The 880685-nt window shown below is 38.4% G+C and overlaps 4 protein-coding genes, 1 long non-coding RNA gene and 1 pseudogene across 14 annotated transcripts; 4 read left to right on the forward strand and 2 right to left on the reverse strand.

The window, feature by feature from the left end:
• Window positions 1–13743: 13743 nt before the first annotated feature.
• Window positions 13744–36903, reverse strand: PUS7L (pseudouridine synthase 7 like). 5 transcript variants are annotated; one of them, XR_011464218.1, is made up of 10 exons: window positions 35062–36565; window positions 32378–33303; window positions 29567–29726; window positions 27767–27959; window positions 25000–25098; window positions 24051–24132; window positions 21971–22251; window positions 19297–19471; window positions 17544–17597; window positions 16291–16369 (listed from the first exon to the last, which is right to left on the reverse strand). XR_011464218.1 is itself a non-coding variant. In XM_070370652.1 (9 exons), exons 2-9 carry the CDS (start codon window positions 33288–33290, stop codon window positions 16043–16045), a joined length of 2109 nt encoding a protein of 702 aa, XP_070226753.1. In that variant the 5' UTR covers window positions 33291–33303; window positions 36766–36903; the 3' UTR covers window positions 13744–16042. The 5 variants fall into 5 exon arrangements, 4 of the variants coding, with proteins under 4 accessions (XP_070226753.1, XP_005911201.2, XP_070226750.1 ...); XM_070370652.1 differs by lacking the exons at window positions 19297–19471; window positions 35062–36565 and adding an exon at window positions 36766–36903 and having other exon boundaries at window positions 13744–16369; XM_005911139.3 differs by lacking the exon at window positions 19297–19471 and having other exon boundaries at window positions 13744–16369; window positions 36531–36646.
• Window positions 36705–65606, forward strand: IRAK4 (interleukin 1 receptor associated kinase 4). 3 transcript variants are annotated; one of them, XM_005897190.3, is made up of 12 exons: window positions 36705–36833; window positions 42516–42685; window positions 45317–45462; window positions 46239–46424; window positions 46813–46973; window positions 48060–48124; window positions 52455–52569; window positions 53016–53125; window positions 58433–58616; window positions 59739–59801; window positions 64188–64346; window positions 64462–65606. In XM_005897190.3, the coding sequence occupies exons 2-12, from the start codon at window positions 42525–42527 to the stop codon at window positions 64495–64497; spliced, it is 1386 nt and encodes a 461-aa protein (XP_005897252.1). In that variant the 5' UTR covers window positions 36705–36833; window positions 42516–42524; the 3' UTR covers window positions 64498–65606. The 3 variants fall into 3 exon arrangements, with proteins under 3 accessions (XP_005897252.1, XP_070226754.1, XP_070226755.1); XM_070370653.1 differs by having other exon boundaries at window positions 36788–36939; XM_070370654.1 differs by lacking the exons at window positions 36705–36833; window positions 42516–42685; window positions 45317–45462 and having other exon boundaries at window positions 46294–46424; window positions 46845–46973.
• An 18579-nt stretch (window positions 65607–84185) lies between these two features.
• TWF1 (twinfilin actin binding protein 1) lies at window positions 84186–95707 on the reverse strand. 2 transcript variants are annotated; one of them, XM_070370655.1, is made up of 9 exons: window positions 95566–95707; window positions 93662–93739; window positions 91514–91692; window positions 89919–90014; window positions 88345–88449; window positions 86567–86692; window positions 86168–86318; window positions 85876–85997; window positions 84186–84566 (listed from the first exon to the last, which is right to left on the reverse strand). In XM_070370655.1, the coding sequence occupies exons 1-9, from the start codon at window positions 95690–95692 to the stop codon at window positions 84396–84398; spliced, it is 1155 nt and encodes a 384-aa protein (XP_070226756.1). In that variant the 5' UTR covers window positions 95693–95707; the 3' UTR covers window positions 84186–84395. The 2 variants fall into 2 exon arrangements, with proteins under 2 accessions (XP_070226756.1, XP_070226757.1); XM_070370656.1 differs by lacking the exon at window positions 95566–95707 and adding an exon at window positions 93911–95186.
• A 57-nt stretch (window positions 95708–95764) lies between these two features.
• Window positions 95765–110654, forward strand: LOC138987924 (uncharacterized). Its single transcript, XR_011464219.1, has 3 exons — window positions 95765–97286; window positions 97371–97414; window positions 106885–110654. It is a non-coding gene; the product is annotated as an uncharacterized lncRNA (long non-coding RNA).
• Window positions 110655–121727: 11073 nt separating this feature from the next.
• TMEM117 (transmembrane protein 117) lies at window positions 121728–731455 on the forward strand. Of its 3 annotated transcripts, XM_070370659.1 has the most exons (9): window positions 121728–122282; window positions 126067–126227; window positions 145894–146198; window positions 238449–238581; window positions 431876–431975; window positions 509760–509857; window positions 613004–613163; window positions 715889–716018; window positions 729098–731126. In XM_070370659.1, the coding sequence occupies exons 3-9, from the start codon at window positions 145922–145924 to the stop codon at window positions 729742–729744; spliced, it is 1545 nt and encodes a 514-aa protein (XP_070226760.1). In that variant the 5' UTR covers window positions 121728–122282; window positions 126067–126227; window positions 145894–145921; the 3' UTR covers window positions 729745–731126. The 3 variants fall into 3 exon arrangements, with proteins under 3 accessions (XP_070226760.1, XP_070226759.1, XP_070226761.1); XM_070370658.1 differs by lacking the exons at window positions 121728–122282; window positions 126067–126227 and adding an exon at window positions 135977–136282 and having other exon boundaries at window positions 729098–731125; XM_070370660.1 differs by lacking the exons at window positions 121728–122282; window positions 126067–126227; window positions 145894–146198 and having other exon boundaries at window positions 238486–238609; window positions 729098–731455.
• Window positions 731456–850400: 118945 nt separating this feature from the next.
• LOC102278263 (E3 ubiquitin-protein ligase RBX1 pseudogene) lies at window positions 850401–852899 on the forward strand (annotated as a pseudogene).
• Window positions 852900–880685: the final 27786 nt, after the last annotated feature.

Genomic DNA, 880685 nt, shown 5'->3' on the forward strand with positions numbered 1-880685 from the left:
TATTGTCTGAATACACCACCATTTCTTTATCCATTTTCCTTGTATACATGTTTGGGTTGTTTCCGATTGCTGACTATTACAAACAAAGTCACTGTGAACATTTTTGTACAACATTTTGTAAAATTTTGTGGATGTATATTTTCATTAATGTTTAATAAATATTTAGGAATTGGTCTGCTGACTCATATGATAGGATATGTTTAAATATATGAAAAATTGCCATATAGGACTCCAAATTATTTGTACCATTTTTTACACAGTTGGCTGTGTTTTGATTATTATTTCATTAAATGTACATACCAATGTGAGATGATCTGACATCTTAACGAAATTGAGTCTTCCACTTAATGAATATCATACCTATCTTCATTTTCTTAGCTTTTTTTTTCTCTCAGAAATATTCTCTTGTTAATGATATATAGGACATGGAAGCCATTGTTAAACATATTCCTAAATAGTTCATGTGTTCACGCTATTGTAAATAGTGTTGTTTCTAAAATACCACTGCTCAATTATTTCATCACTATTAAATGGAAAAAATCTTGACTTTCGTACATTGAGTTTGTGGTTTGTGAACTGGCTAAAATCATTTATTAGTTCCAGCTATTTTTTTGTTATTCTTGTAGATTTCTTTGTATTTTCTTGTATAAAATCATATTTCCTTCCAAAGATAAAAATTTAATTTTTCCTTTCCAAACTTTATGCACTTCTTTTCCTTGCTTTATCCATTGGCTAGGATGTCTAGTATAACAAAAGTGATGAGTGCAGATATATACTACCTTTTTTTTCTGGTCTTAACAGAAACTATAATATTTCACCACTGTTTATTCTTAATTATGGATCATATTTTCTGGCTTCACTGACTGTTTTATTTTTTAAAATTTCATCCCCAGTGTTAAATATAAAGTTCATCAGTATTTTAGATTATTTCTCAAACAGTACAAGTTCCTTCCTAATTTGGCTGTTGGAAAGAAAGGCTGTTTATTCTGAATCTTCCTGGGGCTTGAGTTGTTCTGAGGATAGCCCACAGTTTAATTAGAGTGGGTTTACCTACCCTCAAATATGGAAATAACTAATAATAGTTAGTTAATAACTAACTATTAAGAACTCATCTCACCCCAGTACTCAGTCCATCGCACTTCCTGGCATACAGCACTCTTTTATAATTCCCTAGAAAAGCTTGAGAAACCTATATGCAGGTCAGGAAGCAACAGTTAGAACTGGACATGAAACAACAGACTGGTTCCAAATAGGAAAAGGAGTACATCAAGGCTGTATATTGTCACCCTGCTTATTTAACTTACATGCAGAGTACATCATGAGAAATGCTGGGCTGGATGAAGCACAAGCTGGAATCAAGATCCCCAAGAGAAATATCAATAACCTCAGATATGCGGAGGATACCACCCTTATGGCAGAAAGTGAAGAGGAACTAAAAAGCCTCTTGATGAAAGTGAAAGAAGAGAGTGAAAAACTTAGCTTAAAGCTCAACATTCAGAAAATGAAGATCATGGCATCTGGTCCTATCACTTCATGGTAAATAGATGGGGAAAGAGTGGAAACAGTGTCAGACTTTATTTTGGGGGGCTCCAAAATCACTGCAGATGGTGACTGCAGCCATGAAATTAAAAGACGCTTACTCCTTGGAAGGAAAGTTATGACCAACCTAGATAGCATATTCAAAAGTGGAGACATTACTTTGCCAACAAAGTTCCGTCTACTTAAGGCTATGGTTTTTCCAGTGGTCATGTATGGATGTGAGTTGGACTGTGAAGAAAGCTGAGAGCTGAAGAATTGATGTTTTTGAACTGTGGTGTTGGAGAAGACTCTTGAGAGTCCCTTGGACTGCAAGGGGATCCAACCAGTCCATCCTAAAGGAGATCAGTCCTGGATGTTGTTTGGAAGGATTGATGCTGAAGCTGAAACTCCAATACTTTGTCCACCTAATACGAAGAGTTGACTCATTGGAAAAGACCCTGATGCTGGGAGGGATTGGGGGCAGGAGGAGAAGGGGACGACAGAGGATGAGATGGCTGGATGGCATCACAGACTCAATGGACATGAGTTTGGGTAAGCTCTGGGAGTTGGTAATGGACAGGGAGGCCTGGCGTGCTGCGATTCATGTGGTCGCAAAGAGTTGGACATGACTGAGCAACTGAACTGAACTGAGAAAAGCATAATTTTTATTTTGTCCCAGATTTTCTTGTCATCACAAACACAAAGGTTTTGGACATCTTAACCACTAATATTTTGTCATTTCTGTGTGTATGTAAGTCTTCAAATATTTAGGAGAGTTCGATTTCATTCTCCTTACCTTTTTTGTCCCTTATATTCTTCTACTTGTCTACTGTTTTTAGTACTTGCTTCAATTTCATCTTCATTTCTTTGATGGTTTTGTTTTTGTCTTCTGCACCTTTTTTGAAATCTGCTCTCAGGTTTCTTCTCATCCTCCACTGATCGTGTCTTATATTTCCTATGTTCTTTTCTTTCTTCTTCCATTTCTTTTAATTTTTTGGCCACACCACATGGCATCCGGAATCTTAAGTTTCCCACCTAGGGATGGAACCAGCACCCCCTGCATTGTAAGCATGAAGTCTTAACCACTGACAGGGAAGTTCCTTACATCTCTTTTTTGTCTTCTTTCATAGAAATGATTGCTTTACCAAAAAATAAAAGTATGTGTCACGATTTTTATCTTCCTTATGGTCACTCTTTTGCAGGCTGTTAGTGAATTTTGCTTCTCTTTTCCACACGTTTATTCCCCCCCACCCCCGCCCTGCCACATATTCATCTTTGTATTGAGACTCTGACAGTTTTCTTTGTTACTCAGTATTGAATGACTTGAATTTTCCTGGGCCAGTTATTTGCAGGAGGTTCTTGGTTAGGAGGGTAAGGCCAGGATAATCTTCCATGATTTATGACTCGAAGATTCTCTCTTCTGCTTCTTACAAGTACTGATACAACATCTTTATTTGAGATGATTTTTTTAGCCTCAAACCAGGTTTGGCAGTATTTTTGCCACCAGCCTACCTACTGAATTTTTATCTTTAGGGTACACCCCTCATATTTAGAAAAAGCATTTCTTGCTGTTTTTGAGATCTGCTGTTACTGAACTCTCTGTCACTTTTTCCCCCCACTCCCTACCGTGCAACTTTTTTCAGTAAAAACTGCTCTTGGCAATATTTACATGCACTTTAAATTTGCTTATCATATTGTTTGCTGATTTTAAAAAATGCTATTTTCCTTATTGCATATTGCTATGATTTCCATTCAGGAGAAGGGTGAAAAAGCCCAGGTACACAACCACATTCATATCACAAGTCACCTGAAGGTGTTTTGGCAGAGACCTAATGACTTATAAGACTTAATGTCTCTTGGATGACATTAAACCCAATTATAAAAACAGTAACTGAGGATTTAACTGTTCAGTTCTCTAATTTGTCTTATTAAACACATGTGAAATATTTCCTAAGAGCTCCAACTAGGAGAAATTCTATTCCACTGCAATTACTAGAGCAATTAGGCTGATTGTCAAATTGCTTTACTTGATTTGTCACCTAGAAAGTGACTGCATGATAAAAATAAACATTCTAACACTTCAGAAACAGGCAGAGAAAATTCTGAAATAGTCCCCAGCTTTCTTTAGAGCACTAAAACATGGAGAATACTTAGTGGAGTTAGATGTGTGACAAAGGGGTTATAAGTCCTAGGATATATTTCACTGTGAAATTAGAGCAGGCATTGAAGTTGAAGGCATTCTCCTACTGAGTTTTCTTCTGGGAATACCAAGAAACCATCAGTACAAAGGTCACAGAAGTATCTTATGAAGCCAACGACATGACTTTTTGTGGCTATGGAACTGATCAAGGCAGTTGTCAAATGTAGACTCAGAGCATGGGGGCATGAACCAAAGAGAAAGAAAAGTAAAGGAGAAACACAAGGAAATAACTATGAGTAGTCATATTTATATACATATATTTTCTAATATTTTTTTGTTTTTAACATAGCCTTTAAAATGCAGAATGATCATACACTCTCTCTGGCTCTATATAATATAATGTTCCCAGTCTCTTCTTTCATAGGTAGAAAATATTTGTATCACACTAAAGGAGGCTAGAAAGAATTCAAGAGTATGAATTAAGGAAAAAATTATTCTGTTTATATAAATATAAGAAAAATAAAATACACCTACTGTGGAAGACAGTAAGTACTGAAAATATATAAAGGTAAAAAATATTTTCAAAATTTTAATAAAGAATTTGAGCTTGTTTCTCTAATCATGTCTTAATCATGGGTTTTGTGTGTGAAATAGCAACATCCACACACTTTCTGGTTAAACTTATGATTAAGAGAATAATAAGTGACAGTGTACAGAAAATAGTAAATACTACATATATATATATATACACACACACACACATACATACATTTTGTGGGAAAATTTTAAATATTTTTAAACCTTTTACAATCATTCAAAGTTTCAGTTCAGTTCAGTTGCTCAGTCGTGTCCAACTCTTTGTGACCCCATGGACTGCAGCACACCAAGCTTCCCAGTCTATCACCAACTCCCAGAGCTTGCTCAAACTCATGTCCATTGAGTTGGTGATGCCATCCAACCATCTCATCCTCTGTCATCCCCTTCTTCTCCAGCCTTCAATCTTTCCCAGCATCAGGGTCTTTTCCAATGAGTCAGTTCTTCACATCAGGTGGCCAAAGTATTGGAGTTTCAGCTTTAGCATCAGTCCTTCCAATGAATATTCAGGACTCATTTCCTTTAGGATTGACTGGTTTGATATCCTTGCTGTCAAAGGGACTCTCAAGAATCTTCTCCAACACCGCAGTTCAAAAGAATCAGTTCTTCGGTGCTCAGCTTTCTTTATGGTCCAACTCTCACATCCATACATGACCACTGGATAATCCATAGCTTTGACTAGACAGACCTTTGCTGTCTAGGTTGGTCATAGCTTTTCTTCCAAGGAGCAAGTGTCTTTTAATTTCATGGCTGCAATCACCATCTGCAGTGATTTTGGAGCCCAAGAAAATAAAGTCTCTCACTGTTTCCACTGTTTCCCCATCTATTTCCCATGAAGTGATGGGACCAGATGCCATGATCTTAGTTTTCTGTACATTGAGTTTTAAGCCAACTTTTTCACTCTCCTCTTTCACTTTCATCAAGAGGCTCTTTAGTTCCTCTTCACTTTCTGCCATAAGGGTGGTGTCATCTGCATATCTAAGGTTATTGATATTTGTCCCAGCAATCTTGATTCCAGCTTGTGCTTCCTCCAGCCCAGCATTTTGCATGATGTACTCTAAGTTAAATAAGCAAGGTGACAATATACAGCTTTGATGTACTCCTTTCCCAATTTGGAACCAATCCATTGTTCCATCATATATTCAAAGTTTAAAATGCTTGAAATCATGTTTGAAGGAATTAACTCTTCCTATTTTTTTTAAAAAAATTCAATGTTAAAATTTTTCATGACAATGGAAATGATTCTTGTATCTAATCAAATGTCTCTTATCAACTAATCATACAGCTCTAATTTGAGGAGCACAAATTGTTAGAGCAATCCTCTAGCACCTAGTTTGGATGTTATGACTGTTTTTATTCTTTTAGTGATCATTATAGACATTATACCACATCTTTCCAATTTAACAAAAATTAATCAGTATATTTATCCATTTTATATAACAATTTTATATTGTTAATACATTTTAGTTCCCTCCCAGGTGCTATATTTTAGTTTATCATCTTTTTTAACCTCAAAGATATTATAGACATCAGCATTTTATCAAGTCAACTCTTGGTTATATTTAACTACATATTTACCACATTTTTTGTTCATCACTTGCTCCTCTACCTTAGGCTTTTGATTTGGGATCCTCTATCGTGTCTTGAGGATTATTTTTGTTTTAATTTCTTCTGGTGGTAAGCTTTTTGAGTTATTTCAATATATTTCATCACTACTCTGGAATTAGCTATCATACCCTGAGAATAATCTTTACCTGGATGTTAAAAAAAAATTTTTTTTATTACTGATATACTACATATTAACTATCATGTGTCTCAAAGTGGCTTTATTTTTATTTATACTATTTGGGATTTATTGGACTTCTTAAATCTGTATTTTACTGTCTCATTAGCTCCAGACAATTCTCAGCCACTATCTGTTGAAGTGTTGTCTTTATCTTATTATTTTTTTTCAGATTCAATTCCTTCAGATTCCAATTAAATGCATTTTGAATTTTCTCACTGTAACCTTCATGTCTCATCTCTGCACTTTTTTGTTCTTGTTGTTAACCTCATTGTTTCATTCTGGATTTCTTTAGGCCTATATTTTAGTTTACTATTTTGCTATTTCACATCCTAAAGATGATGCTGTGAAAGTTGCACTCAATATGCCAGCAAATTTGGAAAACTCAGCAGTGGCCACAGGACTGGAAAAGGTCAGTTTTCATTCCAATCCCAAAGAAAGGCAATGCCAAAGAATGTTCAAACTACCATATATTACACTTATCTCACATGCTAGCAAAGTAATGCTCAAAGTTCTCCAAGCCAGCCTTCAACAACACATGATCTGGGAACTTCCAGATATCCAAGCTAGATTTAGAACATGCAGAGGAACCAGAGATCAAATTGCCAACATCTGTTGAATCATAGAAAAAGAAAGGGAATTCCAGAAGAAAAAAAAACTTCTTCTTCATTGACTACGCTAAAGCCTTTGACTGTGTGGATCATAACAAACTGGAAAACTCTTAGAGATGTGAATACCAGACCTACCTTACCTGCCTCCTGAGAAATCTGTATGCGGATCAAGAAGCAACAGTTTGAACCAGACACAAAACAACAGACTGGTTCCAAATTGGGAAAGGAGTACATCAAGGCTGTATATTGTCATCCTGTTTATTTAACTTATGTGCAGAGTACATCTTGCAAAATGCCGGGCTGGATGAAGCACAAGCTGGAATCAAGATTGCCAGGAAAAATATCAATAACCTCAGATATGCAGATGATACCACCCTTATGGCAGAAAGTGAAGAGGAACTAAAGAGCCTCTTGACGAAAGTGAAAGAGGAGAGTGAAAAAGTTGGCTTAAAACTCAACATACAGAAAACTAAGATCATGGCATCTGGTCCCATCACTTCATGGCAAATAGATGGGGAAACAATGGAAACAGTGAGAAACTTTGTTTTCTTGGGCTCCAAAATCACTGCAGATGGTGACTGCAGCCATAAAATAAAAGACGCTTGTTTCTTGGAAGAAAAGTTATGACCAACCTAGACAGCATATTAAAAAGCAGAGACATTACTTTGCCAGTAAAGGTCTGTCTAGTCAAAGCTATGGTTTTTCCAGTAGTCATGTATGGATGTGAGAGTTGGGCTATAAAGAAAGCTAAGTGCTGAAGAATTAATGCTTTTAAACTGTGGTGTTGGAGAAGACTCTTGAGAGTCCCTTGGACTGCAAGGAGATCAAACCAGTCAACCCTAAAGGAAATCAGCTCTGAGCATTCATAGGAAGGACTGATGCTAAAGCTGAAACTCCAATACTTTGGCCACCTGACGTGAAGAACTGACTCATTTGAAAAGACTCTGATGCTGGGAAAGATTGAAGGTGGGAGAAGGGGATAACAGGATGAGATGGTTGGATGGCATCACCAACTTAATGGACATGAGTTTGAGTTTGAGCAGGCTCCAGGAGCTGGTGATGGAGAGGGAATCCTGGCATGCTGCAGTCTATGGGGTCGCAAAGAGTAGGACATGACTGAGTGACTGAACAAACTGAATTGATTTTGTTTTCAATTTTGTGTACTGTTATTAAACTCATGATGAAAACTGATTTTGATTATTACATTTTTCACTTCTGGAAAGTATATTAGTTCTTTTTCAAATACGCTAGATAGTATTTTAATTTTCTTGTTTCCTGCATCTTTTCAAGCTTGTTTCTTACTTCTTTAAAAGTAGTCAACATGAAGTCCATGTCTGGAATTTTGAAGGTCTATTTATACCATCATTTGTTTCTGCTGACACTCATGCATGATGTATTGCTTCTTCTTCTTCTTCTTCTTCTTTTTTTTTTTTTTTTTTCTGTGCTGCTTAGTGTCTGAACATAAATGGGAAACCAAGGATAAGTTTCCTCAAGAGAACATTTGTGCTAGCTTCTATGACATGGAATCACTACCACTTAAGTTCAAACCAAGTTCATGGCTTAAGAGTCTCTGGATTCTGTAAGAAAAAGTATCTGGGCTTCAGCTTTGGCTCTATGTTTTACCCTTCTCAAGTTTCTTAATTGCACTCTATCTCTGTGCCCTCATCTATAAAATAAAAATAACAGTGCTTAACCCACAGATAAGTACTTACTGGTAAGATGTAAAATGTTAAATACATAGTACTCAATGATTAAAATCCCATTATCATTATGTTCCCCCAACTTGCCTTAATGTCATAAAGTATTAGAAATATGCGTGCAAATTCAGAAATGGGAAGAAATTAATCACTAGTTAACAAGCAAACTGCACTGAGAGACTTTGCATTAGGAACAAGCAGAGCAAAGTATTTATCACCACAGGCTTGAAAACAAGGAGAGCTAGGGTAAATATTCTTTGAAAACTAGGGTAAGTTACTTAACCTCTTCAAGCCCTAGAATCTTAACTTGTAAAATGAGGTTGGTTACATTCCCTGAGAGCTGGTTCTGAGTTGTAATTGAAATTCTGCAATGCATTTAATATTTAAATCAAAAGTAGTCATTTTATAGGTAGTGATGACAAAGATGAAGAGATTAAAATTATTTTCGCAATTCACATAGAAGTGGAAAGGCATTATAAGGAGTATCAATTCTAATACTCTAAATTTTCTGTGAGGATAAAAGACTATTTTAGAATTTTCCTGAGATACATATACTTACCAAGTAAATTTACCTAGGTGTAAATTAATAAGCCTGCTACGTATGAGGCATGGATGGGTACCTGAGGTATAAAAATGAATGCCCTTGAATACTTAGTATAGATGACCAGATATTCACTCAAATAAGTATAACATGACGTAGGACTGTTGTAAGGACACAGATTTTACAGATGAGACATTTATTAAGCCTAAACAGAGAGGAATGGGGAGGTTGAGAGGCAAAACATGAGAAAACTTGCTATATTTGGAAAGGAACAAACAGAACTGAACAAAAGGTATGTTTCACAGAACAGGAGGCAGATGACACTTGAAAGATAATCTGAAGCCATACTGTGCAGGTCTACATGTGCTGTGTTTAGGAATTTGGATTTTCATTCCATTAATACTGGGAAGCCACAGAAGTGTTATATGGTCTCAACACAATGACAGGATCAGATTTCTACTTTTCAGGCGGGGGAGGAGGGTAACTGACATTACTATACAAAGATAGACCAGTTAGAGTGAAGAATGGGGGCAGTCAGTTAGAAAATTATAACAACAATCAAAACGAGAGACAATATGTACATTAAAAACACAAATCATCAAATGCTTCATATGAAATCAGTTTTCTCTTTCAATGCCTTGGAAGAATGCTCTCAGAATTCAGAATAACTGCTTCTCAGTTTGTCCACTGGTTTCTAAATATAAAACGTGCATTGTTATTATTTACATATCATAAAATCTATTAATTTCTCTTAAGATATTTCATGGAAAAACTAGTTTCCTTTTGAAAATTATATGCAAGAAAACCCAGCACATTTTATCATAGCCTAAGGAAATTATAAAGGTTATGTTAATAGAAAGAGTCTTAACCTTCCCTTTTCAGAAACAAACACTAGTCCTTTATGATCAGGGGTGGGGGTGGAAACAATAATCAGCTAAGATTAAAACCCTATTGTAGTGAAAAATTCGGAATTCTGACTTAACGAGTCTAAGAAAATGCCAGTAAGGCTTACCAGAAAAGGGTGACTTGGAATCAAAGCAGAAAGAGTCGAGTCCCTAACCCTCTCCACTCCTCACTCATCTTGTTGCTCAAACACCCTCAAATGAGGAGTGACCAGCTCTTTGTTCTCTTCCCCCTAAAAACAACCAAATAGCTCTTGTTTTGACTCCATGATTAAATTTCCTCTTTGTAACAGAAAATACTAGTAATTGAGTTGAGTATGTAGTAAGGAAACTGAAAAAGGAAAGTCAATTTAATGTTTCTTATATTTTGCCCTATTTTCCAATGTCTAAATATAAATAATTTCATGGGTATAGTGACTTCTCTCCATAAGTAAAATTTTCCTTTAGTAAGACAGGGTCTGTGTACACAGGCAGAGTAAATTAGCTCCTGCCTCTCAGTCACTGAGAAAATGAATTGGTTAAGAAGATTAGAGTCATTTTCTTTACTTAAAGGTATTCCTGATAGCCCACACTGAAATTACACAAGATTAACTCCATTAACACCATTTTCCATTCTTTAAACTTTCTAGAAAGAAGCTTTCTAGAAAGCAGCATCTAGACTGAATAGTTGAAAGCATATTTTAAGAGATCTCACAATGCTTAGAAATGCTAATATAAGTATCATTTAAGGATTCAGAATGAGGTGCTGAGAGGTCAAGAAGCCTATTACTGGTCCTACAGAGAGCCGGAAGTGAAATGCAGACACCACTTGTTTTTCTCTTCGCCATCTAGTAGTCTGTATACTCTTTTTGCAGATGGCATTTCAAATCAAATGATATTGTCAAGGATATCCCTCAAAGGCGGGGATATTACTTATTTGTCTTTCCCCATTGCATCTTACAGAGTGCTGTGAATTTCGGGGCATGTTTTGTGGCCTATCAAAAATAGGTAAAGGGAGAAGGGCTTAGGAAAATAAATTAAAACAGTATCATAAGACATCAAGCTATCCTTAAGAATCTTTCTGAATCTGAAAGCAAAATCTATAGCACAGGTACTACATTTTAAACTATTTATATTGGGAATTCCCTGGCAGTCCAGTAGTTAGGATTTCACGATCTCACTGCTGAGGGCCTGGGCTTGATCCCTGACCCACAACTAAGATCCCACAAGCCATGTGGCATGGTCAAATAAATAATTAAGTAGATAAATTAATAAACTATTTACATTAACCACCATTAGTATAGTGAAGATATACAATGCCTAAATTTTTGTCTCTCTAGTGATATGTTGGCGTGAGCAACCAGACCATTTTGAAAAAATGCAATCATAATGCCTCAACTTCCTCACCTTACACTTTCTCAACTTCCTCACCTTACACGTGCTAAAATTTCAGTATTCTTTCTTCAGTTTCAGAAGTAAATAAAGAAAAAATATGACAAGTCCTATTTTCCTTCCTCTCCATATCTCCCTCCATCCTCTTCTCCTATCCCAACATTAATGCAAGAAAGTTTTCCATTGTTATATGCAGCTTCATTTCTTCTTTGACTCTTAAGGGTGGTTCTCAGGTGGAAAATATTGAAGAACACTGACCCAGATATTAAAGATCTAAATTTGAATGAACTGCTGAATTCCCAGATTTAGAAATATGTAGTTCTACTTGTAAAAAATACATAAATAAATCTAAAAGTGTGTTGAATTATAATCATTTTATGCTAAGACAGAGTCAGATCAGATCTCAAGGGAAATTCATTAGCCATTCAATTATAAAACCTTCCACAGAGAGCCCAGTAATGTAAGATTAACTAAAATAACACTAGTTACATTTACTAAGAATTTGCTATGTGCTAGACACTAGCAGTTTCATAAGATTTTCTAAAAGAAAATCCCTATCAGTACAATCTTAAGATATGACATGTGATCATTAGTACTTGTGCTTATAATATATTGAATTTGTGTATTTTTCATTATTCTGTTTGATGCTATGCTGTCCTGGACTGGAAAATGATTACTAAAATTACTTCACACCTGACATCACAAGAGGGAAACTCAGTGGGTTACTAAAGGTACACATAACACAGCGACAGGCCGGCTCTGAGTCCAGGTACTCTCACTGTTTCCCAGACTTCAATCATTCATGTATTGCTGTTTTCATTACTGCTATATCTATCCTAGTAGGTGCTTATTACCTTTACATTGATTTCCTCTTTTTAAAATTAAACTTACTTTTCAAAGAAACATCAAAAAAGTGGAAAACCAATATTATTGGCCAAAAAAAAATGTACCTAGAAAAATAAAGTCAATAAAACACAGTAGTATTATGAGATTCTCGTTAGATATTATTGCCTGGTGGACTCCTGAGCTTAGGGCCTCCACCAGCTCTGTTAAAAAGGTAAACCCAGCAGGTGATATGTAAATGTGAAATAGTCTGCTTTCTCCTTGTCTTAAACAGAATGGTTGATGAAAAGGTTGGAAGAGTGCTGGGAAAACAAAACAATTCTCACTGTACTTTTTCAATGAAACTTAATATTGTACCAGGTATCATCTAAAGAAACCTTCAATAGCCTATAATGGCGTTGCATATCATTGAGATACAAGTCCCAAAATATTCTAGAAAACACCCCAAAATGATTTAGAAATTCCCTAAATGATCTCCTATCACTTTTACTTTGTTCTCAGAATCTCAAAAGTAATTTTCTTTCTCTCAAGACATGCCCCAATATGCCTATTAGTCGATATCAAGAAATACTAAGTTGCTAGAAATAGAAAATATTATTAACCAAAAACTTGTTTTCAGAAGGCAAATTTAAGTGGATGAAAGCAGTGCTGATCTAGAAGCATAATAAAGTTCAATCAAATGCCATCTTGCTTGAACTTGAACAGGTCAATAAACCACTCAGATATTTTCTCATTTGCAAAAACAGGGAAAACACTACCCACCTACAGGGTGGAAACATGGATTACAACAAGAGGAGTGGAAGTGCCTGTCACAACACTCAGCAAATGTTACTTGGATCAAGGTTGCATATGACTTGTTTATTATAACTTACAAAAAATCCAAGTGCTTTTATCTTAATAAAAGACCTAAATTTGTTTTACCTTAGTACACCTGAGTCACTATTGCTCAGTTTCAAATACTACATTGAAAATTAAAGCTAATCCAAAGATGCTTCTGAAAGCCTAAAATGCTCCAGAAAAACTGCAAAACCCTAGGTGACTACTCATCGTTTGGTCCCAAGTCTATTCAAGTCCTTACTGGGGAAAATATAACATGGCAAAACATTAGTATATTAAATAATTTTCCACATGAACAGTATCTGAATACATTTTATGGTCACTGGAAATAAGTTTAGGGATCCTTTCTTTACACAGGGCCAAAGTGCTAAATAAAGATAGCTAAAATTATAGTGCCACCTAGAGGCAAAGAAAATACTGTCAATGATGGCACACTTTTAATACTCTCATATTTTCTAATTGGTACCCCAGAGAACGCAATGGCACCCCACTCCAGTACTCTTGCCTGGAAAATCCCATGGATGGAGGAGCCTGGTGGGCTACAGTCCATGGGGTCGCAAAGAGTAGGACACAACTGAGCGACTTCACTTTTACTTTTCACTTTCATGCACTGGAGAAGGAAATGGCAACCCACTCCAGTGTTCTTGCCTGAAGAATCCCAGGGACGGAAAGAAAACTGGGATTTAATTATCTAGTAATTCACTTTCAGATTATATTTACAAGATATAATTTATCATGTGAAAGTTAAAACATTATTTCTAATTTTTTGTACTACTTAATACAGCATCGTTTCATTTTCAATGACCATTAGGTAATAAAGGTAATTTTGAAAATCCACAGTACAACAATCTGCAATTTTTGTGTCCTGAATTTATTATTAAAATATATAAAGACAAAACAGGAATCTTCTAGTATTAAAAAAATTCCAAACATTCTATGATCTTAACAGAATGGCCTTTTCATTTCTTTCCGTTCCCTTCCAAACTTGGATTTGTGGGTATTTATTTAACAGTAACTAAGTGCTAGGCACTTTTCTAAGCTGCTTTACATATATTAACTCAAAAAATCATCACAATAATCCTAAGACGTATGTTTATTACCATCCCTGTTTTTACAGAAGTTGAAACTGAAACACACAAACTAATAAGGCCACATTGCTGTAAACGGCAGAGCCACGCTTCAAACTACAGGAGTTTGTCTCCAGTCCCCATGCTTTTAATCACTATTCTGAAGTGTGCCCCTCCTGTGTAAAAGCTGCATTTAGTATATACACTCCATTTGTGTTTTACACATACTTTTGAGGGGCAATATTTTCTCACATACATAAAACCTTCATTTTTAATACCTATATGTTTTGCCATCAAATCGTTCCATCTCATTTTACTTTAGGTTAGCTAATGCTGGACTTTCAAACGGAATTCTTTCTAATACGTAAAAATGTTACACTAAGCAAATCTCACATTGCATATAGTTTTTTCCTTCTTTTGAATTTTATTTCCTTATGTTAATATATCCAAAATGGTTTGACTCACTTAAATATATAAAAGTACCACATTACTAACATATAATACTCTCTACAGTATTTTAAATTTAAATCATTATGTAACGCTACCAGCAATAAAAGAATGCTCAGATTTTTCCAATCAGTATATTCCATTTCCTCCCAAATTTAACTGATATAAAATGGTTAAAGAGATTTGTCACATGGAATAGTTAAACTAACAAATATTTAGAACTGAAAAAGACACAAGTACCCCAATGTTCATTGCAGCACTATTTACAATAAATGGAATCAACCTAGATGTCCATTGGCAGATGAATGGATAAGGAAGTTGTGGTACATACACACATGGAGTATTCCTCAGCTATAAAAAAGAATGCATTTGAGTCAGTTCTAATGAGGTGGATGAAACTGGAGTCTATTATACACAGTGGGGTAAGTCAGAAACAGAAACACAAATACAGTATATTAACGTATATATAGGGAATTTAGAAAGATGGTAACGATGACCCTATATGCAAGACAGGGAAAGAGATACAGATGTAAAGAACAGACTTTTGGACTCTGTGGAAGGCGAGGGTAGGATGATTTGAGAGAACAGCATTGAAACATGTATATTACTGTATGTAAAACAGAGGACCAGTGCCAGTTCATTGCATGAAGCAGGGCACCCAAAGCCAGTGCTGTGAGACAACCCAGAGGGATGAAGTGAGGAGGGAGGGGGGAGGGGGTTCAGGACTGGGGGACACATGTACACCTATGGCTGACGCATGTCAGTGTATGGCAAAAACTATCACAATATTGTCAAGTAATTATCCTCCAATTAAAATAAATAAACAAATTAACACATTTAAATTTCAGAATGGGTAAAATGTTTTCTTCCTCTAGCAACATTAAAAAGGTGGAGATAATTCTATTATTTGTTGCTTATGAGGTTGGTGCCATCTTGATTCCTCAAATGAGCCTCAAAAACAATCAATAATACCCAGTCACTAGTAAGTGTCAGAGCTGGAGTCTGAGTGCAGATCTGTCTCTAAAAGTTTATGTTCTAGATGATAGAACAAAAATAACAAAAAAGAGGTCAGTACATGTCAAAATAAAGAAACTGTATAAAAATTTATTTCAATGTTCATCAAAGATCATTTATTTCATAAAGGGGTAATTTTTTACCCCTGGGATATCATATTAATAAATAGAGGGATAATATTTTCCTGAAGTACTGTTCTGATCAATAATTTCAAAAATAGAAAAGAATGGCACTAATTAACAAAATGCTTCTTTTATCTTTCTCTTCAACCATATGTTTTCATTACAACCTAGGTTCATCAACATTTTAAGCAAGCAGCCTGAGGATATAAACATTACTCCAAAAGTTTTTCTTTAATGTCACCTTCTTTAATGTTATCTTGCAGTATGCTCCTAATAGTCCAGAAAGATTTTTACTTTTACAGCACAGAATAAAGATCATCGAGACATTAGATAATAGAAAAAACAAAGGCTTTGGAGTCTTAAGTTCAGATTTTGCCACTTGCTGTACGTCCTCTTCAATGTAAGTATCAAATTCCTACTTCATTGGGATGGTGTATAATTAAAGGAGATGATTATAAAGCTCGTAGCACATGGTAGACACTCAAAAAATTTTAGCTCCCTTTTCACTTTCCTTTAAAAAGTGGCACATACATGATTATATCAAGGGTATCAGTTTTAAAAGTCATGCTTCATTATTTCCCTCAGACACACTGTAGCGTAACACGAAGCATCAAGATCAAAAGAGATCAAAAGAGATAAAGTTGCTTCATCAATGTGGGAACCTTCCTTCTTGACATCAATACCATGGTCTTCCATCAGTTGGTATGAGAGATTACAGGGATGTTTCAAAATCTTTCTATAGCATCCTGGAACATTCAGTTTCAGGGTAGGTATTTTAAATTTACATGTCTGTAGTCCATCTCTGCTGAGTACTTCCTGGTACCACTGCCCCACTTTGTTTTTAGGGTACTGAATATTGTATCCAAGCACTGGAAGAACCACCTATGCAAGGGAAAGGGAGAAAAAAGGTACATGAAACAGCCTTCAGAAAAATATGTGATCATTTCTTTTTTTTTTAGGCCACCCTGCATAGCACATGGGATCTTACTTCCTTAACAAAGGCTTGAACCCACATCCCCTGCAGTGGAAGTATGGAATCTTAACCATTGGGCTGCCAGTGAAGTCCATATGCAATCATATTTTAAATTTACTTTTATGACTGGGACTTGAATATGTAAAAACACACTCAGAATACAAACATTGCAATCACTCTAAAACATGCTGCTGTATACTACACTATTTTGATTCTTTTTAACGCTACCAGGCAAAAAGAAGAGATAACTGAAATCAAGAAGGACTCTTAGTTAACAAGGTAACCAACTCAAGTCAGATATTATTTGACAAATTGCTGTTAAGGCAGAAGAAATGGAACAAGAAGTTGAGGTACATCTAATTACCCAACAGACTTAATCTTTATGCAGTCATACAATGCTAAAAGCATATTCTTTCTGGAACAAAAAGAATAATCCCTACTGCTCAATCACAGAAAATTTGACAATTTTCCATTTTCCTTGCTTACTTATTAATAAAAACATGAAGCACTCAAGAAGCTGCAAAATTAATTTCTATTTTCTCAGCTGCTCATGAGTAAACTACATTTTGTGGAGGTTTCCTACTTTGCTGATGACTTCTAGATATTTTTCCTTTAACTGGAACCAAAATGTAGGCAGGAAAAGGCACCAGGTAAAAAACTCAAATACATACAACACGAAAATTTCAAATTCATTATGCTCATTGGAAGAAGCCAGACACACAAAAAATCACATATCCTATATGAATCCATTTCTACGGCATTCTTTCAAAAGCAAAACTGTAGCACAGGAAATAGCTGAGCTGGGGCTGGGGCAGGGGTGAGAGGTGACTACAAAGGGGCACAGGAAGTTTGAGGGAGACGGGAAACTGTTCTTTATCTTGATTCTTGTGGTAGTCATATGATTGTCTACATTTATCAAAACTCATAGAACTATAAGAAGTGAATTTTATTGTATATAAAGTATATCTGAATAAAAAGTGGTAGAAAAAAAGGAGGCGGGGAGGAGAAATGGTTAGTACACTGTCTTTTCAGCACAATGTCTACATTTAAATCTAAATGATACTAATTTTTAAGCAAGTTTACCTGATGTATTGCATATGTGTTAGCTGATTCCTCTTCTTCGGTTACCAGATGAACCTATTTTTTAAAAACATGATGAAAATACAGATGATTCTCAAATGTTCCAAATTCCCTCAACTTTTCCTAACTCTGTTACGTATAATACAACTTCTTAACTGAATATACTCAAACTCAAATAAGATCTTTTCACAGCTTGTTTCTATAGGAGCAGACTACCTAAAAATTAGAATGATTCTTCTTGCTTTAACCCGATAACTGCAGGGGAAACAGAGAATGGGGCAGCATATCGCTCTGAAGCAACACCTTCACCTCAGTTACCAATCATCTTTTTCTAAATAGCAAAGTATTTTTTTTTATTACACTGAATCAAAAATCTGTTTCCATGAAATCCCTCTCCAACCTCTGTCCCCAACAGGTATCATAGTATTCTATGAGAAATAGTGCTTCTCAAAATGTGTTCCATAGACTAGCAATAATTGTCACACGTATGTGGGGAAAAAAAAAGAAGTGAGTGATAAGTTTGAGAAATGTTGCTCTAGGACACAGAATAAATCATTCTGATTTCCCTGAGATATGAAAGCTCAAAAGTATAAAGGTAGCTACCATCACTCCATGAGGATTTACACAGTCTCATTTTCCTAAAGCATTCACCATATAATGCCTAGATCTTCTCTAAACTTGCTTGCTTTCCCAATTCTCCCTACTCAGATAAATAATATCCCTCCTTTTTGGTTTTTCATTTTGGGTTTATTTGTTTGTTTACATGTTAATAACCCATTTTAACTGCTGCATTCAGAAATGGACATAATACTCTAGATGTGATCTGACCAAAATACATGGGGCTATGATCTCTCTTGCATCAACAATTCCAGCTCTTTGCCTTTCACAAAATCATAAGCATTCCTAAAATACTACAATGTAAGCAATTGGTGAAAATACTGAACAAACATTTTCAAGTACAGAACACTGTAGCTCTCTTTAGAGAGCTCCCTCCAAGCTGATATCAACTGATGAACTAACCATTCTTTGTCGTATGGCAGCTCCAGAAAGATGAATTCACGTGATTTTCTCATTGTCTAATTCACATTTCTCCATCTTACTCACAAAAAAATTATGAAAATCTGCCAAGTCACCTGAAATTAAGCTACATCTGTAGGCCTAGTACTCTTGCCTGGCCAATCCCATGGATGGAGGAGCCTGCTAGGCTGCAGTCCATGGGGTCGCTAAGAGTCAGACACGACTGAGCAACTTCACTTTCACTTTTCACTTTCATGCATTGGAGAAGGAAATGGCAACTCACTCCAGTGCTCTTGCCTGGAGAATCCCATGGATGGGAGAGCCTGGTGGGCTGCCGTCTATGGGGTTGCATAGAGTTGGACACGACTGAAGCGACTTAGCAGCAGCAGCAGCAGTAGGCCTAGTAATTCTATTGAAAAGGGACTCAGATTAGTTTCCTATAGTTTCCTACAATTTTTAATGTAGATGCGCAACATGAAATATTCTACAAATATTAATTTTTTTTTCCTTTTCCAGATTTTCCATATTTTATGTCCTGAGCCTCCAATTCTTGCCTTTTCTTTTCTCAGTGCTAACTAATAAAGTATAAATAATCAATTTTAAAAATACAGATATTTTTCGCTGCTAATAAAAGGAAACTCTGCAAAAGGTGAAAGAGAAAATGTTTTCTTTTCTCCTATATCTCCTGAAAGAAAAGCAGACAAAATCCTGATCACAAAAATATCCTTGCAAATGTTACCTGGAACAAAGTCTTATGAAAGTGAAGTCGTTCAGTCATGTTCGACTCTTTGCGACCCCGTGGACTGTAGCCCACCATGTTCCTCCATCCATGGGATTCTCCAGGCAAGAATACTGAAGTCTTATGAGACACATGCATTTCAGAGATTATTGCTATATCTTGTCAAAGTGAACTTCTGAAAATTTGAATTAGAAATGGCTGACTTACTAAATAATGCGTTGCCAAGAAATATTTAAAAAGGATATGTTTTCTGAAAGGTATTAAAAAAACTGAATGTTTTTCATTATTTATCAAAATGGAATTAACTGACATAGCCCTTCTTCCATTTAAATGAGGTAAAATAAAACCTAAGATGCTGCTAGATTTCTTTTTACACAGTTTCAGAATCTGTGTCTCAGTTAAATGACCATTTTTAATGAAGCTCCTAGTGATCACTTTTTTTTTTCCCTTAATGGTTCTTATATTTTATTGTTTGACTGTGCCAGGTCTTAATTGTGGCACGTCAAGATCTTCGATCTTGTTGCAGCTAGCAGGATCTTTATTGTGGTATATGAACATTAGTTGAAGCATGAGAACTCTTGGTTGTGGTATGTGGAATCTAATTCCCTGACCAGGGATGGAACCCAGGGCCCCTGCCTTGGGAGCACAGAGTCTTAGACACCGGATGACCAGGGAAGTCCCTCATTTTCTTATCTAAATATTCACAAGTCATTCATTTAATAGAATAGTAAAGCAGACTTCTTTGTTGTGGCTCACTCATCACTCAGCCTTGACTCCTTTTCTGATAGTGTATCTGCAATTTCCTGGGAGCTTCCCTCCCAGTTCTTGAATGTGGTTTGGGTGGGATGGTTCCAGGAAGAAGTCCTTGGAACACAGGCTTTGCCAATCATAGACTGCTGTCCACAGTAACTGGTCTGGGGACAGGGAACACAAACCAAGCCATTCTGAGACTCAATTCCATGGCTTTGACTGAAACTGTTAGGAAATAAAAGACTTCTTTTCTGGAGAAGAAACTAAGAATGGATCTAACAGAGAGGAAAGCAGAGCTGAAAGATGAAGAAAATGAAATGGATGATTTAGGACATTGTTTAAGCCCCTTCATAACAGCTGTACCTGAATCAATCATGGACTTTCAGTTATGAGGGCCAAGAAATTCTTGTCTGCTTTCCTTAAGTTAGTCTGAGGTGGGCTTCTATCACTTGAAACAAACAAACAAACAAAATCCTAACTTATACACCTAAAACTCTGCCGTTAATTTAGATAAATCATCCTTTATGCTAAGTTCAGAGTCTATTTTTTCTCCATTTTTGAAAAATAGGACCATGCCCTATCTCTGTATGCTGACACTTTTCTACACCCCATGATTTCTCTAGTAGAGACCAAGCTGGGCTAGGAATCAGACAACTAGGTCCTCTGAATTCTGCTACCTACATCACTTAACCTGTCTCCTCTCCAGTCTAGGTCTCAATTTTCATTTCTATGAAATGGAAATTAGAAAGAAGTCTCTAACATATTTTTTCCCTAAAGTTCAATGATTTTATGATGTTATATACAAAAGCACTACTCAAATCCCTTCATTAATTTTTAAAATATATTTCTGAGATTGAATTAAGATCATGATGAATAGTCTCTTTTTGCATTACAATGCTATGAAATGAATTTCTTTATGTGATTTATGGAATTCAATTTTATTATGTAGGTCAAATTCACAGAGATTAAAATACCATAAAAAATACTAGTTGGAAATACCAATATCCAAAATATCCAAAATACCATGGAGGAAATGGAAGGATCAATTTTATAAGACAAATTATATTTCATTAATATAAATGTCTCTAAGATATTGTTAAGAGAGAAAAAAACAAATTATAAAACCACACTTATATGAAAGAAATGACATTTCATATCCTATATAGCATTATTATAGAAATTTTATTATTTTTCCTTTTCATAGTTTGAGTTTCAAGTCTCAAAGTTCTGTACTTACTTTCCTCATTGTTAACTAACAATAAAAATCCACTTTCTGTGGATATTTATGGGAAAGCATAGAAAATGGTCTAGAAGGAAATATGCCAAAAGAGATTGATTTTCTGATAGTGGCAGAGGAAATCACAATAGAGTTGTGGCAGGAATGACATCTCCATCTGCACTGTTCTGGATTTTTAAGGAGCCTGTTTCATGCATTGGGTGTGTGCTCAGCTGCTCAGTCTTATCTGACTCTTTGCAACCCCACAGACTGTAGCCCACCAGGCTCCTCTGTCCATGGGATTCTCCAGGCAAGAATACCGGAATGGGTTGCCATGTCTTCCTCCAGGGGATCTTCCCGACCTGGGGGTGGAATCTGTGTCTACTGCATCTCCTGCATTGGCAGGCGGATGCTTTTACCAGTGAGCCACTTGGGAAGCCCGATTCATGAATTGCTTGTGTAATTTTCTGAAGAACGTGTTCTTTTCAGGAAGGCTTAGTATCTTTGTAACTCTCACTCCACACTACTGACCATTTTTATACTTCTATTTAATGGCATGTTAAGTGTCAGCTGACAGCAGAGTAGAAGCAGATGAGCAAATAAAAGTTTAAAAAAAAAGCATGTTTAGTTTTAAATTTTTTCTAAAATAAGAGTTTCTGAAAATAAGTGCTCCTGATACATAACAACTCTAGATGACATGATACTTACTTTACTACTTGGTAATTGCTCATTGTCTACATCTTCATCCAAACAGACCAAGTCACCCTCCACAACTCTTGAGCCATAAGTTGCAAGTCTGTAAGACACTGCCTCATTCCAGATTTTGCTGCTGTATGCATGAACGTAGAATATGCGCAGAGAATGGGGGAAGGAGAACCACGCCTGGATGCAGCCCTCCTCCGTCACGCCAAAGCGATGCAAGGACTCTAACAGGGCTCTCTCCCGAACTTTGAATTCGGGCATCAGGGAAAGTGTGCCTTTAGCATCCTCTGAAACAAAGAGAAAGAGATCAGTCTGTTCCTTTTATTCAAAGGCCAGTTATTAAGAGCTTTACTAGGCTCTCTAAATGTACTGAGCTATCCTGGGAACCTGCATATGAAGATAAGGCTCAGCACCAACTATAAACCAGAGCTACATTTGAAGAGGTTTTTTGTTTGTTAAAAATCATTAATCATATGGTTCATTCACTTTCCCTGCTTTAAAAAGAGCACATTAGTAACTCCAACGTCAGGATGGAGATTAACTAATTTGCAATTATTTAGAACACTTTTTTTTAAAGCATTATGTAAGTTCCTGAGCTGAGATTTTAAAGAGCTATAATGGACATTTGACAAAATTTTTTCAGTAAGAAAGGGTTGACATCTGGATCCTTCAGGTATACTATTCAGTCATTCTACTATTCAGCATGCTTTTTAAAATTAGATTACTGGACTCCATGGCAAAGCTGCTTATTCAGGTAGGGCCTTGGAGTAAGCATTTTAACAAATGCACCAGGTTTCTTGTACACACTAAAGTTTAACAACCACTGCCATAAGGAAATTATTTTCTCAATAGATGTAATTTTGAACTTTGTTTAGTATTACTTAGATCACTCATAACAATGTGAAATGCTCATATGGTTTATAGATTTGGGTGTGGTATAAAAATATTTTTCACCTACTAATCATTATATATGTAATATGTACATAATTAAAAATAATGGAGATATTAGAAACTGATGTCCTTTATTTCTATGCAAGTGAAATTTAATATGCACATATATGTTGATCATATATTTAATGAATCTAAAATCTTATGGTTGTTGTTATTACTTAAATACATATAACATTTATTCAGTATTCAGAATAAGCCAGGCACTATTTTAAGAGCATTAAATCTATTATTTTATTTAAATATTAACAGTCTTTTAGGTATCATTAGCTTCAATTTCGAAGAAGGCAATGGCACCCCACTCCAGTACTCTTGCCTAGAAAATCCCATGGAAGGAGGAGCCTGGTGGGCTGCAGTCCATGGGGTCGCTGAGAGTCAGACACGACTGAGTGACTTCACTTTCACTTTTCACTTTCATGCATTGGAGGAGGAAACGGCAACCCACTCCAGTATTCTTGCCTAGAGAATCCCAGGGACGGCGGAGCCTGGTGGGCTGCTGTCTATGGGGTCGCACAGAGTCGGACATGACTGAAGCGACTTAGCAGCAGTAACAGCAGCAGCTTCAATTTGCAGATGAAGAAACTAAAACAATGAGGCTAAATCACTTGCATGAGACTATATGCTGGGAAGTACTAAAGTTGTATTAAACCCATGTAGACTGACTCTAGAACCACACTCAACGAATTTTTTTTAGTGCTTCTCATTAAGTATTCTACATATACTTAGCTAAAGTTTTCAAAATTAGCAATCAGGGCTAAATGGAGACTAGATCAAAAACAATGCACAAAGTACCAGATATAACAAATGTACTTTTATTTAGTTTATTTTTCAGTCTCCTGATCGCAGTGAATTATACTTATATCAATGTCAGTTTAGAACTGGGAACTCTTATCTTTTTTGAGGATTTAGGCCAGGAAAAACTCATAAAGCATCTTTCCCCTCACCCAACCCCAAAGCAAGAGTTATACAAAAGTCCCATAAAAATGGAGTACCTAGGGCACATAATAAAAATGTTTAAATATATAATATATTACAGTCTATTTCTTATCACATTTACATAGAAATGAATGCTATCCTGATGATATAACTCTTGTATATCTACCTAACTATATATGAGGTAAAGAAACTTTTAAAGTACCAGTCTGAAGAAAATATTTCTTTGCTCTATTTACAGGATCATCCAAATCTTCTGGTGTAAAAAACAATTTTACAGCCTTCACCTTTAAAGACCAAACAAGCAAATACATATCAGATGAAAATGACAAATTACTTTAAAAAAAAAAAAAGGTACATCTTGAAAGAATAGGCATTTAACATGATATTTGACATGGCAATTCTATCTTTAAGCATTCATAAGCTAAACAATTTAGAATTAACCTCCAGTGCAAAGCAACCTAATACACAGATTTAAAATCTTATGGACTGGAAAAGTGGTTGACACAACTTCCATAGATCTTCTTCTGTCATTTTTTGCCTCTATCATAGAAGTAAGAACACAGTATTAAGTGATGGCATAAAACTCAGGCTGACCTAACACACACAACAAAAAAGGGGGAGAGAACAAGCATAGGCAAGTGGCAAGCCACTAATTTCATCTGTGTTCTCAAGTTTCAGAACTCTTTGTCTTTGGTCTTAAAAATAAATTTTTAAAAAATAAATGTAAATAAAAGTTTTAAAAATCCCCAACTTTAATATTTTCTTTTAAAACACAAACAGATTAAAAGATGCTCCTTTTAAAAAAAGACATATCTACTAGTTCCTGTATTTTATCACTGTCTCCAGTACTACAACTTATTTCTAAGTATGCATCTTAGAGTAGGAAAGAATCTTAAAACAGGGCATTCAATCTAGCCTCCAACTCATTCTTCTTTTATACTATTCATTCATTCATACAAATATTACTCAGCATCTGTTTTGCTATAAAGTGATATCATGAACATAGTGGCTGTTCAATAAACATGATGTACAGTACATATATATGGGGGTATACATCCATTTATATGCTGGGTTAAGAAAGCAATGAGATGGCTCATGTAATAAGTACATCTGACAAAACAGGTAAGTTCATATCTTTTCAGAATCCATACCGTTTCACTCTTCAGCAAAGCCAATCCAATTTGGTCTGTGTGAACTTTCCTTCCCATCCCAAATCTCTGTGGTCCATAGTAATTCACAAACCCTTTATTCTATAAACACACAAAAAATGAGTTAATTAAAAATATATTACTATACTTTCATGTCTGTGTCCTCCCAAAAATCACATGTTGAAACTCTAACCTCCAGTGTGATGGTATCTGGAGATAGGGACTTGAAGAGATAATTAGATCATGAGCATAGCGGCTTCATAAATAGGATAAGAACTCTTATAAGAAAAGGTGGTGGAGCTAGCCGACTCTCTTTCCACCACATGTGAATACAATAAGAAGACCAGGCAGGTATCCTGATCTCAGGCTTCTAGCCTCCAGAACTATAAGTAATTTTCTCTTGTTTAAAAATCACCTTGCCTATGGTTCTTTGTTACAGTCTCAAACTAAGATAAATAAATACAATTATTGTGTCAAAATATGTAACCAAGTCTTTCTCTTTGTCCTTACTGTAATAAAAGAGTCCTGTAATTGGCAATACACACACGGATACCAAGTGGGCTGAGAAACTCTATATGGTTAAAGAATACAAAGGAAAAGAATAAATGATTGAAAATCAGAAAATAAGTGAAAAATCTTTCAAAATATGTGAGGTTTTCATTCCCATTACTGAGGAGTTTTCTGGCATGTGGGATTCTTGGTGCTAAAATCAGGAAAGCTCTGGGAAAACTTGGATGAACTGGTTACCTAGTACTGCATCTGCTCTGATACCTGAAGCTCCTCCTGATTTCGAGGATTCGGCTGTCTGCAGATGCTTGAAATACGAAGCAGGTTTATTTTCAAACCCAGCAAGTCCTGTCTTTTTTGTATATAATGGTTGGTTTTTCGATTATCTCAGTTTCTGAAAGTCTGGGCCAAGACAATGGCACAGCATCACTTCGGTAGGAACGGAAAATTGATATTTACTACTGCAACCATTGAGGACACTGGCTGGTGGTTAAACATGTCCTCACAAAGCAAACCACAGGCCCATATGGTTTCCTGAAAGACAAAAGAGCTCTCTACACTCACTCTATGGGGGGAATATTTTAATGTATTCATTCAATGATGATTATCGAGCACCAACTCCAGGACTGTTCAATAAAAGATGCAAATAAAAGATAATCTGTAATCAGCATGCTACACAAGAAATTGCATCCTGACCTCATGCCACTAAGATCAACTGCAGATAGAATAAGTACCCCCGTATTATGTCTCACAGTTAAATACTTTTAAATATTTCAAATTTGGAAAAATAACATTAGACAATATGCTAAAAACACCAGAAGAGTTTTAAGTACCCCTGCCAAGTTATTCAGGGTTGATTAAAATGTTATAGCAATCTGAGTTACAACCCTTTAAAACAAAACTCCAAAGATTTCTTATTTTCAGGACTTCTCAGCTCACTTCCCCTCATCATGAAAACTAAAGGAAAGTTGGCTAAATCTAAGATTATTCCCAGGGAGATTTTAAAATGTATATGAATAGGTACCAAATGAAAGATGGGCAATAAATAACATCAGAGTTCAGAAAGCCCCACTCCCTTTTCTAAGAGATATCTTTCTAATAGTTTAACAGGGGGAAAAGAAAAAAAATAAAGAATCTTAGGCAGGTCTAGAGAAAAGGAAAAAATAACCATATGAGGATTTTAATATCTTTAGTGAAGATATTTTCCTGACTGTTAGGTATAATAGTGATTAAAATCTGGTTTCTGTTTGTTTTCCTGTTGGAGAGGCGTAAAATTGTATGAAAAGGTCTTTGTGGTCAGAAACTTGCAGCAGTGTTTCTCAATGTTAGCTGTGGAGTAGAATCACTTAGGGAGATTTTTTTTAAATGCTAATGCCTAAGCTATATCCCCAAATGTTCTTATTCAATCGGTCTCGGAGAAAAAACAGATTATTGAAATTTTTTAAAAACACCGTAGGTTGAGAATTTCTGGTCCAGATCAGGGGTTGGCAAGCTATTTAACTGGCCCACAAGTCAAATCTGTAACCACTGTTTTTGTATACAAAGTTCTACTGGAATACGGCCATGCTCATTCATTTATGTATGGTTCATGGATGCTTCCACACAATAGCCACTAGAGTAGCTGCAACAGAGACCATATGTCTACAAAACATGAACATTTCTTTTCTGGCCCTTCACAGAGAAAAGTCTGCTGACCCACAGTTTATATGATCAGAATGAAGGCTATGGCTATATGTGCACATTTAGATGCCCAGCAAATATCATTTTAAAACTTACAGTAAGTAATTTTTTTTACTGTAAGAATAGTAAAATGTATATGATTTACCATTTGCATACATTGAAACAAAATTCAAAATTAGATTGAAAAGAAAAACCATTTTGAAAGTAATATAAAAACTATTTACCAAAGATTTCTGAAAAGAAATGCTGAACAAAGTCTCCCCTCAAATTAATCTCTTTGCCTGTAATACTACTCTAAATGGCAGACACTAAAAAAAAAAAAATCTGTCCTTTTAAACAGATAGGTTTTACCCTTCCAACTGGGAGAGTCTATACAATTTTTTTAATTACACTAACGTTGTGTTTTTTCCAATACAAAGATATATACTAAGAAGAAAAATAAAAACTAAGTAAAATGGACCCAGTTATCATTTTTTTAAATAATTATACACGCACATAAAAAGAAAATGTACAAAATACTTCCCTTCATATCTTAATGTAAATAAAGATTTTCCCAAAATACTCTACAGTGCAGTTTTCTTACCTTAACATTTTCTATTGCCTCCAAAATTCTCTCTCTCAGGTTTGCAGAATCATTTATTTGATTTTTTAAATTTCTGATGACAATATCAAAGTGATTTCCTTTGAGCTGACCAAGTCTAAGGGAATCCTCTACAGACCGAATGTTAAACACATTCATTCTTTTCTTTTCAACTTCTTTTTCAATATTTTTCAACCTATGAATGATAAATCATTTATCATTTGGATTCAGTTAACTCTTACATTTAAAAAATAGTTTGTGTTTAAACTAATGTTAAAAATTATTAACATGTTTAAAATGCTAAAAATGTCAAAAAATTAATTTAAAGTAAAGTTTAAATGACAGATGGCAGACAACCACTTATACTGGAATACTGAAAAACTGGGGGAATTATTTCAAAAACACATCTTTAATTTATTTCAACAAATGTGCACTAAAAACCCTTTATCGTAGGATTATATTAACAGAGTTATTCTAAGAACTGGAACACATATTCCTAATGCTATCACTCTATGTAGCCTTCTGACTTCTCCATAGTTCAAGTGATAGAACCCCTTAACTGTTCTTCGCTCTTCTGTCCTTAGACTTTGCTCCTTTCCTCCTCAGTTTTCCTCCAGTGTTACCAAAAAACCACTAGCGCCAGAGGACTTTCCTAAAATTCTGCTCTGAACACTTCTTTACTCAAGTTTTCAGTTCTTCACCAATATTAGATCCCAATTGTCTTATCCTAACTTCTAAGATCCTATAAGAACTGATGTGAATTTTTCTTTACATCTATATTTTCTGTAGTCCCTAAAGGAACCATCTGCTTTATTAGGCAGACTCTTTTGCTTACAGGCCCTCCAAAATACCTTCAGATTTTCTGCATCTGCTAAAATCTTATTATTGGTTAAAGGGTAATTAAAATTCCATACCCATAAGCCAAATCAAACTACTCTGTCCTAGAAACTAATAAACTATTTTGTCTTTGGTGGTTAAAAAGCAGTTTTTAACATCTAAATACCTTTCAACATCTAAAGTCATTCCTTCTTAGTACAGTGCACTTTTTGACCACATAGACAAAATCATAAACATTTTTCTGTCCCTCATATAAGAACTTAAAAATATTTACCAGAAAATAGTACTTAAATATCTGATGACCAAAGATTAATATATTTTTAATATGTCAAGTTAGGCAGAATTTTAGTCCAATGATTCAACTTTTCTGAACTTTACCTTAAGGAAAGCATCCACAAGGCACAGATTTAAGTGTAATAAAATTAATCATAGTAGTATTTACAGTGAAAAACTGGAACAAATTTCTATATCCCAAAACAGGGGAAAGTTAAACAAATTAGTCCATATAATAAACATGACTTTGAAATATTTCATGACATAAATTTTCATTAAAAATACTATTTTAATTTTATAAGTAAAATACAAATTACATATACAGTACAATTTTCACATATATAAAAAAGGCCTCTGTAGCATCTGCATATATCATAGTCTCTGAAAAATATCTGAAACAGATCAAAATGTTTTTGTGGTTATTTCTGTGTAAGAGAAATTTCAGTGACATTTAATATTTTTTATATTTTTCTAAACTTCTACAATAAACATGTATTACTTTTACAATAATAAAAGTCTATTTAGAAGATAATTATACTATTAATGCAGAATATGCTGCTCAATAAGCCTATAATCAATTACTATTGATAGTGAGGTTAATATGCTCCCAGTATTAGTCTCAGTTTTTAATCTAGTATTTATTTATTTGATGCAATAAGAAAATAAAGCTCTATCCTTTAAACATCTTATTACCTCTCTGGTGTCACTTTTCTAACCACCATCGCTTGATAAGTGATGGCTTTCTTGTCTTTAAGTCCTGCATAACTAAAATCCGAAGCAATCACACCAAGTTTGACAGCTAAAAAACCAACCGCTTCAAACATTTCTAGATTTTCTTTTCGTAGGGTAAAAGCTGAAACAAACAAAAAATTCTCAATTACAAAAAAAGGCAGCTAAATACATCACTTACATTCTTAGCAAACTTACAGATCATTATAGTGAATCAAATCATTAATTTAGATGAGTATTTTTTAACCAAAATATAGTCAGTAAAATACAAACCTCACAGATTTCAGCTCTCATTTTTAAAATGCCAGTTGGTTCACTAAAGGCTTACAGAAAAAAAAAAAAAAATCCACATTCCCTGATTAGGTATTCACACTGGCCCTAATCCACCCCTCCAGTCTGCACTTGGGCTATCTTATATATCCTATAATTGTAACCCAGAGAACTTGTCACAATCCTTGGATGAACTAAAGCCTTTCACTGCTGTGGACTTGCGTGACTTGAGGGCCTTTGTCTAAAACACATGCTCCCTCCATTTATTATTTGCCACACTTCTTTTCATGCTTCAAGATCCAAGGGCCACAGTAGTTTTCCCTCAAATTCCTTCCAGGTTCTCAAGGCTGAATGCTCCCAAAGTAGGGATCGTGTTTGTTTCATTGACCATTATACCCTCAGACTAACACATAGTAAGTATTCAAATATTTGTTGAATAGATGAAAAAACGAACATTACAAGGAGTTGATTACTTAAACCTACATGTCTTCACAAGCTGTCATTATCTACATCATGACACTGAACACCATGCCATAATTTATCTCTTTAAGTTTGTATGCCCTGTAGACTGGGAGTTCCAGGCCAGGAAATCAGTAAATAAAACAGAGCTTGTTGCCTCATGGTAGATCCTTCAAATGTCTATTAGATGAGAAGGTGATAATGAGATTGCAAAAGTGGAAGGAGGAACAAGCCCAGTAACAATTACCACCAAGCACTAACCCCAACCCCTGCCAACTTGTTGGCCTATATAACCTACCAACATTAACAGTAAGAAAATATCTCAGTCCTCAGTTCACCATAAACATATGACACTTCAAAGTACTGCCCTCTTCCCTCAGATCATGGAAAGGATATTCAAAGTATTCTGCAGAATAATTTCTGTTTTGTTCAACTCCTGTAACAATCATCAGGAGCTACAAGAGTCTCTTTGAGGAGCTCTAAGAAAAATGAACATTTAACATAAGCCTGACTCAGGAAGCAGAAGGATGTGAAATCCATCTATCTCTGAATAAATGAAATAGCTAAACAAAAGCTTATAATAGCTATTCTTTAGAAATCATGTTTAAAAGAAAAGAAAGATCTGTATGTTCTTTATATCTCTGTATAAAGAATCTCTAAAAACATGGAAACAGCAAGTTTCAAAAATATGTAGGGTGTATATTATTTATGAAAAGTTTTAAAAATCTGCAATAATGATTTGATATTTGAACATATTGTAAAATGACCACCACAATAAGTCAACATTTATCACCACACATAATTACAATTTTTTTCTTGTGATGACAACTTTTAAGATCTATTTTCTTAGCAACTTTCATATATACAATACGATATCATTGACTATAGTCACCATACTATACAGGCTTCCTGATGGCTCAGTGGTAAAGAATCCACAGGTCTGATCCCTGGGTTGGGAAGATCCCCTGGGGAAGGAAATGGTGACCCACTCCGGTATTCCTGCCTGGGAAATCCCATGGACAGAGGAGTCTGGCGGGCCACAGCCCATGGGGTCCCAAAGAGTCAGACACGACTTAGCAGGCCACAGCCAGAGGGATAGCAAAGAGTTGGAAACAACTTAGTGACAAAACAACAATCATGCTGTCTGTACACAATATTCCAGGACTTGCTTACAACTGGGAGTATGTACCTTTTGACCACCTTCATCGATAAACATAAATTCATATTTTTAAAAATTAATTTTAAATTGCCAATAAGTTAAACATAATTACAACATAAGCAAAACCTGTTTGAGATCCATAATAATTTACAAGAACTATCCTAGTCCTGGAGCCAAAACTTTGAGTATCATTAGTAATAATGTGAAAAAAATAATAGTATTTTAAATATACCAAATCTATGGAACTAGACAGACATCACTAAAATATCTTAAAAGTATAGGAACAGCCTGGCTAGGAACTGCAAACTGTGAAAAACAGACCAAGAAAGTGTATTACACAGAGTAAAAATCAGAAACTGATAACAGGGCTCAGAAATCTCTCTCAACAAGCCCTTTTGATGATTATATGAATGCAAAATTTTGAGAAACTCTTCTTTAAAAGATGGACAGTGTCAAACAAAGGAACTCCCTGTAAGTCTGCAGGATTCTTTCCATAGGCTATAAAGTCCGGCTGTTCCAGATTACAAGGTATTCTCTTCACTTCCCCAAGTACAGCAAACATATTTTACTTCTCTCCAAATACTTAAGATAACTTTCAAAATGTGAAATCAAGATTCACCCCCATGAGATGTATTAACCAAAGTAATTCTTTAACTTTATACATTTGTAACTACATTAACTATAAACGTGTTAACCACACTTTCATCAATAAGGTTAATATTTTACAACTAGTATATTTTGAAAGGCTTATCTTCCACTTAAAAAAGGACCCATATATTGTTTTCAATATCCCTCTGGACATGTCTATTTAATTCATTTGAAATTACACAGATTTCACACAATTTTATCTAAGTTTACCTAAGAAAATGGTAATGATGTATTATTACCTGTGTATATATCTTTTCTTCCCTGGCTTTCAAGAAGAGACCTCTTCCGGTGCTTGTGTGCCTTGATCCGAAATCTTACAGTTATCACTACATTTGGATTATCAGCACTGTCATTCAGTTCAGGAAAGGATTTGGTTTCCACAAGATTTCCAAACTTCTTGTTGACAAAATGGTGGACAGCTTTTCTGTGCTGTTTGTTCGTATCAGGTTTAAAGGTAAATTTGGAATTTTCTTTCTTTGCATCCAAATATTTAAAAAAGTCAAATGCTTCCTCTTCGGATACCAAGTGACAAAGTTCTTTATACTCAAGATTTGGTCTTACAACAATTTCACTGTTTTTTCCTACAGTTATTAAAAAAGGAAATTTCTGCCTAATAGCACTATGCAAGGTAGCCCTCTGGTTCTTGTCAAGGATTCTGCCTAATGAGAATTCAGGAGATGGTCCAATTAGCTCAGTTTTAGAGTCCCACTTCTCTTTTATATTACAAGCAAACTGATTCAGTAATTCATTAGTTTTTTCATCTAACAAGGAGCCTAATACATCAACATTTTCTTCTTCACCTTTGTAAGTTCTATCTTTGATAGTATCTTCCTTTTCTGAACAAGGCACAAAATTGTGGTCATCACTGGAGCTCCCAGCCAAAGTACTGACTTCTTGATTGCTTGTCTCTTCAAAAGATAAAATCTGAAGATCTAGTTTTGCTTTTTTAGCCAAAGTATTTGGCTCAGGTAGTACTTTACTAACCTCGTAAACAAGTTTGTCACTCTCTTTATTAACTAACTCTCCCTGTTCGTCAATCTCAATGACAATGAAGTCACTTGGTGAGCTTTTTATGGTGCCACAAAAACCAACATGATCAGTTATGAAACACAAAGAACTAAATCTGATTCTGAAATCTGTATCCTCTTCCATTCTTGAACAATGCCTACAAAAGAAAAAGAGGTGATCAATTACCAGGAAGAAAAAAAATCTGGATAACAAAAAAAGAAATAGGTTTGCAGAATTTATTTATTTCTGCTTCTCTCTCTCTCTTCTGAGTCCCCTTAAATGACATTACTAATTTATTTCTATATATCATGTGTATTTTGACTCTCTTATACGGAGATGGCATGTCTGCTAATTTGCACCTTGACTCTTCACCTACTCCAGGCTTTCATCTATTAAAATTCCAGGATTAAAAGGATTAGTTTCAAGTTCACTTTTAAAATATCATTGGTAGACCAACAAAAAGAGACTAGAACATACATTTTTTTTTTACAACAATTTGTCTGAACTCCACCCCTGAAACCTAAATTTCCAGTTAATTTCAGAGACTCTGTGACTAGATACTAATATATGGAGGGATAGGGGTGGGGGAAAGGCTGAAGAGAAGACAGGAATACACAGTCCACACTGACATATAATGAAGTACTAAAAACAATTTGCAGGATTTCCATGGTGATCCAGTGGATAAGACTCCAAGCCTTCAATGCAGGGGGTGCAGGCTTGATCCCTGGTCAGGGAACTAAGATCTGCTAAGCATGATTCCGAGGTGCATGGCCAAAAAAACAATTAAATAAAACCAACATGCAATGTGATTAGGGTTCAAGGAAGGCTTATGGTAACCTTGGACCTTAAACCTTCATGAAAACTTGGATACAAACTTTTTCAGTTGACCCGTAAGAAAAGTACAACCATCTCTCTCTGGCATCAGAGAGAAGACACGTTTACAGAGCTTCTTGAAGCAACCTTCACTCTTCGCGTAACCCATGGCTATCACACAGAGTTTCAGGAGAGATAAAATGCCCAAGGAACTGGTACTGCTCCGTTCTTTGCGTTCATCATGCTCTCCAGGTTCATCCCATTTCTACAGTGTATTCTATTCATCTGAACCAATTTAGAAAACCACTTCCACTCCATCCTTTCTGTAATGTGGAACTCACAGAAATTTCCTAATATTCTACTTTCCTAGGAAATAAATAGGATATATTTATTTTTCCTCATTCCTTAATTTCCTGCACAGACTCCTCAGTTTCTTGCCTGAACTGAAACCTGGATATTTCCCCTCGGGCTGCTTCTTCTGTAGTCCTCCTATGTGACAGCTATTTTTCCTTTCATACCCACCTGGGGACCTGCAGGTTGTAAATATTTTCCGTGTTTGCCACTGCTCCTTCCAAACCACTTCTTTCTCCTCTACCTCCTCAAATCCCATTTCCTTTGAAGTACATGCCATCCGGCTGTACTATTTGCTGCCAGCCTCTCTCTGGTCCCAGGACAATTCTTCTTCACTCACTAATGACTTTAATACCTAGCTTAAAATATACTACCCAGCATGACCTCCAAGACCATCTGTATGGATGATCCATTTAACATCACAGTCCCTCAGTTCCTTAATCTCAACCTCAAACCTTCCACTTTGTCTCGGTCTTAGCTTTGATTTTCTCATCACCAAAAGTTGCATCACCTTTAAGCATCTGGCTCTTTGATTATCCCTACTGCCCATTCATCACCTCTATTTTAATACGTCCATTCCAGAAATTCTTATACACTGTGAAGGCCTCTAATCTCTGCTTCTATTACTAGTCCACCACAGTCAATTTTCCACATAGTAGCCAGAACGATGATTTAAAAAGGAAAATTAAATCATATCACAACCCTTTTTAAACCCTCTAATCACATTTATAATAAAATCCAAATTACATACCCTGGCTTCCAAAGACTTCTAAGATGCTGAACTCTGTTTTCCAAATTTAACCTGTACCCTTTCCCCATTATCCACTATACTCCAGCTACACTGGCCTTCTTCAGTTCCTTTATACCAACTGTTCCTGTTGATTAAATCAATTCCTCTTCAATAATATCCTTAGAGATCTTCCTTGACCAATAATCGGAAGAAACCAGCAAGTCACTATTTTTCATAAAATCTTATTTAATTTTCTGCATATCATTTCTATTTAATCGTTTTACTTCACTATTTACTATACACCTACCCCAACTAGAATGTTTGCTCTATGAAAGCAAGAACCCTGTCTGCTTTATTCACTGATTATCTCACAATTAGAACAGAATCAAGCACATAGTAGGGGCACAATCCATAATGATTATTGAATAAATAAAATGACTAGTACAAAATAAGAGCAGTAAGAGTGAAGAGGAAGAAAGAGGGGGTCAACTTTTGCCTAGAATAATCAGTAAAGCATAATGTAAGAAGTGGCCACATTTTCAAAACAGTTCAGGAGACAGAAATGAGGCAAAGGCATAAGCAAACTATGCAACGTGTTAAGAAAAAACTGAACAGCCCAGATACAGAGCAGTAGGAGAAAGTGTTTTCTAGCACAGTTCTGGAAAATATGGCCGGATTAGCGCCGAACTAGGTAAAACAGTTAATGCGCTGGCAGGAGCTTAGAATCCATTGAGTGGTAAATTGATGGCCACTGGAGGTGTCTGAGCAGGAAAATAACACAATCCTAAAAGATGTTTTAGTAAGATGACTGATAGTACTAGGCAGGATGAATCTGTTGAACAGTTGGACTAATAGTACTGAGCAGGATGAATCTGTTGAACAGTTGGAGGAGATCGAAAGCAACAAGATGTGATCAAGAGCTCAGCTGTAGGAAGAAGATATGAAAACATTCTAAGCTAGTGGCATAGGAGAACAATTTGAGAATACAACGATAAGGGAATTACAACCAAGCATCTTAGTAAGAGTGGAACCGTGCTGAAGGGCAGCCAAGGAACCCACACAAAGTTGAGTTCCCATGCAACAGATGTGTCGATAAGCCCGCCCGGCGGACATGGAGGGGGCAGTTTGGCTGACCCAAGGCTTGGGAATTTGGATTGTGGCTAAGGGCAGAGTCTAGGAGAATGTTTAAAAAGGACAGTAGCTCCTCCTGTTCCTTCCACTGCCAATGCTCCACCTAATTCACTCCTACTTCTGCCACCAACCAGCAGGACTGACTCCTGCAGCACAGACTTCAGGCGCTTTCAAAAGCACCCCGACACAGCCATTGGCTCCACGGGCGTCTTCTCCACCCCCATCCCCGCCTAACTCAAGGCGCGATACTAGCTCACACCGCGCTCCTCTTGCGGACCGAGGGTCAGGATCTCAATGCCAATACTGTCATCGCCCCCTGCACAAGCCCACGTGGCGCCAAGAAGCACAGCCCGGTCTACCTCAAGTCCAGCTAAAGGGTTTCCTCCGCACCACGCCGTGCGCATGCCCGGAAGCCATAAACTAGCTAGTCTCCGACAGAAGAGTATTTAAAGGGACAGGCTCCTACTTAAAGAAGCGCCTTTCCGGGATTTTTCACGCAGTGGAGCGGCGATGGGGAAGCACTAAGAGGAAGGGGGCGGAGCGGGGCGGGGGCGGGACCTGACGGATTGGGCACGCCCCGGCCCTTCGTAGTACCTGGGTCCTTAGGTCTCTGGCTCAGCCCCACGGCGCCCTGTGCGCCCCTGCGCCCTGCGCCCGGGCAGGTAAGGGGTTCCGGACTTGCGCGCCACCTTTTCCGCGAAGTGTCCGAGGTCTGCGCCCTGGCCTCCGGGTTGTGGAGGAAGGAAAATCGACTTCTCTTCAGCCCAAGTGAGAAAAGTTAGAGGGGAAGTAGGTTGCTTGGGCAGCGCCTGCTCCAGGATAAAGACTTGGGTGGGTCCCTAGGGATTAGAAAATTGGTGGGACCGGTGGAGTTACCGTGGGGCGAAGAGAGGTGTCACTCGATGGTCGGACCTCGCCTCGAGTTTCTCAATTCCCGGGCTGTGTGTTCTGAGAACCCTGTTTACGAAATGAAATCTCTTTTCCTCGGAACCAGGAAGTAGGACCAGCGCCCAACAAAGATGCTGGCCGCGTGGAAAGCATTCTGAACCCCCACAAGATTCTAATTAGCTGGTTTCTCAGGCTTCCAGGAAACAGAAAGTGGAGCGGCATTGTCAGTACGTTATCAGATGAGGAAAGGGTACCCACAGCCTGGAAACGAGAAGGAACAAAGGGATGAAAAGCAACCTCAGAAAGCCTTTTAGCCATTTAGGATGGGATGCTGGGGAAGATTGAAGGCAAAAGAAGGGGTGGCAGAGGAAGAGATGATTGGATAGCATCACCGACTCACTGGACATGAATTTGAGCAAATTCCTAGAGATAGTGGAGGATAGAGGAGTCTGGTGGGCTATTTGGGGTCGCAGAGTGGGACAGGACTTAGCAACTGAACAAGTGCCTCAAAAACGTCTCTGCCTAAAGAGCTGAGAGCAGAGAATATTCAGATTTGCCTTTTCCCTTTCTGGGGGTAATCCTTGAAGAGACCTGTCAGAAAGTTAAGATTTCTTTTTTCTTTTGTTTGCATGCTAAACGTTCATTTGACGTTTGCTTAACCCTGTCCAAACAGAAATCCTGAACTTCCAGGCTAAACATGCTCCTTTCACAGTCTTCTCCATCTTATTGTAAAGGTCAGGAAGCTTGTTCAAGCCAGAAACCTTGGTGCCAACTTCTCACCCTTCATAGTAGCATACAGGATTCTATGTGATTTCTGAGGTTTCTACCTCAGAAAATATCCATCATCCTAGGAATTCTACCTTCTTTGCTACCACTCTGATGTAAGCCACAAGCACCTCCCACCTGGATTATTGATGTACTCACTTAATTGATCTCTTCCTGCTTCTCTGCCCTCATTTTAATATACTTTATTCAACAATAATTTAAACAGCGATTAAACAACAATAATTTCCCGCAGCAGTCCCCGATGTCCTTTTAAGTATAGAGCGCGTCTGTCCTCTTCTCAAAAATCTCCCCTGTCTTCTCATCTCCCTCAGAAGATGAAAATGAAGTAGGACCTTAGGGGACTGGCCCCATTACCCCTCTCTTCTACTCTGCTCTCCTGATCCCTCTTCTCCAGTCTGTCTCCTTGTGGTTCCTCAGTGAGCCCGTTCCAGACCTTTACAGTCTCTATTCCTTTTGCCCAGAAACTTTTACCACAGATATCCCAGTGGCTAGCTTTCTCATTCCCTTAAACCTTTAATCCCATGGCACCTTATTGAGGCCTACTCTGAGTACTCTATTGAAAATTAAAACCCCTTCTCAGTTTTTTTTTTTTCCTTTTCATTTGGCATCATATAAAGACTTCCCAGTGGCGCTAGTGGTAAAGGACCCACCTGTTAATGCAGGAGACATAAGAGACTCAGGTTCTGTCCCTGAGTTGGGAAGATCCCCTGGAGAAAGAATGGCAATCCACTCCAGTATCCTTGCCTGGAATATCCCATGGACAGAGGAGCCTGTTGGGCTACAGTCCATGGGGTCACAAAAGAGTCAGACATGACTGTAACAACTTAACACAGCACAATGTACTGTAGAGTAGATGCTTATTACCCATCTTCATCTGTTAGAATATAAGCACTCTTGCCTGGAAAATCCCATGGACAGAGGAGCATGGTAGGCTCCTACAGTCCATGGGGTCACAAAGAGTTGGACACGACTGAGCGACTTCACTCACTCCATGAATTCAGTTAGATTTTTTTTCTTATTTTCCTAATGCTTTATCTCCAGGGACCTGGATCAATATCCAGTACAAAATAGAGATTCAGTAAATATTCATAAATGAATAATATTTTGGTTTTTAAAAAATATGTCCAAAATGTTTCAAATTACTTACCATTAAGTTAAATTGATTTTTGAGGATGGTATTAATATATTGTGTTTGATTTATGGCATATTAGCAAACATCCCAGTTTGAGAAGGGCAGCCCTGTATAACCTATTAGGTCTAGAAGGAATCACAGGCTTTTGTTCATAATGATGGTATTGGGTTGTCCAAAAACGGACAACCACTTTTGATCTAGGTAAATGGTTATCTACAATACTTTACTGCAGAAAGCATGGGAGTGAATAATGTATTTTGGGAAGATTATAAGCATATTAAGGATACTATGCTTAGTAACATGACTGTCACCATGAAAAGCTTAGCTGTGTTCTCAGACCTCTTATTTCCACTTCCTCTCCTTTGGTCGCCTTTCACTGCTGTTTTGAAATTGAGCTTAAATAAAACTCTGCACATTTCTTTTTTATAAATGTGACAAAAGAATAACTTCTGCCTTGCAATAATCATCACTACATTTTCTTTGATCACTTATTATTGATAGAATTAGGCATCTTTTGATTTTTAATCTGTACAGAAACTCTTAGATACGACCATCTCCGGTTTTCAGATGAAGAAACCGAAGTCCAGAGAAATTGAGTTGTTGACGCTAGTCACAGTTGGCTTGTGGAAGAACCCAAAGTCTTCTTGGAAAATGTATTTTTACTATGCACTCATTGCTCCACCAAAACTGTTCTTAAGTCACCCAGAGGCCTTTTGGTTTTCAAATTGAGCACACCATCAGTATTTATGTGATCTCTCAGGGAGTTTTATACCAAATCTATACCCCATTCTAGAAATCTCTGCTATGCTACTCTCCTGGTTTTCTTAGCTTCCATGACTTATCAGTACTCTTTTTAAAGTTTCTTTTTTTTCCTCTTCATTCCTCACAGTCTTTATATTCCTAAAAGGCAGGCCCATATTTCTTGTTGCTTCAGCCAACTATTCATATATGAATATGTGAGAATGCTCATATGTGAGGATTCTTTACCAAAACTTCTATCCTAATCTCCAGACTGTATATTTAGCTACTTAGTGCCAGCTTCCCCAGATGGTGCTAGAGGTAGATATTTCACATTTAACTTTGACCAGAGCTGAACATGTGGCAACCCACTCCAGTATTCTTGCCAGAAAAATCCTGTGGACAGAGGAGCCTGGCAGAGTATAGTCTGTAGGGTTGCAAACTTCTGAGCAAGCACGCATGCAGAACTGGACATATTATTTCCTCTATCATCTACATAATTACCCAAGCCAAAAAAGTTAGGAATCAGCTTGTTTTCCTCAGTTTCCCATCTTTCTAATGTTGTGGTTTCCCTCCCAAATCTTTGAAGCTGTTTCTTCTCCATTCCCTGACTGAATGCTTTCTTAAGACTTTCCTTTATAGATTATTATAAAGTTTTCAAACTGATTTCTTTCCTTAATATGCACCCCTTCAAGTTTTATCCAGAGGAATCCAGTTAACCAAATAAGATCACTTACCACCTTTCCTTAAATCATGCAGTGGCTCCCCTGTACCTTTTAGTATGAAACTTGAATTTCCCATTGTAGTATATGAAGGGCATGATGACTTGGCCCGCCTACCTCTCCAACTTCATATTTTACTGCTTAATGACGTATCCTAGGGTCCAGCCATACCGAACTCCTGGCCTTAGCCTAACCCACGCTTTCCCATGCTAATCCTGCTGCCTGGAATTCCCTTTGGGGTTTATTCTCATTCCTCCCAACTACCCACCCACTCAAATCTGTCTTCAGACTTAAGACTCTTTAGACTTCCTTCCTTGATGCTTCTCCTCTGGGCCCCATTGACACTGCTAACACTTCTTGTAACATTTATACTGAGTGTAAGTAGTTATATCCCCCATTAGACTGAGAAGCTTGAAAACAAAGATTTTCTCTTCTCTGTAGCTCCCATCACTTAGTGCAAAGCCTGACATATATCTTTATTAAGTGTATGAATGAATGAAAAGAAATGACTGGTCTTTCTAGAAAAGAGAATGACATGAACAATGAATTGAATTAGAGAAACAGGGATATATGACATGGATTTGGAGTCAGACATGGGTTCAAGAACTAACTTTCACTTACTACTTTCATGAAATAGAGATGCCAGCCCTGGGTTCAAGAACTTTCACTTACTACTTTCATGAAATAGAGATGCCAGCCCTGCCTTAGTCACTGTGAAGATCAAGTGAAATATATAAGTCACCTAGCATGGGCAAGAAATTCATTCCTTTGTAATACTGAATACCAATTTCTGGGGTATGCTAGTAATTAGTTATATATTAATAAATAAAATGAACATTACCTCTGAATTCATGGAGCTTATAGTCTAATGGCAGAGACCATTATAAGCAGCTAAACAAATAAATATATGATTACAAACACATTGTGCAGTGATGAAAGATAATTAGGTTGAGAGTAGGTGGACCTACCTAGATGTGATCAAAGAAGGCCACAGAGAAGAGACTGCCAATATGGAGCCTAAGACACAGGAGGACTTCTTTCTTCTTACCCTTTGTAGCATCTGAATTTCATACCACATGAATCTAGTCTTTACTCCCAAGTTAATTATATTGCCCTTTTAAAATAAAAGTATATAAGGGAGCAGGAGAGTAATTGATAGGAGAATATTTAAATCTACTTGTTTTGATGAATTAGAAGGAAAGGCCACTGGCCTGCTGAGAATGAGTGAGGTAGAAATCAGATAAATTATGGGGAAAGCTAAAGTTGTGAAATAGTCACTCAGGGAGATGAGCAAAGGCAAGTGAAAGGATAAACAGCAGTGTTGAAGGCCCAGTGAAAAGGGGTCCCCTAAATTTATATTCACACCAGTCTGCTCAGTTACTCGGTTCTCCACAGCTATATTCAGCAGTGCTGGTATACAAGAAAAATTGTGAGGTTTGTCTCTAGCTACAGCTCTCCAGGATGGAGTAGCAGAAGAACAGGGGACTGAGCAAATAAAAGTTCTGCCTCAAGAGTAGTTAGGTGGCAAACCATAGGGTTCACCTTAGTAGGGAATGAACTATCATCAGGCAAGTCTGATGGACTCAAAAATTGCGGCAGAGTCATGGAAGAACATGTTACATAAAAAGGTAGTGAATAGACCATCTTTGAATGCAATACAAATTATTTCAGGACTTCTTTTTTTTTTTTACTTCTACCAAAGAATGTTGCATAAATATTTACTAGTAAAGAAATACAGATTGAGAAAAATATTTTAAATTGAAAAATATTTTTCATAATACATTTGATTCCTGAATATGTTTACATGAATTTTTATGAAAAAGTACACTTTTTGCACCTTTTTGTAAATTTCACTTAGAAAATATTAATGTCAGAAAAAAATAATCCTGTAATTTTTAATTAATATTTAGAGGTGGAGAAAGACTAAAATATCAATGTCTTGACCTTCGAGTTTTCCTTTATTACAGTGTAATAAGTTGCCAGCATTTCCTATGTTAGAGCAAAGTGTGATGTATAAGCTTATAGATGTCATCACTAAAGCTACTGTAAAATTTTAATGAGAATTTTCCATATTTTAGGAATAAAATATGAACAAACCCATAACAGCATCAACATACGTGCGCTGCCTCAGTCTTGGACTAATTAGAAAGCTGTCCGATTTTATTGATCCTCAAGAAGGATGGAAGAAGTTAGCAGTCGCTATTAAAAAACCATCTGGTGATGATAGATACAATCAGTTTCACATAAGGTAACATAAAAATCTTTCTCTTTTTAATTCTTACATCACAATTTAGAATGATTAATAGGTACAAATACTGTCTAATGCTGCAGTTCAGAAAATAAACCTCTCTCTAAGGGAAGTATAGTAATAAATCCCCCTCTTTTTTTTTTTTTTTTGTTGCAACTTTTGCTTCATTCTCCAATATATCAGCCAGGTCAATACTGTGATCTTGCAAATAAGTTTTTACAGTTAAATTCATGTATGAGTCTCTAATACACTTAAATGGTATATTTGGGGAATTCTTCAAATTAATGTTTTAAAGTTGCTTGTACATGTATACATCTGTAAATCGACTTCTTAGTTCTTACCCTGGATTTTTCAACACTATCTTCAGAAAAATTCCATTCTATTTGTCTCTACTTAATTCAGTGTGAGATATAAGTACAAATTTTGTTTTTGTCAGTTATTTCAGCCCAAACTCATGTCAAAATATGTCTCTGGAAGCAAAGGGAAATAAATTTATTTGTGACTTTCAGCATTACCCTGAAAAAAAATCTGAAACCTTAGTTTTCGTATTAGTCCTTCCAGGAAATGTTTTCTCATGTGAAGGATGAGCATCTTAAATTATTTGGAGGAAGCTTAAATTTAAACCTCAGAAACCATTTTTGTAGACCGTTTGTTGATATTAACTTAAAGACCTTGGGAGAAGGGACTTCTGTGGTGGTCCAGTGGTTAAGAATCTGCCTTCCAAAGCAGGGGACGTGGGTTTGATCCCTGGTTGGGGAACTAAGATCACACATACCAGGCATGGGTAGTTAAGCACGTGTGCGGCAACTACTAAGCTCATGTGCTCTAGAGCCCGTTTACTGCAACTGGAGAAGCCTGAGCACTGTGATGCAGCACAGCCAAAAAACAAAAAAAAACGCTGAAAGCATAGTTGAGGGAATGAGGAGAAAAGACTCTTCTTTACAGAATAATGGCAGCAAATATTGAAAGAATAAGAGAACTAGAAAATTACCAATTTACAACTACCAGTGAGTAATTGATTATGGAGGGCTCATCAGCGAGTGCTGAAACCCCAAGGCAAAAGGGTGTTGATGAACAAGATACCCACACGATTTCAAAGTATATTCCACAGATGATTTATGAATTGCAAAGGGGAAAGGTGCTTTTGCAGAGAAAAAATCTGCAGTACACCTCCTTAACCAAGTAATCCAGCTGGTGTCATCAGTATTGGTACAGACTGCCGTTATGTGCCCCCGATGTGATGCGGTGTAAAGGACACATTGTCATCTAAGTAATGTTCTTACCAACAGGTTTTCATCTGAATTTAATCATGAGAGATTAGTTGGACAAATCTAGACTGTGAGAGTTCTACTACACATCTGGTCTAAGTTCTGTAAAGTGAGCACACAGACACAGGGATGAAGAGGGAGAGGGCGAAAGCATAAACACAGTTAAACATTACTTGGTCATTCGGTGAATCTAGGTGGTTGCTCATGGTATTTTCCTTTCAACTTTTCTGTAGGTTTGAAATTTTTTGAAATAAACAAATTTTCAGGAAAAAACAGGGAGAGCTAAGTTTTCTAGGTTTTTAAATATTACTTTCAAAACTATTGATAGTTTTTTTCTTTTTTATGTTTTTTTAATTTTTACAATGTTGTGTTGGTTTCTGCCATACAATGCAAATCAGTCATAATTATACATATATCCCCTCCCTCTTGAGCCTCCCTTCCTTTCCCCCATCCCTCCTCTCTAGGTCATCACAGAGTGCCAGACTGGGCTCCCTATGTTATACAGCAACTTCTCACCAACTATATATAAAGAAATTTTTCATGAAAACCTGATCTGTTTTTCCCTCAGTTGAAATGGAATATAGTTAAGATCCAAGGAATAATTCTCCAAGTGTATGTATTTTCTATTTCTTTAAGCAGCCTGCTTTATTAAACATCATATGACTAACAGCGTTAATAAGTCATGTAGGGAACTAGTGTAGCTTAGTATGTTGAGAGTACAGCTGTGTGTTCAGTGAGATATCAGTTTGAACCTCAGTTTGTATACAAGTTTATTGGCTGTGTGACTGTGGACTGCTTACCTCTCATGCTTTCTCTTCAGTACATTAGCATGATATTCACAGTGTCTTTGAGAATTATATGAGTTCATGTTTTGCATCCTGTAGCCCACTGTAAATACTCAGTGTCTGTCAACTTATCACCTTCAGCATCTTTTCTTCCTTCTGCCTGTCTTTCCTGTTCTCTGTAATTCTTGCTGACTCTCTTTCTGCACTTTTCTTTTTTAATCATAGGAAGTGCTGTGGACAAGAGGGGGATTGAGGGGAATAATACCTGCTGCTGCTGCTAAGTCGCTTCAGTCGTGTCCGACTCTGTGAGACCCCATAGACGGCAGCCCACCAGGCTCCCCTGTCCCTGGGATTCTCCAGGCAAGAACACTGGAGTGGGTTGCCATTTCCTTCTCCAATGCATGAAAGTGAAAAGTGAAAGTGAAGTCACTTAGTCGTGCCCGACTCTTCGCGACCCCATGGACTACAGCCTACCAGGCTCCTCCATCCGTGGAATTTTCCAGGGAAGAGTACTGGAAAATACTTATGTGTTAACTCGGCTTACATACTAATCTTATTTCTCTGTTACTTGCTTTAAGGAGATTTGAAGCATTACTGCAAATTGGAAAAAGCCCCACGTGTGAGTTACTGTTTGACTGGGGCACCACAAATTGCACAGTTGGTGATCTTGTGGATATTTTGGTCCAAAATGAGTTTTTTGCCCCTGCAAGTCTTTTGCTACCAGGTAAACTGAGCGTGTCTACTGTATCAGTGACTAGGATGGAAAGACAAGTGACAGAAATAGGAATGTTTCTTCTCTTACTTTTTTCTCAGAGTAGATGAACCTTACCTTTAAGATTCTTCATTCTTTCAACTCTCCCCAACTCTTTAACAAGCACCCCAGATGCTGCAAACTTGCTGCTGAGAAAATCCTGAAGCTGGTAAGACTTCAGGATTCAGTCTAAACATGCAGTTAAAGTCAGGTAGTTTTATGCCAATAGGAAGTTTAGAATGATGAGAAAAAGCTCTTGCTTTTTTTCATCCTCAACTTCCACCCTGATGGGACTCTGATTTCTTACATTGTGTTCCCGTGGGTTCGTGTCTGGTTGCCTTCCTTCCCCATCAACTACTTTTTCCCTTTGATGCTATTTACACCAGTAATTCTTACCCTTCAGAAGGCATAAGAATCACCTGGAGTTCTTGATAAGCATGTAACTTCCCAGGCTTTACTCCAGATCTCTATCAGAATTCTTGAATTAAGTTCAAGGTCAGTGTTTTAAAACAGGTACTTCAGTGCTTCTGCTGCCAGTGACTTACAGGCCACTTTCTGGAAACACTGCCTTGCCCATCCTTATCCAAATTTACAAATTCTTACTAGGTAAATTCTCATGAGTGCTATGAAAATAGGGGGCTAATGGGCAGAAACTGGAATAATGTTAAGTAAATTGAGTTCCTAATTTAACTTTTTCATGAACACTTCTTCTTATGTAACAACAACTTGTGTCTTATTTCACTTGTTAGATGCTGTACCCAAAAATGTTAATACACTGCCTTCTAAAGTCACTGTAGTAGCAGTTCAGCAGAAACCGAAGCCCCTCTGTGGCAAAGACAGGACATCTGTGATATCTGATGAGAATCTTGAACAAAACTATGTGCTACCTGACTCCTCAAGTCCAGAAAATACAAGTTTAGAATTTAGTGATACACGTAAGTAATATTTGACATGCTTTCTGCTAGTGAGTTTGTCATGAGACCATCACTGCTTTAAAATAAAGCTCTCCTTTTGTTTATTTACTCTGGCAGTAGCTCTTCTGTGGTCTTGTTTTCCTCCTGATTTATTAGGCGGTGTCTTCATTGTTTTAGTGTTATAGGTGAGTAGATGTAATAGGACATATGAACAACCACAGAAGCTGTGAAAAAAAAAAGAAGTAAATATTTACGCAGTTTGAAAGGATCATTTTATAAAGAAAGTAAGTGATTAGAGTTTAAATATTTGCATAGGTATGAAATATCCAAATTGAGAAAATACTGGAATTATGAAAACCAATTTCTTTTTTACTGAAGCACTCTTTTTATTATTCTATTGACATTACAGGTTTTCACAGTTTTTCATTTTTTGAATTGAAGGATGTCACAAATAACTTTGATGAACGGCCCATTTCTGTTGGTGGTAACAAAATGGGAGAAGGAGGGTTTGGAGTTGTGTATAAAGGCTACGTGAACAACAGGACTGTAGCAGTGAAGAAGCTTGCAGCAGTAAGTTATATTTTCTGGAAGAGAAAAAATTACAGGAAGAGTTGTTTCCTAGTGTGCTGTATGTGAATGAGTGAAAGTTGCTCAGTCGTGTCCAACTCCTTGCGACCCCATGGACTGTATAGTTCATGGAATTCTCCAGATCAGAATACTGGAGTGGGAAGCCTTTTCCTTCTCCAGGAGATCTTCCCAACCCAGGAATCAAACCAGGGTTTCCTGCATTGCAGGCGGATTCTTTACGAACTGAGCTATGAGGGAATAATAAATATTAAATTAATCTTTAGGAAACATTATTTCATTGTGTATTTTCTCTCAGTAAACATCATTCTAAATTGGCAGTTCTTAACATTTAAAACTTTGTTGAAAGCTACAGACACTATCTCTACAAGAATGTAGTTATATTCACAAACATACAATTATACACATAATTTGGGGAGATTCATAAAATAGAGAAGCTGAATTCTACACAGTGCTCCATGTAGAATCAATATTAAAACATTAAGATTCTAAGAAAATTTTATAAAAATATCTTCCTTATTTTCTTTTCTCATTTAAAAATAAAGTTTAGAAAATATTGCAATAAAAATTTTAAAAATTCTCATCTGCACCCTTTGTTCACATTTCTATTAGAATATCTTATATTTTAAATCTATTGTTTATCCTAAAATATCAATACAATGCATTTTTTATAATAAAGATCCCTTTGTCATATATGTTGCAAATACTTTTGCACATCTTGTTTTTCTTTTTGCCTTAAAAATTGCTTATGTTTTCTAACACACTGAATTTTTTTTCAGAATGTTTATACAGTAAAATCTCTTATTATTTCATTTTGTTCCCACAATGAATCACTGAAGTATATGTAGTTACATGAGTTATATGGTTTTCTTCCTTCTAGTTAACCAGCCATGAGACCTTGAGCAAATCACTAATATTTTTAGTTCTCAGTTGTTTATAAAATGGGGAGAATGATGACTTACATATTTTTAAAAAAGCAGGATCTGACAGATGATCTCTTGTATCCCTTCTAGCTTTAGGAGCCTCTGGGTATTGTATGGTATTATATTGTATATTATTTTATATTTTTAGATGGTTGACATTAGTACTGAAGAACTGAAACAACAATTTGATCAAGAAATAAAAGTAATGGCAAAGTAAGTTAATTTGGCAGTATGGTACCATGGAAGAGAGCAGAACAAGAAAGGACCTGTTTCTTACCCAGAGTGTGCCATGAACTGGTGATATTTTCAAATGTAGGCTAAAATAGTTTAACGAACTTGACAGAACTTTAACTGTACAATTCTGTGGCTACATATATTCACTCATATGTGTGTAGATTAAACAGCAGTTGTTATTCTAAATCATGGCATTATTATATGGAATTTCAACTATCTAAATAGTTGATAATGGAACTATGATTCCATTATCATGTTTTCTGTTCCCAAAATTTATGAGAGGTAAATTATAGTATATATATGCATGTGTGTATAAATGCATATTTATATATTAATATATACATGGCAAATAGTCCATTTGATATGTTAACACCATAAACCAGGGAAGTGTTATATGCAAGAATGTTTAGAAGCCATTGACTCAGTATGTTTGAAAATTGTCAGAAAGAGAAGGAAAAACAAATTGGGAAATTTATTCTAATAATTATAGTGATTGATACTTGAGTATATGTTGTTCAGTCGCCAAATCGTGTCTGACTCTTTGCGACCCCATGAACTGCAGCACACCAGGCTTCCCTGTCCTTCACTATCTCCCTGAATTTGCTCAAACTCATGTGCTTTACATTAGTGATGCCATCCAACAATCTCAACCTCTTTCCCTCTTCTCCTCTTGCCCCTAATCTTTCCTAGATCAGGGTCTTTTCCAGTGAGTCAGCTCTTCACATTAGGTGGCCAAATATTGGAGCTTCAGCTTCAGCATCAGTCCTTCCAATGAATATTCAGGGTTCATTTCCTTTAGGATGGACTGGCTTGATCTCTTTGCTTGATCTCCCTCAAGGGACTTTCAAGAGTCTTCTCCAGCACCACAGTTTGAAAGCATCAATTCTTCAGCACTCAGCCTTCTTTATAGTTCAACTCTCACATCCATACATAATTACTGGAAAAACCACATCTTTGACTATACAGAGCTTTGTCATCAAAGTGATGTCTCTGCTTTTTAATATACTGTCTAGGTTTGTCATAGCTTTCCTTCCAAGAAGCGAGCATCTTTTAATTTCTTGGCTTCAGTCACCGTCCACAGTGATTTTGGAGCCCAAGAAATGAAGTTTGTCACTGTTTCCATTGTTTCCCCATCTATTTGCCATGAAGTGATGGGACCAGATGCCATAATCTTAGTTTTTTTAATGTTGAATTTTAAGCCAGCTTTTTTACTCTCCTCTTTTTCACCTTCTATACAATAGACCAAAAACTGTAATGCATTAACCATTGTTATAACCACAATTGTTGTAACAACCGCCATACACACACTTTTTTTTTCCCACTGAAATACAGAAACATTAAATAACTTTATCCAAGGTCACTTAAACATAAATATGTGGGTTTCAAATCCAGATCTGTCTAACTCCAGAACTTGCAATTTTGAAATAAATCCTTAATAGTATTTACCAATTTATTCTCATTAGACCCATTGCTATAAATCGCCAATTCTAGTTGCTTAACTTCAAGAAAGAAAGAATAGATTGGAATTAATTTTTTCAGTAAAAATAATGTACACTGAAGAAAATAAAAAGATTGTCCAAGATTTGTTCTTTCTACCCCTACCTCCACTCTCCAGTCCTAAAAGTAACTTGTTCAAAATAGATAATCTGGAAAATACAGGAAAATATTCATCCCTTGAATATATCACTCAGAGATAACCATTGCTAGTATTTTGTACTTGCTTCATGATGAGTGTGTGGCATTTTTCCATGTTGAAACATTTAAAATTAATTGCATAACATTCCAGCATATATACACAAATGTTTTATTTAACCATTACCCTTCCATATTTGTTTCTAATTTTCAGTATTACAAATTAAAATGTCTTAAAATCTCTTTGTACATAAATATTTAAGTGCAAATCTGCCTTTTTCATCAGGAGACAGTCCTGGAAGAATTACTGGTTCTGAATGCACGAACTTTTTAAAGACTTTCTGAGTATTTGTCTAAATGACTTTGTAATTGTTATAATAATTTGGTGGCTCAGATGGTAAAGAATTTGCCTGCAGTGCAGGAGACCCAGGTTCAGTCCCAGGGTCCAGAAGATCTCCTGGAGAAGGGCATGGCAATCCACTCCAGTATTCTTGCCTGGAGAATCCCCATGGACAGAGCAACCTGGTGGACTACAGTCCATAGGGCCACAAAGAGTCAAACACGACTGAGTGACTTTCACTTCACATACTTCTACCAGCAGTTTATTGCAATTTCACAACTGCTACCACACTACCATTAAGTATTATTGCTATTTTTAAAATAAGTGTCAGTCTCTGGCCCTTACTAGCAGAATGACCTCAGCCAAATTTCTTGTCTGTTTTCTCATCTGTAAAATGGGATAATTATTTTAATAATGAAATGTTTCACTAAGTTATTTTAAGGGTTAAGTAAAACAAAGCATGTAAATCAAGTACCCCATGCCTTTTTAGTATAAACTCAGAAAATGTTACCTACTCATTTTTAAAGTGTACCAATTTGGTGGAAAATGGAATACTTGCTGTTTTAATTTGCACTTCATAGAATATATTCTGGGCTCTCATGTTTGTTGCTGTTTAGTCACTAAGTCCTGTCTGACTCTTTTGTGACCCCCATAAACTGTAGCCTGCCAGGCTCCTCTGTCCATGGGATTCTCCAGGCAAAAATTACTGGAGTGGGCTGACGTTTGCTTCTTCAGGGGATCTTCCCAGCCTAGGGATCGAACCTGCATCTCCTGCTTGGCAGGCTGATTCTTTACCACTGAGCCACCAGGGAAGCCAGAGGGCTCTCATATATATTTGCTCATTTAATTCTCACAGCATTTATGTTACATAATAGGCATTATTACCCACATTTACCAGGGAAAGTTGCTGAGGCTCAGTGAGTCTGTTAACTTGTAAAAGGTCACATTTCCAGGAGGTGGCAGAGCTGTACTTTAAACTTAGGACTTTGAGCCCAGATATCTTTGTACTTACTGTACCATAGATGCCTGCAGTTTTGTTATACTTAAGCTTTATTTAGTCTTATTACTCTTAAGTAGATAAAGAAACTCAGTTCAGTTCAGTCACTCAGTCGTGTTCAACTCTTTGTGACCCCATGAATTGCAGCACGCCAGGCCTCCCTGTCCATCACCAACTCCCGGAGTTCACTCAAACTCATGTCTATCGAGTTGGTGATGCCATCTAGCCATCTCATCCTCTGTCATCCCCTTTTCCTCTTGCCCCCAATCCCTTCTAGCATCAGAGTCTTTTCCAATGAGTCAACTCTTCGCATGAGGTGGCCAAAGTACTGGAGTTTCAGCTTTAGCATCATTCCTTCCAAAGAACACCCAGGGCTGATCTCCTTTAGAATGGACTGGTTGGATCTCCTTGCAGTCCAAGGGACTCTCAAGAGTCTTCTCAAATTAGGTTATAAATAACCAGATACTATTAAAGATCAAAAATGTATAAATTAGATGTAATTGAAAATCAGATATCTGTAAGTCAGTGCTTTGAATGTGTTTGAAAATTCTTGAAAGGGTTATTGTACACATTTCAACACACTTCTTGAAATCTTGTTTGCACTATCATTAAAAATTATGTGAAACAAAGGTAAACACCTACCTAGTTCTTAACCAAACTATTATATGTGAATTATTGATCTTTAATTTTAAAATCAAAATTATGTTGATTAATATTGACTGAAAGGGAACTGTTTACAGAAAATTATAAACAGTTATAATAAACATATATAAAGATTTAGAAACATACATATCACATTGCAATAATGTATCAGATCAGATCAGTCGCTCAGTCATGTCCGACTCTTTGCAACCCCATGAATTGCAGCACGCCAGGCCTCCCTGTCCATCACCAACTCCCGGAGTTCACTCAGACTCACATCCATTGAGTCAGTGATGCCATCCAGCCATCTCATCCTCTGTCGTCCTCTTCTCCTCCTGCCCCCAATCCCTCCCAGCATCAGAGTCTTTTCCAATGAGTCAACTCTTTGCATGAGGTGGCCAAAGTACTGGAGTTTCAGCTTTAGCATCATTCCTTCCACAGAAATCCCAGGGCTGATCTCCTTCAGAATGGACTGGTTGGATCTCCTTGCAGTCCAAGGGACTCTCAAGAGTTTTCTCCAACACCACAGTTCAAAAGCATCAATTCTTCGGCGCTCATCCTTCTTCACAGTCCAACTCTATTGCATATAGTTATTTCTTTCTCTTTTTTCTTTTAAAGCTCTAAATTGAATAACATAACCTTCAGGTAAATATGTGTATATATCGTAGTAATTTTGAATGGAAAATTATTTGCCACAGGTGTCAACATGAAAACTTAGTAGAATTACTTGGTTTCTCAAGTGATGGAGATGACCTCTGCTTAGTATATGTTTACATGCCCAATGGTTCATTGCTGGACAGACTGTCTTGCTTGGTAAGATGTTTTTTTATTAGGTTGTTTGGCTTCCTGTTTCTGTGTTGGATTCTAATATTTTCTCTGTGACAGAATCTTTTAAACCTATTTAAATCTTTTAAAATCTATTAATATCTTTCCTAGTTTGTGAAAACTATACAGTTGTTATTTAAACAATTGGAATTCCCTTTCTATCAGGTGATAATCTAAAATGTAAAATTATCAGTCAAGGCTGGACTTTGAAGATGCTCTCATATATTTTTATTGTTTGATAAGAAATGCTAACTTCCATTTGATCTTATTTAGCTATTATTGTTTAACAACTTAAAAAATGGTAGTTCTAAATTCTTAGCAATGTAATAATATGGTCAGTAGCTGCTTAGAAGAAGTGTTCTGTTATATATTTTCTATAGATCTTTTTAATTCTCCTCTTTTATTTTTAATTGGTTTGTTTCTTACTTCGTAAGGATGGTACTCCCCCACTCTCTTGGAACATGAGATGCAAGATTGCCCAGGGTGCAGCTAATGGCCTCAGTTATTTACATGAAAACCATCATATTCATAGAGATATTAAAAGGTAAATGCTGCCTTTAAAAAGCTTTTGGAGAACTGTCTTTAAAGAATAATTTTCTCTCACTGTTCCTATTCACTAGTGACATGAACTTCTTAACTTGAAACATGCCATGAAAGCTCATCTCACTAAGGACGTCTATAATCTCCCTTATTTCAAACCCAGTGACCTATTTCTAGTACTCATCCTAAGTAACCTGTGTTTTTCTTTTGTTTGTTTTTCACAGTATGTTATTCTGTTCTTCTTGTCAGAATTATTTTCTTATTTTCTGGATCATCACTCTTTTTTGAATCACTTCCATTCTTCATGAGTACATTTCAGTTATCTTCCTTGTTATGTATTTATTTAGTTAACAAATATTAATTGAGCATCCACTGTACGACAGGTACTGTAGATGGTATAGTTAGCAACAGTAGCATTTGTAGCATCTGTCAGCAACCAGATAATCACAAAATAATAGTAGAACTTTAGTGTATAGTCTATACAATTAGTATTAAAAAAGGTTCCCTGAGAAAATTATACTTAAGCAGAGATCCAAAGAATGAACAAAACATGAGTGAGCACAATTTGAGGACATCTATAGAATATGGAGAAGGCAGTGGCACCCCACTCCAGTACTCTTGCCTGGAAAATCCCATGGATGGAAGAGCCTGGTAGGCTGCAGTCCATGGGGTCACTAAGAGTCGGACACGACTGAGTGACTTCACTCTCACTTTTCACTTTCATGCATTGGAGAAGGAAATGGCAACCCACTCCAGTGTTCTTGCCTGGAGAATCCCAGGGACGGGGGAGCCTCGTGGGCTCCTGACTTTGGGGTCACACAAAGTTGGACACGACTGAAGTGACTTAGCAGCAGCATAGAATATGAAAAAGAGTATTCTGGGAATAAGGAAGCACATTTGTGAGACCAGTGTTCAGATGAACATGATGGATTACAGGAGGTGAAATAAATGACTGAAGTGCAGAAATTGAAGGAGTGATTGATAGATAAGATAAAATTATAAGGTAGGCAGAGAGCTAAGCCCTGTGTAGGACGTAATAGACCAAGATAAGAGCTTTAATTTTATCATAAGTATAATCAAATGCCATTGAATAATTATAAGGAGGAATGTGGCATCATAGTTAAGTTTTGAGAAGATCACTTTGATGAGTATAGAGACTCATTTGTAAGAAAGGGTAGCTTGGAGCCTGTCATAGAAGATTTGGTGGTAACAGTTTATATGAAGAAATGTGAACAGATTCTTGCTTACTCTTGGCTGCAGCATGGTGGGTGGCATTCAGGGAGAGGAACATGTCAGGAAGGACAGCAGGATTTATGGCTTCCAGAACAGCATTCTGGAATGATTGTGGCATGATTCATTTACAGAGAAAGCACTGAAAGAGGACAAGATTGGGAGTGGAAAATGTGAGTTCTTTTTTGTACATGTTGTGTTAGAGGTTCCTTTAAGATACAGAAGTGAGTAGAGATGTTAATCAGTGTGACATACATGTTGGAAGATATCAATTTCTGTGTTACTTATGTTACTTAGGTTGAAGAGCTAGCATATAGTTACCTTAACTTTAAGAAAGATAGATTAGGAAAAGGTTACAAGATTTAGCTCTGAGGAACTTTAAGACTTAATGGCCAAGTAGAACAAAATGAGTCTAAAAAGGAATCCAAGAAAGTATGCAAGGAAGCTGAAAACCAGGAGAGTGTGGTATCCCTGAGAACAAGGAAAGAGAGTTAGTTGCCTGAGAAGGATTAGTCCAAATTTCCAGTTGCTTTTTGGAAGTCAGAATGAAGACTGAAAAATGACACATTTTAAAACACTTTTAATGAGGCATTTGATTAGTGCCATGATGGTCATTAGTGACTTTTGGGAAATCTATTTCCATGTAGTAATTGGGTCAGAATTCAGGTGGTAGTTTCATTAAAAGATGGGCTCGATAAAGGATAGAAATGGTATGGACCTAATAGAAGCAGAAGATATTAAGAAGAGGTGGCAAGAATACACAGAAGAAATGTACAAAAAAGAGCTTCACAACCCAGATAATCATGATGGTATGATCACTGACGTAGAGCCAGACATCCTGGAACGTGAAGTCAAGTGGGCCTTAGAAAGCATCACTACGAACAAAGCTAGTAGAGGTGATGGAATTCCAGTTGAGCTATTTCAAATCCTGAAAGATGATGCTGCGAAAGTACTGCACTCAATATGCCAGCAAATTTGGAAAACTCAGCAGTGGCCACAGGACTGGAAAATGTCAGTTTTCATTCCAGTCCCAAAGAAAGGCAATGCCAAAGAATGCTCAAACTACTGCACAATTCCACTCATCTCACATGCTAGTAAAGTAATGCTCAAAATTCTCCAAGCCAGGCTTCAGCAATACGTGAACCGTGAAATTTCAGATGTTCAAGCTGGTTTTAGAAAAGGCAGAGGAACCAGAGATCAAATTGCCAGTATCTGTTGGATCATTGAAAAAGCAAGAGAGTTCCAGAAAAACATCTATTTCTGCTTTATTGAATATGCCAAAGCCTTTGACTGTGTGGATCACAATAAACTGTGGAAAATTCTGAAAGAGATGGGAATACCAGACCACCTGACCTGCCTCTTGAGAAACCTATATGCAGGTCAGGAAGCAACAGTTATGGGGCAACAGTTAGAACTGGACATGGAACAAAAGACTGGTTCCAAATAGGAAAAGGAGTATGTCAAGGCTGTATATTGTCACCCTGCTCATTTAACTTGTATGCAGAGTACATCATGAGAAACGCTGGGCTGGATGAAGCACAAGCTGGAATGAAGATTGCTGGGAGAAATATCAATAACCTCAGCTATGCAGATGACACCACCCTTATGGCAGAACCTGAAGAGGAACTAAAAAGCCTCTTGATGAAAGTGAAAGAGGAGAGTGAAAAAGTTGAATTAAAGCTCAATGTTCAGAAAGCTAAGATCATGGCATCTGGTTTCATCACTTCATGGGAAATAGATGGGGAAACAGTGGAAACAGTGTCAGACTTTTTTTGGGGTACTCCAAAATCACTGCAGATGGTGACTGCAGCCATGAAATTAAAAGATGCTTGCTCCTTGGAAGGAAAGTTATGACCAACCTAGACAGCATATTGAAAAGCAGAGACATTACTTTGCCAACAAAGGTCCCTCTAGTCAAGGCTATGGTTTTTCCAGTGGTCATGTATGGATGTGAGAGTTGGACTGTGAAGAAAGCTGAGTACCGAAGAATTGATGCTTTTGAACTGTGGTGCTGGAGAAGACTCGAGAGTCCCTTGGACTGCAAGGAGGTCCAACCAGTCCATCCTAAAGGAGATCAGTCCTGGGTGTTCATCAGAAGGACTGATGCTACATTGAAACTCTAACACTTTGGCCACCTCATGCAAAGAGTCGACTCATTGGAAAAGACCCTGATGCTGGGAGGGATTGGGGGCAGGAGGAGAAGGGGATGGCAGAGGATGAGATGGCTGGATGGTATCACCGACTTGATGGATGTTGAGTTTGAGTGAACTCCGGGAGTTGGTAATGGACAGGGAGGCCTGACGTGCTGCGATTAATGGGGTCGCAAAGATTGGACGTGACTGAGTGACTGAACTGAACTGAACTAAGGAGAGAGTGAAATATGAGTATAGACAAGTCTGATGAGACACTTTTATTTAGCCCATGAAGGGGGATAGCTGGAAATCAATGTGTTATTCAGCAAAAAATTTTTTTTTTTAAATGGCAGAGACCAAAGCATGCTTTTATGCCTGTGGGAAGAGGGATGTGATAGAACAGAAGAGAGAAGTGAGATAGTTTATAGAACAAGGTTCCTGAGAATGTAGAAAGGAGTCCCATAGAGGGATTGGCCTTAGAAAAGAGAAGATACACCATCTCCCATCCCTTATTCGGTGTATTCTAACTGATGTGTATTCTAACTGATGTGTATTCTAATTGATTGATACCTCATTGTCTTTTCTGTTAATCCTGCATATTCTTACTGAGGGATATGTTGACTTCAACTGCTACCTCCGTATGGGTGACTCAAATCTATATCATTAGCCTGCAGTCCTATATTTTCAGTGTGTGCAGGCCAAATCACCCTACCACAGTGTTCCATAGCAGTTCCTAAGTCAACATGTTAGAAGTCAAATTCATTTCTCTTCCAACCCAAATTCTTCTCTCTGTGTTTCTTTCCTAATCAAGTGAAGTCGGTATTCATCCTATCTTCTAAGCTAAAGACTTCCTCATTCCCCATACCATACAAATTACAAGGTTCTGTTGAGTGTACCTCAGAATTTGCACCTCCTTTTCTCCCCAGCCTTTATTTACACTTTCACTATCTCTTATTTGCTTTTTTACAAACTCTCCTGGTCATCCTTTAATTGGTGTGTGCCAGTTCTTAGCTATGCTCTAATATACTGTCAGGTTGTGGTTCTGAAACTCAAGTTTGATAACATCATTCCCCACTATGAAACATTTAGCTGGCATTCTGTTGATTCCAGGATAAAGTTCAAGTTCTCCTCACATTCCATTGACACCAGTTCTTCAAATTGAGCATGTTTTTTGTTTTCATCACTGTGTCCATTCTGTTCCATTTGCCTCAAATGCCTTTCTTTCCCTCAGTAACCTCAACTTCTAATAACCCTTCAAGACTACACACACTTTTCACCTTCTCCTTGAAGTTTTCTTCAGTTCTTCTGCACACACAGTTGTTCTCTCAGCATTTTGTACCTAATATCACCATTAGGAATTTTAAAAAATTATTTCTATACCTTTGTCACAGACAAGATTCTGAGATTGTCCCCATGCCCAGCACTGAGCTTAAATACTGTAACACGTTGCGGGTCTTCAATAAAGTTTTGTTGAATGAAAGTCTGATTGTATGAGCAAATGCATAAAATAAATGAATTAAGATCTTTTAGCCATATTCTTTCCTCTTCAAAATATTTCAGAGAGAGTACTCCCTAAGAAATGATACAGTTGAGATACTCTGGTTGGAAGTTTGTTTTTAAATGAATTGAGAAATTTTAGGGGAGGAATTAAGAAGGGTGCTTTAGCATACTTTGAGGAAAGTTGCCCTATAATAAATTATTTGTGAAATAATAAAAATATCACTAATGTGAAGAGTTTTACTTCACTTTTTTTTTCAAATTTTCCTTACAGAAACAAAAAAGAAGACAGTTTTATTATTCTTTAGCTATAATCCTTAATCTAGATTTATTTACATAAATTCACCCTTTTATGATGTGTATTATAAAATAGAATACTCTGTAAATACATACAGTGTTATACCTTCCTAAGGAACTATTTGATTTGTTGAAAAAGAAAAACTGTTTTTTAGTGCAAATATCTTATTAGATGAAGACTTTACAGCCAAAATATCTGACTTTGGGCTTGCACGGGCTTCTGAGAAGTTTGCCCAGACAGTCATGACTAGCAGAATTGTGGGAACAACAGCTTATATGGCACCTGAAGCTTTGCGAGGAGAAATTACACCCAAATCTGACATCTACAGCTTTGGTGTGGTAAGTTTCATATGTATGTATTTATGTATACATGTAATAGGCTTCCCTGGTGGTGCTAGTGGTAAAGAACCTGCCTGTCAGTGCAGGAGGTATGAGATATGGGTTTGATCCCTGGGTCAGGAAGATTCCCTGGAGGAGGGCATGGCAACCCACTCCAGTGTTCTTGCCTGGAGAAGCCCATAGACAGAGGAGCCTGGTGGGCTACAGTCCATGGGGTTGCAAAGAGTTGGACACAACTGAAGCAACTTAGCATGCATGCACACATACTTGTAATATATTATATTTTACTATATATATAATTAGTAACAATAATCATTCTGGCTGTACTTGTGAAATTGAAATAGAATATTTTGAATACACCTATGTTGCTTAGCTCTCATATGTAAAGATGTAAATTGCTCACTTTAACCTCTAGTTAAATGAGAAAGTAATAAAAACTTCTCTGAATTTGTAAGGCTTTTAAATTGATTTCTGAAATTACTGTAAGAAATAATATTTTTGCCACATGAATTAGCATGAAACTTAGTATATAAATTGTGTCCTACAGTATGCATGTTAGTGTCATATGTTAAAGAGGAAATGTTTTGAAGGAAATATGTTGTGGCATTTTCTGATCTACCAGTTTGATAATAACCTTTTATGATGGTGTAAGGAGTGGGGTGGGAGTGGTTGGAGAATTGGAAAATCCTTTGTCTTTTACACTCATATGTGTTTCTTTTATGGATGTCTACTGTCATAACACTGTGAAGTTAAGGCACAAGTTTGTAGGATATGCCTGAGGTTTAGAAAATAGTATTCTCCTAAAAGCCAGAGAAAATCATTCTTGTGAAATATCTTCTGCAAGACAGGAAAAAGAGTATGTCCAGAACACATATTTTGGGGGGCTGATTATTTAGTAAGTTGCCAGTATTAAAGAACTGCGTAGGAGATGGATGAGTTCTGAGGTGTCAGGGAAGAAAGGGTGGTAAGAAATGACCACAGCTTGTGTTCTTTCCACTTTCATGCCTAAAAGGCATGCAGTGTGTGGAGATGGTTCATTCGATTTCATAATCAAGAGCCATGTTCCTTCCAGTTTCTATATGTTGTCTTGAGTCATATTTATGGGTTTTACTTTCTTCTTAGGTTTTGCTAGAAATAATAACTGGACTTCCAGCTGTGGATGAACACCGTGAACCTCAGTTATTGGTAATTGAAAGATTTCATTTTTCTAGTTCTTTTCTCTTTCATTTATAATCTAAATTTATGTGGGTAAATTTGGCATCTGGAAATGTCATTTTCTATTGGCAATCTTTCTGTTGGCAATTACATAGTGGCATATGGAAAAAGCATCAATTATTTTTAATCTGAGCTCTGCCATGAAATATTTGTGAAGCTTGGAGAAGACACGGATATAGTCTATGGTCTAGTTTCTTTGTAGCTAAAATCACAATGGAGCGTATGATTTCTGAGATCTCCTCTAGTGTATTTTTATTTTGTTACTTTCATGGTGATTACTAATACCATTTTCAGAGGAAAAATAACATTCTTCATTAGAAACTTCTGTCAGACTAGAATTGCTAATAAAATTCTTTCTCCATTTGTATTGTGGAATATTATTTAATAAAGTTATTATAGAAAATTTTACCTGTGTATTATATAGGGATTCATTGACAATTATATAAATAGACTAACTGAATGCTAAAACTACAGGAAAGTTATGCCATGCCTTGTTTTCCTGTATTCTAAATTTTAAGAACTTACAGGGTCTTATAAAGTTAAAAACTTACATAAATACCACCACATATGTTTTTCATAAAATTATTCAAATACCTCATCTAAGTTCAGTTGCTCAGTCATTTCCAAATGCTTGCAGCCCCATGGACTGCAGCACTCCAGGCTTCCCTGTCAATCACCGACTCCCAGAGCCTACTCAAACTCATGTCCATCACGTCGGTGATGCCATCCAACCATCTCATCCTCTGTCATCCGCTTCTCCTCCTGCCTTCAACCTTTCCCAGCATCAGGTTCTTTTCCAATGAGTCAGTTTTTCACATCAGGTGGCCAAAATATTGGAGGTGAAGCTTCAGCATCAGTCCTTCCAATGTGTATTCAGGACTGATCTCCTTCAGGATGGACTGGTTGGATCTCCTTGCAGTCCAAGGGACTCTCAAGAGTCTTCTCCAGCACCACAGTTCAAAAGCATCAATTCTTCAGCACTAAGCTTTCTTTCTAATCCAACTCTCACATCCATACATGACTACTGGGCAAACCATAGCTTTGACTAGATGGACCTTTGTTGGCAAAGTAATGTCTCTGCTTTTTAATATGCTGTCTAGGTTGGCCATAACTTTTCTTCCAAGGAGCAAGCATGAAACTTTTAATTTCATGGCTGCAGTCACCATCTGCAGTGATTTGGTGCCCAAGAAAATAAAGTCTCTCACTGTTTCCATTGTTTCCCCATTTATTTGCTATGAAGTGATGGGACCGGATGCCATGATCTTAATTTTCTGAATGTTGAGCTTTCAGCCAACTTTTTCACTCTCCTTTTTCACTTACATCAAGAGGCTCTTTAGTTCTTTGTCACTTTCTGCCAAAAGCTTTAGTGTAGTCAATAAAGCAATAGTAGATATCTTTCTGGAACTCTCTCGCTTTTTCAGTGATCCAGCGGATGTTGGCATTTTGATTTCTAGTTCCTCTGCCTTTTCTAAAACCAGCTTGAACATCTGGAATTTCACAGTTCACGTTCTATTGAAGCCTGGCTTGGAGAATTTTGAGCATTACTTTACTAGCGTGTGAGATGAGTGCAATTGTGTGGTAGTTTGAGCATTCGTTGGCATTGCCTTTCTTTGGGATTGGAATGAAAACTGACCTTTTCCAGTCCTGTGGCCACTGCTGAGTTTTTCAGATTTTCTGGCATATTGAGTGCAGCACTTTCATAGCATCATCTTTTAGGGTTTGAAATAGCTCAACTGCAATTCCATCACCTCCAGTAGCTTTGTTCATAGTGATACTTCCTAAGGCCCACTTGACTTCACATTCCAGAATGTCTGGCTCTAGGTGAGTGATCACACCATCATGGTTATGTGGGTCATGAAGTTCTTTTTTGTATAGTTCTGTGTATTCTTGCCACCTTTTCTTAATATCTTCTCCTTCTGTTAGGTCCATACCATTCCTGTCCTTAATTGTGCCCATCTTTGCATGAAATGTTCCCTTGGTATCTCTGATTTTCTTGAAAAGATCTCTAGTCTTCCCCATTCAATTGTTTTCCTCTATTTCTTTGCATTGATCACTGAGGAAGGCTTTCTTATCTCTCCTTGCTATTCTTTGGAACTCTGCATTGAAATGGGTATATCTTTCCTTTTCTCCTTTGCCTTTAGCTTCTCTTCTTTTCTCAGCTATTTGTAAGACCTACACTGACTCTATTCTAATTTCTGTGTTCTAATGAGACAAACCACCCTGACAAATTCAGACATGTGTATACCAGATTATTTCCCTAGAACAAAGATTAGAAGGTCAAAAGGTATAATATATTTTCTCAAAGGCTCATGCCATATTTTTAAGAAAAACCCTATATTATAATATTGCTACAGATGTCCATTATATAAGTATATATTATAAAGCTTGCCATGGGTTCTTGGAAATGTATAATGAATATTGAAAAGTGAAAGTGAACATCATTCAGTCATGTCCAACTCTGCAACCCCATGAAGTATACGGTCCATGGAATTCTCCGGGCCAGAATAATGGAGTGGGCAGCCTTTTCTTTCTCCAGGGGATCGTCCAAATCCAGGGATCGAACTCAGGTCTTCCACAGTGCAAGCAGATTCTTTACCAGCTGAGCCAAAGGGAAGCCTAAGAATACAGGAATGGGTAGCCTGTCCCTTCTCCAGTGAATCTTCCCAACCCAGGAATCGAACTGTGGTCTCCTGCGTTGCAGGCAGATTCTTTACCAACTGAATACTACATGGTATCTAATATTTTACAGTAAAGTATATACATAAAGCCTCCAATTATTATGAAAAGTTAATATTTTCATAATATTTTATACAGTGTGAATGCATGCTCAGTCATATCTAACTCTTTGCAACGCCATGGACTGTAACCCACCAGGCTTCTCTGTAGCACATAGTGAAATTTTGTCTTTATCAATGAAATAAATCTTCTGTTCCATTGGTTATTGGAGGTCAGGAAAGAACCCTGGGCTGGAGTTACAGTTTTTGAGCCATTCATGTACAGGCATACTAAAGCTTTGGATGTTGGTTGTATTTTACAGAGAAAGTGTATAGATTAAAAATATAGGAGGGAAAAAGATTACCACCACAAAAACAGGACTTTCAATGACAGATTTACTCTCTCATAGTTCTGGAAACCAAAAGTTGAAATCAAAGTTTTGTCCAGGCACCATTCCCTCTGGATACTCCAGGGGAGAGTCTTCCCTTGCCTCTTCCAGCTTCCAGTGGCTGTTGACATTCCTTGACTTGTAGCCACATCCCTCTACTGTCTGCCCCTGTGATCACATTGTCTTCCCCTCTGTGTGTGTGTGTGTGTATGTGTATGTGTTTCTTTCTTATACAGATGTTTATCATTGGATTTAAGGCCTACCTGGGTAATCCAGGATGCTGCTGCTGCTGCTAAGTCGCTTCAGTCGTGTCCGACTCTGTGCGACCCCATAGACGGCAGCCCACCAGGCTCCCCCGTCCCTGGGATTCTCCAGGCAAGAACACTGGAGTGGGTTGCCATGTCCTTCTCCAATGCATGAAAGTGAAAAGTGAAAGTGAAGCCGCTTAGTCGTGTCCAACTCTTAGCGACCCCGTGGACTGCGGCCTACCAGGCTCCTCCTTCCATGGGATTTTCCAGGCAAGAGTACTGGAGTGGGGTGCCATTGCCTTCTCCGATGATCATCTCGTCTCGAATTGCTTAACATAATTACATCTGCAAAGACCTTTTTCTCCAAATACAGTTATAGTCACAGGTTCTGGGGATCAGGATTTGGACGTTTCTTTTGGGGGACCACTGCTCAACCACTACAGCATTCTCGTTCTCCACCTCTCTCCGTATTCGTTACCTTTTCATCGTGGCCTTGCCCCCTTTTTCCTCCTCCCTCTTTCTCTTGATTCAACAGTGTGAGTACCCATAGAGCAGTGTGCTTGTGCAGAGAGGAAGATCTGCATTCAGAGTTGGAATTGCATCATTGGGAGCACAGCAGAGGAGTAGACCTCACTGTGCTGGAAGCCTAGTAAGGGCTGCTAATGAGCATGTGAGAGGAATACACATAAACACAAAAATCCGAAGGCAAATGGCTAAACATTTCTAGGAAGGAGATATGTGTGTATGTATTAATATAAGTAAGTAAATAAATAGAGTTTGTCCTAGATGTCCTTAATTCTTAATAAGGTTACAACAGCAGATAGTAAATATGAGTAAATGTTATTATAATGTAGATTAAGTAATTTAAATGTATTATTTTATAACATAGTAATATTAATTTAGTTATACATATAATTTGTATTTATTTATAAATACATTTATGAATTTACCTGATTTGTTTCTCTTTTATTTGAAACTTTTAAAGTTTTAACTTTTGCCTTAAAGCTAGATATTAAAGAAGAAATTGAAGATGAAGAAAAGACAATTGAAGATTATGTTGATAAGAAGATGAATGACATTGATTCCACTTCCATTGAAACTATGTACTCTGTTGCCAGTCAGTGTCTGCATGAAAAGAAAAATAAGAGACCAGACATTAAGAAGGTATTCATTTTTACATGTATTTAAAATGTGAAGGAGGTGGGGTCTGTCATTTTTTCCCACGTGTACATTTCCAATCAATTATTTAATGTGTTTGTTTTCTCTTTCTTTATAAAAGGTTCAACAGCTGCTAGAAGAAATGACAGGTTCTTAAAACTTTACTGGAATAGACTCTTGGATTTTTATATACAGCTATCTAAATCATTTTTTAAACTAAAGGGTTTTTTTGTAAGTATTCTTTATCTTTTATAAGGCAGCATGGTGAAATGCAGTGGTTATTAAAGCTTATGTAGAACTCACAATATAGAGGACAAACTATAGTCGAACCACTGTTGCAGCGCTTAACCCAGCTTTCTTAGAGTCACTCTAAGTTCTTACAGTAATCCCTGAGATATCTCCTCGGAACCTCAGCAAACACAGGTTGAAAACTCAGAATTAGCTAAACAGAGGACAGGACTATAGGGTGGAAAGACCCTGTGCTGAAGCCTAACTCTACTTCTAATTTTCTGTAAAGATTTGGGAAATGTCTTAGCTGCTTTGAGCTTTGTTTTTTTCACATATAGTATTGGATTAATATCTACTGTGCCTCTCTAACAGGTAGGCATGATGCAGAGTATGTACAAGCACTTTGTAACTTGTAAAGGGATATAAAATTTAATGTTTATATAAATAATTATAAAATCCTATTACAGTTTTCATTTGTTTATAGGGTCATGTTCACAGTGTGCCATTAGCAATCATTCTCCATAAGCCAGTTATGCCCTGATGGTATTCCCATGATCATGTGGCCATTATTAGATTATGTTATGTGGCAAATTTGAAGGTGTTTTGAGATGCAGTTAAGGTCCTTCATCTGCTGACTTTGAGTATCAATAAGAAGATGCTGTTTTAGGGGCCTAACCTAATAAGGTAAGCTCTTACAAGAAGTCTGAGCGATCCTCCTGTGGACCTTGAAGTAAGCTACCATGTTATAGGAAGGCCACATTGGCTATAAAATACTGGTAGCCTCTAGGAGATGAGAGCTACCTTCCAGCTATCAGTCAGCAAGAAAAATCTGGAACCTTGGTTGTGTAAGACCAAGAAACTCAATTTTCCAAAAACCTGAATTAGCTTAGAAGAGTACTTCAAATTTCAGATAATACCATAACCCCTGCTGACACCTAAATTTCAGCCTTGTGAGACCCTCAGTAGCAAACATGGATTTCTGTGCCTGGACTTGTGACATACAAAATTGTGAGATAATAAATGAGTTGCTATAAACTACTAAGTCTGTGATATTTTTTTATGCAGCAATAGAAAATGAATATAGATTCCCATGATTCTCCTATGGGGACATTGCACCATGTTCATAGGTTATATCCACAATACCAGGTTATCTGCAATTATTCATTCAATAATCTTGATATCATTAGTTCTTTCATTAACCCTCTCAAGAATGGGCAGAGTGAGCTATAGTAGAAGATGATTGTCCTCTATATTATTTAGACTTTCCTAAATGCTTTCTTGGGAAACAAAGATAGTATACTTTTCAAATCACCTTTATAAACTAAGCATTTAAGCAAAAAGAAATGTTTGCTAGTGGAAAAGGAAAATAAGTAAAATCACTTAATAACAGTCTCACTAGGAACCCACATAATTTGAGGTCCAGTATGGCTTATAACTGAAAATTATGCTGTTTGAAAATATAATGAGAATTTGATTATTTCTTGAAATAAAAAGGTAAACGAGGAGCCAGGTTTCAAATCCACTCTCATATTTAAGTCTATGCTCTTAACCCCTCAGTGTTCTCTCTTTCTCCTCAGTCTTCCTCCACCTCTCAACTAACTTAACTCACGGTTATTGGGATCCCAAAGGAGATCCAACCAGTCCATTCTGAAGGAGATCAGCCCTGGGATTTCTTTGGAAGGAATGATGCTAAAGCTGAAACTCCAGTACTTTGGCCACCTCATGCGAAGAGTTGACTCATTGGAAAGACTGTGATGCCGGGAGGGATTGGGGGCAGGAGGAGAAGGGGACGACAGAGGATGAGATGGCTGGATGGCATCACTGACTCAATGGATGTGAGTCTGAGTGAACTCCGAGAGTTGGTGACGGACAGGGAGGCCTGGCGTGCTGCGATTCATGGGTCACAAAGAGTCGGACACGACTGAGCAACTGAATGGTGCAGTCAGTTTCCTACTGACTAGACAGAGGCTTTCTCACATTGATTTTTTCCATGATTACTTTTTTACACAATTGAGTCTATTCTTAACTGAGTTAGTTGGTCATCTTTTGTTGGTAACTTTAATTTTTATTCATGTCATCATACCAAGCTGGCTTGGTATCATTTTAGATAATATCTTCCCTAACATCAAGCTTCTATGCAAGTCTCATTTGGCCTTTGTCTAACCGCTTCATGCACTCTTCAGTGGATTTTCATCTGTATTTTTGACAGTTTATGGATAAACAAAGATGTCAAAGAGACAGTATGTGTCTAAGTTTATTTATCCTGCCTTTGGCAAAGGAGTCTTTGCAAAATGAAAGTGGTTAGAAATCAAAAATAGGATTAAAAAAAAAAAGAGGATACCCACAGTATAGATGTAGCAAGCTCTCGTGTTGCATGCAGTTGAGATTTCTTGCACGGTTGGGATGTTAATGACTGTGAGATGGGTTGTTTGAGAGGTGGGGGAGGGGTGAAAAGGAAAGACAGAAAATGATGCTCCACCCTTCACTTTCACCCTAAAGAAATTGTCCATTAAACCTGGGATCTGGGTTGTTCACTAACCACCTCTCCAAAGCATGCATTTGCTCAGGAAATGGGCTTTCAGAGAGAAGAGAAGGATGTGCGTTGTTAGCTAAGACCCTGTCTCTCCGCAGGGGAAGAGCCAAAAGGTAGCAGAAGTGATGTTCTTAGTTCCGTAAGATTGCACAGAGTACCTAATCTGCTCCATCACACTCAATCTCTATTAAGTTGGCTTCCTCCACTGTGTTCTCTGAGAGCTCTCACGTGACAGGTTACCTTCCCTTTACCCTATTTATCAGTCAGAAATAATTTCATAAGCATCTACTCTGTGCTCAGCATTTCCTTTATATATAGGCCAGTTGCCTGATGTGGCTTGGCTGATGTTTCAGGAAGTTTTCTTTGTTGTTGAAACTGTGCTTAATGCTCTCCCTGGATTATCTGCTTCCATATCCAGAACAGTCTTATAAGAAAGAGTCTATTAACTGTGATTTACAAATGAAAAAGCAGGCAGAGAGAGGAGAAATGACTTGTTAAAAAACACACAGCTAATCAAGGGGCAGAGCGGGGATGCTCACCCCATTTCCTCAAATTCTAAAGCTTATACATTTTATGGCAAAGAGTCGGACATGACTGAGCGACTGATCGGATCTGATTCCATGGACATGGGGTTTAAAAAAATTGTGTCTTCTTTGATTTCTTTCAGCAAATCTTAGAGTTTTAATTATACAGATATTTCAGTTCCTTGGTTAAATTTAACTCTAAATGTTTTATTTATGATGCTATTGTGAATGGGATAGTTTTACTTTTTTTTCAGGTGGTTCATCATTATTGTAAAGGAATGCAGCTGATTTCTGTATGTTACTTTTGTATCCTACAACTTCACTAAAACTGTTGATTAGTTCCAAGAGTTTTATTGTTGCTGACCCTTTGTAGTTTTCTATATATAAAATCATATTGTCAGCAAAAAAAAAAAAAAAAAAAAAAGCAGAAAAGTGAATAGGAACTCCTCCACCACTATTCTTCTCATGAGCAAAGTGGATTCTGTTGAGGAAAGGTAAATAAGAAAATTGCTTGGTCAAATAAAAATGAATGTCATTGCTTGGTTAAATAAAAACAAATGTTATTACTAATCAGGTGAGCAGGATCTCCAACGCTGCTGGGGAAAAGTCAGGAAATCATTTATTTTCAGAAAAACACTAACTATACAGATATAAATTCTTCTGAGTAAAAATGCCAAGAACACTGGTGTCGTCTTCAGCTTCAATAGGCCTTCTCTAGTTTGGCTGGCATTGAAATATTAGAATTTGATCTTCATTCCTCCAGGAAAAAAAAAAAGCATATGTATAAAATAGCATGTATATAGTTGTTATGGACTGTGTCCAAACTATATTAAAAAATTTTAAATGAGTAACCCATTTCACTGATTTTGAAAATTTCACGATATAATTTGGTAGATATTTCCATTCAGTTACGTGGAATTGATACCAGACTTACCAAAATTAGATATGGCTTCTCTCTCAGGTTAAGACTGTGTCTTAACTATTTTGAAAGCAGCAGTATAGTATATCCAAGATTCCAAAGCAAGATTCTGCGCTGTTTCATGCCCGATGGTTATGTGCTGCATGGTGGACCCCTGAGTTTGTGTGACTCTTAGCTCTGGGAATGAATGACAGAGAGGTCGCCCTCAACTCGCAGCTGAACAGGACTTGACTAAAGTTCTGAGAAGAACAATGTAATGTACAAGCTCTTTTCACTGTTTCCTCAAGGCAGATTTAATGGCCTGTAGTGACATCTAGTCGAAGTATTTTCTTAACTGCCTTTGGAATATGCTTCCCCCTAATCTTTTATAGAAACAGAAAAAATCAGATCTTTGAAAAAACTGTTTGGTGGAGACTTTGATGTGAACTTTTCGTGTTGCCTCCAACAACTGATTGTGCAAACCAGTAAGTAAGGAGAGCAGGGTTGAGAACCAATGGCCTGCCCCATTACCAGAAAGAACAATTGCTTTTTTCCCTGTATTTTTGACCCATTGAATTTTGCCAACTAGCCACCTAAATTTTTAATTCTAAATTTCTCTAGATTCTAAGAGGAACAGGCAGATAATAGAAAAAAATAGTCAATGTTTTTCTTTACTTTTCCTGACATATAATTAAGACAGATTTAAGACATTCTAAAGCATTTATTGGGCTTCCCTGGTGGCTCAGTTGGTAAAGATCTACCTGCAATGTGGGAGACCTGGGTTCAAACCCTGGGTTGGGAAGATCCCCTGGAGGAGGGCATGGCAACCCACATCAGGCAGTGTTCTTGCCTGGAGAATTCCTATGGACAGAGGAACCTGGCAGACTGTAGTCCATTGGGTCCCAAAGAGTCAGACACAACTGAGTGACTAAGCAAACACAAAGCATTTATTGCTCTGTTCAGCTTTTGGTTCTATAGCTATATAAAATGACTATAGGTCCCAGCTATCTATAATTCCTTTTTTCATTTTCAAAATAATCATCAGTTCAGTTCAGTCTCTCAGTCGTGTCTGACTCTTTGCAACCCCACGGACTGTAGCATGCCAGGCCTCCCTTTCCATCACCAACTCCTGGAGCTTATTCAAACTCATGTCCATTGAGTCCGTGATGCCATCCAACCATCCCATCCTCTGTCATCCCCTTCTCCTCCTGCCCTCAATCTTTCCCAGCATCACGGTCTTCTCCAGTGAGTCAGTTCTTCGCATCAGGTGGCCAAAGTATTGGAGTTTCAGTTTTAGCATCATTCCTTCCAAAGAAATACCAGGGCTAATCTCCTTCAGAAGGGACTGGTTGGATCTCCTTGCAGTCCAAGGGACTCTCAAGAGTCTTCTCCAACACCACAGTTAAAAGCATCAATTCTTCGGCACTCAGCTTTCTTTATAGTCCAATTCTCACATCCATACGTGACTACTGGAAAAATCATAGCCTTGACTAGACGGACCTTTGTTGCCAAATAATGTCTCTGCTTTTTAATATGCTGTCTAGGTTGGTCATAGCTTTTCTTCCAAGGAGCTAGCATCTTTTAATTTCATGGCTGCAGTCACCATCTGTAATGATTTTGAAGCCCAAGAAAATAAAGTCTTTAAATTTGTTTCCCCATCTATTTGCCAAGAAGTGATGGGTCTGATGGCATGATCTTAGTTTTCTGAATGTTGAGTTTTACGCCAACTTAAATAAGCAACAAAGTAAGCATTTATTCTATTTTTTTCCAACTTTATGACAGTATAGTTGAAAAAATTGTGTATACTTAAGGTGTTCAACATGATGCTGTGATATACAGCCCTCAGTATCCCCAAGGCATTGGTTCCATGGCCCCGTGGATACCAAAATCCATAGATTCCCAAGTCCTTTCTATAAAATGATACAGTATTTGCATATAACCTATGTACATCCTCCTGTATATTTTAAATCATCCTTAGATTACTTATTTAATACAATGTAAACATGATATAAATAGTTGTAAATACAATGTAAATAGGTAGGTAGTTGCCAATGTGGCAAATTCATTTTGCTTTTTTGACCCTTCTGGAATTTTTTTTTCCCAAATATTTTCAATTCATAGATGCAGAACCCATGGGTAGAGGGGCCCAATTGTTCATTGTGAAATGATAACCACAGTCAAGCTAATTAACACATCCAGCACCTCACATGGTAACCTTTTTAGTTATTTTGGTGTGGTGAGAATACTTCACATCTAATATTTTAGCAAATTTCAAGTATATAATACAGTATTACTAACTTTAGTCATGATGCTGTACTTTAGAGCCTGCAGACTTATGTATTTTATAACCAAAACTTTAACCCTTTGACCAACCTCTCCCCATACTCCTTCTAAAGTTTGTACTATCCCACTATAAGAATGGACACAGGTAAGACTGACTTTTTAATCACTCACATTCTAGTCTCCATAATAGACAGTATGGAGGCAACCATAATGAATCTCCAAAATTAATGCTTAGATGAAATTAGGAAAAAATATGAAATATTCTCACCTAAAACAAAAATCATTAAGTTCAACGATTATTGATTGTTTTCTGAGGCACAGGCACTTAAAAAAGCAATGTATATATCCAAAGTCCTTGTTCTCAAGAGAAACTCTGTGTTTGGATAATGATAACATACAAGTAAATAAATAAAACAGCATCAGGTAATGAGAACTCTTAAGAAAACATTAACACTCTGTGTTGTCCTAGATTTCCTTCACAAGGAACATTTAACAACACCCAAGCTCAAAAAAAAAGAAAGAAAGAAAGAAAGGAGGCTACCAGTGTAAGTCTTAGAAGTTACTAGAATGTACTGTAACTTTAAAAAAGAAAATAAAAAACCTAAACTGAATCAGTTTTTTGTGTGTGTTAGGCTGTGTTATCAGAGACCTCTGGGTCTCAGTGAGCCAAGAAGATTTTGTTATAAAGTTTCTACTACTAATATTATCCTGGGAAAAGGAATACTGTGTTTCAGATTATGTCAGATGTTTTCCTCTTCTGGCTATTTAGGCATCAAGGTAATTTGGAGAAGATAGTAGTTAAGGTCATCTAATCTGTTTGCCTGGCAGTATGCGTGTGTGCTCAGTTGTTAAGTTATGTCCGAGTCTTTGCAATCCCATGGTCTGTAGCCTGCCAGGCTCCTCTGTCTATGGGATTTTCTCGGCAAGAAATACTGAAGTGGATTGTCATTTCCTCTCCAGGGGACCTTCTTGACCCAGGGATCAAACCCATGTCTCCTGTATCTCCTGCACTGGCAGGTGGATTCTTTACCATTGAGCCACCTGGGAATCCTTTGCTTTGCACTAATGCCATGTTTATCTGGCAGTCTTTTTTTTTAATTTTGATTTTTTGGTCTGGGTTCACCTTTTGGAAGATAATGTACAGTGACAAAGACTGTGGTAATCTACATATCAGTTTTTACTGTAGAATTTTTTTTTTAGTTTCGTTTATTTATTTTGGTTGCACTGGGTCTTTGTTGCTGTGAGCCGCCTCCTCTAGTTGCAGTGAGCGGGGGCTACTCTTTGTTTTGGTGCGCTGGCTTCTCAATGCGGTGGCCGCTCTCATTGCAGAGCACAGGCTCTGAGCACGCGGGCTTCAGTAGTTGCAGCATGTGGGTTCAGTAGTTGTGGAACACAGGCTCAATTGCTCTGCAGCACGTGGAATCTTTCCGGAACTGGGATCAAACCCGTGTCCCCTGCATTGACAAATGGATTCCTATCTACTGTGCCACCAGCAATGTCCAGAATGTATTTTTATGATTAGGAAAATCACATTCTGGTTTATAATGAAGTATTTTGAAAATTAGGTGGTATGAATTAAATCTTCAGAGACTGATCATCTCAGGCTGTTCCATAATACTGATATCTAAACTCTAGATTGTGACAGGCCCCTTCTTCTGCTATAGCCATTCTAACAGCCAGATAGTGTCTTTACCTCTTTTAAGAATTAGAAAGGAGCTAACAGTATGGTGGTAATCATTTTGCAATATGTAAGTGTATCAAATCACCATGTTATACACCTTAAACTTATACAACGTTATGTGTCAACTTTATCTCAGTAAACTTGGAAAATAAAAGAATTAAAAAATTAAATGGAGACTACCTCCTTAGCCCATCCTCAGCCCATCCTCTCCTTTATAAAATGTGTAAATAATGATAGAACTTTTATTGTCAAGAAATCATATCCCATTATATATTTTAGACAAAGACTAGCATCCTTTATAACCATAACAGAGTTTGACTATTATAAGTTAATGAATATTGACCTTAGAAATATGGATATGCTGACCAATATCTGTTTAAAAATAATATCACTTCCATTGTTGGCATTCATTGGTCAAATATTCTTAAATCAATTCATAAGTTAGTGAAGGGAACATACTATTACTTACTCTCTGACATATTAGGAAGCCCTGCCATACCAAGATTATTCTTTTGCCAAGAAAGAATAATAGCATCAGCCCTTGAATATTCGGGCCTAGAAAATGGCAAAGGAGCTTTAAAAATTCTTCTCTCCATAAAAAAAATAAAGGCCAGCAAAAATTGTCAGAATTGACTTTTTCAGAACTGGAAATTAATCAAAGGCTTGCAGCAACCCCATGAGCATTTATTCAAGGAAAACAGCTGAATCTCAGTAAAGACAACAAACTTTGTGGCATTTTAATTTACCCTACTCCCATCCCCTGCTTCCTAGCTCAGTAGTAACTTAAAAAAATAGCCCGCATTTTTGGTACCAGATGGAACAGAACAGAACAGAACTGCAGTTCTTCACAGCCTGATTCTGAAAGAACTACAATTGTTTAACCTGTCTTGCGGTTCCCTGAAAGACTCTGTTCAAAGGTTTACCTCTATTTGATGTGACTAAAGCTAACGTATCACTAAAAGCTTTTATGTGGAGTCATTGTCAAAACCATTTACTGGGAAATTTATATATCAATTTAGTATATTTTATTTATTTTGTTGGAATGTAATTGCTTTACAACATTGTATTAGTTTCTGCTATACAAAATCGTGAGTCAGCTGTATCGTATGCCCTGTCTGTTAAGCCTCTCTTCCGCTTTCCCATTCTGCCCCTCTAGATCATCACAGAGCATCAAACTGAGCTCCCTGTACTATACAGCAGATACAGGGGAGGAAGCAGAAGTGGGTGGGGGATGAATGAGGGAGCAGCATTGAGATATATATACACACACACACACACACACACACACACACACACACACTGGTTTAGTTGCTAAATCGTGCCTGACTATTGTGACCCCATGGACTGTAGCCTGCCAGGCTTCTCTGTCTAAATCAGGTAGCTGGCAAATGTTTTAATCACAGTTGCCTGAAATGATGAATAACCACTGGTGCAAACAATAGGCTAAAATGCTTGAAAGGAAAAACTGAGGGAGAAGACCTCCATTATGGCTTTGAAAGGTCTTAAACACACCCTTGGGGACGCAGAAAGCCATGCACATGTGTAAAGGCCGTGTGCATGCTCAAAAAATCTGTGATGGCCTAAGCTCTAACCTCTGGCTGACCTTCAGGCTGTAGACAAGCGGGAAGTGAAAACTAAAGCAGAGTCTAAACTGCCTGACTGAGTGTGGATGATGTGTCTCAAGGTGCACACGGAGCCTGTGGCAAAAACTGGGGGATTTATTGGTGTCAGACATCAAGCAATCTTTATCCATTCATCAGCTGATGACTAAGCTGGGTTGAGATTTCTATGGCCACATATCATGAAGAATGCAAACTCTGCAAAATTAGCTCATAAAATCACTAAATAAACAACAACTCAAACAATTAGCAACAACAACAAACCTTGGGGAGGAGACAACCTGATGTCCAGAGTTTCCACATTATATTATATTAAATTCCCAGCTTTCAGTAAAAATATACTAGACATGCAAATAAACAGCAAAGTATGATTCATATCTGGGGAAAAAAGGTCACTTGAAACTGTACCTAAGGAAGCCCAGATATTGTGCTTACTAGACAAAGACTTTAAATCAGTATTTTAAATATGTTCAAGAGCTAAAGGAAACTATGTATAATGAATTAAAGGAGAATGTGAGAACAGTGTCCTACCAAATACACAACATCAATGAAGAGATATAAATCATGAAAAGAAGGCAAAGAGAAATCCCAAAGTTGAAAAGTATGATAACTGGAATGACAAATCCATGAGAGGGTTTAACTAGATTTGAGCAGGAAAAAAACAAAGAGTCATCAATCTTGAAGAGAAATCAGTTGAGGAACAGAAAGAAAAAGAATGAAGAAAAATGAGCAGATCCTCAAAAATCTGTTGGGCAGCTTCAAGGTGACCAAAGTATGTATAGTGAGAGTTCCGGAAGGAGAGGTGTGATAGTGCTAGAAAGAATATTGGAAGAAAGAAAAGTTAAAAACTCACTAAACTTGATGAAAAACGTTAGGCCACTCAACCGAGAAAGTAAGAACTGCAAGAAGAATCAACTCAAAGAGATCTTACTCCTACATACATCATCATAAAGACAATCTTGAGAGCAGCAATAAGCAAGAGATTTAGCAGATACAAGGAATCCTCAAAAAGCTCATTATCTAATTCTTCAGCAGAAAATACAGACATTCAAGGACTGAAAGAAAGAGTGTCAACCAGTAATTCTAACAAAACAATTCTAAAATATTGAAGAAAATAAGACATTGATAGATAAACAAATGTTGAGAGAATTTATCAGAAGAAACTCTGCCGTTTGAGAAAAGAAGAAATCCTTCAAGCTGAAATGAGAGAATACTAGAGACTAACTATAATCCACAGCATGTAAATAGAAATAAAAACACCAGTAAAAGTATTATACACGTAAATGTAAGAGGCATCACAAGTATTGTGTGTGTGACTAAACCAAATGATTATAAATGTCATAAAGCAATAATTATAAATCTGTGTTGGCAGACACAGTGCATAAAGATGTAATTTATATGACAATAATAGTTCAAAGAAGGGGGCTGGTACAGATCTACACAGGAACAAAGTTTCTGTATATTATTGAAATAAGGTTTATATTACTTGAAACTAGATTTTTGTGTAAATTAAGATGTTAATTGTAATCCCCAGGATACCACTAAGAGAATAACTTAAAAAATATGCTAAAGAAATGACAAGGAAATTAAAATATTATCCAGGATATACATAAATATGTGTGTATATGTATTTACATAGTCCTTCAGTTCCACCACTAATGCTTTTGTGTTAAATATATATTTAGATTAGATCAGATCAGATCAGTCGCTCAGTCATGTCCAACTCTTTGCGACCCCATGAATGGCAGCACGCCAGGCCTCCCTGTCCATCACCAACTCCCGGAGTTCACTCAGACTCACATCCATCGAGTTAATGATGCCATCCAGCCATCTCATCCTCTGTCGTCCCCTTCTCCTCCTGCCCCCAATCCCTCCCAGCATCACAGTCTTTTCCAATAACTCAACTCTTCTCATGAGGTGGCCAAGTACTGGAGTTTCAGCTTTAGCATCATTCCTTCCAAAGAAATCTCAGGGCTGATCTCCTTCAGAATGGACTGGTTGGATCTCCTTGCAGTCCAGGGGAGTCTCAAGAGTCTTCTCCAACACCACAGTTCAAAAGCATCAATTCTTCGGCACTCAGCCTTCTTCACAGTCCAACTCTCACATCCATACATGACCACAGGAAAAACCATAGCCTTGACTAGATGGACCTTTGTTGGCAAAGTAATGTCTGCTTTTGAATATGCTATTTAGGTTGGTCATAACTTTCCTTCCAAGGAGTAAGCGTCTTTTAATTTCATGGCTGCAGTCACCATCTGTAGTGATTTTGGAGCCCAGAAAAATAAAGTCTAACACTGTTTCCACTGTTTCCCCATCTATTTCCCATGAAGTAATGGGACTGGATGCCATGATCTTCATTTTCTGAATGTTGAGTTTTAAGCCAACTTTTTCATTCTCCACTTTCACTTTAGAGGCTTTTTAGTTCCTCTTCACTTTCTGCCATAAGGGTGGTGTCATCTGCATATCTGAGGTTATTGATATTTCTCCTTGCAATCTTGATTCCAACTTGTGTTTCTTCCAGTCCAGCATTTCTCATGATGTACTCTGCATATAAGTTAAATAAACAGGGTGACAATATACAGCCTTGATGAACTCCTTTTCCTATTTGGAACCAGTCTGTTGTTCCATGTCCAGTTCTAACTGTTGCTTCCTGACCTGCATACAGATTTCTTAAGGCAGATCAGGTGGTCTGGTATTCCCATCTCTTTCAGAATTTTCCACAGTGTGTTGTGATCCACACAGTCAAAGGCTTTGGCATAGTCAATAAAGCAGAAATAGATGTTTTTCTGGAACTCTCTTGCTTTTTCACTGATCCAACAGATACTGGCAATTTGATCTCTGGTTCCTCTGCCTTTTCTAAAACCAGCTTGAACATCAGGAAGTTCACAGTTCACGTATTGCTGAAGCCTGGCTTGGAGAATTTTGAGCATTACTTTAGTAGCATGTGAGATGAGTGCAATTGTGCGGTAGTTTGAGTATTCTTTGGCGTTGCCTTTCTTTGGGATTGGAATGAAAACTGACCTTTTCTAGTCCTGTGGCCACTGCTGAGTTTTCCAAATTTGGTGGCATACTGAGTGTAGCACTTTCACAGCATCATCTTTCAGCATTTGGAATAGCTCAACTGGAATTCTATCACCTCCACTAGCTTTGTTCATAGTGATGCTTTCTAAGGCCCCCTTGACTTCACATTCCAGGATGTCTGGCTCTAGGTCAGTGATCACACCATCGTAATTATCTGGGTCATGAAGATCTTTTTTGTACAGTTCTTCTGTGTATTCTTGCCATTAAATATATACTTATATATAGGATAATATATATTAGATAGTAATGTTAATTATATTGATATATAATCTTAACAATAAATATATAATATATTATCCCTAATATTATAATACATAATAAGTATATGCTTTCCAGGTGGCTCAGTGGTAAACAATCTGCCTATTAGTGCAGGAGACTTGGGTTTGATCTCTTGTTGGGAAGATCCCCTGGAAAAGGAAATGGCAACCCACTCCAGTATCCTTGCCTAAAAATCTCATGGACAGAGAAGCATGGTGGGTTACAGTCCATGGGGTCACAAAGAGTCAGACATGACTGAGCGACTTCACTTTCACTTGAACAACTAAACAACAACAACAATCCTCATAACAATCCTGTGAATTTGATAATATTATCCACATTTTATAAATGAGGGAATTGAAGAAAAGTAACTTGCCCAATATTACACAGCTAGTAAATTGCAGAGCTGGAATTTTAACTCAGACATCTGACATCGGTCTGTGCACTTTACTATGCTGTCTGTCATCATATTGATCATAATCATCTTCCCTGTCATTTGTTGAGAGCTAACTGTTGTGCTGACATGTGTTGGATCATCGAAAAAGCCAGACAGTTCCAGAAAAACATCCATTTCTGCTTATTAACTATGCCAAATTGTTTGACTGTGGATCACAACAAACTGTGGAAAATTCTTAAAGAGATAGGAATACCAGACCACCCAACCTGCCTCTTGAGAAATCTGTATTCAGGTCAGGAAGCAACGGTTGAAACTGGATATGGAACAACAGACTGTTTCCAAATAGGGAAAGGAGTATGTCAAGGCTGTATATTGTCACTCTGCTTATTTAACTTATATGCAGAGTACATCATGCTAAATGCTGGGCTGGATGAAGCACAAGCTGGAATCAAGATTGCCAGGAGAAAAATCAATAACCTCAGATATGCAGATGACACCACCCTTATGGCAGAAAGTGAAAAACAACTAAAGAGCCTCTTGATGACAGTGAAAGAGGAGAGTGAAAAAGTTGGCTTAAAGCTCAACATTCAGAAAACTAAGATCATGGCATCTGGTCCCATCACTTCATGGTAAATAGATGGGGAGACAGTGACAGACTTTATTTTTGGGGGGCTCCAAAATCACTGAAGATGGTGATTGCAGCTATGAAATTAAAAGACACTTACTCCTTGGAAGGAAAGTTATGACCAACCTAGACAGCATATTAAAAAGCAGAGACATTACTTTGGCAACAAACATCCGTCTAGTCAAAGCTGTGGTTTTTCCAGTGGTCATGTATAGATGTGAGAGTTGGACTATACAGAAAGCTGAGCGCCGAAGATGCTTTTGAACTGTGGTGTTGGAGAAGACTCTTGAGAGCCCCTTGGACTACAAATGAGATCCAACGTGTCCATCCTAAAGGAAATCAATCCTGAATATTCATTGGAAGGACTGATGCTGAAGCTGAAACTCCAATTCTTTGGCCACCTGATGTGAAGAACTGACTCATTGGAAAAGACCGTAATGATGGGAAAGATTGAGGCCAGAAGGAGAAGGGATGACAGAGGATGAGATGGTTGGATGGCATCACGGACTCAATGGACATGAGTTTGAATAACCTCCAGGAGTTGGTGATGGACAGGGAGGCCTGGCATGCTGCAGTCCGTGGGGTTGCAAAGAGTCAGACACGACTGAGAGACTGAACTGAACTGAACTGAACTGTTAGGCCAAGCATTATGTCTACAGCAGGATCACATTTAATAGCTCTATAATGTAGGTCCTATTTTTGTTTTCTTATTGAGAAAATTGATGCCAAGTTTAAGTAATTTCTCACTCATTTTCATTGTGCTAGACAGCAATTCTCCACTGTTCCCTAGACCCACGCCCTTTGCAATATACTTCTATAATTCGTCCCATGAAGAGGTAAATTTCATGTCTCTGGTCCTCAGATTCAGAATGGTCTTGTAACTTGCTGTGGCCAATAGACTGTAGACAAAGTGATATATCAGTTCCAATCCTGGGTCTCCAGAGCCCCTGTGCACTACTTTTCTCTTCTCTGTCTCTTGAATCATTGTCCACTGCCATGAGAACAAGCCAGGGCTAACAGGCTGCTGCTGAGACCGTACTGAGCAAGGACATCTCAGCTGATATTATTCTAGACCAACCAACCTGCCAGCAGACCACGGATGTGAGAGAGGTCAGCCAACCAGGAGACTTGTGGAAAGTAATTGCTATTTTAAACCACTTCATCTAGGGGCAGTTGTAGCTACATGTAGTATGGTAGCAATACATAACTGATGCAGTCATGAGGCCAGGATGTGACAGCATCTCTCTCTCTCACACAAATACACACACACACACAAAGACATGACCTGTGTGCTCTGATCCATGCAGCTTGATAATAGGAGACTAAGAAATTAATTTAACCCCACCTCCATTCATGAAGCCATGAATGTGGAGGGGGCACAAGGAGACCCCCTGCCCTAGCACCAGCATTGGTCGAGTGGGACGGAAGAGAAGGGGAGGGGCCTCAGAGAACTTTCCAGCCTCTTCAAACTAAGAGACATCTCTGTCGCCCCATCTCTGTTCCTTTCTTAAGAGACCCACCCCTCAGCCTGTCCCTCTTTCCTTCCCCTCTCCCTCACCCAGACCTGGCGGATCCTTCAGACCTCTTCCTCTTTCACTTCCTTTGCTGGTGTGGGTGCTATTTGTATGTGGAGAGTAGATCTTTGAAGTTCCTGTTCTTTTCCGTCTCAAGTCTCTAGAAGTGGAAAGGTGGAAGAGATACCAGTTAAGAGATTTTTAAAATATAAATAAAAGGTTTATAAGACACTACAAAATCACTGCAGATGGTGATTACAGCCACGAAATTAAAAGACGCTTACTCCTTGGAAGGAAAGCTATGACCAACCTAAATAGCATATTCAAAAGTAGAGACATTACTTTGCCAACAAAGGTCCGTCTAGTCAAGTCTATGGTTTTTCCAGTGGTCATGTATGGATGTGAGACTTGGACTGTGAAGAAAGCTGAGCGCCGAAGAATTGATGCTTTTGAACTGTGGTGTTGGAGAAGACTCTTGAGAGTCCCTTGGACTGCAAGGAGATCAACCAGTCCATTCTGAAGGAGACCAGTCCTGGGTGTTCTTTGGAAGGAATGATGCTAAAGCTGAAACTCCGGTACTTTGGCCAGCTCATGTGATGAGTTGACTCATTGGAAAAGACTGTGATGCTGGGAGGGATTGGGGGCAGGAGGAGAAGAGGATGACAGAGGATGAGATGGCTGGATGGCATCACCGACTCGACGGACGTGAGTTTGAGTGATCTCCAGGAGTTGGTGATGGACAGGGAGGCCTGGCATGCTGCAATTCATGGGGTCACAGAATCGGACACAACTGAGTGACTGAACTGAACAGTCTGACTGAATTCTAGCAAACACAGATGTAATGGATCAGCACTAGCTGTTGAGTAGAAATTGGTCTTCACAGAACAGTCCACTCAGGAATGGGTCAATACTGGAGTTTCCTGGGGTAGAAACTATGGTCTTCTGAAGGCAAGAGGCTGGGTAAGTGCTAGTGACATTTGCCCTGCCCAGAAATACAGCAGTGGAGGCCAGTGCCACCATGCTGAACTTATAACTGCTTCAATGTGCTTCTTTCCCCACTGTCCAAGGAAAGGTAAAATCTCATTTTATTTATTCAACAAATGAAGTATCCACTATGTCCTAGACACTGTTCCAGGTGCTGAGGATGTATCAGTGTAAAAGCCATCAAACTTGTGTGGAGACAAGCAATATAGATACATATTTCTTAAGTACTTTGAGGAAAAATAAAGCACGCTTAAGGTGTGAGGACAGGAAGTACAATCAGACTTGGGAGGCCAGAGAAGACCTTTCTAGGCAGGTGACACTTGAGCAGAGGCTGCATTGAGGGCGTAAGGCACGTAGATACTGGGAGAGAGGGGGCGAGCAACAGCACAGTTTTCCTGAGGCAGCAGCCACATGCTTGGTCCTTCAGCGGTCCTGCCAGCAGCTGAGCTGATTGGACTGATCAAGGGATGTGGAGACAGCCATGGGCCAATCATCACTGTTAATCATAACCACTATAGACCAATAGGTAGGAATAGTTTGTGGACTGAATGGAGGGAAACATTCAATTTATATCATTTAAGGCAAACTGTATCCCGGTCATGGCTACCCATGAATCATTTGTGGAACTGTGATTCCTGCGCCCACCTACTCTTTATCAAAATCTCTGGAGATGAAGCCCTAGAATCAGTGTTTTTTTAAAAACAGAAACAAAAACCCCTCCAATCTTTCTAACGTATGATCATATATGCAAAGAAAACACGTGAAAGAATGTATATACCAAACTCCAGTATAAGAACCTCAGGCAGAAATGAGCAGAAATGCCTTAAAGAATTTAACTTTTAAAATAGTTCTCAAAATTAGCCCTTTTAATGAAATTCTGTCGTGATAAAACTGCTACCAAAGACATCCAGTTTGTAATACAGCCCTAATAAAAAGGATCGATTTGATCCTTTATTGCAAACTAGAATGCACTCAGTATTTGTTGGATGAATGTCTCTTAACAGCTTACTGTCAAGTCTGTTGGTCACCCTACTCTTCTGGGTGGCTGCTATCACAGTAGAAAGTAACTGATAATGGCATTTCCATTATTGCTGCAAAAGTGGGAAATTCTCATCTATTAAGCACTCCATTGATACAACCTGCTTAGGTTTCAAACTAGTTAAAATCCTTTTTGATTTAGATAGGTTAATTAACAGATGAATGGATTTCTAACCCATCAACAGGTATCGCATTATTTGAGTGAAAGTTGCTCAGTCATGTCCAAGTCTTTTCAACTCCGTGGACTATACAGTCCATGGAATTCTCCAGGCCAGAATACTGGAGTGGGTAGCCATTCCCTTTTCCAGGGGCTCTTCCCAACCCAGGGATCGAAGCCAGGTCTCCCACACTGCAGGTGTATTCTTTACCACCTGAGCTACCAGGGAAGCCAATTGCATTATGTAGACTTGTCCAAACATTAAAAAAGAAAGGTTATACTAAAAAATCAACTTAGGATGCAATTTAAAGAGAAAAATTTTATTGCAATATAAAACGCACTTATAAAATGTCCACAGAAGGCATGTAATTCTTCACTGCTATATAAATTTACTGGGAATACTTTATTCACTTTCTATTGTTATGACATCACCCAAAACATAAACAATGAGTTATACTCTATAACAAATGCATCACTGATTTTCAACAATCATTGGTTTAATAATTAAAGATTATATAATCACATCTATATTCTGGAATGTTCACTTGCATGTAGTGTAATAGAGTTTAAGAGTATAATTGCACATGGATGGTATAGAAAAACATTCACTACTAAATTATTTTATACCATATGACAGGTTAACATTCTTCCCGACTGAAAAGAAGAGCGTCAGCAGCTTGGTCTCTAGTCAACAGTTCCAGGATTCTCGATGCAGTAGTGTGTATGTGTTTGTGTCTGTGCACCCACCGAAAAACTTAACTCTTTCATAAAAAAGTGCAACATTACCGTACTTACTTTGCATGTTTAAATATGCAAATATGATTATTTGTAAACAAACAAAACCCCACACAAATACTCTTAATTCTAGGAAGAAAACAAAATCTGTCAACTCATAATTATTCTAACATGCTTTAGTTGAACACACATTGGATTTCTGAAAGGTGCATATATTACCTTAGATAATAAAGTGTAAAAATGACTTTCTTATTTCATACTATGAAATGTGCATGTCTGGTATTTCCTTTATGCAAGTTTAGATCAAGAAATTCTAAATCCTGGATCCCCACAATTCACTTAGAAAAGTCCTCAAAATTATGGCTCTTGCAGCAGGTTTATCAGATTACACATGATGAAGTGTTCTAGCTCCCTCTATTTCAAGTATTGAAGAAAATGAGGCTCAAAATCTCTGGAGGTTGTAACTAAAAATGTAAAGCTTTAGGAAACAGTTAAATGTGTTTTGAAATATGATATAAACTGAAACATATTCTTAATCTGTGTTAGGCTGATGAGTACCAGGACTTTAAATCTGGACATTCATTCAAAAGTGATAAAGAACACAATTTGCCTATTAGTGTATGGTTTTAGACAAATCAATCGTGATGTTTAAAATGTTTTCAATATTGTTGACATCGGTTTTGTTTTCTTTCGAATATTAACTTGATATTCAATTAAACATAAATATTTTGCCTCACACTACATATAATGAAATGAATTACTTTTGAAATGGAAAAAATTTTATAGCACTAGAATGAGAATTTAATAAAGGTATTTAAACATGTCTTTCAACATCATCAGAAGTCCTATAGTATAGAAAATATCTAGTACCCTTAAGGCTTCAGAGTGAGCTGATCTTCTGCAACTTTAAAGCCATTTAAAAAACCAGAAAGTCAAATAGAAAAGACTGCTGCAATAAAGCACCGTCTAAACATTGCAGATATGATCCCACGGTCTGAGTGAGCACTGCTCTTCAGAGCAAGCAACTTTCCACTTTTTCCTAGGCACATGAAGTTTTCAGCTTAGAAAATAACCTAACCTGGTCCTTAACGTATTCATTAAGTGGAATGAATATTTTAAGGTCTTTCTCTTAAAAAAAAAAAAAAAAAAAAAAAAAAAGATGTATCATCAAACAGTAATAAGACTTGTATCTTACTTTTGGACATTAGCCTTTTCTGAATTGGCCCAACTGTATAAAAATTTTAAGAATTATATGAAAACTGTGGAATAATCACTCTATGAAAACTGTGATGAAATTAAACATCATTATATTGAACTCTTTTCTAGATTTAACTCAGAAATCATAAGTCTTCTTTAACATTAATTTTATAAACATACAGAAGTGAAAAGTGCTAATTTTCAAAAAGTACAATTTTCCCCTCTACTCTGTATCAACATGGAATGATTTCAGTTCTCCTGTACTAAAAGCTGGACTCTTAAAAAACTAGTATTATAATAACTTTATTCAGTAGTAGCTTCAGTTTCAGCTGGACCCCTAATTATTCTTCGAATTCCTCTTTTTCCTGAAGGGCCTTTTGGTTTTGCAAAACTTTGTTTATGTGCATGCTGCTTGGGATGTACTTCTTCATAAAGGAAGTCTGCAGTCAACTCATCCCCATTGTCTATCTCGATCTGTAAGAGGCGAAATTAGCAAAGTGTGATGCAGTATGAAAAAACACAACATTCAAAACCTAATACAAACAACGTTTGCAGGTGTGAATGATCACAGATAAATACATAATACCCATTCCAGCAAGAAAGAACCTAGGACCATATGAAAATAGTTCACTTGACTCTTTTTTGGGGGGAGGAGGTGGGAGCTAAACAGAGTTGCTTGAATATATAATCCACTATATTTATTTTATGTCTGGTTCTTTCTTCTCCATTTTAACTAATGTTTAAAAATAGTATAGTAGGAATCATCACTATATTCTTAAGTTGTTCTGCTTTAGTACACTATATATTTTCCAGAAACATTACTAATGGAGCCTTCATCACTTGGGTCACTTGAAATCACTCTGTTTCACAGGTTGGCAAACCGTGGCCTGCAGGACAAATCTTGTTCAAGTTAAGAGTGTGTTCTACATTTCTAAAGGGTTGTAAAAAACAAAATAATAAAACAAGAATATGTGAAAAAGACCATATGTGGTCTGGCAAAGCCTAAAATACTTACTATCTGGTCTTCTGGTAGAAAGAGTGAGCCAGCCCCTGCTATAGGTGATTCTTAAGAACTTTAAAAGCTCTTAGAATGCTCAGTATCTAAAACACTGGTAATTTCTAAGGACCTGTGTTTTAAGAGTTGAAGAGGTCAAGAATAAACCATATGTTTCCCCATGACTCACCTGCATTTAAGAAAACTTGAACTTAGTTCCCCAAATTTATGTTATGCCCATACTCTTCTTTCCCAACAACTGGAAAGATTCTCAACATCCCATGACTCAGTTATAAATGAAGACTGTGGTTTCTTACTAATAAAGTCTTGAGAAAATAAGAAACATGCAGCTTTAGTAGCACTGTCCAACAGAACTTTCTGCAATGTGGACTTATCCTCGAAATTCTGCACCAAATACAGTGCCATTGGCCACGTTAGCTAAAATGAGCACCTGAAATGTAGCTAGTGTTTTTAAGGAACTGAAATTTAAATTTCATTTAATTTTTATTTATATTTAAATAGCCACATGTACCTTGTGGCTAAACATTAGATCTACAGGGAGGCTGGGATCATAATAGATCATCCCCAAGCACTTAAGAGGATTTCCTAAGGATTCATGATGAGAACAAGGAAAAAAAAAAAAACCTTTTTGTTTACAAATTACAGTACATCATGAATCACATGAAAACAATAAAAATGTAATAAAAATTGAAGAATTTTAAATAGGTATTAAATATATCAATAAGATAAATTAGGTAAAATAAATTAGATAAATAATTAGGTAACTACCTTTCTAATGATGTCCATTTGTAGTTGTCTTTCTACAATCTCTAGCAGAGGGCTCTTGCAGCTAGAATACAGCATTCGTTCTCTTATACTGCATGTGTATCCAGGCATTGAATAAATAAAAACTGTAAATTAAAATAATAATAAATCCAATTAGCAGCATATCAATTAAAGCAAATACTAAATCTTGTAAAACTACAATTAAGCCCTCTGGCCAAGAAATAAGAAAGAATATAGTGATGAAATGCCAATCAGCAAACAAAAAGCAACATGTTAAAAAAAAAGTACCATATACCTATAGACTCCAAATAGTCTCCTTCATGAGAATGTTTATACAGAAAGAAATGATAACGTGCTGCATCTTTGGGAATCCTCTTTGGCAAATCTTTTAGTTCTGTATTTATTGTGTTGGCCAAAATTATGATTTCATTTTTTATATCTATTTCCTGTCAATAGAAACAAAATACTTATTAAAATAGATACACAGAAATTTAAAATTTATAATTAAAAAAACAAGGAGATAAGGAGAAAGTTACATAATTTCACTTTTTCCAGTGAATATATTTGCTTTTTTAAGTTTAAAAACAATGAATAAAAAAAAAGACTTAAAATCCATTAAAAACAAACCTTATATTAATACAAGCCAAAGGTACTGAAGAGAGAAGCCACTTCATAATAATCATATGTCTCTTACCAATTGTACATAGTTCAGCTGTCTGTTATTCAATTTTTCCAAAGCTTGAAAAGCTTCTTGAGAAATAGGAAATGCTACTCCTTGTAGTGTTTGATGCTTAGCGTCCACACTCACATCAGTTTGTACCTAGTATGACAGATTCAATTTACTGATGAATTTTAGCATTAAGCAGTGTCAGATGGCAAAGAAAACCTAAACTCTACAGAGTGAGTGCCATTCCACCCTTTTAATATAATTAATTCTGCCCATTTTAATATAATTAAAAGTAACACTTAAAACACCATGAACTTAGAAGGCAAATTGTTCACATTCATCTCAGGTTCTGCTAGCACTTTGTCAACATGCAGAGTGTATGCCACATTTTGATGAAAATGCCAAAAGTGAACATCTGAGTGAGTGTGCAATGTTAGCAGGACTTTGTTTATATGTTTGGTTTGGCACAACTGCCATGAGCTACACACAAGCTCTTTGAAGTATCTTCAGATTATACTTTTAATTATAATATTTTACTTGATAAAACTTATGAACACTGTGATATAAATACAATATATATAGAACTTTGTTCCTCTAGACATAAAGTGCAACACAAACACCATGCAGAGTTGAAAGGAGTACAAACAATATACAAAGACACAACATAGCTCAACAAATTGTACTACTGCAGAAGTTCCAGACTTGAGAGCTTTCATTCCTAAGAACATGGGTGTGCATGTATTGGAAGAAGAGTACTTCAAGAAAGCTTTCAATGCACATATTTAAGACTTTTACACTCAATAAATGATATTTTAGTATAGGGTCTCATTTGCAGTACTGCAACAAAGTCAAAATTGAAAGTTTACTTAAAAAAAAATGAATGGAGATTCTACAGCATAAATGGCATTGGATAATGAAAACATTATAGAACATATGCAAATGCATACCCCAATAAGATCCTCTGGGTTCTGATTGCAAGGAATAAAACAAACTATCAAACTTGTTAAAAAAAGTCATGTAAAAGTCCATACTCTGATAACCTGAGCTAAAATAATAATGATAGATCCTTGCTATCAGGTCAATATAAATAATACTCATTTTCCAGACTGATTCTTATTAGTCTGTTACTCAGAGAAGTAAACAGTAGTTTCTGCTACTTGTTCTTTTCTGTAAAATTCCAGTAGAAATACAGTAGCTATTCTAAGTTAAAATTGCTGCAGTAAATACATTAGAAATGATAAACTATAATATGGATGAAATTTATTGACCCATGTGCTAAACAAGTACTCATATAACCATCTCCTACGTGTATATATATATATATATGCACACACCCATCCAGGCAGTGCCCATAGACAACTTACAGAGCCTCTAGAAATCCTAAACACACTATAGCATACATGTTTTACTCTCTTTAGTCATTAGTATTCTCTGAAATAACAAAACAAACCTTCCTCAGGCAACCTTATTAGACATCATATACCTCACACTATGTAAGTAACATAAGCTTTTCCCACTTATTTAGAATTCAAAGTATGAAATTAAGAACAGCTGTACTTCTAACAGGATTACTCATCTAACCCATACATTATAAAGACAGGAGAAAGCTATTTATGAAACTGACATGAAGTTTAATATTTACTTCCAACTTTTTCCTAAAAACACACTGAACATGGTCTTGTCTCTAAATGGAACAGAATGTTAGCTATTCAACTTATTCTCCAGTTACCTCTTCATCTATTAATTAAAAATAACAATACTTTTAAGCACTTCAACTCTTGCAAGATTTCAAAATGGTAACATACCTCATTAATTTTAATCTGTCTTAATTCTTCTTCAGCTGCAGTCAGTGGGGCAGGAGAAGACTGTGACAGCAAATATTTTTTATACCCATGTAATGATACATCTTCCTGTAAGCACAGAAATTGACTGTTACTAGTTGTGAGGCTACTTTGCTGCTGCTAAGTCACTACAGTCGTGTCGGCCTCTGGGCAACCCCATAGACGCAGCCTAACCAGGCTCTCCCGTCCCTGGGATTCTCCAGGCAAGAACACTGGAGTGGGTTGCCATTTCCTTCTCCAATGCATGGAAGTGAAAAGTGAAAGTGAAGTCGCTGAGTTGTGTCCGACTCTTAGTGACCCCATGGACTGCAGCCCACCAGGCTCCTCCATCCATGGGATTTTCCAGGCAAGAGTACTAGAGTGGGGTGCCATTGCCTTCTCCGGTGAGGCTACTTTAGGAAAAACAAAATTATTAACAAAAAATATTTTAATTGAAAATAAATGGTAACAAGAATCTTACTACTTTTCTATTTTAAAAAATATTCTATTCTACAGTTTTCAAAAAGTTTTAAGGAGAGTAGCTATGCTTCATTTCCTAAAGCTTTATAATTACTACTCTTTTGAATGAGTGTGGTGGTGGTAATGCCAGACACATGATGAACCTGATCATGCTTCAAGTCTACAGGACAATTACTACTAACCTTCTGGGAAGCCTTCCCCATAATTATTTAATAATCAACATCCTCAGATTATGAATTCTGTACTATAATTATTTATAGAAAATAATTATAGTTCTTATTTTATATAATTATTTATAGAAAATAATTATAGTTCTTATTTAAAAGAAAAATTACTCCAAATAAATTTACTTCTCATCAACATTTTGTGGTTTTAAGACTGAAACTAGAATTGAGAAACCAGACCACTTCACAACTAGTGTGAATAAGCAAAGCATTCCCAGCTAGTCTTGTGCTCTACCCATCAGAATGTAATACTCACTGAATCACAATAAAAGCTCTGAATAACAAAACAAAAAATCTGTTCAAAAAATACAGTGTGATTTTCTGAATGTGGGGGTATATGTACAAATACATGTATTTACCATACAAATTCTATAATGAAGTAAATTCTTAATCATAACATACATATTAATCAACAATTACCCCAATCATCAATTTACCTCTCAATATTCCAGTTTAAATAATATATTTATTGCTTCCATATTATGAGTATTAATGTTCAAAATACCTAAAAACTACTGTTTCTTTTAAGTAGTTTAACTACTGTTTCTTTTAATAGGCTCATTTTTCTGAGCCTATTAACTCGTCCTTAAAATGAAAAGATTGAACTAAATGAGGGGTTGAACTAAATGATCTCGAAGAGAGATTCTAGCATTTGAAAACTGAGATGTCAACATATTTTAAAAGGGTGAGTATTGTATGTTTCAGTTAATATGGATATCATATGAAACGTTTTCTCTTATTCTTATGTTTACAGATTTACCAATCAGAATTCACATTAATTACCCCATTACCTAGAAGTTCTTTAAGCATTTTAACTGCAACACATAGACTCCATATAAAATATAAGTTTTGTACCTTTACTGTTCCAAACATTTCGTCTTTAATGTGGCCACCTCCAAACTCCTTTTTCAGAGTTGCTCTTGTTGCTGCATACAACATTTTCTGACGAACCTAGCAATTGTGAAAGTTTACTTGTAAGTTTACAGGTGAAAACTATCATTACAAAAATAGCATTTAATGAATGTTTTAAAACCGTCAAGCACATTAAAAATAAACTGTGACAAAGTCCATCAAGTGTAACATGCTAAAATGTGTGGATACAGACAGGCATCATAACACTGGCATCTAAAACATCAACAGCTACTAAGGTAGATCTCAACTTATAAGCCATTTCTCAAAAAGTAGAAAAAGCTAAATTTTAAAAAATTCTTCATTTTTTCAAAGTATAAAATGAATTCAATAATTAAAAGAAGCTACTTAAAACATTACTTTAAAGTCATTGAGATAAAGTAATCTTGATAGTGACATTCTACTCAAAGCAAGTCTCGGTGAGATATTACTAATTAAAAATCAAATATTCATGGCATAACTATGGCATAAAACATTCTATGAGGGACAAAGATGAAAAGAATTACACAATATACTATTATTAAGGAGTCTGATATTTATAGCATCTACAGGGAACTACTAAAGATAACTGCCAAAATAGAAATCATTTCATAATTCTGCACTGTCAAATTCAGTATTTCTTTCAAACAAGATATATAGAGTTAAAGGAGGGGATGACTTTTGAGAATGATATCTACAAAACTTTAAAATTATTATTTTTCTATAAGAAGAAAGAATTAAGTCTTTAAAATATTGGACTGTATCCATATATTAATTTTTTTGTTCTAACACTTAAGGGCTTCCCTCATAGCTCAGTTGGTAAAGAATCTGCCTGCAATGCAGGAGACCCAGGTTCAATCCCTGGGTCGGGAAGATCCCCTGGAGAAGGAAATGGCAAACCACTCCAGTAGTCTTGCCTAGAGAATCCCATAGACAGAGGAGCCTGGCCGGCTACAGTCAACGGGTCGCAAGAGTCCAAGAGTCGGACGTGACTTAGTGACTAAACCACCATCACTCAACTTTCCTAAAAGAAATACTTATCTGTATGTATGCTCATCACCTGAATAGTAGCTATTAAGAATATTTCATATAATGCTCAGTTAGTTCTGTAAAAATTATTTGTTATTATGCTCAGAGCAAAATAGCAACCTTTATTTTTCAGAGAGGTCCAGAAAGTCATTTATAATAGCCACAAATTTTTAAATTTAAAACCAATAATAATTCTTCTGATTTCAATCAAGGTCAAGATTTCTGAATCTCAGTAAATTATCCTTGGTTCTACATTACCAATCCAAGGACTTTTTTCCATCATCATTCCCTTTTATGAGAAAGACTATTGCTTCCTAACTTTTTCTTGGCCTAGGAATATTTCAGAAAAAAATTTTCTAGCTTTTAATGTGAAAGTGAAAGTGAAGTCACTCAGTCGTCTCCAACTCTTTAGACTTCTAGGACTATAGCCAACCAGGCTCCTCCGTCCATGGGATTTTCCAGGCAAGAATAATGGAGTGGGTTGCCATTTCCCTCTCCATTTAATGTTAAACATGTTACCAAAAATTACTTACATGAGAATGATCAGGAGACCACGCAATGAATATCCATTCATATCCCTGGGCATTCTGAGAATCTAACCTGAATAATACATAGCACGGTTGTTTGTCCTCCAACAGGGGTAAAACAAAGGAATCATAATCCTGATCCCAGGAATCTGAAGGCTTCCTACACGACCCAATCACAAGTTTCTCTGTGAAGAACAATTTTTAAGACACATAAATGGTTTGAAATACCAAATGGTAGAATAATGAAGAATAGAAGAATAAATTAATATGTAATTATTAATTGGTCTATTCACATCAATATATGAAAAGGACCTTGGCTGTAACAATACAATATATAGGAGTATATAATATTAGTATATACAAAAATATAATATAAAGTAGTATTAAAAAGTAAAAATTATGACCAGCATAGGTAAAATAATGTTATGAAAAAAACAAGAAAGGTACAGACAAAAATGATTATAAATAGCTGAGTTGGATGGTTGAAGAAAGGGTAGTTATAGTCTATTTTCCAAATGTTTGTTATAAAGTATCAACAAAATGTATTTAACTAAGCTTACTACCACTCAAAGGTGTGATTTCTGAAATTAACATTGAATTGCACAGTTAAGAAATACTAAATAAAAACAGGTTTAGTTCCTACTTGGCCACAGTACTACAAATTTAAAAATCTGTCCACAAGCATAAATTGGTACAGTCACCTTGAGACATTATTTGAGAATCAAGACTGTATTCTGCATAGAGAATCTCTTGCACATATATACAAAGGTATTCACTGCAGCACTATAAAATAACAGTGGAAACTGAAAATAGCCCACATGTTCATCAGTAAGAGAAGGGACATAAAATATGTGGCAGTCATATGATAAAATTCTATTCATATTTAAAAAGAATTAATGAGCCTCTATCAAAACTAATTATAAAAATAATATTTACAGAAAAGGAATGATGCAGAAAAAGACATCAGTTCATATCAACTTAAAAACTCAAAAACAGCACTATATGTTATTTAGGGATTGCACATACAAAAAAAGTTCCTAATATAGTTTCCTCAGGAGAAGGTCGGAAAGTACAGTTGTTTAAACATCAAATTACAAAGGGTTTGAAGCAAATTGATAAAATGTTAGCAGTTATTAATTTAAGAAGGATGGAAGTATTTGTCATTTATTCTTCATAATTTCCTTATTTAAAATTTTTTCTCAAAACAAAAAACCAGAGAAGTGACAGACAAAATATTGTCATTTTTCTGTTGTAGAGATGTGAGTTATATCAACTTTTCCATTTTACTTACTTGACTAAGTCAATTAGAAAGTGATAACACTTAAAATTTTAGTTCAATAGTTCTAAAACAGACTACTTTACAGTATATGTTTATTCTCATTGAGTGTGTTAACATATGCAGAACTGCATATTTTTCAAACTATTTTAACATATAAGAGAAACTGGAAACCAAATTAGATTTACTTCCAGTTTATGAAAGAACAAGGTATTTTTCCAAAGCAAAATATTTCAAGGTAATTAAGAAATTAGGCCAATGGGATGTTTTAACATATTCATTTGAGATTAAGTAATTATAATTTAATTACTCATACTCAAACCAGGCAAATTAAAAGACTCTCCCACCCAATTAATTTCCCTTTCAGCTTTATTTTGAAAGGATCAATTTACACTTTGTTATATTCTCAGAACTTTTTCCCATAACAAGAAAAGGGAATCATTTCTGCAGCAAACATTACAATCAAGTTGAGAAAACAGGCAGTTTAAAACCCTTTCTTTCTACTTCAAACTAACTTTATTGAAAAATAATTCACAAATAACTGTTTATTTTTCAGATAATTGCCTGTTACTGATTTTCATTCCAGAGATGCAAGCACTGACATTAGATACAGATTGCAATACAGAAATTGAGACACAAAAAAGTGAGAGGAATATGTCACACCAAAACCAACATCTTTTTGTTTCCCTGATAGTCAACTAGAGAATTCAGAAGGTAAGCAGGGGCCTTCAGGAAATGCCCAAAATATAGAGGATCCAGGTTAACTGAAGGCAAGCTCTGAACCTGCTTCACATTTATGAATAGTCCAAATCACTGAGAATGACTTAGCTTCAAAACATAACACCCAATAATTCAAGAACAAAAAAGGTTTAACTAACCATTTTCAATAGATATCTTCAGAAGTCTGTATTTTCCATTTCTTGCTCTGGCAAAGATATCTTTAACGTCTTCACTTGCTGTGCAAAAAGATACCGAAAAGTAATATTTATGCATTAATACTTTCTAATGCTACAATAATAATGCTAATTGAATAAGGAAAACATGAAATATAATACAAAGAAAAAATCTTGAGTATGCAATATTTTCTTATTAACAGTAATTTAAATTATAAAACTTAAAAGGTATACCAGACACTGAACACGGCTTTTGTTGTTGCTGTTGTTGTTCAGTCGCTAAGTCATGCATGTCCAACTCTTCTGCGATCCCCTAATCCGTAGCCCGCCAGGCACCATACCAGAGTGGGTTGCCATTCCCTTCTCCAGGGGATCTTCCCCATCCAGGGATCAAACCTACATCTCTTGCACTGGCAGGTCGGTTCTTTACCACTGAGCCACCAGCGAAGCCCCATATTCAGCTAAGAAACATAAGTATGTTTTAAAAGTGTATTAATTCTAACCTGTTCTAGCTATGTTAGAATTGGGAATGAATATATTAAAGTTTCTCAAACCCAATAATGAACAAATTACAAATCTGAGAAATACCTTTACTGATTGTTTGAAAATGCTGAAAATCTGCTTTCATTCTCTTCTGGTCCAATTTCAAGTTTATGATAAATAAAAACACCCTCTTCATCAATTCATTTTCTACATTTTCATGTTTAAAGATGACAATAAACATCAAATGCCCTATCCTGATTGAAGTCAATAAAATTCCTTCAAGTTTATACTTGTGATCACACTTTTCTGACTCGTATTTCTCAAAAAGCTGGAGTAATCTCACTGAGCAAATGTATACTTAATAACCTCTCCCTTGTGCTATTAAAACTTCAGTTTCGTTCTGATTTTGTTCTTGGGGTGTATACTGACAGCAAGAACCACTTTTAATAGTGCTTGCTATTAGACTCAAGCATCAAAGTCAGTAATTAGATATCCATGCATCAAAACTAACGCAAATAAAAGAGTGCTTTTAGATTCGAGACTATTTTGCTTTTCTTTGTGTGTGCAGGAGGAGGTATGGGTGGTGTCAAAGACTTACGAACAAAACACAATTAGATGTTCATCTGGGGAAAAGATTCGTTGTCTATTAACAGGAAGATCTTGTGTTTACACTAGAACTCGTTAAGTGATCGCGAGTAACCCCGGGACATATTATTTGATTCTGATGAGGTGAGAGCTTTCAAACTGCCCATTCGCAAGCCAGGAAATAACACAGGTCAATTAAAATTGCACATTCAACTGCCTGAATGGGATAATTATACGATGCCACACAGATCAGACTTTTCAGTTCCCTGAGGAGTACCTAAGAACGACCAAGACACCTCCTACTTAGGATATATACAACGGTGCTGATGTTCCCATTTTTGGAAGAAAGCGCGGAAGAGTTTGGGAAGCATTCTTAGTAGAAATGAAAAAGATTCCCGCATCTTTCTTTTTTATAATTCAAATCATGTAACAACTCTTCTGGATCGTGAAAAAGAAAATTCGCCTGTCTCTCGACAATAAAGGGACCCCAGTCACCTTCACGGCTCCAGGTCTTCCCAACCCGTAAAGTTGGGTTAAGGTCGGCTGCGGCTGCAGGCACGCCCCCTTCACCCCGGCTGCCGCCAGACCCACTTCCTTCGCTCCGGCGAATTTCGGGTCCGTCCGCAACGTGGCGGCGGCCGGGCCCGGGCAGGGACGGAGGCAGGCCGAGAGCGCCCGGGACAAGGGAGCGCAGAGAGACTCAGAGGCCCGGCTCGCCCCCGACACAGATTCCCAGTGCTTCGGGCCCGACTACGGCCCCGCCCGGCCTGCCTGGGGCCTTCGGGGAGCCCCGTCCCCAAGGGCAGCGCCGGCGCCGTTACCTTGGATGCCGGTCTGGTGGGACATGGCGGCGGCCGCGGGCTCCCGGCTCCAGCGCTGAGTGCAGCGAGCGGCCCCGGCCGGCGGCTCCAGGAAGTGGCCGCTCCTCCGCCGGCCCCGGCGCGTCATCGGCCTGCGACCCACCGCCGCCCCGCCCCGCTAGGCCCCCGGCGTCCTTGCGCGCCCCCGGCGCTCCCGCCGCCTCCGGTCACCCGGACCGTCTCCCAGCTGCGGGACTGCAGGTCCACACCTTCGGCCCTCAACTCCAGCTGCTCCAGCTTTCTGCCGAGGGTCACTGTCCCCGGTGTTTGCCGCCGCTTCTCCGGCTCCACAACCGTGAAGCACCACAGGGCTGGCAAGATAGCTTTCCTTTCTGGGGTCTGCCCTGCCAGCGCCTTTCACTGGTTCAGCAAAAGGATGCTCAAAAACGGAAACGAACGTTTTACTGAAAAGTTTTCAGCTTTAAAAAGATGTGCAAGATATCCTTCTTGGTTTACTCTTCTGCTGTGTGTACAATTTAATGTAAAGGGTCCCGCACCTCCCGATTTTTAAAAAAGAATTAATAGGCAGTTTCCCATCAAAATTTGAAAGGCTTTTAAATTAATTTCAGACTTACCTTTTTTTCTTTAGTTGGGCCCATTTAGAGATAAGGTTTTCCTTTCTCTTCATTCCAAAAAGAAACAGCCACTGAAAGTAAAAAGATTAGCTGACGTGAGTACTCCTCTGTGGTCAGTTCCATCATTCAAGATTCATTTGTGAGGATAAAGTTGTAGCATATTATTAAAAACTATTTTCCATTCTGTGCTTTTATGAATATGTGTTTCCATGTCTAAGTATAATTTATTTTTTAAATTTCTGGCTGCACGGGGTCTTTGTTGCTGCCCATGGGCTTTCTCTAGCTGTGGGGCGGAGCCTGCGCGTAGCTTAGTTGGGGTGCACAGACTTATTGTGGTGGCTTCTTTTGCTGCGAAGCACAGGCTTTAAGGCGCATGGGCTTCAGAAGTTGCAGCATGCATGCTCTAGGTTGCTCAGGCTCCAGTAGTTGTGGCTCGTGGGCTCTAGAGTGTGAGCTCAGTAGTTGTGGTGTGCAAGCTTGTGGTGTGCAAGCTATGGGCACACAGCATGTGGAACCTTCTTGGACAGGGATCGAACCCCTTTCACCAGCATTGGCAGGCAGATTCTTCTCCACTGTACCACCAGGGAAATCCCTCTAAGGATAATCTTGGTGGTTATTTTTGTACTACTTTTCTAGGACTCCTGGATTATAATTTTCTAGGTAGAAAGCTAGGTGTTTTGTTTTTAGGGCCTTGAACTGACAAGTATAAAAATGTACAATCTGATTATCAACAAATACTTTGTACAGACCAATAATACAAGGTCAAGTTAACAAAATCACTTTTGAAATGTGACATTTTTAATTAGCCGGTAGGTAATTGCTTTTCTTAATGGGGTTCACAGCAAAATAGATTGCTGTTTTCTGTTCCTTGTTTTTTAGGCTCTTATTTCTCATAGACATATTTGTCTCATAGACAAAACATCTTCATATTTTATAACCAAAATTTAATCTGAGCTTTATAACTTGTTTGGATTTAAAAAACGTAAGGAGGAGTTCCATTCTAACCAAATTCTTCCTGACACGACAGTTCACCCTGATTTACCAGTTTTCATAGCATTGTTGAGCACAGAGAGTGCCTCTGCAATTTGTTGACTGACTCATGTTCTGGTGAGTAGGGAAAATTGCTTAAGGAGGTTGACATTACTCAAATGTACAGATGAGAAAAATTAATTTTCCCATATTGATCCTTAGAAAAGATCCCTGTATGTTCAACCCTGAAGAGGAAGAAAGTCCAGGTAGGTTGGATAAGACCACCACAGCATCTGCCAGATAATGCTTTTTTTTCTGCCAGTATAGTAGTTTGAGTTAAAACTGCAAGGGACTTTTCTGCATTGTTTATGAAACAACAAAATTCCTGTAGCAAAACAGGAAATCTGAGGAGGGAAGATGTTTGTTAAGATGTGAACAGCATGGCCAAAATTTTTTTTTTTTTTTTTTAAACTGTCCATCAGCATTTCTACATGTAGTCAGATAATTTCCTTAGCAAATGGATTCTTGATGCCTTCATCGGATGTTTTATGAAAATGTTTCTGGTCAATATTGACAGTACACTTAAATTTCATAATTTATTATGTCTGCTGTTCATTTCAGGTTAGGTTATTGTATTAACTTTAGAGAAATGGTTTATTGAGTACGTAGACTGCTAGTGGTTCTTGTATTTTACCTATTTAAGAGACTAGATTATGATAGAAATCTTGTTTGTTTGGTTAATCTCTCTTGCTTGCATCTTTAATGTGATACCAATTACATGACTTCACACCTTATCTTTTTTAAAAAATTGTGATAAAATACACATACTATTTCCCATCTTAATGATTTTTAAATGTTCAATTCAGTCATGTTAAATACAATCGCCTGTTATGCAACCAATCACCAAAATTCTTTGCCTGTTGCAAAATTAAAACTTTATATCAACATTAAATAACTTTCCATTCCAACTCAACCTCTAGGCCCTGGCTAACATCATTCTGTGTCTGTCCCTATGAGTTTGACTATTCTTAGTACCTCATATAATTGGAATCACACAGTAGCTATCTTTTTGTGATTGGCGTATTTCACTTACCAAACTGTCCTCAAGTTTCATCCATGTATAGCATGTAGAATTCCTTCCTTTTAAAGGCTAGATAATATTTTAGTGTGTGTATTATACCATGTTTTGTTTATCCATTCATCCATCATGTCTTTCTTCTTGTTAGCAAAATCAACTGTATTATTCTCAGATATTTTAATCAGTTTCTTATAGCTACTAAAAGGAGTACTTCAAGGCTGTATATTGTCACCCTGCTTATTTAACTTATATGCAGAGTACATCATGAGAAACGCTGGACTGGAAGAAACACAAGCTGGAATCAAGATTGACGGGAGAAATATCAATAACCTCAGATATGCAAATGACAGCACCCTTATGGCAGAAAGTGAAGAGGAACTAAAAAGCCTCTTGATGAAAGTGAAAGTGGAGAGTGAAAAAGTTGGCTTAAAGCTCAACATTCAGAAAACGAAGATCATGGCATCTGGTCCCATCACTTCATGGAAAATAGATGGGGAAACAGTGGAAACAGTGTCAGACTTTATTTTTTTGGGCTCCAAAATCACTACAGATGGTGACTGCAGCCATGAAATTACAAGACACTTACTCCTTGGAAGGAAAGTTATGACCAACCTAGATAGCATATTCAAAAGCAGAGACATTACTTTGCCAACAGAGGTTCGTCTAGTCAAGGCTATGGTTTTTCCTGTGGTCATGTATGGATGTGAGAGTTGGACTGTGAAGAAGGCTGAGCACCGAAGAATTGATGCTTTTGAACTGTGGTGTTGGAGAAGACTCTTGAGAGTCCCTTGGACTGCAAGGAGATCCAACCAGTCCATTCTGAAGGAGATCAGCCCTGAGATTTCTTTGGAAGGAATGATGCTAAAGCTGAAACTCCAGTACTTTGGCCACCTCATGCGAAGAGTTGACTCATTGGAAAAGACTCTGATGCTGGGAGGGATTGGGGGCAGGAGGAGAAGGGGACGACAGAGGATGAGATGGCTGGATGGCATCACTGACTCGATGGATGTGAGTCTGGGTGAACTCCGGGAGTTGGTGATGGACAGGGAGGCCTGGCGTGCTGCAATTCATGGGGTCGCAAAGAGTCAGACACGACTGAGCGACTGAACTGAACAAATTAGCACAAAGTAGACTGCCTTACACAACAGAAATTTTTTCTGTCACAGTTTTAAAGGCCAGAAGTCCAAAATCATAGCTGCCATCCCTCTTGAGACTCTAGGGGAGAATCTTTCCTTACTTTCTCCAGCTTCTGGTGGCTGGTAGCATTTCTTGATTTGTGGCCCCATCACTCTAATCTCTGGAGAAGGCAGTGGTACCCCACTCCAGTACTCTTGCCTGGAAAATCCTGTGGATGAAGGAGCCTGGTGGGCTGCAGTCCATGGAGTTGCAAAGAGTCGGACACGACTGAGCGACTTCACTTTCACTTTTCACTTTCATGCATTGGAGAAGGAAATGGCAACCCACTCCAGTGTTCTTGCCTGGAGAATCCCAGAGATGGGGAAGCCTCGTGGACTACCGTCTCTGGGGCCGCACAGAGTCGGACACGACTGAATCGATTTAGCAGCAGCAGCAGCACTCTAATCTCTGCCTCTGTGGTCACATTGCTTTCCTCCTCGTCTGGGGTATCAAATCTTCCTCTGCCTTACTTTCATAAGGACACCTGCCATTGGATTTAAGACCCACTCAGATAATCCATGGAGAAGGCAATGGCACCCGACTCCAGTACTCTTGCCTGGAAAATCCCATGGATGGAGGAGCGTGGTGGGCTACAGTCCATGGGGTCGCGAAGAGTCGGACACGACTGAGCGACTTCACTTTCACTTTTCACTTTCATGCATTGCAGAAGGAAATGGCAACCCACTCCAGTGTTCTTGCCTGGAGAATCCCAGGGACGGGAGAGCCTGGTGGGCTGCCGTCTGTGGGGTCGCACAGAGTCGGACAGGACTGAAGCTACTTAGCAGCAGCAGCAACAGTAGCAGCAGATAATCGAGGATAATTTCATTTCAATAAACTTAATTGCATCTGCAAAGATCCCTTTTCTAAATAAAGTAACGTTCACAGGTTCCAAAATTAGGATGTAGCCATATATTTTGGAGTGTCCACTATAAATGCTTGAGGCTTCTGATACTCTTGATGATTGCTTCTTCTTGATATACTCCTTTTTCTTTTTGACACTGCACTTAACTGATCTTCTTAACTTGGCTGGACCACAGTATCCATAGTATTATTGTCATACTTCAGCCTGGATGTTACTGTAAGGATATTGTGGGGATGAGATTAACATTTAAGAAGGTAGACTTTGATACAACTGATAGTCTTCCATAATGTGGATGAGCCTCATGCAATAAGTTGAAGACATTATTAGAACAAATACTAAACTCTAGAACAAGAAGAAATTCTGCAATCTAACTGCCTTTGGATTTATATGGAAACTTCCCCCTGAATCTCCAGTCTGTGGGATTACCTCATCAGAAATTTTGATACTCGTCAAGTCGCCACCATTGCCTAAGCCATTGGCTTAAGATAAATATCTCCTTTCATGTATACATACATCCTGTTGATTCTGTTTCTCTGGAGAACCCTAATACCCTTTAACTCCTCTGTCGTCTTTACCTCATTTGTCAATATTTATGAAAAATGAATTAATTATATCTTCATCAAGATAGCCCTACTCTAGACTTCAGTATTTCTCAGTGTGATATCATCACTTAAAAGCAGGTCCTTCTAACCTGCCACACAGCTGTCTCCAGACCTAGGAGACTTTGCTTATAATAACCACGTCGCAGGTATCCCATACAAAATTAACATAGTTGTTATTTAGTCACTAAGTCATGTCCAACTCTTGTGACCCCATGGACTGGAGCCTCCCGGGCTCCTCTGTCCATGGAATTTCTCAGGCAAGCATACTGGAGTGGGTAGCCATTTCCTGCTCCAGGGGATCTTCTTGACCCAGGGACTGAACCCAGGTCTCCTGCATTGTAGGCAGATTCTGTACCAACTGAACCATCAGGGAATCCCTCACTTATATATCTTTCAACTTGTCAATTATTTTCCAATTCTTACAGACTCAGCTGGTTTTGCTTCTGAAAGCAGAACCCATTTTTAGGTTCCCTTTTTGTTTGTTTGGATTCCTTTGTTTTGTGTCTTGTTGCTCTACTCTTCTTACCTTGCTTTATTTTCTATATCGGCCCTACATGAACAAATCCACATTCAGTTGTCAAGTTCATTTCCTGAAGTGCTTTTCTAACTGGTCAGTCTCCCACATGCTGATTTTCTTTGGCTCCCACTGCCTACAGAACATGGTCCAAACTCCTCATCTTGGCACCCAAGGCTCTCTGCAGTATCTTTCCAAACAGTGGCCTATGGCCCACATTACATGTTGTCTTCTGCTGTTTTACTAATCTGGAAGACAACCCCTCACTCTCTAGCTATATGCCCAGTTTCCACTGTCTCTACCTTTTAATAGTTAACCCACCCTTTGGAGTCCTATCAACTTCCAAGAAGCCGTTTTTCAATCTCTAATATATAAGAAGTCTTATGTCTTCAAATACCTTTAGCATTTCATGTGTCTGTTCTAGCACCTCTCTTACTCTTTCCTGTAGTCAAAGATGCATGTGAACTGACCCATCTTCCTATTAGACCATGTAGTCCAAGGACTTTATCTTGTTGCTTTTTGCATCTCACATGTATCTGTTACTCATTCATTCAATTGTCCTTTCATTCATTACATTGTTTCTGAAATTGGGGATATAATCATGATCACTGTGTTTGTAAACATTTCTGGAATTTAAAAAATCTTGATTTTCATTTTACATGTGGAAATGAATGTTGCTAAGTCACTGATCCTCAGTGGAACTGCAAAATATGAGTGCTGAGCAGTTTCTCAGGGATGTTCTTTTAAGTTATCAAACCTTATGGTTCTTTGGTAATTAAAATGATTGTATATCTACTCAGTAAAACAACTGTTTGGAGACAGTTCCATTTAGTGTATGCAATTTAATGAAATTTCTTTTGAAAAATCTGTATTGTAAGATTCTTCTTTTAAAAAACCTGTGTTTTTATGGTAATTATGTTTTCAGCAATGACTACTCAGACAGTTATAAAAATTGCATATTCTAATGCTACCTATTTCTTTAGAAACTAACTGATATAAAACAGTGGCACCTTATTGTTGGCCCTGTCAAATTATGTATTCTTATTCTTATTATTTATATATATGAATCTTCTGCTCTAACCATGAATATTTTCCCACTTTTTCTCATCCATTAAGTCTCCAGTTGCTTAACATTTATCAGAACTGTCATGATACTAGTCTCTTAGATTTGTATAACGGTTTAAAGTTTTAAGGGCCTTCCCTGGTGGCTCAGACAGTAAAGAATATTCATGCAATGCAGGAGACCCAGGTTCGATCCCAGGGTCGAGAAGGGATCCCTTCGCCCCTGGAAAAGGGAATGGCAACCCACTCCAGGGTTTCTGCCTTAAGAATTCCATGAACAGAGGAGCCTGGTGGGCTACAGTCCATGGGCTTGCAAAGAGTCGGACACGACTGAGTGACTAATGGTTTGACACTTAAAGTTTTGAAAGAAAACATATAACCTTGTTTGAGCACTGAAATAATCCTGTCTGACAGGCTGAATGATGTATTCTCAGGTTTTATTTTTTAACTTTCAGAAATTTGAAAATTGAAGCATAGAGAGGAAGTCATCAGCTTTCAAGACTAGGGCAAATGTTTCTAAGAGACGGAAACCATTTAAGACAATGTATGCAAATAACAAGATTTATTATAAGGATACAGGGCCTGGCTTCATTTCTGCTTCTCTCTTTTTCACTCTCTTTCCTAATGGGATCTCTCTATGTACTCAATGATAGAGTATGACCACCTTGCCCTTCCCAATTTACAGTCACAGTTCTAGCCACATGCAGAGATTAAATAGTTGTTTCTAAGTTTCAGATTCCTAGGGGAGCATATGATTAAGCCTGCTTGGCTTAGGTATCAAATCGTCCTGGGCCAAGTTGGCTAGTTTAGCCAATACACACTGTTTTATGAATGAAATGCAATTACTATAAGAGGGGAGATGTATCTTGGATTTGACAATCTTAGAATTTCTGCTTTTTAAAATTTGGTGGAGCTGGTGCTTAGAACCTCAGAAGTCACAAACTCATAGCATCCCAAGGACAGTTAAATAACATAAATGAATAAAACTGACAGATGGAGGCTGCAGGACCCAGATGGAGCACAGGCTCCATCTAAAGGGAGCTGCAAATACTCAGTTTCAACTGACTGATGCTCCATGGGAGTCTGGGCCCAGATAACCAATCTTCTGATTTTCAAGGAAACTCAGAAATTGGGATTTTATATAAAGTTCCTGTTTAAATTTTTTTAAATCCCAAATGAGTGAGAAAACAAAAGCAAACCAAAATCCATGACTGCGGGTCATAGCTGACCTATCTGCCAGTAGTTTAGGACTTCCGACCTAGATCTGTCTGGTCAGTTGTCACATAATGACATACAAGCTCTCACATCCTCCATGAAGTTTTTATACAATGAAAGAGAAAACAATATGTACATCATTAATGTGTGTAGTCCATGCGTTTGTATATGCTGGGTATACAAATAAAGCATAAAGCATCATTCATCTACCTTGTCTCTGAATAAGAAACTTCACGAAAGCAAATCTTCTTCACTTTGTGAGATAATTTATTATAAAGAGCTGCACTATTTGCTTTAGGCTTTCCTAAAAAAAAGATGATGCTGGGAAAGTGCTGCACTCAATATGCCAGCAAATTTGGAAAACACAGAAATGGCCACAGGACTGGAAAAGGTCAGTTTTCATTACAATCCCAAAGAAAGGCAATGCCAAAGAATGCTCAAACTACCGCACAGTTGCACTCATCTCTATGCTAGCAAAGTAATGCTCAAAATTCTCCAAGCCAAGCTTCAACAGTGTATAAACTGTGAACTTCCAGATGTTTAAGCTGGTTTTAGAAAAGGCAGAGGAACCAGAGATCAAATTGCCATCTGTTGGATTATCGAAAAAGCAAGAGAGTTCCAGAAAGACATCTATTTCTGCTTTATTGACTATGCCAAAGCCTTTGACTGTGTGGATCACAATAAACTGTGGAAAATTCTGAAAGAGATGGGAATACCAGACCACGTAACCTGCCTCTTGAGAAACCTGTATGCAGGTCAGGAAGCAACAGTTAGAACTGGACATGGAACAACAGACTGCTTCCAAATCAGGAAAGGAGTACATCAAGGCTGTATATTGTCACCCTGCTTATTTAACTTACATGCAGAGTACATCATGAGAAATGCTGTGCTGGAAGAAGCACAAGCTGGAATTGTGCTTGCCGGGAGAAACATCAATAACCTCAGAAATGCAGATGACACCACCCTTATGGCAGAAAGCAAAGAAGAACTAAAGAGCCTCTTGATGAAAGTAAAAGAGGAGAGTGAAAAAATTGGCTTAAAACTCAACATTCAGAAAATTGAGATCATGGCATCTGGTCCCATCACTTCATGGCAAATAGATGGGGAAACAATGGAAACAGTGGCTGACTTTATTTTGGGGGGCTCCAAAATCACTGCAGATGGTGACTGCAGCCATGATATTAAAAGACGCTTACTCCTTGGAAGAAAAGTTATGACCAACCTAGACAGCATATTAAAAATCAGAGACATTACTTTGCCAACCAAGGTCCCTCTAGTCAAGGCTATGGTTTTTCTAGTAGTCATGTGTGGATATCAGAGTTGGTCTATAAGGAAAGCTGAGCACCGAAGAATTGATGCTTCTGAACTGTGGTGTTGGAGAAGACCCTTGAGAGTCCCTCGGACTGCAAGGAGATCCAACCAGCTCATCCTAAAGGAAGTCAGTCCTGAATGTTCATTGGAAGGACTGACATTGAAGCTGAAACTCCAATATTTTGGCCACCTGATGTGAAGAACTGACTCATTGGAAAAGACCCTGATTCTGGGAAAGATCGAAGGTGGGAAGAGAAGGGGACAACAGAGAATGAGATGGTTGAGGGCCTCACCGACTCAACAGACATAAGTTTGAGTAAACTCCAGGTGTTGGTGATGTACAGGGAAGCCTGCCGTTCTGCAGTCCATGGGGTTGCAAAGAGTTGGACATGACTGAGCAACTGAACTGAACTGAACTTCCTAAAGAACAAACCTTGTTTTAGGAGAAGAGCCATACAGAATCTATATGTTCTTGAACAAAATTTTTAACTTGATCCTCATTTTTCTCTTATGCCAATATCAATGTCTCATGATTGTCATGGACATATGATTTTATAAAGCTTTTGACATATATTAGGTGCTCAACATATGTTAGGTTTCATATCTGCTAGTTGGAATTAAGTTCAACACAGTACTATAGTTTTAGAGCATATAGTATGAAACATCGGAGAAGGCAATGGCACCCCACTCCAGTACTCTTGCTTGGAAAATCCCATGGATGGAGGAGCCTGGTAGGCTGCAGTCCATGGGGTCGATAAGAGTCGGAGACGACTGAGTGACTTCACTTTCACTTTTCAGTTTCATGCACTGGAGAAGAAAATGGCAACCCACTCCAGTGTTCTTGCCTGGAGAATCCCAGGGACGGGGGAGCCTGGTGGGCTGCCGTCTATGGGGTCACACAGAGTCGGACACGACTGAAGTGACTTAGCATAGTATGAAACATGCAGTATGTTTCAAAATAATGTGATTAAAAACAGGGCAAGTAAAGTTATACTGAATTTTCAAACATCAAAAGTACTGATCCAGTATTGATTTCTTATGAGTGCTGCTCAGTCACTTCAGTCATGTCTGACCCTTTGTAACCCTATGGACTGTAGTCTGCCAGGCTTCTCCCATGGCATTCTCCAGGCAAGAATACTGGAGTGGGTTGCCATGCCCTCCTCCTGGGGATCTTCCCAGCACAAGGATTGAACCTGCGTCTCCTGTGTCTCCACATTGCAGGTGGTTTCTTTACCCACTGATCCATCTTGTTTTCTTACATAGGTCCATAAAACCACAGTATCACCAACTGCTTTGTCTTATTTACATTTCCTTAGAGTTATACAGCATCAAATAAGAAAAAGAAAAACTTTGGTCATAAAAAAATAAGGCTTAAGCATTAAACAATTTTTTATGCATGTAATTATAACCCCCAACAATCTGTAATAAACACCTGGCAAGATTGCTAAAACTTTGAACACAATAGAGTATATTACAGAAGGTTCTTCCATTTCAGTGGGGCTCTGTGTTTGAATGAATCACCAAGGAAACAGAATAGTTTGGGTTAAAGATCAGTTCAAGCAAATAATATCTCTTTGTCAGTCTCCCTGAGTGAAATCTAGGCTGAAGTAATCTTAAGCACTTTCTAATGAAAGAAACAGTGAACACTCAGGTTCAAAAGAGCTGTTTATAATAAGGATCCATATTGGAATCAAAGTGCAGGGAAGCACAAAGCACCCAGCTTTTTAATGCATTATTTATAGTGGGATTTTCACCCCAGTTTGAAGAAGTGCCTTAGCAATGGGATCTTGAACCTCATTCTCATTATCTCTAATGTCTTCGTGTGGGTAGGATGGTTTAAATGGCTAATGGGAGTATTTGCAGACTCCTTTGAAAATAAAGTGCTCTTTCTTTCCCTGTTTCTCTGTCTTTCCTAGTGATTCTGTTGCTGCTGCTGCTGCTAAGTTGCTTCAGGCGTGTCCAACTCTGTGCGACCCCAGAGACGGCAGCCCACCAGGTTCCCGGTCCGTGGGATTCTCCAGGCAAGAACAATGGAGTGGGTTGCCATTTCCTTCTCCAATGCATGAAAGTGAAAAGTGAAAGTGAAGTCGTTCAGTTGTGTCCGACTCTTAGCAACCCCATGGACTGCAGCCCACCACGCTCCTCCATCCATGGGATTTTCCAGGCAAGAGTGCTGGAGTGGGGTGCCATTGCCTTGTCTGCTGGTGATTCTAATTAACCCCTAAAAGCTGGTCTAACATTTTAATGGCACACATGAGAAAGCCTAATACTAATTCCTAGATGGGGGACAACCATCTATGTCCTTTTAAGTAATTTTGTAGTCACAACAGAGGCAGCTTCAACATTTCCATATTAGAGGAATTTAGGGCTGGAATCTGCAGTCTGGCTGGAAAGCAGTGCAAGGGATTGTGAAGTTGAACTTACTAGCAGTCGGTTTTGTGCTTGTGTGTGTGTTTCTGTGTGTGAAATAAATTTGAGAAAACTGTTCATATCAAATAATTGGGGGACGGGTGGAGCTGGAGCTGAGCAAGATTATGGGAAAATTAAGGCCTCTTCACCCACATTCTTAACTACCCTTTGGAGGTGTGTGAAAACCATAGTTTCCTGGTTGGAATCCAAAATGGATTAACTTTTTACTAAGTACAGTTCCATAACAAAGACTTTATACTAAAGCTTCAGTGCATCTATTCTGTTTTTTAGTGGTAGACTAAGTCCATGTAGTGGCTTTATTTAGGGATGTTAGGGCGTCTATGGGGTCGCACAGAGCTGGACAGGACTGAAGCGACTTAGCAGCAGCAGCAGGGCGTTAACTAACATTTTATATGTTAATGATGAGAACAGTCATACAATGAATTCCAGGAAAGGGATTGTTCAAAAGTCATTAAAATAATTATATTGGATCATATGTATTTTTAATGCATTAATAATATATTTTGGTGAGACTGATGGGTATTAGACAATATTCTTCCTTAACAAGAAAGTTTAGATTTTATTGACATGGCTAGGTACCCAGATAAAATTTGCATTTCCATCTTCCTTGCAGCTTGATGTGACTTTGTGATTAAATTCTGGCCAATGAGATAGAAAAGCTATTGGGTGAGTCCTGACAGGCTTCTTAAACCAAAGCCAAATAGCTGGTGAGAACCCTTTTTAATTTCCCACTTCCTCCTGTTTCCTACTAGAATGAGGATATGATAACTGAAGCTTTAGCTGCTGTATTGGACTTGAGGTAACCTTGATGAAAAAAGCCACAGATTTGGAGAGTTGAAAAGAAGGAGAGGAGCCTGGGTTCCTGTTGACTGTAGCTTTCTAGTATCAGACCTAGAATGCCTACCTTCAGACTTCCTTTACATATAAGTATAACATCTTCCTTCCTATTTAAGCCACTGTTATTGCCAGTCTTCATTATTAGCAGCCAAATGTATTTCATAAGTGAGACACTTCGTTTCACCAAAACTCTTTCGTTTAGTTCACTGAGACCTGGCATAGCAGGTTTGTAAAGTGAGAGGTGGTGTTATCTAAATTCCTTTGGTTCCTGAATTTAGGGTAACAATTAGTGAGAATTTGGAAAGCAAGGGATACAGATAATTTTAAGGTGATATTATCGCTAGTTGGTATTCTACATGCTGTGTAACCACAAGATGTGTCTGTGTGTTAATCATTCAGTCTTGTCCAACTCTTTGTGACCCCATGAACTGTAGCTCGCCAGGCTCCTCTGTCCATTGGATTCTGCAGGCAAGAATACTAGAGTGGGTAGCCATTCCCTTCTCCAGGCAGGGGATCTTCCTGACCCAGGGATTGAACCTGAGTCTCCTGCATTGCAGGCAGAATTGAGTGGAATGGGACCAAGGACTCCTCAGAGATGTGAGGATTCATCCTTTTTCCTTCTCTTTGCTCACTGCCGTGCAGCACATTTTAATACAAGTTATGTGCACCTTGGATTAAATACAGTAAAAGGAAAGTGAAGGGTAGATTGGTATACCAGAGAAAGAAATGGCAAATTCTTACTTTTGTGCTTACTATTCAGTCATTAGGTCGGCCAAGGTTTCACTGGTTAATAGATCCTTCCATGTACTTCTCATTCCTACCTGCCAGTCCGTCACTAGCCCTTTCACTTTTTTTTGCTTTTTTGGCTACACTGTGCAGCTTGTGGGATCTTAGTTCCCTGATCAGGGATTGCACCCTTGGCAGTGAGAGCGGGGAGTACTAAGCTTTGGACCGCCAGGAGATTCCCTGATCAATCTTATTTAAATTGGTTTACTTTGATCCTAGGGCTAGGCTGGTCTGTCATTAAGAAGAAGCTGACTTTGCCACTTGGTTCCCAGGTCCGGCTTCATTCAGCCTCGCTATAGAACTGTTCTACTTGGAGTCACATGAGTCACTGGCTCAGTGTCCATCCCTCTTGCCCTCACAATAATGCTTTTACCAGGCTTCCCGATGATGCTGGCTTTCATTCAGGTTTTCTGAACTGGTTTTCCTTCTCACCTTTCATGGCATGAGCTCTTTTTTTTCCCCTGCCTTAGAAATAACATCCCAGCTTATTTCTTTGTACTGTAGCCCTTTGCCATGGCAGCTCACATGAGCCCTCATCAGTCCATGTCTCCTGTCAGGGTTCGTTAGGCTCCCTCTCATAGAAGCTCATTTCACAGCCCTTATTCACTAGCTGCTGTTTCTTCCTGAACCATTCTTTCACAGGATGACAGCACAGGTCCAGTTAAGTCACGGTTCACTTTCCCTGGCTCTAGACACAGTAACCTCCAACCCACTTTACCTTTAATCCTGTTCATTTTTAAAAATTGTTTTTCCTCCCTCCTTCTAGCCTTTCATCCCATCTGCCTTCCTTCCCTTACTTCCTCCCACAGCCATTGTCAGTGCCCTGATGTTTTCATGTCACTATCCTAGCTTGTTAACAGTGAAGAGAAATAGAGATTTCCCCAGTGGATCCTCTGGCGCTAGAATAAGCGTTGCACACTGTAAGTCCCGTAATTCCTCAGCCTCAAGACTGAAGGGCTAGACTCAGTGAAAGAGCCGAGTTTCATGAGTAGGAGGAGCTTACGTGTCAGAGGTGAGGTCTTGGAGTAACATCTACCACAGATAGCAGGCAGGATATGATGGCAGTCTTTGCTACCAGGGAGGGATGAAGTTATGGGGGGACTGATGTCAAGTTGACTCTTCAGTTACCAGGAAAACCAGTAGAGGAGCAGGCCCCTCACCCCTGCCTTTGATAAGCTATCATGGTGGAGACGTTCTGATCTAAAGATTAGAAATATCTCTAGCTGGGGCCAAGAGCAAGTATGTCAGCATGTACTAATTAGGCTTTATGGTTAAAGAGGAAAGGTCATCCCTGTGAGTAGGGTGTAGGTGAGGTAAGGTCTGGTCAAGCAGGAGTGTACAAAGAGCAAGAAAACAGCCACCTTGGGTAACCTGATTATATGGTGTTCAAGAGGATATAGATCTTTCTGTTCTACAATTCAAGTCCAGAAGAGAAATACATTGAGATAATGGTAATGGGCATGAGAAAAATACAGCTCAAAGTGAGGTAAATTGCATTTTAAGAATTTAAAGTCTGAATGCGCATATGGGAGGCTGTATTTCCCAGAGGGGAAAGCTCTGGTTTGAAGCTCACATCCATGACTGCCTCACTGTGTGATGGCAGTGAGACATTGAAGTTGTTCAAGACATTGAGAAAGTGAGACGTTGAAGCAGGTAAGAAAGGGTGATTGCCCTGTAGTAGTCTTTGAGCTACAACAGAGCCCCGAGTTGTTTTGGTACTTTCTTATTTTTGCTTTTTTTTTTTTTTTTTTTTCTTTCTGTTCTCCTCACTGCCATCCTGTAACATTGCAGTAATTTTGTGATTCTTCCCTGGTTTCTCTGGAGGGTGTCTCATGCGAGCCTACTGGTGCTGGGCCCTCTGCTCTGGGGGGCTATTCCTTCCTCCTACCCAGTGAACTTGTCCAGGCTGTCACTTGTTCACAATACGTGCCAGGTAACCGGAAGCCAGCCCGGTAAACTAATTCACAGCAAGGTGCTCATTCACAGATTCATTAAACATTTACAGAGCAGCCCAGCTCCTGTGCTCAGTGTGAATGACTGACCAGGGCTGTTCAGCTGCATTATCAATGTATCCTGTGGCAGCCTTGGGCTTTGGATCAATCAGTCCTGGGTTTGAATCACATCCTGTCACTTGCTAGATATCATCCTGAAAAAATTTACTTAGCCCTTCTGGAAGTCTCACTTTCCTCATCTGTATAATGAATACAAGACAATGATAACTGCTTGCAGGAGTTTTGGGGTTTTAAGGACAACTATGTACAGTGGCTAGCTCAGAGTAGATTTTAAAGGCATAGTGACTTTTATGATATTATTGGTTATCCTTTCCAGATATCATTTATGGGGACCTTTAACACTTTAACTTTGGATGTAAATCACCAGTGCCTTAGCAATAATGAGTCATATGACAGCTTGTGAGATACATTTAGGGAGTCAGAAGTCTTTCCCTGCCTCCCACCCACACCAGTTGTCTGAGTTCTGATGCTAGAATACCCAAGTATCAGCTGTCTGAGGAACTGAAGCGGAGTGGATTGCTGAAGACAGGAGAGGTGTTATAAGGATTCACAGAGGTATGTTTTCTAATGAGGCAGCCTGGCTCTAAAATGTCAGGAAACAACAACAGCAGATCATGAAGTGAAGAAAAATAGGTCACTTGTTTGGAGTCAAGGTGTCAGGTAGCATGCAAGGTGAAGAGCCCAAAGCCATAAACAGTAACAGGCTGTGAAAATTGCTACCACAGCCGTAAACCAAATGGCTGCCTTCCCACATACACCCGATGGATAGAACTGCTGGTCACGCAGTGTCTTTTTGCCACACTTGCACACGTGCAAAACAACACCATCAGCCATCCACAGCATCATTTTGAACAGAGGACAATGCTAAATCAAGAGACCAGACAGCTGGTTATATAAAGGGCAGGAGGGCAGTGGGAGAAAGTGGTAGTAAAGCTCTCCATTTATTCGGTTTGCCACCTTAAAGTGTATTGTACTTTTTAACTGTTTATGGCCTCAAGCTATAGTGTGTCAAATTTCAGAATGCCTAAATGAAACATCTGCTTGTTTGCATATTCTTCATACATTGAGTAAGCCTCCTACTCTTGTAGGATGCTTCTGTGTTATAAAAGAAATTTCTAAATACTTATTCTGTATGCAGGTTGTAAAGGATTTTAAACTCAAAGCCGGGGTCTACCACTTCAGATGGCTTTTGAGCAGTCATCTGGGATTGTCAGCTTTGGGGGAAGGGAGGAGGTAAACAAAATGCTGTTTGGATGGTGAGGGATAACAGTGGGCTGTGCGTTCTGCCCCATTACATGCACTGTCATCCCACAGTTCTCTCTTCTTCTACAGTATTCACCTCCTGCGCATTACCCGTGACAGCCTAGAACTCTGGGGAGATGACTGAGATAAAAGAGTAGCTGAGGTAACAGTGATTTTGGTGAACCCTGGGTTTAAAAGCTAGTTGCAAAGAGAGAAAAGACTTAGCTATCAAATGGCCAGTGTCTTACAAATTCTCCAGATTTCTTAAGCTTCTAAAACTAGCTGCATTATGATTATTACTTTTTAAAAGTGACTTACCTATCATGAACTAAAGAGTTAAAGAAACATATTAATATTGTTGAGCTTGTGCCTCAGCCGTGTCCGACTCTTTGAGACCCTTTGGACTGTAGTCCACCAGGCTCCTCTGTCCATGGATTTTTCAGGCAAGAGTATTTGGAATATGTTGCCATTTCTTCCTCTAGGGTAATGTTGTTGAAATTACCGAAAATAAATTTTCTGAAACCCAAACTGTGATATGGTGTAAGGATTATTTTCTCTGATGTCTGATATATATTAATATTAATTTTATTGCAAAAGGGTATAACTGAACTTTCACAAAACCTAAATTCATGAAGAGTTTAAAATAAATTGAAGTTATCTAGAAGCTAGGAGCTGTGAAATGATACAGAAACAGCCTAGTTTCCCTAACCCTTTCAGTTGTCAAGGAGCACACTGGATTTTGGAGCACTTGAGCAGATAAAGGGCCTTTCAAAATTCAATAAGTAAGTGAATATAAATATTGGTTCAAATATGCTCTTTAAAAATAAGACTAATTGATTCAATTGAATACAAATTTATATAATTTTAAGTTGCTGGAAAAAGCAATTTGTGTAGACAGTGTAACTGTTAACCTACTCTCAGAAAGTAATTTTAATGGATCTCTATCAAAGGCACTGGCTTTACCTGAAAGGATAACAAGCTGATAAGGGAAATATATTCCTGTTAGAGTTATGCTTAAAAAGTAATTATTGAATAAAAAGTCCTCTTGGAAGAAGAATCGAGGTTGTTTTATGATAGAGAAGAATATGTACATTTGTTTATTTCCTTTTGAAGTTCTGACTTCACAAGAGCAAAATTTGAGTTTATGGCCTTAAAGGACTGGAATGGGCTTAGGATTTTCATGAATTTAGACAGCAACTAAGGAAGGCTTCCACTCCTCCTGAAAGCAGTGGAAACTATTTAAATAATTTAGAGTCAATGGACAAGGACTACACCATTCTTTTGAGCTTTTTTTAAAAGTTTTATTTTTCAGACTATAAATTATGTTAGTATATGAACACAATTGTCTTGGGGTATTTTGGATGGAACACTCATTAAATTGTTTGATTCTGCTTAGCACCAATGCAGAATTTATAAAAACACAGTTTTTCCTAAACTCAGGCTGAACACTGAATTATTTCCTTATTTCCCATTAGCATAAAATTTACTTGTATCAGCTATATTAATGCAAACATAAGAGTTTTATTCTTTAGAGAGATTAGTTTTGTGATCTAAATTTAGAGCTGCTTCTCAGTTTATCTCATGAGTGATGATGTTATTTAAAAAAACATATAAGCAAAGAAACTTTATGGCCACTTTGGCTTATCTTCTTAAAGATGTGTACTTAGAGAACAGGTATATGCTTGCATTTAATTAGCAGCTCAAAATACAGGAGAAGAAGGTCTTGCTTTTCAAAGATGCCTCTCTAATGAATTTGTAGACTCTGAAGTCCACCTTAAGAGTGCACTTAGGACTTAGATTTTTTTCCCTACTTGCATTTTAAAACTTGCAGATAAGGTTATACAAATAGATTCTCACTTCTACCCATTTATGCATGCTTAGTTCTAGATATTTGAGTGAATCAAAATTCCTATGGGGAATAGAAAGTACATAAAAGTATGTGCTGACATTTTTCAACATTACATTTACTTAAAAATAAAATGAACTTTAAACAAATGTTTTCTAATTTATAAGGAGTCTGTGCTCCCTCCTCTCCACCTTAGCCTTCTCTTTTTAATTGTTTATCAATTCTCTTAATCTTAACATTTTAATACCACCTTTGTGGGCTCAGTTCAGATTTTGATTTATTTTTTAATGGAGTGAGAAATAGAGATCAGAGGTATGTGTATGTCCATGATATTTTAAAGAACTACATATCTTCATAACATCTCTCCATTCTTGATATTTTTTCATCATTTTCCTTTTCCTGCTTTGTCATTTGTTCTTTCAACTTTAATTACCTCTCAGTATGGGGTTTCCTTAATTCTCCATAATGAACCACATACATTGAGAACACGAGGTTAACATTAAGCCAAAGACTGAATTGTAGAGGGAGAGGCAGCACTAGGTCACGGCTACTGATTAAGTCACTAAACAAGTTGGGGGAGGAGTCTTTGTTGAACTAGTTTGTTGACCTAATCGTTCACTTTCTATGAAGTGGTGTAGACACAGTCTATGCCATGCTTTTACTTTTTTTTTTTTTTTTTTCTTAACTTTAGTGAAGGAAAAAAAGAATACGGGCCTCTACCTGTCTCTGAGTATCTACTGCATGCAGGTTTTTCTGATTTTCAATTCTAAAGCTTGATTGGTGGCAGACTTCACTGTAAGACGAACTTTCCTATCTTGTTTCTTGGAATAGTGTTGCATTTCCCCTAATGATATTTCAGAAGGCATGTTTAATCCAACAGCATTGATTTTCTCTATTATCCTAGTTGTGACTAGGTGGTTAAATTGAAATATGCATCGTTACAGCACATAACTCTTTAGGCTGATGGGGACTTCTAGAAAGAGTTGTATTGTCATTCTAATCATCTTGTTATCCTTTTCTATATGGAAGCGATCTAAGCTTATATTTCCTAGATAAAGGCAGTTGCATAAGTATGGTAAGATAAAATTAGAAAAAGAAGAAAAAGCCTATGTTTATCCATTGCATATTTTTCAGATATTCCAGCTCTCTAGTTCTTACGAGCATGTAATTAAAGGAATCCATGTAGAATCAGTGCATTGCTGTAGAAAAATAAGGAACAAGCATTCTTTATTTTGCAGATATGCAATTTCATGCATCTTGCCCATGTTATTGTCCTCATAATAAAAAATCACTGGGAGGAAGAACACTGCTCTCCCATAAATATAAGACAAATTAACCTCAAAAACACAGAGTGACAAATAAATGATTTAAATCTTTACCAAACCTGTCTATCTATGAGATGTTTTGAAAAACAAAATAAATAAAATTTGCATTTATTACCACTTGGTATAAATTATTTATAACTATAGAATCTTACAGATTAAATAAGCTCAATTGTCTGTGTGTCCAATACCCCTATTGTTCACATGAAGAAACCTTGTGTATGTATATTAGTAAAAGTATACATAAGTACATGAAATTCTAAACCTGGGTGCCCTGAGGCCCTGAGGCCCTAAGGCACAGAGATTTATAAATTTATCTATGGTGATACAGATTGGCAGTATCTGCATTGGCAGAGCTGACTAAACCCACCTTTCTTGGCTCCCTTCCTTTCTTTTTAAAAAATTTTTAAATATAAATTTATTTATTTTAATTGGAGGTTAATTACTTTACAATATTGTATTGGTTTTGCCATACATCAACATGAATCCACCACAGGTATACACGTGTTCCCCATCCCGAACCCTACTCCCTCCTCCCTCCCCATACCATCCCTCTGGGTCGTCCCAGTGCACCAGCCCCAAGCATCCTGTATCATGCATCAAACCTGGAGTGGTGATTCCTTTCATATATGATATTATACATGTTTCAATGCCATTTTCCTAAAGGGATGTATCTTAAAAAAAATTTTTTTTTGGTTTATTTTATTTAGTTGGCTGCACTGGGTCTTAGTTGCTACATGTGGGATATTTTATTGTGGTATGTGGGATCTAGTTCTCTGATCCGGGATTGAACCCGGACCCCCTGCATCACCAGAAAAGTCCCCTGACTCCCCTTTTAATTCTCCTTTGTCATACTTCAAATGTGATTATTTGCAAGACTACTGAATTATTAAATCACGGTGTTTCACTAGTGGGGAAGGACAGGAATTTGGACCTCCTCAAGGAAGATAAATTTTTCTAGTAATTTATTTTGTGTATTTCTTAAATGTCAGCCATGAGGGTATAGAAGAAGACCATGGTGGGTGAACTAGCTGTGGGTGCCCCCGTGTGGGTGCGGGCTTAGCATGATTCTGTTTGTCTCTTTCATGGGAACAACTACAAAGAAGTAAAAGATGTTGAGCCTCATAAAGTTCCATAAACTTTAAGAGAGCTGGGCATTTGTGGATATGGAACTGATACTCAAGAATTCAAGACTTCTCTCTGAGCACACAAGATTCAGCCCACGTGCTTATGTGTATCTTGGTTGTTGTTTAGTCACTAAGTTATGTTCAACTCTTTTGAGACCCCATAGACTGTAACCCGCTAGCCTCCTCTATCCATGGGATTTCACAGCCAAGAATACTGGAGTGGGTTGCCATTGCTTCCTCCAGAGGATCTTCTCAAGCCAGGAACTGAACCTGTGTCTCCTGCTTTGGTAGGCGGATTCTTTACCACTGAGCCACCAGGGAAGCCCCATGTGTATCTTTACTAAGGGACAAATGTGAGCTGACTTCTATGAGAGGCCAGCTGTGGAAAGGTAGCCACATAGCTATCTGGGTTGTGTGAACCCAGATAATCACCCACACCCACATTAAAACAAGATTTTTCTTTTCTTGCTATTAAGTCTTACAGAGAAATTCATATGAAGTAACAAAAACTTTGGTTTTGTAGATTCAGGTAAATTCATGATTATTGCTTGTTCAGTAGTGATAATATTGTAACATAAGTCAGTTACATGATAAAATGGACTTTAATAATTTTAAAAATAGCTATAATTAATATTTATAAAATTCTTAAAGGTTTAAAAGCACTGTAACATTTTTATTATATTTAACAAATATTTTATGAAAAAGTTATATGGTATGATATTTTGAAAATAGAATCTTTTTTATAAGTTCCCTGGATTTACCTCTCTCAAATGCAGTAAATCTATTTAGGGACAAGGCATTCATACACAAAGCAATCTGTGGGTTCATAGAAAAGAAAACAAATTAATATAAAATAATGTACAAGTAACATATTATTAAAATATTCTCTATTTGTAATGATAAAATTCTTTGCATAATAATCTTGTAATATCACCTGTTACTACTTCTGTGAGTCCTATGTCTCTAGGCAAAGCTAGTGGTTCATAGACTACTTATTCCTCAGGTTCTATGTTGTAATAGAATGATAATAATACTGGTCTTTTTCTTTAAAAGATGAGCTTCTTATATAATACATCTTATGTAAGATAATGCTATCTTAGTTGTTTCTACAGTACACAGTAAATGCTTGCTAGAAGAATGAATTAAAATATTGTTTGAAGTGGTGATCCATTGAAATTTGACAGTCATTTTATGTACAGAGAATTCTATTCAGTAGTGGTAATTATAACAATATTAGGCCTATTATACAATTGAACCCATAAAATGTATTAGAGTGAAAGTCATGGACTCAAAGGCATTGATGAACTTTTCCACTAAAATTTTGGTGAGATATTCATATAGGAATTATATTGTAAACATGTGAGGCTTTTCATGAGACCTGTTATCCCTGGAAATGAAACTTAAAAAGAAGATAATAGATGTACCAGAATATGCCAGATATTTTTCTGTTTTGTTTAATTCACTGTGTTCCATAACTTACATATTATTAGCTAAATATTTTAGACAAGATTATCTGTTTTAGATAAAGTATATAGCAAAAATAAGATTTGAACTCAGGCCTGTATATCTATTAATAGCTCCAAAAACTCTACTAATTTTTTCTTCATAATACCTATTTACTCAAACTAGGAGGTGAGATGGTCAAAAACACTGTTTTGAGTAAGGCAGAAAAACCATCTCAAACAAAATTGTATGAATAAGTTTTATTTTTAAAAATAAATATTTAAAACAAAATTTATTTTTTGTGAACTGGCCGAGAGGAGCAACCCAAGTCCGAGGCCAGGGGCGACAGCAGGGAGGACCAACCCCACATCCAAGGAGCCGTGGCTGCGCGGGCACAGGAGGGCCTAGAGGAGCTATCCCACATTGAAGGTCAGGAAGGGTGGCGGTGAGGAGATACCCCTCGTCCAAGGTAAGGAGCAATGGCTGCGCTTTGCTGGAGCAGCCCTGAAGACATACCCAACGCCTAAGGTAAGAGAAACCCAAGTAAGACGCCAAGGTAGGTGTTGCAAGAGGGCATCACAGGGCAAACACACTGAAACCATACTCACAGAAAACTAGTCAATCTAATCACACTAGGACTACAGCCTTGTCTAACTCATTGAAACTAAGCCATGCCCGTGGGGCAACCCAAGATGGGCAGGTCATGGTGGAGAGGTCTGACAGAAGGTAGTCTACTGGAGAAGGGAATGGCAAATCACTTCAGTATTCTTACCTTGAGAACCCCATGAACAGTATGAAAAGGCAAAATGATAGGATACTGAAAGAGGAACTCCCCAGGTCAGTATGTGTCCAATATGCTATTGAAGATCAGTGGAGAAATAACTCCAGAAAGAATGAAGGGATGGAGCCAAAGCAAAAGCAATACCCAGCTGTGGATGTGACTGGTGATAAAAGCAAGGTCCGATGCTGTAAAGAGCAATATTGCATAGGAACCTGGAATGTCAGGTCCATGAATCAAGGCAAATTGGAAGTGGTCAAACGAGATGGCAAGAATGAATGTCGACATTCTAGGAATCAGTGAACTGAAATGGACTGGAATGGGTGAATTTAACTCAGATGACCACTATATCTACTACTGCGGGCAGGAATCCCTCAGAAGAAATGGAGTGGCCATCATGGTCAACAAAAGAGTCTGAAATGCAGTACTTGGATGCAATCTCAAAAATGACAGAATGATCTCTGTTTGTTTCCAAGGCAAACCATTCATTATCACAGTAATCCAAGTCTATGCCCCAACCAGTAACGCTGAAGAAGCTGAAGTTGAACGGTTCTATGAAGACCTACAAGACCTTTTAGAACTAAGACCCCAAAAAGATGTCCTTTTCATTATAGGAGACTGGAATGCAAAAGTAGGAAGTCAAGAAACACCTGGAGTTTTTGGCCTTGGAATACGGAATGAAACAGGGCAATGACTAATGGAGTTTTGCCAAGAAAATGCACTGGTCATAACAAACACCCTCTTCCAACAACACAAGAGAAGACTCTATAAATGGACATCACCAGATGGTCAACACCAAAATCAGATTGATTATATTCTTTGCAGCCAAAGATGGAGACGCTCTATACAGTCAGCAAAAACAAGACCGGGAGCTGACTGTGGCTCAGACCATGAACTCCTTATTGCCAAATTAAGACTTAAATTGAAGGAAGTAGGGAAAACCACTAGACCATTCAGGTATGACCTAAATCAAATCCCTTATGATTATACAGTGGAATTGAGAAATAGATTTAAGGGCCTAGATCTGATAGATAGAGTGCCTGATGAACTATGGAATGAGGTTCATGACATTGTACAGGAGACAGGAATCAAGACCATTCCCATAGAAAAGAAATGCAAAAAAGCAAAACGGCTGTCTGGGGAGGCCTTACAAATAGCTGTGAAAAGAAGAGAAGTAAAAAGCAAAGGAGAAAAGGAAAGATATAAGCATCTGAATGCAGAGTTCCAAAGAATAGCAAGAAGAGATAAGAAAGCCTTCTTCAGTGATTAATGCAAAGAAATAGAGGAAAACAACAGAATGGGAAAGACTAGAGATCTCTTCAAGAAAATCAGAGATACCAAAGGAACATTTCATGCAAAGATGAGCTCGATAAAGGACAGAAATGGTATGGACCTAACAGAAGCAGAAGATATTAAGAAGAGGTGGCAAGAATACACAGAAGAACTGTACAAAAAAGATCTTCATGACCCAGATAATCAGGATGGTGTGATCACTGACCTAGAGCCAGACATCCTGGAATGTGAAGTCAAGTGGGCCTTAGAAAGCATCACTACAAACAAAGCTAGTGGAGGTGATGGAATTCCAGTTGAGCTATTCCAAATCCTGAAAGATGATTCTGTGAAAGTGCTGCACTCAATATGCCAGCAAATTTGGAAAACTCAGCAGTGGCCACAGGACTGGAAAAGGTCAGTTTTCATTCCAGTCCCAAAGAAAGGCAATGCCAAAGAATGCTCAAAGTACCGCACGATTGCACTCATCTCACATGCTAGTAAAGTAATGCTCAAAATTCTCCAAGCCAGGCTTCAGCAATATGTGAACCGTGAACTTCCTGATGTTCAAGCTGGTTTCAGAAAAGGCAGAGGAACCAGAGATCAAATTGCCAACAGAGAGTTCCAGAAAAACATCTATTTCTGCTTTATTGAATATGCCAAAGCCTTTGACTGTGTGGATCACAATAAATTGTAGAAAATTCTGAAAGAGATGGGAATACCAGACCACCTGATCTGCCTCTTGAGAAATTTGTATGCAGGTCAGGAAGCAATAGTTAGAACTGGACATGGAACAACAGACTGCTTCCAAATAGGAAAAGGAGTACATCAAGGCTGTATATTGTCACCCTGCTTATTTAACTTCTATGCAGAGTACATCATGAGAAACGCTGGACTGGAAGAAACACAAGCTGGAATCAAGATTGCCGGGAGAAATATCAATAACCTCAGATATGCAGATGACACCACCCTTATGGCAGAAAGTGAAGAGGAACTCAAAAGCCTCTTGATGTAAGTGAAAGTGGAGAGTGAAAATGTTGGCTTAAAACTCAACATTCAGAAAATGAAGATCATGGCATCTGGTCCCACCGCTTCTTGGGAAATAGATGGGGAAACAGTGTCAGACTTTATTTTTCTGGGCTCCAAAATCACTGCAGATGGTGACTGCAGCCATGAAATTAAAAGACGCTTACTCCTTGGAAGGAAAGTTATGACCAACCTAGATAGCATATTCAAAAGCAGAGACATTACTTTGCCAACAAAGGTCCGTCTAGTCAAGGCTATGGTTTTTCCTGTGGTCATGTATGGATGTGAGAGTTGGACTGTGAAGAAGGCTGAGTGCCGAAGAATTGATGCTTTTGAACTGTGGTGTTGGAGAAGACTCTTAAGAGTCCCTCGGACTGCAAGGAGATCCAACCAGTCCATTCTGAAGGAGATCAGCCCTGGGATTTCTTTGGAAGGAATGATGCTAAAGCTGAAACTCCAGTACTTTGGCCACCTCATGTGAAGTGTTGACTCATTGGAAAAGACTCTGATGCTGGGAGGGATTAGGGGCAGGAGGAGAAGGGGACAACAGAGGATGAGATGGCTGGATGGCATCATTGACTCGATGGACGTGAGTCTCAGTGAACTCCGGGAGTTGGTGATGGACAGGGAGGCCTGGCGTGCTGCGATTCATGTGGTCGCAAAGAGTTGGACACGACTGAGCAACTGATCTGATCTGACAAATTAGTTAAAACACTTTGCACATCAGCTTACATGCTAATTTTCAAGTTTTTCCCTGTTATTGCAGATAGAAAATACTTTGTGCCAGCTTAACAGTTTTAAGTGACAAATTACTTATATTAATATATATATCCTCACAGCACTAAAACACTAAAAATTTTATGCTGATGTCCAGTATTGCTACTTTCAAAAGTAATGACTAATCCGTTTGCTGGTATTTGTGGATATAAGGGAAACAAGAGATTTAAGGAAGTTCGTTATCACCGAGCAGGCCACGCTTCTCAAATTTCTCTTACTGAATCTAGGCTTCCAGGGACCTAAGGAAGCTTTCTGGATAAAGAAACCAGCGCTGCTCCATCCCAAAGAAGAGTGATTTACTGAGGTGAGGGTTCATTCTGGGAACTCAGGTGTTGCTGATTCGTGGCAGCAAGGAGCCTCGCCTTGCCTGTAGAAAGCAGTGGTATCAGTGTCGGTGTCAGACTTCACCTTGGCCTGAGGTGAGTGCTGCTCCCAGAACAGCTGCCCCAGTTCTCTCCATGTGACCTGAGATGTTGGTGACTCCAGCTCCAGGAAGTGGCCTGTGAATCAGAGGGTAAAACCAGAAGGTGAGGTAGGGCCTGTTTTATGTGGTTTTCCTATCTCTGTGCCATGCTCAGGGGGACTGGGGTCAGTGACAAGAGGTACTTAGGATTCGAGGGGACTGGTATGCAGAGGGTGGGGAAAACTGAGACGATAAAGCCCCTCGATTGAGTATATTATAGGACTCAAATGCCTTCAGAGGTCAGGGGTCCAGGCAGGTAACTCAAATGACTAGAGAAGGCCATTTTGGAGCAGCTGTTTTGCCATTTAAGAATATAGGCACAGCAAGGCCAGTTCTTTAAGTTTTCTGAGAAGCTAGGCTTTCATTTTTTTAAATGTGAAATCTATTTGTTTTTAAATATTTGCAACTAAGTTAGAATTTTCTGTTTTGTTTTGTTTTGTTTTACCTTGTTATGTGGCATGCAGGACCTTAGTTTCCTAACCAGGGATGCATCTGTGCCCTATGCTGTTGGAAGCACAGGGTCCTAGTTGCTGGACCCCAAGTTAGAATTTTAGAGTATTGTGAGGTCAAAGAAAATAATTTAACAGGCCTAATTGTTCACCAGTTTGCAAGCTTTGATATAGGGCAACTATTTGGGACTTTGGAGGGAAAGGACCTGCCACATTCCCTCTGATAGATGGATTTCATTGGTCTGGGATGAGTCCCAAGCATCAGATTACCCTAATGTGAAGTTGAGGTTGAGCCCTACTCACTTAATAGGTGGCATGGGGAGGTGGGAGGGGGGTTCGGGATTGGGAGCACGTGTACACCTGTGGCGGATACATGATGTATGGCAAAACCAATACAATATTGTAAAGTAATTAGCCTCTAATTAAAATAAATAAATTTAAATTAAAAAAAAAATAGGTGGCATGAAGTGATGGAATTCCAGGTGCTGCAAGGCTGTATCAACAAGGCTTCCCTGGCTGCCTTTTCTCCTGCATTCTCTTACGCGACTTCACCAACAGAGCCATAACTTCAATAATTCCCTCTACCTATGTTTCTCCAACTTAAATTGTACATAAGAATCACTCAGGAGCTTATTAAAATTACTAAACACACTGCAGGAGATTCTGATTCAGTTGGTGGGTTCTGGAATTTGCTCTTAACACCCACATTAGTTTACTGTAACACAGATGGTCTGGAGACCACACTTTAGAAACACTGACTCATAATGGATACTGTTGGCTGGCACATCTGTTATTTCAGTCTGGGTTTCTTGCCTAAGTTATAGGTCTGCATACACAACTGCCTGCTGGAAATCTCCATCGTCTTTACCTGGATATCTCAAGCTTATTGTCTGAATCCAAATGTATTATTTTTCTAAAGCTTGCATGCAGATTTATTTTTTTATTTCACTAAAGTGCATCATCATCAACATAGTTGCCCAAGCTAGAAATCTGCATTTGTACCTTTGGTGGGTAGGGACTAGCATTCAGGATGCAAGGGTTTATATTTGGTGGGCAACAGCATGCCCACCAATCAGCTGCTTTCCTATCCAGCTCTTTGTCATGTCTGCTCAACTATCCTCCTGTGGCTTTCTAAGTGTAACCTAGTTCTTCTGGGACAAGCCAATAATAATAACTTTATTTATTGAGGTTTACTCTGTGCCAAGCACTATTCTAAGTGTTTCATATGTATTAACCCAATCTTTTCTTGAAGCCACTGAATTCTGTGTCTAGTTTTTGGCAGCTCCATAACTCCATGAGGCTAAATCTGCTCCCCATCTAACCGGTTGCCAACTGGGACCTCTGCTTCAAAATAGATATTGTCATCTTCCTCCCACAATCATACCACCCACCTAACTACAGATCCCAGGATCTAGGATCCCTGCTAGGGATCCCCCTAGGATCTAGGATTCCAGGGATATTGATGACTGCCTGAATTGAAATAATTTTTAACTATGGTGTAGTAAATCAGGTTGCTACCTCCTCTAAAACAGTGCAGTGCTAGAGTCGGGAGGGCATTCAGAGATTGTCTAGTGTAATTTCCTTATATTACCGACTTGGAAACTGAGGCTTAGGAGTATATAGTGGCTTTCTAAGGGTAAGAAGGATGTAGGAGAGCTGGAGATCAAACCCCAGGTTTCTGTTTCTGTGTCAAATGCTAGAAGGCAAGTTCCCATCATTCTAGGGGAGTTACATGATACAGAAGAGTTTTGCTGTGTATTTTCTGTTTCTGCCTACATGTAGAAAAGTGCCTGGAACAGTGCAGTGATTGCAAATATGTACACCACAGATGTATCGATCTGTGCTAGGTTGGCCACACAGAAAACCCCTTTGACATGAAGAACTGTTGCTATGTTGCAGGAACATTATGTTTAATGTAGTATGTGGATTACTTAGCACCTCTAGCAAAAATGCAATGAAGGAAATAGACAGAAGGTTGTGGCAGCAAGGACCTACCTTAAGTATTCTGCACAAATATCCCTCAAGAGAAATCTGCCCTGGCCACCCTTTCCAAAATTTCCATATCTTTCTCTATGCTCTGATTCTTCCCGTTTTTTTTTTTTTTTCCATTGAAGTGTAGTGGACTTACAATATTGTATCAGTTTCTGATGTACAGCACTGTGATTCAGTATGTGTACGGATTATACTCCATTAAAAGTTATTACCAAGATAATGGCTATAATTCCCTGTGCTATGCAGTATCTTCTTGTTGCTTATCTATTTTATATATAGTAGTTTGTATCTCTTAATCCCATGCCCCTAATTTGGCCCTCCCACTTCTACCTACTTTTCTTAATCGCATTTCTCACTGCCTGAAGTTTTACCATTATGCCTTTTGTGTTAACCACCTATACACTCACTGAAACAAGCTATATGAGAGCATAAGCTTTGTTTTTTTTTTAACCACCACATCAAGAGAAGTATCTGACACAGTAGAATTTCCTGAAAATGATGGTTTTACATTTTGGAATGGAAACTTAAATAACATTCAGCACTTTGGCATTTAGAGGCATAATATACCTCTCCAAATAGAAGCAAAAAAGACCCAGGGGTGTACAATGCTGAAGTCATAATGTGAGAGATTGGATAACATTATTCAGAGGGATATTTACAAAAAACATTTTATCATTGAGTAAATGACTTCTCCCATGTATTTTTATCCTATATTGGAGGAATAACCCAGTACTGCAAGTAAAACCATGATATTTGGACAGGGGATACTTGCTTATTTGTGAATATAATTATAATAGGTTGAATTCCTCCAAAATTCAGATTTACTTGGTAACTCAGAAGTGATTATATTTGAAACTAAGGTATTTATAGTTGTAATTAGTGAAATCATGCTGGATTTGGGGCAGGTCCTAAATCCAATGACTGTATCTGATTTATTTATATGTTAAAAAGCTTTTCGTCTTATATTGGAGTATAGCTCATTAACAATGTTGTAATAGTTTCAGGTGAATAGCAAAGGGTCTCAGCTTATATATATATATATATATATATATATATATATATATATACACACACATGTATGCATTCTCCCCAAACCCTCCTCCCATCCGGGCTGCCACATAACATTGAGTAGAGTTTCATGTGCTATTCAGTAGGACCCCATTGGTTATCCATTTCATGGAAAACATATATACATGTTGATCCCCTATCTCTCCCCCCGGCAACCATAAATTCATTCTCCAACCCTGTGAGTCTGTATCTGTTTTGTAAATAAGTTCATTTTGTATCATTTCTTTTTAGATTTCACTTATAAAGATCCAATGACTGTATCTTTATAAGAGAAAAGAGAGGAAGATTTGGACACAAAGACACAGGAGAGAAGAGGCCATGAAGATGGAGGCAGAGATCGGAGTAATAGAGCTGACCAGCTGAGGGACACCAGGAACCACTAGAAGTTTCAGGTAAGAAAACATTCTCTCCTAGAGTCTTTGGAGAGAGAAGACCCTGAAGTCAAGATGGCACCTTGACTTCAGAGTTCTGGGCCCTAGAACTATGAGAAAGTAAGTATCTGTTGTTTTAAACCACCGTTTGTAGTAATTTGTCACAGCAGCCTAAGAAACAAATACAATGAAGACAGGAGGTAATTTGCTTACTTGTAGATAAAAGGATGTGGATTGTACCATATAAATTAGTCTACAATATTTTGAAGTTAAGTATCATAATACCTAATTGACTAAGTGAAGATAATGCTTTCTGTGAGACTTATCCTTTTTAAAAAGTTAATTACTTTTATTGAAATATAGTTGACTTACAATATTATATTAGTTTAATGTGCACAGCATAGTGATTCAGTATTTTTGCAGATTATACTCCATTTAGGTTATTACAAGATAATGATTATAATTCCCTGTGCTATGAAATATGTCCTTGTTGCTTATGTTTTATGTGTAGTAGTTTGTATGTTAACCTCATACTCCTAATTTGTCCTTTCTCCTCCCCTCTTCTCTTTGGTAACCACAAGTTTGTCTTCCATGTCTGTGAGTCTGTTTCCATTTTGCATATACATTTATTTGTACTTTTTAACCCACATATATTATATCATACAGTTTTTGTCTTTCCCTGTCCAACCTATTTCCCTGAGTATAGAATTAAAGTCTAACCTCATAAGGCTTCAGCATTCTCTTCTACAGTGTACAGGCCCATGTAAGGGATGTGCATGCCCAGTTGCTCAGTGGTGTCCACCTCTTTGCAACCATATGGATATAGCCCACCAGACTCCTCTGTCTGTGGGATTTTTCCAGGCAAGAATATTGGAATGGGTTGCCATTTCCTACTCCAGGGGATCTTCCTGACCCAGTGATGGAACCTACATCTCCATCCACATTGCTGAAAATGGCATAATTTCATTCTTTCTATGGCTAAAATCCCATTGTGTATGCATATCATATATTCTTATCCATGTGAATTTTAGGATTGTTTATTATAGTCTATGAAAGATGCCATGGATATTTTGATAGGGATTGCATTAAATTTGTGGATTGCTTTGGGAAATATGGCCATTTTAGCAATATTAATTCTTCCAATCCAGTAGCATAGGTTATCTTCCATTTTGTATATCATTGTCAATATCCTTCATCAGTGTTTTATCATTTTCAGAGTATAGATCTTTCACCTCCTTGGTTTATTCCTAGAAATTTTATTCTTTTTGATGTGATTTTTAAAATAAAAAAATTTTTTCTCATTCTGATATTACATTATTGGTATACAGGAATTTGGGCTTCCCAGGTGACGCTAGTGGTAAAGAACCCAGATGCCAATGCAGGAGACATAAGAGACATGAGTTCAATCCCTGGGTTGAGAAGATTCCCCTGGAGAGGGAAATGGCAACCCACTCCACTATTTCTGCCTGAGAAATCCTATGGACAGAGGAACATGGTGGGCTACAGTCCAAATGGTCGCAATGAGTCAGACATGACTGAAGTGACTGAGCACATACACACATACAGAAATTCAACAGATTACTATATATTAATCTTGTATCCTGCAACCTTACTGAATTCATTTACTCTAATAGTTTCTGGGTGGAGATTTTAGGGTTCTCTATATGGAATATTATGTCATCCTTAAATAGTGACACTTTTACCTGTCATTGTTTGCACAGACCTATCTTTTTAATGATATCCTAAAACTCAGAGGAGTGGGCCAGGCAGGCCTCTGGGCTGAGCAGCTATGATGGAAGAGAGGACCTAGGCACTGAAAAAAAGGCTTGCAAAGCCCCTCCTTATTTTTCCAAAAGTTGAGACAGTTGAGGGTGGTGGGGATGTCTCCCCTTAACCCTTAAAGGAGGCAGGGAGAACAGCCCTTCTAGTCTATGGGCAGAGTTAAGCTACTGTTTTTCATTTCTTGGCTACATTCTGTATTTACTTCAAATACAGAAGTAAATCATTTTCATTTCTTAATTTTAAAAATTCCTGCTGCTAATTATTTCTCTTATCTTTTGTTTTAGTCTCCCGTATCCTATCTTCCTGCCCTGAGGCTCTTAGCGCTAAAATAACTGGAACTGAAAAGTCCTTTTTCAACAAACTGGCTTTCCCTACTTCTTCAAAGACATTATTCACTATCCCATACAACCTTTTCCTGTGAATGGGCCATACCATTCCTGATTCTTCCAGCTTCTTCTCCATATCCCTTCTTCCCACTGTCTCTCCTCCTGGTTTTTCTCTCTTTCTCCCCTGGTTCAGTGTGTACTGACTGAAAACCTTATGAGTAATGAGCACTGTTTCTGTGTATTCCCCTTTGCCTGGCATTTCTTCTTTCTCCCTTTTCTGCTTATCTAAATTCTCTTTATCCTTCATTGTTTGCTTCAAACATCTTCTTCCATCTGGTGTGATACAGCAATTCATAAGGATGGCTTTTTTCTCTATTTCAAATTTGTATAGACCTTATGGTCAAGTTGAATGCATTTGGCCTTCATCACATGTCACCTTTCATTAGTATTTATGGTGATTTTAATCCATCTCTTCTTTGCTTATTTACATGATGAGTTTCCTGCGGAGACAGACATGCTGTGTTTATCTTTGAAACCTCAGCACCTTAGAGTGCTTTAATGGACTAGTTGCTTTGGATAGATTTATAGATTGGGTGGTGTATTTGGTACTTTACATGAAATCAAGAGGGTTTTTTTTCCTCATTTTTTTCCTTTCTTTTGTGTTTTTTAAATTATGATAACACATTTACAGGAGACTTGGAAAATACAGAACATAGTCACATATATTCCACTATATGTTACCATTATTTTAAGTAGATAAATTAAGATTTTTAGTTGGAATTTCAATATCAAACTCTCAAAATTAATAGAATGAATATTTGGAAAATTAGAAGGATATAGTAGATCTGGAAAGCACTGTGAACCAATTCGACATAGTTAAGATTTATACAATTTTCACACAAGAGTAGGATACAAATTCTGTTCAAGTTCCCACAGACTGTAAACCAGGAGACATTGGAACATCTCTAGGGACATAAAACAAGGTACAAAAATTTCATGCTCTAAAGGTATTGAAATCAAACAGAAACTGTTCTCTTATCACTGTGGAATTATGTTAGAAATCAATATCAAAAGATATCTGAAAATAACCCACATATTTTCAAGTACAATGTGACACTTACCAAGAGAGATCTTTGAGTTAACTATTGAAAGCCTCAATAAAGTTAGAAGGCTGAAAAAACACAGAGGGTGATTGCAGGGAAGAAAGCATTTAAATGAGAAATTAGTATCAAAATGAGAAATTAATATCAAGGATACTTAAAAAAAAACATGTATTTGGAAATTAAATATCCACTCTAAAATGATAGGTGTATCTAGAAGCTATAACAAGGAAAATTAGAAAATATTTTGACAGAATAAAAAAGAAAAGAGAATTTATCAGAATTTGTTGCATGCAGCTGAAGCTGCTAATCAAGAGTTTCGAAGTCCCTCAAATCTAGCCTCTCCCCCTTGGGCTGTCTATGAAACCTGTCTAAGTGGATCTACTGGAAACAGTCTGAAGAAGAAAAAAAAAAAAAAGCCATTTGTTTTAGGAGAAATGAAGCAGGAAGAAAGTGAAAGTCAGCTCAAAACTTCCCAAAGGCAAATTTGCCATTTAAAACCAGCAGTCACATTCCTGTGGATGAAGTCATCCCCAACCTCAGTCAAGTACTGCTTCCTGGAAGTGAAGGGCTAGTCAGTTCTTAGGGCCTCTGTATATGTAAGAGTGGGTGTGAGGCAGAGGGGAGAGATCAAGAAGAGGCAGTAAAAAGAACTAAAGTGGGTGGGCAGTGAAACAATTGACCCTCTCTGTCATCGTAGAAGAAATGGCCCTTTGAAGGAACTGCTGCATTTATGCAGATTCTTCAGGATGGGCATAAGACAGGGCAAATGCTGGCCACTAAGCAGGTGACAGCTCTACTCTTCCTATGACTGCTAGTCTACGCTTTGTTTGCATGACTCTTGTTTTAAAACCTGTACAGAAAAATCCCTCTGCCAAGCCCTTAATAGGCTAAAGTGGGGGCTAGGTGAATCAGTCATTTGGTAAAAGAAACTCCATGGAAATATAAGCAGGGCAGGGAGGAGATAAATAATTATGATAATAAGAAGATCATTTATGGAGAACTTAATATGAACCAGGCCAAATGTTAAAAGTGTAAGACACATTAGTTAATCCCTCTAACAGCCTATAAGGCAAGTACTACTAATGTATAGAGACGTTCAGTAATTGGCTTAATATCACATTGCCACTATCTGGGCAGAACCAGGATCCCACAGCAAAGGCTCTAATGGTCCAAGCAGTAGACATGTGATGATCATCTTTCCCCAAGCAAAATTCAGGACATGCGGACTAACTAAAATATATCAGAGTATGCTGCATGCTGGGATAGACATTCACAGTTAGGATTGCTGAGAAGAATCCTGGCAATAGAGTCACTGGCCTTTAAATACCAGAAGAAAATTATGGATCAGCTTCAAACTTCTATTCTTGCCTCTTTGGCAACAAGGAAATTGTGCTGTTTATGTTTGGAGTGTGCAATTAATATCATTCTGACTGACCTATTGGAAGTTAAAAATAGTTTTGCTTGGAGTTCATCAAATCATTGATGAAAGGGTTTCCTGGTACACTTGGTATGGATTACAGAGGCTTCCTCCTATAGTTTCCTTTTGGTTTCAAAGGTCCATTTAGAGAGGATCATTTGGTGTGATAAAAAGTTTTCACCAAATTTCGAAATGTATATTGAGCTTGTCTTTTTTTTTTTTCAAATGGAGTATAGCTCTATTATTAGTCTAATGGGATGAGGTAAACAGTAAAACATAATCTCATGTGGTTACTTCTAATTTCTGCACTCGGTTGGATTTTACAAAGACATTATATGTAAACAAGACACATTTTAAGCCTATCGGCAGGGTTGACTCTGCTTGAGGAGGTGGAGTAGGCAGATGATTGGAGAGTTTTCATTTAAGAGTTTCCTACTTCCACTGTTTCTATCATTGCCCAGACATTGTCTGAAACTGGAGTCAGTTTGCTGCCTATAAAAAAAGAAATGGAGTCGTTTGGTTAAAATATGGATGGGCTAATGGGAGATACATAGCCCTGCCATCTTGGCTTCTTTCTGGGGCTTGTGTCTATACCATTTTCAAACACTGCTGGCCAACACTAGAGAAATGATTAATTTCTGTGAGTAAGCAATCATCATTTGTGTACTGGACCAATAGACTTTGACCTGAAAGAAGGTTTTCATAGCACAATAAAGTTTGATGGGAAGGAAGAATGGCCTTTATTGAGCACCCATTATGTAACTGGTATTGTATAGGTGTCTTATACATATTAAGGCATTTAAAACTCCCAGTAGGTCTGTGTGGTAGGTAGCAACTGGGATGGAAAGAGACTAGAGAATAAGGATAACAGTAACCTAATGATGAAGAAAAGAAGCAATAGGGATTCTTACTGTAATTTTATAGTAGCAATTTGCTCAGGGTGTGGCTAGGGTTGTAGTGGAACCAGATTCAACACCAATAGTCCCTATTCCAGATCTCTAACTGTAAAAACCCATATCCCTTTTGAGATACACAGGAGGAAGTATGAGATGAGAGACTGAAATGTGGGCTGATGAGATCTGTTAACTGGTTTCTGATCCTTACTCCACCACTTGGACTAGTCATGAGATCCTGTATGAACTGCTCAGTCTTTTTGAGTATCTTTCCTCAAAGGTAAACTTGGAAGTGAAACTAACAGCAGCTATCTATCTCACAGGCCTGTTGCAGAGATTTTAACATTTTAATACATGAAATGGGTGTGGTACACAATAAACCGTCAATAAATCAGGCTTTTATTGTTGCATGTTATTGTGAGAAAGATCAAATGTAGAGGCTATTGCCCTGTCTGGTTGTTAGGGCTGAACTGGAGATCCTGGGTGGGTAAGACCCTTGTAGGCAGATCCTTTACAATTTGAGCCACCAGGTAAGACCCTGGCTTACCAAAGCAAAGGACACAAGCCTCTTGATCAGTGGTAAAAAGGGAACATTGTTATTGAAGAAAATCCTGCTCATTTCAATATTTTGCCTTGAAGTGGTTCTGGAGAACTGTATTCTTTAAAACTTGAGACCTCTCAGTTAAGAACAACTAGTAAATATTGGTTAAGCTTATTCTTAAAATTATTATTAAAGGAAGCCAGACCATATGTTAAGAAGATAGGGATCTAAAGGTAGGGTAACAGCACCATGTAAAGAGGCCAGACATTTCAGTTCTGATTAACTGAAGTTCATTCTAGTAGACACCTGTGTAATTTAACCAGTCATAGAGTGGAGCAAGTTCTCTCTTTCAAGTAATCTGAAGAGAAGTTGCTCAATGATTTTCACCTCATTCTCCTTTGAAATACAACGAGTTGTACACACTATCTTTCAGGGATAGGAAAGGTGCCTTTTGTTTTCATTTGGCTTGTTTTTTGGGGTGGGGTAGTTAATAAGCCACAGGCCTCAGTATTATGCTGCACAGTTCTTGAAGTTTTAAGATTTTCCAGTTTTAATTGATTGAAGACTTCTTGCTCTAAATGAAGATGTAAGGAAAACATAACACATGGTGAAGATAAGGAGAAAAGGGAACTCTATTACACCGTGGGTGGGAATGTAAATCAGTGCAGCTACTATAGTAAACAGTTCCTCAAAAAAAAAAAAACCTAAAAAGAAAATTAGCATATGATCCATTAATCCCACTCCTGGGTATGTATCTGAAGAAAGCAAAAACATGGATTCAAAAGTTACATATACCCCAGTGTTCATGTGCATGCTTAGTCGCTCAGTCATGTCAGACTCTTTACAATCCCATGGACTGCAGCCTGCCAGGCTCCTCTGTCCTTGGGGATTCTCCAGGCAAGAATCCTGGAGCGAGTTGCCATGCCCTCCTCCAGGGGATCTTCCCAACCCAGGGATCGAACCGAGGTCTCCCACACTGCAGGCAGATCCTTTACAATCTGAGCCACCAGGGAAACCCAATGTTCATAGCAGCATTATTTACAATAGCCTAGATATATATGGAAGCAACCTAAGTGTCCATCAACAGATAAAGAAGATGTGGTATATATTTACAACAGTAAACTACTCAGCTATTAAAAAAAAAAAAACACATTTCTGCCATTTGCAATAGCGTGGGTGGACCTAGAAGGGTATTATGCTTAGTGAAATAAGTCAAACAAAAACAAATATTGTATGCTGTCACCCCTACATGGAGTGGAATCTAAAAAATAAAGCAAACGGATGAATGTAACAATGCCTCAAAGATATAGAGAAAAAACTAGTGATTACCAGTGGGGAGAGGGGTGGAGGGAAGGGCAACATTGGGTAGGAAATTAAGAGGTATAAACTAGTATGTTCATACCTTATAAAATAAATAAGCTAAAATATATATTGTATAGCACAGGGAAATATAGCCCTTAGTTTATAACAACTTTAAATAGAGTATAATCTATAAAAATATTGAATCACTATGCTGCACATCTGAAACTAATATAATATTATAAATCAACTGTAGTTAAAATATAGGACTTTCCTGCTGGTACAGTGGCATATATATATATATGTATATATAGCATATGGTGTGTGTGCTCAGTTGTTCAGTCATGTCTGACTCTTTGCAGCCCCATGTACTGTAACCAACCAACCTCCTCTGTCCATGGAATTTCCCAGGTTGAAAATATTGGAGTGGGTTGTCATTTCCTACTTCAGGGGATCTTCCTTCCCCAGGGATTGAACCCGTATTTCTTGTGTCTCCTGCATTGGCAGGAGGATTCTTTACCTCTTTGCCACCTGGGAAGCACCAGATACAGCATATGGAGCTCATGTTAATTAGTTACATGGTTTAACAAGTTTTTTTTTTTTTTTTTTTAAATATAAAAGGATGGTAGACTCGAATGGTTAAACTGTGGAATTAATCTGCTATTTATTGAGCCATTACCATAACTCGGTATGTTCAGTATTGAGGATGCAATGGTAAGATTTAGTCTCTGCCCTCAAAAGCATTTATAGCTTAATGGGGGAGGAAAAGACATAAAAAAGTACAGCACATGTAAAAATGTCACAGTAAAATGTACAAAGTGCAAGCATAGGAAACAGCTATTCCTGGGGAAACTTGTGAAAGCTTCACTATGCTGAGAGTTCAATAAGATGATCACAAACTGACTACAATGGGGATTTATGTGTTCATTCTTAGAAGCAGAACACATGTCAAACAGTGAGAAGTATGGTAGTGGACGCCCAGTGAACCCTGTATACGCTAGCTACACTGCAGGACTTGGGAATGGCTCTCTCTATCCCATTTCAAAATCTGCTGACATCTCAGCTCTCCCTCTTGCTGCCCAATCAATTCCTGAATCATGCTGATAGTCCAGGAGAGAGGCTACTCTCCTCCCAAGTTTGCTACTGGAAGTAGCTATGCTGCTGCTGCTGCTAAGTTGCTTCAGTTGTGTCTGACCCTGTGCGACCGGATAGACGGCAGCCCACCAGGTTCTGTTGTCCCTGGGATTCTCCAGGGAAGAACACTGGAGTGGGTTGCCATTTCCTTCTCCAATGCATGAAAGTGAAAAGTGAAAGTGAAGTCGCTCAGTCGTGTGGGACCCTTAGCGACCCCATGGACTGTAGCCTACCAGGCTCCTCCTTCCATGGGATTTTCCAGGCAAGAGTACTGGAGTGGGTCGCCGTTGCCTTCTCTGGGAAGTAGCTATAAATTGTCCCATTTTCCATTTGACTAGACAAACTAGTGATCACTTCCATTAGCATAGAATATCAGTATCCCTGACAGCATCTTTTAATACATTATAAGCAACCTGTAAACTGAGGTAGCAATTGTTATTGGGTAGGGAGAGAAACAAAGGCCACACGTACATACAGTAGGAAAGAAGAAAGGAACCGGTCAAATGTGGTAAGGGGGTCTTCCTCCTGCATGCTGCAAGTGAATCATTTAAGCACCACAGAATGTTAGTTTTCTGAGCTTCAGGCTGCAAAAACGTTAAAAATTGTGCTTGTGTGTGCTTCTGTATACATGTGTGTGTAAATGTGCCTATGCATTTATATGTGTATATATATGAATATATATGTATGCATGTGTACATTTATCTGTTCATTTCTATGTTTGTATGAATGTATGCGTGCTTATAAACATGTGTATGCATGTGTGAATATATTAGCCTTTGTGTGTGTGTGTGTGTGTGTGTGTGTGTGTGTGTGTGTGTAAGAGAGAGAGAGCAAGAGAGAGAAACCAGACAAGCTGGAAAGTAAGTTTGAGACTTTGTCACATCCTTGTGGTCTCTGTCTCTCCCCATCCCCACTCCTCCACACCAATAGACAAAAGCAGAAAGGATGCCCTGTGACCTGACTGCTTTAGAAAGTTTGCAGCTCTTAAGAGGACGTTCCACCTGGGAACCTCATTGGTTCTCCACAGGATGGTGGGTTTTATAAGAAATCTCCGACTCCCCCGGGAAGGGACTGCTGCTGACAGGTTAGGCTGGAGCGCGGCTGCCCCCGGCCGCCACCCGCACTGCTCTGGGTACCAAAGTCGGCCCCCGCTCGCCGCCGCGCTCTCTGCAGAGGAGGGCCGGGCCGGGCAGCTCGGCCCAGGCGCTCGGCCCGCGGCGCGGGCGCCAGGGGAGGGAACGGGAGGGGGAGGGCGGGGGCAGGGGCGGCGGGAGGCCATGCCTCCAGCTGCGGAGGCTGCCGCACAGCTGGAGCCGGCGCGGTCATCGGCGCGGCGCCGTCGCCCTCGCGCTCCGGCTCTGGCTGCCCGGCCCGCGGCCGGCGGACTTTGCGGAGGGCGCCTGGCGTAGGCGGCGGCGGGTGTGGGCCGAGCCAGTATTTATAGCTCGGTGACAGCAGCCGCGGCAGCGACGCCGCTGGCCCGTCTCGCCGCGCTTCCCAGAGAGGCCGCGAGCGCGGCAGAGGGCTTCGCTCCACCGGGTCTCCCGAGTGCGGACGCCCAGAGTCCGCGCGGCCCCCTCGGTGAGTACGCGGCCCGGGCGCCCGGCGCGCCTACCCCGCCTGTCGGTCCCGCCGCTGCGAAGCCCTCCCGGCCCGGCCGCCCGCAGCCGCGCCGCCTCCTCGTCCCTGCGCGCGACTGCGGCCCCGGCCGCGGCCCCCGGCCGGCTGCCCCGCGCCTCCTCTCCTTCCTTCCCGGGGCTGGCGCGCCGAGGGGTCGGTGAAGTAGCCGGGAGGGGAGCGCGCACCTGCCTCCTGAGAATGGGCGGAGGAGGCTCGGGGGAGGGCTGGGGAGGGGGTACTCTGAAACTCCCGGGCTCCGGGGGGTGAGGGACGTCACCAGGATGGACGGCGAACTTTCCTCGCTTCAGTGATTCCTGGGATGCGAACAGAGTGAAAGCTCCAGTATTGTGCGTTAATTAAATTAACAGGTTGTAGTTCAGGACTGTTCTCCTTAAAAACAAAACCCCCCAGACCGCACAAAACTTGAGCACCTTTGAGTGTTTACCACCTTCATCATGATTAATAAAGCTATTTATCTATTCCTACTTCTGAAAATGCCGGAGGCCCACAAGTGTGTTTGACCCATGTGGGTCCACATTGGCTCCCTTATTCGTTCTACCCGCTGTGGAACAATAACCGAGTGTGTGTGTATGAGAGAGATGCTAGTAAACATCACATGCTTGTTTTAGTATTTATGTGTAGATAGAAGTCTCATGATCAACAAAGTGTTTTTTGAGTTAAAGTACATTGAATAAATGTGTTTTCCCTCTAGTTATAAATGATACATTGTTTGAAATCCAGAGAAGAACTTCTAGGAAGATTTCAGAATTTTGTTTCGTCTTCAGAATAAAGTTCTTCCAGTTTATTGAGTATAAAGCGTAGTGGAGTCCCTGTAAGAGCTATTTCTGTTGTAAAACACTGAATTTTTATCATGTTTATACTCTCTAACTCTATTCTTCCTTCCCCAATCTTCGTACTTTAAAGGTTATTATGAATTTTGACATTTTGACTCAGATACTTATTCTCACTCCACTCCACCTTCATCTGAGCCTTATATTCAGAAACCAGTACTTGTTTATTGTATTTAATTTGCTTCTTCATATTGTCGGTCAGTTAAAAAGCAATTTCAGATATGAGTAAATTTTATTTTATTCATTAACTCTTACTTTTTTTGGCGTTGTGTCTGGAATATGATCATGACAATTCTTTATCAACACGTCACTGAAGAGAAAGTCTAAATATTTTAAAAGAATTAATTGTTGATGATTTTTCAACTTAGGACATGAAGAGGCCGTTTTGATGGGAAAGTTGGCTAATGTCATGTTTAGAGGGAACCTCAGACCTGCTCTGCTTTCAGGTTTTCTATTTTAAAAACTTGCATTGGTTCAGTGCTTTGTTATCCCAAAGACTGGAGGGTAATAACAAGGAAAAAAAGTAATTTAAATATTGGAACAATGTGAAGAGAAAGTCTAGGAAGTGATTTATGGATGTGATCCTCTAAATTAGCTAGGGTACCACAAGTACAGACCCGATATCTGTGCAAAGCCACTTATAGTGGTTTCATTGATTGACTTAAAAGGTTGCTTTTTATTTAAAAGGCTGTGTGGTCTCTTGTATTGGACTAAAAAATGAGAAGTTCCAACTTTACTTCTGTTATTATTGCTCTTTGTATTATTAAAACCTGTATTAAACACTTGCATTATGTAAAATACTATGTCATTTCCTCATGCTTGCCTTTTCATCCAACAATTTAAATAGTAAACTAAGACCTATTTTTACCTCAGGACTGGTCCAGGCAAATATATATATATTTGGTTTTCTCACCTTCTGCCATTTTTCTTTTTACAGACTTGGATATCCCATTATCAAGAGTCTGCTCTGTCTGGTATAGAATCTTCAGTGCTTTTTTTTCCCCCTCACACAAGTCTGGTCTGTTACTCAACTGTCATCCACACATTTACTTTTTCACTTATTCATCCATCAGCAAAGATTTTTTGAGTGCCCTATAGGTATAAGTCACCACCTAGTTCTTACCCTTGCTTCCTTCCCATTGGAACTTTTTAGGTTATCCTTTTCAATGTAGGAAATACATAATAATTAAGAGTATTGACTTTGGGGTCATAAAGAGGTGGTTCTGCTTGCTTCCCCCAGTTGGTAGCTGTATGACCTTGGGCAGATAACCTTTTAAAAACTCTGTTTCTTCACTGGTAAATCCAAAGGTTAGGTCTAAGGGCTGATTGAGATAATGCATGAAAAGTACTTGCCAAGAGCCCCAAATATAAAAAGCACTCTAAAATGTTAGTTATTATGTTGCCTATATCTGTTCCAGAGGTATTCATCTCAGGAAATGCATTCCCATCTCAGGAAATGGCAAATCCATTCTGGGGTTTGTCAGGTCATGTCCACATCCGGTCCATCAGTGCATCTTGTCATCTCTTCTTTTTTAAATGTATCCAGAATCTGGTACATTTCCAAGTATCAGGTCAGATTGCGTCACTCTTCTGTCCCCCATTTGCACAGAGCGAAGCCCATGTGGTAGGATGGCCTCGAGGCCTGATCATGATACTGTCTCCCAGATCTCTAGTCCCTTTGTACTCCCCTGCACGCACATGCTGTCCGTCACACTAGCCTCCTGGCTTTTCCTTAAATGCACTAATCATGTGCAGCTCAGGCCTTTCCCTTTGTCTGGATCATTCTTTCCTCAGATGTCTGCTTGCTTTACTTCCTTCTTTCACGTCTGCAACTGTCACCTTATAGTGAGACCGTCTTAACGTCCCTGACACCCATGTTAACTTTTCATTTTCTCCATCAACTTATAACTTTCTAAAATACTGTCTGTTTCATTTTTCTCTGTTTAATGTCTTTTCCTCTCAATCTAGATCCTAAGGTTCAAGGCAACAGGGGTGTTGTTTGTTAGTAACCTTCACATGTAGGCCAGTGCTTGGCACAAATATGCAACAGTGAATATGTGAATAGTGAATAGTGAACAAGTGAATGATGAAGTTATGGAATTAGTATGGAATTAGCAAATCTGGACTTCACCACTTTCTATATATTATTTTGGACAAGTAGCTTGAGCTTTCTGAGCCTCATTTTCAATATTTGTAAAATAGGATGATATTCATCCTTGTGTTGTTATAGTAAAATCCCGAGACACTGAGAATAGCATATAAAAACCACTTAGTAAATGTAATATAGAGTTGATGTTATTTCCATGCTCATGTTTAATGGGAATGACCAGGAGTCACTTGCATTTTAATAGTGGTCCTCAGATAAGGCAATGTCTGAAACTGACCAGGCACTTACAAATGAAATATCCTTTAGTCTCCACTACTACCCTGTGAGGAAAGTATTTTCATTAGGATTCTCCTGGTGAAGAAGTGGAATCTCAGAGTGGTTAAGGATTTGCTAGTGGGTAGCACGGAGAAGGCAATGGCACCCCACTCCAGTACTCTTGCCTGGAAAATCCCATGGACGGAGGAGCCTGGTAAGCTGCAGTCCATGGGGTTGCTAAGAGTCGGACACGACTGAGCGACTTCACTTTCACTTTTCCCTTTCATGCATTGGAGAAGGAAATGTCAACCCACTCCAGTGTTCTTGCCTGGAGAATCCCAGGGACGGGGGAGCCTGGTGGGCTGCCGTCTATGGGGTCGCACAGAGTCGGACACGACTGAAGCAACTTAGCAGCAGCAGCAGCAGTGAGTAGCAGGTCAGGTTGCCTGGAGAATCCCAGGGACGGGGGAGCCTGGTGGGCTGCCGTCTGTGGGGTCGCACAGAGTCGGACACCACTGAAGTGACTTAGCAGCAGCAGCAGCAGGTCAGGTAGAAATGGACCATATTTCTCCCATCACCATTTATTTTGCCTTCCTGATGCTTTTGATTGTTTGTGTAAAGTCTTTCTAATGATGTGACTTCACCTGATAAAAACATTAAGAGGTAAAATGTGATATAAACATAGGCTGTTGTTGTTTATCTTTTAAGGAAATAGTATTAAATAATTTAAAGCTCTGTCTGCCCTTTTGATAGGCAATTTTTGAAGTGATTATTTCCCAGGGAGTAAATGAAACGATTATATCAATAAACAGTGTTCTGTCAACTGCAAAGAGCTTTACATACATTAATATAATACTATAGCTAGGTAACTGAAGTAAATAACCTTTAACTTTGTCTTGTACTAAAACAGCCAAGAAGTATCCCACACACAGCTGTCTGAAGCACAAAGTGCATACCACAAAAAACAAAGTACAAGAAATCTTTTTAACAATTATTTTTCAAGAAATTAGATTCAAGGTGCTGAAATAAAGTTCACACTTTTGGCAGGGTACAGGCACAGTCATCTTTAATAAGCCCTTTGACAAGAGTTAAGAAGAGTTCCAGGTGAATTTTGAGACATAAATACCAAGGAGCTTCAAAACATTTGGAGAAATTCTTTTTTTTAATCCTAGCACAGTGCTGCTCAGTGCAAATGATGTTCATATTACCTGGTTAGGTATCACTAGATGCTAAGACCTGCATTAGCAGAGCTGGACCTTGGGGGCACTTCGCTAGTAATAATGTCTTTTGTATAGCATAATTTTTTAGTTCATCAAGGACTTTGCCATATGAACTTGTTTTTTTTTTTTTTAATGAAAGTGATACACTCCATCTTGCTCATACTTGTCATTATGCATAAAGCATAACCTGAGCCAGGGTTCCTGCTGAGGGAAACATGAAATTTGTACTCTTGAAGTCCTTGAGATTTTCACTTATTTGGAAAAACCCCAGTAAGTAAGGAAGGCAGGGTGCTTTGGTCCAATCAAGTAAATGATTAAAACAATTAGCAGGGCTTTGATGTTCCCCTGGTCCAGTACTTGCTTATCTTTAATGTAAACTGTTGGAGTTGCCTCCCAGCTAGCGTTGCCATTTTCATCATGCCTCTTAGCAGTTTGTCTTTTTCCAAGTAGGCAGAGAAATCTTTCAAAACCCTGCTGCAAGCAACTGTACTGCTCTTCTGCTTTGAAAACTTTGATTCTATAGTCTCCAATCAGTAAAATAAAGAACATTACTTTTGTGTAATCTTCCTTAAAATAGCCCCAGATTATCCTTAACTATCCGAGGGTACCCCCAAGTGCTCTGTGTTCCAGCCACACAGAACTACTGATACGTCTCTATGTCTGTCCCAGACGTCCTTTCCTGAGCTCCTCCTCCCAACTCGCATGTAATTACCTACTTTCCATTTTTCCATTCTTAGCTGTGAGTACCAGGTGAAATGGGGCTTCCCTGGTGGCTCAGATGGTAAAGAATCTGCCTGCAGTGCAGGTGACCCAGGTTCAATTCCTGGGTTGAGAAGATCCCCTGGAGAAGGAAATGGCTACCCACTCCAGGATTCCTGCCTGGAGAATTCCATAGACAGAGGAGCCTAGAGGGTTACAGTTCATGGGATCCAAAGAGTCGTACACAGCTGAGCAACTAACACTTTTGCTTTACTTCACCAGGTAAAATACTGGCTTGTAGTAAAACGCATTACATTTCTGATATCTACGCTAAATACCAGTCCCTCTAGTGTATAAACCATGACTGAAGGCCTGTGGATTATCAGGCAAAGTATAAAGTTTCAGCCTGTCACTGCTGTTGGTGAAAGCAGCGGCTTCCAAGATACTGATGGTGGCATCTAGCTCATGATTTTATTATTATGAGAGGAAATTGAATAGTGTGAATTAGTCCAGTTCTTAGAGGTGCAGTGTTCTGTATAAGTAGAGTTGGAAAATCAGAATGAATGTCAGTGATGCATTGCAAAAGGACAATCAGATCAACTCAACTACTTATACTGATGCTCAAAGGAGAAGGAAAAAAATTAGAGCAGTCCTGGTCAGTCACATGATCCCAGTTCTTTCCAATCATGGTATCAAGTCAGTTTGAATAGTAATAGTAGATTCATTTATCTTAGAAGTAGTATGAATCTTTTATGTCAATTGGCTTTATTATTAGGAACTTTCTAAACAACATGAAAAAAGGCAAGATTTTGGAATCTATGGCTTTGTGTGGTGAAGATGTAGTATAGAATGTTGAAGGCACTTGGCTTGAATTTGAATCCTGGCTCTGGCGTAGGCTTGTTCTGTTCTTTGATTCAATCTACTAAACTCAGTTTAAACATTGCTTCCGATAGAGTATCTCTTCATTAGGTTGCTATGAAATTTGAATGAGATGTTTATAAAGCCCTTTAGCATAGTGTCTGCAAAGTGGTAGGTCTTTAATAAATGTTAGCCTTAGTAATAATGAGAACAGTGCAGAACCTGGTGCTGAAATGGGATGGTAGCTGTAGGGATGGGGTTGAGGGTGTATCAGTGCTTGTTACTGGCCCATCATCCTTGAAGTCTTTGGATTCAGCTGCTCTTCCCTTTCCTTAGTGGAAGGAATGGCAGGTTGCTCTGCCTTCTTCTCATCTCATTTATACAAGGGGGCTTCTCGTTTGTAGTTCCACTCAGTTTATCCAGTTTTTTGGTTGCCTACTATGAGGCCAGCACTGTGCTATGCCCTGAAAGTAAACAGCCCTTTCCCTGGGGACTTTGTGATCTAGAGAGGGAGACAAATACATAAACAGATAATTTTACTATGATCTGCTAAGTGCTAAGATAAAAGCACTTTTACTTAAGATAAAAGCTCAATATGGAAGCAGAATTGAATTTTAAAAAGTTAAAATGTTTTTAGACTGCGTATACCCTGTAGCATAGTCAGTTTGAACAGCCTCAATCCTGGGTTAACAGTACAGTCACCGAACGTTTGTACTGATCATCAGAATGCTTTATGGGAAGTACAGAGGGGAAAGCAGTTTTGGTGGTCTGGACAACAGGCTGGTATCACTAGGCAAACTTTTGTCAGCCTCCTCACGTAGGGAGTCAGGAAGCAGAGATGAGCGCTGTTGTTCAGGTTATGTAAGTTTTGAAATTTGGGGCCCACTAGGAGACATTGATTCCACTTTGGAGTATGAGACAAGAATATGTAAACATGTTTACCATAAAAGAATAAGACCAGATTATCCTATTCACTCGGCTAGTGTCTAAGTCACTGAATCTGTTAGAGGAAATGAAGACTAAGCTGTAAACATGATTGGAAATATTTTTTGAAACATTTCCAGATTTGTTGGGGTGTATTAGAGAGATCAAGGGCCAGGAATGGCTTTTGATTCAAGTCCTGGCTCTTCTGCTCATGGATCTGTTAATTAAATAGGCAGCACCTGCTCTGTTCCGTTGTTTTCTGTTATTATTATTATAATATGAATCTATTAGTGGCCACACTGGATCTTTGTTGCTGTGCACAGCCTTTCTCCAGTTGCGGTAAGCGGGCTGCTCTTCATTGCAGCGCAGGCTTCTAGTTGCGGTGGCTTCTCTTGTTGCAGAGCGCAGGCTCTAGGCACACAGGCTTCAGTAGTTGTGGCTCATGGGCTTAACTGTGGAATCTTCCCAAACGAGGATCTAACCCACGTCCCCTGCGTTGGCTGGTGGACTCCCAACCACTGGAGCACCAGGGAAGTCCCTTCTTTGTTTTCTTATCATTCATAAGGGAGTGGTAGTAGCATGCATAGCATGGCTGTGGGAGTTGGGACCTGTACTAAGGCAGGGTTGTTGTTCAGTACTACAGTTCTCTCTTGAAACAATATAAATATTGGAGAGGAACAGCTACCTCCAAATTTTTTTGAATGTTATAACTCAGTTTGGACATGTGGAAATTACAGAGCCCACAAAGCAAGATTCTGAAGTTAAAAATAACAACAATAAAATAAATATATGCCTACTTTCCACAAAACACTTATTTAAAAATGAGTCAGAGTTATATGTATTTAGTTGTCTACATGCGGCTGCCTTGCTTGTGTGTGGGTGGTGAAGGGAGTTGATGGGGGAACCACACCAGAATTCCTCACTGGTAGAAGTTTCAGAGAAACTAACTTCTTAGCTGACAGCCCTGTACAGTTCTGATGGGCATATAGCAACTGTTTCTGCTTCAGGACTCATTGGCCTTGAGGTGTTTCTGTGTATTCTCTTCTAAAAGTGGTCTTTGGACACTTCCAAAGATTTTGCATGAAATTGAGTTGACAGCTGGCCCCTTCTGGCATTCTTGCGTATTGAATACTGTGAAAATGCATGATGTTTGTCTTTGTTCTTAACTACTTTTATCTACATTCTTTGGTGTGAGAACAATGTAGGTCTATAACTGGGTGATGAATCTCATGTGAAAAAAAAAAATGCCATCCCTTAGTGATCTGAACTCCAGCCCCTAAGAACAGATATTTCAGAGTATTTATGAAGAAGGAAATTGGTTAAAAGTTTTATGAATAGAAGGCACAATGACTGTCTGTGTTGCTAAATTTTACTGCCAGTCTTTTTGTGTGTTTCCATAACTTTTCTAAATAATTAAGCCAAGTCTTCATTAGCTTAGTTTGTGGTCTTAATTGATATTCATCTGCCCAGAATGTTGGACTGGAACTTGGGAGGCAGCCTTGGAGCCTATTCTCAGATTTTCCGTTAACTTCAAGTTAATTCAGGCTTGTGACTTGATCTTTGTATCTTTAGCTACGTGTAAAATGAGAATTTTATTATTATCCTAAATTTAATCAGCTTTATTGCTGAATAAGAAAAGAGTTACAGCTTAGTGTGAGCACCATATGGGCTCACCAAGACTGAACCCCAGAATTAGATAAATTAGTCACCCATACCCAGCCCTGGAGGACCTAGAAAGGCTTTTGTTCCTATGGGCAGACTGGCCCCCAAAGAGGAAAAACAGAGGAGCTGAGCAAGATTTAGGGGTGGGGCCTGAGTATCAGCATTTTAAGAAAGCTTCTGTACTTGAAGTACACATCTGTGTTAGGGCCTTGCTCTTTAGGCATGTTACATATTTTGCAGTGCCTCTAGGCCCTTGCATGCACCTAGGTTAAGCATATGTGCATTCTTCGCTGGGAAAAAAATTCTATAGATCCTCCAAACTCCAATTTGAGTTTGTCTTCCTCTGCGAAATCTTTGCCTTCCTTCTCAGTTCACACAAGCAGAGTTCCCCAAGTTCTCCTGCCTGCAACTACTCTGCCATAGACTTAGCTATTTCATGAAACTTATTCTGTGCTGAAATTATTTGACAAAGAAGACTGAACATTTTTATAAAAGTCTGTACATGTGCACACATTTTTCAATGTTAAAAAAAAAAAGAAGATCTGAAAGTATAGGCACAAAATTATTAAGGGATCTTAACTCCAAGGAGAAGGATTTGGGTAGAAGAGGATATTTATTTTTCGTTAGTTGGTGATCAGTTTACCTCTGTGTTTCTTTAATTTTTAAATGATCTGTTTTATGATTAAAACATAAAAATGATTATCTAAAATAGGAAGAGTCATCATTCCAATTTCAGACCACAGTCTGCCCTCTCATATCCCTTTCTCTCTCCCTACTCTTTTACTTCCCTAAGTCCTCATTTGATCAGAAGTATGATGAGGTAACAGGGAAGGGACAGTACTTACTGTTCTCAGTCTCAGACTTGTCTTGGTACCATAACTAGGAATTGATCTTTTCCAAATCCCTCTTTGTTGAGTTGTTGTGAATCTGAACGGGTAACAGAAAGAGAGGGACTACTTGTTTTTTGCTCTAACGCCGTGTATCTTTTCTCTGCAGGTGAACCGTGGAAGTGGAGTTTTGAAGGATGGGTAAAGACTTCCGTTATTATTTCCAGCACCCCTGGTCTCGCATGATCGTGGCTTACTTGGTGATCTTCTTTAACTTCTTAATATTTGCGGAGGACCCAGTTTCTCACAGCCAAACAGAAGCCAATGTTATTGTTGTTGGAAACTGTTTTTCGTTTGTAACAAATAAATATCCTCGAGGAGTTGGCTGGAGGCTTCTGAAGGTGCTTCTATGGCTACTTGCCATTCTCATAGGACTAATAGCTGGCAAATTTCTATTCCATCGGCGTTTGTTTGGTAAGTACCCATGAAATGTAATGTAGGTAATTATTAAATTCTATTCTCCAAGATAGAGCGTTGTTATTTCTAAATGCCGGTTTAGAATGCATTTCATTTGCCTTCCAGCGTTAATTTGCTGTGTGCTCTGGTAGCTCTGGTTCTTCAGATATTCCCTGTACTTGTCTATGGTGTACTTGTCTATTGCCTGAGGAATATTAGCATGAGATAAAATTAGTTCTAAACTTAATTTTTTAAAAAAAGTTGTTACATCTAAAATGAATGTGTGAAATCTTACTTCAGGAAGATGTGTAAATAGCTCTTTTCCCAGAAGTAGTACCTAAGTGTAATGTCATAAAGGGTTTGTAAATCATAAACAGAATGATTCCGTATCATTAAAGTAGGCTAACCATTGCCCATATATTTACACCTATTGTTCATTCAGGGAATTAGAATGGGAACTCTAACTTGTTACTTTCATTTCTTTCCTTTTTGTTTTTGTAATTTTGAACATTGGTTCTAGATGTTTATTTTGAGCATCCTGGTCAACCAGAGACCACTATTATAGTAAGGAATCTCTTGGTAGTAAGCAACAGAATAAGAGACTAAATTAGTTTATGTTTAAAAATAACTTACTATATGGATTTTGGGATATTTCACAGAGACCAGGGATAGAATTTGTTTTGATAATTGGGATAAATGGAAACGAGGCTTGAATTCTATCTGGATGATGAGACAAAGGATGTTCTTTGTCTCAACTTCTCTATCATATCTGCTTTCTTTTCTTTTCACCCTTAAGGTCAGTTTATATCCACTTAGAATGTCTTGACTCTTGTCCCCGAGTTTAAACTCTTAGGTTTAAACAAAGTTGACTCAGTTTGGATGTGGTTCCTACCTCTGGTCCAAACTATTTTGGCCAGGAGGTGGGTACTATTTATTCAACAAATTCATTGGTTACTTATTATGCCAGGCACTATTCTAGACTCTGAATCGAAAACGCAGGGTATCTACCCTCATAAACACATTCTACAGAAGGGAGAAATGTTCTAATCAAATAAATGTATAAAATGCAAAGAGGTGGTAAGTGCTGTGGGGGGAAATAAAGTTTTAAATGCTCCTGGGTCAATTAGGAAGACAATTTAGCAATGAAACTTTGAATTTAGCAATTATAAGATCATAGGTAACAGTGTGGTTATTTTCAGTCTAGAAGTTTGGTTAGAAACAGATGGCAGTGGTTTAGGAAATAAACAAAAATATATGTACCTATATACACATAATGTTACATGTATATTCTTCTCAATCTCTACTCCTCAAACTGTAGCCATCTGTTTCTATTACATAAACATAGAAAATGTATATCTTTTATATTTATTATAAAATATGTGGTTTCAAGAAATTTGATGAGGAAATGGGAAGTAGCTAAAACTGGAAAAGGGGCCAAGGGGAGATTTTGTTTTTATTTCAGGTGATGGTGGTTTTGAGAGGTGAGATTAATTGACCTGCTTGTCGTTGTGGGGGAAGAAGTTAGATTGAAGCACAGGTAAAGATATAGAAGGAAGACAGTATCTCTGAAGGTTTCTTTGGTTTGTGACTTAGGACCCAGGCACAAATAGTGGTCTTAGGACAGTAAGAGAGACTTAGTTCCTCAGAGATAATCATGAGTGAGATCAAGGTTGATACTCTAGTAGGTATATTTGAGGCAGAGGAGTGGGGAGGGGAGTGTCCTCCCACCTCGAGATTTCTGTTTCACTATGAGGAAGGAAGAGCTTACGATAAAGATAGAGGGATTGATGAACAAGGGCTTAAGAAAGTGGTCAGCATTTTTTTTTTTTTAAGAAATCTTATTTATTTATTTGGCTGCATTAGGTCTTAGTGCGTGGGCTTCTCTCTAGTTGTCCCTCATGGGCTGGCTTTGTTACCCAGAGGCATGTGGGATCTTGGTTGCCTTACCAGGGATCAAACCCATGTCCCATGCATGGGAAGGTGGATTCTTATCCCAGAAAGTGGTCAACGTTTGAAAGAGTTACAGTAGGGAATGTGGATGTGAACTGACTAGGACAGGGTTTACTGATGATTGCCAAGGGCTGTGGTGGTTAGTCACTATAAATTTCAATGACAGCAATCTGAATAGTGGCGCAGCTTTCTCTGTGAGAGTTCTGTTACCTGGCACAGAATTTGAGTGATTCATCTGGTTGGGGAATGCTCAGGCTTGCTGTATTAGAAACAAAGGATGGAAAACAAATGGAAAGTTCTAGGGAAAGAGTTGTTGATATGATTAGCAGAGGGTTCTGGCTGGACGTGGAAAGGAGGTGGGGAAGACAATGGTTTGGGAGGAGTGGACAGGGGCCTGAAGATGTGGACAAAACCTAACTGATGAACAACTCCTGTTCAGAGAAGGGGAAGGACTGATGGATGTGGTTAGATGGCATGTTGTAGCAGAAATACAGCCATTCGTTAGTGGTGATTCTCAACTAGGGTATGTTCTGAAGATAGTGGATCCTAAAGTTAAATGGAGAGATGGGTCATTGATACGAAGGATAACTAGGAATTGGATATGAGCTGGGCCATCCACTGAACATTGAACAGGTGTGGTGCTATGATACTAATCACATGGATATAAGAGGTCAAGAGGAAGGGTAAGCAGGAGATGATCAGTTTTTAAAGATGGGTGAAGGGTGCTAGACAAGCAGAACAATAGATGTCAGTTATAAGCAATGGCTGGATGTATCTGTAACCCATTCCATAAATTTGCTCAATATAGAAAACTAATGCAAATTCAGACTAGAACATCCAGTTTTTCCAGAATATCCAATAACCAGATTATCTGCCTATGTATAAAAGACTGAATGAAAATCATAAGGTGAAAAAAAAAAGAAAATTTAGGTGAAGGTAATGGTTTTAATAATACAGGCAGATAATTTGGCTTTGTAATTATTACATTTTGTTAAGTTACTCTTTTGTGGTCTTATCTCTTATACTAAAATTACATTTAGTCATGGCTTTTTAATTTGCTTACTGATATCATTCACCCCTGAAAAAAAATCACTCTAGATTTCATGTAGTTTATTGACTACAAGTTATTTTAAAATAATGCAAAAGTATGTCCTCTTTTTTTTTTTCTTACAATAGATAAGATTTTATAGAATAGTCAGCTTTATCACTTTTATTTGGTAAGTTACTTTTTTCTTTTCTCCCCTTATTAAAAGTCTATGAAATTATGTGGGGTATTAGAAAAGGGATAATAATCTTCAGCAACTGTTGGTGATTACTAGATAAGATAACTGGACTCCTGATTTAATTTTTTATTGAACTCCAAACTAGTCTCCTCCTTTCTTTCTCCATGGCTGTTGTTTCTTCTTTCACTCACAAATTCTTATTGGTCATTTTCTCCTAATAGTTCTCTCCTCCTCCAACTCATTCTGGATTTTGCTACTAGAATATATATATACATATATATATATATTTTTAACATGGGTAAATGGCTCCTATCAGCTACAGGAAAAAATCAAAACTTCAAAGCACATTATTGTCTGCTCCTGCCTGACTTTTAACCTGGTCTCTTTCCACATGCTATGGAATTGTTTGCTAGTTCTCAAACCTGCTGTCTTCTCAATTCTCTGTCCCTTTGCATGCGTGCTCCCTGTGCTCATCATGCTTGTCCCCTTCTTGTTAATTTGGCCAATTTCTCTTTTTCCTTCATATCCAAGTTCAAGTATTATGTTCTCTGTGATACTTTCTCTGACTCCCTCCTATCAGATGAAGTTGTTTTCTCTCAGCTCCCACTGTGTCCATTTGCACCAAAGCACATACAGGAGGAAACTCTGGAACTGATAGCCATGCAGCCTTGTGGAAAAGAATCCACATTTTAATGCAGGCACCTGCATTGGTTTGGAATGTGATGAATGTTTTCATCGTTGTTCCCTTTTGTACATAATTCATTTTTTTAAAAGGCCATATTTAAACCTTTAGCAGTTTGTAGATGCAAGCTTGTGGTAGGTGGTGGTAATGGTGATGATGATTTATGTATCTTAAGAGCTATGGGATTGTTCACTACAAGCACAGACACTTTTGTTATAGAAATTGGGATGGTTTACAAAATAATCAAAATTATTGCTTGACCAAGTAAACAGATTCCTTTTTTGTAATTCTTTAATGAAATAAAAATATTAAATAGAATGTCACTCCCCCTTTCATTTCACTAATTTGTTGACTTTTCCCTCATTTATTTTATTATGAAAAGTCTTCTCTTAGTATATTTTAGAAGGTCAACACAATATTGGCATTTTAAAGTGTGTGTGAGGAAGAGTGAATGATTGTATGAGCACACAATTGAATACAGTTCATTGGATATAAATCTTATTTTTATGAGACATGAAAACTATAAGCAATTTAGTTCATAACATGAAACCCTGTCATGATTTATAGTTTGTAGTGGGATTTGTCCTAAATTAAAATACCGACTCTTGCAAATTGGAAACTGCTTTTTATCAGAGACAGAAATGATTACATGCATTTAAAACTATCCCCCTCTCACCTGTGCTGTATGACTGGAATAAAATGAGGGAGTTGGTTTTCCTACATATTAGCACTAAACTTGTAAGATTTCAGACTGGTCACAAATCCCAAATTTCCCAAATGTAGAATATAATTTAAGAGCACATGTGAAATCAGAATTAATACATTTCAGTTAAATTTCTTTAGTTTTAACACTGAATCTTGTTGAGGTATTATATTAGGATTTACAAAAATTGGATTTCATTGGACTATCAGTTTGTACTTTTCCAGTGCCTCTGTTTTCCATTTTTTTGGATGATTCCATTGTTTAAAAAATTAAGCATGAATTTAAATAATGCCTTTTATAGAATTGTTTATTTGAGATATCCATCAATAGAGAAACCTGAAATTATTATGCCAGTAAGGCTTATTATGCTGCAAACTCTGGGAGATGTGAAGGACAGGGAAGCATGGTGTGCTGCAGTCCATGGAGTTGCAAAGAGTTGGACACGACTGAGCAAGTGAACAGCAACAACAAAACATATGAAAAGGGGAACTTGATTTTTTGAGCTTATCCAAGAAATCATTTTTATTCCAAAAAAGGAATTGAAATGATTTACAAAGCATTTGTGTTTAGCACATATGTTTCTAGAGTAGAAAATGATTCCATAGAATCAAATATGTTTTGATTTCATGAGTTTTGCTCCCTTGTAGGTTTTGTGCTTCCTTAGAGGCTGGACAAAAGGGAGTGTGTGATACATCACATAGCTTTGGATATCCAAAATGACAGAAACGATGCAGATTGAATTTCATAGGGGAATCTTTCTGTGCAGTAAATTCTGGAATTTCTTGCCCTAAATTCTAGTAAGGAGATTTTTTTTTTTTTTTAATATAGAAAACACTGAATGGTGAGGTGGCAAGTGCAGAAGTAGATTTCATATTCTTGTGTTTTAAAATGAACTTTCTTAAAGGTTTAGAGTATAACTTTTAAGAAGTGATCAGTCTAAGTAATACCTTCTGATTGAATAGCTTTATCTAGGGATGGATATTAAAACATCAAGATTGTGATAGACTTATTTCTCAAACAGACTGCTCCTGCTATTTGTATTCCTTTGTTTCTTTTTGTTTTCTAACATCTGCAGAGTGCCTATTCGTTGCAATTTTCTTTTTAATTTGGATGAAGGGCAGGCAATGTGGGTGAAGGGCAGGTCGACTAAGAATGAACTGACTAGTATAGTGTATAAAAATGATTCTGGGCCTGTTAATATTGTCTAGTTCCTTTTTTCAAACACACATATACATAATTTGTATAAATTATTTATTAATTTTTTATTTCCTAGCCATACCATAAGCCTCACAAGGTCAAGAATAATGCTTTGTTGCTTATCATTTAATCCTCAGTGCCTAAAACAATGCCTGGAACATAGTATTATTTGATAAATCTGAATGAATAAATACATTAATTTTTTTTTGTCTTTTACATGTTATCTTTGCCAGTGTTGCCTTTTTATTGTAAGCTATAGAAGAGTATTCATTTGTTCATTTATAAGATATCAGACATGGCCCCTGCTCTCAGGGAATTTAAAGTCTGGTTAAAGATAAGATACGTATGCATGAAAAATTAATTACTTTGATAATACAGGAAATGCATATCAAGTATCAAATGAATAGAACAGATAGTGAGAGCTGTGAGAATTCAAAAAGGGAGGTCACAGTGGACCAACAAGGGGAAAGAAAATTGCTGCCAATGTGGGATTTAAGGGAGTCTGAAGCATGAGTGAGTTTAAAATTATCAAATATGAAGCAAAGGATTCATTACAGATTTCAGGTCATGAGGTAGATGGTGTAGGCAAAAGAAATGAGAACAATTTAGCTCTTTTTTAGAGTGGAGCAAAACTGAGGAGGTCATACTCATTTTGACTGGGGTGAATGGTTTGTGTTAGGAAAGAACAGGAGATACAGTGGAAAGATAGGCTGAGTCTAAATTCTTTGTCTTATATGGTGGTCTCAGACTTTGGACTTTATCACTGCAATATTTGAATCAAGGAAAGTATCCAAACAGATGGGAGATGATTACAGGATTAATCTTGAAGCAGAATCTACTGGAAATTGGAGGGAGAGAGATTAGGGGAGTAGAAAGGAGTAGGAGAAGAATTGATGCTTCTGAACTGTGGTGTTGGAGAAGACTCTTGAGAGTCCCTTGGACTGCAAGGAGATCCAGCTGGTCCATCCTAAGTGAGATCAGTCCTGGGTGTTCATTGGAAGGACTGATGCTGAAGCTGAAACTCTAATACTTTGGCCACCTGATGCGAAAAACTGACTCATTGGAAAAGACTCTGATGCTGGGAAAGATTGAAGGCCAGGACGAGAAGGGGGTGACAGAGGATGAGATGGTTGGATGGCATCACCAACTCGATGGACATGAGTTTGAGTAAACTCTGGGAATTGGTGATGGACAGGGAGGCCTGGCATGCTGCAGTCCATGGGGTCACAAAGAGTCGGACACAACTGAGCGACTGAACTGAACTGAAAGGAGTAGGAAAGTATTTTGGGAGCCTCATGCTTGAGACTTCTCACTCAGGCCGGTCTGGCATAGGGGTGAGATAGTGGGCAACAGAGTGGGAGGTACTGGAACCTTTTGCAGATTCCACAGCTAATGAGATGTGAGGAGGTGAGAGTAAGGGTGAAGTAATGGGGATCTAGGAAAGCTGGTATTGTTGACTAAGGGAATGATAATCTTATTAAAAAAAGAAAGTCATTAGGAGAATCCAGTTAGAGATAATGAGTTCAGTAAATGATAGGTTCAGGTAATAAGAACAAAGGCAAAACCCAACTTACTTTGACCTGTACTCAGTAAGCACAGATTGCATTCACATATCTTAATCCAGGCCCACCACTGCTTACCCAAACCTGGAGACCAGATGTGTTTAAGATTTCAGTGTTTGTACTTATGGTAATAGACTTCCCTGGCAGCTCAAAGGGTAAAAGTGTCTGCCTACAACTCAGGAGACCTGGGTTTGAACCCTGGGTTGGGAAGATCCCCTGGAGAAGGAAATGGCAACCCACTCCAGTACTCTTGCCTTGAAATCCCATGGACGGAGGAGCCTGGTAGGCTACAGTCCATGGGGTCACAAAGAGTCGGACATAGATGAGTGACTTCATTGCCCTACAGGACTGAAGATATACTCCATCATCAAATACATCAATATATCTGTAGCTGAATGTATATGTAGTCACTTGAAGTGGTATAAAGGCTATAAACCCGCTCAGATGGGCTCAGGTTAGGTTTTGCTGCTAAGTGAATTCAATCAAAAGGTTGAAGGCAAAAGGAAAAGGGGGCAGCAGCGGATGAGGTGGTTAATTAGCATCACCAACTCAATGGACATGAATTTGAGCAAACTCTGGGAGATAGTAGAGGACAGAGGAGCCTGGAGTGCCACAATCCATGAGGTGGCTGAGAGTCGGATATAACTTAGCAACTGAACAACAACAAGAATTCAGATTTGGTCAGGTCTTGCTAGTAAATCGGTTGCAAAGTTAGAGTCTTTTGGTTTTAATTACAGAAATTGGATAATGGATCTGTACTTGACTATAAGCAAAGTTTCATATAAATCTTTGGTTTCCTCACGGTATCTATCTGCATAGAAATCATGATTCTTTTTTCAAAGGCTGTGATGAAAAAAGTAATGATTTGACTGATAAGAAACAAAAGAAAAATACATGTTGAAGGTTTCTTTTTCCTGTGTTTATATTAGGCAAAATATTAAGAGTTTGCTGTCTTCTGTGTACCTAGGTCTGTTTTAGTTTTAAACAGGAAGTGCTAAATACAGCATTCTCAAAACATCTAGAAATTTGAGGAGACAAATTCTAGGAATTTTTTTCCTTTCATTTTATTTAAACAAAAGCCTGTCACCTATAAAATACCAAGTAACTCAACAATGTTTTGTCACTTAATGGATTTAATAAAGGTAAAGGCTTGTTTATTTTCTGTTGTTTTGGCTTTAAGTCTAGTTTGAAATTTTTTTCTTTGTATTTGAGTTATACATATGATTTTATCATTTCAAAATAGAAAATATTCAGACATTTCAGAAAGTGTGGATAAGATAGTCCTCGGGATACAGGAATGTCAAACATGAACAGATTTAATCAGATATCTTATAAGGAAAAATTATTAATTTAATGCAATGATGTTAATATGATCCAATCTCTTTTGTGCTAATTTGAGATCTCAATAGCTGAATAGTATAAATGACCCTGAAAGTTGATAATAACTATTCCGATAGTTTATAGTACATTAAAAATATGTGTATTTATTATTACCCAAAGTGATTGTCCAATTGACTTATTTTTAGTATTGCATTCTCAAGATGCTACGTACTTCATTTTGGAGGAGAACAAATGCCATATATGTAGACAAAATGCTATTTACATAGAATATCCATAGTTTTAAGCTTTGTCTTCTCAAGATACAAGATCATGTTTGATACTCATGATAGATACTATTTAAATGTTTATCACCATCTTCGTTCTCAACTGTGTATACACAGTACCAGAGTCTTCATTTTTCTAGACACTTGAATTGTCAGCACATGATTCCTTTTTGTAGAGTAAAATAATTTCAGAGTGACCACAGAGTTCATATTGAAGAAAATGTTACACCATTGCATGGAGTGGCATTTAATATGGGAGGAAAAAAGCAAAGGGTTTTGATATGTGAAGTTAGGAAATGTAAGCTAGGAAAATGATTGACATTTAGCATTAAAATAATCCCCAAGGAACACCCCTCTTCATAGGGGAATTTGATGTCTGAGAGTTATTAAACTTGGCAGCCCTTTCCAAAAAATTTCTCCTGTTACTTTAATGTTCATTGTCTTTGAGAAGGCAAGGAAGGTGAGGCTGGAAACTGCAAGTCTGTGGCCATTTCTCCCCACACCTGCTTCTTAGGTGCCTTCGGTTAGTTTGCAGCGCAGCCAGCTGTGCATCCATTAGCACTAAAGGGCATCAGCCGCAGCTTCCAATGTGTTAGGATCCTCTGGCTGCTCTGCTTCCCATAGGACAGAGGACACAAACACTATAAAAGATACCTCAAGGACTTCCTAGAACTAATTCAGATTAGGGCATGGTAATTAAGCAATTATTAACCAAGTACCTTTCTAGGTACTTTTTACTGTACTCGGTAGAGATGAGTCATTCAGGGGCCAAGGCACCCTTTCCTTTCCAGAGTCAATAGTGGCCTCCACTTTCTCTTCTCATTTCCTACTTATGGGAGGTAATGGTAGAAATTTCTTAAGAAAGCATCTATCAAATGGAATTGATTGCAGCAGAGAGACCCCCTCCCCCCACACACACATGGTGCTAAGAGAAACTGCTTCCACCGATGAGCGAAATGTAACTAACCAGTTAAACAATACTTAGTAAAATTTGAAGTGAAGAGTGCTTGATCACTTTTCATTTAGAATCACACTGCTGAGGTTTTGTTTTTCAAATAGTAGAATAGTCCTGGGTGGGAGGGGACTGTGATTTGAAAGAGTACTGACAAATAAAAGTTTCCCCTCGTTTGTTTCTTTTCTCTTTTATTAATACCCATACCTTAGAATCATTTCTTGAAGGTTTTTTACTGGGTCGAAGTGTTATGCTACTTGGGAGGGTGATGAACTAACAGAGATGTTAACAGTGGACATCCTTGGGAGATCTAGGTTCCGAAGATAAGTGCTGGTGGATGGGAGAATGCTGGAGAGTGTCCTGATGTGGTAGCTGTGTTGCTGTGCAGAGTTCTAGGTAGAAGGGGAGAAGAAAAGAAGAACTGGAGGAACACAGGGAATCAGGCTGGAACATGAGGTGCATAGCCTTGCCAAAGACAAACTCTAGTTGCTTTCAGTGGTAGACTTGAAGCTGCACACTTGATTTTGAATATCAGTGGTGGTTGAAGTAGTCCTGTTGTTTTCGGTTTTTATTTTTATCATGGCTGTGACCCAGACTTATTGCTGATGGATAAACAGAAATGTTCAGGGTTGATTAGCTTGGCTCCAAGGTCACAACAGTAGCCAGTTGTAAAATTGGAACATAAACTGAAGTCTCCTGGTGCCCGGACATGCGCCTATTCAGGTTCCCAGATGGTGAACTGACAGCCTGCAAGCCTCGCCTGCCTCAGGACTGGTTTTTGCAGAGCCACTCCCCATGGCTTCGCTCCACTTTGCCCGTGTGCAGGGATCTTTCCTGGCATCCCCTCCTGCCTGACCAGCCCTCTGTTTTGGACGAAGAATGTCATTTAGCTGACCCCGCAGAATGTCGTGCAGTTTTCCGGGAAGAGCCTGTGGTTGGTGCTGACCTGGAAGATCTGAGCACGATGGTCTCTGCTCATGTAGCCATCAGTCATCTCACAGCCTTGCTGGACTTTACTTCCTCCCCAGATTCCAGGGGAATGTGATTACACGTCAGGATTTCCCTTGTCCGTGCTTGCATGATTCTTTGTGTGTTCTTGAGAATATGCCCATCGAAATGGATAGGCCCGCTAAGAGTAAGTGCGTGAGCAGACATGTAAACTTGGGAGAGTGAGTCAGAACTTCCCTTCCACCAGCCCCAGAGTGTTTGTATTGTAAGTTGATTGTTTGTGAATTTTAAACTTCATGTTCTCCTGCTACTGCCACATTCCTACAAACACCTGACCTAGGTGACCAGGGGCACCAGGGTGAGGAGGCTGGCCTCTGCCACAAGTCCCTCTTTTTGAACTCCCTAAACTGTGACCTAGTGACATTCAATGAACACATGATCAGTTGCTAAATTGTGTCTGACTCTTTGCGACCCCAGGACTGTAGCCCACCAGGCTCCTCTGTCCATGGGATTCTCCAGGCAAGAATACTGGAATGGGGTGCCATTTCCTCTTCTAGGGGATCTTCCAGACCCAGGGATCTAATCTGTATCTCCCTTATTGGCAGGTGGATTCTTTACCACTGAGCCACCTGGGAAGCCCTAGTGACGTTCAAACACACCAATAAAATCCATCACATGTTTTGTGTACCTGACCCCAACCCCCGTAAAGGTACTTGCCCATGGGTCCTTCTCCGCTCCCTGCCTGGCTGGTTGAGCCTGCTCCCTTCCATGCCCCTCTCCCTGTGTGGCCCCCTTGTGGCGTGCAGCGACTGTCCGTCTGGAACATGTGAGTATGATGTTTTCCTGTGTCTCTCCTTGTGTTTCCTATTGTGACTGCACCTGGCTAACCATCTCATGAGAGAATATAAAATGGGATTTCTTGCAGCTTCTTGACCTATCCACTCTTTCTTCCTGTATGAACTGTACCATTTTTCAGCATCATCAGTAATAAACACCGAGTACCTATCATTTGCAAAGGACAGTGCTAGATGCCATGCTGCTGCTGCTGCTAAGTCGCTTCAGTCGTGTCTGACTCTGTGCGACCCCATAGACAGCAGCCCATCAGGCTCCCCCGTCCCTGGGATTCTCCAGGCAAGAACACTGGAGTGGATTGCCATTTCCTTCTCCAAGATGCCATGAAACATTGTCTTTTAGGAGGTTGCAATGAGCTAAGAGATTAGACACATATATAAAAATACAGCTGTACTATAACGTCAGTGCTGGCATGTGATAATTGCCATGTAAGCAAGATGGGCAGTCTATTTTGAGGGGTCTATGCTTTTGAACTGTGGTGTTGGAGAAGACTCTTGAGAGTCCCTTGGACTGCAAAGAGATCCAACCAGTCCATTCTGAAGGAGATCAGCCCTGGGATTTCTTTGGAAGGAATGATGCTAAAGCTGAAACTCCAGTACTTTGGCCACCTCATGTGAAGACTTGACTCATTGGAAAAGACTCTGATGCTGGGAGGGATTGGGGACAGGAGGAGCACGGGATGACAGAGGATGAGATGGCTGGATGGCATCACTGACTCAATGGACGTGAGTCTGGGTGAACTCCGAGTGTTGGTGATGGACAGGGAGGCCTGGCATGCTGCGATTCATGGGGTCGCAAAGAGTCGGACACGACTGAGCGACTGATCTGATCTGATCTGATCTGATTTTAAACAGAACAGTCTATTCTAAACATAAATGGTTAAATAAATCTTTGTAATAGAATTCGGAATTCACAGGAACCATAGCATCTCAGAGTGAATGGACTTAGTAAGAGCATCCTTTTTATATTTTCAGCCAGCATTTGAGCATCTCTAATAGTGGCAAACTCACCATTTCTCAGAAAGTGTGTATCTGACCACGTTTGTACAACAGTTCTTGAGTTTTCCCTTGTACTTCCGGTAGAATTCTACTGGATGGAGGAGGGCATTCCAAGCTGGGCAAGCACAAAGTTGTGGTGAGGAAAAGGACAAATGGTTTTGAGATAGAATGAGAATCTGCAGCAGCAGATGTGAGTTGACTGGAGGCAGGAAAGGGAAGTTGCAAGGCAAATTGTGGAGAATATTGAATGTAAAGTTCAGAAACTTAAAATTTATTTTGGAACCATAGCAAGTCATGGAGCATGTCCAGTTCAGTTCAGTTCAGTTCAGTCGCTCAGTCGTGTCCAACTCTTTGTGACCCCATGAGTCGCAGCACGCCAGGCCTCCCTGAGCATGTCCAGCCTGTTTTAATTTTAAATTACAAAAGTAGTGTAATATTGTAGTGAGGAAAAACCCCAGCTCCCAAAATATGTGAAATCAAAGAAGAAAATCAAACATTTTGATGACAAGATGACAAGATCAAGATACTGTTGTAGGAAGATGAACACAGGATCAGCTGGCCTTGAGGCAGGAGGTGTGCTGCAAGGGCTCGGGTACACCTGAACTCAGATAAGCAAGGCTTGGTTTAAAAGTGGCAATGAAGATGGAGTATCAGGAAAGGAAGGAGGAGAGGGTGTGAAGGGAGTCCTAGCACGCTCATTCTTCTTTTCCTTTTAAAAATAAAATCTTCATTTTAAGTACTTCTGTTTCCTGAGTCCATGCCCCGTCATTTATTGAACATAAAACATATTGATCCATTTCTAAGATTAAAACTTAAATTATCATTAGATCATCCTACCTTCTTTTCTCAGTTTACTGAAAGAAATGAATGTATTTTTCTGGTTATTTGTAACACTAGAAGACCTTTAGGAAAAAGCAGATTTATGCTTATATACATACATATATATATATATATATATATATAAATAAAACTGTGAAGATACAGCATTGAATTTCTGTTTTGAGGCTTAGTGTTTGCCTGCTGTTGTCTATTTTTTTAAATCATGCTCTTTGATTTGTCTCAATTCACTTGAAAAGTGTGACAGCCTTAATTATTTAGGGCTTGATTTTGTTCGTTCAGTAAATGCTTACCGAGCATTGTCTTGGCTCTGGGGATCCAGCATTGAGCAATACAAAGTCCTTGCCCTGATTGAGTTTAGATTCTAGGGGGAAGAATGTACAATAAGCAAGTTATTACATATTATGTCAGAGGGCAATAAATTTTGTGGCAACAAATAAAGCAGGAGAACTTTAGGGAGGGGCTTGGGAAGTTGCTGAAATTCCCTCTCTGTAAAGGTGGCATTTGGGCAAAGGCCTGAAACAGGTGAATGAGAAACCCAAGTAGCTTTCTGGGGAGGAAACTAAAAAAGAAGAGAGCAGAGCAAGCCCCAAGGCAGTAGGTTATTTTGAGTGTTTGATGAGCGGCAAAGAGGCTGAGCAGTGTGAGCAGAAAATAGGAGTGGGGTTGACATGTACTGACAAGATTACAGTCATTTCATTGTAAACAGCCCTTTTCCCTTAAGGAAACGGGAAATGATAATAAGCAAACACATCAGTGTAGCTTTAAGAATTTTGTTCCTAATATAGATATACTGTATTTAAAATTGTTATTTTAATGAAACTCTTGAGCCCTGCTGCTTGTTAAATACTGCACAATTAGTGACTTTTGTTCTGTCAATTTCTTTACTCTTCTGAACTCTCCATTATGCTTCTTTATGGGGGTGCCCACCCCCCTTCCAGTGGGATATAGAAAGGAAGAACGCTGCTTTTTTAAAAGGATGGGTGAGTTTTTAAGTAATTTTAAAGGCACTCTACTCTGCCTGGCGTGCTGCAGTCCATAGGGTTGCAAAGAGTCGGACACGTCTTAGCCACTCAACACCACCAACTCCGTGCCTGTTCGTATCCCTCTGCCAGCAGTGTTAACTCTGTAGTAGTGTTTTTAGCAGTATGGGGGAGAAGATGTTACTGAAGGCATCAGTTGTGAGGCAGTCCCAACTGTCTGTCCTAACTCTCATATTTCCCCCATAGAGTAAGAAAAAGCATCTTTTTTTCTCTAGGGATGAATAGATGTTCTGTCCATATGAGGGGGTCGGGTGTTGTAGAGATGGAGGTTCACAGCCCTTCCCAGGTTTTTTCTGCTTTATAACCCCAGCCATAAGTCTGTTGGTTTAGTCACATGAAAAATGACCCTACTCATTTATTCCTAGGTTGTTTTCCTGCTTCTATTGAGAACCTAAACAGATCACTGAATTTTGTAAACATAAGCGTTTGTTTAAACCAAGACAGAGAATTTATTTAACCGCCAAATTCTAGATGGTAGATCAAATTGAAAATGAAAGAAGACTATTTTTACTCTTTCTCAGGAAACTACCAGCAGTGGGTGGAGGAAGATTTTCAGACAGAATACTTTGAGCAAATCTAGATTTTCTAGCCTTAGATAACCAAGAGAGATTGATAAAAGAGATGTTATATATCCCTTCAAAAGATATTTCTAGTGTGCCTGTTATGTGGGAGACCCAATTCTAGGCACTGGGGATACAATGGTGAATAATAATAGGAACAAGAAAACAAGATTCTTTTTCTCATATGTCATATACTCTGGTGGGGTAGAAACAATTGTGGTCATTCATGCAGTTCATCAGATGCTTCTGTCTCACCCTTCTCCGTTGGGATTGTACTTTGCGGTCTTGTGATTAACTCTGTGATAACTCTTGTGATTAACACTGACTAGTTAGTTGTAAGCAGGCATGATGTGTAGCACTTCTGATCTAGAGCATTTGATTGCACATGCAAGACCCTCCGGCTTTGTTTCCTCATTTCCTGAGCAAGCAGCAGCCTTCCAGGCAGTTGCTGCTCAGAGTCCCAGAGTGAAGGCAGTGTGGAATAGAGCTCTTAGCTTTCCCATAGTGGACATGTAGTATGAGAAAGGAATAAACCTTTGTGTTTAAGCCATTGAAATTTTGAAGTTGTTTGTTGTCATTGCATAACCTGACTGATATAGTAATTTAAAAATAAACCCAATTTTACAAAGAGATAATTTCAAATAATGCTAATTCTATAAAGAAAACAAGACAGAGAGCTGATGGAAAATGCTTGGGCTGTATGTGGAGCCTGCTTTAAATAGAGTGGTCAGATTAGCTCCCCTTGACTAGGTTAGATTGGAACTAAGACCTGAATGTTGAGAGGGAGCTAGCCAAGGGAAATCTGGAAGCAGTGCACTTCAAATTAAAGGGACAGCAAATAAAAAAATCAAAAATTGAAAAAAAATCTCTTTTGGTATGCTTGAGAAACAGCAAGGATGTTCATGGAGGCTGAAGAGGGAGAAGGAAGAAGTAGGTAAGAGCTAATGTTGTAGGACTTGGCAGGTCATGGTAAATAAATTTTATTTCATTTTTTTAAAATTTTATTTTATTTTAAAAATTTACATAATTGTATTAGTTTTGCCAAATATCAAAATGAATCCGCCACAGGTATACATGTGTTCCCCATCCTGAACCCTCCTCCCTCCTCCCTCCCCATACCATCTCTCTGGGTCGTCCCAGTGCACTAGCCCCAAGCATCCAGTATCGTGCATCGAACCTGGACTGGCAACTCGTTTCTTACATGATATTTTACATGTTTCAATGTCATTCTCCCAAATCTTCCCACCCTCTCCCTCTCCCACAGAGTTCATAAGACTGTTCTATACATCAGTGTCTCTTTTGCTGTCTTGTACACAGGGTTATTGTTACCATCTTTCTAAATTCCATATATATGCGTTAGTATACTGTATTGATGTTTTTCCTTCTGGCTTACTTCACTCTGTATAATAGGCTCCAGTTTCATCCACCTCATTAGAACTGATTCAAATGTATTCTTTTGAATGGCTGAGTAATACTCCATTGTGTATATGTACCATAGCTTTCTTATCCATTCATCTGCTGATGGACATCTAGGTTGCTTCCATGTCCTGGCTATTATAAACAGTGCTGCAATGAACATTGGGGTACACGTGTCTCTTTCCCTTCTGGTTTCCTCAGTGTGTATGCCTAGCAGTGGGATTGCTGGATCATAAGGCAGTTCTATTTCCAGGTTTTTAAGGAATCTCCACACTGTTCTCCATAGTGGCTGTACTAGTTTGCATTCCCACCAACAGTGTAAGAGGCTTCCCTTTTCTCCACACCCTCTCCAGCATTTATTATTTGTAAACTTTTGGATCGCAGCCATTCTGACTGGCATGAAATGGTACCTCATAGTGGTTATATCACAGCAGGATCCTCTATGACCCACCTCCCAGAATATTGGAAATAAAAGCAAAAATAAACAAATGGGACCTAATTAACCTTAAAAGCTTCTGCACATCAAAGAAAACTATTAGCAAGGTGAAAAGACAGCCTTCAGAATGGGAGAAAATAATAGCAAATGAAGCAACTGACAAACAACTAATCTCAAAAATATACAAGCAACTCCTACAGCTCAACTCCAGAAAAATAAATGACCCAATCAAAAAATGGACCAAAGAACTAAATAGACATTTCTCCAAAGAAGACATACAGATGGCTAACAAACACATGAAAAGATGCTCAACATCACTCATTATCAGAGAAATGCAAATCAAAACCACTATGAGGTACCATTTCACACCAGTCCGAATGGCTGCGATCCAAAAGTCTACAAATTTTATTTCATTTTAAGACTAAGCCAGCATAGGGATTTGAGCAGATAAATTACATTACCTGATTTAGGTTTTTATAGTGACTATTTGGGTCAGGGCAGTAGTATGGAGATAGAAGTGGATGGGGTTAGGATGCATTTTGGAGGTTGACTCTATAGGATTTGATGATAGATTGAATGTGGGTGATACTCATAAGATTTAAAAAGGGATCGTGTGTGTGTGTGTGTGTGTGTGTGTACATTTTCGAGTAACTGGGTAGATTGTGTCACTACTTAATAAGGTAGGGAGATTGGGAGAATAAAAGATTTGGATATGAAAAATCATGTCTCTGTTTTGGACACACTGAGTTTGAAATGCCTATCTATAATCATATGTATTCAATACACGTTGGGTGTGTTTGAGATTCCAGTTCTAGTAATATGCAGTAGCTTATATCAGACTAACTTTCCTGCAGATAGAAATTCTAACTTTTTATGCTTCCTCCTCCCCCAATACTACTATTTTAAGTCACTGGAGAATTACCAAAAGAAGGCAGAAACAGAGAGGATTTAATCTTGATAAAAGGGAGCCATACTGGTGAGATCCATGTATATATAGCTTTAATGCTGAAGGTGTTTCTCAGTCTGTTAAGTGGGGGAAGAGCTATAACTCCAGTAGAAAGACACAATTCTTTGGATTTGAGAATTCAAAATATGCCATTCAGGGCTGATAGAGCAGTTGCAATGTAATGAGGAAAATCCTGGAAAAGTCATATCCACAGAGTGGCATGCCCTGTATTTTATGTGTAAACTATGCTTGAATGTACTCTGAGCTGTACATTCTTGGAGGACTCTTCAAAAATCCCAATAAAAGCACTGTAGCTGGTGGGTTAAAGAGCTGGATGGAGATATTACTGGCTGTCCACCACTGGATAAAAAGTTTGGAATTTGAGTCCTGCTGAGTTAGAAGAGTTGACTCATTGGAAAAGACTCTGATGCTGGGAGGGATTGGGGGCAGGAGAAAAAGGGGACGACAGAGGATGAGATGGCTGGATGGCATCACTGACTCAATGGACGTGAGTCTGAGTGAGCTCTGGGAGTTGGTGATGGACAGGGAGGCCTGGCGTGCTGCGATTCACGTGGTCGCAAAGAGTCTGACACGACTGAGTGACTGAACTGAACTGAACTGAAGTTAGAAGAATCGGTAAACACCTTGGGCTTTCCACTGAAACTTCAGAAGGGCTGCCCCTTAAAAGGCTGTATCCTAGGGCTACACGATTTGCCTCAGACCAGAGGAGGAAACCAACATAGATCCATCCTATCCAAGTATAAAATCAAACCTACACAAGTTCAAGATAATTAATCAATAATTTAAGTGAATGGTTGAACAAGAAATCAACACTCTAGAGGAAGATAGCAGAATGCAGAGTCTCTACAATGTATCATGTATAATGTCCAGTATAAAATAAAAATTGATTTTATTTACAAAAATAAAACCAAAACCCCAGCACAGTTTTACCCATAGTCCAAAGAAAAAGTAGTTAATAGAAACAGATACCTAGATTACCTAGAACTAAGTTAGCAGACAAGGACTTTAAAGCAGTGTTTGTGCATTGTTTGTTGGCAGAGCCTGGTGGGCTGCCATCTATGGGGTCACACAGAGTCGGACACGACTGAAGTGACTTAGCAGCAGCAGTAGCAGCAGCAGGATAATACAAAGAAGACCACTAACAAGTTCATAATCAAACTGCTAAAATCAAAGATAAAATGTTAATCTTGAAAGCAGCTGGAGAATAAAGTCATATTTTATATAGGGGAATAATGGTATGAATGATAGCTAACTTCTTGTTGCCAACAAGACCAGAAAATATCTTTACTGAAATAAAAATTTCAATCCAGCTGACATACATTTCCAAAATGAAGGTAAATAAAAACACTTATCTCTAGCAGACCTTCCCTATAAGAAATGCTTAAGAAGCTTCTTTAACTTGGAAAGCAGTGAAAGCAGACAGACACTAAAGTCTATAGGAGACTGAAGAGCACTAGAAATCATAAATATGGGGATAGATTAGAAGACTATTTTTCTACTTTTAATTTCTTTAAAACTGGATATATAAAGGAAATATAATATTATGAAACTTTATAAAATATATGACACAAAAAGTGAAATTGCTCAGTCGTGTCCGACTCTTTGTGACCTCATAGACTGTAGCCTACCAGGCCCCTCTGTCCATGGGATTTTTCAGGCAATAGTACTAGAGTGGATGGCCATTTCCTTCTCCAGGGGATCTTCCCAACCCGGGCTCGAACCTGGGTCTCCCGCATTCTAGACAGACTCTTTACCGTCTGAGCCACCAGGGAAGTCCTCATAATGCAAAGGATGGAGGTAAATGAAACTATACTGTAGTGAGATTCTCATATTTTACATGAGTTGACACAGTGTTAATCTTAGACTATGGTAAGTAAGTTAAGAAGTTGTGTTGCAATCTTTAGAACAATCACTGAAAAATAATACAAAGAGGATAGGTGAGAAATCTAAATAGGAAGTAAATTAAAATTAAAAATTTTTGATTATGCTAGAAGAAGACAGGAAAGAAGTTGCAAAGTATACAGGTGGGGTAAGGATAAATCAAATAGCAGAGTGGTAGACCTAAACCCAATGATATCTATAATTAGATTCTATGCAAAAAGGCTAAACACTCCAATTAAGAGGCAGAGATTGTCATCACTGAATTTAAAAAGCTTTTTCCAAGCATGTGCTCACTGTTTGTAAGAGAGGTACTTTAAGTATGAAGGCATAGAGCAATTGAGGTTGACAGGATGGAAAATGAATACATCATCTAGACAGTATATGAAAACTGGTGTGAATGTCTTACTATCAGACAGAGGAACCAGGGCATACATTTCAAAATGATGAACGGATCAATTCATCTAGAAGATACAGCAAATATATATGCACCCAAGTATAGAGATTCAAAACACCAGAAACAAAAACTAACAGAATTAAAGGGAGGAAAACAAAACTGTAAATAAAGTTGTATAGATTTATTGTTCTTTTCATAATTTATAGAATTAAATTAGAATATTTAATAAAAATATAAGCTATTTTAAAACTAATATCAAGCATCAAACAAAAACCATCAGAATATACATTCTTTTCAAGTGGAATGGAATAGTCACCAAGGTTTATTCTTCTCTAAGGAAAAGGGAGAATGAAGGATTTTTTATTTATTTAATTCATTTACTATTTGAAATGTAAAACAGTTCAAATTATTTTCAAAAGATACTAGTACAGAGTATGTTTTCTGATCACAGTGAAATTAGAAATAAACAAAAACACAAAGCACACAGTGCACACACAGGAAATCAGAAAAGATTTGGAAATTTAAAAGCATTCTTAAATGCGTATGATCAAAGAAGAATTTAGGAGGGAAATTAGCAAATGTTTCTAACTGAATGATGGTGAAATATAACATCAAAGTTTATGGGATATAACAAAAGTAATGGTTAGAGGTAAATTTATATTTTAAATGCTTATATTAGGGGGAAAAAAAGATTTTTAATCATTGCATTAAGTTCCCACCTTCAGAGGTTAGGAAAAGAAAAACAAAAAATAACTAGAAAGGAGAAAATAGTGAAGATAAGAGCAGAAAAGAAAGAGAAAAAGGACAAACGATGCACAAATTTAACAAAGCCAAAAGTTGATTATCTTGACAAAATAAGAGTTGAAGCTATACTAAGATTGATCAAGAAGCAAAGATAGAAAACAGTTTACCAATATCAAAAATTAAAGAGGGAATGTCACTACAATTTCTAAACATGTTAAAATACAGGGAATACCAATTTATTTATGCCAATAAACTTCCCCCAAACCCCACAAAAGAAACGGATAAATTTAATAGACTTAGTTTAACAAAACTGAAATAAGAATAAATAATCTGAATAACTTTTATATTGATATAATAAATTGAATTCATTATTAAAAGTCTGTCCACAAAGAAATTTCCTGGGTTAAATGTTCCCATTTCTTGTGGCCTTGAGGACTTGGTGTTATTCTGTACGCAAAAGAGAGATTCAAGGATTTATTCATTCATTTATTTAATACTTGTATAGTAGTTATGTGCCTGGCATTGTTCCAAGAGCTTTGCAAACCAAAATAAAATGTCAGATGTTTATTGTGGTAAGGACATGGAGAGATGAAGGAGAATTTCAGGAATGATTACCTTCTACAAATATGCTGTATACCTTAACAGAACCTGGCTGTTTTCTTCCCACAAGTGACAGAAACTTGTGGGCAAACTGAATCATGCTTTCAAATGTGTACTCTGATACTGTGATCAGTCAGTGTCTTATTCTCATTTTATTTCTGCTTGCAGAGTAAAACACAATAGGTTAAAATCTGAAATATGAGGCCCAGTTGTCTTGCTTTCTGTTCCTTGTTCTTGCCTCATCATTTTCTGCCTTTCGAAGTCATGCTGTCTGTTCCCTTACATCTCTACATGTCAAACCTTACCTGTTCATCACAGTTTATTTCAAACGTTGCCTCCTTCCTGATTTGTCTTTGTATAAACCCTTTGCATATTGCACATTGTAGGGATTTAATAAGCATTTCTTGAAGCACATGAATAGATGAGTGAGTGAAGGCAGGTGTCTATTATGTTAGATGATTCAAAGAAGCAACCTTCTCATTACAGCTTCATCCTCATTGGTATCGTGCGTTTAAGACTAAAAATTAACTCTGAATAAAATGTCTAGTTTGGCTGCACAACAGTGACTAAGATTTAATACAGCTGTTTAAGCTTTTACAGAGCAATTTTGCAACACTTGAGAGCAGGTTGACTTGATATTGATTTGATTTGGTAATTGATATATGTCAACAAGAAGTTAATGTTTCATGAAACATTAATTAGAGGTATTTTTCTAAGCATTTATGAGGGATATTTTTTCCCTGGGTTCAGAGTACAGTACTAGGTCTTATTGGATCTTCAACAATTCATTCAGGTGTTGTTCTGATAGAAAAAAGCACCTTATCAGCTTTCTAGGTCCTATCTTAATTCCTTAATTCCTTAGTCAACATATTTGTTTATTATTAAATATGTAATTGGGATTAAATCATAAGTGGTAATTTCTTAAAGACTTGATGTAAATGAGTGTAACAGTCTTTGCTATTTCATGGGATGAGTTGTGACTAAGGCTTTTCAAAGTTCCCTGTCTTCAGAACTACCTGCTACATATACAAACCACAGGCTCATCATTTTCCATTTTGGGCTTATATCCTATAGTAATCAAGGATTGGCTTGAAAACAGTATTGGCACAGACCATTTTTATGAGCACAGATACTATTCTAAAAATAAATGAAAAAATTGTAGAAAACCTGTGACTAAGGCATTGTACCTATTTGGCCAGTGGAGAACACAGTGACACAGCAGGTATTAAGAAGTAAGAAAATTCTTTTAGGCATCTAATTTGCTAATTTTTAGTTGAAAATTCCAAATACTTCTCATTATCTACCAGGTATGTGTGTTTTAATGTTACCAGAGAACTAGCTTACTCAAGAATGAAAGATTATAAATCATTATATGACCTACTTGAAGGGGTTGAGCATGATTTGTTGACAATCCCCCAGTTGCAAAGGTACTTTTGAATCTTTCCATCTTTAAATTATGACATTTAAGATAATAATGAGTTTCCCTACTCTACCATCAAGTATTACAGTGTGACTTGCTCCATGATGCAAAGAAATAATGTTGAAGTAAAATTTAGCCATCTTTGAATTCTTAATATCCTTGCAAGCATTCTGCAGTTTGTGTAATATCCATAGATTATAGCCTGCTTTTCTTCTTCTGATTCTTTTTGGCAAAGAGAAAGAAGGAAAGAAATGATGACACAAATGAGGTATTTTACTGCATTGGAAAATATATTGAAATAGAAGATCATAAAGTCAGAGTCTAAAATGTAGGGGCAGTAGCTGAAGAGGATGGAGGAAGACCAGTAGAGAATTCTTCAAAGATGCCATGGGAAACAAAAATTTAAGAAGTGGGTGCTCAGTAGAGATGAATGTTTGAAGACAGACAGAAAGATGTCGCAAATAAAGAGTCATTAAATGTGCTGATAGTTTAAAATAGAGACAGTCTTTGTTATCAAAACTGCTTCTATTTTATTCTTTTTATGGAATGATAATGCTTTATAGATTTAAATTCTTAGAGTGTTATCATTCAGTTTAAAAATAAAAGAAAATCTTACATTTCTTTTTAAAGAAGCTTCTTAGTACAGTATAAGCTGGCACATTTAGCAAGTGCTGTGCAGCATAGGAATTATTTAGAAAGTTAATTATAAGGATCTACTTTAATCAAAACCTTTTTGTATATGAGAGTATATCTACATATATCTGAAATCTGTTTAACTCTAATGTGTAATATAAAGGAATCAAGCTCATCCAACACATTCAGATGTTCACAGTTTTGATGAAGCTCTAAATTATCAGTTATTTTTCATATCAAATTTAATAAAAAGTTTGAATCTGCTATTGTTTTTGCTTGTCATGGTTATTAACTAAAATCAGACTTAAACTAAAGCAGGAAAACATTTTAGTTAGTTTTATGTCATTGAAAAGCTGCTCATTTTCATTTTAATCTTTTAAAGTTTTTTTTTCTTTCTTTACTTTTCTACTCATTTTTACCGTATTCTTTTTGGTTATCTTTTATTTCTTACCTTTTCTTGTCACTTCCTGTTTCATTGTGAAATTTTGTCTCTTGCCTTTTACCAAGATCAGTCCTTGAATTTTTGCTATTTTGTTTTTGTTTCTTGCATTTTTTTTTATTCTACTTTAAAGTTATCTGCAAGTAATTTCATATACTTGCATTCTCCTTTATTTCCCTTTATTCTTTCAATAATTTTTCCTTATTTATCATTACAGCCAGTGAATGAGTGAGTGAGTGAAGTTGCTCAGTCATGTCCGACTCTTTGCGACCCTGTGGACTATAGCCCACGAGGCTCCTCTGTCCATGGGATTCTCCAGGCAGGAATACTGGAGTGGGTTGCCATTTCCTTCTCCAGGGGATCTTCCCGACCCAGGGATCGAACCCAGGTCTCCTGCATTGCAGGCAGACGCTTTAACCTCTGAGCCACCAGGGAAGCCCAAAATTGTTTTTGTAGTAGCTTACTTTTACTCTGAACTGAAAATTCCATACATATCTTTACACACTGTCCTTTCATCTGTTTTGACTTCTTTTCATTTCTTTATTTTACTCTTGTTTTCCTATCCTAGTTTCTCCCACTTCGGTAATTGTTGGCGTTTTTTCCTTTGGAGTAATGGACTAAACTTTTCTTGGTTCATAATTCTGTAGGAGGAAGTGAAAATACTAAAGATTAGAGAGACTTAATGAGGACTAAAGAGAACCTTCTGCTTTTCTGTCACAATAAATAGGAAGGAATTATGGACTTTGTCTCTTCAGGGGTGAGAGGCCAGAAAGACTTATCAGCAGTATTAAATCCTGGAAGATAGCCTCATCTTGTCTGTTTTTCCAATCTCTATTCCCTCTTCTTGTTCTTAATCTAAGCAAGTTTTTGGATTGTTGATCCTGCATCCTTTGTATTCTTCTTAATTTGACTTGTTCTTCAGTTTAAGTCCTTTGTTCATACTTGGCACACAAATAACCCACTATACGTATCAGTTGAGTTAATCTGAGCTACTGTCTAATGTACTGGCTTTGTCACCATCTAAATACACACTCAAACCTCCAATTTCTGGAAGGGTAATGGTGATACCAAATTGGATCTTGTGGGATGGAGTGATGCCAGGATGGCCTAAACTCTGGGGAACCAGGAGGGATTTATGTTTTCTCAGTAGTAAATAACATTTGATATTTGATAAGGTTTCTTTCCTAGTTTCTCAAGTAATAAAAGATCCTCAAGGGAACTGGACTGATTAATACCAACTGTAATAATTCTCCTCTGTGAAAAACAAGTTAACCCTCAGTGATTTATTAGATACAGGTTGCACCAAGGTATTATATAAATGATGTATTTTTTAAAAAAGAAATACAAATAGTTTATTTGTATCATTTGTTAAACCCCAGGACAAGGGGTTGAAAGGAATGAGGGGGAAGAATATGTGTATATGTATATGTGGAGTGTTTGTGGTATGGTGTACCTGAATGGTCTAGTGGTTTTCCTTACTTTCTTCAATTTAAATCTGAATTTGGCAATAAGGAGTTCATGGTCTGAGCCACAGTCAGCTCCTGGTCTTGTTTTTGCTGACTATATAGAGCTTCTCCATCTTTGGCTGCAAAAAATATAATCAATCTGATTTCGGTGTTGACCATCTGGTGATGTCCATGTATAGAGTCTTCTTTTGTGTTGTTGGAAGAGGGTGTTTGTTATGACCAGTGCATTTTCTTGGCAAAACTCTATTAGTCTTTGCCCTGCTTCATTCTGTATTCCAAGGCCAAATTTGCCTGTTCCTCCAGGTGTTTCTTGACTTCCTACTTTTGCATTCCAGTCTCCTATAATGAAAAGGACATCTTTTTGGGGTCTTAGTTCTAAAAGGTCTTGTAGGTCTTCATAGAACCGTTCAACTTCAGCTTCTTCAGCATCAGTGGTTGGGGCATAGACTTGGATTACTTTGATATTGAATGGTTTGCCTTGGAAACGAACAGAGATCATTCTGTTGTTTTTGAGATTGCATCCAAGTACTGCATTTCAGACTCTTTTGTTGACCGTGATGGCCACTCCATTTCTTCTGAGGGATTCCTGCCCACAGTAGTAGATAAAATGGTCATCTGAGTTAAGTTCACCCATTCCAGTCCATTTCAGTTCACTGATTCCTAGAATGTCGACATTCACTTTTGCCATCTCTTGTTTGACCACTTGCAATTTGCCTTGATTCATGGACCTGACATTCCAGGTTCCTATGCAATATTGCTCTTTACAGCATTGGACCTTACTTCTATCACCAGTCACATCCACAGCTGGGTATTGTTTTTGCTTTTGCTCCATCCCTTCATTCTTTCTGGAGTTATTTTTCCACTGATCTCCAGTAGCATATTGGGCACCTACTGACCTGGGGAGTTCCTCTTTCAGTATCCTATCATTTTGCCTTTTCATACTGTTCATGGGGTTCTCAAGGCAAGAATACTGAAGTGGTTTGCCATTCCCTTATCCAGTGGACCACATTCTGTCAGATCTCTCCACCATGACCCGCCTGTCTTGGGTTGCCCCACGGGCATGGCTTAGTTTCATTTAGTTAGACAAGGCTGTGGTCCTAGTATGATTAGACTGACTAGTTTTCTGTGAGTATGGTTTCAGTGTGTTTGCCCTCTGATGCCCTCTTGCATCACCTACTGTCTTACTTGGGTTTCTCTTCCTTTGGGCGTGGGGTATCTCTTCACGGCTGCTCCAGCAAAGCGCAGCCATTGCTCCTTACCTTGGACGAGGGCTATTTCCTCACCGCCGCCCTTCCTGACCTAAATCAAATCCCTTATGATTATACAGTGGAAGTGAGAAATAGATTTAAGGGCCTAGATCTGATAGATAGAGTGCCTGATGAACTATGGAATGAGGTTCGTGACATTGTACAGGAGACGGGGATCAAGACCATCCCCATGGAAAAGAAATGCAAAAAAGCAAAATGGCTGTCTGGGGAGGCCTTACAAATAGCTGTGAAAAGAAGAGAAGTGAAAAGCAAAGGAGAAAAGGAAAGATACAAACATCTGAATGCAGAGTTCCAAAGAATAGCAAGGAGAGATAAGAAAGCCTTCTTCAGCGATCAGTGCAAAGAAATAGAGGAAAACAACAGAATGGGAAAGACTAGAGATCTCTTCAAGAAAATCAGAGATACCAAAGGAACATTTCATACAAAGATGGGCTCGATAAAGGACAGAAATGGTATGGACCTCACAGAAGCAGAAGATATTAAGAAGAGATGGCAAGAATACACAGAAGAACTGTACAAAAAAGATCTTCACGACCCAGATAATCACGATGGTGTGATCACTGACCTAGAGCCAGACATCCTCGAATGTGAAGTCAAGTGGGCCTTAGAAAGCATCACTACAAACAAAGCTAGTGGAGGTGATGGAATTCCAGTTGAGCTATTCCAAATCCTGAAAGATGATGCTGTGAAAGTGCTGCACTCAATATGCCAGCAAATTTGGAAAACTCAGCAGTGGCCACAGGACTGGAAAAGGTCAGTTTTCATTCCAATGCCAAAGAATGCTCAAACTACCACACAATTGCACTCATCTCACACGCGAGTAAAGTAATGCTCAAAATTCTCCAAGCCAGGCTTCAGCAATAGTGAACCGTGAACTTCCTGATGTTCAAGCTGGTTTTCGAAAAGGCAGAGGAACCAGAGATCAAATTGCCAACATCTGCTGGATCGTGGAAAAATCAAGAGAGTTCCATAAAAACATCTATTTCTGTTTTATTGACTATGCCAAAGCCTTTGACTGTGTGGATCACAATAAACTGTGGGAAATTCTGAAAGAGATGGGAATACCAGACCACCTGACCTGCCTCTTGAGAAATCTGTATGGAGGTCAGGAAGCAACAGTTAGAACTGGACATGGAACAACAGACTGGTTCCAAATAGGAAAAGGAGTCTGTCAAGGCTGTGTATTGTCACCCTGCTTATTTAACTTAAATGCAGAGTACATCATGAGAAACGCTGGACTGGAAGAGGCACAGGCTGGATTCAAGATTGCTGGGAGAAATATCAATAACCTCAGATATGCAGATGACACCACCCTTATGGCAGAAAGTGAAGAGGAACTCAAAAGCCTCTTGATGAAAGTGAAAGTGGAGAATGAAAAAGTTGGCTTAAAGCTCAACATTCGGAAAACGAAGATCATGGCATCCGGTCCCATCACTTCATGGGAAATAGATGGGGAAACAGTGGAAACAGTGTCAGACTTTATTTTGGGGGGCTACAAAATCACTGCAGATGGTGACTGCAGCCATGAAATTAAAAGACGCTTACTCCTTGGAAGGAAAGTTATGACCAACCTAGATAGCATATTCAAAAGCAGAGACATTACTTTGCCAACAAAGGTCCATCTAGTCAAGGCTATGGTTTTTCTTGTGGTCATGTATGGATGTGAAAGTTGGACTGTGAAGAAGGCTGAGCACTATAGAATTGATGCTTTTGAACTGTGGTGTTGGAGAAGACTCTTGAGAGTCCCTTGGACTGCAAGGAGATCCAACCAGTCCATTCTGAAGGAGATCAGTCCTGGGTGTTCTTTGGAAGGAATGATGCCAAAGCTGAAACTCCAGTACTTTGGCCACCTCATGCGAAGAGTTGACTCATTGGAAAAGACTCTGATGCTGGGAGGGATTGGGGGCAGGAGGAGAAGGGGACGACAGAGGATGAGATGGCTGGATGGCATCACTGACTCAATGGACATGAGTCTGAGTGAGCTCCGGAAGTTGGTGATGGACAGGGAGGCCTGGCGTGCTGCGATTCATGGGGTCACAAAGAGTCGGACACGACTAAGCGACTGATCTGATCTGATCTGATCTGTGGTATGGTGTACAAGGTGTATATAAACAGAGTCAGAGTCTAGTAGGATAAGAGGATAAGCCAAAAGGGCTAAGCTGAGGTTTCTAGGAGATCTAGTAGCTGCATGTCTCCTAGTAAACATAGTCCTGGGTGCTCAGACCCGTGGGCCAGATGTAATTGAGTTTTAACTGGAAATCCACATCTTTTCTTCTGAGATATGTTACTGCTTTATGCTTCAGTAGCTCAGGCAATTCAATTTGGATTCTGTGTTTCTCATTTTCATTCTAAAAGTCATGCTGAGTTGTGTCTAATAGCATTTCTTTCATAAATTCATTTCTCAGTCTCTTTATTTCATTTGCTCTTTCCTTTGACTGTGATTTTGGCTGGATTGATCATCTAGCTGCTTAAAATTCAAAGAATCTATTTTGGGACAGGGCCTAGAACAAGAACATGTTGGGCTGCTTTATTTATTGTTGAAAGGAAGAGTGACAAATTATCATACCATTATTGAGTTTGGATAACAATGGGCAAGGGAAAAAATGTGAGGCTGTTTTGCCTTGTCTTTATGTCTCGCTCTTTTTTCTTTCCCTTAATATTAATTTTTCAGAATGATGTGCATCCACAGACCCAATCCACTGCATAGCTAGAACCTCTGCCTTTAGTCTCATTTGGTAAACTTACTCATGTGGAATAATTTGAACAGCTTAAACTTTTAGTCTGTTCAAATTCAAATGCCTTGTTCAGGTAGTTTTGATTGACTTGTTCCCTTTGGGTAAACTCATTACTTCAGATTTCCTCTCCCTCTCCAAAATGTCATCTTGAATTATGATAGAAGAGTGTGCCTTTCATGATCTGCATGGTGTCCAGTGGCTCATCCTGTCTCTGTGGCCTTGTCCCTTTCATTCTGGTTCTTGTCTGTCTTGTGCTTATGGTAAAGATTAGCAGCTGATAAAACTCATTATTTGGTTTCTCTTAGATTATTCAGGTGTGGCTGATTGGGCTGTCTCGGTCTTTGACTGGTTCATATGTTGGCTCCTACCAAAAGTGTTCCACCTCTTCCTCACCATGGCTGGCCTCAGGCAGGTTTGGGCTGTCCATTCAGTTTCCTTTGGTGGTATTCTGTCATCTCTAGGTCATTCAGGAACTTAGGCTGATCTTCAACATATGGGTCTCAAGGGCAGTCCTTTCATTTATATCCAGCTGTCAGACAGGACAAGAGGATGGAAAAGGCATGCTGTATTGTGTATATTCGCTCTGTCGTGTCCGACTCTGTGACCCCATGGACTGTAGCCCACCATGCTCCTCTGTCTATGGGGATTCTCCAGGCAAGAATACTGGAGTGGGTTGCCATGCCCTCCTCCAGGGGATCTTCCCAACCCATGGATCAAACCCATGTCTCCTGCATTGCAGACAGATTCTTTACCAGTTGAGCTACCAAGTAAGCCCCTGGAAAAGGCACACTTATTTGCAACTACCTCTGCCTGGAAGTGGCACAGATTATTTCTGGTTATATTCTATTGGTGAGAATATTGGAATCTTAATATCTGTCCTATTTGTCCTATAAACTTTATTTTCAACTTGAAGTATGTTTATTAGAAAGCAGCTGTACTCTCTGACCTATTAATTGGGAGAATCTATTCCCTGATGTCTCAGATGGTAAAGAATCTGCCTGCAATGTAGGTGACCTGGGGTCAGTCCCTGGGTCAGGAAGATCCCCTGGAGAAAGGAGTGGCTACCGGCTCCAGTATTCTTGCCTGGAAAATCCCATGGACAGAGGAACCTGACAGGCTGTAGTCCATGGGATCACAAAGAGTTGGACATGACTGAATGACTAACACTTTCACTTTCACACTTTATACTTTAGAAATAAAACTGGTTTTATGTAAACGTATGTTTGAACATTTATGGGACTTGTAGCAGAAAATAGCTGAAATCAATGAGAATGACAACAAATAAGAAAAAGTTGAATAAAATGTGTGTTGTGGTCCTTTAATGGACTGGAACCTGGTGGTCTGTAGTCGATGATAAGAAAGTGAAAGAGAGAAAGAAGCTAGTATTCCCTGGTTTATGCAGAGAACCAATAAAACCCTATAGCAGGGCTTGCACCACTCACGAAGGCTCAGGGCATCCTCTTGAGGAGGTCTTGAAAGCCCGGGCAGGAGAGTGAGCTTGGTGGGTTTCCACGCTCCAGAGGATTAGCCAGAGGGAAAGAGAGAGAGAGAGAGAGAGAAAGACATGGGCACCCAAGCCTCTGGTGGAGGAAGGGTGCTTTAATGATCTTTCTTTGAGTATATATAGGCTATTATACAAGGAATTTCTTTTGACAGTGATAAAGATCAGAAAACCAAATGTACAGCAACCATTATCAAGGAAACAAGGAATTAGCAATGGTCATAAGGTCAGAAGACAATCCATATCTCAAGAAAGAGGGTCATGACTAAGCAGTTTTGTCCTAAGGAGAATGTTTACTGAAGGAAATCTACGCATGTGTTTTATCTCATGACCTCGGTCCTGGGAGCAGCGTGCCGCTCCACTTGTTCCGTTAACCAGGAACTGATAAGGAACAGAGGATTTATGAAAGACAGAAAACAGCACACAGGAATCTTCCTGTTAAACGTTCCCTGACAAATGTGGATTAATAGTATTATGTGGTCATTAAAATTATATTTCTTGACCCACAGTGATGTCCAGAATTATGTACGTGTAATTTTGTGTTTATAAAACCAAAAAGCACACACACATATATATATACATATAATCACTTTGTGCTGTGCTTAGTCACTTAATTGTGTCTGACTCTTTACGACCCCATGGACTATAGCCTTCCTGGCTCCTCTGTCCATGGGGATTCTCCAGGGAAGAATACTGGAGTGGGTTGCCGTGCCCTCCTCCAGCAATCACACTTTATATGTATATATATTTAAAATTTGTTTGAACATAGACTTGTGAAAAGATATACTCAGCTTTTAAAATGTTATCTTTTTGTTACATGTTACAATAAAGAAATTTTACTTTTGTAATAAAAAGTTAAAAATTAGGAAAAACATCACAGCTCTGAGAAACCACTGTAACTTTTATCCAAACTTCTTTCTAGACTAGAGAGCTTCCTGCAGTCCCCAGAGGAATTTCAGAGCTTTGAAGAGTATGCTGTGAAGTCGGGATGACTTTTGTAGTTAATTTAATTGTTATATTATTTTACACAGGAAACAGCTAAACTATTGGGATTTATCCAGTTATTGATGTTTTCAGAGGCAATCATCCTCAGAAAGACTGCTGAAAAAACCTGCTTGCATCCTGGCCTGGTTCATGTCAAGCAACCAGTTTTTCAGAAGTGGAAATAGTGGATGAAATAGCAAAAGTGTATCAATTTAGGAAGTTTTTAGAGCTAATCTATAATTTTCGGTAGATAAGAGGAAGGAACAAATTTTGTAGCAGCTAAAAATATGAGAATCAAATAGGATAGAAACAATAAGATGTAGCTAAATTTGTGCTTCTGGTAACTCACTAGGTTTATGAGATTTTGATTGAAATTTTATTTTTACATAGGAAAACAGTAAACAGTTAAAGGGAAAATTTTTTGTATGTTTTAGAAATTTTAAAGCTGGTACTTTAAAAATGGTACTGTAGAAAAATCATTTTAAAATGAGACATTTTAGTAATTTAAAGAACAAAGGTAAATACCTACTTTATTTAAAAAATAAAATTGATTATTGCTCATGGATAAGAGTTTGATAATTGAAAGCCCCTGAAGATACAGCACAGTGACTTAAATATAATATATGATCAGTTTAGAAATGTGTACCAAGTGATACTCTGAAAGTATCTATTGAAATGGGTCCCTGGAAAGCTGTGCTTATTCTTGATTAGCCAAAACAAAATATATTTGAGCTGAATTATAAATGATGATCATAAATGCTAGTCATACATACTGACTAATGAATAAGTTTGTTAAACATTATTAGATTAGGGATCCAAACACTACCATTATTTTATTTTAATATGGTTGTGTTTCAGCTGCACATATAAATAGACTTATCCAAGGTATATGTTGAAATTATTCCTCTCCTGTAAGAGTTTCAGAACTTAAACTCTAATTGAACCCTAGTCTCCCACATTGCAGGAGTATTCTTTACATTCTGAGCCCCCAGGGAAACTCAAGAATACTGGAGTGGGTAGCCTATCCCTTTTCCAGCGGATCTTCCCAACCCAGAAATCGAACCCAGGTCTCCTGAATTGCAGGCAGATTCTTTACCAGCTGAGCTACCAGGGAAGCCCCTGCATGAGTTGTAACATAGGTTAAATGAATAAGGCAGATTTTTATCTTATATTTTCTAAAACTTTATAATCAATAAACTTTAAAACATTTTTATTCAATAATTTTAAGGCATCTATAAAACTTTATGAACAAAAAATTTAAAGTACTCAATGAAATTGGTGAAATGGAAATGAAAATCTTCCATGGTGGTTATTGGTGACACCATATATATCAGTATATAATTCTGTCTATAATCCCATTGCCAGCTCCCCTCCTTGGTGAGGTCAGTGAGGGTAACACATCTCTCTGAAGCAAACTTTTACAAGCTGTGCCAGTACAGGACTCCAAGCAGTAAATAAGTTAGTTTTGCTATTCATTGAGGCAAGTGTATCAGTAGTTAACATGCAGAGAGGGGCAGTTCTTACCTATTCCTCATTACAGGTCTGATGTGGGCTGTGGCTTTTCCATAGAGAGGCTGGATTCTGAATCATCATCTTTCACCCATTTGCTGTATTTTAAGGAGAACCCTGAACTCCTCTCTGCAGATTTCATCAATGTATATTTTATCAGTATGCATAGGTTAAAACATTCACTTATTTAAGTATATTTAACTCAGCTAACTGTTAATTTGTTCCTACTGCATTTGGGGTAATCTATCCCCGAGCCTTTCTGTGTTATCTTGAATAATTGAGAGCCTGCTGGTCCACAGAGCCACATTGCTATAGAAGCTGCTGCTGAGCCTCCATGGCTCAATTGAGAGTGATTCTGGCTGGCTGGAAAAAATGTACACGAAGGTTGTAATAGACCTTGAGAAAGGAAATCTGTTTTACCAGGACAGAAGAAGAATTCTTATATAAGGAAAATAAATGAAAAAACTTCCTTCAAGTCACTGGAGTGCCTCCCTCTAGTGTCTGTAACATTTTTCAAGTAGCATTTTATTTTTTACATTCCTCATTTCATCAGCTTTCAGTAGGAGACTTTCTGAGTCTTAAGTTTTCTCATTTATAAGCTGAAGTAATAACTGCCTTCAGTTCTACAGTTTTTTGAAGATTAAGTAGTTGGATGTAAAAGCTCCTATAAATTTGCATAGCACTCCAAGGCATTATTTTCTTCCTCAGTTTTTTTTTTCTTTTTATTACTTTGATAACTTCCTGAACTATATATTGATACTACTACTTGAATATAACATGTAACTAACCATGTTACATGGTTAGAGGATTATTAAAAATTTAATTTCTCACTAACTTGAATTTTTATCTTTTATTTTTTCTGTGCATAAAGAAAATCAGCATGGAGTCACTCATTTCCAATTTCAAAATTTTCTTGTAAAATTAGCTTGGGGAGCATGAGGAACTGCAGATGAGTGCCCACTCGTTCTGGATGTTCAGATCCTAAGGAAAGAGTTGTATTGCCCACTTTCAGCTGGTTGTGTCTTGGAACTGGGCTCAGAGGGTCCCTGAAGACTTGCCTGCAGGCCCAGAGGCAGTGCTTTCCTTCAGGCGCTTTTCCATTGAGCCAGAATGTGTGACCTCTTGCTACTGCAGGTTCACAAAGAGATTGTATTTCACTGTGCTCATAAACCCATCTTGTAAAAGAAACAAGGTTGTCTTTTAAACTTGTGCTCCTGTTGACAAGAAAAATAAAACCCAGCCTACTTTCAGGCAGGACTTTAGGTCCTAAAAAGGATTCTTAACAAAAATGAACGGTTTCAGCTTCTCTTATGTCCTAATGAGAAGTCAATCCTTTTCATTTTTGTTGAGAATACTTTTGTATCAACTTCCCATTCTTCATGTAGAAGTGCAGCCTATTATGAAAAAAAAAAGAATCAGGATTGATAAATAGGCCATTTATGCTTTTTTTCTGTCTGGAACTAGAAAGTTCCAACTATCAGGGCTGGTTAAATAGAGAGTTCTACAACCTATAATGAAAAGATGCTTGTTAAATTTACTTTATAATCCTTGATCTTTGTTTTTATTATTATTATAGGCATGACATGTAATACCCATATTATGTATGTGTGAATTTTCAACTATTTGCTCTGTTGTTTCTTCTTATATATTTTATACCTGGCTATGTCAGTAACATAGATATTATTAAATAAGGGTAGGATCTATTTTGGGCTTCCCAGATGGCCTTAGTGGTGAAGAACCTGTCTGCCAATGCAGGAGACATAAGAGATACGGGTTCGATCCGTGGGTCAGAAAGATCCCCTGGAGGAGGGCATGGCAAGCCACTCCAATCAATATTCTTGCCTGGAGAATCTCACAGACAGAGGAGCCTGGCGGGCCACAGTCCATCGGGCTGCACAGTGTCACACACGACTTAAGCAACTTAGTGTGCACAAGTTAGTCTTCAGTTCAAAGCTTATGGAGATGAGGGAATTTAGATCAATTATTTTTATATCATTTATAAGAAGAAAGCATTTGTTAATTTCTTTGTGTCAGTAGTGAGGGTAAGAAATAATCTATTTGCATTTTTGTTTATATATGTTATTTGACTCTAAAAAATAGGCTGAATGTTTAACTTTTTAATTGTAAATTGTTTGGTTAGATTCTCTCTCTCTCTTTTTTAGAGCAGAGAAAGGTTTATTGCAGGGCCATGCGAGGAGAATTGGTGGCTTATGGCTCATGTCAAAAAAGCTGAACTCTCTGATGATTTTCAGGGAATAATTCTTTTGGACAAGATTTGGGATGAGGGCTGCAGGGTATGTGACTTTTTTCTGATTGGTTGGTGGTGAGGTAATAGGGCAGTGTTATGGGAATCTTGTGCTCAGTCTGTAGTTACAATCCTTCACCTGGGTGGGGGCCTTAGCTGCGTGTGACAGTTGAACATGTGAAGTGAGGCTGGTATAAGCTGAGATGTGTTGGATGTTGTAAAGTGCACACCAAAATGAGCACAGAAAAGATATAACATATTTTACTAATAATTTTTATGTTGATTGCATGTTAGAATGATATTTCAGATAAATTGATTAAGTAAGATATAATATTACAATCAATTTCACTCAATTTTCTTGATTGATTACTAAAACATTTACAATTGCATATAATATTCTTGAAATGGTGACATTACAGAGATGGATAACAGGTTAGTGGTTGCCAGGGGGTGTGTATTCTCTTGAAAGTAAAAGTTATTTAAAACTTCTCAGGGGACTTAAAGTTGTCCTATACAGAAAATTAAATTTTTGGTTCAGTAAATGTTTGAGAAAATCTTTTGTTTGCATCATCATATTTTGATACAGGGGATATTCAATCCTTGCTTTGAGAAATTCACTAAAATGCCACATAGGAAGCCTCTCATTATATGGAATTATATGTTAAGCCATTTGGTGGGGAAAATGACCCACCATGTATGAGAGGCTCAAAGAGAGACAGGATATAAAAAAAATAAAATAAAATGACATGTGAGACTCTCATACTTCTGTTGCACAGTACTGCTATAAGTAGTTTTGGGATAGTTGTATTATGCTTAGCTCCTCTTCACTGAGTTCCCTCATTTTACCCCTGAATTTTAGAGCAATTTAGGGAGATGTGCAATTTCCAAAGGCAATAATTTTCATTGTTTAACATCAAAAATTGCATTATTTCAAGGGCTTGCTAATTTCTTAGAGGTTTCATTTGTAGAAAGTTGACTTTAAATTCGCTTTGGGTCAGACAGCATGAGCGTTCTGTAGTTCAGCTATGTACAGAAAGGAGGCTCTTCTTAGGGACAGGGCACCGTCTTGTGGAATGTACTGAGTATAGCAGCTTATTTCAGCCATCAATTGTAGATTTTAAGATCCTGAAATAGTCAAGTAATTTATTGCAGACATTTGGAGAAAGAAACTAAGACCAACAATAAAGATGTCCACTTCTCTGTAGCATCTTCGTTCATAACTAGGGCTTATTTCAGTTCTGGGACTGATTTTTCTTAGTTATGTGATACTGAAGTTGAGACAGGATAATAGCATTCTGATTTGGTGTGCTTTTAAAAATATAAAGCTCTCATTCAAGTTCTTGAGCTATTTTTTCCTTTCTCAAATTTCCAATTGAGATAATTTGTATTTTATTATAAAAAGAGTTCTATATTTTTGCCCTTTTTATTTGCAAAGCAAGAGTGTTTAAATTATTTGATCCAAACAAGTAAGCACTGTTGGATAACGGAGGGAGAAAAGATTCAAACAATTTATATTAAATTCTCTGAAACTGATTTTAGTTATTTGTAGATGTAAATTTTAAAAAGGGAAGCTATTGAAAGAGTCTGGTTCATATATTTATTGCTTTTTAATGTTTCTTCTTGACGTATCATGTGTACATATGAAGATTAATTATTCAGTTTATATCTCTTCATCATCCCATTTCATATGCAAAGCCTGTCAAAAATAACTGCTAGATCACTGGGATATTAATACTGAGAACAGAATAGATTTCTCAACCAAGTCTAGCAGAACAATTAGATGAGGCAACATCCAGCCATTCAGCTAACCAAAATTCTCCAAAGCATTTATTGCCTTTTTAAGCTGATGTAAGAGAAACTACATATAAAGAATGGCTAGGAGGGAACGGGTCAGTTTGATTTTCCTTTCATTTGGAGACCCTAGTAGCCTATTTCTAAAATTTGTTTGTTTTATACATATTACATTTTTTGGAATCCAACAATTATATGAAAAACCATTCCGATTATGAAAATATAACACAGATACCAGGACAATTCAAAACCGAGGAACTAGCCAACCAAATATGTCATAAGAAGGAAGCATAAGGTTGGCCTTACCACATTAGAGAATGGAGACAGAAGTTACCCATATTGACAACAAAGAGCTGAGATAATTGTTCCATTCTTATGAAAATATTATTGCCATTTATTGCTTTATTAATTAAAAAGCCTTCATGAATTTCAATGTGGGAACAGACTTTAAAATCACTATTTAATATTGCATACTATTTATTTACTAGATGGATCAGTTCTCAACGGAATAAGAATTTCGTTTAAACTCACTTTCCCCAAAAAATCAACTTTTGAATTTACAATATTAGTTTTAATGATGACCATTATTCAGTTCTGTCTAGCGTTTCCAGAAATCTATGCTTGTTTCGTAGCCTCTAGTAAAGGTTTCTGTTGATGAGAGACCTTGACCCATGTCATTTCAGGAGAACAACAACAACAACAAATATATATATATATATATTTTTTTTTTTTAAATAAAGTATCCATTTCAGTGGAGTCTTCCAAGCAACTTTTTCCACCATCTCGCATGTTCTTGCTCCTTTCCTACTGTTTTTGTTTTTCTATCCCATCCCCTTTGTGAAAGCGAGGCAGTGAGCCAACAGACACCTCATGGATTAGTAGCAATCTCAGTCACTTGAGCACAGGGTGGCTAGCTGGCCTCTTTTGGTGTGAACAATTCAGCTCTGTGTGTATTGGTCCTAGTTAGGGCGGGCTCTGTAAGGACAGTCTTTGAGATCAAGGTGCCCCATGCCCAGATAGGCTTGTTGTCAACACGTGAGTGCTTCAAAGAGAACAGGATGCAGCTCCTCCTCACTGTTTTGCTCTTGATAGAGATGGAAGAGACTCACCTATTTTCAGTGAGGCGTTGAATGATTGCCCCTGCTGTCATTCTCCAGCATGACAGGAAGTCAGGACTGCTGCTTGAAACAAAGCTAGAATCCAGTTCTCAGGAGGAGATTTCCTAGGAGAAAATGTTATTTGGTATCTTGTAAATAGCAAGGGAGAGTAATGATTAGTTCAGGCTAAGAATAAAGAATGTACTTTTCTGCCTGCTATTTTCTGCAATGTACACAAAACTGATTAAAACAGATTGTTGCAGGTTGCTGTTTCATGATGCATGAAAGCATCATGAAAATTTGAACAGTTGGAAGGCAACCTTTGGTGACAAATATAGGGGCATTTACAAGAAACTAAACTAAATCTGCTCTTTAAAAAGGTGTAACTGGAGTCTGTTTAGTGTTCGGTCTACCTTGTGACCAGGATTTTGAGCCAGTGTAGACAGGGAGCTCAGAACAGGGGTCCCCACAGTTCTGATCCCAGCAGATCTAATAATGAGCTGCCTCTCACTGCCAGACCTGGAGGACCAGAAGGAATAGCAGAAATTATAGTCATTTGGGATCAGAGTGAGGGCTGCTGTAGCCTCACTACACTACAATGGCCAGATGAAGTTCAGTCTACTCAAGGATGACAGGGACGAGAAGACAGATTCCATGGACTAATCATGGAAGCAGAGGGAATGTGGGATTGAAGAGTAGATTGAAGAGCAAATTGGGGATTAAGGATTGCTTCTTTCTGCTCTGCAGACTGTGGTCTCTAAGATGACTCTGTGTGTCTTTGTATTGCTGGTATGCCAGAGGTCTGTATGGGGCAAATCTGTAGAAGAGTAAAGCAAAAGAGATCTTATACATTAATATAAATATCTATATGCAGGAAAATTAAGTTAAATATTGGTTCTACCTCTTAACAGATGGATAATCTTGAACAATTTACTTACTTTCTCTAAGCATCATCAGTTTCATATTGCTGAAGGGCATACCTACCTCATAGTATCTTTTTTTTGAAGATAAAATATAGTATATAAAAACAATCCAAACTGTACCTGCCATATTGTAAATGCTCAGTAAGTGCTAAGTGACTATTTTTTTATCAGATTCTATATAGTATGAATACTACTTTCTTATATCTTAATGATCAGCTGTATTATCAGTGAATTATACACATGATTCATAGTTGCATGCTCTTAATTATTAGGAGTTTGCATCATCGGTGTAAATGCATGGCTGTTATGGGAAAGCAACTTTAAACTCCTGCCCTGTTGGTAATGAGTGGAGAGAAGGGAAGAGGTATTTGTCCAGCTCTTACTATGCACTTTTGTGTATATCCCCTTAGTTTACCTGTGGAACACTTTGATGAGATAGGTGCTATTATCTTTTTGTTTATAGTGAAGAAACTGGGAATTAAAGCATTTAAGTTGTCTAAGCTCACATGGATTAATGGTGGAACTGAAATAGTGGTTTTGAAAGTCAGGTGTATGCTTTTGCACTTTAATCATATTTAATTTTTTTAAATAAAAGAAATTTAGGAGGTGGATATACTTTAATAACCACTTTGATAAAATTGTTTAAAAAAAGTAATACAAAGATTCTATTTACATTTCATTCTTAGAACGACAGGTAAATCTTTCACCTTCCAGGCAATCATTGGATGAGAGTGGGGAAGGGAGCAATTCCCTGGGTGAGGTAGCTCTTCATTAAAGGACCATTCTTCGAGAGGGTTGAGAGTTGGGGCTGGTAGCTGACAGCATTCCCAGCAGCTTGGAAAACAGATCCTTCAGTTTTGAAGGGGGATCTGGTTGGTTTTCCTAGCATCCATGACACTTCCGGTGACAAGTAACTTAGAAAAAGGAGAGTTCAGTTCAGTTGCTCAGTCGTGTCCAACTCTTTGAGACCCCATGAATCGCAGCACGCCAGGCCTCCCGGTCCATCACCAACTCCTGGAGTTCACCCAAACTCATGTGCATTGAGTTGGTGATGCCATCCAGATGCTCTGTCGTCCCCTTCTCCTCCTGCCTTCAATCCCTCCCAGCATCAGGGTCTTTTCCAATGAGTCAACTCTTCACATGAGGTGGTTGAAGTATTGAAGTTTGAGGCTCACCATCAGTCCTTCCAATGAACACCCAGGACTGGCCTTTTTAGAATGGACTGTTTGGATCTCCTTGCAGTCCACGGTACTCACAAGAGTCTTCTCCAGTGCCACAGTTCAAAAGCACCAATTCTTCGGTGCTCAGCTTTCTTCACAGTCCAACTCTCACATCCATACATGACTATTGGAAAAACCATGGTCTTGACTAGACGGACCTTTGTTGGCAAAGTAATCTCTGCTTTTGAATATGCTATCTAGGTTGGTCATAACTTTCCTTCCAAGGAGAAAGTGTCTTGTAATTTCATGGCTGCAGTCACCATCTGCAGTGATTTTGGAGCCCCAAAAAATAGTCTGACACTGTTTCCACTGTTTCCTCATCTATTTCCCATGAAGTGATGGGACCGGATGCCATGATCTTTGTTTTCTGAATGTTGAGCTTTAAGCCAACTTTTTCACTCTCCTCTTTCACTTTCATCAAGAGACTTTTTAGTTCCTCTTCACTTTCTTCCATAAGGGTGGTGTCATCTGCATATCTGAGGTTATTGATATTTCTCCCGGCAATCTTGATTCCAGCTTGTGCTTCTTCCAGCCCAGCATTTCTCATGATGTACTAGAAAAGTAACATTTAATACAGGTTTCTCTGGTAGCTCAGTGGTAAAGAATGCCCCTGCTAATGCAGAAGACACAAGAAATTTGGTTTTGACCCCTGAGTCAGGAAGATCCCCTAGACTAGGAAATGACAACCCACTCCAGTATTCTTGCTTGGGAAATCCCATGGACAGAGGGGCCTGGTGGCTACAGTCCATGGAGTCAGAAAGAGTCAGACACAACTGAGATGACTGAGCACGCACACATGGAATTATTTCCTATGTTCTGTTTTCCTACCAGTTATAAACTGTTTGCAGCTTAATTTTCTTTGTTTCTCTTTCAAATGGTAACAGTTCCCTTTGCAACTTCTACACTAGGTTGACTGTTTCCACACTTTAGTTTTGCTTTGAAGACCACTGTTGAAAATTTGTTAATAAAATTATTTTCCTCTCCAGGTTAAATGAAGGTCATTTGTATGTCCAGCCATTCTGGATGCGTTTAAGATAAAACCAGTGTCTTTTTTCCTCAGGTTTTAGGCCTAGGGATAAGGACTTTAAGGATTATTTTATTATGAATATTATTAAATAAGGCCGTGATTCAGTTCAGCCCAATTAGATATTATGTTACATATATTCTAAGAGTATTTTAGATTCATGTTTCTCTTTTTATCTGAAGAGGAAATCTGGGTAGAAAGAAAGTACTTTTAGTTACTCTCTTATTGATTTCTTAATGACTTTCCCCGAGAGTTGATCATGGACCTTACCTCTTCTTTTCCTGGGCCATCCTCCTCTAAACCTAGCAGCCTCTTACTATACTGAGAGGTGTGAGATAATTATATTTGATGTCTCTGCATCCTCCCATATTTCAAGCTTTGTGTGTTTCTCGTATGACCTCTCATCTTTCTTGAGTAGAAGAGTGCATACCACGTGTTAGGTTCTCTTCTAGGTGCTCAGAATATACCAAAGAACAAACCCTGTGAAGTCCCTGCCCTCACTGAGCTCACAGAATAACTTACATTTATACTAAATAAGTCCTTATTTCCATTCTTAATTCCATCTCTTAAATGTTTTCTTTGGAAATACCTATTGCATCTTCGAGCTTTCTACATGTATACTGATATTCACTTTAATATACATACGTATATATGTATGTATGTGTATATATATATATATGTGTGTATTTATATTACAGTCAGGCTACCCTAAAACCACAATTCTTTCTTAATTTTTCCCTCCATTGTCCGAGTAGTTTGCATCTAGTATCCCATCTTCCTTAGTTCTCCATTCCCAGTAATCTTGTAATCTAATGTCTTATCTTAAAAGTTTGCAATTTTTTTTTCTAGGAAACTATACTCCCATATTAATCTCTTTTCGCTTCCACTGCTGCCACCTTGCGTTTTTCTTGGACCATTTAAGCAGATTCTTTCCTAACTGGCCTCTTTGCTCATAGTTACTTCAGTCCTCAAGTCCAGTTTATAAGCTGCTGGCAGAATATTCTTCATTGGGAAGTTCCCCGACACCAGCTCCAGTTTTGATGATTCACCAGGACTCAGAGACCACAGTATGTACTACTCAATGGCTGTGATTATGTCAAAAGGATACAAAGCAAAATCCAGGAGGGGAAGAGCTATGTGAGGCACAAACCTGGGAAACCAGGCACAAGCTTCCAGAGTTCTTCCCCAGTGAAGGCATGCAAACACACATAATTCTTCCAGAGAGGAGTTGTAACAACTATGTGAAGTGTTGCCAGTCAGTGAAGCACATTAGAGACTCAGTGCCCTGAGTTTTAATTGAGGGATGGTCATATAGGCACCGTCTGCCTCTGGCGCATATCCAAATTCCAGACTCCCAGAAGGAAAGCATGCTTTTAGCATAGTCATATTATTTATGCAAACAGTTTATGATGAGACAGCCTTATTAGTTATAGTTGATGGGAACTCTTCCAACATCCAAATTCCCATGTGTCAGCCAAGGGCCAGCTTTGTCAGCTGGCCTTTCTAAAGATTGCTGTTCAGGACTGCTATGTTAACTCTTTTCTGCACACTCCTCCTAAAGAGTAGTTCCGACGTCAGTCATTCACTAAAAGCTTAGTAAATATCTGAAATGCATTATTACGGTGTTAGGTATTGGAGATGCAGTGATGAGCAAAATAGATAAAATTCCTATTTTGGGTAACACAATGTCAGGTGGTAATCAAGGTTATGAAATAAAATAAAGCAGCTTAATTAGATAAAGACCAATGAGATAGAGTGGGTGGTTTAGATGGAGTCACAAGGGAAGGCCTGTCTGAAGAAGTGAAATTTTAGTAGAGACGCAAAAGAACATCTAAGCATAGAGAATAGCCAGTGAAATGCCTAGAATGAAACCACCACGTTTAATGTACCTGGAGTGGAATGTGAAGGTGAGAGAATAGAAGGAGATAAGTTTGAAGATATAGAAACTGGATTATATGGGCTCTTTTCAGAGACCATGGTTAACAAGCTTGAATTTTATTCTAACTGTGATGGAAATTTCTTAAAGCTTTTGGAACAGTGAATAACATAATCTAACTTATATTTTTAAATGATCGTATTAGTTGCTGTCAAAAACTAGGGCGAGAGTGGAAGGACACTCAGTTGTAGAAGTCTTAAGATGTCTTGGAGGCTTGGACTAGAGAGGGAGCCGTGGAGTGATGAGACGATATTAGGACAGTTTACTTCTTAAGAACTGCAGTCACCCAGTGGCTACAATATGCAGTTCTGATATCTTACTTTGGCCTTCAACACATTTTTGATCTTGAACCAGTTTCATTCCCACTAAAAATTTCTCAAAATTTCCTCTTATATATTCCATATTTATTTCAGCATAAGTCTCTGGCCATTAATTAAATATGATACATTTCCCCTCACTGTCATGATTGATTTTATACTCAAGTCTTATGGAAAATTACAGTCCCCTTTAACTGTTCTTTTGCATCCAAATGTTACTTATTCTTCAAAACTCCTTTTCTATGAATGCTTCCCTATTTTCCACTTTGGGATTGATTTCTCTATTTTTTTTTCTACTACTTTATTGCTACCTAAAAATCTAACCTAAACTTGGTGACTTAAAATACCAGTTTTGCGTTGCTCATGATTTGTGGGCCAGAAATGCAGAAAGGGCTCTGCTACATCATTCACCTGGTGTGCCATCAGCTAGAGTCCCTGGGACTTGAGGATCCATTTTCAAGATGGCTAGTTGACTCCCTCAGTTCTTCTTGGCTCTTTTCTGTCTCCACATCCTTCATCCTTCAGCAAGGGCATCCATTTTTAGGTCTGATTCTTATAACCGTGTCTGAGGTGTATGGAGAGAATTTGCCATCCTCATATTACAGATGAGGACCAGTCTAGAGAACTTCTGGCAGATATAGGCCTGTAATTTATCCTGTTTATTTCCAGGGCAATGATATACCATATTGAGGTTTAATGCCTAGGCCCTCCATAGTATGGTCATAAATCTGCCCTTCCACTTATACCTCTCATTACACTTTTAAGTGGAAAGCTTCCCTGGTGGTTCAGATGGTAAAGAATCTGCCCACCATGCAGGAGACCCCAGTTCAATCCCTGGGTTGGGAAGATCCCCTGGAGAAGAGAATGGCAACCCACTCCAGTATTCTTGCCTGGAGAATCCCATGGACAGAGGAGCCTGGTGAGCTACAGTCCATGGGGTCGCAAAGAATTGGACACAACTGAGTGACTGTGCTTTCACTTTTCACATGTTAAGTACTGGGTATTCTTGTCTTATCAACAGACCCAAAAACTTTCTCATAATTTTGCTGATATTTCCCTCTAGTTTCTTTTTGTTTATACTTATTAATATTAAAATACTAATATAGATTGAGATGCTACTTTGTGAGATACGAGGCACTAGAGATATAAAGGTGAGCAGGAAATGTTCCTCACCCTCGAGGGATTCTCATACTAGCATTTAGAGATGGTGTCTCCTAGGTGGGGCCTCATCCCTCTTTCACTTCCTTTTCCCATCTCTTGTTAAAATCCTACTCATTTTTCAGATGTCAGAAAAAATGTCACCTTCTCTATGAAGTCATTTTTGTTTCTCTGGTCATCTTGTCATTTTTATATTGTAGGTTTTGTATTGTTCACAGTTTGTAATTGGATGGTTGTCTACAACTTCTTTGGGTCTCCTACTCTATTGATCTTCAGCAAGAAGAAAAATTTGGGTTCAGTTTATGATATATGCACCCCCACCTTTTGGAACACTGATGACTTTATAACATCTGCTTCCAGTTTGCCAGAAACAAACATATCTGTTTTGGTCCCTGCCTTCTACACAGGAGAATTCTGCCTCAGTCATGGCCTCTGCTGAAGGCCCTGGTGACTGCGATTGTCTCCAGGGCCTGTGATCATTTCTCCCCTTGCTGCAGTTGTTTGGACTTGGAAAAGTGCACAGGACCCAAGGCTGATGAACTCATTAGCTGAACTCCAGCTTATCAGCCTTTCAGATTTTCTAATGAGTTTGCACTTAGACTGGAAAGTTTCAGTTTGTGGTAGATGTTTGCCCTATAATTTAATATGTTTTTGAGTCAAACAACCATATTGGTCTGTGCCCAAAGAGAGAGACAACAATTAGAGACTCTGAGAGTGTGGCTTTGGTTGTAGTTGTTCCACAGTTCAACTTCCTCTAAGTCTGAACTTCACTTTAGTTTCTTTCTTTATGAGATTGCCTCTCAGATGATCACTGAGATCTTGATCTCATGGTCTTGATCACATACATTCACTTGAATATGTTTTGCAACCCAAAATGCTTTGACCAAAATGTTGCCAGATTCAATCTTTTTTCAATCCACATTTTTCTGTCTCTCACTACATTTTAAAACTGATGGACCACATTCTTAAAAATGTATGTTTTCCTTGGCTTTTAAAACAGTGATTATTTTGATTCCCCCTTCTCCTGACATCTCCTTCTGTGCTTGCCTTTCTTTTTGTCCTATGAAATACAGGCATTCCCAGTGGTTTTTCTTTTGGGTTTCGTTTTCTTTCCTCATACTTTTCTCTTGTTATTTTCTGTTCCCATGGTATCAGCTGTCATCTCTATGAAGGTGACTATTAAATATACTTCATACACACATGCACACAGCCTTCATAGTCTTTTTTTTATTATTTTATTTTTAAACTTCACAACATTGCATTAGTTTTACCAAACATTGAAATGAATCCACCACAGTCACACCTGTGTTCCCCATCCTGAACCCTCCTCCCTACCCCCTCCCCATACCCTCCCTCTGGGTCGTCCCAGTGCACCAGCCCCAAGCATCCAGCATCATGCATCGAACCTGGACTGGCGACTTGTCCCACACATGATACTATACATGTTCCAATGCCATTCTCCCAAATCTCCCCACCCTCTCCCTCTCCCACAGAGTCCATAAGACTGATCTATACATCAGTGTCTCTTTTGCTGTCTCGTACACAGGGTTATTGTTACCATCTTTCTAAATTCCATATATATGCATTAGTATACTGTATTGGTGTTTTTCTTTCTGGCTTACTTCACTGTGTATAATAGGTTCCAGTTTCATCCATCTCATTAGAACTGATTCGAATGTATTCTTTTTAATGGCTGAGTAATACTCCATTGTGTATATGTACCACAGCTTTCTTATCCATTCATCTGCTGATGGGCATCTAGATTGCTTCCATGTCCTGGCTATTATAAACAGTGCTGCGATGAACATTGGGGTACATGTGTCTCTTTCCCTTCTGGTTTCCTCAGTGTGTATGCCCAGCAGTGGGATTGCTGGATCATAAGGCAGTTCTATTTCCAGTTTTTTAAGGAATCTCCACACTGTTCTCCATAGTGGCTGTACTAGTTTGCATTCCCACCAACAGTGTAAGAGAGTTCCCTTTTCTCCACACCCTCTGCAGCATTTATTGCTTGTAGACTTTTGGATTGCAGCCATTCTGACTGGCATGAAATGGTACCTCATAGTGGTTTTGATTTGCATTTCTCTGATAATGAGTGATGTTGAGCATCTTTTCATGTGTTTGTTAGCCATCTGTATGTCTTCTTTGGAGAAATGTCTATTTAGTTCTTTGGCCCATTTTTTGATTGGGTCATTTATTTTTCTGGAGTTGAGCTGTAGGAGTTGCTTGTATATTTTTGAGATTAGTTGTTTGTCTGTTGCTTCATTTGCTATTATTTTCTCCCATTCTGAAGGCTGCCTTTTCACCTTGCTAATAGTTTCCTTTGATGTGCAGAAGCTTTTAAGGTTAATTAGGTCCCATTTGTTTATTTTTGCTTTTATTTCCAATATTCTGGGAGGTGGGTCATAGAGGATCCTGCTGTGATGTATGTCAGAGAGTGTTTTGCCTATGTTCTCCTCTAGGAGTTTTATAGTTTCTGGTCTTATGTTGAGATCCTTAATCCATTTTGAGTTTATTTTTGTGTATGGTGTTAGAAAGTGTTCTAGTTTCATTCTTTTACAAGTGGTTGACCAGTTTTCCCAGCACCACTTGTTAAAGAGATTGTCTTTAATCCATTGTATGTTCTTGCCTCCTTAGTCTTGACTTCTAAATTCCACTGTTTGCTTATTGGCATATGAAACGTAACTAGTCAAAACAGAATTCTTAATCCTTCCCTCCAGATGAGTTCATACAGCTACTGGATAATTTTAAAATTAATCCTATGAATTTGAGTCCTCATGACTTTCTTATTTTCTTTTAATAGTGTTATGTTTCTCTTAGTAACATAACAAGAATTTTATTTATACCCTTCTAGGTTTTCAGTGTTAATCTAGACTTTCAGAATACATTATGATTAAGGATGATTGGTAAAAGACCCTACTTGAGTCATAATTAATAGGAGTAGACCCTACTTGAAGTTCACATTTCTAGACCTGGCCTTTATCTGTCTACTGAGTGGGAGGCTATTTTCATCTCACCTATAATCCATTTTAGATTCTAGGATGTAGGAAAATAGTGACTGCAGAGTCACAGCGGTGAGTTGATCTTGTTGACCTAATACTGTGTCCCCTCAGCGGTTCTGTATGGGTGAGAGCACCTTGTGATGTCGGTATTGGATAACTTACTTCACAGTGTCCAGCACAGTAGTTATTTGTGCTCTACCAGACTGCTTCTCTTATACAACACTGCTCTTGAAATTCAACTCCTGAACTGATTTGTTAACCTTTGCAGTAGAACCAGAGAGTCTGAGACCTACAAAAGGTAGAATTGACTTTAAGATGAAAGCGGCTTTACAGGTAGTTGGAAAAGCAACCTATCTGACTAATTCAGGAACTTCCAGATTCTTAGTCCCACCAAAGAAGACAGCAGTCATCTTCCGCTTGGCATGGAGCAGCTGTCAGTGAATGAGTATCTATCAAATATATGTGATAACCAAGCATTATATCTGTTATCAAAAAGACCTTGAGAATGGAGCCTCTGCCCCCATACATGAACCTTTCAGACTAATGAGAATTCAATACAAGGCCAAATTCAATCACATGAGAGAGTTGATGATTGTGCTGTTTTTTGAAACTCATATTGCTTGAAGTCTGGTACCGAGTATATTTAATTAAGAAACTGAAAATATTTTTTTTAGCTCCAGTTGAAGCCATCCTAATAGTAATGAACTTTGTAAGGCATGAAGAGAAAGTTGGATTGTGTAGAGTACGGTTTCTTGAATGTCTTTACTGATGGGTCCTCTGTCTAGACCACAGTGGCAATTTCATGATTTGTGAAAGATTCTAAACTGTCTCCTGGACTATCAAGAGACAAACTTATTTTCAGTGTATGTTAGAGAATTTTCTTGGGTAACACGTTGGTAGTCTATATTTGCATTTTGAAGTAGCAGTACTAAACAGCCTTATTCCCTGATCATTCTGAATAAACAGAAATTTACCACATAATGAAATTTACATATTGGACTCATGTGGAAAACTGTGTTTTGCAATGAATAAAGGCTAATTCAATGAATAGAAGACTTTTGAAATTCATTTTAGGTATATTTTTTGGAGAAGGTATATTTTTACCACATTTTAATTCTTTCTGAAGTGAGAATGTACAAAATCACTAATTTTCAGCAGCTGTAAAAATAACTATCATTATTGAGCACTTGCCCAGTGCATAGCACGGTTCAAGGTACTTTATACTTGTTCTATCTCGAATTAGTAGCCTCATTAGCTAAGTAGTGTATGAGAAAGAAAATGAGCTTTGGGGGCCATCAGAGCTGGATTACCACTGTATAGATTTGTAACCTTATACAGCTATTTTTGTTGTCTCTGGGGAGGTTTGTCATACCATTCATGTGTACTTGTTTTATCCTCATATGTATGTTAATATAAAGCTGGTCAAATCAATAGCACTCAGTGTTTATATTAATCCCTTGGGTGAGAAATGAATGTGAGTTTTTATTTTGAAATTTGGAGCCCACCTACACTTTTCTCAATCTGTTCTAAAGTTGTCTGATTCTCCTAATAGCAGTAAAAATCTAAAAAATCTACTGGTGGGATTAGACAGCTGGAGCTTGCTACATTGTATTACATTTGAATAAGGTATTTAGATACAGTGTTTTTGGTGTATTTTCTTGCCTGCTTTTGTCTTAAGATCCCTAAGATCTTAGTAAGCCTTAGAGTTCTGAGGATAGGAGTTGGCACCACACAGAGGCAGATTAAGGTTACAGCACTGAGTGTGACTCTTTTTGGGAAACCATCCCTGTTAACCAATGAAAAAGAGAAATCAATTAGATTCTTTATTATACTTGAAGATACGCTCATGCTTTAAAAATATTTTATATTCTTTATATTTTTCTAGGTTTAGAGCAATACTTACTTGGTATAGAGCTTTTGATATCTATAGAACCAAATGTGCATGCAAGAGAGAGAGAGGAAAGAAAATTAAATTCTTCTACCATTCCACCCTTTTGCTGGGAAAGATTGGAGACAAAAGGAGACAAGGGCGGCAGAGGATGAGATGGTTAGATATCACCAACTCAATGGACACGAATTTGAGCAAATTCCAGGACGTGACGGACAGGGAAGCCTGGCATGCTGCAGTCCATGGGGTCACAAAGATTTGAACACACAACTTACCTACTGAACAACCATTCCACCAGTCATGACTAACCAGAATACGATTTTGATTCTGATTTTTTTCCATTTTATTAAGTTTTATAAGATAATTTAAAAAGACTATAAGATTTCTTATCATATAGCTATCCTGTAATTTATTGAGCCAAATTTCATTGATTACTTAGGTCATTTTTTTCTGTTGATATAAATGAAGCATTTCTGTGTATAAATCTTTGCCTGAATGTCTGACATTTTAAGAGGAGACTCTTTGGGAATTATTTGAGTCAAAATAATAGAATGTTTTAAAAAAATCTGAAAACAAATCATACAATAGCTTTTTGAAAAGAATGGAATAGGTTGCATTTCCACCAGTAGCATAGAAGAGTTTTTTTTTTTTTTTTTCCCCAGATGCCTTCCTTTTTAACAGTATGTTGGTGAATTTACAGTTGGTTTTGTGTATCTTGAGAAGAGTCAGGCATGACAGTGCTCACTCCATTGGACCAGAAGTTTAGAGGATCTGAAAGTTGGAACTAGACGTGCCCTTGAGTGGAAGAGGTTGAGGTTGGGATGGGATATAGGACCAGGACATAACTACAGACATTGGGAGGAAGTCCATTCAGGAAGGTGCTCTGTTGTATACAGAGCACAGACGTAATGGTTTTATCAGGACAGAGAAACCAGGCACAGAGGGATGTGAGCAAGAGACCCAGTTACCACATCTAAAGGATCAATTGGGACTAGGTTTCAGGAACAAGCCAGAAGTCTAATTGTTAAAACTTTGCCAAAGGATCAGTTATCAGAGTTGGACTAAAAGTAAGCTTGACTTGATATCTGGTGCCCTACATTGAGCCAGAGTTTCTGTCTCATAAGGATGCTGTTGGTCCAAAGCCTAAGGTAAGACTGAACATCCAGGAGAGATTAAGTGGCTCCCACTCTGCAGAAAGGACCTATGGGTTTGGAGCATATTGGAAGCAGGCAGACCACAGTAATATCACCAAAGGTGACTATCAGTGTTTTAGAAGAAGTTAGAGAGATATATGGTGATGTAGAGGAGCCAGACCTAGATATAGTGCTATTTAACACTTCTGTTAAATTGATAAATTAGAGAACAAGCCATTCACTATTCAAATGACATTAAATAAAAATAGTAGCTTGTAATTTGGGAAATTAGATTTCAATATTATCTTGAAAAACTGGATAAATGATTAAAACCCAACAGTAGCTTGGCAAGGACAAATGTCCAACAGTACCTTTAAGTAGAAAAACAAGTGCTACCAATAAATTATTTCTACTCAATTACAGACTAAAGGATTGAAGACCTTTATTTTCTAGTTGACCTTTTCTGGAAAACTCATGAACTATTAATGGAATTTTAAAATTGAGACATTAGTAATTTTAGTCTTACCAGTTTTAATATCTCCTGAAATGTACTGGATTTTTTAGTGTCTGGTTACATTTAGAACAAGAATAAAATATGTATCAGACCTCTCTTTGGTACCAATTGGCAGGTACTTTTTAGAATAAGTATTGTATTTTTTTTTTGGCTCCAAGTCAAAAGAAAATGGATATCATGAAATTATAAAAAGGAAAATATGGTTTCTCTAGTACTGGGTGGGAAAAGGTCACTAAACACTACTGATTACTGCTTCTGCTGCAGTTTTAATAAAAACTTGTAAGAAATTGAGTGTTGAGGACCTGAGGTCAATTGAGTACAAAAGGGAGTTATTGAATATAGAGCAGAGAAAAATAAAAATTAGCTGAGGAGACATTGGAATGAGTCATCCCACTTTTTATAAATGGAAATATCAGTGCAGCAGAAAATTTTATTAGACTTATTTTCATGTGTTGCATTAATAGTGTGCTTTCAGTTTCATTAAAAATTTTTATAATACTTGGAAGATATAACCCACTGATGTGGATTTTTAGATAAAGATGAAAAGGTTAGTGGTAAGGGAATGAGGGAACACTTAATAGCCTGAGATATGGGCCTTTCAAGAGCCGTAACATTACAGAAAATGTAAAAATGTCTGATATAACTGTGCTTTAAAAACAAGTTTCTGCCAGGCGGTGGAGGTGATTTTTTTTGGAGGTGATTCAAGCCAAGCAACCCTCTTTCTGGCAGCTCAGCTCAGTCTGGGCCACTTATATGCCTAGCCATGGCTATCTGGTTGTCTGACCTCTTGAAACAAGAATCCTATCCTTTTTAATCTTCCTACCACCAAGAGTGGTTGAGTGTTAACTTCTGCCTCAATGTCTCCTTTACGTACTCAACTTCTCTTCCACAAAAGCTCAATTCTTTAATCACTATCATATTTAATGATATAAACTATTTAATGCACTATAATATGCATTTACAGAGCATTATGTTTTATCTAAGTGAATGCATGATCATCTTGCCAGGTAGTATAATTTAAGAAAAGAAGCAATTCAGGTTTTCTGAAATCAGTTTACCTGAGCGATTTAGCATCCTCACAAATTAAAAAGAATGATTTGAAATTGTTTTTTCAAAATCATAGAATAAACCAGATTCTTAAAATTGTTCACTAAAAGAAATTTTATTTCCTTAAAAACAACTTTTTAATTTAAAATCCTTTGTGATATTAGTGTTTTAAATGATATCTTCATCTTTTAAATGGGAATTTCCCAGTATTACCTTGAATTGCTGGCAACTATTTATAATGTGGGCAATTGGTTTTTAAAAGATTGGGAAAATGTCCCTTTCATTTGTGAGTGAAACAAGCATTGAACTTAGTGGGAAAAGTCATGGTTAAATAGAGAAGGCATTATTCTATTTCCAAATCTAGATGGCAAAGCAGAATGTGTTTGAATCAGAGAGATTTGTTGATGATGACTTGATTTTAGATTTGCCACTGAATTTCCATGGCCTGAAGAAAAATCTTTACTCACCAGGGAAATATTTTTCAGTTCCACCTGCATATATTAACCTACAGTTAACTTTAGGCCTAAAGATTGCATGAGGACATTAGATTACCTATAGCATGTATTAAAATAGATTTTGATACTACTAGTCCTAGAGTCCTCACCATGCCCTTTCATAGGAGAGGTCCTGGCCAACTCTTTTGTACCACTTTACCATCCCAGGTGAGTGTCTTAGCTTCCATCTCTCTGATCCTTTACCCATCTGAAGATGAAAAAGCAATCATACAGCTAATACTCACTGTATCCAAGGAAACCAACTTCTTGTCATTATACCAAGCGGGTTAGTCCCTTTATTGTTCTAGTTTCTTCATTCCAAAAATAGCGTTTGCTTCAGTATTTACACATCAAAATCTGTTTTTTAAGCCTCTCTCTCTGTGCGTGTATGTCCAATATCAAGATTTCTAGCTCTCTAAAATTTTAGTGAAAGCTTTGAAATGGTGGCTTCAGTTGATGGGCATCAGATGAGTTTCTTAGTACTCACATGAGGATATTTGTCCTTTTTCTCATCCCCAGTATGTACCCAGTTGAGTTTTTAAGGCATGTGACGGGAAGGTGGGAGGCAGTCCCGATGGGGAGTGGGGAGCAGGATCATCTCCCTCCTCTTCCTCACAGACTCCATGGGTCTAGATTTTTCTCCCATTACAGAACTCTCATTACATCAACTGTTAAATCAATTCACATATACTTTTAAAACCACTTGTAATTTTTTATTCAAGTGTGTGTGTGAGAATAATATCAGAAAAATGCCATGTCTCGACCTTTTCTATATAGTGTAAGTGTGTTAGAAATAACGTGAAGTGTAAGCTGTGGTACATATACACAATGGAGTATTACTCAGCCATTAAAAAGAATACATTTGAATCAGTTCTAATGAGGTGGATGAAACTGGAGCTGATTATACAGAGTGAAGTAAGCCAGAAAGAAAACACCAATACAGTATACTAACGCATATATATGGAATTTAGAAAGGTGGTAATGATAACCCTGTATGTGAGACAGCAAAAGAGACACAGATGTATAGAACAGTCTTTTGGACTTTGTGGGAGAGGGAGAGGGTGGGATAATTTGGGAGAATGGCATTGAAACATGTATAATATATATGAAACGAATTGCTAGTCCAGGTTCGATGCATGATGCATGATACAGGATGCTTGGGGCTGGTGCACTGGGATGACCCAGAGAGATGGTACGGGTAGGGAGGAAGATGGGGGGTTCAGGATGGGGAGCACGTGTACACCCGTAGCAGATTCATGTTGATATATGGCAAAACCAATACAATATTGTAAAGTAATTAACCTCCAATTAAAATAAATAAATTTATATTAAAAAATTAAAAAAAAGAAATAACCTGAAGTGTCCAAATTAGAGAAGAATGAAGACTAATTCATCCATTTAATTTACGAAAGTTACTTAGGCTTGGAGCAAGAACTTTCATTTTCCATGAACATTTCCATGAACTCCTGGGTCTAGCTCTAACATCTTATTCTTTATAGAGAAAGGCATGAACTCTGCCTCCAGCCTATTCTCATTGACAACATTGTTTTTGTTCTCTGCATGTTTTCTTATGGTCCTCTACTCCCAAATCCCTAAAATTTTTCTATTGCTTTTGTTGAGATCAGATGAGTGCATATAGTTAAAATATATTTTCTTAGCATTATCATGCTCATAATATCATTTATTTCTTTATTTCCGTGTTGTGGTTACAATGATTCTGTTCATTTTTACCAAATATTTTTACTAGTATGTTAAGCATTACATTGTATTTTGAAACTACCTTTTCTACCTAAACATTATTTTCTTTATAACATATTTTCTTTTTATTTCTATTTTACTTTTTCTATTTTATTTCTATTAATACTTATGCATGCAGTTGTTGTTATTCTGCTGTTAAATCATGTCCTACTATTTGTGCCCCTGTGAACTGCAGCACGCCAGGCTTCCCTGTCCTTCAGTATCTCCTGGATTGCTCAAACTCATGTCCATTGAGTCAGTGATGCTATCCAACCATCTCATCCTCTGTCATCCCCGTCTCCTCCTGCCTTCAGTTTTTCCCAGCATCAGGGTCTTTTCCAGTGAGTTGGCTCTTCGCGTCAGGTGGTCAAATATTGGAGCTTTATTTTCAGTGTCAGTCCTTCCAATGAATATTCAGGGTTGATTTCCTTTAGGACTGACTGAGTCCAAGGGACTCTCAAGAGTCTTCTCCAGCATCACAGTTTGAAAGCATCAGTTCTTTGGTGCTCAGCCTACTTTATGGTCCAACTCTTACATCCATACATGACTCCTGGAAAAACCATAGCTTTGACTATACAGACCTTTGTTGGCAAAGTGATGTCTCTGCTGATCAATTCACATTCAGATCAGATCAGTCACTCAGTCGTGTCCGACTCTTTGTGACCCCATAAATCGCAGCATGCCAGGCCTCCCTGTCTATCACCAACTCCTGGAGTTCACTCAGACTCATGTCCATCGAGTCAGTGATGCCATCCAGCCATCTCATCCTCTGTCGTCCCCTTCTCCTCTTGCCCCCAATCCCTCCAAGCATCAGAGTCTTTTCCAACGAGTCAACTCTTCGCATGAGGTGGCCAAAGTACTGGAGTTTCAGCTTTAGCATCATTCCTTCCAAAGAAATCCCAGGCCTGATCTCCTTTAGAATGGACTGGTTGGATCTCCTTGCAGTCCAAGGGACTCTCAAGAGTCTTCTCCAACACCACAGTTCAAAAGCATCAATTCTTCCGCGCTCAGCCTTCTTCACAGACCAACTCTCACATCCATATATGACCACAGGAAAAACCATAGCCTTGACTAGACGAACCTTTGTTGGCAAAGTAATGTCTCTGCTTTTGAATATGCTATCTAGGTTGGTCATAACTTTCCTTCCAAGGAGTAAGCGTCTTTCAATTTCATGGCTGCAGTCACCATCTGCAGTGATTTTGGAGCCCAGAAAAATAAAGTCTGACACTGTTTCCACTGTTTCCCCATCTATTTCCCATGAAGTGATGGGACCGGATGCCATGATCTTCATTTTCTGAATGTTGAGCTTTAAGCCAACTTTTTCACTCTCCACTTTCACCTTCATCAAGAGGCTTTTGAGTTCCTCTTCACTTTCTGCCATAAGGGTGGTGTCATCAGTTCATGTTAGATGAATTATTAAATAAACACATGTATACCTGTGGTAGATTCATTTCGATATATGGCAAAACCAATACAATATTGTAAAGTTAAAAATAAAATAAAATTAAAAAAAAAAAAAAAGTAGAATGGAAGCTCCATGAAGGCTAGGATTTCTGTCTGTATTTTTTGTCTGTATTTTCAGCATTGACAAGAATGCTCAGCACATGGTAGACACTCAATAAATATTTGTTCAATGAATGAAAAAATACGATTTCCCCCCCTCGGTTAATATTATCCTTAAGGTGCTAATGTTTTGGGGGCTTCCACGGTGGCTCAACAGTAAATAATCCCAATGCAGGAAATGCAAGAGATGCAGATTCGATTCCTGGGTCTGGAGAAGGAAATGGCAACCCACTTCAGTATCCTTGCCTGGAAAATTTCATGGACAGTGGAGCCTGGCAGTTTACAGTCCATGGGGTTGCAAAGAGTTGGTGAGACTGAGCACATGCGCTGATGTTTTAATGGTGCTTTTCCATGTGATTTTCAGTTAACATGTAGCCTTTCATCTCCTGTTTGTTCTACAAGGAAATTAGGCTCATTTCTTTATATTTTCATTTCAACCAGAAATAAACTGCACAGTTTAAGTGTTTACCGATCATAGTTTTTCACTATGATTTTGAATAACTTATCCTTCCCTACTCTGAGGAAAACTTGGCATCATTGAAATTATTCACTAAAGATGTCCTAGGCTTTGAAACATCCCAAAAGAAAAGTTCAAAAAATGTTTCGAGCAACTGGAAATGTTTTGAGAGATGGAATTCTTTATATAAGCTCCAAGTTTGTCATTCTTAACCTCGCTGGGGCCACCGATCCCTTTGAAAATTTGATACCTATCAAACATCTGACCCTGCCAAATGGACATACCAACATTTAACACACACATAATGTGTTTGCCTTAATAAGCCTCTGAAAGCTTATTCGGGCTTCCCTTGTGGCTCAGATGGTGAAGAATCCACCTGCAGTGCAGGTGACTTGGGTTCAAAAGCTTATTCATGAACTGTCTACGGGTTCTTGGACTCTGGTTAGATAACCTGACTTCAAAGGCAGAACTATAATACGAGACTTCAAATTTTTGAGCTCAGTGTCTGATTCTGATTCATCTTCCATCACAGAAAAGTGCTTTATGCTTAACAAATATTAAGTGAAATAATGTCTAGTGATAAAAAAGTCATAGTTTTATGATAATATTTTAAACTTTTTACTATCAACATGTTTACAAAGGTTAATAAAATTTGTCTTGGATATTTGTCCTGTCATGTTGTAATATAAAGGACATATATGATGTCCAAGGGGAAGGGAGCTAACAGAAGGACTTTTCTTTATGGAAAGCTGGGACTATCTAAATGGCATTTGCATGGGAATTGGACGCAGGGGAGCAGAAGCAGTTAGAGGTATATTTGACCACGTGCAACTGTTACTCTAAGACCCAGTTGTTCTCTTAAGTTTATGAATCTTTCCCATTTTTGCCATTGTGTGACAAGTTGCCATTATTGCTTGACTATATTATCTCTAAGAAATCAATATAAATTGGATTTGTGCAAGGCACAGAGTCACGCAATATACTTTGATATGAGAATAAAGGAAACTCTTGACTTATGTTTTTCATTAAGCACTTTGTTCACTTCCATCATGGCAAAAAGAAAAATAATTATTTTTATTTGTTTATAGAAATACAATTGAGAGCAGCAGTATTGCAAGTAAGAATATTAAATATATCTTGTCAAATAAGATAAAAGGTATCATGAGATCTTCTATTTATACTGATGCATTTCAATAGACTTAATTCTCCCATGTTTTGGGGATGTTAGGTATAAGTACCTAGATGTGAAAGGTAGAAATGCTCTATCCTTTTCACTGTTTCTCCGGTGCATCCTGGGGTAGACAGAGGAACACAGGAGAAGTTTTGGGCTACATTTAATTAAGTGCAAACCCAGATCCTGCAACCTGATGTATAATTGATGTGTGGAAGAGTTGGAGCCAGAAGGGAGGGTAAGGAAAGGATAGGTTTGGAGGGCTTGATGCTAACAACATGTACCTACAGAGAAAAAAATGGAGTTAGTAAACTTGTTCTGACTCTGATTTGGTTTTGCTCCTCTTCTTCTCTGTAAGTCTTTTAATTCCCCTTCTCCTACCTGCAGGTCTCTTAAGAATCTCAATGAAAATGAACACACTCCTCATTCTTCCTTGAGATTGTGATCACTTCTTATTCTTCCTTGCTGCAAGTATGATATGGTGATTGCATGAACTACCTCATTCATTTCTCAAATCATCCTGGAGTTCCTACTGTGTGTCAAGCACTGTGCTAGGTATTCAGTGGGGAACAGAAGAGACACAGTTCCTGCCACTGGAGCTCTAGGCCTCTGGTTAAATGCATGGTAGAGAGAACATGGGGAACAATGTGTTACTCTTACAGTCTCAAACTGATCAATCTCCATGTGGAAGGGTGCCAGGATTGATGAAACTGGGCAGTCGTAGTGGCTCATCTTTATTCTTCTTGCACTCATTCGTGAAATCAACTCAATTTTAAATTGATTGGCTCTGTCTAAAAAAAATTTGGGTATATGGGAATGTTGGGATAGAAAGGAGGGGAAGCTGAAAGCTTCTGATAGTGGGGATTTGATCTTATTTGACTTGTTTATAATGTAATAGTTATGGATCACTTGATAATACTCAGTGATGTAAATTCGCTTCCCCCCTGAAAATATAAATTAAAACCAATTATACATCTGCATATCAGAAAGTATACAGCATCTCCTTGGGGATTTCCTTCTCCTCCTGATTTGCTTAAGAGCCCCAGCAGCTTATACTATAAAAGGATGGTCTGATTGACTTTCATCTCCGAAGCAAAGCACTGATACTCGAACAGTGTTATACCATTTCTTTTTCTGCTTCCATACCCTGTCAGTATTGAATGACAGTCCCTCTCAGGCCCACAGGTAGCCCTGTTCTGCACTGCCCTCAAGGTGCAGGTCCTCCCCATTGTCCTAAGAATGAGGTTTGGCCCAGCCCTCAGTGACATTTACTGAAGGAAATCCACACTTAGCTTTCCCCTTCAGTTAATACTCCTGTGACCAGCCATCGCCCCCTGGGGTCCAAGCACTGTGACAGGTGGCTGGAAATGGAGGACAGACCAAAATCACTCCTCTTCTATAGACCCTGGACATCTTATTTTGAGTCTGGTTTATCAGCCCACAGCTCTCTTTGCCTCACCGTAATTTTGTTTCTAGAGCTTTATTGCCCTTTTTTGTCCCCTGACCAATTAATCTCTCTAACTTCAAATTCCATTCATTTTTTTATACTAGTTGACGCACACCCCAATCAGTGATAACTTTGCATAGCCAAACACTCTTGCTTGACCACAAAAGGGTTTATTGCACCTTTGTCCTAGGATACTGGCTGTCTACTAGCCCTAGAATTGCCTAATTGGAGGATAGCTCAGGGGGGCATAAAGAATTGTTTGCTTTCATTGTTAAAGAAAAAAAGAAGTAGGAAGGGGAAAGAGGGAAGCAGGGAGGGAGAGGGAGAGGAAGGAAGAAAAGGAGGGGAGGAAGGGACAGGAAGGGAAGGGGGAAGGAGAGAAAAATCCAGTAATGTTTATTGAGTAGATATTATCTTCACATAGAGGGGGAAATGAGGGTAAGGAAAAATTTTTTAAATGGGAGGATATGACCACAATTCACTGTTGCTACTACAGACATTGCTACCTCCTGCCTCCAGCACTAACAATTCAGTTTGACCCAGAGAAAGAACTGCCAGTGCCCATTATGGTGAATAGTGTCAGGGAAAGGGGGAGGCTAAATTCATAGCTACTCCTAACTCATTCTTCTCTCTCCGGCTATATTTTGGGGCAGTCTGACTATACTGATCTCTTTGGCCATCAGAAGAGGGAAAGCTTGGAGGGAGAAAGGTTCAAGGGGAAATGGAGACGTGAGGGGCGATTCCTTGTCCCAGCTGTTTGCTCTTCACTGCCAAATGTTTTCAGTGACTTAACCCAAACTATGTTAAATGTTTTATTTTGTTTAAAAAATTGCTTAAATTATTAAGCTAAAGTAAGACTATCGTATAGAATTTAGAAACTGTAGCAAGATTCAGGGAGAAGACAATGGCAACCCACTCCAGTACTCTTGCCAGGAGAATCCCAGGGTCGGCGGAGCCTGGTGGGCTGCCGTCTATGGGATCGCACAGAGTCGGACACGACTGAAGTGACTTAGCAGCAGCAGCAAGATTCAGAGAAGAAAATTTCTCTTGTAATCTTTCATCTAGAGACCACCTCTGTTAATATTTTTACATGTGTTCTATGAATAACACGTGCACTTAGACTGTATATTCAATATTTATCATAGTCCTACCCCTTCCAGGCCATTAAACATCATTTTTGCACTCATCTTAATGGCTGTATGATTTTGCCACTTTATTGCACCCTGATATTTGGTTGAACATTTAGGATGTTCATGAGATGCCACCTTTTAAAACTAGTTACATCACTCCAATATGAACATCTTAGTCCCTACATTTTTCTACATTGTTAGAAAGGCGAACCCAGTGAAGTGTTTTGCATCACTGCCGCTGGAATATGTAACTGCTGGGTCCTGGTGGGGCTCTCCCTACAGTTCTTGGGACTGAGAAGTCAAAGATTATCTGTAGCAATTTTCTTACTCCCTCACAGGACTCATATTTTCCCTAGGGCTGAAGGGGCTAAACCATAAGCCAGGTAGATATACTGGGCAAAGCTTCTCCTTCCTTCTGACTTCTTGTTGTCCTAAAATAGATATAGGCTTCTTCTGGCTGATACAATTTCAGTGTTACGCCCAATGCTTCTTGTCTGGAGATTCCCATGGACAGTGGAGCCTGTTGGGCTACATTCCATGGGTAGCCAAGAGCCGGACATGGCTGAAGCGACATAGTATGCATACATCCAGTGCTTACACTTCCCTCTGTAGTTCCTCCTAGTGGCTCATCCTTCTTTGCTGCTATAATTAGGTCCAAGTTAGGGGTGGAGCTTTCCAGAGCATGTTCATATTATCTGAAACCACTTTTAAGACCTTTCTATGCCTAGTTGTAAATGTGGTGAGTTGCGTGCAGAGATCAAATGTGATTCACTGATGTAGAGATAAAATAATAACTCACCTTGAGCGCATGCCATGTATCAGGTACTAACAATCCTGCTGCTGCTGCTGCGTCACTTCAGTCGTGTTCGAGTCTGTGTGACCCCATAGACGGCAGCCCACCAGGCTCCCCCGTCCCTGGGATTCTCCAGGCAAGAATACTGGAGTGGGTTGCCATTTCCTTCTCCAATGCATGAAAGTGAAAAGTGAAAGTAAAGTCACTCAGTTGTGTCTGACTCTTAGCGACCCCATGGACTGCAGCCTACCAGGCTCCTCCGTCCCTGGGATTCTCCAGGCAAGAATACTGGACTGGGGTGCCGTTGCCTTCTTCTAAGATACAGTTAATATTATTACCCTCATTTGGCATATGAAGACCCAGAGGTGGGGTGGGGTTACATAGCTGGCTGTCGGTCATCCCAGTGGGCAGTAAGTAAACCAGAATTCAAGACTTTATGGTCTGTTTCTTGAGCCCTCACCCTTACTCATCAGTTTAGTTCAGTTGCTTAGTCGTGTCTGACTCTTAACAGACTGCAGTCTGCCAGTCCTCCTGTCCATCACCAACTCCCAGAGTTTACTCAAACTTATGTCCATTGAGTCAGTGATGCCATCCAACCATCTCATCCTCTGTCGTCCCCTTCTCCTCTCGCCTTCAATCTTTCCCAGCATCAGGGTCCTTTCAGATGAGTCAGTTCTTCCCATCAGGTGGCCAAAGTATTGGAGTTTCAGCTTCAACATCAGTCCTTCCAATACACACCCAGGACTGATTTCCTTTAGGATGGACCAGTTGGATCTCCTTGTAGTCCAGGGGACTCTCAAGAGCCTTCTCCAACACCACAGTTCAAAAGCATCAATTCTTCAGCACTCAACTTTCTTTACAGTCCACCTCTCACATCCATACATGACTACTGGAAAAACCATAGCCTTGACTAGATGGACCTTTGTTGGCAAATTAATACCTCTGATTTTTAATATGCTATCTAGGTTGGTCATAGCTTTTCTTCCAAGGAGCAAGTGTCTCTTAATTTCATGGCTGCAGTCACCATCTACAGTGATGTTGGAGCCCCCCAAAATAAAGTCTGTCACTGTTTCCACTGTTTCCCCATCTATTTGCCATGAAGTGATGGGACCAGATGCCATGATCTTCGTTTTCTGAATGTTGAGCTTTAAGACAACTTTTTCACTCTCCTCTTTCACTTTCATCAAGAGGCTCTTTAGTTCTTCTTCGCTTTTTGCCTTAAGGGTAATGTCAACTGCACATCTGAGGTTATTGATATTTCTTACTCATCATGATATACTCATCATGTATATCATAAATGTATGTGTATAATTTTTAGTTTACTTTTTAAAAATTTCACGGGCTAAAATAAAACCAGGACATTTCATAATTCTTACCTGATTTTTTAAGCCAATTATTTTACTTGCTTCTAATATTAGGTTTCTTTTAAGACTTTTATCAGGCAAAAAAGCAAAAAGTTTCATGAGGACTTATAAACTCATAGAATGTTTTAGCTTGAGTGAGGAGTCTCAGCAATGCCCTTGTCCTGTTGTCTGGTTGTATAGACAGGTTGTGATTTTAGACCTTGGTTGGTTGAGGTTGATTTAGATTTCTGCTCTGATCTCTATTCCAGCCTCTTGGTCTGTGGCACTGAGTCATCCTCACTGGTTTGTTAGATACCTTACTCTTCTCTAGTGAGGAGGGGAATCCTTCAGTTTCAATTTCTGCTCCACCAGAATACTCTTATCAAGGACACAGCCTGTGATAGAACATAACTGCCAGACACACTCACATTGTTTGACAAAATTATGGCCTCCATGGTGCTGTAGGAATCCTGGCAGATCATAGACCTTACCAGAGACATCATTCTGCCTTTGCCCAAGCATTTCTTTTTAATTTTGATAATAAGTGACTGTGCCCTTTTTGTTTATGCAGGCTCCATCTGGTGTAGTCTGATGAAGGTTGATGGTTATTTTTATGTAGTCAGCAATCATATTTTTTGTTTTATTTTTAGAACATTTTTAGAATGTCTCTTGCAGGCATTTTGAAAAAAAAAATCTCTTTTTTAACTTGTTGCCAAATTCCTACTAAGGTTAACAGCAAAGTTTTTCAGTGCCAGCCTCACTTAAGAATTAATCACTGCTTAAACAAAAGGTTATTTCACCATGCTAATCCTTCTGTTTGGCTTTGTATAATCGAGTAGTTAATTAGAAGCTGTTTCTGATTCTGTATTTCAAGATAAATGCTTTCTGGACTCTAGACCTGTTCTTTGATTTTTTTCCTTCCCTCTCCCTTTCTCTGTCTCTCTCCCTCTCCTTCCTTCCTTCCCCCCCCCAACCCCTGCCCCTTCTTTCTTCTTTTTTTAAACTAATTTTGATACTTGCTTGGTGCAGTTCTTCATGTGGGTCTGTTTGCTCTTGATTCTGTGTCAGCCTCCTATATGCATTTTTTTTTTTTTTTTCTTTTGGCTGATCCACATGGCTTGAAGAATCTTAGTTCCCAGACCAGGAGTTGAAACCACACCCTCAGCAGTGAAAGCACAGAATCCTAACCACTGGACGGCCAGGAATTCCCTCTGTGCCTGCCTCCTTGACACTGGGGATTATCCTGTGTTCTACTGAGTTTGCAACTGTCTGCCTTAGTCAGCACTCAAAGCCACTGTATCATTCTCACCCTGCTTCTGGAAATGCTTTCTTCAGTCTCAAATGACTATCTTCACACCAAGTCCTCTTTATCTTCATTCTTTTTAATTTCTATAAAATTTGATACTGTTCACCATACTCTCCTTGATATTTCCTTATTTGATTTCCATAGTGAATGTTATCTACTGTATTACTGTGCTTTTTCTTCTTTTTTGCCTCCATTTTTGTTTCTTATCTTCCAGTTTCCTATAAGTACTGAGGGAACTAGATGACATAGCTGCTTCTGTGATTCAAAAACTCAAGCTTCTATGATTCAGACACTGGAGATCATGCTGTGTCCCTAGCCCTCCTTTCCATTCTTTTCTTCTTTCCTCAACGGATGTTCTCTCTTTCTTGACTTTATGTACTCTGTAGAATAAACTGATTGGCTCTGGCTTGATGAAGTTCAAGGTTATATCTTTAGGGCCAACGTCACTCATGTTATTTCTATCTCTTTTAGGACCTCTCCATTCTGAGATTTTTACTAGAACTCCAGATTTGTCTCTGACAGCTGTCCATTTCTGCATCTTTCCGTCTTCTGCTACTGCCATTACCATTTCCCAGGTTCCCGAGTTTGAAATGCTGAAGCCACTCTCTGACCTCTTTCTCTTTTATACTCAATAGGCTATCAGTTGCCAAATTGTATAGATTTTATCCCTTAAATGTCCTGTACCCCCTTCCTACCCCCTCCTTTTTTCTTTCTTTTTGCCATCATACCAATTCAAACTTGTACTCTTTCAATAGGCATTTTAAAATCTATTCTTTACAATGTGGATAACTTTGTATGAATATATCTTCTGAAGCATAACTCAGAGAATGCCTCTTGTCTTTTTGAAAACCCAGTTATTCACTGTGTTTAAAATGAAACTTAGATAAAATAATACTTTAAAATGAAACTTAGATAAAATAATACTTAGATATTTGAAGTCTCCCACAGCCTGACTCCAGTTACCTTTTTGCTTTCCCTCCTGTAGCCTGCTTCCTTTATCTTATACTGCATTTAAACTATTGTTTCTGTTAGTCATTGATCTGTACTTGTGCTTCAGCAATACGTGAACTGTGAACTTCCAGGTGTTCAAGCTGGTGTTAGAAAAGGCAGAGGAACCAGAGACCAAATTGCCAACATCCGCTGGATCATCAAAAAAGCAAGAGAGTTCCAGAAAAACATCTATTTCTGCTTTATTGACTATACCAAAGCCTTTGACTGTGTGGATCACAATAAACTGTGGGAAATTCTGAAAGAGATGGGAATACCAGACCACCTGACCTGCCTCTTGAGAAATTTGTATGCAGGTCAGGAAGCAACAGTTAGAAGTGGACATGGAACAACAGACTGGTTCCAAATAGGAAAAGGAGTACGTCAAGGCTGTATATTGTCACCCTGCTTATTTAACTTATATGCAGAGTACATCATAAGAAATGCTGGGCTGGGAGAAGCACAACCTGGAATCAAGATTGCTGGGAGAAATATCAATAACCTCAGATATGCGGATGACACCACCCTTATAGCAGAAAGTGAAGAGGAACTGAAAAGCCTCTTGATGAAGGTGAAAGAGGAGAGTGAAAAAGCTGGCTTAAAACTCAACATTCAGAAAACGAAGATCATGGCATCTGGTCCCATCACTTCATGGGAAATAGATGGGGAAACAGTGGAAACAGTGTCAGACTTTATTTTGGGGGGCTCCAAAATCACTGCAGATGGTGACTGCAGCCATGAAATTACAAGACACTTACTCCTTGAAAGGAAAGTTATGACCAACCTAGATAGCATATTCAAAAACAGAGACATTACTTTGCCAACAAAGGTCCATCTAGTCAAGGCTATGGTTTTTCCAATGGTCATGTATGGATGTGAGAGTTGGACTGTGAAGAAAGCTGAGCGCCGAAGAATTGATGCTTTTGAACTGTGGTGTTGGAGAAGACTCTTGAGAGTCCCTTGGACTGCAAGGAGATCCAACCAGTCCATTTTGAAGGAGATCAGGCCTGGGATTTCTTTGGAAGGAATGATGCTAAAGCTGAAACTCCAGTCCTTTGGCCACCTCATGCGAAGAGCTGACTCATTGGAAATGAGTCTGATGCTGGGAGGGATTGGGGGCAGGAGGAGAAGGGGACGACAGAGGATGAGATGGCTAGATGGCATCATTGACCCGATGGACATGAGTCTGAGTCAACTCCGGGAGTTGGTGATGGACAAAGAGGCCTGGCTTGCTGCGATTGATGGGGTCACAAAGAGTCGGACACGACTGAGCAACTGAACTGAATTGAACTGAACTGATCTGTACTTGCTTTACATATCTTTTACTCATGGTGTCATTCATAACTGGAGTTTTTGACTCTAGTTATAATAAACCTGCCCACTTTTCCATCTTCTATTATACTTAGTTGGTTCTTTTGAAATAATGTCTCTATCCTTATTTGAGCCCTATAGCATTTTATATTTTTTTGTGTGTGTGTGCTTTTCTTACTTAGCTCTGCATTATTTCCATTTGTTGAGCTGTCAGTCTGTCTCTACTCAACTACCTATCAATAGCCTAGAAACTCCAAAAATGTAGCACATTGTTTTCTTTCTGATCATTTCCGCACAGCACATGCATGTACTTCAGCAGAGAAGGTAGTTAATAAATACGTGGTGGATGCATAGATGAATGAATTATATTTTGCTCATTTTCCAGTGCTTGGTTTTCTTTATATACAGTTTATGTTAAAAAATTATTGTTTTAAAAGAGAAAGAGGTTTGTAATCTGATAGAGCTAGCTTTAGATTCAAGATATCTGATTTCCACTTGCATGATCTTAGACAATTTATGTAATTTCTCTGAGCCTTTACTTTCTCATCTGTTATTGGGGAAGAATCGTATGTGGTGCTTACTATGACATTTGAATGAGATATTGTGTGAAAGACCTTGGCAAAGAGAAGAATCAGTACAAGTTTTGCTTTCCCCACTGTCTTCCATTCTTTCTTCTTTTTTCTCTATTATCATAAATTAAATAACAATGCAATTGTTATTTTCTTTTTGTTACTGTGTGTCTTATCTCCCCAACTAAATGTTAGGTACCTTGAGGGAAGGAACAGTTTTTATATTCATACAGCAGTTAAGATCGGGTTCTACATAGAGAGTTGTTCAATAAATATTCATTGGATAAATGAGGTTTACCTCTTTACTCAGTTGACATTCTTTCCATTCAATGACTTTTTTATATTAGTTGCTTCTCCATCTTTTCCTCTGTTTGGCCTCTTTCTTCTTGTTATTCACACATCTCCCAAATTGCACACTCATGCTTTTAAGGTAAGCTTTCTTCCCGAACTCTACTGTTGTTTTATTGTTCAGTTGCTAAGTTGTACCCAACTCTTTGTGACCCCATGTACTGCAGCTTGCCAGGCCTCCTGTCCCTCACCATTACCCGGAGTTCGCCCAAGTTAATGTCCATTGAATCAGTGATGTTATCCAACCATCTCATCCTCTGCTGTCCTCTTCTCCTTTTGCCTTCAGTCTTTCCCAGCATCAGGGTCTTTTCCGGTGAGTTGGCTGTTTGCATCAGGTGGCCGAAGTATTGGAGCTTCAGCTTCAGCATCATTCCTTCCAATGAGTATTCAGAGTTGATGTCCCTTAGGATTGACTGGTTTGATCTCCTTGCTGTCCAAGGGACTCTCTAGAGTCTCTACTGTACCTAGTCCTAAATCTTTATTTTTCCAGATTGCCTACACTAGAACACCTCTTGTGAGCAGAACCAGAGAAAAACACAGTGAGTCTTTTTGTTGGATTTAACACTGAATCAAATATATCTCACAAACTTTGGTTTCTATCAACATTTACCTAGTTATTCCTTTCTTTGGTGTTAGAAAGCAGTATGCTTGCAATGGATTCTGTTAGTAGGAAGGACTGTATAGAGAATGGAGCAGTAACTTCATTGTCTGTAGAGGTTCATTATGAACCTAATTCTTTTGAATTTTTTGTTTGAACTTAAGGACTTTCTTGATGATTTCCTGATGGTGATGGAAAATAGAGAATGCTATAGAAATTAACATGAGGGCAAACCTAGCCTTATTGGTGCCTCAGGCATAATTATATTTAGTCATTTAAATGTCTGTGGGATTTTTTTAAGTAAAGGCATTACAGTAAAGTGATGAATTTGGTGAATTTATGTTAGCATGACATCATCTTAATATTAGGTTTCAGTTGGTCTAGAAATCAGCTTTGCTTTGAAGTTTTCTTGGTTAAACCATGTTGATTTATTAATGTAAACTTTGCTTAAATTCTCTGAATCTCGTTATTGTAACTCAAACAACTGAGGTAGTTTACATTAGTATAAAAGTTGGAATTCATGAAAATGCTGCTTGGTGTCTGTATGGTTTTATTTTGTCATTTTGTGGGGTCTTTAGTTATTCTAATCACTGATGTTTTTAAATTCTTTAGAAGATCCAGGAAGAAACACCCCTCATCTCTGCCCAAGTTCCAAACAAATTAAGAAGTAAGACATAAATATTATAGTGATCAAGATAATATCTCTATTCTGGGGTACTGTGAGCTGGAGAGTATGCGTAGCTTGTATCTGCAGGCGAGGGGACTTCCCAACACTCAGCTCTAGAGTTATAGGCTTCCCAGTCCCAGGCAGTACTGCACTGATATGCCTCCCCTGGAGGAGCAGAGCAGAATTTGCTGTGCTCTCCAGGAGAAACCAGGTCTCTAGAGAAAAGGCACTAAACAGTATATGCCAATTTTCTTCTTCCAAAATGAGCAGTCAGCTATGTCACTTCTGCCCTGTAAGTGGAGAGAGGTTAGAAGTGGTATAGCCAGTGGAGCATTCTCTACTTGGAAGGAAACAACCTGGGGTAGGAATAGACATTCTTGTGATAAGTTGGTGGTTAGGAAAAATGATATGGACAATGAAAACACATTTATCTTGGTATATTTAATAAAAGGATAGCCAAGAGTTCAGGTATTACTTTGCATTTAACAACTACCTAAAAAATTTTTTTTTCATGTATTTGGTGTGCAAATTAGGATGACATCTGGTCATACATTTGCAATTACACAAATGATTCCCAATATGCTCCTGTAATAGGTATCACTGTTTTATCTAAGTCTTAATGATAAATCACTGTAACATCTAGCCTGTTACAATATCAGTATTCATCATCACCAATGCATCATAAGTTATTACTTCCCCTAGACACTAAAGAATAACTATTTTCAAGTTTGTACAAGAGACTAACTCAAAAGAGATATTTGGAAAGATTTTCCTACCAGGATCTCTGAAACTGTTGGTTTGCATACTTGATTAAAAACAAAATTTCCTGTCATAATTTCAAGTTGATATGCCACAAAAATAGTTTCATTTTGTATAGTCATGGAACTGCTTTGAGGACAAACAGTTCTTTGAATTGAAAGTATCGAGAAATATACCAATATTCTAACCACAGATTTTCATGCCTTCACATACAGAAAAATAAATGTCAGTGATATTCTACAGTGATTAAGTCATAGAAACAGTTGTGATGTTCAGGATAGGAAATAAATTTACATATACAAATTTGCATATACATTAATATTTAATATATAAATATTAAATATTAAATTATCTCCATCAAACCTTATAATAAAGCTACATAAGTAACTCTTTAATAAAATACCTATAACACAGCCTTGAAGTCCATAACACTACGTATGTGTCCACATATTATATAAGAACTAAATAAAAAGTGGATTCTATGGAAGTAGGACTTCAAACAAGAATGGAACAGTGGATTCTAATGGGCTGTATACGTTTAGCTCTTTTCTGTAAAATGCATTTTGTTGGCAATCCGGAGTATGATGTGGTTCCTTATTTGTTTTGCTTGTTTATTCTTTTTATATCAGAGATAAATTGTAAACGTTACTAGATTAAAACTTGAAAGCAATATTGCTTGCATGCTCAAAGATGAAAAAGTACCCCTAACAGCTAAATTATAATGTATTATTATTCATTCAGTTTGCATGGACACTGAATGAATAGGTCCTTTAAAATAACTAATCCTCTAAAATAATAATAATAAATAATAATAATGAATAGATCCTTTAAAATATAGACACACATAGATCCTTTAAAATAACTCCTATCTTTTTTATTTTATTGGTAATATATGAATCAAAACTCTGGCTAAAACGTTATAAAATACGGTAAGAAAATGACACATCATGTGAATTATAGTAGCGATCAAAAGAAAATATCATTAGTGACATTTTCTACCCAAAGGTTGCCCTTTAAAATTACTCAATTATCAAGACTTTCATGCTGTGAAGATTCTTTCCACAAAGTTTCTTTTGCTCTGTCATCATAATGTCAAACACTTTATTAAGGTAAAGTAAGCATTATTTTCTATTTTGTGATATTAGATCTTTCATCATAAATCATATATCTTATTAGGTTTTGTTATTTCCATGCTTCTGATTCTCAAGTGGCTCCTATTAGCTGTCAGGATAATTACAGAGCTTAGAGTTTTTTTGCTAGGTAACTATCCAAAAATTCAGGGACTTAAATCAATAATAAATATTTTTGATGTCACGTTTTCTCTGGGTTAGGAATTTGGGAGGAGTTTGGCTGGTTACACCTTGGGATGTCTCATGAGGTTGTGTGACTATTTCAGCCAGGGCTACAGGTATGTGAAGGCTTGTCTTGAAAGTTCTCTTCCAAGATGACTCTCTCAAGTGGATGGCGAGTTGGTGCAAGCTATTGGCTGGAGCCCTCAGTTCCTTACCACTTGATTGTCCCCAAGACATGACAGCTGATTCCCCTAGAGTGAGCAATTCAAGAGAGAGACCAAGGTGGAAACTGCAGTGTCTTTCACACCTGGTCTTGGAAGTCACTTATTGTCACTTCAACAATTTATCACCTGTCATACAAGCCAGTCACAGTTCAGTGTGAGAAGATTCTACACAAAGGATAACTAGCAAGAGGTGAGACTCGGTAGGAGCCACCTTGGAGTTTGGCTGTCAATTTACAAATGTTTATTTTAGTTAAAGGTATTAAATTGGGTTAGAGGGTCATATTTATACACTCTGGGAAATAGTGAAGGACAGGGAAGCTTGGCGTGCTGCAGTCCATGGGGTCGCAAAGAGTCGCAAAGCTGAGCAACTGAACAGCAACAGAGGGTCGTATTTATGTGCATAAAGCAATTTCACTGACTCTTTGAAACCTCTAATTTCTAAGCTTCTTTTTTTTAACTTTGTATTTTGTATTTATAAAGTACAATTATTTTGTATTAACAATCCTGATTAACAATGCTGTGGTAGTTTCAGGTGAACAGTGAAGGGACTCAGCCATGCATATACATGTATCCACTCCAGCCTTCTTCTAAATCTCAAACATTTATTTCTTGCAGTCCCCAGGGTCATATGATATAGGCTTATGAATCTGTATTCTGTTTTAGTGCCTTCTGTTGATGTCCACTGCCTGGTGCTTCCATTGCTGTGGCTTCATGTTTTAACCTACTCAGTTTGAGATCCATGCCTATCCTCAGGTTTCCTGCTGCTGCTGCGTTGCTTCAGTCTGACTCTGAGTCCGACACTTCAGTCGTGTCCAACTCTGTGCGACCCCGTAGACGGCAGCCCACCAGGCTTCCCATCCCTGGGATTCTCCAGGGAACACTGGAGTGGGTTGCCATTTCCTTCTCCAGTGCATGAAAGTGAAAAGTGAAAGTGAAGTCACTCAGTCGTGTCCGACTCTTAGCGACCCCATGGACTGCAGCCTATCAGGCTCCTCTGTCCATGGGGTTTTCCGGGCAAGAGTACTGGAGTGGGGTGCCATTGCCTTCTCCGTCTGGTTTCCTAGTGCTCCCAAAATTATAATCTCTCAAACTGCTAAAATAAAGATGAACTCCATGAAATCCTTCCTCTTTTAGATTTGTACCAATTTCCACCCAAGAATGGAAAAAATGTTTCTGTTTGCATCTCTGAATTGCATATTATTTTATTCCTAAGTACCCGAAGAGCATGATGCTTCCATGTCTCACAGGGCTCATACTTGGATCATGGGCTGAGCTTCATGGTAATATATGCTTTAGAAGCAGTGTTGTCTTGCCTATTTCTTTTTATACTCAGCTAGAATATTTCAAGAAGATAAAATTATTTAAGTTGTTAGAATTTTTTCCTTTAAATTCATCAGACCTCTCTGAATCCCAGCTTTAGGCTCAAACTAGTCACCTGCCACAATCTGCACAACATGGTATGTGTTAAACAAATGTATCCCCAGTACTTTTAGGAGCTGCATAAATAATATTTGTGGAAAAAAATACTGAAATTGGACTATTGTTAACCTATGTGCTATGCTGTGCTAAGTTGCTTCAGTCATGTCCGACTCTTTGCAACTCTACAGACTTTAGCCTGTCAGTCTCTTCTGTCCATGGGGATTCTCCAGACAGAAATACTGCAGTGGGTTGCTGTGCCCTCCTCCAGGGGATCTTCCTGACCCAGGGATCCAACTCTCAGCTCTTATATCTCCTGCCTTAGCAGATGGGTTCTCCACCACTAGCATCACCTGGGAAGCCCTTGTTGATCTTTGTGCTCATTAAATATACGTTGAGAAAAATGAGATTTGGTTTTGTATGTCTTGGAATTATTCATTGCAAACACCTGTCAAGGTATCTTTGATACGATAATGAAATGTTTCAGTTTAAAATGGGCACCATGAAACTCTTACCTAAACTCAGGAAAAAGCACCCTGGCATATCCCTCCCAAACATGGATAATTGATTTTTCCTACATTTTATGTAAAGTGCTCTGTAACTATAGATTCAGCCCTCTTTTACCCTCTTCCAACTGGATGTTTGTACCAAGCTTGTAGCCTATAGGATTTCAGGAACTGCAGTGCTTAAGTTCTGAGAAATTTTTTTCGTAAGCTATGGAATATGTCTGAGAAAAAATAACAACATCTGAATTTCCAGTTTAAATTAGCATTAGCCATCTTAGTCAATATTTACTCTTTTAAATAGATATTTTCATGAACTATAAAGTCCTAGAGGAAAGAGTTTTTGAAAGATTGAAGTTAATTGTTACTTGAATGTTTAAAAGAGAGCCTTATCAAACTGTCCAGATATGACATTCTCTTTACAGAAAGATATTTGAACTACTGAAGAATTTTTTTCATGGTTTTAGAATAATTCAAGTTTTATGCTTCCTTAATCAGTTTTGGCACATTAAATATTTTTCAAAAAGTTTGTTCATTTTGTATCCCATTTTTTTGGTGTTTGTGACTATGTACCTTTTTCATTTATAGTACTTTTTTCAGCCATCTCCCTTTTTTTATTCATTAATCTGGTAAGAGAGTTGTGTGTTTTATAAAATGTCAACATTTTTAGCTTTGTAGATTCTTTGTATTTTATTTTTACCTTCAATTTAATTATTATTTGTTCTTGTCTTTAATATCACCTTCCAGGTATATTCTCTTTTCTTTAAGTTGAATATTTAGTTTATAGATGTTCAGGCCTCAGTTTAGTTCAGTTCAGTCACTCAGTCGTGTCCGACTCTTTGCGACCCCGTGAATCGCAGCACGCCAGGCCTCCCTGTCCATCACCAACTCCTGCAGTTTACCCAAACTCAAGTCCATTCAGTCGGTGATGCCATCCAACCATCTCATCTTCTGTTGTCCCCTTCTCCTCCTGCCTTCAATCTTTCCCAGAATTAGGGTCTTTTCAAATGGGTCACTTCTTCACATGAGGTGGCCGAAGTATTGGAGCTTAAGCTTCAATATCAGTCCTTCCAATGAACACTCAGGACTGATCTCATTTACAATGGACCTCTTTGCAGTCCAAGGGACTCTCAAGAGTCTTCTCCAACACCACAGTTCAAAAGCATCAATTTTTTGGTGCTCAGCTTTCTTTATAGTCCAACTCTCACATCCATACATGACAACTGGAAAAACCATAGCCTTGACTAGATGGACCTTTGTTGGCAAGTAATGTCTCTGCTTTTTAATATGCTTTCTAGGTGAGTTCAGGCCTTCTTTTGTAATGTAAGCAATTGGTGACTAAATTTCCGATTTTGTAATGCTTTTTTTTGGCATTCTACATATTTGATATGGAATTTTTTGGAAAGGAGTCCTAGTGTAATTTAAATATTTGAAAACTGCCTTTTGATGCAATTGTTTATCTGTTTTTTTCTGGGAAAATGTTTTAAACCAGGGCTGCTCAGTTGTTTTCTCTTGTGGAGATTTTTTTTTTTTTAATCTCCTAAGTTGTGTAAAAGTTGTACCGCATTTTAGTTTACTGGATAAGCTTAAAACACAGTATTGTAGAAAGCTTATTCAAAGCTATCCTATGTCTTCAAATATTATAGAAAATGGAAAATGTACAAGTAAATTCTGTTGAAAAAAATTGTTCAATTCTAAATATTTCCCCACTTTGGTTAGAATTTTTGTTTTATGAGTGAATTATTTTGAAATACGTTTTAAAATTTTCTGGACTGTGAGATATAAAAATCATTAACTTTGTTTATTGATTGCTGATTAATTATATTGTGTTTGGAACTGTGGTCTGTGTGATATCTAATCTTTGAATTTTGCTAAGATTTCTTTTGTAACATGATCAATTTGTAAAGTTTTCAATGCATGTTAGAAGAGTATGCATTCTCTAATTGCTATATGCAGAGTTCAGTATGTCTATTAAGTCAAGTTTTAATTTTATTATTCAGATATTCTGTTTGTTTGTTAAAGTTTGTTGTCTACATGACCTATCAATAAATAACAGAGGGATGTTCAAATCTCACACTGTGCAGTAGGTTTCTTAATTTCTCCATCTAGTTCTATCAGATTTTGTTTTATATAGTTTGAATTTATCTTACATGATGTACTGTGCCGGCCTGAAGATTATTGTATTTACCTGGAGAATTTAATGTTTGTCACTATGTAATTACCCTCTTTAGTCCTAATATTATTTTTTCACTTAAAATCTATTCGTCTAGAATTCATACCCATTCTAGCTTTCTTTTGGTTAGTTTTGTCTGATACACAATTTTATACCTATTGTTTTCAACCTTTCTATATTCTCATGTCTCTCTTGCAAGCATTCATCTTTGATTTCGTTTTTCTGTCAGTTTTCTATCTTCTAACAATTATTATACTATATATGGTCAATATATTACTTTTATATTGTGATCTGATTCTCCCACTTTTTTGTGTTTTTCCTATTATGTAACTTTTCCTTCTTTTTGTCCTTTTTTTGGGAAGGGAGGATAAACAAATTTTGTCCATTTCTCTGTTTCTTTCACTTTTCTACCCCTCCTCTACTCCTCCTTTGGTTTATAAATTATACTCTCAATACCTACTCTTTTAGTGTCTACCCTTGAAATATCACTATTTCAAGTAAAATTTAAAAACCTAGCAACTCTACAGCTAATCGATGTTTTAAGCACTTCCCAAATGATAAAAATTATTAGAATGTTTTAACTAAAGTCAACATTTTCTTATATGGGATTGTTGTTGAGTATTCTGGTTCTTTTTTTTTAATTCCACATTAATATTTTTATTATATTATACAAACATTGTGTAGATTTGATATGTGTTGGTCAGTTTCTTTTCTCACCATTCTTTCTTGTCTCAGATATTTCTTTCTGTGGAAATGATGTCATTCCCAGAGTCTGGTTCATTTTCCTTGAAGTACAACCTTTAGAAATTTTTTGAAGGTCTGTAGAAGATAAACACTCTCAAGTTTTATTTTTCCTTTACTTTTTAAATCCTTATGACAGTTGTCTTTTAATTACAATTTTAGTGCATTTGCCCTTGTGTAATTATCAATATATGCATGTTTAAATCTATCATTTTCCTACACACTAGCTTTTTGTCTAGTATTTTTCTGTTTTTTCTCTTCCTCTTTGCTTTCCTTTAAATAAATAAAACAATTTTTGTATTTTATTTCTTCTCATTCTATTTCTTTGTTTATTATACATATTTTATTCTTTTAGTGATCACCCTACAGTGTAAATACATAATTGACTTATCAGAGTCTACCTTTGATTAATATTGTCAACACTTTACAAGACCTTTATAGCTTTTAACTCCATTTATCCCCTCTGCCTTTAGACATATTTTTGTCATAAGTTCCACATATGTGTTAAACCTAAATGATAGTGTAATTGTTTTATTTATTTAATTAATTAATTTATTTTGGCTGCACTGCATGGCATGTGGGATCTTAGTTCCCCGGCTTGGAATCGAACCTGTGCCCCCGGCAATGGAAGCATGGATTCTAAACCAATGAACCTTCAAGGAAGTCCCTTGTTGTTTTATTTTAAAACAATATTATCAAGGTATAATTAGCATACAATAAAGTACATATGTGTAAGTGTACAGGTTGGTAAGTTTTGACATATGTATACATCTGTGAAACTGTCACCGCAGTCAAGATAAATGTTTCTTCATGAGCTTTTGTAATTACTTTTTCTGATCCCTTCAAACCTCAAGCAACTACTCTTCTGCCTAGTTTGCATTTTCTAGAAATTTATATAAATGGGATTATACAATGTGTACATATGTGCCTGCTGTTTAAAATTTTTAATTTTAGTCATTAATTTTAGTTTTTGACTTTTAAATTGATTTCAAAAATAGATGCCAGTTCTTTGATAAAATTCATAATCTTTTAATCTGTTTTCTTGAGCATAGTAATTATAGTTATTTTGATATCTGTGTGCATCATTAACCACTTTATATTATCTGTCTTTTCCTATTGGGTTTTAAGTAATCTTCCTCATCTTATTTTCCTGTGTACCTATTTTCTTTAAAAATTGAAAGTCAAAGGTAATATGTGAATTACCTTCATGAATAGGTTCATGAAGATATAATCCTCCTAGGGAAGATTTAATTTTCTTCTTGAATGCAGACAGAAAATGAGTTTTAGACTTTGGACTGGTCTGTTTCTGGTTTGTCGTCTTGTGTTACAGCCCTTTATTTACCACATCTGATATCCTGGACTGCACTCAGAGTTCCTGGTGTATTCTGATTTGGTGTATCCTGAATTCCAGCTTTTGTTTCATCAGCATTATGAGACTACTAGAACCTATATTTAGGGATTTTCTTGTATCAGTTATTTTTCACTTGGTCTTACCTCTGTCGACTTAAAAAAACACACAACATGTAAGTTGAGAGCTAAGTTTTATTTGTGGCAAAATGAGGACTGCAGTCCGGAAGTCAGCACCTCAGACAGTGCTGAGAAACTGTCCCAGTGAGGTGTGGGGGGAGGACAGTAGATGTGTGACTTTGGTGAAGAGGAACACATGCAATCGAGCATTTGTTTCTCCTGAAGTTGCCTACTAGTCTTATGAAACTTTTTCTGGTCATGAGGAACAGTTGTCACCATGAAGGATTTTAGTGCTTTTGTAGATGAGGAGATACAAGTATTGGGCTCATAAAATCAACTCCTGAAAATATCTAACTATCTGAAGGCCTGTCTTGCCAGTTTTTCTCTGAGCACAGAATGCCTCATCTCTGTTCTCAACTCTAAACTCCTTTCAAGGGGTGTTGAAAATCCGAAGCTGCAGCACACATGATTTAATCCTTGTAGAGGGAGATGGCAAGTGCGCATGGCAAGTACCCATTTGTAGTTGATACCTCTCATCTACATAGTTTGCTGCTGCTGCTGCTGAGTCGCTTCAGTTGTGTCCAACTCTGTGCAACCCCATAGATGGCAGCCCACCATAGTTTAGGTGTCAGCAAATACACTACCGGAAATTGTGCTAGAATTGGGGGCTTACTTTCTGAGTTTTCCTTTTTCTGGTAGTTGATCCCTTGTGTTCTAGTAGTTGGTAGCCAGAATTTCAATTTCTGTCTCACCCTGTGATTGCCTCAGATTATAAGCCACAGTATTCCATATGGTCCCTGAAAATCAGAAAATCTCTCAAGAGGAAAAGACAGCAATAAGAGAGGAGCACAGAGAAATAACTTCAGAGATTTGCAGATCTCTCTTAAGTCTTCAATTGAGTCACAATGAGCACATACCTGTGAGGAAACCACTCAGGGTAGGGAAGGAACCACTCTAAAGGATCAGGGGCAAAATCCTTGGCTCTCATACAGGGCCAAGAATAGTTTGTGTCCCCACAAGTCAGAGAGGCAGTCTTGGAGTTTATGGTGCATCAGGTAGAGTGGAGGGGTGATAGTGGACAAAGTTAGCCCTAGAATAAAGGCTTCTTTGATTCTACCTAAAAAACCTGAAAAACTAGGCTCAATAGGATCAAATGATTTCCAGGTAACTTAAATACATCTCAGAACAAAACCCAAAAGTGCTTAATAAAAATACAAACATATCTAGCACTTAATAAGATGAAAATTCGTAATGTCTGGATTTCAGTAAAAAAAATTCTCAGGCATGCAAAGATGCAAGAATATATGACCTATGATGAGAAGAAAAATTAATTAAAGAACAAAGCCAGAATTGGCACTGTTGACATAATTAGTCAACAAGATATTAAAAATTATTACTGTAATTCATATGTTTAAGAATGTAGGGGAATGCTGGCATGTGTTGAGACAGCCAATTTTAAATACTGTATGTTTGGTAATTGAAAATCTGAAGTCCTTGTGTGGTCTAAATATTCTATTTGCTGTTTCTCTCAACTCATGCATGGTAACATTTCCTTTTGTATTTGGTGAATATTAACTCTGAACTCATATTTTAATAATATGATCTATGGGAATTCTGAGGATTTAAATTAGGTTTCTTTTCCTCTAGAATACATTTGGGTTTGCCAAGTCTGGAGTCCAGGAGACACTATTGTTTTAGGACAACTGTAGACTCTTTGGAGGATCCTGATTTACTGTAGAGATACAAGTTCATTTCCTAATATGTAGTATCTCCAGGCTTAACTTCATTTTCTTAGCTCTCTTATGGGCCATGGCCCTAAAGGAACACCAGATTTTAAATGTGCTCACTAGTAGCTTTATATTTTAGCTTACTATACTTCTTCCTTCCTGGTCCCTTTGCAATACATGAAAATGTACATTTGTTATGTTTTCACAATTATATTTATATTACATTATGTTTATATTATATAACATAACCAGACACATAGTAGGTGCTCAACAAAGGTGTAAAACAAATATTTTTATTGTGAAAAAATATTACCAACAAAATGAAGAATTTTCCATATGAACTACTAACATGAACGTCAAAATCTGTTTTTGTCTTTGAGTATGCCTTGTAATTTTTTTTCTTAATAGCTGGACATGATGTACCAGGTATATGTAGGCCTTTGGTAGTATGGCAGTAAGATGTGGAGGAAAGGAGGCATTTTATAGTTCTGTAATTAGGTCTCAGTTTTCAGTGAGCCTACGCCTCTGGATTGAACCTCCATGTACTTCTTAGTTATCCCACAGTTCCCTAAGGCGGGAGAGGATAGCTTGAGAGGCCTGGAGTTGGGCATTTCTTTTCCTCCAGATCACTTAGATTCTGATTGAAACTTAGCACGTTAGGTGTGGTGAAGCATCTTCTCCTGAGGGCAGTCCTTATTAAGAAGTTCTGGAGCGTTTTAAAAATGAGCCTGTCTCCCACCCCTGCCATGGCTAGGTGTCTGGAGTTTTTAACTTTCAGTCTTGCACACACTGAGTATTCTTGCCTGGAAAATCCCATGGACAGAGGAGCCTGGTGGGCTATGGTACATAGTGTCACAAAGAATCAGACACAACTGAAGCGACTTAGCACAGCACAGCAGAGCACTTGTACACACTGAGCCTGCAGTTTAGGCTTTCCTATGCCAGCACTGCCTGGTTTCTAAGGTAGTTTTTTGTGTTTTTTTTGTGTGTGTTTTTTTTTTTAATAAGTTTTTGCTGTAATCAGCTGTGACTCTTTGTACTCACCTGTATGCCTCTATAATGGTTTGACCTCGCCTGTGTTACACGTCTTAGAAAAGTTATTGAGTTTTCAGTCTGTTCAGCTTTTTGCTTGTTAAGTGGCTACTTTCAAGCTTCTTATATCTGGAATTGCTAACCTGTTAATAAATTTTTAACACTGTTATTTAATTAATCTGTAAGTGGAATGGGTAGAAAAATAATAAGTTTGTAAATACAAGGAGCCAGTCTCAACGAGTTAGAGGACTTGTGAATGAAAGAGGAAAGCTGTGAATGAAAACCAATTTCAGAATAGAAGGCAGAAGTCATGTATCAGTTCAGTCACTCAGTCATATCTGACTCTTTGAGACCCCAAGGACTGCAGCACGCCATGCTTCCTTGTCCATCACCAACTCCCGGAGCATACTCAAACTCATGTCCATTGAGTTGGTGATGCCATCCAACCATCTCATCCTCTGTTGTCCCTTCTTCTCCTGCCTTTAATCTTTCCCAGCATTAGGGTCTTTTCCAATGAGTCAGTTCTTTGCATCAGGTGGCCAAAGTATTGGAGGTAAAGCTTTAGCATCTATCCTTCCAATGAATATTCAGGACTGATTTCCTTTAGGGTGGACTGGTTGGATCTCCTTGCAGTCTAAGGGACTCTCAAGAGTCTTCTCCAACACCAGAGTTCAAAAGCATCAATTCTTTGGTGCTCAGCTTTCTTTATAGTCCAATTCTCACATCCATACATGACTACTGGAAAAACCATAGGTTTGACTAGATGGATCTTTGCTGGCAAAGTTATGCCTCTGTTTTTTAATATGTTGTCTAGGTTGGTCATAACTTTCCTTCTAAGAAGCAAGCATCTTTTAATGTCATGGCTGCAGTCACCATCTGCAGTGATTTTGGAGCCCCCCCAAAATAAAGTCTATCACTGTTTCCATTATTTCCCATCTATTTGCCATGAAGTGATGGGACCAGATGCCATGATCTTAGTTTTCTGAATGTTGAGCTTTAAGCCAACTTTTTCACTCTCCTCTTTCACTTTCATCAAGAGGCTTTTCAGTTCTTCTTCACTTTCTGCCATAAGGGTGGTGTCATCTGCATATCTGAGGTTATTGATATTTCTCTGGCAACCTTGATTCCAGCTTGTGCTTCGTCCAGCTCAGCCTTTCTTATGATGTACTGTGCATAGAAGTTAAATAAGCAGGGTGACAATATGCAGCCTTGACATACTCCTTTCCTGATCTGGAACCAGTCTGTTGTTCCATGTCCAGTTCTAACTGTTGCTTCTTGACCTGCATGCATGTTTCTCAAGAGGCAGGTCATATGGTCTGGTATTCCCATCTCTCTAAAATTTTCCAGTTTGTTGTGATGAAGTCATGTATACATGGATACAAATAATAGGAAACCTGGGGGACATGGCAGAATTTTGGCTCCTGGCTTTATTTTGCCTTCCCAACCTTCCCAATATGTATGGTTGTGGGAGGGCCAGTCCCTCCTGTCCCATCACCACCTATGATCAAGGAGCCAATGTCTGAGCCTCGTATTGATCAGGATTGCTTGAAAAAATGGATCAGCCTTCAAGGGATTAGTCTTGACAGTTTAATTTTTCTTTTTCAGTTGGATCAATAGAATGCCCAACACTAAATTAAAACCTAGTTTAAAAGTATGAATGTTATTTTTTTCCAAAGCTGGTGTCCATATAATAATGATGATGCAAAAAATTTAATAATAGTGATGATATTGTCATTCCAAAAGGAAATCAGCCCTGAGTATTCATTGGAGGGACTGAAGTGAAAGCTGAAGCTCCAATGCTTTGGCCACCTTATGCGAAGAGCTGACTCATTGGAAAAGGCTCTGATATTGGGAAAGATGGAAGGAAAGAGGAGAAGGAGTAAGCAGAGGAAGAGATGGTTAGGTAGCATCACTGATTCAGTGCACATGAATTTGAGCAAACTCTGGGAGATGGTGGAGCATGTGGTATGATTCTCCTTTCTTTTTAGAACCTTTTGAAATGTACATTATAGTGCATATTATAATATACATGTTATACTTATAATGCATATTATGATTTTTAGTTTCACACACAATTATGTTTCAACTCACCATATTTGATTTTCTGTCAAACTCAATGAATCACAAATATTTTCTGTGTAAACACCTACTTCTAATAAGGAATGATAGCCATCTGTTCAATGTTTTTAAATTCTCTTAGTACACTGAAGTAAGGAGATTTGATCTGAATATTAATGAAATGGTGTCCTTAGGATAGAAAAGTTTCATCATTTTATACTTATTATATACAATTGTGTTTGTCTAACTAGAATAGCCTTCATCCCTAATGATATTCTGGTGTGTTTTGTTATATAATTTTCTTTGTTGGGGTCCTATTCATGGACTAATTCTCTAATTGTTATTTTTAATCTGTTAGCATTTTAAAATTAGTAAATCTTAAAATATCATTTTCTTATAAACTATACATTTATACAAACCAGTCATGAATTCTTCATATACTTATTTTAGTCTTATTGGAAGTGAAGTTCAATTAATTTTAAGTGCTCTGATCCAATTTCATTTTACCCTTTATCCTCTTCTAGACCTAAGAAATAGAACATATTAATTGTCAAGTATGCTAATATTTAAAATGTTAAATATTAATGTTAAAGAATCTTATCAGTGTGTTACCTTGGGTTCATTTTATATATTAGAGAGGCATGCAATGATAGATAAAATATAATAAGTAATACTTTTTCTCTTAACGAGTAAGAGTGATTCCTTTTTTTAACCTAAAGACTTTTGAGTTAGCAGAGTTTGAACTTATCTCTCATTAACAAAACAGTCCTCGAGATAAAAGCCATGTAACCCACCCCTTTACCCCGCGCTTGACTTGGGCCCATATCGCCTTGTCTTCACTGGAGGAGCATTATTACCTCCTGTGAGAATCAATCCTGTAAGCTCTTCTGGCTATTACTCCAGAATAGTATATGAAATGTTTGACAGTGAAGGAGATTTCCTAGAGGAGATCATGTCTGACCTTAATTTTAGGGCCCACGGGAAACATAGGTGTTAGTCAAGTGATGGAGGAAGAAGAGTACCCCAAGCAGGGCGTTCAGCATGAACGTAGGGAACTGATGTCTGTTTAGTGTTGATGGAACTAGAGGGAAAGCTGGTGAGAGAGGAGAGATGAGCCTGGGTCAAGTCAAGCAGTGCCTTCTATACCAGGGTAAGGAACTGGAATTTTATTCTTTAGGTGAGGAGTGATCACTGAAAGATTTAAAGTGAAGGGGTAGTATGACCATAGTTATATTTTAGTTAGCTCTATTGTGGATGGATTGAGATGGGAAAAGAGGCTGGAGTAAGGAAGATCAGTCAGATTTTTGCCACAGTCCCACTGCAACAAATTATGGGAGAAGAGCATGCATTGAAGCTTATAAAATAATAAGACTGTTGATTGAAATGGAAGGTGTGCAGGAATCAAAAATCGAGAATGAATCTAACCTTGTCATTTTGAAAATGATAAGATGATGAAGTCAGAAGTAGGGGTGGATTTAGGGATGGGAAAGATCAGACTGGAGTCATAGGTAAATTGTGTTGTTGGGACAAGAGGTGGAAATTTTGAATTCTTTTATTTTTAAATTAACTTATTTATTTTGTGTCCGTGCTGGGTCTTTCTTGCTGTGCTCAGACTCTCTCTAGTTGAAGCAGGCGGGGGCTACTCTTCCTTGTGGTGCACAAGCTTTCCAGTCTCAGTGGCTTCTCTTATTGCAGAGCACAGGCTCGAGATGAGTGAGCTTCAGTGGTGGTGGTGAATGGGCTCCATAGTTGGGCATGGGGGCTCAGGAGTGTGGTGCACGGGTTCAGTTGCCCCATGGCATGTGAAATCTTTCCAGACTGGGAATTGAAACCATGTCCCCTGCATTGGCAGGCAGATTCTTAGCCACTGGCCCACCACGGCATCCTGGATTCTTTCTTGTATACTGAGTTTGAATTGACAGTAGAACATCCAGGAATACAGCGGGTAGATTGTTTTTCCAGTCTGAAGCTCAGGAGGAAAAGTCTATGCTGGAGATACTGGATAGTAAACCCACAGAGTGGATGAGACTCTATAGGGATATGACAAAGGGAAAGACTGAGGACAGACCATGGGGAACATTGTTGTTTATGTGACAGGTGGAAGAGATGCCCCACAAATTGATGAGAATAAACAAGAAAGTAGAAAGAGTGCAAGGAATATTTGGTGTTTGGGAAACCAAAGAAGTAGAGTATCAGCAAGGACAGAATGGATAACTGCTGTGTCAGACGCAGCCTGTAAATTAAAGGCCAGTGTATTTCTTCTATATTTGGCAATAGTGGGGACCATTAACATTTGCCAGAACAATTTCAATAGTGCTTGCATTGTATGTCCCCCTCATGAGGGGGACTGATGAAGATTACTCTCTAGAAGTCTGGATGAGAAGGGAAATTGAATGGATGGTAGTTTAAGGATATGAGGTCAAGAAAACACTGTTTTTAGGATGGACTTAAGAAGCTTAAGAGGCAGAGGGAAGAGAACCCAGAGAGAGAGATTGGACACAAGAAGGAGAGAAAAGATGGTTGCTGAAGCAAGGCACCAAAACAGGGGAGCCTATGGTTTTAAAAGTACATGTGATGTTTTTGCAGGAAGAGCACAGAAAAATACAAAAGAATATAGTAGGAATAGCAGAGAAAGTGGATAAGTGGATGGATGTACATGAGTGGGAAGAAAGTTGAAGGAAGTCATATTTAGTGGTAGTGATATTTTCTTGAGGTTGAGACTAAGGCACATTCATTCTGAAAGAGGCTTAGTAGGAGCTTTGAGGTGTAATTTAAAATGGATGTATTAATGTGCAGTGCTGTGGTAACAGCAGAAGTTGGAGATCTTGATTCTGTAGTAGTGCATCAACCCATTTGTGTAGCTTTTCCCGCATAAGTTTACTGAAATTGGAGAAAGCAAATTGTAGCTCTGAGTCAGAGCTGGGGTTTTATTGGGCAAATATAAAATAAATCTAGGGGGCACACAAAACAAGAGCACCGTGTTTCCCATCTCATCTGCAGATGAGGGCCCATTTCCTGCTTCAACTCAAGAGGAATCCCAACTTCCCCTCACACCACAAGAGGAAGCCTGTCTCACCTGTTGAATCTCGAGTGGAACCCCACCGATCCTGCTTCAAGGAAAAAGGACACCGAGTGCCCCCTCAGCTCGAGATAAGTCCTGATTCCCCTTCACCGGCTCCAATGGAAGCCAAAGTATCCCCACACAACAGGATGGGAGGCCTGTCTCCCGTGCTGATCCTCTAGAAAAAGCCCAAATTTCCCTCCTGAACTCGACCGGAGCCCTGCCCTTTGGACAACTCGCGAGGAATGCAGAGTTCCATGCCTCGACACCAGACGAGGCCTGACTCCCTCGTTGAACCTTGATAAAAAGCCCGAGATCCCTGTCACCGCCGGAGAGGTACACTGAGTTTCCCGACTGAACTCGAGACATGGCCCTATTCGCCTGCAGCATCTCGAGAGGAATCCCGACGTGCCCCTCGCAACGCGAGAAGAGACCCCACTTCTCGGAGGCAACACGAGCGGGTCCCTGAGGTCCCCGTCACAACTTGAGAGAAACCCTAAGCTTCCCACCACAAGTCGAGAAAAACCGCGAGATCAACTTATTATCATTTAAGCTGATACTAGTTTTCTGTTTTATTTATTTAAATTTTACAATGATGTCTATTTAACATATGTTTTGTAACACCATTTTTGGAGTATATCAGAAGCCCAAGTATTCTGAGTGATAAAAAGCAAGGGTTTGGAACCATTGTTTTTGTTACTGGCAACATAAAATATTCGTGCTGTTATGTAGAATGCCTGCTGTGCTGACTTTGACTGAATTTTGACTGCAGCAAATTAAATACATTCCTTTAAATAACTGCAAATTATATTTATGTATATGTGTATACATTAAGTAGTTGCACATAGACATTATGTATGTAATCGACACATTGTATATAGGAGATTTTGGAGCAGAAGACTTAATGAATAGTAGTGTTAGCTTCAGGTTGGCATCTTCTTGTGGAAAGTGCCTCCTTTCATATTTCCTGGTCAGGGTAGTATGCGTAATGCCACATTTTCTCCTCTAAATTAAGTGTCTTGCTCAGACTTCCTACTTAGGTGAACAGAGAGTACAGAATTGGTAATTTTCAGAGCATCTTTTTTATCTCTAAAATTCAAAGCAGTCCCAAGGCTTATTGGGTGCTGGAAATAAATCCTTGAGTCTGCATTAACCTGAGCTTCCCCTCTACTATTGCTGCTTGGGTGATGGTCTTTGGCACAATGATGCCATCTAAAAGAGTATAGGTTTACAACCTCAGGAACTTCCTGGTGAAATCTGAAACTGGCCCTGTACAAGGAGGGAAGGAACAAACCAAAGCATGAAGCAGACTTCTTCAGACTGGTAGGCTTAGCAAGCAAAGGAACTTATGTGTGAGGCTTGTCTTGAGTGGTTGCAAGACAGAAGATCTCTGCATCTACACACCAGAATCAGAGGTCTTCAATGGGTTCAGTCACATAGTCCATCCTGATGGTCTCAAAAACACATTTCTCTCTTAAGACTGTGTTCTTGGAAATGGTTCCCGTTAGGGGAACAGTGTGGGCTTCCTCCATGGCTCAACAGTAAAGAGTCTGCTTGCAGTGCAGGAGCCGAAGGAGATGCAGGTTCGATCCCTGGGTTGAGAAGACCCTTTGGAGGAGGAAATGGCAACACACTCTGATATTCCTGCCTGGAGAATCCGAAGGACAGAGGAGCCTGACAGGTTACAGTCTGTGAGGTCGCAAAGAGTTGGACACAACTGAAGCGACTTAGCATACAAGCACGGGGAACCAGTGGGCAGCATATATCCCAAGTCCAGGAATGGGGATGAGGAACCTCTCATTGCCCCGGTTCTGTTCCTGGGTCAGCCAGATGTCATGCCCTCTTGATGACCTCCACCAACAGACTGCTGGAATCCTACCCAGGTTGCTGTGTTCCTGATGAAAGTGGGTGACTGCTCTACTGGTTGCTCTTCCCCTGAGGCCAGCTCAGTATCTTTACTTGAATTCCAAGGCCATGACCCTTGATACTTTGGCCTTCACCAGCATCCATGGACTCAAACCTAAGTGAGGCTTGCCACCTTGGAGACCAGAATCTTTGTATCCTCTCTGAATCTAGAAGCCCTCCACTCAACCTTGCTTCAACAACTTCCCAGGAGTACCCCCATCTCTTAACCGGAAGCACACATGCTTCTAGTCCTTCTCCTCTGAGGTTGTTTAGTTTATTTCTTTGTTCAAGGTCTCCTGCTGAAAACTACTTCTAAAGAAAAGGGACCCAGAACTTAGCATCAAAGTCTGGCTGTGAGGTAAAGAGCAAATGTTCCTTTTTATTCTTTTGCTGATGAGAACACAGCAGCAAAAAAAGCCAAGAAACAAAGTAGTTTCTCCCTAAATTCTCTTACACCTATCTACTTCCATCTTCCACAATTCGTGTGAGCCATCATCTATTTTAAAATTAGCTTTTAGGTCATTATCCTTGTTAGAATCTTATGAATCTTAGTGGTTCTAAACCTACTGTATCTCCAGGAAAGATTCTGAGATTCTAGACTATTTCAGTACTGTGCACCAACATTTGTAACAATCACTGTGCCCTCCAACCCTCTCTTCTAATGCATGGGCTTGTGTACCACTTTAATGCTGCTGATAGTTTTAAGATTTGTTTTCCAATTACCTTGACCATATCAAAGGTGATGGCCCATACAGTCCAAGACACATTTTATTAGTAACATAAATATACACTAAGATTTACAAATATACATAGGATTAAAATAAAAGTCATTTATCACTTTGTCAGTGATATATCCCTCGTAGTGATGTCTTTTATTTCAGTTGACTGTTTTCACTCAGGTATCTCCCTGAATCTCCTCTAAAGAAGAGTGTTAAAAAATTCTCAATTCTTTTACCTGTAAGAAAGGTGGCATATAACTTATTATCCAAACCAATACAGAAAGGAAGGGGACACTCTTAATAATTATGCCAGGACAACAGTCACAAGCCACTGCTGTCCCAGGGAAAACAAATGTGTGAGTGGTCACACCACAGGGTGGAGATAGTTCACTTCCATGTGACATCCTTAGGTAACTCTGAGGTTCCTGGTTTGATCAAATTGATGGGGAGTCAGCTGATGACAGTCTGTGTATACATATTTCTAGCATTAGGATGGTCACTCAATGAGTTAACCTTGAAGTAGCTTATGGGAAATTTTTTTATTTAGTATGATTTGACTCAACATTTGGGTCACTCTGGATCTGGCCTTCATATATTGAAGTTCTTTTATTGTGTGTTTCGAGTGAATTGCAAGTCGTGTTAACCTGCCATTTCATTATAATGGCTCTAATGACTGAAATTAGTGCCAGGCAATGAGTTCGGCAATGACAGCATAAATGATCCTGGCACATCTCTCATTTTACTAACTCTTTATTATTTCAGTCGTCATGTACAGTTAACCCACTGTATTTTATTTGCAAAGCACTCTTGAGTCACCGGCATTATTATTTGACTTTTAAAGTATATCCATTAGTGAAATTTTTGACATATGCATATGTTAAGAAAGAAATTCACATTTTAATTTCAAAGAACTCTAATTTCTGGTCTTAGCAGTTCTTCAACATATCAACCGCTGAATTAAATAAATAGATCAAGGCTGAAGGACTTGCAGCAAAGGGAACACTGAGTCCATCAGTCTAAAATAAGATTTTCATTAACTACTCAAATGACGGTTGACTTTGAACATCTTCCTGCCTTGCTCACAGCTGTACCTCTAGCACCTTGATCCACAGCTGGCATGTAAAAAACACACATTCAATATCTGTTCAAAGAATGAATGATATTCTTTGCAGTTTGCTTTAAGATATTTATGGCGTGGATTTTTCACTCTCAAGCATTCTCTGTTTAATATCTATTTATAATATTCCCGACAAGGTGTTGTGTGGAGACTTGCAATTCCCTCAATTTCTATAATTATTGATTCAATTATCACAAGTTGTATAATGCTGTAATTTGCAGCATCAGTATCCTTTGCTTCAGTAGAACATTTTCCACATTCTTCTCTCAGTTGTAATTCACTTTCCCTCTGACTTTCAGATTTGTCCTTTGCTTTTCTTGTACAGGCCAAGAAACCAGATGAGGTAACCAAATCTCCCATATTTGCTCCATTTAAAGTTTTAGCTGGGGTAATGTTTCTGTTCAGAGAAGGCAATGGCACCCCATTCCAGCACTCTTGCCTGGAATGGTTTCCAAATGAAATCTAAAGTGCTATTTTAATAACAGAAAGGGATGAGGGAAAATTAGTTAAATCTTAAAAGATGGTTTCTTCCTATGCTCAGAAGCTTATGTGAGAGCTACTGTCTGTCCCTAGAGAGATATTTTCCAGATGGAAATATACATATTTTCTCCATAGCTTTGACATATCATCAAAAAGAAATGTTTTCTCTCATGAGAAATTTTATTGTAAGATTTCAGACCTACCCTATTTTAATTGTAGTTCCTATATGTGCATCATCTTCTTTCTCATTATTTGGATAAACTTCCTCTTAGGAGAAACCAGGATGGCCTGTGTTTATTTTTTCTTAATCTTGTTGTTTTTTTAATCTTCCTTACCTTTCAGGATATGAGTGCTCTCAGTTCTCTTTATCATAAATCAAAATATTTATCTGGCCTATTTATGATACCAGTAGTTTTTACTTTAGTATTCATCTTAATACATTTTCCTCCTTGAAGTATTTGCATTTTAACATTTTTTTCTTTTTTTATTGAAGTGTGGTTGATGTAGAGTATTATAGGTATAAAATGTAGTGTTTCACAATGTTTAAAGGTTATACTCCACTTATGGATGTTATAAAATGTTGGGTACATTCCCTGTGTTGTACAGTATATCCTGTAGCTTATTTTATACATAATAGTTTGTACCTCTTAATCCCTCCCCTTTCCTTCTCCTCACTGGTGACTACTAGTTTGTTTTATCTGTGGGTCTGCTTTTTTCATTGTTATTATGTTTACTAGGTTGTTTTATTTTTTAGACTCTACATATAACTGATATCATACAGTATTTATCTTTTGGTCTAACTTTTATTTAGTGTAATACCCTCCAAGTTCATCCATGTTTTTGCAAATGGCAAAATTTCATTCTTCATTATGGCCTTATTCCTTTGTGTGTGTGTGTGTGTGTGTGTGTGTGTGTGTGTGTGTATTCATATGTTGATGGACACTTAGGTTTTTTTCCATATCTTAACAATTGCAAATAATGTTACTATGAACATTGGGATTCATGTATTATGTTTTTGAATTAGTGTTTTTTGGCTCATTTGGTTGTATACCCAGGAGTGGAATTGCTGAGTCAAATGGTAGTTCCATTTTTAGTTTTTTGAGAAACCTCCATACTGTTTTCCACAGTGGCTGTACCAGTTTACATTCCCACCAGTAGTGTAAAGGGGTTCACTTTTCTCCACATCCCTGCCAGCATTTGTCATTTGTCGTCTTTTTAATAATAGCCATTGTGATAGATGTGAGATGATATCTCATTTTAGTTTTGACTTGCATTTCCCTGATGATAAGTGATACTGAGCAGTTTTTCATGTGTCTGTTGGCTATCAGCATGTCTTCTTTGGAAAAATATCTATTCAGGTGTTCTGCCTGTTTTTAAATCAGGTTATTTATTTACTAATTTTTGATGTCCACTTGTTTGAGCTGTTTATGTATTTTGGATATTAACTCACTGTCAGTCATATCATTTGCAAATGTTTTCTCCCAAGTTGTCATTTTGTTTTGTTGGTGGTTACCTTTGGCTCAGTCAGTTAAGATTCTACCTGTAATATAGGAGATCTGGATTCGATCCCTGGGTCTGGAAGATCCCCTGAAGAAGGAAACAGCAACCCACTCTAGGATTCTTGCCTGGGAAATCCCAGGGACATAGGAGCCTAACAGGCTGTGGGGTCACAAGAGTCGGACAGGACATAGTGACTGCACCACCATCACCTTTTATCTGTGCAAAAGCTTTTAACTTTAATTAGGTCCCATTTTTTATTTTTGCTTTTATTTCCTTCACTTTAAGAGACACATCCAAAATTGCTACAATTTTAGTCAAACAGTATTCTGCCTGTGCTTTCCTTTAGGAGTTTTATGGTTTCCAGCTCCACATATTGATCTTTAATCCATTTTGAAGTTACTTCTGTGTACAGTGTTAGGGAGTGTTCTGATTTCATTCTTTTATGTGTAGCTATCCAGTTTTCCAGACACCACTTATTGAAGAGACTGTCTTTTCTCCATTGTGTGGTTTTGCCTCCTTTGCCATAGATTAATAGACCATTCTCTCCATTTTTAGTAATTATCTTTGTAAGTGAATATTAGGCATGGTTAGAAATCATGTTTTGCTGGGAACCACACTGACTCCATAACACGTGTACATGCTACCAGACCCCACACACCACACACACTTGTGCACCAGCCTGTAGGTGGAATGGATATTTTAGGTACGAGTAAGGCTATTAAGGAGAAGGCAATGGCACCCCACTCCAGTACTCTTGCCTGGAAAATCCCATGGATGGAGGAGCCTGGTAGGCTGTTGTCTTGGGGTCGCACAGGGTCGTACACGACTGAAGCGACTTAGCAGCAGCAGCAGCAGCAAGGCTAATAAGCCTTCTGACTCTTATGATAGAGACTTCATTTTTACCATTCGCATATTCATGTACTTTATCATAAGTGAAGTTTGCCTATCATCTGACCAGTACTGGGAATGGGCCTGTGGGAACAAAAGGGAATTAAGAATTTATGTAACATCTTTACCATTCGCCTTACTTAAGTAGTTTCAGTAAATGAACCAAAAACATATTTCTGAAGTAAAAAATATAAGGTAAGTGTTCTAATTAATCTTATTTTCATGCCAGCATAATGAGTGCTCTCTGTACACTAGATTTTCATGCTAGTATTTGCTCTAGGATGATGAGGTGGAGATTGTCATGGACTTCATCATTTATTTACAAAAGAGCAATAAGGATCTTAGGTAGTAGTTTCTCCTGTAAGACAAGTGCTAGGGGCAAAGACTTCAGAATATTAGTGAGATAAAAGAAATTAATTAAAATAAAACAATGCTGTATGTATTTTGAGTTGCAATGTATACTGATATCCAGTAATAATTATATTGCAGGTCAGTTGCTCCGGTTAAAAATGTTTCGTGAGGATCATGGATCATGGATGACAATGTTCTTCAGCACAATTCTCTTTCTCTTCATCTTTTCTCACATATACAACACGATTCTTCTAATGGATGGGACAATGGGGTAGGTTATCTTTCCCCTTTCTCCTGTGGTGAGTGTTATATTTGAAACTCGTAAGAATTCAATAATTTTGTAGTTTGTGGTAGCCTGAATCTTCATTACAAATATTCTATCTTAAAAGATATTTATGAATTTTTCTTACTTAAGACATTTAGAGCCTTTTCTCCAAGAAGCTTATAGCATTTTATAATACTTATATTGTGTCCCTTATTCTTTAGGTCTTCTCTTAGGGTAGTTTGAGAGCAGGCAGTCATCTTACTATAGTGACAGACTATGAGAATCAGGAAATCTTGACTTGTTTATAGTCACACAATCAGTAGAACTGTGCTGAAATGAAGGTCTCCACGTTTACCATTTCAGTGCTCTACAATGCATGGCTAAAAAAAAGTTTTTTATAGTGGTGGCATTTTTTTTTTTTAACTCTCTGGCAGTTCCAACAGAGAGACCTTTGTTATAAATGGGCCATTTTAAAAGTGGGCCACTCTGTATTAAGTCCAGGGTTGTAATCTATACTTATCAAATCACTAATCAAATCACCAAGGCATGAAGATGTGCTAACAGGTAGATTGTAGATTTTTTTTTACACTTCTCCAATTATTGGTTTGCTCTTTTTAAGTTTTAAGGGCACAATACAGGAGAATGGCTTAATTTACAGCGTTAAGAATTAGATTAGTGACAATAAGAAACCACCTTAGATATTTGTTGTGCACTGAAACAGTTCCTAAGGAAAGTTTTGATCTATTCTCCCTGATAGATTGGAAAGCCAGCTAATACCCTTTTCTTCTAAATGTAGTAGAAGCACTTCTGTCGACCAATTCTATAGTGCAATTGTTTTGATGTTATGTATAGATTTTAGCCACCACTCTTCAATGCTGAGAGGGATAGCTCAATTAAAACTTTATTAGTTTTTCCCCGCACCATTAAAGGAGATGAATAGTCAAGGAAAAGCAGGTATTTCACAAGATTTATACTTTAGTCCATACTCACAAGTGGTAAATTCAAGAATGTGATTGTTTAATAGATCAAACACTCAGGCTTTAGGAAGCTATTAAAACCCATCATCTGTTAGTTATTTCTTGGGCTTCAAATGATGCCATTCCTACTGGGTCTATTTTTAAATAGCGGAATTGCAGATTCTAACCCATGGCTAGTCAGAATAAGCCTCAGCCTTAGAGCAGTACCTGTGTAATGAAACGGGTAATGGTGTTCTTGGAATTACCTAACACAGCTGAAAGTCTCTGAATGGATACATGTATATGTATGGCTGAGTCCCTTCACTGTTCTCCTGAAACTGTCACAATACTGTTAGTTAATTGGCTAACCCCAATACAAAATAAGTTAAAAAAAAAAAAAAAGTCTGAAGAGAATTGTGCCTTCTCATCCCTGGGGCCAGAAGTGGAGGGGATCCATGTAAAACTTACTCTTTCTAAGCTGTTGCTGGAAATAAAATATTAAATACCATTTGTATGTAAAATATATCCTTTTCTTAGAAGTTGACTTTTCACTTGATTCTACTCTTTTTTTTTTTTTTAAATGGAACTAAATGAGGTCTGTGATAATCAAAAGTGCTTATTCTGAAGAAAGAAGCAGATTTAAAAGTAGTAAATGCAGCAATGCAGATTCCCTGGCACATTGTAAAGCATTCCATAGCTAATAATAAAGCTAATTTTAGTGAGAGCTAGCAAGAATTGACCATTCAGTAACAGACCTGAATTGTTTCAGACCTCACAAGGCCCCTCTGAAATAGGTATTTTTTATTATCTCCATTTTACAGATCAAGAAACTGAGGACCAGAGAGGTTTCATCACTCAAGCAATAATAGACAAGGTGTTGAGCCATTAACTAGTGAATTCTAGTAATACAGCCTGCCCTAAGGTTAGCACACATTTGAGGGATGGTTCATCCTGTTGTTCCAACACCATATGGAACCTTTTTTCTTCGTATTTTTATCATTCAAACGGAATTTGAAAATTGAAAGAAGTAGTAGGTATGTGCAGGAAGAGAATAGTTTAGAATTTTTTATATGTATCTATCTAAGTAAAATGGAAGGTGATTGTCTTTTATTCTCAGACTAAATATAGTATTTCATATTCTTCTGTAATTCTTGAACTCTTCTTCACCAATAGGCTGCATCTTTGTTGAAAAGGATCTTTTCTTGAGAGGACGTTTTTAATGGTACCACTGAAAAAGAAGTCCAACCAAAGGAAAAATGGTTTATTTCTGCAGGTTAAAAAATTAAATCTCCATTTATAAAAGATACATTATTAATTATTTTGACACATGTCATTTGAACTAGTGAGTGCTTTAATGTAGGACTGCAAACCTTGAGGAAAATCAGTTCTCAAAGCGGGTGGATACCACTGTGCCTTTGAGGTAGATGCTCCATGTTATCTGAGGCATTGCTTCTCCTGTTTAAGGCAGGGAATGATGGAGCCAGAGGGTACAGGAAAGATAGCAGGCTCAGAGATATCATGATTGACAGATTTTCTATCAGAGGATTGCTGGTGGTAGAGAGGAATTCAGGATTATTTACCCTGTATCTGATTTGCATTGAGGATTCCTATGTGTACTGGTCTTTAGATCTTTCTAGGAATATTGGTTTAGAACCATTCCAAAGAGGACTTTCAAGGGTTTTCTATGAAGGCTAAACTTTTGTTGATGTAGTTTAGAACTCCTTTCTAGAACAGAAGCTGTTAGGCCTACAAAGAGTGAATTTAGGATTTAAGACAGGAAAAAAAGATGTTTCCCTAGAATGATTTGCTTTTTTCCTCCTCCCCCCACCCCAATTTTAGAATTGATTGTAAATTTAGGCTCAACCAGAGTCCCTTGATCCCTTGTTACCAAGAACAAAATCCCTAGATTTAACTGATCAGAACTTCAATAGTTTTAGCCACAGCTTACTTGATAAGAGTCAAGTTGCCTGCTTCTAGAGTTCTGATTGCAATGAATTCCCTGAGGTATATATATATATCTATATACTCACTCATGGCTTCAGCTGCCTGTGGGGAGCTAAGCTGAGAGGTGATGAGATGAAGGGGGTAAAAGGAGAGTTAGAGATGGGCTAAAGGGACCCAGGTTCAGACAATCCCTATTCCTCTAATCTTTGAGTATTCTGCTTCCACTGCTCCGTACCTCCTGCTGCCAAAGTGCTGCTGTGGTAACCTCTTTATTCTTCAAGTCACCAAGATGAAACTAAGTTCATCTTCCATTAATGTGTGAGACTGTAGGTGAGGGTTCTGCTGCAGAGAAGGCTCTCAGCCTGGGCAGAGTTTTACATCTAGACATTCTATAAACAATTTCCTTTTTACAAGGTTGCCGACTAGCTAACCTGAAACTTCTCCTCCTAAAAGACATTTAGAGATGCTTAAAAATACAGTACTGCCTTAGACTTTTCCCCCTCTCATTTCATATTATTTATTTTTATTTTTTATATGTGATTAACACTGACTGATTGAAATATGATTGGTGGATAATATTATATCTGTTTCAGATGTACTGCCTAAATGATTTGGCATTTGCATACATTATGAAATGATCACCATGATAAGTCTAGTAACATCTGTCCCCATATAGAGTTATTACAGTATTATTGACCATATTCCTTATGCTTTATATTACATATTTGTGGCATATTTATTTTATACTGGAAGTTTGTACCTCTTAATCTCCTTCATCTATTTCAATCCCATCACCTCCCTCCCCTCTGACAAACACCTATTGTTTTCTCTGTAACTGTCTTCACTTTATTTTCTTGTGTCTTTGTTTTGTTTTTTAAGATTGCACATGAAAGTGAGATCATTCAGTGTTTTACTTTCTGTGACTCATTTCCCTTAGTGCAATACCCTCTAGATCCATCCATTTTGTTGCAGTGGCAAAGTTCCATTTATTTTATTAAGATTAATATTCCATTGTATATGTAATACCACATCTTCTTTATCCATTCATATGTGGATGGATATTTAGGTTCTTTCCATATATTGGCTATTATAAATAATGCTGGGCAATGACTATAGGAGTGCATGCTGCTGCTGCTGCTAAGTCACTTCAGTTGTGTCTGACTCTGTTCGACCCCATAGACAGCAACCCACCAGTCTCCCCCGTCCCTGGGATTCTCCAGGTAAGTACACTGGAGTGGGTTGCCATTTCCTTCTCCAATGCATGAAAGTGAAAAGTGAAAGTGAAGTCGCTCAGTCGTGCCCGACTCTTCATGATCCCATGGACTGCAGCCTACCAGGCTCCTCCATCCATGGGATTTTCCAGGCAAGAGTACTGGAATGGGGTGCCATTGCCTTCTTCGATAGGGGTGCATATGTCTTTTCAAATTAGTGTTTTTATTTTTGGGGTATAGATACCCAGAAGTAATAATGCTAGATCATATGGTTGCTGCTGCTAAGTCACTTCAGTTGTGTCCGACTCTGTGCAACCCCAGAGATGGCAGTCCACCAGGCTCCACCGTCCCTGGGATTCTCCAGGCAAGAACACTGGAGTGGGTTCTAGTTTAATTATTTTTTGAGGAACCTCCATACTGTTTTTCATTGTGGCACCAATTTACATTCCCACCAACAGTGCACAAGGGTTCCCTTTTCTTCACTTCCTCATCAACACTTGATATTTATTGTCTTTTTGATGATAGCCATTCTGACAGGTGTGAGATGGTATCTTTTTGTGGTTTTTATTTGTGTTTCTCTGATGATTAGTGATGTTGAGCATCTTTTCACATGCCTATTGGTCATCTGTGTGTCTTTAGAGACCAAATGTGTATTCCGGTCCTTTGCCCATTGTTAATTTTTTTTTTTTTTTAATGTTGAGTTATAGGAGTTCTTTGTATATTTTGAATATTGACCCTTTATCAAATATATTGTTTGCACATATCTTCTATTCAGTAGGTGGCCTTTTCATTTTGTTGATAGTTTCCTTCCCTGTACAAAAGTTTCATAGTTTGATGTAGTCCCATTTGTTTATTTTCACTTTTATTTCCCTTGCCTAAGGAGATAGATAAAAAAAAAAAAATTGCTAAGATTTATATAAACGAACATACTGCCTATGTTTTCTTCTGGGAGTTTTATGGTCTCAGGTCTTACGCTTAAGTCTTTAATCCATTTTGAGTTTTTGTGTATGGTTTGGGAAAGTAGTCCCCTTTTATTTTTTTGCTTGTAGCTGTCCAGTTTTCCCCACACCCTGATAAACTCTTTATAAGTGCATAGTTGAGCTTACCCAAAGATAAAGAAAAACCCTGAGGCCAATAATAAAGAAGGATCTGAACACCAAGACAGTGAGTCTATGAAGTGACACTGAGGCAGTGACTTAAGGACTTGAGTTTTAACTTTCATGTCAGGATTAGAAACAAGGGACTTGGGTCGTATAAGTGAGAAACTGAAATGGAATCCTCCACATTAGATGGTCCTGCAAGCTGCCTCTGAGAAAAAGGATGGGCTGGAAACACATAACCACTGGCATAGGGAGCATCTAGGAAGTTTGATTTAGAGCAGGCCTTGGGTGTGTCATGCGAGTGTATGTTCCTCGGTTCTTTGTCTCGTCACAACAAAGATTTGGAGCGACGGACATTAAAGCCCTCGGTGCGTCACAGCTCTTGGGTCTTGGACAAACCGTGCTACAGCTCTTAGGCAAATCAGTGTTACAGCTCTATTTTATTTAGAAGATAGCAGGAGAATCCAAGACTTGAAGAGAAGAGAGTGGAGGAGTGCGTGGGGAGGGAGGGAGAGAGAGTGAGAGAGAGAGTGAGAGAGAGAAAGAGAGAGAGAGAGAGCGCATGCACGCGGGAGAGAGAGTCCGAGAGAAAGCGCTTTGGCTCCTTCTTTTATATGTTTTTTCCTCCACCTGGGCCTGCCCTATGCAAATTGGGCTTAGCCAGGAGTGTTGTTTGTTCTGCCTGAAGTTTTCACTCTGGTCCTCGGACCTTCCTTTGACCTTCCTTGTCTTTTAGCCACCACCATTTTGGACTCCTTTTCCCTATTCTACCTACCTAACAGGTGGAACACAGAAAATCTTCCAAGAACTCATAGCCATAGGTGTGATTTGTGGTTTTCTCATACATTTTCTTTTGGATTCAGAACACCCGCCAAATCTCCCTGGCTGCTCTTTTCTCCCAGTTTAAAGTTTCTGCTTCTCTCTGGAGCACCTCCCCACCCCCCCAAAAACTTCCAGAATGCTTCTGTTTGCTTATACAGAGCGATTTAATTCCCTCTCTCCTCAAATTGTGTCCACTTTGATTTACTGGGGCTTTTCGTTTCATAACCAAAATCATACTGCTACATGTTCCAATCAAGAGAACCAATACTCTAAGATGAATGCTGTTGTTCTCAGAAATGAAGGGGCTGCGGCCATGGCATTGTGCCGTGTTTTAAAAATAGCAATTATCCTTTCTCCTTTCATTCAACTGTGTATTTAATTAACTATCTCTTGGGAGAGAAACACGAAGATGCTCAAAGAAAAAGGGGCAGAGCAATCAACCAAGTTAAAATTAAGGTTATGTAGTAATCACATTCCACGGTGTGCTGCCTTCTTTACGTACGAGACTAAAGCCTCAAGGCAGTGAGACACTGATAGGAAAGAAACAGGAAACCATTTTCTCCTGGAGTTATGGGACTTGATTAAAAATGATTCCAAATGAATCTCTCTCCAATTTTTTAAATTGCTTGTGTTCATTAGGTGTGTCAAAGCCAATCTATTAGAAATTCTCTGTGGGCAGAAATGGAGGGCTGTGCTCCCGGTCCAGATTGAGGGCCTCACTAGTAGAAACTGAGTCATGTAGGGCTGGAAAGGGTTTTCGGTGTTTGGACACTTCAAATCCCTTTTAATGTTGTCTTTCTGAAGAGCTTCTTACTCATGGAATTTTTTTAGAATGGAAACTATTAAGCCCTAATTTACGGAATGATTACCTGGTTTTTTCAGACCCCTCAAAGGCTAACACATGTGTTGCTGTTCAGTCGCTCAGTCCGACTCTTTGTGACCCCATGGACTACAGCATGCCAGGCTTCCCTGTCCTTCAGTATCTCCCAGAGTTTGCTCAGACTCATGTCCATTGAGTTGGTGATGCCATCCAACCATCTGATCCTCTGTTGACCCTTTCTCCTCTTGCCTATATGACTATATGAACTCTTGACTATATGAACCTTTGTCTATAAAGCGATGTCTCTGCTTTTTAATACACTATTTAGGTTTGTCATTGCTTTTCTTCCACATGTGTAATGTGTAAGAAATGAACTGGTGGGAAAGCAAAGCATTTGCACCGAGATTGAGGCTTATATATTTTTGGGCTCCAAAAATCACTGCAGATGATGACTATAGCCATGAAATTAAAAGACACTTGCTCCTTGGAAGAAAAGCTATGACCAACCTAGACAGCATATTAAAAAACAGAGGCATTACTTTGCCAGCAAAGGTCTGTCTAGTCAAAGCTATGGTTTTTCCAGTAGTCATATATGGATGTGAGAGTTGGTCTATAAAGAAAGCTGAGCACCGAAGAATTGATGCTTTTGAACTGTGTTGTTGAAGACTGTTGAGAGTTCCCGACTGCAAGGAGATCCAACCAGTCCATCCTAAAGGAAATGAGTCCTGAATATTCATTGGAAGGACTGATGCTGAAGCTGAAACTCCAATACTTTGGCCACCTGATGCGAAGAACTGACTCATTTGAAAAGACCCTGATGCTGGGAAAGATTGAAGGCGGAAGAAGGGGAGGACAGAGGATGAGATGTGGATGGCATCACTGACTCTATGGACATGAGTTTTGAGTAAACTCCAGCAATTGGTGATGGAGCGGGAGGCCTGGTATGCTGCAGGCCATGGGGTTGCATGACATGCAACCCCATGCCTGAGTGACTGAACTGAGCTGAGATAGTGCACTAAGTCGTGTCTGACTCTTGCGACCCTATGGACCGTAGCCTGCCAGGCTCCTCTGTCTATGGCATTCTCTAGGCGAGAATACTGGAGTGGGTTGCCATTTCTTTAAGGCTTATATATAAAAAGATTCCAAAAAGGACCACTTGATGGCAGCAAAGGGCATGTTTTCGTCACTCACTGCCTGTTTTCAATGTATCACAAGCAGGTTTACTCCTTTGAAAAGAAGTCTCCTCCTCCTTCTGAATTTTTGAAACTTGGTGTTGAAATATTTGCCCTCTCAGTGGTTAATGGCCATTTTAAGAAATCCACATAGTGAACTCTCTTATAAGTACCTATTTTGTGATGTGTTTGGCCCCTTTTATGTTCTAAAGCAGGTTTAAATATAGTGCATATAAACATCTCAGTGAACACATACACTTCTGTGTTTATGGACTTATTCTAGTGTTACAAGGGTAAATATTGTGTTTAGCACTGAAGAAATGAGACACTTGACTTACTGATAAAAAATTCCTCCATGAACTAATAAGTGTCCAAAGAGTACATAGTATTTAGGACAGGATATGAAGAAGCTGATCTTTTCTAGTGTTAATCACGAAGAAATGTTTTATTTTTCCTGATACAGAACCTTTTCCTGGGGAGTTTTACATTTATTAATTAATATGTTAATATGTGTTAAGTATTACACTGACAGAATTTGAGAAATAAGACAAAGTAATTCAGGCAATTTAGAAAATGGAGGTAAGAATTAGGTGGTGGGTGTGATGACAGTGGAAGAGACTTTGTCTCTCTCTTCTGTTTTCTTTCTTTACATTTTAGTAAGAACTTATCTGGAGTACTCACTGAATGAGCACGGTGAGTACTGTCCGTGAGGGGGATGTGGTAAGAGTAATTGGTTGAGGGGAGGTGACAGGAGAGAATATTTAAAATGGACACTATTTTAAAATCCAAGATGAATGGCTTGTATGTATAGAGAGGGCAGCAGAAGCAAGCAAGGACGAATCAGAGAAACGAGTGAGAGACTAGCCTAGACTTGTCTGTAGGTTGCATGAAATCATTCAAGATCTAATAATGCTTTGGATAGTCCACGTGTGCAGCTGCCCGAGGCTTTTGCCTGTCACCCTCTTATCCTTTTTTTTTTTTTTTTAAGAATGATCATACTCTGGTACATTAGGGTGTGCATACATTGCATCAGAAAAGACTCAGCTTCTGTTGCCAGGGATGTAGGTTGCAGCCCAATATAAAAAATCAGGGTGAAATTTTTTACTCCAGGCAGTACTTTTTTCTTTACTAAATTCACTATTTTTAAAACCTTCACTAAAGCGTTTAGTTTCCTTAGTCAGACTTCTTTCTAGTCACCAGTAGTCTAGAAGTAGGAGCCCTGCTACATGTTTTTATTGTTAAGAACTGTGGTTTTCGTTTGCTCTTCAAATACAAAGTTGGGAGACCTACTGGTAGCTGCATGCTGTGGAAGGAGTATTTTTGTGAGTTTGTTTATCTGTTTTGAAAGGTGATTAATTTATTTTGATCAAATGACAAGAAAAAATTTAAATAGTCTTTAATAATGTTAAACAATACAGTTTTCCTATAACCTAAACTGACAAAATTATTAAGTGCAAAGCTATCCATTTAAACTGTAGTAAATGAAAAAAGGGCTCTGAGACTCCTTTCAGTGGTATGTAATAAAACATTGAATTTAGGGATGGGTAAAGGATGGAGGCCTGGTGTAAGGTTGAGGAGCTGGGGTGGGGAGAAGGCCTAGCTGTACGAGGCTTTTAAGGAAGTCTGGAAGTGCTTGAATCAATAGCTGAAAAGCCTGATTGGCTACTAATATAAGGCTGAATGCAAATTCTGCTGGAGTGGTGCTTTAGGTAATTTGTTGGCTTCACTCTTAATTAGGCTAAACATTGACTTGCTTGTACATTTAATTCACAATAATAGCACAATTAATTACTAAGGCTGGGAGGGAGGTGCAGAGCTGGTTGCCTGGAATGGACTGGTGAGAAGGAAAGATGCAAATGAAGACTGAGTCTGGTCAAGAGGGCTGACCTAGGGAGGGAGGCTGGTGAGAGAGACAGAAAAGGGGAAAGGGAGGGAGATTGAGAGAGAGCAGACTTATTTAGCCAGAGGCAGTAGAGCAGCAAGACTCAGGTGGCTGCTTTTAATACTACTGGCTGCACATTACTTAGTTTTGATAGTATTCATATAAAGGTAAAAGAGTGCAGTGTGTCTCAGTTGTCACAGGTTTACCTCTAGTGTTGGTTAAATTGATAAAATTTTAAAACAATAATGAAAACCATACTCAAGTTTGCATCCTTATTCAGTTCAGTTCAGTCACTCAGTCGTGTCCAACTCTTTGAGACTCCATGGACTGCGGCACGCCAGGCTTCCCTGTCCATCACCAACTCCCAGAGCTTACTCAAACTCATGTCCATCGAGTTGGTGATGCCATCTAGCCATCTCATCCTCTGTCATCCCATTCTCCTCCCACTATCAATCTTTCCCCAGCATCAGGGACTTTTCCATTGAGTTAGTTCTTCACATCAGGTGGCCAGAGTATTGGAGGTGAAGCTTCAGCATCAGTCCTTCCAATGAATATTCAGGACTGATTTCCTTTAGGATTGACTGGTTTGATCTCCTTATTATTCTGTTGCATCCTTATTACTCTATGGGAATGCGTTATCATCTGTCTAGAATTGACATTGATTTGACACACTTACCAGGTGTTCTGTGATCATTGTTTGTAGTTGCTTATTTCAACTCTCTTGTTAGTTTATCAGCTTGTTATTCTTGTTGGTTTTGTTGTTCAGTCATGTCTGACTCTTCATGACCCCATGGACTGCAGCATGCCAGGCCTCCTTGTCCCTCACCATCTCCTGGATTTTGCCCCAGCTCATGTCCATTGCATCAGTAATGCCATTCAGCCATCTCATCCTCGCTTGTTACTGAGGAAGAATTCTGACCCAGGAATCGGATATCTGGATTGTACCCCATTGTAGCTACTTACTGGCAAAAATAACTCAAAAAAGTTAGTTTCCTTTTTTTCTTTTCAGAAATAGGTTGTTGTGAGAGGGTTCTTATTATATTACTGTTATCACCTTCCTCATTATTATTATTAACCTGGGGGAAATGCATGCTTCTATATTGGAGTAACAAGCTAAATTAAACATTCAGTTCAGTTCAGTTGCTCAGTTGTGTCCGACTCTTTGCGACCCCATCAATCGCAGCACGCCAGGACTCCCTGTCCATCACCAACTCCCGGAGTTCACCCAGACTCAGGTTCATCGAGTCAGTGATGCCATCCAGTCATCTCATCCTCTGTCGTCCCCTTCTCCTCCTGCCCCCAATCCCTCCCAGCATCAGAGTCTTTTCCAATGAGTCAACTCTTCGCATGAGGTGGCCAAAGTACTGGAGTTTCAGCTTTAGCATTATTCCTTCCCAAGAAATCCCAGGGCTGATCTCCTTCAGAATGGACTGGTTGGATCTCCTTGCAGTCCAAGGGACTCTCAAGAGTCTTCTCCAACACCACAGTTCAAAAGCATCAATTCTTTGGTGCTCAGCCTTCTTCACAGTCCAACTCTCACATCCATACATGACCACAGGAAAAACCATAGACTTGACTAGACGAACCTTTGTTGGCAAAGTAATGTTTCTGCTTTTCAATATGCTATCTAGGTTGGACATAAAATTAAACATAAGATTGCCAAAAATCTTGGTTGCCTTTAGTTTTGCTTGGTATCGAAGGCAATGCAGTGTAGTAGAAAGAGTACGGACTTTTGTCCTGACACCCTTTAACTGTGTCACCTTAGGTAAACTTTACTTCCTGAGCCTGAGTTCCTCTAACATAAAATGGGGATATGTGTACCTACCTTTGTGTTGCTGTGACAATCAGAGATAACAAAACAATTGATGTAGTTCCTGCTATATAATGAGCTCCTGATAAATGCAAGTTGCTGTTACAGTAATTGAAAAACATAACACTTTATCAAATCCTTAGCTCTCATTAAATATCAGTTGTTATAATAACGGCAAGTACTTTGGTTAATATAATGAAGTGATATACTTTATGGCAATGATCTTATTGCATTATCATCAATTATAATAATTACTATCAATTTCATAAAAAATACCCAAATCAATGCTTGTCACCTGTAGGTTTTCTTTTTTTTCTTTTATTTTTTAACTTTACAATATTGTATTGGTTTTGCCATATATCAAAATGAATCCGCCACAGGTATACACGTTCCCCACCCTGAATCCCCCTCCCTTCTCCCTCCCCATATCATCCCTCTGGGTCGTCCCAGTGCACCAGCCCCAAGCATCTAGTATTGTGCATCGAATGTAATTTTCTATGTCATAAAACATCATACATAATCATAAACTTACTTGATTTAGAAGTGAAATCAGTGCATGTAATACATAGCACCTGGCTCAAATGCTACTGGAACACATCTTTATGAATGCAACAAGCTATTCTTTTCTTTGTTTTTCATCAGTGATGCTCAAAGACCTGTCCTGATTTAAGCAACATATTAAATGAATGTTCTTACCTAATAAAAAAATACTGTATTGCATCATTTATAATAAAAGATCAATAAAATAAAAAAATTTGAAGAAAGAGGTGTTAGATTTTAACTTATATTTTGTAGACTAATATTTTAATTATCTCTCCTTAAAAATACATATTTTAAAAGATTAGGAGGATGGTTCTCAAGTATATTGAGAAGTGTAAAATATTCAACATCATGTGCAGTTAATAGAAAAAAATATATATCACATATAAAATGATTATTTTTTTAGCAAAAAATAAATAGATTTGTTTGCTTCATTTCTTCATAAACTATTTTTAATGTGTATTATGTTATTGTAATATATTTGAAAACATACATTATATATAATAGATATTATTCAATATACTTATATACATATATGTGTATATATAAATGTTAATTATTAGATAATCAAATCTATTTATTAGTTAAGTCATTTACTTTTATTAGAGAATTTGATATGAAAACTTTTAAAGTTAAGTACCTAAAATAATTCACTGAAGATAAAGTTATGAGTACCCAGGGAAGAGAAATTGTAGCAGTATGTATATAATGAACCTTACAACTACCCAGGGAGAAGAAATTGCAGCAGTATGTATAAAATGAACCTTACAAAGTCATCTTAATTGAATATGTGGATGTACATAAAACCGAGGAATAATTAAGATTTTGTAGGTGTTAAGTGAGCAACAGATGTGATATTTATGTGGGGATTATGTCAAGTTAATGCACATCAAGGTTTAGAAGAAAGGAGAAAGCTAAGTCAGCATCTTAAACAATTTAAGTGTCTGGAGAAGATGGTGTTGATTATCATTTCACCACACTATCCACAGGTGAGTCAGTTTAGGGTAAATTTATGAAAATTCAGTAACCTAAACTAGTAAAGAAGATAAATTTGTGCACCCATTTGGTGAATTGCTTCCAGGGAATTTGCTTATTATTAGACCTTCAAGCTGTGGGACAGTTCTTAATTAAAATTCACAATAGCCATTTCTCTTTATGTTTCTTAGGAACAGGGTCTCAGACAAAACCAGACTATTGACATTGTTAATTTTCCTGAAGTTGGCCTCACTGATTTAAAAATACACTTTTTGAGTACTTCCATAGGGTAACAAAGAGTTAGACACGACTAAGTGACTATCACTCACTCACTCACTTTGAGTACCAATCACCAGTTATAGAGATTGATCTCCTTGGGGTCAAAGAAGTTTCTAGAGCTGGTTCAGGAAGCAGGTTACAGACAAATTTAATCATGGCCAGACAATGGGTGATGATGGGTTACAAAGATAAGGTAAGAATCTTGGACTAGGAGATCCAAGTCAAGGTCAGCAACAAGAGATTACCTGTCATGGTTGTAGACTAAGTGTATAGATTACTTAAGAATCAGCAACAAGTTTTTGAAAAAATCTGCAACAAGATAGAGCTGACATCAGGAGTTTTGGAGAATCTAATGATCACTGTGGACCCTCTTTCCCAGAGTCTCAAATTTTATGTACAATATGAGGAAGTTTATGGACTTCATTTTGAAAGCCACTGAAGTATGTGTCTCAGAATTAGGAGACTAAATAGGAAACTCTAAGGAAAAGATCTTAAAGCTAAGATGTATCGGTCAGTATAGATTAGTGTCTGTATTAGTAACAAATGAATTCTACTTAGTAAAAATATATCATACTTATCCTTCCTATATGAAGTGCCTTTAATAGACTTCTCCACCTTCTAACACAGTGTCTTTCTTCCTGTGAAGGGAATAGATATAAAATGATTAAAAAGTCATTATCTTGTAATTTGACATAAAAGGCATAGATGAATTTCTCATCAAACTCTAATACTCATTTGTATATGGTGATAATTTTAAATGGTCAATCAGACAGTTAATGATTGATTGGAAGAGAAATCTATTTGATAGCAGGAAGGAATGGTACCAAGGTTCGTTAGACTGATGGTAGCATGGCCTTGGTTCAATTCTTTTTACAGCTAGTATACATACCAATTTGGTGAATACATCCATTCTGAATGATACTTCTCTTGCTATGTCTGTCCTAAACACTTTGAATATCATCCCTATTTAATAGAAATAAATGAGGGAAGTTAGTAAATTCAGGAGAAGAGACACAGGTCAGTGAGATCTTAGGAAGATATTGATAAAATTTATAATAAATCAGAGGTATCATGGAATTTTTTTACATTCTAGGTGTACAAAATTGAGATGAGTCAAGAACACAGCTGGAATTCGATCAGTTAGTATAGAGGAGCCAACTGAGGCTGAACTTAAGCACTCCTGGTTTCCCTGGCAACAGGGTCCCTTTCCCAAGCAAGTAATATTTTAGTGTGAGTGAAGTAATAACTGGAAGTAGAAAAATATGTGTTCACGTCAACGCCTACTTATGGGAAGGTTAGGGGAGGAGTTTGCTAAAGGCAAAGGATGAGGTCATGAGAGCGGAAGAATTTAAATTAAAAAAGAAAAAAAGAATTAAATTAAGCTTGAGCTTGAAAGCTTCTGGGCATAGCACTGCACATAGCAGTGCTTCTTCCCTGGCTTTGGTTGAAGCCAGGGTAGATAGTAAATCACATGGTTGCGTATGTAATATATTATCTCTTCCATCATAGCCCAGAGAAAGTACTGGGCTGAGAAATGGTGACCTGTGTAAACTGGCTTGGATTAGAGCCATCTGCTGTATGGATTTCTCTGCCTGCTTTTATATGTACTTACCCAGGAAGTTCTCATGTGCCCAGAAGGATCAAGAGGCAGTCAAAACAGATTTGCCCGTGTATTTCTGTGAATTTAGTTTACTTTGTTTTTAATGTTTCCGTAAAGTGCTATTTTTCTTGCCAAATGTATCTGTCTTTTCAAATTCTGCTCAGTGGTCTGAACCTTTTCACTTTTGTTAAATATTGCTTGAATATGTAGTTCTGCTTGGAGAACTGAGAGCCTGGGAAGAGTCCACAATGGGAACCTCACTCTTTCACTTCTATTTTTCCTTCTCTGTTCTAGAGGAAAGTCTTGGCCTTGATGTGTGCACTGAGAATCCCTGGTTGGAACTAATTTTCAGTCAAGTTCTTAGGCTTCCCTTGTGGCTCAACTGGTAAAGAATCCATTGCAATGTGGGAGACCTGGGTTTGATCCCTGGGTTGGGAAGATCCCCTGGAGAAGGGAAATGCTGTCTACTTCAGTATTCTGGCCTGGAGAATTCCATGGACTGTACAGCCCATGGGGTCACAAAGAGTCGGACACTACTGAGTAACTTTCACTCTCTATTATAATAAGGACCATGAAATTATTTTAAGATTAAAGATCTCATTGCTCTTTTCCAGGAATAAGTGGATATCAGGTTAAAATGTAGTAAGAATGAGATCATAAGCAAAAAATGAAATGATAGGGATCCATATTCACAGTGAAGCCTCAGAAAGGGCCTTGGTGATTGGCCAAAAAAAGGCCAAGGTTAAGGGTTGACAGACAAATTTGATTCCATTTTCTGCACCCATGGCTAAGTTTTAAGGAAGTTAAAATCAGTTCCATTTTGCTTCAGGCAGTATTATGAAGCCCCATTTTTTTTCTTTTTTGTTTTAAGGATTTTTTGATGTGGACCATTTTTAAAGTTTTTATTAAATTTGTTACAGTATTGCTTCTGTTTTATGTCTAGTTTTTTTGGCCACAAGGCATGTGGGATCTTAGCTCCCCAATCAGTTATTGAACCTGCACCCCCTGCATTGGAAGGTGGAGTTTTAACTGCTCACTGGACTGCCAGGGAACTCCCAAAGCCCCATTTTCTCCTCCGAGATCCCAGTAATACTAGATAAGTGTCCATGTCATATAAGAATATGATTGTAACTGTGTGTGCAATCAGCAGTGTCTGACATGGTCCCAGTGACCCTTCTCCTGGTATTCAAGTCCTTGTGTTCTTCTCTCCTTAATTGTAGGTTGAATCTAGTGGCTTACTTCTAATGAATTGAGCATGTATAAATGATGGGTTGTTAATTCCAAGATTAGACTTGGTCTTCCCTCTTCTCCCCTTCCTGCCCCTCCCCACCTCCTCTTTTCCATCTAGTCGTTATTCTGGGGAACAAACTGCCCCACTGAGAGTTGTCTTATGGAGAAGCCCATCTGGCAAGGAGCTCTGCCAACAGCAGGCAGCAAGGACCTGAGGCCTGCCCATAACTGTGAGTGGGCTTGCAAACAGATCCTCCCCATACAAGCCTGGAGAAGATTATAGGCTCAGCCAATATGGTGATTCTAGCGTGTGAGAGACCCTCAGCCAGAAGACCCAGGTAAACTGTGCTCAGATCCCTGATCCCCAGAAACTGTGAGATAATAAATATTTGCTATTTTTAAATTGCCACATTTTGGAGTAATTTGCTTTCCTCAGTAGATAATACACTATTTAAAACAGAGGGTTATATGTGATGAAAACATTCAGAAAGAACGCTATATACACCCATGAATGCATGCTCAGTCGTTCAGTCATGTCCAACTCTTTGCGATCCCATGGAGTGTTGCCCACCAGGTTCCTCTGTGCATGGAATTTACCAGTCAAGAGTACTGGAGTGGGTTGCTATTTCCTTCTCCAGGGGATCTTCCCAGCCCAGGAGTCAAACCCGCATCTCTTGCACCTCCTGTATTGGTAGGTGGATTTTTTACCATACACACACATCCAGAAGGGCCACACAATCCCTGTGAATGTATGGGAGTGTGAGTTTTTTTCTTTGCTTTCCTCCACTTTACCTTTATCTGCACTAATTTTATTTTCAGCTATGTTTTTCTGACTGTCTTCTTCCACGTTGAAGGTAGGGAGACTTTAGAGCAGTCCCAAAGAGATGAGCAAATAATTAATGGATAATATCAGGCACAGTATGAACAGTATGGAAAGGCAAAAAGATAGGACACCAAAAAATGAACTCCCCAGGTCAGTAGGTGCCCAATATGCTACTGGAGATCAATGGAGAAATAACTCCAGAAAGAATGAAGAGACAGAACCAAAGCAAAAACAACACCCAGTTGTGGCTGTGACTGGTGATGGAAGTAAATCCCGATGCTGTAAAGAACAATATTGCATAGGAACCTGGAATGTTAGGTACATGAATCAAGGTAAATTGGAAGTGGTCAAACAGGAGATAGCGAGAGTGAACATCCACATTTTAGGAATCAGTGAACTAAAATGGACTGGACTGGGTGAATTTAACTCAGATGACCATTATATCTACTACTGTGGGCAAGAATCCCTTAGAAGAAACGGAATAGCCATCATAGTCAACAAAAGAGTTCGAAATGCAGTACTTGGATGCAATCTCAAAAATGACAGAATGACCTCTGTTCATTTCCAAGGCCAACCATTCAATATTACAGTAATTCAAGTCTGTAGCCTGACCAGTAAGGCTGAAGAAGTTGAAGTTTAACAGTTCTATGAAGACCTATAAGGACCTTCTAAAACCAACACCCAAAAAAGATGTCCTTTTCATTATAGGAGACTGGAATGCAAAAGTAGGAAGTCAAGAGATACCTGGAGTAACAGGCAAGTTTGGCCAAAGTAGGTCAAAGGCTAACAGAGTTTTGCCAAGAGAATGCACTGGTCGTAGCAAACACCCTCTTCCAAAAACACAAGAGAAGACTCTATACATGGACATCACCAGATGGTCAACACCAAAATCAGATTAATTATATTCTTTGCAGCCAAAGATGGAGAAGCTCTATACAGTCAGAAACAATAAGACTAGGAGCTGACTTTGGCCCAGATCATGAACTCCTTATTGCCAAATTCAGACTTAAATTGAAGAAAGTAGGGAAAACCACTAGACCATTCAGGTATGACCTAAATCAAATATACAGTGGAAGTGAGAAATAGATTTAAGGGATTAGTTCTGATAGACAGAGTGCCTGAAGAACTATGGACGGAGGTTTGTGACAATGTACAGAAGGCAGTGATCAAGACCATCCCCAAGAAAAAGAAATGCAAAAACGCAAAATGGTTGTCTGAGGAGGCCTCACAAATAGCCGAGAAAAGAAGAGAAGCTAAAGGCAAAGGAGAAAAGGAAAGATCTACCCATTTGAATGCAGAGTTCCAAAGAATAGCGAGGAGAGATAAGAAAGCCTTCCTCAGTGATCAAAGCAAAGAAATAGAGGAAAAAAATAGAATGGGAAAGACTAGAGATCTCTTCAAGAAAATTAGAGATACCAAGGGAACATTTCATGCAAAGACGGGCTCGATAAAGGACAAAAATGATATGGACCTAACAGAAGCAGAAGATATTAAGAAGATGTGGCAAGAATACCCAGAAGAACTGTACAAAAAAGAGCTTCACGACCCAGATAATCACGATGATGTGATCACTCACCTAGAGCCAGACATCCTGAATGCAAAGTCAAGTGGGCCCTAGGAAGTATCACTGCAAGCAAAGCTAGGGGAGGTGATGGAATTTCAGGTCAGCTATTTCAAATCCTAAAAGATGATGCTGTATAAGTACTGCACTCAGTATGCCAGAAAATCTGGAAAACTCAGCAGTGGTCACAGGACTGGAAGAGGTCAGTTTTCATTCCAATCCCAAAGAAAGGCAGTGCCAAAGGATGCTCAAACTACTGCACAATTGCACTCATCTCACACACTAGCAAAGTAATGCTCAAAGTTCTCCAAACCAGGCTTCAGCAGTATGTGAATTGTGAATTTCCAGATGTTCAGGCTGGTTTTATAAAAGGCAGGGGAACAAGAGATCAAATTGCCAACATCTCTTGGATATAAAAAAAGTGAGAGAGTTCCAGAAAAACATCTACTTCTGCTTTATTGACTATGCCAAACCCTTTGACTCTGTGGATCACAACAAACTGGAAAATTCTTTAAGAGATGGGAATACCAGACCACCTAACCTGCCTCCTGAGAAATCTGTATACAGGTCAAGAAGCAACAGTTAGAACTGTACATGGAACAACAGATTGGTTCCAAATAGGAAAAGGAGTCCATCAAGGGTGTATATTGTCACCCTGCTTATTTAATTTATATGCAGAGTACATCAGGCAAAATGCCAGGCTGGATGAAGCACAAGATGGAAACAAGATCGCTGAGAGAAATACCAATAATCTCAGATATGCAGATGACACCACCCTTATGGCAGAAAGCGAAGAAGAACTAAAGAGCCTCTTGATGAAAGTAAAAGAGGAGAGTGAAGAAGTTGGCTTAAAACTCAACATTCAGAAAACTAAGATCATGGCATCTGGTCCCATCACTTCATGGCAAATAAATGGGGAAACAATTAAAACAGTGAGAGACTTTATTTTGGGGGGCTGCAAAATCACTGCAGATGGTGACTGCAGCCATGAAATTAAAAGACGCTTGCTCCTTGGAAGAAAAGCTGTGACCAACCTAGAAAATATATTAAAAAGCAGAGACATTACCTTGCCAACAAATGTATGTCTAGTCAAGGCTATGGTTTTTCCAGTAGTCATGCATGGACATGAGATTTGAACCAGAAAAAATGCTGAGCACTGAAGAATTGATGCTTTTGAACTGTGGTGTTGGAGAAGACTTTGAGAGTCTCTTGGACTGCAAGGAGATCCAACCAGTCCATCCTAAAGAAAGTCAGTTCTGAATATTCATTGGAAGGACTGATGCTGAAGCTTCACCTCCAATACTTTGGCCACCTGATGCGAAGAACTGACTCATTGGAAAAGACCCTGATGCTAGGAAAGTTCGAAGTCAGGAAGAGAAGGGGATGACAGAGGGTGAGATGGTTGGATGGCATCACCGACTTGATGGAGATAAGTTTGAGTAAGCTCCGGGAGTTGGTGGTGGGCAGAGAGGCTTAGCAAGCGGCAGTCCATGGGTTTGCAAAGAGCCGGACACAACTGAGCAACTGAACTGAACTGATCAGGCACAGACTGTATAGTGTATCATATGGTGGATTTTAGAGGCACTATTCGTCTTCTTATGGAAGTCAGAGATAATTTTTCTATGAATTGTCTTAAAGAAGACCCTCAGTGACCTTCCTAGTAATTTTCTTATAGTAACTAGAATAATGAATTTTAGTGAGCTGATTCTTTCCCAGTATCTCAGTATGGTCTTTATTTCTGGTCTTAAGGACTAACCTCATTGTAGCTGTGGCACCCAAGTGGAAGTCATTAGTTTCCAAGGAGAGTGTATTGCCTATTGGGCTTTTTCAACAATATCAAGCATCATGGCAAAAGTTTTTGCCAGTTTTTTTTTTCTGCAGATGGATGGTTTCTCTTAGATATAAAGTTCTACTTGTGATCAAGGAAAAAGCAATTGTCAGGTAATAAAGTTTTCCAGTTATGTAATTCCATGATTTATTGTTAGACAACATATTTTTTAAGTGTTTGTTACTAAAAAGTTGTATATTTGACTTGAAAACCTGGTGAAGGAAGATTAATTCAAGCCAACTTCTCATCCCGTTCTGACTATAGGGGTAGTTAAAACTCTGCAGGTCTTTTCTATTTCTTTCTTTAGAGCAGTGCAAATTCTTTGAGTCATCAGATTACAGGTGCCATATACCACTTTAATTTAGGACTAATTGTGTAATGCTCTTTAAGTTAGGCATGAGAAAGTACCTATATTTAAAACTATTTCCAGACTTGGCAGTTTTTACTGCAGCCTGCTCTTGAGCAAATAATTCTTAGCTAAAATCACCTAACACTTCCTCGTGAGCTTTGTGTGACACACTGATATATATGTATATCCTTTTAGCAGGAAATGAGTTTGAATTTTACTTCAGGAAGTAAGAATTATATTATAAGCAGAAATATAAAAAGATATGATAAAATACTTTCAGCTAGTCAATGTCATAGCATTCCTAGTCAGAGAAAGCACAACAGAGCCATGGGAATACCCTTTTACTTTGCAGAATGAAGCAGAAAATTCACATAATGGTTTCAGGTAAAGATGGGAGCAGATACTCTTTGTGATAGATGTCTGTTAGTGGGCTGCAATTTATTATCATGCCTTTAAAAATTAATTTAAAGTTATAGCCTGCCCTCATATAAAACCCCCACAAGGCTTCTGGCACTCACTTTGTAATTCTTCCAACCTGTCATCTAGCAACTTGCTGATTATTCTCTATTATTCATGTAAAAGGCTTTAGCACCCATCTCATCAGCTTGCTCTCTGTTGTAAATCTTGCCATTGTTCCGCGTGTGTCTAAAATCGAGACACTGATGTATAGAACATTCTTATGGACTCTGTGGGAGAGGGAGAGGGTGGGAAGATTTGGGAGAATGGCAATGAAACATGTAAAATATCATGTAGGAAACGAGTTGCCAGTCCAGGTTCGATGCACGATGCTAGATGCTTGGGGCTGGTGCACTGGGACGGCCCAGAGGGATGGTATGGGGACGGAGGAGGGAGGAGGGTTCGGGATGGGGAACACATGTATACCTGTGGTGGATTCATTTTGATATTTGGCAAAACTAATACAATTATGTAAAGTTTAAAAATAAAATAAAATTAGAAAAAAAAAATAAATAAAATCCACACTGTCACCTATCACCTCCTGTCAAACCATCTAATGGATACTTCTTAGTCTTTATTTTCTTTGACCTCTCCCTCCAGCACTTGGCACTTAGTATTATTTCTGCTTTTTTGAGGTGCTCTATATTCTTGGTTTCTATGTCCATATACTCCCCTCTTCTTTTTATTCTCTCCTCTCAAATACTGCCTTTTAGTTTTCTTTCGGCTCTCATCAGCCTTCTTGTATGAGACCCATCCTCTTGGCTTGATTGACAATTCTTACGTCAGTAGTTCTAAAATATTTATCCCTTATTTTTCTTCTGGGATGCATATCATTTTAACTGCCATAAATATCCATTCAAGCATCTCAACAATACTTACCCTTGATAAATCCCAAATTGAATTCAACTTAAATCCCGCACCGCAGCCCTGCTTCGTTCCATACAGTGAACGGCACTAGTATCTAACCAGTTGCCAAGTCCAGGCACTTAGGTACTGTTCATTCTTTCTTTTGTTTGCTTATTGCCCACATGCAATAAGTCACAAAGGTTCTTTGATTATACCTGCTAAATACCTCTCAAATGGATCTACTTAGGTCTGTCCTCACTCCTCCGCCCCTATGGTTTTTTCCTTGGATTCTGCAACAGCTACCCCTTCTAATATTCTCCACACTATGGTGATTCCTCTTAAAACGCAGATATTCCTGCTTACAGTTCTTCAGTTTTCATTGTCTTCATAATAAAGTCCAACTTCTTCCATGGCTTAAAAGGCTCAAAATAATATGGCCCCAGCTTACCTTGTCATTATGCTCTTTTGTTACTTTTGCCCAAAGACTAAGTTCTATCCAAAGTGAACTTTTAGTTCTGTAAATAGAACATTATCTTTCTCACCTCTGGCTAACTCTATCTATTCAGGTCTCTGCTTAGATGTCATCCTCTTAGAAAATCTTCCTAACACTTAAAGGTCAGGTAAAATGTTCCTTATATTTGCATAACTCTGCACGTCATCCACATCATAAAATATTTAGCACACTGTGTTTTAATTAGCTTTTTACTTGTATATATTTCCCATCAAATTATGAGTTTTATGAGGGTGGTAGTTTAAAAAAATTTTTTTTAGGTGAAAATGCACTTTATTGACATTTGTGTACATTATGAACTGATCATCATGATAAGTCTAGTAATCATCTGTCCCCATACAATGTTATTACAGTATTATTGATCATATTGCTTATGCTATAAATTGCATCTTCATGACTTTTAAAATTTTATAACCAGGTATTTGTACCTCTTAATCCCCTATACCTATTTGCATCCCCGCTTCTCCTCTGGGAGCCAACTGTTTGATTCTGTTTTAATTTTTTGTTTGTTTGGTTTGCTTTTTAGATTCCACATGTAAGTGAGGTCATATGACATTTGTCTTTCTCTGTTTAACTTACTTCACTTACCATAGTACCCTCTAGATCCATTCATGCTATGACAAATGGAAATATTTTATCTTTTTATGGGTGAGTATGATTTCATTGTGTATATAGATATCACATCTTCTTTATTCTTTTATGTATGAACACTTAGGTTGCTTCCCAGAAGTGAAATTGCTGGATCATATGGAAGTTCTGTTTTTCAATTTTTGAGGAACCTCCATACTGTTTTCCGTAGCAGTTGTAATTTACATTCCCACCATACGTTTTCACCAAGACTTGTTATTTGTTACCTTTTGGGTAATAGCCGTTCTGACAGATGTGAGGTGGTAACTCATTATGATTTTGATATGAATTTCCCAAATGATTGTTGATTACTAAGTGAGCATCTTTTCATGTGACTATTGGCCATCTGTTTGTCTTCTTTGGGAAAAAAGTGTATTCAGGTTCTATGCCCAATTTTTAATTAGTTTTTTTTTCTTTTCTTTTTTTTTTTTTACTGTTGAGTTGTATGAGTTCTTTGAGTGTTTTGGACTTGATTCTTTATTGACCATATCATTTGGAAATACCATCTCCCATTCAATACATTGTCTTTTGGTCTTGCTGATAGTTTCCCTCACTGTGCAAAAGATTTTTAGTTCAATGTAATCCCATTTGTTTATTTTTGCTTTTGCTTCCCTTGCCTGAGGAGACAGATAACCAAAAATATTACTTAGATTGATGTCAAAGAGTTTACTGCTTAGCTTTTCTTCTGGGAGTTTTATGGTTTGAGGTCTTACATTAAAGTGTTTAATCTATTTTGTGTTTATTTTTGTATATGGTATGAGAAAGTAGCCTGATTTGATTTTTTGCACAAAGCTATTCACTTCTACCAGCATGTATATTTAAGAGGCTATCTTTTTCCCATTGTACATTCCTGTCTCCTTTGTTGTAAATTAATTGACTGTGTAGTTTTGCTTTATTTCTGGGTTCTCTATTCTGTCCTATTGATCTTTTTGTACCAGTACCAGAGAGTACAGGTGGTATCAGGGAGCCTGGTACCTCTGATTTTTCTTTCTTTAGTTTGCTTTGGCAATTCAGGGTCTTTTGTGGCTCTATTTCCATACAAATTTTAGAATATTTTGTTCTAGTTCTGTGAAAAATGCCTCTGGTATTTTGATAGCGATTGCATTGAATCTGTAACTTGCCTTGGGTAGTATTATCATTTTATCAATGTTAATTCTTCCAACCCATGGATACAGTATATCTTATCATTTGTATGTATTGTGTTCAATTTTTTCCATCTGTGTCTTATAATTTTCAGAGTACAGGTCTTTAACCTACGTTTTGTTATAGTTGTTCCTAGGTATTTTCCTTTTTGATACAGTTGTAAATGGGTTTGTTTTCTTATTTTTCTCTTTCTGATAGTTTGTTATTAGTGTATAGAAATGCAGCTTATTTTCATATATTAATTTTGCATTCTGCAAATTTACTGAATTAGTTGATTAGTTCTAATAGTTTTTTGGTGATGTCTTTAGGATTTTCTATGTATAGTATCATGTCATCTATGAACAGTGACAATTTTACTTCTTCCTTTTCAATTTGGATTTCTTTTATTTCTTCTTCTTGTCTGATTGTTGTAGCTAGGACTTTCTATACTGTGTTGCATAAAAGTGGCAAGAGTGGGCACCTTTGTCTTGTTCCTGATGTTAGAGTAGATGCTTCTAGATGGCTTTGTCATATACAGCCTTAATTACATCATATGGCTTTGTCATATACAGCCTTTATTACATCATGTTCCCTCTATATCCACTTTATTGAGTGTTTTTACCATAAATTGATGTTGACAAGCTCTTTTTCTGCATCCATTGAGATGATTGTATGATATTTATTCTTTATTTGTAAATTTGATGTATTGTATTGGTTGATTTGTGGATATTGAACCATCACTGCATCCCTGGGAAAAGTCCAACTTGATTATGGTATATGATACATTTAATGTATTGTTGGATTTGATTTGCTAATATTTTGTTGGAGATTTTTGCATCTGTGTTCATGAATGGTACTGGCCTGTAAGAGTATGTGTATGTGTGTATCTTTGTTTTGTTTTTAGTATTGGGCTGATGCTTTGAAAGTGACTTCTTTCCTCTTTGATTTTTCTGAATTGTTTGGGAAAGATATTAACTCTTCTTTAAATATTTTGTAGAATTCTTCTCTGTAAAAGAAGTCCTGAACTGTTTGGAAGTTTTTTATTACTGATTCAATTTCTTTACTGGTAAATGGTCTCTTCATATTCTGTTTTGGTTTTTTTTTCTGATTCAGTCTTGGAAGAGTGTCCATTTCTAGAAGCTACTCATTTTTTCTAGATTGTCTATTTTATTGGCATTTATAGCTGTTTGTAGTAATTTCATATGATCCTCTGTATTTTGGGGTTGGTTTTCATATCTCCTATGTCATTTCTGATTTTATTTCTTTGGACTCTTTCTCTTTTTCTGTTGGTAAGTTTGGCTAAAGGTTTATCAGTTTTGTCTCTTCAAAGAACATAGCTCTTAGTTTCATTGAATATTCTATTTTAAAAAAATTCTTAATTTTATTTCCTCTTTGATCTTTATTATTTCTTTCCTTCTACTAGCTTTGGGTTTTGTTTGTTCTTCTTTTTCTAGTTACTTTAGATGTAAGTTTAGTTTGTTTATTCAAGATTTTTCTTGTTTCAGAGGTAGGCTTATAATGCTAAAACTGTCCTTCTTAGAACTTCCTTTACTGTGTCCCATAGATTTTAGAATATTGTGTTTTCATTTTCATTTGTTTCCAGCTATTTCTTCATTTTCTTTCAATTTCTTAAGTGATCCATTGGTTGGTTGTTAGCATGTTGTTTAAATTACATGTATTTGAAGTTTTTTTCTAGTTTTTTTCATGCAGTTGATTTCTAGTTTTATACCATAGTGGTTAGAAAAGCTATTTGATAAGATTTTAATCTTTTTAACTTTATCAAGGCTTTTTAAAAAATTAACATGCTATATATCGTGGGGAATATTCTATGTATGTTTGAAAAGGATGTGTGATCTGAATGGAATGTTCTGTATATACCTATTAATTCAGTCCAGTCTAATGTATCATTAAAGCCAGTGTTCTGCCTATTTTATTTGCTGTGATATTGACAGCACCTAGTGAGATGTCTACCTGGCACAAAATAAGTACTCAATGAGCATTTGTTGATTGAATGGATTATTGAATTTTCTTTCTAAAAGATTTATTATTAAATAGGCTATAAAGGTGACAGAATCACAGATAGCTTCCCAGGTGGCACAGTGATAAAGAATCTGCCTGCACTGCAGGAGATATGCATTTGATCCCTGGGTCAGGAAGATCCCTGGAGTAGGAAACGGAACCCCCTCCAGTAGGAACACACTCCAGTATTCTTGCCTGGAGAATTCCACGGACAGAGGAGCCCAGCAGGCCACAGTCCATAGGGTCACAAAGAGATGACTGAATCATGCACAAAGGCTGACATTTTAAATGATACTACAGTGAATGGAAAACATAATTCTCAGTTGCCTAAATTGCTACCAGAGAATGAATGTCCAACATACAGGAAATCTTATGAAAAGTCAGGGGCATAATACTGTGGCATTAATTTACCCATCAAAAAGTAATACGCTGATCACATGTTAATGAAATAATGTGTTTTGAATGATTTTTTGTAGGAGTGATGTGTCTACAGAACTACTGTGTTTACTACTGGCATTTTACTTATTTAGTTCTTTAGCTTTAGTAAACCTTTCAAAACTTTTCAACTCACTTATCATATTTTGTCAGCTTTCCTCCATGACTGGGAGTTGTAGATAGGATGAAAATATGAAGCTGCTTTTCAGCCAAAAGTTTTTATTCCAGGTTAAGTGATGGATGCATACTTTTTCTTTTTACAACATTTTTTTTTTTTTAATTTCACATCAGTGTACCTTGATATCTGTCTGAAGGTACCAGATGCAAACTTGGCTATGTGAAACCAATTTTTAATTTTGATTCATGTGTGATTTTAGCTTGCTTGATCATGGATGGTGTTAATGTGTGCAGGGCAAAATTGGAAACCTTGTGTGGGTCAGATAACTACAGTTAGTACTCCTCACTGCAGCAGTTCAGAAGAAGGTTTGTTTGTGGCCATTTTGATCACCATGAGCACAAATAGGGCATGTGCTCTGATATATTTTCTGTGGTGATTCTAGATTTCTGACCATTTCCTTGGGCTTTCTTGTATTTTTTTTTTCTTCATGGAGAAATATAATTTTTGTTATAGATAAACATGTTTGGAAAGTGTTACATTTTCCTTCATATATTTCTTGCTCTTTTTAGAAAGTGAAAGCGTGCATAGAGGAACCAAGAAGATAAGACTTTGGAGCTGGAATAATGGACAGTGGTTGCAGGTTTAGGGGATGTGGAGACAAAGTAACTGTAACTGGGCAAATGTAAGTTTCTCAATAAGATGGTGGAGCTTTGAGTCTTGGCTCTGTTTATTAGTTGTCAGAGCTTATGCAAATTGTTTAAGTCTTTAAGCCTCAGTGTACATATCTGTAGACTACCTCTTAGACTTGTTTTGAGAAGGATAAGAGATGATGATGATGGATTTGAAAGTGTTTATGCAATGCAAAGTGAGGTAACCCTTTAAGTGATGATATTTTGTTGTTGGCAGTTTGTTTTTCACTACGTTTTGTTGTTGTTATTCAGTCACTAAGTCATGTCCGATTCTTTGTGACCCCATGGACTGCAGCACGCCACCCTTTCCTGTCCTTTACTATCTCCTGGGGTTTGCTCAGGTTTGTGTCCATTGAGTTGATGATGCCATCCAACCATCTCATCCTCTGTTGCTCCCTTCTCCTCTTGCTCTCAATCTTTCCCAGCATTAGGATCTTTTCTAGAAAGTCAGCTCTTTGCATCAAGTGGCCAAAGTATTGGAGCTTCAACTTCAGCATCAGTCCTGCCAATGAATATTCAGGGTTTATTTCCTTTGAGATCAACTCTTTGATCTCCTTTTAGTCCATGGGACTCTCAAGAGTCTTCTCCAGCACCACATTTTGAAATCATTTTTTCCATATTATAAAATAGTTAATACTTTGGAGTGTATCAAAAGTAAAACTCTGAAACAAGACCAGCAGCCCTTTGCAATGGCATGTACTTTGGGACTTCCATATGCTTACTGCTGCAGAGCTTTTCATTCAAGCCTACTCAGGCAACCTTGGGTCCTTGGTTTGGGATTAGTTTCTGAGATGGCATTATTCTTATTGAGATACTTCTTTGGATGCCTAGCATTTAAAGAATACTGCAGGTGAACTTGTTAAACTATTCCTAAATCAAGATTATGTTCCATTTTTATATGCCATAATTTAATGAATTCTTATTTTAAAATAGTGATATTTGCTTGATATTGAGGTACCTGCAAAGCCAAAAAAAGATAGTTTTGCATAATTTTGTCAGTTTAGGTATATTAAACAAGAATTCTTATGGCTTGTAGAAGAATTCTATGTAGCCTAGTCTTTTCCACAGAACCATTCTAGTTGTCAGCCAAGAGAAATAGGGTTTAATTAAACAGAATAAAGCAACTTTTTCTATACCCTTCAGTCATTTGAGTTGAAGCCACAATTGGAAGAATTTCCTGCCTTTGTTATACTCTGGAAAGATCTGTCTGTGTCATCCTGTCTGACATCACCTGACACAGAACTGTGGCATTTAACCGTCTTTTGTCATTAATCTCAGTGTCTAGAGAAGCCCTGATTGAACATTTCTGGTTGAGTCCCAGTATTAAAGACTTTACGTAAACTTCAGAATTTTTGATATATGGCAAAACCAATACAATATTGTAAAGTTAAAAAATAAAATAAAAACTGAAAAAAATTGATTTTATTCAGAAACCTTTTTATTCTATAGGATAATATTGATGTTATTGTTTGTTTAAAATGAAAGAATATGAAGCTGGAATTATTCTTTGGAAAGTAAACTTTGTGATGGACTTACTGTATTTCTGAGTTCTTGATTCTTTAACATATTTTTAAAAGAGTGCTTAGTGCTTAAATACACATTAGACTGACTGATACCTGATAGTAGAAGAATGCTTCTTTCTGTTTTCTTGAAAGAACTGAATTTCTGTTCCTAATTCTCTTTGTCTTCTTCATTGAGTAACTAAGATAAGCACATTTTTGATCTCTCCCTCTGTCGTACCTTACCTTGTTCCAGATGAACATTTTTGTTGTCTTTTATCCCGGTTATCATGTATTTAATACAGCCTCCTCAACTTTGTTACAACATAGAAATAGATATTTCTTTTACTAGAAAACCATAAAGTAAACAATTACGTATTTTTGTATTTTTATATTCTTCCTCCCCAGCTTTATTTAGATATAACTGACAGAAGTTGTGTTATATTTAATGTGTATATTTAATGTGTACAATGTAATGATTTGATATACATAAATATTGTGACTGCTGCTGCTGCTAAGTCGCTTCAGTCGTGTCCGACCCTGTGTGACCCCATAGACAGCAGCCCACCAGGCTCCCCGTCCCTGGGATTCTCCAGGCAAGAACACTGGAGTGGGTTGCCATTTCCTTCTCCAATGCATGAAAGTGAAAAGGGAAAGTGAAGTCGCTCAGTCGTGTCCAACTCTTCGCGAACCCCATGGACTGCAGCCCATCAGGCTCCTCCGTCTATGGGATTTACCAGGCAAGAGTACTGGAGTGGGGTGCCATTGCCTTCTCCGATTTATATGTTCTTCACTCATTCATCATTCTATGGACACAATTTGGTTGTTTCCGTATCTTGGTTACTGTGAATAACACTGATATGAACATGGATATTTCTTTAAGATAATGATTTTCTTTCCTCTAGGCACATACTCAGACATGGAATTACTGGATCATTAATGGTAGTTCTATTTTTAATTTTTTGAGAAACCTCCATACTGTTTTCTATAATGGCTACACCAATTTACATTCCTAACAACAGTTTAGGAGGGCTTCTTTTCTTCCATGTCCTCAAAAACACTTGTTATCTTTTGTCTTTTTGATGACAGCCATTCTAAGAGGTGTGAAGTGATGTCTCATTGTGATTTTGATTTGCACTTCCCTGATGATTAGTGATGTTGAATGTTCGAAAATACATATTTGTTGAAGATTTGTATGTCTTCTTTTGAGATTTTTATCATGAGTAATATTGATATGTCTGTTAATATTATGTCATGCTAATGAATAATGAATTTAATGCATAATAAATTTATCTTCTTAACCTTTAGATCTCTAGACCTTATTCATCATGCATAACTTTAATTTTGTATCCTTTGACCAATATCTCTCATTTCTCATCCTATAATAAAAATAGACCCCCATAATAAATTTAGGCTTTAGTCTAAGGCCCAGAAAGGTTAGAGAAGTCACGAAAATTTATGGTAACCCAAAAAATAAAAATGCCATTCATATTTGCCCTCAAATACTTAATAGCAGAGGAATTTGTTACTGCCTCATGAATGTCCTGCTTTGAACTACTGCTTGTCTACCTTGTAACTCATCTTGATCTTGTGACCTAGTTCTTCAGTTCAGTTGCTCAGTTGTGTCTGACTCTTTGCAATCCCATGGACTGCAGCACACCAGGCCTCCCTGTCCATCACCAACTCCCGGAGTCCACTCAAACTCACGTCCACTGAGTCAGTGATGCCATCCAACCATCTCATCCTCTGTTGTCCCCTTCTCCCGCCTTCAATCTTTCCCAGCATCAGTGTCTTTCAGATGAGTTGGTTCTTCGCATCAGGTGGCCAAAGTATTGGAGTTTCAGCTTCAAAATCAGTCCTCCCAATGAATATTCAGGAATGATTTCCTTTAGGATGGACTGGTTTGATCTCCTTGCAGTCCAATGGTTTCTCAAGAGTCTTCTCCAACCCCACAGTTCAAAAGCATCAATTCTTTGGTGCTCAGCTTTTTTTCTGGTCCAAATCTCATGCCCATACATGACAACTGGAAAAACCATAGCCTTGACTAGATGGACCTTTGTTGGCAAAGTAATGGTTGCTTTTTAATATGCTGTCTAGGTTGGTCATAGCTTTTCTTCTAAGGAGAAGGCATGTTTTAATTTCATGGCTGCAGTCACCATCTGCAGTGATTTTGGAGCCCCCCAAAATAAAGTCTACCACTATTTTCACTGTTTCTCCATCTGTTTGCCATGAAGTGATGGGACCAGATGTCATGATCTTAGTTTTCTGAATGTTGAGCTTTAAGCCAACTTCTTCACTCTCCTCTTTTACTTTCATCAAGAGGCTCTTTAGTTCTTCTTTACTTTCTGCCATAAGTGTGGTATCATCTGCATATCTGAGGTTATTGATATTTCTCCCAGCAATCTTGCTTCCAGCTTGTGCTTCATCCAGCCCAGTGTTTCTCTTATACTCTGCATATAAGTTAAATAAGCAGGGTGACAATATACAGCCTTGACATACTCCTTTTCCTATTTGGAACCAGTCTGTTGTTCCATGTTCGGTTCTAACTGTTGCTTCCTGACCTACATACAGATTTTTCAAGAGGCAGGTCAGGTGGTCTGGTATTCCCATCTCTTTCAGAATTTTCCGCAGTTCATTGTGATCCACACAGTCAAAGGCTTTGGCATAGTCAGTGAAACAGAAGTAGATATTTTTCTGGAACTCTCTTGGTTTTTCAGTGATCCAGGAGATCTTGGCAATTTGATTTCTGATTCCTCTGCCTAGACCTTAGCCTGGTTTTTATCCTTAAGTTGTCACTATAAAATCTCTAAGTAGATTATGTCTTTTTTCCCATTGTTTCTCTTACCAATCTCAAAATCCTATTTTTATTTTCTATGACATCAAATGATAGGATCAGGAAGACTGGTTGTATTTTCTAAGAAAAAAAATATTAGTTGTATGTGTCCTTGACTAGGCATATTTGTAGTAGCTTTGAGGTCAAGCTCTGCTTCAAATCCTGCCTCTGATGCTTTTCTAACTCTCTTGTCTTTGGCTATAATAATTATAGATAATGCTTATTAAGACTTTACTATTTTCCAAGTGCTGTGTTACATGATTTGTATGTATCATTTTATTTAATGCTCATGAAAATCTTAGGAGGAGAGTTGGCTAACAAAGGTTAAGTAGCTAATATTGTGTTGGACACAGTCAGAATTCAAACACAGGTTTTCTGACTCCAGAGAACCTGAAGTTTTAGCCACATTGAGTTTTCCCAGCTATAAAATAAAAATAATAATGCCTGCCTTATAGGATTCATTTGGTGATTATTAGTATAATGTATGAATACATTTATTTTTTAAAGATTTAAATAGAAAACATTATAGCAGGCTATCATGGTACACTGCATTCTCAACTAAACAAAGATGATTTTTGCCAGAAACCCAGTGCCTTTATGATAACAATTCATTATCTTATACTGAAAAAAATATGTAGAGTGTTTTGGTTTTAGGATTACAGGGAGAAGCACATGTTAAAAATATCAATAGCCAGATGATGCTTAGCAATTCTAATGGTATGCTACGGGGCTCTGGGTCTTCCCCTGGCCTATCAGCCTATCAGTAGTGTGGATGATGGTAAAGAGGCTGAGGAACTGAACCAAATTAATTAAGAATCCTTGGGCTTCCCATGTGCTGCAAGTGGTAAAGAATCTGTCTGCCAATGCAGAAGACACAGATTCGCTGGGTTGGGACAATTCCCTGGAGAAAGAAATGGCAACCCACTCCAGTACTTTTTGCCTGGAAAATTCCATGGACAGAGGAGCCTGGCAGACTACCATCCCTGGGGTTGCAGACTCAGACACCACTGAGTGTGCACATACCATGTATGCATAGACTTGAGTAATGGGCTGAAAGTAACAAGAGGAAAATTAGAGGCAACTTTAGATCCTACACTTGGATTCTACGGGAAAAATACAGGCTGTACTTTTTTTTTAATTTTAAATTTATTTATTTATTTATTTTTTATTTTTTTAAATTTTATTTTATTTTTAAACTTTACATAATTGTATTAGTTTTGCCAAATATCAAAATGAATCTGCCATAGGTATACATGTGTTCCCCATCCTGAACCCTCCTCCCTCCTCCCTCCCCATACCATAAATTGAAGGATAATTGCTTCACAGAATTATGTTGGTTTCTGCAAAACATCAACATGTATCAGCTATAGGTATACATAGATCCCCTCCCTTTTGAACCTCCCTCCCACCTCCTCCCCATCCTACCCCTCTAGGTTGTTCCAGAGCCCTGGTTTGAGTTCCCTGAGTCAAACAGCAGACTCCCATTGGCTATGTATTTTGCATATGGTAGTGTAAGTTTCCATGTTACTCTCTCTGTACATCCCACCCACTCCTTCCTCCCCTCATCCACTGTGTCCATAAGTCTGTTCTCTATATCTGTGTCTCCAGTGATGCCTGAAAATAATTTCATCAGTACCAGGCTGTACTTTTAATGGAAGCTTGTTTAGTAAAGCTCTTAAGGTTTTAGCTGACTGGAGGCTGAATGGGAATCACTAGTGTGAAATGACTATTAAGATAGCTCATGCTGTAATACGTAGAGTTGTTTTCCAAAATAAGGAAAAGAATCATACTCAAGCAGTAGCAGACCACGTCTCATACATTTTGATCAGGTCTCATTTCATATACTAAAAAGTTAATCAGCCATCTGCTTGTACTTGGAGACCAGACCAAACTAATAAAGAATGTTCTGACTATTTGATTTGAGGAACTGTTAAATCTGAATTTTAGTCCTGGGAATGTTATCTCTGTCTTCAAATACTTGAAGAGCTGTCATGTACAATTGGGAGTAGTCTTAATCTTTGAAGTGCCAGAGGGACAGAAAAGAGAAAAGATGAATGAATCACAGTTATAGAGAATCAGTTTGGGTTTAATATAAGAAAGAGCTTTTAAACTATTAAAGCCATTTGAAACTAAAGGGACTATTTTAGTTGGTAGAACAATGAGTTAGCTCCCTGTCAGGGTTCAAACAGCTATTAGCAAACCACTTGTCAAGGAGAATACTGAAAAGATTTTTGCTTTGGGTGACTGGTTAAAGCTGATGACCTCTAAGGTCTTTTCTAAGTCCAGAATCCTTTATTGTTATGAAAAAAAGGAGACATTAATGTTTGCAGCAGAGCAAAATATTGCCTCATAAAATGACATCTAAATAAGGAGGAATATGAGTTCTACTATGGAAATTACCTTTTCAGGAGATATAGCTTTTAATTTTTAAAATTTGTACAGTTTTAAAATTTATTTTATATGTAGTTTTACTTGTACTAGTTCAGTTCAGTTCAGTTGCTCAGTCGTGTCTTGACTCTTTGTGACCCCGTGGACTGCAGCACACCAGGCCTCCCTGTTCATCACCAATTCCCAGAGTTTACTCAAACTCATGTCCATTGAGTCTGTGATGCCATCCAACCACCTCATCCTCTGTCTTCCCCTTTTCCTCCCACCTTCAATCTTTCCCAGCATCACAGTCTTTTCAAATGAGTCAGCTCTTCGCATCAGGTGGCCAAAGTATTGGAGTTTCAGCTTCAACATCAGTCCTCCCAATGAATATTCAGGAATGGTTGGATCCAACCAATGGACTGGTTGGATCCCCTTGCAGTCCAGGGCACTCTCAAGAGCCTTCTCCAACACCACAGTTCAGAAGCATCAATTCTTCGGTGCTCAGCTTTCTTTATATAAACAGTACTTTTAAAAATCTACAAGTAGGAATGTGAATTTATTATTTTAGGACAAAACTACAAATGTTTTTTGTAGGAAAATTGGGTCAGCTTAAATAGTTTTCCTGAAGAATACAATATTGAATTCAAATTGTCTGAAGGATCTGGGGTGAGTGTGCAACTGAACAAAGGGGAGTAGGTACACAACTGTTTACTTACATCGGTTCTAATGCCTCCATCTCCACAAAAGGGAGAGGCCTGCTAGACAGACTCAGAAGCCTGTGAACAGTTCACGAACCCGTGAGCAGTATGAAAAGGCAGACTCAGTGGACCCATTGACTTGACAGGTGCCCTCTTTACTAGGTATAAAAAAAGACAGGTCTTACCAAGAAACCCACACTCTCTTGTTTTCTGGCCATTTCCCTTCTAATTAAACACATTAAAAGATGGTACCTTGGATCAAGTTATAGTTAAATCCAATAGGCCTGTAGTTAGTTATTTTAAGATACTTTTATTTTTGCCTGAACCCTATATGTGTGCTTTATCGCCTAGATTTCTCATGAAGTACATTATTATGACCCATTCTTTAAATTTTTATTTTTAATTAATTAAAAATTACAGTATAGTTGATTTACAATGTTGTATTCGTTTCTGGTATATAATAATGTGATTCAGTTATATGTGTGTGTGTGTATATGTATATATATATATGTGTATATATATATATATATACTTTTTTAGATTCTTTTCCATTATAGCTTATTGTAAATATTGTGTATGGTTCCCTGTGCTATACAGTAGGACCTTGTTTATCTATTTTATATATGGTAGTTTGTATCTGTTAATCTCAAACTTCTAATTTATCCCTCCCCTCACCCATTTCCCCTTTGGTAACTCTAAATTTGTTTTCTATGTCTTTGCATCTATTTCTGTTTTGTAAATAAGTTCATTTGTATAATTTTTTTTAGATTCCACGTATAAGTGTGACCCATATTTTAAAATTGCCTATTTTGATCAGGTTTCTATAAAGTATTCAAGAAGCCCAGTGTGAAGTTTCTTCGTAAATTAATGGTGTATTTACAGACTTTGAGACTGAGCTCATAGTTGCTGGGAGGCAGAAGGATGGGAGGAAAGGAGAGTTAGGGAGTTTGGGATGGGCATGTGCACACTGTGTTTAAAATCAATAGCCAAAAATAAGGACTAGTGCACAGCACGTGGAACTCTGCTCAGTGTTGTGTGGCAGCTGGGATGGGAAGGTGGTTTGGGAAAGAATGGATACATGTATACATATGACTGAATCCCTTTGCTGTTCACCCAAAACTATCACAGCATTGTTAATTGTCTATACCCCAATACAAAATACAAGGTTAAAAAAATTAATAGTGAACTTATTATGATTTAATTTGTATATTAGTAAATTTTTTCCCTATATATACCTGACAAGTTTTGAAATGCCTTTGTAATATTTTTCACTTTGCTCATACTAGGGAAAGGTCTCTATTTTCTTTTAAAAATTACTTTGCCGTGTTTCTTCAGGAAAAATCACACCACAAATTCCTCAGTTGCAGTCTCTCCTGGAAGTAATCTGGGAATAAAACAGTCTTTCTTTTACTTCTCTTGTGATATCACTAGTCAGAAAATAGAGCATATTTACATATTATTAATATATATTTTATTTAGGATCAGCCGTCAAAGACTTGAGCTACATGAATTCTTGGAAAAAAATAACATGCTTTGACCTCATTTCCCCTGGTTAAGGATTTCTTAATGTGTATCTTTTCAAGCAAGTTCTTATTTTTAAAATCTTACTATAAAAATGAGAACTATGCAGTTGAAAAAGCTGCACAGTAAACCACCCCAAAATTGAGTGGCTTAAAGCCAACTTATTTAATAGTTGCTTAAATGAAATAGCCATTTTATTTATTTGTGTATCTATGGGTCAGCAATTCAGGGTGGATATTCCTTTGCCCATCTCATTCAGCTGTAGTCTGACATGCTTTAGGATGACCTTACTCATATATTTGTTCATTTCTGCTGTCAGCTGGACCACAAGTCTGCAGCTGGCTTGTACAGGCTTGTTCGCATGGTGGCAGCATTTCAAAAGTTGCCAGAGAGAGTTCCCAGTAGCAGGAAAAAAGTCTAATGAAAAAGCAATTTTTAAGCCTCTGTTTGTGTCATATTTGCTTAAAATCATTGGTCAAAAGAAGGCATTTGTTGGTAAGGAAGTGGATGATGCAGGGTCATGGATGCAAGGAGATGTGATTAATTAAGTTGTTTATTTGTGTGTACGTTTATTTTAATTTTTGAGGCATTTAGTTTTTTATTTTTGTCAATGTAATATGAGCATAGACTCTAAAGAAAGTAAAAGTGTGGTGTGGACAGGAGGAAATAAAATATTAATACATTGAGAGTTCATGGTCCTAAGAACTTCACATACTTTATCTCATTTAATTTTGTGACTTGGAGTAGAAGACTGAAATTAAGAAAGACAAGATTAAAAACCTTGTGTAAGGTCGCAGCTAATAAGTCTGTGGTCTCAATAAGCATTTTTTTAACTTAATTTTATTTTATTTATTTATTTTTAAATTTTATTTTATTTAACTTTACAATGTTGTGCCACAGGATTTTTTAAAAAAAGAATAGAAAATATTAGTTATGATACATATTAAGGATAGGCACTCTTTTATAAACTGTATTTATTCTTATGTGTTGGTTCACAATGCATAATAAAATTCTTGTAATGGATAGGTTTCCAAACGCTTTCAAGCCACTCTATTAGCCCATATGGCCTCCCTTGAGTGTATGAAACCAGAATGCTCATAACCAGGGGGATTTAAAAATATACTACTATTTCCCATTCCTGCTTTATCTGAAAGGTGTACCTTGACTACTATATTACATTGACATAGTGTTTTAATCAGGTGATGAGCACCTGACCTTTTCCACTGCAGTTAATCTCTTTTTATCAGCATCTACTAACATTTCTTTGAGACTTAAACAAAATCATGACCTTAGGAAAGATTTGATATTCCAGAGTGGAAGAGATTAGAACATAAATTTTCCTTATTGATAAACCCTTTTAGAAACCAATAAAGAGCAAAAGAGGCATTGAAATAGTTTGGATGCAATACTGTGGTTTGAACTGAAACATTTGTTACTCAGATTGGGTGTCTGAAAGAGGTGCGGGGAGAGCTTCCTATCGCAATCTCTTACTATTTCTTTGTTAATCTCATTTTTCTTCAATTGTACAAAATGAAATGTTCATTTTAAAGTCAGCACACATACCAAAATGCCTTCTTTTATTTGCAAAATGGAACCTTTCCATTAAACATGGGAAAAGAAAAGACTTTTAAGGAAATATCAACAGAATAAGAGCATTTCTATTAGAAGTTTCTTGAACTGAAATAAGTTTCTGCTCAATGAGTTTATTTGAAGCTTCTCCCTTTGAGATTATTTTTTTCATACTTACCCAATATGAGTAAAAATTGCAAATTAATAAACTGGAAATCATTTGATAGAAAACAATAGAAAATGTTCATAAATTCCTACAAATCTCTGCATGCAAAGAATTCAAACAGTAACTTGAAATTCTCAAGAGTGCTTTAGAGATTGATTAGAGATTTTTTAGAGCCATCATCTTCTGTGCTCTCCAAGTAAAGTGTGGTTTGGAAAGTTATTTTAAAGTCATTTTATTGCAAGGAAAACAGCAGGATTCTTCCAGAGCCCAAATGCTAGTAAAATTGCAATGAAATATTGAAAATTACAAGGTCAAATCTTTATATTCATGTGAAAGCAATAGTCAGACAAAAAAGGTGATACTTTTCTAAAATGTGGCATGTTGGAAAGAGCTGAGCTATGTGTGTGCTAAGTTGCTTCAGTTGTGTCTGACTCTTTGTGACCCTATGGACCATAGCCGTCGACACGCCTCTGTCCATTGGGTTCTCTGGGCAATAATACTGGAGTGGGTTGCCATGCCCTGTTCCAAGGGATCTTGCTGACCCTGGGATTGAACCCATGTCTCTTATGTCTCTTGCATTGGCAGCTTGTAATTAGTGCCAGGTACGTCAATTAAAAAAAAATGCTTTTAGCAAACAAATGATAGAAACTGAAAATGAAGGTGATTAAAACAAGGTAATTTCCCAAACAAAGCAAGATTAACTGAGTATAGAACCCCAGCAGGACTCCTGTTTTTGCTCCTTGGGCCACACTTTGGACTGCTGATAAAATAGGCTCATCCATGCTGGACCCTGGAGAAGGAAATGGCAACCCACTCCAGTATTCTTGCCTGGAGAATTCCATAGACAGGGGAGCTGGTGGGTTGCAGTGCCTGGGGTTGCAAGAGTCAGACATGACTGAAGCGGCTACACAAACAACAGTTTATGCTGTAAGAGGGCTCTGCAGGTGGCTCAGTGGTAAAGAATCTGCCTGCCACTGCATGAAACACAGGAGTCGTGGATTCCTGTTAAGTGATGAAGATCCCCTGGAGGAGGAAATGGCAACCTGCTCCAATATTCTTGCCTGGAAAATCCCATGGACAGAGGAGCCTGGTAGGCTACAGCCCATAACATAGGGTTGTGAAAGAGTCAGACACAACTGAGCGACTTGAGCACATGCCAGGAGAACAAACCATTAGAAGAGATCCAGTGTGGCCACTCCAAATTGAAGCTTCTATAATTTGTTCGTTTGGGCTTCCCTGGTGGCTCAGCTGGTAAAGAATCCACCTGCAGTGAGGGAGACCTGGGTTCAATCCCTGGGTTGGAAAGACCCCTGGAGAAGGGAATGGCTACCCACTCCAGTATTCTGGCCTGGAGAATTCCATGGACTGTATAGTCCATAGTGTCGCAAAGAGTTGGAAATGACCAAGTGACTTTCATTTTCATAATTTGTTAGTTTAATAATATTTTGTTATACAATGTTATAAACCCATTACACTTGAATTGCAACTCACTCTCCCACTTGTCTTCAATTGTCATTTTGGGATAACAGATTTCATCAGAAAAGAGTAAGAGCCTTTGAATGAATACTTATATATTTAGGTTCTTTTTCTACTTTGTAAAATTGTGCTTTTGTTATAAGTACCTTTACTGTTTGCAAAGTTATTCCAAACAGTAAACAACTGAATACAAAACCCCCCTTGACTGTCCATCATTTAAACATAAATGATTCAGTTTTCTATTAATCCATTTAATATTTTTTTATCTGATATATAGTGGATGTACAATAGTATGCTAGTTTCAGATTTACAACAGTGATTTGACATTTGAATATACTATGATATAATCCCCACAATAAGTGTGGTCACCACCTACACATCTGTTATTAAAGTGTTAACTATATTCCTTATGTCCTGTATTACATCCCTGTGGCTTATTTATTTCATAACTGTACCTCTTATTCCCCTTTACCTATTTCGCCCAATCCCCAAACTCCCTCTGCTCTGATGACTACCAGTTAGTTCACCCTATCTATGAGTTTGTTTTGTTTTTACATTTGTTTTATTTTTTAGCTTGCCCATAAAAGTGAAACACGGTAATTTGTGCTTCTTTGTGTGACTTATTTCACTTAGCATAATACCCTATATGCATCCATATAACCATAAACGCAAATGGTAAGATTTCTTTTTAATGCCTAAATAATACTCCATTGTGTGTATGTATATACATATATGTACACATCACATTTCCTTTATCCATTCTTCTATTAATGAACATTAAAGGTTGTTTCTATATCTTGGCTGTTGTTAATAATGCTACAGGCAACAGTGATGAATTTATCTTTTCAAATTACTGTCTTTGTTTTCTTTGTGTTAATACCCAGACATGGAATTGCTGGATCCTATGGCACCTCTATTTTTAATTTTTTGAGGAAACTCTACGATTTTTCACTGTGGTTATACCAATTTACATTCCCAATAACAGTGCACAAGGTTTCCCTTTTCTCCACATCCTTGCCAGCTATTGTTATTTGTTGTCTTTTTGATGATAGCCATTCTGATAGGTGTGAGGTGATATATCATTATTATTTTTATTTGCATATCCCTGATAATTAGTGAAATTAAGCATTTTTTCACATGTCTGGTGACCATCTATATGTTTTTTTTATTGAAGAAATGTCTATTCAGGTCCTCTGCCCATTTTTAAGTCAGATTACCTCTTTGATATGGGGTTTTGTGTGTTCTTTGTATTAATATATTTTAGATATTAACCTCTCAGCATACACATCTTGCAGATATCTTCTCATGCAAAAGGTTTTTAACTTGATATAGTCCTATTTATTTTTGCATTTGTTTCCCTTGCCTGAGGAGACAGATCACCCAAAACTATTACTGAGATTGATATCAAAGAACTTACTCCAGTATGCCTATGGTTTCTTCTAGGAGTTATATGGCTTTAGGTCTTACCTTTAAGTCTTTAGTCCATTTTAAAAATTTATTTACTTGTTATTACTTTTATTTTAAGCTGTGTGGGGTCTTTGTTGCTGGGCATGGGCTTTCTCTAGGTGCAGTGAGCAGCCCTGCTACTGTTTGTTGCAGCGTGTGGGCTTCTCATTGCAGTGACTTCTTTTGCTGTGGAGCACAGCCTCTAGCCGCGTAGGCTACAGTAGTTGCAGCAGCTGGCTCAGTAGTGGTAGAGTGCAGGCTGTAGTGCGTGGGCTCCATAGGTGTGCTGCCGGAGCTTAGTTACTCTGTGGCGTGTGAAGTCCTTCTGGACCAGAGATCGAACCTGTGTCCCATCAATTGGCTAACAGATTCTTATCCACTGTGCCACCAGGGAAGTCTGTTGCATGTACCTTTACAGTTTTCCCAGCACCATTTACTGAAGAGGCTGTCTTTCTCCCCACTGTATATTCTCACCTTCTTTGCTGTAGTTTAGTGACCCTATGAATGTGGATTTACTTGTGGGTTCTTTATTCTGTTGCACTGATCTTTGTGACTGCTTTTGTGCCAGTACCATGTTGTTTTCACTACTAAAGCTTTGCACTATAGTTTGAAATCAGAGTGTGATCCTTCCAGCTTTGTTCTTCTTTTTCAAGACTGCCTTTTCTATTCAGGCTTTTTTGTTGTTGTATACACATTTTTGAATTATTCATTCTAGTTCTGTGCCAGTTGCCATTGGTATTTCGATAGGACTACAGTGAATCTTCCTTGGTTAGCTGGCCATTTTAACAGTGTTAATTCTTCAAAACCATGAGCATGGACTATTTCCATTTATTTGTGTTGTCTTCATTTCCTGTCATCATTATCTGATAATTTTCAGAGTACAGGTCTTTCACTTTGTGGATTACTTGTATTCCTAGATATTTTATTCTTTTGATGCAATTGTAAATTGTTTTGTTAATTTCTCTTTCTGATAGATTGTTACTAGTAGGTGGAAATGCAATGGATTTCTGCACATTTTTATCCTGCAACTTTCCTTAATTCATTAATGAATCTAGTAGTCTTTTGGAGGCATCTTTAGGATTTTCTATGTATAGTATCATGCCATCTACAAGTAGTGACTGTTTTACTCCTTCCTTTCCGATTTTGATACCTTTTCTTGTCTGATTGTTGTGGATAGGGCTTTCAATACTATGTTGAATAAAAGTGGCAAGAGAGGGCATCCTTGTCTTATTTCTTATGTTAGAGGAAACACTTTCAGCTTTTCACTGTTGAGTGTTATTTTAGCCTTAAGTTTGTGTAAATAACATTTATTATGTTGAGCTATGCTCCCTATTTACCCATTTGTAGACAGTTTTTAGTATCAGTTCAGTTCAGTTCAGTTCAGTCGCTCAGTCGTATCTGACTCTTTGCGACCCCATGAATTGCAGCATGCCAGGCCTCCCTGTCCATCACTGACTCCCGGAGTTCACTCAGACTCACGTCCATTGAGTCAGTGATGCCATCCAGCCATCTCATCCTCTGTCGTCCCCTTCTCCTCCTGCCCCCAATCCCTCCCAGCATCAGAGTCTTTTCCAAGGAGTCAACTCTTTGCATGAGGTGGCCAAAGTACTGGAGTTTCAGCTTTAGCATCATTCCTTCCAAAGAAATCCCAGGGTTGATCTCCTTCAGAATGGACTGGTTGGATCTCCTTGCAGTCCAAGGGACTCTCAAGAGTCTTCTCCAACACCACAGTTCAATAGCATCAATTCTTCGGTGCTCAGCTTTCTTCACAGTCCAACTCTCACATCCATACATGACCACAGGAAAAACCATAGCCTTGACTAGATGGACCTTTGTTGGCAAAGTAATGTTTCTGCTTTTGAATATGCTATCTAGGTTGGTCATATAAATATATGTTTAATTTTTTTCAAAAGGTATTTCTGCATCTGCTGAAAGGAAAGATGCTTTTTATTCTTCATTTTGTTAGTATGGCATATCACATTGATTGATTGGCAGATATTGAACCATCCTTGCATCTGGGATAAATCCCACTTGATCATGAGAAGTGATCCCACTTGATCATAAATCCCACATGAGCCTTTTAATGTATTGTTGAATTTGCCTTGCTAATATTAATGTTTTGTTGAAGATTTTTGCATCTCTGTTATTCAGTAATATTGGCCTGTAATTTTCTTTCTTTCTTTTTACTTTTTCTTCTTTTTTAGGTGATGTCTTTGGTTTTGTTATCAGACTGACACTGAACTTTTAGGATGAGTTTGAATGCATTTCTTCCTCATGAGTTTTTTCTAATCTGAGAAGGATGATTTTTAACTCTTATTTAAATGTTTCGTAGATGGCATCTGTGAATCTGTGTGGTTCTGGGTTTCTTGAGAGTTTTTGAACACTGATTCAACTTATTAGTAATTAGTCTGTTCACATTTTCTATTTCTTCCTGATTCAGTCTTAGAAGATTGTATGCTTTTCAGAATTTATCCATTTCTTCCAGTTTATCCATTTTGTTGGCATATAATTGTTCATAGTAATCTCTTATGATCCTTTGTATTTGTGTGGTGTCAGTTGTAACTTATCTTTCATTTCTGATTTTATTTTGGGGACCTTTTTTAATGAGTCTGGCTAAAAGTTTGTCAGTTTTGTTTATATTCAAAGAACCAGCTCTTAGTTTCATTGATCATTTCTACTGTTTTTAGTCTTCATGTATTTCTGTTCTGATCATTACTTTTTTCTTCTTTCTACTAACTTTGAGTTTTGTTTGTTCTTCTTTTTCTAGCTCTGTTTGATGTAAGCTTAGATTGTTTATTTGAGATTTTTCTTGTGTCCTGAGGTAGGTTTTTATGTCTTTAAACATTCCTTTTAGAACAGCCTTTGCTGTATCCCATAGATTTTGGAATTGTGTTTTTATTTTCATTTGCCCCCTGGTATTTTTTTAGCTTTCTCTTTTATTTCTTCAGTGATCCATAGTTTGTTTGCTATTATATTGTTTATATTCCACATTTCTATATTTTTTTGCCATTTTTTCTTGTAGTCGATTTCAAGTTTCATAGCATAGTGGTTGGAAAGCTGCTTGATATAATTTCAGTCTTAAGTTCTTAAATCTTAAGGCAGGAGGAGAAAGGAGCAACAGAGGGGTGAGATGGTTGGCATCACTGAATCAATGGACATGAGTTTGAGCAAACTCAGAAAGATAGTGAAGGACAGGGAAGCCTAACATGCTGCAGTTCATGGGGGTCGTAATTAGTCAGACAATGACTTAGTGACTGAACAACAACAACAAATAATATTCATCCTGGGGAATGTTTCATGTGCCCTTGAAAAGAATGTTTATTCTGCTTTTGGTTGTAATATTCTGTATGTATCTAATAAGTTGACCTATGTGTTATTTAAGCTTAATTTTTTATTTTTGATTTTCTGTCTGAATGATCTGTCCATTGATTTAGGTAGGTATTGAAGTCCCCTGCTACTATTGTGTTATTATCAAGTTTTCCATTTATGTCAGTAAATATTTGCATTACACGGTTAGGTGCTCGTTTTTCTTTCTCTTCTCCTAGGATCCCTATCGGAGAAGGCAATGGTACCCCACTCCAGTACTCTTGCCTGGAAAATCCCATGGATGGAGGAGCCTGGTAGGCTGCAATCCATGGGGTCGCTAAGAGTCAGATACGACTGAGCAACTTCACTTTCACTTTTCACTTTCATGCACTAGAGAAGGAAATGGCAACCCACTTCAGTGTTCTTGCCTGGAGAATCCCAGGGACGGTGGAGCCTGTTGGGCTGCCGTCTATGGGGTCGCACAGAGTCGGACACGACTGAAATGACTTAGCAGCAGCAGCAGCAGGATCCCTATAATGTGAGTATTAGCATATCTGATATTGTCCCAGAGATCTCTTATACTGTCCTCATTTCTTTTCATTATTTTTTTCTTTTTTCTGTTAAGCAATAGTGACTTCCACTATTCTGTCTTCCAGCTCACTGATCTGCTCTTCTGCCTCATTTAGCCTACTATTGATTCCATCTAGTATATTTTTCATTTCCGTTATCATATTCTTCACTTCTGTTTGGCTGTCTTTTATATTTTCTAATTCTTTGTTAAAAACTTCTAATTTCTCACCCTGTGTATTTGTTCTCTTCCTGAGGCTTTGACCATCTTCATGATCATTAGTCTGAACTGTTTCTTGGGTAGATTGCCTATCTGTATGTCATTTAGTTATTCTTATGGGGCTTTATCTTACTCTTTCCTCTGAAGCATATTCCTCTGTTGCCTCATTTTCTGTGAATTGCTGTTTGTATTTTTACATATGTGGTAGATGAGTTACATTTCTTGACCTTTGAAAAGTGGCCCTCACTAGGTGATATCCTTTACATCCTAGCAATGCAGCCCCTTCTCGTAACCCAAGGACAACCTGGTTGCAAGGAACCATCTGGCCTTTGTTTGTGGATATGGTCTGTAGGCTATAGGACTCTGGTTTTCTTGCTTCTGGGGTCTACCCTCTGGTGGGTGAGGCTGGGTCTTGGCCCTTTGGTGGGTAGCATTCTGTCTAGAAGTAGCTGTGGACTCAGAAAGTCTTTAGGCTGTCTGCTGATGAGTAGGGCTGTGTCCCCACCCAGTTTGTTGTTTAGCCTGAGGCATCCAAGCAAAGGATGTTATAGGCTATTGAATGTGGCCAGGTCTTAGTGCCAAGATGTCAGCCTCTAGGAAAGCTCATGCAGATGAATACTCCCTGATATGTTCACCACCAGCATCTCTATCCCCAGAGTGAATCATAGCTGCCTCCACAGCCCCTTGCTCTGCGTCCCCAAGAGACCCTCTAAGACTAGCAGGTAGGTCTGGCCCAAGTGAAGTCGCTCAGTCGTGTCCAGCTCTTTGCGACCGCATGGACTGTAGCCCACCAGGCTCCTCCATCCATGGAATTTTCTAGGCAAGAGTACTGGAGTGGGTTGCCATTTCCTTCTCCAGGGGATCTTCCCGACCCAGGGATCGAACCCTTGTCTCCCGCGCTGCGGGCAGATGCTTTACCGTCTGAGCCACCAGGGAAGCCCAAGCTCCTATTAAATTACTGCTTTTTTGCTGGGGGTGGTCCTGATGCATGTGAAATTTCTCTAACCCTATTAAAGAGAAGTCTCTATTCCCCGCCCCCCACCCCCACCCCATTGTGTGGAACTCCTGCAATCAAGACCCATTGGCCTTCAAAGCCAAATGCTCTGGGGGAATCCTCTTCTTGGTACTGGACTCCTGGGCTGGGGAACCTAATATGGTGTTCAGAGCTCTCACTCCTGTGTGACAACCTCTGTAATATAATCATTCTCCAGTTTGTGGGTCTCCTACCCAGGGTGTGTGGGATTTAATTGTATCTCATATCCACTTTCTTTCTTTTTTTTTTTTTTAATTTTATTTTATTTTTAAACTTTACATAATTGTATTAGTTTTGCCAAATATCAAAATGAATCCGCCACAGGTATACATGTGTTCCCCATCTTGTAGTTCCTTCTTTATGTTTTTAGTTGTAGAAGATATTTTTTGGTAAGCTTCAGTCTTTTACATTAATAATTCTGCAGTTAGTTGCTTGTGAGAGGAGGTGGCCTCTAGGGTCCTTCTACTCTGCCATCTTGGCTGCTTCTGTTTAATGGTAATTGTTAATGTTAAAATATTAGATGTTAAAAGCAACATTAGCTCACTGTAGAAATTTTTTAAAACACAAAAAGTATAAGGAAGAAACAAAAATCACCTGCAATTAATGTACTTAGAAGTAATTGAAATAAACTTTTTGTTATAAATACATTTTTTTATAAAAATTTTGCCTTCTTTTCTTGAATGAAGATGTAGTTAGATATGGAATTAGAAATGACTGTTATTTTCCTTTGGCACTTTGAAGATATTCTGTTGTCCTATTATATCTATTGTTACTAATATCTGTGTAATTTTTATTCTTTTTTAGATAATAATTGTTCTGTGTCCTTCATGGTTTTTATAATCTGTTTGTGTTTGAAGTTTTCTGCATTTCACTATAATATATCTAAATGTGGATTTATTTTCATTTATCTTGTTTAGAATTTTTTGCAATTCCCAAATAATGGAATTAACATATTTGTGATTTTTGGAAAATTCTCAACTATTATCCCAGTATATATTGTCTCTCTCTCATTTCTGTAATATGCTTTCTTGACTTTCAATAAGACATATATTATACCATTTTATCATATTTTCTTTACCTCTTAATTATTTCATTTTAAAAATAAGAAAATCTTATTTTTCTATCTTTGTGACTTTCTATGATGTACTGTAAATTGTCCACAGATGCTTTCTAGGTTACTAATTACCTCTCAAAACTTTGAACCAAACTTCTACTCTTTAACCTATCAATTTTAAATTTCAGATTGTGTTTTTCACTTCCATAAGTTTTATTTTATTTTAAAATCAGCCTTTTTCTGGGACTTACCTGGTGGTCCAGTGGTTAAGACTCTGCTTCCACTACAGGGAGTGAAGGTTCTCTCCCTTTAGTTCCCCGGTTGGGGAACTAAGATCCCACATGCCATGCAGCATGGCCAAAAAATAAAATAAAATAATATTAGTCTTTTTTCTCCTTACATAGTGTTATGGGCTTCACTATCTGCTCCACTCCCCCCCACCCCTGAAAGATTTTTATCATTAATTTTGTTAGATGCTTTTCCTCATCTGTTGAGACAATCGTGATTTTTATTTTTTACATTCCTTGATGGTAGTTTTTCTTTCAGCAGTTTGAATATATCATCCCACTACTGACATGCAATGTTTCTGCTGAAAAATGCACCTACAGTATTATGGTGGTTGCCTTGTATGTGACAAAGTCACTTTCCTGTTGCTGCTTTCAAAATTGTCTCTTTGTGTTTTTTTTTTTTTAATTTATTTAATCTTTGTGTTTTAACTTTTGACAAGTTGATTATAATATCTTAGTGTTGATTTCTTTTTTATTCCTAAAGTTGGCATATGTTCAGCCATTATTACTTTGAGTATGTTTCCCTTTCTCTCTTCACATTCTGGGACTCTAAAAATCTAATATAACAGTTCACTTGTTGGTGTCCCATAGATCCCTTAAGCTTTCTTCACTCTTTTTCATTTTTTTTTATCCTTGACTTAATTATTTTCAGTGATACATCTTTGAGTTTATGAATTCTTTCTTCTGTTTAGTCTGCTGTTGGACCTTCTGGTGAATTTTTTATTTCAATTAGTGCATCCTTCCAGCTCTATGATTTCTGTTCGGTTATTTTAAAACATATTTTTCATCTCTTTGTTAAAATTCTCCCTTTGTCTGTGCTTTGTTCTCTTGACCTCTCTATGACAATCATTTTGAATTATCTGTAAGATAAACCATACAAGTTTTTTTATGGTCAGATTCTGAAGTTGTGTCTTATTCCTTTGCTTGTGATATCTTTGTCTGATTCCTCATTATTATTATTATTTTTTGACCCTGTGTGTTGGTTGTCTATGCAGTGGACAAACCAGACACCTATCTCAGTCTTCACAGAGCAGGCTTGTACAGAAAAAGACCCCATCAAGCACCCTTGCCAGGGATTCTGGAGGACTCTATGAACTGTTTCCTTCATGAGGTTGAAGTAGGCAGCTTTTGTTTTAGCCCCCTTGTCCTGTGGTAAACTAGGGAATGTGGGGGGAGGAGCTATAGAACCTACCAGTGCAAACTGCTGTCTCTATTCTCCCCCAAACTGTGCTAGACTGTGCTTGACCTGTCAGAGCTTCAAAACTGGTAAGACAGATGCTAATTATTTAGGTATCCCTTAAAAAGTTAGGGCCCTGGATGTGGATCAACTTTCTCTCCCAGGGGGGAATCTAAGAGTTAGGATTTTTCATCTGCTCATGATATGCTGAACAAAGAGGAGGATCTGTGGTATCTATCAATCCAAGGTGTCACCTTCATTCTCCCCTGGGCTGCTGGAATGTCAGAGCTCATTGGAGCTCCAAGATTGGCAAGACAGATGATAGTTCTTTGGGTGGTCCCAAAGAAGTTGCATCACTGGACACAGGGATCAACACTTTCCCTCCCCAGTTCAGTTCAGTTCAGTTGCTCAGTCGTGTCTGACTCTTTGCGACCCCATGAATCACAGCACGCCAGGCCTCCCTGTCCATCACCAACTCCCAGAGTTCACTTAGACTCATGTCCATCGAGTCAGTGATGCCATCCAGCCATCTCATCCTCTGTCGTCCCCTTCTCCTCCTGCCCCCAATCCCTCCCAGCATCAGAGTCTTTTCCAATGAGTCAACTCTTCGCATGAGGTGGCCAAAGTACTGGAGTTTCAGCTTTAGCATCAGTCCTTCCAAAGAAATCTCAGGGCTGATCTCCTTCAGAATGGACTGGTTGGATCTCCTTGCAGTCCAAGGGACTCTCAAGAGCCTTCTCCAACACCACAGTTCAAAAGCATCAATTCTTCGGCCCTCAGCTTTCTTCACAGTCCAACTCTCACATCCATACATGACCACTGGAAAAACCATAGCCTTGGCTAGACGGACCTTTGTTGGCAAAGTACTGTCTCTGCTTTTCAATATGCTATCTAGGTTGGTCATAACTTTCCTTCCAAGGAGTAAGCGTCTTTTAATTTCATGGCTGCAATCACCATCTGCAGTGATTTTAGAGCCCCCAAAAATAAAGTCTGACACTGTTTCCACTGTTTCCCCATCTATTTCCCATGAAGTGATGGGACAGATGCCATGATCTTCGTTTTCTGAATGTTGAGTTCCCTCCCCAGGGGGAAACAAAGATAGAATTTTTTTTTTATCCACTCATTTGTGCTCAGCAGGGACAAGATCTATGGTGTTGACCAGCCCAAAACACCATCTCCGTTTTCCCCTGGTGGCTAGTTTGTGCTGAACACATCAAAGTCTGACAGTCAAGATAGAAATCATTTTTCTGGAAAGGCCCTGCTGGACAAATGAAAAAAATCCCTTTTCCTTCTTGAGTGAAGCTGGGGGTTAGGAGTCTCTTCCTGAACATATGGCACTGTACCAGGGACAGAACTCTGACAAGAGATTATCCAGAATCTCCCAGCTGGCTTCATTAAGTCTGGGTTTGCATTCTCTGATGTATAGGGGCCTTTCAAATAGTTTCTGAATTTCTCACAAAAGTAATTTTTCTGAAAATTGTTGCTGAATTAGTGTTTGGTGGTGGTTGAGGGTAGGATGAACCAGCTTACAGTTTTTAATTAGTTTCTTGGGAGTCTTGTGTGCTCAGGTCAGTTTAAAGAATAATAATCCAATGGACAAAAGTTGAATCTCATTTTAATTTGTTTTACTTTAGGTACTAATGAGTTAGAACTTTTAATACACTTAGTGACAAGTGGCGCTAGTGGTAAAGAACCTGATTCAATCCCTGGGTGGGGAAGATCCTCTGGAGAAGGAAATGACAACCCACTCCAGTATTCTTGCCTGGGAATTCCATGGACAGAGGACTCTGGCCGGCTACAGTCCATTGGGTTGCAGATCTCAGACACGACTGAAGTGACTTAGCGTACATAACATTGGCTACATGCATTTCTTCTTTTGTAAAGTTAGGGTGAGTATACATATTATTTTTTGAAAGCAAAATGAGTTCATTTATCAGCCTACATTCTCTGATGACTCAGTGTTAGCCATTTCTGAGTACTGTCATATGCACAAGTTACGTCTTTCTTGGCTTCCTCCAGAAAGTTGAAAATTAAAGTTCATTTCTATATTTGGCAGGAAAACACATGAGTGTTTGAAAATGAGGTGGAATCTTGTTTTCAACTGTATTTAATACCTGCAGTTAATCATAAAAAACCACCAATTTCAATCTCTCAGGATACTGTACCATATTCTAATTTTGTAACAACTAAAATAATATACTCCTTTTCCATTAAAACTTCTTTAGCATCTTAGTCTTAGGAAAGGTATTAGTGCTTTGGAAAACATGAACTCTTGAAATGTAATAGAAAAAGTTTCAGTTAAATATCTTCTTATAAATGGATAAAATAAGATACTCTGTGGTGTACCCACAGAGTAGGGCACATAAGACTCACTTGTTGATTAAAAAATATAGAAGATGCCTGACAGCATTTGCAAAAGTGAGATATAGGTTTATATGCTTGTGTTGTTTAACCCTTGGTTTAGAATTACTTTTCACAAGATAAAAGAGTGTGAGTTACAAGATTTAGCATATATAAATTCCATATATGTCATATATTTTTCAAGTTTTAATGACTGAAACTTGTCAGTGTCATAATTTATAATTATACTACACTAATATATTAGTGTTTAATTTGTTGTTTTTAGGAAAGCTATTGCTAAACTGCTGTAGATTTGACTGAAAACCTTAAGATATGAGGAAGTATGATACATTATAATGCCTTTAGAAATTCTATAAAGCACTACACTAAATATTTAACAATAGCTACCAGTGGAATTACATGGGACATAGGTTGGGAGGTCAATTAGAAGTTGCTCAGAATCATAACTGGCATTTTTCGAAACTGTTGTATGTATTTTAGTGTTTGTTAAGTGTGATACATAAATGAAAAAGCATTCCTTTTTTTCCTTATAGGCAACTTTTTTTTCATTGAATTTCTAAGTTGGGCATGGGAAATAGATATCACCTCAAAAGCAATGTCACTTGATAGGTAGTAACTATGTGAGGGTGATGTTTTCAAGAGGATTCAAATACCCTGTCTAAGCAAAGATGCTCAGTGGAAAGTATCGTTTTCCAACAGTGTGGGTGTTTACTGACCCTTTTGCAAGTGCTAATAAGATAGCAAATGTTACATCCAATTTTTCATTATTTGGTCCTTATAAAATATTTTGAAAATAGAATTACAGATGGCACAATTTATTCATGCCAACTTTATTTTCATATTTCTGGGGTGGGTTTTCAGAATTTGTTATTCTTGGGGATATGATTGTTTTATTCATTGCTTTCCAGTCACTGCCCTGATTCAGACCTTACTGGAATTGGAATTGGGCCGGTGGCAGTTTTGCAGTTATGCTTTCCTAATAACTCATTTGTACTTGAAATTTAGTTTTGGGTTCAAAAGTGTAAGGTCTAGAATCTCTCTACTGCTGTATTTTATTTAACTGTAATTTTATTCATTATTTTACAGTTTATTCTACCCATGGCTGGTTTGTCTATCCTTTTTCAAAACCTGGTTGATAATATGTGAATGTAGCTTAACATTTGGGTATTGGAGATTTCAGCTCTCACTTATAAGATTCCAGTCAGATTGATGACCTCCTTTAATTTGAATATATGTATTTTCTGGACAATTGTTCTCTCTGTTAGGGGATTCTGCACTTAGCTGCTTAAGTCTTCTAAAATGTCAAACTCTTTTTAGCAAATGCCAGCTCCATAGAATGTGTTCCTCTATTTCTCTAGTAGTATTAATAATAATAACAATTATTATAATATTTTGATTTCTACCTCAGATTTTATTCTTAAAAGTCAACATGGAATGATTTACCTACATTTATGAGCTTAGATATTAAAATCTCTTTTATCTTCACCATTAGTAGCATTTCCTGACTCCCAAAGAAAGAGATTTTTATTTCTGTATTATATCTGAATACCTTAAAGGCAATATGTTTGAATGAGATAATGACTATATTATATACTTGCTCTCAGATAGCATTTTAGGCTGTATCTCCAAAATGAGAAACATGCCCTCTGGTAAGATTTAACCTAGTATATAAATCAAGGCCAATATTTCCTAATGTAGAAGCTGATCTGCCTAAGGAGATGTTAATTGTAAGAAAAATAATTAAAAACAAAAACACAAAACAGCCTCTTAAAGGCAATTCTTGGAATGAAGGGTGTTAGAGCAATGGATCATCACCCCCTCAGTCTACAGCTCTAGCTTTCCTGGCAGCTGTTAACCCTTTGCCCACTTTAAACCCACATGACATAGGTAGACAAATGTAGGTATTGAGGGTCAAGCAAATGTGAGGTCTTTTCCTGTGCAGTTTCAGAAATTAGATTGTAAACCATTTTATCATCCAAAAATGACTTCAAGGTAACTCCTTATTTCCTTTTAAAATACTATCATGAGCTATTTCACTATCTTCTGGAGTTTTAGAAGATGAAATTTAGATGAGTGCTTTTAATTTAAAAGGTGAGAACATTTAGAAAATGATCTTGTATTTAAATGTTTTTATACCTCACACTGTAAAAGTTTTGTATAATGCTGTATATTATTTCATTTGTATGCATCTTTAATTCATTTAAATTAGTTAGAATTTAATCTGCTGGATCTCTGATTCAAAAATCTCAAAGTATCTTGCCTGTCTGTATGAGATTATTTTTTCAGTATATCCTGGTGAGGTAGTGGTTAAGCATTAGTCTTTATTTTACAAATGAAGTACAAATGAAGCTGAGAGAGGCTTAAGGGACTTGCTTAAAATCCCAGAGCAAGTTAATAGCAGAAAAGCAATAAAGGCATAGTTTCCTGACTTGAGAAATTTCCAATCTTTCCTCAAAATATATTCCTAATTCCACTCTAAAATGCTGCATTGTCTATGAAAATTAGCATATTATTACATGCCCAGTGCTTTAGGAAATTAAAATGTACCTAAGAGGAATTTAATACTGATAAAATATCTCTTTCTCTCTATTACACTTTGAGAGGATTTCCAAAGAAATATGTGTGATGTAAGTATCCTTATGTATACTGGTACAGTAAGATATTTTCTTTCATCCACTCGTATAAGAAGCACTGACAAAAAAAATCAGAAATAGTAAACAGAGGAGAAAATGGTGACTATAAGTGTGTTTGAGATTAGTGGTAATTTTTCTTACTAATGGAGAGTCTTACAAGCTCAGGTATTTTTCTGTTAACTAGCAGGTGTTTGTCCTTCAAATTCACTGAATCATACAGTCATTGAAATGTTAGTGCTATTGGGGGCTTTAGAATTTTCTGGAAGCTTACATAGAAAGCAGGATTTTGTTCTAAAACATGCTTGACAAGTCATCACACAGTCTCTGCTTGAGCACTTTGGGAGATGAAAACTTATCTCTTTTCAAAAAACATTGTTCCACTAGTGAATAATTATAATACCCAATGCACAAATATTTATTGGGCACCATATATATATGTATATATTAAACTGTATCGGAGAAGGCAATGGCACCCCACTCCAGTACTCTTGCCTGGAAAATCCCATGGACATAGGAGCCTGGTGGGCTGCAGTCCATGGGGTTGCTAAGAGTCGGACATGACTGAGCGACTTCACTTTCACTTTTCACTTCCATGCATTGGAGGAGGAAATGGCAACCCACTCCAGGGTTCTTGCCTGGAGAATCCCAAGGATGGTGGAGCCTGATGGGCTGCCGTCTGTGGGGTCGCACAGAGTCAGACACGACTGAAGCGACTTAGTAGTAGTAACCTGTATACAAATTTATTTTATATGTTATATAATGAAAGAAATAGAAGATAATGTCTGATTTTGAGGACCTTGGCCAGGTTAATTTCTGAACCTCATTTTCCTTATCTGAACCTCAAATTCCTCATCTGAACCTCAAATTCCTCATGATGAGGAATTGTTCTGAAGACAAAATGAGTCAAACCTAAAACATATAGGAGAGCGCCTGCTACATATAGTAGGTGCTCAATAAATCTCAATTCTTATTGTTCTCTGAAGAGAAACCAGAGTATCTAGATAGCATATTAGAAAGCAGAGACATCGTTTTGCCAACAAAAGTCCTTGTCAAAGATATGGTTTCTCCAGTAGTCATGCATGGATGTGAGTATTGGACCACTTGTTGATGTATGGCAGAAACCATCACAATATTGTAAAGTAATTACCACCAATTAAAATAAGTTAATATTTTAAAAAGTAAGGCTGAGTACTGAAGAATTAATGCTTTCGAACTGTGGTACTAGAGAAGACTCTTGAAAGTCACTTGGATAGCTATGAGATCAAATAGTCAATCCTAAAGGAAATCAGATGGTGATTGCAGCCATGAAATTAAAAGATACTTACTCCTTGGAAGGAAAGTTATGACCAACCTAGACAGCATATTAAAAAGCAGAGACATTACTTTGTCAACAAAGGTCCATCTAGTCAAGGCTATGGCTTTTCCAGTAGTCATGTATGGATGTGAGTTTGGACTATAAAGAAAGCTGAGCACCGAATTGATGCTTTTGAACTGTGGTGTTGGAGAAGGCTCTTGAGAGTCCCTTGGACTGCAAGGAGATCCAACCAGTCCATTCTAAAGGAGACCAGTCCTGGGTGTTCATTGGAAGGACTGATGCTGAAGCTGAAACTCCAATACTTTGGCCACCTGATGCGAAGAGCTGACTCATTTGAAAAGACCCTGATGCTGGGAAAGACTGGGGGCAGGAGGAGAAGGGGACGACAGAGGATGAGATGGTTGGGTGGCATCACTGACTCAATGGATATGAGTCTGAGCATCCTCTGGTAAACAGTGAAGGACCTGGAAGCCTGGCGTGCTACAGTCCATGGAGTCACAAAGAGTTGGACATGACTTATGGACTGGATGACAATTGTTTTCTATGTATAAGATGACAGAGAGAGAGAGAGAGTTAATTATTTGTTCTCCACCCCATTGCCTTACGTCAGCCCTTCATCACTTCTCACTGGAACTACTGAAGTAGCCTCCACACTGATCTGTTTCTAGCCTCTACCTTTGCAGTCCATTTTCCCACATAGAAACAAAAGAGAAATTAAAATGCAAACTGAGCATGTTAATCACCATCTTAATAGCCACTGCTCTGCATATACTTCAGTATTAACTGGTTTATATGACTGACAGTGTCCTTGATCCAGCCCCTAACTGCTTCTTCAGACTTATCTATACTACATCTGTCCTCTAACATAGTCCACATTCTGAAATGTAGATGATATGTCAGCTCTCCATGCTTTCTCAGGTCTGCAGTTCTCCAGGTCTCCAGGTCTGGCCTGGGCCTCCATTCCACCCCTTGTCTGAGCTGCAGTATCCTTCCCATCACCTGAGCCTGTTTACTTCCTTCCCTAAGGCGTTGTTCCTACTCTCCTGTCAAGGTTCAATTTATTCACCTCTACCAGTAAGTAATTTGATCTGTAAAGTGCTTTCAAAGACTTTTATTCCTACATTCCTTCCTACTTACCACATAGAGCTACAGTAACCTTTTTGTCACTTCCCACCTCTAAATTCAAGAGCCTGGAGATGAGGGATCATGTTTTATTTACTTGTCTTTCCCTAGGGTCCTTTTCTTGGCACATGGTAGATACTAGGTAAATGTATGTTGAATGACAGTATACAACAGAGTGAAACTGTTGCTTCATACTAAGAGTATGATAAAAGTTACAGAAAGGGAAGACTGTGCCCTGACTTGTAGGCAGAGAAAGGAGCACAGAGCTGAAAGTACTTGAGCTAGAAGATTTTTCTTTCTGGAGTGAAAGGTATTCAAATAAAACTCCAGGGCATCAGTTAGTCAAACTGTAGTCCTTGTGCCAGAGTGTATTCCCTACTCAGCTACTTCCTACCTACTTCCTGTAAGACATTATATATCTATACAGTGGATATTTTAATGATATCTATTACTATCAATATTATATACCTCGGCTCAATTAAATATGTTTTAACTCTTTTGAGAGCTAGATTAAGGAGATGTAAGTTGTCTTCCTAAGCCTGATGACCTTATTTTTGAGGACCAGAGATTGGAAAGCAAGCAAACAGGCCTACACATAAGCAACAACTAGTAAAGTCCAGGATTTTGGAGATCAGCAATAGCTACATGGTTCTGCCATCTCATATTTTTGTTTCTTTTTTAGCTAATAGTACATTCCAATGCTCCTTTTCCTGTTCAATGAATTGAAAGGCTTCTATCTCCCTTTGTCAGCATGAATATATGTGTTCAAAGGAAATCACATTTTGTATTTACTTATCTGACATATGATTGTTAGGCAGTGGCCTTTGTTAGGACTGGGAGAGAAGAGAAGGAAGGGGGTTGGGATGGGGCTTGAAGGAGGAAAATGGAGTTTTGATTCGTGCCTGGTGTGTCCCAGTCCATCATATGTATATTGCAGGTTTTAGCTCATTTAGTCCATATAGCAGTCCTGTTGTGTATTAGGAGCAGCATCTTTGTTATAGGTGAGATAATTGAGGCTTCAGAAATTAAGGAATTTGCTGAAGGTCACATGGCTTGCGAAAGTGGCCTTTAACCTCATCTTTGACTCTGAAACCTCTAGGGCTTTTGTTTAACCCCCATGAGATAACCATTTTTGAAAACTGGTGTCTTCCGAAGGTTTTTTTTAGATGCCTAGTGGTTTTACAGAAACTGACAGTGCCATTACCAGATAAACTGAAACTATTTTCCCACACCCTTTGGAGAGCTGCAGTAGCCTTCAGAGAGGAAAGCAGCCCCGTAGTTAGTTGTCTTCTCATTAGCTAGTCTAGCTGGTACTCTGGACTATAGAATACTGAATGATCATAAGTCCCAGGCTGTTAACTCAGAACTCACCAAAGCAATAATGGTAACAATACACAGCCAGATTATGAAATTAGCAACCTATGGGATTGTAATGGGTCATCTCTGAAAACTTCATCTTGTAGGTCTCTCTTTAAATAAGTACATGTTCTCCAGATAATTTCACAAATCCTATAGAAGGCACAAGAGAGTTTATAAAACTTCTGTCTCAGGCTCTAGGGTTGTTACTAGGGTGGTAAACTAACTGGGTATGAACTTGTCTTAGATACAGCAGAATTAATCTGAACCATGTATGGAATAGATGATATTAAAACAGCAAGAATAATAACAGAAATCTTTTATTGTTTGCCCTCTGATTGTGTAAGTAATAATAAGTCCTGTTTAAGAAAAAATATAGTACAGTAAAACATTTTTATGAAAATGAAAATTATTTATGATTCTGTTATCTATGAAAAATACTTAATATTTTAGTGCATTTTCTTACAGTGATTTTAGTATATATTGTTTTCTAAAATTAAATTCTAAAATTTAGAAAATTATTTATGATTCTGTTATCTATGAAAAATACTTAATATTTTAGTGCATTTTCTTACAGTGATTTTAGTATATATTGTTTTCTAAAATTTAGATTGTACTCTATATTCAATTTTATAACCATTTTTACTTAAATTTAATGTATCCCTTTTCACTGAAATGTACATTAAAATTTTAAAAACATTATTTTATAAGTATTATTTTTATATTTAAGGGGTTTAAAAATATAAATCTAGGGGTTTCCTGGTGGTCCAGTGAATAAGAAGACTCTGTGCTCTCAATGCAGGGGACCCAAGTTTGATCCTTATTCTGGGAATTAGATCCTACATGCCACAACTTTAAAAAAAAATTTCCACATGGTGCAACAAAGTTTGAAGATCCTGCGTGTGGCCACTAAGACCTGGTTCAGGCATATATATATATATATATATATGTATATAAATTTAGTGGATATCTGTGAGATTTTCTTCCTAGCATCGTCTTGGCTCCTATTCCCAGTCCCCCACTGCTCTAGGAGAAACCACATTCTTATTTAACCATATCCCATTGGCTTATTTGGTTCGATTGGAGGTGTGCACTGGCTAAACTCAGCTAACTGGAGTGCTTCCCCAGGAAATTTTTAAACTTGGAATTGCTCTGAAGCCCTGGCAGCTTTCACTGGCTTTGTTGGTTGGGTCCTGTGTGCATTGGGTGTGCACAGTCGCTTAGTTGTGTCTGACTCGTCCTGACCCCATGAACTATAGCCCACCAGGTTCCTCTGTCCGTGGGATTCTCCAGGCAATAATACTGGAGTGGGCTGCCATTTCCTGCTCCAGGGGATCTTCCTGACTCATGCATCAAACCCTGCATTGGCAGGAAGATTCTTTACCACTGTACCATTGTTGGTCTTTGTAAGAAAAAATTAAATTGACAATGCAGAGAGCAAATACAAGAGTCAGAAAAAAGGACCCCACCAGCATCTCTAGTTTCACTTGTTCTTGAAACCCATCTTTATTTCTGGCTTCCCATGACTCATATGCTCTAACTTTCTATTGATACCCTGAGCTCATTTAAGCTGGGTTTCTGTTGCTTTCTACAAAATATTTTGACTAGCGCATTAACCTTGGAGGTTATAGATGAGAAAACTGAGGCTGAGAGAGCTTAGGTAAGCTGGAAAATGGTAGAATCGTGATAGCACTCAGATATATTTGACTCCAAGGTCTGCACACTCGACAATTAACATTCGTTTTCCTGGAGCAGAGATTTTTCTGGAACTTCTATTTCCATGTGTTTCTCTCCAACAAAAATAGCAGCAAGAACAGGAGAAATGATACATAGGCATCTGTTAATTTTAGTTTTAATTTTTTATTTTTTCTTTCCTGGTACAGGAGCAGAGAACTGAATATGAAACAGTGAAGAAAAAGTGCCTTTGTGTTTCTGTGTTTCCCACCTACTGTTAATGTGGGCTTCCCAGGTGGCTTTAGTGGTGAAGAACCTGTTTGACAATGCAGGAGATGTAAGAGACATGGGTTCTATCCCTGGGTTGGAAAGATGCCCTGGAGGAGGGCATGGGCAGCCCACTCCAATATTCTTGCCTGGAGAATCCCATGGACAGAGGAGCCTGGTGGACCATGGTCCATAGGGTCACAAAGAGTCAGACATGACTGAGTGATTTAGCATGGCACCGCACAGCACTGTCAATGAATGCCCTGCCAGTAATGACCAGACTACTTCTCACACAGCTGGGACTAGTTATCAACTGCTTTATTAAAGATACTTGGCTTCTTGTTTCTTCCTTTGCTCTCCCCATTTCCGCATAACTCTGAAGTTTTAGAAATAAGATCATCTACATGGAACCTGTGATATTTCATCATCATCATCATCATTACATCATCACTGATGTTAATATTTGCTGAGTGATTGTCATGGGCCTGGAGTAATTTAGGCACTTGATGTTATTTTCTCATTTAATTTTTATTAATGAGACTTTTTAGGTACTCCTACCATTACTCTTCTAATTGATGCCATTGCTATTGTTGTCTCCATTTTACATATGAGGAATCTCTTAAAAGATACCTTTTTGAAGGTCACATACATAATTGATGGAGCCCAGATCTGAATTCGACCCTGTCTTCTCTAGAAGTCCATGCTTATACCCACTCTACTACTACTGCTCACAACATATTCAGTGGTAGGCATGGTTCCCTCAACCTGCACTGGGAAAGAGAGGATGATAAGGAGACTATATTCTTTTTAGTAAGGGCTTCCCTGGTGGCTCACTGGTAAATAATCCACCTGCAATACAGAAAATATGAGTTTGATCCTTAGGTTGAGAAGATCTCCTGGAGAAGGCAATGGCTGCCCACTCTAGTATTCTTGCTTGGAAAATCCCATGGACAGAGGAGCCTGGCAGGCTACAGTTCATGGGGTTGCAAAGAGTTGGGCATGACTTATCGACTAAACACCATTCTTTTTAGTAGTGGGGCTCACTGCTCAGCCAAAGGGGTCAGTGTTTAAAAGGGTTGTGGAATCCAGTAGTCAAGATAAGATCAAAGATAAAAATCCATCTCAACTGGTACAATATTCAGATCACTTTGCAAGGAGCGTAGTGATTCTGCTCTAAATATAGGATGTAAATTACTGCTTGAGAATTACGAAGACAAGGTTATCCAGACATTGGAAGAGAGAAAGGGAAGGACTGGAAAGGTTGTCAGAGCTCCAGCCAAGAGTATAGCTGTCACTGCAAATCTCTGGGCTTCCCAGTTGGTGCAGTGGTAAAGAATCCACCTGCCAGTGCAGGAGACTCAGGAGATGCTTGTTTGATCTGTGGGTCAGGAAGATACTCTGGGGTAGGAAATAGCAAACCATTCCAGTATTCTTGCATGGGAAATCCCATGGACAGAGAAGTCTGGTGGGCTACAATCCATGGGGTCGCAAAGAGTCAGATACGACTGAGTAACTGACCACGCATGCACACAGATCCCTAGATTCAGTCAAAGAACTGAAATGCATTAAAAAACAAAGTGTGGTTGTAGAAACTGATCCGAAGCAGGGTTGAATGGGAAAGTTGGAGAAGTGTGTCTGTGGGAGCTGTGGTGTCACTGCAGATATGTTAGCATGTAGGTATGCTGTATTAGCCAGGTTTCTTCAAAGAAGAAGAACCAATAGGAAATACAAGATGACAACACACTTATGGCAGAAAGTGAAGAGGAACTAAAAAGCCTCTTGATGAAGGTGAAAGAGGAGAGTGAAAAAGTTGGCTTAAAACTCAACATTCAGAAAACGAAGATCATGGCATCTGGTCCCATCACTTCATGGAAAATAGATGGGGAAACAGTGGGAACAGTGTCAGACTTTATTTTTTTGGGCTCTAAAATCACTGCAGATGGTGACTGCAGCCATGAAATTAAAAGACGCTTACTCCTTGGAAGGAAAGTTATGACCAACCTAGATAGCATATTCAAAAGCAGAGACATTACTTTGCCAACAAAGGTCCGTCTAGTCAAGTCTATGGTTTTTCCAGTGGTCATGTATGGATGTGAGAGTTGGACTGTGAAGAAAGCTGAGCACCGAAGAATCTATGCTTTTGAACTGTGGTGTTGGAGAAGACTCTTGAGAGTCCCTTGGACTGCAAGGAGATCCAACCAGTCCATTCTGAAGGAGATCAACCCTGGGATTTCTTTGGAAGGAATGATGCTAAAGCTGAAACTCCAGTACTTTGGCCACCTCATGGGAAGAGCTGACTCATTGGAAAAGACTCTGATGCTGGGAGGGATTGGGGGCAGGAGGAGAAGGGGACGACAGAGGATCAGATGGCTGGATGGCATCACCAATTCGATGGACGTGAGTCTGAGTGAACTCCGGGAATTGGTGATGGACAGGGAGGCCTGGCGTGCTGCAATTCATGGGGTCACAAAGAGTCAGACACGATTGAGCAACTGAACTGAACTGAACTGAATACATACTTATGAGAAAATATAAAAACTATGTATAATATATGTGATAAAATATATATATATATGTAAAAATGAGATTCATTCTAAGGAATTGGCTCATGTGATTATGAGGCTAGGAGGTTTCATGATCTACTGTCTATAAGCTGGAAAGCATTCTGTGTAAATTTCAGTCCTGGTCCAAAGGCCTGAGAACCAGGAGGGCTGATGGTGCACGTCTCAGTCCAAGAGTAGCAGCCTGATGCCCTGGCTGAAGCAGTCAGGCTGAGAGAACAGATTCTCCCTTCCTCTGCTGTTTTTGTTCTATTCAGACCTTCAACAGATTGGATGCTGTCCATCCACTTAGGGGAGGGCCATCTGCTTTACTGAGGCCACCAGTTCTAATGCTGGTCTCATCAGGACACAACCTTAACAAACATATTCAGAAATAAGGTTTAATCTGAGCACCCTGTGATATAGTCAAGTTGATACATAAAATTATGCCAAACAACAGCCACTGGAAAGACTAATTTTAGAGTATATCAGCCAATGGGCAAGACCAGCGATTTGGAGATGAGCCAACACTTGCTTGCAGCTTGCTGACTGACCTTTAGCAAATTATTTCACCTCTCTAAGCTCGAATTCCCTTATCTGCAAAGTGAGGATAAAAGTATCTATCATATACAGTAGTTAGGATGCCAGATCAGCTTATAATTTACATGTAATAGAATGCTATTTTCAAACATTAAAATAAAAATTCTTTAGTTTAAAGAAGTGAGAGTAGGAGGAGAAATATATTAGTTAGGGTTCACCATAGAAACAGAAACAGTGGGGGATGGAGTGAATGCACACACATACACACACATACTACACATGCATACCACAAACATATGCACACACACACCACACACACACATACCACACACGCATATACACCACACACACACCATAAACATACCACACACACACCACACACATACCACACACACACACCACACACACACACATACACATACCACACACGCATATACACCACACACACATACCACAAACATACCACACACATACCACAAACATACACACACTGCAGACATGCACACACACATTACATGTACATATACCACACACATACCACAAACATACTACACACACACCACAAATACATATAGACACTGCAAACATACACACACACTACATGCATATACACCATACACACACAAAAAACATACCACACACACATATATGCCACACACATGCACACACACACCACAGACACACCCCTGCACACTACACGCCACACCACACATACTCAACCAAGGATTTTCTCATATGATTGTGAGTTTCAAATCTGTAGAGTAGGCCGGCAGGCTGGAAAGTCTTAGGCAAGAGCTGATGCTGCTGTCAGGAAGTAGAATTTATTCTTCTTCAGCAAAACCTCTATTTTTCATTTAAGGCCTTAAGGAAGAATGCATTAGATGATGCCCCCATACAATATTGAGACTAAGACAACTGATTTTAGATCCTATGTCTGCTGCTGCTAAGTCGCTTCAGTCATGTCTGACTCTTTGTGACCCCACAGACGGCAGCCCACGAGGCTCCCCCGTCCCTGGGATTCTCCAGGCAAGAACACTGGAGTGGGTTTCCATTTCCTTCTCCAGTGCATGAAAGTGAAAAGTGAAAGTGAAGTCGCTCAGTCATGTCCGACTCTTCGAGACCCCATGGACTGCAGCCTACCAGGCTCCTCCGTCCATGGGCTTTTCCAGGCAAGAGTGCTGGAGTGGGGTGCCATCGCCTTCTCTGAGATGCTATGTCTACATCTACAAAATACCTTCATAGCAACACCTAGAATAGTGTATGAAAAACTGGGTTATTCAAATTGACTCATAGAACTAACCATCATTAGAAATAAGACAGTAAGACACCTGTGGATGATGGCCACTGAGAATAGCCAGGAGGCTTTGAAGGGGAGTAGACAGGAAGACATGTCTCCTCAGACACACTCGAGGGCCTTGAAGAAGGGGAGCCCTATGTATTAATCATTGTAGGAGGTGGGAATCCACGCTCATTAGCCTCTTCATTCCTAGAACATAGTGGTCACAGAACAGAAATCTTTGCAGGTAGATGGGTCAAGGCAAGTGAATGGGCAGGCGACCTTATAGAATTCCAGTGGGAACTCTGATGCAGAGAATTTGTTATAACAAATTCCTTTCTGCCCTTGCCTCTGACAGTGATATGGACATGTCCCCTCCACAGGTCAGGTGAGATGGGGAGGCTGAGAAGATAAGAAAGATGAGCAGAAGGCCTTAGACCTGGGCCATTGAGGTGCATTTATCAGGACTAATATGAAGTTTGTGCTTCCAGGCAGAATATGAGTTAGAGGTGGGAATTTCTATCACAACAAAAATAAAGTGATATTTTTGCACACATGGGACTATAGACTAAAACATTGTAAGCATAATACTTGGCATAGTGGCTCTCATATAATGAGCACTCTATCAAGCAACACTAACCGTAGGAGTAATAGTATAGCAGTGAGCAGTGGTAATAGAGAAGTGGGCTGTTGGAGATGGTGATGGTACTAGTAACGTTGGTACATGAATCACCAGTCTCAGGGTGGGCTCAGGGACTAGATGGACCAGAGGCAGGTGGTGGTGTTGAAAAATAACAGTGACATTACAGCTTATCTTGGTCTTAAACATGTCACAATTTTATGTGGAATTTTTCATAAAACTCTTCTACCCTTAACCTCCACCTGCTGCTGCTAAATCACTTCAGTCGTGTCTGACTCTGTGTGACCCCATAGATGGCAGCCCACCAGGCTCCCCGTCCCTGGGATTCTCCAGGCAAGAACACTGGAGTGGGTTGCCATTTCCTTCTCCAATGCATGAAAGTGAAAAGTGAAAGGGAAGTTGCTTAGTCATGTCTGACTCTTGGCGACCCCATGGACTGCAGCCTACCAGGCTCCTCCGTCCATGGGACTTTCCAGGCAAGAGTACTGGAGTAAGGTGTCATTGCCTTCTCTGAACCTCCACCTGCAGCCTCATGCAATGTCCTAGTGAACCTCTGATAGTGATGGAAGTGTGTCCTTTCTTTCAGGTGTGTAGATGTCAGCTGGAAGTCTGAGAGCTACACAGATTTCCCCTTATTTATTTACCTATTTAAGGTTGAGGCAACTGACCCTAAGGGCTCAGGGTAAATTAACTGCTGGGACTGAACTCAGGCCCTCTGCTACCCAGTAGTATTTCTACCATACCCCCTCACTTCTCCTCAGGAGAAACACACAGCCACTTATGTCATGTAAAGAGCACATCTATAATGCATTGTAGGAAATCAAAATAATGAAAAAATATGTAGAAATACATGGTTGGAAGAATATGAGGTTCAGTTTCTAAAGCTCAGCTCTGTGAAACTTAGGTATAACATATAAACTTTTCATAATGATGTCTACATTTGGTGAACAGTATCCTTCAGGAAATCTTGAATATTTAGAAAGGGAAACTTCATAGGAAATTCTGTTTTTAGGAAAGGTAGGTAATATGGTGGTGACAATAAGCTGCATTCCAGGGAATCAGATTAATGACTAGCAAAGTAGTCATGGTGAAACAGACCCTAACATTACTGTTTTGGTTTCACAGAAGATGACATTTTGATGTCCTGGGGAAATATATGTTGGGTTTAGTGATCCTTGTTTCTCAGACTTTTAGGAAATTGGTAGAAGTGACTTTCAGCAAAAATCTCCAGGTTTTCTCGAAACAAGAGACTGAGAAAAAATAGTCGGGAGCGCTGTTCTCCAGGAATTGAGACCAATCCCCTGTGTAGATTCACTTTGCACAGCACACAGCAAAGAGCTGGATAAGACAAAGGGTAATGATGAATCAGACACCGAGTGGACACAGAAACCATCTATTAGTGCTTGGGTCTCTTCTCTGACATCCCTACAAAGCCTTCTTCATGTCTTTGCTTGAATATCAGCTAACCACTGAGGCCTGTTTTGGCCTTATTTAACTTCTATCCTGATTCAACTCCTGTGCTCCCGAACCCAAATATCCTGCTTGATTTTTTTCTTTAGCATGCTTTATCATCTAACTTACTGAGAATTCCTTCATTTAATGCATGTTATGGGTTAGGTTGTATCTTCTTCATAAAAGATATGGTGGAGTCCTAATCCCCAGAAGGATTAAGACCTCAGAAGGTAACCACTTGGAGAGAGGGTCTTTATAGAGGTAACTGAGTTAAATGAGATCAGTGGGCAGGCAAAATTCAGTACAACTGGTACCCGTGTCACAAAAAGGGAAAAAAGAGACACAGAGATAGACACATGTGGAAGGAAGATGATTGAGAGACACAGGGAAGAGAGCTGTCTACAAACCAAGGAGAGAGGCCAGGAACTGACTCCTGCCTCACGGTTCTCAGAAGGAACCGACCCTGCTGACAGCTAGGTTTCAGACCTCTAAAACTGTGGACAATCCACTTCTGTTCTATAACCCATCCAGTTTGTGGTACTTTGTGACGGCAGCCCTAGGAAACTAATATGTTTACTGTTTAAGGTGTGTTTTGTTCCACTGGAATTATAAACTCTAGGAAAGCAGAGATTTTTCACTCTTTTCTTCACTGATAGATCCCAAGCATCTATAGAGAACAGTTCTTGGAACACTGTAGATGCTCAATCAGTATTTAAAAATATGAATGAATGGGTAAGTAGGCTTAAGCACGAGTAGTCTTAAGGAGCTTGCTACCTGTATCATCAGGTGGATATTACCGTCTTGTTTACAAAGATGAGGAAACTGATGCCTAAGATCAGGCTGCTCAGAATCATCACAAAACTTAATACAGGTTTTCTGAATTCCGCTTCCAATTAAGGTCAGTATTTGATCTACCATCACAGTGGATCTCAGCTGTAGTTTGCATCAGAATCACCTGCAAGGTGTGTGAAGACCCAGATATTCAGATTTAGACAGTGTTGGGGGTGGGCCCTGAGAATTTCTAATGAGTTCCCAGATGATGTTGGTGCTGCTGGTTCTGGAGGAGCACTCTGGAAACCAAAGTACTATGTAATAGCCAACTTCCTAACCTTTTGACTTGGTAAGTATAAGTAGCTCAATGCATAATCAAAAGCTATGATGCACTACCCATCACCATGGGTTGTGTATCTTTTGAAACTTGATTAATCACCTTGATGTTGCAGGGAAAATAAACACTTGTATTTCCATTCTTGGTTATTACTGTTTTTTCTTTAATGTTGTGCTTTCATGTTGGCTGTCTTCTTTTTCCCCTCATTTTCTTTGTTCTCTTTACTGTGATCTTTCTTTAGAAACCCTATTTGTTGTATCCTGTGAAATACAGTGATAAGTATGTGAAAATAATATAATTTAATTAAGCTTAAGGTAAATTATCTTGCATTTAGCCTGAGGACAGCACAAAGCCTGCCATAATTTCTACTGTTAACTTCACTTTGGAGGTTTTATTTGTTGAGGGTTATCTGAAAAACCATGGAGACTCAGTTCAGAAAAAAGCAAATTGGGTGACTGCAGTAATAATGTTTAAATCAGAGATCTGAGATTTTAGACACAGGTGATGAAGTTATCATGGAAAACATTTTTCTCCTTTGGCTGTTATTACTCTGTAACTAGCTTTAACATTTGTAGGGGAATAGTGCATCATTCGGAAGAAAGGAAACTGGACTTCAAAAAAACAAAAAGAAAATAGAAAATTCAAATCAGAAAAAAAAAGCTGTCTTAAATTGCTTGTTGTGTCCATACTGATGTTCTTAATTAAATAGAACGAAACCAAGGGAGACCTAGATTAATTCCTCAAATAACATATTTTTGTGTCATGATCAAGTGAACAGTGATTAAATTTTGACTGTATAATAAACTCAAATGATATTTACTAGTATTTCTCAGATATGAGATTCTTAGATTGTATGGTTCTGAGACTTCTAAATACGTATAGCCATTTCAAATATGGGAAAGGATTTGCTCAGAGAACTTTTTCATTTTTTTTGGTGTGTGTTGAAATGGCAATTAAAACCACTAGAGGGCACTGTGGATAAACACTTGTACCAAAGACATCTATTCAGGAGATTCAACTTGTCTGAATTTAGTTGTACAGGAAGTCTTCAATTACCCACATGTACTGTTCCAAGATTCTGTTTTTAAATTACTACTTTGGAACTCAGAATGCATTTTTCTCATAGAATCAATAAAAAGAGTAGTGATATGTTCCTAAGTTAACCCCTAATAGTCCATTGAATACACATTGTAACTGAGATTGCTGTATAAAAGAAAAAATAACAAAACAACAGAAAAGCCCCGGTAAAATTATACAACTCATTTATATGTAAGGGGGTTAAGAAAAACTGAATGTAGAGGTTTTTGCGGGGCGAGGGGTCAATTTAATTACAGTAGCCCACTGGCTTAGAAATATTACAAAGCTGCAATCTCTGCTCCTTCAGAAATGATAGAACAGAAACCGTCAGCAATGAGCTGCTAATCTGCGGGTGCCCCCACTAGCTAGACTGCTGGCACTGGCCCCCTCCCCCCTTCTGTTGTGGCCGAGGGTGGGGTTGACTGTGTTCTGCTTCACTGGGAGCCAGGTTAGCTGCTTTGCTTTCTGATGACCACTACATATGGGCCCTCTGCTTCCCCACCTGGTATTCTTCAGGAGCATTTCTTCCTTTTTTTCCTTTATGTTAAGAGGCAGCCATCTGTCCAGCCAGCTGTATGCGTGCAGCTATTTCCTCCTGGCCTCGAGCTTGCAAGGGTGATTTCTTTTAGCAACTGTCCTGGATCTAGTCTCAGGAGTTCATTCAGCTCACTCCCCAGGAGGGCACGGACCACCCCCTTGTCCGCCGCAATCACCCCTCTGTCCCCCCTGCACTGGGAATGGTTCCCACTGCCACTTCCGTCCTCCTAACTTAATGACTATTTCTGGAATATCCAGTTTTCTTTTCTCTAGGGCTTTCATTCCATTAGTCTACATTTCAATTCGTGAATATTCTAACCTAGATGGGAAACAGCACCATTCATCCCTCTCCTCAGAGTTGAAAATCAGTTTTCTTTATTCTCTTCAGAGCTCATGGGGATGAGGATGGAGGAAAAGGGTGAGCACAATGTCTTAAGATGGGTGGGTGAAAGGCTCTTCCTCTCTGGATGGTAAACACCGTAATTGCCCTCAAAAGTTAGGTTGTATCAGTATCACCTGGGAGTGCTCATCAAAAATGCAGGTTCCCAGAGGTGTAGAGTGAGAGCCAGGAAGCATCCTCAGTGATTCTGTGTGATTCTGAGGAGGGTGGTATTCAGGCCACACACTGATAAATTATGCAGTAGGCCCTCCATCCGCAAGCCTCTTTCAGGCGAATGTGTTGTGATTTTAGAGTGCAATCTTTTGTTTATGGGTTTTTGTTTTAAGGCAGCACATGTGTCACTATCACCAAGGAGACAGGAAAGGTATTTAGTTGGTTTGTTTGGTGAGGTTATGAAAAAATAATGTTTAGTGAAGATGGGCATCGATCTGATCTGCCCATTTAGGGGTATGTGTGTAGCGTTTCCACTACACTTTCTACAAAAGGGGAAAGCATTATTCATGAAACCTCCATGTATGTTCTTTTTAGATGATAAATAATTGAAAGTAAAGATTGGCATCAGTATGCCATCTCAGGCTTTTCTTTTCCTTCTTTTTTTTTAAGGGTAATGAGGAGACAGATGGTGTTTTTTTCTATAGAAAAAAAAAAAAAAAAGAAAGAAAACACCACTCCCAAATCTCACAGTTGTGGAAGCAAGTCTTCCACAGTTTTCAAAAGCAAATCTTAGATCCTGCAGGCCCCACCTTAGCCCCCAAGGACAGTGAATTTCATGAACGGTAGATTTACATATTCTGAATATCTGTTACTGGGCTGACTAAATAGAGGGGGTTTTGGTTGAAACCAGGTCTTTCTAAGTACACAGAAAATAAATATCTAAGAAGTGAGAACCAGCTGTGTCCAGGTGAATAGTAGTGGCTACATTTCAAATATGCTGGCGTTTAAATGAGTAATAGAAATTACACTACCCCCCTATACACACATCAAAATACTGTTTCATTTTAGTGCTTATAGCCTTTCACAACATCAAAAGTAACATTATTATTTAAATGGAAGGAAGAAATCCATTTTAGAAAGATAAAACAAGTTTTCCAATATGTGTTTTGACTAGACAGATGATGGCAAAAAAAATTCCAACTCTGCTGCATCATTTTAAAATATATCATTAAAATGACAGCACTTTGATTTTTTCAGGGTTTTTTTAACATTTGACAAGTCTAAGCGCTTCTGTCTACATAAGTCACATACTAATTAGCAATTAACCACTGTTATTTAATTAGACTATCTAGTTGGTGGATCACGCATTAATCACTCCCAATTTGTTGTGTGCTGGCTGTTTGTGGTGATGAGACCGTTCTGCTGGGCTTCGTTTCATACTGTGAGATGCAGCTGTGCCCAGACACAACCTCTTTCTGCCTTTGTCTTGAATTTACAGAAGCAACATCAAAATGTGTGGAATTGTGCTAACCCTAGCTAGTCAAGTAGGCTTCCAGAAATGGTTACAAAAGACAAAAAGGAGTATTTGCTGATTGAATGAAGGAAGAACCCTTTCACTGAAGAGATTCATTATGTTTTCTTCGTTCCTAAGCTTTGGATTTTCTCTCAGATCATTTGAAAATGACATGTACGCTTTAAGGAAAGGTCAAAATTGAATCTTACACCTACTGAATTTGCTGAACTATAACTGTACGATAAAAACTCAAATTTTCAACACTTTTCTAAAGCTTTTGGTGAATAGGGTATATTGGATGAAATGCATTTGAAATAATTTTAATTAGAAATGACCTGAGTAATTTAGAGACACTTATTTTAAGAAAAATGTTATGATTAGACTAACTCTTTGTATGTTTTTTTCTATTGGTTGTTATATAAATGGGGACTTCTGCTATTATGAATTCTTTCAACAGCATATAATATGTCTTGAAAAATAGCTCCTAGGGCCTTATCAATTATTTTATCCAGAAAATACTCTTGATAATTAACTCTCCCCTCTTGTAGCTGCACTTAACCGGGAGTAGACTTCATCTAAGTCAGTGGTTCCCAGCTCTGGGCAAAGGTCAAGGAAGCAGATGATTTAAGTATCCTAATTACCTGTGGAGTTTTTTATTGTTTATTTGTGTTTCTGTATGAAAGACTGTTGTTTCTTGTGGGGCTTTATCATGAAAGGCAGCCATTTTTTCCCCCAGATCGTGGGACAAGCTCGTCTGGTGTGACGAGACTCATTGTTCCCCCAGAATGTGAAACATGCCAAAACCTAAGGCAATGATCATTTCAGGCAAATCTGACAGCAGTCTGACTTCCCTGAGTGACTGCATACTGGCAGTTCTCTGCTGGAAGATCCATTATATTTCCCAAGCATGCTCACCTACAGCAGCCCTGAGAAAGGCCGCATAGAAACCAAAGCTTTGAGAAGGTATTGACTCAGTCATATTTGCACAGTTAAAAAGCCCTGGAATCAGCACTAGGACCCAGTTCTTTTCCTACTGGTCTGGAAGTCTCTTCACTGTACATTTCTCTACCTTCTCCTCATCTTACTTTTCTTCCTCTTTTATCTTCTGGATAAAGGCATTTAAACAAAGAAATTCAAATTTAGTGTGGCCATTATTTTAAGTTTTATGTAATGATTTAGTTCATAAACATAATTTTGTGTTAACTTTTATTTCTTTAAAATGACAGGTTCATCAATCAGCTTAAATATGTATAGATTATCAACTGGTCAAATGTTACCTTTCATGCTGCATGCATTCCTAATTATTGAAAAATGGAATTATATCTCTGGAAGTATTTTAATAAAGGTTCTATAATCATGAATAATGAATCCCCCTAGCTGCTTTCACTTTTCTCTTTCCATGTATAACCCCCAACTTCAGAAAAAAAAGCTTCTTTGAAACAGAATGAAGCCTCTCTTCTGTAAACAGAATGATTGCTGTCACATTGTGATAGAAGCTGATTGGTGATAGTACTCAGCAAATAGAAATCCTTCCTCCTCTACCACTCTGTAGCACAGGAAATATTTCAGTTGCTCATAGAATTTCCTTATAAATTTGCAGTTATTAACTATACTAATTAAAAATAAATTTAGAATTAAGAACAAGCTGGGATTAAAGAATTCCAGATCTTTTGGACAAATCCAATGATGATATATTTGGTAAGAGAAACAGCTTAACTCTTTCTAAAAAAGATTGAATGCAACTTTTAAAGGTTGCTTTCCATTTACAGTTATTGCAAAACATTGATTATAGTCTCCACGTTTTAGGTATAGTACATCCTTGAGCCTATGTTACATCCAGTAGTTTGTATCTATCACTCTCCTACCCCATATGGCCCTTCGCCCCCATTGGTAACCACTAATTTATTCTCTGTGGGTCCACAGCTTAACTCTTTCAGCAAACATGGTAAGTTTCTGTGTTAGCAGTATTCATGATCAATGAATCAGTTTCTTCATGTCTTTAATTTATATGGAGCCCAATCTGGCAAGAATCGGTGTTCTCAGAAGAACACATGGTGTTATGCTTCATACTACTTTTGGTATATTCCTCCTCTGGTCAAAGACCAGCTGTGAGATTTATAAAGTGGTAGCATGGCATAGTAGAACTCAGTAACTCGTTTTGAATTCGAGATTCCTGACTTCTAGTCTATCATTGGTTACCATCTAGTGTTATGATTTGGGAACATCATTAACACCCATCTGTAAATGGAAGGAAATAGCTTAACATTATCATTTATGCCTTTTAATCCTTAAGTTTTATGTGAATATTTAAGTAAATACGCTTCAAACTCTGGGCAAACTCCCAGGCTATGAAAGCTGATTGAAATCTGGGACTAGGGAGTTTCCATTTAAACCCTAAAGATTTTAAAAACATTCTTGAGTTTTCAATAGTCAGGGTATTTTATGGATATTTTTAAGGAGTTGGCAGTTTGCTAAAATCAGCTAGCAGCTAGAACTCAGCCTACAATCTCTGCTCTGTTTAGGAGAATGCTCAAAACAGACCAGAGGCTACGATACACAGAAATAACAAAATCCAAAATTCTTCTTCAGTTTACTCCTCAGTTTGTTAAACCAAAAATGTATGCCATGATTTCTAGTGGTACTGAGGTTGGTGATAGAAATTGCAAAGCTTGAAAAACCTAGACGTTTCTTTTTTTCTACTCAGAGTCTGAAATCAGAGCAAAACTTATCAGCTTGTTTGTTAAAAATATAAACAGAAGGAGAACTCATGTATTTAATTATTATTCTTTTCCACTGCACAAAGTAACTGACATTTAGTCTTTCAAGTGGAGATTTGTATATTATTATGTAAATGACCCAAAGATGGCATCTGTGTACATATTGGCCTAACAAGACCTGTATGTTCACACCATAGCAGGCTGAGATAGTTAGCTGGCATCAAACTCAAATTCGCATGCGTTTGGTTGCTTCACTCCGTGTCCTGTGTGTTCCTCCTTGGGTTTATCCTGCCTAGCTAGGACTCTGCACTTCCTGGACTTGGGTGACTGTTTACTTTCCCACATTAAGGCAGTTTTCAGCTATTATCTCTTCAAATATTTTCTTAGGTACTTTCTTTCTTTGTCCTTCTGGGACTCCTATAATGCAAATGTTGGTGCATTTAATATCCTAGAGGTCTCTTAGACTGTCTTCATTTCTTTGTATTCTTTTTTCTTTATTCTGTTCTGGGGCAGTGGTTTTCACCATTCTGCCTTCCGGCTCACTTATTTATTCTTCTGCCTCAGTTTTTCTGCTATTGATTCCTTCTAGTGTATTTTTCATTTCAATTATTGTATTGTTAATCTCTGTTTTTTCTTTAGTTCTTCTAGGTCTTTGTTAAATAGTTTTTGCATCTTCTTAATCCTTGTCTCCACTTTTTTTCTGATATCTTGGATCATCTTTAGTATTATTATTTTGAATTCTTTTTCTGGTGGTTTGGCTATCTCTAATTCACTTAGTTGTTCTGGGGTTTCATCTTGGTCCTTCCTATGAGATATATTCCTCTGTGGTTTCATTTTGCCTAACTTTCTGTGATTGTGGTTTCAGTTTCAAAGGCTACAGTGTTATAGTTCTTCTTGCTTCTGCTGTCTACCCTCTGGTGGATGAGGCTGTCTAAGAGGCTTGTGCAGGATTCCTGATGGGAGGGACTCCAACTGTTGGGTGTAGCTGCGTCTTATCTCTCTGGTGGACAGGACCATCCTCAGGAAGACTTTAAGCAGCCCTCTGCTGGTGGATGGGGCTCTGGTCCTTCCCTGTTAGTTGTTTGACCTGATTCATCCCAGCACTGGAGCTACAGGCTGTGAGGTGGGGCTAATGGCAGCCTCTAGGAGGGTTCATGCCAGTGAATATGCCCCAGAATTGCTGCTGCCACCATCTTTGTCCCTGCAATGAACCACAGTCACCCTCTGCTTCCACATGACACCCTCAATACTAGAAGATAGGCCTGGCCAAGTCTCTTATGAGGTCACTGCTTTTACGCCCCTGGATTTTGGTGTGTGCCCTCCAGGAGTGGAATCTCTGTTTCTCCCAGTTCCATGGATTTCCTAAGATAAAAGCTCCCTAGCTTTCAAAGCCAGATTCTTTTTATTGCTCTCATGCCAATACAGAAGTGACCAAAAAAAGGGCATAAAATAAAGTTGTTAAACTCTAAACTGAACTGAAGTCACTTAAGTTGTGTCCAACTCTTTGCGACTGCATGGACTGTAGCCTACCAGGCTCCTGTGTGCATGGGATTTCCCAGACAAGTACTGGAGTGGGTTGCCACTTCCTTCTCCAGGGGATTTTCCCAACCCAGGTATCGAACTCAGGTCTCCTGCATTGCAGGCAGACGCTTTACTGTCCAAGCCACCAGGGAAGCAAAGTCTTAACCACTGGACCACGAAGGAAGTCCCACTAAACTCTAAAACACTATGAAATTAAGAAGATAGACTCTGTATTCAGAGCTTGGCCATACAGCTTAGGCAACCTAGGGGAACTTCCCTGAACCTCATTTTCTTTATTGCCAAATGAAGGTAACAGTACTACTTCCTTCATAGAGTTTCTCTGAGGATCAAAAGAATTCTCCTTCAAATATTTCTAGAACAGAGACATAAATGTGTATTATGTATATGTTTCACTGGTAAAATGAAGTGAAATACAAGTATCATATAAGTTATCTACAAGTGTCATGAACAATGTGAGCATATGATAGAAGCAAAATGTTTCAGAGTAAATGTCTCAGAGTAGATGATACTCAGTTCTAAAAAGCCATTAGGACTTCGGGAATAATTTTGCATTTATGTGAAAGACAACTCTGAAAGTGAATAGTGTGAAATATTAAAAAATATAATATTCAAAAATAAAAATCCCTCTAATGATCAAAATAATTCTCATATGTCCATTTTTTATGGTTCATGTACATGTAGTCTTCACATATATTATACTCATACCACAAAAATATTACCTGAGTACAGAGATGAATTTATAAAAACCAAGGAGGCTTCTTGTTTTAATTTAATTTCTAGACAATGAATTGCATCAATGAGTTCTAGTATCTAGTAAAAACTACAAAAGAAGAAACACATTAATTATAAGACCACAGTTCACTGGCTCAAACATGATGCTGATTTTCATGCTTTAATTCACGTTGGTTTGACAAACTCGATCCTCTTAAAAGAAAAAACAGACTGTGCTTGAACACCAACAGTAAGGTGACTTAGTGTTTCAAAAGCTGTCCTCATGAGGACAGGAAGCCCTTTCCAGAAGATTAGCATGGTGAAGTGGGATCAGAATACACAATGAACTATTGACATTTACTCTTTGTGAACCAATGCATAATACTGCTAAGTGCAGTTATCAGGAGATGTGTGCAGTTGGTCTAGTGCATGGCATTAAGGGGGTTACAACAAAGAGCAACTAAAATAAAGAAGTCACTTTGCACGTCTACTTAGACTATATGCTGAGCAAGAGAAATGCCAGTGATGGAAAATGAAATCAAATAAAATAGGGTGACCTGGAAAATGTATACAATAAAAATATTATTTCTGGATAGGCAGATGTGAAAGAGAGCACTCCTTAACCTTACAGTGTTGATTTCTGTGATGAATGATTTAGAGAGCATGGATTGACCATATGCACTGATAAAAACAAATTATTAATAAAAAGTAAGGAGATTATTTAATGTCTATTATATGACACACATAGTTACACTATAAGTCTTTTGGGGAAGAAAGCAGGATACAGCTGAACAAATGCAAGGAAGGAAAGCAGGGAGAGAAGGATAGAAGGAGAGAGGGAGGAAGAAGGCAAAGAGGGGAAAACAAATAACAAATGAAAAGAAGTCAAGGTATTATGGTGATTGAGAGGCAAATTTACCCAAACATTTCTTCCTAGACTTTTATTAACATATGGAAAATTAACCATTAGTCAATGTAGGTGTAAAATATATACATACACATATATGTATATTTTTGAGAGAGATATATATATATATATATGTGTATGTGTGTGTATTATATACATACATACGTATATAATATATACATATATTATATACATATGTATGTATTATATACATACATATATATACACACATGTGTATGTGTGTGTATTATATACATACATATGTGTGTGTACTATATACATACATATGTGTGTATTATATACATATATATATATATATATATATATATACACACCTGGTGCCTCAGTTGGTAAAGAACCTGCCTGCAATGCAGGAAACATGAGTTTGATCCCTGGGTCAGAAAGATCCCCTGGAGAAGAAAATGACACCCCACTCCAGTATTCTTGTCTGGGAATTTCCATGAATAGAGGAGCCTGGTGGGTACAGTTCACAGAGTTGCAGACATGACTTAGCGACTAAACCACCTCTCTCTCTCTATATATATATATAGAGAGAGAGACAGATTAAATTTCTGTTATAGCTAAAAGATGAATAGGTTGCTCCACCACTTATATGATAGGACTCCTATATAGTAATGAAAAGAGTGAATGACCTCAGATAAATAAGTTGATTTTGCTAGGTTCTACTTTCCTCTTATATAGAATGGGGATTGTAACTCTTAAATGGTTGTAAGGAGTAGATGAAAAAATGCCTGTAAATTTTGGCATACATTAAAGATTTAATTTTTACGTCAACATTAGCACACAATAAGGGAGAAGGCAGGTTGAGCAGATACAATTTAGGAGCATTTGATCATCATAAGCAAGGAATATACAACTGTGTAGATTCATGCAATGCTGGTTTTCATTTAGGAAGGAACTAGAAAAGTTGAGATTTGTTTAACTTTTCATAAATATTCATCCTAGTTAGGCTTCTCCTTCTGAGAAGAAGGAAGCCTAACAAAAAAATAGGCAGAGTTGAGACTTTAACACATGTGTAAATTTAGGAAAACAAACTATGTGGGCAAATGGAAGATACGGAGAAATGAGTAAATGTTAAAATTGAATTCACTTATTTAAGGGTAGGAAACAAGGATGAAGAGAGAAATTCCTCTTTTTTTCATTTCTCTATTAATGTGTTGAAAGGACTTTTCATGAGTTAGGAACATTTAGTAATGAAATACTGGGACAATTTGTGAATTCAGATGTTGTTTTTTAGGGAAAAAAGTGATGCTGGCAGCCTCAGTGATGCTGGAACATCTCATTTTTTATTCTACAAAATTTGTATTAAAGAATCTTCTTTCTTTGAGAAAGGAACATTTCTAGAAGATTTCTGAAGTTTAAATATGGTAACAGATGGTGTTTCAAATCTTCTGTCAATTATGTATGTGATATGATTCCAAATTTAGATTCATTACACAGCTGCAATTCTGACTGAAATATAAAATCCAGGAACAGTCAGAGGGATATCCATGCCTACATGGACCACTTATATATATATTTGGAGGAAATTTCAGATTGCTCAGGTCACCTGTCCTTCTCTTTCAAGGATGACTCCCCAAGTGGTTACTCTTTAGTTGTCAACACAAATCAGTGTGAGACCAAAAACCTTGTCCACTCTTTGCATGATAAAGCATATTGACTAGTGTGCAGCTGTAGGTGATCCTGTTAGTCTATGACTTATCACTTCTTGGCTTGTGATTTTCCTGACTCTTTCACTTGATTGAGAAGCACTGGCTTTTTCCTTACTCTGGCTGTTTTCTAGATGTCTATGATGGTATTCCTTTGTTTGAAGCATGCCCATATGTCCAAAATAATACCATGGCTATTCTGATTTTATACTTCTGCTTCTTTGGTTCCCTACTGCCATATTTTTCTTTCTGTCTTTCCTTATAAATTTAGATTGTAATCAAAAACCTGAGACCACTTCATGACCTTAGCACATGCTGTCCCATATGCCTTTGGTGCTTTTTCTGAGGTTTCCATGTGTGTCTATATATATGTCCCATTCTCAGAAAGACATTCCCTGTCCTTTATATCATTAGTTCCCACTGACGGTTCCCACTGGTTCCCACTTCCTACTTGCTCCTGTTATTTTTTATTTAAGTACTGTGTTTTTTTTTGTAGCACTTATCACAGTTTATAATTGTTGTTGTTTAGTCGCTCTTTGTGACCCCATGGACTGTAGCATGCCAGGCTCCTCTGTCCTCTACTATCTCCCAGAGTTTGCTCAAATTCATGCCCATTCAGTCAGTGATGCTGTCCAACCAACTCATCCTCTGCTGCCCCCTTCTCCTTTTGCCCTCAATCTTTCCCAGCATCAGGGTCTTTACAGTGAGTCAGCCCTTCGTATCAGGTGGCCAAAGTATTGGAGCTTCAGCTTTAGCACCAGTCCTTCCAATGAATATTAAGGTTGATTGCCTTTAGGATTGACTGGTTGGATCTCCTTGCAGCCCAAGGGACACTCAAGAGTCTTCTCCAATACCACAGTTCAAAAGCATCAATTCTTTGTCTCTCAGCCTTCTTTATGGTCCAGCTCTCACATCCATACATGACTACTGGGAAAAGCATAGCTTTGACATAATTTATAATCATTTATTATATATGTTACTTAAAAAAACTTTCTTTCTCCTCTGCAGTATTAAGCTGGGCACCATGTCTACCTGGAACATTTTTATATTCTCAGATCCTTGATTAAGATATCCAGTTATTTTCTTTTCCATTTATTTGACATGTTTTAAAACTTATAATGGAGAAGGCAATGGCAACCCACTCTAGTACTCTTGCCTGGAAAATCCCATGGATGGAGGAGCCTGGTGGGCTGCAGTCCATGGGGTCGCTAAGAGTCAGACACGACTGAGCGATTTCACTTTCACTTTTCACTTTCATGCATTGGAGGAGGAAATGGCAACCCACTCCAGTGTTCTTGCCTGGAGAATCCCAGGGACGGTGGGGCCTGGTGGGCTGCCGTCTATGGGGTCGCACAGAGTCGGACACAACTGAAGTGACTTAGCAGCAAAACTTATAAAGAAATGATAAAATAGTAGAACTCCCAGATATCTAGATTCACTATTAATATGTTTGCTGTATTTGCCCTATCATTTTATCTTCATATATACCTATTGTTATTATATAGACCTCCAAATACTTTGACTTACTTTCTAAAAATGTCTCCTTTAAACACTTTTTTGTTATTTATAAACATAAGACAATTGTAAACATTGGGGCACTTGGCACTGATATGATATTAATGGTTAGTTCATAGTTTACATCTAAATTTTGACATCAGTTCCATTAACATCTATCCTGGCAATTGTTTTATGAGTCCAGGATGCAAGTCTTGATCACACATTGCATTTAGGTACCATATCTGATTATTCTCCTTTCATATCAGGTCCTTAGCTTTTTAAAACCTTGGCATTTCAAGAAAGGATAGTTTAGTAGTGTTGTCGAGTATCTGTAAATTTGGTTTATCTGATGGTTCTTTGTGATTGGATTCAGTTTTGTCAGGAATGTTATCTGAGAGGTGTTTCTGGCTCACTGCATCATATGGTGAGGCACATGATGTCAAGCTCTATGTTGTACTCAAATTTCTTTTTTTTGAAAACAGTTAAGTTTTAGCCTCTTAGCAAATTTCAATTATACCAACAATGTTATCAACTATAATCAACAAAATGATATATTAGATCCTCAGATCTTATTCATCTTATAGTTGAACATTTGCACCTTTTTACCAACCTGTTTCCCTCACTCTCTGGCCCTTGGCAACCACTTTTGTACTTTTTGTTAGTATTTGTTTGACTTTTCGTTATTTTTAAATATAATAAATATTACCATGCAGTAATTTTTATCACTCTGGCTTGTCATATGCATGTATGCGTGCTAAGTCCCTTTAGTCATGTCTGACTCTTCACAGCCCTATGGACTGTAGTCCTCCAGGCTCCTCTGTCCATTGTATTCTCCAGGCAAGAATACTAGAGTGAGTTGCCATGCCCTTCTCCAAGGGATCTTCCCGACCCAGGGATTGAACCTGTGTCTCCTGTTACTCCTTCATTGTGGGCAGATTCTTTACCTCTGAGCCATCAGGGAAGCACCTTGGCTTATTATACTTCCATCAAATTTCTTAACAGTGAGTGAATAGTAGAGAGTTACATTCGAGAACTCCAGACATACTGTCTGTCAGTATGCCTTACAAGTGGTACTCATGAAAGTGTTCAAAACTAGAGATGACTGATGTGTGAGTCCAGGCCTCTGGGCTCTCTGTCAGGTCTAGACTTAGATGTTACACACTATTAGCTTTTCTTTTTGTATCTGAAGTGTACACTTGTTATTTACTGTCAGTAAGCTGTATGATGACGTATGCTGCTGTGAAGTCACTCAGTCGTGTCCAACTCTTTGTGACTCCCAAGGACTGTAGCCCGCCAGACTCCTCCTTCCATGGGATTCTCCAGGCAAAAATACTGGAGTGGGTTGCTGTTTCCTTCTCCAGTGATGAGGTATAGGTTATTGTTATTTTTAAAAATACATATTTCCATGCGTGTGGCCTAAGTCTAGAACATAGGCATGAGGTAAATTAATCAATGAACCAGTGAATCAGTGTTCAGGATTAGATTTATGCCATGATATTGTGCCAGTTCTGAAAACCGATCCTCTGATCCTCATAACATGTCCTTGGTAGAACCATACCATGTCGTACCATTAGGGCATTTCCTGATTTTCCTCACACGTTTTTCAGTAACAGGTGAAATAGCTGAGTTCTTAAAGCTATGGAGTGGTTTGCCCAAGGTCATACACTGTGATTGGGATTTGAACATTTCTTTAAAAATAACTTCCATATTTGGGGGTAATTCTCTTAATCTCTTCAACAGAAAGGATTTTCTAAGTGTAGAAGCATATTTTGACATCAGTTTCTAGGTTTCTTCTTTCTCCTTCAAGGATGACTGAATAGAATCTAATAAAAATGCTTTTAATGCAACTCGCCTTGATTGGAGATGGGTAATGAACTAGATGGGGTTCTGCCAAACAGATGTACTCAGCTTGCCCTCAGCTGAAGGATGCTGGTGATTGTCTCAGGATGGAATCAAAGACCATTAATAGAACTTGATGTTTTCTTCAGTTCAGTGGAGAAAGAGATGTACTGATTTTGCTTTTTATTCTCATGTACCTTGTCAACAGCAAAAATCATTTGTGTCATTATTGTATTATTCATTCTTTCTCTGGTGCTGTTAATCTTAGAGCACTGTGTGCATTTTAAAATCCCTCAACCAAAGAAAGATGAGAAAAATAAGGAGATGGAAAATTCATTCTTTCTTAGGAAAGGGGTTATACAGCTATTTCCTGCTTTTCTGGTTTGCTTTACACCACTTCACTTTAATGAAAGACCGACATCAATACTTGTTTTCACTAACCGAAAGGAATCTTGCTTTTGTAAGGAAGGTGACAGTGAAAATAGGGTTTAGGGTTTGTTCTGTTGCACTGAGTCATTATGGAGACAGCACACTCTGCATCATCATGAGGGCCACTGCCAAACTCCTTTCCTGGGAACTGCGGGCAGCATCTCAGCACCAAGCTGCCATAGCTTTGAAATGTGTTTCTGGGCATTAGTGCTTTTTTTTTTTTTTTAATTATTTTGTCCATCCATTAGCAAAATATGTCCTAAGGTAACTGCTCCTTCACTTTGCATTTTTTCAGCATTAGAAAGGTTTCAGAGAAACCTGTACTTTCACTTATTATGATAGATTTTATATCAGAAAAACCCTCCTGTTACAAATGTCTAGAAATGCTGGATAAGATACAGCCAACAACATTACTAATATAATTAGCTGAGGCCATAAGAAAGTAAAGGAAATTCACAGGGACCAAACATTGAGAGGGATGAAAATAGGGACTCTGTCCTTGCTTTTAGGGGTCTCATGGGTTGCCGCTGCTGCTGCTAAGTCGCTTCAGTCGTGTCCGACTCTGTGCTACCCCAGAGACGGCAGCCCACCAGGCTCCCCCGTCCCTGGGATTCTCCAGGCAAGAACACTGGAGTGGGTTGCCATTTCCTTCTCCAATGCATGAAAGTGAAAAGTGAAAGTGAAGTCGCTTAGTCGTGTCCGACTTTAGCAACCCCATGGACTGCAGCCTACCAGGCTCCTCTGTCCATGGGATTTTCTAGGCAAAAGTACTGGAGTGGGGTGCCATTGCCTTCTCTGGTCTCATGGGTAAATCAATAAAATTTGGCTTTGCATGTTATAGTATTGGTATTAGATTTGAATATTGATAGATATTAATAATAAAATAATGATTTAATCAACATAATAATAGTTGTTAAATTAGTCCAAATAAATTAAAATATATGTGTGACTTTTAGTGCAATTAAGTTTATGGTGACTGCTCCTAAAGTCATGCAGATGCAGAATTTTAAGTTTTTGGTAGCTATGGTAGATTGTAGTCTCGTACTAAAGAACATTGCCAAGAAAGAGGGCTCGCATCACATTTTAGTGATTGAAAACCTACCAGAGCTGGTGACTCCACAAATCACACTCAAGTAAAATTAAAATTAAAAATTAAAAATGAATGATTATTTTACATTTTGAAAAACCGAAAAAATCAAGAGAATTCCAGAAAAAAAATCTACTTCTGCTTCATAATCATTTGAATTTCTTCATATATTATCACATATAAATCCTTTTTGATGAATATATTATTTATTTTTGCATTTCTGGAACTTAATATGGATAATGTATGTTTTAAGCTTTGCTTTATTTCACTTAACTATTTGTCTGAGATGTATCTATATTGTTGTTCATGACTAAGTTCTATTCATTTTCACTGCTGTATTACATTGAGAAAAATACCACATATAATTTTTCCTTTCTATTCTTACTGGAAATTTGCCATTTCGAACATTGTTGATAAGAACATTCTTATACATGTCTGTTTGTGTACATATATACAGCTAGAAAATATTGTTGCTGTTGTTCAATTGCAAAGTCATGTCCGACTCTATGCGACTCCCATCAACTGTAGCACACCAGGCTTCTCTGTCCTACTCTTATCTCCCGGAGTTTGCCCAAATTCATGTCCATTGAGTTGGTGATGCTATCTAATCATCTTATCCTCTGCCACCCTCTTCCCGTTTTGCTTTCAAACTTTCCCAGCATCAGGGACTTTTCCAAAGAGCCAGCTCTTCACATCAGGTGGCAAAATTATTGGAGCTGCAGCATCAGTCCCTCCAGTGAATATTTAGGGTTGATTTCCTTTAGGATTGATTGGTTTCACCTCCTTGCAGTCCAGGAGGCTCTCAACAGTCTTCTCTAGCACCATAATTCAAAAATGTAAATTCTTCTGTGCTCAGTCTTCTTTATGGACCAACTCTCAGCATCCGTAATTGGCTACTGGAAAAACCATAGCTTTGACTCTATGGACCTTTGTCAGCAAAGTGATGTATCTGCCTTTTAACATGCTGTTTAGGTTTATCATAACTTTTCTTCCAAGGAGCAAACATCTTTTAATTTCATAGCTGCAGTTACCATCTGCAGTGATTTTGGAGCCCAAGAAAATAAAACCTGTCACTGTTTGCACTATTTCCCCTTCTATTTGCCATAAAGTAATGGGAATGGATGCCGTGATCTTAGTTTTTTGAGTGTTGAATTTCAAACCAGCTTTTTCACTCTCCTTTCATCACAAGGCTCTTAAGTAGGAATCAGATTGTAGGTTGTAGGTTCTGTGCATCTCCACTTGGTCAGATATCACCAAATTATTCTCTAAATTGCCTGTTCCAATTTACACATCTATCAGCTGTGGATCAACTTTTATTTATTCACCTTCTCATCAAACTTTTAAACTTTTTCCCATCTAGTAGATATAATATAGTATCTCCTTGGGGTTTTAATTTTCATTCCCTTGACTATAGATGGAGTGTCTTTTTATGCTTAGTGATGTTTCATATTCTTCTATGGAAAATGTATTTGTTGCCCCATCTCCACATTTTTGCCATTGAATTCTTTATCTTGTTAAATTTTTTATGAGTTCTTCAAGTGCTTTGAAGGTTAATCCTTTTTTCTAGGTTTATGTGTCATTAATAATTTCTTTCAATTTATAGTCTTTTAGATCTTTTATTACGAGACATTTCAAACATAACAAAATTAGAGAAGAGTGCCCTGAGCATGGGAGCCATTGCTTTGCTACAATAGTATCAGTTTTCTCTGGTTTATGGTTACTCTTACTTCAACTATATCTCTCCCCACAATCCACTCTTCCACCCTCAAGCAAATCCCAGTTGTCATATAATTTTTATAGGGCCTTTTTAAGAAAACTTTTTATTTTGTATTTTAGTATAGCTGATTAAAATGTTGTGATAGTTTCAAGTGAACAGTGAAGGGACTCAGACAAATGTATACATTCTTCCCCAAACTCCCCTCCCATCCAGACTGCCACATAACATTGAGCAGATTTCTATGTGCTATACGGTAAGTCCTTGTTCAGTTCAGTTCAGTCACTCAGTCCTGTCCATCTCTTTGCGACCCCATGGACTGCAGCACGCCAGGCCTCCCAGTCCTTCACCAACTCCTGAAGTTTACTCAAACTCATGCCCATTGAGTCGGTGATGCCATCCAACCATCTCATCTCCTGTCATCCCCTTCTCCTCCCACCTTCAATCTTTCCCAGCATCAGGGTCTTTTCAAGTGAGTCGGTTCTTTGCATCAGGTGGCCAAAATATTGGAGTTTCAGCTTTAACATCAGTCCTTCCAATGAACATTTAGGACTGATTTCCTTTAGGATGGAGTGGTTGGATGTCCTTGCAGTCCAAGGGACTCTCAAGAGTATTATCCAAACCATAGTTCAAAAGCATCAATTCTTTGGTGCTCAGCTTTCTTCACAGTCCAACTCTCACATCCATACATGACTACTGGAAAAACCATAGCCTTGACTAGATGGACATTTGTTGGTAAAGTAATGTCTCTGCTTTTTAATATGCTGTCTAGGTTGGTCATAACTTTTCTTCCAAGGAGTAAGAATCTTTTCATTTCATGGCTGCAATCACCATCTGCAGTGTTTTTGGAGCCCAAAATATAAAGTCTGACACTATTTCCACTGTTTCCCCATCTATTTCCCATGAAATGATGGGACCAGATGCCATGATCTTAGTTTTCTGAATGTTGAGCTTTAGGCCAACTTTTTCACTCTCCTCTTTCACTTTCATCAAGAGGCTCTTTAGTTCCTCTTCACTTTCTGCCATAAAGGTGGTGTCACCTGCATATCTGAGGTTATTGATATTTGTCCCGGCAGTCTTGATTCCAGCCTGTGGTTCATCCAGCCTGGCATTTTGCATGATGTACTCTGCATATAAGTTAAATAAGCAGGGTGTGACAATATACAGCCTTGACACACTCCTTTTCCTGTTTGGAACCAGTCTGCTGTTCCATGTCCAGTTCTAACTGTTGTTTCCTGACCTGCATACAGATTTCTCAGGAGGCAGGTCAGGTGGTCTGGTATCCCCATCACTTTCATAATTTTCCACAGTTTGTTATGATCCAGAGAGTCAAAGGCTTTGGCATAGTCAATAAAGCAGAAGTAGATGTTTTCCTGGAACTCTTGGTTTTTCAGTGATCCAATGGATGTTGGCAATTTGATCTCTGGTTGCTCTGCCTTTTCTAAAACCAGCTTGATTATCTGGAAGTTCATGGTTTACGTCCTGTTGAAGCCTGGTTTGGAGAATTTTGAGCATTACTTTACTAGCATGTGAGATGAGTGCAATTGTGTCATATCCACTGTTGGCTCTCCATTTTAAGCACAGTGTGTATACGCCCATCCCAAACTCCCTAACTATCCCTTCCTTCCATCCTTCACCCAGGCAACCAGAAGCACCTTCGTAAAGTCAGTGAGTCTGTTTCTGTGTTGTAAATTCATTTGTATCATTTCTTTTTAGATTCTGTTGTAGTTTGTTTTTCACTTTTTGGGTTGTTCTGTTGATAAATAAAAGTTTTTAATTTAATGTAGTTGAGTTTATTAGCTATCTTTCTCCACAGATTAATGTGTTTCTAGTTCTTGTTTAAGAAACCCTTTATAGCTGAGATCATGAAGACATTCTCCTATCTTCTAAATATTTTAAAGCTTTTTTTTTTTTCACATTTAAGTTCTTAATCAACTTGAATTAGATGTTTATGTGTGGTATGAGATATAAGCCCGGTGTTCTTTGTTCACTCATTTTGTTTTTAAAGAATGCCTGTTTGTCTAGCACTAGTAACACTAGTCCCCCATGCCCTTCCCATCCAGTCTTTCATGCTATCTCTAGTATGTATCAGTCCTCCAAATCTGGGAAGATTTATTTCCAGATTCTTTATTCTAACATGGTCCTGTTATTTTAATTACTATAACTTTATAATAAATTAGCATTAGTAAACAAAAGCTCTCAACCTTTCTCTCCTTCAAAATCTTGACTACTCTTGGAGCTTTGCTCTGTCTTGTAAATTTTAGAATTAGATTCTTAAGTTCTACCAAAAGCTTTTGATGTATTTATTTGGCATCACAATCCATGTATAGAAAGATTGGTGGTGAAATTATATATTTCAAATTTGGAGGTTGAAAACCTGAATGTGTTATATTTTTCCATTTATTTAGTTTTTTTCCTCTCTCTATTCTTTTCTTTAGTTTTTTCCTTCACAATGAGGTTTGGCCTACTTAAAATTGTAATCCTCTTTTACTCACGTAGTGTTTAGCCCCATATAACAAATTGTTAGAAGTGAGAGCAGACTTTTATCTGTTTGGTTATTTCCTAAAGATACACAGTAGGTACTCAGTAAATTAATTTTTATAATATCCACCATAGATATCATTTATATCTTTTGATAGATTCATTCCTTGGGTCAGTGATATCCTGGTAAATGTTTCACAGTAGGTTTTCTGAGCTTAGGGGAGAAGAGGAATGGTTTTTAGAGTTTGCTGATTTTCATGGTATAAATTGTCCTACCATGGCCAATTTCAGGCTATTGGGTTGGGTACAAAGTTCCTTCAGTTTTTAAATAAAAATAAAAGACACATTTTTCACTTTCACCCAGAACTTTATTGAACAATGTATTCACCATTTTCTCCCCTAACTTCTGCCATTTTCCAGACAATTTCATAATTGTGTGTCCTCAAAACTTTTTCACTCTCTGAGCAAAGAATGTGCCTGGGAGCTTTTTACAGTCTTCCAGGGAATTGAATATTTTTCCATTAAGAAACTTTTATAAAGACTGAAATAAATGGAAATCCAAAGGTAAAATGTCTGGTGAACATGGTGAATGAATCAGAGTTTCCCAGCCTAGTTATAACAGTTTTTGCCTGGTCATATAAGAAACATGTGGTCTTGTGTTATCCTGATAGAAGATGATGTATTTTCTGTTGACTAATTCTGAATACTTTTCATCAAGTGCTGTTTTCATTTGTTCTAATTGGGAGCAGTACTTGTTGGAATTAATCGTTTGTTTTTCTGGAAGGAGCTTGTAGTAGAGGACTCCTTTCCAATCCTGTTGGGCTTCCCAGGAGGTGCAATGATAAAGAATCTGCCTGCAATGTGGGAGACCAGGGTTCACCCTCTTGGTAGAGAAGATCCTCTGGAGAAGAGAATGGTTACCCTCTCCAGTATTCTTGGCTAGAGAATTCCACGGACAGAGAAGCCTGGCGAGGCTACAGTCCATGGGGATGTGACTGAGTGACTGACACTACTACTCTTCCAATCCTACCATATACACTACATCACTTTCTTTGGATGAAGACCAGACTTTGCTGTGGTTGAAGTGAAGTGTTAGTCGGTCAGTCATGTCTGACTCTTGGCCACTCCATGGACTGTAGCCTGCCACGAGCTCCTCTCTCATGGGTAGCCATTCCCTTCTCCAGGGGATCTTCACAACTCTGGGTTTCCTAAATTGCAGGCAGATTCTTTACCATTTGAGCCATGCATGGTTGGTGGTGGTTTATTTCACTTCTCTTCTCCCCACCATCTCTTCCATTACACATTATTGTGTAATATCCACTTGACATCATCCAGCACAGTTTGTTTTTAAAACAAAATGTTTTTGTTATGTTTAAGTAGAGAATTGCATGCAGAAATATGGTCAAGAAGGTTTTTTAGCTTAACTTACATAGAACTCAAACATCAAAGCAATGAACATAACCAAGCTGGTACAAATGAGTTTTGAAACTTGATTTGGATATTTTGAATATGTCAGCTATCTCCTGCATGGTATAATGTTGATTGTTCTGAATTAATGTCTCAGTTTGTTAGCTATCAACTTCAACTGGTCTGCCTGACTGTGGAGCAGCATCTAGTTAGAAATCTCCAGGACAAAACTTTGCAAACTACTTCTGACATGTTTAATCAGTCATAGCACCTTCTCCATACACTGAACAAATGTGTTTTTGCATTTCAGTTGCATTTCAACCTTTCTTGAAATAATAAAGCATAATATGCCAAAATGTTGCTTCTTTCCTTCCATCTTCAATGTTAAAATGGCCACACAAAGATTCACCAACTTTGAGAATTTCTTTAATGCATACTGATATGACAGCTGTCATAATACAATCTAACAAAATTATTTCAAATGAAGTTAAAGGCAACTAAGCTCTACTAGAGCCAAGTTATGGAAAAATCTGAATGAACTTTTTGTCCGGCCCAATATTAATGTGAATGTAGAATTAGAAAGAGATATGAAGTAGCACACTATTGTATAGTATTCCACCAAACAGAAATAGTAAATGCAAATAACCTCAAGGTCACAAATAATGGCAAAATGTAATAATGCAGCTAGGTATTTAATTGTATGTTTATATATTTTAATTTTTAACAATGGCTTTAACAGTTGACTTGCACAATTCTTGAAAATTTAGCAATGAATTTTTGCAAGCTGTACATACTGACTGCAGAGTACCACTGTCTAGATTCTTTATGTTTTGTGTGACTGTTCTAGATGGCTTTTCTCACTTTGTAAAATTAAGTTTTTTAGTACTTTTTGTTGGTGTATGGGAATGCAATTAAGTTTTATGTAATGTCCTTATATTTGGCAAACTGATTATAATCTGTTCTTAACTGGAATAATTTATATGTACATTCTTCTAGGCTTCTTTGTAGACAGTCTTATCATCTGTAAATAATGACAGCTTTATTTCTTCATTAACAGTCCTTATACATTTTATACCTTATTGCTCTATTATTGCATTGATGTGAACCTCCAGTACATTTTAGTGGTAATGAAAGTCTCTTCCTTCTGATTTTCAATGAGTGCTATAAGATTTTCTTTCTTTTTGATATCTTCTTAGACAAAAAGCTTTGTATTATTCATAGTTAGATGAGAATTTGTTTCCTTTTTTCATTAGTCATATTAAATTTTATATGATTATTCTGTATCTATTGAGATGATCATTATATCAATACTATGTAACAAAAAATGTTTAACTTGCTAGTAGTATTTTTTCACATACCTAGTAACATAGTATCACAATACAGAGAACAATGATTGACAGAAGTAAAAGGAGACATGGAAAAATAAGTACACAGGAAAAATAAATGTATGTGAACATAATTACATACTTGATCTACTGGAAGAAAATAGAGCACTCCATTGAATAATATAAAAATACAGAATATTCTCAAGTCACATGGAATATTTACAAAATTGGCCATTTAATAGGTCAGCTATAAAGCAAGTCTCAGAAAACTTTACAGAATCTGTATCACACAGGTAATTTTCTTTGACCACACTAAGCTTCTTAACTACTTTTAAGTACATGTCTTCTTATTTGTATTCAATTTCACTCATTCTCCTTTCAGCTACATGTAACTTGACTTTTAGTTTATTCATTTTTTTTTTGCATTTATCATTGTAGTTTTTAAGTCCTAAAGTTCTATTAGATTTTTCAGGAAATCTGCCAAAGTTTATATACTTATTTTTAATGATCTCTTAAAATCTTGGCAAAAGAATTCTTCAAATATCATTAAACATAGTTATTTTATATTAGATTACATGCTGAATATAATTTCAACATTTTTTGTATGATTTTATTGTTGTTTTCTTCTATTTCTATATTCTGCTTGCTTATTTCCTCATGTTAGTATAATATAGACTCTTGAACTTAGGAGTCGATAGAATTTTTTGTTTTGCATTTAAAGTGCTTTACTGCAGAGAGAAGGTGAGTTTGCTTCACACATAACTATAGCCTCTAGTAACCTTGTATTACTTGGTATTAATATCTTGGCTTGCGATTTTTTGACCACATAATATTGTGAATTCAGTCTCCAAATCCCTTACCTCTGTCTGTATTCAAGACAATTTTTTTTTCTTTTATTTCCCTCTGTAGGGTGTATTTTATTTTCTAATTTATTATTTTGTAGAAAGTGCTGTTGTTGTTCAGTTGCTCAGTCATGTCTGACTGTTTGTGACCCCATGGACTGCAGCATGCCAGGCTTCCCTGTCCTTCACCATCTCCCAGAGTTTGCTCAAATTCATGTCCATTGAGTCGGTGATGGCATCCAACCATCTCATTCTCTATCATCCCCTTCTCCTCCTGCCTTCAATCTTTCCTAGCTTTAGGGTCTTTTCCAATAAGTCAGATCTTTGTATCAGTTAAATATTGGAGCTTCTTCTTCAGCATCAGTCCTTCCAATGATTATTCAGGATTGATTGCCTTTAGGATTGACTGGTTTCAACTCCTTGCTATCTAAGGGACTCTGAAGAGTCTTCAATCTTTCCCAGCATCAGGATCTTTTCCGATGAGTAGGCTCTTCACATCAGGTGACCAAAATATTGGAGTGTCAGCTTCAGCATCAGTCCTTCCAGTGAATTTTCAGGGTCGACTTCTTTTATGATTGACTGATTTGATCTCCTTGCTGTCCAAAGGACTCTCAAGAGAGTATTACTTTTTCAAGATTTTTGCTTTTTTCAGGAGTCTGTGATTTTACTGGCTAATTTTCATACTCCATAGGCTTTGTCTACAGTTCCTTACATGATTATACACTGTAAAACCCAAAGTGCTAGGTTTTCAGGGAAAAATTCTAAATTGATCAAAGTGCACCATTACTGGGTATAGTTGGCTGATATTTTGTTTAGAGTATTTGCATTTTTGTCCGTAGGTGAAACTGACTTCTGATTTTCCTTTTGTATCAATTTCTTATCAGAATTTAATATCAGCATTATGCTGACCTAAAATAAGTTGAGAAAAGTTCCCTTTTTACCTATTCTCTGAAAGAGTTTGTATGAAGATTTTTTTTCCCTCTTAATGTTAGTGGTATTCCTCTTTCTCTTTTGTATTCTGCTTTCTCTTTTGTATACATTAAAGGCTATACCTATTCCTATACACTTGTACAACAGCTGTAGAAGAATCTGACAAATTTGGTGTATATTGTCACTTGCAAATCTTTTTTTTTTTTTCCTGCTGTTACAGATTAAAACTGTTTTCATAGCATAAAATACAGGGCAAAAATAGAGATCACAGTTAAATGAACAATAAGTGTTTCAAAGTATTTTCTACTCCTGGCAAGGTAGTGTGCTCATTGGTTAAGAAAATTTTTAACATGGTAAAGTAATACCAGTTGGCCAAAACCATGCAAAGTGTATTTGTCCACACTAGCTGTTAATGGCTGTGAGCATATTAACATTCAAAGCATAGGAAATATAAATACACACCATTTGGGGTGTTTTTTTTTCTGGAAAAAATAACACTTCCAAAATAAATAGTATTATAACAAATCAGAATTTCATAGGAGTGATGTTTAATGATGTAATGATGTTTGCCTTTATATTCTTTATAGCTCTTGGCACAGTACTGATATTTGAATGGACAGTATTAGAAAATGTGTATTAAACAGTGGATAATTCCATCCTAATTTTAATGGTAGTTGGAGAATCCCTGTGTTAGGCCCTATCCATGTCTTTATTTCTTTGCTTGTGAGAAGTTATGTGTGAGTACCAATAGACAAATATATGTATTCATGCATAAAATAATGGCCTTAAAAATTTCTTTACAAAATTATTCATCTAAAATTTCACATTGCTTTTAAAAATGATGTTTACCCACAACACACATTCAGGTATAACTTGAAGAATTAAATAATAAATAAATGATTACAGTTTTGCAAAGTAGTATTGTGGGATTCAGATTAGAAAGAGTATAAATACTTGACATTTTTATATTTTTAAGGATTAAAACTAATACAGTTATGTAAAGTTTAAAAATAAAATTAAAAAATTATATATTATAAGACACAATTAAAACTATGGGAAACATAAAGAAAACTGAAACAAAATTTATTTTAAATATAGTTATATCATTTAAGAAATGTAAGAGTGTAATCATTTGTACCCTCATATCAAATAAAAGGCAAAAAAATTAACTTTTGATTTTTGTCACCTTGTAAATAAAAAACATTCCAGAGCAAATGATGATCAATGCTCAGTGAATAAAAAAGCTTTATTTGGCAAGTTTTACAAAAATGTTAACTGGAGTCAACATTTGATCAGCCAGAGGGATAGAGGGACAGTTAGGTCAAGGCAATCATTAATTCACAGTTCTACTGCAGAATGAAGGGAGGTAAGGTGTGGAGTTGGAGTGAAGAGTTGTGGAGGTGGGGGTGGGGCACTGAAAAGCTAGGAACCTAGCAGGGGACAAAGCTGCTGGGTAGTTGGGGAAAACAGACCACAGCCTTTGTTTGCTGGATGGGGCTTTCCAAAGGGCAGCTAAAGCAATGAGAGCTTAAAGCAGGTCAGTCTACCTTGCTGACTTTAGGTACTGAAAAGTTGATGCATAGATAAACCTCTTTCCTGACTGTCTCTACCAGCTCTTTGTCCCCATCTCTCTGGATTTGTTTCTGCCTCCCCTTTAAAAATCTTTTAAAAATCTAATATTGATGGCACAAGCCTATTTTGAGGCATCGTGCTTGCTAGGTACAATATCTCAAGGAACTTTGAGTCTGGTAAGAGAACCCTTCAGAGATCTGCTGCTTAATAATATAGTTCTAAAGAGTAATTTCTTAAACCATTTTTATCTGTCACCTTTTGTTTCACAAAGGATGTCTTATATTCCTTTGAGTTAAGAATTTACATCAGTAAAGAGGGAAGATTTAATCTTACTGACAGCCCTGAGGACATTCAAGGGCAATATCACCCATGTTCTGGGAAGTTTAGGAGTGAGAGTGATGGCATGTATTAAAGATATTCAGATTGCTACTTCTTCTAAATGAAAATTTATTATTTCATTATTCCTGAGCTTTTATTTATTACAATCCTTGGGATTTGAGATAATTGAAGATAACAATAATAATCCCTTTATGTGTTACATTCTGTGGAGTCGAAGGATTCCCCAGTGTGTCACAGACTGTATATAAAGTTCAGGGTGGGGAGATCCGAAATGGTGAAAGAAATGCACGTACACACACACACACACACACATACACACGGATGCCCTTGATGTCCTGAGGGGAGCTTGCAGTTTTAAAATATGATAAACCCTGTGGAATGTCAGAGGTATTGTAAACCATCCCCCCAGCTAACAGTAGCTATAGCAATTTGCTGCTGCTGCTGCTGCTGCTAAGTCGCTTCAGTCGTGTCCGACTCTGTGCTACCCCAGAGACGGCAGCCCACCAGACTCCCCCGTCCCTGGGATTCTCCAGGCAAGAACACTGGAGTGGGTTGCCATTTCCTTCTCCAAAGCATGAAAGTGAAAAACGAAAGTGAAGTCGCTCAGTCGTGTCTGACTCTTAGCGACCCCATGGACTTCAGCCCACCAGGCTCCTCTGTCCATGGGATTTTTCAGGCAAGACTAGAGGGAGGATAATAACAATGATGATGACAATAACAGATAATATCCACATTTGTTCTAATGAACAACAGTAGCAAAAGCTATGCTATATATACACACACACACACATATATATATGCAAGGAATGTCAAACCTCTTTTCATTTCTCAGGAATAAATGAATAATAAAGTAAACTGGAAGCCTGGAGGTATAATAATTAAAAATTATTGTAAAATTGGACCCTGGGAGAACTAATGTTGTAAGAGGAAATTTGAGCATTATGTGTTCTTTTGCTGCATATTTCCCTTCCTGTCAAGTGGAAAATCAGGAAGCCACTTAGGAACATCTATGATATTTAGATTTTCTGTAATCAAGTTACTTGACAATAGAAATCATATTGTCTTGATAAAGAAGCTAAAATCCGTAAAATGTAAAATGGTAACTAATGACTGGGTGAATGGGAGCCCTGGTGAGTTGGGGGATAAGGTGGGGGCATTAGGCCCTGAATGGCCATGTCCCACATGCTCACCACTTATTATTCAAGTTAATAGAGAAGCAACTAACCTGAATATGTAGTAGCAACTTTAAAAGAAATCATATGGACTTAATCATCATTATCTGCTTCATCAATATGTTTTTAAAAATTGACATTCAATTGGCATGCTAATGTGATACATTAATGAATGGCACCATCACTGCTGTCAAAATGATCTGGATTCAGATACCAGCTCTACCCCTAAGTAGATATGGAATACTGGTAAGTTATTCCATTTTCCCAAGTTTCAGTTTCCTTATCAAATATAAAGATGAAAATAATAGTGCCCATAGTTCATAGAGTTATCGTGTAGATAAAATGTGTGTGGCACATAATAAAACAGAGCATATTAACAATGCTGGTAAAGTTATAGAAAGACATTTATATCATTGAATGATTCATTTCCTTCAATATGTTTGAGGCATTTTGGGGCAAGGTTCTATGGGATTTGTTCACCCTTTCCAATCCTTTGTAATGAAACTGAGCCCATATCCCATGACTTTTCTGGCATCTTTTAAAAAATAAATTCATTTGGCTACTTCTAGTCCTCCTTGAAGCAGGCTCATTGGGTCAGGGGCAATAATCAGACCTCCCAATGTGATTAGTGAAAGCCTCTTTCCTTTTGACTCGGGTTGCTTCAGGCTGACTGTGGGAAATAGGCAGTGGTTGGCCCCTTTATTTCATCACCTAGCACTCTGATTTCTTTTCCCAATTTTCTCAGCCACCTCTGGCTCCTCCAGCAAAGGAAGGGCAGAGAGATAGGAAAGTCATACTTGACTCTCTCTGTTGGCACTCTCTGGGCGGTCGTGGGTGCTCTGTGGTTCCTTGAAGACCCTGGTGCAGCATTGCTGGGAATTTCTCCCTTATAATTCCCTTGATGTGGATTTCTCTTTCTATCAATTCTGGTTCTAACCTCATTTCCCAGACACTTCTGGTCTCTCCATTCTGTCTCCAGGGACCTTCTTGGCTAGAATCTAAGATAACTCTTGTCGGCCCTCTGAAGCATGTCCTTTATCTGACCCAGGACAAAGAGTTACAAACCCTTTAGCTTAGCTCATTCTGCAGCTGCGGTCTGTTCTCAGTGCAAGGAAAACTCTCAGTGAGGCTGTTGGGTCAGGTAGCCAGCATCTCTTCCTTGTTAGATTTCTCAGGTGTAGACCGTGTATATCGTCTTAGTTCTGGAAGACAGGTATGAATCTCTCTGATTCTGTTTTCCCAGGACTTAACATTCAAGAACATCACTCCCTGATCCCAAGGAATACAAAGAGCTCTTGTAATTTACAGCGTCTCATCTTGGTCTCTCCTGTCTTAGACGTGGGTGTCCAGTTCTGGATTGTTGAAGAGGTTTTTGATCACCTCCTTTGTAAGGTTTCTTTAGTGGTCTCTAACACTAACTGCTGCTAAGTCACTTCAGTCATGTCTGACTCTGTGCGACCTCATAGACAGCAGCCCAACAGGCTCCCCCGTCCCTGGGATTCTCCAGGCAAGAACACTGGAGTGGGTTGCCATTTCCTTCTCCAATGCATGAAAGTGAAGTCACTCAGTCATGTCCGACTCTTAGTGAACCCATGGACTGCAGCCTACCAGGCTCCTCTGTCCATGGGATTTTCCAGGCAAGAATACTGGAGTGGGGTGCCATTGCCTTCTCCGAATACTAACTGGGCGTCCTACAATTTAATTCAATTCAATTACTAACTATCCTAGTTAGCACAGGCCCTACAACTTAAGGGTCTGAGTTCCACATGACTGTTTTCATTTAAAATGCTAACTGCAAGTCCTCCATTCCAATGCTGTCTGCACTTCTGTCCAATTTGGTTACAAATTCAGGAATTTCAACACTCCCCCTTCAGGTTTGAAAATCCATTAGAATGACCCAGAACTCAGGAAGGTGCTATACTTACAGAGACTATTTTATTATAAAGGATACAAATGAGCAGTCAGATAAATTGATACTTAGAGTAGCAAGTTCTAGAAGCTCCTGAGCACAGAGCTTCTAGGCCCTCTCCAGGCACATACCTACAGAACACATCAGTATGTTCACCAAGATCTCCAATCCTCAGTGTTGAGAGCTGTAATCTAGGTTTTATTTCATTGATATGATTAATTCATTGGCAATGTTATTGAACTAAATTTCTAGTCCCCTTCGCTTCCCTGGAGGTTGTGGGGTATAGTTGAAAGTTCTAACCCTCTAATCCTGTGGTTGGTTTCTCTGGCCACCAGCCTTTCCATCCAGAAGCTACCTGGCCATACCCTCCTCTCCCCCACCCCCATGGGTCACTTTGCTAGCATAAACTTCATATAGTCCAGAGTGGCTTGTATGAGAAACAAGAGACTTAGGAAACCCAAAGACTTTTGAAGCTTTGAGTCTGGAGCCTGGGACAAAGATCATTTTTTTTTTTTTAATTACACCATCACCTTGAAATTTGGGAGTGATGGGTGCCTATTGTTTAAAGCCCCAACCAAAAGTGAGACAGGAAGAATCCCATTTTATGTTCTGTTAACAGTGAAAGTGCAACAGAACTACGCTGATGTAAATGTTAGTTCATATAGAAGTGTGACCTTTACATTTGGGTGAGACCACTTTAAATGTTTTTGGCATTTTGTAATCATGAGTGAAAGAAATGATTCAGATCAAAGCACTTGCTGAAAAATGACATCTTTGATAACTAGTGACATGTTTTTAACGTTTGCTGTAAACACTGCGAAGGTTCTGCCTTTGGTGAACCAATTTGAATAGTGATTCCCTGGGTACCAAAGCATATATTGAGAAGAATATTCTATCATTTTGAAAGATTTGTATTAGAAAGAATCTGTGTGCCTGTAAATCTTAATCAAAGATTAGAAAGGAATAATTTATCTAGTAATTTGTAAATTTTCAAACATATCTGAGGGAACTAAACTGCTTTGACTCTGAAGAAAGCCTTGGGGTGATATTGAGACTTCTCAAAAGGCTGCCCTTTTCCATAATCTGAAAATTGATTTTCTTGCAAATCTCCCTGAATATATGAACAATCAGTTTTGAAATTCAACTGAACTGCATCAAAGCGTTGGTTATAATAATTATGAAAGCTGCATGGAGAGGTTATCTTAAAAACCATATGTCATCTTTCAAAAAAGATGTCATAATATAATTTAGAAACTGGAATTCTTTGCAAGAAATGTTTAAAGATCAGAAGTATGGGTTGTCACTTGGAGCACAAAGTTCTGTTAGCTTTTAGGCTTATGAATTAGGCTGTGTGATGAATGATATTTTAGATAACAGAAAGATTGTTGAGGTAGACCTGTCCTATTCTGTATGCCCGCAAATACCACCATAGTCTGTAGACCGGCCACACTGTAAGCTAACCTGTGTGAACCCTACCTAGATATTTAGCAGAGAGCCACATGTAAAACTGATGGTGATTGTTAATCAAATCCATTTCATCTGCCTTCACTAACCAATGTTGTTTTAATTGTTGCTACAAAAGACTTGCATGTCCTCAAAATGGCACGTCACCTACATAATAAGGTGTTTACCTGAGTTGTTTTCAATCAACTTGGAGTCAGCTGTGTCTAGTTTGAACTGAGCTGGTAAAGACTGAATAGGATCTTTTACCCTCCAGATGGGCATGGGTGCGTGACTGCTCAGTGACCTTTTGAAGTCAGGGGGCCGAAAACTCCACTCTCAGATCTTGCTAGTAAGCACCTCCCTTTTTGAACATTTAGAGACCTGTCACTTAGCCACATCCACACAGAATGACAATTATTACACCCGTTTTCAGTCACTTTTCCCCACACTTCCCACATTCCCCACATTTTAGACCTATTTCTTTATTCTTTATCCCATAAATATCCTGAGCCCCTTGCTTTCAGGGAGGCAGATCTGAGGCTTGTTCTCCTATCTCCTGGCTTGACAATGGTATGGTTTAAATTCATATAGTTAACATAGAAAACAACTTAGATGAAGGCAAGTATAAATCTATGATACAGACTAATTTACAAAGTTAACAGGAAGCTTATTTTGTTAAGTAAAGACAAAGATTAAAATTAGACACATGATTAAAAAATAAAACCTTTTAAATCTCTACTGATTATTTACATCTATGACATCTTTTTTTCATGAAAATAAATGCACACTTTGGGAAAGAATAAACATTTAGATGTTGAGAACAGTTTTTCTACAAATAACAGAAATTCACTGTAGAAAAATTTAAAATATGGATAGTCAAAAATCAGTCTTAGAAAAAAAGTTTAGTGAAAAGAGCGTGGACACTGGAGCAGAACCCTTGAGTTCAAATCGTGGCATGTCCACTTTCTAACTGTGTGATGCCAGGGGGATTTGCTAACCTCTCTGTGTTTGGTGTTCCTCATTTGTAAAGTAGTAACAATAATAACAACGTTCTTATAGGGTAGATATGAATATTAAATTAGTTAATATCTGTAGAGTGTTAGAACAGTGTCTGAAATAAATTGTGTGTGTGTGGGCTATGTTGCTTCGGTCATGTCCAACTCTTTGTCACCCTATGGACTGTAGTCTGCCAGGTTCTTCTGTTCATGGGATTCTCTAGGCAAGAATACTGGAGTGGGTTGCAAACCCCTACTCCAGGGGATCTTTCTGACTCAGGGATCGAAACCATGTCTCTATGTCTCCTGCATTGACAGACGGATTCTTTACTACTAGAACAACATGGATATTGAGTGCTTATATAAATGTATTTTAAATAAGTTATATATTAATACACATGCTCTTTGAGCAAAAATTTTGTCCTACTGTATATCTTGATCCTGTTTTCTTCATGTATGTTACCATTTTCACATTTTAAATATTTTATGCAATTCAATTATTAAACAATTTATCACACATTTAATCCAAAAAGTATGTAACCTATTATTATACTTTTAGCTTTGTTGACTGAAAGAAAACACACAGTATAAAAGCTGTGAGTCAAGTCTATTCAGTGTCTTAGTGAGGCCTGTAGCCCAGCAGACAGCCTCTCAGAGAGCACTGAGAAATTGTTCAGAAGAAGGGGTAGGGTCAGTCTGCACGGGAGTTTGGTGAAGGGGGTATGTGCAACCATGCACACATGCCAGGAGAAGATTGCTGCTAGGCATGAGTAATAGAGACCTTAGTTAATGATTTTAGTGCTTCTCTAAGTATGGGAAGGTGCAAGAATCAGGTTCCTAAAAATTTTCTCCTGAAAACTATCTGAAGATCTGTTCTGCCAGTTTTGCCAGAGCACAGAATGCCTTGTTCCTGATCACTACCCTGAAACTGCTTTCAGTGTGTGTTGAAGGTCAGCAACTACAGTAGCTAATGACTTACTTTGTTTAGAATCACATGCCAAGTGACATTCCTTTGTTGGCAGCTTGTTTCCAGCTTTTTATTTTTTAAAACAAAATCATAATCCAAATTAGTAGCAGTCATGATTTACAGGTGGCATGGTTGGTAAAGAATCTGTTTGTCAATTCAGGAGGTCCCAGAGATGTGGGTTCCATCCCTGGGTTGGTAAGATCCTTTGGGAGAGGAAATGGTAACCCACTGCAGTATTCTTGCCTGGAAATTTTATGGACAGAGGAGCCTGGCTGGCTATAGTCCATGGGGTTGCAAATAAATGGACACAACTGAGCACGCATGCACTGATTTCAGGATAAGTTGTAAGAAGTGGAATTATAGATGCATACATGAAAACACATATGTGAGCATTTTTAAATACATTAAAAAATTGTTTTTTAAATGTCCCACTAATTTTATTCTCAGAATCAGGGAATGAGGTTATTGCTTCCTCCTTTTAAACTTCAGTTCTCAAACTACCTGTTTATACCATGTTGGGAAAGATGTTTCCAACACAAACTTTATCATTTGTCAAACTAACATTTTAGCTTAAATTTTGATTTCTTTTCCTTCTAGAGATTAAATTTTAAAAGTTTTGATTACACTTACTTGAACAGAGAATTGGAAAATTTTTGGAATTTTAAGCAGTTGTGGGTGTTAGAATACAGCTTTTAAAAAGTGTATGTGTCGCAACTTTAGCAGATAGCAGAGACTTGAGCTTGATTGTCTCTTTTGTATTTTAACGTAAATTTATACTTAAAAGACATCTATAGAAAAGTGTATGACACAGGAGAAAAAAATGAGCAAATAGGTTGTCCATTCAACCTGATAACAACAACTAACATTTGCACCAGGCACTAAGTGATGTGTGTGTGTGAATAAGTGTAACTATAAATATACACAGCACATGTATTTTACATAATCTCAAGTCTTCATGATAACTTTCTGGGACAAGCTGTATTATTATCCCAGTTCTGAAGACCAAGAAACTGAGCTACAGAGAGGTTTTGTAACTTGCTCACGTTTCCATAGCTATAAGTGATGGGGTCTCACAATTTAAACCAGGGAGTCTGGTTCAGACTCTATGCTCAACACATAATACCTTTCCAAATCCCTTAAACCAGGAATCAAAGACAAGAAGGAAGCCACAAATTTGAAGTTTGGGGAAAATTGCCTTCAGAAAGTGAAGCTATAAATGGAGCCTATGTTGTGATTTCAAGGATTGAGAAATAGCAGCCTTGTTTGGGTCATCTAAGGCTTAATGAATCAAGTATGAAATAAGGCTTGGACTTCCCTTGTGGCTAAGCTGGTAAAGAATCTTCCTGCAATGTGGCAGACTTGGGTTCAGTCCCTGGGTTGGGAAGATCCCCTGGAGAAGGGAAAGGCTACCCACTCCAGTATTCTGACCTGGAGAATTCCATGGACTGTATAGTCCTTGGGGTCACAAAGAGTCAGACACAACTGAGCAACTTCACTTTCACTTCACTTTCATGGAGTGAAGCTTGGGTTCCTGTTAAGGTTGGCATGAGCTGTTACACAGAGCAGACACGAGCAGGTGCCATGTGTAGGGTGGAGGAATGGATGCCACAGCTTGATCAAAGCAAGTCTCATGACTATGAGTTATCTCAGACTCTCCAAGGGAAAGCCAGAGAGAGCCCGTGCCTAGGAATATAGAAGGAAATTGCTTTAAATAATGATTCTTACATTTATACAGCTTAAAAACTCATATATTACTTTGAAGTGTTAAATCAAATGTGGATGCTGTATTATGTGACCCCCTGACTCCATTAGAAATGTAAGGTACGTGTCTAAATTACCAAGTTGATAAGGGTGTTTTCTGAATGAATCACTTATTCAACAAAAAGTATATTGGTCACCTACTATGTGCCAGTTACAGTCCTGCTGCTGTTCTGGAGATTCATGCCTAAATAAGACAAATATAAACCTTGCTCTTAAGGAAATTCTAGTGGGAGGCAAATAATATGCAAATACACAAGATAATGACAGACCGACAGGGAATAAGTCGTTTCAGGAGTTAACAAGGGGCTATCATCGAAGAAATGCTATGTGAACTCCCCGGACACAAATTGCTTGTGTGTACAACACTCATATCTTGAAAGAGAGTAAAAGATGTTCTCCTCTAAATCAGCATATAGTGTCAGATAATGTCTCAGAGGTTTGAGAGAAAATTTGCCATAAAAAGTCAGTGCTAGGACTTCCCTGGTGGTCCAATGGTTAAGACTTCACCTTCCAGCGCAAGGGTGAGGGTTCAGCCCCAGGTTCGAGAGACGAGATCCCACATGCCTCATGACCAAGAAACCAAAATATGAAATAGAAACAGTATTGTAACAAATTCAATAAAGACTTTAAAAATGATCCACGTACGTGCCACAACTTCCTTATCCATTCATCTGTCAATGGACATCTAGGTTGCTTGATGTCCTTGCTATTGTAAATAGTGCTGCAGTGAACATTGGGGTGTGTGCGTCTCTTTCAATTATGGCTTTCTCAGGGAATATACCAAGTAGTGGGATTGTGGGTCATATGGTAGTTCTATTCCTAGCTTTTTAAGGAATCTCCATATAGTTGTCCATAGTGGCTGGATCAATTTACATTTCTACCAACAGTGCAAGAGGGTTCCTTTTCTCCACACCCTTTCTAGCATTTACTGTGTATAGATTTTTTTGATGATGGTCATTCTGATCCATGTAAGATGATACCTCAGTGTAGTTTTGAGTTGCATGTCTTGGAGAAGGGCACGACAGAGGATGAGATGGCTGGATGGCATCACCGACTCGATGGACGTGAGTTTGAGTGAACTCCGGGAGTTGGTGATGGACAGGGAGACCTGGCATGCTGCAATTCATGGGGCGCAAAGAGTCGGACACAACTGAGCCACTGAACTGAACTGAATAATGAATGATGTTGAGCATCTTTTCATGTGTGTATTAGCCATCTGGATGATGTATGGCAGAAACCAACACAATGTGTAAAGCGATTATCCTCCATTCAAAATAAATTAAAAAAAAATGATCCACATAAAAAATCTTTTTAAAAAAGTCTATTAAAAAAGTCAATACTATAATTATGTGTTTTGGGTAAAAAGATAAAATATACAGGGCCAGCTAATAGATTAGAAAACTGAATATTTGTCAAAAAAATGACAATTGCAATTTAAATTATTGAGGGCAACCTGAAGAACACTCTTCAGAGTGTTTAGAGATCTAGACTCTGGGCCAAACTCTGCCATTGATGAGCTGTGTAACTGCAGGGGAATCCATAGACTTTTCTATATTTCTTGGTTTGTTTATCTAGAAATAAAATTATAAAATATATATCAAGATAAAACTGAATAACAAAGCTTGCATGAAGCTGATTTGTTTTACATTAAATGGTGTCAGTGTTTTAAGCAGTAGTGACTGAATCTGATCTATCTAATGCTTTTATAGGCTTCAATTCATAATGTCAGGATTTCACCAGTTTTTCCAATTTTGTTTAACCAAGGTTGTTCTATATAAAAATAAATCATTGCTGAAACATTTATTTTATTCCAGTTGTGTTGATAATAAGCTATTTGAGAACAGCTGTATTTCATTGTTTATTTTAATTTGGAGAAAACCAACAATATAAAGATGTAGGAAATAGAGGTACTGTTTTCTAGAACAGCCATCATACTTGTTGTTGACATCATTTACTGGACAATTTTAACTTGCTCAAAATAATATATTCACTAAGAATCTCAGCAGCCTCTAGTCAAAAATGAAAACTCACTTATACAACAAGAGATAGTCAAATCAGTATGACAAAATCTGAAACCTGTATTTTTCTCACTGAACATGATCTTCTATAATCACAACAGAAAGCTATTTCACCAGGTGTTACCCAGGAAGGCACTGGTAGGTAATCTTACCTGAATCAGTTTTTCTATGCTGTGAATACTAATGTAATCACTTTCTTGGGTTTTTGTATTTTTCTCCACTATCCATTTAAAGATGAACCAAGAACAGGTTCTTATTTTCAGGATACTTCTTCCTTTATATTGTTTCAAGCAGTTGGCAAATTCATATACTGAAGGAGTAAAAGTTGTCATGGTGATTTAAAAAAAAAAAAAAAATCCACATAGCTACATTCATTCTAAAAAGTGTTCCTTGTTTGGCAGGGGATTGGTTCCTGTGATGTGCATACAGTTATTGCAGTAAACTGCAGTTGAGGATGTGAAGCTGTGTCGATTCAAATGCATTCAGCTTTTAGATCTTTCCTTCAGCTTTTCTTGGTTCACTGTATTGTCAATGTATTTTATACGTTCTCCTTTGTCAGTTTTGCAGATCAGAGAAATCATTGTATGAACTAAAGAAGGAAATAATGTATTTCAGTTTATTCAGAGCATCTACAGTTTAGAAAGAAATTAGAATAACAGGTACATTTATAAGGAAATGGCTTATTGATACCCACCTTCCTATCACTTTATCAAAATCTCTTAAAGATAAAACATAGAAATAGCTGTGGAAGAGTTATATATCATATTTTTTTCCAGAGTCCCCATTATTCTGAGGAGAGAAGCTCATCGTTTGCGACAATTCTGCCAATCTTTGTGCTAGCAAATGTATTTCAGTAGTTCAGAAACATGTGATAACCTTGCTCTTTCCATTTGGGGAGGTCCTTACTTAAAAAAAAAGAGCTTAAATGAGTCATGGCAGCATTTTGTAAGTCATTTACAAAAGTTTGCACCATTTTGTCTCTTGTCACATTGAAGAAATAAGGCATATTTTTCGTGTTGTCAGCAAATCACTCTGTGACAGGCAAGTATCTACATGGTGTGTATAGCAACCTTCTCTAATGGATTGCATGCCCCACATAAGAACTTGCAGTGTGCTCATTAAAATTATAGCAACAGAAAAAGCAGAATAAATTGCCACCAAGCATTTGACTATGACATTTATGTGTATTTCTTCTTGACATGCCTATGGGCATGTCACTGTAAATTGTCCATGAGGATCGTAGTGACAGCTTTATGGACTGAAGTTACAGACCCATCCTCGCACTCGGCTAAATGGTGACAGCCTAAATAAGAAGAACATAGTGAGAATAGCTTATACATTGCTATATAATTCTGTTATGACACATTTTAGCAAGGACTATCCCAAGTAACTTGGGGATTTGAAACATGAGAAAGTAAGTATCATCAAATGATTTCCAATTATGACAAATATGAAGGCTCCTAGCCCTGGAACAATTACACATAGAACAATGGTATCTACTTTTTAGGATTATTGAGAGGATTAGTGAAAACTCCTAGCCCAGTGACTATAAGAGAGACTTCATAAATATTTCATTTTTTCTTGTTTTCTAGCATTGTCTCTCTTTTCCTTTACCAAACTATGTAAAGAAACTCAGATGAGGTGCAAAAGGGTGGTATCAACAAAATCCAGTGCAGTCATTCAGGGGGAAAGTTGGAGGAACTGAAGAAGAATCAAGGGAGAGGTAGTCTAGTATTTGAAGGGGCTTGGTATGTAAGTTAAAGTTGGGGAAAATGCAGAGATTATTCTGACAAGAGGCCCCACAAGAGCAAAAGCTGCGCAGCAGGGCCTCACTTGATGTTTCTGACAGTCAGTGGAGGAACAGCTGAGATTGAAGGCTAAAGGTAGAGGGCTTCAGCCTGATATACCCAGAAAATGTGGACTTCATCTTCTAGCCATTGGGGAAATAGTTAAGTAATATTACTTGCTAGAACAGTGGTGACATTTATAGAGAAAAATTTGTCTGAAGAGGAGCTGTTTTCAAAGGTAAGAAGATAACTCAGTTTTAGACATAGGAGATTTTAAGAGAAGAAGCAGGCACAGTAGAAAGTGTAGGGCTGTATATATCAAAGCCATTTAGTTGCTGAGTTTTTAGAGACATACACAGCAATAGAGAGAGAGACACATACATAAAGAAACACAGAGAGATGTACAGAAAGGGAGGGAGGGGTGGTCAGAGGGAGAGAGAGAGACAGCAGCTAACAGACAGAAGAAGAGGAGGAGGAGGACAGGACAAAGGGGAAAGTACAAGGTCTTAGCTAACTTTGGCATATGTTCACATTTAGCAGACGGGAGGAGGCAACACCAATGAAAAAGAGTAAAAGAATGGTCATTGAGGGAAAAGGAGAAAGAAAAACAGAAGATTGTCTACTGTGCTGGGAGGCATGACTTTATACTAGGTTCAGTCACTGTATGGGTGACTTTAACTCACTTTATTTTTTATAACAACCCAATGAAACACTATCACCAAATTCCAGAACAGAAAGAGAGGCTTTTCTAATAAGGAGGTTATTAAATAAGGCCATCCATGCACTTTTTAAGTGGCAAAGTTGGATTTGCACCAGGGATTATTTGACTATGAGCTCTGCTTTTATGATCACATCCCCAAGGCAAGAGTTCAAAGAGGAAGGTTTTTAGTGGTTCTGAGAAGATACACAAAAAAAGAAAATTAGACAAACCCATTGGCTTTGGTTGTTAAGAGATCTTTGATGAAGGTCAAGAAAATAGTTTCAATTGAGAGCTGAAAAGATTCATTGCATGGGAAACGACGAGGAATTCATGGTTAAAAATCAGAGGCTGAGGCCCTCTATTCTCTGGGGAAACTGGGCAGTGCAGGAGAGAAATATGATAGTAGGTCTTTGGTGTCTGGAGTCAGAGGGAGCTTTTGGGTAGTGACATGAGATCATGTTATCATCTTAGTAGCTCATATAAGACCATCTTTGTAAGATAGGAAGAACTTCTCCGAGAAGATGTTTGAGAGAAAGCTGCTGGAGCTTGTCTGGGCTATGTTTTATATTGAATAAAAATTACTCTGCAAGATAAATTAGGGAGAAAGAGGAAAGGCTTAGTCTCAGCTCTTGCTGGTTGGTGGATTTCCTGGCAAGGTATAGTGGCCGGGGTCAAGAAAAGAGACAGAAAAAAGCGTGTTTAATGAGATTTTGTGTGTGTGTGTGTGTGTGTGAAAAATCTATGCTTCGTATGACATGACACCTCCTGTTATCCTTACACATGCCAGTAAAACCGCAAAATTCAAAATATACTTGGTACTATTAGTTGGTTTTGTTTTCTTCTAAGATTTACATCACTGTTTGTGAAGTATTGAAGTAGTCATTTCATAAGGAGGAGGGCCCATATTTCATGAGCATTTAATTTGTTATGGTTGTTTCATATTGCTTTAAGATTAGAATAGTCGAACTAATAAACTTCTGGGGTAGAAGAAGGAAGTGGTAGAGAGAAGAGATTGAAGGTGCAACGTGAGATTAGATGGACTCAAACAATAGATGTGAGGAAGCACAGTTGAATGTTGGACTTTGGAGGAAGGCAAAAGTTTTGGCCCATATGAGTAAACAAGTGAATAAAATGATTGCCAAGGAACAGAGAAAGATAGTTTCCAATGCTATTGTATTCGTTTTATAAATTTTTCTAGCAGTGTTGCCATTTGAAGTAGAAATGGATAAAGTCCAGGGGTATATTTAGATAAGGACTGTATGTTTCCTTCAAATGTATCAGCAAGGTATATGACAGTTTTATTTAAAAAGAAATTTCCACTAACTAAATATAAGTGTCTTAGGACACCTAAGAATTTAAGTATCTATGTAGGTGTTCATATCATTTATGAAATATCTCCATTTTTTGCTTCTGAGACTCTGCCTTTGGTGGAATAATCCAAATGTCATCCACCCTCCGTATTGACTACTTCACAATTTTGCTCTTATGGGCTGTATCACATATGTTTCTTGTCATTTTCTCTACCCACTGCCGCTGAGAAGGTGAACTTTCATGTTTAAAGTTCCACCGAGGGATGGACCTGGGAGCCATGGTTTTAACCAGATTGAGTCTTCTCTGGACTTCAGCTGATTGGAATATGGGAGTCCCCGGACAATGAGACAGCTAAGCTGTACTTACTTAGTGACTTGTGAGCCATGGCCTACCAAGAAAAGATGAGCTGGGCCGATATGTTTCTCTCTCTAGAGAGTATTTGATAAATGCTGTGACAAAAAGCTTCAACAGTTTACTGAAATGGAAAGAATGTCCTGAAGTTTACTTGTGGCCATAAGGATGGGATAATCGTGATTTTAGGTCCAGTTTCTAAAAGGGCTTTAAGATGTGATCCTAAAATATAATTTTAATCCTTTGTTTTTAAAAAACATTAACTCTCCAACTAATGGATCAAAGAGTGCAGTGCATCTTGCTCTCGGAGTTCTGATGTCTTCTCCCTTGAACAGTTGTAACATTTAGCTGAAACTGAAACAGTAGGGTCCCACCTCCAGCAGAAGTGACTGTTCTTAGAACTAGCAAAGAGACTCAGACTGCAAATACTGTCTCCAAGAATCTTTGATCATTTTATTCACTAAAATATGAGGCCTGTATATTAGTATTTCTTCAGTGTAGATGTGTTTCTATTTTGAAGCAAGAAGAGAGTTTTAAGAGTATGAAAGAATGCTGAAGATCCATTAAATCCCTCACTGGCAGTTTGTAGTCTCTGCATAACCTTGAATATTTTATGAGCAAGGCCAGTTTGCTTTCAAAATGCAGTCTTACTGCTCAAAGTAATCTCCCATAGACTAGCCTGTTTAAAAAACTAGTTTCTATGCGGTTTTATTTCTTCACTCTGTGTATTGTTCTTATTCATTTCATTTTTGGGAAATATAATAAGGCAAATTAAAATTCTGTGCAATTTTCTGATGTTATAAAGGATGCATGACTCTAAGGGAAGAAAGTGGCTAAAGGTGGTTGCTAGGAGCAACCAAAGAAGAGGCTGTAAATTAATAGGCTTGTTCCTTTCAAATATGGCATTAATCAGAAGGAAGGAGGGAAATTTAAAATAATTTCTTAAAGGAAAAACTGTGTGGTAGGGAGATTAGTAATATATTTGTATGCCAAGATGAATTTATGGGCCTCTTGGGGGTCTCTTCGAAGCGATTGTTGAGCGACAGTTCTGAAGGGAGACCTATGACTTACTTACTGGATCAAAAAAGAAAACCACAGAGCATGAGGTGATCCTCTAAAAAGAGAGATGATGATAAACTTCTGGAATGAAGCCAGAATTAAATAGGTTGGGTGAAGGTTTTTCCTTAAAGCCACGGAGACAATGTCAATCAGTTGGCATTATTTCTGTTTTGCTTTGGAAAAGGTTTAAAGAGTTTCTGCTTAAATGTGATGCTGAGTTTAAGTTAATTTAAACATTAGCTATTTGCATAACATGTATGTTTTTCAGTGGAGAAGTATTTGGAAGCTCATGCTAATTTCTTATTTCAGTAAAGTTTAGGACTTGTGATTTAAGTCAAAAACAAATTCATGATTCTGCTACTAACTCGTGCTAAAGTTACTTAATTGCAAGAGTATTTTGTCAAATGGCTCTTTGAAGAAGGTGTGTGCAAGTTCTGCAAGTCTACTGGTGAAGATTTCTATGAAAGTGTTGCAATTCATATGTATAATGACTCAGGTGATGAATCCATTTTTAAAAGTGTTTTCTCTCCCTGCTGCTGCTGCTGCTGCTGCTACTGAGTCGCTTTAGTCGTGTCCCACTCTGTGCGACCCCATAGACAGCAGCCTACTAGGCTCCCCCGTCCCTGGGATTCTCCAGGCAAGAACACTGGAGTGGGTTGCCATTTCCTTCTCCAATGCATGAAAGTGAAAAGTGAAAAGTGAAAGTGAAGTCGCTCAGTTGTATCCGACTCTTCGCGACCCCATGGACTGCAGCCCACCAGGCTCCTCCATCCATGGGATTTTCCAGGCAAGAGTACTGGAGTCAGGTGCCATTGCCTTCTCCGTTTCTCTCCTGAATGGTATGATTTCCAATGTGATATAACAAACTACTTGTTCTCTCTTCAGTTTTAAGCAGTAGTAGGCTTATGCTTAATTGAGTGCACAACTACAAAATCCCTGTTATCTTAGTTTTAGTAATATAATCGGATAAAGATTAAAATTAAAAATAATAGTAAACTATAAACTCCATGGGTCTTCCCTGGTAACTCAGCTGGTAAAGAATCCGCCTGCAATGCAGGAGACCCCAGTTCGATTCCTGGGTCTGGAAGATCCCCTGGATAAGTGATAGGCCAGCCACTCCAGTATTCTTGGGCTTCCCTAGTGGCTCAGACAGTAAATAATTCGCCTGAAATGTGGGAGACCTGGGTTCAGTCCTTGGGTTGGGAAGATCCCCTGGGGGAGGGCATGGCAACCCACTCCGGTATTCTTGCCTGGAGAGTCTCTGTGGATAGAGGAGCCTGGCGGGCTGCAGTCCATGGGATTGCAAAGAGTCGGACATCTCTGAGTGACTAAGCGTAGCACATAAACTCCTTGAAACATAGGCTTTGGTTATTTTCACCATTATCCTCAGTGCCTAGAATAGTTTCTGGATATTCTTTGAGTCCAGTGCATATTTATTTACTTTTTAAAATATAATTGACCTACAACAGTTATGTTATTTCCTGATGTATAACATCATGACTCCATATTTCTATACATTATAAAGTGATCAACATGATAAGTGTAGTTACCATCTGTCACCATACAAAGTTATTACAATATTACTATGTTCCTCATGTTGTACATTTCACCCCTGTAATTCATTTGTTTCATAGCTAGAATTTTGTACCTCTTAATCTCTCTCACTTATTTCACTCAAGTCCCAATCCTCCTCTATTCTGGCAACCACCTGTTTGTTCTCTGTATCTAGAAGTCTGTTTCCTTTCTGTTGGTTCACTTGTTTTGTATTTTAGAATCCACATATAAGTGAAATCTTAAGGTACTTGTCTTTTTCTTATGTTTTCTTATTATTTCACTTAACATAATACCCTCTAGGTCCACTCAGGTTGTCCGAAATGGCAATACTGCATTCTTTTAGTGGTGGAAAAGTATATCCACTATGTCTTCTTTGACCATCCATCTACAGCTGGACATTTAGATTGCTTCCATATCTTGACTCGGAGAAGGCAATGGCACCCCACTCCAGTACTCTTGCCTGGAAAATCTCATGGACGGAGGAGCCTGGTAGGCCATATCTTAACTATTGTAAATAATGTTGCACTGAATATAGAGGTGTATGCTGCTGCTACTAAGTTGCTGCAGTTGTGTCTGACTCTGTGAGACCCCATAGACGGCAGACCACCAGGCTCCGCCGTCCCTGGGATTTTCCAGGCAAGAACACTGGAGTGGGTTGCCATTTCCTTCTCCAATGCATGAAAGTGAAAAGTGAAAGTGAAGTCGCTCAGTCGTGTCTGACTCTTAGCGACCCCATGGATGGCAGCCTGCCATGCTCCTCCATCCATGGGATTTTCCAGGCAAGAGTACTGGAGTGGGGTGCCATTGCCTTCTCCGTAGAGGTGTATAAATCTTTTCAAATCAGTGTTTGTGTCTTCAAAAAATGTCCAGAAGTGGAACTAATTTTAGTGGAACTCTGTACCGTTTTTCATTGTGGCTGTACAGTTTACAATCCCAGATGCAGTGCAAGTGTTCACTTTCTCCATACCCTTACCAACACTTATTATTTGTTGTCTTTTGATAGTAGCTATTCTTATGGGTGTGAAGTGGTATCTCATTGTGATTTTGATTATGTTCACCTGATGATTAGTGATTTGAGTATGTTTTCATGTATCTGCAGGCGATCTGTGTGTCTTTGAAAAGATGTCCATTCAGGTCCTCTTTTAATCTGGTATTTTTTTTTTTCAAGTTGCGTTTTATGAGTTCTCTGTATATTTTAAATATTAACCCCTTATCACACAAATTGTTTGCAAATATCTTCTTTTGTTTAGCAGGCTGCCTTTTCATTTTGTTGGTGGTTTCTTTCATTGTCTACAAGCTTTTTAAGGTAGTCCCGTTTGTTTATTTTCAGTTTTGTTTCTCTTGCCTGAGCAGACAGATCCACAAAAATATTGCTAAGACTAGTATCAAAGTGTACTGCCTATGTTTTCTTATAGGAGTTATATGATCTCAGGATTTACATGTCGGTCTTTAATCCATTTTGTGTTTATTTTTGTATATGCTGTGAGAAAGTGGCCCAGTTCTGTTCTTTCGCATGTTAAACTGCCCAGTTTTCCAACACCATTTATTGAAGAGATTGTCTTATTATCATTGTATATTCTTGGCTCTTGGTCAGTTGACCGTATAACTGTAGGTTTACTTCTGAAATTTCTATTCTGTTTCATTGGTCCACCTGGCTGTTTTTGTGCCTGTACTATACTTTTTTTGATTATTTTTAACTTTGTCGTATACTTTGAAGTTGGGGATCAGGATACCTCCCACTTTGTTGTTCTTCCTAAATGTTTTCATTATTTGGGGTCTTTTGTGGTGCTGTACCCATTTTAGAATCATTTGTTGAATTTGGTTTCTTAATATTTTCTTGAGGATTTTTGCATCTATGTTCATCAGTGTTGTTGATCTTTGATTTTTCTTTTTATTGGTATATTTGCCTGATGTTGGTGTCAGGATGAAGCTGGCCACATAAAGTGAATATGGAAGCATCCCTTCCTCTTCAGTAGTTTTGGAATAGTTTGAAAAGTATGGGTGTTAACTCTTCCTTAAATGTTTAGTAAAATTCACCTGTGAAGTTGTCTCATTCTGGACCTTTTTTTGGCAAGATTTTGATTATCGATTCACTTTCATTACTGGTAATTTGTTTGTGGTTTCTCTCCTATTTCTTCATGATTCAGCCTTAGAAATTGTAAATTTCTAGGACTTCATCAGTTTCTCTCGGGTTGTCCATTTTATTGACATATAATTTTTCATAGTAGTCTCTGGTGATCCTTTGTATTTCTGTGGTGTCAGTTGTAACTTCTCTTTCTCTAATTTTGTTTACTTCCGGCTAAAGGTTTATCAAATTTATCTTTTCAAAGAAGCAGATCTTTGTTTTGTTGATAGTTCCTTTTTAAAGTGTCTCTTTCATCATTCCCATTCTGATCTTTATTACTTATTTCCTTCTCCTAACTTTCAATCAGTTTTGTAATGTTTGGCATCTTAGGTTACGTCTTTTTGTCTCCTGTGTCCCTTAACTACTTATTGTGGATATAGATGATTTTGCTACATTTGTCTTTTAACATTCTTTCTAGCTTTGTATGTGGTTGATCTACTACCTTCCTGTATGTTTGTCTTTGCCAGTGAGATGTTTCCTTTCACAGTTTTCATATTTCTAGTGGTTTTCTTTTCTGATTAGAGAATCTACTTGTAAAGCTAATTTAGTAGTGCTAAACTTGTTTAACTTCTCCTTCTCTGTAAAACTCTGTATCTCTCCTCCAGTTCTGAATGACAGCCTTACCTGGTATAGTGTTCTTGATTGTAGATTTTTTTCCCTTTCATCATTTAAACTGTATCATGCCACTTCTAGCCTGCAGAATTTCTGTTGAAAAGTCAACTGGTGGTCTTATGGGAATTCCTTTGTGGATAACTAACTACTTTTCTCTTAGTTCTTTCAAGTTTCTCTCTTTTATCTTTAATATTTTCCATTTTAATCACAATGAGTCTTGGTGTGAGTCTCTGTTTCCTGCATCTGGATATCTGTCTCCTTTCTCAAGTTAGAGAAGTTTTTAGAGAACGTCAAAAATTCTCTTTTCTCTCTTTTTCTTCTTCTGGGATCCCTATAATGCAAATATTTTTAGGCTTGATGTTGTGCTGAAAATCCCTTAAGATTTCCTCATTTTAAAGAACTTTGTTTTGTTGTTCAACTTGGGTGGCTTCCACTACTCTATTTTCCAAATTGCTTATTTGTTTCTCCATATTATCTACCTTCTATTGATTCCTTCTAGTTTTTTTTTTTTTTTTTGCTATTGTATTCTTCAGCTCTGTTTGGTTCTTCTTTACATTTTTTGTCTGTTGAACTTCTCACCATATTCATCCATTTTCTCCCAAGTTTGTTGAGTATTTTGTTATCATTACTTTGAAGTCTTTAACAGCTTATTTTCATTTAACTTTGTTCTGTTGGGATTTTAGCTTGTTTCTTTGTTTGGAATATATTCTTCTTTCACCTCATTTTGTCAAAATTCTGTTTTTAATTCTATATATTATGTAGATTGGTTACATTTTCTGCTCTTATAGAAGTTGCCTCATGTAGCAGACGGCCTCTGAGGCTCAGGAGCACATTCACTCTGGTCCCCAGAGCTCTAGGGGGCCCCTATGTGGATTGTGTGGGCTTTCTGTCCTGGTGGGGCTGACTACTCTGGGCACACTGGTTAGTGAGACTGGGCTCCTGCCTGGTTGGCTGTCAGGCCCTATCTGATGTGGTAGTTCCTGTCCCTCTGGTGGGCAAGGCTCGGTCCCAGTACATCTGGCTGCAAAAACTTGGAAGGCTCAGGGCTGAAGTCAGCCAGATGCTGAGCAAATCTGAGTCCTAGTTTGATGGTGACATGGGCCAGGATGTCCTGGGACTGGTGCTGTCCCAGTGGTGGGTGGACCAGGTCCTACAGCAACTACCAGCAGTTCCCAGGAGGCTCAGAGATGCTGCCAGCTTGCTGATGAGCAGAGCTGAGTCCCAGCAAGACTGGCTGCTCAGCCCTGGGGAGTCCCAAGACTGATGCCAGCTGGCTGGTGGGTGGGTAAGCCCCTGCACTGATAGAACTAGAGGGAAGACTCCTAAATGTCACTTCCAGCAGCAGTGTTCTTATGGTAGAGGAGTTCCCCCAAATGGCTGTTGCCAGGTCTGTGTCCCCATGGGGAGTCCCAGTTTCCTCCTACATCTCCAGGAGGCCCTCTCAGATCAGCAGATGGGTCTAACCTAAGTTCCTTATGAATTACTGCATATGCACTGGGTCTCAGAGTGTGTGAGATTTCCTATTCAGTCTTTAATGACAGAGCCTCTGTTTCCTATAGGCCCCTGGCTCTCCTGTACAAAAGTTCCTACTGGCTTTCAAAACCAGGTGTCTTTCCCATTTAACATCACCAGGCTGGTGAGCCCAGTATAGGCTCCTGGCACCTTGAGGAGAACCTCAGCAATTGTGCTTATCCTCCTGTTCATGTGTTGCCTGTTATACTGGGTCTTGATTATATTGGGGTGCAGGTCTTGATTATACCAGATCTTTGTCCCTCCTACCATCTTATTGTGCTTTTTTTTTGAATCTTTAGTTGTAGAAAACCTTTTCTAATATTCAAGTCATTTTCATCAATAGTTGTTCTATAAATATTGTTAATTTTGGTGTGCTTATGAGAAGAGGTTAACTTAGGGTCTTATTACTGTACTATCTTGGCCACCCGGTAATTATTTCTTGAAAAAAATGAATAGATAATTCATAGAGAAATGTATATATAAGATTATTTTTTATTTAGATTAAAGATAAAACTCCAGAAAATTAAAAATCTTATTTTGTAAAAAACTATGTAAATCATTCAGGGTAGGGGACTTCATAATAACTTTTGAACTGAAATTTTCCTTAAAACCAATAAAGAGTTTATGTGGCAAGCAGCAGAAATGAAATAAAGAAGAAATCCCACTCTTGCATAGATAAACAATTATAGCTGAAATTCAGTAAAGTTGTTACTGAGTCCAAGTTCATAGTGCTCACCTTCTGATAGGCCAGTAAAGTGAGAAACACGTTGTTAGGGCAAAGAATAGTGACTTTATGTGGAAATCCAGCACACTGGGAAGGTGGCAGACTAGTGTCCCAAAGAACCATCTTACCTAGTTAGAATTCAGGCTTCTTTTATACTAAAAGGGGAGGCAGGTAGTTGGTTCTTGCAGCCTTCTTGGTGTCAGAATCCTTTGCTCTTGCATCTGTCCAGGCTCATAAGGTCATGATGTTCCTGTAAACCTCTGAGATGACAAATACTATTCTCTGTTCTGCAACTCTTTGTTGTTCAGTTGCTCAGTCTTGTCCGGCTCTTTGTGACTCCATGGGCTGCAGCACACCAGGCTTCCCTGTCCTTCACCATCTCCCGGAGCTTGCTCAAACTCATGTCCATTGAATCAGTGATGCCATCCAACCATCACGTCCTCTCCTCCCCTTTTCCTCCTGCCTTCAATCTTTCCCAGCATCAGGGTTTTTTCTAACAAGTCAGCTCTTTGCATCAGGTGGCCAAAGTATTGAAGCTTCTGCTTCAGCATCAGCCTTCCAATGATTATTCAGGATTGATTTCCTTTAGGATTGACTGGTTTGATTTCCTTACAGTTCAAGGGACTCTCAAGAGTCTTATCCAACACCACAGTTCAAAAGTATAAATTCTTGGGTGTTCAGCCTTCTTTATGGTCCATCTCTCACATCCATACATGCCTACTGCAACTCTTTATATAAATGGGGAAGTGTTACTCCTTTAAAGGTCAGAGCCTTGAGAATGGACTATCCTTTATACTTTCAGACTATAAGCAATATTCTTAACTTGTAGCAATAGCAATAGTATGCAAAGGTTAAAATAAAAGAAATGGACCCAATACAGAGTCAGATATATTCATCCCTATTACAAGGTGGGGAAGCAATTTACATTGTTACCCTTGTTTTATGGGCCCTCTCTCCATGTTAATGAGGCTATAAAGAAAACATCACATGCAAATGAAGTAAACAGTAAATAAATTTTGAGATCCAATTAATATCTTTGAGAATGATGGGGGCAGAGTCTGGCAAGAGTTTGGGGGGTAAGTAAATGAGATTATGGGAATGGGCCTTAACTTTAGAAGCAAGAGATGCTGCTCTAAGCATTCTCTGGAATTGTTGATCTTCCTACTCACTTGGTGAATCAGCATAAACAAGCTAACTATTTTGAGTTACTTGTGTCACCCATTCTGATTTGAAGCCATTGCCTAATTGAAGGCAACCCCAAACCTTTAAGAATATGGACTGTAAATATTTCATGCAAACGGTTTTGTAAATTGATGTGAGTATCTAAAATGTAAATTGGCATGACAGTCAGTTGTCACAGTTGTTTTTATTGATTCTTAACAAGGAGTTTGAGCCCACCCAAAGGATTTAAAATAAGTAAAATGGGGAACCACCATTTAAATCTCTACTCCTTGTAACTTTTAATAATGCTTATTTATGTAATGGTGTACTATGTATGTGGCTTGTTTTCTAAAGACCTCAATTTTTTTTTTGGATGTTATGGCATAAATAATAATTTTTTTAAATGTTGTTAATCTTTTTACAGTTCAGAAAAGAATAAACCCTCAAGTATTAAATCAACTTTTTGAGTGAAACCTATAGATTTTTTGAAATATATGAATCTGTATTAATTTTAAACATTACATGGTTAAGTAAAACAAGGGTAGGCAGTGGAATTTTTTGCAATTTGGGTAGCGGAAAGGCCTCACTGAAAGGTAAAAACATTTTATCAGAGACCTGGCAGAAGAAAGGGAATGAGCCTTGCAGGTATTGATGGGAGGAACATTCAGGCTGAGAAAAGATAAAAAAAAAAAAAAAAGTCTTGAGGTAATAAAAATGTACCTGCTGTGTTGAGTCAATACCAAGGAGTAGAACAACTCAGGGGAAGATGGCCAGCAATGAGGTCCATGAGTTCAAAGGGCAGGGTGTGTAGGGCTTTTTTGGGCCTTGGGTGACATCCCTTTGGGCCTTTGGTGACAAATTATGGCTTCCCTGACAGCTCAGTTGGTAAAGAATCCACCTGCAATGCAGGAGACCGCGGTTCGATGTCTGGATTGGGAAGATCCACTGGAGAAGAGATAGGCTACCCACTCCAGTATTCCTGGGCTTCCCTCATGGCTCAGTTGGTAAAGAACCTACCTGCAATACAGGAGACCTGGGTTTGATCCCTGGGTTGGGAAGATCCCCTGGAGAAGGGAAAGGCTACTCACTCCCGTATTCTGGCCTGGAGAATTCCACGGACAGTATGGTCCTTGGGGATCACAAAGACTCCAATACGACTGAGCGACTTTTGCTTTCACTATGGACAAGAATCGAGTAGGAGGTGGTAACCCATTCCAGTATTCTTGTCTAGAAAATTCCGTGGACAGAGGAGCCTGGCAGGCTACAGTCCATGGGGTCCAAAGAGTCAGACGTGACTGAGCGACTGATCACACACACATGGACAACAAAACACATCACTGACTCTCATTCATTATTCCTGGCACCACCGAACTTTAGAATTGTTATGAGAAGCCTGGCTTCTCTTCCCTGGCTGATGCATTTCTCTGTGCATCCAGCCTTTTCCAGTGAGAGACTACTGAAGGGCACCTGCTGTCTCTGAAGGGTTGTGGACTGTAATCACTCTGTAGCTTTTTTTCCCTTGGTTACACAAGATCTGAGCTCCTTGGGGCAATGCAGAAAGTTAAGGAGTATGGAAAAACATTATTCTATAGAGAGAAGAGGCAGAGTCAGTCTCCTGGTCTGTGACACAGTAGAAGAGTTGCTGAAAATTCATGGATAGAATGTTTTTTTGTAAGAAACGTTTAACATGCACCAGAAGAACGTTTTGCAAAGGCAGTATCTTTTTATTAATTTTGTGAGTTACATGATTATTTTATAAAAATAACAATTGCCCTTTGTCTTCTGACTAAATCTGTGGTTTTCTGTTGCTATGTGCTCGATGCTGGGTTTCCAAGTGGCTCTGAGAAGCAGAGCAGCTGCTCTCTGTGTCAGAAAAACATTTTTCCTCCTGTCTCAGAGTGGACGTAGTTGGCAGGGGCTCGTGTAGCTCTTCAGCCTTAGATCCATCTTCTGTCCAGGTATGCATTCACCCTTCCCTTTCACAAGACTGATGCTTTATCTGAGAGACCTTGGGACTGAAATAATTAATGACCCAAGGCTCCAACTTGGCTAAGAAAGAACAGCAAGGCCCTCATATTAGATATAAGGAATAAAAATATAAAAAACTGTAAGGAATGGAATTTTTAACTTATTTATGATATTGAGAAAACAAACTGCATTTAATTCTTTCAACAATGTGTGAGATGTTACTATGTTTTACTACTATTTGTGTTTTACAAATAAAGAAACTAAACCATACAGATGATTAAATTGCTTAAAGTTACAACCAATAAACAACCAAAAACTGAATTTTGGATGCAAGCATGTTTTACTCATTTAAATACTAACAGTTTTCTGTGTCGTAAACACTGGCAAAAACAAACAAACAAAATGACTCTAGAGAAAAATTAGAAAAGGTGGTAAAATTGAAGGAAGTCTCAGGGACTGAATCCAGAAATAGGTAATCCTATAATTATCCTATAAATGAGATTTGTCATGGTCTGGTTTAAGGTCAGTGTGGTTGGGTCTCAAATATCTATGTGCTTAAAAATCATTTAGGGAGTTTCTTTTAAGATGCAGATTTCTGGACTCTAACCCAGAGGCTCTGGTTAAGTTGGGGTGAGGCAGAGTCTGGAAATCCCCACTTGGTAAATATCCAGATAATGTTGATGCAGATTCTCTGCAAAAACATTCTGAGAAATATTGCTCAAAGTGGAAATTCACTAGTCAGAACAGTACCAAGAAATCAGGAGGCTTCCAGTTTCACATCCAGGAATTGAGAGAAAACAGACCGATGCACTGCTCACAGATGAAGATAAACAGGTTTTCTCCAATAGAGGCTTTTCCCATGTATTCCACTCTGACTTTGAGAATAAGAGACGGTATAGAAGAAGTAAAGTAACTCCCCTTTTAGGTAAGATTACAGAAATTTGAAACAAATGCAGAAGAGGAAAATGTAAAACATATTTATTATTTCCCTCCATGTTTTCATTCTGTACTTTTTTATTTCACTCACACAGCCAGACACACTAGAAAAGATTCTCAGAGGAAGCTAAAAATACTGCCCTTGTCACTAACAGACTTCACATCCCCATTGCTTCTTTTTTTTCTGAATCCTTAGTAGAGAAGGGCATCTTTTGTCTCTTGCCTTTTTCTGACAAAAATTAGGTTCCTGGGTTCTGAGTTACTTTTGTGATAGATTCTTGTCTCTCTGACTAAATTCACTAGATCTGCATTGAGGCCAATAGTTCAGGTCCCCGGGATGTCACTCAGGCCTGACACTGGGCCCAGGTTGAGCAAGGGCTTTGTTTTAAATAGGGAGCTCAGCCTGGCAACACAAAGAATAAAACAGAACATAAGTCCCAAGGCTGTAGTCTTGAACATAAGTTTGTTCTGTCATTCAACAAATGTTTATTGAGTGTGTATTGTTTATCGGATATGTGCTGGGTGTTAAGCTGAGAAATGATTTACGGTTAAAAGAACTGATTTAGAAAACCTCATTGTCTTTGGTTTCCTGTTGAAAACCTTTAAAATTTGTTTATCTATTCTGTGTTGTAAGCTTATTTAAACATATGATTAAATAAATTACTTTTGAGCATTTATGATGCCTGTTACCTGGAGAATTCTATTTTCTGTGCCTGGAGAACTCTGTGTATTTTGGGGTCATGTAAAGAAGAACAGTACTAAGACCATAGACTTAAAGAGTCAAACCAACTCTGGGTCATACTTGCTTTTGATTCCTGTTAGCAGGGTGAACCCAGCTGAGTTATTTCTTTTCTCTGAGCCTCGCTTTTGAAAAATAATCTGTAAAACTTTAGAGGCTTTCCGAAGAGTAAATAAAGAATATAAAGGATTTGACACATATTTAGTAGTTAATAAATTTCAGTTACTATTATTATGGTGGCTTCCCTTGTGGCTCAGATGGTAAAGAATCTGCCTACAATGCAGGAGACCCGGGTTCTATCCCTGATTAAGAAGATCCCTTGGAGAAGGGAATGGCTACCCACTCCAGTCTTCTTGCCTGGAGAATCCCATGGACAGAGGAGCCTGGTGGGCTACAGTCCATGGGGTCACAAAGAGTCGGACACGACTGAGTGACTAACACTATTATTTTTGTGATTTTCCTAAAACCCACGAGGAGCCTACAGTATAGAAAGGGACACGGATATGTCTTTAAAGGTGAAAAGCAAGGCACTGCAATGGGCACCAGGTGGGTCAGGGCAGCACCATGTGCTGTGGAGATGGTAGCGAGGAGAGGTGTTGGAAGCAGCCTCCTAGAGCCAGTCCCCACCGTGTGGTATAGACACAGCATGATGCCACCCTCTGACTCTATATTCAAATCGATCTTTAGTGTACAGTTCTTTATTTTGAGCTACACAAATCGAGAAATATTTAAAAAGTAAGTAATAGAAGAAAAAGAACAATTATTTTTGTAAGGGAAAATTAAAGGATATGTGATTATTTAAATCTAGGAACATGGTTCTTAATAAAGTTTCTGGTACATGAACTATTTTGGAAAGGCAAGAAAAATACAAGACAAAAAGAAATCTAATGATAGAGCTTTTGTTTTTCATTTGTATTGCCTTCTTATGCCTCATGAAGGGATTACAGGAAGCAGGTGCCAATTACGCATGTGTTGATGAATGACTGTTATTTCCCTCTTTTCTGATTGATTTTTGCCAAAGCCATTAAACAAGAACAATTTTTGTTAAAAACAGCTTATCTGGAATGAGAGGACTGGTAACTTTTGAAGTTATACCAGTTGCTTTATAGCCAGGATGATCAAAACATCTGTGATTCAGAAGGGGATACTTTTGAGAATAAAAAGGGATTCTTTATTAATAACTAAGCTGAGATGCGTGTCAACTGGGCTTGTCCCGGGTAAATTGAATATGTAGGCAGCATAATGATAGTTTTTATTTATTAAATACCCATCATTAGTTGTTTCCTAATTAATATCAGAAATAAATTCATAGAGCCTATAAAACTAAGCTAACAAAAACTCAGTCATGCAAACGCTATGAGAAAAGTTAAATGTTTAACATAAAGCAAAGAAATAAAGATGAATAGTTATTGAATGATCATTTATTAAGCATCATCTCACTCAATCATAGATATAACGCTCAGAGAGATATGTAAATTCTTCAAGGTTTCATTGCTAGTAAGTAATAGATACAGTGGAAACAGTGTCAGACTTTATTTTTAGGGGCTCCAGAATAACTGCAGATGGTGATTGCAGCCATGAAATTAAAAGACGCTTACTCCTTGGAAGGAAAGTTATGACCAACCTAGATAGCATATTCAAAAGCAGAGACGTTACTTTGCCAAGAAAGGTCCGTCTAGTCAAGGCTACGGTTTTTCCAGTAGTCACGTATGGATGTGAGAGTTGGACTGTGAAGAAAGCTGAGTGCCGAAGAATTGATGCTTTTGAACTGTGGTGTTGGAGAAGACTCTTGCGAGTCCCTTGAACTGCAAGGAGGTCCAACCAGTCCATTCTAAAGGAGATCAGTCCTGGGTGTTCTTTGGAAGGACTGATGGTGAAGCTGAAACTCCAATACTTTGGCCACCTCATGTGAAGAGTTGACTCATTGGAAAAGACTCTGATGCTGGGAGGGATTGGGGGCAGGAGGAAAAGGGGGCGACAGAGGATGAGATGGCTGGATGGCATCACCGACCCAATGGACATGAGTTTGAGTGAACTCCGAGAATTGGTGATGGACAGGGAGGCCTGGTGTGCTGCAGTTCATGGGGTGGCAAGGAGTCCAACACAACTGAGCAACTGAACTGAACTGAACTGAATAGATATAAATGGGGCTTTAATTTCAGATCTGTCTGACTTGGGATTTTATCAAAAACTACATCAACAGTTTTTGTCTTAAAGCAGAAAAGTGTTTAATAGCTGCATTTAAGTAAAAATTATGATTCTTTAAATAATTCACAGTGTCTCAGAAACAGCAATATAATTTCAGAGAAGGAGGTAAATTGAATCTTTCTATGAAGGTTAGTCTCACTTCCTGGAATCCTTCAGAACATGGGAGCATCCCTAATTTTGAGTTATTTAAAACAAAATATAGAAAGGGATGCAAGCTATTTTCAATGTACACGAATGCATTATTTTCCTAGTCCATTTCTTCTATACTCCAAATGTCCATGCAATTTTCCCAGAAACGGAGTATTTTAATTTACCCTTTCCTTGTGCTTTTTCCTTGATGCTAAGTGCTGATTTCTTATACTGGCTCACTGGTAAACTTGTCTCTATGTAATAAACTAGAACAAGGTTACTTTGTGATTCCCATCTTGAACCTGAGTTGTGCTCTCACGTCTGAAGGATAATGGTGATATTGCAAAAGGAATAGAGATCCTGGTGACCTTGAATCTGGGCACATAATGCTGGCTATAGTCAGAGCTCTGTTTTCAAATCTCTGTGTTTAGGCATACAGTAGCTGTGTGGGTTTGTGTAAATTACTTCACTTCTCTGTACAGAGCTGGCTTCAAGGATGTGTAGTCTCCAGTTACCCAGGGCCTGGTACTCAGGAGGACTCCTTTGTTCTTGTTCAGCTGTTACATCATGTCCTACTCTTTGTGACTCCATGGACTGCAGCATGCCAAGCTCCTCTGTTCTCCACTCTCTCCTGGTTACTCAAATACATGTCCTTTGAGTTGGTGTTGCTATCTAACCATCCCATTCTCTGCCACCCTCTCTCCTTTTACCCTCGGTCTTTCCCAACATCAGGTTTTTTTGTTTTGTTTTGTTTTACAATGAATCAGCTCTTCTCATCAAATGGCCAAAGTATTGGAGCTTCAGCTTCAGCATCAGTTCTTCCAATGAGTATTCAGGGTTGACTTCCTTTAGAATTGACCAGTTTTATCTCCTTGCAGTCCAAGGGACTCTCAAGAGTCTTCTCCAGTACCACAGTTTAAAAGCATCAGTTCTTTGGTGCTCAGCCTTCTTTAAAGAGAACTCTGCCCTTGGTTTAATTCTCTGCTGTCCCTATCTTGAAATTTGTAGTATTTTTCAAACACAGAGCTTTTGCATTTTCATTTGGCACAAGGTCTCACAAATTATATAGCAGATCTTGTTTCTAATCCTTATTTTATTATTTTTAAATTTATAAAAATTTAATAATTTATAAAACAGGGATAGTTTTCTTCATCTTAGGGTGCATGGACTCCTCCTAGGAAAGGGCATGCCAGTGGGAAGGTAGAGTCAGGCAGTGAGCTTAATCTGAACTGTTTAATTTATGAAGGAGGAAAGTTGACCTTGGCCATCACATGATGTTCACTCCTCTTAGTGTCTTTTGGTTTAGCCAGCTGTGGGCATGTGCCATGGGTGGGGGCAAATAAAAGTGCTCTTTTAAATGAGAGTATCTAGGAGATATTAGAAGCATAAGGCAAAGATGCATGGAACCATGGTCAGGTAGTATGGCATGATAATTAGGGAGACTGTTTCTCTTTATGTCAGCAAAATTGGGCTGTGGTCCCACCATGTTGGTGCTGGCATCATGGCATCAGGGTCACAGCTTAGGGGACTGGCATTGGCCAAGTGCCAGGGGCAGTGTTGACAGTGGTGATAAAGTTCCCTTTGAGGTTTTAAAGGGCCTCGAAGAGCATCAGCAGATACACTTACAGCCACTACCACCATGAAAATGAACTGACATTATCCTGGGAGGAAGTGGAGGAGAATGGCAGATGTCAGGTGCTTCCTTCGGCCCTGGATGAAAAACACAGGTGAGAAACATTCTGCACACTCTAAGAAATAATTGGAATGGATTTTGCAAGGGGCTAGAGGTACTTTAAAAGCTAATGAGGAAATGGCATCAGAGAAAGGTGGGTTTGAGAAAATTAAGACCCTATTCTGAGTTATTGTGGTCTGTGACATATAGGTTACTTTGACAAATGAGCCTCCTTTATTTTGTTAATTAATGTTGGGAATAATTGTATTTCGATTATATATTTAAGGCAATGTAAATGAAAGTGTTAGTCATTCAGTTATGTCTGACTCTTTGCAACTCCATGGACTGTAGCCTGCCAGGCTCCTCTGTCCATGGAATTCTCCAGGCAAGAATCCTGGAGTGGGTAGCCATTCTCTTCTCCAGGGAATCTTTCCAACACAGGGATCAAACCCAGGTCACCTGCATTGCAGACAGATTTTTTACTGTCTGAGCCACTAGGGAAGTCCAATAAGGCCATGTAACATTCTAGCAAATCATAATCTGAACACCAAAAACAAGGGAAAATAAACCTCAGTAGAAATGTTACTAATGCATCCCTTATTTATAAAAAATGATAATGGATTGTTACTGTGGTGTTTAGAAAGGTTTTTATTTCTTGCTAACACCTCACAGCTCATGAAGTAGAAGGCCATTTAGTATGAAAGTGATGGCTCAGATGGTAAAGAATCTGCCTGCAATGCAGGGGACCCTGGTTTGAATGTTCTAGATCAGGAAAATCCCCTGGAGAAGGGAATGGCAACCCACCCTAGTATTCTTGCCTGCAGAATTTTATGGACAGAGGAGCCTGGTGGGCTTCAGTCCATGGAGTCACAGTCAGACACGACTGGGTGACTAATATACAGTATGCAAGTGAAGGATTCTGTTCATGATCCTATATTTATACTGTGGAATTAAATATGGATAACAAATTGGCACATATTCCCAGTTAGCCAGTACTGCTATATAGTTGAGTAATCAGTGTCCACAAAAATATCTTAATTTCTGGTAACGCATAGATTAAAATAGTTGTCTTCTTAATAGATGAACTTTGTAGTTGAGAGCAGTGAGGATAAAGAGCTGATCATGGAAGACAGTGCTTTCAGAGATTATTTCTATAGTTCATTAATGTGTCAACATTCGAATTATAGGGGTCCCAGAAAAAGAAGAAAGAGGGAAAGGGCCTGAGAAAATATTTGAAGAGATCATAGTCGAAAACTTCCCCGACTTGGGAAAGAAAATACTCAGGAAGTGCAGAGAGTCATATACAGGATATACCCAAGGAGGAATAAATACACCAAGACACATATTAATCAAACTAACAAAAATTATATAATAATTACAAGGAAAGAACTGATTGTGGATTCACTAGCCCAACGGAAGAGACAAAAACAACAGAAACAAAAGCCACCACCCATTTCTAGGAAGGAAAGTAAAGACAGGATGTAAACTATTGGTTTGACACTTGGTACAGTGTATTTTAAAAAAATGTAACACTGAGAAGCAGATTTCTCAGCCTGCAGTGCCTGCCATGGAGAAGAAATATGCCATTTAGCAAGTACCTTGCCCAGGTGTTTTTGCTCCTACCAGCTGGCAACTACAGAATATAACACCATCTTATACTCACCAGGGGACATTACAACAAGTTCCTGGGGAGTTAACAAATAGAAAATATCCAGGCATGCTCAGCAGGAATGAAGCTTTAATATTCTTAACCTGCTGAAGGCAGTGGAAAGTGTTCATTAGAACAGTTGCTTAAATAAGTCACATTTATATCGCCCTCTAACCTATTTCTTTACTGAACTACTCCGAGTAGTTCAGTAAACTACTAAGCTGGCATTTCCACAGGTATAACAACTTGCTGCAAACAGGTCAAGAACTCTGCTTTGACTTTTGCCAAATTTGGAGAGTTTTGTTTTCATTTAATGTTTGAACCATTTTGGTTGATAGCCTATATGAGAGTATTTGCCTGAAGACTTTTTGGGGGGCTTACTTTGGAATCGTCTGAGCTAAATTTATCACTTAGAAACGTTAAACAATAGCTTGAACTATACACTTTCTAGCCCCCAAAGTGACCAGATAAGTGTCATGCTTTAGTCCTGAGCTTTGTTAATTCACTGCGTCTTTATGTTGATTTGAAGAGAATGACTCCTGGAAGATTTTGTTCTCATTTTGAAATATCATCTGCTAAATTGCCAAACTCTGCTATAAACATTTTTTTAAAATGAAGATTACCTTCTAAGAACAATTTAGAAACATTAAGATAATTTCACTTGTAGTTGTGACCTTGAAAAAGTTGGAAAATGTTACTGCTTCATGATTTTGGCAGAGTACTTCACACCACACTAATGATTCCAGCAGCGCTGTTTTATTATTCAATTTGCTAACAATTCCAGGTCCTGCTACATATCTTAAATTTTCTTATTCATAGAAAGTATTTTCTTCTCATAGACATAGCTTTAGAAATTTTCTGATACTGAAATATGTTGTTATAACACACAAACTCAAAAGAAATTTGAGGGACAAAGCTAGTAATTCAAAAGAAATGTAAAATCAAGAGACAAAATTCAGAAAGGAAAAGTGTAGGAATTAAATCACTGTACCTTCTGTGTTGATAAAAACTCAGAAAAAAAGAAATGTAATTACTTGAAATGTTTAATTTTAATAAATGGAACACCATTTGTTTAAAAGACATTTTCGTACTATTAGCCCCCTTTTTTTCCTTCAAGGAATGTTTTGTCGGAGCAGAGAGATGTGCCAACTATCCATAAATATTTAAGATCCCACAGAATTATTTGATTTCTTTTTTTTTTTAATTGGTTTTGCCATATATCAAAATAAATCCGCCACAGGTATACATGTGTTATTTGATTTCTTGTAGCAGTTAATAAGGGAGAAGGCAATGGCACCCCACTCCTGTACTCTTCCCTGGAAAATCCCATGGACAGAGGAGCCTGGTAGGCTGCACTCCATGAGGTCGCGAAGAGTCGGACGCGACTGAGCGACTTCACTTTTACTTTTCACTTTTATGCTTTGGAGAAGGAAATGGCAACCCACTCCAGTGTTCTTGCCTGGAGAATCCCAGGGACGGGGGAGCCTGGTGGGCTGCGGTCTATGGGGTCGCACAGAGTCGGACACGACTGAAGCGACTTAGCAGAAGCAGCAGCAGCAGTTAATAAAACTGTATCAAATAATTTAAAGTAGATGAGCTGGCTGAGAATAGATGTCATGCAGCACATATGAAAGGACTATTTAACATTCTAGGAAAGTGACTCTCCTCAGCTGGATATTCCATTTTGACACTGTTTATCACACACAGCTGGTTCATCCATGGTGGGTCATACGTGGCAGAGGATGTACTCAGTGGGCAACTCAAGAATGTATGCATGATTGGATGAACCACAGGGAAGGCACTTTGACTCAATCTACAATATATTTGCTTCAACATGTTTCATTTCTACTGTATAAAGATACATCAAGATATTTTGGATAAGGCAGATCTGGTGAACTCAACATCAGATTTTATAAGACCAAAGGGAGACATTACAATATTCATCATCCTCAGAGAGGTACTTTTAAAAATGAATTCAAATTAAATGCAATAAAGGAATTTTTCCTGGAAGAATATTGAGGTTTAGTAATTCTATCCAAAGTACCATTTTAGAACTTTTAAAGCCATATGAGAAGGACAAATTTTTTTCAGTGTCATGCAAAAAGCTGGTAACTTTTGGAAAAAGACTTTTCTAAAAGAATAACTTTATATCTAAGCCAGGTTCGGTAAACTATGGCTCATGGATCAAATCCCGCCTAGTTTGGTATGACCCATGAGCTAAGAATGGTTTTTACATTTATTTTAAAGTTAACATTTATGAATAGGTATTCCATACCAGGTGCTACATGTCTTAACTGTTTTAATCTTCCCTGTCCTTTAATGAGTTTAGCATTATCATAGTCCACACTTGTCAATGCAGAAACTGAAACAGAGCGAGCCAGAGTCACCCGGCTAATAAGGGTCAGAGCCAGGAGACAGCAGTTTGACTCCAGAATCTGTGCTTTCAACCTTCATGCTACAGCACCTCTGAAACCCAAACTCCCTGATCTGCTGTCTGTGCCCTTCACCACTTGCCTTGTCCTTATTCTTCCGTAGTTCGCTCCAGACATCTTTGGCTTCAGACAAACTCTTTTCCATTCCTAATGTATCTTCTAATCCATGCAGGCTGTGGATTGTCACTGAAATTTGCCTTCTTCACTGAAATACTCTTAACCCATCTCTGTCTTTCCAAGTCCTGCCTGCCCTTTAAGAATTGTCACTAGTAATAAGCAACTGGAAGATGCTCTTTTTAATTAACCCCAAAACTTTTAGCAACCAACTAAACAGAGGAGATATTTACAGAATTATAGGAGAAAATTTGAATAATTTGAATGGTATTCACATATTTAAATGGTTGAAAAAAGAGAAAAATAATATTTCATGACATGTAGAGATTATGAGAATGAAATTTCAGTGCCCATAAATAGTGTTGCTGCACTATAGCTATGCTCATTCATTTATGTATTGTCCATTATATATTTTTTATTGTGTATGGTTGCTTTTATGCTGAAATAGTGGAGTGGGGCTTCCCAGGTGGTCTAGTGGTAAAGAACCCCCCTGACAATGGAGAAAGGAGATGGAAGAGACGTGAGTTCGATCCCTGGGTTGGGAAGATCCTCTGGAGGAGGGCATGGCAACGCACTCCAGTGTTCTTGCCTGGAGAATTCCATAGACAGAGGAGCCTGGTGGGCTACAGTCCATAGGGTTGCAAAGAGTCAGACACGACTAAAGTGACTTAGCACCCACTGATGCACAGTTGATGCCATAGGGACAATCTGTACAAAGCCTAAAATCTTTACTATTTGACTCTTTACAGAAAAATTTGCCAACTCCTGTCCTAAATTAGTTTCTGATTTTGATCTACAATGGTATACTGAAAAAGTACATAGTTTTTTTAATAAATTTGACTTTATGGCATAATGATTTTGTCATAATTATTTATGAGCTAACATTGTGAATGGGTAATCATAACATGTTTGATTGCTCTAGCATTTGCATGGCATGTAGTAAGTTCCCAGTAAATACATAGTTTTGAAGACATGTTTAATTTAGTCATGTTTGTCATCTCCCTGAAGCAATTAATTGCCATAAATTTGAAAACAATACAGTTGTGAAATCACAAACCATATTTGTGTCTGATTTAACTCAGCTAAATGTAATCCTAATTAGATGCATGGTGTTCTAACATTTTTTGTTTCCAATTCATTTTTTATGGTTCCTCTGTGCCATGCAGTATTAAAAATATATGCAAATCTCTGTGACTGTTCTCACTGAGACACAGAATTTTCTGTGATCTGTAATCATCTATTTATACATAAAGAAATTGATTTGGAAAGAATCAATAATTAGATGGCTTTGGAATATAAATCTTAGCTTTCTGCTATAGAACGACTTTCTTCTGGTTGACACTTTTCTAGGTTCTGAAGCTGAGGCTTCCACGATTATTGATTATAATTATTTTTAAAGTTAATGACTCTTTTGTGACTTCTTTCAAGGCTGGAGTAAGTCCAAAATGCAAAACTTCTGACGGAGTTAGTAAACAAATAAATCTCTAATCCTATCAAGCAGGTGCTTTACTGGAAGTTGTGCTTATTAGAAACAGTGTCTCACAATTCCATTAATAAAATCACATCAGCATAACGTAATAAGTCACATGTACAACAGTGAGGTTTTGGAACCAGAGCCAACATTACCATGAGAGGGAGTGAGTTGTATAAATCTTAATCTGAGAAACTATTAAAACCTTTTCGAACAAACAGGGATATGAGAAAAAGTTTCCTAGGTAAAGACTAACTTCTCTTTATGAAATAGTAAGCTATATATTTGAAATAAAAGATTGTTTGGACAAAAAATGACTATTTGCTTATATGTAAAATAACTAGAATAATTCTTTTAGAATGACATTGAACCATATTAATCTTTATTTCCACTGATACAAAATAAAAGCTGTATTCATGCTATTTATTGTGTCTCTGATAGCAATTTGAGTAAGAGTTAGAAAAGAACTCAGCAGTTAACATTTTTAAGAGTCTCTTGGTCTAAATTCAGTTTTTTCACTAGGAAAATCTGAAATATAATTGATACTTCTGATCGCTTTACATGATCTCTAAGTGTGTATGAAGGAAATACTTTTTATAGGTTCTGTAGCTACTGTTTTCCATAGGATTTCCATAGGATTTAAAGTTAATCTGTCTGTCACTGACTCAATGGACATGAGTTTGAGCAAGCTGCGGGAGATGGTGAAGGACAGGGAGCCTGGCGTGCTTCCTGGCATGCAGTACGTGGCGTCACAAAGAGTCAGACAATACTGAGTGACTGAACAACAATGAAATGATAAGTATGTAACATGGTGTTATATGTAAATCTTTAAAGAGTTTTAAATATACCAATTTACAAATACAAAATAATGCATGTAACATGCAGGTATGTTATATGGCACAATGATATAATGAACACCACTGCCCACATCAAGAATCAGAACACTAGTATCCTGGATCCCTTTAGACATTATTTTGAATTTTGTGTTTGTTATTCCCATGCTTTTATTTTAAAATAGTTTTATGGGGAATTCCCTGGCTATCCAGTGGTTAGGACTCAGCACTTTTACTTCTGAGGGCTTGGGTTCTATCTCTGGCTGGGGAACTAAGATCCCACAAGCCATGGCTCAACCAACAAAAAAACCAGTTTCATGTATCATAACTCTCCCCCCTCTCCGCCCAACTATTGTCAATATTGCTTATCTTTGAACTTTTTTATTAATTTTTTTTCTATCCCTGATACTGTATCTGGCACTTTCATTCATTTTCTCTGCAGTAAAATATTCCACTGTGTGAATATACCACAAGCTATTTATTCATTATCCTATCTTTGGACATTTGGGCAAGTTTGTTTACTGCCTTATTTTTCACTGTGCTGCTATTAATATTAGTGTAAGTGTCTTCTGACATTTGCAAAATTTCTTTGTGGCATATAATGAAGAGTAGTTTAAGCATGGAAGATCATGGTTTATCCAAATAATGACTTTACTATATAGTGCCAAATTGTTTTTACTATATGGCACATTGTTTTAAAAATGCATATGCACATTTATTACCAGCAACATTTGATTTAATCTACATCCTCCCTTGCACTTGGTATTGTCAGAATTCTTAATTTGTGCCAATATATTGTGTGTAAAATGATATCACTATAGTCTTGATTTTCATTTCCCTAATTACTAATAAGAATGAATACCTTTATATTTTTATTACTTTTACATATTTCTTATTTTGTGAAATATCTTGTGTCTTGTCATGTCTTTTGTCCATTTTTCCCCTCTCTATTAGGTCATTTGTCTTTTTCTTATTGATTTTTATTAAAATCCAATTTAAAATTATGATCTCCACCAAAAGAATGCTCATTTCTGATTAAATATTCTGTTGAAAGGTAGATACCAGACTAAACCATATATATATTCCATTATATATTAGCTGGAAATATGTTTATGTTTTTATACCCAGAGCTAAGAGTGATCTTTCATCCCAAAGCCTTTTAATTCTAATATGTCTATTATTGGAACAAGTTGAGTACTAAACTTGGCTTGACACTTTTATTTTATGCTAATTAATTAGCATTTATATTATACTTGGTACTTTGAAAAGTCTTCCAATATTCATTGAATTTAAAAGTTCATCATGATAATTATTTAGGTCATTGCTATCATATCTGTAGGTCATTTTTATTTTTAAAGCCCTTCCTAGTAGTATGTCATTATGCCATTGTCAATGATAACATTGTATCAATATAAAAGCTACTTAAACATCATTATGTTAATTATTATATCTATTTAAAATGCAACTTTAAAGCCAAATTGTGCTTTAAAGTGATATTTCAAATATAAGAGGAAAATCTATTCCTTGAAGTATGAGCTTTCCCTGATAGGGGTTTTTCATTCTTTTCTTCATCCTTATGAGAAAATGTCACTATCTGAAGATAATTATTCACTTCATCTTTCTTACTTAATGTGATGACTTGAATTCCCAAATGCCTTTTCTTTTCCGAGCTCCTCACTGTACCGCAGGCCCCCATGCTAAATCTAATTTGCTCATTGACTTCGTGTGTTTAAAGTAGCATAACAGTGACTGTGTTGAATTACATGCTAAATATATTCTCCATGCTGTTGCTTTCTATATAAAAGAGAACTGTACTTTGCTGGTATCATCAGACATTTAAACCAATGTTCCCAGGGGGAATGAGAGTCCATCTTAAATCCAGTTTCTGAGAAGTAAGGATAAGCTGGAATCAAGATTGCCAGGAGAAATAACAACAACCTCAGATATGCAGATGATATTACTCTAATGGCAGAAGGTGAAGAGGAATTCAAGAGTGTCTTGATGGGAGAGAAAGAGGAAAGTGAAAAAGCTGGCGTAAAACTCAACATTTGAGAAACTAAGATCATGGCATCTGGTACCATCACTTCATGGCAAATAGAAGGGGGAAAATGGAAGAAGTGACAGATTTCATCTTTTTGGACTCCAAAATCACTGTGGACTATTATTGCAGCCGTGAAATTGAAAGGTGCGTACTCCTTGGAGGGAAAGCTATGACAAACCTAAACAGCATATTAAGAAACAGAGACATCACTTTGCTGACAAAAGTCCCTATAGTCAAAACTATGGTTTTTCCAGTAGTCATGTATAGAAGTGAGCGTTGAACCATAAAGAAGGCTGAGCGCCAAAGATTTGGTGCCTTTGAATTGTGGTGCTGGAGAAGACTCTTGAGAGTCCCTTGGACAGCAAGGAGATCAAACCAGTCAATCCTAAAGGAAATCAACCCTGAATACTCACTAGAAGAACTGATGCTGAAGCTGAAGCTCCAATACTATGGCCACATGATGTGAAGAACCAACTCATTGAAAAGGACCCTGATGCTGAGAAGGACTGAAGGCAAAAGGAGAAGAGGGCAGCAGAGGATGAGGTGGTTAGATAGCATCACCAACTCAATGGACATGAGTTTGAGCAAACTCCAGGAGATAGTGGAGGATAGGGAAGCCTGGCATGCTGCAGTCCATGGGGTTGGAAAGAGTCGGACATGACTAAGAAACTGAGCAACAAAGGAAACCTTATATGGGATAACTTCTCTGAGACTTTTGCTTCTCTGTTACCATCTAATATTAGCAGAACTTATGAAAATTGCATTCAGTAGTTGCTGTCTGTGAGATGAATACATGCAATGTTTAAGGTATCAGGAAAGATGTATGGAATACAAATAATGATAAGGGGTCCCCTGGACACTACTTTAGAAACTGCTGTACAAAATGTGAAGTGGTAATAAATATTTATAAATTATTAAACTTCATAAATTATTATGAAGTTTGCAATGCAGTTTAACAAATATTTTCCATTTGACCCCCCCCCCCCAATAATATTGTGAGATGTCATTGTGCAGGTAGGAAAAAAGGATTACATTCAGGAAAATTAAGTGATTGGCTCAAGAGAGCTCAATGAGTAAAATTAAATTCAGTTCTTTCAATTTCAGAGCCTGTGCGTTTTTCATTATAACATATTTCCTTTCATACTTGTGTAACTTGAAAATTCTCCATGAAATTAGGTTAGTTGAGTTCAATCAGGTTCCAGAACACTCTCTAGAGCATCATTCGATTGGAAGCAGACCTGAATTCTCCATGTAACTTTAGAGATATCCTGTGATGTCTGATTTAGCTATTGCTGGGTGACACTTGAGAGGTGGATTTTGTTCATGGGTAACCCACAGATTTGGAGGTCTTTCTTATTTGGATCCTGGGATTGCATCCATCATGAGTTTTTACCTTTGAATGTACATGTACATGTACATTTCAGAGAGGCCTGATAGCCATAAATAGTAATTGGCCACCACTCAAGAGTCAGTGGATACTTCAACAGACTTGTTTAAACTTTCCCTAGGCTGACCTGTAGCCCTGGCACTAGACTCAAATGGCTGATGCCCAGAAGCACAAGTATCAAATACCATTTCCCTGGGAGCTGGCCCTGGTGTATTTACCTCTTTGGAGGACTGCACTTTCTGTACTGTCTTTAAGCTTTAACCTTTGGGCATATCAAAATGACAACACCATACACCCTGTAAATCAAAAAGGATGGGGCCAAAGATCATTCTTTATCTCTGTTGCTGCTCAGGGCTTTGATTCTTCAAGTAATAAACATGAAGAAAATATGGATCACAGGTGTAAGGAACCCAAGTATGTTCTGGGTAAGAAACTATAAATAACAATGTTAAATTTTCTTTGAAATGAATGAAAAGGAAGGATACATTTATAGAAATGGTATAAAAAGCTAATGGTTTTCCTTTCTCCACAGTAAACTTATCTAGTTATATGAAATAAAATGACTGCTTTACTGAGATAAAAAAAAATGGTAATATATTCTTGACTATGTCTTTCATTTGATTTACTTATCTGCTAAAACAAAGCAAAACACCTGACAATAATTATCATAATAAAGCTCCTTTCTACTGACTATGAAGAGAAAGTCCTCATTTCTTCACTTGGCATTTAGGCGCTTAGTTATTCTTGCACCCAACTCAAAACCACCATTTCCACATGGTCACCACTTCTTCAGACAATCGCCCTGCTGCCAGGTGGGTCTCTCTATCACTTCAACCCATAGATGCCCACCTCTGTACTTCTGTTTGTTTGGTTCCCTCAGCTCAGAGTATTCCTCCCTCATTCCTTCCTTCACTGGCTTCTGCCCATACTTTGAACCCTTCTTTACCTGGCCAGCGCAAAGCAATCTAGAAGAGTAGGGGTTGACAGACTTGTTCAGTAAAGGCAGTAAATGTGGTAGGTTTGATGGGCTGTAACGCCTCTGTTGCAACTACTCAATTCTGCTATTGTAGCACAAAAGCAGTTTTAGATAGTATTTTTAAAAGTGAGCATGCCTCCATATGTTGGAATAAGTCTACAAATAATAAATGTTGGAGAGGGTGTGGAGAAAAGGGAACCCTCTTACACTGTTGGTGGGAATGCAAACTAGTACAGCCACTATGGAGAACAGTGTGGAGATTCCTTAAAAAACTGGAACTAGAACTGCCTTATGATCCAGCAATCCCACTGAGGAAACCAGAAGGGAAAGAGACATGTGTATCCCAATGTTCATCGCAGCACTGTTTATAATAGCCAGGACATGGAAGCAACCTAGATGTCCATCAGCAGATGAATGGATAAGAAAGCCGTGGTACATATACACAATGGAGTATTACTCAGCCATTAAAAAGAATTCATTTGAATCAGTTCTAATGAGGTGGATGAAACTGGAGCCTATTATACAGAGTGAAGTAAGCCAGAAGGAAAAACACCAATACAGTATACTAACGCATATATATGGAATTTAGAAAGATGATAACAATAACCCTGTGTACGAGACAGCAAAAGAGACACTGATGTATGGAACAGTCTTATGGACTCTGTGGGAGAGGGAGAGGGTGGGAAGATTTGGGAGAATGGCATTGAAACATGTAAAATATCATGTATGAAACGAGATGCCAGTCCAGGTTCAATGCACAATACTGGATGCTTGGGGCTAGTGCACTGGGACGACCCAGAGGGATGGTATGGGGAGGGAGGAGGGAGGAGGGTTCAGGATGGGGAGCACATGTATACCTGTGATGGATTCATTTTGATATTTGGCAAAACTAATACAATTATGTAAAGTTTAAAAATAAAATAAAATTAAAAAAAAACAAAACAGCAACAAAAAAGTGAGCATGGCTATGTTCCAATAAAATAACATACAAATAATTTATAAGAATAATTTATATAAAGGAGCCATAGTTTGCAAACTCTTGTCCTAAACACATATTGTGACTAGCAGTCATTTGTCATATACTTTCTTTCTTTCTTACTGTTTCATGTGTTTATCCGATACTTATCCAGCTAGACCATAAGCTCTATGAAGACAGTCTTGTCATTCTTTGTATTCCATACATCTTTCCTGGTGCCTTAAATATGGCATATATTCAGATATTTGCGATTTATTTAAACATCCTTTTAAATAGAGTAAAATGCCTGATTCCATCTTTACTTCCATCCTGTTGCCTTTTTTTGTGTGTGTACTCTTAGCTCAGAAGTAAATAATTCACCTTCAAAGCAGGAGACCCAGGTTCAGTCCCTGGGTCAGGAAGATCCCCTGGTAGAGGAAATAGCAACCCACTCCAGTGTTCTTGCCTGGAAAATCCCATGGACTTAGGAGCCTGGTGGGCTACAATCTATGGGGTCACAAGAGTCAGACACGACTTAAGAGACTAAACTACCACCATCACCACCACTGATTTTTGATACTGCAATTATGTGTTGATTCTTTGCTGTGTGCAGGCACCAACCCATGCTGAGATATAGTGTATTGCCTCTCTATGGTATACCATGTATTAAAGATCAGGATAAATGCTTTGACATGTATTCTAAGAAAAGATTTTATGACTTATTTGCTGACAGAATGGTTACGATGAGACCTTTTGCCTAGCCTGCCAACAGTCCTCATTTCTTAGGAGAACAGAGTATCACAGGTTGGCCTCCTCAGAGAAAGCCTGCTGAGTTTCACCATTTAATAAAATAGAGTACACAGTGCAATTTGTACAATGTCAAACTTCAAAGAACAATTTATAACAATAATGTTTCTATTTACAGCATGCCACTATGGAAGGGACAATAAAATGTCACGTTTGACAATGTCCACTGATTGATGTTAAGGTCAGAAAGGAAAAGATTTCTGTTCTCAGCATTGCAGAGTCAGTTGGCACAAAAGAGGGCAGCATACAATTAACTTTGTATTCTTTTCAAAATTCAAGGCTTTGGGAAGGACAGCAGTCATATTATATTTACCCAAGAGAAGCTTGAGTAGAAAAACCGGAAACAATTGAACATTGCATAGTACCCGGTTTTCCCCTCTCTGCTAGCCTGTAAAAAGTTCTGATAAATGTAGTCCAGTCATCAGTTTTTATTCATGCTATGCTGTAACCATCTATTTGGATATGTTAGCTGAGGCTTGCAAATGCTACACCCACATTTTCTGGCAACAAAGATGGGGTCTGAGAAGATTAATTATAAGCCATGAGATTTGTAGAACTGATGAGGGGGCAAATATAACCGCCCCAAGTGACAGGAAATACTGAGCTTAGATGACACATCTTGGAATATGAATAAGCATGATTCACTAGTAGCAGATAATGGTTGGGCTGATCACAATGAAGTATCTGATACATGTCAGCTACCTCTCTTTATAATAAAACAGCCCAAAGCTGAGTATAGTAATAAGTCATTCTCATATCACAGTGTGTGGGATTAAGCGCTCAACTTTGTGTAGGTTGTTATTGCATTCTGGATCCTTCACATACTGATAAAATCATAGAATTTCTGAAAGTATATTTCTCAATCACATCTTCTATCAAAATGTTGCTGTTTCAACCTACTGTAGAGCTCAGGGAACTCTAATCAGTGCTGTGGTGACCTAAATGGGAAGGAAATCCAAAAAAGAGGGGATATATGTATACATAAAGCTGATTCACTTTGCTGTATAGTAGAAACCAACACGACATTGTAGAGGAACTATACTCCAATGAAAATTAATTTTATTAATTTTTTTTTTACAACTTCTATTCATCTTTATTTCATTTGTATGTCTATTTCACATTATATTTACTTATCAAAGTATTATATAATTTCAAACAGATAACCAAAATATATTGAGTATGCTTAAAATATTTTTACTGATGGAAGATATGATCAGAATCCTTTTAGTCCTGTTTCACTACATTATTGTATCATAATCAGTCTCTCATATGTGTAAATGGAGTTTATTTAACTTTTATTTTATTATTTTTTTGTTTTTGTTTTTTTTTCTTTAAAGTTTTTTTAATTGTGTTAAAAGTCACATAATATAAAACATACTATTTTAACCATATTTAACTCTGCAGTTCAGTGGCACTAAGTACGTTAACATTGTTGTGCAACTCTCACCATCATCCATCCCCCGAATTTTTTACCTTCCTAAACTGAAACTGTCCCCATTAAACACCAGCTCCCCATTCCTCCTCCCCATCCTATTCCCTCATCTCTGACATCTACCAGTGTACTTTCTGACTCTACAAATTTGTCTGTTCTAGGTACCTCATATAAGCAGAATCAAACAATATTTGAAAAAATCTGTACCTACTGTATATTGGATTGCACTTTTTCTCTTTTTTATTTTTTAAATTTATTTACTTTAATTGGAGGTTAATTGCTTTACAATATTGTATTGGTTTTGCCATACATCAACATGAATCCGCCACAGGTATATACGTGTTCCCCATCCTGAACCCCCCTCCCACCTCCCTCCCCGTACCATCCCTCTGGGTCATCCCAGTGCACCAGCCCCAAGCATCCTGTATCCTGCATCAAACCTGGACTGGTGATTCATTTCATATATGATATTATACATGTTTCAATGCCATTCTCCCAAATCAACCCACCCTCTCCCTGTGTATGCAAGACAGCAAAAGAGACACAGATGTATAGAACAGTCTTTTGGACTCTGTGGGAGAGGGATAAAATTAATTTTTAAAAAGATGTTACTGTCTCAGAGTGAACCAGTGAGCAACTAGCTCAGTACTGTGGCCCAAGTACCAGGCAGGGCATGAAACCTAGAACTGGAGGTTTTCCTGAGTGACTTGTGATGAAATCAACTCACCTAGGAGGTGGAGGAGGATGTACTTTAATGCTGGCTTATGTAGATGGTACTACTTTATCAGCACCTAGGGAACACCCAAAGGCATTGAAATCGCATCACCTTTCACCCCACACTTAAGAGTGTGGTATTGCCGAAGGAATAGCCATTGTGGAAGCCAGCTCATAGGAACAAAAAATACTGAAATCATTAAAAAGTAGGCAGACAAAATAGAGAACCAGAGAACTCAAGCTGTGTGGAAGAACGTCAGCACTATCCACATAGAGATTGAGAGACTGAGTATTGGTTACTTTTTTTTTTTTTTTTCTATTAATAGTTGCTGAGCATGAATGCTGTGCCAGGGGACAGACATGGACAAAATAAGACAGATATTACCTCTGTGTGCTTCCCAGGTGGCTCAGTGGTAAAGAATTCACCTGCCCAGTGTAGGAGGCTCAGGTTTGATCTCTGGGTTGAGGAGATCCCCTGGACAAAAAAATGGCAACCCACCCCAGTATTCTTGCCTGGAAATTTCCATGTACTGAGGAGGCTGGAGGGCTATTGCCCAAGGGGTCACAAAAGAGTTGGACATGACTGAGCAACTAAAACAACAAAATCCTGTGCACATGGAGCATTTATTATAACAAAGTAACTTTGTAATTATGATATTTTCAGGTGCTGTAAAAAAGAGTAAGGGTGCTTTGAAGGTCTGGGATGATAGATTGACCTGACCTAGTATGAAGAAGGGCTGGGGGCAGGCAAATTCCACTGAAGCAATGACATTTACAAGTTGTAATCTGAAAGATGATTAGAAGTTAGACTGTAATGGGGGTAAGAAGAGAGAACAAGTGTTCCAGAAAGAGGGAGAGCCTATGAAAGTTCAAGGTGAGCATGATAAAGTTCTGGATCTACAAAAATACTGGTATGGCTTTGAGCTGGATTAGGCTAAATTGCTTTTTCTGAAGGAAGAATAACAACAGATTTTCTCATATTATCCAAATTAAATTAATAATTCCCAGTGCTCTAAAGTATCAAGCCAGGAAATTCTTTTATCATTTTAGTATTCTAATTGTTACCACTTTCATCAATCCCATTTTTATCATAAATCCTGTAATTGTATAGCTTTTATTAATATGAGTCATAGTCACCAGGATACTTATCTCTTTTTTAAATTAATTAATTTATTTTAATTGGATGCTAATTACTTTACAATATTGTAGTGCTTTTTGCCAAATATTGACATGAATCAGCCATGGGCGCACATATGTTCCCTATCCAGAACCTCCCTCCCCATCCCATCCACCAGGGTCATCCCAGTGCACCAGCCCTGAGCACCGTCTCATGCATCGAACCTGGACTGGTGATCTGCTTCACATATGATAATACATAAGTTTCAATGCTATTCTTTGAAATCATCCCCCCCTCGCCTTCTCCCACAGAGTCCAAAAGACTGTTCTTTACATGTGTGTATCTTTTGGTGTCTCACATATAGGGTCATGGTTACCATCTTTCTAAATTCCATATATGTGCATTAGTATACTGTGTTTTTCTTTCTGACTTACTTCACTCTGTATAATAGGCTCCAGTTTCATCCACCTCATTAGGACTGATTCAAATGCATTATTTTTAATGGCTGAGTAATATTCCATTGTGTATATGTACCACAGCTTTCTTATCCGTTTGTCTGCTGATGGACATCTAGGTTGCTTCCATGTCCTGGCTATTGAAAACACTGCTGTGATGAACATTGGGGTACACATGTCTCTTTCAATTCTGAGACCAGGATACTTTTCAAGGGAAATAGAGGGTGTCAGCATAGACCTCACGGTTTCATTTTAGGCCAATTCTGATATTTACAGTGAAAGTCAGACAGATATTTACAAAAATCATTTCTGATTTTTCAGCTCAACTATAGGAAGTTCCTTTTTTTCTGGGGAGTTATAAATCAACCCCATCATTTTTTTCATTGAATATGATCTTTTAAACATGTCACTTTTTTGATGATTAGTGACATTGAACATTTGTTTTCATTTACTATTTACTATTTTTATGTCTTTTTCAGAGAAACATCTATTCATGTCTTTTGCCCATTTTTTTCCTCCAGCTTTATTGAGATATAGTTGATATTTACTATTAGATAAGTTTAAGGTGTACAACATACTGATGTGATGCACTTTATATGTTAATAAATGATTAGCATCACAGCATTTGCCCTTTTTAAATTAAGTTTTATTCTGTTTTACTGTAAGAGTTGCTTATGTGTTTTGGATATTAACTTCTCAGCAGATATATGGTTTCTGAATTTTTAAAAAATGTATTCATTTTTAATTGAAGGATAATTGCTTTACAGTATTGTGTTGGTTTCTGCCACACATCAGCATGAGTCAGCCATAGGTATACGTATGTCCCCTTCCTCTTGAACTTCCTTCCCACCTCCTACCCAACACCACCCCTCTTGCTTGTCACAGAGCCCTGGTTTAAGCTTTCTGAGTCATACAGCAAATTCCCACTGCCTTGGTTTGTGAATTTCCCCCCATTCCTTAGGTGCCTTTTCACTCTGCTGATTGTTTCCTTTATTGTGCAGAAGCTTTTTAGTTTGAGGTAGTCTCACTTGTCTATTTTTGCTTATGTTGCCTGTGCTTTTGGTGTCATATCCAGGATACTATTGCCAAGATCTATGTCATGAAGATTTTTGCCTCTGTTTTCTTCTAGGATTTTTACAGTTTCAGGTGCTAAGTTTCAGTTTTAATCTCTTTTGAGTTGATTTTTGTATATGATGTGTATTTTTCTTTCTTTCTTTTCTTTTTTTTTTTTTTTGCATGTAGAAATCCAGTTTTACCTGCACCACCTGTTGAAGAGACTATCCTTTCCCCTTTGTGACCTTGTTGAAGATCAGTTGACCATATATGTATAGATTTATTTCTGGGCTCTCTATTCTCTATATGTTTCATTTATTTTCATTTCTCTAGATGTTTCATTTGATCTCTATATCTGTTTTTATGACAATTCTATTCTCTAAGACCATAGTGAGATGTCACCTCATAGTGAGATGTCACCTCGTCACAGTGAGGACAACCATTATCAAAAAGTAAGAAAAAACGACTGTTGGTGAGGATGTGAAGAAAATGGAAAACTGTGCAAGCTTGTGGAATGTGAAATGCTGGAGCCACTATGAAAACAGTATGGAGGCTTCTCAAAAAAATTAAAAATACAACTTATCATATGTATCAACAGTTCTGCTTCTGGATATATAGCCAAAAGAATCGAAATCAGGATCTGGAAGAGATTTGTTTTCTCATATTCATCGTAGCATTTTTCAAAGTAGCTAAAATGTGAACATAATATTAATGTCCATTGATAGATGCATGGGTAAAGAAAATGTGAAATACACAGCCATACATGCACCACCACCCCCTACCCCCCGCCCCGACCACCGCATGTGCACACACTGTGCTTTTCTGGTGGCTCAGTGGTAAAAGTATCTGCCTGCCAAGCAGGAGGTGCAGATTCAGTCCCTGGGTTGGGAAAATCCCCTGGAGAAGGAAATGGCAACCCACTCCAGTATTCTTGCCTGGGAAATCACATGGAGGGAGGAAGCTGGCAGACTTCAGTCCATGGGGTCTCAGAGAGTTTGACATTGACATGTACACACACACACACACACACACACACACACACACACTGGAATACTATTTAGCCTTAAAAAATGAAATCCTATCATATGCAGCAGTATGGATGAATTTTGAATTATGCCATGTGAAATAAGCTAGTCACAGAAGGAAAAAATACTATATGACTCCTAATATGTGAGATACATAAAGCAGTCAAAGCAGCAAGTAAAATGGTGATTACATAATTGGTGTTCAATGAGTGTAAAGTTTCAGTTATGCAAGATGAAAATATTTTAGAGATCTGTACAACATTGTGCTTATTGTTAAGAATACTGTATTATACAGTGAACAATTTGTTAAGAGGGTAGATCTCATACTATATATATATATATATTTTTACTCAAATGTTTGAAAAAAGAAATATATTCAACTCATTACTTTATATTGGATGCTGTGTGTGTGTGTGTGTGTATTAGTCACTCAGTAGTGTCCAACTCTTTGCAACCCCATGGACTATAGCCCACCAGGCTCCTCTGTCCATGGAATTCTCTAGGCAAGAATACTGGATTGGGTAGCATTCCCTTCTCCAGGGAATCTTCCTGACCCAGGGTTGAACCCAGGTTTCCTGCATTACAGGTGGATTGTTTACCATCTGTGCCACCAGGGAAGCCAGTATTGGATGCCAGTAAGAGACAAACCATCTAAGGGACAGAGATGTGGAATACATGTGAGAAAATGAATTCTTGTTGAAAGAGGGCTTACAGACTGGATGACCACTTAAGATTCCTTTAGCTATGGGTTTCTGTGATATCTGTTTGAAGACGTGTGAAGTGGTTTGCATATCATTAAGAATGCTGTCTCTAGTATAGGGATAATTTAGTAATGCTAATTTACTAATTAATATACTAATGGTGGTATTTCAAGTGCTGTGGATTAAAAAAAATAAGGAGAATGAAAAGCAAAGCTCAAAAGGATCTGCTTTAGCTCTATGGCATTTGTGATGTATTATGGTCCTTGTTTGATACATGACTGTAATAAAGCATTGCCATTCAATTAGAGTAAGTTAAGTTTAAAATTAATATTGTGCCTGTGTTTGATTCCATTTAAAGGGCTGGAGAAAGGAAAGAGGGTTTTGAACCATTCACTGTGCATTAGCTTCAATGACAGACTATAAATCATAGTAAGTCATGGGCCTCTGCCCAGTTGTGATCGCTGTGTGGTCCATGTCAATGTCAAACTTTAAAAATGTGCACCTCAGTTAGAACGGCATGCATTTAGTAATTGGACAGAAGTAAGTGGAATGAATAGGAGGTTAAAATCTGGCCCTTTGGAAATGTTTTGACACTTTACCCAGGAGCCTGCATTTATTAATAGTAGTGGTTTCTAAATTTTTATTTTGGCCAGCTTGCTGATTATATAGAAAGCCCTAGAAGAGTGATGAAGGAAATACATTAGTAAAAAGTATTAAAAATTATCTTTGACATCTCTAGCAGAAGAAGCAAGATCAGATGGTTGATGAAAGAGCATAATTGAATCAATAGGAACATCCATTTTAGATTTTTTTCTTTCTTGTTCGATATTTAATTCTTCCCATTCGTGTTATGAAGATACATCAAGAATTCCATTATTACTAAGAAAATTCATCCTGTGAGCATCCATTTTAAGCTTTGAATTTTCTCAAAATTCACTAATTAACAATTAATGAACAGAAGAAATTAGAGAAATAAAGTACACACATGTGTAAGTTTATATATATAGTATATACTCAATTGAAGAGAAAAGCTTTGAGAAGGAATTAAAATTTCAAAATTCCTACTGTGTCAGAGATTCTTTTAGACAGTAACTAATTTGTAAACAACAAGTATTATTTGCTTGAGAATATATGACATTGTTTAATATTTATATACCATCACATTTTTATATTAGTTGTATGATATCATCAAGATTAGTTAATTAACTAGTTATGTTATTGCCATGATGATCAGCTTTTTCTTTGGTGGAGGATGATAAGAAAAAAATACATTATTCAGGCACTTATGTCAGGCATTGGATTCACTACATCACTATAGCTTGTTATTTCTGCGTCTGCAATGTGGTAAGCAGTGTAAAGGAACAGCATTTGCCTATTATATACATACCTATCCCACTAAAACAAACATTACACAATCACATACCAGTCTTTTAATGAGAATCTGATCCTGAAGTATCTATTTATTTGCTTTATTCAGTTTAATATTTTTCTGGCATTTTGTATATGGAATCTTCAAGTCAGACAATTCCTTGGCAACACCATTGAGAAGAAATAAACAAACTCATCCAGTGATGAGGATTGGGAAGTCACCTTGCATAAAATTTGCATTGAAGATGCTTTTGAATGAGGGGATGAGTGGTTTACAGATAGAAATTTGATGGGACAACATGGAAATAAGTAGAAACATGAGATGAGAGATAGAAATTATTTATTAGAAATAGAGTGGAATGGAGGTTGAATAGTGAGTATATGTCAGTACAGGAGTAGAAATGAGAATTTAAAATGGGCTCTTAGATTCAAAGGAAAGTTGAGGAAAAGCAGCACTGGGGATGATGAGGAAAGAGAGAAGAAAAGACTCAATCCCACAATTCCCACTTAATTCCAGTGTAAGTGTTAATTCCCATGACTCAAAGATGGCTTCTAGATCTTCACTAGTAGCCATACTGGAATTATGTAAACCAGAAATAATCTGAAATAGGTCAAAGCGAGTGTTTATGATGCTTGGGGACAGTTCAGAGATGCATCCATAATGAATTTTGAAATAAAGAATATAAGCTATCCCTCCTGAGAGTTCATATTTAATAGATCAGAGCAGATATGGATAAAATCATCTTTAGAATAAAATTTCCCTGGGTCAGCAAGGTCTACAATAACCTGATTGGATATTAATGTATTTGAAAATATAATGTTAATTGGCTAGCCTTGCAAACATAGAAAAAGGTGAGTTGAGTTCATTCAGCCCACAAATCTAGATTAAATGCCTACCAGACACCAGACACAGGACATAGTGATGGACAAGAAGACAATGACCTACCCCCACATAAGAATTATAGTCATTGAAGTCACTGTTGGAATGATGTGCCTGACCTTGTCCAGGAGAGAGGGTGTCAGTGATAACCCTTTTTCATTGCCCAGAGCATGTCTCCTTTGAAGACAGAAGCAGCAGGTACTTTTGTTTTTTATTACTAAAGAACTGAATTATCTAACTGATGTTGCTTGAGTTCATGCTAACCATACAGGTTTCTGGTCATAATTTTGTTTCCCAGATGTGTCTGCTGATTGGGAAAGAATACACTAGTTGAACAAATATGAGGACTTTAGTCCTTGTGATATTTATATTTCCCTTTTGAGATATGGACATTAGCATTCTCTGTATTATTAATATATTATAATATATAATAACCCCTTTGGGATGGTGCCTTTCTTAGACTGCTGCCAAAATCAGGTTGTTGAGTCTGGAGGCTGGGGTCCAGACCATATACTATCATCAGTCTCTCGGTCTCTTGAGAAATAGCCAGATTGGCTACTTGGCGACATCCAGTATTTCTGGCTAGCTCTTCTAGTTCGCTTTTAACATTTCTGGAAGGAATCGGTCTTGCTCAGTTTCTTCAAATAATATAGAGCATGGGTTTGAGAAATATTACTTTTAAATTAGCCATGGAATAGATAAGCTCTTCTTTTCTTGCTTCCTCTTAGTGATTCCCTGTGTCATTCCTTGATCTCATCTTATCCCAGGCATTTCCTGCCTCAGGTATGGCTGGCAAAGGGCCAGCCCATCATCTTATGTATGTTTCTCCTGTTCAGGGATCAGAGTGGTCTCATGATGTGTTAATTTGCTTTATTTTGTTTCCGGTCCATCTGCCTAGAAATCTGCTGTTATTTGGTTATAGGCAAAGCCAACTTCAGGCTATATATTTAAAAAAGACAGAAAAGGAAACCTGAAATTACCTGCCCTTTTTTAAGGAAATTGTAAGTAGAGCAGCAACTAATTATCCTTTAACAAAATGTCTTGTCTTGGTATCAGCATTTTTCTTTCCTTCTTATTTTTTGGGACTTTCCAGCACAAAATACTTAAATAGATTTGTGCCTGATGACTATATCTATTTTTACCATTGTCCTGTGCAGATCTCAGTGATATTTTGCTTTTATTAACCTAAATGTTATTATAGTTCACAGTGGACTTGGTTGAAGAGATTACTATTAGCACTGTACTTTTTCATCCAAATTTGAAATGGGAACATGAATACTTTTATGGTATACGTACTGGGGTATTTGTTTAATTATTTGTCATTACTTAGGTTTGTGAAAAACAGTGACATAATAGGATGTTTAAAAATTTTAATAGCATTTGATTTTTATTTTTTTTTGCAAACTAGTAGTAAACTCTCTTTCCATAAAATATGGTGAACCTGATAAACATAGAGAGACTCTAGCTGAAGCCTGGAAGGACAGATGAGTTTGGTGGAATCCTGGCTTAGAACTCCATACAACACAGTTTTGAAATCTAGAGGTCAGAATTTCAGGGTCAGATGCTATTGGTGGAGACAAAGAAACTGAATATCAGTTTGCCATATGTATATGGAACAGAACTTTGAAAAAGTCCACCAAGAAAAACTGGTATTGGTAGAAAAGCTAAAATGAACCTAGAAACTGTTGCAAATTGGGAGCAAAGGAAGTATGTGGCCATGAGATGAGGGCCGTGAGATGAGATGACACTGCATTAAGGGGAATGCAAGTTACAGATTGTAGGAGAACATTGGAATGTAGACTATAGAAGCTTTCAGGAAGTGTTTAATACTATATTAAAATTTGAAAGATTCTTTTTGAGCACAGCAGTCAGGCATCAGATCAGATCAGTCGCTCAGTCGTGTCCGACTCTTTGCGACCCCATGAATCGCAGCACGCCAGGCCTCCCTGTCCATCACCAACTCCCGGAGTTCACTGAGACTCACGTCCATCGAGTCAGTGATGCCATCCAGCCATCTCATCCTCTGTCGTCCCCTTCTCCTCTTGCCCCCAATCCCTCCCAGCATCAGAGTCTTTTCCAATGAGTCAGCTAAGGACTCCAAAAATAGCGACAGAGTTTAGCTCAATACATTTATCCTCTATAATGGGCCAGACACAGTGCTAGATGCTTTAATATTATATGGTGTACTGAAAATAATGTTGAAGCTAAAAACTTAAAACATGGGTTATTTCATACCTCATAAACATGCCAGATGGGAATCACTAGCATTCTATTACCTGCTAATACATGGAGTAATGATATATAGTGACCAGTAGTGTTGAACTGCAAGGAGATCCAACCAGTCCATCCTAAAGGAGACCAGTCCTGGGTGTTCATTGGAAGGACTGATGCTGAGGCTGAAACTCCAATACTTTGGCCACCTCATGCAAAGAGTTGACTCATTGGAAAAGACCCTGATGCTGGGACGGATTGGAGGCAGGAGGAGAAGGGGACAACAGAGAATGAGGTGGCTGGATGGCATCACCAACTCGATGCACATGAGTTTGGGTGAACTCCAGGAGTTGGTGATGAACAGGGAGGCCTGGCGTGCTCTGATTCATGGGTCGCAAAGAGTCGGATACGACTGAGTGACTGAACTGAACTGAACTGAGTGTTAGAACTGAGGTTTATTCTTTGTATTTGTAGCACTGGTCATTTTTTTCTGCATGGGCAGTGCTAGTTAGAGTTTGGAATATATAAAAATATCTATACATGCCAAGACAAATAAATTCCATTTAAATATCCTAATCATCTCAGCTTTATTGCACATATTAATGCTTAGATACAGCATATCGTAGCAGTGTTTAGTGCCAATTCATTCTATTTTTAGCTAAGGCTCACTCATTGCCAAGTTCTGATGTGTTTTCATCCATAAAAATGTAATGCTTGATGATACTTTGCTCATATTTTGCTTCTTCTCTTCGACCCGTAACTTTTCCCAGAGCAAAACTCTGAGCCTTCAGTTTCCCTCAGATTTCCTCACTATCAACGTAAGACTCCCAGATTGGACAGTTTTTATCTCTATGTCCTTCTGACTCAGCCCACTGCAGTTTGTTTGCCGCTCCCACTGCTCAGAACAAGCAGCCCCTTGGGTCACCACAGCAACCCACCAAGCGCAGGTCCTGGAGCTTCTTGGCAGCCTCTGTGCCACTCTTCCCATTCTCTTCCAGCTTCTTTGACTGTTTGCTCTCAGTCTCTCTCATGGGTTCTCCTCCCTCTAGCCGTTAATGGCCCTTGAATGTGGATTCACATCTTCCATTTCTATAGCATTTGCCTTGATTTGGGACTCATCACCTCTCACCTAGTGTGTTTCAAGAAACACTGAAAGTCCTAATCATTGGGCACAAACCTCTCCCACCAACTCCAGATCAGACTATAACAGTGGCCAGAATAGTCACCCCTTAAGACAAGCCTAATTCTCCACTCTATCAAAACATACATTGCCCAATGAATAAAACAAAAGTCCTCACCAAGGCACACATAAGCCCTCTTGGGAGGAGGATAGGCACTCTGTCTATCAGATCGAATCCCCTGAATCTATTTGTCACTTCCACTGTATAGTCGTAAGGGATTTGATTTAGGTCATACCTGAATGGTCTAGTGGTTTTCCCTACTTTCTTCAATTTAAGTCTGAATTTTACAATAAGGAGTTCACGATCTGAGCCACATTCAGCTCCCAGTCTTGTTTTTGCTGACTGTATAGAGCTTCTTCGTCCTCGGCTGCAATAGGTCTGTCTAGTTAAAGCTATGGTTTTTCCAGTAGTCATGTATGGATGTAAGAATTGGACTATAAAGAAAGCTGAGTGCTAAAGAATTGATGCTTTTGAACTGTGGCGTTGGAGAAAATACTCGAGAGTCCCTTGGATTGCAAGGAGATCAAACCTGTCAATCCTGATTCTGGGAAAGATTGAAGGCAGGAAGAAAAGGGGACAACAGAGGATGAGATGGTTGGATGGCATCACCCACTCAATGGACATGAGTTTGAGCAGGTTCTGAGAGTTGGTGATGGACAGGGAAGCCTGGCATGCTACAGTCCATGGGATTGCAAAGAGTCAGACAGGACTGAGTGACTTTATTGAACTGAAGGCACACAAGCCTCCTGAGTCAGGCTTCCCATCCCTGCCTCATGTCCCTTCTCTCTCCTCTCTGACAGAGGCTGACACCTCTGAACTCCTGATCCTGCCCATGTATCTGTCCACTTACCAGTCTGAGTCTCCAGTAGCTTTAATCTTTTTATGCCCTATTCCCCATTGATAACAGTAAGAGTAACTGCAATGTCTGTATTAAGAGGAGATTGTGATGGCCCAGGGAAAAGTGGCCTGTGTAACTGGTGAATTTCCTCCAAGCACAGTACAGTGATCTGTACATGCTCACTGTGGCTCCTGTTTTTAGATCATTCTGAGGTGGGCTTGAAGGGATTGGCAGAGGATGCTCAGGAAACCAATAAAGATAATTAAAAGCTTAGAAAATTAGAACCATGGAAAACAGGTAGAAGAATAATTATTCAGCCAAGAGAAGAAAAGCCTAAGGGGAGATATAAGAGTGAAAAATTATTTCCTAGAGGATAAACTCAGACCATCCTCCATTAATATTGAGAAGAAAACACAGAAAAACATGTAGGATTTATATTTGCCAAAGGAAATTTATATTTCCCAGATAAGGGATTGGCTATGTAGAATTGTTTATTCATGAAAGTCCCCAAATTTGTTTATCTATAGATCTAAAAAGATATATTTACTTCCATCCAACCAGTTTAGGTATAAAGTGGCCTGCATGCAAAGAAGTAACTTAGGGATCTTGTGCAGGCCCTTTTCTCTCAGTAAGTCTGTATCTTTTTGCCCCTATTCATCTCTCTGAATGTCTATCTCTGGCTTTCTGTCTCTCTACTTCTCTATTTCTATTTCTTGTCTGTTTTTCTATCTCTTTGCTCTCTCCTCGTTTTCTCTCTACCTGCCAATATCTCTGTCCCATCCTCCAGCCCCAATATGCAGTATAAGCAAATGTTTTTCAAAAGTGGTCCAAACACTACCATTCTACTCTTATCTCAAATTCATTGTGTTTTTTGGTTGGCATTACAATATTTGGGGTTAGAGGAAAATTTCTATTTCTGTAATGAGTTGAGGGGTAAAGAATCTGTCTGCCAAGCAGGTGATGAGTGTCTGATTCCTAGGTCAGGAAGATCCCCTGAAGAAGGAAATAGCAAGTGACTCCAGTATTCTTGCCTGGAGAATCCCATGGACAGAGGAGCCTTGCAGGCTACAGTCCACAGGGTGGCAAAAGAGTCATACACGACTCAGCAACTAAACAATAGCAGCAATGAGTTGAGGACAGAGAAGTTTTATGACCACTTTCTTTGAAACTTTCTGTTGCCACTTTTTTTGATAAAAGTTTTATGATTACTTTCTCTGAGATCTTCTTTTTCCTTCCATATAGTTACTTCTTTTAGTAAACTTTATATGTTTTCCTTTTGAGAAGATTTTTTTCTACAAGTTTTGAACAGAGCATTTGACGAGAGAAGTTCCTGTATTGCCTGATATTGGAAGTCCAAGGGAAGGGGTATTAATCATAGAACTGATCTGAGAAACACAGATCCCTGCTCACTTTTGACCCGTTTCTAACCTCTGGGATTTCATAGATTGTAGCTGTTACAGAATCTTTCTACTTCTGTGTGGATGTCCCTTCTTTCTTTTACTGATGCTTATGGCGTTCTTTTACTGATGCTTTGTCTTTCAATAATGTCACCTCATATTTATTCCCTATGATTTTTTTTCTATTCTTCTCTTTCCTTTTTTAGTTTTCAGCCTTTGGGACAGATTTCCCCTTATCTTTTAATAAGATTGACTCTTCATGGATGCAACCTCCACTAGAATCCTATCACTTGGCAGACCAATGGATCTCAGCACCTACTACTAAAATCCACATGGCAATGAGGTGACAGATACTAACGCTCGTGTTATTTGTGAGAGTCACATGGCTGCATTTTTCTTTTGTCCTGAGCCGAGACAGTATTTCATCCTTAACTTTTTAAAAAAAATCTGGTGTTTACCAGATTTTAGAAGTTAAAAGGTAATTTAATTTTGTTCCCCTTTTTTTTTTTCCCAAACTAATTCATGTCATAGTTGAAGAGAACAATCTAGTGTCCAACATGACAGGTACATTGTGACCCAGCTAACCCCAGAACTTGAGCTTTGTAATAAAAACTATAGGAAGAAGAGTGAAATTGACACCGTTCTTGAAGTGTAGGAGAGAAGAAATTAAGATAAGAGAAAGGATGGGTGGTCACTGTATGCCAGAGGTGGAGTTGCCAGTGTGTGAATAACCACTCTGGACTACTGTTTCAACAGGTGCTACCAAATGTTAGCTGCCCTGGAACGGTTATCAGAACTGAGTGTGACTAATGTTGCTGTAAGGTAGAGTTATTAGTGATATTACCTGTAACTGCAAATCAAGTCACTTAAATTATAGCTTTGGGTTCCCGCCCTCCATTTCTCTCTTCCTTTACTTTTAAAATTATTTTGAGCACACACAATCAGTTTAATCAAAATTATATTATTTAAAGGTTTTCAATTAAGTAGTGTTTAGGTTGAATTTTTCATGTGTGTGTCACAAACATTTATTGAGCCAGTATCATTTGCTAGATGTTACTAAAGCATCTTATTTATTTATTCATTTAAACCCCACAAAGGCCCTATGATTTGTATTATCTTCATTTTAAATGTTTGAAAGCAGACACAATTTTCTAAGAGTGTGAATAACTTGCTTTAGGTCAGACATGACTATTATTGACAGAGACTAAGATTTTTGGAAACTGGACTCCAGTTTTCTTTCTGTTATACCTTCAGTTCAGTTCAGTCACTCAGTCATGTTCGACTCTTCGTGACCCCATGGACTGCAGCACACCAGGCCTCCCTGTACATCACCAACTCCTAGAGTTTACTCAAACTCATGTCCATTGAAGTCAGTGATGCCATCCAGCCATCTCATCCTCTGTCGGCCCCTTTTCCTCCTGCCCCCAATCCCTCCCAGCATTAGGATCTTTTCCAATGAGTCAGTTCTTCGCATCAGGTGGCCAAAGTTTTGGAGTTTCAGCTTCAGCATCAATCCTTCCAATGAATATTCAGGACTGATTTCCTTTAGGATGGACTGGTTGGATCTCTTTGCAGTCCAAGGGACTCTCAAGAGTCTTCTCCAACACCACAGTTCAAAAGCATCAATTCTTTGGCACTCAACTTTCTTTATAGTCCAGCTCTCACATCCATGCATGACTACTGGAAAAACCATAGCTTTGACTAGATGGACCTTTGTTGGCAAAGTCATGTCTCTGCTTTTTAATATGTTATCTAGGTTTGTCATAACTTTTCTTCCAAGCAGCAACTGTCTTTTAATTTCATGGCTGCAGTCACCATCTGCAGTATTTTGGAGCCCCCCAAAATAAAGTCTGTCACTGTTTCCCCATCTGTTTGCCATGAAGTGATAGGACCGGATGCCATGGTCTTAGTTTTCTGGATATTGAGTTTTAAGCCAACTTTTTCACTCTCCTCTTTCACATTCATCAAGAGGCTCTTTAGTTCTTCTTTGCTTTATGCCATAAGTGGGATAGCTGTGCCAATTTGTCTGTTGCATTGAAGGACAATTATATATTGTTATAATATTGAGTAATAATTATAGAATATATCTCTGGAAAATACAAGGGAAATAAGGAAAATTTCTTCTATTTATATAATCCAAATTAATACTTGACATCAAATTAATAATTGACAGAGTGATATTGAGTATTTTGTTTGAGGAATAAAAGATGAGTTCCAGTTATAGTTAGAATATTTCCTTTATCAGATTTCGAGACTCTTTAGTCCCATTCATAGAAAAGTAGACTTTCTTTTGTAAAACAGAGCTTATGCAGTATTTTACTTATTATGCTATATCCCTTTTCTCTTTTTTAAGCTATTTTACTACTAGCATTGCACTGATAAGTTATCTTCCTTAGATGGCAGTCAGAATGAATGATTACTTGTCTACCTCTCAATAAAGTATAATAAATTTTTGATGGTATAATAAAACACTAACAACAGCAGACAAGCCACATTTAATGAATATATTTTAGGAGTCAGATAAGAAACAAACTTTTCCATGTTCCTCAGGGATAGTAAGATGTAGGGTGAGAATTTGAATCTAGATTTGCATGCCTCCAGAGCTCAGAGTATTAACAGCTACCAAAAAAATAAGGGAAAAAGTAATTTTAGGAAATACGATTTTTTTTAATTTAGTTCAAAAAATACTAGAAATTCAAGAACTCTTTGGACATCTGCTCAATCCACATATTTTCTTTGAAAAAGCATTAATATTAAAATTAAAATGAACTTTTATAGAACAGTCTTATTTTCTTTGTGAACAGATGGCCAGAATTATATCTATGAAACATTTTTTTTTTCATATTCTAGAGACACGATATGCAGTGGTTGTAGCATAGAGCTTATAAGAGTTCTCATTTCCTACACTGAACCAATTTAATAACATGACAAAAAAATCATTAGTGTCTGACCTGACTTCTAGAGGCCAAATAGGCCTTTCAGTATTTGTTTATGTGAGTCTATAACTTTATTTATTTTTCATTCTGACACTTCATAGTAAAATAAGTAAGATCTTCTCAACAGTTTAAAATGGACAAAAATCTTTATTCACAGATGTGTTTGTTGAACTGTGATCAATGCATTCACCAGATAGAATTTAAAAGGAATAGTTGATCCTTTCTTTCTCTTTATTTGTTTCACTAATCACTTTTGCCAAAGGGGACATATTATTTAGTTGTTTCTATTTTAAAGAAAAATGGCAACTTCCTCTTCTGTATTTCCTTCTTCTTTCTCTGCATAATGGCAGTCAGGAATGAAGCAGTTGCTAGTGCTTGCAGATGAGCCTCTATGCAAATTGCACTACTTTGTGGCAAGATAAAACTCATAGAGGGCTCATCTCTGCATGTAGGACTGTTTCTTTTTTTAGCAATGTATTGGATGAACGCAATAACTCAGAGGTACTGAGTCCAGTACAACTCTTGAATAGTTGAGCATATGCCTAAATCAGGTCTTGACTCTGCTTGACCAAAGAAACCATTCTCACATCCACTTCTGGTTCACTCAGTAGCCTCTGAAAGTAATTTATTCTGAGCTTTGTTTCCCCTCTAGTCAGTAAGGCTAATCATACTTATGACACACCTCCATCACAGCAGTCTTCTGAGATTAATAAAAGAGTGTCCACTGAGCATCATGGATGCTGAAAAGTCACTGCCTAAGTAGTACTAGTAGATGGTGTACAGGGTAGAGGTGGGAACACATTCAGTTCTTCTAAGTATTATGTAATAAAGCAAACACTATTATTTGCTATTAAATGCTGCTTCTCCCAGATTCCTACATGGAGACTTGTAGCTACGCTAGTTTTGGTTTTTATAAAAAAAGAATCTGAAACAATCCATGCATAAAACATCTCTCTAGCCTTCAACTCACTGTAGGATTTTCTTTTTAAAACTTTATTCTGAATAAATTTTCAGAAAAATGAAACGAATCACATATTTTCTTACCTTTCAGAGCTGGGTGCATGAACTGTTTTGGGGGTCATGAGTAATGTAGCATGTGCGTCACCCACTCCTCTTTTTGCACACATAGCAGACATTGCTGATCCCTTAAAATCCACCACTACCTGAGTAAAGCAGAACCTTAGACTTCTCCTTAACTCAGTGCTATGATCAGTCTGTTAGACTTGGGGATGAATCAGAACCTTTGTCATTCCTCATCATATTATTGGAATTTTTTAAACTAAAGTCATGCAACATTTTTTGGTGTCAGATGAACTAATTCTCCGGAGAAGGCAATGGCACCCCACTCCAGTACTCTTGCCTGGAAAATCCCATGGACGGAGGAGCCTTGTGGGCTGCTGTCTATGGGGTCGCACAGAGTCAAACGCGACTGAAGCGATTTAGCAGCAGCAGCAGCAGCAGAACTAATTCTCAGATGTACTTGTCCCCCTTCCGGTTTTATTCTGTGGCATTGGGTTGCTTCTATAATTTTTAAGTCTGGGTGTACTTCTAATACAATATTCTTTATATTCTTCACACTCTTTCTGATTGATTGCCTCATTCATTTACTCATTGATAAGTAACATTTGTTGACCCACTACCACATCTGAGTTAGTCCCTCTGCAGTAAAGCAACTTAGAGAAAAAACATCATGTACAGAAATAGCCATGATACAGGATAACGTGAATTCTGATTCACTTCCCTCCATTAGAAACACAATTGTGTGTCTCTTCTTAAGCCTATAAGGCCTAATTATCAGTGTGTCGTTCTGTCCCTTTATAGCCAGGCTTTTGGAATTAAAGTGAATGCCTATACTCATGGTCTCCTTTTAATTTTTTCCTAAATGTGATCAGACTCACTATGTTCTAATATTTGCCTCTACTCAACCAATGGCATATTTCTGTTGAGGTCAACAATGATCTGAATGTTAAATGTAACAGTTATATTTCAACTCTTAATTTTTCACCTCACTTAAGTATTTCATACTGTCAATTATTTTCTCTCTATTAAATTTCTTATTTTGTTCCATTTTCTTGAATTTCTTTTTATATTTCATTGTACTTAGTCGGTCACTCAGTCATGTCTGACTCTTTGTGACCCCATTGACTATAGCCTGCCAGGCTCCTCCGTCCATGGGGATTCTCCAGGCAAGAATACTGGAGTGGGTTGCCATGCCCTCCTCCAAGGAATCTTCTCAACCCAGGGATTGAACCCAGGTCTTCCACATTGCAGGCGGATTCTCTACCATCTGAGCCCCTAGGGAAGCCCAGGAATAGTGGAATGGGTAGCCTCTCCCTCCTCCAGGGGAACTTCTTGACCCAGGAATTTAACTGGGGTCTTCTGCATTGCAGGCAGATTCTTTACCAGCTGAGCCACCCAGGAAACCCTATATTTCATCAGTACACTCCAAAATTTTTCTGTCTCTGGAAAGATTCTATCTCTGGGTCAGTCATCTCTTTAGGCAGCCTGGATTATTTTTCCCTTTCCAATTGTTTTGAGGTTGATATTCTTGGGATTCTCACCTCAGTTCCTCTTTCTTTTCTTTATGGAATTTTACCCACTTTTATAACTGTAAAGAACAAACTGTACCTCTAACCTAAGTGCTCTTACATACTTCTCTGCATTCCAGTACAGACTCGTATATTCAGCTACCTATTTTGCATGTCTCCAGTGTTCCACAGGAAGATAAATCTCAGCTTTTCCAATACTGAGTGTATCTCCTTTTTCACATGTGCTTCTCTTCCTGTATTTTTCTAATTTGATGAATGGCACCACTGCCTACTCAGTTGCTGAAGCAGAAATACAAAAGTTTCTCTTAAGTCCATCCTTTCTCTTAGCATCCTCATCCTGCAAATGAGGAAATTGTCGGTTCTTGTTCCTTGTTAGCTTTGACTGTGTCTCTACCTCCTCCTCTCTGCTGCTGGTTCCTTAGTCAGGCCTGTCTTTCAACTAACTTGTTTTGGCAGTCTCCTGACTAGTCAAATTTCACCTCATTGTGGCCTTATCAATCAACTCTCCATGCTGCTGCCAGCTTAGTATCAATAGAATACAAACTGACATCTGATATACAAGCCTCGGATCAGTGAAAGCCCCCTTTGCATTCAGGATTAAATGTAAACAATTCTTTCTTCAGGATCTAATTCCTACCTGCATTTCCATCTTCATCTGTCATCACTCTGATGCTCTCTATGAAGTAGCCCTTGGTTTGGGCTTCAGTTTCCTAGCACTTTGAGTTCCTTGAATGCATCATGCTCTTTCTTGCCTAGTTATTCTCACACCTGAAATTCCCCCTGTTCCTCTTGGCTTCCTTAAATTGACTCATACATTAAATTTCAATTCTGATGCCATTTCTACATTAAAGCCTTCCTTGAGTTATAGCTTATTTTTTTTTAAATTATAGCACTTTCTGCTTAGCATTGCAATTGTCCTCTCTAATCTTTAGCTGTCTATCTCAGTGCCTTTTACTATTCATAACACATGAGTTGAATCAATTGCACCATAATTGATTCTGTCCCCAATATCTATCCACTCTGTCCCAGGGCTTCTGGACATACCCTTGACAGAGTTCCTCTGCCTGGGTTTGCTGGTGCATTGGCTAGTGGTAAACAATATGCAATGTCTGATCCTGAAGTCACTAGGAGTTTGAGACAAAACCAGGGTGTTTTGCTTCTGATTAGTGAGGGAGAGAAAGATAAAAGAACTATGAAATAACTTCTCACTTAATTTAGAGCATCATTTTAATGTCATTTATATTGGGCATACAAATCTTTTATCTTTGTGGTCAGTCATTACTATGGACTTTACCATGAAAAATGTCAGAATGATACTATTTGACTTGTTCAAGTACTTCCTGCTTCTTCAAGTCAAGAGATCTTATCAGTAAAATTTCTTACTATATCTTTGCATTATACATTTATTGGGGTGTATTGATTATCAGTTGTCTTCTTTGTAATCATTGTGTAATTTATTTTTATAAATTATTATCTATCTAGTTATCTATCATCTCTCTAGTCTTCTGCCACATTTTGTCTTTACCCACATCTTAATATTTTTCTTTAGAAAATATGTAGAAAATATATTGGAAGGAAATTGTAATAGTTGTTGTGAATAATGAAATGTCAGATCATATCTTCCCTCCAATCTTTAATGCTTTTTATGTTTTAATAGTGAACCTTTTTTTACCTTAACGAAGAAAATCAACAAAATAAAGGGAACATATATATATGAAAAGTAATAACATTTTATATTCAGGCCAGTCCCTTTCTCAGAGAATAATGACCCACATTCCTTTTTAAGACTTACTTAACCAACAAAAGTTTATTAAGTGCCTTAACCAAGGGGACAAGTGCTGTGATTTAGAAGACAGAACACCCAACTCTGCTTTAGAAGGTAGAAGAGGACAAGGAAGACAAACTGATACTGGAGCTTCATTTCAAGAGATAGGCAACAGTTGACTGCTTAAAAGATAAAGGAAGCTATTTCAGGCATAGGGAACAGCCTTGTGCAAAATCTCACAGAACTAGAAAAGCAAGGGGGAGTCAGTTTGGCTGGAGGTTACTATGCATATGAGCCGGAGAAGACTAGAAAGATTGTTTGCCACATAATTTTGTTCATCCATAAGTTTTGGTAGGTATTGAAAGGAAAATATTTTTTCTTTTTTTGGAACTTAATTTTTTTATTTGAAGGATAATTTCTTTACAGAATTTTGTGGTTTTCTGTTATACATAAAATCAGCTATAAGTACACCCATGTCCCCTACCTCCTGAACCTCCCTCCCATCTCCCTTCTCATCCCACCCTTCTAGATTGTCACAGAGCCCCTGTTTGAGTTCCATGAGTCATACAGCAAATTCCTGTTGGCTATCTATTTTACATATGGTATTGTAAATTTCCATGTTACTCTCTCCATACATCTCACCGTCTCCCTCCTCCCCTCCCCCCATGTCCATAAGTCTCTTCTCTATGTCTATTTCTCCATTGCTGCCCTGAAAATAAAGTCATCAGCACCATCTTTCTAGATTCCATATGTATGCATCAGTGTATGATATTTATATTTCTCTTTCTGACTTACTTCACTCTGTATAACCGGCTCTAGGTTCGTCCACCTCATTAGAACCAACTCAAATGTGTTCCTTTTTATGGATGAGTAGTATTTCATTTGGAGAAGGCAATGGCACCCCACTCTAGTACTCTTGCCTGGAAAATCCCATGGACAGAGGAGCCTAGTATGCTGCAGTCCATGGGGCCACAAAGAGTCGGACACGACTGAGCGACTTCACTTTCACTTTTCACTTTCATGCATTGGAGAAGGAAATGGCAGCCCACTCCAGTGTTCTTGCCTGGAGAATCCCAGGGACAGCGAGGCCTGGTGGGCTGCCATCTATGGGGTCGCACACAGTTGGACACAACTGAAGTGACTTAGCAGCAGCAGCAGTATTTCATTGTATATATGTATCACAGCTTCTTTATCCATTCATCTGTTCATGGATATATAGGTTGCTTTCATGTTTTCAGTTCAGTTCAGTCGCTCAGTCATGTCCAACTCTTTGCAACCCCATGAATTGCAGCATGCCAGGCCTCCCTGTCCAACTCCCGGAGTTCACTCAGACTCAAGTCCATCAATTCACTGATGCCATCCAGCCGTTTCATCCTCTGTTGTCCCCTTCTCCTCCTGCCCCCAGTCCCTCCCAGCATCAGAGTCTTTTCCAATGAGTCAACTCTTCACATCAGGTGGCCAACGTACTGGAGTTTCAGCTGTAGCATCATTCCTTCCAAAGAACACCCAGGACTAATCTCCTTTAGAATAGACTATTTGTATCTCCTTGCAGTCCAAGGGACTCTCAAGAGTCTTCTCCAACACCACAGTTCAAAAGCATCAATTCTTCAGCGCTCAGCTTTCTTCACAGGCCAACTCTCACATCCATACATGACTACTGGAAAATCCATAGCCTTGACTAGACAGACATTTGTTGGCAAAGTAATGTCTCTGCTTTTTAATATGCTTTCTAGGTTGGTCATAACTTTCCTTCCAAGGAGTAAGCGTCTTTTAATTTCATGGCTGCAATCACCATCTGCAGTGATTTTGGAGCCCCAAAAAATAAAGTCTGACACTGTTTCCACTGTTTCCCCATATATTTGCCATGAAGTGATGGGATCAGATGCCATGATCTTAGTTTTCTGAATGTTGAGATTTAAGCCAACTTTTTCACTCTCCTCTTTAACTTTCATCAAGAAGTTTTTTAGTTCCTCTTCACTTTCTGCCGTAGGGTGGTGTCATCTGCATATCTGAGGTTATTGATAATTCTCCCGGCAATCTTGATTCTAGCTTGTGCTTCTTCCAGCCCAGCGTTTCTCATGATGTACTCTGCATGGAAGTTAAATAAGCAGGGTGACAATATACAGCCTTGACGTACTCCTTTTCCTATTTGGAACCAGTCTGTTGTTCCATGTCCAGTTATAACTCTTGCTTCCTGACCTGCATACAGGTTTCTCAAGAGGCAGGTCAGGTGGTCTGGTATTCCCATCTCTTTCAGAATTTTCCACAGCTTATTATGATCCACACAGTCAAAGGCTTTGGCATAGTCAATAAAGCAGAAATAGATGTTTTTCTGGAACTCTGTTGCTTTTTCCATGATCCAGCGGATGTTGGCAATTTGATCTCTGGTTCCTCTGCCTTTTCTAAAACCAGTTTGAACATCTGGAAGTTCTATGTTTTAGCTATTGTAAATAGTGCTGTAATGAATTTTGGGGTACATGCATCTTTTTCAATTTTGGTTCCCTCAGGGTATATGGTAGTTTTATTCCTGGTTTTTTAAGGAATCTCCGTACTGTCTTCCATAGTGGGTGTATCAGTTTACATTCCCACTAGCAGTCACTTTTCTCCACACTCTCTCCAGCATTTACTATTTGTAGACTTTTTGATGATGACCAGCCATTCTGACTGGTGTGAGGTGGTAGTCATTGCAGTTTTGATTTGCATTTCTCTAATAATGAGCAATGTTGGATATCTTTCCATGTGTTTGTTAGCCATTTGTATGTCTTCTTTGGAGAAATGTTTGTTTAGGTCTTTTTCCCACTTTTTGATTGGGTTGTTTGTTTTTCTGGTATTGAGTTCTATCCACTGCTTGTATATTTTGGAAATTAATTCTTTGTCAGTTGTTTCCTTTGCTATTATCTTATCCAGTTATGAGGATCGTATTTTCACCTTGTTTGTAGTTTCCTTTGCTGTGAAAAAGCTTTTAAGTTTAATCAGGTCCCACTTGTTTATTTTTATTTCCATTACTCTAGGAGGTGGGTCATAGGAGATCTTGCTTTGATTTATGTCATCGAGTGTTCTGCCTATGTTTTCCTCTGTTTCTGTTCTTACATTTAGGTCTTTAATCCATTTTTGAGTTTATCTTTGTGTATGGCATTAAGAAGTGTTCTGATTTCATTCTAATGCATATAACCGTCCAGTTTTTCTAGCACCACTTATTGAAGAGGCTGTCTTTGCACCATTGTTTATTCTTGCCTGCTTTGTCAAAAAACCCACAGGTACATGGGTTTATCTCTGGACTTTCTATCTTGTTCCATTGATCTATATATCTGTCTTTGTGCCAGTACCATGTTGTCTTTATGACTGTAGCTTTGTAATATAGTCTGAAGTCAGGAAGGTTGATTCCTCCAGCTCCATTCTTCTCTCTCAAGACTGCTTTGGCTATTTGGGGTCTTTTGTATTTCCATATGAATTGTGAATTTTTTTGTACTAGTTCTATGAAAAATGCCATTGGTAATTTGATAGGGATTGCACTGAATCTGTAGACTACATTTGGTAGTATAGTTATTTTCACACTATTGATTCTTCCAACTCAGGAACATGGAATATCTCTCCATCTGCTTATGTCATCTTTGATTTCTTTCATCAGTGTCTTATAATTTTATGTATACACTTCTTTAGTCTCCTTAGGTAGACTTATTCCTAGATATATTATTCTTTTCATTACAAAGATGAATGGGATTGATTCCTTACTTTCTCTTTCTTCCTTTTCATTATTAGTATATAAGTATGCATGTGATTTCTGTGTATTGACCTTATATCCTGTGACTTTGCTGAATTCACTGATTAGCTTTTAGTAATTTTCTGATCATATCTTTAGGGTTTTCTATGTATATATGAGATGGTTGGATGGTATCACCGACTCAATGGACATGAGTTTGAGCAAGATCTGAGTGTTGGTGATGGACAGGGAAGCCTGGTGTGCTGCAGTCTAGGGGATCACAAAGAGTCAGACACAACTGAGTGACTGAACTGAACTGATCATGTCATCTGCAAACAGTGAGAGTTTTATTTCTTCTTTTCCAATCTGGATTCCTTTTATTTTTTTTTCTCTCTCTCTAATTGCTATAGTTAGGACCTTTAAAAATATGTTGAATAATAGTGGTGAAGAGTGGACATGCTTGTCTTGATCCTGATGTTAGATTGAATGCTTTTAGTTTTTAACCATTGAGAATAATGTTTGCTGTGGCCTTATCACACATGGCCTTTACTTTGTTGAGGTAGGTTCCTTCTATGCCCATTTTTTGAAGCATTTTTATCATAAATAGTGCTGAATTTTGTCAAAGGCTTTTTTTATGCTTCTATTGAGTTGATAATATGGTTTTTATCTTTCAAGTTGTTAATATGGTGTATCACATTGATTGATTTGTGGATATTGAAGAATCCTTGCATCCCTGAAATAAACCCTACTTGATCATGGTATATGAGCTTTTTAATGTGCTGTTGAATTCTGTTTGCTAGAATTTTGTTGAGGATTTTTGTATTTATGTTCATCAGTGATATTGGCCAGTAATTTTCTTTTTTGTGTGTTGTCTTTGTCTGGTTTTGGTGTCAGGGTGATTGTGGTCTTGTAGAAGAAGTTTGGAAGTGTTTCTTCTGTAATTTTCTGGAAGAGTTTCAGAAAAATAGGCATTAGCTCTTCTCTAAATGTTTGATAGAATTCTCCTCTGAAGCTCTCTGGGGTTTTGTTATTCGGGAGGCTTTTGATCACAGTTTCAATTTCAGTGTTTGTAATTGGGTTGTTCATAATTTCTATTTCTTCCAGGTTTAGTCTTGGGAGGTTGAACTTTATAAGAATCTGTCCATTTTCTCTTGGTTTTTCATTTTATTAGCATTTAGTTGCTCATAATATTATCTTATGATCTTTTGTATTTCTGTGTTGTCTGTTATAACCTCTCCTTTTTTTATTTCTAATTTTGTTGATTTGATTTTTCTCCCTTTTTTTCTTGATGAGTCTAGCTAAAGGAGAAAGGAAGGAAAAGCAAAAAGGAGGGGGTGGAAAAGAAGGTGACAAAAAAAAAGAGAGAAAGAGGGTAAAGGAAAAATAGAAAAGCAATGATAAATAGACATATGTGAAAAAGATTTATATATATTCAGGAACAGCCACAGCTAGTAAAGAACTATAAGAAAAGCAGTTGAATATATCAAAACACAATCAGAAAAATCAGCAAAAAAAAGGGTGAAAAGAAAAAAGAAATCTTAAAATGATTTTTTTTTTAAACAAGAAAAAACAAAGAGGAAAACTATAGCATCACAAAAGGCTAATGTGAAGGTAGAAATATATAGGGGGAATAAGCAGTGTGATTTATGAGAAAAAAAAAAAAGATTCTCAAGGTCTTAGTTCTTCTTGCTTGTGGAATCTGCCCCTGTGGATGGGGTTGGGTTAGTGTCCTGTGATGTTTTCCTGGATAGGGGAGCTTGTGCCTGTGTTCTGGGTGATGGATCTGGATCTCATCTCTCTGAATGGCAGTGCAGTGTCCAGTGGCAGGTTTTGGGGTGTCTGTGAGTTCAGTGTGCCTCTGGGCAGTCCTTCTGGTTTTGGCAGTATTAGACACATCTATTTCTGCAGCTGCTTCAAAGTGGCCCTCTCAGCATATCTTCACTGCTGCCAGCCTCCTACTTATCCCTGGAATCATTGCCAGTGCTTCTCTTCCCTGATCCTGCCCTTTCTGCTGGCTGAAGCTTGCTAGATAAGGACTTGTGTGGATATTTTCTTGTCTCCCCGACCATGCCCTCTGCATCGTGGAGACTTGTATGGGCTTCCCTCAGCCCCCTGAGCTCGCCGTCTGTGTCACAGGTCTTGTGTGCACTTGCCTTGGCCCCCTGAACCCTCCCTCTGTGTTGCGAGGCTAATGTGCACTTGTCTCGGGCTCACTGGACTGCCCTCTGCACCTCACAATTTCTGTGCACTGCAGAGGTTTGTATGCCACCCCTCTCTTGGCATGCTGGCCTTCCCTCTGTGCTGCGAGGGTTGCGTGTGCTGGAGAAGTTTATATGCCTCCCCATTCTTGGCACCACAGGCTGCAGGGCTTCTATGGGCTTCTTATTCCCCGAGCCTACCGTCTGGTTGGTTCCACAGTCTGTGAGCTGTTCATGGGCTGAAAAGTGCAGCTTTTCTCTGTTTTCTGCCCTCTAAGTCCCTCCTTTGCTTGGTTTTCCAAGACTCCACAGTTCCCCCTTGGGCCCACCTGCAAGGGAGCTTCCCAGTGCACAGGAACTCCTCCTGTTTCAGGACTCCCTCCTTCCCTTGTGGCACAAGGTCCCATCCAGGATTTCTCCATCTTTTCCCTTTGTATGTCTCCATCCTCTTTCCTACCTCATTTTGGGGAGCTTAACCTGCCCCCCTGGGAGGCCTGGGGTCTTCTGCTGTCACCTAGGAGTTGCTCTGTAGTAGTTGTTCCGTATCTTGATGAGTGTTTAATGTATTTGTGGGGAGGCTGGTGATCTCCCTGTCTTACTCTTCAGCCATCTTCTTCTGTCTTCTACTTTTTCTTTCTTAGTTAGCTCTAGGTAAGTATATCATATGCAGTATATCATTTTATACCATATATAATTTTGTTAAAATAATATTCATTGAATTTTTTTTTCTTCAGCCTTTATTTTCCAGATATTAGTACTATTTTTTAAAATTAATTTTTATTGGAGTAAGTATTTTTGTCTGGAAAAATCTCATGGGCAGAGCAGCCTGGCTGTCTGCAGTCCATGGGGTTGCAAAGATTCAGACATGACTTAGCAACTGAGCATTCATCCGTAGTTGCTTTATGTATAAAATGGATAACTAATCAGAACCTTCCTACTTCTTTAAACTTATCAGTTTATTTGTATAACCCCCTTTGGACGAATCTCGTTATATTTTTGTTTCATCATAAGTAGTTTCATTTCTGTCTGTGGTTTTAAAGCACAATTCTTGCGTTTTATTTTTCCCATTTTCAGGCATCATTGGGAGATATAAAGCAGCCATTAGCAGAATGACTGTCACATTTCTAAAGAACCTAAAATAATATTAAACTGCTCATCTTGACTCATAATTCATGTTTGTCCCATAGTTAATCTTATTGGAAAACTAACTCCAAAGTGAATAAGAGCAGTTAGGGTGTGGCTATATAAATTTTTTTTTATTCTACTTTGAATGTAGTGGTGCCAGGCACATCCCCATGATCATAGCTCATTTCAACCAGAAGGTTTCTAATTTAAATAAATTCTGGTTTTGTTAATCATCAAAGGTAAAATCATGTCATCATATGCTGTGCGCTTTTAAATCAGTGATTCTGAAGCAGATTGTTCTTTGATATTTCCATCATTTTTTCATGAGCTGGCATCAGGAACTTTGGCAGCTAAAAGAATTCAAGCACTATGAGCAGAGTTTAGATGTCTCCTGATGGTGGGATGGTCATGGTTATTCTGAATGAGATTGACTATTATTCTGATTGAGATTGGTGAGCACTCAATCTAATGAATAAATGAGGGCCTTGTTTGAAGTCAGGAGGTTGTAAATGTTTCCTTTTCATAAGCTCCAGCTCTGATCATTTTTCATCTGTCCAAGTGTACTTAAATGTGTCATTTGGTGCTTATAACTCTTAGGGAGCTTACGATTTTTAGAATATATTCTGCTTTACAGGGGTCCTTTGTAGTGACCCCCAAGAACCTTTGTAGATCAATGTGATCTTGATGCGTGCCCGAAATTGCCTTCCAGACCACCAGGAGTAGTGTAAAGAGGCCTTAGCTACAGTGGTGGTTTCCAAGTCTGGCTGAGTGTTAGCATTCCCAGGAAATTTAAAACAATGCTGATGTCTGCAGCCCACACCAGCTTAAGTCAGACTCTGTTGGAAAGGGGTACAGTCAATGGTGTTTCTTAAAAGCTCCTGGGGTGAGTCTAGATGTCACAGAGACTGAGGATGAGCGGAGCATGGTCAGAACTAAAGGATGGAATGGGCTCACCTGTTAGCCTTGGTGAAGGACCTGGGAACCAATGTCAGTCTGGGCAGACAGGAAGAGTCAGGCATAAAGTCAATATATTGATGACTAGAGCGCTTGAAGAGGGAAAAGTCAAAGTAGATGGTAGGAGATGGGGGCCATGCATTACCTGGTGCCCTTGATGGTGTGTTTGCAGATCAGGTAAAAGTGTATTGCCAAGAGACAAGTTCAGAGGAAAAGGGACAATTAGTTAAAAAGACAACCAATACTTGACATTAGTAGAAATAATAGTTTTCCTCTTTGCTGTCTTCTGTTCTCAATTTTGAGGGCAGCTGATTTGCATGTGTATTGTTAGACTAACTAAAGCCACTGACATCTTTGTCAATGCAATGTTAAGTAAAAGGTGCCATGTGCTTGGTTTTCCTTATGTGTGTGCGCTTAATGTGTTGTCTATTAAAATCAGGTAAGGTTCACCAAGCTCCAACACTGATATCTATTTGGAGACCTCCCTGGGGCCTATTCTTCTGCTCATTTGAAGCACTCCAATCATGCCCTCACTCTAGCTCCAGGAGCTAGATGAAAAGCTAACCATATGTGTAACCAGAGGGTCTACTTTTCGCCTCAGGCATTGCTCCCAGCTTCCCTTGTGCCTGCCTATGGACATGGTCTGGTTTTGTACTTTGGTGACCATGTTTCTATTAAATCTCCTCCCTGGAGCTGCTGATTTGATTTTTTTCAATTGGCTGAGAAACTTTAAATAGACCTTAGTTATCTGTTAATCCTTGATTTAGAATCCCAGTTCAGACTCTGACTGCTCAGCTCGCTTCCTGGTTTCTGGTTGTTGGGACACATACATGGCAACCACTATTAAGAGGCTGAGAGGCATGTCCCATGCCCTCTTCTGCCCTGTAACAAAGTTCGCAAGGACTCTACAAAGATGTCTAGAAGCATATTTTTGAGCATGAATGATACTCAAATGGAACTCATTATAGATTAAGGTACAGGTCTGAGTTCTTGGAAATGGAATTAAAATGTCAGAACTACTGTACTGTTTCAGTATTTATTCAATATTTTTGAATGATAAAATATTAAAGTTTAGCTAAATCAGTATGGACTTCTCAGAGTATTGATGAAAAGTATCATCTATATTTCATGAGATTCTATTTATATTTTTGTGTGTATGTGTGCTAGGGAGAATAGAGGCAATGCTACAAGGATTCTGAGTTACATTCTAAATTTACAATCATAGAGATTTTAAAATGTTGTATCAGATGTTGATGGGAGTTAGATTTTTGGACATAAAAATAAGTACATCTAAAATTGTAAATTGGGAGTAACTTCGTGCTGGTTTATTTTATGTGTAAACTCAGGTAAACCCTAATACCCAGCTTTTGAATCCACACAAAACATGTGGAAGTTCATGGTTCACATATTGCTGAAGCCTGGCTTGGAGAATTTTGAGCATTACTTTACTATCGTGTGAGATGAGTGCAATTGTGCAGTAGTTTGAGCATTCTTTGGCATTGCCTTTCTTTGGGATTGGAATGAAAACGGACCTTTTCCAGTTCTGTGGCCACTGCTGAGTTTTTCAGATTTGCTGACATATTGAGTGTAGCAATTTCACAGCATCATCTTTCAGGATTTGAAATAGCTCAACTGGAATTCCATCACCTCCACTAGCTTTGTTTATAGTGATACTTCCTAAGGCTACTTGACTTCACATTCCAGGATGTCTGGCTCTAGGTGAGTGACCACACCATCGTGATTATCTGGGTCATGAGGATCTTTTTAGTACAGTTCTTCTGTGTATTTTTGCCACCTCTTAATATCTTCTGCTTCTATTAGGTCCATACAATTTCTGTGCTTTATTGAACCCATCTTTGCATGAAATGTTCCCTTGGTATCTCTAATTTTCTTGAAGACATCTCTAGTCTTTCCCATTCTGTTGTTTTCCTCTTTCTTTGCATTGATTGCTGAGGAAGGCTTTCTTATCTCTCCTTGCTATTCTTTGGAACTCTGCATTATCTTTCCTTTTCTCCCTTGCTTTTCATTTCTCTTCTTTTCACAGCTATTTGTAGGGCCTCCTCAGATGGCCATTTTGCTTTTTTGCATTTCTTTTTCTTGGGGATGGTCTCGATCACTGCCTCCTATACAATGTCACAAACCTCTGTCCATAGTTCATTAGGCACTCCGTCTATCAGATCTAGTCCCTTAAATTTATTTCTCATGTCCACTGTATAATCAAAAGGGAATTGATTTAGGTCATACATGAATGATCTAGTGCTTTTCCCCACTTTCTTTAATTTAAGTCTGAATTTGGCAATAAGGAGTTCATGATCAGAGCTGCAGTCAGCTCCCAGTCTTGTTTTTGTTGACTGTATAGAGCTTCTTCATCTTTGGTTGCAAAGAAAATAATCAGTCTGATTTCGGTGTTGACCATCTGGTGATGTCCGTGTCTACAGTCTTCTCTTATGTTGGTGGAAGAGGATGTTTGCTATGACCAGTGCATCCTCTTGGCAAAACTCTATTAGCCTTTTCCCTGCTTCATTCTGTACTCCAAGGCCAAATTTGCCTGTTACTCCAGGTATTTCTTGACTTCCTACTTTTGCATTCCAGTCCCCTATAATGAAAAGGACATCTTTTTTGGGTGTTAGTTCTAAAAGGTCTTGTAGGTCTTAATAGAACCGTTCAACTTCAGCTTCTTCAGTGTTACTGGTCAGGGCATAGGCTAGGATTATCGTGATATTGAATGGTTTGCCTTGGAAATGAACAGAGATCATTCTGTCGTTTCAGAGATTGCATCCAAGTACTGCATTTCAGACTCTTTTGTTGACTGTGATGGCTACTCCATTTCTTCTGAGGGATTCCTGCCCACAGTAGTAAATATAATGGTTATCTGAGTTAAATTCACCCATTCTAGTCCATTTGAGTTCGCTGATTCCTAGAAGGTTGATGTTCACTCTTGCCATCTCTTGTTTGACCACTTCCAATTTGCCTTGACTCAAGGACCTAATATTCCAGGTTCCTATGCAATATTGCTCTTTACCGCATCGGACCTTGCTGCCATCACCAGTGATATCCGCAACTGGGTATTGTTTTTGCTTTGGCTCCATCCCTTCATTCTTTCTGGAGTTATTTCTCCACTGATCTCCAGTAGCATATAGGGCACCTACCAACCTGGGGAGTTCATCTTTCAGTGTCCTATCTTTTTGCCTTTTCATACTGTTCATGGGGTTCTCAAGGCAAGAATACTGCAGTGGTTTGCCATTCCCTTCTCCAGTAGACCACATTCTGTCAGACCTCTCCACCATGACCCATCCATCCTGGGTGGCCCCACATGGCATGACTTAGTTTTATTGAATTAGACAAGGCTGTGGTCCATGTGATCCGATTGGCTCATTTTCTGTGATTGTGGTTTCAGTCTGTCTGCCCTCTGATGCCCTCTCTTAGAGCCTACCGTCTTGCTGGGGTTTCTCTTACCTTGGACGTGGGGTATCTCTTCACGGCTTCTCCAGCAAAGCACAGCCACAGCTTTTTACCTTGGATGTGGGGTATCTCCTCACAGCTACCACTCCTGACCTTGGATGTGTGGTATATCCTCTCGGCTATTGCTTCTGACCTTGGGTGTCAAGTTCACAGTTTTTAATTAAAATGGAAAAAAGCAGCAGCTTCTAATTTGCATCTGTTGGATCATTGAAAAAGCAAAAGAGTTCCAGAAAACCATCTATTTCTGCTTTATTGACTATGCCAAAGCCTTTGACTGTGTGGATCATAATAAGCTGTGGAAAATTCTGAAACAGTTGGGAATACAAGATCACCTGACCTTCCTCTTTGAGAAACCTGTATGCAGGTCAGGAAGCAGCAGTTAGAACTGGACATGGAACAACAGACTGGTTCCAAATAGGAAAAGGAGTACGTCAAGGCTGTATATTGTCACCCTGCTTATTTAACTTGTATGCAGAGTACATCATGAGAAACACTGGGCTGGATGAAGCACAAGCTGGAATCAAGATTGCCGGGACACCACCCTTATAGTAGAAAGTAAAGAACTAAAGAGCCTCTTGATGAAAGTGAAAGAGGAGAGTGAAAAAGTTGGCTTAAAACACAACATTCAGAAAACTAAGATCATGGTATCCGGTCCCGTCACTTCATGGCAAATAGATTGGGAAACAGTGGAACAGTGTCAGACTTTATTTTGGGGGGCTCCAAAATCACTGCAGATGGTGACTGCAGCCATGAAATTAAAAAGACGCTTACTCCTTGGAAAGAAATTTATGACCAACCTAGATAGCATATTCAAAAGCAGAGACATTACTTTGCCAACAAAGGTCCATCTAGTCAAGGCTATGGTTTTTCCAGTAGTCATTTATGGATGTGAGTTGGACTATAAAGAAGGCTGAGTGCCAAAGAGTTGAGGCTTTTGAACTGTGGTGTTGGAGAAGACTCTTGAGAGTCCCTGGGACTGCAAGGAGATCCAACCAGTCCATTCTAAAGGAGATCAGCCCTGGGATTTCTTTGGAAGGAATGATGCTGAAGCTGAAACTCCAGTACTTTGGCCACCTGATGTGCAGAGCTGACTCATTTGAAAAGACCCTGATGTTGGGAAAGATTGAGGGCAGGAGGAGAAGGGGACGACAGAGGATGAGATGGTTGGATGGCATCACCGACTCAATGGACGTGAGTTTGGGTAAACTCCAGGAGTCGGTGATGGACTGGGAGGCCTGGTTTGCTGCGTTTCACAGGATTTCAAAGAGTCAGAGACGAATGAGTGACTGAACTGACTGAAGAGCAAAAACGGGTTTCCCAAAGAAACAAGAAATTCTTCCTGATGATTGCAGCATCAGTTCCTTCCCAAGAAGTTCCAAACTACTGGCCTGCCCTGCAGACCTCAGGCTTGCCAGTCCCCACAATTGTATAAGCCAGTTCCTTGAAAGAAATCTTTTTGTTTATGTATATTTGTATGTGCATGTGTATGTATGCATGTCTGTCTTTCTAAGTCTATCTGTCTGCTGTCTGTCTATCTGTTTTATCTATGTATCATCTCCTACTGATCTCTTTCTCTGGATAACTCTTACTGATAACAGTTTCCTAAATGGAAAGCATTTTAAAGACATGAAGTAGATAACATCCAGGTCAATGCTAGGATACGGGAGTTGGAATTTTTTTTTTTCTGATGCTCCCATTTTAGTAAAGTATTTTAAGAAGCAGATTGTGAAGGCTGTGCAAAGCCTTCCATGATACAGCCCTGGCTTCCTGGCTCCTCTTCCTGTCTCACTGTGCATCTGGCAGCAGCTCTGAGTGGCCTTTGCTGCTCCCTTTAACATGCTTGCTGCTTTCATTTCTCTCTGACTTTGTACATCTGCTTCCTTATACTTCAAATACATCTTCCCTCCTCTGTCCCTCTTCTGTGAAGCCTGCTCTTTCCTGGCCCCTCTCTTTCACACCAGAAGAATTGGGAGTCTTTCATCTCTGCTTCTCCCCTGGTGTACAGCATTGTCCACATAGGACTCTGTTGACTTATTTGCATGTCTTTTTTCATTTGCTAAATGGTAATGACCACATCTTGTTTATCTTTGTATTCCCAGCACCTCACACACTTCCAGGCATACGGGAGGTGTTCAGTCAGTATTGCCAGAAGAATGAATAAGTAACTGACCCTCTCTTTCAAGTTAAATTGCAGCCTGGGAGGCATTTTTAGTGGCCATTTTTTTAGGGTTGAATATGCTTTTTTTATCTGAAGTGACTGAAGAGAAATCTCTAGGCAGATAGACCTTTAATTCCTACCCAAAACCTATGCTTTTAGTATTTGTGAAGGGTGATATATACACCCAGAAGATTTAAGCTGATTGGGCAGAAATCTATGGCATTGTATATTGGTGGCATGAATGCTTCATAAACTCATAGTACAACTTTGGTCCTGATTTATTTTAACTTTTCAAATTAATGACTTGAGACTCTTTCTGAATTCATTAGCAAGGAGTCTAGTCTCCCTTTTTAAATTTAACCTACCAAATTCAGTTCAGTCACTCAGTCATGTCTGACTCTTTTTTGCCCCATGGACACTAGTACACCAGGCCTCTCTGTCCATCACCAACTCCTGGAGCTTGCTCAAAGTCATGTCCATTGAGTTGGTGATGCCATGCACCCACCTCATCCTCTGTTGTCCCCTTCTCCTCCTGCCTTCAGTATTTTCCAGCACAGGGTCTTTTCCAGTGAGTCAGTTCTTTGCATCAGTTAGCCAAATTATTGGAGCTTCTGCATCAGTCCTTCCAATGAATATTCAGGATTGATTTCCCTTAGAATTGACTGGTCTAATCTCCTTGCAGTCCAATGGACTCTCAAGAGTCTTCTCCAGTACCACAGTTCAAAAGGAGCAATGCTTTGCTGCTCAACTTTCTTTCCGTACCAAGTTGACCTTAAATTTTGTGCCTTACCTGATTCACTGTGGACTCCCTGGGGTCTTTTTCAAATGTGAGCCATCAAGGAAGCTATTGATTATTCTTCTACTGTTCTTGGGTCTAGCTGCCATGTAATATGTCATTTGAAGCTTGCACCCACATCATTACACACACTCCTATCCACTATGCCTTAGAGCCCTCCCTGGCCCAGACACGACCTGGGCCATGAGCATATCCCCCTTCAGAATGTTTAGAAGTTTAGAAGAGCTCCCATCAGTCACACTTTGCTGGCAGGTTTGGTTTGGGGAGGCCTTGGGATTCTGTCCTACCCATGGGCTACAGTCACATCCTTCACAAGCCTGTGTACCTCCCCTCTTGAAGAGTAGATGGACCCATTTCCTCCCCCATGACCAGCTCTGCATGTCAGGGATCTTGGAGAAATTTTGCAAGTGTCTCAGAGGTTTAATATACTCTTTCCTATTCCCCTTCCCCAGTAAGTTTCTTATCCTGATGTGTGGAACGTCTGGAAAATTACCAGCATGATTCTTCCTGGAATTGAGGGAACATGTGCTTTGGGGTGACTTTCTCCTTCATCCCTTGAAATTAGTGAAGCAGATCTCCACGTTTATGAGTCTTTCAAATGGCACTTGATTTAATCTCTACATTATCAGGCATTATGGATGGCAAAATGGTAGTCCTTGCATTTGATAAGGCTATATCACCACTTTTCCATTAAGAGATACCAAGAAACATGGTTAGTTAAAAAGCAGAAAGCTGTTTAAAATGCAATGCCTTGTGGAAGAAACTCAAAACAGTCTGAATTCCAAATGTGAATTGTCCACAAGCTCTGAAACAGGGACTGAATTACCTTGTGGGTACTCAGTGCCCTTTCCCACATCATTAATTTTCAGCTTCATCTTTTATGATTCTTTATGTTGTGCTTGCTCTAGCCAAGATAGCTCACTACTTGCACTGCTCCAGTACATGCAGACTTGCTCATATTTCAGGAATTTTCTCTTGTTCTTCCTCTTCCCTTTGTGGGACCTTCCAATTCAACCTAAAAATAATTTTTCTCCCAAAAGCTGAGTTTATCTTTTGCTAGCCCAGTGTTTCATCTATGACAGTAATAGCTACCATTTCTTAATCTTTTCTATAATAACAAGTACTTTCTTCTTGGTAATTTTTTTTTATATATGGAAATAACATATGTACATAAAAGCATATAAAACACACACAAATGTAACTTAATTATTGCCTGCATGCATGCTGAGTTGCTTCAGTCATGTCTGACTGTGTGACCCTATGGACTACAGGTCGCCAGGCTCCTCTGTCCGTGGGATTCTCCAGGCAAGAATCCTGGAGTGGGTTGCCATGCCCTCCTCCAGGGGATCTTCCCCACCCATGTATCGAATCTAAGTCTCCTGTATCTCCTGCATTGCAGGCAGATTCTTTACCACTGAGTCACCTAGAACCCCAACTTTTATGACTCTTGAGAGTCCCGTGGACTGCAAGAAGATCCAAACAGTCCATTCTAAAGGAGATCAGTCCTGGGTGTTCACTGGAAGGACTGGTGTTGAAGCTGAAACTCCAATACTTTGGCCACCTGATGTGAAGAGCTGACTCATTTGAAAAGACCCTGATGCTGGGAAAGATTGAGGGCAGGAGGAGAAGGGGATGACAGAGGATGAGATGGCTGGATGGCATCACCGACTCGATGGACATGGGTTTGGGTGGACTCCGGGAATTGGTGATGGACAGGGAGGCCTGGCGTGCTTCGGTTCATGGGGTCGCAAAGAGTTGGACACGACTGAGCGACTGAACTGAACTGACTGAAATATTTTTAAGTGACACTCCATGTTACCCATGTTATTACCATTTGTATTAAATAACAACAAAGAAATTGCCAGCACCCTGGAAACCCTCTGACTGTCTTTCCTAATAATAAACCTCTGTTTCTCCAAAGTAACCCATATCTCACTGGTATGCTCTTTGCTCTTGCTTTTCTTTGTAGTTTTACTGCTTAGAATACTTCCCTAATCACTGTAGTTTCATTTTTCCTGTGTTTTGAGCTTTATATACTTATAATCATACAGCATGTTCTCTTTTATTTTTGTCTGGCTACTTTTATGTAAGTTTCTGAGCTCCATCCAGGCTTTGTATAGTGGTAATTTGTTCATTTTCGTTGTTGAATAGTCTCCATTGTATGACTGTGCTGTAATGTATTTATCCATTCTTCTGCTGATAGACATTCATGCTGTTTCCAGTTTCAGGCTATTATAAATAATGATACTATAAACATTACTGCTTATTTCTCTAGGTGCCCATGTACACATCTGGGCCTGGAATTTTCCTGTGGAAAACTTTCTATATATAAATTCAAGTTTGTGAATAGATCTGTTTTTTAAAATTCTTTTTTTGTTCCTATGTACATTTTGGGTATTTGTTTAAGTGTTTTTCTACTGTGTTGATTTCATGTAAATTTCATAAAAATGCTTTCTTATTATTTGTTTAATATCTGCAGGATCTTTAGCAATGCCCCTTTTTCATTTGTGACATATTTACTTTTCAGAAATCTTTATCTGTACCTTCTCTCTTTATATTTGACCTGTCTGGCTAGAGAGTTATCAATTTTATGTCTTTTCACAGGACCAACTTCACTCACCTTATTATCTATTGTATATTTCCATTTTTTCTTCCACTTAAATTCTATTTTTAGAATTTTTAAATTATTTTCATCTTTTGAGGGTTTATTTTACTACTTGTTTAATTTCTGGAGAAATATTTTTAATTCATTAATTTTTAGCATTTTTCTTTTTTAATATATTTATTTAAAATTGAAAGTTCAAGCATGGCTTTAGGCATACCTCATGATATTTTATATTACTTTCCAGTCCAAGATATTTTCTCTGTCCCACTGAGATTTTGATTTTGACTTATATATTACTTGGATGTATATTTCTTAGTTTCCAAAGATCTGGGGATTGTCAAGTTAGCTTTTTATTGTTGATTTATGGTCTAGTTACATTATGGTCAAAGAATATCTTCTATGTGATTCAGTCATTAAGAATTTTGAGATTTGCTTTGTAGTCTTGTTTATTTTCTTTCATTTTCTTTTTGTAAATGTTTGCCTTGTTTATATCCAATATGCCTAATATTCTTTGTTGCATTAAAAGAATGTGTATTTTGGACTTATGTGTGTGTGTGTGTATATATATGTGTGTGTGTGTGTGTGAATGTGTTTGTTTTTTTCTTTCTGTCTTATTAATTTACTTTAATTCCTAAATTTTGATGGCACGTTGTATCTTCCTGATGGGTTTAATTTTTGTCATTAGTAAGGCTCCCTCTTAATTTATAATAATATTTTTGCATTAGTTGATGTTACTATAGCTATACCAGATTTCTTTTTGTTATTGTTTGCATGTTACTTTTTAAACATTTTTTACTATTTTTCTTTGAACACTTATGTAATCTTAGTTTTAGTTACATTTTTTGTTTGGTTGGTTGGTTGAGTTCTTTTTGGCATCTGAGACCTTAGTTCCCTACGTGTGTGTGTGCGTACAAATCACTTCCTTTGTGTCTGACTTTTTGCAACCCCACTGACTGCAACCCACCAGGCTCTTCTGTCCATGAGATTCTCCAGGCAAGGACACTGGAGTGGATTGTCATGCCCTCTTTCAGACCCAGGGGTTGAACTCACATTTCCTGTGGCTCCTGCCTTGCAGACAGATTCTTTACTGTTGAGTCACAGAGGAAGCCCCTAGTTCCCTGACCAGGGATCACATCTGTGCCCCCTGCATTCAAAGTATGGAGTCTTAACCACTGGATCACTAGGGAAGTCCTGTTGTATTTCTCATGTGCTGTCCTTAGTTGATGAGTCATGTCCAACTCTTTGCAACTCCATGGTCTGTAGTTCACCAGGCTCCTCTGTCCATGGGACTCTCCAGAGAAGAATACTGGATTAGGTTGCCATGCGTAGATAGCATATAACTGAATTTTTACTTTGCATATCAGGAAAGTATTTTTATTCTATCTGTACACTTTTTCTCTGCTTTTTGTATTGTCTATTTCCTCTAAGTACCTCATTTTTATTTAGTTTTGAGCTTTTTGTTGTTAAAAATTTACCTCAAATACATGGTAATGAGTGAAGTGTGTTCATTCTCAGTAGTGGGCAATAAAAGATGATTGGAAAGTCTCTGTGCATAGACAGGCTTGTGACCAGTAAGACTCAAGTAGAAGGGGATTGTGGTCTATGGGAATTGGCTTATCTCACTGGGTGATCCTCAACTGTTAATGACTTTTGGGGGAAGGTCAGAACTGGTCAATTTTTTTGAAATGGAACTTTGTCTTTAACCCATATAAATAGTATTTTAGGTAATGGGACTCACTGTTTAATATAAAAAAATATAAATTTTTGGCTTCTGTTTTCATTAAGGTGTCTAACTCTGCTGGAATTTCTCCAGATATTGCTAGCAAATGTCCTTCTTAGCTAGGTGAGACACAAGTCATTTTCTGTGTGTATTGACTGGAAGAAAGTATATAAACTACTTGTCATGCAGGATTTCCAATCCCATACTGAACCTCCTCCAGTCCCTGAGTATTGTCGAGGTTCAGAAACAGAATTAGGTCCTTCCTTAATATCCCCAAAGAATTTCATACTACAGGGCAAGTTGAAACCATCATCATCTCTCAATCTGCTTTGTAAAAACTTTATTAATATTTCTCATTTTCAGTTATCTCTTCTCCCACTTTGCAAGTTCATTCTTCTCTTCCTATACTGTCATATCGTTTGAGTTTGGTGAGGAGAAGCACATCTTCTCACTCCACCAAGTTCACATGCAACCCTGCCTCTGAAGTACTGTTACGCATGGCTCCTGGAAAATAACACTGAATAGGCAGTTAAAACAAAGATATCTTGCTTAAGGACAATGGGCAAGTGTTAAAATGAAAGGAATTATATGAATAAATCATAACATATTTTATTCCTGTCCCCTTGGATTTACACGTGAATCCTAAGGTGAGAGAAGATAACTGCAAATCATCGATACAGTAATTTCTCTGACAATTAGTGATGGTGAGCATTTTTTCATGTACCTATTAAGCAGTTGTGTGTCTTGTTTGGGAGAATGTCTATTTTAGTTTTCTGTCTATTTTTAATTGGTTGTTTGCTTTTTTGATATTGAGTTGGGTGAGCTATTTATATATTTTGGATATTAGCCTCTTAGTAGATGTATCATTTGCAAATATTTTATCCAATTTAATAGGCTATCTTTTCACTTTATCAGTGGTTTACTTTGCTGTGCAAAAAATTTAGGTCTCATTTGTTTATTTTGCTTTTGTTTCTTTTGCTTTAGGAAATGAACTTAAAAAAATATTGCTGCAATATATGTGAAAAAGTGTGCTCCCTGCATTCTCTACTAGGAATTTAATGGCTTCTGCTCTGATATTTAGGTCTTTAATCCATTTTGAGTCCATTTTTTGTGTATGGTGTGAGAAAAATCTTCTAATTTCATTATTCTACTTATTAAAGAGACTGGCTTTTCTTCATTGTATATTCCTGCTTCCTTTGTCATAGATTAACTGATCATAAGCATGCATGGGTACTATGAGTGCTAAGTTGCTCAGTTGTGTCCGACTCTTTGCAACCCCATGGACTGTAGCCTGCCAGGCTCCTCTATGGGATTCTCCAGGCATAAATACTGGAATGGGTTGCCATTTCTTTCTCCAGGGGATCTTCCTGACCCAGGGATCAAACCAGCATCTCCTGTATCGCCTGCATTGGCAGGCAGGTTCTTTACCACTAGTGTTATCTAGGAAGCCCATTAAGCATGTGTTGGGTTTACTTTTAGGCTCCTTTTATGTTATTGTTGATCTGTCAATCTGTGTGTCGGTTTTTGTGTCAGTACTCTGTTGTTTTGATTACTGTCATTCTTGTTGTTGTTTAGTCGCTAAGTTGTATCCAACTCGTTTATGACTCCCTGGCCTGTAGCCTGTACCAGGCTTCTCTGTCAAGGGGATTTCCCAGGCAAGGCTACTGGAGTGGGCTGCCATTTCCCTTTCCAGGGATCTTCCTGATTCAGGGATAGAACCTGTGTCTCCTGTATTGGCAGGAGGATTCTTTACCACTGAACCGCCAGGGATAGCTTTGCAGTATTGTCTGAAGTTAGGAAACATGATATCTCCAACTTTGTTCTTTCTTTCTCAATATAGTTTTGGCAATTTGGGGTCTTTGTGGTTCCACGTAAATTTTAGGATCACTTGTTTTTGTTTTGTGAAAAATGTCATGGGTATTTTTATAGAGATTGCATTAAATCTGTAGATTGCTCTGGATAGTATGGGCATTTTAACAATATTAATTCTTCCAACCCAAGAGCATGAGATAGCTTTCTGTTTCTTTTTATCATATTTTTATTCCCTTCATCAAAACTTTTATGATTTTCAGAGTATAGGTCTTTCACCTCGTTTATTCCTGGGTGTATTATTCACTTTGATGTAATATTAAATGGGATTGTTTTCTTACTTTCTATTTCTGATCGTTCCTTATTAGTGTATAGAAAAGAAACAGATTTCTGTTTATTAATCTTGTATCCCACAGCTTTTCTGAATTCCTTTATTAGATCTAATAGTCTTTTTGGTGGAGTTTTTCAGGTCTTCTTGGAGAAGGAAATGGCAACCCACTCCAATATTCTTGCCTGGAAAATCCCATGGATGGAGGGGCCTGGTGGCTACAGTCCATGGGGTTGCAAAGAGTCGGACACGACTGAGTGACTTCACTTTCACTTTTCACTTTCAGGTCTTCTATGTATATAGCATCATGTCATCTTCAAACAGTGATAGTTTTACTTCTTCCCTTCCAATCTGGATACCTTTTATTTCTTTTTCTTGTCTTATTGCTGTGGCCAAAAATTCAATACTATGTTAAATAGAAGTGGTGAGAGTAGACATCTTTGTCTTTTTCCTGATTTTAGAGGGTAGGTTTTCAGGTTTTCACCGTTGAGTATGATGTTAGCTGTGGATTTGTCTTAAATGGATTTTGTTATGTTGAGATATGTTCCCTCTACCTCAACTTTGATGAGGATTTTTATTACGAATGTTGAATTTTGCCAAATGATCTTTCTACATCTAGGTATATAGTCATTTAATTTTTATTCTTCCTTTTGTTAATGTGATGCATGCGTGCTCAGTTGCTTCAGTCATGTCCAACTCTTTGCGACCCTATGGACTGTAGTGCACTAGGCTCCTCTGTCCATGGGACTCTTTAGGCAAGAATACTGGAGTGGGTTGCCATGCCCTCCTCCAGGAGATCTTCCCAATCCAGAGATTGAACCCATGTCTCCTGTGTCTCCTGCATTGTAGGCAGATTCTTTACCACCAAGCCACCAGGAAAGTCCATGTGGTATATCACAGTATTTGATTTGTGTTTATTGGACCACTTCTGCATCTGTGGAATAAATTGCACTTGATCATGGTGTATGAACCTTCTTACATATTATTGAATTTGATTGCCAATATTTTGTTAAGGATTTTTATCTGTATTCATCAGAGTAATTGGCTGGTAATTTTCTTATCTTTCTTTCTTTTTTTATTTTTATTTTTGGTAGTGCCTCCGTCTGATTTTGGTATTAGGCCTCCTAAAATGAATTTGGGAATGTTCCATGCTTTTCTATTTTAGGGAATAGTTTGGGAAGAATTGGTACTAGCTCTTTATATGTTTGGCAGAATTCTCCAGAAACTATAATTTTGGTGGGGAGCATGCTGTAGTGTATACAGAAATTGAAATATAATGTTGTACTCATGAAACTTATATAATGTTATAAGCCAATGTTAATTAAAATAACAAATACTAAGCATTTTCCCATATTCTCTGTGGGTGTTTGAAGCTTTAGGGTATCAGCAGCACTGTTGATATTAGGACGTGTTGGGATAGAACTAAGATAATAATGTGGGTACATTGATGACTGATCTCAGAATTGGGGAAGGTGGCATAGGGCACAATGACAGAATTACAGTGTACATTTGGGTCTTGACACATACACTAACAACATAAATAGTCGCAATAACAACTTTAGTGGACATCAATACAAGAGAGGATATCTTTGGTACCATTTTTGACATCTTTATCAACTGGAAAAAAGTTGCTGAAAGTACTAGTTCTAAAAGCACAAATGAAACTCTATGAAATCTCTTTGAATTATTTGGGAGAAAATTGGATGGACTTGAGATGTTCACAAGTGGGTGAAAGTGTGGCCTTATTTCCTTTTCTTGTTACCATAGGCTGGGGTGGTATAGCCTGTGAAGCAAACACTGTAAAAATCAGAGAATGAAATTCTTTATTATTAAATCAAAAGAAGTTATATAATTAGTGAAATTGCAGAGCAAATTTATAGAGCAATAAGATTGATCTCACTTCTAATCTGAAGCACATTTGGTAATAATTTGGCATTCATAATTAGCTGAAGAGAGGCCCCATGAGTGAGCCTGACTCTTAGACGGAGGGCCCAGGCCCAGAGACGTTTGAGGGCAGAAGTGTGTACTAGCTGACACATCAGTAGGGTTTGACATCTGGAAAATATTGAAGAGTCCTATATTTGCTACCCTCAATCACCCATACTATTGGCAAACTCAATTCTAGACTCCTCTCACAAGCTTCTGTGAAGCTTTCTCAGCTCTGTATTCTTTACTCTGATGTCTACTTAAGCCTATCTTTTTGTTACCTTCTCCTGACACTTTGTAGGAGACTTGTGAAAATCTTTGATCTGTCAGAGATGCAGCCTCTACTCTAAGCTACACTTTATCTGTCTTTGTTTAGTCTTTTGTCAACATGTTTTATTTAAAAATCAAGTTCCCTTTACATTAGCAGTCTAAGAGATGTAACCTCTTATCTACTTTTTATCTGTTAAATGCACAGATACTCCCTGTCACTCAGTTGACACTCTCTCATTGTGTATCCTGCATCTCAGTGGAGACACATTCAACATATTGGTTTTAACTAAAATATGTATATACATTATTTTTAACTGTGGAGAAGAATCTTATTTTAAACTTTAGCACATTTAGAAAATGCATATATGTAAATAGTACATTGACATTTAAACAAAGCTCCCCTCATTGTCTGAAGCAGCATCATGAAGAGTGGGCACAATATATTTATCCTTGTTCTTTTTAGGAGGAGTCTGAAAACTAACCTAAGTCTATCAGCCAAACTGACGATCCTTTTTCCTGCAGCACATTTAGTGGCATTCCTTTCTAAAAGGAAAAAAAAAAAAAAAAGGATTGTTAAAACTGAACAAAGTATTCAAAACTGCATTTTTAAGCTCTAAATTTTTTACTTGGAGAATAGTTAAGGGCTTCCAGGTGGTGCAGCAGTGAAAAATTCACCTGTCAGTGCAGGAGAGGCAGAAATCGTGAGTTTGATCCCTGGGTCAAGAAGATCCCCTGGAGTAGGAAATGGCAAGCCACTCCAGTATTCTAGCTTGGGAAACCCCATGAACAGTATGGAAAAAATATGATAGCAGTTTATGAGCCGACCAGGTCAGAAGGTGTCTAATATGCTACTGGGGAATAGTGGAGGGCAATTACTAACAGTTGCTGAAAGAATGAAGCTGCTGGGTCAAGCAGAAATGATGTGCAAGTGTCTGGTGGTGAAAGTAAAGTCCGATGATATAAAGAACAATATTGCATAGGAGCCTGGAATCTTAGGTACATGAATCAAGGTAAATTGGACATGGTCAAGCACGAGATGGAAAGACTGAACATCAGCATTTTAGGAATCAGTGAAATAAAATGGATAGGAATGGGTGAATTTAATTCAGATGACCATTATATCTACTACCGTGGACAAGAATCCCTTAAAAGAGATGGAGTGGCCCTCTTCTACAAAGCAGAAAGAGTAGAAAGCTGAGCACTGAAGAATTAATGCTTTTGAACTGTGGATTTGGAGAAGACTCTTGAGAGCCCCTTGGACTTCAAGGAGATCAAACCAGTCAATCATAAAGGAAATCAGTCCTGAGTATTCATTAGAAGGACTGATGCTGAAGCTGAAACTTCAATACTTTGGCCACCTGATGCAAAGAACTGACTTATTGGAAAAGACCCCGATGCTGGGAAAGATTGAAGGCAGGAGGAGAAGAGAATGACAGAGAATGAGACGGTTGGATGGCATCACTGACTTGATAGACATGAGTTTGAGCAAGCTCCAGGAATTGGTGATAGACAGGGAAGCCTGACGGACTGCAGTCCATGGGGTCTCAAAGAGTTGGACATGACTGAGTGACTGAACTGAACTGAACTGAGCACTCATAGTTAACAGAAGAGTCCAAAATGCAGTATTTGGGTACAGTTTCAAAAACAACAGAATGATCTTGGTTCATTTCCAAGGCAAACCATTCAATATCCTAGTAATACAAGTCTATGCTCCAACTACTGAAGCCAAAGTATCTGAAGTTGACTGGTTCTATGAAGACCTACAAGACCTTCTAGAACTAACACCAGAAAAAAAGATGTCATTTTCATCATAGTGGATTGGAATGCAAAAGTAGGAAATCAAGATATGCAGAATAACAGTGGAGGTGATGAATAGATTCAAGTTTGGCCTTGAATTACAAAATGAAGCAGGGTAAAGGCTAACAGAGTTTTGTCAAAAGAATAGGCTGGTCATAGAAACCATTCTCTTCCAATAACACAAGAGATGACTCTACACATAGACATTACCACATAGTCAATACCAAAATCAGATTGATTATATTATTTGCAGCTGAAGATGGAGAAGCTCTATACAGTCAGCAAAAACAAGACTGGAAGCTGACTATGGCTCATATCATGAGCTCTTTATTGCAAAACTCAGGCTTCAGTTGAAAGTAGGGAAAACCACTATGCCATTCAGGTATGACCTAAATCAAATCCCTTATGATTATACAGTTGAGGTTGTTAGTTGCTCAATTGTGTCCTACTCTTTGCGACCCCATGGACTGTAGCCCACCAGGCTCCTCTGTCTGTGGAATTCTCCAGGGAAGAATACTGGAGTGGGTTGCCATTTCCTTCTTCAGGGGATCTTCCCGACTCAGAGATTTGAGTCCAGGTCTCCTGCATTGCAGGCAGATTATACAGTGGAGGTGATTAATAGATTCAAGTATTAGATCTTGTAGACAGAATTCCTAAAGAACTATGGTTGGAGGTTCATAACATTGTACAGGAGGTGCTGACCAAAACCATCCCCAAGAATAAGAAATCCAAGGAGGCAAATTAGTTGCCTGAGGAGGCTTTACAAATAGCTGAGGAAAGAAGAGAATCAAAAGGTAAGGGAGAAAAAGAAAGATATCCTAACTGAATGTAGAGTTCCATAGAATAGCAGAGAGAGATAAGATGGCCTTCTTAAATGAACAATGCAAAGAAGTAGAGAAAATCGTCAGTGCTATGGTTTTTCTAATAGTCACATATGGCTGTGAGAGTTGGAGGCTAGGTGCCAAAGAATTGATGCTTTTGAATTGTGGTGCTAGAAAAGACTCTTGAGAGTCTCTTAGACTTCAAGGAGATCAAATCAGTCAATCCTAAAGAAAATCAATCCTGAATATTCATTGGCAAAACTGATGCTAAAGGTGAATCTCACTAGAAGAGACCCTGATGTTGGGAAAGATTGAAAGCAAAAGTAGAAGGGAGCAGCAGAGAATGAATTGATTGGATAGCATCACCAACTTAATCGACATGAATTTGAGCAAACTCTGGGAGGACAGAGGAGCCTGGCATTCTGCAGTCCATGGGTCACAAGGAGCAACTGAACAACAAGAACAACTCTCAGAGGATAGACTGTTGTCATCAGTAATTACTGGGCTTTTCTTCATTCAACCTCCTGGAAAGAGATTTCCTCTTTCTCTCTTTGAGTCCTGATTCTAAATTACCAGGAAAGGGAAAAAATAGGATATCAGCAAATTTGGTTATGCCAGTATGTGGGTGCCTGCTAGGTCGTTTCAGTCATGTCTGACTCTTGTGTGGCCCTGTGCACTACAGCCTGTCAGGCTTCTCTTCCATGGAATTCGCCAGGCAAGGATACTGGAGTGAATTGCCATGCTTTACTCTTATTACAGGATACCTATGTTCCAAGCCTGCCCTGTGGACCGGGGAAATGTGATAATGGGTTGAAGAAATTATTAGACAAGAGGTGCTGGATGATAATCCAGGAAGTGATACCTAACTTTGGGATGCTATTTCTTTCCTCTTGGAAACTTCTGAGTTTACAAATATTGGGTCCATGATCTAGCAAATAGGGAGACTATAGGGATTTACTTAGTGAGTAATGAACTATGTCAGTTTACTTAGTGAATATGAACTATGCTTATGTAATATAAATTCATGTGCTACAAGAAGGGCTTTTCTGGAGTCTCAGATGTCAAAGAATCTGAATGCAATGAAGGAGACCTGGGTTCAATCCCTGGGTCAGCAAGATCCCCTGAGAAAGAAATGGCTACCCATTCCAGTATTCTTGCCTGGAGAATTCCATGGACTGAGAAGCCAGGCAGGCTACAGACCATGGGGTCACAAAGAGTTGGACATGACTGAATGACTGAGCGCACACACAGCACATCATAACTGTTTCATAATAGATATGCAAATAAGGGATAGATCTCTGACCTACTAGCTCCCATTTCCAAAATAATTTAGTGTTCCAGAAAAGCAAAAAAATGGGGAGGTCATACAAGATGGCAGAGAAGTAGGAAGTAGAATTTGCCTGCGTTCATAGAAACAATGAAAATATATCTACAAGTGGCATGAATCACACAGAACAGCTAGTAAGCACCAACAGAAAACTTCGGATGCCCAAGAAGACAAGAAAATCCTCACATAACTGGGTAGGAGAAAAAAAAAAAAAGAAAAAGGAATCAGAGTGGGGCCTGTGCCCTAGGGGGAAACTTTATATTCCTTGTTTCATGTAATCCTCAAGAAATCCTTGTGAGGGAAAGATATTCTTAATCCCATGCTACAGATAAGGGAATGGATTATTATCAAGCTAGTCATTTATCCCAGGTCATAGAGTGGGAAGGTGGTTTGTCAACCCAATACTTTCTGGTTCTAGGACTCCTGCTCTTCTGGTACACCATTTTAATTTCCCAGAATTTACCATAGTGGCAGTAAAGAATCTATAATAAGTTGAGGATAATCACAGGGAAACAGGAGGCTATTGTGTAATTAAGATTGGAGATGGTTATGAACAGAGATAAGATATTGGTAGAAATAATGACAGAAAAACAATGTAGTTTGAGGACCTATCAGAAATAACCTTATGAAAGGTTACATTTGATTAACCAAATGTTGAGGATAAAAGAGAGGGAGGAATTGATGTTATACTAAGGTTTCTGTATCTACTACAAATGAATTTCACTGAGTAGGCTTAAGCAAGACAAGGAATGAACGGAAGAGTTGAGGTAATGTGCATGTGTTAGCACTCAGGGTGGGTTTGTCCAATAAATATGCCATCTGCAGTCTTATATGTCTTCTGTAGAGAAATTAGAGAAAATTAATAGCTAAATTTGGGGAATTTGAGTTGGAACTTTACTTGTAAACATTTTTAGGTTCAGATGCAGTTTTAGTCACTCTAGGCTCTTCTCTGGTGGCTCAGTTGGTAAAGAATCCACCTGCAATACAGGAGACCTGGGTTCGATCCCTGGGTTGGGAAGATCTGAAGGAGGGCATGGCAACCCACTTCAGTATTCTTGCCTGCAGAATCCCATGGAAGGAGGAGCCTGGTGGGCTGCAGTCCACGGGGTCGCAAAGAATCGGACACACGACTGAGCGACTAAGCACACACACAGTCCCTAACAATTGTCTGCAATAGTTGTCACCTTCCAGTGGATTCTGCTCTGTAACTTCATACCCTAGGTCTTTCTTGGAAAGTCCTTACACATGTATTGATTTCCTTCTAAGTTTTTTAATAGTCAAGAAGTAGAAATTTTTAAAAGAAATACTAAAATGTGGTTATTTGGATAATAGTTGAACAAGTGACTGAATTGAAGACTTTTAATCATTTCATTACAAAAAAATTAAGAAAGGCTAATATCATAATATGTTTAATTTCTGGCATTTTATGTAGACAGATTTTCACCTCAAGCCTTAAGAGCACTTAGAGTTTTTGCCTCAGGTTCATTTTGTTTAATACAGGTCTGTACTCATGTTAAGTCAACTCCTTATCCATGATTTACTTGTTTGTGATGCCCCCAATCTTGTTTATGTTGCCCAAACGTGGCTGAGAGAGACAGCTGTGACATTATGAATCCAGCTGGCCGCAGATGGATCTTCAGTGAAGCATGAATCCATTTTGGGTTGGTGATCTATGTTTACTGCCTCTTGTTAAACTTTCAGAGATTCAGCTCCTAAATCACCTGGCATTGACTGAATCCACTTACATATAAGTAATAGACTGAAGTAAGCTGCAGCCTTTGTTGCTTGTGCTCAAGACTCTCACCTGTAGGGACAATTCTTTATATTATTATTTTATTGTCCATGTTTTATAGTCCATGTTAGAGTCTGTTTAGTTTATGGCCATTTAGCACATATGTTTCATTAGGTGCAATAAGCTTAGTAGCTCATGTTTTGAGGTTACAATGATTATGAGCCTTTCCAAGATTTTGTTGACATTTCCACATTTATGTTATGGATTTGACAGTTAAACTTGAAATCTCAAGGAGAAGGGGATGAAGTTGTAGCCTGAAAAGAAATTATTTTAGAATTTTTAGAGAAAATATCAATGATAAATGTTTATCTGCAAGGCTGATAGGAGTGCAGGCTTTTTTAGATCTATGCACAGATAACCAGTTAAAGCACAAAGCAAAACAAAGATGTATGCATAGTTGAAATAATTAGCTAAAACTGAACAAAACTGAAACTGTAACAGTGGCTCCTAGCAAATAAAATTTAATTTTGAATCAGAATCCATAAACTCTTGAGTGTATAAGCTCCATAACTTCACTTTTTCAGAGTCCAGTGTGATATTCAAACTGGCCAGAATTGCTAATATAGATATATACACACTGGGTCCTTTACAACCTGAGTAGGAAATACTGTTAAATGTTAATGGGTATGCAAATCAGTGAACTTGTGGTTGAAAGTTTTTATGGCAGGTTGGCCTATTTGTAATTCTTCTTTACATTTGTCCAGAGCAGCAAAATTTAGAACTGCTAAATTTTTTGATACAATATGTTCTTTTTTTTTTTTTTTTTTAAAGTTTCTCTCATGGCTCAGTGGTAAAGAAGCTGCCTGTGATGCAGGAGACACAGGAGATGCAGGTTCCGTCCCTGGCCAGGAGGATCCCCTGGAGAACGAAGTGGCAATTCACTCCAGTATTCTTGCCTAGGAAGTCCCATGGACAGAGGAACCTGGAGATTTTTAAGATTTTGTATCAGGCATTAGCTGATTTATAGTACTTAGTTTCAGGAGTACAACAAAGTGATTCAGTTATACATACATCATTTCCTTTTCAAATGATTTTTCCATTTAGGTTATTACAGATTTTTGAGCAGAATTTCCTGTGCTGTACAGTAGGTCCTTGTTGTTTATCTGGTTTAGAAAAGCAGAGACATTACTTTGCCAACAAAGGTCCATCTAGTCAAGGCTGTGGTTTTTCCTGTGGTCATGTATGGATGTGAGAGTTGGACTGTGAAGAAGGCTGAGCGCCAAAGAATTGATGCTTTTGAACTGTGGTGTTGGAGAAGACTCTTGAGAGTCCCTTGGACTGCAAGGAGATCCAACCAGTCCATTCTGAAGGAGATCAGCCCTGGGATTTCTTTGGAAGGAATGATGCTAAAGCTGAAACTCCAGTACTTTGGCCACCTCATGCGAAGTGTTGACTCATTGGAAAAGACTCTGATGCCGGGAGGATTGGGGGCAGGAGGAGAAGGGGACGACAGAGGATGAGATGGCTGGATGGCATCACTGACTCGATGGACGTGAGTCTGAGTGAAGTCCGGGAGTTGGTGATGGACAGGGAGGCCTGGCATGCTGCGATTCATAGGGTCGCAAAGAGTCGGACACGACTGAGCAACTGAACTGAACTGAACTGAGTGTGTGTATGTAATTCTAAATTCCTGATTTATCCCTCCCTCTCTGCCTTTTATCCTTGGTAACCATAAATTTGTTTTTACATGTGTGACTCTACTTCTGTTTTGTAAATAAGTTCATTTGTATCAGTTTTTCTTTTAGATTCTGTATATAAGCCATATCCTATGATATTTTTCTTTGTCTGACTTTACTTAATGCAACAACCTCCAGGTCCATCCATGTTGCTGCAAGTGACATTATTTCATTCCTTTTAATGACTGAGTAGTATTCTACTGTATAATATGTACCACATCGCTTTTATCCATTCATTTGTCAATGGACATTTAGGTTGCTTCCATATCTTGGCTGTTCTCAACAGCACTACAATGAATATTAGGGTGCATATATCCTTTCAAACCATGTTTTTCTCCAGATATATGCCTAGGAGTGGGATTGCTGCATTATATGGTAACTATATTTTTAGCCTTTTAAGGAAACTCCGTATCGTTCTCCATAGTGGCTGTACCAATTTACACTCCCACCGAAGTGTAGGAGGATTTTTTTCCTATAGTCTGTTTATCATTTATTGTTTGTAGACTTTTTGATGATGGCCGGTGTGAGATGATATCTCTAGGTAGTTTTGAGTTTTTTTTCTCTAATATTATGATTAGCGATGATGAGCATCTTTTATTGTGCCTGTTTGTCATCTGTATGTCTTCTTTGGAGAAATGTCTAGAATAACTAATAAATTTTAAATATCACTCTTCACTTTTAAATATATTAATTAATTTATTCTTAATTAAATTCTCTGTGCTATGTCCTCTGCTTTATCATGGCATCCAGTACTCACCATGTGCCCACAGCCGCAGAGGAGGGACATTCTCTTGTTTTGTGCTGATGTATCTTTCTACATGAATATAGGATAGTTATTCTGCCATCAAGGAGATACAAATGTAGTTGGAGAAGTGAAGTAAACACAGAAAACAATTTGAAAACATGTAAAAATTCTTCATGTCAATCTTATTTTATTGCTATTTCTAGGATTTAGTATATATTGGTTTACCTGTGTAATATATCAATAAATATGAATAACTTGGGTCCCTTTGTTAATTCATAAATTAAGCAGATGTTTACTGATTACTTACCCCTTGTAGGCAGTGCTCTAGGCTCTGGGGTATCAACAGTGGAAAGAATGGAACGATAAAAATGACTTGCAGTCCTCCTGGAACTTATGGAATAGTTTTAGCTATTGTTTACTCTCTTGGTTTTCAGGATCTTGATAGGGTCTTGTTTCTTGACATCCTAGTAACTTTTGATTGAATAATGGATTTTATAAATAAAAATAGATGATATTTTATTCTTCCTGAAAAGGTTCACTTTTTCCTCTGTTAAGTGCAAAGAATAGAAGCTGATCACCTTAATTCAGTCATGAAATGGACTGGATAAGGGTTGATTTACAGTTTCAACAAGGACAGTTTCATCACAGGTTTTCTTTAGTCTTCCATACCCTTGTATATCCTGGGCCATTCTCTCAGAATTTTCTGAATTATAATAGTTTCCTCAGCATGAAATAGCCAGACCTCTGCTATACTTTACAGAGACGTTCTCCCATCCAAGTCGTAACCAGGCCCAACCCTGCTTAGCTTCTGAGATCAGACAAGATGGAGTGCGTTCAGGATGGTATGGCCATAGACTATAGACTTTCTGCTTAGTCTCTCAGCTTTCCTTGTGCAAAAGTTCATAATTTGGCAAAAGTCTTGAAAGGAAAACTGGCTGTGTATCTTACTCTTTTCTGAGCATCTCCTTTCTCACAAGAATCTTGGCTCCTTAAATTTCAAACATTACCTCTTTAACCTACTGAGACTGTTCTCTGCCCAGGCAAAATCCAGGTTCTCGTCTTCTTGCCTTGCACGTGGAATCAGCTAATGTCCCCAGAGAAAATACAGTTAACTTTCCTGTAATGCTCGCCAATCTGGTATCTTGATTTTTCTTCTCTTCACTGCTTCATCAGCTCTTAGATGACTTTAAGTAGATTTGGGGAGTTATTTTTATATTTTGTTTCTTTTTTTTAGGGTTTTTGGCTGGATCATTAGTCTGTTGCATGCTTACTATCTCATCCTTGTTTTCAGATACTGAAATAGAATAATCATGCCTTCTTTTACATACATCTATACAACCACAAAGAATGTAGCCAGGAATTTCTATCCTAGCCCAATGTATTCTGGAATTAACTGGCAGACTGAACAGGTAGAGATATAACATTGAACAAAATCTTCAATGTAAGTGTCATTGAAAAAGCTGGACAATTAACAGAGCTACTATTCTATAGTACCCTGAGTCCAATGACCCAGAGCTGCTTAGATGGGTGAACTCAGTATAAGTGGGAATCCAAGACCTGATGGTAGCTCTAGGGAGTTGTAGCTTCTGGATGCTTCTCTTGGCATCTTATTATGAATTATCCCCACAGGAAGTAATTCTTGATTGTCACTGTCTTATTAAAATACTGGGGGACAGAGATATTCTTTGTGCTTTTTATATCTCTACTAACAGTTGTAGGAAGAAGGTATAGCACAGTAGTTAAGTGCATGGATTTGGGAGTCAATCAAATTTATATTCAAATCTTGTCCATTCATTGGATGCTTAAACTTGAGAAAGTTGCAAAAACTCTCTAAAGCCTTAGTTCCATATCTGTGAAATGGGAATAACAATACATTTCGTTGTTCTGATATGAAAGTTGATGGGGACTGTGTTTTTAAAATGCTAATAACAATCTCTAGCACATTGCTAGTATGCAGTTTTTGGTAGCTTAAGTTTTTTTTGTGTGTGTGGCTATTATGGAAACGCATGGAATAAGACCCAGAATTTTGAGATGAGACCTTAAGATATGTACATAGCCCCTCCAAAGTAAGTAGATGAAGCACATGGAAAAAGTTGTTAAGAATTCTTAAGTTTGTTTTTGTTGTTAAAAACCATTTAAATATCTGTACATTTAAATATCAGATAAAAAAACTATCTGAAATAACTCTAGAAAAAACAACTGAATTGGAAGCAGTTTAACTCTCAATGACTTCAAAAATGTGCTGCTTCATAGTTTCAATAGATAACTAACAAATATTTATTTACTGCATATTGTTTTAAAGTTAATCTAATGGGTACTCTAAGTTGTATAGGTATTATCATGTTTAAGAAAAGGAAAAAAATTTAAAGTAAAATAAAACTGAGTAAAAAAAATACTTAGAATTAAAATAAATATGTACAGAGAAATTTGGTTCCTAGGTACCATTCATTAGTTACATGGTATTGATTGGGCAGGGTAAGTGATCTTTTTGAATCCCAGTTTTCTTAGTGAAATTACAAATGGGAAAAATGATAGTTAGGATTTTCTTCACTACCAAACAAGAAAATGAAAATGCTTAATAAGCAATAAGCATGATCTTATTACCTGTTTTTAATAGTCGGGTGTACCTTTGAACCTTTCTTTGAGCTCTGAGGAATATAAACTTGTGTTTAATAGCAAGCAAACAATAACTAGCTATGCCAAGTGATGAAGTGGAATCTGGCCATTGCTATTAAATAATAATTTAAGTCACATGTATTTGAGTAAAATTTTACATTGCTTCCCTACGTGGAAATTTTTCCCAAATCTTGACTTTCTTCTGAACATTTTTCAGATATGACATTATACTTAAAACTTACTCCCAGCATCTTTTCAATAGTTCTGACTTTGAGAAGACAGAACTGGAGGAAAGTGAGCTCTTCTCTTCCTTTCTAGTTACACTAATTCAGGAATTGTTTCTGTTCTCCTCATACTTGAGTGAGCATGGAATGATGCCTTTGCTGAGTATTTCTGTTTGATTTTCCAAAAGCTGTTGTCAGTCCTTACAGCGCAAAAATGAAAGGCACATGGTAATTGGTGTAGCCACAGTCAGTTTTCAAATCTAATTGGAACTGACCCAGACACCCTCAGAGCTCCTCCTAGCCTTTCAGATTTATAAGCGCATCTGGTGAGACAAAAGCAAGAAAGTTTGTTAAAAGGGGGGAAATTCCCTTTTGAGTGTTGCTGAACCAGAAAGCTTTGACTGTATGGTTCTCTGAGTCTGGACAATGTCTTGTGTGTTTGTTTCCACAGAGCATATATCATTACAGACTATATGGGCATCCGAAATGAAAGTTTCATGAAATTAGCTGCAGTAGGGACCTGGATGGGGGACTTTGTCACAGCTTGGATGGTAAGAAATTTTAACTTCACCCATTTCAAATGTCAGATGGAAGACATGTTCATAATGTTATACACACTATTTTTCTTTTTAAACCAATAGCCTCATGAATTATTTTATTTCATGTTATATTTCAAATAACATTCCAAAGTGAAAAAAGAAGGATCTTGTTTTCATGGTTAGCATTATTGCAGTTGTGCAAAGCCCTCAAACATGAGAAAGTCTCATTTATTTCATCAAATTTAAACAGTCATTTCAGTAACAGGCTTGTTAGATAATCCAAGTCCAGTTATCCCTAATTTTCCAAGCAGTAAGTCACTGGAAATGCTGAGCTCTAACTGTTGGTCTTCCTGTCAGCCCAGCCCCTTTTTGATGTAACAGTGCTGTTTATTTTGTTACATCATTCCTCTGTCCTCCCAAGGGTTAAAGATACAGTTTTATTTTCTCAACTAATGTGAATTGGATTTTATTCAGTACACACTATTTTTCATGGTTTAGGACAGAAGTTACCTCTCTTGCAAGGGGAACAAATTCATGAGAAATACAAATCTAGAGATTATATGCAATATCTGTTTACCTCAGGAAAAAACATCAATACAATTATAATACCAATGATGACTGTCTACTGAGATATATTTATATATAAAGCACATTTATGTGTGTATATATGCATATGTATAGACATGTGTGTGTGTGTGTGTGTGTGTGTGTGTATGCATGTATGTGGGACATACACATTCATCGAATTAATGGAAAACTCTTCTGGGAATATTTAAATAATTTTATAAGGATTGTTTGCTTGTTTTTGACATGTTTACTTTTAAGGTAAGAAATACTGTTTGGGCTGTCTGATAAGACCTATGAAGTATCCTTAAGGACTTTAAAAATGGTTTTCTGCATTTCTTTTCCTTATTGAACCTACTAACTTAATGGTAACTGAGGAGTTCTGAGAGTTATCTGTTTTAGTCTCTTTTGTGCCTTATCAGTCTTTGTGTGTGCAGCAATTAGACAAACCATGTTTCATGCTGGGCTCATCTGCCAGGAGAGTAATTTCTGTATTTAACCACTGAGTTAATTAAAGACACTATGTAGCTTAAAGGCTCTGGGTCCTATAAGCTTATAAGAGAGTCTCAGGATGCAAAGAGCATTGTTGTTATTGTTTAGTCGCTAAGTCTTGTCTGACTCTTTGCGACTCCATGGACTATAGCCCACCAGGCTCCTTTGTCCATGGAATTCTCCAGGCAAGAATACTGGAATGGGTTGCCATTTCCTTCTCCAGAGATCTTCCTGATCCAAGGGTCGAACCTGTGTCTCTTGCTTGACAGGCGGACTCTTTACCACTGAGCCACCTGGGCTTATAAAAATGGAACACTTTAGCATTCACTGACACCTTTCATAAGTGTAGGCAATCCTAATTAGCTTTATTCAAATTCATTCACTTAAATATGAGAGGACCTACCAAAAGAAAGATCATGCCCAAATTAAACACAACTTGGCAGGGACATGCCCTATAGATGTGTTTCTGATACTGCAGGGCAATTGTCACAAGTGTTACTGCCATTTCTGTTCCTAGCTTTGTTTCTTACCTGAAACAGGTGTTTTCAGGGCACAGGAAGCAATTTCTTAATAGCAACTACTGTCATCATTTTGCAAGTGACCATAAAGTATCAAGTGACCATAAAAGAGTTTGCCTAGCCTGTTTTTGAAACTCCTCCCTCCTCTATTTAATTTTATAATGTTATCAGAACCCATTACCAGATGCTTTCCATTTTATTAACTTTAAAATTGAAATTTGAAAATGTTGTTTGTTTGTAATCACTAGAAATAAGAATGAGAATAAGCTAGGCATTAAGACCAGGCAGCCTCATCTGTTTCCACTGGGACAAACTGTTTAAAAGGAAAGATCAACTTTAAACTTGTAATTTCCTTAAAATCTGAAGTGATGCCTTTTGGAAAGTTTTGCATTTATTGCGAATTATGATTTTGACTCATTTTATGATGGCTACTTAATAAAATGCAAAAGAGAACTGAATCAATTCAGAAATTTGGATTCTCTAATCTTGCCACCTATGGTTTGACCTTCCACAAATAATATACAATCCTTTGAGCCTTAGGTTGCACTTGTCTTAAAAAGGATTAATAGTTCCTATTGGTGCTCCTGGTTTTTTTGTGAAGATTAAATGTGTGGTCCTGGGACCAGACTTAAAATGCTGATGTTTAAGGGAGATATAAGTGCTTTATTGTTATTGTTCATGTTTTTGAACCCCCATCCTCTTGACTGGTCCCAGTCCCTTGAAGTAATGCAAAGGAAGGTCATCGATCCAAACTTTAGGCCTTGGAGACTTTCTATCCCTCCTCTGAAGCTCCAGGAGCATAAGAATCCCACCTTATCTCAGACCTGGGGTCCAGGCACTTGAAGTTTTCTACCTATTGCTCATGGTTCATTTCCTTTTCACCTCTGCCTGATGCTGACCCTTACCAAAGGCAGGGGAGAAGCAACAGACTAATGAAACATAAGGTCTGCTTTGAAGTTTGCAGGCTCAAGTCAGCCATTTGATACAGAAACCATTTTCTTTTCCATGATGACACCGTTATTTATTTGTGACCCAATTCCACCCAACTTCTCCTCAGACTTTCCTACAAAATAGTGTTTCCTAGGCCATATAGGGGTTTCCCAGGTGGTACAGTGGTAAAGAATCTACCAGCAATGCAGGAGAGGTAGGTTTGATCTCTGGGCCAGGAAGATCCCCTGGAGAAGGAAATGGCTACCTGCTCCAGTATTTTTGCCTGGAAAATTTCACAGACAGGAATCTGGCAGTCTGCAGTCCATGGGGCCACAAAGAATCAGACACAACTGAGCGACTGAGCACACACACACATACACAGGCTGTATATATAGCTCTGCCCCGTATTTACTGGTTATATTATTTTTATAATTAAGCTATTTTTCTTTTGAACCATAATGTCGGGTGCAAGGTCTGGGCCGCACTGAGAGGCAAATGCAGGGTATGACTTTGACCAAAGACCTTTAACCCTTCCTGATTGGATTTCTACCATGCAGTCTTCTGCCCTACTCTTGTGGTTTAAGGGAATACCAATAATTCCATAGTTCAATCTGTAGTCTTTTTCTCCATCATCCAGATGATCTTCAGAGTTTCTCTTAAATTTAGTACTTTAATTTCTTCTATTTTTTACTAGCTAACCTTATAACTTTTTACCTTTTCCTATACTGTAGATTAAGAATAGATTGAGAGTCAAGAAAACTGTGTTACAGGTTTAAGCCAGCAAACCTTCTGAGGTCTCTCATCTCTTCCTTTCTGCAAACCGAGGAAGAATAAAAATCCCTTTCTGCTTATGTTATCTGAAAAACTGACCTTTTCCCATTAGTCACAGGGACAGAGATGGAAAAAAAAAGTTTTCTCCTGATTTGAAAGTTCAGTCACACAGAGAGGATTCCCAGAGCACATCATTTCTATTCCCATTTCTATTCACTGACTAGGCAGTACGTTTCCATATAAATATTTATATGTCTACATATGTGTGCATTGATAACATTTAAAAAAATAATAGTTTTCCTCTTGAGAGGAGCCTAGGGAAGCTTTGACCTTCATTTGTCCAAAGAATTCTCATCATGAAGTGAATATCAATGATGAAGGTGACTTGTGGAAAAGCAAGTGATTATTTACATTTCCGATAAAAGTATGCCTTTCAATATTATATTTTAAAAATAGAGAATTTTTCTCTGGTGGAAATAATTCAGAAGTTTCCCTTGGTTTTAAAAGGCACATCAGAACTTATGTAATCCACAGGTGAGGCCAATATGAACCAATCTGGCAAAAATCTTTGGCCCTCACACTACCAAGTGTCAGGCTCTGCTTGGTTCAATTCCCTGGCAGTCCTGGCTATTCCAGACTCTGTTGTATGCCTTGGGCAGAGGGCGATGTGTCAGGGTTAAAGTTGCTATTTTTTTAAAATAGATTTTTTAAAAATTAGGATAAAAGAAATATATAAAATGACCAGTTGTTTAATTCAGCATTGAGCCGGCCCCTTATGTTAATAGTTACAGAGAAGGAACTCTCTGCAACTGTGTTGCAGAGAAAGGAAAGCAAAAATACAGGTGTCTTCTGTGACACCATGGCCATGTATCCCCATATTTGCCCACACTCTGGGCCATTAAGCAGGGAGTTGAGGAGGGTTGGACAGTCCCACAGCACATGAACTTGTGCTGTGGGACTTGACCACAGCTTGACCACCTCCCCCTTTGAAAGACAGAGGTCACAGCTCTGCTGAGGTGTAAAGTGACAGGGGATTTTTAAAGACATGGTGATGACACCTGCTTCTGTCCCTCATCAGAAGAAAAATTACTTCCTATCTATCTATGCCTAAATCATCATCCTTTTCCTCAGCTCCTGATTCCTCCTGCTCTGGTGACTTTCTTTGACAGCAGTAGGTGGTACATGGCTCATGATAGTGACAGGGACATCACATTCTAGGTTTGAAGTTCATGGCTGTGGGGAGGTGCTTGCGTGTGTGCTAAGTCGCTTCAGTCATGCCCGACTCTTTGTGACCATGTGGAATATAGCCCTCCAGAGTCCTCTATCTATGGGATTTCCCAGGCAAGAATATTGGAGTGGATTGCTATTTCTTTCTCCAGGGGAATCTTCCTGACCCAGGGATCGAACCCAAGTCTCTTTCGTATCCTACATTGGCAGATAGGATTTTACCACTAGTAGAGAGGTGAAGAAGGATAAAAATAAAGTGAAGACAGTTCTGATGGTAAACACTAATGTCATGATAAAGCACCCTACATCATAAAACCACATACTGTGTATACAGGGATTAAAAAAGTGCTCAAGAAATATTTATTGTGGGAATAAATAGATGTATTGTAAGAACACATAGCAGTAACTCCTTTATCTTCTTTTCTTGTTCAGTTTTGTCACTTTGTGTTATAAAATGGGCATTCTAAAGTATTGTCAACGTTGGAGGGATGGGAGCTGTACTATTTGGGGCACTTTCATATACCAGCTCCCTTCCCACCTTCTGACAATAAGGCTGTGCACTTCCTCCTGCTGAGCCTGTTTCCATAATCAGGAGGACATGAGCTAGGAAAGACCCTTGAATGGAAGCAATCAATTGTTTTTAAAATTTTTATTAGAGAATGGTTGATTTACAAGATTGTGGTAGCTATAGGTGTACAGCAAAGTACATGTTACACATACATCACTCATTTTTAAAATTCTATATTTTTCCATATAGGCCATTATCTATTTTATATATAGTAGTCTGTATATGTCAACCCAATCTCCCAATTTCCACCCCCCCAACCCCTTACCCCCTTGGTTTGTTTTCTACATCTGTAGCTCTATTTCTGTTTTATAGATAAGTTCATTTGTATCTTTTTTTAGATTCCACATATAAGCGATGTCATCAAATTTGTCTTTCTGTGACTCACTTTACTCAGTATGCATATATATATATATATATATATATATATATTCTTTTAAGATTATTTTGCATTATAAGTTATTACAAGATATTGATTGTAGTTCATTGTGCTATATAGTAGGTCCTTGTTAGCTATCTATAGAGTATGTGCTTAGTCAGTCAGTTGTGTCTGACTCTCTTGCAGCCCTATGAGGATCCTCTATCTGTGAAATTTTCCAGGCAAGAATCCTGGAGTGGGTTGCCATTTCCTCCTCCAGTGAATCTTACCAACCCAGGGATTGAACTAGCATCACTTAGGTTTCCTGCATTAGCAAATGGGTTCTTTTCCACTAGCGCCAGCTGGGAAGCCCCCAGTAGGGGTACGTTAATCCCAAACTCTTCATTTATCCCTCACCCTTTGCCCCTTTGGTAACTATAAGTTTGTTTCCCATGTCTTTGAGTCTCTCTGTTTTGTAAATAAGTTCAAGTGTATCATTTTCCTGAATGGTGGTGTAACCTTTTATACAATACACAATCTTTGGCAATATAAAGATTGAGCTTCTCAGATCCCACCAGAAGGTTTCTTGAGTGGTCATTATTGCTTTCAGGGGCATAGTTCTGCTCCTGGGGGCAATGGAAGAAAACTAGGTTGAGATAAATCCCTTCAACCACTTAAGCAGAGAGTTTTTACTGTACTATATAAGACAGAAAATTGGTTAAACTTCAGTGGACAGAGGCAGAAATAATTAAAGAATGGTATATACTTGAAAATAATTTATACTTTTGGGTTAGTATTTATTTACAAATCTAGAACAGAATAGAGATGAGAAATACCTTTGCAGCATTCAAGAGTAAACTATTCTTTCTAGCTTTTTATTTTTTTAATATAAATTTATTTATTTTAATTGGAGGCTAATTACTTTACAATATTGTATTGGTTTTGCCATACATTGACATGAATCCACCACAGGTGTACACGTGTTCCCCATCCTGAACTCCCCTCCCACCTTCCTCCCCATACCATCCCTTCTTTCTAGCTTAAACATAGAAAATATGAAATAAATTTTGTAATTATGAATACATACCTGAAACTTGGTGAGTTTTTCTATTGTCCCATGTTTATTGCATGCTTACTAAGGAAAGGGTGTGATTATTTATACTATTTTCATTTCACCAAATTAGTCATAGTTTATTTAGTTCAAATTTTTCTGTTATATGCACATCATTATTTTGAGGACTGTTCTGCAAATGCTAAGTTTGTCAGTGAACACTAACCTAGAATATAACCAACATCACATCTAGCTTGTTATTCTTTTTGAAATTGAGTTTATTAATTCATATTATGATCAATGCCAGTTTTCTAATTATTTCTTTACACTGATATTTCAAAATGACAGAATAAAGAGTATAATTGAATTGATTTAATATCTAAAATGAAGTAGCATTAATAGCTTTGCTGAACATCATAATAAAATAATGTAAACTGTGAAACATTGAATAGAAGGACCATAGTCAACAAACTCATTGAACAAGTATATATGAAAACTGAAGGGAAAAATCAGAAACCTGCATGCAGATTTAGAAGCAGCAGAACTGGACATGGAAAAACGGACTGGTTCAAGATTGGGAAAGGAGTATGTCAAGACTGTGTATTGTCACCTTGGTTATTTAACTTATATGCAAAATGCTGGGTTGGATGAATCACAAGCTGGAATCAAGATTGTGGAGAGAAGTATCAACAACCTCAGATATGCAAATGATACCACTCTAATGATAGAAAGTGAAGAGGAACCAAAGAGCCTCTTGATGAGGGTTAAAGAGTGAAAAAGCTGGCTTAAAACTCAGCATCCAAGAACTAAGATCATGGCAGCCAGTCCCATCACTTCATGGCAAATAGATGGGGGAAAATGTAAACAGTGGCAAATTTTATTTTCTTGGACACCAAAATCACTGTGGATGGTAACTGCAGCCATGAAATTAAAAGACACTTGCTCCTTGGGAGAAAAGCTATGACAAACCTAGACAGTGATTTAAAAAGTAGAGACATCAAATTTTTGACAAAGATCTGTATAAAGAAAGCTATGGTTTTTCCAGTAGACATGTACAAATTTGAGAGTTGAACCCATAAAGAAGGCTGAGTACCAAAGAATTGATGCTTTGAATTGTAGTGCTGGAGAAGACTCTTGAGAGTCCCTTGGACAGCAAGGAGATCAAACCAGTCAAACCTAAAGGAAATCAGCCCTGAATATTTACTGGAAGGACTGATGCTGAAGCTGAAACTCCAGTACTTTGGCCACCTCATGGGAAGAACTGACTCACTGGAAAAGACCCCGATGCTGTGGAAGATTGAGGGCAGGAGAAGGGTGTGACAGAGGACGAAATGGTTGAATGGCATAACTGACTCAATGGAGACTTATAGCGGAGACAATGGATATGAATTTGAGCAAACTCCTGGAGATAGTGAAGGGCAGTGAAGCCTGGTGTGCTGCAGTCCATGGGGTTGCAGAAAGTCAGACATGGCTTAGCGACTGAACAACTGTTGGAGCTGGACCTAAGAGCCCAGCATTATTCTGAGATTTTTCTCTTTTGCTCTCTCTGCCTGTTCATTGAGGCTATTTCATGACTGTAGTCTACTCCATGCTTGGTAAACTTACATTGCTTTTCATTATTTTATACAGTGAAATTGGAAACTGGATCAATCCTTTAAATAAGTAATATGCTATCTTTCTATGAAGATTCTCTCTTAAGTGAGATATCACAGTAAAGGGTATGCCAGTGGATTTGGAAGCACATTGAGGAAATGCTCTTCAGGGAAATCTGTAAGGAGATGAGAGAAGCAAGGGACAGATGGGGAAGGAGGTGAGCAAAGATGTGGTCATAGTCTCAGGTAGTCTATTCTTGACTTGAACCACTGGGCAGGTTTTGTGTTCCTGGGGATTAGAGTATACCAGTAGGTGAAGGGGACGTGGGTGGGACACACCATTGACTATAACACAAAAACCCAAGAACATTATACTGAATGGCACCCATCACTGTCAAAAAAACATTGTCAGTTCATTTGATTATTTGATTGAAATGAGAAAACTAAGGGAGGAAATATTTTTTACATTTCCATTTTATTTGGAAAATTTAGAGTAAAGCAAATATGGTCATTTTGACTTTGCATGTATAAATATTTTAATGTATCTATAAATATTTTAGCATTGTGTTTCATGTTCCTTCAAAATAATAAGTTCTTACTAAAAAATTAATAAGACTGGAGAGTCTAACCTCCTATTTTCTGATAGCATCACAAATGGTGATCAAGAGTCTTTTGTTTTTTAGGGTTCTTGGATTTTTAAAGTACTAACAGAATATGATGTAAAAAAAAAAGGATTTCTGAGTAAAATAGATTGTAGTATGGAATATAGATATTTAAGAATAGAGGCACTAAGTCCGTCTCTGCTGTAACTCTCCTAAGCTCAGTATCTATCAGAAATTCCATAGTATGTTATACTCTGTATGTACTTTATATTTATTTATTAAAAATTTATGGAATATATTATTCTAAGCATATGAAAGGTACCAGGAAATGCATTGGATTGAGCTACATTAAGATGTGAAAGATACTATGGACATCTCTTATAGAGAGACACTCCCACTAGAGGCAGGAGATGCTCACATTCATCTTTTCCATCCCTAATTAATTTCAGCATCTTTTCATCATACTATATTTCTATTACTTGGTTTGTACTTCCTAAAGGCAGGTGTCCTTTTTGTCTGCACATTTGTTGTGATTTTTCTAACTCAATATTCCACACTTTTTAGAGCACCATTTATCAATCATTTGCCTGAGGTTTAAATAAAAGCTAGAAGACACTGATATTTTTTTCCTCTGAAAGTCCATTATATAGTGAAATGAATGCTGGTTATTAATATTAGCTCAGAACCCTCAAAAAAGAAGCTATGTGCTTCTTTATGTAGTAGTTTTGAAAGTAGTTGGATTATTTCTCTTTTACACTTTTTTTTTTTTAGTTTAGTGCCTTTTCTGTGGGTTAAGCACTATTTTGCGTATGTGTATGTAAAATTTCAGTTAGTTTCAATGCTTTCAACTACTATACTATCCTGTCAAGTGAAATACTTTTCTTGAGGGTATTTAATCATAAACATTAACAAGACATGGAATTTAGCTTTTGTGGGTTCGATACTTTTTTCTGCCAGTGTGTCCATAAAATTTGTTTAATTTTTTCGTTAGTTGGGAGAGGGGAGCGCGTATCTTTTTAGGTACTAAGTGATAGTACCTCACATCTCAGCCAGGCTAATACTTTTAAACTTTAGAAAACTCAGACATTTTTCCTGTTCCCTTTTAACAAATATAGGTGTTTGAAAGCTTCTTATTTCTGAGACCGGAAGAAAGTAGAATAATAGTTTTATGTGATATTTTTAAGATAGAGAATTCAGTTCCTGATTTTTTAAGTCCCAAGTGTTTTGTTTACATGAAATTGTTATCCTTTAAGCAGTTGTTTGCCTCAAGGATTTTTTTGAGCAGTAAAAATTTTTTATATTCACAGTGTATGTTGCATTTGTAGTTAAATGTTCTATAAACATCAAAATGAAATTTATAGCAATGAAGTACTAGTACTTATGTTTCATTGCTGTTCTTTGTAAAAGCTCATACATTATATTTCAAGAGACTGAAGTTGAGTGAGCAGAGGGAATATTTTGATAATGAATGATTAAGTAAAACCATGTTTGCCATATATTCTTCTCTGTTCTTATATATCTGAAATCTGGGAAATAAAGAATTTCCTTTTGCTCTTTATCCCAGACCTAAGCTTGACTCCAGTATCCACTAGACTGCCAGGTGCTCAATGAAATACCTTATGTAGCTTCCTGAACATGCTACTGCACAAGGAAAGGACTCAACTGAACATACAATACTAATGGGACTTCTCTGTTAAGTATAACATAAAATAAATGACCTTTGACATTTATGAAGATATTAAATAGAACAGAAGATTAAGTTCACATCAGTTGTTCCTTTAATGCTAGATACCAGGGATCACAGAAAGAAAGTCAGGATACCACCCATACCAACTTAAAAATTCCAAATTATTCTTGACTACTTTGCTGAGAATATATTTGAGAAGTATTACCTAAATGAGTCAAGTGATTGAGATGAAATAGGAAACCTGGAGAGTAGCCTTCCATTTTTATTGAAAAGAATAGCACCTCTAATAAAGGTTTTAAAATACATCATGAAAAAGATACTGTGAACTTGTAGCTATTGAAGAAAAATGAAAGCTAATAATTTTCAAGATCTGAGTACTTTTTCGCTTGACTTATCATATAATTATCCTAATTTCTATTTGACATTTTCAATTTTAACTAGAGGTGACAAAATCAATGGAAGATTATTGACAAATCCAAGTGCATATTCAAAAAACCATAATGCATCTTATTTTGCTTCAATAAAGATTAGCAGAATGTATCAACTTTCTGAATAAGCATATGCTAGATATCTAAACTCATTTATTCATTAAATGCATATTTATATAGTGACTTAGTACTTTACTATGACTGCATGTTCAGTTGCTTCAGTCGTGTTTGACTCTTTGCCACCCCATGGACTGTAGGCCACCAGGCTCCTCTGTTTATGGAATTCTCCAGGCAAGAATACTGGAGAGAGCTGCCATGCCCTCCTCCAGGGGATCTTCCTGACCCAGGGATTGGACCCACATCCTCTGTATCTTCTGCATTGCAGGTGGATTATTTACCCCCTGAGCCACCTGGGGAGCCCATACTTTACAACCTTATTGTATAATGCTTTTGAGTATTAAAAGGGGACTAAGGATAATTAAAATTATAAAATTGTTGAAAAAAAATTTTAATAAAAATTTTAAAAAAGAGAAATATTTCTTTTACCAACAAATTGGATTTACTCTTTTGGTAGAGATATAAAATGTCTCTTCAAAGACCATTTAAAAATAATTTTTTCTAAAATACAAAAATAACATATATTCATGTATAATAAAACAAATATATATTTTACAAATCTTATTTTGATTATATGAACACTTAAAATACAAGCAGAATTATTATTCTTGGTACCTATTCACATATTTTACTTTCTTAATCTTGAAAGTCTCCAAACTCTCTGTCGTATGGACAGAGTCTGGCGGGCCACAGTCCATAGCATCGCAAAGACATGGACGCAACTAAAGTAACTTAGCACACATGTGCATAGATCATAATATTTTTGAGAAAATACGTTCTCTAGTGTCAAAAGCCCTGTGAAGCTAAGAATGTATTCTACTAAACAGAGGATTGTACAATTTTATTTTTAGCACAATTTTAGCCCAAACATTTCCACAGATACCATATTTTTGCTACATTCCCACTATCTTTTTATTTTTACAAATATTTTTACATGATAAAACTCATGAACTAAGTTGTCTCTAAGTGTAATTTAAAAATATTTTACCAAATTTTGATGCTGCAAAGTAACCTAAGACACTTCATCCCTTGTTCATTAATCTCACCTATTAAGTACATATTAATAGTAAGCAACTACAGGGGCTTCCCTGGTGGCTCAGTGGTAAGGAATCCACCTGCCAATGCAGGAGATGTGGATTCGATCCCTGATCTAAAAAGATCCCTTGGAAAAGAAAATGACAACCCACTTCCGTATTCTTGCCTGAAAAATCGCCATGGACAGAGGAACCTGTAGGTTACAGTCCATGGGGTTGCAAAGGGTCAGAAATTACTTAGCAATTAAACAACAAAATCACCTACAGAGTAATAACAAATGAGTGATGAAGTAAACATTAGAATGTATTAAATATTGTAAAATGGAGTTCTAAAATCATTGCATTTAGTGTTAACCTCCTCTTATTAAAGGAATCTCCTCAGTGCCTTGCCCCAGCCAGCCCTTCGCAAGACTTGCTGAGTTGGTGGGTATTCATGCTGTGTAGGAACTGTTGTCCTGCACCATCTTTTAGTCTATTCAGATCTTCCCTACCTTCTTTCAGTATCCTAAGTCATCAGTTTGTGGTGAAGTTTCAATGAGTGACAGTGGCTTTCTGTGTTAAACTTGCATAAATAATAAATACTGGAGTTTCAACTTCAAATGCTCTGAGGGCCAGGCCACTCTAGTACAGTGTGAAATATCTGCTATGAGATAAAAGGGTATGCAGTAGCAGAGTGGAAGAGAAGTGGTGTTGAACCAAAGAGCATATTTCCACAAAGAGACAAAAAATTTCAGTTTAGTGCAAAAATACCAGGAATGAGAAGAAGGCTGTAACTTCAGCACAAATGCTACCCACTTGCTACCTGCTTCTTGCTTTCTTGAAGCTGCAGACTGACACATGACATGAGCACAGAGAGACGGGTAAGAGAAGTGAACTTTGGGCAGGTGCCATTTTGGAACGTCTCAATCATACCTCCTAAACTGATCCATTCTCTAAGGGTTGGTCTCCCTGTTTGGTGATGGACTACTGACATGTAGGGGACTCAGGAAGTACCTATGCTCTAACCACAGCTGATGAGAACAACCCCAGTCCTTTTACCACTTAGCGCTCATCTCACCCAAACAGTGAAGGCTCAAGTAGGCAAACACATTTTCCCAGTGACACTTTCTCAAGTGTTAATGAAACGCTTATTGAGGTCAGGCTCACCATTACCAGCATGGGTACCAAGAGACCTAGCACACACGCTGGATTTGTTGGCTGACTGACTAGCTTTGATTCATCCTAAGGAAACCATGTGCACGTGGGTGCCTAATGAAAATGCACTGTGCAAATCTCACTAAGGTGTCAATATCCATAGCGCTCTGAGGCAGTTTCTAAATATGTACAGTGAACCAAGCTTATTGTTTAACTGGTAGCCCCAGTCAGGTTTTTTTTTTTTTTTTAATCTGCATTTCACAAGGCAATGGTTCCCAAATTTGTCTTTCTTTGGAATCTCCTGGAGTGCTTCAAAGACCACTGATGCCTGAGCCAACAGGGAGGGGACTTCAATTGTCTGGATTGTAATCTGGGTGTGGGATTCCTTGAGCTCTGATGTGCGGGCAAGTTTGGGACCATTTCTCTTAGGTGATTCCAGTAAGTTTGATGTGGGAGTATTTTGACATATTCTTTAGGGTCATAACCATCTGATATTAAGGCCGAAGGGAATCAAAGGAAGGAATCTCGTGTTGCTGCTGGGAGACTGTCCAAGATAGGGATGAAGCAGGGAATGAAGAGGCAGAATGGATGAGAAGAGGGCTGGTCTTCTCATTGAGTTGCAGCACCCCAGAGGCACACACATTGCCACAAGGCGATGTAAGTGCTCTACACATTTCCCCTCGCCTCCAGTGGTGTATGTCTAGAACTTGATTTGGGCTTCTTACAGAGCAACTTTGACTTCCTTCTGATATGCACAGCAGACTGTCCTGAATATACACCAGCTTTGCTAAAAAGCTAACCAGTAGCATCTGCCTTGGCTTTGGCACAAATTAATCAAGAAGTCTGCCTCTCCAGAGAGGACAGGCATCCCCTACCCTGTTCATAAGATGGAGAAGGATAGTCATGTCATCATTTTGCCTATTCTTGTAGAGTATCTTCTACATAAAGCTCCTTTTAGCCCACCCTCCCACCAGCAAATGACCCACTCCCCCAATTCTCTACATGCTTTAATTTGATTCTTTACTTCCATTAAATGTTAGTGAGTATTGTTGCACTAAGTATTGTTGCCATTTGCTCAGAGGGTGGGTTACTTTTAGTAATTATTGCTTAGAGAATATGACTGTGAACTGCTGTGAGATAAAAAATGAAGCATGTGGAATTATGACTGTTCATATTGTTAGTGTTACTTAATTTAAAAATTATAGTGTTTCATAAATGAGAACATCTTAAAATATAGTCCACAATTTGCATTTTCTGAATGAAGACTTTTTTTTTTTTTTACTAATTTTAACATCTTTTTATTTTTACTATACTGTACTGTCATTCCCACAACTAAGCTAAACTGAACTAACATCAAGATTGTATATTCACCATTTTATAAGTTTTTTAAAAAATGAGATCAACCTTAAGTAGCTCACTCTAAATTATAAATAGGCATGATGCTAATGTTATATCATTTGCTAGAGTCTCCTTTGCTTATAGGAATTAAGATATAAACTGCATGAAATATGTTTAATGATGAAAACTCCCACTGAAAGGCTTATGTTCTTTAACAAATACTTTGTCAGTTAAACTCTCCGAATGATGATGGGACTATCTTGGGTAAATAAGAATTCATATTTACTGAAATAAGTGGTTAAAAAGTAGTGTTGAAGAATGCTGAATCTTAAAGTGTAATCTTGATGCAAAGTAGATAATTTAAAACTTGAACTGCCATCAAACTTTATCTTATAATTTTTCTCTCCTGATGGGCTCTTAGTTCTGATAGTATTAGAATTCCTCTATTAAGATTAGAGGCAAAAATACACTCATTTTAAAAGATTTCTTGCCATATATTTTTAGTCCTTTTTATTTTAGTAGGGTCCAGGTTGCAGATTTTATGAAAATACTAATTTTATAGTCTCTAAAATGGATTATATGTAAAAAAATATGAAGGGAGGAAGTTTGGGCTAAATATGCCATTCAAGAAGCAAACTTGAGAAGCAGATGCATAAGGATGACATTTTCCTAGTCAATGACAATTATCAAGAGCCTCTCATCTGATTTTCCTGCCACATTATGTTTCCACAACAGTTCATTGACTTGTCTATAACAGTAAAGCTTGGAGTCAATTAAGGTGTGACAACAAAGGAATTCAATAGAAAACCCAGGGGAATCAAAAGATAAGGTAAGTGTAGATTTTAATTTGGAAGATTTGAGAAAACAGCTGCACAAGAACAACAGCTTTTGATGCGAAGTGGATCTTGACAGAAGCTCAGATCCCTGATATTTCAGTCCTGTTCATTTGTCAACATAAAGGCGAGAGAGAGTCTTATGGGATTAAGCAAACTCCATTGCTAAAAATATAGTTTGACATTTCTTGAATGCACTTGACAAGACTCCACATAAAATTATATCAGCATTCTTTCCAGCTAAGAGAAGATTTTTAAGGGAGGCCAACTTCTTTTATTCAAATTCAAATTTCATCTTTGGTTGCCATGACATCTTAAGAAATTTAATCCTATATTGTTCAGTATTAAATGTTGCATATAGGGTGTTTGAGTATGGATGGAAAATAAACTTTAAAAATGTTATCGTAAAGTTAAATTTCATTTGGACACTTTTAAAAGAATGAGCAAAGCCTGTAAAAGTCAATTACAGAGATTCTACACAATAGGAAAAGTGATTATTGACTGTATTGTCAATAGCTGTGTGTGGCTGCCCTGCTCTCTGGTTTCCTTGCTGCTGTACAGCTGGCTGACAGATTGTGGCTAATGTGCAAGCAGAGAAGGTGAGGAGGAGCTAGGGCTGCAGGATACAGGATGGATGCCAGCAGCCTGAGTGACTGGGCCGATGCCTATGTGATGGCCTGTGCTGGTGAGGGGAGACGATCTGTGGCGAACTTCTATCGTGATTGGGGTAATTGGAAGTCAGGGTGAATGAAAAATATTTCATGGAAAGCAGGTACCTGTAGAGCCTCAAAATGCTAAGAGCTCCTCTTCATATATAATTACCATCTTATTGTTACTGCCTTAAAATCTCTGCCTTCTTCAATTGTCCATCCCTTCAGAAAATATTATTTGCCAGCTTGTTAGACTTGAGGTCTTGTTCCCTTTTCCTGCAGGAACAACATACTGCAGTGTCCAATCACATTATTTACTTTTTAAAAACCTTTCTCTCTCTCTCTCTTTTTATTATTTTAAGAAACAAAAGCAAAGTCAGATGGTTTAGTTTTCTAAAATGAATGCAAAGGTGTGAATGGTTAATCAGGCTGAAACAATTGCAGAGCTGTGCTTTTGAAAGCTTACCAAATGTTAGCCCCACTTTCAATGTTAGCATTTTTTTTTCCCTAAACCATGGGTCCATAATTTTTAATGAAGGCTTTACCCATTCATCCTTGAAATTCACAAGTATAATGTGCAGCCAGATAATCACAAGATTTGGTAACAAACTGTGAGTCATGTAATTTCTGCATGCCTACGAATTAGCACTTGATACCCTCAAATTTCAGTGTATTACCTGTTTTCCCTAAACATATCATTAAAAATAAAAATGCTGACAAAATTATTATTAATTACTTGTAAATCTGTTGCAGTCATCAAAAGAATGAACTTAATTGGGATGGTTCTTGAGATACTAAAAGTGACTTGAAAAAAGAATCCAGGCTACCAGATTGCATGGTGAGAAACAAAGTGCTGATGTGGAAATGACAGAGAAGGTACAGAAACAAATGTAGGCAGTTTAGAATAATGTGCATCTCCACCCAGGTTCCTAGTTTCAAATCAGAGAGCGGATGAAAGCACAAAAACCCTGGCCAATGGAAGACTGCGAGAGAAGCGGCAGATTGTAAATTAGCAGGACCGTGCCACTAACCTGCAAAACAACATGACATTTCCTGAAGGTGTTCCAAGGATAAAAATAAAAGACTGAGCATGTGTAAATATCCAAGCTGCTCCCTGGAATAAGGCTCATGCATTTGCAAACAGCATTAACTCTTTTAAATCACCGAATCAGTTATTATCTTAGTGAACATCTAAGTTATTTTGGTCACGTACTTCTCCATATATATATATATATATATATATGTAGTGAAAAGTACAATATTAGTTGTTCAGTCATTTCCAACTCTTTGCAGTCCCATGGACTGTAGCCCACCAGGCTCCTCTGTCCCTGGGATTTTCCTGGCAAGAATACTGGAGTGGGGAGCCATTCCCCTTTTCAGGGTTCTCCTGCATTGCAGGCAGTTTCTTTACTGCCTAAGCCTCCAGGGAAGCCTCCAAATGAGTGATACATATATTGGACTTCATCCCCAATTCCTGGGTAAATTTGAATTAATCCCAAGCTGGAGCACTGGAAACAGTTATTTGCAAATATTACAGTTGCCATTTAGAAATATGTATATGACCTAAGTTTTCTTTTGAGAAAAACTACCCACCTATATTTAAGAAAAATCTGCCTTGTCAAAAACAGTCCTTGTTTGACTAATCATTTTGTTTCTTTAAGTAATGAATGTATGCAACGTTGGACCCTTGATGAGTCAACATTTCTCTGTGGATACATATCTATGTTTACGTGCTGTTAGAACAGAAGTCACTGTATATAGGAATGTTGCTTTGAAGCAATATTTGCAAAACATGCAAACTTCTGTATCTGTATTTGGAAAAAAAAACAGATTTTTTGTTGCTACTATATTTATATATATATATATATATATATATATATATATATATATATATAGGCTTCCCAGGTAGCTCAATGGTAAAGAATCCACCTGGCAATGCAGAAGATGCAGGAGACACAGATTCAGTTCCTGGGTTGGGAAGATCCCATGGAGGAAGTCATGGCAACCCACTCCAGTATTCTTTCCTGGAGAATCCCATGGACAGAGGAGCCTGATGGGCTGTAATCTGTGGGGCCACAAAAAGAATTGGACACAACTTAGTGAATAAATAACAACAATGTGTGTGTGTGTATACATAATTCATTTTGGAGGAAAGATAGTATATAAAAATCAAGTTTTCTCCCTTACTTTAAAAATTTTTCATTTTGGAAAATAAATTATAAAAGGAAATGATTGGTTAAAGTGCAAAATAATCCATCAATGAGTATTATTTTAATTAAAACTGTTACTTATATTTTAAAATTTTGAGTTGTACATAGTTTTCTACGAAAACAACCACTGAATAATATTGGATTTTATTGTACTGTTTATGAAGCTCTTCTGTCAGCACTCTGATTCTAATTGGTGATTCCAAAGAAATTATTGTAGTTGCCATAGTAACAACAATCACATGTAAAACTTATCGCGCTCATGTGCCAGAGCCCCTTCTAAATGTTTTCAGTGAAAGTCTCTCAGTCATGTCCAACTCTTTGCAACCCCTTGGACTATGTTGTTCGTGGATGTCTCCAGGCCAGAATACTGGAGTGGGTAACCTTTCCCTTCTCCAGGGGATCTTCCCAACCCAAGGATCGAACCCAAGTCTCCCGCATTGCAGGCAGATTCTTTACCAGCTGAGCCACCAAGGAAGCCCAAGAATATTGGAGTGGGTAGCTTATCCCTCCTCCAGTGGACCTTCCTGACTGAGCAATGGAACTGGGGTCTCCTGCATTGCAGGTGGATTCTTTACCAGCTGAGCTACCAGGGAAGCCCAAAGAATCTTGTTTGAGAGTGAGCATTACATATCCCCTTTCATCAAACTGACCATCTACCCATTGTTGGTAAATTAAGGTGACTTAAAGTGAAAGTCACTCAATCGTGTCAGACTCTTTGCAACTCCATTGACTATACAGTCCATGAAAATTTCCAGGTCAGAATATTGGAGTAGGCAGCTGGTTTCCTTCTCCAGGGCATCTTCCCAACCCAGGGATCAACTAGGTCTCCCACACTGCAGGGGGATTCTTTACCAGCTGAGCCAACAGGGAGGCCCATGAATACTGGAGTGGGTAGTATCCCTTCTCCAGCAGATCTTCCTGACCCAGGAATCAAACTGGGATCTCCTGTATTACAGGTGGATTCTTTACCAGCTGAGCTACCAGTGAAGCCCAAAATATTTTAAATCTATTGATGTATTTAAACCCAGTGCTAAAATATATATGTGTATTATTACTCCCATTTTACAGTTGAAGAAATGGAGGCATTGTCTGCCAAAGGTTACACAGTTATTAAGTGATTACAACCAAGAAGTTTCATGAGCCTTGGGCAATGAGATAATTATGGATATTGAATAACATCTCATTTACTTGACACCAAAAATAGAGTTTCCTCCCATTTTATATTTAATGCAAATAAAAGTTAATTCCTGGAGGTTTGTGATTGTAATGGTGCTTTGATGAAAATGTTTCTGAATGTCTCTGTCTTAATAAACAAAAAATGATAGAGATAAGTTCATCCTTTTTATTCATAGTGAAAATATTGTTGGGTTTGCCAAGGTCTGGGTTCAGATCTCAGTCCTATTACTTAGCTGTTACATGATCTGAGTCTCAGTTTCTGTATTAGTAAAATGAACTGATACCTACATCCTTGTAAAACAATTAGTGTGGAACTTGGGCCGTCATAAATGCTAGCTGTTATTATTTTTATTGCCTTAAACATTTCATTTCCTTAAAAGGAAAGTGAGTGTAATGTCTAGTTTGTAGGGGATTTGTGAATTAAATCAATATAACTGTATATGCTATCATTTCTAAATGCATATGTGTGTGCTATACTCTAGTACAGTGCTTCACAGTTAAAATTCAATAAGCATATAGATTAAATGGGTTAATGTAGACAAAGCACTTAGAAAAATGCCTACCACATATGGCACATAGGAAGTACTTACTGCCTATTAGTTATTGTTATTGCTATGGTATCATTCAGTTTCCATCCTTCAGTTTGTGCTCCTGTTATATTGTTCCCTATTCCCTGTTGATCCATGGTTAGGATAGATTAATTCATTCATTAAATTTTGTTATTTGTTTTCATTTGCTAAGTCATGTCCTACTCTTTGTGACCCCATGGACTACATCATGCCAGGCTTTCCTATCTTTTTTTTTTTTTAAGTATTTTCATCAATTCATAGCTTTTTTTTAAACTTATTTATTTTAATTAGAGGCTAATTACTTTACAATATTGTATTGGTTTTGCCATACATCAATATGAATCCGCCACAGGTGTACACGTGTTCCCAATCCTGAACCCCTCTCCCACCTCCCTCCGCATACCATCCCTCTGGGTCATCCCAGTGCACCAGCCTCAAACATACTGTATCCTGCATCGAACCTGGACTGGTGATTTGTTTCTTATATGATATACATGTTTCAATACCATTCTCCCAAATCATCCCTCCCCGCCCCCGCCCCCACCCCCCGCCAAACCGAGTCCAAAAGACTGTCCTATACATCTGTGTCTCTTTTGCTGTCTCACTTACAGGGTTATCGTTACCATCTTTCTAAATTCCATATATATGCGTTAGTATACTGTATTGGTGTTTTTCTTTCTGGCTTACTTCACTCTGTATAATAGGCTCCAGTTTCATCCACCTCATTAGAACTGATTCAAATGTATTCTTTTTAATGGCTGAGTAATATTCCATTGTGTATATGTACCACAGCTTTCTTATCCATTCATCTGCTGATGGACAACTAGGTTGCTTCCATGTCCTGGCTATTATAAACAGTGCTGTGATGAACATTGGGGTGCACGTGTCTCTTTCCCTTCTGGTTTCCTCGGTGTGTATGCCTAGCAGTGGGATTGCTGGGTCATATGGCAGTGCTCTTCCCAGTTTTTTAAGGAATCTCCACACTGTTCTCCATAGTGGCTGTACTAGTTTGCATTCACACCAACAGTGTAAGAGGATTCCCTTTTCTCCACACCCTCTCCAGCATTTATTGCTTGTAGACTTTTGGATAGCAGCCATTCTGACTGGAGTGAAATGGTACCTCATTGTGGTTTTGATTTGCATTTCTCTGATAATGAGTGATGTTGAGCATCTTTTCATGTGTTTGTTAGCCATCTGTATGTCTTCTTTGGAGAAATGTCTGTTTACTTCTTTGGCCTATTTTTTGATTGGGTCGTTTATTTTTCTGGAATTGAGCTGCAGGAGTTGCTTGTATATTTTTGAGATTAGTTTGTCAATTTGGTATTATTTTCTCCCATTCTGAAGGCTGTCTTTTCACCTTGCTTATAGTTTCTTTTGCTGTGCAGAAGCTTTTAATTATAATTAGATCCCATTTGTTTATTTTTGCTTTTATTTCCAATATTCTGGGAGATGGGTTGTAGAGGATCCTGTTGTGATTTATGTCGGAGAGTGTTTTGCCTATGTTCTCCTCTAAGAGTTTTATAGTTTCTGGTCTTACGTTGAGATCTTTAATCCATTTTGAGTTTATTTTTGTGTATGGTATTAGAAAGTGTTCTAGTTTCATTCTTTTACAAGTGGCTGACCAGTTTTCCCAGCACCACTTGTTAAAGAGATTGTCTTTTCTCCATTGTATATTCTTGTCTCCTTTGTCAAAGATAAGGTGTCCATAGGTGAGTGGGTTTATCTCTGGGCTTTCTATTTTGTTCCACTGATCTATATTTCTGTCTTTGTGCCAGTACCATACTGTCCTGATGACTGTGGCTTTGTAGTAGAGCCTGAAGTCAGGCAAGTTGATTCCTCCAGTTCCATTCTTCTTTCTCAAGATTGGTTTGGCTATTCGAGGTATTTTTTGTATTTCCATACAAATTGTGAAATTATTTGTTCTAGCTCTGTGAAAAATACCGTTGGTAGCTTGATAGGGATTGCATTAAATCTATAGCTTGCTTTGGGTAGTATACTCATTTTCACTATATTGATTCTTCCGATCCATGAACATGGTATATTTCTCGATCTATTAGTGTCTTCTTTGATTTCTTTCACCAGTGTTTTATAGTTTTCTATATATACGTCTTTTGTTTCTTTAGGTAGATATATTCCTAAGTATTTTATTCTTTTCGTTGCAATGGTGAATGGAATTGTTTCCTTAATTTCTCCTTCTATTTTCTCATTATTGGTATATAGAAATGCAAGGGATTTCTGTGTGTTGATTTTATATCCTGCAACTTTACTATATTCATTGATTACTCTAGTAATTTTCTGGTGGAGTCTTTAGGGTTTTCTATGTAGAGGATCATGTCACCTGCAAACAGTGAGAGTTTTACTTCTTCTTTTCCAGTTTGGATTCCTTTTATTTCTTTTTCTGCTCTAACTGCTGTGGCCAAAACTTCCAAAACTATGTTGAATAGTAGTGGTGAAAGTGGGCACCCTTGTCTTGTTCCTGACTTTAGGGGAAATGCTTTCAATTTTTCACCATTGAGGATAATGTTTGCTGTGGGTTTGTCATATATAGCTTTTATTATGTTGAGGTACATTCCTTCTATTCCTGCTTTCTGAAGAGTTTTTATCATAAATGGATGTGAATTTTGTCAAAGGCTTTCTCTGCATCTATTGAGATAATCATATGGCTTTTATTTTTCAATTTGTTAAAGTGCTGTATTACATTGATTGATTTGTGGATATTGAAGAATCCTTGCATCCCTGGGATAAAGCCCACTTGGTCATGGTGTATGATCTTTTTAATGTGTTGTTGGATTCTGATTGCTAGAATTTTGTTAAGGATTTTTGCATTTATGTTCATCAGTGATATTTGCCTGTAGTTTTATTTTTTTGTGGGATCTTTGTCAGGTTTTGGTATTAGGGTGATGGTGGCCTCATAGAATGAGTTTGGAAGTTTACCTTCCTCTGCAATTTTCTGAAAGAGTTTCAGTAGGATAGGTGTTACCTCTTCTCTAAATTTTTGGTAGAGTTCAGTTGTGAAGCCGTCTGGACCTGGGCTTTTGTTTGCTGGAAGCTTTCTGATTAGTTTCATTTTCCTTGTTAAGATTTTCTATTTCTTCCTCGTTCAGTTTTGGAAAATGGTACTTTTCTAAGAATTTGTCCATTTCTTCCATGTTGTCGATTCTATTGGCATATAATTGCTGATAGTAGTCTCTTATGATCCTTTGTATTTGTGTGTTGTCTGTTGTGATCAGGCTTTCCTATCCTTCTCTGTCTATCTCCTGGAGTTTGCTCAAATTTATTTCCATTGAATTGGTGATGCTATCTAACCCTCTCATCCTCTGCTGTCCCCTTCTCCTTTGCATTCAGTCTTTCCCAGCATTAGGGTCTTTTCCAATGGGTCAGCTCTTCACATCAGGTGGCCAAAGTATTGGAGCTTCAGCACCAATTCTTCCAATGAATATTCAGGGTTGATTTCTTTTAGGATTGACTGGCTTGATCTCTTTGCAGTCCAAGAAACTCTTGAGTCTTCTCCAGCACCACAATTCAAAGGCATCAATTCTTCAGGCCTCAGATTTCTCTGTGGTCTAACTCTTAGATCTGTACATGACTACTGGAAAAACCATAGCTTTGATTATAGGGATCTTTGTTGGCAAAGTGATGTCTCTGCTTTTTAACATGCTCTCTAAGTTTGTCATAGCTTTCCTTCCAAGGAGCAAGCATCTTTTAATTTCATGGCTGCAGTCACTATCCACAGTGATTTTGGAGCTCAAGAAAATAAAATCGGTCACTTCTTTCACTTTTTCCCCTTCTGTTAGCCATGAAGTAATGGGACAATATGCAGTGATCTTAGTTTTTTGAATGTTGAGTTTTAAGCCAGCTTTTCTAACTCTCTTCTTTCACTCTCATCAAGAGACTCTTTAGTTCCTCTTCAGTTTCTGTCCTTAGAATGGTGTCATCTGAATATCTGAGCTGTTGATATTTCTCCTGGAAATCTTGATTTCAGCTTGTGATTCATCCAGCCTGGCATTTTGCATGATGTACTCTACATAGAAGTTAAAAAAGCAGGTGACAATATACAGCTTTGTCATACCCTTTCCCTATTTTGAACCAGTCAGTTGTTCAGTATCCAGTTCTAATCTGTTGTTTCTTGACTGGCACATAGGTTTCTTAGGAGGTAGTTAGGGTGGTCTGATAGTCCCATCTCTTTAGGAATTTTTCAGTTTGTTCTGATTCATACTTGTTCCAGGTAATGTGTTAGATCCTTATCACCAAGATCCATAATTCAAGAAGGTGAGAATTAAGTGGTGAGGAAGGTATTGAGATCAGTTTTTGGTTGAGGTGTCTATGGGACATCCAGGTATAAGAGTGAGTCAGCAGTTGAATACAGAAATTAAATTGGGCTCTAAACAGCTCTTTGCGAGTCATCAGAATTTGCCTATTATTTGAAACCATGAAAGAGAATTTAAAGAATAAGAAAAGGAGTATGCTGTATTTGAGCTCCAGAAAATAGACTTTTGTCTTCCAGTTGTTATTTGTAGCATTAAGATGGAGTGAATGAATGCACAGATGATGTTATGAGAGTTCTCAGATTGAATAAATACTGATCACTCAGAGACCTGAGGGCATTTAAAGCATCTCTGATGTTGTCTTGCCTCTGTTTCGTAAGTGTAGACTAATATGCACCTAGTTGTGCAGTCATCTCCATTGGTATTATAGACTTGCCTTTCTCAAAATTCAGTATTGAATCATAGATTAAAAACAAGCAGCCTTTTCCAAGTTATTTTTGTACCCAAGGGAATCTTCACTGATGCTATCTGTATATTTTGACTGGTCAGCAGCACTGGATAAATACATGTAGTTAATTTCTGTTTTGCCTTTTCAAGGATTAAAGACACTTCCTGACCAGTCTCAGCCCTCTTTTCTGGCTCACTTACCTTCTTACAGAAGGCATTTGCCAGTTGAAGAAATAAGCTAGAAAACTTTAGAGATGGCTTGCTACAAAGTTTACATGTTCCTCTTGGGAAGAAAAGAGAGCAATTTAGCAAATTCCTAAGGTTTGCATTTAAACAGAAACCTAGATACCAGCACATTTAAGAAATAAGATTAAAATTCTTCAGCAGTATGGGCATCATTTTTGAATTGCTCACCAAGGCTTTTCAAACATCCTTAATACCTATGTCTACAAGATGATTCCATGACATAACATCTAGGGATATGGAGAGCTTAAAAAATGCTCTAAAACCTTCCTTTTTTTTTTTTTTTTAGAAAGAGCTCTACATTTATCTAGTAATAGAATAGAATTTCTGTCTTTATTGGAGTCTGCATTTCTGAAATGATCTTTCATGGAAATTTCAAGAAGGTAATAGAATCAGTCTGTAAATAAGCTCTTATCTTTGCATGCTTTGCTTTAGAAGCAATAGGTAAATGTGTTACACCTTTGAAAGTACAGTGATAAAGATTTTTGATAGTCATCAGTTTTGTGCATTTATAGCATTTATAGCATTGAGCATGAAAAGAGAAAAGCTGTCTTTATTTTAAACTAGAATGATGTTTAGAAAAACTATTTCATGACTCCGCCCAGAAGGAAATGATGAGCATCATTAAGCTATATTAATTTTAAACCTTGTTGGATTGCCATTGATTAACTAGTATTCAGAAATGGGAGCTGTAAAATGTAACATTCTAGGTAGCATCGTGATTACTTTTGTTTTAAGACAAGCATATCTAATCTTCTAATGGTATTTAGCATCATTGAAGCCACTCCTCATAATTCACTAAGTCACCTGGATTTGTTTCTGAAGCATTTTCTTATTTCACTTAGTGCTGAGCCCTAGATTGGAACAGCCTCTTGTTTTTCTCCCTTCCCAAATGAGAGAATCCCAAGTTAATTTAATTGGCTCCCAAGACTCCTGGGGGCATAGGCAGGAGCTAGGGTGGGTTTGGGCATAAGGTCTCCTCCATCATCCATGGATACCACAATGAAATGAGGGAGACTAGAGAGATCTCAGCACCAGGGGGTCAAAATGTAATCCAAAGGCACAGAATCATGCCATTCTGAGCAAATGGGCAAAAGCCCTGGTCAAGGACAGTAGGATGGAAATGTAGAATAATAGTTTTGACATGGAAAGAATAACCTAAGAAAATGCCTTAATAAAGAGATTTCTGAATTAAGAGACTGGCAATTTTAGCTGTGGTTGAGTGGGCAGTTAGAGCAGCAGAAATGAATACAGTGACACTGTCTGTATTCTGAGAATTGCTTAGGCAATTCTGGATGTTACGTTAAACCATCTTCATGGTTAGTAGCACTAAGAACTTCAGTTGAGCTTTTTTTTTTTTTTTTAAGTGAATCTGTAAAAATGAATATTTAGGGGAGGTATATCAGTATATTTTGTGGAAGAAGTGAAGCTTCACATTGTCTTTGGACCAGAGTCAATTTGAATCTCCTTACTAAGAATAGTCTCCTGGGGAAACCAGCCTAAACATTGAAAATGCTTGCATTTGGGCAAGTTGTCTGTATGGGGTGAATTACACAAGCCCTGTTGGTTTCTAGATGGACAAATCAAATTATCTGAAGCAAACATGTAATACTACTTAAGTGGTCATGCTGCTATAAGCCTTGCAGTTAAAAAACTATTAGCCCTCTAGTCAGACTATGTTCACACAGATTTAAGCATTTGGCAAAATCTTCCTCATTGAATGGTTAAGAGCAGTTTCTACACAGAATTCTCCAAGTTGTCTGTCTTTGAAATTAGCCTTCTTACCCAAATTTACAAAGAATAGCAAGAAGAGATAAGAAAGCCTTCTTCAGTGATTAATGCAAAGAAATAGAGGAAAACAACAGAATGGGAAAGACTAGAGATCTCTTCAAGAAAATCAGAGATACCAAAGGAACATTTCATGCAAAGATGGGCTTGATAAAGGACAGAAATGGTATGGACCTAACAGAAGCAGAAGATGTTAAGAAGAGATGGCAAGAATACACAGAAGAACTGTACAAAAAAGATCTTCACGACCTACATAATCACGATGGTGTGATCACTGACCTAGAGCCAGACATCCTGGAACGTGAAGTCAAGTGGGCCTTAGAAAGCATCACTACAAACAAAGCTAGTGGAGGTGATAGAATTCCAGTTGAGCTATTTCAAATCCTGAAAGATGATGCTGTGAAAGTGCTGCACTCAATATGCCAGCAAATTTGGAAAACTCAGCAGTGGCCACAGGACTGGAAAAGGTCAGTTTTCCTTCCAATCCCAAAGAAAGGCAATGCCAAAGAATGCTCAAACTACCACACAATTGCACTCATCTCACACGCGAGTAAAGTAACGCTCAAAAATCTCCAAGCCAGGCTTCAGCAATATGTGAACCGTGAACTTCCTGATGTTCAAGCTGGTTTTAGAAAAGGCAGAGGAACCAGAGATCAAATTACCAACATCTGCTCGATCATGGAAAAAGCAAGATAGTTCCAGAAAAACATCTATTTCTGCTTTATTGACTATGCCAAAGCCTTTGACTGTGTGAATCACAATAAACTGTGGAAAATTCTGAAAGAGATGGGAATACCAGAACACCTGACCTGCTTCTTGAGAAATTTGTATGCAGGTCAGGAAGCAACAGTTAGAACTGGACATGGAACAACAGACTGGATCCAGATAGGAAAAGGAGTACGTCAAGGCTGTATATTGTCACTCTGTTTATTTAACTTATATGCAGAGTACATCATGAGAAACGCTGGACTGGCAGAAACACAAGCTGGAATCAAGATTGCTGGGGAAAATATCAATAACCTCAGATACGCAGATGACACCACCCTTATGGCAGAAAGTGAAGAGGAACTCAAAAGCCTCTTGATGAAAGTGAAAGAGGAGAGTGAAAAAGTTGGCTTAAAGCTCAACATTCAGAAAACGAAGATCATGGCATCCAGTCCCATTACTTCATGGGAAATAGATGGGGAAACAGTGAAAACAGTGTCAGACTTTATTTTTGGGGGCTCCAAAATCACTGCAGATGGTGACTGCAGCCATGAAGTTAAAAGACGCTTACTCCGTGGAAGGAAAGTTATGACCAACCTAGATAGCATATTCAAAAGCAGAGACATTACTTTGCCAACAGAGGTTCGTCTAGTCAAGGCTGTGGTTTTTCCTGTGATCATGTATGGATGTGAGAGTTGGACTGTGAAGAAGACTGAGCACTGAAGAATTGATGCTTTTGAACTGTGGTGTTGGAGAAGACTCTTGAGAGTCCCTTGGACTGCAAGGAGATCCAACCAGTCCATTCTGAAGGAGATGAGCCCTGGGATTTCTTTGGAAGGAATGATGCTGAAGCTGAAACTCCAGTCCTTTGGCCACCTCATGCGAAGAGTTGACTCATTGGAAAAGACTCTGATGCTGGGAGGGATTGGGGGCAGGAGGAGAAGGGGACGACAGAGGATGAGATGGCTGGATGGCATCACTGACTCGATGGATGTGAGTCCGAGTGAACTCCAGGAGTTAGTGATGGACAGGGAGGCCTGGCTTGCTGCGATTCATGGGGTCGCAAAGAGTCGGACACGACTGACTGACTGATCTGATCTGATCCTGTTGAATGTGAAGTATTTCATTGTGGATTTAATTTACATCTCCCTAATGATTAGTGATGTTGAGAATCTTTTCCTGTGCTTATTGACTATCTGATATCTTCTTTGGAGAAATGTCTACTTATGTCCTTTAACCATGTTTAATCGGATCGTCTTCCCTGGGGCTTCCCTGGTGGCTCAGACAGTAAAGAATCTGCCTTGCAATGCAGGAATCATGGGATCGATCCCTGGGTCAGGAAGATCCTCTGGAGAAGAATACTCCAGTATTCTTGCCTGAACCCCATGGACAAAGGAGCCTGATGGGCTATAGTCCATGGAGTCACAAAGAGTCGGACAGGAGTGAGTGACTTTCACATTCACTTTCCTGTTACTAAGTTGTAGAAGTTCTTGATATATTTTGGATATGAAACCATTGTAGATATATGTTGTGAAAATATTTTCTCCCATTCCATGAGTTTCCTTTTCACTGTTGATATTGTCCTTTTGTACACAAAAGTTTTTAATTATGATGAAGTACAATTTATCATGTTTTTGTTTTGTTGTTGTGCTTCAAGTGTCATAACCAAGAAGTCATTGTCAAATCCAGTGTCGTGAAGCTTTTCTCCTATTTTTTTCCTCTAAAATTTTAATGTTTAAGCTCTTACATGTTTAGGTTTTTTTTATTTAGAGTTAATTTTTGTATGAGATACAAGGAAAGGGTCTGACTTCACTCTTCTACATGTGATGTCCAGTTTTGTCAACACTGTCCTTTCACTGTTGATGGTCTTGGCATCTTTTTCAAAAATCACTTGACCATATATGTGAGAGTTTATCACTTGACCATATATGTGAGAGTTTATTTCTGAACTTTCTAGTCTATTCCATTGGTCTATGTCTGTCTGTATGTCATAATAAATTATTTTAATTGCTATAGTTTTGTAGTAGTTTTTGAAATCAGAAAATATAAGACTTCAACTCCATTTTTCTTTTTAAAATGAATTTTTATGTAGAAATATGCACATTCATTTTAGGCCAATAAGGTCTAAAAGAACCAAGTAAGATTTTTTCTACCTTCTGGAGGGAAAACCAGTAAAATTTATATCCTGATGGATCAATGCACTCTTTTCCCTGTGAGTTAATTTTTTTGTTTGTTTGTTTTAAACTATTTTTTTTTTTGGAAATAATTTTAGGCTGACAAAAGAGTTTCAAAAATAATACAGAGAGTATCTTTCTATTCTCCAATCCACTTCCCCTAATATTAATGTCTTATATAACCATAATTCACTTATATGAAAGAGAAAATTAACATTAGTATAACATTATTAACTAAACACAGATCTTATTTGAATTTAATCAGTTTTTCTGCCAGTGCCTCTTTCTGTTCCAAGATTTGATCCAGAATTTCACATTTTGTCTTTGTAATTGACAAAAAAGAAAAAAACTTTGAGGATATAACTTTGTGGTTGTTGTTCAGTCACTAAGTCATGTCTGACTCTTTGCAACACACCTGGCTTCCCTGTCCTTCACCATCTCTTGGAATTTGCTCAAACTCATGTTTGTTGAGTTAGTGATGCCATCCAACCATCTCATCCTCTATCACCCTCTTCAACTCCTGCCCTCAATCTTTTCCAGCAGTGGGGTCTTTTTCCAATGAGTCTGCTCTTTGCATCTGGTGGCCAAAGTATTGGAGCTTCAGCTTCAGCATCTGTCCTTCCAATGAACGTTCAGTGTTGATTTCCTTTAGGACTGACTGGTTTGATTTCCTTGCTGTCCAAGGGACTCTTGAGAATCTTCTTCAGCACCACAGTTCTAAAGCAACAATTCTTAAGTGCTCAGCCTTCTTTATGGTTGAAATTTCACATCCGTACATGACAACTGGAGAAACCATAGCTTTGACTATATGGACCTTTGTCAGCAAAGTGATATTTTTGCTTTTTAATCCACTATTGAGGTTTGTCATAGCTTTCCTTCCAAGGAGCAAGCTTCTTTTAATTTCGTGGCTCGAAATATAACTTTCAGTTCAGTTCAGTTCAGTTCAGTCGCTCAATCGTGTCCGACTCTTTGTGACCCCATGAATCGCAGCATGCCAGGCCTCCCTGTCCATCACCAACTCCAGGAGTTCACTCAGACTTAATTCCATCGAGTCAGTGAGGCCATCCAGCCATCTCATCCTCTGTTGTCCCCTTCTCTTCCTGCCCCCAATCCCTCCCGGCATCAGAGTCTTTTCCAGTGAGTCAACTCTTAAGACAACACAAATACTTCTATTTCTCTTCAAACTTTTGCCCAGGCTTTTTAGCATCCATTAGTGGATTTTGCCTGAAGCAATTATTGCTGTGGTATTTGCCTAGTGGCAATTTTATATTTCCCTCATTTCCTTTTATATTCATTGATTGGACTTCTTTTGAAAGGGAGAACTATCCCTCCTTCCCCCATTTATTTATTTAGATCGCATTTTTTTAAGCCTCTTAATACAGTTTTCTTGCCTGGAAAATCACATGGACCAAGGAGCCTGGCAGGCTACAGTCCATGGGGTCACAAAGAGTCGGACACGACTAAGCAACTTCACTTTCACTTTCAATACAGTTAGCCAGCTTGATTCCTAAGAGATTTTGCTCAAGTTATGCTTATTAGCAATGGTATTTAATAAGTAATAAAAATGTTTTGCTCCTTCAGTGGGCTAACACGTCTCCTTCTTGAGAGGCTCTCTCTGAATACCACATCTGTGCAGGACTCCCCCAACTCTAATAGTCTCTGTTTTAAAAGCTGAGCACTATGATAGAGAATATCAGGGGATGGTAACTTAGAGGTATTGGTCAGAGATAGTAAAATATTTGCTCAGACCGGAAGTTTGAGGAAGAATCAGGCAGTGAGAAAGTGAAGGGAAGAGTATTCCAAGCAGAGGAAACAATGTGCACAAAGGCCTGAGGCAGCCAAGTCATTGGTGGATTCAGTGGACTCAAGGAAGACCAGTGTGGTTGGAGCATAGTGGGCCAGGCAGAGGTGCTTAGGAGATGAAGTTGGGTGGTAAGCAGTGGCCACATCAGGCAGTCTTGAAGACTGTTTGAAAGGATGGCTTTTGCACAAGGCACAGTGGAAAACCATTGAGGGACAGTTTTCAGAGGTTGTTTCAGCATTGTCAATTCTGTTACTAATTGTATTTATTTCCTAGAGCTGCAATAATAAAGAATTACAAAATAGAAGGTTTAAAAATAACTATTCTCCCACAGTTTTGGAGGCTAGAAAACTGAAATCAAGGTGTTGGCAGCATCATGTTCCCTTTGAAGAACCTAGAGTAGGATCTTGCCTTTTCCTAGCTTCTGGGGGCTCTAGGCATTCTTTGGCTTGTGGCGTAATACTTTCTCATTTCTGCCTCCACCTTCACATGACTGACTTTTCCCCTTGTATCTTTATATCTTTATAAAGTAGCCCTTCTCCATCACCCTGTGTCTCTTTCTGCTTCCTAAAAGGATGCCAGTCATAATGGGTTAAGGACTAACTAACCCTATTCCATAGTTCATCAGGCACTCTATCTATCATATCTAGGCCCTTAAATCTATTTCTCACTTCCAATGTATAATCATAAGGGATTTGATTTAGGTCATACCTGAATGGTCTAGTGGTTTTCCCTACTTTCTTCAATTTCAGTCTGAATTTGGTAATAAAGAGTTCATGGTCTGAGCCACAGTCACCTCCTGGTCTTGTTTTTGCTGACTGTATAGAGCTTCTCCATCTTTGGCTGCAAAGAATATAATCAATCTGATTTCTGTATTGACCATTTGGTGATGTCCATGTGTAGAGTCTTCTCTTGTGTTGTTGGAAGAGGGTGTTTGCTATGACCAGTGCATTTTCTTGGCAAAACTCTATTAGTCTTTGCCCTGCTTCATTCCGTATTCCAAGGCCAAATTTGCCTGTCACTCCAGGTGTTTCTTGACTTCCTACTTTTGCATTCCAGTCCCCTATAATGAAAAGGACATCTTTTTGGGGTGTTAGTTCTAAAAGGTCTTGTGGGTCTTCATAGAACCATTCAACTTCAGCTTCTTCAGCGTTACTGGTTGGGGCATAGACTTGGATTACTGTGATATTGAATGGTTTGCCTTGGAAACGAACAGAGATCATTCTGTTGTTTTTGAGATTGCATCCAAGTACTGCATTTCAGACTCTTTTGTTGACCATGATGGCCACTCCATTTCTTCTGAGGGATTCCTGCCCACAGTAGTAGATATAATGGTCATCTGAGTTAAATTCACCCGTTCCAGTCCATTTGAGTTTGCTGATTCCTAGAATGTCGACGTTCACTCTTGCCATCTCTTGTTTGACCACTTCCAATTTGCCTTGATTCATGGACCTGACATTCCAGGTTCCTATGCAATATTGCTCTTTACAGCATCATACCTTGCTTCTATCACCAGTCACATCCACAACTGGGTATTATTTTTGCTTTGGCTCCATCCCTTCATTCTTTCTGGAGTTATTTCTCCACTGATCTCCAGTAGCATATTGGGCACCTACTGACCTGGGAAGTTCCTCTTTCAGTATCCTATCATTTTGCCTTTTGATACTGTTCATGGGGTTCTCAAAGCAAGAATACTGAAGTGGTTTGCCATTCCTTTCTACAGTGGACCACATTCTGTCAGATCTCTCCACCATGATCTGCCCATCGTGGGTTGCCCCACAGGCATGGCTTAGTTTCATTGAGTTAGGCAAGGCTTTCCTATTTCTCCTTTCTATTCTTTGGAACTCTGCATTCAGATGGGTATATCTTTCCTTTTCTCCTGTGCCTTTTAATTCTCTTCTTTCCTCAGCTATTTGTAAGGCCTTCTCAGATAACTATTTTGCCTTTTTGCATTTCTTTTTCTTGGGCATTGTCTTGACCACTGCCTCCTGTACAATGTCACAAACCTCCATTCATAGTTCTTCAGGCTCTCTATCAGGTCTAATCCCTTGAATCTATTTGTCACTTCCACTGTATAATAGTAAGGGATTTGATTTAGATCATACCTGAATGATCTAGTGGTTTTCCCCACTTTCTTCAATTTAAGTATGAATTTGGCAATAAGGAGTTCATGATCTAAGCCACATTCAGCTCCTGGTCTTGTTTTTGCTTATTGTATAGAGCTTCTCCATCTTTGGCAGCAAAGAATATAATCAAACTGAAATTGCTATTGACCATCTGGTGATGTCCATGTGTAGAGTCTTCTTGTGTTGTTGGAAGAGGGTGTTTGCTATGACCAGTTCGTTCTCTCAGCAAAACTCTATTAGCCTTTGCCCTACTTCATTTTGCACTCTAAGGCCAAATTTTCCTGTTACTCCGGGTATCTCTTGACTTCCTACTTTTGCATTCCAGTCCTCTATGATGAAAAGGCCACCTTTTTTGGGTGTTAGTTCTAGAAGGTCTTGTAGGTCTTCATACAACTATTTGTCTGCTTCTTCAGCACTGCTGATTGGGGCATAGACTTGGATTACTGTGATATTGAATGGTTTGCCTTGGAAATGAACAGTAATCATTGTGTTGTTTTTGAGATTGCACCCAAGTACTGCATTTTGGACTCTTTTGTTGACTATGAGGGCTCCTCTATTTCTTCTAAGTGATTCTTTCCCACAGCAGTAGATATAATGGTCATCTGAAATAAATTCTCCCATTCCTTAAAGATTGCCAAATATACTATTGTACAGATACTTTACTAAAGGAGTCAGAGAACTCTGGCCCGTGGGCCAAATCCAACCTACTGTTCATTTTTGTAAATAAAGTTTTAATGGAATGCAGCAACACTCATTTGTTTCCATATTGTGTGTGACTTTTTGTGGTACACTTGCAGAGTTGAGAAGTTATGACAGAAGTTATAAACACCAAAAATCTTAAGTGATTACTATCCCTTTCACAGAAAATGTTTCTAAACTCTGCTCTAATATACTTTATTATTCTTTGAGTTTTGTAACCTAAATTGTTTACTTCTTTTGACTTAATGTATAACATGGCAGTGAAATTTTGCCTATTACATTTTTATTTATATTTAGTTTTTTAGGTCAGAGTATGAATAACTTTAATATAATCATTTCAACAAGGATATATTGAATGTGTATTTTATAACTAGTGGTATATTAGTTTCTGGGGATACACTTACAAACAAGATACACATGATCTGTTCTTTAATAGGGTTTACAATTTAACAGAAACATATATATCAAGATGTGTTGAGCATTTAGACAAACATTTTGATAATGTTATACAGAACTTATTTAATGAGATTATCACACATCAGAAAATCCTGGTTTAAACTGAGGAGTTCAGGACACTTTTTTTTTAATGGTGGCATGTGAAGAATGAAAATCAGTCTTTGGGTAGAAGAGTGGAATTGGCAGCAAGAATATGGAACCTTAGGGAGAAGCAACAAAATGAAAAAATCCGCAGAGAGATTCAGAGAAGTATAGGGACCTTGAAGTCTCAGGATTCTGCCTGAAGTGCAGGAGTAAAGAGGAGAAAGAGCTGCAGAGACTGAAGGACCAGCTCTCAAAGGCTTTTTTTTTTTTTTTTTTAAGGCTATGGAAGTTGTCTTGAGTTGTAAGGGAATAAGAAACTATTTAAGCAAATTTGCTCACAACTTTAGCAAGAAAATGGATTCTATTTTGGAGAAAATGAAGCGTCAATGCAGAAATATCAGGAGTTCAGGCCAGAGAAGATGGTGATTATGGTAGTTGCAAAGAGTCGGACACGACTGAGCGACTGATCTGATCTGATGGTAGAGACAGAATGATGGGAGCATTATTTGAGAGATAGGTTGGAGGCTGTGTTGAGAAAATGCTGTGATAACTAGTGGTGGGCACTGAAAAGGGGGAGGAGTCAAGGGTGACCCTTGTTTCTGGCTTATAAAACTGGGAAGATCTTCATGTTATTCAGTGAGACCGAGAGCACTGGAGAAGGAGAAATTTATTGGGAATGAGGATGGGGATTATAATGCTGAGTTTGAGAGGGCTGAAAGATCCCTGAAGGCTCATTACTTGGCAAGAGTACGTTGTTGGAGATACGTATTCTGACATCTGTTTCCGACAGATGATTATAGATGTCATGGGGGTTGGTGGGCGTACTGAGTGTAAAGTGAGGTGAACATGATAGCTTAGGATAAAGGCCCAAGGAGCATCAGGGTTTGGGGCTAGTTAAAGAAGGTATAGTTATGAAAGATAGATTAATAAAAGCTCCAACACAAATGAGACTAAATCAGGAGAATAATGTTATAAATCAAAGGACAGAGAACTTTAAAAGGAAGAAGTGACCAACAGTGAGAACTGTTGCTGAGAATCATGCAAGCAAAATACTGGAAAATGGATTACTGGTTCGATTGAAAAGGATGGTCTTTAGTGATATGTGTGAAGTTAGTTCAGTTGAGTTATGAGATAGAAATGACTTGGAGATGATTGGGTTAAGTGGGAGGTGAAGATAAGAAACAGTATATGTGTGCTTAGTTGCTCAGTTGTGTCCGACTCTTTGCAACCCCATGGACTGTAGCCTGGCAGGCTTCTCTGTCCATGGGGATTCTTCAGGCAAGAACATTGGAGTGGGTTGCAATGCCCTCCTCCAGCGGATATTCCCTGGGATTGAACCCAGCTCTCCCACATTGCAAGTGGATTCCTTACTGCCTGAGCCACCTGGGAAGTCCGAGGAACAGTAAGTGGAAATGATTTATTAAGAAGTTTGTGAAAAAAGAGAGATAACATGGAAGCTCAAGAATGAAGTGGAACTAAGGAAAGTTTTTTGTCTGTTTGATTTTTAAGAAAGAAGAAATGTAATCTTATATGTGTTCCAGAATTTCTTCTTGAGCATTTTACTAATGTGTGCTTCCACCACTGGCATGTGAAAATGCTTGCCTCACTTGGGGCTAACTACAGTCAGTAGAATTTAAGCTCTGCTAGAGCATGGACTTTTAAAAAAGTCTTTTTTCTTTGCTATACATGTAACACCTAGAATGTAATGTTTGGCATATGGTAGGTGTTCAATAAATTCATCTGTGAAATGACTGAATGAGTGAATCATACATTGTTGTTAAACTGAGATGTGTAATTGGTATCTCATTAGTGCTTAAGTATGGAAGTGCTAACTTCCATTGTATAATGTTAGCTAGTAATCACATGCATAGAGATCCCTATTAAGCTGTGCACTCCTCACTGGATCTACAGTTTGTTAATCTATGGATCCCCATCATCTTGTATATAGTTTATCACCTGCTGTTGTTGTTCAGTCACTAAGTCATGTCTGACTCTTTGCTACCCAATGGACTGTAGCATGCCAGACTTCTCCGTCCTCCACTATCTCCCAGAATTTGCTTTAATTCATGTCCTTTGAGTCAGTGATACTATCTAACCATTTAAAAGTTTATCACCCAATAGGCCTCAAGCATGTTAGTTGAAGTTCAGAATGACTAAATTTCTGCCTTATGTTTGTTGGGTGGGAGGCGTGCAGAAGAGAGTTCAATGAACAACCCCAAGGGACACTTAACAGAGAGCTTGTTTTCAGCATTTTAACCTTGGTTTACTAAACTAAAAGGAAGTGTTTTTTTTCCTTTAAAAACTAATTCTGTTGGAAAACTAAAATTGATTGGTCTTCACTTGACTTTGCCAACAAAGGTCCATCTAGTCAAAGCTATGGTTTTTCCAGTGGTCATATATGGATGTGAGAGTTGGACTATAAAGAAAGCTAAGAGCTGAAGAATTGATGCTTTTGAGCTGTGGTGTTGGACTGCAAGATCAAACCAGTCCATCCTAAAGGAAATCAGTCCTGACTGTTCATTGGAAGCACCAATGCTGAAGCTGAAACCAATACTTTGGCTACCTGATGCAAAGAACTGACTGATTGGAAAATACCTTGATGCTGAGAAAGATTGAAGACAGGAGAAGGGCATGACAGAGGATGAGATGGTTCGATGGTATCACCAACTCAATGGATATGAGTTTGAGCATGCTCCAGGAGTTGGTGATAGACAGGGAAGCCTGGCGTGCTGCAGTCCATGGGGTCACAAAGAGTCGGACATAACTGAGTGGCTGAACTGAGCTGACCCTTGACTCCATAGTCATTTCACTTTCTGCCTTGCTCCACTACTGAAATTCTAGCTGGTGATGCAAAAAAATGTTATATAATGGTCTCAACATAATTAAAATGCTGCCCTCAAAGAATTTTATAAAACAACATAGGAAGAGAGTGACCAAGTTAAGAAGAGAAAAAAATGGCTACTGTGAACTCTGGTACAGTGTAATGGAGGACCAGCTCAGAAAGCAAAGGGATTAAGTTAAGTGTGGCTTGTAAAATACCTAAGACCCATCACATAACTCATGTTGACAAACTTGTTATCCCAGCTGCATTTCTGAGACTTAAAAGATTGAGTTACAAACCATTAAAGAGATGCAAGTAGCATTTCCAGTAAGAAAAGCCCATTCCTCACTGGTTTATTATAGAAGCATTGTTTATAATGCAGTGCAGACCATTTTAGGAAGGAAACAATGCTTTAGAAGACAAAGATACTCACTTCTTTGGGGGCAGAATGGTCAGTTATCTAAATCTGCAAACTTTGCTGGATGAACAAAAATATACTGGGCAAATATTGAACATCTGTCTTCCTTTTCTTCTTTACACCAAAGATTTACTCTTATAGATCATTTAAAGCTTAATGCCACATGAATAATCGCTTGCCAGTCACATCACCTAAATCTTAAAGCAATCTACCCTTTCCACATGTATAATCACAAACCTTGAGTGTAATAGAAATGTTTATGTATTTATAACTTATTTGTGTTCTACATTTGCCTGTGGCTGTGATTCTGCAGGTAACATGAAATGGACTGTTGAAAATTTAATTAATGGTTGCAAGCTGGATATACTCAGCCAGAAACTCCTCACACTTCTTTTTCTTAGATCTTTGCATCCCCTGATTCACCATGCCTCAGGAAAGTTATTAATAATTCAGTATTTACACCTTGTAAAGTGAAGACTGGTTGAGCTATGAGTTGATTAAAATTTACACTTATCCATTTAGTTGTGGTTTCTCAGTTTTGAAAGAGAATGTCATGATAATGTTATTGATTTTGATTATCACTGGATTGGTGCCTACAACTGTGCCAATGAATTGTCTAGGATAGGCTTGTATGCCTCCAGTGATGGAGTACTCATTACCTCATTGGGGAACCCTTTCTATGTCTTGATAAGTCTGACTATTTGAAAACTTTTCCTTTCAGTGACCTGAAATAACTTCTCTTCAGCTTATAGTTTTGGATTATTGCTCCAACTGTTATGGACATACCAAAACTTCCTATTATATATTTAAAGGTACATGGCATAATTCACCTAAATATTTTCTTTCAAGGCAAATAGCTACAGCTCAAGTCATTTCTCAGTTGACTTGACTTCAAGATGGCTTGATACCCCAGTCAGTATTTTGTCAGTATTTGTCTTGAAATGTGGATTTTGCACTATAAATCATTACTCCAGCTATGGCCCAGCCAACTCAGAAAATAACTATACTATCAGCTTTCATGTTTTAGGTACACTAGTAATTTAGGCCAAGATTACATTTGTTTTTAATAATCACACCAATTTATTCATTCATATTGAATGTACTGAAAACTATACTTTGTTACATAGGCTACTGTTAAGCCATGCCTCTCCCATTCTAATTTTTTTATTGCCTATGATGATAGAAATTATATTTAACCTTATTTTAACTTGTAAAACCCAGGACATGTCTGCATTTTTAAAAAATACATGCTTTGATCATTTTTTCTAATCTAGTCTACTTATTCTGCCAGTGCCCTGTCACCTGCTGGTTTGAATCATAGAACTGTATGTCATCCAGTTCCTTGACTGATATATTAAACTTCAGCATTCCCTCTAGGTGGGTGTCATTTCATTAATCAAACTCTTTGGATAAGGTCATTCAACCAATTTCAAGCCTGTAAATACACACTGTTATGAGCAGGTGTAGAAAAGTGAGAAATCCTAAATAAGATTCTCAAACCTCCCATATAAAAGATGTAATATTTTAATTATCCTTGATAAATTATGCAGTTCTTCTATCTTATGTTTTTTTTTTTTTTTTTTTTTTTTTACCCTTAAAAGAAGATGACATAGCTATGTCTCAAAATCTGAGAAACACTTTAAATGGAACAGAGTATGTAAATTGCTTGGCAAAATGCCTGGCACATAGTAAGTAGTCAGTTAAGACTTGATAGCTTCATCGTTGTGTTATTTAGGGGAACATGTGCAGTGATAACAAGTAACTCCAAGATTTTAGTACCATATAACAGTCAGTGTGGGTCATGTGGGTCATGTTGGTTGGCAGGTCACTTTCTTCCATGTTGTGATTCAGGGACTTGGACTCTTTCCATTTGGGAAAAGATGCCATTCCTTACAAATCTCATTGTCTTCTTTATCTAGGTAGAATATAAAAAGGAGGTGGAGAAAGCATAACTACTATCACCTAGAAGTGAAATAAATCACTTCAACTCACGTTCCACTGAGAACTAATCAGATACCTCACCCAGCTGCAGGAAAGGCTCAGGAAACGTGGCCTCTAGGTGGGTGACCACTTCCTGGTACTAACTTAGCCCTGGGTAATATGCACGAGCACACATTTTTGGTTCCCATCACTGCCTCAATTGTCACCTTATTATCATCAATATTCCCTCATCAAACCACATGCATCTCATATCCCTCTGTCTTATCTAGTAAGATCTGTCAGCAACAATGACAGAAAGAACTACCTGACATTTCACCATGTCCTCTCTATGTACTAAAAGGTTTTGAGGAGTGATAACATTATTACAGACACAGAAAAGAGCCTGATAGATAATTCAGGCACACACACCCTGACATGCCTAGACATGCAGCTATTTGAAGGTATCTCATAGCCTGGTTCCACGATTGGCAAAGGCTTGATGAGTTGGCCAGAAGCACCTCAATCTTACACATAGAAAGAATTTCTTTTGATGTCTAATTAAACAAAAAAAGTTCTCTTCCTCCAAATTTTTAAGTTAAAATAACTTTCTAGATCTATTAGTTGCCTACCCTATCTTATTATATACGCTTACTTTTTTCATATTTAGGGTATTAAAAGACTCCTGTGGACCTCATTATAACTATTTGTAATCAATTATTGTGTTGTATGTTTTTCATATGTAGGATTGTGTGAGTTAGTATACTCAGAAATATGCAAATTAAAAAACAAAGCATTGCCAATAATCCTCAGGTAGAGACAGTAACAGTTTAAATTCTGGTGTATTTATAATATTTTTCTCATTCATATGAGAGAATTATTATTAATGACTATGTTACATGATTCGGTAAATATAAATATGCAATTGTTCATCCAAGCATTCCCTGTTATTAGCTGCATGTCCACTTGGCTGTTGTTGCATGTGCCATAGAATTGCAGTCTATTTCCTGAAACAGGTGGAGGGTCTCTGCTCTGTGATATCATGGCTTTGGGGCCATTTATTTATTGCCCACTTCTGTGTAACGTGGTGTACAAGAGAAAAGAATCTGATTGATGTTTGAGATTAATCAGTTTATAGGATCTCTTGTTCATTCTCAGACCTACCCTAATACATACAGATAAGCTCCTATGTTCTTACAGTGTTGTTATTAATGTCTTTTCTCACTTGCCACCTATCAACCATTCTAACAGACAGCAAAAATTTAAAAACAGGTCACCAGAAGGTTCTGCAGGAATATAAGCCAGATAATGATATGTATCCAATAAGAACTTCAAAGGGCATTTATGCAGGAAGAATGAGAATGATCAGCAGAGGATTTGCCTAGAATCTCTGCCAAGACCTCCACTTTGTGAAAAGGGCCTTTGGGAGTTGTGATAATGAGGTGTGGTTAGGATTTTGATGTCTGCTCTTATAATTATCATGGGAAATCCTAGTCCTTACAACACCAATACTGACAGCTGAGTCAAGCAACCATTGTTGACTTGCCTTCCCACTGAACCTTATGCCTCAATGACAGTAATCAGAACATTTTCTCCTTCAGAAATGTAGGGTTGGCGAACAAACAAAAGTTAAATGAGAGCAGTGTTCTTCACTTTACAACTTGTTTCTTTAATTGATAGCCAACTTAGCAAATTCTGTCTGAGCTGCTAAATGCACATGAAAAGATACAGAGAGAGAGACATGCATGTGTACATTGCTTGCCTTCAAACCTCCCCATATGTTCTGCCACACTTACCAAATTTTTCTGTGTATCAGGATAGGTGAAATGAGAATGATTCACTATCATAATAGCATATTTTTATAAGAAGCATATGTTTAAAAATCTAGTAATTTTCAAAATTCTGTTCAGTTTAACATAATTTTGAGTAGCCACCTTGTATATCTAGGAAGACTAATTTTACTGTCCCTAATAGAAGGAATACCTTAGCAGCCTTCATTTTGTAAAAACTCTGTGGTAGAAAACCAAAAGGAAGAAAGTTATAAATTTGTAAAAGATATGAATAAATAATAATTACACTAGAAAAGCAAAAGTAATTTCATCTCCAATCTCCCAAATCATTACTACTCTGTCAGTGGTTCAGAAACACGTTAAATTTCAGTTCATGTGAGTAAGAATCAGTAGTGGTTCTCTGGTGGAATTAAGGAATTACCATTTCTTTAGGCATGCCTGACGTTCGCTTCAGGAGTGATTTGAAGTGAGAGAACCTGGGAGTATATAGAAAGTAATCTTATATTAAACCAGCAGTAATTTTATATTTAAGCATCCTCATTTAATTCTGAAGGCAGTCAAGTTTTCTAGTACCTATTAGTTTCTTGCACAGATGGACTCTCACTGGGGAGGCTTCTTAAAACTCTTTAATATATATGTGCTTTTTAATTGTATCCAGACTTTTATATTTGCATATTTATATTCCCCATATCAAGCTAATCTAGATGGGCAGAAGTAAATAGGAAAAAATATAAAGGTCATTATGGTCTTTATATTTTCTCTGGTTACTTTAATCTATATGTTTGTCAAAGCAAAATTCTCATTTTTTTATATTTTTCAAAAATACAGTATTTTGTGTTATATGCTAAAAGAGGAATTTTGACTATATATAGTTTCTCATATTATGCCCTTTAGAGCTAATGTTGTTAGCCTAATATTTATATTTTCATTTAATCATTTATCAAATATTTGAAAATCCATGAAAGGCAAGGGCCATATATTTATAATGTTTGGTCCTCAGTAATTTTTTTAACTTTATATTTTATATTAGCATATAGCCACTGGAGAAGGGAATGATAAACCACTTCAATACTCTTGCCTTGAGAACCCCATGAAAAGTTTGAAAAGGCAAAAAGATATGACACTGAAAGATGACCTCCCCAGGTCAGTAGTTACCCAATATGCTATTGGAGAAGAGTGGAGAAATGACTCTAGAAAGAATGAAGAGATGGATCCAAAGTAAAAAAAAAATATCCAACTGTAGATGTGATTGGTGATAGAAGTAAAGTCTGATGCTGTAAAGAACAGTAATGCATAGGAACCTGGACTTTTCAGTCCATGAATCAAGGTAACTTGGAAGAGATCAAATAGAAGATGGCAAGAGTGAACATTGACATTTTAGGAAGCAATGAACTAAAATGGACTGGAATGGGAAATTATAATTCAGATGACTTTTATATCTGCTACTGTGGTGAAGAATCCCTTAGAAGAAATGGAGTAGCCCTCATAGTCAACGAAAGAGTCCAAATGCAGTATTTGGGTGCAGTCTCAAAAATCACAGAATGATCTCTGTTTGTTTCCAAGGCAAACCATTCAATATCACAGTAATCGAAGTCTATGCCCCAACCAGTAATGCGAAAGGAGCTGAAGCTGAATGGTTCTGTGATGACCTACAGGACCTTCTAGAACTAATACCAAAAACAAAAAAAAAGATGTTCTTTTCATCATAGGAAACTTGAATGCAAAAGTAGGAAGTCAAGAAATAACCTGGAGTAACAGGTAAATCTGGCTTTGGAGTACAAAATGAAACAGGGCAAAGGCTAGCAGAGATTTGCCAAGAGAATGAACAGGTCATAGAAAACATGCTCTTCCAACAACACAAGTGATGACCTTACACATAGACTTCACCAGATAGTCAACATGGATTTGAGATTGATTATATTCTTTGCAGCCGAAGATGGAGAAGCTCTATACAGTCAGCAAAAACAAGACCGGAAGCTGAATGTGGATCAGATCATGAACTCCTTATAGCCAAATTCATACTTAAATTGAAGAAAGAAGGAAAAACCACTAGACCATTCAGGTATGACCTAAATCAAATTCCTTACGATTATACAGTGGAAGTGACAAATAGATTCAAGGGATTAGATCTGATAGAGTGCCTGAAGAACTATGAATGGAGGTTCATGGCATTACACAGGAGGTGGTGATCAAAACCATATCCAAGAAAAAGAAATGCAAAAAAGCGAAATGGTTGTCTGAGGAGACCTTACAAATAGCTGTGAAAAGAGAAGTGAAAAGCAAAGGAAAAAGGAAAGAAATGCAGAGTTCAAAAGAATAGCAAGGAGAAATAGGAAAGCTTTCCTCAGTGATCAGTGCAAAGAAATAGAGAAAAACAATAGAATGGGAAAGACTAGAGATAACTTCAAGAAAATCAGAGATACCAAGGGAACATTTCATGCAAAGATGGGCTCAATAAAGGACAGAAATGGTATGGACCTATCAGAAGCAGAAGATATTAAGAAGGAGTGACAAGAATACACAGAAGAACTATACAAAAAGATTTTCATGACCCAGATAACCACGATAGTGTGATCCACTCACCTAGAGCCAGATATCCTGGAATGTGAAGTCAAGTGAACTTTAGGAAGCATCACTCCAAACAAAGCTAGTAGAGGTGCTAAAATTCCACCTGAGCTATTTCAAACCCTAAAAGACTATGCTGTGAAAGTGCTGCACTCAATATGTCAGCAAATTTGGAAAACTCAGCAGTGGCCACAGGACTGGAAAAGGTCAGTTTTCATTCCAATCCCAAAGAAAGGCAATGCCAAAGAATGTTCAAACTATCGCACAATTGCACTCATCTCACACGCTAGCAAAATAATGCTCAATATTCTCTAAACTAGACTTAAACAATACATGACCTAAGGACTTCCAGATGTTCAAGCTGGATTTAGAAAAGGCAGAGGAATCAGAGTTGAAGTATGCAACATCCATTGGATCATCGAAAAAGCAAAAGAGTTCTAGAAAAACATCTACTTCTGCTGTATTGACTACACCAAAACCTTCGACTGTGTGGATCACAACAAACTGTGGAAAAGTCTTAAAGAGATGGAAATGGCAGACCACCTTACCTGACTCCTGAGAAGTCTGTATGCAGGTCAAGAAGCAACAGTTAGAACCCGACATGGAACAATGGACTGGTTCCAAATTGGGAAATGAGTATGACAAGGCTGTATATTGTCACATTGCTTATTTAACTTACATGCAGACTTATATACATCATGTGAAATACCAGGCTGAATGAAGCACAAGCTGGAATCAAAAGTGCTGGGAGAAATATCAATAACCTTAGATATACAGATGACACCACCTTTATGGAAGAAAGTGAAGAAGAACTAAAAAGTCTCTTGAAAGTGAAAGAGGAGAATGAGAAAGCTGGCTTAAAACTCAACATTCCAAAAATGAAGATCATGGCATCTGGTCTCATCACTTCATGGCAAATAGATGGGAAACAATGGAAACAGTGAGAGACAATTTTTTTGGTCTCCAAAATCACTGCAGATGATGACTGCAGCCATGAAATTAAAAGACGCTTGCTCCTTGGAAGAAAAGCTATAACCAACCTAGGCAGCATATTAAAAAGCAGAGACATTACTTTGCTGACAAAAGTCCATCTAGTCAAAGCTATGGTTTCTCCAGTAGTCATGTATGGATGTGAGATTTGGACTATAAAGAAACATGAGCACTGAAGAATTGATGCTTTTGAACTGTGGTATTGGAGAAGACTCTGTAGAGTCCAATGGCACCCCACTCCAGTACTCTTGCCTGGAAAACCCCATGGATGGAGGAGCCTGGTGGGCTGCAGTCCATGGGGTCGCTAGGAGTTGGACATGACTGAGCGACTTCACTTTCACTTTTCACTTTCATGCATTGGAGAAGGAAATGGCAACCCACTCCAGTGTTCTTGCCTGGAGAATCCCAGGGATGGGGGAGCCTGGTGGGCTGCCGTCTATGGGGTCGCACAGAGTCGGACATGACTGAAGCAACTTAGCAGCAGCAGCAGCAGACTGCAAGAAGATCAAACCAGTCCACCCTAAAGGAAATCAGTCCTGAATATTCATTGGAAGTACTGATGCTGTAGCTGAAGTTCAATACTTTGACCACCTGATGTGAAGAGCTGACTCATTGGAATAGACTGTGACGCTTGGAAAGATTGAACACATGAGGAAAAGGGGACAACAGAGGTCGAGATAGTTGGGTGGCATCACCGACTCAATGGCCTTGAGTTTGAACAAGCCCCAGGAGTTGTGATTGACAGGGAAGCCTGGTGAACTGCTGTCATTGGGGTCTCAAAGAGTTGGACACGACTGAGCAATTGAACTGAACTGAACTGAATAGCCAGTTAACAATACTGTGATAGTTTCAGGTGGACAGCAAAGGGGCTCAGGCATACATATTCATTTATCCATATTCCTCCAAATCCCACTCACATTCATGCTGCCACATAACACTGAGCAGAGTTCCCTGTGTTTTATGGTAGGTCTTTGTTCGTTATCCACTTTAAATATAGTAGTGTGTACCTGTCTGTCCTGAACTCCCTAACTATCCCTTCCTCCCACCCTTCTCCTCTGGTAACCATAAGATCATTCTTGGCCAAAAAACATGTGAAATGATGTTGAACATCACTAATTATTAGAGAAATGCAAGTCAGAACTACAATGAAGTATCACCTTACACCAGTCAGAATGGCTATCATCAAAAAAAAAAAAAAAAATCCACAAACAATGAATGCTGGAAAGGGTGTGGTGAAAAAAGAACCCTCCTACACTGTGGTGGAAATGTAAATTGGTACAGCCACTGTGGAAAACAGTATGGAGCTAAAAATAGAGCTATTTTATGACACCGCAACCTTACTCCTGGGCATATATCTGGATAAAAACATGGTCTGAAAGGATACATGCACCTTAATGTTCATTGCAGCTCTGTTTACGGTAGCCAAGATATGGACACAATCTAGATGTCCATCAATAGAGGAATGAATACGGAAGATGTGGTGCAGATATACAATGGAATATTACTCAGCCATTGAAAAGAAAGAAATAATACCATTTGCAGTAACATGTGTGGACCTAACCAGAGATCAAATTGCCAACATCCGCTGGATCATGGAAAAAGCAAGAGAGTCCCAGAAAAACATCTATTTCTGCTTTATTGACTATGCCAAAGCCTTTGACTGTGTGGATCACAATAAACTGTGGAAAATTCTGAAAGAGATGGGAATACCAGACCACCTGATCTGCCTCTTTGAGAAATTTGTATGCAGGTCAAAAAGTTAGAACTGGACATGGAACAAAAGACTGGTTCCAACATGATTGCCATGAAATGCTGGACTAGAAGAAAAAAGCGAAATCAAGATTGCCAGAAATATCAATAACCTCAATATGCAGATGAAGATCATGGCAGTGAAGAGGTCCCATCAGTGAAAGTGGGGAAATAGATGGGCTCAACATGAACAGTTGGAAAACAGTGATCAGACTTTATTCATGGGAAATAGGGAAACAGTGGAAACAGTGTCAGACTTTATTTTGGGGGGCTCCAAAATCACTGCAGATGGTGACTGCAGCCATGAAATTAAAAGATGCTTACTCCTTGGAAGGAAAGTTATGACCAACCTAGATAGCATGTTCAAAAGCAGAGACATTACTTTGCCAACAAAGGTCCGTCTAGTCAAGGCTATGGTTTTTCCTGTGATCATGTATGGATGTGAGAGTTGGACTGTGAAGAAGGCTGAGCACCAAAGAATTGATGCTTTTGAACTGTGGTGTTGGAGAAGACTCTTGAGAGTCCCTTGGACTGCAAGGAGATCCAACCAGTCCATTCTGAAGGAGATCAGCCCTGGGATTTCTTTGGAAGGAATGATGCTAAAGCTGAAACTCCAGTACTCTGGCCACCTCTTGCGAAGAGTTGACTCATTGGAAAAGACTCTGATGCTGGGAGGGATTGGGGGCAGGAGGAGAAGGGGACGACAGAGCATGAGATGGCTGGATGGCATCACTGACTGGATGGACGTGAGTCTGAGTGAACTCCGGGAGTTGGTAATGGACAGGGAGGCCTGGCGTGCTGCGATTCATGGGGTCACAAAGAGTCGGACACGACTGAGCGACTGATCTGATCTGATCTGTGTGGACCTAGAAATTGTCATACTGTGTGAAGTAAGTCAGGCAGAGGAAGAGAAATATCATATGATAACACTTATATGTGGGATCTGAAAAGAAATGCTACAAATGAACTTTTTTACAAAGCAGAAACAGACCCAGAAATGTTTTTCAAAATAATGCTGTGTGCCAAGCAAAGTGTGAGGGGGTTCAGGTTGAATACATTGGGATCTGTAACCTGGAGGCACTCCCAGTCTAATGGAGGAAATGGGCATATTGTATTTGTGCTGAATCTTGGGTCATAAATATAATTAAACCAAACAAAGAAGTAGGCAGCTTCTCAGGCAAAACACTATGTCCCAGTATTTGAAAATCAGTTATCTGCTGTTCTTAAGAAACCACACTGGACCATTAGTATATGATTTTTGAGAAGGCTGCTTCATGTAAGGGTGTAAATATGAATGTATTGAACAGAGAGATGCTTTGTGAGATCCTCACTGACTCATTATGGAGCTCTAACCAATGATTTACTTAGCATTGATCTGTCTGTCCATGAGGTCTAAGGAAGAATCAATATGCTAACTTTTTATTTCAAGAGGCAGCTGATAACATTAAATCCTTTTTTTAGGTGGATCTGAGAATTGCTTAAGAAATGAAGTAAAAAAAAAAATCTAACCTAGTGTTTGGGGAAAGAACTTGTACATAGTACCTCTTTGAGGACAAATTTGAAAGGTGTATTGTACAGGAAAATAGTAATAAAAGGCTTACGCTCAGGCCTTGAAGATAACATTAAATTACTGGGCCAATGTGAGCTACTTACATCTCCATATCTGATTTTATTTCTTCCTGATTTGGGCTCCTCTTTTAGGCCTGCGGTTCTGTTTTCTCTTTCAGTAACTTTAGTTATCTTCCATTTGAGCATCTAATAAACGACTTTGACTTTGCTTTTCTGCTGACTGTTTGCTGCTAATCCTAATTCATTTTTCCTTCTTGTTTTTCTGATACTGGTTTTCCATCTTATTGCATCTTAATGCTTAATTCATTCAAGGGCCCCTTAACTCAGGAAAGAGAAACTGAGAGTTATGGGTGTTACCATGGTTTCTAGAGCAACTCAGCCCTGCTTGTGCATTTCTAACTAAGGAGACCAGCGGACCTTCCTGACAAGCCTCCTTGCTCCTGCTGCTCTGTGTTTGGCATCTTGCACCTTCTGTCCATTTTGCTCAAATGCCAGCATCTCAATGAAGCCTGTCCTTCCCCCCCAAGTACAATTGCAGTCACCCCCATCTTGGGCTGCTACTTGCCCCTGGCCCACCCATCTGTCTTACCATGCTTATGTTTTTCTTTTTTCCGTGTCACTTATCACTTTATAATATGTAACTTCTTTATTGTTTAAATGCTTCTCTCACTAGGAAAATCCCAAGGACAGAGGAACCTCAGGGCTACAGTCCATGGGGTCACAAAAGAGTCAAACAGGACTTAGCAACTAAACACCAACAGAATGTTAATACCATAATTTTTGTTTGTTTCATTGATGTAGCCCAAGAATCTAGAATAGTGCATTAGCACATTGATAATTCTTTTCTTTTATTGGAACATATGTTTATTTATGTACTTAGGAACAATGGGATATGGTGAATTCATGTTTATTGAATAAATGAGTGAACATTTCCCATGTCCAATTCATTGCCATAATTAGGAATGGACTTATTTTACATTCTCAGTACTGATTTCAAATAGCTACTTGCTGGGAATTTTCCTTTCAGTCAAGTGCTGCTACAGAAAATGGTTTTCCTCTGTATTGTATGAAAAGATTTGCTATCACTGTGAAAAACATGTAATGGTTTGTGAGAATGGTTTTGATAAGCTAGAGATGCTAAAAGAATGTTAGATTTTCTTTTATAGAACAGTATACTCTTGGACATAAAGGTATTTACCTTAGGCTTATATTATCATGAGCATGAATTTTATTAAGTTGTTTTTAACATACAAAGGGATATGACAACATGCTATACCTGAAATAAAAATTAAAATGTCATCTTATTACTCCTCAGAACAACAAAAGAAATCTCAGCAACCTACAATGCTTAAACATCTCTTTTGTAAAAGTGAAAGGGGAAAAGGTTCAGAAGCCTTAAATAGGCAAAGAAAAGCAGTAATATGCTGCTATTCTTCAACACAAGGAAAGAACTTAGAAGTACTATGAAAATTAACTTCTCTGTATCACTATAAGATGATATAGAAGTGATGGGGAGGGAGGTGTGAGGGGGGTTCAGGATTGGGAACACGTGTACACCCGTGGCGGATTCATGTTGATCTATGGCAAAACCAATACAATATTGTAAAGTAATTAGCCTCTAATGAAAATAAATAAAGTTAAATTAAAAAAAAGAAAAAAGAAAAATTAGTTTTTATGAATAAAAATCCAGTTTAAATAATTTCTTCTGAAAGAAAAAAATGACATACTAGATAAGATGGATGAAAATGTGTGAAATTCTGGGATTACCTGTTCTAAAATGAAAAGCAACCTAGCATGACTTTTTGACAGAGCTTCATAGAATTATGCCAAGAGCTGATTAAATTTCTCAATTAAAGGAACAGAGATGACAAACAGGACCAGCTGTAGATCAAGCATTAGTCCACATCAGCTGTGTACACAGTGTGAACTACAGAAGTGTCCAGCTAGGGAAAGTAATAATAGATAAGATGGCCACTCAAAATACAGAATTAATGAAATGGACAACCCACTTTCATGATATTCTAATACTTGTAAAATCTAACATCCAAAATGCTTAAGTTTTGATTTTCAATTTTGGATTTGAGGAGTGGTTAACTTAATTAAACATTCTTTTTTGTTGATTTTCTTAAGCTATTAAACAAGTGTGCTCAGTTGTGGCCTCATGGACTGTAACCTGTCAGGCTCCTCTGTCCATGGAATTTTCTAGGCAAGAATACTGGAGTGGATTGCGATTCTGCACTCCAGGAGATCTTTCTGATCCAGGGATCGAACATGTTTCTCTTATATCTCCTGCATTGGCAGGCAGATTCTTTACAACTAGTGCCACCTGGGAAGCCCTATTTGAGTCAGATAGAAAGACATCACTTTGGTGGCAAAGGTCCATATAGTCAAAGCAATGGTTTTTGCAGTAGTCATGTATGAATGTGAGAGCTGGGCCATAAAGAAGCTGAGTGCTGAAGAATTGTTGCTTTCGAATTGTGGTCCTGGAGAAAACTCTTGAGAGTCAAGAGCTCAAGCCAGTCAATCCTAGTGAAATCAGACCTGAATATTGATTAGAAGGGAAGATGCTGATGCTCCAATACTTTGGCCACCTGATGTGAAGAGCCGACTCATTGGAAAAGACCCTGATACTAGGACACATCGAGGGCAGGAGGAGAAGGGGGTGACAGAGGATGAGATGGTTGGATGGCATCACCAACTCAATGGATGTGAGTTTGAGCAAACTCCAGGAGACAATGAAGGACAGGGAAGCCTGGGTGCAGGGAAGTGCTGCAGTCCATGAGGTCGCAAAGAGTCGGACACAATTTAGTGACTGAACAACAAAAGAGCTGAGGTGAGACTCAGCAACCCTGTGACAAGAACATTGCTTAGGTGATTCTGATGCCTGTTGTTGGCTTTTGAAAGAAAGAGAACCCATTTATCTATGTAAATCTGGAGAAATGAATAAATTGAGTAAGAAAAGGATGAGAAATACTTGTTTCAATTACACACTCCTGAGATTTATAACTCTTTATCTGCAATTCAAAAATCTCAAAAGCTTTGAAAGCTAAAAAAGAAAAAAAGATTTTATAACTCACTTCATGGCAAAACCTACATTGGCTTAATTTTTTGGCAAAACCACATCTGAACTGCCATGAGGCTCTTTGTGTCCTTTATTTACACCAACAGTTGTGAGGACTCATGTGTTTTGTTACAGAAACACAATACGTTTTATTGTGGAAGTGATACCTGATAGACTGTATGTCTATGACATTTCCCTTCTAGAATCTGAAGAATTCTAAATTTTACAATATATCTGGCCCCAATAAATTTTAGATAAGAGATGATAAGACTTGTAAGGGCCTCAGCTGACATTTTCTTCTGTCCTGCAGTGAATCAATTTGAGTATATTCTACTTCCTGGTTCTAATCTCCTTGAGGGCACCTGATATGCTTATTTTGTTCAATAATGACCTTACGTATTGGATCACTTAATAGTATCTTTTCCTCCAAGCCTGTATTAGACAAGACTCACCAGAGAAACAAAACTAATAGGAGATGTATATATACACCTAAGAGATATATGTCTGTATACATACATATATAAAAAATATATATAGTAGATATAAGTGATATATATATATACACATATACATACACATAAGTGATATATCTCTGCACATAGGATATATATATATATATACACACACACACACACACACACACACACACACATAGGAGATATATATCAGTTCAGTTCAGTTCAGTCACTCAGTCATGTCTGACTTTGCGACCCCAGGAATCGCAGCACGCCAGGCCTCCCTTGTCCATTACCAACTCCCGGAGTTTATCCAAACTCATGTCCATCGAGTCAGTGATGCCATACAGCCATCTCATCCTCTGTCATTCCCTTCTCCTCCTGTCCCCAATCCCTCCCAGCATTAGGGTCTTTTCCAGTGAGTCAACTCTTCGCGTGAGGTGGCCAAAGTAGTGGAGTTTCAGCTTCAGCATCAGTCCTTCCGATGAACACCCAAGACTGATCTCCTTTAGGATGGACTGGTTGGATCTCCTTGTAGTCCAAGGGACTCTCAAGAGTCTTCTCCAACACCACAGTTCAAATATATATATAAGATCATGACATTTGGTCCCATCACTTCATGGGAAATAGATGGGGAAACAATGAGTGAGAGACTTTTTGGGGGCTCCAAAATCACTGCAGATGGTGACTGCAGCCATGAAATTAAAAGACACTTGCTCCTTGGAATAAAGCTATGACCAACCTAGACAGCATATTAAAAAGCAGAGACATTACTTTGGCAACAAAGGTCCATCTATGACAACAAAAAAGCTATGGTTTTTCTAGTTGTCATGTGTGCATGTCAGAGTTGGACTATAACAAAAGCTGAGTGCTGAAGAATTGATGCTTTTGAACTGTGTTGGAGAAGACTATTGGGAGTTCCTTGGACTGCAAGGAGATCCAACTAGTCAATCCTAAAGGAAATCAGTCCTGAATATTCATGGAAAGGACTGATGCTGAAGCTGAAGTTCCAATACTTTGGTCACCTGATGCAAAGAACTGACCCATTGGAAAAGACCCTGATGCTGGGAAAGATTGAGGGCAGGAGGAGAAGGAGATGACAGAGGATGAGACGGTTGGATGGCATCACCAACTCGATGGACATGAGTTTGAACAAGCTCCGAGAGTTGATGATGGACAGGGAAGCCTGGTGTGCTGCAGTTCATGGGGTTGCAGAGTTGGATACGACTGAACGATTGAACTGAACTGAACTATATATATATATATATATATATATATATATATATATATGAATATTTATTCTAGGAATTGGTTCCTGAGATTTGGAGGCCAAAAAATCTCATGATCTGCCATCTGGGAGCTGAAGAGCCAGGAAAGCCAGTGGTATAATTTGATCTGAGTCTGAATGCCAGGGAGTCAGAGAGTCTGAAAGCCAGGGGTTCACTGATATAAGTTGAAAGGCCTCAGAACAGGGGGCCATGGTATAAGTCCCAGTCCAAGTCCTGAAGGTCCAAGAACCAGGAGCACCAATGGCCAAAAACAGAGGAAGATAAATGTCCCAACAGAAGTTAAAAAAAATAAAAAAAAGAAAATCACCTTTCTTCCACCTGATGGTCTATTCAAGGTTTCCGTGGATTGGATGATGCCCATCAATAGAAGGGTTATCTTCTTTACTCAAGTCTACCAATTCAAATACTAATCTCTTTTGCAAGCACACTCACAGACGCACTCATAAATAATGTTTCATCAGATATCTGTATTCCTTAGCGCAGTCAAGTTAGCACATAAAATTAGTCACCACAAGGCTCACAACAATCTTGTGAGGGACACAGGGCTTATTATTCTCATTATTAGGATGGACAACTTGAAACAAACCAGCGAATTATCATAGCACTTAGTGGGAGCCACAGAGTTAATGATCAGTGAGTATTTAGTAAACTGCTGCTGCTGCTGCTAAGTCACTTCAGTCGTGTCTGACTCTGTGTGATCCCATAGATGGCAGCCCACCAGGCTCCGCCATCCCTGGGATTTTCCAGGCAGGAACACTGGAGTGGGTTGCCATTTCCTTCTCCAATGCATGAAAGTGAAAAGTGAAAGTGAAGTCGTTCAGTCGTGCCCGACTCTTAGCGACCCCATGGACTGCAGCCTACCAGGCTCCTCCGTCCATGGGATTTTCCAGGCTAGAGTACTGGAGTGGGGTGCCATTGCCTTCTTCAATTTAGTAAACTGAACATTGCTTTAAATTGAGTTGAAAAAGCAGCTGAATTGTTTTTCCATATGTAAAGAAGTACATCAGTGTGTGGTTGTCAAAACTTTAAAAAGGAAAGATTTAATAAATACTTGTAAAATATATAAACATTTTCCAAATCTTGTGATGAAAAATAAATGAGTCAGTGGATACACATTTTATTTTATTTTATTTATGATCAGAGTCAGCTTTCACATAAAGAGGGATGTATAAGGGTAAGATTGACACTAAATTGTGGCTCTAAAATGTTTCTTCCTAATTTTCAGATTTAATACATTAATCACCCCTCTTTTATACAATTTCCTCAATACATATTTTCAATTTCAGTGGACTAGACCAGTGTCCAGAGAAAGTGTTAGTCACTCATTCGTGTCCAACTCTATGTGACCATGGACTGTAGCCCACCAGACTCCTCTGTCCATGGAATTCTCAGGGCAAGGAGTGGGTTGCCATTCCTTTCTTCAGGGACCTTCCTGACCCAGGGATCGAGCCAGGGTCTCCTGCATAGTAGGCAGATTCTTTACCATCTGAGCCACCAGGGAATGGGTTAAAAGGAAACAGGATTATCATGTGTCGACATCATTCTCTCTCCAGTAACAGAGTCTTCAATAGCAGAATCAGAGGCCACATATAGCATCCAAGATCCTTCGCACTGAAGCTTTGGCCTGGGTTTCCTGCTACGACTCTTTGTCTCTCAAGGATATGGTAGATGTTCAGTATTTTCAGTCTTTTCTAAAGGGTATTGTCATTTTCCAAATGTAAGTGTCAGGGAAGAGAGAGGATTAAGAATAAAATGGCTTACTTTGACTGTAATACTAAACTGTTCTGTGCATGTCATGAATCTTCTGTGTCTGCTTCCCCATTTGTTAAATGAAGAGTGTCAAACTATTGAATGGCCACGGACACATGGGAACTGATGTTAATAAGAGTGCTCTGCAAATTATTGTATATTTAATGTAGGTGAAGTATTGGTTGAATGCATTGAATAAATAAAATATGCTTCTAAAAAGTCTAAAAATAGATGGTAAATTGTTGAAGTAAAACATCGTTAATATTAATGAAGTAGACACAGGGCACACTGGCTAACAGCTTGGACTTTAGAATCGGACATACTGGCATTTAGTCTGCATCTCAGCTCTGCCACAGTGTCACACTGGATCAGTTATCAAGCACCTTCTGCTCCCCATACTGGGAATATAGTAATGCCAAGATCATGGAGAAAATGCATGTTAATTGACTATCAGAAACCATATATTAAACTCCCAAAGATATAAGGTGAAAACTTGATTAGCGTTTTCTCTGCTTCATATCAATTAAGATAGAAATAAGGTATGTGTTGGAAGGGGAGGCATTTCTCCAGTGTATCCAGCTTTGTACTTATAGACTTGAAAACAAAACACAGAACCTATGAGTTTACTTGTCTATGCACTTTTGAAAAGTATTAAATAGCTTTATTCATTCTAGAATTAATTATTTTGAGATCTTAGTCATGCCTCTCTAGGATTAAAGATGAAAACTTGGAATCTTTTAAAGTGTCATGTTCTGTGTGAGGGTGATAGAAAAGGTGTGGAAAAATTAAATCATTACTAGGAATATGGTGAGGCAGTTGAATAAAGCAGGGAAAAGGCTAATAGAGTTTTGCCAACAGAATGCCCTGGTCATAGCAAACACCCTCTTCCAACAACAGAAGAGAAGACTAGTCAAGAAGATCTATACAGTCAGCAAAAACAAGACCGGGAGCTGAATGTGAGTTAGACCATGAACTCCTTACTGCAAAATTCATACTTAAATTGAAGAAAGTAGGGAAAGCCACTAGACCATTCAGATATGACCTAAATCAAATCTCTTACGATTATACAGTGGACGTGACAAATAGATTTAAGGGATTAGATCTGATGGAAAGAGTGCCTAATGAACTACGGACGGAAGTTTGTGACATTGTACAGGAGACAGGGATCAAGACCATCCCCAAGAAAAAGAAATGCAAAAAAGTAAAATGGCTGTCTGAGGAGGCCTTATGAACAGCTGAGAAAAAAAGAGAAGTGAAAGGCAAAGGAAGAAAGGAAAGATATACCCATCTGAATACAGAGTTCCAAAAAATAGCAAGGAGAGATAAGAGAGCCTTCCTCAGTGATCAGTGCAAAGAAATAGAGGAAAACGATAGAATGGGAAAGACTAGATTTCTCTTCAAGAAAATTAGAGATACCAAGGGAATATTTCATGCAAAGATGGGCTCAATAAAGAACAGAAATGGTATGGACCTATCAGAAGCAGAAGATATTAAGAAGTGGTGGCAAGAATACACAGAAGAACTGTACAAAAAAGATCTTCATGACCCAGATAATCACGATGGCATGATCATTCACCTAGAGCCAGACATCCTGGAATGCAAAGTCAAGTGGGCCTTAGGAAGCATCACTATGAACAAAGCTAGTGGATTTGATGGAATTCCAGCTGAGCTGTTTTAAATCCTAAAAGATGATGTGGTGAAAGTGCTGCACTCAATATGCCAGCAAATTTGGAAAACTCAGCAGTGGCCACAGGACTGGAAGAGGTCAGTTTTCATTCCAATCCCTAAAAAAGGCAATGCGGAAGAATGCTCAAACTACTGCACAATTGTACTCATCTCACACGCTAATAAAGTAATGCTCAAAATTCTCCAAGCCAGGCTTCAACAATATGTGAACCATGAACTTCCAGATGTTCAAGCTGGTTTTAGAAAAGGCAGAGGAACCAGAGATCAAATTGCCAACATCTGTTGGATCATCAAAAAAGCAAGAGAGTTCCAGAAAAACATCTACTTCTGCTTTATTGACTACACAAAAGCCTTTGACTGTGTGGATCACAAAAAACTGTGGGAAATTCTTCAAGAGATGGGAATACCAGACCACCTGACCTGCCTCTTGAGGAACCTATATGCAGGTCAGGAAGCAACAGTTAGAACTGGACATGGAACAACCGACTGGTTCCAAATAGGAAAAGGAGTACGTCAAGGCTGTATATTGTCACCCTGCTTATTTAACTTATATGCAGAGTACATCATGAGAAATGATGGGCTGGATGAAGCACAAGCTGGAATCAAGATTTCTGGGAGAAATATCAATAACCTCAGATATGCAGATGATACCACCCTTATGGCAGAAAGCAAAGAAGAACTAAAGAGCCTCTTGATGAAAGTGAAAAAGGAGATTAAAAACATTGGCTTAAAGCTCAACATTCAGAAAAACTAAGATCATGGCATCCAGTCCCATCACTTCATGGCAAATAGATGGGGAAACAATGGAAACAGTGAGAGACTTTAGTTTGGGGGGCTCCAAAATCACTGTAGGTGGTGACTGCAGACATGAAATTAAAAGATGCTTGCTCCTTGGAAGAAAAGTTATGAGCAACCTAGACAGCTTATTAAATTTGCATTTCCAACATCTCCTGCATTACACGTAGAATTTTACCTAGCAATAAATACAACTAGCAGAAACAGACCCACACAAAGTTTAGTTTTTAGAATTTTCCATGTAGAACATAAAAATATATTTTCAAATGATACATTCAATAAATAAAGAAGAAATTGAAAATATAACTAAGGAATGAAAGACTGGGTAATTTGAAAATGACCCAAACAGAACTTTTAGGAATAAAAATATATAATGATTGAAATGAAAATTTTAGTTGTTAAATTAAAGAGCATATTAAACAAAGATAATTATAACTATTAAAGTATAAAATACATCCAAAATATGTTTTCCATAATGATGTACAGAGAAATAGAAAACATTTAAAAGAAGGTAAAAGACATGAAGTAACAAGATTTTATGTGCCTCTAATCAAAATTCCAGAAGGTGACATAGGATGGATGAAGTAATATTTGAAGGAAAAAAGGTTTCAATTTTCCCTAATTGTTGAAATTATGAATTTTCAGCTTCCAAAATCACAACAAATTCAAAATTTCCATCCCTAGACAAGTGAGAGTGAAAATATATATTATCAAAGGAAAAAATATCCTTAGATGTAACAAGAGAACAAAACAAGTTATCTGAAATGACGGATTGATGATTTCTAACCAGCAACAAAGGAGTCCAGGAGAATACCTTCCATGAGCTAAAAGAAAATTAGAATAGCATACATTGTAAAAATTGTTTTGCAATGAAAGAACCAAGTAGAAACTTTCCAAAAAATTAAACCAAACTTTATCTTTACAAACTCCTACTAAAGAAACTTCTCAAGGCAACATTATAATTAAGATGCAAGAAAAATGATTTTTTAAAAAGCAAACAGATGAGAGAAGGTATATATGGACCAAAAAATGTTTAATATGCTTTTAAATATAAGCAAAAATGACTGTGAAAAAGTACCGTAATGACTTATTTGTTTAAAAATAGGCAGGTGATAATAAAAGCCAAATGAAACTAAGATTCTGAACAAATTAGCATCTAAGTGGGAAGGGGTGATCAGAGTTCAGTCCCTATACATTCATTGAATTATTTGGGAGTAGAATGGTGATATTGATTAACTAGATTTTACTTGTTTTCTAACTTTATTTTTTGATTTATTTTTAATTGGAGGATAATTGCTTTACAATGTTGTGTTGCTTTCTGCTGTACAACCGTGTGAATGAGCTATAAGTATACACTGTGCCCTCCCTCTTGAGCCTCCCTTCCCCCACCCCATCCCACCTTTAAGTCAATCACAGAGCACCGAGCATGGAGCTGAATTTCCTACACAGCTGCTTCCCTCTACCTACTTATTTTACACATGATAGTGTATATATGTCAATGCAACTCTCAATCCATCCCACCCTTTCCTTCTTCCACTGTGTCCACACATACATTTTCTACATTGGTGTCTCTATCCCTGCCCTGCAAGTAGGTTTATCAGTGCCATTCTTCTAGATTCCATATACATGCTTTAATATACAGTATTTGGTTTTCTTTTTCACTTACTTCACTCTGTATATCAGGCTCTAGGTTCATCCGCTTCAATACAACTGACTCAGATTCATTCCTTTTTGTGACTGGGTATTTTTGCATACAGGGTAAACTTTCTAGGGCAAATTCTTAGTAAACAGAAATAAATACTATAGCATCCAAATCAATGGAGAAGAAAGAAATGAAATACAAATAAAAATCAATCTGAAAGATGCTTTCAAATTATGGTGCTAGAAAAGACTCCTGAGAATCTCTTGGGCTGCAAGGAGATCAAACAAGTCAAGCCTAAAGGAAATCAATCCTGAGTATTCATTGGAAGGACTGATTCTGAAACTAAAGTTCCAATACTTTGGCCACTTGATGTGAAGAGTTGACTCATTGGAAAAGACCCTGATGGTGGGAAAGATTGAAGGCAGAAGGAGAAGGGGGCGGCAGAGGATGACATGTTTACATAATATCACCAACTGAATGGACATGAATTTCTGCAAACTCCAGGAGATGGTAGAGGACAGAGGAGCCTGGTGTGCTACAGTCCACAGGGTCAGAAAGAGTTGGACATGACTTAATGACTGAACAACAATAACAATCTGAAAAAAGGCAAAAATGAAAGAAAAAAAGAAAAGTTGAAGCAATAAAGGATAAAAAATGAAGCGGTAGAAATAAATTATATTAGTAAGGACAGTTATTTTTTAAAGGGCAAGATTGACAGATTAGGTTAAAGCAATTTTAAGCTACATGCTGTGTATTAGTTTTCTGTTTCTGCACAAGTTATCACAAACTTTGCAGCTTAACCCAAAATCATATTGCAGATTTCTGAAGGTAGATATCTACATGAGCTATACTGGATTCTCTGTTTCAGATCTCACAAGTCTGAAATCAAAGTATTGACCATCCTAAGCTCTTACCTGGAGAAGGTGGGGAAGAATCCACTTCCCAGCTCATTCAATTTGTTGGCAGAATTCTTTGGATCCAACAGGCAAGGATCAATGGGGATCATTCTTAGAATTCTACCTTGCTATTGTTCAGTCACTCAGTCATGTCCAACTTTTGTGACCCCATGGACAGCAGCACACCAGGCTTCCCTATCCTTCATCATCTCTCAGAGCTTGCTCAACTCATGTCCATCGAGTCGGTGATGCCATCCGACCATCTCATCCTCTGTCATTCTCTTGTCTTCCTGCCTTCATTCTTTCTCAACATCATGGTCTTTACAATGAGTCAGTTCTTCGCATCAGGTGGCCAAAGTATTGAAGCTTCAGCTTCAGCATCAGTCCTTCCCATGAATATTCAGGACTGATTTCCTTTAGGATTGACTGGTTTGGTCTCCTGAAGTCCAAGGGACTCTCAGTTCAAAAGTTCAGTTCAGTTCAAAAGCATCAGTTCTTTGGTGTCAGCCTTCTTTATGGTCCAACTCTTATATCCATACATGACTATTGGAAAAACCATAGTTTTGACTAGATGGACCTTTGTTGGCAAAGTAATATCTTTGCTTTTTAATATGCTGTCTAGGTTGGTCAAATCTTTTCTTCCAGGGAGCAAGTGTCTTTTAATTTCATGGCTGCAGTGATTTTGGAGCCCAAGAAAATAAAGTCTGTCACTGTTTCCCCATCTATTTACCATGAAGTGATGGGACCAGATGCCATGATCTTCGTTTTTGGGATGTTGTGTTTTAAGCCAGCTTTTTGACTCTCCTCTTTCACTTTCATCAAGAGGCTCTTTAGTTCTTCCTCACTTTCTGCCATAAGGATGGTGTCATCTGCATATCTGAGGTTATTGATATTTCTCCCAGAAATCTTGATTCCAGCTTGTGCTTCATCCAGCCTAGCATTTCACATGATGTATTCTGCATATAAATTAAATTAGGAGGGTGGCAATATACAGCCTTCACATACCCTTTTCCAAATTTGGAACCAGTCTGTTGTTCCATGTCTGGTTCTAACTGTTCCTTCCTGACCTGCATACAGGTTTCCCAGCACGCAGGTGAGGTGGCCTGGTATTCCTATTTCTTTTAAGAATTCTGTCTTCCACATGCTGTTTTCAAAACTCATGCCTCAAATATGAAGAAAGAGAAATTTTGAAAATAAAGGAATGGAAAATATGTACTAAGGAAACATTATCCAAAATAAAATTGATATAATTGCATCATATCAAGCTAAATGGATGTTTGGAAGGGGAAATAAGGCATTTTTAGAGTTGAGAAGAGTTACCACATTGTGATGAATAAAATGAATTCACCAGGAACGCATAACAATTTTAAGCTAATATGTACCCTATAAGATACCTTCAAAATTTATAAAGGAGAAATTGACAGAATTTAGTAACTGATACACCTACCATCATAATATCAATACATATATTTAAAAAGAGATACTGAAAATGAGTAAGTATTCAGTATTAAGAACTTATGGTGATTAAAAACAGGAGAATCAGTTTTAAAAGATAAGGAAAAAATATATGAGCAGAGATTCATATAATAAAGACTAAGGTACTATAAGAGAAATTAAAGTAATCAAGAAAATTTTGTAAACCTAATAAAATTAAAAAAATTTTTATGAGATGAATCAAAATTATAAGAAAAAAGGCACAAATAAGCCATGTGAAAAATGAAAAATAAATTAGCAATATAGATACAGTGAATATTAAAGTATAACTATATGCTCTATTCTAGATAAATATCAGCAAAATTAATTTTAAAAGCCAGATACAAGAAAAGCACACGATATTATTCTGTTTATAAATGTACAATATAGATAACTAAACAATATTTTATTATATTTATGTTTACAACCAGATGATGGAAAACCACAAAGAAAAACAGGAAAATGGGAATTATAAAATACAAAGTTTAGAACTGTGGTTACCCTAGGGTAATTTGACTAGGGATGAGTACACAGAGGACTTAAAAGTCTTTGTTTTTATTCTGTTTTTTCCAAGGTTAGTAGTGGGAACATGCTGTACTATTTATTTGTATTTTTAATGCCTTAATATACATAATATGCTCTTTGATATAAATATAATTTTTAATAATTTTAATTAAAACATCTTAAATATGTAGCTGCATGTGATATATTAACAAGAGAAAACAGCTTGGTTAAAGGATACTTCCTGAGTTTAATTTTAAAATATGCCCTAAAACCAATATTTTACTTTTATTAGAAATGAAAATACTTAGTTTTACTTTTAGACAATGAATGCTGAAATAATAATCCTATTGCAAAGATACATATTTAGGTCGCTGCTTTTGAACTCTGAGCTTGCTGTTATGTCACCCAAACATTTAGTCTATCTGTCTTCAGGCAACAGTGGAGCATGGAAATAATGCTTGCTTAAACTTATAAAGTATGTTACTTGGTGGCTGCCTTACTTGATAATCTCTCAAATTTATGGAAAATATGGACAACCAATGAAGGTGGCTATGTCAGATGGTTGATATAAGTTCCTTTTCTTGGACTTACTATTTGCTAACAATAGGAATGTTAGGTCAACTGAGGTCTGGAGATTTGCCACCTATCAGAGTTGACTGAAATATTTTGATAAATTTTGTGCAAGCAATATGGCAGGCTATATAATGGTGTTGGGTTTGGGAGACTGAGCCAGTTCCATTGGTTCTCTCATTAGAACCAGCTTGTCATAGATGTATCATTCAGAAACTAGAATGCTGAGGTCCTTAAAATGACTTTTATTTCCCTTTGGGGAGATATTTGCTCTTTCTATGATATAAGGACTGTTGATGAATAATGATTCCTATAATCACATTTCTGAAAGCATCTTTTCTTTGTCTTTCTATTGGCCATCCATTCATATGTACAATTACAAAGCTATCGTAACATGGCCTATTTTGTATAATTAATTTCTCTAGTAACAAAAATATCTATGTTAAAAAAATAAGGAAAGTCTGGAAACTGAAAGCTACTTATTCCTTCAAGTCACAAAACAAAAATAAATTCTTAACCATGTAATTTTGAGCTACTATCATTTAATAATTTAGCCACTCATAAGGAATAGCATGTCAGAAGATAGTGTAAATATTTTTCTGTTGGCTTCTTGCTTAGAAAAACCAGTAGTAATTTTCATGCTTCCCATTTTTTCTAAATTATAATTCAGTGTGGTAGACAGCAAATTGTACTGGGGCACATCATATTTATTTTGCATCTGTGAACACACTGTTGGGAACTCTGCAGACCTTGCCTGGGAAGGTACTTTTAGATTGTGTCTATTTCTGTATTCAGGTTATTCAGGTATCTTTTTCTAAATGCTTCTATATTCTGAGACATGCCTAATTTCCTTACTTAATAATAAAACAGCCCATGACTCATTGTAAATCAGGAGGGATCCAGCAATAAGGTGCAATACATCACAAAAGCAGTGCAACTATCATTGGAGATAATAAGCAGGTGCATTAATATTCATGCTATATGAAGTCCTGGTTGTGCTTCTAAAAAGCTGTAGAATACATTTCAGGTTTAATGTTCACCAATAGATGTTTGCCAGTGATTTTCAGATATTTCTTGTAGCAATTCATTCAAGGCATCACTAGGTAATTTAGAAAACTTTCGTCCTTGGTTTCCATTTACTTAATTGTATACTCAGCTCATGTACCTCAGTGAGCATGCATAATCCTTCCTGGTTGGAGTTTGACTCTTTCTTTTTCTCAACTGGAAGTGCTGTTGTATAAGGCAGATTGTATGTGTGCACCTGTGTATGTGGTATGGTGTGTGCAGCGGGGGTCAGATGGCAATGAAAGGGAGAAAACTACATGCATTATCCTATACGGTACAGTATTTCCCTGGTGTCAAAGAAACATTTGGACTTTGTTTCCATATGGAGTGACCTATGAGGGAGGATAAGAAAATAATACTTGGCTATAAGTGATGCAGAGATACCAATAAAACAGGAATACCACATAAAAATACACAGGCTGGGCACTGTCAATGTCCAGAGGCCACCACACACCACCCCCCAGAGTTACACAGTGTAGCAACACCACAAATAAGGCACTTGAAAGTGTACTCCTGTTCACTCTTTAAGGTAGGTGATTAATTCATGTCCTTATTTAATTTATCTATAAATAAATTTGTAATAAACCAAACATATTATGCACATGGATAATGTTTGGTAGCATGCATCTTAAACTGAATATCCTTCTTGTTTGAAATTGTTTTTGATTTTATTTTTCCAGGCATTGATAAAGACCTTTTCCACCTCTTTTGGAATCTTGACTATATATCTTCTGTGTCTTCCTAGCTTCCCAAGCAGTGAAGGGACAGGGTTGGGAAGAAAAGGAATATTCTACCATCCAGAGAAGAGTAGATGGTGAGGCTTAAAAGTAGTCAGTAGTCAAACATTAAGCAAAAAAAAAAAAAAAAAAGAGTCCGACTCCTTACTCCAGTTCTGATGATGGTGGGAGAAATTTGGGGATATATGGCTGCAGTATGAACAGGGACTTCCCATCAATCTTCTTAGAAACATAGAAGTAAAATGAACATTTTCAAGAAATACTGGAGCCTTGCTCACCATCTTTTCCTCCTGTCCAATTTAAGTGCTGACACTTCCTGGTTTGTGACCAGTGACTTTTTACTCACTGTCATGCTCATGTTATTCATAATGATAAGCAGTCTTTCTTCTTGGCCTGGGTATGTGAAGATTCACTCATTTTGATGTTGGCTTTAGCTATTGGTAAATCAGTGTGTCTTGAACCATAATTCTCTGGGCAACTAAAGCCCTCAAAAATAGTTCCTTCAATATTACAAATTGAAGGAACTTTATAACTTCTCATCCTGTCCCTGAATGAACCACTGTGGGGAATTTCAAAGCACATGCCAAAATGTGGATTTGCTTGGTATTGAATATTTGGCATTAACTGACAATTCTTGCTTAGTAAGTTCCAAATACTGGCTCAATTCCACCTAAAGAATTTTGTACAATTAATATGTACAAATTAATATGTGTGATATACCTCAATCTAAATAAAATAGCATCAGTAAAGTCAGGGAAAGAACATTGCAGATTTAGTGGATAATTATTACATTACTGATCATCTCAATTTACTTTCTTTTTTTTTCATTTTTTAACTTTACAATATTGTATTGGTTTTGCCATATATCAACATGAATTTACTTTCTTACTTGGGCAAGGAAGTTAAAAATGAACAAACAAAAGACAAATCTTGGTCATAATAACAATTATACAAGGACATTTATTCAAGTGTTTAAGAAATAATTGTAGAAATCCATGAAGATCATCATATGCCATGGCATATGCTGATAGCATATGTGCTGCTCAGTCACTTCAGTCGTGTCCAACTCTTTGTGACCCCATGGACTGTAGCCCGCCAGGCTCCTCTGTCTATGGGATTCTCTAGGCAAAAATACCGGAGTGGGTTGCCCTGCTCTCTTCTAGGGGATTGTTCCAACCCAGGGATCAAACCTGCATCTCCTCCATCTCCTGCATTGCAGGAGGATTCTTTACCCAGTGAGCCACTTTGGAAGTCCCTGCTGATAGCATATTTTGCTCTAATTTTCATGACATGGGAAAACTACTGGAAAATGATTAGCATTATTACCTTTAAGAGATGAAAATTATTAATGCTCTTACAGAATGCTTATCATTCCATCAACTAAACACTTTTTCAAATTTCACTTATCTGATAAATATAGGTAGCCACATAACCTAATTAAAATTTTGTTACATATATATACTATACTGAATATAAAGCAAAGCTTTTCTTCAAAATAATCTCTCAGAAATTCTTAACCTCCTTTATGTTCAAATAACTATAAAATCGCATATTATGTTTAATTATTTTATTTTGAATAAAGTTGTATTTGGGGAAGGCATTAAGCTAAAACAATGTTAAATAAAAGTGAACTTTGAATGTTATTTAGGTCATCTGATAGATACTATTAAAAAAGGAGACAAGTATATCACAGATGTAGTAATTATTTTTGATGGTCTCAAAATTGCCAAAAATACATATCATTGTAAAGAAGCCTCTTAATAATAACTTTAAATAGTAATATAGAATTTTTATTTTAAGATAGGAGATATAGGCAATGAACTCAAAGTGTAGAGTATAAGTATTAAAGATTCTAACTATATCTTGCTGCTGCTACTGCTAAGTCGCTTCAGTAGTGTCCGCTCTGTGCGACCCCATAGACAGCAGCCCATCAGGCTCCACCGTCCCTGGGATTCTCCAGTCAAGAACTCTGGAGTGGGTTGCCATTTCCTTCTCCAATGCATGAAAGTGAAAAGTGAAAGTGAAGTCGCTCAGTCGTGTCCGACTCTTAGCGACCCCATGGACTGCAACCTGCCAGGCTCCTCCATCCATGGGATTCTCCAGGCAAGAGTACTGGAGTGGGGTGCCATTGCCTTCTCCAACTTTATCTTAAAGAGGAGTAAATCAAATACTTGATCTGTGATGGAGGGTTGCCAAATGTAGTGACAGTCAGCTATGTTTCAAGACAGTGCTAAGTGGAGATATGATGGCTACTGATCTCAGGCTTAGATGGCAAAGGACAATTCTCCAAGGTAGGTGGTACTCCCTGAAAGGCCTGGAATAATGGTGATAGCTTACTTTGAATGGTGTTGCTGGATTTGTGGTCTCCGAAGAAGATTTAACAGTGGGACCAAAGACAGGTCTCAGTCACTCAGAGCTTTGTGCAGCAAAATTTTCTTTCAAGTGACAGGACAGAGAAAGCTTCTGACATAGACACCAGAAGGGCGTAGAAAGAGTACCCACCCTCATTAGTTTAAGCAGGGCCTTATATACTTCTCAACTGGCTGCTGAGAACAGATAAAAAGAATACCTAAAGGTTTGTAAACAGTCCACCAGATCCTTTCCCAGGGCACACATCCGAGGTAATTTTGGCACAAGATTAGCCAGGGAGAATGGGTTCTGGGTGAAAGTCTCTGGGTGAGATATACTGTTGCTGTGTAATCGGAGGGACAAGTCTTGAGAAACACATTCCCAGGCAAGATTTGTTACAATTAAAATCATTAGCATAGAGCCTAAGAAAAGCATTTCTATGAGTAAAACATTGTGTTGTGTAGTCATTAGTTCTGGACCTGAAGCAAGGCTAGTTCTTGGGCAAGATACATTGTGCACAAGGCTTAAGGAAAGCATAAGTGAGAATGTTCACTTCCTCCCTAAAGGCCTTGGACCACCTGCCTAAGCTTTAACTCTCTCCATGGGGATAAGTGTTTTGATTGGGAGAGGGCTCTGCCACCATCAACATGAGCCTCTTGCAGAATGCTAATCTAGGAGCAACTCACATCATTCAGCTGGCAATCCCTTCTAAAGGAGCCAGTATGAGAATTTTGTTATTACAGTATACTAACGCATATATATGGAATTTAGAAAATGGTAACAATAACCCTGTATACGAGACAGCAAAAGAGACACTGTTGTATAGAACAGTCTTTTGGACTCTGTGGGAGAGGGAGAGGGTGGGATTATTTGGGAGAATGGCATTGAAACATGTAAAATATCATGTATGAAACGAGTCACCAGTCCAGGTTGGATGCAAGATACTGGATGCTTGGGGCTGGTGCACTGGGATGCCCCAGAGGGATGGTATGGGGAGGGAGGAGGGAAGAGGGTTCAGGATGGGGAACACATGTATACCTGTGGAGAATTCATTATGATATATGGCAAAACCAATACAATATTGTAAAGTTAAAAAATAAAATTAAATTAAAAAAAAGACAAAAAAAAAAGAAGAAAAAGGAAGAAAATAACAAGAAAGTCCAATAATAGTTGAATCCTCCACCAGAAAAGTGATACCACAAACCAGAGGAAAATTTTGATAAAATATCTCAGTGAACTAATAAAATTAGAAAAATCATTTTCTTTATAAAATAAGATTTCAAAGCAAGACTTTAGAGGAAAACAAGAATTTAGAGAGGACGGTATAAGACAATACAAGAAATGAGACCAAAAGGCTCAAGGAAAGATGCAGAAGAGAAAAAGTAGAAGAATAAAAGTCAAATTGGAATCTCCAGAAACATTCATGAACACACCCAAAATTGAAGTACAGGATATGACTGAGGGGGTAAAATTAAAAAGAGGTGTAGACATCGATGCACGATGCTGTATGCTTGGGGCTGGTGCACTGGGACGGCCCAGAGGGAAGGTATGGGGAGGGAGGAGGGAGGAGGGTTCGGGATGGGGAACACATGTATACCTGTGGCGGATTCATTTTGATATTTGGCAAAACTAATACAATTATGTAAAGTTTAAAAATAAAATAAAATTAAAAAAAAAAAAAAAAAAATAAATAAAAAGAGGTGTAGACATCGAAGACAGAAAAAGTAAAAGTATGCCCCAAAGACTTAATAGACTAAAGAAAGACTTGAATCTTTAGACTTAAAAGGCAAGTTGTGTCTAGAAAAGAGACAGACAACAAAAAACTTAGCAAAATTATTACACTTAAAAAAAAATACTGTAGGCTTCCAAGCAATAAAAAAATCCAATTCACTTGTGAAAAAAAAAAAAGGAAAAAAACTCAGGCTCCAGTTTTCTGATATTTCTCCTTGGCATCACTCAATAGTGTTATGATTGCAAAGAGTCAGACATGACTGAGCGACTGAACTGAGGGCTGGCTGATTCACATTGTTATATGGCAGAAATCAACACAATATCGTAAACAGTTTTTCTCCAGTGAAAAATAAATACAAATTAGGACTTACATTGTGGCAGTAGATAAGAATCCATGTGTCAGTGCAGGGGCCATGGGTTTTATTGCAGTTCCGGGAAGATTCTGTATGCCGCAGAGCAACTAAACCCATTCACCACAGCTACTCAGCCCATGTTCTAGAGCCCATGAGCTGCAACTAACTGAGCCCATGAGCCACAACTACTGATCCCATGTAGCACAGCTACTGAAGCCTGTGGGCCCTAGAACCTGTGCTCCGCAACAAGAGAAGCCACTGCAATGAGAAGCCCAAGCACCTCAACGAAGAGTAGGCCCTCTCACTACAAGTAGAGAAAGCCTGCACAGAGCAGTGAAGACCCAGCACAGCCTAATAAAATAAAATTTAACACATATGAATATTAAAAGTAAGGAAGAAATGCCCTGAGTTCTATGGAAAACAATTGTGATTCAATAACTTCATATTCTGCCTAATTCCTGTGTGTGTTAGTAGCTCAGTCATGTACGACTCTTTGTGACACCATGGACTGTAGCCTCCTAGACTTTGTTTAAGATCATGGCATGTGGTTCCAACACTTCATGGCAAATAGATGGGGAAACAATGGAAACAGTGATAGACTTTATTTCCTTGGGCTCCAGAATCACTGTGGATGGTGATTGCAGCCATGAAATTAAAAGACACTCTTTGGAAGAAAAGATTTGACCAACCTAGACAGTGTATTAAAAAGCAGAGGCATTACTTTGCCGGCAAATGTCCATTGTCAAAGCTATGGGTTTTCCAGTTGTCATGTATGGCTGTAAGAGTTGGACCATAAAGAAAGGTGAGTTCCAAAGAGTTGATGCTTTTGAACTGTGGTGTTGGAGAAGACTCTTGAGAGTCCCTTGGACTGCAAGGAGATCCAACCAGTCCATCCTAAAGGAGATCAGTCCTTAATATTCATTGGAAGGACTGATACTGAAGCTGAAACTCCAATACTTTGGCCACCTGATACGAAGAACTCAGTCATCGGAAAAGACGCTGTTGCTGGAAAAGATTGAAGGCAGGAAAATAAGGGGATGACAGAGGATGAGATGGTTGGATGGCACCACTAACTTGATATACATGAGTTTGAACAAGCTCCGGGGGTTGGTGATGGACAGGAAGGCCTGGCGTGCTGCAGTCCTTGGGTTCGCAGAGTCGGACACGACTGAGCAACTGAACTGAATTGGAGTGTAAAGAAAGAATTTGCTTGTAGGCTGCATTGTTATCATGAACATCCCCAAAGAATGTATTGTAGAAAAAAGTTCAGGCATTGGACGTAGTGGAAAAACTCTAGCTATAGTGCTAGAAAAGATCGCTGAGGCAATTTGTTTACAGGACTAAGGTCCAAAAACTACATGGCTTCTGATTAGAGACCAGAGTGTAGATGTATTCCCAAACCATAACAACATAGAAATGATATATGATATAAGAAAATATAATATTCTGATGTTCTCATCTGTTTTAGATGAGGGGGAAAGATATCATTTAAAGGTGATAAAGAAAACAGGGATTTAAGATATTTTGCAAATCAAAAAGTTAATAGGAAAAATAAGATAATAAGTACAATAAGGTGATGAAGGGGGAGAAGGCAGAGGGAGAATAATCAACAAAAAAATTTTATCAATGTTGTACTACTTTGCCAACAAAAGTCCATCTAGTCAAGGCTATGCTTTTTCCTGTGGTCATGTATGGATGTGAGAGTTGGACTGTGAAGAAGGCTGAGTGCCAAAGAATTGATGCTTTTGAACTGTGGTGTTGGAGAAGACTTGAGAGTCCCTTGGACTGCAAGGAGATCCAACCAGTCCATTCTGAAGGAGATCAGCCCTGGGATTTCTTTGGAAGGAATGATGCTGAAGCTGAAACTCCAGTACTTTGGCCACCTCATGCGAAGAGTTGACTCATTGGAAAAGACTCTGATGATGGGAGGGATTGGGGGCAGGAGGAGAAGGGGACGACAGAGGATGAGATGGCTGGATGGCATCGCTGACTTGATGGACATGAGTCTGAGTGAACTCCGGGAGTTGGTGATGGACAGGGAGGCCTGGCGTGCTGCGATTCATGGGGTTGCAAAGAGTCGGACACAACTGAGCGACTGAACTGAACTGTACTAGGGAGTAAATAACATTGAAAGAAATAATAAAATTCATCTATTAAATGAAGTTTATTTTTTGTTTTTTTTTTTTTTAACTTTACAATATTGTATTGGTTTTGCCATACATCAACGTGAATCCGCCACAGGTATACACGTGTTCCCCATCCTGAACCCCCCTCCCACCTCCCTCCCTGTACCATCCCTCTGGGTAATCCCAGTGCACCAGCCCCAAGCATCCTGTATCCTACGTCAAACCTGGACTGGCGATTCGTTTCAAATGTGATATTATACATGTATCAATGCTATTCTCCCAAATCATCCCACCCTCTCCCTCTCCCAAAGAGTCTAAAAGACTATTCTATACATCTGTGTCTCTTTTGCTGTCTCGCATACAGGGTTATTGTTACTATAAGATAATAATCAGAAAAAATAGAAACCTTTTATATTTCAGTAGTGTGTGTTTTTTTGCTCAGGAACTCAGTCGTGTCCAATGCTTTGCGACCCCAATGGCTGTAGCCCACCAAACTCCTCTGTCCTTGGAATTTTCCAGACAGGAATACTGGCATGAGTAACCATTTCCTACTCCAGGGGATTTTCTCAACCTAGGGATGGAACCTGAATCTCTTGCATCTCCTGCACTGGCAGGTAATTCTTTACCACTGTGCCACCGGGGAGGCCCATATTTCAGTAGAACGCTCATAAGATATAGGAGAGAAAAATAAAGGAAGAAATTATTTAAATAGCTTTGCATGTTCTGTTGTATAATATTCAAGGTATATGGTTAAATGGAGAAAAGTTTCAAATGAGAATGCAAAATTTTATGTGTAAATTGGTTCATTAATACCGCTAACATATATGCTTAATAGAATAGCGCTATATCCCTTAAATAATACTTCACTGCATAATATCTGTATCAAGAGAGGCACTATGTAACTACAGTTATTGTTATTATGTTTTGATACTGTATCCTTAATAATCAGTATTTTGAGTAATATCACATGCTAAACATAAAACTGTATGTAGTACCTGCATTTGGAGAAGGAAATGGCAACCCACTCCAGTATTCTTGCTTGGAAAATCCCATGGACAGAGGAGTCTGGTGGGCTACAGTCCATAGTATTGCAAGAGTCGGACATGACTTAACGACTAAACCACCACCACCACCTACATTTGAGTACCTGCATGTATAACTGGGCTAAGAAAATAAGACTGGAAAAGGTGGGGAATGTTAAAATGCAAATGAATGCTCAGTTATATTACATAAATCTTCTAGGAAACCGTCTTAGATTGTTGCAGCCTTTGGTTGCTGACCTCCATTGCCTTACTTTTTAACAGCAATTTTAAACTATAACATATTTTTAACATTATAGGACATTTTAATCATTTTCTAACACTTCGTATATGATAGTCTTGTCTTTATGGAAGTGATGATTTGACTGTCAATCCCTTTGACTCCAAATCCAGTTATTCAACATAGTCACAGGAAGCAGAATGATTGGGTAGAAGTTCCAGATATCAACCACAAAACATCAATTATTACTATTATAACACCTGTTAATATGTATTATATGTCCTTAGATGAAGAACAGTGGCTAAGATGGTAAAGAATCTAATCTGCCTACAATGCAAGAGATCTGAGTTCGACCCCTGGGTCGGAAAGATCCCCTGGAGAAGGAAATGGCAACCCACTTCGGTCTTCTTGTCTGGAAAATCCTATGGACAGAGGAACCTGGCAGGTTACAGTCCATGGACTGAGAAACTAACACAGAGAGATGATGAATAAGAAACTGAGACACAGAGGAGTTGATTATTTTGCCCCAAATCTATAGCTACTGCTAAGTCACTTCAGTCGTGTCCAACCCTGTGCAACCCCATAGACGGCAGCCCACCAGGCTCCCCTGTCCCTTGGATTCTCCAGGCAAGAACACTGGAGTGGGTTGCCATTTCCTTCTCCAATCTAAAGCTGGTTAGAGATAAAACATGGATGAGAAGTAGAGCAGGCTAACTGCTGAACAAAATATTAATAGTACTTTAGTGTAACCCTGGTCACTAATTTTTCTTTCTCTATGGACAAAAGATGGGATATAACAACATAAAATTGAACAATTGTTAAGAAAAGTACATCTGAGAGTTTGTAAAGTACATCTAAGAGTTTGTAATCCATTAAGTTCACTAGCAAATGTAAGGTGTTACTGACATCATTGTTATTTTCCCGCTGCCCTGTTACTCTCCAATCACATATACTCAACTCACACAGGAGCAAAGTTTTCACTTAGATTCCTGTAGAGATTACTTTCTTTCATATTCAGTAGATCAGATGGTAAAGAACCTGTCTGCAATGCAGGAGACCCTGGTTCAATCCCTGGGTTGGGAAGATCCCCTGGAGAAGGGAATAGCTACCCACTCCAGTATTTTTGCCTGGAGAAGTCCATGGACAGAGGAACCTGGTGGGCTATAGTGCATGGGGTCACAAAGAATTGAACACGATTGAGCGACTAACAACACTGACTTTTAAAACTCGATATTCATCTACCTCTCTATAAAAGTAGAAATACAATACAGAAATTCATGAAACCAGAAGTTCTTTCTTTGAAAAGATCAATAAATATAATGAACTTTTAGCCACACAGACTAAGAGTGGGGTGCCATTGCCTTCTCCCTAAGATAAGAGAGAATATTCAAATTACTAAAATCTAAATGAAAGTGGGACATTATTCTTGATTCTACAGAAATAAAAAGGATTATAAGAGATTATTATGAACAACAATACACCAAAAAGTGGGATAATCTAGATGAAGTGGAGAAATTCCTAGAAACACAAAACCTACAAAAAACTACATTATAAAGAAATAGATTTATAACTAGTAAGAAAACTGAATCAGTAATCAAAAATATCCTAACAAATAAAAGCCCACTGGACATAATGGTTTCACTGGTGAAATCTACCAAACATTTAAAGAACTTAAAAAAAAAATAAACAAAAACCAACAACTCGATATTCATGTTTCTGGTCCAGTTGCACAATGAAAGTGAAAGTGAAAGTGTTAGTCGCTCAGTCATGTCTGACTCTTTGCAACCAATGCACTATAGCCTGCCAGGCTCCTCTGTCCATGGAATTCTAAAGGCAAGCATACTGGAGTGCGTTGTCATTTATCAAACCTTAAAATAAGCTTGGATTCTACTGAGTAAAACTACCTTCAAGGCATAATGCAATAAGGAACATAATGAAGTTCTTGAAAGTGAAAAGTGAAGTCTCTCAGTCATGTCCAGCTCTTTGCAACCCCATGGACTGTAGCCTACCAGGCTCCTCTGTCCATGGGATTTTCCAGGCAATAGTACTGGAGTGGATTGCCATTTCCTTCTCTGGGGGATCTTCCCAACCCAGGGATCGAACCCTGGTCTCCCGCATTGTAGACAGGCGCTTTACCGTCTGAGCCACCAGGGAAGTCCATGAAGTTCTAAATTTTGTGCAAAGACCTAGTAAACAGGAAAGGGTAAGGGAACAACTGTGGAATTCAAAGAGTTAAACAAATATCTCTCGGCTTAGAAAGTCCCACAATTTCAAATTCTAATAATCTTCCTTAGAAGCATCAGCAAGTTTTGCATTGTGTTTATGTTACACAGTAACCTTTTTCTGCATTGTCCTCAGCAACCCCTTTCCTGCATCTTTCCCCACAAAGACTGTCCTTGACCAACACAAGAAATGCATTTGATTTCTCTAATGCAGAAGGTAATTGGATTTTTCTTTATTGAATGCATCCCTTTAATGACTGTCTCTGCTCCTGCCAATTTAGCTGCTAGTGACCTGACATTGATCTGATGATATGACTTAAAATAAAGAGTTGGAGCTGGGGGTGAAAAAGACCAGCTGTCTGGCATTAGAAAAATGTTCTTTGCCTCATCTTGCCATTTTCCTGAAAAAAGCCTTTATCCTTGAATGTCATTTTTACAAAACATGCTGCTGTAATAATTGGTATATAGCAGCAGATTGCCTCCTTCTAGAAAATATAATAAGTATTTCCCAGAAAGTGCCCTGGAGAAAACATTGAAAATTGAATAAAATCCACCCAGTAATCATTCTGTACCTTGAAAATATTTATTACCATGCAGCCACTTTCTGAAACAGGATAAATATTGTTGAACAGAATTAATTAAATCTGTTACAAAACTGGTGAAACATGAAATATTTATTTAAGTATTTATTTACTTAACCTTGAGGTTTTGTAAAAAATAAAATTTGACAAGAGAATTGTTATTCAAGACGGTTATGAAGGAATAGTGGATGAAGTCATTATATTTGGAAGAATAGCAATTCTTTCCTTAAGGGGAGTTATGATATAAAACTTTTTATGCCCAAGAATATATGGAATTTAAATATCTCTGCTTTTGTCTTTGCTCATTTTCTCGTAAGCATGTAACTCACTTGATTCATGGTTCGCTTTTATTCTATCATCTTCCCTTTGTTCATTCTGTTAAATATCATGAATCTTTTTTGATTGAAGATACAATCTATAGGCAGTAGTCTGAGTGAGAAAATAAAATCTTGTAATTGTAAAGTGTCATGAAGAAAATAAATGATAAAGTCATTAATAAATAAGTTTCCTTTAAAAGTAAATGAAACAAGTGTTTTTCCTTTTGAATTCATATCACTTGCATTCACAATTACCAAAGTCATTAACAATTTAAAGAAAAAAACTGAAAGTTTATATTAAGACTACTTATACTTGAATCTTCAGATTCAGTAGTACAACCACATCACACACAAAGTTGGTGTAAGCCCTGAGTTAGACAAAGGTATAATAAATTCACAGTGTTACTCAGTGATGGTCCATGAACTTGCTTTGGTTCTCATCAACCAAGAGAAGCTTGGGAGTTCTATCCAAGAAGTGATGTTGAAAAGAGAGTATAAAGAAGAAATGAGTGAATATTTCCTGGAGACTGGGCTCCTCACCCTCTGTTCTGATTTCATCTTAGTCACTAGCATGCCAGTGAATGTTTTTAGAGACCATTTCTTAGATGTTGTATAGCACATCAAGATGGGCTTGCCTGAGAACTGGTGTGCCTTCCACAGAAACTCCAGTAGTATTGAAGGGGTCACTGATCCAGAAGACATCCCCCCTCTACCCAGTCAAAATCTTTCATCATAAATGATTAAATCTCACCCATTCCATTCCAGTCAGATCATTGTTGGAAGTCACACTTAAATGTAATGTTAACACTTTAAAAGAGCATGAAAAAGTATATTTTAATTGATTATGAAAATGTTTCCTTACTCAATTCAGTATATCTCATCCTATATATTTTCTTAATCTTGAATTTGTTTTGTTTTCATTTGAACTCTATAAATTAAATATATAATTAATGAAAACTATTCTCTTAAAAGGAAGGTATATTTTGTGAAAAAAGGAACATGTGTGTGTACATACACAATACATTTTCTTTTATTAGAAAAAGTAGATTCCCCATCTATCAGCTTTTTAAAAATACTTTTGTAATTGGTTATTTACTTAGATTATTTTTAATATTTGAAATTATTAATATGAGATGTAGCCAGTGAGCAGTTTACTTTGTTAATGCATTTTTGTGCTTTTTAAAATTGAAGCATAGTTGATTTACAGTATTATATTAGTTTCAGGTGTACAACATAATTCAGTATTTTATAGATTATACTCTATTTAAAGTTATAAAATATTGACTATATTCCCCATGTTGTACAATATATCATTTTAGCTTATTTATTTTATATATAAGAATTTGTACCTGTTATCCTCTTACCCCTATCTAGCTGTTAATGCATTTGTAAAAACAAGCATGCATTTATATCAATTCATTTCCTTGTATCTTCTTTGAGCAAATATTTTGAAGTCTTTTATGTAAAAGATTCTTAAGACATTAAAAAGGCAACAAAAACAAATCTTCACTTTCAAGAATTTTAAAATGTAGAGAAGAGAGGGAAATAGTACATAAATGAGTAAAATAGAAGGTGGAAAGGGATCTGTGACATAAGAAGGATGACTCAAGAACCACAGTTGGAAGGAACAGGGAAAAGCATCACAGCGGTGATGTGACTTTACCCAAGATGTCAGGATCTGTGCGTGTGAGAAAAAGAGGTATAGCATTTTTGAGAAAATGCTGGATAATTAGAATAAATGTGCCATGTAAAGGGTTCAAGTCATGGGACTTCCTTGGTGGTCCATTTTTAAAAAATCCACCTCCCAAAGCAGGAGACATGGGTTTGGTCCCTGATCTGGGAACTAAGATCCTACATGCCTCGGGACAACTAGCCCATGTGCCACAGCTAGAGAAGAGCCAGCATGCCACAACGAAAGATCACACGGGCTGCTACTAAGACCTGATGTGGTGAAATAAATAAATAAATACATTTTTAAAAGGGTTCGTACCATTGAAAGGGAAAAGGGAGAAAAAAGAAATCACTATTTTGACTAGTAGTATAGGTAAAAATCTCAACACATCAGGAAATATTTGAATTTTGGAGTTTCTGATTTAGAAACATTTTAAAAGAATATGGCATTTAATTTAAATATTATGTTTTTGTTTCTATGGAGAAGTTAACAGTATCTTAAGATGCTTCCTTATATAAGATCATCTTGATGGATGTGTTTTAAAAAAAATAGCACTATTTGATATGTTGAACGACCTTGAATATGCTCATTCATTATGTAAAGTCAAATGAACTGTGAAAACTTTTAACTGAAGGAAATATATCCTTGTAATTTTTATCTCTGCATGTGTTCTAATTTTAAAATACATATTTTATTCTTAGAAAAATGTGGATTTTATATATATATATAATTTATGTGTGTGTGTGTATTTAAAGCTGAATGGAAGATTTATTTATGAAAGTGCCTAATAAGTTTCTTTCATTGTTGCAGGTCACTGATATGATGCTTCAGGACAAACCCTATCCTGATTGGGGAAAATCTGCAAGAGCTTTCTGGAAGAAAGGAAATGTTAGAATCATTTTATTCTGGTAAGAGACTGTTTCATTTATTGACTGTGTCTTGCCTCATTCACAAAGGACTTGAGTTGGATTTAGTTTTCTTTAAATATATAGAATTCTAACTAGAGAGGCATTTCTAGTGGACACTATGCTCCATCATTGAAATGATGGAAACCATTATCCTAACTAATCACTTTTTGCCTACACATTGTTGCATATACCCATTTACAAGAGATACATTTACTAATACAGTAAAGCAAATAAGATTTTATCAGAGGTAAGTAGGTTTTTGACTCAGTAAAAATAAGCTAGACTTTTCCGTGAAATCTGATATAAAATTCAGTAAATACTGAATTTCCAACATATTTGACAGGATGTAATTTTGCTTTGAAGAAATCGTACACGGAGGGAAATTCACTACAGATCACATCTGGCTCATTGGCACTTCTTTATGTAATTTCCTTTAGTTGTCCAGCCCAATTATTGCAATGAGAAAACAATCCATGTCTTATAGAACTTTGTTTTTTGGTGGAGTCAATGTTATTTATACATATTTGAACAAGCTTAGACAGAAATGGTAGGAATACAGAAACAGCAAGAAGGGCACTTCACCAGGCTGTGTGACACCACGCAAGCACGGGGATTCAACCTGATGCGTGAAAAGTTATCTACTCTGACACTCAGAAGCCTTGTAACTGATGATAATTTGAACTTCATAAATTGCATAAAGTGCATACTGCTTACCTGCATTTCAAAAAGAAAAAAGAAAATCTCTTTATTCTTGGATTTAATTCAGAGATTTTATTTTTTCATGTACAGACTCCAAAAATCATGGTCACTAAGTACTTGGAGGAAAGTATACACTCTAAGCTATCTTTATGCTTTAGCAATATTACTAAATATTGCTTTCGATATACAGTATTTTAAATTCAATTATTAGCAAGTAAACAAAAATAATTTTTTACTACTATAAAAATGAATATGATTTTGTAGATGTTTATTCACAACTTGTCTCTATGAGTCAAGTGTGGCCTATTTTTATGATGCATTTAACTTTATATCTTTTCCTATTTGTAAGCTCCCATGTAGCTTGACCAGATAATATATAATATAATAATTATAGCATGTATTTACTGAAGGTATGTTTTGCTCCAGTCTCTGTGCTGAGTATTTACTCATTTCATCCTGATAACCCTATAAGTGTTATTACTGTAAGTATAGGTCTCTGACTTTAAGGCTCCAATTCTTAATCTTTACACTAGACTATCTCTAGAAAAACCAAGGATACATTGGTGTGCAAATTCCAAATGATTATCCTTAATCATTATTTAGGTAATGATGCTAAATAAGAGTATGAAATTCTGGAAGTTTATTCTACCCTATAGAATTCTGTACAGGGATTTTAAGAACCACGATTTAAAAGGAGATAAACTCTAATATTGAAAGTGTTTATGGGCTATGTCTCTTTTAAAATATCCATTTACTGTGGAGGATTTCCCTGGCAGTCCAGTGGTCAAGACTCAGTGCTCCCATTGTAGGGCACATGGGTTCAATCCCTGGTCAAGGAAGTAAGATCCCACATGCCCCTTGGAGTGGCCAAAAATAAATGACTAAGATAGTCATTTATTTTTTTTTAAATCCATTTACTATGTTTACAGATATTTTGTATTATTAAATGTATCTGCAGAGGCAGCCCATTGATTATTGCAGGCTACAGTTGCAAAGAGTTGGGCACAACTAAGCAACTAACACACACTTTGTTTATTAGATAATATATTTGAGAGATGATTTTTCATTGTTATATTTCAGAGCATGGAGAGCATAAAACAACTGGAGGAAAATTTAAATACCAATTTGAACATATTTTTTCCTATTTTATCCACTACATATAGTCAGATTATCTTGACAACAGTATTCATGGTTTTAAAAAAAGGAAAATCTGATGTAAAAAGGTGAATAAGGAAATTATGTGGGAAACAAAGAAATCTCCTTTTTTGTTTCTACTTTTCAGATAAAAGGGATTTAGCAAGTATAAAGAACATTTGTTTTTTTAGCTCTAGGAGATAAAAATATAGAGATCATTGGCAAGGTTTTAAATGAAATAAAAGATAGTATTTACATACTCTGTCACCCATTCAAAAAGAGGTTTTGGGTTTTTTTTTTGTTTTTCCCTAGTTAAGGAGAGATGAATTTATGTAAACAAAAGAAATCTGTAGTAAAGAAATTTTGCAAAGGAAAGGCTTTATAAGTTGCAGTGTGATTGTGTGCCAGAGTTTAAACATTACAACATGCAATTATGTTGTTGTAAACTTACCTTTTACCTATATGTAGCTGCTTTAACTCACATTTCTGATTCTGTCAGAAAGTATTTCATTTACAACTATGTGGCTAAGTTCTTCCTTGATTCTTAGTAATAGATGTTTCTACACTGGAGGCAATGGTTCTTTCTTTCAGTAAATGTGTAAAGGTATATTTATTTCATGGGCCTTTAAGCCTTGGAGGAGACTCAACTGTGGTAGGTTTGAAAATACTAAATGCAAAAGGACAGACTATAGAACTACCCTTCCAAAGCCCCATTCCCAGGCCTTTTGTTAACTACAAAGAATACAAGTTTAAAATCTAAATCCTAAATTAATGCTGTAATGTGTGTGTGATCAGTTGTGTCTGATCTTTGCAACCTCATGGACTGTAGCCTTCCAGGCTTCTCTGTCCATGGAATTCTCCAGGCAAGAATACTGTGGTGGATAGCCATTCCTTGATCCAGGGGATCTTCCTGATCCAGAAATCGAACCCGAGTCTCCTGCGTTGCAGGATAATTCTTTATGTCTCAGCCACCAGGGAAGCCCCAAGTTAATGCCACATACTGTTCTAATTTCCAGAGGGACTCCCAAAGCCTATTTTCACTCACCTGTATCTGAAGTAAATGTACATAAACATGGACATAAAATAACAAGTAGGATAATACTTATGTTAGCGTCCATCTCCCTCCTCTATTTACTCTCTGGAGACATAATTTATATGCTTTTGAGGGAAAACGTGTTGCAAAGATATTTCCCAAAGTCTTATATTAAAAAATAAGGGAAGACACTCTTCTGTAATTAGTAGGAGAATCAGTGGAAGAAGAAACTGGGAGAGCTGGTGGGTCATTCGAGCTTCACAGATACTTCAGTTCCTTGCCCTGGAGACACATTAAGAGGATTGCACTTTTTTGCACCCTCTGATCACATGACTTGTTTTGACCAATTAAAATGTGAGTGGAAGAGACATGGGTTACCTCTAAGTAGAAGCATTTAATTGCCAATGAGAAGCATTGAAAATGGCTCCTTTCTTGGTAGCCACTGTTGGAGTTTGAGTCTAGCTGGAGCCCTTGTCATTCAGGCTCCATGAATGACCAGAATAGAGCCAGCATCCTTAAAAACACATGTAGTGTAAGTGAGGAATAAGTCTTTGCAAATGTTAAGCCACTGAGATTTGGGGATGTTTGATAGGGCAACAAAAACCAGCCTGTCCTTATGTACCCTAAAAAGTGGAGTGCTGTCACAGCAGAAGGTGAAAATTTTTCTCTTTTAAGGGCTGGAGAGAAAATGGCAAGGAAACCAATGATGAAGGCTAGAAAGATGGCAGTGCAGATGTTATAGTGCCAAAGCATTTGGTAAAAATTGTGGCCTGTGATTAATTAGATGCTTAGACTTGGAAAGCATAGTGTATGGCTATGTGTGTCTGGATATAACCGACCTCTTCCATTCTACTCTGTTGCATAGAAGAGATTGCATTTCATTTTTTCTGTATTTGATGATTCAGTTCAGTTTAGTCACTCAGTCATGTCCAGCTCTTTCAACTCCATGGACTGCAGCATGCCAGGCTTCTCTATCACCAACTCAAACTAATGTCCATCCAGTTGGTGATGCCATGCAACCACCTCATCCTCTGTCATTCCCTTCTGCTGCCTTCAATCTTTCCCAGCATTAGAATCTTTTCCAATGAGTCAGTTCTTTGCATCATGTGGCCAAAGTTTTGGAGTTTCAGTTTCAGCATCAGTCTTTCCAATGAATATTCAGGACTGATTTCCTTAAGGATTAATTGGTTGGATCTCCTTGCAGTCCAAGGGACTCTCAAGAGTCTTCCCCAACACCACAGTTCAAAAGCATCAAATCTTGGGTGCTCATCTTTCTTTGTAGTCCTACTCTCACATCCATACACGACTACTGGAAAAAACATAGCTTTGACTAAACGGACCTTTGTTGATAAAGTAAGGTCTCTGCTTTTTAATATGCTATCTAGGTTGGTCAAAGCTTTTCTTCCAAGGAGCAAGAGTCTTTTAATTTCATGGCTGCAGTCACCATCTTCAGTGATTTTGGAGCCCAAAAAAATAAAGTCTCTCCCTATTTCCATTGTTTCCCATCTATTTGCCATGAATTGATGGGACTGGATGCCATGATCTTAGCTTTTTGAAGGTTGAGTTTTAAACTAACTTTTTCACTTTATATATATTTTTTTAAAGTACTTTGTCTAGTGCCCTTATGGTTTGGGCTGGGAACTTTTGATCATGATTATCTTTATTCTTGACTGAGAAACAAATGAGCTGATGCTGGTTTTTCTACTTTGAGTATTATGGTTATTACTCAAGTCTAACAAGGTTATTTGACCAGACAAGAGCTAATCAAGAAATTATTATTGTCTTAATATATATGTGTGGGAGAGTAACATGATAACAATAATAATAAATGAAATAAAGTAATAAAAAGGACTGGAGAATTAGGGAAATATCAGTCAGAAGGGTTTTAGTAATAGCTTTACTAATATCCAGATTTATGTCCTATATTTCTACTTTGAGTTTCCACTTTCTTTTCTGTAAAAGGGATGTTTGTTACTTCATGCAGTCCTTTTCAGCTCTGCAGTGCTATTTTTTATTGTAAGATTAAGGTGTTAGAGAGTAATTCTGTCTGCTTTACTCCAGAGAGCAGAATATGGACTGCTTTAGTCTGAATGTTTGTGTCCCTCCAAAATTCCTATGTTGAACTCTCGATGTCCTCTGTAGGACCTTTGGGAGGTGCTTAGGTGGTGATGGTGGTGCCTGTAGAAATGGGACTGGTGCATTTATAAAAAAAGGCCACAGCCCGTTCTACCATGTGAGGACACACTGAGAAGGCACCAGTTATAAATTAGGAAGGAGGGTCTCACCAAACTTGACCATGCTGATACCTTCGTCTTGGACTTCAGGCCTCCAGAATTGTGAGAAATAGATGTCTGGTGTATATGTGTCACCCAGTGTGTGATACTTTGCCATTACAGCCCAAGTGGACTAAGATATGAGTCAATGAGTGTAAGTCCCATGAAACAGATTTAGGTCCAAGTATGAAAGAATGCCCTAATAACATGAGCCTCTGAGTGCTGAATGAGCCTGCCTGATGTCCTGCTAAATTCCCCATCAGTGGAAGTATTCCTGCTAAGACTACTACATAATCCTTCAGGGATGCTATACAGGATTTTCACATTGAATGAGAAAAAAGATAAATCACTTAAAATTTTCATCAAACTTCAAGATTCTCTGACTCTACATTTTTAACTAGAAAAGTACTGCATACTGATTTTTAATAGAGAGGATACTAATTATAATTTAATATGTTCTGTATAATTCCATCATCATTATAGCAAAATTTTTGCAGTAGACAATAATTCATGAAAGGTTCCAGGGGCAACTAGAGTATGCACAGTTTTTTTTGCCTCACTTCCCAAGTAATAAATGAGCCCATATCTTCTCTCTGGATGGATTTTGTCTTTTTGCCTTCAGCCTTCCTTCCACATCAACATGCCTCTTTATGCAGTTGTCTATCTTTAATTAAAAGCTGCCTCTGTGAGGAAAAGCAGAACATTTTTAGCCCAGGTCATGTAACTGTACCTATTGAATCAGTCACCTTCACCTTATACACTACACTAAGTTAACAGGCTCTATTTAAATCTGGCTACTTCACAGTGCATGGATCCAAGGATATGCTTCACCTGGTTTTCTTGTTAAATGTTGAGTTTCCTACTGCTGGATAAATAGATGATTGATGTTGCATTACTGTTTTGTCAGACTGATGTGTTATATCACTTGGTGATTTTCATGTAAAAAGTAGATTTTATATTTATGCCTTAGGGATTTAACTCTCAATCATATATTTATGCCTGGCCATTAATACCCATGCCCTTCGATACATAATTTTGCTGAATTAAAAAAAAGTCCTATTGTCATTAACTTATTTAAGTAAATGCTTAAGCACTGGGTACAATATGGTTAGAAGTAGTTAGAAGCACAACTGGAGCAGGTTGCCTGACTTTCAGTCCTGGCTTTATTACTTACCATGTGTGTCAGTTGTTACTACTTTGTTTTACCTGGTATTATGGTATGTTCACTTCATGGGAAATAGATGGGGAAACAGTGGTAACAGTGTCAGACTTTATTTTTCTGGGCTCCAAAAACACTGCAGATGGTGACTGCAGCCATGAAATTAAAAGACGCTTACTCCTTGGAAGGAAAGTTATGACCAACCTAGATGGCATATTCAAAAGTAGAGACATTACTTTGCCAACAAAGGTTCGTCTAGTCAAGGCTATGGTTTTTCCTGTGGTCATGTATGGATGTGAGAGTTGGACTGTGAGCCCAGAAGAATTAATGCTTTTGAACTGTGGTGTTGGAGAAGACTCTTGAGAGTCCCTTGGACTGCAAGGAGATCCAACCAGTCCATTCTGAAGATCAGCCCTGGATTTCTTTGGAAGGAATGATGCTAAAGCTGAAACTCCAGTACTTTGGCCACCTCATGCGAAGAGTTGACTCACTGGAAAAGACTGTGATGCTGGGAGGGATTGGGGGCAAGAGGAGAAGGGGACGACAGAGGATGAGATGGCAGGATGGCATCACTGACTCGATGGACGTGAGTCTGGGTGAACTCCGGGAGTTGGTGATGGACAGGGAGGCCTGGCGTGCTGCGATTCATGGGGTTGCAAAGAGTCGGACACGACTGAGCGACTGAACTGAACTGAATGGTATGTTATGGAAACAATGGCAGCTTTTGTTTTCTTGGGCTCCAAAATCATTGAGGATGCTGACTGCAGCCATGAAATTAAAAGACGCTTGCTCTTTGGAAGAAAAGTTATGACACACCTATGTATGCACAGTTGCTCAGTCATGTCTGACTCTTTGCGACCCCGTGGACTGTAGTCCACAGGCTCCTCTGTCCATGGAATTTTCCAGGCAAGAATACTGGAGTGTGTTGCCATTTATTTCTCCAAAGAAAAACCTAGACAGCGTATTAAAAAGCAGAGACATCATGTTGCTGACAAAGGTTCCTATAGTTAAAGCTATGGTTTTTCCGGTAGTCATGTATGGATGTTGAACCACAAAGAAAGCTGAGTGCCAAAGAACTGATGCTTTCAAATTGTGAGCTGGAGAAGACTCTTGAGAGTCCTTTGGAAAGCAATGAGATCAAACCAGTATATCCTGAAAAAAATCAACCCTGAATATTCACTGAAAGGACTGATGCTGAAACTGAAGCTACAATACTTTGGCCACCTGATGCAAACTGGTGACTCCCTGGAAAAGACCTTGATGCTGGGAAGGATTGAGGGCAGGAGGAGAAGGGGGCAACAGAGGATGAGATGGTTGGATGGCATCACTGACTCCATGGACATGAGTTTGAGCAAACTCAGAGAGATAGTGAAGGACAGGGAAGCCTAGTGTGCTGCAGTCCATGGGCTTGAAAAGAGTTGGACACAAATGAGCAAATGAACAACAGGAGATGTTACAACTGGTATTATGAGCACCAGGTGCTCTCTATGATGCTGAGAATACAACTTTGAAAGAGAAAATAAGGACTCTGACAGCATAATGTTCTGTCCTGTGAGAAATATGGTAGTAGGAGGAAATACCTACCAACTGTAAGTGCTGTGATATTGTTTGAGGTGAGCTATAGGGATGGTTTAACTAGGGGTGAGATGTCATCCAGGATAAGGAGTAGCCAGAAACATGATGATTGGTTAGGTATGTGGAAGTTCAGGGTATTGTTGAGTGGTTAGGCCTGAGCCACTAAAAGGATGATTATGGTACTCACTAAGATAGGAGATCCCGGTGGAGGACTAAGTCTTAAGTAGAGGTGTACCAAATCCAGACTTGAGCATGTTCTTGTACTAATTGAGATACCTACTATGCAGTTCTCTATATGGACGTGAAGCTAAGGAGTGATGTCTGAGACAAAAATACAACTAACGTTTGTATTTTGATTTACATTTTTATACTTTTGTAGATGTCATTATCTACATATATACAGTGTTTGAGTGAGTGTAGAATAAAAAGAGGGCTTCCCAGGTGACACTAGAGGTAAAGAACTGCCTGCCAATGCAGGACTCATAAGAGAATGGGTTCGATTCCTGAGTCAGGAAAATCCCCTGGAGAAGGGCATGGCAACCCACTCCAGTATTCTTACCTGAAGAATCCCATGGTTAGAGGAGCCTGGCAGGCTATGGTCCATAGGGTTGCAAAGAGTATGGCACAACTGAAGCGACTTAGCGCGTGTGCGCGCGCGCGCGCACACACACACACACACACACACACACACAGAGTGAAAAGATCTGCTAGAATAAACCTGCAGAGCTCTTTTATTTAGGAGCAGGCAGAAGAGGCATCTTCAGAGAAGACAGAGAAAGAGGGGACAAAAAGAATGAAAATTCCAAAAAAGGTGTTTCATGGATTCCAAGAAAAGAGAGAATGTCAAGAGACAATTATGTCAACAGTGAAATGCTGGTGATATATCAAATAAGATCAAAATGCAAAGTGTCAATGGGACTTCACTCTAAAATTACCATCAGTGATGAGCTTGACAAGAATGGTTTTCTGGAATGTTGCTGATAGATTCCAGATTTGTACCTCTCTTGTATCAAGGGTAAACCCATGTTTAGAAGAGGAGGAAAGAAGAACAGTGAGGTAATTCAGAAGGTAAGAGAGAAAATTAGAGGAACATTTATATTTAAAAATTAATGTTTCCCAGGAAAATTTAAATATAGTTTACTGATTTGGTTATTAATGTATTTGTTTCATCCAGAGCATATTCATTTTTCCCCCAAGAGATAGAGTTCATATCAAATTATTTGCTGCCCAGATATTGAATGAAAAGCTCTTAAATTCTGTGGTGACAATTTGCTGTTTGTTATTTTCATGTTTTAGTAGGAAGATAGAGAATAAATAGTTAATAGAGTTTTAAATTAAAAATCTTTAAAAGTTTAAAGAAATGTATTAAAGTCAAATGGTGACTCAGTTCTCTCCATATTTCTGCTCAGATCACATTACTTGAGAGCATGACAGCATCTTACCATGTCCCTAGGACTGTGTTCCTGGTACACAGTAAGCATTAAATATACCCTTGTCATGTTGACTACTTTGGTGAGGACTGTCAAATCTAAGATACTCTATGACATTACTGAAAATTTCTTCAGATAGAAGACTTCACTGAAAATGATGAGGATAATTAAAAGTATTTTGACTTTTTGATTAACTGATATGTTTATAAGAAGACTGATAGTGCTTAGGAGTTATTTTCTGAAAAATGTTTAGAAATGTTTAAGTTTAAAAAAATCATCTTGGTTATAAATTATGTGCTTTACCTACACTAAATTGTCAATTAAAATATCATGGGATATGTTTCTACGGAGACTTAACATTAGCCACACACTGACCCTGAAAATTTTAAATTTAGGATCTTTCCCTCATCTCTTAAAGGTGAGTTAAGTTTAAGGAAAAGGAATTCAGTAAATTGGTGTATCTTACTTACTAGTACTTCCCTCTTATGGGGCTTCCCAGGTGGCACTAGTGGTAAAGAACCTGCCTGCCAGTGCAGGACAAGTAAGAGATGTGGGTTCTGTCACTGAGTGGGGAGGATCCCCTGGAGGAGGGCATGGAAACCCACTCCAGTATTCTTGCCTGGAGAATCCCATGGATGGAGGAGTGTGCCAGGCTATAGTCCATAGGGTCACAGAGTCGGACACAACTGAAGGAACTTAGCACACATGAACCTCCCCATTATAGGCTTTTACTTTAATTGCTAAGCCTGGAATAGCAACCCTGAGCCCAGGAACAATCCTTTGATTTATAAATCTTTGAAAGAAAATGCCCTTTAATAATGGGTTGGAAATACTGCATAGTTTTTCTGTGTAACAGTTATTGATAGAACAGAATTATTCCTCTTGTTTTAAATTTACTGGTCATATGGAGTACTCCCTGGGCTGGGAGGCCTATACTTTCTAAAGTATAGGTCATGTTTTCTAAGGTCCCTGAGTTCACATATAATAGTATAAATGCACAAAATTAATATAGAAACAATAAATTCTAGAAGAAAAAAAGCAGCATTTAACCAAGTTTAGTGACTCAATTCATCTCAGCAGTGTAGGAACCCTTGCTGGTCTTTTCCTTCTTTCTCATTAATGCACCCTATCCCACTTTCTCTAATAGAGTAAAAATGCAAGTCTTTCATATTAACAAAATTCCAAGTATTTCTATGACTCTACCTATTAGAAAGCCCAAATATTGTCTTCACTCTTGCTATTTCCCTAGTAACTATTAGTAGAATATTTTAAGGTATTTATCTTCATCCTGTATATATATTTATATGCAAAGTACCACAGTACAAATGCCTTAAACTGTCTCTTCTAGCATAAAAAGTCCTCCTTAAAAAAAAAGTGTTTGTTTTTGTGGGCTTTGGTCAAAACCTGCCTGTTAGAATTAAAGTTTCCTATTCAGGAGATAATTAGTATTTCAGAAGAGCTGTCAATCTTTATTTAAATTACTCCCATCCTAACTGTCCATCAGCTTTTTGCAGTCTGAATGAGACAACAACAAAGTCTCAGTGTCACCAAGTACAGCTGGTTGTTTAGTGCCCATGATTTATTTTGGTTTACATTCAGTGCTGAGATGGGCGAGCCACCAACTCAGTCTCTGTGGTATATCATTCACTGTTGGAAGCTCACAATTGATTGGTTTTCAAACCAGGATTGCTGGTAAATTATACTTCAACGTTCTCTGCAAGGCAGATCTTTTACTGTTATCAACAGTGATAACATTGTTTATTTCATGAGCCACTGATCAAAACTAAGGCAGTTAAAGAATACAGGGCAAGGTTCATCCAAGACAAGCTGAGGCCTGGGACAGTCATCACCCATGTACAGTTTCTTTCTTTCTGAATTCCCCCCAGCAGTTCTGGTTCCTTAATGCCCCCTCTTGTTTTCAGAATATCCTATTCCTACATTTTCCCCTGCTGGGCAGATCTCCCTGTACCTTCTTGCTTTAGAAGAAAGAATGGATTCATTAACCATGTTAAAGACTGAACTGCTTTGATGCTTGATGTTGCACCTGGGAAGCTTTCTGATGAACTAGAGATAGAATGTATAGGCAAGTGTCAGATCAGATGAGACTAAGTTTGTTCTCACATGTGTATTTTTAGCCTAAAGTGAAATTGAAAGTTGTTCAGTCATGTCTGACTCTTTGCAATCCCATGGATTTCTCCAGGCCATGGAATTCTCCAGGCCAGAATACAGGAAAGAATACAGCCTTTCCTTTCTCCAGGTAATCTTCCCAACCCAGGGATCAAATCCAGGTCTTCTGCATTGCAGGCAGATTCTTTAACAGCTGAACCATACAGGAAGCCCAAGAATACTGGAGTGGTGGAGTGGGTAGCCTATCCCTTCTCCAGCGGATATTCCCGACCCAGGAATAGAACCAGGGTCTCCTGCATTGCAGGCAGATTCATTACCAACTGAACTATCAGGGAAGCCCTTTATTTAGCCTAAATGTTAAATAAAATCTGATTATAATGGCTGGGCATATGAGTGACTCACATTTCAGAAACCAAACAAGAACCAGTGTCTTTATGTGTAAGCTGGACAAAGCTTTGCTCGGAGTGATCAACGAAACATGCAAGCTTGTCTCACTCATTTATTCATCAAATGGTAAAGAATCTGCCTGCAATGCAGGAGACCAAACCTGGGTTGGAAAGATGCCCTGGAGAAGGGAATAGCAACCTACTCCAGTATTCTTGCCTGGAGAACTCCATGGACAGAGGAGCCTGGTGGTCTACAGTCTGTGGAGTCACAAAGAGTCAGACACAACTGAGTGAATAACACACTATTGCCTGTATTAGGCTTTCTAATGTGAATGCAACAGTAAACAGGAAACATACATAGTTCTTGCCTCACATGATTTGCTGTCTTTCTTACCAACTAGATTGTTGATTTAGTAAAAATAAATAAGCAAATAAAATTATAAATAATGATAAGTTCTAAGAAGAAAACAAATACCAGGTATTGTAACCTTTTCCAATTCTCTCCCTCTTCAGCTCATATTTCTTGAAAGGATTGCCCACATTTACTGTCCACCTTGGGCTTCCCTGGTGGCTCAGTGGTAAAGAATCTGCCTGCAATGCAGGAGATTTGGTTCCCATCCCTGGATTAGGAAGGACCCCTGGAGGAGGAAATGGCAGCCCACTCCAATATTCTTGCCTGGGAAATCCCATGGATAGAGGAGTCTGGTGGGTATAGTCCTTAGGGTCAAAAAGAGTCAGCCATGACTGAAGTAACTTAGCATGCATACACTCTCTACCTTGCCATTTGCCAATTACACTGTCATCTCTACTCTTCTTCTACTCCATGGTGGTTTCTTGTCATCAGTTCTCCTGAATTTCAGCTTTTGTCAGATTATATTGTACAAACCAACACTGTTTTTGAGGTTAACCAAGCACTTCTGACTTTGGTGGGCCATCTTTTATTTTAAGATGGTCAATTATGGAAGGACATAGTTGAGAAGTATTATCTTGACTTTTTAAATGTTCTTTGGTTCAAAACAGAAAGGGGAACTTTTGCATATGGGTATTAGACATTATGTTATTTTCCTAAATATAAAATGTCATTTTAAAAAACTTTATACCAGTATTGTTGTTGTTGTTCAGCTGCTAAGTTGTGCCCATCTCTTTGTGATTCCATGTACTGCAACATGCCAGGCTTCCCTGTCCTTCATTATCTTTCAGAGTATGCTCAAACTCATGTCCGTTGAGTCAGGGATGTCATCTAACCATTCCATCTTCTGTTGCCCACTTCTCCTCCCACCCTCAGTCTTTCCCAGAATCAGGATCTTTTCCAATGAGTCAGTTCTTCACATCAGGTGGCCAAAGTGGTCTTCAGCATCCAGTAAATATTAGGGGTTGATTCCCTTTAGGATTAACTAGTTTGATCTCCTTGCTGTCCAGGGGACTCTCAGAGTCTTATATAACACCACAATCTGAAAGCATCAAAGCATCTTTGGGGCTCAGCCTTCTTTATAGTACAGCTCTCATATCCATACATGACTACTGGAAAAACCATATATTTGACTATCCTTTTCATTGTTATTTAGAATAAGAATGAAACTCCAGAAAAGCACTTTTTCTTCATTTTTTAAATTAGTACATATGTGTTGCATGGTCTCTCACTTTGTACAGGGCCTTGTATTTTAGTATTTACAAACTTCTGAGTTTTATTTTTTTTTTATTTTATTTTATTTTTGTTTCATTTTTCTAATAAGCAAACAGCATTTTTCCTCTTGGCTTGATTTACTTATTATTTATTTTTATTTTTTTAATAAAAATTTATTTATTTTAATTGGAGGCTAATTACTTTACAATATTGTATTGGTTTTGCCATACATTGACATGAATCCGCCATGGGTGTACATGTGTTCCCCATCCTGAACCCCCCTCCCACCTCCCTCCCTATCCCCTCCCTCTGGGTCATCCCAGTGCACCAGCCCCGAGCACTCCGTATCATGCATCCAACCTGGACTGGCAATTCGTTTCACATATGATAATATACATGTTTCAATGCCATTCTCCCAAATCATCCCACCCTTGCCCTCTCCCACAGAGTCCAAAAGACTGTTCTATACATCTGTGTCTCTTTTGTCTTGTATACAGGGTTATCATTACCATCTTTCTAAATGCCATATATATGTGCTAGTATAACTGTATTGGTGTTTTTCTTTCTGGCTTACTTCACTCTGTATAATAGGCTCCAGTTTCATCCACCTCATTAGAACTGGTTCAAATGTATTCTTTTTAATGGCTGAGTAATACTCCATTGTGTATATGTACCATCGTTTTGTCATCCATTCGTCTGCTGATGGACATCTAGGTTGCTTCCATGTCCTGGCTATTATAAACGGTGCTGCGATGAACATTGGGGTACACGTGTCTCTTTCAGTTCTGGTTTCCTTGGTGTGTATGCCCAGCAGTGGGATTGCTGGGTCATATGGCAGTTCTATTTCCACTTTTTTAAAGAATCTCTACACTGTTCTCCACAGTGGCTATACTAGTTTGCATTCCCACCAACAGTGTAAGAGGGCTCTCTTTTCTCCACACCCTCTCCAGCATTTATTGCTTGTAGACTTTTGGATCGCAGCCATTCTGACTGGAATGAAATGGTACCTCATTGTGGTTTTGATTTGCATTTCTCTGATAATGAGTGATGTTGAGCATCTTTTCATGTGTTTGTTAGCCATCTGTATGTCTTCTTTGCAGAAATGTCTGTTTATTTCTTTGGCCCATTTTTTGACTGTGTCATTTATTTTTCTGGAATTGAGCTGCAGGAGTTGCTTGTATATTTTTGAGATTAATTCTTTGTCAGTTGCTTCATTTGCTATTATTTTCTCCCATTCTGAAGGCTGTCTTTTCACCTTGCTTATAGTTTCTTTTGTTGTGCAGAAGCCTTTAATTTTAATTAGGTCTCATTTGTTTATTTTTGCTTTTATTTCCAATATTCTGGGAGGTGGGTCATAGAGGATCCTGCTGTGATTTATGTCGGAGAGTGTTTTGCCTATGTTCTCCTCTTGGAATTTTATAGTTTCTGGTCTTACACTTAGATCTTTAATCCATTTTGAGTTTATTTTTGTGTATGGTGTTAGAAAGTGTTCTAGTTTCATTCTTTTACAAGTGGTTGACCAGTTTTCCCAGCACCACTTATTAAAGAGGTTGTCTTTTCTCTATTGTATATTCTTGCCTCCTTTGTCAAAGATAAGGTGTCCATAGGTGCATGGATTTATCTCTGGGTTTTCTGTTTTGTTCCATTGATCTATATTTCTGTCTTTGTGCCAGTGCCATACTGTCTTGATGACTGTGGCTTTGTAGTAGAGCCTGAAGTCAGGCAAGTTGATTCCTCCAGTTCCATTCTTCTTTCTCAAGATTGCTTTGGCTATTTGAGGTTTTTTGTATTTCCATACAAATTGTGAAATTATTTGTTCTAGCTCTGTGAAGAATACCGTTGGTAGCTTGATAGGGATTGCATTGAATCTATAGATTGCTTTGGGTAGCATACACATTTTCAGTATATTGATTCTTCTGATCCATGAACACAGTATATTTCTCCATCTATTTGTGTCCTCTTTGATTTCTTTCACCAGTGTTTTATGGTTTTCTATATATAGGTCTTTTGTTTCTTTAGGTAGATATATTTCTAAGTATTTTATTCTTTTCGTTGCAATGGTGAATGGAATTGTTTCCTTAATTTCTCTTTCTATTTTCTCATTAGCATACAGGAATGCAAGGGATTTCTGTGTGTTGATTTTATATCCTGCAATTTTACTATATTCATCGATTAGCTCTAATAGTTTTCTGGTGGAGTCTTTAGGGTTTTCTATGTAGAGGATCATGTCATCTGCAAACAGTGAGAGTTTTACTTCTTCTTTTCCAATTTGGATTCCTTTTATTTCTTTTTCTGCTCTGATTGCTGTGACCAAGACTTCCAAAACTATGTTGAATAGTAGTGGTGAAAGTGGGCACCCTTGTCTTGTTCCTGATTTTAGGAGAAATGCTTTCAATTTTTCACCATTGAGGATAATGTTTGCTGTGGGTTTGTCATATATAGCCTTTATTATGAGGTATGTTCCTTCTATTCCTGCTTTCTGGAGGGTTTTTATCATAAATGGATGTTGAATTTTGTCAAAGGCTTTCTCTGCATCTATTGAGATAATCATATGGTTTTTATTTTTCAATTTGTTAATGTGGTGTATTATATTGATTGATTTGTGTATATTGAAGAATCTTTACATCCTTGGGATAAAGCCCACTTGGTCATGATGTATGATCTTTTTAAATGTTGTTGGATTCTGTTTGGTAGAATTTTGTTAAGGATTTTTGCATCTATGTTCATCAGTGATATTGGCCTGTAGTTTTCTTTTTTTTGTGGCATCTTTGTCAAGTTTTGGTATTAGGGTGATGGTGGCCTCATAGAATGAGTTTGGAAGTTTCCCTCTCTCTGAAATTTTCTGCAAGAGTTTGAGTAGAATAGGTGTTAGCTCTTCTCTAAATTTTTGATAGAATTCAGCTGTGAAGCCATCTCGTCCTGGGCTTTTGTTTGTTGGAAAATTTCTGATTAAAGTTTCCGTTTCCTTGCTTGTGATGGGTCTGTTAAGATTTTCTATTTCTTCCTGGTTCAGTTTTGAAAAGTTGTACTTTTCTAAGAATTTGTCCATTTCTTCCAAGTTGTCCATTTTATTGGCATATAGTTGCTGATAGTAGTCTCTTATGATCCTTTGTATTTCTGTGTTGTCTATTGTGATCTCTCCATTTTCATTTCTAATTTTATTGATTTGATTTTTCTCCCTTTGTTTCTTGGTGAGTCTGGCTAATGGTTTGTCAGTTTTATTTATCTTCTCAAGAAACAGCTTTTGGCTTTGTTGATTTTTGCTACGGTCTCTTTTGTTTCTTTTGCATTTATTTCTGCCCTAATTTTTAAGATTTATTTCCTTCTACTAACCCTGGGGTTCTTCATTTCCTCCTTTTCTAGTTGCTTTAGGTGTAGAGTTAAGTTATTTATTTGACTTTTTCTTGTTTCTTGAGGTATGCGTATATTGCTATGAACGTTCCCCTTAGCACTTTTTTTACAGTGTTCCACAGGTTTCGGGTTGTTGTGTTTTCATTTTCATTCGTTTCTGTGCATATTTTGATTTCTTCTGTGATTTGTTGGTTATTCAGCAGTGTGTTGTTCAGCCTCCATATGTTGGAATTTTTAATAGTTTTTCTCCTGTAATTGAGATCTAATCTTACTGCATTGTGGTCAGAGAAGATGCTTGGAATGATTTCAATTTTTTTGAATTTACCAAGGCTAGATTTATGGCCCAGGATGTGGTCTATCCTGGAGAAGGTTCTGTGTGTGCTTGAGAAAAAGGTGAAATTCATTGTTTTGGGATGAAATGTCCTATAGATATCAATTAGGTCTAACTGGTCTATTGTGAGATTTAAAGTTTGTGTTTCCTTGTTAATTTTCTGTTTAGTTGGTCTATCCATAGGTGTGAGTGGGGTATTAAAGTCTCCCACTATTATTCTGTTATTGTTAATTTCCCCTTTCATACTTGTTAGCATTTGTCTTACATATTGTGGTGCTCCTATGTTGGGTGCATATATATTTATAATTGTTATATCTTCTTCTTGGATTGATCCTTTGATCATTATATAGTGTCCTCCTTTGTCTCTTTTCACAGCCTTTGTTTAAAAGTCTATTTTATCTGATATGAGTATTGCTACTCCTGCTTTCTTTTGGTCTTTATTTGCATGGAATATCTTTTTCCAGCCCTTCACTTTCAGTCTGTATGTGGCCCTTGTTTGAGATAGATCTCTTGTATACAACATATTTAGGGGTCTTGTTTTTGTATCCATTCAGCCAGTCTTTGTCTTTTGATTGGGACATTCAACCCATTTACGTTTAAGGTAATTATTGATAAGTATGATCCCATTGCCATTTACTTTATTGTTTTGGGTTTGAGTTTATACACCCTTTCTGTGTTTCCTGTGTAGAGAAGATCCTTTAGCATTTGTTGGAGAGCTGGTTTGGTGGAGCTGAATTCTCTCAGCTTTTGCTTGTCTGTAAAGCTTTTGATTTCTCCTTTGTATTTGAATGAGATCCTTGCTGGGTACAGTAATCTGGCCTGTAGGTTATTTTCTTTCATCTCTTAAAGTATGTCCTGCCATTCCCTCCTGGCCTGAAGAGTTTCTATGGAAAGATCAGCTGTTATCCTTATGGGAATCCCCTTGTGTGTTATTTGTTGTTTTCCCTTGCTGCTTTTAATATTTGTTCTTTGTATTTGATCTTTGTTAATTTGATTAGAATGTGTCTTGGGGTGTTTCACCTTGGGTTTATCTTGTTTGGGACTCTCTGGGTTTCTTGGACTTGGGTGATTATTTCCTTCCCCATTTTAGGGAAGTTTTCAACTATTATCTCCTCAAGTATTTTCTTAGTCTTTCTTTTTGTCTTCTTCTTCTGGGACTCCTATGATTCGAATGTTGGGACGTTTAACATTGTCCCAGAGGTCTCTGAGGTTGTCCTCATTTCTTTTAATTCATTTTTCCTTTTTCCTCTCTGTTTCATTTATTTCTACCATTCTATCTTCTACCTCACTTATCCTATCTTCTGCCTCCATTATTCTACTGTTGGTTCCCTCCAGAGTGTTTTTTATCTCATTTATTGCATTATTCATTATATATTGACTCTTTTTTATTTCTTCTAAGTCCTTGTTAAACCTTTCTTGCATTTTCTCAATCCTTGTCTCCAGACTATTTATCTGTAACTCCATTTTGTCCTCAAGATTTTAGATCATTTTCACTATCATTATTCAGAATTCTTTATCAGGTAGATTCCCTATCTCTTCCTCTTTTGTTTGGTTTGGTGGGCATTTATCTTGTTCCTTTACCTGCTGGGTATTTCTCTGCCTTTTATCTTGTTAATATTGCTGTGTTGGGATGGCCTTTCTGTATTCTGGCACTTTCTGGTGTTCTCTTTATTGTGGAGTTTCCTTACTGTGGGTGGGGTTGGATGGGTGGCTTGTCAAGGTTTCCTGGTTAGGGAAACTTGTGTTGGTGTTCTGGTGGGTGGAGCTGAATTTCTTCTTTCTGGAGTGCAATGAAGTGTCCAGTAGAGTTTTGAAATGTCAGTGGATTTGGTGTGACCTTGGGCAGCCTGTATATTGAAGCTCAGGGCTATGTTCCTGTGTTGCTGGAGAATTTGCGTGGTATGTCTTGCTCTGGAACTTGTTGGCCCTTGTGTGGTGCTTGGTTTCAGTGTAGGTATGGAGGCGTTTGATGAGCTCCTATCGATTAATGTTCCCTGGAGTCAGAAGTTCTCTCCTGTTCTCAGGATTTGGACTTAAGCCTCCTGATTCTGGTTTTCAGTCTTATTCTCACAGTAGCCTCAAGACTTCTCCATCTCCTTTTGAAAACAATGGGCTACCTTTCTGGGTGCCTGATGTCCTCTGCCAGCATTCAGAAGTTGTTTTGTGGAATTTACTCAGCGTTCAAATGTTCTTTCAATGAATTTCTGGGGAAGAAAGTGGTCTCCCTGTCCTATTCCTCTGCCATCTTAGGACCGCCTCCACTTCTGAGTTTTATAAATGGAATGAGGGGCTTTCATTTTCAGAGGATGTGTGGTTAGGGAGGAAAGATTTGGGATGCCTGAAAATTTGGAACAAAATATACTTCAAGAGATAAAATAAGAATGTTAAGAGACTTTAGAGGTAGGAGACAGATGTTACATAGGCATGTACTACAAACGGAATGCCTGTGTCTCTCCACAATTCATATGGTGAAACATAATCACCAGTGTGATGGCATTTGTAGGTGAGATCTTTGAGAGGGGATTAGGTCATGAGAGTGGAGGCCTCATGAATGGGGTTAGTGCTCTTAATAAGGAGGCTCCAGATTTCTTCCTCACCTCTTCCACTGAGTAAGGACACTGCAAGAAGCTGACTGGCATTGAGCCAGGAAGCAGGCTCTTCCCAGACTCTGAATCTTTGGGCGTCTTGATCTTGGATTCTCCAGACTTCAGAACTGTTAGAAATACTTTTCTGTTGTTTATAAGCCAGTCTATGGTATTTTGTGATAGCAAACCCACTAAGACAGTATGTGCAACATAAATAATACTTTAAATATTTTGCTGATTTGTATTACAAATCTCATGTTTTTATTTTGAAATATTTATAGCTTACAAAATTGTGAGAATATTAAAAAGAATTCCTGCATACCTTTCATCCATGTTCCTCAGCTGACAAATTTTAAAATCATTTGCTTTATCATTCTTTCTCACTTGCTATATAATTAGGTAAGGGTAATGTACTGAGATCAGTCCTGGGTGTTTACTGGAAGGACTGATGCTGAAGTTGAAACTCCAATACTTTGGCCACCTCATACTAAGAGTTGACTCATTGGAAAAGACTCTGATGCTGGCAGGGATTGGGGGCAGGAGGAGAAGGGGGCGACAGAGGATGAGATGGCTGGATGGCATCACCGACTCGATGGACATGAGTTTGGGTAAACTCCAGGAGTTGGTGATGGACAGGGAGGCCTGGTGTGCTGCGATTCATGGGGTCACAAACAGTCAGACACGCCTGAGCGACTGAACTGAACTGAACTGAATGTATTGATATTAATTTCCTGATTTGGACAATTAGACAGTAGTCATGTTAGAGAATGTCCTTCTTTCAGGAAAGGACAAGTACTCTATTGTATTTCCTAGAAGTATTTTCTTTTAAGAAAGAGTAATATTTTATTTCCTAAAACAAGGATATTTTCTCACACAGTTCAGGTGTCAAAATCAGAAAATTAACATTGATACGTTTTATTTATAGACCTTATTCCAAATTCACCAGTAGTCTCAATAATGTCCTTTATATGAAGAGAGAGAGTGGGAGATAAAAAAAAAAAAATTAAAAGATTGTTTTGTTTTAATCTGGTTTAGTACTCATTACAGAAATATGCAATATATTTATTTGTCAAACCTCTTTAGAATTCTTTAGATGCATGTTCTTTTATGAGTGCTGAAATAAAACATTTTCATTAATCTTTGAAGATTTATTAGAACTTTTTCAAGATTTGATGAGCTTTAGATAGCACATCACATTATAAATATTTTCTTATAATATGTACATTTAGAAATTGAATGTATTCTTAGTGTAACACATTTTCAGTTAGGCTCAGTGAACTTGTGAGAAGTAAATGCTGCTATCTGCCAATCTTCTTTAAACCTGTCCATATATTTGTTTTATGTAGTTCAGAATCAGCAGTACTTTAAGCAAGCATTCAATAAGCTGCTAAAATAGATTCCATGTTGGGCTCAAATTGTAGAAGAGAGAGAAAACGTGTATTGGATTTCAGCTCCCAAGATCCATGCAGTTGATTTGGACAAATCAAAATGCAAATACAGTTATTGCATGTCATATGAGATGGTTCATCAACAGAAATTATCTCATGCTGACCATGAGTTCCATTTGGAAATAGAACATTACAAAAGAGGATTAAAGTTGTCATGGAAATAGTCCCAGAGGAAATTGAATCTAATTAGGCCCTTGAAGAAAGCAGAAGTCAAGAAGCACAGAGAACTAGAACCTTCAGATCATGGAAGATTCAGCAAAAAGCAAAAAAGAGTACTTGTGAGAAAACTGGAATAGTTAGCATTCTTATGTCCACATGGATATCTGGCAAAAAGAAACATTTTTTATATATGAATAATCTTGTCATCTTTGGAAGGAATGATGCTAAAGCTGAAACTCCAATACTTTGGCCACCTCATGCGAAGAGTTGACTCATTGGAAAAGACTCTGATGCTGGGAGGGATTGGGGGCAGGAGAAGAAGGGGACGACAGAGGATGAGATGGCTGGATGGCATCACTGACTCGATGGACGTGAGTCTGAGTGAACTCCGGGAGTTGGTGATGGACAGGGAGGCCTGGTGTGCTGCGATTCATGGGGTCACAAAGAGTTGGACACAACTGAGCGACTGATCTGATCTGATCTGATCTGAATCTTGTCATAGGGCTGGGGTTTCCGAGCAGGAACTGTCCATAGTTCTTAGAGGCACTGGGCTGAGCTAAACACACTGACTGGGCCCATGAGGTGCACACACACATGGATTTACCTGAAAGGGCAAGGTTGCCTCTCAGGAACTGCCAGAGGCCTATTGACCATACTAGGCTCCAAACTCAGAGCCAGACAAGCAACAGTGTTGGCCGGATGCTGAGTGCCCGGGGGTTGAGGTGAAGATAATTAGAGGCCTCTAATCTCTAATGAGAGACAGGGATTTATAATTTAGGCTTTTATTCCCAATTATGTTAAGAAAGTTGGCATTTTTTGTGGTTTTCTTACCATGTTCCTCCAACTGTGAGTTCAAGGAAGGGATCATGTTTTGTTTTGCTCAGTATTCCCAGGGCCTACTGACTATGTAATAAACATTTGTTCAGTATCTGATGCCAGAATAAATGAGTACAATCTTCTTTGATAAACAAAACTGCTGCTGCTGCTGCTAAGTCACTTCAGTCGTGTCCGACTCTGCGTGACCCCATAGACGGCAGCCCACCAGGCTTCCCCATCTCTGGGATTCTCCAGGCAAGAATACTGGAGTGGGTTGCCATTTCCGTCTCCAATGCATGAAAGCGAAAGTGAAAGTGAAGTCGCTCAGTCATGTCAGACTCTTAGCGACCCCATGGACTGCAGCCTACCAGGCTCCTCCGTCCATGGGATTTTCCAAGCAAGAGTACTGGAGTGGGGTGCCATTGCCTTCTCTGGATAAACAAAACTAGGGCCTTCTTACATTTTTTTAGTAGAGAATTGCCCTGGAATGAGGACATCCTGGTGTGTGTGGGAGGCTCATCTGTATGAGTAGCCCTAATTTCGTCCCTTGGGGTATTGCCTTTCCCTTGGGGTTCTCTCATTTATATTCCTGCCACCATCACCACAGCTTTGGCCAAGCATGATAAGAAACACATTTTTCATTTCTCTTTGTCATGGTTAATGAGTCCAAAATGTTCCAGAATACCAGTACAAAACATTAAACAAAAAGTATTTTAAGAATGTGAAGATGTCATAAGCACAGTCTGGTATCCTACATACAGGTCTGTGATCCTCTACCATCTCCTCTGTTCAGTTCAGTTCAGTCACTCAGTCACGTCTAACTCTTTGAGATCCCATGAACTGCAGCAGGCCAGTCCTCCCTGTCCATCACCAACTCCTGGAGTTTACTCAAACTCATGTCCACTGAGTCGGTGATGCCATCCAACCATCTCATCCTATGTCATCCCCTTCTTCTCCCTCCTTCAATCTTCCCCAGCATCAGGACCTTTTCCAATGAGTTAGTTCTTAGCATGAGGTGGCCAAAGTACTTGGAATTTCAGCTTTAGCATCATTCCTTCCAAAGAAATCCCAGGGCTGATGTCCTTCAGAATGGACTGGTTGGATCTCCTTGCAGTCCAAGGGACTCTCAAGAGTCTTCTCCAACACCACAGTTCAAAAGCATCAATTCTTTGGCACTCAGCCTTCTTCACAGTCCAACTCTCACATCCATACATGACCACAGGAAAAACCATAGCCTTGACTAGACAGACCTTTGTTGGCAAAGTAATGTCTCTACTTTTGAATATGCTGTCTAGGTTGGTCATAACTTTCCTTCCACGGAGTAAGCGTCTTTTAATTTCATGGCTGCAGTCACCATCTGCAGTGATTTTGGAGCCCAGAAAAATAAAGTCTGATGCTGTTTCCACTGTTTCCCCATCTATTTCCCATGAAGTAATGGGACCGGATGCCATGATCTTCGTTTTCTGAATGTTGAGCTTTAAGCCAACTTTTTCACTCTCCACTTTCACTTTCATCAAGAGGCTTTTGAGTTCCTCTTCACTTTCTGCCATAAGGGTAGTGTCATCTGCATATCTGAGGTTATTGATATTTTTCCCGGTAGTCTTGATTCCAGCTTGTGCTTCTTTCAGCCCAGCGTTTCTCATGATGTACTCTGCATATGAGTTAAATAATCAGGGTGACAATATACAGCCTTGACGTACTCCTTTTCCTATTTAGAACCAGTCTGTTGTTCCATGTCCAGTTCTAACTGTTGCTTCCTGACCTGCATACAGATTTCTCAAGAGGCAGATCAGGTGGTCTGGTATTCCCATCTCTTTCGGAATTTTCCACGGTTTATTGGGATCCACACAGTCAAAGGCTTTGGCATAGTCAATAAAACAGAAATAGATGTTTTTCTGGAACTCTCTTGCTTTTTCCAAGATCCAGTGGATGTTGGCAATTTGATCTCTGGTTTCTCTGCCTTTTCTAAAACCAGCTTGAACATCTGGAAGTTCACAGTTTACATATTGCTGAAGCCTGGCTTGGAGAATTTTGAGCATTACTTTGCTAGCGTGTGAGATGAGTGCACTTGTGTGGTAGTTTGAGCATTCTTTGGCATTGCCTTTCTTTGGGATTGGAATGAAAACTGACCTTTTCCAGTCCTGTGGCCACTGCTGAGTTTTCCAAATTTGCTGGCATATTGAGTGTAGCACTTTCACAGCATCATCTTTCAGGATTTGAAATAGCTCAACTGGAATTCCATCACCTCCACTAGCTTTGTTTGTAGTGATGCTTTCTAAGGCCCACTTGACTTCACATTCCAGGATGTCTGGCTCTAGATGAGTGATCACACCATTATGATTATCTGGGTCATGAAATCTTTTTTGTACAGTTCTTCTGTATATTCTTGCCACTCCTTAATATCTTCTGCTTCTGTTAGGTCCATACCATTTCTGTCCTTTATTGAGCCCATCTTTGAATGAAATGTTCCCTTGGTATCTCTAATTTTCTTTAAGAGATCTCTAGTCTTTCCCATTCTGTTGTTTTCCTCTATTTCTTTGCATTGATTGCTGAGGAAGGCTTTCATATCTCTTCTTGCTATTCTTTGGAACTCTGCCTTCAGATGCTTATATCTTTCCTTTTCTCCTTTGCTTTTTGCTTCTCTTCTTTTCACAGCTATTTGTAAGGCCTCCCCAGACAGCCATTTTGCTTTTTCACATCTCTTTTCCATGGGGATGGTCTTGATCCCTGCTCCTGTACAATATCACGAACCTCAGTCTATAGTTCATCAGCACTCAGTCTATCAGATCTAGGCCCTTAAATCTATTTCTCACTTCCACTATATAATCATAAGGGATTTGATTTAAGTCATACCTGAATTGTCTAGTGGTTTTCCCTACTTTTTTCAATTTAAGTCTGAATTTGGTAATAAGAAATTCATGATCTGAGCTGCAGTCATCTCCTGGTCTTGTTTTTGTTGACTGTATAGAGCTTCTCCATCTTTTTTTTTTTTTTTTAATCCACCACAGGTATACATGTGTTCCCCATCCTGAACCCTCTTCCCTCCTCCCTCCCCATACCATCCCTCTGGGTCGTCCCAGTGCACCAGCCCCAAGCATCCAGCATCGTGCATTGAACCTGGACTGGCATCTCGTTTCATACATGACATTTCACATGTTTCAATGCCATTCTCCCAGATCTTCCCACCCTCTCCCTCTCCCACAGAGTCCATAAGCCTGAGCTTCTCCATCTTTGGCTGCAAAGAATATAATCAATCTGATTTCAGGTTGACCATCTGGTGATGTCCATGTGTAGAGTCTTCTCTTGTATTGTTGGAAGAGGGTGTTTGCTATGACCAGTGCATTTTCTTGGCAAAACTCTATTAGCCTTTGCCCTGCTTCATTCTGTATTCCAAGGCCAATTTGCCTGTTACTCCAGGTGTTTCTTGACTTCCTACTTTTGCATTCCAGTCCCCTATAATGAAAAGGACATCTTTTTTGGAGTGTTAGTTCTAAAAGGTCTTGTAGGTCTTCATAGAACCATTCAACTTCAGCTTCTTCAGCGTTACTGGTTGGGGCATAGACTTGGATTACTGTGATACTGAATGGTTTGCCTTGGAAACGAACAGAGATCATTCTCTTGTTTTTGAGACTGCATCCAAGTACTGCATTTAAGACTCTTTTGTTGACCATGATGGCTACTCCATTTCTTCTGAGGGATTACTGCCCGCAGTAGTAGATATAATGGTCATCTGAGTTAAATTCACCCATTCCGGTCCATTTTAGTTCACTTATTCCTAGAATGTCGACATTCACTCTTGCCATCTCTTGTTTGACCACTTACAATTTGCCTTGATTCATGGACCTGACATTCCAGGTTCCTATGCAATATTATTCTTTACAGCATCGGACCTTGCTTCTATCACCAGTCACATCCACAGCTGGGTATTGTTTTTGCTTTGGCTTCATCCCTTCATTCTTTCTGGAGTTATTTCTCCACTGATCTCCAGTAGCATATTGGGCACCTACTGACCTGGGGAGTTCCTTTTTCAGTATCCTATAATTTTGCCTTTTCATACTGTTAATGGGGTTCTCAAGGCAAGAATACTGAAGTGGTTTGCCATTCCCTTCTCCAGTGGACCATATTCTGTCAGATCTCTCCACCACGACCTGCCCATCTTGGGTTGCCCCACGGGCATGGCTTAGTTTTATTGAGTTAGACAAGGCTGTGGTCCTAATGTGACTAGATTGACTAGTTTTCTGTGAGTATGGTTTCATTGTGTCTGCCCTCTGATGCCCTCTTGCAACACCTACCTTCTTACCTTGGACGTGGGGTATCTCTTCACGGCTGCTCCAGCAACCATAGCCACTGCTCCTTACCTTGGACGAGGGGTATCTTCTCACCGCCGCCCCTCCTGACCTTGAATGTGGAATAGCTCCTCTAGGCCCTCCTGCACCCACGCAGCCACTGCTTCTTGGGCGGGGGGTAGCTCCTCTCATCCGCCGCCCCTGACCTCGGACGTGGGGTAGCACCTCTCGGCCGTTCCTGCGCCATCACAGCCTGGCACTCTTGGCAGCTGCCTCTGACCTCGGACATGGGGTAGCTCCTCTCGCCCGTGCTTAGTGCGCCGGTCGCAGCCGCCTGCCCAAATAAAGTCTCTCACTGTTTCCATTGTTTCTTATCTATTTGCCATGAATTGATGGGACCAGATGCCATGATCTTAGCTTTCTGAATGTTGAGCTTTAAGCCAACTTTTTCACTCTCCTCTTGCACTTTCATCAAGAGGCTCTTTAGTTCTTCTTTGCTTTCTGCCATAAGGGTGGTGTCATTTGCATATCTGAGGTTATTGATATTTCTCCCAGCAATCGTGATTCCTGCTTGTGCTTCATCCAATCCAGCATTTCTGATGATGTACTCAGCATATAAGTTAAATAAGCAGGGTGACAATATACAGCCTTGATGTACTCCTTTCCCTATTTGGAACCATTCTGTTGTTCCCTGTCCAGTTCTAACTGTTGCTTCTTGATCTGCATACAGATTTCTCAAGAACCAGGTCAAGTGGTCTGGTATTCCCATCTCTTGAATTTTCCACAGTTTGTTGTGATCCACACAAAGTCTTTGGCATAGTCAATAAAGCAGAAATAGATGTTTATCTGGAACTCTCTTGCTTTTTCAACGATCCAACAGATGTTGGCAATTTGATCTCTGGTCCCTCTGCCTTTTCTAAATCCAGCTTGAACATCTGAAAGTTCATGGTTCACGTACTGTTGAAGCCTAGCTTGGAGAATTTTGAGCAGTACTTTGCTAGTGTGTGCAATTGTCAGACATTTGTACAATTTAAGGATCTTTTATCTTTTCATTTGCTATTCTTCCTGATTCTTTGTGGTTCAGGCCACCATATTTCTCACTGGAGTCTTCTGAATGAGTCTGGCACAGGGTAATAATTACTTTTCCAATATGAGTCTGAGTTACTGCCAGACTGTGGTGATTAATCCAGGACTGGTCTTGACCTCTAAGTAGCTATTACCCTACCCAGAGTATTGTATATGAGCCATGACAGTGGTGATTTTGTCATTAAGCCATGTCCAGCTCTTGTGACTCCATGGACTGTAGCCTGCCAGGCTCTGTTATCCTTGGGATTTCCCAGGCAGGAATACTGGAGTGGGGTTGCCATTTCCTCCTCCAGGAGATCTTCCTGACCCAAGGATTGAACCTGGGTCCCCTGTATTGCAGGCAGATTCTTTACCACTGAGCCACCAGGGAAGCCCATATATGAACCATACAGGAGTCCAAACCTCCATAGGAAAATTAGCTCCAGCCATAGGATTGCAGAGAGTCAGACACAACTGAGCAACTTTCACTTTTTCAAGTCTTTTTTATATGAGTTTCAACCATATTAACTTTTCTGTTATTGCCTCACTATTGAAATATCCTTAGAAATCTGTCCCAAAATTAGTATCATTTATTGAGTGTTTCCTATGTGGCCAGCATTGGGTGTTCACTGTCATTGTTTCATTTAATCCACACCACCACTCTGAAAGGTAATAATTATCATTATCTGCACTTTAAAGAAAATCTATGTCTTACAGAGGTTGTAGCTAGGGTTCAAGAGCAGCCTGGCTGATTTCAGAACTTGCACAAAATCACACTGAGAAGCCTCATTTAATCAGAGATTTTAAGACATTTATCACAGTTAATAATTATTAGTCACATTTTCACAAATAAGTTGTTGTAACCTTTTCTTTCTTCTTGCAAATGAATTTGGGTTGATAAAAAGAGACAAGTCCAAGAATCCTTTGAGTTTATCTACTTTTGTTCTAATACTCTCATATTATTGACAAAGAAATCAAAACAAAAATCAGTTCAGTGACCTGTCAAGGTATCAAAATTATTATCTCTATGCCAGTGAGCACTCAGGACTATTGGTTCCTTGTTTAATATACTGTTGTTTCCTATATCACATTGCTTCTCTATATTATTTTTAATCGATATAATTTAGACTAAAAAAACTTGCTCATGATTGGATATGTTAAGGTAACAGGTCATATAAGCCAATAGTAATAATCAGAACATTCTGTGTAGTTTACATTAGTATAATTGTATATCATTTTTTCTCAATTATAGGTATTAGGCAAGGAGAAGATGTACAATATATAGTTTAATATGCCAAAAAAGCATGATGTATTAACAGAATCTTCACTGAAGTGTTTATATGAAAAAGCAGTAGCTGTTTTTCTTATTTTATCTTCAGGAATTTCAAGGACTTCATTTCTTTAAAATATATTTGCAAGGTTGAAGATAAAGATTACAGTTGATGTCCTAAAAGCTGGCACTAACAACTACAATAAAAACGCAGCATTTTACTAGGGGATGCTAGAAGTGTGAAGATATTAAATATTATAGCTAGTCAAAGGACCTTCTCCATGGAAAATAGTGAATTTAATATTTCTTCAGAAAATATGCAAGAGAGAATAATTCAGTACTGATTGCAGGAATAAACTAGATGACATCCAAAGTTCTTGAGATTCTGAAACTCTATCATTCTATGTAGATATTTTCTTATCTAAACTTATCTATGTGTTTGGACAGACATGAAGAGTTCAGAATATTGATTAAAGCAACTCCAAGTAATATTGTAAGGAAATGTTCATTTTAGCATGCTTATTTTATGGAAAACTATCCAGCCATTAAAAGCTGTGCTTTGGCAGGATATTTAATGACATGAAAGGTGGAGATGAATTAAAAAGATGCTGATCTAAGTAAATGTGGGAAACTGTTTTGGTTGGGAAGTGAAAAACCAAGAAAAAAGGAGATAGAGATAAATAATTATTTTTTTGGTAAAATTATTTCTCATGGGGATATGGGTTAGTAATTCTGAGCCTGCTTCACATGCATACTGGGGTTGATCAATGAATAAATGAATGGTGCATGGTTTTCAGTGGATTTCTAACTGTGGAATTGGAAAGTTAGAAATAAGCAAGGTGGGTGGGTGAGGTTACAATGAGCAATGTGGTACTAGATTAGAGTCAGAAATATCAGTATAAATTCATGTTTAGTTTAATATAAAGACAGATGTATACTTCCAGAAATAATTTTAGGTACATTTGTATATATGGGTTGGAATATATACATATATTTCCTGTTCTGTACACTGAGAGGGCTTAAGCAGAATGACACTCTGGTAGCAAAAAGCACACCTAGTGACCAAATCTTGATTTCTAATGTTGTTCTTCAATGAAAGAAATCAGGGTACTTGGGAGAAATGGTCAACCCTAGATCTGGGTCAGATAATATGTAAAGTGATCCTAGAGTATCTTGACGTATACTAGAAGTTAAAGTGAAAGTGAAGTTGCTCAGTAGTGTCATTCTCTTTGCGACCCTGTGGATTGTAGCCTACCAGGCTCCTCCATCCACGGAATTTTCCAGGCAAGAATACTGGAGTGGGTTGCCATTTTCTTTTCCAGGAGATCTTCACAACCCAGGGATCAAACCCAAGTCTCCCACATTGCTGGCAGACCCTTTTACCATCTGAGCCACCTGGGAAGCCCTGGGAACCAAAAGTTAAGGAAGTGTTCAAAAACAAAATAAGAGGCATGTCAAAGGGACTCATGAGTCAATTTGAAAGAGCTTCTAATGACCGAAGTTAGAATAATTTAATCAGCAAGATAAATGAAATAGTACTGGATTGTGACTCAAAGTATCAAATAAGTATTCATGAGTTCATATCAATATTGAATAGACATAAATGATTGAATGGGCTTCCCCAATGTGGGTGAAGAATCTGCCTGCAATCCAGGAGAAACTGGAATCATGAGTTTGATCCCTGAGTTGGGAAGATCCCCTGGAGGAGAGCATGGCAACCCACTCCAGTATTCCTGCCTGAAAAATCCCATGGAGAGAGGAGCCTGGCAGGCTACAGTTCGTAGGGTCACAGGGTCAGACATGACTGAGCAACTAGGCAAGCAAGCACGTGATTGAATAAATAAATGAAGAAGATAGTCTCCCATGTAGAAGAATTCTAAATAATTTATGGAGAAACTCCTTCTTTCAAGATAGTGAAGCTCAACTGCTCACTCATTGAATTCAGGCCGAAGTCTTTGTCTTGGTTCCAAAGGGTAAAGTAAGGAAAGGGTGAAAAAGGTCACCTGCCTATGGAAAACTCTGGCAAACATAACCCCAGCTCTGTGTTCAAGCTTAACGTCATCAGTGATGAGCCATGTTGGCAGCATATAGATTGACCCCATACATCTCTAAAATGCTGTCCTGTTAAAAACATTTTATATTTAATTGGGCTCAGTTTTTAAATACTGTATCATTATAAGATCAGAAAGAAGAAAAGGCCATTTATCCCCTTTTCTAAAATTTTGAGGGGCCTTCTGCCAAATTGTTAAGTAAACTCAGTTGTTTATGGGAGAAGATGCCTATTCTGGATGACCTCCTGGCTGTAGCAGCCACAGGCTTCACATAGCCAGTAGCCTTACAGTAAGATTATAATTATGGGCTTTCTGTTTTATTTACTGATCTCATTCCCATCTCAATGTAGAGATATCTCAAACATATATGTGTTATAGGTAGGTAAAGAAGTTAGAATATATTGTGATCTCTATCATGCCTTCCTTATAAGCCTGCTTCCAGTTACTAGGATTTGTAGGTTTGGGAGATGATCAAAAAATTTAAATTACTAGTTAATGATACTTCTGAGGCTTTGGATCTAAATGGTCACTTTTAGAGGACTCATTCTGACTTAAAGTCTGTCTGTTTGGGGTTAATGTTCAATTTTTTCAGATCTCCTTTCCCCTCTAGACTTTCTTGCCTTACTTGATGATAGAGGAGAGGGAAGGCTCTGTATCTTTGCAGATCTCCACAGTAGAGTTGTTGATTTAGCTTTATCTGTGGACAGAGGTGACTGACATACAATTAGTTCTGTCTGACCTTTAAAGTCTTTTTCTACTTAGGGATTCCATGTGCTTTTTCCCACTCAAGTCTCAACAACCCCTTTGTCTTGATTGCAGGCCTGTGCTGTCCTCTCCAGGAGGTATTTGGAGCAGGTTTAATCTCTTGTACATAGTCCTACCCCTCTGCAGTGTCCTAAAGCTGTAATAGCATTCTTTTGTAAGAAAGACCTGCCGCTTTCTTTGGACTACAGCCAGGGAAACCCTGATGTGCTGGAGTACTTTCTTTTTTATGTGGTCATTTCTACACATCACTACTTCCTCCTTAAAATGGACCCTGGTTGTATCGGGGGTTAGGATACTTGCTGCCTGGTCTCTTCATCTGTCTTCTATCTTTCTTTTACTTCTAATACTCATGGCTGGAAAAGCCAATTTCTCCTATTTCCATTCATATTGTATCCGTCCTGTATTATCTCTACTCTTCTGTTCAAGACAGCCAGGGCTCTTTATAGAGGAGCCCTGAGATAATAGAAACTAGGAATTGCCAAGGATGCCAAGGATTAAAGTATATTGGCTTAGTCAGTCAGTCAGTGTTAGTCGCTCAGTCACGTCTGACTCTTTGCAACCCCATGGACTGTAGCCCTCTAGGCTCCTCTGTCCATGGAATCCTCCAGGCAAGAATACTGGAGCGGGTTGCCATTCCCTTTCCCAGGGGATCTTCCCTGACCCAGGGATAGAACCCAGATCTCCCACATTGCAGGCAGATTCTTTACTGTCCAAGACTCCAGGGAAGCCTCCATAGTTTCAGAATATAATCCTCACTGCATCTCTGCCCTGACCTTGCATGCAAGCAGTGCTATAATGCTCTATGCTACACTTCCTAGGAATTTAAATCTTTTCAGAATACTTTATTCTGTAAATCATGTGTGGTGGTTGTGGATACAAGAAGGTGCTGAAACTATGAACTTTGGGGAAAAGTCATGAACTGAGAATTTGAAAATTCTCCTTGAACTTTCATTTAGTCCCCAGTCCCTGGGCCACTCCCTAGGAATTTCCTTATACTAAGTTCTTATTATTCCAGCATTATAATGCCAGCGTTCCTGTAGATGACTTGGGCCCTTCAGCTGTGTTAAAGAACCCTCAGTCTCCACCCCAGACCTTCTCTCCTCATGGGGTGGGGGTGGTCTAACTTGACCATCATTTGGAACTTGGTGCTTCAGTTTTTACGCATTTTTTAAAAAACACATATTTCAGTGTGTCTTTCTTACCACCAAAATGAATATTTACTTATGTTTTTTACATGGTTCCAAAAAAGGCTATTAAAATATTCTATTTTTCTCCAACTTGGCACTTACTTTGCTGCTAAGAATATGCCACTCTTAAAATGTTTTTAATTAGAAGATAATCACTTTACAATATTGTGATGCTTTTTGCCATACATCACCATGAATCAACATTAGGTATCCAAGGTGTTCCTTCTTCATAAACCATGAGTTTCCTGCAAGTTTTACGGCTGTGCCTCCTACCATTCACACGAGTTTCACCTTAATTAACTAGCTCAGAAAGAAATACCAAGAAGCTTCTGAAAAGTATGATTGCCTCCCTCACCCTGCCAGTTGGTTGGGCCTTTTCAGAAGATGAGGACTTTCTGGGATGTGATCCATCACCCTGGCTGTCAGCACACCTCCCCTGCCTCTTACTAACTTTGCACTGTTTACAAAACTTAGTGTTCCTTTATCTCTTTTTGATAAATATTCCTCTCCCCGTGACCTACCCCTTTTGCTTCCCTTCTTGTGCAAGGAAAACACTGCAGCTTCATTCTGAAATCTATTACCTGCCTTTGCCTTAACTCCCTTATACATTACACACACAAGTACAACACCCCTGCATATGCACACACATGCACACACACTAGGTACACACACATTCCGTGCACACACAGATGCACATAAACCCACACATATGTATACTCACATGCAGACACATATGAACATATATTGACTTGATCATAATCCTTGGTCTATGAAAGTTTTATTATTGATTCATGCAATATCATCTTTATTCTACTCAAGTAGATAAAGTCAGTTTTAGACTTTATGGATTTCAATCATTGTCAGTCTGCTTTGTGCTGTGCTGTGCTTAGTCGCTCAGTTGTGTCCGACTCTTTGTCACACCATGGACTGTAGCCTGCCAGTCTCCTCTGTCCACGGTGATTCTCCAGGCAAAAATACTGGAGAGGGTTGCCACCCCGTCCCCCCAGGGGATCTTCCCAACCCAGGAATCAAACCCAGGTCTCCCACATTGCAGACAGTCAATCTACCTAAGAACCCACAAAGTACAATACTTTAAATTGGACTCTTTTTCCATCTACCTCAAATCTACATACTCTTTGATCACCTTTCTCTACCCTGCTTCATCTGTGCCATGTCCAGAACAAGGGACAGCCAAGAATCAGTAATTATTTTTAGAAATGTTTGTTTTTTAACAAAGTCTTAAGCTAAAAGGAAATTTCCTTTGGCAAAATTTCAAGTATTAGAAGGCATGTGAAGTAGGATTTGGAAGTCACTGGGAGTTTCATTTTTGCCTCTGAAACCCTACTGTGTAAGTGTGATTCCCCCAGTCCCTTTGTGAAGCTGGCCTTTCTTCTGAATGTTCTTTTAGTAACCAAACCATGCCAGAGGCTATGTGATTCCCTATGATAAATCAATGAGTGCAGCTGTCATTGTAGGAAAAGTGGAGAATTTAAAAAACATCACCATAGCTTTGTTCTCCACAAGCTCACTGCATTTCAGTCTTCCTCAGCTCTCCCAGGTCATGTGTCCCCAACATCGTCTTCTAGAAGCTTAGGGCAGAGCAGCCACCTATACCACCAGGCTTCCACTCTTCCCTCCATCCTTAAGGGAAGGGAATGCTGAGCTCAGTGCCCCAGGATATGCATGTTTTATTCACATCTGCAGCTCTGATAAAGTAGAATTACTACATGCTGCACTCTCTCAGGGCAGCGTTTTCATGTGTCTTGGTGTGGAGTGCTAAATGTGCGGTAGGGAAGAGAACAAAAATTACATGTTCAAAGAAAAATACTTTACTCAAATGAGAAAGAGCACACCACTTTTAGGTTTCCCTCACTTCTAAAATGCTGGCTGAGATTCTCTTGTAATGTATTGTGAAGCAACTTAGTACTTAATGAAATGAAATTTGAGTATCAGAGAAAGGAAATGACAGGCCAAAAAACTGCCATGAAACCACATTCAAATGTACTTGGCATACATTTGAATTACCCCAGTTGCATTGCAAAAATAGTGCAGCAATAGAGTTACTGGAATTAAAAGAACAGAACGTTGCCAAGGTTGAAACTATCAACAGCAATTCAGTGTGTGTGTGTGTGTGTTTTTATCCTCGTGAATAAATGAGTTTATATTTTCTTTTATATAAGGTATGTGAGTGTGTATGTCTCTGTGTGTGTGTGTATAAATCCTATAATCTTCAACTGGATTCTAATTTCACACAAATGTTACATGAAGACAGTTTATTATTTGTTACCATTAAAGCAATTTTAGTATATAAATATCTTCACCAGTGATTTTACAATGATGTAATTTTTTATGCAAAATATTGTGGTGCCAACTGAAGGTCTCTGAGGTTAATGAATTGCTCACTTAGCATCATTGCTTATAGTAAATCTGTCCTTGCTGTAGAAGACTCCAGTTAAGCGATCCCTGATTATTCATCTGCACTGCAGCAATAGTCTTTAACAAAATTGTGTCCACAGTGGATTGAATTTACTGGACTGGATTGGGAGAAGGAGAAAGGATACTAATATCTCTGAGACTGTACTGCAGTTGCTGTTTTAAATATATTATCACACTTAAGTTTTGTGAAACCCAATGAACTAGATGTTACATCCTTGTTATACACAGGAAGAAACTCAGGCTTCTAACTAATGTCATAAAACAGTTTTAAAAACACATACTTATGTTTGTTTCACCTTATCATGGTGCTTTGAGAGTTCCCTGGATGACAAGGAGGTCAAACTAGTCAACGCTAAAGGAAATCAACCCTGAATATTCATTGGAAGGACTGATGTGGAAGCTGAAGCTGAATACTTTGGCACTTAATAAAAATAACTGATGCATTGGAAAAGACCCTGATGCTGGGAAAGATTGAGGGCAGGAGGAGAAGGAGATGACAGAAGATGGGATGGCTGGATGGCATCATTGACTCAGTGGATGTGAGTCTGAGCAAACTCTGGGAGATGGTGAAGGACAGGGAAGCCTGGTGTCCTGCAGTCCATGGGGGTCGCAAAGAGTTGGACACAACTAAGTGACTGAACAACAACAATCAAGGTACATGTAGATTCTATGTCTATACAGTGCTCTACATGTTTAATGAAAGAAATAGAAGAATATCATGTAGCCCCCTTCAAGAAATCCTTTTGTCCTTTGGAGGGGCCTCCACATTTTCCCAGAGTCATGTGGAATGACTTGCCCTTATACACTTACTGTAGTTTGTTAAGATACCATGGCCATCTCCTCCATGTCAGTGGGCATTGGGCTAAGATATGGGCTCTGTTTCTGGATAAGAACAGGATGGAGGGCAGAGATAAAGGTCACTGGAAATGCCTTTAAAATAGCATAAATAGAATGAATTATTTCTTTCTAAACAAGTTATAATTGCAACCAACAGACCCCCTGGGTTTAGTTTCATCAGTTCAGTTCAGAGCTCAGTCATGTCTGATTAATACTTTAGTATCATACTAATAGTATGAGACTAATACTTTAGTATCATAGATTTTCTTCTACCCTGAAGTACAGAGAGTTTGCCTCACTTAAACTCCAGTGAAATTAGTATATATACTGAACTCAAAACATAGATATATAATATGGAAAATACATGTGTAACATGTATATCTATACAAATGTCATGTATATACAAATATCATATACATGTTTATGGCCTGAATATATCTCCCCAAATTCATATTAAAAGTACTAACCCCCAATACCTCAAAATTTGACAGTAAGTAATTAATAGTATTTAAGTTTAAATAGTTATCAAGTTTAAATTAAGTCATTAGGATGGACCATATCCCAGTATGACTTATGTTCCTATTAGAAGAGGAAATTAAGTCACAGATGCACATAGGGTGGATCATTGAAGACACAGGGAGAAGATAAAGGAGAGAGGCCTCAGAAGAAGCCATCCAACAACTTGATCTTGGGCTTCAGGGCTCCAGACTTGAGAGAAAATAAATTTCTGGTTTTCACGCCAGCTGGTCTGTAGTCCTTTGGTATGGCAGCCCTAGCAGATGCATAATATAAATATAGTAAAAAAGTTAGCCCAACTGATCCCAATACCCAAACAATGAATTTTATTAAAAAATAATAATAAAGAGTTAAGCAATACAAAAATAATCTAATGCCATAGATTTTTGCAAACGCAGTTTCTAAGGTCTGGATGCCATTGGCTCATCCCATGTCATGTCTAATCTCCCACATGTTCAGTATTTGCATTACAGAGTCACAGCCATGGTTGATGTGCAGAAACATGACCCTGGGGCACTTTATTATTTGCAGCCATGGAAGAAAAGATTCAATCATGTTTAGTCTATTATACTTACGAAAGAAAGAAGTGGATTATTAGATTTTTGAAATATTCACAAGTTGGAACAAAATGGCTTTGCAAGTTAGCTAGAAATTCAGTTTACCCAGACAGCTTTTTCTGCCTAATCATGTGTTTAGTTCAGTTCAGTCTCTCAGTCGTGTCAGACTCCTTGCGACCCCATGGACTGCACCATGCCAGGCCTCCCTGTCTATCACCAACTCTCAGAGTTTACCCAAACTCATGTCCACTGGGAGAAGGCAATAGCAACCCACTCCAGTACTCTTGCCTGGAAAATTCCATGGACGGAGGAGCCTGGTAGGCTGCAGTCCATGGGGTTGCAAAGAGTGGGACACGAATGAGCGACTTCACTTTCACTATTCACTTTCATGCATTGGAGAAGGAAATGGCAACCCCCTCCAGTGTTCTTGTCTGGAGAATCCCAGGGACGGGGGAGCCTGGTGGGCTACCATCTATGGGGTTGCACAGAGTCGGACACTACTGAAGTGACTTAGCAGCAGCAGCAGCAACAGCTTGTCCACTGAGTTGGTGATACCATCCAACCATCTCATCCTCTGTTGTCCCCTTCTCCTCCTGCCCTCAATCTTTCCCAGCATCAGGGTCTTTTCAAATGAGTCAGCTCTTCACATCAAATGGCCAAAGTATTGGAGTTTCAGCTTCAACATCAGTCCTTCCAGTGAACATCCAGTGAACTTTAGGATGGACTGGTTGGATCTCCTTGCAGTCCAAGGGACTCTTAAAAGTTTCCTCCAGCACCACAGTTCAAAAAGCATCAATTCTTTGGTGCTTAGCTTTCTTTATAGTCCAACTCTGACGTCCATACATGACCACTGGAAAAATCATGTGTTAAGGGTGGTGGGCAAATCCGAGGATGATGTGAAGTCACTGGGTGTCTGAGAAGCCCTGGGAGAGAGGCGCCTGGGAAAGGGGGTTCTTTTGGCCTGTCGGCAGTGGGGGTGGGGCAGGTAAGGCCCCTTAGCACTCCAAATAGAAACCCCAAAGGGCCACAAGTGGCTGAGAGAGGGTGAGTTTTACACGATTTTGTGCCCGGCCCCTAGGAAAAGGAGAAGTACAAGGGTCCAAAGAAATCCCTGAGTGTACAGCAGAGGTCAGAGGAGGTGGGCCCTGTGGACCCCGCGGAGACCTGGGAAGAAAAACAGGAAGTTATCAAGCTGACTGCTCCTGTGGAATTTGGAATGAGGATTAACTCCAGGCAGCTGGAAAAGTACCAGGCCACCCTGGAAGGGCTGCTGCGTGAGGTGCTGCCATCCTTCCTGAACGCCCAGTGACAGCCCACTTAGGGGAGAAAGTGGACAGAACTTGGATACCCCCACCCAGAGAGGCCCCAGAAATGTGCACAGCTCATCCACTGGATTTGGAAGGAAAACACCCTCTCCCAAACAAATCCCCCACCAGCAAATAAATCATGATATATATTTTTTTAAAAAATGCATTAAGGAAGAGCAAACTTTCCTGAAAACAAACCTTATACTCACTTCTATATTTGAACTGTAATGCTAACTTACATGCTTTGTGTCTCTAGTGTACTTTACCACCTGTAAACGACCTTTCAAGGATTGTTTCCTCTTCGGCAAACCCTTCCAGGGCTGTTTGATCTCATGTCACCCAGCATTCCCTCTGTTACAGCTTTAATTGCACCATCATGTGGTCTGTTTACTTACATGTTGATCTCCAAAGTGGCGACTGAGCCTGTTCACATTTCTGTTCCCAGGACCCAGCAAGGTTCTGACATACGGCAGGTGTCCAGTAAATACTTGTGAAGCTTTTGTGAAACTTCTTATGCCTTTTCAGAAACACCAGTTTTACAGCTGAAGAACCTGACATTCAGAAAGTTTTGTTGACTAGTCAGGTTAAGGAGAGACAAAAACCAGATATTGGGATGGGCAAGGTAGTGATATGGGAGTCCTAGTGGGCAGTCAGAGCCTGGATCAGTTTAGGTGTTACTATTTTGTTCTGAGGAGGATGGAAAGTCTCTAGACACTTTTAAACAGATGCGCAATATGATTTCATTTATATTTGTAAAGGTTGCCCTAGCTGCTAAAGGAAAGAAAGAGATCAATTAAAAGGGCATTACAGGCATCCTTGAGAGAGACAGTGGTGGTTTCTCAGGAAGCAGCTGAGATGAAAAGATATAGCTTGATTCGAGATATATTTTGGAAGGAAAACTGTAAGGATTTGCAGACATATCAGACATGGGGGGTTATTTATTAATTTGGTAAATATTTATTGCCTGTTGTGTGTAACTGTTTTAGAAACTGAACAGATACGAGAAAAATCAGATAAGGTACCTGGTAAACCTGCAGTTTACATTCTGGTGAAGTTATACAGGTAAAACTGAACAAGAAAGCAAAGAACTAAAAAACCCATAATGGTTTTTGCCATAAAGAAGACAAAACAGGGTGATGACCCAAAGGGGCCACTTTACACTGTATCATTAGGGAAATTCCCATGGATCCTTAATTACAGAACTTAATGACAAGAAGGAACCAGCCATATGAAGATCAGGAGAAAGTATTCCACACAGAGGAAATGGGTCATGCAAAAGCCCTGTGATAGGAGCAAGCATGCCCTGTTCTAAAAATAGAAAAAACCCAGTGAGGCTTACAGGGAGTGAAAAAGTTATGGAAAGTCCTTCAAAATTAGGTAACTCCAAGAGGCAGTAGAGGAAAAGATGTGGTTAGGCGTCTGAGGGTCACTAAAGAGTAGAGCAGAAAGCTACTGTGAAATTTCAGTCAATATTTAAAAATAATCATTCTAGTTACTCTGTAGACAATGAACTATAGGAAGGTAATATGAAAAACAGTGACCTGGGCAAGACATGATATTGACTTGCACCAAAAAAGGTTGTGGTAGAGATAGAGAGGTGTTCATAGATTCAGAAAATGTCTTGGAGGAAAAATAGACATGAGGAGGCACAGAGAGAGATCATCCAAAGATGACTTGTTACTTGTGTCCTTCAGCACCTGGGCAGATAATGATGCAGTTTATAGGTGGGAAATTGACAGAGAAGCAATTTGGAGAAGAGAATCAAGATTTCTCTTTGTTTAGGTGTCTGTTAAAGACCTAAGTTATTATGTCAAATAAGCTGAGGATCAGAGAAAGAAAAAGAAATGTTACTTCCAGAGTCTTTGGAAGTGAGCAATACAATATTAAATGTCAAGTTGAGATGCCCATTGAACATCATGTTGGAGATATTAATGAGATATCCTAGCTTATATAGACCATTCTACCTTAAACAAATCAATACCAAATAAAAGAAATAACCCAAACTCTGTATTTATAAGTGAGTGGAGCCACACCACCCTGACTTCTCATAGGTTGAGACAAGGTCATCGTTCCTAGTACATAATTGTGAGAAAGGGACATGTACTTACTGAGCTCAGATGAATGTACCGTACTAGAGGAAGGGCATATCACACAGTTCATGCACATTGCACGGGGATTCTAGGGTGGCTCACTTCCAGATTACTCCATCCCCAGTTTTCACTTTTTCAACACCATCTTTTGACTCCTTATAGTCCCTGAGCCTTTCCCACACTTCTGCCTCCTGCCTTATAAAGCTGGCAGAGACCATAGATATGCTTCTATTTCCAGCAACTGCACTGTTTATAAGATTTCCTTTGGGAACTACAATTAGTGTTTCAACACCTAACAAATGTTCACTATATTGAAAAAAGTTTATTGTAATTATATGTGTGAGCATTGGGGGAAATGTTGCTCTTTATTTCAATGCTTTTAATATGGAGCCACATTCAACACACAATAATTTCATAAATTAGTGGAAATGTTTACTTCTAAAGATTAACATAAAGCAGACTGATTTTACATTTAAAAAATCCTCCTTTGTTCAATTTTGTGAGCTCTTAACTCTGCAGTTACATGCGTGTGCCAGTGATATGCTTTTCCATACATCATCTAAAAGCACCCTATAATTGTCATTCCAGATTTAGATTCGGTGTCAAGCCACTCTTCTGACCTGAGCAAGATGTTTTTATGCTACCTAATTGAATCAACACATCTACTCTGTGGAGTAGTAATATTATCCCAATTTCATAAACAAGGGCATTCCTGGTGGCTCATGTGGTAAAGAATCTGCCTGCAATGCGGGACACCTGGGTTCAATCCCTGGGTCAGGAAGATACCCTGGAGTGGGAAATGGCAACCCACTCCAGTGTTCTTGCCTGAGGAATCCCATGGACAGAGGAGCCTGGCAGGCTACAGTCTATGGGATCGCAAAGAGTCAAACTCAACTGAAAAATAACACTTTCAACACTGGTACATGAGTAAACAAGAGTGGTCTGGTCCATGAATTGTTTGATATCATATAGTGAGTAAGCAGAGGAGCTGACACTCATTTCCCTGCTTTTGAATAACAATCAGGTTAAATTAGTTTCAAATTAATTATGCCATCTTGTCCTATTATAATTAGTCTTTCAGTTTGCTGTTTGTCCAGCTTACTGAATCACATGGTATGGCTTTCTAGAAATATTTACTTTCACTCACTATTAATTCTGTATTCCCAAAATGCAAAGTATAAAGCAAATGATGGCTCCAGTTTTCTCTCCACCTGGGTTTTACCTGAGATTCAGATTTATGAAAGTTTCATAAGAGCAGAGCCTCTATTGTTTCACTTTTTATATTCTCAGTGCCTGGAACAGCAGACATCCAATAAATATGTACCAAATGGGTGATTAATGAATATCTCATTTTGGGAGTCTCCCAAAGGAACTTTCTGTTCTATTCTGCTCTTTTCTCCTCCCTTCCAGCCCACCTTCTGTCTCTCTGTCTCTCTCATTCTCTCTCTTTCTGTATCAGAATGGCACTATCATCAATTTACTTTTATTTTCTATTCATCATCACTATATCCAATAATCTGCCCAGTATTTGCTGTCCTTTCTGCCATTTCCCTAGTTCAGATTGCCACCCCTTTTCTTCTGAAATACCATAATAGCTACTTAATTTGCCTTCCTGACAATATCCTTGCTCACTCTTAATCCATTCCTCACTCAGAAGCCAGAATAAAATGTCTATTTTGTTTAAAGCCTTTCAATGGCTTCCACTTAAGATGGCGCTTATGATAACTTCAAAAATTTTAATAGGATTTCAAACTGAATCAATAATATACTGAAATGATCATCAACCATGATCAAGAAGGATTTATCCCAATGATGTAAGAGTTCTTCAGTATCCACAAATCAATGGGATACACCATAGTAACAAACTGAAGAATAAAAACCATATGATCATCTCAATAGATGCAGAAAAAGCTTTTGACAAAATTCAACACCCATTTAAAGTAAAAAGCTCTCCATAAAGTGGGAATAAAGGGAACTTACACGCTAGTAAAGTAATGCTCAAAATTCTCCAAGCCAGGGTTCAGCAATATGTGAACCGTAAACTTCCTGATGTTCAAGCTGGTTTTAGAAAAGGCAGAGGAACCAGAGATCAAATTGCCAACATCCGCTGGATCATGGAAAAAGCAAGGGAGTTCCAGAAAGCATCTATTTCTGCTTTATTGACTATGCCAAAAGCCTTTGACTGTGTGGATCACAATAAACTGTGGAAAATTCTGAAAGAGATGGGAATACCAGACCACCTGACCTGCCTCTTGAGAAATTTGTATGCAGGTCAGGAAGCAACAGTTAGAACTGGACATGGAACAACAGACTGGTTCCAAATAGGAAAAGGAGTTCGTCAAGGCTGTATATTGTCACCTTGCTTATTTAACTTATATGCAGAGTACATCATGAGAAACGCTGGACTGGAAGAAACACAAGCTGGAATCCAGATTGCGGGAGAAATATCAATAACCTCAGATATGCAGATGACACCACCCTTATGGCAGAAAGTGAAGAGGAACTCAAAAGCCTCTTGATGAAAGTGAAAGAGGAGAGTGAAAAAAAGTTGGCTTAAAGCTCAACATTCAGAAAATGAAGATCATGGCATCCGGTCCCATCACTTCATGGGAAATAGATGGGAAACAGTGGAAACAGTGTCTGACTTTTATTTTGGGCTCCAAAATCACTGCAGATGGTGACTGCAGCCATGAAATTAAAAGACGCTTACTCCTTGGAAGGAAAGTTATGACCAACCTAGATAGCATATTCAAAAGCAGAGACATTACTTTTTGCCAACAAAGGTCCATCTAGTCAAGGCTATGGTTTTCCAGTAGTCATGTATGGATGTGAGAGTTGGACTGTGAAGAAAGCTGAGCACTGAAGAACTGATGCTTTTGAACTGTGGTGTTGAGAAGACTCTTGAGAGTCCCTTGGACTACAAGATCCAACCAGGGAGGGGCCTCCACATTTTCCCAGAGTCATGTGGAATGACTTGCCCTTATACACTTACTGTAGTTTGTTAAGATACCATGGCCATCTCCTCCATGTCAGTGGGCATTGGGCTAAGATATGGGGCTCTGTTTCTGGATAAGAACAGGATGGAGGGCAGAGATAAAGGTCACTGGAAATGCCTTTAAAATAGCATAAATAGAATGAATTATTTCTTTCTAAACAAGTTATAATTGCAACCAACAGACCCCTGGGTTTAGTTTCATCAGTTCAGTTCAGAGCTCAGTCATGTCTGATTAATACTTTAGTATCATACTAATAGTATGAGACTAATACTTTAGTATCATAGATTTTCTTCTACCTGAAGTACAGAGAGTTTGCCTCACTTAAACTCCAGTGAAATTAGTATATATACTGAACTCAAAACATAGATATATAATATGGAAAATACATGTGTAACATGTATATCTATACAAATGTCATGTATATACAAATATCATATACATGTTTATGGCCTGAATATATCTCCCCAAATTCATATTAAAAGTACTAACCCCAATACCTCAAAATTTGACAGTAAGTAATTAATAGTATTTAAGTTTAAATAGTTATCAAGTTTAAATTAAGTCATTAGGATGGACCATATCCCAGTATGACTTATGTTCCTATTAGAAGAGGAAATTAAGTCACAGATGCACATAGGGTGGATCATTGAAGACACAGGGAGAAGATAAAGGAGAGAGGCCTCAGAAGAAGCCATCCAACAACTTGATCTTGGGCTTCAGGGCTCCAGACTTGAGAGAAAATAAATTTCTGGTTTTCACGCCAGCTGGTCTGTAGTCCTTTGGTATGGCAGCCCTAGCAGATGCATAATATAAATATAGTAAAAAGTTAGCCCAACTGATCCCAATACCCAAACAATGAATTTAATTAAAAATAATAATAAAGAGTTAAGCAATACAAAAATAATCTAATGCCATAGATTTTTGCAAACGCAGTTTCTAAGGTCTGATGCCATTGGCTCATCCCATGTCATGTCTAATCTCCCACATGTTCAGTATTTGCATTACAGAGTCACAGCCATGGTTGATGTGCAGAAACATGACCCTGGGGCACTTTATTATTTGCAGCCATGGAAGAAAAGATTCAATCATGTTTAGTCTATTATACTTACGAAAGAAAGAAGTGGATTATTAGATTTTTGAAATATTCACAAGTTGGAACAAAATGGCTTTGCAAGTTAGCTAGAAATTCAGTTTACCCAGACAGCTTTTTCTGCCTAATCATGTGTTTAGTTCAGTTCAGTCGCTCAGTCGTGTCAGACTCCTTACGACCCCATGGACTGCACCATGCCAGGCCTCCTGTCTATCACCAACTCTCAGAGTTTACCCAAACTCATGTCCACTGGGAGAAGGCAATAGCAACCCACTCCAGTACTCTTGCCTGGAAAATTCCATGGACGGAGGAGCCTGGTAGGCTGCAGTCCATGGGGTTGCAAAAGATGTGGGACACGAATGAGCGACTTCACTTTCACTATTCACTTTCATGCATTGAGAAGGAAATGGCAACCCCTCCAGTGTTCTTGTCTGGAGAATCCCAGGGACGGGGGAGCCTGGTGGGCTACCATCTATGGGGTTGCACAGAGTCGGACACTACTGAAGTGACTTAGCAGCAGCAGCAGCAACAGCTTGTCCACTGAGTTGGTGATACCATCCAACCATCTCATCCTCTGTTGTCCCCTTCTCCTCCTGCCCTCAATCTTTCCCAGCATCAGGGTCTTTTCAAATGAGTCAGCTCTTCACATCAAATGGCCAAAGTATTGGAGTTTCAGCTTCAACATCAGTCCTTCCAGTGAACATCCAGTGAACTTTAGGATGGACTGGTTGGATCTCCTTGCAGTCCAAGGGACTCTTAAAAGTTTCCTCCAGCACCACAGTTCAAAAAGCATCAATTCTTTGGTGCTTAGCTTTCTTTATAGTCCAACTCTGACGTCCATACATGACCACTGGAAAAATCATGTGTTAAGGGTGGTGGGCAAATCCGAGGATGATGTGAAGTCACTGGGTGTCTGAGAAGCCCTGGGAGAGAGGCGCCTGGGAAAGGGGGTTCTTTTGGCCTGTCGGCAGTGGGGTGGGGCAGGTAAGGCCCTTAGCACTCCAAATAGAAACCCCAAAGGGCCACAAGTGGCTGAGAGAGGGTGAGTTTTACACGATTTTGTGCCCGGCCCCTAGGAAAAGGAGAAGTACAAGGGTCCAAAGAAATCCCTGAGTGTACAGCAGAGGTCAGAGGAGGTGGGCCCTGTGGACCCCGCGGAGACCTGGGAAGAAAAACAGGAAGTTATCAAGCTGACTGCTCCTGTGGAATTTGGAATGAGGATTAACCCAGGCAGCTGGAAAGTACCAGGCCACCCTGGAAGGGCTGCTGCGTGAGGTGCTGCCATCCTTCCTGAACGCCCAGTGACAGCCCACTTAGGGGAGAAAGTGGACAGAACTTGGATACCCCCACCCAGAGAGGCCCCAGAAATGTGCACAGCTCATCCACTGGATTTGGAAGGAAAACACCCTCTCCCAAACAAATCCCCCACCAGCAAATAAATCATGATATATATTTTTTTAAAAAATGCATTAAGGAAGAGCAAACTTTCCTGAAAACAAACCTTATACTCACTTCTATATTTGAACTGTAATGCTAACTTACATGCTTTGTGTCTCTAGTGTACTTTACCACCTGTAAACGACCTTTCAAGGATTGTTTCCTCTTCGGCAAACCCTTCCAGGGCTGTTTGATCTCATGTCACCCAGCATTCCCTCTGTTACAGCTTTAATTGCACCATCATGTGGTCTGTTTACTTACATGTTGATCTCCAAAGTGGCGACTGAGCCTGTTCACATTTCTGTTCCCAGGACCCAGCAAGGTTCTGACATACGGCAGGTGTCCAGTAAATACTTGTGAAGCTTTGTGAAACTTCTTATGCCTTTTCAGAAACACCAGTTTTACAGCTGAAGAACCTGACATTCAGAAAGTTTTGTTGACTAGTCAGGTTAAGGAGAGACAAAACCAGATATTGGGATGGGCAAGGTAGTGATATGGGAGTCCTAGTGGGCAGTCAGAGCCTGGATCAGTTTAGGTGTTACTATTTTGTTCTGAGGAAGATGGAAAGTCTCTAGACACTTTTAAACAGATGCATAATATGATTTCATTTATATTTGTAAAGGTTGCCTAGCTGCTAAAGGAAAGAAAGAGATCAATTAAAGGGCATTACAGGCATCCTTGAGAGAGACAGTGGTGGTTTCTCAGGAAGCAGCTGAGATGAAAAGATATAGCTTGATTCGAGATATATTTTGGAAGGAAAACTGTAAGGATTTGCAGACATATCAGACATGGGGGGTTATTTATTAATTTGGTAAATATTTATTGCCTGTTGTGTGTAACTGTTTTAGAAACTGAACAGATACGAGAAAAATCAGATAAGGTACCTGGTAAACCTGCAGTTTACATTCTGGTGAAGTTATACAGGTAAAACTGAACAAGAAAGCAAAGAACTAAAAACCCATAATGGTTTTTGCCATAAAGAAGACAAAACAGGTGATGACCCAAAGGGGCCACTTTACACTGTATCATTAGGGAAATTCCCATGGATCCTTAATTACAGAACTTAATGACAAGAAGGAACCAGCCATATGAAGATCAGGAGAAAGTATTCCACACAGAGGAAATGGGTCATGCAAAAGCCCTGTGATAGGAGCAAGCATGCCCTGTTCTAAAAATAGAAAAAACCCAGTGAGGCTTACAGGGAGTGAAAAAGTTATGGAAAGTCCTTCAAAATTAGGTAACTCCAAGAGGCAGTAGAGGAAAAGATGTGGTTAGGCGTCTGAGGGTCACTAAAGAGTAGAGCAGAAAGCTACTGTGAAATTTCAGTCAATATTTAAAAATAATCATTCTAGTTACTCTGTAGACAATGAACTATAGGAAGGTAATATGAAAAACAGTGACCTGGGCAAGACATGATATTGACTTGCACCAAAAAAGGTTGTGGTAGAGATAGAGAGGTGTTCATAGATTCAGAAAATGTCTTGGAGGAAAAATAGACATGAGGAGGCACAGAGAGAGATCATCCAAAGATGACTTGTTACTTGTGTCCTTCAGCACCTGGGCAGATAATGATGCAGTTTATAGGTGGGAAATTGACAGAGAAGCAATTTGGAGAAGAGAATCAAGATTTCTCTTTGTTTAGGTGTCTGTTAAAGACCTAAGTTATTATGTCAAATAAGCTGAGGATCAGAGAAAGAAAAAGAAATGTTACTTCCAGAGTCTTTGGAAGTGAGCAATACAATATTAAATGTCAAGTTGAGATGCCCATTGAACATCATGTTGGAGATATTAATGAGATATCCTAGCTTATATAGACCATTCTACCTTAAACAAATCAATACCAAATAAAAGAAATAACCCAAACTCTGTATTTATAAGTGAGTGGAGCCACACCACCCTGACTTCTCATAGGTTGAGACAAGGTCATCGTTCCTAGTACATAATTGTGAGAAAGGGACATGTACTTACTGAGCTCAGATGAATGTACCGTACTAGAGGAAGGGCATATCACACAGTTCATGCACATTGCACGGGGATTCTAGGGTGGCTCACTTCCAGATTACTCCATCCCCCAGTTTTTCACTTTTCAACACCATCTTTTGACTCCTTATAGTCCCTGAGCCTTTCCCACACTTCTGCCTCCTGCCTTATAAAGCTGGCAGAGACCATAGATATGCTTCTATTTCCAGCAACTGCACTGTTTATAAGATTTCCTTTGGGAACTACAATTAGTGTTTCAACACCTAACAAATGTTCACTATATTGAAAAAAGTTTATTGTAATTATATGTGTGAGCATTGGGGGAAATGTTGCTCTTTATTTCAATGCTTTTAATATGGAGCCACATTCAACACACAATAATTTCATAAATTAGTGGAAATGTTTACTTCTAAAGATTAACATAAAGCAGACTGATTTTACATTTAAAAAATCCTCCTTTGTTCAATTTTGTGAGCTCTTAACTCTGCAGTTACATGCGTGTGCCAGTGATATGCTTTTCCATACATCATCTAAAAGCACCCTATAATTGTCATTCCAGATTTAGATTCGGTGTCAAGCCACTCTTCTGACCTGAGCAAGATGTTTTTATGCTACCTAATTGAATCAACACATCTACTCTGTGGAGTAGTAATATTATCCCAATTTCATAAACAAGGGCATTCCTGGTGGCTCATGTGGTAAAGAATCTGCCTGCAATGCGGGACACCTGGGTTCAATCCCTGGGTCAGGAAGATACCCTGGAGTGGGAAATGGCGACCCACTCCAGTGTTCTTGCCTGAGGAATCCCATGGACAGAGGAGCCTGGCAGGCTACAGTCTATGGGATCGCAAAGAGTCAAACTCAACTGAAAAATAACACTTTCAACACTGGTACATGAGTAAACAAGAGTGGTCTGGTCCATGAATTGTTTGATATCATATAGTGAGTAAGCAGAGGAGCTGACACTCATTTCCCTGCTTTTGAATAACAATCAGGTTAAATTAGTTTCAAATTAATTATGCCATCTTGTCCTATTATAATTAGTCTTTCAGTTTGCTGTTTGTCCAGCTTACTGAATCACATGGTATGGCTTTCTAGAAATATTTACTTTCACTCACTATTAATTCTGTATTCCCAAAATGCAAAGTATAAAGCAAATGATGGCTCCAGTTTCTCTCTCCACCTGGGTTTTACCTGAGATTCAGATTTATGAAAGTTTCATAAGAGCAGAGCCTCTATTGTTTCACTTTTATATTCTCAGTGCCTGGAACAGCAGACATCCAATAAATATGTACCAAATGGGTGATTAATGAATATCTCATTTTGGGAGTCTCCCAAAGGGAACTTTCTGTTCTATTCTGCTCTTTTCTCCTCCCTTCCAGCCCACCTTCTGTCTCTCTGTCTCTCTCATTCTCTCTCTTTCTGTATCAGAATGGCACTATCATCAATTTACTTTTATTTTCTATTCATCATCACTATATCCAATAATCTGCCCAGTATTTGCTGTCCTTTCTGCCATTTCCCTAGTTCAGATTGCCACCCCTTTTCTTCTGAAATACCATAATAGCTACTTAATTTGCCTTCCTGACAATATCCTTGCTCACTCTTAATCCATTCCTCACTCAGAAGCCAGAATAAAATGTCTATTTTGTTTAAAGCCTTTCAATGGCTTCCACTTAAGATGGCGCTTATGATAACTTCCAAAAATTTTAATAGGATTTCAAACTGAATCCAATAATATACTGAAATGATCATCAACCATGATCAAGAAGGATTTATCCCAATGATGTAAGAGTTCTTCAGTATCCACAAATCAATGGGATACACCATAGTAACAAACTGAAGAATAAAAACCATATGATCATCTCAATAGATGCAGAAAAAGCTTTTGACAAAATTCAACACCCATTTAAAGTAAAAAGCTCTCCATAAAGTGGGAATAAAGGGAACTTACACGCTAGTAAAGTAATGCTCAAAATTCTCCAAGCCAGGGTTCAGCAATATGTGAACCGTAAACTTCCTGATGTTCAAGCTGGTTTTAGAAAAGGCAGAGGAACCAGAGATCAAATTGCCAACATCCGCTGGATCATGGAAAAAGCAAGGGAGTTCCAGAAAAGCATCTATTTCTGCTTTATTGACTATGCCAAAGCCTTTGACTGTGTGGATCACAATAAACTGTGGAAAATTCTGAAAGAGATGGGAATACCAGACCACCTGACCTGCCTCTTGAGAAATTTGTATGCAGGTCAGGAAGCAACAGTTAGAACTGGACATGGAACAACAGACTGGTTCCAAATAGGAAAAGGAGTTCGTCAAGGCTGTATATTGTCACCTTGCTTATTTAACTTATATGCAGAGTACATCATGAGAAACGCTGGACTGGAAGAAACACAAGCTGGAATCCAGATTGCCGGGAGAAATATCAATAACCTCAGATATGCAGATGACACCACCCTTATGGCAGAAAGTGAAGAGGAACTCAAAAGCCTCTTGATGAAAGTGAAAGAGGAGAGTGAAAAAGTTGGCTTAAAGCTCAACATTCAGAAAATGAAGATCATGGCATCTGGTCCCATCACTTCATGGGAAATAGATGGGGAAACAGTGGAAACAGTGTCTGACTTTATTTTGGGGCTCCAAAATCACTGCAGATGGTGACTGCAGCCATGAAATTAAAAGACGCTTACTCCTTGGAAGGAAAGTTATGACCAACCTAGATAGCATATTCAAAAGCAGAGACATTACTTTGCCAACAAAGGTCCATCTAGTCAAGGCTATGGTTTTTCCAGTAGTCATGTATGGATGTGAGAGTTGGACTGTGAAGAAAGCTGAGCACTGAAGAACTGATGCTTTTGAACTGTGGTGTTGGAGAAGACTCTTGAGAGTCCCTTGGACTACAAGATCCAACCAGTCCATTCTAAAAGAGATCAGTCCTGGGTGTTCATCAGAAGGACTAATGCTGAAGCTGAAATTCCAATACTTTGGCCACCTCATGCGAAGAATTGATTCATTGGAAAAGACCCTGATGCTGGGAGGGATTGGGGGCAGGAGGAGAAGGGTACGACAGAGGATGAGATGGCTGGATGGCATCACCAACTCGATGGACATGAGTTTGGGTAAACTCCGGAAGTTGGTGATGGACAGGGAGGCTTAGCATGCTGCGATTCATGGGGTCGCAAAGAGTCAGACATGACTGAGCGACTGAACTGAACTGATAGATCAATCTGTGAAGAATTTACATTATAACCATTTTGAATTCCATTTCTTGAACATGAATACATTTTCCTTTACTTGGGTCTTTTTAAAATGTTTCTCAGTAAATTACACAATTTTGATATGTTACGAGGCACTTCCTATTTTTGGATACTACTGTAAATTATGGTCTTTTTGATAGTTTCATTTCATATTTTTTTGCTGGTACATGGAATAAAACTGGATTTTATATATTGATTTTTGTGTCCACTTTGTATCCATCAAGCTTAATAAAATTCTCTTAGTAAATTTTAATCATTTACATGCAATTTATCTGGATTTTCATGAATAACAATAGTTTTTATTTTTACTTTTTTCAGTCCTTACACCTTTTATATCTTTTTTGTGCCTTACTTTGATGACTAAAGCCACCAATACAACACTTGAGTAGAAGTGAGCAGAGTTGAGTTGTTCTTGACGTCAATAATATTTTTATTAAGTATGGTAATTGCAGTAGGCTTATTTGTACTTTGATTTGATTAGATTAATAAATTTTCTTTCCATTCTTAGTTTACTTAGAACTATATTATATATGGATGTTGAATTTCATAAAATGATTTTCTTCACTTCTGAAGATAATCATTTGATTATATAATTTTTAGTTAACGTGATCCATTACATTGATTGATTTTCTTATATTGTTTTCCTTAAAAGATTTTTTGGAACCTGAAGTATACAGAATTAGATTAATCATAATTCTTGAGTCAGGACACTAACATCTCTGGCTCTTTCATGATCGTCTTAGGTATTCACATAATTATTTTAATGACTGTTTTTAATAATATGTTAAATTTGTGTAGCACTGCCATGAAAAGCAACACTATATCACTCACGATAATTGACATTTACTTACAAGCCCTGCTTCCATATCCTCCCTTGCCCACCCAAGCAAAAAATAACTGTGAAATCTTTTATTTTCTTTTTTAAACCATTTTATATCTTTTTTATTTGTATTAAAAAGATATCATGGTGGCACTTACTTTTTCACATAATATTTTACTGCTTAAGTTTACCCGTACATTGCATGTATATATAATTATCTTTTTGGACTACTGAATGAAATATATTGTGTGAATATAGCATAATTTGTTTATTGTCACTTGGAAGAACATTTGAGGGTGTTTCCAAGTTATTTTACATTACTCACAGTGCTTTTATGAACATTCTTTTACATTGATTAATTTTCTAATATTAAACAAATCTGCATAATCTTGTATTTATACAACTTATAACAATATATACATACATACATATATATGTATATATTACAATATATCATTGTAGCTTTTTTATATCTAATAGTTTTTAGTTCTTAATCCTTTACCCCTGTGTTATCCTTCACTCTTCTCTCTCCCCGTTGATAACCACTGATTTGTTCTTTGTATCTGAGTCTGCTTCTTTTAAAAAAATATTCATTAGTTTGTTGTATTTATTTAGATTCCACATATAAGTGATATCATACCATATTTGTTGTTCTCTGTCTGACTTATTTCACTTAGATAATGCCCTCCAAATTCATCCATGTTGCTGCAAAATTTCGTTCTTTCTAATGGCTGAATAGTATTCGCTTGTACAGCTTTACCACATGTTCTTTATCCATTCTTCTGTTGATGGATACTTAGCTTGCTTCTATATCTTGGCAACTGTAAGCAGTGTTGCTATGAGCATTGATTGAGGCGCATGGATATTTTCAAATTATTGTTTTTGTTATTTTGGGCATATACCCAGGAGTGGGATTGCTGGATCATATGGTAGTTCTATTTTTAGGTTTTGGAACTTTCATACTGTTAACCATAGTAGTTTCATTAATTTATATCCCCATCGACAATGTACAAGAGTTCCCTTTTCTCCATATCCTTGCCAACATTGATTATTTCTGTTTTTTTGATGATGGCCACTCTGATAGGCGTTAGATGATACATCACTGAATTCAATTGTTAATACTTCTTTAGGATTTCTGCATCTAGGTTTACACATATTATAGACCTCTATTTTTATTTTCTTACACTGCCCTTGTGTATATATTCTGGTTATGTTAACATTGTAGAATAAGTTGGGGATTACATGCTCTCTTTCTATTCTCAGAAAGCATTTATATAAAACTAGAATTTTGTTCTTTTTAAATGATTTCATTTTAGTTAAATAATAATTTTAGTAAAATTAATTATTTCACTTCTTGAATATTTGGCAGAACTCACTGAAGGCATTTGAGTCTAGAGACTTTCCTGTGAGAATATTTTCTTTGTGTTAGTCACTCAGTCATGTCCGACTCTTTGCAACCCCATGGACTGTGGCCTGCCAGGTTCCTCTTCCCATGGAATTCTCCAGGCAAAAATACTGGAGTGGGTTGCCATTTCCTTCTCCAGTATTTTCTTTGTAGATATTCATTTTATTTTATTGTTACAGGCTGATTTATAGTCACATTTTAAGTTTTGTCTTAAGTTTGTTATGATAAATTATGCCTATCTCAGCATTTATCCAGTTTGGTCTATGTTTTCAAATTTTGTCATAAACTTGTTCTTAATATTCTGCAAGATTTGTAGCCATGGTTCTTTTTCATTCCTGATATTACTTATGTGAGTCTATTTTTTCCTTTATCATTCTTTACAGTTTCTGAATAGTAGTATCTTTTCAAAGAACTAGCCTTGTCTTTGTTGATCCTGTTTTTACTACAGTATAGTTGACATACAGTGTTATGTTTCAGGAGTACAACATAGTGATTTGACAATCAAATACATTATGAGAGTGTCACCACGATGTCTCGTAACTATCTGTCACCATACCAAATTATCATAATACATTGACTATATTTCTTATTCTGTATATTATATCCTCCTGACTTATTATAACTGGAAGTTAGTATCTCTTAACCCTCTTCACCTTTTTCACATTCCTCTCTTGTAACCGTCAGTTCATCTGTTTCCATTTTGCTTTTGTTTTGGTTTGGTTTGTTTTTAGATTCCACATAGGAGTGAGGTCAGACAATGTTTGTCTTTCTCTGTGTGACTAATTTCACTAAACACAGTACCCTGTAGCCCCATCCATGTTGTCACAAATAGCAATATTTTTTATGATTGGGTGATATTCCTATATATATATATATATATATGCCACATCTTCTTTAATCACTCATCTGTGGAAGGGCATTTAGGTTGCTTCTATGTCTTGGCTACTGTAAATAATGCTGCAGTGAACATAGAAGAGCATATGTCTTTTCAAATTAGTGTTTTTGTGTTTTCTAAATACCCAGAATTACTGGATTGTATGGTAATTTTATTTTTCATTTTTGAGGCATCTCTATACTGTTTTCCACAATGGCTGCACCAATTTACATTCCCACCAACAGTGTACAAGGTTTCTGTTTTCCCCATATCCTCACCAGTATTTGCTATTTGCTGTCTTTTTGAAGATAGTCATTCTGACAGATATGAGATGATATCTCATTGTGGTTTGAATTTGCATTTTCCTGATGAATGATGATGTTGAACATTTTTTTCCTGTGTCTATCACCTATTTGTATGTCTTCTTTGAAAAAATGTCAATTCATGACCCATGCCCGTTTGTAAACCAGTTTTTTTTTTTAATTGAGTTGTGTAACTTCCTTATATAATTTGAACACTAACTCTTTATCGGATAGATCATTTGCAAATACCCTCTCCCATTCAGTAGGTTACTTTTTTGTTCTGATAGTCTCCTTCACTGTGCAAAGGCTTTTTAGTCTGGTGTAGGTTCATTGGTGTACTTTTGCTTTGCTTCCCTTGCCTGAGGAGACAGATCCAAAAACATATTGCTAAGATCAACGTCAAATAGGATATCATCTATGTTCTCTTCCAGGAGTTTTATGGCTTCAGGTCTTCCATTGAATCTTTAATCCATTCTAAGTTTATGTTTGTGAGTGGTGTGAGAGAGTAGGCTAGTTTCATTCCTTTGGATGTGGTAGTTTAGTTTTCCCAATGCCACTTTTGGAAGATACTGTCCTTTCTGAGTATGTTCTTTCCTCTATTTGGTTGTAAATTAGTTGTCCATATATAGGTCAGTTTATTCCTGGGCTCTCAATTCTGTTCCATTGGTCTGTCTGGCAGTTTTTCTCACACCATACTATTTTGATGACTATAGCTCGAGGTGGCTATAGTAGGCTTCCCCGGTGGCTCTGTGGTAAAGAATCTGCCTGCCATGCAGAAGACAAAGGAGACACAGGTGTGATCGCTGGGTGGGGAATATCCCCTGGAGAAGGAAATGGCAATCCACTCTGGTATTCTTGCCTGGAGAATCCCATAGACAGAGGAGCTCTGTGGGCTGCAGTCCTTGGGGTTGCAAAGAGTTGGACACGACCGAGTGACTGAGCACTCATAGCTTGAGGTAAAGTAATTTGAAGGCAGGAAGAATTATATTTCCAGCTTCGTTCTTTTCTCTCAGTGTTTCTTTGCTACTCCAGGTCTATTGTAGTGCTGTACAAATTTTAGGATCTTTTGTTTTATTTCTGTAAAAAGTTTCATTGGGGTTTTGATAGGGATTGCATTGAATCTGCAGATTGCTGTTGGTAGTATGGACATTTTAACAATGCTAATTCTTCTAATACAAGAGCTCTTTCCATTTGTACCTTCTTCCGTTGCTTTCAACAATGTCTTACAGTTTTCCCGGTGTAGGTCTTTCACTTCTTTGATTAAATTCATTTTTACCTATTTTATTCTTTTGATGCAATTAAAAATAAGATTGTTTTCTTAATTTTTCTTTATGATCATTACTTGTGTTTAAAATACTGCATACATTTATATATTAGTTTTTTATCCTGAAACTTTACTGAATTTATTTATGAATACTAATAGTTTTTTGGTAGAATCTACAGGGCTTTCTATATATAAGCATCATGTAACCTACCAACAGTGACACTTTTACTTCTTTTCCAATTTGAATGGCTTTTATTTCTTTTAGTTGCTTGATTGCTATGCTTAGGACTTTCAATACTATGTTGAATAAAAATGGCAAGAGTGTGCATCCTTGTTTGATCTTAATCTTAGCTGAAATGCTTTTAGTATAAACCTTTTAATGTACTGTGAATTCAGTTTGCTAATATTTTGTGGAGGATTTTTACATCTATGTTCACCAGGGACATTGGCCTATAACTTTATTAATTTTGCAGTGTCTTTTTCTGGTTTTGGTATCAGGGTAGTGATGACCTCACAGAATAAATTTCCTCTATTTTTTTGGAATAGTTTGAGAAGGATAAATATTAATATTATTTTGCATATCTGATTGAATTCACCTGTGAAACCCTTTGTTCCTGGGCTTTTGTTTGTTGGGAGTTTCTTGATAACTGATTTAATTTCATTACTAATGAAATTGTTGGTCTGTTAAAATTTCTATTTCTTCCATATTCAGTCTTGGAAAATTGTGTGTTTCTAGGAATTCATTAATTTCTTCTACGTTGTCCAATTTGTTAGCTGCTAGTTTTTCATAGTAATTGCTTATGATATTTTGTGTATGTGTGGTGTCAGTTGTAATTTCTCATCTTTCCCTCTGTTTTTATTTATCTGGGCCCTCTATTTTTTTCTTTTTTCCTTGAAGAATCTGTCTAAAAGTTATCAATTTTGTTTATCTTTTTGATGAACCAATTCTTAATCCTATCCATCTCCTCTATTATCTTTTTGTCTCTATTTCATTTATTTCTGCTCTGATATTTATAATTTTTTATTCTACTGTCTTTGAATTTTATTTGTGCTTATTTTTCAAGTTCCTATGGTTGAATTATTTATTTGAGATTTTTTTCGTTTCCTGAGGTGGACTTAGAATTGTTTTTGCTGCATTCCATAGTTTTGGAACATTATGTTTCTATTTTTATTTGTCTATAGGTGTCTTTTGACTTCCTCTTTGATTTTCAGAGATTCATTGGTTATTTATTCATTGGTTATTTATTTTCATGTTTTTCAGACTTCATGCATTTGTGTTTTTTGCAGTTTTTTCTTATAGTTGATTTCTAGTTTCATAGCCTTGTGGTTGGAAAAAATGCTTGATGTAATTTCAGTGTTCTTGAGTTAATTGCAGCTTATTTTCTGCCCTAATATATCATCTATCCTTTAGAAAGCTCCATATGCACTTGAAAAGAATGTGCATATTACTAGTTTAGGTGGAATGTCCTATATATATCTATTAAGTTCCCTTGACCTAATATGTCATTTAATGCCACATTTCCTTGTTGATTTTCTGTTTGGTTGGTCTATTTATTGTTAGTTCAGTTCAGTTCAGTCACTCAGTTATGTCCAACTCTTTGCGACCCCATGGACTGCAGCATGCCAGGCCTCCCTGCCCATCACCAACTCCCGGAGTTGGCTCAAACTCATGTCCATTGAGCTGGTGATGCCATCCAACCATCTCATCCTCTGTTGTCACCTTCTCCAGCTGTCTTCAATTTTTCCCAGCATCAGGGTCTTTTCCAATGAGTCAGTTCTGCGCATCAGGTGGCCCAAGTATTGAAGTTTCAGCTTCAGCATCAGACCTTCAAATTTCCTTTAAGATTGACTGGTTGGATCTCTTGCAGTCCAAGGGACTCTCAAGAGTCTTCTCCAACACCACAGTTCAAAAGCATCAATTCTTTGGCACTCAGCTTTCTTTATGGTCCAACTCTCACATCCATACATGATTACTGGAAAAACCATAGCTTTGACTAGATGGACCTTTGTTGGCCAGGTAATGTCATTGGTTTTTTTGTTTGTTTGTTTGTTTGTTTTTTAATTTTATTTTATTTTTAAACTTTACATAATTGTATTAGTTTTGCCAAATATCAAAATTGTCATTGGTTTTTAATATGCTAAGTTGGTCATAACTTTTCTTCCAAGAGCAAGCATCTTTTAATTTCATGGCTGCTGTCACCATCTGTAGTGATTTTGGAGCCCAAGAAAATAGTCTCTCACTGTTTCCGTTGTTTTCCTATCTATTTGCCATGAAGTGATGGGACCAGATGCCATGATCTTAGTTTTCTGAGTGTTGAGTTTTAAGCCAGCTTTTTCACTCTCCTCTTCTACTTTCATCAAGAGGCTCTTCAGTTCCTCTTTTCTTTCTGCCATAAGGGTGGTGTCATCCATATATCTGAAGTTATTGATATTTTTCCCAGCAATCTTGATTCCGGCTTGTATATTAGTTAGGATCATGTAAAGTCAGATTTACAAAAACCTAAGATCAACAGTGGCTTGAAAGACTCCAGAAGTGAGCAATCCAGGATCAGTACAATGATGCATGATTTGCAGATTTCCAACCTTTTCACATTTTGCTGCACTGCTCTTTAGCATTGTAACTCATAAGCCAAGGTAGATACTGAAAATCCAGTTTGAATCTTCACAGTTCAGTCTGTGGGTAGGGGAAGGGACTAAGTAAGTGCACGCATCTCTCTCTTCTTTTAATGGCACCTCCCCAAAATTGCACATATGACTAATATTTACATCCAAACCACCTAACTCTAATTGCATGCCCACTCTTGATTTGGCTGCCAAGCACATATGGAATAATCACATGTTTATCCCTTTGGAAAAGGAGAGAACAGACTGCAACAACTTGTGATCTTTTCATCCTCTCCAGTCTCATCTCCCAGTCACTCAGTTCTCCTGGAATCTATTGCTAACTACCTTTTATATCATTTTAGAAATGATGTGAGAACATTTATATTTTATACATATATACATGTATATATTTAATTGCTTTGTTTATTGTATACTAGTGTTATGAGAGTGTATTATAGACATTTGTTCATCACATGCTTTTTGTTTAATAATATATTTTTTATATATTTCCACACATCATAGATGAACCATAATTTACTTAACCACTCCCCCATTCATATACATTTGTATGTTTTCAAATGTTTTCAGTGAATATTTTCTTAACATATATTATTTCATATTTGTATGAAACAGTATATGTCACTAGAAATGTAATTATTGGGCTAAATGGCATATACACTTTTAATTTTAATAGGTATAATGAATTTATTTTCTTGGAAGTTGTACCAAATTGCACTATCACTGGTAATGCATGAGATTATTTGATAATTTGTATTTTATTAGACATTTTTACCAACACAGCATATTATCAGAATTTTTAATCCATGCCTTTGTTAGATTAACAATGGTGATTCCTTTTAGTTTTTTTTGTTTGTTTGTTTGTTTTAACTTTATAATATTGTATTGGTTTTACCATATATCTGTGGTGATTCCTTTTAGTTTTGACTTTTATTCCTCTTAATTTGATGGTATTGATAATTTCCTTTTTATTTGGTAACGGTGGGCTTTTTGGGTTTTGTGGCAGGTATTTTGCCTTGCAGAAATATTTTATTTTTATGTAGTTTAACTTAGAGATCTACCGAAAATCTTGTAGTCCTACCACTATCTGTTGACCAAGCCTTCTTTTCCCTCACAGATTTGAAATACTTCAGTACTTATAGTCTAATCTCTGAACTCTTAAATTTTCTTTAGTGCTGCACATTTTTCATCCTATCAGTACTAAATTGCTCAGGTTGTCCATTTTATTTACATATAGTTGCTTATAGTAGTCTCTTATGGTCCTATGGATTTCTGTGGTGTCCATTATAACTTCTCTTTTTTCATTTCTCACTTTATTGATTTGAGCCCTCTCCTGTTTTTCGATGATGAGTCTGGCTAAAGGTTTATCAATTTTGCTTATCTTTTCAAAGAACTGGATTTTAGTTTCATTGATGTTTTCCATTGTTTTAGTCTATATTTCATTTATTTATACTCTGAAAAAAATAAACTGTATTAATTAGTGGAACTTTGTACTTTATATAGGAGTGGTCCACATTTGTTTTTCATTTTCTGAATTTTCTTGATTGTTCTAACTATTTTAGATAAAATTAAAACAGGTATTTTATTTTAGAGTGAGCTTATGATACTTAAAAATCCTATTGACATCTTTATTAAGAAACTGTTCTCTTTTTACCAGTGACTCTCTCCCTTCCTTGCTTTTTTTGTTTTGCATATAGTACAGAAATTCCTTTTTTGATATCTTTAACATTCCCCTGAAGTCATCTAGTCACGTTTTCTCAATCAATAGTAGATAATTGTAGAAATTAAAAGTCCTTAATATTCTTGTGTTGATATTTGATTTTTAATTCATCTTGTGTCTTTTTGTTCATTGTCTTTTCAATACTGGCATTATCAGAGTTAGGTCATATTAGAAGTAATGTCTGCATAGAATATGCAAAAATAGCCTCTAGGTTACTTTCTTGTATAATTTAAAGCTGGGATCAATTAATTAGAAGGCCATGCCTGAGAAACCCTGGAGAGGATTCTATTTGTCATTACTATCTAAGAGTTTACATTCTCAGGTTAAAAATCAAATTAAATACTAAATATGAATGAATTCAAACCATTTATTCTTTAATTTTAATTATTTAAGGGAAAAATTGGGGGGAAACTAAGAAAGTACTACTGAGAACTCTGGACATGATTATTAGGCGAAAATGGTAGGAGAAACAGGAAAATGGGACTTTCTATAATCTCAATTTAGCTTACATTCTTAGATGGAAATGACCATGTAAAAGAAATGTCTTACATGTACACTACATAACATTTCTATAACTCCATATGTGCTGGGTCAAAACAATCATTAATGCATCATTTTATAGAAAATGCTTTCATTCATTCTATATTAGTCTAGAGGTTTAAGAATTTTAATTTGACCACAGTCTGTAGGATAGCAAAGAGGTGAATAAATATGAAAATTATAAGATCAGTTTCTCAAGTTGAACTGCATAAAGTTAAAATTCATTAGTTCTATTTTATCTTAACAACATATATATGAAGGTATAAATTTTACTTTGCTCGGGGGGTAATGTACCCCCCATTGGAAATACTTCACCATTTTTAAGTATTTTATCAAAGAATGTTAAGAAACATTTAGCTTTCTTCCTTGAGTAGAACTAAATAATATTGATAAGATATTCTGTGTTTCAGCTTTCTGTTTCTGAATACAAGAAATTTATGTTTTCCTTCTATAAATATATTTACCACATGAAGGAGAGCTAGAAACTTGCAGAATAAGATATTAATGTAGCCACAGTGTTTATTCCCTCTTTAAAGAAGTGTGCTTTTGCATTGAAAAATCTATTTCAGCTTCTTTTTTTCCAGCCTCTGTAACTTTGTTTGCTGCACATCGTGTTTAAAAAGTCAATTCAGACAAGATGTTTAGTGTCACCATTTCAACATGCCATTTTCTCCTGCTACAAGGAATTTAAATGACAGTCATATATTTTGAACAATTTCTGAAAACACACTTTTTCTTTTAATCTATATACAAACTCAATTAGCGTGCAGGTCAGTAAGTGGGAAGGCATTTATAGACTCAATCATTTTGGGTTAAGGAGTAGACACTCTGAAAGCTTACTAATTAATGGAATGGAAATAATGCTTGGAACCTCTCCAAACAGTAACAGTCTCAATGGAGCAATTAAATATGTATGAAGAATGTTTGCTGAGAAGTTCAAAGACGTCAACCAAGGGTTTATATTTTTGGTTTAATTTATTCCGCACCTTCCAGTGAGCTGATGCTTGATGGTCTAAAGACGTTTCTGGGCCTTGTATACACTGTATCCTGCACGGAGCTTTGACTGACAATCAGTCAGAAACAATGTTTATTTTAATCATTTAAAGAAGTGCAAGAGAGGAGGGAAAATAGAAGTTTGGGATTAGCATTCAGGTACCTAGAACTGCCTCATGAATAAATTGGGCACTATTAAGAGTATGCCAGACAATCTTCAGCCCATTTAATTGAAAGTATTGGCATTAGCAAAACTCCCATTTCTGCTCACAGCAGTGGCATTTAGGCCTTCAAATTATAGCTCACTTATATTATTGCTGTAATCTGTATCTTCAGATCATTGCTCTTCCTCTCACAAAGAGAAGTCTGTGTGCTAGTGACTAGCTGCACTCAATGTCCTTAGTGAGTAATGCAGCTATTGTAATATTACTGATTAAATCAACTATAAAAAAGGTTTTTGCAAAAAAAAAAAAAAAAAGGCAACAGAATGAGAAGGCAACATTTTCTTTCGTGCTCTAGTCTTTTTTTAATTGCAAAGAACATAAACATATTTAATGGAGAAAGGTTGCTTTGTTTGTTTTTCTGGGGATTTCTATTCAAATGTATGTGGGGCTATACTCATAATCTCTCATTGGGCATTGTTGCTTATTATTCTAGGCTGCCGGAATTGAAATTATCAAACAAATACAATCCATATAATGGGCAAAATATCCAAAGAAGGTCAAGGTTTGAGGGGGTTCTCAGTGGCATGACTGCTCTGCTGGATGCCCCTACCATTTTCCCTTTACATATAATCTCATCCTGGGAAAATGGCTTTGCAGGGACCAAAGCCACGCTCCAGAGTGAGTGACAACTCTGAGGAGGAGCCACAAAGCCCAGGCATTCGTCTTTGAAATAGATTTACAGCATTATTAAAGGAAAAAGCTGAAGCATCACCATAATTTAACTGGATATAAAATGAAAACAGACCTTCCAAAATGAAAACCTGAAATCCCAGGGAGGCATTTAAAAGGTGGTTACTGACAGTTCTGTCATGGCCAATTTATAAGCTGTGAAAATGCCCTGCTTTCAAAACTTCTTTTAGGACCCTGGCGTTTGGGGCCTATCAGCCATCAGTTGGATGGTTTTCTTATACTGAGGAAATCCTAAAGGTGCTTATAAGATAATAGATTCAGCTCCCCTGAGACCTGGCACTTAATGGTCTGTGATGGCAACATGAGACCAAGCATAGTCTGACCATTGTCGCAGATCACCGAGGAAATAGTTCATAGCTCTGTCACGTATATGTAAAACTGTAATTAACTTATCGAATAATTATAAATATTGAATAATCTTATTAGTTGACACTGAATCTACCAACACTCCTAACTAATTTTTTAGTTAGTGGCTCTGTACTCTAGATGATTAAAGAAAATGGTGTTAAAGATATTTACCTGTAGGTAAGTCAAGCATGCATTTCTGAGGTCACAGACAAGTAAATAACAAAGCATCTAGCACTAGCTTCTTAAAATGCTGAATGGACCAGATCACTCTCAGAAACCTTTATTCTCAAAATAGTAATATGCCACCCAGAGATCATCCCCACCCCAGCCTCACCACCTGCTCCCTTCAGCTTCATTACCAACAGCAACAAAAAAGTGCAGATTCTTAGCATAGTGTTCAAGGCTCTACAGGCATCAGGTCCACCTCCATTTACTGTTTGCATCTTTGAACATCTGTAAACCAGCTTACCTGCCACCTGTTCACAAGAACGCAAGCTCTCCATGCTTGTGGGACAAGAACACAAGCTCTCCATGCTGTCCTGGGAAGTGGGGGATATGGACCATGTTCCACTCTCCCTAGAGGGCCTTCCTCCCTTTTCCAGTTATTCACCTTCATACATATCCAAAAATTCACCTTAAGTGCCATTTTTTATGGAGTCCTGCTCCATCTCTGTTATTTAGGACTTCTTTTCATTTTCACATCTCTTGATTCATCTTTACATTATAGTACTGCTTCCTAGTCTTTGAGTTGGGTGTTGATGGGGGCTTGATTTACACTGAGATGAAATACCTTTCTCAGTTGAAAGACTTAGAACACTTTGTTTAACCTTCTGAGCCTCACTTTTTCCACAGTGTTGAAGAAAGCATCTAAGGGTGTTTGACACTGGGTAGGCATTAAAGGCATTTAAGGAAATGTCAGACTCACCTATCCCTGTCCAAGAAAAAATATTTATTGTTCTCCAGCAAAATGAGAGCAATAAAGATTATTGACTAAGATTTTATGGTTGTTGCTGTTGATAGTTGTTATTTAGCAAAAAGAAGACAACAATTAAGAAAGAGGAGAAAGAAAAGGAGAAGAAGGTGAAGGAGAAAGATAAGAATGCAGTCCTCTATTGAGCCTCTAATTAAAAATTTAAAAAAAATCAGTGCTTGTAACATAAATGTCAAGAGCCAATGCATTTTTTAAGTGTTTTTTATTGTGGCAAAATATAATATAAAATATAATGTAAAACACACTGTTTTAACCATATTTAACTGTACAGTTCAATGGCACTAAATACATTCACATTGTTGTACAACTCTTACTGTCATCTATCTCCCCAAGTTTTTACTTTCCTAAACTGAAGTTCTCTTGCCATTAAACACTAACTCCCCATTCCTCCTCGTACCCACCCCCTGGCTTCTGGCATCTACCAGTATACCTTCTGACTCTTTGAATTTGACCATTCTAGCTACCTGGTATAAGGGGAATCAAATAGTATTTGTCTGCACCTAATGCATTTTTGAAGTATGGTTTTAAATGGTATGTCTAATATTACATTTATATCTTTAAAAAATTACCTATCAAAATACAGGAAAGAAATAAATGACTGAGAATTTTTAAAACTTATTTTTTGTTGATAAAATTATGGCAAGTCATATTGTGTAAGTCTGAAGTACGCAATGTGTTGATGTGATACATTTGTTTATTGCAATATGGTTACTTTTTCACATTGGTAATGAAACATTAATGAATAGGGTGAGTATCTGTGCATTAGAGAGGTCATATTTGACCTGATATATTATCTTTTTTCAATTATACAGTTAAAACATTCTCATATTAGCCCCAGAATCAAAAAACAGCTGCAAATATTAGCATACACATTACTGAAATTTTCACCATATTTGGAAAGGGTATTTAGGGTGATCAACTTAAAATGTGGGCTCCTATGGTTTATGCACAATTCATTCTGCCCTAAGGAGGCACCTTAAGGCAAGAAGCAGCCATCCACTCAACATACTGAAGCTAGAAAACTGGAGCATAAACATGTTAAGGGATGGAAAAAGTTTGGAAATAGGGAATGAACCAGTTGCTGTTAAACACTATGCTAAGAAGCCTGCAATTATTTTTCCTATAAATAATTAGGCAGTGGGTGGTGAAGGTAGGAAGGCAATAGACTTACATGAGCCTCCCCACATTCTAAGCCACAAGAACAGAATTGCTGAATTTCAAGTGTTGGTTGTAAGGAGCTCCTTTTCCTAAAGACAAATGTACATAATGGGCTCAAGGAAATTAGAAACTGCGATTGTTTGAGTGACTCCATTAATTCAGCAGGAAGTTTGTATTCTCTAGGCACTTTATATGTTGACTCCATGTCATTCTCATGCCGTCTGTGTGAGGCTGACATTGTTACCCACATGCAGGCCGTGTGAGCAAACAGATTAGGTAATTGTTTAAGGCCACACACTAGTAAGTGTAAGAGCCACAATATCCACTGTGATTTCAGAATGCATAAAAGCCGTTATGCAATACTGACACCTTCTACATGAACCTTTACAAATACACAGACACAATCAAAGAGAAACATTACATAAACATGAATAAAGGTCTTGTCAGTAGAGAATCTTGGAAAATGATCTTGGGAAAAAAATTGTTTGATCCTCCTTTCTTTCCCTTTACCCTATTTGACCAAAAAGAAAAAAGAGAGAGAGGCAACAATTCAAGTAAGGTAATAGTAACCATTATGAAACAAAAAATTAAAAGGCATAGATTAGAATGGCTTATGAATAGTTGAGTAAACTCAACAAATTTCTAATCAAAAAAAGAAAAAAATAACAAGTCAAAAGACTGACATATTGACTAAATAATATATATCTGTGTATATTTGCTTATATATACATTTTCAATAGAAAAGTTTTAAAACATTTTAAATGATTGATACACTGGGAACATATTTTAAAAGGAGATGATTAATATTCTTACTAAAGAATCAATCAATTTGAAAAACACTATGAAATTAAAGTTTATAGAAAATACATAAAAATAACAACATGTAAAATTAACAACTTGATTATTGAACACAGACATTCTAATGAAAACTGCAGGATACCATCTTCACCCATCAAATTGGCCTAGATATTTTTTAAGTTTCTACTGTATAAGATAAAAATAGACACTCATATACTGCTGGTGGGGAGTATAATTTGAATCAACTTTCTAAGAAACAACTTTTAAAATACAGAAAGTACCCTTAAATAATCATAACTTTTGACTCAGTAATTATTCTGCTTGTAAAAGTATAAGTTAATAAAATACTAGATATTGACTAGGGTCCATAATACTGACATATTAGAAACAAATAGCAAGTCTAAATAAGCTAAATAACTTTTGTCATGGAATATTATTTAACATTAGCTGTTTAGCTAAAATAATATTTTTGAAGAACATTAACATTTTCTGATAAAAATACCCACAGTGTAACAAGTTTAGTGTAAAATCAGGATGCAAACTTGGAAATGGCATAATAATAGTTTTGTACACATTGCATGCATTGCACGTACACAGGTATGCACATATAGCTACAGAAAAAATACTGAAATGAAATAAAATCAAAGAATTACAAAGCACTAGCAGGAAATCATCCATCAAATTATTATTGGAGTAATTTTATCTTCCGTTATGTGCTTTTCTATAACTATGAGCATTAAAACATAATTTTAAAATGGAAAATAAGTTTTGAAAAACAATCCTTTCATATTTCAAAATGAGGATACATCACTGGATACTGATGACCACTATAGGATTGTTATTAAATGAAGTGTGCTATTGATCAACTGACTTAGGGAGCTAATCCAGATAAGCCTTAGATCCCCAAGGGCATTTGATATTACATTATTCATATCAGTCATTTATAGCTCCAATTACATTGCTGGAAACACTACTTAGGGGCATCATTTGTGGTCAGCAGTTTTGAAAAAACTTTGTTTTCAAATTTATACATCACTTTGCTGGCAAAGGTCCATATAGTCAATGCTATGGTTTTCCAGTAGTCATGTGTGGATGTGTGAGTTGGATCATAAGGAAGGCTGAGCACCAAAGAATTGACACTTTTGAACTGTGGTGCTGGAGAAGACTCTTGAGAGTCCCTTGGACAGCAAGGAGATCAAACCAGTCAATCATAAAGGAAATTAACCCTGAATATTCATTGAAAGGACTGATGCTAAAGCTTAAGCTCCAATACTTTGGCCACCTGATGTAAAGAGCTGACTCACTGGAAAAGACCCTGATGCTGGGGAAAATTGAGGGCAAGGGGAGAAGGGGGCTACAGAGGATGAGATAGTTGGATGGCATCACCAACTCAATGGACACAAGTGAGCAAACTCAGGACAGGAAAGCTTGGCATGTTGCAGTCCATGGGGGCACAAAGAATCAGACATGACTAAGCAACTGAACAACAACAATATACCCACATACTACGTATACACCTATATGCACATAGAAAAATAAGATACTATATATGTATATACCGAAGTTTATATGAAAATTTAATATATGTTTGTATGTTCATTTATATAATAGGCAACATATATGTTTTAAAGAAATAGCATACCTTTTCTGTTTTTTTTATTGCATTTCTGCACTTTTTAAAAAAATTTTATTTTATTTTTAAACTTTACAATATTGTATTAGTTTTGCCAAATATCGAAATGAATCCGCCACAGGTATACCCGCGTTCCCCAACCTGAACCCTCCTCCCTCCTTCCTCCCCTACCCTCCCTCTGGGTCGCCTGGTGCACCAGCCCCAAGCATCCAGTACCGAGCATCGGACCTGGACTGGCGACTCGTTTCATACATGATATTATACATGTTTCAATGCTATTCTCCCAAATCTCCCCACCCTCTCCCTCTCCCACAGAGTCCATAAGACTGATCTATACATCGGTGTCTCTTTTGCTGTCTCGTACACAGGGTTATTGTTACCATCTTTCTAAATTCCATATATATGCGTTAGTATACTGTATTGGTGTTTTTCTTTCTGGCTTACTTCACTCTGTATAATAGGTTCAATATGCAGCTATATTTAAAGTTCTGTCGGTCAGTTATATAGAATCTCATTATTATACTTAAGTTAGTATTGAATGTGGACCCAAAATGTCATGTTTTAACCTTTTGAATATGAAAAAGGGAAGAAATATGCAATTACATATTTCAATAAAGCTAAATTTCATTTTAGGCCTCATCTCATTATTTATGGTTTGATCAGAATCACAAGATGAAATTACTCTTATAAATAATACATGAGTATTTCATGTGGATTTTGATGTAGATTTATTCAATGTAGAATTTTAGTGCCTTATATTATCATGCATTCTTGCATTTTATACCAAAAGTTATGGCCAGTAGTAATATAATGCATTAGAATTTAGTATGATGTCACAAACCCCAAAAAGAATTTACAGATACAATTAAAAAGTATAAAATAGCATAGGCTTTTATTTTACTTGATTTCTGTTTCTGAAAATAGCATTATTTGGATTAATAAAATATCAATGCCTTAAAAGCAGTTTCATTATCTTTAAAAATGCAGTTGTTTTTTTTTTTTTTTTTTTTTCTACAGGGTATTGTGTTTTACCAGTCCCAGCATGTGATGATAATTTGTTTGGCATTAAGTCTTCTTCAAAAGGGTTTATAACTTGGACACTATTTGGATAAACAGCCCAGTTTCATGCATAGGTTTTTCCTATTTCCAGGTCTGTGGCTGGCTCCTGTTACCCTGACAAATGGCCCCTATCCATCCTAGTTAACCCTTCCTCACATAAAAGAAAAGGTTTCCCAGATGGTGCTAGTGGTAAAGAACACGCCTGCCATTGCAGGAGGCATGAGAGACTCAGGTTAGATTCCTGGGTCGGGAAGATCCCCTGGAGGAGGGCACACTCCAGTCCCTCAAAAAGCACATGTACTAAGTCATTGGAAAAGAGGGGAAGCGAATGTTGAACACCCATGAGACACTTCTCTTTCTCAAACGCCACTCCAATCCGGACACCACTGGACTCTCAGTACGTTGGTTCTACTCAGTGAAACAGAACACATCATTGAGGAGAGACTTTTTGTTTGCATGTTCTTCTCAGAACAAAGAGTTATAATATGCAATAAGGAGGAAATCCATGAGAAAATGTGGTGTTTCTATTTTCAATAAAGTATATATTGTACACATAGGTTTTTCAGTTGAGACAAAATTCTTTCTGCTATAACATTTCTTAACTTTCTTAACTCATTACTGTTCAGTCATAACTTTGTTAGTTTTCATACTTTCCTTTAGTATAATTTGTATCCCATATCTTTAAAATAAGCAGATTCATAAAACCTAGAGGTTATTAATGCTTCTTGTTGTTCAGTTACCCAGTCATGTCTGACTCTTCACGACCTCATGGAGTGCAACACACCAGGCCTTCCTGTTCCTCACCATCTCGTTGACTTTGCCCAAGTTCACGTCCATTGCATGCTTATTACCTTTACATAAAGAGAAAACATATGGAGAGGCATTGGTCAAAGGGTACCATGTTTCAGTTATGCAAAATAAAAATGTTCTGGAACTCTACAGCATGGTGACTATAGTTAATTTATTATTTTGAAATTTACTGAAACTAGGTCTTAAATTTTTTCATCATACACAAAGAAGACAACTATATGAGGTCAAGGATTTATTAAATAGCTTGATTGTGGTAATCATTTCACAATACATATGTTTATCAAAACATTACATTGCATACCATAAATATATACAGTTTTTGTCAAGGCGTTGTTTAGTCGCTAAGTCGTGTCTGACTCTTTTTGAGCCCATGGAGTATAACTCCTCAGGTTCCTCTGTCTGTGGGGTTTCCCAGGCAAGAACATTGGAGTGGGCTGCCACTTCTTTCTCCAGAGGATTTTCCCCACCCAGGGATGGAACATCTGTCTCCTGCTTTGGCAAGTGGATTCTTTACCTCTGAGTCACCAGGGGAGCCCTTTTGTCAATTATACCTCAGTATAATAAAAAAAATAAATTGTACTATGTATTAAAAATGGTTCAAATATTACTTTTTTCATGATGGAAACTTAACTACCTTTTTACTAAGAATGTCTTGGTTTAACTTAGCTTTGATTTCAACTCAGCAGGTACTAAAGCATAAGGTAGACATTTGTGAACAAAATAAATCTGTGGCATCATGTTTGATGTTAGACAGTAGTTCAGACCCTTCCGAAGCTTAAAAGAAGCTCCGTATTCATTCCAGTGTTTTTAAAAATACGTGTTTATATTTTTCCTCTGACATTAGCTCTTGTTACATTAGGCAACTACTGTCTATAATAATATGGACAGACATGGCCTCATTGAATAATGGTTATTCTGTTTCTTTCAATAGTTTGAAAGACTTGTGGCTCATATGGCTGATTATGAAGTTTCATTCACTTATGAAAAAAAAATGTTCTTTCCTGATGACATATGGTGTATATTCTGGGAAATATTTTTAACATTAAGGCATCACCAGGGGAAAAAATTAGAGTGTTTTGACATTTCTTTTATTTAAACTCTTAGAGGAGAAAAATCAACCTTGTTAGATGAAAGAATCAATATTTATTCAAACCCTTTTGAAGAAACATTAAAGATGGGTTCAAAACATTTGTAATTACATTTTACCTTGGAAAGCTTTTCACAATTCAATAGTCAGTGTTTCTTTTAAGGCATCTCAGTGAAGAAGATAGATTTCCTCGAGAATCACATATAAAAGAATTAACACGCACAGTAGTGGCTGTGCTCACAGGCTACTGGAATGCTGAGGTGAGTAGTGATCAGTTAAGTCTCTCATCCGAGTGTTTCATTAGTCTGCATTTTCCAGCATGGGGCCATCAGGAAGAAGTGGCTACTGAGTTTGTGAAATATGAGTCTGAACAGAGACGTGCATTAAGTGTAAAGCATACGATGGGTATAAAGGCTTTAGTAAGAAAAAAAAAATGTAAAATATCAACCCCCTAAGTTTGTCTTGATTATAGGTTGTAATGAAAATGTTTAGATACATTGGACTAAATGTATTATTAAAATAAATGTCACCAGACTTCTCTGGTGGCACAGTGTTTAAGAATCTGCCTGCCAATGCAGGGGATACAGGTTTGATCCCTGGTCCTGGAAAATTCCAAGTGCTGCGAAGCAACTAAGCCTGTGCTTAGTTGATCCTGCCTTCTGGACCCATGAGCCACAGCTCCTGAGGCCACAAGCAGTAACTACTGAAGTGTGTGCACTACAGCCTGTGCTCCACAACAGGGAGGCGTGCACACCAGAGGGAAGAGGAGCGCTGCAACTAGAGAAAGCCTGTGCAAGCAACAAAGCCCCAGTGCAGCCAGCGATAAACAAACAAACAAAATTAAAAACCAAGAAAGCTTTTAACAGTCACCGTTCTACTTTTTAAATTTATTGTTTAATTGGAAGATAATTGCTTTACAATATTGTGTTGGTTTCTGCCATATATGAACTTGAATCAGCCATAGGTATACATATGTCCCTCCTTCATGAACTTCCCTCTCTCCTTCCACCCATTCCCTGCCACCCCAGGTTGTCACAGAGCACTGGGTTTGAGCTCCCTGCATCATACAGCAAATTTCACTGGCTGTCGAATTTTGCATATGGTAATGTGTCTGTTTCAGTGCTACTCTCAATTTGTCCCACTCTCTCCTTCCCTCACTGTGTCCACAAGTCTGTTAACTGTGTCTATGTCTCTATTCAGTTCAGTTCAGTTCAGTCGCTCAGTCGTGTCCGACTGTTTGCGACCCCATGAATCGCAGCACACCAGGCCTCCCTGTCTATCACCAACTCCCGGAGTTCACTCAGACTCGTGTCCATCGAGTCAGTGATGCCATCCAACCATCTCATCCTCTGTCGTCCCCTTCTCCTCCTGTCCCCAATCCCTCCCAGCATCAGAGTCTTTTCCAATGAGTCAACTCTTCGCATGAGGTGGCCAAAGTACTGGAGTTTCAGCTTTAGCATCATTCCTTCCAAAGAAATCCCAGGGCTGATCTCCTTCAGAATGGACTGGTTGGATCTCTCTCCTTTCAGTCCAAGGGATGATCGAGAGTCTTCTCCAACACCACAGTTCAAAAGCATCAATTCTTCGGCACTCAGCTTTCTTCACAGTCCAACTCTCACATCCATACATGACCACAGGAAAAACCATAGCCTTGACTAGACGAACCTTTGTTGGCAAAATAATGTCTCTGCTTTTCAATATGCTATCTAGGTTGGACATAACTTTCCTTCCAAGGAGTAAGCGTCTTTTAATGTCATAGGTTCATCAGTACTATCTTTCTAGATCCAGGTATATACATTAATATGCAATGTTTTTGTCTTTCTGACTTACTTCACTCTGTATAATAAGCTCTAGGTTCATCCACCTCTTTAGAACTAACTCAAATGTGTTCCTTTTTTTGGCTAAGTAATATTCCATTGTATATATGTACCACATCTTCTTTATCCATTCATCTGTTAATTGGCATCTATGTTGCTTCCATGTCCTAGCTATTGTATTATAAATAGTGCTGTGATATACATTGGGGTATATGTATCTTTTTAAATTATGGTTTCTTCAAGGTACTTTCACTTTTTTGAATGTGGTGACTAGAAAATTAAATTTATGTATGTGGCTCACATTTGTGACTTGTATTATATTTCTGTCTTTGTGTACAAAACATTTGAGTGAAAATATGCTTCTCTATTCACCTCCAAATTATTTTCTTACTAAATTACATATGAGGAGGAACTGCTTTCCTAATAGCCTGAGCTGGGTCCTTCTATGAGGTGTCAAGCCTTATACTCATTGTTCTAGTTATGCAATATGGCAGCCTACAATATGAATCCCTACAGTGTCCTGAGTGAGTTACATAAATTAACACATTTACTTTTCTCAACACACAATGATACAGTTATTAACTAATCCTAGGTGTAAATGAGGAAATTGAATCTGCGATGGCGTAAAAACTTGTGTGATATTATAGAGTGACTAAGTGTCTGAGTCAGGATTCAAAACTAAATTAGAGTCCTTATAGCCCATGTTTATTTATTTATTTATTTATCTTTATTGTGAACTGGTTTTCTTTCTTCTATATCAAGGCTTTTCAGGAAATCTACTAAGATATTGACTTGTATCAAGGTGTGATGCCAAAGAAGTGTATTAATCTTTAGGGGTGGTGATCATGATTAGGATGATTATGGGCAACAGTTATACCAGATTTCTCCAACCTTAGCTGCTCTACAATTAGTATGTAGTTAAATATATAACTGCAGAACAATAAATCATGACATTCATTGAGATAGGCACTTTGATATCTCTGTGCACATGTATCATTACAATGTTTAAAGAATAACAGTGCTCATATTAAAAAATAACATTAGCATCTTGGAACTAAAATTATTTCTTAGAGTTAGAGAAAAATGCATTGGAATCTAAATATACACTATAAATTTCATTAAATTGTTTATGCTGCTGCTGCTGCTAAGTCGCTTCAGTCGTGTCCGACTCTGTGCGACCCCATAGATGGCAGCCCACCAGGCTCCCCGGTCCCTGGGATTCTCCAGGCAAGAACACTGGAGTGGGTTGCCATTTCCTTCTCCAATGCATGAAAGTGAAAAGTGAAAGTGAAGTCGCTCAGTCATGTCCGACTCTTAGCGACCCCATGGACTGCAGCCCACCAGGCTCCTCCATCCATGGGATTTTCCAGGCAAGAGTACTGGAGTAGGGTGCCACTGCCTTCTCCAAAATTGTTTATACCCTTACCCATATCTAGTGTTACTAATATTTGATGAATAATGAAAAATTTCTTTATGAAAAAAATTTTAAAACTAACATGAAAATTAGGAAAAAGAGGCAACAGAGAATGAGATGGTTGGATGGCATCACTGACTCAATGAACATGAGCCTGACCAAACTTCTGGCCATAGTGAAGGATAGGGAGGCCTGGTGTGCTGCAGTCCATGGGGTCGCAAAGAGTCAGACCCAAAGTTAGCAACTCAACAACAACATGAAAATGATTACAGAGGTACATGACATTTGAGAACACTTAGAATATTGTGTTGACTCTTGTGTCAAGTAGGTTATTTTGATTTGCTTTACGGGTCCAAATTGGCTGTGGGACATCTTCCCATATCAGCTTACAAGGCCAAGGTAGGGACTGGTGGTGGGCTTCCCGGGTGGCCCTTGTGGTGAAGAACCTGCCTGCCATTGCAGGCAGATATAAGAGACACAGATATGATCCATGGGTCAGGAAGAGTCCCTGGAGGAGTGCATGGCAACGCACTCCAGTTTTCTTGCCTGGAGAATCCCATGGAGAGAGGAGTCTGGTGGGCTACAGTCCATAGGGTCACAAAGAGTTGGATATGACTGAAGTGGCTTAGCACACACACAGGGACTAGTTTTTTTCCAAGGCACATACTGCTGTCCAGAAGACTGGACTTGGCCACCAAATAATCCCACAGTTATCTATGGCTAGAGAAAAGTAAGAAAGCACATTCTTAAGTAATTTGTAGTCACCGCTGTGTTTACAATAAGAATTCCTATGAAATTGTGCCTTATAAATTCACTTGTGATTTTCCGACTTCTCTTCTGGCTAGGAGAGGTCTAAACTTTTCCTCAGATCCTTCCTTGGTCATCAGGTGCACAGATGTAAAAAACTCCTTTAAACTTTTCCTTAGATGAGAAGCCATATGCCATCAAAAGAAATTGTACCTAAAACATGCTATAATTGTTACTTATCAAAAAGAGGTCTTTAGTAAAAAAAATTTCCATTTTGTAGGCACTAATACTATTTTCAAACCACTGGTCATATCATCTATTATGTCCTACAATAAATACAAAAAAAAAAAAAAAACTGTACATTATTTCTTATGTGGTGTTTGGGGAAAATACTATTCAGAGAGAATTCATTTTTTTTGTGTGTGTGTTTTTTACTCATTTATTTATTTATTTATTTATTTTTTTACTTTACAATATTGTATTGGTTTTGCCATACATGGCTGGCTATATCGATGACCATTATTTGCCATAACAACATGTACTTCAGTTCAGTTCAGTTAAGTCACTCAGTAGTGTCCGACTCTCTGCAACCCCATGCACTGCAGCACACCAAGCTTCCCTGTCCATCACCAACTCCTAGAGCTTACTCAAACTCATATCCATTGAGTCAGTGATGCCATCCAACTATCTCATCCTCTGCTGTTCCCTTCTCCTTCCACCTTCAATCTTTCCCAGCATTAGGGTCTTTTCTATGTGAATCAGTTCTTCACATCAGTTGGCCAAAGTATTGGAGTTTCAGCCTCAGCATCAGTTCTTCCATGAATATTCAGGACTAATTTCCTTTAGGATAGACTGGTTTGATCTCCTTTCAGTCCAAGGGACTCTCAAGAGTCTTCTCCAACACCACAGTTCCAAAGCATCAATTCTTCTGTGCTCAGCTTTCTTTATAGTCCAACTCTCACATCCATACATGACTACTGGAAAAACCATAGCTTTGACTAGACAGACCATTGTCAGCAAAATAATGTCTCTGTTTTTAACATGCTGTCTGGGTTGATCATAACTTTTCTTCCAAGGAGCAAGTGTCTTTTAATTTCATGGCTGCAGTTACCATCTACAGTGATTTTGGAGCCTCCCAAAATAAAGTCTCTCACTGTTTCCATTGTTTCCCCATCTATTTGCCATGAAGTGATGGGACCAGATGCCATGATCTTAGTTTTCTGAATGTTGAGCTTTAAGCCAGCTTTTTCTCTCTTTCACTTTCATCAAGAGGCTCTTCAGTTCTTCACTTTCTGCTATAAGGGTGGTATCATCTGCCCATCTGAGGTTACTGATATTTCTCCCAGCAATCTTGATTCCAGCTTGTGCTTCATCCAGTGCAGCGTTTTTCATGATGTACTCTGCATAGAAGTTAAATAAGCAGGGTGATGATATACAGCCTTGACGTACTCCTTTTCCTATTTGGAACCAGTCTGTGTTCCATGTCTAGTTCTAACTGTTGCTTCTTGACCTGCATACAGATTTCTCAAGAGGCAGATCAGGTGGTCTGGTATTCCCATCTCTTGAAGAATTTTCCACAGTCTGTTGTGATCCACACAGTCAAAGGCTTTGGCATAGTCAATAAAGCAGAAATAGATGTTTTTCTGGAACTCTCTTGCTTTTTTAATAATCCAACAGATGGTGGCAATGTGATCTCTGGTTCCTCTGCTTTTACTAAAACCAGCTTGAACATCTGGAATTTCATGGTTCATGTACTGTTGAAGCCTGGCTTGGAGAATTTTGAGCAGTACTTTACTAGTGTGTGAGATGAGTGCAATTGTGTGGTAGTTTGAGCATTCTTTGGCATTGCCTTTCTTTGGGATTGGAATGAAAACTGACCTTTTCCAGTCCTGTGGCCACTGCTGAGTTTTCCAAATTTGCTGGCATATTGAGTGCAGCACTTTCACAGCATCATCTTTCAGGATTTGGAATAGCTCAACTGGAATCCCATCATCTCCACTAGCTTTGTTCATAGTGATGCTTCCTAAGGCCCACTTGACCTCACATTCCAGGATGTCTGGCTCTAGGTGAGTGATCACACCATTATGGTTATCTGTATCATGAAGATCTTTTTTGATGGTTCTTCTGTGTATTCTTGCCATCTCTTCTTAATATCTTCTGCGTCTGTTAGTTACTTCAGGCTATACAAATTTAGAAGGGAAAAAAAAAAAGGACAGATATCACTTCATGGATAGAGTTTAGTTTAGTTTTTTTTTAAACTATCTTCCATACTTCCTGACTTCCCACTAGTTTTACAGTGAGAAACCATATGCTAATTATAGCTCCATCTGCTGGAAGAGAAGCAGATGGGCATAAATCTTGAGGTTAAGCATCTTGATCAGACTCCACCAGTAAAAAGAAGAAAAGATTTTAACAAGTTGCTTTAAATATACTTTGGTTTGTTTTTATGAGTTGCATATTAGAATTTATATAGCATATACTTCAATGTACTAGTACCTCTGTTAATCAGATAAATTGAGTTCTTCACAGCTTGTCGTGGAATTTTCCTTTATTTTTTAGTAGTAGTTATATACAGATTACAAAATTACACTGTTTACTGTCCTTAAGATATAAATTTTAAAAATATAAAAGTACAAATACTTATAAGTAGAACACATTGATATTATTTAGTAAAATTGATCGGAGAAGGCAATGGCACCCCACTCCAGTACTCTTGCCTGGAAAATCCCATGGACGGAGGAGCCTGGTGGGCTGCAGTCCATGGGGTCGCTAGGAGTCAGACACGACTGAGCGACTTCACTTTCACTTTTCACTTTCCTGCATTGGAGAAGGAAATGGCAACCCACTCCAGTGTTCTTGCCTGGAGAATCCCAGGGACAGGGGAGCCTGGTGGGCTTCTGTCTATGGGGTCGCACAGAGTCGGACACGACTGAAGCGACTTAGCAGCAGCAGCAGCAGTAAAGTTGATCCACAGCCTTTATTATATATTTCCCTTTACTAGTGAGATTTTTTTCTTCCCTATAGATATTGATTTCTTACTGAAGACCCTTTAACATTTCTTTTAAGGTGGGTTTAATAGAGGTGAACTCTTTTTACATTTCCTTTGTCAAAAAAGTTCTTTATCTCTCCTTCAGTTCTAAGTGATAAACTTGCTGAGTAGAGTATCCTAGGTTGCTGGCCTTCCCTTTCAGCAATTTAATATAACATACACCTCTTAGGGGTGCAGGTCCCAACTGGATTGTTCCTCATGCCTTTCTGCCAGATTCTGTGTTTTTTTTTTTTTTTTAAACAAGAATTTTTTTGTGTGTTTTTGGTGTGTGTGTTTTTGTTTTTTTTTTTAACAAGAGTTTTTCCACCAAGTCAGTTTTCAGTGAGAACTGCTTCACACAGAGTCCACAGATGGACTCCATGTCCTTTTAATCCACAGTCTTGTTCTCCACCAACCATCCCCCAGGGAAATCAGGGTAGATATTATCTTTTTCTCACAGATGAAGACACTGGGGCTCGAAGAGGGTAAATAACTTGCTTATTATCACATAATTAGTAAGTAGTAGAGTTGTGATTAAATATAGGTCTGCTTAACTCAGAAACTAATTTTCCATACCAACACCATTGATCAAAATATCAAAATATAATATGGAAAGTGCATAAAATCTGAAGTTTTTGGTTCCTATAGAATCAAAATTCTGGAGTTTTGTTATCTTAGTTAGAAAGTCTTTAGATATCATTGAAGATTTGGCCTGTTTGGTACCACATTTACTTAAGGTGTCTATTTGAAAAACTTAATGCTGCAAATGTTTGTATTATTGTTATGCAAAAAAGTCATATAAAAAAGTAAAGCTTAACGAAGTAGTCCAATTTAATCATAGGACATAGACAGAAAATACTGTGGTGTTCAATAACTCCTGCTGTTGATATTAAGCCATTTAACTGGTAAAGAAAACCACTGTAATTTTCCCAGTTGAGTAGTAAATTGAAAAGTAGGAGTGTTTGAAAAACCTTTACATGTGCCAGCATTTTGAACGGAATTTGGAACAAAGCCTTATAGTAAAGCTCAATTAAAAGCAAGCCCCTCTGAATGAAGTTCTGGAATAGTGTTTTGTTTTTTTTTTCTTTACTTTGCACTCTGTGAAATTCACCTTATTGTAATTCTTTATTGATTTGAGTATAAATTACAAGACAATGACTTTTATTCAAAGTTGGAAAATTACTTTGTTTAATCAACTGGAATGTAAACAGCCAATGTTTTGCTATTAAAAGAAAATCCATAAGGGCTTTATATAAAAGAGAAATCCTTAAGGATTAATATAAGTGTGAGCCAACTTCTTCAGGCCTTTTCCCAAACATTTTTTATACTAAAGACAAGTTCTGTCTTAAAAGTAAAAAAAAGTATTATACTGACTATAGTCAATATTCTAAAATTTGAATGTATCACAATTTTTTCAGTTTATCACACATGCACATATTATGTAATGTGTATGTATGTGTGTTCCAATTTCTATAAATTTGAAAATAAACATTATTTATTTTTTGTAACAGGTAACTGTAATAGTAAAGAAGTAAAAGCTCAGTTTTCCTTTGGAAGTAGATGGCAGGAATTGAACCCAGGCAAGATACTTTATCAGCTGAGCCACAAGGGAAGCCCAAGAACACTGGTTTGGGTAGCCTATCCCTTCTCCAGCGCATCTGCCTGACCCAGGAATGGAACCAGGGTCTCCTGCATTACAGGTGGATTCTTTACCAACTGAGCTATCAGGGAAGCCCAAAGAGAAAGTGTTAGTCACTCAGTTATGTCTGACTCCTTGCGACCACATGGACCATAACCCACCAGGCTCCTCTATCCTTGGAATTCTCCAGGCAGGAGTACTGGAGTGGGTTCCCACTCCCTTCTCCGGGGGAACTTCCCAACCCAGGGATTGAACCTGGGTCACCCACATTGGAGGTAGATGCTTTACCACCTGAGCCACTAGGGAAGCCCTTTGTTCATTCAATGAGACTAAAAGAATAGAGAATTCTGTTCATTCCTGTTGCTTCCACAAATGCGTATGCTTGAGGAAGATGAAGGAGATGGCTTGTCTGAGGCACAAAGGTAATGGTTATGAATACTTTATAGCTCCCAGAGTAAAGCTTCATGTGGTTTGTGTTCCATTTTGTACAATTTTATAGCAATTAATATGATATACCACTATTTCCATGAAATGAGATTCATTTTTAATATTGCTCTCTTACTAAATGAAGCAGTTAACTTCAAGAATGGAAGCCAGGAAAAATCTCTTGACCAGAATTTGTGTTAATCCCTGCTCTATTTTTTAGGTAGTATTTTTTGTTGAAATTGTGCTTTGTAGAAAGCTATGGTTTTTGCTCTTTCACCGAGAGGTAGTGGCATTTATAAGTTAACACTTTAATTTAAATAGGCTGGTGTTTGACATAGATAAAATACTTTCAATTTGGGACGTTAATGATATGGTAAAATAAATTCAGAATTGCTTTTATGTATAACCTAAAGTTTTTTTAGAAATGTAATATTTCTCTGTATGTTTGTTTAATATGATTTCTTATGCCATTTAGAAAAGCATGAGATCAGTTCTGCATTTATCATTTTAAGCATTTCTTGAATGACATGGCACCTTTAAGGCAAGATATTTCCATCTAGATGAGATGGCTAACCCTGGAGATAATTGGCCATTTCACTGAGCTGCCATCACTGGTGAGATAGCTTTTTTGGACTTAATTGTCATTATGCCTCTAGTAAGGAAAAATGGAAAAACATGTTACTGTACATGAAAAGCATAAATGGAAAATGCACCCTTCACTGGCTAAAACAAAATAATCAGGTCATATTCTTATAGTTCATAATTTATTTCATTGAAGGTGCATTTTATATTCTGGAGGATCACATTAACATTTTCAAAGTAATTGAATTGTTTACTGTTTTACAGCATTTCAATTTTATAATTAGAATCCCTGTTTTAGGTTCTAAAATGTTACTCAATTTCATGGCTTTCTAAAGAATTTTCAGTATACCTACAAACAAGCTAACACTGACTATGTATATGAGGTACAGTTAATATGATAGAACTATTAGTTTAATGGGTGATTGAAAGTGAAAATATTAATTGCTCAGTCATGTCCAACTGTTTGCAACTGCATGGATCATAGCCTTCCAGGCTCCTCTGCCCATGAAATCCTCCAGACGAGAATACTGAAGTGGGTTGCCGTTCCCTTCTCCAAAGGATCTTCCCCGACCCAGGGATCGAACCTCAGTCATCCACATTAAGAACAGATTCTTTACCATCTGAGCAACCAGAGAATTATGAGGTAGCATATTTTTCTTTCTGAATACATTATTTTTCATCTGTTTCTCATTCACTGTTTCTATCTCTTTTGTCTACCTAAAAGATCTACCCCTCGCTGGAAATTCAGAATCCATTTTCAATGTGTTCTCTCACCACCTTGATTTTGTAACTATTAATTAAGCTTCACCCTTTGGCATTTGTTTTCTTCACAAATCACAAATGTGAACATTGAACCATTTGCTTCAGAATGACCCACTGCTGCTGCTGCTGCTGCTAAGTCGCTTCAGTCATGTCCGACTCTGTGCGACGGCAGCCCACCAGGCTTCCCCCGTCCCTGGGATTCTTCAGGCAAGACCCCTGGAGTGGGTGAATGACCCACTAGCAGTGCTATCTCCCTGAATATCTGTTACCTTAACTCTTAGGCTCGGGGAACATGGGGCAGTGTTTCTGAGAGGAAGGGATGTGTGTGTGTGTGTGTGTGTGTGTGTGTGTTGGTGGGGCCGGAGTGAGAAGCCTACTCAGAGATCCCTCAGATGAGAATAACATTGATGAGAAGATATAAGGGAAGGCATAGAGGAGAAGAGAACTCTCACCTCATTTTTGCAGAGGAAGTGAATGACAGCATGGGCAACCTTGATTATTGAGTGTGTACGTGTATGGGTATTACTCAGAGAGCAACAGAGATTGGACAAAACAGGTGATTTTCTAGCTAACATAAAACCCACAAAAGGAGAACATATAAAGATGTGCTTTGACTACATATTGTCCATTATATTTACATATTTGAAATACTGAATTTCACCATGCATATGGATATTCACTGAAAGAACCTAAATAAATATTAGTAATAATAGTAACTAGCATATATTAAAACTAGCAATATTTTTAGCATTGTATAAACATTACCTTGTTAAATCCTCACAACAACCTTACGAGTTATGTACAGATAATGTAAATTGTTCCCAAAGTGACAGAGCTGGAGTTAGAAGCCAGGCAGTATAATTGCAGAAAATGTAAGATAGGGATAGTGAATGACGAACACACAGACGAAAAACAAGCGACAGAAAAAAATAACAGCTTTGCAAAGATGTCTTCTTGAGAAGTAAAATAGGATGACATGAAAAAGAACGCTTGGGTGACTGTTTTTGATTGGGAGTTCAGGGAACACTTATCTGAGGTTTAAGCTGAATACTGTATGATGAGAAACCAGAAAAGCAAAAATGAGAATAGAGATTCAAAGGCCACAAAGCAGGAAGGAACTTGATATATCTAGGAACACGGACGGAATAGGCCTGAGTGAAAATGGTATCAGATGATATTGGAGATAGGAAAAGGTGAGATCATGTAAATAGAAGGGACGGTTTTGGATTTCATTCCAAGTATAATGAGACACCATTGGAGAGGTGAGTAATACAACTTGGATTATGTTAAACAGGCCATTTTGGTGCTCTGTGCAACATATCACAGAGTCAAAAACTACAAGCAGTAACTAAGCATGTCCGTGTAGTCCAAATAAGAGAGGACAGTTCTTTAAAGTGTGAATAATGGACATGGAGACAAGTGAACAAATTCAGGACATGTTTTTGCCTTTTTTCAACCTTTATTATTATTTTATTGCTGAAGTGAAATTGACATAAACATTTAATAATTTTAAAGTACACAACCAGTAACATTTGGTATATTCAAAATGTACAATTATCACCTCTATTCAGTTCCAAAACATTTGCATCACCCCAAAAGAAAATCCTGTACTCATTAGGCAGTTGCTCCTCATTTTTTCCTCCCTTAGATACCAATCTGTGTTCTGTCTACTTATTTACCTATTCTGGATATGTCATACAAATGGAACCATGTATGTAGCCTGTTATGAATGATTTATTTCACTGGGCATAGTATTTAGGTTTGTTTATGATGTATCCGGAGAAGGCAATGGCACCCCACTCCAGTACTCTTGCCTGGAGAATCCCATGGATGGAGGAGCCTGGTAGGCTGCAGTCCATGGGGTTGCACAGAGTCGGACATGACTGAAGCGACTTAGCAGCAGCAGCAGCAGCATGATGTATCATTTATTAATAATTTGTTACATTTTATTGTCAAAGAACATTCCATGTATGGATAAAACACATTTTATGGGGACTTCTCTGGCAGTTTGGTGGTTAAGACCTTGCCTCCCAATGCGTGGAGCACAGGTTTGATCCCTGGTCAGAGAGCTAAGAACCCAAGATCCCACATGCCTCACAGCCAGAAAACCAAAACGTAAGACAGAAGCAAAATTGTAACAAATGCAATAAAGACATTAAACACAGACACACACACATACACATTAATCATCAGTTGACTGCCTTTCTCAACAATTTCCTTCATTCTGTGCTTTGGTTTTAGTGTTCTTCATTTCCTAATTTCTTAACGTGCAAAGTTAACTTACTTGTTGGAGATCTTTTTAAACATAGGCATTTACAGCTCTTTTTCTGTAAACAGCACATCTGATAAGATTTTATTTGTTGTGTCTTTGGTTCATTCATTTTAAAATATTTTGCGGTTTCCCCTGCAATTTTTTCTTGATCCATTAGCTATTTAGGAGATGTGTTGTTTAATTTCTACATATTTTAGATTTTGACATTTACGTGACTTGTATATATTCTTTTGCATCTTGCTTTTTTTACTCAACGTTACATCTCTGAGTTCCCTCTGTGTTGTTGGTGTGCTCCATGCTCAGTCACTCAGTCATGTCCTACTGTTTGTGACACCATGGACTATAGCCCTTCAGGATCCTCTGTCCATGGAATTTTCCAGGCAAGAATATTGAAGTGGGTTGCCACTTCCTACTCCAAGGAATCTTCCTGATCCAGGGATAAAACCTGCATCTCTTGCGTCTCCTGCATTGACAGGTGGATTCTTTACCACTGAGCCACCTGGGAAGCCTGTGTTGTTGGTGTGCATTATTTATTTTCATCACTGTAAATATTTATTTGCATTAATACAAGGTAGTTTACATATCCATAGAATTAGTGCTGCCTCTAATTATCTTTTTGTTAGTCATTATGATCAATTATGCTAGAAATATTCTAGTGTCATCGCAAGAACTGTGGCTTGTATACTGTGGGCATTTTCAATTTTATTAAATAGCAGTAAATGGTTTTCGAAAGTGGTATAATAGTTTAAACAACATAATTCAGTTCACACTGCTCCATATCCTCATTGATAACTTGGTATTGTCAGACTTACATTTTTGTCAAACTAGTAGGTGTGTGGAAGTATTTCTTTGTGGTTAAAATTTTAATTTCCTTGAACTTTAATAATAAGAGTACAATTTCATATTAAGATTGACCCTTTTGTTTCTATCTTTTTCAGACATTAAATGAATTGGGAAACTTTCTCCTATGTTATATAATAATATTAACTTTACAGAAGTCTGGTGCCTAAGAGATGATTTCTTCTGCTCTATTGTCTGGCATTTAGACTAGAATGGTTTTGCGGTTTGTTATGTGATGTTTTATTGCCCTATAACTGATACATGCATTATGATAAAAACAAAAATTGAAGTGGCACCAAAAGACATAAAATAAAAAGCAAACCATTACCACCTCTAGTTTCACTCCTCACAGTGGCCATTTAAAACTCTTCCTGTATTTAGTTCTGTTTTTTCTAATCCTAAACAATTGTACTGAAAGTGAAACGGTTAATCTCTCAGTCCTGTCAGACTCTTTGCACCCCCTCGACCTGTAGCCCTCCAGGCTTCTCTATCCATGGGATTCTCCAGTCAAGAACACTGGAGTGGGTTGCCATTTCCTCCTCCAGGGAATCTTCGGACCCAGGGATCAAACCCTGGTCTCCTGCACTGCAGGCAGATTCTTTACCATCTGACCCACTTTTTAATTGTATGAACTTTAAACAATAATAGTAACAAACTATCAAAACATAGCAAATTTACTCTCCTATACTTACCTAGTGGCTCAGATGGTAAAAGCATCTGCCTACAATGCGGGAGACCCAGGTTCCATCCCTGGGTCAGGAAGATCCCCTGGAGAAGGAAATGGCAACCCACTCCAGTACTCTTGCCTGGAAAATCCCATGGGTGGAGGAGCCTGGTAGGCTACAGTCCGTGGGGTTGCAAAGAGTCAGACATGACCAAAAGACTTCACTTTCACTTTTTCGATGCCTTCTAATGCCCCTCCAGCCCACTCTGCAGTGCTTCGTATTTATTTTCTTAGTATTGGCTCTTCTATTTCTTTCCTTTAAATAATGGCTCCATGTTTTTCTGTACCTTTTTGCCCTTCCACACTCTTCACACTTCTATCAGCTACATTATTTTTTTTATACTGTTGAGGTTAATTACACACTTGTCATTGGAACTGTAATTGCCTTCCATGTTTCATCTATTGATTCAGATCAACATTTGTAAACCCACTAATGATTTTTAAATTATATGTTATATTTTAAATTTGATCCATTGAAGAATCAAATAAAATGACTGATTATGCAATTAAGGCAATGACATTAAATCTGACATTCAGTGAAGACCATGTAACCAGTACCAATGTCAGACAGATTCTTCTTTTATACTCGAATAGCTGCCCAAAACCATGGATAGAAGGAGAAGAGAATAAAGAGAATTCTATCAGGCTTATTCCAACTGCACCTCTCCTGGTTTTCATACCTGCTGTCTCCTTGCTTTGAGCTCCCTGGAATCTTACTGAAACGAAGGCCTACCAAGCCTCTGTCTGTGCCTCTGCTCCTGCTGCCTTCATTCTGAATCACACATATCCAAATCCAATTATCTTCTTCTTCTGAAAATTTATCAAAATCTTTCTCCTGCAAGTTCTCCTTGCTATTATGGATTTTCTTCCTTTTATGCTGCTGCTGCTGCTGCTAAGTCACTTCAGTCGTGTCCAACTCTGTGGGACCCCATAGACGGCAGCCCACCAGGCTCCCCTGTCCCTGGGATTCTCCAGGCAAGAACACTGGAGTGGGTAGATCATCACTAAAATATCAATGGAATTTGAAGTAGTTAACAAAAGAACGCAATTTATCATCTTGATGTAAAAGATGTTTATCTTTGGATATCCAAAAGTGAGTGAGAGAAGTCGTTCAGTTGTGTCTGACTCTTTGTGACCCCATGGACTGTAGCCTACAAGGCTCCTTTGTCCATGGAATTTTCCAGGCAAGAGTACTGGAGTGGGTTGTCATTTCCTTCTCCAGGGGATCTTCCCGACCCAGGGATTGAACCTGGGTCTCCCGCCTTGCAGGCTGATGCTTTACTGTCTAAGCTACCAGGGAAGCCAATAGATTTCTAAATTTTCAGCTAGTTGGGGTTTAATATTTGCTAAAAGTCCCTAACTGCACCACTACAAAAAAGGCTATTGGTAGAAAAGGTAAAAATTAAATGTATGACTTTTGATCCTAAAATAGCTTTCCAAACCTATCTTTTCAAATAGCCATAATCTATGCTTGTTTTTGGGAGAAGGCAATGGCACCCCACTCCAGTACTCTTGCCTGGAAAATCCCATGGATGGAGGAGCCTGGTAGGCTGCAGTCCATGGGGTCCCTAAGAGTCAGACACGACTGAGCGACTTCACTTTCACTTTCCACTTTCATGCATTGGAGGAGGAAATGGCAACCCACTCCAGTGTTCTTGCCTGGAGAATCCCATGGATGGAGAAGCCTGGTAGGCTGCAGTCCATGGAGTCGCAGAGTCGGACACGACTGAAGCGACTTAGCAGCAGCAGCATCATGCTTGTTTTTACATTTTAAAGGCAATAATCCAGTCATTCTTTAGTCTTATTTCTCTAAATTATCCAACAGATATTCAAGGATAAAGCTAATATATATATACACACATATTTTTTCAAGTTCTTTGCCATTATGGTTTATTTATTAGATGAGCCAGCAAACTTAGTTGCTTCAGTCATGTCCGAATATTGGCAACTCCACGGACTGCAGCCCATCAGGCTCCTCTGTCCGTGGGATTTTCTAGGCAAGAAAACTGGAGTGCATTGCTATTTCCTCCTCCAGGGGACCTTCTTGATCCAGGGATCAAAGCCTAGTCCCCATCATTGCAGGCAGATTCTTTACCACTGAGCCGCCAGGGAAGCCCTATGTATAAGATATAGAATGTCAGTTATTGTACTATATAGCAGGACCTTGTTTATCTAATTTAACATACATCTATATCTATTTCTATATATCTATCTATATCTATAAATTAGCTTGTATCTGCTAATCTCAAACTCCTAATTTATCCCTCCCCACTCCCTTTCCCCTTTGGAAACCATAAATTGGTTTTCAATGTCTGTGAGTCTGTTTCTGTTTTGTAAATAAATTCATTTGTATCAAACTTTAGATTCGATGTATAAATGATATCATATGGTAGTTCTCTTTTTCTAACTTACTTCACTTAGTGTGATAATCTCTAGGTCCATCCATGTTACTGCAGTGGCATTATTTCCTTCTTTTCTATGGCTGAGTTTTTGGTCTCTATGTATTGTGCTTTGCAGAGACATTACTTTGTCAACAAAGGTCCATCTAGTCAAGGCTATGGTTTTTCCAGTAGTCATGTATGGATGTGAGAGTTGGACTATAAAGAAAGCCTAGTGCCAAAGAATTGATGCCTTTGAACTGTGGTGTTGGAGAAGACTCTTGAGAGTCCCTTGGACTTAAAGGAGATCCAACCAGTCCATCCTAAAGATCAGTCTTGGGTGTTCATCGGAAGAACTGTTGTTGAAGCTGAAACTCCAGTACTTTGGCCACCAGATGCAAAGAGCTGACTCATTTGAAAAGACCCTGATGCTGGGAAAGATTGAGGGCAGGAGGAGAAGGGGATGACAGAGCATGAAATGATTAGATGGCATCACCAACTCAATGGACATGAGTTTGGGTAAGCTCCGGGAGTTGGTGATGGACAGGGAGGTCTGGCGTGCTGCAGTTCACGGGGTCGCAAAGAGTCGGACACAACTGAGCAACTGAACTGAACTGAACTGATTGTACTGTTCTGTATTTGAGCTTCAGCTCTATGGCAGCATTCCCCAATCCCACCTTCTCTGTACATCTCACCTCTTCTCAAGGTGGCCCATCTGGGGTCTGGAAACAGGAAGAATGTAGGAAGAAAGAGTCCCCACTAGCTAGTACCAACATTTTAGCCTCCTATATCCCACAATGAACAGTTTGAACTATTATCACAAACATAAGAAAAATAGAGGTTTGACATTTCTTTTGAAGGTTCCCATCCATTGTGCTATAATAGTGCTTATTGGACTCACGCAGTCCCAACATCTTGTTATCAAACACGCAGTTAAATTCATGTGACATCATCAGTGTTGAATGATCTATGCATGAGAAAAGAATATAACATCTAACAGTGGAAATGAAGGAAAAGGGATGACCTTCTAAAATCTCTAAACTGGAAAGGAAGGCAGAGTGGCACTAGAGCCTTTTGCTCTTAGATGAGGAATGGATGGTATTAGAGAGCTAAGTACCTAAACCGTAGCTTTAAGGAATGAGGACAGTAGACTTGGTGAAATGTACATGTTTGAACTGGATGAATTCAGTTCATTCAAATTTTATTTATTAAAAAAAAAAAAAAAACACAGGAAAAAACCTCCTTTGAAAACTACCTACCAGAGACTCATGCACCTCAGATCCTTTAAATTTCTTGAAATTATCATAATATGATGAGAAGTTTTGAAAATCACCTAATTTCATTAGATTAATGGAGGATACTTTCCAAGTTTCCATTGGGCCAAATCAGATATTTCTGTGCCTGTATGAGCACATCAGAGTGGATGGCCTTTTATCTCATAATGCCACCAAACAAAGCACAGAAAATTATTACCAATGAGAAATATGGGTTTGTGTATTAAACACATCATCTCTAATTAAAAAAAAAAAAAACATTTAAGTCTTATAATTCAAAAGAAAATTTCCTTAACTATTTGAGAATAAGATAATATATATTAGCTTTATGCTTGAATACCTGTTGAATAATTTGGAGAAATAAGACTAAAGAATGATTGGATTATTGTCTTTAAAATGTAAAAACAATATTTAAAATGTTCATTTATCGTATATATATATCCCTCACAATGTCATAAATAGGCAAGCCAGAATAGCAAAGTGGCTGAAAGCTTGGCATTGAAGTCAGAGATGTACCTATATGCACACTCAGTTGCTTCAGTCGTGTCCAACTCTTTGGAGACCCTGTAGCTCGCCAGGCTCCTCTGTCCACGGGATTCTCCAGGCAAGAATGCTAGAGTCTGTGGCCGTGCCCTCCCCCAGGGGATCTTCCCAACCCAGGATTCAAACCTGCATCTCTTACATCTCCTGCACTAGCACCACTTGGGAAGCCCCTAAGCCAGAGATACCCCGATTTAAATCTAAGCTCCCTATTTGATTTAAATCTAAGCTTTGTGATCTTGGGCAGGTTATTTAATTTCTGAAAGTCTAGTGTTCCTTATGCAAAATGAGGTGATTAATAGTACTTACCTCATAGGATTGATTATATGAGAATTGAGTGCAATAATATACTATCTACTACATTATAACTGCTATCATTATCATTTACTTCTTCATCATCATCATAAACATTGTCACCATTTCAGAGATAAAAAATTAAGCCTCACTCTTCTGAGTACACATAAATAAGTACTCTAAGCTATGACCATTTTTTGTCTTTCCTTTGACACGTTTTCTTTTTAATATATATGAAGAGCTTTTCTCATAGAGTAGATCCTGACTAATAACCTTTTAGAGCAAAGATAGTTAAATTTAACTAAGAGAAATTGCTTTTAGGTATTAGATGGCATTTTAACATGCTTGAATGCACTTTGAAAGCATCTTTCTCTCTTGTTATATTTTAAGAAAAGACATTGAAAGGACCTTCCCTCTACAATTATTTGTGCATTTGAAGACAAGTAGCTGGGCCAAGTTTTCTTCTAAGGCTAATTTTTTTTTTTTTTTTTTTTAATTTAAGTGAGCATTTTCCTGTGAATAGATGTTCCACGGAAGCCTGAGTTTATTTTCCAGATTGGATAGGTAACGATTTTGACTGATCTCAATTATGTCAGATATCAAGAGCTAAGCATTTCTATTCTGTATCTAGCCTGGAAATATTTCCAGTAAGCAATTGTTTTAGGATTCCAAGAATCCTAAATTTCTAGAGCTGTATTAGTTTTCTATTGCTTCATAACACATTACCACAAACTTAGTGTCTAAAAAAACAACAACGTATTTTTTTCTTATATCCTGTAGGTCAGGTCTGGTATTATGTGGCTGGATTCTCTGCTCAGACTTTAGACGGGTTGTCAGCTGGCTTCTCATCTGGAGACATGGTCCTCTCCAAGCTCATTTTTGTTGTGGGCAGCTTTCACTTCCTTGTGATTATAGGACTAGCATCCCCATTTTTGTGCTGCCTGCCAGGGCTGCTTCCTGCTCCTAGAGGAGAATAACCCCCTCCATGTCAACAACAGAGAAGCCTCCCTCTCACACTGCAGAGCTCTCCATTTCCCTTTACTGCTACCACTCTCTGCTCTGAAAGAGCTCATGTGGTTGGGTTAGGCCCACCCAGATAATCTCCCATTTGGTTAACCAAAGGCAAAGTAATCAGTAATCTTCATTAAATATGCAAAAATCCCTTCTGATATGTAAAGTAATATAATCACAAGAATGATATCTCACAATATTTGTAGATTCTGCACAGACTCAAAGGGAGGAGATTGTACACGGACAAGGATCACTGAAGGTCCTCTTAGATTTTGCCTGCTCCCAGCACCCAGCGAAATACCAGAGGGTATATAGGTTTCTTTGGCTCTCTAAAGAAAGACAGCTCATAATCTGTTCTCACACCAACTTTCTTTCCAGCTTCCCTATTTCAATAACTATCATCCAGGTTTAGCATGAGTTCTATTAATTTTCCTTTCAAATATATATGCATATATATTTTATCCTCTGTATCATTATAACCATACCATTCATGCTTTACTGCAATTGTCTATGTTCTATTCTTTCTCAGTCTGTGCTTCAACTTCCCTCCAGGACTGAAGCTATTCAGCAAAATGATGATTTTGCTTGAGATATTTGAGTAAATACCAATAAAATTGTCAATTACTGGTTAATTGCAACCAAATGGTCTTAAATTGATTTTCCAGATAATTTCCTCAATTGTCTCTTCCTCTTTGCTAATAGAGATCCTGGGAGCAGAACACAAATTAGGCCCATGTCTGAGTTTACATCCAATTTTGCAATTTTCAAAGGAGTCTATATGTTAAAGAAAAAAGTGTCCTCAACAGTGGTCCATCTTCAGTCTTTATCCTGTAAAACCTCTACCTAGTAGTTGGCTGTTTTGACCACATATTCATTCTTGAAATTATCTTTCTGGCTTCAATAATGTTGTTTCTTTGGCTGCCCTGCGTTTTCATCGTGGCCCTCTGGTTCTTCATTGCAACTCTCCGGCTTTTCTTATTGGGCTTAGCTGCCCTCTGTCTTGTGGAATCTGAACCTATGTTTTCTGCACTGGAAGGTGGATTTTTAACCATTGGACCTCCAAGGAAATCCCCTACAGTATTGTTTTATTTTGGATTTCTTCATATATCATGTCATATGTCTGTGGCCTTCTCATCCGCCAACCATCTCTGGATATACCATAAAAAAAGATGATCCTTAAGATTCTGTCATTGACTTTCTGGTTTTTTTTTTTTTTTTCCTTTTTTTATCTGAAAAATCTTATTAAGCTTCATGTTTTTAACAATTATGGGTTCTTACGTTGGCTCAAAAATAAAGAATCCACCTGCAATGCAGGAGATGTGTCAGGAGCCATGGCTCCAATCCCTGGGTGGGGAAAATCCCCTGGAAAAGGAAATCGAAACCCACTCTAGTTTTCTGGCCTGGAAACTCTCATTGGACAGAGGAGTCTGACAGGCTGCAGTACATGGAGTCACAAAAGAGTTGGACATGACTCAGCAACTAAATACACATTTTAACAATTACTTGTATTTGAATGAACCAAAATCCAGGGCCTGATCTTTCCTTGGCCCAAATTCCTATCGCCAGCTGACTATTGATCATTTCTATATGGATGTCCTACCAGCCCCTTAAACTCAACAAGGTGTTCAAAACAGGATTCAAAATATTTCATTCCTGCTTTCTTTCATATTTCTCACTTCAGTGAATAACTTCACAATCTTTTTAGTCACACAGTCTAGAAACTTTGGAAATATCTGTCACTCTTCCTAAATGTTTCACTACTACTCACTACTACTATTTCCATATTTTCTTTCAAATTTGTCTTTTATCTGCAATATCCATTCCACTATTGCAATCTGCTCATTTTTAAGTCCAATTTCATTAAATGTCCTAGCTACTTTTCATACCTGAATAAAAATAAATCAGATATTCCTGAAAACTTCCATAGCAGCATGGTTTTTGCTTAACTTTGGATTTGTTTGTGTATGTTTCCTTCCTTTAGCTGGTGATATGTTCCTTAAAGGCAAAGATCAGTGCTATGTCCCTTCAATTTATGTCTGTGCCTTACATACTCAAATATTTCTTGAATTTTCTGTGTCCATGCATGTGTTACAGTATGACTTTCTTATTCAAAAAGCAATACTATTTGTCAGTCTTGTACATTACCTGAAATAGCATTATTTTCTCAAGGAGCTATCTAAATTCTTAATAAAATTACACTTTTACACAGCTTCAAAATTCTCCACTGATTTGACCAGATAAGATGGATGACCTACTTTTCAAATGCCAGCAATCTACTATTAATTAAATCAAATTTTTAAGTTGGTTCTCTGACTAATGCTGACATGCTCTTTCCCTCTTTTTTAGTGAAGTTTTTTTTTTTTTCTTTCTAGTTTGTCCTGAATTATTTATAAACAAATAAAAGATTCTTCACAGGTTCCCAAGAGAAAATAAATATATATCTGCAGTAATAAAGCTTTAGATGTTTTAAAAAATCTTTTCTGTTAGAATTCAAGAATGGAGCATGTCTCTTATGAATCCTAATATTAATTTTTTGATCTTTCATTGTGATATGACATAATTTCCTTTACATATGTTTGTATGACTGTTGGGAATTTTTCTATTCCTGTGGTCTATTTTGTCATCTTCTTTCATAAAAGTATTTTATGTTTGTAATATCTGCTTTCCTAGCTATTACATTATCCCCAATGTCTTTGAAAAGATTCTTTCTTCCAGGAGTACTTAAGTTCTGAAAGCATTCTTCCCAGTGGACAGTCTCCTGATAATACATCTTCAAGAGATATTTGAAAAGATACTGAAAATATACTTTTGGCCTTGGCTTGACTTATGTAAACATCTTGGCTTCAACGAAGTCATGTAATTTTACCTGAACCTCCATTTTTAACCCAGTATATAAATTCATCCCATTTTTTAAAACAAATAAAGCGTAGTTGGGTTCTGCTTACCCCATAAGATCCTAGTTTCTCTTCTTTTTTAAAAAGTAAATTTAACAGGAAAACATGAAACATGGTATGTTTAACTCAAAATTTCTGCTTGGCATTTTTAAAAGTCAAAAATATGTTTGGAATATCATAGCTCTCATTGTGTTTTCATTAAATAAACAAACAGGGGTATAGTTCTTGCTGGCATTATTTGTAGTTAATAGGCATTTATGTATAGCTTTATCTTTATTACCACTTTCATTACTGATTTGTGGTAACATTTTATACCTGAGGTAACAATTAATAGAGTATGTTTCACATGCTTTCTTCTATTGAATTGGTGAATTATTTCGTATGTACATGGTAATTCACTAGGAAGAAAAATTGGGTTGGTGAGTTTACTAAGAGACAGAATTAGCATGCCCGTTAGGTCCATGAAACCTAATTTTGCATTGCACAGGTCTCTTCCTTTGCTCTGTAAATACTGGAGGAAGTACCATCAGTCACAGAAGTATCTGAGCTTGGGGACAGGTGAGGAATAAGCACTTTTCCTCCACTCAGTTCAGTTCAGTTCAGTCGCTCAGTCATGTCCAACTCTTTGCAACCCCATGAACCACAGCATGCCAGGCCTCCCTGTCCATCAACAACTCCTGGAGTTTACCCAAACTCATGTCCATTGACTAAGTGATGCCATCTAACCATCTCATCATCTGTCATCCCCTTCTCCGGCCTTCAATCTTTCCCAACATCAGCGTCTTTTCAAATGAGTTAGCTCTTCGCATCAGGTGGCCAAAATATTGGAGTTTCAGCTTCAACATCAGTCCTTCTAATGAACACCCAGGACTGATTTCCTTTAGGATGGACTTATCGGATCTCCTTGCAGTCCAAGGGACTCTCAAGAGTCTTCTCCAACACCACAATTCAAAAGCATCAATTCTTCGGCTCTCAGCTTTCTTTATAGTCCAACTCTTACATCCATACATGACTACTGGAAAAATCGCAGCCTTGACTAGACAGACCTTTGCTGACAAAGTAATGTCTCTGCTTTTTAATATGCCATCTAGGTTGGTCATAACTTTCCTTCCAAGGAGTAAGCATCTTTTAATTTCATGGCTGCAATCACCATCTGGAGAAGGAAATGGCAACCCACTCCAGTATTCTTGCCTGGAAAATCCCATGGATGGAGGAGCCTGATAGGCTACAGTCCATGGGGTAGCAAAGAGTCGGACACGACTGAGAGACTTCACTTCACTTCAATCACCATCTGCAGTGATTTTGGAGCCCCAAAATATGAAGTCAGACACTGTTTCCACTGTTTCCCCATCTATTTGCCATGAAGTGATGGAACCGGATGCCATGATCCTAGTTTTCTCAATGTTGAGCTTAACTATATTAAATAAATTGATTTATTCTTACTGTTTTTAAAATATCACTAATGTGCCAGTAATTGATAATTAATAATGGATGACACAGCCAAATCCAAAGAACTTTGCAGTGTACTAAGTAATTTTTTCCTAAAACATGTGTTTTGTTCTTACGAAACACAGAGAAACTAATTTGATTTCTTCTGACCAAAACTAACTGTGCTCTATATCAATAAGCTACTTTTAAGTACCTCTGAGTAAACTAACATCACTCAGACACAGCTAGAGAAATTCAGGCCACTAAAAGGAATGTGGCCATTTCATTTGCCACCTCTTATGTCAGAAGAACTGTACAAAAAAGATCTTCACGACCCAGATAATCACGATGGTGTGATCACTGACCTAGAGCCAGACATCTTGGAATGTGAAGTCAAGTGGGCCTTAGAAAGCATCACTACGAACAAAGCTAGTGGAGGTGATGGAATTACAGTGGAGCTATTCCAAATCCTGAAAGATGATGCTGTGAAAGTGCTGCACTCAATATGCCAGCAAATTTGGAAAACTCAGCAGTGGCCACAGGACTGGAAAAGGTCAGTTTTCATTCCAATCCCAAAGAAAGGCAATGCCAAAGAATGCTCAAACTACCGCACAATTGCACTTATCTCACACGCTAGTAAAGTAATGCTCAAAATTCTCCAAGCCAGGCTTCAGCAATATGTGAACCGTGAACTTCCAGATGTTCAAGCTGGTTTTAGAAAAGGCAGAGAAACCAGAGATCAAATTGCCAACATCCACTGGATCATAGAAAAAGCAAGAGAGTTCCAGAAAAACATCTATTTCTGCTTTATTGACTATGCCAAAGCCTTTGACTGTGTGGATCACAATAAACTGTGGAAAATTCTGAAAAAGATGGGAATACAAGACCACCTGACCTGCCTCTTGAGAAATCTGTATGCAGGTCAGGAAGCAACAGTTAGAACTGGACATGGAACAACAGACTGGTTCCAAATAGGAAAAGGAGTTCGTCAAGGCTGTATATTGTCACCGTGTTTATTTAACTTATATGCAGAGTACATCATGAGAAACACTGGACTGGCAGAAACACAAGTTGGAATCAAGATTGCCAGGAGAAATATCAATAACCTCAGATATGCAGATGACACGACCCTTATGGCAGAAAGTGAAGAGGAACTCAAAAGCCTCTTGATGAAAGTGAAAGTGGAGAGTGAAAAAGTTGGCTTAAAGCTCAACATTCAGAAAACGAAGATCATGGCATCTGGTCCCACCACTTCATGGGAAATAGATGGGGAAACAGTAGAAACAGTGTCAGACTTTATTTTTCTGGGCTCCAAAATCACTACAGATGGTGACTGCAGCCATGAAATTAAAAGACGCTTACTCCTTGGAAGGAAAGTTATGACCAACCTAGATAGCATATTCAAAAGCAGAGACATTACTTTGCCAAAAAAGGTTCATCTAGTCAAGGCTATGGTTTTTCCAGTGGTCATGTATGAATGTGAGAGTTGGACTGTGAAGAAGGCTGAGCGCCGAAACATTGATGCTTTTGAAGTGTGGTGTTGGAGAAGACTCTTGAGAGTCCCTTGGACTGCAAGGAGATCCAACCAGTCCATTTTGAAGGAGAACAGCCCTGGGATTTCTTTGGAAAGAATGATGCTAAAGCTGAAACTCCAGTACTTTGGCCACCTCATGCAAAGAGTTGACTCATTGGAAAAGACTCTGATGCTGGGAGGGATTGGGGGCAGGAGGAGAAGGCGACGACAGAGGATGAGATGGCTGGATGGCATCACTGACTCGATGGATGTGAGTCTGAGTGAACTCCGGGAGTTGGTGATGGACAGGGAGGCCTGGCGTGCTGCGATTCATGGGGTCGCAAAGAGTCGGACACGACTGAGTGACTGATCTGATCTGATCTGATGTCAAAATTGCCAATGGCCAAGACTCCACATTAAGTTGCAATGGTTGGACACTGCAGAACTCCAAGGGGCATTGTTTATGTAGATTAGCATGCCAGGACCCTGTCCACATAAATTACAATCTGCATGGCCAGATGACCCAACCCAGAGGTACCTTTTTCAGCCACCTCTTTCATGCCCTTTCAGAAACAAGTGTTGCTAAGTAGCTTCTGCATTTCAACTTGTTCACTGCTTTTTGAGCTCCTGCTGTATTCAGGGCACTTTTCTTCATCGAATAATAGAGAGATATAAAGATAAATAACACATAAACGTATAGTTTAATGGACAACATTAAAGTCTAATAATTTCCTTTACCGTCTCCAAATCCCAATAGAGCCACAAACAAGATAAGTTTAATAACTGCATCTTGTTTCACAGGATCCTATCTTAACACATGTGTTCAGGTTGGCCAAGAAGTGACTATAGCATTAAAGAAAGCCACGTGAGAAGCTGTGTCCTTTCCCTAGGTCACTAAGCAAGCATCACCTCTGTCTTCCCTTGGTGCTTCTTGCTCCTAAGAGTGGGAAACAGGAAGGACACTAAAATCATTTCCTTATGGACTTCTAAGGAGCCATCTTGACTTCATTAGCTAGATGATGGTGCTGAGTATACCCATGAATTTCAGGATGAGCTGGCTGGAGGACCCAAGTGGTGATTGTTTTACTTACAGAGTTGCAGTGGTAATACTGATCATTAAAACAAGCAAAATGGAAAGTGTCAGGATTCTCTCATGGCCATCTCTCAAGTCACAGCTTCTGTGTGCTGGTAGTTGGTATTCCAAATGGAACTGGATGTTTGAACTGGCTCTCAGTTTTACAATGGAAAGTAAAGAAGAGTATTCTTCTATTTATGCCTGCTTGTTTTATTTTCCCCTCTAAACAACATGGTGAGAAATAATGATATTAAATCATTTTAAATTCTATTGGCATGTCACATTTCATTTTATGTGTTTAGTACTTTAACATATCAAACTATAACTAAATTGTAAGATTAAATTTGCCATCTTGATCCATGCATTCATTCTTTTTTATAGTGATAACATTAGAATTTTCATTTTTAATAAGATTCACAGATTTTTATTTTCTTATGAGAAATTATAAAATACTATCTAACTTGTTTTGATTGAGCTCCAACATTTTAACACAAGTACTATAGAAAGAAATTAAAGTGATTTTTAGTTCTTTTAGCTGTTACAGTAATTGTGCAACATAATCAGAAAAAAATATGATATTCATGACTGGAATAAAAGATTATAAACATTTTAGAACATGAGTAATGGCTAATCTAGTAAAACATATGAAAACATTTATTATGTTGAATCACATGAAATTGCTGTTTTTAGTAGGATAAAACATGATCAAATTTTGATGATTTTGTTTTACTCAACATATAATATATGAGTTAGGAGATTCTCTACATCCCTGCTGCCTGGTTTAGTCAAAACGAAATTGTGTGATGATTAACACTGAGTTAGCCCTCTGTGGATAATCCAAGCTCAATGCCAATTCTTCTCTCTCTTGATTTAATCTCTGATTTCAGGCTATTTAACTGTTCAATAAGTCTGTCTTACAGTGGTTATGAATGGAAGAGGGAAAGCAACGTTAACTAATTTAGTTACTTAAAATAGAAGTTCGGTATTTTTTCAAAAATCAAGAAATTAGAGTGAAAGAATGGTTAAGACTATGAATTAAACCACTATTGGGGAATTATCTTGATTCATTTACATACACTACTCTGTTTCCAATCAACATACATAATAGATATTTGAGTCGATTATAAAGTATGTTTACAGATGAGATCCATATGATATTAAATTTTTTAGCATATCTGCAGATTTTTAGCTAAAGAGAGAAAGTAGTTTACTACAGGGCAAGTCCTGGCTCAGAGTCAGTTCTCATGGTAGTTCTGTCCCTGGCAGTCCCTGTGACATGAGCAAGTTCCCTAACCTCTCTGGAAGCATTTAATTTTCTCATTTAACTGACAACTCCTAGTGCACATATAAATTCACAATTCCATAGCAACCCTGTGGTTCCCAGGAACCCACCCCAAAGATTGGGAAGCAGTGAATTAGAAAAGCTCTTTTAACCCTTCTTGGTCTCACATTCTAATTCCTATTAATTTAAGAGGAGTTAGCAGCAATTGAGGGAAAGCAAACACACTGGAAATTTGAAAACATGGAAGTGAGACTAACCACTTGAGCTGATAATTATGTGTGAGTTCTTTCTGTTTGACTGGTGGCCAGAAACCAGAGACAGTGGAATTGATGAGCCAGGATGTCCTGCTGCTGCTGGCTGCAGCTTGAAAGGAAATAATCCAGATAATTGTTTAATTGGATGCTATTTAAAAAGAGAAGTTGGAACTCCCAAGAATCATGATCCAGAGTAAACATCTTTTCAACCATATTGGTTAAATAAAAACCAAAGGATGCTGCATTGATGGCTAGCATCCATGAGGTTCCACTTTCACTTCCATTTTTACTATCCCTATTAACCATTTCCTGTCAGTTCTTGTTGGAGGCTGTGCCACTTTTACTTTTCAATGTTAAGCATTCCTGGATGATAACTTTCCAACATTATACTTACATTAATAATAAAAATGGAAAATGAGTGAGATCTTAGCTACGGATCTAGTAACGAGAGGGTAAAATCAAGTGCTTCAAAGGAGAGGCAGTATGTACAACAGTTATGACACAGATTTTCATGAGTCAGCCTGGGTTTGAGTCATCTTATATCTTTTATTTTATATAATTGATAAAATCCATAGCACAGGTTCAGTTAACTGAACTTTCTCTCAGTTTCTGCAGTTGCAATTTGGAGTTAGTCGATATTGAATTGTAGTAAGAATTATACACACACACACACACACACACACACAAGAATTATACTAGTTAATTTGTGTAAGGCTCCTATACCAGTCCCTGACACATTGCAGGTGGCATGACTATAATTTTTTGTTGTTTCTTAGTTGTGTCTGACTCTTTTGCAACCCCATGGACTGTAATGTGCCAGGCTCCTCTGTCTGTCGAATTTCCCAGGCAAGAATACTGGAATGGGTTACCATTACCTTCTCCTGAGGATCTTCCCAACCCAGGGATCGAACCCACGTCTCCTGCACTGCAGGCAGATTCTTCACCACTGAGCCACCTAGGAAGCCCAAGACTATAATAGTAATTTGTTATTGTTACTGTTTCCTTCATAGAAGTTTCACATAAAAGTGACTATTTTTGTATAGCCTAATACAGTCATGGCTCTTTGAAACTGATGCTTTAACTGAATTATCATAGCATGGTACAATCCATCAGTTTTATAAGAGGTGGCTCAGAAAAACAAACCACAAGCAACAGTTTTGCTTCCACAAACTGTCTATATCTTATCTATGTCTAGATAAGGCATTGAATGTAATTTTGGAGGTGGAATAACCAATTAATGGATTTTGATCCCCTTTTCCTTTTCTATATTCCATCCTCTTGACTTTATTTTTAGAGCTCCTTCTCTGAGCTGTATGCATTCATATTTAATGATTGCCATTTTTATTCTTTTTATAGTATTAAATATTAAATATCAGGCAGAATACTTCCTTTAATTTCTCTTTGGAGTAATAAAATATTATCAGTAACTTTCTCTTGAGATTTGTAGCAATACTCTTTGTCAAAACAGAAGTAATTAATAAAGCCGGGAAAGCACCTAGGAAAAGCTCTTAGGAAGAGTATTATTATTTATTGGCTAAATAAAATATATAAAATAAACTAAACATCTAAGACATGAATTGGTATACATTTGGTCTCAAGAAGCTCTGAGACATTCTGGTCTCAGGAAGTTCTATAAAGCTCTGAAGCTCTACAACAGATATTATGATAAGTTCTAATTACCAAAGAGTTTTAATGATTACTTTTAGTGACTTAATTCACAGTGAGATTATTAGCATGAGTAAAAATGACTCCCTTGAACAGACTGTGGTTAACAAGGAAAGGGGAGGGATGAACTGGGAGTTTCAGAATTAGCAGATGCAACAATTTTGTATACAGTGGATAAAAAACAAGGTCCTACTGTATAGCACAGGGAACTGTATTCAGTACCCTGTGATAAACCATAATGGAAAATATGAAAAATAATATATATATGTATGTGTGTGTGGGGGGGGGTGTGTATGTGTGACTGCATCACCTGGCTGTACAACTGAAATTGACACAGCATTGTAAATCAACAATTCTTCAATAAAATACATTTAAAAACAAAATAACTCTTGTGAATTTTTTAATAGGTGAGGCTTGTGATTATTCATCAAACACTTATTTCAAAATCTCATATTTTGTCACCTAAAAATATGCCTCTGCATTAATATTTAATTTTACAGTATCAGTTTACATACTTAGACCAATGGGGTAACATTAAATATGAATTCCTATGTAATCAACTGTCTTCACAAAAATAAGATTTCAGGTGTCTCTTGGGGAAAGTGCAGCAATGACATTAAAAATACTAACCTATCAACCAGGCTCAGACCAACAGGATGGATGCTAGCCTTGGAGCCGTAACCCTGTTTCACCAAGACTTCACCCTCTCATACTGGATAACAGGAAGGTGGGGGAGCCTTGTGAAATAGGCAGAAAAGGACGAGCTTGAGAGAATTGGGATCCCAACCATTTACCAACCTTGTACCAGACAGGGAAGCCTGGCGTGCTGCAGTCTATGGGATCACAAAGAGCTGGACAAGACTGAGTGACTGAACAACTGTTATACAGTGTATACTAAGAAGTATATATATTCATAGCATCTTTGTGAAACACACATATAAAAAGCCAAGAGTGGTGAGGAAATACCTTTATTACCAAAAAAGAGCTTCAAAAAATAGTCAATATCTATCTATTCTTCATGAAAGTTGTTAAATTTTTGTTGACAAAAGAAATTGTAATTTGATTCAAATTTGCTTAAAGTTTCTCAAACTCAAAAAGACAAAAACAAATTGACTTAAAATTTGTTTAAAATTCCATTGTTCTTATGTTTGACTATATAATATTTGCAATTTCTTTCTGTTGTAGTTTAATAATTATTTAGGATTTCTCTCATGTTCATTTAATCCATTTGGATTTCAGGAAATGCTCAAAGATGTTCTAAACAGTAGCACAGATAATTTTTAATTTATATACTTTGGAGATAATGAGTCAAGTTCTTTAGAATCTGCAATTTTAATAAATTTTTATTTTCTAAAATTAAAAAAATGTATCTTTTCTATCCATAGGGTAAAAATCTAAAGAAGAGTTCATTATATTCATTTTATCAAAATATAACCTGTTCCAAATAGAAAGTTGTAAAAAGGAAATTCCAAGTTTTAGTTTAGAAATTTGTATTTTGTTCAGTTGTTAAGAGAATTCTAGGATGATTAATATTATTCCATTTTTCTTTTCTCTATTCTATTTATTCCTTTACATTAAAATCATTTTCAGAATATTTTTCTTTTTCATTCTTCTTCTTATAATTCAAAACAATATATTGGTACAAAGATCACTCTGAAAACAGAGGCTCTACTACATTATGGACAATTCTCTGGCCGATTGCTTTTTCACTGCCCACATTTCAGATTCACTTTGAATATCAATATTAAAGACCAATTGAAGTATTTTCTTTAAGACTTTATTTGATAATTGTTACAGTTTCAACAAATGTTCTTTGAACTCCTTCTTTATATAATTGTGTAAGATTTTATGGAGGCTACAAAAATATATAAAAGAAAAATCTCAGGCCCATAATATCTTATGGGCTTCCCTAGTAGCTCATATGGTAAAGAACCCACCTGCAATGTGGGAGGCCTGGGTTTGATCCCTGGGTTGGGAAGATCCCCTGGAGAAGGGAATGGCAACCCACTCCAGTATTCTTGCTTGGAGAATTCCATGGACAGAAGAGCCTGGTGGGCTACAGTCCATGCGTTCACAAAGTCGGACATAACTGAGTAACTAACACACACAATATCTTATAACTAGGGATGGGGAAATCAGACATTGTGTGACCTGGATAGGTCACTAGGCCCCAAGTGATCTATGATATGAGTCCCATGAGAAGAGACTATGCATTCGGCATGAAGTGGTTCCTCTACAGAGCTCGTCAGGCTATGGGGACGATGAAGGAGACCCATCTATCTATATTCTCTCTTTTTAGAATGATCATGGAATTCAAGGACTTTCTTACCCATCTGCTTTGTGTATGTCTGCCACCTTCAGTAAAACAATATATATATAATGAGGGTTACAACCAATGCTCTCTTTGGAATATATAGTGCACTAAGTAAGGTTATTTATAATATTTTCTTGTAATTATTTGTTCTATAATCAGTGCCTTATTTTTCTTTAGGAAAATTCTTCAAAGAGATACTATCATACCTTTTTCTAATTACTTTTGAAAGAAAGCTCAAGTTGCTTCTTTTTTCATCTTCCTTTTGGGGACTATGCCTTAGGATAAGTATTTGGCAAAGGGTAGATGTTTAATATAGCAGATCATGTGCACTCCCCACTGTTTATATTATTACTCTAGTGTTCTTTACTGTCATGTTCCTTGCAGGACGGTTCTTTTTACTCTGACGTCTGTGGTTGTACTTGTCATTACAACTGACTGGATCAGCTGGGACAAGCTGAATCGGGGATTTTTGCCCAGTGATGAAGTTTCCAGAGCCTTTCTGGCTTCTTTCATCTTGGTCTTTGACCTCCTTATTGTAATGCAGGTAAGTGTGTTTGTATTTTCTTCCTCTCCTGAAGCCACCCCAAGCTTTGTTCTCTGTATTGTAAACATTATTCAGTGAAAGGCTCCATAAAGCTAAAGAAATGCATAGTTTGCAGTTGCTATTAATGGAGCCTTCTCTAATCATATTTTCAGCACTTTTACTAGGAGTATAAGCCAAATGGGCTTTTATGAGAGGGGCACCAAAAAGTCATTGTATGACCGTTGCAAGGAGGCCCTGGAAACCATACAGAACAGTTTTGTTTTTTGCTAAAGCTTCAGGGGAAAAAAAAAAATCACTGTCATTTAGTAAATAGAAAGCTGCAGAGATGAGGATGATATAAAACCAACGAAGCCAGGATAAGCAATTGCCAAAGCAACTCAGGGTTTTAGAGCAGTTGAAATAGAATAATATAAAAATGCTTTTTCTGGTTATGGAAATTATCACTTTCTTTCAGTATCCACAAGAGATCATTCCATTTTTATGTAAACAATATTTCTGCCCTGCTTAGCAACAGATTGTTTGTACAGTGGCTTTGTGCTAACCGGTGCTACTCATGTAATCTTCTGGTGTGAATGCTTTGGGGTCTTAGGGATGTTCCTTTGAGTCAAGCAGAAAGAGACATTAACTATTACTTGGCACTTTGTCTTGTTCATTAAATGTCCGTCCATTTGCTAGACATTTTCTTATTGCTTTCATAAGGCAGTTTTGTGTTTTCCTCTCCAGAGGCATTGTAAGTCACCAGAACAAAGGCTCCATTGCTGAAGGGAAAATAAACTTCATTATGTTCAGAATTTATGTGAGATTTCACAGGATACTAGACTGGTTTTCTCATTTCTAGAGGCAAAGAGATGCCTTTATAAAAGATATTCTTTAGTGTTTTGAAAGAGAATAACAATCTGTTTTGCTTTGTGGTTATTGGTGTTGTTTTTGAGGGGGGTTATGTTTTTGTTTCTTTGTTTTGGTATATAACATAGCCCAGGCATGAGACTCAAGATGGTTCTTAGGATATATTATTATTTTGTGCTGTGCTGAGTCACTCAATTGTGTCCAACTTTTTGCAACCCCATGGTCTGTACCCCACCAGCCTCCTACGTCCGTGGTGGTACTCCGGGCAAGAATACTGGAGTGGGTTGCCATGCCCTCCTCCAGGGATCGTCCCAATCCAAGGATCGAACCTAGGTCTCCTTCATTGCAGGAGGATTATTTATTGTCTGGGCCACCAGCAAATAGTATTATTTTAATGGGTGACAATTTAAAATACATAATAGTTTTTAAGAATTAAATAAAATTGAATTATTGTCTCATCTAAAAATTGACATACATTTTTTTATTTCCTGTGTTTTAGTTTAGCATAGTGAAGAAAGCCCTAGGGAAGCCCTTGCAAGGTTCCCTGTCTCTCACTTGCTGTAGGACCTCCTCTGGATATTTGTAAAATTGAGTTTATAGCACTTACACAATAATGTGTCATGCATTAGTTGTTTAAAGACGATTTTTATTTTCTTTCATCTAACACTCCTCTTAATGAATATACTATCATTTGTAAAATATCTACTTTGCCCAAGTGGCCTACTGGAGCTCTTGAACCCATCTTAGTGTCAGAAGTATCCATAGCCAAGTAGACCATTATCTTTTCATTTGTATATGTCAGAGCATAAATGTCTTGATTTTCTACTACCATCTACCACCTTTTACCCTCTTTATATAGTTTTAATTATTCTTCCAATAGTTTCGCTAAAATCAGGGATTGAAGTGGGAAAATGTAATACTACAATTTGCAGATGTTATGGGTCACTCAAAGAGTATTTAAAAAGAGAGAGATGAAAGGAAGGATAATCAGGATTTATGCATGCAGAGTCAGCAGGATTTGGAAGGGAAAGGCATTCTAGAAGCAGGTAATGGCATGAAAGTGTGGAGTCAGTAAATACTGAAGTGTTCAGAGAGTGCCCAAAACACCTTGACTGAAGATAGAGGGTTTCTGCTGAGGAATATATCAGTTTGGACTGTTTTGGCTATAAGTAACAATAACCCTGCCAGGCCAACGCAGTCAAAGGGGAAAGGGGGAAATGTATGGCTGCATGAGTAGGCTGTCCTGCAGAATTAAAGAGGAAGTATGCAGTAGCATTTCAGTGGCATATGAAAGCAGAGACTAAAGTGTAACAGGAAGCCCAGACCAAGCCCTTATTCTCCAGCTCTCTTTTTTTTTCTTCACTTCTACTTTCTTATTCTCTTTTGCTGTAAAGCAGCTTTTTCAGCTTTCTAGTTCACATGGAAGAAGATGGCCACAGTCAGCATCTGAGAGAGAGACTGCTCTCTGGCTGTTGGGTCTACCTCTGGATTCCAGGGAAGGAGTGGCAGGGACTAGATTGTCCTGCATCTGTCTGTGTCCTGTTGGGAGTGAAGCAGTCCTAAAGATAAATGGGGGATAAGTTGGGCCTCAAAAACCAGATTAATAGGTGTCTAATACAAGGAGGAGTCGAAGATGAGGCCCCCCCAGAGGAGGTCTGATTAACTTCTTTGCTGTCTCCCTCAACCCTTAGTAAGCCAGCCAGGCATACTGATTCATCATTTGCTATGTCTCTTGTGGGGCTTCCCAGGTGGCTTAGTGGGTAAAGAATCTGCCTGCAGTGCAAGAGACACAGGAGCTGAGGGTTCAATCCCTGGAGTCAGTAAGATTCCCTGGAGAAGGGCATGGCAACCCACTTCAGTATCCTTGCCTGGAGAGTCCCATGGACAGAGGAGCCTGGCAGGCTGCGGTCCTTGGGGTCGCAAAGAGCTGAACATGACTGAAGTGGCTGAGCACGCATGCCTCTAGCAACCTTATCTTTTCTTCTCATTCCTCTGCCACCATTCCAGTCCTGACTCTCCTCTGTACTATTGTAAACTAATCTTCAGTTGAACCTTCTGCCTCCAGATGTCCCTTTGGCCCATATGCCCTATACAACTCACCCTCCTAAGCTTCCAGTCTGAAACATCATGCTGTATATGTCACTTTTCAACCAAAAATATTGTCAGTGACTCCTGTTGTCAAAGAATGAAGTCCAGACTCCAGGAGCTCTCTGTTAGTGCCCTATGTGGTCTGACCTTATCTGTGTATTCTCTCACATCTTCTATGATCTGGCTCTGCCCCAGCCCTGAGGACTGTTACTTGACCCCAGCAGCTTTATTCCAGGATGTCTGTGATCCTCTGTTTCTTTCCCAGATCACGTCTCTCTGTCCTGTTCTGCTTGTTTTGACTTGACCATTGAATACCATTCCAATGCCCCCTCACTAAAGCCGTGGGATGACTTCCTCCTTGCAACTCCTGAAGCACATTTTACCCAACCTGCAAATCAGCATTACACCTTTTCCTGCTCCGTAGAGCATAAGCCATTGCTTGTAACTATCTATCCCTGGAGCCTTTCTAGCACAGAGCCTTACATGTGCAGCAAAAGACTCAGAGTAATAACTGCTTGATGAGGATAAAGTAGTGGCATTTTGGCACCGAGTTTCATGCAAACTTGGTCCCCCTCTGGGAGCATCATGTTGAAGTTCAAGGAACTACTACATGTGGTGAGAGAGTGGATTTAAGGAATCAGAGCCTCAGAAGGCATGTATATTCAAGCTTTTAAAAATACCTAACACAAACGTCCTAACAAGTCCATAACCAACTAAGCTCTGATCGAATCCACTTCATATCCACATATTTCTAACAAAAGAGAAATAGAAAAGTAGAGAAATTGGTGGAAATGAAGAAGTAGTTTTACTAAAAGGTTTTGCCTCATTAGAATTGTTTAAGTGATTTAAAAGTAATCGATTCTAGGCTTTTTTAATGGTAGGAAAATTCAACTTATATGATTGAAAGATATTTTAATGCTTGGTTAAAAAAAAAAACATTAGAATCTTATAGTATGGCTATAAAGATTTTATATTAACAGGACTAGTAGGCCCATTCTGAATATTTTCAGAGAAAGTACAATTATTTATTTTTATGACTTTTAAATAGAATTTTTCTACATTTTTGTGAATACTATTTGTTGTATCACATTTTTCTGAGTTTTGGTAAATTCACTAGAACTAAGACATAAACAGATGCCAGTAAACTATAACATGACTCATGAATCACACATTACTGTAGAACACAAGAAGTAAATTGTAAAGAACCCTCCCTCTGAGGAAATCTTGTCTCAAATTTGTTTATGTCATTTAACTTTTATATACGCCTTGAATTCCTTCATTAAGTATTTAATCTGCAGTTATATTCCACCTGGGATTCCCTGACAGCTCAGGTGGTAAAAAAAATCCACCTGCAGTGCAGGAGACCTGGGTTCAATCCCTGGGTTGGGAAGATCCCTTGGAGGAGGGCATGGCAACCCACTCCAGTTTTCTTGCCTGGAAAATCCCCATGGACAGAGGAGCCTGACAGGCTACAGTCCATGGGGTCACAAGGAATCGGTCAGAACTGAGTGACTAAGCACAAAATCCCAGCTACTCATCTTTTCTGCTATATTGAAGAAAAGATATACCTAAGACATATAAGAATTAAAAATATATGTTGTCTGGTAAGCAAGGGCTTCCCAGGTGGTACTAGTGGTAACGAACCCATTTGCCAATGCAAGAAGCATAAGAGATGTTGGTTTGATCCCTGTGTGGAGAAGATCCCCTGGAGGACGACATGGCAACCTACTCCAGTGTTCTTGCCTGGAGATCCCATGGACAGAGGAGCATGCTGGGCTATGGTCCATAGAGTTTCAAAGAGTCAGACACAACTGAAATAACTTAGCACACACACACAGTAAGCAAAGAACAAAATGTGTCTTAGGGGTTCACCAAAAAAGAAAAATAAGCAAAAGAGAGAGAGCAGTGTAGACAGAACAGTACAGAGGAGCTTCAGAGAAGAGATTAAATTAAAACAGGCATCTTGAATTTTAGAAGGCAGAACAGGAAACAAGAAAAATTTTCCAACTAGGAGTAGTATCATAGTCATCAATGTGAGAACTCAGTTTTGTTCCATTAAGATAAGAAAACATTCAAAAATTCATTTCTAGTGTTCATCTTACCAGGTGCTGGAGACAGAGGATAGGGGAAAGGAGATCAAAGATCAGTAACACAGTGCACAGGAGTCTGTAGCTGCAGAGAGGAATTCACAATTTAATGGAATAGATATGAGTAGAAAAATAGAGATATTTGAAAAAGACTGTATTTAGATGAATTATTCAGATTGAAAGTAAAAATTCCTGCCTTGACACTTTTAAATTCAACTAACCTACCCTCCCAAGATCTAGTTGCTGATATGAAGGCTTTAGGAGAAGGAAATTCCTCTTGATAAGCTAGAAAACATTCTGGCATTCTTGTCTGTTTTTACTAGACAAGAAGAGAGACAGAGTGAAAGAAGGAAGAGAAGGCAGAGGAGAGGTGAAAGGCTAGAAAGATAGATATAGGCAGGAGTGAGTGGAGGAGCCAATAAAAATTTCCAGTGTGTGTGAGTGGGTGGAGGTGGGCAGGATTAGGCAGTGGTGATGACCACAGAGGCCAATGATGCTGTCAGTTCAGTTCAGTTGCTCAGTTCTGTCCAACTCTTGGCAACCCTATGGACTGCAGCACGCCAGGCTTCCCTGTCCATCACCAACTCCCAGAGCTTGCTCAAACTCATGTGCATCAAGTCAGTGATGCCATCCAACCATTTCATCCTCTGTTGACCCCTTCTCATCCTGCCTTCAATCTTTCCCAGCATCAGGGTCTTTTGAAATGAATCAGTTATTTGCATCAGGTGGCCAAAGTATTGGAGTTTCAGCTGCAGCATCAGTCCTTCCAATGAATATTCAGGACTGATTTCCTTTAGGATTGACTGAGTGGATCTCCTTGCAGTCCAAAGGCCTCTCAAGAGTCTTCTCCAACACCACAGTTCAAAAGTGTCAATTCTTCAGCATTCAGCCTATTTTATAGTCCACCTCTCACATCCATACATGACTATTGGAATAAACCATAGCTTTGACTAGATGGACCTTTGATGGCAGAGTAATGTCTCTGCTTTTTAATATGCTGTCCTGGTGGGTCGTAGCTTTTCTTCCAAAGAGCAACTGTCTTTTAATTTCATGGCTGAAATCACCATCTACAGTGATTCTGGAGCCCAAAAATATAAAGTTTGCCACTGTTTCCACTGTTTCCCCATCTATTTCCCATGAAGTGATGGGACTGGATGCCATGATCTTCGTTTTCTGAATGTTGAGCTTTAAGCCAACTTTTTCACTCTCCTCTTTCACTTTCATCAAGAGGCTCTTTTGTTCTTCTTCACTTCCTGCCATAAGGGTGGTGTCATCTGCATATCTGAGGTTATTGATATTTCTCCCAGCAATCTTGATTCCAGCTTGTGTTTCTTCCAGTCCAGCGTTTCTCATGATGTACTCTGCATAGAAGTTAAATAAACAGGGTGACAATATACAGCCTTGATGTACTCCTTTTCCTATTTGGAACCAGTCTGTTGTTCCATGTCCAGTTCTAACTGTTGCTTCCTGACCTGCATATAGGTTTCTCAAGAGGCAGATCAGGTGGTCTGGTATTCCCATCTCTTTCAGAATTTTCCACAGTTTGTGGTGATCTACACAGTCAAAATCTTAGGCATAGTCGATAAAGCAGAAATAGATGTTTTTCTGGAACTCTCTTGCTTTTTCGATGATCCAACAGATGTTGGCAATTTGATCTCTGGTTCCTCTGCCTTTTCTAAAACCAGCTTGAACATCTGGAAATTCACAGTTCATGAATTGTTGAAGCCTGACTTGGAGAATTTTGAGTCATTACTTTGCTAGTGTGTGAGGTGATATATCTATTGTTAAATTTTCATTTATTCTTCATTTATCATAAATGCTTCGCATAACTGAACTCGGATGGATTGGTGTGGGAAGATTAAAAAACTGTTGAGCTTCCCACCTGGATTGGTATAGCCTAGCATCAAGATGACATCTGTTGAACAAAGTGCCCAGGAGGTGGATAAAGTCATGAGTTAAATTGCTAGAATTTACAGGTAAATACAGGGAGGTTTTGAACACATATTTGTTTCCTTGAACTTTTCTTCTCTTTAACAGCTTGTCCTCTAGAAATCTTCTTTCAATACCTTGTGTGATTCTTAGATTTATATGTATATTATATATAATATACATATAGATAGATAATATGGATGAAATATTCATTGTATATGTAATAGCTTTATGTATTTCAGGGTGATGAGAGAAATCTTTTAAAAGAGAGACTTTTAAAGGGAAAAAGAGAGATTTAAGGATTATATTTTGGTGAATATGTGTGAAAACACTGTTGATGCATCTCATCAGTGCTTCTCTTTTTTGTAATTTATCTATGCACCTGCCTATTACTTTCATACCTACATACCTACTTTCCTCCTGTAACATGTGAGCTCAAGGAGAGGAAATGTATTTTTTCATTTTCACAGCTAATTTATGTTCAGTATATTGCAGCTTTACCATAAATATTTTGCTGAATGAAAGAATAAATAAAGGGATAAACATAATCCCTTTATTATGTTTAATAAAACATAACATTATTTCAGGAAAGCCAAAGAATATGAAATTTTTCAAGAAGTAAAATGTTTACGAACAGCAGAATGAACCATCAATACTATCAGATTAGGTCGTTTCCACTGAAGTATGATCCTACAGTAATTAAATATCCAAATAAAAATCTGAATAAAATGCTCAGTTAAATATTAAAAAGGACTCTTTGGTCTAGTTGGAAAGCACTTAGAGAGAAGTAATATGTCCTGAAAAGTAATTATTAATGCACTGAAAAAGTAATTATGAAGATTACATTCAACAATCATTTCACTGAATTACATTTACAAATCTAAATTGTATTTTTTTTTCTGTTCCATGCATCATTGACTATTAAAAAAAATAGACATTGTATCTCTTGATAGACTTTATTTAAAAACTCCATTCACCTGACTTTAGTAGGGCACTTGTTTTGAGAGTGGAATCAGTTCCTTTAGAACATGGGGCAGAACAACAAACATTAAGCTATTTTAATTAAATAGCCATAGTGTTTTGATAAGTTGGCATATATTTTTAGGATGAGTTATTTCAACTGTTTTGTTTACCGCTTACTTAGAAAGGGTTGTTTAAATGTCTGTCCTCCAGTTTTAGCATCTTCTTCAGCTTTGGAAATACTTTATATAACTTTCTTCAAAGTATTTAAAACTCCTCTTCGCATTCATTTTATATCTTTTTATTTACCTTATGCAATTTCTACACTCCTGTTTGAAAACACAGTAAAGGTAATTTCTGTCATAGGTCGACATGATGATATGAAATAAGGATTTATCCTTTAAATAATACCTAGATTAGCCATAAATGCTGGTTCTCTTCATGATATGTGTCTAGGAGATCGAATCGCAGCTTTATTGTCACCATTTTGTGCTTCTGACATCATTGGTGGTCCAAGTGGATAATAGAGACATTCAAGTTGTAGCCCCATTTAAATGCTTCAGACCCCGAGGTATTTTGTTTAAAAAGAAAAGTTAGAGGATAATCACAGAGGGGAACCTCAATATATTAATTAGTAGTCCCAGAAACTGGTCTCCAAATAGCAGACAGACTTACCATAAGTCATGTCCATGCAGCATGACAGAGGCCAACCAAGCAGGCAGGAGGTGCCAGAGAACAGATTTTGGCAGAAGGTGATAGGTAAACTGGAAGCATTGGGGTTATCAGGCAAAATAAAATTTAGAATTCAATTGCAAGTGTATGACAAACACACTCACTTGAAAACAAAACTAACACTCTGGCTAGCGTATGAAATAGATCACAGTTTTAAAACAAGTGGGTTAGAATTACTTACATTTTGAACCTTGGAAAGAAGCCAGGAGCATTTTTTCTTAGTAATGTGCATGTTGCCTATATCCTTAGGCTTTAAAGACCAAACTAAGAATAACCAGAAACTGCAAAAATATTGACTTCTGTGAAACCATTTTGAACATTTCACCCCCCCCAAAAAAAAATAACTCATCCTCAAACCTAGTAATATAGTTTACACAAGTGAAAATAATGATAGCTGTATTTACATTAAAAATTCTGGGAGTATCATTATAAGACTAATGATAACGAGCAACCATTTCAATAAAGCACATACCACCCAATCTGCATGAGTTGAAATTGTGAAAGTCACCAGCAAGATTGGGGCCATTATTTGGCTTAAAATTTTTCTGGTGAGAGTCAAACGTAATGAAAAGCAATGGGCACATATGACTTATATTCCAAGAGAGTTTTTTTTTTACATATATGTGTATTAAAATATTTGTTAATCTCATTTATGCCCAGCTTTTGAGTGAGTTTGGCAATATATCTATGTATCTGTAGTCATTTGATTCATTATCTCTATATGCATTTATTATTAAATAAACCTCACAGGAGATAGCAAGATTGTTTACTTAAGCAGTATAATACTGGAGATGGTAGATAGCTCTAGAACACAAGATTACATTGCCAGGATGGCACTATTTATTAAGCTATGATAACGCTAATGTTCCTCTTTGATGTATAGCATGTGCGTGCTTTTTAACACTAACAAATTTGCTGAAGCCACACTAAATTCTTTGGTTCTATTGCTAATTATATGCTTTTGATTAAGAGTTTCAAAAAAAATGATTAAGAGGTCTGAAAGCTACATCTAAAATGTGAGGTCAAACATATTAATGAGAATTTTGAATCAGGATGCCAACAAGTAAATTTTCAAAAAGAAAACAGTGTCAAATATAAGATGAAAATCATCTTAGACCAGAAAATGAATAGAAATATAAAACAGCAAGAAAAATTAAGGCCCTAGTAAAGGGTACTGAAAATGAGATGAAGATCTGGATCCAGCTTTCTCCTGAAAGTCTAGGCCTTAGGTTGGGCTAACCTGCAAGGAAAAAGTGGCCAAAACCATTGCCAACCTGCTGACCAGAAGTATGCCATTTTAAAATGTGGACCTAGAGGGGATAGTTGGGCATAGATACAGCCTCTTCACATTGATCAGACCAAGATGCCAACCACTTCAGACATTAGATCACTGGGCAAGAAGTCCCCAAACACCTTACTAAGATGTTAAGAAGGAAAATATTTTGTTTTATCCTCTTAGATTCAGCATCTGGATCTTATGAATTCAGTCAATAAAAGATTAACAGAGAAAAAAAAATAAAACAAGTGGGAAGGTCTATGAGGGGTTACTGTGAGCAGGAAAGATCACGCAAGTCTTTATGGATAATGTCGGGGAGAAGGTAGCTTGAAGGAATTATAAGATTTGTTTAAGCAAGTGGAAAATAGAGACATTCAAGTGGTAGCCCCCTTAAATGCTTCAGACCCCGAGGTATTTTGTTTTTTTAAAAAAGAGCCAGAATATGATTTTTAAAAACTAGGAAGATATAACTTCTACACTATTGCACATTACAAGTAATTTTTTCAAAGCCACACTGAGGCAGCAAAACAGAACTCCCTTAAATTAGTATTTTTCCAATGGATTCATTGTTTCCAGGTGCTGTGGAACGATCAGTGCTTGATCATCGCCCCTAAAGAGTGTTCCAGCCCTGGCCCCTACCCTATCTTTGTGCGTATGTGTCATGGTTCTCCCTGGGCCTCAAGTATTGTGTTGCCATTTGTCATTGCATCAATTATACATGATAAAACAAAGTATAATGTTGAAGACTAACACAGTCATTTCATCAGGCCCTCAGCTTCACGGGGGCAAGTTTCAAACTGGAAGTATTATACTACTGGTCAGAGTTTTATAGGTTAGTTGTAGAACAACAAACTGATAAGACGTCCTCATGAAGAGGACTTGACTCCACCAGTTGACCCACAAGTGGGATCTAGCAATTGAAAGGCTCCTCTCTGCTCCTCTGTGTTTGTATATCTCCATTCCCATACTGCAAGCCATTTTCAAAGGGGCAGTCTTGAGAGAGCAAAGAGTAGTTGAGACCATGTGATAGGTAGTTTCTGAGTCAAAGGTCCATTAACTCTGGAGTTGGACATGCAAGATGAATCTTGAGGAATACTGGGTAGAAACTAATGTAAAAGGCTAGCATTCACTGAGCACTTACTATATTCTGGGCAAAGACCTGGATGCTTAGGCACACAGTATCTTATTTAATCTTCTCAACCCCTCCTACAGGATTGATAGTGTTATTGTCTATAATTTAACAAATGAGCAAAGTGGGAACTGCCCAAGGTACACAGAGTCTGACTTCAGCAGAATTGGGATTAAAAAAAAAAAAACACAGCTATCATAATTCCAAAGCCCATAGGTTTTTCAGATCTTATAGTATTGTGCCTATCAAATGAATTAATATACACAAATATACTCCAGTAATGTCCAAAGCAAAGCACTTGACATAGAGCAGAAAGCTTCCTGAATGAAGGGAACACTCCTGCAACAGACTAGAGGCAGGACTCTAAAGTGTGATCTTGGTTAAGTCACTTCATTTTTTCTCATCTACAGCGTGACAATGTTTTCCTGACCCATGTTATTTTTATGATGGTCTTAAAAAGGCACTTGAAGTGTGATATTTTTAAATATTGAAATTATATAATCTGGTTAGAAGAAAATAATTTGGTTAAGAAGTATTTCAGACTTATGCTGTGAATTACAATTAGTCATTTCGGCTTCTTTTGATCTTAGCTACTTGGCTCAAGGGAAAGAATGCGCCTGCAACGCAGGAGAGTCAGGAGACGTAGGTTTGATCTCTGGGTCAGGAAGATCCCCTGGACGAGAAAATGACAACCCACTCTAGTATTCTTTAAAAAAAAAAAAATTTGTTGATTGATTGATTTTTTAATTGCTTTACACATTGTGTTGGTTTCTGCCAAATAGTAACATGAATCGGCGATAGGTATACATATGTTCTCTCCCTCTTGAACCTCCCTCCCGTCTCCCTCCTTATCCCACCCTTCTCAGTTGTTAGCAAATTCCCATTGGTTATCTATTTTACTCTTAGCATGAGGTGGCCAAAGTTCTGGAGTTTCAGCTTTAGCATCATTCCTTCCAAAGAAATCCCAGGGCTGATCTCCTTCAGAATGGACTGGTTGGATCTCCTTGCAGTCCAAGGGACTCTCAAGAGTCTTCTCCAACACCACAGTTCAAAAGCATCAATTCTTTGCTCTCAGCCTTCTTCACAGTCCAACTCTCACATCCATACATGACCACAGGAAAAACCATAGCCTTGACTAGACGAACTTTTGTTGGCAAAGTAATGTCTCTGCTTTTGAAAATGCTATCTAGGTTGGTCATAACTTTCCTTCCAATGAGTAAGCGTCTTTTAATTTCATGGCTGCAGTCACCATCTGCAGTGATTTTGGAGCCCAGAAAAATAAAGTCTGACACTGTTGCCACTGTTTCCCCATCTATTTCCCATGAAGTGATGGGACCGGATGCCATGATCTTCGTTTTCTGAATGTTGAGCTTTAAGCCAACTTTTTCACTGTCCACTTTCACTTACATCAAGAGGCTTTTTAGTTCCTTTTCACTTTCTGCCATAAGGGTGATGTCATCTGCATATCTGAGGTTATTGATACTTCTCCCGGCAGTCTTGATTCCAGCTTGTGTTTCTTCCAGTCCAGCATTTCTCATGATGTACTCTGCATAGAAGTTAAATAAACAGGGTGACAATACACAGCCTTGATGTACTCCTTTTCCTATTTGGAACCAGTCTGTTGTTCCATGTCCAGTTCTAACTGTTGCTTCCTGACCTGCATACAGATTTCTCAAGAGGCAGATCAGGTAGTCTAGTATTCCCATCTCTTGAAGAATTTTCCACAGTTTATTGTGATCCACACAGTCAAAGGCTTTGGCATAGTCAATAAAGCAGAAATAGATGTTTTTCTGGAACTCTCTTGCTTTTTGCGTGATCCAGCGGATGTTGGTAATTTGATCTCTGGTTCCTCTGCCTTTTCTAAAACCAGCTTGAACATCAGGAAGTTCATGGTTCATGTATTGCTGAAGCCTGGCTTGGAGAATTTTGAGCATTACTTTACTAGCATGTGAGATGAGTGCAATTGTGTGGTAGTTTGAGCATTCTTTGGCATTGTCTTTCTTTGGGATTGGAATGAAAACTGACCTTTTCCAGTCCTGTGGCCACTGCTGAGTTTTCCAAATTTGCTGGCATACTGAGTGCAGCACTTTCACAGCATCATCTTTCAGGATTTGAAATAGCTCCACTGGAATTCCATCACCTCCACTAGCTTTGTTCGTAGTGATGCTTCCTAAGGCCCACTTGACTTCACATTCCAGGATGTCTGGCTCTAGGTCAATGATCACACCATCATGATTATCTGGGTCATGAGGATCTTTTCTGTACAGTTCTTTGTGTATTCTTGCCATCTCTTCTTAATATCTTCTGCTTCTGTTAGGTCCATACCATTTCTGTCCTTTATCAATTCATTGGAAAAGACTCTGATGCTGGGAGGGATTGGGGGCAGGAGGAGAAGGGGATGACAGAGGATGAGATGGCTGGATGGCATCACTGACTCGATGGACGTGAGTCTGGGTGAACTCTGGGAGTTGGTGATGGACAGGGAGGCCTTGCGTGCTGCGATTCATGGGGTTGCAAAGAGTTGGACACGACTGAGTGACTGAAGTGAACATATGTTTCCATGTTACTCTCTACATATATCCCACCCACTCCTTCCTCCCCCTGCAGCTGTAGTTTCTAAGTCAAATGTCCATTCACTTTGGAGTTTAACATGCAAGATGAGCCTTAAGGAATATTGAGTAGATAGTGGCTCAAAGTCCAGTCTAGTCTAGTGATCCTAGAGATTGGGTCCATTACCATAGTAAGAACCTTTCTTGGTGGAAATGACAAACAAGCTATGAAGAAGTTTAGAATTTGAGGTGTAAAGAAAACTGGGCTAAAAAGAAAACAAGGAGGAAGAGAGAAAAGGAAGCAGGGAAGCAGAAAGTGTTAATAAATCTGTTCTCTATGTCTGTGTCTCCATTCAGTTCAACTCAGTTCAGTCGCTCAGTCATGTCCAACTCTTTGCGACCCCATGAACCACAGCACGCCAGGCCCCCCTGTCCATCACCAATTCCCGGAGTCCACCCAAACCCATGTTCATCGAGTCAGTGATGCCACCCAACCATCTCATCCTCTGTCGTCCCCTTATCCTCCTGCCCTCAATCTTTCCCAGCATCAGGATCTTTTCAAGTGAGTCAGCTCTTCGCATCAGGTGGCCAAAGTATTGGAGTTTCAGCTTCAAAATAAGTCCTACCAATGAACACCCAGGACTGATCTTCTTTAGGATGGACTGGTTGAATCTCCTTGCAGTCCAGGGGACTCTCAAGAGTCTTCTCCAACACCACAGTTCAAAACCATCAATTCTTTGGCACTCAGCCTTCTTTATAGTCCAACTCTCACATTCATACATGACCACTGGAAAAACCGTAGCCTTGACTAGACGGATCTTTGTTGATAAAGTAATGTCTCTGCTTTTTAATATGCTGTCTGGGTTGGTCATAAATTACCTTTCGAGGAGTAAGTGTTGTTAATTTCATAGCTGCAGTCACCATCTGCAGTGATTTTGGAATCTAAGAAAATAAAGTCCGTCACTGTTTCTGTTGTTTCCCCTTCTCTTTGCCATGAAGTGATGGGACCAGATGCCATGATCTTAGCTTTCCAAATGTTGAGCTTTAAACAAACTTTTTCATTCTCCTTTTTCACTTTCATCAAGAACCTCTTTAGTTCCTCTTCACTTTCTGCCATAAGGGTGGTGTCATCTGCATATCTGAGGTTATTGATATTTCTCCTGGCAATCTTGATTCCAACTTGTGCTTCATCCAGCCCAGTGTTTCTCATGATGTACTCTGCATATAAGTTAAATAAGCAGGGTGACAATATACAGCCTTGACATACTCTTTTTCCTATTTGGAACCAGTCTGTTGTTCCATGTCCAGTTCTAACTGTTGCTTCCTGACCTGCATATAGGTTTCTCAAGAGGCAGGTCAGGTGGTCTGGTATTCCCAGCTCTTTCAGAATTTTCCACAGTTTATTGTGATCCACACAGTCAAAGGCTTTGGCATAGCCAATAAAGCAGAAACAGATGTTTTCTGGGATCCAACAGATTTTGGCAATTTGATCTCTGGTTCCTCTGCCTTTTCTAAAACCAGCTTGAACATCAGGAAGTTCACGGTTCATGTATTGCTGAAGCCTGGCTTGGAGAATTTTGAGCATTACTTTACTAGCGTGTGAGATGAGTGCAATTGTGTGGTAGTTTGAGCATTCTTTGGCATTGTCTTTCTTTGGGATTGGAATGAAAACGGACCTTTTCCAGTCCTGTGGCCACTGCTGAGTTTTCCAAATTTGCTGGCATACTGAGTGCAGCACTTTCACAGCATCATCTTTCAGGATTTGAAATAGCTCCACTGGAATTCCATTACCTCCACTAGCTTTGTTCATAGTGATGCTTCCTAAGGCCCACTTGACTTCACATTCCAGGATGTCTGGCTCTAGATGAGTGACCACACCATTGTGATTATCTGGGTCATGAAGTTCTTTTTTGTACAGTTCTTCTGTGTATTCTTTTTTTTTTTTTTAAACTTTACAATATTGTATTGGTTTTGCCATATATCAAAATGAATCCGCCACAGGTATACATGTGTTCCCCATCCTGAACCCTCCTCCCACCTCCCTCCTGATACCATCCCTCTGGGTCGTCCCAGTGCACCAGCCCCAAGCATCCAGTATCATGCATCGAACCTGGACTGGCGACTCGTTTCATATATGATATTTTACATGTTTCAATGCCATTCTCCCAAATCATCCCACCCTCTCCCTCTCCCACAGAGTCCAAAAGACTGTTCTATACATCAGTGTCTCTTTTGCTGTCTTGTATACAGGGTTATTGTTACCATCTTTCTAAATTCCATATATATGCATTAGTATACTGTATTGGTGTTTTTCTTTCTGGCTTACTTCACTCTGTATAATAGGCTCCAGTTTCATCCACCTCATTAGAAGTGACTCAAATGCATTCTTTTTAATGGCTGAGTAATACTCCATTGTGTATATGTACCACAGCTTCTTATCCATTCATGTGATGATGGACATCTAGGTTGCTTCCATGTCCTAGCTATTATAAACAGTGCTGTGATGAACATTGGGGTACATGTGTCTCTTTCCCTTCTGGTTTCCTCAGTGTGTATGCCCAGCAGTGGGATTGCTGGATCATAAGGCAGTTCTATTTCCAGTTTTTTAAGGAATCTCCACACTGTTCTCCATAGTGGCTATACTAGTTTGCATTCCCACCAACAGTGTAAGAGGGTTCCCTTTTCTCCACACCCTCTCCAGCATTTATTGCTTGTAGACTTTTGGATAGCAGCCATTCTGGCGTGAAATGGTACCTCATAGTGGTTTTGATTTGCATGTGTATTCTTGCCACCTCTTCTTAATATCTTCTCCTCCTGTTAGGTCCATACCATTTCTGTCCTTTATTGAGCCCATGTTTGCATGAAATGTTCCCTTGGTATTTCTAATTATCTTGAAGAGATCTCTAGTCTTTCCCATTCTATTGTTTTCCTCTATTTCTTTGCATTGATCGCTGAGAAAGACTTTCTTATCTCTCCTGGCTGTTCTTTGGAACTCTGCATTCAAATGGGTATATCTTTCCTTTTCTCCTTTGCTTTTCGCTTCTTTTCTTTTCATAGCTGTTTGTAAGGCCTCCTCAGACAGCCATTTTGCTTTTTTGCATTTCTTTTTCTTGGGGGCGGTCTTGATTCCTATCTCCTGTACAATGTCATTAACCTCCATGCATAGTTCATCAGGCACTCTGTCTTTCAGATCTAGTCCCTTAAAGTCTTCAGCTATGCTTTGTTGGAGCAGCCATGCAGAGATACCCCACGTCCAAGGTAAGAGAAACCAAGTAAGATGGTAGGCACTGAGAGAGGGCTCAGAGGGCAGACAGATGGAAACCCCAATCACAGACAATTAGTCAATCTGACCACATGGACCACAGCCTTGTCTAACTCAATGAAACTAAGTCATGCCGTGTGGGGCCACCCAAGACGGACGGGTCATGGTGGAGAGGTCTGACAGAATGTGGTCCACTGGAGAAGGGAATGGCAAACCACTTCAGTATTCTTGCCTTGAGAACCCCATGAACAGCATGAAAAGGCAAAGATAGGACACTGAAAGATGAACTGCCCAAGTCAGTAGTTGCCCAATATGCTCCTGATGTCTCCATTTCTGCCCTGCAAATAATTTCTTCAGTGCCATCTAGATTCCAAATATATGTGTTAGTATACAATATTTTTCTTTTTATGACTTATTCCACTCTGTATAATGGGCTCTAGGTTTATCCACAGATTAGAACTGACTCAAATATGTTCCTTTTTATACTGAGTAATATTTCATCATATATATGATGAAAGCTTTTTAAGATTCATCTGTCAATGGACATCTAGGTTGTTTCCATGTTCCAGCTATTGTAAATATTACTGTAATGAACTAGAATGTGTCTTTTTCAATTTTGGTTTCCTCAGGGTATATGCCTAATAGTAGGTTTGCAGGGTCATATGTTGGTTTTATTTCTAGTTTTTTAAGGAATCCCCATACTGTCTTCCATAGTGGCTGTATCAATTTACATTCCCACCAACAGTGCAAGAGCATTCCCTTTTCTCCACACTCTCTCCAGCATTTATTGTTTGTGGACTTTTTGATGAGGGCCATTCTGACCCATGTCAGGTGATATTTCAATGTAGTTTTGATTTGCATTTCTCTAATAATCAGCAATGTTGAGAATCTTTTCCTGTGTTTGTTAGTCATCTGTATGTCTTCTTTGGAGAAATGTCTCTTTAGGTCTTTTTCCCACATTTTGATTGGGTTGTTTGTTTTTCTGGTATTGACTTGTATGAGCTGCTTGTATGGTTTGGAAATTAATCCTTTGTCGGTTGTTTCATTTGCTATTATTTTCTCCCATTTTGAGGGTTGTCTTTTCACCTCATTTATAATTTCCTTTGCAGTGCAAAAGCTTTTAAGTTTAATTAGGTCCCACTTGCTTATTTTTGTTTTTATTTCCATTAATCTAGGAGGTGGATCATAGAGGATCTTGCTGGGATTTATATCATAAAAATATTCTGCCTGTGTTCTCCTCTTAAGAGTTTTATAGTTTCTAGTCTTACATTTAGGTCTTTAATACATTCTGAATTTATCTTTGCCATGCTAGTATTCTTTCCAGGAAAATGCCATGGACAGAAGAGCCTGACAAGCTATAGTCCATAGGGTTGCAACGAGTTGGACACGACTGAACTACTGAGTACACATACACAGAAAACTATAGTAATGTGATGATACATAAAGAGGCTAAAGTCTCAGTGCATTGCATCCATAATCTGCTCATAGAGATGTACACTAAGGGGATGACTTAAACCCTTACCTGTTTGGAAGAATCACCAAAACTTACAAAAGTGTGAATTCTCTGACTGTAGGGAGATTGCCAGAAGTTTCTCATTTAGAAATATACAATGGAACCGAGGGATTACTAGGCATTACAGATGATTCTTGTGACTCCAGTCACCTGGGAGCCACTTAAAAATGCAGATTTTCTGGTTTTCTTATAGCTAGAGGATTTGGCCTATGAATATGAGTTTTTATTTGTTCAAATGGATTTCTCTGAAACTGATTGCTCTAAGGTAATGTCCTAGTTATAAGTGAATGTCTGTAGTTACTACAATTCAGATGGCTATACATAAAATTACATAAAAGAACCCTAAGAAAATTCACATTGCCAGATGGTACTCAGAATTTATCACATTTGATGAAGTTTGGGGAATTATTCTGAATTTTGCATTTCCCCTATGAAAATAAATCATTCTTGTGGTGTATATTGTGAAAAGTTGAACAGTTAACATCAAATATGTATGAATTGCATTTTTACCTAATTTTTGATGAAAATATATTTTTTAAACATCCCTTTGCTGAAAAATGTATTTCTGAGATGCTTACCATTTATTTGTTTAATATTTGTTTGATAGCTGAGTACATTTAATTGGCAAGTTGAGAAGAATAGAATAGCATGAAACCAAAGAAGTATAAATTTCTCAATTTTATAACAAATTTCTACACAAAAGTATGCCTGGGGAAAGTAATGAAAATTGGTTGTTCATAATTATTTTCATTCCTTCTAAAGGGACTAGATGCCAAGATATCTTTTGTTTTAATGAATAGGATGATAGTATGGATGCAAAATTAGGAAACTCGGGGACATAGAGGAACTTCCTGCATGTGCAGTAGGATGGTAGGAGCCAGAGGGTTAGAAGGAGTTGTTGTGGGAAAAGAAAGAGAGAAGACGTAGAGATGGCAGCTGCTACAGCTAACAGAACTTAGGAGAGAGAGAGGATTTTCTGGAAAGTTTGGTTCTGTCATATTCAGTGTTATATCCAGCTTCTCAATGAAATTTCAAAATATATATAATATTCTCTAATCATTTTGGCACTGTTTTCCCCCAGTCCCATCCTCCTATTTTCAGTTCAAGATGGTCTTCTGCACAAGATTCAGGGGAAAGACAAGGTCATGGAGGCCAAGGTATATTCTGATTATACATATATGAAAATTAGTGGGTCCTTACATGTAATGAGTAAGTGCAGAAATAAGATCTGATGGGGACATTCACTTTATCTTATGACTGCTTCTTAATTATTGAATGTTGAAATTCTTTCCTGTTTGATTTCCATGGGACTACCTATTAGCGCACAGACAAATTATGTTTGTTTCCTTTCACGGCCTTGATATATCAGTATACCCTGAGGTTCTTCCTTAGCCTCTTTATCTTTTTTTCCCAGCTATTTTTCCAAGACAGTTTCCTCCCCATCATGGCATCAAGTCCTCCATCTAAGCTGGTCTTTCTCTAATCTTTCTCAAATCCAGATGCCTCTGCTGAATGTCAGACTTGGATATCTAACTGCCCACTACCTATATACTCCTACATGTTCCAAGAACTTCTCTGGGTTATCATATTTAAAACGAACCAATCATGATTCCCTCAGACTACTATCAACTTAGTCACTCAAGTGAAAAAAAAAAACAAAACTGGGAAATATAAAAGATGTTTCTCTCTCACCTACCTTCCAGCCAACAGTCAAGCTTAGGCCTTCTTTTTGCTAAACATCTCTCGAATTTGTTTCTCCTGTACACCCTTATATAAACCTCTGCTTCAGTGTATGTGCTCAGTCACTTTAGTCGTGTCCAACGCTGTGACCCTATGGACTGTACCCTGCCAGGCTCCTCAGTCCACGGAGATTCTCCAGGCAAAAATACTAGAGTGGGTTGCTGTGCCCTCCTCCAGGGGATCTTCCCAACCCAGGGATCAAACATGAGTCCCTTATGTCTTCTGCACTGGTAGGCAGGTTCTTTACCACTAGTACCACCTGGGAAGCTCCTGCTTCAGTTTGGGTTACCATCAACTTTCACTTATATGAGTACAATACCGTTTCTCTTTTTTTAGGCTTATCCCATTTCTCCAAAATAATATTTTTCACATAAAAATTTGTTCCTCAAAATTCTTCAAATAGAAATTCATTTGCACATTCTGCTAAGTCACTTCAGTAGTGTCCGATTCTGTGCGACCCCATAGATGGCAGCCCACCAGGCTCCCCCGTCCCTGGGATTCTCCAGGCAAGAACACTGGAATGGGTTGCCATTTCCTTCTCCAGTGCATGAAAGTGAAAAGTGAAAGTGAAGTCGCTCAGTCGTGTCTGACTCTTAGCGACCCCATGGACTGCAGCCCACCAGGCTCCTCCATCCATGGATTTTCCAGGCAAGAGTACTGGAGGGGGGTGCCATTGCCTTGCATACTCTACTGTGCTTTTTATCATCTAATCCATGCCCTGCTGCTGGCTTCTTCCTGGCCTTCACCTTCCCTTCCCTCCCATCCCCCACCTTTTACAGCTTATATTCCTTTAATTCTTAAATACCTATTGATTACCAAAACCATGATGTCTTTGTTCATGGTGCAGGCCTTTGTACATGCAATGCAAAGGCCTCTCCTCAGTGTGCATGTCTGGTTGCCCTTAGCCATCTTTCAATCCTCAGCTTAAGTAGTCTTCTCTTTGAAGCCTCATCTGCCTCTCTCAGATAAACCTAAGTGCTTCTTTTCTTATATGTCCAAGGCAATTTTTATAAATTTCAGCTAGAGGTACTCCCCTATTGCATTGTGTTTATTCATTTGTGTGTATATAACTATCTAATTATTTCAAAAGTTGTGAGAATTACATGACATATTTAAGTCAAATATAGAGAATATTCAAGAGGTGTTGGTTAAACTCAGACCAGCACCTAGATCAGTACCTGACAAGTTACTGGGACTCATTAATCATGTTTTAAATGAAAAGTTTTACAGTATTTACAAATGGAAGTGATTTTATTATCTTTTTAGGCTTTGGGGCCAGTGTACTTTTATGAGCTGAAGGCAATGGCAACCCACTCCAGTACTCTTGCCTGGAAAATCCCATGGACGGAGGAGCCTGGTGGGCTGCAGTCTGTGGGGTCGCTGAGTCAGACACGACTGAGCAACTTCACTTTCACTTTTCAGGTTCATGCATTGGAGAGGGAAATGGCAACCCACTCCAGTGTTCTTGCCTGGAGAATCCCAGGGACCGGGGAGCCTGGTGGGCTGCCATCTATGGGGTCGCGCAGAGTCGGACATGACTGAAGCAACTTAGCAACTTAGCATAAATTTTCTACATGAGAATTGTATTTCTATTGATCAAAAAGCAAAATGTTTGTTTTTACAGGGTTTCTTTAAGGTCCTGTTGACATTAGACAACTTATACATTAAATGTGTTGTGGGTTCTATTTTGCAGGGCACAATCCAAATCCAGAGCAGAGTCTTTGTTCTAACTTTACTGTGTTTTTCCCTGAGCCCATTTTTTGCATGGGTAAACTCTTCTATCTGAAACTGGTGTCCTCCATGACCACTATTAATATACCACTTATAGACAGCTGGAAAAGAGGCTGAAAGAGTGAAAAAATGTGGTGCTATGATTGTTCCTCCCTGTATTATGAAATAGGTTAGAAAAATTCTGATTTAAAAGTCATCAGAGAGAGATTCTGAGCATGACAAACCTTTTTTATATTTTATAATTCCTGGAAGAAGGAAAAGAGGTAAGAATATTATGACTGAGCCATGACTTAGCAGAGGGGCTTCCTTGAGAATGGAGTGATAGATAGATAACAACTTGCTTTCACATTAGGTAAAAATGTCTGTTATTGAGGGTGAGAAGACTATACAAAATGAATTAATACTTAAAATTTTAAAAGCTCGTAATCCTAAATGTAGTCATAGAGAATCCATGATAATTTATTAATTTATAAAAATAACAATAATCTATTTTCAACTCCTTACTACAAAATGTTAATAATGACATAAGTCTGCTTGGTATTTAATATAGAATCACACAAAGGTTCAAACTTAGTAACAAAACATACCTTTAAATATATGTTTACTATATTTTATAATAAAATTATGCTATATTTATTTATAATAAAATTATAATTGAAAAGTTATGGTTTATTTTAATGAAGAGAGGGAAAAATTGTAGATTTTAACAATGTAAAGTGGGAGAACTTGAAAAAGGAATTCTAATAAAATGAGATGTTCTAACTGGAAATATATACAGCTGTGTGAGATAGAGTATAATGAAATATAAAAAGATAATAATTTCACTAGAATAAAATTACTTGAAGTTTATGAGACAAGCCTTGTCATGGAGAAGACACTAAACTCATCATCTTCAGCATGGCCCAGGTGTTAATTCTGTCTGCATTTGTATGATTAGCAGCTCAGAAACCTTTTCTGTTTGACTGCTAGAGTTCTCTTGTAATACAATGTGTATTTTCTGAGATGGTCCCCCAAAAGATAAATACCTAAATGTATAATGAAACTTCTCTAAAATTATTGACTCCCAGAGATCTAGAGTGTTGAACACTCTCACCTTTTCTGTTCAAATTCATTCGGACACTTTATCTCAGCACTAAAATGGCTTTCTGATGCCCTCACCCCTCAGTAAGAATAAGTCTGATGTGTTTTTGAATGTTTTAGAAAATTATTCCCTTATCTGAATGATTGTAACTTGTTTTTGAGTCAGAAAGAGTAGATCATCAGCCCCTGAACTAGGTGGAGGAGGGCCAGTGTAAATATGTTCAACAGTTCTTTTGAGATCTGTTTTAAAGCTGTGCTTTAAAGGGAACTTGCAAATCTAATTAATATACAACTATAGTTCCATGATGCACAGTAACCTACAGGGACATTTTAAAGTCAATCTGCCAGAAAGATTATAATCATTTATACACCCCCAACAGTGACTCCATGAAATTAAAAGATGCTTACTCCTTGGAAGGAAAGTTATGACCAACCTAGATAGCATATTCAAAAGCAGAGACATTACTTTGCCAACAAAGGTTCATCTAGTCAAGGCTATGGTTTTTCCTGTGGTCATGTATGGATGTGAGAGTTGGACTGTGAAGAAGGCTGAACGCCGAAGAATTGATGGTTTTGAGCTGTGGTGTTGGAGAAGACTCTTGAGAGTCCCTTGGACTGCAAGGAGATCCAACCAGTCCATTCTGAAGGAGATCAGCCCTGGGATTTCTTTGGAAGGAATGATGCTAAAGTTGAAACTCCAGTACTTTGGCCACCTCATGTGAAGAGCTGACTCATTGGAAAAGACTCTGATGATGGGAGGGATTGGGGGCAGGAGGAAAAGGGAACGACAGAGGATGAGATGGCTGGATGGCATCACTGACTCAATGGACGTGAGTCTGAGTGAACTCTGGGAGTTGGTGATGGACAGGGAGGCCTGGCGTGCCGCGATTCATGGGGTCGCAAACAGTCGGACACGACTGAGCGACTGAACTGAACTGAACAGTGACTGAAGATACCCTGTGTGGTAGGCAGAAAATGCACCCCAGCACACACGCACACACACACACACACACAAAGATATCCATATCTTAATCCCTGGAACCTCCAAACATGTAAAGGTATACAGCAAAGAGAAATTAAGTTTGCACTAAAATTAAGGTTTCTAATCAGCTGACCTTAAAATAGGGAGATTTTCCTAGAACACCCAGGAGGGCCCAATGTCATTACAAAGATCTTTAAAAGAGGAAGAGGGAGGCAGAACCAGAAGGATAGCAGCTTGAAAAAGAGTTGGCCCAGTGTTGCTGACTTTGCACGTAAAGGAAGGGAGCCAATAAGCCAAGGAATGCAGGCAGATTCTAGGATCAGAAAACAAGGAAGTGAATTTTTCCTAGAGCTTCCAGAACAAAGACAGGCCTGCCAACATCTTCATTTTAGCTCCATGAGAACCATTTTGAACTTTTGACTTCCAGAACTATAAGATAGTAAATTTGTATTGTTTTAAGGCATGAGTTTGTAGTAGTTTTTTAATAAGTAGTGATAGAAAACTAACATCTTTTTCCAATCTTTGCTAATATGGGATATTATTGCTCTTTTAAATCTTTTTGCTAGTCCATAGGTCAAAAATACCTTATTGTGTTTCAGTTTTTTAAATTGTTAGTTAGATTGAGTTTATTTCCTTCTGCTAGATATTTGATCGATACTAAAATTGTTTTATGAACATCAAAAACATGAGCTGATACTAGTCATTACTGAGGTTCTAGTTGTTGTTGTTTTTTTTTTTTTCTTACAGATTTGTTTGATCATTGTTTCATTTTTGTTTTTGGTGTCTAACACATTAAGAAAAGCATTTGCTAAGTTTTTAATCAGGAATTTGTGTGTGTGTGTGTGCTAAATTGCTTCAGTCATGTCTGACTCTTTGCGACCCTATGGACTGTCACCCGCCAGACTCCTCTGTCCATGGGATTCTCCAGGCAAGAATGCTAGAGTGGGTTCCCATGCTCTCCTCTAGGGGATCTTCCCAACCCAGGGATCGAACCCAAGCCTCTTCTGTCTCCTGCATTGGTAGGCAGGTTCTTTACCACTGTGCCACCTGGGAAGCCTAGGAATTTATGGTGAATGTTTTATAAAATAAAGCAACTTTTCAATGTCATAGAGGTGCTGTTTCTTAGTATGTTTTTTAGTTTGCACTCTTAATGTAGTAAACCATGAGAATATTTCTTACTTTGACCCATCCTTACACCACTAGAGTTACTGCTCTTTGTGATAGTGCATTATTTATAATATACCGCTGCAGTCAATTTTGCAAGTATATTTGTAAGTGAGATGTGTGTATCCTTTCCTTCCTGCTAATTTTTATCTTGGTTATGTTAGCTCTATAAATAAATTAAAAGTCTCTGACTTTTGTTGTGCTCTGGAATCATAAAGGAGCTATTTGTATTACGCTCTATTGTTCCATGCCTTGTTACTCCTGTTTCTGTACACAATTTTTGCATACGGTCAATAATCTCTGTGTTTAGAGAGTAAAAGAAAATGCTCATATTATCAAACTTCTATTTTGAGGTAGAACCTCTCTACCCCCATCTTTTAAAATTAGAGGGTGTTGTTTTTGTTTTTGTTTTCCCACATCTTTAAGCCATTCCTGTCATTATGGGAGGAAGAGGAGGTGAGACATGAGAAGCACTTCTCCCTGGAGAAGTGTTGTTGGCAGCATAGCTTCTGGTTGCCTGTAATTTCATTAGCTTTATTTTCCTATAATATTTTATCGTTATTACTATGACTATCATTATCATGTGTGCATAGTTGCTCAGTCTTGTCCACTCTTTGCAACCCTATGGACTGTAGCTTGCCAGGCTCCTCGGTTCATGGGGATTCTCCAGGCAAGAATACTGGAATGGGTTGCCATGCCCTCCTCTAGAGGATTTTCCCAACCCAGGGATCGAACCCATGTCTTCTGCATTGCAAATGGATTCTTTACTGTCTGAACCACCAAGGAAGCCCAAGAATAGTAGAGTGGGTAGCTGAGCTACCAGAGAAGCCCATCATTATCATAATTATGCTTTATATGAAAGCCTGTGTGTAGTATACCAAATTATAAATATATTGTTAATTCATCTGTTGTTATGTTGACTTAGACTATACTAATAGAAGTATACAAGATAAAACGTGTTATTTTTTAATGGTCAGTATATTTCAGCAGAATTGGGTTAAGTTTGGGGTACTATATTAAAAATGTATTGACTTGAGAACAAAGTGGCAGGGGAGTGGGTGGACATGGAGTACATCTCTCTCCATGGAAACATCAGGAATACACCTTCCGACACAGAGGTGCATGCAGAACACCAGCTGAGAGCAGACAAGAACACCTGACCAGTGGAAAAGTGTGTATAGACCCACGCAAAACTCGGTAGGACAAAGGAACTGGGGGGAAAAACAGGAGTGTTAGCAGGACTGTACCTGCCCTCGGCGGGGGGGCAGGGAACTGAAGCAGGGGTCCTATCCCCACATTGGGGCAATTGAGTCAGACTGATAATGAAACAGCTGATCTGTGGCCGCCTAAATGGAACAAGAATCAGACAGTCCTTGCCACAGCCATACATACCCCGGACAGGGACGCAGGTCCCCTGGAAGGTGCAGTGGCTGGGAGCTGGAGTTTGGGGATTGTGGAGAAGTCCCAGTGAGATGAGGACAGCTATTTACTGTGAAGAGATGGATCGAGGGGATGTGGGGGAGGAGACTGTGGAAGCGAGGGGATACTGCTGAGTCCCACGTAGGGGGTGAAGCTATCACCATAGACTCTCTCCCCCGACAAGCCAGCACTGGTAAATGAACAATAGAGAGGCTGGCCCATCAAACACCTGAGCACTGAACTGCAGAGTAGATCCCACCCAGGGTGCCCCTTTAAGTGCCTGATGTGCCGATCTACAGGATAGGACCCCAGCCAGGGGGGGCCCCCTCTATGTGCCTGATGTGCCAAACAACAGAGAAGGACCCCAGGCAAGGAAGCCCTCTAAGTGCCTGCATGGGTAGAGCGAAGGAGAAACACTGGCCAAAAGGGCCTTCTGATCACCAGCTACAAGAGGCTCGAAAAAAGACTGTGATAGGGCCATAGCTCCTGTGGTGGAGGCAGTCCCTGTCCGTGCACACTTGGCGCCACCAGGGTCCCCACAATCCAAGCAGCTGCACCACCTTCACACTCAACTCTCTCTGGGGCAGAGCTACCACAGGCAAAAAAGTCTTACATCTATGTGTGTAGGGTGGCTTCAGTTGTGTTCAACTCATTGCGACACTGTAGACTGTGGCCTGCTAGGCTTCTCTGTCAGGGAGGGCGATTCTCCAGGCAAGAATACTGGAGCATATTGGCCAATACTGGTCACTAGAAGGGAATCCTTCTAGAGCACTTTATTTCCTGCTGCCCTAGCCAACAACTCCCCAGAGTACCTGATGCTGCCAGAACCCCTGCAACCCAAGCAGCTGCACAACCTCCACACCTGGGCCTCACAGGGACAAACCCAAGTCCTCCAGGGCAGCCTCAGGAGCAAACCCCAGTGGACGACCCACATGCAGAGATGGAAATAAAACCACAATTGAAACCCAGGGGCAGTGTGACTAAGGAAGAAAGCCCAAAACCTTCCCACCAGCTGTATGAGCTGTAAGTTAAATTCACATGATCAACTAGGCAGACTCTGTGTCTGTGGAATATCTAAAAGGTCATTGACAGCTCCTACAAAAGATGCACTAGTTCTGATAGCTGTGGACAGTGGAGGCAAGAACACACAAGAGTAGGACCAGATTAGAATCTGAGCTGCCCCCACAGCAGGTCCAGAGACCAGCACAGTGTTGGAGGGCATCCTAGGGAGGTGAGGTGGACTGTGACTCCCAGAAAGGGAAAGGACTCTGACAGCAGTGACTCAAGAAATACATTCATTATTATTACGTTTTGACTTCTTCTGTAGATTCTTTTTTTCCCTCAAATCACGCCCCTGCCACCCCCACCCTGCTATTGGAGTTGTCGATTTTATTGGCACTATGAAATCTAATTAAGCTTTTGAATTTTTTTTTTCTTTTTTTTTCTCAGTCACATTTTTTATTGTTATAAACCTCTGCCTCTCTACATTAGACTTTTGCAGTTCTGGGGGGTTTTCCTTTTTTTCCCTGATTTTCTTTCTTCTTCTGTTTTTTTTTTTTTTTTTTTTTTTTGTAATTTTAATTTTTTTAAACCTATTATATTTTCCCTACATTTATTCTTTTGTTTGCCTTTTAATGTATATAAATCTCCATCTACCTCTATTTAACTTTGCATATCTATTGTTTTTTTTCTTTCTTTCCTGTCCTCTCAACATATTTGTTAATTTTGTTTTCATTGCTTTATTCCCCACTTGGCACCTTGCTTTAGTTTTGTTTTCCAGTTTGTGCTTTAGTTACTTTTGTTCTTAACTGGTAAATATAATTTTTATTACCTTTGTTTGCTGGATCAATCTCCTGTATTTATTTTTGTTGGACTGTTTTGACTTTGCTCATGGGTATATATGTATATGTGTATATCCCATTATTTTAATTATCATTTGACTGATTTTGTGACTGCCATTTGTCTGGGGTTCATCTTTGGTTTCTCATTTTTGGATATTTGTTTTAATCTCACTTAATACCATAACAAACCACTTGTAGAGTCTTCTTTACTGACCAGAGATCAAGCTCTGAGCCTTTGGAGTGGGAGCACTGATTCCAAGACCCTAGACTACCAGAGAACTAACAGTAGGGAGTATCAGGTAGTGAGAACTCACACAAAGGAGCCACCTGAATATAAGACCCAGCATCACCCAACCACCAGTAGTACCCTGTGCAGGACACTCATCTAAATAACAAACAAAACAAAAATACAAACCCAATCATCAGCAGACAGGATTACTGCTTCACTCAAACTTGCCCATCAGAGGAAAAACAAACAAACGAAAACTCACCATAAATCTCACCCTATAGGAAGCTTGCACAAACCACTGGATCAACCTTAGGAGGGCAGAAACCAAAAGGAAGAAAGAATTAAAACTTGAAGCCTGGGAAAAGGAGACCTCAAACACAATAAGTTTATAAAAATAATGAAAAAGCAGAGAAATACTACAGAAATGAAGGGACAAATAGAAACACAGAAGTCCAAATAAATGAAGAGAAAATAAACAACCTGAAAAAGAATTCAGAATAATGATAGTAAAGATGATCAAAAACCTTGAAAACAAAATGGAGAAAATGCAAGAATTAACAAAAACCTAGAGGAATTAAAGAATAAACATGCAAAGATAAACAACACAGTTATTGAAATTAAAAAATATTCTAGAAGGAATCAATAGCAGAATATCTAAGGCAGAAGACTGAATTAGTGAACTGGAAGATAAAATGGTGGAAATAACTTCTGAAGAGCAGAATACATTAAAAAGAATGAAAAGAACTGAGGATAGTCTCAAGAGACCTCTGGAACAATATCAAACACATCAACATTCAAATTACAGGGGTCCCAGAGAAAGAAGAGAAAAAGAAAGGGTATGAGAAAAATTTTGAAGAGATTATAGTTGAAAATTTCCCCAACATGGAAGAGGAAATAGTCAATCAAGTCCAAGAGGCACAAAGATTCCCATACAGGATAAACCCAAGGAGAAACACGCCAAGATACATATTAATCAAACTAACAAAGACTAAACACAAAGAAAGGATATTAAAAGCAGGAAGGGAGAAGCAACAAGTAACATACAAGGGAAACCCCTTACACTTAACAGCTGATCTTTCAGCAGAAACTCTGCAGGCCAGAAGGGAACGGCAGGATATATTTAAAGCACTGAAATGGAAAAATCTACAACCAAGATTCCTGTACCTGGCAGGGAGCTCATTCAAAATTGATGGAGAAATAAAAAGCTTTTCAGACAAGCAGAAGTTTAGAGAATTCAGTACCACCAAACCAGCCTTACAACAAATGTTAAAGGGACTTATATAGTCAAGAAATACAAGAGGAGAAAAAAGATCTACAAAATCAACCCCAAACAATTAAGTTTTCTCATTTTTTGCCATTTTTGGCAACAGGAACATATATATCAATGATTACTTTAAATGTAAATGGATTAAATGCTCCAGCCAAAAGACACAGTCTGGCTGAATGGATACAAAAACAAGATCCATATATATGCTGTCTACAAGAAACCCACTTCAGACCTAAAGACACATATAGTCTGAAATGAGAAGATGGAAAAATATATCCCATGCAAATGGGAAGCAAAAGAAAGCTGGAGTAGCAATCCTCATATCAGACAAAATAGACCTTAAAATAAAGAAGATTATAAGAGATAAGGAAGGACACTACGTAACGATCAAGGAATCAATCCAAGAGGAAGACATAACAATTATAAATATCTATGCACCCAACGTAGTAGCACCTCAATACATAAGACAAACATTAATAGACATAAAAGGAGAAATTTACAGTAACACAATAATAGGAGGAGACTAACACGCCACTCACACCAATGGACAGATCATCAAAACAGAAAATTCATAAGGAAACACAGTTTTAAATGATACATTAGATGAGATGGATCTCATTGATACCTTCAAGACATTCCATCCAAATGCAGAAGAATATACCTTCTCAAATGCATGTGGAACATTCTCCAGGACAGACCACATCTTGTGTCACAAATCAAACCTCAGTAAATTTAAGAAAATTGAAATTGTATCAAGCATCTTTTCTGACCACAACACTATGAGACTAGATATCAATTACAAGAAAAAAGCTGTAAGAAACACAAACGTTGAGATTAAACAACACGTTTCTAAATAACCAACAGGTTACTGAAGAAATCAAAAGGGAAATAAAAAATTTTTCTAGAAACAAATGATAATTAAAACATGACAAGTCAAAACCTATGGGATACAGCAAAAGCAGTTCTAAGAGGGAAGTTTATAGCAATACAAGCCTACCTCAAGAAACAAGAAAATCATTAAGTAGACAACCTAACTTTATACCTAAAACAATTGGAAAAAGAAGTTAAAAAAAAATAGTAGAAGGAAAGAAATCATAAAGATTTGAGCAGAAATAAATGAAAAAGAAATGAAAGAAACAATAGTAAAGATTAATAAAACTAAAAGCTGGTTCTTTAAGAAGATAAAATTGACAAACCTTTAGACAGACTCATCAAGAAAAAAAGAGAGAAGAATCATCAGCAAAATTAGAAATGAAAAAGGAGAGGTTACAACAGACAATGCAGAAATAGGATTATGAGACTATTATGAACAACTATATGGCAATAAAATGGAAAACCTAGAAGGAATGGACAGATTCTTAGAAAAGTTCAATCTTCCAAGACTGAACCAGGAAGAAATAGAGATTATGAACAACCTAATTACAAGCACTGAAATTGAAGCTGTGATCAAAAATCTCCCAAAAAACAAAACCCCAGGACCAGATGGCTTCACAGGAGAATTCTATCAAACATTTAGAGAAGAGCTAATGCCTATCTTTCTAAAACTCTCAAATAGTTGTGGAGGAAGGAACACTTCCAAATTCATTCTACAAGGCCACCATCACCCTGATACCAAAACCAAAGACAACACAAAAAAGAAAACTACAGACAAATATCACTGATGAACATAGATGCAAAAATCCTCAACAAAATTTTAGCAAACAGAATTCAGCAGCACATCAAAAAGCTCATACACCATGATCAAGTTGGGTTTGTTCCAGGAATGCAGGGATTCTTTAATATATGCAAATCAAACAATGCAATACATCATATTAACAAACTAAAAGATAAAAACTATATGATAATTGCAATAGATGCATAAAAAGTCTTTAACAAAATTCAGCACCCATTTATGATTAAAACTCTTCAAATAATGGGCATAGAAGGAACCTACCTCAATATAGTAAAGATCATATATGCTAAGCCTATAGCAAACATTATTCTCAATGGTGAAAACTGAAAACATTCCCCCTGAGATCAGGAACAAGACAAGGGTGTCCACTATCACCACTATTATTCAAAATAGTTCTGGAAGTCCCAGTTACAGCAGTCAGAGAAGACAAAGAAATAAAAGGAATCCCAATTGGAAAAGAAGAAGTAAAGCTTTCACTGTTTGCAGATGACATGATATTGTACATAGAAAACCCTAAAGATAGTATCAGAAAGTTAACCAGAGCTAATCAGTGAATAGCAAAGTTGCAGGACACAAAATCAATGCACAGAAATCATTTGCATTCCTATATACTAACAGTGAAAAATCAGAAAGAGAAATTAAGGAATCAATCCCATTCACCATTGCAACAAAAAGAATTAAATGTCTAGAAATAAATTTACCTAAGGTAACAAAAGAACTGTACACAGAAAATTATAAGACACTGATGAAAGAAATCAAAGATGACGTAAACAGATGGAGATATATTCCATGTTCCTGGGTAGGAAGAATCAATATTATGAAAATGACTATACTGCCAAATGCAATCTACAGATTCAGTGCAATCCCTATCAAATTACCAATGACATTTTTCACAAAACTATAACAAAAAATTTCACAATTCATATGGAAACACAAAAAAACCCAAATAGCCAAATCAGTCTTGAGAAAGAAGAATGGACTGGAGGAATCAGCCTTCCTGACTTCAGATTATACTACCAAGCTACAGTCATCAAGACAGTATGGTACTGGCACAAAAACAGAAATATAGACCAAAGGAACAGGATAGAAAACCCAGAAATAAACCTATGCTCCTATGGGTACCTTATTTTTGACAAAGGAGGCAAGAATATACAATGAGGCAAAGACAGCCTCTTCATTAAATAGTGTTGGGAAAACTGGGCAGCTATGTGTAAAAGAATGAAATTAGAACACTTCCTAACACCATACACAAAGATAAACTTGAAATGGATTTAAGACCTAAATGTAAGACCAGAAACTATAAAACTCTTAGAGGATAACATAGGCACAACACTCGATGACATAAATCAAAGTAAAATCCTCTATGATCCACCTCCTAGACTAATGGAAATAAAAATAAAAGTAAACAAGTGGAACCTGATTAAACTTAAAATCTTTTGCACAGCAAAGGAAATTATAAGCAAGGTGAAAAGACAACCCTCAGAATGGGAGAAGATAATAGCAAATGAAAAAATTGACAAAGGATTAATTTCCAAAATATACAAGCAGCTCATACAACTCAATGCCAGAAAGCCAAACAATCCAATCAAAAAGTGGGAAAAAGACCTAAACAGACATTTCTCCAAAGAAAATATACAGATAACTAACAAACACATGAAAACATGCTCAACATCACTCATTATTAGAGAAATGCGAATCAAAACCACAATGAGATATCACCTCACACCTGTCAGAATGGCCATCATCAAAATGTTTACAAACAGTAAATGCTGGAAAGAGTGTGGAGAAAAGGGAAAGCTCTTGCACTGTTTGTGGGAATGTAAATTGATACAGCCACTATGGAAGGCGGTATGCTGCTAAGTCACTTCAGTCGTGTCCGACTCTGTGCAACCCCACAGACGGCATGGAGATTCCTTAAAAAACTAGGACTAAAACCAACATATGACCCAGCAATCCCATCCTCGGCATATACCCTGAGGAATCAAGAACTGAAAAAGACACATGTAGCCCATTGTTCATTGCAGCACTATTTACAATAGCTAGAACATGGAAGAAACCTAGATATCCATCAACAGATGAATGGATAAAGAAGTTGTGGTACATATACACAATGGAATATTCAGTTCAGTTCAGTTCAGTTCAGTCACTCTGTTGTGTCCAACTCTTTGCGACCCCATGAATCGCAGCACGCCAGGCCTCCCTGTCCATCACCAACTCCCGGAGTTCACTCAGACTCATGTCCATTGAGTCAGTGATGCCATCCAGCCATCTCATCTTCTGTCATCCCCTTCTCCTCCTGCCCCCAATCCCTCCCAGCATCACAGTCTTTTCCAATGAGTCAACTCTTCACATGAGGTGGCCAAAGTACTGGAGTTTCAGCGTTAGCATCATTCCTTCCAAAGAAATCCCAGGGCTGATCTCCTTCAGAATGGACTGGTTGGATCTCCTTGCAGTCCAGGGGACTCTCAAGAGTCTTCTCCAACACCACAGTTCAAAAGCATCAATTCTTCAGTGCTCAGCCTTCTTCACAGTCCAACTCTCACATCCATACATGACCACAGGAAAAACCATAGCCTTGACTAGACGAACCTTTGTTGGCAAAGTAATGTCTCTGCTTTTCAATATGCTATCTAGGTTGGTCATAACTTTTCTTCCAAGGAGTAAGCGTCTTTTAATTTCATGGCTGCAGTCACCATCTGCAGTGATTTTGGAGCCCAGAAAAATAAAGTCTGACACTGTTTCCATTGTTTCCCCATCTATTTCCCATGAAGTGATGGGACAAGATGCCATGATCTTTGTTTTCTCAGCCATAAAAAGGAACACATTTGAGTCAGTTCTGATGAGGTGGATGGACCTAGAACCTATAATACAGAGTGAAGTGAGTCAGAAAGAGAAACATAAATGTTGTGTTCTAATACACATATACGGAATCTAAAAAAATGGTACTGAAGAATTTATTCACAGGGGAGCAATGGAGAAACAGACATGGAGAATAGACTTATGGACATGGGGAGAGGAGAGAAGAGGGTGAGATCTATGGAAAGAGTAACATGGAAACTTAACATTACCAGATGTAAAATAGATAGCCAACAGGAATTTGCTGTATGGCTCAGGAAACTCAAACAGGGGCTCTCTATCAACCTAGAGGGGTTGGGATGGGGAGGGAGATGGGAGGGAAGTTCAAAGGGAGGGGATATATGTGTACCTATGGCTGATTCATGTTAAGCTTTGACAGAAAACAGCAAAATTCTGTAAAGCAATTATCCTTCAATAAAAAAATAGATTTTAAAAAATGTATTGACTTTATTTCATTGAAATACAATTGATTTACAGTATTGGGTTAGTGGCAAGAGGGCTTTCAGCTGTTCATTTTTGAGTATTATGCTGACTGTGGGTTTGTCATTAAGGGCTTTTGTGTTGAGATATGTTCCCACTATACCCACTGGGGAGAGTTTTTATTGTGAATCACTGTTGAATTTTTTTTCAAGTGCTTGCTTTTTCTGCATCTATTCAGATGATGTGGTGTTTGTCTTTTCTTTTGTTAATGTGCTGTATCAAGTTGGTTGATCTGGATATGTTGAATCATTCTTGCAACTCTGGAATGAATCCCACTTGATCATGGTGTATAATCCTTTTAATGTATTGTTGAATTCAGTTTGCTAATATTTTGTTGAAGATTTTGGCATCTATATTCACCAAATATATTGGCCTGCAATTTTCTTTTTTGCAGTGGGTTTGTTTGGTTTTGATATCAGGGAGATGGTGGATTCATAGAATTATTTGGGGAGTGTTCTCTCCTCTTCAGTCTTTTTGGGTAGGTTGAGAAAGATAGATATATGTTCTTCTTTGTATATTTGGTAGAATTTCCCAGTGAAGCCATCTGGTTCTGGAGGAGTTTTTCTTTATTTTAGATTCTACTTCACTTCTAGCTATTAATATCTTCAATTATCTGTTTCTGCTTGACTCGGTCTTGGCAGAGAGTTTGTTTCTAGAAACTTGACCTTTTCTTTTACATTGTCCAATTTGTTGGCATATAGCTGTTCATAGTATTCTCTTACAATTTTTTTATATTTCTGTGGTTATTATTGCTCAGTCACTAAGTCATGTCTGACTCTTTGCAGCCCCATTGACTGCAGTATACCAAGCTCATCTATCCCTCACTGTCACCTGGAGTTTGCTCAGATTCATGTCCATAAATCAGTGATGCTATCTAACCATCTCGTCCTTTGACACCCCCTTCTCCTTTTGCTTTCAATATTTACTAGCATCAGGGTCTTTGCATCAGGTGGCCAAAGTCTTGAAGCTTCAGCTTCAACATCAATCCTTCCAATAAATACTCAGGGTTAATTGCCTTTAGGATTGACTGGTTTGATCTTCTTGCTGTCCAAGGGCCTCTCAAGAGTATTCTCCAGCACCACAATTCAAAAGCAGTTCAAAAGCAAATTCACAGTTCTTCAGTACTCAGCCTTCTTTATGTCCAACTCTCACATCGCTACATGGCTACTGGAAAAACCATAGCTTTGACTATATAATCCTTTGTTGGCCAAGTGATATCTCTGCTTTTTAATATGCTGTTGAGGCTTGTAATAGCTTTCCTTCCAAGAAGCAAGCACCTCTTAATTTCATGGCCACAGTCACAATCTCGGATTGTGATCCTGGAGCCCAAGAAAAGAAAATCTATCACTGTTTCCATTTTTCTCCCTTCTATTTGCCATGAAGCAATGAGAATAGATGTCATGATCTTAGGGTTTTTATTTTTATTATTATTATTTTTTTAGGGTTTTTAATGTTGAGTTTTAAGCCAGCTTTTTCATGCTCTTCTTTCACTCTCATCAAGAGGTTCTTTAGTTCCTTTTCACTTTATGTCATTAGAGTGGTATTATCTGCATATCTGAGGTCATTGACGTTTCTCCTGGCAATCTTGATTCCAGCCTGTGATTCATCCAGCCCAACATTTTACATGATGCACTCTGCATATAAGTTAAGTAAACAGAATGATGATATACAGCTTATTGTGTTCCTTTCCCAATTTTAAATCAGTCCATTGTTCCATGTCTGGTTTTAACTGTTGCATCTTGACCTGCATACAGGTTCTCAGGAGACAGGTAAAATATTCTGGTATTCCCATCTCTTGAAGGATCTTCCTTAGTTTATTGTGATCCATAAAGTCAAAGGCTTTATCATAGTCAATAAAGCAGAAGTAGATGTTTTTTTCTGGAATTCCCTTGCTTTTCTATGATCCAAAGAATGTTGGCAATTTGATCTCTGGTTCCTCTTCCTTTTCTAAACCCAGCTTGTGTATCTGAATGTTCTTGGTTCATGTACTGCTGAAGCCTAGCTTGAAGGATTTTGAGCATAACCTGCTGGCATGTAAAATGAGTGCAATTCCATGGTAGTTTGAACATTCTTTGGCATTGCCCTTCTCTGGGATTTGGATGAAAACTGACCTTTTCCAATCCTGTGGCCACTGCTGAATTTTCCAAATTTGCTTACATATTGCATACAGCCCTTTAACAATATCATCTTTTAGGATTTTAAATAGCTCAGCTGGAGTTCCATCACCTCCATTAGCTTTGTCGTAATGCTTCCCACAAGGAAGTCAAGACCCACTTGACTTCACACTCCAGGATGTCTGGTTCTAGGTGTGTGACCACACCATTATGGTTATCCTGGTCATTAAGACCTTTCTTGTATAAATTTGTGTATTCTTGCCACTTCTTAAACTCTTCTACTTCTGTTAGATCTTTAATGTTTCTGTCCTTTATCATACCCATCCTTGCATGAAATGTTCCCTTGATATCTCCAATTATCTTAAAGAGATTTCTAGTCTTTCCCATTCTATGATTTTCCTCTATTTCTTTGCATTGTTCATTTAAGAAGACCTTCTAATCTCTCCTTGCTATTCTCTGGAACTCTGCATTCAGTTGAGTATATCTTTCCCTTTCTCCCTTGCCTTTCACTTCTCTTCTTTCCTCAGCTATTTGTAAAGCCTTCTCAGACAGTCATTTTACCTTCTTCATTTCCTTTTCTTGGAGATGCTTTTGGTAACTGCCTCCTGTACAGTGTTATCAACCCCCATCCATAGTTTTCAGGCACTCTGTCTATGAAATCAAATCCCTTTGATCTAGTCATCACCTCCACTTTATACTCATAAGGGATTTGTTATAGGTCATACCTGAATGACCTAGTGGTTTTCCTACTTTCTTCAACTGAAGCCTGAACTTTGCAATAGGAGCTCATGATTTGAGCCACAGTCAGTGGCAGGTCTTATTTGTGCTGACTGTATAGATCTTCTCCATCTTTGGCTCCTAAGAATGTAATCAACTTGATTTCAGTATTAACCATCTGGTGATGTCCATGTGTACAGTCATCTCTTATGTTATTGGAAGAGGTTGTTTGCTATGACCAGTGTGTTCTCTTAACAAAACTCAGCGTTTTCCCTGCTTTATTTTGTACTCCAAGGCCCAACTTGCTTGTTATTCCAGGTATCTCTTGACTTCCTACTTTTGCATTCCAATCCCTTATGATGTAAAGGATATCTTTTTGGTGTTAATTCTGGAAGGCCTTGTAGGTCTTCACAGAATTAGACAACTTCAGCTTCTTTGGCATCAGTGATTGGAGCCTAGACTTGAATTACTGTGATTTGGAATGATTTGCTTGGAAATGAACTGAAATAATTCTGTTGTTTTTGAGATTGCACCCCATTACTGCATTTTGGATTCCTTTGTTGACAATGAGAGCTACTCCATTTCTTCTAAGGCATTCTTGCCCATAGTAGTAGATATAATTGTCATCTGAATGAAATTCGCCCCTTCCTGTCCAATTTAGTTCACTGACTCCTAAAATGTCAGTGTTCACTCTTGGCATCTCCTGCTTGACCATGTCCAATTTACCTTGATTCATGAACCTAACATTCCAGGTTCCTATGCAATATTATTCTTACAGCAGCAGACTTTATTTTCACCACCAGGCATATCCACAACTGTGCGTCATTTCTTCTTTGGCCCAGCTGCTTCATTCTTTCTGAAATTATTAGTAATTGCCCTCTGCTCTTCCTCAGTAGCATACTGGACACCTTCCAACCTGGGGGGCTCATTTTCTGGTGTCTTTTTTTTTCACCTTTTCATACTGTTCATGGGGTTCTCATGGCAAGAATACTGGAGCAGTTTGTAATTCCTTCTTCCAGTTGACCACGTTTTGTCAGAACTCTTCACTATGTCCTGTCCATCTTGGGTGGCTCTGCATGGTATGGTTCATAGCTTCTTTGAGTTACAGAAGTCCCTGTGCCATAACAAGGCTGTGAGACAGGAAGAGGACTTCTGTAATATTTATTATTTTCCCTCTTTTCGTGTTTATTTTGGGTCCTCTCTGTATTATTCTTGGTTAGACATTTGTCAATTTTACTTTTCAAAAAGTCAGCTCATGGTTTTGTTGATCTTTTCTCTTGTTTTGTGTTCTCTATTTATCGCTTCTCTGATCTTTATTAAATCTATCCTTTGCTGATTTGGGGCTTTGTTTGTTCCTCTTTTTCTAGTTATTCTTGGTGGCAGGTTAGGTTGTTTTTTGAAATTTTTCTTCTTTTTTAAGGAAATCCTTTTGTTGCTACAAACTTCCTTCTTCAAACTGCTTTTGCTGGATGCCACAGATTTCATATCGTTGTGTTTTCATGGTCATTTGTCTCAAGGTATTTTCTGATTTCCTCTTTGGTTTCATCATTGAAGCATTGATTTTTAGTAGAATGTTGTGTTATCTCCATGTAATCATTTTTTTCTTGTTTTTCTTTTTGCAGTTGATGTCATTTCACATCACTGTGATCAGCAAAGATACTTGAGATAATTTCTATCTGCTTATATTTGATTTCCATTTGCATGAAATACCTTTTCCCATACCCTCACTTTCAGTCTATATGTGTCTTTCTCTCCAAAGTGAGTCTCTTGTAGGCAGCATATTACAGGTTCTTTTGATTGGATCATTTTGTTCATTGGCATTTAAAGTAAATTTTAATAAACATGTATTTCTTGTGATGTTAAACATTGTTTTCCAGGTGATTTTGTGGTTGTTCTTGCTTTTTTCTTTTTGTGATTTGATGGTTTGTATTGTGCTAAAGTTCCTTTTAGGGTTTTGTGAATCCATTGTATCTTTATGATTTGTGGTTACCCTGATTTTCAAATTTAACCCATAACTATATCTACGTGCTTTAAGGCTGATAGTCATATAAGTTGAAACACATTCTAAAAGATCTATATTTTTACTCCTTACTTCCATATTTTGTGATTTTTGATGTCCTATTTTATATCTTCGTGTTTATCATTTTGATGTTAATTATGGTTATAATTACATTAAAATTCTTGATTGTGTTTCAATCTTGGCCCTGATATTTAAGTGATCTTCAGTCCTTTTATATATTTGCCTTTCATATTGTCTAATGTGGGATCTTTCCTATAGATTCTTGCTTATTTTCTATTCAAGAAGACCTTTCAATATTTCTTTTAGAGCAGGTTTAGCATTGCTCTATTCGTTTTTGTTTGTCTGAAAAATTTCTAGTTTCTCTTTTTATTCTAAATCATATTATTGCTGGATAGAGTATCTTAGGTGACAGAATTTTCCCTTTCAGGACTTTGAGTATATCCTGCTACTTCCATTTGGCCTGCAAAGTTTCTGTAGTGAAATAAGCACATAGCCTCATGGGAGTTCACTTGTAGCTGACTTTTTGTTTTCTCTTCCTACTTTTAGAATCTTTTCTCTCTTTTGTTTGTTTTTATTTTTTAATATTCTATTTTATTTTGGAGTATTGTTAATTTACAATGTTGTGTTAGTTCCAGGTGTACAGCAAAGTGATTCAGTTACACATATACATATATCTGTTCTTTTTCAGATTCGTTTTCCATATAGGTTATTACAAAGCATTCAGTAGAGCTCCCTGTGCTATGTAGTAGGTATAGTAGGTGCTTGTTGTAGAATCCCCTTTTCTTTTACTTTTGCCATTTTAATTATGATATGTTTTGGTGTGGGTCTATTTGAGTTCATCTTACTGGGGACACTATGTGCTTTCTGTAGGGCTTCCCAGGTGGCTCAGTGGGTAAAGAATCCACCTGCAATGCAGGAGACGCTGTTCTATCTCTGGGTCAGGAAGATCCCCTGGAGAAGGGCCTGGGAACTCACTCCAGTATCCTTGCCTGGAGAATCCCATGCACAGAGGAGCCTGGCAACCTACAGTCCATAGGGTCTCAAAGAATCAAACACAAATGAAATGACTGAGCATGTCCACACATGCTTCCAGTACCTGGATATCAATTCCTTCTTTGGGTTTGGTAAGTTTTCAGCCATAATTTCCTCAGATATATTTTTGATCCCCTTTTCTCTTTCTTCACCTCCTGGAGCCCCTATTACACATAGGTTGGCACACCTTATATTGTCCTATAGATCTCATATCTTACTTTTTTTTTTTTAATTTGTCTTTTTGTCTGCTGCTGATTGGGTGGTTTCCATTATTGCATGTCCCCAATGACTTATTCGTTCTTTTGCATTATTTAGTCTGCTATTCATTGCTTTAAGCTCACTTTTTATCTTGGCAATTGAGTTGTCTAATTTTGATTGGTTTCTCTTTATAGTCTCTAGTTCCTTGTTACAGTGATCAGCATTTATGTCAAGAATCTTCCTTTTAAAAAAAAATCTGCCTTAATTCCCTTAGCATTTTTATTACCTCCTTTTTAAACTTGGCATCTGGTAGACTGATGAGACCTATTTTACTCTTTGTTCTCTCAGGGAATTTCTCTTGTTCTTTTGATTAGGAGTAGTTTCTCTGCTTTTTTCATTTTACTCAAGTTTCTATGTCTCTATGAGTTTAGGAGAAACAATTATCTACTATGGTCCTGAAGGGCTGTTTTTATGTGGCAGCATCCCTCTGTAGGGGCTTCCCAGGTGGTGCTAGTGGTAAAGAACCTCACTGCCAGTGCAGGAGATATAAGAGGTGCAGGTTCAATCCCTGAGTCAGGAAGATCCCTGGAGGAGGGTACAGCAACCCACTCCAGTGTTCTTGCCTGGAGAATCCCATGGACAGAGGAGCCTGATGAGCTAGGATCTCAAAGAGTTGGATACAACTGAAGCCACTTAGCATACACACACACACACCCCAGCATAGACTGTGTGAGTCCAATATTTTTGATGTGAAGGTTGTTTTTGAGGGTGATGCCTGTTGTGTCTTTCCTCAGAGTATGCTGGCTGTTATCCCCTTGATAGGGGCTGTGATTGATTGGTATTATGGTGACTAGAACCTGAACTGGATATTGGGCAAGATCTTTTCATTCTGTGGCTGTTACAGATCTGTTGGGGTTAGGGTTGGCCCCACAGTTGGAATAGAAGCCCCCAGATCTGGCTCCAAGCCGCAGTATGGGATCAGTGGAACTGGAGTACCCCTGTAGGGAAAGGAATGGCTGAGTACACCTCTACAGGGTCTGTCTCTAGGATGTGAAATTCTGTGATGCTGCCCGCCACTCAGTGTGTACACCAACGATGTCTGCCACTGCTGGACCTGCCCTTGGACCCGTTCCCCCTAGCAGAGACGATGATCGGCTCAGATGTCAGCCCCCTTCCATCCTATGTGAGCTCACAAAGCTTGCTGCTGCTGGAGCCAGGCCTGGTGAGCACGCTGACAAAGGGGTTCTTATGGCAGACCCATGCCTCTCCTGTGCCCAGTGATATTGGAGCTCCTATAGTGGCACTGCATCCCACTCTGCACACGTTAACAATGACGGCCCAGGACCACACTCTAGGCCCTTCTGGCTGTCTCTGTGCAGCTAGACTGAGTCTTCTCCCAGGGAATATCCACTGAAGCCTGAGTTTCAGCACCTAACACCTGTGCATATCAGCAGTCCCGCCCATCTTTGGTTTCCAACTTGGAAGTACAGTGCCTGGCAGCCATCAGTGCCCATCCCTCTGGGCAAGCCAGCACTTGCACACTCTGTGTGAGCAGATTCAGTCCCCACCAGGTCACTATCTGTCCTTGGAGGCCTCTCACCTGACAGGGGGCGTTCCCTGAGCAAGGGAGCCTTTCCTCTTCCACAGATCTCTTCCACAGGCATAGGTCTTACCATGATGCCTTTCTCTTGGTGGTGGGAGGAATCCTACCCAGTTACAGTGACTCTTTTTGGCTGTGTAAGAGATCTTTTGCCAGGCTTCAGTTGGTTTTCTGTGAGAATGTTCCCTATGTAGACATATTTTTTATGTATTTGTGGCAGAAGGTAAGCTCCATGTCCTTCTACTCCACCTTCTTAATCTCCACTCCTCAAGTATAGACTCCTAAATTACAAAAAGGTTACAAGTTTTTGGAAAAAAAAAAAATACTGGAAAGCACAGAACAGAATAAAGAATAAAATCATTTATAATATAATCTTACAGATAAATTCATCATTATTTGTAGACTTTAACTTATATACCCCAAACAGAATCATCCTCTGCATTATTATTGTTTGGTAAAATGCTTTTTTACTTCACAATATTATTAAAATTTTCCATATCATTACATGTTCTTTCAAAAAATTATTTTAATTAATGTATTATAATTTTATCAGTGATGGTATTAACAGATTCCCTATTGTTAAACATTTGTTTCCATTTTATTACTATTTGTGATGCTTCAATGAACATGACATAGTGATTATTTCCTTGAGATAAGTTCTCAGAAGTTGAATTGCTAGGCAAAAAGTGTTGCATGTTATAATGACTTCTAATATGCTCAGCTAAATTGCCCTCTGTAAGTTATTTTCTTTATAATCCCATAATAAGCACCAGAAGGTGACCACTCACCTCAACAGCAAAGAATATTGGATTTGTATTAATAGTTTCCAATTTGATTGGCAAAAAAGAGTATTTTATTTTTATATACATTGCTTTAATTACATATGTCCATGATCATTCATTCAACTCTTAAAACTGGGATTTCTTTTTGACTTTCAGCAAGATAATACAGAACTGTTGATTCTCCAACCACCTTAAGGGGCCTTAGATAGCATAGTCAACTATAAACAAAAACATTCTTCTGCATCTCTCTGCAGTGAAAGATGAATATCCACAACGAGTACAACATACAGAGACCATCAATACCCTCTCTTCATGACAGGTTTTACCACCAAATGGGCTCAAGTCAGATTAAATTTTACTACTGTATCAATGCTGGAAAAATCTTTATTTTCAGAGCTTTTCTACTTCATTATTGAATATAAGGGATGGTAGACATGTAGTAAGGATGGTCATTTTTTCCTTCTCAATTGAATGTTTATATTTATTCTTTTTATAAGTTGGTTGTTCACTTTTTATTAAGATGCTTACTATTTTCTTCATTGGCTGCAATTGCTGTCTGCACATTGAAGATATGACCTCTTTTCTTGTTACATGTATCATAAATATTTGTCCTGAGTTTTATTACTACGATTATCTGCTGGTGTTGTCATACTTGAGTCTGCTCAAGAATCACCTAGCATGTCTGCATGTGGTGAGGAGTGGCTGTGTGTGTGCATGCATACGTGTGTGTGCACATGCATGTTTGATGAAAATTCCTGAGCACTGCTCATAGAAAATACAATATAAAAGGTAAGGATAAGATTCTGGAGTCTGAATCATAGAAGGCCCAAATATGATTCTGATGCAGGTAATCAGAGACTCACATTTTTGTTTGTGGCTGAGTTTGTTCAATTTGCAGCTATTTTCACTTTGCTGCCAAGTCACTTCAGTCGTGTCCGACTCTTCGTAACCCCATGGACTACAGCCTACCAGGCTTCTCTGTCCATGGGATTCTCCAGGCAAGAACACTGGAGTGGGTTGCCATTTCCTTCTCCAATGCATAAAAGTGGAAAGTGAAAGTGAAGTCGCTCAGTCATGTGCGACTCTTAGAGACCCCATGGACTACAGCCCACCAAGCTCCTCCACCCATGGGATTTTCCGGGCAACGGTACTGGAGTGGGGTGCCATTGCCTTCTCCCAATTTTCACTTTAGGTCTGGTGAAATCTATCAATCTTTTCCTTTGTGGGTTCTGCCTGATGCTAAACTGTGGGCACTGTGTTTCAGGAGACATTGACAAACCAGAGAGCGTGCCCAAAGGTCAACAACCAGGATGTTGCGAGAACCAGAATGACAAAGGAATGATGGAGGGAATGGGATGTTTGGCTTAAAGCATAGACTGTAGGAAGGAACATACTGGTTATCTTCCACTGTCAAGTGGAACAAAGCATGTAACCATTCTCTATTGTACCAGAAGGCTGTACTAAGAAGAGTGTGTTGAAGTTCAGAGCATCAGATCCATCTCCCACCTTGAATTTCCTTTTACACAGCATCTCTCATCATGTCACTTCTCTGGAATCTCTTATGGCTCTGGTTGTCTTTAGGAGAACCCTGCATCCTATGAGAGCCCTCCCAACCCCAGCCTCATCCGGCAGCCTCACACTTACTCCTGCGAGCCCTTTCCACAGTCATCAATGTGCTGCCCAAACGAGGGCTTGAATTTTCTCAAAACTCTAGACAGGTTCATGAGTCTTTCCTCCTTCTCAAACCTGAGTTTCACAAGTTATCCGATCTATTAACAGAGATCTTCCCTTCCCTCTGCCCTGAGCCAAATGGCCCAGAATCCTTGGGAGTCCATTTCTCACATGACCTTTTTTCTGAAGTCTCACCACTGTGACCTTACTCAGAAAAAAGTCATTGAAACACTCAAAGATGTGTTTATCTGCTCTTGCATATGTTAATATGTAGTTAATATTTATTAGGTATAGACTAGGTACTGGGGCTACAAAGATGAATAAAATACATATCATTTATTCTAAGATTCTCAACATTTCTGAATATAAGAATTAATGAAAATTAAATGGAAAAGTTTAGTGAATATTTAAAAATTGGAGCAAGGATCACAACTGCATAATTCACATTTTCACAGTTACTGAAATTCAAGTGAATTTATAGTGCATTCAGATATAAAACTATGTTTAAGAGGATAAGTATAAAGGAAAATAATTAAATTTTCCTGACTTATATAGAAGAGTAGCAGCATTGTGTTCTGAATCAAATGCATAATTTTTGCTGAGATGATTAAGTGGAAGATGTTTATGCTTCCATTGGAAATTTGATTGGTGTCATACAGCATGTTAACTGAAAGACATGCTCATTTTTACTTGCTTAGGAATCCTTATAATGTTCAATAAAGCGGCTGCATGTTTTTGCATAACAAAAGAGAATGTGCATAATTAATCAGTGAATGTTGGGATAATGAGCATGTTACGTATTTTAGCATCTGTTATATTTATATTTCATTGTGGCCATTAATGGATAATTTTCCTTTCCACTGTTTAGAAGAAAATTTTTTCTTATTGTTGCACAGCAGTTTGAAGTAGGAGTTGTAGTTTTTCTAGAAGCAAATTACTCAAGCGTATTATTGTATTTGGAGTCACTCCTTCAGATATCAGTGTGCTGTGCAGCTGAAGTTCCGAGTCAGTAAGAAACCCACAATTGGGGGTCAGAAGCTCTCAATATTTTAATCCCATATCTCCACACTTTCAGAGTTGGCTAGAGAGCTGTCATGAAATGCCCATTAAGAAAAATGCATTCCTCAACATTATACACATGAGTTAATTAGCCAGACCCAAGCCTGAACTTCTGTGAAAAGTTCTGTAAACTTCTGTGGAAAAAAAAAATGTGTTTTTCTCTGTAAAGCAGTGAGCCAGCTAAATAATTTCTAACTAGTAGACGTGTCATTCTAATGCAGTTTGACATTATCTCTAGTTGATCAAAAACCCGAGCTTTTTCTCAAGGTGATTAAGAACCCTTTTATGCTTTGACTGTAGAATATCCTGAAAGTTGATACTAATTGTACTAGCTAAGGCTGATTTCCTTTGCAAGTTCCAAAGCAGTGCAGGGTGCACTAGAAGGCGGAAGCCATCATACTTATCTTAGAATCACCACCATTTAGCCAATGTGATGCAGTAAGAGTTCCCATAAATATATACTGAGTTGAATTAACTTCATTTGCCATGGATTATGGAAACTACCAAGAATTTCAGCAAAACTAACCCTGTCAGTTCTACATAGAGTTTGAAGCTTTAAGGAACAGTGCATTTTATTCAGCCAGTAAGTAAATGTAGCTATGAGAAAACTATTAGCTCTTATAGTTCATTCATTCAGCTACTTTTGGAAAACTGTTATATCAGACTAGACATTCTAATTCTAGCCAGGCAAATTCTAGCCAGGCAAAACAAATGTCATAATCAGTGTTATAATCCATAACTAAAAGCTATCTTTGCTTGAGATATGGATCATTTTTCTCTAATGTGCATCTTGAATTTTTGCTACCATTTCAGCTCATTTGTTTTCAGTGAATTCTAGAATCTTCCTTTCATAGAAAGATCTTCTCATTACCAGGGAGTTCAGAGACCATTAAAAAGCCCAGTGTTACGAGGTAAAGGGGAAGTCAGAAATAGTTTTTTTTTTTTTTTTAACTTTACATAATTGTATTAGTTTTGCCAAATATCAAAATGAATCCATCACAGGTATACATGTGTTCCCCATCCTGAACCCTCCACCCTCCTCCCTCCCCATACCATCCCCCTGGGTCGTCCCAGTGCACTAGCCCCAAGCATCCAGTATCGTGCATCGAACCTGGACTGGCATCTCGTTTCATACATGATATTTTACATGTTTCAATGCCTTTCTCCCAAATCTTCCCACCCTCTCCCTCTCCCACAGAGTCCATAAGACTGTTCTATACATCAGTGTCTCTTTTGCTTTTTAAAAGAGAGATTATGAACAAAGTCTGTTGCATCCATGATGCCTTACCTCGATGACTCTTGAAATCAGAGTGAGTTGCTTAAGGAATTTAGGGGAATGATATGATGTCAGAAGTAAGAAAATATATCTTAATATATATAGACACAATTGCATTTCCAAAACTCTAGCTTTGCAGATATGTCACAGAGGCAACTGAGGGGGAGACCAAGACCTTAAAACTGGTGGTAAATGGAAGTGGGACTATCCACCTCAATCAGAACACCTTCCATTTTGTTATGGAAAATGTTATGTTTGTTTGCATATTCCTATACAGTATCTCTCAGAGTTTCACTGTTCAAAATATTTGAACACCACACCTCTAGAACAGTAGACAAACGTAATTTTAAATTATTTATGAAGAAGTGTAAGGGTTTTGAAAAATCAAGCTGCAAACATACAGAATAGAGACTTAGTAACAATAGGCATGAAAACATCTTATTGCTGAATATGAACCATCACCATGCTATGGCTGCCAAGAAACAAACAAACCAAAAAAACTTAATAGGAACTAGGGCTATGCTAAAAGAAATATCAATTCAAATTTGACATGATAAATTCAGTTCTAGTCTGAACTGCTCAGCTGACTTATCCAGAATTGTGTTCAGAAAAATTCCTGTAAAACTGGAACATTTTCAGAAAACTTGTCGAGGATAGTAAAGATTAATACAAAACCTGGAAGAGAAAGTTTTCAACCAAATTAATTTTCTTAAAATACTGAGACACTGATATAAGACAGAGATTTTGTCTTAAAGACAAAGTCCTTAGCCTTATTAAGAGATGGAATTGAAGTTTTTAAAATTCAGACTATGAGAAAAAGAGAAGAGAAGTCCATGATGGGTATGAGTCATAGCTTGGTTTTTCTGGTAATTTTTTTTTATTGTGGCAAAATAATGATAACATAAAATTGACCAATTTAACCATTCAAATGTATAGTTTTGTGGCTTTAACTATATTCACATTATTGTACAATTGACAAAGACTCTCTGCCTGACCGGGCTCCCCATGACTCAGCGGTAAAGAATCTGCCTGTAATTCAGGAGTCACAGGAGATGCAGTTTCCATCCCTGGGTTGGGAAGATCCCTGGAGGAGGGAATGGTGACCCACTCCAGTATTCTTGTCTGGAGAAGTCCACAGATAGAGGAGCCTGGTGGGCTACAGTCCATAGGGTCGCAAAGAGCCGAACACAACTGAAGTGACTTAGCGTACACATAGCACCTACTCTCCTTGACCAGAGCCTAGTAAGCCTTCTCTAAGAGCTCTCCCCTGCTAGACTTCCTGCCTTGGCCTTATGCTCAAGCCTGCCTAGCCCTTTATAGCAAAAATCCTACTACGTCAGCTTAGAGTGACTGCTTGACCTTTATCTAATCACCCCTGGCTGCCTTCTTCAAGGATCCTGTTAAATTGGTTTAGTAAGAATTCCATATCCTTGATGTGTCCTATTAATAATTTTCCATCCACTGACACCACGTCCCACCCTCTTCCCCAACCACTCTGCTCCTTAGATATGAATTCCCATTTGTCTCTACTGTGTTTAGAGTTGCGCCCAATATCTCTTCCCTATTATGCTGGTCTTGGCACCTACTGCAATAGTTCTGAATAAAGCTGCCCTTTTAAGAGCATCAGAATATTTTTTTTGCTAACACAATCATCACCATTATCCATCTCCATAATTTTTTCATGTGAAAAACTGAAACTCTATATTCATTAAACAATAACTCTTCATTCTCACCTCACCTCAGTTCCTGGCATCCACTATGCTACATTCTGTCTGTATGAACTTGACTACACTACATATTTCATAAAAGTAAAATCGTATGATATTTTGCATTTTGTGACTGGTTATTTTCACTTAATACAATATCTTCAAGGTTCATCCATGTTGCACCACATGTCAGAATTCCCCTTTTTTAAGACTGAATAATATTCCCTTGAGAAGAATCAACTCATTGGAAAATGCCCTGATGCTGGGAAAGATTGAGGGCAGGAGGAGAAGCAGGTGACAGAAGTTGAGATAATTGGATGTCATCACTGACTCAGTGGACATGAGGTTAAGCAAACTCTAGGAGATAGTGAAGGTCAGGGAAGCCTGGTGTGCTGCAGTCCATGGGGTCACAAAGAGTTGGATAGAGTTAGCGATTGAACTACAACAGTATTCCATTGTTTGGATATGCCACTTTTGTTCATCCATTCATCCATCACAGAAACTTGAATTGCTTCTACCTTTTGGTTATTGTGAATAGTGCTGTTGTGAACATGGGTGGACAAATATCTACATGAGTCCTTTCAGTTATCTTGTATATATAACACAAGTGGAATTGCCATATCATATAGTAATTCTAATTTAATATTTTGAGGAACTACCATATCAATTTCCACGGTGACTGTACCATTTCCAGTTCCGATCAATAATGCCCAAGGGTTCCAGTTTCCCAAATCTTCTCCAACACTTGCTGTTTTGGGGATTTTGATAATACTCCTTGTAATAGATGTAAAGTAGTTTTCATTTGCATTCCCTAATGATGAGCCATCTTTTTTGGGTGTTAGTTCTAAAAGGTCTTGTAGGTCTTCATAGAACCGTTCAACTTCAGCTTCTTCAGCATTACTGGTTGGGGCATAGACTTGGATTATTGTGATATTGAATGGTTTGCCTTGGAAACAGACAGAGATCATTCTGTCATTTTTGAGATTGCATCCAAGTACTGCATTACGGACTCTTTTGTTGACCATGATGGCTACTCCATTTCTTCTGAGGGATTCCTGCCCACAGTAGTAGATATAAGGGTCATCTGAGTTAAATTAACCCATTCCAGTCCATTTTAGTTCGCTGATTCCTAGAATGTCTACATTCACTCCTGCCATCTCTTGTTTGACCACTTCCAATTTGCCTTGATTCATGGACCTGACATTCCAGTTTCCTATGCAATATTGCTCTTTACAGCATCAGACCTTGCTTCTATCACCAGTCACATCCACAGCTGGGTATTGTTTTTGTTTTGGCTCCATCCCTTCATTCTTTCTGGAGTTATTTCTCCACTGACCTCCAGTATCATGAGAAACGCTGGACTGGAAGAAACACAAGCTGGAATCAAGATTGCAGGGAGAAATATCAATAACCTCAGATATGCAGATGACACCACCCTTATGGCAGAAAGTGAAGAGGAACTCAAAAGCCTCTTGATGAAAGTGAAAGAGGAGAGTGAAAAAGTTGGCTTAAAGCTCAACATTCAGAAAACAAAGATCATGGCATGTGGTCCCATCACCTCATGGGAAATAGATGGGGAAACAGTGGAAACAGTATCAGACTTTATTTTTTGGGGCTCCAAAATCACTGCAGATGGTGATTGCAGCCATGAAATTAAAAGATGCTTACTCCTTGGAAGGAAAGTTATGACCAACCTCAATAGCATATTCGAAAGCAGAGACATTACTTTGCCAACAAAGGTCCGTCTAGTCAAGGCTATGGTTTTTCCTGTGGTCATGTATGGATGTGAGAGTTGGACTGTGAAGAAGGCTGAGCACCCAAGAATTGATGCTTTTGAACTGTGGTGTTGGAGAAGACTCTTGAGAGTCCCTTGGACTGCAAGGAGATCCAACCAGTCCATTCTAAAGGAGATCAGCCCTGGGATTTCTTTGGAAGGAATGATGCTGAAGCTGAAACTCCAGTACTTTGGCCACGTCATGCAAAGAGTTGACTCATTGGAAAAGCCTCTGATGCTGGGAGGGATTGGGCGCAGGAGGAGAAGGGGGCAACAGAGGATGAGATGGCTGGATGGCATCACTGACTCGATGGACGAGAGTCTGAGTGAATTTCAGGAGTTGGTGATGGACAGGGAGGCCTGGCATGCTGCGATTCATGGGGTCGCGAAGAGTCGGACATGACTGAAAGACTGAACTGAACTGAACTGCATGATGAGCCATTCTTGTTTTTCTTTAAAGTTATAAACATTTTTGTATCAGTTAAAAGAAAAGCTTTATTTCTGAGTTATTTAGAGTTCTGCCTCCTAATAACGCTAGGATTCCTATAACCTCCTAGGGAGGTTAGTTCTTACTTACAGTAAGTTCCTATACTGTAAGACACCTCTGTCCAATAGAAATACAATGTGAATGATCTATATAATTTTAAGTTTTATAGTAGCCATATTTTTAAAAAGAAATATATAAATTAATTTTAATAATATATTTGAATACAATATATCTAGAAAACTATCATTTTAACTTGTAATCCATATAAAACTTAAGGTGTTTTATATTCCTTTTTAATGCTAAGTCATTAGTGTGTAGTTTCTACTGATTTGTTGTTGCTGTTCAGTTGCTCAGTCATGTTCAACTCTTTGCTACCCCATGGGCTGCAGCACGCCAAGCTTCCTTGTCCTTCACCATCTCTTGGAGCTTGCTCAAACTCATTATCCACTGAGCTTGTCCACTGAGTCAGTGATGCCATCCAACCATCTTTTCTTCTTTCATCCCCTTCTCCTCCTGCCTTCAATCTTTCCCAGCATCAGTGTCTTTTCTATTGAGTCAGCCCTCTGCATCAAGCAGTCAAAGTATTGGAGTTTCAGCTTCAGCATCAGTCATTCCAATGAATATTCAGAACTGATTTCCTTTAGGATTGACTGGTTTGATCTCCTTGCAGTCCAAGGGACTCTCAAGAGTGTTCTGCAACACCATAGTTCGAAAGCATCAATTCTTTGGTGCTCAGCCTTCTTTCTTAATTCTACTAATAGCATATCTCAATTCTTACTGTCCCAATTTCAAATACTCAATAGCCCCATGAGTACTTGGGGCTATTAGCCCCCAATAGCTAGGGGCTACATATTGTATAGGTCTAAGCTCTTGATTATAATTAAATACTCACTAAAATTATGAAAAATTTGAAGACAAGAACAACCAGTTATCAATACATGGAAACAGTGAGAGACATTATTTTTGGGGGCTCCCAAACTCACTGCAAATGGTGACTGTGGTCATGAATTTAAAAGATGCTTGCCCCTTGGAAGAAAAGCTATAACCAACTTAGACAGCATATTAAAAAGCAGAGACATTACTTTGCCAACCAAGGTACATCTAGTCAAAGCTATGGTTTTTCCAGTAGTCATATATGGATGTGAGAGTTGGACCATAAAGAAAGCTGAGCACCAAAGAATTGGTGCTTTTGAACTGTGGTGTTGGAGAAGACTCTTGAGAGTCCCTTGGACTACAAGGAGATCCAACCAGCCCATCCTAAAGGAAATCAGTCCTGAACATTCATTGGAAGGACTGATGCTGAAGCTGAAAATCCAATACTTTGGCCACTTGATGTGAAGAAACTGACTCATTGGAAAAGACCCTGATGCTGAGAAAGATTGAGGGCAGGGAAAGAAGGGGATGACATAAGATGAGATGGTTGAATGGCATCACGGACTCGATGGACATGAGTTGAGTAAACTCCAGGAGTTGGTGATGGACAGGAAAGCCTGGCATGCTGAAATCCATGGGCATCACAAAGAGTCAGACATGACTGAGCTACTGAACTGAATATACAGAAATCCCGTATACATGGGCAGCTCTTGGGTAGATGAGGACATATTACCACCTTGCCACCATCCACATGTTGACCGCACATAACCCTGCCTGCTGCCATACTCTCAGGTCAAAGGAAACCTCTTTCTGGACAATAGCAGCCAGAGGGTCTCCATTTCGTTATGTTACTGTAAGGTCACAGTACTATTTTATACTATTTTACATTTCTTTAAAACTCATAGTATCTCAACAGCTAAATTGTAAAATGTGGTTCAGCTAGTATGAACCACAAATTCTTTGATTGCCCAGGAACCAGTATATAAACAAAGTTTGGAATCATACCATTTGTGAATTGGTCAGTTTCTGTATAGAGGGACTTCTTCAATATTTGATTTGTAGATCAAATAAAGGCTAAAGCCTAATTTTTCCCCTATTGGCATGATTTTTAAGATTTCTCTTTTCTTTGGACAAATTTTAAAGTCTTTGTTGAATTTGCTACATTATTGCTTCTGGGTTTTTTTTGTTTTTTTGGCCATGAGGCATGTGGAATCTTAGCTCCACAACCAGGATTTAAACTGGGACCCCCTGTATTAGAAGGCGAAGTCTTAACCACTGGACTACCAGGAAGTCCTGGCATGCTTATTTTAAGTTTGTCCTTTCCTTTTTCTTTTTTTCCTGTAGCCAACGAGTCACAGAAGTGGTGCCTTTCAAATTTCTTGATTGTCTAAGTGTCTTTTTAATCTCTGCAGAAGCAAAGGCACTATAGTATAAACACAGCACCATGGGTGCCAAATCAGAAACTGTCACATGACATAGTAGGTCGTCCGAGATCCTTGTCAACTTTAATAATACAAATATTTCATGAGCCAAGAGTCCCCTTTGGGGCCAGCCTAACACTAATAGCTGTTAAGCTCTAGCCCATTTCAGTGTTCCTCAGGGTTTCATATTTGTTTTTTCTATGTTCAGCCTGCATGCCGAACAGTTAAAGAGCTTTTAAACAATTAAGAAGGAACCTCTTGTCAATTTAAGCTTAACTGTTGACAGTTTGGATCACAGGGTAATTGTTCATGAATTAATGATGCAGTGAGGTTCATTGAAATTGAACAGACAGTATTGACTACCTTTCTACCCTTCCTATAGAAGTCAACATTTTTTACTACTCACAGTGTCGGATACCCTTTCTTGTACACTGGATTTCTCCCTCCCATCCAGAGGGAAGCTGTCTGGGGACTAGATCCCTGCCTGCTGCCACGCTTCTGTCCCTCAGGGCATCCAGCTCCACCACAATGCTCAATGACACTTACCCATGGACTGACAAGGAAATTTTTCATTCTTATCACCTTGGGCAAATGGGTTTTACCTATGCTTCCAAAAATAGATTTAGCTCATTAAAGTAATATTAACTCAATAATTATATGAATGCCTGCTGCTGCTGCTAAGTCGCTTCAGTTGTGTCCAACTCTGTGCAACCCCATAGACGGCAGCCCACCAGGCCCCCCTGTCGCTGGGATTCTCTAGGCAAAGATACTGGAGTGGGTTGCCATTTCCTTCTCCAATGCATGAAAGTGAAAAGTGAAAGTGAAGACACTCAGTCGTGCCCGACTCTTAGCGACCCCATGGACTGCAGCCTATCAGGCTCCTCCATCCATGGGATTTTCCAGGCCTAGAAGGAAATGGCAACCCACTCCAGTGTTCTTGACTGGAGAATCCCAGGGACAGAGGAGTCTGGTGGGCTGCCGTCTATGGGGTCGCACAGAGTTGGACACGACTGAAGTGACTTAGCAGTAGCAGCAACCAAGAATCAACTCTGTGCTGGAGGCATCACAGTTACTAACTTATCACATAAATCAGGCACTGATTATTCTTCTGTTACATGTATGTAAACTGAGGCCCAGTGAAGGCACACTCTGCATGGGTCCCTTCCCAGCCCTGGGGCAATGAGGAACATAAGGAACATCTCTGGGCTCTGGCTCCCCTTAGTTAAATGATGGGGTCAGCAACCTGCTATCAAGTGTTGCTGTAAGAAATAAATTACGTAATGTTTTATTTTAATCCCTTTTCTTCTTTTCTTCACTTTGCAGAAATGGAATAAGTTTTTGCAGAGCATTTCACTTCTTAATAGAAGGTGAAAAAAAATCTCCTCATTTAGACTAATGAGCCAGTCTTTCACTGTGTTATACCAGATTGTTCTGTATCAAAGAACTGGGCCAAATGAAACTAAAACTAAATGTGCTTATTTAAGACTGTCTTTAAATATTTTTTAATAATATGACCACTAATGAAATTGTTCTGTAGAACCCTACTGTAGTTTAAGTTAAAATTTATGACCCCAGCATCATTAATATATAGGATCTCAGGCACTAACATAATCCTATGAAATTTCTTTTAGGCAGAATGAATTTATAGCCAAAGGCTTGTAAAAATGATATTAAACTACATATACATAAATGTATATACTTGGACTTCCCTCGTAGCTCAGTTGGTAAAGAATCTACGTGCAATGCAGAAGACCTGGGTTTGATCCCTGTGTCAGGAAGATCCCCTGGAGGAGGAAATGGCAACCTACTCCAGTAGTCTTATCTGGAGAATCCCATGGACAGAGAAGCCCGGCAGGCTACAGTTTATGGGGTTGCAAGAGTCGAACATGACTTAGTGACTACACCACCACCATACGTAAATGTAGAATTATATCACTATGGAAATATTGATATTCCATTTATATTGAATACTATTTATTTCTAGTCAGGCATTTGAGTGTGTGTATACATAGTTTTAACTAATACCAGAGGATTTTAAATATCTGTAACTTTAAATTATCTTAATAATAATTTTGTGTAAAGCTATACCTTTTCAGTTGCAACTGATACTAGCAAATTTAAAATAGGTCTTTGTGTATTGACAGTTTTATTATCATGTTATATATATTTTTATTATAATTGATAAGTGTTATAGATTACTAGAGAGTGTTGCTTAATATTTCCAAACCAACAAACAATTGTGTTGTCAAAAACAGCTCAGGCAACTTGCACATCTTTCACCTCTCTGAGACTGTGTTGTTCTTACTGGAAGTGTCTCTGATCAACCACTCCCAAGTTTCTTGCTTCAGACCGCAGATCACTTGTTTGATAAGTACCTATTAAATGCCAACAATATGCCAGGCCTGGGGCATTAAATGTGGTGGATAAAAATGGCATTGCCCTTTTGGAGCCTGGAGTCTAGTGGCAGAACTAGGTATTAATCAATGAAGTATAGAAATATATACAAAAGAACAAACTATGGTGATTTTTCTTATGGAAAAGTACAAGAAGATATGAGAATGTTGAAAGGCAGGACCTGGTATGATCTGCAGAGCTTGATTACAGATTACCTCTCTAACCAATCAACTAGGTGAAGAAGGTACTATAGGGAAAGACATAGGGCTTTGCATGGATATAAGCTTGATTTTCAAATATGCCTTCCTTGTCCTGAGATAGATTGCTTAAATTATCTGAAATCTCAATTTTCTCATTTATAAAAGGATTTTGTTGTATTTACCCCAACACAGCTCTTTAAGACTGTAAACTAGATTTGTTAGTGCCTGGCATACAACAAGCACTAAGTAAATAATAGTGTCCTTTCTCTCCATTGCTCCTTTGATGACAAACTTTTTCTTAACACCTAAAAAAAATTGCATTCTTCTTCTTAAATATTCTTACAAATTCTATCCAAGTCAAAGACAGGTAATTACAATATAGAATTTTACCTGTGGTGGAAATACTGGTGTTCAATTTACCACATTTTATTTCAAGTCAAGTGTTTGACCAGGAGTGTAATTAAGGGCATGGATTCATTGACTTTAGGAAAATAGCATTATACATGTCATTAGCTTGCCTGAGTAAAGTCATGTGTCTTAATGGAAAACCCACCAAACTAAGAGCTAGGAGAATGTGATTGCAAGTGAGATGCTTGAAAAGTCAGGGTGCAGCTCTGGGCCTCAGGCCAATTCCAAATCCCTTCTAGCTCAATCATCATAGGAAGCTGAAAAATTAAATTAGGGCCTGTTTCACATGGTTGACTCTTATTCTTTCTGGGATTCTTAACTTAAGGGTCACCTCCTCTGAGAAACCTGCTCTGAGTACCCAAGGTTTGGTCTGTTGTCAGTCCCCCAGGCCCCCTAAAAAGAACAGGCCACTGTTTACTGAATGTGTGTGCACAGGACTGAACCTTCCCCACACTATGTTCTCTGTGAGCAGGCGAATAGTACCCCCCTCACATCTGAGCTTGACACAGTGCCTGACATTTAATAGGCACCACACTGCCAAGAGAGTATTTGGTGTATCACCTAAGACAGAAAAAAGATCACCAGTTATGTGCTTAGCACCATAAAAATGTTCTGAAAAACCATGTAGGCTGAACTTTCACCTTAAGGAAGTTATAGTCAAGGAAGAGAGCAAGACTAAAACACAATCAAAAATCAGATACTATAAGAAGGGCATCATAAAATGAGGTATGAAAACTGAAAGAGAGTTGACAGAGTAGAAAAAGGAATAGACAGAACACATGGGAAGATAATGAGTATGTCCAGCAGGATGCATGGTAGTTAGTGGTGGGAGCTGAAGCCTGAAGTCAAGTTATGAAGGGTCTTGAAAATCAAGAGGAGCCATTTACAATTTTTAGAAGTTTCATACATATGATTTCATATAATCCTATAATAATCCTTTTTAAAAATCCTCTACTAATATTCTCCCCCCCCTCCTCTCCCCTCAGGGAACCACTACTTTGTTCTCTGCATCTGTGAAGTCTGCTTCTTTTTTGTTTTATTTACTATTTTTTAGGTTCCATATATCATAAAGTGATATCAAGTGATGTTATAAAGTGTCTGATCTATCTTACTTATTGTGAAAGTGAAAGAAAAAGTGTTAGTCACTCAGTCACGTCTGACTCTGCGACCCCATGGCCTGTAACACACCAGGCTCCTCTGTGCCCTCCAAGTCCGTATATGTTGCTGCAAATGGAAAAATATCATTCTTTTTTATGGACAAGTAGCATTCCATTGTGTGTACATGTGTGTGTGTGTATGGATGTATACCACATCTTTGTCCATTTATCTGTTGATGGATGCTTAAAGTGCTTAAATACTTTGCAGTTGTAAATAACACTGCCATGAATATTGAGGTACATGTAACTTTTTCTGGAGTTCTTTGGATATAAACCCAGGAGTGGAATTGCTGGGTCACATGGAAATTCTATTTTTACATTTTGGAGAAACGTCCATAAAGTTTTCCACAGTGTCTGAACCAATTTACATTTTCACCAGCATAGTAGGAGGGTTCCCTTTTCTCCACATCCTTGCCAACGTTCATTACTTGTATTCTTTTTGATGATAGCCATTCTGACAGGTGTGAGATAACATCTCATTGTGGTTTTGATTAGCATTTCCCTGCTGATTAGTGATGTTGAACATCTTTTCAAGTGCCTAGAATTTAAAGAATCTTTCATTCAAGAAAAAGAAATCTCACAAAAACCGTAATAAGGCAAGTTAGGAGAAGCTTTAGAAGGAAGGTGATCACAATAAATAATGAGTCATTTGAGTGGCCTTATCTTTTGACAGAAAATTAAATAGGTGAGCATTATCTCACTCAGCCATGTCTGACTGTTTGTGGCTCCATGGACTGTAGCCCCACCACGCTCCTTTGTCCATGGAATTCTCCAAGAAAAAGTCCTGGTGGGTAGCCATTCCCTTCTTCAGTGGATCTTCCTTACCCAAGGATTGAACCCAGGTCTCCTGCACTGCAGGCAGATTCTTTACTGTCAGAGCCATGAGGGAAGCCCCTTTAAGTACAGCATGGGAACAAAAGAAAGTTGTTATTGTTCAATTGCTCAGTCATATCCAACTCTTTGAGACCCCATGGACTGCAGGCTAGCCTGTCCTTCACCATCTCCTGGAGTTTGCTCAAACTCTTATACATGGAGTCAGTGATGCCATCCACCCATCTCATCCTCTGTGATGCCCTTCTCCTGCCTTCAGTCTTTCCCAGCATCGGGGTCTTTTCCAATGAGTCGGCTCTTCGCATCAGGTGGCCCAAGTATTGGAGCTTCAGCTTCAGCATCAATCCTTCCAATGAATATTCAGGACTGATTTCCTTTAGGATTGACTGGTTTGATCTTATATCCCAAGGGACTCTCAGGAGTCTTCTCCAACACCACAGTTCAAAAGCATCAACTTTTCAGTGCCCAGCCTTCTTTATGGTCCAACTCTCACATCCATACATGACTACTGGAAAAACCATAGCTTTGACTATACAGACCTTTGTCGGCAAAGTAATGTGTCTGCTTTTTAATATGCTGTCTAGGTTTGCCATAGCTTTTCTTCTAAGGAGCAAACGTCTTTTAATTTCATGGCTCCAATCACCATCTGCAGTGATTTTGGAGCCTAAAAGACTGAAGTCTGTCACTGTTTCCTTTGTTTCCCCACCTATTTGCCATGAAGTGTTGGGACCAGATGCCACGATTGGTTTTTTGAATGTTGAGTTTTAAGCCAGCTTTTTCACTCTCCTTTCACCTTTATCAAAATACTCCTTAGTACCTCTTCACTTTCTGTCATAAGGGCAGTGTCATCTGCGTATCTGAGGTTATTGATATTTCTCCCAGCAATCTTGATTCCAGCTTGTGCTTCATCCAGCCTGGCATTTCACAGAATGTACTCAGCATATAAGTTAAATATGCTGCTGCTAAGTCACTTCAGTTGTGCCCAACTCTGTGCGACCCCATAGATGGCAGCCCACCAGGCTCCCCCATCACTGGGATTATCCAAGCAAGAACACTGGAGTGGGTTGCCATTTCCTTCTCCAATGCATGAAAGTGAAAAGTGAAAGTGAAGTCGCTCAGTTGTGTCCAACTCTTAGTGACCCCATGGACTGTAGCCTACCAGGCCCCTCCATCCATGGGATTTTCCAAGCAAGAGCACTGGAGTGGGTTGCCATTTCCTTCTCCAATTCATGAAAGTGAAAAGTGAAAGTGAAGTCGCTCAGTCGTGTCCCACTCTTAGCGACTCCATGGACTGCAGCCTACCAGGCTCCTCCATTAAATATGCAAGGTGACAATATACAGGTTTGACATACTCCTTTCCCAATTTTGAACCAGTCCGTTGTTCCATGTTTGATTCTAGCTGTTACTTCTTGACCTCCTTACAGGTTTCTCAGGAGGCAGGTAAGGTGTTCTGGGATTCCCATCTCTTTAAGAATTTCCTACCATTTGTTGTGATCCACACAGTTAAAGGCTTTAGGGTAGTCAAGGAAGCAGAAGTAGATGTTTTTCTGTGATCTGGAGGATGTTGACAATTTGATCTCTGGTTCCTCTGCCCTTTTTAAATGCAGCTTGTACATCTGAGAGATCTTGGTTCACATACTAGCTTGGAGGATTTTGAGCATTACCTTGCCAGCATGTAAAATGAGGGCAATTTTGTGGTAGTTTGAACATTCTTTGACATTGCCCTTCTTCGGGATTGGAATGAAAACTGACCTTTTCCAGTCCTGTGGGCACTGCTGAGTTTTCCAAATTTGCTGGCATATTGAGTGCAGAATTTTTACAGCATCATCTTTTAGGGTTTGAAATAGCTCAACTGGAATTCTATCACCTCCCCTAGCTTTGTTTGTAGTGATTCTTCCTAAGGCCCACTTGACTTCACACTCCAGGATGTCTGGCTCTAGGTGAGTGATCACACCATTGTGGTTATCTGGGTCATTAAGATTTTTTTGTATAGTTCTTCCATGTATTCTTGCCACCTCTTCTTAATATCTTCTGTGTCTGTTAGGTCTATATTGTTTCTTCCCTTTATTATGTTTTTTGCATGAAATATTCCCTTGGTATTCTGATTTTCTTGAAGAGATTTTTAGTCTAGTTTAATCCCTAAAAGAAAGTAAGGATTAGAAATACAAAGAGTTAAGGGATAGAGGGGGAAAAAAAGCCACTCATTTGATTCAGAATTTATACCAGCTTTGACTCAGACTTTTTTAAGTTTTTTACATCAGTTGTGTTTAAATATTTTAATAAAGAAAAAACCTAGAGGCACATATATTTGATGGATTTAGTAATGTGGGCCTCTGGTGGCATTGAACATGAAACTTACATGCTCATAATAAAGTTTCTAGAAGTTTAAGGTAAATTCTTAGGATAGTACGTACATGCTAATTCAGTAGTGTCCAACTCTTTGCAACGCTATGGACTGTAGCCTGCCATACTCCTCTGTCCATGAGGATTCTCCAGGCAAGAATTCTAGAGTGGGTTGCCTTGCTCTCCTCCAGGGGATCTTCCAAACCCAGAACTGAACCTGTGTCTCTGAAGTCTCCTGCCTTGGTGGGTGAGTTCTTCACCACTAGTGCCTCCTGGGAAGCCCTCTTAGGATAGAATAAAGTCTAAAAGAAGTAAGACAATGAACAAGGTCATTTTAGAATAATACTTTTTATTTAAATCATGTTCTTATTATCTAACTCACGCCCATTTCTTTTACCTCATTGATCATCTTAGCAGTTCAAGCAGGTGGAGTACCATTTACAGAAAAACAGATACTCAGAGAGATTAGTTGTCATGTTCAGGATCATCTAGGTAATGCAGAGTCAGGATTAAAAGGAAGAATTTCTGAATTTCAAATCTGTATCATTAAAGTTAAAACTAAAATTTATTAAATAGTAGCAGTGTTATGCATGCATGCTCAGTCACTAAGTCATGTCCCACTCTTTTGTGACCTCACGAGGAGCCCGCCAGGTTCCTCTACCCATGGAATTTTCCAGACATGAATACTGGAGTGGGCTGCCATTTCCTCTTCCAGAGGATCTTCCCAACCCAGGGACTGAACCTGCATCTCTTACATCTCCTGCATTGGCAGGCAGATTCTTTACCACTGCACCACCTGGGGATATGTTTTCCTATAAATAGAGTGAATTTAAGACATGGCAATCAACATGTTTAACTTAATTTCTTGAGTTCTGTTAGCTGATTCATAATTTTTGGCCAGAGAACAACGCAGGTGACAATTTCTTGCCAAATACTTTAGGGTAGTCCATGTAGTATTTGTGCTGAAGAGGACAGATCCTGGGCTCAGATTTGCTGGGATAAACCCTGATCCCCATTTACTAATTTGTTATCTTATGCAAGTTTCTTAACCTCTGTAAGTCCTATTGTCTTTGTTTGTAAAAAGTGGATAGTAATAATAATAAACTTTATGATTCTTTTAAAATAGAGGAATAAATAAATGAATTGATGATAAGGAATAAAAAGTTCTCATGCAAGCTAAACAACTGTTGTACATATATTTTATACCTAGGTACAGACATACATGTATTTCCTATTTGCCATGAACTACTAATTTGTATTTTAGGACATGTCTAATCCATTTCATTTTCTAACCATCACTATAGATATCACACAGTTTTTCAGGAAAATAGAATGCAAGCTTTTATGACATTTTACTGATTTTTAGTGATTTGTGTTGATTAATGAAGTTTTTTTGGAAACCAGAAGCAAATAATTCCTAGATTCCTGGTTTTGGGTTTTAAAGCACTCCATTAGGCATTGGAAAAGCTTGAAAGTTACATTTTAAAGGCTTTTCTTTTTAAACTAAGCCTTTATTTTCCCAATAAGGTCTATATGTAAAATATGATATCACTCATGAGTAAGTACATATTGGTAAGTACCTGAGTAAGAGCACTTTATGACTATACTTTATAAATGTTTCAGTTCAGTTCAGTTCAGTCGCTCAGTCGTGTCCGACTCTTTGCAACCCCATGAATCCCAGCACGCCAGGCCTCCCTGTCCATCACCAACTCCTGGAGTTCACTCAGACTCACGTCCATCGAGTCCGTGATGCCATCCAGCCATCTCATCCTCTGTCGTCCCCTTTTGAGCTTTTAAGTTATTATTTGAAACTCAACCCCTTCAGTAACTTCTACTCCTTTCTGCTGTGTATAATATTCCTTTGTGGTTGTGGGAACTTGTAGAAAACACCTCATGGCATCCAGTAGAATAAGAATGTACCAGAGCTGCTGGGAGGGGCTGAAGAGGCACAAGGAGGTGGAGGGGGTGATCCCAGTTCTTGTCAATCATAGCCTCCATCCTTGAGAGACACCCTCTGCTGTAGACTGGAAACCTGACTCTGTATTTTGAAAGGACCAAATCACACATTTGTCTGCAAAGGAAAATAATATATCTTCTGATGGAGATGGGGACAACCAGCCTTGCAAGAGATCCTTAGGAGTCAGAGTCACAGCATGTATGCCATTCTAACACCCACATTTCACATCTAACTGTATCTCAAAAGCCAGTGGATACACTTAATACTTTATTCCTATATTCTTTTCATCATAAAAATGACTATTAAGTTGTTAGTACATCTTATAATTGAGTTTATGTGTTTATGTGTAAATATATTTATTGTATTTATTAGATATATGCTTTATATAGACACATAGGCATTCAAAATATTTTGGCGTTGAGAAGTGCAAAATAGTTTGGACAAAATTGTATAAATTAAGTGTTGATAAATATATGTGCAGTCTAACAATATTTCATTCCTTTGCAACTGACAGAACAGAGAAAGCAGCTATGAATGATTAAGAACCACTGATCTATGATGGGGAAATGCTGGCAATATTTAAAATAGATAAATTTTTGATTTTAAGGGATACTATAGGTGTTACGTTAGAACTGAGATTTGTAGAAATTTGTTTGTAAAATATTTTTATAATAAGCATTTTTTAAAATGTATTGAAACAATTATTTTATAAAATGGGTCTTGACCTCCTAGGAAATTGTGAATTATTTGAGAAATTTAACACAACATCTTGATCTAAATTAAGGCAAAGAAATGTGGGATAGGTGTGAGCATAGCTTAGTGGGTTCAGAACTGATTGAAGATTGGACTTAATATGTTAATTTAAAAAAATCAATGTCAGTCTTTAATGTGATTTCTAAAGGTTTGCAGCAGACTTTTATTTTTAATCCTCTCCTATTTAACTTCTTTCTAAGTAAATTGCATTCTGGTCAAATTTGCAGATGAAACTAACTTGAAAGGTATAGATAATATATTGGATTATAAAACTCTAGCCCAAATCTAACAAGATGAAACTTAACAGAAGTAAAAGGTGGCTTCTACTCTTTAAAAACACACATGTGTGTGTGCACACAGAGACACACATGAAAAAGATGGTGGAAAACAGGTTTTAAAGTAACATGTATCAATATAGAACATTTTTCTAAAACAGTGGATGGATAGTGGATATTTATTTACTATAAATTGGCTTTTTCAAAGCAGGAAGCTAAAGGAACTAAGGAGGAAAAAATAGACCATAAAATTATAAATAAGAAGAGTAAATAACCATGAATATAGAGGAAATTAAAGGAATTTCAAAAGTATTTCAAAAGCATTGTGCAAATATATTTGTAGATGTGCACATAGGCACACACATTTTCAAAAGCCAACAACATACTTAATGGCTAAATATTAGAATTCTAAATGCATTGCCTTTCAATTTAGGAACAAGATAAGGGTGTTCTATCATTAGAGTTGGTTGGCAGATAACAGAAGCCATTCTAACTAATATTAGTATTTAGATATGGTCACATGGCAGAAGTGATTATGAAATGGTTTGAAGACTGTGGAGCAAGATCTAGGCTTAGCTTAGTCCGTCACCCAGAATTCCCGTCTAAAACTGGCCTACCAGGAGAGCTGCTGCCACCATTGGGATTACGAAGTAGGGGAAATCCAGCAATCTCAACAGCTGGCTCCACGACCACACCATCTCAGGTATGACCTATGACAGCAAAACAAATGCTCTGCCCGCTACCTCTCAATACCTACAAAAGAAGGCATTAGACACAGGGTCTCTGTATGATTGAGAAAACCGCAGAACGTCTATGATGGTGCTCCTGGTTTACAGTATCAACAGACCAGAAGCACAGCACAATTTGCCTCGCTTCCACCCTCCAAATCTCATGAGGAGACATTTTCTTCTTTTCAGTGTGAGCTAGATTATAGGTTGGATCTAAGGAACTAAGCTAAAGGCTTAGTTTCCTAGCCTCTAGCAAGCAATAAGTCATTTTAAAAAGGGAATGAAATGGCCATGATTGGAACGATCTAAAACATCTGCTGTACTATAATTCCATTGCTTAGGAAATGGTAGCCAAATAAATTAACCAAGAGAAAGAAATCAGAAGTATAAAGAAAGAAGCAGAATTATCATGTTTTTGGTTAGTAGGGTCATATGCTCAGAAAACCAAGAGAATCAGAACAAACAAAACTAGAAACAGTGTTAGAAATATATTTGGTCTTAAAATTAATATATAGAAATCAAATAGCTTTTCTATAATCAGTAACCACTTAGACAATATAATGTTATCCCATTTATAAGTGCAACCACCACAACAAAAGATATACCAACTCCCATAAAGTTAATAAAAATGTTTCTGTGAAGAAGGTCTTGAAAATTCCTGCTAGAAATATGTATAAATATATATAAGAAATATTAAAATTCTGGTGATATTGAATCTTGCTATTAAAAGCAGGCTTCCTAGGTAGCACAGTGGTAAACAATCCTCCTGCCAATGCAGGAGAGGCAAGAGACACTTATTTGATCCCTGGGTCAGGAAGATCCCCTGGAGAAGGAAATGGCAGCCCACTCCAGTATTCTTGCCTGGAGAATCCCATGGACAGAGGAGCCTGGTGGGCTACAGTCCATGGGGTCGCAAAGAGTCAGACACGACTGCACAACTGAGCACGCGTTCAAAGCAGGACATGTTTTTACATTGCTTTTTCTTATATATATTTATAAATTATATATAATATGAATATAATTATTCATATATTCATATATAAGTAATAATAAATGTAATGTATAGTATTATATAATTAATTGTATAATATTTCATATTAATAATTATATAATAATATATAATATTTTTATATTATAAATATATTATTTTATAACAATAAAATATAATTATATGTTTACATGTTGTAAATATATTTTAATAATAATATATAAATAAATATATATTGTTAATATTAATAAAACAAATATGTTTAGATATTATAGGTTTTTATATATTTATATATTATATAATAATTAATTATATATGATATATAATAAACATAAATATATAACATATAATTTATAAATATATATAAGAAAAAAACATGTTCTGTTTTAAATAGCAAGGTTCAATATCACCAGTATTTTAATGTTTTTTAATCATATGTAAGATATATAAATATATAATACATGTATTACAGTATATATATATATTTTTTTTTTCCCAAATCAATAAGATTTTTTGGACCTGACAATTCTACATTTTTGAAAAAAAATATATGTGCAAAATTAGCTGTGAATATCTGAGCCAGATATTAAAATACATCATGAAACCATAATTAAAATAGTTTCTGCATTAAGAAGTAATAGAAATTCACTGGATTAAGGTAGAGATTTAGAACACATCTAAAAGATATATAGAAATAATCTAATGTAAAATGAAGTTGATATTTCACATCAGTGGGGAAAAAATAAATTATTCAATAACGGCTGAGGTAACAGGCTAGGTGTTTGCAAAAAAAAAAAATAGAATTGGATCTCAACCTAAATATTTAACACCAGAATCACTTCTAAGTGAAATCAATATATTAAGGAGAAAAATTAGTAAAAGACATAGTTGATAATGTAAATGGGTAGTAAACATTAAGGAGAAGGCACTGGCAACCCACTCAAGTACTCCTGCCTGGAAACTCCCATGGACGGAGGAGCCTGCTAGGCTGCAGTACGTGGGGTCGCTAGGAGTCGGACACGACTGAGCGACTTCCCTTTCATTTTCCACTTTCATGCATTGGAAAAGGAATTGGCAACCCACTCCAGTGTTCTTGCCTGGAGAATCCCAGGGACGGGGGAGCCTGGTGGGCTGCCGTCTATGGGGTCGCACAGAGTCAGACACTACTGAAGCGACTTAGCAGCAGTAAACATTAAAGGAGATTCAACTTCACTCATAACTTAGGAAAAAACAATCAAAGTAAAGATCATTCATTTTTTGCCCATCAGATATAAAGGCCATAGGACCTCATTTATGAACACTGTAATCTGGCTATAATTGCTACTTTTCTGGAAAGGTTAGCCAGTATCACCACAACTCTATTTTAGCACATTTACCTACTCACTTTTTAGCCAATTTCCAGCTATGAAGGCCTTTCCTGTTAAAATATATGAGGCTTGAGGAAGAAACAGCTCATCTCTAGCCATTTAATTACTTAGCTGTGCATGTAAAGAATTTGTTTTCTTAAGAGATACCATGTAGTTGCCTTTGCTGGGGTGGTGGAGGGGCAGTGGAGGCGGTGGAGTGGTGCTGGGGGGGAGATGTGGGCTAGAGGCTTTGAAGGAGGGGAGGGATTGTTTTTAAATTAGAGGCATCCAGTACTCTTGCCTAGAAAATCCCATGGACGGAAGAGCCTGGTAGGCTGCAGTCCATGGGGTCGCTAAGAGTCGGACACGACTGAGCGACTTCATTTTCACTTTTCACTTTCATGCACTGGAGAAGGAAATGGCAACCCACTCCAGTGTTCTTGCTTGGAGAATCCCAGGGACGGGGGAGCCCAGGTGGGCTGCAGTCTATGAGATCACACTGAGTCGGACACGACTGAAATGACTTAGCAGCATATGCCTATAGGCTTCCCTGGTGGCTCATAGGTAGAGAATCCACCTACCAATGCAGGAGATGCAGGTTCAATCCCACATCTGGGAAGATACCCTGGAGAAGGAAATGGCAACCCACTCCAGTGTTCTTGCTGGGATAATCCCATGGACAGAGGAGCCTGGCGGGCTACAGTCCATGGGGTTGCAAAAGTCAGACACAACTTAGCAACTAAACAGCCACTACCACATATGTCTATAGGCATGTTTGAATTTTTGACCATATGCACATTTTCATATTTTAAAAGCAGCATAGCATCTAGAACAGGGTTGGTGTTTGTCACACTCTTTCCTGAGGGGATGAACTGGGTTGGCATTTGGTTCAGATATAGGCACTACCTTCTAAGATTGGTCTGTGAGCTAGCCAGAACATGTTAGAAAAAGTAACCACGTCACAAAGGAATTTGCAGTCTTGCCAGAACAGGCATCCGGATATGTTATATAGTTAGTTGAATGAGGAACTGGGGTAGAAATTACAGCAGTGCTCATGAAAGAGAGTGTGAAAAGGAATGAGAGTGTGTTGGCTGTGGGCTCAAGAGATAGGATGGCGTCAGGGAGGATATTAAAGGAAACAGCTTTGGATTGATGGAAGAAAAAAATGCTAAGCAGCAAGGCTTTCTGAGGAGGCTGCTGTGGTCAGTAGTGAATTCTCTCATTCAGAAAGCTGTTCAGGACTAAGCCTCCTGTCAGGTAAGGGGAGCAAAGGGAAAGAGATCAAGCTTGGGATTCTATAGGCTCACAGACATAGAGAACAGACTTGTGTTTGCCAAGGGGGTTGGAGGTGCAGAATGGGGGGATTGGGAGTTTGGAATAAGCAGATACACACTGTTATACACAGAATGAATGAACAACAAGGTCCTATTGCAAAGCTCAGGGAACCAATTCAATATCCTGTAATAAACCTTCATGAAAAAGAATGTGTGTGTGTATATGTATATATATACATATATATATATATATATCTGAATCACTATGCTGTACAGCACAAATTAACACTACATTGTAAATCAACTATACTTCAATAAAATAAATTTTTAAAAACTCAGGATTCTTAGAGGTTATCCTAATCCTTCTGGTATTCACTGTTGGTGAGAGCCCTTAGATATTTTAAAAGATAAAAAAGAAATAGTTCTATATAAGAAAACAAACTTAAAAATAGGTTGCAAAGCTAGCAGTTAGCCAACTAGTCTCCCAAGAACTCTTCTGGGGAACCAGCTCTTTAAAGCAGAACCACAGCAGATTGCTAGTCATGTCTAAAAGCCACAGGACCACTTTTATCACCTTTTTCATTTGGCTTTGCTATTTTTCTAAAGGTTAGCCAGCTTTACCACATCTTAGCATCTTGGAAAATCCAGGGAACACTCCCTTCTTTTCAGCTTGCTTCCAGCTGATGGATTCAAGACAGCTGCTTGTAGGCAGCAAGAGGAGATATGACCTTGGAGCAAAGACGGTAAAGCAACTTTGGTCTCACCTTCCCTTCCTCAGACCACCAAGTCCTGAAAGTGAATGTTTAATACCCTTGGGAAGATTTCTGGCCTCTGTTCCAAACAATTACTGAACTAATATAAATTACACAAACACAGACCATTTATCAAGGTCAGCCTGCAACGATTTGCATATCTAGGCAAAATGTTCCTAGTACAAAGGGTGAACAGAGGATAAATAAAGCAGAAATAAGGTGCTGATTCAGTTCAGTCATTCAGTCATGTCCAGCTCTTTGCAACCCCATGGACTGCAGCATGCCAGGCTTCCCTGTCCATCACCAACTCTGGAGCCTGCTCAAACTCATGTCCATCAAGTTGGTGATGCCATCGAACCATCTCATCTTCTGTCGTCCCCTTCTCCTTCTGCTGATTAGTCAAAGAAAAAAAAAAAGGTGCTGCCTAGTCAAAAAAAAAAAAAAAAATTCATTAAATACTTAACAATGGAAGAGTTAGCTGGTTACCTGAATGATATTTTGTGTTATTAGTAGGAGACAAAAACGTGCTTTTCTTCTCTTACAATAATCTAAGAAACAAAACCCTTTGCAATTTAGATGGAGACACTAAGACTTTGAAGGATGTTAACATCGTTGACAAATAAGGGAAAAGTGAAGAAAAAGAGACAGCCAGCTTGAAGGAAGTGGTAAAGGAGACAATATTTGCTACCCAGAAATCAGCTCCAACTCTCCTTTTCAGGCCTTATTTCCTACAATGAGAAGTAAATTCTCTAAAACTAAGTGGTTGTCTATTAATAGCCCATAATTAGAACTGTGATTCTCCTCCAGTTTTACACATTCACCTAAAAAAAATTGTTGTTGGTGGTGAATTTGAGGTTCTTTCTTCATCACAAAATAATTGGGAGATGAAGCAGAGAGATAAAGTGAAAATTTATTTAACCAAGGATACACTCTTAGAGGGAAAGCAGGCAGGCGGGTGAGGAGCTGCCACATTGAGTTTCTTTGGCAAGCTAGTTATGAGGGGCATACAATGAAGGGGTGGAATACTCACTGGTGAAGGCGGAGTTTGGGGGTCGACTTCCCTGATTTTCATCCCAGCTCCATTTTCCTGATGGGAGGAGGGATTTCTGCCCCCATTAGCTTAAATCAGAAATGTCCTGGGCTTCCCTGGTGGCCCAGATGGTAAAGAATCAGTCTGCAATGTGGAAGACCTAGGTTCAGTCCCTGGGTTGGGTAGATCCCCTGGAGAGGGGGATGGCCACCCACTCCAGTATTCTAGCCTGGAAAATTCCATGGATAGAGGAGCCTGTAGGGCAACAGTCCATGGGATCCCAGACCATGGGATCACAGAGTGGGGTCGTGAAGACTTGGACACAACTGAGTGACTAACACACAAAGAAGTGTCATGGTGTTGGTGCATTATGAGAAAGGTAAGGAGAAGGCAATGGCACCCCACTCCAGTACTCTTGCCTGGCAAATCCCATGGACGGAGCAGCCTGGTAGCCTGCAGTCCATGGGGTCGCTAGGAGTCGGACACTACTGAGCGACTTCACTTTCACTTTCCACTTTCATGCACTGGAGAGGGAAATGGCAACCCACTCCAGTGTTGTTGCCTGGAGAATCCCAGGATGGGGGAGCCTGGTGCACTGCCGTCTATGGGGTCGCACAGAGTCGGACACGACTGAAGTGACAGCAGCAGCAGCAAGGACAGCAAAGTGAGCAAAAGGTTACTTTTGGACTTGAGAGATTCCCACCTTTCCCCACCTTTCTTTGCTAAACTCTTATCACCCAATTTCCTGTCATTTCCTGCTTTCCTTTGTCTGCCTATGGGCCCCCACTGTGTGATTTCCTGCCACCTGGCTCCTGCCCCCATTTCTCTGCTGATATGTAGCTATCTGCCTGCTGTAACTAATTTACATCAAAAGTTGATATCAAATGAGCTCATCCCCCAAAGACAAGTATTGTATAATATGTTTCACTTATGTGAGATACCAATGCTATGCTAAGTCATTTCAGTCATGTCCGACTCTGTATGACCACATAGACGGCAGCCACCAGGCTCCCCTGTCCCTGGGATTCTCCAGGCAAGAACACTGGAGTGGGTTGCCATTTCCTTCTCCAATGCATGAAAGTGAAAAGTGAAAGCGAAGTCGCTCAGTCGTGTCCGACTCTTAGCGACCCCATGGACTGCAGCCTACCAGGCTCCTCCATCCATGGGATTTTCCAGGCAAAAGTACTGGAGCGGGGTGCCATTGCCTTCTCCGATGTGAGATACCTAGAGTAGTCAAATTCGTAAAGGCAGAAAGTAGAATGGTAGTTGCCAAGGGCTGAGGGGGCGGGGTGTAGAATAGAGAGTTATTATTTCATTAAATACAAGAGTTTCAGTTTGGGCAGATAAAGTTCTGGAGATGGATGCTAATGAGGCCATACACCAGTGTCAATGTACTTAAAACTACTGAACTTAAAAATGTATTAGATGGTCAATTTTATGTTATCTTACCACAATTTAAAAGAAACAAAAAAAGTTAAAATCAGTAAATGATAATCAGTAAGATACTCTTATAGTGACTGGCTTTAAATGTCCACAGTTTCACACGTGCTGTGTCACCATCTCTCTGAAATAATATTTTTGGTGGGAAGAGTTTGGCACTAAGCTGATCATCCTTGAGTGTGTTTGGTAGACCATGAGTCAGAACCATGTCCATGGCCTTGATGGGGAGTTTGATGGAGTCACGCTGGCAGGGCAACCTGGACTGGGAGGTTGCCTGGCTTGGTCAGTGCTGAGCTCAAGGGTAATGAGGGGAAAAGTGAAGGCTGAAGACAGACCAGACAGACTAGTACCAAAGTCTTTAGGGATTAAGGTGAACAGAGAGCTAATTGTGATTCATTTACATAGTCAACATATCATGATTATTACTTTATTTTCTGATTGCTAATGTTATTTTTCAATAAGGATGTAATTAATTCTACATTTTAAAATTGAAAGTATACTGAATAGTGAGCCTAGTACTGTTAATTGTCTCTTTTTTTATGGTTTGCAAATAAAATGACAATTAGGGACAATATAGCTTCTTATCCTCTACTAAATAATTTATCTCACTTGTAGAAGCACAGAATATTTTAAAGGTAAAAGGGACCTCACAGATCATCTACTAACTAAGGTTTCATCTTTTAACAAATAAAGAAATTGAGATCTGTGAAACTGTGTTGTCCTTTATAGCATTGAATTACTTTCTTCTAAAATTCTATCCATTCCATAAAAATAAAATCATTTTGTTTGTTTAATTTGATTACCTTTAAATAAGTTAACTTACATCATTTCAATGTAGGTCTTAGCTGGAAAGCCAGGCCTCTATTATTTGTTCCCACTGCTCTCCTTTTATTATGCTCTAGAAAAGATTATTTTGGACAAATGTTTGGCAGTGTATTTAATTTATAAATGACATATTGCTTTGGTAATGGTGTATGCCACTTGCAGTGTTCCATGAGGGTGGATCTAAATCAACTTTCAGTTCCTACAGAATGATGCCTGTACCATGTCCTTCACTCTTTAAATGGATTAATAGGGTTTGGGTCATCCTACTTCAAAATGCAGAGTGTGGTTGTCCATAATCTCTTGTTCAAAATACACAGGCAGTGTGCAGCACACAAGATGCATGACAGAGCCTCTTCTTCTCTCTCTTCCTCTTTTTCCTTTTCTCAGCAGTGAAAGGACTCATAAGTCTGTTTGTCTCTTAGACTCTTGCATACACTGCATGATAGTTGAAGTTGGAGCAGCAGGACATGCTTGGTTCCGTTTTCCAGGCCATGTCACTTCTGCATATGTTGCTGAGTTGCTCTTCATTGTGTCAAATGTAGCTTGACCAATTTCCTCCAGAACACAATTTGAGTCAGCAGAGTGATTTCAGAGTTGAGTGCCTACTCTAGCGGACAGTCTATGTGAATTTTAACTAAGTTTTCCAACACAAGAGGAAAGATGCAATAGGCCAGATGTAAGTAAAATCTTCAGCTCACTGAAGTGGTTGTCCCTTTGCAAATAGTTGTATTAAGTAAGCATATCATTGAAAATAATGTTCCTCCAAGGGATGCCATGTGAGAAGAGATCATTTTAGAAGCCAATGAATTAATTTTAATTGCTTTTTCTCTGATAAGGACATTGATTTGCCATTTCTTTAGACAACTGAATATAATTTGTTAATTTTCTCCATCAAGATTTTTATTCAGTCTGTCTTTACATATACACACAGACACACACACACACCGACACATACACACACACCATATGTGTATGTGTAATCTTGCAATTAAATCACTTTTACCTATCCTTTAATATTTTATTCCATGGTGAATAGTTTTCTAAATTAAAAGTTTGAAATTTCCCCCATAAGTAACAGATTCTGGAAGGATTTCAAAGCCATGCATGTTAAACCTCAGATGTAGAAATAAATTTGAACTCCAAAAAACTCACTAATGGGATAGAATCATAAAAATCTCTGATGTGGACCCAAGAATACTCTTGGGCTCAAAGGCACTTAAGTTTTAAGTATTCACAGAGGAAAAAGGTATTAGTTTCTCTGAATGATTCCCATCTTGCAGCATAACCTCACAGTTCTGGTAGCATGCTTAAGTATGTATTTAGTTGCAAAGGGAACTCTCAACATAAACTCCAAACACTCCACGTATGAGCACAGGAGAATTCTGAAGAGACAGTCATCAAGGTAATTAATTAATTTTCTTATATCTGGCTCTGTTCCCAAAATAATTTAGGGTCGTAGCATTTTTCAAGTAAAATGTCACTTCCTTCTTAGGGAACATTGTGTTTTGCTTAATAATAGAGATGATTTTTCTTACAAGAGTTACCAATCTTTGGATCAAAGTGACAGGACAACATTTTTTAAAACTCAAAGAAATAGTAAAAAATAATAATAATAATAATAAGTGCAAAAATAGTAGCTGTCCCTATCATTAGAATTTTTCCATAAAATGTTTCTATAGTCAGCTCTAAGAGCAACGATTTCAAATCAGCTGCATATTAGAATTTCTTGAGCTTTTAAAAAAATACCTATATTTGAATCTTACTGTAGAGTAATTGAGGTGTTAGTGGTAGCACCCTGGTGGTGCTAGTGGTAAGGAACCCATCTGCCAATGCAGGGGATATGAGACACAGGTTCAATCCCTGAGTCGGGAAGATCCCCCAAAGGAGGAAATGGCAACCCACTCCAGTATTCTTGCCAGGAACCTACGAGCCTGGCAGGCTACAGTCCATGGGGTCATGTAGAATTGTACACAACTGAAGCAACTTAGCACACAAGCACATAGAGCAATTGAAGTGACTCTGTAAGAGTAGTATCCAGTGAGTCAAGCCTGAGCATCATGGCCTCAGAGGGATATGTTTATGATTTAGTAAGAGGGTTAATCACAAACAGGGACCAACAGAGTAATAGAAAGTACTTGACTCAGCTTCTAGTTAGAATCTTATATGGGCGTTGTGTTTGAAAAACAAAAATAGAGGGACCTTTGGGAGTTGTGTTTGGGAGGCTATGAAAAGTGTTTTTATGGAGATTTTCTTAAAAGAACAACAATATTTAACACTAAGGACATCTCAGAAATTACCAAAGCATAGTTTAAGATAGAACACATAGGATAAAAAGTTCGTAGTGCCTAGTAGGTGATGGTATTAATTATTAATTACCACATATATAAGTATATGCATTATATCTAACTTTGTATTTATTGAATTTATATCTCAATTATTTTCTTAAATTTTCTTTGGACTGTTAATGCTAGACCTAGTTATATGAAAAAGAATAAAGGGGAAAGCATTTTATTTCAACTGTAGCTTTTGTTTTTAGAGTAAGAAAAGGAGACTTTTGTATCTTTGGGGCAATTTGTGCTGATGACAGCAAGAACCAAACTAAAAAAAAAAACCCAAGACACAGAAGGAAGCTTGAAGTAAAGCATTAGGATTATTACAATAGGCTAGACCTCTTTTCCCATCAGAGTTCATATTTCTCTACAAGGCTCACTTTCCTCATCTTTAAAGAGCGCTGTTTTTGCTAAAGAGCTGATTCCTTTACATCCTAGCCTGTATCTCTAGGTTTAAAGTCTTATGCCAGTGAGATAATAAAAATTTGGGGTTGAAAGCCTTTGTTAATCACAGTGAGTACTGAAACTTTATTATTATTATTAGTCAAGTATACATTGATAACAGACATTCACTGGTATAAGACTTCAAACAAACTGCATTTTTGTCCCTCTTAAAATACCATAGACTGATACCAATGATACATCTCCTTACCACTTTCAAAGGCTTAGATCATAAAGTGTGATAGAATATCTTCAAACTTTTGCAAATCTGTGTTTAATTTTTTTCCATGAAAGTTAGTAGATGATAGATCAATTTAACTCATTCTTCAGGCCCTCTGTTACACAAATTTTCTATTGTTTGTTTGAACAAACAATAAGTAAATTTATTTATTACAAAACATGCTTAAAAAAAGTCACCCATTCAGTAAAATATGAATAATGTAGTTATTTTAACAACTATGAAAACTGGAATCAGGTTGTCTGGGTGTTTTAGCAGAATTCATAATGGAGAAAATTAAGCTTGTTTAGAATATGTTGGTTTAAGCAGTACAAGTTGTTTCTTTCCAAGTGCTTGTAGTATCCCTCCATTATTAACCACAGCTTGGCAATTGAACAGATCAAAGTGCTGGATGCTGTTCTATGTCTCGTTATGTGAGAATACATTCTAGAATCTACTTTTTAGGTTCCCAGAGAAGTGCTGAGCACTCTTTTGGAAGTAGCATCCTTCTCCCCCTGAGGACTTAATCTGTCATTTTTTTCCTGACTTAGTAAAATGCAGCTGCCTTAGGGAACAGATTCAGTCACTCACTCACTCATTCTTTCAATTGATTTTTTATCCTCTTACTCTGTTCTCAAAACTATATCAGGCATTAAGAACATATAAGATGAATAAGACATAGTTCTTGCCTTCAAGTTATTACAATGTAGCAGAGAAGAAAGACTAAATCAGCCAACTTAACATAGAAAGGTGCTCCTAATAGGCAGGGTGTAATGGTCTTGGCTTCAAATGTCAATTTAAGGAAATGAAAGACAGGAAAGGTAAAGTAGCCAATCAATGGGTTATGTTTCCAACTGACCCAGTTTTTATCCAAAGTATATGCCCATATCATTGATACTTTCTTTAAAACTCTATCATTTTCTCTTTCTTCTAAAAATAGTTCATTTCTGGGAATAGCCTATCTTCTTTAGGAAAGTCTTGCCTGCCATACTTTTTTAAATCATTCAAGGCATACAAATAAATTCGGATTCTGATACAGAAATCTGATATGAGTCACACAGGGAAAAAATAATTATCTTTTGCTGTGGATTTTTAATAAAAATTAAAATCAAGCTATTGTTTTTGTCAAAATTCAAGTGAATTTATAGCAATTAGAACATAGTTTGGAGTATTTTCTGACAGTTCATCCCAAGTGATTTCTAAAATCAGAACTGCTTTTAGAATGACGTTCCTATTCTCTACACAGCACTGAAATTGGTAGATATATCACCAATGGCATCAAAAAAAAAAACACACAAAAACACTGAAATTGCATTTCCCAAGCAATCGCCCTCAGTAAAGCCTTTTCTGCATTGGGGTCATTTAGGAGACTAGTGAACAGATTTATCTTCTTTTCATTTTTATTTACTTTACTTGCCTTTTCCCCTTTTGTTTCTTAAGACAGATATATATGCTTGATAACTAAAAGCTGAAAAAAGAACATTTTACTGAAAGGAAAGTTAAGTGCTTTCAATTTGGGGAATAATTTTTAGTAGTATTAAGCTATAAAGAGAATTAGTCATAGGAAGAAATTTTATGTCATCTCAGTTCTTTTGAAAATTCTATGCAGAACCATAATCATTGGGAAAAGCATGAAATTAGAATTAATCTGACCAGCATACTTATATAACTTTTTATTAGTATTGAAAGTAATAAAATCAGCAGACCCAAAGTAAATGGATATACAGTGCTGTTTTTTATTATTATTTCCAAAGGCTGAGGAAACTAAAATTTTATGCATGGTATTGTAAAACTTAAATGATGCATAGTAGTTTGAAACATGAGTTTTTCTTATATAACTTGGCCTTTTCAGGTCTATATATTTGTTTAGGAATCTGTATCTTTTGGTTTATATTGCTTTACAATTATCAAGTTTGTGTTTGTATTTAGTAATGAGATAGTGTTTTGAATTTGTCAAAATGAATGTCTAAAACAAAAAGAGATTTAGTTCTGTTTTATTTGAAACTTCCTTTCCACTGGCTATTTGGAAATTACATAAACTCTACCTAGTTATTTTGTTTGAAACATGTGGCATTACCCATGATCACTCAATCTGTATTTCCCTTGAATCAGATACGATCAGATATGTATGGACAGGCCTTAGGGACTGGCTTGTGAGGAGTTCATTTGTATGATGGATTGGGGAGAACTGGGGGAAATAATCCATCCTATGGAAGGAATAGAGGAACTTGATAGAGTAAGCTATATATAGCACCACAAGAATGGAGTGCATAGGAACAGAAAGAATGCCTGAAGCAGGAGGCTGGATCAGCCTGAGAAGAAGCAGAATTGAAAACATTTTAAACAGTCATTAGCAGGAGGCAAAACCAGCAGTTCTAGAAATTCTAGGCTAATGAGAATCCTCAGTGTCTTCCCAGTATTTTCCTAGCAGGTTCATGAACATTATCTTCTATGGTCAATGTCTGTTGTAAGTCAGGGGAAAAAAAGAAAGAAATGGAAAAGGTAGATGCCACTTGGTAAGAGAGAGAACCAAGTTCATATGCAATTGTGAGACTCATTGGTCAACTTCCCAGCAATAGTGTATGTGTGGTAGAGGGTGGGGGATAATGAGGCAATTTTTTAAGAATAAGAAGTCTTAAAATGCCTCAACATCCTTTTCTTCTGGAGATGCCTTGGGGAAGACAGATGAGTAAGAAAAGAATGATAGTGACAAGATTACATGTAAAACAGATACAGGAAAAGAACCACACTCAACAACAACAAAATTAAACCCAAATGTAAGTTATAAAGGAGAAAAGTGTAGTTAAATTAAGCTCCTTTCATTCATTTCTCATTTAGAGTATTTATAGTATTGTCTTTTGAATGAGCTCATGGAGTCAGCAGAATTAACAAGATAAGGGGTATCATCTCAGCGCCTCACTAGGTATTCAACTGAGTTCCTCTAAACAATTGTATTTTATTTTATTTGGAATATTTTTTTCTAGTTTCTTTTCAGCTTTGACCTCTTCCCCAAGCTGTAGACCAATAGACCACTTGACTTCTGGACACTGCCACTGAGTATCCCATAGAAGTCTCATACTTGCCATCAGAACTTGTTTTATGACCTTACTATTGTTCCCCAAATTGCTCTGCCTCCTATGTTGTGTGTTTGTTGTTAATAATGTCACCATCTATTCAGATTCTATTTTTGTTTCTTACATACCTTTGGTTCTTATATCCAATATATTGACATCAATACCAACATTAATTTTTCAAATCTCACTCCAAAATTCCTATCATTGGCCTCATCATGTCTTGCATAGACTTTTACAGTAACTTTTTAATATAAGACTCTCCCTACTCTAATCATTAATCTTCCTACATTATTGCTACAGTCATCTTCTTAAGGACCGATTTGATCTCATCATTCACCAGCTCCAGAATCTCTATTGGCCCCGTTGCATGTTGCATAAAGTCCAATCTTGGAAGTGTTGGAAATAAAGCCCTCAGCTGGTCCCTCAGCCCCATCCCTGCCACTCAGCTTCAACCACACTGAACTTCTCACCCTTCCCTGCACAAGCCTGGACCATTCACACCTATTTTTTATGCTCTTTGACAATTGCTTCAGTTGATAGAATATTAACCATCTTGGTCATCTTTTCAACAGAAGACAAAGATCACCTTCTCTGGGAAGCCTTTGTAAATGCTCTCAGGCAGGGTACTCCATCCTTTGGCATTTTACTTTCTACCTGCAACATAGCACTTAACATATTTGATGATTTTTCTATCCTGGTGTCTCTGTCCCATTAGACTAGGAGAGAGACGTATCAAACTTGTTTGTTCCCAGAGCTTCACAGGGAGCCTACACAATACCTGCAAAGTAAGTGTTGGCTAAACAAATGAACAAAGAAGCAAAGCATAGTGAAAGGACTTAAGTCAGAGGAAGGATACTTAGAGCGGTTTCAGAAAGCAGAACAATGGTGGGCAGGGTCTAGTTGAGTATGCAGAGTAGAACATGCTAAGTGTCAGAGCTTTTTTTAGAAAGTAAAAGTGTCCCTTTTCTACAAATGCTCAGAAAGTGATTGACCACTTATGAGCAGCTGGCTAAGGGATTTGTACATGAGATAAGGGGTGGCTATACTAAATGACCTCTAATTCAATTCAGAACTTGTGTTATTCTTCCTTAGTAACAATGCCTCAGATCATCTGATGATTTCTAGTAATGAATAATAGCTGAATTTTAACCCTGGTTCTGGAAGCTTATTTCTCATAAATAATTGAGGATGTACTCAGTTGGAACTCAGCAGAGCCAGGGAGAACAGTATATTAAGCAAACACAAATGACACACTGTAATTTTTAGAAGATTGTACATAAAAACCAAAGTATCACGTTTTTAACATTGCAGGAGTGGGGTTTGCCTTTAGTGCTCTCAGAGCAGGGAGTAACTTCCTCCCTCTCCTGCCTTGTAGGGATTGGCATTAAGGGACATTGTCTGGCCTGCATTTGGATTGAGTCCAGCCCTGTCTGCTTGTGGTAAATTGTAGCTCTAATATCTCTGTAGGTTTTATAAAACATAAATAATTATAATGCATTGTTTTTATATAGCATCTTTCTCTATGGAGTCTAAAGTGCTGCACGGATGTGGTATCTCATTAAATCTCACGGCACACTGGGGACATTGGGAGAATGCAGGTGATATTATATCCCCTTTGAACCCAGAGCTGAAAAGGAATTGCTTCAACCAAAAGTAAATAAAAGCATGACTGAATAAAAGCAAGATTTATAAGACAATATAAGGTTAGAGTTTAAAGAAAGAAATTGACTATTAGAATTAAAGAGATTTTTTTTAAAAAAGGAATTGCTCTGAAAAATGTATGTCTAGAGTGTGCTTATAAATATTATAGCTATAAAATTAAAATAAAATGTGATAACTTTAGAAATTTGAAAAACAAGGGCTTTTTAAACCATCTGTAATTTTACCACAATAACAGAACAAGTTTGGTATATTATCTCCATATTGCTAGTTTTTAATTTGGATTTTTATTCACTGTATGTAGGCAAGATTATACTTATAGTGTATATTCAATTTTATAAATTATGTATTTTTAACTTAACAATATGTCATGAAGTTTGCATAATTATAATTCTGAGAAACTTATTCAATTTTCCATGGAATGATATGCCATAATTAGTTTTACTCTTCTATCTAAGTTTGTTTCTATTTTTTTCATTAGATTGAGTAATAATAAATTGAAACTATGCACAAGGTTTTTTTATTTTAAGTTATTTCCTTAGTAGAAAGATTTCCACATGCAGAATTATCAGATTAATATGGATGTATAAGTATATTATAACAAGTCTATATAAACATACTCCAAAATTAGCATGTAAGTCAGAAAAAGAAATAGTAAGAAAATAAATCTGTCTAAAGACTTACTATGTTTATAGGTTGGCAAAGCAGCCACTTTAAAAGTGAAAAATCAATTTTTAGGTCAACGCTCAAACAAGTGGTTTGATTTTATTTTCCATCATGTGTTTAATTTAATTACTTTGATAGTGTGAAACCAGATAGAAAAGAGAAAGTTGACTCATAGAAAACACAAATTTGTACCAGATGGAGGAAAATAGATTTACTTGGATAGAACAGATAATTTCTCTGCCCTTTTAATTTACATGGCCAAATGTTCTCTGAAAATAATTAGGTGTGTATGTGAATAGCAATACCTAACGTCCCATTTCAGGGAGGTAAATAAGATTGTGGTTTTCTTATTAATTATAGAGGCATTGGGGGAAATGATATGCACATAACTGCTTTCAGTGGTGAGTTTTTATATGGTTATCTGATTTATGCCATAGTCATTTACCAAAATCATTACTTCTACTCAAGGATAAAAAATATTGGCTTTGGTTAAGGTAAACATTAAAAAATGTTGAAATGTGATGTAAATACTGGCCGAGGAAACTGCCAGGCTGATGTTACTCTAAATGACCATCAATCTAAATGATAACTTGAGTATGAAGTCAATAGTAGCTTAAATATGGGTAAGGCATATAGTGTTAAGCATGGACTTAGGAATCCTGAGGTTTTAATCACTTTTCTCAATATTCTTATGGATCTTAACTCATATGCACATGTTTAACTGTTCTATAGTTGAAAGCAGTGTTGCAAATTGACTTAGGTTTATGTAGGACACCAAAAACATTTCTACTAGCTCACAGAAAATATGCAAATTATTCATATTTTTATAGCTTTAGCAATAATGTTCAAATAATATGCATTGAACATTGTGGCAGCTCTATAGGTTGCATTTTTTATTTTACTACATATTCTAGTAAGAGGATCTATCTTGAGGAAAAAAAGAACTTAAGTCAAAATGTTATAAGAAAAGAGGATCTGGTGAAATGACCAAGATGGCAGAGTAGGAAGACCCTGAGCTCACTTCCTGCCCTGGACACACCAAAATTACAACTGTTCAAAGAGCAACTATCTATGAGAGTGACCTGGAGAGAAGGAGAAAAGAACTTCTACAGCTAAAGATAGAAAGAAGGAACCACAGTGAGATAGGAGGCATGAAGACACAATATAGTCAAGACCCATCCCACCCCACCCCCAGTTAGATAACACATAAATGAACATTATTACAATTGCAGAGGTTCTTCCTAAGAACTGAGGGGTCCAAGATCCACATCAGGTTCTCAATCCCATGGGTCCTACATGGGGAAGGCTGAATCCCTAGAACATTTGGCTCTAAAGACTAGTGGGGCTTACTTTCAGGAGAGCCAGGGGGCTATGAAAAATACAGACTGTATTCTTAAAGGGCTAACACAAAATCTCAATGCTCTATGACCCCAGGTAGATGCAGTGATTTGAAAGCAAGCTGGGTAATCTATACTCATTGATCTTGGAAAACCTTTTGGATAGGGAGGAAGCAATTCAAACACCCTGGGACATAGAAACTCACAGGAGCCATTTTGGGGAGCTCATCCTACTACAAGGACACTGGTGCCATTAAGCAGCATTTTGGAATCTGCCTTCTAGCTTACTCACTCCAGGAGCTGGCTCTGCCTACCAGTACCAGTCCTGGGACACTTCAGGTCTAACAGCTAACTGGGCAGGGACATAGACCCACTCATCAGCAAGCCAGCTGTCTTAAGACGCCCCAAGCCCCCAGTTGTTATAGGACCAGGTCTTACCCACCAGAGAGCCCAGACCCAGCCTTATACACCTGCCAGCCAACAGTCACTCCAGGAGCCCCAGGATTCTGCAATCAGAGACCCTGGAACACAGCTCTACCCACCAGTCAGCTGGCACTAACCGTACAACTCCCTGGGCCCTAAAACTACTTACCAGCAGGCTTAAGCCACCTCTGAAACCTCTGGGCCCTATAGCCAGAGACCCTAGGATCCAGATCTGCCCACCAGTGGGCCAGTATTAGCCCCAGGAGTAAGCCTCAGCTACCAGCCCCAGGACTAGTGAAGCCCTACAGCCAGCCATGTCAACACATAGCCCATCCTCCAGCAGGCTGGTGCTACCAGGGATGCTGGTGCTACCAGGGCTTCAGCCCCACCCCCTAGCAGGTTAACACCAATTCTGGAACATCCTGGATCTCTTAGAAAGTCGTGTCAAGATCTGGCTTTACCAGCAGATCATCACCAGCTCTGTCATGTTGGACCCCTCCCCTTTCCCCACCCACCCCCCCTTCCAATAACAGGCAGACACCAACCATGCAACCCTTCCCCAACCATGGTCTCAGGACCTCACAACTAGCAGCCATTCTAGGACCCACCTCCACCCATGAGTGGGTCAGCACTTGCCTTAGGACCCCCCAGTGCTCCATAACCAGTTGCCTCTGGGCCAGCCCCAGGACCAGGATGCCCCTGACAGTGCAGCCAGCTGCACCAGAACCTATTCCTGCCCACCAGCAGCTGGCACCCTCCACACAAGGCAAGGTCAGATAGTTAACAGACCAGTGGCCAGCTTTCCTACCACACTGCCCACAATAGACAACCCACCACAACAGAAGGACCCATATAACCCACATAGGAGGACCCCTGAAACATATAGCTCTGATGACAGAGAGGAGTGCCCTGCTGGGCCCCAGAGGACTTTTCCTACATAAGGTCATTTCTTCAGATCAGGATATGAAACTAACCTAGCAAATACAAAGAAAGAAAAGCAGTGAATTAAGTAAAATGAGGTGACAGAGAAAAGTATGTTCCAAATGAAGGAGTAACATAAAACCCCAGAAGAAGAATTAAGCAAAATGGAGATAAGCAAAATACTTGAAAGATAGTTTAATATTATGATCATAAAGGTGCTCAAAGAATTCAAAGAAGAATGGATGAACAGAGTAAGAAGTTAGAAGTTTTTAACAGAATTAGAAAGATGTGAAAAAGAATCAAGCAGAGCTGAAAAATAATATGAATAAAAAAAAAAGAAAAAATAGAAGAAATCAATAGTAGATTAAATGGTACAGAGGAACAGATCAGTGAACAGAAAGACTAGTGGAAATTACTCAAGCAGAATAACCAAAAAAAAAAAGAGAGAGTAGACGTCAACTACAAGAAAAGAATTGCAAAAATACACACATGGAGGCTAAACAATGTGCTCTAAACAACCAATGGGTCACTGAAGAAATCAACAAGGAAATTTTTAAATACCTGGAAACAAATGACATGAAAACAAAATGATCCAAAAGCTCTGGGCTACATCAAAATCAGTTCTAAGAGGGAAGATTATATTGATACAAACCTGCCTCAGGAAACAAGAAAAATCTCAAACAACTTAACCTAACACCTAATGAACTAGAAAAAAAGAACAAATACAACCCAAAGTTAGTAGATGGAATGGAAATCATGAAGATCAAAGGAGAAATGAATGAAATGGCTACTAAAAAGCAATACATATGATTAATGAAACTAAAAGATGGTTATTTGAAAAGATATACAAAAATATCTTTAGCCAGACTCATCAAGAAAAAAAGAGAAAGTGCCTGAAATCAGTAATGTCAGGAATGAAAGGGAAGTTACAACTGAAACCACAGAAATACAAAGGATAGCAAGAGATTATTATAAACAACTATACATCAATAAAATGAACAAGCTAAAAGAATTGGACAAATACCTAGAAATGTACCCTCTCCCAAGACTAGAAAAAGGAAGAAATCGAAAGTATGAACAGACTAATTGCCAATAACAAAATTGAATCATTCGTTACAAAAAAAAAAAAAAACCCTCCCAACAAACACAAGTCCAGGATCAGACATTTACAGGTTAATTCCAGAAAACATTTAGAGAAGAATCAACATCTGTCCTTCTCAAACTATTCCAGAAAATTGTAGAGGAAGGAGTACATCCAAACTCATTCTACAAAACCAGCATCACCCTAATACTAAAACCAGACAAAGATATCACAAAAAAAGATATGGACCAGTAACACTGATGAACATAGAGGCAAAAATTCTCAACAAAACATTAGCAAACCAAATCTAACAATTAAGAGGTTCATACACCGTGATCAAGTGGGATCACAGAGATAGAAGGATTTTTCAATATCAACAAGTCAATCAATGTGATACACTGCATTAACAAATTAAAGAGTAAAAATCATATGATCATTTCAATAGATTCAGAAAAACATCTGAAATTTTTCAATATTTATTTATGATAAAACTTCTCACATTGCCAATTTTTATCTAACATAGTATTGGAAGTCCTAGCCACAAAAAAATGAGACAAGAAAAATATAAGTAATCAAAATTGGAAAAGAAATAAAAGTGTCACTGTTTGAAGATAACATACTATATAAATAGAAAATCCTAAAGACACCAGTAAAAAACTACTAGAACTCACTGATGAATTTAATAAAATTGCAGGATATAAAATTAATATACAGAAATATGTGGTGTCTCTATACACTAAATTATCAGAAAGAAAAAACATCTAGAAAGTCCCATTCACAATTGCATCAAAAAATAATAAAATACATGGGAATAAAACTAACGAAGGAAGTAAAAGACCTGTACTTGGAAAACTGTAAGATAACTGATGAAAGGTATTGAAGGTAACACAAACAGATGGAAAGATACACAGTACTTCTAGATTGGGAGAACTGATATTTTTTAAATTATCATAATACCCAAGACAATCTTCTGATCCAATGCAATCCCTATCAAAATACCAAGGAATTTTTCACAGAACCAGAACAAATAATTTTAAGACCTTGAATAGACAAAACAGTCTTAAGAAAGAAGAACAGGCTGAAAGAAGAGCAATTTCAAACTATAGTGCAAGTTGATTTCAAACTATAGGACAAAACTATGGTAATGAAAACAGTACGGTACTGGCAGGAAAACAGACATACAGATCAGTGAAGTAGAATAGACAGCCCAGAAATTAATTCACACTTCAGTCAGTTCAGTTCAGTCTCTCAGGCGTGTCCGACTCTGCGACCCCATGAATCGCAGCACACCAGGCCTCCCTGTTCATCACCAACTCCCAGAGTTTACACAGACTCATGTCCATTGAGTCAGTGATGCCATCCAGCCATCTCATCCTCTGTCATCCCCTTCTCCTCCAGCCCCCAATCCCTCCCAGCATCAGGGTCTTCTCCAATGAGTCAACTCTTTGCATGAGGTGGCCAAAGGACTGGAGTTTCAGCTTCAACATCAGTCCTTCCAATGAACACCCAGGACTGATCTCCTTTAGGATGGACTGGTTGAATCTCCTTGCAGTCCAAGGGACTCAAAAGAGTCTTCTCCAACACCAAAGTTCAAAAGCATCAATTCTTCAGCGCTCAGCTTTCTTCACAGTCCAACTGTTTCATCCATACATGACCATTGGTAAAACCATAGCCTTGACTAGACAAACCTTTGTTGGCAAAGTAATGTTTCTGCTTTTGAATATGCTATCTAGGTTTGTCATAACTTTCCTTCCAAGGAGTAAGCATCTTTTAATTTCATGGCTGCAGTCACCATCTGCAGTGATTTTGGAGCCCAAAGAATAAAGTCTGACACTGTTTCCACTGTTTCCCCATCTATTTCCCATGAAGTGATGGGACCAGATGCCATGATCCTAGTTTTCTGAATGTTGACTTATATAGGCAATTAGTCTATGGCAAAGTAAACAAGAATATACAAAGGCAAAAAGACTCTTCAGCAAATAGTCTTGGGAAAACTGGAGAGTTACATGCAAGACTTACACTGGACTACTTTCTCATACCATAGTCAAAGTAAATTCAAAACCAATTAAAGACTTAAATGTAAGACATGAAACTATAAATCTTCTAGAAGACATACAAAGTATGCTCTTTGACTTCAGTCTAAGCAACATTTTTTGTATATTTCTCCTCAAGCAAGGGAAATAGCAACAAGAATAAACAAATGAGACTGTAACAAACTAAACATCTTCTTCACAGAGAAGAAACTATCAACAAAATGAAAGGGCCACCTACAGAATGAGAAAAGATATCTGCAAACAATATATTAAACAAGGGGTTCTATTTCCATCATTATTTGATTCATCTCCAACTTGTTCACAAACACCAATAAATTATAGTGTCCATAGGCTTTTTTTCACTATTGTGTCCCAAGGACCAAGCAGAATACCCTCATAAAGTAGAGAATTGAGCACTTGCTTTGCACAATATTCTCTTCTCTTTGTGTGGTTGGATCAATTCCATCCTCAGTTCTCAGATCAGGTATCACCTCTTCCAGGATGCTTCCTGAGTGGCCTCTTTGTTATTCTCTTTCTTAGTCTTCACTTTATTTCCTTCACAGCACTTACTAATTTTACCTCATTTCATCTAGTTGACTCTAGTTCTTTCATCTTTTGCTCTCTCTGCATGTGCTATTGTGCTCAGTCATGTCTGACTCTTTGCAACCCCATGGGCCCACTAGGCTCCTCTGTCCATGGGATTTTCAAGGCAAGAATACTGGAGTGGTTTGCCATTTCCTACTCCAGGGGATCTTCCCGACCAAGGGGTAGAGCCCATGTCTTGCCAGTGTGCCACCTGGGAAGCCCTCTCAACTTAAGTTATTATACTTGAGAGTGGGGTCTCTGTTGGTCTGTTTTGTTCCCTGTTGCATCCATAGCATACATCACCTTACCTGGTACCTTTCACTCGAGAGGTTAATCTACCTAGAGACCTTATCTAGCCCTACTTAAAGTAACTTCTCCTAGCCAATCATCCTAGCTTATTTTCTCTTTGGCACTAATCATTTTCTGATATTATTCTGTTTGTGTATTTGTGCTACATTCAAACTGTAAACCTCATGAAGGTAGAGCCTAGAACTAGATCAACTTGGAGATACTACTATATGGCCAATGTGGAAAAGAGGGGCTGACGTGACAAATTGCCATGTGTACAAATATGTAGCTAATAAAAGATGATGTCATGAAAGGAAAAGACAAGTTACATTAAAAAAAAAAAGTAGTAATTAAACCAAGACAGTAGTAGGTCATTTAGAAGCAAGATATGCTAAATTCCTATTCATCCTTCTAAATGGGGTTTAAAAAACAGCAGATATAAGACTGAGATAACCAGGGCTTGGTTGCTACTTTTCCACTTATATATTATAGTAAGTAAGTCCAATACCTTTTCTGAACCTTAGTTTCCATAACTGCAAAATGGGAAAAGAAAAACTCACCTTGTATCATTATTTTAAAGATAAAATAAGCAAACATATGTAAATAACTATGCTGGTGCAGAGCCTGTTTCATTAGCTCATTGAATATTGGCTGTTTGTCATAATAGTTCATGTTTCAGTGCCTGGATGGAGGGATGGCAAGCAGAATGGTTAATAATATTAGTAAAAGGAAATCCATTTCCTTACATTTAAGTAACTTTAGAGGGCATATCTTTATTTTGGATCATAGAATGTGTAACCTATAGATCATGCTATATAATTGTCAGTGAGGGCATACTAAATCATAATCGTTGACTTGAAAAAGAAAAATAGTTAATTACAATCATATATATTCTTTCTCATTGTATGTAATTGAGCCTCAGGAAATACAGTTGAAATCTTTCACTGATTCTGAGTTAATTAGTATTTCCTGTAGTTGCTTACATTATAACACCCAAGCATTCTTTGTCTGTATTTTTTCCAGAAAAGAAATATGAAGAAGTCTGCATTTCTAGCTAAGGCAATCGTGTATCTATATTGAAAGGCAAATGATACCTGATTCTTTGAAGTTTTTAGTACGGGTATTTAGTTGTTAAAGAGTGGATTTATTATTTAAAAGAGAAATACAATTATTAAAAACTCAGTATCTCTGAATTGAGAGTGGGAGTGGGGAATCTGTCAGCGAGCTATAACTTTGTAAAACAATTTGGAACCTTATAAAACAAATTTCCGAAGATAGTCTATTGCCTGAACAGTTTCATAATGATGTGGATTGGCCAACTTCTCCTCTAGTGAGAAGTAATAAATCAAGTGCACCTGGATTTATATAGGAAAAATAACATATTAATTCATTTATGTATATGTGTTACAGGTATCCATAAAACAAAGCTTTTGGCAACTGCAAATGTAATAATTTCAAATTTACCTATGACTTACCAAGTACAATTGAATGCTTGAAGGCAAAATTTTATGTTTTATGTTTAGTTTTTATGATTGCTTTCATGTAGCTTTTCTGTGCATTAAAAGTCAATTTTCAGAACCATAAGCTTACCAATTTTTACAAATAAAAATTTTATGAGATATTATCCTGAGGTAGTATAAAATTATTTTCTGATAATTTTTACCACCTTCCCAAAGTTCACTGTTACTTTGTTTCCACAGGATATTGTTTGTAATATTTCTAAACATGACACATTTCATTAGAAATCTAATATACTGCACAGAGATATTATATGGGGCTTCAATCCCATAATATTAGTGATGTACTTTTCAATGTTGCTTACACTGATAATTCTGTTTAAAATAAAATATCAAGACAGGCTTTAAATGGATTATTAATAACATTATATTTATAAAAATTGTGTCATCTTCTACCTACCATAATTATGAACAAGAAAAATTAATCCTTGGAGACGTTCCCAGAAACACAGTAACTTCAATGACATATAGAATAAGGAAGACTTGAGATAAAATAGATTTTTTAGAGAGCTATGCAGAATATATATATTTTTGTATTGTTGTTCAGTTTCTAAATCATGTCTGACTCTTTGCAATCCCATGCACTGTAGCACACCAGGCTTCCCTATCCTTCACTGTCTCCTGGAGTTAGCATAAACTCTGGTCCACTGAGTCAGTGATGCCCTCCAACCATCTCATCCCCTGTTGCCCCCTCTTCTCCTGCCCTCAATCTTTCCCAGCATCAGGGTCTTTTCCAGTGAGTTGGCTCTTTGCATCAGGTAATCAAAGTATTGGAGTTTCAGCTTTAGCATCAGTTCTTCCAATGAATATAAAGGGTTGATTTCCTTTAGGATTGACTGGTTTGATCCCCTAGCTGTCTAAGGGACTCTCACGAGTCTTCTCCAACACCATAATCTGAAAGGATCAGTTCTTTGGCACTCAGCCTTCTTTACACACATTACATAAAATTATAATACATATAACCATATTTATATATAAACACAAGGAAGAAAGCTATAAAGATAATATATATTAAATGTGTTATATTGTTCTTATATAGTTCTCTTTCTCGTGTTTTTGTGCTACCTTGAGTCACCTACATACTATAAAATTTTACCACTTAATGATATGTTAAGCCACAATGCATTAGAAACACAAATCTCACTGTTATTCAACTTCCAAAGCAACATAAAAGTTGTGTCTTTTTAGGAAGTTGCAAAGTTTAATAGCCAACTCTGAAGTCAAAGTGTTTGTCACTCATCATCATCCGACTTTTGTGACCCCGTGGACTGTAGCCTTCCAAGTTCCTCTGTCCGTGGAATTCTCCAGGCAAGAATACTGGAGTGGGTAACCATTCCCTTCTCCAGAGGATCTTCCCAACTCCAGGAATGAACCTGGGTCTCCCACATTGTAGGCAGATTCTTTACCATCTGAGCCACTAGGGAAAAGTCAACACTAGTGGGCACCAAATCACCCCCAAATTAATCCTGTTTTCTAGTGCAATGATACAGGAGTCTGCCATCAGAGTATGATGAAAATATTCTCAGGTAAGAAAACTGAAGTGCAAAGAAGTTGGGGAGAGAGTATTCATTACTACAAGTATTCTGAATTTAGAGCCAAATCTATGAATTGGCAGTAAAAATTCTAAGATGGCCGTAAACCATCTAGGGGCTTCCCAGGTGGCTCAGGGGGTAAAGAACCTGCTTGCAATGTAGGAGACACCAGAGATATGGGTTTGATTCCTGGATTGGGAAGATCCCCCTAGAGGAGGGCATGGCAACCCACTCCAGTATTCTTGCCTGAAGAATCCCATGGACAGAGGAGCCTAGCAGGCTACAGTCCATAGGTGGCAAAGAGTTATACATGATCAAAGTGACTGAGAACAGCACAGCACAAACCATCTAGAGTTAAACATGTACCTCAGCCTGCGTATTTTGCGGCTTTGTCAATGACTTGCAGGGTAAACACAGACCCACTGCCATTCTTTGACTTTGCAATGGAAATGAGACAGGATTCCCTCCTCCTGTGCTGCAGGTATCAAGATAATTCTAAGAAAATATTATTTAAAGATGAGCTACAACATACCACTAACAGGAAAGTTTTATTTTTTTAGTTTTTTGAATGTTGAGTTTTATTTTTATTTTTTTAATATAAATTTATTTACTTTAATTGGAGGTTAATTACTTTACAATATTGTATTGGTTTTGCACAAGTGGTGCTGGGAAAACTGGTCAACCACTTGTAAAAGAATGAAACTAGAACACTTTCTAACACCATACACAAAAATAAACTCAAAATGGATTAAAGATCTAAACGTAAGACCAGAAACTATAAAACTCCTAGAGGAAAACATAGGCAAAACACTCTCCGACATAAATCACAGCAGGATCCTCTATGACCCACCTCCCAGAATATTGGAAATAAAAGCAAAAATAAACAAATGGGACCTAATTAAACTTAAAAGCTTCTGCACAACAAAGGAAACTATAAGCAAGGTGAAAAGACAGCCTTCAGAATGGGAGAAAATAATAGCAAATGAAGCAACTGACAAAAAACTAATCTCAAAAATATACAAGCAGGAAAGTTTTAATTACAGATGTAAGTTAGCGTCCAAGGGAAATACACATTGACATGACAACTGGCTTTTAGGTGGGAAGATAGTTGCAATGCTAGTGCATAATGAAAAAAGTAATGAACAAGCTTGATATGGTATAAAAAAAATATCTCTGGAGTCAGACTGGGAACCAACCCTTTTGATACTCACTGTGCAGCACTGGGCAAGCTACTTGACTGTTCTCTGACCCTCAGTTTATTCCCTTATAAAATGAGAAAAATTTTCCTTGCCACATGTATTTGCATGTGGTTTATTGTGGATCAAGTGCTTGATACAGAGCAAGTTTATGATAAATGTTGGTTTGTTTTGTCTGAATATAGTATAAAAATACAATCTTCTTAACAGAATTTTTTTTCTCTTAAATAGAATTCTTAATAAGGGAGATGCAGTGAAACACAGTGATACTGATTTAATTTCATCTCATCTTTTCTCTACTAGTTGTCTGTTGGGTTATAATATGGGAGGAATCTTGTGACATTACTGACCCTCATTGTCTATATCTGCAGAAGGAAGAGCCTAGTTTGTTTATTTATTAATGCCATTTGATATTCTTTGAGAATAAATGCATTGCATATAGTTGGTATTCAATAAGTGTTGAATTAATTGAATTGTATGGTGCAATGCATGCATGCAAGGCTTCTTTACCCCAGCTTGGAAACTTATTTTTCAAAAGGACCCTGAGGGTGGTAGAATTACTCTCCTAGGTTTCCAACAAGTAAAACAGTGTATTTTCGGTTTTTCTTGGCCAATGACCTCTGAACTAAGAGGTTCAGAAAAGTTTTAGATTCACTGAGGTATAATTCTCCAACAACAAAATGTATTTTGTTCTTTCCATCCCTCCAACCTGCCTCTATATATCTTGTTTTTCTAGTGTTTACTCTCTTACTTGAGGGTTGATAACTTTTCTCTAGAGCTCAGAGGATGAACACTCTTGACCTAAAACTCATTGAAGAAAGGCCTGGGATTTCTGGTAGTTCAAATCCATTGCTCTAAAGGTTTTATTTTCTGTTCATGTTATCACCAGACAGTGATAACTGGGGGTCAGAGGCAGACACTCTGTGATTGTCTTCTCTGAGAAAGATGAAAACAGAAGAAAATCACGTTAGTAGAGCAGCAAGGATCCAGCCTACTGTTTCTAAAACTCCATTGCATTCTAGATACAGTGAACTTAGCCTAACGTTGTTTTGTTTTGTTTCAGAAAAGCAGCCCTCTTGACTTCACAAAGAGCGATGGTCAGAATATTTAACTACTGATACAGTGAAGGTATTGATCAACCAGAGTAGACAGCAGCTGTAAACAACCAGTGCATCCATGCCGGTGCACACATTAGCCATTGCAGAAGCTGTTGAAAGTATAAAAAGGAAATTTCAGGTCTCACTCAGAGTCCCCTACTCAGTCAACATTGACTTTATTTTATACTAACACTAATTTATTTGAAATTAAAAGACTTGTAGTCTCTCTCCAGACTCTCTCCTGCCTCTTTACTCTGTTCCTACTGAGAGCAAAGCTCCTCATAAGGGGTCTATAGTTATTGTCTCTACTTCTCACTTGCCATTTTCTCTTGAACCAGGCAGTCAGGCTTTTGTCTCCAATTTTAGCTTCCTCTGGAGCTTGGGGATCTTATCAAGAGCAACAGTCCTAACATTGCTGAATCCTATGGTTAACTTTTCAGTCTTCTCACTCAGACTTTCAGCTGCATTCAGTGAAGTTGACCATTTCTTTCTTCTTGAAACACTTTTTTCACCTGGCTTCTAAAATGAACTTTCTTTTGTTCTTCTTATAACATGTCATTCTTGTTCTGTTTTCCTTACTGGCTTCTCCTCTTCCAAATTCTAAATGTCAGTGTGTCTCACTGTTCAGTCCCTGGTTATCTTCTCTTGGCTTTCTATACTCCCTTTCCAGATGATTTTATCCAGCTCTGTGGTTTTATATCATTGTGACTCCCACACCTACATCTCCAATCTTTTTTATTTTTATTTTTTGGCCATGCCACATGGCATGTGGGATCTTAGTTCACTAACCAGGGATAGGACTCGGGCCTCCGCAGTAGAAGCTTGGAGTCTTAACCCCTGGACTGCCAGGGAAGTACCTACATCTCCAGTCTTGGTTCCTCCCCTAAGTTTGCCAACTGCCTACAAAATACCTCTACTCAATGTTTAATAGCATATTCTAAATAGATCTCTACATTTCTTCTCTACCTCCCTATCTTCCACAAGTTGATTTGTTCCCCAAATTGTACCTTCTCAGTAAATGATACTGTCATTTACCAGTTGCTGGAGCAAATGGTAAATTCAGAAGCTCAGTTGGTGCTACTTCAAAATACATCTTGATCTGAACACCTGATCAGCATTGTTGAACCACCATCATCTCACACCTAAACTACGACAGTCATCTTGTGTGCTGTGCTTAGTTTAGTTGCTCAGTTGTGTCCGACTTTGCAACCCCATGGATTGAAGTCTTCCAAGCTCCTCTGTCCGTGGGATTCTCCAAGCAAGAATACTGGAGTCAATAGCCTTTCCCTTCTCCAGGGATCTTCCCAACCCAGGGATCGAACCCAGGTCTCCCGCATTGCAACTGGCCTTTATTCCTCCTGCAGCCAACCTACCACTTTCCACATCATTCACCCTCCTATATGCCCCTTATATTCTTTCTGTTTCTTGAACATTTCTGGTTCATTTCCTCCTCAGGGCCATTGTATTAGCTCCTCCTTCTAGCTGATGTCCTCCTCCAGAGGTGTGCAGAGCTTGTTCTTTCATATGAGTCAGCACTCCATACAAAGGTCACCCTCAAAGAAGCTTTCTTTTGACTAACGAAACTAGTACCCATGCCTAACTCACTGTGCTCCATCCCCTCACCCTGCTTTATTTTCTTTAGATTATTTATCTCTATTTAACATCATACTGTATTTCTATTTGCTGATTGACTGGTCTCTCTTCTATTATAATATATGCTCCATGAGACATTGTTGACAAAAAATTATGAAAAAGGAACCTATTACAAGAAACACTAGAGCCCTTTACCTCAACCACACATCTGATATTTAGATCAACCTTACAGCCTCTCAATGGTTTGTGAATATTTTTATATTGAATTATATTTATCCACTGATCTCCACTATTATTATTTTTTCACAGAGAAAAATGACTTCAATATTAAATTAAAATTTTACCAAGGACAATATCTACTGTTTTGACAGTATGCAATTAATTTTCCTATATAGTTTATGGAAGAAATTAGTCATTCAGACAATTGTATGTGACCATTCCTGGCAGCATGCATAGAGCCAGAACAGATAACTGGAGCAGTGACATTTTATACCAAATGTGCAAATACAATAAAGCACAAAATAAGCAAGGGCTGTTACTATTGAACTGCAGCCAGTGTCTGAAAAATAACATGAAAATGTGATGTTCAAAAACTTTCTTCCACCAGCCTTCACATTTTCCTCTTTAGGAAAAGAGTTTTTAGGTGCTCTCAATTTTAAAAATATCAACTTATTATATAGCTAATATTCATTCATCTTAAGTGCAAAGTAAGTCAAGTTGTTGTTTGATGATGGATGGAAGATTTTATCCAAAAGGATCTATCATTGAGTTATGACACCATGTTTCTTTAGTCTTTGTATTAGCTTTAGTTTCCAGCAACTTGTCCTAGTCAATGGTTTACCTGCACCCTACCCCCTCACCCCCCACACACATAGGAGTCTGTAAAATGTCAAGCACTCTTTCGGTGCATATTGGTGAACTCTACTGCCCTGGTGAGGGATATTGATTTCTCATTATCCCTAGAGGCCACACAATGCATTTCTGTTAGCTGTAAACACTTACAAGAATGACTTTTACTTTGTCCTTTACTGCATCTGTCTGCCAGGGCAGGACATCTGTAAATGAGGCCTCATACTTTTCATCAGACATTCTTCCACCTTGGTGCTTAAAGGAATGATGCCTTCAAGCATAGTGTCCATAGTGCTTTCTCTATGGGCACTAAACTGTTACTTAAATCTCACTGAAGTACATTGGCTTCAAAATTAGCCAGGGAAATTCCTATTGGCCTTTGCAAGTGAAAAGGATTACTGATGAAGAAAATACATTAAACCACACTACAAAATATGCCTTTAGGATGAATTAGATTGTTTGAACAACAGTTCTGAGAGTTCATCCATACCTTAGAATGTGTAAAAATCTTGAGTCAACTTCTTTCAACATTTTAAGTAAGGATTTACAGTTTGACTTGGATTTGTCTTAGTGATGAATGAGATCTGCTATCTACTCTACTCATTGAAAAAAGCCTACTTCAATCAGAAAGACAAGATTTTTCTCCAAAGCTTTTAAATCTTTTAAATACAATAAGTGACTACCAAGAGAGAGCTCCAAAAGAGTATGGAATTCATTTGCCCAGAGGGGGAGAAAACAATAATGAATATTAGGAGAAAATGAGAGTATAACTTATAAGAATAATTGTCAAAAGATACCTATAAGCATTAACCTGCTGATCTTTCTCTTTTGTATATCCTTCATGTTTATTGCTGGGCATCTCTGATATTCGTTGTGGCCTTGATCACCTTCCTAGTGTCACCCATTGTGGGAAATGATCCTCCCTTTTTTCATCACATGTTGGTTTACATTCTCTCTTCTTGTTCTCTGACTTGGTTGAACGTGTCTCATGAGCTTCTTTACACTTATATGGGAATTAAAAGGATGTCTTGGATCATCACAATGAGCATTTTTACTAATTGCCCAAATATTAACTGCCTCATCTAACAGTATTTAAATTTGACCACTTTCTTCCTCCCATTATATACTGTCTCCTTTCCTCTGTGATCTTTGGCAAATGACTTAATCTTTGGGTTAAAGGAATGATCTTTCAAGCTGTCTAGATGTAATAAAACTTATCTTAAAAAACCCACTGCTATCATGCCAGAGCCTGATGGTAAAGTTTCTTAAAAGTAATTACTGTCTGTGTAATTGCAATACACCTTGTTTATAGGGAAAAAAAACATTTTTTTCATTATAATGAATCTCAGTTTGATGTGTAATATTATTTACAAAACCGCGTATTTATTGCTCTGTTTAACTAAATTCCATTTACATGAAACTCAGAAATAATTGTATATCTTTAACTTTCAAAGAGCAACATTCATCAATTCATCAAGTATATGAGTTCTTAGTATATACTACAGGTATGGAGAAATGTAACAGTGAACAAAACAGGAGAAAATTCCTTATGTTCCTTGGGGCTTACATTCCAATGGGAGAGGAAGGTAATAAACAAACAAATAAGCAACATCTACTGTACATCAAGATTTCCAAGGGTTTATTCAGCTAAGTGAGACCATGGCAGTTTTGTCAATTAGGAGAAGCGTACTGTTGCTGAAAGAAATCAGGTACTTGAGATTCTTAATAAGAAGCAAAAATATCTTCCAAAGCATGAGTACAATTCTTCAGACCACCACTGTTCACTGTCATCTAAAATCTTGTTGCTAGGACACGGTAAGCATAGAAAAACCAAGGGCACTTTACAAGCTGGGGGCATTTTGGGTAGAATAATGTTCTGATATTCATGGACCTATATTCAGTTCTGAAATAGGAAGAATGGAGATTAACAAAGGGAAAGAAGCAAATCTGAAAAGTTGAATTTTGTAATCATTTAAATCCTTATAATCTAAATGCCTATAAAGAGGAGATATGCAGATTATTACACTGAAAAATGGTATTTTTAATCAGTATTTAGGAATCTATTGTCAATTCTATTCTAAATTGTTATGTATACTTTTGGCAAACTATTATATAAATTGTGTCTTAAATTTCTCAAAAACCAAGTGGCCAGCCTTTGCTCCTAAAATATGATTTTTGTTCTGAAACCATGGTTTCATTTTTGCAGGGTAAAGTATTCACTGTTATTACATTTTTATCCCCTAATACTTCTCTAAATAGAAATGGGGGCCCCTTCATTTGATTTGGGAAATAGAATGCTAGTTGGGGAATTCAAAACTGTGTGGGTTTCAAGCTTGAGTTCCTCTGCACAGTACCAAGTGCTTTCCCTGGACCCCAGGGCGTATACCTCAATGAGAAAATGTGAGGAAATGATGAATCCAGGATATCTTGAGACTGTATATTGAACACCATCCTGAAAGTCTGTCCGGATGTGATCCATGAATAATAGAGCCACACTTGGATGGAATCACATTTGGACACATCAGTCCCAAATTACTCATCATTTGGACATCAGTGTTCAAATGTGATTTTTATAGCTATAAGCAAAAGTAAACCCTTGTATGTAAGAAATCTGAGTAGATATATACCATGACATTTCTCATTTATTTTTATATGGGAAATATACCCAACTGAATAAAAATTAGCTGTTTCTCATAAATGAAGCAAGATACAAAGTTGGAAGTCTGTTCATTACCATAAACTGAGCATAACTAGAGTAGGGTGAGTGACACAATGTACTTAAATCATTCTCACATCACTGAGCCACAAATGGGACAGACGGCTGAAGGCAATGTTGGATTTGAGAGGAGACTGTAGTAAGGGAGCTTTGAATTACTGAATACTGATAGCATTCCTTAAAGAATAGAGTAAATGAACATATTATAATAAAAAATCACAGGACCAACCTGTCTCTACCCCCAATCTAGGTAGCTGAATACATCTTGTTTTGTCATTTTCTTAATTCAACGTTTTCATCTGATGTTCAAAATATAATTTTTAAGATGTATGCAGAAGGAAAGAGCACCATGGCTTTCATAACATGTACATACAATCTGTGTGTGAAACTGCTATACATCCATAGTTTTGATGCCAAGAGAATCTCAGTACCTGCTAGTAGTCTCCTGTTGGTCAAATCTCCCTACTCAACAGTCTGATTGGAAATCAGCGACCTCTGGGACAGTTGATTAATGGAGAAGTTACAGTTGATCTTCTTGGTCAAATTAGGGTTGGACAAAATACGAGAAACTTCTGGGGTTGGGGTGGGGAAATCATTTAAAGCCACTCATGGAACTGACTTTTGGTGAGAGAAGAACATGCAATGACTGTTATCAGTGGTTCTCAATAAGAACAGGTATAGTGTGCATGCCCGCTCAGTTGCTCAGTTGTGTCTGACTCTTTGTGACCCCATGGCCTGTAGCCCACCAGGCTCCTCTGTCCATGGGATGATTCAGGCAAGAATACTGGAGTGGGTTGCCATTTTCTCCTCCAGGGGATCTTCTCAACCCAGGGATAGAACCCATGTCTCCTGTGTCTCCTGCATTAGCAGGTGGATTCTTTACCACTCTACCACCCAGGAAGCCCCCAGAACAGGTATAGCAGGTATAAATAATTCTAGTAATGAGTCAAAAGCAGTTAAGGGTCATCAGTTTTCATAGTCAGAGGCAGCATGGCCCAACAGAAAATATGTATTCTTTTGCCTGTGCTCTGCCATATGACGGCTACCTCAGTTTGTCACAATTTAACCTCTCTGAGGCAAATTTTTCTTTTCTGTAAAGTGAGTTAATAATAGCAAGATTTGGGGGTTATTTTGTATGTAAATATAAGCATGTAGCTTAGGATGATGCTAGAGCATTGCCAGTGCTTGAAAATGTATGATCCAAGTGTCCTTGGGTTTCTTTGGCCTGTAGTTTCAAATGTTGCTAGGTTACCAGCTCCTGCTCCATGGTAGCAACGCCTCCCCCATCACAGTGAAAGTCTGCCACAGTTATTCCTGGAGGTCACTACAGTGTGAGATACACATTGCACAAGAAATTACTTTGCTCCCGTTCTTCTGTCCTCCACTGAGGTCACTCACATGTCCCTTTGAGAGAAATGACCTTCCCTATGGTCCTGCTCCTGGTGCCCTCTGGGAGGACTCTGCTCTGGCCAAAGTCCCATCAGAGACTTCAGGAGGCCAGCAGTGTGCAGTGGATGAGGGCAGGAGAAGATGACCTTCGTCCTTTTCCACTTGGACCCTGAAGCAGCTTTGTGAGTGATTCTCCTGAAAACAGACCTGTCTGCTTCCTCTGCTTCACTCTCAGGAACACCCTGACCTTGGAATGATGCTGGGAAATCAGCCATGCTTGTTGACTATTTCTCTGTCCCTTCCCTCTGTCTCCAGCAATGTGCTAGTTGCTGTCCAGGCATTATCTCACCTTCCCAAGAAGCCTGTGGGATTTGGAGATGAAGGTGGAGATTGAGAATATCATTATTATTCCTCTTTTATCTCCTATATATATAAAAAAAAAAAATACTTGAGGTATCACTACCCTCCGATGCCTCCATTAAGATGAGCCCAAAATGTATTGGAAGTGGTAGCAATGTTTATTATTACCATTCCATTCTAAGTCAAGGTCAGAATTTACACTGATTCAACAATGCATCTGCAGAAATATGCAGAGTAGGAATTGAATTAGGGGCTTCCCTGCTGAATCAGATGTTTAAGAATCTGCCTGCAGTGCAGGAGACCCAGGTTTGATCCCTAAATTTGGAAGATGTTCTGGAGAAGAGAATGGCAACCAACTCTAGAATTCTTGCCTGGAGAATCCCATGGAGAGAGGAGCCTGGCGGGCTGCAGTCCATGGGATTGCAAAGGAGTCAGGACAGGACTGAGGAACTAAACTACAAAAATAAGAGTAGCAGGGAGAGGGTGGAGGCAGGAAGTTAAAAGACTAAAGAAAACAGTTTTTAAAGCCCAAATCTGGTAATTTTATTTATTTATTGTTTGGCTGTGCTGGGCCTTCCTACTCTGTAGTTGTGGTGTGTGGGCTTCTCATTGCAGTGACTTCTCTTGCTGTGGAGCAGGACTATGGGTGTACAGGCTTCAGGAGTTGTGGGTCCTGGGCTCTAAAGCATAGGCTCAATAGCTGTGGTGCACAGGCTTAGTTGCTCTGAGGCATGTGGGATCTTCCCAGACCAGGGATCGAACCCATGTCTCCTGTATTGGCAAGCAGATTCTTTACCACTGAGCTACCAGGGAAGCCCCTGGACATTATACAGGGGGAATCTAAGAGACTTTATGTATCATCTCTTTTATTAGTTCTTTGTTTTTAATATCTTAGATGGTGTAAGATACTACTCTCACATTTTCCCCCAAACTGTCTGCCTTCATCTCTTAAAAAAAAAAAAAGAATGCCATCATCTAGGTAAAGAGGAAGACTTTCTCCTGTCTTATAGTCTTCATTTCCTGAATTCCTCTATCTCCAAGTACAGTTGGGATATAATTAAGGAACTATTTGGGGGCGGGGGGAGCGGGGGGGGTGGTGAGGATTTGATACCAGTATACAAGAAATCACTAGAGATTACTTTCAAACTAAAATCAATTTCATACCCAGTAGAAAGCTTTGATTTCATGAAATGAAGAGCTAAACAATAACAGTCCAAGAATATCTTTTCAAAAGAAAGTACACTAAGTACACTTGCCCAATTACTACCAAGAAGTATTCACTCCCTTTTCTTTTTTAATTGAAGTGTAATTGATTTACGATGTTGTGTCAGTTTAAGGTATACAGCAAAGTGATTCAGTGATTCTTTTCAGATTTTTTCCATTAACAAGGAATTATATATAGTTCCCTGTGCTATACATACAGTAGGTCCTTATTGTATGACTATTTTATATACAGTGTAGTGTGTATCTGTTAATCTTAAAATTCTTCCTTAAACCAAGAAGTAAGAAAGGGAATTGCTCTATTGATAATGCTTTATGTTTCTTATCCTGGATTAGTGAAAGATTCTCTGGTTATCATTGCCAAGCATAATTTTTTATGGCAGATGTCAGTTATATTTTAGCTAAGGACTAAATTCAATTTTAATTCTTTGCAAGTGTCTTCTGAGTAACATAGAGCAAGATGATATCAATGAAAAAAAGTGCACTTTATTAAAATGCAATAGTTCACAAGTATTATTCCAATCCATTTTCTACTAATATTTTAGATCAAAATATTCCAAATTCATCCAGCATCAGTGCTTTGGGTTTTCTGAATTTCCAAAATTACATGTCTATTTGCTGCTGATTTCTGAAAAACCAGGAAAGGCAAGACCAACAAGATACTGGCATACGTACCAGTAGTAAGGGATGATATTGCATCATTTTATTTTTATACTTATGTATTTCTTTCTTATAACTGGCTTAAAGTTATCCATAGATCAAAAATTAATAAACATTGAAAACTTTCCTGATTACCACCACTCACATATTCTTCTTTCCTTTAAGGTTTCTTCTCCCTTAATCAGAATTTTCTGCAAAGAGGGAAGTGGAATGGCTATGGAAACTCCTGAAATGTTCATGCACACTATTATCAGCACACCTCTGTTAGCTTCATACAGAGAAATCTCAGAAAAATTTAACTTTTTATGTCAAAATAGTGGATTAAAAATTTTAAGTAATATTTTGTTTATTATTTTTTCATCTCCAAGTTCTTTAGAAAATATTCACTAAATATAGAACTGTTTGTTAATTTAGGGATAATTTTATTACTGGAAATAAAAACATGGATTCAGCTTAAAGGTTTCTTCATTATTTAGTGTATTTCTTCTTCACATGCTAGTTATGAACTTTAATTTGGTGCTTCTATCCAAAAACCAAGAGCAGATGAGTCACCTAAAAATATCCTCATTTGCATCTTTTTCCCTTCCTTGTGAGAAGGAGGGTCATCCCACATGATTTTGCCTTGACAACAAGGAAATAGCTAATGACAGTTTTGGGATTAATTCACTGTGCATCTCTCAGGCTAGCATGTCAGGCCCTCCATCATTTGGTTCAAATTGATGCTAGATTGCAAGAGAACAGGACAGAAGATTTTGGCATTTTTCCATTCCATATAGTTGCTAGCACAGATGATTAATAAAACTCCCTTGATGTGAATTGAGGAACTTGGTTAAATGAATTAGATCCTCTTTGTCTTCTTACAGAAAATATGCTGGTATAAATTTCTTATTTTTAAAAAATAGTGGGACAAAAAATAACTAAATTACCCCATATTTATAAAATATGGATCACTTCCTTCCTATAAAAATTTAAGATCAGATCTCCATAATGAAAGAAAGAAAAATATATTAATGCACATCAATTCTGCATTGGTTTCTTATTATCACATTAAAGAGAAAATCTGAGGATATAAGTTATGACTTAATTTTGATTTTGATTGCATACTGCTACCTAATGTACATAAAACAACCATCACAGAACAAAACAGATACACCCAACAGCTGGCTGCATTTAAATGATTTTAAAATAAGTGCTTATAAAAAGTCAATTTTTGGTGTTTTGCTGCTTAGGAATGAAACAAATCACAGATATGTTGTCATGTTGGTTTTCTCTGACAGGACTGGGAATTTCCACATTTCATGGGAGACGTTGATGTAAATCTTCCTGGTTTGCATACTCCTCATATGCAGTTCAAGATTCCTTTCTTCCAGAAGATCTTCAAGGAGGAATATCATATTCACATAACAGGTAAAATTTCGAACATGATTTGATTGTCTCCTGGTTAGAGTCATGCTGGCTGCTTTAAAAATGAAAATGGTAACAGTTTAGAAGCATCTGGCAATATAGTTTAGTTTTACTCACTTAGCAGTGCAAGGTGGTTCCGGATCAGTGGGGGGCTCTGGACCATCATTCTGGACTTAAGTTCCTGGTGCTTTAACAATTTCAGCTTCAGCATCCAGAGGGCAAATGGGAATAAAGAGAATGGGGGAAATGACTGAGAGAATTTGTCTGTTTCTTAGCCACCTGGCCTGGAAATAGAACATGTCACCTCCACTCACATTCCATGAGGAGTACCTAGTGAGATAGCCCCACACAGAGTCAAGGAGAACAGAGAGACATGCTCTGCCATTGAGTAGCCATGTGGTATCAGGTCTTGTATTCTAGCCTAGGAATATCACTAGCTGTCTCTGCCACACTCCATAGGCCACTCTGCCTGGGTTTTGCTCATTAGGTGGGTTTCTTTTTCACAACATACAGCTCAGTGTATTTTTTTAACATGAATACTCTTTGTGCTTTCTTCTTCATTTGCTGCTGAGATTAAAACAATGGTATCCTACAGCTCCAGTCAGACCACGTGCCTTTGGGGAGTTCAGGCCACTTCTCATCTGATTGAGTGAAACTTAAACTGCTGTGGCAAGGTTCCATGTTTGCCTCAAGTCATTCTCTTGTGGATGCTTAGATTATTCCATTTTCAAATGTGTCCTGCTCTTGAAATGGCTTGAATATGATTTATTATAATATTCTTTCATGACATCTCAGTCATTCTCATCTAAACAAGTCTTCTTGGAGTTATGTTTTATAATTCTTTTTTTTTTATCAAGAATCAGTAAGCTACATAATCAAATAAAGAATGGCATTAGTTCTCAAGCTGTTCAAATGCGGGTAGTGAACGTGTGTGTTTTAAGGACAATGGCCTAGGATCCTACACCTGCTATAATAAAAACTGCCAAAGAAATCTGTGCTTACACAACCGTCTGTGCTGCTGAATAAAAATAGCCTGAGCGCAGAGAACGTGAACATCTGAGTGCTGCAAAAAAACCTTTGCTTCCCAACTTGAAGGCTGTTTTTTGCTTTGAGCATGAGGCGACCTTCCTAAATTGGAGAATGAGCTCATGAATAGGGAAGATACAGCAGGTTTCTTTTCCTATTCAAAATGAATGAGGCCCATCTATTAAATTTGCTGGGTAAATCAATCAATTTGAGTTCAGGTCACATAGTGTGGTTTCAGAGTCCCCACTTAATCTCTGCAGCACACTGCCCTCTCAGACTTCTAAAACAGCTATCACACACGTGGTATCATCATATCCCTTTGGGTGGGCTTTTGCCAGAACCATCTGTTCTTACTATCAGCTCTTGTCTCAGACCATCATGGCACTAATATTGTCTCTGACTATCAGAAGGCTTTTCAAAAATATCCTATTTGAGTGCAGAACATCAAGTTTAAAAAAAGGAGAGGAGAGGTGGGGAGGGAGGCTCAGAGAGTCCATTGGCCGGAAAGGAAAATAAAACTGTTAAAAATATTTAATTCAGGGCTCTTATATGTAGCTTTGTCATATATGCTGTCATTTATAGACAGGGGTAGGGGCAGGTTTTGTGGTGCCCAAAGCTTACATAATTCAGCATGTTCTACTTAAGAACGCATGTGTGTGTGCCAAGTCACTTCAGTTGGGTCTGACTCTTTGTGACCCTATGGACTGTAGCTCACCAGGCTCCTCTGTCCATGGAATTCTCCAGGCTGGAATAGTGGAGTGAGTTGCCTTGTCCTCCTCCAGGGGATCTTCTCAACCCAGGGAAACTGAAGAAAATCAGAACGTTCCCCCATTTTGTTTTGTCTTTGTTGTTCTCTTTGTTCTGTGAATTGACTGAAGAGGTTGCTGAAGCCATTCTGCAGTACCACCCATCTGCCCTGAAAGGCCTTTGACTTTACTTGATATTGTAAAATAGTTGTTTCTGGGCAAACCCAGGTAAAATCTCTAAAACATAGTGCACTGTGTTGTATTTTAACATGCTCAATAGTTAGTAGCCCACAAACTTCCAAGAGAATCACAAATGCTAGCTTGATAGTTTCCTCCAAGTTCTGCTTCTTTTTGTAGGTAGACCTTAATGCTTTCCTGGTCAGTAAATATAGAATCACCCCTGGGATCATTAAGCATGAAACACGCTCTGTCAATAGTTCTGAAACTTTAGTTTGTATGGGAATCACCTGGAGAGCTTGTGTAAATGATCCATCAGCCACACACCCAGAGTCAGATGCCTCAGGTATGAGGTGGAGCCCAGAATCCGCCATTCTCTGGAGCACCACCAGTGATGCCTATGCAGGTAGCCAGAGGATCATACTTTGAAAAATACAGCTACTGAGAAACATTTCCTGTAATCAGAGTTCCTCTCATCTCAGCATTCATGTACTTTCTATAAGCCTTATCAAACAAAACCCAAGGGGCAGAATACACATTCAATAGAAATGGGGTAGGGACATCCTTGGTGGTCCAGTGGTTAAGAATCTGCCTTGCAATGCAGAGGATCTGGGTTCGATCCCTGGTGGGAGAACTAGGATCCCACATGGAGTGCAACTCAGCCCATGTGCCACAACTACTGAGCCTATGAGCTCCATATCCCATGTACCACAACTAGAGACTCTGTGAGGGGCCAACGAAAGATCCTGCCAGACACAACGAAGATCCTGCATGCCCCAACTAAGCCCTGATGCAGCCAAATAAATAAATAAATTTTTTAAATGGGGTAGTCAGTAAGAAAGGCATATCTGAGAGGAGTTAGAAAGTTCAGAGCTGGGGCCAGATCAGAGGAGGTCCCAAAGCAGAGCATGACTGGAGAAAGGTCCAGAAGAAGCTGGAGACAGGGCTAGAAAAGGATCCTACAGACTGTCAGACAGCTCTGTCTAATGCTTTCTCTGTGTTTGTTCTGCACCAGAAGAGCCTAGACAGGGATGGCTGGGATTCTTCCAGGGTCAAGGATGGCTTGATGGTCTCAATTATCATTTCTCTGTGATCTGGAAAAGATGTTCTGTGCATGCTGAGGCAATGGAATGTAAAGATTTGGTGTGTAGATTCCAGCCCTGCTACTAACTGGTGGCAGGGCCCTTGTCAAGCTCTTTAACCTCTTAGAGGTTCAGTATTTTCATCTGTTAAATGGGGACAGTGATGATACTTATCCCATAGGATTGCAGTGAGGGTGAAATTAATTAATATGTACAAGGTACTTAAAGCATTGCCTGCCGTGAAGCAAGCACTCAGTAAGTTCTCACTGTTTTTACCTAAAGCTTTTCCTTTTATCCATTCAGAATCTGCTTTCCCTATAATTCAAAAAATACTAAGTAGCCTGAGAGAGAGCTCTCTGATTATTTATCAACTATTCTGAGTTCTTTCCTGTTACGTAAATAGCAGTTATGTTCTGAGTCCTCGAGAAAGACAAAGCTAGAAATGAAAAAAAAAAAAAAAATCTCTCTCCCAATGAAATGCTCTATATGTAGAGGGTTATCTGACACTAATGAGTTCCCACTGACATTTTAAAAGCCTTTAGGATTTGAGTATTTTTTAATCCTGATTCCTAGCTAGTTTTATTTATGCATGTCAGAAATAACTTGAATTGTTGCATCTGTTTAGCTCATCTGGATCCCCCCCGACAGATGGTTTGCTGCAGTATGTATGAGCTTTCATTTTATAAGCTGAGCTACAGCTTATAAAAATAAATCATCTCTTTTCCAAGAGTGTGTTAAAATATTTTTTTCTGGGAATTTTGACTTCAGTAATAAAGGGGATAAATGGTTAGTGATTTGGTCACACTGGTGCTTTTAGCTCAAGTCCACTGTTCATTCTCCTAAAAGTAAATGCTAAATACAACCGTATAATTATCTCTTTCGCCATCTTCCTTTTTACCTATAAGATGAGTGCAAAGATGGATTCAAAATATGATGTACTAAGTCTCTGGAGGCCAGAGAGGAATGGCCTCTCAATTCAGACTCTGAAGCTCCCCAAGTCCTATTAATGCGGATCCCGTTGGAAGCTCTGCCATCTGTCATCCCAGTCAGACAAAAGAAGTGTCCCATTGGTGGCCATCATCTGAGTAAATTAGGAGAGGGTTGGGGGAAAGGCCAGAAGGAAGGCCTGTGCATCTGTGAGGAGAGAATTCACACTACTGGCATGACGATGCCCATGGGAACCTTTCGGCAAAAATGGAAAATGTAGCAGTGAACAAGCCTCCCTAGGTCGGTGTTCTATTTCAGTTTCCTGAGCAGAGCGAGGGCACAGGTGCTTCACAATGGCGAAACTGTGGAAAAGAATGCATGAAAATAATGTCCTTCGTTTTATTTCCATAGGTGCATGATTTTTGGCAAATGCGTTCCCAAGGATTGTTTTTTAAGGAGCTCTCCTGTGTCAATCAGATCATGGAAAGTGCTGGCAAGGGCAGGCCAGTGGTGCATCCAGCAGAATATTCTGTCTGGCAAAATTAGCAAGGGACTTGTTATAGGGAAATGCAATGCATCTTCTTCACCATGACAGTCCCCAATGATCATGAATTTATCCAAAGCATACAAGGATCTCTTGCTATTCTCTTAGTTATGAATTTTTCTGAACCTTTCCTGCAGCAATTTCCATTTCCAACACATTTGTGAAGCTCTAGCATTAACTGTTTACTTCTACCTAAAGCAGCAATTCCTTTTATTTGTCCCAAACTCATCTTCTTCAAGGCCATGGTTGCTCTGCCCATAGCCTGTCAGCCCTTGCTGCCCCTAAGCTGGTCTGTTCTGTCCAGAATGAGGTGTCCTGGGTTTATTTATGCATAGATGAGGGTTTTTATAGTAAAACTCAAATGCTTTTCAGATATTTCTCTTTATAGCCAGAAGAAAGACTTGAAATATATAACTAGTCATATTCTTTGAGACATAAATAGTTTGTTTTTCCCAATTTTCCAGACTTTATCTGATTTTAGCAGTATCTTAGAATTCACCAGATCATTGTGACAACGGCATTTGATTTGAAAGTCTAGAACTTCATTCCTTGAAATTTTTCTGGACATAGTATTTCAGACTTTACTTATTGATTAATGGACACTTTCTGATTTAACATGTGTCTAAAACTAAACGAGGATCTAGGGAATACAGAAATGAGCATAGCACAGTTCCCAGTCTCAAGAAAGAGTGTGATGGTAATTGAACTCAGTACAACTTCACATCCTTTTCTTGTGCTTTTCATCATCACAAGTTTCTACCTCTATTCATCATATTGGATTATGTCCTAAAGGAGTAGTCTCCTACTTAAGAAAGTAACAATGACAAGAGAGGCATTTTGAGAAGCTATATTCATTTGCTTTTAAGTCTTGAGATAATTTACTAACTCAGTTCTTATTAGTTCATAAACTTTTTAGTAAGTATCTTCAATTGGCTCAACCGTCTCCTCATGACCCAAGCATTTAATGTGGTTTCTGGATATTCTTAAATTACTTGGTTGCAAGGGGGGTGTGGGGGTGGGTGGGGCCAGTGCTTAAAGAGCCACTAACTCAGAGTGCCCTGTTTACACTGATCAGGTCTGGAATGAGAGGATATTGAACGTGGCCAGGAAACTATTACAGCACACTGTTATTTATTTAATTATACAAACTTCATCTTCTTCAAGGTCAGGGTTTCCTGTGATCACATAATGGATGCTGGTGACTTTGTAGAGCATGACCACTGGGCATAGAGTCCGCCCAAATGGTGACCCCACTTGCTATAGAGGTGCTAACAGCACAGCTCAACCTCAACACTAACTGGCAACCCTACTGAGTAAAAGATTTTTTTTAAATATTATAATTGCATATTTGAATTATGAAAGGTTCATTATAGGTGGAAATATCAGCACATATAGTATTTTTCCTTAGTTGAAAGAAATAACACTTTTCCCCAAACTCTTGTCATTTCCTATGCTAAAATGCGGCTGATATTTAATGAAGAATTCTTTTAAAATCAACTAGCCCAGGATTCTCTAAGCTCCCACAAAGTAAGATGATAAAATTACCATCATAATATCATTTTTGCCAATCAGTAAGATTCATTACAAGCACACAACACAGGAAAGAGGCAATCCCACAACACCATGCAGGGATTTCTCATTAAAGGAGACAGTGAGGTATTTCGAGAAGGAGATAAATAGAAATAATGTATGGGTTCTTACCCTTCCTCCTTGCTGATTTACATTATGCTGTGTAGTTGAAACAACAGGGGGAAATGCAAAAACTCTCATACAATTAATGCCAAAATACCAAACCTCTTGTTATGGTCGGTTGACTGTACATTCACAACACACATGAAAAAATGGCAATAGAAGCACTGTTAGTCTTCTTCTTTTTCTGTGTCTTACACCTTTTCATGTTAGTCATTTCAGAGACTCAAATTTATTTTTTATAGTAAACAGCATTTCTGAGAATATACAATCCTTTTTTTTAAGGAAAGCTTTCTCCATCTGAAAAATGTATATTGCATCTTTTTTGCTCTAATGGTGAGATTTCCACTCCATCATAAAACATTAAGGTTTAGGCGGTGTTTATTTCATAGACTCATCAAGGAGACTTTTAGGACTAGGAAGAAATCTTAAGGGTTATATAACTCAACTCCTTCACTTCATAGACAAGTACACTAAGTTGAGTTGTCCCACTTAATTTTGCTTTCTAGTTTGCTGCATCTCATTAAAGTAATTTTTTAAAGAGGAGAGAGTATTATGAAGGTAACAAAACAGTGTGTCGGAAAATGGAAAAAAGGACTCTAGAGAAAGATGGACATCCTTCCTCTGTACCGATGGATAAATGGAGCAGGAGTTATGTCAGGTGGGCAGGATGCAAAAAGTAAGAAGAGCCGTTTCTTCTCTATTTTCAGCAGTTGCATTTTCAACTGAGCAACTACAGCAGTGGGGGAAGGGCGAGGCTGCCTTCACAGAAGCAGAAAAGGAAATAAATCAATAGGAATCCTGCCTCATCTAATGCTCTCCCCTCCACACTTCCCCACCCCCACGTGGTCTCTCGGCTGTGGAAATGGAGTGGGGGTATGGGGAGAATCTGTACCCTGTTATTTAGCTTCACATTTTGTGTGCGTTTCTCTGGACTAATACTACTGCAAGCTGTAGGCAAATTATCAATTGCTAGGGATTTTTAACATGTTAAATATGCTGATTCACAATGCATTTTCACATTTAGATTCACACTGGGGCCTCTTGGGTAATTAGTTCAGTGAAAGTAAAAGTGTTAGTCACTCAATCCTGTCTGACTGTAGCCCGCCAGGCCCCTCTGTCCATTGAATTCTCCAGGCAAGAATACTGTAGTGGGTTGCCATTTCCTCCTCCAGGGGATCTTCCTACCCATGGATTGAACCCATGCCTTCCACATTGCAGGTAGATTCTTTACCACCTGAGACAGCATGGAGCCCAATTGGTCCAGTGATATCTACCTATTAATGTCACTGCTCAGTAATTCATTCTGTTTTATCCAAACTGAAACATTGAGAATATATCTTTGTTAGAAACCATTAACATGCTCTTCTCTCTATTTAGATTGTATATTAACTGGATTGAAGAAGCAGAAAGAAGAAATTGTAGAAATAATACTACCCTACATTTTGGGCAAACAGTATATTTCAGAGAACTCTCAAACACCCCTTCTCATTGTGCTTGCATGCATGCTAAGTCGCTTCAGTCGTGTCCAACCCTGTGTGACCCAATGGACTGTAGCCTACCAGGCTCCTCTGTCCATGGGCTTCTCCAGGCAAAAATACTGGAGTGGGTTTCCATGCCCTCCTCCAGGGGATCTTCCTGATCCAGGGTTTGAACTGGCGTCTCTTACATCTCTTGAATTGGTAGGCAGGTTCATTACCATTAGCATCACCTCGCAGGTCCACAACTTTTCATTATATCCTGTGAAATGAAAATATCTCCTGCCATATTAATAAACAAGAAATGTCACAATCATCACCGATATCTGGCCTCCAAATGTGAATGAGGACTCCCAAAACTGAGATCCAGCAGATGCTGCCACCCCCACAGAGATTGCTTAGGGGCTGGGGGAATGCAAGAAGCAAGGTGAACAAGGAAACAAGATTGGCCCCAGACAGCTGAAGTGCATATGAAAGGAGTGAACGCAGTGAGCCCAGAGGCTTATATCTTCCTGTACATACAATGCTAAATTCCTTAACTTGACACATGATCTTTGAGGTTCAAACTGCCTGCTCCCTTTATTGCAAACTTCCTGACTTCCCCTCCTGCCTCCTTTGAGCAGTTTTCTCAGAACTACTTCCCAGATTTGGAGTCTTAAACCTTCCCTCCAAATAAAACAGCTCTCTACTTTCAGGTTGTGACTGTGTTTTTTAGTTGACAATCATGATGATCCTTTGAGGTGGTTTGATGAGTGTCTGAGTAACCTGTATGCAGGTCAAGAAGTAAAAGTTAAAACCGGACATGGAACAAGAGACGGGTTCAAAATTGGGAAAGGAGTATGTCAAGGCTGTATACTATACCCTGCTTATTTAACTTCTATGCAGAGTACATCATGCGAAATGCTGGGCTAGATGAAGCTTGTAATCAAGATTTCCAGGAGAAATATCAATAACCTCAGATATGCAGATAACACCACCCTAATGGCAGAAATGGAGAAGGCAATGGCACCCCACTCCAGTACTCTTGCCTGGAAAATCCCATGGATGGAGGAGCCTGGTAGGCTGCAGTCCATGGGGTCGCTAAGAGTCGGATATGACTGAATAACTTCACTTTCACTTTTCACTTTCATGCAGTGGAGAAGGAAATGGCAACCCACTCCAGTGTTCTTGCCTGGAGAATCCCAGGGATGGGGGAGCCTGGTGCACTGCCGTCTATGGGGTCGCACAGAGTCGGACACGACTGAAGTGACTTAGCAGCAGCAGCAATGGCAGAAAGTGAAGAGGAACTAAAGAGCCTCTTGATGAAGGTGAAAGAAGAGAGTGAGAAAGCTGGCTTAAAACTCAGCATTCAAAAAACTAAGATCATGGTATCCAGTCCCATCACTTCATGGCAAATAGATGGGGAAACAATGGCAACAGTGAGAGATTTTATTTTCTTGGGCTCCAAAATCACTGCAGATGGTGACTGCAGCCATGAAATTAAAAGACACTTGCTCCTTGGAAGAAAAGCTATGACCAACCTAGACAGCATTTTAAAAAGCAGAGACATCACTTTGCCAACAAAGGTCCAGATAATTGAAGCTATGGTTTTTCCAGTAGTCATGTCCATAAAGAAGGCTGAGCACCGAAGAATTGATGCTTTTGAACTATGGTACTGGAGAAGACTCTTGAGAGTCCCTTGGACAGTAAAGAGATCCAACCAGTCAATCCTAAAGGAAATCCACCTTGAATATTCATTGGAAGACTGATGTTGAAGCTGAAGCTCCAGTATTTTTGCCACCTGATGTGAAGAGTTGATTCATTGGAAAATACCCTGATGCTGGAAAGATTGAGGGCAGGAGGAGAAGGGGATGACAGAGGAGGGGTTGGGTGGCATCACTGACTCAATGGACATGAATTTGAGCAAACTTAGGGAAATAGTGAAGGACAGGGAAGCCTGGCATGCCACAGTACATGGGGTCACAAAGAGCTGGACATAACTGAGTAACTGAACAACAACACTGATGGTATTCTGCATTTCACAGCACAAAAAATTGAATTTACATGGTTAACAAATAGAAGGGCTTGGGGGAAGAGGACAGAATCATAGAACTGGAAGGCATCTATTTCTGTTAACTCAATTTGAAACTAAAATCGTTGAGATCTGGAGAGGTTAAACACATTACCCAAATTGTACTGAGTATTTGATCTCCATCTGCTGATGTCCAGGCTGCAGTTTTTGTCACTATGATTCCCCTCTCACAAATCAGTAAAGATGTGTTAGAGCAGAGTAATGGTATCCATGTCAGGCAACACATTTTTAACTGGTGTCTCCTTCCTCTTGTCTTTTTTTTTTTCTCTCTCTCTTTTTTTTTTTTTTCTCTTGTCTTAATATATGGACACCAGGTCACTTGAGAAGTGACATAACATGATTTTTTAATGTGAATGTTTAGTGGTCAGGCTGACCCAGCACCATTCAACTTGGGTAGAGAAAATAATTTGAAAGTATGAAAAAAAGCTCTTTCTATCTGCAGGGTTCCTTCAGTTTGATCACTGTAAATTCACTACCACTTTTTTCCCCTGATTTTATTTATTTTTTCCTTTTACTGTTATTCACTGAGCATCTTCTAGCCACCAGAAAAGCACCCTTCTCTATGCTCCATGAGCATTCCTCCTTTTCCTTTCTGATTCTGTGGTGCTGCTTATGTTCAATTTCTGACATCATTACCCTAGAAACAGAAACCCCATATGGGAGACTGCTCTGTTCATGAGTTGATAAATGTGATCTAAACAGGGTTTTTCCAAGGAGACTTTGTGAGCTCAGATGGTAAAGAATTTACCTGCAGTGTAGGAGACCTGGGTTTGCTCCCTTGGTCAGGAAGATCCCCCAAGAAGGGAATACCTCCTCCAGTATTCTTGCCAGGAGAATTCCATGGACAGAGGAGCCTGTTGAGCTACAATCCAAAGGGTTGGAAAGATTCAGGCATGACTGAGAAATTAGTACTTTCACTTTTTTCACTTTGTGAGTCAAAAAGTTGATGGTCAGTCCTATAAGTTCAAGGACCTCTTCCCCTCCCCATAGCTTCATAACCCATGTCGTTTACAAAAGGAGAATAAGTATGGATCTCCTACAACAGAGAAGGACCCCAAACCCCTCTCCTAACTGCTTCAATCACGAAAGCTACAAACTTAGTGCCTCTATGATACTGAATGAGAATCCCTGAACTTTTCATATCACCTGTCTCTCATTCTGCTGTGCCTTCTTTTCCTACGATAGTCTCCATTCTTTCCCTTCTCTCTGCCCCTTCTCTTCCACATTAGCTGATCTTTTTCTGTACATTATTCTATCTGCAGCATAATAAAAACATATACTAAAAGAAATATAACATTTTCCAAACTGTTCCCTGTCCTCCTTTTCTTTCTTGACCACATGAATTGCTACTTCCTTCAAAATCCTTTCTGCAGAATTAGCACTCAGTTTTTAGTCCATTTTCTCAATGTCTTCAGCTTTATTGTTTGTATCACTCCTTCGGCACCTCTTAGATGTGGCCTCTTGTTATTATTATTTATCTGTTGATGTCTCTGTTCTGTTTTTCCCGTAAGATGGTAAGTTCCTTCCTTGAAGGCAGTGATATATGCCCTCAGGATCTACTTAGGTATCCTCCACAGAGTCTATTATGAATACAATAAATATCTGGCAATGATGCCTGCCTTTGAATTTGGTGGAATTTCTCTGGCTTGAGCTTTCTTGATTTATTTTAGGGTTGATTCTGTTTTCATTTTGAAGATACAAGAGGGCAGGACTGGCTTGAACTTAACAGTACGAGGTGTTATAAGCATCTTTTCATATCTGGAGATGTTTCCAGCGTCCCCACTTTAATTTATAGTTTGGGTGTGCCAAACTAATCATTCAGGCAAGAATTTTCATTACAAATATTATAAACCCTGTATAGTTGAATGATTTTAGGACAGGCAGTTATAATTTCCCTTCCTGTGGTTTAAATAAATTCTCTTCATAGAGAAGTTGTACCTTTCCATGCAAATGAAGACATTATCATGACTTAGGCAAGGCTTTGATGATAATATTAGTGACAATTACTGAGTTCTATTTATATAGCAAACATTGTGCTTAGTATATAATAATCTCATGAAATGTTAACCGCTTTAATAAGTACTGTTATTTTATGCTTGTAAAGAAATTGGAGTTTGGAGAATTTAAGGAACTAACTCAAGTTAATGTAGCTAGTAGGTTTTGGAATCCAGACAAGGATTTGGGAAAGCCCTCATATTTGCACATTATAGGAGCTTGAAAATGTGTAATGATGATAAAATATTTTCCTAACCTCCTTTCCTTACCCAAGGTCATATTTAAGCTATGTGTTCTATTGAAGTATGTATTACAAAATACGTGTTTACCAGTTTTAGTTTAAGACATTTTCCCAAGATCCTAGCTGTCATGTGAGGCAGTAACTTAATAATGTTCAATATCATTATTTTTAAATACAAAATAATTTTGACATTATATATAATAACTAAAGCTTTTAGAATCTGTAAATATATCACATTATTTGCTATAGCAAAACTATGAAGTGTTACTAAGCTAACACTTCATACTGTAAAATTTGTAACGAATTATAATAAAAATTATAATGGAATATAGTATCCCTTCAAAGTTTTTCCACATTATTTCCATTTAAAGATGCAAAGATTTCACTAGATAATATGTCTCTAAATAATATCTTATTTATATAGGACTTTTAAATCCTACAAAGAAGTCATAGTGATTATAGTCTCTCCAAATCATATCTTCTAAAGCTTTGGTTATATTTATATGTCTGATGAATGGATTCTGTTCAATGAGAATTTGATGTTTTTAAAGTCTTGAAATGAATGCTCAAGGATTATTGATCTGAACCACATCGACTAATAGTTTAATCGACAGGTCACCAACAAACAGCAATGTGAATTCAATTGATGCACTGTTGTGCTTACGTTGCAAGACGATTTATTTCTTTCCCAGACATAATTATAAAACCATAAGAGATATTCAGTCATATGTTGGACTTTTCTAAGAATTTTATTAGAACTTGTTTTTAAACCTTAATTGAAATGTTCTGGAGAATAACCTACATGAAACCCAATTAGAGTATAGTGGTGGTGCCTTAAAAGCCAGGAGACTTTGTCTAGTTAGTATAAATACCATAAATTACTGGCTCCGGGATCAAGAGTTACATTTTCACATGCTTAACATCCATTTAGTAAATTCCTTTGCCAACTGACTTAATGGCAGTATAGTACCCTCAAAAAATTGTTAACAGGTCTAAAACATTAACAGTTCATGCTATAATACCATTATCTCCATTTTATAGGAGAAAACCCCTATTGCAGTTTTATCAGTCTTTGACTAATACACAGTATTTCTTTTTTAATGCAGGTAAATGGTTTAACTATGGAATTATCTTTCTCGTCTTGATTTTGGATCTTAATATGTGGAAGAATCAGATATTTTATAAGCCTCATGAATATGGACAGTATATTGGCCCAGGACAGAAGATATATACAGTCAAAGACTCAGAGAGTCTAAAGGATTTGAACAGAACCAAGCTATCCTGGGAATGGCGGTCCAACCACACCAACCCTCGGACTAATAAAACCTATGTTGAGGGAGACATGTTCCTCCACAGCAGGTTCATAGGGGCAAGCCTTGATGTCAAGTGTCTGGCTTTTGTTCCAAGTTTAATAGCTTTTGTGTGGTTTGGATTCTTCATTTGGTTCTTTGGACGGTTTTTGAAAAATGAGCAAGGCATGGAGAATCAAGACAAAACTTACACTCGCATGAGAAGAAAATCCCCCTCGGAACACAGCAAAGACATGGGAATCACAAGAGAAAACACCCAGGCCTCAGTGGAAGACCCACTGAATGACCCCGCCTTGGTGTGCATCAGGTCTGACTTCAATGAGATCGTCTACAAGTCTTCCCACCTAACATCGGAGAACTTGAGCTCGCACTTGAATGAATCAACCAGCACCACTGAGGGTGACGGAGATCCAACGACTTCTAAAAGTACACCGACGAACTAGATCCACTTTTGGGGAAAGCACAAAGAGCAACCTTGAGTGTAACTTTCAGAAGTTAGTCTTTCCTTTCGTAAATGTGAGGTTTACATAGCGTTAGGTAAAGAAATACAAATGATGCCACAACGGTGCTCAACATGCTTTTTCTAGGACTCATTGTTTTCTATTTGTATTATTAAGATACCTGTGCCTACAGTATATCTAACAGTTCTCTAGAGATTGCTTTTCACAGTTGCACAAGCTATTTACTGACTTTACAGCCTACTAGATTAGCTGGTTACCCGCGTATCCAATGTTCAACCATAGTGGTGCCTTGAGACATTAAACTTTTTAACTGTACCAGAAATGAAGCGTGGAACAGTTCTCTAACCTACTTCACATGGGTTTTTTTTTTTTTTTTTTTTTGTATACAGTTATTTTGATCTCCACTTGATGTCTGAGCAGGAAACAGATATAGCCAAGATGTGGTTCAGAAAGTATGTCTCGCTTTCTTATTCAGCAATGGAGTTGGTGACTTTGACAGCTGGACTGCAGAGAAGCATAGTGATTACCTTTGAATTTTTATTGGCTTCCTGCCAAATACAAATACAGATGCAGAATTCAGTAATAGGAGAACACTAATCCAGCATGGGTCACTACTTGTGAAATGTGACTTTCTCCAACCAGTAATTGCAATTAGATGATAATACGTAATTATGTTTTCCTAATTACAGATAAATTGCTACCTGATTAAAAATCCTGCCCTTCACCTTTGGGACCAAAGGTTGAGAGGCACAGTTAGGTAAACTCTGAAGTGTATTGGCATTTACACAAAGCCCTAGAAAACCAAGGAACTGAAGTTTTAATCATGTGAGGGTTGTGCAGGCTACCATCTACAATATTTGTACATCTTTCTGTAAATATGGCTCTGGACAGTGAAAATTGAAAAACATATGCCAACCCTGAGCAAGGGAACACCTCTAAAAGTCATGCCATGGAACTTTGTGAGGTAGAAAAGAAGATGCGCATGAAAAAGTCTGTTTATTGGCTTGTTTTGTGTGTGTGTGTGTTGTTTTCCTTTTTTTTAAGAACTAAACATCGCACATTAATAAATCAGAATTATACATCAGTAATTATGTGATCTAGTTTTTTGTTTATAATAGAAGGATCAATTGTATCTTAATTTAACAACAGCACCCCCCCCTCCTTTTTTTTTAACTCAAAGCCAGGCAAGCTAAGAAATGGGACAATCCCAACTTGGTTTTAATTTTGTTCCATAAATTGTGGTTACATGTTTCTTGAGGGGATTGAGGAAGATTCACTTTTAAGGCAGAATTATTTTCTTGTCACATACCAACATAGCTCTATTTTGTCTTTATGATTTTTTAAAACCTCTCTTGTTTTGATCTATCTGCTTTTAAGCTTGCTGCATGTTGAAATTAGCATGCATAATAGAACTATGCATTTATCTGTCACTTGAGAGTCAGCTTTAATAAACATCTTTCTACCATTGTTTGCTCAGCAATTGGAACCATGCCCCTGCTGTTTCTTTTACCTTTAATAGCATGCATGGGGTACTTAGGAACATAAATATCTCTGACACTAAAATTGCAGAGATCAAGCTCACCATGGTAACCCATTGCCCCTTCTGTGCAAAGGAACTTCCCACATTGTCCCTGATATGTGGGGACATTGGCCATTACCAAATCTCCATAGCATGGGGCATTCAACTTTTGGCTCTGGGACAAGTAGATAATGCCACTTAAGACTATATTTTTATTTTTTTCTGAAAGTCATTGTCTTGTAGAATGAAGAAGGAATTGATTTAGAAAGTGGGTGTTATTATCTGTATGTAGTCCTTATTAAAATATTGAGGATCTTTACATGGCTCTTACAGAAGAAGGACTTCATGAAGGAATCTCGTCAGCAGAGATAAGATAAGAGATAAAGCAATCCATCAGCCTTAGAGCACTATGCTCAGGTGATGTAGGGGGTTTCCTGGGGAAACTGGATATCAGCTGATACGAAAATATGTCTTTAAAATTTCCGTGAATTTTAGTATCAAATGGAATAATTTCCAAGGATGACATTTTGATGGTCAAACAAGATTCAAGCCTTCAAAGGCTTCCAGTATTCAGTTGTATCGACCACTCTTGACCTTTTCACCGGCACATGGGTCTCCCTCCTTTTGCTACCTCTTTTGTTGTATTGTACATTCCATTTGCACCTATCCCAACTAAAGATCAGGAAATGAAATAAAATCAAAGTCAAAATCGCACCCAGTCATGCTTAGTCTCAGATCTGGACTTATATGTCACTGGGTTATGACTCCACAGAGCTTTATGAATACCAAAACTTTTGGACTATCAAGGACACTTAAAAAATGTGTAGTAAATTCAGGAAATGGAGAGTTAAAAGACGAGGATTAAAAATTACTAACCAAAATTCTAAAGAAAGCATAACAAATGTGATGACTTAATTGCTGTGATGCTTAAGGACTATAAACAATTATATTTCTACTGTTCAGTAATTATAGTATTTCCTTCTGTGCAGTGTAGAAATTGTACTAATTTGACATGATTTTAGTATCCTATATCATAGAGTACTTCATTAGCAGTTTAAATGGAAAATTAAATAAACACTTGAATTTATGCCTTATAATCTATTCCTGGACATAAATCTTATCATCACATACCCATTTAAATCATATAACCACAGTCATTTATCTCATCTCCCCATGGTGGCTCCTTATTGTGTTCACTTATCTTCTTGCACATCTAAGATCATCAGTGAATCCTATTAGAAATGTTAAGAATTATTTCTCCTTCATTTATTCTGAGTCCTCAGACACAAAATCCCCTGTCACCTTTATAGCATCAGATTTCACATGTAGTGTCCAGTAGCACTACCTGCTGACAAGACAACAGAAAGTTGTTTAACACAGACACTCATATCTGAAAGTAAGAGTCGATAGCACTGTCATATCTCATGACTGCGCTCTACGAGCAATTCTGTTATACTCTTTGGCTGTCTTATGAGTCCCATGCATTCACGCTAAGTCTCTTCAGTCATGTCTGACTCTTTGCAACCCTATTGACTATAGCCCATCAGGCTCCTCTGTCCATGTGGATTCTCCAGGCAAGAACACTGGAGTGGGTTTCCTTGCCCTCCTCTAGGGGATCTTGCCAATCCAAGAACTGAACCCACATCTCCTGTGTATCCTGCTTTGCAAGCGAGTTCTTTACTGTTGAGCGACTGGGGAAGATAGTTTATGATGCCAACTGTATTACCTGACACTCAGCCAAAATCTCAGCACCCTACCATTTCTTACCACTTACTTGTCCTCACTGCAAACTGACACTTCACTCTTGGGTTATTGTTGTTGTTCAGTCACTAAGTTGTTTCCAACTCTTTGCGACCCCATGGACTGTAGCCTGCCAGTCTCCTCTGTCCATGGGATTTCCCAGTCAAGAATACTGGTGTGGGTAGCTATTTCCTTCTCCAGGGGATGCATCCCAACCCAGAGATCAAACCCACATCTCCTGCACTGGCAGGCAGATTATTTACCTCTGAGCCCCCAGAGAAGCCCTCATTCTCGGGTGCTGCTGCTGCTAAGTCACTTCAGTCATGTCCAACTCTGTGCAACCCCATAGACAGCAGCCTACCAGGCTCCTCTGACCCTGGGATTCTCCAGGCAAGAACACTGGAGTGGGTGCCATTTCCTTCTCTAATGCATGAAAGTGAAAAGTGAAAGTGAAGTCAGTCATGTCCAACTCTTCGCAACCCCATGGACTGCAGCCAACCAGGCCCCTCTGTCCATGGGATTTTCCAGGCAAGAGTACTTGAGTGGGGTGCCATTGCCTTCTCCCATTCTCGGGTATGCAACCCCAATCTGGGTATTGTGCTTTTATTGACTTTTCTCTCTCAGGTGGAGATGTGACTTTCTATGCTATCTGGCCTGATTTCCCCCAGCTTTGTTCTGCAGAACCAAACTCCATCCATGCTCTTCCATCTGCCTAACCTTCTCTTTCTGTTATAAATATCCATGTCATTTTCCAATTATCTTCAACAAGAGTGACTTGTAAGCCACAAATGCTACATCTCAACTTCTTTTTTTTTTTTTGACTTTATTTTTTTTTTTACATTTTATTTTTTTGAATTGTATTTTATTTTTAAACTTTACAATATTGTGTTAGTTTTGCCAAATATCGAAATGAATCCACCACAGGTATACATGTGTTCCCCATCCTGAACCCTCCTCCATCCTCCCTCCCCATACCATCCCTCTGGGTCATCCCAGTGCACCAGCCCCAAGCATCCAGTATCATGCATCGAACCTGGACTGGCAACTCGTTTCATACATGATATTATACATGCTTCAATGCCATTCTCCCAAATCTTCCCACCCTCTGCCTCTCCCACAGAGTCCGTTCAATTATAGTACAGCCTGGTCCAGCCTGAACGGTAGAAGCCAAAGAGTCGGCCACGACTGAGCGACTTCACTTTCACTTTATCTGGCCTGATTTCCCCTAGCTTTGTTCTGCAGAACCAAACTCTATAATCTATTAACCCCTCTGCCCTTAGGAAGGAGAGAGCAATTGAATTAGTTTTGCAACAGATAAACTGGCACTTTTCTTCTTTATCCCTATTTTTATTTTTAAACATGTTTGTGTACATGCGGTTGTGATTAACGAGAACAAACATAGATAAGAGACCCAAGGTCAGGCGTATTTGGCTTGCTACCGTTCAGGCTGGACCAGGCTGTAGTATAATCAAACAATTAGAGAAGTTGAGATGTAGCATTTGTGGCTTACAAGTCATTCTTGTTGAAGATAATTGGAAAATGACATGGATATTTATAACAGAAAGAGAAGGTTAGGCAGATGGTAGAGCGTGGCTGGAAACACAGCAAGGAAGTCTTGGAAACGAAAAATGGCAGTTTTAGTGCAAATGCGCCTTGAAACTTCAGGGACTGGAGGGTGGCTGTTGTCAAAGGAACTTCAACATGAAGTTATCATGAGGGCAGTACTCCTGCCTGTTAGGCAGGAGACTCAAAAAGATGTTGAATACAACTGAGGGGGTGATGCAAAAGGTTGGATGGTTTCCTAAGCATCCTTACACTCAAATGATGCCACATCTGCCCCAGGGAGTGTGGTGAGACCCAAAAGTGGGGGTATGAGACCTTGGAAACAAACTACAGACATAGGTGTTGGTGGAGGGGGCAACATGAGAATAGAAGGACGAAATCAACATGTAACAGTTGAAAGGCTGCAGCTTCCATGATGAGAGATCAGACATGAGGGCAACGTCTGTAGTGTATTATTAGCATATAAAAGCTGACATCTTGTGAACAAAAATATCTTGCAGATCCTTTGGGATAGACATTCTGAAAATTTTTAGTGACAAACACTAAAAATTTAGTGAGAAACACTAAAAAAAGTTAGATAGGATTATTACTATTTTAACACATGTAAAATACCACTGATTCTGAGTGTGAAGTATCAGTTACTTCAGAGACTATGAAACACATCTAATATATTTCATAGGCTTATTTCTAAGCTCTGTCTTCTAACATAATTTTTCATAAGGTTTCAAGTTTTTTAACACCACGTAATTTTACTACTAGGTTTTTTAAGGGCTTAACCTGCATGATTGAGAAGGACCACTATAATTTACAGTTGAGAACTACAGTAATAAAACAAATTTATAGATGTTCCTCATCTTAAATATTTTGTTCTATCTACATCTTTGTTCATTCTTCATATCAATATTATATCATTTTGATTATTTTCTATGTGCAAACAAATTATCCCATTTAATCCTCCCATTAACCATTAAGAATAAGTATGGACTCCATAGACTGTAGCCCTCCAGGCTTCTCTGTCCATGGGATTCTCCAGTCAAGAATACTGTGGTGAGTTGCCACTTCCTCCTCTAGGGGATCTTCCCAACCCAGGGATTGAAGCTGCATCTCCTACTTTGGCAGGTGGATTCTTTACCACTGAACCACCTGGGAAGCCCTAATTTAATCTCATAGATGATGAAATAGGTTCAGAGAGGTTTATTAACTGGGCCAAGATAATAAAGCTAGCAAATACAGAGTTAAGATTAGAACCCAAATTTGCCTGAATCCAAAGCCCCATTATTTTCCATTACAATCCTTCATAAAGATCCATCTAAACTAGAGTATCTTTTAAACAGGATCTTTGGTGAGGATGACCTGAGAAGCAGTGGTAGCACCATAAGATGCGTGCTTTCTAGCAATTCTTATCTCTCAAGAATCTAGATTAAATAATTTCAAACAGCTGTCTGGAAGCAATTTGCAAGTTAAATCATATGATTGAAACAGGTAAATTTGAATTATAAATGGCATTCATTGCCAGGTGTTCTGATTTAAGCTACATTTATAGAACCACAACACAGGTTTGTCCTAATACAATCTCCAACATTGGAACTGGTTTCTTGCACGGTTTCCTTTCCTGGTGGGAAAGGAAAGAATGGACCTCTGCATATTTTAAATGAACCCTCGGGCAGATGCCAGAGTAATAATATGTAGTTATGAATATTTAAACTATAAAAAATGCTTAGTGATTGGCCAGTTTTAGAAAGCATAATTTGAACATGGACTCTGGAAACAACCATATTTTGAAGTAATCATCCATAATTTATCATTTAAAGTCTTTAAAAAGGTGAGCAAGCTGTATTGCAAGCACTGATCTTGAAAATATGACACTTGAACACTCTGAACTTTAGTTTCTCATCCATAAAATGGGAATAGCTCACAGAGTTTTTGAAAAGAATAAGCTTAGACTACATGTGAACACATCCTGTGAACAGCAACAATCCGTGCAGGTGGGAGGTAATGTCCCAGGCCTGAGGTTCAGGTCCCTCCAGTGCTCATCTTTCAAGGGAGCTACGGGGCTTGCCTTCATCAGCAGCTCCAGACAGCATTGAATGTGGTTAGCCTGTTTGTTCCCAGTTTTCTGTCTCTCTGTAGTGGTTTTGAACTCTGCAAACTGCAATGTAATCCCTTTTCACTTTTAACGGAAGTTCAGATTCCTTAGTTTGGAGCAAGTGGCTAAATTGTCTGAAATCAATGACCATAATCCCTTGGAGCTGCTGAGCCAAACTTATTCCTCAAGGTTTCCTCTGCTCTAGAGTTCTTCAATTATTTCCTTCCTTTTATGATCACTTTACTAGCTTCTCCTATCAGGATTTTCTCATCATGCCAGTAATCCACCACCTTTCATAAATCCTGAAGTGAAAGGGCTTGTGTCCTCACATTTAGACAAGAGCCAACACGCACACACCTGAGCCCCTGCCCTTCAGCATCCTCCAACTGTATTAGCAAGCAGTCAAGGTAGCCATTTCTGAATCAGGGTGTTGCTCCAGCCTTGCCTTTCAGAAAAAGCCCAACTGCATAGCCCATGGCATTAAGGCGCCGCTTCAGCCAAGCCATGGTGCTTCAAAGAATGATATTTAAAAACAGGATTGTGGTTTTCCATTCAGCTTAGAGACATTTGCCTTGAATACATTATTTTATCTGGATAGTTCAGTTGACTTCGATCTAACCAACATGAGAAAAGATTTGTACTTAAAGATCACTCTTGAATGAAACAAAATGTGTAAGATAGGAGAAAAAGCAATGGCCAAATCGAGAAAGACAACTCTAACAATTACTATTCCAATTTGACAGTGATGAAATTACTATAAAACTATCTTTGAACAAATTATAATGTTCCTGAATTTTATGAGCAATATTTAGAGTTTCAAATATGCCAGAAAGCCGGCAGATTCTGCCATTTACATATCCAAATGGTCTCCAGTGGGAATAGATTGCATTTACTTCGTGTCTCACAGGTCTTGTCTCCTACTCTCTGTCATTATCACTGACTGCCACACAGAGATCTCATCATCTCTCCTCAGGATAGCTGCAGCGTTCTTCCCAATGCTCGCCTTTATCCAGTGTAATCCATTTCCACACATTAATGAAACAATTTTCCTAAATCTGGTCATATTACTTCACCTTTTCAGTGACCACTTATTGCTCAGTAGTAGTTTTTAATGTTATTGTGCACAACTGCAAATTCCCCATGCCTACACATAACAGGATTTCATTTCTTGCTCGTGTTGCAACTGAATCAGGTGTCCGCTGGGTGGCCTTCCATCCAGCCATATGGGGATCCAGACATATTCCAACAATGGTTCCTTGACTCTAGAGTTTTCTGTGTATTTAAAATAGTGTCTGGTGAGAAAAGAGAGAAGGTGAGGAAAATCTCACAGTAAGTTTTAGGAACAGACCTAGAAGTGCCCTACATCACTTTCAGCACGTGTGTGTGCTCAGTCACTCTGTTGTGTCCAACTCTTTGTGACCCTGTAGACTATAACCCACCAGGCTCCTCCATCCATGGGATTTCCCAGCCAACAGTACTGCAGGGGGTTGCCAATTCCTCCTCCGGGGGATCTTGCTGACTTAGGGATCAAACCCACACCTTCTGCCTGCATCTCCTGCATTGGCAGGCGAATTCTTTACCACTTGAGCCACCTCAGAAGCCCATGCCCTTGGCCTAAATTCTGTTTCAGGGTCTGCCTAACTACAAGGGATTCTAGGAAACACCTTTAGCTCCCTGCTTATAAAGGACAGGGACAATTTTTGTAATTTCTAGTTGGAGAAGCATTTACAAAATGTAAACCCAGTCACATCTCACATCTAGGAGTTCAAGCTCAGTGGCTTTTGGATAGAACTGCCACTGAGCTGAGTTTTAAAAGTTCCATAGGTAACTGTCTCACAAACATCAATTCAGGGATCATTGCTAAAGTGCAGAATTCTCTCTGGCACTAAAGACTGTCTCTGACTTCCATGCCCACAAGGTTCTGATCATCCATCCATGTTGAACTACTTACTACTCCCCTGGTGAGCCACCATATCACTTAACCCTGCTATTGTCAGTGTCTCCTGTTTGAAATACCCTTTTCTACCATGACCCCTAGGATTAACTCAAGTATCATCTCTTTAAGGCTTTTTTCACCTTCCAAACTGAAAATGACTCCCCATACATGACCCACTTTCATCTATCAAAGCGTCTTTAACATTCTCTTTCTTTATAGGTTTGCATGTCTGAATCGCCTATTCAATTATAAAGTCCTTGATCTTGCATATAGCAATGCCTTGAGGTAAAATTTGATTGAATAGCTATATAGTGAAGCAGTATACTTGTACTTGGAACTGTCTCATTTGAGTAGCATAATGTTCTCAAATTCTCTGAGCCCCTTGATGATAAATGTTGTAAGGGAATGGACTCAGCCAAACAATTTCTTTAAGTTAGGTGGGAAACAGGATAAATTTTTGCATTTGATCTGGGGAGTGAGGGGTATACTAGCAAAGGCTCTCTAGAGAAACAGAACCAATAGAACATATAGATATAGAAGATGTACAGATATGTGCATATATATATATGAAGATTTATTATGAGGAATTACCTCAAAAGATAGTGGAGGCAATGAAGGCCCATAGCTGCTCTCTGCAAGCTGGAGACACAGGAAAGTGGTGATGTAATCCAGAGCTCTAAGGCCTGAGAACCAGTGGAACTGATGCCACAAATCTCAGTACGAGGGCAGGAGAAGATGAGATAAGACATTCAATCTCAATCAGCAAAGCAGGAAAGGGGAAGAGGACTGCTCCTTCCTCTGACTTTCCATTATCTTTCAGCCCTAAATAGATTGCATGGTAGCAAACCCTAGGCAACCAGGCAACCCTAGGGAAACCAGGCCCTGGGTTTCCCTGTTGGCTTAGTGTTAAAGAATCCACCTGCCAATTCAGGAGACACAGGTTCGACCCCTGGGGTGGAAAGATCCCTGAGAGAGGGAAATGGCAACCCACTCCAGAGTCTTGTCTGGGAAATCCCAGAGGAGCCTGGTGGGCTACAGAGGAGCCTGGTGAGCTACTGTCCATGGGGTCATAAAAAAGATTAAACTTCCTGACTGTACAATAGCAACAATGCATGGCCCCTCGAATTGACACATAAAATTAACCAAAATCTCATTGAAATGGAGTGTCACAATTGAGCCAGAAAATGTGTACAAATTATTCCTTAGGTAAAGGAGGCTCAAGATAGGTGCTGAGAACCAAACCAGGACAAAGCATGAGAGGCAATGAAAACAAAGAGCAGCCAATTAGAGTGGCAACTGGAAGTCCATGTTCCAGTCCCTGAGACAGAGGTTCTATATCCTCACCTGAATAGTCAGTTGCTTCTGCTACAGATTATCATGGGTGAGTTTACTGTGATTGATTGCATAGGCAGTGACATGATGACTGACCATGTATTCTGAGATGCTGGTTTTAGAAGAAAGGAAGTACACTACCTCATTCTATGTAGCATTGTGAGCAGTTCACAGCTCTCTGAAGACCCAAAGCACTCAGGGTATCCATGGGAAGGATACCACAGAGTGAAGAGAGATGATGAAACACATTTGCAAGACTTTACATGTTGTTCTCTGGAAGCCAAAATTAGAAAACAAACATGAAGCTAGGAGCTCTAGGACTCAAATGAACAGTGATTATAGCGATACTCTTTAACTTGTGTCTCAGAATTCCTTAGAGACATTTACATATTGAAAACATCAATTATTCTTCCCATTTGAAATATGTAGTTCTCATAATCAATTGCTTTGAGTCAATGTTTAGAATTATTCATGAAAGAGTTATATTTTAATGGCATTTGATGAGAACCAGCAGCAGCATCCATTAATTTGATTAGTTTTGTAGGGGTTGGAAGAAAAAACTGGCACACAGCCCTAACTGAATCAATTGTGTGGGGTCTAAGTGTAAATATCTAAGACAGTCTCACAAGCCTGAGATCCAGAGGAATGACAGCTGTGTGGGGAGAAAATCATCAGGGAGGAGATGTCTCATGTCTTCTCATTCTGCTGCCTTGGCATTTTATCCTGTCACTTGTTAGTGAAAACAGTGACAGATTTTATTTTCTTGGGCTTCAAAATCACTGTGGGTGGTGACTGCAGCCATGAAATTAAAAGATACTTACACCTGGGAAGAAAAGCTATGGCAAACCTCAGTTCATTTTAGTTCAGTCGCTCAGTCGTGTCCAACTCTTTGCAACCCCATGAATCACAGCACGCAAGGCCTCCCCGTCCATCACAAACTCCCAGAGTTCACCCAGACTCACATCCATCGAGTCAGTGATGCCATCCAACCATCTCATCCTCTGTCGTCCCCTTCTCCTCCTGCCCCCAATCCCTCCCAGCATCAGGGTCTTTTCCAATGAGTCAACTCTTCACATAAAGTGGACAAAGTATTGGAGTCTCAGCTTTAGCATCAGTCCTTCCAATGAACATCCAGGACTGATGGGTGTTCAGTGAACATCCACTCCTTTAGGATGGACTGGTTGGATCTCCTTGCAGTCCAAGGGACTCTCAAGAGTCTTCTCCAACACAACAGTTCAAAAGCATCAATTCTTTGGCACTCAGCCTTCTTCACAGTCCAACTCTCACATCCATAAATGATCACTGGAAAAGCCATAGCCTTGCCTAGATGAATCTTTGTTGACAAAGTAATGTCTCTGCTTTTGAATATGCTATCTAGGTTGGTCATAACTTTCCTTCCAAGGAGTAAGTGTCTTTTAATTTCATGGCTGCAGTCACCATCTGCAGTGATTTTGGAGCCCCCAAAAATTAAGTCTGACACTGTTTCCACTGTTTCCCCATCTATTTCCCATGAAGTGATGGGACCAGATGCCATGATCTTCAGTTTCTGAATGTTGAGCTTTAAGCCAACTTTTTCACTCTCCTCTTTCACTTTCATCAAGAGGCTTTTGAGTTCCTCTTCATTTTCTGCCATAAGGGTGCTGTCATCTGCATATCAGGTTATTGATATTTCTCCCAGCAATCTTGATTCCAGCTTGTGTTTCTTCCAGCCCAGCATTTCTCATGATGTACTCTGCATATAAGTTAAATAAGCAGGGTGACAATAAACAGCCTTGACGTACTCCTTTTCCTTTTGGAACCAGTCTGTTGTTCTATGTCCAGTTCTAACTGTTGCTTCCTGACCTGCATACAGGTTTCTCAAGAGGTAGGTCAGGTGGTCTTGTATTCCCATCTTTTTCAGAATTTTCCACAGTTTATTGTGATCCACACAGTCAAAGGCTTTGGCATAGTCAAAAAAGCAGAAATAGATGTTTTTCTGGAACTCTCTTGCTTTTTTGATGATCCAGCAGATATGCAATTTGATCTCTGGTTCCTCTGCCTTTTCAACATCTGGAAGTTCACGGTTCACATATTGCTGAAGCCTGGCTTGGAGAATTTTGAGCATTACTTTACTAGCATGTGAGATGAGGGCAATTGTGCGGTAGTTTGAGCATTCTTTGGCATTGCCTTTCTTTGGGACTGGAATGAAAACTGACCTTTTCCAGTCCTGTGGCCACTGCTGAGTTTTCCAAATTTGCTGGCATATTGAGTGCAGCACTTTCACAGCATCATCTTTCAGGATTTGAAATAGCTCAACTGGAATTCCATCACCTCCACTAGCTTTGTTCGTAGTGATGCTTTCTAAGGCCCACTTGACTTCACATTCCAGGGTGTCTGGCTCTAGGTCAGTGATCACACCATCGTGATTGTCTGGGTTGTGAAGATCTTTTTTGCACAGTTCTTCTGTGTATTCCTGCCATCTCTTCTTAATATCTTCTGCTTCTGTTAGGTCCCTACCATTTCTGTCCTTTATTGAGCCCATCTTTGCATGAAATGTTCCCTTGGTATCTCTAATTTTCTTGAAGAGATCTCTAGTCTTTCCCATTCTGTTGTTTTCCTCTATTTCTTTGCATTGATCGCTGAAGAAGGCTTTCTTATCTCTTCTTGCTATTCTTTGGAAATTTGCATTCAAATGGATATATCTTTCCTTTTCTCCTTTTCTTTTCACTTCTCTTCTTTTCACAGCTATTTTTAAGGCCTCCCCAGACAGCCATTTTGCTTTTTTGCATTTCTTTTCCATGGGGATGATCTTGATCCCTGTCTCCTGTACAATGTCACAAACCTCCATCCATAGTTCATCAGGCACTCTGTCTATCAGATCTAGTCCCTTAAATCTATTTCTCACTTCTACTGTATAATCATAAGGGATTTGATTTAGGTCATATCTGAATGGTCTAGTGGTTTTCCCTACTTTCTTCAATTTCAGTCTGAATTTGGCAATAATGAGTTCATGATCTGAGCCACAGTCAGCTCCCAGTCTTGATTTTGCTGACTGTATAGAGCTTCTCCATCTTTGGCTGCAAAGATAATCAATATAATCAATCTGATTTTGATGCTGACCATCTGGTGTGTCCATGTGTAGAGTCTTCTCTTGTGTTGTTGGAAGAGGGTGTTTTCTATGACCAGTGTGTTCTCTTGACAAAACTCTATTAGCCTTTGCCCTGCTTCATTCCATATTCCAAGGCCAAATTTGCCTGTTACTCCAGGTGTTTCTTGACTTCCTACTTTTGCATTCCAGTCCCTTATAATGGAAAGGACATCTTTTTTGGCTGTTAGTTCTAAAAGGTCTTGTAGGTCTTCATAGAACTGCTCAACTTCAGCTTCTTCAGCATTACTGGTTGTGGCTTAGGCTTGGATTACCGTGATATTGATTGGTTTGCCTTGGAAACAAACAGACATCATTCTGTCGTTTTTGAGATTGCATTTAAATACTGCATTTCAGACTCTTTTGTTGACCATGATGGCTACTCCATTTCTTCTAACGATTCCTGCCCACAGTAGTAGATATAATGGTCATCTGAGTTAAATTCACCCATTCCAGTCCATTTTAGTTCGCTGATTCCTAGAATGTCTACATTCACTCTTGCCATCTCTTGTTTGACCACTTCCAATTTGCCTTGATTCATGGACCTGACATTCCAGGTTCCTATGCAATATTGCTCTTTACAGCATTGGACTTTGCTTCTGTCACCAGTCACATCCACAACTGGGTATTGTTTTTGCTTTGGCTTCATCCCTTCATTCTTTCTGGAGTTATTTCTCCACTGATCTCCTGTAGCATATTGGGCACCTACTGACCTGGGGAGTTCCCCTTTCCGTATCCTATCATTTTGCCTTTTCATACCTGTTCATGGGGTTCTCAAGGCAAGAATACTGAAGTGGTTTGCCATTCCCTTCTCCAGTGGACCACATTCTGTCAGCCCTCTCCACCATAACCCGCCCATCTTGGGTGGCCCCACACGGCATGGCTTAGTTTCATTGAGTTAGACAAGGCTGTGGTCCATGTGATCAGATTGGCTAGTTTTCTGTGATTATGGTTTCAGTGTGTCTGCCCTCTGATGCCCTCTCACACCCCCTACAGTCTCATTTGGGTTTCTCTTACCTTGGACGTGGGATATCTCTTCACGGCTGTTCCAGCAAAGCGCAGCCGCTGCTCCTTACCTTGGAGGAGGGGTATCGAATCGCAGCCACCCCTCCTGACCTTGAATGTGAAGTAGCTCCTCTCGGCCCTCCTGTGCCCGCACAGCTGCTGCTCCTTGGATGTGGGGTTGCTCCTCTCGCCGCCGCCTCTGAACTCGGGCATGGGCTAGCTCCTCTCGTCCACTGCTACCCAGTGACCGAGACGAGCTACCCCATGCCCGAGGATGGCAAACCTAGTCAGAGTATTAAAAAGCAGATATGTCATGGAGAAAAGTCCACATAGTCAAAGCTATGGTTTTTCCAGTAGTCGTGTATGATTTTGAGAGTTGGACCATAAAGAAAGCAGAGCGCTAAAGAAGTGATGCTTTCAAAATGTGGTGTTGAAGAAGACTCTTGAGAGTCCCTTGGAAAACAAGGAGATCAAACTAGTCAATCCTAAAGGAAATCAACCCTGAATATTCATTGGAAGGACGGATGTTGAAGCTGAAGCTCCAATACTTTGTCCATCTGATATGAAAAGCCAACTCATTGGAAAACACCCTGTTGCTGGGAACGATTAAGGGCAGGAGGAGAAAGGGACAACAGAGGATGAGATGATTGGATGGCATCACTGACTCAATGGACATGAGTTTGGGTAAACTCCGGGAGTTGGTGATGGACAGAGAAGCCTGGTGTGCTGCAGTCCCTGGGTCTCAAAGAGTCAGGCACGACTTAGCAACTGAACAACAACCTCATAATTCCAGGCAGTGAATGTATGCTGTATCATGCTCCACCCCATCATCACCCCACTCCCTGTTGTCTTTTCTAAAGACAGAGCAGAGGAGTCTTTTTCTGAAACCCAAGGACTCAAGTATGTGTCAGAGCCCAAACCTGAAAAGCAAGGTAATGAATTGACACTGAGGAAAATGAGAGTCAGAGCTGAGGGTTTAATTTCCCTGTACAGTTCATCCACTTGAAAGGGCCAGGGAATGATCATTCAAGAAGGCAGGAAATGCTTTGTATCCAAGGGATCTGATGGAAGGAGTGGCAGCGGAATCTGCTAAAGTTGTCACAGTGTTGTCATGGTTCCAGAGCAATCTATCTGGCTTGAAGCAGGAAGCTTTCCTGGGGGAGGCCCAAGCAGGGTTACAGGGGTGATTCAGGGCTTGGAGATTGACCAGTTTGTGTTTCCTGGGACATGTGGCCTCCATGCAGTGGTGTGGGATTTAAGGAAGGTTACCAGTAGAGCTGGAAGCAGGTGAGAGACCAGAATGTGTCCTGTCCCTGCCAACTGGACACAACAAATAAGAAGGGAAAAATACCTTAATGCACACACCACCCCAAACAGGAGCTGGCTTATGAGAACACATCACACTGCTGAGGATGGCTCTCCTGGGACACTGATAAATTTGGATAGGAGTCACTCAGTGACTGAACAAGACTGAATCAACAGATGTGTTGGGTTGTTTAGCTGCTAAATTTTGTCAGACTCTTTGCAACCCCATGGACTGCAGCACGCCAGACTTCTCTGTCCACTATCTCCCATAGTTTGCTCAAACTCATGTCCATTGAGTCGGTGATACCATCCAACCATCTCACCCTCTGTCATCCCCTTCTCCTCCTGCCTTCAATCATTCCCAGCATCACGGTCTTTTCAAATAAGTCAGTTCTTCACATCAGGTGGCCAAAGCATTGCAGTTGCAGCTTCAGCATCAGTCCTTCCAATGAGTATTCAGGACTGATTTCCTTTAGGATGGACTGGTTGGATCTCCTTGCAGTCCAAGGAACTCTCAAGAGTCTTTTCCAATACCACAGTTCAAAAGCATCAATTCTTCAGCACTCAGCTTTCTTTATAGTCCAACTCTCACATCCATACATTACTACTGGAAAAACTATAGCCCTGACTAGATGGACCTTTGCTGGCAAAGTAATGTCTCTGCTTTTTAATATGCTATCTAGGTTGGTCATAACTTTTCTTCCAATGAGCAAGTGTCTTTTAATTTCATGGCTAAAGTCACCATCCGCAGTGATTTTGGAGCCCCAAAAATAGTCTTCTCCAACAGCACAGTTGAAAGCATTGTCTGGGTTTACATACATAGATAACATGCAAGTCAAAAGGTAATTGTGTATCTTAGTTCTAGCTCTGGTCCACTCCTTAAAAACAAAAACAACTACAAAGCCACAGTTATCAAGACAGTATGGTACTGGCACAAAGACAGAAATATAGATCAATGGAACAAAATAGAAAGCCCAGAGATAAATCCACGCACATATAGACACCTTATCTTTGACAAAGGAGGCAAGAATATACAATGGATTAAAGACAATCTCTTTAACAAGTGGTGCTGGGAAATCTGGTCAACCACTTGTAAAAGAATGAAACTAGAACACTTTCTAACACCATATACAAAAATAAACTCAAAATGGATTAAAGATCTCAACGTAAGACCAGAAACTATAAAACTCCTAGAGGAGAACATAGGCAAAACACTCTCTGACATACATCACAGCAGGATCCTCTATGACCCACCTCCCAGAATATTGGAAATAAAAGCAAAAATAAACAAATGGGACCTAATTAAACTTAAAAGCTTCTGCACATCAAAGGAAACTATTAGCAAGGTGAAAAGACAGCCTTCAGAATGGGAGAAAATAATAGCAAATGAAGCAACCGACAAACAACTAATCTCAAAAAATATACAAGCATCTCCTACAGCTCAACTCTAGAAAAACAAATGACCCAATCAAAATGGGCCAAAGATCTAAATAGACATTTCTCCAAAGAAGACATACAGATGGCTAACAAACACATGAAAAGATGCTCAACATCACTCATTATCAGAGAAATGCAAATCAAAACCACTATGAGATACCATTTCACACCAGTCAGAATGGCTGTGATCCAAAAGTCTACAAATAATAAATGCTGGAGAGGGTGTGGAGAAAAGGGAACCCTCTTACACTGTTGGTGGGAATGCAAACTAGTACAGCCACTATGGAGAACAGTGTGGAGATTCCTTAAAAAACTGGAAATAGAACTGCCTTATGATCCAGCAATTCCACTGCTGGGCATACACACTGAGAAAACCAGAAGGGAAAGAGACACGTGTACCCCAATGTTCATTGCAGCACTGTTTATAATAGCCAGGACATGGAAGCAACCTAGATGTCCATCAGCAGATGAATGGATAAGAAAGCTGTGGTACATATACACAATGGAGTATTACTCAGCCATTAAAAAGAATACATTTGAATCAGTTCTAATGAGGTGGATGGAACTGGAGCCTATTATACAGAGTGAAGTAAGCCAGAAGGACAAACACCAATACAGTATACTAATGCATATATATGGAATTTAGAAAGATGGTAACGATAACCCTGTATACGAGACAGCAAAAGAGACACTGATGTATAGAACAGGCTTATGGACTCTGTGGGAGAGGAAGAGGGTGGGAAGATTTGGGAGAATGGCATTGAAACATGTGAAATGTCATGTATGAAACGAGATGCCAGTCCAGGTTCAATGCACGATGCTGGATGCTTGGGGCTGGTCGACCCAGAGGGATGGTATAGGGGGAGGGAGGAGGAGGAGGTTAAGATAAAAAATAAAAAAAAAGAAAAAAAAAAAGAAAAAAAAAAAAAATAAAAACATATATGACATCAAAAAAAAAAAAAAAAAAAAACAACAACAACAACAAAGAAACCTTGTTTCTGCAAATAGTTGTCCCCAAACACCAATACCAATAACATCCTCTTAATGACTTGTGGTGAACTTGGAGATGAGCTGCCCAGATCAGCAGACACCTCCAACTGTCAGCTCCTCAGGCCAGTCTCTGCTGCTGAGACACTTTGCCCAGGGACTCAGCCTTCCTATAGCAAATCAAGTGCATTATTTTCTAAGTTAACCAAAAAGGTGTATCACAGACTGGATGGGAGGGAAGTTTGGGGGAGAATGGATACATGTGTAAGTATGGCTGAATCCCTCTGCTGTCCACTGGAAGCTATCACAACATTGTTAATCAGCTATATTCCAATACAAAATTTAAAAAAAATTAAAAAGGAGTATCAGATTGCATTCACATGAATCAAACAGAAGTGTTTATTTATAGTGTTATCAAAGGAGAATTCTCTTACTCTTAATCAAAACATGGTCCAAAGAAATTTGAAAATCATTTAGACATCCTACAGAATTTCACACTGACTCATTTTACCAACACCATTCTACTTTCAGGGCCAAATGAGCAAAAGATGGTTAACATACAGAAGGTCTTGGTAAGAGGTATGTGTCCTATAGGATACAGACCCTCAGAAAATGCAAGTACCTGATACATTTGTAAAATTTTCAGGGTCCAGTGGTTGAGAACATACTGACACATCCCCTTCAAAATTCGTGGATCTACCACCAAAAAGAAAAGAAGAATCACAATGCCTAATGTGATTTCACATATAGAACATAGCTCCAGTCCATATAGCAGGCAACATGAAAGGCTTCCAGGTTTAAGTGGATTTAAGCTTTGATTAAGAAAGGACTGCAGCAGTTTTTAGGTGAGGAACAAAAAACTTGGCCACCACTTGGACCATAAGATCAACAGGCTCTACAGTGCCAGAGGCATCAGTGATGTGAAAAGAGGCTGAGTGGTGTTTGTGCCGTGTCCCACTGAGAAAATCACAGCAGTTTTCCTGGATTTCTGGAGCAAGACCATGCCATCTGCAACAGAGTGTAAAACATGTGCAAAACAACTCTTGACATGGGACTAGGCCCTGGTAGAGATGGAACACCACTTAACCATATAGCTCAATTGCTTATAAGCCAACTATAGGTTGGGTACACCCAGGAAGTGTTCACTATAAGATAAGAGTGATACATCTGGCTTCAGGCACAGGCAGGACCAGAGAGCATGTATAAGGGCGAAAGAGGGCAAGCCAGACCCCATCCCACCACCACAGCATCTGCTGTGAACTGAAGGTTTGCATCTTCCCCAAATTCATATATGGAAGCTTAATCCCCAATGTGATGGCAGTAGGAGGTGAGGACTTGGGAGGCAACCAGGTTTGGATGAGGCTTTGGGAGTAGGGACCCCATGATGGGATACGTGCCCTTACAAGGAGATGAAGATCCCAGAATGGAATCTGTCACGTGAGGATGTTGCAAAATGGCAGCTGTCTCTGAATTTAGAGGCTGGCCCTCACCAGACACCAAGCTTGTTGGTAACTTGATCTTGAATTTCTCAACCTCCAGAAATGTAAGAAATAAATGTCTGTTGTTTAAGGCACTCCATCTATGAAATTTTGTTATAGCACCCTGAACTAAGACAGTATCCACCTCTATTATGATAGTATCCTTTTTTCATCTGTTTTTCAGATATATGACAGATCCCAAAAGACCAACTAAAAGGAAAAAAAAAAAAAAAACCCACAACTCAGGCTTGGTTTATGGATGGCTTGGCTTGGAATAGGGTGGTCAGCTGAACACCAAATCTAATATGGCTCATTAAGGGATGGCCTTGAAAAACATTGGAAAGAGAAATTCTTTCCAATGGGCAGTGCTGTGGTTGGTTTACCTGGTCATATATTTTGTGTAGAAAGAAAAAATAACCCATGTTTGGAATGTATATGGACTTATATGTTGTAGCAAGTGGCCTGGCAAGCCAGTCAAGGGTTGTGGAGGCATATGCATAAGGCATAGGAGTGATAAAGTGTTAAGGTCTTTGTACCAAATGTTAATGCTCACAGAAAGCATTCACCCTGAAAGAGAAATTAAACAACCAAATAGAAAAAATAACTCAGCGGTTGATGTCAGGCTCTATCATTGGACATCCCAGGTTAAGAAATATATACATATACACACACATACGTGTGTGTGTGTGTGTGTGTGTGTGTGTGTGCATATATATGACATATTCTGATTTCTAACCTTATGTTTGTGTATTTGGGAAATTGCTGAGGCTGAGTCATCATGGCAAAAAATTGACAAGGAATAAACTAGAACAAGTAAGCTGGATTGGCAGCTTCCACAGGAAGAAGCCTGAACTGCCCACTGAAAACATATCATGTTATGAAAGATGTTTTGTCCGTCATAATCCAGAGAGATTTTTCAGCAAAATTAGTTAGTTTGTGCTCGTTAAGACAGCAAAAACAATCTGTCAGCCTGACCCTTCTCCACCATCTTTCCGTGAGCCTTGGGGCTGTCCAGAAGCTGTGGGGAGACCTGTGTGCCTGACAGCTGATTAGAATACTTCAGCAAGATGCTGCTATGAATAGGAATTTTTAAATAAGGCAGTGAGCTCCTTCCTCATTCTGCCTGGGTGCTGAAAGACTTTCTAAAGATATTGGGATGCTTTCTCAGAGAGTCTATTAATTAGGGAATATTGGGTCAGATGTCTTCTTCCATCCAAAGAACATGTTTATTCCAGCATCATGAGGTCAAAAAGCAAAATATAGAAGATTAGCAAAGAAACAGACACATACATAGATGCAGCCTTATTTTTACTGAACTATTAATAATATCCCCTTATTGAACAGATGCAGAAATATTTGATAATCCACGAAAAGTGAAAGTTGCTCACTCGTGTCCAACTCTCTGGGACCCAATGGACTGTAGCCTGTCAGGCTCCTCTGTCCATGGAATACTCCAGGCCAGAATACTGGAGTGGGTTGCTATTCCCTTCTCCAGGGAATCTTCCTGGCCCAGGTATTGTGACACAGGTCTCCTGCATTGCAGGCAGATTCCTTACCATCTGAGCCACCAAGGAAGCTGGGTGGGAATTCATTTATTCTAGAACCACAAAAGCTGATGTGTTAGGGTATGGATATTCATGAATATGAGATGATTAGGCAAGCTGTCTTCATCATTACCTCCTCAGTGTGGGCATCAAAAGAAAAGACAAGCAATGCTTCCTTAGGAGCCAATTATCTCCATAGATAGATGAGGAAGATCCCACCCAGGGCATGCTTTCTAAGGCTTTCTTCTCCACGTAGTAGTGTGTTATAGAGCTTTTATTTTTTATTTTGTTTGGCAAAATAAACTTATACACCAAAATAGCAGTCACTAAAACCAAGCAGATCAGCCTAAGTATTCTGTCCTCTCCTAAATCTATAAACACAAAACTTGCCAATCATGTGTGCACACACACATGTACATACACACACAAAGTGAAATAATTTAGCACAAAGTGATGATTTGGATTTTCATATTATACAATATTTCATTGGCAAGAGAGTAACAAATTGAATGTAATCATATTTTTTTATGAGCTGCTCTATGAAACTTGTCTGGTTGATTAGATTATTGACCCATCATAGCAAAAAAACATATCTTACAAAGCTGTCTATCTTAAAGAACATCTTCAATAAATACCTATCGATTGGATAAATAAGTAAAGGAATTAATGAATGAATAAGTGAATGGAAGGATTAATGAATGCAACATAAGTGGTATGAGAGCTTTACATAATATATGATCAGATCATATGATTTTCATTTTCCTAACTAAAAACTTGCTTGCCCAAATTATCCAGAATCCAGTAACACCTCTCTAAAGTGTTCTCACTCCAATTGTTAACCCAGGTCACTCAGTCCTGTCTGCATTTGAGAGAAATGCCAAGTCCATTTTCATTATTGATTCCTCATTGCCATATGGAGTTGCTGTTGGAAATAGGTCCCTTTTAGTCACAGGGGTTGATTCACACTGCTAAGATGACACCCTTAGGAATTTATAGCCTTTAAAAAGAATAGGCTCAAGAGGAATCCCTTGCTCTTGTCTTTGCATTCCCAAAGTAGAGCTCTTTAGTTTATTTATCCTCAGTGTAGGGTCATTTTTTATACAAAGCACGATGCAGTGGACAGGATGCTGGGTTCTGAGACTCCGTCGGCCTTGGTGTCATGATGGACTGAAAGCAGTTCTGCCTCCAAAGCATTTTTAAACTTGGTATTGAACCTAGACTCCCTTTCCATGCGATGCACACCCCTTTAGGGCCCATGTTGTTCCTTTTTGTCAGATAACTAACTAATAGCATGGGATAATATTGAATCTCAAAGAGGTGATGTAGATCTTTCTCCCTCCCAGGAGGTTTCTGGGCCCCATATTTTTACTCTCCTTTACATATCAAGGGGAATTGAGAGGGAATTCCCTTGTCCATGACCAAATGGTCTGCTCCTTCTTCCTCAAGGGAAATCAGCCTTTACTTAACTAAGAAGAACTACTCATCAGACTCTTACCTAAACACAAGAGAGTCGCCATAGCAAAGGACCACAGCTGCTGCAAAAATTTCGAGTTCAGTCTCACCCAACACTGCCCAGCAGTGCACACGGTGACACGTGTTGAATCCTTTACTGCAAACCAGGCTCTTTTTAAAGCACGTCACACTCATTAGCTCATTTGATTCCCAGGTAATCTCTGTGATAGACATAATCATTGTCTCCTTTTTACAGATTAAGAAACTGAGGCTGAGGGAAGTTCAGAAATGTGGTGGGCAATGTTGCAGAACTAGTAAGGCGTATAGCCAGATTCAAGTTTATAGGCATATAAATTATCTATAGATACACAGTTATCATAGGCGAGCAAAGCTTGCTACCACAACATCTCTTTGGCTTGTGGATTATTTTGAGATGAAAACATTCTAAGTTCAAAAGACCTGGAGAAGAAACTTTGACTTTATCCAGTTAACTGCCTAAAAGAATTCAGGTAGAGGGTCTGTCACCAGAATAAAGCTATCACAAGTAGTTGTTGTTCAGTTGCTAAGTCATGTCTGACTGTTTGCAACCCCATGAACCGCAAAACACCATGCTTCCCTCTCCTTCAATATTTCCCAGAGTATGCTCAAACTTATGTCCATTGAGTTGGTGATGCCATCCAACCATCTCATCCTCTGCCATCCCCTTCTTTTCCTGCCTTCAGTCTTTCCCAACGTCAGGGTCTTTTCCAGTGCATCAGTTCTTCGCATCAGGTGGCCAAAGTATTGGAGCTTCAGCTTCAGCATCAGTCCTTCCAATGAATATTCAGAATTGATTTCCTTTAGGATCAACTGGTTTGATCTCCTTGCTGTCCATGGGACTCTCAAGAGTCTTCTCCAGTACCACAATTTGAAAGCATCTATTCTTAGGCACTCAGCCTTCTTTATGGTCCAACTCTCTCATCCATACATGACTACTGGAAAAATCATAGCTTTGACTATAGAGACCTTTTTCAGCAAAGTGATGTGTCGGTTTTTGATACATTGTCTAGGTTTGTCATAGCTTTTCTTCAAAGGAGCAAGCATCTTTTAATTTCATGGCTGCAGAATACCACCAGAAATGTTTGCAAAGAATATGGGCTGGCTGTGGTGGAGGAAGCTCCAGGCAGGGCCTAGAGACCAGAGTCCACTCTGTGTCCTGTTCCCTCTGCCTGCCACAGCAAACATTTGCTTTTCCATCTCCCTGTGAACTGTCTTCTTCCACTTGGAGGTCTCAAACCACTACCCCTAACATCCTCTTTTGTCTTTTGCTGAAGGTGGTATTTAAGGTGAGGGCTTTGGCCATCTTGGGCAAGTTTCTTAGTTTTCCTGGGTCTCTACCATGTATACGTGTCATTAAACTTTTGCTTGATTTTCTCCTGTTAACCTAGCTCATGTCAATTTAATTCTATGATCAGCCAAAGAACCTAGAAAAATAGGTGACTTCTTCCTCCCCGACAATATGTGTAGCCTGCTCTGTGCTGTACACTGACTTCATACCAGTAGTGTGATGGGAAGACAGCAGGAGGCCTGGGAGTCAGAAATCAGAGATCCTAGCAGAGTTCGACTCATTCTTTTTGTCTATGCTATTGTGTTCCTTTACCATGGCCCTACAAACAGAATTTATTTTTCGTGCTTTCCCTGCAACATATAGAATTTAAAGTGGTAGAAGTCTCAGTACCATTGAATCAAATTTGATTACAGACATATTGTATGCTTCATTTTCTGCAACACTCAGAATTAACACACTTAAAATTCCTACATGTGGAAATGTGTCATTTCTTTGGCCAGTTTTGCTCTGATAGGACTTTTATTTTTCACTTCTTTGGAAAACCAGTTTATTCAAATGCAGATCCCAGCGTGGGGAAAAAAAAAAAGGAAAACCGCTAGTGGAAAACCGCTTTTAGCTTTTGCTGTATGCTTCTATTGGCAGAGGATTTTACATGATACCAAGAAAAAGCAAAGAATAAGTAAATTTGAAAAGAGATTGTTTCCAATGATCAAAATCCTCCTATTATGCATAGCTATATATTTTTGTAAAATGTCAGGATTTACATAAGCAAATTATTTTTCCTTCCTCAAAACCATCCCTCTTCTTGTATTATAGATCTTGCTGTTATGTGAAAATTAGTTTAAAATTCTTCAACACACGGTGATACAAAATGTGCATATTTGTTTAAAATATATTCTAGGCAGTAAGTGGTCCTGATAGGAAATCTCATTTCTAGGGGGGTCAGCTAGCAAGCTAACATTAGATCAGAAAGGTTGCACTTCAAAGTGCTTTCAACTATGTTGATCTCAGAACTGATCTTACTACACAGTATGATGAATGCCAGAAATCATCTCTCATTGGTAAAATTAGTAATAAGATATTTTAATAATATTTAAGTGATGAAGATATTTTAATGATACTTCTCATTTTTGGATGAATGCAGAATAAAAACCTCACAGATCTGGTGAAAGGCACTCAGAGAAGGCACTCAAGACTTAATCCCTACAGGACCATTGAGATCCAGCCACCAAACCAGAGAATCTCTGTTTCCTGATGGTTACTAGAAAAGTGACCACATTCTGCCTCTAAAATATTGTTCAGTCTGCCTCAGGTGAATCTTTCATGCAAGTTGTTTTAAGTCACTTAAGAGAACACAGAGATGGAATGTTGATAAGATTACAAGACAGATTGCATGCACTCTTCCATGCCTATTTAGAAAATATCTAATAAATGTTGATGTGGGAGGCAGAATTTTGTCTAAGATCTGCTTTCATTATGATATGCTACCCTTAATGCATAATACATAATCTTCATTATCTCAAATTGTTAGAGACTACATTTATCTATAGAAGCATCTAGAGGGGTACATCATTCAATTAACTTAAGTCTGTTTGCATTTGATTATTGTTAACCACTCAACTACTTACAGAAGCCAGAAACCTCAGTATCAACTTTGATATTATTCAATTTTTTAAAAAATACATTGAAACTGGCAGCAAATCTAAACCTTTCTAATATATAGTTCATATACCTTCTTCTCTACCTCCACTACTACCCACCCAGACTAGCTTTTTATTATCTGTCACATGGATTATTGCCACAACCTCCCACCTGTCTTTCATCGTGATCTTGGCTTTCACATTTCTGCCATAATATTTCACAGCGTCACCCACTGTTTAGAAACCTTCAATAACCACTCCCCATCCTTCTTTTCCTTTTATCAGAATAAAACAGAATTCCTTACATTAGAATTCAAGGGCTGTCACCAGTTGACTGTCTGGTTTCATCTCATTCTCCAGTTCTCCCACAGTTGCACATCCCTGTCGGTCATTGCCAAGATCCTTGCTGTTGCTCCTGGGGTTCCCTCTGCATAGAGCACACACTTTTCCTTCTTTAACTTTCAAAGCTTAAATGTAAATGTCACCCCTCCACTAATCTTTCCTGATCCCCTTACTCAGAAATAGTCTTTCCTGCTTCTGTTACCACATGTATTTAAGTTTAATAAGCACCGTAATTCATCATTTTATTCTGCCTCCCCTACTGAATTTGAGTGTTTGAAGGCATGAATCACATCTTCATTTGATATTCTTTATAGCAAAGTGGTAGTATATATCCACCTGATACCTTTGAATTGCCTGCTATGCATTCAGGGCTTCTCTGATAGCTCAATTGGTAAAGAATCCACCTGCAGTGCAGGAGACCCCGGTTCAATTCCAGGGTCAGGAAGAGCCCCTGGAGAAGGGGATCCACTGGAGAAAGGATAGGCTACCCATTCCAGTATTCTTGGGCTTCCCTTGTGGCTCAACTGGTAAAGAATCTGCCTGCAATGCGGGAGACCTGGATTCAATCCCTGGGTTGGGAAGATCCATTCAAACTCAGTTAAACTTAGTGGTTTCTTAAGTGTTTAATGTAAGAGCAGTGGTATTAAGAATTTTTTAATTAATAAACTTATTTTAATTGGATGATAATTACTTTACAATACCGTGATGGTTTTTGCCATACAACAACATGAACTGGCCACAGGTACACATGTGTCCCCCCGACCCTGAACCACCATCCCTCTTCCCCTCCCTATCCCGTCTCTCCAGGTTGCCTCAGAACACAGACTCTGGGCACTCTGCCTCATGCATCAACCTTGCACTGGTGTACACATTTCAGTGCTATTCTCTCAAATAAGCCCATCCTTGCCTTCTCCCACTGAGTTCAAAGTCTGTTCTTTGTGTCTCCTTTGCTGTCCTACATGTAGGATCATAAGTGCCATTTTTCTAAATTCCATATATTTGTGTTAATATACAGTATTTGTCTTTCTGGCTTACTTCACTCTGTATAATAGGCTTCAGGTTTATCCACCTCATTAGAACTGACTCAAATGTGCTAAGTGAATGTAGGAACCATGGTGGTGGTGGTAGGTCAGGAATAAGAAGGAATTGATTTTCCAGATTCTATGCCTCAAACCCTAAGGTCCTGACCCAGGATCTAGAGCAAGCACTTTAAAACACATAGCCCAGATTAATTCTGAAGCAGATGGTTTCAGGATCACATCCTGGTTTATGAGTGGGTGGCAGGGCATGAACAAGGAAATATTAAAGTGAGTCCAAGAGAAGAACTCACTGGTGCTGAGAAAGGAAACCTGGAGAGCTAGTGGGCAGAATGCAATTCTCTTTGGGTTCTGTGTCTCCACAGTTCAGCAATCAACCCAAAAGGATGTTGTAAGGTTTCACTAAAGAGCAAAGTGATCTATGACCATATTCTTTCTTTTGCATTACTCTTAAAGGCCACCTGCAGGAATATATCAGTGTTGATTATTTCCCTATTTTGAACAGAACATGCCAGAAAGTAACAGACTTTGGTATTTAAGTTGGCAAGTTGGTGGGTAGTTGGTAGAAGGAAAGTCTAATAAAATCCCATCACTGCAGGTTGAAATGGTTTTTAACCAATCAGTGGTTGTTCTTCTGCAATCATTAATTCAAGTGCTTAAGCCCAATTGTAGTATAATAAGCAAGTGAAGCAAATAAGCAGTTGATCATTTAAATGAATGAATTTCTTGCCCCAGCTACAACATGTAAAGAACTTGGAGGCTCCCATCTTTACATCATGAAAAAGCTGAACTAACTGAAAATCAACAACTTTTCTGAGATATGTCAGAGAAATAGAGGCCACAGGAGCAAATTGTCACCCTGAGAGTGGGAAAGACAGGTGAATACAGAGGATCATAGCCAAACACAGAGAACCACAGGTGACATCCACTTATCTGGATTAGGAGCTACTGGAGGCAAAAACTGGTAGGAGCACTTGAATGATAACTTTGGTGCATTGGTAGTTTGAGTGTAAACTAGCTTTACAGTGAGAACGCTTGAAGGTCCAGTCTTTAGGGCCCTCCACTCCTTCCAGGGTTCACCTTGTAGAATCCCCAAGTTCTCATGCTGAGCAGCTAAGAAAAAATTCCCCTATTTCTTGCAGAGAGAGTGAGAAAGAAATAATTTTGAGAAAAATCCATTCTTTATAACAAAAATCTAATCTCTAAGAAAAACAACTTTACCAGATACTTATCCACCTGAGGGAAGAGTAATTATCCAACTCCAGGTCCTTCTAGCCCTTCTGTCTCACCTACAGAGAGAAAAAAGTAACTTTAGAACATCTGTAAAAGTCATGGGTCAGGGACACAGACCCACTAAAAGATTGAGATTCAACCATAAAATCGTAGAATGTTTCTGGTCTCCCAAACCTCAGGATTGTATCAGTAGGGCTTCAATATCATTATAATGGATTACAGCTAAAAGATCTGCAAGATACAAATCATATTTAAGAAGCAATTCTTTGGGAAACCCAAGACAAGAGGAGAAATATAAACAAGGACATTAAAGGAAACTGAAAACTGAAGCCTCTGCCACCCACAGCTACAATAAGCACTGAACATGACCCAAGTCCCAGTTAGATTAGCATAAAACTTCACACTAGCTGCTGTATACCTCAATTCCCTTTATCCTATGCATACTCAGCTTTCAACAAAATATTACAAGTCATGTTAAGAGGCAAGAATAAAACACAGTCTAGGTAGAAAAAAAACAAGTATAATAACCATACTCAGAGATGGCATAGATTTTAGAATTACCAGTTAAGGAATATAAATACTATGATTAATATATCAAGGTCTCTAATGAGAACATGCACAACACAGAACAGATGGGTACTATAAGCAGGGATAAGACTCTACAAGGATAAACAGGAAATGCTAAAAATTAAAAACTGTAAATAAAATGAAGAATGCCTTGATGGGCTCATCAGTAAACTAAACACAGCCAAGGAAAGAATAAGTAAACTTGAAGATATGTCATTAGAAACTTTCTAAGTAAAATGCAAAAAAAAATAATAAAAATTTAAAAAGCTGAACATCCAGAACTGTGGGACAAGTGCAAAAGATTTATGTATTTTTACACTTATGTAATTGGAATACAAGAAGGAGAAAATAAAGCAGAAAAAAATGTTAAAACTTATAATATTTGAGAATTTTCCAAAATCAATGATTGTGGGAAAATTAACAAGATGGCACCAGTAGGGATCCCTCACCCCACGGCCTCTCGTTCTTGCCCCATGTTTTGTAGATGATTATGTAACAGCCAGGGAGAAGGCAATGGCACCCCACTCCAGTACTGTTGCCTGGAAAATCCCATGGATGGAGGAGCCTGGTAGGCTGCAGTCCATGGGGTCGCTAAGAGTCGGATACAACTGAGCGACTTCACTTTCACTTCCATGCATTGGAGAAGGAAATGGCAACCCACTTTAGTGTTCTTGCCTGGAGAATCCCACAGAGTCGGACACAACTGAAGCGACTTTAGTAGTAGTAGTATGTAACAGCCGAGCTCACATATAGCACTGCACATGCGCATCACGAGGTACTCGCCCACACGCTGCTTTGTGCAGTACGCCTGTGTGAGCTTCACCGTGAAAGCCCTGACTTTTGCTGGACTGGGGCTACATCGGAGCCATATCATGTTTTATGTTATATGAGGTTATGTTCTGGCTGTGTTTTGGCTGCATTATGGTTATGTTGTGGCTGCTGCTACAGCTCTTGTGTCCTCCAGGAGAGAGACTGTGTTATGGCTGCCGTGCCACCCAGGAGAGAATAAATACGTCTGCAGTTCCTATTGTTCCTTGAGTCTCCTTGCAGCCTCTTCACTAGTTCCTTGCCTATCCTGGGTTCAGCGAACAGTGCACACAGTGTGAACAGCAAGACAATTGGTGTCACAAACAGGATCAGCAGTGCAAGTGGCATAGTCAGCAGGATGAGAAGCAATACAATGATAGACGCCAAACCACAGGTAAAGGAAGCTGAGAGAACACCAAGTACGATTAATAACAAATAATCAATACATAGACGTATCATCCTCACACTGCAGAAAAATCAAAGAAAAAGAGAAAACTGTAAAAGAAGACAAAAAATATGCCTAACACCAAAAAGGAATGAGGATAAAAATTATACTGGACTCCTTGTCAGAAAACCATGCAGGCAATAGGAGAATGAAATATTTAAAGAGTTGAAAAAAAATCAGCTTATTATTATGTACTGAGTAAAATTATCATTCAAAAAAGGAAATATAGAGTCTTTTTTAAACAAAAACTGAAGGAATTAATTTCTGGTAGACCTGTTTTATAAATGTTAGAAGTTCTTCAGAGAGCAGAAAAATTATATAGGTGAGAATTTTAATCTGTATAAAGAAACGGATAGAGTTGGAGAAAGAATAAAAAAGATAAAATATTTTACTCTTCTTCTTAAACAATGACACATAACTCTTTGTCAACAATACAATCATACTAAACATACTAAATCATACTAAACAATCATACTAAACATACAATCATTGATTGTATTGTGATTATGGCTTGTGGATGAGTGATGGATGGTTTTAAAGGATGGGAGGGTGGTGATAATACTTGACTATAAGGTGACTGCACAATGTATAAAGCAGTACAGCGATATATGAAAGTAGACTTAGTCGGTAGATACATTGCAGACATGACAGCAACCACTAAAAAGAACCTTAAAAGAAGTATAATTCGTATGCTAAGAGAGGAGAGAAAATAGAACCATATTAAATGTTCATTTCAAACTGGCCTGAGAAAGCAGAAAAAGAGGGTAAGTTCTTTTTTAAAAGAAAAAAAAAAGAAATAATAGAATGAGTGCAACAGAGAATCATAACAAACATGGCAAATAATACATCAACTGTAACACTGTATTAATTGGCTCAGACTGCCATAACAACGTACCCTAGACTTGGAGGCTTAAACTATAGAAGTTAATATTCTCCCAGTTCTGGAAGTTAGACATTCAACATGGAGGTTCTGCCTGATTCAGCTTCTCTTGAAGATTCTTTTCAATATTTGCAGACACTTTCTTACTATGTGTCCATTTGGTGTTCCCTTGTTGCATGCTGAGATGAGAGACACAGAGAGAGAGAGAATGAGGAAAGGAGGGAGAGGGAGAGATGGCGGGCTCTCTCTGGTGTCTCTTCTTGTCATCACAGTAATCCTGTTAGATCAGGTTCCCACCCTGATTACTTCCTTTAACCTTAATTACTCCCTGTTCACAGAGAGAAGGAAATGGCAACCCACTCCAGTGTTCTTACATGGATAATTCCATGGACAGAGGAGCCTGGCAGGCTACAGTCCATGGGGTCACAAAGAGTCAGTCCGCATCATCAAATATGGTCATCCTAAGGTTTATGTCCAAAAAGTTTGTCTTATTTCTTAAAAAAAATCTTTAAATAGAAAAATATAAGTATACAATACATGTTGCAGTATAGTTGTCTTATTTATCAGATCGTAATGTAATTTCTGAAAGATATTAATTCATAGTGTATTGCAGACAGATGAGTCACAGGTAGAGTTATATAAAGGATGCCTTAGCCAAGTCTTCCCACTTTCACTGTCTGACTGCATATAATAATTACAGTGGTATTTCAGGAAGGGGAACCCCTTCCAGGGTCTGAGAATGGACTCATCTAACACTGGGAAATGAATTATCCAAGGAGACACATACGCTGACAAAGCAAGAGACTTTGTTGGGAAGGGGCACCAGTGGAGAAAGGAGGGTAAAGGAACCCAGGAGACCTGCTTGGCCACGTGGCTCACAGTCTCTGGTTTTTATGGTAATGGGGTTAATTTTTGGGTTGTCTCTGCCAGTTATTCTGACTCAGGGTCCTTCCTATGCATCACTCAGCCAAGGTGGATTCCAGCAAGAAGGATGCTGGGAGGTTGGTAGGACATGTGAACTGGAGTCTTCTCTCTCCTTTTGACCTTTCCCAAACTCTTGCTGTCAGTTGGTGGTAGCTTATTAGTTCTGTGTTGTTTACCAGGACTCCCTGTTGTAAAATGACTCACGCAAGTGGTTACTATGGTGCCTGGCCAGGGTGGCGGTTTCAGTTAGTGGTTCCCATTTAACAATAGCAGCTGACACTTACTGAACACTTCCTATGTTCTGTCATGGGACTATTAACATTTCAGTAGCTATGGAGTAGACAGTATGATAATCTTTAGTTTGTTGTTGTTTAGTTACTAAGTCATGTCTGATTCTTTGAGACCCCATGGATTGTAGCCTGCCAGGCTCCTCTGTCCATGGAAATTTCCAGGCAAGAATACTAGAATGGTTGCCATTCCCTTCTCCAGGGGATCATCCTGACCCAAGGATTGAACCCGAGTCTCTTGAATTGCAGGTGGATTCTTTACCACTGCACCACCAAGGAAGCCCTAGTCTTCCTTTTACAGGTGAGAAAATTAAGGCAGGGAAGGATGACACGATGGCCCCAAGTGTCACAGCCGGCAAGGGTGAACCTGGCACCTGAACCCTGCTGGTCTGTTTATACACCCCACATTCCCCAGCCTCTGCCTCTGTGCAGGTCCATGAAGTCATCTTGGGAAAAAAAAAAAAAAATTTAAAATTAAGTTTTCTTGCGAATGTGATATGCCAAACTCCACCCTCGCAGGTACTAGCACAGCCGCTAGACGGGTCCCAGCCTGTGTGACCACCTCAAGGAGAAGAAAGGCTACACAGAGCTGGCAGCCAGATCTGTCTCCAGAGGAAAAGCCATTGGGATGTGCCTTCAGGGACCACACAAAGAATTCATAGCTGTGACCCAGGGCTGCCCTGTGACCTGAGACCCAGAACTATTTCTCTCTACCTGGTGGCCCCAGGAGAGCTGCAAATTCAGTTCAAGACCTCGTGTGGCAGAGAGAAGAGCACACACAGCCATCCAGAGAGACACAATCAGTGAGGACTGTCTGGGGAGAGTTATTGTTCCTCAGGAATGACCTCCTGATGAGCCAAACTAATTCCCTTCCCTCATGGAGAGAATCGGACATCACTATTTCCAGAGAGTTTCAAGTTGGATTGCTCTTGCTGTCTGCCCTCTCCTTCAACCTGCCACTTAGAAATGCTTCTTCCCAGTGATCACATTGTTTAATTAAGAAGCTTCATTAAGCTCTGAGACAAGGCTGGGCCTTCCAAGAAGAAAGCATTAAGTTTTTATTTAGAGTAATTTGATTTTCTGTTTTAGAAAGAAAAGAAAGAAAATATCTATGTTTACTGGTTTAACTCACCTAGTAAAACCACCTCCCTTGTCTCCATTGCTAACAGAACTTTAATTTTTTACTTTAGTGCAAAGGGCACAGGCACCATATTTTTTTTTTTTTTTTTTTGGACTTACGTGATATTGGGGAAGTTACTTATTTGTGATTTGGTTCCTTCATCTACAATAGGTAGAATAAGATTGCTGGGAGAACTATCAATAACCTCACTTAAGCAGATGACACCACCCTTGTGGCAGAAAGCAAAGAGGAACTAAAGAGACTCTTGATGAAGGTGAAAGACGAAAGTGAAAAAGCTGGCTTAAAACTCAGTATTCAAAAAACTAAGATCACGGTATCTGGTCCCTTCACCTCATAGCAAAGAGATGGAGAAACAATGGTAAAAGTGAGAGACTTTTTTTGTTTAGGCTCCAAAATTGCTGCAGATGGTGACTGCAGCCATGAAATTAAAAGACACTTCCTCCTTGGAAGAAAAGCTACAACAAACCCAGACAGCATATTAAAAAGCAGAGACATTACTTTGCTGACAAAGGTCTGTATAGTCAAAGCATGGCTTTTCATGTGTGGATGTGAGAGTTGGACCATAAAGAAGGCTGAGCACCGATGAATTGATGCTTTTGAACTGTGGTGTTGGAGAAGACTCTTGAGAGTCCCTTGGACTGCAAGGAGATCAAACCAGTCAATCCCAAAGGAGATCAGTCCTAAGTATTCGTGGAAGGACTGATGCTGAAGCTGAAACTCCAAAACTTTGGCCACCTGATGTGAAGAACTGACTCATTGGAAAAGAACCTGCTGCTGGGAAATATTGAAGGCAGGAGTAGAAGGGGACGACAGAGGATGAGATGGTTGGATGGCATCACCCATTTAATGGACATGAGTTTGAGCAAGCTCTGGGAGATGATAAAGGTTAGGGAAGCCTGGCGTGCAGCAGTCCATGGGTCACAAAGAGTCAAACAAAACTGAGTGACAGAACAACAACAACCTCACAGGGTTATTTGAGATTTATAAGTTAATACAAACAATTAGTGCAGCCATTCTGATTATTATCCATGAAGAATGGAAATCAAGAAATCCACACAGGGTTGATTATGCAAACAAAGTTGTAGCTTATCTGTATACTGCTCCAGTTCAGTAAAGTTCAGTCCCTCAGTCATATCCAACTCTTTACAACCCCATGGACTGCAGCACACCAGGCCTCCCTATTCATCACCAACTCCTGGAGTTTACTCACACTCATGTCCATTGAGTTGGTGATGCCATCCAACCATCTCATCCTCTGTTGTCCCCTTCTCCTCCCGCCTTCAATCTTTCCCAGCATCAGGGTCTTTTCAAATGAGTCAGCTGTTCACATCAGGTGGCCAAAGTATTAGAGTTTCAGTTTCAGCATCAGTCCTTCCATAAATATTCAGGACTGATCTCCTTTAGGATAGACTGGTTGGATCTCCTTGCAGTCCAAGGGACTCTCTAGAGTCTTCTCCAACACCACAGTTCAAAAGCATCAATTCTTCAGTGCTCAGCTTTCTTTATGGTCCAACTCTCACATCCACACACAACTACTGGAAAAACCATAGCTTTGACTAGACAGACCTTTGTTGGCAAAGTAATGTCTCTGTTTTTTAATATGCTGTCTGGGTTGGTCATAACTTTTCTTTCAAGGAGCAAGCATCTTTTAGTTTCACTCAGGCCAGTTCATTTCATCCCTCCTTTTCATCCATACGCTTTGTATTGATGACGGATAATTCTACATTTCTAAGACCTTGCTCCTGAACTTTAGATTTAGATAGATAAAATGTACCTGTCAAATGTATATACTTGAACATCAGAAGCATTGAATTAATATGTTTAGTGTGTCTAAGACTTTCCCACCATCATCACCAGCTCAATAGACATTAGTTTGAGCCAACTCATGGGAGATACTGAAGGACAAGGAAGCCTGGTGTGCTGCAGTTCATGGAGTCACAAAGAGTCAGACATGACTTAGCAACTGAGCAAAGACAAGACTTTCCCACAGGCCTTCCTATTTTATTGATAATTTACTCTAACCACTTACATTAAAATTTTACTACATAAATAGTGTGAAGTAGTTTTAAGTTTTAAACAGTTATACAAGTTAATTTCATTCTATGCCCTGCTGCTGCTGCTACTGCTGCTGCTAAGTTGCTTCAGTCATGTCCGACTCTGTGCAACCCCATAGACGGCAGCCCACCAGGCTCCCCTGTCCCTGGGATTCTCCAGGCAAGAGTACTGGAGTGGGGTGCCATCGCCTTCTCCGTTCTATGCCCTAAGGGGATTTAATTGGACTTGCCTGGTGGCTCAGGTGGTAAAGCATCTGTCTACAATGCAGGAGACCTGGATTCTATGCCTGGGTCGGGAAGATCCCCTGGAGAGGGAAATGGCAATCCACTCCAGTACTATTGCCTGGAAAATCCCATGGACAGAGGAGCCGGGTAGGCTACAGTCCATGGGGTCGCAAAGAGTCGGACACGACTGAGTGACTTTATTTTATTGATAATTTACTTTAACCACTTACATTAAAATTTTACTACATAAACAGTGTGAAGTAGTTTTAAGTTTTAAACAGTTATACAAGTTAATTTCATTCTAGGCCCTAAGGGGATTTATTAGTATTAAAAGTATCTCATCAGAAATCAAGCTCCAATCATTGTTACTATACATTTGAATTACCACTATTAAAATCTAAGACCTTTAATTAAGTAATTAGTCTAAGGGATATTAGAACTTTTAAAAAATAACTATTAAAGATATGAATGTGTTCAAGAAAAATGACTGGCTAGGAATGTTCTACAGTCGTCACTTGCAATAACAGGGAATAAGAACCCAGCAACAGCAATGGACAGGGAGGTCTAGCGTGCAGCAGTCCGTGGGGTCACAAAGAGTCAGACACAACTGAGCGACCGAACTGAACTGAAGAGCCTCTGGCTAACATGCCAACAGGGGGCATCTCCCCCTCCACACAGAAAGAACTCTGTAACCTAACCAGGCTGGAAAGTTGTCTGCCCCTTTTCTCAGAACATTCTGGAATCATTTATCCTAAGCCTTTTCTGCAAGGTGCTGGTCAGGTGGCCAATGCAGAGTGTGGCACTGTTCTTGTGTTGCTGTTCAGCTGCCAATCATGTCCAGCTCTTCACGACCTCATGGACTGCAGCACACCAGGCTTCTCTGTCCCCCACCACCTCCCAGAGTTTGCCCAAGTTCATGTCCATTGAATCGATCATACCACCCAACCATCTCACCCTCTGTCACCCTCTTCTCCTTCTGCCTTCAATCTTTTCCAACATCAGGGTCTTTTTCAGTGAGTCAGCTGTTCATGTCAACAGTCCTTGTGCCTTTTTGCTAGTCATGTTTGAGTTTTTAGTAGAATTTGGCCTGACTGGCTTTCACAGTGGCACGCCATCCAGTAGCAAATTTGTGAGTAAGAGAAAGCATAGACACCCCCCCACACACACATCTACCTATGCTCTGTCAGAGGATACCATATTTACCAAATAAGCTGTTGTCTTCTGCCCTGCCAAACTGGCTTTAAAACAGTTTGCATCCATTTCCTATTTGATGACTGGCCCTACAGTTCCCAGATGCTCAAGTAATGAAAGAAGTTATCCTAGACAATTTGCTTTCTCTGACTTTAATTATTTAATCATTCCACATATCTAGTCTCTATATCCAATATGTCACTTCAACTATATCCTTACCAAGTGTGCCATAATTCAGAAGCTCCCTCTTTTTCCTAGAACTCTAGAAATACTTAACTTTCCCTCCCCCTCATCTTGCCATACCTTCTAACACATTCCACATGGCAGCCACTCCAATGTACTCACAAGTCTAACCTTATTCCTTATTCCACTATCTTATACCACCAGCTTTCCTGGTTCTCCAGCTTGCAGACAGCATACTATAGAACTTCTTGGCCTCTATTATGGCCTGAGCCAATCCTGGTAACAAATACATATTGCAATATATTGCAACAACTTTGTTACATGGTCTTCTGTCTCCTAGACTGAGGGTTTTAGGGTTTGGTTTTGGGAGTTTTTTGTAGGTAGAGACAGCATCATCCTTGTCTGTTAAGCCCTAAACACAGTCTCCACCATGCTCTACTTGCTCTTTGAAGTGTTATTTTCATCTACCAACCCCCTCTGCCTCCCCTCTAAAGCACATCTTTCCTTTTCAAAGAGCATTCAGAGAAGAAAAAAGTGAAGATATTTATCAGCCTGAACATTTTCTGACCTCAAACTGACACCACTTTAACCAAAAAAAAACTAGACATTTGTCACTTTTTCTAGCTGCCTTGATGATGCTGGGGTGAAAGAGGCACAGCTCCTTAGACCTTGTCCTGGACAGTTGGCAGGAGGAAATTGCTTACCAAGGCACAACAATTTGAGCTTATGCTAAAATCTTCAGCTAATGTCGTTCAGGAAGAAAAGGTTTCTGATGAATTTCTGCTGCCCAATTCATGCATAGAGAAATAAAGAACAGTAGCCGGTGTAATTAGCAAGCAGACCTTCCAGCAACAGAATTTACACCTGGACATAAACATGTTCACTCTGGTTGGGATGAGCATTTGCTAAGGTAAATGCTTTTTGCAAAATTGTAAAGCTAATGATCTTGCACTGACAGCATAACCTTGAGCTTACTGCCAAATAGAATGCCAAGTGTAAACACTTAATGGAAAAAAACAAGCAATGGTAATGGTCCTTCTTGTGACCCCCAGATTAGTGACACTTTGAGTGTTTTTGAGGTCAGTGGAAACACTTTCCTACTTGCTGGTAATTTTTTTATGCAGTTTTATGTATTTTATGATCTGACTTGATATGGATGAGAAGCACTTCATCAGTCAGTGCAAGATGCAACAATTGCTTCTCTTCCTCTGATTTCTTATCCCCAGAAGTGGAAATGATCAGCCCTGAACTGCAGTAGGGGCCAGTTATTATTTTGAAATATCAATGAAGTCTATAGGTAAAATCATTAATGCTTATTCTGTTGGATTAGGGACATTTGTGGAATTTATCATGTGTCAGGGTAGGGAACAGGAACCATGTGAAGGAAGTTGAACACACAAGAAACTTCCTCTCATTCAAAATTCCAGTAGGCAATCCTCACTGTTAACTAAATGAATGGCATAGTAAAAGAAACACAGGATATAGAATGAAAGGACTTGGGAATGAATTCTATTGTCCAATCTCATATAAGTTCAGTCATTCTCAACTCCCAGTTGCCTTATCTCAAGAAAACGTGGATAGTAATTTAGGGATTATAGTATTGTTTTTAGAATAAAATGAAATAATATATATGAAAGTGATTTGTATAGTATCTGGAATAAAGAGTTCAATAAATGTTACTGGGAAAATGTGAATAATAAGCATTCATCCATGCTTTAAATTAAACTATATCCATATTATAATACTTTTCTTTCTTTCTTTTTGCCTCCCCAACATCTCATTAGGTGATTATCACATACATTTATATGTGATAAAGTGCCCACTTGATTATTATAGGAGCCAAAATAGGAGATACACTCTCTACTTACTTCCAGAAAACTAGTAACAGGCACATCACCCTATTATATATTTTGCTTATTTATCAAATTTATCATTATTTTCTGTACTTTCTTCAAAACCTTAAGCTTCGTAAGAAAGAGCACTTCTATATATTTTGTTTGTGAGGAGATCCTCAGCACCTAGAATGCCGCTTAACACATGCAAAAAAATCAATGGATTTGATATTTCTGCCCATAATATTGCATGTATGTAAGCTAAGTTGCTTCAGTAATGTCCAATTCTTTGTAACCCAAAGAGTTGGACATTACTGAATGTAATGGACTGTAGCCCACCAGGTGCTTCTGTCCATGGGATTCTCCAAGCAAGAATACTGGAGTGGGTTGCCATTTCCTATGCCAGGAGATCTTCCCAACCCAGAGATCAAACACACATCTCTTATGTCTCCTGCATTGGAAGGCAGGTTCTTCGCCACTAGTGTCAGCTGGGAATCCCCATAATATTGATTTATGAACAAATAATGCAGAAATTAAGGGACAGTTAAAATTCACTCCAGTTGGTAGACCATAGGTGTCAATGTGTTCAGAGGACATACTCACCAGAGATGATGTCCACAAAAACCACTGTGCAAGCAGATGAAGCATCAGGCTAGAATCTTCCAGAGCCATCCAGGTTCCTGCCTGTTTACAAAGCCTGCTTTAGTAGATTCCCTTAAATCTTGCAAGCTACTAAATATCCTTTCTGTTATTTATTTTACTATTATTTTCTCAATTATTATTATCTTTTTTGGCCACACTGCACAGCATGCAGCATGGGGAAATTTTATTTCCCTGACCAGTAACTGATCCCACACCCACCACCAGGGAAGTATCAATATCCTGTCTACAAATCCATTTTTTCATAAAGCAGATCTGATTCCTATTGCTTTCAGCTATGTGACTTATACTGAATTTATGCTTCTTTGGTGCCTATAGAAGAGTGATTGCTAAGATCACAGTTAGTAGGAACATTATGACAGAAGCAATCCCATTTTGGTAGTGGCACATATGACTTGAGCTGACCACCCATATGTTTAATCATTAGCTAAACAACTGGGATGACAATTAGCTACATTAGAGCCATGCTCTGCCAGCTTTGATAATTTTAAATTCAACAGTCATATAATCATCACTGAATACCTGCAAAAATTGCCTAGAATTAGAAATAATTCTTGACTATGAAATGGTGACATTAAAGTAAGCAAAGATTTTTTAGACCATAAATAGTACTTACAAAAAAAGTATTTACATTTTTGCTCTTTAAAATATGATTTTAAGAAAATAAAAAGGCGAGCAACGGGAAAAATATTTGCAATTTCTAATAAATTATTTGTATTCAGAATATATAAGTACATATGAAAATAAATTGATGTTAGTATAAATAATATATAAAACACTCTTACAACTCAACAATAAGAAAAGTCAGTTTTTAAAATAAGTAAAAAGCTTAAATAGATATTTTATAAAAGAAGATATAAGAATGCCAATAAGCACATGAAAAGATGCTCAACATCGTTAGTCATCAGGGAAATGCAAAATAAACTCTCACACATTCCTGGTGGGAGTATAAATTATATAACCACTTTCAAAAACATGTAATTAATTTTTATATAGATAAGCAGTGCTTATAAAATCCACCTCTTTGACCCTGAGGTATTTACACAAAATAAATAAAATCTTATGTCCACAAAAGGCACCCACACAAATGCTCACTGGGCCTGTATTCAAAATAGCCCAAACTGGAAATGACTAAATGATCTATCAATGGGTGAATGGATAAAGAAATTATGGTATATCTATATAATTGAACACTACTCAGCAATAAAAAAGAAGAAACTACTGATACACATAACATGGGTAATTTTCAAATAGTATACTGGGTAAAAGCAATAAAATTCTAATGAGTTTGTACTCTATGATTTATTCTAGCCCTATAATTGGCAAAGTAAGCTCTAATGATACAAATTTGATTAGTCGTTACATGATACAGGAATCAGTGGGGCAAGGGGGACTGACTGCAAAAGGGATGACAGATGTCCACGTGGTAATGGAAATAATCTACATCTTGATTGAGTTAGTGGTTGGATGGGGTACACCTTTGTCAACTCCTCAAACTACACAGTTACAATGTGTGTATTTTATTACATGTAAATTTTTATCTTGATAAAATTGATAAAAAATATAATTGATAATTTGAATACACAAAGCGTGAGGCAGGATGTGGTAGGTACTACCATAACAATACAAAGTTAAATATGAAAGGAGAAAAGAAAAAAAAAATTTTTTTTCACCTGGAGAAGTTAGGCACGGCCAAACGGAAGACACAGCATTTGAGTGAAGGTTTTGGGTCTGGATGGCATTTCAATAGAAGACAATGGGGGAAGACACATGGATAGAGTATGCACTGCTGCTGCTGCTGCTAAGTCACTTCAGTCGTGTCCGACTCTGTGCGACCCCATAGACGGCAGCCCAACAGGCTTCCCCATCCCTGGGATTCTCCAGGCAAGAACACTGGAGTGGGTTGCCATTTCCTTCTCCAATGCATGAAAGTGAAAAGTGAAAGTGAAGTCACTCAGTCGTGTCCAACTCTTAGCGACCCCATGGACTGCAGCCTACTAGGCTCCTCCACCCATGGGATTTTCTAGGCAAAAGTACTGGAGTAGGGTGCCATTGCCTTCTCTGAGGGTATGCACAGGAGATGGCAAAGAATCAGGTACAGCTGAGGTGCCCATTGCATTTATTCATTAACTCAGCAAATATTTTATTGATGGCCTGCTAGAACCAGAGACTCCCATGGTAGATGATATAAAGTTCCTGCTTTCATAGATCTTACATTTTAACATGGAGACATATATAAAAACAAATAAATTCATAATACACCAACTGTGCAAAATATAGCTGGGAAAAGGAGAAAGAGAATGTAGGGGTGGGGATTTGGTTGCTCTGTTAGATGAGGTAGTCAGCAAGGATCTCTCTGAAAGGGTGACTTTTAAGGGGAATCATGAGTACAGAACACTGCAAATATCTGGGCTTCCCAGGTGGCACTAGTGGTAAAGAACCTGTCTGCCAATGCAGGCAATATAAGAGATGCGGGTTTGATTCCTGGATCGAGAAGATCCCCTGGAGAAGGAAATGGCAACCCACTCCAGTATTCTTGCCTGGAAAGTTCCATGAACAGAGGAGCCTGGCAGGCTACAGTCCACGGAGTTGAAAAGAGTCAGACACAACTGAAGCAACTTAGCACAGCAGGTATCAGGAGGGAGTACATTTCAGACAGAAGGAACAGTTAATGCAAAGACCTTGAAGATGAAGCCTGACAGATGCATTCAGAAAACAGCAATGAGCAAAGAAGGATGTAGCAATTCCAGGGCAGGATCAATGGGGAGCATGGCAAGAATGGGGAGTGTGGGAGAGGGACAGAACTCAGAGGGCCTTTCTTCTCATTAGTCTGCAATATGAACAACCTGAAGTGAAGTTGCTCAGTCGTGTCCAACTCTTTGCAACCCCATGGACAGTAGCCTACCAGGCTCCGCCATCCATGGGATTTTCCAGGCAAGAATACTGGAGTGGACTGCCATTCCCTGAAGATCTCATTAAATCTCTAAATTTGAATTCAATTGGTGTGGAGATACGGCCTGAGATTTTGCACTTTCAACAAGCTCATAGATGATGCAATGATTGTTAGTCCACAGATCACTTTTAAATGAAAATATTAGGACTTTGGAGAATATTTTAAGGAGTAGCATTATCTGCCATTTGCATCTAGGGGGTCAAAAGCAGAGTCAGGAAAAAAAGGAGACTACTGAAATACATTTGGGAGATAATAGTGATTTGGACTAAAATAGCTATGGAAGAGTGACAAGAAATGGTTGAATTTTTGATGTAGTTTTCAAAGAAAGCTGAAAAGATTTTTACTGACAAATTAAATTTTTTATGTGATGTAAGAGAGAGGTCAAAGTGACTCCAAGGATTTGGTCCTAGAAAATGAAGTATTATGTGAATCTGTAGTTCAGGGGAAAGACAGACATAAATTTAGAAGCAGTGAGGACAGAGATGATACCTCTTGCCATGAGATGAGATGAGATCACCAAGTGAAGGTAGAGAGATATTCTAACATTGAGCCTGGGCATCCTCTGAAATTTAGAAGTCAGCAGATTAGGTGGAACCAGTAAAGAAGATTAAGTGTAAATGGCCAGTGAGGTATGAGAATCAAGAGGATGATGTCTCAGAAGCCAAATCATGACAATTTTTCAAGAAAAGAGTGATCTCGACTTTCCTGGTGGTCTAGTGGTTAAGAACCTGCCTTGCAATACAGGGGACACCAGCTTGATCCCTAGGGCAGGAAGATCCCACATGCTGCTAAGCAACTGAGCCTGTGCTCTAAAGTCCTTGAGCTGCAACTACCGAGCCCACACGCTGCAACTACTGAAGCCCACACACCTTGAGCCTGTGTTGCACAATAAGAGAAGCCACCACAGTGAGTAGCCCATATACCACAATGAAGAATAGCACCTGCTCACGGCAACTAGAGAAAGCCTGCACAGCAACAAAGACCCACCACAGTCAAAAATATAAAAATCAATCAATCAGTCAATCAACCTTTTTTTTTTTAAAGAGTGATTCATGTGTTGAATCTGCCCATTAGTTGAGTAAGATGGAGACTGAGAATGGTCATTGAGTTTAGCAAGGTAGGGGCCACAGGTGACCTTGATAAGAGCTATTTTATTGGCATGGTGAATTATAAAATCTGACTACGGGGGGGTTTTAGAAAGAATGAGAAAGGAGGAAGTGAAAACATTGAGTTTCTATGGGTCTATGGTGATCCCTTGGTAAAAGGGAGAACAGCAAAATGAGACATAGCTGGAAGAGAAAAAGCACCATGAGAAGAACTGTTATGAAGGAAATTATTACTTTATGCTATATGTTGCTAGGCATGACTCAGTAGAGAGAGGAAGATAAGGCATAATAAGGGATAATTGCTAGATGTTCTCAGAGATGAGAGACTGAAGCAGTTAGAGCACAGGTGGAAAGAGTAACTCAGAGCCATGGAAACAGGTGGGAGGGCAGAGCATAAGTGTTTAGATCTAGTGAGTAGGGAGCTACAGTGTGAGCTTGTAGGTCTCCAGGGAGTGGAAGGTCTTACTGATTCAGGTTTTTTTTTTCCTCAATGAAAGAGAAAACATCATTAGATAAGAGGGGATGAAAGGTGTTAGAATTCTGAAGGGAGACGATAAGTTGTGACATACTTGTCTGAGAGGATGAGAGAAATGCTAGGGAAACACTATCAGATTGGCAGACAACACAATGGTTAGTTTTGAACTGAAGAAGAAAAAGTCAACATAGTTTTCCTGTTTTCCAACCACAACATAAACTGTGAGTACAGACTTCGAATAGGCAGAGAGTTGGCATTAACAGACTTCTGTCAAACAAATATGTTGCAGGAAGAAAAAGGCACAGAAGATAAGAGTACACAAAAAGAAAAAATAGATGGAATATGGGATGTAGCCATATAAGGAAAGAGAGTACATAAAAAGACGAGAAATACTGTGAAGGTGACCATTTGATTATATGCCTCTGTAATAGAGTCACAGAATTTTGAAATGTAGATAACAGAGAGAGTAAACCAGTTAATAGATTATAATCACTTCCCTGGTGGCTCAGACGGTAAAGAATCTGCCTGCAATGTGGGAGACCTGGGTTTGATCCATGGGTTGGGAAAATCTCCTGGAGGAGGGCATGGCAGCCCACTCCAGTATTCTTGCTTGGAGAATTCCCATGGACAGAGGAGCCTTCCAGGCTACAGTCCATGGGGTTGCAAAGAGTCAGACATAACTGAGCAACTAAGCACAGCACAGGTTATAATCAGAGAGGAGTGCTGAAATCCATATCACCAAGGTCGTGCAGGCTTCCCAGTGGCTCTAGTGCTAAAGAACCCGCTTGCCAATAGACGTAAGAGACTCAGGTTCCACTCCTGGGTGGAGAAGATCCCCTGGAGACCATAGCAGTCCACTCCAGAATTCTTGCCTGGAGAATTCCATGGACAGAGGATCCTGGTGGGCTACGGTCCATAAGATCACAGAGTTGGACATGACTGAAGTGACGTAGTGGGCACACACATGTGCATGGAAGGTTGTGTAGTTATCAGCAGTAGCATGTCCTAGGATTTTCCATGAGAGGGATGTAGCACAAGCACAGATAAAGATGAGAATATTGCAGAAGACATTAAGGAGCCTAGGGCCCATGGCATTGGAAAGGTCATCTATAGGACACTTAAATCACCAAGATTTAGGACTAGATAGGAGAAACTCTCCCCAGTTTGGTTGAGAATGTAAACAGTTGGTCATATATTTATGGCAAAGGTACCCTTTGTGATAACAGGGGGCCAAATACTAAAATAGTCATGAAATGATGATGGGGCATAGAGGACTCCAAAAAAAAAAAAAACATTGCAGGATATCACCTGGGATTTCTACAGAGGTACGGAAGAAGGGGAAATGGTCTAGAAATAACTGTAAAGAGTAAGAAGGACACAGCATTTCTCTTTTCTAAAAGGGCTTCAAGGGAAGTGATGATTTAAGAGGAAACCTAAATTCAGTCAGAGCATGAAGGCCAAGAGAACATTCAAAGAAAAGGATGATGTGGAAGAGATTGGTAATTTGCTGAGGATTGGCCAGAAGTATGAAGCAGATTAAGGCAAGATGGAACTGAAAATGTAGAGTAAACACCAATCATGGAGAACTGAAAATAAGAGAGAGTTTCAAAAAACTATCAGGGAATACTAAGAAAAATTCAGATACAATTATAGAAAACTATCCTGGTGAAATAATCCTCCTGCAATGCAGGAGACCCTGGTTCGACTCCTTAGGCTTCCCTGGTGGCTCAGTCTGTAAAGACTCCACCTGCAATGTGGGAGACCTGGGTTCGAACCCTGAATTGGGAAAATCCCCTAGAGGAGGGCATGGCAACCCACTCCAGTATTTTTGCCTGGAGAATCCCCATGGACAGAAGAACCTGGTGGGCTGCAGTCTATGGAGTTGCAAAGAGTTGGATGGGACTAAGCAACTAAGCCCAGCGCACCATCCTGGTAAAATACAAATTTTCAAAGTTAATCCCTTAAAAGAGTAAAGTAAATGATCAATTGTTCTGGGAGATTTGGGGAAATCATTGCTGCTGCTGCTGCTGCTGCTAAGTTGCTTCAGTCGTGTCCAACTCTGTGCGACCCCACAGACAGAAGCCCACCAGGCTCCCTCGTCCCTGGGATTCTCCAGGCAAGAACACTGGAGTGGGTTGCCATTTCCTTTTCCAATGCATGAAAGTGAAAAGTGAAAGTGAAGTCGCTCAGTCGTGTCGGACTCTTCGAGACCTCATGGACTGCAGCCATGGACTGCATAGTACTGGAGTGGGGTGCCATTGCCTTCTCCGTTGGGGAATCATTAAAGAGGTACAATTAAAAATTTACCAGAGACAAGAGGTTATTCAAACTGGAGTTCTTTCTTAAAGAAAGCAATATTTTTCCTAAGCTATTATAAGATTTAGGGGGAAAAATAGAAAGCCCTCTAATTTCCTTTACTAAAACTGATTTTTTTTAAAGTCCAAAAAGTTTAAACAAATATTGACTACATTATAAAATATTATGACTATATTTTAAAATCATATTTTCTTTGCATTTCCAATAAGGGTTTTAAAAATATATGTTTGTAAAACTATTACAAAACTCAGGTTTCACTGCTCACTGTTCAAAAACAAATACTCTAGAGACAAGTGTAGGAAAGGAAAAGGTTGCTTTTCTTTTTTGAACTTGTGTCCTGGAACCATCTCTGAAGACTCCACTCAGCCATGAAAAAATTTTTTTTTTTAAATTTTATTTTATTTTTAAACTTTACAATATTGTATTAGTTTTGCCAAATATCGAAATGAATCCGCCACAGGTATACCTGTGTTCCCCATCCTGAACCCTCCTCCCTCCTCCCTTCCCATACCCTCCCTCTGGGTCGTCCCAGTGCACCAGCCCCAAGCATCCAGTATCGTGCATCGAACCTGGACTGGCGACTCGTTTCATACATGATATTATACATGTTTTAAAGGGAAAAAAGGAAAATGATCTCAGTTAATTCTTGAGGTAGGAGGTCAGATTCTTTACCATCTCCCAGTGTGTGCAGGCTTGTTAACTCCATGTGATCTTTTTTTAAATGCTATCTGTTCACACTATCTGCTCACAAGATTACTGAAGGGGAAGTTGGAGAAGTGATCTGCTGCTGCTAAGTCGCTTCAGTCATATCTGACTCTGTACGACCCCATAGACGGCAGCCCACCAGGCTCCCCTGTCCTCGGGATTCTCCAGGCAAGAACACTGGCGTGGGTGGCCATTTCCTTCTCCAATGCATTTAAGTGAAAAGTGAAAGTGAAGTTGCTCAGTCGTGTCTAACTCTTAAGCGACCCCATGGACTGCAGCCTACCAGGCTCCTCCGTCCATGGGATTTTCCAGGCAAAAGTACTGGAATGGGCTGCCATTGCCTTTTCATCCATTAATTACTTATTTTTTATTTCTGCTTCTTTAATGTGAGAAAAAAATCAACAGGTTAACTGAGTCATCATGTGATCAAAAGATTTGAAAGATGTGCTTTGTTCAGAGGTTAGTTAAGCACAGGGTCAGCTGGTATAAAGGTTAGTTAAAATATAGCATTGCCAAAGTGACAAGACAAAGGGACTTCTGCAAAGAGCTGCTTAGGTTGACATACATGATGCATTGTTGTCTTCGTAAGTAGTCTTCTTAATATCTTGCAATATCTTTGCTCTTTAGAGCTTTTAGCCTTAAAATCTCTCTTACCTGATACTGATATTTCCACTGTAACTTTATTAGAATCCTTTCATTTTCAATATGATATTACTTTGTTTTAAGGGTATTTCCTATAAGTAACAATGCCTAAGTGTATTTTTTAACCTAAGTGACCATTCCTGTCTTTTTTATTTTATTAACTAATGAATTAATTTGTCTGTGTCAGGTCTAGTTGCATCATGCAGATATTTTGTTGTGGTGCACAAATTCTCCAATGATAGTACGCAGGCCCAGTAGTTGTGCTGCACAGGCTTTGTGCTCAGCAGCATGTGGGATCTTAGTTCTCCAACCAGGGATTGGACTCATGTCCCCTGCACATTCTTAGCCACTGGTCCACCAGGGAAGTCCCCATTCCTGTTTCTAATAGAATTTATCAGGCTAGTCCCATATAGTGGTATCAGTATCAGTGTGGTCTTCTTTTAAGTACAGCTGACTTGAGTGGACACTACCATGTTTCGGTTTCCTATTGCTGTTATAACAAATTGCTACAAACTTGGTGACTTAAAACAGCACATAATTATTATCTGACAGTTCTGTTGGTTAGAAGTCTAACACAGATTTCAAAGGGTTAAAATCAAGGTATCAGCAGGACTGTGTTCCTTTCTTGAGACTGGTGGCTCAGACGGTAAAGCATCTGCCTATAATGCAGGAGACCCGAGTTCAATCCCTGGGTGGGGAAGATCTCCTGGAGAAGGAAATGGCAACCCACTCCAGTATTCTTGCCTGGAAAATCCCATGGATGGTGGAGCCTGGTAGATTACAGTCCAAGGGGTCACGACTGGGCGACTTCACTTCACTTCACTTCTAGGGAAGGATACTTTTTCCAATTTCTAGAAGACTCCCAAATTCCTTGGCTTATGGACCTTTACTCCTTCTTGAAAGTCAGTGATGTGGCATATTTTTGACCATTCGTCTGTAGTAAAACTTTCCACTGTCCATATCTTGGAAAGTTTCTATGGAAGTGACTCATATGCTTAGATTGACAATCTAGAATAATTTTCCTATCTCAAGATTCATCACTTAATCACATTTGCAAAGTCCCCATAGCCATGTAACATAGCACATTCATGGGGATCAGAACATGGACATCTTTGGGAGGCTATTATTCCCCTCATTACACATCGTTGAGATGCTCTGGGCCACCCAACCTTTTAGGGATTGTCCCGATCACAGGGTGTTCCTTCTTTTTAATTATCATTATCTAGTATTCCTTGTGTGTCTCCAATCACTCTATTGTTAACTATTTAGATTTAACTATGCAACTGCAGAACTAGTTGCTCAAAACTAACTCCTTTCCTCTTACACATCTCCATTTGAAGATGGAGTTTCTGTTTGGATCCATTTATGTCTATTCTTGAGTGATTTTTCTCTGACAGGGTGGTAGCATGCCATATTCTTAGAATTTGTGTATCCTCAAATTTTTCATCCTAACTAGTGGAGAATTGGAGAAGGAAATGGCAACCCACTCCAGTATTCTTGCCTGAAGGATCCCAGGGACAGAGGAGCCTGGTGGGCTGCCATCTATGGGGTCGCACAGAGTTGGACACAACTGAAGTGACTTAGCAGCAGCAGCTACAGTGGAGAATATCATGCTCAGAGATTCCTAGGTTGGAGTCATCTCTTCTCATTAGTCCTAAGGTTTTTTTCCACTGTTTCTAGCTTTTATTGCTGCTACTGAAAAGCCTGATACAAAATTGTTTTTCCTTTTGAAGAGTTTTCATTGTTATTGGAAACTGGTATATGTTTTCCTCTTCATTTTAGAGTTCAAAAATTTTACCAGGATATCCCTAGGTACATGTGATTATTATTTTTTTTTTAATCTTTCCTTCTTGGATCTCAGTAAGCCCTTCTAATCTATTGATTCAAGTAATTCTTTAGCTTGGGTGAAATTTCTTCTCACTCCTCTTTCTTCTCTTCTTCTTTAAATTATAGGCTTTCTTCTGTATACTCATTTATCTTTTCTGGAATTCCCATTAAGTCTATGCTCTGTTTATTAAATCTGTCTTCCAAGTCTTTTACATATTCCCTGATGATTTGCATACCTTTGTGTTTTTCCCCTGTATTTTGAGAAACTAAAATTCTCTCAAGAATTTTGGTTCTCAATAATTTCATTTCTTTTTAAATATTCACTTATTAAACATTTAAGTTGAAAATCAGTCCTTTGAGAGGCTATAATTGAATGTCTTTAAGGACACTTAATTTTCCTTAGAGAAGTTAATATATTTTGTTGCCACACATAGATATATTTACAATAGGGTCTTTAAAAAACCTCTAGCTACTTCTTGAGCAGCAGTACTCCCTTGTGTGCTAGTGAGAGGATAGCAGTTTCTGTTGCTGTGGGCTAATCTGGAAGGTTGTCAGTACCCTATTTGGGTCCAAGAAGGACCCTGTGCTCTGCTCTCCCTCAAGCTATGAAGCCTCCTAGTTTCCAATTTCAGGAGCAGAGAGGGTTCAGCCCACTGTGAAACTCCCCTGGCTTAGAAGGTGAGGCTAATAGCACATCCTTAGAAGAACAATCAAGAAAAGTGGTATTACCGTTGTTTTGTTAATTTTTTTTAAAACCTGTGAATCCTTATGGACCAAGATCATCCGAGGATCAAGAACCTCTTTTCTTTCTCTAAAATGTGAATAATATTTCTGAAAGAAAATTATACATGTAAAATTCAAAAAATAAAGTTAAATGCCCTGTGAAAAATATATGCAGTTGATAGATGAATATGTTCCCATATCCTCTTCCTCCCAGGTCAAGTTTAAAAAAGATTTATCTTCTAGTTTAAGCCAGGCAAATATATGCACTTTCATATATATGAATTTATTTTATTTCCACAGAAAGACTCATGAACAAGCAGTATTCTTTAGAGATAAAAATGTTAATCAGAGTTTCTATAAAGGTTTAACAAAATTCAGATTCAGATCTTTGATTCCAAGTCCAGTGTGTTTTCCACTATTCCACAGAATTGCCCTTACAATGCCCATACCCTCTAGCTTCAAAGAACATCGATTTAAGGGCTGTCCATTCTGAAAGCATTTATTAATATACATCTTTTGCAAGTCATATCATCTCTTACTTAATGACATGCAATAAATTTATGCTTGACTTTAGTTTATGAAAAAAATTTCTGTTGACTAGTTTAAATACTTTCTTCTACCAGAATATCAGTGCTACATAATTCTCCCATCTTCTTTATTTTTTTTCTCTAATGCCAGAAAATTTAATTCAGTAAAATTAAGGTCTAATTATGGCAATCAACTCATCTTGAGTAACTAATAACACTGGATCCCTTCACTTCCTAAATTTAAGGAATCTTCTCTTTCTCACATTTTTTTCTTGAAAGCATATTCAAATATTTTGAATAAATAAATTTTTTAAATCTACAATAAATAAAAATGAGTTGTAACTTTCTGCAATTTTGACAGATATTTTAAGTGGCTCTGGGTCCAAAACTTACACAAGGTTACAGGTTAGCTATATAACTTGGGGGGCAATTTGGGTCATAGATGAGGAGTAAGACAAACAGATAACTAAGCTGATCTCCTTAAGAAATTAAGGAAAATGTGCTAGGGTTGGAGAAAAGTGATTTGGGGAGGAGAGACAAGTAAGAGGAGGTTGAATCAGAGGGCAAAAAATATAATAAACACTGGAAATGTAGAGCTCAGATAAAAGAGATGAACAGTGAAGATCCCTCAGGAGATCTCATGCACACATTTAGTCCAATAACCCTTGATGTACAGTTCAGAGACTGACATGGGTATACACTCATCAGCCAGCATCCTTTAACTCTCCTTCTTCTCCTGTCCCTAGACTTATTAATATATCCCTTGGCTCTTCATTACTGAAGTCATATCAGCAGTGTTCTAGCACAATCACTAGCCACAGCATCCCTCTGGAATATGGAAACTCCTGTCTCCTTGCCATTGTGATCTGTTACTTCTATTTTCTTGTTGCAAATACAGGCTGTTCTAACTTCCTATCTGTTTTGTGCTGGTCTCAGCCTATCAATAACCAATGATGTGACTGGACCATCCTTTAGGTTCTTATTTTGATGGCAACAAAATTTACCCAGTGTACAGGGAGCTCTAGAGCTGGGAGAGCCCTTTAGAGTTGCCCACGGTTGGAACAAGGACTTGAACCCTGCACAAAGGAGTCATATCATTGGGGGATCAGCTCAGTTCATTCACTCAGTCATGTCCAACTCTTTGTGACCCCATGGACTGCAGCATGCCAGGCTTCCCTGTTCATCACCAACTCCCAGAGCTTACTCAAGCTCATGCCCATCAAGTTGGTGATGCCATCCAACCATCTCATCCTCTGCCATCTCCTTCTCCTCCCACCTTCAATCTTTCCCAGCATCAGGGTCTTTTCAAATGAATCAGTTCTTTGCCTCATTTGGCCAAAGCATTGGAGTTTCAGCTTCAGCATCAGTCCTTCCATGAATATTCAGGACTGATTTCCTTTAGGATAGACTGGTTTGATCTCCTTGCAGTACAAGGGACTCTCAAGAGTCTTCTCCAACACCACAGTTCAAAAGCATCAATTCTTCGGTGCTCAGATTTCTTTATAGTCCAACTCTCACATCCATACATGACTACTGGAAAAACCACAGCTTTGACTAGATGGACCTTTGTTGGCAAAGTAATGTCTCTGCTTTGTAATATGCTCTCCAGGTTGGTCATAGCTTTTCTCCCAAGGAGCAAGCATCTTTTAATTTCATGTCTGCAGTCACCATCTGCAGTGATTTTGGAGCCCCCAAAAATAAAGTCTGACACTGTTTCCACTCTTTCCCCATCTATTTGCCATGAAGTGATAGCACCAGATGCCATGATCTTAGTTTTTTGAATGTTGAGTTTCAAGCCAACTTTTTCACTCTCCTCTTTCACTTTCATTCAGAGGCTCTTTAGTTCTTCGTTTTCTGTCATAAGAGTGGTGTCATCTTCATATCTGAGGTACTGATATTTCTCCTGACAATCTTGATTCCAGTTTGTGCTTCATCCAGCCCAGCATTTCTGTATATAAGTTAAATAAGCGGGGTGGCAATACACAGCCTTGATGTACTCCTTTCCCAATTTGGAACCAGTCTGTTGTTCCATGTCCTGTTCTAACTGTTGCTTCTTGACCTACATAAAGATTTCTCAGGAGGCAGGTCAGGTGGTCTGGTATTCCTATCTCTTGAAGAATTTTCCACAGTTTGTTGTGATCCACACAGTCAAAGGCTTTCGTACAGTCAATAAAGCAGAAGTAGATGCTTTTCTGGAACTCTCTTGCATTTTCAATGATCCAATGGATGTTGGCAATTTGATCTCTTGTTTCTCTGCCTTTTCTAAATCCAGCTTGAACATCTGGAAGTTCATGGTTCACGTATTGCTGAAGCCTGGCTTGGAGAATTTTGAGCATTACTTTGCTAGTGTGTGAGATGAGTGCAGTTGTGTGATTACTTGAGCATTCCTTGGTATTGCTTTTCTTTGGGATTGGAATGAAAGCTGACCTTTTCCAGTCCTGTGGCCCTTCTGAGTTTTCCAAATTCACAATGCCAAAGAATGTTCAAACTACCACACAATTGCACTCATCTTTGGGAGATGGAGGAGGAGAAAGTTATGGAAGAATGAGTTACCAATAAATTCAATACAGAACATCCACAGTCTTTTTGCTCTTTTATCTGTGACTTGCCTTTTTCAATGGCAATTTTCATGTCCTTTCCCCCCAAATTTTAATGGCAAAAAAAAAAAAAATATGCCATCCTAGGTAAATGCTAAACTTATTTCCTTCCACAGTGCCACAAATAGGAAAGTGCTTAAAAGGGACAACAACGTCAGAAAAGATCATTAGTCAATGACGATGTCTTCCATATTGTAAGGGCATCATTCATTCTAATAGTCGCAATCAAAGGGTACACATCCCCATTGACCCATAGCAGAGGCTTTGAATTTATCACCTCCTCTTTCTGGAATTAGACCTTTGGAGACCTAAACAAATAATATAACAAAATGGGACTTAGTATAGAAAGTCACTCTCAAAGAGCAGTATTGCATACTCTGTCAAGATTTGCTCATTACTCCTAATTTAGAAATCTACACTCCATCTTCAAAGTCTGCATAGACACAGACTACACCACAGAAATGGGCATTACTGAAACAATATTTTCTTCCATAGCAAATCGAGCATAGGTTCATAGTAAAAGGCAGTCTTACTCAAATGGTTTCTGGTAATGGCACTTTAAATTGCATGAATGCTTTTAAATCTGGGACAAGCTATGTGACTTTGGGCAAATCACTTTCCCCCTGTCTCAGTTTATCTATCTTAAAAGACACTGGGGGAAAGGGAGAAGCAGAAAGTTAATACCTGTTCTGTACAACAACCAGGTTTGTTCTAACAATTAACTGTGTTAAAGCAAACAAACAAACATAAAACCAAAATCTTATGTACATGATTTGCTCAATGGTACTATAGAATGATAGAGGGATTCTTAAACTGAGTGTGCATTGGAATTACTTGCAGTACTTACTTCAAATGAGGTCTTGCAAGAGATTCTGATTCAGTAATTCTGGGATGGAGCCCAGAAATCACCATTTGGAAAAACTACTCAGACAATTCTGATGTAAGTGGTTCAGACCCACATGTGCAGAAATATTCAGAGCAACATAAGTGTGGCACCCATGTTGCCTTCCCCACTCTGTTGATTATTGGCACATGGCCATGGAAAATGGTGCTCAATGGTCCCCAGCCTCAGTTTCATCACATGAACATCTGGAATTAAATGGATCTTACTTGAAAGAGCAGCACTAAGAAATGAAATGGATATTCTTTTTGAGATGCAAACCATTCTGTAAATGATTGTTAGTGGAAATTTATGTCATTGCACCTGCAAAAAGGAGTTTAGCAGGAATAGGTGGATAAATGGTTAAAGTGATACAGCTCTGGAAAGGTTGGTGAGAAAAAGGCAGAAAAAGAACATAGGTGACATTCTTCTTGGAAAGGTAAGAGTAAGTAGTGACACAATGAACTAAAGTCTGGTTCTCCTCAAATCTGTTTACTTCCAACAGTGTTCATTTTAATAACATTCCAGGACTATTCCTATTTCTGTATAGGAGTCATGACTTAACAGTGATGCATCTTTCATGATAAGCAGCATAAAAAGTATAGTTTTTGCTCCATTGTAAGTTTCCACTAGTATATTCTGCCTTAAGTTTAAGAGTAACAATAGCCATATACTCACTAGGATAAATCAGTTATGATCAAGTGCCAAAAATGTCTTCCAGCTCTGATTAAATCAACCCTCCATTATTCCTATCTCTGAAGTGAAGTGAAGTTAAAGTCGCTCAGTCGTGTCTGACTCTTTGTGACCCCATGGACTATGTAGTCCATGGAATTCTCTAGGCCAGAATACTAGAGTGGGTAGCCTTTCCCTTCTCCAGGGGATCTTCCCAACCCAGGGATAGAACTCAGGTGTCCCACATTGCAGGAGGATTCTTTACTAGCTGAGCCACAAGAGAAGTCCATCCCTATCTCTAACAATCACCAAGATTAAGTAAGTTAAAATTTATAATACATTTGGCAGATATTTAAAATCAAAAACACAATCACTCTAACCTTGTATCTGTTGCCATGTGGAGACTGTTCAGATTTCTCTGTTAAATCACTACCACCCAGCTTTGCAGGTGATGAAAGCTTTCTTCCAATTACTTAGCTAGCCTTAGCATTTATTGAACACATTCAAGGATCGAAAGCTCTATGGAATTGAACTTGGCAGGAAAGGGTGGTTATAGATATATTCATAGCACCCTCAGTAAGGCCTTATAGAACCACAAGATCTAACCTTAAGAAGTTCTGCAAAACTGTCGATTATGGCTTGTAAACTGTGTATCTAAATAAGAAAAGCTGAAACTCCAGTACTTTGGCCACCTCATGCGAAGAGTTGACTCATTGGAAAAGACTCTGATGCTGGGAGGGATTGGGGGCAGGAGAAGAAGGGGACGACAGAGGATGAGATGGCTGGATGGCATCACTGACTCGATGGACATGAGTCTGAGTGAACTCTGAGAGTTGGTGATGGACAGGGAGGCCTGGCGTGCTGAGATTCATGGGGTCGCAAAGAGTCGGACACGACTGAGCGACTGAACTGACTGAACTGAAATAAGAAAAACATGTATTTCACTGTCAGGAGGATACAAAACTTGACTGAGTCTCTTCCTGGACTTGTTCATCTCACTGAGGTTAGAAACAGGCTGTTGATTTTTCTCCCTCCACACAGCCTGATGAGGAAAACTAGCAGAGGTACCTCAGTAAGAATCAGGCTAAGGTTATTGTCTATAAAAATGAGATGCTGGAAAAGTTTTAACAACATGTAGCACTAATTAGTGAGCACCACTCAGAACACAAAGCAAGTTTCCATTATATGAAACATTTAAAAGTTTGTGTCCCAAATCTTGTCTCAGGTTACTCTGTCATTAAGTACAGTGCTGGACTAGCACACCAACTATTTATTAATAGTACTTCCTTCTCTGCAAATAATGACACCTTGGAGACATTCTTTCAGAAAATCACTGAATAAAGTTGGATCATTTTTTAGGGTACTGATCTATAACTCATTAGAAGAAAACAGTATCATGATGCAGAGAAAAAATGAATTGTATATAAAGCCACTGTTAGTTCTAAAATTGTCATATTAAAAATTCAGTCATTTTCTTTCTCTATACCAAAATCAGGAAACCAAGTCTTGTGTTTGAAAGTGAATGTTAGTCACTCAATCGTGTCCTACTCTTTGTGACCCCATGGACTGTAGCCCATCAGGCTGCTCTGTCCATGGGACTCCATAGCCAAGAATACTGGACTGGATTGCCATTTCCTTTCCCAGGGGATCTTCCCAAACCAAGGATCGAACCTGCATCTTCTGTGTCTTCTGAATTGGCAGGCAGAGTCTTTACTGTCTGAGCCACTAGAGAAGCCCTTGTGCTTATTGAGGAGTAATTAACACTGTGAAAGGACCCAATGCTTGGTAACTGGCACATGGTAGGAAATCAATCAATAGTTCTGCACTCTAGAAATAAATTATTTTTTGCCTTTGATTTGTCAAATTACCATATTTATAGTAATAGATCTGTTGACAGCTTGCACAAACAGGTAAATGTTATTAATTGGAATTAATTTAACAGGTCATAGTCAGTTGAATGGATCAAACAACTTCTAAAGGATGATGACGACCAGTGTTCAAACTCCAGGAGAGAAATCACAAAGTAGACTCAGTTTCTCTCATGACCAAGTCATTGGATTGCCCTGAAAAAAAGTGCTTATTGTGTTATAAATTGGAAATTATGCTTTATGTGAGCCTACACAGTATATAAAAGTGTTTTTACAGATAATTTTTACAAACATTTACAATTTTTTCCCCAAGAACCATTAGCCTGCAAATAAGTGTATTTAACCCATTAATTGCCCAAACTTCTTTAGCCTTCTTAATCATAAATGAGACATTAGAGTGAAGTGAGCTCTGGTTTCAGATTGCTGTGATTAATCCTTAATCCAGGATTAAGCTTACTAGCTGTAACACTTTATAATGTTCATTTCAGCTAACTATGCCTCAGTTTCACCATCTGTAAAGTGGGCCTAATGAGAACACCATTGACAGGATCAATTATTTGCACTAGTTCATTAACTTAATAATGTGGACTTCTCAGGTGGCATTAGTGGTAAAGAACCCACCTGCCGATGCAGGAGACATGAGAGATGTGGGTTTGATCCCTCAGTCAGGAAGACCTCCTGGAGAAGGGAGTGGCAACTCATTACAGAATTCTTGCCTAGAGAATCCCATGGACAGAGGAGCCTGGCAGGCTACGGTCCATAGGGTCATAGAGTCGGACATGACTGAAGCTGCTTAGCACAATCGCATTCATGCTCAAAGTCTCTAAAAAGGAGAACAAAGCATTTATAAATGTTATTATGGTTATTCATGGTGATGGTGGTTTATTTGCTAAGTCGTGTCTGAATCTTGCGATCCCATGCACTGTAGCCCACTAGGCTCCTTTGCCCATGGAATTCTGCAGGCAAGAATACTGGAGTGGGTAGCCCTTCTCTTCTCCAGGGGAACTTCCAGACCCAAGGATCAAACTTGAGTCTCCTGTGTTGTAGGTGGTCTTCTGCATTGCAAGTGGGTGTTTTACCACTAAGATAGTTATACATGATTTATTTTAATACAGAAATAACTTGTTTCTCACATGAGCATATTTATAGTTGAAATAAATTGAGGGAAGGCAAGTCAAAATGTATATATGAATACATGATCCATAACTTGATTTTGATCAGTTCCATCTTTTGGTTTTAATTTTACTAGACTCGAAGTCTGAGAGACTTATTTTGAAAAAAAAAAAAAAAAACACATGTATTTTTTAAGATATCTTTATTATATTTCAGAATGATCAACCCATAGCTATATAGGGATTTGTGTGGGATCATTTGGGTTAACTTTTTGCCAATTTCCTGAGCTTATAAAGAGTGGCTTTTGCTCTTCTGGGTCATAAGTTCCCAATTCCCTTTAGAGTTAATGGTGCATCCAAGTGCTCAGTAGTCACCTTAATTCCTCCTCTTCCTCATATTCCACCTCTAATCCATTAACCCTGATACTTTTGTATTTCTGCTTCATCTATTAATACTTCCTTCTCTCTCCAGAGCTACCATCTTACTCCAAGCTGATAATATCTCTTTATCTCCAGTCATATTCACCTTCTATATTCTTTAGATATTCAGGGTTTTTGTATTTGCTGTTCCTGTATCTGGAATAATTTCTATTTGAACATCTCACAGGCTTGTCACTTTCTCGGCTATGCTACGGGCTGAATTGCACCTCTTTAAAATTCATATATTGAAATCCTAGTTCTGAGTGTGATGGATTTGGACACAAGGCCTTTGAAAGGCAATTAGATTCAAATAAGATCGTGAGAGTGGTGCCCTCATGATTGGTTTAGTGCCCTTATTAAAATAAGCCACCAGAGAATTTGCTCTCTCTCTTTTCCCACCACGTGTTGCTATTGTTTGTTGTTTCTGTTGTTAAGTCACGTCTGACTTTTTTGTGACCTCATGGACTGTAGCCTGCCAGGCCAGGCTCCTCTATCTATAGGATTTCCCAGGCAAGAAGATTGGAGAGTGTTGCGATTTCCTACTCCAGGGATCTTCCTGACCCACAAATTGAACCTGTGCTTCCTGCATTGGCAGGCAGATTCTTTACCACTGAGCTGCCTGGGAAGCCCCTCCCTACTATGTGAGGCTATAGCCAAAAAGCAGCCATCTGCAAGCCAGGAACAGAGCTCTCATGTGAAACTGACCATGCTTGCACTCTGATCTCAGATCTCCTGCCTCCAGAATCATGAAGAAATAAATTCCTGTTATACCATCCAGTCCATGGTATTTTGTTATGACAGCTCAAGATGACTAAAACAATTTTCTATATAGCATATATCACAATCTAGATTTATCATGTTTATTTGTTCAGCAGATCAACCCTGAATATTCATTGGAGGGACTGATGCTGAAGCTGAAGCTCCAATAATTTGGCCACCTGATGCAAAGAGCTGACTCATTGGAAAAGACCCTGATGCTGGGAAAGGTTGAGGGCAGAAGGAGAAGGGGGCGACAGAGAATGAGATGGTTGGATGGCATCACTGACTCAATGGACATGAATTTGAGCAAACTCTGGGAGATAGTGAAGGACAAAGAAGCCTAGAGTGTTATAGTCCCTATGGTAACAAAGAGTTGGACACAACTTAGCAACTGAAAAACGTAAAGGCCAGAGCTTTGTCGTCTTATTCACTGCTCTACCCAGTAGCTAGAATATTGATGGACACACACATAGTAGATACTAGAGAACAGTCTTTGAATAAATGAGCAAAGATGTGCAGATAAGACACTTTTCCAGATGTGACATCTTTCCTTCAAGGAACATTACTTGTGGGGTGAAATACCAAAGTTTCAGTGAAAATTTCGTTTATAACCGACTGAGTTACAGATTATACTCCATTCCATTTCTAGGCAAAGAGGAAACACACCTCAGACAACTAGTTGCATACTAAAACTGTCCTAAAGTGTAGAATCTACACGTGAGTCTCAATACTCTGTGGCTAGGATATTATTCTTAGAGCAGGGAGGCCCAATTTGGCAGTGTAAGTCTTTTCATTTCCCTCTGGAATCCAGACTTGACTAAATACTTCTGGAAGACTAATGAAAATAGGTATAACATCAGTTTACTTGCTTTGGGAACTGAGAGTAAAGTCCTTGGGGAAAAATGTTAACCCAAAGGAATAGAAGACTGAGGTTCATAGTTTAGACAAAGGAAAAGCTAGTGACAAAAGGGAAGAGCCACTTGGGGTTGGATATAAAGTGTCTAACCCCTTCCTAAGGACAAAGGAAAGGAGAACATGTCAAAAATCCAAAGGCACCTTGAAGAGCTATTTCTTTTTTTTTTTTTTTTCATTTGTAAGTTTTTTTTTTTTTTAATTTTATTTTATTTTTAAACTTTACATAATTGTATTAGTTTTGCCAAACATCAAAATGAGTCTGCCACAGGTATACATGTGTTCCCCATCCTGAACCCTCCTCCCTCCTCCCTCTCCATACCATCCTCTGGGTCGTCCCAGTGCACTAGCCCCAAGCATCCAGCATCGTGCATCAAACCTGGACTGGCAACTCGTTTCTTACATGATATTTTACATGTTTCAATGTCATTCTCCCAAATCTTCCCACCTCTCCCTCTCCCACAGAGTCCATAAGACTGTTCTATACGTCAGTGTCTCTTTTGCTGTCTCGTATAATCGGGTTATTGTTACCATCTTTCTAAATTCCATATATATCGTTAGTATACTGTATTTATGTTTTTCGTTCTGGCTTACTTCACTCTGTATAATAGGCTCCAGTTTCATCCACCTCATTAGAACTGATTCAAATGTATTCTTTTTAATGGCTGAGTAATACTCCATTGTGTATATGTACCACGGCTTTCTTATCCTTTCATCTGCTGATGGACATCTAGGTTGCTTCCATGTCCTGGCTATTATAAACAGTGCTGCGATGAACATTGGGGTACACGTGTCTCTTTCCCTTCTTGTTTCCTCAGTGTGTATGCCCAGCAGTGGGATTGCTGGATCATAAGGCAGTTCTATTTCCAGTTTGTTAAGGAATCTCCACACTGTTCTCCATAGTGGCTGTACTAGTTTGCATTCCCACCAACAGTGTAAGAGGGTTCCCTTTTCTCCACACCCTCTCCAGCATTTATTATTTGTAGACTTTTGGATTGCAGCCATTCTGACTGGCGTGAAATGGTACCTCATAGTGGTTTTGATTTGCATTTCTCTGATAATGAGTGATGTTGAGCATCTTTTCATGTGTTTGTTAGCCATCTGTATGTCTTCTTTGGAGAAATGTCTATTTAGTTCTTTGGCCCATTTTTTGATTGGGTCGTTTATTTTTCTGGAGTTGAGCTGTAGGAGTTGCTTGTATATTTTTGAGATTAGTTGTTTGTCAGTTGCTTCATTTGCTATTATTTTCTCCCATTCTGAAGGCTGTCTTTTCACCTTGCTAATAGTTTCCTTTGATGTGCAGAAGCTTTTAAGTTTAATTAGGTCCCATTTGTTTATTTTTGCTTTTATTTCCAATATTCTGGGAGGTGGGTCATAGAGGATCCTGCTGTGATGTATGTCAGAGAGTGTTTTGCCTATGTTCTCCTCTAGGAGTTTTATAGTTTCTGGTCTTACGTTGAGATCTTTAATCCATTTTGAGTTTATTTTTGTGTATGGTGTTAGAAAGTGTTCTAGTTTCATTCTTTTACAAGTGGTTGACCAGATTTCCCAGCACCACTTGTTAAAGAGATTGTCTTTAATCCATTGTATATTCTTGCCTCCTTTGTCAAAGATAAGGTGTCCATATGTGCGTGGATTTATCTCTGGGCTTTCTATTTTATTCCATTGATCAATATTTCTGTCTTTGTGCCAGTACCATACTGTCTTGATAACTGTGGCTTTGTAGTAGAGCCTGAAGTCAGGTAGGTTGATTCCTCCAGTTCCATTCTTCTTTCTCAAGATAGCTTTGGCTATTCGAGGTTTTTTGTATTTCCATACAAATTGTGAAACTATTTGTTCTAGCTCTGTGAAGAATACTGTTGGTAGCTTGATAGGGATTGCGTTGAATCTATAAATTGCTTTGGGTAGTATACTCATTTTCACTATACTGATTCTTCCAATCCATGAACATGGTATATTTCTCCATCTATTAGTGTCCTCTTTGATTTCTTTCACCAGTGTTTTATAGTTTTCTATATATAGGTCTTTAGTTTCTTTAGGTAGATATATTCCTATTTTATTATTTCCGTTGCAATGGTGAATGGAATTGTTTCCTTAATTTCTCTTTCTGTTTTCTCATTATTAGTGTATAGGAATGCAAGGGATTTCTGTGTGTTGATTTTATATCCTGCAACTTTACTATAGTCATTGATTATTTCTAGTAATTTTCTGGTGGAATCTTTAGGGTTTTCTATGTAGAGGATCATGTCGTCTGCAAATAGTGAGAGTTTTACTTCTTCTTTTCCAATTTGGATTCCTTTTATTTCTTTTTCTGCTCGGATTGCTGTGGCCAAAACTTCCAAAACTATGTTGAATAGTAATGGTGAAAGTGGGCACCCTTGTCTCGTTCCTGACTTTAGAGGAAATGCTTTCAATTTTTCACCATTGAGGATAATGTTTGCTGTGGGTTTGTCATGTATAGCTTTTATTATGTTGAGGTATGTTCCTTCTATTCCTGCTTTCTGGAGAGTTTTTATCATAAATGGATGTTGAATTTTGTCAAAGGCTTTCTCTGCATCTATTGAGATAATCATATGGTTTTTATTTTTTCAATTTGTTAATGTGGTGTATTACATTGATTGATTTGCGGATATTGAAGAATCCTTGCATCCCTGGGATAAAGCCCACTTGGTCATGGTGTATGATCTTTTTAATGTGTTGTTGGATTCTGATTGCTAGAATTTTGTGAAGGATTTTTGCATTTATGTTCATCAGTGATATTGGCCTGTAGTTTTCTTTTTTTGTGGGATCTTTGTCAGGTTTTGGTATTAGGGTGATGGTGGCCTCATAGAATGAGTTTGGAAGTTTACCTTCCTCTGCAATTTTTGGGAAGAGTTTGAGCAGAATAGGTGTTAGCTCTTCTCTAAATTTTTGGTAGAAATCAGCTGTGAAGCCGTCTGGACCTGGGCTTTTGTTTGCTGGAAGATTTTTGATTACAGTTTCAATTTCCGTGCTTGTGATGGGTCTGTTAAGATTTTCTATTTCTTCCTGGTCGAGTTTTGGAAAGTTGTACTTTTCTAAGAATTTGTCCATTTCTTCCACGTTGTCCATTTTATTGGCATATAATTGTTGATAGTAGTCTCTTATGATCCTTTGTATTTCTGTGTTGTCTGTTGTGATCTCTCCATTTTCGTTTCTAATTTTGTTGATTTGATTTTTCTCCCTTTGTTTCTTGATGAGTCTGGCTAATGTTTTGTCAATTTTATTTATCCTTTCAAAGAACCAGCTTTTGGTTTTGTTGATTTTTGCTATGGTCTCTTTTGTTTCTTTTGCATTTATTTCTGCCCTAATTTTTAAGATTTCTTTCCTTCTACTAACGCTGGGGTTCTTCATGTCTTCCTTTTCTAGTTGCTTTAGGTGTAGAGTTAGGTTATTTATTTGACTTTTTCTTGTTTCTTGAGGTGTGCGTGTATTGCTATGAACTTCCCCTTAGGACTGCTTTTACCGTGTCCCACAGGTTTTGGGTTGTTGTGTTTTCATTTTCATTCGTTTCTATGCAAATTTTGATTTCTTTTTTGATTTCTTCTGTGATTTGTTGGTTATTCAGCAGCGTGTTGTTCAGCCTCCATATGTTGGAATTTTAAATAGTTTTTCTCCTGTAATTGAGATCTAATCTTACTGCATTGTGGTCAGAAAAAATGCTTGGGATGATTTCTATTTTTTTGAATTCACCAAGGCTAGCTTTATGGCCCAGGATGTGATCTATCCTGGAGAAGGTTCCATGTGCGCTTGAGAAAAAGGTGAAATTCATTGTTTTGGGATGAAATGTCCTATAGATATCAATTAGGTCTAACTGGTCTATTGTATCGTTTAAAGTTTGTGTTTCCTTGTTAATTTTCTGTTTAGTTGATCTATCCATAGGTGTAAGTGGGGTATTAAAGTCTCCCACTATTATTGTGTTATTGTTAATTTCTCCTTTCATACTTGTTAGCATTTGTCTTACGTACTGTGGTGCTCCCGTGTTGGGTGCATATATATTTATAATTGTTATATCTTCTTCTTGGATTGATCCTTTGATCATTATGTAGTGACCTTCTTTTTGTCTCTTTTCACAGCCTTTGTCTTAAAGTCTATTTTATCTGATATGAGTATTGCTACTCCTGCTTTCTTTTGGTCCCTATTTGCATGGAAAATCTTTTTCCAGCCCTTCACTTTCAGTCTGTATATGTCCCCTGTTTTGAGGTGGGTCTCTTGTAGACAACATATGTAGGGTCTTGTTTTTGTATCCATTCAGCCAGTCTTTGTCTTTTGGTTGGGGCATTCAACCCATTTACGTTTAAGGTAATTACTAATAAGTATGATCCCATTGCCATTTACTTTATTGTTTTGGGTTCGAGTTTATACACTGTTTTGTGTTTCCTGTCTAGAGAATATCCTTTAGTATTTGTTGGAGAGCTGGTTTGGTGGTGCAGAATTCTCTCAGCTTTTGCTTGTCTGAAAAGCTTTTGATTTCTCCTTCATACTTGAATGAGATCCTTGCTGGGTACAATAATCTGGGCTGTAGGTTATTTTCTTTCATCATTTTAAGTATGTCTTGCCATTCCCTCCTGGCTTGAAGAGTTTCTATTGAAAGATCAGCTGTTATCCTTGTGGGAATTCCCTTGTGTGTTATTTGTTGTTTTTCCCTTGCTGCTTTTAATATTTGTTCTTTGTGTTTGATCTTTGTTAATTTGATTAATATGTGTCTTGGGGTGTTTCTCCTTGGGTTTATCCTGATTGGGACTCTCTGGGTTTCTTGGACTTGGGTGATTATTTCCTTCCCCATTTTAGGGAAGTTTTCCACTATTACCTCCTCAAGTATTTTCTCATGGTCTTTCTTTTTGTCTTCTTCTTCTGGAACCCCTATGATTCGAATGTTGTAGCATTTAATATTGTCCTGGAGGTCTCTGAGACTGTCCTCATTTCTTTTAATTCGTTTTTCTTTTATCCTCTCTGATTCATTTATTCCTACCATTCTATCTTCTAATTCACTAATCCTATCTTCTGCCTCTGTTATTCTACTATTTGTTGCCTCCAGAATGTTTTTAATTTCATTTATTGCATTATTCATTATATATTGACTCTTTTTTATTTCTTCTAGGTCCTTGTTAAACCTTTCTTGCATCTTCTCAATCCTTGTCTCCAGGCTATTCATCTGTGATTCCATTTTAGTTTCAAGATTTTGGATCAATTTCACTATCATTATTCAGAATTCTTTATCAGGTAGATTCCCTATCTCTTCCTCTTTTGTTTGGTTTGGTGGGCATTTATCCTGTTCCTTTATCTGCTGAGTATTCCTCTGTCTCTTCATCTTGTTTAAAGTGCTGAGTTTGGGGTGTCCTTTCTGTATTCTGGCAGTTTGTGGAGTTCTCTTTATTGTGGCATTTCCTCACTGTGTGTGGGTTTGTACAGGTGGCTTGTCAAGGTTTCCTGGTTAGGGAAGCTTGTGTCGGTGTTCTGGTGGGTGGAGCTGTATTTCTTCTCTCTGGAGTGCAATGAAATGTCCAGTAATGAGTTATGAGATGTCTATAGTTTTGGGGTGACTTTGGGCAGCCTGTATCTTGAAGCTCAGGGCTGTGTTCCTTTGTTGCTGGAGAATTTGCTTGGTATGTCTTGCCCTGGAACTTATTGGCCCTTGTGTGGTGCTTGGTTTCAGTGTTGGTATGGATGCATTTGATGAGCTCCTGTCAATTAATGTTCCTTGGAGTCAGGGTTTGGACTTAAGTCTCCTGCTTCCGGTTATCAGTCTTATTTTTACAGTAGTTTCAAAACTTCTCCTTCTATACAGCACCATTGATAAAACATCTACATTAAAGATGAAAAGTTTCTCTACTGTGAGGGTCACTCAGAGAGGTTCACAGGGTTACATGGAGAAGAGAAGAGGGAGGAGGGAGTTAGAGGTGACCCAAATGAGATGAGGTGAATCAATAGTGGAGAGAGTGGGCTAGCCAGTAGTCACTTCCTTATGTGCACTCCACAACTGGACCACTCAGAGATGTTCACGGAGTTATACAGAGAAGAGAAGAAGGAGGAAGGTGACAGAGGAGGCCAGAAGGATAAAAGGGGGGAATGAAAAGGAGGGAGACAGATCCAGCCAGTAATCAGTTCCCTAAGTGTTCTCCACCATCTGGAACACACAGAAATTCACAGAGTTGGGTAGAGTAGAGAGGGGTTAGGGAGGAGACACAGGCGACCTGTTGGAGAAAAAGGAGAGTCCAAAGGGAGAGAGAGCAGTCAAGCCAGTAATCTTGCTCCCTAGTGAAAAATGGGTCCTGAAGATTGGGTTCTTAAAGGTACAAAATTGGTAACAAATACATAAAAGCAAAAATTAAAAATCTAGAGCAGAGTTTGGAATTTCAAAAATACGATGTTAAAGAAAAGAAGAAGGAAAAGAAAGAGAGAAAAAACGAACAAACAAAAACAAACAAGGTCGTGAAAATTATAAAGAAAGTACAGGTACAAAATTGATAACTAATACCAAAAAGCAAAAATTAAAAATCTAGAGTAGAGTTTGGAATTTCAAAAATACAATGTTAAAAAAAAAAAAAATAGAAGAAGAAAAATAAAGAGAGAAAACAAACAAACAAAAACAAACAATGTCACAAAATTATAAAGAAAATACAGGTACAAAATTGATATCAAATTCCAAAAAGCATAAATTAAAAATCTAGAGTAGAGTTTGGAATTTCAGATATACAATGTTATGTAAAAGAAGAAGAGAAAGAAAGAGAAGAAGAAGAAAAAAAAAGCCACAGAAATTATATAAAAAAACTATAGGTACAAAATTGATAACATATACCAAAAAGCAAAAATTAAAAATCTAGAGTAGAGTTTGGAATTTTCAAAAATACAATGTTAAAGAAAAGAAAGAAAAAAAAAAAACAAGGTCAAAAAATTATAAAATATATATATATGAAGTTTGCTGAAGAAGAAAAAAAAATAGGGTCTTTTTTTTTTTTTGCAAAGTAATAGGTTATAACAGTGAAAATTAAAGGAAAAATAGAGGACTTAAATTTTTTTAATTAAAAAAAAAAAGAAAGAATGATCATAAAAATAATAAAAATATATCTAGGACTTTCTTGGTTTTGTTGTGGGTGTTGTGGGTTCAGTTCATTTTTGGCTAGTTCCTTGGTCAGACTTATATTTCTCAAGATCTATAGGCCCCTTCCTATGTAGTCCGTAGTAACCACAGGGTTTTGATCTATTGCCTGTAGCTTCCAAGGCGTTTCCCTCTGTTATATCTTCTGTTTGCTAGTCTCTTCAGTATCTGGTTTCCGCCCTGACACAAAGGGGACGGTGGAGGACACTTTTTTTTTTTTTTTTTTTAGGCTTACTTGTTCAGTCATGCTGTGGGGAGGGAGGGAGGGATGCTGCAAACAAATAACACTGGCGTGGGCTCCGCAGTGCCTCAGCCACCCTGGGTCTGCCCCCGCTCACTGCGCGTGTAGCCACCCTGCCCACACTGCTCGGGCTCTAGGTTGTTCCACCGGGAAGAATCCGAGGCCGGCCCTGGGTTGCATGCACCTCCCAAGGTCCAAGCCGCTCAGGTTCAGGCACTCGGTTAGTCCTCAGAGGCGCACTCAGTTGGGCCTGCGTTTTGTGCTCTTCCCAGGTCCGAGCAGCTCAGGTGATGAGGTGTTTGGCGAGCGCCAATGCTGCGACTTATCGCCTCCCCGCCACTCGGTTATCTGGGTGTAAAACTGGCACACCTTCTCAGGCAGATGTTGACCGTCCAGACCCCCAAGAAGTTTTAGTTAGCAAAGAAGCCTGCTTACAGTTTTATAGATAATGTCTCTCTGGGGCTGCGATTGCCCCCTTCCGGCTCTGGCTGCCTGTCACCGGAGGGGGAAGGTCTGCAGCCGGCTATCTCTGTTCAGTCCTTTGTTCCGTGCGCGGGCCTGGCGGTCTTAGGTTAGGGCTGGCTTTTCGCGTGGTAGATATCCCACAGTCTGGTTTGCTAGCCCAAATTATTTCGCTCAGATAGCGCTCAGGGTATTCAGGCCAGATTTTTACTCTCAGTGATGCAGCCCGCGCCGCGCCTCCCTGCCCAGCCCCCGCTTGCTAATGGCGGATGCAGGCGTCTGCGCTGCTTCTCCACTGGGGGAGTTACCGTAGGGCTCGCAATCTGCGAGTTTTAATTGTTTATTTATTTTTCCTCCCTGTCATGTTGCCCTCTGTGCTTCCAAAGCTTGGCACAGATTCGGCAGTGAGAAGGTTTCCTGGTGTTTGGAAACTTCTCTCTTTTTAAGATTCCCTTCCCGGGACGGAACTCCGTCCCTCCCTCTTTTGTCTCTTTTTTTTTGTCTTTAATATTTTTTCCTACCTCCTTTAGAAGAGTTGGGTTGCTTTTCTGGGTGCCTGATGTCCTCTGCCGGCATTCAGAAGTTGTTTTGTGGAATTTACTCGACGTTTAAATGCTCTTTTGATGAATTTGTGGGGGAGAAAGTGTTCTCCCTGTCCTACTCCTCCGCCATCTTGGCTCCTCCCTCCAAAGAGCTATTTCATTAATGTACAGTGGAACATCTGTATCTGACTGACAGCTGTTTCTCAGTGAAATACAGTAGAGACAGTGGGAGCAAAAGGCAACCCTTCTCTGTAGCCTGTGATGAGTGTGGTTTGTAGGACCATGAAGGGTGGATTTCCCATTTGTAATTTGTGCTGGAGCACAGTGCAAACCCAGCAGTTCCACTGACCAGAAGAGCAAACATCCGAAGTGGAGATACCACAGAGGAGGACATCTTGTCTTGGTGACTTTACACATCTTTGGCCTCAATGGCAGCAGTCATTTTGTCAGTGCAGAGCAGGACATGGCAGCTGAGAAACAGTCCCCAAAGACTCTTGGATCATTGCAGGTTTAATTAAGGGGACCTGTTAAGAATGGAGAATTGATTCTATTGTTGGAATTCTAATTTTTAGCTCCAGGCTATTGTAGTAGATATTGCATTTCTGGCACATAACATCAATCTTCACTGGGACTTTGGTCCTAAATCTTGGCAATACATGGCTGCTTAATAAATCAGCTCTGATATTCCATCTTACATGTTGACTACCCTAAAAATATTCATATAGTGCTTTAAAGTGTACAAAGTCAGTCCACCCAGCAACTCAGTCATAGGGGTAAACTTTGGGGTTTAGGGAAAGAATTCAGTAAGCTCAAAGGGAAGGGCCATTAACTTCATTTTAATTCCTAGTTCTTCTTAATCACACTGAGAAATTTAGTGCTTAGAGACGAAATTTTTCATGGTGCTCAGAAAATGCAAATGATCTCTCACTTGTCTCCCCCAATGTCCTAGAGTACCATTCAAGACCTCAAGAGAAGACAGAGAATTCAGTGAGATACACTAGCATCAATGGGGTGCTCTCCTCTCCCTGCCCACCCCCACCCCCTTTTCATTCAGGCCTGGCCCTGGAGCAAACTTCAACAGATCATTCTGAAGAACAAGCAGAAGAAAGCTGCAATTAGGCACAGAGGCCTTCTGTCAAAAAGAAACTATATTCAGGCTCGGGCTGTCTTATCTTGACTTTGTAAAAGTGATATAAATATAAAATGTTAAACCAACCTGACCCTTGATGTTCACATGTTACAGAGAGTATTATACAAAATATTGTTTTCATTCTCACACTAAAAAAAATTTTAAATGCACATGTTTTCACTAATTGAAAGGAGGGACTGAAAAATTATTATATATGTAATTTTACCCAAAGAAGAAAAATGTAGTATCTAAGTCCATGGTTTTCTCCAATTTTATTAGGATCTTCCATTGTACAGATGAGAAAATTAAAGATAAAAGAGATTTCATACTCAATAAGTGACAAAACCAGGCCTCTATATCCAGAATTATCTTCCTCATTTAGGAGGAAGTCAATAGGAGGGAGTCGATTTGGAGCTCCAAGCTAGCTCACAATTATAGAGTTTTTCCCTCAGACTCTTTTCCCCCAAAGGAATATGACATTAGGCACTGAGTTGCTCTCTTCTCAAATGGTCATTAATTTTTTTTTTCACCTAAGCATCAGAGCACCAACTAGCTTTTCAGTTCTACTAGTCCATCAATGTGTTCTTATTTCTATAGCAAGGGTTTCATCTTTAGTCCAATCTATGTCTAGTGCTGACATTCTGATAAGTCTAGAATACTCGGGCATGGCACTAATGGAAGTCTCTTCACAGGGTCTGGGAAGCCTCCTGGAAACATATTCATAAAAAGGGGAAAAGGAAGCAGGCATGACACACCTCCGTAAAGTCTTTGTCTTTGAAAAAGAACGAACATTTTGGGTACATAGTGGCTGTCACTCAAATACATCTCCAGCCCAGATGCATGTCTAGAGAGAGAGGAAATGATAACTAAACACTGAAAGAGCAGTTTTATATACAAATTCTGGAAGTGTTGTGTACAGGCAGCGCTGCTTGGGGACCCCTCTGACAAATTCTAACACAAGGGAAGAGACGTTCCAGCCCCTGAACTTTTATCTGCTGTGGACCAAAGTGCACTGGCAATGATGCCTGGGGAGCAATGGAAGAGTTTCCTAGAAGATTATTGTGCCCAGAGGGATCTTTGGAACCTAATGGAGAAATAACAGAGTCCCAAGGGGGCTTAATTGTCTGTGAGAACACATGCAGCAGTCCTTTGGGTTTCTTAGAACTACTTGAGGGTGAATATTGCAGGAGTTGAATCTACAAGTGGCTAAAAGACCCAATGAAATTCATTTATAATAATTCTGTTTTTAAATTATTATAAACAAGAAAGTGTGTGTGTGCTCAGTTGCCCCAGTCATGTCTGACTTTTTTTGACCCCAAGGACTGTACCCCACCAGGCTCCTCTGCCCATGAGATTCTCCAGGCAAGAATAATGGAGTGGGTTGCCATGTCCTCCTCCAGGGAATCTTCCCAACCCAGAGATAAAACTTGTCTCCTGCATTGACATGAGGGTTCTTTACCATTAGTGCCACCTGAGGAAATCTTTCCCTACTTTAACTTCCATCTTCTGAGTATTTAGATGAAGGTGGAATGGGGAAAGGATAGAATCAGGGTAGAGATCAGAAATGAGGCACTCTGTACTCTGGAAAAACTGGCAGAACAGGCCTTCAGATAGATATTTTCAGAGGAAATTTTTTTATGAACCTGGTTTCTTACATCTTCCCATACTGAGAAAAACACTAAAACCATTAACTAAGATTCCTGTTCCTCATAACTAGCAGCAACCTTTTCCTGAGATGTGAGCTTGGTTGCATGTACCCTTTTTGCCAAAATCACATATATACTCACTGTCCCCCTTACCTCTTCTGAAGTTTTTCAGAGCTTTGTAAAAGGTTGTCTCCCAGGCTATAGTAGCCAGTAATCACTGAATAAACTTGACTCGGTTTTTATGTTGTCGGTTGTTTTGTCCAACGGCCTTTAAGGAGATAACACACCCCCAAGCCATTGTGGGTTCAAAACATCAGAACCTTCCCAGATAAAATCTGAAACTGGTCCTCATACATGGCATGCAAAGAGAGTCCCAAGAAAGAGACAGACCATTCCAGATTGGGAGTTGGCAGGTTTGATAAGCAAGGTAGCTTACATATGAGACTGGCCCTGGGCAGCCAAGAGATGAATAGATTCCCACCCAGGTAACTGCCAGAATTTTAAAGGTTTATATAGAGGCCTTGATGGGATTCAGTCACATACACCATCGAGATAGTTTCAACAAGGTGTTACTCTCTAAAGTCTGCATCCTTGAAAATAGCTTCCACTGTGGGAACTGTGGGCAGAACATATCCTCTAACACACCTAGAGCCAGACATCCTGGAATGTGAAGTCAAGTGGGCCTTAGAAAGCATCACTATAAACAAAGCTAGTGGAGGTGATGGAATTCCAGTTGAGCTAGTTCAAATACTGAAAGATGATGCTGTGAAAGTGCTGCACTCGATAGGCCAGCAAATTTGGAAAACTCAGCAGTGGCCACAGGGCTGGAAAAGGTCACTTTTCATTCCGATCCTGAAGAAAGGCAATGCCAAAGAATGCTCAAACTACTGCACAATTGCACTCATCTCACACGCTAGTAAAGTAATGCTCAAAATTCTCCAAGCCAGGCTTCAGCAATACGTGAACCATGAACTTCCAGATGTTCAAGCTGGTTTTAGAAAAGGCAGAGGAACCAGAGATCAAATTGCCAACATCTGCTGGATCATGGAAAAAGCAAGAGAGTTCCAGAAAAACTATTTCTGCTTTATTGACTATGCCAAAGCCTTTGACTGTGTGGATCACAATAAACTGTGGGAAATTCTGAAAGAGATGGGAATACCAGATCACCTGACCTGTCTCTTGAGAAACCTGTATGCAGGTCAGGAAGCAACAGTTAGAACTGGACATGGAACAACAGACTGGTTCCAAATAGGAAAAGGAGTACGTCAAGGCTGTATATTGTCACCTTGCTTATTTAACTTCTATGTAGAGTACATCATGAGAAACGCTGAGCTGGAAGAAACACAAGCTGGAATCAAGATTGCCAGGAGAAATATCAATAACCTCAGATATGCAGATGACACCACCCTTATGGCAGAAAGTGAGGAGGAACTGAAAAGCTTCTTGATGAAAGTGAAAGAGGAGAGTAAAAATGTTGGCTTAAAGCTCAACATTCAGAAAACGAAGATCATGGCATCTGGTCCCATCACTTCACGGGAAATAGATGGGAACAGTGAAAACAGTGTCAGACTTTATTTTTTTGGGCTCCAAAATCACTGCAGATGGTGACTGCAGCCATGAAATTAAAAGACGCTTACTCCTTGGAAGGAAAGTTATGACCAACCTAGATAGCATATTCAAAAGCAGAGACATTACTTTGCCAACAAAGGTCTCTCTAGTCAAGGCTATGGTTTTTCCAGTGGTCATGTATGGATGTAACAGTTGGACTGTGAAGAAAGCTGAGCACCAAAGAATTGATGCTTTGAACTTTGGTGTTGGAGAAGACTCTTTTTTTTAAATTTTATTTTATTTTTAAACTTTACAATATTGTATTAGTTTTGCCAAATATCAAAATGAATCCACCACAGGTATACTCGTGTTCCCCATCCTGAACCCTCCAGAGTCCCCTGGACTGCAAGGAGATCCAACCAGTCCATTCTGAAGGAGATCAGCCCTGGGTGTTCTTTGGAAGGACTGATGCTAAAGCTAAAACTCCAGTACTTTGGCCACCTCATGCGAAGAGTTGACTCATTGGGAAAGACTCTGATGCTGGGAGGGATTGGGGGCAGGAGGAGAAGGAGACAACAGAGGATGAGATGGCTGGGTGCCATCCCTGACTCAATGGAAATGAGTTTGAGTGAACTCCGGGAGATGGTGATGGACAGGGAGGCCTGGCGTGCTGCAATTCATGGGGTCGCAAAGAGTCGGACACAACTGAGTGACTGAACTGAACTGAACCGAACTGAACACCAGGCGATGAGATGAGGAGCCCCTGATTGCCCAGCTAGGTCCGGCCTTTCAGTCAACTGGTGATCATGTCCTCTTGACGACCTCCTTCTGCAGCCACAATCTTCTACGGTTTTTAATAAGAACATACTTTGGCCCTCTGATACAAAGAGCTGACTCATTAGAAAAAACCCTGATGCTGGGAAAGACTGAAGGCAGGAGGAAAAGGGGACAACATTGGACGAAATGGCTGGATGACATCACTGACTCAATGGACATGAGTTTGAGCAATCTCCAGGAGATGGTGAAGGACAGGAAAGCCTGGCAAGCTGAAGTCCATGGGGTCACAAAAAGTCAGACATGACTGAGCAACTGAACAACAATTATAATATATGCAGTTGCCTGTATCCACTGCATGTCCACGCAGTTTCAGGATTCTGTGACACCTGCCAGTTTCCGAGCCCATTTCTTCTACTAGGGTTTTAGCCAATTGTAGAAATGAGAATTGAATGTAAGTATAATAATAAAGCAATAGGAAGGAACCAAATTCAAAACATTCCATCTGATTCTAATCTCAGTTCAGTTCAGTCGCTCAGTCATGTCCGACTGTCTCAGCCACTGGAGAAGCCCTCCTCTAATCTATTACCAAGTAAATCAGCCAACATATTCCCCCTACCTAATGGGAAATGATGGAATCTTAGAGTATTCTTGTATGTGTGTTATGTTAATGTGTAGTGAAGTGAAAGTTGTTCAGTTGTGTCCAACTCTTTGTGACCTCATGGACTATAGAGTCCATGGAATTCTCCAGGTCAGAATACTGGAGTGGGTAAGCCTTTCCCTTTTCCAGGGGATCTTCCCAACCCAGGGATTGAACCCAGGTCTCCTGTGTTGCAGGCAGATTCCTTGCCAGCTAAGCTACAGGAAGCCCAAAATTCAACATGCAGAAAACGAAGATCATGGCATCCACTCCCATCACTTTATTGTAAATAGATAAGGAAACAATGAGAGACTTTATTTTGGGGGGCTTCAAAATCACTGCAGATTTTGACTGCAGCCATGAAATTAAAAGACGCTTGCCCCTTGGAAGAAAAACTATGACTAACCTAAACAGAATATTAAAAAGCCGAGACATTACTTTGCCGACAAAGGTCTGTCTAATCAAAGATATGGCTTTTCCAGTAGTTATGTATGGATGTAAGAGTTGGACTATAAATAGTGCTGAGCACCAAAGAATTGATGCTTTTGAACTGTGGTACTGGAGAAGACTCTTGAGAGTCCTTTGGACTACAAGGAAATCAAACCAGTCAATCATGAAGGAAATCAGTCCTGGGTGTTCATTGGAAGGGATGCTGAAGCTAAAGCTCCAATACTTTGGCCACCTGTTGCAAAGGACTGACTCATTGGAAAAGACCCTGATGGTGGGAAAGATTGAAGGCAGAATGAGAAGGGGACAACAGAGGATGAGATGGTTGGATGGCATCACCAACTTGATGGACATGAGTTTGAGCAAGCTCTGGAAGTTGGTGAAGGACAGGGAAGCCTGGCGTGCTGCAGTCCATGGGATCGCAAGGAGTCGAACATGACTGAGCAACTGAACTGAACTGATGTTAATGTGTATATATATACATATATGTATATATATATATATTTTTGTATATATATATACTCAAAATTCTCCAAGCCAGGCTTCAGCAATATGTGAAACATGAACTTCCTGATGTTTAAGCTGGTTTTAGAAAAGGCAGAGGAACCAGAGATCAAATTGCCAACATCTGCTGGATCATGGAAAAAGCAAGAGAGTTCCAGAAAAACATCTATTTCTGCTTTATTGACTATGCCAAAGCCTTTGACTGTGTGGATCACAATAAACTGTGGAAAATTCTGAAGGAGATGGGAATACTAGACCACCTGATCTGCCTCTTGAGAAATTTGTATGCAGGTCAGGAAGCAACAGTTAGAACTGGACATGGAACAACAGACTGGTTCTGAATAGGAAAAGGAGTTCATCAAGGCTGTATATTGTCACCCTGTTTATTTAACTTATATGCAGAGTACATCATGAGAAACGCTGGACTGGAAGAAACACAAGCTGGAATCAAGATTGCTGGGAGAAATATCAATAACCTCAGATATGCAGATGACACCACCCTTATGGCAGAAAGTGATGAGGAACTAAAAAGCCTCTTGATGAAAGTGAAAGTGGAGAATGAAAAAGTTGGCTTAAAGCTCAACATTCAGAAAACGAAGATCATGGCATCCGGTCCCATCACTTCATGGGAAATAGATGGGGAAACAGTGGCAACAGTGTCAGACTTTATTTTTCTGGGCTCCAAAATCACTGCAGATGGTGACTGCAGCCATGAAATTAAAAGACGCTTACTCCTTGGAAGGAAAGTTATGACCAACCTAGATAGCATATTCAAAAGCAGAGACATTCCTTTGCCAACAAAGGTTCGTCTAGTCAAGGCTATGGTTTTTCCAGTGGTCATGTATGGATGTGGAATTGGACTGTGAAGAATGCTGAGCACCGAAGAATTGATGCTTTTGAACTGTGGTGTTGGAGAAGACTCTTGAGAGTCCCTTGGACTGCAAGGAGATCCAACCAGTCCATTCTGAAAGAGATCAGCCCTGGGATTTCTTTGGAAGGACTGATGCTAAAGCTGAAACTCCAGTACTTTGGCCACCTCATGGGAAGAGCTGACTCATTGGAAAAGACTCTGATGCTGGGAGGGATTGGGGGCAGGAGGAGAAGGGGATGACAGAGGATGAGATGGCTGAATGGCATCACTGACTGGATGGACATGAGTCTGAGTGAACTCCGGGAGTTGGTGATGGACAGGGAGGCCTGGCATGCTGCGATTCATGGGGTCGCAAAGAGTCGGACACGACTGAGCGACTGATCTGATCTGATATATATATATATTTTTATATATATGCAAAGTTATATATTTTTCATTAATATATACATGCATATGTATTTTAATGTATTTTAAAAGTCATATCTCCATTTTCTTTATCAGCTCTTTCAACAGTGACCATATTTGACTCTTCAGAACTCTTTCCATGGAATGTTATTATCAAGTTTGGGGGGTTTTGTTTTAGGATTTAACCTGGTCTTAGGTTAATGAAGGACATGCTGTCCCACTGATTATTTTTTAAATTCACAAATTTATCAAGTTAGGAAATTTTAACATTGTCAGAAAGAGGAATAAGAATACAGATCATGTGCTTGTTTAAAAAATAGCCTAGAGTTTTAAAATAGCTTAGATTTAGATTTTAAAAATAGCTTTAAATTTTAGAAATTGCTTTTTAAAATGAAAAAATGCTTAGGTCTGGGCATTTATACAAGTACAAATGTAAAATTATAATGGGCAAGGTGAAATGGTTCAACATGGATGCATTAACAAAATCACAAGTCAGAATTACCTTTAGATTGTGTGATTCTTTTGTCTACTTTCATGGAAGAAGCATTAGATAAGGACCCACATCTTATCTTATAGGGGATATAAAAAACTTTGACCTCTGGGTTGAAAATCTACATTAGAACAAAAATGTTCTAACTTTGCAGGGAAAATTAGAGAGTTAGAAGACCATTTAAAATTTTCTGAGTTTTTCTGATTGGGTTTCAGAAGATTCTCTGTTTGAGATTGTAATTGGTGGAGTCTTTAAGTTCATCTAACATGGAGAGATGCTGATATTCTCTTAGCTACTGAAGATAGAAAAGAGAAGAATGAGCTGAGAGGGAAAGAATATTTGCAGGCTAAACTCCGCCATCTGCTCAGGTAGCATAATCATGAAACATCTAACAGACATTTTACTCTGTAATTTTATGGCATGTAAAGTTGGTGAATATTGGTGAGCATGTTGTAATAGTAGAAATTCAATTAGTTAGTAACAGTTGACCTTGAGTTGGATACTTTGCTTTTTTGAGACTTAGTTTCTCATCAGTAAAGTGGAAAAAAAAAAATGTTCTCTCTAAGTATCATTAAATTGTGAGGATTAAAGGAGAAAATGTTCATGCAAGTTCTCCTTTACACTCATGAAAGTTCAAGAGTATAAAATATCTTTGATGAAAGGTACATTCAACAAACAATCCGTGTATCCCCACACACAGACAAACAGAAAGGCTCAGAACCTTCCAACAAAGTAGCAGTGAAGGAAAAGATGGAGGGATGGAAGCAGCAAGAAAGAGAAGAAGACAGGAAAGAAGAAAGAGCTCAGAAACAGTGACAGATACATCAGTAGTATATTGGGTAGGGTATTTTACACATTGGAAGAAAAAGAATCCTGGAGAAACAGCCCATTGTGGATGGCAGAGGGCAGGCAAGACATGGCAGCCATCTGCTCTCAGGGGAAGAAGGAGGTTATCAGTTATAAGGGAAACTGATGTCTGGTTGTCTTAGTGTTTACCAGCAAAACCAGTAGAGCAGCATGTACCTTAATACCTCTTTGTAAAACTATCACAGTGAAGATATTCTGATCTGAAAATAAGAACAGTCACTAAATGTGCAGAGGGCAAGAAGGCACGGAGGAAGTTCAGTCATGTGAGTAGGGTGTAAGTGAGGCAGGGGCTGGTTGAGCAGGGAGTGTACAGAGAGCAAGAGAACAGCCATCTTGGGTGGCCTGATCATAGCAGAAGGAAGGAGGGAAGGAAAGACCAAAAAAAAAAGGGGGGGGGAGGGAAGGGAAGGAACAAATCAGCCAATCTAGTTGATGAAACATTCATGCATGCTCAGGCATGCTCAGTCACTGTCCTGTCTAACTCTTGTGACCCTATGGAATGTAGCCCACCAGGCTCCTCTGTCCATGGGCTTCTCCAGGCGAGAATATTGGAGTAGGTTGCCATTTCCTTCTCCACAGGATTTTCCTGACCCAGGAATCGAACCTGGGTCTCCTGCACTGCCAGCAAATTATTTACCAACTGAGCTACGAGGGAAACCCCAAAAAAGAACATTCTATTAATTCCCTTGCCATGAGTTTAGAATTTTTTAAAACAAGCAAAGATCTAGTTTGTTCTCTGTGGATGTATCTTTCTAAGAAAATTAATAATAAATACAAATGAAGTTGCAGGTGAAAAGGAGTTTATGCCTCTTCAGAATAAACTTTTCAGGATGTCCTCAGGCTCTTCAGCAGTGTAAATAATTGACATCTAATTATAAATCATTTTGATCTGTTCAAAAGCAGATCCCAAAGGGCTGCTGCTAAGCAATGTTTTTTTTTTGACTGCTTCCAATTATTGTATTAATTAAAATTTAATTGGACAACCAAGCTCACTTCAATTACTTAATTAATTAATCAGCTACCTAATATAATAGCAAACCAACAACAAAACAGTACAATTTTGCAATTAAAACAGACAATATCAGATTAGCTTCCTCGGGACTACAGTGGTGTTAAGGCAGTTGAATTTACTTTCATATTTTAGCCCTTTAATTCTCAAATCTTTCACATTTGTAATCTTCCCACTTCTTATTTTCTGCTGTTGCTGCTGCTTAGTCTCTCAGTCTTGTCCAACTCTTTGCAACCCCATGGACTATAGCCTGCCAGGCCTCTCTGTACACGGGATTTTTCAGGCAAGAATCCTGGAGTGCACCACCATTTCCTTCTCCAGGGGATCTTCCTGACCCAGGAATAGAACTTACGTCTCCTGCACTGCAGGCAGATACTTTATCCGCTGAGCGAACAGGGAAGATTGCCTCTGTCGAATCACAACATTTATATTTGTCTAAAGCAATGGCACCACACTCCAATACTGTTGCCTGGAAAAATATCATGGATGGAGGAGCCTGGTGGGCTGCAGTCCATGGGGTCGCAAAGAGTTGGACACGACTGAGCGACTTCACTTTCACTTTTCACTTTCATGCATTGGAGAAGGAAATGGCAACCCACTCCAGTGTTCTTGCCTGGAGAATCCCAGGGATGGGGGAGCCTGGTGGGCTGCTGTCTATGGGGTCACACAGAGTCGGACACGACTGAAGCGACTTAGCAGCAGCAGCAGCAGTTTCCACATCCAAGCTCAAGGCATGTTTGTTCAAGCAGCTTATTCATAAACATTTAAACTTCACCAAGATATGTCATTTTGGTTGAATTATTTACAGTAGAGAGAAAGGCAAGAGACATTGTGACTTCCAGGCCTTATCCCTGGTTTTAAGACACAAGAAGAACTAATATGAGGAGCCTGATTAATTTCTGCAGAACTTGGCTAGTCTGTTTAACTTTCTAATTCTCTTTCAAACTTAGTAAATGTGCTTGGCTCAACAGTTGCTTTCTTTCTAGGAATCCCTTGAAAAAATCTAAAGTGTAAGCAAAATTAGTGAGTTTGAACAATTTCCATTCTTTCTGGCTTTTCATGAAAGCTTCTGATCTATTAAAATGTCAGGAACAGTGCTGTGTCTCACCCAGATCTCATTACAGATGCATCCATCTGAGCATAAGTCTCACTGTGATGTTTTGCTTTGGTCCCATTGAGTGTTACCAAGTCCAAGCTAAGTCTGCTCACCAAATGACAGACCAATAGTTGGAGGACAAGGTGTTGAGCAAGGAATAGTGACTTTATTCTGAAAGCCAAGCATCCGAGAAGATGGTGGACTAGAGTCCTAGTATACCATCTTATCAGGGTCTACTACTACTACTAAAGTCACTTGAGTCGTGTCCGACTCTGTGCGACCCCATAGACAGCAGCCCACCAGGCTCTGCCATCCCTGGGATTCTCCAGGCAAGAACATTGGAGTGGGTTGCCATTTCCTTCTCCAATGCATGAAAGTGAAAAGTGAGAGTGAAGTCGCTCAGTCGTGTCTGACTCTTCGCGACCCCATGGACTGCAGCCTACCAGGCTCCTCCATCCATGGGATTTTCCAGGCAAGAGAACTGGAGTGGGGTGCCATTGCCTTATCAGGGTCTGGATGCCAGTTTTTATAGAACAGAGAAGTGGAGGAGGAGAAGAAATAAAGTAAAAAGGCAATAAGTCTTGCAAAATACCTCCTGGTTTGACTAGCCTGGTGGAGTGGGTGTGTTAATTTCTTCTTTCCTGCAGACATTCACAAGTGGGCAGGGGCAGGGTATTTCCCTGTTGAGCTGAACAAAGGCACTTTAGTTTAACATTCAGGCAGCGGGGCAGGGTTCCCCAAGGCAGCCTTTATGTATACTTACAGCTATAGAGAATATCTTTTTAGTGATTATAGTAACAAAAACAACAAAAAGCAAAGGTTAAAGAAACAGATAAAACATAGAGTCAGATTTTGTTCTTACCTGTTACAAGAGGAGAAATGAAGTAGGAGAAATGGATTCTCATCCAGGGAATAGTCCTTCAACACAACGGGAAAACAGTGGAGTGGAAGCTAGGGCATGGGATGACCCTGCGGACCAAGTTCTTTGCCCATCCCAACCCAAACAGCACAGCAGCAAACTCTCCTCCCATTATGCTAACTCTTTCTCATTTCCTTCCCCTGTGTGGTGTCCCAAGGAGGAAAGAACAGAAAAAAAAAAAAAAATTAAAAACCAAGGAGGGCCTTGGAATGCAGGAACAGAAAAAAAAAAAAAAAATAGATTCTTATCGTCCTTCCCTCTCCTGTTATAACTATTAATAGATTTCAGGTCCTCCTGAGCAGTATAACCTGTCTCCCCTCCTACCCCATAGGAAGAAGGTATTGGCCTTACTCTTGGATGGGGTGTTGGCTCCATCCAATCAGCAAATGACTCACAAAGACCCCTATCCCACTCCTTGTACCCTGGGTATAAAAATGAACTAAGGACCCCTGTTCAATGTTGGTTCTCCCTTGAGCTTGGCCCGCTGCAGCGTCTCGCACTCTAATAAACTTCATTCTCATTTCACTTTGCCTCAAGTCTGGAAATTCTTTTCCAACCTGCGCATGGACCAGGACACCCCGGTCACTGCTCTCAGCATTTGCTGAGATGGTCATCTCTTGTTGCCATGAAGTGCTAATTTTGGGACCCACTCCAAATGTGTTTCGGCAGTAGAACAAATAAAACATTCTTGATGAGTGTCAGAAAGTTTTGGAATATTCTTAGAGAAATTGTACGTTAAGCGGTTGCTGAGAGGACAGGAACCATGGCTTTCTTTTTCAATTTTCCTTCCCATTTCCAGCATCCTTTATCATACCTGATACAGTTTGGAGTTCTAATAAATGTTGGATGAATTAATGGATAAATAATCTTATAGTCACCACAGAAAGAAGCTTTGTCCACAGAGTCTGGCCATCACGCTTCCATTCCTTTTTTCCTGTTCACATATCCTACTGTTTCAATAAGTGGAGTCAATGTGGAAACTATGTAAATTACCACAGTGTTAATTCTTACTCACATTTTATCATAACCAAGATGAAAATAGATTCATAGGGAATTAAGACTGACTTGCATAGAAATTTAAATCTATTCTGAAGCTAAATCTATCCAATTTAATTCTGAAGTTCAGGAGGCACTTGGCTGAACTCTGAAATCTGATATTTTTATTAACATTTCCTGGTAGCTTTCAAAATGTTACCCAGTAGTCAGGCAAGAATCCAAGATTCCTACTATGGCTAATTGAAAATCTGCCAAAGCCAGTGGTCACTCTTTTAAAGTTGCAAAATGCATTATCAGTTCAACATTGTGGTTTTCAAAATTTAGCAACCAGTAATGATAGACTCGAGAAGGCAATTGGATCAGCTCTGAGGACTGTCACTAAGAACAACTAGGAAAAATGGACACAAGATTAAAAAAAAAAAAAAAAAAAAAGAGCTGCTTAAATGTTCAGAGAGATAACAGAGTGAGGAATATCAGGCCAACACTGGCAAGAGAAAGAAACCCTAATGGCTGGTCTGCCCTGGGAACATTTGCTGATCCTGGTGAGACGGCTGAAGACTAAACAAAATTTTCACTGCCTTAAATGTCCACAGAGCTATGACAAAACTAGACAGCATATTAAATAGCAGAGACATCACTTTGCCAACAAAGGTTCGTATAGTCAAATCTATGGTTTTTCCAGTAGTCATGTGTGAATATGAGAGTTGGACCATAAAGAAGGCTGAGTACCAAGAAACACATGCTTTTAAACTGTGGTATTAGAGACTCTTGAGAGTCCCTTTGATGGCAAAGAGATCAAACCAGTCAATCCTAAAGGAAATCAACCCTGAATATTTGTTGAAAGGACTGATGCTAAAGCTGAAGCTACAATACTTTGGCCGCCTGATGTGAAGAGCTGACTCATTGGAAAAGACCCAAATGCTGGGAAGGAGGGGAAGTGGGTGACAGAGAATGAGATTGTTAGATGGCATCACCGACTCAATGGACATGAGTTTGAGAAAACTCTGGGAGATAATGAAGGATAGGGAAGCCTGGTCTTGCAGTCCATGGAGTTGGATACAACTTAGTGACTGAACAAAACCAGTCAGAAGAAAGCCACACACCCTACAGCCCTTATCCCAAATTTTGCCTATAAAAACTCCTCCCCCAAAACCACCAGGGAGTTCAGGGTTTTGAACACAGGGTGAACTACCTGTTCTCCTTGCTTGGGGCTTCAAGAAACCATTCTCTCCTCTAAAGTCCAATGTTTCAGTTTATTTGGCTTCACTGCAAGTCAGGAACATGCTCTTTTGTTTGGTAACAAAAACATCTATATCACTCAGAGAATCTAATTCTGAAATTGCTGTAAAATGATCCCTGAATATTAATGCCTCCAGGTACCTGTAGAGCAAATAAAAAATTTCCTGAAGGAATACATTGTTTAATACCTCGAATTTTTTTTACAAGTAGTTTTTCAAATCAAAGTCACACACGGAGTCAAAGATGTAACAAAACCGTGAGGAGATAAGACAACGTGACTGAGGCCAGCAGAGCAGAATAGACAGGGGAACATCCTGAGACTCCAGAGAACATGTAGGAATTATCAGATACCTTGGATTTCAAAATCACTAAAGGTAATTTATTAATAAAATTAATCTAATTTCAACAAAGAGTTGTGCAATAATCTTCTAGATAATTTTAGTAACATAAATACCAATAGTGCATAGTCTCCACTTTCAGAGAATTTACAGCTTAGTCATAGCAAATATGTACAGGCAGACTTGGAGATACTGCAGGTTACATTACAGATCACTGCAACAAAGCAAATATCTAGATAAAGCCAGCCACATGAACTTTTGGTCTGCCCGTGCATACAAAAGATCCCCTGGAGAAGGGTATAGCAACCCACTCTGGTATTCTTGCCTGGAGAATCCTGTGGACAGAGGAGCCTGTTGGGCTACAGTATATAGGGTCAGAAAGAGTCAGACATGACTGAAGCAACTAGCATGCATGTATGCATGCATGTAGCCTATTAAGTGTGCAATATAATTATGCCTTTAAAATTCCATACTTTAATTTTATTTTATTTTATTTTTTTACTAGTAAAACAATTCCATTTATTGAGATTTTAGTATGTGCCAGCCTCTAAGCTTTTCACATTTATCAGCTGATATAACTTTATAATAAAGCTATGGATTAAACTGTTATACCATTTTACAGATGAAGAAAGAGAGGGCCAGAGAGATTGCATAAGTCACAATAACAGAGGTAGGATTTTGACACAAGTATTTCTTCTCGAATGCTAATATCTTACCAACATTCAGAGTTTAATGAATTTGCTAATTTAAAATACTGAGATTTAATATGGTTAATATATATTTCTCAATTTATAGGCTAATTGTGCCTAGTTGCTCAGTCATGTTTGACTCTTTGTGACCTTTTGGACTGTAGCCCACCAGGCTCCTCTGTCCATGGGAGTTTTCAGGCAAGAATACTGGAGTGGCTTGCTGTTTTCTCCTTCAGAGAGGCTAATTGATATACACATAAAATGAAAATTCAGTTGGGCATTACTAGCATCATTTTACAAACGAAGCAGCCTAGGCCCTTAAAAATACATATTAAAGATAGCAAAATGAGATTCTGCTTAGTTGCAAAAGATCAATCTGTTTATCAGTTTCAGGCTCAGACCTTCCCTTTAAAAAAAATTTAAAAATTATTTTATAATTATCTTAAGTTTTCCCTTTCTAACCTTAATTCTTTCCTAACTGTGACCTAAATACAGCCTCAAAGTTCACGTGAAAAATGAAGACCAATTAAAGACTGAAAAACATTTAATTAGAGATAAATCGCCTTTCATTAAAATAAGCTTCCTCCCCTCTCCACAACATGTGCAGCCTTTTTCCTATGATAGGTACTCAATTTTAGTTATACAATGAAAATAGGCACTTTATTTTTTTTTTTTTTTGCCATCAACTTTTATTAAGCACCAGGTTGTGTGCCAGTTGTTTTTAGTGTAATATTTTCATTTTTGTCTAAGTCTCAAATTAAGCAAAACATGAGAGCATTTTACTGCCATACAACAGATGAAGATAATTCATTGGGTTTGGTTAATTTGTTCAAAGTCGTGTCATTAATGATTAGTGGAGAAGGAATCTGAATGAAGGATGCATGGGTTTCCTTGGGTTTCTTCTCATGCTTCTATTTACATTTGATTATATTCAGTATTATCCATAATAAATACTTTTTTTTATTTTTTAATTTTAATTTTAAAATATTTTATTGTTAAAAATGGCTAATTAGCATCTGAAGATGCAAGATTTTCACAGACCTACAATTTGTAAAAAGTTCAATATCTGTGAAGCAGGCAATAGACAAAGCACAATAAAACAAGGTATTTTTTCTTTTTATTTATTATTTTTATGGAACGAATGCTAGGCCCTAAAAATAAAATAGCACAAAAGAAAAGATGCAGGCAGTTTCCATCCTCATTAACCATCCATACACGTGTGGGAGAGCACATTTATCAAAGAATGTCGATAATAAGTGCAAAACCAGCCCATGCCTCTTTGAAAGAGAGACAGATACTGCTATGTGGGTAAATGTTAGAAGCAGAATTGACTGAGGTGAGGGAAGAGGAGGCTTACCTGACAAAGTAATGACTGGGCTGTGGAAGAACAGTAGAATTTTACTGGTGTTATCTTCTCCAATGACAGCTTGAGTACACATCTCCTTGACTGAAAACCTTTAGCAACTCTGCATCCACTGTAAGATAAGCTCTGTGTAGTAGGCTTATCCATTGGATTGAATAAGATGATACATCCAGTTTGCAGTTCAGATGGAAAGACACGTCTACCCAGTCTGAGTTAAAATTTGAGTTAAGGGGTCCTGTAGCAGGAAAGGGACGGAGGAGCATAGTCTGTCTTTTATTTTCCTTGGAAAAGAGACTGAGAAAAACAAGAGGTCAGAGTTATTTAATCACATAAGGAAGCATGTCTTTCTCTCATCACCAGTGGTGCCCTCCAGTAGCAGCATCCAGATGCTGGCTTTCTTGTGGAGCATTTTTGTGGTCTCCTCAGAGAGATCTCCACAGTGTACAATCCTCACAGTTGGTGAAGCATTCTCTTGGAAACCTATTTTGGACTCTTCCATGCCCATCACCCACCTACTTGACAGCACTTGCCCAGCAACTCAACACATGGTGTCTTATCCCTGAGGCACCCTCACCGTTCCCTGGGTGAACATCTGTAAGGCACTTTTGACCACCCTGAAGCTGGGTGGGAAACCAGCACTGATGTTCTCCTTGCTCCCAGCCTTGCTGCCTGAATGTGGAGCTCTGCCCATCTTCTCATCTCCAGGGTTCTCTGCTCAGAAAATATCAATATATGCAGCCTGTAGGTTCACATATGTTTCCCAAGAATTCTTTCCCCTCCACTGGGAAGAGCCTAAGAATTTCTGTAGTTGAACAAGCATCAGCATAGGGGTAAAATGCTGGCTTCTTGTGGTTTTTGTTTTTTGTTTTGTTTTACTGTCTTTTATTTTATTTTTAATTAGAAGATTAACTACTTTACAATATTATGATGGTTTCTGGCATACACCAACACGAATCAGCCGTAGATACACATATGTCCCCACCCTGTTGAACCTCCCTCCCACCTTTCTCCCATTCTCACCCCTCTAGGTCATCACAGAGCTCTGGTTTTGTGTTTCCTGTGTCATACAACAAATTCCAACTGGCTATCTACTTTCCATAGGGCAATATATATGTTTCAGTGTTATTCTTTCAAATCATCCATACTTCTTTCTCCCTGACTGTGTCCAAAAGTCTGTTCTCTATATCTGCATCTCCTTGGCTTCTTCTTTTTGCTGGCATTCTCAGCCTCTCTGAATGTCTCTTGCTCATTCATGCTGTCTCTCTCCACCTGTCTTGCTTTTTTCCTGTATGGGAAGATGAAGAGAAAAAAGAAATGTGGCACACTATTCCTCTAAGCACACAATTTCCTGCCTTTATCAATCCTCTCTTCAATAAACTGAACTCTTATACAATCTGGAAGGAGTCGGGTGGGGAGAAAGAGTCTTTTGGACTCATCTTAATAAGATCTCACAAGATGTCTGTTTGCTCCTCTTAACAGCTGCCCTCAATTTTGAGACTTTTGACAAAATTGTAGAGAACAAGAATTATAGTCAACATTCTGATTTCCTAATCATGACTCAGAAGAACTCAGTCTGATTCTCTGATGACTCCTCCCACCTTTCCCCATACTTCTACACTACCAACATCCTTGACTTCTTGCAACATCCCAAGCATGGCTTGTTCTTTCATGCCTGCCCCAAACTACTGCCACCTCTGCTTGAAATCTCTGTTGTTTCCCATCTGGTCAGCCACATTTCTATTGATCTTTCCAGAGAAAAGTAGGGGTCTCTTCTGTGGAAACTGTCTCTTTTGTTATCCCATTGCTTCTCTATATGTATCTATCATGGCAATATTAAATTAAAGAGTAAATATTGAAATCAACCAAATTTTACCAAGGGATTAAAATCTCTGTCCTTCTAGAGTTTAGACTCTCATTCCCCTTAGTCTAAGAGCTCCAAGAGGGCAGAAGGCATATCTTAGTTAAAGCATGTTCCCAGAGACAAGCTAAAAACCCTTAAAGATTGAATGATAAGTGAATGAGTTAGTGAAACAGGTGTTGTCAATGGAAGAATACAGCTATAAATAAAACATAATGGGAACACAGAAGGGAGAGGGACTCTCACTAAAAGAATCAGGAAAGCATTTTGGAGAAAGTGATATTTGTTCTAGGTTTTGAAGGAAGGTACTATGGGTTGAACTGTATCCCCTAAAAATACATATGCTAAAGTCCTAACTCCCAATACTGCAGAATGTACCCTATTTGGATATAAGTCATTGCAGATGTAATTAGTTAAGACGAGGTCATACTGGGGTAGGATGGATGTGTGCTGTGCTGTGCTTAGTTGCTCAGTTCTGTCCAACTCTTTGTGAGCTCATGGACTGTAGCCCACCAGGATCCTCTGCCCATGGGGATTCTCCAAGTAAGAATACTGGAGTGGGTTGCCATGCCCTTCTACAGGGGATCTTCCCAACCCAGGGATTGAACCCAGGTCTCCCACATTGCAGGAGAATTCTTTACCATCTGAGCCACCAGGGAAGAATGGATGGGTCCCATCTAATGCATATGACTGTGTGTGTGCTCAGTCACTCAGTCTTGTCTGACTCTTTGCAACCCAGTGAACTGTACCCACCAGACTTCTCTGTCTATGGGATCTCCAGGCAAGAAAATGGAGCACATTGCCATTACTTCCTCTGGGGGATCTTTCTAACCCAGGTATCAAACCCCAGTCTCCTGTGTCTCCTGCATTGGCAGGCGGATTCTTTTACCATTGAGCCACCAAGGAAGCCCTGATATATATGACTGATGTCCTCATAAAAAGAGGAAATTTGGACACTGACACACATCAGGGAGAACACCAGAGAAGATAAAGGCAGCGATCAGAGCAGTATAGCAGAGGCCAAGGAATACCAAAGGCTGACAATAAACCACCAGAAACTAAGAAAGAGGAGCCTCAAACAGATCCTTCCTTGTAAGCCTTCAGAAGAAGCTGATCCTGTGGACACATGATTTCAGACATACAGCCTCCATAACTGTGAGAAAGCAAATTTCTGTTGTTTGAGCCACTGAGTTTGTAATACTTGGTTATAGCAGTCTTAGCAAACTAATGCAGAAAGTGAAGATTTAATCAGGTAAATAATGAAATGCATACTACTCCTGGAACAAAACCTAGAGTGAGAAGAAATACACCCAAGATGCTGGGTGTATCCTTAGGAGTGGAGCTGATATTGCATGAGCCAGGAGGCAAATACAACATGAAAGTTTAGATTACATCAGGAGATGGGAGCCCAACTGCTGGAGGCCTGGAATGTTATGCTGAAAAGTTGTGGAGCTTGAAGGCTTGAGTGGGAGGTGTTGGTAGGATTTTTGTTCTGTTCTTGTTTTTGTTTTGTTGGGTTTTTTATTTTATTTTGTTTGTTTTAAGTAATAGGGACATTTCACACATTGTTAAAGAGAATTTTATCAATCGTAATTCAATCACTCATTTAATCAATAAGCACTTGTTGAATGACTGTCACATTGTTCTAGACACTGAGAATAGAACCGAAGGAGACAGACAAAATACATACAAAACAAAGAGGTTTCTCAGGAACCTCCATACTGTTTTCCACAGTGGCTGTGCCAACTTATCTTTGAGAGAAAAACAAGTACCATATGAAATCACTTACACATGGAATAAAAAATATGACACAAATGAACCTCTCTATGAAACAGAACAGCATCACAGACGTAGAGAACTGACTAGTGGTTGCCAGGGGATGGGGCTTGAGGGAGGGGTGGAGGCTGGTGTTAGCAAAGGTAAGCTTTTGTATATAGAATGGATAAACAGCAAGATCCTCTTGTATAGCACAGAGAAGCATATTCAATATCCTATGATAAACCCATAATGGGAAAGAATATATAAAAAAAAATGTCTATATATGTACAACTGAATCATTTTGCTATACAGAAGTAATTAACACGACATTGTAAATCAACTGTACTTCAATAAAAAAAAATCAGTTTGAGATAACGGTTGTGTGTAATAAGTTAGGGAAGATAGGTAAATATATGTCAAATAATATTATCAATTGAAGAAAATAAACCAGCTTGGAGAGATAGAGTTTGATAGTGAGGAAGGGGTTGCAGGAAGGGGATGACTGAGGCCTGTGCACAGGGAAGATGTCTCTGATAAGTGGCACTTGAGATCTGCAGGAAGTGGGACCAAGCTGGGCAGCATTTGGAAGGTTCGCAGCCCTGCCCTTGGGCAGGGGTGGGAGTTGGTTGGCCTGTGCCTTATGGTGTCTGGGAAAACAAGAAAGCCACTGCCACACAGTGAGCAGACAAGAGAGTTTTAAGAGATGCAAGTCAGAAATTTCGGGAAGAAGTGAGCAATAACAGGGTATAATGATAAGAAATAACTAGAGCTTGCTAACAGTTGGTTTTTGCTCTTGGAATTGCACATGAAAAGGTGTGGCCATTCCCTAAAGAAATTCTTAATCTTTGTTGCTATTTATGCCTCACTTGTAGTTATTTCAATAACTTTAAAGATACACTATTTTAAAAAAAAAGAAAACATGCTCAAAATCACTAGAAAAATGCAAATTTTAGGCCCAGTGAGATGTCATAACACACCTTAAATACATACAAATTTTATTAAAAAACAAAACAAAACAGTGAGAACTAAGGCAGGAAGCACAAGTCAGTGCCAACTTGTACAGGATCTTAATTGTCAGATGGAGAAATTTGAACTTTATCCTTTAAGAAAATGTTTGAGATTTTTTAGAAGGGTAATAACTTGATTTTAAAAAACAAAATTGTATGCACAGAATGGTTAATTTAATAAAAATGATATAATACAAAAATTTAATTAAAATCATGATTTTTTTTTTTTTTTACTAGAATCATTCCTTCTTTTACTAGAGTGGAAGTTTTAAAGTCATTAAAAATATTGAAGGTAGGATAAATAAGCAAATCTAATTGCCCAACTGACATGTTTAAAAGCTGGACTTTTTTTTTATTTTAAAGCTGGATCAAATTTATCTTGCAAAAACTCCAGGAGTTTGTTCTATAGTTTGAATAATTGTATAGGACTTTCCCCTCAGTAACATTTTTACTTTGTATGCAACAAAGATTGGTGACAATTAGCTCCAGTATTAACACATAATAAAAGACAATAATTTTAGAAATTAAAAAATATGGTTATTCCAAATTTATGACTGAATTCAGTCAACACCCAATGTTCACTTCCTGCCCTGAAATGGCTGCCACCCTACATGCTACTGCATGCAAAGACACTGAGGGTCTGATGACACATTCTGCTCTTCCAAGTGAACAAAAGCATTTTCAACATAGCTGGATGTATGGTTAGCACGTCAAAATGTAACTGCTGGATTTTCACTCCAAAACAATGCTGAATTATTTTAAAAAGCACTCAACTTGATTCTTTTTTCCCTGCAACACATATTTTCCCATAGCTTTTAATGCATAGGAGCCTGGAAACTTTGCCAAATGTTATGTACAGGAAATGTTCTCAACATCTTAAGAGTCAAGTCAGCAATAGAGGTGATTGGATATTTACATAATTAGAAAACACGGTCAGAATTTAAATAAATCATTATAGGTACTGTCTCCACTGAAAGCCCTAAAGCTCCCACTCAGCTTCTAATTAATGCAAAGGGAAGAATGACATCAAATTACACACCAAACTCCAACTGTGATCAGTACTCTGAAATGTGAAAGAAAGTGAAGTTGCTCAGCCGAGTCCGACTCTTTGTAACCCTGTGGATTGTAGCCTGCCAGGCTCCTTCGTCCATGGAAAATCAGTACTCAGACCTCAGTCAATAACCTGGCCAATTTCAAATTAGAGAGAAACTATACTTTGCAGGTATCCATACTTATTATTTGATTAACATTTACAAATAAGAATGAGTTCATACAGTTCTCTGGTGCAGCATGAAATATCTTATTTTTCTTTCTTTGGAGGCAGAAAAATTTGTAAGAGGCACTTTAATATTTTTTCTTTCATGATTGCCCCCAAATCTTGGCTAAAGCAGGGAAAATTAAACTTGGTCTTATGCTCTAGTTGAAAGGACAATAATCATTTCCAACTTCCCGGAGGTCTGAAATCTAGCCACAGTGGGAAGACTGACAAACTTTATCTAAATTGCCATTTTTCAAAAGCTTGCAACAAATGTGGTTGGGGAAAGCTGCCCCCCTCCCAATTCTCACTCATATATAAATAGAACATACTCTCATTAGGATTTCATTTTAGAGTCATTGGAAAAGACTTGAGTTTCACTTTTGAAGTTTCTATCTAACCAGGTATAAAGAATATCCACGGGGAATTAGAAAATATTTTTGTAAAAAAATGAAACTAAATACTGCTTCAGTCTAGATTTCATTAACAACAGCTTTTTCTTTTCATGTATTCTGTTGAATAAGGAAATCAAATGATTTAAAACTCTTTATGACCATCATTTGGAGAAGGAAATGACATCTCTTCTATGTATTAGAAGGCAGAATTCATCTGTTTAAATTAGAAAGATGGCACCACTGGAGAGGATCTTAGAGTTTATCTAGTTTAACCCCTTCACTTTAAGAACCATTGCCCAAGGAGCTAAATAACTTGCCTTAGGTGACATAGTAAAAAGAATTGCCCTGATAGTAATACAATTCTGAGATCCTGATTTGAAGTTTTCTGTTCAAAGTGAAATATTTAAGCTTTTAGGGACTGAACTGGGGCTTCCCTGGTGGCTCAAGTGGTAAAGAATCTGCCCTGGGTCAGGAAAGAATTTCCGCTGGAGAAGAAAATGGCAACCCACTCCAATATTCTTGTCTGGAGAATTCCATGGACAGAGGAGCTTGGTGGGCTACAGTCCATGGAAATCACAAACAGCCAGACATGACTAAGCAACTAACACTTTCACTTTAACAACTGAACTAAATTTCAAAACTCCCACAGCCTCATGGTCTCAATGAAGTAGGATAATAATGCCTTCAGGAGATCAAGTCTGAAATCTTTTAGCATGTAAGTATTTCATAAAAGTTTAGCTATTATTGTCAAGAAATAGTTTTTGGATGCTCACACATATTAGCACTTATATGTCTCTATACTTATGATACAAAGATTCTTTAAAACCCAGTGCTAGGACAAGAACGATTCCTTAGCTATAAAGCCACGTGGAAATCTAAGAACACAGAAAATATAGTGTAACAACACAGCCTCATCATCCTCACTGACATTAAAACCAGAGCATCTGCCATCTCAGACATCATTCACTGGCCTATTTTAAGGATACCTGAGATTCTGGCTCAGACTGTGTTGCCAGGAGCTTCCCTGGGGACTGAGGCAATCCAAAGTAGCCAACAATGTGTACACTCCCTAAGGACTCTGGGTGGAATTCCTTTCAAGGCTTTGGTCTGAGCCTGAGCTGAAGGCAAGGCACAACCTGATTCATGCAAACACACAGTACTACACACTGGGCTTCCCCAGTGGCTCAAGCAGTAAAGAATCTACCTGTCAATGCAGGAGACCCAGGACATGCGGATTTAATCTCTGGGTCAGGAAGATCCCTTGAAGGAAGAAACAACAATTCATTGCAGTATTCTTGCCTGGAAAACCTCATGAACAGAAGAGCTTGGTGGGCTATAGGGTCTCAAAGAGTTGGACACAACTCAGCAAACATGCACAATGACAGCACTATATTCTTCTCTGTGAGTGCTTAGTTGCTCAGTCGTGTACAACTCTTTGAAACGCTATGGACTGTAACCCTCCAGGCTCCTCTGTCCATGGGGATTCTCCAGGCAAGAATACTGCAGTGGAATGCCATGCCCTTCTCCAAGGGATCTTCCTAACCCAAGGATCAAACCTGCATCTCTTATGTCTCCTGCACTGGTAGGTGGGTTCTTTAACACTAGTGCCACCTGGGAAGCCTTCTATTCATCTATTCTTGCCTAATTATATCAGGTGTGGGATCCATAGCTAAAGAAGGAGGAGGAAAGAAGGGAGACTATTTCTAGATCTGGACACCCTTCCTTTCCACTCCTTGGATTCTGTGTCTTCATAGCACACATCATGACAGCTGTTAAGCAATCACTGATTTAAAGTCCAGGACTTGGGTATGAAAATGCAGACTAGCTACTGGTTTACTAACAGTCACATGCATTTCACTTCATTAAGTCCATTAAATGTGTTTCCTGCTTACTTTTCCTACCATTCATCTGGGATGCGAAGAGTTGACTCATTTGAAAAGACCCTGATGCTGTGAAGGATTGAAGGTGGGAGGAGAAGAAGACAACAGAGGATGAGATGGTTGGATGGCATCACTGACTCAATGGACATGAGTTTGAGTAAACTCCGGGAGTTGATGATGGACAGGGAGGCCTGGCATGCTGCAGTCCATGGGGTCCCAAAGAGTCGGACACAACTGAGTAACTGAACAGAACTGAACTGATTTAAAGTATATGGCTGTGCAAAGCTATGAGTTCCATAAGAACAAGAGCCATGTCTGTTTGGTTTATTGTTTTTCCTCAGTGTCAAGCATAGTCCCTGACATATAGCAGTTCTCCAGGAATTGCTGTTGAGTGACCAGATGCATGCATGAATTCTCTCTGCTGATAACACATGGAGTGGCCTCAGGTCCTCTCCTTGCAAACATGGAATGAAGGGATAAAGTGGGTTGGAGGAGGAAAGTGAATGAATATTTATTGAGTATCCCTTTTGATCTATGCATTTTCATATATTACTTCAGGAAAACCTTACCTTGTAAAGGGTGGACAAGAAAATACAGACCAGCTACTTGTTTGACTAACAGTCACATGCATTTCACTTCATTAAGTGCATTAAATGTGTTTCCTGCTTACTTTTCCTACTATTCATCTGGGAGCACTCAAATTTGGAGTTATTTTAATGAAACACTAATTAACCAATTAGCAACTGTCAACTTTCTTTCTCTCTCTTTCTATCTCTTTTTTAAAGCTCTCCAAGATTCATGGATTCTTTTCTATGTCAAGTTTCTGTCCAGGAATTGGTTTATGTATGTGGACATCTTAGCTCTCTAAATCCAAGTGGAAAATTCTATTTCCTCCTGTTCCTTGAAATAGCAATCCCAATTGTGTCCCAAAGTCCTTTGTTCTCTTGTAGATGATAGTATGGGGCTTCCCAGATGGCATTAGTGGTAAAGAATCCCCTGGCCAGTGCAGGAGATGCAGGAGATGCTGGTTCTATCCCTGGGTCAAGAAGATCCCCTGGAAGAGGGCATGACAATCCACTCCAGTAATCCCATGGAAAAAGGAGCCTGGTGGGCTACAGTTTATAGGGTTGCAAAGAATAGGACACGACTGAAGTGACTTAGCACATACACAGCGCAGATGATAGTATTTGCTCCCCTCAAAACCCTCCTCACCCCACCAGGAGAAAAAAAAAGAAAGGTATAGATAGACTGTATTAAAAAAATAGATACAGAGAGAGAGGCAGAACAATTTCTAGTTTCTGTTCTGTTCTATCCTATGATACATTTATATTGATGATAATAATAAAACTGAGCCCAAAGATGGTTGAGCTGCAGTTAAAACGGCAGCAGTGGGACTTCCCTGGTGGTCCAGTGGTTAAGACTCCGAGCTTCCACTGCAGGGGGACAGGTTCCTTCGCTGATCAGGGAAGTAAGTTACCACATGCCACTTGGCACAGCCAAAATAAAATGTCATTTCTTGGGAGCTCAGAGCAGAGCACACATTGAGGAAGTATCTCAATACCCAGCTCACTCTAGACAGACTAGGGTTCTGGAGACTCTGCCACGTTTTAGGTCTGCAACACTAAAGAAGTTACTTAACCTCATTATACTTGATGTCTCATTTGTAAAATAAGGATAATAATAGTGGCAATTAAATTAGATAATGCATACAAATTGCTTTTCACAGTGCCTGGTATGAAGCTAAGTGCCAAATAAAAAGTAGCTCTTATAAGTATGTATTCAAAAAACATTTATTGGGCATTGTTGTATAGGAAGCATAAAATTCAAAGTTGTGGGTGTAAACACTTATTTTTCACTAAACTTTAAGGCCATTTGGGCATAGAATTATTTTGAGAAGGAAGTACTCTAATTATTGCACTGATGTCTCATGTGTGTATGTCCCATAGGAAGGGCCTCTATCCCCACTTGGCCAGGGTTCATAGACACATAGACACATCAGACTGTTATCATTTATCCAGTTAATCTAGGAGTGTAGAAATCTGATGGATTCATCAAGATAGTGTGAAATTAAGCTGGCATAATTATCTAAGTTCAGTTCAGTTCAGTCACTCAGGCGTGTCCAACTCTTTGCGACCCCATGAATCACAGCATGCCAGGCCTCCCTGTCCATCACCAACTCCCGGAGTTCACTCAGACTCACATCCATTGAGTCAGTGATGCCATCCAGCCATCTCATCCTCTGTCGTCCCCTTCTCCTCCTGCCTCCAATCCCTCCCAGCTTCAGAGTCTTTTCCAATGAGTCAACTCTTCGCATGAGATGGCCAAGTACTGGAGTTTCAGCTTTAGCATCATTCCTTCCAAAGAAATCCCAGGCCTGATCTCCTTCAGAATGGACTGGTTGGATCTCCTTGCAGTCCAAGGGACTCTCAAGAGTCTTCTCCAACACCGCAGTTCAGAAGCATCAATTCTTCAGCACTCAGCCTTCTTCACAGTCCAACTCTCACATCCATACATGACCACTGGAAAAATCATAGCCTTGACTAGATGAAACTTTGTTGGCAAAGTCATGTCTCTGCTTTTGAATATGCTATCTAGGTTGGTCATAACTTTCCTTCCAAGGAGTAAGCGTCTTTTCATTTCATGGCTGCAGTCACCATTTTTTTGAGCCCAGAAAAAAGTCTGACACTGTTTCCACTGTTTCCCCATCTATTTCCCATGAAGTGATGGGCCCGGATGCCATGATCTTCATTTTCTGAATGTTGAGCTTTAAGCCAACTTTTTCATTCTCCACTTTCATTTTCATCAAGAGGCTTTTTAGTTCCTCTTCACTTTCTGCCATAAGGGTGGTGTCATCTACATATCTGAGGTTATTGATATTTCTCCCGGCAATCTTGATTCCAGCTTGTATTTCTTCCAGTCCAGCATTTCTCATGACGTACTCTGCATATAAGTTAAATTAGCAGGGTGACAATATACAGCCTTGATGTACTCCTTTTCCTATTTGGAACCAGTCTGTTGCTCCATGTCCAGTTCTAACTGTTGCTTCCTGACCTGCGTACAGATTTCTCAAGAGGCAGGTCAGGTGGTCTGGTATTCCCATCTCTTTCAGAATTTTCCACAGTTTATTGTGATCCACACAGTCAAAGGCTTTGGCATAGTCAATAAAGCAGAACTGGGCAATTGTTGACTATCCAAAGTGGATTTTTTGGTTACCAACCATTTGAATATCCTTCTGACTATGGTGATGGCCCCTTTGTGCGTTAAGTGCAGGATCTCCCGACTGGGGAAGAGTAAGGAGTCAGAAACTACCTCTTCTCACACTCCAGCAACAAACATGTGACTTGGACAGTCAAATGCTCTCACCTTGGACTTTGAATCTTGAGAGAACTGGACAAAAAGACAGGGATAATTGATACCATACTTCCAGAAGGAAGGTTGTAAGTCTAAAGGATCCAGTAGTGGTGGTGGCTGCACAAAATCTTTAACTGGACTGACCCATGGGACCACCAGTTTGTGTTTCTTGATGCCAAGTCTTCTTTATTCTCATGTATTGTTCAAGCCTGATTCTCCATTTTTTCCCAAGGATTCTGTGAGCTCCCCAAATCCTTCCTGTAACTTTTCTTTGTTTAATTTAGCTAAAGTTGATTTCTGTTGCTTGCAACCAAAAGTCTAATGGAAATACTCTTGTTTGACTAATAGTTCATGGTGCGCTGCTCTGATCTGAAGTTAGGGAAAATCACCTTTTCTCCTGTCCTGGGAGTATCTACATATGCCTGGAGGGAGACTCTTGACGGGTTGCAGAAGATGCTTCTGATGAATGCAGGAAAAAAAAGAAAAAAAAATGACTAGGGATATAAGATATTTTTTAAGAAAACCAATAGTGATTTCTTTCAGGGCTTGAATCCAAAGCAGTAATTTTATTTTCATGTCAGTGCTGATGACTTTGGGGCATAAACACGAATCTGCTTAAAAATACATACTCACACACCAGGAAAAGCCTCCAGGAAAAATTCTAGTTACTTGTTAATACATTTAAATTTTAAAGTACAAATGAGTAGTTAAAGATGAAAATATAATTACATCAACTGATAGCCAGTAACAGCTGTTAGTAGACCTGCAGATACCACATTTAATTTTTACAGCCTTCATCTTTGCTGTGTCTATTCTACCCTATATAATGGAGACATACCAGAATGAGTTTCATTTCCTCAAGGCACAGATTAGACCCTTTTAAGAGTGATAGGATGGCCAATTGTCAGCCTGCCATTTGGCCGTCATCTTGAGGAATTTTCTTTAAGTACCTCTGAGAGAGAACATACATTAAGCCCTATGAGCTACCCCATCTAGTCTTAACAAGGTAGTATGTTGTGTGGGGGAGCAGAGCTATGAGCAGAACCTCACTCCAGTCAGCCCCATTGCCTCTCAAGGCCTCAGTTACTGCCCCAACTTCTGCTAGATGAAGAGGTTTTCTCACTTATCTGGAAAGTCTCCTGAAGCTTTAGTTTTGCTAGAGATCACGTGCTACATTAGCAGCTGAAATTAAAAATAGGGCTCAGAACTGGAGCAGGGAAACAGAGAAAGGAAGAAAAAGAGGGACACTGACAAGGAGGAAAATAGCTTTACATTGCACATGGCCCGGCAGACAGACACAGGAAGTGCTAACGGAGAGAACGAAGTCCAAAGAAATTGAGAAAGTCTTCCATTCCAGTTCTCACCTATTTCCCATCCTCACTCTGAGAACTCTCTGAGCTGCATTGGTGGGGTCATGGATGGTGCTGTAACCACACTACTTCAGTCCTCCCCTCCCCTAAGGTGGCTCCGCAGAAACCAACAGCTTGTCTGAGCCCAGCTTGAGCACCTGAGATGCAGTGGAGGGAAGGACAGGCAAACCAAGGTGGTCAGCACCCAGGCTCTTCCACTGAAAATCTAAAAGAATTTGAGCAAATCATTTAAACTCTCTGAAGCCCTCGTTTGCTCATCTGTAGTAAGAGGACAATTACACTGCCCTGTAAAGTTGCAAAGATTAACCATATATTTTTTAAGTTGCCCAGTGTTGTAATGCAAGCAGTAATCAGTAACCAAAATTGTTGTAATGATTGCTGTAACTATAATAGTTATCACTGTCATATCTGTCCTGCACACCCACAGCAGTCCTTGGAATGGGAAGTCTCTATGTGTGGATGTGAACCTAGGTGACACAGAGAGATTACACAGAAAGGACTCCCAACTAATCCAATCTGAGTATTAATTGGAATAGAGACAGTTCCAGAGAGGAATGAATAGGCTCCAAATTATCCTCAAGGAGTGCATCCTGAAAAAGTAGTCTGAAACCAATAGCTCAGCTCCAAAGACAGATGTGTGCCACTCTGTGGTGAAGCACGGCTTATCTCTCCTAATGCAGTCATCATGGAAATGAATGTTCTGTGAAGATGTTCTGTGGGAGGATCAAATGAAGTAGTATATGAGAGGCACTTGAGATTCTAGAAACAGGGTTACCTGAATACAGCCTCCTTCCTCTTCTGAACGACTCTGAGCTGTTTAGTTCCGAATTCACGCAGCTGCCATAAGTTACTGGCAAGTAGGAATAAAGGGAGTCTTGAGTTCTGTTGTGGTCCTGGGAGAAAAAACCCAAGGGGCTTCCTCTCCTGTGGTCTAAGTAAGAAATTGCTTAATGGCATGGAGCCAAAGAGTTAGTACTTCAGCCGATGAATACAGATTGAGATCTGTGTATGGATCGCTAGGGTAAGGTCAGTGCGGATCCTACCTTACTGAAAAAGAACAATAGAACTTCCAAATAAACAGGGAGAAAGAGATGGAATGAATAGCAAACTAAATAAAACATCAATAGTTTTTAAAAAGGAAAAAGCAAATTGTGGGGAAAAAAGAAGCAATAAATTAAAAGGAAGAAATAAAATCGGGTATATCAATTCTTACACTATATGCCAGTGAAAGGTTTGAAGACAGAAATTGTTAGACTATATATATTTTATATATTATATTACTTACTGTTTATAAGTAACATGTGTTTGTGTGGTGTGTGTGGGCTTCCCTGCTGGCTCAGACGTTAAAGAATCTGCCTGCAACGCAGGAGATTTGGGTTCGATTCCTGAGTCCAGAAGGTCCCCAGGAGAAGAGAATGGCAACCCACTCCAATTATTCTTGCCTGGAGAATCCCATGGTCAGAGGAGCCTGGCAGGCTATAGTCCATGGGGTCACAAAGAGTTGGACATAACTTGACACTTAACACTTTGACTTTTTATTGTTTATAAGTAACGTGTGTGTGTGTGTGTGTGTGTGTGTGCTTAGTTGCTTCAGTTGGGTCTGACTCTTTAAGACCCCGTGGACTGTAGCCTGCCATGGGGTTTTGTCTGTCCCATATCTCCTCTGTCCATGGGATTTTTCCAGGCAAGCATACTGGAGTGGGTTGCCATGCCCTCCTACAAGGGATCTTCCTGACCCAAGGATTGAACCCATGTCTCTTAAGTCTCCTGCAAGGGCAGGCAGGTTCTTCACCACAAGTACCACTTGGGAAGCCCTATAAGTAACCTACATAAAATAAAATAATAATGCAATTATTTTATTAAAAAGGGACATGGATGAATAAAGAAATACCAGTCAGTTGCAAACAAAAACAAAGCAGGAACAGCAATATTAATGTCACTCAAAATGCAATTTAGGGTTAAAGATGCTATGCAGATTAAAGAAAATAATTATTTTACAGAATTTCAATAGGAAAGAACTAAGGGAATGGACAAGATGCAATATTTAAATAGATGATAGACAAAGATTTTCAATAAAATTGATGAAATATATTGAGCCACTCATTCAAGAACCCCCATCAGAATAAATAGGAAACTACATAAAAGTATATCACAATAAAACAGTTTAAAAACAAAGACAAGAGAATTGCATTTAGATAGCCAGGGCCATATTTTGACTGCTTTAATATGGCAGAGAAATGATAGAAGTCAGAAGACTATGAAGTGATATTTTTTCACATAAAAAGAGTACACACACACACACACACACACAAATGTGAAGGGAGTGAAACAGATTAAAAGTTCTAAACTTACAGCTAGCTAGGGAAATGTGGAAAAGTAATCATTTTTACTATATGGTAATAAGTCAAGTTTTCTCACTAGTTATAAAACGAAAAAGCAAGTGTATGCTGTTTACTAGATATAGTAAGTTTAGATGTAAGATTGAAGACAAAAGGTAGGAAAACAATCTATAATACAGACACTTAAACCATGATGGGGTCACCATCAGATGATGTTAAGACTGAAAAAAAAAAAAAAAGGAGCATTATTAGAGATGAAGAGAAACAGTCCATAAAAGAAAATAATAATTCACAAGAATATATGAATCTAATAACATGGTGAGAACAGCCACTTACCCTCCTGATGGAGAATTTGGCTTCACTCCACTAACTAAGAACAGCTGATGGAACCAGGGTTAAGTATGGGGTATGGAATCTTACTGTTAGAGGTATTCCCCTCTCTGCCCCTAATATGAGTTACTTTGACATCTGGGGTTGACTAAAGATTATTATTGTGTTTATAGTGACTATTTCTCAATAGAGAGAAAATTGGGATGGAGGCCAAGAAACCCTGGGTGCTGACTTACACCATGTAGAGAAATTTTTGATTGGTGAAGGATATAGCCTACTGTTAAGGAGATGACACAAAAATATCTTCTTTGCCTTCAAGCAGCTTACAGTCTGGGGAAGACCAGCTTGCAATACCAGACATAGCATGATAAAAAATGGTAGATGTAAAAGTATAAAGACATAGGATGCTAAGTGTCACAAAGAGAGTTACAAATAAAGGCAAAGCTAAAGTATGAAAAATTGAATTAAAAGTCACTAATTCAAATGCAGGGTGATAGAAAGCCAGGCTTTTATTTCACATCCAGTGTCAGGATTGCACAAGTTTAAAGTGCAATAATACCATATCTCCATGGGGGCTATTAGTCAGCACATCACACATACTTGAGTCTTGCATTTAAAAATGATTTGAAATCTATTTCTTAAATTATGATTTAACAAAAAGAAGTATGTGGAAGATTAAACTGTAAAAACTTGAGGTTCCTGTGAGACCCTTACTTCATGCAGTTTTCTGTGGAAACCATCTTGCTTGGAGGAAGAGTCAATGCATACCCTTTCCCATGAGCTTTCAGTAAGACTGCATATCTTTGGAAGGGATGCAAACACAGGGCTCCCACTAACTTCAAAGGACTGACATGTGGAGTCAACTCAATAGGATGAAAAGAAAACAGTTGAGACGACCTGCAGCTTCCCAAATAGCATCCTGCAAGCCCCTCCATGTGAAAATTGCAGGGCAGAAATCTAAACAAAGTATAGGAGCATTCGGAAAACAACTGGTAGAATAATAATTCTAGTTAATTACCACAGTGCTTGATGTAAGAGAGGACCAACTCATCCCAGCATTCTCCTTTCCCATCTACTGAATGTAAACACAGCTCATGGCTCTCAGTTGAAGATTGTAGCCTTACATTCTCTGCAGAGGTGGTAGGTCAATTGAAATTCTTGCATAGCAAAAATTATGCTCAGAATAAGACCAGGAACTTCCAGATGTTGAAGTTGGATTTAGAAAAGGCAGAGGAACCAGAGTGCAATTGTGAGGTGGTGTGAACATTCTTTGCACTCATCTCAAACACTAGCAAAGTAACACTCAAAATTCTCCAAGCCAGGCTTCAACAATATATGAACTGTGAACTTCAAGCTGGATTTTAAAAAGGCAGAGGAACAAGAGATCAAACTGCCAACATCCACTAGATCAACAAAAAAGCAAGAGACTTCCAGAAAAACATCTCCTTTTGCTTTATTGACTATGCCAAAGCCTTTGACTGTGTTGATCGCAGCTGTGGAAAAGTCTTCAAGAGATGGGAATAACAGACCACCTTACTTGCCTCCTAAGAAATCTGTATGCGGGTCAAGAAGCAACAGTTAGAACTGGACATGGAACAATGGACTGATTCCAAATTGGGAAAGGAGTATGTCAAGGCTGTATATTGTCACCCTGCTAATTTAACTTATATTCATATTACATCATGCAAAATGCCAGGCTCAATGAAACACAAGTTGGAATCAAAATTGCTGGGAGAAATATCAATAACCTCAGATATTCAGATGACACCACCCTTATGACAGAAAGTGAAGAAGAACTAAAAAGCCTCTTGAGGAAAGTGAAAGAGAAGAGTGAAAAAGTTGGCTTAAAACTCAACATTCAAAAAACTAAGATCATGGCATCCAGCCTCAACATTTCATGGCAAATAGATGGGGAAACAGTGGAAACAGTGAGAGACTTTATTTATTATTATTTTTTGTGTGTGTGTGTCCAAAATCACTGCAGATGGTGATTGCAGCCATGAAATTAAAAGATGCTTGCTCCTGGAACAAAAGGTATGAGCAACCTAGACAGCATATTAAAAAGCAGAGACATTACTTTACCAACAAACGTCCATCTAGTCAAAGCTACAGTTTTTCCAGTAGTCATGTATGGATGTGAGAGCTGGACTATAAAGAAAGCTGAGCACCGAAGAATTGATGCTTTTGAACTGTGGTTGCTGGAGAAGACTCCTGAGAGGCCTTTGGACTGCAAGGAGATCCAACCAGTCAATCCTAAAGGAAATCAGTCCTGAATATTCATTGGAAGTACTCATGCTGAAGCTGAAACTCCAATACTTTGGCCACCTGATGCAAAGAGCTGACTCATTGGGAAAGACCCTGAAGCTGGAGAAGATTGAAGGCAGGAGGAGAAGGGGAGGACAGAGGATGAGATGGTGGATGGCATCACCGACTTGATGGGCATTAGTTTGAGCAAGCTCTGGGAGTTGGTGATGCACAGGGAAGCTCCATGTTCTGCAGCCAATGGGGTCGCAAAGAGTCAGATACAACTGAGCAACTGAATTGAACTGAACTGAACTGAAAATACTGGAGTGGGTTGCCATGCCCTCCCCCAGGGGATCTTCCCGATCCAGGGATCAAACTGGAGTTTCCTGTGTTGGAGGCAGATTCTTTACCATCTGAGCCACGAGAGAAACCCATTACCCTGGTTAATGGTAAAAAAAATAGACAAAAAATAGACAAAAAAAATTGACAAAAATTGGATAAGAGCTGAGGTTGGGAGGCCAAAAATATACGTTATTGCAATACTTGAGGCAAGAGGCCGTGGTAGCTTAAACAAGGGTTATAATGTGTTGTGGTCACTCCATTGGCTGTACCTCTGTCCAAAACTGATTTCAGATGTCAGCCATGATTATCAGCCCACCCCCTCACCCCACCAACACACATTAAGAGGGGGCATGGAAAAGTTTATTGCTTATATAACAAGGTTTGTGGAGAGAACTGAGTAGGCGTCCCGAGATGGTCCAAAAATGGCTTAGATCAGGAAAAGGGCATTGCTTTAGGCTAGACAGAGGGGGCTGAAATGTGGGCTCCCACACATGGTTTGCCTCTCCCCTGGTGCCAGAGGGAGAACACCTGGGGAAGAAGGGCAAGAGGGAAGGGTAAGTAGTCAGACATCCAAAAATGGAGTCCAGGTCTTTGCTACTGATACCCAATGGGAGAGGTAGTAAGAGGAGATAAGATTCTGGAACTCTTTTAAGACTGGGGTATAATATTTATACTTGGAATGGAACCTAGGATGCACGGAAAAGAGAGAAGTTAGGGAGTTCTTTGTCTCTCACTATATCTTAGCAAATAACAAATTTTTTTTTTTTTTTAATTGGCAAGAAAGTTAATTTGTTCATGGGGCTTCCCCACTCCCCTACTTCTATATTGAAGGTTTTATTTAAATAAAAACACAATGTCCTTTACTTTCATTTAATCCTCTCCAACTCCCCCAACCATTTTCTCTGTAAAGTAAGATAGTGCTCTGCAAGCAGGAATATTTAAAACATACTTATGTACTGGATTAAAAAAATAGATTTTGTGAAATGACTATATTACTTTAAATAATTCAATGCAAATCCTGTCAAATTACCAAGGGCATTTTTCACAGAATTAGAACAAAAAGTTTTGTTATTTGTTAGGAAACACAAAAGGCCCTGAAGAGCTAAAGATATCTTGGGAAAGAAAAATGGAGCTGGAAGAATCATGCTCCCTGGCCTCACACTATACTACAAAGTTACAATTATTAACACAGTATGGTGCTGGTGCAAAAAACAGAAATAAACAGGGTGGAAAGCCCAGAGATAAACCCACACAACTGTGGTCACTTAATCTATGACAAAGGAGGCAAGAATATACAATGGAGAAAAGGCAGCCTCTTCAATACATGGTGCTGGGAAAACCAGAGAGCTACATGTAAAAGAATGAAATTAGAATACTCCCTAATACCATACACAAAAATAAACTCAAAATGGATTGAAGACCTAAATGTAAGGCTAGATACTATAAAACTTAGAGGAAAACATAGGCAGAACACTCTTTGACATAAATCACAGCAAGATCTATTTTGACCCACCTCCTGAAGTAATGAAATTGAAAAGAAAATAAGCAAATGGGACCTAGAGAAACAGGAGCTATTGCACAGCAAAGGTAATTATAAACTAGATGAAAAGACAACCCTCACAATGAGAGAAAATATTTGCTAATGAAGCAACTGACAAGGGATTAATCTCCAAAATATACAAATGGCTCATGCAGCTCAATAGCAAAACGAACAACCCAATCAAAAAATGGGTGGAAGACCTAAATAGACATTTCTCCAAAGAAGACATACAGATGGCCAATAAACACATGAAAAGATACTCAATATCCTTAATTATTAGAGAAGTGCCAATCAAAACTGCAACCACCTCACACCAGTCAGAATGGGCATCATCAAAAAATCTACAAACAATAAATTCTGGAGAGGGTATAAAGAAGATAGAACCCTCTTACCCTATCAGTGGGAATGTAAATTGATATAGCCACTATGGAGAACAGTATGGAGGTTCCTCAAAACACTAAAAATAGAACTACCATATGATCCAGCAATCCCACTATTAGGCATATACCTTGAGAATACCATAATTAAAAAAGACTTATGTACAATGGCAACCCACTCCAGTACTCTTGCCTGGAAAATCCAATGGACGGAGGAGCCTGGTAGGCTGCAGTCCATGGGGTCACTAAGAGTCAGACACGACTGAGCGACTTCCCTATCAGTTTTCACTTTCATGTATTGGAGAAGGAAATGGCAACCCACTCCAGTGTTCTTGCCTGGAGAATCCCAGGAACTGGGGAGCCTGGTGGGCTGCCATTTATGGGGTCACACAGAGTCGGACACGACTGAATCAACTTAGCAGCAGCAGCAGCAGCAGTGTTCATCACAGCACTATTTACAAGAGCCAAACCTGGAAACAACTTAAATGCCCATCAAGGGAAGAGTGGATAAAGATGTGGTACACTTGAGTTCAGGTCAGTCTCTCAGGAGTGTCCCACTCTTTGTAACCCCATGGACTGCAACACACCAGGCTTCCCTGTCCATCACCAACTCCCGAGCCTACTCAAACTCATGTGCATCAAGTCGGTGATGCCATCCAACCATCTCATCCTCTGTCGTCCCCTTCTCCTCCTGCCTTCAATCTTTCCCAGCGTCAAGGTCTTTTCCAATGAATTGGTACTTTGCATCAGTTAGCCAATGTACTGGAGTTTCAACTTCAGCATGAGTACTTCCAATATTCAGGACTGATTTCCTTTAGGATTGACTGGTTGGATCTCCTTGCAGTGCAAGGGACTCTCAAGAGTCTTCTCCAACACCACAGTTCAAAAGCATCAATTCTTTGGTGCTCAGCTTTCTTTATAGTCCAGCTCTCACATCCATACATGACTACTGAAAAAACTAGTTTTGACTAGATGGACCTTTGCTGGTAGAATAATGTCTCTGCTTTTTAATATGCTGTCTAGGTTGCTCATAGCTTTTCTTCCAAGGAGCAAGCATCTTTTAACTTCATGGCTGCAGTCACCATCTGCATTGATTTTGGAGCCCCAAAAAATAAAGTCTGTCACTGTTTCCATTGTTTCTTCATTTATTTGCCATGAAGTGATGGGACTGGATGCCATGATCTTAGTTTTTTGAATGTTGAGTTTTAAGCCAACTTTTTCACACTCTTCTTTCACTTTCATCAAGAGGCTCTTTGGTTCTTCTTCACTTTCTGCCATAAGGGTGGTGTCATCTGTGTATCTGAGGTTATTTATATTTCTCCCAGCAATCTTGATTCCAATTTGTGCTTCATCCAGTCCAGCATTTTGCACGATGTACTCTGCATATAAGTTAAATAAGCAGGGGCAGGGTGACAATACACAGCCTTGAGGTACTCCTTTCCCGATGTGGAACCAGTCTGTTGTTCCATGTCCAGTTCTAAATGTTGCTTCTTGACCTGCATACAGATTTCTCAGGAGGCAGGTCAGGTGCTTTGTCATTCCCCTCCCTTTAAGAATTTTCCACTGCAGTCAAAGGCTTCGGTGTAGTCAATAAAGCAAAAGGAGATGTTTTTCTCAATGATCCAATGGATGTTGGCAATTTGATCTCTGGTTTGTCTGCCTTTTCTAAATTCAGCTTGAACATCTGGAAGTTCACAGCTCATATACTGTTGAAGCCTGGATTGGAGAATTTTGAGCGTTACTTTACTAGCATGTGAGATGAGTGCAATTGTGCGGTAGTTTGAGCATTCTTTGGCATTGCCTTTCTTTGGGATTGGAATGAAAACTGACCTTTTCCAGTCCTGTGGCCACTGCTGAGTTTTCAAAATTTGCTGGCATATTGAGTGCAGCACTTTCACAGCATCATCTTTCAGGATTTGAAACAGCTCAACTGGAATTCCATCACCTCCACTAGTTTTGTTTGTAGTGATGCTTTCTAAGGCCCACTTGACTTCAGATTCTGGGATGTCTGGCTCTAGGTGAGTGATCACACCATCATGGTTATCTGGGTCAGGAAGATCTTTTTTGTGTAATTCTTCTGTGTATTCTTGCCATCTCTTCTTAATATCTTCTGCTTCTGTTATGTCCATACCATTTCTGTCCTTATTGCATCCATCCTTGCAGAACTGTTCCCTTGGTATCTCTAATGTTCTTGAAGAGATCTCTAGTCTTTCCAATTCTGTTGTTTTCCTCTGTTTCTTTACATTGATCCCTGAGGAAGGCTTTCTTATCTCTCCTTGCTATTCTTTGGAAATCTGCATTCAAATGAGTATATTTTTCCTTTTCTCCTTTGCCTTTAGCTTCTCTTCTTTTCTCAGCTATTTGTAAGGCCTCCTCAGACAACCATTTTGCCTTTTTGTATTTCTTTTTCTTGGGGATGGTCTTGATCACTGCCTCCTGTACAATGTCACGAACCTCTCTCCATAGTTCTTCAGGCACTCTCTCTATCAGATATAATCCCTTGAATCTATTTCTCACTTCCACTGTATAATCATAAAGGATTTGATTTGGGTCATACCTGAATGGTCTAGTGTTTTTCCCTACTTTCTTCAATTTAAGCCTGAATTTTGCAATAAGGACTTCATGATGTGAGTCACAGTCAGCTCCCAGTCTTGTTTTTGCTGCCATAAACCATAAAAAGGAATAAAATAGTAGAATTTGAAGAAATGTGGATGGATCTAGAGACTGTCGTATAGAGTGAAGTAAGTCAGAAAATGAATATCATAATATATTGCTTATATGTAGAATCTAGGAAATCAATACAGATGAACTTATTTGCAAAGCAGAAATAAAGACACAGATGCAGAGAATGGATGAGTGGATACCAGGGTGGGAGGGGGTGGGATAAACTGGGAGATTGGGATTGACATTTACTCACTGCTTGGTATAAAATAGGTAAAAAAGTGAGAACCTACTGTGTAGCATAGAGAACCCTACTCAGTGCTCTTTGGTGACCTAAATGGGGAGGAAATCCAAAAAAGATGGGCATGTATAGCTGATTCACTTTGCTGTACAGCAGAAACTAACATAAAAATTAATTTTAAATGCTTATGGGTTGAAAAAACTGTAATATATTATTAGGGTATTATGTTGACTTAAGATTAGATGCTACCTTGTTTATCACTCAAGTCCAACACTGATGTTAAACAAAATTTTCTTAGTATATTCTAAAGTAGAACATTGAGATTTTGTATCATTTTTATCACAGATCTATTTATACTCTGGGATATAAAGAATTTTTTACTTACAACTTTTGTTTCAAAAGATACCTGTGTTTATTTCATAACTAATTAAAGAGACAGCTGTGTTATTATAAAAGTGTCTTAACATTCTGGGTTATATCCCCATTGTCATAAACTAAGGAAGTATATCCTCTTATGTACGTCAGTTCTCTTTTCTGAATCTCATAAGGAAAATGAGGAAACTATTCAAAAATTCCCAGGATTATTCATTGATGCCATGTAAGTGTTGACAGCAAGTTTAAAAGTTTCAAAAACATTTAAACAGTTGTATGCATTCTCACAATGACTTGTAACAAAACTCTGCACCTTTGTCTTGCCAAATACAAGTGAAATGGTTTCATGGTTAGAGAAACTGAGAGGAAATATTTAGCACCCAAGTGAGGAAAGTTTGTAAGAATTATTTTTAAATAAACTTTTTAATGAAATGAAAATATACATAATATATGAAAAAACATATTTAATGAAAATATGTCTATTGTTGAAAATAAAAATGTTGCAGGAAGGAGGACTCCTTCCAGGGCCGGAAACTGGGCTCTTGTCTAACACTCGGAAATGAATTGTCCGAGGAGACACGTGTGCTCACAAAGCAAGAGATTTTATTGGGAAAGGGCACCCAGGTGGAGAGCAGTAAGGTAAGGGAACCCAGGAGAACAGCTCTGCCACATGGCTCGCAATGTTGGGTTTTATGGTGATGGGATTAGTTTCCGGGTGGTCTTTGACCAATCATTCTAATTCAGAGTCTTTCCTGGTGGTGCACGCATCGCTCAGCCAAGATGGATGCTAGTGAGAGGGATTCTGGGAAGTGGATGGACATGCGGTGTCCCCTTTCGACCTTTCCTGAACTCTTCCGGTTGGTGGTGGCTTATTAGTTCCATATTCCTTACCAGGATCTCCTGTCACAAAACAACTCATGCAAATGCTTACTATGGTGCCTGGCCAGGGTGGGCAGTTTCAATCAGTGGGCTTCCCCTAACAAAAACACTAAACAGTACAGAGAATATTTAATAAAAACTTGCAAGTTGACTGCATTCTTCATTCCTGATCTCTAGAGATTTGGAAAGAATAGGTCAGTAGAACCTATTTGTTATTAAAATTTAACTTCCAAATACTTTGCATACCTATAGTCCAGTGTTTTACTGATAGGTTACTCATTTGAAATCAAAGAGATTATAAAAAACTTAAATGCAAATTATCTAAAGTCACTGTGACCCTGGATTTTTAATATTAAGTTTAAAAATATTGATATAACACTGTCAAAATTATGACTATATGTTAATTATCCCTTGTCCAAAGAAAAGAAATTTTTGTGTGTAATTTAAAATAAAACAATAGAAAGATGGCCAAAGTCATATAAACCTTTAAATCAACTCTTTTTTTTTGGACAACCAAAGAACCACTTTCAAAACTGGTGTCATCTGATTTAGAAAACAGCTCTATCTCAGATATTACAGTCCAGTCCTGCTGCAATTTAAATGTCCCAGTGGCTCTTTGCTATATCCAATGCTCTGTTCTATGAGAAGAATCTCAACCTTCATTTTTTTAAAAACTTTTTTATTTTGTATTGGAATATAACTGATTAACAATGTTGTTATAGTTTCAGCTGGACAGCAAAAGAACTCAGCCATACGTGTACAAGTATCAATTCTCCCCCAAACTCCCTCCCATCCAAGCTTCCACATAACACTGAGCAGAATTCCTGTGCTATACAGTAGGTCATTTTTGGTTATTCTGTTTAAATATAGCAGTGTATACCTGTCCATCCCAAACTCCCTGGCTATCCCTTCCCCAAATCCTTCCTTCTGGCAACCGTAAGTTCACTCTCTAATTCTTTACTTCTGATCTTAAACCTTAATTTTTGCAAAACCTGCCATATTTGGTAATTATTTTGATAATTCAGTTCCCAATTCAAGTCATATCATGCCTTGCCTTTTAGTTGATTTTGTGGCTCTATCCATGGTACCACAGACAGCTTTTTGATGGGAAAGGCAGTGGCCACTCATGATCATATGCTTAGAACCTTGCATAAAGCTTGATACCTGTAAGGATTCCAACAAATGTTTGCTATTCAAACACTGATTGGTAAGTTCAAGCAGTGGTTGGAAACTGAATCACAAAAATTAAGTCTAGCCTTTTGTTTTGATGTGTGCTAAGCAGTTTAGAAAGACTGTCATGCATTGCGCATACTCATTCAACGTGTCTGACTCTTTACCACCCTTTGGACTGTAGCCGCTGGGTTCCTCAATTCAAGGGATTTTCCAGGCAAGAATACTGTAGTGGGTTGCTATGCCCTTCTCCAGGGGATCTTCCCAACCAGGGGTCAAACCCACATCTCTTGTGTCTCCTGCATAACGTGTGAATTCTTTATCCACCAAGCCATCAGGGAAGCCAAACCTTAGAAAGACTGAGTTGTATAAGAGCAACTTTAATATTCACCAGAATAGAAGATTTGTTGCCAAAGTAAGAAAATGGGGAAATTTATCAGCATTATCTGAGGACAGGTGCATTCTGTTTCATGGAAATAAGAATGAATCAAAGAGAGCTGGAAGCCAAGTTAGGTGAAAATATATCAGGCCTTATGAAGGCTAGAAGGGAGTTTTTTCTCAGGGAAATGTATAGTTTATATGTGGTTTATATTTTCTTCATGTTTAATTTTATCTATCTTACAATCATAGGTCATTTTTTAAATGCTAGTACAGCTCAGCTGGGCTGAAGGGTTGTTTTTTTTTTTCACATTGGACCATGGTTTTAAAGAGTAAATACAGAAATGATAATGGGAGTGAGGGAATCCCAACAGAAAGATTCAAATCATTTGGCAAGACAAAATATTGCTTGGGTATTCTTGTCTCAGAGCTCCCCTCTATTCAAACCTGGGAATTCATGTTTGATGATAAAGGTCAGCAAATGGGACTGATATAAATGAATAAAATAAAATTTTCTGCAGCAGAGTTTATATCAACTTGTATAACCTACTTCTTATCTTAGCTCTTATATTTCAATGTCCACCACCAATCCTCAGCCATATGAAAGTTTCTTGGGATAATCTTGATCTTCGCCAAAAGGGATTTATGCACTAGCCTAGTGTTCTGGGCCTTAATTTTAGGTTACCTAATAGTAACTTGACACTAAATGTGCATGCTGATTTTGATAATTTAGATTTTGTTCCTGTTACTAAGACCAGCTTTCACTTCAATACCCACTTCACTTACTTAGTTGTAAGGGGCTTAGAAAATTAAAACCATGCAAAGCTAGGCTTGGTTCCAATAGAAGGTACCAGAGTCATTTCTAGGACATAACTTGAGGGACTGTCTGTGACCAATACTAACTCAGAATGGCTTTGAAACACAACATAGAATCTCAGAGTGGCCAGCCCAGTGGGCAAGGCAAAGAGGTAGAAATCATAGTACTCAGAGATTTAGGTTGGTAAATAAAATTCCAGGCTACTTATATCCAATGCTTGTTTCTACACCCTGAACATTCCTTTTCTTTTTTTAAGCCCTAATATACCATCCAAGCCTTGAAGAAAGACAAGGCTCTGGAATTTTTACCTTGATAAGAAGTAGTAACACCTTTTAGTACTATACTATACTAAAGTACTATACTTTAGTACTATACTATATATAGGTATATACTATACACCTTTTAGTTCATTGGGCTTCCCTGGTAAAGAATCCAAATCAGGAGATCCTGGTTTGATTCCTGGGTTGAGAAGATTCCCTGGAGGGGGGATAGGCTACCCATTCCAGTATTCTTGTGCTTCTCTGGTAGCTAGAGACTCCCCATGGACAGAGTCCACGGAGTGGACCAGTGCCTGGTGGGCTATGGTCCCTGGGGTGGCAAAGAGTTGGACATGAGTGACTACACGAGGCATAACATACTAATTCATTGTTCAAGAAATCTTTACTGACGGTTCATCAGTTAATAAAATGCTTTATGTAATTATAATTGACTGTCAGGCACTGTTCTAGGTGTGATGATTGTAACATTAAAAAAAAACAGTCAAAATTATCTGCCCTTAAGAAGTTTATACTTGGATGGCCTTCCCATATCTATCAAGTTTTCAGTTCTTCTAGTACGGGTCTGTGGTTTCTGCCTAATGGTCTTCTCTACACCTGGAAGCAGTGGTAAAAAGGTTTACTATGATCCCTGATGCTCTGAGGTGTGTGCTGGGAAGGGAGGTGGTGTAGGGAATCAGCAGGCTAGCATACTTGCTGCCCAAATGTCAACCCAGGATCTCAAGGTCATCTTGGTGCCATTAATGAATCTTCTCAGAAGCACATCCCTGTACAGTGAGAAAAGAATGTTTCTAAGAGATAGAAACAATTGTACTGCTCTAGAACTCACTGCTGCATGGTGTTAACATTGATGTCATATTCTTTATTAGTCACAGTTGAGTTTAAGAAACAGAAACAGCTCAGGGTATTTCAAGCAGGAACTGACATGAGGCAGAGAATTAGATGCCTACAAAATAGTTAGATGTTATACAAACAGATACTTTCCTGTTTGGGCCTCCAGTAACATTCTAGAACTGTAAGTCAACACTGGAACTGTGCCAGAGAAAAGGGACCCCACTATTACCTCAGAAACTGTCACTGTTTAACACACAGAAAACTGGGTAACAGAAAATGAAATATTACCCGAGAAAACTCATGACTATAACCATGCTTGAGGGCAGAAATAGGGTACCCGAAAAAGGGTAGAAAGATGTCTTCCACTTTGCTTTCACCTTCCAAATTTTCTGCAAGTTCATTTTAAATAGTCAAATGGTTTGCTCCAGAACTCTAGCTGTAAGAGTTGAAGAAGGCAAAATGCAGGCTGAGTGAACCCAATTCATATTATGCAACATCCACTTTAACCTCCAAGGTGAATTTGTGAAAGTACAGACTCTTAGACTTTCACTTGACCTAATGAATCCGTTTCTGGGTACCAAAACAGACATACTAAAAAAACACTTGCCCAATGGATTCTCATACTTAGGAACATTTGGGGGAAAATTCATTAGAATTATCAGGATGAGACCTAGGATACATAGTCATATTAAATACATCTAGAAAATAGTTTTAAAATATGTGATTTTAAAAGAAACATTGAGCTTTGCTTATATGATTTAATTTTATGGACCTGACTCTATTCTGAATCAGAAAGTGAAATACTTATCACCTCAGGTAATTGTTCACTTCACAATGCCAAATGGAAAAAAAAAAAATTCTTTCCTCAGTGATTTGCTTTCCTTAGTTCTCCATGCAATTGGACAAAATATTGACAATTTGGTGGCTGCATTTTATTACAGAAGTTTGCCCAGTGCTCTCTCTGGGGATATTTCAAAGTAATGTCCTATTCAGACCTCACAATGTATTCCTGTCTAGTTTGCAAGCAAGGAAAAGTTTAGCATCACTCCAAGGGATGAGAAATTCCTCATTTAGAAGAGCAAAAAAGCATGTTCTTTCTTCATCTAAGTGAAGATTTCCATTGAACAAATGATTACATTTGGCTTCTAATGATCAACTGATTTAAATGCATTAGATTACTCAGTTCAAAAATAAGTGGGAATTTATAATTCACAGAGAAATATCAAATCAACCTTGCATATAACCTTCCTCACAGTGCCTTGAACAATGTTGGCTGACTTAATGAAAGATGAATTCCCTATGCTGATTTAATACTTTGCTAAGATAATGCATCTATAGCTTTTTCCCAAAGTGACTTAGTATTTCCTGGAAATTCTCATGGTTTCTGAGGTTTCCTTAAATGTGAATTTCAATCATAATTAAAAGGTTGTTTTGGTCACGGTAAGTAGCACTGGTTGTTGCAACAAACAACCCACAAACCTTGGTGGCTTACCACAATGAAAGTTAATTTCTTATTCAGCAGTCCAACTGAGTGTTGAGCGATCAGCTCACCATCTAGCGATTAGCATTCTAGTCTCCTGGTATCGGATAGCTCAACCTCTTCTATATCAAAGTAAAAAACATTTTCTTTGAAGGGCCAGACAGTAAATATTTTAAGCCTTGCCAGTCAAGAGGAAAAATCAAATATATTATATAGGTATTTACTGAACAAGAGAGAAAATAAATTTCAGCAAATACTGTTCTGATAAAATTCAAAAATATAATAACTAAGTATATTTCTTTGTAATACAAGCCTCCCAGTGAGAAAAATTGGATTATTTTGTTGAGGGATATAATTTTGCTTAATTGAGGCTTAAAATTACTTTCCTTATAATCAAAATGGTTGCAGAGTAGAGTAATGCTACTCTGTATTAAGATATTTTTTTCATATTTCATCTTTTCACATGATAAGTTCTGCCAATACCGATATCAGTCCATGAGTGTATGATTTTAATTGGCCATATTCATATCTTAAGACGTAGATTTAGGATTCTATTAGATTCTTCTCTTGCCTTTTAACTTGTCATTACATTGCAAACTAATCACTTCTGATGAAGATTAGAAGGAAGCTCCTTAACTGATCAACTGTATGGATTTTGAAATAAGGAAATTTTTGTACTTGCATTGCTATGTCTAAAATATTGCTGCTACAGGAGTCTGAGCTGGAAAAGTATATCACTGCAAATTTGTGTGGGAGTGGATATTTGGTTTTTTGTTTTAAATTTACAGCACGGAAAGTGTATAAAGCAGCTTGACATTACTTGTGGCTCAAACATTAGGGTGTTATGGAAATGACTTCATAGTGTATGTGTTTCATACCTAAGTGGTATTTTGCCTTCAAATTCTAGGTTGAATTCAGTAAACATTATCAATTCTGTGGAAAAAGTGGATTTCCAAAGTAATTTAGTTTTTGACAATAGTGGCTGAGCACTGCTTTTCTTATTCAGGAAAATTTCAATTTTGAATCTGTTTAATTTGACAGTAAAATATTAAAGCTACTAAACCATCCATCCACTACTAAACTACCACGTAGTAGGGAAATGTAAGAAATCCAGTTTCTATTCCTGACAGAAATGTATGGAAGTGATCATGGATAAATCCATGAAAGCAAATGGGATATGTTGTTGATACTTATGTTCCAACAACACATAATAGATTCAAATACTTTCTGCAAAGACTTTGCTCATAAATAAGACAATTAACAGCCATAGGCTTTAAATATTTTTTCACTATTTTTGTTCATTTGTCCACAGAACCTTTTTCTGATCCACACAGATTTTTACCATCATCAGTTGTAATACATCTTAGAAGATTCCACTTCATGTTGTATTGAATTAATATTTTCTCAACTTCTCTGGAAAGATACTCACCTGTATTTCTACTCAGATGATTCAGTAGCTTAAAACTCAACATCCAATGAGCAGCTGGTAGCACAGGTAGTATTCACTTATCAAAGATCAAGAACAAACCACTGAAAATCATCTACGTTATTATTAATGTTTTTGTCAACTCTTGATGTTGTTTCTGTAGGGTTAAGGGTAGAGAAGGCAAGGTTTGGAAAAATGAGACCGGCACTTTACAGGAACAGATCACCTTTAATGAAGCAGGAAGAGGCAGCAGTCAGATTAGTGAGCTGCTGCACTAACCCAAGAAAAGAGTAAGTACATGTAGGCATGGAAATCTACTGTCTTAAGGGGGTCTGTTCTTCTCCAAGGTTGTTTGGGTTAATTATCTCTTAAACGGCTGGGGCAAGGAATTCTGGAGATAGGCCAGAGGCTGGGACCTGCTGGGAGTTGGATGTAATCAACCTTAATGTCCTTTTTTTTTCCTTCGGGTGAGAGAGTTCTTTGTTTTGTATACAATGGTGGGGAGGACCCAGAGGGGAGTTTTAACTCCGGGCTATTTAGAGCTCTGTAACTTTCCTTCAGTTTCCATCATCCTTAACTTTTTGAGCAATTGTTCTCATCAAAAGGGTAATAGCTTTGAATTATTTTTTTCTGGATGCATTTTTTTTCAGCCATAATCAAACACAATCTAATTAACTCAACATAAGTAAACAGCTTTCTTGCTTGGCTAACAAATGAGCCATTGGAAAATTTATTTAGGTTGCAACCTAATTATTTTTTCTTTACTTTTGTGAAGGAACTCTACTGTGTTAAGGTATTTTGTTTTTAAACTTTCTAATTTTTCTGGACAATATTTTCCTGTCAGTTGGGAATATTTCGGTGTGTACTCTGGTAATATCAAGACATACAATATCAGCTTCCTATTGCTGCTGTAGCACCACAAACTTAGTGACTTAACACAACACAATTTATTCTTTTACAGTTCTGGAGATTAAAAATTCAAAGTGAGTCGAACTGGCTAAAATCAAAGTCTATGTTCCTTACAGAGGTTCTATGGGACAATCCAGTTCTCTGCCTCTCACAGCCTCTGTATGCATGCATGCTAAATTGCTTCAGTTGTGTCCAAATCTTTGCAACCCCATAGACTGTAGCTCACCAGGCTCCTCTGTTCGTGGGATTCTCCAGGCAAGAATACTGGAGTGGGTTGCCATTCCCTTCTCCAGGGGATCTTCCTGATCCAGGGATTGAACCTGCATTGCAAGATTGCAAAAGACCCTTGACCTGCAATCCAGGGTCTCCTGCATTGCAGGCAGACCTTCACAGCCTCTAGAGGAGTTTTGGCTTGTGGCCTCAGCCAGTAATTACATTACTCCAACATTTACTTCCATCATTCCATTTTCTCCTCTGATTGACTATCTTTCCTCCCCTTTAATAAGGGCCATTGTAATTACCTTAGAACCACTAGGATAATAATGGTCTCAGTGTCTGTTTGGAATAATGAGATTCTGAACCAGACAGCCAGAACTACTAAAGGTCTTCCATTAAGGGATTTTAATCTGTGCATTTTTAACACTTCAGGGAAATAATTTAAGATACTTTTTGTGTTCTTAGTATTAGAGGCTATTTTACATCATAAAATCAGCATAAATTGTTTTGTAAAAAGGAAAGTGTTTCTAATGGTGTTTCAGTGTTTATATTGATACAAAGTAAGTTATTACTTTGTACTAGGTGATTTGGCCACTGAGAGAATACTGTATTGAAAGGAAGCAATCTTATTTCTTAAGACAATAAACTTATATTTTAACAAGTTCTCCACTTCTGTTCATGGATTTCTAATTGACTTCATGTTTCAGGCTGGGAATTGAGAAGTTGTTTGAAATAGGACAAGTAAACCTCAGCATATAATGCACTCAGCTCAGCTGCAGTGTTTAAGTTATATATTTAAAATCCATTTGAACAGACACCAAAGTAAAAAATACATCTTTCTGGGTTGCAAACATGCATAGAGTAATAGGGTGATATTGTAGAGTTAATGTTAAATAAAACCCAAACTTGGGATGTACGGAAAATAAGATTTGATTAATTTGTAGACTCATTTCTATCTTTGCCTTTAGCTTTCTTAAAAATTTTTTTTTATTGAAGGATAATTGTTTTACAGAATTTTATTGTTTTCTGTCAAACCTCAACATGAATCAGCCATAGGAATACATATATCCACTCCCTTTTGAACCTCCCTCCCATCTGCCTTCCCATCCCACCCTTCTAGGTTGATACAGAGCCCCTGTTTAGTTTCCTGAGCCATACAGCAAATTCCCATTGGCTATCTATTTTACATATGGTAATGTAAGTTTCCATGTTACTCTTTCCATACATCTCGCCCTCTCCTCCCCTCTCCCCATGTCCGTAAATCTATTCTCCATGTCTGTTTCTCCATTGCTGCCCTGAAAATAAATTATTCAGTACCATTTTTGTAGATTCCATATATATATGTTAGAATACATATTTATCTTTCTCTTTCTGACTTCTCTCTGTATAATAAATTCTAGGTTCATCCACCTCATTAGAACTGACTCAAATGCATTCCTTTTTATGGCTGAGCACCGAAGAATTGATGCTTTTGAACTGTGGTGTTGGAGAAGACTCTTGAGAGTCCCTTGGACTGCAAGGAGATCCAACCAGTCCATTCTGAAGATCAGCCCTGGGATTTCTTTGAAGGGAATGATGCTGAAGCTGAAACTCCAAGTACTTTGGCCACCTCATGCGAAGAGTTGACTCATTGGAAAAGACTCTGATGCTGGGAGGGATTGGGGGCAGGAGGAGAAGGGGACGACAGAGGATGAGATGGCTGGATGGCATCACTGACTTGATGGACAGGAGTCTGAGTGAACTCCGGGAGTTGGTGATGGACAGGGAGGCCTGGCGTGCTGGGATTCATGGGGTCACAAAGAGTCAGACACAACTGAGCAATGAACTGAACTGAACTGAACTGAATATTCCGTTGTGTATATGTACCACAACTTCTTTATCCATTCATCTGTCAATGGACATCTAGATTGGTTCCATGTTCTAGCTATCATAAATAGTGTTGCCATGAACAATGGGATACATGTGTCTTTTTCAATTTTGGTTTCCTCAGGGTATATGCCTACGATGGAATTCCTGGGTCATATGGTGGTTTTATTCCTAGTTTTTTAAGGAATCTCCATACCATCTTCCATAGTGGCTGTATCAATTTACATTCCCACAAACAGTACAAGAGTGCTCCCTTTTCTCCACACTCTTCCCAGCATTTAAATTGTTTGTAGACTTTTTGATGATGGCCATTCTGACCAGTGTGAGGTGATAATCTCATTGTGGTTTTGATTTGCATTTCTCTAATAATGAGCGATGTTGAGCATCTTTTCATGTGTTTGTTAGCCATCTGTATGTCTTCTTTGGAGAAGTGTCTGTTTAGGTCTTTTTCCCACTTTTTGGTTGAGTTTGTTTTTCTGGCATTGGGTTGTACGAGCTGTTTGTATCTTTTGGAAATTAATCCTTTGTCAGTTGTTTCATTTGCTATTATTTTCTCCCACTACGAGGATCGTCTTTTCACCTTGTTTATAGTTTCCTTTGCTGTGCAAAAGCTTTTAAGTTTAATCAGGTCCCACTCGTTTACTTTTGTTTTTACTTCCATTACTCTAGGAGGTGGGTAACAGAGGGTCTTGCTTTAATTTATGTCATCGAGTGTCTACCTATGTTTTCCTCTGTTTCATAGTTTCTGGTCTTCCATTTAGGTGTTTAATCCATTTTGTGTTTATCTTTGTGGATGGTGTTAGGAAGTGTCCTAATTTCATTCCTTTACATGCAGCTGTCCAGTTTTCCCAGCACCATTTATTGAAAAGGCTGTCTTTGCCCCGTTGTATATTCTTGCCTCCTTTGTCAAAAATAAGGTACCCATAGGTGCATGGGTTTATTTCTGGGTTTTCTGTCTTGTTCCATCGGTCTATATTTCTGTTTTTGTGTGCCAGTACATTACTGTCTTGGTTACTGTAGCTTTGTAGTATAATCTGAAATCAGAAAGGTTGATTCCTCTTTCTCCATTTTTCTTTCTCAAGACTGCTTGGTTATTCTAGGTCTTTTGTGTGTCCGTATGAATTGTGAAATTTTTGTTCTAGTTCTGTGAAAAATGCCATTGGTAATTTGACAGGGATTGTGTTGAATCTGTAGATTCCATTTGGTAGTATAGTCATTTTCACAATATTGATTCTCCTACCCAGCAGCAGCAGCACCCAGGAACATAGAATATCTCTCCATCTGTTTATGTCAACTTTGATTTCTTACATTAGTGTCATAATTTTCTGTGTACAGTTCTTTTGTCTCTTTAGGTAAGTTTATTCCTAGATATTCTTTTTGTTGCAATGGTGAATGGGATTGATTCCTTAATTTCTCTTTCTGATTTTTCATTGTTAGAAAAATAGAAATGCAACAATTTCATTGTTGTATAGAAATGCAAGTGATTTCTGCTTTTTATAATGGGAATCCTAGAGCAGTTTGGTGCATTCTGTTAAAAAAACATTAACAGCGATCTATTTTGCTTACACTGTTGCATCCCAAGGGATTCCCCCAGGGACCCTGACTTGCTGATGTGTGTATATATTTGCAAAAACAAAAGAAAAAAAGTTACAAGGTATCAGTCAAGCAACTCAAGACTGGCTTATAGACATGCAGTTCCCTTATTTACAAAGAGTCTTATTTTTCTGACAGGATTTATTCACACTGTTGTGCCCTTGATTTGATGTACAAAATGCTGTTAATCTAAACATTTATAAATAAAGTCTTGAATAGAGATTAAATTTTAAATTACCTATTGCAAGACACTTAAATTAGTTGCATCTGCAAAGTCCTTTTTTTTTCCTTAATATTTTTACTTTATGTCTGCAAAGTTCCTTTTGACATGTAAATAACAAATTCATACGTTCCAGGGATTAGAGTATGGATATCCAGGGTTTGACTTTCCTGGCAGCTCAGTTGGTAAAGAATTTGCCTGCAAAGTAGGATACCCTGGTTCGATTCCTGGGTCAGGAAGATCCACTGGAGAAGGGATAGGCTACCCATTCCAGTATTCTTGGGCTTCCCTTATGGCTCAGCTGATAAAGAATCTGCTTGCAATGTGGGAGACCTGGGTTGGATCCCTGGATTGGGAAGATCCCCTGGAGAAGGGAAAGGCTACCCACTCCAGTATTCTGGCCTGGAGAATTCCATGGGCTTTATAGTTCATGGGGTCGCAAAGAGTTGGACACAACTGAATGACTTTCACTTCACATCTGGGGTATGGGAGTGGGGATTACTTTGTCTACCCAACTAAAATGTCATTGGGAAAATACACAATGCTTTGGCACCTGATTTGATAACAAAATAATCCACACTCCACTAAGCCTTAAACACGCACCATATGAAGTCCATCAGTTCTGACCTGATGAATATGCAGTTAGTTAAACAACAAAAAAAAAGCTACAGTACAGTGATATAGATCGCTGTTTATAACTGCATCACTGCAATGTAGAATACACTGAGACAGCCAATGGGTTTGAACTGACGATACCACACATGGTCTCTGTTACAGATTCAACTCTGCTATAATATAAAAGTGGGCATTAAACAAGACAGAAATGAATGTGAATGTGTTCCACTGAAACTTTGCTTATGACCATTGCCATGTGTGCGCTCAATGTTGTCTGACTCTTTGTGACCCCATGGACTCTATCCCACCAGGCTTCTCTGTGAGTGGATTTTTCCAGGCAAGACTATTGGAGTAGGTTGCCATTCTCTTCTCCAGGGGATGTTCCCAACCCAGGAACTGAACTCATGTCTCTTGTGCCCCCTGCATTGGGAGGTGGATTCTTTTACCACTGCACCACCTGCACACTGGAATTTAAATTTCATATAATTCTGAACATTGTGGAATATTATTACTCTTATTTTCAAAAATAATTTTAAAATGTAAAGCCATTTCAGCTCATTTGTTGTTGTTCACTAAGTTGCATCTGACTCTGCGCCCACATGGACTGCAGCACACCAGGCTTTCCTGTCCTTCACTGTCACTGACTTTGCTCAAACTCATGTTCATTGAGTCAGTAGTGCTATCCAACTATGTCATCCTTTGTCGCCTCCTTCTCCTCCTGCCCTCAATCTTTCCTAGCATCAGGGTCTTTTTCAATGAGCTGGCTCTTCTCATCAGATGACCAAAGTATTGGAGTTTCTGTCTCAGCATCAGTCCTTCCAGTAAATGTTCAGTGTTGATTTCCTTTAGGATTGACTGGGTTTTATATCCTTGCTGTCCAAAGTATTTTCAAGATCTCCTGCACCACAGTTGGAAAGCATCATTTTTTCAGCACTCAGCCTCCTTTATTGACCAACTCTCAACATCCATACATGACTACTTTGACGATACAGACTTTCATCAGCAAAGTGATGTCTCTGCTTTTTAATATGCTGTCTAGGTTTGTCATAGCTTTTCTTCCAAGGTCCACGCATATTTTAATTTTGTGGCTTAGTCACCATCCACAGTGATTATGGAGACCAAGAAAATTAAATCTGTCACTGATTCCACTTTTTACCCATCTATTTGCCGTGAAGTGATGGGACTGGATTCCATGATCTTTGTTTTTTGAATGTTGAATTTTAACCCAGCTTTTCACTCTCCTCTTTCACTTTTGTCAAGAGGCTCTTTCATTACTTTTCACTTTCTGCCATTAAATTTGTATCAGGTACATATCTAAGGTTGTTGATATTTCTCACAGCAATCCTGATTCCAGCTAGTGCTTCATGCATCCTGGCATTTCACACGATGTACTCTGCATATAAGTTAAATAAGCAGGGTGACAACATACAGCTTTGATATACTCCTTTCCCAATTTTGAGCCAGTCCATTGTTCCATGTCTGATTCTACATGTTGCTTCTTGATCTGCATACAGATTTCTCAGGAAGCAGGTAAGGTGGTCTGGTAGTCCCATCTCTTTAAGAATTTTCTAGTTTTTTGTGATCCACACTGTCAAAGGCTTTAGTGTAGTCAATGAAGCAGGGTTTTTTTTTTTTTTTTTTTTTTAATTTCCTTCATGGTTGAACAAAAAAAGGCAGTGAGGACCACAGAGGGCGTGGTTCCAATGTGGCAGCAGTGATGGATGTGGACACCCCACGTGGCGCCATGGACAACATGGGCAAGAAGAGCTTTGAAGTGAAACAAGTGGAATGCAGTAGCTTTGGGGCCTGGAATATTGTGGTTGATGACCAGGCAATCTGCGGGAACCACATCATGATCGTTCCATAAAATGTTGAGCTAACCAGGTATCTGCAACTTCTAAAGAGTGCACTGTTGCATCGGGAATCTGGGACCATGATTTCATTTCCACTGCTTCTCCTGCTGTCTCAAAACATGGTAGGTGTGTCCCCTGGATGACAGAGAGTGGGAATTCCAAAAGTATGGGCACTAGAAAAGAATTCTTACAAGTTCAATTGTTTCATTATTCATTTAATGATTCACTCTGTGCATGCTAAGTCACTTCAGTCATGTCTAACTCTTTGAGACCCTATTGACCATAGCACGTGAGGCTTTTCTGTCCGTTGGATTCGCCAGGCAAGAATACTGGAGTGGGTGGCCATGGCCTCCTCCAGGGGAACTTCCCAACTCAGGGATGGAACCTGAGTCTCCTAAGTCTCCTGCATTGGTAGGTGGGTTCTTTACTACTACCACTACCTGGACTGTTCCTTAATTATAAAACAGATAGAATTCTGGGTTTTTTTGCTTTGTATTTTCAGTCTGCTCTTCCTGCAGCCATAATACATGCTGTGTCAAATGAAGTGTCAAGTTCATGTCTCTTATATTTGCTATATCTTGCATTTGGAAAAGTGAAAATAAATAAAGAGTCCCCTGTTCCTAGGTTGGAAAGCCAGCTTTTGAAAGAGAGATGTTTTTTTCATTAGAGCCAGAGCAGAATTGTCCTATGAGCACATTGCTCATTGTCACAAGGAAGCCTGGTTACTGATGGCAGTCTTGGCAAGTCCCCTCTCTGCTCCAAGGTTTCCTCCTATATAAAGCAGCTTCTAAGAGATAAATGACATCAGGTGGATGCAGAAAGAGGCTTTATAAACTATAAAGCCACTGTAAAATGTAAACATTTGTATGACCTGTTGCTTTCTCTTCTTAGTTTGAAAAAGTAAATTTGGAAAAATAATTAATATGTAATCTTGGCTAGCTAAGAGCAATTTATGAACTTAAGTTGAAAATTGATATCATTTAAATTGAGTTAATGGGAGAATACAAGTTTCCTTCCCCACTGCCACTCTTTGCAATTTCTTTAAAATGTCTTGCCCATAGCAGGAATCACCCTTTCTAAAACGGATTCAATATAGTCATTAACTGAGAAAGTACAGTTTATTGCACTGGCTCTCAAAGTATTGGGGCTTCCTGCTTAGCTCAGTTGGTAAAGAATCTTCCTGCAGTGCTGGAGACCTGGGCTCGATTCCTGGGTCAGGAAGATCCTCTGGAGAAGGAAATGGCAACCCACTCCAGTATTCTTGCCTGGAGAATCCCATGGACAGAGGAGCCTGGCAGGCTACAGTCCACAGCGTCACAAGAGTCAGACACGACTTAGCACTATCTTTCTTTCTTTCTTTCTCAAAGTATGGTCTGAGGACTCTTGGGGTACTTGAAACACTTTCAGAAGGTTCATGAAATTTCTTTTCCAACTGCCTGGCTGTATGGGGTCCACTTTTCCTTATATTTCAACCAAAATATGTTCAAATGAAGCTGACAAGAGACCCCATCTGTCTTCTATTAAATCAAATATAAAAGGCAAAAACGCCACTCTTCTAATGATTTTTGTTTTTAAAAAGTTAATTTAAATAAAAATATGTTGAAAAAATAGACAGCAATATTTGGCCTGTGGGCTGTTGTTTTCTACCTTTATTCTAGGCCTTTGGAGGCCTCTGCAGAATGCTATGTGGACTATGCCTAGAATTAGACTACCTCACTTCTGCCCACATTCCATTAGCTAGAACTCAACTATCTGATCATACCTAACTGCAAGGGACACTGGGAAATGTAGTTTTTCTATGTGTCCAAGAAAAGGGAATGTGCATATTGCTGAACATTAGTATTTTCACCTTTGCCTGCTTTTTCTGGTAACCAAATTTTCATCCTCTCCCAGTTTCCCACGTATAGATAATGTATGTGGGATCTAGATAATGTATGTCCTCTACAACTTGTCAGGTGCAGATTGTCATAGACTTGTGACTATGTACTTAGTGTCCATCCCTGCTGCTGCTGCTGCTAAGTCACTTCAGTTGTGTCCGACTCTGTGCGACCCCATAGACGGCAGCCCACCAGGCTCCCCGTCCCTGGGATTCTCCAGGCAAGAACACTGGAGTGGGTTGCCATTTCCTTCTCCAATGCATGAAAGTGAAAAGTGAGAGTGAAGTCGCTCAGTTGTGTCTGACTCTTAGCGACCCCATGGACTGCAGCCCACCAGGCTCCTCAGTCCATGGGATTTTCCAGGCAAGAGTACTGGGGTGGGGTGCCATTGCCTTCTCCGAGTGTCCATCCCTAGTGTTCATCAAAAAGAACAGTTCCATTTGGAAAGGTAAAACAAGGAGACACAGCCATTACTCATCAGGGGTGGTCCAGTTGGACAAGTGTGAAGGCTCCTAACCCAGAGAGCAGGGGAAGATCTTTGATTCTTCCCCGAGTCAGCTGTCTGGAAGGAATTCTTTTGTGCATTGTGCTCTGTGCCCCCTTGCCTCTATCCTGTGGAATGTTCTTCCTCATTTCTCCTCCTCATTGGCACATCTGAAGTGGGCTGTGCCCTCCTTGGGGCTGCAGAGTTTTGTCAGCCCACTGTCTGTTGTTGTTCAGTCGCCTAGTCATATCTGACTCTTTGTGGTCCCATGGACTACAGCATGGCAGGCCTCCCTGTTCCCCACCATCGCCCAAAGTTTGCCCAAGTTCATGTCCATTGCATTGGTGATGCCATCCAGACTTCTCATCCTCTGATGCCCTCTTCTCCTCCTGCCCTCAATCTTTCCCAGCATCAGGGACTTTTCCAATGAGTCGACTGTTTGCATTAGATGACCAAAATATTGGAACTTCAGCTCAAGCATCAGTCTTCCAATGAATATTCAGAATTGATTTCCCTTAAGATTGACTGGTTTGATCTCCTTGCTGTCCAAGGGTCTCTCAGGAGTTTCTCCAGCACCACAGTTTGAAGACATAATTCTTAGGTGCTCCACCTTCTTTATGGTTCAGCTCTCACAAATGTACGTGACTGCTGTGAAGACCATAGCCTTGACTATACGGACCTTTGTCGGCAAAGCCTCTGCTTTTCAACACACTGTGTAGGTTTTTCATCAGTTTCCTGCCAAGAAACAATCATCTTCTAATTTCATGGCTTCAGTCACCATCCGCAGGGATTTTAGAGCCCAAGAAGAGGAAGTCTGTCACTAGTTCCACCTTTTCCCTTTCTATTTGCCATAAAGTAAAGGGGCTGGTGGAGAAGGAAATGGCAACCCACTCCAGTATTCTTGCCTGGAGAATCCCAGGGACGGGGGAGCCTGGTGGGCTGACATCTATGGGGTCACACAGAGTTGGACACAACTGAAGTGACTTAGCACCAGCACCAGCAGCAGTAAAGGGGCTGGATGTCAAGATCTTAGTTGTTTTTTTTTTTTTTTTTTAGCTTTGAATCGGCTTTTTTACTCTTCTCCTACACCCTCATCAAGAGGTTCTTTAATTCCTCTTTGCTTTCTGCCATTAGAGTGGTATCATCTGCCTATCTGAGGTTATTGATGTTTCTCCCAGCTATCTTGATTCCAGCTTGTAGCTCAAACAGCCCAGCATTTCTCATGATGTACTCATCATATAGGTTAGACAGGGTGACAGCAGACAGCCCTGTCATATTCCTTTCTCAATCTTGAAGCAATCAGTTGTTCCACACAGGGTTCTAACTGTTGCTTCTTGACCTGCATATAGGTTTCTCAGGAGACAGGTAAGATGTTCTGGTATTTCCATCTCTTTAAAAGCTTTTCAAAGTTTGTTATGATTCACACAGTCAAAGGCTTTAGGGTAGTTCATGAAACAAAGGTGGTTGTTTTTCTGGAATTCCCTAGATATCTCTATGATCCAGCAAACATTGGCAATTTGATCTCTAGTTCTTCCTTTTCTAAACCCAGCTTGGACATCTGGGAATTCTTGGTTCACATAATGTTGAAGCCTAGCATGCAAGATCTTAAGCAAGACCTTACTAGCATGGGAGATGAGTACAATCGTCCGATGGTTGGCACGTTCTTTAGCAGTACCCTTCTAGGGAACTGGGATGAGGATTGACCTTTTCCAGTCCTGTGGCTACTGCTGGGTCTTCCAGATTTGCTGACATATTGAATGGCATATGCATCATCCTTTAGGGTTTTAAATAGTTCTGCTGGAATTCCATCACATCAACTAGCTTTATTAACAGCAGTGCTTCCTAAGGTCCACTTGACTTCACTCTCCAGAATGTCTGGCTCTGAGTGACTGACCACACCATCATAGTAATCTGATTCATTAAGATATTTTTGTACAGTTCTTCCATGTATTCTTTCCATCTCTTCTTGATCTCTTCAGTGTCTACTAGATCTCTACTGCTTCTGTCTTTTATTGTGCCCATCTTTGGTTGTAGTGTTCCCTTGATAGTTCCAATTTTCCTGAAGAGACCTCTGGTCTTTCCTCTTCTGTTTTTTTCTTCTAGTTTTATATACTGTTCTTTGAAGAAGGCCTTCTTGTCTCTCCGTGTTGTTCTTTGAAACTCTGTTGGATATATCTTTCCCTTTCTTCCTTGCTTTCCCCTTCTCTTCTCTCTTCAGCTATTTAGCTATTTGTAAAACCTCCCCAGATAACCTCTTTGCCTACTTGTTTGTTGTTTTTTTTTTTTTCCTTTGGGATGGTTTTGTTTGCTGTCTCCTGCACAGTATTATGGACCTCCCTCCATAGTTCTTCAGGCACACTGTTAACTAGATCTAATCCCTTGAATCTATTCGCTAACTCCACTGCATATTCATAGGGGATTTGATTTAATTTGTACATTGCTGGTAAAGAATCTGCTTGCAATGTGGGAGACCTCAGTTCCATCTCTGGATTGAGAAAATCCCTTGCGGAAGGGAAAGGCTACCCACTCTCATATTCTGGTGTGGAGAATTCCATGAACTGTATAGTCCATGGGGTCGCAAATAGCTGGACACAACTGAGTGACTTTCACTTTGCTGGCCTAGTGGTTTTCCCTGATTTCTTTAGTTCAAGCCTGAATTTTTATGTGAGAAACTGATGATCTGTGCCAGTCACCTCCAGGTCTTGTTTTTGCTGACTGTACATAGCTTCTCCATCTCCGGCTACAAAGAATGTAATCAATTTGATTTCAGTATTGACCATTTGGTGATGTCCATGTGTAAAGCTATTTCTTGTGTTGTGGAAAAAGTATATTTCCTATGACCAGTGCATTCTCTTGGCAGAATTCAGTTAGAGTCTATCCTGTGGGAGATTCTTCCTTATCTCTTCTCTTCATTGGCACATCTGAAATGGGCTGTTCCTTCCTTGGGGCCACAGAGTTTTGTCAGCCCACTGTCTATCAAATTATTGTTTTATGTTGTTTAATAACAAGCTCCCTTCGCCCACACATGTGGTTTCATGTGTCATGTGATTTCCTCATGACCAAAGTTTCAGGTCTATTTTCTGGCAATCAGTACCATGTGCCTGCTGCCATACCCAAAGATGCTTTCCAGATATTAGTCTCTAATCAGCTTGATTTTATTGCTTGATCCCTCAAATTATTTTTTCTTAATTTAATGGTGGGCTAAAAATCATTATTAATATGTGTGGTCTCTGGTACAAAATGACTTAAGTCACTTGATCAGCAGAAGTTTGGTTACTCAAAGCCTTTCTCAAGCACGTCACTTAGTCTTTGGGCTCTAGAAACAAAGATATTCCCAACCCTTTGATGGCCCACATTTTTAGACTTTTTCTATTGCCTCTCATTTCCACTTATAACGTGGCCAGTTTTTTTTTTTTTCCTGAGCTCATTTCTTTCTTGTAATAACCTGCCAAATGTGAACACTAGTTTGTATCTACTAACATTGTTTTCTAAATTCTTTCCCTAGAGTTACAATTCAGTAAGCACAAGGTCTGCCTACCAAATTATTTTTGGTAACAGATTTTTGCAAATGTCTTTCCCATACCACAGTACTTTCCTGATTTTCAAACAACTGTCCACTTTCCTTCTATTTCAGTGGAAAATTTAAGTATTAGGCTAAGTGCAGTAGCAAACAGCATTAAAATCTCAATAGTTTAACAGTTCAATATTTTTCTCATTCATATCAAAAGACAATTTGGTGTTCGATTTGAGCAGTTTTCTATGCAGTCATTCAGACTCTAGTCCTTGGAAGGGGATTTGACAACTATGAAAAGTTTTAAACCTAAAGATTCTGAGAAGCTCCTACAAGGAATGAAATAGGAATTTAGGGCCAAGAGAGGGAGGCACTTGTACATCTCAGGAAAAAGTAAACCAAAACTTAGACATAGATAAAGAGCAAGACTCACTAGATGTCCCAGAGAATTGAGCTAAAGGTCTTCAAATATCTCAATTCTCCTAGGATTGATCAAGAAACTATAATCAGCAGGGAGGCATACATAGGCCTCAGCTGTAGGATCTAGAAGGCAACAGAGAAAGGAAACCAAAGAGATGTTACATCTCACTCCAAAGAATATCCTAGTGGGAGGGTAACAGGCAGGAAGGCCAGAGGTCCCCCAGTGGCAGGAGGAAATAAACTGCAAGTGGAAGATGGGTTTTTCCCCTTCTCTACACAAAATTAAAAGAGGTTTCTTTTAATTCTGTGTTGAGGACACCTGGTTCTGCCTTGAACTAACCAGCTAACCAGTTTCATTATGTTAATGAAAGTATGTATTTGCTTTGGAATTTGCCTTTCTTCAAAATGGTTCTGCCTAAGACTGACTTCTTTTCTTTTCTCAAACCTTGGGCTGATAATGGCTCAACAAACCAGTATCCCTGTCAATTGTTTTATGGCTGGGGGATGACATAATTTGTGCCTTCCTATGTCAAAAGTGTATATTGTGGGAGAGGGCCTGGTGAAGCTCCCTCAGCCTTGGGGTGTCTCTCTTATCTGATTAATAGCTTTCTAACAGACATAAAACACCTTGCTAAAAACTAGCAAGGGGGCACTCTTTCTGTCCCCTTCTGATGTCTATGTCAGAAGCTTTCCCTATCTCTATTATACTTTAATAAAACTTTGCTACACAAAAAAGCTCCAAGGAGTCAAGCCTCATCTCTGACCCTGGATCGAAATCCTCCCCTCCAGAGGTCACAAATTCTGGTGTAACACACAGCTCGCAGCAGCAACCTTTCACTAGCATGACAAGTATGTTGACCAGGACCTGGGCAGAACTCGTGCTTTCAAAGTGGGAGTTCTCCCCCTTTTCTTGTACTGTTCATCATTTGCATTGTAACCATGGAAGCTTGTTTAAACTTAGGAGTAATTTTCAATTTCTTTTATTCTTTTGGGACTTATTGGTAGGAAATGACAACCCACTCCAGTATTTCTTGCCTGGAAAATTCTACAGACAGAGGAGCCTGATGCACAGCCCATGGGGTCACAAAAAGTCAGACATGCCTGAGCACACACACACATATCAGTTATTTTAATCAGATTAATTGTATATGTAGTCCTATGGTGAACCTTCTTTGGTTTTATTTCTTTTCTGAGTTAAAAAGTCACTAATTTCAGGGACTACATTATATAAATATAACCTTTATATTTATTTACATTATTTATAAATATTTATTTATATTATTTATTTTATTATTTTATATTTTATTTTATAATTATATTATTTATATTATTTATTTTATTTATTTATAAAATATTCTTTTATATTATATAAATATAAAGGAATGTAATCTTGACAACCTTATACATTAGATATTGTTGATATGATAATATTGTTAGAATACATTCCCATTTTCTTAGAAAGTGAGCTTCACCAAGATTCAGTTAGTAAATGAGAGGGCAGGGATGTGAACTCAGGTCTAACTCATTCTTGATTTTTAACAACTTTCAGAATATTTAAGGGAATTTGGAATAACTAGTCTTGGGTGTTCCTTTAATAACACTAAGATGCAGGTATCTTTGAGGACATAGACTAAATAAGAGGTACCTGTAAAGGCTGGCACTTCCTTGAGTTGGGGTAATGGCTTAGGACCCTGTGTTGATCCAGCTAGTTGGTGAGTGGGGCAGTTCAGAGAGGAGTGGGTAGGACTGGCCTGCAGTTGGCAACATTTTCTTAGGGTTTGTGTGAAGAATTTATATCCTTCATTTGCTCCAAATGAAGGGAAATTGTGATGCTATTTCTAGGGATCTCAAGAAATCTGAACCTATCCCTCTTACAATTTTGTTAGTTAAAAATCAGGTTGTTCTGCAATGTTTCCCAAACTTTTCTGAAATGATAACCTGAAGCCTTTCTCTGCAGGGCTTTGGCTGAATTAAAAGCCCTCACGGGACAGCCCTGTGGTACAGCTGCCTCATCTCCAGAGGATCCAGGATGAGACAGGGCTTCTCAGAGCTCTACTGAGCTAGATTTTGCAGCTGCCTGCAGGCTCTGGAGGAAAAATTTTGTATTTGAATAATAATGTATGTCATAGGCTTAGGAAGAGAACTGTAGAAAGTATGACATGTATTTGCTAACGGGGAAAGATTGACTCTCATTTGAGGGATCTGAATAAATGAATATCTCTTGGGAAGAAAATTCAACAGAATAATTGGCAGCAAACTAGTGGCTTTAGGCTGCAGTTAGAGGCTTTTTGTAAAGGATTTAGAAGTGAGATTCTTCTACCAGTCTCTTTGGCACTTGAGAATAATAATGTTAGAAAAAATACAGTTACTGCATACATACATTATGTTTAGTACTGTGCTAGACACTTATAAATAATCATTACATCCTCACAAAAGCCCTATGATGTAGGCAATACTGTTAATTCCATTTTGTAGGTGAACATCCTTAGGCTGTAAGGCCTACAGTAGACATCTGAGTCTGCTTCCCTGGGTTCCAAAGTGGTAACTGCACTTAGCCCAGAGATTAGGAAAAATAAACTCACTTGCCTCTACATGTCAAACTGGGAATGAAAATTGTAGGTGCTGGGTATGGTTGGCTGTGTCCCCCATGACTGGTGAATCCTGGGAATCAGTCTCTAGAGCCCTGAGGTCCTAACATGTGTGACAGTAAGGTATTTATAAATCTTTGGAAAGGTAGAAGCTTTCTATGGATGTAGATGCTCAGCTTTAATTGACTTGAATGAACAGATTAGAGAGTTTGAGGCTAAGGGAGCAGGGAGGCAAGTTCTACTGCAGTGAGCTATGTGTGTGTTCAGCAAATGTGGTCTCTTTCCCTTTGATTTTTACAAGAATACTTTTGGAAAATTAAAAAAAAATTTATTGGAATGTAGTTGCTTTACAATGTTGTGTTAATTTATGCTGTATAACAAAATGAATCAGTTATGCAAATGCATGAAAGTGAAAGTGAAAGTCGCTCAGTCATGATCAACTCCTTGTGACCCAATGGACTACATAGTCCATGGAATTCTCAGGACAGAATACTGGAGTGGGTAGCCTTTCCCTTCTCCAGGGGATCTTCCCAGCCCAGGGATACAACCCAGATCTCCTGCATTGCAGGTGGATTCTTTACCAGTGAGACACCAGGGAAGCCCAAGAATACTGGAATGGGTAGCCTATCCCTTCTCCAGCAGATCTTCCCACCCCAGGAATCTAATCGGGTCTCCTGCACTGCAGGCAGATTCTTTTCCAACTGAGCTTTCAGGGAAGCCCATACAAATACATAAATACTCTTTTTTTTTTTTTTTTTAATTTCCTTCCCATTTCTGTCACTGCAGATCCCTGAGTAGAGCTTCCTGTGCTACACAGTGGGTTCTCATTAGTTCCTATTTTATAAATAGTAGTGGATATGCATAGATCCCAATCTCCCATTTCATCCCACTCCCCCTTTCCCCTTGGTATTCATACATTTGTTCTCCATGTCTGAGTCTCTATTTCTGATTTGCAAATAAGATAATCTATACCATTTTTCTAGATTCCACATATATATGTTACCATGTATTTGTTTTTCTCTTTCTGACTACTTCCCTATATGACAGTCTCTAGGTTTATCCAAGTCTCTGTAAATTGCACAATTTTGTTCCTTTTTATGGCTGACTAAGCTTCCATTTTATATATGTACCATATCTTCTTAATCCATTCTTCTGTTGGACATTTAGGTTGTTTCCATGTCTTAACTATTGCAAGTAGTACTGCAATGAACATTGGGGTACATGTATATTTTTGAATTATGGTTTTCTCTGGATATATGCCCAAGAGTAGGATCTCTGGGTCATATGGTAGTTCTGTTTATAGTTGTTTAATGGCGCCCCACTCCAGTACTCTTGCCTGGAAAATCCCATGGGCGGAGGAGCCTGGTAGGCTGAAGTCCATGGGGTCGCTAAGAGTCAGACACGACTGAGCGACTTCCCTTTCCCTTTTCACTTTCATGCATTGGAGAAGGAAATGGCAACCCACTCCAGTGTTCTTGCCTGGAGAATCCCAGGGACTGGGGAGCCTGGTAGGCTGCCATCTATGGGGTCGCACAGAGTCAGACACGACTGAGGCGACGCAGCAGCAGCAAGGAATCTCCATCCTGTTCTCCATAGTGGCGATACCAGTTTATGTCCCCACCAACAGTGTAAGAGGGTTCTGTGTTCTCCACACCCTCTCCAGCACTTTTACAATATTTATTTTTCCAAGTCAAGAAGATGGTGTATTTCTCCATCTGTTTGTGTCATCTTTGATTTCTTTCATCAGTGTTTTCTGAGTACAGATCTTTTGTCCCTTTAGGTAGGTTTACTTCTAGGTATTTTATTTCTTTTGTTGTGATGGTTAATGGAATGGCTTCCTTAATTTCCCAGAAATTTCTAATTTTTCATTATTAGTGTATAGGAGTACAAGAGATTTCTGTGTATTGATTTTTTAACCTGTAATTTTCCCAAATTCATTGATAAATTCTAGTAGTTCTCTGATGGCTTCTTTAGGATTTTTTTATGTATAGTATCAAGTTATCTACAAAGAGTGATAATTTTACTTCTTTTCTGATTTGGATTCCTTTTATTTATTTTTTTTCTCTGGTTGCTGTGGTTAGGACTTCTAAAACTATATCCAGTAATAGTGGGGAGAGTTCACATCTTGTCTTCTTCCTGATCTCAGATAAAATGCTTTCCCTTTTTCCTCATTGAGAATAATGTTTCCTGTGGGTTTTTTGTGTATGATATTTATTATGTTGAGGTAGTTTCTCTCCATGCCCACTTTCTGGAGAGTTTTATTCATAAATGGGTGTTGAATTTTATCAAAAGCTTTTTTTGCATACATTGAGATACTCATAGGTTTTTAATGGTGCCTCACTTCTGTGGCAGTCCAGGTTTCCTCCATAAGCATTCTGAGTTGCAGGTTTCCTCATTCCTCTCCCCTCAGGCTGTTTGCATCCAGCAGCAGTCATCTCCCCAGGCTTACTCTCCAACTCCCACATTCCCATTCCCAGTTCCTATGCACATTGGTGGACACATATTTAAATATTTACCTTTGGGGTTTTGGCTTCAAACCACTTTTATTCAACTCTCTGGACTCCATGTGAGTTAGAACTTCTTTTCTTTCCCCTTAGTCTACAATCTGAGTTAAAAGCCAGCTATAGACAGAATCTGGTCCAAGAAAGAGATAAGAGCCTCCTGAATTCACCTCCTCCCATGGGAACACTAAATTTATTGCATAATAGCAGACTCATAGATCAGTGGAACAAAACAGAGAGCTTACAAAGAAACCCATAGATATATGTTCAATTGATATGACAAGGGACCTAAGAATGTACCATGGAGAAATGATAGTCTCTAATAAATGATTTGGGGAAACCCGACAGCCACATGCAAAAGAATAAAACTGGACATCTATCTTATTGATGCTGTTTAGTTCCTATGTTGGGTCTGATTCTTTTGCAACCCATGGACACTAGCCTGCCAGGCTCCTTGTCTATGGTATTTCCCAGGCAAGAATACTGGAGTGGGTAGCTATTTCCTTCTCCACCCTTATCTTATACATAAAAACCAACTCAAAATGGACTAAAGGTTCATATTTAAGATCTGAAATTGCAAAACTCCCAGAAAAACACAAAGGCCTAAGTTACTTGACCTTGGTCTTGGCAATGATTTTTGGGGGCTTGAAACCAACAGCAAAGGCAGTAAAAGGAAAAATAAACAAGTTAGGCCACCTCAAACTAAAAAGCTTCTTTACTGCAAAGAAAACTACCAACATAATGAAAAGGCAACCTGTGAAACGAGAAGAAATATATGCACACCATATATATAATAAGGGGTTCATATTGAAAATAAATATAAAGAACTCACACAACTGAATTGCAAAACCGAATTGCAAAACCCAGAAACATTTGATTAAAAAATGGGCAGATGATTTTATGAACATTTTTCCAAAGAAGATATATTGATGTCTAACAGATACATGAAAATGTGCCCAATATCACTGATGATCAGGGAATTGCAAATCAATATTATAATGAGATTTGACAGCAAGGGTATCAAACCAGTCAATCCTAAAGGAAATCAACCCTGAATATTCATGGCAAGGAGTGATGCAGAAGCTGATGCTCCAATACTTTGGCCACCTGATGTGAAGAGCCCACTCATTGGAAAAGCCCCTGTTGCTGGGAAAGATTGAGGGCAAGAGGAGAAGCAGGTGACAAAGGATGAGATGGTTGGATGGCATTATTGACTCAATGGACATGAGTTTGAGCAAACTCCAGGAGAGATGAAAAACAGGGAAGCCTGGCATGCTGCAGTCCATGGGGTAGCAAAGAGTCAGATACAACTGAGTGACTGAACAATAAATGACCTCACACCCATTAGAATATATATCATCAGAAAGACAAATTTTGGCAAGAATGTGGAGAAAAGGGAACTCTTGAGTATTGTTGGGAATGTAAATTTGTGCCATCTCCATGGAAAAGAGTATAGCATTTGCTCAAAGATTTAAAACAACCGTGTGATCCAGCAGTCTCACTTCTGAGTGAGATTTCAAAAGAAATGAAAACAGGATCTCAGGTAACTGCATTCCCCTGTTCACTGCAGCATTATTCACAATAGCCAAGATATAGAAACAAACTTTATTTCTCTCAATGGATGACTGGATAGAAAATATATATGCATAAGTATATACACATATATATGTATGACTATTATTCAGGCAAGAAAAAGAAGGCAGTCCTGCAGTTTAAAACAACAAGGATAGACCTTATGAGCAGTATGCTAAGTGAAACAAGCCAAACAAAGACATATACTGCACGATCACCCATATATGAAGTTTAAAATAAAACATCAAGCTCATAAAAGCAGAGAGTATAAAAATAATTACCCGGGGTTTAGGAATAGGAGATATAGGGAGAAATTGGTAAAGGAATATAAACATTCAGCTATAAGATGAAAAAAGTCTGAGTATCTAAATAGAGGATGGTGACTATAGTCGAAAACAATGTGTTATGTAATTGAATTTGCTAATAAACCAGAACTTAAATCTTTTTTTCTCTTTCTCTTCCTCTTCTTTTTCTCCTCCCCCTTCTCCTCCTTCTTCCACCTCCTCCTTCTCATTCTTTTCCTTCTCTTCTCTCTCTGTATATGTCTCTATATGTATGTGTGTGTGTATATATATATATATATATGAATGTAATGTGCTACATTACAAGGCAAAGGCAAGATGGCAGAGTAGAAGGACATGCACTCATCTTCTGCGAGAACTCCAAAATTACAATTTGCTGCTGAATAACCATCGACAGGAGAATGTTGGATCCCACTAAAAAAAGATACCTCACATTCAAGGGCAAAGGAGAAGTCCCAGAAAGATGGTAGGAGGGGCAAAATCACATTTAGAATCAAACCCTATACCCACCAGAGATGCTTGGAGGGCTCAAACAAAATCTTGTGCACACCAGGACCCAGAGACCCCACAGAGACTGAGCCAGACCTGTATTTGAGTCTCCTGTGGAAGTACGAGCCAGCAGTGGCCTGTCACAAGGGGAAGGGGCTCGGGGTGCAGCTACCTGGGTTACACAACCTGTGGAATAAGCCCTCTTGGAGGAGGTCGCCATTACCTCACCACAGAACCATTGAGCAGGCAATCCACAAACCGCAGAACAATTTTTGCCAAAGAAATTCTTGCACTGTCAAGAAAGTTCTAGGACTCACAACAGATTTCCCAACCTGGGGATCTTGCAAAGGGACTGAGAATCCCCAGAGAGTTTGACTTTGGAGGGCAGTGGGATTTGATTTCAGAACTTACACAAGACTCGGGAAACAGACTTTTGGAGGGCACAAACAAACCTTGTGTGCACCAGGACCCAGGAGAAAGGAGTAGTGACCCCACAAGAGCTGACCCAGACTTACCTGTGAGTGTCTAGGAGTCTCTGGTGGAGGTGTGGGTCTGCATTGGTCTGCTGGAGGGATGAGGGCACTGAGTGTGGCAGTGTGTGCACAGGACCTGTTGAAGGAGGTCGCCATTATCTTCATTACCTCCACCATAGTTTGGCCTCAGGTCAAACAGCAGGGAGCAAACACAGCTCCACTCATTAACAGAAAACTGGATTAAAAATTTACTGACTATGGCCCCAACCATCAGAATAAGACCCTGTTTCCCCCACAGTCAGTCTCTCCCATCAGGAAGCATCCATAAGCCCCTTATCCTCATCCTGAAGGACAGACTGAAAACCACAGTCACAGAAAACTAATCAAACTGATCACATGGACCACAGCCTTGTCTAAATCAGTGAAACTATGAGCCATGCTGTACAAGGCCACTCAAGATAGAAGGGTCATGATGGAGATTTCTGACAAAACATGGTTCACTGGAAAAGGGAATGGCAAATCACTTCAGTATTGCTGCCTTGAGAACCTCATGAACAGTATGAAAAGCAAAAAGATAGGACACTGAAACATGAACTCCCCAGGTCGGTAGGTGCCCAATACGTTACTGGAGAAGAGTGGAGGAATAACTCCAGAAAGAATGAAGAGACGGAGCCAAACAAAAACAACACCCAGTTGTGGATGTGACTGGTGATGGAAGTAAAGTCCAAAGCTGTAAAGAGCACTATTGCACAGGAACCTGGAATGTTAGGTCCATGAATCAAGGCAAATTAGAAATAGTCAAACAGGAGATGGCAAAAGTGAACATCAACATTTTAGGAATCAGTGAACTAAAATGGACTGGAACAGGTAAGTTTAATTCAGATGACCATTATATCTACTACTGTGGGCAAGAACCCCTTGGAAGAAATGGAGTAGCCCTCATAGTCAACATAAGAGTCCAAAATGTAGCACTTGGGTACAATCTCAAAAATGACAGGCAAACCATTCATAATCATAATAATCCCAGTCTATGCCCCAACCAGTAATGCTGAAGAATCTGAAGTTGAACAGTTCTGTGAATACCTACAAGACCTCCTAGAACTAACACCCCAAAAGATGTCCTTTTCATTATAGGTGACTGGAATGCAAAAGTAGAAAATCAAGAGATAGCTGGAGTGACAGGAAAATTTGGCCTTGAAGTATAAAACAAAGCAGGTCAAAGGCTAATAGAGTTTTGCCAAGAGAAGGCACTGGTTATAGCAAACACCCTCTTCCAACAACATAAGAGAAGACTCTACACATGGACATCACCAGATGGTCAATACCAAAATAAGATTTATTATATTCTTTGCAACCAATGAAGGAGAAGCTCTATATAGTCAAGAACAGACCAGGAGTTGACTGTGACTCAGATCATGAACTCCTTATTGCAAAATTCAACTTAAATTGAATAAAGTAGGGAAAAACACTAGACCATTCAGGGATGACCTAAATCAAATCTCTTATAATTATACAGTTGAAGTGACAGATTCCAGGGATTAGATCTGATAGACAAAGTGCCTGGAGAACTAGGGACAGAGGTTTGTGACACTGTACAGGGGGCAGTGATCAAGACCATTCCCAAGAAAAAGAAATGCAAAAAGGTAAAATGGTTTCCTGAGGAGGCCTTACAAATAGCTGAGAAAATAAGAGAAACTAAAGGCCAAGGGTCCCTTGGACTGCAAGGAGATCCAACCAGTCCATCCTAAAGGAGATCAGCCCTGGGATTTCTTTGGAAGGAATGATGCTAAAGCTGAAACTCCAGTACTTTGGCCACCTCATGTGAAGAGTTGACTCATTGGAAAAGACTCTGATGCTGGGAGGGATTGGGGGCAGGAGGAGAAGGGGACGACAGAGGATGAGATGGCTGGATGGCATCACCGACTCGATGGATGTGAGTTTGAGTGAACTCCGGGAGTTGGTGATGGATGGGGAGGCCTGGCGTGCTGCAATTCATGGGGCCACAAAGAGTCGGACACGACTGAATGACTGAATTGAACTGAACTGAACTGAAAGGCAAAGGAGAAAAGGGAAGATATACCCATTTGAATGCAGTGTTCCAAAGAATAGAAGGAGAGATAAGAAATCCTTTCTCAGTGATCAATGTAAAAAAATAGAGGAAAACAATGGAATGGGAAAGAAAAGAGATCTCTTCAAGAACATTAGGGATACCAAAGGAACATTTCCTGCAAAGACGGGCACAATAAAGGAGAGAAATGATATAGACTTAACAGAAGCTGAAGATATTAAAAAGAGATGGCAAGAATACACAAAAAAACTACACAAAAAAGATCTTCCTGACTCAGATAACCACAATGGAGTGATCACTCACCTAGAGCCAGACATCCTGGAATGTGAAGTCAAGTGGACCTTCGGAAGCATCACTATGAACAAAACTAGTGATGGTGATGGAATTCCAGTTGCTATTTCAAATCCTGAATATTATGCTGTTGAAGTGTTGTAATCAACATGCCAGCAAATTTGGAAAACTCAGCAGTGGCCACAGGACTGGAAAAGGTCAGTTTTCATTCTAATCCCAAAGAAGGGCAACGCCAAAGAATGTTCAAATTACCTCACAATTGCACTCATCTCACACGCTAGCAAAGTAATGCTCAAAATACTTCAAGCAAGGCTTCAACAGTACCTGAATCATGAACTTCCAGAAGTTCAAGCTGGATTTAGAAAAGGCAAAGAAACCAGAGTTCAAATTGCCAACATCCATTGTATCATCAAAAAAGCAAGAGAGTTCCAGAAAAACATCTACTTCTGTTTTATTGACTACAGCAAAGCCTTTGACTGTGTGGATCACAACAAACTGAAAAATTCTGAAAGAGATGGGAATACCAGACCACCTGACCTGCCTCCTGAGAAATCTGCAGGTCCAGAAGCAACAGTTAGAACTGGACATGGAACAACAGACTGGTTCCAAATCAGGAAAGGAGTACATCAAGGCTGCATTTTGTCATCCTGCTTATTTAATTTATATGCAGAATACATCATGCAAAATGCTGGGCTGGATGAAGCACAAGCTGGAATCAAGATTGCCAGGAGAAATACCAATAACCTCAGATACTCAGATGATACCACCCTTATGGCAGAAAGAACTAAAGAGCCTCTTGATGAAAGTGAAAGAGGAGATTGAAAAAGTTGGCTTAAAACTCAACATTCAAAAAACTAAAATTGTGGCATCCAACCACATCACTTCATGGTAAATAGATGGGGAAACAATGGAAACAGTGAAAGATTTTATTTTGGTGGGCTCCAAAATCACTGCAGATGGTGGCTGCAGCCATGATATTTAAAGACAGTTGCTCCTTTGGAAGAAAAGCTATGATCAATCTAGACAGCATATTACAAAGTAGAGATATTACTTTATCAAAAAAGATCTGTCTAATCAAAGCTATGGTTTTTCCATAGTAATATATGGATGTGAGAGTTGTACTATAAAGAAAGCTGAGCACTGAAGAATTGATGCTTTTGAACTGTAGTGTTGGAGAAGACTCTTGAGAGTCTTTTTGACTGCAAGGAGATCAAACCAGTCAATCTTAAAGGCAATCAGCCCTGAATATTCATTGGAAGGACGGATGCTGAAGCTGAAACTCCAATATTTTGGCCACCTGACGGGAGAAGACCCTGATGCTGGGAAAGACTGAAGCCAGGAGGAGAAGGGGATGACAGAGGATGAAACGGTTGGATGACATCACTGACTCAATCGACATGAGTTTGAGCATGCTCCAGGAGTCAGTGCTGGACAGGGAAGCCTGGCTTGCTGCAGTCCATGGGGTTACAAAGAGTCTGACATGACTGAGTGACTGAACTGACTGACTGTAATGTGTTAATGAACAAGAGGCAGAAATCCTTTCACAATGTAAATAGATGGAAATTCATTGTGACACACATTTTAAACATATTAAATTTTTTTGGTGAATTATACCTCAATAAATCTGGGAAAAATTTATAGAGCATAAAATTATTAATATTCTATTCTATTCTATGCTAACCTCTGCACTGTTTGAAAGCTTAAGATGAGTGGGACATATATCCTGCTTTCAAGTATATTCAGTAGGAGTAACAAATTCATTTAAAAAAAAGTAATCTGGAGGAGGAGGGAAATTACTCTTACTGAAAACTGAAGACAGAATAAGATTTAACATCTAATATTTTCCAGACAAATACAATTTCTTAAGAAGAATAAGTAAAAGCCATTCTATGTTTTGGATATAAAGCACATGAAATTAATGATAATGATGATAAAGTCATCTAATAAACTTTCCACACTCTTCATAGCTTCCATACTCACACCTATCCTTATGATGCTCACCTTTGCATTAAAATAAGCAGAATTAAAATAAATTCTGTAAGATTTATGGCAATCAGATAAGAAAAATAAAAGAAATCCAGATTCGAAAAGAAATAAAATAGTTTGCAAATAGCATGATACTATACATAGAAAATCCTAAAGATGTCACCAGAAAACTACTAGAGCTAATCAATGAGTTTAGTAAAGTCACAGGATACAAAATTAATACATAACAGTCTTTTGCATTCCTATACACTAATAACAAAAATCAGAAAGAGAAATTAAGGAAGCAATTTCATTTACCATCACAAAAAAAGAATAAAATATCTAGGAATATACCTACCCAAAGGGACAAAAAACCTTTACTAAAAAACCTATGTGACACTGATGAAATAAATCAAAGATGACACAAACATGACACAAATGGAGAAATAAGTATTAATATTTTGAAAATGATTATCCTAGTCAAAGCACTCTATAGATTCAAAGCAATACCTATCAAATTACCAGTGACATTTTCCACAGAATTAGAACTTAAAATTTTATAGTTTATATGGAAACACAAAAGACCTTGAATAGCCAAAGCAGTCTTGAGAAAGAAAAATGGAGCTGGAGGAATCAACCTCTCTGATTTCAGACTGTACTATAAAGCTACATTAACCCAGACAGTATGGTACTGGCATAAAAACTGAAATATAGATCAACAGAACAAGATAGAAAATCCAGAGATAAACCCATACACCTACAGACACTTTGTCCCTGACAAATGAGGCAAGAATATACAAAGGGGGAAAGACAGCCTCTTCAATAAATGGTTCTGGGAAAACTGGACAGCTACATGTAAAAGAATGAAATTAGAAAACAGGAATTCCTAACACCATACACGAAAATAAAGTCAGAATGGATTAAAGACCTAAATGTAAGGCCAGACACAATAAAACTCTCAGAGGAAAACATAGGCAGGACACTCTTTGACATAATTTGCAGCAAGATCTCTTTTGACCCCGTCTCCTAGAGTGATGAAAGAAAAACAAAAATAAACAAATGGGACCTAATTAAACTTAAAAGCTTTTGCATAGCAAAGGATAACATAAATGAGATGAAAAGACAACCCTCAGAAGGGGAGAAAATATCTGTAAATGAAGCAACTCACGAAGGATTAATCTCCAAAATATACTAGCAGCTTATGCAACTCAATATCAAAAAGGCAAACAACCCAATAAAAAAATGGGCAGAAGACGTACATAGACATTTCTCCAAAGAGGACATACAGATGGGCGACAGATACATAAAAGGATGCTCAACACCACTCATTATTAGAGAAATGCAAATCAAAACTACAGTGAAGTATCACCTCACAGTGGTCAGAAAAGCCATCGACAAAAACAGCTACAAACAGTAAGTGCTGGAGAGGATGTGGAGAAAAGGGAACTCTACTACTACTGGTGGGAATGTAAATTGATACAGCCACTACAGAGAACAGTATGGAGATTCCTTAAAAAACTAAGACTATAACTATCATATGACCCAGCAATCACACTACTGGGCATATCACCTGAGAATATCATAATTCAAAAAGACACATGTACCCCAGTGTTCATTGCAGCACTGTTTATAATAGCCAGGACATGAAAGCAACCTAAAAGCCCATAGACAGATGAATGACTAAAGAAGATGTGGCATATACACATACAATGGAATATTGCTCAGTCATAAAAAGGAATGGGACTGGATTGTTTGTAGTGATGTAGATGAATTTAAAGTCTGTCACACAGAGTGAAGTAAGTTGGAAAGAGGAAAATGATATAAAATACCATATATTAATGCATATATATGGAATCTAGAAAAATGGTACCAAGGAAGCTATTTGCAGGACAAGAATACAGATGCAGACAGAGAGGGTGGACTTGTGGATACGGGGGAAGGAGAGGGTGGGACAAACGGAGAGAATATCACTGACTTCTATACACTACATGTGTAAAATAGATAGCTAGTGAGAAGCTGCTGTATAGAACAGGGCGCTCAACTCAGTGCTCTGTGATGACCTAGAGGTGAGGTTGGGAGGAGGCTCAAAAAGGAAGGGAGATACATATATATACACACACACATATAGGTGATTCCCTTTGCTGTACAGCAGAAACTAATACAACATTGTAAAGAAATTATACTCTAATATAAAAAAATAAAAGAAGAAAGAAAGAAACTCTTTAAGATGTGAATTGGAACATTGTCTTCTCTCAGAACAATGACAAAGTGGTTGTTATCAACTGTAATAGGAGGAAGAGTAACTTTTAATAAAAGTAATTAAAAAACCATAAAGTAACAGATAAGCAAAACAGCTCACTTTTGATAAAAGTCAAACTATAAGCAGTTTTCCATCAAGGAAAATAAAGGCAGATAAAATTCTGTAAAGATTGACATGTGACACATATAGAATAATGAAAACTAACGTTCAAAAAACATGAGCTAAATGTGTTAATTCAAGCTCTGTGTTTATTGTTAGTTGTCACCTAATGAAGTGTTTTGCTGGAGCCCTGCTCACTGAGAGTGAGAATTACACCAAAGTGATAAGATTCTGTTTGTATTGGGTTTGCTTCATAGTTAAAATATTTCAAATCACTAAAATAAAATCAATTCTGTTTTATTCATAACAGATAGTTATCTTCCTTTGGAATATATTTGAGAGATGATAAAATGACACACAAAGATCTGTAGTGAGAAATGCATTTAGTAGAGATGAAAAGCCCAAATTACTAGAAAAATTCAATTTGAAGTAGAAAATACATGCAACCATATTCTTTATGGAATAGTGAAATACTACCGAATAGAATGTGATTTTACACAACGTTGAATATGCTGTAAGAAAGATGGTTTTGTAAACACACGTGGGAGAATATACTTTGAATATGAATGTTCTCTTTTTAACATTATAACTTTTTATGAATTTAAAATGTATCAGAAGAGTTCAGTTGGTGAGTTGGGAGAGAAAATTTTTTCTTCTCTGTAAAATAGACATGTTCAGTAAAAGAGTCCTAATTTATAGTCTCAGCTCCAAAACCAAGTGTGTCTTCTGCTGGAGCGATTCCTCCTGGAATATGTTGTTTGGTTCTGGGCATGACATATACCCAGGTACATGAACAGAAGGAGAACATCTAGATGAGAACTGAGATTTCTTTTCTCAAGACAGATTAAAGGAATTTAATAGTGGAAGAAAAGGGTTTAAGGAGACTGTTTGCTGCTGCTACTGCTAAGTCGCTTCAGTTGTGTCAGACTCTGTGCGACCCCATAGACGGCAGCTCACCAGGCTCCCCCATCCCTGGGATTCTCCAGGCAAGAACACTGGAGTGGGTTGCCATTTCCTTCTCCAGTGCATGGAAGTGAAAAGTGAAAATGAAGTCACTCATGTCCGACTCTTCGCGACACCATGGACTGCAGCCTACCAGGCTCCTCCATCCATGGGATTTGCCAGGCAAGAGTACTGGAGTGGGGTGCCCCTCTGAAGGAGACTGTTTAAAGAGGAGTTAATATGGCCCAGTGAGTAGAATTAAGACCAACATGACATAAATTAAGCTGAAATTTAATAGTTCTTGGATAGTTTCTGGAGGTGGAGAGTTCCACATTTATGGAATATGCATAGGGAGCTATTTGGAGATATAATAATATGAATTTTGAAGAAATATAAGAGATTATAAAAGTAACCATCAGTGATACATATTGAAATTCTTTATACTAAAAATGAAAATAAGTAAACTATAAAAAGTAACAACATTTTGAGAAAAACATTGGTAAAAATTTGTTGAAGGATTTCCAACAATTACACATGATGTCTTTTTATAGTTTATTTTATGTGTAAATAATAAAAGCAGGCTCCCCAGGTGGCTCAGTGGTAAAGAATCTGCCTACCAAACAGGAGACATGAGTTTGATCCCTGGGTCAGGAAGACCCCTTGGAGGAGGAAATGGCAACCCACTCCAGTATTCTCACCTGGGAAATCCCATGGACAGAGGAGCCTGTTGGGTTATAGTCCACGGGGCCGCAAGGAGTTATACACGACTTAGTGATTATACCGGAGAAGGCGATGGCACCCCACTCCAGTACTCTTGCCTGGAAAATCCCGTGGACTCAGGAGCCTGGTAGGCTGCAGTCCATGGGGTCGCTAAGAGTCGGACACGACTGAGCGACTTCACTTTCACTCTTCACTTTCATGCACTGGAGAAGGAAGTGGCAACCCAATCCAGTGTTCTTGCCTGGAGAATCCCAGGAGGGGGAGCCTGGTGGGCTGCCATCTCTGGGGTCACACAGAGTCGGACATGACTGAAGCGACTTAGCAGTAGTGATTATACAACCACCAGCACCAGTTGACTAGACTTGGCCCTTCCCTGGTAGCTCAGCTGGTAAAGAATTTGCCTGCAGTGCAGGAGATTCCAGTTTGATTCCTGGGTCAGGAAGATCCACTGGAGAAGGGATGGGCTACCAGTTTCAGTATTCTTGGGCTTTCCTGGTTGCTCAGTTGGTAAAGAATCCACCTGCAATGCTGGAAACCAGGGTTGGATCCCTGAGTTGGGAAGATCCCCTGGAGAAGGGAAAGGCTACCCACTGCAGTATTCTGGCCTGGAGAATTCCATGGACTGTACAGTCCATGGGGTCACAAAGAGTCAGACATGACTGAATCACTTTCACTTTCACCATCAATTGATCAAAGTATCAGAGATATATGAACAAAGGACATAGGTAGAAAATTACAATGCCTGCATAAGTTTAACCTCACTTATTAAAAAAATTAAAATTAAAGCAGCAATGTACCATTTTATACCTATAAAAATCACAATAGGAGACTAAAATTAAATTGATAATATTCAGTAGTGGCATATAACATTCAATGGTGGCATATAAGTTGTTTTGAAAATATGGCTTATAACGCCAGTGGCCCTGTTTCCTTGGTACAGCCTTTGGACAAGCAATAAAACAAACTGAACCAAGATAGGGATAGAGGATTAAGAGTTGGAAACTACTGTGTATAAAATAAATAAACTATAATGATATATTGTGCAACACAGGGAATATAGCCAATTTTATAATTGCTATAAATGAAGTAAAATCTTTGAAAATCATGGATCACTATGTTGTACACCTGAAACTTATATAGTATTGTACATCAAATGCACCTCATTAAAAAAAAGCTAAACCATGCCATTAGAATAGTTTATAACTTGCATCATTAAACCTATTGTTGATAATACACTCTACAGATTAACATAGTTTTACACTATATGAATTGCAGCAGTATCTGTAATAGTGAAAAAGTTCAAAGGAAATAAACTGTATTTCTAACAAATCAATGAAATATTTAACAGTCATTGAAATCCTGTAAACATACTATAATATAAACTGTTTACAATAAAATGCTATGCAAGAAGTGAAATTAAAAATACTATGACTGCATAGGCAAATATTTGACAAAGAACAAAGAAAAATAAAGGAAGTACCAAAGGTGGTAAGATCATGTAATTATTTTTTCTTTCATTATTTGTCTTTAGGCTTAGTGGGAAAGAATCTGCCTGCAATGCAGGAGATTCAGTTTTTATCCCTGGGTTGGAAAGATTCCCTGGAGGAGAAATGGCAACCCATTCCAGTATTCTTGCCTGAGAAACACCATGCATAGAGGAGCCTTGCGGGCTCCAGTCCATGAGATTGCAAAGAGTCGGACACGACGGAGTGACTGTGTGTGTGACACACACACAGCAATAGATATTCTGAAATATTGGAAATACATGGAATAGAGCAATAAACAGATATTACCAACGCAGGTATGCTCCCTGTGTACCTGACACCTCTCTTCAACCTCTAAGAGACAACCACTATCCTAATTTGATGTTTGTCATTTCCATGCATTTTAAAATATTCATATTTGCATAAATATATTTTACACATTCAAAATTATTGTGTGAATATTGTTATGCTTTCCTTTTTCATTTGCATCTTGTTTTTTCTGAACATGTGTCTGAGGTTCATCCATGTTTCTAAATGTAATTCTTATTCATTTTCATCCTCTAGAGTATTCCAAAATATAAACGTATGACATTTTATTTATGACTGATTTCACTGATTGACATCTGAATGATTTCTAGAGCTTTCTTGCAAATATGCTATTGTGAATATTTTTTCCATGTCTTATACACTTTTACGAGAATTCCTATAGGACAGTGCTGTCCATTAGAACTTTTTATGATGATAGAAATATCATTGTGCTGTCTATAAAGTAGCCACTAACCACTAGTCACAGAGTAGCTATTGAGTCCTTGAAAATTGCTCATGCAACTGAGGAATTTAATTTTAATAGCCACAAATGACCAATGTCTACTGTATAGGACAGTGAAGCTCTAGATCATAAACTTAGGAGTACATGCTGGGTCATGACAAGTGCACACCCTCGACTTTAGGTATCACAAAACTGCCCCCCAAAGTGGTGTGGAGATATACATAATGTATAATACATACTACTGGTGTGTAAGACTTCAGGTTGTTTCACAGTCTCACCAACAGCTGGTGTTATTCTTTTTAATTTTGATGATTTTTAAAAATATTCTGTCATTGTGGTTTTAAAATAAACTTTTCTGATGACTAGGGAACCCAAGCAGATGTTCACAACATTTATTAGCCATTTTGGGGTTTCCTGACTTGTGAAATGCCTGTGTATGTCTTCTGTCCATTTCTCTATTGAATTTCTTTAGGAGTTTTTTAAATACATACATTCCAGTTACCAGTCCTTTGTGATCATATATAAAGCCAATATCTTTTCCAGCCTATTGCCTGTCTTTTCATCTACTTCATATAGTAGAATTTAACTATGATTTTATGATATATGCCTTTTGAGTTTATTTGAAGCCATCCCAAGGTCAAAAAGCATTCTTCTAAAATCTCTTCATAAATTTGTTTTGCTTTTTATATTGAGGTCCTTAATCTATGTGGGATTGATTTATGTGAAATAAGGACATAATTTTATGTTTTTGCTTTTCCATAGGCAATTTCCACATGCCCAATTCTTCAGCATAACCTCTGTCACCTATGAAACCCATTTGTGTATGGGATGCTTTCTGAAGTCTTGGTGCTGTTATATATTGACCTGTCTTCCATTTATTCCCATAACAATGACTCAGTTTCTATAGCTTTATACTCTTGATATATGGTAGAATACCAAGATAGATGATATATGAGATATAGATAAATGATATATGGTCTTCCCTGCCCCTAGATATAATTCTTCAAAATATTCCTGGCCATTTGCTTTTCCATAATAGTTTAGGATTTTTTTTTTTTCTTATTAGAACTACAGGGGAGAATTGACACTTTTTTGATACTTAGTCTTCCTACCCATTTTTTCAATTAAGTAGATCTCTAATGTTAAATGTTTCTTCCTTCTCACCCTCAAGGCTACCCTCCTAGCCTATTATCATCACCTTGTTGGAAATTCTGCAGCATAAACATACCTCCTACGCCCATGCTCAGCACACCCCCTCACCCTGTCCACTTACCACGTCTTACTCTCCACAAATGGTCTAGGTTAATTCTTTGTCATTAGACTATGTCACAGCTGTGCTCAAAACTCTCTAACAGCTTCCAAATCACAAAGAATAAAAATGCTAATCGCTAACGATGGCCTAGGAAGACCTATGTGACTTGGTCACCAGCCACTTCCCTGACCACATCCTCTGTAAGTCTCAGCTTGCCCACTCCACTCACACCGCATTAAGTGTGCTCCCATCTCAGACCTGTTCACACACTCCCTTGGCCTGTCATTCTCCCACTGGGATGTGCAGATGCCTCACTCGTCACTTCATTCCAGTGTTTGCTCCGATGTCACTTTATCTTAGAGAAGACTTCATCCCCACCCTATCGACACTATTGCCTGTCCGTATCTCTACTCCACTCAGCTTAATTCTTCATAGCGCCTATCTTCCCCAGCATAGCATCCACTTACTTAATTCTCCACCCCCATAAGGATGTCAACTCCGCGAGGAGGCAATATGCAGATGCTTCCGCTCTGTACACACTGTACACATTGTGGCATCTGTACTGTTGCAGTGAGATTGGTTCATTATGCAAACTCTACAGGCAGTGCCTAGGTATATTCTAGGATTTCAAAAAGATTTGTTCACTGTGGTTTTATATTTTTCCACAAGACCATGAATTTCTTTTGATAAACTTATTCCTGAATTCCTTATATATTTTGAAGAAAATTATATTTTCTGGTTTTCTGCTTTCCCTATTTATAGCTGTTTTGTGTGTGTGTGTGTGTGTGTGAAAGAGAAAGAAAATTACTCAAAAATAAACTTGTTGCCATTTCTATTTTGACATCTAGTCACACTTTGATTCCAGAGTGTTTTATTAAAGCACCTAGCACTGGAGATAAAGGGAGAACATGTTTTAAACTTAATATTTTGGGGGTGACAGTAATATATTGTGCCATTTGTCATTCAAAATAAAGAACTTCAGAATCTGCCATGCAAATGATCTCTTGAAGCATGATTTAATCCCAGCACAAAGATAGAAGGCTTGGAGAAGTTGCCACAGCCTCTTGGAAAACACAAGATATACGGGAAACTGAAACTCAAACTATCTTATTCCAACCTCCTCCAATGGTTCTATTCTTTGCCAGTTTATTTCACCACAGATCCAGAGCCATCGTAGCTCAAAGCTCTCCTGTTTTTCTACCTGTACGTTTGTTAAGTAAGGGCAATTATTCTGCAAAGAGGTGACAATTCCTTTATGGAAGATATTGAATTCTAGGGCAGAAAACAGTCCATCAATATTGAAAGGTCAGAAAGAACAGAATGAGACAACTTGACTGCAACAGAGTGACTGCACAGGGGCAGTGTTCAGTGAATGAAGTGTATACAGAGCACAACATTCACTTATTGCCTTCAGGGATCTTTTTGGCATGAATCTCTCTGAGATCAATCTACCACTGTGCCACTAACACTTTACACTTGAAAAATAAAAAAACAAAAAAGTCTTGCTCTAATAAAGGTTGATCTTATCAGTGCTCAGTGCTAGGTTAACAGGACTGGGACCATGCAAGTGTCTCTGGGACCTGTTGATCTCCAGAGGAATCTTAACTAGTCAGAAACATGGAGCTTTGGGGGTAATCCTTAGTGACTTAAAGCTTATTTTTTATTCCGCACATGTAATTTCAGTTTTGTTCAACTGAATAACTTCTGCTACTCCAATATACAGAGAATCGATTGCTGTTTCAGAGCTTTGATATACCATTCATTTTTTAAGGCGATTACAAGGTGTCTCAACTTTGTCTTAACCAAGTTACTAAGAGATGAAAGGAGTTAGATGATACTGCTTGGATCATATTGAACAATTATATGTGATTCTCCTTACCACCACATAAGGCAAAG

This window comes from Bos mutus, chromosome 5 (assembly GCF_027580195.1).
Source record: "Bos mutus isolate GX-2022 chromosome 5, NWIPB_WYAK_1.1, whole genome shotgun sequence".
Classification (NCBI taxonomy): Eukaryota; Metazoa; Chordata; class Mammalia; order Artiodactyla; family Bovidae; genus Bos; species Bos mutus.

Coding starts and splice junctions, on each gene's coding strand:
- IRAK4 (XM_005897190.3), top strand. CDS start 42,525: ATGAACAAACCCATAACAGCATCAACATACGTGCGCTGCCTCAGTCTT. Junction 45,463..46,238: donor TGCAAGTCTTTTGCTACCAG/GTAAACTGAGCG, acceptor TTCACTTGTTAG/ATGCTGTACCCAAAAATGTT. Junction 58,617..59,738: donor ACATCTACAGCTTTGGTGTG/GTAAGTTTCATA, acceptor CTTTCTTCTTAG/GTTTTGCTAGAAATAATAAC.
- TWF1 (XM_070370655.1), bottom strand. CDS start 95,692: ATGACGCGCCGGGGCCGGCGGAGGAGCGGCCACTTCCTGGAGCCGCCG. Junction 93,740..95,565: donor CCACCAGACCGGCATCCAAG/GTAACGGCGCCG, acceptor CTTTTTGCACAG/CAAGTGAAGACGTTAAAGAT. Junction 86,693..88,344: donor GACAGATTAAAATTAATGAG/GTATGTTACCAT, acceptor CTGTCATACTAG/GTACAAACTGATGTGAGTGT.
- PUS7L (XM_070370649.1), bottom strand. CDS start 35,129: ATGGGGAAAGGGTACAGGTTAAATTTGGAAAACAGAGTTCAGCATCTT. Junction 33,304..35,061: donor AGAAGTCTTTGGAAGCCAGG/GTATGTAATTTG, acceptor TTTCTTTTGTAG/GCATTGTTCAAGAATGGAAG. Junction 17,598..21,970: donor AGCAATTACCAAGTAGTAAA/GTAAGTATCATG, acceptor TTTAAAAAATAG/GTTCATCTGGTAACCGAAGA.
- TMEM117 (XM_070370659.1), top strand. CDS start 145,922: ATGGGTAAAGACTTCCGTTATTATTTCCAGCACCCCTGGTCTCGCATG. Junction 238,582..431,875: donor CTAATGGATGGGACAATGGG/GTAGGTTATCTT, acceptor TTGTTTCCACAG/AGCATATATCATTACAGACT. Junction 509,858..613,003: donor GTTAGAATCATTTTATTCTG/GTAAGAGACTGT, acceptor TGTTCCTTGCAG/GACGGTTCTTTTTACTCTGA.